The 1,153,433-nt window shown below is 42.4% G+C and overlaps 9 protein-coding genes, 1 long non-coding RNA gene and 1 pseudogene across 16 annotated transcripts; 3 read left to right on the plus strand and 8 right to left on the minus strand.

Moving 5' to 3' along the window:
* Positions 1 to 9,888: 9,888 nt before the first annotated feature.
* LOC134495081 (U2 spliceosomal RNA) lies at positions 9,889 to 10,036 on the minus strand (annotated as a pseudogene).
* Positions 10,037 to 68,321: 58,285 nt separating this feature from the next.
* Positions 68,322 to 390,122, minus strand: TRAPPC9 (trafficking protein particle complex subunit 9). The gene is made up of 22 exons (XM_063299706.1): positions 389,493 to 390,122; positions 378,868 to 379,013; positions 376,516 to 376,644; positions 373,479 to 373,505; positions 370,396 to 370,517; positions 367,478 to 367,603; positions 362,938 to 363,154; positions 360,883 to 361,026; positions 358,377 to 358,503; positions 352,616 to 352,761; positions 348,202 to 348,287; positions 343,629 to 343,755; positions 342,133 to 342,265; positions 340,420 to 340,583; positions 337,712 to 337,864; positions 331,529 to 331,653; positions 299,653 to 299,795; positions 298,075 to 298,185; positions 279,664 to 279,817; positions 268,079 to 268,169; positions 72,468 to 72,691; positions 68,322 to 71,606 (listed from the first exon to the last, which is right to left on the minus strand). The coding sequence occupies exons 1-22, from the start codon at positions 390,104 to 390,106 to the stop codon at positions 71,427 to 71,429; spliced, it is 3,489 nt and encodes a 1,162-aa protein (XP_063155776.1). The 5' UTR covers positions 390,107 to 390,122; the 3' UTR covers positions 68,322 to 71,426.
* A 2,751-nt stretch (positions 390,123 to 392,873) lies between these two features.
* CHRAC1 (chromatin accessibility complex subunit 1) lies at positions 392,874 to 398,954 on the plus strand. Its single transcript, XM_063299708.1, has 3 exons — positions 392,874 to 393,407; positions 395,093 to 395,219; positions 398,274 to 398,954. The coding sequence occupies exons 1-3, from the start codon at positions 393,261 to 393,263 to the stop codon at positions 398,396 to 398,398; spliced, it is 399 nt and encodes a 132-aa protein (XP_063155778.1). The 5' UTR covers positions 392,874 to 393,260; the 3' UTR covers positions 398,399 to 398,954.
* A 1,683-nt stretch (positions 398,955 to 400,637) lies between these two features.
* AGO2 (argonaute RISC catalytic component 2) lies at positions 400,638 to 457,788 on the minus strand. The gene is made up of 19 exons (XM_063299707.1): positions 457,691 to 457,788; positions 438,694 to 438,889; positions 435,125 to 435,245; positions 432,486 to 432,667; positions 431,196 to 431,332; positions 430,909 to 431,043; positions 430,448 to 430,535; positions 429,664 to 429,811; positions 429,055 to 429,174; positions 427,863 to 427,985; positions 427,132 to 427,265; positions 425,335 to 425,519; positions 424,194 to 424,353; positions 421,992 to 422,082; positions 420,444 to 420,638; positions 418,403 to 418,537; positions 417,093 to 417,194; positions 416,117 to 416,316; positions 400,638 to 415,035 (listed from the first exon to the last, which is right to left on the minus strand). The coding sequence occupies exons 1-19, from the start codon at positions 457,734 to 457,736 to the stop codon at positions 414,927 to 414,929; spliced, it is 2,607 nt and encodes an 868-aa protein (XP_063155777.1). The 5' UTR covers positions 457,737 to 457,788; the 3' UTR covers positions 400,638 to 414,926.
* Positions 457,789 to 471,114: 13,326 nt separating this feature from the next.
* On the plus strand, positions 471,115 to 472,533 carry RPLP1 (ribosomal protein lateral stalk subunit P1). Its single transcript, XM_063299719.1, has 4 exons — positions 471,115 to 471,308; positions 471,636 to 471,710; positions 472,184 to 472,298; positions 472,403 to 472,533. The coding sequence occupies exons 1-4, from the start codon at positions 471,237 to 471,239 to the stop codon at positions 472,480 to 472,482; spliced, it is 342 nt and encodes a 113-aa protein (XP_063155789.1). The 5' UTR covers positions 471,115 to 471,236; the 3' UTR covers positions 472,483 to 472,533.
* A 547-nt stretch (positions 472,534 to 473,080) lies between these two features.
* On the minus strand, positions 473,081 to 697,484 carry PTK2 (protein tyrosine kinase 2). Of its 3 annotated transcripts, XM_063299713.1 has the most exons (32): positions 670,314 to 670,375; positions 638,130 to 638,156; positions 590,182 to 590,408; positions 585,335 to 585,501; positions 572,702 to 572,789; positions 565,240 to 565,319; positions 562,981 to 563,043; positions 560,884 to 560,938; positions 559,437 to 559,577; positions 556,676 to 556,753; positions 555,842 to 555,949; positions 554,195 to 554,312; positions 551,302 to 551,332; positions 549,668 to 549,720; positions 531,386 to 531,442; positions 528,709 to 528,806; positions 525,678 to 525,762; positions 523,422 to 523,522; positions 520,932 to 521,047; positions 519,224 to 519,324; positions 517,543 to 517,632; positions 514,271 to 514,475; positions 508,872 to 508,983; positions 503,826 to 503,912; positions 499,295 to 499,432; positions 496,454 to 496,585; positions 486,692 to 486,754; positions 483,412 to 483,451; positions 482,818 to 482,924; positions 477,811 to 477,966; positions 476,659 to 476,739; positions 473,081 to 474,018 (listed from the first exon to the last, which is right to left on the minus strand). In XM_063299713.1, the coding sequence occupies exons 3-32, from the start codon at positions 590,374 to 590,376 to the stop codon at positions 473,806 to 473,808; spliced, it is 3,159 nt and encodes a 1,052-aa protein (XP_063155783.1). In that variant the 5' UTR covers positions 590,377 to 590,408; positions 638,130 to 638,156; positions 670,314 to 670,375; the 3' UTR covers positions 473,081 to 473,805. The 3 variants fall into 3 exon arrangements, with proteins under 3 accessions (XP_063155783.1, XP_063155784.1, XP_063155785.1); XM_063299714.1 differs by lacking the exon at positions 638,130 to 638,156 and having other exon boundaries at positions 670,314 to 670,355; XM_063299715.1 differs by lacking the exons at positions 473,081 to 474,018; positions 476,659 to 476,739; positions 477,811 to 477,966; ... (23 more) ...; positions 565,240 to 565,319; positions 572,702 to 572,789 and adding an exon at positions 697,326 to 697,484 and having other exon boundaries at positions 585,331 to 585,501.
* A 40,844-nt stretch (positions 697,485 to 738,328) lies between these two features.
* LOC134495031 (uncharacterized) lies at positions 738,329 to 740,136 on the minus strand. The gene is made up of 3 exons (XR_010067743.1): positions 739,727 to 740,136; positions 738,950 to 739,075; positions 738,329 to 738,517 (listed from the first exon to the last, which is right to left on the minus strand). It is a non-coding gene; the product is annotated as an uncharacterized LOC134495031 (long non-coding RNA).
* Positions 740,137 to 747,403: 7,267 nt separating this feature from the next.
* On the plus strand, positions 747,404 to 787,664 carry DENND3 (DENN domain containing 3). 3 transcript variants are annotated; one of them, XM_063299709.1, is made up of 23 exons: positions 747,404 to 747,510; positions 752,354 to 752,633; positions 754,847 to 754,962; positions 756,185 to 756,321; positions 765,353 to 765,464; positions 766,965 to 767,084; positions 767,364 to 767,582; positions 769,627 to 769,748; positions 770,573 to 770,728; positions 771,675 to 771,771; positions 772,805 to 772,908; positions 773,825 to 774,006; positions 774,725 to 775,246; positions 776,090 to 776,352; positions 778,786 to 778,956; positions 779,787 to 779,916; positions 780,206 to 780,313; positions 780,759 to 780,895; positions 781,640 to 781,800; positions 782,572 to 782,708; positions 783,593 to 783,711; positions 783,830 to 783,967; positions 786,079 to 787,664. In XM_063299709.1, exons 1-23 carry the CDS (start codon positions 747,427 to 747,429, stop codon positions 786,301 to 786,303), a joined length of 3,840 nt encoding a protein of 1,279 aa, XP_063155779.1. In that variant the 5' UTR covers positions 747,404 to 747,426; the 3' UTR covers positions 786,304 to 787,664. The 3 variants fall into 3 exon arrangements, with proteins under 3 accessions (XP_063155779.1, XP_063155781.1, XP_063155782.1); XM_063299711.1 differs by having other exon boundaries at positions 782,575 to 782,708; XM_063299712.1 differs by lacking the exon at positions 783,830 to 783,967.
* Positions 787,665 to 802,049: 14,385 nt separating this feature from the next.
* SLC45A4 (solute carrier family 45 member 4) lies at positions 802,050 to 887,046 on the minus strand. The gene is made up of 8 exons (XM_063299716.1): positions 886,873 to 887,046; positions 837,645 to 838,284; positions 812,033 to 812,221; positions 808,640 to 808,819; positions 806,082 to 807,157; positions 805,518 to 805,617; positions 804,483 to 804,694; positions 802,050 to 803,132 (listed from the first exon to the last, which is right to left on the minus strand). Exons 2-8 carry the CDS (start codon positions 837,883 to 837,885, stop codon positions 802,767 to 802,769), a joined length of 2,364 nt encoding a protein of 787 aa, XP_063155786.1. The 5' UTR covers positions 837,886 to 838,284; positions 886,873 to 887,046; the 3' UTR covers positions 802,050 to 802,766.
* A 73,422-nt stretch (positions 887,047 to 960,468) lies between these two features.
* Positions 960,469 to 986,313, minus strand: GPR20 (G protein-coupled receptor 20). 2 transcript variants are annotated; one of them, XM_063300280.1, is made up of 2 exons: positions 986,224 to 986,313; positions 960,469 to 961,788 (listed from the first exon to the last, which is right to left on the minus strand). In XM_063300280.1, exon 2 carries the CDS (start codon positions 961,765 to 961,767, stop codon positions 960,739 to 960,741), a length of 1,029 nt encoding a protein of 342 aa, XP_063156350.1. In that variant the 5' UTR covers positions 961,768 to 961,788; positions 986,224 to 986,313; the 3' UTR covers positions 960,469 to 960,738. The 2 variants fall into 2 exon arrangements, with proteins under 2 accessions (XP_063156350.1, XP_063156349.1); XM_063300279.1 differs by lacking the exon at positions 986,224 to 986,313 and adding an exon at positions 970,020 to 970,199.
* Positions 986,314 to 1,044,850: 58,537 nt separating this feature from the next.
* On the minus strand, positions 1,044,851 to 1,140,014 carry PTP4A3 (protein tyrosine phosphatase 4A3). Of its 2 annotated transcripts, XM_063299717.1 has the most exons (7): positions 1,139,946 to 1,140,014; positions 1,111,555 to 1,111,675; positions 1,066,345 to 1,067,087; positions 1,062,605 to 1,062,697; positions 1,052,942 to 1,053,072; positions 1,052,077 to 1,052,151; positions 1,044,851 to 1,051,311 (listed from the first exon to the last, which is right to left on the minus strand). In XM_063299717.1, the coding sequence occupies exons 3-7, from the start codon at positions 1,066,447 to 1,066,449 to the stop codon at positions 1,051,194 to 1,051,196; spliced, it is 522 nt and encodes a 173-aa protein (XP_063155787.1). In that variant the 5' UTR covers positions 1,066,450 to 1,067,087; positions 1,111,555 to 1,111,675; positions 1,139,946 to 1,140,014; the 3' UTR covers positions 1,044,851 to 1,051,193. The 2 variants fall into 2 exon arrangements, with proteins under 2 accessions (XP_063155787.1, XP_063155788.1); XM_063299718.1 differs by lacking the exons at positions 1,111,555 to 1,111,675; positions 1,139,946 to 1,140,014 and adding an exon at positions 1,072,074 to 1,072,195.
* Between the last annotated feature and the right edge of the window lie 13,419 nt (positions 1,140,015 to 1,153,433).

Here is a 1,153,433-nt window from a genome sequence, read left to right on the forward strand (position 1 = left end):
AGAATTCTGGGAGTTGAAGTCCACCCATCTTAAGCTTGGCAAGTTTGAGAAACACTGGGCTGGATTCAGGCTAAAATGTGATTGACTGATCTGTGATTCACTGTATTTAATGAGGGAAACCTGGCCATCTAAAGCTTCATCTCCCTAGTTACTTTTCCTCTGGTCCACAGTGGATTCTTTGTTGTGCCACCAGACAAGCTTCAAACCAATGGGATATGAAGATTTGAAAAACAAATGATTAAAACATTAAAAACAATTAATTAAACTCAGATTTAAAAAAGCAATGAAAGTTCATTGAAAGACTGTTAGATCATAAATATTGTCTCTGCTTGTGTAAAAGCAACCAGGAAGGAGTTCTTTTCTATCTTAGGAGGGAATTCCATAAGCAGGGTGTGGTCACAAAGAAGGTTGTGCAGCTTCTGAACAGTATCATACTGTAGTTTTTCACATTAGAATCAAAGCTGGACAGATTCGAGATGCGGATTAAAGATCAGATAGATGCTGGACATTCTAGATGCGGATTAGAGATCAGACAGATTCTGGACAGATTCGAGATGCGGATTAGAGATCAGACAGATGCTGGACAGATTCAAGATGCGGATTAGAGATCAGATAGATGCTGGACAGATTCGAGATGTGGATTAGAGATCAGACAGATGCTGGACAGATTCGAGATGCGGATTAGAGATCAGATAGATGCTGGACAGATTTGAGATTCGGATCAGATATCAGAGATGCTGGACAGATTCGAGATGAGGATTAGATATCAGATAGATGCTGGACAGATTCGAGATGCAGATTAGAGAACAGATAGATGCTGGACAGATTCGAGATGCGGATTAGAGATCAGATAGATGCTGGACAGATTCAAGATGCAGATTAGATATCAGATAGATGCTGGACAGATTTGAGATTCGGATCAGATATCAGATAGATGCTGGACAGATTCGAGATGAGGATTAGATATCAGATAGATGCTGGACAGATTTGAGATACAGATTAGATATCAGATAGATGCTGGATAGATTGTAGATGCAGATTAGAAATCAGATAGATGCTGGACAGATTCGAGATGCGGATCAGATATCAGATAGATGCTGGACAGATTCGAGATGTGGATTAGATAGATGCTGGACAGATTCGAGATGTGGATTAGATATCAGATAAATGCTGGACAGATTTGAGATGAGGATTTTCAGACTTTGTTAGGCCATGGGAACTGTTAGCTTTTTTAAAAATTCCCAGAATCCATGATCAAGAGGTGAAGCTCTGGTGTTAGAAAATAGGCTGAGTTTGAGTGAACTTATTTTCCTGCTAGTCTATCCCAGAAGCCTATCAAGGTCTTGAGGAATGGAAAGTTCCATGGAACACAGATTGAAAAACCCTGCTTTAAATCAGGAGAGTTGGTGTAAGTACCAGTGTTTACAACTAAGAACAATCTTGCTGGATCAGCTTAGTGCAGCATTTTCTTCCTCATGGTGGCCAATCAGATGCCAGCAGGTGATAGGATCTGCCCCTTGAATTCATCATGTACGGATTGGAAGCCTGTGCAATTGATACAAGCCTATACAATTGAAACAAAATAGATGTTATGGTCAGAAGTATATAGACCAGATAGTGAATTAGCTGCATTAGGTTAGCTGGCTAGCTTTGCTTTAATTGATCTCTACCAAGGCTTGGCCTTTCCTACCTTTTCAATGAAAGTGATAAATAGTAAATGAAAACCAGACGAAGGAGCATACACTTCTGCAAATAACTTATAATTAATTTCTGCTATTTGCTACTAGTTAGCCCCTAACTTAGATGGCCTGAAAAGGGATGATATTAAAGAATATCGCAGCAGATTTGTATTGCAGTGGTAATTATCAGTGTTAATTATGGGCAGCCTTGCTCCAAACACATCTCATAGAACTGTACAGTTGTGGAGTTAGAAATGATCCTAAGGATTATCTAATTCAACCCTCTGCAATGTGCCGGAAAACCAATTGAACCATCCTTGAAAGATGGCAGGTCGTTCTCTTTCTAAAAACCTCCACAGACCCCCAAACCTCTGCAGGTAGACTGTTGATAGATCTTGCCATCAAGAAGTGGTTCCTTATATGTAAACAAAATCTAGATATCTGTAAGATATACCAATTATATAATCCATAAAATCCTGAAGTACCTCAAAAGTTGCCTTTGGTGGTTGAGGATCATGGGATCTGTTGTAATATCAGTCTGGTGGATGGAGACAAGTAGAGAAAAGTCAAGCTCAGGTGTGTTAGTAACTACCAACTCTTGGTAGACAGGTGCAATGGAATGTGGGAAAGACCTTGGAAGACTGGACAAAGAGATGCTGCCAAGGTAATGGTCAGATAAGAGACAGCAGAGCTCACAGCTGGATAGTGGGTGGGGCAAGAGGCTCAGAAGGGACCCGCCCTAGTTTCTCAGGTGGTAAAGGAGATGGGGGGAAGATTTGTACTTTCAGACTTGCAAGATTCTGTCAACATAGCATTACAATAAAGTAAAATTAGCTCATCTGGTTGTGATTCCTATCTTGTTTACCCCACAAGGCCAACAACAGAAAAGGCTGCTACCCAATTGTGAGCTCCCCCAAGTATCTTTCTCACCTGGCTGTTGTTCTTCATGGATCCTGGATCTCATGTTATTAAGTATAAAGGAAAACAGGTGCAACAGACACATTAACACATGGAAAAGCTGATCTGAAATGTAATAGCATTCAGAAAACAGCATCACTTGCTACCTTGGCTCTTCAGATGGATCTCTTGGACTGCTCTGCACATGCCTGAACATCCCTAGTTCTACCCAGTTCTTCAGCATTATAGAAAAAAACAGCCTTCATTGCCAAGAAGATTGCTTGCAGAATCCAAACAAACAAACAAAAAAAGTGGGGGGAAAAAACACTGGAAAATTCTTTCACTGTCCCAGAAAAAGAGACTTGCAATCCCAAGAAATGGTCTTTATAGAATGCAAAACAAAAAACAAAACTGGGAATCTAGTCTTCCCAGCTCTTGATAAACTGCCCCCAGAGCCCCCCATTGGGGGAGATGGGCAGTGATATAAATTTAAATAATAATAATAAAATAATAATAATAATAATAATAATAATAAAATAATAATAAAATAATAATAATAATAATAATAATAATAAAATAATAATAATAATAATAAAATAATAATAATGATTGGACTTGCTTTCTTGGAAAAGTGAGGCATCCGTATGACTGCTTGCCCTACAACCCCTTGCTCTCTAATGCCAACACTGCAGGGCTAGCTACACGTAGATCCAACACACCAGTTCCGACAAGGAATGCTCTCAGCAATTGAGAAGATACTGCCTAATTTTTTCAAACTGTTTTGCATTCGCTGATGGATGAAATTTGAACATCTTTCCTCTTTTTTTTGGTTTTGGATGTCCTTCTCTTTGAAGTCAAACTTAAGACTGGGGCGAGGTCTTCAATCCACTTCATAACTAAGTTTCTGGGTTTATTGTTCCTGTTGCTATTGCTTCTGGCTGAAACACTGCTAGCATTCGACCAGTTTGGGTGGTGGCAAAGTGAACATCTGGTCCAACCTGAATTCTCCCTCCTATTCTATTTTTATTCAACTGTATTGTGTTAGGTGTTCTAATTATTATTCCACAGAGCTGGCATGGGGCAGCAAGGATGACATCACGGCCCAGCTCTCGAGCCAAATGTCTCCATGAGAAGCAGCGTGCAAGACCTGAAAGATTTTATTTTTCAGAGATGAAAAGGGAGGGGGTCTCATCATATCACAGCGTGATTTTCTGTCTGTGTATCACAGATTATGCCAAAACTTCCCATGACTGCTGCTGGCGTGTTTCTCGCCAAATTAATCACGTCAGCTATCTTCCCACTGGCAAGCAAATGCTAAATCTGAGTATAAAGGCAAAACAGAACATTGGTTGGTTTTGCACATTAAACTAGACTAAGATGGGGTTTAGTAGTGCGTGGTTCAGTATTAGGTTGGGAACTGAGCCATTATCTTAGTATGTCGTGGGGACTGGGTGCTCACGTTGACATAGAATATCAGTAGACCACCTTGGAAGTCTTTTAGTCCAACTCTCTGCCAAGAACAGGAATCCTCAGACCATCCCAGATAAGTGGTTGCCCAACCTTTGAAAACTGCCAGTGATGGAGCACCTACAAAGATTGTTCCACTGTTAAATAACTCTCATGGTCAGGAAATTACTCTTTTGGAGGGCTGTATCTCTCTCAATAAAGCTTCCACTCTTTGGTTCTTGTTCTACTCTCAGGAATTACAGAGAAGAAATCTACACACCCTTTGACAGTCCTTCAAGTCTTGGAAGGCTGCTATCATATCTCCCCTTAGCCTTCTCTTCTTTAGGCTAAACATACCCAGTTTCTTTAATTGCTCTTCATGGGATTTAGCCTCCAATCCTCTCACCCTCTTTTTGGCTTTCTCTACACTCTTTCCAGTTCCTTAGCATCCTTCTTGTGGTAACCAAAACTGGACACAGTATTCCCGGTGCAGTCTGACCAGTGTAGAGCTGAACTATCACTTCCTGTGATCTCAACATTATACCACTGTTGATGCAGATCTTTTGACAGTAGAGCACACTGCTGGTTTATGCTTAAGATGTGGTCTACTACTGTAGGACACTCAGGTTGTTCTCACAAGTACAGTTACTGAGCCAGGAACCACCTCTACAACTAATGTTTCCTACCTAAGTGCAATAATCTACATTTCTTGACCTTGAACTGCATTTTGTTGGAAAAGGCCCAATGTTCATGTCTATCAAGATGCTTTGGGACCTTCTGAGGTATTAGCAATTCTGAAGTGTTAGCAATTCCCCCTAGCTTTGTGTCATCTGCAAATTTGCTGAGCATCCCTTATATCCTAGGATGTAATCCATCCAGTCCCAGTGACTTGAATTCATTCAAAGATACTATGTGTTCTCCCACCACTTCCTTACCCATTGTCAGCCATACAAGGTAGACTAGGTCAAGAAACCAAATCCACATAGGGGAGGACTACTTTCGTTGTAACCGTTATAGTAACAGAATCTTGCAAGTGTTAATCTGCTTCCCCCTCCCTCCCTTAATCTTCATGTGAACTAGGGAGGGCTTGTCCAAGACATTTTCTCAAGTTACTTTCTTGGTCTGGGCTTAGACCCCTCTTATCTGACCATTGGCTTGGTAGCAGATCTTCTTCCTGCCCTTCAAGGCCATTCCCTAATCCCCTACACCCATTCTGATCTGCATGTCTCTTCTACTCCCTTCCTCCCCATGGTGCACCTTCTGGCTGGTTGGGTCACTTTTTCCTTTTGCAGAAAGACAGATGCAGAATAAGAAGGGCAAGGCAGGGCATGTTGAGGGAACCTAGCAACTGTGTTTGGTTAACCTGGATTTACAGTTTAACATTTCATGAGAATCCAGCCCAGTGAGGGACAGCTTCAGTCCTATGAGACACACAAGTGGCTTAGTAGAGAATTGGGATACACACATGCATATGCATATTCATTGTCATGAGTGCTGATGGCGAGCAGGAGGGGGCCTCTATCCAGGGGGGGAAACGCATGCGTAGTACTGAGGAATTAAGCAGCCATTCAAAGAAACACAGATCAGACCCGCCTTAACTTTCAGGGTTTATCTGCCTGGGTTTTCCAACGCTTCTTCAGTTTGTTAAGATTCTGTTTAATGTAGCAGTAATAAACACTAGAGACCTACTCCTTGTCTCGGCGTGATTCCTGACTGTTAGGACATTCATATTCATATGCTTAGCACCACATAACCTACTTCTCTCCTGTCACTCTCCTTCCCAGTAACATGCTGCCTGGCAGGAAATGGCAGTCAGCTGATCAGATAATCAGATGGCAGGTGGAGATTAAATGATTTGGCTTTCGGCTATTGCTGGTTGCAGGAAACCAGCAATCCTGCCAACATTTGATCAGGTAGAACAGCTGATCCTGGGATAAAGAGGATGGGGCTTTCTCTAATTTGAGGTTCACATGGGTCCCCCACAATTTTGCAATTTTTGCAGTTCTGGGCTAAGGAAAAGGTCTTAAATACAATGCATAAATAAGTTCCTACCAGCATTTTGCAGGAACGAAGACCTTGCTCTGATCTTTTGATTAGATCAACTATTTGGTTTGTCTGTTTAACTGATGTTTGCACCCTATCAGATCCCAGGGGCACCAAAAATTAATGGAAAATGCCACATCTGAAGGTCTTTCTGGACTTCATGTTCCTAGGCCAAGATACAATTGTCTTGAAACTCCAAAGAAGGTAAAAAACCAGCAACGAGAAAGAAGCTGAGCCAGGAAGTGAGTCTGCGTACTTGTGCCCCTGCTTTCAAAGAGACACTTCCTGTTCCAGACACAGGGATGGATTTAATTAGCACCTAGACACCTAGAACAGAGGTTCTCAGAAATCTAGACTCAGTTATTCTCAGCAAATGGAAACTTTTCTGCACACGTACTTGAGCATCACACAGCTTCTGGCAGATCCCTTTTGCTTTAAAGAGTAGCGGAAGTAATATAGTTACCTTCTCTACTATAGGGGGGAAAAAACTTGCTGTGCCTTATCCTCCACTGATCTAATTTCTTCCAGGCTTCTGGAGACTAAATGATGACCCCAGGGTATTTCAAGGTCTTGACTTCCTCTGTGCTGATTTCCATTTATCTACCACTGGTGTTTACAGGGCACTGACATTTTTTAGAAAGCCATGACCTTGGTTTTAGAGTAATTCATATCTAGCCATTCCAATGCAGTAGGTTGCTGAAGACTTCTTCTCTACCCAAGTTGGGCTGTGGAGAGAATAGCTTGATTGTTAGTGTATAAAAGCCACTATGGGTCTATCAGTGCAGAGGGGTGGAATTCTACATTGATCAAAGCGGATGCAATAGAGTTCAGTGAAATCTAAAATAGGAGGGAAGCAAAAATGTATCTCTGCTTTACCTCTTTCTATATAAAGATTTTAGACAGTAGTGAGTCTTGGCTAACACATATAGTTTGTCCTCAGATGCTGTCATGCAGTTTGCTTGCTTATTTATTTACTTATTCAAGTATTTTTTTACTGCTCAGCTGTCTTGACTCTTGGGGCTTATAATAGAGTTTACAAACCAAAACCAACAGTTCATGAAAATCAGTATACATACTTATGTGTGTGTGTGTGTGTATAAAAAATTCCCTTCTCATCCCTATGGGTGCTGTGTGTCTTCCTCAACCTCGGGTCCTCTACCAGAGGCCTGGGAGTTTGGGGGTTCTGAGCAGTATCTCAGCTGTTCCTAGCACTGCACTCTTCTGGACAGAGAGCTCTGATGCTGCTCCTGGGATCTGTTGGAGCCCCTCTCCCAGCTTGGGGGTCACAGCCCCAAGTGCCCCTACCACCACTGGGACCTCTGATACTTCTCCAGCTTCTCATACTCCTTCTTCCTGATGTTGCTGTCACTTGGCACCGCTACACCTATCACCACTGCTGTCTTCTGGTCCTTGTCTACTACCACGATGTCTGGTTGATTGGCCAGTAGCTGCCTGTCTGTCTGGATCTGGAAGTTCCACAGGATCTTAGCCCTGTCATTCTCTATGACCTTCTGTGGAATCTCCCATCTGGATTTGGGAGGGCCTAGCCCATACACTGTAAAGATGTTCTTGTACACAGTGCCATATATACATACAGCTTTCCTATCATCAAAACAACCCAACACAATCAACTCCCAAACACCCACTCAAAGAAGATAGGCTTAAGTTGTAGATACCTTTGTGGAAAATAAGTGTTGTGGCTGTCATGCATACATCTGACTACATGGAGGCATAACAGAGAAAGATGTCTCCTATCCCATGTCCCCTTGGCTTCTCATAGGGATAGGACTCTGACCATCCTGTCTCTGCATTCATTCACAGTCCAGGCAGAATCTACACAGAGGAGACAATCCCTAAACTGCATTGGTTTGACTTTAATCAAGAGTAGCAGCTAGTGATCAACTGAGGAGCAGGATAATTTTCTCTTTGACCCTGAAAATGCTGACTTTAGATTCATCATTGCCACATAAGGAATTCCATAGAAGCTATTAATAATGTGCTTCTTCACTAGATATACAACTTGACACAATGATCTCCCTTCTCTAAACCTCACTTGCTTCTCTGCCAATCTGAGAATTTTGGGGAAAGATGGCAATGCTGAGTTCACTGGATCAGTCTGGGTTCCCTTTTTGCGGTTAAGGATTCTAATGGACCCACCTTTGGGATCCACATCAAGCTATCATTCTCTGTGAATAAAGGTACATATCAGGAACTAGCAGCCTATTATTTCTTTTCAACAGCTTAGGTGCCATCTTCTGCAGGCGCTTTCCCATTTCTTAATTGCCCAATTAATCTGATAATTTCAGAAAAGGATTCTAGAGACAGCTTGAAATGCAGTTTTGCTGTGGGACTGAGGCCGCTATAACCCATGGACTAGATAAGGTGCTTTTAAATGCATTCCTATAAGATGCTTCCAAGAACTACTCAAGGTTGCCAAGAACTGTTCTGGGAAATAGTCTTTGTTGTAGGCCAAAAATCATAGGTTTGTTTATCTTCAGTGGCCTGAAATAACCATTCCCAGATATGTCATAACACCTCCCTCATTTTACTTCTAATTAAGGCTTTGCAGGATCTTGTCAACTCTCCCGATCAACTTCACCAAGGGGCCAGTTGCTAATTCTGTATATTTTGAAGAGGTACCATTACACTTGCCTTTGCTGTAATACATTCCTGGTCAAACCAAGACTTGGATTGTATGGAAGGATTTTTGCTCCTACAGCAGAGATGAGCTGTTAGTCGTTTTGGGATTATGTTTATTAAGTTGTGGTATAGGTCAAGAGCTTTTCTGTGACTTCTACCTCTGATTAGGGAAATTAAATAAGTATAAGAACACAACCCTTGACCCATAAGAATTTTTCCATTTTTTTTCCCTTTGAAAGACTTTTTAAAGCAATTTCTATTTTCCTTTCTGCTACTGAATAAGCTACCAAAAAATGCAGAAGAATTTTTCTAGCTGTCCCTAATCTCGACTCAGACCCAACTTTGCCAGCTGTTACATTAATAACAATAGTAATAGTGTTCCTCTTTATAATCTATAAAAAGAGGTAAGCAACATTTTTTGTGCCAGAGGTTACTTAATTTATTTATTTGGGGATTTTGAGGAGTTTGGATGAAGTCATTGCAAATTAGTGATGTTAAGCCTATCCAAAATTTACCATACCTATTTTCATCTTTATCTTCATCACATAAAAAGTAAAAAAAAATATCATACCATCAAAAAACTGGCTTTTTTGCCCCTGAATTTTGAAGTACAATCTTGGGGTTACAAAATTAGGCTGTTTGTGACTCAGACAGTTACCCTGTTACCTTCACCTGAATTTATCTGCACAGAACTTGCTAAGGCATATCCAGCTTACTCTTGAGTCTTTGTATAATACCAGCTACTTAGCACCTGGGCAGCTAGTGGGGCCTGTCTCTAAAGAGACCTGCTTAGAATCAAGATGTGAAAGTGCTACAGTAATAGTGGGTATATTTACAATCTTGGCAGCCACACTGCCTCTAAAACCAATTCCATAATTGGTCTGTTGCATGTGGGCGAGAAGGGTGGTAAAAACACACAGACTTCAACATGATTTAATAAGCATACCAGTCCAGGAACAGCTCAACCCACAGAAGAGTCAGTTTTCTAACACTGAAGACAACTTGTAAACACCCAGGTTGGTATTTAAAAAAAAAAAAAAAGGACAGGTGCTGAAGAGATCTGAGAAGGTTGAGAAAGAAGGATTTTCATAAATGTGTTTTTTTTAAAAAAATATGTTTTCAGAGACAAGGACACATTGGCTATTTCCTAGTTTATGTAGCTGTCTGCTGGATTGAAGGAATAGAAAGCTGATTTGTGTGAAAAATGAAAGCTACTCTTCAGAACAATCCTGTCTATGTCCAAAAACTGCCAATTTAAAATTATATTTCACACAGATGTTCACATCTCTTCTATATTACGCTTGATCTTAGCCAAAAGGCTGAGAAGCAATACTCTATACCAAAGATGAAGCTTGTAAGCTTGTAATGTGCCCAAGAACTCCACTTATTGGGTGGATTGAAAAGACCAGTTCCAGAAAATTATCCTGATTCTTTGCCCCCAACCAGTTTCTTTCAATTGAATGAGAGCGTATTTGCTTTAGAAAGTCCTTCAGAGAACATTTTTGAGAACTTCTCATGTTCAGAGTGTGGTGTTCTTGCACTTACTAACTTAGGAAGTGGCCAATGGCTTCTCCATACAAGTTGCATCTTTTGCTGTACAATCTTCTCGCCAACATTTTGCCGTCTCCCTTCTTCCCCACTCTTCAATTAAATTGCAAGGGAAGACATCATGAGCGAATTCCTCCATTGCTTTTAGAGGTTGAGAGGTATGAGCAGCCAGGGTGGGTTCAGGATGCACAACAAAATAATCACAGCAGTAGTGCCTTCCACCCGCTTAAAGCAATAAAAATAAATGTCCCCAAGATAAATTCAAAGGGACTCCAACCCAAAACTCCAACCAGCTGTGGATGAACATAGGCACTGGAGCAACTCTCACATAGGCCATCTGATTTGTGCTGATCAGATTATCAAAGAAGTGATTGTAGGTTTAAGTGAGTCAATTTATCCTGCTGTTGTCAGATTTACTGACTGAGGCTGAGAATACCTCTTGGCCGTGGGACTGGAAGAAGAAAACCCATGACCTTCATCAGTTTATCCACATGATTTCTGGGAGAGATCCAGATGAAGAATCCTCATCTGCATATTTATTGCAGTTATCTTCCAGCACTAACATTCCACCTATAAAATGAGAATGGAAACAGGTTCAACGGGGATTGAGGAACTGATTGATTGCAGTTCTTTGCATGCTGCTACTCAGACAACACTAGGCAGCTTACAACAGTGCACTGGTTAAAAACCCATCAAACCTATAAATATCAAAATCATTAAAATCTTTTAAAACCTGCTGCTGTCTTCCACTGAACTCACCACCAAAAGACACAGTGAAAAAGATACTCATTTGTTTCCCAAAGTTTGAAGGGGTGAGAGTTAGTCTAATTTCAGAGGCCAAGACATTCTAAAGTGAGGGGTCTGTCATTGAGAATGCTATTTTCTCAGTTTGCATCCCCATGATCTCTGTAGGGTGACTCCTGGCCTGATCGTACAGGGCAGGGATATTCTACCTGGAGGAGTTGATCTCAAAGGTAACAGGGGTCCAAGCTGTATAGGGTTTAGGTAACAACCAAAACACTGAATTGAATCCTGAAGCCTAGGAGCAACCAGTGGAGCACTTGCAAAACAGGTGTTATTCTGTTGAACCAGCTAACACTGCTTAGCAGGCAAAACAGCGTCAGATGAAGCTTCATCTTCAAGGGCCTCCTTGTAAAACAAATTGCCATAGGCTAACTGAGAGATGGCAAAAGCATGAGTCACTATCTTCAACATTGCCTGGTACAGGAATGGGTGATACTGATAAAACTGGCCAAAGGTGCTTCTGGCCCCAGGCTTCATTGGCTGTCCCAGCAGGAGCCTTGAATCCAGAAGAACTCTCAGCTCTTTCTAGGGTAGTGCAAGAGTAATCGATGGAACTTCCATGGAACCAGAGAACTTCTTTACCGACACCTCTTGTTTTGCTGGGATTCTGTTTTGCCTGATCCAGACCCTCATAGCCTCTAAGTTCCAGAGCAAGGTTCTGTTGTATCTCTTTTCAGCCTGGGGTTCAGATATAAAACTTGGTATCATCATCATATTGGTGGTAATGGATCCTAAACCAGAAAATTAGCTCTCCCAGTAGTTTCAGGTAAATACAGTGGTGCTCAGGGCTAAGCCTTGGAGCATCCTACACTGGAATGCCCAAGACTCAAAATCGTCTTTCCCAATAACATCACTTGGAAATGCCCATTCAGGAAGGAGTGGGACCACGACAAATAGTGCCTCCAATCCTCCACACTCACAGAAGGTCCAACAGGATGCCACCTCAGTCTACTCCCCACTCTCAGCACTACTGAGAGATCTAATAGGAAGAGGAGAGGTGTACCACCTCTCTCCAAATCTTGCCACAGGTCATCCACAAGAGTGACCAATACAATCTTGGTCCTATGCACAGACTTGAATCCTAACTCAAAGGGATCCAGATAATCCATCTCATCCAGGATCCTCTGAAGTTGAAGTCCAACTATTTTCTCAACAACCTTATCAAGAAATGGCAGACTGGAGACTGTCTGATAGTTATCTAAGATGGCTAAGTCCAAGGATAGCTTTTCTAGGAGAGGGCATACCCTCACCTTCTTAAAGCCTACTAGCATTACTTCCTTTCCTGAAAATGCATTTACACCTCCTGTATCCAAGCTGCCATGCCCTTACTGGTTGCTCATATTATCTCAGAGGAGCAAAGAGCTCATTCCACAGAGGACCTGGGACATCACAGGCTCGAAAGAATTCCCAATGAATTTACTAGTTGTTACCTCTGACACCCAGCTCAAAACAAATATGAACTTGGGTTGGTTTGTTTTTTCTCAAAGTCTTGGCAAATTCCTCACAAAGATTCCAGAAGGATCTTCCAGGTACCAGACCCCAGGAAGGCTCAAGTTACCCAAAATAACATAGCAGCCAATATTCCAAGAATGCAATAAGTACAGAAAAGTGACAACACTTTGCCCCACTTATTGCCACCCAAAGTTAGGCTTATACCCATGTCTGGTCATCATGGTTCCTTGTCTTTCACCAGCCTCACTCCAGGTGCCTTCTAAGATCATTGTAAAACCAAAATAGTATGGGGAACAGAGGTAACATAGAGGAAGATAAATTAGAAGGATGACCAGCGAAGGAGCAGGAAATTTCATATACAGTAGTATAACTTTTCTTTTTAATTGTGCTGTTGAGAAACAACTGAAAAGAGGCACAGGTCCTTTTTCTTCACACCAGCCTGCCTATTTCCTCAGATACATCAACTGAGAGTTGCCAAGGAAAGGCTGGTTGAGATGCAGGAGACCTCGGCAGCTCTGTCTGGATTGTAGGACTCCCTATCTTGAGACAGTTTTGGCTTCTCTTCTTTAAACCACTTTTTAAAAATTCCAGGAGGCACTTGCTCAATTCAGGGATCTCTCCCTTTTTTAAATTGGCTGCACCTTTTTTTTTCACTGCTACTCATCTTTGTAGAGGATGATTGAGTCTTTTCTGTTGGATTTTATTACATTTTAGACAGTTGTGCTGTATACTGCCCTTGGCATTGCAAGAGCAGTAGAAGAGTGAGATATAAACATTTTAAATACATACTTTCATACATATAATAAAACTGAATACAATATCAGCATTCTGAATGCATGAGAGACATCCTTGTATACCCAGCTCTGTAATTATTTCAATCAGTCTCCAACACAACACAAGAAATTACTGTGGGGAAAAAAAACCCTTTATTAAATGGAGGTTCTTTGGCCAAGAAGCCAATGAGGTCTTTTCCCAAGTGACTATTTTGGAGAAGGACTGCAAGACAGCTCCCCTGAATAATCAGAAGTGGGTGTATTCTCAAGTCACAATATGATCTCAAAAAGTGTTATCTGAAAGTATAATACAGGCCAAGTAACCCAATGCCATGAAGATGTTGTGGACTACAATTTTAATCAATGCCATTCAGATGGCTAATGGCAAGGAACTGCAACATCTGGAGGCAGCTGTTTGCATATTTCTAGTGTAATCAGTTCCTAATCATCAGTACTAGAGTTATACTTCCTCCTACAGTATTAAATGTGAGTTATTTACCAAGACTCCATATTGTGGAATAGCCTGAGATGAGACTTGCCCCAACGCTGATCATCTTCCAAAGATGGCGAGAATGGAGCTTCTCCAACACAGGATGATTCTTTATTTATATTTATATTTCAAATTTCCATCACCGTCCATCTCCCCCCAAAAGGGAACTATTATATCATAGTTTTTGCATGTTGTTCCACTTATTTTAATCTGTACATGGGTTATATTTATTCTTTTATTTAAAGAACTTTATTATTTTGCGGGTTAAACCGCTGAGCTGTCGATCGGAAGGTCGGCGGTTCGAAACCGCGCGGCGGGGTGAGCTCCCGTTGCTCGTCCCAGCTCCTGCTCACCTAGCAGTTCGAAAACATGCAAATGTGAGTAGATCAATAGGTACCGCTTCGGCGGGAAGGTAACGGCGTTCCGAGTCGTCATGCTGGCCACATGACCCGGAAGTGTCTATGACAACGCCGGCTCCAAGGCTTAGAAACGGAGATGAGCACCGCCCCCTAGAGTCGGATTCGACTGGACTTTACGTCAAGGGAAACCTTTACCTTTACCTTATAGTTAAAATACCAAATAGAATATATAAAAGCTAGAATACAGAGCTAAAGAAAAAAAAAGAAAAACTATAGAGGTGTAAAACAGAAAGTAGAAACAGAAAATGACTTCTGACTTTCTCCAGTGCAGATATGAATACATTTACAATCTCATACAATTATTTAGACCTTAATAACATTTCTATCAAATCAAACCATTTAATCATTAAAATGCAAAATCAAAACATCATTTTTTTCTGACACAAGCAAGTAATCTAAAAGTGGTTGCCAAGTAAACAACAATCCAGAAACAGCATTTTCTCTTATCAACACTGTTAACTTGGCCATTAGGCCCAACTCCATCAGTTTAATAATCCAGTCCTCCACTGTAGGTATTTGTCGGTCTTTCCATCTCTGTGAGTATAAAAGTCTTGCTGCTGTAATCATACATAAAAGCAAAGTCCCATGTTGTTTCTCAAGCTGCTTCTCCATCAAACCTAACAAAAACAGTTCTGGTTTTTTGTGGGTTATACTTAATCAGTGCGGATGTTTTAATGTTATATTGTTTATTCGTTCAGTCGCTTCCGACTCTTTGTGACTTCATGGACCAGCCCACGCCAGAGCTTCCTGTCAGTCGTCAACACCCCCAGCTCCCCTAGGGACGAGTCCGTCACCTCTAGAATATCATCCATCCACCTTGCCCTTGGTCGGCCCCTCTTCCTCTTGCCCTCCACTCTCCCTAGCATCAGCATCTTCTCCAGGGTGTCCTGTCTTCTCATGATGTGGCCAAAGTATTTCAGTTTTGCCTTTAATATCACTCCCTCCAGTGAGCAGTCTGGCTTTATTTCCTGGAGTATGGATAGGTTTGATCTTCTTGCAGTCCAAGGCACTCTCAGAATTTTCCTCCAACACCACAGTTCAAAAGCATCGATCTTCCTTCTCTCAGCCTTCCTTATGGTCCAGCTCTCGCAGCCATATGTTACTACAGGGAACACCATTGCTTTAACTATGCGGACCTTTGTTGTCAGTGTGATGTCTCTGCTCTTGACTATTTTATCGAGATTTGTCATTGCTCTTCTCCCAAGGATTAAGCATCTTCTGATTTCCTGACTGCAGTCAGCATCTGCAGTAATCTTCGCACCTAGAAATCAAAGCCTTTCACTGCCTCTACGTTTTCTCCCTCTATTTGCCAGTTATCAATCAAGCTGGTTGCCATAATCTTGGTTTTTTGAGGTTTAGCTGCAAGCTAAACCTTTTGCACTTTCTTCTTTCACCTTCATCATAAGGCTCCTCAGTTCCTCTTCGCTTTCAGCCATCAAAGTGGTATCATCTGCATATCTGAGATTGTTAATGTTTCTTCCAGTGATTTTAACTCCAGCCTTGGATTCCTCAAGCCCAGCATGTTGCATGATGTGTTCTGCATACAAGTTGAATAGGTAGGGTGAGAGTATACAGCCCTGCCGTACTCCTTTCCCAAACTTAAACCAGTCCGTTGTTCCCTGGTCTGTTCTTACTGTTGCTACTTGGTCGTTACACAGATTCCTCAGGAGGCAGGCAAGAGGACTAGGCATCCACATGCTGCTAAGAACTTGCCACAATTTGTTATGGTCCACACAGTCAAAGGCTTTAGAATAGTCAATCAAACAGAAATAGATGTTTTTCTGAAACTCCCTGGCTTTTTCCATTATCCAGCGGATATTGGCAATTTGGTCTCTAGTTCCTCTGCCTTTTCTAAAGCCAGCTTGTACATCTGGCAATTCTCGCTCCATAAATTGCTGAAGTCTACCTTGCAGGATCTTGAGCATTACCTTACTGGCATGTGAAATGAGTGCCACTGTTCGATAGTTTGAACATTCTTTAGTGTTCCCCTTTTTTGGTATGGGGATATAAGTTGATTTTTTCCAATCTGATGGCCATTCTTGTGTTTTCCAAATTTGCTGGCATATAGCATGCATTACCTTGACAGCATCATCTTGCAAGATTTTGAACAGTTCAGCTGTTCAGCTGCATTAGCAATGCTTCTTAAGGCCCATTCAACCTCACTCTTCAGGATGTCTGGCTCTAGCTCACTGACCACACCGTCAAAGCTATCCCCAATATTGTTATCCTTCCTATACAGGTCTTCTGTATATTCTTGCCACCTTTTCTTGATCTCTTCTTCTTCTGTTAGGTCCTTGCCATCTTTGTTTTTGATCATACCCATTTTGGCCTGGAATTTACCTCCGATGTTTCTAATTTTCTGGAAGAGGTCTCTTGTCCTTCCTATTCTATTGTCTTCTTCCACTTCCACGCATTGCTTGTTTAAAAATAATTCCTTATCTCTTCTGGCTAACCTCTGGAATTTTGCATTTAATTGGGCATATCTCCCCCTATCGCTGTTGCCTTTTGCTTTCCTTCTTTCTTGGGCTACTTCTAGTGTCTCAGCAGACAGCCATTTTGCCCTCTTGGTTTTCTCTTTCTTTGGGATGTATTTTGTTGCCGCCTCCTGAACAATGTTGCAAACTTCTGTCCATAGTTCTTCCAGGACCCTATCTACTAAATCCAGTTCCTTAAATCTATTCTTCACCTCCACTGCATATTCCTTAGGGATATTAGTGAGCTCATATCTAGCTGATCTGTGGGTCTTCCCTAATCTCTTTAGTCTGATCCTAAATTGTGCAAGCAGAAGTTCATGATCGGAACTACAGTCAGCTCCAGGTCTTGTTTTTACCGACTGTATAGATGACCGCCACCTTTGGCTGCAAAGGATGTAGTCAATCTGATTTTGGTGTTGTCCGTCTGGTGAAGTCCATGTATAAAGGCATCTCTTAGGTTGTTGGAAGAGAGTGTTTGTTATGCGGAGTGAGTTGTCTTGGCAAAATTCTGTCAGCTTATGTCCTGCTTCATTTTGTTCTCCCAGGCCATACTTACCTGTAATTCGAGGTGTCATTTGACTGCCCACCTTAGCATTCCAGTCTCCTGTGATGAAAATAACATCTCTTTTAGGCGTGTTGTCCAGTAGGTGCTGCAGATCCTCATAGAACTGCTCTACTTCAGCTTCTTCAGCATCTGTGGTTGGGGCGTATATTTGGATCACTGTGATGTTAGATGGCTTGCCCTGAATTCGAATTGAGATCATTCTATCATTTTTTGGATTGTATCCAAGCACTGCTTTAGCCACTTTGCTATTAATTATGAAGGCTCTTCCATTTCTTCTGTGGTCCTCTTGTCCACAGTAGTAGATCTGGTGGTCATTTGATGTGAAGTGGCCCATTTCAGTTCACTGACGCCCAAAATGTCTATCTTGAATCTTGACATCTCACCAATAACCACATCCAATTTGCCCTGGCTCATAGATCTTACATTCCAGGTTCCAGGTGTGTTGATCCTTAGAACATCGGATTCGCCGTTCACCACCAGCACCGTCGGCCACTAGCCATCCTTTCGGCTTTGAGCTAGCTGCATCATCATGTCTGGGGCTAGTTGAACTCATCCTCTGTTCCTCCCCAGTAGCATTTTGACCATCTTTCAACCTGGGAGTGTCATCTTCTGATGGTATACCGACATGTCTCTGGTTGTATTGATCCGTTTAGTTTTCATGGCAAGAATACTGGGGTGGGCTGCCATTACCTTCCCCAGGGATCGCATTTAGTCTGACCTCTCTGTCATGACCTTCCGGTCTTGGGTGGCCCTTCACAGTTTAGCTCAGGGCATCATTGAGGTGCTCAAGCTCCAGCACCACAACAAGGTAATGATCCTTTGCTGAAGTTAATGTTATATACCCTGGATTTTTATGCTGAAGTGTAATGCATACCACTGAGATTAATTATAAACCATATTTTAAGTGGAGTGAACTTCACTGCATCATCTTACTTTTACTTTAAAACTTTATTTTCTGTTTAAATGAGGTAAAAACATGTTTCTTGAACCTGGAATCTTCCCTGGTGGTCGAGGGTGGTGGGAATTAGAATCTAAACATCTGGATGAGACTAAGTGAAAGAAGGCTCCCTTTAGCATAGCCATTAACCCTGCATGTTTGCCTTAATAAGATTTGCTGAAGCAGAGCAAGTTGCTTACAAAACATGGTTGGAAGTTACAGAAGAGTAGAATCCGTTAAATTGAAAAAACAGAGAACCTGTGTATCAATATGGCTGGGAGCCCAAGAGGAGGAAAAGGCAGGAACATTATGAGACTTCAGCTGTGGAGAACTCCAGCTCCATTTCAAGTCAGTCCCAGGAGCTTTCAAGATAGGCCCAACTTCAAATGAAGTGTACACTTGGTAGTGATGGGAACGACCAGCCTCCTCAAGAATAATCTAAGGCAGTGTTTTTCAACCTTGGCAACTTGAAGATGTGTGGACTTCAATTCCCAGAATTCCCCAGCCAGCAAGGCTGGCTAGGGAATTCTGAGAGTTGAAGTCCACACATCTTCAAGTTGCCAAGGTTGAAAAACACTGATCTAAGTTCTCTTTAGCTATTAGGAAATAAGTTTTGGCAGACTCTGCTAGCTATGTTGATGGAAGCTGCTGACAAGAATTACCAAGGTCCAGGATAGTAGTTAAGTCCAGCCCTAGAAAGACCAACTGACTGTAGACCAGAGGAGGTGTTTGGAAGAAACTAATGACAAGTAGTTGCTGGAAAAATCCTGTCCAGTTTGGTGCTGCTGTTCAAATCATATTAAACTGTTTAGTACCGCAGGAACTCTGCTTTATCTAACAAACTGTCATGAGTAAGGATGGTGAGCAGGGGGCTCCCATCCAGACTGTCAAGCACATGCGTAGCACTGAGGAACTGTTCAGCCATTCAAAGAGACACAGATCGGGACCACCTTAACCCTGGGGGGTTATATGTCTGGGTTTTTCCCACGCTTCTTCAGTTTGTTAGGATTCTTGTTAAGTACTAGTAATAAATATTAGGGACCAGTTCATTGTCTCAGTGTGTTTCCTGGTTGTTAGGACATCAATCCTAACAAACTCCTACTCCCATCGAAAGAGGGAGGAACAAGCAATTAAGGAGATACATTTAGAAATGTCTTCAGAAAACCAAGAAATGCGGCTCACCATCCAGCAATTGGCAGCAGCCCTACAACAACACCAGCAACAAGTAGATCTCCAGATCAACACATTACAAGCTGCCATGCTACAGCAGTTACAACAACCAGCTCCGATTAACCCACAACCAGCACCAGCAGCAGCAGCAGCAGCAGCTCCACCAGTAATGTTGAGATCCCAGGGCAGTCTACCAGAGAAATTTGGAGGAGAAGCAGGACAGCTGAGAATCTTTCTCACACAGTGTACTATGTTCTTCGACAGCAGACCCGCGGAGTTTCCCACAGACAGAACCAGAGTCACTTTCATCCTAGGCCTGCTGAAGGGACCAGCTGCCAAATGGGCTATTCCCATGGTGGAGAACAACGACACGATTCTCAACGACTACCAGAACTTTTTGGCAGGGTTCCGAGCACACTTTGACGACCCCATCAGAGATGCCACGGCCAGCCGGGAAATTCGGAGGCTCAAGCAAGGTAACAAGAGGGTGGGACTCTACATTGCTGATTTCAAGTTGTTAGCAGGAGATCTGGACTGGAATGAGAGTGCATTAAAATACCAATTCAAACAGGGGCTGGATGAGGAAATTAAGAACGAATTGGTGCACCAGGGAACACCAGCTACGTTAGAAGCCCTATATCAGCTATAGGTGGTCATAGATGCCAGGCTAGAGGAGCTTAGGCAGATGCAGCCGGGGAGAAGCAAGACCCTCAGAGCGTTTTCAGGATTTTCAGCTCTCTCTGTAGCAGCCTCTCACTCAGCACAAGAGGAGCCAGTGCAGATTGGGGCAAGCAGGAGACTGATTTCCGAGACTGAGAGGCAGAGAAGGAGAGAGAGAGCCCTCTGTTTCTACTGCGGAGCCCAGGGGCACATGGTGAGAGCTTGCCCAGCGAGAGACCAAGCAGCCTTAGTAAGACCCCCAGGGCAGGCAGCTGAAACAAGACCCATCCCCGCCTCTGTTTCCAATCAGGGAAACTCCATTGGTCTCCCTCCAAAGAGCTCAGCAGGGAGACCATCAATCAATTGAGAAGGGCTCATTCCGAGAATTCCAGGCAAGCCTTTTACTACTTACCAGTAAAAATCCATGTCAACCCAGAGCACCAGGTCAAGCTAGAGGCCCTCGTGGATTCTGGAGCTTCAACTAATTTTATTGATGCGCAGACCGTACAAGACTGCAACATCCCGACCAGAGAATTGCCATGCCCCATAGAAGTGGAGACCATTGACGGCCAGCCCCTCAAGGCAGGGCCGATTAGAAGGCTCACAGAACCGGTGCAACTGACAGTGGGAGACCACACTGAGTGGATCCAGCTTTATGTTACTGCATCGCTAAATGTGCCAGTAATCCTAGGCACGCCTTGGCTGAGGATCCACAACCTGTTGATGAACTGGACTACAGGAGCAATCTCCTTCCCAGCTGAGGAATGCCAGCACCACAAGATTCAAGCCGCTCCATGCTCTCCAGCAACCAACGCAGTCACAGTAGCAGGGGGAGTCCACTTGCCAGCCAAGTATGCAGATTTTGCAGACGTTTTCAGCGAGCAAGAGGCCACAGCACTACCCCCCCATAGGGACTGTGACTGCACCATTGAGTTGATACCAGGAGCCAAGATTCCAGCAAGGAAACAATATTCCATGTCCCCCAAGGAGTTAGCCACCTTAAAGGATTACTTGGACTCCAATCTCCAAAAGGGGTTCATCCGACCATCTACGTCCCCAGCGTCTGCTCCTACCTTCTTCGTACCAAAGAAGCCTGACCCATTGGCACCTGCAACCCAGGAGACACCCATGAGAGTGGTCCACGACTTCAGTTTTTTAAATAAACAAACAAAGAGAGAATCCTATCCTCTGCCCTTAATCTCGGATCTGCTAGATCACTTACAGAAGGCACGCATTTTTACCAGGTTGGATCTCAGGAGTGCGTACAATCTGATCCGGGTGAAAGAGGGGCACGAATACCTGACTGCATTTGACACCAGGTTTGGAAAATTTGAGTACCTTGTTATGCCCTTTGGCTTGTCTAATGCAGGAGCCATATTTTCCAGATTTATGAATCACGTTTTTGCTGATTTACTAGACAAGTACATGGTCGTTTATCTAGATGACATATTAATTTTCTCTGAGGATGCCACAACTCACGTAACCCATGTACGTAATGTTTTGCAAAGACTAAGAGAGAACAGGCTGTTCGCCAAGCTAGAGAAGTGTGCCTTTGATTTAACTGAAGTACATTTCCTGGGCTATATAGTATCCACAGAAGGCATATCCATGGATCCTGCTAAGGTCCAGGCAATTCTCTCTTGGCCACCTCCCCGAAATGTTAAAGATATACAAAAATGGTTAGGATTCTGTAATTTTTATCGCTGTTTCATAAGAAATCACAGTGACCGTACCAGACCATTTACACAGCTCTTGAAGAAAGGCTCAAAATTCATATGGGGGGAGAGGGAGCAAGCAGCGTTCCAGGAATTGAAGCAGCTTTTTGCTTCCCAACCGCTCTTAAGGCACCCTGACCCCACGAAGCCATTCATAATGTATTCAGATGCTTCAGATGTTGCCATTGGGGCAGTGTTATTGCTATATACAAACAAGGCAGAGAATACATTGCTTCCTTGTGCCTTTTTTTCACGCCTACTCTCACCAGCAGAGAGAAACTATGATGTTTTTAACAGAGAGTTGCTGGCAATTAAAGCAGCATTCCAAGAGTGGAGGCACTGGCTAGAAGGGGCGACCTTTCCTGTGAAAGTTTGCACAGATCACAAGAATTTACAGCTTCTACAGAACACCAGATCCCTCACCCCACGCCAGATCAGATGGAGCCAGTTTTTCTCCCGTTTCAATTTTGTTATTTCTTATGTGCCTGGGGCGCAAAACTGCTTGGCAGACGCCCTGTCTCGATCCTTTCAGGCAAACCCCCCCACTCACCAAGAAGTACAGGCTGCTATATTACAACCTCACAACTTTGATCAGCCGATGAGGGGGAGCCAAACAGAGAATTTAGCAGCAGGCAGACAAGCAGAGGATCTATTTTCAAGAGCCAGAGCTCAGCAGCAACAGGACCTGTATGCCAGGGCCAGGATGGATGACCTCCAGAGGGGTCCGCAAGACATTGCCTCCCCCTTTAATGTGGAGGCAGGAATTCTCTGGCATAGTGGGCGATTGTATATTCCCCCTTCATTGAGGGAAGAAGTACTGAGACTGTGTCATGACCACCAAACGGCAGGCCACGGAGGCGTTTTCAAAACTCTCCATAGAGCTCTGAGAGACTACTGGTGGCCTAAGATGGTTGCAGACATTAAGGGGTACGTTGCTTCTTGTCACACCTGCAGACGAGCCAAGCCTCTCCCAGGGAAGCCCACAGGACTCTTGCAACCCCTACCCACCCCCAGTAGGCCTTGGGATACGATCTCCATGGATTTCATCACTGATTTACCCCCGGTCCAGGGCCTGACTTCCATACTGGTGGTGGTGGACCTTTTCACAAAGATGGCACATTTTATTCCTTGCAAGGGCCTCCCATCTGCACCAGCCACAGTGCAGTTGTTCAGTTTTTAGGTATAGAGGCATGGTGAATCACTTGGTGAGTGACAGAGGCCCACAGTTCACTTCCAGGTTCTGGAGGGCCCTTTTCCAGTCATTAGGGGTCCAGATCCACCTGTCATCAGCGCATCATCCTGCCAGTAATGGGCAAGCCGAAAAAATTAACCAGTGGTTACAGCAGTATCTCGGGTGTTACACCACTTATCGGCAAGACAATTGGCCAGCCCTGCTGCCCATGGCAGAATTTACTTATAACAACTCTGCAGTCATCTACCCAGATGTCGCCATTCCAAGCGCTCTACGGGGTTAACCCTCAGGTGTTGCCCACCTCCTCCCAGCAAGGAGATGTTCCAGCTGCAGCTGATTTTCTTAAAGAGCAACAAGCCGCACAGGAGTTGTTAAAGGAGCAGCTGAACAGGGCAAAGAGTGCTTACAAGAGGGCGGCTGATGCTCACAGGCAGGAGGGACCAGCGATTGCAGTAGGAGACAAAGTGTGGCTCTCTACCAAGTTTTTGATCTCTACCAGACCCTCCAAGAAATTGGACTCTAAGTTTGTCGGCCCTTTCACTGTGGTGCAGCAGATAAATCCAGTAGCTTATCGTTTACAGCTCCCACCATCCATGAAGGTCCATCCAGTGTTTCACAGAGCCTTGCTAGCCAAAGACCCTCCCCCAAGTAACTTGCGATCGCAACTACCCCCCCCCCACCTCCAGTAATTGTGGAGGGAGAGGAAGAGTACGAAGTGGAGGAAATTCTGGACTCTAGGAGGAGGGGAAGGGGCATCCAATATTTCATACACTGGAAAGGGTACCCTGAGGAGGAGCGCACGTGGGAGAATGCCAGAGATGTACATGCTCCAGCACTGGTTCATCGATTCCATCAGCTTTTCCCTCACAAACCCAAGCCTCGCATTTTAGCCGAGATTCCTCTTTCGCCTGAGCAGGCCGAAGAAGCCCAAGCTGAGGAGTTCGTGAGTGTGTATTTCCCCCCCTCCCCGCCTGAAGCCTCGACTCCAGTTACAGAGGAGGTGGGGGAACCACAGCCCTCTACCTCGGGCTTGCATTCCCCAGGGGGGAGGGGGGCTGACCCTGCTAACTCTCTAGATGTTTTCCAGCAGCAGCCACCTGGCCCGGAGGCGTTATCGGATTGGGAGGGCAGCACCGCTTCGTCCTTGGAGGAGTTGTCCTTTGAAGATTTGCCTTCCTTGCCCAGTTCCCATGGGACTTTACAAGCAGATAGCACATCTTATCAAGACTCTGGAGGGGAGGGGGCTGAAATGGAATGTGAATCTGGAGGGGAGGGTGATGTCATGAGTAAGGATGGCGAGCAGGGGGCTCCCACCCAGACTGTCAAGCGCATGCGTAGCACTGAGGAACTGTTCAGCCATTCAAAGAGACACAGATCGGGACCGCCTTAACCCTTGGGGGTTATATGTCTGGGTTTTTCCCACGCTTCTTCAGTTTGTTAGGATTCCTGTTAAGTACTAGCAATAAATATTAGGGACCAGTTCATTGTCTCAGTGTGTTTCCTGGTTGTTAGGACACAAACCTGCTAACACTCTTCCAAAAATTCCTTGCTGATAAATTTGCCTGACTCTTCCTGATCAAAACGAAGACCTCCTATTGAGTAGTTAGTTGGCTTGCCTGAGAATCCTTACCTGGCTCTTACAAAATGCGCTTGCCTGTTACTGATTGCCTGCAGGTATCTAATACAAGATGACTCTAAATTCTGGACTTGTGCTGATGTTCTTCCCTCTTTTATTTTCCACTACTGAAGTCACTATTTTATTTGGAACAACTGAAGCTTCAGGGACAACCATATCCCTGACATCAAAAGATGGCACTTGCATTGTGATGTCAAAAGGACACAACTTAGTACTGTACTTGCATCACACTGTTTGATGCAGAAACGTAGATCATGTCATCTACAAAATAACCTCTTGCTACATACTGTATGTCACTATGAGCCCCCAAATTCCATGCAATGCTGATGTTCAGGAGCTGGTTTACCTCCATAGATTTATTAAACTGATTTCTACAAATGCCCATTTAAAGGGATAGATATGAATAAAAACTCAATTTGAGTTCTGAGGTTTCCTGGGTCATTTCCTAAGAACCCTTTTACTTAGAAATAGAATGAACCCCTTCCATCTACAGGGATGGTCCATCAAACTTTAATGCCTTCTCTGCTAAGCCCCAATGTCATCTATAAGCTCCCCTCAGAAAAGGAGGACAGTAGCTAAAGAGCAGATCTCTGAATCTTGCATCAGTCTTTTCCTACTAAAGATCATGGATCATTCTTGGGAAGCAAGCTGTGGAAATTGCAGCAACTGTTTTAGCTGAGGAGAGTTCTTGAAGAATATGTGAACAGGACAGTCCTTATACCCCAATTTCCCATCTTCTTGCCCCATTTTTCCCTTAGGGACATAGTAGAGAGAAGTCAGCTCCCCAAAATGGTGAGCTTTTTGAGTACTGCTTTCACTTAAAACTCCACTTAAGTGCTTGGACAGAATATTTGTGAAAAAGAAGAGTTGGTCTGAATACATATATCCTAGAATGGCAGGGCCTAAGTATTTGTATTATCTAAATAAATTATTAGGGGTCAATAAGAGGTGCTGAAACTACTGTTTACTGGGTGAAGAACTCCTTCAAACTATTGACTGAAATATCTATAGCTGAATTCCTTCTCCAAAGCCCATCAATTTCTCTTTAAATTCCAGCTTAAATGTATTTTCATGTTAACATTACAAACATTTCCCAGATGCCACTGATGTCATCAATTATCAAAATCCATAACATTCATTATTAAGAGCAAGAGAAAATTCACCCTGGTAACAAAACAACCCTGAATGAGTTTCTGTGGTGCTGTCCATGGTACTGACAGACATTATTGGTGGTCTGGGTGTGATGCAGTCACATTAACTATTTTAAAAGAAAATAAACGTAATCCAAACAGTGCAAGTTATTCACAATCTGCTGAATTAGCAAGTAATCCTCCTTTATTATATTCTTGTCAAAGAAAATATCTTCAAGATACATTGAATAATATCATTCAGGATTTTTTAAAAAAATCTCCCCCTCTTGGATATTATATTTTTGTACTGTAAGTCTATTCTAGAGGTGACGGACTCGTCCCTGGGGGAGCTGGGGGTGTTGACGACCAACAGGAAGCTCTGGCGTGGGCTGGTCCATGCAGTCACGAAGAGGCGGAAGCGACTGAACGAATAAACAACAACAAACTGTAAGTCTGTTTTTTTTTTTGTATATTTCTTTGAAATAAGTGTGACACTATTTCATGAAATTCCATCCCTTTAAAAGAAAATGGCATATGTGAAGAGCAAAAGCAGGAATGTGCCCCAAACAGCTGAAAATACTTGTAACACTTCGTAACACTGACACACTTATAATCCCACCATTAGCTCAAACCATATTCTCTCTGCTCCAGCTGGATCTTGTGAATACTTCATGAAGCACTCTCTTGTTGCAAAGCTGGGTTCCCCAATCTTGCATTAAGCCTTCTGCCAGCCTTTGCCTCACTAATTCACTAAGATGTGGTGAACAAGATGTTCATAAACTCTCTAAGCTAAGCCCCAGTCCAAATTTACCTGCAAATTTAAGAATGCAGTGTATCAGATATTTCAGTTAGGGACTGAGCACTCCAATCTTCTGTGGTTCTATGCTTTTGGAAGTGGGCAATTAAATACCAGCTGGGCAAAACTATGAAGGAATGGTTCCCTTCAAGGAGGTTGACATGAAGCACTCTTCAAAGTCATGTGGTTCCATTTCACTTACAAACTCAGATCATTCTGGTAGTTGCAATAGCTTGAAGAGGCATCTGCTCACACCCAACACATGTCCATCAGTTACTGCTGGACAGTGCCTTGACTTAATATGATACCAAGCACATCACTGGAAACAGCTTCATTTCCTCCTGACCTTGACATGGAGAACTGTGTTGCTCCTGTGCCACAAATTTATTTAACTAATCTTTGTGGCTCACCCTAAAATGGCTGCCATTCAGAAGGTTCCAGAAATTGAAAGTGTCAGCCAAATTTTGTTGTAGGTTACAAGTTCCAGTCTTCAGCAAAGGATCGTTACCTTATCGTGGTGCTGGAGCTTGAGCACCTCAATGATGCCATGAGCTAAACCGTGAAGGGCCACCCAAGATGGGAAGGTCATGACAGAGAGGTCAGACTAAATGCGATCCCTGGGGAAGGTAATGGCAACCCACCCCACTATTCTTGCCATGAAAACTAATGGATCAGTACAACCAGAGATATGTCAGTATACCATCAGAAGATGAGACCCCCAGGTCGGAAGATGGTCAAAATGCTACTGGGGAGGAACAGAGGATGAGTTCAACTAGCCCCAGACGTGATGACGCAGCTAGCTCAAAGCCAAAAGGACGGCTAGCGGCCGACGGTGCTGGTGGTGAACGGCGAATCAGATGTTCTAAGGATCAACACACCATTGGAACCTGGAATCTAAGATCTATGAGCCAGGGCAAATTGGATGTGGTTATTGGTGAGATGTCAAGATTAAAGATGGACTTTTGGGTGTCAGTGAACTGAAATGGACTGGAATGGGCCACTTCACATCAAATGACCACCAGATCTACTACTGTGGACAAGAGGACCACAGAAGAAATGGAGGAGCCTTCATAATTAATAGTCAAGTGGCTAAAGCAGTGCTTGGATACAATCCAAAAAATGACAGAATGATCTCAATTCAAATTCAGGGCAAGCCATCTAACATCACAGTGATCCAAATATACGCCCCAACCACAGATGCTGAAGAAGCTGAAGTAGAGCAGTTCTATGAGGATCTGCAGCACCTACTGGACAACATGCCTAAAAGAGATGTTATTTTCATCACAGGAGACTGGAATGCTAAGGTGGGCAGTCAAATGACACCTCGAATTACAGGTAAGCATGGCCTGGGAGAACAAAACCAAGCAGGACATAGGCTGATAGAATTTTGCCAAGACAATTCACTCTGCATAACAAACACTCTCTTCCAACAACCTAAGAGACGGCTTTATACATGGACTTCACCAGATGGACAACACCGAAATCAGATTGACTACATTCTTTGCAGCCAAAGGTGGCGGACTTCTGTACAGTTGGTAAAAACAAGACCTGGAGCTGACTGTAGTTCCGATCATGAACTTCTGCTTGCACAATTTAGGATCAGACTAAAGAGATTAGGGAAGACCCACAGATCAGCTAGATATGAGCTCACTAATATCCCTAAGGAATATGCAGTGGAGGTGAAGAATAGATTTAAGGGACTGGACTTAATAGATAGGGTCCCGGAAGAACTCTGGACAGAAGTTCGCAGCATTGTTCAGGAGGCGGCAACAAAATACATCCCAAAGAAAGAGAAAACCAAGAAGGCAAAATGGCTGTCTGCTGAGACACTAGAAGTAGCCCAAGAAAGAAGGAAAGCAAAAGGCAATAGTGATAGGGGGACATATGCCCAATTAAATGCAAAATTCCAGAGGTTAGCCAGAAGAGATAAGGAATTATTTTTAAACAAGCAATGTGTGGAAGTGGAAGAAGACAATAGAATAGGAAGGACAAGAGACCTCTTCCAGAAAATTAGAAACATTGGAGGTAAATTCCAGGCAAAAATGGGTATGATGAAAAACAAAGATGGCAAGGACCTAACAGAAGAAGAAGAGATCAAGAAAAGGTGGCAAGAATATACAGAAGACCTGTATAGGAAGGATAACAATATCGGGGATAGCTTTGACGGTGTGGTCAGTGAGCTAGAGCCAGACATCCTGAAGAGTGAGGTTGAGTGGGCCTTAAGAAGCATTGCTAATAAGAAGGCAGCAGGAGATGATGGCATCCCAGCTGAACTGTTCAAAATCTTACAAGATGATGCTTTCCAAAATTTGGAAAACACTAATGGCCATCAGATTGGAAAAAATCAACTTATATCCCCATACCAAAAAAGGGAAACACTAAAGAATGTTCAAACTATCGAACAGTGGCACTCATTTCACATGCCAGTAAGGTAATGCTCAAGATCCTGCAAGGTAGACTTCAGCAATTCATGGAGCGAGAATTGCCAGATGTACAAGCTTGCTTTAGAAATGGCAGAGGAACTAGGGACCAAATTGCCAATATCCAATGGATAATGGAAAAAGCCAGGGAGTTTCAGAAAAACATCTATTTCTGTTTTATTGACTATTCTAAAGCCTTTGACTGTGTGGACCATAACAAATTGTGGCAAGTTCTTAGTGGTATGGGGATACCAAGTCATCTTGTCTGCCTCCTGAAGAATCTGTATAACGACCAAGTAGCAACAGTAAGAACAGACCACGGAACAACAGACTGGTTTAAGATTGGGAAAGGAGTACGGCAGGGCTGTATACTCTCACCCTACCTATTCAACTTGTATGCAGAACACATCATGCGACAAGCTGGGCTTGAGGAATCCAAGGCTGGAGTTAAAATCTCTGGAAGAAACATTAACAATCTTAGATATGCAGATGATACCATTTTGATGGCTGAAAGTGAAGAGGAACTGAGGAGCCTTATGATGAAGGTGAAAGAAGAAAGTACAAAAGCTGGCTTGCAGCTAAACCTCAAAAAAACCAAGATTATGGCAACCAGCTTGATCGATAACTGGCAAATAGAGGGAGAAAATGTAGAAGCAGTGAAAGACATTGTATTCCTAGGTGCAAAGATTACTGCAGATGCTGACTGCAGTCAGGAAATCAGAAGACGCTTAATCCTTGGGAGAAGAGCAATGACAAATCTCAATAAAATAGTTAAGAGCGGAGACATCACACTGACAACAAAGGCCCGCATAGTTAAAGCAATCGTGTTCCCCATAGTGACATATGGCTGCGAGAGCTGGACCATAAGGAAGGCCGAGAGAAGGAAGATCGATGCTTTTGAACTGTGGTGTTGGAGAAAATTCTGAGAGTGCCTTGGACTGCAAGAAGATCAAACCAGTCCATCCTCCAGGAAATAAAGCCCGACTGCTCACTTGAGGGAATGATATTAAAGGCAAAACTGAAATACTTTGGCCACATCATGAGAAGACAGGACACCCTGGAGAAGATGCTGATGCTAGGGAGAGTGGAAGGCAAAAGGAAGAGGGGCCGACCAAAGGCAAGATAGATGGATGATATTCTAGAGGTGACGAACTTGTCCCTGGGGGAGCTGGGGGTGTCGACGACTGACAGGAAGCTCTGGCGTGGGCTGGTCCATGAAGTCACGAAGAATCGGAAGCGACTAAACAAATAAACAACAAAAACAAGTTCCAGTATCTGTTTAACTCAAAATAGCAGCAGTTCAGGTTCAGATGGCCTGGTACACTGGAAATGTTAGTTAAAGAGCCATCTGCAAGTGGAGCAAAATGGTGTTGGGTACATGTGATAACCAAACTTTTTAGTTTAGCATGTCATGTGGGATAACCTGCATGTACATTATCAGTTTGGCTGCTAATTTAATGCTACCAACTAGTCTAAATGTTATATGTCAGAATGCAGTCTGATTCTGACATGGAGGAGGGGGAGTGGGCTGTTGGGAATATCCAGGGTGGGAAAATTGAAGCAGAGAATGACTCAGCAAGGCAGGAAGATCTAGAGCCACTGATTGGTGGGATTCAAGGGGCGGAGTCGCCACCGCCTATGAGTGCAAGAGAAAGGAGAGCTGAAAAGTGCACCAAGCAGAAGGAAGCCCAATTGGCCCCTGGCAAAAAAGGCGGGAAGGAGGCAAAATAAAAAGGCGCCAGCACAAGGAATGGGTGGCTGGAGACAGCCATTCATTGGGACCTTCGCTGGAGCCTGAACCGGTTGATGAATTGCCAGCACCTGAAGCAGTGCCTTCCACCGCCGGCAACCCAGACTCCAAGCCTTGCCTTGCCTTGCCATGTCTAGCCAAGGAGCCTTGCCTTGCTGCCTTGCCACACGCAGCAGTAGAGCCTCGCCTTGCCTCACTGCATTTGGAAATGACGCCTTGCCTTGCCTTGCCACATCCAGCCGTGGAGTCTTGCCTTGCCTTGCCACATCCAGCCACAGAGCCTTGCCTTGCCTTGCCACATCCAGCCACAGAGCCTTGCCTTGCCTTGCCACATCCAGCCACAGAGCCTTGCCTTGCCTTGCCACATCCAGCCACAGAGCCTTGCCTTGCCTTGCCACATCCAGCCACAGAGCCTTGCCTTGCCTTGCCACATCCAGCCACAGAGCCTTGCCTTGCCTTGCCACATCCAGCCACAGAGCCTTGCCTTGCCTTGCCACATCCAGTGGAGGAAACTTGCAGTATAGCCTTGTTGTGCCCAGCAACAGAATCTCGCCTCGTTACTTCCCTGTGATCCACCACAAAGCCTTGCTGCGTCACCCCATCGTGCTCTACTCCTGAACCTCGCTCTGCCATCTTACCTCATGCCACAGCGGGACCCCAGGGGCCTTCTGTCACACCTTACCCAGCCTGGTTGCCACATTGGAGCTGAGAGACTGAAGCCTGAGTGAAATCCGAATTCAGTTGGCTTCTTGTAAATAATTCATAATGTGTAAATAAAGTATATTTCTCTTACCCTGGTTGGTCCTTACTAGGAACAGAACATTATAATTCAAATATGTATACCATTATATGAGCTAATGTTAAGATATTTAAGGACAAGAATATTAAAATGAGGCCCACAGTAAACATGGGAGTTTAGACATAAATATTCATCAGCCTCTATCACACAGCCAATTGATACAAGACACATTGTACATCCATTTTTTATCTGATTTCTGGTCTCCATAGTAATCACTGAATACAAGCCATATTTGAATTGGATGGTTCAATTTAAAATAATTCCTTGTTCCCATGGAGATCACCAAACCTACATAACCTCTAAACTAGGGATTCTGGCCCATGGGATGTCCAGCTGGAACCATTAGATCCAACGAGCTGCATTACCTACAATAAGAATTTCCAAGAGCTTCATTTCCAAATGTTTCCAAAAGTGGTTATACAGTACCTGGGATCTGAGAAAGAATAAATTCTTTTAGAGAAATCCGCTTTATTCACTTAGTTTAAATCAAATTTCTTGAAAGAAGAATTCTCTTCCCATTTACATATTAGATTCTTACTATTGAACTCAGACTGCACAAATATAAATAGTTTATCTGGCACAAACTTTAAATAAATTCAGTTTAGTGTACAAATTCTTTGTTGTTGTTGTTTATTCGTTTAGTCACTTCCGACCCTTCATGACTTCATGGACCAGCCCACGCCAGAGCTCCCTGTCGGTCGTCAACACCCCCAGCTCCCCCAGGGACGGGTCTGTCACCTCTAGAATATCATCCATCCACCTTGCCCTTCGTCGGCCCCTCTTCCTTTTGCCCTCCACTCTCCCTAGCATCAGCATCTTCTCCAGGGTGTCCTGTCTTCTCATTATGTGGCCAAAGTATTTCAGTTTGGCCTTTAATATCATTCCCTCAAGTGAGCAGTCTGGCTTGATTTCCTGGAGGATGGACTGGTTTGATCTTCTTGCAGTCCAAGGCACTCTCAGAATTTTCCTCCAACACCACAGTTCCAAAGCATCGATCTTCCTTCGCTCAGCCTTCCTTACGGTCCAGCTCTCGCAGCCATATGTTACTACGGGGAACACCATTGCTTTAACTATGCGGACCTTTGTTGTCAGTGTGATGTCTCTGCTCTTAACTATTTTATCGAGATTTGTCATTGCTCTTCTCCCAAGGATTAAGCGTCTTCTGATTTCCTGACTGCAGTCAGCATCTGCAGTAATCTTCGCACCTAGAAATACAAAGCCTTTCACTGCCTCTACCTTTTCTCCCTCTATTTGCCAGTTATCGATCCAGCTGGTTGCCATAATCTTGGTTTTTTTGAGGTTTAGCTGCAGGCCAGCTTTTGCACTTTCTTCTTTCACCTTCATCATAAGGCTCCTCAGTTCCTCCTCAAGCCCAGCATGTCGCATGATGTGTTCTGCATACAAGTTGAATAGGTAGGGTGAGAGTATACAGCCCTGCCGTACTCCTTTCCCAATCTTAAACCAGTCCATTGTTCCATGGTCTGTTCTTACTGTTGCTACTTGGTTGCTATACAGATTCTTCAGGAGGCAGACAAGATGACTTGGTATCCCCATACTGCTAAGAACTTGCCACAATTTGTTATGGTCCACACAGTCAAAGGCTTTAGAATAGTCAATAAAACAGAAATAGATGTTTTTCTGAAACTCCCTGGCTTTTTCCATTATCCAGCGGATATTGGCAATTTGGTCTCTAGTTCCTCTGCCTTTTCTAAACCCAGCTTGTACCTCTGGCAATTCTCGCTCCATGAATTGCTGAAGTCTACCTTGCAGGATCTTGAGCATTACCTTACTGGCATGTGAAATGAGTGCCACTGTTCGATAGTTTGAACATTCTTTCGTGTTTCCCTTTTTTTTGGTATGGGGATATAAGTTGATTTTTTCCAGTCTGATGGCCATTCTTGTGTTTTCCAAATTTGCCGGCATATAGCATGCATTACCTTGACAGCATCATCTTGCAAGAGCACAAATTCTTATGAAATTATAAATAGTGCTATTTTTAAACTTACTGGATTTAGCAAATGAATGTTGATGGCTGAATATTATTTAATATAAATATAGCATTATTTTCATTTTATTATGTTCACTCCTGAGAATCTTGATGCTGAGAGCAGGTTTTTATCAGCAGAAGGGTTGAGGGTTAAGTCCTTAATGCCATGGGAAACGTGTTTGCCAAAGTGTCCGATTTGGCAGGTAATTCAGGGATGCCAGGATTGAACCCGTGCCTTCCACTTCTTTTAAACCAGACTCCAAACACTTCCCTTAAAGACTCTTCTTGACCGGCAAGTCTGTGAGACCACCATTGTGATTGGTGCAAGAACAAATCTTGCACCAATCTTTTGGGGGAGATGGGTGGTAATTAAATTTGAATAATAAATTAATAAATAAATAAATAAATAAACATACAGAATGGGAAAGAAGTGCTAGGCCTCAAGGCAGGTGCTTTGTGACTAAAGAATTAGTTAAGATTCAGGAATTCCTCCTGAGCAGATCATGCTCCATCTGAGGCTCAGTAGAGTTCTGTGCTGTTTCTCTATCACCCCTTAATAAAATATGATTGCTGAGAACAATATTGATTTTCAACTCCTCTGGTCGTCTTGTCCCCATTGCCAACTGATGCCAGCTGATGCAAATCAAAAAGGAAGGCAAACTGGAAGTGTTTATTTCCATGTCATAAATGTCCTGAGAGTAGCCAGGGTGATTAACCAAAGAGCACTGTGACTTGCCTTGAAATCTAAGGCATCAGTGTTCTGCTAGCAGAAGGTGAGCAAGGTGGAGATACAAGTGTTGTCCCTGAAAGTCCAGGGCCTGGCACCAGAGAGTTACACGAGCTGGTCGAAACATCAAGCTGAGAGTCTAAGTGAAGGGCAAGGAGCAAGAGTGACAGGAACACAAAGCTAGAGCCAGAGCGTTGTTTCCAATGGAGGGGCAATGTCCTGGAGATGCTTGTGGTGGGTCTCAGTAATGCTGCTGGTTCTCAGGACGGAGGGAGCACATTCCAAGGAGGGGAGTGAGATAAGAGGAAATACAGTCCAGAGATGGAACGTGGGAAGACTAAGCGGTTCAGAGTAGCCCTGCCCTAGAGCCTTCCCAGGTTATTTCCACTTAGGTTAGGTAGAGCAGCTTCAGTCTGGCAAGATTCTGTCTATACGGTGTGAGCAAATAAAGAACTGAAGTTTGGCTGAACTGATGCTCTGAAGCTCTTGGGCTGGGCCTGACAATGCTCTTATATAGTCCCAGGTACTGGTGCCCCGTGATTAGTAGTGTTACTGCTTGCTGTCTCCTCTCAAGGAGGCATGCTGATTGCCTTTGCGCTTTTTGCCCTTCATAGCTAACAGTGTGTTATTGGGGGACAGGCAGCCTGTCAGAATCTGGGCCCTCATTATCTCAATCAAGTCTCACCTGCTAAGGCTCATTGTCCCCATAGATGTCTCATTGCCACCGATGTCTCATTGTCTGATGGTTCTTCAGGCTGACGGTCTGTCTGGTTTGCCTCTTCAGCTCCTGACTCGGAGGATTCAGAGGAGACCATAATACTTGTCTCCTGTTTATTCCACCAGATTCCTGAACTTCAGTTTGTCTCCATATTTCTTCCTTTGGATGACTGGATTGTTTTGACCTATATTGAAAAAAAAGGTTTGATTCAACTTTTGACTACTGTAATGACTGCCTATTTTACAACACTCTCAGACTCATGAGCAGGAATTCAAAGATATCTGATTTATTAAAGAAGAGTATGCAGGATCACAAAGAAAGCTGAGAATGATAAAAGCGTGCCAAATGCAAACTAAAAACCCTCGGTGCAAATGAAATCCCTCCCCCCATAGAATCTTCCCAAGTCCACAATCCCAGGTGCTCCTAATGGCTTCTCATGGTCTGCGGGAAAAGGCCTTGAGCTGAGCACGTAACCCAAACACATTCCATTGTAATGAACACAGATACAGAGCTTGGTACAAGGTCTCACAGCAGCTCCCTCCCAAACAGAAACGTGCGTCAGCACCATGGCATGGGAAACGTTACGATGTACAGTGCACATTGAAACAGTGAACATGACAACTACTCTGTTTGCCTTCTCTTCTCCAGAAACATCTGATGTGTTCCTAACCTTGGCCTACCAATCTACATGCTCTGGTACGGAATATCTGCATCATAGGAGAATGAACCAGGAGTCTAAAGCAGCTTTTAAGGCAGTTCTACCTCTTTTCAGAAACCTGACACAGAATTTGAGAAAAGATATGAACCTGAAAAACTTAATGCTGTTTTAAAGAAGCTGTTTATTAAAAATCTGGAAAGTATTTTTTTTCCCTTAAGTTTGCACCAAAATCTGAAAAGTATTGAGCTGCTTTAACTAGTAAAAGAGTGGTATTGCACTCAAGATAGGTCCAAAGCACTTACTCTGAAGTATGCAAGACTCAGAAAGAAAAACATGCAAACACAGTCTGAAATGATGATAAAAGCCATTCTTACACCAGAAACCTGATTGAACAGGAAGGCTCATTGGTAGCTCACATGTTACTGTTCACAAAGTTTCGGTTTCATTCTCAGTTGGGTTGGGAGACACTCCTGTCTCAGACCCACTTCTGGTACTTCAGTAGGCTCATAATCTGGCTCAATATAAGGCCAGAAGAATATTTTCTGCAAAGGCCTCAGTTTGGCCACTTTCTTAAGAAGGAAATTTCTTGGCATGTACAGCAGAGTTCTGCACTGCCTCGCAGATCTGCAAAAATCCAGGTACCGATTTTCAAAATCCTGAATAGCCTGTGGGCAAAATGTTGCAGTGAAACTCCTCCCTCACGTGCCTTGCAAGTGAAGCAGGTTCTCCAGAGAAGGTGGTCTTCTCAATTATGGATCATCTTCTTGAATGTGGAAAACTTTTTTATTTATCTTGGCACTTCAGCTTTGCTTCACTGCTCCTGGATGTGTTCTTACATGGCCAATATTTTTTGATATATTTCAACCCCCTTATTTCATTCGTCTTGTAGCTTAAATGGTATAAAAAGTATTTTAATCTTGGAGAGGACTTGGAGACTGCTGCCATGGTGGATGGCATGTATTGCAGTTTAATAAATAACATCACCCATACCCATACCCATACACTTCATAGGCTTGTACACCCTAAAGATCCAACAGCGAAGCATGAGAGGAGCAATGTAGTATATGCAATCCAGGGCAGTGAGGAGTGTTCTGAGCTCTACACCAGGGAAACCAAACAGCCTTTACACAAGAGGATGGCCCAGCACAGGAGGAGCAACACCACAGGACCAGAATCAGCAGTTTACCTTCATCTGGAAGAAAAAGGGCACTCATTTGAGGACAACAATGTTCATACTTTGGACAGAGAAGATAGGTGGTTTGAGAGAGGGGTTAAGGAATCCATTCATGCCAAAATGGAAAATCCTTCCCTCAATAGAGGCGGAGGTCTCAGACACAACTTGTCCCCCATTTTTCATGCTGCTCTTTCATCAGTCCCCAGGAAGATTAAGACCACCAGGAAGGCCACTCTTAATGATCCACTTGGGGATGAACAAAGGATCTAGGAGTAAGACATCCCAAAGGCATTCCACACCTCCATGGCACAATTAACAGCCATTCAGGTGCAGGGACAATGCAGCCACCCTGGAAGACATGTACGGGGTCCCCTCACCAACCTTTGCCCAGACTAAAGAAGCTGCTTGGACAAGCAGCGAAACGTTTCAACCAAAAAGAAAGAAATCCAGTGGCCATGACTCAACCTACAGACAATTCCACCTGGGTGACAATCTTCATCTACCCATACACATAAAGAGAGAACCCCACTTTAGAGCTGTGTGTAGACTTCTGACATTGAGCTGGTAGCAATGAAAGCCAGACTTCCATGCATGATCCAATTCTCAGTCCCTCCCCATACTTATGTGTTTATATGTATGAACCTGGTGAGCATATGCTCCTCATGAAACATTCCTTTAAAAAAATAAGCACATGTCTGAGAACCATGCATTTGAGTATTGGCATTTGGCATTTCTATGGTGTGAAAGCAATGGGTTGTGTGTCATCTCTAGTACATGGAAGCCAGAGGGAAATGGCTAATTTCTGTCTTTAAAGGTAAGAGGACTTCACAGCGAATCCTATGAAAGTGTCATAAGGGAAAGATCAGCCACAGAAGCTCATTAACAGCTTGATTAGAATGATAGTAACTAATCTTCCTGACTCTTAAAACAAACAGGAAGGCAGAAGGCTGAGCTAAATAGGCACTAATTGGGAACAAAGAATTATGACAATTCCAATAAAGTATCCCCCAAGGAAGCAGGAATAAGGTCCCACTTACCCAAAGTGTCTCATTAAGCAGAGTTCCTTATTAAGTACTGCATATCTAATGGAGAGGCAATGGCCATTAGCCAAGTTGTGGAGAATGGACAAACAATTTAAAATGCCTTGTTTCCAAAGACGGGACTGAAAGCCAAGGGTTGTCTAAGGACTGAACACTCTTCTCATAAAAGAGAAAGTGCTGGAGGTTCCAAGTTGAAAGAAGTTCAAAAACTGCCTTCTTCTCCTTATGACATGCCCTTCTCCTCCTTACCATGCACATTAAAAATAGGTAGGGCTTCAATCATTGCTGCTGTATTGACTTTTTGACTTCATCCCCATAGACAACCCTGCCTTCTCTTCCTACATAAACATACAGGAGGATCTTCCTTGGAGGCTTTATTCTACTCCTGCCTCCAGCAGTGGAGACACTGATAGTTAAAGGGAAGGACCTTTGGTGTGATAGAAGAGGAACTATCTTCATTTGACCCAGGCCTTTTAGAATCTGTTTTCATTCTGCTAGGTTTTATGTAATAATTATTCATTTTGCAAGCTTTTTTGAGATTTTATTTGGTAGACGATAGGGTATAGCTGCCAAATAAATAAAATAATATTAAATATTAAATAATAAAATATTAAATAATAAAAAATAAAATATTAAATATTAAATATTAAAATAATAAAATAAATTGAATTGAATTAATTAAATTAATGAAGTAACTAAAATAAATGGTTTCCAAGGGAGCATGGGTCACACTTATTAAATTCTCCAACAGACTTCTCCAGTTTGGTTCCCCAGATGTGTTGGACTTCTATTCCCATAACCCCCATCCACATCCCCAAGAGAGGGCATCAAACATTTACATTTATATTGTGTGGAGAGACCAGTCAACTTTGGGGAAGTGCATACCTGATGTATTAATTTTCGTGGATAGAAAAGATCCCATGAACTTCTAAGGAATTCCAAAAAGAGTCTCTTTTTTGGGAGAGATGGGCAGTGATAGAAATTTGAAATATAAATAAATAAATAAATTCCAAGAATCAAAGCCAAATTGAGATATCCCTTCAAAACAAGATGAGGTAATTCATTTTTATGCTCCTAATTGACAACTACCAATTCTAAAATAGTTAATAATTAACAGTAATGTAAAAGATGGATATAGACTTCCTTGAATAAAGCTTGATTCTTGGTGACTGCAACAATGCAGGTTTGCTGGCAGTATTATGGAGGTGATTTGCCATTCCCACCTTCTACAAGAGGTTTTTTTTTTACTTCCAAATCTAGCAAAGAGCTCTGAAATTCCCAGGTGAGTTACCCATCCAAATACTTACCAGAGCCAATCCAACTTAGGAAAGATTGGTTAGATGCTGTCATCTGCTGAGGTCAACAACATAGCATATGACAGAGAGACCAACCTTGCTGGGATTTAGAAAGGCCATTAGACCCCAACTGTGCTAGCAGGTCTTGGGAATGGATATGATTTGAATTAACTCCTCCTGAAGTGGAATTGTAAGTTTAGGTCATTACTGTTCCCTGTAGTGGTAGTTCAATGGTTTAGTTTAATTTTATTGTTAATCTTTTAAAGTTTTAACCCTGTTTATTAAGTGTGTAAGCTGCTCAGAGTCAGTTGGAGTGGCCTATAAACTGAGTCGGTGGGGGATGGAGAATGGTTGGATGGATGGATGGATGGATGAGAGAGAGAGAGAGAGATGATAGATAAATGATAGAGAGATAGAGAGATAGACATAGTGTCCTGTTCAGACTATGAGACGGCCAGGCAGATTTACTAATAAAATTCTTTATTGAATTAACTATTTACAATAACAAAGGTCTTTGCAATAGATTAGACAGTATAAATCAATCAAGTCCACCCAGGTGGCAAGGGACACTCAGGCAACACTGCAGGGTCAGACCGAGGCAAGACAGCAAGGCAGAACTCGGCCAATCCCCTGATTGAAGCTGCAAGGTTGGAGGGAGCTAGAGTGCATGGCAAAAGAGAGACTGGACACTCAGATTTGTGCCCTGGCATGCAGGCTGGATCAGGTTGGTACACAGAGGCTAGACAAGGCTGGGCTGAGGTATCTAGGCAAAGCTTGGTTCTGGAGACAAGATTGGACTTAGCTGGAATGTCTAGGCAAGGCTTGAATCTTGAAACGAGACTAGGCTGGACTAGAATGTTGAGGCAAGTTTCATTTTTGGAGTCAGAAGCAGGCTCAAACCTCACAGATACTGTAGATAGATAGATGGTAGATAGATATAGAGACAGATAGAGATAGATGATAGGTAGATAGACAGAGATAGATGATAGATGATTGATAAATGTTACATAGATGATAGATAGATAGATGATAGATGATAGATGATAGATGGATGGATGGATGGATGGATGGATGGATGGATGGATGGATAGATAGATAGATAGATAGATAGATAGATAGATGATAGATAGATAGATAGAGATATCAAAAGCTTGTGGCAGACCCACATGGCAACTCTGCCACTTAATAAACTCTGTTATCATCTTCTTTCATAACTTTGTTATAAAATTCAGAACATCACACACAACATCATCACATCATGCCTCCTAATCCCCCTGTGTAATCCTTAGTCAGCAATATCTAGTGGTGTGCTGGAGCCAGCTTGTATTGGCTTTCAAGAGCCAATTGTTAGATTTTCAGGAATTTTGCAAGCCAGTTGAGAGGTGGTATGGTACAGTGGCAGCAATGGAGTTGGCAGAGCTGGCTTTATATATTTATCAGCACATCACTGGCAGTATCCCACAACACACTACACTGGACAATTGGCCAATCTCTACACAATCTATAATTGCTTGTTTTCAGAACATAGCTTTGTTTTTACAACCCAGAAATCAGAAATGAGGCTAGTCAGTTTAAGGCTAAATGTGCTGTGCAAAACCAGCCAAGGTAATTAGCTTACCATTCAGTATGTTTGGGGAACCCAGGAGTTAGGCTTAATCAGTGGGCCGTGGTTCAGCTAACCATGGGACAGCATTTTTGCAGACACAGATTATATGTATTAAAGCAAGAATACTTGTGTCATGTTGAGTGTCTGCTATTTGTCATACTCATGTCTGTCTCTCATCTGCTCTTTCATATTTCCTCCTGTTTCCTTTGTCTCTTACTCCATCATCAATAGATGAGTATACTGTATATTCATATTTCTTGGGACTACATTCGATGAAAAGCAGATGTGGTTATAAATCAGCTGAACCTTCTTTAAGGATCTGTAATGAGGTGAACCTTGACACAACCCAACCAACCCTTCCCTTCACTCGGCTGCGGGGGTCTCCTAGTGTTTTTTTCTGAGAAGTGCCAACCAAGACTACCGAAACAGCCAAGTTCGTGATTAAAAAATCAGACTAGGACTGTGAAGACCCAGATTCATGTTGACTTCAAGCCATGAAATCCCTCTGGATGATCTTGAACCAGTCACTATGACACCAGTCATCAGCCCAAATTACCTCATAGGGTGGTTGTTGTAGGCAAAAGAGGATGGGGCGCTGCATATGCCATCTTCAGCTCATGAAGAAAAGGTAGAATGTGAATGAATGAATGAATGAATGAATGATCTTCACAATAGTGTCTTCCTTCTCACATAGATAGGCTACCACCATTGTTCTAGTTATGGTTTCCCCATCCCAGGGCAAATCAAATCTGCAATTCTTATGCAGCAGTAAAGACTGATTACTGGGCCTTGCCAGTGGGGACTGGTCCTCAGTGATTGAGAAGAATGATGAAGATGGTGAGGGGCTTGGAGGCTAAATCTTATGAAGAACAATTAAAAGAACTGGGTATATTTAGCCTAAAGAAGAGAAGGCAGAAGGGAGACATGATAGAAGTCTTCCAGTACTTGAAGGGCTGTCGCAGGAAAAAGGATATGGATCTGTTCTCCATAGGACAAGAAGCAATGGGTGGAAGCTTCAGAAAAAGAAATCCAAACTTGACATAAGGAGTAATTTCCTGACCATGAGAGCTTTTAAGTGGTGGAACAGCCTGCACCTGTGTCTTCATGGTGTCTGAACAAGCACAGTAATGTCACCATGTAAACCGCACCCCATAGAAATGTCCCAACACAGGTACATGAAGGAGCACTTGCATAATGCAAGGCAGGCATGGCTACACCTTGTACCCCTTTGCTGTGGATAACCCTGGTGGTGTCCAAGGAACGTTTCACATCTGTGCGTATATGTTAGAATTGCATAAGCAAACAGAGAAGACTTTCTGGGCCAAAAAAAAAAAATCAGGATAAAGAAATGTAATAAAACAACTTGGGTGAGGATATATTTTAAAAAGAGAGAGAGAGCACCCACCCTGGCTCCAAAACTGTCTAGGGATGAATGATTCAGAGCAGTGTTTTTCTAACTTGGCAACTTTAAGGTGCATGGACTTCAACTCAGTATTTTGGCTTATCCCACCACAAATGGGATGGTGCTCCACTTACTTTCCAACTTCTTCTTTAGGGATGGGTGACAGCAAAAGGAAAATACTCTAAGGAGGTTGCATTAATAGTCTGAATCTTCAGTGTCTTCGAGATGCAAACTGTACACACTCAGATTCCTCAAAAGCATTTGAAAATGTCTTCCAATACATCTAACTTAAAATTAGATTGGTTGATGGATGATTCAGGATACTGTGAGAATCCAGTACATGATAAGGCAACTTGAAGTCCTAGATTCTATTTTCTTTGAACCCCCAAAGCCCCCTCCAGCATAGTTTCCAAATCTTGAAGCATGGTTTCCTGCCATTTGGAAATAGGAAACTTCTGGAACACATCTGGAATTTGAAGGCCATGCTGTTAATGCTTTTACGAAATGGTTACTAAGGGCTGTCTTAGTAACACTGTGGACAGCGAGTTCTAAGGTTTGGAGGACATGGTGAGGTGAAAGCAGAGATGATTTATTGAATAAGCCTAGGGAAATCACTGAAATTTTTAAAAGGAATGTGTTAAGGAAGTTCTCAAAGTTTATATAATAAGGACTTCCTATCAATCACATTTCTAATTAGCTGCACTGGTTGCTTACATTTACTTATCGGGTACCAGGAATATACCAGATATACCAGATATATACCAGGTGCCCAGCCTTGAAATATGGCCAAGCACACCTAAGAAAAAGATAACCGGCCTGAGATGAGCTATACCAGAAAGAGCTAAGCTGCTGCAAAGATGATGGAGAACATAAAATTGCTTCAAGAAAAGCTAAATCCCCAAAAGAGAGAAAATGGATGGGCAATACTATACACCTTGCCAGGACAAAGGACTTCTGCAGTAGCACAACAGTGATATCCATCTTGGCAAAATGGCTCTCATTTCATTTTAGCACAGTGTTTCTCAACCTTGGCAACTTTAAGATGTGTGGACTTCAACTCCCAGAATTCCATGCTGGCTGGGAAATTCTGGGAGTTGAAATCCACACATCTTAAAGTTACCAAGATTGAGAGACACTGTTGTAGCACCGCCACTCCCTCCATCCTGAAAAGGTCTAATATCATCCCAGTTTCCCTTATTCCATTTTTCCCCCTAGAAGATGGATTGCAGTCCTTCTTATTTTTTAAAATTGCCAATGAGACCCAAAAACATTTTGAAAATAGAAATAGTTCTGGGAGCTAGTGCTTTGCAGCATGCCAGTTTCCCCCTTTCTATGTTTTTAATCAGAAGGCTCTTTTTAAAATAGAGTACAATCAGATGGGGCAGGGGACCTGAGAAGCATCTAGGGAAACATCCACTATCTGACCTGTGTTCTTGGGTAAGCTATCTACCTATGGGGAAAAGTTGTTGGTGGCCCATGAAGCAACAGAGATCCCCACAAATCCTTTGAGCAATGTGTCAAGCTGGGAACAGAAGATACTCTTCTCCGAGGACACAAGCTATCGGTTCATTGACTTTAATGTCTTGACTGTCCTCCACCATCTCTTTGATGGTTTCAGAAGTGAGGTCTTCCCAGCCCTGTGTTAAAATGCCAGAAGTGAAGCCCAGGGCCTTCTTAAAACAAATCTGATATTCAACCACTTTTTTTGCCTACAAAACACAAAAAGGAGGCAGGTTTTTAAAAAAAAAAAAAAAGTCGTATGGCATAGCAGTTTGGTGTTCATGCTGCTTTTTTGTTGCTGGGCAATCCTTAGGAGGTCCAGCAGCCAGATGTGTGGACTATTTAGCCATGACAAGTCACGTTGCCCAGGGCGCACCATGAGGAGGCTAGTCCACATTGCACCGAGTTGGGCTGAGAGAGAGGGACTGGCCCAAGGTCACCCAGCCAACTTTCATGCCCAAGGCAGGACTAGAACTCTCCTACCACACCTGATTGGCTCTTGGGCTGAGAGAGAGGGACTGGCCCAAGGGCACCCAGCCAGCTTTCGTGCCCAAGGCAGGACTAGAACTCTCCTACCACTCCTGATTGGCTCTTGGGCTGAGAGAGAGGGACTGGCCCAAGGTCCCCCAGCCGGCTTTCATGCCCAAGGTGGGACTAGAACTCACCGCCTCCTGGTTTCTAGCCCAGAGCCTTAACCACAAGACCAAACTGGCTCTCAAGGAGGCAGTGTTTAACCAAAATAAAATTGAGCTCTACCCCTTTGCTAAAACATCAGAGGTGCTTATTATGCCTGGCTTATTTCAAGCTAAGTTACTTCTTCTCACAGCTCACTCAAGCAATTCAAAAAATATTATCTCAACAATGCATCACAACACTTAACAGAAACAATGCAATTTATAAAGAGCCTTTGTAGCACCCAGGGAACTACTGTATAAACAACAGTAGTGAAGTATTTTCTTCCAAAAGAATTAGAAACTCTCTGTTCTTAGAGCACTACGTCTTGTTTGCTTATTCTTACAATGAGGGGGCAGACTATTATTTTACAATTAACTCTGTTTCTGTTGTTATCAAAAGGCATCAACGCCAATCAATGCTACTTATTCTTGAAAAGCAGAGTAGGAAACATTTTAATTATCTTTAAGGATTATTGTAAGGGAATAATGGTTCAGAATGTTTATTTGGAGGGGATAATTAGCCTGGCATTAAAGGAAACCTATATTTATAACAGAGTGCATTGTGGGTTAATGTATCAATGCTTTTCTTTCCATGTCTCTCTGTTAGTCCATAGGAGGACTGCTCTAGAGAAAGCTGTAGAATAAAATTGTGACATTCAGGTTCATGGACTAAGACTAGGATCGTAATGCCCCATAATCTTACACAACAGTCAATCCTATTAAATCCAGTGAGACTTGTTTCTGTGCAGATACATACATGAGACAACTAAAATATTTGTAAGCTGCTACATAAATTTCTTGTATGGTTCTTTGCTTCTAGCTACCCTTTGAAAGATTTCTTTTTAAAAGGACAACATCCCTACTGGAGACCAGATGTGAGTAGAAAATAAAATATATTTTTTTCCCAGTAAGGAAGTTTTGTAAAGACCTGTAGTATACCTGCAAGTGGTAATATCTACCTGGTCTTTAATGAGTTTGAAAAAGCTAAGCAGGGTTGGAAGTGGCTAATATTTGGAAGACTGTAGTCCATTCCAACCCAATGGTTTTAAATTACATTCAGTGTTATAGAGCAGGGCTGGGAGCGTGTATCCTTTCAGATGGTGCTGGACCTGACTCCCAATTGTTCTTGACATCATGGTCAATGAGGGACAAAGGGGGTGCAGTTCAGAAGTGGAAATTCTCACAATGCTCATCCCTGGTGTAGATTTTGTACAGTGATGTACTGCCTAACAAGGTACCCAATAGTAAGATGTAGCTGGGTTCTGCTTCCCAAGTTTGAGAACTCCAGCACCTTCTTAAAAGTTGCGTATGGATAGGGACAAGGTGAACCATATATTTGAAGCTAGGTGATAAAACCATCAAGAGGGGGCATATGTTTGAAGAAACAGATGTGTAACTTGCCTAGTGGAGAAATTTCACCACCTCCTGAAAGTAGGGACTAGAAGGACCTAGAATCACAATCCATGACATATCTGCTCAGGAACATTCACTTATCACAGAATTTGCTGCCTGGGAAAACAAAGAAAGATGCCAGTGTTATTAAGCAATGAAAGAGGGTGATACAAGTGGACTCCATGACTCCTTTTTCCTTGACAGGATTGACTGGAATTCAGATATTTGACCTAACCATAACATTCAGTTATGATTCAAGCAAGCCACTGTCTCACAGCCTGACTTAAGTGCGAATAGAGACCAGTATATGGCAACCAGAAACCTTTAACAGAAATGCAAGTTATATTGGATGATGTTTGTGGAATCACAGCCTAAAACTGTGGCAACAGACTGACATCTATTAAATGAAGACTTGGATGTTCACCAGGAAGGGATTCTGAAGCAGCAGGTTCAAGGACCATTGCGATCTTCCTGGTTTCCAAGGCTGGGGAGACAAAAGTAGTTTTAATTCAAGTTTATGGGTTTGGTTCGTTTTTACGGTAAATATTTTTATTTTTTATTTATTTTACCTAAGTTCCTATGATACAATTTTTATTTATTTAAAAAAGTCTTCCTTCAAAATCCCAAAATTAGAGACAACGTAGGTAACGAAGATGTGTACTATAGTAAGATAAGATAGTTTAATATGAAACAATTCCATATAATAAATGGTATTTCTGCTTTTTGGATGCTCAAAGCAGTGCTCAATTTTAAGATGTTAAATTCTTATAACAACAGTCAAAATCACAGTTAAACTAACTCAGGCTTATATAGACTGAAGAATGTGACATATGAGAAATGGTTCAGTCTCTCTCAATCATCTTAAACAATGCCTCCTTATCCCTCTGCCTATTAAAAAAAATGCATTTGTTTTGGTAAGAAGAGTTTGACCAGACACAAGAGGTTAATCATAAGCTACCAGGCTGGCAGTGACTGTTCAGCTTGGATTAAACAAAGATTTGCTGGAACACAGTAATTTGTGTCTGTAATTGCTTTCAAGTTTATGGGCACATCCAACCACTTCTGTTCTGCTTTGTTCTCTGCCTTTGAACTGGTGTTGCAGTGAGGTAATAGGCACAGAATAATCTGTCTGGGGGAAACTTTTAAAGGAACAGTCATACCTTCCCATGTGACTCATAGCCACTGTTGCCAGAATCACTCTTGGTCACCAGAGACCATAGAAGCAAGTCAACATTTCTCCATTTGATTTCATTTCTAACCAGGCTGGATTTCAAACTGGATCCAGGAAATTTAGAGAACTCTCATGCATTCAGCATAGATAACTTTTCTCACAAGGTGGGTCTTCTAAGAGGATTGTTATCCCACAGCAAAAATAGGCTGATGGGCCCACCATCATGGGGTTTGATTCAACAGTTATCACTCTGTTGGCAGAATGGAATCTTAGGATTTTCCACCTCTTCTAAGGCAAATCTGGGGTGTCTGCGGGTGTAATACTAAGTGGGGAAGACCTTGAGAGGCAGGGTGAAGAGATGCTGCTTAGGGAATGGTCAGATAAGAGACAGCAGAGCCCGCAGCTGGATAGTGGGTGGGGCAAGATGCTCAGAAGGGACCCTCCCCAGTTTCTCAGGTGGTGAAGGAGATGGCGGCAGATTTGTACTTTCAGACTTGCAAGGTTCTGTTAATGTAGCTTTACAATAAAGTGGAATTAGTTTATCTGGTCATGTTTCTTGTCTGGTCTACCTGGTAAGGAAAGTGCTACCTGTAGGGAAGTGCTACCTATAGGAAGGAAAGTGCCCAGTTGGAGCAGTGGACACGTGCACCCTTAATGCAGGATATAATCCACAGACTTACAAGTGAAATAAAAAGAAAGCTAGAAATAAAGGAATGTGTAGAACACACTTGTTGAAACAGTAGAAGAGATTGGTACTGAAAACACCTAAAGAAGGTAAGGTTGCCCCAGCAACAGCATAAGAAACATGAGAAGATCTAAGCATGGACCTTATTTCTTACGCATCAGTGGTGCCTCTTTCTGGAAGCACTTAATTCAAGATCTTAACCTCAGAAGCAGAGCTTGCCAATCAAGAATTTCATGTCCTATTGGTGGCATCTGTTGCCAACCAAGCTTTCTCCTGATCCTGAGAATCTGATAGTTTAAGATAGATCTTCTTCCAAAATCTGAGTTTGGTTAACTTATTGCTGAGTCCTTAACTCGAATCCCAACATTGAACTACAGTGTGTAGCAAAAGCTTTTCCAAGATCTTTGGTGAAGGTCCTGAACTTCTGCCCCTGAATGACAATTGACTTCTCTCTTTCTTAACTTGCCATTTGCCCATTTGCCTGCCACCCATTCAGTTCCAAACTTGAACTGTGGAATCTCCTGCCATCAGAAGTGAGAATGACTAAATTCAGATGGCTGTCACAAAGGACTGGATATATTCATGAATGACTGAGCTATCCATGACTACTAGTCCTGATAACTATGTCCCATCTTCAGAATCACAAGCAATCTGCCTTAATTACAGCTGCTAGGGAGTGGTAATGGAAAAGGCTTAATCCTTTATTCTCCTCTCCATGTCTGTGAGCAACTGCAGCCACCACATGACCAGCATGTTGAACTAAATGGCCCCCTTTGCCTAGTCTTATCTTCCAGATATTTGTTGGTACCTTCAGCTCAGAACTTTGGAACAGAAGAATAGGCCACAACCCAGGGGCACCAAAAAAGTTAAGCATGGAGGAAGAGAAGCGGAAACTACATAGAGTATTCCATAAAATGGTACTCTTTGACTTGCTTAGTCTGGTGGGTGTTGCCAGATCCAAAAATAACAAACTATGATTGTGTTAGTGTCTGTCCAGGTTAAGCATGCACCTTGAAAGCAGCTGTGTCCTACCCATCCGGTTTACTGATGCCACTGCTTTTCATTTTACAAGTTGCAGAGTAAATCTTGAGCTTTCTTGGAAAAGGATGAGATTTAGGTACAGGAAACAGGCATTACTTCCCAAACAAACATGAAGTCCTAGCATTATCTACTCACTCTGCCCTCCTCCCAGATATGACACATACCCAAACAAAGGCTTGTACCCATTTTTCCAGAATCACATGTCAGTCTGAAAGCAGCAAAGCAAGAAAATCAAAAGTATTTCTTCTGCTTTAATAATTCAAGAGTTTGTGGAACAAGAGCGCAAAACAAAGATATTTATCATGGCACACACCACGCCTGCAGACACCAGCAGAGAAAAGGACCATTAAATAACACACGCATCTGGCATGTTGTGACCATTCAGCTGGTCTGAACAGCATTTGTATTTCCTAACATTTGAATAAAACATGTCTGGATGTTACTGCTGAACAGCAACAACAGTGTTGTTTGAAGTTTGAAGCTGATTTCAGGGAGAAGTAGATAGAATGCCAATGCTGTAAGCATGATAACAATGGCTCCTGGGTTCCCAGTTGGGCTCACAACTGGGGCTCACTCACCTCCTTCCTTGTAGCACCCCACTGCTGAACATCAACTGATAGCCAGGATGTGATGGATTTTGCTCTGCCTATGAACTCTTTGACTGACCTTTTCTCCTTCATTCAGAAAAATTACATGTTAGAACCTTGAGACTGTTCCATATCCGACTATAGCCTTGCAGTGTTTCTCAACCTTGGCGACTGTGTGGACTTCAACTCCCAGAATTCCCTAGCCAGCCATGCTGGCTTGGCTAGGGAATCCTGGGAGTTGAAGTCCACACATCTTAAAGTCACTAAGGTTGAGAAACACTGGTTGAAGAATTCAAGGTCTTTCTTTTGCTCCTTTTTCTCCAGGGTCAAGAAGTGCTGAATTTCACTGTCCATAGCTCACAGCTAGAACAGAATTCCAAGGGGCAACTTTCCTCCGTTATCCTACCCCCATTGTTGGAAAGGCCATGAAAACAGAAAGAAGAATGGGAGGCAGGCAGCTGGGTGGGAGGGAAAAAGGAGTTGGCAGTTGATCAACTGAAGTTGCTAGACCTGTAGCTCTATTTGAAAAGGGATAGCTTCCCAAGTGATCTTGGGCATGTCAGAATCAGAATCATTCTTTATTGCAGTCATAGACCAGTACAATTAAAAGTACTCAAAAGTGTCTGACAAAATTCTCAGACATGATTAAAATACAATCCACATCATAGCTGAAATTTAGCAAACTTGCTATCATTATACATAAAATCAAAGGAGCAGCCTATGTTACAGTGTATTAATACTTAAGACATCCTAAAATTATTAATTAGTAACTACTTAAATACAATAAATGATAAGATCTGAGGTTTGGATGCATTAGATTATTTAAAAATGTTTACAATTTTCACCAGGTTTTGACAAATCCTTAAAGCTGCTGCGCAGAATCTGGCTACCTGCGCTGTGGCTGCAGACCGCTCATCTTTATGCAAAAACTGAAGATATTCAATGTCGGCGTGGCCAGGGTACCCAATAGTCATCGGGAAGATAAATTTTGCTCGAATGTCTCTATAGAACGAGCATCGAAGAAGGACATGTGCAGTGGTTTCTACCTTTCCAGAATCACAGGGACAGAGCCTTTCAGCCAATGGTATCTTTTTATATTTGCCCTCTAGGACAGCTGAGGGGAGCACATGACATCGTGCAAGTGAAAAAGCTTTCCGATGATTCACTGCCTCTAGCTGGCTAAGATATCTAGCAGTGGTGACAGTATATCTAATAAAGTCTGGAGCCAAGAACGATGGAGCTTTCTCTAAGTCCACTTGCCTCTCCATGTCCTCTACCCTTTGTCTCAGGTTTTGTTTTGCCTTCTCGTAGTCCAACTCAAGTATTGCAGATGAAGAAAAACCTAATTTTGCAAGATTGGACTCAATAGCCTTAATCCATGAAGAGGAGAAATTATCTTAGAGAATTAATGGTGCAAGGCCTTGAGGAAAAAAATTAAGTTTTAGCCAAAGATTTAAGAAAGCTCTACAGATTCTTGATTCAACTTTTGTCAATCCTGTCTCCAGGCATAGACGTGCGTTTGAGACACAACGAGGCATCTGGAGAATTGCTCTAATAAATTTAGATTGTGTTCTTTCTAAAGGTGTAAAACAAGAAGCTGATGGTCCAAGCTGGGTCCCATAAAGAAGCTGTGCTACTGACTTGGCCTGAAAAACTTAATTGTGGCAGGGACATAGTATCCTCCTTTAGAGTGGAAGAATTTGAGGATGGCGTTAGCTGATCTTTGACCAGAGGCAGCTGCGTATTCACAATGCGCTTACCTTGAGCCAGTGGCATGTATGATCACACCTAGATACTTGAAGGTGGTCACTTGTTCTGTGTTGTGTCCATTGAGATACCATGGGTGAAGTCTTGGCCTTTTAGCAAAGGCCATAATCTTTGTTTTCTGATAATTTATTTCCAGTTTATCGTAATTGCAGTACTGGAGCAAGGCTCACAAGGCTCTTTTAAGACCTACTGGTGTCCTAGGGAGGATTACTGCGTCATCTGCGTAGAGCAGCAGGACAATACTGAGATCTCCTATTTTGGAGGGGTGGTAATTTGGTTTGTTTATCCATTTTACCATGTCGTTTATATAAAAGTTAAAAAGCATGGGGGCCGAGATAAAACCCTGTTTTAGCCCCTTTTGGGTTTGGACCGGCATCGAGAGAGACCCTTGCATATTACACCTGACCTTTATGGTCATGTTGGAATGTAGGACATGTAATAAATGGAGAAGCCTATGATCAGTTGTGGCAGCTTCCAGTTTCTCCCATAGCTTGGTCCTGGTAACAGAATCAAAAGCTGCCTTTAAGTCTATAAGGGCAGCATATAGTGATATCACTCTATTGGTCACGTATTTTTCAATCAAATGCTGCAGAACCAGGCATTGATCGATGGTGCCTCTCCCTTCTCTGAAGCCGGCTTGTTCGTCTGCTATCAAGTTATCACGGTCCAGCCAGTCCTTAAGTTTGTCTTGTAGGTGTTTAGCACAGAGTTTGCTAATTATATTTAGCAGGCTTATTGGTCTATAATTTGCCAGGTCATCTCTCTTCCCCTTCTTAAATATGGGGACCACACTTGCCAGACCCCAGTCCTCTGGAATACATCCAGTAGAGTCGATGTAGGTGAATAGTGACACCAGGACTGGGATCTACCACTCCTTATTATTCTTCAGCAGTTCTGCAGGAATAAAGTCAGCTCCCAGTACCTTCCCTATCTTAAGTTGGTCAATGAGAGATTTGATTTCAAGTGCAGAAACTGGGGGCCATTCGGGTAGGTCCTTCATTATTTGCATTTTTGTCTTACTGGAAGGATCTTCATACATCCTTCAAAAGTGTTGCTCCCATACCAGAAGTGATATATGGAAGTCTAATGGAATATAAGTTCTAGCAGATTGGCATTCTATTAAATGCCAAAATAGAGAAGAGTTCCTCCTCTTTGCTGCCTCTATAAGCCATTCCCAGGTGGACCTAGTATCTTGTTTTTTTTCTTGAATGCCACTATTCACTTGTATAAGTGTGAGGAGATGTTTAAGAATCATTGTATTGCCATCTCCAGTCTCAGTTTTGTACATCTTATATGCTAAGTTAAGGGCTTTCTTAGCTTCCATGCAATCCTTGTCAAACCAAGGCTTTGAAGTGATGTTGGGCCTCTTAGTTGAGAAGTCAGGGTCACGTGCCAATAATGGTTGTAACTTTTGTACAAGATTTTTATATAGTTCTAGTAAATTTTGAGAGGAGTTGGCTGTTGTGAAGGCCGATCAAATTATTTGGAAGTTATCCTCTGCTAAAACTCCCCTTATCTTCTGATCAAGATGCTGGGACCATGCAACCCAACATCTAGTAAAACCTGCTGGAGAAATTGCAGGAATAAAACATTCCCTGGAGAGCATCTGCCAAAAGGAAAACTTCAAATATATGCAGAGTGGCAGATGGTCACTTTCTAGAACTGGTAGAACCTCAAAATGTTCTATACATTGTAATAGATCCATGGAAGTTAGAATATAATCAATGGTGATAGTTTTGTCCCCTACCATAAATGTAAATCCACCAGGATGGTCTCCTACCCACGATCCATTAGATAGAAAGAGGTTAAGCCTGTTCACCATCTTTGCAAGGCAAAGGCCAGCATAATTTGTTATTTTATCTTTAAAAAGACTTGTAAGAGGGGTGCTAGTTAAATTGGAGTCCTCCGATGGGGGGCCACTTGGATGTGTGCATGTTTAAATTTCTGGAATGCACTGATGGGAGTACTTAGCTGACCTTGCTAAAAAGCTGAGCAGGGTAAATTCTGGTTAGGACTTGGATGGGATATCACCAGGACATTCCAAGGCTATAGGCTAGAATGAGGTAATGACAAACCACTTTTGTATTGTTGCCAAGAAAACCATGGGCATGTACATAAAGTCACCAGGAGTCAAATTAAAACTAAGATATTTCTTCACCCAGACATTTTACATTTTGAAAGTTTAGTTTATTTTTCATCGCCTACATCATACCGAAATAATGCTTTTCCTATATTTTATGTCATTCATTTTCTTCTTGTGCTATTCATTTTATTATTTTTATTGCTTTATGTTCCTTTTAAAAGTTTTGGCACCCACGTAGAATTCTCTTTATTGGACGTATTAAAAACAGAACAAATAATAACCAATAATTCTGGTATCATTGTTTCACAGAGGAGGGCTGAGTCTGAACTGAATTCAGAATTAACAGAACTTATTTGTGAGTGTCCCCAAAATAGATTTGTTTTATCAAGTGGGCTGGGGGGATTCTCTCCATCACTAAGGATCTGTCCCTAAGTATGTCGGCTTGTTGGTGTCATCTCTGTTTCCTGTTGTTAGAATTTTTTTATATTTCCTTATCAGGTTCGTTTCTGAGCTGGGACCAAAGATACAGGCAGTTGCATGAAATTAAATTCTTTATTCTTCACACGAGAGCAAAAACAATGACATCAAGCTGTTAGGTGGGCGGCCGCGCAGGACCCCCTTCTTGCAGCACATTATATACGTTCCATTCAACTCCTCCTTCAGAATACCACCCCTTACTCAGTTACCCATACTCCACCTTAACCTTATTCCATATTAGGAATTTCCTTCCTTTACTCTATCATCATTCCATATAAGGGACTTCCTTCCATCCTTGCTAGGGCACCTTGACCATTATTAAACAATGCCTTTCCTCTGGAGAAGCTGTCCTTGGAATGTACACCTTACCTTGTTTCTGTGGGCACAGCTATCTATCAAGGTCTGTTAGAAAGGAAGAGTAAGAAAGCCAACAAAACTCTTCCAGGAAATACAACACAGCTTCAGGGCAATAATACAAGTGCAAAGGTCTCTAACATATGAACACTACATATAAAATGTATGAAAATGAAATATATGTGTATTTAAGTGCTATATATGTAAGATCTTCTATCACTGTGACTATGTTCCAGACTTGGTCTTGGAGTACAAAGCTAGCCATGCATTTCCCAGAGGCTACAGCTATGATGTACTTCCCAGTTGGTTCTAATTACTCAAGAGACCATTGGCAAGAAACCATCAAAAGCACTCTCAGCTCATCAACCTAACATCTTTATACTTTCAGGGAAAGTATAAAGCCTCTTCAAGCCTCTTCATGTTGCATTCTAACAGCCACACTTCCCTGAATCATTGTGTATAGAAAAAGATCTTTATTGGATCAAACTGGAGCAGTCAGTAATGTATTGCTTTCTGCATGCCATTGTTGGCAATTATGTCAAGTAGACACAGAAGCTGGGTCTTTGCAATTACAACATCAGAGCTCCTTTGTATCACAAGAGTTATGCCCATGCAGGCTGCAGGACACCCTGTTTGGCTTTGAAAAAAGTAATAAACTAATAGTGAGCTGAAGCCAGAGGAGGTTTCCTTGCCAACAATGTAAGGAATTTCAGAGTAAAGCAGGACATTTGACTTCAGAATGCTGGTGCTTAGCACCCAGACTCCCCAAACTAGGCCAGCCTCCATGTGACCTTGAAGCACTGGAGTTTACCATTCAGTCTTTATGTGGTTCTCCTTCTCCTCCTCCTCCTCCTCCTCCTGCCTCCCCTCTCTCTCCCCCCCTCCTCCCTCTCTTGGTTTTTGTTAACTATTAAGAGTGTGGCTGTGTCACACAACACACAACTTGGTGATAGAACAACTCCATTTTCTGGGATCATCTAACACACTAAGTCATGTACTGGACCAGATGCTAAGCAGTAAAAAACCTAAGCAACATTAATGCCATACTGTACAAATGTAGCTGCTAAGTCTTGGATGGCCCTGGTTAAGTATGCAGCCTGAAGGCAGCCTGTAGATAGTCTTCAGAGCAGAGCAGCAATTGACCTCAGAACCATTTCTCCAGAGTACCTCCAGAAGGAGGAAAGGCAGAGAGAGGGGGAAGGGGAAGGACATGAATTAAGCAAGGTAGAGGAAGCCTGTGGGGCAGAATTTCTGGAATTCTTCCTAAGCGCTTAATAGCAGCTCTGCTCTGGGTCACCAGACTGGGAGGGGGAGGGAGAAGGCTTAGAATGGAGCTGTCAGCAACATTCTGATTTGATGTCCTAGGGATACATGGGGGGTTTTTTCCCCCTAGATTTGTCTTCCTCATAGCCTCTGGCCAGATCTGGCCCATTTTAACTCAAAGTATCTCTTGCCGGCTTCTTCCCTCACACCAACTGTGGCCCCATGCTATTTTGCTTTGAGAGAGAGCTGTCTTTCTGATGGACAGACAGAAAAACAGACAGGAGCCCCAAGCCCCTTGATCTCATTTCTTTCCCGCATTCTGTTGGGCTAGAAAGAAAGAGGCCATGGGTGGCATCTCTGAAGGGGGTGGGAATCTTTACTGCATTAAGTCCCTGGGCCTGTGCTTAGTAGTTCAGCTTTAGGATCCTGCTGGTTCCACCAAGAAAGTCCTCCGTTACTGTACTGAATGTGAGTCAGTCTGTGAGTTTTCCTCCCAAGATCCAGCAGAGTTGTGATATGATCATGGAAAAGGAAGAGAAGGTTGGTGGTCTTGGATCACACACTTGCATTATTTTGAAAGGGGAAAGACTAGCGGTTTACTCTAGGTTCTTTTCCTGTCTGCAGAGGAGATAATGTTTTCCCACCCCATTCTACTGGCATATACAGCCAGGCATATTGGCAACCAAATCTTACTACTGCACTGGGGAAAAACAGCATTTTCCTTACAGTATGTCTGAAGACAGGATAATTCTGGGGGAACAAGGTGGGCAAACACAGCTCTTTCCTCCAAGCCTTTGGCACTTTCCCCTGACCTTTGACTTTTGTGACATAAGGGAACTCTACCACTCCACCTAATAGCAGGGCTGGCCTTGCCATTGTCCCCTTCATCCAATCAATATGCCCCGTACCCTCCAATAGAGATGAACTTTATCTATCAAATTTTGTCACCACCCATCTCCCCCAACAAGGGACTTGAACTTGCAGATTGTTTTGGCACCACTAGTCACGTGGGGTTCTTTGTCATCTACTTCCAGGGCCACAAGATACGTAATTGGCCAACTTTGCTCAACAGTGGCATCTTGTTCCCAGGGTGGATAAAGCTTCTCCAGGGTGACTTTCATAAATTATTTAGGGGAGTCACAAGAGCTGCAAGGAAGGAGCAATCCAGTAACCTTATTTAACAGAAGCTTCAGCACATGAGTCCTCTCAGGACTGGAAGCCACATGAAGCTCTGAGGCCCTTCATTCCAGGATCCTGCTGCATCATTTACATGTGACTCCCTTAATGCAGACATTACACCAAATATTAATGTTCTCCCCAAAGGAACTTAATCCACTACATTACCTCTCCTCCTGACGACTGACAGGAAGCTCTGGCGTGGGCTGGTCCATGAAGTCACGAAGAGTCGGAAGCGATAAAACGAATAAACAACAAACCTCTTCTCCAGGCCCAAGATGAAGGTACAACCACAATAACTGTATCTTGTCTGAACAGTAGCTCATTTGCACTGATTTAGCTCAACTCCAAGCTACAAGGAGAATAAATGAAAAGCTGTCAGGACCATTTTAAAGACTAACCTCTTTGGAAGTTTTGGTTCTGCCATTTGACTTTCAAGGCAGTCTTTGCAAAACTCATTTTACTGACGTTGCAATCCTGTGCATGCTTCTGCCCTTACTTTCTCCAGAATGTCTCCTTCTTCTTGTGCTATCCATCCCACAAGCAACTAAACAGTTTGTACTAATGCTCAGTCCGTTCCTGGTTTGTCACCATCGGTCTTAGATCCATTGAAGGCAAACTACTAGGAATGAGTGCACTCCTTCAGATCTGATTCCAAAAATAAGGTTCAGAACACATGGGAGAATGCATGAATGTAATACTTGCTAGCAATGTTTTAAAGCAGCTGCATCTTTTCCCAGGTTCTTGTGGCAGATGGAGAGGGCAGCCATGCAACCCCAGAAAAAGACACAGCTGCTTTAAAGAATTGCAGCCAAGTACTAGTTCACCTTCGCTGTGCTCTGAAGTGCTTTTTCCCAATCAAGCCAGAGACTAAAAAGAGGTTGTGGTGGGCAAGAGTTATATTCAAATGATATTCTAAAATCTATAACTTGTCAGGAAGTATTAACTCTTGAGGATTTGACTCTCCATCTCCAGGAAGGATCTACAGTAGCCAGTTTAAAGGTTCCTGTGCGGATTATGCTTTTGGGTAATCACACTTTCCTGAAAGCAATTAATTTAATGGAGGGGACAGGAATTACTCCTTGCAATACATCTCTTGTCCCTAGCCATTCCTGAAGTCTTTAGCTTGGCTGCCCTATGCAAGGAAAAAGCAAACGCTAGGCCAGGGTTTCTCAACCAGGGTTCCATGGCATCCTAGGGTTCCATGAGAGGTCACTAGGGAGTTCATGGGAGATCACAATTTATTTAAAAAATTATTTCAGCTTTGGGCAACTTCACATTCAAGAGGTAAGTTTCCTTCTTTATTTTCAGTTTAAGAATACTGTTCATGCATCTACACAGGCGTACCCATGAAACAAATATAATGACTTTGTAACTCCTGGCCTATATTTGAGCCTGAATGTGCAGGGGTTCCCCGAGGCCTGAGAAATATTTCAAGGACTCCTCCAGGGTCAAAAGGTTGAGGAAGGCTGCTCTAGGCTATACAATGAGTGGACACCCACATTCTTTTCCACAAGGCCTCTTGCCTTAAAAGTTAAGCAAAACTTGGCAGTAATGAGTAGACACCTCCCTGTGTCCAACCTGATGCTGCTGGATTACGCTGCCCATCATTCTTAGCCATTTGCCATGCTGACTGAAACTTTGAAGTTGATGCTGACGCTGTTCAAGTAAAATAAGAACATCAGGAGAGCCCCACTAGGCTAAGCTAAAGTTCAGCTAGTCAGCTTCAATCAACCTACTACTTTCAGATACTTGGAGTGGCAAGTCTCAAAATGTCCTGCAAGCCATGTTCTTTAGGAGGTGAATTCCAATACATCTAGGAGGCAACCGAATGGGGAAAGCTGACTTGATCCAGCATCCTGTTCTCTGAATGCCAGATGCAGTGTGAAGGCCTTTCCCATTTAATCTATCTGATTCTGATGGTTCCACTGAATTATTGCTTTTGGTTGTCAATGCTCACTCACACCCTGTCTTTCTAGTTCAGATTAAACCATTTGGGACAGTTAGCCTCAGAATTAAAAATCCATAAATACAAAAACCTAAAATCCAGCTCACGATATGCTTATGGACCTGCTGTCCAGGAATTTGTACAAATTCTATTAAAAGCCATCACCATGGTAGTGAATTTATGCAGCTGTTCTCCAGCTTTGTAAAAACAGTCATGATTAATTTATTTCTTTTCAAGGAAGCTGCAAAAAATTATGCAGGTTGCTTTCCTCCCCGCCCCCTGCCTGCCCAGGATCTACTATGTACTTCAACGAAGCCAATGGTGGCAATTATATGAATAATAAGGCTTATTACACCATCTCAGGAGTAAGTTTTTATCGCTGGTGTCCAGGGGAGAATTGCATTAGCTTTAATGAAATCTTATAAGCTTTTGGAAAGAGTAATGTCTTCTTTCAAAGTTGTTATTAGTAATGCTGTCATGTCTCTTTTGCTCATGGCACTATTCACCACCAGAGAACGATGAAAAATGGCACCCCCAAAATGAGTTGCCTGGATGGGGCAAGAACTACAAGAAGCCACAGTTAGTTCAGAAAAACGTGGCCATTTGGGGTCTCTGCCAGGTGATTCATGCTATGCTACCTGTGTGCCATTTCTCTTCGAAATGTGTTTACAAACTGAGCCAATTATTCCACTGAGTCTTTTTCTAGTGATTTGATTATCGACCTGCAAAGACGGGAGTCAAAAGGGATTTGGAAGCAGACATTGAAGAGTGGAAAGACTGAGCTTGCCGCTAGGTAAAGATGTTCCCGCTGTCCTTGCGATACAGCAGCTGAAGATCACTGACGGCCAAACTGAAATGCAAGGCTGGCCAAGCTTTTCACCATGACTTGGCAGGCTTTTCAAAAGTAAATAAGTAAGACATGAGCGCCTGGGTCTGAACAAAATGGGAACCTGGTGTGGGAAGGATCAGGATCAACCCCTCCCCTCTTCCTGCTGCACGGGGGAGATGAAGCTCTCTCAAAGGAGCACAGGGGAACTTCTTTCCTACTGCAAATGTGGTTGCAGAGAGTTAAAGAAAAGTCCCCAAAGTCCATATCAGGGTCAGAACCAGGGGACATCCCTGGCAATGTCCCTTCTAAACCCATTCATGCAACGGCTACTGATCTGAGTGGGATGGGCAGGGTCTGTAGAGCTCATGGGTGCTAAGAAAGTCTTGGAAAGAGTGGTCTTCTCTTTCCCACCAAAACTATCCAGGGAAATACAGCTTCAGCCCAAGCTTCCTACCATGGGATGGATAGTGCACGGTTGGAAAAGACAGCAAAAACAAGGGGTAAAATCAAGGGGTGGTTGAAAATTTAAAGCATCTGGGATTTCTTGCTTCCTTCCTCTTTTAAGGAACGTGGAAACATTCTTCCATGATAAGAAATGGGATGGGCAAGATATGGTCCTACAAGTGTTGCTGAAGGATGACTCCCATCTCCCCTAACCATCAGTATTCTTCCTAGTTCATGTTTCCTAGTATGCTGAAATGAAGCATCAACAGGAGGACCCAGGGTCCCAAAGCCTGAGAGGAGAGCAAAACAGATCTTGCTCCTCTCTCCTACTTCAAAGAACCCAACTTTATCCGGTAACAGCTATCAACAATCTGTGTGCCCTGCGGTACCTTCAGATGGCCTGGGATGGGAACAGCAGATGACTTTTCATTTCCCATAACACTCTTCATGAATTCCGTCTGGAACATGAAGGGGAATTAAAAAGGCAATGACAGGTTTCTGGCATTCATTGTAATGTTGCCAATGCTGCTTCCAGGGAAGCAGTTGAAAAAGCTGGCAGTAAGTCTAGAAGGGACTTTGCATGAAGGAGAAGGAGAAGGAGAAGGAGAAGGAGAAGGAGAAGGAGAAGGAGAAGGAGAAGGATTCTTTTGGTTGGGGTGGGAAGGATATGGGACAATCAGAAGGTCTCCCCACATTACATATTCTTCCCACCCCAACGGATGGAGCAAAGACTGTTCAGAAACTGTAGTTAGTTTTCCACCAATATATCTAACCAATGCCGAAATATCTGCATGAGGTCCTGATCCACAACTAAGCACAACTGTGGGTGCTTTTCTTAACAGCATGTTATGGCTTGGAACTGGATCCTACCTCTATATCAGCTTGCCTGCACATTAAGATCTTTTTCACAGGCAGCTCTCTGAAATGAGAAACAACCATCTCAAGGGTGGTAACCAGCTGTGAAATAATATGCCAAGAAAGATTTGCCTAGCACCAACCATTCTATCTTTTTTGGCCCCAGGAATTAATTAATTACTTGTTTTTCTGGACTTCCAACATCTGCTTTTGGGCTGTTTTCAGAGGTATCCTCAGGAAGAGAGTAAATGGAAGTCAAGATGGCTGCCACAGCCATGTGATCAAAGCACTGTCCTCTCTGCTGTGTTCCATGATGTGACTGCCATCTTGGGTTTTTTTGTTTTTTTGTTTTTTGAGACCCTTCTGCTTGTTTTTCTTTGCATTTTAATTTTTTAAAAAGTATTTAACTGCTCTACATAAAGGGGTCACTGCCACAGAGGAAAAGCACTTTCAAAAGAAGAATGGACTACTTGCTCTTTTGTGCAACCATGCACACCCATATACACACACAACAATAAATATATCTCTCTTCTGTCATCAGCACTGAAGAAGTTGGAATAAATTCTAAAGAGTTGCAGAAGAAAAGTTCAGGAAACCCAACTTCATATGAACTGCCTGCCTGCCTGCCTGCCTGCCTGCCTGCCTCTGCACATTTTTCCAAATACAGCTGTTACCCAACCACATTCCAGCTTCCCAAATGAAAGGTTTTCATATCCAATATAAGAAACAATTCATCATGGCTTTGTTTCCTTACAGACCTCCCAGTGTTTACTCTGCGGTTTAAAAAAGCCTGAATATGTATGAAAAAATTCATATCACAGCAGTGCCTCAAACTGCTCCAAGCTCTGTTCATAAGCTCAGCCAACTTAGCTCTGTGCAGTTACAGTCTTCTCTTTCAGATTCTCCCAGGACAGACAGTTTCTTGATGTCCATCTGCCTGCTTCATCTCATAACTCGAGGAAGATGGAAAAGGGAACCATCCACCATTTTAGAGTGATAACGTCACCTTTTATACATAATTTTCTGAGAGACAATTCCTAATTTAGCAGACAAGCTAAAGAGCTTATTCTCACTTGGCGGAAGGGCATGAATGTTACACTTTTCATTCAACATTAGTTTCATCTCCCTGCAAGATCCTGAAACGTTCTCTGTGGCTTCCTTGTGGAAGTTGTTTCTTAAGTGTTTAATATGGTGCAGATTTCCCTGTCTTGTTGCTTGCCAAAATATTGGACTTTGGGCATTGCCCAAAGGCAGTGCTGGTTGGGAATTATGGAAGATAAGTCTACATATATCTGGCTGGTGATACTTGGTGGCCTTTGCTGAGGGCTTCTGGAGTGTTACACAGCTTCCAACACCAGCCCGAGAACCATTGCTTGCTTTCTCAGGTATGGCAAGGTGAGGAAAAGTGCCTGCAGCCAGCATATGGCCCCCAGTTTTGAAACTTGTGGGGGTGGGTGGGAGTTCACTTGATTCCCCAGCTGTCTTGTTTCAAATATCAATTAAAAACTTATTTATTCAGCTGGGCATCTGCAAGATAACAATGGTCAAATAGGCTGTCTTTCTTTTGGATTGCCTTCAGGTGAACTCCTTAAAACGTTGTCCTGTGGTTTCATTGCATTCTTTTATGGGAATAAGTTACCTCCAGAGGTGAGGCAGGCCCCCACTCTCCCAGCCTTCTGAAAGGGAGTTAAGACTTGGTTGTGCCACCTCACTTGGGGTGGGAGGGAGAATAGTCAATCATGGGGGTGGTTGGCATCTTGACGGGGCCAATGATGATACCGCTATTTCATCATCTTGGACTTTATATTTTATATTTCTCATATTTGTGTGTATTTATATTTTATACTGTGTCTGTTTTAAAGGTATTTTAATCTTTTATTTTTAATTTGCTTGTAAACCGCCCAGATTCGTTGCAATACGAGATGGGCGGTAAAGAAATATGATTGGTAGATAAATAAATAAATAAATTTGTCTTTACTCTTGATTGCTTCAGATGTTTTTTCTGAAAACAGTTTTTATGATTTTGTGTTTTTATATGGCTTTGGGCTTTTCTGGGAAGAAGAGGGTGGTGGTGGTGACACAGCTATGTTTCTTGCAGAATTTTTACATGGTGGCTGTTGAATTCCTCAGCAACCAGCAACTTTGTCAAGAATCCCTTAACTGAAACAGTTTCGTAGGGTGATGCCAGTTTTTAAATTAAGCAGAGTTAATGCAGATGGATCCATAGTAACTATTATGGAAATCTCCCTGCACATTCAATAGGCTCATTAAGTTGATTTCTTGTTACCTTTGTCTGAGATATATGCTTCCTCTTGGCAGTGGATCCTCTGAACAAGATGGAGGTCTAAAACATTTCCAACCATTTTCTCTAGCATCGTATTTCAAAGGCATCAATTCTTAATTCTGACAGTCTATCTTTCACAGCCATATCTTATAACAGGGAAAACTATGGCCTTGACAATGCATACCTTTTTTGTTGATGTGATGTCTTTGTGCTTTAATATTTTGTCTAGGTCTGTCATAATTTCTATCCCCAAGTAGCAGATGACTCTTAATTTCATGGCTACAGCCACCATTATATGCATTTTTGAGCCTAGGAAGTTAAAGAAAGAGCCGGTATGGTATAGAGCAGTGTTTCTCAACCTTGGCCACTTCTAAGATGTCTGGACTTCAACTCCCAGAATTCCCCACACATCTTAAAAGTGGCCAAGGTTGAGAAACACTGCTGTAGAGGATAGGGCATTGGATCAAGAGTGAGGAGATCCAGGTTCAACCACCCTCAGCCATGGAAGCTGACTGGCTGACTTTGACCCAGTTACCTCTTTCAGCTCAACCCACCTCACGGGGTTGTTATGAGGAACAAAGTAGGAGTGGATGCTGCCTTGAGCATTTGAATGAAAGCTGATAAATACAGCAAATGCATAAATAATAAAAATAACCTAGTGCCTTTAATTTGGACATTCAGGTAAGGGTTAATCAGAGTGTTAACGTGGATCTTCAAAGGGACTGAACCCTGATCCCAAACCAATTGAAACCCTCTTTGCTTGTCTCTGGTTCAGCATTGTTGTTGATGTTGTTTTTCTTGTCACCCAGTGCATTACAAGCATAGACAAATTTACCACTTAAACAGTTCTGGATTTAGACAGACAGCAGAAATAAATCAGACAATATTAGCACATTGGTGAGAACAACCCCCAAGTTTATTGATTTGATTTGATTTCTATAGCCACCCATCTCAACAAGTGACTCTGGGGGCTATAGAAATTGAATAAATAAATAAAATAATCTAGATGCCCTGTCCTTAGTTTTATGTATTTCTTCCATAACATGGGGACCAGATGCAGCTGTGAAGGACACCATAGGTCAGAACCATGGATTGAACAGGAATCTCCTAGTACTGCTTTTCAAAATATTTCCAAGAAAGATCAAGATCACCATAAAATAATGTCTCCAACTTCCAATCCAGTCAGAGGGTGATGGAGTGCACAATTGTTAGTGGCTTCAAGGACACCCCAGACTTTGTAAACCTGCACTCCCGGAGTGGTGGGACCAAGGCCTCTCTTTCATAAAAAGTTTAAGAAATTTCATGAATTTAAGAAATGAAATAGGTGCCCTAGAGTCCTTAACTTCCTGACTCCTTCTTCATTGCCCCCTTTATGGAGACATTTGATCCAGATTCATCCTACCTCTGATTAGTAGATGTCCTGGTTGCTCAGACTCAGCATCTGCCCAGATGCTGCTTACAGACGAACTGCCTTTTGTTACAGCTCATGTGGCCGGGTTTTGTGCAGCGGCACAGAAGGTTCGCCAGACCCTGATGGGCCAGTTTTCCATTAGCCAAATGCATTCTATGTAACTGTAATTCATTTAAAATTTAGATATTATCACATCTTTGAAATTTAAGATGTTATTTACTTATATCCTTTTAGTGTCTATTGTATAATTTAAACATGGACTGCACCCTGGACCTCATTCACAGATGTTACTTAGGTTGTTTTATAAATGTATTTTAACTTTATCTTTAATTTTATTTTGTTTATTATCTATTAAGATAGATTTATATACTGTATATTCACTAATCACTCTGCTTGTACTCACCATAATAAATAAATTGATTGATTGATTGAACTTCCAGATTCTAATGACAAATGCAGGAAAAGGGAGGTGGCAAATGTGCCTCTACGTCAGGGTTTCTCAACCAGGGTTCCGTGGCACCCCAGGGTTCCACGAGAGGTTACTAGGGGTTCCCTTGGAGATCACAATTTATTTAAAAAATTATTTCAAATTCGGGCAACTTCACATTAAAGAGGTAAGTTTCATTCTTGATTTTTAGTTTAAGAACACTGTAAATGCATATATACAGGCCTATCCATGAAATGAATATAATAATTTTGTAACTTCTGGCCTATGTTTAAGCCTCAATGTGCAGGGGTTCCCCAGGGCCTGAAAAATATTTCAAGAGTTCCTCCAGGGTCAAAAAGTTGAGAAAGGCTCTCTATGCCCTTGGAAACCCAAAAGAAGGACATGGTCCTTGATCTGCAATTTTTGCAAGTTCTACTCTAGAAAGATACAGTAGTTGGTGGTATTGAAAATAATTGATAAAGGCTCATTTCCTCTATCCAGTTTCTAATGAAGCTTATCCACAAAAGCAACCAAAATAATTTCTGGCCAGTAAGTAGGCCCAGTATCAGAGTGACATGCATATGGGTCCCAGTGGATTTCCCTTTTATTAAATACCAACATTTTAAAAGAAATCTTACATAAAGAGGCCCAAAGATATTCTTAGCTTCAGAAATAAGCAAGCTCGTTTTAAGACGAAGAATGGATTGAATGGATTAAAACACATCTGCACACATTCGCTCTATTATAAGCATGTTAACCTCACTTACATATTTAAACAATGTTTATGCCAGAAGCTCTCCAAGTTGCCCTGCACACAATGGGGCTAATTGAGTTTGCCAGATTTGGTCCGCCAACACCTGTTTGCTCTGCAAGCTGCACCCAGCACAGTCACCAATGGCTGTGCTTCTCCCAGCCTTCAAAGCAAGATGATGATGTCAATTTTTCAATCAGCAGAGGCTAGTTATAAAGCAATAAGCATTGTGGCTGACACATTTCCATTAACGTACAAGATGTACACAAAGATAGAGGATGGGATCGCAGCTGCCAAATTGGACAGTGCTGCCTGGGGGGGAGGGGCAGGGAGGAGGGAGGAGAGCAGCAACAGGCACCCAGAACAATACTCCTTATAACAAATTAGCCTTTGAATAGCCCCAGGATGGCCCTGATACTTTACCGTAGATCAGATAAATCAATATGTACTAAAACATGAAAGAAAGCAGCTGTTAAAATGTAGGGAATGCTAGTTGTTTGTTCACAAAGGAGTCCAGGTTTGGCTGGGACCAGATGGTCTGCCTGGTGGATGGAATATGAATGAGCAGATGGTGAGTCACCCTAGTCCCACTGAATACCAAAACCCTCTGGGTTTTGCACCATTTCATCTGTGGGGTTGGGTGGGGTTTCTTGGGTCAGGGCAATCCATCTGTGGGTAGTTGGGTTAAAGCAGTGTTTCTCAACCTTGGCAACTTTAAGATGGTGGACTGCAACTCCCAGAATTCCCCAGCCAGCAAGCTGGATGGAAAATTGTGAGAGTTGAAGTCCACCCATCTTAAAGTAGCCAAGGTTGAGAAACACTGTGTTAAAGCATCACCTGTGCACTGATGTAGGCACATAAAGCCCCTTCTCCTGGCTTTCCATAGAGCGATGAAGGCCTAGTTGTTCCAGGAGGCCTTCAGGGTCTCAGCGTTGCATGTGTTCCCTCCAGGGGGATCAAGGTGTGTATCTGTTGTGAGTGCCTGGGTAATTTATATTGGTGGTATTGTATATGCACTAGTTTCAATCCTATTACACTTTGAAGGCCTGTAAGATACTTCAAACCAGTTCTTCTAACTAGAGCAGTATATAAGCTAGTTAGTATGCCAGTACATACAAGTACACACACACACACAAACACACACGTTTCCATGGTGGTAATGTACATTCATAATCTGCCAGGTCTGATGGATTAGGGAGATGCAGTAATGTTTCTAAATTATTGGGCAAATTATTATTTCTATCAATTTATAGTGCTTTCATGAGCTGAAGGCAGAGCTTTAGGTTCTGATTATAGAACATTCTGGAATTTCCCAGAACATTCATCCCAGGATGTGCTGATCCAGTTGCTCTGCAGGAGCCTCTCATTTTCCAGAAGTGAGTGGTCAGTAACCGGAAATGGTTTGCAATGTTCCAAAAATGCTCCAGGCGATGCTGAATGTGCTGTAATTTGGCACACAGGGTTTTACATATGCCTGAGTTTTATTATTATTATTATTATTATTATTATTATTATTATTATTATTATGTTATTATTATTTATGAGTAGCCAAAGGGAAAAAAAATGCAGTAACGCAATAATAAAGGGGGTGGTAGGAAAAGGAAGAAAGGGAAATAGACATGGAAATTTATCAGTAAGGGACACATTTAGAGGAAAAAAGTTCGTAAAAAAACTGTTTGTAGAAACAGTTCAAATATCCAGATTGGTGGTTTATGATCAGCTGCATTTTCAGATACAGAAAAAGAAGTGGGATCCCCAGCTGGCTGGGTGTTTGGCAGCAGGATCGTGTTCTTACAATGGTGCAGCTTCTTGGCATCCAAGAACATTCTTATGACTAACCCACTGGGCATCGGGATTATTACTGAATGGTGTAACTGTGTCAGGCGTCTTGCTAAGTGTCACGGTTTGTAAACCATGGCTTATGGCTTAATCTATTGTGTTGAACCATGTCAATGGTAGTTTATTCAGAACATCTTGGCTAAGCAAATCTTGACATGGTACAATGGGTAGATTTGGTGAGAATATACACTGGCAGGCTTTAAACTTGCCTCCCCAGCACAGCATATCTTCAAAAGATGTAAAGGGTTTGAAAACAAGCTTTTTAAAAGTTCATTTTAATCTAAAATTGAGATGAGTAGAATAAAAAAATGCTATCTTAGAGGATTTTCCAATTTCCTGTCCCATATTTCTCTCATATGTGAGTCAAATTCATCTATGTATGCATGTATGCCATCACCTGAAGGTAAAGCTTGCCTTTCTGTTTATTCCAACCCTCAAGCAAACAATACAAAAAAAAACCCAAACAAAAGGGATTCAATCAAAACCAACATTAAGCTTAAAATCAGAAATTTAAAATAATTGAAAATTTAACGCCTGGCAAAAGAGATGTCTTTTTACCATTGTCCTAAAAACTAGGAGTGTGGGTTAGAGTCAGTATGGGAGTAGAATGTGACTTAGGAGGGGGATCCATGGCCTGGGGGACCACAAAGGAGAAGGCCCACTCCCACATATCCCATAGCTGAGTTTCTGGTGGGGAGAAGTGTTTCAAAAGAATTAGGCAGGCCCCTAGCAGAGGAGCCCATCCCAGAAAAACCAAGCGCTAAGCTTCAAAGGTCCCTATCAGTGTCTTAAATGGTATCTAGGAGATAAATGATCACTAGCAGGGATCTTTCCATCCTGGGACGGTGCATCTTGGCCACCATATCTTGCACCAACTTTTCAAGTGGCTTGGGAATTTTTCCAACAAAGAGGGAAGCTCAGAGTACTGAGAGCCAAAAGACAAAACTAGGTCTCAGAGACTGTGTGATTGGCAAATGTTAATACTTTGTGACAGCTGATAAATTATACCTATTCCTTAATTTCAGAAGCCATAAGAAAAATCACAATCTGAGCCTCCCAATGGATTTGTGCTTGATTGCTCCACCTACACAATTTTAAATTCAAAATGCCAGAGCATAGCCATAGATATATTCTCTAGGGAAGGCTCCTTGAATAACATTTTATTTCAAGAAACCTTATATTAAAAAAAAAAAAAGTTGATATTACCAGATTGAGAGAGAATCTAAAATTCTTCTTTACTGTTCCAGGTCATATCTGTTGCTAATGGAGCATGTAATTAGAAATGATAAAAATCACAACAAAAATAAAGACAGTCAGGCAATTGGATAAAAAACCCCAAAACCTATTTATTTGATAAGTTCAAATAATTTATGATTTCAATTTGTCTAGCATACGCAGAACAGGCCAAATTCAGTCCCAAGTTTGTAACAGATTTTAAAACAAGGAAGGGCTTAACTCATTTAATGGTGTCACATCAGATTTACAAGTGAAAGCTGACCCATTACATACCGCATTAGGAAAAAATGAAAATGAAATCAACCACATTTCTGAAAGAGAAGTTAAAGACAATAACTTACACATACATGCATGGAGGCGCTATCTTTTAAGTGCATTCTCTGCAGGAAACTCCAATAGAATTCTAATATATTAAAGACTTTAATATATGAAAGATAAGGAAATAAAACAAGAGGTAGGGCTACAACTTCCTTTGGAATATACTTTCATGTGAATGTGCACATCTGTGAAATAATTATTACTATGTTAGGAAATTTAACTCATCATTTTCAGGAAACTCAAACTATTAGAACCAACATTTTGTCTGTTCTTTGTGCAAGCAAACACAGTGGGAAAATGCCAAACCGAATAATCATTCAAGTGAGCAAGAGGAGGGACAGATGCTACATTTCCATCATGGAACCAATTTGGAAGGTCACTTTGCATGGAGCAATGTTCATTATTAAGCAGATCTTACTGAAAAGCAGCATCTGGATTGACCGCAAGGTGGAACACCTCGGCGTGAGGATTTCCCAATTGTAGTTGCAAGCGCTCACCAATGAAAGGGCGAAGACAGTACAGAAGCATTTGCTTATTTGGAAATGGTATCGGTTGTTAGGATGAGCGACTAGGATTTCTTGATCAATTAGCACAACTGAAAAGGTTACCTGCTCATCCAAAGCAAGCAGTACAAGTAACAGCAGATAACTCGTTGAAGAAACTGCTACATGGATTTTGACTCTTTCGCTAACGCTCCTCTGCAGGGTAAGCACGGCTCTTTTAAGACCTGAGTAGAAGAAATCCAGTGATTTTATACAAGTGAGTTTAACACTGAGGCTGCCAATTATCAGATATTATCAGATAATCTCTATAGTATAGTGTACAGCTGGGTGAGAAAAGAAATAAAGTAAAATGCAGATTTTTTTCCCATGTCAAAATGGAATGTAGATTGATTTTTCTTATTAAAAAAACACTAAGTAAAATCCAATCAAAATATAGAGATTATGGACTGAAGCAAAACTTGCATTTCCAGGGACATTTTAAGTGTGGTATTTTTCATGGATTAGGCCTTTATGAACCTTTATTCTCAGCAGGAGAGACCTGTATGTCAGCCAAGTGAAATAGGATAACTATCTCTCGCTAAACAGGGAGAGAAGATCTTTAATATGAAATCCTCCTTGTCAAGAAAAATGTAGAATCAAGATTTCTGCTCCATGTGCTCCTGAGACTGCTATTTAATACTGGATGATATAAAGCAAATGTGTACTAAGCAAAGAAAGCTGGAAATGTGTGGAGAAAAAGATGTCCCTTGGGGAAACATGGTTCATGCAACTGGCTGGTAGCCCTTAATATTGATCTTCTTGCTCCACTGCCACAATTGACTTCAATGGTTCTTTTAAAAAAAAATAGTCCAGGCCTAAATCAACAACTATTGAAGCCAGTGCATATTTATCTTACAATCCCATTACCCCATACTGTTGAAATATGATTTTGATTATTTGCAATAATAATAATAATAATAATAAACAAACTATGTCTTCAACCAAAGAAAAATGGACGGATGAAAGATCAGAATGAACCCTTTTTGTGGATCTCTTGGATTTTATATAAACAAAGTTCTTCATAAAAAATGAAGAACATTTTCTGTTCTTCAAAAGTAGCTAGATGAAAGACCAGACCACTGAAATATACCCCACACTAAATTAGAAAGAGTTTCCAGGTTAGGCTCTTTTGGTTAGAAGCAGCACTTGGCTGGAGTGAACTCTCCGCAAAGTGAACCTCAGTGGTCCCGTAAGAATCCATGGGACAAGCCGTGGTCCCATGCATGCTTTTGCAAATGGCCGTTCATAGCAAGTGTAATTGATAGCAGCTACAGGAGCTGGGATGGGCTATAATGATTTGAAATTCTTTTCCTTGGCAGGCCATTCCTTCTACTTCCATCTGTGCACACCTGGCAGGCGAATGCCCTTGCCTAAATCAAAAGCAAACTAGTTCAGTAGATCCCTTTGCTCTCCTCTGAAGAAGCAGAGAAATGGAGAAAGAATACATGTATCCGAAGCTGTATCCAGTCTTGCTCCCTAGGAAGCAGCACATGGTCAAGACCATAGATTCTGCATTTCTTGTCATACATTAGGTTTTTTTTTTAATTATACTGAGTTTGAGCATTAATTCATTCAACTACACAGCGGCTTATCTCTGCCAAATGCTTCTGAAATTCAGCTGAAGAAAAAAAGTAGCAACATTGTCTCTTGAGCACGTTTTCAAAGGCTGCAAACTCAAGATGATCAGAAGTGGCAAAGCAAAAACAGGAATTTGACACCTTGGTGGACCTAGCAAATTATGTTTTGCCACAACAGTCTTAAATCTGGAGCAGTTTACAAAAAAGAAGAAAAAATGAGATTAATAACTGTACTTAAATCCAATCCTGAGAACTGAAGCTGACTCTGCCAGCAAAGGAAGAAAAGACTTACATCTCCTATATAGTTCAAAGGTTTTAGAATACTTTTAAAAGTTCAAAAGAACACAGAAAGTTCAAGTGAACAAGGAAAAAGAATTTAGTAGTGCAGGTCATGGCTTGTATTAAGATAACTTTATAGACATCATCCAAGTAGACAAGAGTGATTCAATTAATTTGAAGATTATTCTTTTCAAAAATCGATGGGTACAGTCACAGCCCAGTGTTATATTTTAACAGCAATTGAAATATATGTCTGAAAAAGAGATCATCCTATAAACCATCTTCAGCGAAGAAAATGCAGTTCCTCAGCACACACAATTACCTCTTCTGAAATGAGCAAAAGCAATTGTCCGGTTACAGTTAGCTACTTGTAGCCAGTACTTGGACTAGAAAGCAACAGAGAGGTAAAATGGAACCCAGGTGCAACGTGGCTGAGCAAGGTGGCTAATGCAATCTTACATTATACATTTACATTTACAACTTGGTCTGGATCACAGAGGGCACTGCTCGGATGTGAACACTGGGCAAGCAAAACCATGAAGGGGGAAACTCCTTGCTTGAATTGTCTTCATGGAACTTGATGTTCAAGTAGAAGTCGCCCGTGCAGAGAAAAAGCAGAGCAACGACACACAGAGAGTTTTCTGTTGGCTTAACCTGAAAGGAAAGGATGGGAGAATTTTAGCAGATTAAAAAGATGCAAAATATATTAATAACATGTGTCTGCTCAGGTTCTCCATCCCAACATTAAAAAAGAGCTCATGTTCCTGGTTTAGATCTTGACTTCTCCAAATATGGCTTGCAGAGGCTCCAAGAAAGGGCCCCTAGGGAATTGCTGTTGGTCAGTGGAGATCAAATTAGCCTCTTTGTTGCAGATTCCACATGCCTTTAAAGGAAAGCCTGGGTAGTGTACATTGTAGCATCCATCCTACAGATCACAACAGTACAATTCCTCATGGTTGTTGAGGGGGAGACCCAATTAATTTAACGAATTAGTAGAATGACCTCAGCCTCTGTACTAAAACTAGATCCAAAGTTAAAATGAGATTTAAGATGCATTTTTTTAAAAAATCCATTCAATCACGTCCGATTCTTAAGAGAGCGCCTGGACAAGTCCCTGCGGTTTTCTTGGCAAGGTTTTTCAGAAGTGGTTGGCCATTGCCTCCAGGTACAGCCACAAAAAGTGGCTGTACCTGGAGTTGAAATCTATTTCAATGACTGATTTAATTGTATTGATTTTGTTTTCTTTTACACTTTGTATTTTTTATTGTTGTAAGACATTCTAGGTGTTGGAATAAATACAAAGTGGAGATACATTTTAAAAAAATAATATAAATAAGCAAGCAAAGCAAGCAAGTAAACAAATAAATCTATGCTTTTTTAAACATGTGATAGGTGAGGAATTCCAAAGTACTTTCACAGAAATCGTTGAACAAAATGGCACAAAATTTCACTGATGTTCCTTTCTTTAACTTCTTAACTTGGAGCCAGACTGAATATGATCAAACATGGACTTACTGTGTCAATATAAAAGGTGTTGGATCCAACAAAAGTTATGCCATCTTGGAGATCATAACGGTGGACACCATTTTGGTAGTCTTGGTATGGGATCACAGTGAGAGAGAAGGGGCCTACACTGTGTTTGCTCCAATTGGTCAGTTTCACTTCCAGCTTCACAGGGTCTCCAACTGTGCAATCTGCTACACTGTCTGAGTCACAGAGTTTTCCCTCCACCAATACATCTGTAAGACAAAAAGCAAAAGATGGGGTCAATGTTTTTTGTTTCAAGAACGTGAAATCCTACATTTAATGTCATTTGCAAAGCAGGTTTTTATTTTGGTGTTTTTGCAACACCAAAATAAAGCAGCAGCTCCTCTTGTGGGAGGTTGGGTTGTTGCTTTGGTAATGGAGTACTGGAGTGCTGAAACTACAGGACTCACTACAGAAACCCAAGAGGACGTAAGACAGACAATCATACCACAAACCAGAAGGACGTGGAAACAGAACCAACGGAAAGCAGAGGACAGAGCAGCCCTCAAACACCTAAAGACGGGCCAAACTATCCTCCTCCTCCCAGCAGACAAAGGCCGCACCACCGTCATCATGGACAGATCCCAGTATATACAAAAGGCCAAAGAACTACTCAAGGACAAAGAAACCTACACCCCAGTGAGCACCAACCCCATACAGAAACTGGACAACCAGGTCAAAAGAACTCTCAACAACCTCACCAAGGGAGGCCAAATCACAAAAGAAGAATGGAGGCAAATGAAGAGCAGGGAACGCCTCCTCCCACGCTTCTACAGACGCCCCAAGATACACAAGCCCGGCATACCGCTTCGGCCAATTGTATCCTTACCAGCGACTCCCACATGCAACATAGCTAAAGAGCTCACAAAGCATCTCAGGCATCTCACAGAGGAGAGTGAACACTCTCTCAACTCCCCACTATGGTGCCTCTAGAAAATCAAAGACCTAAAAATAGAGGAAGACGGAATTATGGTGTTATTTGATGTCACAGCTCTCTTCACATCACAGACCTGGCACTAGTGAAAGAAGCCATGGCCGCAGTTCTGCGCAACACACCCGACTTAGCCAAATACACCCAAATAGAAATACCCAGAATCATGGACCTCATCGACCTCTGCCTTACGACCTACTTTCAGTTTGATGGGCAACTGTACCAACAAATCAGAGGAACACCCAGGGGATCACCAATCTCAGGACTCATAGCAGAGGCTGTAATGCAGTGTCTGGAAAGGATAGCACTCCCCCGCATACAACCCAAAGTATGGATCTGGTACGTGGATGACACTTTTGTCATAATAAAAAAAGGAACAGCTGGAGGAAACACATGAAACCATCGACAACATCTTCAATGGAATAAAATTCACAAGGGCAGAAGAAAACAACAACACACTGCCCTTCTTGGACATCCTCATCAGCAGAGGAAATGATGGCAATTTAGAGACACAAGTCCACTGGAAAGCTACCCACACCAACCAAGTGCTCCATTACCAAAGCAACAACCCAACCTCCCACAAGAGGAGCTGCATAAGAACATTATTCAGATGAGCATTCACACACTGCAGCAACCCAGAGCACCAGAAAAAGGAAACAGACCACCTATACAACTTTTTCCAACAAAATGGATGCCCACGCAACTTTATCAAAAAGTGTCTGACCCCTCAATCCACTACAACCCAACCAACACAAGCTGTGAAAAGCATAACAGTACCATACATCAAAAACATCTCAGAAACAGCCAACAGACTGTTACAACCACACAGCATCACCATATCACACAAACCAACTAAAACTCTTCAAAACATCCTAGGTAACCCAGAAGACCTAGGAGCCCAAGGATTAAAAACAGGAGTTATCTGCAACATACAGTGCAAGGACTGTAGCAGCCACTGTGTAGGACAGACAGGCAGAAGACTAGCAGAGCACATCCATGAACACCAACTAGCAGTCAGAAGACACAATGAGAACTCCTTAATCTCACAACACATGGACAGACTCAACCATAGTTTCAACTGGGAAACTGTGAGCATCCTAGACCAAGCCAAATCCCAAAACACCAGAGAATTCTTGGAAGCCTGGCACTCAGACAAAGCAGCCATCAACAGACATATAGAGGTAAACGACATTTACAGACCATTCAAAAGAGACAGTAGAAAAGCCAAAAGAGCAGGACACTCCCTTGCCAGCAATCAACACCCAGATATGCAAAAATCAACACTAGGATTAACACCAGATGAACCATCGAACAGCACAATACCCCTTTATCAAGGAACTATTAACTCAGGCAATCAACCAAGCAGCAAACAACAGCTCAATCAAAGAACTCCCAAGGAGCAACACAAGCAGGGCAAGCCACGGTATATAAACTGAGAGCAAGGCCCACTCCCTCTTCGCACTGAAGATGTTGCCTAGTCCGGCAATGAAACGTCTGCAAGAAAACAACCAGGCTCAGAGAGCACCAAGGACTCCTCAATTCTGTTCTCATTATGAAATAAAGACCATGCATGTTTCTCACTACATGTACGGTGACCATATTTAGGACAAACCTTAAAAAGGGCAAATCTGAAAGAGGTTTATAATTTTAATTGTGTTTATAACTTGGCTTTACAAATGAAAATTCAAGAGCAAAACCAAGGAAAACTTTACAAAAATGCAGATTCTAATAAAAATATCTAAAAACAAACAGTATATGTAAATTTATTTTAAAAAGACAATTCAATTTCCATATTTTTCACAAGAATGTGAAAGACTGTGCATGAAGTGGTACCATTGGTACGGTAGAAGTTGAATGACCAAAATAAAGGACAAAAGTGAGTTTTTGAAAAACAAATACGTCTAAAGGACCGCTTTCTGAAATAAAGGACTGTCCTTTATAGTAAAGGACATATGGTCACTGTAACTATATAAGACCATTGAAATATTGTTGCCCGGTATCAAAAGGTCTATGTCAGGGTTCTCTGATGGAAGGGATGGGTTCTGTAGGTAGAACCCCCTCCAATGAGTTGACATTTTTTTGATTGCTCTTGGCTTTACCATGCAGCAATGAGGTCTATACTTCAGCAGATTGGTTGAGAACAGAAATTTCTTCAAGTTCTTGGGAGCTAAGAAGTGCAGAGCTTTAGAGGTGCACCACAGCATTTCAGCTATGCTTACAAACAGGCAAGAAGTCAGTGATATTTCTTTAATTCTGGCAACATATGTTCCCAGAAATGTATCATAGTAAACAGCCAGGCAGTTGATTCTGAACTAGCTGCAGTTCCTTTGCAGTTTTCAGAATCAGCCCGGTCATGAATTATAACTGATTTAGCTTTAGTGGAGTTGCTATAACTTTAGTAAATTTGCTCAGAAGGCAAGTGAGAAACTGCTAATGCAGCTCCTTTGAAGGAAGATAGGAAAGCTTGTTATGAAATAGTAACTGAAGGACAGCTGAAAACATTTAATAGACAATAATTACCAATTGTGAGATAGAAATAAGTCAGTATAGTGATTGCATTAAGGGAAGCCACACAGACACAGGTAAACTCCCAGTGAATTTTACAGACCTCACACATTAGAAAAAATGAGGAACAAGGCACTCTGAGTGAGATTCAATACGGTGCTGAATTGTGCGGCCCTATTGCTCAGGATAAAAAAGATGTAAGTAATGAAGGGTTTGTGTTAGTCAACCCAACTTAAATATTTTATCATGCAGGTATGATTTCAAATTAATCTTAATTAATCTTGCCTTTACATCCTGCCTATCTCCAGAGATGCTTCCTGGGACCTCAACTCATTTTATCTTCACAATTAACAACGCTAGGCAGAAAGCTGGCTGAGATGAGAACTCAATCGGTTTGAGGGATCAACCTGACTTCCCCTCATTGCAATCTAACTTTTTGATTGCTATGCCGTACTGGCTACAGATAAGTGAATAAACCTTTTAGAAATGCTTTAATACTAGAAGAACTTTTGGAAATTAGGGCACATATTTATACTATTAACAAAGAAGTAATCTTTTTTAGAAACTACATAATGGGATCTGATGTTGGAATGGTATACTATTACAATTTCCCAATCAGTCAAGCAGGTTATTCAGAGTTGAAGTATATGCCTATCACTCAGAAAAGAAAGTTTCTTTTTATCAAGACTTGAAATCCTGATAACAATTAACATTCATAAATACTGTCTCCACTTAAAGGGTAAAGTTATAGAATTTTAGAACCTTGTAACGATTTTAGTCCCTATCTTATTAATATGAAGTTATACTTTATTGAGATATTGGTTTTAAATGGTGATAAACAAAAATATTTTATTAATTCTTCTTAATAGAAAATATTTGAATTCACCTAAGCATTTCTAATGTATTCTTTTTTGAAAGATATCAATACATTGTTATCATTTAACAGGTGAAGAATTCACAGGAGTGCAAGCAAACTGACCAACAGAATCACAACAACAACACACACACAAGCGACCCATAAAAATGGCAGATGTTGATTTTAATCTTGATTAGGTAGTAACTGCAGTTAATTTGAGCAGTATTTGATAGTAAAATATGTACAGGTGTTGCCAGTACAGATAACATTTAAAAATATATACTCATTTTTTCTTATTTTTAGCTCTTCCTGAATGACACAAAAGAGCATATGTACCCTTAACACCTTCAGAACCTCATCAACTGATAGAATAGCAAAAACATCAGAAGCATCCATTTATGGTGGATTAATTTATCAATAACAAGCCTCAAATCAACCAGGCCAACCTTTTCATTCAGTTCATGACATTCCTATTTCAACCTCTTATCTCTGATATTTTTAGTTTTGTCTCTAAGTCATTTTAGCTAAACCTAATATTTTGTCACTATAACAACCCCTCCCAGCTGCCTGAACCATTTGTGAAAAACCGTCCCAATTCTCTCACAACAGGCTGGCAAAAATCATTCTTATTAATACCAGTCTTACATTTTTCAGAAATAAAAGGGGAGCAATTGATACAACAGCTTTTTGAATGAAGAACTCTCTCTTGTGAGGACTGCAAATGAACCTTTCATTTGTGCATGTGTTCAGCATGTTTTGGGCTTCTCTGCTGAGACATACCCGGCAAACTAAATTTTCCAGTTCGGTTGGCAAATTAGGCAGGGGTAATTAGCAATCACACACTGAACTCATCCCGAGGAGAAGCACAAATATTGCCATGATAGTAGGCTTACGAACATGAACCTGTGAAAAATATGGCTGGGTTCATTCAAAGAAAAAGCATACTTTAATTTCTCCAATCTTTTTGTCCAAAGATTCAGGATCAGCTCCCTTATTACTCTCATCCAGCACATTTCTAATAACTGAAGTTGATAATGATCAGTTACCAGGGCTCAATAGGCTGCTAGATATTTCACTAGCCTCCAATCGTTACGTTGAATCTGCAACCGGATAGTCCAACGAAGGGTAAATTTACCTCCCTCCCCTTTTAATCAGTTGGTGTACCACACATCATTTCCATGTGTACATAGAAAGCGTCCCTATTCCACATCCAATTAAAATTTAAAGGGTCATAAGACAGAAACTTCAGATCAGAGAAATTGATTTCATATTTCTCACAGCCAATTAGTCTACGATTGATTTAGGGTTTGTATGCTTAGAGAGACTAATTATTTCCTGAACTCAGCCCATAACCTGGCACCAATAAACGTGTAAAGACAGCTCGCTCAGTCAAATGATCAGCCATGTTTGCAGAAGCTTGGGAGGCAGATGATTACGGGAAACCACCCTTGGAGAGAGTGCTGCTCTCATGAAGCAAGAAAATATTTCAGTTTTACTCCCCTGCTAACACAGAAATGGTTGGTGGCACTAGGTGGAACTCATTTAACATTTTCATTTGCAAGGGGGTAAAGTCCGGTCATTGTGTATTTGGCTTGCTAACACAGATGGTGCATAAAAGCAGAGATTACTTTAGCTGCGCGCTTGGGATTCAGCCCGTATTGACACTCACTGCTTACCGAGCAGCTCTAACTTTTTATACAGCAGACAAATGGTAAAAGCTGACCTTGATCTTGTCTGGTTAAAACGTCCTGGAAAAGGCAAGGGAGCAGAGCAAGGACCCAAGGAGTGCTGGTGTTTCTTATCAGCCTCATTGTGGGAAAGGCGGCCGCGCTGAGCAGCTAGTCCAATAAATGAAGAGTCAGTCCAAACAAAACAGGTTTTCTCCTTTACAAGGGAATCCAGAGTGTCCGTGGCTCAGGCTGCCTATGACCGTATCAGCCCACAGTGCGCTATTTCTAACTAAAGCATCCGTGAGCAACTAAACGTCTGCACAGGAGGTAGCAAAGGCATCCACCAGACTTTGGCTAAGAACAGTTTAGAAAAAGGGTGCCTTCCCAAACTGATTCTGGGGTGGGTGGGGGCAGCATGCTGTGGAAGGCAGGAGGCTTCTTAGAAACATCAGTTCGATTGATCCCTACTGGAAGCCGATACTGTCTTTCACAGACCAGTCCTGCCCAACCTGCTGCAATGATATTCCTAATCATGTTATGCAAGGCTACGTCTTCATCCCTCGTGGAGAATCCCACTCACAGACTATCTTTGTTTCTCCCTATCCTGGGACTTGTAAATAGTGTTTTAATCTTTAAAGCAATAGTACTATACTACAACTTAGAATGCAGCTGCCACCTAACAAGTAAGCATCAAGCACGGATAAAGCCTTCCCAGGCGAGACGAATCACGTGCAGCACTGTAGATGGGCAGGGAAGTGTTTAAGGAGAGTTGTACTGCACTTACTTCTTCAGGAGGGATTGGAAGAAGAGCTGACACCGAGAACGGAGTCACTGGAGTAAGTAGCTGTAACTGTAAAGATGACTAAAGAATCTGCCCTTCGCTTAGGGTTAGAGTTCAAAAGAGAGTTCAAAAGAAGAACAGATCTTAGGTTCATAGATGGATTATAGATAAGTAAGAAAATACACTGGATGCTTAAGTTCCTGCCTACTTTCAAACTGCTTGGAGCAGTATTAAGACAGGGGAAATGCTGCTCTGTTGCAAGCCAATGCAGTAATGAGAACAGCTCATCTTCTTGCCTGTGTGGTTTAAATCAGGCAAATTCCTTTCCTTTCCCCGCTTTCCCTTTCCTGTGTGTGTGTGTGAACTCTGGAGCGGCTCCTGTCAGCCTCTTCTTTCAGCTTCACTAAGCATGATGTTTGATAAAATTGTTTTCTGCTGCTGAGCTGTTGTTCAAACCATCCAAATCTGTTCTGAAATTTGTTAATCAAAGAACTCTGGGCATTGCTCCTGTGCCACTGGAGCTCCTTGCAGATTTCTGCACAAACTGTTTCACTTTAATCTTCCAAACCTCTTTAATTTGCATATTTGCAACACCAGATCTGGCACCCTTGGCTCTTCATAATGAAAAGCCAGGAGTAGGCAGGTCAATCCAAACAAAATGGATTCATAAAGCCTTACTCCCTCTCATCAGGCTTGTCACACAAATGCCAAATGGCAATTTTGTGACAGCTGAGCCTCCTAGTTACATGTGTATTTGCTGTAAACCTATCCTATGTGTTTCACAGCAGTGCCATCAACTTTGTGATTCACATTTAAACTTGGAAAAGAAGTCTCTGTTTGCTGGTAATTAAAAAAAATACATTTAGGCAAAAACATATGGATAACAGTAATATTCTGACGGGAGAGGTTAGACAAAGGAATTCTACCGCAATCCCTGCCATGCAAATCCCCCAAAGCAGCATACTGCAGCATACTTCTTCTCACCAGAACTTTTCAAATGTCATTTTTCAGCATCCTAAGACCTTGGACCTGATAATCAGCACATGAACTAGCAGGGTACAAGAGTCAACAGGTCTAGAAATTCTATAGCAAGCAAATGTGGACATTTCAAGGTGGAGTCGGATTCCACAGCAAAAGCTGGTACTCTTCAAAGCAGGGCATTAGTGCTATTACAAGGCTGGCCCTACTCGTAGGCAGTTGAGGTGGTCATCTCAGGTGACCGATGTTGAGAGGAGGCAAAAACCTATCTAGAACAGAGCTATGTGCCTAATTTTCCTATGTTAGGCTGCTGCTTTTAGGACAACACTGTTGTCCCATCTCATGGTGAATACAGATTTAATTGCCAGTTAGCTTTCACACATGGAATAGGAAGGGTTGCCATTTTGCTCTTTGTCTTAGATAGTAACGTATTAGCAAAGAATAGCAAGAAGAAGCAGAAAAGGAAAGGTATCCAGATATAACTTATGGACTTTTATTTTTTTTACTGAATTTATGTTGTTGTTTATTCGTTTAGTCGCTTCCGACTCTTCGTGACTTCATGGACCAGCCCACGCCAGAGTTTCCTGTCGGTCATCAACACCCCCAGCTCCCCCAGGGACGAGTCCGTCACCTCTAGAATATCATCCATCCATCTTGCCCTTGGTCGGCCCCTCTTCCTTTTGCCTTCCACTCTCCCTAGCATCAGCATCTTCTCCAGGGTGTCCTGTCTTCTCATTATGTGGCCAAAGTATTTCAGTTTTGCCTTTAATATCATTCCCTCAAGTGAGCAGTCTGGCTTTATTTCCTGGAGGATGGACTGGTTGGATCTTCTTGCAGTCCAAGGCACTCTCAGAATTTTCCTCCAACACCACAGTTCAAAAGCATCGATCTTCCTTCGCTCAGCCTTCCTTATGGTCCAGCTCTCGCAGCCATATGTTACTACAGGGAACACCATTGCTTTAACTATGCGGGCCTTTGTTGTCAGTGTGATGTCTCTGCTCTTAACTATTTTATCGAGATTGGTCATTGCTCTTCTCCCAAGGATTAAGCGTCTTCTGATTTCCTGACTGCAGTCAGCATCTGCAGTAATCTTTGCACCTAGGAATACAAAGTCTTTCACTGCTTCTACATTTTCTCCCTCTATTTGCCAGTTATCAATCAAGCTGGTTGCCATAATCTTGGTTTTTTTGAGGTTTAGCTGCAAGCCAGCTTTTGCACTTTCTTCTTTCACCTTCATCATAAGGCTCCTCAGTTCCTCTTCACTTTCAGCCATCAAAGTGGTATCATCTGCATATCTGAGATTGTTAATGTTTCTTCCAGAGATTTTAACTCCAGCCTTGGATTCCTCAAGGCCAGCTTGTCGCATGATGTGTTCTGCATACAAGTTGAATAGGTAGGGTGAGAGTATACAGCCCTGCCGTACTCCTTTCCCAATCTTAAACCAGTCCGTTGTTCCGTGGTCTGTTCTTACTGTTGCTACTTGGTCGTTATACAGATTCTTCAGGAGGCAGACAAGATGACTTGGTATCCCCATACCACTAAGAACTTGCCACAATTTGTTATGGTCCACACAGTCAAAGGCTTTAGAATAGTCAATAAAACAGAAATAGATGTTTTTCTGAAACTCCCTGGCTTTTTCCATTATCCAGCGGATATTGGCAATTTGGTCTCTAGTTCCTCTGCCTTTTCTAAACCCAGCTTGTGCATCTGGCAATTCTCGCTCCATGAACTGCTGAAGTCTACCTTGCAGGATCTTGAGCATACCTTACTGGCATGTGAAATGAGTGCCACTGTTCGATAGTTTGAACATTCTTTAGTGTTTCCCTTTTTTGGTATGGGGATATAAGTTGATTTTTTCCAGTCTGATGGCCATTCTTGTGTTTTCCAAATTTGCTGGCATATAGCATGCATTACCTTGACAGCATCATCTTGCAAGATTTTGAACAGTTCAGCTGGGATGCCGTCGTCTCCTGTTGCCTTGTTATTAGCAATGCTTCTTAAGGCCCACTCAACCTCACTCTTCAGGATGTCTGGCTCTAGCTTACCGACCACACTGTCAAAGCTAGCCCCGATATTGTTATCCTTCCTATACAGGTCTTCTGTATATTCTTGCCACCTTTTCTTGATCTCTTCTTCTTCTGTTAGGTCCTTGCCATCTTTGTTTTTGATCATACCCATTTTGGCCTGGAATTTACCTCCAATGTTTCTAATTTTCTGGAAGAGGTCTCTTGTCCTTCCTATTCTATTGTCTTCTTCCACTTCCGCGCATTGCTTGTTTAAAAATAATTCCTTATCTCTTCTGGCTAACCTCTGGAATTTTGCATTTAATTGGGCATATCTCCCCCTATCACTGTTGCCTTTTGCTTTCCTTCTTTCTTGGGCTACTTCTAAATTCTACTGAATTTATAACCCACTTTAAATTCAAGGCTGCTTACAACAATTAAAAAATACATAAATGGAACAATAAAATTAATGCGATTAAAATTACAATTAATCTCATACTAATGGAAGAGAGCAAGCAGAACTACAGGTAGTCCTTGACTTATGATCACAATAGGGACTGGAAAATTTGTTGTTTAGCAGTGTGGTCATTAAGTGAGGCATCATGTGATTGCACCCAATTTTATGACCTTTTCTGCTGTGGTCATTAAGCGAATCATGCAATTCCCCATTGACTGCTTGTTGGAAGCTGGCTGGGAAGGTTTCAAATGGTAATCACGTGACCCCAGGATACTGCGACTGTTGTAAATACATGCTGGTTGCCAAGTGCCCAAATTTTGATCACATGACTGTGGAGTCTGCAACAGTCCTAAGTGCAAGGACCAGTCGTAAGTCATTTTTTTCAGCACTGTCCTAACTTTGATGGTCACTAGATGAATGGTTATAAGTTGAGGACTACGTGTAAGTCTTTGTTATTTGTAAAAGGGAATGTGTTAAAGCCAATTAATTCTAAAATAAAATGATTTTTAGTTTCCATTCCAATGAAAATGAAGACACACGACACTTAGTAATGGACCATCTGGATGAAAACATATCATTGTTGCTCTTTTGGAGCTGCAACTGGGCATGACAATCAACATGAAGCTCTTCAGAGATTGCTGAGATAAAAATGAAAAATTAAAATATAGGAAAACTGTCCCAAAATAAAATGTATGTTTTTATATATTCCAAACATGGAATATAGAAAGAATCTATCTCTGCATTCCTGAAAGAGAAGTTTACCACCAAGATAATGGTTTTATTCTCCAATAAATCCTCAATGTAAATAAAGAGTTGCTCTGGCTGATAGAACCCTATTAAAAAATAAAAAGACCAATCAAGACAGAAACTAGGGTGGATGAAAGTGTTGCATGTATTCTGAATATGAAACCAAAAGAAAAATATTTGTATTGCACATATTAACCCAAACCCCAAAACTAATTTGTTGAACAGTCCATTGCTTTCATAATCCTTTTTAGCCTCCTAATCTCTGGTAACATTCCCATTCATGAACAACATTTTAAAATTGAATTAGTGACAAGGAAGGAAGGAAGGAAATGGTGTTCCAACAAATGTTAACTTTAAGGACCTTTTGATATGTAGTTTTCTCTCAAACATTTTTGTAAAGGGGGTGGGGGGGGAAGAGAACAAACATTAAAAGGGATGTAAGTCAACTCCAATCCATAAGTCAACTGCAGGTTTTTTTACATTTTTTAAAACAGCGTTTACCGTTGCTGAAAAGTCATGGCAGCCATTTGCTGCCTGAACTGAGACTTTTCTCAACCACAGTGCCTTGGAGGCCCAACATGGAATACATTAAAATGCTTTTTGAAGAGGAAAATCAGATGCTCCCAAGGCCCATCCCTATGGTTCACCTCCCTGCAGAAACTGCCTTACTTCTGTTGCATCTCCTTTGTTCTGCGTAATGAGCTGTAAATGGTTTGAGGATTGGAGGAAAAGAGAAGCTGTAGAGCCATTGACAAGTCAATATTGTGTATTTTCTTTTAAATTAGGGTATTTGTAAGAGCAAGGACATGGAAGACCTTGAAGGCCAGAAGGTGATTCTAAGAAAAATGTGGACTATGACCTTGAATTCAGGTTGCAGATTCAGCAGATGCTTGAGGTTAAGGATACACAAGAATAAAACTAAGAAACCTGGCACAGCAGGACAAAGCAGCTGAGATTTCAGAAGGAGAATGTCTAGAAAAATAGAGCAAGGTAGGAAGTGAAAACTAAAGAAAGCACAAAAACAAGACTTGGCAACAAGAGATTAGAGCAGAAAGGTTTTTCATGTATAATGAAAGCCTTTCAGCAACTGACAATTAACTTGCTGCCAAAGGCCTATGTTAAGGGATAGTATTTAAAAAACCAAGAAAATGAGGAAAATTCAGTTGCAAAATCTGACCACTATCTGGTCAGTAGGGTGGGATTTGAAGGAACCACCCCCAGCATTTCATAGCACTTTTGGAGGATGATGTTGGGGAGTGTGTCTGTGTGTAGCCAGAAACAGATTCTACTCAATTGTTCATTAAGAAGACTGGATATTTGAGGCATTTGGTTAGCTTTTATTAATACTGTAACTACATTGAACACCTCCATTTTACACATCTAATTTCTCATCCTGCTCCTATTTCTGAGCTACAGCCTAGATGCATTCCAAAGGTTGATATAAATAAGGGAAACACTGCATCCCATGCTGGTACTTCAGGTCTAATTCCTCCTCATTTTTCCTGTCTAATTTCTACTGCAAAGTATATTGAATTGACATTCAGTAATATCATATTATTTAGGTCTAGACAAACAAACAAATCAGTTTTACAAGAAGTACAACCAGGATGTTCCCTAGAGGCAAAGATAACTAGGCTTAGACTCTCATACTTTGGGCACGTCATCAGGAAAGACCGATCGCTTGAAAAGGACATCATGTTTGGTAAAGTTGAGGGCAGCGGAAAAGAGGAAGACCTTCAATGCGATGGATTGATACAATCACCACAACAATGGATGCAAACACTGGAACAGTCAGGCATATGGCTCAAGACCGAACAGCATTTCGTTCTGTTATACGTAGGGTCGCCATGAGTCGTAAACAACTCAACGGCAACTAACAACAACAACAACAGGCCTATACTGGATTCACACATCAGGCTAAACCACAGTTTGTTTAAATAAATACAATTGGCTGGGTTAATAAAAGACACTAAGTTCAGAAATCACAATAGCAAAGTTAGCATAAACAAACAAGACTTAGTACACTGTATGAATTAGGCCACAGAACTAAGTATAAAGGCGGCTTTCAATTTTTTTATTAAATATTTAAGCTGCATATGTTCCTTCTCTTTCTCTCTCTCAGGAAATTTCCATACAAGTGCCTTTTCATATTTGTTTCTTTAATATTTTATCCCCTCCTTTGAAGAAAAATGTAAGACTGTTGTGGAAAATTCAAAGTCCGGAGCACAACATTGAGGAGAAGAACCAAACTTTATTACAATGATCACTGGGTGCCTGCTTTACGAGAAAGATGGACCCTGAACAATGGGAAAGCAAGGATTTTTATAGAAGTTGAGGGCTACAAGGCAGGAAGTCCTATGGATTTGGTTTGCTGCCAAATTTTGGGAAAACTAGGCAGGTCATTGTCCATGTACTGGGGTTATTTCACTTGTTAGGCAAAATGGGCCATTTAGGAGCAGCAGCAAAACTGGGGGGACCCATCATTAAGGAGATGGAATGTTGAGGTAATCAGGCTAATTGAGATGGCATGTTGAGGTTTCTCACTTTCTTCCTATGTTGCCATACGTGAAATGATGATGGACAGTGAGTCCCAGACGCTTCCAAAGCAAATGATCTCATCATCACCAACATGTTTTTCAAAAAGCACATCAGCCGTTTGGTCATTCTTTCCGATTGCCTCGTCCCACAACACAAGATACTCGTTGCCAATATGAAGGTCAGCGAGTATGCCAAGAGTGGCGGTAGTTCGACAGATCCAGAGAAAATCAAGTGGTGGAAGCTGAGAGACCACAAGGCGGCCATCTTTAACCACATCATATTTCCTCCAATCACCACAGGCTCGATTAATGCCACATGGACTGCTCCCCGCTAGTCCATTACCATGACTGCACGAACAACCCTAGGCACTACGAGACCAGGTCACCATCAAATCGACCAGCAGATGGGGCTCTGGATGGAGCAAGTGCAGCAGAATGTACGGGAAAAGAAGGTGGCCTACAAGAGCAACGAAAATTGGCAAAAGTACGTCACTGCAAGAAGAGCGGCAGAGAAGGCTGTTGCAGAAGCCAAGGCCAATCATCACCGGGACTTATATGACCCACTGGACACAAAGGAACTTAAAAAAAAAAAAATCTAGTGACTAGTGAAAATGTGGGCCAAGGCGTCAAAAGACATTGAACACTACATGTGCATTAAGGATAAACATGGATGGCAACTGCAGGACAAGCTTAAAATCCTGAAAAGCTGGGAGCAGCACTTTGATGAAATCTCTAATGTTGAATTCCCACACCCAATTCCTGATGGCTCGGCTATCACTGGCCCAAGCCTGCACATTACACCTGAAGAGGCTATCAATGGCATGAAGAATTCAAAACTACCTGGACCGGATTATCTACCAGCAGATATCTGGAAGCTGAAAGAACTTTATGGCACAGCAGCTGACTGGCTGACAAAGTTCTTCAATGCTATTGTGGTCTCTGGCCTGCTGACTGGGCCACATGTATCAGTTCCCCTCTTCAAGAATAAAGGCAACTCAACAGACTGTTCCAACACCAACCAATCCACCTCCTGTCACACACAATGAAAATTTTCGAGTGGATTCTCAATCAATGCTTCTGTGACATAGTTGAAATCTGTTTCAACCAGTGCAGTTTTGTCAAAGGCTTGAGTACCACCAATGCCATTTTCATGGCTTGCATGGTCATGGAGAAGCATAGAAAACAGAACTCATTACACTTGGCTTTCCTTGATCTATAAAAAGCTTTTGACTGCTTCCACATTAGCTGATATGGTATGCACTTTGTGACCATGGTGTGCCCAAGCTACTCATAAAATGGGTCCAGATGCTCTATATTAATACCAGCAGCCTATTGAGATGCACTACTAGCCTTTCCTACAGCTTTCCTGTGAAAGTTGCCATGCACCAAGGCTTGACATTATACCATTGCTGTTCATTCTCATCATGGATACCATCACTCAAGATTTGCATCACAGTGCCCGCTGGGCCTTCCTCTATGTCAATGATGTCCTGCTCGCAGCTACCACCAGAGAAGAATTGCAGCACTGTGTCCAGACATGGAACTTTGGTTTACACCTCAATATCAAGAAGACTGAGTATCCAGAGATCAGCCTGAGTACCTCCCCATCCAGGTCAGCAGCAAAGATCTAGTGAAGACAAACTCCTTCCGTTACTTAGGATCTCATCTGCAAAGTGATGGCAGCATTAATGGGGAAATGCACGTGAGGGTGAATGCAACATGGCTGCAGTAGGAGATTACCGGAGTGCTCTGCAATAGGCGCATGCCAATTCACTTAAAATCGAAAGTATATAGAATGATGGTTCACCCAGTAGCTCTGTATGGTGCTGAGTGCTGGCCAACCACCAAAAGTGCTGAACACCCTCTACATGCCATGGAGATGTGTATGCTCCATTGGTTATTCAGTGTCTGCCTTCTTGACCTTGTCAGCAACGATTCAGTCCGGCAGCAGATGGGCGTTGCATCAATAACTGAGAAAATGTGGGGAAAATGCCTACAGTGGTACAGCCACGTCCTACAAGCAGCACCCCACAACGTTGCCTGCACTGCCTACCATTTTAATATTAATGGCAAACGCCCATGTGGAAGACCAGAGCAAAGGTGGCAGGACACAACTGATGTGGACGCGAAGATCACCCAGTTGGACCTGTTTGCTGCATTTAATCGCATGAAATGGCATTCATTGATCCAAAAAGCACACCCTGCACCTACAGGAAAATGCTAGGGAGAGCGTATATATGTTTGTGTATGAGTAATAGTTTAGTTATATAACTTATAAGAGTGTATAAGAATATATTCTGCCTTTACATACAGTATGTACTTGGTAGATATTGAAAGTTCAAGCTGCTTTGAATCACAGCAATCACTGTGCTGTGGATGAAGAAATGGACATAATATGTACCTGCAAATTGTCTTTGCAACGGCAGGTGCTGGAGGCATTTGATTTGACAGGCTGGGCACATAGGAAAGAATTTCTATGGAACAACCGCATAATTCCCCATTGAACTCGGTGGTTTAAGTCTGAACTTTCTTAGTTCATTTGACTTTGATATTCCGCTTTATCTGGTCTGGTTGCAACAATCAATATTCTGTTTTTTCACTAGTCAAGAATCCTGTATTCTACATAAAGAAACTTTCCATTCTCATTTTTTAAACATGATTTTTATTCTTTTACTGCATCAGTGAGATACAATGACAGGTACTTTAGGCTACTAGAAAATAAATTGGGAGCAGAGAAGTTAATGGGTAGAACATCCTGCCCTACAACTATGACTGTACAATGCTGGAAGTTTGCCCATTATTTAAGGGAAAGTGGCCAAGAGAAAAAGACAGGTGTCAAAGAACCTACAGTAGCTAAAGGAGGATGCATTCAAAATTGGCAAGTTTCCTTCCAAAGCAGTAATATTAAATCAATTCACTTTGCTGGGCACATAGACATAACATGTCTTTGCAGTAAGAAATCAAATCTCTTTTCTTCTCCAATGCTTGTGGGTTCATTCCAACCCAGCATTAACACTGAAAGATGAACTCTGGGGTGATTAGCATAGAACACAAAAACTTTGTAATCACAATAAATTGTCCAACTCCTTAAGTCTACTTAGGAAATAGACGCTAAGTTATTATTCTCCTGAATTTATATTTCTTTTTTCATGTCATGCTGTAGCTTCTAATCAACCCAGCAAAATCAGAGATGCAACATACCTGTTATTTATTTGGATATGCACTGGTTTACTCAAGATCACACTGCATCTATGGTATGTACACTGAAACTTGCTGACAATTATAACTCTCTATGCAAAGTCTTACTTGTATGTTACTAATTGTCATGAGTGCCGTTGAGCTGAAGTCATCAGTGCAATGGCACACATGACAATAGCAAGGAAACAGGGGAAGGGGCTCAAGATAAGTAGCCATCAACTCACAACGACTGAAGGTCAAGAAACAATAGCTAAACGGATCGCGGAGCACACCCAAGCCATTAGCGCTAATACAACGGAGATCGCCCAGCTGACAGCAATCACCGGAGGAATAGAGAAACCGATGATGGGCGATCCCGGAACGCCAGCGGGGCCTCACAACCCCTCACCCACCGGCAGGTCAACGTGTTGGACAAAGGGGGGTGACGTGACCGCGAGTGAGGGGGCGCTGACCGGCGCGGGGTATTTAAACCCCGCACCGGCGCGCTCCTGTCACTCTCAGCTTTTTTTCCGATGCTGTACCTGCGCTGTGAATAAACCAGAGCCTGTTCCACCGAACCAGTGTCTGAGCATTATTCAGAGGTAGGCAGCGCATGACACTAATGAAGTAGCCTAGGTAAAGAAATTGGGAACCATTCTCTGGTTCCATAGCATCCTAGTTAAAGGAATGCAAGGAAGGTGCTAAGAAAGATCCTTTCAGAAACTGGAGTTTTACCAGCATGGGCTATCAGGATTCCTTGGGAATAGATTCCTGTGGGATTCCTATTGGAATCCATCAGGAAAGTTCCCTTGAATGAGAACATTCAATCTTGAGCTTCATCGTACCATGCCAGAAAACATTACTTCTTGTAATATAGCTATGTTGTAAATATAGCAAGGTTCATTGCACATCAAACAAATGTTGGTATAAGTACAATTATGAAATGATATTGTAAAGAGATTTTAAGGTTTCAGAATAAAAGAAAGGAAAATAAAAAAGGAAAACAGGAGATTCATTTTTTCTACTCCAATAATGAGAAGGAAAAGTTACGTAATATTTTATCATATCCCAAGGCATTTTGTCTCCAGCATAGTAGCCTATGCCGAAGATAATACATCACTCTTCTACTATATTATTTGCAAAGCCATCTCCACGGCTGTGTAAATATGAATGCTAAAACCCCAAGCTTTTGGTGCTTTGTTGAACCCAGCCATGATTTAAACACAATGAACTGGAATTAATCAGACACATTTAAGGCTTTACTCACAACCAAGCCTTCCTTATCTCAGCATTTTCCAGATGGAAGCATGAGATATGTGGCAACTTCATAACTCAGGCCAAGCACCTGCACTTTTAAAAATACATTTTTAGCATGGAGGTCATTTAAGGCTTTTCCAAGTATCAACCATCTGAAATATCATAAAGAGTATTTGTATTCAGCCTGACTATGAATATGCTTCTTCTGATGAATTCTGTATTAGCCTAGCTTTGCAGTATTATTAAGCAGGAAAGATGTTACAGATCTGTCTTTTCCAAACTTGCATGTACCAGAATAGGAGCAACTTTCTACTTAATTAGTTACATATATCTAAAATCAAGCTAAATGACTACGTAAATTACATTAATTGTGTAATATAACAAATAGAAGGAAAGACTTAAATCTGCCAATGCCTTGTTAATAATGTCCAAACAAAAATTTTTAAGTTTCATCCTGTTCATTAATAAACGTCAAAATATGAAGCTTAAAAACTGAGCAAACTAAGAAATGGTGCAGTATGTATCTGGTAAATATACCTGTACAATGTTCTAGCAGATACCAAGAGTTGGCTGCAACTGTGACTAAAGCTAGGAGGGAAAGTGTTAAATAGCCAAGGATTCTTAAGATCATAGAGCAGGAGGAGATCCATAAAGTTTATGGATCTTCTTGAGACAGAAACTCCAGAGAAAGAGCATTCATTATAGCAAGAGCCTTGCTTTTCTTTGAAGGCTTTCTGAGGGAACATTCCCACCTACCCTGGTTAATTTATGCCAATGGAAGAAATGTTCTTACATGTAAAATGTTTCTCCTAACACTGTAAGAGACGTAGTGTTGGCTTGCTGTCATGTAGGAATGGACTCCTGCTGGGATGGCAAGGAGGCCACAGGGCGACTTAAAGCAAAGCAAACTCTGGGAAGAAGACAGGAGGAGAGAAGGAGGTGTAATGGCTGGCAATTTAGACACCATTGGTTGCTAGTCTGCCATTTGTCCAAGGACAGGGTAGAACAAGACTCTCAGAAAAAGAAGTGAGAAGAAGAAGAAGAGGAGGAGGAGGAGGAGGAGGAGGAGGAGCTGCTGCAGATAATTTCTGTGTGGGAGACTGAAGAGAGAGGGGGAGTTCACAACCTGCCAGGAGTGAGATAACAACTGCCCGTCCAAGAGAGAGGAAGAATGCCAGTTAGGTAAGTACCCTTTACTTAACGCAACATCGGAAGTAGGGTTACAACTTACAGTAGGTTAACAGTATTCATATTTAGCCAACACTCTAGATTAGAGACATAACAAGTTAGGAGCAGGCAACTTTACTTAGTTTGTAGAGAAGTACTTAGTTTAACAATGTGTGATAGCCATATAATGTTGATTTTACTGTGTGTGATAGTCTCTGTTCATTTTACTGTGCTTTATGGCTTTACCACTGTTTCTCTATGGCTTATCACTCAGTAAAGAAGATGGGACAGCAGGGAGAAAGAAATGCTGCCTAGAAATGAAACTAAAAGCTCAGATGCTTTGATTGCTAAATAAAAAAGGAAAAAAAATCACAAGCCGTGTCTGATGTGCTGCGATCTTAGGTCAAAATCCCAAGGACCCACGAAACCCTGTGACAAGTTACTTTACTACTGGAGAATGATATGGCCTGAAGATTTAAATTTATTCCCAGACCATATTTCTACCAGTCTCAAGCTCCTGGCTCTTCATCTTGTACTTCAGAACTGCCTGGGGAACGCATGACCTGTTGCTAGAGAAGACGAGCTGAAATAAGAGTTGAGTGCTTCTGCCTTTTTGTTACTTGTTAGCATTTTGCCAGCTTCACTAAGCAACTGGTGTACTGCACTGATTCTTTTCCTTTTGTGGTCTTCACATCCTTCGCTGCCAACAGCTCATTCTGAGCTTCAATTTTCCTGATGCTACAGTTCTGGGTTGCCTGTATTATTACTCTTTTGATACCTCCTATGTATATCTGTTTTGTTTCTTTTCAGATCATCAATAAGCTGTTTGTGTGGTCATGCTGGCCTCTTCTACTGTCCTCTATTGTTTACATTTCATTGCAATTGTTTGCAATTATGCTTTGTGAGTGTGTGTGTGTGTGTGTGTGCACGCCTTCGAGTCATTGTTGACCCCTGGTGATTACCTGGATAAGTCCCTGCACTTTTCTTGGCAATATTTCAGAAGTGGTTTGCCCCTGCGTCCTAGGGCTGAGCTAGAGTAACTGGCCCAGGGTCACCCAGCTGGCTTTGTGCCTAAGGTGGGACTAGAAGTCCCAGTCTCCCAGTTTCTAGCCTGGTGCCTTAACCACTACACCAGACTGGTTCTCAATTGTGCTGTTAGTGTCTCTTTTTAAAAGAAACTCTCATCTAGCTTGAGCATCTTTTCACATTCCCAACCATCTTTGCCATGAAATGCTAGTTATTAAAATTTGCTTGCTTGGTTACTACTCATTGATTACATCTAGAAGGTTGCCCAATGTAATAAAATTTTAGGTGGTGGACAACATTAAAATGGTATGAATAATAAAAGCAAGAAAAGAACAGTGCACCTCCAGAAAAAAACATTCCTGCTAACAGATAAAATCTCATGAGGGGTCAACCCCTGTCCGAACCCAAGGCCTGGCAAAACACCAAGATTTTCAAGGACGTCTTAGACACTGTCAGGGGGAGAGCCATACAGATGTGAAATCCAAGATACATTTAGACTTCTTTTTGAGTTTTCAGCTACCAGAAAGACTGCTACCATCATGTGATGCAATATGGACCATTGGGAAGAAAGCTACTCAAATGATATAATTATTATTTGAGAAATTATTGCTTAAATCTGTCACCCAAAATGGCTGAGAACAATGGTCCATATAACCTGATATTCAAAATGCTCTGTATAAAGAGACTCCAGAAGTCACTCCACTGCAGCATTGGCAGGATGTGCTCTATAAACCATCCGCTCTGCAAAAAATCATTCTTAATTGTGCACTTTTGTAATCTCCAGAATGTCTGATAACAGCACCTTTCAATCCATTGTTACTTGCTGGAACAGACCACTTAATAGAAAACTGGAGTTAAAAAGCTAAGAATTTAATAAAGCACAAGCTGGAAAGGAAGCTATTTCAGCATAAATCCAGAAGTACAAAGCTGAAGAAAGGCAACACAGAAAAAAAGGGAAAGGAGATGAAATTTAAATCCCAGACTCTCTTCTCTCTCTCTCTCTCTCTCTACACACACACACACACACACACTGTCCTGACTAAGGAAAGACCATGCCGAGACGAAGTGAAAGTCTCTAGTGTTTATTTAACTGCTATTGTAGACAGAAAATCTTACCAAACTGAAGGAGTGTGGGAAAACCCAGACAGATAACCCCCCAAACTCAAGGTGGGTCCGTTCTGGGTTTCTTTGAATGACAGTTCAAAGCCTCTAAACTACTCATGCATTTCCCCCCCTGGATAGGGGCCCCCTTCTGCTCACCATCAGTACTCATGACACACACACACACACACACACACGCATATGAGGTGAAGTTGGTGATAGGAGGTGGAGATGATCAACCCCTAGGCCTCTCTTACATGTTATGGTGTGCTTCTGGGCTCAGCACTCTGCCCACTCCTGTCCAATATCTACATGAAACCACTTGGGGAAGTCATCTGCTGACACAGGGTTAGGTACAATCAGTATGCTGATGGTTCCAACTTTATATTTCGGCCCTAAGTCAAAGAGTTGCTGCCATAGTGATGCTCTTTAAGCACCTAGGAGTCTTTTAGGGTCAGGACGGGGAGGAACAAGCTCAGGCTCAATCTGAGCAAGATGGAGTGGCTTTGGGTTAGGAAACCATCTGATTCAAGTAACAGTCCATCTTTAGATTTGAGGGTCCTTGGCTTACAATTCCCACTTTAAGAGCAGATGGCAGCTGTGGTGAGGAGCACCCTCTCATAACTTGGATGACAGTAATGGTTTTTTGTAGATTGGGTGGCCCTATTCAGAGTTACTCATGTCTTAACCACTTTTGTTTGGGCTTCTGCAAAGTGATCTATTTGGGCTGCCCTGAAAGACCACTAAGATGTTACAGCTAGTCCCGAATGCAGCAACCTGAGTCTTTGTCAATGCCTGTCAATTTACCCACGTAACACAATTACTGCATCGGTTGCCTATTTGCTTCCTCATACAATTCAAGATGCTGGTTGTCACTTCTGATGCTCTTCATGGCTCAGGAACTGGGTTTCTTTGGGACTGCCTACTGCCAGTTGTACCTGCCATCCAGTAAGGTAAAAAGGAATATTCTTTCCTCAGGCTCCCTTTGGGCTCTCTCTCTCTGGGAATGCCATCAACAGAGTCTGCAAAGGAATGCTTTTTTAACGGTGGTCCCCTGGGTTTTAGGCCAGCTATAAAAATCTAGTTGTTTCAACTGGCCTTCGGGATGGATATATTATGAAGCTGTTCCCTCCTGCAGTGTTGATGTATTTGTTGTTAATGGAGTTGTCTTGTTTCTTGGCTCATACATACATTACATGGATTGTTGAGTTTATTTTTCTCATTCATGGTTTCAATCTTATTTATAAAAGTAAGCATGTGCTCCATTGGCAACAATTAAAATAACATATAGAACCAGTAGCTAAATAAGGAAGGCTGATTTGACAATCAACTGAAATTATCAGTGGCTGGGTGTTAAGTGCCACTGAATTAAGCCTTACCACTGGTAAATGTGTGGAAAAATGCATGGCCAAAATCTTGACTTGCTCCACTCATAATCCATAATCTTTCCAAGGATTTTTCACTACTCCCTTTCTTCCTATCCATCTATCTTCCCTTTTCCCCCCTACTTTCCTCAATTTTGGCAAGAATAGTAGTTTTTACTAGACCATCACTTGCCCAAATGTATCTTTCTGCTTTCTGGTCTTCACCCAAAGGAACAATCAAGTCAAGGAGCAGTAGACTGTTTTTTCTTGCAATCCATAGCATCAATCAATCAATTTTCAATCTATTTTATTGTGGTCATAGACCAGCATATAACTAACAACACAACAAGTATGCTTATACAGAAATAAAAATAAAAAGTGATAGAATAAAATAAAGTAAAGATAAAATTAAGGTAAAATTACAAAAATGCAAAAGAATTCTATAAAATTACAATTAATTTTACAATGAATAATTTAAATGCTATAAATAACTAGGACAAATAACTATAAAAGGACATAAATAATACTAGAACTTATAAAACACTACAAGAACGCAAAGCTATGCTAACTTATATTAAGTCTAATACTTGCTGAAGCCCTCCTAGGCTTTGTTGGGATTAAAACCATTATGGCCCCACCAATTATAACAAAGAAATAGCGAAACAAAACATAGATAGTATGTGTATGTGCACTGCTGGAATTCATTAAGAAAGGCACATGTTTTCATCTGGGTGGATATGCCAAAGATCAAAAACTTTGGGGTTTAGAATTTGCAGACATTAGTGAAATAATCCAATGAGAAAAGATTAAAGGATCTGGGTAAACTTTAGCCTACAGAAAAAAAACTAAGATGATATATGATAGCAGTCTTCAATTATTCAAGAGGTTATCACACAGAAGAGGAAGTGGATATTCTCTATTACCCCAGAGGGCAGGACCGGAACCAATGGGTTCAAAATACAAGTAGATTCAGGTTACATGTCAGGAGAAACTTCCCCCGTGCCCTAGGCTTCAAGGCCCACCGCAGCAGCCCTCCTACTCATTGCAGCCTAGCCCAGAGGGCAGTCTTTGCCAGCAACGGCCAGGTATGGGCCCGATGCTCCAGCGCCATCCATTTTCAGGGCTGGCCGATTCAGCAGGTGAGCTGTTACACACTCCTTAGTGGATTCCGACTCCCAAGGCCACTGTCCTGCTGTCTATATCAACCAACACCTTTTTGGGGGTCTGATGAGTGTTGGTATTGGGCGCTTTAACCCGGCATTCAGTCCATCCCGCAGCGCCAGTTCTGCTTACCAAAAGTGGCCCACTAGGCATCTTGTATTCCATGCCCAGTTCTGCACCAGCGAGCCGGGCTTCTTACCCATTTGAAGTTTGAGAAAAGGTTGAGATCATTTCGGCCCCAAGACCTCTAATCATTCACTTGACTGGATAAAACTGTGGCAGCCTCGTGCCTGCGAGCGCCAGCTAAAGAATAACACATGGAGCAGTGGGTTCTCCTTTGCTAGATGTGGACTTTAAAAGTTAATATTCTTTAAAGGTAGATTTTGTGAGTTAAGACTTTGACTGCTATGCTTAAATCACGTTTTCTGTGTTAGCAGTAACAAGCACAATTGCACAGAAATAAGGAAGTTATTGGGATTCCGGAAGCCCTTATCCTAGCAGTGAGACACACACTGAGACGAGGAGTAGTTCTCTAGTGTTTATTACTGCTACATAAACAGAATCCTAACAAACTGAATAAGCGTGGGAAAACCCAGGCAGATAAACCCCAAAAGTTAAGGCGGGTCTGTTCTGTGTCTCTTTGAATGGCTGCCTAATTCCTCAGTACTATGCATGCGTTTTCCACCCTGGATGGGAGCCCCTTCCTGCTCACCATCATTACTCATGACAGCCCTTTGATGTTGTAATTCAGTTTAAAGCAACCTTGAGGAACAAAGCAGAAGGCAGATAACAAGACTCAAACTTGCATGTCTAGAAGAAGTATGAAAATCTTATCATAACATTAAAAGTAATGTCTATTATTTGGTTTAAAAAATGTAGATCAGGGTTGACGACAAGATCAGGGCACCAGAGCAAAGTTAGGCCTCCTTGGCTACTTGATTGCCAAGGTAGAGTTGGGGACTTTTCCTGTCTATGAAATGTAATTATTCCTGACTTGTTGATGCATATTTTCTATCTCCTATATATTCCTTTGCCAATATATTCTGGGTTTGGCTGGGAGTCCAGTGGTAACTGTTTTAGGGTATTTTAATAAATAAACTTTGTTTCAGATCTTGCTTTGAAGATTGTTTTGGTTCATGTTTTAGTGAATCAGTATTTTTCCACAACATAAACACCTTCAAACAGAGGCTGGATGATCATCTGTGAGAGATTCTATAATGGATTTTGCAGTGAGCAGGAGGTTGAACTAGATGACCTCATAAGTTCTAACTTTATAATTCTAATCAACCAGGAAATCAAAATACACCCATAACTAATTTTCTTCAGAATATTCACTGATGATAACAGGAAAGGAAGGATTTTTTTCCCTTAATGAATGGAATAATAAACTTTGGTATATAGCAACAATAGAAATATTAAGCCATTTATTACACCTTCAAAAGGACAATCCTAACCTCAACCATTTTGAGATACCAGACATATCTGATACCTTTCATCCCCCAAACCTACGGTAAAGAGCTGCCTGCTCGTTACACTTAGACATGGCAAGGTATGTGCTTTTAATTAATTAAATGTACTTTAAAAAGTAGCATGAAAGTGTGAAAGGCCCCCTGTGCAAGCACCGAGTCATGTCTGACCCTTTGGGGGGGTGCCGCTTTCGCGATGTTTTCTTGGCAGACTATAGAGCGGGGTGGTTTGCCATTGCCTTCCCCAGTCGTAGCAGGGACGCGGTGGCGCTGCGGGTTAAACCGCTGAGCTGTCGATCAGAAGGTCGGCGGTTCGAAACCGCGCGGCGGGGTGAGCTCCCGTTGTTAATCCCAGCTCCTGCACACCAAGCAGTTCGAAAACATGCAAATGTGAGTAGATTAATTGGTACCGCTTCGGCGGGAAGGTAACGGCGTTCCGTGAGTCATGCTGGCCACATGACCCGGAAGTGTCCTATGGACAACGCCGGCTCCAAGGCTTAGAAACGGAGATGAGCACCGCCCCCTAGAGTCGGACTCGACTGGACTTTACGTCAAGGGAAACCTTTACCTTTACCTTTACTCCCCAGTCGTATAAAAAATAGTACTACATCCTTTTTTGATAGTGTATATGGTACCTCTTGCAATTTGCCATAGAATTCTCCAGCCTTTTTCAGCATTGTGTCTGCACTAGGCATATACAACTGTGTAAGTGATCCTCACTGGATATTTATTGATTCTAAAAGGTTGTTGCCATTGGGTTGTAGCCAAATACATATTTAGCAATACCCTTTGTGAATAGCTTTGCCACTCCATCCCTTTACATGGGTTCATGTCTTAAGCAGTACAACATGAAATCATCTGATATAATGTGGCTCACTTCTTAAACACCAAATATGGTACATTTCATCCCCACTTTGACCATTTCATGTTTTCCTTGTTTTATGCTTCTCACACTCTGTACTTCAAGTTGTCTGTCTCCTGGTAAAACAAGGAATTCCTCTTTCAGTACTGGAACCATCAGTGAGCACACTACCTTGATGTGCAACAGATCTATTTATTCTTGCTCAGTTATTAGACGAGGGTTGTCGTCATCTGGCAGCTAAACACATCTAAATGTTTCAGCCATGTTTATTCAGATTTCTCAGCAATAATGCAGAAGTGGTTTGTCACGGCCCCCTCCTGGGTTTGATTTCTGAGTTCTTTCTGCTAGATGGGTTGGCTTTCCTCACACCTGTGAAGCCTATCTGCTCTTATTCCTGTTGTATATTAACTTTAGCAAAAAAAGCACAAAAACACAACTATAGCAGTACAGATATAACTCACAGGTTTGGTCTAGTGGTTAAGGCAACGGGCTAGAAACCAGGAGACTGAGAGTTCTAGTCCTGACTTAGGCATGAAAGCCAGCTGGGTGACCTTGGGCCGGTCACTCTCTCTCAGCCCAACCCACCTCACAGGGTTGTTGTTCTGGGGAAAATAGGAGGAGGAAGGAGTATTAGGTATGTTTGCCGCCTTGAGTTATTTATAAAAATAATAAAGGCAGGATAGAAAATAAATAAAATAAAAAAGCAGTGGCAGAACAACATGGACCCAGACTTAACCTTCAGATGTTAGACCAAAAGTAACCAGCCATCAGTAGATAAATAAGACTACCATAAGAGATTTTGCAGTATAAGTGTAATGCAAATATGCTGTTTTTATTTTGTAGTCATTACATTTGGCCCACACTCACTAAGCTGATAGAAATTGTACCTTGTTCAGTTATGTCTGTTTGCCAATTCGTAGGATAGCCATTTTCCAAAGTTTAAAAACTAAGCAATGGAAGAAAAGACATTCTTTTTCTGACTTTGGGTAGAAAAAATAAATTACAACAGAGAGCATTTTCCCAGAAGCTAGCTTATAGTATCTGTACCAAAATAATAATAAATAAATACAAATAAAATACAGCTTCTTGATGTTAGCATCAAACATCTGATCAGGATCAATCTTTGTCAAGATTGATCCTTTTCCTATACGCAGAAGCCATTCTAAAAATTCAGATGTAGTACAACCTGTAAGAAACCAGTTTCTTTAAGCTGTGACAGGCCTCTATTCCAGTAAGATCACTAGCTGCCAGAACGACATTTTAGCTTAATTTCTCAGCATATCATTGCCTGACTTCTGAACTGCCCAGTTAGGTGATAAAGTGTTATCCAAAGGTAATTGAAAACTGGTTTCTTAGTAGAAAGTGGGTTGTGGAAATGAAAGAGAAGCAGTTGTCGGATCTGGTCCTTGATTTGTAGGCTTTCCTAACAAAGATACAGGTATGTGCAAATAAATGTAGTTAGTTAATGAGACCACAGAATTATTTCTGAAGGCTTTCGTGAATAAGCAGATGGTCTTTCAGCTTATCTGCAGAAACTCTGATTACCAGAAGTTTGCCCTGGCTATTCAAAAGACACACTGGCGTAATTAGAAAATGCAGATTGCTTGTCACAATACAGGACAAAGAAATCAAATGGGGTGGAAGATTTGGTAACAAAAAGAATGTAAATTTCAGTGTAGACCTGTTCCATTGCAGACTTTCACATCGAATATTTTGTTCATTTTTGGAAAATTAATCAGCAAATGAAACCTTAAGATGTGCTGAAGACATTTTGCCAAGCATGCAAATATCCCAAAAGCCAGGAATTAAAACAGGCTGTAAATCAAAATTTGGAAAGATTTCCTGAATTCCACTCTTCCTTATGACTCTGGCAATGGAAGTATGGTATTCCAGAAAAGTATACTGCCTGCAATTTTATCCTAAGAGCAGAAATCTACTATAACACAAATGAACAATCATTCATTCTCTCCCCACTCTCTCTCATTTCTCTTTGGCAACAAAATCACTCTTTTTAGCTCGGTACCCACAATTAGAACCATAGTTAACAGTAGTAATAATTCTACCCAGAGAGTCTGGAGGCCCTTTGAACAACTTAAAAGGTGGTGGGGTGGGGTGGGCTGGAGGAGGAGGATTAGCAATCATTATTTTTCTTCATTTGGAGGTTCCAACTTAACATTTCTAGATTCTGATGGTTATTTATCTAGGAAATATAGGAAGTATTATCTAGGTGCCCCTAGATCGGCACACGTGACATCACTCCTGTGCGAGCTGCACTGGGTGCCGGTTTGCTTCCAGGTCCAATTCAAGGTGTGGGTTATCACCTTTAAAGCCCGACATAGCATGGGGCCAGGGTACTTGAAGGACCGTCTCATCCCCATCACATTGTCCCATCCCACCCCGTCATGCAGAGAGGGCATGCTACGGACCCCGTCAGCGAGGGAATTCCGTCTGGTGGGGTCCAGGAGGCAGGTCTTCTCTGCAGTAGCTCCCGCCCTGTGGAATATCTTGCCCCTGGAGGTGAGGCGGGCGCCTTCACTCCCAGACTTCCAGAAGAATTTAAAAACCTGGTTCTGCTGCCTTGCTTGGAATGGGAAGGGCAACAGCTCTTCCTGGGGGTGGTTGGTGCTGTAGTGCCCTCCCCACTGGATGAGAGCTTTTCGCCACAACGGATCTTGTATTTATCTATTTATAATGATAGTCGGTATTGTAATCTATGTTTTATGGTTTTAACTTGTTTATTGTGTTGTAAACCAGCCAGAGTCCCCCTTGGGGGAGATGGGCGGTGACAGAAATTCGAAATATATATCTGTTCCTTTCATTCCTGGAAAAAATAAAGCCTTACTTCATTTCACCTCAATAGTATTATGTTAGAAAAGGAAATCGGGGTTTATAACCCATGCTAAGACTGATAAATAACTACTAGCAGCTACATCTTCGAACAAATCATTTTAGATACTGTCTGTAATCTCCTGTGATAGTTGTTAAGCGTTGAAGCAGATTCTCACAAGCCACAGGCAACAACAGGACAATGAGGCCAACATGGGAATCAGATCCTGCACCAAACCCAGATGTCTACTTTGCCCTCACTTCTACACCAACAGCACCATCAAGTGTCCCAACAAGCACTCCCAAAAATGATTAGAGGTTCCTTCACATGTTTTTCCTCATGTGATATCTGCCAGCAATGCCCCTCTGGATTTCACCCAGGACAAACTTTGCACAAAAGAATTAATGGGCACAAGTTTGACATCAGGACTCAAGACAATGACAAAGTAAGTATCGGATCATTTCAGCTTCCCAGGACGCTTTATGGCTAAACTCAAAGTGACTGTTTTGGAAAGGTGGGCCTTTAACAGTACGATCAAGTGAGAAATCACTGAATTCACACAGTACATCAAAACATTTCAGGCAATCTCAGAAAGTCTCAACAAACGCAATTGGTTTGTAACACATTATAATTCTTAATTGATAAGATACTTGCAATCTGTCTCACGTGCAACCTGTACCCGCGTACCCAAACTATTTCCACCTCCCTTCCCCCCAACTCAACCCAATTTAAATCCTACAACAGTCTAACCATCCGATATATCTGGTGAAATGAGCTGCAACTCACGAAAGCTGATGCCTTTTAATAAAATTTGTTCGTCGCAAAAGGCGCTACCGGGCTCCTGATATTTGGTGAGATCCTTTTATGGATCCAAGCCTTGTCACAGAATGACATTCCCTGTGGATAGCAACACTGTACTTATTTTCACTGTTCCTAAGAGGGAAAGTACCGATATTCCATGACCTGGAAAAAAAGCAGCTTCTTGAAAAGATGCCTGGTTTTTAAAGAGTTCAGCCACTAATACTTAGCCATTCATCTGTGCAGTGTTCTTTTCCAAAGTTAATTTGTGCAAAGGCAAACTCCATACCTACTTACAGTCCAAGCAACAGAACACATTAAAAGACCTAAGCCAACAGGGCAATGGTGACTCAGTGGGGAAGCCATTGGCAACCCACATTATCACCTTGGCAGGCCACCTTACCTGTGATTAAATATAGCCAGTTCCTTTTCTTAAACCCAGCTCAGCAAAATTACGTTTTTTGGCCTGTCTGTTTCACTCTAGACGTATTGCTGGCTTGGCTTTTCATGACCATAGTAAGATAATCATGCAGCAAAGAATGTTTAAATAAAGTCAATCAAATAACAGAAGAAGTGGAATATTTTTCTAGTCCTCAGAATACAGTTTGCAGACTTTGCCGAGCTCACCGTAGAAATGAAGGGTACTGATTCAGTGTAACATGAGATATTATTTACCATTGATTTTAAAGAACAATGACATACAGTGTGTGAGTCATAGGTAGCAAGAAGCAATGTAGAGGGGTAAATGATACAACTCAGCACAAAAGAAACTCTTAACAGCCTTTAATTCTTGCTTTTTTCCTCATAGCACATCACAACATAGGATGGGTTCAGAAATGCTATGTTAGGCTAGAGTGGATTTGGGAATCTGTAGTTCGATGTGCTGTGGGGAGTCCAGCCACTGTCTAACACACTGCATGAACCAAACCACTGCGTTAAGGCATGCAGTTAACTGGTAGGTTAACACGTTATGCCCACATAACGACTGTGCTTTGTGAATTCAGCTTGTTTACATGAACACAGCCAGTGGGTAAGGCATTCAAATGGTGAGAAGCACAAATGGTTCTTTCTTCATTCACCTATCTTCTCCGTCATCCTCTTCTTGGGATCTGTCTATTTTTAATTATAACAATGATATCCAAATAGTGAATTCTCTCTCCTCCCCATAACATTCAGGAACAATCATTTCAGCAATGTAGAATTAGAGGCAGGTGATCTTTTGTGGCATTAGATAAATGTCTTCTGGAGGAATGGCATTTTGCAAAGATCTGAGATATATGCAGTATGAAATCTGGCACTTGCAAGTGAGATTCTCCATTCGTACTACCATGGCCTCCTTTCTAGAGTTCTGCTGCAGAGCAAGCCAAGGGATTCTTTTAAAGGCTCAGAAAAATTTAGTTGCAATCTTAATTAAGCAATCTTAATTAAGATTCACTATCATCCATCTCTTTGTTCTGGGCTCAGAATCATGGACCTTTGTTTCCTTCATAACAATGCACTGAAAAGGGAAATGATTTCTTAGCTACCCAAAACCAAGACGAAAATAAGAGATAATAGTAACACTTTACTAATCTTTTAACTATATAGTAGAAACTTAAAATTCAATATCCAGCATAAAGCAGACACAAAAAAGTTTTTTGTAAAAAAAAAAAAAAAACAGAGTTGGGGGAGGGAAGAGTACAGATATATTCATGGAAATGGCAAAGTGGGCAAAATATTATGGTGGGTAATAGTGAATGGAAATGGGGTTTCTGAAATGAAATCTGAAATGAGCCCTGTTATCAAAGTAAAATCTGAAATATTTTATAGGCATGTGCTGCATAATGTCCGTCAAGAGGATGAAATATTACCTTAGGTTTGCTACAGCATTTTTTAAAAAAAGCCCTCTCATTTTCATTCTAGGAAGACCCTAATATCAAATTCTGCTGGGACTGTTTGGTGGAAATTGGTTTTCAAAGAGCAAAGGTCCATTTCTTCTGACACTTATCTTTTAGGAGTGATTTAAAAGAATAGTGTGATTTCCTTCTCCAGTGGCCTTGAGGCTTTTTCAGAAAGGAAAATGGAGCAATATCCAATATAATTGTTAATTACATGGAATGTCAAACACTTTGCCCAACTGAGACTTAATTTATGGATTTTTCTGAAATTAAAAAATGTGGGCATGTCCCAGGGTATACTGCCCCAGGCATGTCCTATAACTTCCAATAGAAGAGAGTTATCTGTAGCTCAGGGTTGAACTGTGAAGCCCTTGGTACTCTCTGAGCTTGGTTGTTTGCTTGCAGATGTTTCATTGCCAGGCTAGGCAACATCTTCAGTGCTATTGAGTGTGGGGTTTGCTCCCTGCATATATACAGTAGCTTGCCCTGCTAGTGTTGGTGGGGGTGTAGTTTTCTCCTTGGTAGTTCCTTGATTGGGGTATTGTTTTCTGCTTGATTGTTTGTCTGGTGTTAATCCCTGCTTATCTAGGTGTTGGCTGCTGGAGAGGATGTTCTCATCTTTTATATTATATTATATTATATTATATTATATTATATTATATTATATTATATTATATTATATTATATTATATATTATATTATATTATATTATATTATATTATATTATATTATATTATATTATATTATATTTTTGTTTCTGGTGCTGCCAAATTCTACTTGTATTTTAAATTTTCAATAGAAGAGAATATACGTAGCTCAGGGTTGAACTGTGAAGCCTTGGTGCTCTCTGAGCTTGGTTGTTTGCTTGCAGAGGTTTCATTGCCAGACTAGGCAACATTTTCAGTGCTGGTGAGTGTGGGGTTTGCTCCCTGTTTATATACAGTAGCTCGCCTTGCCAGTGTTGGTGGGGATGTGGTTTTTCTCCTTGGTAATTCCTTGATAAGGGTATTGTTTCTGCTTGATTGTTTGCCTGGTGCTAACCCTTGCTTATCTGGGTGTTGGTTGCTGGAGAGGATGTGTTCTGGTGTTTTTGTTTCCTTCTTAGTTTTTTTTATTGTCTCTTTTGAATGGTGTGTAAATGTGGTTTATCTCTATGTGTCTATTGATGGTTGATTTGTCTGAATGCCAAGCTTCCAGGAATTCCCTACTGTTTTTGGATTTAGCTTGGCCTAGAATGCTTATTGTTTCCCAATTGAAACTATGGTTGAGAATGTCCATGTGTTGTGAGATGAAGGAGTTTTCATCGTGTCTTCTGACAGTTAGTTGGTATTTGTGGATGCGCTCTGCTAGTCTTCTGCCTGTCTGTCCTACATAGTGGCTGTTACAGTCTTTGCACTGTATGTTGTAGATGACTCCTGTTTTTTCTTCTTGGGCTACTGGGTCTTTTGGTTTGCTTAAGATGATCTGGAGGGTGTTGGTTGGTTGGTGTGCTATGGTGATGCCGTGTGGTTGTAATAGTCTGTTGGCTGTTTCTGAGATGTTTTTGATGTATGGCAGTGTTATTGTGTTGGTTGTGCTGTAGTGGGTTGAGTAGTCAGGCACTTTTTGATAAAGTTGGGGGGGTCTCCATTTTGCTGAAAGATGCTGTATAGATGACCTGTTTCCTTTTTCTGGTGTTCTGGGTTCCTCCAGTATGTTTGTACTTTTCTGAATAATGTTCTTACACAGCTCCTTTTGTGGGAGGTTGGGTTGTTCCTTTGGCAATAGAGCACTTGGTGTGGGTTGTTTTTCAATAGACTTGCGTTTCTAATTTGTCATCATTTCCTCTGCTGATGAGTTTAGCCAGGAAGGGTAGTATGTTGTTGTTTTCTTCTTCTTCTCTTGTGAATTTTATTCCTTTAAAGATGCTGTTGATTGTTTCATGGGTCTTCTCTAGTTGTTCCTTTTTCTATTATGATGAAGGTGCCATCTACATACCAGGTCTGTACTTTGGGTTGTACGTGTAGGAGTGCTAGAGTTTCTAGATGCTGCATTACAGTCTCTGCTATGAGTCCTGAGAGTGGTAATCCCCTGGGTGTTCTTCTGATTTGTTGGTACAGTTGCCCATCAAACGGAAAGCAGGTCGTAAGGCAGAGATTGTTGAGGTCCATGATCCTGGGTATTTCAATCTTAGTTTATTTGGCTAGGCTGGGTGTGTTGTGTAGTACTGCTGCCATGGATTCTTTCACTAGTTCTCGATCTATGGATGTAAAGAGTGCTGTGACATTGAATGAAATGTCCCTTAACTATCTGCTCACCGATAAAAAGAATCCGGAATAAGAAAGCCACTTAAATTAGTGTTTTGATAACACATTTCTCTGAAATTTAAAGTAACTCTAAGAGTTTACCGCTTTTTAAAAACATATTGATGTTTGATAATTACATCCCTTAAAAAGCATAATCTTACAAAAGACTTAGATTATGGACAGGAATTTTAATCATGATGAGAATCACCTCATCTAGCTATCTTCCTCTCGTTTTACAAATACCTGAAGGAACTGCCTAACAGCTTAGCTCCAGAAAACAAATTCTCAAAGTACAATAGCAAACTGCCAAGTTTTGCATTAAGATGAAGAACAGCACAGCATTTATATACCTCATTATTCCTTGTATGAAATGCCTAAGCACCTATTTTAATTCAGCTAAAGCTAATGAGATGGAGGAGGTTAAAGACACTGGTTAATTGAAGGTACCTCAGTCACCATTCAGAAGCTTTCCAAGCTCACACTCTCAAAGACCAGTTCTTTGACCACCGTCGCCACTCCTAATGCTCATATATGAAATCCACAATGAAAAAACACACATGCAGGAAAGGCAGATGTGTGTGAAAGGTCTAAACCAGACTAACATCATCAGGTATGTTCACTGATTTGCCTCATATATTCTTGGCAACACTGTGCTGGCATCTTCAGAAAACAGCTACTTCAGTTAACTCTTGAAAAAGTCGTATCACTGAAATTCAGCTTACATGGGTTCTGTTAAACAGGGAACCAAAACAGAAGATTACCAAGATGGCTTTTTTTTCCATTGAGCCCAGTGCTCCCCAGCTGAAAACAACGCAAGCTTCAGATGGCTACATACAAACACCGAAAAGAAGAGCAGCTTTCGACAGACAGTGCCCTACATGAATCTGCAAAAGGTTCCATCTGCCAGTCCTACCATCAGACAAACAATTTATCTGATGATTATCATATGACAAGATAGTCCTTCGTAAGTGTCCTCCTCCGTCAGCTGCTATTAGTTACACATGCCAAAGCAGCCTTTTGGTGGTGATGGAAAATTCAAATGACAAGGTTGGGCCGTGCTGGATGTGAAGTTCATTAGCATTTCAAATGCCACAGGCAGGCACAAGAATATTGGTTTTTAAGGTGTTCAGATATAATTAAAAGCAATGCATGGCAGTCTGGGCCTAACCTTGCTTGGCTATGCACAGTGAATGCCTAAGCCATGGGTAATATTCAGAACTAACATAAAGCAAAGGGCAAGTTGGCAAATTAGTTAGCAAGTCCCTTCCTCATGTGCAGATCCTAATCATAGCTACAATGTTCGTGTGTACTGGTAATCTTGATTTCCACTGAATTTACCTCCTCACCAAAGGCGGTTATTTGATACTCTTAACATCCAAGTGTTTTTGTAAGGCTTTTTGTGTCTGTCTACCATTTAGCTTCTTCTTACTGATTAATATGTTTGCTTTCAAAACATTGGTTATCCTGTCCCACAAGCTACTGAAATTTAAAATAATGTTTTTTTTTATAAAATGGGAAACAACCAGGATGCTTAATCCGATTTTTTTGACAAAATAGAGAAAAACACTCAACTTCAGAACATAAAAAGAAAGAACATAAACCCATTTTCTCTTCCATTATTCTTTGCCAAACAAACTATAAACCATAGCAAAAAACATCTGTCCCAAAGTAACACTGCAATTAAATATAGCATAAGTTTGCTTATACAAACTTTTTGAAGTAATAGACACAATTGATCTCACAACGAAGTATTGATACTCAAGCCATTAAGCTTCCAAGGACGTTTCTGTTGTTTTACTTCTTTTTAACCTTACTATCCTATCCTCCCACATTCAAAGCTTCATACGTTACAAAAATAAGTGAAGATTAGAAGTATGTGGTTTGGGGTACATGAAATGTGCCACATTCCATGCTCAAACAGACTAATCATCCAGAGCAGGGAGACTGATTTTCCTTCATTTAACTGAACAAACTATTTAAGTCACTGTCAATAAATAAACCATCATTCACAAATCGTCTGACATTTTTTGCTTCCTTTTTTACATTCTACAACAATACAATAATAGAGTCAAGAGGGGAAAAAAAGCAGAAATAGTAATAGCCACAGCTCGTAGACTTTTCAGTGACTTACATTTCTAAGTATATGAGCATATTTTCCCTTAAAATGATTCAATGATAGCTGTTAATCTGTCTTTCTATTTCCCCCCTCCCTGCCAGGGAGGCCAGCCTTATCAAAATAACCAGGTCAAGAACAAGATCAGAACATTTTACAAGGCATGGTGATCTTCTTAATCTTGTTTCCTTGCTTTCAGAAATAGTTTTCCCCCCCAAAATTCATTACTGAGTTGGATTATTTCCCTACAACACTGAGGCAACAGAATAAACTCCAACAGTTTGGTAGATTCTTGTTCACCCAGTGAACAAATCTTTCTTTCTATTAACAGCCAGGCATCTGACAATGATTAATTGTTGCAAATTAGGACTGGAATGGTTGAAAACCACAGCTGCTGATAGCCTAAGACAGTCCCCTTCCTCAGCCCTAGACTTGCATGAAGAGTAGAAGAGGACAACCGGCTCTTCCAATTGCTTAATCTAAGCAAATGAAAACAGGATTTTGCTTATCTCAGCCTCTACCTGACTACATGAGCCTCTCTGATCAAAGCTATTTTTTTTCCCCTACCTAGTCTGATGAAGAGTTCTGGAGAACTCAGTTATTTTGTGACTTTGATTTTACCTAATAAATGCAATCTGGATATTTTCTTCTTCTTCTTCTGTTATAGTTCTCTTGGCTTTTCAGAAGGCATGTATAACTGTAATTTTTACGTTTTCTGATTCAGGCAACAGTAAGTATACCTTCAGATGGCACTGTTGGGCATGCCGCAGCACACCCATGTGACACCACTGTTCTACAAGCTGCACTGGTTGCTGGTGAGATTCCAGGTGCAACTGAAGGGGCTTGTAATCATCTATAAAGCTTTCCATGGCATAGGGCCAGGTTATCTGAGGGACCGCCTATCTTCCATGGCTTCTGCTCATCTGATACGATCAGGTAGAGCTGATGTACTTCAGGTAACCTTAATCAAAGAAAGCCATCCATTGGAACCCAGAAATATGCCTTCTCTGTTGCAGTACCTGATGTCTGGAACGATATCTTCCAGAGAACTATGTAGCTCCTACTCTGATGGTATTTTGGAAAGTCTTCAAAAACTTTGCTGTTCTCTCAGTCCTTGGGGTAGGGTGCTCACAGGTGCTTACAAAGCCCTTGTTGGTTGCATTTTTTGATATATGGGGTGTGGTTGTCTGGATGCATAGGATTTTCTCTTAACTGTTTTCTACATTTTAAACTGTAAACCACCCAGAGTCATTCTGGATTGAGTGGCCTCTAAATCAAAAAGATAAATAAATAAATAAACTCTATCTGCATTTTCTTCTTCTCATTCAAAGGGTAATTAACCTTTGTATCATCTGTCATCCTCTTTTCTTAAGAAATCAATAGTTACTGTTCTCTAACTTATAGCCTAGATTTCAATCATTTCTTTGATGACTACACAACAGATGTTCTATCCAAATTAACAGTATCTCAATGGAGATGATTTAAAGATTAATTGTACAGAAACTTTAGAGAAAATTGTCAGAGGCTATATTGTCTACTGGAACATTAAAAAGTGACATTAAAAATTAAGCTTTAAATAGAAGAAATAAGTGGAGTATAACCAACAAGGTTCTGTCAACTAGCTTGGGGATCCCACAAGAGAGTGAAGCCTGCTAGATGGCTATATGACAGTTAATTGAATGCACTCTTTGTATGTTTTCCCACCATTCTGGTTTTTTTCAATCTTTTAAATTTCAATTAGTTGTTTTAATGGTTTTTATGTATCTTGATGTCTTATTATATACGCTGCCCAGAGTCACTATGTGAGATGGGCAGCTATACAAATGTGATAAAATTAAAAAAATAATAAATAAGCAAACATTAAAATATTGTATGCATAGTCACAAATACAACCCTCTAATAGTGAATGAGCTGTAAAGACGAGAGCCAGAGTACAATGTTGAAAATGTTGAATTATTTTTAAGAATTTGTTTTTTGTTTGCTTTATCCAATGAAGATGTCTTCTGTCTTCACTCCTCACTTATAGGAGGAAGGATAAACTTCTTTTAACTATCTATTTCTTCCAGTACCATTCTTTCCAATGGAATCTGCAAAAAAGCACTGCCCATCTTTCCGGTATGTTGTACAAGCCAAATCGGTATGGTCTTTTAAAATACTTTCAGTTTTCTCTTATTTTAATGTATTTGCTGATGGTCTTTATGATTTTGCTATTTTATTTTAAAGTTTAGATTTATTAAGGACCACTTTCCTAACTTTTAGCAAAAATAGCAGTATAACAATATTAATAACTCAGATTATGAAAAAAGACTGCTACCGTTTTGAACAAGAATTATACTCATTTATTATTACTATTTATTGCTTTATAATCCAAGACAAACCAACATACATACAAACCAATACATTATACAATAGTTAAAAAGCTTGCATGAAAAATTACATAAAACCAAGACAATCAATGGCTCCAGTTTCTACAGAAAACTACAAACAGGAATTTTGCCACCACTGTTGATGCATCTGGTCCCTTACTTAAAACAAAAACAGTGCTCTCCTCTTTATGAGGGCAATTAACATTTCTAATAACTGGAGTTATGAATTCTGATTGCCCATGTGTTTATAGTGGACATTTTAATAAAGCATGAAATATTGATTCAATCTCTATGCTTGAACTTATTCAAGTACGATTTTCATATGGGAGACTGAAACATCTTTTGGTTGTTGCCCTGATGGGTAATGCATCAACTCAGACCAGAGAAAAGAGCCTCCTATACAGACCAAAACCAAGACAGGCTTGTTCTGGCTTCTTTGGTGACTCTAGACAACCTTGAGCTGATCACACACAGCCCCATGTCAGTGACAACATACATTATTTATATTAGACAGCAAAATGTCACCTACCCCTTATGTATGTATCACAAAGACTGATGCAATGGAATGGACTTCATCATGAGAAACATTTTAATCCTCTCCAAACACTCAGCGAAGTTTCTGATAAAGGGTTTCCAAATCTATTGTGCCTCACATAAAAGTTGTTAAAATGGCATACAACCATGAGTCTAAGCCCGTTGGGTGAAGGCTGGAGTACAAATACTGAGCGGGTGTGGTTCCAAGGGTGTAGTGTTGGGTAAGGATTATCAAGATCCCTGAATCAGCCAAATCTACTTTATATCCTTCAGACAAATGACAAGTGTGTCAAATCTGATAAAGGAGGAAGAAATATTATAAATAAGTGTATATTATAAATACATGTATTTCTACGAATGGCTTTATATTCACAACTCCCATTCACATATACACAACAGAGTTTAGACATTTTGTTGAAATTCCAAAAGGAACTGGGCAGAGAGGTCAATCTGAGTAAAAAAGAGCACAAATTTCATCTCTTTTACCTAGGAAAGAAATGGATAATAATGTTAAAAACCCCGAGTATCTTTTTTCTTCTTGGGAAAGAATAATGTAATTTTAATTCTTAATAGTGTACTTAAAAAATTGACTCCTGATGTACCTGATTTTAAATTTTTATATATCATGCAAAAGCTAATTCTAGTATGATTACTTCAGCAGGAAGAATGTCAGATAACATTAGAAAATAATATTTCAATCCCATGTAATACACCAACATTCGACATGGATGAGAAACTGGGCAATTATAGGAGGAAGGATAAACTTCTTTTAACTATCAGGGTGAAAATAGTAAGAGGATATAGTGAGAAAATGTACGAAAAAATACTGCTTTAGCTATTAGGCTATAAATGAAGCATACACTCATCACAAAGCACAAGTGCAGATAGCTTTCTAAAACTATTACTGCCAAAGGACTGGTAATAACAGCCAGAATGCAATTCTCCATGGCTGAACCTAAAGCCAAAGATTTTCCCTCAAAAGAGACTTATTGGCAATGCATTAGCAACCCATCAAGTTACTCAACGGATAAGTTTGTTTTCTTTTAGAGTAGAGAAGATCCAGAATAGAAGCGTTTACATTCCTAGAGAAAGAGAACTCTAGAGGACATTTTGCTGGATCAAACTGCTGTAGCTTAAGCTCAAGAGACTTTCTAGATGGAAGTTTCTTAATAAGGTTACTGATTACATCACAGTTCAATGTTTGGAACTCAGCAACTTGTCACTATTTGGGCTGCATTGTTTTAAAAGGGGAGATCCTCTTACATCTGAACTGTTTTTGAACAGGTGGTATAAACCTACTTCTAGAGAAGCCTTCCCTAATCTAAGGCACCCAGATTTCAATTCCTGAAATTCCCCAGTTAGCATGGCCACTGAAGGCCATACATCTATTCAGAACAAAAATGAACTTCGGAATTCTAGCCAGCTAATTAAATAAATTTAATCGTATCTGATCATACATGTTAAGTAGCTCTGTGAAATATCTCCTACATAAAGAATCCTGATAGATAAATCACTTTCTTTGTGAAAGATTATTTCAAAATTATTGTTCCAGTTGGGCCACAATCACATGTTCATCTTTAACTTTTAAGACTATTACGTCTTCATTTCATCTATAATTTTGCCCTGTGTTTTGGTTATGCTGACATTCTGCCAATGAAAGTTATAAATTTTAAAGCCATATGTCAACCTGACAAATCAGGGATAGAAGCTTCTGAAGACAAGTTAAATTCTTTATTAAAAATTAAATTACTTTTTTCTCAAAGTGTAGAACACTGAGAAAGCATAATACTGCATCCTTATTAACCAAATAACTAATTAACACTATTCTGTCTATAAAATCCTATTCAGTTTTGTTCTGAACATAAATCTGCATAATCTAAATGTGAGCTAGATGATCCAACAAAAGTCATTGTTATACATTGCTAACCTTTGTCATTCATCTCAAATATTGGTAGGTATGATTAATAGCACGGCCTTGTGTGGTGCAGAGTGGTAGGCGGCAGTATTGCAACCGAAACTCTCCCCGTGAGCCGAGTTCGATCTCAGCGGAAGCTGGATTCTCTCTCGGGCAGCTGGCTCAGGTCGACTCAGCCTTCCATCCATCTGAGGTCGGTAAAATGAGCACCCAGCTTGCTGGGGAAGGTGACGACTGGGGAAGGCAATGGCCAACCACCCCGCTCTATGGTCTGCCAAGAAAACGTCGTGAAAGCGGCGTCCCCCCAAAGGGTCAGTCATGACTCGGTGCTTGCACAGGGGACCTTTCACCTTCACATGATTAATAGTAATCCTCATTTTCCTCATTTGCCCGTGCTACATCAGCCCTGGGAACAACTTAACACGTGATTGCTTTCAAAATCACAATCAAAGCTCGGGGGCAAGGACACAGAATTCTATCTCTGCCTTGTAATAAGCATAGGCACACTAAATTCTTTATAACAACTCACTGGAACCATTTGGCTCTATTAGATATATCTGTGAAACTGTTATTAAAACCACTGAGTAATTTTCTGACTATCTGGCTAAGCTACTAACATCAGAAATGGAAGACATTTCCTATCGGAAAAAGAAGAATCAATACTAAACGACTGATTTCACTGGTTTCAAATTGCCATAAGAATTAGCTTTCTTCCTTCTCTCTTCCTCAGCCCTACTAGGACCTCTGCACATGTTTTCATAACCCAAGCTCTATTCAAACTAGGAAGCTCACAAAGTTTTGTTAAATCTTGTATTTTCTGAGATTTGGGCAGGTAAGCTTAAAGCATCTTCTCTTTGCATTTTTTTTTCCTGGGTTAATCTTTGGCAGAAGCTGTCCCTCAACCAGACAGAATATCATGGTAGTACTTGTGAAAAAGTAGAAGTCCACCATTTCAAAACTGTGTCGACTTCCATCAAAAACATACGAGTACTTGCGCCTCTCTTCAGAAGCTTGGTTAACAGACACCGGATCCGTTGGTGACTAATGCTGGAATGCTTCTTGTCTTTGCAATTCCTGCATCCACTTTGAGCTCCCTCTTTCATTAGAAACCTGCCTATGAAACAAGCAGCTGCTCACACAGGAATAGAGAAATCGATACAGCACATCAGAAAGGCTATCATACAATTCTTTGATAATGCAAATAATTTGGATAGCTTTCAAGATATCCCAATGAATATTCAGGCTGTAACCTGGAAAAACCTGTTTATCTTTGGTGATACATGTTGCACAGAAAACAACCTGTTTTCCAGTCCTGCATGCATTTACTTGGGGTGTTAGATTTCAAGCTTCCAGCAAGTGTCCAGGATGTAATTAAACATTCATTTCAATAATTGATGTATGTTATTTTTTATGGTAAACTTTAAGGATTCATCCATCTCAGAACCTGTCAAGCAGGTATCTATACTGTAATAAAAAAATATACCAATATTCAGTAGTGAACATTGTAACCATCACAACTAAATGTAAATTTGTAATTCTTACAATGTTTTACAATGGCTTGAAATACAACATGTGTAACAATCGCTGATTTTTTTTTTTTTTAGTATTTTTTCCCCCTTGGCCTTTTATTAAGATATTTTTCTAACTGCCAGCAGTGATAATTAACTGTCAAACTGCATAGGCAATGAACAACTGTACTGCTGAAAGCTATGAAACAGCCTGGTTGTTTAAGGAAAATAACCTGACACTTAATTTATTGTTCAAACTCTACGTGATCCTGCTTTATGTTCCATTTTATAAAGCATGCATGTAATTAATGCCAAAGTGTTTTAAAATCAGTAACACCAAGGCAAAAGTTAATACAAATGTTTTATTTGATTCATCTTCGAGATACCTCGTTTTACAGAAACGGCATGTTATCTGAGAGCACCTGTCACTTTTTTCTACCACTGAGGATGGATGATAGATGCAAACCAATTGATTACATTTAAAGTACCCCCCAAAGTGTGTGTGTGGGGGGGTAACAGACAAATAACAGAAACAAACCAAGTTCTCATTGCAATCCAGTATGTTATAGTGGCTAAAGTATCTGACTAAGACTAGGGGATCCAGGTTTAAGTTTCCTCTCAGCCACGGAAGCCTAGTGTGTCATGAGCACTGATGGCGAGCAGGAGGGGGCCCCGATCCAGGGGGGAAAACACATGCGTAGTACTGAGTTGAGCAGCCATTCAAAGAGACACAGATCAGACCCGCCTTGACTTTCGGGGTTTATCTGTCTGGGTTTTTCCCACGCTTCTTCAGTTTGTTAGGATTTTCTGTCTAATGTAGCAGTAATAAAACACTAGAGACCTACTCCTTGTCTCAGCGTGGTTCCTGACTGTTAGGACAAGTGGGAGTCTTTGGGCCATGTCTACTCGCTCATCTGACCTACTTCATAGGGTTGTTGTTTGGAAAAACCAGAACAGAGAATGCTAGGAGTGCCACTCTGAGTTCCTAGGAGGAGGAGGATCTAAATCTAAAAGTAGAAAGAAAAAGGAGTATGCTTTGATCATCTACCTTACCGTCTGTTCCCAGGGAGAAACTAAACCATTCCATAAGCATATATACATAGCTTTCAAACTCTGCAGACAACACTGTGGTCTTAGAATTCGGTGCTTTCTGTAGAGGGTTTTTTTTTTTTAATTATATGAAAATATAAACCTATTTCTTATATGCACACAAATCACTTCTCTATCTAGCTCAGCTTGTCCTACCATGACTGTCACAGGCTCCCATTAAGAACTTCAGCTGACATCTTTCCAGAATGGTCTACAAGAGATTTTTTCAATGTCGACACGTCAAAGACCAGCCATACAAAATACATGGCAATATCCATTTATTATTACATGGTTAATGTGGCCATAATGATTACATTCATGCAATCCTCTGTATAGATATAGAAAACGGAAATGTATGTCTAATGAATCTTCCTTAAGCCCTGATGATCATCCTTGCTTCTTTTCATTTATCTCCTGAATGAGTCTGTACTTTAACAAGTGGTCTCTCTTCCTTCCAAATGATTGATCATTATGTCGTACGAGATAGGCAAGGATGGCAGAAATGTTACTTTAAAGGTGAAGAAGAACAAATGGTTTATATATTATTTTATATCATTTTTATTTATTTATTTATTTTTCAAATTTGTGCTACCATTTTTTATTAATGGTAGAATGTCACTATCTGATGCGGAGGCATTAGGAAAACCCATACAAAAAGCCAACAATTCCATAAAAATAAAGCTGCTATTTAAGCCAACAATCCTGTGGAGAGAAAACTGAAGTTCAGAAATGAATTCGTTATTCCTATTTTATGCAGTTCTAGGTGCAATCAAATCAGTGTCATTATTTTAGGTTTTTCATTTTGTTACAGCACAGAACAGTTTCCCCTTTTCACCCGAGTTTCTTATCGCATAATTCAATGTCTTTTTTTAACAGTCGGATAGTTCTTCAATTATGCAGTTATTACAAAAGCCTCCCCTGCCAATAAAAGCTGCCACAGCCGGGTCATCACCAATGCTCCAGATGTACAACTGGGCCTTTTCTTTTACATCAACTCTATTCCATTTCTGTTGTGGTTTCCAAATGTTTTTAAAAAATAAAAAGTTCCAGAGTCTTGATAGGATTGTGAGAAAACAGAGATCTGATATGTACATTTATTAACAGTGTTTTTTAAAAATGCATGAATATTGCGTGTTTCTGGAAAACAGTGATGCTCCACTATCAGAAGATTGAAGTTTGAAATATCGTATGACAGAAGCTCTTTGAAAGCTGGTCACAGATAAACAAGGCAATACGATTGTTAGCCATATACTAACTCAAGTGCAATTGAGGAAGGAAGGGAGTGTGGGTCACTAGAATTTTATGCTCTTAAGGAACCTGCAGTCCCCTCGTTTCATCTCCCTGTGGTTTTTCATACATCTCATTTCCAAAATTCAAGCATCTTGGTAGGTTAGGAGATTTTCCAGTGCCTGCTGTTGCCTCTTTGGGTACGACCTCTTCTTTATTGACACTTCATTTCGTTCCACGCTTCACCGAAAAAGCACACATCTGTTCTCTCTTGCTCTTACCTAGACCCTCCTCTTTCCATCAACTATCATTCAGCTCAGCAATTGCACTGCTTCAACCCTGCCAATCGTTCGGCAGGGTACAGCTTGTGAAGAAGCAGCTTTATGGAAAGGCTGGACTGAACCTTCTTGAAAGAAGTCCAGGAGGGCTAATTTTAACTATGACACAGCCAAAACGATTTCCATGATGATGGGCACATTCCCTTACTGAGCATGTATTTTCCATTTGTCAGTATGCTATTTTTAGGCACATCTCTGCCTTCAATTACTTTCATTGCTAATTTGTTGGTTTGCCTTCTGTTTACTTGGATTTGGGTTTCGTTCCAGCAGGAATGTCATAACAAGCAGAGCTAACAACTGGGTTTCAGCATACAGAGCAAGGAATTTCATCACCTCTGTTAAGGCCTCCTTCCAACTTTTACTTACGATAATCTTTTACAAGGTCCTGCTGTGTTCTCCACCTCCCATCAGTTACTGACATAACCCAGGCGGACAACTCGAGGAGCAAAATCTAAATGTCTAGATCCATAATTCTTTAGAAGTGGATCATTTACTCTAGAATCAGACCATGTACACATAGAAGTACATGTGCCATTCCATAAGTAGCCCAACTCATCTGCTGGATTGGAACAAACACAGCCAGGCTTTGTTTACAAAACCAGACTTTACATAAAACATTTCTCAACTGTTTTCCCCTTTCCCAAATATCCTGGTGCTGGAAATGTATAATAAAGTCAGAAGAAGGAAGGAAGGGAAAGCAATTATGCTCTGAGCAGCTCAGAGCAACATAAAACCATCCAGCATCCATAATAAATACACAAACAAACTAGCCACAGCTTGACAGCCTGCCTAAGGAGGAAAACCCTTATCAACCTACAGAAACCAGGTCTGCAGGCCTCACAGCAAAGAACATTCAAGAATTAGGTGCAACACAGATTATTGGGACGATGACAATTTGTTAACGATATTCTGGATTCAGTTATACATCCCTTCAATCAAAGAATTAACATTGCTGAAGGTCTGCCAGAAGCTGCAAGCATTCACTCAATACAAGCGAGGTATTTGCCCAAACAGCCCCAAGACACCAATATTGAATGGAGATACCATGCAGGGCTTCAGCAAAGAATGGTTACCTTGTTGTGGTGCTGGAGCTTGAGCACCTCAATGATGCCATAAGCTAAACCATGAAGGGCCACCCAAGACGGGAAGGTCATGACAGAGAGGTCAGACTAAATGCGATCCCTGGGGAAGGTAAAGGCAACCCACCCCAGTATTCTTGCTGTGAAAACTAAATGGATCAGTACAACCAGAGATATGTCGGTATACCATCGGAGGATGAGACCCCCAGGTCGGAAGATGGTCAAAATGCTACTGGGGAGGAACAGAGGATGAGTTCAACTAGCCCCAGACATGATGACGCAGCTAGCTCAAAGCCAAAAGGACGGCTAGCGGCCGACGGTGCTGGTGGTGAACGGCGAATCTGATGTTCTAAGGATCAACACACCATTGGAACCTGGAATGTAAGATCTATGAGCCAGGGCAAATTGGATGTGGTTATTGGTGAGATGTCAAGATTAAAGATAGACATTTTGGGCGTCAGTGAACTGAAATGGACTGGAATGGGCCACTTCACATCAAATGACCACCAGATCTACTACTGTGGACAAGAGGACCATAGAACAAATGGAGTAGCCTTCATAAGTAATACTAAAGTGGCTAAAGCAGTGCTTGGGTACAATCCAAAAAACGATAGAATGATCTCAATTCGAATTCAGGACAAGCCATCTAACATCACAGTGATCCAAATATACGCCCCAACCACAGATGCTGAAGAAGCTGAAGTAGAGCAGTTCTGTGAGGATCTGCGGCACCTACTGGACAACATGCCTAAAAGAGATGTTATTTTCATCACAGGAGACTGGAATGCTAAGGTGGGCAGTCAATTGACACCTGGAATTACAGGTAAGCATAGCCTGGGAGAACAAAATGAAGCAGGACATAGGCTGATAGAATTTTGCCAAGACAATTCACTCTGCATAACAAACACTCTCTTCCAACAACCTAAGAGACGCCTTTATACATGGACTTCACCAGATGGACAACACCAAAATCAGATTGACTACATCCTTTGCAGCCAAAGGTGGCGGACAGCTATACAGTCGGTAAAAACAAGACCTGGAGCTGACTGTAGTTCCGATCACAAACTTCTTCTTGCACAATTTAGGATCAGACTAAAGAGATTAGGGAAGACCCACAGATCAGCTAGATATGAGCTCACTAATATTCCTAAGGAATATGCAGTGGAGGTGAAGAATCGATTTAAGGAACTGTACTTAGTAGATAGGGTCCCGGAAGAAATACGGACAGAAGTTTGCAACATTGTTCAGGAGGCGGCAACAAAATACATCCCAAAGAAAGAGAAAACCAAGAAGGCAAAATGGCTGTCTGCTGAGACACTAGAAGTAGCCCAAGAAAGAAGGAAAGCAAAAGGCAACAGTGATAGGGGGAGATATGCCCAATTAAATGCAAAATTCCAGAGGTTAGCCAGAAGAGATAAGGAATTATTTCTAAACAAGCAATGCATGGAAGTGGAAGAAGACAATAGAATAGGAAGGACAAGAGACCTCTTCCAGAAAATTAGAAACATCGGAGGTAAATTCCAAGCCAAAATGGGTATGATCAAAAACAAAGATGGCAAGGACCTAACAGAAGAAGAAGAGATCAAGAAAAGGTGGCAAGAATATACAGAACACCTGTATAGGAAGGATAAGAATATCCGGGATAGCTTTGACAGTGTGGTCAGTGAGCTAGAGCCAGACATCCTGAAGAGTGAGGTTGAATGGGCCTTAAGAAGCATTGCTAATAACAAGGCAGCAGGAGACGACGGCATCCCAGCTGAACTGTTCAAAATTTTGCGAGATGATGCTGTCAAGGTAATGCATGCTATATGCCAGCAAATTTGGAAAACACAAGAATGGCCATCAGACTGGAAAAAATCAACTTATATCCCCATACCAAAAAAAAGGGAAACACGAAAGAATGTTCAAACTATCGAACAGTGGCACTCATTTCACATGCCAGTAAGGTAATGCTCAAGATCCTGCAAGGTAGACTTCAGCAATTCATGGAGTGAGAATTACCAGATGTACAAGCTGGGTTTAGAAAAGGCAGAGGAACTAGGGACCAAATTGCCAATATCCGATGGATAATGGAAAAAGCCAGGGAGTTTCAGAAAAACATCTATTTCTGTTTTATTGACTATTCTAAAGCCTTTGACTGTGTGGACCATAACAAAATGTGGCAAGTTCTTAGTGGTATGGGGATACCAAGTCATCTTATATGACTCCTGAAGAATCTGTATAACGACCAAGTAGCAACAGTAAGAACAGACCACGGAACAACGGACTGGTTTAAGATTGGGAAAGGAGTACGGCAGGGCTGTATACTCTCACCCTACCTATTCAACTTGTACGCAGAACACATCATGCCGCATGCTGGGCTTGAATCCAAGGCTGGAGTTAAAATCGCTGGAAGAAACATTAACAATCTCAGATATGCAGATGATACCACTTTGATGGCTGAAAGTGAAGAGGAACTGAGGAGCCTTATGATGAAGATGAAAGAAGAAAGTGCAAAAGCTGGCTTGCAACTAAACCTCAAAAAAACCAAGATTATGGCAACCAGCTTGATTGATAACTGGCAAATAGAGGGAGAAAATGTAGAAGCAGTGAAAGACTTTGTATTTCTAGGTGCAAAGATTACTGCAGATGCTGACTGCCGTCAGGAAATCAGAAGACGCTTAATCCTTGGGAGAAGAGCAATGACAAATCTCGATAAAATAGTTAAGAGCAGAGACATCACACTGACAACCAAGGTCCACCTAGTTAAAGCAATGGTGTTCCCCATAGTGACATATGGCTGCGAGAGCTGGACCATAAGGAAGGCTGAGAGAAGGAAGATCGATGCTTTGGAACTGTGGTGTTGGAGGAAAATCCTGAGAGTGCCTTGGACTGCAAGAAGATCAAACCAGCCATCCTTCAGGAAATAAAGCCAGACTGCTCACTTGAGGGAATGATATTAAAGGCAAAACTGAAATACTTTGGCCACATCATGAGAAGACAAGTCACCCTGGAGAAGGTGCTGATGCTAGGGAGAGTGGAGGGCAAAAGGAAGAGGGGCCGACCAAGGGCAAAGTGGATGGATGATATTCAAGAGGTGACGGACTCGTCCCTGGGGGAGCTGGGGGTGTTGACGACCGACAGGAAGCTCTGGAGTGGGCTGGTCCATGGAGACATGAAGCAACTAAACAAATAAACAACAAACCATGCAGGGAGAACCGCATGTGAAGCACCACTGTGTCCCAGAAGCCAGGCTGCGTAGGTGTGCAATTCAGGTGCAGAAAGAATGAAGTTTCTAATGGGAATACTTGATTATTTCGTATCTGACAATGAACTAGAGAGCCCTAAAGAGGCCTCCCATGTATTTATGAATTTAAAATAAGAACTTTTAATATTGCCACCCTGGATTCTTGGGTAGCCGGCTCAGGTTGACTCAGCCTCCCGTCCTTCCGAGGTTGGTAAATGAGGACCCGGCTTGCTGGGGAAGGTGACGGCGGGGGAAGGCAATGGCAAACCACCCCGCTCTATAGTCTGCCAAGAAAATGTCGCGAAGGCAGCATCCCCCCAAAGGGTCAGACATGACTCGGTGCTTGCACAGGGGACCTTTCACCTTTTTTTTCCATCCTGGATTTTATATTTTATATTTATATTGAAGAGGTACTGTTTTTATTGTATTTTAATCTGTATTTAGTTTTAGTTTTATTGTAAACTGCTCACTGTCCCTCTTTTGAGGGAGATGGGGGGTGTCAAAATTTGAAATATAAATAAATAAAATAAACAAACGACTGAAGTGAAAAGTAAACAAAAATACCCAATGATACACAGAAATTGTTCGGTTGCACTCTTGTGGTTAGAGAAATTTCTGGTTTAAATCTTGGTCAACTGTTAAGTTAATGGATGGCATTAGGAAGCCATTATCTTTTGAGCTCTGTCACTCTTTGTGACATGGGGATATTAATATTTCCTTGTCTTAAAACATGATTGTAACATTCACTGAGATACTGTTTTGTAGCACTTTTCCAAACTGAATCCTACTTAACGGGATTATTCTGGGGGCATTGAAGAGCTCTGGAATTCGATGGGGAACCCAGACTAGCCAATACTTTACAACTGTATGACCTCATGAATAAACCACTGCCATCTTGTTCCATAACCTTTAATACAAGTAATGTCATGAGAATCTATCTAGGTTTGTCGATATATCGTTTTATAGCGACCATATCGTTGGACCTGTAATACAGTTCTTTGAGGATACTGTTTTGCTCACTTCCACAAAACAACTGTTTTGAAATCATGTTTCTAACAACGAGTACAAAATCAAAATAGGCTGAGAACCATGAAGGTGTTCTCAAGAATAAATGAAATTTCATAATGTAATTGCATTCCCATACATAAAATTGTACAGTGAATTTACCTTGCCGCTGATTTACATCCTACTGCTGGAAAAGAACACACCAAGCAGTAAAAAGAATGAAAAATGAATAAGGTTGGTTAGTTGATACAAGCTTCAGGGACAAGCTTATATCAACTAACCAGAATTCCAGAATGAAATAGAAAAGGACATATATTCCAAAATTTCCCAAGTACTTTACTCTACTCCTGTGTCATAAACATTTGTATTTTGAGGTAAATTTACATTGATAAGAGATGGTGTTGTAATAGGTAGTCCTCAGGTTACGACAGCAACAGCTGCCAGGATTGTTGTCACTAAGCAATGCAGTTGTAAAGCACGACATCACGTGACCGCATCACTTAGCGGTGGCAATCCCAGCAGTCCTGGTTGCCATCGTAACCCCAGGATGTGCGGGTTGTTAAGTGGAAAGAGGCGGGAGTTCCTGGTAAGGAGTGCAGAGGAAGTGTGCAGGTGCCGGGGGTGGGGAGTGCTGCAGGAGGGCTCTAGGGAGCATGGGCAGGTTGGTGGGGCTGCAGGAGGGCCAGTGGAGGCCTGCAGGTGGGCACGTGCTACAGATTGTGGGTGGGCAGGAAGGAGCTACGGAATAGAAGATGCCTAAAGGGCTCCTCAGGACAGAAAGTGGTGGGAACGATTTACTGGGGTGACTTGCAACCTTCCCTGCTGGCTTCCCATTGACTTTACTTTTGGGAAGCCAGCAGGGAAGGTCACAAATGGCAATCACATGACGCAGCTCACTTCGACACTGTAATCGCAAACTGGGCACCCGAGCGCCTGGATCATAATCACGCAACCACAGGGATGCTGCAACAGCCAGAACTTCGAGGACCAGTCATAAGTCCATTTTTTGCAGCACCTCCGTAACTTTGAACCATTGATGAAATGGACGTTAGCTGAGGTGCGGTGCGCTGGGATGGCTGGAACTCTGAGGACCACCCTAACCACCATTCGTTCAGCATCGTCATAACTTTGAACGGTCGCTGAACGAATGCTCATAGGTAAAGAACTATCTGTACTGTGTATCCAATGTTATCAGCATTATTCAGCAGCTGCATGCACACATATACACACAGAAGCAACATCTGCTGTATTGGTAACTATCAATATCGGACAAAGTGGCCGTCTTTTGTTGCTATCAAGCGCATAATCTGCTGTGGCGAATACCCCCCACCACCACCAAGGTTAGAACACTCCCACCTTTGGTATTCCGAAAGGCCCTCAAGACCTGGTTATGTGACTGGGCCTGGGGCTCCCAAGGAAGCGGAGGCTTGCTTAGGTGGCTCCATTGTTGAGGGGGCCATTTTTATCCTCCCTGGTTTCGGGTTTGCAACTTAGGTTTTTTATGATATTTGTTATAGATTTTTATATTTTTATCTGCTGCTATATTTATTGTTTTTATCTGATCGTTGCATGCCGCCTAGCGTCACCTCTAGTGAGATGGGTGGCTATATAACTGGATTCATAAAATTAATAAATCTCTTCAGTTTTAGAAAGTGTGTGTACTGTATCTATTGCACAAGGCCAGCTGAGTTTTTGCCTTTATGAAATTTCAAATCAATGTATTACATAATCCAATTCAGGCATGTGATCTCCAGAACTAATTTACATATATATGCTAATGGGATCTAAAGAGGAAACAGGAATACTAATGTTTTTCAGCAGGCTGGTATCCATCTTTATATTGAGAAATCAAGGGCAGAAATTCAAATGTCATTTTCACCTAACCCATTGATTCAACAGAGGTGGGATGCTTTCATTCTATAGTAAAAAATAAACGTATTTATGGACATTTAAACATTGGAATTCCTCGCCACTATGACAAAGGTAGATGGGGTGATACACGAACTACAGGAGAAGTGGGGCTACATTTGCATCTCAAAGTGAAACTGATCCTAACTGCTGGCATTGCCACGTTTCAAAAGGCAAGCTGGTAGATTGTCCGATGCCCTTTATGGATGGTTCAACAGTTTGCATCCTTTGGACACAGCTGAGATTTAAAGCTGAAGTCTAAATGGTTGGCAATCTCATATTGTCAGCCTTCTTTCTTTTAAACTAGTATGTTAGCTAACATGCCTCCACTCTTGCACTACCTGTCCTCATACTGGGACATCTTAGGAACCTCAGATAGGAGACTGATCCTCCACGCGTTTGCCTGGATGCCGCTCCCATTTTTCCAGAATTTACACTTCAGTTCCCTGCCTGCACAGCTGCCAATGCCTACTAACAAGCACGGACGTTTTGTGCTGAGACCGGTTCCGCCAATTAGACTTTTCTTTTCTTCACCTTTACGCTAAGAGCAGATCTGCAGACTTAAAATCATTCACAGATTGGGAGGAGAGTAAATTGAGGCAGATCTTCCGAATGGGGCTGAACTAAAAGGAAAAGTAAAATGCTTCCTTTCTGAGATGCACTGTGCTACCTATCTCCAGCTACTGTGGAAACATAATGGCAGTGCTGCTGGAAAACCTTTCTCAGTCAGTTAGGTTTGATTCCTGGCCAGAAACAGTAAGCAAAAGACTGCATTAAAATGATAAATAGCGAAATGAAAAAAAAAAAAAAAAAAAGGAAATAACCACTTTTTAAAAAGCTGTTCCATAGCATCTGGTAAGGAGTCAAGCAGCTTCTCATCTTCTTCGTAAAGTGTTTTATGATTGCATTTAGCATTTTAATCCTTTTTCAATAGATCTCAAGTCAGGCTGCATGGAAGGGTGCTCTGCTGACATATTGGTTAGGCTGGCTTACCCAAGTTACCACACAGCCCACTGCATCATACTTCGTTAAGTCAGACACACAGCCTTATATCATCACTGTGCATAAATATTCTCGTTGCCTCTGTCTACCAAGAAGCAGTCGTGGAGGCAGAGGGACGAGCGGTGGTGGTGATGTTTGAACGCAACACAGGCAAACACCTGCATCTTGTTTAACTAACCTAGCCTTTATCAACCAGATGTCCACCAGAAATACTGGGACTACAATTAATATTCCTAACCAACATCTTGGCTCATAATTTAAGTCACTGAACCAAATATTACTGCATGGTGACCAGCAGCTGTGCATCCTTCATCAAGTTTATAAATACAGTAGAAAGAGGACAAACAGGAATTGGATTAGCAAACAAAATAGTGCGAGAACCACAAAATACTTTGCCAGCATCTTAAATACTGGCTATCTTATAAATAGTATTTAAGCAGCACATCCAAAATATTCCCAGCCCTTCACTATCATCCACCTCAACAATCCTTACAAGAGTTGATTCTACTAGGCCAGTCTTTCCCAACCGGGTCTCCTCCAGGTTTGTTGGACTTCCATTCCCATAATCCCAGTTACTAGGTATGCTGGCTGGACATTCCCAAAGGCATGAGGTTGGAAAAGATCTGGCTAGGTAGGAGTAGTGGGCATTTATTGTAAACTGCCCAGAGTCCCTCTTTTGGGGAAGATGGGTGGTGGCTAAATTTGAATAATATATTCAACATAAATGAATGAATGAATGAATGAATGAATGAATGAATGAATGAATGAATGAATAAATAAATAAATAAATAAGCAAGCCTGCTCCTGAAGGTAAGGTGTGTAGATCCAACCTAAAGTATCTCATCTGAAACTTTACAGGAGAAAAGCATTCTCTAGCAAACAAGGGTTCAGTTGGTCAGAGGAAAGATTTCAGGATTGCTTTCTCCATCTTGATTCCATCTTCTACTGTAATCTAACCTGACTAGATCTGGTGGAGCGGAAATTCTCCAGTAGTCAACGGACTTCTCGAAAACTGCTTTCATCTTCCCTTTGTCAAAAAGAGCCCAATGATGGGCAGCAGGGGCTGACTTTTGAATATGCTCGTGGGCTGAAGGAGCAGAGTGGCGTTTCAAGCCTTGCCAGCCTTGCCCAGTGAGAAGAACTGTGGGTGATGGGAGGGTTTAAACATCTTTTGTGGTTCACACATTTAATACACCAGAGGTATAGGAGTTGGATAGATTCCATTTGCATTTCTTAGGGAGACATGAATTCCACCAGATACATTTTTTTTTAATCCATTGCCATTATTATTTTTCCTTTTAATGCCAGTGGGGGTTACCTTTGAAATTAATCAAGGGATCATTCATGCAACAGATGAACAAATACAGCAGAAGCAAGTTTCTAAAAATAGGCCACTATCTGAGGTGGAATGTTATTTGACTGAAGGGGAGAAGGTCACTTCAGGTGTTCTCCTAAAAGGTCAACATGGTGCATACGTGGGGGGCGCAGGGAGAGAAGGCAGGAATCCCAGGGCAGCCGTAAATAGCAATTCTTTCTTTAAAGTGATAACAAATAACTGAAATCCTATTAAACTTTCAGCTCCGGTTATACTGCATCAGTGAATCCTCTATATCTACACGAGCAGTAGGCTGATAGCTCATATAAGGGCAAATCCATACCACCTCTTTGCCCTGGTGCAAGGATGGCCCATGAACCATTTTCTGAGCACAAGCTTACACATCTTTGCCTCCTGTGTTTGAGGCAACCCAAGGACAGCTCGAGGTGCTATGCTTCAGGATTTTTCCGTAACATCCTTTCAAGCGAAAAGATGTGCGTCAAGGAGGTGGTCTCAGATGATGTCCCCTTCTGCCTTCCACAGCCACTTTTTTCCCTTTTTTTCTTTTTGCAATGGACTGATCAGTTGTATAATTGGTCAACCCAGAGAGCGCAAAGCCTTGAATTTGACTAGCCCATCCCTGACTTAAAACGTGTAGCTGAAAGCGTAACTGACAGAACACAACTCTTATACTTCTGTAGTCTCTGCAGCTGGAAATTCCCTTCCCAATGATTATTGCTTCCAGGGAACCTCTGGCTCCTCCTTGCCTCTCCTCACGTTATGTTCTTGGCATCATGTACAGCTCCCATACTGATCCCATAGCTAAATCCCTTCCTCAGACTTCAGCCCTTCAATAATACTTATCCAGTGGGGTGGCTCTATTTTAACTATTTAATGGGGGCCAGATTCAAAACACCTCACCTGTTTGCTGCCACCTAGTAGTCAATATGTGACAACCACCAAGGAACCTTGCTGCTCTCCATCACAGGAAAAACTCTTGCAAGGATTCTGCTAAATCGTTTGGTCACTCATCTGGAGCGGAGCTTGCTGCCGGAGTCACAGTGCGACTTCTCCAGAGGTCATGGGACTATTGACGTGATTTCTGCTGTGAGCCAACTTCAGGAGAAGTGTCAGGAGCAGAATCATGAACTCTATACAATTTTTGTGGACCTCATGAAAGCCTTCAATACTGTCAGCCAACAAATACAGCCTTTGATACTGTCAGCTGCCCTGCCAAATTCATTCAGGTGGTACACCAGTTCCATGATGGCATGATGGCCAGAGTGCTGGATGGCGGCAAATCCTCCATCCAGCATTCCCAGTCACCAATGGTGTTAAACAGGGCTGCATGCCTGCACCCACACTGTTCAGCATGATGTTTACTACCATGCTGAATGATGCCTTTCAAGACAGTGATGCTGAAATCAGCCTCAAGTGCAGAGTGGATGGGAAGCTCTTCAACCTGAGGAGACTTCAAGCTGTTACCGAAGTGAAGGAAACTGATCTGAGAGACTTCCTCTTTGCCAATGACTGTGCCCTGAATGTTGGCTCAGAGCCAGAGATGCAAGTCAATATGGACAAATTGTCTACAGCTTGTGACACCTTTGGACTCCATCAATATTCAAAAGACCGAGGTCATGCACCAGCCTGCTCCTCATGCACCCTACACAGAACCCAAAATCACAATCAAAAGGCAGCAAGTACAAACAGTGGACCAGTTCAATTACCTTGGCAGCACCCTCTCCCGAATAGTGACCATTGATACAGAAGTCAACTACAGAATAGCAAAGGCAAGTTCTGCTTTCAGTAGACTGCGTTCCACTGTGTGGGAATGTCAAGGAATTAGTCCAGCAACAAAACCGAAGGTCTACAGAGCTGTGGTACTCACTACCGTTCTGTATGCCTGTGAAACATGGACTGTGTATCGAAGGCATGCAAGACAGCTTAACCATTTCCACATGACTTGTCTTTGCAGAATATTAGGCATCAGATTGCTAGATAGTACCAGACACTGAAGTTCTCTCTAGAGGAAGTCTACTATCAATCCACACACTGCTAATGAGAGCACCGACCCGGTGGGCAGGTCATGTAATCTGTATGCCAGATGAGCGCATACCCAAGAAGCTCCTTTTTGGGGAACTCTCTGCTGGAAAACACTCACATGGAGGGCAGAAGAAACATTTCAAAGATATATTAAAAGCCTCCCTGAACTCGCTTGACATAGACACCACCACCTGGCAAACGTTGACACAAAATCACTCTACCTGGCATGGCCTCATCCATAAGGGCTGTCAAGCTTACGAAGTAAGGTGCACTGTGGAAGCACAACATAAGTGTGAGCTGCGCAAATCTAGAGCCATCAGTGCAACAACTGAAGTGTCTCACATGTTTGCCCAACATGTGCGAGGACCTTCCGTGCCCAAATTGGCTTGACCAGTCATCGGTGGACACAAAACATTTAGTTTTACTGTGACTAATGGTGTTGAGGTCTTCATCAACAACGATGGATGAACAACAACAACAGCAACAACAACAACAGGTCATTCAATTGATTAACCAATAGTTACATGGGGAAAAAGAGTTCAATCAATTCATACTACAATGGAAAGGGGAAAAAGTGCACAGAATAACTAGATTACTGCACATACCTAATAAATGAGGCCTTTCCTGTGGTGGATGACACTGGTTGGGGCTGGAATTTCAGCTGAGAGAATCACCAATCATAGCCCTTAGAACGTTATGCATGAATATTGTATAGACAGAAGTACAGCGCTGACCAATTGTGGCAGGGTGCACTATGGGGGTAGCAAGTTTCTGCCAGTACCAGAAGGGGAGGTGAGCACAGCAATGTAGCTGTGTGGATGTAGCCTATGAATTCCTAGTCTTTTTTCACGTGAAAGATGGATTTCAGTAATGACACCTAATAGATACAAACCTGCATTCTTAAAAAGATCTTGTTGAACTTGTTCAAAAGAAGAGCTCAGAAGGAAGGATCATCTACCATAACATCATTTGTGTTTATTCATTCTTCTTTTTTGCAATCATACAGATTTACAGTGATGCAGACCTTCGAAAAGTCAGCAGATTATAGGACCTCTTTCCCCCACATCACAGTGCGTATTAAAAACTACTCTAGATAATCTTGTGCAAGTTGAATGGACAAGTATAGGTTGAGAAACTTTGTTCTTAAGATACTATTTTCTACTTTTAGGAATGAACAGTCAGACTTTTGATCAATTAGCCAGGTAGTTATAAACTACCTCTCTCTCATACAGTACAGTAGAAGTAAAATAAATTATTTGTGGATTAGGATGTTATAAAATCTTCCCCAGTAACAGCCTAACTCGGGACTAATTCTGGGCTAATTTTTCTCTACAAATCTTAGGGGCCCATATATGGCTGGGTTAGAATATTAATCCAGATGAGACCATTATGTTCTACTTCACAGATTTGCCAGCTCTTATCATGAAGCAGTTGCTATAGAGAATCACACGATGGCTACTTAAATTGGTACAGGGCGCAGGATGTAATGTCTTGAAGTACACAGTTTACTTGAATTGATTCTCCAGCAGTTTCTAAAGAACAACATAGGATCAAACACATTTATAGAATGAAAATGAGCAATTAAAACATGCCATGGTTCTGAAGATAAGGTTATAGACAAAATATTTTTCCACAGCGCCTTATTCTTGCCCACTTATTCTAAAACAAAAATCTGCATTATTCTCCTGGGATTGAACAACCTCAATCTGATCACACAAATCCATTGACAGGACTACCCAGCACCCAAATGGAGAGTCTGCAGATCTGTTGCCCTCAAGCCCAGAAGTCAAAGACAAATAAATCAACATCATGTCAGCCAGATACTGAACAGGTCTTTCATAAGAAATGTGATGGATTTGTGAGTGAAAACAGGAAAGAAAAAGGCATGGAATTAAAGTTGAGTCAAATCAACGAAGTACTATCTATAATATGTAGCAGTCTGAGGACATATAGAAGAGGTCAAATTGAATCTTACATTGCCCACTGCAAAAAGAAAAGTCATTACAGGAAGAAAACATGAACAGTAAAGTCAACCTTTGCCATCCCACAGAAGGAGGACATAGAGTGCTAAGTATCTGGGGGAGGACTGTGCTGTTGGTTCCCTATGCCATATGTTGCTCACACGACTTGTGGATGCTAGAACAACATGCCTAATACCACACCCAGCCACCTATACACACTGCAGTCTGAAAGCATTTCTGGAGTGTCCTTTGATATCAACCAGGTTTTACTGATGCATGGATAAGCAAGACCGCAAAGAAGATCATCCATGCCAAGTTTCATTAAGATTCTCCAGCAGCTACAATAAAAAGAATTAGCATGAGAAACAGCACAAAGTTGTCTGAAGCACACAGCAGAAGAAAAAGAAGAAAAATGAACTCCTTGTGACATTGTATAATAATTTATTTAAGCAATAAAATGATTTGCTAAATAAGACATGGGGCAAACACTAATAAAGGCTATCAAAGAACACTTTTATTTTTAACACGGTCTTCCCTGCTCTGCTTTCATTAGCAAATATCAACAGTTGATCAGATCTTATTATCATCTTGTCTGGACAATATCTAATCAGAATTCAAGTACATCAGAAAGAATTTTTAAAAAATGCAGGGAGTGCTGCATTTAATAAGATGACTGTGCTAAAAGCCGATGATGCAGGAAAATCTCAACTGGTATTTTCTGACCTAGAATCAGTAATATAAAGGCCAGGTATAAAATAGAGCTCTCTGCATGCATTCATGAGGTATTTATATCAATTAGGTGACCATTTGAAACCCAAGGAATTCCCACTTAAGCAACTGGGGAATTGGATCTCATAGTCATCAGGGCTGACAACATTGTGAAACGGGATAGATTAACAATATGGGATCCAAGATGGAGACTGGGAGCGGACACCAGGAGCAGACGCCGACCGCTATTCTGAGGGAGGGAGACTCCTAGTCTCTTTTGAGTCCTGACCCCAGCCCCCATTTTGCTAGTTGGGATTTGGGGAGCATTTGGGGAGAGCCTTAGAGGGTTTCTGAGCTTACTGGAATAGCTCTCACTGGGGTCAGAAACAGATGGAGCCCCCCGGACAGAGCAGCGGAACGGTGGTGCGCGGCGGCCTCTAGCAGACTTGGGATGTGGTGGCCTTGGTGGCACGGAGTAGTGGGCCTGGTGGGCTGGTGTTTTCCAGGTCTCCGGCACGGCGGCATGAGCCTTTGGCAGCAGGTGACTGGTGGAGCGATGGGTCTCCAGCGCGGTGGTTTGGCAGGGCTACGAGCCCCGGTGCAGAGCCGGCTCCAACAACGCGGCGACTCCCAGTGTGGCGGAGTGGGTTTGATGACACTATGAATTTTGGCAGTGCACTGGGCCAGCCCTGGAGGAGGATGCAGCCCTGGAGGAGGATACGGGACATTGGGGCATGACCGGCAGTTCTGGGGAGCCCGGGCATGTCAAACCAGCCTAGTGAAATGAGGAACCCCTACGGTGCAGCTGACTATGGTGGTGAAATTGGTGGAGTGGCGTAATCAGTGAGGTGGTGCTCGGCAGCAGTGGACAATGAGTCTTGGGGACTTTAGTCCTCTCTGCCAGAGCCTGCTAGTTGAAGACCTTGGTGGTTGGGGGGCGGTGACTTCTTATGGTCTCAGACCCCACCCCAGAGCCCCATGGATGAGGAATGGGGTCTGCAGATTCCAACAGCACAGGAGATCCAGCCGGCATGAGGGGCCTTGGAGAAGGAGGAGAGTTGGAGTGGAGTGCTGGTCATCCCCTCCCAACCCACCCAGAGGTGGAAAAGAGTCATCAGGGGCCCTCCAGTGTGAGTGTGGGACTCCCTCCTGGGTGTGAGAGACACGGGGGGAGTCCAGGATGGTATGGTTGTATGTAAGAGTACCCACCCCTGAGCGAGAGAGAGTTGGTGGGTGGGAGTGGATGTGGTGCCCCCGTGGACCAGTGAGAGAGGCAGAGGGGGGGCACAGGGAGTGTGGGGGGAGGGTTAGGCCCTAACCTGCCAAGAGCGGGAGCTGGTGTGCTGGGGGTCCTGCCATCCCCCATGTCTGACTGACTGTGTGGAAGGATGTGTGCTTATGGGAGGGGACCCTTATTTCGATCCAGGGACTCTGAAGATCTAGGATTGGAGGCACCTGGGCCTGGAAACTCTGGTGGCTGTAGGGCGGGTTATACTATTGAGGTGGTGATGGGCTGGGGATGTTATGACGGGAACCGGAGGGCAAGCCAGCTTAGGGGAAGACACCCTTGGTGTTTGTTACTGGTGGCGTGTTCCAGTCCTCCGAGTTCAGACCCAGGCCCTGAACAGCAGATCCTTGAGGGCCCTAGCTTCTGGCTGCTGCTTCTTAATGCCAGATCAGTCAACAACAAGGCCCCCCTCATATGTGATTTGATCATAGAGAGGGGGGCAGACCTGGCAGGTATTACCGAGATCTGGCTGGGCCCAGAAGGAGGGGTACCCCTTTCAGAGATGTGCCCAGCTGGGTTTCAGGTATGGAAACAGCCGAGACACCAGGGTAGGGGAGGAGGGGTGGCGGTCGTCATCTGAGAGTCTCTAGTGTCCTTCAGGGGCACTGCTCCACAAGTGGCCAGTTGTGAGACCCTGTTCTTCAAGTTGGGTTTCTGAGAACAGTTGGGATTGTTGCTATTGTACCAGCCTCCCTGCCTGAGCTGCTGGAGGCTGTCTCAGGGCTGGCAGTGGAGTTCCCTAGACTTATGGTTCTGGGGGACTTCAATCTGCTGTCCCTGGGACGTACCTCAGAAATGGCTCATGGCTACCATGGTGGCTATGGGCTTGCTCCAGATTATTTGGGGCCCAACTCGGGACAGTGGCCTCACACCAGACCTGGTCTTGTCAGAGCAGTGGCAATGTGAGCTGAGGGGAGAGTTACAGCTGTCCCCATTGTCATGGTCAGATCACGCCCTGGTGGCCCTGAGATTCTCTTATGCTGATCCACTCTGCAGGGAGGTGGGACCCATTCAACTGGTCCACCTCTGACAACTGATGGACCCACTGGGTTTTCAGAAGGAGCTGGGGGCTATACCTGAGGATCTATTGCATGGTCCGGCAGAGGTCCTGGCTGCAGCCTGGAATAGGGAGGTGGCCAGGGCCTTGGACAGTATCGTGCCTGTGTGACCTCTCTTGCCACACCCAACCTGACACTACTCGTGGTTTACGGAGGAGTTGACGGTTTTGAAGAGGCTTAAGAGACATCTAGAGCACTGCTGGAGGAAGACTAAGACTGAATCCGATCGAACACAAGCTAGAGCCACTATTAAGGCCTACCTTGTGGCGGTAAGAGCAGCAAAATGTCAATATTTCTCCCCTCTTATTGCATCTGCAGAATGCTGCCTGGCAGCCCTGTTTAAGATCACTCAATCCCTTTTGGGGAAGGTGGGCCCAGTGACCCACCTATAGGGCTGTGCGGAGGAGTTTTCTGTGCACCTGCAGGATAAAATTGCTTGGATCCGTTTGAAATTGGACTTCAAGCATGAGGCACAGTCTGAGGAGATACCAGGGGAACGTACTTACCCAGTTATCTGGGAATAGTTTGATCCTATTGGATGCGAGGAAGTGGACAGGATCCTCTGGACTGTCAATGCCACCACTTGTCATCTAGATCCATGCCCCTCCTGGCTCGTGAAGGCAGACCAGGAGGTGACATGCCAATGGGCCAAGGCGATGGTTAATACATCTTTGGGAGAGGAAGTGTTCCCAGCAGCCTTTAAGGAGGCACTGGTACACTCCCTCCTCAAGAAACCATCACTGGACCCTACTGTGCTGGAAAATTTTTGTCCAGTCTCCCACCTCCCCTATTTAGGGAAGGTGGTCAAGAAAGTGATGGCGTTGCAGCTCCAGAGGATCCTGGATGAAACGGATTTTCTAGACCCCTTCCAGTCAGGTTTCAGGCCCAGATATGGGATAGAAACAGCATTGGTCACACTAATGGATGATCTCTGGTGGGAGCAGGATGCATCCATCTTTGCTCTTCTGGACCTCTCAGCTGCTTTCGATACCATCAACCATGATATCCTTTTGGGGGGGCTCAGCGAGTTGGGGGTGGGCAGCATGGTTCTGCGCTGGTTCACCTCCTTCCTCCAGGGCCGGTCCCAATCAGTGGTGACAGGGAGTGAGAGATCTGACCCTCAACCCCTCCACTGTGGCGTGCTGCAGGGTTCAGTTCTCTCTCCTCTCTTATTCAACATCTACATGAAACCACTGGGTGAGATCATCCATCACCACGGGATGAGGTATCATCAGTATGCTGATGATACCCAATTATACATCTCCATTCTGGGTGAGGTAAGTGATGTGGTGACTGCCATTTCTTGGTGCCTGGCGGCTGTGGGGGTCTGGATGGGGAACAACAGGCTTCAGCTGAACCCTGGTAAGATGGAGTGGCTGTGAATTGTCATCTTCAGCTCTCGATGGGGTTGCACTGCCCCAGACAGACCCGGTGTGTAATCTGTGGGTTCTTCTGGACTCATGACTCCTGCTCAAAGAGCAGATGGCAGTCATGGCCAGGAGGGCCTTTGCTCAACTTCAGGTTATGTGCCAGTTACGCCCGGTCCTGGAGTGAGAAGCCCACTGAACAGTTGCTAATGCCCTGGTCATCTCCCATATAGACTATTGCAATGCGCTCTACATGGGGCTACCCTTGAAGAGTATCCAGAAGCTACAGCTGGTCCAGAATGCAGCCACGCATGTTATCTTTGGTGCCCCTAGAAGGGTGCATATAACACCTCTACTACACAAGCTGCATTGGGTACCAGTTTGCTTCTGGGTCCAATTCAAGGTGTTGGTTATCACCTTTAAAGCCCTACATGGCATGGGGCCAGGTTACCTGAGGGACCATCTCATCCCCATGACATCAACCTGTCCCACCCATTAATGCAGAGAGGGCATGCTGTGGACTCCATCTGTAAGAGAATTCCATCTGGCGGGGTCCAGGAACAAGCCTTCTCTGCAGTGGCACCTGGCCTCTGGAACATCCTGCCACTGGAGGTCAGACAAGCTCCATCCCTTTTGACCTTTAGGAAGTCCCTGAAGACTTGGCTCTGCCGCCATGCTTGGGATGGGGAGGGGGTGGAGTCATTCTTGGGGATGGCTGGCACCTTATAGTGCCCCCCTCATATTTATGATCTTTTGTAGCCAACTGGATTTTTATTTTACTTCTTAATTTTATATTGTATTATAGTTCATGATTTATTGTGATTATTGTTTTAAGGTTTTAATTGATTAATTTATTGTAAACCGCTCAGAGTCCCTCCTTGGGGGAAGATGGGCAGTAGTAGAAATTTGAGAAATAAATAAATAAATAAATATCAAGACCCCCTGCAATTTTTTTAATGATTTGGGTTTATAATCTACTTTACTCTTGACTGTTTGCCCAACCAACAGAAATCTTACCTTACACAAGTTCTGGCAAATAACGCTGCCTCAATCTTTCCTGCCTAAATGGAAAAATTCAAGTCTCCACCAACTCTAACCCAATTAATATTGGCCATTTCTTCTGGCAAAATCAGGCGTGCACAACAAGTTGACATCCTAGGAGTACTATAAATAAGCAAATAAATAAGTATTTTTGACATACTGTGAAATCATGATTTAGCGCTAATGACATTCCTTACAAAAAAAAAATTAACATGCAAATATAAACATCTTCCCCAAACTCTGCATCTCACATGGGTTGCTTGTATAGCTGGAAGAATGCTGATTCCTCAGCAACCAGTGAATGAATTATCAGAATATGGAAAAATATATATTTGGTTATAAGGACCAATTCTGCAGAAGATAGAGATAGTGTAATTCTGTAGAGATAATGTAAGTACAAAATTAGTTAAAGAAAAAGGGTATTTATTTATATCCTGTTGGAACAGCAGAATTCATGAGAAAAATAAATGATGTGATACACTTTTTAATCTGTTTAAATCTTATTACTGGAATAAGGGAACATATTAAGGAAGAGCAAAAATACCCTATGTACATATCAGCTGGTTTTTTGATAATCTGGGTCCAAACTGGACCCCATGTGTTTCAAGAACAAAATCTGGCTGTTTTTTTCAGGTACAGTCAGTCTTTACACAGGCATGGCTGTAAATCTCAGCAGTCCAGATATTAACACTTTGCCTAGGGATCAGTTCCTTAGCAGGCATCTCAGAGACGCAACTTGGCTAGAGTAGATTCTTTACTGCATACAGGAGTGAAGGCATATGCATACAAAAGAGGTTCCCTGAGTATACAGACATCAAGCCCATAAAGTATATAAGACTAGGCAGTTTTCCTCCTGCCTTTTTGGATCAATGGATATTTGGTCATTCTCTTAATGGGCCTGAGACTGAGAGGCATTGGTTGATATAGACATAATAGTTCTCTTTGGCCTGGGAACTGCTGGTTCCTGCTTGCAAGCTTCATTCCTTACAGATCCAAAGAGATGGAATTCAACGTTATACGTTGCATACTTTTGCATACCTTTTTTAAGTTTCCCAACAATTTTCCCGACAACACTTGATAAATTATCCATGTAAAGGGTAAAACTTTCCACTAAGCAAATTTCATCTACTTATTCTGGTGTTTGATTAAATAATGCAACACCTTAGCCAACTCCAGTTGCAAAGGGATTAGGGGAAGAGTATTATATCACTTAATTCATGTCATCATAGCCTCCTGCAAGATTCTCATATAAAAGCAGACACTATACATGTGGAGGTGGGCTCCCCCGCCCCTCTGTGTACTTTTAGAGATTCTGACAGCTGCTTGAGTGATTAATAGGCTGTTTGATTGGTTGTACAGAACACCAAAGGGTTTAAGAACCGCTGCCAATCAGTGGAGATGGACACACCTCAGAATAGTGGTTTTCAAACCACACTATCTGTGTACCCTTGCACCTGAACTTTTGAACAAAAGGTTTCTAAAGAAGACTGTACTGTTTCTTTTTTTTGACACATACAACCCAGATTAGCTCAGTAATGATTTGAATTGTTTTGGGTAACAAAGAAATAATTCTGTTCATTTGCTAAATCAATGGTTCCCGATCTATCAAATCAAATAACTATTACAGCCATAATATCTGATTTGTGGGACTGGAATTTCAAAAACAGATTATATGATGTTCCACCGTTGCCCTTTTCCTTGAGACATGCTATGAATAGGAAAACTATCATATCTATGTAGCTGCTTTCACTGAATCTCGATAAAATAGTTAAGAGCAGAGACATCACACTGACAACAAAGGCCCGCATAGTTAAAGCAATGGTGTTCCCCATAGTAACATATGGCTGCAAGAGCTGGACCATAAGGAAGGCTGAGCGAAGGAAGATAGATGCTTTTGAACTGTGGTGTTGGAGGAAAATTCTGAGAGTGCCTTGGACTGCAAGAAGATCAAACCAGTCCATTCTCCAGGAAATGAAGCCAGACTGCTCACTTGAGGGAATGATATTAAAGGCCAAACTGAAATACTTTGGCCACATAATGAGAAGACAGGACACCCTGGAGAAGATGTTGATGCTGGGGAGAGTGGAAGGCAAAAGGAAGAGGGGCCGACCAAGGGCAAGGTGGATGGATGATATTCTAAAGGTGACGACTTGTCCCTGGGGGAGCTGGGGGTGTTGACGACAGATAGGAAGCTCTGGCGTGGGCTGGTCCATGAAGTCACGAAGAGTCGGAAGCGACTAAACGAATAAACAACAACAACAACAACAAGCTTTCACTGAGCACTTGTTTTTTTTAAAAAAACAACACCTTAGCTTCTAAGCCAAGATCCAGAAAGTCCCCTATAAATACTTATAGCTGTGCAGACTTCCACATTTACTACTGGCCCTCCTCTCTCACTCCATATTCTGCAAACTAGATCTATTTATTTATTTATTTATTTGTCAAATTCCTCTACCGCCCATCTCGCATACGACGACTCTGGGCAGCTTACCAATAATAAAATGACAAATTGCTAAAAACAGTACAATATTATATAAATATAAGTATAAATACACATAAATACAAATACAAAAATAAAAATACAAAAAATACAAAATATAAAATATAAAATTCAAGACAGCAATAAGGCCGTATCCTTGGCACCATCGTGGTGCCAACCATGCCTATGAACGGCTATCCCCCCTCCCATCTGAAGTGAGGTGGCATAACCATGTCTTAACCCCCTTCCTTTTAGGAATGAGGTGAAAGCAAGGGTAAAACCTGTAGCACTAAGTTGGACAAAAAAATTGGTCATCCAATCAGGCTGCCAAACAGGCTTTTGGGAGCAGAATTCAGCCAGTGGGTTGCAGGCTACTAACCCATGGATCATGGCTATGGAAGGATGGTGCTTGAAAACATATGTTCATCCATCATATGCTGGATACTCTTTAAGCTGACATTCTTAAGCAGTATCACATGACTAGAATGGTAGCCCAAAATGTATCACAACCAGAGTTTTCAGATCTCCAAAATACTGATACTATTTTTGCCCCCAAAACAGCCACAGCTTCTTGTTTGTTTCCACTGGATAAAAATGTGATACTCTGAGGCAATTTCTTACTATACTGAAATGCTTAATAAAGCAAGATTAATTTTAGATTCATGAAAAAAATTATTCTAGGTGTATGTATGAAAACATCCAAAAATTCAAGGCCCTTTCCAGATTATTATAATTTGCCTCGGTTATGTTCTTGTTAGAAGGCCAAATTGCTGATTCACCAGCCAATATATCTTTTGTGGGACAGTCACGTTTTCTGAGTATTCAAAGAACAATATGATGTTGCTAGAAGACAGGCAGTTCCCTCTACTAGAATTAATTGCTAGTGATGCTTCTATTTTAATTTGAATGCTGCCTTGAATATATGCAGTCATGCCCATTGGCTAGTGGTTCTGTCAGTATGAGGAATGAAAAATATTGCTATCTGTCTTATAACCTTTTTTAAATTAAAAGCCTGCTTTCTTTCTTGGGGGGGGGGGCACAGAAGATTATTTTTAATTTATTTGAACTGCAGATCAACTCCTCCTGCGATGTTTTGGGATTATATAATATACATTAGCCATGGCTGTCCCTTACTACCTAGGAAGCACTTTAATGTGCCCCTGAGTGTCCCCTCTCTGTTTATTACAATAGCCATTCTGCGTATAATCATAATTTTTGAAACAAGCAATTGCTTTTACGGCACACAGTTCCCTTCACTGCGGCTAAATTTGCTTTCCCAACATCCATGAGGATCAGGACTTTCTTAGTAGAATGCTGAATCTCCCCTGCCCCAAATGAAGAAAGCCTTAGAAACAGAAGGATCTCTTTGCTGATAAGTTTCCTTTGTTTCTCCCCAGCAAATTGTATAAATGATTCTAAGCTTTCATGTGTATTCCCCAAACAATTCCTTCAATAATCCTTGCATCCGGTTTGTACCGTTTTCCAAGAAAAACAGTAGCCCTGCAGCCTCAGGCTTTGGTGCCAGAAAATCAATTTGTGACCTTTCCAGCATTTGCACCACAGCCTCATTAACTGTCACCAGAATAAAACTTAGGACTGCAATTTTGTTGATGATACGTGAAGCAGAATATAAACAGTGCCTGATCTTTTGCAGCTATATTGCATCTGTGTTACTGACAAACAATAAAATTTTGGATCTGTCAGTGTGCTAACTGTCTTAACTATAAAGGGAGAAGACAGCAATAATAACTGGGCAGAAGAATAAGGAGTTAATTTCCCTCAACAAAATTCTATCTCAGACAATCCATTTCCCCTATACCACCACTATTTCAACTTTTACCAGATCCTTAGTCCTTTGGCCCAAATGCTTTGCCAGAGTTGAAATCCAAACCATCTGGAGAGAACCAGATTCCTTAGATGAGATAATCAATCATTTTAATCAAGGAAATGGTTCATCTCCTCAAACAGTGCAATCTTATCATAAAGCTTAGCATGATATGAATTCTCTATTTTGATTTCAGGATCATGCACAGCCTTCTTGAAATTTTATGAGACACCTACTTCACACTGTCTCTGTATACCATCTTGACATGTAGGTTATCTTGTGTTATTTGTTTGGTCCCAAAGCTAATCCAAGCTACGAGTAGAAAAAAATAGCAAAAAAAAAAAATATAGTATGAAACTATGTGGCAGGAAATGATTCACACGCAAGCTATTATATCAAAAGGGATCAATGAAGGAAAGAGCTACCACACTGATAATTTTGGTAGTCTCTATTTGATGATCTCAGATAATTTTTATTTGGCAATAATCCTTCATTTACAAATGCCAGGCACATAAGGCCAAGCAAAAGAGGGCAGGTTATAAAAGGTGAAACAGAATGAAAATAAATGATTAAAAAATGGAAAGCTCATAAACAGAGGAAGGAAAGTTCCACTGGGTGGTAGAGGCCAGCTAGTTTAAATCAGAAAGATGTAAAGAAAATACACAAAAGTAACTTTGCAACCCCTGGTTTTACTTGTGAAAACCCTAACCAGAGTATTTTGGGGGATTCCAGATTTTCATGATGGGATTTTCATTTTCTTGACCTCTGACTTCCATGTTAAAAAAAGACACTGCCATGCTCCACCCTATGCTCTCTTAAGAGTGAAATTCTGTGCAGGGACTGGTTTACCATGAAACAAAAATAATGCCTCACAATTGCCTTTGGGGATTCTCCATGATGAAAACATATAAACCGAAAAGAAGAAAGGAAGAAAAGAATTTTACCAAATAACAGTCCATTTACAGAACACCAAAGGAAACAGCTGGCAAAGCTATCCAGGAGACAATACTCATGATAGATAATAAAGGTTCACGATGGAAGGTCTCCAGTCTCAAACAAAAATAATCGATGTAATAGCTTTCCTGGAAAAGATATATTCAAGCATAAGGAGCTGAAGAGTAGTTTTTCGTGGGCACGGTGAAAGATGGACGTCTCTATCACTTCATGAGAGTTGGGCAACGTATTACAGTCATTGGTCCTGGGTTTTGATTTAGAGGTTTTCTTAGGTTTTGCACAAACAATTGCCTGTTAGGTATTTTGGGAGCAACGTGCACAATGTTACGTGTGCCAGATACAACAAGAGCCCTGGATTTCTTGGCAGCCATTTCAGTTTATAAATGGGAATGAATGAAAACTTTAAAATGGCCCGAATAAAATAGGGAACACAGATGAGTGACTCAAATAACAGAGGAAGGAAGGTCAGGCCTATGGATGTGATCCAGCTTGGGGTGGGGGTGGGCGAATAGCATGAGATATTAATAAAAGTCACACGTCTTCCACAAATACTAGGTTGCTGGACCAAGTTGTGAGCAAGCAAAGAGAATCAGCAAAAGAAAGAAAGCCTGCATGGGATATAATCTGGTCTCTTCATGGCAAATCACAGCCTATGAAAAGGACAGTATTCAGTTATCAGAAAAGGCAGATAAACTTACAAGGTAGCAATGTTTCCATAATGACCAAAAATTGTCTTCGCAATCAGAACAACCAACAAGGACAGTGCAGGATATCTTCCCAGAAGTAGACTATTTTGAAGCACACGAACAGACTATGAACAATCAATATTTAGGAGACTAAATACCACCACCAACAACAACAACAAAAAACACACCTTGAAGCAACCAAACAGCAGCAAGACACCATGACTCCATCTACTCCAAAGGCCATCTATGGACATAGATGTGTGTGAATGATAAAAATCAATAACATCTAAAGTGACAGGTCTGTCACACCACAATAGGCACAGAGAACATCAATACTGTGTTTATGCTATATAATCTTTCACATTAAGCAATTTTCTCTTACGACGACAAGTGTTGTATTGTACCTGCTGTCTGTCTGGCCTCCAGCTTGCCCAAGATCTTCTTTAAGTGATCCCACAGAGCAGATTATTGAGAAAAAAAAAAAACTAGTTTAAAAGTGCCAAATCAATTCCCTAAGCCCATAACAAGTCACCGGACTTACTGCTCCTTCTCCCCCATTCCATGCATTACAGTGGAGGCTATTGTAAAATTCCTCCAGAACTAACTTCCTTGCTTTGAACATCAATTGATTTGTATGGAAAAAGCTTGTATTCCAATTCTGCTATCTAATCTAAGCAAAGGCATAATGATCTGCAAGTGTTTAGCTGGCCTTCTGGAAGGCCCCAGAGACATGGCTTTGCCATCTGGCCTGGGGATCTGGTAGTGGTGGTGAGGAGCCTGAAAAGTTTGTATATGGTTAGTGAATTGACTGCACTCTTCTGCTGATTATGTTTTTATGGGTTTCTAATAGGTTTTACTGTTTTACTGTTTTTGTGGTTCTTTTTTGTAGTTTTTTTTTTACTTTGTAAGCCATCCAGAGTCATGTGAGATAAGCAGCTATTTAAACAGAAAGAAAGAAAGAAAGAAAGAAAGAAAGAAAGAAAGAAAGAAAGAAAGAAAGAAAGAAAGAAAGAAAGAAAATACAACTGAGTGGCTTTCATAATCTACTTCTTCCAGTTTAAAAATGAGCAGCTTGAATATTCTCCCTTCAGACTATACTGTATTAACATTATGATTGCAGACTTTAGGAGATGAAGTAACTAAATGTACTGACAGTCCCGGGTTACATAAGCCCTAATTTCATGTGAATTTGACTCTATGGGAAATGGTGCAATAAGGGTGGCCCCCATTTTGCTCGGGTGCAGAAAGGTAACTACCGTATTTGTGTGTGCATGTAATACCCAACCTGACCAAAAAAATGGCTTACAGAAAGGTCACCTAATGGAACCCTTGGGTAAGCTGGGGATTGTCTGCACTAACAATTGTATCATTAAAATATTTGCTTTCCTGAGAGAAAAAGACGTAGCTAAGGAGTTTGAGTAAACAGCACTCTGATCTTCAGCTGTTCTCCTCCTCTCTGCATACAGAAAGGAGATTTGGCAAGGCTCACTTCGCTGCAGATTGTGAGCCACTGCCACAGTGACCATTATCAGGGACTCAGAATGTGTCAAGTGTAAGCACAATCCCATCAAGGGGGGAAAAAAAACTTCATAGTGTATGTCAGAGGGGCATCATGTGCCCCTAAATGTTTCCTTTGGACCCAACATGCTCCCTGCCCCACATGAGAATTTTTTTTTAAAGGAAAAAATTAAATAGGAAGCTGCAATGCTGTGAAACAAAACATCAGCCTCTAGCATCGTATTTTATAATTGGTTGGAATGTCTTTTGGGCCCCACAAAGACTTCAGTTGCTAGCTGTTATTCTACAAAAAAGGAAGCTTGCCCATCAATTCTAAAAAAGGGCTGCAAAGGCATGTCTCATATGGCAGCCATTTGGTGAATGCCACCTAACATATGCTCTCCAAATTCCAAATGTGTCCTTGGCCAAAAGAGGTTGCCTAGGAAAACACATATACACTTGATGTATTTGTGTGTGCTTGGAGGACAGAAGGAACAGGGCAGGGAATGGACAGAATCCCATTTGAATGCAAGATACTCCTTTCAGCTGAAAGGTCCTCTCCTCAAAGTTAACATAAGAACCTATACCCTTGAAAATGCTGTTATGCCACAATGTATGTCATGTCCACTAAAACATTTGATTTCTGTTGAAAAAGAGATGATAAGGGTTTGATTCTACAGCAATTCATAAGGAATGCCCTGATCTATATATTCATGAAGACTTTCAATAAATGAGGACAACTGTTCCGTATCTTTGTATCTACATAAAGTCTTTTCAACAGGCAAAATATAGACAAGTCAATGATTAAATAATATGTCCGCAATATAAACAGGGGCAGAGGCCAACAAAACAATATTTACGATATTTTGCCCAGGTAGTAAAAGCAACACTCATCAGCATTCATCACAAAACATTAGTTCCTAATTAACTTTTATTTGCAATCACTTGTACACAGTGATTCTAATAAGTGGGAACTCATTTCATGGGCACAACTGTGAGATTAGCTTGTTGCCTGTTTTCAAGAGATCAATTGGATTGTTGCTAGAAGTCAAAATTTCAGCCTTCCACCAGCTTAGTGCAACATACGTAACCTGCTTTCAGCTGTTGTCCCGTAACAAGCATGCTTACACAGAGCTCCTATATTTTGCACAGCACCCATATGTTTTGATGGATTTTGAGCAGAACTTCCTACTTTCTCTTACTTCCTCAGTGAACAATAATACTGGTAAATGAACACTTCTGTGGAAGAAATTAAAGAATCCAGAAAATATGAAGAGGTAAAAAGTACCTACAAATACATACAGTATTAATAAAAAGGAAGTCAACATCTTGCTCTTCTATTCAAGTCACAAGTGATATTGATACAAGTTCGTACTCCCTAGATTACCATCTCAGTTCAGGGCCATACATCAGGGTTTTAAACCTCAATTTTCTTTTAAATTCTATTTTTAGACAATTTCAGTTCTTAGAGCTTACTAGCTTTGCTGGGTTAATAGTTTTTTGGCAAGCACAATACAAAGAAAACTATTCCAAAATATAAACTGGAGTATTGAAAAAAAATGGTAGAAGTATATTAAAAAAAAAGGCATTCAAGAAAAAGATTAAAGCAGCTACTGGAGTTAATATATTTATTGCTACATAGGCTTGTGTTAACAAGTACTGGAATAATTTCCTTCATGGAATTAAATACATAAAATAATAAAGAGCAATAACTACAACAATCATTGCATATTAGCATTGAACAAATACATTAAACCGCATTTAAAATAAAGAACAAAAGTACCTTGTAAGTTTTTTTAGATGTAAGCAAGCAAATTATGTACAGTTCTAAACCCACTGATTGGTGATGTGCCATCAAGTCATTTTCGACTCCTAGTGACAACAAAGGTGATCATCACCAATGTGACCGAGTCCATCCACCTTGCTGCTCGTCATCCTCTTCTTCTCTTTCCTTCCACCTTACCCAGCATTAGAGCTGGGTCTTCGCATAATGTGTCCAAAGTAAGATAATTTGAGCCTGATCGTTTGTGCCTTGAGTGAGAACTCTGGCTTGATTTGTTCGATGATCCATTGGTTTGTTTTCTTGGCTGTCTACAATATTCTCAGGAGTTTTCTCCAACACCAAAGTTCAAAGGCATCAATAGTCTTCCTATCCTGGTTCTTTAAAGTCCAACTTTCACTTCCATAGAGGGTCACAGGGAATACCATGGCTTGCACAATTCTGATCTTTGTAGATATAGACACATCACAGCATTTGAATATCTTTTCCAAGGCTTTCATGGCTGCCCTACCAAGTGCTGGTCTTTAGGGTATTTTTTTTAGTAAGGATTTTATTAATTTTCCAAATATAATTAAAATACAGAATACAGAATATAGAACAGATAGAGTACAGGTCTAAAGAAAAAAGAACTATAAAAGTGCAGAAGAGAGAGAGAGCAGAAACAGAAAGTGACTTCCAACCTTCTCCAACACAGATATGAATACATTTACAAGTATAATCTCTTCCCATTAGTTAAACCTTAGTAACAGTATTTCTATCAAGTCAAGCCATTTAATCATTAAAACCCAAAATCAAAACTTCATTTTTTTTCTGACACAAGCAAGTAGTCTAAAAGGGGTTGCCGTGTAGAAACAAATCCAGAAACAGTATTTTCTTTTATCAGTGCTGTTAACTTGGCCATTTGGGCCAGCTCCATCGGTTTGGTAATCCAGTCCTCCACTGAAGGTACTTGTGGATCTTTCCATCTTTCTGCATATAAAATTCTTGCTGCTGTAATCATATATAAAGGCAAACTCCTGTGTTGTTTCTCGAGCTGCCTCTCCATCATGCCCAAGAGAAGCAGTTCTGGGGGTTTTTTTGTAAGTCCACTTTAAGGATCTTTTGACTATTAGCACATATTTGGTCCCAGAATTTTTTGGCCTTTCCACAAGTCCACCAAAGATGATAAAAAGTTCCTTCACCAAGAGAACATTTCCAACAAACACTCGTCACTCCATTATACATTTTTGACTTATCCAGAGTTAAATACCAACAATATATCTTTTATAAAAATTCTCTTTTAAGTTGTATTTCAAAGTAAATTTCAGACCTTTGTTCCACATGTTCTCCCATTGGCCCAACATAATAGTGTATCCAAAATCCTTAGCCCATTTAATCATACAATCTTCAACTTGTTCATCTTCTAAATCCATCTGTAACAACATTTTATACAACTTTGTAATAATACGTTCATCATTTATACAAAGTTCCGTTTCAAATTGAGTTGTTTCATTAACAAATCTAAAAAAAAATTATTCACTTTAAAACGTTCTAACAATTGTACATATGTAAACCAATGACATGTAAAACTTTCCAACTCTAACAGTTGCCTTGTTTTAAGCTTCGGTTCACCCTCTTCAAAATTTAACAAATCTTTATAGTTTAACCAACTTGTTCCTCCCACATTTTCTCTTCTAACAAATGCTTCATGAGGTGACAACCACAATGGTACATTAGGGGCCAACCTTGCTTTATATTTATTCCAAATCCTCATTATGGCACTCCTAGTAAAGGTAAAGGTTTCCCTTGACGTAAAGTCCAGTCGTGTCCGACTCTAGGGGGCGGTGCTCATCTCCGTTTCTAAGCCGTTAGAGCCGGCGTTGTCCGTAGACCCGTCCGTGGTCACGTGGCCGGCATGACGACACGGAACGCTGTTACCTTCCCGCCAAAGCAATACCTATTGATCTACTCACATTTGCATGTTTTCGAACTGCTAGGTGAGCAAGAGCTGGGACTAGCAACGGGAGCTCACCCCGTCGCGCGGATTCGAGCCACCGACCTTCCGATCGGCAAGCTCAGCAGCGCAGCGGTTTAACCCGCAGCGCCACCGCGTCCCTCTTGGCACTCCTAACAAAATGGTTTTTAAAATCTTTATTAACTTTATCACACCGCAGATAGGTGTGCCACCTGAATCTCAGTTCATGTCCTTCAAGTTGCAATAATTTCTTATTCTTCAAAATTATCTGTTCCTTCATCCAAAGCAAACAGCAGGCATCAAAATACAATTTTAAATCAGGTAAACCCAAACCTCCCCATTCTTTGGCATCTTGTAACAATTTATATTTAATTCTTGGCTTCTTGCCTTGCCAAATGAACTTAGAGATATCCTTCTGCCATTGTTTAAATGGTAAATCTGTCGACAAAATCAGTATAGTCTGAAAAAGAAACAACATCCTAGGCAAAACATTCATCTTAATCACAGATATTCTCCCTGTCCTGTTCAGACTAAGCACCAGACAGGTTCTCAAAGAATATTCTTTATTAAATAACTATTTACAATAATTAAGTCCTTGATATGTGAGACTGGGTTAAGCAAGCCCAGCTGGGCCGACCGGATCCGACTGGAACATGAAGGCTGGAGGCAACGGATCTCGAACTGGAACAGTACTGGAATGACACTGACGCTGAATCTCTGACTCACTGGATCTGGGATCAGGACTACGAAGAACAGGCAGGGATGAAATGAACACTTGGAGCAGGACCCAAACTCAAAGCAAGGTTAGACTTGGCTGGGGGTTCTAGACTAGGCTGGGTACTCTGAACTGAAGACTTGAAGACAAGACTTGGAACTGGAGCAAGGCTGGGCTCGGCTGGAAGCCCAGGAATAGGCTGGATTCTCTGGGTTGAAGTCTGGAAGCAAGGCTTAGAACTTGGAACTCGGCTGGACTCGGCTGGAGGTCCCGAACTAAGCTGGCAACCAGATCCTGAACACGATAAGTGTGAAATTCCTGAACACAATGGAGCATGCGAAGCGTGGGCGCACAGGACTGAAGGCAAATGGAGGCACTGGAGCGTCGAGGCTTGCCCACGCTGCTGAGATTGCAGAATTCACGGCTGGAAGCAAGGCAAAGGCTGCTGGGCACGGCTGACGCTGATTCCTCGCTGCCAGCAGATGCAGGATTCATCTTTGGAGTGGAGCTCAAGCGCTGATTCCTCTTCAGCCACAGACACTGACTCTGACACTGGTAAGGACTCTTCTTCTGAAGCTGCAGGCCTAGAGGATCGGTTGTCTCCGGCAGCCCGCTCTCCATGTAGCTGCCTTTTATCCCGATCTTTGGCATGCTTGGAGTCCCCTGCAGCCAATCGGGCTGCCTTCTCCTTCGCGCGCTTTTCGGCCCATCTCTGGCACACGCTGATTGGCGTATTCAAATCCTCCTCCAGATCTCGTCCAATCAGCGTTGTGGATTCTTCCTGCTCTGCTGAGTCATGCTGGAGTTTCACTTCTCCAACTCCAGCACGATAAGTTTCCAATTCCTCCTCTGACTCAGAACTAGTTTCACTTTCTGAGTCAGAGGCAAGCTTGGTTCTGACACTCCCCTTAAGAGACAACTGTAATTTTTCCCATCTTAACAGATCTTTTTTCACATCATTCCAAATTTTAACATAATTATTCTGAAACAACATACTATTCTTGGTTGATAAAATCACCCCCAAATATCTAACCTTTTTTTTCAATCTTAAAACCAGTCTTACCTATCATCAGTTCTTGATTGGACGAAGTCATATTTTTGGTCAGCATCTTTGTCTTTTTTGTTTATTTACTTTAAGTCCTGCCAATGACCCAAATTCTTTCAGTTTCTTCATCAGATGTTCCACAGTACCCAAACAACACTACATCATCAGCGAAAGCCCTCAGTTTAAAGACCTCTTTTTTAACCTTTAAGCCCTTTATTTGTTCATCTCTTCTAATAAAAGTTTCTATTAAAAACTTCCAACACCAAAATAAAAAGCAAAGGTGACAAAGGACATCCTTGTCCCTTTTTGTATATGACACCGTTTCGTTAACTCTTCATTCACAATGATGTTTGCCTTTTGAGGTGTATAAATTGACTTAACTCCCTGAATAAAATACTCTCCAAAATCCATGTTTTCCAAGACTTTAAATAAAACTCCAGCTCAAATTGTCAAAAGCTTTCTTTGCATCTAGGAAAGTAAGAGCCACTTGACATTCATTATGACATTGTAAATATTCTATAATGTCCAAAACAATTCTTACATTGTCCTTTAGCTGTCTTTTGGGTAAGAACCCACATTGATCATGGTGGATAAATTCCTGTAAAATTTTCTTCATGCTTTCAGCCAGTATTGAAGCAAGCATTTTATAATCATTGTTCAACAATGAAATTGGTCTGTAATTCTTAATTGGAGAAGGGTCTTGTCCTTCCTTTGGTGAAAGTGCAATGTTAACTTCTTTCCATGAATCTGGCATTGCAGAACCTAATAAACTAGAGTTCATCAGTCTTTTAAAAGTTTGAAGAATCTGATCTTCAAAACATCTATAATATAATGCAGGTAAACCATCAGGACCTGGTGCTTTTCCTAATTTAGTTCTTTTTATGGCTTCAACTATTTCAAAAGTAGTTATAGGATTATTCAATGTTGCTCTCTGTGACTGTGAACGTTTTGGTAAATCTTGTTTATTCAAATATTCATCTATCTTCTCCAAGGAGCCTTCTTGTCTTTTATACAGCTTAGAGAAAGAAGTATAAAATGCTTTCTTAATCTTCTCATTATCCAATAATTCCACATTTCCTTCTTGAATCTTTAATATCATTTTCTTCTCTCTTTCTTTCCTCAATTTATATGCTAACCATCTTCCTGGTTTATTAGCAAATTCAGAATGTCTCCGTTTAACATATTTCAACTTTGTTTCTATTTCTTTCATAGTCAGTATTGACAATTGCTATGTCTCTTTGAATAAAAAGTATAATCCTTTGCGAGTCCATTTTTGTATCTCCAGGAGTCCACCAATGCCAAATTGTCCATCAAATTTAAAAAAAAAAAGGATGTTGGTAATTTCCCTTGTTTAATTTTAACTTGTTTCTCAGATGTTCTATCAATCAATGGGGAAATAACTCCATTCCAGTCCTGCATTAAACACCAACTTTGGTACGAAAAAGGTGACAATTCATTCAAAAGTTCCGTAAAAAAATTACTTTTATCTTCAGTTGGTACATATACTCCCACAATAATAGATTTAAGTCCATAAAGTTCCACTTCAACTGCTACATACTGTATCTACCATATTCATCAATTAATAATAAATGTGGTTTCAAATGTGGCTGAACATATAATACAAGCCCATTAATTTTCTTCAAACCTGCTGAAATAAATTCTTGTCCCAAATTTTTACTTATCAAATATTTTATATCTTTTTTCCTTATATGAGTTTCTTGTAGGCATATCACATCACGTTTCAATTTTTTCAAATAATGAAGTTTTTCTTCTTTTTTGAGAGGTGTTTGCCCCATTTATATTCCATGTGAGACAGTTCAAGGCCATTTTTATGCAAACAACCCACTAAAGTTTTTGGATATAGCACCCATCTCTTCATCTTTTATCTTCAATGCGGCTTGGAAGAGATGGCAATCCCGCCTCTAAGCTGAACACTCACCATTCATTCGCTGGAAACCATTTTGTGATCCTCCGGCAAGGAGCAGCTGTCCAGGGGGCATAGGGAATGTTTCCTTGTATTCTCCTTTCCTGGAGATTATTTTGTGGCTCTAAGGTCCTGCCTGAGCCACCAGACAAATGCCGTGTTGCCGGTCCTAACCCCGGAGTTCGGTAGGAGCAGTTACTCCGCCATTTTCCCCACCGGAAGTCCTCAGTCTGTAGGGTATTTCTTGACTGCTTGTTCCTTTACTGTTGGTGGTCAATCCTAAAAGGCAGAAACTACACCACTTCAATATCTTCACCGTCAATTCTAAGGTTGGTTGTTCTTCCTGTTGTCATTAGTTTGGTCTTCTTTATATTTAAGTTTAGACTCATTTTTTCACTGTGCTCCTTGACTTTAATTGCTAGAGCTCAGAAATCCTTTGTGTTTCCAGCTATCAGGGTAGAATCATCAACATAACGGAGGTTATTGATGTTTCTTCCTCCAATTTTAAAATCACACTCTTCTTCTTCCAATCCAGCTTCCCTTAATATATATTTTGCATATACAGTAGGTTTAATAAATAAGGGAAGAATATGCATACAAATAAAAGAGAGAAGATGGGGGAAGAAAAATTATACACTAATTTGAACAAAGTACTATGTTAAGTGATCTGGTTCTATAAAACCAGAATATATAGTGAAATTAGCATTACAAAACAATACTCCAACAGCAACAGAGCAGAACCTGGCTACCATTCTGGAGATTTCCAGGGATGAGTTAGCTAATGGAAAGAATACATTCTCCTCATCTGATCGGTCAAGACAGTTAGATAACACAAGATTTATTAACTCAAGTCCGCCAAGACAGATAAGATGTGAAGCGCAAGGTAAAATGTGTGACTGATTTGAGCACCTCAACTGGACAGGGACGCAGGCAAATGTTGAACTGGGGAAGAGTGATTATATCTCCATTCTCTGAGCATGGGAAGCGAGGCACTTGAGTCTGGCTAAAGTAAAAAGTCTCCAGTGTGACATGCACTAGATATTAGTACAACAGTTAACTGGGAGAAAAGTTCTTCCAAACTGATGATTGTCAGAATAATAAGATATTGTATTCTGATCTTTCTGGAAGTCCAGATAAGAAATGCATTGCTCCAGCTCCAAGCTGGCTCTCTCAGTCCTAAGTGACATCAAAGACTGGGCAGAAAGGTCACAGTAAACAAGATCCAACTCTAAGCCTTTCTTTCAGGAAGACCAACAATTATCTACAACAAACAGAGGAGATTCCTAATTAAAAGCCAATTTTAATCAAATTCATAACAGGGAAGCCTCATACAGGCCTCTAAAGAGATTAACCCATTTTCTAGACACAAAAGGGAATTGAAGATGTATTGGAGAATATGAAGCAAAGCTCTTGGGAACTTAGATTGTACCATTTGAGGAGTTTTAAATTTTTGAAGTAATAGATAATGCAAGCAGTAAAGCCAAAGACTAATCAACATTAAGATATTGATACCAGCAGGTACAAAATTGTTATTTCTGCTGCTGCCAAATTGCAGAATTGTATTTGCCATCTTGCGAGCCTGATCAGTAATGGCTTTAATTTGTTCTTCTGCACTGCAGATGATTGAAAAATTACTCCTAGGCATATAAAAGCTTTAACGTCTTCTAAACAGATACCATTTATCTTCCAGCAGTGTTTACAATTTATATGTCTTTTGCAAGACCATTACTTTAGTTTTAGCATAATTAATGATCAGCTTTTTCCTTTCTGCAGTCTAAGGCAAGGGCTTGGAGCTTCTTCCTTAAGTCAACTACCATTGTAAGAAGAATACCATCATCAGCATAAAGGAGAACCAAGGGAACTCTGTGTGCCAGCTCCAAGGAATGAAACTCATACTTCATCAAGGCCTGAGTAATGGAATTAATATAAAAAACTTTTTTCCATAGGTTTTTTTCATAGTTTTCCTTTTCCTTTTTTTCATTATGGCTACAAGGCTGAACACCCAACCCACTCTACGTACCCTTTGGGTTTTTTCTTTTTTCAAATCTTTACTTTGTGTTCTTTTTTACCTAATATATTTTGTGTTGTTGGTCTAAGCAACTAGAAGTAAAAGAAACAAGGAAGATCCAGCTCTGGACTGAAGAGCCCTTGGAAAGTTTCAAAACAGCTGAAGACTGAGGAGACCTGTAAGTGATTATTATTCTTTCTAAGTAATAAATACATTAGGAGTTGGAGATGTGCAAGCCAGAGGATACTTCCTCCAAATTTTGCCATGGCCTGATCCTCTATGAATGGATGCTCAGAAGCTGGCAAACCCATCATCTCTTGGGTTTATGGTCAAGAAACCAAACAACTGAAGTATTTTCAGCAGATTTTACAATAACTCAATGCTTTAACAGCAGATCTTAAGTTTCAAAAGTTACCTGCTATTACCCAAACGCTAGGTAAGCTTCAGCATTCTTTAAACTGCTACCCTAAGAGGCAGAATGGAGAATATATAGAACACTCTATTATTAAAGGCTCCAAGATATGTAATGATAAATAAGCTGGTAATCCTGTTTTTCCAAGCAGAGAAAAATTCCCCAAACATTCAGATACATGGCACTCCTCTCACCCAAATTCTTCAACCAGTTTAATCAGTATTTTTTCATAAGAACAACATTAATAAAGTAAGACTGTCTCTGCATAAAGCAGTTATGTTCTTTCTAAGTTCATTTTTACATTGACTAATATCCCAAAAAGGCTTGGAAATGGTGGAATGGCTTCCAAGGGTAATTGATATCAGCATTTTGTTAAAATTTAATTGTTCAACTATTCTATTACTGCTCCTGAGATGAAAAAAAAAAAAATCAGATGCTCATTCAAATCGATCTAAATCATGCTTTTTGAAATATCTTCTGCCAGAATCAACTAATTCCAACTTAACCAACATGTAAGTGGTACACAACTATGGTAATAGCTTAGATCTTGATAAAGTAACCTTAAAAACAAACAAGTAACGTAAGCCTCAAAAAGTTTTGAAAACCTGTCTGGCTAAAGACCTCCATGAACAAGATTCACTAAAGAATTCATTTAGCTTGCTTCCAAATTAACCACAAAATAATGTTTAATTACTCTTTCATTCAAATGCTCCATCCACCCAAGTCTGTTACAGTCCAGCTCTTAATCAAGGCATTCTGAAGATCAGATATGTTAGCCTCAAGATCAAGAAGTTAATGTTGTACAGTTGTAATCGAAATTATTCAACCCGCATTGCAAATCAGGTTGATTGTCAAAATGTACAGACTTTCAGCTGTTTGCAATGACAAATCAAACAAAAGCAACTGAAATAGCTCAACACAATGAATGCTTCAAGTGGTGTCCCCAAAGTCGACTGAACAGGCAACTTATCATGACTTCTCCAGTCTCAAAATTATTCAACCCCTTCATGGCAAGCATCTTCAGTACTTAGTAGAGCACCCTTTTGCTGTGATGACCTGCTGCAAACCAGATGCATAGCCAGACGCCAGCTTCTGGCAGCGTTCCTGAGGAATCTTAGCCCATTCCTCATGAGCAATGGCCTCCAGTTCAGTCATATTCTTGGGTTTGTGTGCTGCAACCGCCTTCTTCAAATCCCACCAGAGATTTTCTATCGGGTTCAGGTCAGGTGACTGTGATGGCCACTGTAGAACCTTCCAGGACTTCTTCTGCATCCAAGCCTTAGTGGAATTTGAGGTATGCTTGGGATCATTGTCCTGTTGGAAGGTCCAATGACCCCCAAGCTTCAGCTTCCTTACGGACGGCATGACGTTTTCTCCTAGGATTTCCTGATACTTCAGTGAATCCATCTTGCCATCCACACACTGCAGGTTTCCAGTGCCAGAGGATGCAAAGCAGCCCCAGAGCATCACAGAGCCACCACCATGCTTAACTGTAGGCAGAGTGTTCTTTTCAGCGTATGCTTCATTCTTCTTCCTCCAGACATACCACTGATCCATCAGGCCGAAAAGGTCCAGTTTTGTTTCATTGCTCCACAGAACAGAATCCCAAAACTTCTGTGGCTTATTTAGATGATTTTGAGCATATTGGAGCTGACTTTTCTTGTGCTTTTGGGTCAGTAGTGGTGTACGTCTTGGAGTTCTGGCATGGAAACCTTCCGTGTTTAGTACGCGCCTTACTGCACTCACTGAAACCTCAGTGCCTGTTGCCACCAAGTCTTGCTGCAGGTCTTCTGCAGTCACTCGAGGGTTTCTCTCAACCTGCCTTCTCAGAAATCTGGTTGCAGCCATTGACAGCTTCCTTTTTCTGCCCTGTCCAGGTAGTGTAACCGCTGTTCCTTCAACTTTGAACTTGCACACTATGCTTCCAGCGGTGTTTCTAGGAACATTCAGTGCCTTTGCTATCTTTTTGTATCCTGTTCCTTGTTTGTGAAGGGCGATGATCTCTTCTCTTACCTTTTTGGACCATTCTTTTGACTTAGCCATACTGTATTTCTAACATGCAGTCCAACGTGACACTCAACAAACCCCCAGCCACTTCAGCTATTTCATGTGTTCCAGCTCAAGCACACCTGGTGCAACTAATGAAGCCCTTGATTAGTTACATCAGGTGTGCTTGAGACAACACCTGTTTTGCATACTGTATGTGTGCTGTTGTGATGGATTCTATTCAGGGGGTTGAATAATTTTGAGACTGGAGAAGTCATGATAAGTTGCATTTTCAGTTGACTTTGGGGACACCACTTGAAGCTGTCATTGTCCTAACAACCACAGTCATTGTGTTATCTGTCTCTTAAAAGATGATCTGTCTATAAATGTTGTCTGAAAGTGTATGTGAGATAAGACCACTAGATGCTGGGTTCTGGTAAATTCAATCATCTGCAGTCAGCTACCGAATCAATCTATGGCAATAGATTTTAAACAGTCTGTTCAGATATGAACACCACTCAACTGGGGTAAAGCAAAATCCCTGAAATCAATAATTGCAATTCATTTACTTCCCATGTCATCACATCTTTTAAAATTTACTACAGTGGTTGTAGTATGGGAAAACAAACAAAAGACATTAAAACAAAGGCAGAGAATATTCTCAATGACCAGCAGAAAAACATGTTACTGGTTACTTACCAGTAACTGCAGATGCTTGAAATGACATCTTGAATTCACAAACATAGGTTATATGCTGGCACAGAGCATTATTCAGAACCTTCAAAAGCTTACAGAATTGTTTGCTGGAAGCCTATCATATAACTAGGCACAGCTTCTACCAAAACACTTCACTTCCTAAGACTCATTCCACAGATCAAAATGAACAGTGAAGTGACCCAAGAGTGAGGAAGCATAAAGGCAAAAGCTGATGAGGTGGGAACCAGTTCTGTTCAGGACAATCAGAAGCATTGTGAAGGTACCTATCAATTAAGACTGAGAAAATAACAGCCAGAAGTTCATTAACTCGAAAAGTCAGGAGGAAAAGGCTTAGGATTTAAAACCTGCGTCTTACATGCACATCGGGCTTGACTTCTATGTTCTGCAGTTGGCAGATTTTCTACATACACATGACTTCCTACTTGTCTGCAATAAAGCAACTTCTCTTGCATGTCAAGCCTGTAAATTTTCTGCTCTAGCTAGTCACTGATGCAGAGATGAGTTTCAAGAGAGTAGAGATGTATGGCCATGTCTGTGTAAAATTAAACAACTATAGTTATAGGTAAGTAACCAGTTCTTTTTCACAATAATCTTTGTGATTTATATACATGGGTGGGTAGCAAGCTTTATACTCGTCTCTTGGTTGTTATAAGTCCAATTTTCCAAAGGCTGCATCCTTCTGGAACTGGAGGGCCCACATATAGTGGGGGGCCAAGCCCATGGGGCTGGCTGGCATAGCCCCAGTACACAGAATATCCTGGAGGAAGGCAACTTCCTTTAAATTGCACAGGAAACCCTTACAAAATGCCGTAACCCTTCATTCTGCTGGGGGCTCGTTTCACCTTTTTTCACCCACTTCAAAGAGTCTTATGTCCATCAAAATAACTATGAATTTTCTCTGCATCTTTTGTTTTTAAACATTCCTTGTTTTCTTTCACTATTCTTTGCAACCGTCTTTTTCTCTATATACATATTATGCCAGAGGCTCCCAAACTTTCTTGGTTCACGGTACCCCTAGCAGTTTCCCAACTATGCACCACAGCACCCTGGGTGCCACGCCGAGCTTACTAACTGTTCCTTTTATTAAGTAGCAAAATATTCCACAGCACCCCTGTGAGTTTGCTGTGTGTCCCAGGGTGTCATGGAACACAGTTTAGGAACTGTGGCATCATACAATATCCTTCTCTCATCTTCATTTTTTTGCAACAATCATTTCTTATATGCATTTTTTCTCATCCACAGCTTCTTTCACTCCATCATTTTACCAAACACCATTTTTTATACTTCCTGTTAGGGTAGCTCCACACACAATTATATTACAAACTCCGTATTACAATTCTTTCACTCTGCTCCAAACAGCTTCCACATCCTTTTTCCTTATGTTCACTTTCCATTCATTCTCTTGGAACATTAATCTATATTTTAATACTTTTTCATACAGGAATCATAGTTTCTCTTCCAATAGTCATTCTATTTTTATTCTTTCTTTCACTCATTTCCTTTTCCTCCATGTCCATTTTATCTCATGATCCACTCTTGACACTACCAGACAATAGTCTGCCCTACATTCATGTCAAGCCCACAACTGCTGAGCAAACAAAGAAACAAGAACCACACAGATTTCAGAAAAGTATATTTAATGCTAGTTTGGAGTTAAAAGATAAATCGTGAAAACCGTAAGAGTAAATTCTGAGTCGGACTTAGAGTGAGTTAATTAAGGCGGAACCTCTTTGCAACATTTGCTTCCCACCATTCTTATATTTTGTTGTATCGCTTCTCATCCAAACTGCACTGTTTCTCTACTTTTCACAGTCTCTCACAATTCAGAACCTCTCATCATCTTTGTTTCCTTCTCCAATTCTCTGTCTTTCATCATTATCAAAACAATAATGCATTCAGATTTAGATTTTGGCATGTATATGAATGAACCTACTTATCTTTAAACCACATATTCAAAACAGACTTTAGTCTAAGTGGATACTTGTCAAACAATCATCATTCTCATTCATTCTTGAGTGTTTTTGCTCTCGTTCTGCTCTCTAGTAAACAACGTCTTTAAAAGACTACATTGAATTTTTTAAAGGTTCACTATGAATATTACAGAAGTGGTAAGGTGTTGTAGAAAACGTTTCCACCTGGTGTCACTCCACAAAGAACCCATAGTATTCTTAAACAGATTCTGGACAAGGGGCTCTACATGAGAATGTGTTCCAGTGACAATGACCCATCTATGAACTACAGCGTTTACCCAATACCGCATCTACACGGAGCCAGCTTTTTGTTCAATGCAACAAGGCTGTATCAGAGAGCTCTCAGATCATGTTCTGCCTTGATCCAAAGCAACTACCCTGGGTCTTGTTCACCAGTGCAGAAAGTTAACTGTGGGCACTGAGATCTTGAGAACTTGAGCTCCTTAATGTCTTGCCTCTTCCACCATAGGAATTCAAGATTAACTTGTCCTGCTGCCAAATGACTCTTACTAGCCGGAGAGAAGCTGCTGCATTGGTTAACTGCAGCGTTCCTCCTGCTTGCAAATTCTACAGATGGGGGTGGGGGGTGGGTAGGTGTTTTCTTAGTAGTGAGGAGTTAGCTGAGCATGGCAAGTGGTACCGATAATGACTGTGACTCTACCTACTTTAGCTCTAGGGACAATACGTGGGCTTGCCCGTACCACACATTAATTTCATCCTGACACATTGTTTTTTTTAAAAGGAGGGGGAAATGTGCTTACACTGTGCCTGTCTGAATATAAATTCAGATTCAATTATAATTCCACACATATACATGAAAAAGAAAATCATACGGTAGAACTTATGGTTTTGATAATAAATATCAATATTAATATCCTATTAAGTGGCAGCTTTTGGTTTTGGATTTAGGTAAATCCATTGCATTCCTCTAATTTAAGTTTATGATTCTTAGCTGTTTTGAGGCTTAATTAATATTACTTGCAACTAATACACAATGACCTCATCTTATTTATCTATTCAGTTTATACCTTATCTGGCAAGTACTTGCTAAGAGCAGAAACTGCCAGTCAAAAGGATTCTATTGGGATATTAGCAGCAGGTAATTGTTGGCAATTCATTCAAATTACTTTTATTTAAGAATAACCTCTGGGCAGATAGTATAAAGGAATTGTTCAAAGTTTATGAGCTGCCACCAATCATATGTTTTCAGATGGGATTTTTAGTCCATTTCCTGTGACAGGCAGGAAAAGAAACTCATTCATTACCTAACACCCATGAAAAGCTGTTGATTTCTCTGCAAAAAAACCGCCCATGGAAGGGCCTGTAAATGTGAGAGGAACTTGAGAGGAAATGTGAGAACCACAAATGTCATCATTATGGATCAATGGGGAGAACTTGCTTTTAGTAGGAAGCTATGTGGCCTCTTCTTTTTTTAACCTGGATAGCCCTGAAAAGGAAAACTGAACTACACTTCCAATTCGACAACACACTGGCCCTCTGATTGCTCATGAGCTGGAAATAAGATAATTCTTAAGGGCTTATTACATGAATCAATTAGGTTAAGAATTAAATAGGCTTAAGAAATGAGCCCTTTAAATTGGTAATAGTCAAACAGCAGCATTAAGAACAGTACCCTAAATGTGATATTAAAGGCAAAACTGAAATACTTTGGCCACATAATGAGAAGACAGGACACCCTGGAGAAGGTGCTGATGCTGGGGAGAGTGGAGGGCAAAAGGAAGAGGGACCGACCAAGGGCAAGGTGGATGGATGATATTCTAGAGGTGACGGACCCGTCCCTGGGGGAGCTGGGGGTGTTGACGACTGACAGGAAGCTCTGGTGTGGGCTGGTCCATGGAGTCACAAAGAGTCGGAAGCAACTGAACAAATAAACAACAACAAAACCCTAAATGAATATGTCAATGAAGATTCTCAGTCATCCAGGTGGAATTGTCTGTAGGCTGAGTCATGGCAACTGGATTTCTTTCTTTTGGGTTGAAACGTTTCGCTGCTTGTCCAAGCAGCTTCTTCAGTCTGGGCAAAGGTTGGTAAGGGGGCCCCATATATGTCTTCCAGGGTGGCTGCATTGTCCCTACACCTGAATGGCTTGTAAAGAAATCCAGTTGCCTCAGACAATTCCAGCTGGATGACTGAGAATCTTCATCGAGGAGTAAGACATCCCAAAGACAATCCACACCTCCATGGCACAATTTACAAGCCATTCAGGTACCCTAAATGAAGCAAGTAATAAACAGAGAAAAAATGTACAGTGCCACAAGACTAAGGAAGTTACGAAGGTCAAGTATAAAAGAGGGAACATTGTAGCGGGGGAACGTTGCTTACCAATAGCTTTATTTCTAAGACTACATTCAGATTATATGAGGTTTGTGCCTGGGAAAAATCTGGAATTTTGTGGAGCAAGTCACCAACATTACTGTACCTCCTCAACTGCTGAATTTACACATATACTAATCCATAATGGGTAGGCTCACAATTCATGGTTAAGTAAAAGCAAACACAGAGCATTATGGTTTTGTGTGCTGCCTAATTCCACCAACCTTCATGCTTAGACGCTTCGTGACTGTTGCAGCAGAAGCATCTGTAAGAACTCTTGCGTCATTCTTTTTCTGAGAGACCATGAGCTAGACCCCCCACCTTTAATTTCACTCCCATTTCTCCCATATTCCTTCACTCTTACAGTGCTCTCATACTCCCCAAGTAAGTGCAAAGTTGGGTTTTTTTTTCAAACATGTTTTACCTGCAGCAGAAATCTATTGTCTGGATGAAGTGGAAAACAATTTTATTTGAATCAGTTGATACAGAAGCTGAGAGATCCCACTAAATTGTCATGTGATTTATTTCCTTTTACTAATGTGTGATGTACAAAGAAATTCCTGGATAGTCAGGAGGGTTGAAAGATGAATGGGCAGGAAATCCAGCATCTGCAGGCCTCTGCCTGACTCCCAGGAAGGCAGGACCCAAGGAGATGCCCTCTCAAAGCCAGGAAGAGAACATGACATCAAGTTCACCACTTTGGGTAATCACTTACTCCGCCACTCCTACCATGATATTCGGGGGGGTGGGGGGAGATCACAGAAATTATTGTTCCATGGTCATGGCACCACAAAGTTTGAGATGGTATCATTTTGATAGGACTCCTACAAGGTCTCTTGGTTCGTTATCTTTAGTATTCCTTTTATCTTCCAATCCCATGATATATTATTTGCCCTCTCTTAGGAGATCATGCTCAACTATTGATAAAGCAGTTTCACTGTGATTATTTTAGCCAAAGGAACAACTTGCAGGAACTCTGTCATGATTAAAAATCTCAATTGCCAATTACCCTTTAAGAATATACTCTGTGCTTTTGGGGGTCTCTCAGATGGCACCAGATTTGGTTACTATGCAACTGAGGAAGAAATTAGAACAAGCACTATTTATTCAGCAAGAACAAGATTCCCAAGAAAGACAATCCCCAGAGCTGTTATGGCATCACACAATATCATTTAGTCTATTTCCAAGTGGAAGCATCGATATTATTTTGGTATACAATGTTCTCATTTCGTCAGAACTAGGAAGTAGCATTGACAAATTGAATCCCAGCTAACATCAGATCACAAAAAAAGATTTTGACATACAAGCACCCAAAAATGAAGTAATTATTTTATGCCATCTGTTTATAAAACACTAATTCCTTGATTAATCAAAGACTGCATAATCATGGCCAAATAAACAAACAAACAACAAGGTGAATATATAGTTATACATATTGATGCTACAGAGAAAGAGGAAGAAAATATAATTGGTTGGCTGTATGGTTATTGATTATTAGAAAGTTACCAGCAAGAACAAAGTTAATCTCATAACATCTTTAAGGACTGGCAAAATGGAACTCTAGTGTAATATACAACATCATCAACAGAATGATATACAGATCAAGGGCAATATTTATCAAGAGGGGTATCTGTATTCACTTCAGCAAAGGATCGTTACCTTGTCGTGGTGCTGGAGCTTGAGCACCTCAATGATGCCATGAGCTAAACCGTGAAGGGCCACCCAAGACGGGAAGGTCATGACAGAGAGGTCAGACTAAATGCGATCCCTGGGGAAGGTAATGGCAACCCACCTCAGTATTCTTGCCGTGAAAACTAAATGGATCAGTACAACCAGAGATATGTCGGTATACCATCGGAAGATGAGACCCCCAGGTCGGAAGATGGTCAAAATGCTACTGGGGAGGAACAGAGGATTAGCTCAACTAGCCCCAGACGTGATGACGCAGCTAGCTCAAAGCCAAAAGGACGGCTAGCAGCCGACGGTGCTGGTGGTGAACGGCAAATCCGATGTTCTAAGGATCAACACACCATCGGAACCTGGAATGTAAGATCTATGAGCCAGGGCAAATTGGATGTGGTTATTGGTGAGATGTCAAGATTAAAGATAGACATTCTGGGCGTCAGTGAACTGAAATGGACTGGAATGGGCCACTTCAAATCAAATGACCACCAGATCTACTACTGCGGACAAGAGGACCACAGAAGAAATGGAGTAGCCTTCATAATTAATAGTAAAGTGGCTAAAGCAGTGCTTGGATACAACCCAAAAAACGACAGAATGATCTCAATTCGAATTCAGGGCAAGCCATCTAACATCACAGTGATCCAAATATACGCCCCAACCACAAATGCTGAAGAAGCTGAAGTAGAGCAGTTCTATGAGGATCTGCAGCACCTACTGGACAACACGCCTAAAAGAGATGTTATTTTCATCACAGGAGACTGGAATGCTAAGGTGGGCAGTCAAATGACACCTCGAATTACAGGTAAGTATGGCCTGGGAGAACAAAACGAAGCAGGACACAGGCTGATAGAATTTTGCCAAGACAATTCACTCTGCATAACAAACACTCTCTTCCAACAACCTAAGAGACGGCTTTATACATGGACTTCACCAGATGGACAACACCGAAATCAGATTGACTACATCCTTTGCAGCCAAAGGTGGTGGACATCTGTACAGTCGGTAAAAACAAGGCCTGGAGCTGACTGTAGTTCAGATCACGAACTTCTTCTTGCACAATTTAGGATCAGACTAAAGAGATTAGGGAAGACCCACAGATCAGCTAGATATGAGCTCACTAATATTCCTAAGGAATATGCAGTGGAGGTGAAGAATCGATTTAAGGGACTGGACTTAGTAGATAGGGTCCCGGAAGAACTCTGGACAGAAGTTTGCAGCATTGTTCAGGAGGCGGCAACAAAATACATCCCAAAGAAAGAGAAAACCAAGAAGGCAAAATGGCTGTCTGCTGAGACACTAGAAGTAGCCCAAGAAAGAAGGAAAGCAAAAGGCAACAGTGATAGGGGGAGATGTGCCCAATTAAATGCAAAATTCCAGAGGTTAGCCAGAAGAGATAAGGAATTATTTTTAAACAAGCAATGCGTGGAAGTGGAAGAAGACAATAGAATAGGAAGGACAAGAGACCTCTTCCAGAAAATTAGAAACATCGGAGGTAAATTCCAGGCAAAAATGGGTATGTTCAAAAGCAAAGATGGCAAGGCTTAGCATATCTCAATACACTTTGCAACATTCTGGTATCAAAACTAAATGATTACTTGTCAGTATCTGATAATGTAGTTCTCCAAGTGACTGTCAGTTCCCCCTGCCAAACCTCAGTGATTAATCCTGCCAGACATCCTCAGTATCTCACAGAGGAAACATACCAGGACAATTAATTAACCAAAAAAAAAAAAGTGAATGTACAACCTTATCACGTACAACATCTAGCAAAGAAATTTTCTAACGGTAATATCAGACTATAAAAACTATGAGATATGTCAAAAAGGCAAATATTAAACAAGAAAGAAAGGCTGAATATATAATAAGTTGTTGCCCTATCTGGTACAGAATGCACAGGTTTGTAATTAGAGTACTGATCTATCACGCCTACATGTTGTACCTCTGTGTGAGAGACATTCACAAAAACTTCGTCATAAGAGTTTTCATTTAAAGAATGAATAAATAAGTGCATCTTAAAGAATCAGTGTCAAGTGCTTTCCCACCCACCTGAAATGATGGTGTTACACACTCCCGCCCCCCCCAAAAAACCTTGCATAGCTATGTCTGTCACACTCTATGACCCTTTGTGTTTTAGATTTTCCACCAAAATGAGTTACCTCCCACCCACATAAATGTGACAAACCCATCTTTCAAGGTTGGCCAGCCTTGGATCTAATTGCCCATTAGAGACAACACAGCTTCAGCTTTCGCACAATTCTAAGTTCACATGGACATTAAGGAATTATTAATCCAAAAATTCTAGGAATGTGTGTGATTTTTCTTGGAATCCCCCCCCCTTTTTCCCTCTTATTCTCTTGGTCTCCTCTTGTACAGTTCAGGCATGCTTATGCTATTTTTCCAGATGACATTCAGAGCACCTCACAACCATAGGATGAAACCATTAAAACCATGATAATAAAAAAGATGTACTGCCTAATGAAAAGCATATTTTTAATGAGAACTTCCACAGGCTGTAGAAAGAAACAAGGTACTGCAGCTCTTTCAGAAGGCCAGCAAATTCTGAAGAAAGACTGTTCCAGAACCAGGGCCCAAGCGGTGAATGTGTTCAACTTCTGTTTTCCTCACTCACTATGGCTGTAATATTTGACAGCCTGTGTTCTTTTAAATAATTTCTCAGGAAGACGCTGCTCTACTTCAATATCAAGATACCATAAAGCTATCATCAGCAGGCCCCATAACCTATTTCGATGAAAATAAGTCTTACTATCAACTTTACCATCAATATCACGATTCCGAAACAACAAACTTTTGCCACATTTTGGTACAGATTTATGAAACTGCCCAGTCCCCCATTATCATTTTAGCTGGATAATGATTGTATCTTGCATTCTAACTGATGTAACCATGGAGAAGCAAGATTTTTTTTAAATTTCATTTTGTTCTAACTTCATCAAGGAGATCAAATGCAACCACTTCAGAAGAAAGACCAAGGGAGTTAAGGTGGCTAAGCCAATGTTTATACCTTACAATATTTATATACTGGACGTATTTTACTAAGAAGATACAGTAGTTCTACTGCTACTTGAAATTAAAACAATTCAGTATTCATTTTCCTGGCAGCCCTTTCTTGCCCCTCCCTAAACAAGGATCCTTACTGGTTTAGGAGCCAAGATGGCCACGAGCGCTCTCATGTTTATTTGTTTCATTTTATTTATTTATCAAATTATATCACCGCCCATCTCCCCCCCCCCCCGCAAAGGAGGGACTCTTGTCTGTGTGCCCTTAAAATTCTTTTTATTTTACCTTATTTTACCTTGCCATAATTTTTAAAATTTATAGCCTTTTTTTTTTAAACTAAAGACAAAGGGACGGCTGCACCAGTTCATTTTAATAGTGAACATTTTTAAATAGTTTGTGGAACAAGTCAGAGAATGGGGAAAAGAAAGAAGCCACACAGAATGAAGTCAGGAATAACCAGCATTTCAAAGCCTCCAGAGCAACCGAAAATTGCCGGCTATCTAGCTGTGAAGAATGACTTACCAGTTAAGTAAATCTAATAATAATAGAGGTGGCAGAAACGTTACTTAGATGAAACAACAGGATGTTTTGGAGAGGGATTTGCAAACAGAGGTCGACCAACGACAACAACTCTCTACCTCTCTTCAAGAAGATCGCAAAAATGCTTTTACAACACACTCCTCTCCTGATGCTGCTGCCCTCCCTCCGGCAACCTTAGCTTCCATAATGGAGGAAGAGGACAAGAATCCCACAAATGAGAGTGCTAACAACTTTGTATCTGTAATATAATAATATATCTAGGCAATGCCTTTTAACAGCACAGGCTGTACTCTCCATCTTTGACTATTTAACAACAACAAACAATAATGGGGATTCCTTAAAAAAGCCTTTTGAAGCTTTTACCCAGAAACAATCAGGCAGTACTTATGGAAGAACAAACTAACACTAGGAGAGAGCAGCCTGAAGTTAATAGCGAAAAACACACTTACTCCAACTACAAAACCAGTAGGAGAGTGAACTCCCCATTACTGTGTGATGAGAAGGGGGGAGAGGATCGGGAATACTCAAATCCTTCAAACAAACCAGGTCACCCTATGTATTTCTCTTAACAGAGTTGACAGGGGTCGTTGGGGTACAAAAAGAGCTATCGTTCTATCTTGAAGGCAACTCTAACTGACCTGGCTTAATGCCAGGTCAGTTAACAACAAGGCCCCCCTCATATGTGATTTGATCGCAGAGGAGGGGGCAGACCTGGCATGTATTGCCGAGACCTGGCTGGGCCCAGAAGGGGGGGTAACCCTCTCGGAAATGTGCCCGGCCGGGTTTCAGGTATGGCATTAGCCAAGACACTGGGGTAGGGGAGGAGGGGTGGCGGTTGTCACCCGAGAGCCTCTGGTGGCCTTCAGGGGCCCTGCCCCCCAAGCGGCAGGTTGTGAGACCCTGTTCTTCAAGTTGGGTTCCCAAGAACAGCTGGGAGCGCTGCTGCTGTACCAGCCTCCCTGCCGAGTAGCAACCTCCCTGCCTGAGAGGCTGGAGGATATCTCAGGGCTGGCAGTGACGTTCCCCAGGCTTATGGTTCTGGGGGACTTCAGCCTGCCATCCCTGTGGTGTGCCTCAGGAGCAGCTCAGGAGTTCATGGCTACCATGGCAGCCATGGTCCTGTCCCAGATTATTCGGGCCCCCACTCGAGACAGTGGCCTCACTCCGGACCTGGTTTTCTTGTTGGAGCAGTGGCAATGTGATCTGAGGGGAGAGTTACAGCTGTCCCCATTGTCATGGTCAGACCACACCCTGTTGGCCCTGAGATTCTCCTATGCTGCCCCACTCCACAGGGAGACAGGACCCATTCGACCGGTCTACCCCCAGAGACTGATGGACCCGATGGGAGGTTATACCCAAGGATCTACTGCACGGTCCAGTGGAGGTCCTGGCCGCAGCCTGGAATAGGGAGGCGGCCAGGCCTTGAACAGGATTGCGCCCGTGCAACCTCTCTTGCCCCATCCAACCCGGCACTCCCTATGGTTTATGGAGGAGCTGCGGGTTCTGAAGAGGATCAAGAGACGTCTAGAGCACCACTGGAGGAAGACAAAGACTGTGTCCGACCAAACATAAGCTAGAGCCGCTATTAAGGCTTACCTTGTGGTGGTAAGAGTGGCGAAATGTCAATATTTCTCCCCTCTTATTGCGTCCACAGAATGCCGCCTGGTGGCCCTATTTAAAATCACTCGATGTAGAGAGTTACGCAGCTCTCACTGAGAGCCTGTAAATATGTTTGCTTTCTGTAAATAAAATTATTTTTATAGAAATGCCTGGTGTGTGACTTTTCTGATCTCTCCTGGGCCAAAGGCTTTCCTAGCAATCTGCTAACAAAGGCAGCCCGGGAGGTGACATGTCAATGGGCCAAGGTGATGGTTAACACATCCTTGGGAGAGGGAGTGTTCACAGTTGCCTTCAAGGAGGCGCTGGTACACCCCCTCCTCAAGAAACCATCACTGGACCCTACTGTGTTGGACAATTTTTGTCCTGTCTCCCACCTCCCCTTTTTGGGGAAAGTGGTTGAGAAAGTGGTGGCATTAAAACTCCAGAGGATCCTGGAGGAAGTGGATTATCTAGACCCCTTCCAGTCAGGTTTCAGGCCCGGATATGGGATGGAAACAGCATTGGTCGCACTTATGGATGATCTCTGGTGGGAGCAGGATGGAGGGAGTGCATCCATCCTTGCTCTTCTTGATCTCTCAGCAGCTTTCGTTACCATCGACAATGGTATCCTTTTGGGTCAGCTCAGGGAGTTGGGGGTCGGTGGCATAGTTTTATGCTGGTTCACCTCCTTCCTTCAGGGCTGGTCCCAGTTGGTGGTGATAGGAGATGAGAGATCCAGCGCTCGACCCCTCTTGTGCAGTGTGCTGCAGAGTTCGGTTCTCTCCCCCCTATTTAACATCTACATGAAACCACTGGGTGAGATCATCCGTCACCATGGGCTGAGGTATCGTCAAGATGCTGATGATACTCAATTATATATCTCCATGCCAGGTGAGGTAAGTGATGTGGTGGCTGCCTTTTTTCAGTGCCTGGGGGCTGTGGGGGTCTGGATGGGGAACAACAGGCTTCAGCCTGGTAAGACGGAGTGGCTTGGATTGACATCTCTTCTGTATCCGGGAAGTTATCATCTTTAGTTCTGGATGGGGTTGCACTGCCCCATTCAGACCCGGTGCGTAATCTGGGGGTCCTTCTGGACTCACAACTCCTGCCTGAAGAGCAGGTGGCAGTCGTGGCCAGAAGGGCCTTTGCACAACTTCATGTGGTGCACCAGTTGCACCCGTTCCTGGATTGGGAGGCCCTCTGAACAGTCACTTATGCCCTGGTCATCTCCCATATTGACTACTGCAATGCACTCTACATGGGGCTACCCTTGAAGAGTATCCGGAAGCTTCAGCTGGTCCAGAATGCGGCTCCACGGGCGGTTATTGGTGCCCCAAGATCGGCATATGTGACACCACTGCTGCGTGAGCTGCACTGGGTGCCAGTTTGCTTCCAGGTCCAATTCAAGGTGTTGGTTATGACCTTTAAAGCCCGACATGGCATGGGGCCAGGTTACCTGAGGGACTGTCTCATCCCCATAACATCAACCTGTCCCACCTGGTCATGCAGAGAGGGCATGCTATGGACCCTGCCGATAAGGGAATTCCACTTGGGGGGTCCAGGAGGCGGGCCTTCTCTGCAGTGGCACCTGCCCTCTGGAACATTCTGCACCCAGAGGTGAAGCAGGCCCCTTTGCTCCTGGCCTTCCCGAAGAATTTGAAGACCTGGTTCTGCCGCCTTGCCTGGGCTGGGAGGGGCAATAGTTCTTCCTGGGGGTGTCTGGCACCGTAGAGCCCTCCCCAGTGGATGAGATCTTCGCTCCTTGGATTTTATATCTATTTCATTCTCTATTTATATTGGTTGTTTATATTTTAATTCATATCTTTTATGTTTTAATTGTTGATTTTATTGTAAACCGCCCAGCGTCCTCCTTTTTGGGGGAGATGGGTGGTGGTAGAAATTTGAAAAATAAATAAATAAATAAGCTCCTCCACTGTCAACTCCATCTGATAGACTTACAGGCAGCAGAATGGCTACCCACTAAAGGGAATGTAAAAGAGTTTTGCTGACATTTAAATGTTCTACAATTCCTGGTACGCTGCTTAAAATGAAACCCTTTCTTGGTACGTTTCAAATATTCGCATTACGTGTGTTTCAGAATAATAAAATTTGGTCACTTCTTTATCCAACACTGCAGGCTGAAGATCTCCGGCTAGGCTCTAGGAATGATAAGCGGCCCACCGCAGATCGCCTTGAGAGTTTGACCTTGACAAAAAGCAATCCAGATAATCACCCAAACTCATGTGGTGACAGAAGGGTATCTGATGAAGCTCTAGAAGCACAGCTGATTCATTCCTTTGGAGCACTTCCAAACAGTGAGCAAGATGAAATACTGAGAAAACTAAATAATTCACAACAGACACTGTTAACAACACATAGCAGCAGAACCTCTGATTGAATTTATTTATTTTATTTATTTTCTATCTCGCCTTTATTGTTTTTATAAATAACTCAAGGTGACGAACATACCTAATACTCCTTCCTCCTCCTATTTTCCCCACAACAACAACCCTGTGAGGTGAGTTGGGCTGAGAGAGACATTGACTGGCCCAAGGTCACCCAGCCGGCTTTCATGCCTAAGGTGGGACTAGAGCTCACCGTCTCCTGGTTTCTAGCCTGCTGCCTCAACCACTAGATCAAACTGAGTTAGTGGCAATGTCTCTGAAAAAGGGTTCCAATATCAATAACAACAATCTATACACATCCCTAATACATTTTGACACAACTGAGGATTTTCAACAAAAGAGCAACCAGAAGGAAGATGATCTGAAATTTTAACAGATGAAGTGGAATCGAACCTGCAGCACCCAATCAACGACTATGTCTCCTCTGATGTAAGTCCTGGTCAACGGCATATCAATGCTTTGCTTCTCTCTCAAGCCACAGTTCCACTAAATGGTCTGCAGACTATTGGGTCCCCTCAGAAGAAAACTCTCAATATTATGGATGAACACCAGTGCATTGGTGTGCCAGACTCACATGGACACCAGACAAAATATTACAGCAAAAGGAAGTCACCATGGCAAGCCACTTCCCTGTGTAGAGTCTTCAAGAAAAAATCAAGTTGCTGATCGCCATGTATTCCTAAATACATCAGGCTCCCTTGATCTCATATCTGCAGATGAATGACTGAACGGGTCACATTACAACCCACCCCCAATTAACTTTTCCTCCTGCTCTCCTATAGGTATAGTTAATGATTCAGCCATTTGTATATTAATTTGGAATCTAGCAGGATGGAAGAACAAACTATGTGATATACCTGAAATTCTGTCCAATTTTGCAGTACAAGAGACCTGGTTAACAGCGGGAGATGAACAGATTTCAATACCTGGCTTTAAATCCTGGATCACCCCAGCATGGAAAGCAAAAGAGAAAGGCCAGGTGATGGGGGGTTTGGCCACATTGATCAAGGAAGAGCTAGGATGGAAGGGCACCGAAATCATCATAGGTGCCTCTCCACCTTATTGCTTAGCTGTTAAATTTCAATATAAAGCCTCTGTGGTTGTGATGTTAAACATTTATATACCACCACAAACGTCTGCATACTATTCCTCTGATACATGGGTGTACTTAGAGCAAGCCTTGATAGGGTTAACCTCAAAAACTCCTAGAACAGTTATAATTGCTTTGGGAGACTTTAATGCAAGGCTAGGGCCCTCTATAAAGGACCATATCAGTAATATGAACATCCTCAAAGAATTCCACTCCCTATTGCCTTTATGGTCTTTCAGGGACCAGAAAAGAAATGCTGCTGGTATACAGTTGTTAAACCTGTTATGCAAGCGTAACCTGCAAATTCTAGGGGGCAAGGACCAAAGTTTTGTTCACCCTTTTACTTACCACCGAGAGAAATCAAGCAGCACTTTAGATTATATATGTGTTTCAAATAGTAATGCGTCCCTTTTTTCAGACATCCAGGTTTACGAAAGAGAGGATAGCGACCACCAACCAGCTGCTGATTCAATTTGATTCAATATTTTATTCTATCAATATGTTCTTTTAATTTTTATTTCTATTTTAGCATAATCGTTATGTTATTAGTTCTATGCTGGTCTGTGACCGAAATAAAATTGAATCAACCAGTTGCTGTAAATTATTATGGGCATTCAGACCTCAGACCTTACACTGAAAATGATAGATGGGTTTCACTGCATCTAGAAGTCCACCAGGACAGAAGAATAAAATGGACCAGAGTGGATGTGATGGCTCTGACTGATTATATGAACTCTGATCAAGCCCTGACTCCGGTAGACACAGTTATTTCACCTTGCACTGATGTCGATTCTATGCTTGTAGCCTATGAAACCTAAGTGAAGGACTAAGAACATCTTTAATGAAAAGGCCCACCGCAGAAAGTCTCTGATAAAAGGCCCTTGTTGGTTTGACTCAGAATATTTTTCCCTGAGAAAAAGATTAAGGCTAGCTATGCGTTTAGCAAGAATCGTCCATCAAATAATAACCATGCTGCCATGCTAGTGCTTACACAAAAGTATAAGAAAAATATCAAGTGTAAGAAGTCTCACCATTCGTCATCTCTCTGGTTAAATTTAGAGTTAGCAGCCAAAAACCCAAACCCAGTCTTCTTTTGGCATTCAGTTGCAGGAATATTGTGGGAACGTAGGTTCTCCCTGGACATCCCTATACCTGCCTCCATGTGGGAGGAATACTGCAGCTAATTATTCACAGCCTCAAGTTGCAGTGTATTAGAGAACTCACAAAATGATCCACAGAAGGCCTGCAGTTCCTCTCCACCTTGGCCTCCAGAGACTGAACGGGAGACTAGAGGACTCATTCAGACTCTGAAGTCCAATAAGGCTCCTGGGGAAGATCTTCTACCCCCTGAATTACAGTTAAATGGCATATTAACTGGAGGGCTCCCCTACTTGCAGGTTTATTTACTCATATAAATAATTCCTGCCAAATTCCAGCTGGTTGGGAGCGCTGTATTGTGGTCCCTGTTTACAAAAAGGGTGATAAGGGTGATCCCTCAAATTACAGACCAATCAGTTTAATTGATATTGTAGCCAGATTGTACGCCAAACATCTCCTACACTAGATTGAGGACTGGGACATTGAAAAGGGCTTGCTACCTGAACAGCAACCTGGATTCAGGTCTGGTCGCTCCACTATTGATAACTGCTTTATTTTATGTCACCTAAAAGAAAAATATACAGCTAAAGGGAGCCAACTGTTTACAACTTTTATAGATCTCAGTGCAGGCATTTGATTCAAAAAATAGGGACCCTCTTTGGAAGAAACTAAGAGACCTGAACATGGAGCCTAGACTCCTCTCCTTAATCAAGGCATTATATTCAAACTCATGCCTAAGGGTACGCACTGGAGCACATGGTTCCCTAACAGGGATAATTAATACTATTAAAGGGGTCAGACAAGGATGTATACTGGCTCCCATTTTGTTTAATCTGTACATCAATAGTGGCTCCCATTTTGTATAATCAGTATATCCCAAAGTTCCTTCATTCAACCCGATACACACATGCCTAAAGTTAAAAATAAACATGTAAATATTCTGCTTTACGCAGACGACATGGTATTGATGTCATACACCCAGGTAGGAATGAGAAGACTACTGTGCAGGTTTAGTACATACTGTGCACTTAACTATCTGAACATCAATAAATCTAAGACCAAAGTAGTTGTTTTTGGGAAGAAGCGGACTAGGTACAACTGGAGCCTGGATAGGGAACATATAGATCAGGTTAAGTCCTACTTATACCTAGGGCTTGTTTTTACAGAAACAGGTTCCTGGCTCCCACATTTCAAGAGGATTTCTTTAAGGGCTACAGCCTGTGCCAATGCCATAAGGCAGCTTACCAACCACAGCTATCCAGGTTCTTTAATTCATAAAGGTATACAACAGCAAAATAGTCTCAATGATTACATATGGCGCAAAACTATGGGGATATATAAATGCCCCCTTATTAGAACTGATACAGTCCACTTTCATGAAATGCATCTTGGGGGTGAACAAGTCTACACCAACTCCAGCAGGAAGGGCAGAGTTGGGTATACCCGCTATACAAAGCCATTTGGTAATTAAAGTATTTAACTATTGGTTGAAGATCCTATCTATGGATTCAGATAGATTACCCAAGCTTTGTTTTAAAGAGCAGATGCATAATACGCCTCCTCGTGCTTGGGCTGCCCAATTTTCAAATACCATCTCACAATATGAATTCTCCATCCAATTCCCAGTCTAGTCAGATCTGAAGGCCAAGAAATGTTTCAAACAAGGGTCATGGATGTGGCTGCCCAAGATGACAGTGCATCCCTTAAACATGTCAAGTCCTTGAAGTGGCTGGCTCAACACAAATCAGCCACCCAGCTAGAAAAGTATTTAACAACTTATATGCCCCAACATCTTAGAAGAGCCTTTTCTAGAGCTTGTTTTGAACAACTAGATTCTATGGTAAGATATGGGAGGTTTCATGGAGTTCCATTTGAAGAAAGACTGTGTATCTGTGGTGAGCCAGCTGTTGAAGACACTGCACATATTCTATTTGATTGCAAACTATATTCTGCAGAAAGGACTGCTCACTTAGATTCTTATTTAAAACCAAAAAATACTGGGGCATCCAGGAGAAACTGTCTTACTTTTTGCAGGGAACAAACCTGCATATCACCAATAGGACTGTACTCTTTATATCAAAGGCCATTTCAAAGAGGACAGACTATTTAGATCAGATTGGGGTTAACTGTAGGGGTGACAATTTATTAGTAACTTGTTTTATTGTTTTCTTTGTATTGACCTGTATACTTGTATTGGTTTTATACTTTTGATATGGTCAAATGACTAAATCAATAAAGATTTCTATTCTATTCTATTCTATTCTATTCTATTCTATTCTATTCTATTCTATTCTATTCTATTCTATGATCCCTATCTTTCGGGAAAAAATGGAAATTATAGGGCTGAGAAAAATTTCTTTTAATGACATTTCTGGTACATCCATGTGAAAGTGAGAGAGAAAATATAAAAGCATGGGCAAGAAAGCTCTAATAGATGAAGTAATGTTCAGGCTGAGGCACTTTTGAAGGTGGGGAATGTCTAGTTTGCCAGACTGTGTTTGAACTAATTATTCTTTATGTCTTTACAATTTTTAAAAAGAAGCTTTACAACCAGAGTTGCAGTAGTAATATCCCTTTATTATCTACAACAAAGAAGAAACCATATTCTTTCTCAAAATGCACAGTAAGAATATTCTGTTGTAATGTAGCTTGCTTCCCCAGAGACTCTGTGGCAGAACACAGTCATGTACTGAGGTTTTCGATTTTCTGCTCTAGCTTTAACGTTGTTACAGGACCAGTTTTAAAACAGAAAAAGTATACAAAGAAAAGCTACTGGTTCAGTTCCTGAACGTCCTAAGCATTGCTCTATCATTCCCATAAGTATTCAAAAACTGCTTCACCACCTTCACAGTTTGAACTGGGACTATGAAAGTGATGAGATACTTTCTGATCAGCTCTGAAATTTGAATCCTATCCTCTGGGCAAACAATCCTTTTTTGAGTAAAGAACTTCAACTTTTCAAAATATCTTCCAGAAATCAGTAATATGTGAATAAATTATATTTTGTTTTGATTCAGAACATTCCCAACAGTAAGAACTTGGCTTCAGATTCTGGCTTGTTAGAGAAGTGACAAACCAGAAATCAAACTCAGATATATGCTTAAATACCAAAACAAGTTTCCTAATTTTAGCCATTCTTTAGCAGGACGATCAAGCACATTGTCATAGTATTCTTGCTCGATAGTTATAAACCAGAATTTCCCCAAATTCTAGCTTAGGATCACATGAGAACCATCTCAAGATAAATGAAGCGAATGTTCCATAAGAACAGGTTTTTCAAGCAGGCAGACTTTCTATAAAACAGATTCAGTATTTTTCATTACCCATATTTGCTTATTTGGCACGCTAGTTTCCCCCAACGGCAATTTCAATTCAACAATGTTTGCACAGAGAGACAAAAGCTGATAAACAGAGGACAATGGTCATTTAGTAATATGAAGTGGGAGGATGGAAAAGTAAACAGCTGATCTAGATTTATATAAAATGAACAAGAAAGGAATAATATTCACCACAGCAGAAGAAATGCTAGCAGGATAGGAAAATAAAGGAGGGTTAGAGAAAATCTAAAATGAATTGATTAAAAACTTAAGCCTAATTATAGGAATTGTATGAATGCTATAAAAACCAATTCAAACATAAAAGCAATAAACCAACAAGCACTAATATAAAACGACAGTAATGATAATCATGGCATCAATCCTAGTCTACAAAGGAAATTCAGACATGAAGACCCTCTGGAGGAGTTCCATCTTTAGCTGGCTTCTGGAAGGCAACCAATGTAAGTGCCAACCAGTGGGGAAGCTGTTCCATAGACTGGGGGCCACCACGTAGAAACCTATCTCTTGGACCTCACCTTGGGAGGAAGTATAGGACATGCGTACACACTGTCAACTGCAGCCACTCCTGGGAATGTCAGATCTGGCCAGAGGGACGCATGCTTTAATTATACCCTGAATGAACTACTGTCATGTGTTACAGTACATGAGACTGCCCTTGGAACATGTTCGAAAACCAACTGATCCAGAAAGTGTCTCGACATAGACTGAGGGTAGCTATAGGGAGCAGATTATTCCCTTTTTAAAATAATTTGAAAAGCTTACTATACGTTCTGGGTTGCTATTGGTTTCCACATGGGGATTACTCACTATCCTGACTCAGGAATGTTCAGGAAACAGACTTCATTTGAAAGAAAAAGGGAACGTTTACTTCTATAGTGAGAATTTAACAAAAAGAAGAAAAAAATACTCCCAAAAGCAAAATATTGAGGTAACCCAAAGAATTGCTATAAGACGACTTTGACACCATGTATCAACATAGAAATCTTAAACCTTTAAATTTTCAGTCTAATCCCACACTGATACGCAGGTAAGTCCTACCCAGATGAGCACAGCCTGTGGAGCTCTTACATTTCTCACTGTCCTTTCTCCCTCTAGGTCTTTCCCAGAGAGGGGGTCCATGTGCCTGTGCAGGAGTGCTTTTTTTAAATCTGAGTTTGATTGTCAGGCGTCATTAGCAAGATCTGCATGCAGAGATCACAAAAGTAAGATGCCTCCAGCAGCTTTTTTGCCCCAAACAGCTTCGGAGGGGTGTTTCTCTCCTAGGGACTTTTATCTTAGGAGACATGTAGGATCTCTAGTGCTCAGAGACATCACTTCTTCTAAGAAATAGTGACAATTCAACTATGGTTGATTCAATCAGAATAGGTCACGAGTCACCCTTTCAGTGTGTACTGTGCCTGCTTCAACCAAGATGGTTGATGAATTGTCTTTTTCTAACATGTATCCTGACAATACTTTTCAGGCAGACATCTGGATTTAAGAAAATAATGATGGTAAGGAGCAGAGAACACTGTACAACTTGTTTAACAATCATACGAGTCTTTTCTGCTATCCTATAATAAAGAATGGCCATTATAACAGCATTATAATGTAAGTGACAAATAGCATGATTTGTCATGTCCCCCGTTGCGATGTATACATACATCACAACGGGGAACATGCCTTTCTGGTGAAGGGGACGGGGGAGGAAAGAATCAGTGCTAATCCCATAAGCACTGAAAGACAAAACAGATAAAAGACAAAGGAGCCATACCTTTGCCCTGACCCGGGAAGCCATCATCCTATCTCCCTGACATCTCTACATTACCACGGGGGACGCACCTGCTCCAGACACAGGAAGAGGACAGAGGTAATCAGAGCTAATCCCCCTGATCGCCCATCGAGACTCCGGAATCGCCCCCTGATCGCCCATCGAGACTCCGGGTTCACCGTCGGTCAAGACTTTGGGACAATGGGGGGTGGGGAAGGATCAGGTCCGCACCGCGGGTATTTACCGGCTACCTCGCACGCCATGTGCTCATTCCCGTCTTTCTCCGTGTCTGCATTCTATTCTCAATAAACCAGATATCCTTAGCCCTGGCTGGTGAGTCTGTGTTTTTTAAGAATAAGGCAACCATCACATGATTAAGCACTTATACATCCCTCAGAAAGATGGATTTAAGGCAAAAGATATTTAAAAATTACTTGGGGTGAAGTGAGGGATTTGATGTTCAACCATCAATTGGCAAAGGAGAAAAAAATGCACCAAATGGCCCATTCAGAAAGCTTATAAAGGGGTCTGAAAATAAGCAAATTATTTTGTAATCTTAACCAGTTTAAAAACATCACATATTTGAAAATTGTCATGACTTGGTTCCCACCATGTGATCTTCTAAATGAGCACAGTTCCTATATGTAATGCAGGATTAGCAAAGAACGCAACAAGAATTAGCTAATGCACTCATGTCTGTGAAGACATCAATACAAAGTAAAAGGTGGAAAGAGAATGAAGGTGCCCCTTACTTTCAAAATGAGAGAACTCCAATTTTCTAAAATTATAAAAAAGCAAAATATAGCATTGGTACTTTCTGTCACTTAACTATGAATATTTTTAATATTTAAAATGATTGCACCACCATGGTTTATTGTTTACTATAATTGTAAGTTGCATATAAATACTGAAAGCCATGGAACATAACAGGAAACAATGCCAAGTGCTTAATTATTTCTATTAAAGTCCAATTATGGGGCAGACACTGTTGTGGGCATCAACATAGTACTTAGGTAAGTATGAAGACAGACAGGAACACAAACCTCTTTCAAAATTAACTTTCCCTTGAAATGCTGGACATTTATTTATTTAGACAAATAAAATAGATGCAAATATTTCACATGCAACGTAATTACCAGTACTAGTAATAAGGTAAGAAGTTATGAGTTGACGATTGATGTAATAATTTAATGTTAGAAACTGTCTCCTAACCTCAAAGCTTTGAAACTACTTTTTGCTTTAAGCCTATTATGTATTCTGGGTGGCACTATACATTACTGTGAAGGCAGAGAGTAAACTGGAAATTGGTTTGAAAAGTACAGCATTAGAAAATTGAGTATTTTGTTACTTTGGATACTGTGGCGATTAGTGTAGCTATGTCAAAGCTGAGAAACAAGAGCTAATAGCAGAGAGTCACGACTTGAACTGGAGAGTTAAAGTCAAGGAACCAAACCAGAATAGAGTACATGATTACACAGAAACATTTTAGATCCATGAAGATCTGCTTTTTATGGGACCAGTCTAGAAATGCTTCATAGGAAGGAATACATCGCAGTTTTGACAACTCAGCAAACAAGGCCACCTCATTCAGGCCCCTCATTCTATTCTGAACTTCTTATATCTTCATTTGCTGCTTTTGTTACTCAGAGGAATAAATTATGCTTAGGAGTATGAAGCAAATGAATATAATATCAATGAATTCAAAGAGAATTGAGACAATTCTGGAATATCCTTCCTATATCAAGTTATATTATATTACACTGTTTATATGGAAACTGCCTGTTCTGCTTCCCGTTTTCCAATTTCAATCCATTCTGACACATTATTGTATTCTATACCGTGGTGATGCAAAGTGAAAGCTCAATTAGTAATAAGATGGGCTTTGGCAACAACAAATAGAAGTGCCTTGTCCACTGTTTGAAAACTTTTTTTCAAACAACCTCTAAAAAAAGACAGCAGCACCAGAGCTGTCCATGTTGACAAAATGTTCAGAAGTTCATTTCCTAGTTATCTGCTCTTTCAATTTCCCAAACTTTTTTTCAAGAATGCATCAGCTCTGCAGTATCTGCAATTTTTACAAAGCAATTAGCATCCTGGGGATTTTGCCATGGATAATGCAAAAAATCTAACTGAAGGGGACTTAATCAAGAGTAAAATTAAAAATATGGAGGAGCTCACACATTCACAGAAGATTTTCATCTAATCAGTGTAATCGTTGTGAAGAAACTGCTGCAGACGTATTTGAGCCTTTCCTTTCTCTGGTAAAGATGAAACTTGAACAGTTGGGATCTCATCATGACTTAGGAACTAATGAAGGTTAATATTAATGACTGTGCAGCCTGACTAAGGATTACTCTGACATGTTAATTATTTCTCTCCTCTTGCAGTGGGAAAGATCTTACATCATCACCTGGAAAGCAATGCTTTCAAGTCACTACACCATGCATGAAGGCCACCTATGCACCCTCCAAATCAAATATGGCACTAACTATTTCAGTCCTTTACTTTTATAATTTTGAGTGTTCAAGAACAAGGTGGGAGGGCGTTTTTTCCTCTAGAGAAGGTGCAATGAACAGAAAATAGCACATCCATTTTATACTGTATGACTAAAATCCCCTCGTGTGGACAAGAAAAGTTAATATGACCATTCAATGAGATAAGGGTTCAGTGCTGATTCCTGATCAGGAAAATCAGACTTATGCCCCATCTAACTATGGATAAAAGTATTGTTTAAACAATGTGCGAAGGCCAATACTGGAAAAAGAATTAGAATTCAAAGTGAGAAAGGAAAGACTGCTGTTCAAGCTAAAGGAAGGACAAGGAGTATTTGAGTTAACAGTCAAGAAGGAAAGAAATGATACACTGCACTGAGCAACATGGTCAATGGAAAGGAATTCGGAAATATGTTTTCTTCTGTCTTTTTTATACAGTGTGTACAGTTTTAACACAAGGTGTTGCACCGAGCTAAGATGCTGTACTTGGTTTAGGAAGGCCCAGCTTCAGTCACTGTTTTTCAGCCTAACCTACCTCAAAGCTTAAAGTAGGAGGAAAAAGTACAATGAACACCACCTTGAGTTCCCAGAGGAAAAGCGGGATATAAATCTAATAAATAAATAATAACAAATGATTACTCCTAATATGGTCCCACCCTATAATCCTACATCTACATCTAACTCTGGAGGGTCACTTAAAGCCACAGGAAATTGTTACCAAAACCAAACTACATGCATGAGAAAGGGCATATATGAGATAAATTCCTTAAAGTATATTATTCCTCTAACAGTCATTTAAATAATCTGTGTCCCATTTTTAGAAGCCTCATAGAGAGTTACTCCCATGGCTTCCCTTCCAGCTCTATACCTGACATTTATGTAGACTGAAAATAAGAAGAAAGTTCTCCAGAACATGGATGCTAAGGGGGAAAAAACTACTATCGTCCACCTCTTTTGCAAACAATGTATTTGAGTTAAATCCACAAATTAATAATGGCTTAAGGAGGAGTATATGAACCTACAGTCTCTAAGAGCATTAACCAAAGTTTTAAAAATTCCCCTGCATTAACTTTCCCAACATTTCAGACTAATTGCTTGTTCTTACCTCAGAAAAACCCTGGGTAATGAAGTCTTAGAACTGATCTTTCCTCTTTTAGAAATAATTATTTGGCTTTGAAAATGAACGCTAAAAGAAATGCCCCGCGGTTACTCAAAGCCTGAGCAAAGAACATCTGCTTTGCCCTAGAAGGTTACTTTAACCTCAGACTCTGGGCATGTTCAGATACTGAGCTAATTCTAAATTTGATCAAATTTTCTGTGTTAGGCTGTACTTGTACATTCTCTCTTTTTCTTTGTAAATGGATTAGCCTGAAAAGAAACATAATTATCCATAGCACAAGAACTAAAAAGTACGTTGTAAAAAAGACTCAATTTCTTTCTCATCAGTGAATTAATGTTCAATAAATCAAATTGCTTCTATTATTTTTAAGGCATAGGATTACTTAGTTAATCACTGGGACCTAGAGAAGAAACACATTAAGAGCCCTCAATCAAATATAAGAGAATATAGCCAAGTTGCATTAAATTGCAATAAATGAGAATGCTACCGAATCAAAAGTGATTTGACAATACTTCTGTCAATTGCAGAGTGGATGATTTACCATTCAACAAGTTAACGTGCTGTATTCAATCAATGCTGCAAGAGCCAGTGTAGGTCAGATATAATTTTCTAGCTGTGCCTTTGCTTCCTTGTCAGTTTCTCTGTCAAATCTAGAACTTCATTACGCAAAGTATTTGAAATGGCATTCGGTTTGTCCAACAATGCAATGCTTCTTCTGCCAGTGAAAGTCAAAATCAATGAATTTAAATCAGGGGCACCTGATCCTTCCAGACCAGATGTGACATTCCACTGAGCTCTTGTTTTCAGCATTCTTCATTATTGGCTGCTCTATAGAGCATTTTACTTCAAACCACAGGTGTTTTAACGGTGGACTGTGGGAGAATTCTTCTGTTATGCAGGCTTTCCTGAATTATTGCTGCAGGCTTTAATAATGAAGCTGTCATCAACATAAAGATTTGGTTTCTAGCTGGCATTAATTTTTAAAACAATAGCTATGTTATTCTACTGCAGCAAAACAATGAAGAGACCTACACCATCTTCCAGTTGCCCTACAACTTTTAATCATCTGTATGCTACCATATTGGGAAAAGTGACAAGAGTTTTGTTGTAACATTTCCCAATATGGTGGCATACGGATGATTAAAAAGTTTTTTGTTTAAATGAGACTATCCCCCAAGAAACCACACAGCAATCTTAAAAAGTAACCCAAAGTGCAACAATTTCAAGTGTAATCTCTTCTTTCGACGTTGTTATGATCCCCTTTCACCCATGTATTCCTCCTTCCCACCTCTGAGCCCAATATAGTGGAAAGTTAGACTATAAGGAGCAGCGTCAATCTGGGAGAATGACCCACAGCTCTGAATACTGCTTTGGATACTACAAAAACCAGGCACAAGCTACATGGAGAATAACTTCAATATCTGTGAACTCTCAACATCTCGGCTTCCCTTGTCCATCTCTCATCATGACCCTAAAAATACACCTGGTTAACTAGATTTTGCCATGACACATGAATACAATCGCAATGCTCTTGAAGTGCAAAACAGAATCAAAGTAAGTATTTGAACTGGTTTATTCAGCTAGGCTGTCACTAGGAACAAAAACTATTAGAAATTCAGCATCACTTAATTCACAAAAGGACCTTCATTCAGGGGATATACGGCGTGGCTATTACAAGGGAAATCTTCCCCATTTCTATCTAACATTCATTTTATGCAGGGTCATCACAATCTGCAGCCCAAGATACACAATCTGTATCTTAAAGAACAGAGAGAGATGTCAGAAAAGTATAATGGAAACAGCATGAAAGGTGATACACAATTCCTATGGATGCATGCTGAGGATTATTTAAGATTTCAAAGCACCATCAACCAAATGTGGGTAGATTAATTGGTACCGCTTCGGCGGGAAGGTAACGGCGTTCCGAGTCGTCATGCTGGCCACATGACTCGGAAGTGTCTATGACAACGCCGGCTCCATGGCTTAGAAACAGAGATGAGCACCGCCCCCTAGAGTCGGACACGACTGGACTTTACGTCAAGGGAAACCTTTACCTTTTAATTCTAGGGCAGTCTCCCAAAGCCTGATCCCTCTAACTGAGTTAAATCAACAAGATTCAGAATTCCCAATGACTAAACTTACTGGGAATTCTGGAAGTTGTGGTCCCAACAAATACAGAAAGCTGAGTTAGGGAAGCTGCTCTAGGCTTAACGAAGGAGGAACACCAGTCAGCTTTTAAGGTTTTCAGGCTTTTAAAAACTTTTTAAGCTGTTTTTGTTTTTCATTCAACTAACAGCTTTTGTGTTGCTCTTTTATACTGAAATGTTTTAAAATCCCTAACTTTAATGTTTTCATTTATTATGTTACATTGACTTTTTATAAATCAAACAGAAATTTATTGATAACAATAATTGCTGATTATTAATAAAGGGCATTATTTGTTGATAGGTTAGAAAAAATATGCTGAATTTACTGGTGAAATGTTGCCTTGAGTACCTATGAACAAAAGGCTTCCATTAGTATTTAGAAACAAATTTGCTTTCTTTTATTTTAGCCTAATTCTTTTCAGGGATACACATTTTAGAGCATGTAAACAAACTATTTTCACAGTAAAGTATACTGTCAGCAATGATCAATAATGATCATTATTGTAAAGTGGCATTTAAAGCTTGATTTCATCTAGGTCCTTTGGACAATTAGAATAACCATGGTTTGCAGTGAAAAAATGGCAATACCCAATTGGAAGGTTGATTTCTAACTGTGCTTTTTCTTTGGGGATTTATTTTAATCTTACTATCTCATGAACTGTAATGAGTTAATTAGGAAATCCTAGAATGAAAGGGTTGAAAGGGGCTTTGGAGATTGCCTAATCCATACACCCAACATAATACAGGAATTCACAATTATTCAGTACAAGAGTTACCAAATCTTTGAAGACTTTGTTGTCTTGAGTATATTGAAATCTGCAGGTGTGTGTGTGCGTTGCTTGCCTCAATCCAATATTGAAACAATGTACATGGGAAAGAGGATTAAATGTAGCAAGAACTAATGGGTGACCCACCTACCAGCCTAATTTATAGCTGGGTATGGCCTAATATGGGACGTGGTGGTGCTGCGGGTTAAATCGCTGAGCTGCTGAGCTTGCCGATCGGAAGGTCGGCGGTTCGAATCCGCATGACGGGGTGAGCTCCCGTTGCTAGTCCCAGCTCCTGCCAACCTAGCAGTTCGAAAACATGCAAATGTGTGTCGATTAATAGGTACTGCTTCAGCGGGCAGGTAACGGCGTTCCGTTTAGTCATGCCGGCCACATGACCACGGAACTGTCTACGGACAAATGCCGGCTCTTCGGCTTTGAAACGGAGATGAGCACCGCCCCCTAGAGTCGGACACGACTGGACTTAATGTCAAGGGAAACCTTTACCTTTACCTATGGCCTAATACATTAGATCCTTCCAAATTATTCATTTGTTAGTATAATTCTTTTGAGCATTGTGCTTGCTTCTGAGTTTTCTACCTCTGTAGTCCTGCTAGGTCATTTCTGCTCTTTATCCTGCAAATTTGCAATCCATATATCAAAACTTCTGGCTCTGATCTAATGCTAATAGCATTGCATTAAAAAGCTAAGTCATACCTTTGGGTCTGCAACAAACAGTAGGGATGGAATAAGCCCATATCTTTATTAGACAATTCCTCTGCTGTTCTTCAGCAAGCACTACTTCAAAAGTTATCTAAAGATGCTACTTTTGAAACATTATTCTTGTCAACTGTGGGGACTAAAAGAGAAGCTTTAGCTCCTCTGAAAAGTCTGATTGTCCTCTCACTATTCTGGGTGAGAATATCTTTTTGTTTGCTAGGCTATTAATTAATTTACCGTTCATCTTTGTTGATTTAACGTGCTCTGATCTATATTTCACTCTCATTTATTTATTTCAGCTGTATATTATACAATCTAATTTATGCCATTAGCCCGTTTGAGAGGTATCTTTTATGTTTAAAGGGTATGGTATAATTAATAATTAATTTATTGCCCAAACATTAAGCTGAATGGATCATTAATGAAAGTGCTATTTAATGCTAGTGGAATGAGATTCTCAAAAATTCAACGAGGCAAACATATCCTAGAGGCAATCTGCAACCTGCCTATAATATGAAATGGATTCAATTTCCCCAAAATAAACCCTATAAATATGTAAGAATATTTGACTGTTTAGTTCCTTAGTGTTTATGTTTGCAATTCTTAGAGAGTATACCAGAATGTATTTGTATGACTGAAGGGAAATTCTGCGAGGGAGGGAGGGAGGGAGGGAGGGAAGGTCCCTGCCTTCTATTTCACCACCTAAGAGGCCATGTGATTCTGCTGTATCAATTCACTGGGACTGATGAAATGGTCCAACTGCAATTCAGGGGAAGCTAACCACAGCATTTTGGTAAGCCTTCACTGCAATAGGAATGCCTCATTCCAACCAGTCAAAAGAGAATACTCTTGAAACTGTAAGAATGAAACATGGTTTGAATTTTAATTTTAAAAACAGCATGCTTCAATTGTCAGGAGCTTGTGAAAAATCTCTCTGGATCACATTTTAACTGGAGATGCCAGGGTTTGCATCCGGGATTCTGTCCATAAAGCAGATGATGGACCACATAGCTGGTAGCATTTTGGAGCTTTGCAAATGTGACATACAGAATAACAAGCAAGCGAGTGTACTTATTTTTACGATTAAAGCAGATTGAATGGAAGTTATGCATATGAACAACCCATCACATAATCAGAGGAATCCGTTCAATGAAGGAATTTCTGCTTGGTTTAATCAGGGAATTATCATCAGAGCCTACGATACATAATTGGTTTGTATACCTGCTTCAGTGCATGGAAGCTTCACTGTCTTCTGTTCTGGACAAAATGATGCAAAAATCCTGGACAACATCTGGATGATAAGAAAGGTGGACAATAAACTATTTCTATGGGGAATGGTAAGTCCTCGGCTGTAGGCCAATTATTCTCGTACTATATCCATTTCCTTGCTCAAAACAAGCAGAAAGCGTAAGCGCTAAAAAGTAATTGTTACTTTTACTACTTTTAAGCCCAAACTATTTGTCCCAGAGCAACAATGATAGTTATTCTAAAAAAGTGGTATCAGATTTTCTTTTCAACCTGCATTGAGTAGCTGATGCCATTCCTGAGTGCAATTCGTTTCACCGATAAATGGGTCTCTATCATCACTGAAAGCATTGTCCAGGGAACCAATGGAACAAATTTCAGTTCTGAGATTACTGGATAATGGATCTTCCAGAGATTCGATTCATCATGGTTCTTCTTATACGCTTACCAGTATTGCAAACAAAAGTTACCAATAAGGGATTTGGGATCTTCTTTTGCAAACATTACAATATGTGCTACTTAGTAATCCCAGTCTTCAGAGAACCACAGCAATCTGAAGTCTAAATTTACTGCAGTTTGTGGGTATCTTATGGATCTCAATTACTAAATCAGAATACCTGATATTTGCTGGACCAGCACCTTACTGCAAGCTTCCTCAGAACGCAGATATTCTGTTAGTTTCAGAAATACTTGACAATTGAACTAGTTCCATTTATCCTCATAGCCTGAGCACATTTCTTTCTCTAAACCCAGTTTACATAAAACTCAACATTCTGCTTTGACCAAAGGTCATAATGTTTGCTGCATCTGGCAGGTTACATCCCAGATCCAAAAAATCGTATCACTATACAGTGTATGTTTCCAAATGTGTAATTATTTTGACTTGCTATCTTTAGCCTCCAGAACTTGTGGAAAAATTAATCACTGGCAAATCATGTAGGATGAGTTCTACAAGACTTTTCAAAAGTCTGTTGAGCTTGATCAAAGGAATTCTTTGTGCACTAACACAATGTAAGTGCCAACCATTAGAAAATATGAAAATGTACCCTCAATGTTTATATAAACTTTTGACTGCATTTTCTACATGGACCCACATCTTTCCTGGACATGCCTTTTTCCTGCTACAGCCAATCCAAGGTTACTGTCTCTGGATTTTCTTTCTAGTAAACCCCCACAAAGCCTTGTTCTGAAACCACAGGTAGAAGTGCTGAAGACACAAGCGTATTATTTTCATGGTGCACAGAGTACATTCACAGTGATATCGCTGTATTCTTTCTGGCAATTCTGCAGCACCTCAAAAAGAACGTCATAACGCACAAACTCCCTGACAAGAATATGTTTAGTTCACTTTCACATATTTCCTTGTTCTATGCTATTCTACTTGTAAAACCATGTTTGTTCAAACCCACATTTTACAGATTTTTTACGCCTATGCCCTTTAGCTTAGTGACTGAATTGCCATATTTTGCTCCTTAGCTACTTCTGAAATGATGCAATACAAGATTATACACTCCGCAGGCCGCGTATAAAAAAAAAGTACATAATAGTGTGATCACTGGTGTTAGAATCGTTTTTTTAAAAAAATCACTAGAATTAGGACATAAAAGGAAGCGTGTCCTAAATCTAGCTATTCTTTTTTTTTATCCGGAGATAACTGCAGGATATGGTTTACAAAGTCAAAATGGTGGCCACAGCAGTGTGATCAAAGCTCTGCCTTTTTTTTTTAACGTTACGGTGACCATTATGACTTTTTTTTACCATATTCTATACACATTCCTGTTTTTTATTATTCTTTTTACCAGTACTAAATCTAGAGCACAACAGGTTTTATTCAATGACTTTTAAGTACTGTTACTTGCCCAAACCTGTCTGCAGGAGGATTAATTGTGATAAATTCCATAGAGAATTTATGCTACAACCACATGTACACAACAGGGTGCTGCCTACTTAGGGGTCTGGCCTGCAAGACTCCCCAAGTCTCACCTGGAGCCAACACAGTTTTCAGGCCAAAAGAGCTCCCCCCCCCCCCATTCTGGATTGATTGTTCCATTACTTATTTACAGGAAGGGAGCAACCTGTGTCCTCCTCACCCATTTCTTTTTAGCCCCCTGATTGTACTGCCAAATTTCAGTAGCATAATGTTATGGCTTCCATTTGGAGACAAGGATCGTGTAAAACATTTTGCGCCAATCCTAAAATAAAGGTCACAGTTTTTCTCAAACATACACACACAAGTCACCCCAAGCAAGCAAAAATGAAAAATCCCATTCATGTTTATTCAGGACACACTCACTTTGTGACCTTGCCACACCCAATGTGGCCCTCAGTCTTCCCAAAAAGTGAAATGTAGCTTTGTGAGGCAGTAAGCAGAAGGAAAAAAAAAGTTTCTGGCAGCTGTGCAGTAGAGACAAGACACCTCTGTAAAAGTTCACTGAAGTTCAAGAGTTTGCAACACCCCAATGTGGAGACAGAACATTGTTAATTAGCTTTACTAATGAGTGCACAGTAGGGACTGTGTGCAAAAAATTAACAATACCCATGAGCAAGAATCAGGACTTAGATGATGCAAATTAGTAGCTAGGTAACCGATAAGGATGGCATGCACAGGTATTTGCAAAACATGTAAGCATGTTAAGATAGTAAAGCAATGCTGGCATATCCTAGAGCAGCTTTCTCAACTTTTCGACCCTGGAGGAACCCTTGAAATATTTTTCAGACCTCGGGGAACCCCCGCACATTCAGGCTCAGATATAAGCTAGAAGTTACAAAATCATTACATTCGTTTCATGGGTAGGCCTGTATAGATGCATGAACAGTGTTCTTCAACTGAAAATAAAGAAGGAAACTTACCTCTTGAATGTGACGTTGCCCGAATTTGAAATAATTTTTTAAAATAAGTAAGTCGTGATCTCCCAGGGAACTCCTAGTGACCTCATGCGGAACCCGAGGGTGGCACAGAACCCATGTTGAGAAACCCTGGCCTAGACTGAGAATTCTACAGTCTGCATAGTCTATTGCATCAAGGCCGAGAAGCTGCTTTTCACTTCATACTTTGTTGCAAGGATTTTGCTTTGTATCTCATTGCAGAAATGTATAAAAAGTTTGTTAATCTGAGAGCCTTTGTGCTTCGCTTTGGGAAACTATTCCCCTTGCACCTTCTGCGCAGAAGAAATACCTTACTATCTCCACCCTTGCTGTGTTTTATTGGGCAAAATTGCACACCAGGCGACGAACCCAGAGTTTTTGGGACAACAGCTTCACCTACAAAACACTGCCCACAGCAGGTTATTATTTTGTACAACATTCAGAAGATTAAAAATGCATGGTAGTCAATCTTCAGAAAAATAGTACTGTAGGACTGTGTGAGCAGCTGGAGCAAACAGTATCCCATAAGCAACCTCAGTATATTTCCCTTATCTTGTTATGAAAGGTAGAAGTATTTAGTGGAAGACCTTCCCTGCACTTGCCTGACCAGGAACACTCCAGGAAAGCATCTTGAAACAATATATAGTACACTGAAATCAGATTGTAGAGAGGATTCATCTGAGGATATTTGTTTTAGCGGAATGGTATGAAATATCTTTTTGTAGCACTTAATTTCCTCTTATATCACCAACGAATGACAATCTAGCTCTTCAGCTTTTTCTATAATATAAAAGCACACCGAAATCTTCTAATTATCACTTGGGTTGCACTAAAACAGTTCAGGAAAATGAAAGAGGTTGCAAACAAAATTGCAGGTCTGCCCCGAAACTCCACTTTTTCTGCTGTGAGTCCGTATATAGTTTAATGATTCAAAAGCCGCTGCAAATCTTTGCAAGAGGTAAGAAGTAAACTGTTCTCTTAAGATCACTTAGGGTCTTAAGATACAGAGTATGAAGTTGATGATCATTTTAAAAGATGAAAAAGATAATCCTCCTCAAGGAACTCCTGTCACAGAAAGAACAGTAATTATTTATGCTTTAAAATACACAGATTTATACAGTTGTAATCAAAATTATTCAACCCACATTGCAAATCAGGTTGATTGTCAAAATGTATAGACTTTCAGCTGTTTGCAATGACAAATCAAACAAAAGCAACTGAAATAGCTCAACACAACAAATGCTTCAAGTGGTGTCCCCAAAGTCAACTGAGCAGGCAACTTATCATGACTTCTCCAGTCTCAAAATTATTCAACCCCTTCATGGCAAGCATCTTCAGTACTTAGTAGAGCACCCTTTTGCTGTGATGACCTGCTGCAAACCAGATGCATAGCCAGACGCCAGCTTCTGGCAGCGTTCCTGAGGAATCTTAGCCCATTCCTCATGAGCAATGGCCTCCGGTTCAGTCATATTCTTGGGTTTGTGTGCTGCAACCGCCTTCTTCAAATCCCACCAGAGATTTTCTATGGGGTTCAGGTCAGGTGACTATGATGGCCACTGTAGAACCTTCCAGGACTTCTTCTGCATCCAAGCCTTAGTGGAATTTGAGGTATGCTTGGGATCATTGTCCTGTTGGAAGGTCCAATGACCCCCAAGCTTCAGCTTCCTTACAGACGGCATGACGTTTTCTCCTAGGATTTCCTGATACTTCAGTGAATCCATCTTGCCATCCACACACTGCAGGTTTCCAGTGCCAGAGGATGCAAAGCAGCCCCAGAGCATCACAGAGCCACCACCATGCTTAACTGTAGGCAGAGTGTTCTTTTCAGCGTATGCTTCATTCTTCTTCCTCCAGACATACCACTGATCCATCAGGCCGAAAAGGTCCAGTTTTGTTTCATTGCTCCACAGAACAGAATCCCAAAACTTCTGTGGCTTATTTAGATGATTTTGAGCATATTGGAGCTGACTTTTCTTGTGCTTTTGGGTCAGTAGTGGTGTACGTCTTGGAGTTCTGGCATGGAAACCTTCCGTGTTTAGTACGCGCCTTACTGCACTCACTGAAACCTCAGTGCCTGTTGCCACCAAGTCTTGCTGCAGGTCTTCTGCAGTCACTCGAGGGTTTCTCTCAACCTGCCTTCTCAGAAATCTGGTTGCAGCCATTGACAGCTTCCTTTTTCTGCCCTGTCCAGGTAGTATAACCGCTGTTCCTTCAACTTTGAACTTGCACACTATGCTTCCAGCGGTGTCTGTAGGAACATTCAATGCCTTTGCTATCTTTTTGTATCCTGTTCCTGGTTTGTGAAGGGCGATGATCTCTTCTCTTACCTTTTTGGACCATTCTTTTGACTTAGCCATACTGTATTTCTAACATGCAGTCCAACGTGACACTCAACAAACCCCCAGCCACTTCAGCTATTTCATGTGTTCCAGCTCAAGCACACCTGGTGCAACTAATGAAGCCCTTGATTAGTTGCATCAGGTGTGCTTGAGACAACACCTGTTTTGCATACTGTATGTGTGCTGTTGTGATGGATTCTATTCAGGGGGTTGAATAATTTTGAGACTGGAGAAGTCATGATAAGTTGCCTGTTCAGCTGACTTTGGAGACACCAGTTGAAGCATTCATTGTGTTGAGCTATTTCAATTGCTTTTGTTTGATTTGTCATTGCAAACAGCTGAAAGTCTGTACATTTTGACGATCAACCTGATTTGCAATGGAGGTTGAATAATTTTGATTACAACTGTACAGTTGTGGAAAGTTACCTTTATAGATCAGGCTGTTATTTCTGATCAATCAATCAGTCATACATCCACTGGCATGTAGTGTTAGTTTAAAACATTTCAGGACTAAATTTTCTCCCAAAACACCAAGCTTCTTCAGTATGAAGGTGAGAAAACCACATTATTCACTATAATCATAGAAGTACTGTGACAACCTGAAAGGGTTGAGGGGCCAGCCAGGGATATGAATCGATATACGTGCTCATGTAGCAAAACAAGAGTCAGGAACTAAAAGGTAATTAAAAGAATATTCTTCCCCAACTCCATTCAAAAGTTTTACAGTAAACTGCCTGTGTGAAGATACTATAATTCTCACTATATAAAGCTGAGTCCTTCCAAACAAACATGATAAATTAGATTTCATTAAGTTTGTATTGTCTTGGGTGTACATACTTGTAGTTTTGGGAAAAAGAGAAGGGAATATTGCATATAATTAAAACCTATTTCAAACTTACAATAACTTCCATGACTTATGCAAAAGGAGCTCAGAACAATGTTTTAAGTTCTAACATCCAATCCAGCAAGAACTTTTTTTTTTTTGCGTTAACATTTAGTATGTAGTGCTGTGGTCAGCACACATTTAATTCAAAGGACCCTGCAACCTAATATACTGTGAATATAAATGATGCCATATTTTTATTTTGCAATTTGGTTGGTTATTTTTACCATTTTTATTCTATTATTTTATGGGTTTTTAAAAATATTTACTTAATATATATTGTACTTAGGATGTTTTAATGGCATAATTATAACCTGCCAAGAATTTCTCGAGTGTAATGGGTAAAAATTGAATAAATAAACCATAATTATATGTTTTTTTTAAAAAAAAAATGGGTTCACATTATCCACATCACTGACTCTTTTAATACAGCAAATAGATGGTGTAAAAATAGATTTATTATTGTTTTGTATGAACAAAGAAAACTATCCTGCTTTATATCAACCTTTAATTTTATGGCCTAAGCTGGATCATGGAAGACTGCTAGCTCTGTTTGAACTTAATATTAAAGTATGAATTTCATTCATTAATTTAGACTAACCAGTAAGTGGAATTTTTTACCAGTACACAAAGAGTAAATTAAAAGGACTGCACGTAATAAAACTAGGCTGAACTAGCAACAAAAACTGAACAAGGCAGCATCAAAATAAAACAATGCAAAGATCTAAATTACCTTAAACCATTTGATAGCATCAAATGGCCTTAGTTATGCCAAACAAGCTTTCCTGGGAAGAACATCAAATAGTGCAAGAAGAATGAGCCAAGCTGGGTCCTGCCTGTGCAGATTTTTGTCTTGCTCACTGCCACCTCCTCTCAAATGAGTGCAAGATCAATATGTACCAGAAATTTCCTCTCCCTTGCCATCAAATTTTAAATTGTATTAGTTTTATGATGATTAATGAAAATAAATCAGCTATGGCCTGAAACTGATTTCCTCTAACCACAACTGATTTCTGCCAATCACAACTTATTGAAGTTTAGATAATATCACAAAACCAGACTAATTAAAAATACAAGCAAGAGCATCCAAAGTCTCTTTGCCACTCAGGGGAAAAGGAAGGTGGGACACATATATGAGCTTGTTCAAACTCATACCATTAAACTATAGTTTAATGAACTGTTGTGAAATTCACTTCTTTTCCTTTGTTATAAACCAGGGGCCAACCATTAGATGCTCAATGTTCTCTAGCTTCAATATTAAATTAAATACAATCCATAATCAATATGGATTCTTTAAAAAAATTATGTCTACGATTCCTGACATGGAAAATGACTGCTCTCAAGCAGATTTTTCAGTTGAAACAGGCTAGGGGCAGATGTTCAGGGCCTTTAATATTTCTTTATCTTCTTTTGTCTACTTCTTCATTCACTAATTCCTGATGCTTAAGCATGCTGGATAACTAAGAAAACCAGAGCCAGTTTGGTCTAGTGGTTAAAGTGCTGGGGTAGACGCCAGGAGACTGTGAGTTCTAGTCCCGCCTTAGGCATGAAAGCCGGCTGGGTGATCTTGGGCCGGTCACTCTCTCTCAGCCCAACCCACCTCACAGGGTTGCTGTTGTGGGGAAAATAGGAGGAGGAAGGAGTCTTAGGTATGTTCACTGCCTTGAGTTATTTATAAAAAAAATAATAAAGGTGGGATTTAAAAATTTAATAAATAAATAAACCATTCTGTGTAAGGGATGGTGGGACTGCTGTGCTATTGTGGGATTCTCCAGAGGTATCCTGCCTTGGCTTCCCTTAAACTTGGCAGCACTGTTCTCTCAGATGCTGATATAAGGAATGTAATAGCTCATGACATGTGTGCTGCTTTTGCTACGAGTAGACTAAAATATTACCAAAACCATTAACAATTCAGTATCTTTAAATTCCTTGAGAGCTACTAGAAGGACTGATCATGAGCAACCAGCTTCCTGGAACCGCATTGTTCAACTTATGCACAGGTATGCAAGACTGCTTGGAAAAACCAAGTTACCCTTTACATATTAAGGCCCCTTTAAATACCTTTCTACATGCCCTCCTCACAGCAGCTAGAAAAATATTGAGAAATCCGCTTAAAATAAAAGGAATATATTTGACTCTTGGATGGGAGAAAAATATGAGCACGTACTTCCACTGCATCGTCAAAGATGCATTTCAGTAAACATTATAGGATCCTGCTTCTTCAGTAATGTTTAATAATTCAATTTAAATTGGCTATCTTAAAAAATTCTCCATATTGTAATTTTGCTTGCTTTAAGCTCTTCCTGTGCACAGCATGTTCCTTTTCATTTCGACAGAAGAGAATATATGTAGCTCAGGGTCGGACTGTGGACTCTTTTGTTTGCAAAAAGATTTCAGTTTATTACCAAATAATAAATCCTTCTGCTTGCTATGCATATGTGTTCCTGAATCTATATATTGCATTTTTAAAGAGAATTTATGATGAGATATGTCAAGGCAAAGTGCCACAACTCAGAATTCAAAATTAAAACACATGTGCAATACTAAATCCTTTCATCCTTACAGTTGGTGATTATTTTAGATGTTTTAGATGTATTTTTATCCGAGTGCTGTTTGGTTTGCTTGTTTGTTTCTCTTTAGAGTTCCTTGCATAACATGGCTTCTGTAAAAGTAAGTCCTGCCTCCCTAACTTTGACAATATGTGTATAAATAATATACACCATGAAAAGAGAAACTTCACTGGAAAATCTTTTAAAAATACTTTTGACAGTCTTCTGGGGAGATTTCTAAGCAAATTGAACATGAGATGGATTAGCAACTGGTACAAGCATAAGAAAGAGAGAGTGGAAACAAACTTCTTCCAGTGAAAAGATGCAAACGGTCAAGTTCCCCAAATAACTTCCTTGGGATAACTAGCTTTTAAGCTGTTCCTTACATGACATGGAATTAGAAGGGAGCAGTGTTATTTGTTCATTGACAACACAAAATTATTTTAGATGGTTGAAACACACAAACAAGAAAAAGGATGGTGAACATTCCTAAAAGTACATCTCCAAACTAGAGAAATGGGCATTAACATTGCAAATATAAATATAAAAAAGACCCAACTCATATAAAGAGGTGTAGCAGCCAGCTTTAAAACTGATAATGAAGATACTGAGATGTTGGATAGTTTCTGGTTTTTAGGATCATATATCAACACTAAAGCAATCAGCTTTACTTAAGAAATACACCACAGACTAGCTCTTAGTTGAACAGCCATGAAGGGCCTGAGAAAAGATGTTCAGATGCCAGGATATGTCTATACCTACAAAAATCAGACTCATGCAGGCAATGTTTTTTTCCTGTGAAAAGCACAAGTTGGACTTTGAAGAAGCAGGATAGAAATGATGCTTTTGAGCTTTGGTGTTGGAGAAGATTCCTGAGAATACAAAGCGTAACCAAGAAAACAAGTGGATCATTAAACACATGATCCATTTCTTTAGAGTTCTCATTCGAAGCACAAATGTCCAGGCTCAAATTATCATTCATTCATTCAGTTAACATAGCCATCCATCTCACATTTGTGATTCTGGGTTGCTCACACAATTAAAACAACAAGAAACAGTAAACAAAATACAAATAAAACAACAGTAACATTTAAAATCATTAAAACCACATTAAAACCATAAAATATAAAAACATAATCAGCAGGATCCATTATGCAAAGATCCAGCATTCTTTAGAAGTCTCCAATGGTGGGGGGAAAAAGAGGTGGAAGGAAATTGAAGAAGAGGACATCAGAGCAGCAAGGTTTATGGGCTCACAGTTCATCATCAAAAGACCTGAAGGTTGAGGTTGGGGACAAACCCTCCTGGAGAGAATCTATCTATGTGGTTGCTAAGGGTTGACATCTACTTGATGGTACATAATCAATCAATCAATCAATCAATCAAAAATGATTGCTGATGAGGCAGCCACTGGGTTTAAGGAAAAAAGGAGGGAGGCACTGTTCACTTGAGTTACTTAGTTTGGATTAAAAACAGAATGAAACAAAAACCCCAGTTCCCTAAATTTTGCACAATGAAATCTAAGTATTTGTAGATCAGGAGTCTAAGAACAAAAACAATTCAAATAGCAACAAATTACCCAGTAAAACAGTAGTTAGGTACTGAAATACCTAAGCAGTATAGAATATAAATCTCTCCACATCTCTGCCCTTTTAATCATGTCTGCTAAATTAATATCCTGAATAGCTTATTCTTCTTGTGAGCCAGTTGAGTCTCTATTTCAAATGAGAATAATGAGGAATTCAAGGGAAAAGAGAAAATATTGTAAAGGAACAAATTACTTTGTATTCAGAGATTAAGATTTTTAAAGCCTATGAAGTCTAAATTCATCAGTAATTGAGTTCCTTCTCCACAGCAATCTTTCCACCATCATCAAATAGTATTATGAATAAAAACAAATGGATAACGAACCTGCCCTTTTCCTGTTAAAAATCAAGCTTTTTTCAGCTGAATCAAGAAAGCAAACATGAAATCCTCAGTGGCCTCTAAGAAGCTAACCAAGTAACAGAAAGGCAATCATCTATAGCCCATTTTGCTTAAGCAAATATGCTATAAAATCTCAAACTTATTTGCTCATTTACACAGTTCTGTAAAGCATGTCAATAGTATTCTCATGTTACAGGCAAGAAAGTGAGGCTTAGTGTTGAAGGCCTGATATAGTAGTTCTCTTCCTTTCCAGGACACAGAAGTTGACTAAACTTGCCTTTCCCTTTCTGACTGGTGATTCTATACATCTAGCATCTTATCTAGAAGATCATAATGCCATCACTCTATCCCTGAACACAAGTGGATAAGTTGAGGCATCATTAAACACAGACCAAGCCAAAGTTATGGATGTCATCTCCCATACTGTCTATGAACAATGGATCACAGTCTGGATCTAGCAGGGATGTGTCCTTGGCCTTTCTCCAATTAGCGTATTCATTATCTCCACATTCTATGGAGGTATATGGATAGTTTCCTTTCTGTTGTTGGGAACCCTGGGGAACAGCAACAGAGTGATCCTTACCAACAGCCACCAGGCATTACCTTCTATAAGCCTACATTAGGAGTTTCACACCGGGGAGAATTTCAAGGGATTTAAAGCTAAGCCATCTACACGCTGACTCAGTGATATACACATTAGCCATTGAGCATGTTATACGTTCCTTCAAGGTCAAGGTGATAAACTTCACTGAATGGCAATTACATCACTGGGTAATCATCCCTAAATTCCCAACCATAGAGAAAAAGGCTCTTCACCTGAGCATATAAGTATCTAACCTTAATATACTGTACGCAGACAAATAAAAACAGAAATAATGAATACAAGAACTAATAACATAGGATGCCACATCAAGTTCAAAACCTACTTCAGTGTGGGACTCCATTCTGAAAAGATGTCCCACCAGTGATGCATTGCAAAAATCCTCTGAATCTTGGGTGAACTTGTTCACGGTGAATTTTTAATACCATTCCCCAATATACTGTGTCGTATTGGTATAAGGCCCTGGAAAATGTTGTCTTTTAACATTTATGTTATTGTAAGAGTTGGTCTGAAGGCTGATAAAGGAGGCAGTTTGATAAAAAGACAGCTGCAAGGTTTTCCACTGTCTGCACAGAGGTCTGTCTCCTGCAAAGAGGAGGTAGTCCTCAGGTCACGACAGCAATTGGGACCAAAATTTCTGTTGCTAAGCGATGCAGTCGTAAAGCATGACATAATGTAACCACATCATTTAGCAACAGCAATCCAGGTAATCCTGGTTGCCGTCGTAACCCTAAGACGTATGTGTTGCCAAGCGGGAAGAAGCGGGAGTCCCAGGTAAGGAGTGGGGAGGGTGCCATGGGGGGAGGTCCTGGGAGGCCCAGCACAGGCTGCAGTTGAGTTGGGGGAGGGGGTGCTGTGCTGCGGCATGAGCGCAGGGAGGCTGAGGGAAGGAGGAAGGCCAGGGGGGTGGACTTACCAGAGCGATTTGTGCTCTTCCTGCCAGTTTTCCCATTGACTTTGCTTGTGGGAAGCAGCAGGGAAGGTCACAAATGGCGATCATGTGACTGTGGGATGCTGCGACAGCCGGAACTTCAAGGACCGGTCATACGTTCCACTCGTTCAGCGCAGTTGCAACTTGGAACAGTCACTGAATGAGTGGTCGGCAAGCGAGGGCTACCTGTATAAAGAAATGGAGTAAATCTGCCCTCAGGTATTTCATGAAATAAATGAGTTCAACAACTCATATGCTGAAATTCCTGTAACCCTATCTTATTCAACTCACAAAATATTGTTAATGAATTCTCTGTGAGAGTCTTGCTCTCAATTTGAGGTAGCTCCCTACAGCTTAACAATTACAGCAAAGAATTTCCAGAGTTGTGCCTATCTCCGCCATGTAGTGCTACCTTAGGAAAATGATTGGATTGCTCCTGGTGTTTTATTTTGGCTGAATCAAAACAAATAGGACAAACAGCATTGTTAAGAGAAACCAAGAGGTGTCTCCAGGTGCTTTGCTAAACACTTCTTCAACATGATGGGGCTGATTACATTAATTGACCTGCACATTTTCCCCCTAGGATTAGGTCATTACCTGTAGCTCCAAAGGCAGGCAGGCAGGCAGTCTCTCCTTCCTTCGTTCCTTCCTTCCTTCCACCACAAAGATGCAGATTTTTTTTCTCATAAAATTCATGATTTCATTGATTAAATAACTAATTAAATATATAAAACTAAAATAATTGTATCAACTTGTAGTTGTGATATTCTAAGTTGTAATGTAGTAATTGTAAATCACTACAAAATTCTAAATATTTATATTCATGTCACCACTATTTATCATTATCTAAAATAAATTATATGAAACAAAAATATATACCAAAAATCAGTAAAAACAATTTTAAGTTCTAAATTCCCTTCCACTGTACCAACTGGTGATTGCATCATATTACTTATAAACATTAAAACTGTTTCAGGTTGCTATCTTGACATCAACATCTCCCCTTAAAAACTGTATTCTACGTTTAGATATATTATCCTGTAAAGCCATTCTTGCTCCAGTTGTCAAACTTCTGTTTTGGATGTATACTGTTAATTTTGCCACTGCTGTGTATATTCCAAGTTTGGCTTCCCAGTCTGAGATTGTTGGCAAAGTATCTCTTTTCCAATGTTGGGCCAAATTTCTCCTTGCAGTTGTCAGCATGTATCTTAATAAGTTGTGATACTTTTTAATTATTTGTTGTGGAAAGATTCCTAGTAGAAAAAATGTGAGGTTTCAATTCAAACTTTGTTTTGAATTTTTTTTTTTAATAATGTGTATTTCTCACTAGTACTTTTGACTGTTTTTATATGACCACCACATATGATAAAATGTTCCTTCTATATCACATTTCCAACATTTATTAATATATGATTTATTGATTTTTGCAATTGTGGATGGAGTTGTCATCTGTAAAACAGTTTGTACCAATTTTGTACCAATTTTGTTTTAAATTATAGATTGGGGTAAATTTTATTGAGCTTTTCTGTAAGTCCTACCAAATATAATTGTTTCTTTACAATTTTGCATCTATGTTATCATACAGTTTATTCACCTGTCCTGTCTGCATGTCACATTTTAATAGCAATTTATATATACTGTACATCCTAATAGGTGGTCTTCATTCTTGTATAAGTGTTTCAAATTCTATCATCTGCCTTAAAAATCCTCCCTCTTTTCTTGAGATTGCTTTTTATTCTTCCAGCAATCTGTAAATGCATAAGTACGTAATTACACATTTCTTACAGTTGTCTCCAGAATAAAAGGAATCAGAAGGTGAGGCTAAAGGCGAGATTGCTGGACTTACCATTGTTCACAAAATGGTTGTGCAACACATTGACCAGCCTGATAGTCTGCATTTACCACCCCTTCTAACACACTTTTCCAAAATATTGAAATATTTTAATCAACATTGTAACTTTTAAACAAGATCTTTGATGGATCAAAAATCTGAAATTGAACTCAGTAGTTTTAAGAAAATAAACTTTTTTTGCCTGGTAGCACTTGCTGTAGACAGCATAAATATAACTTTTTTTTTTTTACATTATTGCCATCATATCCTCATGCCAAGCAGGAATTCTATGTGAAATCCTATTTAACAGTACCACATCTGAACCACAGACAGAGGCAGGACTGAAATACCAAGCTTCACAAAAGGGCTTTGGCCTCCTCCTCTGCTTTGTAATTAAGGATTGAGATCCTATTAGCTATTCTGATTAATTACAACTTCCCTTTTCACTGTGTTATTTCCCTTATCAGAGTACACTTATCTTCAAGATTAATGTTGGAACTGGATTTAACAGGTGGCCAGGACTAATTTCAAACAGCAAGATAAGAAACTAGAGTTTACGTCTGCCAAATCCCCCCAAGGAAAAACTTTAATAGTGGCTCAAATTTAGAAATGCTGGACATTTCTCTAAAGAGAAGTTCTGCTAAGGAGGCAGATCAAGAACCTCTGTATCACCAGCATACTCATAAAGCAGGCCAAGTACCTGCTGAGACAGCATAAGTACAGTATATTACCTCTGTAGGATTGATGGCAGCTTTAATTTGCTCTGCCTGTAAAAGTTGGCTGCCAACAGCTAGACCAGGATCACGAACAAAGTGTTCATTCCATAGGGCCATCATTATTGCTGGATTCTGAAAATTCTGGTCAACAGAAGAGCATTTGCATAGGATTTCTACTGGATCACAGCAGCCTGAGCTAGCTGTTGTTTAAGACACGTTTCCTTTGCCATTCTATATTTCTTTTTCACTTGAGTCTTACCAGTCTCTACCCCAGGTTTTTGGATATCACAAATAACTCTCCTTATATGCTTGGGCATGCACATCTGCTTTGCTTGTTTACAGTGTTTTAGCCTGGCAAACTGAACTGCCATAGCACTGATTTGTTCTTCTGCTGAGCCCCTTGCGACACTTTCTGCAAGAAAACATGCTGCTCTTTTAAGGCAGCAATATCATCTGCTGATTGCGGTACTCACTTCTGAGCAGCAGCTAATTGTTTCCACACATAATGAAATGCAGTGAGTAGGACTAATCCTATTCCCATCACAATTTTCTGCCTCCTCCTTCCTCACACCCAAATCTGCAGACATTTAAATATAGCATTGGTTGTAGGGGCACCATTCTCACCCAGCTCAGGCTCCTATGACATGGGGTAGGTGAGGGTGTGACATCCAGTATAATACTTGCACCACTTGACCCTACAGACACGTGTGTCCAGCTATCCAGGGATGAGGCTCTGGTCCTCTTCCTTTCCTGTATTTTTCCTTCTTCAAAAAGAACTGCCACTGAATCCTGGTGACTATGCAAAAGGTACTACTAGAGTGCAGTGTTTCTTTTTGATAGGTTTCATAGACAGTACACATTAACTGGTGAAGACTGTAGACTTTTCTTGGACAAAGCCACATCAAAGGTTAATCCACCCAGAGTCCTCCTCTTTGGGGGGAGATGGGCGGTAATAGAAATTTGAATAATAAATACATAAATAAAAATAATCTACAGCAACCAATATATATTGCTTACAACTCCTTTCTGTTGTGGGGATCCTCTGAGGAATGACAATGGAGTGGCCCCTGATAATAGCCAGGACACAGCACTTCCATGGTTCAGGGTCTATACTGAGGTTCTGTTTGGGGAGTTTGAAAGGACTTATATACACAAAAGATACACACTATCTTAGTGATACATACAACTATTGAGCATGCTTGTACATTTGTTCAGTCTCAATGAGATAAACTTGGCAAGTGGCAAATGTCCAATATAGCTATTTAGATTATTGTTCCTAAATTTCTAAACCATATAGTGGTGTAGGCAGAGAAAGAGAAATGTGTTGTGTTTTTAAGAGATCACACAATAGGTGTGAAGCTTCAAGATAGAAAAACTGGCAGAAGGTCTAGATATAAAAGGGATACTGGTTTCATGCCATTAACATCCTCCTCAAAATACCGAAGTCTTCTAGCATTTCTAAAACAATGGCCCAAGTAGTCCTTTCAAACTCTTAGGCAGATGACCCAGCCTTTACTGGTTCTGGCCAGTTCCCAGATTCCACATGAGCCTCACTGTGAATAGTCTGGGTGGTTCCATGTCGTCCCGTTTTGAATAGATTGGGTGGTTCTTCATAGACAACGTCCCTTGGATTCAGTTTCAGCAATCTACAAATCCAGATTGTGCACACCATTGTAATAACAAATATAAGGCAGTTTAGTTTATCTCCTGAGAAAGTTGGTAAGGTTCTTGCATCTGTTTGCATCATTACTTAAATTGCTAGAAGCTTCCTGAGCTTGGCTTGTAAAGATTTCTAAACATTTCATTCTGCCCATGATTACCCAGATCTTTAGTACTTTCTTCTTTTAGGCAGACTTACTTTAAAGGACTGATGGTGAAGCTCTTGGTTTAGAAACTAATTTTGTCTCCAATCAGTTTTAACAGCCGTGAGCCAGTGACCAACATTTCATATTCAGTTAAGCTTGCAGAGAAAGACTTGGTGCTGTACCTCTGAAAGCCATTAGATGAAGCAGAAAATCTTGATCATGTTCAGTCTGCCTTTACGTCCAGATTTGGCATGGAGATATAAGTGATTTATATCAGAAGAGAAGCAGGGGGAATAGAACCCAATTGACTCTACTAGATTTCTCACTGGCATTTCATACTTAGGGACACAGTATCTTGTTAGGGTGATTGTTCAATTGTAGTGGATCCATTCCTATCTCTCCAAGTGCTACTAGAAAAACATATTGGTTCTGCGTGACCCCATATTGGGGTCCCAGAAGGTTCTATCTTGTCTCTAATATTGTTTAACATCTATAAGAAACTGCTGGAGAGGATCATTCACACGTCTAGAAATAGAGGCCATAGGCATGCTGATAATACTTAATTATGTATCTTTTTTTAATGCAAGCTCAGGGTTGGACTTATCCAGAGCCTCTGTCTCAAGCTGCGAAGGACTAAACGTGAGTCTTGAAGAAATGGGCTTCAAGATTCAGAAGAGAGACCCTATTCTGGATCAGCTGCATCCCCCTTAAGGTTAATATTTGCATCGTGGAGGACTGAGTATCGGAGCTGGCCAGCAACATGGCATTGATGGGGTAATGCCTATCTCTCAATAATCCTTTGGCAAGGAAGAGAAAGAGTAACTGCTGAAACAAGGTCTAGAAGCACCAGTTCAACTCCTGGTTTAATTATTTAGTCAAGTTATATGATTTTGATTGTATGTTTCTTCGGTAGACTTGTTTAGAAACATTACATTATACTGTTATTTTTAAGAAGCATTTTCCTTTCCCCCTCATTTAGAAGGAATGTTGCTATTTAGCCCAGAAATAAGGATTAAAAAAGAAAGATTTGCTTGTCGCATATGCATTTATTTATTTAGTAGATTCACATGGCTACCATCTCACATATGTGACTCTGGGTGACTCACAATATTAAAAATAATAAAAACACACAAAAATTACAAAATCCATAGCAGGTGGGAAAAAAATTTCAAAGCCACAATCCAACACCCAACATAACTAAGCAACAGGCTGCGTCCCAGACTTGGGGCCCCAGGCTTGAGCACATGCATGCCCTTACCATCTCAACTGGATGACTCCAACACTCTTTATATGGGGTTACTTGTGAAGACAACTGGGAAGCTACAGCTGGGGCAAAATGCAGTGGCCCATATGCTAATGAGTAAAAGCAAGTACAACAGAATAATACCAACCTTGCAGGAGCTGCACTGGTTGACAATAAGCTTCTGAGTCCACTTCAAGACACTGGTTGACATTTATAAGGCCATCTCTAGCTCATGACCCCAATATCTTCAGGACAGTCTGCTCTAACAGAATCTAGTTTCTAATAAGTTTGTTTATTTGTTCAGTCGCTTCCAACTCTTTGTGACTTCATGGACCAGCCCACACCAGAGCTTCCTGTCAGTCGTCAACACCCCCAGCTCCCTCAGGGACGAGTCCGTCACCTCTAGAATGTCATCCATCCACCTTGCCCTTGGTCAGCCCCTCTTCCTTCTGCCCTCCACTCTCCCTAGCATCAGCATCTTCTCCAGGGTGTCCTGTTTTCTCATTATGTGGCCAAAGTATTTCAGTTTTGCCTTTAATATCATTCTCCCAAGTGAGCAGTCTGGCTTTATTTCCTGGAGGATGGACTGGTTTGATCTTCTTGCAGTCCAAGGCACTCTCAGAATTTTCCTCCAACACCACAGTTCAAAAGCATCGATCTTCCTTCGCTCAGCCTTCCTTATGGTCCAGCTCTCACAGCCATATGTTACTACGGGGAACACCATTGCTTTAACTATGCAGACCTTTGTTGTTAGCTTGATATCTCTGCTCTTAACTATTTTATCGAGATTTGTCATTGCGCTCCTCGCAAGGATTAAATGTCTTCTGATTTCCTGACTGCAGTCAGCATCTGCAGTAATCTTTGCGCCTAGAAATACAAAGTCTGTCACTGCCTCTATGTTTTCTCCCTCTATTTGCCAGTTGCTGGGGAACAGACACAAGCCTTCCTGTGTCATAGCCCTCTCCCTCCATGACAGCTTCCTCCCTAAGGTCGAGTCATTTCCAAACAGTGTTAAGACAGTGCTGTCTTTAAGGCAGGGGGCGCCACACGATTGGACGAAAACCTTGAGCTAATAAGTACTTTTTAAAAAGGCTGGAAACCCCTTATGGACTTTTTGCTGAAAATGGGAAAAAAATGAATTGGTGATTTATGGATTTGCTGATTAAAAGGGGTTGAATTTGGGAAGAAGGGAACCATGTAATATAATTTTAAAGAGGGAGGAGAGATAATAAGTTTGTAACTGCTGTAAAGAAGATTGGAAGTTGCTTCTTTATATATCTTTTTCTATTTGTATTATTTCCTGCACTTTTTCTTTTATCTTTTTTCCTTATTTTTTTTTATATTCATCTTTATCTTTTATCTATGTTAAAATCTCTCTATCTCCCTATACGCCGTCTTTGGAGTGGGAGACCAGGGTTCAAATCCCAGCTGTACCTACCTTACCAGTAGGGGTCCATGGGCAAAGACCCCCTAATGCTTCACCTGCCTATCTCAAATATGAGAGTGACATGAACTAAGAGAGTCATGCCGGCTCAGACGTCACCCGGATTAACAAGGTCCGCATCAGATGTTGGGGAACCAGGACAATCTGACGATAAGTAGGCTACTGGAACAAACCATACATGGATGAGACAAGAGAACCTGGAATTGATGGAAAGCTACTACAACAGCAGACCTAATGAGAAGGGAGATATGAAACGCATGAGGGAACCATGGATGGACAGAAGACCTGCATCCACACCAACTGAGAAACAGCTGGTTACCCATTGCTTCAACATAGTGAAGAGGAAGCTGTTCTCACAACTTGAGATAGACCAACTACACATTATATCCCAGACTCAAGAAGACCCAGAAGAACAACTGGAAGTGCAGCCAACACCTGAAGCTGGAACATCACTGACACCCCCTCCATTACAGAACACGGCAGCTGATATGGATAAACTAGCTACAGTCAACTCTCGAGACCGATTACCAAGGCTCAGTTTGGTCTAGTGATTAAGGTGCTGGGCTAGAAACCAGGAGTCTGTGAGTTCTAGTCCCGCCTTAGGCATGAAAGCCGGCTGAGTGACTTTGGGCCAGTCACTTTCTCTCAGCCCAACTCGGTGCAATGTAGACTAGCCTCCTCATGGTGCACCCTGGGCAATGTGACTTGTCACGGCTAAATAGTCTACACATCTGGCTGCTGGACCTCACAAGGATTTCCCAGCAAGAAAAAGCAGCATGAACACCAAACTGCCATGCCATACGATAAAAAAAACAAAACACCAAGGCTCAGTGGAGGAGTACCATCAGATAGTATGCTAGAAGATGCCAACAGAGCCCTCGTGACAATCCCTACCACCACTATAACCCAAACCAATGAACTAGTATATGCTACAGCCGCTGTAATCCTGGAGATGCTTGGCTACATGATCAAAAAGAACAGGAGTACATACCCCACCCCCACAGAAAATGAGGTTGGAGGCTAAGATCAAGGCAACTAGATAGATAGGGCCCAAGTTCAGAGAGGTCTCAGAGACAGTCCAACACATAGTGGCAGGGTGTAAGATGCAGGCAGGAACAGCATACACTGAATGGCACAACCACGTAGCTGGCATTGTGTACAGGAACATCTGCATGGTGTATGAGCTAGACCCTCCCAAGTCCAGATGGGAGATTCCACAGAAGGTCATGGAGAATGACAGGGCTAAGATTCTGTGAGACTTCCAGATCCAGACAGACAGGCAGGTACTGGCCAATCAACCAGACATTGTGGTAGTAGACAAGGACCAGAAGACACTGGTAACCACTGATGGCCACAAACTGAAGACAAGTGGTCCCAGTGATGTTTGGGGCACTTGGGGCTGTGACTCCCATGCTGGGAGAGTGGCTCCAACAGATCCCAGGAACAATATCAGAGCTCTCTGTCCAGAAGGGTGCAGTGCTTGGAACAGCTAAGATACTGCACAGAACTCTCAAACTCCCAGGCCTCTGGTAGAGGACATGAGGTTGAGGAAGACACATACCACCCATATGGGTGAGAAGAGATTTTTTTTTTAAACCTTGTGCTGTGGTTGGCATCTAGGATTGAGATGATATTTTATGTTTCTGAGAATGTTTTTTTTTAATTGTACAACTCGATGTAAGCTGCCTAGAATGTAAGACGAATGGGAAGCATACAAGTATCTGTAATAAATAAATATGCAAATTAATAGGTTAAATAAACTTTTATATGATGATTAAAATATAACCAGTTGAGTTGCAGCCTTAAGGTACACTTTGCTTCTGAAGGGCATCTGTACTTAGATATGATCATCCCTCTTTTTTGCAAAAGGACAGAAGAAATCAAGTTTTGATGTGGCAACGATCAGGACCATGTACCAGCCACATTAAATTTGTTTCTAACCTAATAGAAAATAAAGTGATGCTTTGATATCATGTTTTTGAAAGTCAATTTAGTTGATGTTATGACTGTAATTCAGCCTAGATATTTAGTTGTGCTGCCTGGGGTAAAAACGGGGTCCTCTGCTAATGATCTAAAAAAGGAATCTTGTCCTCATAAATAACCACACATCCTTCTGGCAAGATTATTTGGAGAAGCCCATTTATACAGGCCATATCTGTTACATCAGAGTTTACCTCTAGGCGTAACAGTGATAAATATTTCTGCAATAATTTAATTATATACCCAGATTTGGATAGGGCAATTATTACAATGAAAATTTGCCAGGCATTATGCAATCCCAACACACAAGATACAGTAAGATGCAGTGATAATATTTCTGGACATTAAAGTGAAAACTAGCAAATTAATACTTTAAAAAACCATAAGCAGAATGTCCCACTCTTCACTGGAAGAAGGAAATTGGATAAATTGAATCCTCATTATCACAGATAACACTTGGGATCTAAGTGAAAAGAAACACATACCAGTAATAAATAATTAATATTATACATTGTTTCATAATTTATCAGAATCGCCTCAGCAAATTGCTATTGCTCAGTTGAACATTTTATACTAAACTGTCCCATTGTATTTCTCCAGGTAAATGACTTCAACATTGGAAGAAATGAAAGCTGGCCGGGTGACTTTGGGCCAGTCCCTCTCTCAGCCCAAGAGCCAATCAGGCGTGGTAGGAGAGTTCTAGTCCCGCCTTAGGCATGAAAGCCGTCTGGGTGACTTTGGGCCAGTCCCTCTCTCTCAGTCCAAGAGCCAATCAGGCGTGGTAGGAGAGTTCTAGTCCCGCCTTGGGCACGAAAGCTGGCTGGGTGACCTTGGACCAGTCCCTCTCTCTCAGTCCAAGAGCCAATCAGGCGTGGTAGGAGAGTTCTAGTCCCGCCTTGGGCACGAAAGCTGGCTGGGTGACCTTGGACCAGTCCCTCTCTCTCAGTCCAAGAGCCAATCAGGCGTGGTAGGAGAGTTCTAGTCCCGCCTTGGGCACGAAAGCTGGCTGGGTGACCTTGGACCAGTCCCTCTCTCTCAGCCCAACCCACCTCGCAGGGTTGGTGTGGTGGGGAAAAGAGGAGGAGGAATATTAGGTATGTTCACCGCCTTGAGTTATTTATAAAAATAATAAAGGCGGGATAAAAAAAACCCAAAAAACAAGTATTTTATAAATGATATTTTATTTAACATTTATAATATTAAATTGGCATGGATTTTACTATTTACTATTTTATAATTTTTGAATATTTTAAATATTGTATATTGTTTATTTAATCAAAATCCCGTACGAATTAATAAATAGCAAAGGTCATATTGAAAATGAAGTAAAGTAAAATGTACGTCAACAGACGAAACAGCAACAGTTGAAAGAGCAGCAGATAATAACTAATAAATACATACTCCAGCAAAAGCTAAAGCAAAATTTAAGAATGATCGTGCAACAGCAGAGAGAAAATATACAATGTATGACCATGTGCAAAGTGTTTGCAGCTAGACACTTGCTTTCCACTCTTTTAAGAAAAAAAAGTTTATGTAGCTACACATGATCAGTTTAACTTGAATACTTTGATACACAATTGCAGAATTGCCATTGTAGTAATCCTTGAAAGTCTAGTTAAAATATAGCACCTAATACCACCACCATCACAATAAATAAATACTGTATAATACAAAAATGAAATGGCGCCTGAATTGAGTCTGAAACTGGATCACAAATTCCTGAGCTGATGGTGTGCTCAGTGGAATCTAGTTCCTTAATTCTTCCTCCAGACTTAAAACCTTGAGTCAAACTTGGCTCTCCTTGGTGGATTTAAAATTTCCAGTAAAAAAAAATGGAAACAAAAACAAAAACAAACCCACAACATAGTAGATCCTGCAAGCTTGTCTAATCAACCCTGAGTTAAAGCACATCAAGTCAAAATAATAATAAACTCTTATTTTCATTCCCAGATAGTAAGTGCAAAATCAGGTTAAGAAATAATAAAGTTTAAAGAAAGAAAGCACTAGAGACAAAACTGAAAGTTATAGTATATTATATTTGCAATAAGGGAATCTAAGGCAGATTTTCAGCTATGATTCTAAATTAGATGGAGAATCAATGAGGCAAAGAGGTATAGAACAGATGAGCCAGATGGCCTGAGCTATCAAGTACATAATAGTCTTCTACCAATAATGAGGAAATGTTATACTGTAAAGGCTCATTCAACAACTAGCCGGGATGTGGAATTTGGTTCAAAAGTGTGTACTGATACACACCCGGAAAGTAACTAGATTAAATGGGAATTCTCCACATAGTAGCAGCATTAGAAAGAGATCAAACTCAGTTCAACAAGTATCTAAGGGTAGCCTTCTCTAACCTGAAGCCTTGCAAATATTGGTAATTCAAATACTGGAATTTCTGAGCTAGCATAGCCATAGGACACATGGGCTGGAAACGTCACGAATCTCAGTGCATTTGAAGTATAGTGGATTGGGGAGAGCTGACAGAGCTTGCGTGAAGGACTCAAAGTATTTTGAAAGAACTCATAAATGGACGTGTGAAATGCTAAAAATAACAAGACTTTTCTGCTTCCCTAGTCTACTGTGTTTTTCTAGTGAGATGAAACCTCCTAAGGCTAATAGCTGTAACAACAAGATGCTGTTGAGAGCCTGCTTATTGGTCAAGATGTTGGTAGACTTTGCTGGGCTCATGTCCACAACGAACACTACAGGACCTTGCTTGACTGATGGAAGCTGGAGCATGCCAACTGTGCTGGATTATATAGGATGAGCAAAAACGATGGAAGGCAAGTATCCCTCAAGTCACCAGGTCCTATGTCATGAAGGGCTTTATAGGTGATACCCGCCATCTTGAATTGCACCCAGGATCTTACTGGTACCCAGTGCAGCTCACAAATTAGAGGTGTTACATAGGCATACTTTTGCGTCCTGGCTTCAGAGGACGGAGTAAATGTCCATGCAGTTGGCAGGCAAGATGCAGGCGCAGTGTGAGCAGCTGTGTGCAAGGCTTGCAGAGGTCCTAGGGAAGAGACACACCCTGTGGGAGGGGCTTGGCAGAAGATTCAGTGGTGGGGAAGCAAGGAGAGGTGTGAGGAGAGCGCTGATGCGGGTGGCTGGAGCAGTGCATTTGCAGCCAGGCTTGTGGATGATACCACTTTGATGGCTGAAAGTGAAGAGGAACTGAGGAGCCTTATGATGAAGGTGAAAGAAGAAAGTGCAAAAGCTGGCTTGCAGCTAAACCTCAAAAAAACCAAGATTATGGCAACCAGCTTGATTGATAACTGGCAAATAGAGGGAGAAAATGTAGAAGCAGTGAAAGACTTTGTATTCCTAGGTGCAAAGATTACTGCAGATGCTGACTGCAGTCAGGAAATCAGAAGACACTTACTCCTTGGGAGAAGAGCAATGACAAATCTCGATAAAATAGTTAAGAGCAGAGACATCACACTGACAACAAAGGCCCGCATAGTTAAAGCAATGGTGTTCCCTGTAGTAACATATGGCTGCGAGAGCTGGACCATAAGGAAGGCTGAGCGAAGGAAGATCGATGCTTTTGAACTGTGGTGTTGGAGGAAAATTCTGAGAGTGCCTTGGACTGCAAGAAGATCAAACCAGTCCATCCTCCAGGAAATAAAGCCAGACTGCTCACTTGAGGGAATGATATTAAAGGCAAAACTGAAATACTTTGGCCACATAATGAGAAGACAGGACACCCTGGAGAAGATGCTGATGCTAGGGAGAGTGGAAGGCAAAAGGAAGAGGGGCCGACCAAGGGCAAGATGGATGGATGATATTCTAGAGGTGACGGACTCGTCCCTGGGGGAGCTGGGGATGTTGACGACCGACAGGAAGCTCTGGCGTGGGCTGGTCCATGAAGTCACGAAGAGTCGGAAGCGACTAAACGAATAAACAACAAAATGGCCTGGGTGAACAAAACGAAGCAAGACATAGGCTGATAGAATTTTGCCAAGACAACTCAATGTGCATAACAAACACTCTCTTCCAGCAACCTAAGAGACGGCTTTATACATGGACTTCACCAGATGGACAACACCGAAATCAGATTGACTACATCCTTTGCAGCCAAAGGTGGCGGACATCTATACAGTTGGTAAAAACAAGACCTGGAGCTGACTGTAGTTCCGATCACAAACTTCTTCTTGCACAATGTAGGATCAGACTAAAGAGATTAGGGAAGACCCACAGATCAGCTAGATAGGAGCTCACTAATATTCCTAAGCAATATGCAGTGCAGGTGAAGAATAGATTTAAGGGATTGGACTTAGTAGATAGGGTCCCAGAAGAACTATGGACAGAAGTCCGCAACATTGTTCATGAGGCGGCAACAAAATACATCCCAAAGAAAGAGAAAACCAAGAAGGCAAAATGGCTGTCTGCTGAGACACTAGAAGTAGCCCAAGAAAGAAGGAAAGCAAAAGGCAACAGTGATAGGGGGAGAGATGCCCAATTAAATGCAAAATTCCAGAGGTTAGCCAGAAGAGATAAGGAATTATTTTTAAACAAGCAATGCGTGGAAGTGGAAGAAGACAATAGAATAGGAAGGACAAGAGACCTCTTCCAGAAAATTAGAAACATCAGAGGTAAATTCCAGGCAAAAATGGGTATGATCAAAAACAAAGATGGCAAGGACCTAACAGAAGAAGAAGAGATCAAGAAAAGGTGGCAAGAATATACAGAAGACCTGTATAGGAAGGATAACAATATCGGGGATAGCTTTGACGGTGTGGTCAGTGAGCTAGAGCCAGACATCCTGAAGAGTGAGGTTGAGTGGGCCTTAAGAAGCATTGCTAATAACAAGGCAGCAGGAGAAGACGGCATCCCAGCTGAACTGTTCAAAATCTTGCAAGATGATGCTGTCAAGGTAATGCATGCTATATGCCAGCAAATTTGGAAAACACAAGAATGGCCATCAGATTGGAAAAAATCAACTTATATCCCCATACCAAAAAAGGGGAACACTAAAGAATGTTCAAACTATCGAACAGTGGCACTCATTTCACATGCCAGTAAGGTAATGCTCAAGATCCTGCAAGGTAGACTTCAGCAGTTCATGGAGAGAGAATTGCCAGATGTACAGGCTGGGTTTAGAAAAGGCAGAGGAACTAGAGACCAAATTGCCAATATCCGCTGGATAATGGAAAAAGCCAGGGAGTTTCAGAAAAACATCTATTTCTGTTTTATTGACTATTCTAAAGCCTTTGACTGTGTGGACCATAACAAATTGTGGCAAGTTCTTAGTGGTATGGGGATACCAAGTCATCTTGTCTGCCTCCTGAAGAATCTGTATAACGACCAAGTAGCAACAGTAAGAACAGACCACGGAACAACGGACTGGTTTAAGATTGGGAAAGGAGTACGGCAGGGCTGTATACTCTCACCCTACCTATTCAACTTGTATGCAGAACACATCATGCGACAAGCTGGGCTTGAGGAATCCAAGGCTGGAGTTAAAATCTCTGGAAGAAACATTAACAATCTCAGATATGCAGATGATACCACTTTGATGGCTGAAAGTGAAGAGGAACTGAGGAGCCTTATGATGAAGGTGAAAGAAGAAAGTGCAAAAGCTGGCTTGCAGCTAAACCTCAAAAAAACCAAGATTATGGCAACCAGCTTGATTGATAACTGGCAAATAGAGGGAGAAAATGTAGAAGCAGTGAAAGACTTTGTATTCCTAGGTGCAAAGATTACTGCAGATGCTGACTGCAGTCAGGAAATCAGAAGACACTTACTCCTTGGGAGAAGAGCAATGACAAATCTCGATAAAATAGTTAAGAGCAGAGACATCACACTGACAACAAAGGCCCGCATAGTTAAAGCAATGGTGTTCCCTGTAGTAACATATGGCTGCGAGAGCTGGACCATAAGGAAGGCTGAGCGAAGGAAGATCGATGCTTTTGAACTGTGGTGTTGGAGGAAAATTCTGAGAGTGCCTTGGACTGCAAGAAGATCAAACCAGTCCATCCTCCAGGAAATAAAGCCAGACTGCTCACTTGAGGGAATGATATTAAAGGCAAAACTGAAATACTTTGGCCACATAATGAGAAGACAGGACACCCTGGAGAAGATGCTGATGCTAGGGAGAGTGGAAGGCAAAAGGAAGAGGGGCCGACCAAGGGCAAGATGGATGGATGATATTCTAGAGGTGACGGACTCGTCCCTGGGGGAGCTGGGGATGTTGACGACCGACAGGAAGCTCTGGCGTGGGCTGGTCCATGAAGTCACGAAGAGTCGGAAGCGACTAAACGAATAAACAACAAAATGGCCTGGGTGAACAAAACGAAGCAAGACATAGGCTGATAGAATTTTGCCAAGACAACTCAATGTGCGTAACAAACACTCTCTTCCAGCAACCTAAGAGACGGCTTTATACATGGACTTCACCAGATGGACAACACCGAAATCAGATTGACTACATCCTTTGCAGCCAAAGGTGGCGGACATCTATACAGTTGGTAAAAACAAGACCTGGAGCTGACTGTAGTTCCGATCACAAACTTCTTCTTGCACAATGTAGGATCAGACTAAAGAGATTAGGGAAGACCCACAGATCAGCTAGATAGGAGCTCACTAATATTCCTAAGCAATATGCAGTGCAGGTGAAGAATAGATTTAAGGGATTGGACTTAGTAGATAGGGTCCCAGAAGAACTATGGACAGAAGTCCGCAACATTGTTCATGAGGCGGCAACAAAATACATCCCAAAGAAAGAGAAAACCAAGAAGGCAAAATGGCTGTCTGCTGAGACACTAGAAGTAGCCCAAGAAAGAAGGAAAGCAAAAGGCAACAGTGATAGGGGGAGAGATGCCCAATTAAATGCAAAATTCCAGAGGTTAGCCAGAAGAGATAAGGAATTATTTTTAAACAAGCAATGCGTGGAAGTGGAAGAAGACAATAGAATAGGAAGGACAAGAGACCTCTTCCAGAAAATTAGAAACATCAGAGGTAAATTCCAGGCAAAAATGGGTATGATCAAAAACAAAGATGGCAAGGACCTAACAGAAGAAGAAGAGATCAAGAAAAGGTGGCAAGAATATACGGAAGACCTGTATAGGAAGGATAACAATATCGGGGATAGCTTTGACGGTGTGGTCAGTGAGCTAGAGCCAGACATCCTGAAGACTGAGGTTGAATGGGCCTTAAGAAGCGCTGCTAATAACTGTTGGCAGAGTGCTAGGAAAGCATTTGGCCTAGGAGAGATCAGAAAAGTCACACACCAGGCATTTCTATAAAAATAATTTTATTTACAGAAAGCAAACATACTTAAAGGCTGTTTGCTGAGAGGAGAGATTTCTCTCAGCTGCATATTCTCTGCAAGCCTAGACAGAAGGGAAACTGAAACTAAAACAAATTCAGGCAAGTTCCTCCCTTAGGCAATGCAACCATTAACACGTGAAAAGGGGACAATTAAATTCAACCTCTTCACCTGGCCAAAATGATTAGTTACCATAGTAACCTTAATCTGTAGTAGAAAACAATATATTAACAATAACAAGGCAGCAGGAGACGACGGCATCCCAGCTGAATTGTTCAAAATCTTGCGAGATGATGCTGTCAAGGTAATGCATGCTATATGCCAGCAAATTTGGAAAACACAAGAATGCCCATCCAATTGGAAAAAATCAACTTATATCCCCATACCAAAAAAGGGAAACATGAAAGAATGTTCGAACTATCGAACAGTGGCACTCATTTCACATGCCAGTAAGGTAATGCTCAAGATCCTGCAAGGTAGACTTCAGCAATTCATGGAGTGAGAATTGCCAGATGTACAAGCTGGGTTTAGAAAAGGCAGAGGAACTAGGAACCAAATTGCCAGGGAGTTTCAGAAAAACTTCTATTTCTGTTTTATTGACTATTCTAAAGCCTTTGACTGTGTGGACCATAACAAACTGTGGCAAGTTCTTAGCGGTATGGGGATACCAAGTCATCTTGTATGCCTCCTGAGGAATCTGTATAACGACCAAGTAGCAACAGTAAGAACAGACCACGGAACAACAGACTGGTTTAAGATTGGGAAAGGAGTACGGCAGGGCTGTATACTCTCACCCTACCTATTCAACTTGTATGCAGAACACATCATGCGACATGCTGGGCTTGAGGAATCCAAGGCTGGAGTTAAAATTGCTGGAAGAAACATTAACAATCTCAGATATGCAGATGATACCACTTTGATGGCTGAAAGTGAAGAGGAACTGAGGAGCCTTATGATGAAGGTGAAAGAAGAAAGTGCAAAAGCTGGCTTGCAGCTAAACCTCAAAAAAACCAAGATTATGGCAACCAGCTTGATTGATAACTGGCAAATAGAGGGAGAAAATGTAGAGGCAGTGAAAGACTTTGTATTCCTAAGTGTGAAGATTACCACAGATGCTCACTGCAGTCAGGAAATCAGAAGACGTTTAATCCTTGGGAGAAGAGCAATGACAAATCTTGATAAAATAGTTAAGAGCAGAGACATCACACTGACAACAAAGGTCCGCATAGTTAAAGCAATGGTGTTCCCCGTAGTAACATATGGCTGCGAGAGCTGGACCATAAGGAAGGCTGAGAGAAGGAAGATTGATGCTTTGGAACTGTGGTGTTGGAGGAAAATTCTGAGAGTGCCTTGGACTGCAAGAAGATCAAACCAGTCCATCCTCCAGGAAATAAAGCCAGACTGCTCACTTGAGGGAATGATATTAAAGGCCAAACTGAAGTACTTTGGCCACATAATAAGACAGGACACCCTGGAGAAGATGCTGATGCTGGGGAGAGTGGAGGGCAAGAGGAAGAGGGGCCGACCAAGGGCAAGGTGGATGGATGATATTCTAGAGGTGACGGACTCGTCCCTGGGGGAGCTGGGGGTGTTGACGACCGACAGGAAGCTCTGTCGTGGGCTGGTCCATGAAGTCACGAAGAGTCGGAAGCGACTGAACGAATAAACAACAAAATATTGCTTTCAGTCTTTCTGAGTTTTGAATTTGAAGTTTATGTGACAATGCAGCCAGGGACTCTTCATCCACCGAACACACTTTCATGTCTCCTTATCTCTCCCACTTTCAGAACAGGTCCTAGTGGCAATGATGGCAGCAGCAGTCTGATCCAGGAGAACGGTAGCTTGTGTGTGCAAGCTAGGAGGCAAAGACATCGGAGCAAGCAGCATTAGGCTGTGAATGTGGTTTTGTCAGCAGCTTCATTCTGGTGTAAATGGCTCTGTTGGCTCCTTGTACAATCCTCAGAGTGGCCCAGAGGTTTGGTCTGTTTATGGGTTTGCCTGCGGCTACAAGGACGCATGGCCAAAGCCTTCTTTCCTGGAAGTGGAGAGTCCATGGACTTCTGATCCTGGGAAATTTGGTTTTCCTCAGCAGTGAGCTTTGATGAGCAAATCCTGAGGCACAGTCAGAATCCGACTTGCAAGATTCTGCTAGTACAGCCAATCTCAATCAAAGAAATTTTAGCCTTCCTGAGGAGTTATTTTCTTGGTCTGGTCTACCTGGTGGGGCTGAGAGATTACATGATGGTGGGCTGTTTTCCTTTGTTCCCATCCAGTTTTGTCATCCTGCCATCTTTACCTTTCTTTTTGTTTCTTGTTTTGTTTCTTGTATTTTACAAACAATTTGTAAACCTCCTAGAGTCACTGGGAGTCAGGCAGCATATAAATTTTAATGATAATAATATCACGTTATGTTGTTGTTATTATTATTATGGCAGTGAAGTGTAGTCTACTTCTCCACTGTTATCAAATCTACAGATAGTTGCCCCGTGGCCCTTTTTAAAATGACTCATTTGCTGGAGAGGGATGAGCCACAGGATCATCTAGAGGGCCACGATAAAGAATACTCTAGACAGATAAAGTGCCTTGTATTTGCTCAGAGCTGGACTTTGACTGGGCAAGTCCCTTTCAAGGTGATGGATGCAACGTCTTGTCTGGTTAAGTGGGGCAAATTTGAGCCTATTGCTCCTGAGGAAGTGGACAGGTACTCGGGTCTAGTAATATGACCACCTGCTTATCAGATATATGCCCTTCCTGGTTGGTTAGTTGGGTCCATGTGTTAGTATCTGCTTTGATGAGAGAGGGGTGGTGCCACCTGCTTGAAGTAGGCAGTGGTGCACCTCTTCTTCATGAAGCTTTCACTGGACCTCACTGTCCTGGGGAATTTTTGTCCTGTCTCCAACCTTCCCATTTTGAGTAAGGTTCAAAGGGTCCTGGAGGATATGGATTATCTAGACCTTTTTCACTACATTTCAGACCATGATACAGTACTGAGACAGCATCGGATGTGCTTGCTGATGACCTCTGATGGAGCCAGGATGGAGGTAGTGCAAATGTCCTCATTCTGCTTGATCTCTCAGTGGCTTTTGATACTATTGACCATGATATCATATCCTTCTGAAACATCTTTGGGACTGGGAGGCATGGTGTTTCAGTGGTTCTCCTTTCTCTGTATCTGGTCCAGTCAGTGTTGATGGGAGAAGAAATCAAGCCAGAGTCCCTTGACATGTGGGATGCCTCAGGGCTTGATGTTCTTGCGCCACCTGTTTAACATCTACATGAAAATACTACTTTTTCACTGAGCTAACATGTCAAACCATCTTCTGAAATTATCTTCTCTAAATAAACCTTTCCAAACATCAGTATAATAAAGTGATACAGGAGAATGCCATCCCTGATGGACCAAAAAAACACTGGACGGTTCAGGAGACCCAACAGAAATGCAATCCTTTATCCCTTTCCTATGCCAGAATGTTCGCCAAGATCCCACAGACAATTTGTATCATGCAATTCAATAGATATCCACGCTGAAAAAGCCTTCTAATTGTGTGTGTGTGTAAAAATGTAGTTTAAAAATTTACAGGCAATTTTCTGAGGAAGACTAAGCAAGTATAGCATTTGCACCAGAGGCAATCCTGAATATATTTAGAAGAACTGCACTTTTAAAGTTTAGGTTTTCAGACTTAAGTGAGTTTAATCTAATTAATTAATTAATTAATTAATTCAGGCTTCTTGGCTAGACACAGACAAATTAAAGGAAATCAGTTCTGAAACCAAGAAGGCATCTGTGCTCTCCAAGGATAAAAAGCAGCGAAAGCTGAAAGCTGACTAGCACTAGCTCAATCATAAGAATTGTGTGCTAGGAAGCAGGCTATCTTGTTGGCGTGCCCCTCCCACCTTGCTGTGGAATATTTTGCCCCTGACATGAAAATGGCCCCCTCTTTGTTTTCCTGTTGAAAGGCACTTGAGCCAATAGGTATTCAGGGTAGAGAGTGCCACTTGGTAGAAACAGCCAAATTCTCTGAAGGTTGGGGCCATATTGTGGAGTTTTATTTTTATTATTATTAATGGTTATCGTAATGTTAGGTTGTAATAGATTTTGGTCAATTTTACTGTGCGTTGTCTTGAGTCCTAGGAGATGGCAGCATATAAATTAATGAAATAAACCAGTCGGACAATATTTGACCAATTCAGTTACAGAACATTCTGCTTATCTTCTTTCTGCTCTGACTGACTCATAGAATCATAGAGTTGGAACGTGTCATTACAGGTCATCCCGTCCAGCCTTCCACTCAGCGCACAGCCAACTAGAGTATTTCTGTTGGATGACCATGCAGCCTCTGTTGGGAGCTCTCTCTGCCAACAACATAGCGTGTGTAAACTATTTTTTTAAAGGTTATTTCCTAATGCTTTGCCCATATCTAATATTTTTTTAATTTTCAATCGTCTCATACAAAATCAAATATAAAATGAATGGCACAACCACGTAGCTGGCATTGTGTACAAGAACATCTGCATGGTGTATGGGCTAGACCCTCCCATGTCCAGATGGGAGATTCCACAGAAGGTCATGGAGAATGACAGGGCTAAGATCCTGTGGGACTTCCAGATCCAGACAGACAGGCAGGTACTGGCCAATCAACCAGACATCATGGTAGTAGACAAGGACCAGAAGTGATAGATGTAGTGGTGCCATGTGACAGGAACATCAGGAAGGAGGAGTATGAGAAGCTGGAGAAGTACCAGGGCCTGAAGGAGGAACTGAGAGGATGTGGAAAGGGAAAGCCAAAGTGGTCCCAGTGGTGGTAGGAGCCTTGGGGCTGTGAACCCCCAAGCTGGGAGAGTGGCTCCAGCAGATCCCAGGAGCCACATCAGAGCCCTCTGTCCAGAAGAGTGCAGTGCTAGGAATAGCTAAGATCCTACACAGAACCCTCAAACTCCCAGGCCTCTGGCAGAGGATCTGAGGTTGAGGAAGACACAGGCCACCCATAGGGGTGAGAAGGGATTTTTTTTATAACAAGCAGGATAAAAATACTACAATAAGAATAATAATTGGCAGAGCCTATCATGTCTACTTTCTCAAAGTTGACAGGTTCAAATCTCAGACCAGCTTCTAAAACATCCCCCTCATTTCATTGGATTCTGGCCAGCCAGTGTCCAAATCCAAGTGAATGTGAGTGATTTTGATTTCAAAATGATTTATAAATGAGCCACAGTGGCCTGCAGGTTGATCTCTTCTACCCTGTTGCTCCCCAGAGAGCAGGCAATACTAAATAAGACCACTGGATAGTCATCTGAAAACACAACCAGTATGGAAGAGTATTGAGGTTTTGTTACTGCCATTGTATAGACCCAATATGATGTTCAGTCACATTTTAATTATTTATTTAATTTCTATCCCGCCTTTATTATTTTTATAAATAACTCAAGGCAGGGAACATACTTAATACTCCTTCCTCCTCCTATTTTCCCCACAACAACAACCCTGTGAGGTGAGTTGGGCTGAGAGTTAGTGACCGGCCCAAGGTCACCCAGCCGGCTTTCATGCCTAAGGCAGGACTAGAACTCACAGACTCCTGGTTTCTGGCCCAGCACCTTAACCACTAGACCAAACTGGCAATATGCATTGTGTGTGTGTGTGTGTGTGTGTGTGTGTGTGTGTGTGTGTGAGAGAGAGAGAGAGAGAGAGAGAGAGAAAAGATATAAAACAGCAGAAATTTCGAGTAATTCTTAATCAAGGAAATTATACAATGATTGCCGTGCTAATTTTCTCCACTCAGCTGACACCACCACCATCACTCTGGAACAAAGAAGAGATGAAACTTTGAGACCCTTATATTTTACATAGTACTTATGTCAAAAGGAGCCACTGCCTATTACTCCCTCTCTCCTTTCATAACAAGGATATTGGCATGGGGGAGGCGGAAGACAAATAACAGGAATGGAGGTGGTAAACATAAGCCATAGTGCTCTTCACACATGTATATCAAATACCTGGGTTTTTTTTTCCAGCTTATAACAAAAACACTCAAGATGATGACCAATTAATACTAAGGGAAATTATAATGGGACTCACATATTCTGCATTTCACAAATTACCATTTAGATACACATCCAAGGATTTTATTTTTGGGTACCTTGACATATACATTTTCAATCTTGAAAGCCACATTAAGGAGAAAATAAAGATCAACTAGTCTCAAAGACAAAAATCAAAGCAGAAACACCATTCTAACTTTAGACAGGAAGAACAATTCTACCTAAGGATATAGTTAAAAGTTTGTAACATCAACATGAGTAATCAAGATGATGTGTTAAATATGGGCTGTTTCTCTGCTTACATCACTTCACAGCACCAAATGTCATTTGCTACTCTAAATCACTTTAAAATATACAGTATACTAGAATCTGTAAGAATAACTTGCAGTAATGCTGAAGTGATAACGGTAACTGTGACAGGCGATAAGAAAACAGGGATATAACGTATTATGGAACGTTTGAGCAAATGAGGTTTCATTTTTCCAATTTATGCATACCAACTTGATATAATTGAATAGTTCAAGGAGATGTAATTAGACATTTAAACACCGTGGTTACTTAATCGTGAGTAGAATTAGCCAATTAAACCTCACTATACTGTTAAATGGCACAGCAGGTGGCAGCACCTACCTGACCTTGGCTGATTTTGTAAAATCCAAGCAATCAAATTCCATTAATACTTGGGTGGGTGATCGTGGGAAAAACCCAGGGTTGTAGGCTAGACCAAAAAGTTGAAAAAATAGCCTGGAAGAAAGCAATGGAAAGCACTTCCGTATTGTTCCCAAGAAAACAACAAGAATTAAGAACATCTTCCTGCACCACCAAATGGTCAACTGGACCTGTAGAATTTGTAACATGGTAATATACAGATCTTTGCTGCACACAGTAACTAAATTGAGGCATTTACGTGCTCATGTAACCCCGCCCCCCCATATCTGGCAGACTTCCAAATTGTTATGTTTTTACTATCAAGAACTGAAAGGAATTCTGACAGAGGGTTCAAGTTGAACATGCTTCTAGAGATCTCATGGTGGCAAGGTTCTTGATTTATCATGGTTCTGAAATGGGAACTCTGTAAACACATTCATCCAAACATATAATTTGCTTCAAATTCTCCTGCAAAATAGGTGCTGGGCTAGAAACCAGGAGTCTGTGAGTTCTAGTCCTGCCTTAGGCATGAAAGCCGGCTGGGTGACCTTGGGCCAGTCCCTCTCTCTCAGCCCAACTCACCTCACAGGATTGTTTGTGGGGAAAATAGGAGGAGGAAGGAGTATTAGGTATGTTCCCTGCCTTGAGTTATTTATAAAAATAATAAAGGTGGAATTAAAATAAAATAAAATAAAAATAAATTAAAAAATACAGATTTAAAATTCTGCCACTCACAAGAAGGTACTGGAAGTGGCCCACTTAGATTAGAACTGCATGCAGACAGAGATCTAGTGCCATTATTCATTAGTATTTTAGTTCTGGGTCTTCTCAAGAGTTTTAATAACTGCATATAATAGAACATCACCATTCTGAATCTCCGGGACATGAATTTAATGTGGCTAAAAAGCAAACATATAGAAAAGAGTGAAAATTGTTAACAATGAATATCAAACTGTTATTTCAAATTCTCCAAGACTGCTTTATTACCATTATTCCATACAATGAGAGTAATCTATTATATTCTGATTCTACAGTTGGTGAAAAGATACAAGGTAATCTAGTCTTCGAAGCCAAACATCTTGGATCAATAGATCTTCAATTTTGTCTCTTCCTGTCTCAGAATTGTGTCTAACTTGTCCTAAGAAGGTAATTAACTGGTTTTGGCTGCAGTTTTTATTGATCTGTAGGCTGCAACTATAATCATAATATATTTTATTAAAAATGATGAAGCAATAAATTGTGTTGTAAAAATAGGCATTTTATAAAGAGGATCTGTGCCATACCCTTTCTTAGAGAACATCAGATTCTGTTGTTAACAGAAATAGTACAGAGAAAATGATAGTATAGAAAATCAGCCCTGTACTTAATTACATTATGGGAGGAGGGTGTATATACCACAGGAACCCCAAAAATGAGTTAATACATACATAGGCAAACTAACTCTTAAGCCAATCAGTCATGTCATAGGAATAGCTAAGCATGTCTGGCCTGCCAAGAAAAAGCCCTGGAGGAAAAGGGAAACAGAAAAATCAAGCCTCTCCATTACAAACTCTCTGCTGTGGTCAGTAGCAGAGAACCCACATCTCAAACACTGATTTTTTTTTTCTGGATTTCAGAGAGAGAATTTTCAAATAACTTCTGCCAAACCCTTTTAACACAGAAGGGAAGACCTCAGGAAATGGTAAGGGATATCTCTACTTATCTTCCATTGAAAATTTGTGATCCTCAGAAGATCAAAACAGATGTACTATACAAAGCTCCTGTTGCAGGATACGTGGAACAGCAGAGAAGAGCCCTGGAATACGCTGATGATTTTGCTACGGGCCTCAAGTACGTCTATAGACCTGGCAAATTATCTTTTCTAATGTGCACCTCACTTGGCAAAGTGCAGAACAGTGCGTGCAGCTGTACTCCAATATCATTAAGTGCACTTTTGAAAAAGGGCCTGTATATTCTTTGGAATTAGTTTTTTTAAACAGGTATAACATTTTGGTTATTTCTTGAATGGCAATGATTTTATGTAAAATATTAAAAGTTGCAGAGATCCAAGGAGTACATATGTTGATTAAGTGTCATCACTTTTCTGAAATAGACTAACATTATATAATGGAACAGCTTCATAGTTACACCCTGGACTCATCCAACTCATGAAAGGACAACAGGATCAAGACAAATAGCAACCACCAGAGTTGTGACAAGTTGTTAAGTTACAATATACAGCCTTTAAAAAAAAAAGTGGCTTTTAGAATGTAAGGATTTAGGGGAAAAAACTGTAGCTGTGGTTCAGTATTTTTCAAAAGTTTTCAGATTAAATATGATGCAACATAATGGTAGTTCTGCTTCTCTGAGGTAGAACCCATGCTCTGAATACAGGTGGACCCAGATTCAGTCCATGAATTCTCCAGATAAGGACAGAATGCATTCCTCCGACCCTTGAAGAACACAGACACAGCAAGTCCATTTCTAGACAATTTAGATGACATCCAGGTACTAATGGCCTTTTAAAGCTCTAAAGCAAATCTATGGGTAGAGGTATTAGATGGACATCTCATAATTTCTCCAAGTTCTCCAACAATTTTGCTAAAGATAGGATTCCTTCATAGAGGTGAAAAGGTGAGCACTTACAATGCTGAAACCTGAGACACTAGGGAAACCACAGATTGGTAGAGAAGAGATCAGTCAGTGAAGGGCATAATATTCACACATACTCCTTGACCAACTTGTCATATATAGGTACAAAAACAACACATTCCATTCCTGACAATTTTCCCAAAATCCAGCTTCCCCTTGAAGGAAAATTTAGCTACAAATTCTTTTTCATCAAATTGAATTAAAACTAATGAAGATATTCTACATCCAGTGCTAATTTAAATGAAACAACAGTCTGCTCTGATCAATTCTCTATTCCTGGGAGCAGAACTCCGAAGTCCAGACGGAATATAATCCTTTGGTCTATTTCACTACAAATAGATTCTCAGATTTTTTAAAATTTTCCCCATGTTAACATCAAAACTCAATGGAAGAAATGGTAATCATACTGATTTTAAAATTGTCTTAATTGTTTTTATTCTAATCCTTTAAATTTATATTTTTAATTGCTATAGGCTGCCCTGAGTCTCAGGTAGACAGAAAAACAACATATAAAAGCAGCCTCTACACTATGGGATACCCTTCCCCCTAAAGCACATGAGGCCCCCATCCTGCTAGCCTTTTGCAAGGCATCAAGTATCACCTTGTTCTGCTGGGCTGTTGACAGTAATGCTGATGACAGGCCTTGACGGAATGACTGGGTGTTATTTTTTTATGGTTTGTCTTTGTAGGTTTGTGTTTTATCTATTGATTTAATATATATATTGCAAATCCTTGGAGAGGGGGTAGAATATGGATGTCTGTATAAATAGATATAAAGATGGAGAGAAGAAACATTAATATGTCTTCTGAGAACCCCCTACATACAAACACCCATTGCAATGAGCCCTTAGTTATAAGCTATACATATTTTTCTATAGTCTAAAAAGAGGCAAATCAAGCAGAAAATACAAAAAGTATCTAAAGGACAGAAGAAAGTTTTTGAAGATTATGCTTTCAAAGTAATGAAGCATTAAGTCTTAACACAGCTCTTAAATTATTTTTTTCCTAGAATATTTGTAGGTTGCTCATCACAAAAATAACACAGAAAAAGTAATTGACAGCATTTTAGGAAAAGGCAAATTCTAGGGCTCAGACCCTTAGAATAGATAGCAGAGACAAAGCCTAATGAAAACAAAAATGGTAATCCACAGCAATCCATGTAAAATAAAATCTTATCACAACCTCACCAGCAATAACATTAATCCATTTAGAAACAGCAAGAGGAAAGAAAAGACAGCAATTGACTATTAAACTACACTTGGATTTAACAGTTCACCTGGTATCCATAGGCAACCAGTTTCAAGTGTCAAAAATACTTCAGGGGTGAAATAGTCACCAGACATTCTCCTCTATTACTTCAAAAGCAGTATTTTTTTTAACCATTAACTTTGCAAAATTCAAAGGCTCATAATTTCTTCAACTCCAATGCCCACTTTAAAAAACTCTTAGTATTAAAATAATTACAGAATCCTAAATGGTAACAATGTGGTTGAGTCTCTCTTCTGCCTCTTTTTAAAAGAATGTCTCTCAAATAAAGTGGGGGAATCATTTCTTGAATGTCATATGTTTTTTTACTAAAAGCCTGGTCTTACATGCCTTCTATATACTTTATATCTCCCCCATCAACAGTCCATTGTATACCATAATCAAATTACCAAAATGATTTATTCTTTGAATAGTACATTCACACACAACATTTCTGTAGATGGATCATAACACTTGGCGATCAACAATTCTTAATATATTTCCCATGTCTTTGGTGGCATCTACAGAGGGAGGTCAATAGCATCAGAATGGGCGTGACCAAGCAATCAAAGTCCTGCCCCCTTTTAATGTGCTTTGTGTGTATTGCCTGAATGCGGAGAGAATCAGAGCTTTGACTGCCCAGTTCAAACCTCATTTTGATACTGCTGACCCCCACCCCCGCAGATGCCCGTTACTTGGCATAGCCAAAATAGCCCCGAATCCCTAAAGATCTGCAAGTTAAAATTTCAGGTGCTCCCTTTTTGTTCTGTCAATTTAGCTGGGAAAGTTAATTGGCACAAATACACACACACAAATATACATAGAAAGCAGGTTCTACTTTTTATTCTTCCTTTTAAAACCCAAAGAACTTTCACAAATTTGCTTGATTTTGTTTTACACAGAAAAGTATGCCTATTCATTATAACACATGCAGCAATTTAATAATATTAAGATAGGCTGTCAATTTAATCTCTATGTTTGGGTGAAATTTCGAAGTATACAGTTAGCACATCTAATTTAAAACTGACAGTGATTAGCAAAATGCTTTAATAATTCAACTGGTATTTCATGAGCCAATATTTTATAAACTCATTATTCATTCTTGTCAAGTAAGCTTATGATTAAATTTTATGTAGCCATTACATTTCTATTCCCATTAAAAAAAAACCAGACAAACAAAGAACAGATTTTAAATATAATTTGGGCTGAGAGACAGTGGCTGATCTAATAAACTTCCTGTCTGAATCGGGATTCGAGTCTCCCCAGATCTGGCTCAACATTCCAAAAAGTTGTGGAAAAATTTTCAGACTATTTAAATAAGTGTAAAATAGGTGAAATGGTCACTCATAGAAAAACATGCATTCCATCCTCAAGTTTATTACTTTTTGGTCTGCAACCTATAGTTATTTACTTTAGAATAAGCCCTATGAATTTGCCTGAACTTGTTTCTGTATCCTGGGCTGAGCCTTCATTGTGTAAGAAACCAATGTAACAGATCTAAGTCTGCTAGTCATTTAAAGTGATTTTTAAAAATTAATGAACCAGCACATAAAATCATGCACCCTTTGGAATTTAATTTGGTCAATTAATTGACAAAAATTAAATTAATTTCGGTCAATTTTCTTGACCAAAAACTGAGTAGCAACTGGAACTTGCATGAAGTCCTTGGTGCTCTCTGAGTTTGGTTGTTTGCTTGCAGATGTTTCATTACCCAGCTAGGTAACATCATCAGTACAAGTGAGTGTGGGGTTTTGCTCCCTATTTATATACATCAAAACGTCTCAGAAACAACCAACAGACTATTACAATCACAAGGCATCACCATAGCACACAAACCAACTAAAGCTTCTAAAACAATATATGTCTTCTTGGACTTTACGGGTTGGGAGGCTTAACTCTCAGGCGGGTGAGTCTTTGTAAAGCCACTGAAAGATGCTTTCAGTTAAAAACAAAGGGGGAACTTTCTAAAGTGGTGGCTTTCTCTCCAGCCCAAAATGACAGGGATGGAGATTTTATTTCAGTGTGAGGGTCAAAGTGCCTTTGAGTAAGAAAAGCAAGCAGAAGATGTAGTAAAAGGCATAATCATGCTGGGATGTATTTGTCCAGAGCCACACACTCACATGTCTTACAGACTTTTTTCGCACTACCTATCCCCTCCCCGCAGCAAAGGAGAAGGTTTCCCAGGTTGAGGACAATGTTTTGTGGGGTGGGAATGGGAGACTGTAAAGTTACATTTTGACTGGCCAAAGGAAAACACTGGAAAAGTGGTAGAATGATTGGCATGTTTATACTGTAGACTGAAGCTCTTCACTGTCCATTTGAGTTGATCAATTGTCTGAATTGGCCACTAGTGTCAGCTTGCAATAAGATCCATCCTTAGAGATGCTGTGTGATTTCTTGGGAAGGCAGCAGCAGCAGAGCTTAGGGCTCAGTGGGTTTTACACTAACTCTCACCTTTCACATGTACTGTATACATGTATTCCATTCCAACATGCATCCAGAGTCCAGGAAACTTGGCTCAAAAAAATTAAAATAGCTTCCACTATTAACAGGCTTTTTAAAGCATTCATTAAAGGGAGGGGGCATGATTTTTCAAGGGGGGCTTGGAAAGAGGAGGGCCAACCTTTCCTTCTCAGCAGCAGCATCCTTCAAAAATTAACCCGAGCCCAGGAAGAAGCTTCAGCAGCTGCTTCATCAGCTTCAGGAGAGATTCCATTAGAATTGGAGGAAATGCTTTGCCTTTTGTAAAGAGGGTGAAGGATGCCTGTGTCCAACTAATTTTAACTTTTGCACTCAACACTTTAAAAATCCAGGGGTTTTAAATAAAGATTTAACTTGGACGATGGAGATCTTCAAGGGAGCAGTAAAAAGCTAGCCAAGGGCAGAAGCTGAAGAGTGTAACTGATGATTTGGGAGAAGACAATTTCACTCCACTTTATGGCTGCTGTTCCTGTTATTATCTCATTCTTCTTCTCCCCTGCACAGAATTTGAGACTATGTATTCCTTTGCTTTTCTTTTTTGGGGATTGTCTAAGTAAAATGCATTTCAGCAGGTGGCAGCACTTGACTAATCTTACCTGGGCTTGGAAACAACTGTGTTGGCCTGGTTAATGCCTGGATTAGAGGCAGGCAGGGCATACCAGAAGGCAATGGCAAACTTTTTAGATACTGTTGCTAAGCCAGGTGCCTGGTGGGCCCGTGCAGTCACAGGACTCAACCTTGACTCAAGAGTATCTTTACTTTTATGTGAATGGTAGCTAGGAAAATGTGGGAAATGTTGACTTACAGTAGAACGAATTGGAGAGAGCCGAGAGGCCAAATATAGCTTTGCTAATAATAGAGTGGGAAGGCAAAGATAATCAGTAAAGGGCAAAGAATTATCATGCAGATACAGAGAACACAATTCAGTGATTCAAAAATTTAATAAGGGATGCATTTTAAAATGTGTTGATAATGCCATGGTGTCTTCAGAGCAGCAAGAAAGCAGCCTTATGCTGAAAAAGAAATGAGCCACCAAACATTTTTGAGAGAACATATGTGAAATCTGAAAACAGATGGGCAGCAAAAATAATAAAATGCTATTTAGTACATGTATGATAGGCAGGCTTTTCTGTTACTTAATTACCAAAAATTAAACAAACAAATCCATTTTTCTGTTCAATTGAAGTAGTGAAAGAAGATTAAAAAGACAGAAACAAGAGCAAAAAGAGTTATAGCTTGATAAACTTCATAAATAAAGTGTAAGTATAGTAAAAGGACTGTTTAACTGAAGACAGTGAAAATGAACTACATTTTCTTCTCCATGTACATCAAGATATGCATTATTAAGAAGTAAAAATTACTAATGTATTTAACTGTGAAAAGGCCACCAAGTGCTCACAAAGCTTTTATTAAAATTATTAATCAGGAAAGAATTATTAAGCTCTCAAAGGGAGAGCAGGAGAGAGAAAAAATATTGTCATCAAAATGATAACCCTTCGGCTGCAGTTTTTAGAGGTTTTAAAACAATGTGAAAAATATAATGCAGATAAATTATGTTAGACTACACATGCTGCAAAAGTAGTTTTGAGGTTGCATCAAAGGATACACACACACACACACTCAAAGGGAGAGAAGAGTAAAGTCCCCAAAATTTTACAAAATCAAAACCAGAGGTTAATTTTGAGAACATGCACTAGTTATACATTCAATAAACTGATTATTTGACAGAATTAACAAGTATTTAGAAAGCACTGGAATTCCCCTCAAATGCATTGTATATGTATATGCATATGCATATGCATATGCATATTCACAAGAACAGGCACTAAGCACCGGATCCATAGAAGCAGGAGTCTACCACACTAGACAGGACTCAAGGTGCAGATGTGCAGAGAGGCCTCAGAGACAGTCCAACACATAGTGGCAGGGTGTAAGATGAAGGTAGGAACAGCATACACTGAATGGCACAACCAAGTAGCTGGCATTGTGTACAGGGACATCTGCAGAGTGGATGGGCTAGACCCTCCCAAGTCCAGATGGAAGATTCCACAGAAGGCTGTGGAAAATGACAGGGTAAAGATCCTGTGGGACTTCCAGATCCAGATGGACAGGCAGCTACTGGCCAATCAACCAGACATCGTGGTAGTAGACAAGGACCAGAAGACAGCAGTGGTGATAGATGTAGCGGCGCCAAGTGACAGCAGCATCAGGAAGAAGGAGTATGAGAAGCTGGAGAAGTACCTGAAGGAGGAACTAGAGAGGATGTGGAAAGTGAAGGCCAAAGTGGTCCCAGTGGTGGTAGGCGCACTCAGGGCTGTGACTCCTAAGCTGGGAGAGTGGCTCCAATAGATCCCAGGAACAACATCTGAGTTCTCTGTCCAGAAGAGTGCAGTGCTAGGAACAGCTAAGATCCTGCACAGAATCTTCAAACTCCCAGGCCTCTGGTAGAGGACCCGAAGTTGACACATACCACCCATAGGGGTGAGAAGGGAATTTATATTTATAATAATATAAATGCATTATATTTTCATTAGATACATTGTGCGTACATATTTTATTTAATATTATTTTTAGTTATGGACATTTTTCATCTTTTTAGACGGTTAATGTTAACTTATTTGAAGGAATATTTTTCATGGAAGTTTAAAGGATTTTGTTACATATCATTAGGAACGGAATTCATGTTGGAAGTAGTGGTAAGTAGTATTTGAATATGAAGCAGGCAATGGTGCTGTGGATTTGGCATCAGCCGCTTCTTAAAGCTGCACATTTTTCTGAGCTCAGATAGTACCTGTTTGAAAGCTGTTTTCCATCCCTTTTGCTGACTGAAGATTTACTTATGGGCTTATATAATTGGATTATTAATTGGGCAAATTAATTCTCCATCCCATGTTATAATGCTGCCCCTGCAATTATAGATTTAAAGCATTCCCCCATCATTTCCCTTCTGCATTTAGTATAATATCATGTCCAAGCCGGGCATTAAGACATTTACTTTCATAACTGAAATATTTTAAATGTTATCAGTGCAAGCTAAATTATATGCTTTCTAGACAGGTCTTAGTTTTATCTAATGCTTTACCTTTATTGTGCTTTTTAATGACTGATATTTATTGACTGATATTTACTGCTATGTGTGTTTTCTTGGCATGAAAAATAATATGCAAGCAATTTAAAACAAATTCAGGCAAAAGCAAATAAATGAATATACATATTAGAGTATTTTATGGATGAGAAACCAATGAGGTCCACATACCCCCTACCAAAAACAAGAAGGGGGGAGAGAAAGCCAGAGGTAGTAAGTCTCTAAAAGATCAGCTTTTATTATTCCTAAGTCTGCAGATTCAGATTTCTAAAATGAAAGGATCAATAATGATCTTTCATTCTTTGTTTTCACAAACTCCTGAGAGTTCACATTACAGACCTCTCTCACAAGTCGATGAGGGCTAAAAGAAATTTCTTTCAAAGCGACTCAGATTGAGGTGAAAGAAAGACTTCTTGAGGCCAACTTTCTGCTCTCCTGAAACTTCAAAATGCCCTCATTTTGAAACTGGGAGTTTCTACACTTGGGCTTGGCGTTGGATAAGAAGACGCAACAATAAAAAATGAAAAGCAATACATAATGGCAAAACCAAAAAAATATGACCACCTTTGCAACAAAGATCAAGTAAAAACCATTCTGAATTTATTAGGAACATGCCTCAAATATAGTGCAACAATTCACGGTGTTTAAATATTGATATCTTAAAGCTAAAAGAATGAGCAGAATCTTCGTTTGCTAAACTACAGATGAGGTAGTATTGCTTATAGCGTATTGTAAAAATATCTTTGGTGCTTCTATTTTAGCCCCTAACCAAGAAAAGGAAGGAACATAAGTGTTCTGAAAGCCATTTTTGTTATTAGTAAACACTTGGTTGTTGGTGTTTGCATATGGAAGTGGTCTGGTCTCACTACCTTCCTTGATCAGATACTACTACATCCCTGTTGTGCTAGAGATATAATACTGCCTGCAATGGTAAGCGTAGAAATCTTACCCAATCTTTTCATCTCTGGGTACTTCGTTTGTTCCACAAGTTAATATAATTAAAAGAAAAGAGCTACTATAAAATATAATTAAAAGAAAAGAGAAATTCCAGGACAAACTACATAACAGAAAGAAAAATGGTCAGACTAGCATCGAGAGAACTATTGTGGTTTTCTTATCAAATTCCTATCAAGGGGGACTTTTTACAGTCACTGAGACACTGTTGAAAAGAAGCAAATGGACAGAGGTCCAAAAAGCTGCAGATTTCCCTGATCTAATAATCATTTTATTTTGCATAATAAAATGTTCTTGATTGTTCTTATTTATACATTGTTTTTATCTCGTTGTATGCCGCCCAGAGTCGCCTTGCGTGAGAGGGGCAGCCATATAAATGTGAAAAATCAATCAATCAATCTATCAATCAATCTACACTAGCCCAAATGTTAAAATATTTCAGCAATGGACAAACACCATCCTTTGAAAATGTCATTATGCCTAATTAAAATTATGAATCTAGCCACAAGTTTTAGCATTCTAGAATTTGAAAAAGCACTTGTTTGTTGCAATTCTGAAGACAAATGGGTTTTAGTATTCCCAAACTTATAGGGCTGACTTCAAACACTAGTAAGATCTGAACAGGCAATGGCAACCTGTGGAGCTCTTTCTGACAATCAGCGTGACATGATTTTCTTTAACTTGCTCTGGATCCTGATTCAAAGGGAGTGTGGTCATCCTGCAGGCCTTCTACATTCTGATGCCTTCTTCCAGAGCAGCCCCAATTCTGCTAGGATTCCAAAGGACCATTCAGACCTGGCACTTCTGGAGGGCCTTTGGCAGACAAGGTGGTTTTTAGCCCCACTGGAGCTGTAGCGTTCTATGTTCTAATGGTGTTAAGTTTTATACTGTATTAGGTTTTAATCCAGTTACTGCATTTGGAGTGTAAGCTGCTCAGATATGCTTGCAACTGGAGCGTGTCGGCTTATCAAGGTAGGCCAGGTCAGGAAACAGAATCACAAAGACTCCTGGAACTCTCTTGCTGTAGGATGCCACAACAGAACCTTGAAAGCCTACCAGAGTTTCCCTTTGCCCCTCTTACATAAAAGAGAATTGTGGAGAGGTAATTTTGGGCTTCTTTCTTGTCCTCTCCTCTTTTCTCAGGGCTGAGCTGAGCCATTATTAAATTCCTTCTTCAAGGTATCTCTATACTCCTCTACAAAGCAGCATATAAGTAAATTGACTGACTGACTGACTGACTGAATAAAGCCCCTTACTATTATTCAACAGGCGGCTGTAAGAGTGGATCTGTAGCAGTATAGTGGTTAAGGCACGGACTGGTACAGGAGACCTAAGTTCTTGTCCACCCTTAGCCAGGGAAGCTCACGGGGTGACTTGGGCTGGTCACTCTCCCTCTGCTCAGCCTACCTCATAAAGTGGTTGTTGTGGGTATAAACTGGAGGTGGGAGAGCTAGGTATGTCGCCTGTAGCTCCTGCATTAGCAAACAAATAAAATAAATTGTAATGCTTGGTAAAAGAAAGAGAAAGAAAAAGAAAAAGAAAAAGAGGAAGGGGAAGGGGAAGGGGAAGGGGAAGGGGAAGGGGAAGGGGAAGGGGAGGAAATTATGACAAGAACTGTTCATCTCTGTTTATAACCTGCCTGGAGGAATTTATATCCTGAAGAGCAGGATATAAATATGCTGAATCGATAAATAAAAGAAGGGAAGACAAAACCTCAGCAAGAGCAATTTAATGTTTTTATCTGTTACAGTTGGAGACCAGCTTAAATAATAGGTTAAAATGTTTATTCTTACAAAGAACGTCAGAATGTTGGCCCTGCAATTTAAAACTGTAGGAAGCAAACTGTCTATAAATACTGCCATGAAATTAATGCTGTATAAAAAGTAATGTTGTATAAAACAGCTTCTAATAAAACACTGTTAAATATAAATGCAACAGCTTTTATAATATATAACCTGCTTGACTGAGAAAAAACTTTAAAGCCTGACACTGTCAACAGGTTAGAAGTAACCTCAGTCGTATAACTATGATCTTTTATTACTGCTATAGTGTACTTATTAAGAGATGACAGTAGAGTGTACAGTATGCAGATATACCATCCCTTTTCACTACTGAAATATAAAATGCATTTAGCATTCCTTCCGCATCACTGCTAACAAACTACTGAGTACTTAAAAGAGCCATAAATAAATTTAAAACTGATAGTAATGAACCTTCTAGACGCTGTTCACATCAGCGTGAAAAAAAAAACCATTGGAACGATTTCTGTTAACTGATCACTACCAGGATTGTCATGAGTGAGGATGGCGAGCAGGGGGCTCCCATCCAGGCTGTAAAGCGCATGCGTAGCACTGAGGAATTAGGTGGCCATTCAGAGAGACACAGATCAGGCCTGCCTTAGCCTTTGGGGTTAATATGTCTGGGTTTTTCCCACGCTTATTCAGTTTGTTAGGATTCTGTTTATGTAGCAGTAATAAACATTAGAGAACTACTCCTCGTCTCAGCGTGTGTCTCACTGTTAGGACAAGGATGCTTAAAATCTCAATGGAAACATTTCATTCCCCTTCTCATGTCACATGGACTGAAGAGTAGGGCCATCATGGCAGACATTCTTTGGTGCGTTGGTAGTTTAAATATCACTAGAATGATACTGTCCCATTTTTCCTGGCTTATCAGCAACATTTTGTATTTATATCCAGCTTTAATTCATTTCTATATCCCTCATTACATTTTAACAACCTTGTCTCTAATGGCTGCAAGTCCATAAGGTTTATTTAGAAATTTAGGAAATGTGTAGGCCTCTCATTTTATATCCTCAATATTACAATCCCAAAATGTAAAATATGGATTAAAGAACAAGCATATTTATGTATTATGCTGATCTGATTTGACCTCAAGAGATGCCAGCTGAAACTCGCAGACATACCATGCGAACGATCACATTTTATGCTGGAGGCTCATCATCACGATTAGGACTTAGACAATAAACTGTCAGTTCAGCAGAAACCCATATGCTGAATGCTTTATTTCGCCTGTACAACTCAGCATCACTTGCAAGATTTCGCATTTGAAATGTAATACGTATTGCAATATCAGGTAGAGGATTGCCTGTGAACTTCGCTCTTGCTGTTGCTACCCTAATCCAGACTACAAAATGCAATCGCAGGAAGAGTTCTGTGGAAGCAACACAGGAATGCTAAAGAGGAAGAAGAAGCAGGGGAGGGTGAAGGGAGAGAGAGGGGAAATAATATCCTGGATAAGGTGCATGGTAAATTTTAGCTGATTTATAGTTGGTCTGCCACCAACTATAAAAGCTTTGTTTCTTGTATCACTTGGCCAAAACTACAGGTAAGCAAAAACTTTGCAATAAACATTCTTAAAAGAAAAAAAGTCCAATCACGGAATGTACATAAGTGTTTGGCTGCTTCGCCCATCTGTTATTAGAGCAATTGTTCCCTATACATGGCTTATTCACAATTACCGTGTGAAGCCTAAACACGCACTATGGTCTACTCAACAACGATCTGCCGCAACAGAACAGGAACAGAACACAACAGGTATCCTGCTGGATTAGGCCACAGGCCCTCTTAGTCCAGACTTTTGTTTCTCAGTGCCCAACCAGATGTCTTTGAGGTGCTTTACAAACAGAAGATCCATCTCCTACTTACAAGTGTCAGACTTCCCTCCTTGCAACCTGAACGGGGATAGATAGTCCTAGAACAAGAATTGGAGAGCTCTGTTTAATAGTGTTTATTAGAAGAAAGGTTACAATTACCCCGCAAGATTTCCAGTGAATGAGAAACCTACAGATGGGCAGTTTAAGGAGGCAAGGATTTTTGCCCATTTTCTCAAGCCTTTTCAGAGGAAAAAGACGATGATGTGCACATATTTTGTGAAGTCTGCATCAGGTTGATCGTTTTGGTAACTGCGATTCCTTTTATCCGTCTGAGAACTCACTCTCCCAGTGAGCATCCCAGAGGCATCTCATGGCCACTGTGAGAAACAAAATGTTGAGCCCTCATCACCGGCTTTTTTCCTAAGCTAGAGAATCCAGAAGAGAAAGAACAGCAACAGAACAAGCCAGGGCTGACAATAAATGCTTATTAGAAGGATCTACAAAGGAAACCCATATGAACCATTTAGTCTGGCAATTATTGTGCTACAGTCAGTAAGAAAAAAGTGAAAAAGGTGAAAAAGAACAACAAACAAGAAGTGTAAATGCAAGCAGAAAATATTTTTAATTGAAAGAAATACAGCAGCACAACAATCTACACAGCATTATGAAACTTTGCAGAAGAGGGAAGGAAAGAGGCATTGTGGGCAAACGGCATTGCCGTGCAATGTCATTTTAATCTTCTTGTGACAGGGAAGAAAAGGAGCTCCAGCAGCAGTTAAGAAAAAAAGTAAAAATGTTGATCAACATTTCTTAACGCCTGGGTTTTCAAGAAAGAAGGGTGACCTAAATGGGTACACATAATTATTAAGTGCGGAGTCTAAAATGGCACCCTCCTGGAGGTTCAAGCTGCCTTGACCTGCAAGCCTCTAAATGATCTCTGAAAGCAAGGGATACGTTGGGGGGTGCCCAAACAGAGTCGTGTTTGAGATGGGTGGTGGAAAAATGTGCTAAATAAATAAATAAAAATCTGTTTTGGTCAGGGTATGTCTGTTCCCTCCCAATTTTGCTTACTGTTGTGTTTACTTTTTGGTTGTTAAGTATTGCATCAGTTTTTAATCTGTACATTGCCCAGAGTCAGTGTTCAATGGAAGAGCCTTATAAATCTAAATTACAACTAAATAAAGAAACAAACAAAAATGTGGGGAGGTAGGTTGGCAAGACACCTAATAACAGACAGCTGCAGAAATTTAAGTGAGTTCTGGTAAACTAGGGTAGATACAAGCTTGGTCTCTCTCTCTCCCTTATACACAAATATAAATAAATAAAAATGAGTTCTGTAAAATACAGAAAATTTAAACAAAAGAGGAATAGCAGTGCTCAGCTTGCCCTACCACCACCACCAATGGGCAGAGTGGCGTTGCTTTCGATGTGCAGGTGTTCACGGTCTTTTTTCCTGCCAAGGTTCAAAGCAGCCAGTGCAACAACTGTGCCTGGTCAGAAAGGACTGGGAGTAAAGGGTGACCTTAGACATACCCAACTTCCATCTCTAGCAGAGAGTATTTTGCACACAGTAATACAAGAGAACTGCTACGTCTTATTGCTTTTCTGCCTTGGGATTGCCTTGGTCTAGCTTAATTTTCCCAGCAAAATGGAGATTTATTGAGACAAGCAGCTAAGAATACAATCCCTCGCTAAACTTTTCTAGTTAACTTTTATTCATTGTGCACATTTCAAAATGAGTATTAATAATTATTTGCATTCACTCAAAATTCATACTGTGACACGTTATCCCTTCACAGAAGCTATAAAAGAAATGCTTTGCTTGTTTTAAATTATAAGGTTTTCATTGTTTTTATTTTCATAAGCCACAGGTATGATGGATGAGCGCTTTGCCTAACACAGGTGGCCAAATGAGCATTTAATCTCATTTTAAAGCCTATTTCTCTTGCTAGAATGCCACAGCTTACCGTATCAATTGTACTTGATGTGTACAGCCTCTAGAATTTTAATATCAGGGGAGCCCAATCTCTTGGTTCAGCATTCTGTAATAAAAATGATCTGTTTTGCATTATTGTGTTTGCATGCCAGCAAGAATATCTCTTTGATTTTTGCTTTGAATTTAAGGTCTGTTTTTTTAAAAAAGGGAAGTCATACAGTATTATTTATAAACTCAAAAATATAAAAATGATGCCAAGTGGAAGTGTACTAGATTCGTCCATCCTTTAGACCCCTTCAGTCACAGTTTCTTAACACAGGAAATATTGGCACCAGTCCAACTTTGCCACTCTGCCTTTCTGTCCCTGCACTATCCTCCAGGAGCAGCAGACTCACGTTTTTTCCAACTTGGCTGCACTGCAGCCCAAATGACAAAATTTCCATTTTGTGATCTGTGAGACTAGAGCCCCACAGGGCTTGGGCCAGACCATTTTTCTATTCCAGGGAATTCCTATCTCGCCCTGCCCTCTTTTATTGTAAATTTAATTTTAACCTTATCATCCATTTCACATTCCCTATAAAAACTACCCAGTTTTGTTGGCTCGGCTTAATTTTTTAACACGGCAATTCATGTGTACCCACTTCTAAGGCTCAAGTAGCATGTACTGAATTCTCGCCTCATCTCACCTTCCACCTTCTGGGTTCAAGTGACCTAATCCTCTTTCTCTACTCTGTGTGCCCGGGCTGTAAAACTCCAGGTTGCAAAACCATAGTGCCATGCTATTATAGCTTTCAATAGGGATTTATATGCAGGATGAGTGACACCTGACAGCAAGGCAAGTTTCTTGTCATACCTATGGCTCAGATGGTTTTGTGAACCACCCAGCGTGTACTGAACCCATGGGCACTAGCGATTTTTTTGTGACTCAGTGAAGGGAGGGTAAGAGGGTTTTTGTTATGCCAGGAGCTGCAGTAACTCAGGGGAGGGCAATGAAATTACCATTTTGCCCTCTTCTGTTGGATGGCTGGAAGGAGCAACAATTGGTTTATGGTGTTCCTTGCCTGCTAAGTTCCAATGTCAACAAGACTGAAGATGGCAATACAACTGATTTCAAAATGCTTTGGATGGAGTGCGAAGTGGAAACAGAACTATGTGGAAATGCCCAAAAGCTTATCCTCTTACTAAGTCTAGCTGCACTTTTCTGGTACGCAGAGCTGCCTGTCTTTCTTGCTTTCTAGCTGAAAATCAATGAAGGATATTGTATGAAGTTCTCAACTGGCACAAACTCTTATGATATTTAACTCATCAAGTGAAGTGCATTTTAGTTCTGACACACTGCTTCTAATTAAATCCAGCAAGAACCTTAGTTCCCGTTAACTTATTTGTCATCAAGAATCTCTGCCACTTGGGTAATCAATTCTGACAAAATAAAAATATCTAGTTGTGCATCTAACTGAGAGAAAACTGTGTAGAGTTGAATTTGCCTCCATGCATGTTTAAGGGCTCAGAAAATATGTCAGTAGAGGTCTTCTCAAGGATAAATCTTGGGAGGGAGGGAGGGAGGGAGGGAGGGAGGGCTGTCTGCCTACGTCTTTTCAAGCTGTATTTATTTCATTTGATTAACATCCTATGGAATTCTTTTTGTAAGTTGGAATGGTAGATAGCCCAGGAAATTCTACTGTGCTATGTAGCCTGCATTAATAGGGTGCTACAGCGGTAGTTGTTCAATTGGAATAGTTACCTCACTATGAATGCTTACAAACTATTTAGGTGTCTAGATTATAGCACACAATACTTTTTAGGTTTCATTAAGAATTCTAAAGTTTTAAAATTTTAGTCAAATAGCTCAAAATTCCAGAGGGCAACCTGAAGTTCTGACCTCTGCTGGAGTAGCACTGGAGGGAGAGTAAATCCAACCAAACATGAGTAAGAGCCCATATTTGGGCCGACACTGTGGCAATAAGCCAACAAAACTTAGTTATATCTCTGCCTTTATTGAGTCCTCTGATAGCCACCCAGCAACCCCATTTAGGGTGACTCACTTGTTTTTGATTTTGATGGTTTTGAGGCTCTCACCCCTTCTGTTTAAGATCTACAAGAAACCACCGGGTAAGTTCATCTGTCAGTTCAGGGTTCAGTATCGTCAGTATGAGGATGACACCCAGCTGTACATCTCAATCCTGGGCTGTGCAGGTGATACAGTCAATGTACTGACCCAGTGTCTGGAGGCTGTTCAGGTCCTGATGGGGAGGAACAGGCTTCAGCTCAATCCTAACCTGTGGTTGTTTGGGCCCCTGGGATTCTTGATTATTAATTGGTTTTGGGTGAAATTTGAGATGCTGGTCATTAACTATAAAGCCCTTATGGCATGTTGTTGTTAGTTACCGTCAAGTCGTTTTCAACTCACGGTGACCCTATGTATAGCAGAATGAACTGCTGTTCGGTCTTGTTCCATATGCCTGACTGTTCCTTATGGCACAGGGCCTGTTTATTTAAGGGACTGCCTGTCTCCAGCTATTTCTGTCCGTTCAGTGTGTTCAGGCAGAGTGGGTGCCCTCCAGGTCCCCTCAATTTTATGTCATCTTATGGAACCGGGGAAGTGTGCCTTTTCTGTCGCAGTCCCTGCCGCCCGGAAGAGCATTCCCCTGGAGACAGACATGGCTCCCACTCTCCAAGAGTTCCAGAGGTCCCCTAGGACCTGGCTGTATTCCCAGGCCTGGGGGTTACAGTGTTTGTGGAGATCCTGTCGAGTCTTTTTCCTGATTATTGGGAATAATAAGAAGTCTGGGTAGTTACGTTTTAGCTGTCTTTTTAAACTTACGTACTGGATGTATTGTCAGCCATCCAGAGTCTTTTTGGAGTTGGGCGACCTTAAACATATCTAATGAATAAATAAAATACTGGCAAGTCCCAGTAGAACTGACTTGCAGTGGATAATTAATAGGCAACTACTTAGGAGAAGCATGCGTATAAATCTGACAGATGTTCAACTGGCTATGCAAACTATCCCTGAACATTTAGTACCAAGAGACAATTCTTCCAAGCTCACAGCTCAAATAAGATCAGAAAAAGCTAGAATATCATTTCACACAGCAAATCGAAGAGATTAGAGCATGGTAAGGGGAGAAAGATGAAAATACCTTTTATCTCTAGTTCTCATTGCTAAAAGTAATTTTCTGTATGAGAAAATAAAAAAAAAATCAACACTGTGTGAAAGTTATTCTGGCTGAGGGCTTTAGCAAAGTATTGTGCTGAGTTGACAGTTTCCTTTTATTAAATGAAGCAATGCACCCCATGGGCTGATATGGTGTGGCTGCTAATTTTAAACTGCTCAGTCTTGCAATGGGATCAGCAAACTCCAAGCAGGGATGAATAAGCAGGGTGGATTATTGTTTTGTTTTTTTCAGAGAAGAGTAAAGCAAAAAGGGAAGATTCTTTTTATAGCAAAAGAAAGCCTCGGGGACTTCTCAGCACATCTTTCAACTGCTGCAACACACTATTTTTTTAATTAAGAGACCTGAGAGACAGGCATTTTAATTACTTTTCAGTTTTATATCCACAGAAACACAGCAGAGTGTGTGCAGAGAGGGAATCTACAAACAAAAATGAATTAGAGATGAGCTGGCTGTGGCAAATGAGTCTTCCAGGCATGCTGATCTCTTTTGAACCAGCCAACTGGTTTAAGCAATGTTCCCAAACACAATGTCACATTGCTGATTAAGTAATAAAGTATCCGGTACTATGGTAAACACTAAGGTAGTTATTATAACATAAACGTCTTCACTAGTAAAGAGGGCTACATACATACATACATAAATGCAAAGACAGGTAGAAGTTCCAGAAAACAGGTTATTTATTTGTATAGCATGAGCTGTACTAAACAAATGTCCAGTGTGAGGGCACTGCTTCTGAAAGTCTTGTGGCTTACATCCTTTTAGTTTTGCCATTTTCCTCTTTTTCAACAGAATTAGATATATATGTTTTGCTGTTTAAAAAGTAAGCCAACTCCCCCAAATCCAAAATGGGAAAAATAGTTTCGTCCTGCTCTCATGTGACATCGCCACGCTTCTTCCAGCTTCTGTTGTTTTAAAGGGCCCCCAAAGTTGCCTGGCCATGACATGTGGGGAAACCTTAAATATTTGCTTATACACATGGAAACTATCCTCACACATAAAAATACACAAGTATAACTTTGTGATCCATAGGCAATTGTGCAAAAAGGAAGACCGGCTAGCATAAAAACAGCATCTAATAATAAGAATTATGTGTGTTTAATAGTAATATGGTTATGTCCTTGGACCATGGTTAGAGAGATCTAGGTCACAGAGACTCAATCAGTGATTGAGCTGGTCTTACTCTGTCTTTCTAGTCCAATGTACTTCAGAGGGTTCTGGCTGTGGGGAAAAATTAGTTGTATACATTTCTTTGAATTCCTGGGGGAAGTGTAGGATATAGAGTAAATCAAATCAAATCAAATCAATAATATTGCAGAATTATGTTTGCCCTTAATAAAGAAAGCTTTATTCGTGAGAGGAATGGCAATACATCCAAAACACTAATAGCACAATTTATTTCTTTATTTCAATTTATATGGCCACCCACCTCAAATTAATGACTCTGGGCAGCTAACAACAGTTAAAAACATCATAACACATAACAATAAAAACGACACACACGTAACCAGCAGCGAAAGTAAAAAAGCAAGCAAGCAAGCAAAATAACTGAAAAAAACCACAGCTCAAAGGTCAAAGTGCCAGATACTCTCGAAGGTTCAGTGGGGCTATTTTCAGCCACCCTCCTCCAAGTTGTCTGAGCTTCTTGTTGGCAGCAATATCTTCTTTCAATGCACATGCACACTTAGGCAAAGGGGGGGGGAGGATTTAAAGTGCTTTCCTAAAGGTTCACAAAGCCTGACTCACCAAGAGTTGGCAAACTCTACAATGGCCATAATCCAAACAGAAAACAGAAGTTATCATCCTCTAGAGGATTGCAATCAGGTGCTTACTTCTTGTCTTCTTCAGAGGTCATCATTGCAACCCTGCATGTAAGCAGCTATGATAGACAAGGCTAACAAATGAGGGTGGGCTAGAAGATGGTCTTGAATTTTGGAGATTATTAATTGGGTCAACTTCTGAACAGAGAGCTCTAACATACACTAATGTAATCAAAAAGTTCTTTAAAAAATGCAGTATGAAATAGACCACTAGTTAGCATGGTTTCCATATTCCATACTATCTTTACTATGAACATGCAAAGACACAGGCAAAATGATCACTCTATTAACTACCACATTGGGCTTATGACACTGCTTAACATATTGCTCTAAACACAAGTAGCTCATTTGCTGAATTATTCTCTATGATCATTGGCAAAGACATTCTTTATTATGCTGTACAGTTTGTGCAACTGGAAAGTTAATCTTTGTTACTGTTGCCTTCAATGACATAAAGCTGTTACACTGTAATGGCAACACACATAAAATAACTGAAGAACAGTACTAAGCCAAAACAGAATATTATAAAACAAACACATTTCCTTGAACACTGATCTTCAACAAGATATTTAAAGGATTAATACAACCAACCCTTAATACAAACTTTCTAATTATAGGGTATGTGCCATTCTTAATTTGCTATCTGCTGGTTTGGGAATAATTCCATCGTTATACCCATTAAGGTCAACTGGTCTGCAAAATAAATTATATTGTTCTTGGAAAATAAAGTTTGAAAAGGGCATAGCCAGGAATTGACAGTCTTACAAGAGAAGACATTTTTAATTACAATGCACATCAGTAACTGTCACTGGAGTGAAATGAAATGAATTTGAGGTCCATTTGATTTTCACAATTTGATATGAAATCAGTAAGTAACTCTCTAAGAAAGTCTTTATTGCTTCATAAATCTAAATATGAGACATCTAATTTAATCCACTTACTTAGAATTTGACATGTTTATACACCCAATATACACATACACATCAATAAATATTGAGACACGAATAGGAATACAAACAAAAATATATAATTATGCCTAAACTGCCTATATCAACAAGCATGCTGGTGTTACTTGTATCAGTGTTTTCACATAAGGAAGAGGCAATCAGAGTTCACACACATAGATTTGATGTGCACATTATTCTTCAGATGATTTTCTATAAGATCTTAGGCAGAGATCTTGCAGGTTGCTTCAGCTACCTCATCAGAAGGGACAGTCAAAAGATGGAACTGGTATCTAAATATGTACCAAGACTTCCTCAAACTGAGGGTCCATGGCTGTCCATGTGAGTTCCTGCAGATCTTGAGTCATCAGAAAAGTATGCTGGCATAAATTCTGCTGCCTCCCTGGCCAAGCTCTACCCTGCCTCAGTAACAAGGATGGTGAGAGGTGATGTCTTGACAGCTTTAACAAGCATCGAATTAAGGAGAGCAATTAATGGACTTCTTGTTAGCAGAAAAACCATCCAACAATTGCAGTTAATATAAGATGGGGCTGGGGGGTGAGTGTTGACAGTTGGCTTTGAAAAACAAAACCCAGACTTTCTCACTGTCAAAAGCAGAATGGCCCCTGAAAACTGTCCTGGGACTACAGAGGGGGGAAGAATGCCTGCAGCAGCTTAGAATGACCAACGGGAGCTGAGCAGTGACTGCATCATCCATCACATCATCAGTGAGGTGTCACAGATTATTCATACAGCAAGATTTGCTATGGAAAAAGAGGGAAAACAACTAATTATGGAATAGCCAGGATGAATGTAAACTGCTTCTGTGGTGGTCTGGGGATGCAATGAAGTGATGTCAAGAGGCATAATAAAAATGGTCAGCAGATGCTGTGGTTGGTGGAATTTTAGAGTCAGGGTTGGGGTGTGTGGTAAATGGCATGTGAGCTCAATTTCAGGCAGTTCCAACTGGCACTACATATACAGAAGAAAGCTATGGAAACAGTCCCAGTTTACTTTCTCTAAAGGGAAGACATTCTATATCATGAAATGACTTTTTCAATCACCGTCACTGATCCAACAGTGTGATGTCCCCATCCCCCCTTTAAGCTTTATACTGTATAAAGTACATTACTGATTATCTTTAGGGCAGCAATAAGTCCATCTGTGCATTGTACTGGATAGCCCACATGCATTTTATTTTGTGGCATTTGCAATAAGGAAAATCACTGGTATCCAATGGCAAAATATGTCATGGTTTGGTTTAATTTTAAGATAAGCTATTCTATAGACAGAAGCCCTGTATAGGAAGGATAACAATATCGGGGATAGCTTTGACAGTGTGGTCAGTGAGCCAGACATCCTGAAGAGTGAGGTTGAATGGGCCTTAAGAAGCATTGGTAATAACAAGGCAGCAGGAGACAACGGCATCCCAGCTGAACTGTTCAAAATCTTGCGAGATGATGCTGTCAAGGTAATGCATGCTATATGCCAGCAAATTTGGAAAACACAGGAATGGCCATCAGATTGGAAAAAATCAACTTATATCCCCATACCCAAAAAGGGAAACACGAAAGAATGTTCAAACTATCAAAGAGTGGCACTCATTTCACATGCCAGTAAGGCAATGCTCAAGATCCTGCAAGGTAGACTTCAGCAATTCATGGAGCGAGAATTACCAGATGTACAAGCTGGGTTTAGAAAAGGCAGAGGAACTAGGGACCAAATTGCCAATATCCGATGGATAATGGAAAAAGCCAGGGAGTTTCAGAAAAATATCTATTTCTGTTTGATTGACTATTCTAAAGCCTTTGACTGTGTGGACCATAACAAATTGTGGCAAGTTCTTAGCGGTATGGGGATACCAAGTCATCTTGTATGCCTCCTGAAGAATCTGTATAACGACCAAGTAGCAACAGTAAGAACAGACCACGGAACAACGGACTGGTTTAAGATTGGGAAAGGAGTACGGCAGGGCTGTATACTCTCACCCTACCTATTCAACTTGTACGCAGAACACATCATGCCACATGCTGGGCTTGAGGAATCCAAGGCTGGAGTTAAAATCGCTGGAAGAAACATTAACAATCTCAGATATCTATCTATCTATCTATCTATCTATCTATCTATCTATCTATCTATCTATCTATCTATCTATCTATCTATCTATCTATCTAATTTATCCCCGCCCATCTCCTCCCGTCGGAGGCCTCTGGGCGGTTTACAACAAGTGATTAAAACCATCAGAATAATACAAAAAATAAAATACTATAAAAATACTATAAATAAAAATAAAAATAAAGAATAAAAAATCCAAGTGATGAAACATCTAAAACAGTCCAAGTGTGGGAGGAGTGGTCTATAACAACCATCCCCATGTAACTCTATTCCCCTCTCCACCCCAAGCGAGGCGGCAGAACTAAGTCTTCAGACTCTGCCAAAAGGCCAGGAGCAATGGGGCCAATCTCACCTCCGGGGGCAGCATGTTCCACAGGGCGGGAGCTACTGCGGAGAAGGCCCGCTTCCTGGACCCCGCCAGATGAAATTCTTTTACAGACAGGGTCCGTAGCATGCCCTCTCTGCACAATCGGGTGGGACAGGTTGATGTAATGGGGAAGAGGCAGTCCCTCAGGTAACCTGGTCCCATGCCATGTAGGGCTTTAAAGGTGATAACCAACACCTTGAATTGGACCCGGAAGCAAACTGGTAGTCAATGCAGCTCGTGCAGCAGTGGTGTTACATGTGCCCTTCTGGGGCCACCAAAAACAGCTCGTGCAGCTGCATTCTGGACCAGCTGAAGCTTCCGGATACTTTTCAAGGGTAGCCCCATGTATAGCACATTGCAATAGTGAGAGATAACAAGGGCATGAGTGACTGTTCGAAGGGCCTCCTGGTCCAGGAAGGGGTGTAACTGGTGCACAGCACGTAGCTGCGCAAAGGCCCTCCTGGCCACGGCTGCCACCTGCTCTTTGAGCAGGAGTCGTGAGTCCAGGAGGACCCCCAAGTTACGTACCAGGTCTGTCTGGGGCAGTGCAACCCCATCCAGAACCAGAGATGTTAATGTCCCGGATACAGAAGAACCATTAACCCACAGCCACTCGGTCTTACCAGGGTTCAGTTGAAGCCTGTTGTTCCCCATCCAAGCCCCCACAGCCCCCAGACACTCGGGGAGGGTGGTCACGGCATCACTTATTTCACCCGGGATGGAGATATACAATTGAGTGTCATCAGCATACTGATGACACCTCATCCCATGGTGACGGATGATCTCACCCAGCGGTTTCATGTAGATGTTAAAAAGGAGAGGGGAGAGTACTGATCCCTGTGGCACCCCACAAAGAAGGGGCCGCGGGGCCGATCTCTCCTCCCCTATCAACACCGACTGGAATCGGCCCTGGAGGAAGGAGATGAACCAGCATAAGACTACGCCGCCCACCCCAACTCCCTGAGCCGCCCCAAAAGGATACCATGGTCGATGCTATCGAAAGCCACTGAGAGATCAAGGAGAGTGAGGATGGATGCATTGCCTCCATCCCACTCCCACCAGAGATCATCCATAAGCGCGACCAATGCCGTTTCCGTCCCCTAACCGGGCCTGAAACCTGACTGAAAGGGGTCTAGATAATCCATTTCCCCCAGGACCCTCTGGAGCTGCAAAGCCACCACTTTCTCAACCACCTTCCCCAGAAAGGGGAGGTGGGAGTGGACAAAATTGTCCAGAACAGTAGGGTCCAGCGATGGCTTCTTGAGGAGGGGGTGTACCAACGCCTCTTTAAAGGCCACCGGAAACACCCCCTCTCCCAAGGATGTATTAACCATCGCATGGACCCAACCACATGTGACCTGCCGGCCTGCTTTTACTAGGCAGGAGGGACACGGGTCTAGATGACAAGTGGTGGCATTTACTGTTCGTAGGATCCTGTCCACTTCCTCTGGTCCAACAGGATCAAACTGTTCCCAGATAACTGGGTAAGCCTGTTCCCCTGGTATCTCTCCAGACCACGCCTCACGCCTGGAGTCCAACTTGGAGCAGATCCGAGCGATTTTGTCCTGCAGATGCTCAGCAAATTCCTCTGCATGGCCCTGTAGGTGGGTCACTGAACCCACCTTCCCCAAAAGGGGTCGAGTGATCTTAAACAGGGCCGTCGGGCGGCATTCTGCAGACGCAATAAGAGCAGAGAAATATTGATGTTTCGCTGCTTTTATCGCCACAAGGTAGGCCTTAATGGCCGCTCTAGCTTGTGTTCGGTCGAATTCAGTCTTTGTCTTCCTCCAGCGGCACTCTAGGCATCTCTTAACCCTCTTCAGCACCCTCAGCTCCTCCGTAAACCACGGGGAGTGCCGGGTTGGATGTGACAAGAGAGGCCGCACAGGAGCAATCCTGTCCAAGGCCCCGGCCACCTCCCTATTCCAGGCGGCAGCTAGGGCCTCCACTGGACCGTGCAGCAGATCACCAGGTATAACCCCCAGCTCCCTCTGAAACCCTACCGGGTCCATCAGTCGCCGGGGGCAGACCAATCGAATGGGTCCTACCTCCCTGCGGAGGGGGGTGGCATAAGAGAATCTCAGGGCCACCAGGGTATGGTCTGAACATGACAATGGGGACAGATCTATCTCTCCCCTCAGATCACATTGCCACTGCTCTGACAAGAAAACCAAGTCTGGGGTGTGACCACTGTCTCGAGTCAGGTCCCGCATTATATGCAGATGATACCACTTTGATGGCTGAAAGCGAAGAGGAACTGAGGAGCCTTATGATGGTGAAAGAAGAAAGTGCAAAAGCTGGCTTGCAGCTAAACCTCAAAAAACCAAGATTATGGCAACCAGCTTGATTGATAACTGGCAAATAGAGGGAGAAAATGTAGAAGCAGTGAAAGACTTTGTTGTCATGAGTAAGGATGGCGAGCAGGGGGCTCCCATCCAGACTGTCAAGCGCATGCGTAGCACTGATGAATTGTTCAGCCATTCAAAGAGACACAGATCGGGACCGCCTTAACCCTTGGGGGTTATATGTCTGGGTTTTCCCACGCTTCTTCAGTTTGTTAGGATTCCTGTTAAGTACTAGCAATAAATATTAGAGACCAGTTCCTTGTCTCAGCGTGTTTCCTGGTTGTTAGGACATTTGTATTCCTAGCTGCGAAGATTACTGCAGATGCTGACTGCAGTCAGGAAATCAGAAGACACTTAATCCTTGGGAGAAGAGCAATGACAAATCCCGATAAAAGAGTTAAGAGCAGAGACATCACACTGACAACAAAGGTCCGCATCATTAAAGCAATGGTGTTCCCCGTAGTAACATATGGCTGCGAGAGCTGGACCATAAGGAAGGCTGAGAGAAGGAAGATCGATGCTTTGGAACTGTGGTGTTGGAGGAAAATCCTGAGAGTGCCTTGGACTGCAAGAAGATCAAACCAGTCCATCCTCCAGGAAATAAAGCCAGACCGCTCACTTGAGGGAATGATATCAAAGGCAAAACTGAAATACTTTGGCCACATAATGAGAAGACAGGACACCCTGGAGAAGATGCTGGTGCTAGGGAGAGTGGAGGGCAAAAGGAAGAGGGGCCGACCAAGGGCAAGGTGGATGGATGATATTTTAGAGGTGACGGACTCGTCCCTGGGGGAGCTGGGGGTGTTGACGACCGAAAGGAAGCTCTGGCATGGGCTGGTCCATGAAGTCACGAAGAGTCGGAAGCGACTAAACGAATAAATAACAATTCTATAGACAGAAAATGTAAAATTTCTTCAGCCAGGCTAGAGTGAAACAACCACCACCAAAACTTGAAATCAACCTGACAGTATACGTATGTTGTATTAACAATAAACCCTTTCACTTTAACACATGTTGAGATTATTTAAGCAACAATAAGGAAATGCTATTGCAAGCACTATTAACATTATAATAAATATTTTACTAATTGGATTTTAGGACTTCTAATTGGCAGACAAACCTGAAAGCAAATGCATGTTACTTGAAATGACTTTAGGGCTGGCTTCCTGCCAATATCTCCTGCTGTGCTAAAATTAACACTAACTGGATGCCTTCTGTTCATCATCAATGGCACATTTTGGCTACAGATTTAGATCTTTTTCACGTTTAGCCTCCCTGACTTTTTTTTGCAAGCATACACAAAGAATCTTTCTATTTTAAACTTTTTAAGGACATAACCTGTGTTGTAATCGTTGAACCTTTGTGTTTGTTTCAACAGCATAAAACCAACATCATTTCTTTCTTTGGTACTTTTATGTATGTATTAAGGTAATCCTTAGCATTAGTTTCATTACAGGATTCCACAGAAGGTATAAATAATGAATTATATCTAACATTATAGACTACTTTTTGCATAATGCAAAACAGCACGTGCACCCAACCGTTCATGCTTACGTATGTATATAAAAATCCTCATAAAGTACTTTATTGGGTTCTTGATGCTGCTCCCTGCCCCCCCACCCCCACGTGAAAGATTATTTCAGAGTATCCATTTTGGCTATTGTGCCTTTACATTATTCAAATATATTTCATTACTAAAACGAAGCTATCTACTAAAACAATAACTCCATATTTTCATGTATCATTCTGACATTTTGCAGACACAACTATATTTGCAAAAAGTGCAGCTGAACTTGTATAGGAAAGGACAGCTTCTAGAATCAGTCATTAACTACATAAATGTCATGCATCGCTGTTCTTAAAAACCACACAAACATAACCATTGGCCTTGAACTGAAGTTCACTGGAGTTATGAGAGGTGCCAAGACGTCAGGGAGCTGAGCACAGATTTCCCAAAAGAGACATCTCTCATGAAACAAACATCCAGCAGATAGGAGCAGATCTACATGGAAATTGGGATCATGTAGATTATAGCAAGATGCACCATCACCATGATTTCTCAAACAAAAACTCTTGTTCAGCCTATCTCTGGGATTAGGGAAAAAATGATGCTCTTTGTGGAGCCCTTCAAAACAAAGGAATAAATCTATTCCAACATCCACAAAATGCCCAACATATGCAGTAAAGACCCATAGACCGTGGGAAATCAGGGAAGGAGACCAGAACTCTGATGTTCTTTCTCATGAGGAAAAGAGATATTACAGAGCGGAATAAAATGCCATGTATAAAGCCTGTATCGTTTCTTTTGAGGAGGAAAAGCAGTGAATCAAACCACAGATTTTATAATTTGTCCATCTTTCTATTGCTCTAGAAAGCAATAATGTACTATTCCAGGACAAAAAAGGGGGGGAGGGGAGGATGTGGTGAGCAGTCCAAAAGGTAGTGCTATCAATTGCAACAGGACCACAGAGAGGCTTCAAGAATTTTGTAGGCATACTAAGAGTGACACCTAGCAAAGACCATCTCTGAAAGAGTCATCTGGATAAAGTCAACAATTCAGCATTTAATAACAGATGATTGTAAAGCTAATCAAATCTCTAAGAGGACAGATAAATATCTGCCACTGACAGAATATATGGGGATGGAAAACTGCCCTGATATGAAAAGTCTCAAGACCTGCAAAATGTCACATTCTGATTGTTGTTTTGGTATTGAAGATAGCTTCTTATATTTACACAGCCTTGAACTGGGGAAACAGCCCAGGTATTAAAGGAGCAATTTATACAGATCTTCCTGAAATTGAAGAGCAACTGGTGTCAAAATGCCCCTGAAGAGACGTTGCAACCTTCCTCTAATGGCGGTATCTTGAATGAACCTGAGGACAACACAAGGGATTGGTTCACTAGTACTGGGGACTCCCAGGTTCAAATCTACCCCCAGCCACAGAAGTTCACTGTACGACTTTGGGCTACTCCCTCTCTTTCTGGCCAAACTGCTTCACTAGGTTGAAGTTGTAGGAGAAATTTGCAGAAGGACAATAAACAGATCTATATAAACATTGTCATGCATAGGTAAGAAAGGCAAATTAAGTTGGAAAACCAGCATGGTATAGAGCAGTGTTTTTCAATGGATGTATGGACTTCAACTCCCAGAATTCCCCACCCAGCATGCTGGGGAATTCTAGGAGTTGAAGTTCACACATCTTAAAGTTGCCAAGCTTGAAAAACACTGGTATAGTGGCAAAGGTAGAGAGCCAGTTTGGTGTAGTGGTTAAGGCCCCAGGCTAGAAACTGGGAGACCGTGAACTCTAGTCCCGCCTTAGGCACAAAGCCAGCTGGCTGATCTTGGGCTAGTCACTCTCTCTCAGCCCTGGGAAGAAGGCAATGGCAAACCACTTCCGGAATCTTGCCAAGAAAACTCCAGGGACTAGGTCTAGGCAGTTGCCAGGATTCAACAGTGATTGGAAGGGGTGTGTGTGCACGCTCACACACACACACACACACACACAGTGGTCAAGGTATCGGAAAGAACCCAGGTTCCATGACTACCCTCAGCCCAAACTACTGTATCTCAGAGGATTGTTCCTAAGGGAGGAAAAGAAAGAAAGGAGTGCTAGGTACACTGCTTTGGATTTTTGAAAAAAGGAGGGGTATAAATCAAACAAATTATTCAATTAATTAGTTGCCTGTGTACAACGCAGTTCAAAAGGCTGGGACATAATTCGATTTGTGAAAATTTTCCCAAAGAAGCATTCTCAGGGACAATGCCTTGTAATCACAACATGATTTTCTCTGAAGCACTGAAGACAAAAGAGGAGATTTCGCAGATTTCAGGGTCTCTGGCAATTGATTAGGATGCCATAAGCGGGGGGAAAAAATCAAAGGTAGAGAGGTAAAACCAAGAGGAGTCAACAACAACATAAAAAGAATTAAGGACCACACTGACAGATAGGTAGATAGAAAGAAAGGAAAGAACAAATAAAATAAAAAGAAGCATATGTCTGTTTTAATACATGAAGCAGCAGTCTCTAGATGCTACCTTATGGCTGTTGAAAAGAACTGCAAAGGAAAAGGGGGCCAAATTTAGCTGTAGATGTTTTCTCTGGTCATCTTGTTCAGAAGCAAAACCTGTATGTGGACATATAATGACTACAGAACGACTACAGCTGACATTGAAGTGGGAAAATAACAAATAACTACACTTAGCTGAAAAGAAGGCTAAAATATTTATCTGAGATTTGTGCCAATATGGTAAGGGAGCCTCTTCTGTCTGATCTTCCTCTGCAGAGGCAGGGCGTCATCTGGCATTAAAGGCTTTCTTCCTTTCAGATAAATGTGGGTAAATTTCATTTCTGCTATGCAACACATTGCCATAGGCTATCCAAAGGGAAATTCAAAATTAACTTTTTGGTGTCACACCTACGTTTATTTAATGTGATCGTTACGTTTTTATTTGAAACTCGTATTTTAGACAGAAATTTCTGACTATCCTTTAAGCGAAAGCCTCCAAAGACATCATGTTGCTTTTTTGATAACTTACCGTTTTCACACCTATATAAACCTCTTGCAGTCTAAATAGGAGTATAGTCTGTTTTACTCCATCGCGTGTGATTATAAGGCCCTATCCCTGAGAATGCTTTTTTGGGAGAGGGCAGATGGGAAAATTTTCACAAATCCAATTATGTTCCAGCCTTTTGACACTGTATTCACTCTAAAAAAGCTGATCATAGGCATAACAGATCCATTTCTAACAGTTTTGATCTATCTTGAGACTTGCTTTGAGTATCAGTGGGACAAATTAAGACATGACTAAAAAGTTGCAATGACTGGAAACCGGAAAAACAACTTTCGGGTATCAATACAGAAATAAGTTTATATTCCTGAATAACTCTCCAGAAAATCTACTGAGAATGCTTGTGCTGGTATGTTAGGGTGTGTGTGTGTGAGAGAGAGAGAGAGTGACAAACATGAAATACACAGACACAGGTACAGTGTCCCCAGGAAACTTTGGGGAAACTAGTGAGTAAGTAGTCTGAAATTGAAAGGAAGTTAGATTGTAGCTTTTTGTACCCAAGTGGCACAATGAAGTTCCAGTAGGTTTGCATTGCGTGAGGTCTGGTTGGGCGATAAACTTCTTCTAAGGCTTTATTGGATATTTTACTTTTTATTAGAAGTGCCACATAGCAGACAATTTTACACTATAAATCTAATTTTACTACCTTCTATCTATCTCAGCTAGCCAGCTAAGTACAGGAAAAACAAAATTAGCTATGCAACGGTCCTTTCTATCAAATTTATGTAAGAGCTATTGCATGAAGTTGCATTTTGGAGGAGAAATAACGCATACTAATCTTTTCGGCTGACTTTTGACACTTTTGACAGGTTTTCCCAAGTCACTACACCTTTTCCCTTCCGATGTTTTCTACCATCTCAGGTAAACAGAATTTCTCCCAAAATTACCATTTCCTCAGTCAATGGCTATTTTTTTTCCAAGCTGATCTTAATTTTACTGTAAAACATAAGCTCCCTGAAGTCATCCATTCTATATAACTTCTTTGCAAAGCTCTGATGAGATAATGCTGGCACACATCTTTTGGGATAATGAACCGGGCACAGACAAGAATTTACGTTTTTGTGGCTCTAGATCTCTACCAGTCTCTCGTAGCAAGATAATTTGCTTGCTTTCAAACTGAACAATGCTGATTGCTGCCAGCATACCAGTTCATGCACCTATGCAATTATGTGTAACATTCATACAATATCTTTTTATTCTGAATAAAAAGGATTTTACAAAGCAGTTTTAATACTCACAGTTTTTCACACCTGTTATTTCATTGTTGTTTTGCTTCAGATTGCCAGGCTGTTGTTGTTGTTGTTTTGTTTGTCTGTTTTGCACTGCATTGATTTTACTCTTTGCTATAGGTTTTATCTTCATTTCATTATGTGCTTTCTATCACTGTTCACTGTTCTGTATGTAATGTATTTAATTTAACCGAACATTATTTGCCACACTCTAGCTACTGGGTAGTCTAACTAAGACAAAGTATCTTAAAAACAGCCTTGGGTACCCACACATATTAGCAAGATGGTAAGAATATTTTTAAGACTATTGGAAAGGGATTCGATATACTCAAAGTCTTGTTTTCTGAATTTCTTCAGCTAATAGGAATTATCTGTTCAGAAAACCATAGTTTGGGGATTAATCCATCCAGAGGACTGAAATTGAGCATTTCATCTCAGAGCAGGAAAAGGAGATTTTATGGATTCATATCCACGCATATTCTACTCTTAATGTACCACTCTGATGACTACAAATTTGTTGTTATTGAGAAGAAATTCCAGGAAATTGTTTTTGATTCAACTGGAATATGATTCTTCTCAACTTTGGGATTCTCTATTCTTATTCCTGTCCCTTCCTTCTAGGTACCTCGCACCTCTGCTCTAAGATTGATATTCAGAAACTTGTATTTATAGCACCATAAAAACAATGCTTAATTAAAACAAGATGTCTTCCATAATTAGAATTTTAAAAAAATCTAGGTTTACTGAGACCCAATATTGGTTTGCAGCCTACCTGAACCAGTACCATAGATTTCAGGATCTATCAGTAATATCAGGGGAAGAGAAACGCTACTTCAAGTTTGCAATAAAGTTTCCAAAAATAAAAGCACATAAATGTGTTAAGAAGGATTGTATCAATTCAGAACATAAAATGAAGAAAATGTGTTAAACTCTCAAAACTGTGAATTATCTAAAACCCAAATTTATAGGGTAAGGCATTTGGTATGTTCATAATACTCCTTTGAACTGAATTTCACTTTGACCTGTATGATTATTTTAAAACAATACTTCAAAAGTCTTTTTAAACTGTTAACATTTTATTGCTATGCTTTATTTTATTGTGTGCAGTATCAAGTGCAGTTTTGCATCATAGAGCACAGTATAGGGGAATCTCAGTTGATTTTTTGCACATGCCAGTACTTTGTATATGTTCCTAAAAATTATCAAGCAGATCAATCTGAAAGTGATATATGGAATCAATGAACACATTTATGACTTCCAGGTTCCTTTTTTCCCCCTCCATAGCTTCAACTTTCCCTAAAAACTAACATGTTCTTAAAGATTCAATAGGTCCTTAAAAGGGAGGCAGATTTCAAGAATCGGAACTACCATTGAGCATCCTTCTACTCCAGGGTAGGAGAGCTAAAGCTTATATGGCCTAGTTCCAAAGATACATCTTTCTCTCAATGAATCCATTCAGCTGCAGATCAGCAAAGGCATTGCTTTCCAGACCTGTTCTTTTATGAAGGAAGAAGGATTTGTGAGAATTTTTATGTTTGAGCTGCAGTCCTTCGGAATTCTCTCTGAAAGGATGTTTGCCAAAAAGGCAAGCTTCATTATCTTCAGAAAAATATGCAAGATGTCATATTTCAGACAGGCTTTAATAGCTATTTCAATTTTTTATATAATTGTTTTTGCTACTTTTAAATTGTATACAGCACTGTGTTGATAAGGATCAAAGTTTTCAAGCATATTCTGGAATAATTTTCCATAAATTGCTAAAAAGTATATGCAATCAGATATGAAAAGCAGAAAAATTAACATAATGTATTTTTATTTGCATTCTTAAAGTCAATGTAAGCATTAAAGTACACAGTTCTTTCTACCAAGCATGCACATCCCCACTACAGAAAAGTTACATTTTCCCTTTTTTTTTTAGTGCTGGGGAAAAAGAAGAATACAGAAAAATCTTGGCAAGAAACATCATGATATATAAAATTTGTACCCTGCAAAAAGAATTGATAATTGTTTTAAAAGTTAAGCTAAATCAGTTGAACCTCACATCCTTATACAGTAACATTTTTCAAGTTTTCTCTGAATTCCTCAATGAGCCACTTCACAGTTATATTCATGAGTTATTCTTATCACTAAAAGCAATACCAAGACTGTCTAGAACACCCCCACCCTCCCAGTGCAGATTGTATGCTTGCTGCAGAGTGTCAGTGCCCTAAGTAAACCAGACCAGGAAATCAATTCCACAGGAAGGCTAAAACTACTTTTATGGAGATTGGCTATAATAGCAGAATTTTGCAGATCTGATTTTGCTGTACCTCCTCCTCCTTCTTATACTTGAGTGAATTAGGGAGACATCTGCTTGAGCTGTTTTCGATGGTATTTCATAGTTCTGGACTTAAAAAATCCTTCAGCCTCTTTTACCAAGGGAACAGATCCTGCATATCTCCATCAAGGTAATTTTCCTTGCTCTCTACAAGAGACAATGCTACTCATGCAGAGACAAGAGAACATAACGCAGCCCACTCCTACCTCAAACTTTGTTTTTAATCATAAGGCCTGAGTAGGACCAGAATGATAGGCTGAACAGCTGAAAGGGATCACTTTGGTCATCAACTTCAACCCCTCTTCAGGAGAAGAACCCAAATTAAATGCTATCTGATCCACCTATTGCTTCTTCTATTTATTTGTTGTTAAAAATACAATTAGTACTTGTAGTTTCTAGAATAATATATATTGATCATTACAGAAATATTTTGCTACCTGACACTCAGCATCACTTTGTAAACTGCTTTTTGTTTGGTTTAACATGTTTAACACTATCAGCTATGTTCCTTTTTGGGGGCCGGTGAGACTAATGTTTTACTTCACAATAATCTTACTTTCTAAATTTAACTTTTTTTTTTCTTTAGCACTTTTCAGATATGTTTTCTCAGGGCAGAAAAGGAAGAGCAGCACAACAAGCATAAAAATATTGTAGAGGAACAAAGATGAATCATCCAACAAAATGTACCTGGTTGGAAATCATTCATAATTCATTGTATCCTCTATGCAGGATACATGTGTAAAAACATTTCTTTAAAACACATTTTTTCAGGCTTATACCCACTATGTATCTGAGCTACTTGCGCTGAGAATTTTGAAACATTTGATAGCACAAATCTGCAGGTGTCATTTACATCAAATAACTTTTTTTTTTTACTAGATGGAATCAATACAACTGGAAGGGCCATTTAAGCCACTGCATTTAACCTCCTTGCTCAATACAAGTGACCAAATCAAAGCATCTCTGACAGATCATTGTATGGTCTGTTTGAACATATCCAAAGAGAAGCCCACCACACCTCTAATTCCACTATTAAACTGTTCTTTAAAAAAGTATATTCCTAACTTTTGGGTAGAATCTATCTTTCTGTAAAAATAAATCCACATCCTGCACTCTAGGGCAGTGTTTCTCAACCTCAGCCACTTTATGCTGGCTAGGGAATTCAGGCAGTTGAAGTCCACCCATCTTAAAGTGGCTGAGGTTGAAGAACACTTCTCTAGGGCAATAATAACAGGTCTGTTTCCTTATATGTGAGACTTCTTTGGGTATTTGAAGAATGTGATCATATTCCCCTTCCATTTTCTCTTCTTAAGGCTAAATATGCCTTGCTCTTTCAGTTTCTCTTTGCAGGTTTTAGTATCTAGTTCTGTGTTTTTTTCTGAACCTGTTCCAACTTACTGAATCCTTCTTGAGGGGTGTTTTCTAAACTAGACATAATACTCAAAATGGGATATGACTATCAAGGAATGCAATTATTTTTCACAAAATGGTGTTAATACCTCCCACCATCTAACCCTCCCCTCATCTATATGCACCCAAAGTATGTGGGTTTCTCCTTCCTAGTTATTGCACCAAGGGAGTTATCAGTTTTCATTTGGTTTAGGGCTGATTAACTGATCCCAATTGCAGGCCATGTTCTTCTACATAATTACCTCAAAAACCACAATTCAAAGGCATTTAATATTCTTTCTTTTATTCTACCTCAATTGCAGCATTTACAGCTATAAATTACAAGAAAAAATTATGGCCTTAACTATTTTGATTTTTATTGTCATAGAAATGTTTATATTCTTCATGCATTTATCCAATTTAGCTACTGCCTTCTTCCTAAAGATTAATAATCTGTCTTCTAGTACACTGACCATATTTATTCTTCAGCTTAATAAAACAGAACACAGTATCTACCATCTTCAATTCTTTGCTGAAAACTGTAAATTCGTTAAGCATCCAAGCTGACATTACCTATACTTAATTCATATTTTAAGCTTAACTCAGATCTTTCATTTTCCATTTTTACTTGCCATAATGTGCTCGTCTAAGTTTATACTTTCTGCTAACAAAGGAGTGTCATCTGCATATCTGAAACCATTAGTATCTTAACCTTCAATTTTGATTCAGGCTGTCCACACATCCAATCCTACCATTCTTATATTAGAGGGCTAAGTCAAACAGATACGGGTACAATATGCATCCTTGCCTCATTCCCTTTCCTAACAGAACCAATCTGCTTCTTCAAGCTCAGTCCTTACAGTAGCTTCTCATTTATTTTAAAGCTTCCTCAAGAGAATAATAAGTTGTTCTGGCACAGTCACTAGCCTTAATATATTCCACATTCTGGCATAACTGATGACGGCTGCTGCTCTATGGAACATCTTATCCCTGGAAGCACAGATGGCTCCTGTAATGAAGGGGAAAATACAAGCCTCCTTGAGGGTAAGTCTCATCATCGACCTCCTTGCTCCGAAGAAGCAAGTTTAAAGTCATACGATTCCAGTGGGCTTCCTGCCCTTAGTTGTGTTTGGGTGGCCATAATATATAGATATAATTATTATGGTAATTTATTTTTAATTTATTAATTTATCGCATTTCTTCACCGCCCATCTTGATACAAACAACTCATCATCATCATAATGAAGATGATGAAGAAGATGATGATGGATTGTTTTTAATTGTTGCATTTTGGAATTGTTGTTCTCCACCCGGAGTCTGCATGGATTGGGGTGGCCTTTAATTATTATTAATAAATAAATAATTTACTCAAAGGATTTGTTGTGGTCAGTGAAGCAAAGGTTGCATTCTTGTTCCTCCCCCCATTAACGTATCCTATATTAGCTGTTTGATTGCTCGGAAAACAAGTGGCACAGGATATGGAGAAATGGACATCTTGTTTAGATTTGTTGCTTTGCCAGCAGCTCACCGACATGCTACTTTGTACCACTTCCCCACTGGGAAAACAACAAGGTAACAATGTATTTACTGTGTACTTAATTCACTGTACTGACTTTCAGGGGCTCTGAATGTATGCAGTTTCCTCTGTATAAATAATAAAGCAATAAGCCCCATTTCTGATTGTCAGTGCAGGATTTTCAACAGCCTGGGTAGCAAAGCATATTCTAATACTGCTTCTGGTATGTGATAGCAATTACAATGTGAGTGGAATTGTTTAGAAGTTTTATCTTCTGTACCACAATAACCAATGTGAATATTGAGAAAGAGAGAAACCCTTGATGTACAGCAGGACTTGAATTAAAAGCATTTAGCCTCATCAGAATTCCTGACCTTTCTCCTTCGGTTCCAATTTCACAGCTAAAAATATCACTGCCACCAAAAGACATCACAATGAAATGGAAATCATTGTGCTCTTGCTATAGATAGATAGCAGTTCTCAGACGCCAACGAACTCAGATTAAAAAAAATGCAAACTGCAGCATACAACTGTCCTTAAGATACAGTTCTGCTGTGTTACCCAAAAATGGTTTTACCATCCACTAGATTTACATTTGTGCCTGAAAAATACCCTTTATATTTACTGTGCATAAAACGAAGAGAAGCTGAATTACTTTTCCCTTATTGCAGTAATAATAATAGTAACAATAACAATGGTAATGGCTGCAGCAGACTCCAATCTCAGATCTCATCATTAATCTTTCCTAAGAGCCAGGCCAGATTTATAGTATAAAGCAGTGTTAAAATTACTCTACTTTCCAGAGTAGAAGGTTATTTTTTTTTCCTCTCATAGCATAGAGGGTTTTTTTTCCCTTTTTTTTACACCCTGAAGCAGATCTGAAACCTGCAAGCCAGGCAAGCTTCATTGCACTTTGATAAGGTCAGTCCACAAAAGAGAGGTGCGGAAGAGAGTGTTTGAAGGGAAGGCCAAAAAAAAAGCAGCAGATGCTGATGAAAAATATCTTACTCTAGAGAAAACATTTGCTGGCTTTCTCTAGTAATGGCTGGTAAAAATGCCAGTTACATTTTCATGTACTCCAAATACAAATCTTGGATTTTCCATAACCTCACGGTTTAGATAGAAATAAAAACTCAAAATTCTCTTTTTTATTTAATGATGACTCTCTCTCACACACACAAACACACACACACTTCTACAAGCTGTCATTCATTTCAAAGAAAACGTATTTCTGAAGAAAGAATGATAGATTTTCTGTTACAAATGGGTATTTCAGATCTGTTACAGATGATAAAGTTGCAACATCCTGGTTTTTTTGTAATCTGAATTATGTGTTGCTTTATACATTTTTTTGCAAGTAATGCAGCAGTTAAGAAATTCATGCACTATTATGAGTAAACTTTACCTTTTTTCTGAATTGTTTCATGTTCTTTGTCTCTACATCATTCTAGTCCACTTTTCATTCTAAAATAGTATCTGTTGCCTATCCAAAACTTTTAACTGTCATCACATCCCAGCCACTGTGTAATTTATTTTATAAGCACAGAGATAAATACTGGAGATGGGGAGGGGGAGCTGGAGGATTTATAGCAAAATGATTTAACTTTTGGTTTCTCGCACAGAATCATAGGGTCGGAAGGCCATCAAATGTAATGCAATGCAGAGAATCCAATTAAAGAATCCTATCTGGCCTTTGGATGAACAGATCCAATGAAGACGAGCCAATCACCTCTCTGAGTATTTGGTTTCAATGCTGAACTTTCTAATAGTCAATTGGACTCTTCCTTTTGTAACTTAAACCCCTTATTCCAGGTCCTGCTCTCTGGAATGAGAGGGTACATATCTCGACTTTCTATATGACATGCTTTCCGGGCTTTGACGAGTGCTATCACATCTCACCTCTGTTGTCTTTTCTCCAGGCTTAACAGCTCCTTCAATCCTTCTTCAGCTTAGTTTCTAGTTTATTGATCCTCTTCACTGCTCTTCTCTGAACCCGTTCTAAATTCTCTGAATCATTCTTACAGTATAGTGCTCAGAGCTCAACAAAGAATGCATAGCTGATCATGGACAAATCAAATAAGTCGTACCACATCACAGAGACACTAATATATAGAGTTGAACCAGGAGAGAGTGTTATTGAAAAACGCTGAAATGCTCACGTCCAAAGTTCCACTGCCCATGGTTGGGGGGGTCAAGGGCACTGTCTAACAATATCAGCAGATGACGTGTTAAGTGTTGCGCAGGAGATGTTTTGAAGCTTGTAGACCAGGACCAAGTCTAAGGCTGATCAAGAGCATCCAGACAAGAACTTTCTTGGCATGGTTATCCTATTCCTCATTTACTAGTTGGACCAAGTTTATATCTGTAGTTATGGTTCCCCTCTGGTGTACAATCAAGTGAGTGTTCTGCCATTTGGAAACAGACACAGTTCAGATCTTCACAATGCCAGACTTTCTGAATTCAAGTTAGTTTTCCAGCTTTCACATATTTCTCAAAAAATAGGCAGTTAATTGCAGATAAAGGGTAATTGTCATGAGTACTGATGGCGAGCAGGAGAGGGCCTCGATCCAGGGTGGAAAGCGCATGCGTAGTACTGAGGAATTAAGCAGCCATCCAAAGAGACACAGATCAGACCTGCCTTAACTTTTGGGGTTTATCTGTCTGGGTTTTTCCCACGCTTCTTCAGTTTGTTAGGATTTTCTGTCTAATGTAGCAGTAATAAAACACTAGAGACCTATTCCTTGTCTCAGCGTGATTTCTGACTGTTAGGACAGTAATTCAGCATTCTCAGATGTCTAGATGTTATTGAGAAACTGTTTAAATAATGTTTCTTATATTTTAAAGTAACTTCCATGGATAAAATTTGAAAGGGTGCATAAAATTAGCTCCTGCTGTTATTTTGTTAGCAGTTTGTTCCACTGAGGCCAGAACATGACTGAACAGAAACAACGCACATTACTTAATTAAGGAAAATGTGAAGGTTATTTATTCATTGTCAACATTATTAGTGAAAATTATTATTCACCTTGCCCTAGTTCATAATGGTTTAGGCTAGAAGCAGAATTTTAAAACGAACAGAAGTAGCAATACTTGCATATCAATATTCTTTTTCGAAAATGCAGTATATAATGCAATTTGTACATCTGCCAAAGAAAGGAAGAGAAACTTCCTTCTATCAAGAGCTTCGCTTAGTCCCATAACCTGTTAAGTTTCCTCAGCCACTCGTAGGATTTTACGAAGTAGTTTTGAAAGAAGATACATCTATATTAGAAAATGGATAAAAATGCAGAACAATGGGAGAAGGGAGGTTTAACAGGCAAGACAAGACTGGGTTGTCCTATTAGAAAAGGGGGAGCTTTAGAACAAGCAAACAAACAAACAAAAAAAACCAGGCCAGCCCAGGAAGAAAATCACAGAATAGTGGACTGTGAAATAATTCATGTTGAACAGAATTAAAACAGGGAACAAATTGTAGAAATACAGGTAGTCTTTGAGTTACAGCCACTCGTTTAGCTACTGTTCAAAGTAACAATGGCACTGAATGAGTGGTACTTATATATAATATTTTCATTCAGGGTTTTTTTAAAAAGTAAGATAAAAACTAATACAAGCTAATATAAAGTAAGAAAAAGAAAAGAAAAAGAAAGAAATCAAAGAGAAGGCTAAAAGTGCAAGAAAGAAAGAAAGAAAAAGAAAAATAGAAAAGAAAGCAAAATGATACGAAGAAGTAGCTTCTGATCTTTACAGCACTTTTAAGTACAACTATAAACTTACCTCTTGCTCTAAGGTTACAACATAACCCTCTTCTTTCTATAATCTATCCTGTCTAATCATCAGAACCATAAATCACAAGTCCATTTTTTTTCTGTTTCACACAAAAAGTCTGTAAGGGGTTTCCAGTCATCAATAAACATGATACTGTCTTTTCTCTTATCAAAGAAGTCAATTTAGCCATCCCAGCAATTTCCATCATCTTTACCAACCATTCCTCCATTCGGTAACGCTGAATCTTTCCATCTTTGTGCATACAGTAACCTCACTGCAGTTATCATGTATAAAAACAAAGCTCCATAACTATTTTCCAACTGTTTGTCCATCAATCCCAAAAGAAAAACCTCTGGCCTCAATTTTATATTGATCTTTAAAATCTTCTGAAACAGTGTATGTACTTGAATCCTGAATTTTCTAGCTTTTTTACACATCCACCAAAAATGATAAAATGTCCCTTCTTGTTCACATTTCCAACATAAATTCTGAAGTACCTTTATACATTCTAGACAAATCCTCTGGTGACATACACCAATAGCAGATCATTTTATAAAAAACCTCCTCAAGATTATAACATAATGTAAATTTCAATCCTTTCAACCACAAATTTTCCCATTGTTCCGTCTGTGTGTTATAACCAACATTTTTATCCCACGTTATGATACATTCTTTCACTTGTCCTTCTGTTTCAAATTTTAATAAAAGTTTATACATTTTAGCAATTACGTGTTCCTCACTTGTACTCAATTCTGTTTTAAACTCCGTCTTACAATGTTCAAAACCATAAATTCTTTTGTCTAACTTCAAATCTTTCTAATTGTAAATAAGAGAACCATTGACAATTATATCCCTCTGCCACCAGTTCTTCTCTTGATTTTATTTTACATTCCTCTTGACAAAATTTTAGTATCTCACACTAAGTTAGCCATTTGTGTTTGCCTATTATTTCTTGTCTATAAAATGCTTCTTGTGCTGAGATGCAAAAAGGTGTTTTTGGGCACAAGCTGGGTTTGTATCTATTCCATAATCTCAATATGGCACATCTAACATAATAATTTTTAAAATCACATTAATCTTGACTTTATCATACCACAAATAACCATGCCACCCAAATCTCAGGTCATGTCCTTCTAACTCCAAAAGCCTTCTATTTCTCAGAAACACCCACTCTTTCATCCAAAACAAACAGGAAGCTGCAAACTACAATTTCAAATTGTGAACCGCCCAGAGTCCCTCCATGTGGGGGAGATGGGGGGTGATAAACTTGATAAACCAAATAAATAAATAAATAAATCAATCAATCAATCAATCAATCAATCAATCAATCAGGTACACCCAATCCTCCTCTTTCCTTTGCATCTTGTAATACCTTATATATGATTTGTGGTTTTTTCCCTGCCACACAAATTTAGATATATCCTTCAAGATAATGTGGTAAATTTTGAATTTCCCCAAGGTCACTATTTTTAAAAGAATTATTTACCAAATTATATACTCTTTTCTACACCCTTTTTTTTTACTAAATTGCACTGTTATTTTATATGTTTGTTACATAAATACTATCAATCAACATCCGTTAGCCCTTTTACTTGGCCAACATCTTCTTAAGAATTACAATTATAAATGAGTCTAAAAATCTCAAACTGCAAATTTATAAACACTCAGAATCAATCAGCTGCTAATCCTAATAATGTTATTTAGCTCTCCCACTACTCTGTCCATCTGTTATTGCTAGATTCCCACATTACTCCTCCTCAGATGACTAATGTTATCGTATATATCTGGCTAGCTTCTCTAGGTCAGGATGTTAAACAGGATTTAAAGGCACTAAAATACTTGTAAACAGAAGATTTGACTAATGAAGCTTTAACATTTTACAGTATTGATGCTTTCTTTCTGAAAACTTAAGAATTTATGTACCAGTTTTCTTAAAATATTAGATTCTTCTTTCATCATTTTAAATAAAAACAAATGCATATACAATTAATCAACAGAGTATTCATCCAAGTGCTCAGTCTCCTACTACTGTAAACTTGCAAATGTTTCTGATTAGCACTACCTGGAAGGAAAGCAACAAATTGTGATGCTGTTGTTGTTGTTTGGGTATAGCTGGACTGGAAACAAAAAATCAGATGCTTCTATCAGTCTTTCGAGACTCTCTCTCTGAAAATTGCTCAGCTCAAGTACTCTCCTGTCACCTTTTTTTACTACCAAGTGAATTGCATGCTGGGTCCAGTAAGGAGGATCTGAAGTAACACTTTCAAATTTGGTCTTCTCTCGTAATAATAGTCACACTGAAAGCCTTACTATTATATTAGAAACTCCCAAGATGCAGGCATTGATTAAACAGCGTACTGAAAGCCAGTATAGTCCCTAGCAGCCATCTAGAAACAGCTGTGATCAAATGGATTATTTTCTTAATACTACAAAAATAAACGGATTTCAGGTCTAGAATTACTGGCATACTTTTGTAGCCTTAGGGAGAAGACGGTTTTAGCAAATAAGGGATATACAGATACAGTTTGTAAAAAAGAAAAGAAAAACAGATGCTACTGTTGAACAGTGAATAGCTATCAACACCTTGCCGTTTTCACTGCCACGTGACCACAGCAGTCTGACCATCCACCTGTATGTATCATACAAGGGTTAAAGGCTCATTCTTTCTTTTTCTCATCTTTTTAAAGTTATAGTTCTGGGGCAGATGATCTCTTGCACTCTCCATTGGAGTATCTGCAGCAAGGGTGGAAACTCAGTCACTGAATCAGCACCAAGACATACTGCTAATCTGGACATTCTTTCCTTAAATTTTCTTGAGGAAAGCTGCACGGCTAGCATCAGAAGGGGGCAAATCTGGACAACAAGCACAAACTCTTCCAACAGCTCTGTTGAGGAACACAAAACAAGGTAGGGAAAAGATGATGTAGCCATCACACCAGTATAAAGCCTATGATGAGGCACTGAGAAGATACACAGGGCTGGGGTGGTAGATGCCCTGACCAAGGATCTCCCAACTTCTGAAGTTAGCATTACACATCACCGTCTAAAGCATCAGGAAGCACAAGCTGCTTTTATGGCTTCTCATGAACATCCACCTCCTTCAATTGGAAAGAATGACTAAATAGATTTTCAAACTAAAACAGAATGTTTCTAAACTAAACCACAAAACTGGAAGATACCATTGCCAAGTTCTATTTATTGTTATAGGGATCCCCTTGAAACTGTCAATATTCAGACCCCACGTCCACCACAATTGTCCAAATCTAATCATAATCACTCTGTACCATCTTTTCACAGATACGTTGCTTGAGTATAAAAAGCATCTTCTTACAATAAGTACTTAAACTTCACTAAAAAAAATCTAGACACATCCCTTTGGTTAATCAGGCAAAGAAAACGTTTTTTTGACCACCTAAAATTGATTTGCCAAAATTGCTATTATTTCTCTAAGACTTCAGCATCTCTTAGATTTAGTGTCAAACAAGAAAGCAAAATTTAGAATAAATTTCTGAAAGTCTCTTGAGTTTTTGGAGTTTTAGCAAGATTATTATTGTTCAATTACCCATAACTTACTGCATATGTTAAAGGCAGCTAGTTTAGAGGTTGGCTTGAACCACTAAAGCATGTTTAGTTAAGTCTATAATGTACAATGAACACATGCCATCACAAACTAATACAAATACAGATTGACTAATACAATAAAACAACAAAGATTGATTGACTTTTTTCTGTTTGAGAAAGATAGAGAGGGAGGGAGGGAGGGAGGGAGGGAGGAACTGTTCAGAGCCACAGCCACCAGCAGGTGTCCATCCATCTGATTATTTTACAGAAAGGCAACTTGTAGGAGAACTGGGTGTTTTTAATCTGGCTTAGAGATCGAAGCAAACTGTCTAATTAACACCCACTAATGACAGAATTATCACAGCCAAATTTCAAAACACTTAGATTCAAAGGCTTTCTGAGTAACAAAACACATTACAGGTAGTCCTCGCTGAACGAACATTCGTTCAGTGACTGTTCAAAGTTACGGCAGCACTGAACAAATGGTAGTAATACCCAGTCCCCAAAGTTATGGCTGCTGCAGGGCCCCCATGGTTACGTGATCAAAATTCAGGCACCTGGTAGCCCATCCATACCTACAACTGCAGGGGCGCTTCAACACCCTCCACCTGCCTACCTCTCCCCCATCTCTGCCCTTTTGGCCACCCTGCCCTCCGCCACCTCTGCCGGCCCTGCTGCCCTGCCTTCCACTGGCCCTGCCGCCCTGTGCTCTGCCACCCCCAGCTGACTTTCGCCCTCTTCTTGCTCTCCCTGCTGACAAAGCACACCAAGCCTGGCCCTTCACGAGGCAGCTGCTGGCTGGACAAGGCCCCTTCTTCCCAAGGTTGCATGCAGCAGTTTCCTTGCAAGACCTCAGGAAGAAGGCATTGCGTGACTAGCAGCTGCCTTGCGAAGGGCCAGGCCAGGCACACCTCACCAGCAGAGGGAGCAAGAAGACAGTGAAGCTCAACTGGGGCAGCGGAGCGCAGGGCGGCAGGGCCTCGAAATGCAGGGCTCTCCTCCACCTCTGGCTGCAGCCCGCTGGCCGGTTCTCCAGGAGTGAGCTTCAGAGCATGTGCTGGAAGTGTTCCTGGAGAACCGATCTGTGGGCTCCAGCACACTGGAAACTATTGGCCGTTCACGAGGCTTTACAGGAGGAAGGAGGCAGCAAGCTGTGTCTGGTATGTGAAGTCCCAGCAGGCAGACCGGACATGCATGCGGGAACGTGTGGGGCAGGCCTGCCAGGAGCCTGGAAGCCCGGGTGGCAGCAGCAGCATTGAGCCCAGCACTGACAGTGAGCCCAGCACCAACAGAGCCCCTGTGCCAAGGTGGAGAAGGAAGATGGCATAGGTCAACTGGGGGCAGAGGGGGTGGCAGGTATAGCTGGCAGAGTGCAGGGTGGCCTAAAGGGCAAAGCTGCAGGAGAGATAGGTGGGTGGGGGAATTGAAGCAGAGGCGAACGTGGTAGGGCAGGAGAAGTGTGAGGTCCTGGCCTAATGATGGCATGGTCCTGTCCTAACAACCGAAACTGGGGCGACTGGAACTGCCGTTGCTAAGCAGTGTGATCATGTGATGTTTCACCTAACGACTGCGTCCCTTAGCAATGGAAATTTCGGTCCCAATTAGGGTCATTAAGCGAGGACTACCTGTGCTTAAAATCAAAATACTAAGACAACAAAAACAGATTACAGACAACAGCAACAGCAACAGCAAAACATTCATATGCCATTCAACCCCATGGCTTCATAGACAAATTGTATAGTATTAATATACAAAATTAAGCCTCCAGGTCAACCACAAATTACTAATAATGGAACTGAAAAAATAAGAGTGCCCAGACCAACTTCTAGAAAGGGCAACCAGGTAGGAATAGAACACCAAATAACGTTCTCAGCAATTCATAACATAGACAAAGTTGACAATAACTATATAATTCAAAGTACTAAAAGCTGTGTTTTAATACAACTACAGTCCACTGGAGCAGACAGCAAAACTATAACCCAACACTTAGCAACTTTAGGAAAATAATGTCTACTCTGGATGATTCCCCATGACTAAATGAACTAAATATAGAGGCGATAATTTCATACTAAGCCATTTTGCTTCAATGATTTAATAAACAATTCCCAAAAAAGCATGGGTGGCATTTTGCATCGTTCAACTTTTCAAAAAGTTTCTCAGCGCTTTTGCAAAGTGTTTCAGCAAGAAGCAACATATCAGAAAATCTACTTTGCAGAACTATCAGTCTCTACATTACTCACCCCACTGGAGAGGAGCCAACTGCAGGTGCTCCAGGACAAGCTGATTAAGAATCCCTTCTACGCTTGCTTCCCCTTCACGCTTCAAAGAGGGGTAAATGATAGTTAAGGAACACTGAAAAGAAAACATGCATATGCACACTCCATAAGGGTGAACTTGTACAAAGAATGAGATAAATTTAAGAATTCAAGGTCCCATCTCAATAAAGTCTTCTTTAAATATTTTCCTTTTTGGCAGGAAAAAAGATGCCAATTGAGAAATTTAGCAGATGCCGCTCCTACATGTTACAAACAGTGCTTCGGTTCAAGCAGTGAGCTAAGCTATAAATGCTGTGTTTGGTTTCAGTTACTGTGTGGTGCAAATCCAGCCCTTGTGATTCGTAAACTATAGTTATGGCTTAGCATGCTACGAAGTTTAACGTCTTCAGCAAAGGATCGTTACCTTGTCGTGGCGCTGGAGCTTGAGCACCTCAATGATGCCATGAGCTAAACCATGAAGGGCCACCCAAGACAGGAAGGTCATGACAGAGAGGTCAGACTAAATGTGATCCCTGGGGAAGGTAATGGCAACCCACCTCAGTATTCTTGCCGTGAAAACTAAATGGATCAGTACAACCAGAGATATGTCGGTATACCATCGGAAGATGAGACCCCCAGGTCGGAAGATGGTCAAAATGCTACTGGGGAGGAACAGAGGATGAGTTCAACTAGCCCCAGACGTGATGACGCAGCTAGCTCAAAGACGAAAGGACGGCTAGCGGCCGACGGTGCTGGTGGTGAACGGCGAATCCGATGTTCCAAGGATCAACACACCATTGGAACCTGGAATGTAAGATCTATGAGCCAGGGCAAATTGGATGTGAGTATTGGTGAGATGCCAAGATTAAAGATAGACATTTTGGGCGTCACTGAACTGAAATGGACTGGAATGGGCCACTTCACATCAAATGACTACCAGATCTACTACTGTGGACAAGAGGACCACAGAAGAAATGGAGTAGCCTTCATAATTAATATTAAAGTGGCTAAAGCAGTGCTTGGATACAATCCAAAAAACGATAGAATGATCTCAATTCGAATTCAGGGCAAGCCATCTAACATCACAGTGATCCAAATATACGCCCCAACCACAGATGCTGAAGAAGCTGAAGTAGAGCAGTTCTATGAGGATCTGCTGGAAAACATGCCTAAAAGAGATGTTATTTTCATCACGGGAGACTGGAATGCTAAGGTGGGCAGTCAAATGACACCTGGAATTACAGGTAAGCATGGCCTGGGAGAACAAAACCAAGCAGGACATAGGCTGATAGAATTTTGCCAAGACAACTCACTCTGCATAACAAACACTCTCTTCCAACAACCTAAGAGATGGCTTTATACATGGACTTCACCAGATGGACAACACCGAAATCAGATTGACTACATCCTTTGCAGCCAAAGGTGGCGGACATCTATACAGTTGGTAAAAACAAGACCTGGAGCTGACTGTAGTTCCGATCAGGAACTTCTTCTTGCACAATTTAGGATCAGACTAAAGAGATTAGGGAAGACCCACAGATCAGCTAGATAGGAGCTCACTAATATTCCTAAGGAATATGCAGTGGAGGTGAAGAATCGATTTAAGGAACTGGACTTAGTAGATAGGGTCCTGGAAAAACTCTGGACAGAAGTTCGCAACATCGTTCAGGAGGCGGCAACAAAATACATCCCAAAGAAAGAGAAAACCAAGAAGGCAAAATGGCTGTCTGCTGAGACACTAGAAGTAGCCCAAGAAAGAAGGAAAGCAAAAGACAACAGTGATAGGGGGACATATGCCCAATTAAATGCAAAATTCCAGAGGTTAGCCAGAAGACATAAGGAATTATTTTTAAACAAGCAATGCGCAGAAGTGGAAGAAGACAATAGAATAGGAAGGACAAGAGACCTCTTCCAGAAAATTAGAAACATCGGAGGTAAATTCCAGGCCAAAATGGGTATGATCAAAAGCAAAGATGGCAAGAACCTAACAGAAGAAGAAGAGATCAAGAAAAGGTGGCAAGAATATACAGAAGATCTGCATAGGAAGGATAACAATATTGGGGATAGCTTTGACGGTGTGGTCAGTGAGCTAGAGCCAGACATCCTGAAGAGTGAGGTTGAATGGGCCTTAAGAAGCATTGCTAATAACAAGGCAGCAGGAGACGACGGCATCCCAGCTGAACTGTTCAAAATCTTGCAAGATGAGGCTGTCAAGGTAATGCATGCTATATGCCAGCAAATTGGGAAAATACAAGAATGGCCATCAGATTGGAAAAAATCAACTTATATCCCCATACCAAAAAAGGGAACACTAAGAATGTTCAAACTATCGAACAGTGGCACTCATTTCACATGCCAGTAAGGTAATGCTCAAGATCCTGCAAGGTAGACTTCAGCAATTCATGGAGCGAGAATTGCCAGATGCACAACCTGGGTTTAGAAAAGGCAGAGGAACTAGGGACCAAATTGCCAATATCCGATGGATAATGGAAAAAGCCAGGGAGTTTCAGAAAAACATCTATTTCTGTTTTATTGACTATTCTAAAGCCTTTGACTGTGTGGACCATAACAAACTGTGGCAAGTTCTTAGCGGTATGGGAATACCAAGTCATCTTGTCTGCCTCCTGAAGAATCTGTATAACGACCAAGTAGCAACAGAAAGAACAGACCACGGAACAACGGACTGGTTTAAGATTGGGAAAGGAGTATGGCAGGGCTGTATACTCTCACCCTACCTATTCAACTTGTATGCAGAACACATCATGCGACAAGCTGGGCTTGAGGAATCCAAGGCTGGAGTTAAAATCGCTGGAAGAAACATTAACAATCTCAGATATGCAGATGATACCACTTTGATGGCTGAAAGTGAAGAGGAACTGAGGAGCCTTATGATGAAGGTGAAAGAAGAAAGTGCAAAAGCTGGCTTGCAGCTAAACCTCAAAAAAACCAAGATTATGGCAACCAGCTTGATCGATAACTGGCAAATAGAGGGAGAAAATGTAGAAGCAGTGAAAGACTTTGTATTTCTAGGTGCGAAGATTACTGCAGATGCTGACTGCAGTCAGGAAATCAGAAGACGCTTTATCCCTGGGAGAAGAGCAATGATAAATCTCGATGAAATAGTTAAGAGCAGAGACATCACACTGACAACAAAGGCCCGCATAGTTAAAGCAATGGTGTTCCCCGTAGTAACATATGGCTGCGAGAGCTGGACCATAAGGAAGGCTGAGAGAAGGAAGATCGATGCTTTGGAACTGTGGTGCTGGAGGAAAATTCTGAGAGTGCCTTGGACTGCAAGAAGATCAAACCAGTCCATCCTCCAGGAAATAATGCCAGACTGCTCACTTGAGGGAATGATATTAAAGGCAAAACTGAAATACTTTGGCCACATCATGAGAAGACAGGGCACCCTGGAGAAGATGCTGATGCTAGGGAGAGTGGAAGGCAAAAGGAAGAGGGACCGACCAAGGGCAAGGTGGATGGATGATATTCTAGAGGTGACAGACCTGTCCTTGGGGGAGCTGGGGGTGTTGACGACCGACAGGAAGCTCTGGCGTGGGCTGGTCCATGAAGTCACGAAGAGTCAGAAGCGACTGAACGAATAAACAACAAGTTTAACGTATTCAGTAATCCATTATTCCATAAAGCACAGCTTGGTTTGATAAGCAATCTATGCCAAAGACAAATCTGCGTTCTGAGCCAAGTAATCCAGATATTACAGGAAGAGGTAAAACTAGTCTATATCAAGTCTTACCACTGTTACATATTTACAATTACTATGTGCTCAAGTCTTCCCCAAAATGTGTGTTAGGCCTGTAATTCCCATGGAGCATGACAATGGTAAAACAAAAGGCAAGGAAGTTAGAAGTCTTCCCACTAGCAGAAACTTTCCAAATTCTTAAAAGCCTTGCGACCCAGACATATTGAAAAATATGGTCTAAAGCTGATTTTGTATCAAGTTTCATGCTTATTAGCAATAATCATACAAATGTTGAACTACATTTAACACTCACCATTTTTTAAGGAACTTGAAGAAGTTGGTGGTCTAATTTTATGATAACATCCTTCCTTTTATATAATTTCAACGTAACACTTATTTGCAGACATCATCTAAATAATTCCACTTCCTCTACTGTTTCTCAGCTCTTAATCACTTGGTTATGCAGTTTGACCTCAGGCATTTAATTGAGAAGATGTCTGTTTCTGTTTCACTTATCATTTCCCACAGGAATAAATACAGGTGAGTGAATGTCCTACTTTAGCATAAATAAATCAGGTTTTCACAAATCGAAATCATATTAACAAAAAATGCTTATAATGATTATGGAATACATCTAGCGATAATTCTCTGCTCTTACTTCCATTGTGAACTTTGCAGTGCTGAAGATCATTTTTATTTTATTCTATTCAGCTTGGTGTAGTGGTTAAAAGCTAGAGACTGAGAGTTCTAGTCCCGCCTTAGGCATGAAGCCAGCTGGGTGACCTTGGGCCAGTCACTCACTCTCAGCCCAAGAACCAATCAGGTGTGGTATGAGAGTTCTAGTCCCGCCTTAGGCATGAAGCCAGCTGGGTGACCTTGGGCCAGTCCCTCTCTCTCAGCCCAAGAGCCAATCAGGTGTGGTATGAGAGTTCTAGTCCCGCCTTAGGCATGAAGCCAGCTGGGTGACCTTGGGCCAGTCACTCACTCTCAGCCCAAGAGCCAATCAGGTGTGGTAGGAGAGTTCTAGTCCCGCCTTAGGCATGAAGCCAGCTGGGTGACCTTGGGCCAGTCAGTCACTCTCAGCCCAAGAGCCAATCAGGTGTGGTAGGAGAGTTCTAGTCCCGCCTTAGGCATGAAGCCAGCTGGGTGACCTTGGGCCAGTCACTCACTCTCAGCCCTCAGAAGGGGGCAATGGCAAACCACTCCCAAAAAACCTTGCCAAGAAAACTGCAGGGACCTGTCCAGGCAGTCGCCAGGAGTCAACACTGACTGGAAGGCACACACATGCATACTTTTTTGGCACCACTTGACTCCAACTGACTCTGGGAGGCTCACAATATATTACCATTAAAAAAAAACAACATACCAGAACAAAATGGGATCCAGACACTATGTACAGACATAAACAAAAATAGCAAAGAAATTTTCATCTTGCTGAACTCATTCGTTTAAGATGGTTCCACACTATCTATTTCTTCAGTATTAATTTAATTTATTCACTAAGATTTCAGCTGCTATTGTTACTACGTCATAACCTTCCCATATTTTTCCAGTCTAATCCTTCCCTTTTATTTTGTTTTTTGTTTTGGGTTTTTTTTTTTTTTAGTAATGATAAGAGTTTCAAGAAAAACTGCAGGTGTGAACTCAGGGGGTGTTGTTTCATGGTATTTAGAGGCATGGTTTTTTCGACAACACTGGAGATGGCATGAGATACTTATCTTCACTCAACTATCTTTAGGACATTTTTCACATTTTCAAAATTATAATATGCTTTTGAAAACCAAGTTCATGATGTATGGTGGTAAATTTAATTCCGTATGTTTGGACTGAATAATCACCAGTTGTGAAGAATACTGCAAATTAATAATGATATTAATTAATTAATTAATTAGAATTTAATTTTCATCAGCAGTTTATGACTATTTTTCTCAGCTTTATTCATTCCTTTCATATGTGGTTATTTTAATGTTACCTCCCCCAGCAGTGTTATTGGAGGGGGGCGCTCCAGGAGCTTATGGCACCTTTTTTATAGATATATTTAAGAACACATGAAGAAAGAAAAACGGAAAAAGGGTAAGCTGGTGCTTAATATCCACAGAGATTTTTTTATCCATATCATGCATTTTTCTAAATCATCTGTGAATTTTCCTTTTACATCTGAGTACAAGTGCTCTTCCCTTTCAAAATCCGAGCCAAATTCCTTACCAAAATTGTTCTTTCAGTTGCAAAGTACTCCAAATAGAGCTCTAATTTTGAACTACCTATTAAATATTTAGAAAATATTAATAAAATGAAAGGGCTGAATAATATTAACCAGTCTAAAAATTGTGTGCCGTCTGCTCGAACACTGAATAGCAGAAACAACATTCTGCTGCACAGACAACAGCAGATGTCATGAGCACATGCTACATTAAAATTTAGAAGCCTTCCAATACTGGCTTCTGAATAGTTGAAAAAATCAAAAAATGCTATAGGACCTTGTTCAAATAAAATTTTTTAAAATGTGTATTAGAAACCTAAAAAAACACTCTCCTGTGTGAAGGAGTATCTATATATTCCGACATACAGATACTCCTAGCTTAACAACCACAATTGAGACCAGAATTTCAGTTGCTAAGCGAAGCAGTCATTAAGCGAATCTGACCCAATTTTACAACCTTTTTTGCAGCAGTCATTAAGTGAATCACCACCGTCATTAAGTGAACTATGTGGTTGTTAAGTGAATCACACAGTTCCCCATTGATTTTGCTTGCCAAAAGCCAGCCAGGAAGGTCAAAAATGGTGATCACGTGGCCACGAGCTGCTGTGATGGTCATAAATGTGAACTGGTTGCCAAGTGCCCAAACAATTATCATGTGACTGTGGGGATGCTGCGATAGTCATAAGTGTGAGCACCGACTGCAAGTAGTTTTTTTCAGCACCATTGTAAATCTGAACCGTCACTAAATAAATGGTCATTAAGTGAGGACTACCTGTATGGTGTTTCATAATAAGAAATTGGGCAGAAGCTCTTCCCTAGCTATGGTATGTTTGTCTTATAAGCACATCAACAAGATTTACTTGATATCAGGGCCATGGACAAAATACAGTCTGCAGAGGTACTCCATCCAGGCTGTGCACCCTTTAAACCTGCCTCCATTCTTTCTACTAAGCCAACTTTCTCTCACTGATTCCTGCTCCAAGGGCTTCAGAATAATAGCCTGCTTACCTACAATTTTTAAGAGCAGAGACTGGTGAGATGGAACCAGCAGTTCCTAGGTTATAAGGATCTGTTATGTAAATATAGCTGGGCTGCCATCAAGCCTCCAAAGAATAACCAAGAAAGCTAGATTCTCACAAAATCTTGTTGCCAGGTTCATTACAAGAAAAAGGGGTTACGTTACAGAATCTTTGAATCTAGATAGGTATGTTCTTTATCCCTGCTTTCATCCACTAAGGAAGTCCTTGATGCCTTTGAACCTTTTTCTTGCTCTCTCTTGGCTAGGAGAGGAGCTGGCTCCCCATTTATGTGAAAAACTAAATGTATATCTGTTCTAGTTCGGCAATGGTTTGTACGCAAGCCTCCTCATTTCCAGGCTCCGAGAATTCCATTATAGCTGCCTCCCAAAGCCACCAACAGACCAATGAAGTATCCATTGCATCAGATGGGTGGATGAAAAAAGCCTACCAAATAAAATCTGAGATGCAGATATTTAAAGGCTTTGAATTCTTTGCTCTGCACTGAACAACAACATTTTGTGTTTAAGGCTTCATTAACTGAGAGTCTTCTGCCAAGCAAAGAAAAGTGCTAAACGATGGCTAAGTGTCTGGAGAACTGTAATTTACTGCCAACTATACTGTAGTCCAACTGTGAATAATCTTACAACCTTAAACTGACAGGCAATTACTATTTTTTAAAAAAAGCGAGATGCTTTAATACTACAAATTGATACAGGTAGTCCTCGACTTATGACCACAATTGGGACTGGAATTTCCGTCTTTAAGTCATTTCGGTTCATGAGCTGACTCCCCACCCGATTTTACAATCATTTTACCGCAGTCATTTACCACAGTTGTTAAGTGAATCCAGCTTCCCCAATGGACGTTTTTTGCCCTTTTTTGCCAGAAACCAGCAAAAAAGGTCACCAATCATGATCATGTGACTTCAGGATGCTGCAACCGGTTGTAAATGTGAGCTGGTTGCCAAGCACCTGAACTGCAATCACATGACCATGGGGGTGGTGCAACAGTTATAAGTCCACAGTACGCCCTCTCTGCCTGACCGGGTGGAACGGATTGAAGTAACGGGGATGAGACGGTCCCTCAGGTAACCTGGCCCCATGCCATGTAGGGCTTTAAAGGTGATAACCAACACCTTGAATTGGACCTGGAAGCAAACTGGTACCCAATGCAGCTCGCGCAGCAATGGGATAATATGTGCTGATCTTGAAGCACCCAAAATCGCCTGTGCAGCTGCATTTTGGACCAGCTGTAGCTTCCGGATAGTCTTCAAGGGTAGCCCCATGTAGAGTGCATTACAGTAGTCTATATGGGAGATGACCAGGGCATGAGTGACCGTTCGAAGGGCCTCTCGCTCCAGGAAGGGGTGTAACTGGTGCACAACATGAAGTTGAGCAAAGGCCCTCCTGGCCACGACTGCCACCTGCTCTTCAGGCAGGAGTCATGAGTCCAAGAGGACCCCCAAGTTACGCACCGGGTCTGTCTGGGGCAGTGCAACCCCATCCAAGACTAAAGATGGCAAATTCCTAGGAGCAGAGGGGCCATTAACCCACAGCCACTCTGTCTTACCAGGGTTCAGCTGAAGCCTGCTGTTCCCCATCCAGGACCCCACAGCCCCCAGGCACCTGGAGAGGGCAGTCACAGCATCACTTACTTCCCCCGGGATGGAGATGTATAACTGAGTATCATCAGCATATTGACGATACCTCATCCCATGGAGACAGATGATCTCACCCAGTGGTTTCATGTAGATGTTAAAAAGGAGAGGAGAGAGTACCAACCCCTGCAGCACCCCACCAGAGATCATCCATAAGCACAACCGATACTGTTTCTGTCCCATGTCCGGGCCTGATACCTGACTGAAAGGGGTCCAGATAATCCGTTTCCTCCAGAATCCTCTGGAGCTGCAACGCAACCACTTTCTCAACCACATTTCCCAAAAAGGGGAGGTAGGAGACTGGACGAAAATTATCCAGAACAGTAGGGTCCAGCGATGGTTCCTTGAGGAGGGGGCATACCAATGCCTCCTTAAAGGCTGCCGGAAACACCCCCTCCTGCAAGGATGTATTTACCATCGACTGGGCCCAACCACACATCACCTCCCGAGCTGCCTTCAGCAGCCAGGAGGGACACGGGTCTAATTGACAGGTGATGGCATTTACAGTCCGGAGGATCTTGTCCACTTCCTCAGGTCCAACAGGATCAAGTTGTTCCCAGATAACTGGGTAAGTACACTCCCCAGGCATCTCCCCAGACTCCGTCCCACACTTGGAGTTCAACTTAGAGCAAATCCGAGCAATTTTATCCTGCAGATGCTCGGAAAATTCCTCAGCAAGGCCCTGTAGATGATTTTCCGGGTCCCCTTTCCCCAAGAGGGATCGGGTAATCCTAAACAGGGCCGCCGGGCAGCATTCTGCGGATGCAATAAGAGCGGAGAAATACTGGCGTTTCGCCGCTCTTACCGCCACAAGGTAGGCCTTAATAGCCGCTCTAGCTTGTGTTCGGTCAGATTCAGTCTTTGTCTTCCTCCAGCGGCGCTCTAGGCGTCTCTTAGTCCTCTTCAGAACCCTCAGCTCCTCCATAAACCACGAGGAGTGTCGGGTTCAATGGGATAAGAGAGGCCGCACAGGCGTGATCCTGTCCAAGGCCCCGGCTGCCTCCCTGTTCCATGCAGCCGCCAGGGCCTCCACTGGACCGTGCAGCAGATCCTCAGGTATAACCCCCAGCTCCCTCTGAAACCTCACTGGGTCCATCAGTCGCCGAGGGCGGACCAATCGAATAGGTCCTGCCTCCCTGTGGAGGGGGGTGGCATATGAGAATCCCAAGGTCACCAGGGCGTCATCTGACCATGACAATGGGGAAAGATGTAACTCTCCCCTCAGATCACATTGCTACTGCTCTGACAAGAAAACTAAGTCTGGTGTGAGGCCACTGTCTCAAGTTGGGTCCTAAATAATCTGAGTCAGGCCCATGGCCGCCATGGTGGCCATGAACTCCCAAAGTGCCTCCGAGGCCCGCCCCAGGGATGGCAAATTGAAGTCCCCCAGAACCATACGCCTGGGGAACTCCACCGACAACCCTGAGACAGCCTCCAGCAGCTCAGACAGGGAGGTTGCCACGCAGCAGGGAGGCTGGTAAAGCAGCAACACTCCCAACTGCTCTTGGGCACCCAACTTGAAAAACAGAGTCTCACAACCAGCTACTTGTGAAGCAGTGCCCCTGAAGGCCACGAGAGACTCTCTGATGACAACTGCCACCCCTCCTCCCCTGCCCTGGCATCTCGGCTGGTGCCACACCTGAAACCCGACCGGGCACATCTCCGACAAAGCCACTCCCCCTTCCAGGCCCAGCCAGGTTTCGGTAATACATGCCAGGCCTGCCCCCTCCTCTGTGATCAAGTCACATATGAGGGGGTCCTTGTTGTTCACCGACCTGGCGTTGAGAAGCAGCAGCTGGAGGCCAGGGCCCCTATGAGTCTGCTGTCCAGGGCCTAGGTTTAAGCCCGGAGAGTCGGAACACACCACAGGTAATAAACACCCATAGAGGTGTCTTCCTCTATGATGACCCACCCTCCGGCTTCCGTCATAACATCCCCTGCCCATCACCACCTCAATGAAATGTCCTGCCCTATATCCCCCAGGCTCCACCAGTCCAGCTGCCTCCAGTTCTGGACCTCTAGAATTCCTGGCTTGAGGTAGGGGTCCCTCCATCCTCTCATACAATCATACAACCATACACACTTCCCACAACAAGGGGATGGTGGGCCAACCAGCACACCAGCTCTTGCTCTCGGCACTGATAGGCCCAACCATCACCCAGATACTCACTATGCCCCCGAAGTCTCTCTCACTGGCAGCAGGGGGCATCACATCCACTACCCCTCCCCCCGTCTCTCACTCGGGGGGGGAGTGCTCTAACACACCAGCGCATTCACACTCGGACTCCCCCCTCATCTCTCACACGCAGCGAAGGAGCCCCCATTCACATTGGAGGGACCTTATTAATCTCTACCACACCTCGTTGTTGGGAGGATAAGGAAATTGGGAGGGGATAGCCAAACTCTAGAGATTTTACAGTCTAGAGGTCAAAGGCCCCAGGCAGTTCCCCCCAGCGTTGTCCGTGATGTAGCCAACAGAGACCTCAAAAAGTCCCTCCATGGTGAAGGAGAGGAGAGGAAAAGCAAAGCAGTGCTTCCAATAAATGAACCTTTGGGCTTTCCATTAAATCTACTCAGTATGTGCCACCTCTAATGCCTCTGGGAACAGGGCAAAGACATTTCTAGCATCTCCCTAATCATATTTCTTCTCCTTACATCCAACCGATTGTGGCCAGATTCTATTTTCTTACTGATGTTCTCGAAGTGCTATCTTGGAAGACTCAGAGTTATTCCAATGTTCAGAACAATATACAATACAGTTCTTCATTATTTAAAGCATAAAACCAAAAGACTTTGTAGAATGCTCAACTGAATCAGAAAATGAGAAGGCATTACAAGAAACTTACCAAGAAATTAAAATGTTAGCTAAAATTAGTTTAAGAGTTTGCAATATGTGAAACACTCCATTTTAAACCATCTTTTTCAGATTCATTCCCAGAAATACAATGAATTAAAGATCATAGGCCTACTTGAGAATTTCTGAAAAAAGGATATAATTTTCCAGATAATGTCTAACTTGTTGCTGATCTCCAGACTTTTTGCTTGCTTTCTCTCTTCTTCCAGCTGCTTTGAGTTTGCATATTGTGCTCTTTCACCAGGTGAATCTAGGTAACTTTCAAAGTTGAACTTGTCAACTTGTATAGCCATGCTACAATTGAAAAGAGAAATAATTACTGGCAAACTTGTACGGAACATTTTGCAGGTCACATGACAAGCACACATCACATCACTTAAGTAACAGGGAACAGTAGTGATGAAATGTCTTTCTGCTAATAAACACAAATGAGAAATCAAATAAATAAATAAAGGGAGCACAGACTAACGTTACACTTATTAAGACACACGCTGAGCTTTGCCAATAAAGCTGCTTCTCAGCAATGAGGGCATCTTTAATATTCATACATTTCTAGAAAAACACATGAAGTTATCGCTGAAGAGATTATAATGGATAATCACTGGGAAAGGCAAGTGGGTTAATAGAAAATATACTTGGCTACCAAGCAACAATGGAGTTCTTCCTGTCTTCACACATGTGCATGTCAATGAGAACTACACCAGAGAACTTTGTTGTAAGAGCATTCCTGTTTCCCTATCAACCACTCCTGATCCATACAGTCAATATCCTTGATTGTTATTGATCAATGGGGGAAGGCTGATCATTGGGTCAAATGTGTTGTGTTCAACCACCTGACCCTTATTGCTACATATAAGGAATACCCTTCCCTTCTCATATTGCTAGGTTCAACAACAGTCTGTGTGGCATCTCTTGTCCCATCGAACCTGACACTCCCCATGTTTTACAGAGGAGCTGAGGGTTCTGAAGAGGATTAAGAGACACCTACAGTGCTGCTGGAGGAAGACAAGGACCGAATCCGACCCAACACAGGTTAAAGCCACTATTAAGGCCTACCTTGTGGCAGTAAGAGAGGCAAAGCATCAATACTTCTCCACTCTTATTGCATCCACAGAATGCCACCCAACGGCCCTGTTTAGGATCACCTGATCCCTTTGAGGAAGGTGGGCCCAGTGACCCACCTACAGGGCCACGCGGAAGAGTTTTCTGAGCATCTGGAGGATAAAATAGCTCGGATTCGCTCTAAGTTGGACTGCAAGAGTGAGACAGGGTCTGTGGAGATACCAAGGGAGCATTCTTACCTAGTTATCTGGGAACCGTTTGATCCTGTTGGACCTGAGGAAGTGGACAGGATCCTCTGGACTGTCAATGCCACCACTTGTCATCTAGACCCATGTCCCTCCTGGCTGGTGAAGGCAGCCTGGGAGGTGACATGTCAATGGGCCAAGGTGATGCTTAATACATCCTTGGGAGAGGGAGTGTTCCCAGCGGCCTTCAAGGAGGCACTGGTACACCCCCTCCTCAAGAAACCATCACTGGACCCTACTGTGTTAGAAAAATTTTGTCCTGTCTCCCACCTCCCTTTTTTGGGGAAAGTGGTTGAGAAAATGGTGGCATTTCAACTCCAGAGGATTCTGGAGGAAACGGATTATCTAGACCCCTTCCAGTCAGGTTTCAGGCCCAGATATGGGGTAGAAACATCATTGGTCGCACTTATGGATGATCTCTGGCGGGAGCAGGATGGTGGCAGTTCATCCATCCTTGCTCTTCTTGATCTCTTAGCAGGTTTCGGTACTATCAACCATGGTATCCTTTTGGGGTGGCTCAGGGAGTTGGGGGTGGACAGCATGGTTTTGTGCTGGTTCACCTCCTTCCTCCAGGGCTGGTCCCAATCAGTGGTGATAGGGAGCGAGAGGTCCGACCCTTGGCCCCACCTTTGTGGGTGCCACAGGGTTTAGTTCTCTGCTCCTTTTTAATATCTACATGAAACCACTGGATGAGATCATCCGTCACCATGGAATGAGGTATCATCAATATGCTGATGATACTCAATTGTATATCTCCATCCCAGGTGAGGTAAGTGATGCTGTGACCACTCTTTCTCAGTGGCTGGGGGCTTTGGGGGTCTGGATGGGGAACAACAGGCTTCAGCTGAACCCTGGTGAGATGGAGTGGCTGTGGGTTAATTGCTCTTCCGTATCCAGGACTTTGTCATCTTTGGTTCTGGATGGGGTTGCATTGCCCCAGACAGACCCGATGCGTAATCTGGGGGTCCTCCTGGACTCACGGCTCCTGCTCTAACAGCAGGTTGCAGCCATGGCCAGGAGGGCCTTTGTGCAACTTCGTGATGTGTACCAGTTATGCACCTTCCTGGATCAGGAAGCCCTTCGAATGGTCACTCATGCCCTTGTTATCTCCCATATAGACTAGTGCAATGCGATCTACATGGGGCTACCCCTGAGGAGTATCCAGAAGCTTCAGCTGGTCCAGAATGCAGCCACGTGGGCTATTTTTGGTGCCCCTAGAAGGGTGCACATAACACCTTTGCTGCGCGAGCTGCATTGGGTACCAGTTTGCTTCTGGGTCCAATTCAAGGTGTTGGTTATCACCTTTAAAGCCATACATGGCATGGGGCCAGGCTACCTGAGTGAGCGCTTCTTCCCCATTACATCAACCTGTCCCACCCAACCATGCAGAGAGGGCATGGTGCGGACCCTGTCGGTAAGAGAATTCCATCTGGCGGGGTCCAGGAGGCATGCCTTCTCTGCAGTATCTCCCGCCCTCTGGAACATCTTGCCCCTGGAGGTGAGGTTAGCCCCAACGCTCCTGGCCTTCCAAAGGAATTTGAAGACCTGGGTCTGCCACCTAGCTTGGGGTGGGGACGGCAGTCATCATGTTTGGGGATGGCTAGCACCCTAGAGCACTCGTCACATACAAGGACTAAGTTATTATCTGCCATTTGGGATTCTATTTTTATCTATGATTGTTGTTTACTTGTAATTGCATTTTTATATATATTTTTATATATTGTAATTTCATTGTATATTTATTGTTTTATTGATTATTTTTGTAAACCACCCAGAGTCCCTCTGGTGGGAGGAGATGGGCGGTGACAAATTTGATAGATAGATAGATAGATAGATAGATAGATAGATAGATAGATAGATAGATAGATAGATAGATAGATACTCTGCACTTCACTGGAAAACCGTCCAAAGCAGCACTTGGACAACTTTTTTATCTTGGATTTACAAAAGAGATGTATTAAATTTATGAAGGAGTATCTGAGAAGAGACAAAGAGAAAATGATTTAAAAAATCAACTTCTGGGACTCTATTTAAAGGAATTAAAGATCAAGATTCTTAAAAGTAAATGAAAGGAAAAGAAAGTTGGTTTATGTGATCAAGTTTAAAATATTTATTTTGTTGTTTCAAGTAGCCTTTAATGGAGCTTTTTTGCCTAGGACTGAATGACAAGGCTTGAAAGATTTGTTTATAGATAAGAGATAAGATATGAGAAGAGATCTTTTGCTATATTTTTAGAGAAATTGAAAAGTTACTGTGTTAAAAATAACCGAAAGGAATATAAAACTGGTTTATTTGATTACAGTTAAAATATATATGTTGTTATTTCTGGTAACTCTTAATGGACTTTTGCTGATTATGACTGAAAGACTATATGTAGGTAGGTAGGTAGGTAGGTAGGTAGGTAGGTAGGTAGGTAGGAAGGAAGGAAGGAAGGAAGGAAGGAAGGAAGGAAGGAAGGAAGGAAAGAGAGAAAGACAGACAGACAGACTTTAAACACTGCACAGCTGGGCTTCTTATTCCCAAATCTCACAGATAATCCAAAAATACTAGGATTGATGGTATCAAAAGCTTCAAAGAGAGCTCAGAGAAGTAAGATAGTAATATTCCTTGTATTGATTCATAGACAATGACCCAATAAGGTCATCTCAAGCCTGGGACCAAACCAATACAGTTGTTCTCACACAATAGCTGGCATGGGAACTTGACAATTTACAAGATGGCTATTGTAATTGTGAGTCACAGAATGCCTATCTACCAGAAACCATGTTGTTCCCTGCCATTCCCTCTATCCTCCCAAATCCTTTCTGTTATGCCAGATTAGCTTTATCCTTCTTTCTAGGCAAGTAGGCAGTTTTCCAAACAAAGCACTGGATTGCAGCTATCCAGCATTTTTATTTTCTACAAATGTCTATGTGGCACCAGAAACACTAATGTAAATTAAGATGACACTACAGGATGGTGCTTAGCTTTGCAGAGTAGCATTTTTTTATTTTAAAACAATTATTTGAAGAATCACTTAAAAATAAAATAAAGTCAAGAAGGGTACAAAGTGTTAAGTACTAAAGAAGATTTTTGCAGGCACGCTGTTGTATCTGAGCATCACACTCTCTACCCCCAACAGAAATAATTCGTTTTATCCAAGAGTATCTGAAACTGAAGGGTTGGATTATAGACCAATTTATAACTCTCAATCTCTGAGGAGCCAAACTAGATTTTTAAAGCAATTATCTAATAATTCTCTCTTATAAATAAAGTGACACGATGCACTTCCTCATAGACATTTTTATAGTATTCATAAAGGACACCTGCAATAATTTCCTAGCTTGGTATTATAAAGTATATTGGATAGGATTGAAAAGATCAGATAGAAATTGCACTCCTCTGTCATAATCTCCAGAGTGGATGTCTTGCAGCCAATACATTATTGCAAGGCCAATGAAACTATACAAGAACCTGACAAACAATCTACTGGTATACTTCAAAATAAGTGTCCTGCTATGCTTCTGAAAAGTCTGATGGCATCTCTGTTCAGTTTCTCATCTTACTGTCAGAGCAAGTTGCACATGGGCATACAAGAGGACTTATAAAGAAACTAAATATATGTGTATTTCACAGAACACCTCATGAAGGTAGTATTCCCAAGGGGGATATTCTGGTCACCCTTCCTTAAGGAAATATGAGTGCCTTCGAGGATCCTTGAAAAAAGCATCAGGTATGCTCCCTACACAAAAATGTTAGATTATACTGGTGTTAGAATATATTAGTGTTAAACTATATTAGTGCATGCCACCTGTGGGCCATGGATCCATTGTAATCTGTACAGAACACCAAAAACTCAATCAAAGCCAGATTCTTCCTTTGTTTTAAATTCTAGATCAACTACACCTCTCACATCTATAGTTGCCAGGAAAGCCTGAATATCTGGAAGAAAAATAACTCCCATCAACTATTTTTATTTACACTCCAAGAATTTTGTAATGATATACTACTACCCTTAGTTAATGGATTGATGATGTTGTCATGCGCTGCCTACCTTCGAGTAATACACAGACACTGATTCCGTGGAACAGGCTCTGGTTTATTCGCAGTGTAGATGCAGTATAGGAAAAAAGCTGAGAGTGACAGGAGCGCGCCGGTGCGGGGTTTAAATACCCCGCGCCGGTCAGCGCCCCCTCACTCGCGGTTACGTCACCCCCCTTTGTCCAACACGTTGTCCTGCCGGTAGGTGAGGGGTTGCGAGGCCCCGCTGGCGTTCCGGGATCGCCCATCATCGGTTTCCCTATTCCTCCGGTGATTGCTGTCAGCTGGGCGATCTCCGTTGCGTTAGCGTTAACAGCTTGGGTGTGCCTCGCGATCCGTTTAGCCATTGTCTCTTGTCCTTCAGTCTTTGTAAGTTGATGGCTACTTATCTTGAGCCCCTTCCCCTGTTTCCTTGTTATTGTCATGTGTGCCATTGCGCTGATGTCTTCAGCTCAACGGCACTCATGACAGATGTGCAGAACCACAGAAAGATTAAGTATTTGGAGATCTGGATCTGGTGCTTCCAGAATCAAGATCACTTATCTCCAGCTAAGAGCTCCCTGTTCAATAACCTGTTGTCTCTGTACTTCTATAGGTCTACTTCCACATCCTGAGTCTCTACCATCATGTGCAGCCAACAAGACTGCTACAAGACTTTACTCAAAACTTTTGGTAGCTTACATTTCAAGAAAAGGCACTTTTTGTTAGATTTCTGTTTGTGGGACCAACATCTAAACTAAGGATTATAAGCGCTCATCATTCTCATGCCAATTTTGATAGGATTACAGATTAGTTTTATAGATTGAACCACTAACCTATAATTGCCCAGTACTATACCTTGATTTTTGGTCCATTTCATCCACTATACTGGCATTTTCACCAGCAAAAAGACAAAGAATGTGTTCATGGATGACACAGAATGATTCCATGGACTTCTGGATCATGTTATCTCAATCGACTGTGAAGGAATCACCATCTCATCACAATGATTAACACTTGCCTAAAGTTCCACTTTTAAAAACTGTCACAAAACCACATATTAAATCTGTCTTCCTGTATTGAAATTAATGTATTTTTTATTTATTACAACCCTAAGCCAGCATGTAAAACAGAAATCAAAAGGAAAAAAAAAACTAGTCAAAATAGATAAACACAAATAAGCATATACAGCAATCCATTTTAAATCTTAAAACTTACAATGGATCACCTGCAAAAGCCTTAAGGTGAGAAAACTTTGCAACCCTGTAGGTTATATAAAAAGACAGCGAGCAGAAAACCTGCAAAGAAACTGTCTGATTATCCAGGGATCGGTGCTAGAAGAAGAATAAATTTTGATGCAACGATGTATAAGACCTGCAATATAAAAAACATGTGTGATTGATTCTACCTCTTGTGTGCCCCAAGGGCAGGTGTAATGAGCCATGGGAAGTTTCTAATATTTACCCTACAAGAGTGCTGGAGGAACGATAAAAGCCCAACGGTAGGTTGAGTAGGCCAGGGAGTAAATATAGGGAGTCATGCCTCTTCAATTGGGTATTTTTGGTAACCTGCAAAAACCGAGCAGTCCGTCCAAATTACGTGGCACTCACTTTCGAGTAATGGTTGGGCGACCAGATTTTTACCCTGAGACCAACCAAGGTAACACAAAACAGTCTGAGAAAGGCCACATGAAAGGAGATTCTGCTTTCAGAATCTACTCTGAAAACAGAGTAGAGCGGCCCAGTGGACTGATAGATAAGTTTAAGCCAGTATTTAAATATTACTAGCCAAACTCTTTGTTCTACTCTGATTAGTCCTGCTGCTAGCCTAAGAGCTGCATCTGACAAGCATTTGGGAGTATCAAATACAGGATTCCTATATTCCTGTATAAGGAATAGAGTTAGAACATGGGCTGACTGCCATTACAAATAATAGATGTGCGAAAGCCTTTGCATGATGAAGTGCAATGGCTACAAGCATTCATCTGTATTCTTGCCGATTAACATACCGGATCTCATATCCTCTAAGCACTTTACATCTGTGAAGACAATATTTAATAAAATAAGGTGATGCTTTATTGTTCCAATCATTCAGCCTTAAGCAGTCACTGTTCCTGGTTTAGGAGCACACAAAGGAAAGATTTCATTTATTCTGCTGCTAATTAATTTTGTACTGATTTACTTTTGCATATGATCCCTGTTGTTCCAGCACTTCTGATAGGTCTGTACAAGCGTGAGACGTGGAAGGGTTCTTGGATTTAAGTAGCATATCACCATTTCTTTTTGCAGAATGCCTAGAATCAATCAGTTCTGTCACCTTACTGGAAAGAGTAAAATCACAATTTGTTTCGTGAAGACCTACATATCATGGCGCTAAGAAGACTGGCCATTGGCTTCTTAGGTATTTACATTTCCGTATTGTATTCTGTGCTGTTTATAACTGCATTTGCCTATGTGTTGTATTTTTATGCTGTAGCTGATAAGTGGATGGAAACAGAGGAATAACATTATTAATACCTCCCCCCCACGACCTTTTCTCTAGTCTCTTTTGTACATTAGTCCTCTTTATTTTCCCAAGATTTTAAATGCTGAGCATCTGAATAGACAAAATTCTCTATATTATGCGTACCTAATACAATGTATTAGAACTGCGCATGCTTCAAACGTAATTTGGGAAAAGTGCTTTGGACTTCATTCAAGTCCAACACCTTTCTGTTATCCATGACAACACACAAGTGTTTTCAGACTTCTGTCTGATCCTGAAAGGAATCCCCCCACCAAAGTCAATGCAACTCTTAAAACAGCCATGTTTTTCAGCTAAAGCCTAACACCTAGAAAGCAACAGGCTGTTGTAATGAATAGCACAGAGGTGCTGGGCTCCCAAACTGAAGCGCTTTTTCCAAATTATTTTTGAAGTTTGTGCAGTCCTATTTTATTGAGCTGTTAACCTGAAGTTTGTTTTCTTCCTTGTTCTGTGATTTTTATTTTAATGTTTTGTTTTCTGTAATCAATTTAGAGAACAGTCCTTAGACATGTATAAATGCTGATCCCCACCCCCCACCCCGTGACACAGCAGTTGTCCCTCACAAAGAATTTGGGAACAGGCAGCATATGAAGTAATACGAAGTAAATACATTTTAAAAAATCAATTTTGAGTCAGAAAGCCTGGGAATATTTATCTCCCAAATAAAGGGCCAAAGTTGAATGTTTTGTCTTTATGCCTCTCAAATAAAAGCAGGTTATTTATTATTACTTTTTCAAAATTAAGCCTTTATAACTTGTAGAATAATCATCCCAAATTCTTATGACTTAATTCATTTTCACTGAAAGTACTGAAGTAAGTGCCTTGCAGCAAGTTAGATGAACCCCGTAAGCCATAAATGCACTGACAATATTGATCGTTTGAATTTCCAGGCTGCCCATCTCCAGAACTACTTTAAGTATCCAGGTGGCATAAGTGCAACTTCTCTATTTATTATTTGATTTCTCTACAAAAGCTGAACCAGGCCCAGCTTTAGAGCTTGCTTCATTAACACAAGAAGAACATTGCTCATATGGTTTTCTCTATATGCCCTCACCACTTAAAGGGGAAAGAAAAATACAATACCTTCTGTTACCACTCTACACATATTTGAATTAAAAGGTTAGTCATCAGAGTTAAAGGTCTGTCCCTTGGGGACTGAAATCAGCTTCCTATTGCTTGGAGGAGATTAAAAGAATGAACTGCCAAAAATTTCAATACTGATGAGTCAGAATGCACATTATTATTATGGAAATTTTCTGTTGTAGGTCACTGTCTTTCTGCACAAAGTAAGGATCATTTAAGAATTAGAAACTGAAGGTTATACAAAGATGATCAACAATCTAAATGAAAATATTCTCAAGGAAGTCATATTTGACATTAAAAGAGTATGTTCTTACAGTGAGGTGACAGGTAAAAAATAAGCTACGTGTGAAAGTGAAGGGATCAACTTTTGTTAAATGGCTCAAAATTGCTCAAATGTGTAGTATTAAAGAAAAAGAAAAAAACCACTAGACTATATACCACAAGTCAGGGAAGTACCGGTAAACTTGAGGTCAACAGGATAGTTAAAGATTAAGGTTTAATCTTTAGAAAAAAACTTTAGAAAAAAAGTGGCTTTCTTCAGAAAATGGGCATCTCCATCCAAAGGGATGGAACAAAAAGGAACACAAAGTTGCATTTTAAAAGTGCAAGAAGAAAATATGCAATTTTAGGAGCACATCATCAACAAGGCAAAAAACAAGGAATCTTGAGGTCACAGAAAATTCCTCGCCAGAGCCTTTTGTGTACAGTCTCTGTTGCATACAACCACAGCCACATGTGGCTGCTGAGAAAAAGGCAAAGTCTATGCTGAAGATTATTAGACAGGAAATTTAAAATAAAATTGTCACTATCATAATAGCTTTACATTTCCAATGGTGCAATTCTGTTTGGAATGATCTGTATTGTTCTGAGGCCAGGACCTCAAAAAGGCCATAATAAAACTGGAAAAGGTTCAGTGAGCCAGTCCTCTATAAATCCCTGCTGCAACATTTGTTTGAAATTATTTGCAAGATGAGAATGGAAAACGAATAAGAACTTTGAGCCAAACTCCATGAAGCATTTATTTTCCAACCGCACTTATAATTCTTCACCGTCTTTGTTAGTTCTTTTACAAATTCTGTTGTTGTTACAATATTTTCAATTTGTTCACATTTTGCATGTTTTTCTGTATCAAGTACCCATGTGACCACTTGTGTTTTATTTGGTTATCCCAAATATTTTTCCAGAATTTGGAACTGTACTTTCACCAAGCCATATCTCAAAATATATACGATGGCAGCAGCCCATTAGGTTTTAAACCAGATTTACTTCAACCATATGTAAAGCAGATGTAGAGAATGATCTTTAGAGCCACAGGGTGGGATGAGTCAAGTCCATCTTTTTCCTTATGGCCTTTCCTTGCTACAGGCTTTGTCTTGCTTTCTGAGCTTTCTCTCTTCATTCAATCACAGATATCAGAGTTAAGAAGGAGAGAAAAATTCTTGGAGGAGAGTTTGTGTGGTAGGAATACGGCAGAATGATTCCCCCCGCCCCCAATTTACATAAACTTTTACCTTGAATTTTTATATGTGATTAGAGAAGACTTTGGCTACGAAAACAAAAGAAAAGAAAAGAAAAGAAAAGAAAAGAAAAGAAAAGAAAAGAAAAGCTATCAGTGATATCATACATTATTTCAGAAACAGAGTCCTTAATTGAGTCTACTGTAATATCAACTTTCCTGCACTCACTGATCAGAAACTAAATCTATTCTCTTTGGTAAAAACAAGGTTAGTTAGCATTTACCATTTACAGCTGATTTATCATTTTTGCTATATTTAACAGGTAGAATTTTGTTAACATAGCTTAAAAATAGTAGTTTCTATGGGAAAGCTTCCCAATTACTAGCAGTTGCCACAATAACCTTTCTCAGAATAAATGCTATGTGTAAAACTGATATAGTTACTATGGCAACCAAAGGCAATTTCAAGCCACCATTAATGAGAAATGCAGTATTTGTCACAGAAGAAATCGGATGCTGTTGTTAGTCTGCCACTATTTAAAGAATGTGATACTTTGCTTTCCACCCTGTGAAACATCATAGAAACAGAGCTATGAAAGACTGTTTAACATCTTAATACAGCCACACTGGATGATCCCAAAAAGAATGATATTAAATCCTCAAGGTGAGGATGGGAAACATTTCAATTCCCAGCCATATCTTGAGTTGGGCTGGAGCCTGTGTCTCACATGTGCACATACAATAGATCCATGAATAAGCATGATAGATTTGGGAGTGCCTGAAGATCATGGGAGGTGAAACTGAACCTTCTCTTTCCAGTGATTTTGCTTCTACAGAGATTCCCCCATATAGAGCAAGCCCCTTTTCTCCCCATTAAATCTGAGCTGCATTGATTGCTAGTGGTAGCAATCACACACAAACACAGACAAAATCTTTCAGGAGCAAGGTACCCTCTGATCTACACCCACTCCTTCATTAAAATATGTGGGGGGGGAAAATGCACAGTATTTACAATTAGTAACTTTTTACATAGTCTGTGAAATAGCATGCAGCCTGCCACCAAATTGGCCAAGACAGAGTAATATTCCATTTCCAAAATGCTCTCTATAAAATGTGTGTGTGTGTGTGTGTGTGTATGATATGCATGAGAACATGTAGTATATTAATTTCTTAATAAATCAAACTTTTAAGTTAGATCATTCTAATCATATCTCACTTATTAAGCCATGATATAAATAAGAATTTTGTTTGCAAATACACACATTCTGTGGCTCTCCTAGCATAAGCCAGAAAAAAATTAGAACATTTCCCATTAATGACAGTTTTCATTTCCTTCAAACAAGCTGTAGGGTTTTTTCCTACTTTAAATTGTGATAACACTGGAAGAAATCAGAATGTTAAATCAATGTGAAATCAGAAGTTGATCTAAAGATAAAATTGCAAAACCTAGTATTTATCAAGTTTCCAGAATTATTTGCCACAAAGTCAGAGGGGTGATGAATAAGAAAGGTTGCTGAAGCTGGGCAAAACTGGTGGTTATCTCTGCAATGCCATCTCTGGGCAAAGGGGTGGAGGTTGTATCTGGAAGGAGAAAGTGCATTCCACAGGCAGAGGGAGGTGGTAGAGTTGGAGACATCACTGTTGCTTTTGGGATGGATATAGGGTGCACACTCACTCAGCAGCTCAGCATTGAGCATGAAAGCATTTTAGCCTTTTACCCACAGTGTGTCATCCTGTTAATGAGTTTTAATATTTAGATATCTCAGTGTCTTATTATGGTGTTATACTGAATTATCTTACTAATTTCTATTAATTTTAGAAAATATTTATGCCTTTTAATCTGTATTTTGTAACTATTTATAATAATTGCACAAATGCTGAACAGTGACTGTAAAAAAGTTAACTGATATGAGGGGTTTGTGGTTCTGACCACATCCAGCATAAAAAGAGCTACACTTTTTACTTTTAGCACTGGATTGTTTTTTACCCTAAAATCTATTACTATATTTTTATGTCTACTTGTTTTAATTGTCTTTTGAGACATATTCATTCACCTCTAGCTTTTCCTATTTGACTCTCCTTTTATCTGCCTGATCTTTCTAACTTAAGTCTGCAGGCAGGTCACAATTCTGTTTCTTTAAATTTCATAAAATATTGGAAAAAATCTTTGTAATGTAATCATATACAACAAAATAATGAAACACATGAAAATTCTTAAACATCTTTGTAAACTGTTAATTGCCACAAAGTAAAACACTAGCTTAGGGGACGCGGTGGCGCTGCGGGTTAAACCGCTGAGCTGCCGATCGGAAGGTCGGCGGTTCGAAACCGCGCGGCGGGGTGAGCTCCCGTTGCTCGTCCCAGCTCCTGCTCACCTAGCAGTTCGAAAACATGCAAATGTGAGTAGATCAATAGGTACCGCTTCGGCGGGAAGGTAACGGCGTTCCGAGTAGTCATGCTGGCCACATGACCCGGAAGTGTCTATGACAACGCCGGCTCTAAGGCTTAGAAACGGAGATGAGCACCGCCCCCTAGAGTCGGACACGACTGGACTTTACGTCAAGGGAAACCTTTACCTTTACCTTTACCTAAAACACTAGCTTATATATTTTCTTATTAATTATGTATCTCAATCATGAATTTTTAATTTTCTCAAGCTCCCAAATCTCATAGTGGACGTAACAGTAAAACAGAGTTAACACAAAACGGAAGGCTCATCAGTTATAGTGATGAAAACTTGATAACTCTATGATGTTGTGATTCAGTGAGGTATGCAGTGTATCCTTTGATTTGTTATTAACATCAGCATCTTTGTACATACTAAGCTTTGTGATTCACTACAGACTGAAAAAATGTGAATATAATTATGTTTTTATCGGAATATGTGCTGCAAACAAGGGGTGGGGATTGCTACTAACACTCTTGAGATTCCTCTGCACAGGAAAGACAACAACAAGCTGAAACACTTCCAACAACTGGATCTGCCACCTGACGACCTCCTATCTGCAAGCACATCACGTGAATCCCCAGAGGCTGAGGAGGATACAGATAATGATGGCATCTCATTAAAAAGGTCCTCACTACCACCTTGCAGGACTGGTGGGGAGGGGGGAGAGGTACGTACCATATACTTGTTCCAAAAATATATTCTAGGAAAACAGCTGCTGCCAACACATCTTACTTTTCAAATGGTTACATGGATCAACATCGTATTTCTTGCCTGACCTAGTACCAGGGTCATTTAGCTGAGGTGAGTTCATTATTTTCTGGGAATGCATATGTAGGTAAGTTGGAAGCGCCTGCCACTATTTTCCATAATCAGATCATCCCTCTTTCCAAGCTTCAGCTAATACTTTCTGATGAGGTACATGGTTCTACTAATGCCAAAGGGTTTGATCCTACTGCCATAAAGGATAAATTAATACCCTCCTCCTACTTGCTGGGCTGGCTGACAAGCATTTCAATTTGGAGACAAATGAAAAGAAAATCTCCAGTTATGCGGAAGGGAGAATAAGGTGTTTGGAAAGAGCACAGATGACTGGCAAGCTCTGCTCACCATACTGTAGAATTATGGGTTTCCTTGAGGAAACAATAATCAAATACCATCTTCTTGCTTTCTCTGATGTCCAGAGACTGATTATACAGATCAGCCTAGATTTTCTACAGCCAGCACAATCTCTAGTTGCCACAGAAAAGAGCATTTACAAAACTATTTTAAAATGCAAATGAATCAGAGCGGCATTTAATGATACGCTTCACCTCTTCTCCTAGTCTTTGCTTTCAATCACATTTCATGATATGCTTTGCCTATTTTCTTCCTGTCTGGCTCCTGCTTTTATTACTCACCTGCTTTTGCAGTAAAAATACTCTTTTTATAGTAAGGAAGGGAAGGGGTAAGTCAGTCAGGTTGCCACAAATCAGAATTAAAGCACTGGGTTTTTTAATAAAATAAATAACTAGAACAGCTGACCAATATGAATGTTATCAGATTATTTGGAGTATCCTAAAATGGCATTTGTTTCTTCTAGAGAGAACTCTAGCAAAGCATAGCATGATTCTATTAGCCTCCTGATTAACTGCCAGAAGTACTGTTTGGTTAACCGCAGGACTGTTTTGTCAGGAGACGCACTGGGCTTGTTTGGAAGCTCCTTTGCCAACCAAACACTCCCTGCAAAACATATGGGAAAAACGGGCTACATAAGACTTAGCACGTAAATCAGATATACCCTGGGAATGCAAGGAACATTATCACTCACACTTATTTGTTCATTGCAGCTGCTAAAACAAGCTTAGGTAATTTTTTTGCTCAATTTGTACTCTCTCCCCCTGCCCCACACATTACAGGGTGATGCGTGGCTTCCAGGCTAAGTGTGCGGGTTACAGAAAACGTTTTCAAAATCCTTATTTTTAACAATGATGCCACTGGCCAGAGCAAGGAGTTCCTTATTTCACAGAGCATGCAGTGCTGACAAGGAACACCGTCCTTACAGTCAGTAAGACTACAAGGAAATCTCCGTAATTTTTGAAGATGTGTTATACAGTTACCCATGATTAGTCTACTCACTGTGAACAAGAAATAATCTAGCCAAACTGTTAAGGATTAACAAAATGAAAAAAAAAAAAGTAAATACGTTCTTTTTTTTTTTTAAGAATTTTATTGAGTTTAAAGCAAAGATAAAAACTACAAAAAAGCAAAAAACTAAAAAAGCAAGAAACACAAGAAAAAAGAAATTTTTAAAGATGACATAGAAAGTGACTTCTGACTTTCAGCAGGAAGAATATACAGCAATTTCCATAATCAATCCCTTATATCAAACCAAGATCACATTATTTCTATAAATCCTTCCATTAACACATATACAAATCACTAATGCAATTGCTCCTTCCCCTTATATTGTATTATTTATTTCTAAATCAATTTCCCACCCCCATAAAACAACATTTATTTGTTTTCGTCCCACTGCTATTCTATATATTTCTGTCCACTATAATAAAAATCAAATTGTAAAAACATATAAATTGTCTACTTTTATAATTAATAATACTAAATACATTCTTAATTGCAAACCCCTTACATATTTAAGAGATGCTCCAGAAAAATACAAAGTGGCATAAAAAAGTCAATTTGAAAGCTGGTGATTATATCATGACGATGGTTCTTTAGAGCATGGTGAAGTTAGGGCCCCATTTAGTAAAAAAAAAAAAAAATACTAATATGCATGGAAGCATATGGTAGAACCAAGGACTGACATACTTGTTTTGTTCCTCCTTATGGCTGTCTCCCACATTTTTTAATATTCAAACAGCTTAAATGCATATTCTAAATAATACTCACAACAATAATTCTAGTTAATATAATTTAATTATTAATCGCAAATGGGGGGACCAAAGTCTGTATGGAATACTGATTTACTGGTTCTGTAACATACGGGTCACATATTTTCTTGTACTTCTGTGTTTACAGAGTATCGTGACACAGTACAGAACATATTTACTATATTTAAACTATTTCAGGCATAAGTAATTGAAAAATCACAACAAGGCAGGCTTGGGTGGAAGAGTTAAACATCACTCTAAGAATTAGTCTCAGAGATCCACACAGTCGGATAGCTGCCCCAAAAGAATATTAATTTTCAGGTACTGGGAAGGTGATGATGTCTTCAGGAATGAAGAGTGGATGGAGAGGGAAGAACTGGACTTCTTTAATTTTTTTTAAAGTGATGCATTTTAATTTCATTATGAGAAAATGCTATTTTGTTGTATTGCCAATTGCCAATTGAAGTGCTGAGCCCTCTTCCTCTGAAAATGTAGTGATCAATACAAATTAACAGTAATGGGCTAAATCTGGCTTCCCAACTGAAGTGAGATATTGTCATTCCAGATCTATTATTTCTGTCCATGGTTTCTGGGCATTATGGAAACTGTAATCTAACATTTTGCTACCCTAAACTGGGAAAAGACAGCCTGTTTGGTGTAGTGGTTAAAGGCGCCAGAACAGAAACCGGGAGACCCTGAATTCTAGTCCCATCTGAGACAAAGTCAGCTGGGTGGCCTTGGGCCAGGTAGAAGGCAGGGGCAAACCACTTCTGAAATCTTGCCAAGAAAACTGCAGGAACTTATCACACTGACTTGAAGGTGCATGTGTGCATGTGCGGGTAAGCAGCATTCTAACCTCTAGCATCATATTAATTTTCAGCAATGTTTTTGATCCTCAAAAGTCCCACTGGCAAGGTATAGAACATCCAGAGAAAATGACTTAGTGTTTCTTCTGGCCAATGAGTGATTTGCGATTTACCACGGGGAACAGGTATATCTCTCATGGTAGAAACTGCCTGAATGCAACTTCTAAAATTCAAAATGGGCTCCAATTCAAAATGGTTACCTATTCCTGCCCCTACTGTTACATTTTACAAAGGTGTTTTCAGATACACACAATTTTTAGAGTTCTCTTTCATATTTTGTGGAATGGGAGATATTGTCCTGACTAAGCAAGAACCACGCTGAGACGAGGAATAGGTCTCTAGTGCTTTATTATTGCTATAAAAGGTAAAGGTTTCCCTTGACGTAAAGTCCAGTCGAATCCGACTCTAGGGGGCGGTGCTCATCTCCGTTTCTAAGCCTTGGAGCCGGCGTTGTCATAGACACTTCCGGGTCATGTGGCCAGCATGACGACTCGGAACGCCGTTACCTTCCCGCCGAAGCGGTACCTATTGATCTACTCACATTTGCATGTTTTCGAACTGCTAGGTTGGCAGGAGCTGGGATTAACAACGGGAGCTCACCCCGCCGCGCGGTTTCGAACCGCCGACCTTCCGATCGACAGTTCAGCGGTTTAACCCGCAGCGCCACCGCGTCCCTCTTATTATTGCTATAGTAGACAGAAAATCCTACCAAACTGAAGAAGCGTGAGGAAACCCAGACAGATAAACCCCAAAAGTCAAGGCAGGTCTGCTCTGAGTTTCTTCAAAGGACAGTTCAAAGCCTCTAAACTGCGCATGCATTTTCCCCCCTGGACAGGGGCCCCCTCCTGCTCACCATCAGTACTCATGACAGATATAACTTTTCACTGAATTTTGGAATTCAGTGACTGGAGTTGCACGGTTAAATTTTCCATATTTTCTACTGTACTATGCTAGAAGTCCCAAACCAACTTCTTTGGGCCTACACACCCTGGCCCTGCCTCCTTGCCTTGTTGTAGCCACTGCCACCACCCATCTTCTATAGAGCATTTCACCCGGGTTCACACAATCTGAAGTGCTCTTCTGACAAATAAAAGGTGAAAATGGAAAAAAAAAAGTGAAGTAATTTCCATAATACAACCTTCTAGCCATGTAGCATAAAGGTGTATGACTAGTGATTTCAATACCCCCCCCTTCCCTCCCTCTGGAGATAAATCAATCTCACAAGAGCTGCAGCATTGTGAATGCAAGCTGGCTATTGATAGTATCCATGCAACTCTGTTATTTTTTTTCTCTCAATGTGAGTACCGAGAGCATGTGTTTGAGTAAAATAGTATTATTTTAAAAAAACAATTTCTATGGCCGCCCATCACACAGTAGTGACTCTGGGCGGTATACAGAGTTAAATCCAGCAGTGAGAAAAACCAAAATAATAAATGCCTAAGATCACAAACAACGCATTCCAAATTTACAATAAAATAACATCGGTCAGCACAGCTAGCATATACTGTATACATATAAAACAAGAGGCCTGTCATCCTTGGGAGTGGGAGAGGAAAAGGAAGCAATGGCGCATGTATTAACAGGGTATCATACTGTTAAATCATATGTACACTGGAGCTTTTAAACTGAATATAATTTTTAAATCATTATTTGATTTTTAATTTACAAAAGAGAATACACTGAGGGAAATCCTTGTGGGAACCCAGAATTCCACTCTCTAAAGGTACAATAATATTTTTGATCAAGCTGATATCTCACGACATTGTTCTTATAATTTTGCTTTTCATTTGTTTTTGTCTTATTTCTGTTTTCCTCCCCAGTCATTCTCCACATGTTATCTTAAAGGTAAAAATGCAAAACTTACTGGTACAAAAATAAACTGTATTGAAAAAATAAACTTTTCAGATTAAAATCTCTCCTTCAATATAAGGCTGGACGTACAGTAAACTGGTGCATCTGAAAAAGAGGAGAACTCAGCAAAGGAACAGAGCTTAAACTTACCGCTGGCATTCTCCAGAATGCAACACTAGATCTTCATTGTTCTTTGCACTGATCATGAGTTCATGTTCTGTTGAGTTGAATACATCAAGGAGCAAATGGCACTGGCGAGTACTATTGGAAAAATTAAAATAAAATTATGACATCAAAATGTATGGTAACAATAGTCACTATTAAACACACACTTTCACAGAATACCTTTCGGACCGATTATATGTAAAACATATGAAACATACAAAAAATAAGAGTTCTTGCACTATCCCACAGATTTTCTATTGGATGAAGACTGTAGTAATCTGAAAAGAAGGCTAGTATTTTTCCCAGATAATTTACCTTGGAAGGGGGAAAAGTTGCTACAAATATGATCTTGAGGGCAGATTAGGTTTTCTAAATTTCCTTTTTGTGATATGGGAATCTCTCTTAAATTGAATATAATCTTCTTTTGGGCAGCCTCAGAGAAAGGAGTAAACCATCACAAAGCGGGGCCTCCCACTCCCAGTCCCCTCAGCTGGTCTAGAAGGATATCATTGTAAATGGTATCAAAGGCAGCTGAGAGCCAGGATGGACACACCACTCCCATCCTGAACTTGCCACAGATCATCGGGAAGCGCGACCAAGTCCGTCTCAGCATTATACCCCCATCTGAATCCTGACTGGAAAGGATACAGATCATCTGCTTCCATCGCTGAAGTGATGGAGAGATTCTGCCTTTCAGAATCAACTGTCAGTATTAAAGGAACTAGAATTTAAGAAGTACCCCACAGACTTGCACTTGGTAAAGTAGCCATGAAAGCCTTGAAAAAGGTACTCAGATGCCGTGATGTGTCCTTATCTACAAAAATCAGAATTGTGCAGGCAATGGTTTTCCGTATGATGCTCCAGGGAAGCAAAAGTTGGACTTTGGAGAAGCAGGATAGAAGAAATATTGCAATTTTAAACTTTGGTATAGGAGAAGATTCCTGAGAATACCATAGATAACCAGGAAAACAAACAAATGGATCATCCAAAATTCTCACCCAAGGCTGAAATGACCATGCTCAGATGATCAACCTTTGGACACACTATGAGAAGACCCAGCAATCTGGAGAGGTCTATAATGCTGGGAAATATGAAAGGAAAGAGAAGAGGATGACTAGCACCAATGTGGATGAACTCAACTGCAGCAGCGAGGGGTGCACCATAGTAAGACCAGAAGGACCAGATTGTCCTGGAGAAATCTATGTGATCTTCAGGAGTTGATACTGACTTGATGGCACATAATGAATATTATTATAAGCCATTAATAAATAAAAAGGTATCCTGGGAATATTGTACAAATTGTCTCTTATTTTTGTTCAGGAGAACTTGATGAATTACTCTTATAAAAAAAGATTAGATGAAGCAACAAATCTAACTATATATTCATTGCTGATAAGCCTTTATGTGTCTACAGATCTTAATATCTGAGAAGTTTAGTAGTAAAGTCACTACTATTTGAGTCTTTGGCAGAAAAAAAGACTATTTCAGACTTGAGGTTAACCTTCATTATTAATATTATTCACCTTACATGAAGAAATGTTTTTCTCAATAAACACAACTTACCTTGTTGCAGGCAAGGTACTGACACGTGTAAAGAACACAGATGGCTCAACTTCTACATGAAGTCCTAAGGACAAGTTCCTGTAATATCCATCAATGTGTCCTGGGCCTCCTGAGTATCTGAAATTCAAGATGGCTTCCAACATCTAAAAACAGAATAGTAAAAAGAGTAAATCTTTTTATTTCTTACATGGTGCTATTTATTTCTAAATTGTTCAGATAGCTTCAAATCCTTAACCCAAACAAGTAAGGGTCTAATGACCTGTGTAACATCTCATTCAAAGAGCAACTCTGGGCAGTTTACAATAAAATTAAGATTATTTACAATAAAACTAATACAGGTTAAAATACAATAAAAACAGTATTCTTGAATATAAATATAAAATATAAAATCCAAGATGGTGATATTAAAAGATCTTAATTTAAATTCATGAATACACAGGGGCCTCTTTAGGGCACTAACCACTCCCAGGATTGGCTACTACAATCAACAGTCTCTCATGGATGGCGTCCATAACATGCCCTCTCTGCCTGATTACTGGCTGGGGAATTCTGGGAGTTGAAGTCCACACATCTTAAAGTTGCTGAGGTTGAGAAACACTGCTCTATCTGGAAAATATTTGCTATCCCAAAGATGCTGCTTCCATTAAATAACAGTGTCAGAGGCCAAAAAAAGCCAAGAGGAAGACACTTTCAGGAGGGAAGCAGAACAAGTCTCCTAATCTGGACCAGAAACATGTACTAGATGCTAAAGTGAAATGAAACCATTGTTATAGCATGATGAGACAGTGCCCTCTGTTAAACTCAAGTGGGAAGAGTATACAAACTGAAGGACATCAGTTCTGAATGTGGTCTCACACAAAGTTAGGAACCTGCAAAAGAGGTGACTGTAGTGAGAATTAGCCACTGAAACAAAACACCACTCAATGAATTGACTTTCCCTTTAGTCACATAGTTAAGTGACTATTCATAATACCACTGAATTCTGAAATACATCAAGAAAAATGCACAACAATGAGGAAAAAAGAGTCCCCAAATATATGACGACCCAGATGAAATCCACCATCCCTCAGCTGGACTTTTGGGTTTCCTGTCATCTGACTATTAGACGAAGGGAGCTTATTGGACTGTAAAAGCCAAATAAAATAAAATAAAATATTGGGTGGGATTTTTTTTAAACTGCCATTTTTAATTAATTTATACATTTTTGGGAGCCACCCAGGACTTGTGGAATTGGGCAGGATATAAATTACGTAACTATAATTAGTTAAATATGCTTGACTTCAGATGCTTTGATTACAAATGTTGTCATCACTTGCTGCCCTCCAGATGTCTGATTGCATTTTTTAATGGCTGACTTTTGTTCACATTGGCTGGGGATGATGAGATTCTTAAAGAATACAAGGCTGAAGAAACTGCCTTATCCATCAATATAACTCTGAGGCATCACTGTAACAGCAAGACGAGAGCCAGTCTGGTGTGGTGGTGAAGGTGCTGGCCTAGAAACCAGCAGACAGTGAGTTCTAGTCCCGCCTTAGGCATAAAAGCCAGCTGGGTGACTTTGGGCCAGTCACTCTCTCTTAGCCCAACCCACCTCACAGGGCTGTTGTTATCGGGAAAATAAGAGGCAGGAGTATTAGGTATGTTCACTGCCTTGAGTTGACATACACACACACACACACAAAAGACACACAAACACAGAGAGAGATATAAGATAAAAATATGATGACAAAGATAATGATGAAGAAATCCAGCACTGGTATCTATTCAGTGCTGAAAACTTAAAAACATTTAACTTGTCCTGCCCCACTGACTCACGTAAAACTGCCATTCTGGAGTATCGCTGATTTTGTTTTGCTTTTTAAGTGAATTACTTCAGCTCCCACCCGCAATTCTTGAAACTAAAAATGTCAAAAAAAAAAAAAAAATTGGAACACAATCTTTATGAAAGGGTTAGCATTTTTTTAAGAAAGAAAGTTTTGGATAGTGGGCAGAAAAGCTGCATTTTTGCACAGCTCTTCCTGTTCTCAAGGTCCCAAGCTGTTTCACAGAGTAATGGTTACCTGCAGTGAGGTAAATTTGCAGCAAAGTGTCCATGACCTTGCTGTGCCATGTCCATTAGCCTTAATGCAGACTTCGCAGCTAGAGGCCCATTCACGGCACTGAAAGTACATCTAAAGTGCAGCGTATAACAAACTGGCAGAAAATATTATTAAATTGACGAATGGTAGTTTCCATTTACAATATACAGATAAACTCCATGAACGAATGACTTGGGGGAAAACAGATGGAATTCTACCACCTTCATGGAAAGAAGCCAAACCTGAAACGCTGGGAAATGAATGCTTTTTCTAATTGGTTGTGGCCGCTGAGCATCGCCCCACAACGCCGTGCTCAGTGTGGGAATCCAAAATAAAGCATAGGGTTTAGATGGCTGTCCTGTCTCCTCTTGGACACATCCCGAAAAGGGAGCCCATCGTCCTTCTGGTCACTGGTTCCACTCTAAGACCACTTCATTTATTGCCCAACTGGTTTCTAGGGCTGCGCAGCACATTAGATTTGAGGCACCAAATGGGATCCGGAGTGAGCCGGGGGGAGACGGGGCAGGTAGCGCCTGCCCGAAACACTGCAGAGCAGCCGCATGTTTTCTGAGCCTCGCATCTGCCTTCTCTCAGCATCACTCACCGACTTACTGTGGATTTATGTGGATACCTACCATTTTAAAATGTATTTATTGAGTATATTGACATGTGGACAGCCACGGTTATATAATGGGGCTTGCCCAAGTACTGTGAAGATACTCTATCTGACAAATACCTTTAGATCTTGGAATTGGAGCGGGGGGGAATGGTGGACCATCCAGAATTTTGAGGAGAGCATGTTTTGAATCCTCTCAAAAAACAGCAGATGTGGGTAACCCATCACAAAAAGTTCTTTACCAATAAGGCAAATGGTTAAAATGTGCCCATCTTGGCTTATCTTTGCTTTTCTGGACTGCTGAGAACACCCCCAACACAATATACCTAAGGCATGTGTCTATACTGTACTTATGTGTGTACATATGCATATATCATAATTCTGCAAAATGCAGAGATACATACAATATGGTACTGGGTGCAAAAACTAGCAAAGGCAAATTTGTAGCTGTTTCTGAAAAGTGGGCACAGTGCTTCCTAAAATCTCATGAGTCCAGAGTAACTGCTGAATAAGATACTCAGTGAATATTAGACCACAACCATCATGCGGTATTTGTCCACCCGTGTCTAGCAAAACCAGTTAAATTACACAAAATTGCACATATTTGACCCTTTCTCCAAGGTGGCTTACATACGTACATACATACATACATACATACATACATACGTTTATCGTACTATCATAATTCAAGCAAGGCAAGTAACAACAGAGGATTGCTCAGCTAGACTCTTGCTTTCATTTCTGACAGAGCCATTGCCATCAGCTGTTCTGGGGAGGGAAGACAAATGAAGTAGCCACTGAAGCCATCGCAGCTGGACTCTTCCCTCCCTCCTTTCAGTGCCATCATCACCGACCACTCTCGGGAAAGGATTCTAGAAATCATCATCATCCTCCTCCTCTATTAAACTTGCATGCCGCCAGACACTCAGCAAATTTGGGTGGCTCACAACAATAAAACAAAGAAATTACAATAAAATCAATAAAACAGAAAACATAAAGATTAAAGATTAAAGATGGCAAGCGTGATGAAGGGAGGGGTCTCACTTTCCGTCACCAAAGACCTGGGTGAAAAGGTATGTATTTATTTCATGGAGACGCTAAATATGGGAAGCAACCATCAGAGGAAAGTACTTCTCAGATCTCTAGCTCACAGCCACAAAAGCTACTTTTTCACAGCACTGCTAACTTTATTTACCAAAAGGAGAAAAGGGGAGCTAAGATTACAAAAACCTTGACCAACTGGCTACGTTTACTTTAGTACCCTACGTATCTTTAAGTTTGATAGGGTATGGATTTCTTGATACAACTGCCACCTGCTTCTTGAGGCAGCAGGGAGGTAGTTACCCATTTTTCTGATAAAGGAAGAATGCAAAGGTGTTCCAGACTTGCTCCAGAAAAAAAGGGGGGGGTCTTAATCATTGCTTTTTAGAATGTGAATCACTGTATATCTTGCCCACTGTTATACCGTGGGTGGTTGCTCTATGGATTCAAACAATACTTTGAACAAGGTTGGCAAGGGGTCATAAGGGGAAGTGACATTATATGTTAAATAACATGAAATATGTAGTTGCATGACTGATGTGAAATGGCACAGGTACATAATTTGTGCCATTTTCTGCCATGGTGTCATAATGCAAGTGGAAGTCATTTTCGCATCACGGGGGCTTCTACCAGATACCTAGGATGTTGTGTTGATCTCTCTTACCCTCCAGAACTCTGATATGCTCTAAACACAACCCATTTCAAACACCTTTCTTGATTTTATTTCTTGTGTTATACATATTTTCGCATTTTAATGTAAAAGATCTGATACAAAACAAAACAGAAGAACAGAAAAAGTAATGGAAGGGGAGGAATGAAAAAAAGTTGTTTCACCAGCAACCTTCATTTCAAAGATTGAAATTGCTAAGTTTAGGGCTGAAACTTCCCTATCTATGGTTTGGGTAACTGTAAGGATGAGATGGCTGATAGTAACAGGTGGTAAAAACCACATTTTTCTCAGTACAGCTATTACTACAGCAGCATTTCTTCCTCTGTTTCTCCAGTTGCTGTGTAATTACAATTCTTTGCTTAAGAATCTGTAAGTGGAGAGGATGTGGAAGTAACTAGATCCAAACTGGCTCCACTACTGGAACCGCTTGGTTCCACCTACCATTAAATGTCCTGACAGCTTTCACTGATTATTAAGGTATTATATTAACATTATTAGACATAGCACTTTTTTCCTTTTTGCAGATCAAAGCAGCCAGACCCCAACATTGACAAATTAATTTTCAGTGCCACTCAAATGAACACAAAAGAACAGTCTTGGAAAAAATGAACACCCAGGTGAGAAATACATTCCACAGTGTGAAGTCTGAACTACATTCTCTGAGGAAAAGAAAAAAGGGATGCTAGCCTAAAGTTGGCAAAGAAAGGACATTTGGGACATAGCTAGACTTAGCAAAAATCGATTTACAAGATGAAGAACAGAAGCCCTTTTTCCTGAAAAAAAGAAAAATCTTAATTTCCTACAGAAGCTTCACGTTGTGGCATTATTTTTGTGGGTATCTCACTGTTTAAAATGTAATGAGCTGTGATGAAGATTAAACCTGAAAAATAGCTGCTTTTCAAGGTATCTACTGCGCAAAAACCTAAGCAAATATTCTCTTCACATATTTTATAACTACTGTAAAACTACTTGAAACAAATGATGTGATTTACCAAAATGCCCTTTGCTCAGCAGCATGACCATCTGTCAAACCATCTAATAAATCTGAGGCTGCTAAGATCTATGTAAAGCCAAGAAACAACATAAGAGGGTCTGTTTCAATTCAAAATGCTTAAAATAGTTCTCTATTTAAAGCAAGTTGGCCTTCCATGAGGTTAGTTGCCCTTGAGAGCAAAAAGATCCTGGACTGTAGCTGCATGCTAACCAAATGTTTTGGGGCACAATTACTCACAATAGCTCTGCAAAGCTGTAAAGCTCTCTCTTGGACACAATGCATGTAAGCAGAATTTCAGCAACAGCATGTGCACTATGCCATGCATTTGGCTCAATTATTCATCTATATGAAGGTCCTTTCAAGCCCTGGAGCACTGAAATTGCATCATCTCTTTATATAATAGCATAGCAGTAGTAGCAACTGGAGGGAAAGAAAACCTAAACATGGATTCTGCATAACAGTCTGGGCAATTAATGCAGGGTTGACCCCTTCTCCTGCTTCCTCCGCCAGACTGCGTAGCACTAGACTCTCACGAAGCGTTGACTTTAGGTCAATGAATCACCTTCTCTTCCAGGTGCAGAAGAATACTTTAAATTTCAGCTGGCTGAAAATAGCCTAGCTTATAATGATTGGAAGTGTGAGCAGAATAGTGTTGCATTTCAAAGAGATAAGGGATGCCGTACGTCGTTAACTACTTGAATCAAACCACCTGCAATGGGCAGGTTGGCTAATTTTCCCAGGGATATATAGAAAGTGGAGTGCCCCAAAATCGAAAACCCTTGCAGCTCTCTATCATCATCATCATCAACAACAACAAGTATGTTATACCTGCTTATTCTGGTACACTCAGGGCAGCCTAAAAATCCAAAAATAATAAAAAACATACAACAACACAGACTGCTGGGACTAGAATAATCATTATAATAACGATGAATCACAACAGGGGCCCCACTACCAAGGAAGCAAATGATATTCTTTCCCTCTCTCCACACTCTTGAATTGTACATGCCACAACTTGGTCTGTTTCAACAACTAAATAATATTAACTTGGATTTAGTGTGGCATACTTGTGTCAATTCAAAGGCTTCAGCAGCCCTTAACTCTTCTAGTAATATGGACAAACATCTGAAGCTATATCAATAGTCTTTCTGTCAAAGAACAAAAAACAGAAGCCCAATCCAAGGTGCTTCCATAGAAGCAAAATGTAAAACAAAAACTGTCAGGGAGATGTTAAGATCAAAAACTAATAGCAAGACAACAAACCTAATTTAAAAAATCAGAAATTTAAGCTAGCTATCTCTTGATCTCCTCAAAGTATCTATTAAAAAAAAAACCATCTTCATCTGGCTTCTCAAAAAAACATGAATAGATCAAGTATGTTTTTGTATCTGCTTCTATAATTTGCCCCTAAGTTTGTATATTTTGGCTGATCCTGATCCTAGCAACCACATTTCTGCTCCAGAACCTTGTTGCCCTACTGCCTAGACTGGCAGAATGAAGTTGCTGATTTTGGGTCTCATTAAAAGGCTACAAATAGTCTTATTAATACTGCATTTTATTCACAAGGAAAGGCACACCAGGATTTTCCAACTCAAGTATTAGAACAACTTGGGCAGTTTCACTGAGAGTGAAACAAGGTTTCGTGAACTGATAGCCAAAAACCATAGACGCAGTGGGACTGGGTCAACTTTTCAAGTGGCAGGGGACACAGTAGCCAGCTCTGACTTAATAGCTGAGACCCTATCAAGCCCATGAGTGTGTAAACATCTAAGGCACACCAGAATACATATTTCTACTCATAGATTTCCTGGAATATCTCATATTTTAAATTTTAAAAAAATGGTAGCACAACAACAGGTACAGCAGCAGAATATATAGCAGATATATGTAAGAAAAAGCCCCTTTAAACAGTATACATTATGAAGATTTGCAGGGCCTTTCCTGATTATCTTAGTAATTAGTCTAGATTTGTAATGAAACAGATGGCTTTTCAGCTAATTTGGCTCTAAGCTGTTTACAAATGTAAATGTTAAGACTAACACTTTGAATCAAACTCGGAAAAAAACTGACAAATCGTGCAGCTCTTTTAATATGGTAATAATGCTTTGCACCATTTCACAGCTTGGTTGCCATACATTTCACCAATGGAAGCTTCTGGATTTTATTCAAAGGTAGCCCATACAGAGAATGAATTTCAATAGTATATGTGTGACGTTATCAAAACGCAGATCAGTATTGTCCAAGAATGGTCGCAGTTGGTGTACAAAGCATAATTATGCCAAAGTATTTCTTGTCATTACCATGCAAGCAATCTGCACAATCAGAACATCAGGAAATATGGAACAAAAGCTCGAGGAGACGGAACAGCTGTTCATCATCCTCAGCACAATGGGCCACAAAACATACAAATAAGACAAGCATCAGAGCACAACTGGTATGACACATACAGAGTTCATTTTCTGTCCAGAAGCAAACCTGACTGGCAGTTGAAATTGGCAATGAGAAAGCATTTGCCACTGCACCTGGTTCAAGGTTGTTCCTAAGAGAGGAGGTTGGTTAGGGCTCCCAGAAGAAATGGTGAGGGGGCAGCAACTACTCCTGCCGTGCAACATCCTGCATTCTTCCAAACTACGAGGTTGACTCTGCACAGGAACACAGCTTGGACAACTATCTGCCAACCCCAAACATCCCTCTTACTTTGCAGGAATCTTACCACCCCAATTATGTGCTTAAGATCTAGGCCAGTGAGAATACTTTCCAAACCAGTGAGACGCTGGCGTCACACATTTTCTAGAAATACTCATTATGTGTACAGTGAATTTTGAAACTGAATGGAAGCCATTCTTATTCTACACGTTTTGGAATACAATTCCAGGCATTTTACAACAGTAAGATTAAATGCAGAAACCAATCACATCCAGCCAAGATTCAGCAATTAATATAATGTCCATTCAAATGATACAGCCTTTACAGCCTTGCCAAATAGCAGCAGGGACGATGCAAGACGTAGCTCCGCAGACACGGTATCCTAAAGCGTGGGGGCCACTTCACAGAAGGACTGTCTCTGGGCTAAAGTCCCACTGAATGCAGGGACAGGACCATACTGGTCTATGCTAATGCACAGTCACTCTTTTCCTCTCTGTCTCACAGAGAAAAATGTCTGTTAGGGCCTCTAAGCCCACCCAAATGCTGTTCCTCTTGTGCTTCAATGTAGGCATGATGTCTTCTACTGAAGCTTCCTCTTCATTCCTGATTCTTTTACTCCCTCCAAGTTCTCCTCTGCTCTGAAGTTTCTTTACATCAACCAACACACCCTTGTAGACCTGCACTTTCTTCTCTCATCCTGGACATTTCCTCCCTGAGCATTCAAATGCTTAACTTCTTTGGACTCTGTGGATTCTTCTCTTCTTAATTTCTACTGGTCCTTTTTCCTCTATTTCTGCAGCAATCACCCCCACTAAGCTATGCTGAGAGCCTCTGTTGATAGCTTAAAAAAACCTACTAGTCCAATATTTCAATTTAAACTCTGAGTCTACTACCTCTTACGTTCAGAAAAGTGTGCATCTGACAGATGTGATGGATGTGTTATTTATGAGACATGGTCATAGGTGGATTGATGCTGGTCATCCTCTCTGCTTTTTTCAAAAGGATGGCAGCCCCATCAAAAGCTATCACAGGGACTATGACTCAACCAAGAATGTCCTCAACAAACAGTAACCATGTCCTACAGGGATTTAGTTTGAACTTGTTTCCTTCTACCCATGCTGATCCTCAAAGTCTCCTGCAATCATGCGAGGCTTTCAAAGTAAAAAGAAAAAAAGTTTGGGAACCTCTGATATAGTTACTTTACATTCTACAAGAGGATGATAAAAGATAAAGAATACAGATACAAAAAAGTGAAATACTGAAAGAAAAGTAAAAAAGAGCTTATTCTCACCTTCCCTTCCATTGTTCCCAACCACTAACCACTACTTAAGTATTTATACTTTTGTTTGAACATTGAAGATTATTGGCTGCATCTGTTTAAATCATGCTGTCTATTGTTATTAGTCACTTAATGCTTTTTCTTAGAAAACATATTCCAAATGTCTAAGCTTGCCTATCTGTGTGACATACTGCATGTAGAGGAGCCACCTCTGCTTTAATTTAGTTGAACTTTGGTTTGAATACATACAGTCAATTTTGCCATTGCTGCATATTGTTTGATTTTGGACTCCCAATCTTGTATTGCTGGCAAGATTTCACTTTTCCAACGTTGTGCCAAATTAGTTCTTGCTGCTGTCAGCATATATCTTAGTAGACTGTGATGCTTTTTATTTGTACTCTTTGGAATTATTCCTAAAATATTTGTTATTTCAATTTTGTTTTTAAGATTTTCTGAATGTTTTTGGTTTATTTCTTTCTAATACTTTTTTATTTTTTACATGATCACTACGTATGATAAAATGTTCTTTCTTTACTATGGCATTTCCAGCATTTGTTGTTACCCTGTATATAATTTATCCATCTTGGTGATCACAAATTAAAGCATCTTAAACAAAGTTATCTAATGTCAGCATCCAATAAAGAGAAGCCCACCACATATCTGAGTAACTGGTTTTTCTGTTCTTACTGTGAAATCTATTATTCTGTGTACTGATTTCAGAAGTAGAGACAATTGGTCATGATTTCATTCTATCTGACGTCCTTTCAGACGTTTGAAGAGTGCTATCAGATTTCCCATGTCATCTTTCCTCAAAGCTAAGCATACCCAGTTCCTTTAATCTCCTATCACAGGGCTTAATTCTAGTCCTCTATTCATCTGCATTGCCCTCCTCTGAACCTGTGCCAGTTCCAAGCTCACAATGTTCCAGATTTGAAACACTTTGCACATCTCTAGGATACCCATTATGCCTTCGGAAAACACATGAAATCTTCCTTCTTCTGAAAGCATAGAAAGGACTTTACCAGTCACCCTCAAAATAACAACAGTATATTGCAATTTGAAATATGTCTATTCTGATTTTTCCACACCAACCTTTATCCGAAAGTAAAATGTCTATTTAAAAAATTGAAGTTTACTCAACAATATTAAAATCAAATCAAGACTGAAAGTAACAGTCCTTCAATTCCTTAAATAGACAAGCTTAATTAAATCCTTATTGCTTGTCCTTTTCTTGTCCTTCTGTCCATCTGTCAAAAGAAAAAACTGCTGACTCACTTAAGTGCCCATTATCCTGTCACAAACACCACTGAATGCTTATTACACTTTAAGTAATGAAGCGTGATCAATGCAACATCATCATTTTTTATGCCTTTACCTCTCCTGAAATCCAGAATCAGTCTCAGCCTCAATCTCTCTCTCTCTTTCTCTCTCTCAAAAGAAGGACATTAACACTCCCAAATTATTAGAAAATCAGAAAAAGAAGAAGAGGTATTAAAGCCAAGGGAGAAATAAATAGTTTGGAACTTGGAGATTTGGACAAAGACTGCTGTATAATTTCAGGAAGCAAGCAAAGAAACATGCAAAGAAAAAGACATCAAAGGAAAATCTCTGTGTGCCTTAAGTGGAAATCTGCTTGAGCCCTGTAAAGACCCCACACTGTTACACTGAGAAAACCATATTTCAAACAGAACTAATAACTGGAGTCTCAGTGCTGTCATTAGAACCTCCCTGATGACTTTTTCTAAGAGAAGCAATATTAACCCTAGTGATCTGGCTAAAGTCCAAATGGGTAATTATACTCCTTCTGCCCCATAATTTCAAACATCTAGGGGTCATCAAAACAAGCACTTTATAAGACCTTGGATCACAATGCCAGAGCAGAAAGAATTATGAGATTACAAAAATATGCATCAATAGATAAGTGCTTTAAATGTCAACCAAGCAACTTGATATGCAGTTAAAAAAAAAGATTAAGATAAAAAATGTGGATTTAAGTATGTAGCACTGTCTGCCTATTATTGCCAAAAAACATGATTATTCATTCCTACATTGAGAGTGTAACAGCAACATTTAACCCTGGAGACATCAGCAAAGTGGCTTACAGTAACTACACTTTTCTACATTAACCCTTTTAACAAAGAAAAGTTTTCACAAAGAGATTAGAAAATAATCCTGAGCCTGCATTGTGTCACTTCATATTGCAGGGTGGCCCATGTCATGGAAGAAGACTTCTGTGGATATTTACTCTGTTACTGCAGGGTCTTCAAATTATGTTTAGTGAAGTACAGTATGTATGCATGCATGTATGTGTAAAAGAGTATTAAGTCCTCTCAGATAAAATTTATAATCTAAAATGCTTTGTGCACACAGTCTGGCAATTCACCTGCTGTTCATATGAAGAAAGGAAAATGAAGAGATCAGAGGACATTTGAACATGAACACAATACGCTGTTGCTACTACCAAAAGGAAATACTCTTTGAGTGAGTAATATTTTCACTCCTTCAGGAAGAGAGCAATCTGCAATGAACAAATTCAGGTAATCCATCACTGAAGTTGACAATTCCTTGGCTGGCAATACAAATCTCTGTGATGTGTAACATATCTCTTACATATAAAGAGAGCATTACAATTCCGTAGTTCTTTGCTGGCTTAAATTAAAATCTACCTAGCCTCTTTTGCCCACTTTGCAGCAAGTGAAAAAGCCAAACATGGCTGAAAAGCAATCCAGATGATAGGCACCTAGGAAGAAACTGAAGAAACATTTATTTTTAAGTACTGTAATTTATTTTCTAATCTCAAAACCTTATATAAGCCAATTCTCAGTGTTCACACCAACCAGACCTCCTTTTATAGAAGATGCCTCCATGAAAATTCTGAGTAAGTCTTACTTTTCAGCAGAGTCCCCCAACCCTGCTGCAGGGGGGAGAGATGTAGAAGCGCATTATCACCAACTCCCATCCCATTCCACGTGCTATCTGAGTGGAAAGCTTAGATCTTAATTCCCCTTCTGTGAACAGAAAAAAGTATCTTCCCCCCCCCATCCTATCCCACAAATTTGTTCCTGAAACCAAGATGACTTTTGGTATTAGTGTGACTACAATATATAGGGATAAGGATGCAAGGGACAGTACCCCCCCACAGACACACACACACACACACAACTGAAAGAGAATACAGGATTCAAAATTTTGGATTAGTTTTTAATTCTTTGCTTACATGAAATCAACTCTCTGCAACAAAATGTAATGTGTAATGTGTTCTAGTCTCTGAATTGCCACATATCACCCTGCACTACCTTCATTACTAATCTCTATTTCTGTCCCAGTAACGGCAACTGGTGCTGTCCTTACTGTTTTAATGTGAGACATACAAAAGAGAATGCTGGATGCTCCTGGCTTCATCTGCCCACCCGACAAGTATTACCTACAAGTAGAAAAGCAACCATTTTCCTTAAGTGGGGAAGAGATGGGCAAGTCTGGAAGTGATCCATACCTGTAACCTGTTGGCTGGACTATTTCTGAACATGTCTAAACGCTCTCCTGACATAGCACTACGTCTGTGTTCTAAAATAGCCGTGTGGACAGGTCAGAGATGTACAGGAGGACTGAGGGGTGAAGCTGGAGACGATGAACAAAATCTGTTCTCAGCTAATGCTTCAGGGACTGGCAGTGCTGGCAGAGAATGGTCATGGCTGGCAGCACTGGGAAGTAGTACATGTGACAGACATAAGAAAAAATCAAGTAGATATGTAATAGGATAAATAGATATGTAACTTCTAAATTAAGTGTTATGTTTACCATTGACCAAATGTTACAGTAATGAAATACTGTAAATACTTGGTTTGCTTTCAAGAGTTCATTTGGAGAAGAAAGAGAGAGTCAAGAATAAAGGTGCATCCTTAGATTCGCTTAGCTGAAGTAACTAAATAAGCCAGTCAGCAGTGACACTTGGTGGAAGATACTTAGTGAAAAGGAGTAAATTTAAGAATATAAGGAGTTGATTCTGCTGATAATGAATGCCTGAAAAAGTGGGGTAGGAAAAGCATTTGGGGTAAAATACTGACTTTTAAAATAATATATCGTGATATCAATATCAATATCAAGATAGATAGATAGATATGAAATTAGCAAGGAGAGATGCAGAATTATACTTTTACAATTAGCACAAGACCTGTTTATATGTTAATGCTGTGCTTACATTGGGTTGGTACATCTAACTTTGCCTGCGTATGAATTACAGCTACGTGCGCTCCACGCCTAAAAATCAATCTGTATACAAGTGATTCAAATTCCACAACATCAATAAATTAGGTTATACCAAATGTCATCTATTTGCCTAATCTTTTAAGCTCATTCTGATTTTGCTAGTATAGGATGAGACAAATAGGAAGGCAAGGTACACAAATCCCATGGTCCACAGCTACTGGAAACTATTCAGATACCTCTCTAGTATGTGAGCTACCAGCAGCATGAACTGCTCATACATACTCTCTCTGAACCACTGAAAGTAACCATTGTTAGCTAATATATTAACATACATGTTCATAAAGAACATGTTGATATAAATACAGTACATGCACAATAATCAGGAACAGAATATGGAATATTAAAATGTATACTGACTTTTAGTAGTCAGGGTAACTCTAAGATTTGGCCTATTATAAGCCACACAAAAAATGACCAACATGCAAAAAACCCCTAAACAATCAACAGTCTGGTTGTGGCTTGAAGCTAAAGGACAATTTAGTGACACTGGTATTTACTCACAAAAGAATGTCAGTGATTAGAATAATAAATCATCTCAAGACTGAATCAAGTTGGTTTCATTATCAAATAAAATGGTTTTTGTTTTATGTTAAATTAGGTTTATTCAGATGAGACAAATCTAGATTTAATATGCTATAGACTAGGAAAAAGGTATTTACTTGAACAAGTAAATTATGACTTTCAGAGTGGTAAAAACTGAATCGCACACTTTCAAATTCCCCTACAATATTAGAACTGGAAACTTTTTTTCCATGAAAGCTGAGAGGTTCCCAGAACATAACTCAGTATCCACTCTCACAGGCTGAGTATTTCCCTGTCCCCAGAGAAGCACGGGAAACAATTCTGCTAATAACCAGACTGCCATTTTAATACATTTTTTGAACTCACTAGTTGGTAACTGGAGAAATATTTTGAATAGCAAACTTAGATAAAAGAATTCCTGATGACATCACTGTACAGAATTCCATAATTTTCCATAATTTTCCACTTTGTTGTATGTTTTGTATTCTCCTACTATTCAGTAAAACAGAATAACGTGTACCATTTCAACTTTGAAAGCAATAATACATATGAGAAATTCCAACATGGATGATTTGGTATCAAGCACTTTCTCCTCCATTCTGAATCACCGAGATCTATCTCTCCGGACTACTACATGAACTCAAATTAATTAACATTTCTTGCCCATTTTTCATCCAGTAACTGTGCTGACATTTAAAATAGAACCTTTACTTTCTCTCCATGCCTTGATTTGAAAGCAAGCTTGTTTTTCTATGTTCCAAAAGCAAACAATGAACATACAACCCAACATTTGGAACAGAGTGACAGAAATAGAAGAACATGAGTAAGATCAAGTCGGAGAAGACGTTTATGATTTAAACGCATTCAGTTCTGAATAGTCATGCAACTTAACTTCATTGCCACAGCATGAATTGCTTCATTTGATGAAGTTGGCTTTTCCTATAAATACAATTCTCACAATCAAAGAGCTTCATCACAGGTATTTCTTGTGTGTGCAGAAACCATGGCTGCATTGCTGTCAGGTATATGTTTCCAAACTTGTGAGCGGTAAATCAGTAGAATGGTCTTGTCATTAGCCAAAAGGTAAAAAAGGAAGATGGCCCTGGATTTAAGATGATCCTGCACTGAATTAATGGTTATTGATTAGCATTAACTGCCTATATAATAAGGCACAGCCTCGTGTGGCACAGAGTGGCAGGCGGCAGCGTTGCAACCAAAACTCTCCCCGCGACCCGGGTTCAATCCCAGCGGAAGCCGGATGCTCTCTGGGTAGCCAGCTCAGGCCGGCTCAGCCTTCCGTCCTTCCGAGGTCAGTAAAATGAGCGCCCGGCTTGCTGGGGAAGGTGACGGCTGGGGAAGGCAATGGCAAACCACCCCACTCTATAGTCTGCCAAGAAAACGTCGCGAAAGCAGCATCCCCCCAAAGGGTCAGACATGACTCGGTGCTTGCACAGGGGGCCTTTCGCCTTTCACCATATAATAAGGCACCTATTTGCAGAATTCACTAATCCACCAATTGCATATATACAATAGTACATACAGACCATTCTCTCATACCCAAAGTTCTTTTGCTTGCACACATATACACGCAAGTACACTTATATTCGCAGAGAAAAGAGCAACTGAGGAAATCTGAGGTCAGCATATTTACTCTGTACTAAACTGAGTTTACTCTTACTCCAAAGTAAGCATGCTTAGGATTTCTAGCTGTACTCCATTACCATATTAGCATCACTTTCCTATTATTCCATTCCTTTTGCAAAAGATGAGTATATGAAATGAAGAACCTCTCCTAGGCACAAACACCAACTATAATTTCTATGTCCACGCTTCTCATGTAATGCAACTCCAGGCAGCTAACATTGGGTTAAAGCAGCAATTTAAAAAAGCAGAAATAAAAACACAGCATGTCTGAAGTCGTACAAACCAGTATCTCATACAAACATAGCACTTGGACCCAATCCCCAAGGTCAAAACTCCCTGTCCCATGAAGGGCTTTTTTGGTGGTTCTGCAGCTTCCAAGTGGTCTTCAAGGGCAGCCCATTATAAAGCACGTTGCAACAGTCCAAACAGACCAAGACGTAAGTACCCATGAGCAGGGCCCCTGATCCAGGAACAGGCAAAATTGGTGAACAAGATGGATCTGTGCAAAAGCCCTCCTGGTTAGGGCTGCTGCCAAGAGTCTAAGAGGCCCTCCAAACTGTGTACCAGTTCTATTGGGGGGAGTGCTACTCCATCCTGAATTAACAATGTGAAGTTTCCAGATTTGGGGAGCCCTGAAACCCACAGGACTTAAGCTTGCTAGGGTTAACCTGAAGTCAATGTTTGCCATCCCAACTTCACTATCTCCAGACAGTGGGAGAGTAACTTGACACCATCAACTGAAGAGAATATTTGTAGCTCAGGGCTGACACCATCACTTGGTCAGCCAGGGGTAGAGACGGACAGCTTAACCCCATGCTGCTGAATGACCTCACTCAGTGGCTTCATGTAGACGTTAAATGGGAATGGGGAGAGAGTAGAACCCTGGAGAACCCTACAAGGCTTAGGGCCCTACAAGGCTTAGGGCCTGACCTCTCCCCACCCACAAACACCAACTGGAAATGCCATGAAAGGAGGAGAACTACTTGAGCACCATGCCCCCCACTCCTGCCCCTTAAGCTGTCCAGAATGATACTAGGATTGATGGTATCAAAGGCCACTGAGAGATCAAGGAAGGCCAGGATAGATACACCACCACCATCCTGCTCCTGCCAGAATTCATCAAAGAGTGCTAACAATGCTCTGTTGGTACTATGTCCAGCTCTGAAAATTGACTGAAACGAATTTTTCAGAGTAACCTGGCACACATTATACGTGCTGAGCAGAAGGCAAGGTTTCACACCAATACAATCTTTCCTTGTTCCACATTCACAAGCAGACAGGTTTGTTTATGTGTCACTGAAATCTACATAGACTTGCAGCGGTTTACGTCCATAACAATAATAAAACATTAAAATCAAAACAGTATCATAAAACCATAGCACCATAAAATAACAACAGAAATGGCTACTCATCAACTCCCAAACATACTCTGGAACAGTTCCATTTTTACTAATTTCTGGAAGGCCATTAGGGAGGACACCAACCTGGTCATGAGAGGGAAGCTACTGCATATCGTAGAGCAGGTAACAGAAAAGCACTGCCTTAAAGTTCTTGCTTACATCACCTCTTGGTCCTGGGGACCATGAACAGATTTTTCTGGGCAATACATACTTTATGAGTCTAGGTGCAAAAGCCAGTCTTGCATCTACCAAGGGCCACGCCATGTAGGGCTTCACAAGTTAAAACAAACACTTTGAATTGGACCTAGAAACTTATTGGCAACCTATGCAGAGCCTGCAACTCAAGTGTTTTGACTGTGGTGGCCCTCATTTACTAACAAGTGAATCAACACGTTCTGGACCGACTGTAGATTCTGAGTAGTATTCAAAAGCAGCCAATGGCTCACCAAGCAACCCAGTAATTTGACATACTGTACATACAGGCAGTCCTTGGGTTACAACTGGCAATTGTACCAGAACATTCATCACTAAGCAATGTGATTGTAAAACATTGCTTAGAGACAGCAATCCCACAGTCCTGGTTGTCATTGTAACCCCAGGACCATGCAGGCCATTAAGTAGGAAGAGGCAGGAGTCCCAGGCAAGCAGGCCAGCGGGTGCTGCAGGGGGACAGGGGTGCCACGGGAAGGTGCTGTGGAGTGCAGGTGGGTGAAAAGGCAGCAAGGAACGTTGGAAATTGCGATCACGTGACCATGGGACACTGCAACATCATAATTGCAAGCCAGTCATCATGCGCCCAGATCACAGTCATGTGACCAAGGGGACACTGCAATGGCTACAACTTAGCAGACCAGTCGTAAATCCCCCTCATTTAGCACTGTTGTAACTTTGAACGGTCGCTGAATGAGCGGTCATACAGTAACTCAAGAACTACCTGTATCAGCATTACATCTTTAGAGAGCTTACACAATCAAATTGCAAGTGTGTAAGTAGCACAAATGCACTCTTACTTTGTCACGCTATTTTCTGGTTCAAAACTGGCTCAGGTCTCAGCCTAAGTACCCAAGCTCTACACAGCTAGAACCACAGCGCTGAGCATAAATCAAATGCACTACCTCCATCTAAATACGTACAGACCAACTACTCCAGGGAATCAATAAAGAGGTATGCTGTATTTATTCAGTGCAGTGCTATGGCAACTGCCTGCCCAAGCTCACTTTCTGAAATATCTGTCTCCTAGCAACAGTGGGGCTTTTTTCCCCCCCGAATTAGCAAACAAATAAAAATTCTAGCTCTAGAAAAAAAAAAAATTACAGTGCTGGCCATAAATAACTCAAAAGTGTTCTACTTTTAGTTTAGATACATTTACATGAAAAACGGTTTGAAAAGCCAGACAGCCTTAATTCACTGATGGACTGTTGCCTTACGCTCTAATTGGGTTGTTTCCACATAAAGTTATCATTGCAAAAAATGTACATTAATATGTAGCCGTATGTTTCAGAACAGTATATGGATGTACAACGTGTATTGAAATGTATGGAGCAAGGGTAACCATGGCACAGTCTCCAAGAATAGAATTAGCATCTGTAAAGGAGTTCATGCTGCGGCGACTGACAGAATGGATATAAATACACCTATTAGCAATCTCAGCTGAATCTTTAAACAGCACGGGATGGATAGCAGCAGCCTAAAAATAGCCTGACAAGTCTACATTTGAACACTTGGCCTCAGAAGCCCTCTCTCGTGCCTGCCCTGGGTGAATTTCAGTTTCTCCCTTCATGTAGCTCAAACTGAACATCTATGGCACACGCAAGGCAGCTAGGGTGACATTCTCAGACCCCTCCTCACTGAGGCTCCCTTACAGACGCAGTACGATAATATGTGCTAGGGAGAAAAAGGCAGAGGAACAGGCAAGAGTTATTGGAATATGAAATATTATGAGCTAAACCCAGCTCCCAAGGGATATATATTGATTTAATAAATAAAATAAATTATACAAAACTCCTGAAATGATGAAAATGCAGCGTGGGGCGAGCCAGATGGAGGGTTTGCAAACAATACAGCTCCCATTTGAGCTGCTCAGGGCTTTCTGGATCCAAAATGACAGCAGCATCACAGACAATCATCCTCAGCAACCTGGGGTGCTAAGATGATTCCTCTTCTTCACTTAAATCAGTTATTCCTTCCTCATTTTCGCAAGTGGACTTTTGCTTTTGATTTAGGGACTACACAAAACTGACACATTCTGTGGTGGATTTTGGCAGTGCCGCTGGTTCTCAGGAAGGAGGGAGCACATTCCAAGGAGGTGGGGGAGATAAGGGGACGCACAGTCCAGGAGGCAATGGTGGGAAAACGAAGAGGCTCAGAATAGCCCTATCCTAGAGCCTTCCCAGGTTATTTCCCCCCCGGTTAGGTAGAGCAGCTTTAGTCTGGCAAGATTCTGTCAATATGGTGTGAGCAAATAAAGAACTGCAGTTTGAATGGATTGATTCTTCATTGTTCTTGGGCTGGGCCTGACATCAATCTTGCCAGACTCCTAACTCCCATCGAAGAGGGAGGAATTCTTCAAGCATGGCTTCGGATCCCCAGGGGCCACCGGTTACTCCACAGCACTTGGCAGCAGCCTTCCTGCGGCACCAGCAGCAAGTGGATGCACAAGTCAATAATTTGCAAGCAGCAGTGATGCAGCTGTTGCAGCAGGTTGGGCAGAACACCCAAGAGCCTGCAGCAGTGGCAGCGGTTCAGCTAGCGCTTCTGCGGACCCATGGCAGCTTACCTGAGAAGTATGGGGGAGAAGCGGACCAATTAAGAACATTCATTACTCAGAGCGAGATGTTCATGGACAGCAGACAGCAGAGTTTCCAACAGACCGCACCAAGGTAGCATTTTATTAAAGTTTATTAGAGGGATTGGCAGCAAAATGGGCCATTCCCATAATGGAAGGCAATTCGGAACGACTGTCAGAAGTTCATGGGGAGGTTCAGAGGCCATTTCAGAGATGCCATCTGGAAGGTCACAGCCAATCAGGGAATTCGAAAACTCGAGCAAGGCAACAGGAGAGTAACGCTTTTTATCTCAGTTTTTAAGCTGTTAGCTGGAGACCTTGAATGGAATGAGATGGCCCTTATGGACCAGTTTAGAGAGGGGCTGAATGATGATCTTAGAGATGAACTGGTAAGGCAAGGAACCCCAGGCACCCCGGATGAACTGTACCAGCGTTGTGTGGTGATTGATGACCAACTTGAGGAATTGAAACAGAGTCAGGGTGTTAGAGGCAGAGGTGGCTACGGATCACTCCTTACGGGATTCACAACTCTCCCTGCTGCGGCCTCAGATCCAGGGGTGGGGCAGCCAATGCAGATCGGTGCTGTAAAGAGAACAGTCTCTTCGGAGGAGAGGCAGAGAGGTCGAGATCTGGGTCTCTGTTTTTATTGTGGAGCCCCAGGGCACATAGTAAGGGCGTGACCAGCAAGAAATCCAGTGGCAGGGGCTAAGTCATCGGAGAAAGCCACCAATAAGCGCCCACCTCCTTCCACAGCTGCAAACCACAGAAACTCTACCCGCCTCCCTCATGAGAGCTCCCAAGGGGGGCTGTCCAGCAAGTAAGGAGAGCTCATTCTGAAGACAACAGACAAGCCTTTTTTCTTACTCCTGTTACAGTGTCTTTAGAATCAGGACATAAAGTAGAACTAGAGGCTCTTATTGATTCTGGGTCTACCACAAACTTCACAGATGTAGAGACAGTGGAGAAGTGGCAGCTACCTACCATAAAGCTACCAAGACCCATAGAAGTGGAAACTATAGATGGCCAACCTTTGAAGGCAGGCCCCATTGTGCGGTGCACGGCTCCATTACAAGTAACGATGTGAGGACACACAGAGTTACTACCCCTTTACGTAACAGCCTCTTTACAGGTACCAATAGTGCTAGGCACCAAATGGCTGCAGCTCCATAACCCTTCGGTAGATTGGGCAATGGGGACACTCTCTTTTCCCGCCCCAGATTGCCAGCACCATAAATTGCAAACAACCGCATTCTCCTCAGCTCCTACAGCACTCATCAAGGTGGTGGGGAGGGGTAGAACTACCCACTAAGTATTTTATTTATTATTTACTTATTATTCAAATTTAATTACCGCCCATCCCCCCCAAGAGAGGGACTCTGGGCGGTTTACAAGTATGCTGATTTTGTAGATGTCTTTGGGGAGGAAGAGGTGGTTGCTCTTCCACCTCATCGGGGTTGCGATTGCACAACTGAACTGAAATTGGGGGCAAAGATCCCAGCCAAGCAACAGTATCATATGTCTACCAAGGAGGTAGCTATTCTGAAGGAAAACTTGGATGTACTGTAAATCTCAAGAAGGGATTTATCAGGCCATCAAAGTCCCCGGCCTCTGCCCCAACTTTCTTCATTCCACAGAAACCAGACCCACAGGCCTCTTCCCAACAGAAATCGAGCGAGGGAGCTCCCATGCGCACAGTCCATGATTACAAAGACCTCAATAAGACCACAATCTGGGATCATTACCCGCTTCCTCTGATATCAGGCCTGTTAGACCTGCTGCCTTCAGCAAAGGATCGTTACCTTCTCATGGTGCTGGAGCTTGAGCACCTCAATAATGCCATGAGCTAAACCATGAAGGGCCACCCAAGACGGGAAGGTCATGACAGAGAGGTCAGACTAAATGAGATCCCTGGGGAAGGTAATGGCAACCCACCCCAGTATTCTTGCCGTGAAAACTAAATGGATCAGTACAACCAGAGATATGTTGGTATACCGTCGGAAGATGAGACCCCCAGGTCGGAAGATGGTCAAAATGCTACTGGGGAGGAACAGAGGATGAGTTCAACTAGCCCCAGACATGATGACGCAGCTAGCTCAAAGCCGAAAGGACGGCTAGTGGCCGACGGTGCTGGTGGTGAACGGCGAATCCGATGTTCTAAGGATCAACACACCATTGGAACCTGGAATGAAAGATCTATGAGCCAGGGCAAATTGGATGTGGTTATTGGTGAGATGTCAAGATTAAAGATAGACATTTTGGACGTCAGTGAACTGAAATGGACTGGAATGGGCCACTTCACATCAAATGACTACCAGATCTACTACTGTGGATAAGAGAACCACAGAACAAATGGAGTAGCCTTCATAATTAATAGTAAAGTGGCTAAAGCAGTGCTTGGATACAATCCAAAAAACGATAGAATGATCTCAATTCGAATTCAGGGCAAGCCATCTAACATCACAGTGATCCAAATATATGCCCCAACCACAGATGCTGAAGAAGCTGAAGTAGAGCAGTTCTATGAGGATCTGCAGCACCTACTGGACAACACACCTAAAAGAGATGTTATTTTCATCACGGGAGACTGGAATGCTAAGGTGGGCAGTCAAATGACACCTGGAATTGCAGGTAAGCATGGCCTGGGAGAACAAAACCAAGCAGGACATAGGCTGATAGAATTTTGCCAAGACAACTCACTCTGCATAACAAACACTCTCTTCCAACAACCTAAGAGACGGCTTTATACATGGACTTCACCAGATGGACAACACCGAAATCAGATTGACTACATCCTTTGCAGCCAAGGGTGGCGGACATCTGTACAGTCGGTAAAAACAAGGCCTGGAGCTGACTGTAGTTCAGATCACGAACTTCTTCTTGCACAATTTAGGATCAGACTAAAGAGATTAGGGAAGACCCACAGATCAGCTAGATAGGAGCTCACTAATATTCCTAAGGAAAATGCAGTGGAGGTGAAGAATAGATTTAAGGGACTGGACTTAGTAGATAGGGTCCCGGAAGAACTCTGGACAGAAGTTTGCAACATTGTTCAGGAGGCGGCAACAAAATACATCCCAAAGAAAGAGAAAACCAAGAAGGCAAAATGGCTGTCTGCTGAGACACTAGAAGTAGCCCAAGAAAAAAGGAAAGCAAAAGGCAACAGTGATAGGGAGACATATGCCCAATTAAATGCAAAATTCCAGAGGTTAGCCAGAAGAGATAAGGAATTATTTTTAAACAAGCAATGCGCGGAAGTGGAAGAAGACAATAGAATAGGAAGGACAAGAGACCTCTTCCAGAAAATTAGAAACATCGGAGGTAAATTCCAGGCCAAAATGGGTATGATCAAAAACAAAGATGGCAAGGACCTAACAGAAGAAGAAGAGATCAAGAAAAGGTGGCAAGAATATACAGAAGACCTGCATAGGAAGGATAACAATATTGGGGATAGCTTTGATGGTGTGGTCAGGGAGCTAGAGCCAGACATCCTGAAGAGTGAGGTTGAATGGGCCTTAAGAAGCATTGCTAATAACAAGGCAGCAGGAGACGATGGCATCCCAGCTGAACTGTTCAAAATCTTGCAAGATGATGCTGTCAAGGTAATGCATGCTATATGCCAGCAAATTTGGAAAACACAAGAATGGCCATCAGATTGGAAAAAATCAACTTATATCCCCATACCAAAAAAGGGAAACATGAAAGAATGTTCAAACTATCGAACAGTGGCACTCATTTCACATGCCAGTAAGGTAATGCTCAAGATCCTGCAAGGTAGACTTCAGCAATTCATGGAGCGAGAATTGCCAGATGTACAAGCTGGGTTTAGAAAAGGCAGAGGAACTAGGGACCAAATTGCCAATATCCGATGGATAATGGAAAAGACCAGGGAGTTTCAGAAAAACATCTATTTCTGTTTGATTGACTATTCTAAAGCCTTTGACTGTGTGGACCATAACAAATTGTGGCAAGTTCTTAGTGGTATGGGGATACCAAGTCATCTTGTATGCCTCCTGAAGAATCTGTATAACGACCAAGTAGCAACAGTAAGAACAGACCACGGAACAACGGACTGGTTTAAGACTGGGAAAGGAGTACGGCAGGGCTGTATACTCTCACCCTACCTATTCAACTTGTACGCAGAACACATCATGCGACAAGCTGGGCTTGAGGAATCCAAGGCTGGAGTTAAAATCACTGGAGGAAACATTAACAATTTCAGATATGCAGAAGATACCACTTTGATGGCTGAAAACGAAGAGAAACTGAGGAGCCTTATGATGAAGGTGAAAGAAGAAAGTGCAAAAGCTGGCTTGCAGCTAAACCTCAAAAAAACCAAGATTATTATCACTTATGGGACGAATCTCTGCAATTAAGATGAATATTCTGTCGAAGATGCTATTTTTATTTCAAACTATTCCAATATTTATAACTGATAAAACTTTTAAATTATGGCAAAAAGATCTTTTAAAATTTATTTGGCAAGGGAAAAGACCAAGAATTAAATTTAAATTACTACAAGAAGACAAGGAAAGAGGAGGCTTGGGTCTTCCTGATTTCAGGCTATATTATGAGGCATGTGGTTTATTATGGTTAAAAGAATGGATCACCCTACAAGATCATGAATTACTAAATTTAGAATGGCATGATTTAAAATTTGGATCGCGCGGCTTCTTATGGTATAACAAATTGAAAGTAAATAAAACATTTAACAATCATTGTATTAGATCGTCATTCCTTAAAATTTGGGAAAAATATAAATCTACTCTAACATCGACAATACCACTATGGATTTCCCCACAAGAAGCTTTTGTAAGGCAAGAAACAATAGGAAACTATAAGTGGCTAAAATATTTGGATTTGATAAAATTCGAAGAGACTAAATTTACAATGAAAGCAAGAGAACTGGAAAATGAAGGATATTTATGTCATTGGTTTACATATATTCAATTAAAAGAACAATTTAAAATAGATGCTAAAAGTTACAAATTTACAAAAAAACTATCTTGGTGGGATGAACAAATCTATGCTAATAATGACCACATGATCTCTAAAATATATAAAATGTTATTACAAATGAGAATACTAAATGTACAAATTAAGCAATGTATGAATAAATGGGAGAAAAATTTTGGATAATATATTGAATATGATGTTTGGGAAAGAATGTGGACTAAGGGATTAAAATTTACATCAAATTATAATTTAAAAGAAACTTTTTATAAAATGATGTACATGTGGTATACCACCCCTGAAAAATTATTGAAAATGTTTTGAAATACGTCAAATGTCTGTTGGAAATGTAAAAAAGAAATTGGAACTTTATACCATATGTGGTGGACCTGTAAAAAAGCGAAAAAATTTTGGTCATCTATACATAATATAATTTGTAACATGCTGGCAGTTAATATTGATAAATTACCGGAACTCTATTTATTGGGCTTTATGAACAAAGATTTGGAAAAAAACTATGGAAAACTTCTACTGTATTTGATTACTTCGGCCCGAATTCTCTACGCTGCGAAGTGGAAAGAAGAATTAATCCCATCTGTGGAGGAATGGATACTTAAATCCCTAAATTTGGCGCAAATGGCAAAACTGACAGACCAACTAAATGATAAAAATATGGAAGATTTTCAAAAGGACTGGACACCTTTTTTCAAATATGTGGAATGGACTCAAAAACCTAATATGAATATATAGTATATAAATAGCAAATTACTTAACTGTTTAATCTATTAGAATTAATGAAGGCAATTTAGAGAATTAAGGAAAAAAAATAACACGCTAGGATACTAAGCTGTACCGTCTAGAAAGTTGGAAACCCTAATCTTTCTATTTATTTATTTATTTATTTATTTATTTTTCATCTTATCCCCCCTTTTTATTTTTTTATATATATATATATATATATATATATATATATTTCCTTTTTTCTTTTTCTTCTCTCTTCTTTTCTTTTTTGTATTGTAAGATATTATTGTTTGTATGTAATTCTATGTTTATTAAATAAATTAATAAAGATTTCAAAAAAAAACAAAACCAAGATTATGGCAACCAGCTTGATTGATAACTGGCAAATAGAGGGAGAAAATGTAGAAGCAGTGAAAGACTTCGTATTTCTAGGTGCGAAGATTACTGCAGATGCTGACTGCAGTCAGGAAATCAGAAGACGCTTAATCCTTGGGAGAAGAGCAATGACAAATCTCGATAAAATAGTTAAGAGCAGAGACATCACACTGACAACAAAGGCCCGCATAATTCAAGCAATGGTGTTCCCCATAGTAACATATGGCTGCAATAGCTGGACCATAAGGAAGGCTGAGCGAAAGAAGATCGATGCTTTTGAACTGTGGTGTTGGAGGAAAATCCTGAGAGTGCCTTGGACTGCAAGAAGATCAAACCAGTCCATCCTCCAGGAAATCAAGCCAGACTGCTCACTTGAGGGAATGATATTAAAGGCAAAACTGAAATACTTTGGCCACATCATGAGAAGACAGGACACCCTGGAGAAGATGCTGATGCTAGGGAGAGTGGAAGGCAAAAAGAAGAGGGGCCGACCAAGGGCAAGGTGGATGGATGACATTCTAGAGGTGATGGACTCGTCCCTGGGGGAACTGGGGGTGTTGACGACCGACAGGAAGCTCTGGCGTGGGCTGGTCCATGAAGTCATGAAGAGTCAGAAGCGACTAAACAAATAAACAACAACAGACCTGTTGCAGAGGGCCCGAAAAAGCTGGACCTCAGGAATGCATATAACCTCATTCAGGTAAAAGAGGGTCATGAATACCTGACTGCCTTCAATATCAGGTATAGAAAGTTTGAGTATACTGTAATGCCGTTTGGACTGGCTAAGCGTGGGGCAGTATTTTCCAGATTCATGAATCATATTTTTTCTGACATAATCAATGCCTATGTGGTAATTTATTTGGATGATATCTTAATCAATTCTGATGATGCAACATCTCATGTTACGCACTTCAGAAACGTGTTGCGAAGACTGAGGGAGAATAAGCTTTTTGCCAAGTTGGAAAAGTGTGCATTCAATCTGCATCAGGTGGACTATCTGGGGTACAGGATCTCCACAGAAGGGCTGCAGATGGACCCAGCTAAGGTGCAAGCAGTGTTGTCATGGCACCTTCCCCGTAATGTGAAAGATGTGCAGTGCTTCCTGGGATTTGCCAACTTTTACAGAAAGTTCATTCCTAATGAAAAAAACCTCTCTCAACTTTTAAAGAAGGGAAGGAGATTTGCTTGGACAGCACATGAGCAATCGGCATTCCAAGAGTTAAAGAGGAGTCCCTCCTTTGGGGGCGGGAGATGGGCAGTAATAAAATTCGACAAATAAATAAATAAATAAATAAAACAGCTGTTTGCCTCTCAGCCCCTCCTCCACCACCCCAATCCCTCCCGGCAGTTTGTGCTCCAGGCTGATGCTTCTGATGTGGCTGTACGAGACTTGCTATTGCAGGCTGGGAAAGGAGAAGGGAGGGAATTGCTCCCATGCGCCTTTTTCTCTTGCATGCTGTTACCCACAGAAAGAAACTATGATATATTTAATAAAGAGTTGCTAGTAATCAAGACAGCATTCCAGGAATGGAAGCAGTGGCTGAAAGGAGCAGCATTTCCTATACAGGTGTGCACAGACCATAAAAATTTGGAACTTATGCAAAGTACTCAGTCACTCACCCCTCGGCAGGTCAGATGGAGTCAGTTTTTTCCTGTTTCAATTTGTACATAACATACGTCCCTGGGTCCAAAAACTAACTACCAGATGCCCTTTCCCATAAACCGGAGTACATCTTGGCACAACAGCCAAACCCCCATGTGAAAATATTTCATCCTTAAAACTTTAGGCAACACTGCAAGGATGGCAAGCCAGAGAGGTTGGGAGCAGGATAGCAAGCTGAGGATCTCTTTGCATGAATCAAGGCGCAGCAGCTGCAAGACCCATATGTAAGGGCCTGGATGGATGACCTCCAGGGGACCCAACAAGGTACTATTTCCCCATTTTCACTGGAAGAGGGACAACTCTGGCATAATGGTCGCCTGTATGTTCCCCTTCCAATAAGGGAGGAAGTGTTTCAATTTTGCCACACTAATGAGACGGCTGGGCATGGGGGAGTTTTTAAAATGGACTACTGGTGGCCGAAAATGGTTGCAGACTTAACAGACTATGTTGCTTCATGCCACATCTGTTGACGTGCTAAATCACTTCAGGGGAAGCCAGCAGGATTGCTGCAGCCTTCATGCATACCACCCCAACCATGGAATATAGTCTCCATGGACTTCATAACCAATCTACCCCCTGTGCAAGGATATACATCAGTACTAGTAGTGGATCTTTTCACCAAAATGGCCCATTTTATACCATGCAGGAGACTTCCCAACAGCCCAAGCCATGGCACAGCTTTTTTTGGACTATGTTTTTACATACAGAGGGATGGTTAATCACACAATAAGCAACAAAGGCAGTCAATTTACTTCCAGATTTTGGAAGGCACTTTTCCATTTACTAACTGTACAGATTCACCTGTCCTCTGCCCACCACCCTTCCACAAATGGGGAGGCAGAAAAACCAGGTGTTGCAACAGTATCTAAGATGCTACAGCACATACAGCCAGGATAACTGGCCAGCTCTACTCCCATTAGCAGAGTTCGCATACAACAATTCTGTGCAATCATCAGTCGGCGTGTCCGTTTCAAGCAATGTATGGAGTCCCCCCATGAGTTTTACCTACAACCACACAACAAGGAGTGGTTCCTAGCACTGCAGACTTTCTCCAAGAACAGCAAGCAGCAAAGAGCAATTGTTAAGGGCGAAAGCAGCATATAAAAGAGCTGCAGATGCTCACAGACAGGAGGGGCCAGCGACTTCAGAGGGGGACAAAGTATGGCTCTCTACTAAGTTCTTAATTTTGAACAGGCCATTAAAAAAGTTCGTGGGCCCGTTCACTGTTGTGAGACAGGTAAACCCAGTAGCTTATTGCTTGCAACTGCCAGCTTCTATGAAGGTACACCCCGTGTTTCATCACTCCTCACTGGTCAAAAAAGTGTCTCCCAGCGCTCTGCGATCCCACGATTCACCACCCTCATCAGTGATAGTGGATGGGGAAGAAAAATATGAGGTAGAGACTATTTTGGACTCAAGAAGAGGGAAGGGGATTCAGTATTTAATTCACTGGAAAGGGTACTCAGAGGCAGAGTACTCACGGGAGAATGCAAGAGATGGACACACTCCCAGGTTGGTGTACCAGTTTTATCAACATTTCCCTGACAAGCCACGGCCTCACAAGATCCATTAAAATTCCACAAACATCCAAGCAAGCAGAGACGTTTGTGAATGTACAGAAGGTTTCCTCAGAAGGGGCCCAGGGGCAGGGAGTCGCAGGGGACAAGGAGGCTCGGACGTCGACTTCGGGCATCAGCTCCCAAGGGAGAGGGGGGTGAATGTTTCTAATCATGTAGCTGTTTTGCAGGAAGAGTCACCTGGCATGGAGTAGTTATCAGAAATGGACAGAAGCACTGCATCTTCACTTTTTCTACCCCCACTGCCTAGTTCCCATGAGAACTCAGAGGGAGAGGCTGACTCTGAAGAGGGGGGTGATGTTATGGAATGTGTCTCTGAAGGGGGGGTGTGACGTGGTAGATTTCGGTGATGCTGCTGGTTCTCAGCAAGGAGGGAGCATACTCCAAGGAGGTGGAGGAGGTAAGCGGAGGCACAGTCCTGGAGGCAATGGTGGGAAAACGAAGAGGCTCAGGATAGCCCCGCCCTAGAGACTTCCCAGGTTATTTCCCCTCTGGTTAGGTAGAGCAGCTTTAGTCTGGCAAGATTCTGCCTATACAGTCTGAGCAAACAGAGAACTGTAGTTTGAATGGACAGATTCTCCGTTGTTCCTGGGCTGGGCTTGACACATTCTGACTGAACACTAAGGTCACTTCAATGTTTTAAAATGATATTATTTGTTAGATTTATATTCCTCCAAGAGGTCAAGGAGGTAAATACCCTAATCCCTCCTCCATTTTCCCCTTAAAAGACCATCCTGTGAGTGGGTGGCGTGGTGCGGGCAGGTGGCACGGCATAGGTGGGTGGTGTGGTGTAGTGTGGGCGGGTGGGCAGTGTGGCATGGGTGGGTGGCACAGTGGGTGGGCGGTGCAGTGCAGGTGGGCAGTGTGGCCAGGCGGTGTAGGCAGGCAGCTGGGTTTGCCACTTCGCAGGGCAGGGTGCAGGGCTTCCAAAAGGGTAGAGATGGGGGGGAGATAGGTGGGTGGGGAGAGTTGAAGCACCCCTGAAGTTTTAAGTACAGGCGGGCTGTCAAGTGCCCAAATTTTGATCACACGACTGCAGGAGTGCTGCAACAGTTATAATTTCAGGCCCAGGTCGTAAGTCGTAATTTCAAACAGTCACTGAATAAATGTTCGTTAAGTGAAGACTACTGTATTGCAGGCACAAAAAGGTCATATATAAACAGACCTCCCTACTGCAGACAGGAATCAAAACATGTGTGCATGTGTGTATGAGTCCTTTCCAGGCCTATGCCTTTTATTCTGCCTTTTCAAATTAACAGACCTTGGGCTGCTCTTTTCTTGATTTTGAGAGTTGGCGACATCTATTCCATGTTGACACAATGACACTGATTCCCATCTTGCTAGCTTCAGCCCTTACCCACAATGAGTTAGGATGCCTTGCCTAATGTACAACCTAAGGGTCAAGTCTTGCGAGCCATGACTCTTGAGATCAGAATTTTAACCTGCATCCTATATGTTTAATCCTATGTTCTACATCTTCCCCAAGATTGCTTGCTTACTGCAAGTTTCATACATTCATGCTCAATCTGTGTACTACTACTGAACTGTCATAGAGGTTCCAACATAGGAAACCATTTCAATGATGTTTTCGCTACTCCTGCAGCAGCACTATAAAGCAAAATAACAGTGGAACATACTTTACTGAAATATACCAGATATTTCCAAATTTTAATTGCTCTACGAATATATTCATCTATGACTTGGTTTTATCAAAATATGTTTTTTTTAAAAAAAAGCAAAATGAATGTAGATTTAAATTAGTTATTCTGAAGAAGCCTGTCATACAGATGCAAAGATCAAGCCAAATCTCAAAAAGCTAGAGAATTCCTGGAAGTTTGGCATTCAGACAAATCGGCTATAAATAGACACATAGAGATAAATCACATTCACACACCATACAAAAGTGACAATAAAAAACCTAGGAAGGAAACAAAAGGACTAGAACGCATTCTCTCCAGCCAATACTCAGATAAGCAGGGATCAACACCAGACAAATAGGGCAGGAAACCGAATCAAGGAACCACCAAGGAGGAAACCACATCCCCAGCAAAAATGGCAGGATAAGTTGCTGTATATTCCTGCCCTGTGGAACATCATCCCCCTGGAGATTAGATTGGTACAGACCCTGCTGGCCTTTTGAAAGATCCTGAAAACATGGTTTTGCCAATAGGCATGAGGACCAGGAAATGTGGCAGAGCAAGCTCAGTGGTTGGGTTAGTGTTACTGTTAGATGTGATTGCCTCAGTTATGAATTTTATGAATTTTTATGGTATTTTATAGGCTTTTATGTTGTCATTTTCTTTTTTTTTAAGTGTTGTATTGTTCTTTTTGTTGTTTTATATTTGTTTTGTTTGTAAGCCACCCATATAGAAGACAGCTATATAAATTCAAATAATAAATAAATAAATAAATATAAACAGGCAGCAAACCCCACACTCACTAGCACTGATGATGTTACCTAGTCGGGTAATGAAACGTCTGCAAGCCAACAACCAAGCTCAGAGAGCACCAAAAACTTCACAGTTCAACCCTGAGCTACAGATATTGTCTATTGCATAGAAATCTGCATTGTAATGGAAAGTATTTAATATAAGTTACAGAACTAATTATTGCAGGGCTGATCACCTACCTTTATGTGACTGAAGTCACCAACCTTAGTGGCTTCCTGTGGATTTATAGGCTTATTTTCTATACGTGGCTTTATCACTTGTCGAATTGGACTGGAAAGTGGAAGACCACTCACACTAATTCCATCTAGAAAATAGGGAAAAGGTCAAAATTACTCACTTTCATTTTCTAGGATACTTTCCAAATTCTTATCTAAAGACTGTGTTCCCATGACATGCTTTCCCATACCTAATCATGGTTTATTGAACTCAATTTTCTGTGTTCACAGGATGAACTGAACTATAAACTATACCACATATTAGGCTAAAATCCAGTTGAATAATTTTAGTTCTATTTGGTCCACAAACACAGCCAATAAGATGGTATTTGATTCAAATAAATTTGAATGTTTTACATAGTGTAAAGAAGAGAAGATTAAACCATTTGAACTGAAGTCTGAAAAGAATGGGGACAATAATCACAAAGAGAAGTACAGGAACACCTGCAAATCGCAACTGAATCACAGCTTGCTCTTTTGATTTGGAACGTGATCAGAAACTGTAGCTGATTTGGATCTAAGAATGGTAAATAATTTGACTGTGTGAAGACAAAAAAGAAGCACAGAAGTCCAAAGCTTATTCATGATTGGAATAATGTGCTTGGGAAATACTTAGAATAATATTCTAAGGCAATCTTGAAAACAGAGACATTGAGGAAGAAATCAGCATATTTTTAACGTAATAGAGATGCTAAATCTAAATGTGACCAAAGAAAGCAATATTCAATAAGCGTTAAATGGATAAACATTTATTAGTATGAACTATTCCCAGTAAAACAGCATTAATATTTGTCAGATAGCCTAATATTAATAATCACACTGTGACATTATATTATACCAAGAATCTTTACAAGTGATTTACATAAAACCTTCCATGTGCCACTCTACATGTTATAGAGCGGACTACAAGCCTGCCTTTTAAAATCTATCCCTTTATCGTAACAGATATTTACTGCTATGCCAAGAGAAGGGTTGACTTTTAAAGAAGTAGCTTCTGTCTAGAGAAAAAAGGTGAACATCACAGCTCATTAACCTGTTATTTCCAAAGGCAAAAAATTGATTTCAACCTTTAGCTTTGACTCTAGTTAAATGAATATCAACTAGCTGTTATATTTGTTGTTATATCTGATATTGATTTGTTTTGGTATTTATTTTGCATTTTATGTTTTAACGTGATTCATGCAAGTTGGGATGTATGGCACTCAGATTCATTTGCAATTCAAACAGGAAGATGCGTAAATACATTAGTGGCCAGATCTTTGTTAGATGCCTGTGCATGCCTTAGAAAAGGAGCAAGCCGTTACCAACTGACTGCTTATCAAGTGCAGGCAAACTGTCCTTACCCTAACCTAGATATGAACTGATTGTTTAAGAAAAAATTAAACACAACAAGCAGAAACCAAAGAGCTCATTTTCCAATCCTGGAGTAGTGGGATATGACGGTCCTCCAGAGAAGCATCCTAGTTCTTTGTGTACCTTCTCTGCTCTTTCCTTTGCCTAACTGCAGCATAAAAGAGCACAAGTCATCTGACTGTGCACGTGAGTTTACCTATGAAAGAAAGTTTTCATGCTTCAGAAAGCAAGACTAAGACTGGGCCAGTCCTTTTTTGCTATAAATAGGGATATTAACATTATCTGAGTTTTGCTTCCACAAGCAAAACTCAGATAACCTCAAACAATTTCTCTTTTGGGGGGCATTTTAATCTATGTATATCACTCCATCAGTCTAAGACTTCTGACGCCAAGCACAATACACCTTCATTCTAAGGGTCTGCTAACTTCTCCAACGGAATAGCAAATGTATTTCCATCTAAAATCCGTTAGAACAAAGTAATTAACTTACCTTTATTAATACTGGCTTAATACTAAATAATTTATAATGAAGTAGAAAACAAACACTGTGTATTTAGTACTGCAACTGTTAATTAAAGTATGAAGTCATTAGATTTTTATCAACATATTATAATACTTTTGCCTGGAAGAATTTGTGGAACACCAACTGCAACTTATAAATTATGTACGCAGTATTTCTCTTGCATTACTAAAATTATCAAGTTTGTGGGATAGTGAGCAATACAGCTTTTCAGTTACATTCTAGGAAATGCTGAAAAAATGCTTTTCTCTCTGCTACCACCATGTACAATGTAAAAGGGGAGCATGGTGGGAGTAGTGTGTTATAGGAAAATTAAACAAGGTAAGGGAAACCTACAGAGCACATCTGCTGGAGTTCTTTCCAAGACCTTAATATTAGCGCTGCTCCGTCATGTGACCAGGACTGGAGCAGTCAGCAGCATTCCAACCCACTGCCCCAAGTGTCTCTCCTGTAGGAATCATGAGGAGGGGAGATTTTTCCGTTTTCTTTCCTTTTTTTCCTTCACTTCTTCCCCCACATCAGTATGATCCTGTTCTGTTCTGGTTTGGACAGTCATCTTGCGGATGGACAGACACTGACAATGTTCCAAGTCCCTGTACGCAATTTTTTTTTGCATCACTCCATTAGGCTGGAATCAATAAAAAGGATGAATTGGCTTGGTCAACTAACTTTCAGAGAACTAAATTTAACCCAGACCAGACTGAGGGTTAAACTAATTCCATGCACTTAGATTTATCATGGGAATATATAAACCAGGCAGTCAAGCCCTATATGTATACTCCTAGATGGAAAAATTGCTGAAAAGCAACTAGAAAGGCAAGCCACTTCATTGCAGAACTGCCAAAGTCTGACCGCACAGAACACTCCTTCCAAACAATGATGGTTTCAACAACCAAGCCATGCCGCCACTACCTTCCAGGAAAGGAACCAATACTGTCAGGAAGCCTTGCCAGGACTCCCTTGCTGCTAGGCTCATCGATTATCTGCCTTTCTTGGAGAAACTGGGTGATGAGTTTACACAGCTACTGCGATTTTCTCATATGTAAGATCTGGTTAGGTGGCTGTCTAGGATGAGGGATCAGGACCAGTATTTCTTGCATTTTTCCACAGCCTTTCAGACTCGGACTCTAGCTGCCAATTAGCTATCAACCTGTTCAAGGAGTTACTTTTAGTCTATAGGTCCTGAAACAGTTGAGTACCAAGTTACTGAAAAACTATACTCTGGTTTATTAAAACTATTTGCTTCTATATAAGCCTATGCAATTTTGCATTCTGAGAAAAGTTTCTGCTTATTGTACCTCATGCTGTTTACTTGGCAGCGTTTGGAGGACATTGTTTCAAAAATGTAGAATCATCTTTCCATTGAGATCAGATTTCAGTTAAAGATTTTTATTTGCAAAACATTTGTTTTTCCTATCAGCCTAATTGCAATCCTCCCTGATAACTGATTTTATTATTTTTAATTTTACACACAATAATATCTATTGTTATATTGGCATCATTGTGATTATTTTAATGTAAATTCCTTTTATATTTTTAGTAAAATGAAAATCACCTTATACATTTTAAAATAAATAAAATAAGCCATATACATGTTTTATAAATGATAATGAAAATTATTCACATCTCTCATCTCCCAAATACGGAAATTTTAGTTATGGTGGTACATGACATTTCTTGTTACTGTATTCTCCTAAATAACAGTTCTTTGCACTGTACTGTGAATTTCTAGAGTTAGCGTGGTTTTAAGGAGCTCTGGGGGAAAATTAAAAATGACTTGTCTAGCCCACAGCCACCATAATTTATGATGCGTTTGCAAAAGCACAGTACCAAACAGTTCATAACTCAAGCAGAGAAGGAAGCTGATTTCAAATATGTAGTCAAATACAGACCATCCAATTGTTTTTATGGTTTCTTTTCCTTTTTCTCTTTTTTTGCTTTCTGCACACAAGACAAGAAGAATAAGAACAGAAGCCTGTTATCCCCCACTATGTACTATGATGTGTATGCACATCTTTATGCAACCCTCCAGTAAGTTTGACTGAAACCGTAATACTTAAAATGATTTACAGAGAGGCATCAGCAGGATCTGATGCCTTAATCAAAATGTACCACCACTACACCATGGCAATGGAGCTTCACCCATTTCATTTGAGTATGTGATGTCACGATGCCAGTTCAAAATAGATAAACTTATAATGCAACAATGCACCGCTGCTTTTGTCATTTGCCCCACTCCCACCCCGTGTACATTTCTGAACTAGGAAAACTATCAGGGTTTGATGATTTTCCAAATATCAAATGTACCAAATGTAGGCATCTAATTTTCAGCTCCTCTAAACCAACTCTTCTTGCATGCTTGGGAACAATCAGACTCTGTCTTAACCTATCAGTCGTGGGTGTGGGTGGGTGTGCGCTCACACGACTTTATTTTTGTGAGGGTAGAAGTGAGCCAAATCAAAGTAAAGTGTAAAGCAGTATCACTGGTAATAAGAAAATTCCAAATTGTTCACATCACAGATTCATACTTGATCAACTAATATGGCTATCACACTAGCCATAAGAAAGTTTTTATATCAGGGTATCAGATACTTTTTTAAAAAGAAAGAAGGTGTGCAAAAATAGAGCCAAAATCAAGTAAATAACAGCTTGATTAGAAATGATCCCTGAGAAAGGTACAAAATTTTGGATCATTCCTATTCCCAAAGCCCTCAAGGCAGTCAGGCAAAAGATGTAGGAAGAATAAATGTGACTTGCTTGTTGTTCCACATTGTCCTCTTTCCTCTATTAATTCAAGCTAGAATGAGTTTTACTAGATTGACACTGACATTAAGAAAAACCCAAAGCCTGGTCCTGCTCACAGGACATATGTATTTTGAATCCAGTAGATCCAAAACTATTGAACAGTTGCAATGCACTCCACATAGGGCTGTCCTGGAAGACTATCCTGAAGCTGCAACTGGCCCAGTATGCGTGGGTGCACCTCAGTATGCCAATATAACACCTCTACTTCACAAGCTGCACTGGCTTCCAGTGGGCTTCCAGGTACAATTCAAGGCACTGGGTATCACCTATAAAGCCCTTCGAGGAGGACAAGGTAGGAGTGCCTGTCTCTGGTTGTTTATGCCCATCCCACAGACTTCAACAGAACAAGCACATTCCAGATCCCTTCACTGAAGCAATGCCATCTGATGGGACCTGGGAGGCATGCCTCTTCAGTTATGATGACTGCCCTGTGAATTGATTCCCATCCCCATTGACATTTGACTAGCCCCAACCATGTTAGCCTTGGAGAAGGCTTTAAAGACCTGGATGTTCCCTCAGGCATCAGAGCCAAAATGTTAGGAGGAAGGTTGAGAATATGTGGTTATATTCTGATAGTGTGACTTGTTTTTACTATTATGGTTTTGGGGGAGTTGCAAACTGTGATTTTGTTTTATGGTTGCATGCCAACAGAGTTGTATTTTTGCAAGTTGGGCAGCCAAATAAATAAATAACCAACCAACCAACCAACCCACCCTGCCCATATCCTTGTTAAACTCTCTCTTCTAAGCTTAATATTCCCTATAACTGGCAGGGGAAACAGTTAATAATGGATTTATCAAGGATGCAAAATGGCCTGCCCAAAGATGACATCTTTCCTTCATTCTATCCTAATCCCTTTTGGACAGTCACTTAAGAAGGAATCTATTAATATAGTTCTGCTGAAGTTCAAATTTGCATCAATCTTTAGGAAATATATGAAGTAGCAATTGGAAATTTGGTTTAAATAAATGGTTCAATTTGTTTTTTCTTGATTCAAATCAGGTTATCACTGATCAAAGTCCACTTCAGAATGAATGAATGAATGAATGAATGAATGAATGAATGAATGAATGAATTTTTTGTTTTACATTCTCCCTGCCTAAGTACCTCATCCACTAGGCAGAAACCTTCTTATATATTTTGGAATCTGGAAAGCAGGATTGTATTATCTACAAAATGAGCATGAATATATTTTTTACAAATTATTTTCACAAACCTTAAGACATAATTCTCTTCCTCTTCCTGATTGATATGAATAGCAAGAACTATTATAAATTAAATAGCAACATGAACTCTGCTTTTAAAGACATATGTAGGATCAGCTATCAGTTGCTTTTACCATTTCCATGACATTAATATTTGCAAAATAGAAAGGTTTTACTCTTAAGCTTTCAAATATGCTTTACTAATGAGGGAAGCCTGTCAAAATTAAAATGTAGCCCTTCGTATTAAAATAAAACTAAACCCACCGTCATTCAGGTCTTGTAGAAGGTTTTCCTGACAGGAGAAATCAAGCTTGACTTTAATGTACACAGTAAATACAGCAATACTTCCTGGCTGTAAAGGAAACTGGGAGAGGGTATCTTCTAGATTCCAACTCAAGAAGTCACCAAACAGTTTTCCTAAGATAAAAATATGCATAGGTTATATGTAAATGGAAACACGTTTAATGTATATCCCTTCAATAAAATAATTCAATATGAAATACATATGAATTTCCAGAGATTTTAATGATATTTAATGATTTCTCAGGAAATTAAAAAAAAAACTGATTTCCATCCTTCAATGTTTCTATAATACAACAAAAGCAGGTACTGTGAGGTGATTAAACAACATTTTTCCACTATTTTCATGAATAAACTGGGAAGGTTTCCCCCCTAATCAGATAACGAGGAATATAAAAATTGGTTTTTTTAAATGTACTCTTAAAATTTCTTTAAAATTAGACTTCATCTAATACTGAATGAGATTTCCATAAAACATATTTAGAATAGTATTCTATGTTATGTATAATACCAGAAGATTTGAACTGTCAGTTCCTGACTTTTTGTTCTTTAGTTGTATATGGTTAGTCTTCACAAACTTAAGTCTACTACTACCACCCGGGGTAGTAAGAATGGCTGTTCCTATATTTCAGCTCAAAATATGGTTTTGTAGAGGGGAAAACGGTTTTCTCGGTCCTAGTCGAAACCAGCCCGGAATGAACTGGAAATTCTTCACAGTATGTGAAGTATTTAAAACATGTGTAAAAACTGTCTATTGGGAAATTTAAGAAACTACATGTATTAGTGCGGACAAATCTCTCTGCTTATAAAGCACGATCCATCAATCCATCTTGACGCAGTATTCAAATCCAAATCTGTCTCTATGTATGCATGAGTAACAGTTACCTTGAGAGCTGTCATTTCCCAGTGTAGGCATGACAGTTATATTAACACCCAACTGCCCCCTACCACCCAGCGTGACAAACACAAAGGAAGATGTTCGTTAAGCTGTAGGGACAGTGAGAAAAGGAGTGCTGGATTTAAACTGCAGTGATGTAAGAGGGAACCAGGAGGCAGTATGGGACCTGTTTTACCTGTATTAGGAATTATCAGATGTATATAGCCAGATCTTATTCTATGGGGTTCAAACCCACTACCGGGAACTGAACTCATGGATAATTGCATTTTACATAACTACATACAGCACATTAGCTTTAGAAACTATCCAGGTTCTGCTGTTCATTTATTTATTTAAAAGCTTCATATGGCCGCCCATCTTAAGCAACTCTGGGCAGCTCACAACAACAATAAAACCAATAAATAAAACAATAATAAAATCATGTTCAGCAGTGATGCAGGAAGAGATATATACAGTCTATCAGAATGGTACACTGTATGGGTATACAGTCCACCTACAGTCCACATGACATAATATAACATCTGTATCTCATACAGTTTACCTTCCTTCAAGCTTGAGAAAGACAGATGTTGGAGGGTTTGAATCCCATGTAATAAGATCTGGCTATGTACATCTGAAGATTTCTAGTAAGAATGAAACCATGTCTCCTGATGGTCAATGTAACTGAAAACACCAAACAGGATATACAGTGTGTAAAAAGTAGGGAAATTTCCTCCCCGCCTCTCCAAGGGGAGTGGTGGAAGTCACGTAAAATCTTGTACATCAGGTCATGACATAATGTAACATCTGTATCTCTCTCTCTCTCTCTCTGAGACCTTAAGAGAAAGGTGGACTGTATATATAATTTAGATAGATTGTAAAAGAAAACAGCACTCTCATATTGACTGAGGGCAATTTACTGCTCAAAATGGCGTCCTCCTGCCCTACAGTAAAGCTTCTTATATAGTCTTGCTGTTGAGTATCTGAGCAGCATCCAAGGAGTTTGAGCTGGGGAGCCAATGTATGTATGTATGTATGTATATGAAAGATTTCAAATATCCCTATCCAGATGACGGAAGAATTACTTTATATCCCCAAATTCCTCTAAAATCTATGAAACTACATCATATGCCATATGATATTTACTATCAGTGAAAATGTTTTATTTGAAAGCTGAACATAGATTTCTTTGATAAGATTGTAACTAACACCAAATTAGCAACCAGAACCAGTTTCAAAGCTTCCCAGCTACCGCCATTGCATGCAAATATGATTTTAAACACTTCTGCTTTTATTTCATATTAGCAAGAAGAGGAGTATGAAATTTCATAGACTTTTTTGAGCCATGTTGCAGGCTTTAGAGGCAGGATCCTGGCAACAGCAACGTGTGCTGTCCCACCTTCCAAAATACTGAGAAAGCAGGAACCAGACGTACCCGCTTAGGGCACACAGTCCATAGCCTGGGTGCTTTCCTACCAATCTAGGTAAGTGGACAGGTTCTGAGCAGCTGCCAGAACTGCTCCATCACAGGAAAACCAACACTCAGGAAGAGCACCAGAATGCAACTCCAAAGAGTGAATATTTGACAGCGCTGTAGCCAAAACACAGCCATGGAGAAGCTAAAGGGATATTCAACCGATTCTGGGAAAGCAGCTGAGTGCAGAAGAAATGCAATCCCAATTAGAAAAAGAAACTGGAGAGGACAAAAAGCTAAAACAAAACAGCCCAGCAGGTGTAGAAAACCAGTGGGGAACAGAAATGATTTTACAGCAGCTGGGATAACAATAATATTAACCTTTTACGTTCACCATTTTTGATGTAACCTCCAGCTTCTCCAAAGGTTCCGTTCCAATATTTTCAAGTTTAATGATGAGTGGCTGAGTCTCTCCATTGTACAGCTGGACAGACACGCTGGTGGTAATTTCGTCCCCTGAAGAAGGCTGAAGTGTACGAGCAGACCTTCAAAAATGGTAGGAAAGATGCCAGTGGGTAATGGATCCATCACTATACAACGAATCCACATATTATTAACAATGAGTCCATAGACAGCTAGATGTTTTTAAAGTGGCAATAAACAGCATCATCTAACGTTATGAACATATTGCTAATAAAATAGGGATGATGGAGAGAATAAAGAGCAATCAGCTCAAGAACATCCACTCTCATGGCAGAAGATGCATTTAAAACCACAAGTTTTAGCTTGGCACTAATTACGGTTACTAGGATGGCACACTTTATTGCTGTTCTTCACCTGCCACGCTTGAAGATTGGGACTGCATGAGCTACAACTGCAGGCAGAGGCAGTTGTAGAGAATTTTATTTTGGAATCTAAAGTGCAAACTAAGTCAAGCTTAGTGTTGAACCAAGCTAAAGAAAGATACAATTAAAGTAACTTCTGCCCTTGGGAACTGACAAAAGCATTAACACTCATTATTTTGGGATAACATTAAGGCATTACTTACCCTCCGAATGTAAATTAGCACTGAGAAAACAGACATTAAAAAAAAAAACCTCCAAAATAAATTAACAAAAAGTCTAAAGCACATATAAGGTAATGAAACAGCTGAGGGAACAGTGTAGACAGCTTTATGATTTCTCTCATACACACACATACACACACGCGCACACACGCACACACACACACACACAAACACACACTGCTCTCCTTTACAAATTTCTATCTCTTAACCATGACTTTGACCAGACATTTGGAATCTGTTTCTAAATACAGTTTCAAGCATGTTTTAAAAGAAAACTATGCCGAGCATTCAATTCAGGGCAGATATTAATATTAGTTATAATAAAGGACAAAAACCAAGCAGAGAAAATTCCCCCAAGACTTGCTTCTGAAATTTGTAGGACCCTCCAGAGCAAAGTTGGAGGGTGCAGAGGTAAGCAAGAGAAATCTCACTGGAAGAGCAGAAATCCATGCATGAAGCAGGGCTATAGTCAAGGTAATTTTCTAACTGCAATCACTAAAGGTTGAAGTTACAGGTAACTACTTTTCACAGTAAAGACTTTTTTTTTTGGTCTTAAAATAGCAGGACTCAAACAATATTGCATTTGCAAGCCTCATCCATTTTAAAAATGATTTATAATGCAGCACTGGGGCAAATACAATTTCATTATTTAAAATCTGCTTTAGGAGAAAATAAGCTCTCCCTCCAGCAGTTTCACTCAACATCGACTCTTAACATTTAGATGACAGGTTAAGACATTTTTATTCCTCAAGGCTATTGAAAGGTTATTGGTGGCTGCTGCTTTCACTGATGTGGTTTTGCTCATTTTCACTCATATATGATTTGGGGTGCTGTTTAAATGATGCTGTTTTTACTATTAAAATGGAGTTTTATTTCCAATTATTCTGATTTTTTTTAAAAGAAAAACAGTTTGTGTTTTAAAAAGACATTCAATTCATAAGCATGTATTACTACTCCAGTAGTTCTTTAGATACTGATAAAGGTTCCCCAAGTTTACCAACTTGAAAATCAACCATCAGAATTCTTACCTTGGTAATGAAGTACTAATCTGCAATCTAGGTAAAGATGGAATGACTTCCACGGTACAGCCACTGGTCTTTATTCCTGGTAGTTTATCCAAAAGGCAATCACTGAAGACTCCAAAGACTGAGGTGTGATAGCCTGTCACCATGAAAAATGGGTCAGAGATTGAGTAGAAATGATCATCAAGCACAAATGGAAATCTACTGTAGCTACCGGCACCAGGGAGTTATTTACAGGTAGTCCTTGACTTACAATCACAATTGGGACCAGAATTTCCATCGCTATGCGACGCAGTCATAAAGCGTGATGTCACGTGACCGCATCGCTTAGCAATGACAATCCCGGCACTCCCCATTGCCACCATTAAGCAAATTCCACTGGACGTTAGCCAAGGACCCACCCCAACCCAAGCCATTCTGGGCTTGGTCCCTCCAGCCCCAAGCCTCAGTAAGGTAAGGGACTGCCTTCAACTCCGCCCCACTTATCTCCCCGCCATCTCTGCCCATTTGGCCGCCCCGCATCCTGCCTTCTGGGGCAGCAAGCAGCCCCAGAACCACTAATATTAATATCCTTAATATTTTAAGGCTCTAGAAATCTATTACTAACATCTAAGATAAAATAAAAAACAAGTTGTCATGAGCACTGATGGTGAGCAGGAGGGGGCCCCTATCCAGGGGGGAAAATGCATGCGTAGTACTGAAGAATTAAGCAGCCATCCAAAGAGACACAGATCAGACCCGCCTTGACTTTCGGGGTTTAGCTGTCTGGGTTTTTCCCACGCTTCTTCAGTTTGTTAGGATTTTCTGTCTAATGTAGCAGTAATAAAACACTAGAGACCTATTCCTCGTCTCAGCGTGGTTCCTGACTGTTAGGATACAAGTGCTTAGAAACTAGCACAAAGGCAAACTATTCTGGCATACTGCTACTCCAGGCATTCCTTCTGCTGTTTCTTCCTCCTCTTCATTAATCTGCCATTTATAATTTACTGGAATAATTATGCTTCAAACGCTTTGTCAACTGCACTATCTCTGAAACTGTTCGTGTTTAAGTAAATATTGACTGGGTTTTCTGTTGAAAACTGTATTAGAACATTGCAAAAGTACGGAAGTTAATCAATAGCTAAATTTCAAATCACACATCAGTCCGGCAGACATAGATCAGGTCATAATATTTTCTGCATTTCATCATAATCTGTAGTCCAGCACACACTCTTTGGTGATCACATTTGGAACTGCAAAGGATCTTAGTAACAGATGCTTTGGGGCATTAGATTCCTGAATCATTTTCTTGAAACATGCTGATGAAAACTTATGTAAAATGAATCATATTCAGTAAAGGTAAAGCTTTTACTCCATCCTTTTCATTACTACTTTTGATGCAGTAATAATATGAACCTATGGCAGAAAAGTCCTTGCCTCATTAAAAAATCAACACAATCCGAAATGGCTTGCAGCAGGTTACTCTTCTCATTGTAGAGAAAAATCCTACTAGGAATCTTTACCATTGATGTCGATCTGGCCTGGAGACTGAGGAACACCAACCAGTGTCACAGGATAGAGACCAGATTCTGCAGGTAAAGAGAGAGCTGCAGGGAGAGATTCAAACTCAACCCCACTCGTCAGCAGTCCCTGGGGAGGTGAAAAGCAAATTCTATTTAGCTGTATTAAGCAAAAAGCATATTGAAGATAGGACATTATATTATGCACCTGGACCAATATACTAATAAAATTATCCTTTAAAAATATTTGAATGGTAATGCTATTAAGAATAGTAATCACTATTCCTAATTTCCTTATGACTGCTACATTTTAACGGCTGCATTAGATTTATTTTATTGTATATTATATTGAGTACACTTGTAGAAAGCCATTCATAGACATTATTCATTCTGTGGAAAACATTCCTAATTTAATACGTACATAGATTACCTGTAGAGCACCTGAGTGAAGGGAATGATTATGGGAAGAACCTGAACTGTCGGCATTTACATTGTTAGTTTCATCTTTAAAAATCCCATTTTAGTATCAAACTAGTCTATGCAACTCATACTGTTGATGTGCTAATTTCACCAACATTTGTAACTGTGACAGCAAAACTTTCTTGCAAGGCATAATAAAGAAAAGTAAGATTTTCTTCAAATGTATATGTGATATCAATCCTGTGTGTGTGTGTTTCATATACATTTGCAAAAAATCTTACTGCAAAGTGGAAAAGGTACATTTTAATTCCTACCCAGCAGAAAAAGCCAGGGAACATGCTATCCCCTCTTACTTCTTGGTACATTCTATAACAGTGTATTGTCTCTACAGACTAAAAAATCCCCATTAATTAAGAGACATTTTAGCATCTTTGGAACATTCCATTGGCTGGATTTACGTGCAAGTGAATTAAGAAGTCTGGTGATCTGGTATCAACTGACACAAGGCTTGACTGTAGTAGCTTTTGAATGCCAAAGGAGATAAAGTACTGGATTATCCAATTCAACAACTGTGAAGGAAAAGCACCATAAGGGCAGAACCCATAACAGTATTATACAGAACATATAGAGACAACAGCTGAAGATACAGAGGCAAGTGGGAAAAGGCTAAGCACACTAAAGGTTACAAACTAGAAATTTACTTTTCTGAACATCTAGTTATTTCAGTCTTCCAATGCCCAGAGCTTTACATCAAACTTCAATATAGGAAAATACAACCCCACCCAGTTAAATAGTACAGACAAGCAGTTCTTTGGTTGTTTATTCGTTCAGTCGCTTCCGACTCTTCGTGACTCCATGGACCAGCCCACGCCAGAGCTTCCTGTCAGTCGTCAACACCCCCAGCTCCCCCAGGGACGGGTCCGGCACCTCTAAATACCATAAACATTCCCTTTGAAATAAGTGAGTTTTTGGAACAGGCTGAATCAGGAAAAACTACCTGACAACAAATAGTGTACTTGTACAACATGGAACAGCCTATTTTCTGGAGACTGGGTTCTCTGTCTCTGGGGGGTTTTAAGAAGAGGCTGGACAGCCACTTCTCAGGGATGGTGTAATTGGTTTTCCTGCACATTGCAGGAGTTGGATTAAATTATCCTTGTAATTCCTTCCAATTACACAATTCTATGATTTTACAGTTCATCCTATCTGGAAAGGTGAGAGGAATTATCTCAATGAGAAGTTTCTGTCCAACCTTACAACAGTCACAGCAAATGCCTTGTTTTTCATAATAAATACCCTCTCATCAAGCAGCTAAGTCACAAAGTTCAGTTATGAATCCTTTCCTAAGTAATCTCAATTATTCAACAGTATATTTTCTAGCACACGCACAGGTTCAACTGTAACCTCTTAACAACCAGCATTCATTCTTCTATGCCTTGATTCTGAGGATAATTACACATCCACCCACTATCTGTGTTTTTAAACTTTTCAAAGTTTGCAAAATAGCACTTACTTTCCAATGTAAATACATTCTGAAAATACAGAGACAGTACATTTAGTATTGCTTCAAATGTTATTCACTGATTAAGGTCCACCTATTGTTTTCCTTGTCCTGGATGATGATGATGATCTTTTATCCTGCCTCTCTGTCTCTCTCTCTATATATATAGTCAAGGTGGTAAACATTCTGGGAAAACCTTAAAACACAGCTCATTCTCATTAAAACCTATAAAGGCCCTGTAATGACTGCCTATTCAAATCAACAACCAGACTCACATAGAAGTCTATGGAAATCTAATTTAATGATCAAGATGCAGAATCACAGGCAAAGCTGAGAATACCAAAAGCGTGGGATTTCTCCCAATTAAACCACAAGCAAACCCAGACCACTCCCCCCATTGTCACTACAACTCCATTTCCCTGCAGGTGTTCAAAACGGTTGCTGGCAATCTTTGGGCAACGACCTTGGCCAGGCAAGTTAGTCCAAACATGAATTCCTTCGCACTCACATCACCCAGTTTCCTGCCTGGTACGAACTAACAGCAGCAGCTTCCTTCTGTCCAGCAACACGTGTCAGCACCAACATGGCATGGAGACTCGTTACGATGTTTCAGCAGGAACCATGACAGGCGCTTAAATCCAGGCAACAGTTGTCCTAATATTGGCCATTCCCTGTTGCAATTATCTTCTTTGAGTTTCACAGCTTTTGATTGTCTGTGTAGAATCCTCCATATATGAACTTCACATAAAAATACATGATTCATTCTTTTATCAAACAATATATTCTAAAGGACCACCCAACTCCCATTTCAGGGCCAGAATCCCCACTTAGATTTAAATACTTTGTTTCTGCTCTGTCTGAAGGACCTTGTGTTATTCTGCGTGCCACTCCAGACTGTTCAACCTCTCCTCCCACACCTAGCATTAATTTCCCTATTCATGCTAATGGCTGTAACCACTCACTTCACAACCACTTAAATCCAAAGTTCTTCAAGTGCTTAGCCATGACTGAGAGAACTTGATCCTAGAGTTCCCTGCAGGAATTAAGCATCAAGGGGATCCTCCATTAGATGTGATCACCAGACACAGGGTTGCTAGAGTAGCTGAACGTCACAACTCTTTTTACGTTACGAGTTCATCACATCTTTCTCTGCAACTAGCATCCTGTGCAAATTGAAAGTAGCTTCATTTGCCTTTCTCCTGCACACCCCTTCACTCAAAGGCGCCCCTTTGCACCAAGACATCCCCCTTCACGCAAATTGCAAGTGGCTTCTGCAGGAACTGGCTTCGTGCAAGAGGGAGCAAGACGACAGCAAGGTGAGCTGGGGCAGCAGAGGGCAGGGCATCAGGGGGCTTGGAGGTGGTGAGGGTGACTGTGGCTGGGACTGGGACTGGGCTGGGGGCGCTGCGGCTTCCCGGGCTGTGGCAGTTGTTGTCGGGTGTTGGTGAACACTGACATGTCACGCAAAACGTTGTGGCATGTCACCTTTGACACATGTCATAGGTTCGCCATCACTATCCTCGACCAAGCTAAATCCAAAAACACTAGGGAATTCCTGGAAACTTGGCATTCAGTCAAATCAGCCCTCGATAAACACACAGAGATAAACCACCTTTACACACCATTCCAAAAGAGACAAAAAAAAAAAAAAACTAGGAAGGAAACAAAAAGATGAGAACATCCTCTCCAGCAGCCAACACCTAGATAAGCAGGGATTAACACCAGACAAACAATCAAGCAGAAAATGGAACCCCAATCAAGGAACTACCAAGGAGAAAACTACACCCCCACCAACACTAGCAGGGCAAGCTACTGTATATATGCAGGGAGCAAACCCCACACTCAATAGCACTGAAGATGTTGCCTAGCCTGGCAATGAAACATCTGCAAGCAAACAACCAAGCTCAGAGAGTACCAAGGGCTTCACAGTTCAACCCTGAGCTACGTATATTCTCTTCTATTGAACATTTAAAATACAAGTAGAATTTGGCAGCACCAGGAACCAAAATATAATCACAGGGGATGCTTACAATTAGGACATGTATTGTATGTAAACAATTCTTCTAGTTGATTGATATTTACTTAAATATTCATTCTTTTAACCATCAACACAAGCGATCTTCCCAGTAGCTGTTTATTGAAACAAATCCAACAAATTCCTTATAAATGGTATTTTAAAAGTTACAAACTCAAGGATGGGGCAACTTCTACCCAGATGCACACACAACCCGTGCTATTGCCCCAGAGATGTGAGCACACAATATACATGGACTGATAGCTCTCAGAAGATTTCAGCAGCTCCGTTTTGCCCAGGACAAACAGTAGCTGCCCCAAACGAGTTGGAAGAAATCAGGGTTCCTAGATTTGTTGTAGATTTGTTGATTTCTATTTCACAACTGAAGATTAATTTATTTTAATAAGATATGTTTACAGTTTATTATTCAAAAAAAAAATACAGTATATTTCAGGGAAAAATACATGAACAACCAACACAGAGTTGAATCTTCCTTCTGAAGATTCTTCAGCCCCGTCAATCCCTCCAGTAAATTATCCCATTTCACCTTAATCATAGCTATCACCACTTGCGACTGACTCAAATGATACCCGTAGCTAAACCACACTAGGCTTTATGATAAAATGGGTTTTGAAACATACCATGTTTTCAACACGAAGTTCAAAGGGCATCGGATTGTACACCATCAGCTGAACTTCACAAACATCTCCCTGAACCCACTGAAAATCTACAGAAACATAAACACAGAAAGTTAGTTTTCCAATTGTAGGAAAGACACACACTTAAGCAGAGTCAGATATTGTTATCACATATTACTACAAATTGTAACATAATAGCCCAACATATAGGATCTTCACAAAGCTGTTGTCAAAGGCAAATATAAAAAAGTTCCTTATAAGCTGAGATTATGTTCCTGTGGAGAAGGATCTATTGAATTCACACCCTCTGTTATTATACTGTACCTTCATAGACACAAGGGCCTGCTTCATCACTTCCTATTTATTGAAATACCCACATAATTCTCTTTTACTTTATGTACAGTTTCTCCTTGCAGACCAGTACAATTCCATTTTCTTGAATGTGGCAAAATTTTGTTATACTTTTTGTAAAACTTGACATGTCTTGATTGCCTCAGTTATCTAGTTAAACTTTAAAGTTTGCACCTTATTTTATCTGAAACAGAAAGTGTGCTCATTTTGTTAATGTGCAGAATTCTGGTCAGGGGTTGTAATAAATAATGACTACTGTTGCTACAATTCTAAGCACCCGTAACTATTTTGGGTCTGCTCTCACTTTAGCAAATTTCTGCCAAATAAATAAATAAATAAATAATAAATAATATTAGCATAAACAGTATGTGGCCTGAATCATCCATGGTGCCCGAGTTTTATTCACTCTCTACACACTGCAGATACATTATTGAAACACATTAATGCATACCTGTTATGAAGGGTAGAAAAGGGCATTCATTAGAATGTTATGCCACCTAGCATCTTTGGGCTACTTGCTCCGAGAGTCAAAATTCCCTTCAAGGGGAAAATTAAGCCCTCTAATCTAACATTTGCCATGCATTACAGGGAGGCTAGGAAGAAACGCATGGGGGGGGGGGACATAATCACAGATTGCAACACTGTTAGAATAAAAACCTTTATACAATTGATTCTATTGCTTTAATATGATAGATTTAGCTATACTGTAGGGGTTAGGGGTTTGAGTACTCCTACAATAAATATAATGGAATATTGTGACATGGTTGGGGTCTTGGTGTTCTCTGCAGATCCTTTGATGATGTTACCTAGCCTGGTAATTGAAATGTCTGAAGGAAGAGAAGCAAGCTCAGAAAACTCCAATAAATCAACCCTGAGCACACGACGCACGCTCTGTCTATCTATCGACAGATATATTCTTCAATAGGGCATATTATGACATTAAGGAGGGTACCTACCTAGATAATATTTATCATAACCACACAGTTTAAACTTTTCATTCTCAAAACCACCATAGTATTTTCACAAAAATTATTGTGAAAAAATGGCTACGTTTTTTGTAACGGTAACCATTACCAAAAACACATTAATGCATACCTGTTATCAAGGGTAGAAAAACTTGCCTAATTCCCTACACTCATGTACCCTCACTCTTCCTTTAGTGTAGTTGTAATTCAGGCACAAGTGAAGAATCTTTAGGTATAGCTAGTTGAAGGAAACCAGGTAACTACAATTATGTTTTCATTGAGCCTAAGTGAGTTTCCATAATAAAAACTATTTTTAGGGGTAGGATCTAACACTAAATGGTAACTGAAAACAAACCTAATCACATATTAGTATCAGAAGACAGCTATGCAATCTTGAAATTTTATTGATTGATTGATCAATTTGATTTCTATAGCCGCCCGTCTCAGCAAGTGACTCTTACTGCAGAAATCAATACAAGCATACACAGGCTGGTATCAGCCAGTCATGTTGCATGTGGATTTGGTGAAGCTAGAACTCAACCATCACTGCCATTAAAATGAGGGCAAGTTAGCAAATTAGCATGTACCATATGACTTTATCAGTGAATGGGTGTAATAATAATAATAATTTATTAAATGTATATGCTGCCCAACTTCTTGCAGTTTGCAAAAACATTTTAAAAATAAAGAAACACCACAAAAAAACCCCCAATACCACAAAAGAAACAAATATGGCAGAGAAAACAAACTGGGATGGGAACAAAGAAAAATAAGAAAAGGGGCATCAATTATCCTTGCCAAAGGCCTGGGTGAAAGGCCCTTCAAAAGGTTGGGGGTTGTTCAAATCTTGGGGGGGGACCTCATTCCAGAGGGCAGGCTCTGCTACAGAGAAGGCACACATCTTGATGGCATTGTTTAGTTGAAGGAACCTGGGGTGCACCAATCCTGCCACATCAGACTGGCCAGGCAGATACTACTGGAGGCAGATGGTCCCTCAAGTAACCAGGCCTTATGTCATGTAGGGCTTTATAGGTACCGACCGGCACTTTGAATCACATCTGGAAGCAAACTGGCAACCGAGCAGCTCACAAAACAGAGATGTTACATGGGCATACTGAGGCAAGCCCATCATTGCCCACTCTGCGACATTCTGGACCAGTTGAAGCTTCTTTGTGTTCTTCAAGGGCAACCCCAGGTAGAGTGCATTGCAGTAGTCAAGCCATGAAGTGACCAGGGCACAAGTGACTGTCTGAAGGGCCCCCTGATGCAGGAAAGGGAGCAACCAGCACACCAGATGAAGCAGAGCAGGTCTTCCTGGCCACAGCTGCCACTGGCTCAGGGATACTGAGTAATACTCAACTCTAAAACTTCAGTTAGACATCTGGCCTCAAAAAAAAGAAAGCTGATGTGATCTAAAAACATACTGGGTTCTGGTTCAATTTAGGAATATAAAAGTACTCTATGGATTCCAGAGGAATGAACTGGTATCCAATACCAAAACAGATTGTATATTTGTTAGCCTCATCATTCAAAAGTCAGCAGAACATTTATTTATGAAATACACAAATAAATGTTTCTGAAAAATAATGCAGGTTTGATAAATCTGTGTACAAAAAGCATATTTGAAGGGTATTTGTATTTTTTCAAAAAAAGTGTACATTAAGGAAAGCTTATGTTTTCAAACCACATGCAATAGAGAGACTTTCATGTTTAAAAAGGGATAAGTTTTAAATGAGAAATAAATGCAGAATAATCCCTCAAACAGAGACACTGTGGAACAATTTAGCTCTCTCTATAGTGGAGAATCTACAGTATGTTTCTTGGTGTTCTCTGAGCTTGCTTTTCTTCTTGCAGACATTTCATAGCTAGGATTGGGATTGGAACAATACCTCATCAAGGAAGAAACAATCAAGGCTTGTAGGAAATATATAAACAGACAGAACAGACAACAAATTTTACAGTCTCATGCACTGATGATTTTACATAGCCTCGTAAAAGGTCTGCAAGAAGGAAAGCAAGCTCAGAGATCACCAATAACCCAGCAGATCTCTATGAATTCACCTAAAGTATAATTAGATATATCTTCTTGTGCACATTTTAGAAATATTTTGGGCAGCAAAACAGAACAGGAAGCCTATTTCCTAATCACTAGGTGCTTCAATTACAAATTGTTTAAAGCATTTGCACACCAAGCAAGACAGGACAGGGTGGAAGGATTTGGCAGAATTTGGAGTTGAGGTTTGAATATCACTTGTATTCATATAATCTGACAAGACACCAATAGCTATTGAGCACCAATTTGCCTTGTTTCAAAAAGAATGTATAAGCAGGCTAGAAATTAAGTTTATTTCAGTAAACTAGGACCAATATGTTCAAACGTTCTCAATACATTTCGAAAAGTATATAAGGAAAACATTTTTATAAGGAATTTTTGCAGTTAATCTATAGTACTACCACTACATAAATCAAGTTTCTTGTGGCAATGGGCTAACAACATATCCTACAAGCAAAGATGGACAGGTCTATGCCAAGTTGCCAGTTCTATAATCAAGAGGAAATAGCATATTGATTCAAAAATTGGCAATAGCTATTTGATTCAATTTGCAGCATAAAAGCCAGAAAGCAAGTCCCAGTGAGATACTGTAATGGTTGCCTATTCTAAAACACCATCAGACTCATGAGCAGGAATTCAAAGACGTCTGATTTATTAAAGAATAGTATGCAGGATCACAGAGAAAGCTGAGAATGATAAAAGCGCGCCAAATGCAAACTAAAAACCCTCGGTGCAAATGAAATCCCTCCCCCCGTAGAATCTTCCCAGGCTCACAATCCCAGGTGCTCCTAACGGCTTCTCATGGTCTGCGGGAAAAGGCCTTGAGCAGAGCACATAACCCAAACACATTCCACTGAAATGAACAGAGATACAGAGCTTGGCACAAGGTCTCACAGCAGCTCCCTTCCAAACAGAAACGCGCGTCAGCGCCATGGCATGTGAAATGTTACGATGTACAATGCACATTGAAACCGTGAACATGACAGATACTGCATATAAAAGGAGAATGCATGTTAAAAATAATGAGTATCAGGAATCAGTTTCTCACCTATTTTTTTACTTTGCTCCTCTCCATGATTGTGAGCGATTATTGGAGAATATATAAAGGGACTCTTCGTTGACATGTTCTGACCCAACAAGCTTTTCATTTTCTGTGGCCGAAGGCTAACAGGGAGGTTTAAGAGCTTGACAGATCTGTTCAATGAACAATGGATTGTTTTTATGTAGAGCTGCTGTGCACAAATGCTACTTAATTCTGATTTAGGAGAGACAATTAAAAAGATAGATACAATAGCACAGATTATCAACATGATAAATACTAATTATAGTTTTTCTTTCCATTTATCCTGATCTCTTTGCCCACTTCTTATAAATTCCCTATTTGAGAAGAGTAAGGTTTTCATCTAAAATGACAGACACAATGAGAAGATAAAGGACATAACAATATTAGAACTTCCTAGTAAATTATTAATAGAAACATCGCATTAGTGAAATGGAAACCATAAGAACAGCAAGGAGGATCATTCTATTAACACAGACAACATTACTTATACATAAAATGGACTGGATCTAATCATATGTATTTATCGCATTTTTCCACCGCCCAGAGTCATTGTTTGAGATGGGCGGTGGGAAAATGCGATAAATAAATGAAATAAATAAATAAATATGTAAAGCAGACTCACTAAAATCACTGAGACTTATTAAAATACAAAATTTCAAGGTCTTCTCTAAACTTAACTAAATATTGATTCAATGGACGTTCAATATAATTATTAACATCATCATCATTAGACAAAGTAATGTTTATGAGTCGCAGACCAATCCTAAGCAAATGCATACTTAAGGTGAAACAAATTTTTTTGTGGTACCTTAAAGACTAAATCCCCCCACTGCAGCCAAGTCCTGCCTCATCAAGGGATGGATGGGTGAAGTACCCCAGGAGTGTATGCCAAGACTATATATTCCCAGCAGGATCACCCAAGGTGTGAAGGACATCCCAGCTGCCCAACTAAAGCAAGCAGGCCCCTACATTTGGCAACAAAATATACAAACATACTAGAGGCAGATTATCTCTTTAGTGAAAATGGCAAAGGCATCAATTCACACTGCACAGGAGAAAACCACGTGAATAGAAAATATAAAATGATGGTGCCAGAAGATGGGCCCTTCAGGTTGGGTGGAATCCAACATGCTACTGAGGAAAAGCTGAGAATATTTCAGAGTACTAATGGTGTTTATAATGTGGCTAAATTAAAGTTTTTGGGATGTCTAGTTATTGATGCTGCCATACAGGAAAAGAAAATCCAAAGCTGCAAGGATAGAATTATAGTGGGAACATAGGATGTAAGATGCATGAACATGGGAAAGCTCAATACAGTGAAAATTGAAGTAAAATGACTGCAAATTGACATTTTAAGCAACATTGACTTGAGATGGACCTGGACTGGACACTTTCAGACAGAAGATCACATTGTTTACTACTCAGGACATGAAAAACAAAGAAGGAACAGAGTTGCTTTTACAGTTAGGAAGGGTATAGCAAGAACAGTACTTGGCTACAATGCAATCAATGACCAAAGAATATCAATTAGATTTTGTGGACAACCCTTTAATATGACAATCATCCAAGGTTATGCTCTAACCATTGATGCAGAAGAGGAGATTGATGAATTTTCTGATCAATTTCAAATTGACAGAACGTGCAAGCAAGATGTGTTGCTTGTGACTGGAGACTGGAATGGCAAAGTTGGAAATAATAAGGAAAAAAATGTAGTTGGACTATATGGCTTAGGATACCAAAATGAAGTAGGAGTACAACTTATCCATTTCTGCCACTCAAATGATTAATTCGGTCTTCAAACAACCAAAACATCCTGTATACACGGACATCACCAGATGGAAAATACAGAAATCAAACTGATTATATTAGGAGGTGGAAGATCTCAGTTATACCATCAGAGACGTGGCCAGGTGCTGATTGTCTATCAAATCACAACCTGCTCATATGCAAATTCCAAGTTAACCTAAAGAAGAAGGGAGAAAAAAGTTTCCACAATATGATCTGACCTTATACCTACCATTTTCAAGGAGAACTTGTCATGAGCACCGTTGAGCTGAATGCATCAGCACAACGGCACACATAACAATACCACGGAAACAAGAGCAAGGGATTAAAAGATAAGCAAAGCGATGCACAACAACAGACACAGACCCCGAGGAGAAGGGAACGACCCCGGCCGGAAAAACCAGTCAAGAGAACACAAAGGGGGAAGAAAGAGCGACAAAGACAGGGCGGATCACGAGGCACACCTGAAACTGTCAGCAGGAACGCAAAGGATATCGCCCAGCTGAAAGCAACCGGCCGGAGGAAGAAGACGATTACGAGAGAAGCCCGGGGCACCAGCAGGGGCCCCGCGACCCCTCACCTACCGGCAACGAAGCATACAGGACTTGGGGGGGTGACACAACCCAAGGTGGGGGGGGCGCTGACCGGCGCGGGCTATTTAAACCCCGCACTGGCGCGCTCCCTTCACTCTCAGCTTTTTCTAGCTATGCACTATGCTGAAATAAACCAGAACCTGATCTTCCCTGAATTAGTGTCTGTGTTTTACTCAGTAGTAGGCAGCGCATGACAGAACATCAAGAATCACTTTGAAGTCCTGAACTTCATTGATAGAGAATCAGAGGAATTGTGGAAGGAACTTACAGAAGTCATTTGGATGAATGTGAAAAGAGACTGATGAAGATGAAGAAACAGAAGAAAGCAAACTGGACGGCAGAACAAATCTTGGAAATTGCCAAGAAGAGAAGCCAAAGCCAAGAAAGAACAAGACTGAGGAAGGAGAGAGCTGTTAGATGAGACAATTATTACATCTGACGATGGAAACAGACATGGAAAAACAAGGAAAGCCTTCTAAAAGATTTCTGAATTCAGAAGGACTCAGAATTCGAATAGGAACGCTAAAGGATACCAATGAACAGATATTTCAAATTTATTTATTTGAATTTCAAATTTCTGTCACCGCCCATCTCCTCCAAAGGGGGACTCTTTGAGAGATAGTAATTGATTCAAAGAAGACCAAACAAAGATGGAAGGAATATACAGAAATACTTTACAGTAGAGATGTCAGCATCCAAGATACCTTAGATGATATTTCATACTTATAAGAACTTCTAGTACTAGATCAGCACTCCAGTCATTACCAAGTCAGAAGAAAATGGCAAAAGACACTGGCTCCAGAAGTTAGCAAAGGGGTGTGACAAGGCTGTATACCCTCCGCTTATTAATTCGACCTGTATGCTGAATTGGAAGATGAATTGATTTTAAAATTGGAGGAAGAAACTTCAATAGCCTGAGCTATGCTGATGTCACTATCATGATAGCCAAACATGCAAAGGATCTCCAAGCTCTAGTAATAAAGTCAAGAAGCACAGTAAAAAAAATGGGACTAAAAGTAGATATAAAGAAGGCCAAACTAATGACAGCAGGTAGAACAACCAACCTTAGAATTGAAAATGTAGGTACTGAAGTAGTAGATAGCTTCTGCCTTTTAGGTTCAATTATCAACAGTAAAGAAGGAAGCAGTCAAGAAATATGCCATGGACTAGCACTTTGTAGAGTAGCCATGAAAACCTTGGAAAAGATATTCAGATGCTGTGACGCGTCTAGAGCTACAAAGATCAGAATGGTGCAAGCAATGGTAGTGCAAGCAATGGTAGTGCAAGCAATGGTATTCCCTGTCACCATCTATGGAAACAAAAGTTGGACTTTGAAGAAGCAGGGGAGAAACAGTATTGAAATTTGGAGCTGGGAAAAGCTCCTGAGAATACTATGGACAGCCAAGAAAACAAACAAACTGATCATCATACAAATCAAACCAGAGTTTTCACTCAAGGCACAAATGACCAGGCTCAAAGTATTCTACTTTGGACACATTATGTGAAGATCTAACTCTTTGGAGGAGGTTCTAATGCTGGGAAAGGTGGAAGGAAAGGGAAGAATAGGACACCCAGCAGTAAGGTGGATGGAGTCAGTTACAGCAGCAATGGGTGCACCATTAGAAGACCTGAAAGACCAGGTTAGGGACAGATGGTCATGGAAAAAAATCTATCTCTGTGATTGGTAAGACACTGACACTGACTTGATGGCACAAAAACAATCAATCCATCAATCAGTCAAAATTATTCCTAGCTTTGGATTTCCCAGAACACAGTCTATTTCATCACACGTATGGAGTACACTCTGAGAAAAGAGTAATTATATACAGAGAGAGAAATAGGGTGTGCATGTGCTATTTTTAAAAAGTTCCAAAGTTGGGGGGGGGAGACTAAGAATGGAGGAAATGGTGAGATTAACTAATGTAAAGCTACACAGTGCATATGTAAACATCGCTTTATTAAAAGAAAACTGGCACACATACTCGTAGCAAATGTCTACAACTTTCATCCAAAACATACTACAAAAAACACCATTTACAGCCAACAGTTATAACACCTCATCTATTGATACCCATCCAACAGAGAAACTCAGTTAAGAGATTTTAAGCAAAGATTTCTCAAACTACAATATGTACTCAATAAACCCAGTTTATTAATTGAGTCTATCAACCAAGCAGCAAACAACAGCCCCATCAAGGAACTCTCAAGGGGGGAACAACACCTCCACCAACACAAGCTTGGCAAACCACGGTATATAAACTGAGAGCAAGGCCCACTCCCTGTTCGCACTGAAGACGTTGCCTAGTCTGGCAATGAAACGTCTGCAAGAAAACAGCCAGGCTCAGAGAGCACCAAGGACTCCACAGTTAATACAGAAGTGGAGCATAGCACTTTCAAAGAATAATCCACAATCACACTTTCTTTTTATAGGCCTTAGGTGCCTTGCTTAAAGACAATCATGTAACCAAAAATAACTACTAAATACTAACTACTAAATAACAATGGATCACATCACAGTCATATGGACATATAGCATGCAGACTCAATTCTACTACCACATCTTTGCAGGAAGCACTGTTACAAGATGATATCACTCACAACATTAAAACCCCTCTGGAACAATCCATTTCTCATCTTCTAATGTGCTGTACATCATCATGTCAGCAATCCCCTAGTGCTCTATACACAGGGCAGACTAGCAAATCTCTATGTAAAAGAGTAAATGGATACAGATCTGAGATCAAAAGTAACAACATCCCAAAACTGGGGAGTTTTAAATGGGGAAATATTTCAGCCTCTCCAAACTCAGTTCCTTAAATAAAGGAATTACAAAGTTCACTTGGATCACAAAACAGCTGTGCAAGAATTGATCAACTATGAGAACTGAACCGAACAGAATAGAACAGAACAGTCCGCTGGAGTTGGGCAGCTAATAAATTTCAGTAAATAAAATAAATCAATCAATAAAATTCACTAGGATGCTTCAAATCTGCCATGGGCATCCTCCCTATACCTGTTGGCTGTTCTTTAAAGGAGCTGTGCATTTTCCCAAGTGTACCTCATAGCCACGTGGGCTCAAGAAAATACTTGTTTGAGTTGAGAAGGAGGTGATGGCAGGGCAGCGACATCTACAACAGGGCACACCACAATACCACAGAATACAAGGGAAGTTTCAATTACTGCTTACAGAAGTTTCAATCTCCTCTGAATGGCACCTGCTTTTACACAAGTGATTTCATCCTGAAACAGTTCACTGCTCTCAATCTAACATTGTTCTCTAGTAGGTTCTCTAAGGAGGCCTGTATGACATATCATTCATTACTATATAATATCACACAATATAAAGAATGAAAACAAAAGGTAGTTACCTTACAATAGGAAGTTTGGTGAATGGAACTGGGGGGAGCTTTAAGCCATCTGGAAGTGTAATGAATTCCATTGTTCCTGGGCATTTTGATGTATAGTTTTCTAGACTTTGTGTTACATCTTTCTTTTCTAAAAGAAAACAGAATTCTCATTACTGTTATACCAAAATTGTAAGAGGTTATTTCCATCTCACAAATGATGCTGGAACAGAAGACACGTACTATGAAAGCAGGTTAATATATCAAGGATTTTAAAAGCTGTGAAGGAAAGTCCCACACTAGCTGAAGAAGAGATATAGGAAAGAAGACTGAAAGGCACGGATCTCAAAAATACCAGACCGCCATTTCCTTCTACCCTGAAGAAGTCCGTTGAGAGAGCATGCAAAAAGATATATTCTGTTGCATATTCCCTTGTGGAAGACATAAAATAAGTAAATTCTCTTTAGTCAGGCTCAGTTGGAAATGATTATTTCAACTCTGGCTTCACTAGGCTGTAACTGGCTTATTTTTTGTTTGTTTTATTGATTTTGGTTTATCTCTTAGCTGCCTTGGGTGTCCTATGTGTGAAAAGGCAGAAGGTAACAAGATAGAAAGGATAAAAGAATGATGCAAATGAACTCATAATAGATGCCATGGTTTGAAAACTGAGGGCAGAACAAGAGGCTTGAAATGGAAACCTTGGAACCTGGAAGTGAAAAAAACAGCAGAAGACTAAAGATGCTTTCATGAAACTATTTCACAAATATGATAGAGGCAGCATAAAGGATGCAGCAACCTAATCTGACTTTTCCTGACCAAGTCTCAGTTTAGGACCTCATTAATGAAAACTTCAGTTGCTTGATTGCTAGATTCAGGGTTCCAACCTGCCTTGTCGTCAACTCTGCTCCTAAAATCAAGTACAGTGACAAGAAAAATGCATCTATTCTTATCAAACATCCAGTAAGACAAACCCTGACTTATTTTATTCAAACTAAAGAAATATGTATTATATTACTATGGCAGACCCACTATTCCCCAACACACCCCAGTTAAACTTAGGAGCTTGTCATCAGGACCTTCATTTAAGTTTACAGGACATGACGTGTTTGAACTATTCTAGTTTCAGAGTTTAATTTCATGCACCAGCCATGCAAAGCAATATCCTAATGCATCTCTTCATTGTGATTTTCTGGAAAGCTGTTATACATTAGATGCTTGTATTTTTTATCATCCCATTCTTCACCAACATCTATTTTATTATTAAAAAGATATATACCAACAATGCTTCAGGAGATTTGACTATAAAATGTACAATATAAAACAATCTCCTACATCAAGTGAAATTTTCATTTTGTCAATATCAAAGCATACAATGATATTGTTTTCTTTTGTGAAGCAAAAGTCCAGATGCACCGGATTGCTCCTATGTGACCCCTCTCTGTGCACTGACCCTGGGATGCACCTTGGTTCTCTGAGGAGTGCCAGGAGATGAAGTGGCACAAGCAACACCTGGAGCACCAGGGGTGAAAAACAAAGAATCCAACTTGAACACAAGCAAGAGCCCATATTCAGACCTACAGCATGGCGACAAGGGCAGCAAAACTCCCCTCTTATTGCATCTGCCGAGAGCTGCTGAGTGGTCCTGTTTAGAATGACCTGCTTGCTGCTGGGGGTGGGGTAGGCAGGCCACGGTATCATCTGCAGGGCTGCAGTAAGGAATATTCATGCTACTTGGTGGATAAAGTCACTTGGAGTTGGACTCTAACTGGCAAGTCCAAGTGAGTTGCCTGGGTACAGTCTTGTAAGTTTATCTGGACTAAGTCTGATTACGTCACACCCAAGGAAGCAGACAAGGTCCTCCAATCTGTCAGTTCAGCTACCTGTCTGTTATATCCCGGGAGGTGACCAAGAGATGCATCCATGCAGTGGTATCTCAGAGAGGGAGTGGTCTGGCCAGCCTTGAAGGAGGCAGTGGTATGCCCCCTCTTGAAGAAGTCATTGTTTGACCCCCCTATTATGGACAATTATCATCCAGTGTCCAATCTTCCTTTTTTAGACCACTGATCACTAAAGTCCCTTGATAGTGCATAAAATGCCAAAAATCTTGTAGCAAATTAAAACATACAACTTGTAAATTTTTCATTAAAATAGATAGAAATAGACTATTATTTTGGGAAGAGAGTTGAAAAGTTTTAAATTAACAATTAGACACTGTGGGCTAGTCAAAAGAAACAACTGTGAGTGCTTGTGCAATACTGACAATGCAATACCCTGCAAACTCTTTGAGATAGGACAGAGTAACAATTTTAAAAGTGGCAAAGTCTGTTCCATTTTGAAAATAAGAAATATTCAAAGGCAGTTTCCAGTTTGCTCAGGAAAGCTAAGAGCAGGACTTGTCTTCTACCCAGCAACAGACAACCAGAATCACACTAAACATTCTATAGCTTTTGGATATACCTAAAGTGGCTGATTGGCCATTGTCATATATAGTATTATAGAAAATTTGTTTTTTTTTTAATAAAACAAATACCTTGATCAGAAAGAAAATCCAGCATGGTTTGTAAAAGAAAAGATAAGTGTCGGACCGAAAGTGCAGGGTTTCCCATTCTCCTGGAGGCATACACTAGCTCATGAAGCAAACGCATCTGCACAGCAGCCCAACCACGATGAGTTCCTTTAGAGAGAGTCCAGAATAGGTGTTAATGCACTTCTAGATCAGCAGTATCCACTCAATGTTCACTGAGCAATGAACTCCCTATGTCTGTTTGACATGACAAGCTTAGCCAAACCTACAAACGCAGGGCTATCCAGGGAGACAGAACGGAAGAGTTGCATTTAGTCGTCCATCTGCTAGATACAGTACCAAATACAGTTATCTTGTGATAGAAAGGTTCATAGCATTCCTAGTGGCAGGTCATCAGAGATGCCCAATCCCTATCAGAAAGGGTTACAAAGATCTCCAAGGCCATAATCCCATGCTCTTCTAGATAAGGAATTTGAATTTATCTATGTTAAAGCCCACAGAACTCTTTGAACTTCCTTAAACAAATCTTCAGGCTATTATGCTAGTGTATATTATTCCTTCTTCAACACAATAAAAATATTTTTGTCTTTTTTAGCTTCATTTTTTCCATTTCATCAAATGACTGAGAGCCAGTTTGGTCTAGTGGTTAAGGTGCTGGGCTAGAAACCAGGAGGCTGTGAGTTCTAGTCCTGCCTTAGGCATGAAAGCCGGCTGGGTGACCTTGGGCCAGTCCCTCTCTCTCAGCCCAAGAGCCAATCAGGTGTGGTATGAGAGTTCTAGTCCCGCCTTAGGCATGAAAGCCGGCTGGGTGACCTTGGGCCAGTCCCTCTCTCTCAGCCCAAGAGCCAATCAGGAGTGGTAGGAGAGTTCTAGTCCCATCTTAGGCACAAAAGCCAGCTGGGTGCCCTTGGGCCAGTCCCTCTCTCTCAGCCCAAGAGCCAATCAGGTGTGGTATGAGACTTCTAGTCCCGCCTAGGCATGAAAGCCGGCTGGGTGACCTTGGGCCAGTCCCTCTCTCTCAGCCCAAAAGCCAATCAGGAGTGGTAGGAGAGTTCTAGTCCCGCCTTAGGCATGAAAGCCGGCTGGGTGCCCTTGGGCCAGTCCCTCTCTCTCAGCCCAAGAGCCAATCAGGTGTGGTATGAGAGTTCTAGTCCCGCCTTAGGCACGAAAGCCGGCTGGGTGACCTTGGGCCAGTCACTTTCTCTCAGCCCAACTTGGTGCAATGTGGACTAGCCTCCTCGTGGTGCGCCCGGGGCAACGTGACTTGTCACGGCTAAATAGTCCACACATCTGGCTGCTGGACCTCACAAGGATTTCCCAGCCAGAAAAAGCAGCATGAACACGGAACTCCTATGCCATATGATAAAAAAAAAAATCAAATGACTTATTCTGTAATACAAAGCACAAATTGTAATGAACATTCAGATTTTTATTAATACACCTCCAATCCAACATGCATATTCTCTCAAATCCTTCCTCATCATTGTTACATAAATCTCACTTTATTTATCAGTCAAGCTAAACAGAAATAATTTTGTCTCCTAAAAATTAAGTCACATCAATTAAATTCTAAAAACACTTCCTGTAAAACAAAGAACTTCTTCCATCCACAGAAGGCTTTCCTTCAAGGAAGAGTCCTGCATGAGGGAAAATAACTTGGGCAACTGTCATGAGTGAGGATGGCCAGCAGGGGGCTCCCATCCAGGCTGTAAAGCGCATGCGTAGCACTGAGGAATTAGGTGGCCATTCCAAGAGACACAGATCGGGCCCGCCTTAACCCTGGGGGGTTATATGTCTGGGTTTTTCCCACGCTTCTTCAGTTTGTTAGGATTTCCCTGTTCTGTAGCAACAATAAAACACTAGAGACCTGTTCCTTGTCTCAGCGTGGTTCCTGGCTGTTAGGACATCAACTTTATAACTTGGGCAACAATGATGGAAAATAACTTGGGCAACTTTAGCCTACTGATTTTTTATTCTCACCCATTTTGCTTTATTGCATAAAAAGCAAAAGAGTAAACGTTAGGTTTGTTTGCTTATTTCTCCCTATCGCAAACCTGGTACCTTTGCTGAAATCTTTAGGATCCAAAGATAGACTATAACCAGGAAGTGTTTCCAGTAGAAGTTTATAGCAGGCTCTCCAGCCAGGTTCTATTATGCTTGGCGCTACACACTGCATTGCTGCCACTCGCTTGAAAAAGGCCGATTTGCGATGGAATCCAATTCGCTCATAAAGTTCAGAAAGAATACTGTAGCGCTGAATTTTTTCTTCTTCAGAAAGCTGAAAGAGAAGATCGGGAAAAAAATATTTAAGAAGAGTTTTAATAACCAAAATTGCCATAAGCAAACTAGGTGCAAAAACAGCAAGAAGAATAGCCCTGGAAAGCATACATATATAAGGAAAAAAGAAATAAAATTTCACTCAGCAAACATTCAGCATAATTCAACAAGTGATGCATGAACGCTAGACAGACATTTCCAGTTCAGGTATTTTCTCACAGTATCCGAAAACAAAAAGCAGTTTGCCTCTTCCAGAGTGTAACTAGCTGCAACAATAAAGCACCCTAAGCCACCTGTTACTGAACAAAGCGTGTTACAGGTAGTCCTCAACTTATGACCACAATTGGGACCAGAAGTTCCACCACTAAGCGATGTGGTCATAAGGCAAGACGTCACGTGACCACATCGCTTAGCAACAGCAATCACAACAATTCCCCTTGCTACTGTTAAGTAAATTTTACCAGTTGTTAGCCAAGGACCCACCGCAATCCAAGCCATTCTGGGCTTGGTCTCCGCCAGCCCCAAGCCTCAGCACGGTAAGGGACTGCCTCCAACTCCCCCCACCCATCCATCTCCCCCACATCTCTGCCGTTTTGGTTGCCCTGCACCCTGCCTTGCAAGGCAGCAAGCAACCCCAGAACTGTGTGGCTCCTGAGCTGCAGCATGGTGCAAAGCCATCCCTGGGAGCTTCAGCTGCCCCAGCACAGTCCCAGCCAGTTACCCCCACCATCCTGCACTCTCAGACCCCTGCCCCCTGCACTCCACCGCCCCAGCTAACTTTCGCCGTCTTCTTGCTCCCGCTGCCGATGAGGCCTGCCCAGCCTGTCCCTTCGCGAGGCAGCTGCTGGCCACGTGAGGTCATGTTTCCCAGGTCTTGCAACGAAACCACCATGCGCAACCTGGGGAAGAAAGCCTCGTGCAGTCAGGCTTTGACCATGTGACTGCAGGGGTGCTACAACGGCCGTAACTTTGGGGACTGGGTGTAAATTCCTTTGTTCAGCACCGCCATAACTTTGAACGATCACTGAGCAAATGGTCATTAAGTCAAGGACTACCAATATAAGGACACTGTGTGAAGCAATGCTTCTTTATTGCCACCCTGACCCCCTGAAATATGTTTCCCCTATTGGAGATTGGACTAGCCCCTATTTTGAATACCTTTTAGAAAGCAAGTAAAGCATGGCTTTCCACACAGGTCTCTGGAGACCTAACATCTGCATTTCAACCAGCAAGGGGCTACTTTAACATTTTACTGATGCTTTGGAAGAGTTATTACAATGTTTATAGTTTTCATGATGTTTATAATTTGATTTGTAAACGGCCTAGAGATATGTGATTGCAGTGACAGAAAAATAAAAGTGAAAAACATTTATCTGAAGTCAGTACAAAATACTGCAAGGGCAGTGCTGCCAAACTTAACATAATATGTCTAGATGGCTAAAAGAAAAAGAACAAGGCAGAACTTTTTTTTCCCCCGCTGGATCCTGAACATCTGATATCTAAGCAGCTGAGAAACAATTTTATAAAAATAACTGTAATTAGCACAGGAAAGGTACCTGTATATTGTAATAACGGATGAATATAATAGAATATTCTGCTGGAATTTTATGGAATATTCCAGGGAGAGAGACTGAATTCCATCTCTTATCACATCAGCATCAAGGTTTGCAGGAGAGAGTTTTAAGGTGCCATTGCCTGGCCCACACATAAAATTGTAAGGATATAAGTGTGAGGAGCTAGTTCTAAATGCAAAAATGTTGTATAGTCAAAGTATATCCTACTTTCCAAACCAGATAGCTCTTTGAATACAGAGCAATGTGTTCTGCTGAGCACTGAAATATTCATGTTGCTCAGTGAAAAACAAATCCACTTTGAGATGGAAGCAAAATATGCCTTAGTTAGATAACAGAGTGAAAGCCATCTCAAGACTAACGTACAATGGAAAGTTATCCCAATCAGAAATTCCCTGAAAATGGGAGGAGGAGGAGGAGGAGGATTTATGGTATTTTATTTTCCTACAGATTTAGAACTTTATATATCATCAGTTATTCAGCAGATAGTTCTTGCTTACAGTAGGTTGTTCAGTGAGTGACGAGAGGTCTTGCTGGCTATCAAAATATTACAAGTTCCCCAGTTGTAACAAACACAGCAGCATCCTTATTGTATCAAAACCCCGTTGGGTTGCTTGACCAGAGGTTGGGTGCATCAGATCCCAACAGGCTCCCCTACTCTCGGTCCATTCAAGCAGGCACTGGGCTGCCATCTGCCTAGGATGCGTTAATTTGAATTCCTGCACTGAGCAGGCAGTCGAAGTCTGTGATTCTGTGTTTCTATTTCTGTCGTTTAACTATTCCAGTTAAAGACAGAAATAACTCTGCAAAAGAGAATAAGCCCAAAAAAGCAAAGCATTATATTTGGATAACTTAAAAGTCTATTAAACAGTATTTTCTATTGGTAGTATTCCAATCAGAGCATTAATCAATTCTTATGATGCAACACTGCTGACCCCTAGTGTAAAATGTAAGGTATGAACATAAAGTCTACTACCAGTTTTGTTCAAGTATACCAAAAGATTCTAATGAGAGGTTGTTTTTTTAAATAAAACAAGACACTAGTACATTATCAACAAAGCTGAACGTACTGTACACATAGGGAGGATAATTGGTAAAGTCTGCAGCAGGCCAGCTTCCTTCCAATTTTTTTAAAAATTAAAATAATCTTTAAAAAAATGTTAAATGGGACAGGAAACTTGGTGAACGCCAAGCTAAGTGCCAAGAAGAATACAGTTTGTTGCCTATCTGCATTTTACAGAAGATGTAACTGAAAAAGGCAACTAGGCTATATCAGCACTGATATAATCAAGGGCAGAGCTGCTCGAAACACAAAAGCAATTCAGAAAGGATCTCTCCCCAGAGAAGATAAAGGAGGATATAAGCATGGGGAAGATCACAGTAATGAAGAGGATTCTGCTGCACAGAGATCCCACGATACATCAGCCATACAGCAACTGAGTTTGTACTGAGGAGGTAAAATCAGAAGTAACACATAACTTAACTGGCTCACAGAAGATAAAGAACCACCTCAACACAGTGCTAACAGGACGTTTGTCTACGCCTGCCTAAGTACCACTTTCATGAATTGGAAATTCCTTTCTGATCTAATTTTACCTTGCTTTGTTTTTTGTTTTTCTAGAAATTCCAATTTAAACCAGACTGAAGGGGATTTTTAACATCCGCCTGTTCCAGCCTCTTCTCTAGCAAATCCTTTTCCTTGTTTCAAAAAGAAACGTTGTTTTGCTCTCTAACAGAAAAGGGAGAAGGCTGGCCAGCCTTCTGCAGACATGTTCAGGTAAACATCCTCCTGCCAAAAAATGTATATTGGGACATCTGCAGGCTGCAGCTTGGTGCCTGGCCAGAAGGATTGGCAGGCAGACTGTGCCGAGTGGGGTTGGTGGCCTGTCCATTCACTACAATTATTTATTTTTATTTATTTATTTACCAGATTTTTATCACCGCCCATCTCCCTGGGAGGTGGGACCCTGGGCGGTTCACAATAAAAACAATTTAAAATTTCAGTAAAATCATAAATACTACCAATAATCAATCAGTATAAAATGCAATATAATTATACCAAGCCAGAGCCCCCTATTATGTCTGAACTAGGGAAGCACTCAAGGATATGTAAGAGTAAGAATAAAGATAGCACACATATCAATATAAAGCTACTGTAAAAGCAGTCCCACACCCAACAGCTTTTTAAAAAGCGGGTGATAATCGCTAAATGTCTATTAATTTATTTAATTGCATTTATGTACTGCCCCTCTCACTATGCAGGTGACTCCATGCGCTGCGCACATTACTTGTTCTAAATACGTTGAAATGGCATTTTGTAATATACATTTTGTTATGGTAAAAATAAAAGACAATCTTTTTTTCAATATCTACGGGTGAGATAACTGAAATTTGAAAGGTTTATAAGAAATAATATATGATGAATATATCTGAAGTGTCAATACTTTCAGTCTTTAAGAAACAGCTGCTTTCTAGATTAAAGCATGTATGTTTGAGGAAAAACTTGCTTTATAAGCAAAACAACAAAACAGAATGGATATATAGAGAATATGCTATAATGCTATTCCTGAGAACTCAGGTATTATCTTTAGGGAGTGGCTTTTTGCAGGCATCAAGCTCCTCACTGTGAGAAACAAGGCACAGAATGAGGCAGGTGTAAGTGTAAGTCATTAAGGTACTTTTTCTGTTCTTAAAAATAGGTCAAAGACTGATGGAGAAAGTAATTCTTAGTTAAAAGAAAAGTCCATTCTCACCTGACGAAGGTTAATATAAACAGCATTTTGAAGGAATTCAGAAGCTTCCATGCTTCTTTTCTGTATTGCAAGCACTCTCACCGCCTTCACACAAGCTTCCAGCTCAATAACGCCAGCGTTCTTATACTATAAAACATATATAATGGATTAAAATATTGGTCTATTATATACCGCTTCATCACATGTACAAATAAAATGTATTTCTTTGTAAGAATACTAGCCCCTCTGGGGTAATAGACTAAGCTATGTTGTTCTACAACTCAGCATGAATCTATTTTGCTGAGACGTAGCCAGGGCTGAAAAATGGGCTCTTTAACCAAGTTGTATGGTTGCATTTATGGATACATAAAGAGCCACAAATTATGAAACCATTCTCTTACTTTTAATAGTGCTTGAATAATACCCAATAATTCTACTGAGTAAAACAATGCAAGAGATAGCAGTCAAAATCCAATTATTTTCTTTCTTTCTTTCTTTTTCTTTCTTTCATTTTCTGTCTAGTAAGATTATAATAAATGTGGTGCTGGGACTTTACTGTGACAGATATGTCCAGGTTTTTGATCCAGTACTGCACAGCATGTAGCGCTGAATGAGAAGCTACCCACCCAGCAGAAGCCATGAAGTTCACGGGTTGCTTTTGGGCCACCAGACTATTTCTCAGTCTATCTTACAGGATTACAGTGAGGATCAGGAAACAGGGAAAGCTAATTATCATGGCCCTCAACTTTCCCAAATGAAGACAGGCTATTCTCACTGTTTAAAACTAATAAGATCACCAGGAGCCATTTTGTCCCATTCCCATTACAAAGCATCCCTCTACTCAGCATGCAATTCGCTGACCCTGTTCATACACACAAATACTTCATCGGAATGCATAACGCAGGGAGGGAGGCAGAAGGTCAGGTTTAACCCAAGTCAGGTCAGGTCAACTGTGTTGTGAGAACATCACAACCCAGTTTCCAAACTTGTTCAAAGAAAAAGTGATGATACAGAGCTACTGAAAAGCAAGCCTCACCAGTACAGAATTGACTGCCAAGACCTGACACTAGAGAACACCCTTCCCAAAATTGATAAGCAAACAATTAATGCTGCAAGCAGAATAAACCATCAACAGTACAATAAAATAAAGACAAATACTTATTTTGGACTTACTGTTCCACTATTCTTAATGCTTACAGAAAGCGCAAATTTAAAAAAAACTGGGGGTGGGATCCAAAGCTCAAAACACATATTTTGCCATGTAAAATGTTTAATCAGTCTCATTTTCTAAATCTGAAGTACTGTCACTGTTTGTAATTTCTAATTATTCTTATGTTTTTATCATTTTATCATTTTCCCATACTTCTGAAAACAGAGAAGTAAGCCTATATTGAAAAAAGCTTATTTACCCTTTTACAACTTATTTTATTTTTTATTTAATGTATTTCCAAACGTAAGCACATTCTTTCACATGTTAACTGGTTTTGTGTTCCTTTAAATCAATATTAGAAATATTACTTTGCAATTCTTTTTTTCCAAAAGGCATTCAAAAGCGGTATTAGAAAAAAAATAAAGTTATGTTTTTTTCCTGAAATGCCTGAGTTTTCTTCCAGCCTTCGCATCTCTACAGTCAGTATCCTACGTCTGCTGTTTTCCACTAAAACACCATGTAATCTAGGACAGAAGATTCCAAATGTCACATTGCAACAACACAAGACATAGCTTCTTCACAGCAGTATTTCTAGTGGCTTTGCTGTAACTTCTAGCTCCAGAGTACTAGGGATCTAGCATGCTAAAAAATGGGAAAAGATGTTTAAGTAAAGCAAGTATTCCTACTACTTCTACAGCTACAGTATGCCTGCTTAACAACTGGCCTTTTTAGAGACAAATTGCAGCTACTCCACCTACAACTCCTAGCTTGATCCCTGCTTTCCCAGACCATCACTTTTATCTCTTCCCCTTTCAGCTCACAAGACAAAAAGGAGGGTAACATTTAAAACTGGCTTTATCTCTCTACTGCAAGTCAAATGCTCTTATTAATAATAAAAAGCAGCAGCAACTTTTCTCAAGAGACTGACTAAACACATGAATCTGCAGATGCAACTTCCTCCTAAACTTATCCCCTCCCTCTTCTGAAGCTTTTGCTTCCTCTTTCAAGTAATTATATGTAGAACTACATCTAAGTTTTGAACTATGGTCACTATAATCTATTGGACATATATTTACTTATCATATTTATACCCTGCTGCAGTCCTGAAGAACTCTCGGCGGTTTACAAGAAGTACAATGAACAAAACATCCATGGCTATAAAGCATATAAAATAAACCTTGATCATGGCATCATCCCAAATGCCCACTAGAAGAGCCTTGTTTTCTCAGCCTTAGCCTCCATCACCTCTTGAAAGTGGGAAACAACGCTCTAAACCTGAACCTTGGTTGGAAGTTGATTTGTTTCTCCAAACCGCTTATTGCTAATCACAGTCTGGCCAAGTTCAGGGGGAGATAATGATTCATTTCTGTTTTTAAATTAAGACTCCAAATTTCCTCTGTGCAACTGGGCCAGAGTGGGGAAGAGAAAGGGCTGGGAAACCAACAAGCCCAAGGTTTGATAAAAGATTGATAAACCATACTTTTATGCTACTATTCATTCTAAAGATACAAATAAAACTTTTGCATTGGACTACGAATCTAGAATTTTCCTTTAAAAAAACACCACAATTTAAACTGACATTCTTCTTTAGCAAACATTATTGTATAAAAATGAGCAGCTATGTAAAAAGGTGCTGATTCATCCAATTAGCACTTCCACAAATCTCCAACTGTTCTTTAAGTCTATTACCAGCTATGTACGCTGCTGTGTGGAGTCCATTACCACTGGTGCATATCTATGATGGATTTCATTTCACATATAAAAAGCTTGCTTATTATAGCAATGTTACCTTGCTATAGTAGGAAATAGCTTCTTTGTACTTCTCAATAATGTCTTCAGGGCTCAGACAATTCTTAGCTCGTCCTATTTCAGCGCTTGTATCTGCATTGATGCCATTTGATGTGAGGGCCCCTGCATTGGATTGAAGCAGGAAATTTCAGATTAACTACGACTACCGGGTCAGAATAAGACAAAAATATTTCAGAAATCCTTCTAGTGCAAAAGAAAGTTTGAGCAAGGAACAAACTGATAAATTCAAAATGTAGACAAAATGGCAGAGATCTGGAGATTTTTCAAAATTTACTGGGCCATGCATTGTAATTTTCTTACAAAAATTGCTTGAATTGAAACTGTAAAGAATATATATTGTTTCACAGGCATACAGAAAAAAAATTTCTCGTAAGATTAATAAACTGATACTGAACTCTTATATTCTATACACGCTAACATCACTTAATTCTATTATCACTTAATATTAATTCTGGAAGATATCTCACAGCCACTGCAATTTACTGAAGGAAATGACTCACAGCATTTTAAATGAATTTGCTATCATAAAAATTACAACCAAAAGTTGACTTCCGGGGGGGGGGGGAATGTGTTGGTCAAATCTGTCTGAGCAAGCGAACAGGAAGAACCAACATGAGCTTGCCAGCGGAATTTGGCAGGGACTTTTAGAGAGAATCCCTAAAAAATTTTCCATGAAAGTCAACAATGAGCATTTGGCTAACTAAGAGCCTGAGAAAGAAACAAAAACCTTAAGAAATAAAAGTGAACATAAGATTCTGTAGTTTTGTCCTACAATACTTCTGGGACATTGGTATTCCTGGCTAAAATAATGGATTTTAGTCAACTCAAAGCAATGATAAGTAGGATTCCATAGCAAGGGAAGCTAATGAGAAAAGGAAGACACGTTGGAGAGTTCCTAAAAAACAACATACCAAAAAACTATTGCAACCTATTCCAAAGACTGAAAAATAGAGGACTGACATTTCCAGTGCGGCTACACAAAGCCTAACCCTTAATAAAGATCTGAAAACAAAACATATGCAGGAGGTGGAAAGAAGTACAGGTCACCAAGGAAGAGCTCGGACCTTCAGAGATGGTATCAAGAAAGCTACAGCTGAGCATGGGTTGCTCAAAGCAACAAAAATAGTCCCTCAGATATGGTCAATATGTTCAAAATCAAATAATCAAAATTCCAACTGCTTAATGTGGATGGAAACATTTTGATAGGCAGACTGGAGGTTATATGCAGGAATCTGCTGGTTTTATTTATTTATTTATTTACTTATTTATTTAATGACTGAATTTTGGGGTTGAATCTTTGTATGTTATTTATGAGAAATCCTACAGAGCTGGTGAAGTTCCAGATGATGGACGAAAGCACGCTGTTTCTGTCAAATCAGGGAAAAACAAGGATCGAGGGGGAAGAGCTATAGATCAGTCAGACACCAAAATACGGGAAAGTTCTAGAGCAGATCATAAAATAATTAAACTGTAAGCAGCTTCAAAACAACATCGTCATTGCTGGAAGTCAGCATTGGTTGTAAAAAACAAAATGAGAAAATAGATGAAGTAATGTTAAATGTGCAAATTCTAGTAGACAGTGTGTAGTATACGATCTCTGCAAGGAGTTAATGTAACATAAAAGAAAGCTGAGAAACAGAGAAGTTAAATGCACTCAGAGCAGAGTACTTAAGAAGTGTTTGTGGTAAAATGGTGTGCTGAAGAAAAAGCAAGCTACTTGTACAAAAGAAGTATCCTGGTTTGATCATAACTGAGGATCAAACTGCAAAGCAAGTATTTGAAGGAAGGAGGTCTAGAGGAAGACCAAACAAGGTATGGTTAGATGCATTGATGAGATTCTCAAAAAGAGATGAGCATTTTGAATTTAAAAAAAAAAAGATCAAGGGCTGCATGGATGTTGAGGAAGCAAGGGTGGTTTGCAAGGATATACAATATGGAGAGGTAAAATGAGTGGTGCTGGGGTAAATTAGGCCTTTCCTTTCCTTTTCTACTTCTCATCTTTAATTTATTTGGCTCACTATTTCTCCCTTTTTTTTCTCTATTTTTATAATACTGCTTATCCCAAAAGAGAATAGCAAGAGTGTGCATGGCTTACTAACAGTTCTTGTGAAAAAATAATCTTGGAATACTGGTTGATTTTCAAGTGAATGTTAATCAGCAGCATGATGAGTGCAAAAACCAGAGAAATGCATGTATAGACTGCATCAACCAATGTATAATTTCTAAATTGTGGAAAGTTAAAAAAAAAAAAAAGTATCCTTCAAATCAGAATTGACTCCTGGCTACTTCCTAGACAGACCCAGGCACCTTCCTCTGCATAAGTATGGATATGATTGGTCAATAACTTCTTCCAGCCTAATTTTTTACTTCCCGGTTTTACTAACAGTTCCGGTATTTCTTGGTGGTCTCATATTTAACTACTAATCAGGTCTGATCCTTTTAAGTATTATTACCAAATTATGGGAAGTTCCAGTTTATTCTGTATTGATCAGACTGCAGCTTAATTTGGGCTCAGTTTTGGGCATCATTTTACAGATTCAGACAAAATGGAACATGTTCAGAAATGCAAACAAGGAATGTCAGGTTCTGAAAACTAAGTCCTCTGGCCAGAGATTGAAAGCCCTGGGTATGTTCAGTCTTGAGAAAAGACCACTGAAGGGGGATCCTTCATATGCATGAAAAGATGTCAGGTGGAAGAATGTCCTCTTCTCTATTGTCCTGTGTTCTGCCAGATACAGAATAATGGATTTAAGTTACAAGAAAGCAGATGCTAATTATGTTAGGGGAAAAACTTCCTAACAGTAAAAGCAGTTTGACTTTGAAACCAATTATCCAAAGAAGTGGTGGTCATTTCAACTAGGCATGGTCAAATAGAGGCAGGACAGCTGTTTGTTCAGGATGCTATAATCTGAGTTCCTGCACTGAACAGGACTCAGTGGCCTAAATGGCTCCTTGATTATATTTTTTGGAGGAACACAGAAATGAAATATTACTAAAGCATATAGGCAATAGAAAACAATTAATATATTTGATTGACAAAACACAGTTATAAAGACAATATACCTGGATCAATAAGAACTTCTTGTGCTCCTAAGAAAAAAAAATCGAAACAACATTAACCTTCTGCACTGCCTAAATAAACAAGACTGCCAAATATATTTTACAATTAATCACCCAACCACAAAATCTGTAGAAAACCAGACTGCTCGCTGAAATAAAACATGGGCACGTATCTGTTGTCATGCCACTGTGATGAAATTCATTATTATTTTTTTTACAGTTTTATAAATGACTCTCTGTAAGTTAGATTTTTTCCCTGGGTCATGTGTGTTCCACTGCACCAGTATTAATGCTTGATGTGTTAAGGACATGTGTTTGAGAGAACGACAGAGAACTCCTGCCTGGTTACTTAAAGGAATGAAGAATTGCTTTCAAGTAGCAAAATCAGCCCAGAACACTGGGGGTCGCAGTCCAAACACATTTGGAGGAATTACAAACTAAAAGAGCATATGAAGGACATCTTACATGGCAGGTAGGAATGGCAAGTTAAGTCCCTTTTATTTTTTACTGTGTTGTTTCCAAGCAGTTTTGCTGATTTCCTTATCAGTTTACAGTTTTTTCAAGTTCAGACACATTTTTAAGCTGCACTTTTGCTGCTATATTCCCTGCTTGGTAAAACAGGGCCTCTTTTGTGCAGCTTTCCCCAGTACACACTCTGTGGGTGCATTTTCTCATTGTAGAACTCAGTTGCAAATTCTGAGGAGTCTGAAACCAACATCTTTATTGCGTTCCGTTCACAAAAAGCAATGAAGTGACTGAGAGGATCAGATCGAAGACTTCCAAGTCTAGCATTCTGCTTCCACAGATGCCTTTATGTAGGCCCTAAGCAGATACCTTTAGGAAGCAAAGTCGATAGGAAACCACGTTTCTCTTACTGTTATACTGGGGCAAATAGCTATCCATCATGTCTAACACAGCCTAACACAGAAATGTCTGCACTTTTCTTTCATCAGGTCTGTGGGTAAAAGGAAAACAGACATGGGCTCATTTTCCTTCTGAAGTAAAAACATAGCCTTGTGTTCCAGGGTTCAGTGTAAACAATCGGAACGACAGGAGCCTGAGGGTCAGAAGGAAAGCAGAAGGCACCAGGATAGTCCCTCGCTAACTATTTCCAGTGTTCTCTTAGATAATAAAGTGAAAACCACAAGACTCTCTTTTCTGACAAAGCTAAAAGCCCTGTAACTTCTAAGAACCGGAAGCAGGCTGCACATCTGTCAAAGCGCCTCTCTTCATTCATTACTACGTTTAGTGTAAGGGCCAGGCATCTTCACCCTTAGCCAGCCTACTCCCATGGACGTTTACTGCAAAGAAAAGCATGCTGGGTTGTACAATATGCACAAACGAGTTATCATCTCATAATATACCCTCTAAGTTGATTAAAAATGTGGTGCTGCTAATAAAGAAATTCATATTTAACTAAACAGGTTGCTACTAAAAAGGGTGTTCTGCATAATAGTGAGAATACAGAAGTTTAATTCAAATAAGCAGGGGCATCCATAGGGAATGTCAGAAAAAGTCAAGATGACAACTAGCACTGTGTGATTCAAGCCCTGCCCCTCTTTTTCCTTGCACCAACATCACACGCCCATACAAAGAGGTGGGGCTTCCATTGCTCAGTCAGGCCATCTTGGCTTTCTTTACCCCACCCGGTGCACACTCCCTGCATACAAGTAACATGATATATGTTATCTCTTAATCAAGACTTGGATAATTTGTTTATTTATTATTATATTCATATCCCACCACAATCTCTGTAAACTGTGTTCTGTAAATACAGCCTTGTAAATGATTTAAGATCACAGCATGAGGAGGACCATGAAGATCTTCATGAGACACTCTTCTCTGCATTCCAGCAATTGATAAGGAAACTTTCTCCCTTGAAAAAATTACTTTGGTTCTTTGTCACTAACATTGCTTGAGAGGACAACCACCAATAATTTGGGTTTCTTCCTGGTCTCATGGTGAGTTAATTTTACTCAGATGTTTTCATGCTCAGTGTGGACTTAGTTTTTGGTGTTTGGGGTGTTTTTCATTGGCACTTTAATAATTTATTCTTGCTTTACTTAGAATTTGATCATTACTTTTACTGCTACAGTGTAATTGCCTTGAACTTTTTGAAAAGCAAAATAGACACGTATTTACTGATTTGATTTATATTCCAACTTTCATTCAGGAGCTCAAGGCAATATAGATAGTGTTCCCTCTTTCCACTTTTTCCCACTGTGTTAGGTAGGGTTGAGAGAATAGGTTTCCAAAGCTCAGGGCAGAGTTGAACCTGAATCTACCCAGTGCCAGTCCAGCACCTTAACCACAACACCATTATTCTTAATACATTCTTTCTAAAACGTTTTTATCTGGAGTGCTCTCAGAAATGTTGCCATAGAAGTGGCAACAGGCTCCTATTCTATCCATGGCACCGCCACCGATATCAACGCTTCAGATTCTGTTGGAAGCAAAATGCCTTTCGTCTCAAGTCTACAAGCCAGCTTTTTTTCTCCTCTAGTATCATACACCAAAATACCTTCGAATTCTAACTTTACTTGAATTCTGTTCCAAAATAAAACTAGTTCATTGTAAACTTTGAAGTCAGTCAGTTATATCTATCTGCAAGGTAGGAGCTGTTTTCCTTATGGGGATGGTACATCCTCCAACTTTAAAAAAAAAAATACTAAACCCTGCCTATTATGTGAGGGCAAACTTTGTTCTGCGAATTTAGAAGCTGCATGATTATATACAGCTAGAATAAATCTTAAAAGAGTCCCCTTTTTGGGAGAGATGGGCGGTGATAGAAATTGGAAGGAAGGAAGGAAGGAAGGAAGGAAGGAAGGAAGGAAGGAAGGAAGGAAGGAAGGAAGGAAGGAAGGAAGGAAGGAAGGAAGGAAGGAATAAATGCAGCATGGGCACACTCAGAACGGAGATTCTGATTACGCCTCAAATAAAAATAAACACTTGAAAACTTGTGAAAAACATTTAATCAGCATATATACTAGACAAGAAATGTCATCACAATTTAGAAACACCGCCACAAGCTTTTGCTTACCAGGTCTGTGCCTGTTACCTGCCTCTGCAGAAAGTGAACCTCCTTGTGCCCTGCGAGACCCAACTTTACCTCCAGTTCCTCCAGGATAGTGATAGATGACAGAGGCTGAACATAAGCCTTCAAGAGCAGCTATAGACGAAAACAGTTCTTTAAATGGCAGTTTTACCACAGCCGATTCACGTAACGATTACAGTAGATCTAATGCAATAATACTGTACGTCTGATGCGACACACTGAATACAAGGCACGGAAGCAGCTCAGGTACGCAGAATGGTAAAAAATTTAAAGAGAATCTTAATATTCACCTTTCCTTCTATAGGAAGGTGGAGGTGGCAAAAACAGATCTAATCACCTGGCCAGAGATATAAAGGAAAGGACTTTTTACAGTGGATACAAAGAGTAATTCTGACAAAGCTTTGCTTTCACATTAACAGTATTTTCCCGGACTCAGTGGTCACCAAGTTTCATTCCAGCATACTTTTTACACTGAGAAACAGTGCTTGAATTTCTATCCCATATATTACAGGTAGTTCTCGCTTAATAACAGTAATTGGGACTGGAATTTCTGTCACTAAGCAATGCGGTTCTAAGCGCAATGTCATGTGACTGCATTGCTCACCAACGGCAATCCCAGCCGTCCCCACTGCCGTCATTGAGTGAGGGTCAAGGGTTGTCAAGTAAGACTTCCTCCAGACTTCCTGCCAGCTTCCAACAAGCAGGCCAGTGGGTGGGTGAGCGAGTGAATGGCTGCTGTGGGGCCGTGCAAGCGTGGCCGGGCCAGGGGTGGCTGCTGCGGGGTAAGGGTGGCTGCTGTGGCGCCACGCAAGTGTGGCCAGGCCGGAGGTGGCTGCTGCAAGGTGTGCAAGAGCGGCCCGGCAGGCAGGCATGCACTACAGAGTGGAGGCACAGGGGTGCTTCAGGCGCTCATGCACTATGGAGGACGAGATCCCTGGGATCTCGTACTCCGTAGGCAAGATCCTTGGGAGAAAAGGCAATGGGAGTGGGAGCAGGAGTGACTTACTGGAGCGACTTGTGACCTTCCCTGCCGGCTTCCCCATTGACTTTGCTTGCGGGAAGCTGGCAGGGAAGGTCGCAAATGGAGATCACGTGACCACAGGACGCTGCAACTGTCCTAAGTGCAAGCTGGCTGCCAAGCACCTGGATCGCGATCACGTGACCGGGGGGGTGCTGGAATGGCTGGAACTCCAAGGACTGGTCATAAGTACCACTCATTCAGCACCATCGCAATTTCGAACAGTCGCGCTGAATGAGTGGTCATTCACTCATGCCCTAGTCACCTCCCAGCCGGACTACTGTAATGAGCTCCATGTAGGGCTGCCCTTGAAGAGTATCCAGAAGCTTCAGCTGGTACAGAATGCAGCAGGGCAAGCAGTTATGCGTGTTTCTAGAAGAATACATGTTTACACCTCTGCTCTGCAAGCTGCTTTGGTTACCAGTCTGTTTCCGGGTCTAATTCAAGGTGCTGGTTTTGAGCTTTAAAGCCTTACATGACATGGGACCGGGTTATTTGATGGACCGCCTTTCCCTGATTACATCTGCCTGTCCCACCAGATCTAGCACAGAGGACATGCTGCGGGTCCCGTCAACTAGACAGCTACATTTGGTGGGTCCTAAGCGGCGGGTCTTCTCTGCTGTGGGGCCAAGTTTAAAGAATATTCTCCCCCTACCCCACCCCCAAAGTGAGGCTGGCTTCATCCTTTTTGACTTGGGTCCCTCAAGACCTGGTTGTGCCATCAGGCCTGTGGACCCCAGGGGACTGGTGAAATGTGAGATGGCTCCACTGTTTTTAATATCTGCTCTTCGCCTAATATTTATTTTTCTCTTTTAGCTTTACGCTTTTTATAATTTTAGAGCTAATAATAATAATTAAAAATAATAATTGTTTTGTAAATATTGTCTTTTAGCTTTGTTGTATGCTGCCCAGAATCACCTGTCTGTGAGAAAGGTGGCTATACACAGTAGGTATGATGGATGGATGGATGAACAAGCCAGGGACTACCTGTATAGTATTCCATATTTCATAGTCCAAAAACTTAGAGAACACCATAAAATCTGTTCAAGAAAGCACAAGTGAGTAGGAGTTTGTTCTCTACTGTTTCCTGGAACTGTTCCCATTCTCTGTGCAATGGAAGACCTCTGAGAATCACAAATTACTGTGAATTTTAGAGCTATATTTATTTTATTATAACCCTTTATTCTTGTTGTTTATTATTAATAATGGAGGCTTTAAACCACAAACCATTTTCCTATAGAATGTAGGAAGCATCAGGAGTCATGCCAAAAGGTCTTCTAAATACAATTGTATTTTACTTCCAACACTATCATCCCTACCTCCAAGCCACAGAAAGTCATTTACAGAACGGAGAAGTTCCACAGCCATATGATAGTGTACAAGGGAATCTTGCAACATCCCTGCTTGTAGACAAAGGTCACCGACATGTTTCCGCATACGACCCTGACAACGCTTCTTATAATGTCTAGGATACAAAAACAAACAGTGCAGAATTAGTTCAATTGTACTGTTCTAAAAGACAGTGCCTTTATTTGCTTTATTCTTCTCCATAAGGTTGCTTCTTACTGACAAGCAAATAATCACTGGTCCTCACCAACAGCAAAGAAGCCTATTCCCAGCTATCAATATACTCACTGTAGTAGATGCAATATAAGCAAAGATACTCACTGTCAGAAAACATGACACTGCATACTTGGAAACAAATCTGTAACATGCATGTGGAATACAATCAATGATTTCCTCAGCACAGCCTTTGTCTAAAAGTTCAGTATTTGTTTATTTTATTTATTTTCTCTCTCTCCTTTATTTTTATAAATAACTCAAGGCGGCAAACATACCAAATACTCCTTCCTCCTCCTATTTTCCCCACAACAACAACCCTGTGAGGTGAGTTGGGCTGAGAGAGAGGGACTGGCCTGAGGTCACCCAGCTGGCTTTCATGCCCAAGGCGGGACTAGAACTCTCCTACCACACCTGATTGGCTCTTGGGCTGAGAGAGAGGGACTGGCCCAAGGTCCCCCAGCTGGCTTTCGTGCCCAAGGCGGGACTAGAACTCTCCTACCGCACCTGATTGGCTCTTGGGCTGAGAGAGAGGGACTGGCCCGAGGTCACCCAGCTGGCTTTCATGCCCAAGGCGGGACTAGAACTCTCCTACCGCACCTGATTGGCTCTTGGGCTGGGAAAGAGGGACTGGCCCAAGGTCCCCCAGCCGGCTTTCGTGCCCAAGGAGGGACTGGAACTCTCCTACCGCACCTGATTGGCTCTTGGGCTGAGAGAGAGGGACTGGCCCAAGGTCCCCCAGCTGGCTTTCGTGCCCAAGGCGGGACTAGAACTCTCCTACCACGCCTGATTGGCTCTTGGGCTGAGAGAGAGGGACTGGCCCAAGGTCCCCCAGCCGGCTTTCGTGCCCAAGGCGGGACTAGAACTCTCCTACCGCACCTGATTGGCTCTGGGGCTGGGAGAGAGGGACTGGCCCAAGGTCACCCAGCCGGCTTTCGTGCCCAAGGCGGGACTAGAACTCTCCTACCGCACCTGATTGGCTCTTGGGCTGGGAGAGAGGGACTGGCCCAAGGTCCCCCAGCCGGCTTTCGTGCCCAAGGAGGGACTTGAACTCTCCTACCACGCCTGATTGGCTCTGGGGCTGGGAGAGAGGGACTGGCCCAAGGTCCCCCAGCCGGCTTTCGTGCCCAAGGCGGGACTAGAACTCTCCTACCACGCCTGATTGGCTCTTGGGCTGGGAGAGAGGGACTGGCCCAAGGTCCCCCAGCTGGCTTTCGTGCCCAAGGCGGGACTAGAACTCTCCTACCATGCCTGATTGGCTCTTGGGCTGAGAGAGAGGGACTGGCCCAAGGTCCCCCAGCCGGCTTTTGTGCCCAAGGCGGGACTAGAACTCTCCTACCACGCCTGATTGGCTCTTGGGCTGAGAGAGAGGGACTGGCCCAAGGTCACCCAGCCGGCTTTCGTGCCCAAGGCGGGACTAGAACTCTCCTACCACTCCTGATTGGCTCTTGGGCTGAGAGAGAGGGACTGGCCCAAGGTCCCCCAGCCGGCTTTCATGCCTAAGGCGGGACTAGAACTCTCCTACCACGCCTGATTGGCTCTTGGGCTGAGAGAGAGGGACTGGCCCAAGGTCACCCAGCCAGCTTTCATGCCTAAGGTGGGACTAGAACTCACGGTCTCCTGGTTTCTAGCCCAGCACCTTAACCACTAGACAAAACTGGCTCCTCTTTATCCACGTAATTGGGTGAACCTCTTCTTTTGTTAATCCATTAGCTCACCAAGCAACAGAGTAAGTTTGGCAAACAGAGGTGTCACATGAAGACTAGGAGGATCAATGCTTGAGATAATTTTGGATGGACTCAACATAAATTCCAAGCTTAGTGGTAGGTAGATGTACCATAATGGTCATTTTTGTTACACCTTCTAAGAGCAAAATAGTTTAATGGTTTGGAATCTTTTGAGAGAGGCAAATGACATGTCATTCATAGGGCAGCATTTTTTTCATGCACTGACAATATTTAAATTATGTAGTATCATTAGATTATAAATTAAAACTTAATTTAATTCCACATTGTCAGATTATGTGTGAGAAAATGGTATTTTAAAATGGCAAGTTAATCACAGTTTCTCCAAAACTGAAGATATTATTTACCTACAAATGAGAAAATTGTTCCCTAAAAACTAAATATCTTTATGAATAGGTTAACCACAGATTTTACAGCAGAGTTGGTTACCTTCCACTGGAATGACTGTCCTGTTTAACATTCCAGTTTTATTACTGACTTCTACTGACAATTGATATTACAAGTTCTTATGGGTTGGGGGAAAAAAATCACTCCTACTGAAATATTGCAAAAATACCAGAGAAAAGTAGTTACAGATATACCTAAACTCATATAATACTATAACACTGCAGTATTTATTGCATTTATCTAGTATATACACATAGTAGACTGAAGTATTATACACAAAATAGGTCAATTATACTTATCACAACTTTAAGACTTAAAGATAATTTACATAACATACACACAGACACACATATAGTTTTAATCATCGGTATTAAGTTTGACATCTTACATATTGAAAAGGAATATAAAACTAGCATTATGTCTACCTGCATTTAGTTTACAAAGGAAGGCAATCATACTGGACAAGCTTGCATTTTATGAAAACTAATACAGTACAAGACACAACACACATTTTAACTTTTTTAACTACTATATACTAATACTTCTATGGCTTGCCTACCATGTTCAGCGGGTAAGAAATATGTTTTGAAATATTAATTATGTTTCTGGTAGATTATTTTCTACCAACAAAAGGAAAGATAATTTCTTTATAGGGATGTATTTTAGATTAGTCTTAAGACTTACTTCATATTCTTATTATCTTAGGTTCAAATTCCCAATATCTCCAGTGGAAAACAAATCAGAAACGTAAGAAAGAACTCTTTGCCTGAATCCTTGCAGATCTGTCCCTCGTCAAAACAGATAACCTCTTGTTAGATGGTCCAATGGGTTGATTAAATATAAGGCTTCATAAGCTTCCTTTCATTTCTTGTCTTCTGCCTCTGTTCTTATCCCTCTCTTAATGGGATTTTGAACCAAAAGAAAAAAATGAAAGGGCATGTATCTGTTAAGATAACGAAAACTTCCACTAAAAACTTTAGTGAATTAAGACAATTCAAATTCTTCCTAAGTTGTGTATTATTACCATTAGAGTTTTTCCTGCTCAAAAAAAGAGAAAGATACTTTTCAGTCATATAGTGATAAAGTTCCATTAACAGTATCCTTGGCAAACTCAATTATTTTACAACTCTAAGCTATTCAGATAGAAATTAAGTACAGATATCTGGTTACAACCAGGTAATATATATGGTTAGCTAAATCTTAATTAAAAAGCAGAGATATGCCTGAATGAATCAAATTACACTAGGGATCTTCTCAAAGCTCTATGTTTATAGCTGAGTGTAAATATATTCCATCTGCTCAGCTAAAAGACTAGCTTTTTTTTTAGTTGAATCTTTCCCAGAAATGTTTCTTTTCAAGTTAGTTGCTGCTGTTACCTAATTTTGTATCCTGCCTCTCCACCCAGAGGATGCTCATCTAGAAAAATTACCTTAATTTAAACTGGAATTTAATTTTCTTAGTTTTCTCCTTTCCCTGTCATCCTCTTTTTGCTTTTATTATTCCTCTTAATGCTGGGAAAGGTAGAAGGAAAGACAAAGAGGAAGATGACCAGCAGCAAGGTGGGATAGACTCAGTTACAGTGGTGATGACTGCACCCTTGGGAGACTTGAGAGACCAGGTTAGGGATAGATTATCATGGAGAAAATTTATTTATATTGTTGCTAGGAGTTGAAAATGACTTGATGGGACATAATCAATCGATTCCTCTTAAATGTAAAACTGAAGTCAGGAAAATAAACACACACACACACACACACATACACAAACACAAACACACATTTCTGATATAGACGGCTCTCATATCCTTTTCAGCTTAAGGATGGTTTAAAAATATAATAAAAACCAAAACCATAAAAGCATGGATTGCCAAAAAAGCATTTCATCTGAATAAAACACTATGTATTTTAGGCTGCAAACAAGGAATAGTTGTCTATGAATGTAAAGATAAAGTGATAAGCAGGAGCAGAGAATACAAGGGAAATAAAAAGCTCACATGGGACAAGAAAAAACACAGAACTCAAATCACAAACAATGAGAAGAAATCAACTGGGTGCAAATGACAACACGGCAGTTTGCAATTATACAAGGGAGTCTGAATCTTACACTTCCAGTTTCTTCTTTTATGTCAAACCAGAATTAGAAACCACATTCTGATCACAATTTCCAATGTTTTTCAAGAAAATTATGACTTGTGTTAGGAAGCACCCATTCAGACTTGGATTATTATGAGGAAAAAGTCTTTCACCCAAGTCTGAAAGAGAAGCCAAAATCCCACCAAATTCTAAGAAATGTAGGTCGAAGGGAAATATTCCATCAGTAACAAGGGACGCTGCGGGTTAAACCGCTGAACTGCCGATCGGAAGGTCGGCGGTTCGAAACCGCGCGGCGGGGTGAGCTCCCGTTGCTCGTCCCAGCTCCTGCCCACCTAGCAGTTCGAAAACATGCCAATGTGAGTAGATCAATAGGTACCGCTTCGGCGGGAAGGTAACGGCGTTCCGAGTCGTCATGCTGGCCACATGACTCGGAAGTGTCTATGACAACGCCGGCTCCAAGGCTTAGAAACAGAGATGAGCACCGCCCCCTAGAGTCGGACACGACTGGACTTTACGTCGAGGGAAACCTTTACCTAACAAGGGCTTACTCAGGAATTTCTCCTATTCATGGAAGTATGCATTCTGAATACATGCAAAGCCAATGCTGGGAACAGCTCTGAGTTTGAAGGCTTTCTACTTATGCTTGTTTATGGAAACAATATGTCTGAACCTCTAGCAAACTGATGATCGTTTAGGACCCTGATTTTATCTGATGCTTCGTCTTCTATGTATGAAAAGTCAAGCTTCTGTATCTGCTGTGAGCTATTGATTTTCTGCATTACTGACATAGTTAGTAGCTTGCTTATACACAAAAGGAACAAGCTTATCATGAACAAAAATTCAGTAGGATGCAAAGAGGTGAGGAATGCGAGCCCAGGACTAACTTCCATTGTTTCGCATTACACCTGAACCAGCCGCATACGATAATGCATTTGGAATCCTGCAGGGGATATGAATTTTTTCTCCATACATAGAAGTACAAACACAAATTAAAATGCAGCATTTAATGGACTGGGGTGATCTTTTACAATAGCCAGAATGAATATGTATCAATCATTTCTGAACTGAAATGAGTGATAGATATTAAAATGAACAATCAGGTAGTTATCAGAAGTCACCAGATCTTCAAAGATTCACAAAGTGCGAAAAACACATGCAAAATGAAATATATGAAGATCTTCATATCACAAATTACAGAACAATTGCCCACTAAATTCAAGGTAAGATAACATGCTTAGCTAAATGACTGACAGCTGTAACATTGTTCAGGCTTCTGAAAACCAGCAACATTTACTGTAAGCTGAAGTAATCTTTTCAGTTTGACACTGAACAAGCAGAAGCTTAAATTTCTTGTAAAGTTTGAAACCAAGAAACAAAAGAAATGCAAAACCAGCAAGTACCAAAAGATATATTAGTTTACTACTACTTTTTACTCCCCAGCTCAACAAGGCAAATAAATGAAGAAAAGTACCGTCAAAAACATTTGCCAGATGCCAAAAAAATGAAAACTACAATGGAAATTCAGGCAGCAACAATCAATTTCTGTGTAAATAAAATTACCATATTATAGAAAGACACAGAAATGCAACATCACATTATTCAATGATAGCAAAATAAGAAGGCAGCATACAAAAACTAGCTAGTTTTTAAAAATACAATGTGATCAAAGGCCTACCTTTTGAGACCCAAAAACACACTCACAGGGCAGTATGAGAGGAAAAAAAAAACAAGAAACAAGAAAGGAAGGAACAAAACAAAATTAGAAACACACAGAAATAGAAAAAAATTAAATACCCACATATAGACAGAGCTAACAAAGTTTTATTTAGTAACATACAGTAATAAATCATGTCCTAGATCTCTTATTTGATTATTTTTCATCACCATGTGGATGGTGGAAAGCAATGATTGGTGCTGTATTACACTATGTTCCCAACACTACTTGTGATTAGTATGCCATTTCATAAAAGCAATATTTTAAAAAAAAAGTAGGAAGAAGAAAAATTATCTAAGAAATTTTAATTCCCATTGCAGTAATTGAAATTAAGAAAGAAAGAGCCAGAGCAAAGCTTCCTAACCAAGAACGTTGGTATCGACAATGAAACCTCAGTAACAATTCATATCTCACACCAGTATTGAGCATAAATTAAATTGCAACTTTTGGACATTCGTGTTTCCTGGAAATGAGCTAAATCCCCACCTTTGCTTTTCAATAAAAACATGATTAAAACCGTTGCTAGGTCATTTAATCTATACTAGATGCAACCTAGTAGAATTGTTTAGAATGATTTATCTATAATGACGATACATCCACAAAAAACGTGCAGCCTTCCAACCTGTCCCAAAAGAAAAGAAATACTGGCATTGGTAAGATTTTTCTACTTCAGCACCATGGACAGTGAGATGCCAAGAAATGCTTACATACAGTAGCCCAATGAAATCATGTATTCCTTTCAAGAAATGATGTACACACCAATATCACATCAGACATTGCTTTCACAATCCCCACTGATTTCAGAAGTTTATCTTAAAGTATGGAATAATACTATTGGAGAGGTGGGATCTTGAGTAAAACCCTCACAGAACTAATTTTATTGCGGTTTGTGTTCAGGGCAGTATCACCAATAGGAATGGTACCTTTGAAGTGGGAAAAAAAGAGAGGATTGATCAAAAGGCTCTCAGCCACCCAAACATGCCCTTCAGAACTACCTGTAGATTTGGACTCAGACTCTGTTCCTCTTCTGAGCAATAACTGCAGGCGTAAATACTAGGGCTCTGGATTCAAAGGGATAAAAGTACTTTGAAGCATACCGGAGTGTTACACAGAGCCTGTCAGCAACATCTTAAACCAAACATAGAGGGCAACTGCATGATACCAAGAGAAGACAAAGCTGCTTTAGGGAGCGACTGCTTTCACTGCCCTGCACACTCCTGCGCATCTTGTTCTCCTCAAATTCAAAGTACCGACCTAATAAAGAAATAGATGGGCATTCACACGCATGCGTACTTACTGAAAAGAGAAATAACTGTTAGAATTGTGACTATTTTAAAAGGAGACTCTGTATAGAAATACTTAAAGTCTATCAAGTTCTTGGATCAAAACAAATGGAGATAATTTATCTGGAGTCATACTTTGAGGTAAAACAATGTATAGCTGCACATAGCTGTATCTAATATTATAGCTGCATTTTATTTCTTCTATCACAAGAGTCTCAGCTCCAACTTAAATGACATTTTCTCAGTGGTTAGTTCCATTACTCCACAGATGTTAAGCAAGCATTCTCTCTTTGGAATAAACGCTCAAAAGCTGCTTGCCCTGTAGGTGTGCTAGCAGTGTAGTAAATAGAAACAAACAAATCATGCAGGGTCAATAAACTTAGACAAACATAGAACACTTCCATAATCGCCTTTTCTGCAGGGATGAATATATCCATGATATGAATGACATTTAATGCTAAAGAATAATGTGACTTATTTTTGCTTTAGTATAATGGGCAACCAGGAAGGAAGGAAGGAAGGAAGGAAGGAAGGAAGGGAGGGAGGGAGGGAGGGAGGGAGGGAGGGAGGGAGGGAGGGAGGGAGGGAGGGAGGGAGGGAGGGTTAGCATATCAGAAAATGCCAAACCATATTATGGCTTAACATTATGACTGAACTTGGCCACTGCAGACTGTGTAGATCATGTGCTCACTTGTAAATGTAACATTTTAATCACATCTAAAGATGAAAATTTGATAAAGGATGCTTCTCACCCTGTTTATAGAAAGCATTCAATTATACAGTCTCTGCAAATCCTTGGTAGTATGGGAATAAGCTTTCACATATTTCACATACTCCAAAACAGAAAAATACAATTTCCTTTTTTGGCTGCACAACTGCAAGATTTTTGCTTTTATTTTCTGCACGTATCACAAGAATATACATTATTCAGTATCAATATTCTGGTACAAAATAATTACAGCCACTTTCTCCTACTATCAGAGGGATGCATTTCCACAAGATCTTAACTAGCCACTGCACAATAAAGGATATTGAACTAGCTTTGAAATGCACAGTTAAACCATTAAATAACCTGGTTTTAAGCATGTTGATTTTACATGCCTCCCCAACTTTAAATTTATATTATCATTCAAAAACTATAAATTACTTAAATAATCCTTTTCTCTTCTGACTGGAATAACAATTTAAATTGCCTTTTTTAAATCATTCCATGTTGATGGCAAGAAGAATTCCTTCCAGGCAAACAGGCATGAATTAAACTGTACTGTAAATGGAAAAAGCTGACCTTCTGGAATGTTAAATCTATCCACAGATGAAAGTACTTGTTTGGGAAGCAGGTTGTCCAGCAAAAGGAATGTGTGTGTTTACACTACTGCTGAAGTAAATTCTTTGTGGCTTCTTCAAAGACTAGTTTCTTCTCACTCATATTTTAGACTTATTTTTTTTAAAAACTCACAAAACCCGTGGATGAGGTGATCTGGCAAGAGGCTGTATATTTGAACTTTCAAGGCCCTTTGAAAGGCTCACCAGCAAAACCAAGAATCATGGGATAGAAGTCTGTGTGCAAGTTGGGTACCTCTTCTCTTTTCCCTCAATTCTTATATCACTGAACAAGCTACTCAGTTGGGTCTCTCAATTTTCCATGAAACTCTTGCCTTAGGAAGCCTGCCAACTGGAAATGGTAATTATTATGGCTGGTCGCAGTCAGCCAGATATTTAGACTGGATTTGGCATTTTTGTCCACCTATCGAGTCCTTCCCAAGGACCTGGGATAGATAGGCAGATGTTGTTGTTATTGTTGTTGTTTATTCGTTTAGTCGCTTCCGACTCTTCGTGACTTCATGGACCAGCCCACGCCAGAGCTTCCTGTCGGTCGTCAACACCCCCAGCTCCCCCAGGGACGAGTCCGTCCCCTCTAGAATATGTTAATAATATTAAAGGTATTATTATTATTGTTATTATTATTTCAATTTGTATGGCCACTCATCTCATCTAAGTGACTCTGGGTAGCTCACAACAGGTAAAAAGAATTAAAAAAATTAAAAAGCAATATACAAACAAATGTTGAAAATAAGGAGTCCACCAACCAGGCTCAGTTGTGTTTTCTACATAATATAAATATGACGAAAATCGATTGACCAAAAACAAAAGCTAGGAGAAACGTTATCAAGATAGCCAAATTGTCTGAAGAGCTTTGTAATCCATTTATATCTATCAGGGGGTCCCTCTGGACTCATGGCTCCTGCTCCAGCAGTGGGTGGAAGCTCTGGCTAGAAGGGCTTCTGCCCAGCTTTGGCTAGTGCACCAAAGGTGAGCTGGTTAAGGAAATCCACACCTATATTACCACCTGATTATGTCCTGACAGATTAGAATACTACAATGATTCTACATGGGACTGCCTCAGAAACCACAGTTGGTCCAGAACGCAGTGGCCTGCATGCTTCCTGGCATCTTATGCTGGGCTTACATAACACGCATTCTGAGGGCCCTGCACTGGTTGCCTATCAGTTTCTGTGAACAACTTTGAAATGCAGGCTTTGACCTATAGTCATTTTTGGCTTGGCACTTGGGTCCCTGCAGGACTCCCTATTTCAACTAGTGTTGTCGCATTGTCTCACATTTCCAAGAGGTAAACAGAGCTGAAGTCAGAAGGTGCTGCTTCGCCATAGCAAGGTCAATGCGCTGGAATACTCTCCCAGCAAGGACCACAATAGCCTCCTCCTTTTGTTTTCAGGAAGATGTGAAGAATAGAACTATTTCAGAGAGCATTTTAACGGAGTTCAGGCATTGCATCGTCTTTTATCCATTTGTAGTCTTGCTTATTTTTAGGTATTTTATTTTGGTTATATTGTGTCTTTCAATTTGGGGTTTTATGATGGTTGTTTTTTTAGAATTTTTAATCATACTGTGGCTGCTTTCACTCTTTGCTACATCATGTAACCCGCCAAGAGTTGGCAGAAGGATATAAATGCAAATAAATGTGATCTGATAGTGAACACATTGACAATGCTGGCAAACTTTAATTAATTATTGGTAGCATCTTAAATACTACAAATTCTTTTTTAAAATATTACACTATTACTTTCAGGAATAATCTTTCCCAACTCTATACGTGGAGACAAATGTTTTTAGAAGATCTGTACATAAACTGAAGCTACTTACCTACTGTCTGTATCCAGACCAACAAAATCTTTTTTTTCAAAAGGAACACACAGAAGTGGGATCTTATCTCCAGATTTGTCAATAGCTCTGTCAAGACGTTTGGACTCCAATACAATGAAGAGAGATTCAATGAAGTCTTCTATTCTCTTTTCCACATTTTCACATTCATCATAACTAGGATAAAATGCCACATCTGTACGAGTTTGCTCTGCAATTTCTCCCTGAAGTCCAAACACAAACAGCCGGGAATCATAAAGGGTTGAGCCATAAATTTCCTTTTGAAGGTGGAATTTTTCAAAAGTCTGAGGCCAGTCTTTTCCAGAGGAACAATCTGTGATGGTTATTAATCCTACAACTTTGCGATGTGTCTGAAAATCTCCCCATTCATTGTTTTCTGGTGGGTAATGATGTCTGTAGCGGATATAAAGAACTCGCTGAGAGTCACGGACATTGATCTGACACACTGTTGAGATTCGTTTGTAGATCTTAAAAAAGCTCTCTTCAGGAACAATCCCATCTGGCTGGACCACAACCAGTAAAGTTTGATGATCCTCTGCACATTGCATATAGTCAGGGACACTCATTTTGCAACGTATGTATGCTAATACAAACATAATAAAACACAGAAGGAAAAAAACTTAATAAAACATAGAAGGGAAAACATATAGTATTTCTATACTTAAGAAGCATTCTTTATTTTACATATGATGCCTTCCTGAAGTATTAGACCTATTACACAAAATCATGAAAACCTTGAGCATTCTTAAACAGTAGGCACCATCTGAGTCTTAATCCCATTGGACTAGAGCAGGATGACATGCATCATGGTTTACCTCTTACCACATTGTGCTATACTAACATTATTTACTGAAATATTTTTACTGTTCAGCAGAAAGACTGAAAACTTGGTAAAAGTCTCCTCTGAGTTGAGCATAATGTTTAGTGATTTCACAGAAACGTCCATGAGGTTTTTGAAACAGGACAATTTGAAGGACGTGACACAAAAATAGTGGATAGTGAAGAAAAACAAAAACAAAAACCAGGACCAGGACCAGACTTTGTAACAATGAATGGAGCTCATTATCCTAAATCCAAAGGCAGCTAATCTCATACCAGAACTGGAACACTTGTTAGCATCAATCCAAGGGCATTCTCCTACTGCCGGCAATTTCACCCCATCTCAGAGCCCATGGCTCCATAACAAGGACCCTCCAAAGTGGGACTGGGACCAAAAGACATTCTCGTATCATCTATAGAGGACACTGATCTCTACTGTCACTTTTTACAGTACCTCATACCTCTTAAAACTGACCCTGTAAAATACACTGGATGGACATCACTCCATTGTGTTTTATGTAGCCAGTTTAAAGAGTCCAGCAAGGCTTGTGGCAACCAAAGTGAGCTTTTGTTTGCTGGAGATACTAGAAATCCTTTCTCATTCAGATAGTAACTTAAGGGAGAGAAATCAAAGCTTTGAAAGTTGAATTGCCTGATTTTGCAAAAAATACTGAACCAGTTCATTGCCTGGATTCACATAACACAGACCCACAAATTAGCCAACCATACTTTACTTAACAGGTAAGATGAACCCATTCATGTTACCTCATGAGGTCAGCACTACCTACAAACCATTTTTTTTTAAATCAAAACATGTCCAGAATTAAGCATCTAGTCTTTTTTTTCCCATGTACATGCAGTCTGTAGCAACCAGTGCTGCACAGAAAAAGTGTGTGGGATTTCAAGTGAGGGAATGATCAAATTGGGAGAGTAAAGATGAAGCATTCTGTTACTCGTGTGCCAGGCAGAGAATCCAACTGGACTGGCATAGAAAGGATGCCTTCTCTTCTGTGCCCAGCAGAATGTGTTCCTCCTCTATCCTTCCCAGCAAGCTAATAATAGCAGTTTGCAGGCTAGTAATTCTTATTAAATTCAATGGGCATAGATGCGCCTCATTTATATACCTAACTGCCATCAATTTTACTGCCCAAATTGGAAAGCCAGATGTAATCAAGCATTTATCAATTCCATGGGTGTCCATATTCTTTTATGCTTAGTTAAAAAATAAAGATATCCTTGAGCTGAGCTTGACTTTTGGTGCCTTCATGGACAAATCCATGTAGGTTTCTTGGCAACAGAGAAGTGGTTTGCCACTGGCTTGTTCCAGAGACACAAGAGTGGGCTGTATTAAGTACTAAATTTTACATTATTCGCCAATAATAGCAACAACGTAGTATTATAAACAGAAGCAGGTACCTTACAGAAACAGGTACAGGAGGAAAAATGGTACAAACGGGGCATGCTTAGGAAAGAGCCTGAAAGGTAAAGAGAAGGGTGCCTCTGGGCATGTGTAGCGTGGACTCCCCTCCTTCCCACCCAGAAACAGAAAGGCTGCTCTGCTTCAAACCCTACTTTTAGGTCCCCAAAGTGAATACCCCCAACCGGCCTTTGTATATTGAAAGAGATGCCGGACATAAGGCAAGAGCACCACACACCAGTCAGGCATTGAGACACAAAGAGACGAGACTAAATTCGCGAAATTAATTAATAAAGACACGTTCCGGACTTCAGTCTCGACCATCTCTTGCTCCCGGCCTTGTCGGCTGCGGTTGGCGCCTGGCCCCAAACGCCTGGAAGACCGACCCCAGGCTGCCCGCGCCCAGGCTGGGCAATGCAGTGCACAGGCCAAGCTCCCCCGATCTGGCTCCCTTCGGGTGCGTTTGGACGACCACAATTCCCATCATCCAGGGAGGAACTTGGTGCTGTGATCCAAACACGCGCGGAGGGCGCCAGAAGGGGGGGAAGAGCAATTTCGGATCTTCCCGGCGGAGGGACGAGACGGCTCGGCTCCCGCCACCCCCGGGACCGGCCCCTCCGCCTCCCCCGCGCGCCCCGCTCAGGGGCTCCAGCGGCTCACCCACCACTGCCGGGCCGACGTAATAGCTCCGCCTCCTCTGCCTCTGCCGATCGCTCGAGACTGGGGGGGCGCGGCGCGGCGGCTCACTGCGCAGCCGCCAACCCTCCAGTCACTCGCGGTGGACCGCGCATGCGCGCCCGGCTCCACTCGAAACTTGACGCTCGCCTCTCGCGAGCGCCGGAGTGGGGAGAGGGAGCGACCGTTAGACTCCAACGGTCGCCCTCCTGAGGGGACGAGAGCATTCCCCTCATTATGCTTTACTACAAAGGCTTGGAGGTGCCCGTTTGCATGCCTGCTTGGTCCCGCTCACGCCCAACGAGCGCTTTCACTTCAGAGGTGCGCCTCGCACACCCATCACCCGCAGCAAGGATGGCACTGTCGTAAGGCTGAGGCGGGAAGACGGCTGGCGATTTTCCTGGCACCCCCCCCCCCGACAGCTGCATTCGTTTCAACCTTAGTTAGGTTTTTCTTTAGTGTAGCGGGGATTGGTTGAAGGCCGTTGGCCCGGATTAAACCACGAAAGCGGGTTAAATGAAGCACCGAAGGCAACGCAGCCGCACACTTGGCAGCCTCTTCCCCTCGCTCTGGGATGTCTCCGCCCCTCTGAGCGAAGTGCCTTCTGGGACGCGTAGTCTTCCCTCTAAGCGCGTTCCGATTAGTTCCAGTGAAGCCGAGCAACGACCAGGGGTGTTTAGTTCGGCTGGGCTCGCAAGGCGCTCCTGGGACTCGTAGTTCTTTCCACCGCAGCAACGACGGCTCAGCGGCAGGCGGGAACCACACATCCCAAAAGGCGAGGCGGAGCTTCCGGCGGTGAGCGCGTGGGGGTGAGCGGTCCTCGTCCGAGACGGCGGAAGATGGCGTCGCGGTGGAGCGGAGGCGCTGCCGGGGGCGAGAACCGCTTGGTGTCGCTGCCCTTGTCGCGGATCCGGGTGATTATGAAGAGTTCACCCGAAGTCTCGAGCATCAACCCGGATGCGATTTTCCTCACCGCCAAGGCGACGGTAGGCCCTGCGGGGTGCCTCAGAGAGCCTTCGGGAAGCGGGGGCGGTCCAGAGGTGGGAATTGGGACCCCGCTCATCTGAAGGGCCGCATTTCCAAGCTGAAAGCGCGACAGTTCCCTGAAAAATGCTCTTAGCAAGAGAAACCTGACGCTCCGAAGCAGCGTTTTTCAACCTTGGCGACTTTAAGCTGTGTGGACTTCATCTCCCAGAATTCCCCAGCCAGCTTCTGGGAGATGAAGTCCACACAGCTTAAAGTCGCCAAGGTTGAAAAACGCTGCTCTTAGGGGAGGAACCGTAGGGTAGAAAAAACAGTTTTATTCCTGTAGCCACTAGCTGAGTTTTGAGTAAAAACAAAAAAAAGACTAAACCAAATTTTGGCAATTCTCTCCAAATCCCCTCGCCACTGTGGAAACTGTACATCCTAACAGACCAGCCTAGACTAATTTTAGAAGGGTTTTAGAGTCGCTCTTTGAGTGAGATGGGCGGTGACTAAATTTGAAATATAAATAATTATTATGATATATGATAGTAAAGGTAAAGGTTTCCCTTGACATTAAGTCCAGTCGTGTCCGACTCTAGGGGGCGGTGCTCATCTCCGTTTCAAAGCCGAAGAGTTGGCTTTTGTCCATAGACACTTCCTCCGTGGTCACGTGGCCGGCATGGCTACACGGAACGCCGTTACCTGCCTGCCAAAGCGGCACCTATTAATCTTCTCACATTTGCGTGTTTCCAAACGGCTCGGTTGGCAGGAGCTGGGACTAGCAACGGGAGCTCACCCCGTCAGGCGGATTCGAACCGCCAACCTTCCGATCAGCAAGCTCAGCAGCTCAGCGGTTTAACCCGCAGCGCCACCGCGTCCCTGCCTGGGCAGCTTATGGAGATGTAATAAAAGATTAGTGCCGAGAGTGCAGCATACAAAAGAAGTAAAGCATAGTTTGTAGCATTAAAACCGAAGGTTGAGGCTTTGGTGAACTTAGCAGGGAGGAGGCTTGTTTCCACCTGAATGGCAATTTGCCCATAATGTGGGCCTGCAAGAAGCGTTACCGTGGAGTGCGTCCACGGGGAGCACAAGTGCTTTCTTGATGAGCTAAAAGTGCAGCTCAGGCTGTATGGGAACCAGCGATCCTGTAAGTCGCTTGAGTCTCGGTGGGGAGAGGTTTTCGCCTCCCAAGAATTAATGAACGACTTTTGATTCTAGCAACTGTTGTGCTGTTCTGTTTTCTAGTCCAGAATAGCACAACTATTTTTTTCTGAAGTGGTTTTGCTTCAGTGGGCTCAATTACCATCCTGGCACAATGCCAGGAGAAAAACCAGCCTCTACAAAAGGATAAGGGGGTAAGGGTGGCTGGCACCTCCAGGGAGGAAGGGGGAGCTTTTTCTGAGGCTTTAGTGGAACTTTAGTGTCTTGTGCCACATCACTGACATTTCCTTTTGTGTTTATAGGAATGGGTCCTATACGTTTTAAACACAGCAATTGATGCAGTTAACGAAGAGTAGCGTGCGTTCTGATATGTTTGAGCCGGTGTTTCTCGACCTTGGCAACTTTAAGATGTGTGGACGTCAACTCCCAGAATTCCCCAGCCAGCCATGCAGCATGAATTCTGGGAGCTGATGTCCACACATCTTAAAGTTGCCAAGGTCGAGAAACACTGGTTTAAGCTATAAGCATTATCTTTTCCTTTTAGGAGCTGTTTGTCCAGTATTTAGCTACTTATTCTTACAAGCATGGCCACGGCAAGGAGCACAAAGCCCTGGCGTATACTGACCTGTCGCAATCCGTTGAGAAGTCTGAAACCTTCCAGTTCCTTGCAGGTAGGTCTTTACTTCACTGGTAACATAACAGGGGTGAAGTAATCACAAAAATGGGGAAAGGGGAATGTGGACTTTTCCAGTTCAGTTCAGTCTTTAAAAGCTGTTAAGACTTTCAGACTATATTTTTATTTATTAACGTGAGGTGAGCAGGCAGGTGGTCAAAAATCCCAATCCTTGTTCAGGTTATTTTGTTTTTGTTTTTAAACAAAGTTGAAGTTGAGAGTTCTTCAGATATAGCCGAGTTAAAGATTAAGTTGATCTTCCGCTGAGCTGGGAAGCTCAGTGAGTGATCTGAAGCCTTTTTCTCACCTGATCCTCTGGATTGTTCTGAGAATAGGCAAGAGTACCTTATATTAGCCGTTTTGTACTTAATCTTAGAAGGCATTTGATAGTTGGTATTAGCACTTTCTAGATTTTCCCCAAACCTTAGTAACTAGAGAATTTGTGTAGGATCTTTTTATACCATAGTTCTTTGCCTTGGGACTACTAAGTCTCATCTTGCCTCTGTGGCTGTTTTATAGTTGGTCTTTATTACAGCAGATCCTAATTGGGAAAGACCATGAAAGAAACTATATTCCTTTTAGTCTTACTGTGTCCTAAATGGAGTAAGGTACGAACATCACTCTAGAAGTATGATTGATTTGATTGCTTATGATGGATGTTTGAGAATTAGTGAAAGGTACAAGGGTGGTAAGTGCTTCTAAGTGTGGGACTGACTGTAGGCTACACAGACCATAGGCGACTGAGACACCTGTCTTTAAGGGCAGGTGTCCTGACTTCTGATTGGTCTTTAGCTGAGCTGGTTTCTGGTTGGTGAGGGCTGGTCCACATTGCCTCTGAAGATAGCAGACAGTTGCCAGCAAAAGGTCAGGAAAGCTGTTGTTTAGACCACAGTCACTAAAACCCTGAAGCCCAAGAGATACCAGCTGTGAAAGCCTTCACCAGTATAGTGGGACAGACCTTTATTTGGTAGTGTCAGGAGTGGATCTGGAGAGAAAATGGATGTGAAAAAAAGAGGTGAAAGAAATGAAAATATAATAAATGTAGGAAGAGAAAGAACAAATCCTGTCTGAAAAAGAATTAGTAGATTAATCTCCAACAGCATGAATGGAAATTAGACGTAAGGAAAGGGCTGTAGAAGCTGCTTGGAGCAGAGTGGATGTTACAGAGAAGCATGTGGAGTTAGGCTAATGTGAAGTATGAAAAAGGATCTTTGGTGGAGTGATGAGATGAAAGAGGCTGTGGATAAGAAAAAGGTGCTTAGGAGAGAATGATTGCAAAAAATGGGGATGACAGATATTGTTTTATCTACAGCATATCAGAGAAAAATATAATTGCAAAAAATGCAATCAAAGCAACAAGGAATTGTTAATATTAAAAAGACAGAAAAATGCAAATGATAGAAATAAACATTGTTTGGGAAGTGGACGAAAAGGGCTAACAAGGAATCTCCAGCAAGGTGCACAGAATTAACAATAGAAATGATGAAATTATTTTTCATGGAATTGAAATAAGGGGGTGTAAGATGTACTGTGAATAGGTTGGTATTGTAAAAATTGTACACAAGTATGGAACTGAAGATTGCTGAATGTAGCAAGAATGGTATATCATGGAAGTAAATGCTTAGCATACGGTCTAATGTTCAGTCAGGAGTGAGGTAAAAATACTTGATGTCCTTTTGATTATTTAACGTTTGTTGTTAGTTGCCGTTGAGTCGTTTATGACTCACGGCGACCCTGCGTATAACAGAACGAAATGCTGTTCGGTCTTGCGCCATTTGCCTGACTGTTCCAGTGTTTGCTGTAGCTAAATCCACAAAGACTGCTTGTTTGGGGACATGAATGTATATCAACACCATGTTGTCTGGAAATCGAACATGCCATCACTATTAGATCATGTGATGTAATAAAAAGTGAAAATCTGCAAATTAATGTATCATAGACTGAGGTGGAAAAAATGGAGTTTAGGTTATAGAGCAAATATGACAAATTTGTGTACCTTGATAAAACGTTTACTGAAGATGGGGAAATCGATGGAGAAATTTTAAGACATACAAATACTGGTGGAAACATACTGGGTCTGCTGTGAGAAACTGCTGAAAAGCTGTTTAATACTTGTGTTTAAAGGTAGAAAATGCTAGTTGTGTATGTCAGGAGAAACCTAGAAGTTGAACAAAGTGCAATTTGGTAACTTAACTATGTGGCAAAAGAAGGGATGGGGTAGGAATGAATGGGTACATAGACATACTATCAAAAGTAATAAGTGTGTTGAAGTGGTTTAATCGTGTAGAGAAAATGAATGAGGATCGAATAGCAAAGCAAATCTATGAAGGCAGAGTGGAAAGAGCTCAGGAGGAAAGGGAAGATCAAGGAAGTTGCAGTTGGGGGAGTTCGGGCAATTGTCTAAAAGAGACAAGTGAGAAGTTTAAAGAAGAAAAGGCAATGCATGGGGAGGGGAGTAGCAGTAATACAAACAAGATGAGCTGAATTGCTACCTAAGGTGCTTCAGAGTTCATAGGAGCACAGGGATGTGATTTCAGTGAAGAACTGGTGTTTGTATTCAAATCTAATCTAATTTTCCCTCAAGTGCTTGTGATAGTGACAACCTATTTGGGGGGATAAAAATATTTTGTTTTCCTTATTAAAACTGTTGAGAATTGGAAATAATTATTTGTTGCACATCTCTGGTACATCTGCAAATAAACAAATTAATGGCATATTAGGATATATTGGCAATTTTATCTCACTTTCTTGTATAATAATTTTGTGCAATTATTTTTTGTCTGGCTCTAATAAAAATAAAACAATGAAAAAAGAGCTTAGAAACCGAAAACCTGTCGTGGATGATGGATATGCTAAAAATCGGGATGCTCAGATTGTGTCCCCATCACAGAGCTCTCAAAAACCATGTTCTAACTTGTTTTTGAACAACTCGAGTTATTGCAGTACTTCCATAGTTAATGGGAACACTTGCAGTGGACTATACAGAATACAAATTATGTTGTAGTGATTGGAAATATTTAGCAATTTAGTGAAAAGGAGGATTTTTTTCCAGATATTGTGCCAAAGAAGATCTTGGCGAGCAAATACCTAAAAATGCTTGAAAAAGAAAAAGAAGGAAAAGAGACAAAGGAGGAAAAAGAGGAAGACGAAGAAAGTGAAGCTGAAGAAGCATCTTGACCGTAAAGCAGGTTGATTTACATAATAGCCTTGTTAAATGAACACTTCTTAATGACTTGTGGTCAAGCAAATTCCTACATCCTTGAACCAGTGAATTCTGAGTTAGAATTGCCAGTTTGTATATGATTACTCTGCAGAATATGGCAAATATTCATGGCAAATATCCATGTGGACTGAACACGTATGCAGACCCTTGTTTTTCATATTGAGCTTACAAATATTATATGGATGATTGCTTGTAATAGACCAAAAGTTCTTGTTAAATACTGTATTTTCAATACAGAATCATCTCTGCCCACATTGGGCAAAACTAAAAGCGTATAATTGCTTTTTCATGCCAATATTATTGCTTTCTTTCCTTTCAATATAAGTTAGCAAAAAATGTGTCAGATTCCCTAAAAGTGAACTGTTCATATGAATAGTTGTATATAAGATAGACTAGCTTCTGTTGGAGTTCAGACAGTCCAAGCTGAAAACAAAAAATAATTTATTTTCGGTTCCATCAGTTCCTACGTAAAGTAATGTTACACTGTTGTAAATAAAAAGAATTCCTGCAGTTTTGTATGAATATTGGTAAGTTTGAAAAAATTCAGTGTACATTCTTGTATGGTTTGTGATGACATTTGTGCAGCAGGAGACTGAGTAAAAGAACACTTAAGATTTTTTTCGTATCAAAAACACTTTTCTTTCACAAAAACTGACCAAGTTCACAAGGGAGGTTGTTGGTCAATATGTGTATGTGTGGATAGAGAAAACCAGCCAAATCAGCGCTATTCCTTAAGGCAGTGGGCACTGAGCAATATGAAGATAAAATTAAGCCCTCTCTTTAGAGCAGAAGCAAGAATGAGCTTTTTTAGCAGAGGAGGAATTGGCTTGAAAAAATTTGGCTCAGTTCAACCAGCACAGTACAGGTCCTTGGGTTACAACAGCACTTGGGACCAGAATTTCCATTGCTAAGTGATGCGGTTGTAAAGCATGACGTCACATGGCCACATCGCTTATCAAAGGCAGTCCCAGTTGCCATCATAATTCCAGGACTGCGCGGATTGTTAAGCAGAAAAAGGCAGGAGTCCCAGGCAAGCAGGCCAGTGGGTAAGAACTATGGGCAGGGGGGTGCCATGGGCAGGGTCTACAGAGTGTTGGCAGGCGCTACAGGGCATGGGCAGGGGGGCCAATAAAGTGGCAGGTGAGATTTGCAACTTCCTGCCAGCTTCCCCATTGACTTTGCTTGTGGGAAGCCAGTAGGGAATGTCAGACGTTGTGATTACATGACTGCAGGTCACTGCGGTGTCACTGAAAGCCAGGCACTGCGCGCCTGGAATCTGCAATGGCCGAAACTGAGGACCCATCATTAGTCCCTCTCGTTCAGTGCTGCTGTAACTTTGAACAGTTACTAAGCAAGTGGTCGTAGCCCAAGGACTACCTAGACCAAACATGTGGCTGGCTAGTTTGTGGCTGTATCTGTGGCGAGGACATAGCATTGTTAGGAAAAGGCTGCTTCCCTGCAGGGCTGGAAAAGATAAGTGTACTCGGTAAAAGATGTGAACTGCTGCACATGCTGCCAGTTGAAGTGATGGATGCCAATTCACGTCTTTGTAAAAAGGGACTGGAGAAATTTACGGAGGATAGATCTGTTTGTGACTTCTTGTATAGCCTACAACAGTTCATAGAGGGAAACCCCTTTAGCAGCATAACAAAGACTTTTGTGGTAACTTAAAATCAATAGGTGTTTTTGCCACCTAAGTTTACGTGGCTCACAACACACTTCCGGCAGTGGTATGAAGTACAGTTCTGAAGCATGCTAAGTAGCCATCATAGAAAGGGGCACGCATCAGCCGAGTTCCCACTTACTAAACGATAAAATGGTTTTCTTGGTTGGGCTCGATACAGTATGCCCTAAACAACTGGTTCATTCAATAAAACATTGTTAAACAAACCTTGAGTTGTGTGGACACAGTTGCTCTGAGTTAATGTCTTGAGATAGCAAACTCATTACCTCCTATCTTGTAAAGAAAGCATATACAGGCAAAGTGAAGTCTTCACAGTGACCTCCTATAATCTGGCCAAATCCTCATGAGACGGGCAACGTTTGCCTTTCCGACGACGGGTGACTCAACTGGAACCAAGTCACCATTGTTTAATTTAGCTTTCATGGGGTTGTTGAGGGTAACTGGGGGAAGACTGTCTACATACCCCGAACTCTTTGGATTATTACTGTTCTAGGCGCAGAAAATAATACTTTTGAATGTGTAAATATGAGTAATTTATTGACATACTATGAGGCAGAAACAAAATTGACACCATACAAAATAACTTTATAAAATATCATTCACATGTTTCATCAAGATTTACAGCATTTTGAGCTTGTTACATGTCTTATGGTGTGGAGGTAAAAAAAAAACACTATGCTAAATCTTTAGTAGCACTTTATAGTATATACACACACATACACAAGAAGAAACCAAAGTATAAGGTTAGTTTGTCATTTTATTGCAGAAGTAGTGCAAAGTATTTTTACTAGCAAGCTGTAAAACAAACATGGAAAGAGGAATCGCCCAAGCTTAAAAACAGGACAATAAATGTGGCTTTTCACAGTTTTTTTTTAAGCTTCCTTCTGTGTTTTTCTCTCCCCACCCACCCCCACTTCCCAAATTCCTCCCTCTTCATCCATGTTACAACCCATCTGGGGAATGAAAAAGTCCAGATTAAGCAAATTGGATCCATGGTACCTAAGCAACAAGACAAGTGTTGCTCACGTTAGCTTGGGTACTGATTCCATATACAGAGCAAGTATGATTTTGGTGCAAGTGTGGCTCAGCTTCACCACTAGGGTTGTCCTAGCTGGCTTGTTAGCTTAGTTCTTGGTCAAGAAATCAGTATTAGAGATCAAACCATTAAGATTTGCTTTTTTCCAATTGGAAAACAACAAACTACCCCTCTCACTTTCAATTATGGCAAACCACGATAATGCAAGTGTGCATCACGAGGGACCATGTATCGCCTGTTTTACCGCCTTGGGATCCTTTTTCTCAAAATCCATTGTGTAAAAACAGTTACTGCAACAGTCTACAATGCAAGGCAGACTTGATATCAACATTGGACTAACACCAAGAAAGGATCAGAGTGAAGAGAGACCGATTCTAAATTCTTTAGCTGAGCCAACAGTAATACAAATTTAAAAGCTAGGTAGCCAGTAACAATACAACTAACGGACACCCCCCGCCCCAAAGCTCTCTGAAATAAAAGGAACAAAATGCAGCATATTCAGGCTCGTGTTTCAATCTTGAGGTACCTGTAAGTCTTCTTACCTTCTGCCCAAAGTACTATGGTATGCTGTATTAAAAACATTTTAAAATTCTTTACCGTAAGCCAATTACAGGACATTATTGAAAAAGTGCAATGATACTGATCGTGTATGTGCAGCATACGAAAAGGATGGTTACTCTTTTATAAAATATAGCTTTTCTAACAGACCCGTCGGGGCAGTTCTGTAGCATGTTATTTTTCTTGTTGTTTTGAGTCTGCCTGCAGCAAACCAAATAAACTCCTTAGGATGTAGCATTTTGGGTTGTGTGTGTGTTTTTTTTTGCCAATATTAAAATGAATAATCTTTTAAAGGAAAAGATTTCCATGCTGTATTGGTTTCTGTTTATCAAGTCAAATTTCCGTTTTAAAAAAAATAGTCTATTACAACTCAATCTCCCACAAAAATAATAAAAAAACCTTTTATATAAAAGGGTATTCAATCATGCAGAACATTACTTTGATGTTTTATTCCCTTTCCTGACATAGATTCATACTCCACTTCCACTTATTATATACAGGCCTGTGTAGGGTGTATATATGGGTAGTCACGTATATACACACACACACTTTCACATACACAGAGCTCACCAAAACTAGCAAATCTCAATAAACTAAGGCTGTTTGGCCATCCCTTTGGGTGAGGGACAAGGCAAGGAAACAATTCTCTATAGCTTTCTATAACATCCGAACCAGGACCAGGGTTAAGGGATTCCAAATAAGCAGGCATACGTAAGAGACTTTTAACCATAGTTTTCCAGGCTGGATGAAACGGCAGACTCACTTGATGAGCCTCCTGTGGATTCCACTGCTCATGTAAAGAAGCACAGGAGACTCAGGAAGATCTTGGCCTAAGAAGCAGTTATTCTGATTATCCAAATGCAGCAATATGTTTTCAAGAGAGGAGCAAATCTGCTTCCGTGGGGCAGCCCATTCAGAGCTTGGCTGAGGCCCCTGGTGAAATGGCCAGCTCCCTCGTCCTGGGCAACTAGGTCAAAAACATCTGGGCCTCACCATACAAGCACATGCACAGAATAGTGTGGGATCAAGGTGTCAACGTCTGTTTTTTAATTTCAAGAAACCTTTCCACATTACCAGCATTCTATTGTTACACATTTTTATAGTTTAATATGCAAAAAATACACTATTTTTTTTCTTTTTTTAGAAATCTGACAGTTTGCAGTTTTACTCTGATGAAAATTTCACTGCTCAGATAGGAGTATGACTTGATTTTGCTATGCACTGGGACTCACAACATAAAAGGCACAAAGACAAAAATAATCCATAGGTTGCTTTCTAAGAAAGAGGAAACTCCAAATCGTCCTTGTCTCCCAACGACAAATCATCACATACTGTTTGGTCACTTTGGATAATCTCAATGATAATTTCAATAAATTAGCACCCAACTGCTTAATCTGAGGTAGATCCAAACTGGAAAGGGAGCTGGGTCCTCACCAACTGATTTGCCATTCTAATTAATAGTGAAGGTGAAAGGATTCAATGTCAGCTGTAAGGTGTGAAAAACACAATTACACAGGTTTCAACAGATTTTTGTATTTAAAAATAAGCAGACTTCTCTTCCACATAGCATTTTAGTCGGGGAAATGAATCACGCTATATTAATCCCCTAGCTAGCCCTTTAAAAAGAATTTGATCAAATTACTTAGAATTTTCTCCACATATCACAACCCTACATTTGGAACAACTGTGCAGCCATACCCTGGAGTCAAATCCAGGGTATAATTGTAAAAAATTTAGGAACGAGGAGCCTACATTGCATCCTCAGTAACAGATTGGTTTTAAGGATAGAAATGTTTAATTAAAAAAAAAATCTTGTGCCTTCTCAGAAAAATAGTATTTTTTTAAAACACACGTTTTTGCATATTCTGATTTTGAACTAATTTAATATATTTGTTAAGGCATAAGATAAAAGACACATCACCCCACACAGCAATCTAGCAAGCACATAATTAAAACTGCTTGAAGTATATACATCAATAATACAAATTCTCCGACACGGAGCTTTTAAAAAATGTACAGAATGAAAGGTACAATCTACAACATTGATAAACAGAGAAAAAAAAATGCTGTTTCCTCAAGTGCTAATTTTACAGTTCTGCAGAGCCCGTGAACACTGAAAAGGTATACACTTGTTAAGGCTGCAATCCAATGTCTATCCTCCTGGAGGTAAGCTCCCCTGAATGAGCCTTACTGTTGAGTAGACATGTATAGGATTGTGCTCTAAGTATGCTTAAGTACCATTTGAAATAAGGCCAGCCACCACCTTTCTCTTTGGGGGGTATTCGATTCCTGTGAGCGTGGGTATGTGTAAGTTCTCAGCGGTATGTTATTCTGAATCCAGTTTGTTGAGAGGAGATCAAGTGGAATGGGGCTTGGATCCCAAGGAAATCAAGAGGACAAGCTCTCTCAAACATGTCCCATTCCTTCAGGGGTGTTTAGTCTGGGTCCCACCCAAAGTTTGAATTCAAAAAACGCTGAAAGAGTTTATTATAAACAACTTAAAATATTCCCAGGACATGTCCATGAAATCTTATGCATACCAAAGCTTAAAAATCAAATTTCATCAGATTCTTTCCTTCCTCAGGTTCTTGTACCAAATCCTCCTACTATGTTTTACTACTATGGATTAGTAGGTATTAGATGAAATAATCACTTCGTCTATGAGGTCTACAAAGTTATTTAAAAGTGGAGTTTCAAGACTATTTCACACGCAACAAAACTACATACGTCACCCAGAAGCCACATTCAGCAAGAAAGGTGCGCCGCTTTAGCTCCAACTCATGGACTTCTCTGATACGTATCTAACATTTACACCTTGGATGCACAAATACCTAAAATTCCTTAATGGGTGAATTAGCCCTCGGGGGCAACAGAAGACACTGTGGCTTTTACAAGACACAACAAGAAGGGTGGGGGGGGGATGGTGGAGTTAACACATCTCCTGAAAAAACACAGAATTCATCATCATCAGCTTCTATCAGCAAGAAATGGAAGTTAAGGAAGAAACCAGCAACGTTTGCGGTCCGTTGTCTTTCATCCTCTCAACTTACAGGTGTGCACATCACTGCCAGCTTATTATGATCAGAGGTAGGTCTTGTTTCTTTCTTTACAAAGGAGAGCAACAAAGCCGTGTCTTTTTCTTTAAGCAGCTTTTATGTTCTGGATATCATCTTCGGAGTACTGAGACACTGTTCTGCTCAGTTTTAAGAAAATCTGCTTATATTCAAAGCCTCCCCATTAGAGGATGGAAGTCGTATCTAGGAAAGCGCATCTCCTATCAAGCTCTCTGTCTTGCTCAGCTTTATTCTATTCAAAGATCCTTTTGACTAAATATAAAGTCTCAGTTAATTGAAAAGGCATCACCTTTTTCCCAAGAATCCTCTGGACCCTATACAGAGATCAGAAGAATTTTTAGAAAATAAAAATGTTAGGGGGCTTCAGAACAGTCCTTTGGAAGTGTGTCCAGAAGGAACCACAAAGACAAGCTGAAGTGACAGAGAACATCTTGGGAGGCAGGAGGGAGCGGTAGTCACATTCCCAGTTCCCCTTCTGATCAATGGGTGCCACGCTCATCCTGGCATCTGCTTTGCGAGAGGGCTCGTAACAGGTTCTCAAAACAACAAATGTGTCTCCTCAAAAATTGGGGACTTACAAGCTCACTCAGCCGCATCACCCTCTGCATCACCCTACTTGACATCTCATGCTCCAGCAACTCCTGTAAGAATCCATAATGGAGAGATGCCGTCTTCTAAGAAATTGGCCTCAAGCTCCTCCTAGCAGGAGCTTTGATAGATTCTGAACATAGGCAGAGAAAGAATGCTCCCTGCTTTTAAAAGCACTGTTTATAATAGGCTTGGCCTCTTTGCCAGTTTGGTGGTTGCTCCTTTTTTCATCAGATTTGGTGGGATGACTCCAACCTTGAACATTATGAGGATCATCATAATCAGCACCAAAATCATGCTGGCCACATGACCACAGAAGTGTCTACGGACAAACACCGGCTCTTCGGCTTTGAAACGGAGATGAGCACCACCCCCTAGAGTCGGACACGACTGGACTTAATGTCAAGGGAAACCTTTACCTTTACCTTTAATGGGGAAAAAGGAACAAACACCAGCCAGGATCATTCAAGCATCGCAGTTTCCCTTTCCCCAGCACTAAAAACTGCAGTGCCAACTCCCTTAAAACTATGGTTTGCAAAATCAGAAGCTAGTCTGGGGAGCACATGGTAAAAGCACACTTACTGAATTTCATTCTCAGGAATGGAAAGGGATAGGTGGAACGGGATAGTCCACCATGTATACAAATGTACCAGATGTTGCCTCTATTAAGTTAGCAGTGAGTTCTGAACAGGAATTCCCCTTGTTGACTATTTGCCGTATGCAGTCGGCAGGGAGTCATTATGTGACTTTCAGACTAAGGATAAAGGCCATGGTCTACAAAGAATTCTTAATAGAAAAGAGATGTAGCTCAGGAACATAGCACATGTTCAAACCTGCAAAGATATCTACTTCACTCCATGGCATCTCTAGGTAGGGCAGGAAAAAGCCTCTCCTTTTTGCTGGAAAGCTGCTGCCAGTTACTAAGAAGGCAATATGGAGCAAAGATGGGTCAACTAGCTGGCTTAATAAACGGCAACTTCTTATATTCCAAAATGAAAATGTACAGGAGGGGTGTAAGTCTTTATTCTTTGAAATACAATGCCCTTTGTGCTTCATGTCAACCAGCCTTTGAAATTCAGAGGAATTTTCAAAAAATAGATTGGGCTATGGCATCGTGGAAGCTCCAGTTGAAAGACCAAAGACTAGTCCAAGGATTGGAGAAGACCTCAGGTAGCCTTCTAGAGAACAACCACTGTAAGCATTTCCTTCTCCTCTATCTGATTGCCAAGGGATGGTGGACATGGTAAACAAATCATATGCAAACCATTTAAAGGCAGGACTATTTCAGGATAATAAATTTCACCAACATTTTAGACCACTCTGTTAATAACATCCTAATCCCAGAACTCAAGTTGATTTGCATTAACTAGTCAGCAATTTATGGATAACAGTTCTAAAGGTGGCCATATGGACTACAATATCCATATTTCCCACCCCATTTTTCAACCAGAAGTTTTCTACAGTTTGAGGTAAAAGCACCTTTCATTTTAAAATCTTAGCTGTGACCAAATCTGTGTACTACGAAATAGAACATGCTAATATTATAGATATTCAAGAAACATTTCCTGCACATTTGAGGGTATATATAATAACTTGAGTAAGCAAAAACACTTTTTCAAGGATAAAGTTTTAAGAAAAATTACCGAATACCTTTAGATATTTAACACATAATTTAGCCGTAGAATAAAATCAAAACGTCTGAAGCACCTTCTTTATTCACTCGCTAATTTTGCGTGCCCAAGGGATCAATTTGTTTTTGTCAACACCATAGAAAAATAAATTAAACCAAGCTGCATTCAACATTGCAATGGATTTCATTGGAAGGAAAACACACTGGAAGGAAAAAAACATTGGAAGGAAATGTAATGCCTACATTCTTTCATGTATTCTAACATAACTTCATAATACTGGTGCAAAATCGCAGTATTGTCCAGTAAGAAAAAATGGGATCAAACTCACTCTTTAGAAACATTGCCTCATATTTTGCAAAGAATATGGCACCTCAGAAGTGAACTGGGCATGCAGTTCAGGACCTTTGGTGAAATTTGGCTATTTTCAAGTAACATGAAATTGCATTTTAGAAAGAAAAACATGATAATCTCTTTCAAAGAAAGTAGGAGGTAGTCTTGAATCTGCTTGCTACATGAGGAATGGTATACTGCAACCTGATCAAACCATCTTTCCTATTAAACTTTCAGGAAAAAAAACAGGAAAAAGAATGCAAAAATTTAAACGGGTGCAATGAGATCTGGCACTCTGAACAAGCAGATCAGAAAACTCTTCAGTAGGACAGAGTGACTGGCACCTAAAGAAACAGATGGGAGAGTCTCATCATTTGGCACCAAAAAAACTGATGGGACAATCTCGCCACTGGTGCCAGGACAAAACATATTAAAATAGTTTACTTGGGAGAGAATAGTTTACTTTATTGAGAGAGATGATTTATTCCTTGAGCATCACTGGATGCAGAAGCACCGAATTCACTTCCAAGTCACAGCTATTCATACGGCTGCCCACTTTATAAACATGCAGTTGTCAAGGGGCATCTGAGCAGGAATAAAGCAGCAATGAAGCAAAAGCTTCTCTTTTGCTTTCTAGTCACCAGTTGCAGCTGCTACCGTGACTGTTTGGTTCAGCCCACAGTTCTACAAAAAAGTCTTAGATGGATCACGTCCCCCACTATCACAGAATCTGCACTTTCTGTAACAGAGAGCCATGGATGACAATCAAGAAGGCAGTTTAACTTTGCACTGGAGAGCTCTATATTTCCAATTATGTTTGGGGAGCCGAGATGGGGAGAGAAGTATGTTTTACAAACAAAGTGCATTTTGGAGGAAAGAAATGACAGATATAGGCAGGCAAAAATTCACCAAACGTATAAAGCAAAATAAGCAGACACTGGCCTTTGAGGATTTGCCAGTCACACTCAGATGGAAAAGCTGCAGAGACTACCACATGCATTCAGATCTTCTCTTAATACTGTAAAACAATGCCATTTGCTATACAAACATAACAACGAAGGCAGATCATTCCTCTCCCGGTGAGCCCTAACACTGTACAGTATATGCCAACAGCTACAGCAGATGCAAACAGAAAGTCGGTTACAGTAAAAAAGGATCAGTGCAATTATGTCCCACTTGAGTTTTTTCTAAGCAATGATGGCTAAGATGCCTTTAAAAGCAAGTTCTCAATGAGCACAAATGTAAAGGAAGATACACAGTACCATCACCCTTGGCCACAAAGAGCATTCTCAGACTTGCAAAGCTGTCATTTAAACAAGAGGGGGGATGGCATTTAGAAAACACACTCAAATAAAAAATGTAACTCAACCTACAACTTCTCTTGATTATAGACAACGTATTTACATTCCTTTCCTTACGTGTGAAGACTTTATGGCTTATAATGCTGCTGGATCTATTGTCTAAACATTAACGCAAGTGGCTATATTTCTATCTACACACACAAAATCCAATCTTGCTTATTCCTGGGAAATTTTCTGCAAACCACTAACATAGATAGATTGGAAAATTTAATGTGTTAGTTTAAAAGGGGGGGTGCGAATTCTGCATAGATGCTATAGGTCAGCAGCAGAGCACATCTCTGCATGCAGAAAAATCCCAATTTCACTTCAAGTGTCTTAGTTTAAAAAACTAAGCCTACCACATGCTGAATGAGAACTTGAAAAGCCCTTCCAGAGCAAATGAATTAAAAATCTGAGCTGTGTTAAGGCAGCTTCCTATGTTGCATCTATTTTTCAGAAGCCCCAATTCCATCTTCAAGGGGTGGGAATTTTCTTTCCCTTTCAAAAGGTAAGGCTTAGTTTTGTTACATTGTCTTACTACTTGTCTACTTTCAATTACCCTTTCCTTCCTTGTTCCAGGTCCTGGAGAAAATCTATCTATGTGGTTGCTAAGAGTTGACACTGACTTGATGGCACATAATCAATCAATCCTTGTTCCAGGCTTTCAAAGCCTTTCTAGCCTTCTAGGGATATGCCTGAGTGATGAGAAACATGGCCCTGTTTCCTGGCCTGTTTTTAGGAAACATCTACCAATCCTACGCCAAGCAGGATGAGTTACAACAGAGGTATCTATCTTCAACATTTTGACCTCCCATCCTCTAACCATACCTGGATGTCCACCTCACTGCTACAATTTGTTAACGGGATTTTAGGCACAAGGGCAGGCTCATCTGTTACAGAAAAAAGGTCCTCTTTCAATTTATACATGTGAAAAACAATGGAAAAGATGGGAGGGAGCGACACACGCACTTCAAGGACCCATCTCCCTCCTACATCAGCTTCTCAACTTCTGTCTGTGAAGCACCACCAACAGCCAGTGGCAAATGTTGACATATTCCATATTTAGCTATAGGCCTTTGAAGGTATAGTATGGCATATCCCAGCCAAGTCAGCACCAAAACAGATATAAAAGCCAGTATATAAGACTTATACTTGCACTTAAATCCAAAGAACCTGGCCAGCAACTCTGAAGAGGAAGGGGGAAATTCCACCACAAATCTCTCCACATCACCACCTTGGATAACCCCAGCTATGAGCAGAAGGGAGCAGCCCCCCCCCCACTCCCATGTGCCAGAAAGCTTCAATCCTTTCTGCCTCGTGAGCAGGCATTTAAAAAGGCACAAGAGACCAAACAGAGTACATTTTGCTTTTAAAAATAAAATGGCTCCAGTCACTCCAGAAGGACAGTGTTTCCATTCACTGCTGTCCTCCTCCTCCTCCTTGCATCTCAACTGTACTAAAACATTTAATATTAGGGTAAGTGGGAAACTCACAATTACAGCTGGCAAATTTGAAGCCTATGTGAACACCCCTTCCCCACGCTGTCTGAAATATGGTATTTTGAACTGAGCAACATAAGATCAATTGCAAATCAACTGGTTGTGTCCTAACAGTGAGAATCACAATGAGACGAGGAATAGTTCTCTAGTGTTTATTACTGCTACATAACAGAATCCTAACAAACTGAAGAAGCGTGGGAAAAACCCAGACATATAAACCCCAAAAGCTAAGGCGGGCCTGATCTGTGTCTCTTTGAATGGCTGCTTAATTCCTCAGTACTACGCATGCGTTTTCCACCCTGGATGGGAGCCCCTTCCTGCTCGCCATCATTACTCATGACAGGTTGACAGAGCTGAAGTCACAGTTCACTGTTTGCCTGCACATGGCTCTTTAATTTGCGCACTGTCCAAAAAATCTTGCAGCAGAGACTAATCCCCAAAGCTGAATGTCAGAAAGACAGTAGTAACTGCAAGACATATCATTCTGCATGAGCTGCTTGGCTACAACTGAACATTGCCATAATTGGTAAAAGTTGCATTGAAGGTATTTTTCAAAACATTCTTTCTCTAAAAGAAGGGTTTTTAAAAAGAAAGCCAAATAAGTATCAGAACCGATTTTGTTATAAAACAATTCCAGTGATAAAAAGATCAGATTTAAAAGCACATCCACTCCTTGGATTTCTCCTCCCTGCCCCCCCCCCTTTTCAAAAGCTATTCACCTCGGTTCTCACGGAGAATATTTGGGATCTCTCCAAAATGAAATCGTTCACCTGAGATACTGGTGTGCTTACAAGAATCATTGCAATAAAGAGCTACTTAGAAAGTTGTATCCTTTTGTTTCAATTTGGAGTTTTGGTTTCTGCATATATTACCAAAAAGAGAAAAAGAAAAAAAACCAGTTCCTGTGCATATTCAGAGCGCCCTGCATTTTCAAAGTGCATTGTCAGTTTTTCAAAAAAATTTAACAACCCCCTCCGTTCCCCGCTTGCCACGCATTTAAGAAGGAACGATTAAAAGCGTTTTTACTGTATGGAAAGTTAAAAAGAGAGAGAGAGAGAAAGTGCATTTCCCCTCTCTATCACAGTAATATCAAGCTTTCAGTAACTCATCACATTCCTTCCATCCAGAAAGATATGTATACAAAACTGCTGCACACAGACCAATAACTGTGGGTATAAATATCTGCACGTTGAGGAATCTGTTTCAGGACTCAGTATAACAACAGAAAACGACGAAATTACTACCAAGAAGCACCTAGATCCAGCTGTTGTTATTTGAGCCTGTGGCTAGTTAGCAGGCACTAAAAACTGCTGTTAGATTAGGTTTATGTGGTTAGGAAGACAAAAAAGATTCCATCACTTTAGCTCAGCTCTTTCCACCTGATGCATCTTGAAGATTAAGGAGAACAACAACAACAAAGACTGTATATTAACTTAAGTGCTGCCTAGAAGAGAAAGCTATTTAAGACAGAACTTTAATAGCAGGAATGAAATCCTATTTTATGTGTACAGCTCTCTGGCTGTAGCAGTGTTTCTCAAACATGGCAACATTAAGGTCTGTGGACTTCCAGAACTCCCCAGCCAGCAGTTAGGTGGGGAATTCTGGGAGTTGAAGTCCACACACCTCGAAGTTGCCAAGGTTGAGAAACACTGGCCTATAGGATGGACTCTGTCTTTCCTCTGCAGCTCCTAACCCAATAATCTGCCTAAACCAATAGTTTTTTATAAATTTTTTATCCCACCTTTATTTATTTTTTTATAAATAACTCAAGGCAGCTAACATACCTAATACTATTTCCTCCTCTTTTCCTCACAACAACCCTGTGAGGTGGGTTGGGCTGAGAGATAATGATTGGCCCAAGGTCACCCAGCCGGCTTTCCTGCCCAAGGTGGGACTAGAACTCTCAGGCTCCTGGTTTCTAGCCTGGAGCCTTAACCGCTAGACCAAACTTACTTAATTCTTACTCCACAAAATTACCCATGAGCTATATTCATAATTATCCTTTAATATATGCACTTTCCCAGGACTTAGAGGCAGTTTTCCAAATAAAAGAAGGCATTAGAAATGTTGGATTAGTGAGATAATGTAAAATATATCTCATAGTAGGGAAAAATTGTGAAAGCACAAATATAAGGAAAAGTGCACAGAAGAAAGGAGAAATGTGTATGAAAATGCTTATGAATTTTAGTGGTGTTTTATTTCAATTTGAAAACAGGGTGCAACATATTTAAAAATGATTCCTCTCCCTTTCTGATTTCTTTCCAACCTGGACATCATTTTCCACTTCTACTTTAAACTCCACAGAGCAGATTTTATGGGCATCTGAGAAGCTGCAGAGGGAAAGACACTCCCTCCTGGAAAATTTAGGGCATTTATCAGTAGAGAAGCTACACGTGATCTCACCCCAGACGCTCACTTATAAAACCAGTTTGTTCACTGGCTCTCAAGTAGGACTTCACATTTCAGTTTATCCCTTAACACCATCTGGAAAGTGCAACAAATCCATCAAGGAAAAAGACAGACAGACAGACATAGTAAGATTAAACAGGAAATGCTGCAATCTTGCTTTCCAGAACAGAGTGACTAAAAATACTGCCTTAAATCTCTCGTCTCTTCTTAAACCTGTTAAGCTGCTGGAAATGCAGCTTACAAAATTTTAAGACATTCTGTATACGACCTGAAATACTCCCTCCTATAAAACCTGTTTTTCAGGTGCATCCGCTGGCAACACGAGGTACAGCTTTCTAGAGCTGCAGTCATTAACTGGCATAAAATGTGCACCAGGGCCTTAAAATGTTTTTATAGCATTTATCTCGCTCAGACAACATCAATCAGTCCAACCAAGCCTAAGATCCCAAGCCCAGCTTAATCTCATTTTCGGCGTGTCACTGAACGGAGGCACGGAAGAGTACCTCCCAGTGATGGCTGCACTGCAATTCAGAAGAAAGGAAATGAAACCAAATCTTACTAAGGTTTCCAGAAAGATTTTCAGAATTACTTAATAATGCCTGGATGTATTTAGTTTTTCTCCCTTTTTTTAAAGTCCTAGAAGACTGGAAGAGGAAGGCAGCTTCCTAACCCACAGTATTTTAGTAGTGTTCTTGTTGTTATCATTAGTGCAACAGCAGCTGTGAATATTTGGCCTGATGGATCTTGTGCACAGTAAGAGAAGCTTTTCTTTCTTTCTAGCAGGCCTCTGGGGGGATTCGCCTTCTCCAAAGAGAACAGCCTTCCCGCTTAACGCATTTTGTTCATGTTATGTATTACGTCACTTCCCTGCTCAAATAAACACAGATCTCTTTCCTTCCGTTTCTGTGACTCAGATGACCTAACAGAAAAAAATAATGTATGTGCTTGAATGAACTATGAAACTTCCTTTGATGTTCTTGTCTAAACTATGCCTGTGAATTCTCCTACATCCTTCCAAGATACAAGTTAAAAAAATGATATAAACACCAAGCACATCCCTCCCTTGCCACACAAGGCGGTTGCATATTCCTGTTTTTTAAAGGGACAATACATCAGGTCCAGTTCTTCATTCACTTCAAGGAGATGTGGATAAGGTATCCTACGCAAGCCTCGCTGAAATGAACAGGGAACCTGCTGCAAAAAGCTGAGATTGGTGAATCTGACCCAAGTCCTTCTTGTCCACGTATAAGCTTCCCACTTTAAAACTCCAAAGCATTCTTCAGTTTCTGATATGTTAAACAGAACTAGGTTGAGCACTCTTTAGTAAATAAATATAAATAGTATCTATGCTATCATGTTAATACTGTGAAACATATATAAATCTTACATTAATTCAAACATAACAGTGAAAGAGATTGTACTGTATCACCACAGACCCGTATTCTTTAGAAAAGCTTTGGAAAATTAAGTGTCACAGTCCTATAGGACAAACTCCATGATTAGTAATCAAAATGGATTATTTTAAGAAAAAATAAACTTTTTTTAAAAAGTGGCACACTTCACTAATCTTTTAGTGGACCTAAAAAAAAGTATAGGTAAACTTCTTTTTGTAACTGAAATAATTCCACAACTCATCCTACAAAAAATTTAAACAGCACAATGAAAGACATTCAAGAACTAACTTCAAAAATACATTTTTGCCCAGAGACCTTCACAGACTCCTTATCAATAAGATGGCAAAGGACAAACCAGGGTTCACTTACTCCTCTTGCATCTCAGTACAAAAACATTTTACAAATGCATCCAGAATGATCAAAGACTTCAATGGCATCAAAACTAGTGCTTTGTTTTTTAAGGAATAAAAGCAAATTCATAGTTTTTCCCAGGCCTGTTCAATCTGATCTTTTGGATATTTTTCAGATTATTACAAACAAGCGTATCTGAAAAAGTCGTAACTAAAATGAGAAGTGTTGTTTTTAGCCCTGAGATCACAGCTCTAGTTAGTTAGAAAATGTGGGTTTTCAATTTTTTTTTCCTTTTATCCTGACAAGCAGCTTTTGATTTTGGCAAATCCACATATCTAAAAGCTGTGCAATTTTGTACAGGTCTGTAGTTCACACTCAAGTTTGAAATTCTGGATGAAAGGCTTTCTTGCAAACAGAATCACAATCATCATGATCATCATCCCGCCCCCCCACCCACCCCCAATTTAAAAATAAAGATTTGTCACTCCTTGCTGGCTGTCACTGTAGCTTGGGCAACTGTTGGTCTAAGTGCAGCTGGTCTCCTGTGAATCCAACTCAGAACTGAGTTCCTCCAATCATGGCCACGTGTCAAGCGAAGTACATGGTGCGCAATGTATCCTGGTGGACCTGAACAGCTTTCGCAAGGGCTTGATGATCTCTGCCGTTGCTCTGCCCAGAAGTGTGGCTTCCTTCAGCACTAATAGGAAGGGGAAAAAATGAAAAACTTAACAGATTTAAACTGCTGAGACTGAAATCCATCTCCATGCTCAGAAGTATGTGATTAGAGCACCTTTCCATCTTGAGCATTCTGGTCTCTAATTAATACTACACAATTTGGCACGGATTTATTTTGGGGAACCTAAAATTAGTCTCCTTCGTTCTCAGTAAAGGATGTCATATTTTTCTTTACCTTTGTACTCTGCCAGAACAGAAAAGGAGTCCTGAACGATCAGCTAGAGGTGCTTCTCCCCAGAATGAGTCACTCAGTCGTGTCGCCACACTACCTGTAGGAGACTATCTATTCAGCCTGCAGCCTCCGTCTCCAGACTGATTCTCAAGGCGAAGAGTTCTGCTGAATTCGCATCGTGGACTTTTTCTTGCTAATTATCTAACTGTGAATTTTGGATTTTTAATCACAGAACAACGTGCCTATCCAAATAATCCACATCACAGGGCCCGATGAACGCTGCCTACGTCATCTATCAGCTCCCAGTTTGCAGTGATGAATTCAGGCCATCATAGGTTCTCGACTGCCTACCGCCAGGTAGGGCCCAGCACAGGTTGTTAGTGAGCCTATCCTAAACCTGTGGAGCAAACGAGCAAATGCTTCCTTTTGGTTTCTCAGAATAGCAGGGCATCCACTCCAAAAACAGGGATCAGTGAAAAAAATATTTTCTTACAGCAACTTTGTCTTTGCACCCAACTTGTGTGACATGGGCTGTTTTTATTTTAATTGCATATTGTTTTTCATCGGGTCAAACCCAATCTTTTACCCTCTTCTAGACTGAACTACAAGCACTGCTAAAAACATTCACAAAATCAAAGTCTAAGTGTCAAAAGAACCTAAAGGTCAAACCCGCTAGGACATCCACTGCTGTGTAATTCCTTAAGGCTAAGAACACTTATTGGCCATCATTAATTCTATATCCCAATGAAGGCGAAATAAAATGGCTTTGAAGTCCGTGACTGCCTCCAGCTTTTCTTACGCCCACAGCAAAACAGACTACCTATTTGACCAAATCATGCCCGTGCCCATCAATCCCCAAGGTATTACTCACCTGTCATGCTCTTTATCCACCAAGTGGTACCTGGCTCTGAAGGCAACCAGGTGTGCATAGTATGCTGGTGCAGGGATTGAAACAGAACGAGTACAACGCACATACGTATGGCACAGCTGGTAAGTGAGGATCTGGAGTTCATCTGAAGAGAAGCGATTGTCATCCCAGAGAACGTGGTAGTGAGACGGTCTGCTTGTGCCCTGAAAATGGACCACAAACAAGGTTAGGGAAAGATCTTCACCTCTCCGCCAGTCAACCTTCTTTTGGAAGGAGGTCCACTCTGGGCTTCTAAAACCTGCCCAGCAGCATTTCTTCTTTGAAGGACCATGTAATCAGCAAGAATTGGGAATATGGTTCCCTTTCTATGGCTCTTAAAGAAGGTCACAGGAAACAGAAGGATCCAGCCTACAAATGGCCATGTGCGGCACATGTGAAATTAGCACATATGCAGAGCGACTGTATGTGAGAATCACAGTGCAACCGTCTGCCCGAGCTGCTACTGATGTCAGAGGTAAGAGATGCATGGGATAGTATCAACACGGAAGAGGGAGGGTAAATTCAAAGAGTCTGGTATGCACAACTGTAAAGAAAATAATAACTTGGTTTGCTCACGTTGAAATTTATACTAATTCAGAACCTCAGAAATGTCTACTACTTCGGCCTCTCAGAGCAAAGGGCATGTGCTCAACCCCAATGTGCATATAGTAAGATCAAAGTATTTGCAATGCAAACTGTCTACTTGATTTATATTTTCATCTGGAATTCCTCAAAACTTGTTAGATTTTGGGGGGAACAGTTCCCTTTGGTTCTCTTGTCCAAGCAAACCTTTTCTCTCCTTTGTGCTGCAGAAAGAGCTGAAAATAAATTTCACTGCAGTAAGAAGTAGAGAAGCAGCAGCGTTCGACCACATGCACGCACGGCTGAGAAGAGCCTGACCCAGGGGTGACATACAGCGGGCTGGGCGTCCAGAACATACCTGAATACCAGCATGACTACACAGATAAAAGTCAAACTCCGAAGGGTGGGTGATTTTTGTGTCCACAGTTGTACCTGCTGGAATGTTTCCACTTTTCCCAACCTGTGGAAATAAAACCAAAGGGTGCAAGAGCTTTATTTATTTCTTTACTTATTTATTTAATTTTCTATCCCGCCCTTATTATTTTTATAAATAACTCAAGGTGGCAAACATGCCTAATACTCCTTGCGCCTCCTATTTTCCCCACAACAACAACCCTGTGAGGTGGGTTGGGCTGGGAGAGAGGGACTGGCCCAAGGTCACCCAGCCGGCTTTCTGCCCAAGGCGGGACTAGAACTCTCCTACCACTCCTGATTGGCTCTTGGGCTGAGAGAGAGGGACTGGCCCAAGGTCACCCAGCCGGCTTTCATGCCCAAGGCGGGACTAGAACTCTCCTACCACTCCTGATTGGCTCTTGGGCTGAGAGAGAGGGACCAGCCCAAGGTCACCCAGCCGGCTTTCTGCCCAAGGCGGGACTAGAACTCTCCTACCACTCCTGATTGGCTCTTGGGCTGAGAGAGAGGGACTGGCCCAAGATCACCCAGCCGGCTTTCATGCCCAAGGCGGGACTAGAACTCTCCTACCACTCCTGATTGGCTCTTGGGCTGAGAGAGAGGGACTGGCCCAAGGTCACCCAGCCGGCTTTCATGCCCAAGGCGGGACTAGAACTCTCCTACCATGCCTGATTGGCTCTTGGGCTGAGAGAATGGGACTGGCCCAAGGTCACCCAGCCAGCTTTCATGCCCAAGGCGGGACTAGAACTCTCCTACCATGCCTGATTGGCTCTTGGGCTGAGAGAGAGGGACTGGCCCAAGGTCACCCAGCCGGCTTTCATGCCCAAGGCGGGACTAGAACTCTCCTACCACTCCTGATTGGCTCTTGGGCTGAGAGAGGGCGACTGGCCCAAGGTCACCCAGCTGGCTTTCATGCCCAAGGCGGGACTAGAACTCTCCTACCATGCCTGATTGGCTCTTGGGCTGAGAGAATGGGACTGGCCCAAGGTCACCCAGCCAGCTTTCATGCCCAAGGCGGGACTAGAACTCACAGTCTTCTGGTTTCTTGCCCAGCACCTTAACCATTAAACCAAACTGGCTCTCACATTCTGGCACTCAAAAGAATAAGGACAAAAGTTGTTCAGTTTGCCAATTCAGGGGCTACCGTAGTATGGTCTGTTGACCACCTTTTTTTTTTTTTTTTTATAGTCAAAACTCTGACTACAGATTTCTCATTTCATCACTTGCCAACTTCTCTCCAAACAATGTAATACCTACTCTTTCATTTTTGTCCGTGCAAAACAGTCTGGTGTGATGCCTTTTCTGCACAACAATGAACGTAATCCCAGGCTGATAATCCTTCTCTAGCTTAATGCACGCTTCTCGGATAGCCAGCAATTCATGATGAAGAACCTACGCCAACGAAAGCGGGAGGGAGAGGAAAGGGACACCTTGAAACGTGACCAGTAAGAAAACTCCTTCCGACCTGTTTATTTATTTATATGTTCCTTCAGGGATTCTTCCTGCAGCAAAACAGGTGATCTGAAGCATGCAGAAACACAGGACCAACCCCACATTCTTGACTTAATGAGGTTAAGCTAGCTAGATCGGGAGCAAGAACAACACTGCAACAATAAAAATTTATATGGGTCCAGGCACGCTACTGTGTTGGGCAAACACAACGTGTTATCGCAACTGTGCAGCTGTTCACTGTTAAGACCTAGTTCAGACAACACTGAGACCGACAGTTTAGAGGGAGGGCATGGGTCAGAATCAAACCAGAAATGCTCCTGCATTAACCTGAAGAGCCAACTTTTAAATCAGTTATTGGTGTTTTTTTTAATTATTTATTTATAAAGTTTTAATTATTTATAAAGTTTTTTTTTTTAAATTATTTATTTATTTATCTATCATATTTTTATCACCGCCCATCTCCCTCATATGGGGGACTCTGGGCAGTTCATAATAAAAGAGTTTAAAATCCAATAAAATCATAAATAATATCATTAATCCATAAAAACCGATATCAATAAATAAATACAAAGTGTAAGGAGATCCAAGTAATGGCAGATCTAATGCCACCCAAAGGGGAACAAGACCGGCCTCGGCAGGACTAGGGAGCCAACCAGCCCCAGGAGTGGCTCTTCCTCTCCCCACGCCAGGCATGGTGACAAAGCCAGGTCTCCAATCGTCTCCTGAAGTCCAAAGGAGAGGAGGCCAGCCTCCCTTCTGGGGAGAGGGTGTTCCAAAGGGCGGGAGCTGCTGCAGAGAAGGTCCTTATATACATTTGATCTATATAAAGACAGCTACACTTGGGCACGGTAGCAGGACAAATAAATTCCCACACCCCAAAATGTTCCTTGCCTTGGAATTCAATGGTCTGGCAGCTAGAAGTTATCATCAACCGCTCCGCCCACTCAGCTGGTTTCCTGTTATCCTCACAGCACCAGAGGAAAGCAACGACTAGTGAGAGACTCAGCAATGCCCCCATCTTTTGCAAAAACCCCATGCAAAATGGGGGCAGCGCTCCTCTCCTAGGCAAGAGCAGGGATATAACTGGATCCCTGTCCAGTCAGACACAGGGGAAGGTCATTTTACAGTGCTGGTGCCTCCTTGTCCAGTTCGGGGTGTTGGTTATGACCTCTGAAGCCCTTCGTGGCACGGGCCCAGGTTACCCGAGGAACCGTCTCATCCCAATCGCATCGACCCGTCCCACCCGCTCCTGCAGGAAGGGCATGTGACGGACCCCTTCGGCAAAAGAATTCCGACTGGTGGGGTTGAGGAGGAGAGCCTTTTCTGCCATGGCCCTCACCCTGTGGAACATCTTGCCCTGAGGTGAGGTTGGACCCCTCTCTTCTGGCCTTCCGGAGGAGCATCAAGACCTGGCTCTGCCGTCTGGCTTGGGGATCCAATGGTGGTAGGCAGCCCTGGGGGTGGTGGGTGCTTTGCGGACACTCTCTCCGCCTTTTAGTTTCCCTCTTTTATCTTCTTCTGTTTTTTGTATTTTTATAATGATTTTTTATGACTTTTTTATTTGTAAGCTGCCCAGAGTCACTTGCATAGTGAGATGGGCAGGGTATAAATTCAATAAAATTCAATAAAATAAAATAAATAAATAAAATGCAATATAGACAGCATGATAGATTTTTTTAAACATGCTGGACTACGTTCTTGGAGTTATGGCAACTAACAATTAAAGAAGTAACTATCATTCATCTATACTTCCCTTCTCAAAACTTCTCTATAGAGATGATCTATACTTCCCTTCTCAAAATAAAGCCATACAAAGAACACAAGAAAAGGAAAACAGGACCAGAACCTGTTGGAACTGCCCCTCGGAGACACCATCTCTGTAGAAAATAATCCGAGTTGGCTTGAATCGGGTTGATTTGTAGAACTGGATCAGCAGCTCCCTCACCATGGCAGCCAAGTCTTGAATTATTTCTTGGCGATGCTGCTGGACCCTCACAGTGGCACAGTAGCGATTCGGATGGGCATCCATGCTGCCTACAACCTGTGGAAGCAAGCAAGTGTGTTTCTTGTGAACAAGCGGACCGAAGAACAGCATGCAGCAAATTTATGGAACTCCCCATCAGGTGCTGCAGCAGTTTCTGGCACCACCTACACAACTGGAATAAAGCCCCTAGCAGCTAAATAGGTGAACTGGATTGTCAGCGCAGAATTCCCAGCCAGCCTATTCTTTGGGAATTCTGGAAGTGACAATTCCGTCACATTGGGACAGGATGCCACGAGGCAAGAGCCATAGGAACAGCAATAATGGAGTGATTATAGACACACAAAACCTCATCATGGTTACCCGTGACACCTATGCATTGGGGGACCTGAATACTGTGACCTGGGTAACGATGCTCGGAAAGGCTCTGTCTTAACTCACAGCAAGATTCCATTCTTGCAGAAAATGGAATAGATATCAAAACCTTCTCATGAAACAACTGGGAGATGATTTTGTGCCTACCCAGAGTAATTTGTTGCCCATGATTTTGATGATTATTGTTGAGCTGGTCATTAAGTTCCCCTTCCAAGTCTTTCCAGATGAAAGAAGATGGTTAACTTCTCAACTCTCCCCTCTCACAACTTCCCAAGAAGTTTACTAAGATCTCTAAACTTTCTGAAGATGACAGATTTTAGCAATGACCTCCCAACTTGTCCAAAAGCTATTTCTCACCGGTTTCCCATCACAAGGTAGAGGTTGATGCATATGCATCCACCTAGCTTCCTTTTACATCCAAGGAAATAACATACCCACCGCCATTATGCTGAATTTTACAGTTTCCATAAATTGTCCTTCATTCAATGCATTGTATTGCAATACTCAATAGTATTGAGACAATGTTATCTTTAAAGGGACTTTTTCAACTCTTATATGCAACAAGTCTATTGTATCCTAAACTTGTTTTAGGGACATCACTGACTTTATACTAATAGGGACAGGGTATGTCCTTGAGTCATGTTCTGTCCATCCTGCATCTTTCTTCTGGTGTCTTATAGAAGAAAAGGTGTGATCTTCAACTGCTTGATTCCCTTTAGCTTCTAAGAATCTACGGCGGAAGATTAAGCTCAGCCTCCACTGAACTGCTTCTTTTTTTCTGTCTGAGCTGCAAAGGGGAAAACCACACCCACTGTAGATTAAACCAATAAAACAGACCTGTCACAAAGGCAGGAAAAAGACTGTTCTAAAGAAGTACGAGGTGCCTTCTAAAGCAGTTCCAAGATAAGCCTTCTTCAAAAATGTTTTGGACAACTGAGGGAGGGGTGAGCGAAAAGATGGTTAAGTAGGAAAAATGATGTCAGATAAAATACAAATATAATAGAGAAAATGCAGGCTATAAATGCGTATTTTACTCACAGCAGCAATAGATGGTTTTTTCCCATCTCCAGCTGGTGGATGAGTGACATCTGCACCCAGGAAGATGACAGGCTGCTGAAATACTGGAGGCCTAATTAAGAGAGCATAACAAATATTTGCACAACACAGTCAAGGAGGCAAGCTCACCTGGGTATCTTCAGGAAACTACAGAACACAGATTATACAACAGTGTTTTGCCAGCACATGTTTCCTCCTGATGCTGGACAAAGGATGCTGGGCACCATCTCTAACCTGGTCCTGAGCATCAAAGGCTAAGAAGCAGCAATGGCATTTCTTGCTCAGCCATTCTGCGTAACGTGATCAGAAATATATCTTCCCAAAATAAGAATCCCAGCAGAGCCCAGTTGGATCAGGCTAGGACTCAGAAATTCCAGTATTCAAATGACCAGCCACATGAATTTAGGCAGCTTACAAACAACAGCAGAAGTGGGGTAGCCTTCTTCCACTGTTGTTCCTCAACAGCTGGCATTTGAAGCATGTTGCCTGTGAATCAAGAGCTTGGGGACAGCCATCGCCACTGTAGCTAGTGACAGTCTAGCTTCAGTGATTTTGTCTAACTATGTGCTATGTAAAGAAATATTCCTTTTCTTAAACCTCACAGCATCTCCTTTGTTTAAGTTTTAATGGAAGAACTTCTAATACTTCCCATGCCATTAATGATTTTTTTATACCTCTATCATATTATAAGACTTCACTTTTAAGCTCAAAATCATCAAACACTGCAGTTCTTTTCTGCAGAGAGGTAGCTTCAGCCCTTCATCATTTTGGTTCACCAGGAGACATTTCTGTTTGAGGCCAAAGATGTGTACACAGATTTTTTTTTTTAAAAAAAACTCTTCTTGGACAAGTCTCCAATCATGTCCTCGAACACGCTGTTTTGGCACTAACACTGCAGGAGGCTGCTACTGGAGAAGCGCACGCAGACCTGATCATAGAAGAGTTACAACCCGGTTAGAATGCAGCCCATTTAGTTTTCCTGGGCCTTTGGGTGATAGTATTTTAAAGACGTGAGGACAATCAAATTGATGTTTCCATCAGGCTTATGGTGGAGAAATCTATACAACAGTATGCAGGGCTACAAGTGGTGCTGAATGAGGTTAAGGTATGGTGTGGGAAGACCAGAGGTTCTCCTGGGCTCAAAACTAAATGACGGAGGCAGAGGTAGCATTGATAGCCAGGGGTGTGCTTTTTTTTACCAGCTTTAAGCAATCTTTTGAGGAAAGCAGAACTTGCAAGTCATTCACCCTCCAGCTCAGGGACGGAGAGATGCTGGCGCATTATAAAAGCACGGCCAGCAATGAGGACCGTTGGGAACTGTAACTGGACGTCCGGGATGCCTAAAGTTCCCCCATCCATTTCCTACTTATAGCTAAACAAAACAATTGCAGTGATGTGTGACCACCTTTCAAAGTGGCCCAGAAGCTTCAACCAGGGGAGAATACAGCTGCCCAGTTGTTTGGAGAGCCAAAAGTCAGAGCGCATCACACTGTTCTGCATCAGCTGCAATGGCTGATCTTTGAACCCATTCAAAGTGTTATTGCCATTAAAATCCAGATTACTTAATTTCTAAAGACCCGTTTTATAGTTGTTCCTAACTGACAAGCCCAAATTATGGCATATTCAATAAACTATGGTTAAATGATAGAGTAGCAGAATGTAAGGACCAGTAAGAGATTCCCTCTCCCTTCCTCCCTTTTCAAATAGTTCTATCAACACATCATGTAATAATTTTTAGTTTTGAGTTGTTATTCTTTGTTTCAGATTCAACAGCCCAGCCATGAATGAAATTGTAATTATTTTGCCGTTGCCTCCTTCAGCCACAGAACTAGTCACAACTGGAAAGTTGCTTGGTTCAATATAAACAAAGACCTTCACAGATTCCAGCTTGATTGTTCAAGAACACAAATTAAAAGGTTTGGGATTCTGCCTTGTTATAAGACATTAATTAAAATCTAACCACAAAAAACAACTGGCTTTTAAAAAAAAAAAATTACACAATGCCGCAGGATAAAACTACTCCACATTAAATAGAACTATCTTCTTGGAATTTAAGAGAAACTGCACATTAACTGCAAATCAGGTAACTATACAAATTATTCAACCAAGCGAATGAATGGATGAAATGCTTTCTTCAACAGCACAGTGCCAGTGGATACTCATTTATGCCCTAAAAATCCTTACCTTCCTTGTGGCAATAAGATGTTATTTACGCCTCCTAGTTTGACATTGATCTTTAAGCACAAGTTGGAAAGGGTTTGTGGGGTGGTCCTTTGCACATTTTTCATCTGCACGCACTGCGTGGCCATTCCTAACACGGTATCACCAACGCGCTTCACTTCCGCTGCCAAGTCAGAGAAACGAAAAGGTATTCTGTTAAATGGAACAAGCTGATATTCTGATAGCTTCCTATACTGCTTAACCTCACCCAGCACCAGCCATAATCTCTTCATTACAGCATCTTCTAATGACGTCCCCCTGAGATAAAGCAGGTGACTTATCAAAGAAAAGGACATGGGGGAAGTAACACCTATCTTTTTTTTCAACAAGACAAAAAAAAAACCTTTTTTCTTAATTAGCCACCCAGAGTCACTTGTTTGAGATGGGAGGACATATAAAACAAATACAATAAATGTAAAAAATGATTATCTTCATTTTATTGGCAATTCTAATGCAGCTTTAAGATCTTGTGTCTTGCCATTTTTTAAATCCTGTAATTAGTACTTTGTTTACATATCTTGATATATCTCCTCTTTTGATGTAAATTATTATGAAAGTTAACTGAAATACAGTATACCTGAAGACATACAATAAATGCATTTCTATATAACTTCAAAAAACACCTTTTTATCTGTTGTCGATAAATGAAGTGTAAAATTTAATTTTCCGCCACTAAGAATGTATGAATATAACAGCTACTGATTTAGATTTACGCCACTCTTCAATCACTTCCCTACCGTCCAACTGTCTTCTAAAACAGATATAATTCTGGCATTTTCACAAGCATGCCTTCTGTTTCCTAGGGAAAAGGCTGCTCAGGGAGATATGATTCAATGCTACATATATAAAGCTTCCTTCTTGCCACATCATTCTGGAAGAAAACGCCAATCCAAGCGGTCAAGCCTGCATTGCATTAGAGTTGATGAGAGATCTAGATCAGGCATTTCCAACGGTAATGTAGAAGGTAACTCACAACTCAAACAGAGAGGCAGCGAAGAAGAGAACCGCTCTCACAGTGGTTTGCCTGCTTTGAGGGTCAGGGTGAAAGACACTTGTTTACAGCAATGCAAAAAGGGATAGAGGCAAGTAGGTCTCTTAGACTGACCATAAACAGGGGTTTTCCCAGGCAGAATGACAACCACAAGCTGCAGGCCAGCATAGGTGTTCTTGAGGTGGCGGAACATTGGCTCCACACTGTCTGCTCCCTGGGCATATTTACAGAAACAAGGTTGGCCCTGGATGGGCATTCCCGCATCTCTTGATATCTTCCTTAGTTGTTCCGTGAAGGTCCTGGCACAAGGAAGCAACACCACAGTTTAAGCAAAGGTTTAACTCTGGAACCAAAGTTTTGCATAGCCACGCTACAGGCACGACACTGTGCGCTCTACAGTTGTGGGTTTCTGACTCTGGAGCATTTATTCCAACCCTTTTAAGCAAAAGCAAAACCAGCCGCACTGAGAACTAATCTTGGAGATTACCAGCCTTAATCCTTTCCTTCCAAAACTACATTAAGCCAGGAAGCTTGAAACAGCCTCTTCAAACTCACACCTTTGCAGTTTGGATCAAAACTTCTCTGTCACATGGATTTTTTACTGTTATTATTTATTATATTTTATACAACCCAATCACAGGAATTCTGTGTGCCCAGTTAGTGAAAAATTTATTCTCTTTCTCTCTGTCCAAGGAAAGCAGCACAAAAACACATGCAAACAATGTAAATCGCAGCATAAAATGGCCAAAGTAAAAATAAAATACTGACAACCCTAAAGTTCTCAACATCAACTGCTTCGAAACTCTTGAAACATAATCCAGATTTCACTTGATGCTGTAAAGTCTCTCAGGGGAAAGTGTTCCACTGACAAAACTCACCCCTGGAAAAGCCCTTCTTTTGACAGCCAACTAGGTAAAGGTAAAGGTTTCCCTCGACGTAAAGTCCAGTCGTGTCCGACTCTAGGGGGCGGTGCTCATCTCCGTTTCAAAGCCGAAGAGCCGACGTTTGTCCGAAGACACTTCCGGGTCATGTGGCCAGCATGACAACTCGGAACGCCGTTACCTTCCCGCCGAAGCGGTACCTATTGATCTACTCACATTTGCATGTTTTCGAACTGCTAGGTTGGCAGGAGCTGGGACTAGCAACGGGAGCTCACCCCATCACGCGGATTCGAACCGCCGACCTTCCGATGGGCAGCTCAGCGGTTTAACCCGCAGCGCCACCGCGTCCCTAGACAGCCAACTAAGGGGCAGAAAAATTATGGTCTCCAGGAGTTTTGAAATTTACCTACCATAAGGCCCAGGGACCTTGGTCAAAGATAAAAGAGTCTGAAAGGACAGTTCTAAACTATAAGGCTGCCTACTTAGACTTTATAAGAAGGAAACATGATTTATTAAATCAACAGTCAGAACAATGGAGAATTCAACAATGTTACACAACAAAAATATAGCATAAACTAATAGGTTATAAAAACAAAAACAAAAACAAAAAAATCGATTTAAAACCATATACAGAATTCTAATGATACAGCACATGACACAACTCACCAGGGTATAATACTTATTCTTCATTACCCCAAATCTAGTGTTGCAGTAATTTGTAAGTATTTATTATATATTACTAACAAATCTGAGAGCTTTAAAATAATATTGATCTTTAATTTTACTTACTACATTTTTCTGCCACGACAATCATACAACTCAGAATTTATCAAAACAAACAGAATATATTTATAATATAAACAGTCTGAATTTTCTTTCACGCTATAAAAGATCTAGTCTGAAAAATAAATAGTTACCGTAAAGGAACACAGAGATCAGCTTGGAGAAAACACAGGGTGACAACAGAACATGAGCTTAGCCCAGGAAAACAGGAAAATGTGAGCAAAACATGAAACAAGCACACGCTTACTTAAGATGGACTTCGGTGCACTGACGTTGGGGAGCAAAGCAAGCAATGGCCCAGACCTTTATTTCGATGCCAGTATGAAACTGTTTGTTCCGCATATCCCAAACCCCTTGTACTGGGGTAGCAATTGCTTTGTTCTAGAGACAGGGAAAAAACGTTGAATGATTTCCCAGAGCAAAAAAACAAAACAAAGCTCTACAATGCAGCAATTTCAAAAGACATCCATATTTTGATATCAAACTCCTACATGCTGAGGAAAACCCACACAAGGGTGTCCACGGGGGAACCCTGCACCCACCGTTCATGGTATCAAAGCTCTCCTTGGCCAGAAGTACAGTGAATTGCCGACTGAAGAATAAACCACGCCTTAGTGCAAAACGTGCATGGTGGAAAGTCAGAACAGGATGCCAGAGTGTACAGCTGCATCTCTTGGCCCCTTCTCCTTTGCCCAACACCCTGCATGTCCGTTTCTGTGGCTCAGGCCCCACCAGAACGTTCCCGAGAGAAAGGCAGGTTCCCCTTGTTAATGGTTCTCCACTGGGAGGTAATTCCTGGGTGTGAGAACTGCACACCTGTACACAGAGCATGTGTCCCAGAACGCCTGCAAGGCACCAGTACTACACAGTCCATCTGAGGTTATGGGAAGCTGTCATACCAACTCCTATTCCAGGCCTTGGCCAACAGGGAAAATGAGAAAATAAGCCACTGATTCCATAGGACCGCCGCTCACATACCCGGCCTCCATAGAGAATTGAAGGTGGCTGTAACACTCTCCCCATGACATCTGTCATTTCATCTTTGACCATAATCCCAAATTCACGAACAAAAGGGTCAGTATTAAAACTTGCACTTCGCATCTAGGAGGGGGAAAAAAAATAAGGATACAAATCCTTCATAAAAACATGCATCTAAATAATAGATTGGTTTATAGCAGATTTAGTTGCGATGGAAAATCAACTGTGAATCAGGTTAAAAGCCTCTCTACGTTTTTCAGACTGCAGAGAGTTTATGCATCCTGCAGCAACCCTATCTGGTATTTCTCTCAGTTCATCAGTGACAATACCAGGATTTTAATCTTAGAAATTCTCAAGACAGTCCATTAGAAAGCTTAAAGAATTCTTTATTAAAAATCCGATTAACACAGGAAAGTTGCAAAGCTCTGAATAAGGCTTTGGCGCCAAAACATTGAAACTAAATCATTCCCTGTGATCTCATCGCTCATCCCTCCTCCCTGTCTTGCAAACAAGCTCCTTCTCACTCCTGACTTCCCCCTCCCAGTTCATTAGTTCATTAGAGTGATTTAGCGTCCAGGTGTCGGCCTTATCAGCAGTTCGTCCTTGGCTCCAAAGGAATGTCTGCGAAGCTAACACGGCTTTGCTCGCTCACTCTCTGCTGATGCGTGTAGCAGGCTGAAACGTGAAGCAGTGCTTAATGGCAGGTGAGCAGAGGGAAGGGAGCCTGACATCATCAGCCCCCCCCCCCCATGCCATGATTTCCTTTCCTACTCCTGGCTAAAATGTTTTCTTTAAAAAACTGACCACTGGAGTGCACGTTTTGTGAAGTTCCTTCAGATGTGGAACATACGCCTGTGCCTGTAAGTCTCCTTCCTACTCTTCCAGTAAGAGAAGAGGGAGTCACGGTAGGGAGTACAGAGAATGGCCTTGAGGGACAGAGGGAAGATCCACTACCAAGGCAACAAGTAAATAAATAAGATTTGAGCCCAGGCCAAGAAAGTAGTTTACAAAAACGTCTCAGACAGCCCCCCTCTCTCCCCCCGTTTAATTCTCCTGAGGATAAAAGAGAGAGGAAGAGAAGAACATTCAGGCTTGCAAGGTTCTGTTCCTATAGCTGTTCTAATAAAAGTAGCTTTAGGTCTACACGGTGTCTGTTTCTTAGTCTGGTCTAACTTATACAGTTGACCCTCACCAATTTGCTGATCTCTTCTTGACGATCTGGGGCTGATCTCGCCGTTGCTCTAATCATTGTAGAAGTTTGATTGTCTGTCAGCTTCTTAATACATCTCTGTCCTGCAACTATATTGCATACCTGAAACAACACAGCCAACACTTAACGGTCACAGTATCTGCCAAAAAATTAACATGCTGTTTCTTGGGCTGCCCATATAATCTCATCTAAAGGGCTGATCAGATACTACATAGCTTCAACAAGGCTAGCCACTAGGTCAATTGAATGCTTCTCTGGGGCATTAAAAAAAATCCCTTTTCCCCCATACTGTCCAAAGCATGCTTTTTAAAAACAAACAAACACAAGTCTAGTAACTGACTGTCACATCCTCTGGTTTTGCTTCAGTAAGAACAGAAAAATTCTTCCTTAAAAGAACTTCAGAAACACATGGTGACTTTTCACTGACGGTGCTTTATAAACACTTCTGCTATTATGCTATTTCCCCTTAAGACAGGAAAATATAGCAGCCTGGTAGTGAAAAACAATGCCAAATCATGACAAAATCATTTCCTAGAATCAAAATAATGAAAATCAGACAAGGCAAAAATGCTTCCTGAGCAACAAGATTACCTCTAGGGGAAGGTATGTGTGTTTCTGCTCCTGACCAACTTGTAAACATGGAAGATGAGGATAGCGTAATACCAATTTGTGCCTGTCCTTAAAATATTGAGCTACAGTGCATTCAACAGTCTGACCACTCTCCTGCTGAAGAGGAAATCTGCAGAATACCAAGTTTAAGGGGGGGAAAACACAATTTAGTATTTCTACAAATCATCTCACATAATACAGTTCAGTGGTTGTCCTGTCTGCTCTCAAAAACCTAATCATAATGCTAATAGCTTGTTAATGATGGCACAGTAGTTCCCAGTTAGAATCCAGCAAACCTTTGAAGGCATGTTCTGATGTAATTCGTAACATCCTGTTCTGGATCTACAGATTTTCAATCCCTACTTATGGCTCAGTGGCCACATTTCATGCAACAGCTAATCTGGAGACCACAGCCAGGATTAATGTGTTCGATCTACTCAAAATGCATCTCAATTTCGTACTCAATTTCTGAAAACAGTGTTTACAGAGCATTTCAATCCAATGAACAAGTCCCAAGGGGTCAAAATTAAATCTTCAAAAAAGGGAGCCCTCATCTCCCTTCCTAAGCGTCTTTTTCCTTGGATCAGAATTTTTTAAACTTTAAAAAATTAAATTAAAATTTTAATTTTTTAAATTTTTCTTTTTTTTTTTGTCTGATCATTTATCTGCAAAGGAGAAGTAGGATCCCAGTCAATGAGTATGGAATGTAGCATGTATAATGATTATTTTTAGATAATTGTAAAGATAAACAAAATGCCAATATTACGTTTGGTGACTTGCTGGTCTTCTGGTAACGTTGCATACTCGGTATTTTCTTTTCATTTGCCCACAGTGAGTGATTTCCACCTTAAGACCTAGTAATACAGCAATATGAATCATTATTCTCCCTCTTGTGGAGCCCAGATTCTGAAAATTCACAACAGTATGCATTCATTTTATACTACATTCCAAATCAAATGTCAGTTCTTTCAAAATTTAAAATATAGTATTAACGCTGAAGATTAGTCAATCTGCCTTACACCATCTTTAAGAAAACTCAGAAGCACGCACACTGAAATAGGAAAACATTACTTTAAAAACTCCTTTCTGCATAGTTAAGGAATATAACAGATGAAACACTTATTAAGATTTTTAAAAGGAGGTTGACCCATGCATCACAGATTATGTGCACTCAACACCAAGAAAAAAGTTTGCATAGGTTCACTGCAGACTCTTTTTCTGTATTACCTTTAATTTCTTTGGTAAACTTAACCCTTTGGGAATCTGTCAGAGGTTTCTGTTGTTCTTCAATACTTTTGAAATCAAGAACTTCACATACAAATTCAATTACTGGCTGTGCCTTATAAAATGCTGTTGCAGAGACTAAAAATACAAAGAAAAATACAACAAATGAATAACACAGAAGTGGCTTTTATAGACCCTTGGATATCCTTCAGGTCTAATTCAGTTGTGCTCTTCCAGGTGATTAAAACAAGGTAACACAAATACAGGTAAAGAAATAACTTGAAACATACCATCAATGTTCAGCATCATTTTCCACAGTGAAGGCCTGACTGACTGATGGAATCCAAACCAAACTTCTCTGCCGCCTCCCAAAGGATTAGAACATCCTTCCGATGCAGTAAAAAAGGATCGGCCCACTGGAGTATATCTGTAATTAGAAATATATAAATGTAATCACAAAAAGATCAGGGAATGCTGTTTTTCCTCCTGATTCTCAACTGTATTATACCACAACTCAGAACCATATTGGCCAGGATCTAGAAAAGACTGTACAATCGCATCAAAATCTCATAACCCTCTTCCAAACACAAACTAATGTTATCTGTAACCTTAAGAGATGCCATAATTGCAGGAGGAAACACGGAGGGTTATTGAAGATAGGACCATGCGTGAAAGACAGAGGTGAGAGAAGAACAGGAACCAAAATGGAAGTTATTCAGTGGACAAGTAGCTTCCAAATGTGTAAGAGCTTGCAAGCCAATCTGACTGCTCCACTCAGACGAATTCAGAAGTTCAAATAGGAACTCAGGAGTTCCCTGTATTCGTTAGAGCCCACATCAGGTTCTTTCTCACAACAGTTATCACCAAATTTTGTCTAAATGTGTTCCTTCAAGCGATAGGAGCAGAAAATTGCTTTTATAAATAAAGGTTAGATTTTTAAGGCATTTAACTCAAAACCAAAAGTTCCCTCAAGACCTATGTGGGAGAGTTCCCTTAACTCGGTGACACCCCACTTTTTTGAAGTTAGTTGCACATTTGGAATTTTGAAAGTATGTTATGGGCACTCTCACAAATTAGTTGCCAGGATGGATGTGGCCAGCCGCAAATCAACCACACATGAGGAAAAAGGTTTTCAAACTCTTTCAGACCATGGTACGTGTTAATTTTAAAAAATCTCTCCCTCTCTACTCCAGAACCCTGATCAAGAGGCAACGCTTTAGTGTTCAAAAACTGGCTGCATTCAAATGGACTCCCTCCCCGCAAATCTCTCACGGCATCCCATTAAATTCCTGTGGAATCCTATGGTTCCATAAAACACAGTTTGAAATACCCTTTATCAGAAGGCCAACACATGTTGGAATGCAGCCATCCACCACTTTATTTTCTAAAATTGCCTTTGCAAGCAAGTTCTGCTTGAGGCTAATGCCCTCTTTTTCAACATGCTTGCTTCTCTCTCTCTTTTTTAATTAAATACTTTTAAACAAGAAAATTAGGGAGGACAGGGAGTTTGACAGGCAACAAGAAGCACCTTCTCAGCAAATGACTGCTTCCAGACATTAGTGTGGGAACCCGTATCTCACCTCATAGAAGGCAGATGCCTCATCACAACATCAAGAGCCTGAATGGTTTCGAAAGGAACACTTGGAAGACGACCAGAGAGAGCATCGTGCAATGCCTGCAGACTCACAACTGACATCCACTTGATGGCCACCTTGAATATTCTGTCCTTCCCTTCTCCTGGTAATGTGACCTCCAATTCCACCTGCAACATTTGGAAAGCAGTACAAGATGATTCTTTCCGTTTAAACACACGCACTGGAAGAATGGGGCGGGGGAATGAAAGTGAATTCTCCTGCAAAGAACTAAAACCTTTTTTAAAAGATATAATAAAAGTTATCTTGCTGTGACAGCATCGTTGAGTGAAAAATGAAAAAGGAGCAACAGAGAGTGATACAAGCCAGATGAATGTCCAAGAAACTAAAAAGCAGAAGACAAAAGTGTTCAGAGCGGTGAAATGCAAGGCTGTCTGGAGAAAGGAATCAGAGTTAGGATGCCACAACTGAAAAAAAGGGTTTCTCCAGTCTTTCATCCACTTAATTTATGACAAGGTGTCACGCAACGTTGGATAATGATTTTGGATGACTTACTTTTCCTGATGGCTTCCAAACCTCTAGATTATTTCTCAGAAAGGCCTTCATAGGGTTCCCCAGCCTGGCACACTCTGCAAATTCTCTTATCAGCAATGGCCAATCAGATGGAGAAAATCAATTCAAGGAAGACTGCTTTACACTGCTTCCATTTTAACACATATGGTGGGACATCAAACTAAAGACATTCTTACCAGTGGTTCCCATTCTTGCTTATCTTAACCCTGCCAATGTCCAACCTTCACAGAATCCTAGAATTGAAAGCGGCCACACACAGGGTTGAGGAAAAGCTTACGGACCCTTTAGAACAAGCAGTACTGCAACCTATAATGTGATTGGAGCTTCACCTATTAATACATAAAGAGATTCCTGTTAAATAAACAACACTGCAAACAGTGTACTGTGTCATGTCTTTATGGAACACACTGAGCTAACATGGACTGTCTTTGCTGGAAAAAGTATGTGAGATCTTAGATTTAGAAACAGGTGGCACCTTCTCTGGCAGCAGTGATCTCAGCCAAACATTTCTTGTGCCTGTTGATCAACTGATCCAGAAGTAATATGGCCCTTTCCTCTTTATGGAATTGCTATCACTGGTATTTTGGGGCTAAACATCTCACGTCAGGTCATGCCCCAACATTTCAACTGGATTAAGGTCAAGGCTTTGATTCTGCCCTTCCAAAACACAGAATTCCTCCTCTTGGGCCATTCTGTTCTAGATCTACTTGTCTATTCAGCTCTGTTGTCGTGCTATCCGACTGCATTCCTTTAAGCATCAGTTAATGGACAGATACACCCGATATTCTCTTGTAGAATTTGCTGGTATAATCCAGAATCGTTTGCTCCCTCGGTGACTCGATTGGATTCTGTATAGATCCTGAGATGACAGTGGCGCCAAACCATGCCACTTCCACACCATACTTCATGGCTGGGTTGAGGTTCTTTTGTTGAAAAGCAGTTTCATTTTGCTCAAACGTAACACTTCTCATTAATGCCCCAAGTTCCTCTTCTCTCTCACATACCCACAGAACATTATTTCAACAGGCTGCTGGATCATCCAGATGATATTTGGCAAAGTGAAAATGAGTAGCAATATCTTTCTGGAGAGTAGTGTGGGTTCTCCTTGGTATCTTGCCATATCAAGAGCACAGCACTCTTCTTCAAGGTGAATTCATGAACACTAATATCAGACAATGCAAGAGTGGCCTGCAGATCTTTGTGTTACCCTGGGGATTTCTAGTGTAGTATGCCTTGATCTTGAAGTGACTTCTGTTTGACAATCACTCTTGGGAAGAGTAACAAGGGTGTTGTATGATCTGCCTAACTATGGATTGATGGAGGACAAAGTCCTTAACAATGGTTTGCAGCCCATTCCATCCTTAGAAAAAAGATCCACAGAGGTCTACAGAGAACACTTTTGTTTGGGGCATGATTCATTTCCACAAATGAATGTCGTGAAGAGCAGACTCCAAAGGCAGCAACTAACATGTGTGCTTTTTTTTTAATAAGGGAGGAGCCCTCCAATTCAAACCAGACTGCCATTTCATTCTTTGGATCATCTGACTCATCTGCTCGAGAAGAGCGATCATCCTAAAGTTTCACATATTTTTTCCAACAGACAGTGAATTTTGGCTCAATGCATTCAATAAAGATACGATCCAGCATACTGTTTGGCAAGGGGTTTGTTTAACCAAAACCTCTTTATCTATTAACAGGGCTTAGATGAAACTCTGATCACACGGTAGGCCACGCGATTCTGCAGGATTAAAGGTTTTCTGAAGGGTTCACCAGCTCTCTCTCTCACCACAGAACACAATTTGCACTCTCACAGTCTCCTAGCATGTCCATTGCCCAGTACTCCACAGAAACTCGGCTCCCATTCAACTTTCCTCCCCTTGCCCATCTACTCCAGAAATATACCACATGCTCAACATATAAATACACACACACACACACACTTTAATATTCCCCTTAACAAGTAAGTAATATGGAACACACATACATTTCTCCCAACCGTAAAATTATATATGCAGAAATAGAAAGAGCAGCCCAACTTAGCATTATATACTTACTTTATCTCTTCCTATGGGAAGCGGCATTGCTGTATAGAGATTTTTTCTCCCATCAAATACTGGCTTGCGATCTCCAAATATCTGCCCTTTAAAATGCTGGACCATGTGTTCAACTATTTCTCTGGAAACAGAGAACTATATGAACAAAGGATCTGCTATTCAGATAAAGTATTAAAAAATAATACCCATCAAAATTATAGACTTGTATAAAAAAAGCAAAGCAGCATTTAAACAGTTGACTGAAATCTACTCAGTTTTATTATTAATACAAGGATATAGCAATCTGGGCATTAAGAGCACTTTCCATATACTCTCTTGGTGTTCTGTGCACAGGACGGGCTGTTGCTCCCATACTGGAAAATGGATTGTGGCAGAAAGGACTGAAGGCTGGGGATAGCTTAAACCCATGTGAAGGAGACTGGATCAACTAAGGAACATGGAACATGCATGCAGTGTAAATCTGTGTCCTCAGTTGATTTGCCACAATGAAGAAAATCACCATTTCTTTGCTTTACAACATGATGAAACAATTCCAGGCCACGGTGATAGGAGTCACCTCTAGGCAAAGTAAAAGTATTGTGAATAATTGCTTGGTCCCTTTTAAAGTGATTTTATTATTGCATAAAATACAAAACCCAAAGAGGCCAACAGAAATACTAAGAACACTGGCTCTAACATGTACATGAAATACTTTGCTGATAAAATTGCTCATATTCCTCCAGGGTGGATTTTCTATTATGGGAACAGTCTGAGGCCAGTACTGCGATCCCCTATCCAGTTATGAAGAGTGGGTTTTGCTTTGCTTATCCGGAGGTTCCTGGGCACACTGCTTCAAGTCCAAAAGCCAACCACTTGCTTGTTACATCCAAGTCCATCTTGAGCAAATACATGGTAAAATGAGCATCCACAAGGTGAACACTGGGCCAATTTGAGGTGTAAATGCTTCTTTAGAAGAGAATTGTGCTCTATCACCTCTAAAAGACACTATGGTAAGACTTTTGCTAAAGCAACCTTCACTGGCCTATTTCCCACCTTCCTTTTGAAAGCAAAGTCCTATAATTATTTGAATCTATTCCAGTCTCAGTTCAGATTTGCCTTGGCGACCTTTTCCAGAAATGTGATAGGACAAAGCATCCCTGCTGATTCTGTTGAACTCTCAACGGCACTTGACAACACTGATTATAATCATCTCAAGGCATGGGATATACAAATGCTGAGGGAGAAGAAGCTTAAGAACTCCCTAAGGATTCTGTCTTATCCCTAGATCCTTTCACCTCCATTGGAGAGATCACCCAGAGGTTTAGCACTGTCTCTAATCTCTGCAGATATCAAGCTCCTTTTTAAATTAATGGCCTAAAGACTATAGAATATACCACACATCAGTCTTAGAATCCTCTGTTCAAAAAGGTCCTACAGATAGGGGATAATATATTCTCTTTAAGGAACAACAAAGATAGCCAGAAATTATTCTCCCGCAAAACTCACAGCTTCATCCATTTGGATACTTCGGACATTCCCCCATATAGGGTACACTAGCAAAGTCACAGCTGAGAAAGCACTGCATAAAGGGACTAATGTTATAAACTACTATCTTTCCCTGGGAACGTCTGATGTAGCCTCTGTCACACAATCACAACTGCATTTTAAAAGGTTGTAGCAATTGGCTAAGTATTAAAAGCTTCTCCCACATCCTCAATACATTCCCACAGGTCATTGTACAATATGGGTGTTTCTGAACATATACAACAAGACCCAACCTGCAAAAGGACAATTCACAGGGACTGAAACAGACTGTTTGTTTGAATGTTTACATATAACATTAAGCCTAGAATTAACAAACCATGATGTGAACAAGGAAAAGAGAGCTTTGCGTAGGGATAATGATTAAGTATGTCTTACCAAGCCAGGACCATAATGCTTGCATAAAGCAAGGGTTATTATTAGCTAAGAATTATGTTGCGTTTGGGGTTATTTAACCGCACTCCAAATTTGGAGCTAATACAAAACTGTCCTTTTGTGATCTGCTCTCATAAATCTTTCTGCTACCAGCAGCAACTTGCTTCTTTCACAGCTCACCAAATCAGTAATAGTGGCTTAAGTATATAAAAATATGGTCAAAATCTAAAAGTGTATTTTTAGATCATTTATTACAAAAAGTTACACTAGCAGGAGTTTCAAGGCTAGTCTAAACACTCTTTGCTTGGCATGTACCTACGAGATAGACAGAGAAATGATGGAGGCAGAAGGACTCTCCTGAATTTGTCTTATGTTCAGCCAAATTAACTCCGATGCCAGTCCCAAAGCCGGCTGAATTGCAGGATGAGGATGAGGGTACAACTCAGGTGTCATATATACTAAAAGGTGACCGAGGCATACAAACAGCCACATTCCAGACAACATTCAGACCTAAACTGGGCTGCGGTTGACTGAAATCCAGATTCTGCCAGGTCTTTACAAATCAGCAAGATTTATGTGTGTGTGTGTGTTTTATTGGTAGAATGTATATCCCACCTTTCCACTTAACATAGTGCTCAAGATAGCAAAAAAAAAAAAAAGCAATCTTCACCTACAAAGGGTAAAGAAGAGAGTGGCCCCATCCTGTCCAAAAAGACATGTCTATCAGTGTCAGCCCTTTGAGGTAGCCCAGACAGAAAACCAAGAGTACTACCTTTATTGTAAGGTTACAGCAACAGAATCTTGCAAGTCTGAAAGCACTTCCCCCCTCCCCTGCCTTTACTTTCCAGAGAACTAGGCAGGGTCCCTTCTGAGACGCTTACTCAAATTACATTTCTGCCCTGGACTCCGATTTCTCTTATCAGACCATTGTCTAGACTGCGGCTCTTCCTCCTGTCTCTCAAGGTTATTCTCACAGCCCATTACAATCAGATACATACCAACACTGGGGTAACTCAAGTATCAGAATTCACAGCAGCCCAGATCAATTCCACCACTAAGGTTTTTATCTCAAAGACCCCTGGAGTGAAACCCAACAGCCTACCCCTATCTTCACCTATCCGTTTTCCATTCATAGGAACTCAGATGAAGGCATGTAAATCTTACCTGGTGTTATACATAGTTTCTCCAAAGTCCTTTTATACAACCAGACAAATGTGTCTGCTTCCCCCTGCCGGCAGGTGAAGACAGGAAAATAAGCAGTTGGTAACATCACCTCCCCATTTAAGAGGCTTGCTAGTAAACTACAGAAAGCAAGACCAGGAGTGACTGAAGGCGATGAAATTTGTGAGATGTGAACTGTCATACCAGCAAAATCAATTAAGTCTGAAAGTTGTATATAAAATACAGTACCACTAACCAGAGGGTAGGGAAAAAAAGAAAATATTTAGGATGGTATAAGAAGATTTGGAGAAACTAATCTTATTTAGAGAAGGTACTTTTACATGCAAATGTAACGGAAGAATTATTGTTTCGGGTTTAAAATAAAAATGCCACCACCACCAATAACCCCGTGAGAAATAGCTCTGCACCAAACTACATGCCTTGAAATGCACTTATTTAAACAAAAAAAGTGAAATGGATGAAACTATGGGAAATGCAAAAATATGACATACCTGTTAACTCTCCTAGGACACTTCTCAGGCTTTATATCCAATTCATAATGGTAAATGTCCATTTTGGGAATGTCCATTTCAAAGAAATTGGCTTGCAGTTTGATTGTTCTTCCTGAAGTACCAAAATCAGGTCGAGGGGGAGGTTTAAATGCATATGTCTGCATTGGAGGCGGCAGTGATGGCAGTGTTGTAAGGACTAAAAGAGAGGGAAATCACAACATGTGATGCAAGTTCGATCATTCTCTCCAACTAATCTTCCATCTTTAAAGAAGGAAAGGTATCTCTTACTCCTTAAAATTGGTATCCACCTTTTGTCTTGACTAACTATCTAACCATACCAATACATTAGGCTAGGTATCAAAAGAGAGGACATATTTAACCAAAATTATCTACAGAGGCAACAATAATCACTTCGATATCATAGCAAGAGCAGCAGCCACAATCCAAACCAGAAAAGTTGCCCTCACAGGAAAGATTTTAATGCTAATCTAGTCAAAGCTACATAACACAATAATAAGAAAGGGAGCAGAATCCACAGCCTAGCCAAAGTGATGTCCCGGAGCAGTATTTTAAAAAATGGGATTAACACAATTTAAGTGTAGGTTCTTCTTTGACCAGAAGAATAACAAATAACTCATTACTAGATGAAACCAAACCAGTCTGCTTATTGCAAGCACTAAGAATAAAGGTATATTTAACTATTTTGAATACATAACACAAAAGCAAGACCCATTGAAGAAGACTCTGATGCTAAGAAAATCAAAGGCTCAAGTCAAAATCAAATCAAAATCAGAAATCAAGAGATCAATAGAAAACCAGATGGGTAGATACTATCACTGATCACAAGCAGGAGCTTATAAGAACTCAAAGAAACAGCTACTGACGATCAAAACTTAGTGAAATTATGTCCATCACATTACAAAGAGTTGAAAGCATCTCATCTAGTGCATATACTTTTATATCTGTAGTTCCCATACAAATGATGTTTTGTCATTAATATGACAGATTCAGTTTATAATTACTAACCAACAAGAGAAGAATCTAACACTGAATAGCTTTATTTCATTTTAGTTAAGCATACAAGTGTGCATTATAAGGGTGTGCATAATAACTTAGTTCAGAAAGCAAGAAAAGATGGGCTTTGCATCCTTGCAGAAGTTTAACACTGAACCAAAATATATTTATCTGGCTTTCAGTGGGTTTAATGCAATAATCCTGGAATAGAACAAGCCATCATAACACAGCCATGTACTTTTAAATAGCCGTATCTTGCCGTATTATTGAACTTTGATAAATAAGAGCAGTCTTAGGAGCCCCTAGAACGGTGCGAGTTGCACTGGGTGCCGGTTTGCTTCCGGGTCCAATTCAAGGTGTTGGTCATCACCTTTAAAGCCCTACATGGCCAGGTTACCTGCGGGACCGCCTCATCCCCGTTACATCGACCCATCCCACCCGGTCAGGCAGAGAGGGCATGTTGCGCACCCTGTCCATGAGCGATTGCTGACTGGCAGGGTCCAGGAAGAGGGCCTTCTCTGCCGTAGCACCCACCCTGTGGAACAAGCTACCCTCTGGGGTAAGACAGGCCCCCACTCTCCAGCCTTTCCAAAGGAAGTAAAAACATGGTTGTGCCACCCGACCTGGGATGGGCCAGTTATTCATGGGGGTGGTTGGTCCCATGAGGATGTCTGGATAAGATCTTTGCCCATCTTGAATTTTATATATTACATATTTTATATTGTATATGTATGTTTTATGTTTTATACAGTATGTATATTTATCCAGTATTTTATTGGTATTTATGTGTTTTATATTTATTCTTATTCTTTGTAAGCTGCCCAGAGTCGTCATGCACGAGATGGGCGGCACAGAAATTTAATAAATAAACAAACAAACAAACACACTTCCTTTACAGAGCTACATGATCTGTATATTTCGTCCCATCGATGAGAAGCCAAGATTTCTTACAGAAGTGAATGAATGAAATTAAACAAGAGTGAGCCCTGTTTTTGTGCATCTAACAACTGTTGCCAGGCTCACTAACTCAGTCAACACAGAAGACTACTAAGGCTGGAGAGACCAAAAGTGCCCAAGGTCCTTGGGAAAGCTGAAATGTTGATATTATTGAATACCAATACAATGTTGATTTAGAGATCAAAATATCCTCCTACGATCTGGATCCTGACCTTTGGAATTTGCAATCTAGGTCTGAATCCAGAGAGTTCCCTTTCTTTTGCACCTGATGTCCTTCAGGCCTATTTTTGCCAGATGGGCACAAGGTTGGATCATTTTTGGGTTATCCTCATTTGGAGTCAATTTCTCACAAAAGAGTCCTCTTTCTCAAAGAGCTCCTGAACCATCGAATGGCCTCCGCAAATGCCCTCCCTACAGAACTGTGTATGTGTATGCTCATATATATCTCTTGATCCTCCCTTCCTGCTCGGTTGTACTCATAAAGCAGTGGCTGCAAAGACTATTATCTTGAATCCAGCAGGAGAGATCCCTTCAGTTTTGCCAGAGCAGCTGATGAAAAGGAAATTTCTTCTTTAATTATCTTGCTTATATATGTGTGTGTGATTATGTAGGAAGGAAAGTTGGCGATATATCCCCAATGTCATGAGTTCAGTTGGACTTCTATGTGATGCTGCCATCAATTCTATGCCGGGAGATCCGATGGAATTCCCAGAGATGTTCCATCTTTTAATATTTTTAAAAAATAATATTAGTTATCATATTTCCTTTTCTTCTCGCATTCAAGACTGAGTATGCATTACATATAGCAACTCTTTACACAAATATACAAAACAAAGATGTTGCTGGGGTTTTGCTTTCTGTCTTGCAACCAAGCATCTCAATTTAATTTAATTTAATTTAAGCTTTGGCAGGGTAGAGGGATAACTATAAAAACAACTCAAGATACTTCAAGCTACTGGGTTCTCTAATTCCCAATTTCCCACAATGGAAAACAATGTCAGTAGGACATGAAGCTAAAATATTTATTTATCAAATTTATCTTAAATGGTCTTCTCCAGCTCTTATTTTTCAGAAACATTCTACCTCTGATCCTGCAGGTTGCCAAAGTTCATGTTTCCAAGATCTCTTCTACTTTTAACTGGAAGCTCATGATCAGTTAAATAGAGTCAAGTGCCAAATAAAAGTTTAGAAATGCAGACAAACATTGACTCAAGCACAAGTTCAGTGTGGGAATTATTTCCAGACTTAATTTAGAGGTTCCAGTTCTTTTACATATTTTTTTTTTCTCTTCCCTTGATGCTCTATTGCATTTTATTAGAATCAATATTAGACAAAAGAGCTGGTTCATGATTGTTGGTGTGCAGCTCTTCTAGATTCTGAACCACTTTCTCCTTCAGCTCTCACACATGGCTATTATAAAAATACATCCTATTCTCTACGAATCTGTCAACCTTCTTTTTTGAGACCAAGTTGGTGGCAAGTTTGGCATACTGTCGTAGCACAACCCATGAGTTAATGTGTTGTGTGAAACAGTATTTCTCTTTGTTCTGAGCCTCTCATCATTCAACTGGTTTTGATGACCCTAAGATCTAATGCTGAACAAGGAATAATGTAAAATAATTCTATCCATGTTTGCATTCCTCTTTTACATCTCCTCTTTATCCATGCTTTTCTTTAAACCAAACAGTCCCACATGTTGTGATACATAGCATATTTTGTTAGTTTTGTTTACTAGGGAAGTAAATTAAGCAAGCACCTCAAATCAGATCTTGGCTTAGGGCCTGGGGAAGTTTGGTATTCAGAAATTCCAGAAAACCTGTAACATTGCTTTACATAATGAGTCTTTCTCACCATCCTCCAACAGCCATACTATGTTCTTATTAATGACTCATTCAGAGAGAATTACTAATAGTTATACCAACAAGTTATATTTGGAACCGAGGAATAGGTATATTTGTCAGTTGGAAGGTACTGTCTTAGAACAATCATCACAAAAGAACTGACATGCTCACTTTCTATTGTTTTTACCACCAGTTTCTTGGTTGTGGAAAATTTTATCTTCTTAGTTCAACTCAAAGAACTTTAAGGAACCAAGAAAACATAACTGGCATTTTCAGATGGTTGACATGCTCCAGGCTTATAACGTACAGAAGAAGAAGAGGGTCATAAAATCCTGCCTGCCACTGAGCAAGCATCCTACATTCCTACATCCTTAGCAACTGCATGACCTTTGTCTGAGCTGGGAAGTTCAGCAGGGTCAGGCCAGATTGGTAGAGCTTTGCAAGCGACAGGGAAGAAGTGCTTCAGACTTCATGCAAATGCATTTCCTTTCTGCTAGTCACTGCAGGAGCCTTTTTTCAAGCTTCTGAACAAGCATTAAAAAATGGTATTACTTAAAGGAATCCACTAGATTTAATGCAACGCATTAAACTTTAACTGGATACCTCTATGGAATCCCAAAGCTGGAGGCTAAAACAGAAAGTCTAAAAACATCATAGAAGAAATCAGTGGCAAACCATTTCTGAATACCTGCCAAGAAAACTACATGGATGTGTCCATGTAGACACCAAGAGGCAAGCTGAACTCGAAGGAGACTTTACTTTTTTTCTTTTAAAGAGGAAAAGAATGTATTCCCAAGATCCTATCCAGATGGGAATATTTAAGACCTCCTGTTGGGTTTGGTTCTCTGTTTTGTGCTGAAATGAGGAAAAGGCAACTCATATCTTTTACAGTCCCAACCCAAAGTTTTTTGTTCTTCCTGGTGCTCTTTCTCTTCTTGAGAAAGCACGTCGTCTCAGACAGTGAGAAAGAGGTTAGAATCATACTTTGTTCAACTTACCGCACACTTTTTTGCATGGCATCCAAGGCATATCCTGCTCCTAAACAACTTTCCAGTTGACTATATTTTTCCAGACTAAGCAGATCCAATTTCAAAATACATTATGTATCTTCAAGAAGAGGTCATAATTTCCAATATATTTGAAACACTCCTTATCTCGAAGAAAACATTAAATGTTCCTTCTGCATATTTGCCTATCAGCTGCAAGCAGAAGAGGGTTAAAACAAGCCATAGGATATTCTCAAACTTGTAGAATTTACTTTGAGATCGTACATCTCAAACTTGTTTGAGAGTAAACATTCTAAAAAGCTACCTGCTATTTCTAGTAATATTTTTACTTTCTAAGAAATCTTATGAACATTATGTTTATAGCATTTAGAAAACTTAGCTTCAAAAACACAAGCGTTTTAATGGGTCATTGTGTAGTTACAACTCAATTATTTCAAGTTTCCATAAAGGTTGGCTTTCGTAATACCCCTACTATAGTCTGGATGCCTGAAATAACGGCCAATTATGTAAAAGTGGAGGGGGAAAAAGGGCAGTTTTAGCAGCAAAATAAATGGACATAAATAACAGCTCTAGACTGCAATGCCTTAAAATATGCTATATATTCCTTACTAAAAAGAAAATACTGGGAATGTTTAGATATTTTAAAAATGAGAATACTGTTACTTCAAGAACTTGAGATCAGAGTGTATTTTCATTCTATAAAATGATCGAAAACGTGAATAATTTCTCATATTTAATCATTCTTGGTATTATATTTGTAGGAGCCAGCCAATCCCAAGGGATTCTTGATCTAATTCTGGGACTATTCCTACTTATTAGGAGAAAAATCTACTATTTTAGATAGGTCCAGTGATCAATCCAGCTTACATCTGGAGGGAAATAGGATGTCCAATTGGATTATCACCCCAATAAACAAGACATCTACCCCCCTCAATGCAGCTTCTTGACATGACACCTGGTGTGCATTCGGCCCCATTGAATCCATCCTTCGCACGCTCCCACAGTATTCCCTTTATCATGACAACTGAAGGAGATTCATTTCAACTTTATTATTATATGCCCCAGGTCAGTCTGATGAATTTTATGTTACATCTAATGTTGCAAGCTTTTCTACCACTGCTGTCAATATCCACCAACAATGGACCTTGGGTTCCATAAAGTGCTCATATGGGTCTCTTTATGCCATGTATGTATTATTGTAAATAGTGCTTTATTTTTGTTGGTTTCTTGATGAAAAAGTTCCAGAAGCCACTCCAGAAACAGCCCACAGGTTCATTGCTTCAAGGGGACCAAAGAGCCACGTGAAAGGCCCACTTCTTTTAAAATCTTCTTGCACACACACATGCACACATGCACACACACTAGGGAGAATCACACTTTGTATCAGAAGCCACCTGGCAACTGATTCCTGTGAATACTTTTACAAGGTCTCTAGTGTGCCGAGACAGACCGTTAGAAGCCACATACGCTGAGAAGAGTAATTTAGAAACTTAAGACTCAAATTTGAAAAATAATTTGTTACAGATACAGACACCTCCCAAAGTTTTTATGCAACTAAACATTATAATTAGCCTATTGGTAAGGTTTCAGTGGGGCATTTCGTCCAAAGATAATTAACTTTGAGTAGGAAGTACCAATTCTTCTCCGCTTATTCATAAAAACACTGGATTTTGGTTTCCCTTAAGTAAAGGCTTGTTGCTAGCAAATGGACAACAAACATCTTCCACGGTCACACACACACACACACACCCTGAAAACAAACTACCCAAGAGCCTCTGAGGTTGGCTAGTATTGCTCAGATGAAACCCAAACCCAAGGCCACTATCTCCACTCCAGAGAAATACAGACCACCTTTAGAAACAGGGCAGTTCAAGGCTAAACTGGCCTGAAGTAAAACAGGCTGGCTCCAAGGCCTTGAAGCCACCCCAGAAAGTCCTTTTAGTCCTAAAGTCAATATATTTTTTCAGCTCCCAGGAGAAAGGAGCTGTTTTCTGATTGATGGTCACAGCTTCTGGTGACAGAATGGCTTCACCCATCATCTCCAATCACAGGACTTTTAGAGTGACATTGAAGGAACTTATCAAAAGCTATTTTAGTAAGCTCTCTGTCCTTTGCATGTTGGGGCTAACAGTGGCTACTATTAATTGAGCACCTAATTAATGCCTATTCAACAGATGGCTAACAACAAACTCCCAACCTGGCCATCTCTCTACTGCTTAGCCACCAACCCAATGACCATCAGATACAGGGAACTTCAATTGCCCATATCCTGAACCAGGTTCTTTCTTTCTTTGCCCCAGGAATTTCTCTAGATTATATATACACAGACAGCATCAGAGAAGCAAATGGGGCAACTGGGTGAGCCTATTCAGAGACAGCTATTGCTGCCTCTTGCTGGGAAAGCTCTCAGGGCACTGAAAACTTCTTCTTGTCTCTCCTGTCCGAAGTAGAGGTCACACTGACACTTTGGTATCCCATCTCTGAAACCAAACAAGGAACATGAAGACGCCAGCCAGCCAGCCAGCCAACCACCAGCCCCTTCCAGATTTGATCATCAGAAGAAAAGTTTTACTATTGATAAATTTTTGTTGTTGTTTATTCGTTTAGTCGCTTCCGACTCTTCGTGACTTCATGGACCAGCCCACGCCAGAGCTTCCTGTCGGTCATCAACACCCCCAGCATCCCCAGGGACGGGTCGGTCACCTCTTGAATATCATCCATCCACCTTGCCCTTGGTCGGCCCCTCTTCCTTTTGCCTTCCACTCTCCCTAGGATCAGCACCTTCTCCAGGGTGTTCTGTCTTCTCATTATGTGGCCAAAGTATTTCAGTTTGGCCTTTAATATCATTCCCTCAAGTGAGCAGTCTGGCTTTATTTCCTGGAGGATGGACTGGTTTGATCTTCTTGCAGTCCAAGGCACTCTCAGGATTTTCCTCCAACACCACAGTTCAAAAGCATCGATCTTCCTTCGCTCAGCCTTCCTTATGGTCCAGCTCTCGCAGCCATATGTTGCTACGGGGAACACCATTGCTTTAACTATGCGGACCTTGGTTGTCAGTGTGATGTCTCTGCTCTTAACTATTTTATCGAGATTGGTCATTGCTCTTCTTCCAAGGATTAAACATCTTCTGATTTCCTGACTGCAGTCAGCATCTGCAGTAATCTTCGCACCTAGAAATACAAAGTCTTTCACTGCTTCTACATTTTCTCCCTCTATTTGCCAGTTATCGATCAAGCTGGTTGCCATAATCTTGGTTTTTTTGAGGTTTAGTTGCAAGCCAGCTTTTGCACTTTCTTCTTTCACCTTCATCATAAGGCTCCTCAGTTCCTCTTCACTTTCAGCCATCAAAGTGGTATCATCGGCATATCTGAGATAGTTAATGTTTCTTCCAGTGATTTTAACTCCAGCCTTGGATTCCTCAAGCCCAGCATGTCGCATGATGTGTTCTGCGTACAAGTTGAATAGGTAGGGTGAGAGTATACAGCCCTGCCGTACTCCTTTCCCAATCTTAAACCAGTCCGTTGTTCCGTGGTCTGTTCTTACTGTTGCTACTTGGTCGTTATACAGATTCTTCAGGAGGCATAAAAGATGACTTGGTATCCCCATACCACTAAGAACTTGCCACAGTTTGTTATGGTCCACACAGTCAAAGGCTTTAGAATAGTCAATAAAACAGAAATAGATGTTTTTCTGAAACTCCCTGGTCTTTTCCATTATCCATTGGATATTGGCAATTTGGTCCCTAGTTCCTCTGCCTTTTCTAAACCCAGCTTGTGCATCTGGCAATTCTCGCTCCATGAATTGCTGAAGTCTACCTTGCAGGATCTTGAGCATTACCTTACTGGCATGTGAGATGAGTGCCACTGTTCGATAGTTTGAACATTTAGTGTTTCCCTTTTTGGGTATGGGGATATAAGTTGATTTTTTCCAATCTGATGGCCATTCTTGTGTTTTCCAAATTTGCTGGCATATAGCATGCATTACCGTGACAGCATCATCTCACAAGATTTTGAACAGTTCAGCTGGGATGCCGTCGTCTCCTGCTGCCTTGTTATTAGCAATGCTTCTTAAGGCCCATTCAACCTCACTCTTCAGGATGTCTGGCTCTAGCTCACTGACCACACCGTCAAAGCTATCCCCGATATTGTTATCCTTCCTATACAGGTCTTCTGTATATTCTTGCCACCTTTTCTTGATCTCTTCTTCTTCTGTTAGGTCCTTGCCATCTTTGTTTTTGATCATACCCATTTTGGCCTGGAATTTACCTCTGATGTTTCTAATTTTCTGGAAGAGGTCTCTTGTCCTTCCTATTCTATTGTCTTCTTCCACTTCCGCACATTGCTTGTTTAAAAATAATTCCTTATCTCTTCTGGCTAACCTCTGGAATTTTGTATTTAATTCGGCATACCTCCCCCTATCACTGTTGCCTTTTGCTTTCCTTCTTTCTTGGGCTACTTCTAGTGTCTCAGCAGACAGCCATTTTGCCTTCTTGGTTTTCTCTTTCTTTGGGATGTATTTTGTTGCCGCCTCCTGAACAATGCTGCCAACTTCTGTCCAGAGTTCTTCCGGGACCCTATCTACTAAGTCCAGTCCCTTAAATCGATTCTTCACCTCCACTGCATATTCCTTAGGAATATTAGTGAGCTCATATCTAGCTGATCTGTGGGTCTTCCCTAATCTCTTTAGTCTGATCCTAAATTGTGCAAGAAAAAGTTCGTGATCTGAACTACAGTCAGCTCCAGGCCTTGTTTTTACCGACTGTACAGATGTCCGCCACCTTTGGCTGCAAAGGATGTAGTCAATCTGATTTCGGTGTTGTCCATCTGGTGAAGTCCATGTATAAAGCCGTCTCTTAGGTTGTTGGAAGAGAGTGTTTGTTATGCAGAGTGAGTTGTCTTGGCAAAATTCTATCAGCCTATGTCCTGCTTGGTTTTGTTCTCCCAGGCCATGCTTACCTGTAATTCCAGGTGTCATTTGACTGCCCACCTTAGCATTCCAGTCTCCTGTGATGAAAATAACATCTCTTTTAGGCGTGTTGTCCAGTAGGTGCTGCAGATCCTCATAGAACTGCTCTACTTCAGCTTCTTCAGCGTCTGTGGTTGGGGCGTATATTTGGATCACTGTGATGTTAGATGGCTTGCCCTGAATTCGAATTGAGATCATTCTATCGTTTTTTGGATTGTATCCAAGCACTGCTTTAGCCACTTTACTATTCATTATGAAGGCTACTCCATTTCTTCTGAGGTCCTCTTGTCCACAGTAGAAGATCTGGTGGTCATTTGATGTGAAGTGGCCCATTCCAGTCCATTTCAGTTCACTGATGCCCAAAATGTCTATCTTTAATCTTGACATCTCACCAATAACCACATCCAATTTGCCCTGGCTCATAGATCTTACATTCCAGGTTCCAATGGCGTGTTGATCCTTAGAACATCGGATTCGCCGTTCACCACCAGCACCGTCGGCCGCTAGCCATCCTTTCGGCTTTGAGCTAGCTGCGTCATCACGTCTGGGGCTAGTTGAACTCATCCTCTGTTCCTCCCCAGTAGCATTTTGACCATCTTCCGACCTGGGGGTCTCATCTTCCGACGGTATACCGACATATCTATGGTTGTACTGATCCATTGAGTTTTCACGGCAAGAATACTGGGGTGGGTTGCCATTACCTTCCCCAGGGATCGCATTTAGTCTGACCTCTCTGTCATGACCTTCCCGTCTTGGGTGGCCCTTCATGGTTTAGCTTATGGCATCATTGAGGTGCTCAAGCTCCAGCACCACAACAAGGTAACGATCCTTTGCTGAAGAAACTATCTCTTAGCAGATAAAAAAACCTAAGGTCACCTACACAGTTGCAAAATTTTGCATGCTAGTAATACAGATCATTTTTCTGGGATAGAATCAATTAATCCTGGGGTGTCTGTGTGAGTTTATCCTCCACCTAATACCTTTCCAAAACTATCCAGGTTGGTACTTTACATTATTTCGTCTCTTCCTTAAACATATTGTCAGTTTCCCAAGATGACCTAGTGGTCCTCTCTTTCATTGTGGAACAGGAGACCATTTTCCATTCTTTACTTTCTTCACCCCATGCTCAATTTTATACAATTCAACCATGCTCCCTTATTCACTTTATTTCTAAGCCAAAAAAAACAACAACCCTTAACCTCTAAAATATTCTGTGTTGTAGCGAACAAAACCACAAATGTTACTCCATAATACATGTCAAGAGGGAGCAGGTATTTCTTCACAGAGGCTGCATATTAAGTCAATATTTTCATTACTCCACCAACAACACAAACTTCCTCAATTCAAATCCCTTCACTCCAAAAAGTGTTTCAAAAGTAAAATGGGACTCCATCTGCTCTTCCTTATTTGCTGTTTTAATGTGTATTTCCCATTCTAATTTGGAAGGTTCCTGTCAGGGTGTTTTGCTGTCCCAATTTGGTGACATTTACAAAACTAGCCAACTTCTAACTCCAGACAACCGATAAGTTAAAACACCATAGTTCCAACACAGATGCTTAATGAGTCTCACTGTTTACACCTCTCCAACACAAGAACTGACTATTCACTCCTACTGTCTGCTTTCACTCTGTCACCAATCCAGTAATAGAAGCTCTCCTCTTAATCCATGGCCTCTAGAATTGTCCAAGAAAGATTGAGGACCTTTGTCAAGCAGTGCCTACACAATCACCTAAGCCACTGTTCCTTCAGTCAGATAGGACTGACTTCTGCAGAATTCTTCCTTGGCCAGATTTGCCCTGCTATGTGCTTGGTAATTTAATATTTAATTTGTTGTTGTTGTTTATTCGTTTAGTCGCTTCCGACTCTTCGTGACTTCATGGACCAGCCCACGCCAGAGCTTCCTGTCGGTCGTCAACACCCCCAGCTCCCCCAGGGACGGGTCCGTCACCTCTAGAATATCATCCATCCACCTTGCCCTTGGTCGGCCCCTCTTCCTTTTGCCTTCCACTCTCCCTAGCATCAGCATCTTCTCCAGGGTGTCCTGTCTTCTCATTATGTGGCCAAAGTATTTCAGTTTTGCCTTTAATATCATTCCCTCAAGTGAGCAGTCTGGCTTTATTTCCTGGAGGATGGACTGGTTGGATCTTCTTGCAGTCCACTTTTGTTGCCAATCATGCCTTTAACATCACATTTCTAGTAAGATAGAGGTGTACACTAACTAGATCGCCAGTCTTGATGGTTCCCTGTCATATAGAGCATTCCCTGCTAAAAGCAAGCACTGTTCAGGCACAGTGTGACACAAGCATAACCAAAGACTAGTGTTAACACAAGCATATTCACACTCCTCCTATTCTATTCTAGAACTATCATGCAAGCCAACATACTATTGCTCACATCCCACCAACTAGAAGTGCAATGTACTGACACACAATCAGGAGACAAATTTTCTGTCTTTTGGGGGAGGTGTATATATGTATGAATGCATGTAAGTTTCTTCTTGGGCCTCTTCACTTAAGCAAAACTTCCCTTAGTGTTCCTTTTCTATCCCATATTACACATTTTAGCTCAGCTGTTCTTATCGTAGCGATGAGTAGCTGAGTAAGCAAGCACGCTAGAGCACACTGACACTCTTGGCTTTGCCTTTCAATTTCCTTTTTAACCATTTCTTAGTTTTTAAGGTTCTCGTTTTTAAAATCAAATGTGATCATACACACTTCTTTGGGAATTTTCCACTTGCATATACATCAAACTTAGTACAGCTACAGTCACTGCTTTCAGTCAGTTGAGGAACACAACATTTTGCCCTGTCCTGGATGGATGTTTCTCCAGAGCAAACAACCCATTACTATAAATGATTCTGTGACTTCCATTTCCATTTCAAGAGCACATGGAGCATTTTGCTCAGATGAACAAAGCATGTCACCAGTTCTAAACTATTTTTGAGGATCTGTATTGTCACCTAGAGCAATTAATGGAGGAGACCATGGAAACTACCTCTGTTTGAGGTTTCTGGATTGACACTAGTGGTAGAGAAGTAACTACTACCTTAGGAGTGATATACCCAGTTTGGTTTCCAAAGGCTTTATTTACCAATCTTCCTGCCTCTCTGAGCTTCTCCAAGTCAGTAGCCACCTTGGTCTCAATGGAGAAAATTATTAAGCAGAGTTTTAATAATAATGGTAGATTTCTTGATTCTTTGGGTAGATTACTGTTCCATTTGCAACAAAAAATTGTTTTTTAAAAATAAATTCAAGTACACTTTTCAGCTATACATCTAACACACTATTGAAAACAAGCCTATATTTCACAATGATTATTTCATATACAACTGTATATAATACTTATGAATGGTACTGAAGCATAAGTACCGCAAATATTTCCATTTCTTCCCCCCAGTTATTTTTCCAAAAAAGCAGGAAAAACTGGGGATTTTTTCCATTTTCAAAATGTCTAGAACTTTTATCTCCCTTGTCTAGATTCAAAGTATATAAGCCTGATGATGCTGATGATGCTACCCGTTTCGTCGTGTCCAATTCTTGGAGATTCTATGGACCAGCTCTCTCCACATTTTCCGATCTTGTATGGCTTCTTATAGTTGTTTTATGCTCTGGCTGGTGTCAGCTTTGACGGTGTCCATCCACCGTGTTTTTTGGCAGCCTTGTTTCCTTTTACTGCTGACCATTCCGAGCATAACTGTCTTTTCCAGTGAGTTTGATCACATGATCATATAAATGATCATGTACATGATCATATAAACCTAATCACACCTAAAAATAATCATTCCCTGCTATTTGAGATTAACTACCCAAGGAGGCATAACCATAGTTACCAGTTGTAGAAAGTACCATCATTCATGGATGGTATTCTTCATTCAATCAATAACTTACTATTTATTCTACTTGTGAGATGGAAATCTTAAGTTTTAACTAAGTATCATGAGTGGTACGTAAAACAAAAGAAAGCAAGTGAATACCAACTTCAGGACTCTTCAGAGTGGGGCTGCCCTCTCATGCTGGTTAGCAATCCAGAACACATGCAGATAGAAAATCCCATATTTCTATAAAGACAAGTCGCTATTACCAAGTTACGTCTATGTTGCCAAAACTCAACTGATTTTCAAATGCAGCAACATTAGTAAGATTATCACTAGTAGTAATCATAGGGAAAAGAGGAAAAGAATTCAAATTCCTTAGCAATTTTTAAAGAGGTCTAAGCTTTAAAACATAATTTCAGATCCTCTCATATGTCTAGGTAGCACTTTAGCCAGATGCTAGGTATTTTATTTATTGGTACATCCTTCACACTCATAATAGTGCGCTTCGAAGACCATGATATTCCTGAAGTTTTAAAACAGTTACAATTTTAGTAGAACCTCTATTACAGGGTGGGCATGTTTTAATCTTTCAGACAAAATACTTAAAAAGATATTCAGTTTAATTTTTGTTAAAAAAAAAAAAGAATGTTTAGCGCATAATGTCTCCAACCTGTTTTCCCTAGGGACTGTTTTGGTTTCTGAATTGAAGTATCACCATATTTAAGATCCAGATGGCAGTCGCAACACACATAAAAAATGGGCAGAGCTTTGATTGCACCGCCACAGCCACCATCTTGACTTTTTTGACTGTACCCTGCAGACACCCCTGTTCAGCTCTGTTCTTCCTGGGACTTCAGAACTAGAAAAATTATCTCAGTGCAGGGGAAGGTTCGGGGAGATGGGCAGCAATCTGGTGGCTGTGACCCACCGTCATCAATTGAGCAAGTCCTCTAGAAATGTCGAGAAAGAGGGTTTCACTGCCAACCCTGAGACACCAAGCAGTCCAGGGCACAACGCTGTGCAACTCAGAAGCTTATGCTCCAAGCCAATCCATTCAACAACATTTGTCGCTTACTTTTTGGGAGATCCTCATGGCCCAGCTTTTGAGAATCCCAGTTACAGACTAAAAGTGCTGACTTCTGGAATTCTTCAACCACAAAATCCTATTTGAGGTTTTGTTAAGCTTTATTGAAGCGTTTCCTCACACAAAAATGCCACAGTCAAGCAACAACCATGCAGGGACTCTGAAAAGCAGCTGCTAAGAAAGCAAATCCTGTGTCAAATTTATGGTTTGGCAGAAAGCTTTTCTAACTTATGACCCAAGTCCGTGAAAAGAAAAATGCAGCCTAGATGATCACCCAGGGCCATTACAGAACAAGACTACAAAGAGATTTTTAGCAGGGTTGTTTTCAGTTACATCCAACAAGATTGCAACACATGCATTGGCATAACCATTTTTCTGGGTGTGTGTACACACACACATCTACAGGCAACCAGTATGGCCTAACAGTTTAGTCCTGAACAAGGAGCAGGAAGACCCAGGCTCTAATTGTCCCTTAGGCTGGCTAGAGGATTTTGGGCCTGTCCTTCCATCTCAGCCCAACAGCCAGTGTGGTATAAAGGTAGTCCTTGTTTCACAATGCTAACCAGGACCAGAAACTCTGTCATTAAGCAACATGGTTATAAGCTGAAAAACCACATGGCCACACCACTTAGCAACATCAGTTCCAGCAGTCTCCAATTGCTGTTGTTAAGTGAGGACTCATGTGATCACGATTTACAGCTTCCTGCTGGCTTCCCTGTTGACTCTGCTTGTGGGAAGCCAGCGGGGAAGGTTGCAAATCGCAATCACGTGACTGTGGGGACTCTGCAATGGCTGTAAGTACAAGGTCCAGTCGTAACTACCACACATTCAGCGCCGTCATAAGTTCGAACAGTCACTGAATGAGTGATCTTTAAACAAGGACTACCTGTAGTTGTGAAGGTGCTGGACTGGGAGCAGGGAGACCAGGTTTTGTCCATCTGCAGGCACAGAAGCTGACTGGCATGACTTTGGAACAGTCACTCAGCTCAAGAACCAGGTGGTCCAGTGGTGAAGGGTGGCCCTGGTGGCCCCTTGGTCTCCCATCTTCTAGTTCCCTCTCAGCCATGGAAACTCCCTAGGGGAACTTTGGGTCAGTCTGTCCCTGACATCCCTACACTGGAAAGTCAAAAAACTTCTATCTACCAATACTTACTGGACCAACATGATAGATTATGTCCATAGCCTTCAACGAAGAGGCCCTCACCCTGCCGCAGATTGATCCAGGCTGATAACAATTTTATATGAAGTCTGAGGTATAAAGTATGACTGCACAGTAGTATCAATGCCCAATAGTTTCCAATTCCAAAACAGCGACAATTAAGTGCAGGCTACAACCTATATTTTTGCAGCATGGAAAGTTTGAAAAACTGCTTTTGGAAGGCCATACTAAACGGAGTTCCAAACACTCATTTCATATAGCAGCAAAATACTGTCTTTGAATCAAGGAGGAGCCCTGCCCTAACTCTGGCACTGATGTTATTTACAACCACCAAGGGAACAGAATTTGGGGTGCCTGACCACAGAGCAAATCAGTTATTCTAATGGAAAAAAGTTGCTACAATATAAGGTAAGCTAAACAACTCCTGCTTAATGTAAGAATGACCCCACAGATAAGATTCTCTGGTCCAGCAACCTCTTGGACAACCTAATGTAGCTAATATTTAGCGGTGCCTGACACAACAGCGTCCATGTGGCCCTCATCCACCTTATGTCTAACTGATTGTTAAAGCCATCTATCCAACAGTATCACTATATCTTATGACAATCATAGATCACGTTGTGGGAAGTATTTTCTTCTAAGTCTTCTGCCCATCATTTCAATAGATAGCCTTTGGTTCAAGGCACAACCTCTATGATCTGTGAAATTCTATCATAAAAACCACTTCGTCAATTTCAAATGGCAGCCCATCACCCACGTGTTCAAGAGTGGGAAACCAATGGCCCTCCAGATACTGCTCAACCATGACCCCCACTTGTCCTAGCTAGCATGGGCAATGGTGAGTGACAATGTGGAGTGTGACACATCTGGGGAGTTACAGTTCCTCATCCTTTTAAGTAGGGAAGGGCTTTTCCACCTTGCAGCCTTAAGCTAGAAACCAGCTGTCAAACCTTCAAGGTAGACCAAGTCAGGAAACAGACTCTGAAGGACTAGAACTATACTTTATAACAACACAGTCTTGCAAGTCTGCCCATGTCTTCCCTTCCCTCCCTCTTATACCCAAGGAGTTGGGAGGGGAGGGGGCTAGTCTGAGTTCCTTTGTAACACTCTCCCACCTCTCTGGATTTAACACGTTTCTTCCGCACCTACGTTTTCCTAAAGGCCTCTGGATTCCTTCTCCAAGATCATCTCCCTAGCTTCCCACACCAGCTATCAATTAAGTCGCCTTAAGAAGTCCCTTCCTCTTCTTTCACAACGATGACCCGTATTCTGCCCAGATGGACTCCCCTGCTTCTTTACTCCTCCCACCCATGCTGGGAAGCCAAGCACCACCAATCATTTTCCTTTCTGTGGGCAGGTTTTTGAGGACCTGTGGTTTCCATTGACAAACCTTCCTATAACCTCCCTCTATTGACTCAGTCTTGTACTTGACCCCTTTGAGCTTGTTTGCCTTGTCCAGCATGTCCAGTGGTGGGCCAGGAGGCAAAGCTGGCAGCCATGCTTGTGCTGGGACAACCTGGCCATACAGACCAGCCATAGGGAAGCTGAAAGTATCCCTTGATCATCTCCAATTGTTCTTCTCTGACCCCATCTCAGTTTCAATTCCAGAGCATTCAAGTTGGGCAACATCAACCAGCTGAGGGAAGGCTAATAACTAAAACACTGATTGGATGTTTGGTGCTGGGTCAACCATGCCCTATCTCCAAAAGCAACCTCTACAGGAAGTAATATTCCTCTTTAACATAATTGTATCAATCCCCATACAATTCCCATGGCATAATATTTGTCATCCCATAATTGTTATACAGAGGCATTGGAAGACAACCACCATCAACCCTTTCTAAAAGCAGCAGAATGTGGGAAAGAAAGAGGCAGAAAGTAACTAAAACTAATAAATCTATTTTTTTTCCTTCTGGGAGCATCTTTTCTTTCATGTCTGAAAAGCAAATGCTTTTCATCCTTGAATGGTAAGGACGGACAGAAGGCATTCAACCTCCGCAGGATGATTTACAAAATACGGTGACTACTTGTACTGAATGCGCTCAACAGCACCCATGCTTGGGGAGGAGAAATATGCTCCCCGTGACCCACAATTTGAGAAGCTGCATCCTGGGAAAGCTAGGCTACCCGGAGAACCATGCTAACTAACCATGGCTCCCTTTGCAAGGGAAAACACCACCCGGTCCTAGCAACCAGAAGGGTTCCCACAGGTGGAAGGCCAGGCCATTTTCCTGCGACGAGGCTGCTCTCCTAGGAGAGGGCTTTGGGTTTCGTGCAAAGGCCAAAACCACTCGCCGGTCCTCAGTGACTGCTCTGGGACACGCCAGGGACAGACCGGGGGAGGCAGGCGGGCACTTCTCCGACGGGCGGCCTCGGTCAAGCGCAGTTAAACACGCCGAGGAGGACTTCGAGCAGGGAGGAACGATGGGGCGCTAATATAACGACGAGGCATTATTCAGCACCCGGTGTTGTGGCGGGAGCGCCTTCCGCCGGCGAAGACCCCCCCCCTCCTGGCTGGCTTAGCCGACCCGGAGCGTTTGTCACCCGGGGAACTCCGCCGGCTGAACCGCGGCGCCTTCCCCGTTTCATGAAGACAAACACTCCGGACGGCCTCCCAACGGTCACCTCAGGCCGATCGTTTGGGGCGGCGCGAGGCGAGCGCCTTTCGCAGAGGCGCTTCTCCAAGGGTGCGTCGTCAGAGCCGCGACCCGGGGGGCTGCCCGGGCCCCGAGGCCCTTCCTCACGTTCAGGGACGCGCAGCGCCCCCCGCCCCCCCCCCCCCCGGCCTCCGGGCATCTTCCCCGGGCCAGCCAAGAAGGCTGTCCGGGCCCGGCCGCCGCCGGGTGGCCCCGCCGCGGGGCTGGGCCCGGCCGCGCTCCGTCCCTGGCCCGGGGGGCCCTCCCGGGGAAGGCCCCTCTCCCCGCATCTGGCCGGGTCGCCGGGGGGCGCCGGGCCTCTTTCCCGCGCGCCGCCCAGGCCGGAGCGGAGCCGGTCCGACCCCCGCGGCCCGCGAGCCTCCGAAGCGGAGCCCGTCCCGGCGCGGGAGGCGGCGCCCGGCGGCCGCGGCCCGGCCAAGCGCCGGCTCCCCTCGGGCCTGCCCGCCGGGCGCCTCGCCCGCCCTGCCGCCCGCCCTGCCGCCCGCCCGCGCTGACTCACCGGGCCCCGCGGCGGCCCCGGGGGCGGCTCCCCCGGCCGGGTACATGGCGGCCGAGCGCCGGGCTGCGTCGGAGGCGAGCGGCGCGGGAGGCCAGGCGGCGGCGGCGGCGGCGGCCAAAAGAAAGGAAACCCGCCTCCGCCCGCGCCTCCGCCCCGAGAGGCTGGCGCTGGGGCCGCCCTCCCTGCGGCCGCCCCACGCTGAAGGCAGCCGCAGCCGCAGCTCCGGGGGGCCCGCGGGGAGCCGCCAGCCGGGCGTCCGGGCTCGGCCTGCCTGGCCCCGCGGGCGGGCTCCGGCCGGGGCTCCCGGGCATCTCCGCCGGAGCGCGGCGTCCTGCCGGGGACGAGGCGGGCGCCGAAGAGGCCCGCGAGCCGGTTCCCACGTGCCGGGCCGAGAGGAGGCCGGGCGGCCTTGGTTCGGCCGTTGTCCTGCCGGGCTGGGCAGAGCCGGGCAGAACCTGGTGGTTTACTGGGCTGGGCGTAGCCCCTCTGGGAACCCTCGGCTGGGCAACGGCGTTCTCTAACCCGAGACTAGCATCTTGTCTGAACGCGGGTGTCTCTGCACCCCTCTGCGAGCCCCCCTGAGTGTCGCGCTCACGAGCACCCGCCGCCGCAGCCGCTCGCTCCTCTCTCCCCAGACCCTCTTCCTCCCCCACCACGAGGCTGTTGGGGGGCCCTTTCCCCGAGTTACGGAACATGTCCAGGGGTTGGGGGGGAGGCGGGTTGCAAGACACAGCAGGTGAGGACGTGGCCCGCTTGTCACGCGAAGAAACAGAAGTCAACGAATTGCGACAAACGTGCCTAAGACGGGCGCTGAAGCACGTGGCGGCTTTTGAAACCAAATGAATGGACGCTTGGAACTCAACCTGGCAACTCGAAGATGGGTGGACTTCAACTCCCAGAATTCCCCAGCCAGCCCGGCTGGCTGGGGAATTCTGGGAGTTGAAGTCCACCCATCTTCGAGTTGCCACGGTTGAGAAACACTGGCTTGGAATTTACAGGCGGAAGACTCAGTCTGCAAGGCAGAGTTTTGTCTGTCTGGTTGTTTTCGTACCCCATTTAGAGCTTTTGCAATTAAAGTAGTGTATAAGTTTTATAAATAAACTTGTAAATCATTCACGGCATGTTCCCTGTCAGACAGAGCAACCCTGGCCTTTGATCCATTAATTTTTAGATCCGTTCTGCAGGTTGCATCACACAATTGGTCTCTCTCTCTCTCTCTCTTTTTTTTTGGAAACTATTAAAGCTTTTTCAAAATATACATAAAAACTAAAAAGATTGAAACAAAGAAGCCTACAAAGAAAAAGCAACAGAACTAAACAGGTGCGAAAAAACACAAAACAAACTACTGCAAAGTGATTTCTGACTTTCTATAACAAAGATAGACATGAATCAATATGAATCTCTTACTCCAATTCATATTATAGTAAACATTATTTCTAGAAATCATTTAAATTCTCATTATTACATTCCCTTCTGAAGCAAAAGTACCCACCCAATTAAAGAAAAACATAAAACCCTTCAAACATAATTTCGAACCAGTTACAGTAAGAAACACTACCGTTCTTCACTATAATTTACTCCTATCTGCCAACTAAACCAATATTAACCAAAAATATAAAAATTATCCAAACAGCATAAACATTTATCTAAAGCCTTAAAAAACCATCCTGATAACCACATTTAAACAATAACCTAGGCATTTACCAAAAATGTAAGAATTTTGAAAACAGCATAACCATTTATCCAAATCTTTAAGAAACCATCCTGATAAGCACATTTAGACAATTATCCCACTTCAAGGTAAACCAAGGCATTTACATGTCTCCTTATTAAGTACAGAGCTTTCTTGTCAATTTCAAATTCTTTTTGTTGTTTATTCGTTTAGTCGCTTCTGACTCTTCGTGGCTTCATGGACCAGCCCACACCAGAGCTTCCTGTCGGTCGTCAACACCCCCAGCTCCCCCAGGGACGGGTCCGTCACCTCTAGAATATCATCCATCCACCTTGCCCTTGGTCGGCCCCTCTTCCTTTTGCCTTCCACTCTCCCCAGCATCAGCATCTTCTCCAGGGTGTCCTGTCTTCTCATTATGTGGCCAAAGTATTTCAGTTTTGCCTTTAATATCATTCCCTCAAGTGAGCAGTCTGGCTTTATTTCCTGGAGGATGGACTGGTTTGATCTTCTTGCAGTCCAAGGCACTCTCAGCATTTTCCTCCAACACCACAGTTCAAAAGCATCGATCTTCCTTCTCTCAGCCTTCCTTATGGTCCAGCTCTCGCAGCCATATGTTACTACGGGGAACACCATTGCTTTAACTATGCGGGCCTTTGTTGTCAGTGTGATGTCTCTGCTCTTAACTATTTTATCGAGATTGGTCATTGCTCTTCTCCCAAGGATTAAGCGTCTTCTGATTTCCTGACTGCAGTCAGCATCCGCAGTAATCTTCGCACCTAGAAATACAAAGTCTTTCACTGCTTCTACATGTTCTCCCTCTATTTGCCAGTTATCAATCAAGCTGGTTGCCATAATCTTGGTTTTTTTGAGGTTTAGCTGCAAGCCAGCTTTTGCACTTTCTTCTTTCACCTTCATCATAAGGCTCCTCAGTTCCTCTTCGCTTTCAGCCATCAAAGTGGTATCATCTGCATATCTGAGATTGTTAATGTTTCTTCCAGAGATTTTAACTCCAGCCTTAGATTCCTCAAGCCCAGCTTGTCGCATGATGTGTTCTGCATACAAGTTGAATAGGTAGGGTGAGAGGATACAGCCCTGCCGTACTCCTTTCCCAATCTTAAACCAGTCCGTTGTTCCGTGGTCTGTTCTTACTGTTGCTACTTGGTCGTTATACAGATTCTTCAGGAGGCAGACAAGATGACTTGGTATCCCCATACCACTAAGAACTTGCCACAATTTGTTATGGTCCACACAGTCAAAGGCTTTAGAATAGTCAATAAAACAGAAATACATGTTTTTCTGAAACTCCCTGGCTTTTTCCATTATCCAGTGGATATTGGCAATTTGGTCTCTAGTTCCTCTGCCTTTTCTAAACCCAGCTTGTACATCTGGCAATTCTCTCTCTATGAACTGCTGAAGTCTACCTTGCAGGATCTTGAGCATTACCTTACTGGCATGTGAGATGAGTGCCACTGTTCGATAGTTTGAACATTCTTTAGTGTTTCCCTTTTTTGGTATGGGGATATAAGTTGATTTTTTCCAATCTGATGGCCATTCTTGTGTTTTCCAAATTTGCTGGCATATAGCATGCATTACCTTGACAGCATCATCTCGCAAGATTTTGAACAGTTCAGCTGGGATGCCGTCGTCTCCTGCTGCCTTGTTATTAGCAATGCTTCTTAAGGCCCATTCAACCTCACTCTTCAGGGTTGTCTGGCTCTAGCTCACTGACCACACCGTCAAAGCTATCCCCGATATTGTTATCCTTCCTATGCAGGTCTTCTGTATATTCTTGCCACCTTTTCTTGATCTTTTCTTCTTCTGTTAGGTCCTTGCCATCTTTGCTTTTGATCATACCCATTTTGGCCTGGAATTTACCTCCGATGTTTCTAATTTTCTGGAAGAGGTCTCTTGTCCTTCCTATTCTATTGTCTTCTTCCACTTCCACGCATTGCTTGTTTAAAAATAATTCCTTATCTCTTCTGGCTAACCTCTGGAATTCTGCATTTAATTGGGCATATGTCCCCCTATCACTGTTGCCTTTTGATGTATTTTGTTGCCGCCTCCTGAACAATGTTGCGAACTTCTGTCCAGAGTTCTTCCGGGACCCTATCTACTAAATCTAGTCCCTTAAATCTATTCTTCACCTCCACTGCATATTCCTTAGGAATATTAGTGAGCTCATATCTAGCTGATCTGTGGGTCTTCCCTAATCTCTTTAGTCTGATTCTAAATTGTGCAATAAGAAGTTCATGATCTGAACTACAGTCAGCTCCAGGTCTTCTTTTTACTGACTGTATAGATGTCCGCCATCTTTGGCTGCAAAGGATGTAGTCAATCTGATTTCGGTGTCGTCCATCTGGTGAAGTCCATGTATAAAGCCGTCTCTTAGGTTGTTGGAAGAGAGTGTTTGTTATGCAGAGTGAGTCGTCTTGGCAAAATTCTATCAGCCTATGTCCTGCTTGGTTTTGTTCTCCCAGGCCATGCTTACCTGTAATTCCAGGTGTCACTTGACTGCCCACCTTAGCATTCCAGTCTCCTGTGATGAAAATAACATCTCTTTTAGGTGTGTTGTCCAGTAGGTGCTGCAGATCCTCATAGAACTGCTCTACTTCAGCTTCTTCAGCATCTGTGGTTGGGGCGTATATCTGGATCACTGTGATGTTAGATGGCTTGCCCTGAATTTGAATTGAGATCATTCTGTCGTTTTTTGGATTGTATCCAAGCACTGCTTTAGCCACTTTACTATTCATTATGAAGGCTACTCCATTTCTTCTGTGGTCTTCTTGTCCACAGTAGTAGATCTGGTAGTCATTTGATGTGAAGTGGCCCATTCCAGTCCATTTCAGTTCACTGATGCCCAAAATGTCTATCTTTAATCTTGACATGTCACCAATAACCACATCCAATTTGCCCTGGCTCATAGATCTTACATTCCAGGTTCCAATGGCGTGTTGATCCTTAGAACATCGGATTCGCCGTTCACCACCAGCACCATCGGCCGCTAGCCGTCCTTTCAGCTTTGAGCTAGCTGCGTCATCACGTCTGGGACTAGTTGAGCTCATCCTCTGTTCCTCCCCAGTAGCATTTTGACCATCTTCCGACCTGGGGGTCTCATCTTCCGACGGTATACTGACGTATCTCTGGTTGTACTGATCCATTGAGTTTTCACGGCAAGAATACTGGGGTGGGTTGCCATTACCTTCCCCAGGGATCGCATTTAGTCTGACCTCTCTGTCATGACCTTCCCGTCTTGGGTGGCCCTTCACGGTTCAGCTCATGGCATCATTGAGGTGCTCAAGCTCCAGCACCATGACAAGGTAACGATCCTTTGCTGAAGTTTCAAATTCTACAACCTGCTTTAAAAAGCCCAAATATTTGTCCAAAATCTTCCAGCCTCTAGAGTTTAATTTTCTTTCTTGATCATGGTGTAATGGCAACACTGTCTTCTTATCTTCCAACTTTTGACAACTCAATTTTCCTTTGACTATTTAAATGCAAGTCATGTATTCTCATCTTTTTCTTTGGAGAAACCACTTTCCTCTTAAGGTAGTTTTCAGCCTTATCAGTTTCTCTTGGTTCTTGTGATAATTTGGACTCCACAAATTCTGAGAAATGCTCCAAGACTTGAATAACAGCATTGTAGAGATCTTTAAATATCAAATTAGTTTCCTCCATATTTCTTAAGAGTAAGAAAGACTATGGCGCCCTCTAGTGCCTCAGGAAGGTAAAGTCATTAACGCTGTAACTGAACACTCTCTCCAGCCTTTTTACCTCCGGTGTGGCCAATCAGGAAAATAAAAGTAACAACGAACAGCATTCCCATGGGAAAGTCATGCAGAGAGGTCATGCTACTGAACCCATCCATAAACGAATTCCATCTGATGGGGTCCAGGAAATGGGCCTTCTCTGCAGTAGCTCCCGCCCTATGGAACATCCTTCCCCCAGAGGTGAGACAAGCCCCCTTGCTCCTGGACTTATGCAAAAAGCTAAAGACTTGGTTTTGTCATCATGCCTGGAGCAGGTTGGTAACAGCCATTCGTGGGGATGGCTAGTGTGCTAGGATGATTTTTACTCACAGACTGAAACACAACTTTTAGCCATTGGGATTTTACTATATTTTATTATACTTTACTCATTGTATATTTATTGTGGTATTTATATTGATACTGAATTTTAATTCTGTTTTTGTAAACTGCCCAGAGTCCCTCCTTTGGGGGGGAGATGGGCAGTAATAATATTTGATAAATAAATAAATAAACAAAGTAAAAGCAAATAGATCAGAACTCCAATCTGCAGATTCAACAAAGAGAAAGTTTTATATTCCTCAAAAATCACTTTAATTAAAAAAAAGCAATAAGAAACAAAATTCTTAAATCTCAATTTAACAAATTATATATAAAAAGCCAAATTACCAAGTTAATAATTTTCAAAAATACTGAGAGTCACCAAGAGATTCCACATTTCTTTGTTGTAGAAAGCCTCTCTGGTAAAATTCAAACAAAAAAACCTTAGTGCTGTAGAAATGGGGTGGGCAGCTTTAAGGTCCATTATGGCTTCAGCTTGGGAAGAATATGACGGCCCCGCCTCCCAGGGGATCGCTTACCAGTCAATCGCGAAACACCGTTTTGCAATCTTCTGGCTGTGACCAGCCGTCTGGAGAACACATGGGGTGATTCCTGGGGTTCTCCTTAATCTAGAGAATGCTTCTGGGCTCCAAGGAAGCCTGCCTGAGCCCAAGAAAAAAAGCCGCTCTGACAGGTCAGTCCACAGACAGCGGAAAAAACCAGCTCAAGCCGCCATTATCCCAACCAGAAGTCCCAAACAATTGATCTCATATTCATTGCATATCATTTTAGTTCTCTGTCAATAACACAGTGTCACTTGCAGACAAAAATGTACTTATATTTCTGCATCCAACCGAGCACCTCAAATATCTCCACAAGCATTCCTTCCACATTTATCTATAAATACATTAACCGTTACATTATTCTTGCTCAGTGTAGAATCTTATTTGATAAAAACATTCCATAATTCAAAGCTATTCTATCATAAGCTTTCTCTAAATCAACATAGGTACAATTGATTATGTGCCATCAAGTTGTTTTTGACTTCTAGCAACCATGTAGACTTTCTCCATGAGGATCTGTCCCTAACCTGGTCCTTCAGCTCTTCTACAGGTGCACCCGTCACCACCGTATCGGAGTCCCTCCACCCTGCTGCTGGTCATCCTCTTCTCCTCTTTCCTTCCACCTTTCCCAGCCTCAGAGCCTTCTCCAGGGAGCTGGGTCTTCGCATGATGTGCCCAAGGTAGGATAATTTGAGCCGGGTCACTTGTGCCTCCAGTGAGAACTCCGGGTTGATTTGTTCAATGGTCCATCGGTTTGTTTTCTTGGCTGTCCATGGTACTTCTTCTCCAATATCAAAGCTCAAAGGTGTCAATGCTGTTCCTATCCTGCACAATAAAGTTCCATATTCATTTATGTCTCAACGAGCTGTGGAAGAACAAAAATCTGGACGCGCGCTGCCCAGCAGAAAAGTCTCGACACGCTTCCACAATTTTGCTTATTGCCGTTTCTCATAGCAATTTGATTAGAGATCTGCCGACCACCTTCCCCAGCATGACAAGCTCATTCCCCTGCAGCGCTTTCATCCAGGCTCCCAACATTTCCCTTTGGATAAAGGAATAATGGTATTTTTCCAATCACCATTTTCATGGACTCTTTAAACAAATCGGAAGCCATTCCAAATTCATCCACACTGTAGCATTAAAATGTCCCAGCAAAGCTTCCCCCCCCCCCAGCTTTGCTTTATTCATTGATTGATTGATTTTCTATCCCACCTTCATTATTTTTTTCATAAATAACTCAAGGTGGGGAACATACCAAATTCTCCTTCCTCCTCCTATTTTCCCCACAACAACCACCCTGTGGGGTGAGTTGGGCTGAGAGAGACATTGACTGGCCCAAGGTCACCCAGCCGGCTTTCATGCCCAAGGCGGGACTAGAACTCTCCTACCACGCCTGATTGGCTCTTGGGCTGAGAGAGAGGGACTGGCCCAAGGTCACCCAGCTGGCTTTCATACCTAAGGCGGGACTAGAACTCTCCTACCACACCTGATGGCTCTTGGGCTGAGAGAGAGGGACTGGCCCAAGGTCTCCCAGCTGGCTTTCATGCCTAAGGTGGGACTAGAACTCTCCTACCACGCCTGATTGGCTCTTGGGCTGAGAGAGAGGGACCGGCACAAGGTCACCCAGCCGGCTTTCACGCCTAGGGCGGGACTAGAACTCTCCTACCACGCCTGATGGCTCTTGGGCTGAGAGAGAGGGACCGGCCCAAGCTCACCCAGCCGGCTTTCACGCCTAAGGCGGGACTAGAACTCTCCTACCACGCCTGATTGGCTCTTGGGCTGAGAGAGAGGGACTGGCCCAAGGTCACCCAGCGGGCTTTCACGCCTAAGGCGGGACTAGAACTCTCCTACCACGCCTGATTGGCTCTTGGGCTGAGAGAGAGGGACTGGCCCAAGGTCACCCAGCGGGCTTTCACGCCTAAGGCGGGACTAGAACTCTCCTACCACGCCTGATTGGCTCTTGGGCTGAGAGAGAGGGACTGGCCCAAGGTCCCCCAGCTGGCTTTCATGCCTATGGCGGAACTAGAACTCACAAGCTCCCACTTTCTAGCCCATTGCCTCAACCACTAAACCAAACTGGCTCATTTCCTCATGAAGTGACCATCTTAACCCAGGATTTGCCATGGGTACAATCTGCTACCCTCCACTAAGTATTCTGTCTTTGGACAGGGAGGTGACCCTTATGGGGTGGGATCAGACAGGAGGAGGCTGCTTGAGGGGCAGAGGCCCTACCCCACTCCTGCAGTCTCTGGGCACTACCTTCCATGGCTGTTCTGCCTGATGCCTGAATAGCCATGAACCATCCCTTCTACTGCTGGTTTAACCCTCAGCAAAGGTGGAGGAGCTCCATGGTGGAGCAGGAGATGGGGCCAGCCCTCTTGGAGTTGTTTCGCAGCACAGCTCTCTATCCTGTACCTTTCAGCTGTTCAGGCTGCTTTTAAACAGCATTTAGCACTCGCCTGGAACAGCACTAATCCCATGTCCTAAAGGAGTCTGAAACTCAGTCAACAAAGCTGATGGGCTCTCTTTGAACATACCCACTCAAAACATTTGCCAAAACAGAATGAATTTTGACAGAAAGCTAAATCTGCTACTTTGGTTGTCTGCCAAATCCTGCCTCCTCTCACAGCCGTATCTCACTTCAAGAAGAGCACTTTGTGGTTTCCTGCTGGCTGATGTCTGGTGGGAGAAGAGGAAAACGATTCCAGAGGTGTCTACCAATCCATGTCCTAACGTGTCCTTGTGGCTTCCGTCCATCAAGGTTTTCCCATAATATTATTTTTATTAATACAGAAAACATACAGACCAGGTAGACTCACAGAGACAAAAGCCCAGACAATCAATTGCTATCCCAACCTATTTTGATGAATATCCTGTACCTCTTCCAAACCCATTCCAGGAATCTCTTTGAGCCCTTCATCCCCTGCTAGTCCTTTAACCATGCGAAGCATGCACATTTTTTCTAGTCCAGCATCCAGCTGCATTCCATGCCCAAAGGATGAGTTAGTTTCCGTTGGATGATTATGGCCACAACTGAGCACTTAAGCTTTTTAGCCCAGGGCTGAACGATTGACCAACCCTTCTTGCAACCCCTGGTGCTCTTACACATCTCCAAATCCATAATTTGGAAGGGTCAATCTTTCTCTCATTCCTTCTCAGTGTAACATCGCTGGGAAAACTACTGTGTAAAATTCTGATCTTACTGAAATACCCTTAGCGTGTACGATCTTGCCTCAGTCTGTCATTTGCTTCCTAGAATTAATCTTCACTTTACCTCTCCAGCATAATGGCCGTCTTGAGTCCAGAAAGCAAAATTACTACCATCTTCATTTCTTTACCCTGAGCTGGGAGTTCTCTAAGCATGCTGGTTGACATTACTCATGTCTTTTAAATATTTAACACTAACCCACATTTTTCACTTCCCATTTTTACTTTCCTAATGACTTTCACCATTATTTTTAGCTAACAAAATCATGTCATCTGTATATCTCAAGTTAGGGTTTCAGTATCCTAGTTTGATTCTAGCTGCCGTTTCTTACAGTCCTATTATCTTTGCAATATATATGCCATAGAAGTTCAATATGGCGACAGTATGCACCCACCTTCCGTACTTCCCTATTCTGAACCCCTCTGTTTCTCCAGATTCACTTCTTAAGTCGCGCTCATTGTAAGGTTTTCTCAAAAGAACAACCAATTCATTCTGGCACATCCATTAGCCTTTAATTGTCCCACAGGTCAGCACGTTCTGTACCATCAAAGGTCTTGCCGTAGTCCGTAACACAAAGGAAAATCACCTCCATTCATTCTATTGCTCTCTCCCATGATCCATCTTATGTAAATCATCTGATCCCAGGTTCCCCTGCCTGCTCATTTGGTGTTTCCCTTGCCAAATATAGTTCTATTCCACTTTGTGGGCTCTTCGGCAAAACTTCCCTTCTCTGAGGAGTTTCTCTGGTGATTCGTTAATTTGCTCATGCCCTTGCACCCCTTCTTTGGTACAGAAATTCATTAATTCTGTTTATATAATGCTGAATTGAAGAGACAGCAATCCAATAAAACAGGTAGCCAATTTAAACTTCCATGGTAACATCATTAAAACCAATATAATAATACATACACCTGATTGCCAGCTTGCTGGTGGAGACCCTCCACAAGTCTTCAATCTCTAGGGTAGATAGAGCTGAATCTAGTAGAACGTCAATCTCTAGGTAGACAGAGCTGGGTCTAGTAGAGCTCAGGAGTTCATGGCTTCAATGGCAACTGTGTTTTTGTCCCAAGTTACCTTGGCTCTGACTCACATAAGTTTAGATCTGGCCTTTGCCTCCAAGCACTTGCTTTGTGATCTGGATGTGGAATCTGCCATTTGTGGTGGACAGCTCACTCCCTGGTCCAGATGCTATTGACTGCCACTCATTTCCTCCGTAGGACTATGCCCATTCAGTTAGTCCACCCCGGACACCATATGGACCCATCTGGTTTTCAGGAGATTTCCTTGATGATCTTGTGGGTGGGTTGAGGCCTGACTCACTGCTGGCACAAGGTGGCATCTCAAGTCCTTGAAAAAGTTGCTCCTGAGCAGCGTCTCTCTGTTGGCTGATCCCAGTTGGCTCTTTGAGGAGCTTTGGGAGATGAAGGGGCAGAACAACACCTGGAGTGCCAGTAGAGGACAACAAAGACTGAGTTTGACCAAGCATGAGAGGCGAAACAAGGCAAGACTCTTGGGCACATATTACACATTGTTTTGCAGGCCCTGCATGGCTTCCTATTAGCTTCCAAGGGCAAGTCAAAGTGCTGGTATTAACCTATGAAACCCTTTACGGCTTGGCGCCTGGTTTTCTGCAGGACCACATCTCCCCAACAGTCAGCCTGACCACTAGTTCATGCTGGGAGAAGCAACTGGTTGTCCCCTAATTTGGGGGACCACAGGAGCCAACGCCCGGAAGCGTTTTTCAGCGATAGGACTGGCCCTCAGGAATGACTTCCACTGTTGCCCACCTTCCAGAAAACACTGAAGATGGAGCTTTTCCAGAGGGCTTTTGTGGCCTGACGCTACATAGTTTGGTTGGGTTTTATGTGTCTTTTTTCTTTGCTGGCAATGCTGGCTGCCAGCCAACAAGATGGCAAGCTCGGTACGTGCCACAGTCCAGGGAGACGCAAACTCAGGCAAAACTTTTATAAGGAAAGAGTCCTTTCCCCACAAAGCTAAAGACGGCAGCTGTAACGTAGTCAAGGCTTGGCACGGGTTGAGAACAGGAATCCAATAAACAAACAACAAATCCAAGGGAGAAGACAAGAGGCATGGTGAGGTGGAATGTGGAGTTCAAAGAGAGGCACGGGCAAGATAAACATGACAGAGCTGAGGCCTGAAAAGTTGTTCTTGGTGTTCTCTCTCCTGGAGGGAGGCCAATAAATAAGCCACACTGAGCCGCCACCCAGAAGCACAGCTGTGGTTCATGACTCGTTGGAGTCTGCTCTCCTCCCTGCCTGGTCTTGGCCAATCTATCTGACCTGCAGAGCTCATCCTTCTGTTGTATCTTTAAAGCACCCTCTGCTTGGGAGTGGGTGGGTGAACCTCAGAGTCCGAGAGGCTCTCGCGGATCCAGGCAGGGTGTCCTGGGAATTTGCTGGATCTGCCTCAACCAGAGTGGAGTTAATTGGTTTCAACATTGCTGGACTCTCTCCCTCCAGGACTACTACCCCTAGAAACCCCTGGCTGTACTTCCTCCTCCTCCAAAGATGAGTCCAGTATAACAGTCTTAATCTTTTTGTACTTTATTACATTTTTAAACCTTGTTAGCTGCTGAAAGTCTTGTGATTTTGGCAGCACGCAAATTTGATTAATAAAGAAAAATATGTATGTTTATTAGGCAAATCACACAGAAAGCAAGTGGCTCTTGGAGCAAGGCAGGCAGGTGACCTCAGTCTTTGATCACACAACACTGGCATGATGGGACCGAATTGCTACGTGCATCGGAAGCATGAGCCTTTATCAATCTCTTAAGAGCCAACAAATAATCAAAATGCAGGAAGGCACGTGGCTAGGTACGTACAGGTTTGCAAAGAGTGCTGCGTTCCTACCCGTTAAAGAGGTGGAAATGTGAGGGTTCCTTGGTGTGTTTCAGTCCCTAAGGGACTTACACACCTGCTCAACATTAACTCAGTGTTTTTTGAACTTGGCCACTTTGGGAGGTGTGGACTTCTACTCCCAGAATTCCCCAGCTAGCATGTCTGAAACACATTAACTAATTAATACACAAGGCCAGCTACGCAACATCAGGATTAACAGGATCTGGGCTGCACCGACTCGGATGCCCGACAGGTGGCAGCAGCCCAGAGCAGGCGTCTTCCGTGTCTGGCTGCTGCCCTCTAGCGGCCACCGAGGTTTTCTCGGCCCAGACCCGGTAGCCCCACGTGGCCTACAAGGACTGCGGAGGGCCCATCAGCACTGCCGGGATGGCTTCGGACTGCAACTCCCGTCTCCCCCTGCCGTGATTCAAGGGGCGCCCGCGCCTTTTTCCCGCCCGACAGCTTCTTCCGGCGCCCCAATAGCGTCAGCCGGAAAGAGGAAGCGGGAGTAGCTCATGGGTGGGGAACCAGAAGTTTTTCCTCGCGATCAGGCGTCTCTACACTTTTTCTCTCTGATTTCCGGCCAAGAAACGGCTTCCTCCGGAAGAGGGGAGCGCTGCCGCCCATGCTTCCTGAGCGCGTGGGGTTATGGAAGTTCAAGCCCAGTCCCTCCGCCTGGAGGACTCCCGATTGAGGAAGACGGCGCCATAGGCCCGGAATAGCCTTCGTTTTCTGTTATCCCTGTCAGGTTGATTTGGGGTACCGGAGACGCGGCTCCATTTTGCCTAGTTTCTTTTGGATAGGTTGATCGAAGGAGCTCCACAGAAGCCCAGGCTTCAGAAGGCCTCAGCGGCCCGGAGCAACATCGCCCTCGCTGATTGGCTCGCGTCCCTCTCTCACCAGGGAACACTACTCGCGGGGATCGGCTTTCCCAGTTCTCGCGGGAGTCTAGGCCAAAGCCGAGCCGAGCCGGATTGGCCCGTGCCTTTCGCCTCCCGCGCCATTGGCGGCGCTCCGACCGAAGCGGCTCGTGATTGGCTGCTGGGCAGCTTATAAGCGCCGGGCCGGGCCGGTTCCCCCTCTCAGTCCTGCTTGTCGTCGCGCAGAAGGTGCTGCGTCCTTCAGCCGAAGCTAAGGCCGCATCCCCGGCGACTGGCACCGCGCGCCCCCGCCTCCCCGCCATGGCCTCCGTCTCCGAGCTCGCCTGCATCTACTCCGCCCTCATTCTGCACGACGACGAGGTCACCGTCACGGTGAGGGCCTCGTGGCGGGGCTCGCGTGTCGCGCGCGGGGCGAACTCGGACCTGGGGCGCCGCTAGTGGCGATCGCGCAGCGCGGCCCCCTCGAGGAGCGGGGCCGTAGTCCGGGCGGCTTTCCGCGGGGAGGCCGGGCTACGACGCGAGGCGGGCCTGGTGGGGCGGGGGGCCCCGTGCGCTTCCGCGGCCACAGCCCGCCGTGTGGCTCGGTCGCCCCGCTTCCCCTTCCCGCCGGCGCCTCTGTCCCGAGCCGGGGCCCGGAGGGTCGCGAAGACGGAGCGGGCGCGCGGCTTGAACGCGGCGGCGTCTTTGTGTCTCTTCCAGGAGGATAAAATCAACGCTCTTATCAAAGCGGCGGGAGTGAACGTGGAACCTTTCTGGCCGGGCCTCTTCGCGAAGGTAAAACGAGGCAGGAAACGTCCCGGCCGCTTCCCGTATCCTGGGCCTGGGCGCGTTCAAGGCCTGGAAGATGCTCTCCGGGGAACCGGGTTGCCGGTGCAAAGGAAGGGCGGTGCCCCGGGGGTCGGCTGGCACTCGTGGGATGAGCCAGGGTGAACAGCCGGCCTTCCTTCGGACTGGAAACGGAGGTGGGGAAGGCAGCTGAACGCGTCAGGAGCATCTGTCCAGAACGGTTCTGCAGTTAGACAAGATGACCTCCGAGGTACCTCCTGACACTGTACTTTAAGATGGGTGGGCTTCAACTCCCAGAATTAAGCATGGCTGGCTGGAGAATTCTAGGAGGTGAAGTCCACCTGTCTTAAAGTGTCATGGTTGAGAAGCACTGTTCTATAAAGCTAACGCTGATTGTGCCATAATGTGTGGCTCTTGTTTGGTAGAGATGCTAACACTGGTACTTTCTAACTTGGGACCAGGCTCTAACCAACATCGACATTGGAAGCCTCATCTGCAATGTAGGAGTCGGTGGTGGTGCTCCAGCTGCATCAGCTCCTGCTGGGGGAGGGGCCCCTGCTGGTAGTGCTGCTCCTGGTGAGTGGAATGGTTTGTTTATTCACAATGTGTCCATAAGAGTCATCTGGGGTGGCATTAAATGTCACTACATGGCTTAAGCTGTACTATTAATTGTTTTGTAGCTGAAGAGAAGAAAGAGGAAGAAAAGAAAGAAGAGTCAGAAGAATCTGATGATGACATGGGCTTTGGTCTCTTCGACTAAGCTGATTTTTTTCTACCCTTATAATAAAGATAAAAACACATAAATTAAAAATAGTCTTCGTTTATGAATGCCACAGGTGCACATAACAACTTCCTCCATTGCTACAGATTGCTACATCACTTCATAGATAAACTGACTTATGAGCAGTCACCTGTCTGCAATGCTATCCCGCCTACGTGGGGGAGGTAGTCTTCGTGTCAAATAAACTTTAGTGAGGAGGTTGACCGAATCCTGCCTACAATTTGCAATCTGTAATTTTTGAAACTGCTACTTAGGCATAGGATTTTTATAGAACAGTTTCCAATCAATTATTTTAAGTAATGTATCAAGGAGACATTAATAAGTACCACTCAAACAGTTATTAGATGCCTGTTACATCCTTGAAGGAGCTCATGTTTCTATACAAACTTGACATGAGAAATCGTATTTATATAGATACTTTACTCTCTTTAGAGAAGCTGGGCTGTTTGGCACCTCCTTTCTCATTTTATTGAAGATTGCAATTTTGTATACTTCGAAATGCCTAATTCTCCCCACAAAGGATACATGCATTCTTAACAGTTCCACAGTCAGGCACTTGATGAGTTAATTCAAGCAGTTTTAAAATATTTATCATGGCTTTAATCTTTCTTTATAAATTATATAAAAATGGGGAACATGTATGGTTACAGAACTTCTAAATGCAGCTCCAATTGTTACTTAGAAGGAAAACAACTACAAAAAACTGGCACGTTATTCTGGTGAAAAAGACACGTTCTTCGTTGTGTTCTACAGCTACATTCTGTCCCAATGGTTCACGTACATCCACATGGAAGTAGGAAAACAGATGAGGACTTTTAATTTGCTTTGAAATGAGATACTTTGAAAATATAGCTTTTTAATCTCTCTGTAAATTGTGATTAGCATTTTGTGGTATTAAGTGTTCTGATAAAAAAAGGATTCCAGTCAGGACAGTTCATACATTGTGATAAAGAATTCTCAGCCCTGAGGTGTCCCAGAATTCTTCACACGATCTCAGGTTTGCAGCTCAGAGTTCCTTTGTCAGTTTTCTTTTTTTAAAAAAGCAACTTGTATCTTAAAAGTATTTCACATTCTGAATGACGTGAAAAAAAACAATGCGTTTCTTAAGATTTTGTTGTGTTGTTTCAGTTTTGGACTTTTCTTGGCATTGGTGATTTTCTTTTTTAAAAAATACTTGAAGACAGAACCACCAGTTGACAATCCAGGACTCAGCCACCAGTTCTCATTCCTGCTGAAAGGGTCGCTGTTGCCGATTCTGTAACAATCCTTTCTAAACTGCAATGCAAAATCCATTCTTAGTTTCTAGTGAGGCCTGGACTGACCGAGAGATTTTAGCCTGGCTTGGTCAATAACATCCAGTAAGTTTTTGGCATCTACAGCAAGAGCATGGGCTGCTGTCAGCATCTGCTTTTTGTATTCTTGCTGCAAGCTAGTCATAACGTATTGCTGGGCCAGCTTCATCTTGTTAATCAGTTCAGCGAGGTCAGAATTCAAGAGTTTCTGGGCCATCTCAATCTGAAAGAGAGAAGGACAGTGCACAGTCAGAAGCTGTATCAAATACAACTAAAGCAACACAAAAGCAGAAAAGGCCCAAATGAGTAAGCACAGGATGAGATACCATTGCGTGGGCTTTCTACTGGTGAATGCAGATCCAGACAGATGGCATGGAAGGTGCTCTGGTGACTACATGGCCAATTTCATGCAATTTTTAGCAACATTTCCAGAAGCTCCTGCCATTGTCTCCTTCCTAGAATTTAGAGAGGATGCCTGGTCCAAAGTCACCCACCTGACTTCCATGTCTAATACAGGGCTAGAACTCCATTCTCTCTCCTAGTCCAGCACATTAACCACCAGGCCAAACCAACTCTTCCACAATCTGGTGCCTTCCAAATTGTCAGGATTTAACGCTTAGTCTCTAGATATGGTACGGAAATTGAAGAGCAGACGGTTGGTCCAAGATGTTCAGGGCGACATCAACAGTATAAATCAGCTAATGCGATTCTATCCGTGCTGCATTAAAGTTGTGTACCGCAGAACTTTCCATAGTTCTGTCATTCTGAACTACTGAGATTCAAGAAACGAATTTTGTCTTTTCTAGAACATCACGACTAGTCCTTGCACTGTAGCCCAAATTTCCCTAGCCTACTTCCAAAGCAGGGATCTGAAAGATACCTTGATCAGACATAAAACCAGAAAACTTCCTTGTTTTCCAGACTTACCTGAATACAGGGATAGCACAAAATCAAATTTCTTTGGTGAAGGTTGCCTTACCTCCCTTTCACCAGCACAGATTATCCTCTGGACGCATTTTATAGCACACTAATCCAAAGTGATAAAACCTGACCCCACCACAGGTCAGGACATTCACTCCAAAAGACCCAGAACAGAAGTGAACACGTGGATAAAGAGAGAAGTCTTTTGTATTTATGCTTGAGTCATCAAGGGTTGAATGCAGCATATTACAATGATCCCTTGGGTCAGTATTATTTTCATCTGTGATGCTGTGCTCTATTTTGCTTGTGTTTTCTGAAGAATGGCTCCAGGGTTGAGCTATTTTGAATGGAGAGGCAATTGTGACGATAGTGAGTTTCAGTGTTGGCTACGATTTAGCCAATCTGGTTGATCACAGGAATAATTTTGCAGAAGTTAGGATGCATTTTGATATGCTTCTGTAGCCGCAGAATACCCGCTAATAACTCAAAATAATACTGATAATGTATTATGGCCTTGGCAGGGGGCAGCACTCAGCCAACTTTATCTGGTCTTGGAAGCTAAGGTTATAATGTGGAAGGGGACACAATTCCAGATTTGTTAGCTAAAGTGTGAAGTTGAAGCACAGAAGGCGGCACTGACAAGCCACTTCCATAACAATGCAAACAGAACAGCAAGTACACAATCCCCACTAGTACAGGTTGACTTAGGTAAAGGTAAAGGTTTCCCTTGACATTAAGTCCAGTCGTGTCCAACTGCAGGGGGCGGTGCTCATCTCCATTTCAAAGCCGAAGAGCCGGCGTTTGTCCGTAGACACTTCCTCCGTGGTCATGTGGCTGGCATGACTAAACAGAACGCTGTTACCTGCCCGCCGAAGCGGTACCTATTCATCTACTCACATTTGCTTGTTTTCGAACTGCTAGGTTGGTAGGAGCTGGGACTAGCAGCGGGAGCTCACCCCGCCACGCGGATTCGAACCACTGACCTTCCGATCGGCAAGCTCAGCAGCTCAGCGGTTTAACCTGCAGCGCCACCGCGTCCCACACAGGTTGACTTAAACTCCCTTTATCTTGTGTTGAAGGAACAAAACAGAGTTTGCGTATCCCATCTTTTGGCCTGCCGCATAAACAGCATCATGAACATAAATCGGTATGTAGGAACTCTGCAGAAGTGGCCAAATAGGGAGATACTAGGTGAACATACCACTTAAAAAAAAAGTAATGTGGAGGCTAATCCAAAGTGCAGGGATTGTGAATAGGGGAACATTTCTATGCTCTCTCTCTGTGTCAATCATGCTAGGAGAGAACATGACCAGCTCCACAGCTGAGGACAGACTAGAACCCCTCTGCCAATCAAGCACGCAATCACTGCAACATGCTAGCTCTTTAGCATACTAATGAATGCCAGTACTGAACTCTTTTTCTGTGCGCTTCCTTGGCTTTTGCTATAAAGTCCTTTGAATTCTGAGAAGAATCCAAGAGGCAGATTTGGCTTCCTTTACATGGTTTAATTATTTACCATTTGTCAACAGCCTCAAGTCTTGGAAGTGAGCAGAGTACGTGTGTGTGTGTATTTGTTTGCATACATAAATTAGGCTTTCTCTCCCATCGTTCACCTCTCTTCTTCTGGATTCACTTGGAAATCCTCTTGTCTTCTTAACTGCAGAGCATTTGAACTGTCACCAAATGATGCCAGGCACTTATTGATTTACACAACCACAGTGTTGGCACCATTGTTTTGCTCTAGGTTCTGTGCCCTTCATTCCAACCTAAAATCTAGTGAACAGTCTGACATGCAAATGTGGGCAGAAAATGAAATAAAATCCAAACAAAGGCTTTAAAATTTTTGTCCTCACCCAGAAAAGCAGGTCAACACATCATGGTAGGCCACAACCCAGTAAGTAAGATGCAAATTAACAACAACAACAATAAAATGAGCTTATACCTCTCTGTGAGTGCTTGCTGGGAGGACCAGAATGGTTTCATCTACTGTTGCCAATAAAGTTCGCAGGGCCAAACCAACCTCCTACCGCAAGGCAATGAAGCATAATTAAATCAGATTAGGCACCATCATTCTAACAGAAACACAAGACACAAATAGACATCCTACTCCAAAAGCAGTGTGTGTGTGTGTGTGTTTCAAAGTGCTCTGAAACACCACAACCTACAGCAGGGTTCCCGACATAGGGACCCCGAGACCACAGTTCCACCATTTCCAGATAGGGTGACTGGGGGGACACACACAACCTTTTACAGGAACTGGAGAAATTCTCAGCATACAAAAGCTAAACTTTGAAAATCCATGCTGCTGAATATTAGAGCCACAGGGCAAATGCTCAAACCACGTGCACAGGTAACATGCATTGTTTAATAAACATCATCAAAAACCAAAATCTTTTCTTTTAAAGCTGAAAAATGAGTCATCCTCCCCCTCACATCCTCCCATGGTCCACCTGAGGCAAATAAACAACTCCTTTTGGTTCAGCACCAGATAGACCCCAGTGAAATGATTCCTTAGGATAAGCTACATTCCGCTCTACTTTTAGTACTGTGAGGATCAATATTCTTCAGAGCTTATCTGCAGCTAAGAATCCTCAAAGGCAAAGGGACAGGCCCAGCGGCTGCTTTTCAAAATGAGCCAGGCCCCCCCAAAGGCCGTCCAAGGGGGGAAAGGGTCTGTGAGTCACTGAGTCCGTACAGTTCTGAAGGTCCATCCTAGAACAGCCATAGGAAGCACTCTCACTTTCAGGTTAACTGTTATTTTGGTTGATGTAATCGAGTGGCTTGGAGGCTTACATCTTGGCATGTCTAGTTACAAATAAATACAAGTATTATTCTCAAGACAATGGTGAACAGCGAGCTGAAGCCACAAGCAGGAAGGGAGAACCCACGGCTCTCTCTCTCTGTTGCGGAACAAGCCTCGGCCAGCATGGCCAATAACGAGGGATGCCGGACTGCTCCCTTCTCCATTCGCAATGTGACATAACCACAGCAACCAATCTTAAATCATGCTGAAAGGGTTGCAGAAAGATTTGTATCTGATATGCCTTCTTTGAACACAGGCGTGCCTGCACATCTCGGGCAGGGCTTATCTTACCTTCACCATGGGGACATACTCCTCCGGCGGTGCTGGCTGGATTTTGCTTGACATTTCTATAACAGCCTTCACCAGCCCCGTGACATTCTCATACACCTTGTCGTTTGAGCGATCCAAGTTGGCCGTTGGAGGAGGGCTGATCTCCTGCGGCTGAATCTGGAAGAAAAGAGAGTGCTGATTCCCCACCAGATGGCGCTAATCCACTCCTGAAGAAATTTTGGCTCCTAGCGCTCACCATCCATGAAGCCCCGGAACTAGAGAGGCCCAGGCTGGGAAGCAAGACAAAGCAGAGCCAACGTTCAGCCCTTGATCACGGGCTGAGACCTCAATCTGAACGGGATTTTAGTTGCGCCCCAGTATTCAGTGTTTGGCTTTCAGAGCACTGAAAATAAGGGGGCTGATTGGATTTTCATCTATTTTGATCTGTTGGTGTGATGTGCTCTAAAGAAGACGGAGTTAGAACTGCTCCAACGTTGGCTATTTTGGAACTGGGTAAGGGTCCTCTGGTAGTACAACAAATAGATTCCTTTTATAACTGTTTCTATCAAGCTAATCAATCAAAATGGACCGTGCCAAAGTTAAATTTTGTTCCACGACATTTCCACCAGCGCTCAGGTACCAGATGTGGAACCCAGGTCTTGTAGAACTGATAACTTTGAAATGGGCACTATAAAATTTGCTTTCTCCTTCCATGTAACCCAGAGCTATCCTAAAGTTGTGCAGGGTTATGAGAGAGGAGAGGCAGTGATGGTACCGTGGCAAACTGTGTGTGTGTGTACATGTGTGCATCCACAGACGTGCCTCAAACGTAAGACATCTTGCTCACTCACACTCTTCCCGGTGTTCCTCCTGGCAAAAGGTTTGGCCTCCCCCAATAACAGACTGCAGCCCCTCGTACTTCCATAGGACCCCCTAGTGTTCATACGAGTCAGTCACTCTGAGAAGGAACAGTAAAGCAAATGTGGACCACCAGAGCCCCAGTGACAGTGTTCACTGTCTGCAGATAGAACGTTCCCACCGCAGCTTCTGACGCTGAATTCCTTCTGTCACCTTCAAGGTGACAGCTTGTCACAAACACACACCGTGACAGCATAGGTGTTTATGCTGTTTCACGTGGGGTTCGTCTTCAGAAGGATTTGGAGAAAGACTGCAGCAATGAGGAGATGAGCAATCTGGGGATGCCCATTCTTAAAATGGGCCTCACATACTGCAGTGGGAGAAGCCAAGGTAGACAGATGTCACCAACGAGTTTTGTGTGCTCGCTTTAAAACCAGGCACAGGCCTGCGGTTACCTGCACCTGCTCTGCTGCCGTCACTTGCTTAGAACAAGACCAGCGGCGCTCCATCCCCTGAGAAGGTCAGAAGATGAACCACTCAACTGCAAGGTGCTTTTTCCAGGTGGAGTGACAGTAAGCAACGGTTAAATGAGTGAATCATAAGAGCCAAATGCAGTGAGAAGGTGGCTTCCTCCCTAGCTACTGCTGGCAGAAGGATGACATCCTGCCCCTTGCTGCTCGTAAAGAAAACACCCATCATCTCACCTTCTCAAGGAACCAGCTGTGCAATACTTTGCTCCCCAACAGAAGTGTACCTCTGAGAGAGGCATACAAGAGAGGAAGTTCAGAACCATCCCCAGCCCTCTGACTCCCCAGGGGCCATTGGTGGCTGCCCAAAGTGGCTTGAAGAACTCATAATTCACTGCCCAAGAGAGTTGGTTGTTTGACATTAACGGTAGAATATACCAAGAGACTTGCTTGCCTGTCCTTCCGAATCCTTCGGTAACAGGGAGCACCTTCATTTCTAAGGTTCCGGAAGAGAGGCTGTTACTGACTGCTTATGGTCTGAATGGTTTCAGCTGCAACAAGGGCACCTGCCAAGATTTTTGTGAAATGCCACAGGGCTACCTATCAGCATTCACACAATCTGTCATTCACATGGCCACAGAGGTAGAGAGGGAGGGAGAGAGCTTACCCGCCATGGCTAGTGTTGAGCAGAGATTGAGGAGGAATTAAAGAAATTTACCAAAAAGAAGGGAGGAAAATACAAAAGACAATGTTAATAAACTGCAGCAAGGTGAAGAAAAACAAAAAATATGAGCGACAGCAAAAGAGTTCTGTTGAACCCCTCCCCAACCCACAGGAAGCCCCTGTGCATTTAGCTCCTGGCCCCGCTTTTTACCGAAGAGGTTCTGTGCCATGCACCCTACCAAGGGACATGCAAACAGCAGTCATCACAAGCACGTCCTGCAAGAAGCAAAGGAATGAACGGCACCAGGAGCCTTTTCCAAATCAGGGAAGTTCTAGGCATCTGCTGGACACAAGAGGCTCTGCAGAAGAGCTCAAGCAGAGGAAATGTCAGTGATTGTTTATAAATGGTGGGGAGGGGAGTGCTCAATGGAAGGAAATATTTAGTCATCTAATTACTATGCTTCTGTTTCTTGAGATCTTTGGTCCAACCCTTGGCCTAAATTCTATCATGAGGGTTGGTTTGGAGGCCAGTTAGAGTCCAAATGATTCCTATGCTCAGATTCCCCAGTCCTGGCAAAATACTTCATCTGCCTAGCTCAATACTTAAAAAGAAAAAGAACCATTCTCTCCATTCCTGAAGCCAACACCAGTGCACCACAAGCCAAATGTTATCTGGGTAATGCTTGGCTGTTTTCTCTTGGCAAAGGTGTAGGAGGAGAGACACGTTAGGCTACGCCAGCCAAAAATCCGGAGTCTGGAAGCACCTTTTGAAACTGACAAACGAAAGCTGATGAATTTTTGTAAAATTTGTCTGTCTGAAAAGGTACTATCAGACTCCTTCTGATTATTGGCAAACAGTGATTTTAAGAGACACACAACTGCATGATTCTCTGTGTTCGTGTGTACATCCAGTCCCATCCTCCTTCAACTTAGAAGCTAAATTCATATAAAACTTACAAGATTTGAACTTCTTGCTGTGGAAGAATATGGAACAATGCAAAACAGAAGTTTTGCATTTAGTCTAGTAGCAATAGCTTTTGATGAACTAAAACTCCCAGAAAAAGCTTCTGTTTAGTTTGGCAGGTTCTGACATAGCCATTTTCTGTTAAAAGAGATGGTTTTATATATTCCTGAGGAGGACCTGGAAAATCCTGAATAAAAGATTAGCAGGGAACAGCCATACGCTATTATATCTTCTCTTAAAGGAGTCATTTTTAAGCCTAGCAATCAGAAATCAGAAAAGAGATTGTCTCGAGCTCTAGTAATAAAAACCCACTTTAAGGTCAGTGCCTTATATCCTCCTGTCTCCCTTATTTTAAAGTGATTTATATAGGAACTTTAGATTCTATCAATGGCTTGACTGAATTCCACAGATGGGAATAAACTGGGCCGTCCCTTAAAGCTACCCTCCCGCCCTTGGAAGCTCTAAAATACATTTGCCTTAATGAGAATTTCTATTTCCATCTCTAAATGAGAACAGAACTCTTGGGAAAGACTAGGGTGCTTGAGTCAGAAGCTTATTTTTGTTGAGAAAGTAAACTTTGAAATTTTATTCCATTTGTCCTTGAGGTTTAGGAAATCCTGCTGGAGTTCACCAGTCTAAATACCGTCCTCATGCTTGTCTGAAACACACGAAGCGTGTGCGGTGACAGGGTGGCTCTCCCTAGCAGCTGGGAAGCAGAATCACAGTGGCTCTAACCCGAAGGGCTACTTTTAATTGTCCTGGAAAACTGGCATTTCCTATTCTATTTAAAAAGGTTTTTAACAAGAAAATTATATCCTATATAGCTCTTTTGTGGCCCACAAGTGTATTGAAGTGTGCTCCAATTCCATTTTTTCTCCTTAGTTTCTTCTCCAATCATTTTTGGAGTAACCACACACAGCAACTTAGCATTATCGTTGGGGTGGGGGTGACAAGGGAAAGGCTTTGGCCCTTTGATATATTTTTAAAAATGCATTTAATCCACCCAGTCTAAAACTAAGGAGTCAAGCATTTCGTATTAATCCAGGAACAAAATTTCATCTCTGTAGCAACATCTTAATGCAACATTCTCTTCTGGGCCAATGGTTTGCTGAGGCCAGGATACAGATACTTCATAGAAACACTGTCGAGGATATATTTATGTTACTTGGATTTTAAGAATCAGCTTCAATGAAAATTGGAACTCGGGGGGGGGGGGAGGACATATTACGCAGTGTCGGGGTTAAACATGGGAAAAACCGGTCTACCAGCTACACATCCAAAGGCCAAATGCAGCACGTGGCCCACGACTGAAGTCACAATTCTCCACCTGCCAGCGGCAGCAGGCATTTCTGAACTGGGCCACAATAAGGAGGGCAAAGAGAAGCCACAAAAGGCTGCAGGGCTTTTGTTTTTTGTTTTAAATAAATTCTATTAAAAGTTTTTGAAAGGCTGCAGGGTTGTACCATGCCGCCACCTGTGCTCTAGTACGTGCACTATTAAAGGCTGGTGCAGGGGTTTCTCTCTGAGGAACTGTTTCCAGCACGGTTTCAAAGGTTAAGCAGTAAAAACGGGTTAATTGTAGCTAAGTTAAAAGTCAGAGGATGTAACCCGCAGAGGTCATTTTAGTCCCAGGATAACCAGGAAAAGATAAGACGCAGGAGAACAGGCTTGGGAAAGCCTCACTGAATCTCCAGGAGAAAGGAGTAAGTTCCCTGGTGAAGACCCAGGCAAGTTCCTGGTCGGGACCGGGTGAGGAAGAGGCTGCCTGCCTATCAGGGGAGTGGGAAAGCAAGGATCCCTGGCTTTCAGGGTACACAACTTCTCCCTCAGCTGGGGCTGGTAGCTTGCCTCAGCTGGGGAAGTTCTCCCTTGTTCAAAGCAAAATAGGCCCTTCAGACCTATTTGTTCTGCACAGAACAGATCTTAGTTAGGCTGGTTGGGGAATTTTGGAGCTGGGAGTCCACCCATCTTAAAGTCACTCAGGTTGCGAAACCCTGTTCTAGAGGATTAACAGCACCATCCAGTTTAACCAGTGCCTTGCTGACTAATGAACAACTCTGCAGAGTGGCGCTGTACCTTCACCCCTTCGTTGTAGCTGTCCACAGGGCTGTTCAGGCTGGCAAGGCTGCCCAAATGGCTGGGAGCTCCAGGGCGTGGCGGCTTTTTTGGCGGGGCAGCATGATCTAGGAAGAAAAGACGTTGCATGTGATAATGCAGAGATGTTCCACGTCAGATTCAAAGAATCCGTGAGCAAGGGTGTAGGAAGGAGTCAACCTTCACTGCTGCCCACTTTCACACGGAACCATCAAGGCGCATGGATCCAAAGGAAGGAAATGATCCGCGCAATCAAGCACAGGCACCTTTCCCTTTCCCTTTCCCTTCACCTCCGATTTTTTAACATCCCCAAAATTAGAGCCATGTAGAGACTTATTAAAATGCCCCTTTGCAGGCTTAGATCTGAGTCCTCAAATCAGTTTTGGCTGGAGATGGAGGATTCCGAAACACGTGCGTTACTCCCGAATGTCATGGTGAAACTGCCACTTAGCTATTCTGCTTTTTAAAACGGCATCTGCCTCTTCGCTGCCATCTCAGACTCCTCTGCATTTTCCAAAAAGGAATGGAAGCAGGGGGAGGAGGAGTGGCTAAAAGTTTATATTGTGACTTACATACCTGGTTTGCCCACAGGCTGATAAATATGCTGGTTAGAAGCCTGCAAAAATGAAAATGAACATAATTAATCATGCATAATATCTGTGAACAACCCAACCCTCTTCCATCCAATCCCCCAAACCAAACACCAGGCTTTCCCAATGTATTTGCCTCCTCCCACTGCTCTCCAATCTCAGAGGAAAACAACTGAGTGTAATTCATGAGCATAAGAGATAAACCAGTTAAGTTCACTTCATGCTATATCTGTGTCTGGGTGATATACTCTGGCTAAGTTGCTGCTGTCATTACTCAAACCAAATGACACCTTTATAACAACCTACATCAAAAATACTGAAGACTTTCAGATAAATCATGGGCAACAAAGCCTCCTTTGGAAAGCTCATGACCTCTCCATATTGTCTGACAGATTTTTCACAGTAATTACTGCTCAGCTGCACAATAGAAGGAAACAAACAAGCCCAGGATTATTTATTTGGAATGCTTTATCAGCTGAACTGAAATCTAACCATATTTCAAAAACACGTTGCCAACCCGAATAAAACTCTGTTCTATCACTGAAAAACAATGAGCAGGATGCTTATGAGTCCCGTTGACTGCTTAATTCTTGGGGAAGCAAGCTTGTGTTTCATTTTCATGGAAAGTGTATCAGCAGAGTTAATTTTTTGCCTTTGCTAATTAAAGTACTGCTGAGAAAGGCAAGGCCACCCAAAACTAGCACAAGGCATTTTTATCGCAAAAAGAAAGCAATCTGGCATGCAGACCACATACTCCTTAAATCTAGAGTCTTGAATCTATCAGAGCAAAATACAAGAGCACTGGATACTCAGTTTTAGAAACTGGGTATCAAATAAGATATAAATAAATACACATTTCAAAGACCAAGTTATAAAGTGCCTGCACAAATTGCTCCCACGGATTAATGAAAAACAATTCATTATACTGATTCGTTCAACATGTTCTAACTAGCTACTCAGCTGATCCAATACACTCTTACAATTAATTCTCATGAGTATACACAGGCTTACATGTTAACAGGAGAAAATTAAAACAACAGCAACAATGGAACAGAGGAGATATCCACACAAAGGGATAAAAAAGTCAAAGTATGAAACTGAAAGCCAATCTAGATGTAATGGCTGAGGACCTACTTCACTAAGTGGATAGTCATAATATCAACAGGACTACTGTTTGGCAGGACCCATCTCTCTTCTTGGGTATCCGCAACCAAATTACCCAAATTCTTCCACTACCACTGCCCATTCCAACTTGCCTCTGCAACGGAAAGCTGAATGAAGAATGCCTGAAATGACGTTATCAGATGGGGAACGTGTGTTAAGCTTCTCTTATCCACATCTGCTCTTCTAAGGGTGATAAAATCACAGGTTCTTTTTTGCTGTTTTATACATCAGCAGACAAAACATAGCAAAGATGAGCCATTGCCACCATGTCTAATTTGTCCTTAATCTTGAGAAAGTGTAAAATTTGGAGATACTTGTATTTAATGTAGAGACAAGTCATGTTCTCCTCTTTCGAAACGAAATCAGACACCCACAAAGGAAAATATTTTCACTCTTAGTGATTTGGGCTCCACAACAAAACGACACCTGGTGGCACATCCACGGGCCTCTCTTGCCCACAACGTCTTGCTCTGGTTCTTGCTGTACAGACATATTGATGCCCTAATTACACACAGATATGCAAGAAGCAATGTCTCCAGGAACTGTGGGGTTGTCGGGAAGAGGCAATAATATCTTAGCCCCGTGATCACTAATTCGGTCTGTATATATGACCATATTAACGTGCATACTTTATAGTCCCCCCAGAACAAGGAAGGCTAATGTGATGCAGTGGTTAGGATGCTGGACGAGGACTGGGACACCCATCTTCAAATCCTGCCTAGTCACTGACTTAGTTAAGTCACACATCCCAGGCCAGCTCTCCCAGCAGTTTTAATCAGCAACGGAAAAAAATAACTCTGCATATTCACTTTTCATAAAGGCACACAGAATTCTTTTCCAAGAATTAAACAGCCAAGAGGCGATCGCTGTTACAATGATGAAACTAGAGGCATCCCCATCTACGACATCTCACACTTTCAGAGAAAAGGTGGGATATATGATGCAATGAATAATAGCAACAACATGTACAAATATTAGTGTTAAAATTCAGAAAAAGGTATCAGTAAGAAGGTGCTAATCTGGGAAACAGTGCTTTCTAATGAAACTTTATTGTACCATTGTTGTGTCTTATTCACAAAATTTTACAAGAGCTCCTGACAATGTTGTATCCTACTTCCAACTTTCCTGTGTTCTTCCCTCTGCTTCCCCACCCCCCACCCCACATACACTTATAAGGAGAAAAATCAACTACAATGTTTTTTTAAAAAGCAGTAATTCTAGGGACTGTTCAACCTGAAGCATCCTGTTTTACTTTCAGGTTTGAACACACAAGTCTTTCTTTATCAGCCCATGAATTAAGCCACCTATACAGTCTGGCACCTTTGTGCAGGTTTGGGCGCTCTGTTTTACAGCCAAATAAACTTTTGGACTTGCCCTCTGCAAGTGGTGTAGGCCCTCTGTTTAAGCAGTGTCACCAGGGACTCTCACAGAGGTTCTTAGCAATGGAAAATTCCTTGCCGGCACACAACTGGCCAAGTTCCACCAGAGAAACACCACCCATCTGGCAATATTGTACATGTATGAAACATGCAAGGACACACAGTAAACTACATGTTCCTACCTGTGACTGCTTCTTTTTGAGAGCCTTCCTGGCAATGCCAGAGAGCTGCTCAGCAGTCTCTGCTAAGAAACCCTGCTTGTCTGCTAAAAGAAGCTACCTGTACGTAGCTGCAGCAAGAGGGCCTTCACCTTCCCTTCCAGTTACAGTGACTGGAAGCTGAGCAAGCCCAAGAATCAGATCCACAAAATCTGAAAGAGATTCTATTTCGGCTTTCTGAACAGCATGCTTGGGAGTACATTAGCAACATACAGTCTTCCTAATCAACCAACAAGACTGAAAATAATTTTATTAAAAATAAAAATAAGTAAAGCACTGTGTGCAAGGAAAGAAAGCATCAGTTTCAGAGGCAGCATGAAAAGAAGTTGCCCCCAGCGTGCTGTGGGAACAGCTGAGCCTCCTGAACGGTCTCACAGGAACATAATAATCAGGGCAAGATGAAGTGAACCAGAATTTATCTCCTGAAACCAGCAGAATGGGAACCTCATTTCCCATCCAGAAAAACAAACCTGCATTTTGCTTGATAGATGGGAAGTGTGCTTACCGGACCCTGGAGACTTCCATCTTCTCGATCAATGCTCCCTCTGGAGAGCCTCACATCAGGTTTCTAAAGAAATAAAAAGAAATGTGGTTTTGGATCAGGAGTTTCAAGAACATTGCCTGTCAGATAGCTGAGGAATTAGGATTATTACCAGAAGCAAAGAAAACACTACTAAGGGGGGTGGGGGGAAGAAGTAGGCTTTGAGTAAGACAGATGTTATTACATTCCTCCTCTTTATATCCCAACTTTCCCCCCCACAACCGGCTTTTGCAAAACACAGCCAGTGAACCACCACCACCCTTTCTATCTACCCACTTTCTGCTTGCACATATAAAGGCTTTGAGATAAATATTGATAGTACCATTTCCCCAACACAACATTGGAAAACCTGCATTTTAATTCTCTCGGGAGGAGGAAAGCAGCAGCAGCACCACCACCACACAGCCGTCTTTATTTGCTATTCTTCCTAGCAGCAAAATTTTCAACCACAGGATGAGAAATGCTGCACATTAATTCCTGTTTCCTGCTTGAGGAAGGCTGAAATGTACTTGGCTCCCTCTCCAAGCTTCCCAAATGGGGCCAATCGCTAGGGCTCTTTAAAAGCACAGAGATCGAAAAGGCTAGTAAGACTGGCTGCACCCAACACTTCCCTACTTTAGGAGGAGGAGGGAGAAACAAGGTCCACTTTTTATTAACTGTTTTGAGAAGCCAGTGAAAGAGTCTTCTTAGACTTTAAAATAAAAAATAAGGGTTGTGTTCACAAATACACCCTGAATTCTTAGGGATCACACCCCATCCTCTGATACTGAATTGACTAATATGCAGAACAAAAACTAAACAATACTTTCTAAATCAATGGTAGAAAGAAAAATGAGAGTTTACAAATTACAATTTACAAATCTTTAATCATCTGGGTCATTATCTAGAGGTAATTATCACTGCTGGCACCACTTGCATTTCATTTCCGTTGGCTATTCTGTATGCAGACTTGCCACCCAAATTATCAGAGGTGGGTGGGTGTGTATTTTAAGGCAATACTTTATATACCCACTGCACTAAAACTATAGTCCATCAAAACTATTTATTACATCATAATAAAAATAATAGAGCCAGTTTGCTGTAGTGGTTAAGGCACCGGGCTAGAAACCAGGAGTCTGTGAGTTCTAGTCCTGCCTTAGGTATGAAGCCAGCTGGGTGACTTTGAGCCAGTCCCTCTCTCTCAGCCCTAGGAAGGAGGCAATGGCAAACCACTTCTGAAAAACCTTGCCAAGAAAACTGCAGGGACTTGTACAGGCAGTCTCCAAGAATAAAACACGATTGAACAAATTAAAAGAAATAAAAATAGTAAGTTTCAAATTGACAAAAGTCTTTGTTGCAGAAGATTAACATAGCTAATTTAAACTGCACAGTGCAAATTAAAAGTATCAAGAAGAACTGGCTGAGCATTTGTACTTTATTTGCTGTATTAAATTGTATTTTCTGGATTTTGAACACCAAGAACAAAACTTAATTCCTGATTCCACCGTGCAACTGAATTTGCTGTGTTTTGTCCAATACTTTGCTTTCTGTTCAACCTACTGCACAGGCTGCATATGCCGAAAAAAACAGGAACAATCCCATGTTTTCAGTACCAAGGCAGGGAATCTCCTCTATCTCCAGTTCATCTCTTAATAAGTGACTAGTTTCCCAGACATTCAAATGGCTCCCCAAACCTTTACAACAAAACCTGAGAGACAGTCAGCCTACTGGGTGAAAACCTCCCCCTGCAGGAGTGGGACAAGCCATAGTTGGTGGGGTTGCCACAAGGCACCAAAGGTACAGTCCACCTTGTTCCATCTGGTGAGAAGGAGAGCAAGGAGGACCATTCAGAGCTTTGTAACTGAACAGGTGAGAAAAGGCATTGCCTGAGGATCTTGCACCTTCGCCTTCCATGACGCCAGACCGCTGGTGACGGCAGTTGTAGGGTTCTGCAAATCACTTAAAGTCTGGGTGTTTCCAAAGCCAGAAAAGGCCACAGCTCAACCATATTTGTGGGGTCCATTTCCTGCCTTTTTTCCAGGAGCTCCACCTGGCTTACATGGGACCTCCTTTCGTATTGTTGGGATCTCCTCCAACAACTACTCTGTGGTAGGCTGGGCTAAGAGTGATGGGCCCTAAGTCACCCAATGAGCTTCCATGGCTGAGAATGGACTTGGACTCGGGTCTTCTAAGTCCAAATTCAAATCTTCATGGTGGCTCTCTTTTCAGCTCCTCTTTTTAAGAAATAGTTATGGAACAGCTATGATCTGCTGATACCCTGCTTCAGTCTACCAGTGGATTGCCACTGTGAAAATATGAAAAATGCATCACTCCCATAAATCTACTGGAAAACTGGGGTGGATTTTCTATACATGCCAATTCTTCTAACTGTAAGCAGCAGTAACTGGCTTAGAGAATGCGTAAAATTAGCTGAGATACTACTAAAGCTCTGTCCTTTGATATGAAGGCTGCTCCTCTTCCTGCATTGAGGTAGCACCCTACAGTACCCTGAAGGCCTAGAACATTGCGTGTGGTGCTGGCACTGTGAGTTAAGGGGCACCAAAGCATGGCCATCCAGTAGGGAGAGGCTGGTATTATTTCAGTTTTGAGAATATTCAAATCATCTGGGGGCACCGCAAAATGCCTTATCTTCATGGTTGACTTAAAACAATGTGTTCTTAATACCTTCCATTCTAATAGAGGTTTATTATGAAAACTTGATCATCTGTACCCATGAATAACACGTTCTTCCAAGGTTGCATCAAGTCTTCAATTACTGTAAACCCACCAACAATTTCACTATAGACCAATCCATGTAAGAAATTAATTTCTGGACACTATTGTGAAATGGAACAGTGGACACTTAACCTAACATAGGAACCAATTAACTGCTATACGTACTTATTTCCTCCAACTTCCATCCAGAACTACAAAATCTATTGTAGCTTTACTATCTATTGTGGCTCTACAATTTTTAAATGAATGCAGAACTGAACCAAGGTAATTGATGTATAATAATGGGGATATCACTGGAAAATAAGTATTAAATTTACTATGAATACTGCACTTGGAGATCACAGGTACAAGATATTTTACCACTGACATATTACTCCAGTGATGATTGACACAATAGATAATTCATTTTCTAAAAACTTTAGGAAATGTAATAACAACAACAACGAAACTTTTATGCCTCCCAACTCTCAACAACTCTGGGTAGCTCACAACAATCAAAGGTCAGGCTGCTTTTTTTTAATTTCTGGGGCCAATGTTGTAAAGCTCAACAATTCTGGAAGACAATTTATTATAGAATGAAATAAAATTTAAGGCTGAACTCTCTTTCTTACCAGCTGTCTTTCAGCTGAATATCACCAAACCATATATCTCTACAAAGTATACCAAATTGGCTTTGTTTATGGCAAGAGTTGCCAGGACACCTTAAGCCTTTTACTGGAAATCACACATAATTCCCTCTTTAATAGAATGCCAAACTAAGTTGTAGGAATATGTGTCACTGTCAAAAATCAAAATTTGAAAAACAAGTCTGATACAGAATTTAATTCAACTTGGAAGCCATTTATGGACTAAAATTCTAAATATATACTACATCCAAATTCTGGGTCTCTCTTGCCATAAGGCTTTAAAATGTTAGCTTTTGCTTGACTTGTTAAATAAGGATGTATTTTTAGGTTAGACAGAAACTTTGATTAACTTTCATTCTGATTTATAATTCATATTATACTAATTACTTACTGAATACTAACTTGACTTTTACAATGGTTCTGAAGTCATAAATTATTCAAGATATTTTAAAATGCAGCTTCAATCCAAGGCTACTTTGACATTTCGATTCAATTTTATACAGCTTGCAAATCTTTTTTAAAATTCTTTTTCTGCTTTTCTTCTTAGTTCTGCTTTTAAGTATCCACTGCCATTTAAAAAAAAAATTGTTTCCACATCTCCTGGCTCCCAAAGCAATCCTTTCTATATTCACCACCCTCACCTCCATGCAACTATATGATTGCACCCAGTTCATCAGATGAATGGAGATCATCTACAAAAGCTTCTATGGTAATAAAATTGGTTTGTTAAGTCATTGCAAAACTCCTTAGATTTTGTTGCAGGCAAAACTAACATGGAGACATCCCAGCATGTTCTCAATAATGCAAAATTCAAGTTGCTGAGCAGAATGAGATCTAGCTGTAAGACACCAAGATATGAAAGTCTGGAACCAGCCTTTTGATCTGAGAATGCTAATGAATTATCCCACCTCTTATTTTCCATCTTCCCCATATCCAATGTGGCAGAGACATTTCAGAATTCAGAAAGATATATTAAGAATTGCAGATTTCTGAAGTGAGGGGTCATGAATTGATGGGGCATCATGAGTCTGAGCCAAAGCCCGGAGCTCGCATTATTTAGCAGAAGAGATACAGATATCTATTGAGCTTCAACCATAGATTTAGGTGGCAGAATCTGCCAATGTTCAATCTATTTGCAAAGCAGCTGTTGGGTGATGATGAGTTGTTGAACAACTGACAATATGGGCAGAAGCCTACAAGATGGTCCTCTCCTAAACGAATTAGACAAAGGGAATGGCCATCTGCAGATGGAAGTCTATTCCCACATTAAGATAGGGTGAAAGCTTCAAGGTCATATTATATTTAGCTTTCCAATGAAATGACCCGACTTCTGTGCATGCAGGCCCCAGCACTGCCATCTATCTGTTGTCTTTCAAAAAATAATCCTTTTGTGTAGGCTTCCTTGGCTAGTAGCTCCCCTTAGTATGTGTGTTTTGTCTTGCAATATCGTTTCCACATTCTTGTAAACTTGGGAGTTTTTAAAACAAGCAGCAGCATATGCATTTATTTTAATTAAATAATAAATCACCTAAAGGTCCCATGAGCAGAAAGTGACAAAGGAGACAAGAAAAAAAACAAGAACAGAATACAAAGTTTTACAGAAGAAAATACTAGAATAAAATGAATGATCATCTTTCTCTCATAAAACACAGTTCAACAGAAAGATATTCCCAGCATGTTGCTGCTGTGGCTGCCTAAGAACAAGCATGGGAAATTTGGGAAGTGGGGGGGGGATCCATTATCTCTGGGCATATATACATGGAAGTGTGTGCTTCATTATAAATCTCAACTCAGGCATATTCCAAAGAATATAATGAGCATGCACAGAACCACCAGAAGCAAATGCCCCCCCAAACTTAAAATGAACAACCACACCATTTCCTCAAAAACTCTGGAGTTGTGTCATTTTTTGCTTTGCATGACAATCTGTAACATCTGCATAACTTGTGGGAATAATTTATTTATTCAACAGCCTCCAGAGGCAGTGAACCAGTCAAGTCCAACTGGGTAAGAAGGCTCTGTTACACAAAGGCAATGGCAATCTGTTTCTAACACAACATCCAACGCAATCACTTCAGAGTAAATGCCATAAAACTGAAATGTGCACAGACACAGGCCTGCCTTTAGCTGAATTCTCTGGGGACGTCCAGGATATACTTAGCACTAACCCGCCTCTTTCCACGAAGAACCGGACAGCTCTGCTGCATTCCATGTCATTTTTCCTTAACACAGTGGGAAAAAATGCACAACAAAGGAAAAACTAAGCCCTGGTTCTTTTTTTAAATTCTAGAGCAAAAATCGCAAAGCTCAATTTTAGCATAAAAAAGGCCATCAATTTTCTTGCTGCTGCTGCTTCCTCAGTAAATCTGGGATGAGCACTGAAGCGCATGTATGTGGGAATGTTTGCAAATCCAGCTCTGCAAGTAAATGGTGATGGCAATGATAGTAATTCACAGAGAGAGAGAGAGAGAGAAAGTGATAAGATACCAGAGGAGTCGTTTATGCTATCCTTAATGTAGAGCGCTGTTTCTCAACCTCAGCAACTTCAAAATTGAGACTTCAGCTCCATGCTGGCTGGAGAATTCTGGGAATTGAAGTCCACACATTTAAAGTTGCTGAGGTTGAGAAACACTAATCGAGGGAATCAAAGAGAAGCTGAAGCTGAGACCCTGACATACCACCAGCCTTTGCAATGGTGATAAGCACTAACATTTTGCTGAGCAGAATCTATGGTCATGCGCACCACCTTCAACAAGCTATAAAGAGCAAGCCACAATGAAGATTGATCTGTACCAGACCCAGATTATAAAAAGTAGGCATCTAATACTTGCGTTTTTGCTTGGAGAAAACAACACCTCCCCCCCCCCCCAAATTGTCTCTAAATTCCTTTGAGGGCCGAACTGAACTCAATATTGGGTAGCCTGTTTTATTTATGTACAATCCACTTAAGCCTCTTATCTTCTCCCCAAGAAGAGAATGGGAATGAAGGTTAGGGAAAGAGACTAAAAATATTTAGGCTTTATAAATCTTCCTTTCTGCTTCTGGCTGCTGCTGGGATATATTTCTTGCTTTTACAGTTTGAGAGAGAAGCCAATCCCAGCATTGCTAGCTCTTGGCAGAACACCCACCAGATAAGCAGCACATGCCCCAATTCAAAGTTATTCTGCTAACATTTTTTTTTGTGGGGGGGGAGAAATTTCTTTACACATGAGTCCAAGCAGCATGGTCCTGTGTGCTGAGAGCTTAGACCAGTGTTTCTCAACCTTGGCAACTTTAAGATGTATGGACTTCAATTCCCAGAATTCCCCAGCCAGCAAAGCTGGGAGTTGAAGTCCACACTTCTTAAAGTTGCCAAGGTTGAGAAACACTGGCTTAGACTATGCAATGCAGGGCTGAATGTCTATATATAGCTGGCAGAAAATCTGTATGTTCATTAAATCCTGCAGTGATGGTTCTGCACATCTAAAACAGAGAGGAACCCAGGGGCAGCCATGAGACACTCTGGCTGACACGGGGCCTTTGTAAAACAAGTACACAATTTGGTTATGCATGAGTCCTGAAACTAAGAGTGAATGCATCCTTATCGGTCACAAAAGCAGCAAAATTAAGACTGGAGGTTACAAGAGATTAAAGAGAACAGTATAATGGACTTCATGTAATGGCTTGGCTGTATCTATCATACTATGGGGGACCTTTTCAAAAGAAGGTCACAGCTGGGGGAAAAATAAAGAATCAGTGTAGCACTGTAGTGTGGCAACCAATGTACTGTGTGGTAAAGGGGCTGGAAGAGGGCCAGTGAAACTCAGAGTTCAGGTCCAGGCCTGGAAAGCCAAGCAAAAAGTTCAAGACAAGGATGTCAAACTAGGTCTAGAGAGACGCTTATGCAATGCATTTGACTAGGGCCACAGTGATCCAAGTTCAACATCAGTTTTCAATAAATAACTTTCTCTAAAAAAGAATAGATTAGGAACATTGTCAAGGACATGCAGTTTCTCCTTCCTTTGCTTCCCTGAATTCTTTTCCCTCTGTAATTTCCTAATAGCTCTGCTTCAGAAGACCAGGTATTTATGGAAGCATATAGCAAGTGGAAAGGACTCCTGCAGCACCAAGGAAGATGGACCTGCCCACCTCCACGTGAATGGTAGTGCCTTTACGATCAATGGAACATATCCTTATAATTAAGCAAGTGCCACCCAAAATATAATTACATGCATAAATCACACTTAGCATATTATTTATTTTTACAAAACCATTTCCCACGCTACATTGTAGGTGATCGGAAAACTTCTGCTGAGGGTGTGAACTAGGAAAAAAGTGCTTAAATATGAATCTTGTGAAAACCCAATGGGGAACAGACCGTCTCTGCATTTATTTACTTTTATAGGCAATAATATGCTGGAACTTTGGACTAAAAACTGTTCCCCCCCCCCAAAAAATATTTCTAGGATCAGTTCTAAAACGGAATTCTACACCATGTTATTCAAGAAATTGGGGACTACAGCTGTCAGTGTTGTTGCACAATTTGTGCCCCAGTGGCACAATAACTGAGAGAGATTTGGAACATCTGGAATTTATTTTCTGGATATAGAGAAGTTGCAGAATAAACGGTGCAAGATGTCTACATCAAGCACTGAACAAACATTTTCCTTTTTTCCACTTAAGAACAGCATGCTCTTTGAGGTACAACTGTTACATCAAAACCTCACGCACCCGTTGGGAGTGAGATGCGTGTTCCATTTTCATTCAAAGGGAAGAAACAGTCAGTCAATAGTTCAGAATAATTTCTTTAAGAATAGTCACAGCTGCATGCTTCCCCCCCCCTTGGGAAAATCGTTGTTTTTTCCTTATTTGGTAGCAGTAGAGGAAGTGTGCAAGCACAGAATTAATGAAAACAAAATCTACGTGTCCAGCTGTTTACTAGATTAGATAGCAATGCTTTATTTAGAAAAGATGAACTATTCAGGGAAGCATTATCCTACAGAGGGAGATAAAAAGAGAGATCACAGTTGACATTTTACATTATAGCTTATATTAAAAAAAATTAAAAACTGTGCAGTTATAGATGTATTATTCAGCCTGTGAAGAGCTCTGTTGGCTTGGATGGTGGTAGCCCAGCCCTGAGGCTCAGCCTGACAAGACGTAGACTCATCCAAACTGTAAGCTTGCCCATTTGGGCAACCGTGTTTTGAGAAAGCCACAAAATGTCAAAATAAGTCTGCCCCTTGGCTGACAGAAGGCGTTTTCTTGCACAAGTATCTAGGTATAAAGTGAAGGTGGGCTTCCAGTCACACATTACTTATCCTGAGCTGTGGTTCCAATACAAACCCATGTTACGTAGGACAAGTTAACTATTCTCCTCAAATCACATCTGCATCTGCAGAAGGCAGAGATACATTCATGTGGGGAATGACCAGAGAGGTCCCTCCTTCCCTTGAGACAGACTATCTGCAGGTGGCCTCTTCCTGCCCCCCTAAGAGGGGCCTAATCCCCACACTGGGGTCTCTCCTTCACTCAAGGGGAGAACCTGTAAATACAGCCATCCCTGTATTATGAACTTACTGAGTTCGTAATCCAAAACATAACAAGCTCTGTACAGAAATTCTGAGCATCTTTCCCCCCTTCTTCCATGAACCATCTGGTTCTGAAACCCAACATGCCTAAAGGGGCTGTCTGGAAAGGTTAGAAACTCTTTTGGGGCAGCATTTTGTAAAAACAAATATAGCCTACCTTTCGTCTTAAGGGGTTTGTAAAATTTAACATGCAGAAAATAAAGAGCCTAAAGGGGTTTTCTGCAAACTTTCAGAAGGGCTATATATTGTGCTTCCAAGATGAACTGCAGTAAGTTCAGGACCAATATATTTTTTTATTAGTCAAAACCACTCATATTTTAACTGAAACTTTAAAATTGCTTTTAATTAAACCTCTGTTTTATACTTTCCCCTTACATTTAATTTAACCCTTTTCATTCCATCATTAGGCCTACTGTTAAATGAAGCCTTTTGTCTTTACATTTTCTTTTAGTTAAAATTACCGTTTTCTACTTATCCTCTGTCACTTATTTTAATCCTGTCAGTCTCATCTTTAGGCCTACGCTTATATGTGCTTTGTGCTGGCTAAAGACCATGATAAGACTGGGGTGATTTGGTTCACTTCCAATATAATATCTGAAGTGAATATTTAAAGGCTGCACTTATGTGAAAATCAGCAAGCACCAAACATTAAATGGAAATAGGATTTCTGTTTTGTTAATTATTATCAGAAATAAAAAAAAAGCAAAAGCATGATCCACTTACACTTTGGCAAGCAGCATGTATCTGCATCAAACACGTCTGAGGGAGAAGAGCTTGTTATAACTGCAACGAAGAAAACCGAAAAATTGTATTACCAGAAATCTCTCCTCCTTCTCCAGCCATCTTTGGTCTTCTTCCATTTCTTGTTGCTGTCGTATCAATCTCTCTTCCATTAGATGTGCTGGTAGGACCTGTCCCATTCCACGCATGTCCAAACTGCCAGAATCCTACAGAGTAGGGCGGGTGAACAGAAGAAGAGAAAAGTTAAAATGTTAACTTTCAATTATTTTTATTTTAACATGACTGTCATCGATAAAGACCCTGCTTTTCTTTTTAAAGCCAGAGTATATACTGGACTTCTGGGCTAGGTGAAAAATGACAGTTAGAAAATAACTTCTTAAATGTAGTATTAACTGTCTAATAAGGTAGCTTTGATCATGAGAGAGCTTTAGGATTAAAACCAAACACAGCCACGAAACCAGCTCTTAGTCTAACCTAATTCACTAGTCACTTCAATGGTTAATGCAAGAATTTACAACCAAGTTTGGGTAATAAAAAAGGTACTTTGTTCTCTATGAGAAAGAAAAAAGAAAAAACGCTTCACGAAGAGGCACAAGTTAAAAACAGAGACTTTTAAGGTAATGAGTGTTTGGAGACTTCACCTAACAGCAGACTTCTTTGTATTAGGAAAACCACCAATGACTCAAGCAGCCATTAAGTCCAATGCTTGGCATTATGATCTAGAGCAATGTTCCCAGGTCTGGCACCCTAGATACCTTGATGATGCCGTTTCCAAAATTCCCAGCCAGCATGGTTGATTGCTGAGAGCTCCAGCCTTGACATATCTGAAGGTCATGAAGTTGTGAAGTTTGCACCACACAACCCTGTCTCAGCACCAACATATACTTCTATGCACTCAGCCTTTAGCATCATAGGAGTTCTCATGGCACCCCAAAGTATCCTTCTTTCTCAGCATGGAAGAATCCCCGTATTGACGATGGATGATCAGCAAATGCTTCAACTGCTTTCTGCTGATCGTCATAAACCTTCACCAGACCTTCATGTATGAAGCATGAATGTATGTATGTAGTAAGTATTCCAGAATGCATGTTTTTTTTGTGATACGCATTTACTGTGTGCTGTGGCAAATAATTATGGAAAACAAGGAGCTACTCTGAGTTTAGAGGTAAAGTAGGTGAAGGAATATATAAGAGGTAAGAAAATCTTCTCTTTTGTTCTCACTTGCCTGTGGGGGTGTGTGTGTGTGTGTGTAGCTACATGCCAGAGTCTGTACCCTGCCGAAAAGAGTAAGAAGTCAGGAAGGATACAAATTGGTATGCTGAGATGGATGTCCAACTACTCACTTTGAGAAACATCTGTAATAGTTTTTTTTCACATACTTTTCCTTATTATATCTCTCTGCTAAAAATGGCATTCGAGGAAACAAACAATAAAATACAGATTTTTAAAACCCGATCTGGTTTTAATTGTATTTTAAGATCTGTTATAGGGGTTAGCCAACTTAAATGTGGGGTTGGGTTTGTTTTTTTCTACTTTGACACTTAGAAAAATCACAAGAAAAGAAGTAACAGTATCCACCATACTAAACTCTCTATCCCCAAGAAGGAAGTTTAAATGCTAATTAGAGCCTGAATAATGTTCTACCCTGCTGGCAAAAAAACAGAAATGGGGGCAGACTGGTAGAGAATGTGACTGCCCAGGAGCAGCCACAAAGATGCAGCAACCATGGCTGACAAATGGAAAGAACTTTAAAACTCAGACCAATTTGCTTGGGGTGTTATTTTAAATGGCCTGACCCCAAATTCTGCAATGCTTTACAAAGGATAACCAACAGTCTGAACTGCATCCAGAAATGGTCCAATAGCTGAAGAAATCATTTGGTTAAAAAAGTGGCATGCTGACCCCAATCAATAACATAGTGTAGCATTCTGGAAGAGCTGAAGTTTCAAAATACATTGGAGACTATGCAGAAACGATCCAACAGGGAGGGTAATTAAACCAAGGTCTCATCTTTGTCCCTTTTAGGTATGGCAAAAACATACCTGCTTGTTACCCCACTCAGCCTGAGCGCTTTCATAATCCAGGCAAGGGTCTAACACACTTGAGATAAGTCTCACCTGTCCAAGTGTTCTGTCCATACCTTTAGAGTGTACAAAAAACACTTCCATGCTGACATCACTGCTACAGTAAAGCCTTTAGTGAATTCTAACTCATGTTCAGTGACACTAATTCCAAATTTGCCATCAACATTATTCCACCCATTTCACTATCACCGATGTCATTTTAGCTCCAAAATCCAGGGAGATTTTTGATTCTGTTCGAGGATTCATCAAATCTTTGACTGTCAAGATGACATGTAAATCACAAGTACCACTAGGGAGGCATTCAAATCCTTCAAACTTTTGGGTTGAGCAACTTCGCTGGTCTTAAATCTCAGCAAAGGATGTAAACCACACCAATTCTGGCAGAATTGTAGAAATTTCCTCCACATCTAGACTATCATAACTGACCTAACAAAAAGAACTGAACTAAAAGTATATCCTGCCAAATGAGACAGCGAATATCAGCAATGATATACCTGTGCTTCCCAGGGAAGCCATAAAACCTCAACAGCAGTCTCAGAATGTAGGTTCAAGTTGACTGGCATTATGAGCCACAAGAACTCCCGTACTAACGTTCATTGCGCTAGCCCTTTGCCATTATTCCTAAATAGCTCTTTGTTAGACTAACTTGAAAGTCCACATGAGTTCACAGGAAATATCCATGAGCAGATCCATCTAAAACTTATCAGAAGGATTAACTTCAAATCCACCATAATATTTAAAGAAAATATATGGACATGTACACAGACACGTAAAAAAAGAGGAAATGAATGGAGAGAAAAAAGGTTTGCTAAATAGCTGGGTGGAAATTACCTCCATGTTGGGTTGCCACATGGATATTTCTTGAGACCGATGGTTCCAGGAATCTGTTTGATCCAAAAGAGAAGCTTGTCCTGGATAAATGCTACCTGCCATAGTTGGAATTCCATGGGAACTGGGATAGCCTGAAACCTACCAAAAGATACAGACAAATGCTTCAGGACACTATAAAGTCTTATATTAGAACTTCCCATGTTCTAGGAATTTATAAATAAATGAAGTGGCAGGGGAGGCATGAAAAAATAATTGGATGAAAAATTAATTGGTATTGATGCTTGCAATCAAAATGTATCTAATGTCTAAACATGCACCTAATATTTAGCCTGGGGTGGAGCAATCAACTGTTCCTTGAAAAATGATTTTTTTAAAAAATGTATTCATTTTAATTTATTTTACTAGGCTTATACAGAATCGCTTGCAAGATGGATGGTGTAGAAATATGAGAAATAAATAAATAAATAAAATATGCTGCTCCAATTTCAACCAACTTTGAGTGGCTTGCAATCCTACCATACCTAGACAAGATTAAAACAGCAAAAAATATCCAAAAATAAACAACAGTACATAATATAATATTCCTATGCCAACTAATTATAAAATTAACATAATCATAAATTACTGAAAGGATTAATCCCTTTCAAATCTTCTCTCCCTCAAAGGCCTGTCAAAATGACCAAGTTTTGATTGGATTCCTGAATCCCAAGTGTGTTGGGGCACATCAATTGTCCACGAGGACGCTATTCCAGAGAAAGGGGGCAGAGATCAAGAAGGCCTATCTTCAAGAATCCATCAATGACACTCTTAAGAGAAGGAATCCAAAAACAGCCCACTTTTTCTGGTGTAATTGGGAAGGCAGGAACTATTGGGAGCAGGTGATTCTGTAGATATCTAGGTCCTGAGACATGAAGGATTTTAAAGCTGACAACCAGCATCTTGAATCATACCAAAAAGCCAGCTGTAACTGGCTAACTACTGTAGATCTCAAAGCAGTGGTGTTACAAAGCCAACTGTGGCATGCTGATAACTAACTGTAGTATCCTGGATTAGCTATAGCTTCTAAGTGGTTTTCAAGAATATTCCCAGATACAGTATATTGCAATAGTCCAAATGGGAGCTGAGTAAGAAGAGTCTCCTGCTCCCCAAAAGGTCATAATTGAAGCATGAGATGAAATTCTGCCAAGGCCCTCCTGGCTACAGCTGTCATTTGTTCTTCAAGCAAGAGCTGTGAGTCCAAGAGGACCTCCAAAGTATGAGCCAGTTCAGTGTAGAGGAGCACAACCCTGTCAAAAACTAGAGACAGCATATCCCTAGATATCCCAGTAAGAGGGGATAATAGCTGCAGAACACTACCTCCCATTCCTCACCCTTAGCGGTGATCCATAAAGATACCTTGATCATTGAGATCAAAAGCCACTGAGAGGTGAAGCAGTATCATGAAAGTTGCACTCCCACCAAAGGTCATCCACAAGTATGATCAATGTAGTTCAGTGCCATGTGCAGACCTGAACCCAGACTGAAAAGAGTCAAGGTCATCCATTTCCTTCTGACCCATGTCACTGCAAGCCCACCACCTTCTCAACAACCTTCCCCAAGTAAGCTGGGTCACACTGGTTTCTTGATAGGAGGGCTGGTGGCACCATCCCCTCACTCAAGGAAGCATTTTCCACTGCCTGATTCGACCTCCTGTCACCTGCTTGAAGGCTTTCACCAACCTGATTATCACCAGAAACCCTGCCCACTTCATTTGAAACAACAAGCTCAGACTTAGCTTAGATAACCTCACATGATGTAATCTCAGTCACTTCCTGAGGACCAGCCCAGCTGGCCTCCAACTCAGAGCAGATCCTAGGGATTTTCTCCACCAGATGCTCCAAAAATTATTCACAGTGCATCAACAGATGCCATTTTAACCCATGCTTGCTAAAAAGATCTGAGTCACTTTAGAAGAAGTGGATGCAATAAAAGTGGTGAAATACTGGTATTTTGCTCCTTTTTACAGGTAGGCCCCACTTAACAACCACAACTGGGACTGGCAACTCTGTCACTAAGTGATGTGGTCATTAAGTGAAACATTACACGACCATGCCGGACTTCTGACATCACTTTTCCCTGCGGTTCTTAAGCGAATCACCATGGTCATTAAACGAGACATCACATAACTGCAACTTGCGATTTCACTGCTGGCTTCTCCATTGGGTTTGCTCGTCAGAAGCCGGATGCGGAGCATCCAAATGGTGATCACGTGACTGAGGGGATGCTGCAATGGTAGTAATTTGAGGACTGGTCAGAAAGGTACTTTTTCAACACTAATAATTTTGAATGGTCACTAAACTGGGCAGTTGTTAAGCAAGGACCACCTGCTTGAACATAAACTTCTACCCATGTTCAGCTGGATTAGTTCCTTGTCTTCCACCAGTGATGCTGTGGGCATCTTTTCTGCCACTCCATCCTATCTAAGGCGGCCGCTGCCTCTATGTTCCAAGAGGCAATCAAAGCCTCAACAGGATCGCCCACCGAAACCTTGGGAACCTTCCCAAGCCCCCTCAGAAACCATCAAGTGCCTTAGACCGATTGACTAGGTACATCCTCCCTATGGAGGTCGGCACCACCAGTTAACTCCATCGCAACAGGAGAGTGAAGATGGCATCGTCCCCGAGTCTTGCATTTACTGAGATAAAAACCAGGTCTCTTCTGCGGCCTCCCACATGAGTTAAGCCCATTATGACCTGGGACAAGCCAATGGCTGTCATGGTGGTCATGAATTCCTGAACTGCTTCTGACCTTTCACCCGTGCTCTTAATGGTATAAGCGTATTAGAACTCTTGGTACAAAGATGATATACAAGCACATGGTGTTCACTTAGATCAATACAAATTTTGACTGCTGTACCTGGCTAAATATAGCCTCCAGTATATCTGAAAAGGTTGGAAGTGTAGAAGAGAAAGCTAGTAAACAGCTGTGCCCAAGTAGCTGGAGGATGTGCTAACAGTTCTTCCAATGTGAATCAAAAGTATTTTAAAATAAGGCTGGTTTTAAAATTTACAGGCCTGCTTTCAACATGTTACAAGATTTGCATGCCTATGTGCATTCTTGCAATAATTCTGTCAGAAATCCTCACATAAAACACCCTACAAAAAAGAAAACGATTTTTCTAAAAGAATCTGAAAGGTGTACAAAGAAGCACAGCCTTAATTACTTTCAAGTCTGTGTGACATTTGCAACTTACAGCGTGATCAAAGAGGTGCAATTGCAAAAGCCCTGTACAAAACAGGGACACTCCTGCAGCACGGTTAAGATAACAGCGCCTACATCTAATTACTTCTGTACTGGACTCACATCTTCTGTTTAGCCCTATTTTTTAAAATTTCATCTGCATTTCTTATACTCTGCCTCAACAGTACATCAAACTTTAAAATGACAAATATGTCCTCTTATTATTTCTACCCAAATTGATACAATTCTCGTACTCTTCTAAAAACAGAGAGGTGTCCTTATTTCCTTCATTCCCAGATACTAACCTTTTAGAAGAGGCTTCTACCCCTTAGCCACAACCAAATCCTGCCATTTCTTCATTGCCACTGTTATTAGAAGTTTCGTTCTTCTTCTCATCTATATTATACAAGCTATTTGTCCAAACTAACATCTCCCCACTTCCTTCTGCAGGGGAAAGGACCCCCACTTAGCACTCAGAAATGTTTTGTTTCTCAAAGTTGGGGATTTGCCTCAAAACTGCTGGCACAGAATCAAAGAGTCAGGACAAGGGTCACCAGATAAATGGCCATCTAGCTTCTGCTTGAACGTATTCAATGAAGGGAATTCCACCACTACTCTGGGTAACTGGTTTAACAAATTGCTCATACCTTCAGGATTTTTTTCACCCTAGCATTCGGTAGGATTTGCCTGCCTGCAAATTAAATCCATTGTTCTATGTCCTTCAACCTGGACTGAGGGAACAGGTCTGGGCCTCTACCTTTACATAACATCCTTTCAGATATTTGAAGAGTGCTATCACTATCCCTCTTGGTTGTCTTTTTTCAAGGCTAAACATGGTCCTTCAATCTCCCTTCATAGTGCTTCATTTTTATTCATTCCCGATTGCCCCCAAATGATTCTTAAAGGACCGAGGACTGCAGATGGCCCTCAGAAGCCTTGGGTGGGCTCTCAAGAGATCTCCAAAGGACTTGCCAAATTGTAACTTTCAGTGTGAAAGAATGGCAAAATTTTGAAACACCTGATTGAAAAAAAAATCCTATTCATTGAATTTAATGTTAATTAAAAGTGATCTTTTTTCCTGGCCTCAGCCCAAAGGCAGGTGTGCTTTAAATTCTCTTGAAAGTACATCAGGATTACTCATAGTCCACACATATGTTGACTTCTCCCTTAATCATATGAATCATATATCCTTAAACCTAGCTAATAAACAAAACACAAAACCCCCCAAATATATACAATATTAGCCCTTCCTCCTGCAAACACCCTGGACTGTAAGACAGTAAACCTATGGAAAAAGGGTTGCACTTTTCACCTGGTAGTGATTGGGTTGTATCATATGCTGTGGACTGGGATAAAATCCTTCACTTGATCTTGGACTAGGATAACCAGGTCTGCTGGGCTAGAAAAAGAAAGAAATTAAGAAATCAGCAATTCACAGTGGTCTACTGAAGTGGACATTTTAAGAGGAGAATGACATTAACACACTTAGTTTACGTTTCTCATCTTAACTCATACAGAGCAACCATCTTTTGTGGAAATTAAAATTCTACAGGAGACACAAGACAGCCAGTCAGGAACTACTTGGTTGCCCTGCCCAAAAGGTGACCTTTGTCATCATCTTCCTCCCGCTGCTGCTGAGGCACGCTTGGCCTGGTCCTACGCGAGGCAGCTGCTCCAGGCCTCCTTCCTGCGGCAGCTCATCCAATTCTCCAAATAGCGCACGCTGTTCTCGCGATGCTTCGGAAGGCTTCCGAGGCCTTCGGAAACCTCGTGATAAGGCCGTACCCACCATTCTCCAAATTGCACGTGCTGTTCTTGTGGTGCTTCGGAAAGCTTTCAGAAAGCTTCTGAGGCCTCTACTTCAGCCCCAGCGCCACTACTGCCTAGGAGTGCCACTGTGCAGGGTGGCCAAAAGGGCAGTGATGGGGGGGGGGGAATAGGTGGGGAGAGTTGAAGCGCCCCTGCGATCATAAGTGTGGGTGAGCTGCCAAGCACTCAAATTATGATCATGTGACCATGGGGGGACTGTAACGGCTGTATAACTTCAGGGACCGGGCATAAGTACCATTCGTTCAGCGCTGCCATAATTTTGAATGGTAGTTAAGCAAGGACTACCTGTATTCCAAAATTAAGGTAACCGCTACACTACTGAAGCTATGAGAACAGTGGGTCCTCATTTCTGATGTGTGGTGCTATCCAAATATAGTCAAAACCTGGCCTTGGAATGGCCATCTCATATGGTTATTTTAAGCCTACTATGGATTTGTGGGCCAATTCACTTCCTATAATTTATACACCGAATGTCTAAACCAGGCTGATATGTGTAAAGGTTTACTATATATAGGAGGCTTAGCCTTCCTTTGGAAAAGGCCCATGCTATAAATATCATCTAGATAAAAATGGATAGTTACATTTAAGCGTGAATCCGCCACCATTCTGTCTACTGGAATAAAACTTCCGGGGGGGAAGAATCCTCACCTTGCTACGCTGCCTAGCACTGAAATAAATGAATATCTGCTCAGAAAACATAATCTGGTGATTAATCTGTATATAAATGTGGGGATTAAATCCATGCCTCTGGCACCCACAAAAATTCATGGAAGCGTATCAACAATTCTTCATCAACAACAGTACTGTAGTGGGACTGGCCTTTATTTATTCAAGATCTTCGAGAGACGTTTTTGGGCACTGCCAAGACTGAACTGTGAAGGCTGAGAAACATCTGTCAGCAGAACAGTCCTTGGCTAACATCAGGTTGCCAAAACGTGATGCGATTTTGGCACTGCTGGGGACCTCACAGATGGTGACAAATCGAAGTGCTCCACAGATTCCACTGTAGCCTTCTCCCTGCTGGGGGCTCTGCGGATGTCTTGGACTACAATTCCTGTTGCCAAATTGGCCAGGAATGATCAGGAGGCAACAGATAAGGAATGTTCTTCTTTGCACTCAATGCCTGCTTTTCCATTAACTCATGATGCTTCATTGGGAAGTTTCATGGTGGCTGAAATAGTCATCCAGATTCAAAAGCAGAAGGCAGAAGGCAGAAATTGTCTTTAGAAGACCTTACTTTTCATTCATGCCAATCCGTATCGTAATCTCAGGGAAAAACAGAAAAAAGATTTCAAATTGTTGTGTGCTAATTAGGTCCCACTGCTCATTAATCAGAGCTTGAAAGGATTTTTTTTCTTTGAAAAGCTGTACTCCTTCATTATGTTAAAGAAAACTATTAAACCTGCTCTGATTACTTCTAAGAATTTAACATGTAATGCCTTTTAACAACCTGCTGTGATAATGTACACCATTTATTTGCTTTTGTAAATTAAGAATGCAAGGCAATTTTTTTCAAAGCACCCACAGTAAATCAATATTGACAGCAAAGATAGCCCAGTGACAATCCAGTAATGAGATTTCATTCCTTTCAATGTATAACCGTATAACCTGCTCTACCCTGGAGGGCAGACAATATTTTGTTAAAATCATTTTAGAACAGAAAAAGGTACAGAAGAACTTAGTCACAGCTTCCTCAATGTTGATCCAATTCTTTTGAAATAATGCAAGAACACCTGGGGAGGGAGGGGGTGTCACAAATCTCTGCCCTCCAGGACAAATCCAACTTTGTTTCATATGCAGATTAGATTAACAGGTGAAGATGCCTTATACCAAAAGATCACCTGACCTTCTTTAACGCCATACAGTTAACTCTGACCATCAGCCACACAGCAGGAGCTAAGGCAGGAACTTTCCCAGAATCTTTAAAATCCTTTTGACTAGAGATGCCAGTAGTTGAACTGAAGACCACCTAGCAGGCAGGATACAGGTAGTCCTCGCTTAACAACTGCCCTGTTTAGCAACCGTTTGAAGTTACAATGGCCCTGAAAAACTAACTTTACTACCGGTCCTCGAACTTATGACTGTCACAGCATCCCTGTGGTCACACGATTGCCATTTATTTGTTTCACAGCTGGCTTCCAACAAGCAGTGTCAATGGAGAAGCCAGCAGTGAAATCACAAGTCGCGGTCACATGATGGCTTGCTTAACGACCACAGTGATTCGCTTAACAACTGCAGGGAAAAGTGATGTTGTAAGTTTGACATGGTCATGTGATGTCTCACTTAACAACTGCATCACTTAATGACAGAGTTGCCAGTCCCAATTATGGTCGTTAAGCGAGGACTACCTGCATGTCCTCAACTGCTGACCAAAGGGCCTTTCTCAAACTGCTTGCATTCAGTCTCGACACAGGGAGCCCTTTCACCCGTTAGGCAATGTACACAATGATCGCATGTACTGCATTTGGGCCAAACACCTTAACTGGTCAAAGTGAGTTATACAGTATGGCTCTGAATATTTATTTTTATCTATTTACTGTATTTATAAGCTGCCCTAATCTACAAGGACACTGGATGGCAAACAACATAACTGGTCTACAGAGTTAAAACCCTAACAGAAAGCCCAAACAAATAAAAATGAAAATTAATTATAGAAGAGGCATCAGGAAAACTAGGTCCAAATGCCTGCTGGAATATCATGGTTTTAATCCACCTCATAAATACAAGGAGGGAGGGGACCATCCTCACTTCTGAGGTTAAAGTGTTCCAAAGAAGAGGGGCCACCAAGAAGGCCTGTCTGGCCCACAGATCTTGCAGACTGGGTGACTCTAAAACAGGCCTTTCTAGGTGTTCATACTGGCTTTAAACTTTAAACAGTTAGCTTTTGATTTCCTCTGAAATAAAAAAACTTCCAGTTTCCAATACAGTTTTCCTCACAAGCTTCACAATAACTGAGAAGAAGACAGGAAGGGACTGGTCCAAGCAGGGTTCTGCGTGAAACATTAAGGATGATGATGACATGGAACACTTCTGCTGAGACCGAATAGAACCATTCAGAAGTAGTCTCCACAAAAGATGGCCAATTCCAATACTTGGCATACATAACCTACAATTAGCAATTTTTCAGTGACCCTCAACCAAGCCTGTTCTTCACCTTTCATAACCTTTTATTTCTGAAGTAAATCCTGGTGGGCCTCAAGATCAGGGAGCTGGTGAAGAATTGAATGATGGTGGAATTCACTAGCCATGCATTTCTCTGTTCCTCTCTTTACTGTGCCCTTGAAGACTCAAGACCCTACTTGCCATGCATCTGGCAAGTTATATGAAATAAAATGTACTTGAATTAATATGCACAGATGTATGGGACTATAGGTATTTCAAAAATTAATGTACAAAAAGGAATACAATTTTCAATTTTGAAAGGAACAGATCCTAGCCTACCCCAAGTAGGAATTTTGTTTTTTCAAACTGCCAGGCAGCCTCAGAGAAACATGACATTCCCACTGAAAGACTCTTTGTCAGAAAACTGGCTATTTTTGCCTTGCTTCTACTCACATCCCCATGCTGCCAGTGTGGCTGGTACATCCATTCCTCCCAGTTCCCATCCCTTCCCACCTCTGCTCTGGACTTTATCTTGCCTTCTTTACCTTGACTTTGTAAAGAATGAGAAATGAATTCCTGTGATTCCACCACAGACCTAGATCTGCATGGCAAACTTATGACACACAGTTTCTTAAGACACCATTTAGAAGTGGCTAGACAAATGCATGTCAGGATAAGAAACACAATAAAAATTAGCAATGAGCAGTAACACCGAGGCTTCACTTCCCAAAAGACAAGCTGACAAAGTAAAAACAGATGTAAGCAAAACTTCAGCAAATACTCTCGTTATTCACAGAATAAAAATCTCTCCCAGCATAAAGTAGAATGGAAGGAACTAATTTTGAAATGATCTCTGTGATACCATAAACCTAAGTTTATGGACATCAAGAATTCTCTCTAGTCAGTTTTTATGAGATGTCAAATAAGAAAAAAAAAGTTTTACCTGAGGCAAAACAATCTAATAACAAACTCCCTGGAAGGATGGAATCCGAAGAAGAGAATGTGAATGTACAGAAAAAGAGTTGGCAACTTAACACCACAAAAACTGTACTGCTATCAGAAGTAATGACTGTGTCATTTTTTTAAATAGTAGAACTGTACCTCCTTCCAACAGCTAACAAAAACCATGCCAGAAATACATTATCAACCACTATTAACAGAGCATTTAACTTTTCCCCCCAAAGTTAACAAATCATTACAGATAGTGACCATCATTTGTTAGTTGTTTCTAGTTTATTAAAGCCAGCAGTAATTGTTGATTTTACCCCCCCAAAAAATGTTGCTTGGATTTTAACAAAAAGGGAAGGTTCTGTCCGTATATGGACTCAGCACTGCTCACCCTTGAACTTACAGCCCAGCAGAGTAAAGCACTTAAGCTATTTCAGGAGAAAGGATATGAGATAAATTCGTCTTCGCCCAATACTACCTTGGGAGGAGCTTCATCTGATCCTCCTGAATCCCAGGACACCGTGACTTGTCGCCTTGATTCCATTCTCATTCGTTCTTCTTGCTGCAGCTTCTCTTCCTCCAATATTGTACTACGAGGAAAACAAGCATTGCACTGAAGATAAACGACATTACAGCTCAGAATATAATAAATGTCGTCCTCGAGTCTCCTGCAAGCACATTCCCCAAATCAGTGGTTCCAGACTACAGACTAGTAAGGAATGTGGTAGACAAATATGTCTTCTTTTTCAGACAGCAACAGAAACGGTCTGACTTAATAAGACTATACTGGGGGAATGGGAGATGGGGGTGGGAGAACTGCATGCCTTTGCAAAATTAGCAACTCGGCATTGAAACGTAAGACTTTTAAACACTAAGAGACATGCCAATGAAAGATATATTTAGAAAGTTATGAGTGATCCCCAAAGAAGAAAGAAAGAATGAATATTTGTATGAATGAATGAATGCGTATCTCATTCCTTTTGATTTAAAAGCTCTAATGTAGTTATACTGAAGCAAGGAAGCACATATTTGCCTGAAAATATATTCAATGTGGAAAATAAGGTTGCCATCTTCCTGAAAAATCAGAAACAAGCTTCAGACTCTCTTACAGATTAGGAAGACTCTTACAAATTTACTAGCAAATTAACTATAATCTCAAAGTTTTTAAGCAAATTAAACATTCTCCTTTGTAACAGACAAGTTAAACCAGCAGAAATGCAATAATTGCTTTGCAAAAAAAAATCTACTTCGATAAATACAGTTTTTTTAACTTCCTTTCCTCAGATACTTACCAACTCTCTTCCTGCCATGCAGATTAGCCAACTGGGAGATTAGCCATCATGAAGACCTGGAGATGCAGCTTTCCAGATTCACTAAGCATTACAGAATCCTGTGCTATATGTATTCAGAGGAGTTTGAAGCTAGTCTGAACATTTCCACATTGGTCTCTCCAGAGCTGCAAGCTAATCAGTCTGGCACAGGAGCAACAACAGTGCTTTGGGTGCCAGTCAAGACTTTCTATCAGCTACTTAGAATTTACATCCTTTTTGTCTGGTTCCCTCACTTAACTACCTGAGTAAGGCAGGAAAGGAACAAGATTAGCTGCTGGAGTCCAATGCTCAATTCAAAAACAAATTCCTCACTAGTAGATTCTGCTCCTTTGCTCTGCTAAACAGAAAATCACTTCAGTACTTCTATAGGGGGGTTGAAGAAACTGATACCAGGATACTAATTTATGTCACCAGATTGCTGAATATAACTGAACTTGGAATGTGCTTCCTTGCAATCTCAGTTCATCACTCAGCTGACTTCAACTTAAAACATGCTCCGACTACCACAAAGCAGAGGGGGAAAAGGGCAAGAAAATTATTTTTCACCCAAAGATTTACAGGTGGTTTGAAAGAAGAGTCGTTCCTTGTGTGTACAGTTTGGCTGTTTCTGCAAGGTTTTGTATTCTTTTGAAGGATCCCAATTCTATTTAAATCACATAATTTTATGAAACTACAGTGAGCGTTCTATTCCATTCCTCTTCTTCTGTGGCAAAGGGGTTTGCTCAGCTTTCTCATCTCTTTGCTAATCCAGCAAAATCGCAGCCACCGCTTTAGTTTGCGGGCTATTTCATGCCACCGCCATCTTCACTGCACTATAATTCCCAAGAAACAGATTTGTGGCATATGATTAATAATTTACTCCTCAAGATTATCTTTGCTATGTTTAAAAGTCTGGCAGAAAATGTGGGCTTGTTGCCATAGGACACTAAGGCTTTCCAAAAGTCACAAGCAGAGGAGACAGACAATGAAAGATACAGAGCTAGAAAAATGCCCGCTCATGGGAATCTAAAAGGAAATCCTAAATTCATTGCCATTTGCCTGGTCATCTATCTATGCTCATTGCCAGAATGTTTCTGACATGCACCTTGAAAATATTGTCTAAAAGATGTACCAAATTGTTTCTTTTCATTGTCCTCCTTGAATTTAATGAATATATTTCTGATGTGTACCATAAAAATGGGCTTATGTGCCCCAGTGTGGTGAATTTCTGAAAATGCTCTTTCTAAAGGGAGAAAAGCTGTGGATCACCTTTGCCCTGAAGTCATACCTCCCTCTGTTTCCAAAGACAGGGATCTAAGATATCTCCAACACCTGGGAGAAGCTATAGTAATAAGAACAAATCACTTCCGTGGGGATTTTGCTGATTGGGTCAGTGTGTAGTGGCTGTCTGCAGTTATCAGGAGCACAGAAAAGATATTTTGTTCATGAGTTCTCTCTCACCATCTTTCCCCACCCATTGGTCTGCCGCTGCATTGGACTGCAACAGCCATGATCCCCAGTCAGGGTGTGTGTGGGGAGACATCAAGTTGGGGAAGCTGCTCTTAATATTACAGAAATCCACATGCTTAAAGTGAGCCATGGCAGTGCGTCCTCGGTCCTAATCTCAATCCTACTCAGTCCTGGTTTAAAAAGAAGCCTCAATTCTGTGTCCATCTGGGATAAGCAGCCTTTAAGAAGAGCAGCATTAAGGCAACCCCATTTCCAAATCCTAACCAGCTGAAATGGAGCCAATCCCCAGAAAGCATGAAATGGAAACGATTGTGAGAAGCTCTGGACTTTTCAGAATAAAGGATTAAAAATAATCAAAGAACTGTCTTTCTCTGAGCACTTGGAGGGATAGCACAACATCTAGAGATATTTCTGATTACCCTTTTTACAGCTTCTTTTAAATGCACTCTTAGCATTTAAAGACTAGAACTCACAGGAGGTTATGAAAGTCAAATTGAATCATATTTTCCCAAACTGAATGTTATTTGTACTACAGTAAAGCAAGCAAGCAAAAGGGCATGTCATGTCATGCAGCTTGCATTTGCCAGATTTTAAAACAGCTTCAAGACATTCACTTTATTCCTTAGAAGTTTAGACATTTGATTTGAAATCACGATCGAACTACATTTTCAAATAAAAATTTCATTATCCTGGGTAACCTCCATTATTTTTCATTGTCATCTTAAGCAAATAGGTTTCAACAAACCTTTTCAATCTCCTTCAGACCAATGGGATAAGGAAGAATTATGGAGCTCCGTATGGATGGACGAAACTCCAAAGCTAATCTTAAATTTAGTTTCTTTCCTGTTAAGAGGATTAATAGTAACTTTTCTCACCTAGGCTAATAGTTCATGTAACTACAAGATGCAATGAAAACTCCCCATCTCATCACAGAGTCATAGAGAGGTTGAAGGACCATAAGGAGAATATAATCCAACCCTCAGCAATGTGCAGGAAAACCAAACCAGCCATCCATGAGAGGCAGCTGTTTGGTCTCTTCTTAAAGACCTCCAGAGATGGAGAAGCCACCACCTCCATAAGTAAACCATTCCTAACTTACTAAGTAAAAGGTAAATTAAGATGGAAAGTTGCTACCCATATCTCACCACTAAAGGAAATAAACTACTAATTCATCACTAGAAAGAGTGAAAAGCTTCAGAATTTTTTTGCTCCTGCCCTCTGCTTCTATACTTCTATAAATAGCCTTGTGGATTTCAAAGTGGGACATACAAGACCATCAATAAATAAAAGCTAAAAGAAATCCTTTGCTGTGGTATTGTAGTTGGGCCAATTTATCTTAAGTTGGGCTGTGATGCAGCAGTGAAGCAGTGTTTGATGTGCACCTTAGAAACTTAAGTGGCTGAGTTTGCTTACTGTTAGATTTTATAGCTCCCTAAAATATGAACACTTCTGCACAATTTTATTTCATCAGAAATGGAACACAGTATAAAAAACACCTACTGCTGCATTGCTGAACGAGACACTGCTTGTTTGAAACATTAGCTTTCTCCCACAAAAGTGTGTCTACAAGGCAGGAAAGGACTGAAATGTTTAAAATGGTGGTTCACCTATTCACCTTTCACTAGCCTTCCAGGATCAAAAGTCCCAGCGTGTCAAACTCACAAAAGTCGCTCCTTGCCTGAGATAAGGACCCGTGGTCGGCTACCTGCTACTTTTCTGGTTATCTACCTTGAAATCATTGGCTTTGTACAAAATACATAACAGCAGAGGACTTCTTTCTCATGGAAATCAAATAAAAAGAAGGATGACGATAGAAAATATAAAAAAGGAAACTCTGAACAGGGACACAGAATCGCTTTGTGGGTACATCATAATGTAAGATCTGAAATGTGTTCCTTTCGACTGCCCACAGTTGCCTCACCAGAAGGGAATTCCCAATGCTTCAGGCAAAAGGGCTGACTTAGCCTTTATGGAGTGATGGTGAAGCCAAAAGCATTTCTCTTTGTGCAGAGAAAAGAAGAAAAATAAAAAAAGTTGAAGTTATTTAAAGTCAGGCTGGCTGAAACTGGAGATGTGACTCATTCCTGGCCTCCCATGGAAAAAAAAACCCAGTGGTATGGCATTTTATTCTGCTAAATGAGGAACAAACGGTATTCCATGATCTCTTGCAGTCCAATTCTTCCCAAATATCCCTTTCACGATTCCACATCTGAAGCCATTTTCATGTTCCTTCACCACTGAAGTGACATGAGGCACAGGAGCTTCTTTGTTGTAGTTCCACAGCTATGGAATAAAGGACAGGGAGAAAAGGGGACTGCCAGACACCACTGCTTCTCCCTTTCTGGCAAGTTACGGAAAACAGATGATTTTGAATGGACACTGATCCATTCATATATGCAGATTATAGTACAACCCTGCTTTGGTATTTGGAGGATGGAGTTTGGAGGCTGTTTTGGATTTTATTATTTTTCTGATACTGTTATCCCGTTTATCACAGTTATTAATAATCATGCAATGTTATTGGACATCTTTGTCATAGAAAAGCAGAATAATCTGAAGATTTAAGATACTATCTGCAGAGCTGATCTATAAGGGATACATATCCAGCCTCTACAAAGATAGTTAAAAGTTTTAAACCACAAGAGAAGTGATGCCTGTGTGGCCCAAATGTGGCGATGGGAACATCTCCTCTTGCAACCAGTAAAACGCAATTAGTACAACGCAGTCAACATGAAAACAAGGAACTGTGAAGAGGAGACAGGAATTTGAAGATGGATACTTGTTCCAGAAACAGCCTTTGGCAGCAGTTTCAGAGGCACCACTGACATATTGTCAGAAAAGCATAAAACAGAACAATTACGTTACTGTCATAGGATTCAAATTACAGTTATCCCTTAGATACGCTGCTTTAATTTAAAATGATAGCATTCCAAGTTGCAATCAAGAATAATGAAAGCCTGATTTACAAGGAAATGCCACTGTATCCCTTGCTCCAAACAAATCTCAACCACTGCCCCCGCCCCCCACATAAAGACTGTTATTTTCACACAAAAAGATTAGCATATTACATGCGAGCGAATCCAAAGGGAATTCTTACTTCAGTTGAGCTTTAAGTTCTGTAAATCTTGGGCGCCTGCTGGGATCATATGCCCAACATTTGGTCATTAGGCTGTAAAGGGTAGGCGGGCAGTTTGGTGGCATCGGCAACCGCTCTCCGTTTTCAATCCGGCCAATCACATCGTTGTTCTTCACTCCTTGAAAAGGCTTTATGCCGTGCATTAAGATTTCCCACATGCATACACCTAGGAAACAAAAAAGAACAGCAAACTCTTCAGAAAGTGAGCAGTTAAAGTGAAACTGAACGTTCAGAAAAGGTATCAGCCAGCTTAAATCCTGAGATAATAAAACTGGAGTTCTTACTCATGTCTACAGGTAGTTGATGACTATCTGTCTGAGAATGGGTAGCAATAATTTATTAGAAATGACACAAGCTGGCAAGTAAAAGTAGCTGCAAGCTTTCTCAGAAATGAACTTTGAACCTACCTACTGTTTTTCATAACCATTACAATTTACCATGGTACCTTTGCTCCAACCAACAAGGAAAAGACACAGCTAGCTGACAACAAGAAAAAGGGTAATTTTGTTCCCAGGGAAACTGCTGAGACATCACGAGGGAACAATCAAGGTTTAGATGCCCCACCTCTCTCTGGCTAGAGACAGAATTTCCTTACTTAAAATGGAGCAATGCAGGTCACCTTGTTCCACCTCTTGCTCTAGGTCGACTGGGAACCAGCCTCACTTCGGATCACCCTTTCCCTGACTGATATCAACACACTGGAACTTGCCCTGCCCTTGCAATTCAGGGGATACACATGGCAAGGATGGCCTTTTTGCTTGCTTCCTCTCTTCTAGGCTGGTAGGAAATGACTAAGGTGGGTTTCATCAAACCAATTCATATGGTGCCAAAGAAACCCAATGCACTTGCTTGGGAGAGACAGCGCTGTGGGAGAAGGCACCTTCAGCTTCCTCCACCACTGGCCCAAGCGCTGGAATACTTCCAGTGAGAAGGAGGGGGTTCCAGATGATGTGGCGTGGGCTGCTTGTTTCAGGCAGCCTTGTGGCCGTTTCATTGAGAATTATGGGGTACCTTGCAGTCAAGCCAAAGGCAGTCAGACCCAGGGGCAAGGGGAAGGAGGTCCAGACTGGCCGGCTAGCTTCCAAGCATGCCGAGAGCATTTTTATAATCAAGGAGCTAGGCAGCCTTCCCCCCATCTCCTCCACTCCACAGGCTAAAGAGGTGTCGCTTTCACACCTGTGTGCAAACTCTACAGAAGGCGACTGAGGGCAGCTTCAGAGTAGACCAAAGCATGGTCCCTGCACTTGGGCCTTAGAAATGAGAGGATCACTGTTGCTTTGCGAAGCAAAGTTTCATACAACCCTAGTCTCGTATAGAGAACAAGAACCTGGCATCAATCACTTAAATTTGCCTAAATCTCGAACTCTGTAATAAGGTTAACATTTTTAAGTACATCTAGATGAAGCAGCTGGCTGTTTGCCTCCTCCTAGCAGGGGCCTGCCCAGGACTCTACTATTGCCAATTGGGCGCATTTGAAATTCTGGTACTCACAATTACCTTCCAAGCCTTATCTAATTTGGGACTTCTGCATACTGGGGGTTACTTTTTTTCATACAGTTCCCCTCTCCCATCACTTTAGATAAAATCTGCCACTTCAAGTTTGAGTTCTGGTTACATTTTAGTGGCTTCCATAGTTTCCTTGGCAATAATATGCAAGTGGTTTCCCAACATCCTTTTCAAAGATGTCCTTTGAATTTCTCCATAGCAATAGAATTTCCCAGTAGTTCAGTACCAGCCAGGTCTCGTTCCGCTTAATTTTCTGAGACAGCCAAATTCCCCTCTCACCTTACTCTCTGAGATGCACGTTGCAGTCATGAGAAAACCCTTCAGCCATTATAGGAAAGTTCTGAAACTCTCTTCCAAAGGAAGCTTCAGGATATATCTTTCCTGTTACCTTCCACTGCACACACATTTGAAAAAGGCATTTGGAAATAAATCTTTAGAGAGTTTTTGCATTTGGGGCTGGTTTTATTTTATGCACTGCACCTACTGTATAGTAAAGCCTGTCTGTTAAATCAATAGTGTATCGGGAAAAGACGTCTGCTAAAGCAGAATGTCCATTAAATCCAAACAGGGTTTTCTGCACCTGAATTTACAGATTAAAGGGACATTATGCCTACAAAAGACCACAGAGTTTATATCTATGGCACTCAAAGTCTACTAAACTGTATTCGGTATTAATGAAAACACTGCGGTTAATTCATTTAATACTTAGCTGAATTAATGTAGCAAATGTATTGATACCCATCATATGAAAGGTGTTTTTTTTTTGAGATTAGCATCTCAAAAGCTGTTATTATTCATCATTGTAAACATGGTAAAAACTCCATTATTATTATTATTATTCAATGCTTTCTTTTTTAAAAAAAAATCTGTTTTATGATATATTACAATATGAGTATTTGTTTCAAAAACATTTGTACACAATTGGCCAATGAGTACAGTTTCTATAATCGCTCTGTTCAATTGACCTTTGTCATCGTATTAGTATCAGTAAGAGATACTGTCCTTTCTTCCCCTAATGCTCCCTGACTTGTTCCTACCTATAGAAATTATTGATAACTTTACAGTTATAACTTCAACAAACAGCAAAGAAGTTTCAACTAAAACATTCTAGCATCAGTAACTGCCCAGGAAGCGAATAAAACAGATGATGTTTTCTACTTATGTTTTTTATATACTGAATTTAAAAACTAATGAATGTTCCAACTGCAAACCAGCTACATTCTCATTAACTATTAATAAAGATGAAACATATCTACTTATACATTTTTAACCCACTTTTCATTTGGATACAAAAGCAGGGGGTGAAATAAATTCAAGCAATTTATAGTAAATGGGGCTACCATTGCTGGATGCAAAACTCCAAGACAGCTAGATCGCTAAAGAGTATCTCTTGTAAATATCCAAATTTCTGCAACCTAGAATTGGTAGTTGAACAATAATCCATTTCATGATTAAAATCTTCTAAATACAACCGATAGCAGAAAAACAAACATGAAAATCTGGGGCTGGGCAGGGGGACAACTAGAATGTCAACAGAAAATTAGAAGTGCAACAGCACAAATTAAACATTAAGTCTGGGTAAATAGTTATGGATATCTAGTTAGTACATATCTAGTACTTTTTTTTGAGTGCCATTCATTAGCAGGCAAGGAGGATACACATTCAATGGACAGTTTAAAACGGACACAGAGATACAGGAAATGGAGCCCGTGCTGTTGTTCTCTTACCAAACATCCAGACATCACTGGCTGAGGTAAAACGTCGGAAGTTGATGGATTCTGGGGCCATCCACTTTATGGGCAATTTTCCTTTTGAAGCTAAAGTGCACAAATGAAATCTATTCAGGACCTCTTAAAAATCAATATTCTGCTCCACTCCATACATTTCATGTTGTTGTGACTGGTTTATACTAAAGTGTGCTGTGAACTGAACTTTTGAGCATATACACATGCATGTTTGCCTGATCTAAATGTACTGGCTGAATTTTTCACCAAGTTGGGCCAGTAATCTGATTGCTGTTGTTGCATATATTATACAGCGACCAAAATGAATTTTGGCCCCCAAGTAATCATTGCTGGAAAGCAGCAAGGCTCGACAGTGAAACCCAGTGTATGCTACTATTTCTTATAAATGAGCTATGTATGATTCATCCCTCACTTTCACCTTATATTGCCATATCTCATGAACATTTAAACATTAAGTAAATGCCTCTGAATAAAAGATGACTAGCCACAAAGAGTTGCACAAAGAGCAATACCATCTAGTGGTCATCCAGATGTTTACATCCCAAATAGTGTATGCCTGGTACAGTATTTGTCCTAATTTTTATCAAATGTAATCTGACTATAAAATCAGAACCATCAAGAGCAATAATATGAAATATACCATCAACATTAAAACAGGCAGCATTTCAAAATTGCCCAAAGATACTCAAATGGGCAAGCTTGAAGCATCCTGATAGGAAGGTCTTCTACAGCTGTGGCACCACTAAAGAAGAGCTCCCGAGCTTCAGTCTAGCCGTCAGATATTTTGAGACAGGCTCTCCCTGTTTTTTCCCCGCTCCCAGATGTAGTATCCACAACATGCTTCCCCTTGAATTTGGAGCATCCATTTATTGATATCAATTAGTGACAGGCTATAGGTACAGGAAAGCATGAAAAAAGCACACTTACATAATTCTGCGAATGGAGAACACTTGTGACATTTCCAGTGCTCTTCTATTTGTTCATATGTAAATGTTTTCCCATTTTAATCTAACCAATTTAGCAAACCAGATCAATTCTTTGCAATGGCTCCCTTGCACGACTCCTCTGTTGAGGAGGAAGGAAAAGAACAGGAGCTCGTAAAGGAACTGCTGAGTCTGGTCTAGTGGTGCCGGGGTCCAGCTAGCAGGGAGATCTTCATAAGCTATTCTCTGCTGCCTCTAATCCTACAATCCTGGACTGTGATCTGAACACAAAGATGTCTGCTTCAGGCCTGTGTGGACACCCACCACACTGAGCAACCAAGAAACACCAGAATGGGAATACTAATCTACCTGGGGGTAGGCTATTATTCCCAAGTAACCCAGTTTCTGCACTAAGCTTTCATCAGCGTGAGCTATATTCCGATGGGCCCCAGGAACTGCCAGAATTTAAGCTTGTCCCTGAGCAGTCAAATACAGAAAGCATTCCTGTGGCAGCCTCACCTTGTTACTTGATGCCAAATCTGGATTAGACCCGAACACGCTGCTACCAACCTTTTTGAATAAAATGCTTAACTGGACCTTGACTATACTGGCTTTTGATTCTAGACTGTTTGACTATACCTCTTGCTCTGTGCCCTACGGAGTGAGTCTAGGACAGGACGCTCTGTTTAAGCAACAGAAAGACTATAGCCTGTGATTGTGTGGACAAATCCCTTCCTTACCTTTATAATATGTGCTATCTTCCATATACCGAGACAAACCAAAATCACCTAATTTCACACAGTCTGTAGAGGACACCAGCACATTTCTAGCAGCAATATCCCTGGTAGAAGACATAAACATCAATCCTTCAATTTTAAGGCATCCGCACCTGAGCATTAGACATCTTGGGCACATTTAATCACGTTATTTTCACACCAGAAATCTGTCACGCTCCTGTTTTCTTCCAACAAAAGGGCAAAATATATTGCGCTATATACTGTATGGAAGTCTAGCTGGAGTGGGCAGCTACAGCTGAATATAAGGGCAATCAATGTTTACAGAGCTTAGCACTGGGTATCCTTACTAAGACTTTCCCAACTAAGCCTTCCACTGATTTTTGCACAGAAAGCTTCCAGTTGTGGAATCTGTTTGCATCATCATACTGTAAAACACAGGCATGCAACAGTAGGACTTCTGTCGTTTCCAGAGCATAGAATTCTGACTCTCAGAAAGCACCCCACCCACCACTGTAAATATTCACATTGGGGGTAGTGTTTAGGGGAAGCTGCTTAAACCTCCCCAATGCAAAAAAAAAACAGCCATCTCCACCCACTCTAGTAATACCAGGATGTCATCAGTCACTCCAGGCCCTTGGAAGCTGACTGTTTTTTTCCCCCTGAAATGACAGCCTCTTGTGACAAGTAAGTTGCACACTGCTACTGCTAGGGGCTGGATCACAAACCTTTTTGGCAATTCCATTTGGTACCAGATGTTTGGAGAAGCAGGAGGGGAAAAAAAGGAGCTGAGCAATCTTCCTATTAATGTTGCTCAGCCCTTTCCAATCTCCTCACAATGAAATGTACAAGCGCCTAACAGCATGGGCATCAAAGCAGGAAAAAATCCAAGATTCTGTTTTTAAGGAGAGCAAGACTAATTTATGGTTCCTTGACCCCTGAGTTAAAAATCAGGCAGTACCTAGTTTGAATTTGAGTTCTGAATCGATGGCTTGCATCTTTGCCTTGGTCTTATATGAGGTTGTTATTAACAATCTACCGTACAGGGGTGTTGCAAGGATTAGAAAATAATGCATGCAAAAACACCCTGAACTCCCTACAAGGATGTGTAAACTCAAAGTTTTATAGTACGTCTGACATCCATGTTTAATGGAGCATTTTCTTTACTCTTAAAAATGTCCAGTATTCTTCCTACTGCTTTTCATTTCAATTAACATGGAAATGTAAATAGTCCATTTATTGCTGTTAAATGGGCTAAACGGTTTTCAGGAAAACGCCACTGCTATCTCATGCTTTGAGGGTTACAGGCTTTTTCAAAATGGCAATTGGAAATCACAGGAAGATTTGGAGCACCTTCTTTCTGACTCACTCCGTGCAACTATTTTAGAAAACAATGGAAGAGGCTGCCCAGCAGGTGTCACCCTTTGCCAAGTCTCTGGCATGCTGCTGGATTCCCAACTAATAATACTCACAAAGAGACCTATAAATCAAGGATGAAAATAAGTGGATTCTGAAATGTTAAAACATTACTCGCACACTGGCATTTGTTCATTAAATCAAAATAAACTAAATAATGGAAAATGGAAATTTTCCATTATTTAATTTATTTTCTGGATGAGAAAACCCCTTACTGTTACACCCAACTTGGCTGTTAAACCAGACAGTGATATATACTTTTAGATGCGAATATTTTGCACACTGATTATGATCTTACCTATGTACAAACCGTTTGCTCTCTAAGTAGGCAAGTGCTGTGCTAAGTTGATAAGCGTAAAGTATCAATGACGCCAGATCTAAGCTGTATTTTCTTACTTGCAAAAACGATCTCAGCTACAGGATAAAGCAGAGAGAGGAAGGTCAGGCTAAATGAAAATAGAAGCAGGAGCAGAATGTTGCAGTGTGAAGGATCTCTATTCAAAATGTTGAAGCATCAAGGATTCCAGCAGCCTCTGCTCTCTTCCAGGATCTCCACTCCACTGCCCTCCTCCTTTCCACGGCTACTGAGCATGCTCAATGCTCACGGAGCTGTTTCAGGGAAACTCTGTGCCTTCTGAAGAATCACTAGGCTCCCTCAAGCCCTGGCAGTAACCTCACTCTGACCTCAAAAGTTGGGGCACTCAAAGGATGGGTTTAAGAGACAAATGATGACAATATTCAAATTAGGGTATCTATACTGACCTTTAGAATTAAATGAATTACCATCAGCCTTTCCTTTCAGTCAAAACGTGTGTGCATGTTTTACAAAAGCTGAAACCGTCATACTCAGAACTATCTGCAGGTGCTAGAGCTGAGCGCTCTACAACTCCAGATACATTCAGAGATCACTGATAATCTTGGTTTCAACCAGGCTTCCTGTTGAGATACGGCACGGAGGTTGTTTTGTTAGGTTGGTGGGTATCATACAGTAGATGGGGGGAAGTGTAGGCCTGCCAGCGTTCCTGGACCTTTCCACAGACTAAGGGAGCTAACTTCTATTCATAAGGGCCACCAGGCTGGAGGCCACAGGAGGCTGCTTGGTGATGTCAGAGAGGGCAAGAACTAAAACAATTATGCCTTTCTGGGCAACATTTGCATGGGACGGAGAGTTAAGGGTGATAATACAAGCAGTCCATCTTCTAGAGACCTTCTATTATCTTTCCTTTTTGGAAGGAAAAAAATGTGCCACTGAAATATGGTCACTGTGCTGCCAAATATCAGCCAAGCAGTTGTGGAATCCTTGGGGGCTAATAAGATGCTTACAGGTTACCCATCTCTGCAACAGACTTTGGTGATCTTTCTAGAGAGCGTGGGATGGGGTGCGTCAGGACATTGTTTTGCAGAAGGTGGTGCCGCAGAACTACAATTTGATATTTAGGGCACTCACGTAGAGTGTCCCCTGAGGCTCCGTGCTGCGTACTATCTATGTGAAACCTCTGTGGGAAGTCTTTCGGAGCCTCTGAAAGCAGTACCATCAGCATGTTGGTTTCCTGCAAACTAATCCCCCCAAAAGCAGCTAGTAGTCGTGAATCTTGTCTAAGCAAGAGGGCAACTAAGGAAGAACAAACCGAAGTTAAATCATTATAAGAAGAGGTGCTATTGTTCGAATAGGAAGCAGGCCCAGCCTATTCAGGATAGAATCTGGGAATGTTCCTAAAGCCTCAGCTACCCCTGGATTCATAGGTAACAGCTGAGACCAAGAACACATTCGCAAAATTACAGGAACTGTTCTACCTGTTACTTGATCCTGAATTGGTCAGGTTTGCCTACAGTTACTCATTTTCATTATGGCCCATCTTGATTACTGCAATGCATTTACACAAGGTGACTCTCTTTTGGAAATGTCACTGCTATCAGAGGATTGTGAGAGAATACCTTCTTCTGCATCACTGCCAGGCACCAGAATGCACTCCCACTTCACCTTCAGGAAACCGGCTAAGATGCACCTTTTCCACCAGGCTTTTATTAATTCTAATATTGATTGCGGCTTATTTTGTTTGCATTTTATATTTCAATTACACTGGCCATCTTACGAACTCAAGCGAGAAGTGGGGTAAAAATCTAACAAACAGTGAGCCTCTCCCACTCAACTCTGCCCCAATATATGACTCCAGTGTTCTTGCCTAAGAGAAGCCATCCTGCCAGCAGCTGTTTGGTTGCACTGGGAATGAATTGCCCCTTCTCCCGCTAAAGTACTTTTCAGCTGGAAAGCAGCTGTAGCCATCGTAATCAAGTATTGTAAGGCAAGAGTATTTTTTGGGAGGGGGGGAAACCAGGTTATTTAAGGTGTGCCTAGGAGCAACACAGTTTCAACTGGAAGCACAACAATGGAGTTGAGCTGCATCATGAGGACCCGACACCAAACTGGCCCCGCTCCTTCGTTCCGTTGTACAAGCAGCTATTAGGAGTAGCTGCTTCACTGAGATAGTATTACACTGCCTCCCATCCATGGAAGGTGCGCAAAGGTTTTCATTTATGGTAACTTCCAGCTCCCCTTTTTCCAGTAGAAAACCACAGGACTGTCACTCAGCTAAGCACAGAGTAGACGAGGTTTAGGTCTCCTCTTCAGTGCTGTTTTCCACAATCCCCGCTGGGCTTGATCAGAAACTATGATTCTGCCGTAAATTCTGATGGCGCTTCCTTCCTCCGAGAGTGATGGCCAGACAGTACTTCCACCTCCCCAATGTCTTTATCAAACACCCGAGGATGGACATGTATTTCTTCTTACCTCTCCTTGTGTACAGAGCTCCATAATGATCCAGACAGGGTTTTCCGTAATAACACCAATCAGCTTGACAATGTGGGGGTGGTCAAACTGACGCATTGTTACTACAACAGGGAAAGCAAAAATTGTCATTAAACAGACACGCACTCTGACATGCAATTTGAAAGCAGAAGGAAAAGGATGATTTTTATAACAAGGGTTGAAATATAGATTCTAGACCTAGGTTAGCTAGAAATGCTTCATAAAACACATTTTCCACCTAAACGTTTCACACAGGAAATCATTCTGCTTGCAGAGTAAACCACAGTGCTTTCTGGGAACTGAGCTATGCGGCAGAAACTTCTCACCGTTCCGTGTGTTCACTGCCTATTTTGCTGTTCATCTCTCTGTTTTAATCTCCCTTCCCTTTCCAACATCGACTGTGATGAGTCCTACACCTATAAATACGCTAACGCTAATCATGATTACTTTTACACCAACACTTGAAACTAAAGCATAACTAGCACTGATTTCAGTATCTGTAGCACAGCCGTAACACTCAAATTGATTAGAGCTGAGCACTGAAAGAGAAGTGCAGAAGCATGATGTGCGCATTTGATTTCACAACTATGCTGAAAAGGTCAGGAATTCTCCTTCTGAAGGAGCCACTGAGACCTAAGTGTGACAACAATTTAACGTGTTTCAATCAGCCTAAATTGGTTCAGTTCAAGAATAGATAGCTTGCAAAGCTATCTATTCTTGAACTATCTATATAAATTGGTGAGCATTATCACTAAGTATGGTAGAAAGCTCCATTACAATCCACTTAAAAAAAAAAAGTCTTGTCGATTCACAATATTTATGAATCGTTTAGGTATTTATTCATTAGAGTAGAAAGAAGGAAAATGGAACACTACTCAGGCAGATGCATTGGGTAGTAATGGAATATGAAACTGACACGAATATAATGCCCACAAGAAAATCTCATTTACTGTTTTCGCTGGTATCAAGTCTATTGATCAGGAGTATAATTACTCTATTATCTGTCTCAAGAGCACAGGAGCTAAATCTTGCACCTAAAGAAATGGAAATCTGTTTATTTGTGCCATGGAAGAGACAGCATTCTGTAGCCAAACCTGGAACATCCACCTTTTATCTCATGACATATGCAGGAGGATTCTAAAAACATACATTAGAGTAGCAGTTTTATCTTGGCTGCTCATGGTTTCATCACTGTTGTAAATTATATGCACTGTTGTTCTTCGATTCGAACAGTTTATGACAAATCTGGATTTATGAATCAAATCTCATCCTGTATTTTTCAACTGTAAGATTATGTCTAAGGATGGGGCCACAACCTGCTTAATCTCCTCACTCTCTGGGGAGATTAGGTAAAGGTAAAGGTAAAGGTTTCCCTTGACGTAAAGTCCAGTCGAATCCGACTCTAGGGGGCGGTGCTCATCTCCGTTTCTAAGCCTTGGAGCCGGCGTTGTCATAGACACTTCCGGGTCATGTGGCCAGCATGACGACTCGGAACGCCGTTACCTTCCCGCCGAAGCGGTACCTATTGATCTACTCACATTGGCATGTTTTCGAACTGCTAGGTGAGCAGGAGCTGGGACGAGCAACGGGAGCTCACCCCGCCACGCAGTTTCGAACCGCCGACCTTCCGATCGACAGCTCAGCGGTTTAACCCGCAGCGCCACCGCGTCTGGGGAGATTACACTAGCAAAATTAAAAAAAAAAAACCCAACCAAAACGCCTCAGCAAAAGGCGTCCAAATGAAACCACAAAGATATATAATAATTTTTTTTTTTTTTTTTACAAACTCTAGTTTATAATGAAGATATGTAAACTCAAAAGAGGGCAGTCCCTGAAGCCTAATGGAACTCTCATGTCTTGCAAAAGGCAGGCAGGGCAGCAGCTCTGTGAGCCTCGGGGGGCGGAGGACTACGAGGTACAGGAGTTGGTTCTCAAGAAGGGCGTCCACCCCCTTCACCTCACACAGGATGGAGACCCTCAGCAACCCCCTCCCTTGGGATGGATGTACAGGATGAGCCACCTCCATTCAGCACGCAATCCCCAGTGAGGTCAAGCACTTTTGGAGGGAGACAAGGACTATGTGCCACTTTCAGGACTCTTCTTAACCCTGCCCAGCCTATGGATGAGGACCGCGCGTGCTACAACAAAGTACAGTGTAAAGTTTTTACCTAAGCGTGGTGTGTCTAGTCATTGCAAAAAGAACCGGAACTGAAAAAAGAAAACCTTTTTCTAACTTACAGGCTTCTTGTAAGAATTTCTCTCTTATGCTGTCTGAAGTGCAGTTTTTACATGTCTTGATTGCAACTGCCATGGCAGGGTTTTCCTACAAGACACAAAGCCCGCATGATACAAATGAAAGGAATCGCAAACACACATTCATTCTGAACTAATTTTTAAGCAACGTTTCACTGGTTTTGCAAAAAAAAAAAAAAAAAGTGAGCATTTTCTCCTGGGACATGCAGCTGAAGGTGACAAAGGGCTGCCACTTTACGCATTCATATACATATATACATATATGAAATGTAGGAGTGAGGGTGGGAAATGGTTCCTTTCCTCACCCAATGCCTACCATAGAGTAATCTGAAATTCTGTGAAAAGCTAAAATAAATTCAAACCTAACCAAAGTGTTAATGTTTAACTTAATTAAAACTTAAAATTAATTTAATATTGTGGAAGGGTTTTTAAAATTTGCTTTTCTACTATATTCTACTTTTCTACTTTCAGATAGATCTAAATATGTTTTTAAAAGCCTATTTGCATAACAACATTTATTTCTTCAGAAGTATAAAAAGACATTAACACTAAAACTGTATTGGCCAATTTCAAGTTCCTAAATATAACAGCTTGACTAGAAATTAACTTTTGTCTTTTTGCTATATAAGAAGGGATAGGATTCCCAATTACATCAAAACATCCATTCTCATGCAAGAAGGAAATCCTAAAAAAAACGGAAGGAAGGAAGGAAGGAAGGAAGGAAGGAAGGGATGGACTAGCTAACTATAAGACATAATTAGCCTAAAATGACCCAAGTATATATGAATGTTTTTGCTCCAATTTTATTTCTGCATTTATAGTGTTCTGTTGAAATTGCTGAGTTGGGAACGAAGTATTTTGAGACATTATTATTATTATTATTATTATTTATTAAAGACTAATATTGACATGCAGATGATAAACTGAAATTGTTTCCTTAAACTTCCTTTTACTCATTAATGCAATACTGCATTATTAGGATGCTGAGGTTCAACTGAAGACATAAATATACAACTTAAAAGTATTTATTTTATGTCATTTAGGAAATAATTCTATAAACTCAGCTTAAATTAGCCAGATTTGTCTCAGACTACACAGAAAAAAATACTCAAAAGTTTCAGTGACTGATTGAGCATTACACACCAACTGATTTTTCTAGTAATTTGAATCTGTGCTTGGGCAACTTGTTTAGTTGTAGTGCATACACAGCATCATACAACACCATCTTTTTAAAAGACAAAAGTAGGTTGCATGTGATACTAAGAAGGTATTTGCAGGGTTTAATAAAACACAAATAACCCTTAATCACTTTTAAAATTCCAGAAACCATCTACAAATGTAGAGTCAGATGAACACCTTACAGTTCCCTCTTTTACCCTAAAATATTTTCAGTGGACTACACTAAAATAAGTTTTTGTTTCTTTGAAACCTCCATTCATTATATTGGGGTTCTGTTTATTTCTTGTGGCAAAGTTACCTGGAAGATGCTGCTTCCTGGTGGCTCCAGTCTTCTCTTGAGATTAAGTCTGAAAAGGTGGGGCTAAGGGAAGAAACCTCCCTAGAGGGCTTCTTCATCTTGCTCAGGCCATACCCTCTCTTTCCTATCCCACAATTCTCCCGAAAATGGAAAAAGAGAAAAGCATTCCTCTCCAGTCGAGAGCATCAGAGCTTCATAAAGAACTTTTCCTACCTGAAAGCTCCAAGGTTTCAACCATGATACTGAAGAAAGCTAATTAAAACCTAATTGCTACGTGGGAAGACAACTGTATCTGTATTTCTCTGTGCACATGTGTGTCCGCAAGGGAACTGAAAGCTGCAACTCCTGGTGAAAATTTAAAATATCTTCCACAGCAGGCTTGAATCTGAAGCTGCTGGTAGGCAATGTTCTCTGCATTAAAATGTTCACACGTTACCAACAGCTAATTACACACTCAGGCCAGACTTCCCTTCTCCTTGGACTCCATCTTCTTCCTCCCATTTCACTACTTAACAACTGTGTGTAAATGCTGGGCAAGTTTATTGGAGGATCTGAGCTTCGATATTATCAGCAGAGATGAGTTAATCTCCCAGTTTCCGTTTCTTATTATTCCACTTAAGCCAATAGTTTGTGACTTTGTCTTACAACTCTCCACCAAATATTTTGTGCACATTTCTTCTAATAGACACATTTTTCCACATTTCTTAAAATTGAAGCCAAATGATTTCTCCCACCTCCCCAACTTCTGTAATACCAGCGTGTGTCTAAAGTCCAGGAACACAAGCTGGCCTACACAGTTCTTTCCCACCATCACCCCCTTTTTCTCACAACACCCCATGAAAGAGGTTAGATACACAGAGTGGTACAGTGAACTTCAGGGTCAAGTGAGGAGAACATTTAGCCTTAATCTGACATTTTAATCATCATTATCATACTCAGTGTTAGCCGTATTTGTTACACAAACCAAAGTGACACCATGTTGAGAAAAGAAGAGAGAATAACAGAAGATAAGGTGTATTGGCGTAAGAGCAGCAAGCTGAAATTGGTTGAAACCAGACAAGACGAGATGACAGTTGACAAAGAATGAAAGTAACCTCTAAGCAGTAAGTCCTACATAGCCCAGCCACATAACAGCCAAGGAACCCAAAGGAAATAACTGAGAATGCATGTGATGGAGGGCTGCTGGCACAAGACAAAATGAAGGGTTGTACAAAGGACACCATCCGTGCACACAACCACTGCAGAAAGAGCTCTGTCTTCTCCAACACCCCTTGCATCACCCGGCCAGCATTATAGTAGTTTGGTAACTATGAATGTGTGAGGGCATGTAGTTTATGCAATTGCAATCAATAAAGCTAAAAGGTTAGCAGACACTCTGTGTGCTGGGCTAAGACGTTTTCCATTGCTACGTAAGACAATGAAGTTCTGAACTGGACATATTTGCATTTTCACAGTACACTGCAACCTAAGAGTAATAACACAGTTAGAAGGAAGAGAATTCGACTTAGGAAAAAGCAGGAAAACATTATGGATACCTACTGGAGTTACATAAACTCCTTGGTGAACATCACCAAACTGCCCTTCACCGATGCAGCGTCCCAGTTCAATCCGTTCTCTCTGAATCTCGTAATCCCTGGCTATTAAAATACAATCCATTTAAATTTAAATCCATTGATGAAATAGCCTCCCAATGAAATAATCCACAAAATACCAAAAAACATTAACTTCTGCAAAATGATTACCATTTGAAAAACGTACCAGAATTTGCCCACAAGCAATCCATACAAATACCATTTACACAGTGGAATCCTCTTAAACACCCATTCAAGTGAAATCCTGGAAAGGATATGAGACATCTAGTTGTACTGAATTAGTTCCAGCGTGTTTAGTTATATTAATGCAAGTGATGAAACTGAAACATCTTAACTGAATTATGACCGACAGACCACATGGAAAGAAATGCAAAAAAACATGGGTTATTTGGATTAGCTCCCGCTAATGGTATGTTTAAGAGGTCTCCATTACATGATATTTTAGGGGCTCATGGTTTTAATCCTATGCATACATTCCTGGAAATAAACTCCACTGAAGAGTGAAATTTATTGCCAAGCAAAAATACATAATACTGAACTGTTAATCAGGAAATCAGCCAAGAATAGTTTTAAGAGGTCTGAAGAAGGATGGGAAAAGGACCTATCCTAAACACCTGGGCAATATGCTCTGCTGATACTTTATGCACATTTTATTATATTTTTTATCAAACTGCTTATTCCTAAGAAAATTAGGCATTATTCACTGCCAATTGAACAGTCTATTTTTATTTCAGTATTTCAAATAAAATAGTGGGAAACATGCTGCATTTCTTGTTTCCACAGAGAACAACCTCTGAAATTATTTATTGAGTTTTACAAAAAGGTAAGAATAGCCATAAAATAATCTATATATCCTTTTTTATTTGAATAAAGCAGTTTCCTCTTTATAATTCCATAGCTATCAAACCTGTTGGCTTAAAAATACACAATTGAGCCAGCACTTTATTAAGAGAAAGTCAACAGTTCCTTCTTTAAAAAAGATATCTCCAAAATTGTAAACAGATAGATAATTAAAGGATCTCCTGTTACCTTCATCTATTCCATAGCTTTCTGCAGTGCAATTAAGAGAAAAATCAAACACCAGCTTAGAAAATGCTTCTTAAAATGCAAATTACATTTGGAAAAGTATTTCCAATATTCAAAATCCCACATACAGACATTGTATTTGAAGTTTTTGCAAGTTCCCCAAAATAAAAGATCTATGTTTATGACATCATCTTCATAACACTGTAGAGGCAAAGATGCCATTCAAGCCCTTTATCCCGACTTTACTTTGCATATTACAGAACATTTCAGGATGAGGTTGTTACATTTATCTGGTACATACGATTAAGAGCTGTGTTTTTCATTAAGAATGGTTGACAATCAAAATTCACCCATTCCCCCTCCCCCACAAGGATACTCATTTATTTATTTACTATCCCTGGCTAACCTCAGGTGCTAAGCACAGTCCAGCCTGGTTAGAACTTGGGAGAAGACCTCCAAGGAATACTAGGGCTGTGGGCAAGACCAGGCAGTCCAAGCACATCCAAGAAGGTGGCAAAGCAAAACACATCCATGGTGTTGCCAAGAAAGCCAAACGGATGTGTCTTTGTAGTCACCAGGAGTTGTGCGCGGTTTCAGAATATTTTTAATCTTTGTATTTACTTTTTAAATTGTCTTCTGTGGTGGCAGATAGACTGCTTATTTCAGATGCAAAGCAAAATCTCTCCTCTCCTCAATGCGTGAAGAGCACAGAACAAAAGCTTCCATCATTTAGAACAAGTTGAAGTTTCCCATTATACGTGCACTTTGGAAATTGGATTTTGTTTTAATTACTGCTTTTAATCATCAACACAAACCACACTCTGTCCAGGTTTAGAGGTAGGGAAACTTGGAGAGTGAAAGTGGAAGCGTCCTGCCTCCTTCCTTTGCTTAATGCACAGTGGCATAAGACACTGGAGGGAAACACACATAATCCTGCAGCTTGCTGTGGTTTATTCTCGTCAGCAAGACACAGCATTGTGCCTGAACTGAAGCACAGGATTCCCAGCAGTTTCCCATCCGGCCATCAATCAAAGTTGGCCTCTCTAAGTTGCTTATATGGGTCTGTGTTTCTACGTCTGCTATTAAAAGAAATAATAATAATTCCACTGGAGGTATGTGAATTCTTCAGTTACACTTGAATCTTTTATTTTCAGTTTCTGGGATGCCTCTAGAGAGCCAGGTTGGTGTAGTATTTAAGGCACCAGGCTACAAACCGGGAGACTGAGTTCTAGTCCTGCCTCTGGCACAAAGCCAGCTGGGTGACACTGGGCCAGTCACTCTCTCTCAGCCCTGGGAAGGAGGCAATGGCAAACCATTTCTGAAATCTTGCCAAGAAAACTGCAGGGACTTGTCCAGGCAGTCACCAAGAGTGAACATCGACTTGGGGGCTTGCATGCACATACACAGACAAAGGATGCCTCTAGTCTCATTAGTAGAAAAAAACAATCAGTGTATTCAGTCTATTTATTTCAAATCACCCTAATTCCACTATAGCCAAAAGGGCCCAAACTAATGCATCCCCAAATTTTCCTGATTAAATGGATGTTCAGTTATGTTTATTGAATCCATCGGAATCCAGAGTGAACAGGATGACTTACTTGAAGGCATGGTATATGTATCTTCTTCATCTATGATCTCTGCATAGTCATCTGTTTCTGAAATGAAAGAATCAAAGAATCTGAAGGAAATGACCATATTACAACTTGAAAAAAAAAAGGCGGGGGGGGGGGAATATACTGCCGCTTTTCTATCCAAAAACAAAAATCTGCAACCTTTTCACCTCCCCATATAAATCTCCATCAGCCGTCATGATTAAATCTTTTCCCCAGACAAGGTTATTCATGGAAATGAAGATGACCTCATTACCACCTACATTACATAACCCAGACTTGTTTTTCAGGGATTAGAGAGAAACTGAAAACATCTTTATTGTCAGTAGACAGTTCCCCTATTTAGACCCGGTAGTCAAAATATGAGTAATCCTGTCTGTATAGTCAACATAAATTTCCTGTTAGAAAACTCACAATAAAGCAAAGGATGAAAGTGTTTTCAGGGGTAGAGTGGAATATCATATACAGAGAAGACCAAACTTGACACATTTCTGCATTGTAAACCTTTGATTATACAGGAGCCAAAAGTAGCAATGTCTGTGATATTACTTTTTTTTCTATGACTTCTTTATAAAGAAGAGATCAGACTCGTCTGGACCCTGCTGGCCTTTCTTAAGGCCTTGAAGACCTGGTTTTGTCATCAAGCATGGGGCCCTGATGGCGTGGGTGAGCCCATTTCTTGATTGTATGAACTATTATGAATTATTATGAATTGTTGCTGTTGGTTGTTTTTCTTGGCTGCTATTTTGTTATATAAAATTTTGTTATATTGTTTTTATTCTCTTTTTCAGTTTTGTTAACCACTCAGAGTCATGTGCTTGAGTGGCCATATATAATCAATCAATCAATCAATCAATCAAGTCATTTAAAGAATCACCTGTGTGCTTTAAGTCTGCTGTTGACAAATTATAATTTTACTTCAATATTATTGTCTAATTCCACCCCCAATCCATCCCCAATATTTTCATCAGGATTTAGCTTTACTATGCCAAGTTTATTTCTTGTAGAAGTATTTTTAAAGCAATTTTAAAAGGTGAAGCAAAATCTATTTTTTTTCCCACCCACATTTGTTTTGTCTCAGATATCTCTTACTCAAGAGAGATGAGAATTCTCACCATGGCTCACAATTTGCCTGGCAAAGAATCCCTTTTCAACCAATTTCCTCATGTAATTTACCATCAAGATAATCTGTAGGGGAATTATATTCCATTAAAGTCACATATAAAAATAATAAAGGCAGGGTAAAACTTAAATAAATAAATAAAATTTTATATATTGTGACTTATCTAATTGTGCTGAAGGATTGTAAGCAAATAAGTACATAATATCATTTTAGGGAAACCCTGCCAAGTTTTTGAAGAAGTCAGAAAAACTCCCAACTTTTGAAAATGGACATGACTTTTGGTTACTATCCATTTTTCATAACACATATAAACTGACGCAGTAATTAATATTACCAGTTGTTATGTTTGTAATGGCAAAATGCTGGAAAACTAAAGTGCTTGTTTCTTTGGATTAGTGATGTTTAAATTTATGGGAAATTTTGATCAGAAAATCAACACAACAATAAAGAACTCTGAAGGAACCCTATAAACAGTATGAACATTATTTCTTAGATAAACTAACAACATTCTTTTCTTAACAGATTAACTTTATGTGTATAAATGTTACTCTGGCTAGAAATCTTAAATATGGATGTTAAGCATTCATAAACACACAAAACTTTAGTTTCGTTTCTGCTGTGAACTGCTAGCCCAAATCCACCATGCTCCACCTTTCATGTCATCTAAGTTCCTGACCGCACTTGAGTTTGAATAAACACTCTCTCTCAGGTATGGGATTTTCCTCATATACTTGAAAGATTCCCTCAACCCCTCCCCACCTCGATCCCCCCCCCCCCAAATAAAGGCAGACCTCCAAAGAAACAGAGCAAGAAGCTGCTGTACTTGAGCTGGGAAAACTAATGGAAAGCACCATCTCTTCAACAGCTCTGCTAAATTACTGGAATTAACCCAAGAAGTATGGAGAGGTCCAGGGAAAAGAAGCAGAGGACTTTCCTTCAAATTCAGGCTAACTCCAAGAAACATTTGTTTTAGTCAGAAACTGCATTCAGTTTTAACTTCTTCTGTGTGACAGTTAAACCCTATTGTCTCTTGCTTCCATTATTCTGCACAAACAAAGCATTTGTGTAACTTCACGCTATTTCCCAAAATATTCCATTTTCCTTTATTAACTTCTTGTGAGTTGAAATCTAATTTGGAAGCAGAGATTCTGCTGTAGCTCATAAAGTATAGCAGTCTGCAATGAACCTGGCATGTAGTTTTGTAAATCAGGTTTCACATATTATATTTATTTTGACTTCTATGCCATTCAGTTAATGAAAGCTCACAGAAGCTTGCATTCACCAATACATAGTTAAAAACCTCATATCCATCCAAAACTCATCATAGGAGACTTCCATGGGGTGCACCATCAGATGGGAAAAGACTAATCCTTCGCATCCCCAAACATTCTCCTAAAAAGCCATGTCTTCACAGTTCTTTGGAAGTCCAATAGGGAGAAGACAGTCTGGATACCTTTGAGTTTCTTTTTTTAAAAATAAAGTTTGATTTTGTTTCTCCTTGGTGATATCGATTCATCTCCAAAATGGGGAAGGGCTGAAACCTCCAGCTACAGGTACATAGTTACATACATTATATAATTATTTTCTTCTCACATTTTTATCTTTTTACTGCCAGTAAGGCATCATACATGGTGAGAATCCTATCTCCTTCACATTTTAGGACCAGGGGAAGATGCCACGTGAAATGCTGCTGGAAGACAGATGGAAGCAGCAGGAACAATCAAGCAACTATACCAAAGCAAGAAGATGGGGTTTCAACATGGAGTGCTTCTGGGAAAGGAGGTTTAGACTTTCAACTTACAGGCCCAGCCATGCTACTACAGATTCTTTTGTTTTCATTCTTTCTTTTCTTTTTAGTATAACATATTTATCCACATATAAATAAAACTTCTACCTCTACTTTCACACCTCACAGAAAAGTTTCTGGCGAATAAGAGAGGTTCTGAAGTTTCATCTGTGTCCAGATCATCTCATTTTTTTTCCCATCATGGCACTGTGATTGGAACATCTGGACAACAGATACATCACAGAAACTACATCGGTCATGCTAGTGGGTGATCTTTGGAAAGACTGGGCTTGGAAGAGTATAACCCTTCTAGTCCTCCTTGATCTCTCAGTAGCTTTTGATACCACTGGACCATCTCTGAAGGATTACAGAATGGGGTCCTGTTTTGCAGTGGTTCACTTCTTCCTGAAGAATTGGTTCCAACCAGTAGAGGCCACCTGCAGATCTCTCATCTCTCCATATTATAATTGTCCCTCTACAAAAAAACTTTGGGTAGCTTACAACATATCAAATATACAGTTAAAACATAACAAAATGTAACAGCCGAAACAAACATACAAAAAAAAAAAAAACAGCCATAACAGTAAAAACAAAAAGAAAAAAGAAACCAGCCACCAAACACTAACCAGGCCTGCGAACAGAGCCTGGTCTTAAGGCCTTCTAGAACCCTAGAACAGTGGGCACCACACTTATCTCTGGAGGGGCAGTTGCTATATGTGAAACCAGTGGGGGAAAACATATGCCAGCACAATGTAATATATGCTGATGATCTCCAGCTCCACATCCCATTCCCTGGGCTAAACAGGTGAGGAGGTGGTAGTACTGGTCTACAGGCTGGAAACTGTCAAGTTCTGGATGGGGAAGAACAGACTCTGACTGTGGTCTCATTCCTCTGTTCAGAGGTTTTTTGTGATCTGTGAGTTCTCCTGGACTCACAGTTCCTATTTGAAGAGTAGGTGGTAGCTGTGGCTAGGAGGGCTCTTATAGTTACATCTTGTGTGCCAGTTACAACCTTTCCTGGACCAAGAAGCCCTGTTCACAGTCACTCATGCCCTAGGTACCCCCCATGCAGACATAATGTGGTTCATGTGGCACTGCCCTTGAGGAACATCCAGAAGGTAAATTGGTACAGAATGCAATGGCCCATGCCCTGAAGGCAGCAGTTACCAACTGGCTTCCAAGTATAATTCATGATGCCAGTTGTTACCCTTAAGGCCCTATATGGCGCCAGGCCTTGTTACCCAATGGACTATGTGATCAAATAGTCAACTTCTTCCAGGTTGTGTCCCAATGGAACTGTCACCTGACAGGGCCTCAAAAGCAGACCTTCTCAGTAGCTGCCCCATTCCTTGAAATCCTTTCCCAGAAGAAATTCAATCAGCCTCATCCATCCTGGGCTTCAGAAAAACTGTGAAGGCACAGGAGGAGGATGTTCTGTGATTTGAAGATGGGATTGCAGATATTTTATTGTTAGACACCTGGAGCCTTCAGGAATGACTAGCACACAAGTAAAATAAACAAACAAACAAATCCTATATAAATGCAATTATTGTTATATAATACATTTATAGCATGGTTAAAATTATCTTGCATTATTTATCAAGCTTTTATTTCCCCCAAGAGCTGAGTAGCAGAAAAAAAATATACAAGATGAGAGAAACCTGAATTCAAAGCCATTCTTGGCCAATTGGATAAAAGCTAGTTCTGAATCATCTCCCACATGGCTGTTAAGAGAATAACTAAAACCATGTACTCCTAAACTCATCAGAAAAAGAGCAGAATAGTAAAATAATACCTAAAGAATAAGATCTTTGGCTTGGTGATATATTGTCCGTCACTTACATATTATTTAGACCTAAAGCTAATCAACAAATTACAAATAATAATACTAGTAGTTTCAGAGATACTTAGTTTCATTAAGCTAGTTTAGTATTTTGTCAAGAGAATCCTCAAATAAGATTGTTTGCACAATTAATTTTGCACAATCCAAAGTACGTAGGCTTCTCAGGTAAAGACCATTACGAAGTTAAATGAAAGATACTTTTCCTAGGCAAAATAAAATTTCTCTCTCTCTGTATAATAGTTTTGAATTATTTAAATTTAATTTAGTTTAATTAAACATTTCTATACTTGCTAACAACAAGAATTCTCTAGGCAGTTCACAATTAACTTTATTTAGTTTTATGATTAGTTTATTATTCACTCTTTCCTCTTTCAGTTTTGGGAAAACAATGTGGAAAAGCACACATGGGGAATGCACAGTCAACTTCAGCCAAAAAATCTTGTAACTCATTTCGAGGGGCATTTCCAACAGATTAAGAGATGTTTCTAAATCCAGATATCGTGACTCCTCTTTGCGAAGGGGAAATAAGCTCACAGTATAATTCTTCCCTTAAGGCGTCAACACTTCAAAATGTGCAAATGTTCCAACACTGAGCACTTGAGGGATGAAAAAGAAGCTCATGGGCTTGAAAGAAAATGTCAATGCTATGAGTGGGCGGGAAGGAGGGACTACTGATTAACCTGTGCCCTCTTGATTTTTTTTTTTTAATGTTTCCCTTCCATCTACTGTAAAACTGTTTTATACCAAGGAAGAGTTCTAGGATGCTGTTAAATTTGAAATAAATAGCAATTCTTGACCTTTATTTCCAAAGCTTTAAGGACTCATCCTATGAATTGCAGAGCTAAGGCAGGTAAGGGTCAAGATAAGGATTCAGAGTTAAGGAAGCATCTTCATCTCAGGATACCCAGTAGTTTGCCAGCTGGTATTTCAGAGTATCTCACTGAAAAACTCTCTGGGGACAAAATTTCTTTTTTGTATATACAGGTAGTCCTTGAGTTATGATGGTAATTGGGACCGGAATTTCCAGCGCTAAGTGATACAGTCATAAAGCATGACGTCACATGACCACATTGCTTAGCAACGGCAATCTCCGTTGCCATCATTAACAGAATCCCATCAGTCATTAGGTGAGGACCCACCCCAACCCAAGCTACTCCCAGCTTGGTCCCTCCCAGCCCCGAGCCTGGGTAAGGTAAGGGACTGCTTCCTCTGCGCCTCCCCCACCCACCTATCCCTCCCATCTCTGTCCCTTTAGCTGCCTTGCACTCCACTCGCCCTGCCACCCTTGCTGCCCTGGCCTGCCCTGCACTCCCTGGCCTGCCCTGCACTCCCTGGCCCGGCCGCCCTGCTAACCCTACCTGACCTTTGCCGCCTTCCTCCTGCTGCTGACGAGGTGCGCCCAGCCTGGCCCTGTGCAAGGCAGCTGCTGGCCACGCCAGGCCTTCTTCCCAGGGCCGTTCACACCATTCTCCAAAGAGCATATGCCAGTCTTGCGATCCTATGAAAAGCCCTCAGAAAGCTCCTGTGGCCTGCCGAAGCATCACGAGAATGGCACGCACAATTTGGAGAACGGCATCCACGGCCTTCTCACGGAGTTTCAGAAGGCCTCAGAAGCTTTCCGAAGCATTGCAAGAATGCCGTGCGATATTTGGAGAACACCACACGCTATTTTGAGAGCGGTGTGAGCGGCCTCGGAAAGAAGGCCTCGCACAGGGCCAGGCTGGGCACACATCAGCAGCAGCGAGAGAAAAACGGTGAAGGTCAGCTGGGCACGGCAAGGCCTGCAGAGCGCAAGGCAGGTGTGGCTGGCTCAGCACTGTGGCGGCTGGTCATGGTGTGGGGCTTGAAGCGGCATGTCTTGGTGATGGCAGCGCTGTGGGTGAAGTAGAGGCTGAGCGGGCAGTGGCAGCCAGCTGAGACTGCTGAAGGCCCCAAGACTCTATTTCAGCCCCAGAGCTGCCACCGCCGCCAAGGAGTGCCACTGTGCAGGGCAGCCCAAAGGGTAGAGATGGGGGGGAGACAGGCGGGTGGGGGGAGCTGAAGCACCCCTGCAGTCGGAAGTGCAGGTAGGCTGCCAAGCACCTGAATTTTGATCACATGACTGCGGGGGAGCTGCAATGGCTGTAACTTCGGGGACCCGGCGTAAGTACTGTTTGTTCAGTGCTGCCGTAACTTCAAATGGTCGCTGAACGAATGGTCATAATTCGAGGACTACCTGTAATCAGTTTCTCTGTTTAAGCAAGACCAGCAAGGGCTATAGAGAAGCAAAATGCTCAGGACCATTCCAGAAGCCACACATGCAATCCACTATAGCTGATGCAATTCAGGCTCAGCACTCAAGCAGGAGTATGTATGTTTGTATGTATGTATTTATTTATTGATGGGGGAGTCATCTTCCAGAGCACGCTATACTGACAGTCAAGCACCTAGTTTCTTCTTTATCCTCTGGATATTCCAGTATGGCTTATTTCTGCCCACCTCTACCACAACCTGGTTGCAAGAAATAAGGTAGTAGTTGTACAGGGTTATGAAGTAAAGACACAAATTAACTTACACCAGATATTAAAAAGGAGACAAAAGGGCTCTAGCTGCACGGCTGTCATTTTCTGCAACCTTCATTCACCTCTGTTCCTTCTCCTTCTCTCTCTCTTTTTTTTAAAGGAGACACGCACTATGGAATTGTATTGACTGTAGCATAGCAGAAAATGTCTAGTCTGAGTAAACATATGGCTGGGGGGAGGGGCTTCATTACAAACAACAACAGGGGCAAATGAGTTATTGAGCCTGCAAACAGTATGTAAATCACACACAAATTTTTAAAAAACGTAAGCACATATTACCGTCCCCACTAATTTCATCTGTTGATCCGGGCAGCATGCAAAGAGAAAGCAGTAGGGAAAGAGTGGGGAAGGGACAGAGGGAAAAAGGGAAAGAAATGGGAAAATACAGTATTACAACCAGAGGTAAGCAAAAGAGAATAAACAAACAAGCCAACGAACGGCTACCGTCGTCGTACACGCCTCGCTCCAAGGAAATGTGATACGGCAATAGTACATAAGGTGTTCATTGGGGTCCAACAGTTTATTTCCATAAAGCAATCACAAAATGCAGGCAGCAGACAACACACTAATTTCGGTACAGTTTGGAAAGAAAAACTAGGCCGCTGTTTTTACTGCTGACTTCCACTATATCCTCTCCCCTCTCTCAGCCCCCACATTAATTCATTGGATAAACAACCCTGGGACAGTCATTCTACTGTATGACCTAGCTATTCCTTCGACTGTCAAGGAAACAAAAGCTGCCATCCTAGGTAGATGGGACTGAATTAAGATTTGAAACTTGTTATAGAAATTAGGCACCGTGCTGAAGACATGTTTTGCATTAGACATAAGAGAAAAATATATCCCTCCATAAGACAGTTTCTGGTAAAGCACAACCTGTTAAGGTCCAATAATCAGGGTTTGGGCACATACCGCATGACACTTCCATTTTATTTCTGGATTGACCCAAGGTCAAACCCCTTCAACAAATATTTGGCTTTCTTCCTTGAATTTATTTCATTGGTACAAGGGAATGGGACTGAGCTTTCAGCTGCAGAACATGGACTGGATGGTAAGTCTTCCCACCATAAGGCCTACACAACCTTTAGATCTGTATGCAATGTCACCACAGTTAGGACTTCAATATATTGTATAGCTGCTGCTCTCAGACACACCATTGTGTATCATGCCAAAGGTTCAACCACGCATTGACCCAAGCAGGCTACTAAGTGAAAGATTTGGAGGGTTTCCTTCACAGTAATTATTCAATAGGTTTGCACCACCACCAAAGTTCCACCTTTGCAGCAATTAGAAATATTTCCTGTGACTCACTGAACAATTGGAAAAAAACAGACAGTGAGAAGGAAAGCATGCAGATTCAAAATTTCAGCAACATAATTTTTAGGTTCTTGGAATTTTGCTTACAATTTTACTGCCGCCTCAGGGGAACAAAATTTTAACACTGTTAGTAAGGCATAGCTGTTGGATTAATCAGGCCACCTAAAGAAAGAGCAATGCAATACCCTTAGCTGGTGATTCGTGTGAACAGAAGACAAAAGGGAGAAAGTGTCTGGCTTTCTTTACTTTACGTTGACAGTAACTGACTCCTTTATCAAGAAGCAGAAAATAGAAAAGAAGAAAAATTATTTGGAAGAAAAGATAAAATTGTCAAAACATCCGCAAGCAAGGAACACAAGAAAGCACAAGACTAATGCTGCAGCCTGCTAGCTGCAAATAATATTTACCTCTACATTATTTGTATTTATCTTCTATTACAGAAATATATTTACTGCTGCTTGGCTTTTTGAAAAGCAGGAGAGCAAAGAGCTGTTAAAAACTTAAGATCTGTCACCCCTTTCTGAAGTGCAACCAGAACGAGACACTTTGATACATAAACTATAACAGTTTATACAGATGATCATTCTGACGATTCTCAACAACTCTGGAATTTCATATGGACTGGAGAACACATGCAAACGTTTTATGTATCACAAGTTCAAATAAAGGACATTTCATTTCACTCTAAACTATATTTTAATAATATTTTGGGGAAAGGGTCCCTCAAAAAGCTCCTTGCTATAAGGCGGTCCCACTTCAGGGACTGGACAGCTGATATCACTTGACTCATTCACTTCCAAATTCCTTCCCCGTTGCAATCTTGCACAAAGTCAACCAATCACAAACTGATGCTAGATCCCACTACCAGAGCAACAATGAATTATTTTGATTCTAGAAAGGTAATGCAGCAATAGTGGATAGGAAGGGAAGGCAGAAAGTAGATTAGGAAACCATTCCAATTGTTCTGGTAAATCAAGACAAGTGATGTTTGAACAAAAGGGTCAGTGAAAGAGCGAAAGAGCACTCATGTGGGGCAGAATGGCACCAGTGTGCAATTTATGATAAGGAGAGGGGATGAGCAAAATGCTTGTACTTGTCTGGAGATGAAACTTATGTTCACGTATTTGCAGGTAGAAGGTCTCGCGTTCAGTTCCTCAAACATACATACATACATACATACATACATACATACATACAAACCATTCATTCATTCATTCATTCATTCATTCATTCATTCATTCATTCATTCATTCATTCATTGGATTTCTCCACCGCCCATCTCGTGCAATGACGACTCTGGGCAGTTTACAATGAATAAAAGAATAAGGATTCATTATAAAATATAACAATATAAAATGTAAAATATGAAGTCCAAGACGGCCTTGGTGAGATTTTCCGGGGCCGCGTCAGGGTACCAGCCACCTCCACGATCGACCATCCCCCTTCTCGCCCCAAGCAAGGTGTCATAGCCAGTTCTTAACTCCCTTTCTGGAGGCTGGGGGAGTGGGGCCTGCCTCACCTCTGGGGGTAAATTATCCCAAAGGGTGGGTGCCATGGTAGAGAAGGATTCACGGAAAGGTTTCAATAAACTGCAATGAAGGATGGATGCATTTCAAATTATGTGGAAGTTGAAGTTTTACAGTCACAGGATTAATTATCTCAACAATAGGAAAAGGACCAATGAATTTTGGAGCTAGATTTTTGGACGGTTGAGACAATTTGATGAATTTAGTAGACAGATAAACTTTGTCTCCAATTTTAAAGTCCCATTCAGGAGAACAGTGAACATCAGCATGTTTTTTATAAGTAGCTTGAGCTTCTGCCAGGGCTTGTTCGGTAATTGGCCAGGAGTCAGAAATTCAAGTAGCCCACTCAGCAGCAGAGAAGGTCCTCCTCCTGGACCCTGCCAATTGGCAATCCCTCATGGACAGGGTCCGTAACATGCCCTCTCTGCCTGACCAGGTGGGATGGGTTGATGTAGTGGGGGTGATGCAGTTCCTCAGGTAACCTGGACCTGAGCCATGTAGGGCTTTAAAGGTGATAACCAACACCCTGAATTGACCCAGAAGCAGACTGGTACCCAGTGCAGCTCGCGCAGCAACGGTGTTATACGTGCCCTCCTTGGGGCTCCTAAGACTGCTCACATGGCTCAGGTAGAGCACATTGCAGTAGTCTATGCGGGAGATGACTAGGGCATGAGTGACTGTTTGGAAGGACTCCCGATCCAGGAAGAGGGGCAGCTGGCACAGAACATGAAGCTGTGCAAAGGCTCCCCTGGCCACTACTGCCACCTGCTGTTCGAACAGGAGTCATGAGTCCAGGAGAACCCCCAGGTTCTGCACCGGGTCTGCCTGGGGCAGTGCAACCCCATCCAGAACCAAAGATGGTACATTCCTGGATACCTGGGAGCCCTCGACCCACAGCCACTCTGTCTTACCAGGGTTCAGCTGAAGCCTGTTGTTCCCCATCCAGACCCCCACAGCCCCCAGGCACCTAGAGAGGGTGGTCACAGCATCACTTATGTCACGCGGGATGGAGATGTACAGCTGAGTATCATCCGTGTATTGATGATACCTCATCCCGTGGTGACGGATGATCTCGCCCAGTCGTTTCATGTAGATGTTAAAAAGGAGCGGAGAGAGTACTGAACCCTGCGACACCCAACAAAGGAGGGGTCGCGGGCCAGATCTCTTGCTCCCTATCAACACTGATTGGGACCAACCCTGGAGGAAGGAGGTGAACCAGCAAAAGACCACACCACCCGCCACCCACTCCCCACTCCCTGTACTGAAGACCTTGAATAAAATAAGAAGAATCCCAAGGACTGGAATCTTAGAAAGCTATTATCAGTCAAAAGTATGATGTGGTTTGACCCAGCATAAAGCATTGTTCTAGTTTTCATAAGCTAATTTCAAAACTAACCAGCACCTTGATCGTATGGAATTGTGTAAGAGCTAAAAGCCTGCTACTACTTCACTATTTTATAAGTGAAGCAAGCCTGGTACCCCTAGCTTTAGCAATATGGAACTGTAACTTTTATCCATGCTAATATAAGTAGTCCTCACTGACTGCAATTGGGACTGGCAACTCTGTCAATAAGCAATGCAGTTGTAAAGTGAAATATCATATGACTGTGCAGGACTTACATCAGCTTGGCTGCAGTCATTAAGCAAATCACCATGGATCATTAAGCAAGATGTCACATGGTTGCTCCTGCCAATTCCCCCATTGACTTTGCTTGTTGGAAGCCAGGTGTGAAGATTGCAAAAGGCGATCACGTGACCATGGGATGCTGCAACTGTTGTAAATGTGCACCAGTTACAGAGCACCCAAATTGGGATCATGTGACCACGGGGACACTGCAATGGCCGCAAGTTCAAGGACTGGACGTAAACCTACTTTTTCAGTGCCATCATAATTTTGAATGGTCACTGAACAAGGCAGTAAGTAAGCGAGTACTACCTATATAACCACAGGATAATATACTATATATCCTGCCATTTCCAACAACCATATAGTACTCAAGCATTTTACTTGCTATTCTCACCAGGATAAAGGACTCATTACTAACAGGTAAGGATAAGGAAAGATTCGCAACTCCTTTTTTTCTGGGTTGACCTGTGCTGAGATCATCTCACAGTTCTCAGAGGCTTACCATTCCAAGACCAGGCCCCAACCAAATTCTGAACAATTATACCATATATATTAAAAAATACCAAATCTACTACCAGTCTTTTGTTCAAGAAGTGAAGGCACAGAGCGGCTGTTTTGCGGCTGAGCACTGCAGTGTCTTAAAGCCAAGGACCAAAATAATCACAAGCTTTGGGTTGACACTGAGGATGACAGACAAGAGCGTAGAGGTAGAGTTTGCTGTAACTCTCAAATTCAGCGGTTGTCTCAGGATGCTACTCTATCCTTCTATTCTACTTTTTTAATACTCAGCTGTGAGCAACATCCATCTAAGCTACAAACAACTGTTTGGGCTTAGAACAGCTTAATTTAAAACAGTAATTCTGTTTCACAGGAACTCAATACCACAAATATCTGGAGAACAAAAGATTAGAAACTACACTTTAGGAAAAGAGGGAATTACAAAGTGATCCAGTGGCGGGCATATTATGTATTCCTTTATCTTAGTTATCTTAGATACTTCCCATGTAATTCAGTATCTTTTCAGGTCACTGTGCAAGAACAGAAAAACAATGTCCTTCTTACAAATACCTCCAAAAGTTTTTACTGCCCTAGAAATCATGACATTTTATAAACTTCTATTTCCATTTATAAATACCAAAGGGATACTAACCAATGAATGAACTTTCTGGAGGATCAAGAAATACACATATATTAGGATGAGGTACTGCTATCATTTACCTAGAATGCAGAAGCAAGCAATGCTGTAAATGCCATTATTTCTAGAAATGATATGATCCCAGCTGGAGGACCTGGTTATATGGATTCTGTTCTCAGACCATATGCTATCAATATTCCTGGTTAAATAAAATACACTACTGAAATCTTGAACAAAATTAAAATCCTCTGACAGTACTCCAGAAAACACCATCCTAACTGCCATATTACGGTCCTTTGCACCAAAGGCAGATGATAAACCATTGGAAATATAATGCTGTATTCCCAATTACTTCAGCTTCTGGGCAAATACAAACTAACAACACAGCCATGGGCACCCATACAGCCCTCCATATACTGCCATCATTACGGCTTTCTCGGTTTCCATCCCCAAAAGCAACTTCCCTTCCCCACCTGACTGATGACATGTTCATTATCTGGCCTAACAGAGACAATATGATGGCAAAGTTTCATCAGGGGTTCAATAGCTTCCATCTTACATCTGAGCCTAGCCCAATTTATTACTTTCTGAACTACTATGAAATTGCCCCATGATAATGCAATCACATTCTATCAAAAATCAACTGATATACAAACTTATATTCTTGCAGCTTTCACTTAAAACATGCCATAAAATCTACTGTCTACAACCAAGCCCTTTGATACAATGCTATTTGTTTAAATTTATCAGGCCCTCCATTAAAGATTTTAAACCAGACATTTCTTCAACTATAATATTCACCTAATGATGCTGAGGGCTAGAAGCTGGTTGGTTACCTGCCACAAATGTTTTAGAAGATTACTGTACTAGCATGGAATTGGACTAATGATCTATAAGGTCCCTTCCAATTCATACATTCTTTGATTCTAATTGTGGGGAAAAAAAATAGGCAGATCAATAGAACCAGGCAGGTGGCCGTTAATAAAAGGTAAATACTTTTGTAAGAGACAACAACAGAACATTGCTTGTCACCTACAAGTACAGCTAAAATAATTCAGACATATTGCAATTAATCTATTTGACATCCTAAACAATAACTTTTCCTTTTTAGCAACCTCAAACAATACCTGTTCATGGAGAACCACTGAACATAGCAGGACATCTTCATTTATATCAGCCTCCCAAAGATCTATGATCATCACAGGATGATCTGCTGTTTGCAACATCATTTTATTCATAATTGAGATGGGACTTCTCTGTGGGAGTACCTAATCCAGACCACTGGGCCGTATTTTCTTAGAGTTGAAGATGCCTAGGAATGCAGCCCAAATAGGATGGTAAATGCTATCTAAGGCTAAATACCAGCACAGGATTCATGAAATCCCCATTCTGAGAGAAACTAAGTTGTATTATGTTTTAGTCACTTTTTAAAAATGCATATAAATGACCTTCCCAACATTCCCACTTTTGTATTTGTCTTTTTATCAGTTTTATAAGAAAAAGTATGTATGTGGTTATCTGAGCTTCTACCTGGCCATTATGACCAGTTTGGACAACACTTGACCAAAAGAAGTCACTTAGATTCACTGGACTTCTTCTGGGCAGAGTTCAATGTAGTGGTAGAACAATATCTGGCCATGTTGTCTGGGATGCCTTTTGGCCAGTGAACTCTGATCAAGTGGATAGATAGGGTGCTCCCTAGAAGGACCCAGCCACTGGCAGGCTTGACCCACTGCCCTTCCTTGCTTTAAGAGGGGATGGTGTCAATGGTCTGAAAAGAGTCTGTGGTATGCCCTCTCCTAAAAATGCCCTCCAGTCATTTTGGACAATAATCGCCTGATTTCCAATCTTCTGTTTTTAGTGTTGAGACAGTAATGGGAAACAACTACAGAGTACCCTAGAGAAAAATCGAAAATAATTATAAAATGAAAGACTGCCAAAAGGCCCAACTTTATAACAGGAAAGGGCTATTCAACAAGAGAACAAACTGCCATAAGAAAAGATGTATTCTTCTTTACTAGTTGTACTGAGGCTGGATGGCTGGATGGCTGCTATCTGTCAGGACAACCCAGAGCAGCATTTGGACTGGTGATGGATCCTGTGTCCAGAAGAGGCTGAATCTCCAGGAGACTGTCAATTTTTCAACTGATTGTGTAGCTACATCATGCCACAACATTTAAAGGGCACTCCATCCCGCTTTAATAATAGTTCAACTCACTTGTTTAATAAGAGGCTGGAGAGTCATTTTCCCTTCCCTTTCACTGGCCTTCTGGAGGAGAAGAAACATTGGATAGAAAGGGAGGAGAGCTAGAGCCATGTAACAGATGATGGAGTTAGACCCTTGTCCTAGTCCACCCTGTCGCAGCAGCTCCCTGGTCACTTTGGGCCAGTCATTCTCTCTGCCCAAGCTACCCCACAGGGTGGTGGTTGTTGTGGGGAAAACAAGAGGAGAGAGTATTATGTACACCACCTTGAGCTCCTGAATGAAAGGGGGGATATAAACCTAGTTAAGAAATAATGAATATTAAGGGCTAAGTGCAAATGTGGAAATTGAAAGGCAAAGATAATTTTCATACGTTCAGGAGCTCCATTCCTTCCTCCATTGGCAGCCACTGAAAGTAGAGATTACAGACCAGGGCTCTGAACAAATTAAGAAAGAGACCGTCTATGTGCAAGCCTACACACCCATGTGAGAAATGGTGCATACTGTATTTGCTACAGAGGAGGCTCAAAATTAGCTTCCATGGTTCAGCAATTTTTTTTACAACCTACCTTGCTATTTTGACTGAGAGTTCACTTTTGAAGTGGACATAACCGGAGAAGCAAACTACTAACAGGCAACCCATCTCACAGGGTTGTTGTTGTGGGAAAAATAAGAGGCAGGAGCATTAGGTATGTTTGCCACCTTGAGTTATATATAAAAAAGGCAGGATTAAAAAAAAAGTTGAGAGAACTTCTACATCCCTATTCAGCTACAGCTTCTGAATAGAGTTTTAAAACTGGAGGGCATATTTATAAATAGCTATATTATTGCATATAGCTAAAGGCCTTTGAAAATCATAATGAATATCGGAAATGTTTATTAAGCAAAGCAACTTATGTTTCGGCTATCTATAAAGCCCTGCCTCACTTTAAATATTGTCAAAGGATTATTTTCATTCTGTCATTCATCAACCCGTTAGTTTTACACACAGTGATTATAAGCGACCCAAACATTGTTCAGCTACTTCAGTACAGCAGTGTTTCTCAACCTCAGCAACTTTAGGATGTGCAGACTTTAACTCCCAGAATTCCCCAGCCAGAATTCTGGGAGTTGAAGTCCAGGCGTCTCATAGTTGCTGAGGTTGAGAAACACTGCAGTATAGCATAGATTCTGTTCTCCGCACGTCTGTTACTCATATTGTTCAGTGCCATTAAGATACATTCAGGATAGTAATGTTATGAAACTTCTTTTCAAGTGAAACTGTCTGCTGCGGTTTCAAATTAACAATCTGGGTCCGGGACTGAATTTCATGCAGCAGCAGCAATAGCAGTCAAAACTGGAAGGAACCAGGCTACAATTTCATGTGTTTTTTTTAACACACATAACAGTTGGGAAGTGAGTAGAAGTAACAAGATCGGCATGAGTAATCAGCAGGATTATATGAATCACTTCAGAGCCCAACCAGTATTTCTGCATGAACAGCATTTGGAAACCCATAAATGCTTCTGCTACATCCCAAAAACAAAATGTTAAAAATTAAAAAAATTCTCCCTTCTTGGTTTTGATCTGTATTTTTCAGGTGCTGCGGCCCTGACGGCCAGTCAAGAGAAACAGGGTGATCAGTTTCCCAAGCTGGCTCTTCACCTTCAGTCCTCTGTTTAAACTGAGTATTAGCCCCTTTTGCATGAATCAAGAGCAAGTATGTGCAGTGAAACTAATATAAGGGGGAGATGGGCAAAAAAGAGAAAAAAAAAACGTAGGGACAGAAAAACAAGTTGCACAGTTATATGGAGCCCAAGGATGGCATCTTCCCATCTCCTTTTTCTCTTTGCTCTTACAGGATATACCGCAGGGTGAAGAGCGACTCAATTCTGATTTGCAGCCTATCATTTAATTGCCACAATGCTCAGAAGATTATCCTGACATGTGTATAAATGACTAATTTCAGAAAGTTTCTACAGAGTTAGTATTTTTATATGGGATTAAGTAACCAAATGCCCTTCCTGAATATGAAAAACTGCAACTGCAGAGCAAGGCAGAGACAGTGAAGGAACGCAGGAGCCGTTAAAAGATAACAAAGTCAGTAAACGAAATCTCAGCCCCTGGGAAAGAGGAAGCATAAGGAAGAGTCCCATAACAACTGCCTTTTGATTCTGTGGGGTATAAGAAAGGACAGAGGGAAACCCTGGCAGGCTTTCAAGATATCATTATTGTATCCTACAACCACAGAGTTCCAATAGTATTGGTGGTGTCTGATTCCTGACCTGGCCTACCTCAAAGGGTTGACAGCAACTGAAGAAAATATTCTCATGAAGTATGAAAGGATGTAAAAGCAAACAGATTATTTTCGTTTGAAGGACTTCCCATGGTGGAATCCCACAAACTGAATTTAGATAGATTCTTTATTGTGGTCAATGACCAGTCTAAATTGAATTTTTAATTTTTTTTTCTCCCACAGAACTTAATTACTCCATATTATGCATGACTCATAACCATTTGGATTGGGTGATCATTATAATATGCTCATGGAGATGTGGAAGAGTAATTACTAGTTAATTATTAGGTTAGGATTCTAAGCACTGGCCCAGTATCCAGTGCCCTCTGCAGAACTGCAGTATACAACAACAGCTAAGAATTTCTTTTTGAACCATTAATATATCAATGATAGGCAGCTTCTCACTTCATGAAGATTTACTACTTTACATTTTGCTTTGAAACAATCCTAAATCCAGTGATTCAATACAAACAAAAAACTGAATACCTTAAAATGAAGCAATTATCATTAAACCCTTAATTCACAACCACTATATAATCTTCAGTCACCAATGTCTAAACCTACAAAGCTATGTATACAAAGCAAAGGTAATTCTTTTTTCATAACAACATTAAAGTTGGTTTTTTTACAGCTATTTCTCCTATACGATAGCTCCCAGACCTGAATTGTGAAATTAATCTGCATGAAAACGATTAGTGTGCAATACTGTAATGGCTTCTAATACCAAAATTTGGTTAAAGAATTTTCAGTAAGATTTGCTTGCAAGTTTAACTTTATTTCTCACAAAACCTTATTAAATCTTTCTTCTCTCCATAGGGAATACTGGCAGGAAGTGAGCAAACTCCTTCAAACATAAATCTATCAGATATCCTACCTGATACAGAGACTGTATGTGATCGTATTCCTTGCTTCTCATTGTTGGCCAGCCTGTAACACAATAGTTGAAATCTGTGAATGCTGCATATTCTACACAGTTCATGAGCTAGAGAATGGCCATTCCAGAAGGATATCTACTCAGTTACCAGAGTCAATGTGTGTTCTGCAGAGCTAAATTTTGTAGGGGGAAAAGTGATTCTACTACTTTAAATTCACCTGGGGACCAAGAGTAGAAGAAATTATCTGAAGAGTCCATTTTAAACTCCACCAGAAGTTCAGCTTGACCAAGTCTGAAACGCTACAAAATGACATTGTTAAAAGCTGACTGAACCAACAACTTTATAGTTCTGAATTCCTTCTAATTATCTTCTATTTAGCAACATCAACTTAAACTGTATCCTCTACTTATATTGAAAAGAAAAAAGCACAATCATTAATTTAAGCATGTCATCTGGAAGCTTTATATTCTGAGCTAAATATAGAGAGGCTATTTATTTTAAGCGCTGTTTAAAAAAAACTTAGGAAAAAAAACTTAGCGAACTTAACGGTAACTTCATCCTTTAAAAAAACACTTCCCTAATAACAACTCTTGGTTGTAGATACAGGGTATAACCAGCAAAAATGATTCATATTTTAATAGACTGCATATATTATATTATATTGTAATGTATTGTATCTATTGGAAGTAAGCCACAATGAAATTGGCGAAACGTAACATGCAAAAATCATGCTATAAATCTGTAATCAGTCTGCAGAAAAGCACTGTATATTTAGCTGAAATGACTATTTATGGATGGGTGGATCTATAAGATAGATCACTGATTTAACTCTACTGAGCATTGGTTATTTTAAAGTATTTGTTTGGACTGCTCATACACACTGCACAGAGCCGTTCAGACTGAACAAACAACATGATTATAGATGGAAAGTAGAAGTTAAGAGGCTGGATATTTGTGGATGGGGACCATTATCATCTGAGCAACTTGACTGAATTTTTCATCCCTTTTGTTTTGATTTCTTGAATTAATACAGGGAGCAGAAACATACTGAAGTACAAGGCTACATTTCTTTGAAGATTTGCCTATGGGCACTGGGCTCTGCCGGCTGCCCAAAAGTATGAGATGCTGATGCTGGCAACAGATGTAAAACAGATGAAAAATGTAAAACTATGGACATTTAATTTGGTATGAATTATACCTACTTTTGGATTACCAAGCAAAATGAAGATATAATGACTGGGCAATGAAACACATATACCCCTACAGTTACCTAGTACAATGGAGGATATAAAAAATGTACCATATCCATTTTGAATAATACTGCAACTGTTAATATGTTTCTAATTTTTTTTTTAGTACTGCCTCCTGACCAGTATTGGTTCTCTTGGGTTTCTCTGAAGCCAAAGGGGTATCAAGCCATGCTACCAAAATCCTTTTAGCTATAGATACTGAGTTCTATATGCAGCTTTCTGTGTGCAAAGTCTTCATTCTAACATTGAACACTGAACTCTGTATGGGTCTTCCCTTATGGTCAAAATTTGCCATTGGTTTCATTTGGAAACTTCAGTGCATAAATCAAAACAATAAAGTGTTCAGTTTAAGGCTTTAAGCCCCCCCAAATATTAAAACTTACTTTGGTATGGATGGTAAAGCTCTTTCACCTTCTAAATGAAGAAGAAAAAATATTTTATTGCCACATGTTAATAAAATATATACGTAAGTACATTCCTTAAGAATAGAACATACTAACTTAAGCTAATTACATTGATACTGCCTTACAATATTACAATTTCTGTGATAATTTACACAAAGCCTGCTTAAAACTGAAAGAACGAAAATGTGCTATATTGTCAGAAAATTAAAACTAAAAGGGAAGTTTTGGGTTTCTGAAGAATCTGAATTTCTGTTCTGCAGAAACCAGCCTATTCCTTTTTCACATTCCCATGCTATTTTCAGAAGACATGTAATACCAATACACAGCAAGAAAGAGAAGATCAAATAAAATATTGAAAAAAAAGCTAGTAGCAAGCACCCTTGTCAGGAACAGATTATTCTACTTAGCAAAAATCACAAACTCCCAGTGCAAATTGTGCCTGCTTTAGTTACAGGCCACCTCTTTGGTCTCAGGGCAGCCAAAGTAAATTTTCTAAAATGCAAAAATATGTATGTTGGCACCAATGCTCCCATCCAAACAAGCACACTTTGGAGAGTTATTTATTTATTTATTTATTTCTCACATTTCTTCACCACCCATCTCGCCAAGCGAGTTCAATTCAAGATCACTATTCTACTGCACACATTTTTTTTTAATTTGCCGATGTAAATTTGTCACTGAACAAGCAACCTAAAATCCCTCAAAATATTCAAAGTTAATATAATATGAGCATCGGAATGATGAGCAGTTTTGGAAGGGAGGCTGTGAATCATCAACTGATCTAAAATTCTGCCCACAAAAGCTTCATGAAAATCTACAGTGCTGTACAGTAGTTGAAACAAGTTTCTAACAAGACTAGATGTGCAAGCACAACAGACGTGATCAGAATGCCTGGTTTTTGTTTATTTGTTTTGTTTTTTTAAAGAAAGCTAAATGTAGCTGCTAGCTACCACTACTGTATTTCTCCAGGGAACAGAAAACTTGGTGAGCCTTAAATTCTTCTGCATGGAACTGCACCCAACATGGGTTTTGGTGTCTTGTTCCATTTTTTAAAGTTTAAAATTTCTATTCATTCTCTGAAGAGCTTGCCTTACTGCAAGCTAGAAATTGGACCTCTAGCCATTCGATATCCCTCCCAATAGCGGAAGGGGGTTCTGTCTCCACAGTGGCTTGGTGCTAAAGCTGTATCAGCTCTTTGCTAGGGAGTCAAGAAGAAAATTTTCTCCCACATCTCATGTAGTGGTTCATTTGTTCTCTCACCTGTTTTGCATATAATAAAGAGTGTAAGTAAAATGGGAAATCACGCATCACATGTGGGTTTGAAGAGGAACAAGTTTTACCTGACAAGACTGAGATTGATCTGAAAGCGGATTACAAATGACAGGCTACAAGAATGAGACGGAAAAAGATTCTACACTGGACATACAAGAGAAACCAGCTGATGTCTTAATAATTAAAAGGGATATACAAATAACAAACCAAGAGAGTAACCTGGATAATCTTCCTATATTTGATTTACAAAAGGGGTCTGTTAAAGCTTTGAAGAATTTTGTGAGAAGGGACAAAGAAAAAAATGAAAAGGAATCAAGTTCTAGGACATTATTTGAAGGGACTAAAGATCAAGATTGTTAGAAGTAAAAGGAAGGAATATAAAGCTGGTTTATTTCATCAAGGTTAAAATAGATACGTTGTTTTATCTCTGGTAACCCTCAATGGACTTTTGCTGACATCAGGACTGAAACAATGAGGCTTAAGGATTTGTTTATAGATAAGAGATGGGATATCGGAAGAAGAGATCATTTGTTGTATGTTAGGAAAAGGTGCTAAGTTACTAAAATTGTTTATAATTATGATGAAGGGAGAAGTCATTTCTTTATATACTTTTTGTTGTTGTTATATTATTTTTTTCTTTTTTTTCTATTTTTCTATTTTTTTCTTTTCTGAATGTTCAATTTTTTCTTTATTCTTTTTAAAAGTTTGTATTGGTTTTTATCTTTGCAATTGTATTTTTTAATAAAATTACTATTAATTTTTTTTAAAAAGAGAGTGTTGGATTTCTAATGGCAAGATTAAAATTAGAATCCCTTTTCAACTACATGACTGACGGGGTGATTTGGGACAATCAGTATGTCTCAGCCTAATTCCTTCCCCATGGTCTCTGTGAAGGGATGAGGGACAGAAAAATCAGATATGCTTCACTAGCTCTTTCGAGAAAGAGATTAAAATATAAAAATAAATAAAATTATATCTGACCAGCTAATGTCAATGTCAAAAGAGTATCTCCTACACAATATCAAATCCAAACGAAAAGATGGACTAAACAGAGGCAGGAAAGTAGTATTATAGGCAGAAAAACAAAGGATAATTAATTGTGGGCACCAATTATTACTCAATTGGTAAACAATAATTGAGTGCCAGGTTTGGAACACGTCTAAGTAAATGTTACAGAATTACGATACCAGAGTAACTACTGGAACTGCTATTTCAGTGCATCTTGTGTTGTATATTCCCTTGCAGAAATTGTATGATTTTTTTTCTTATGTATTTTTATCTAGTTATATTGTAGGAGGAGAGCCATATTAGTCTGTGTTAGTCAACAACCAGGAGGACTCTAGTCGCACCTTTTCAGCCTAACGAATTTTATTTTAAAAAAAACATATGCATCTGAGGAAGCAAGCTGTACCTCAGGAAAGCTTATACCTTTTAATAAAATTTGAAAATCTGAAAACATGTTACCAGAATCCTTCTGACTTTTATCTAGTTATATGTCTGATCAGTTACACATGCAGAGATACTGCCACTAATTTCTTCTCAATTACAGGACACAATGATTGAATGCAACAAAAATACTTAACAAATGGTTTTATCTTACCTTTCTGGGGTCGGATAATAAAGGACTGTGTTGCACCAGTGACCAGTCGGCAATAGCCATCTATCAAGTCAGCCATGTTCTCTGCAATGGTTAAGGATGGTGCTGTCACTGTCAGAGGCTACAGAGAGAGAAAAAAGATGAACAAAGAGGCCTTATTGCAGACACAAACATTTAGCACAGCTGCTGAACTATTACATCAGAGAAGAGCATGCAAATGAGAAGCAGTAAATAGAAAAAAGTGCTTGGATAGCTGAAAATGGGCCAGTTCTTATGCCTTAAAATTCTCCATATGGGGTAACTTCCAGAGAGCACATAACGTGTGAAAAGTGTTGCCAAGGTAAGTGCTGATTCTAACATTTTCAGCCAGTAATTTTGTCCATCTGCCTGCTCAGAAGTAGTGCCACTCCATGTGCGTGAAAGGGCTCATATGCATGGACACATCCACAGTCAGTGAGATAATTGACTCTTTTGAGGGTGTTCTATTACCAACACCCACCACCTTCTCAGTAACTTTTCCTTTAAAAAGGAAGGCTGGAGACTGGGCAACAGTTATCTAAGATTCTTGGGTCCAAGAATGGCTTCTTGAAGAGGGTGTACACTGCTTTTTTCAAAGCTGGCAGCAATACCACTGTAATACTTCCTTTTACTTTTGATGGAATCCAAGATACACTATAAGCCAAAAATGCTCATGCGGCAAAAGACATTCAGAAATAATTAATCTTTTATAGTCTTGAAAAACTTGATTGGTTGCTGTTATTTTAAACCAACAAGAAACCCGCCAACTGTTCTTATTAAAAGAATCTGGGAAAAGAGACCAAGGAAGGGATGTAAAGTTAATTTCAGAGCCTGTTCCAGCTGGATCATCTCCAAATGCAAATAAATATGATGAAGCAAAGCTTATGGCAGCAACTAAGGAGATGGTTGGTGGTTTCCAAAAGCAGCCTTAAATGAGGGATAGCTTTTCCCAGACAGTGCCATAAATGCTGCGTAGTTCTTGAGGGAAGCAAAATCCTCCAAAACAGGAACACGCACCCATGTTTTAAACAGTATCACAGCGCAGTTCTCAAATCTCATTCTTTTCTACTTCTTCCCTGCCATTTTTATTCACTTGCTTAACGATGATGTCCAGAATACTGCTAGATCAGGCAAAAATTAATTCCTGAGTTCAACTGCTTCCGTTCATGGTCGCCAGTTTGGTCTTTTCTAACCACACACTTCAAACAGCTTCTGTCAAAATAATGTAGTAACAAGTACTGAAAGGGGGCAGTACTTTTTAAAATTGCATACATCATCATGTTGTTGCAAAAACAATAGCACCAAGGGTCAGTATAGGTATGTGACCCACTAATTCTGACAGAAGCGCTGTAAACTCTACTGTTCTTGATCCTATTCTCCAGTAAGCATAAAACCTACTATATAAAAATTACCATATAGCATATTTCATAGATAAAGACCAGAAATATCTTTGGCTCTGGATAAAAAAAGTATCTGAGGTAATTCTCTTATGAAATGGTAATTTATTTTCTTTATACGCTACGCTTTTATAGTCTGAAATAGGGACATCTACACCTACCTTTATTCATCAAATGCACAGAAGGAATCTGCTCCCGCTTTCTGGCCACCCAGAAGAAACATCAGCAGACTTACCTCTGGTGCTCCAGCAATTTTCATCTGTAGCATTCCTTTTCTGTCCTTGTCTTCACTAGTTGAATACTGAATGGTCTGTACTTGATGGAAGTCTGCCAGATGAGTAGGCTAGAGAAAAACAGAAGGAAAATATAAAGGTGAAGAACCAGTGTAGGCACAAATGCTGTCAGATACAAAACACAGGATGTGCAAATAAATCCTATCCTTCTGAGGATTCCCATATTTTAATACCTTCCATTGTTATCCATGCCCTATGTCCATCTCACATGCTACCAAAGGGGGAGAAGAAACAATTAATAGTTGGCAATAGTTTGCCTGATCAAAATTCTGTTAGTGATAGCAGTGTTGGCTAAGAGCCCACTGAAAACAGACTGTAAACCCTAACCCTAAACCTACATGGGAATCTGAATAATGCATTTTGGGATTTGCTTAGCTTCCAGTAAATAAACTGCCTTAAACCTAAGTAATCTGTTACCAAAAAAAAAAAGCAAAATAAAAATCCAACCAACTAACCCCACCAACAAGATGAAAAAGAATATATTGAAAGTGCAAAAGTGCATTAACTGTGAAACAAGTGACAGTAAATTAGAAGTAAAGCTAAAAATTATATTGAATGAGTAACTGTCTTCAGTTGAGGAAGAAGGGAAAGCAGTATCAATCCAAGATACTCTCTCATTTCGGGAATGAGGTCCATGGGTTTTCTTCACAAGTTTCCATGTATCCTGCTAAAAAATGAGCTCCCTTAACAATGTTGGTCCACTTCCCACATCACGTAATGGCAAATCTGAAAGTCTGCTTAGAAATTAATTCATCATATCCCACTGCAGGACTTACATTGGAACCTTTGTCTGTAAGGTAGCTGATTCCTTCTTCTGGACCGATAGCCAATTCCACTGAAATAATCCAGCTGGACTTTTATGTTTAATATGGGAAAGAAGCAGTGAACATTTAGGAAGAAAATGGTTGAACACTGAATAAAGACCTTCATTATCATCCAATTATGCAAATTGATACTAGACAAATAAATTACACTTCAAACACTGGATAAAAGAGAATAGGGCACACTTTGTTGGTGTATGATTCTGAAAGGCCTAAGTCACAAAGCAATAAGCCTTGTTAATTAAGCACCTGCACACTCGAAGGTCAGGAATCAGGTGCTCTCCCTTACAGAAAGCTGAATCACAGTGATCCAGGTTAAAAAGTATAAAAGAAGCTGTCTATCATTACGTGCTGCCAGTGTGTGGTGGAAGATGCTTTTGCAGCAGCTCAAGTTCCTGTACGTGCTGACTAAGAAAAAAGGTCTGCGTGGGGTTCTTTAAGCTAGATGGTAAAGGATTTGAGAACTTTTGGAACTGTAAGAAACTATTTTGCTTGAACCTATTGTTTTTTGTAGGTATAGCTCTTCCAGGGATCTGGAAGAGAACTGTAAATATCATCTGTATCCAACTAATACAACTACAACTGATTTGCTGCATTGCCTGACGTCGTTGCTGGTCTCTAATGCCTATACGCTTTCTGCTACTCTGCACACGCAGCAAAACCCACACCAACACGCTTACTTTAAAGTAATTTTTAGCACTCCAGATCTGGACAATTTTTGTCCAGTCTCCAACCTTCCTTTCTTAGGGATGGTTGTTGAGAAGGCTGTTGACTTAAAGCTCCAGAGAGCCCTGGAAGAATGCGAATTATCTGGACCCCTTTTGATCCAGATTCAGGCCTGTGTATCAGCAGCACACGGATGATACTGCAACCCATGCCGGTGGATGACCTCACCCAGCAGCTTCATGTAGACATGAAGGCATTGAATGTGCTTGTTGATGACCTCTGGCGGGCACACGATGGAAGCGTGCATCCATCTTGGCTCTCCTTGATCTCTCAACTGATTATGGTAGCCTTCTGAGCTGGCTTGGGGATTGGGAATGGGAGGTACTGGATATCAGTAGTCCCCCTCCCTTCTTTGGATTCGGTTCCAGCAGTGTTGGGGGGTGGAGCCCAAGGCCGCTTCTTAGTGGGATGCTTCAGGGCTCTGCCCATTCCCCATTCCTATTTAATGTCTACATGAAGCTGCTGGGTGAGGTCATCCACCAGCATGGGTTGCAGTATCATCCATAGGCTGATGATCCACAGTTGTACATTTCCACCCTGGGACGAACAAATGATGTCACCAAGATCTTTTCCTAGTGCCTGGAGGCTGCAAGGATCTGGGTGGAGGAAAGCCCTGACAAAACTGGGTGGCTGTGGTTCTAAGGCCCTCTGGCTCTGGAGATTTTCCACCTTTAACTCTGCCTACAGGTGCACTTCCCTACTCAGAGTTGGGGCACAATCTGGGAGTCCTCCTGAACTCACAGCTTCAGCTCAGAGAGCAGGTGACAGCCATGGCTAGGGAGATCTTTGCACAGGCTTCCCCAACAGGACCCATTTCTGGTCTGGGAGACCTTGCTCACACTGGCTCACACTTCCCATTTGAATTACTGTACAGCAACACCCTCCACATGGGACTGCCCTTGAAGAGAATGCAGACAGTTTTTAGTATTCTTCTTACGCTCATACAACACCGCTGCTCTGCAAGCTGCACTGGCTCCCAGTAGACTTCCAGGCAATTCAAGGTGCTGGTTATCACCTATAAAGCCCTATGTGGCATAGAGCCAGGTCATTTACAGGCCCACTTTTCTCCCATTGTCTTTGCTCGTCTCACCATTTCTGGCAAAGAGGGCATGCTACAGGTCCCCTCTATCAAACAATGACATCTTGGTGAACCAGGAGTTGCCCCTTCTCTGTATCACCACTTGCTGTGCCTGCCCTGTGGAATAACATCCCCCTGGAGATCTGGATGGCCCCAACCCTGTTAGCTTTTCGCAAGGGATTGAAGACCTGGCTGTTTCCCCAGGGCGTCTGGGCCAGGAACTCTGCTGCTGTTGATGTGTTTTTCTGTGATTGGGGTTATTGTTTTAACCTTGGGCACTATGGGTTATATGTTGTGGTTTGTGTTTTAATCCTTGTACCCCACCCAGACCCACTATTGTGAAATGGGCAGCCATATAAATAATTTAAATAAAATAAATAAATGTTCCTGAGCTATAACTCCCAACGCCTTGAGGAGCTGCCCCATTTTACAAGCAGAAGCCACAAATGCTTCAATGTTCATTGTAACGCCTGTGCCACACATAGGATTGCCCATCACACAATTTTTCAAAATCAAATCATTTCCCTAAAGCCCTCTAGTAGAGGGCAAAAACACAACAGGTGAAACAGTTACCTATTTTCCACCACTACTACCTTAGCTACATAAACAGCATTTAAGCCCATTATGACCACTTTAAAATAATTCCACATCTCCATAACCTCGCAGTCCTTCAACCTAGTTAGCAGCTCCTAAACTCCTGATCTGTCAGAAACGTAGAAGAATTAAACAATTTAATAATAAATATTATATGCATCTTCCACAGATAAAGAAAATTTAGTAAGTATCTTAAACAAAGAACCAGCCCAACTGTCTTCTGTCTAGATAAGCTGACAGTGAACTGCTAAACTCAACAATAATAATTAGAATGATTATTCTGCAAGATGTCCCAGCAGCTGAAAGCAGCATACTTACTCCAAGGGCACACTTGAAGCACTCCTTATCAAATCTATATACTGGTGAGAGAATCTCAAAGAATTTCAAAATACTTTCTTCTCTATTGAGGTTGGCAAATTGTCGAAAAGTTTGCTGTATCATTTTTCGTAGGTTTTTGGCCTTGATAATGAAATATTCAGACGTTACTATAGTATGTAACACTACAAATTAATTACATATTAATATGCAATTATTATTGTTTGTGAGCATATATATTAATCACATTTAAGAATGTAACACTGGTAAATTTTACTTATTTTATTTATCAAATTGTATCACCTCCCATCTCCCGCCCACCAAGATTTTGCTTAGACATGGGAAAACTGCCTATTTCAACTAACTGTTATTACTCCCTTATTTGCTATGATCTTATTTGCTAAACCAATGACTGTCTGAGGGAGAGGACATAATCTGTTCCCTTCCTATCTCATATTTCAGAGTTAATTTATCCTCAAGGACTCCCAATGAAGTGCACAGGGTCCTTCAGACGGTGCACACAGCCACCTGTTTATTGGATCCTTGTCCCTCCTGGCTTGTTAAGACTGCTTGGGAGCAGACATGTGACTGGGTCCATGTGGTGCTGTCAGCTCCTTTGAGGAAGGGGGTAGTTCTGCTGGCTTTAAAGGAGGCAGTGGTATGCCCCTTCCTCAAGAAGCCGTTGCTGGACTCAACAATTCTGGATCATTTTCATCCAGTGTCCTATTGAGAGGGCGTCTGTTTACAGCTCAAGAGGATCTGGATGAAATGGATTATTTGGAACCATTTCAGTTGGGTTTCAGGTCAAGGCATAATACAGAGACAAGAATGATAACAGAATTTGAATGTCAAGCAAACCATTTTTGTTAGAATCCAGAAAGGATCTTCAGAAAAAGTGGACATGGAGAAAAGAAGTGCAAGAAATGACAGTGGAAGTAGAATGGCTGCAGGAAGAGAGTACAAGTGTGAAATGCTATTCAAAAATAGCATTTGATGGCTGAAAATGGTCTTGAACTATGGTCTCCCCAGTCCTAGTTCAACACCCTAACCACTGTACCACGATGATGCTAAAACCATCGACCTTTATAAGCTAACTAAACTATAATGATATTTAGATATACTGCATAGTCTTCTTGACCACTACTGACACAGATTAGTAAAATGTGTCTAGATAGGAAGTGGCTCAGATAGTTTAGGCACGCTGACACCACATACAAACTACATAGGACCAACATGGTTCCATCTAGCCCAAGAATTAATAGAAAGCACTTGATACAATACCATATATCTTTGACTCCATTTTATAGGTTTTAAGTCATTAGAAAAAGAACTTATTTTTGAGAAATGTCATATATATGAAGTAAAATACATATCTGAAGACAGCCAGAAATAGAATGATCAAAACTTATGATCTCTTAAGTTCTAATGTATGAGCAGAATGCAAGATTACCTTTACTGAATCCAGTAAACTCTTTGGAAAAAATCTTTTCAAACCGACATCTTTCCTGAAATAAGCAAAGCACAAATCAGTGATGCTTGAAAGATGTTGTGCATTTTAACCATGTGAAATAATGCTCCACTAAATCTTTCAAAAATTGTCATATTAGAATACAGATATGTATATGCCAATATTCAGTCAAATTCATTTTTAAAAAAACTTGATACTCCCACCAAACTTTTTCAGTTCGAGTTTTCTTTTTTACTCACTAAAAAAACAACATGGAATAGAAACAAGTGTTAGCATTCTTTATCACTATTTCACATTTTACCCCTAACATTATCTGTAGGTAAGGTAAACATAATGACCTGGTTCATTCAACTATTGTGTAGTTTGTCATATTACCCCTATGTAAGCAAACAATCATACACGGATTTAAATTAATGGCCATCTAGTTCAATACTATCTCAACAAAGTTCTGAAGCTTACCAGTATTCATCTCATGAAGTAGTTTTTTGCATGCCCCAATGAATCAGGTAGGATTCTATTCCAGCTCAATTTGGTAATCTATAAGGGTTTTTTTAGTCAAATTCTACCCATTTTTTTCCTGTAAAACCTTCTGAATATTTAAAAAGAATTCTCCTTCCTTTTGTCCAGTTACATTATAGAAATTAACACAGACCAAGGTTGGTGACAGGAGACCGAAGATAGCAGAACTTTCTTTGTTTGCTCTAACATATTTACTTAATTATTCCCTTCTGTCGCACATTTTCCCAGCTTTATTTATTTTATTCTATTACATAGCTGCCCATCTCACTTTTACATGACTAGAGGTGGCTTATGACAAAACAAATAAAATACATAAAATACACAATACAAAAAAGCAAATAAAAATAAAACACCTACCAGCTGGGCATAATCTAACCAATCATCTACACAACTAGGTGACTGGCTCTAACCCACGCCCAGGGCCCTGGGCTCAGGCACAAAGCCAAGTTTTCAAGGTCTTATGAAAGGCCCATCTAATCTCAGGGGTGATGATGTCCCAAATGGCTGGTGCCACAGCAGAAAAGGCTCTCCTTCTGGGCCCCACCAGCCAGTACTCCCTACCAACAGTACCTGAAGCATGCCCTTCCTGCCAGAATGGATAGGACAGGTAGAAATAATTTTCACACAGGACCATCATGTGCATCATTTTTTACTTTAAAAAATTCTGGGAATATTATTATCAACATCATCATCATCAATCATGATGTTCTACAAATATATGGTTGCTCCAATTTACATAGGCTCTCCTAGATGTAGGGAGAGATATACCTTCAGACTTGCAAGATTCTGTTAATGTAACCTTACAATAAAGTAGAATTAGCTCATCTGGCCATGTTTCCTGTCTGGTGTACCTCTACCCCCCCCCACCCGCCCCCTTTACAGCCCAAGAAACTAGGGATGGTCCCTTCTGAACCTCTTGCCTGCCCACATTCCTGTTGTGGGCTAACTTGCCTTTTATCTGACTGTCCCCTTGGTAGCATCTCTTTGCCCAGTTTCTCAAGGTCTTTCCCACATACCATTACATCATGTCAATTTTTAATCTTTTAATAAAAATTACTTTTTGAGCCCATGCTGGGCAGTTTGTTTTACTAACTGCATTCTAGGTTTGGACCGGGAGGGAAGGGTTAGAGAGACAAAGCCACAGATTGTAAATTTCCAGGAGCTAACAAGTAATTAAAAACTGGGCATAATTTAATTCCATGACTGATTAATCAAACAGAAAATCCATTTTATATAAAGGGCTTCTAAATCTGCAGGACTAGACCAGCTGATCTCACAAGTATTAACAGAATGCAAATGATTGAAAACAGGATGATTCTGTGTATCAGCAGGTTCAAACTATGAATCACCCAATTTGTCTTGGTCAGGCAAGAGTCAATGAGCTCCTATTTCCTCAATAAGTTCAGAGGTCAAAAATTTACTAGGTTTTACAATTTCCCATGGTATCTTAATTAGAACAACAACAGCAACCTTTGCATTCTTACTTCCAAGAGCAACAACAGTGTTCCTTTGAATGGAAAATATTTTAGTGTCCTAACAAAAATACAACCACATACTTACTCTAAGACTTCATAGTTTGACTTCTTATCCAATGCGTTGCCTCTCATTTCGCAGTATGATCTCCTGAAATCACAAAAAAGGCTTTTTTTTGCAGCGCTTTTAAATGTTAAACTGATTTTAACTGTCTTGATTTAAAATCTGACCTTAATTATATTGATCTTTTGTCTTTTGTCTTTTGTTTTATTTTTGAGAGATGCCTTGAGTGCTTATATAACCAGACAGGTGGGATATAAATTTAATTTAATTTAATTCATTTATCTACTTGCCTAGGCAACTTCCAAACTAAAGCACTGATGAGTGAGAGCACCTCAGAAACATGACTAATAGAAGCCCCCTCTTGTTGGGCTAAACATGCAGGAAATCAATCATTATAAAGTTTCTAAACCTTTATGCAGATTTCTGAAAGTCAAACTGAAGATGTATTTCACACCTCAGTGATTGAAGAAAAACTTTCAAAAGTGTAAAATCTGTAATTATAGCCATACTACATTTAGAGATATAAAACCCAGAATAAAATCTGGTCCTCTCTTGTGATGTCAGATTCACAGATATCCACTCTAATGTTTTTAAGGCTATGTGATGGGCCTATTAGGCAGCAATCTGATAGGATACAGAGATGCAGAAGTCACTTAATTGAAATACTTTAGGTGATACGAAATATATATTGTGGAAAAGAGGCAAAAATAGTAGTCCTATACTCTTAAAGTTACATTCTCTAGGTTATGCTGAGTCCTGTTGTAGTAAATCTCATTGGCAATTTGCATTTCCCACTAAACTAACTCTAGCCAGGTAGTACAAAGACCTTTTGTGCCTGAAGCGTATTACAGTCCATTCCTTCACTCTACTTCTCCTCTGACCATGCAGCCCAGCTCTGCTCTAGCTCTGGCAGAAAAGGTCCTTCCAAAGTGCTCAAGGATTTCTGGGGAGAGCGGAGCGAAGGATTTTAAGAGATCAAAATTTATGCATTGAACTACAGCCTCCCCTTATCTGTACAACCTTTAAAAAATTACTCAATTCCAATAATTTCCATTACTATTCACATTATTATCCTTGGAAAGCACCGGTATTCTAACTGATACTTTAACTCAAAACCACAGTTCAGTATCTCCCTCCTATCGTCACATTATTCAGTTGCTTGATTTAATACTAATTTCATACTGATCGTTGCTTTCCAGCCTTGTTGTACAAGATAGCTGCAGAATTAGCACAACTGTCCAAACTACAAGATAATGAACAATGAAAATATGCTTTAGGGATTCTAAAACTTGCTCTTCTCGTACTATAAGGGAGCTTATTAACACTGCTTTCTTTTTTGTCTTTATTTAGGTTTGAAAATTGGGAATATGCTGTTTAAATCTCAGCTATATCAGATGCAAGCAGAATCCTTCTTTGCAGCTTTCTGCAGAATGTACTGAAGCCTTCTTGTGTGTTAAGTTCTACGCAGGATAATGACATACAACTAAAGAGTAACGTGTAAGGTTTGTAAAATTGGTAAAATATATTAGCAGCGCTTGCTGTCCAGAACTATCAATCTGAAGTCTCCTCCAACCCAACCTGGAAGTGAGACACATAAGATCCTTTCTGCAAAAGAAAACTGTTTTCCTATCAAGCTGTGGCTCTTCACATTCATACCAAGAAAAACATACAACCTGACATCTTTAATAAGGCACTGGGTAGTTCTAGGGTACACAATACTCTTTTGCTGAGCTTAAACTCGGAAAGATGGTAGAAAAAGCTATGAAGTTCCAAAGTCCCCCCTTTTTTAGAAAACAGTTTCATGTCAGAGACAATTGTCCAGTTCTTCCTGGGTTCAGAAGGGTTCTATTTCTTGCAATTTAAAATGTTCTTGAACTTGCTTTTCCTAGTTTTTTGCTCTGCAAAAATATTTCTTTAAACAATTAAAAAACACTGGGCCAGAAGTTACTATAGTGGGTAGAGCCAAATTATTATTTGAAGAGTAGACAAAATCTTTACCATTCACAAATTAGATTAACACACAATATTAAGGTAATAAATGCAGTTGCCTTGACATTACTTTCAAACCTGCTTAGCTAAAAAATTATTTAGTTGTAGGTCTGAATGGAACAGACATAACATAACACTACATTTTATAAAACTGTCCAAATTTTAAAATTCTGCTGTTTATGCTACAACAAATTTTGAAAATTCTACAAAGATTCTAGATGAGCATACTGATTAAAACATCAAGATTAAATTAGATGTTCTATTTAGTAATAAGTATTTAAAAGGTTGTCTTACCGGATTTCAAGGCAACCTAGCTTCAAGGCAATTTCCTGGTCCACCTGATCTGCTATTTCTAGCATATAGTCATTTTTTACCTAGAACAAAGCAAGCAGGAATGTGTCATAAATACAAGTGGGCTAAATGGTTCCAAGAACTATTTCATTCAAGGATCAGATCCAGTGATCCAATATTTTTCCAAACAGATTACAATTTGTGTGAGATTCAGATCATGCTCAAGCAATTCCTTCTGTGAATCTCTGAATTGTTGAGTCCAACTCAGCTGGAGTCTAACTCAGAGCAATTTTATCCATTAGGTGCCAAGAACAAGCTTCACAGCAACCCTGCAGGTACTCCCCTGACCCCCCCTGGCCCAGTAGAAATCGGGTCACCCTGTACAGGGCCACTGGCCAACACTCAGAGGACACAGTAAGAGCATGAAATCAGCACAATTTGCTGCTTTCATTGCTACAAGGTAGGCTCTAATAAAGCTTCTTGCAATGAAGGATCTGTGCAGGAATACCGGAAGGCCCCTAACTGGGTTCCCACATACCTTCGCTTTCTACCCCTCTATCACAGAGAGGGAAATAAATGTATCCCTGAGAGCCAGGCTGTGCTCTATCAGGGTGTGCCCCCAGCACACTATAAAAGATGTCCTAATCCCAGCTACTCCAGCATCATTGAAAAAAGCTGACCTAAACAAATGCCCATGAGGCATACCTACAGCTGATGCTGAAGACTAAGCCATTCTTTCTTGTAGCCTGTTGGAAAGCCAGACCAAGCTCCAGACTGACTCTGACTGTTAGAAATCAAGCAAAGTCAAACCCGGTTAGTGTTTGGATGGATATATCCAGGAAATACCAGGACTATGGACTATGGGAAGCTGAAAAAAACATCCTGGAGTAAGACAATGGCAAACCATTTCCTTAGTTAACAGAAAAAACTACATGAATGTATAGGTAGAGTTACCAGAGTCACAGTCAACAACCTTTACCTTTACTGACAGTTCCATTTACAAAAGGCGGTCAGGAAAACCGTTTCTTAAAGCAAAAGCCTCTAAATAAACGTAGTTTCCCCATATTTCAATCAGAAAGATAACTGGCTAATTCCTCCAAATAATCAGGGTCAAATGTCTTCTTTTAGGAGCCATTTGCTACTCAACAGCTACTCCTCCCCACGAAGAAAATAACCACTCACTCCTCATTTGAGAATGCTGCTGCTCCCCTCAAAAGGTAGGGTTTATACAATTATATCCTACCCAAAAATGTTCTGAACACAAAGTGCTCAATCATGGAGAAGATGAAATGTACAATCATCTCAAAAGCTCTAAAGTACTCTAGTCTATATAATGAAGCGCATAAAACCCGAGAAAGCAAATCCCACAGCACATTACTTCTTTTTCATATCCAGCATTCAGAATGCAATCTTATCCTTCGCACAGACAAATAAAATCAACTGGTCTAGAACGTTCCTAAGTAGTTCCTTTTGTCATATGTTTAGCTGGCTGTGGTCTCCTTTATCAACACAAATTTAACAGACCTCATAAAAAAAATTTCAACTCCTTCCATATTGAAAAAACTTAAAAGCAAGCCTAAAAACTATTTTACATGCAACACTGGTAGGTGAACAAGCACTTGGCTTCTGCCAGCCATACCCCAAATATTCTGTATTAAATTGTGTTAATTTCTGGTCCATTACTTTCACATCTCTTCGAGAAATTTCTTTAGATGAAAGAACTATTACAGTGGTACACAAGAGATACCTGCTGAGAAGATAACCTAGAGAAAGTGGTATATGCAACAACTCTGCAATTCCACATGAAAACAGTTCCTTCGTTGCATCTGCACATGATTCTGTGACCACCACACACATACACACACATCCACAGCTTTTGGCATCTAGAGTAATTTAGTTTTGAAATCCATCACAGCTAATGGGTGGTCTTAATAAAGTAACAGTTATTAGCTCCATTCTCTTACTACAAAATTAGAACAAAACACTTAGCCGAGTATTCAATTTACCGTAGAGAGTAAAGAGGATGATCTTGTTGGAGACAGGCGAGATCAGATACTGTAATGGTATGTGGGAAAGACCTTGGGAAACAGGGCAAAGAGATGGTGCCTGGGGAACGGTCAGATAAGAGAGGGCATCGCCTGCAGCAGGAATGTGGGTGGGGCAAGAGGCTCAGAAGGGACCCTCCCTAGCTTCTTGGAATGTAAAGGAAACAGTGGGAGATTGGTACTTTCAGACTTGCAAGATTCTGTAAATGGGGCCTTACAATAAAGTAGAATTAGTTCATCTGGTCATGTTTCCTGTCTGGTCCACCTGGGAAGACTGACAGATACCAAAGCAATGAGGAAAAAAACATGTCTCAAGCCCAAAACATGAAGAAGCAATGAGAAAGAAGCTCAGACAGATATCTCCATAATTCATATAAGAAGGGGAGCAGGTAAACCACAATTAGGCTTGCAAGATTCTGTCACTCTAGCCCAGCTTAATAAAAGTGGTTTTAGTCTTCCTGTGGAGTTGATGTCTTCGTCTGGTCTACTCAGTATGGCTGACATCAATCTTGCAATTTTTTTTATTTCCAATGGCACCAATTCCAATTCCAGAAAAATACAAGTGTTCAGGAGTGGCAAAGAACAGTGAACAGATGTCCTCTGAGGTCCCTTCCAACTCTGTATGCTTGTGCATATACCAGAGTTTAGAAACTGCTGACTGAAAAGATTAAGGTAATCCTACTAAACTAAATAGGATTGAGTTAGGTGGGTATTACAGCGGTGCCTGCCTAGCATCATGGCTGCAGTTCTAACGAAGGGTTGGCTTGGAGAAGGTTACAATATGTGCACATTAGTGGCGGATAACGCTCTGCCACAGGAAGCCCACCTGCATTTTTTGTGCTCACTTACGTGAACGTCTAACCTTGTTTCAAGGACTGGATATGAGATGCTTAAAAACATATGTGTAGTATCCTTCATTTCTAAACAATTAACATTCAAAAATATACTCTATTTAGCATTATCTAATTTCTAAAGTCTGCACCCATATTTATTCACGGTGAGAAGTGCCCCATGACACTCTTTGCCTTAAATGCTATAGCCACAAAAACCAGCGTCTATAAAATGCTATGTTTTTATACATTTAACCTTTCTTCATTGTTTACCACTCAACCTAAAGTCCAAGTAATATTTCAAGTAGTCGTTTCCCTAAATATCACATCCCTTCCATTGGTTTGATGGTAAAATCTGTAGATTTCAATAATTCAAAATGCAACTGAATCCAATTTCATACCTTCTCCTCAGTTGCTCTAAATTGATTGCTCTATGAAATTACCATTAACTTCTGAGGTGCAGAGTGTAGAAAGTATCCACTACATTTCTCCCCCTAACCTTTCCCCCAGCTTCTTGTTGAGAAGACTAATTTAACAAAATGTGTGTGCGACCAATAAAACATAGGCTGCCACTTTTCTTTATGGCACTTTTAAAAACATTATTTGTCTTACAGTAACAGTAATCAGCCATCTGCCTTCAGCTGCTTCATCAACAAGGTCACAGTTCCTACATTAATACAACCTGATCTTTGACATTCTTCCCTAATTACAGGCATCACACAATAGTAGGATGTTAATGACTGGGGAAGGGAACTGATTGCTGACAGGCACTCCACAACACAAAAAGACTTTAAAATTATCCTTTCCCATGAGAGAAATTCCCTCCAGCTGTCTCTGTTCTCCCACTTCTCAAATAGTTGTCAAACTCAGAATGCCTACATGGGAGGACCAGATGAGGGACATGTTCAGGATCTTTAGACTTGTATCATTCCTATAAGCCAGTGTTTCTTGACCTCAGCAGCTTAAGACAGGTGGACTTCAACTCCCAGAATTCCCCAGCCAGTGCTGGCTGGGGAATTCTGGGAGTTGAAGTCCACCTGTCTTAAGCTGCTGAGGTTGAGAAATGCTGCTATAAGCAATAGACAACCCAATAGGTTGTCTGCATGATTCTTACCATTTTCTTACAACATTTTCATTTTCATGAACATTTAGCTCAAGAAATAAAATCATATATAAGTTTCATGGAACTAAAGGATGACTTTAATTGCTTAAGAATAAAACGATATTTTATTTATACTTTCGCATACCACCCTTTAAAACAATCTTCTCAGAGCACTTCGCCATACATTAAAATCAAAATACACACACACACACACGAGAAAATCCTTAACACTCTATCGGATCTAAAAACTTACAATAAAGATCTTTCTCACCTATTAATTCCTTTTGGAAAAATGATGTTACATAGTTCCAATTTTCAATTTGAGACTGGGCTTTTCAAGAGAGGGGTTCACAAACTTTCTACAGTCATGAATTGATCTTTATATTTATTCTTCTATCTTAAATGTGGTTACTCAATAGTTTTATTTATATTAGGTAAAGGTTTCCCTTGACGTAAAGTCCAGTCATGTCCGACTCTAGGGGGCGGTGCTCATCTCCGTTTCTAAGCCTTGGAGCCGGCGTTGTCCATAGACACTTCCGGGTCATGTGGCCAGCATGACTCACGGAACGCCGTTACCTTCCCGCCGAAGCAGTACCTATTGATCTACTCACATTTGCATGTTTTCGAACTGCTAGGTGAGCAGGAGCTGGGACTAGCAACGGGAGCTCACCCCGCCGCGCGGTTTCAAACCGCCAACCTTCTGATCGGCAGCTCAGCGGTTTAACCCGCAGCGCCACCACGTCCCTTTTATTTATATTGCTGCAGTTAAAATATATTTTTTAAAATCTAATTTAGAAACAGACTCCGAATCATTGTTCTTTTCGAATGCAGTCCCTTTCAAGGAGAAATCTGTTTTGCTTCACCTTCTCTGTTCGTTCCCCCTCTTGTAAGACACAATTCCTATTCCACCTATAAATCCAACTGCAATCAATGGAACCCACACTATGCCATCTGAAGGAAGGCAAAACTTCACATTTGTTTTAAACTCCTTCAAAACTAAAATTTAATTTTGGCGAGAGTAACTGTTTAGAAAAAGAAAGGTTGATATTCTACTGCATTAATAATGAGTATCACAAAGAAGTTATTTTGAAAAACAAGCTTTATATTAAAGTACAGAGAGAGAAGAATATGAGCATGGTGTGGAAAATTAAAAAGGGAGGCTTGACACTTTTTAGTCATAACAGTAGCCATTAGGTATATGGAAAATGTTCTGCGCACAGACTGCTCCATGCATGAAACAGCCAGTTTTTGGTGTGGTCCATGTATGGTCCAAAACACAAGTGTCTGTCCTAGCACAGATCTGAAATCCAGAAATTACTGAACCCAGGCAAAGAGCCAAAACACACGTTCTGGGCAGAGGTGTTCTATAAAGGCAGACAGTAGGTACAAGGCGAGGTGGGAGAACCAACTAATGAGAACGAAGGTGCTGGAAAGACGATGGCACGGGGCGAATAGGGTTGGGTATATTGTTTTGGAATTGAAGCCTGGCAGAAACTGGACAGAATATAAGGAGAAAGAATGTGTTGGGAAGATTGGCAGGTAGGCAGACACAGAGGTCATGCGGGGAAAGGGAGGGAAGTACAAGGTGCATCAGCTTGAATGCATTTTAAAGCTGTATTTTATGTATCATGCATTACCTTAGCGGTAATTCTTTTTCCTAACCCTACTGCTTCATCAACTCTGATCTCTGAAAAAAGAAGACCTAGCCCACAAAGAGCTAGGTGCAAGGAAGCTGAGGCAGGTGATACTTATCTTGATTTAGTTGTGCTGAGAAACTGCAATCTTTGTATCTACCATCAGGTCTCCCAATGGCATAGTTTATACACCAGTTGGCACCACCACTTGAATGTCTTCAAGATCAAGCGGAGAGCTCTTGCACATGGACCAGATGTAGATCTTCTTACACAAAGTTTAATAATGTTTTACATAAAGTTTACTTTGGCACCTTAGCACTCCCATTTTGTTTCTCTGTAATACTTTCAATGTTACCATATGAGTAAGCCAGTGTCATTATTTTCCTACTGGGGATATGGGACTGGGTCAGAGAAAAAAGTGAGTATGATATCTACAACTGTAAAAAGGTGTTTGAAAATTAACTCTGATTTCTCAAACAATCCTGAAAACCAATTGTCTATAAATCAGTTAGGGAATTCACAGCATTCCGCTACTTACTCCAAACTACAATTCACAGGATTCTGTAGGGACCCCACAAGAGTCAGGGTCACATAAACTCAGTATAGGTTTGTAATGCAAATTTTCTTCTCAGCTGCTAAATGAATTCCTATTTCATTATAATGCTGCAGAACTACGGAAAGTTATAAAGGTTCACAAACTTTATCTCACCACCATATATAACACACATGTAGACTAGCTTATTCAACAGTCATGACTTACCATTAAAGTTTCTTAAAAACAGTATCTCTCTGATAGGGATGGGAATTCACCCCTTTATAAAAATATGTACCAGGCAATATTAAAACATTCAATAATTTTCAAATCATTTTCTTCAAATTTACAGAATTCATGTGCTTAAGCCTACTGCTTTCTCCTTGTTCTCCTCTAAACAAACAAGAGAGAGAATATGACCTTAGACAGGAAGGGACCTAAAATGAGATCTGCTGTGACGGCCCTCTTTTACTCCCCAAAGCTGCCCTGCTGTAGCGATTAATTGAAGCCTATCAAAATCCAAATAGAATGGGGCTCAAACCCATAGCTCAGCAGCAGTCTGAAGATCGTAACAGATCACCTATGTTTAAATACTAAAGCAAGTGAGAGAACAATCCCAGAACAAAATAAACAGAATGCTGGAATAATCAAGAAACAGAAATGTACCATTCATCCATACAAAAATTAAATTAAAATTAAAATTAAAATATTCCTCAAACCAGTAATAATGTGTCATACACAAAAATATTTCAGAACTTTGTACAGCTGTGCATGCTTTGAAAGTGAGAGTTTTGGATTTTGCCCAGCTGTAGCAACTCTCTGCTATTCATTAAACTAGGCTTTTTTTTTCAAGTTTCCACACAAGACTGAGAAAAAGGTGCCAGTGCTTTAAGAACTGGATTCCAGAAAGAACTGGTATCTTTTTTTCACAGTTGCAGAAAAAACTTTTAAAAAATCAGATTAATCACAATTTTCTCTTAATTATTTCTGAAGCTTACATAGCTTTAGAATTTACAAGACTGCAACATCTGAAAAAAAAAATGGTAATATTACACAGCAACAGTCTGGAAAATTTGCAGAGTTCACCCAAAATATAATACTTGAATTCTGGAAGACACTAAAATACTGAATTAGTTAGCACATTGAAATGTCAAAACCTACCATTCTTTTTTTCCTTAAATATTATTTTTTCAAAGGAAATATTTTACTAAAAGTATTCTATGTTGGTAACAACATATTCCTTACATGAGCAAATATATTTTTCATTCTTGAAAAATATTTTTAAAATGTGTTACTTTGTGCGTGTGTGTGTTTGGTTTTACCTGCTGGTATAAAAAATTTAAAGTTGGTTTATCTTCAGTAAACTGGTTCAGAAATCCTTTCGGTAAGTATCGGATTCGCAATTCATATCTATAACAAAAGAAAAGAGAATTTAGTACCATTGCCTTTTAAATATTGCTACAACTATACAGTATTAAAAAGAAAAGAAAAATCCTCTATAATACCTTGTTAATAAAAAGAAGATATTGATTAATGTTTAAACTGATTTCCATACTTGGTACTTACAACTGTATTCACATGTAATTATGAACAATGGAAGCTGAAATCACGTAAGGGACCTGAAACTGGGCATAACATAGACTAACGAGAAGAGTTGCTCCAAGTTTCATCACAAGTGGCTTTCAAAGGAACCCATTATTTGGAAGGCTTTTTGAGCCTTTTTACTTCATCTCTTCATGCCTCCTTTAGTACTAAATCACTCCTGAAGATTGTGAGCCTGTGGAACAACATCTAATATGTTGTAAGAGAGCCTCAGGAGATATTCTATTATTTTTTCATATACGCAAAAGCCAACCAATCTGGTATATTGGTCAAAGCGGCTTATGAAACTAAGTAATACAACATTGGATTTTCCAAAAAAGTGCTTTAAAAATCAAGGCAGGTATTTGATAGCAGTATGTATGTTGACAAAACCGTAACATCACTCAGACAACCCTGCTGGCATGAAAGAACTCAAAAGGAACAGTAAGAAAACCAGTAAAAGTGACTGTGGGACAGAGCGACTGAAACTGAAATTTCCCACAATTAGTCCATCACAACAATTAACATTAGGACAAAAGCTCTCTTCGGTGGCAATGGTTTTGAATCTCCCAAAGGTCAATAACAGACAGTGGGAGAGGGAAGGCTTTTATCTATCCTATCTACATCCAGATCTATCCTTTTGCCTACTTCAGATCTTTACAGCGGAGATTCTCCAACTGGGGATCCAAACCCAACAGCAGCCACCAGCTCAGCAGGAAAGAGCACCAGATAAACAATCAAGAAAGAAACAATATTCTCATCAAGGAAGAAACTCCATCCCAACTAAGACTGGCAGGGCAAGCTGCTATACCTAAACTGCCAAAAAACCTCTCTCCCCCTCACACTGATATTACTAAGCCTGGTAATGAAACATCTGCAGGGAACCAGCACACTCAGAATAAACCAAGAACCCCTGAGCTGCATATATATGTTCTATAAACTGGAACCCTCAAGAGACCCAGGAGCATATTTAAAGGGGACTGCAAATTGGAGAGGGCTTGCCCACGGATGCCAGATGACTGTAAGAAACGTGTCTGGATGGGCTGGTGGCTGATTTGTCCGAGCAGGACAGAGTTCTTGCAGGGCTTGGCTTTGTATGTGCAAGCCTGATCATCATGGATTGCTGCTGCATGTGGGTGCTCCCTACTCATTCATCTGGGGATGTGGAAGTTGCAAGGCTGTACAAATCTAATCAACCAAATCTATAATGGTTTTGTCAGGAGAAGCTGCCATAATGATCTGATTTTTTGAAAAATATACATGGATCATATGACGCAACATAACTTAAGATACTGAAAGGTTACAACAGTGGTGTGCTTCCAAGCAGCCAGGTAGTCTTTGCCAGACCTCATGGAAGAAGCAAAAATAGAAAAGTATTTATGATCTAATTTTTCAAGGAGTATTAAGAGGACAAACGTTCAGCCTAGAAAGTTCACCTAATAGCGCCCTTAGTCTATTCCATGTTTTAATATTACATGACTGATAAATAAATAAGCAAGCAAGCAAGCAAGCAAGCAAGCAGGAAGGTGGCGGTCCTTGAGCATTTAGACTTCTTCCTCCTATGCAGCCGGGGAGAGTGGAAAAAAAATACTTGTTTCAAATATCCGGATCACAACTTCATAGGAACCAAAAATTGTGGATTAAATAAACTCTAATTTGCTAAAAGCAAAAAGGCTGAACTCAGCATGTGCATGCATGCCTTGGTTCAAAAACTAGGTGTTGGTAACTAAGTTAACTGCTGAAGTGAAATTACACTGATTCAATCCTCCTGTAACACACCTGTCAAGGGAATTGAGGCAGAGAGAGTATGAGCTCATATTTTGTTCTTGCTCATAATACATTGTAATTTAGCATTTATGGCTTATCTGGCAGCAGTAGCCTCACAGAAGCATACAGGTGGTCCTCACATAATGACCACTTGTTCAGCGACCATTCAAAGTTACAACAGCACTGAACGAGTGGTACTTACAACCAATTCTTGAAGTTCCGGCCGTCACAGCACCCCTACAGTCACACAATCATGATCTGGGTGCTTGGCAACAGGCCCGGATTTCCGACCATTGCAGTGTCCCGTGGTCACAATCTGCAACCTTCCCTGTCAGCTTCCCGCAAGCAAAGTCAATAGGGAAGCCGGCAGGAAGTCAGAAGTCGAGGTCATGTGAGGTCCTCGCTTAATGACCTGTGGTGATTCACTTAAAGGCAGTAACCAGGCCTGCTGGAACTGCTGTCACTAAGCAGTGCAGTCACGTGATGTTGTGCTTTACAACTGCATCACTTAGTGACAGAAATTCTGGTCCCAATTACCCTCATTAAGCGAGGTTACCTGTATTAGTCATCTCAGACAAATGGTTAACTACACATAGCAGCAGCTACACTCGGTTTAAAACTGTATCAACATTTATACAACTCTAATTTTTTACTAATACATTACACAGTTCACTTGTTATAACAGAATATCCATGGTTTTTCTGTAAGACTGGACAAAATCCAAATAAGATTTTCATTACAATATATTTTACCTCTTCAGAATCCACAGCAGCTGCTTTAAGACTGAAAATTTCTTTGCAAAATTCTTGCTAAAACATGCATTTCTGTCCTATGTCACCACCTTCAAAGACCCCTGCTTTATAGGCGTAGATTTCTCTTTCAGCAGCATCTGATCTCAATAAGAATTCATTCATATCTTGCACAAATATTGCATATACTTACTTCATTTGCAGACAAAACAAAAACCTCCATCAATTATTTTCTTACATCTACATGTTCACTGGAATGATTGAGGATACAGAAGTGCCAGCAAGTTGCACAGTCAGTATCAGAAGAAAAAAGAGCTAAAGTAACCCCTCTCTTTCTTCATCTCCCATGGGAATATTCTCCATTCAGTTCCAAATGTCTTTGTTATTGTGATAATCATCCTACTTCCTATGTGACTGTGTCAAACTGAATCTAGCTTCAATTCACAACCTGTAACAGGATCATTATCACCATATACCACCTCAGGGAATCATCAGCTTAAACGAAGAGTCTTTAAATGTTGAGTTTCTTGGTAAAGTACCATCTTTTTAAACTCAAGTTCACTCTTTTCTAATAATTGCAAGCAAACTATGTCTAGAAAGCATTTTCCAACAAATAAATTACTCTAGATTTGTAAAACTGAACACTGTTTTACCTCTGCTATCACATTATAAAATCTAAATATTAATTTCCATAACCTAAGTAATACAAAACAGTGGAAATCCATATTTCACAACTGGATACTACAGATATATTAATGGTAAATATTATATACTGTATATTGCTACTCTACCAAATATATTATATATATATTATATAAGATATATATTAATAGAGAGCCAGTCTGTTATAGTGGTTAAGGTGCTGGCATAGAAACCAGGAGTCTGTGAGTTCTAGTCCTGCCTCAGGCATGAAAGCTGGTTGGGTGACCTTGGGCCAGTCCCTCTCTCTCAGGCCAAGAGCCAATCAGGCGTGGTAGGAGAGTTCTAGTCCCACCTTAGGCATGAAAGCTGGCTGGGGGATCTTGGGCCAGTCCCCCTCTCTCAGCCCAAGAGCCAATCAGGCATGGTAGGAGAGTTCTAGTCCCGCCTTAGGTATGAAAGCCGGCTGGGGGACCTTGGGCCAGACCCTCTCTCTCAGCCCAAGAGCCAATCAGGCGTGGTAGGAGAGTTCTAGCCCCACCTTAGGCATGAAAGCTGGCTGGGGGACCTTGGGCCAGTCCCTCTCTCTCAGCCCAAGAGCCAATCAGGCGTGGTAGGAGAGTTCTAGTCCCACCTTAGGCATGAAAGCTGGCTGGGGGACCTTGGGCCAGTCCCTCTCTCTCAGCCCAAGAGCCAATCAGGCGTGGTAGGAGAGTTCTAGTCCCACCTTAGGCATGAAAGCTGGCTGGGGGACCTTGGGCCAGTCCCTCTCTCTCAGCCCAAGAGCCAATCAGGCGTGGTAGGAGAGTTCTAGTCCCGCCTTAGGCATGAAAGCTGGCTGGGGGACCTTGGGCCAGTCCCTCTCTCTCAGCCCAAGAGCCAATCAGGCGTGGTAGGAGAGTTCTAGTCCCACTTTAGGCATGAAAGCTGGCTGGGGGACCTTGGGCCAGTCCCTCTCTCTCAGCCCAAGAGCCAATCAGGCGTGGTAGGAGAGTTCTAGTCCCGCCTTAGGTATGAAAGCCGGCTGGGGGACCTTGGGCCAGTCCCTCTCTCTCAGCCCAAGAGCCAATCAGGCGTGGTAGGAGAGTTCTAGTCCCGCCTTAGGCATGAAAGCTGGCTGGGGGACCTTGGGCCAGTCCCTCTCTCTCAGGCCAAGAGCCAATCAGGCATGGTAGGAGAGTTCTAGTCCTGCCTTAGGCATGAAAGCTGGCTGGGGGACCTTGGGCCAGTCCCTCTCTCTCAGGCCAAGAGCCAATCAGGCGTGGTAGGAGAGTTCTAGTCCCACCTTAGGCATGAAAGCTGGCTGGGGGACCTTGGGCCAGTCCCTCTCTCTCAGGCCAAGAGCCAATCAGGCGTGGTAGGAGAGTTCTAGTCCTGCCTTAGGCATGAAAGCTGGCTGGGGGACCTTGGGCCAGTCCCTCTCTCTCAGGCCAAGAGCCAATCAGGCGTGGTAGGAGAGTTCTAGTCCCGCCTTAGGTATGAAAGCCGGCTGGGGGACCTTGGGCCAGTCCCTCTCTCTCAGGCCAAGAGCCAATCAGGTGTGGTAGGAGAGTTCTAGTCCTGCCTTAGGCATGAAAGCTGGTTGGGTGACCTTGGGCCAGTCCCTCTCTCTCAGCCCAAGAGCCAATCAGGCGTGGTAGGAGAGTTCTAGTCCCACCTTAGGCATGAAAGCTGGCTGGGGGACCTTGGGCCAGTCCCTCTCTCTCAGCCCAAGAGCCATCAGGTGTGGTAGGAGAGTTCTAGTCCTGCCTTAGGCATGAAGCCGGCTGGGTGATCTTGGGCCAGTCCCTCTCTCTCAGCCCAAGAGCCAATCAGGCGTGGTAGGAGAGTTCTCGTCCTGCCTTAAGCATGAAAGCCGGCTGGGGGACCTTGGGCCAGTCCCTCTCTCTCAGCCCAAGAGCCAATCAGGCGTGGTAGGAGAGTTCTCGTCCTGCCTTAGGCATGAAAGCCGGCTGGGTGACCTTGGGCCAGTCCCTCTCTCTCAGGCCAAGAGCCAATCAGGTGTGGTAGGAGAGTTCTAGTCCCGCCTTAGGCATGAAAGCTGGCTGGGGGACCTTGGGCCAGTCCCTCTCTCTCAGCCCAACCTACTTCACAGGGTTCTTGTCACTGTGGGGAAAATAGAAGGCAGGAGTATTAGATATGTTTGGCTCTTTGAGTTGACCAAATGTATTTTAAAAAAGACAGGATAAAATCATCACCATCATCTCAAATGCCATACTTTGGACTCTCTTGAATCAATATATTATTGTCATTTGCCTAAAATACATAACAGCAAAAGCCAGGACTTAACTTGTTTCAACATATAAAAATTTAAAGCAAAACAACAAATTAACTAGGAAGTACAGTATATCTTGTTTTTATGGACATCTCTTTAAGCTCATGTTGCCTAAAAACAGCTTTACATTTACTTGGGAATAAAAGTATTCTGTCACGTTTTGATGACAGCGTCAGCAAAGAGACAAGTCCTTGTATTATGCTTTTGTTTCAATGTTTAAACTGGGATAAATCCAATAAATAAATAAATCCTCAATACGTAGTAGTAGCAATAGTTTTATTTATTTTATTTATTATGTGTTTACAAGTTTACAAAATAAAATATACTCCAGTTTCTCTTCAGAGCAAATAAAACTATAACTGATACAGTAACATAGTACAATAAATTATAATATAATATAGAAAGGAGCCTCGAAACTGAAAGGTCCATGACGTCTCGTAATCTTAAGATCTATAGATTTCAAATAAAAACTAAGCCTGCCTGCCTGCCTTCATAACATCACAGGGGCGTATAAAAAGAATTTCTGAAAACTTCGAGTGATATGACTCCCACATATAATCCCGAAAGGGGTTTATTTCGAAGAAATCAAGTCAGGTAAAAAAAACAAAACACTTCAGCATGTTGTGGCTATTGTGGTACACAGCAGAATGTCCATAGCTAATAATTGGGTGAAGCAAACATGGACCAGCAGGTCTTTCAAATAACTGGGTGTACACATATGCAGGGCACAATGTGTCAGCACCACTGATCTGTACAAGCATCTTTCTCAAATTCACAACCTATGTAACTAATGGCAATACTGTAAAAAGAGTTAAGAATAAAATGAGGAAGGTCTACAGTAGCATGTCAGACATGACTTGGTGCTTGCACAGGAGACCTTTCACCTTTCACAGAGTAGCATCAACAGCAGCATTCTGGACACAAAGCAGGACACGAGTGTTGGGACAACCAGATAGCCTGTGAGATGTTATTTTTCTGTCAAGTGCTTATTGTGCCTGTCTTTGGCAGCCACTCTGGGTTTTTTAATGCTTTACTGATATTGTTTTTTGTACTTTTTGAATGTGCTGTTCGTCACCTAGAGTAACATTTGTGAGACGGGGCAACCATATAAACCAAATAAACAAACAAATCAAGCAAGTAAGCAGCACGTGGGGGGACAAAGGGGGGGTGGGATCCAGGCAATCCAACTAACAGGCTGCTACCACAATCCAAGAGTGTCATAACTAGTGCACGAACCAAGAGCTTGGCCTATCTTGCTAGTGAAGAACCACAGGTTCCGTGAACATTCTTTAAATGAAAACAGCAGATTTTTTTTTTTAATGAAAAGCTTCAAAGAAAGTCTGTCACTAAGCTGGACATCAGTGGACACCTAGGTAACTCATAACACAGGAGGCCCGTAACTGTTAGCCTTTAAACTGAAAATGAGAAATGGGAATGGGAGAGATGAGAGGATCAGACTGGCGCAAAATAATCTCTGCCTTCTCCATGTTCAGTTTATTTTGTTGTTGTTTATTCGTTCAGTCGCTTCCGCCTCTTCGTGACTTCACGGACCAGCCCATGCCAGAGCTTCCTGTCGGTCGTCAACACCCCCAGCTCCCCCAGGGACGAGTCCGTCACCTCTAGAATGTCATCCATCCACCTTGCCCTTGGTCGGCCCCTCTTCCTTTTGCCCTCCGCTCTCCCCAGCATCAGCACCTTCTCTCTCATTATGTGGCCAAAGTTTAAGACAGCAGGAAAACATCTATCTATATACTACTAAAACTCTCATCTCTGTTTGATACTCTTTTACCTTTAATTGAGCAAAACAGTGCATAGCAGGGCAACAATTTTTGAACCAAGGCACCTCAAATGGGCTAACTTACAGAATGCATCCAAACTCGGGGACCCAAGACTGTCGTAGAATAGAAATTTGGAAAATTTTATAAAACGTTTAATGACATAAAAATAACCATAAAACATTTTATGATGTAATACAAAATGTCATAAAATATTTCCTGTGGTCAACGCCTGATGTTTGACTGTGCTATGCAGCTCAGTATGAATGACATGGGTTACTTTCAAGGCAGAAACATCTCTCCCTAATTTTTAAGAACTTTTCCAGTGAAGGCAGGACATCAGAAGCTCTGCCACTGTTGAAGGCACTGAGGAATCTGGTGAGGAAATATCTCTGAAACGATAGCCCAATGGGTCACGGGTTGCCTAGTCCAATCTAAAATCTTGCTTAGGCAGCTGGTAAGTGCTAAGTAGTGGTACGTGGTGTCATCCAGTACAGTGACAAATAAATCTCCAAATCATCAGTTTGTAAGTGGCAGCTGAACTTGGAATATAAAAATCAGTCTAGATGAAAATGTAGAAAGAGAATGACAACAGGAAAGATCAAGAAATAGAATCATTCTACAAAATCAAGAATGTCCTATGAGAAACATAATACAGAAACCACTGAAATGCCATACCTACAGCATCAAGGGAACATAAACATGACACTAATATTTGATAGCCCAATGTGTCAAAAGCAGTAGGTAGATCTTTTATTCATTCATTCGTTCGTTCATGTTTTTTTTAATTTAAGAATATGGTTTTATTGTATTCTAATTTGTATTTTAACTAATATTTATTCTTTTTTCTTATTGTAAACGGCCCAGAGTCACCCTTTGAGTGAGATGGATGGTGACCAAATCCCAAATAGATAGATAGATAGATAGATAGATAGATAGATAGATAGATAGATAGATAGATAGATAGATAGACAGACAGACAGACAGACAGACAGACAGACAGAGACAGACAGACAGACAGACAGACAGACAAGTTTGTTTGTTTGTTTGTTTGTTTGTATTGCCACCCATCTCACAGAAAAGTGACTCTGGGCAGTGTGCAATAAAAATAATATCATGAATACTGATGACAGATTGTTTGCCTAGGTTATCCATAAATCATTAACAGCATTAAAGGGAAAAAAAATACCACCACACTCAGGTGAATGCTGCAGATCCAGTACTATTTTGAGTCTTCCTGCAGACAGATTCCTAAGATTCCCTAGGGCCAGAGAGACTCTTGGGAAACAGCCACCCTTTGTTCTTATTCTCATTACACAGAGCTGAACCTTACTAATGGGAGTCCATGTCAATTATCTAAGAGGAATGCTGTCCAGTGAACCTGAATGGTTTTTTGAGGGAAATGCCATGAGAAGCAAAAAAATGTATTTGTATTAATAGAATGCTATCTTATCTTCTGAATCCATGTTTTTTAAAATCCTGCGTCTTCAAGGCATTGTTCCACATTGCCCTTCCTTGCCAAAGACTCCTTGCACAGTGTCAAAGATGCTGTACCCCAGGACCTTTCACTCTGGTTTATCAGGCTGTTTACCAGGATTGTTATTCACTGACCTACCAGTTGTGAACTAAGCATGCCCCATACAAGTTGCAGAAAACTCCCCCATAACTATAAAGTACCAGCAGCGGCAGGTGAATTACCTACCATCACAATGAAATGTTCTTGATAAACTTTAAGGACTTGGAACGGCCTTCAGAAATCATTTTTTAGATCCTGTTAGAATACTTCCTAAATTATTTGGTATATTCCAAATAATCAAAAGTTAATATAATGTGATTTCACTGAAAGTGACGTTGTATGTTAACACCACTACAGATTGCAAGTGTGGTCATGAAAAATGGCAGAGGCCTTGGGCAACTAGGTATTCTCCAAAGAGAAGTCTATAATGTACAAGGGAAATGTTAAATAGATGCAACCAGAAAGCAGCTTTGACTTGTCTCTCTTGACATGGTGTGTGTGTGTGTGTGTGTGTGTGTGTGTGTGTGTAAGCCTGGTTGTCATTCCAACACACTATAAATCCCTGCAATTGTCTTCTAGCTAACTGAGGAAAAGGAACCAAAAAAGATTTCATATATATAAATACCAGAAATAAATCTATCGTATTTCCTGATTCCTGCTGACATTACTAAGCCTCTTTTTATATGTTTTAAACTTTCTTCTTTTAAAGAACATTAAAGCCAGTAAGACAAGTATTCCAGCTAATATATCATTAGAATGCAGCAAAGCATTAAATTGGAGCAGTCTTCATGGATTCCCTTTTTAAAATGCTAATCTAAACTTTTACATGTGCTGTCATCTGATCCAAAATGCTTGCTTTATGGTATTTTAAAAAATGACAGCAACTTCTGCATTATCCCCTACTTTAAGAGAGCAAGGCAGGCTGCACAATTTTGATAAAGCATGAAGTGAAACACGGGGAATATTCTGAATAATTTAACATACACACCCCCCCGTCAGTCCTTTCATAAGGGATTTGCAGGACCTGATCACCTCAACATCAGATATATCAGGACTTTTAAATAATGCCTTCATTCTACAATGTATTAACACAGAGGAGCACCACTGAATACTTAAATGAAACTGTACTTTTTATATTTCATAATTTTTTTACAAAATAAAAATGTAATTTTTACATAAGAGGTAAACATTGGTCAATGAGACTTTTGAAAATATTTGTTAAATATGTCAAATAGTTTATCATAATGTATTTGTTGAAAAGGGGGAAAGGACTCATTTAAATCACAGCTCACTGAAATCTTGCCATATTTTGTTTAATTATATTTCAAATTTCTCACTGGGATGCAAAGGACTAAGATAAACAGATCTCTATCGGTGTAATTTATACTATATTCTGTTTTACAGGTAGTCCTTGCTTAACGGTAATTGGGACCAGAATTTCCATCACTAAGTGATGCGGTTATAGGGCGCGATGTCATGTAACCACATTACTTAGTTGCTGTCATTAAGCAAGGATTGCGGGTCATTAAGCGAGGACCTCATGTGCCTATTACTTGCGACTTCCTGCCAGATTCCAACCAGCAAAGTCAATGGGGAAGCCGGCAGGAAGTTGCAAGGACCAGGAGGCTCGCAAGCAGGCCAGTGGGTGGGTGAATGCTATGGAGTGTGGCGGGGGATGCTGTGGTGCTGCACAAATGTCGGCAGGCATGGGAAGCTGGCAGGGAAGGTCACAAATGGTGATCACGTGACCCCACACCGTCATAGGTGTGAGCCAATTTCCAAGCTCCTGAATCTCAGTCATGTGACCACGGAGGTGCTGCGATGGTCAGAACTTTGAGAATCAGTCATAAGTACCACTTGTTCAGCACTGTCACAATTTTGAAAGGCCGCTGAATGAGTGGTCATCAACCAAGGACTATCTGTAATAATCTACATTTAGTTATTGAGACAGATTTGGTGTAGTGGTTAAGGTACTGGGCTAGAAACCAGGAGACCATGAGTTCTAGTCCTGACTTAGGCTGGAAGCCAGCGGGGGGGCCTTAGGTCAGTCACTCTCTCTCACCCCTAGGAACAAGGAAGGGCAAACCAGTTCTGAAAATCTTGCCAAGAAAACTGCAGGGACTAGTCCAGGCAGTTGCCAGGAGTCAACAACAACTTAAAGGCACCCCCTCTCAAAAACAGATTATTAGAGAAAAGAAGAGTCTTTCAGATTGAATGCAGGTCAATGAGAGTCAACTCAAACTCTAACGTTTAAGCAACATTATTCCATTGTGTGCCAGATTCTAGCTTGTAGCAAGCAGACTGTTCATCAAGCAGCAACTATTCAGCACACTTTGAGTTTTACTCACACCTGTTAAAGACACATATCTCTAAGGATCTGCAATTACTCCAAGTTCAATACTAAAGCTTGGCAAACAGGATGTATAATGCAGCTCTTCAAATTCATTATAAAGCTGCAACAGAATCCACATGACATATTTACTGTAGGTTTATGAAAGCCTGTCTAAACTGGAGCAGAACTTACTCTGCTTAATAGTACTAGTACTGTATGGGTGCATTCAAGAGTTCCTAGTCATCCAGGGCCCAGCAACAGCAAACACAACAATCCTGCATTTAGTAACTTGGCACTGGGCATGAGCAGAGGCCACTAAATCAACACTGTCTGTATATTCATTAAGGCTACCTTATAAATAAGGAGATGACACAGAAAGAATAGAAAATAAACCTCTACAGAATAGAGATATAGATGTATTCAATATATTTAACATTCAAAGGAGTTATAGGAAAGCCAGCAACTTATTTTTTTCAGAACTTATTTACGGAGATGGGCGTAGAGAGAATTATTTCAGAGGCTTTTCATTCAAAGAGCTTTTATTCCCAATCTATTACCACAGTTTCCAAAGGCAGGCAAAGCCAGGACACTGTCGCCACATACTAGGGTCATACTGCTTGCAAAGAAATAATCAGTGAATTCCTCCTCCCCAGTAGATCAACGTATGAAAGTAAGTGCGTGCTCTCTTCCGGAAAAGGGTCCACAAGGTGGCATACGTGATCGCATAAAAAAGTCAGAACAACGTTAGCGACAGCTTAAAGTGTACAGAAGCGGGGACTCTGCTGATGGTTTGGGTGACTGGAGAGGCTTAGAGAATACAATTATTTAGGCTGCTTGTTTCGCTCCCTGGTTTCTCCTCCTTATTCCTTCAGCTACTCCTCCATGCCACTCATGAACTGTCCACATATTAAGATCATTCCTCCTTCCGTTGTCAGCAGGATTAATGCGGAGCAGATAAGCAGGCCCATTTCTCCTTGTCTCAGACTGCTGGAAGAGCAGGTAAGCCATCTTGGGCAGACTTTCTATCACAACTTCATATTAAGCTAGGCTGCCGGCCACTCTCCTGCCCTTTCACTGGTTGTATTTATCATCCTCCTATTTTTTTTATCCTAACCCTAACCATAGTCTCTTCTGCTCTTTCGCCAAAACATCCATTTTCACTCCATCTCTACTTCTAAGTCGCAAGAAGAAAGCCACCTCCTCATAAACTTCACTGTAGTTTTTTTATCTCAACCTGTGGACAGGCCGTGATACGGTTTGCGCACTCGTGCAGTCAAGTGCGCCCGTCGGCATCTGTATGTAAGACGGAAATTGAGCTTACTTCCATTCCTCTGGTGCGTGTCCTAGTTCGAATCTCTCTCTCACGTTGGAGACGCCCATATCTGGATGCAGCCAACGAACTTCCTCTGACTGGAGGTGGCTAAGCCGCAGACCGTAACAGGCCACGTTTTTTACTTTGTGACAATCCACTATCTTCTGAATTATGCCCTAAAGGTGGGAGGGAGAATAGTGGAAACATTTAGTTTCACAGAAAATGTGTTTTACAGTTTTTTCCTGAATACCTTTGAAAATGCATATTTTGGCATCAAAGGAAGTAATGTAGCAGAATAAATGCTTTGTGCAAGCTGAGTCTGAATAAGACTGTTCAATAACAATGAAGCGTTCATTGTAAACATTCATACAAGACCTTGCCTAAAACCCAGCCAATGGATGTTACATGTTTACATACTGCACTGCAAGATGCCTGAAATTCCAGTTCCTCGTCCAATATCAAATGTTCTTCTACTTTTGCAAGGGAACGAAAGGTATCAAGAAAAGGAAGTGTACGCACAGGCCGGAACAGTGTCACTGCATAATTGTCACCTGAGAGCCTCTGGTGGCCTTCAGGGGCCCTGCCCCCCAAGCGGCAGGTTGTGAGACCCTGTTCTTCAAGTTGGGTTCCCAAGAACAGCTGGGAGCGCTGCTGCTGTACCAGCCTCCCTACCGAGTAGCAACCTCCCTGCCTGAGAGGCTGGAGGATATCTCAGGGCTGGCAGTGACGTTCCCCAGGCTTATGGTTCTGGGGGACTTCAGCCTGCCATCCCTGTGGTGTGCCTCAGGAGCAGTTCAGGAGTTCATGGCTACCATGGCAGCCATGGGCCTGTCCCAGATTATTCGGGCCCCCACTCGAGACAGGGGCCTCACTCCGGACCTGGTTTTCTTGTCGGAGCAGCGGCAATGTGATCTGCGGGAGAGTTGATGTCATGAGCACTGATGGCGAGCAGGAGGGGGCCCCGATCCAGGGGGGAAAACACATGCGTAGTACTGAGGAGTTGAGCAGCCATCCAAAGAGACACAGATCAGACCCGCCTTAACCTTTGGGGTTTATCTGTCTGGGTTTTATCCCACGCTTCTTCAGTTTGTTAGGATTTTCTGTCTAATGTAGCAGTAATAAAACACTAGAGACCTATTCCTCGTCCCAGCATGGTTCCTGACTGTTAGGACAATTACAGCTGTCCCCATTGTCATGGTCAGACCACACCCTGGTGGCCATGAGATTCTCCTGTGCCGCCCCCCTCCGCAGGGAGGCGGGACCCATTCGATTGGTCCAGCCCCGGCGACTGATGGACCTGGCTGGGTTCAGAAGAAGCCGGGGGTTATACCCAAGGATCTCCTGCACAGTCCAGCGGAAGCCTTGGCTGCTTCCTGCAACAGGGAGGCGGCCAGGCCTTGGACAGGATCGCACCCGTGCAACCTCTCTTGCCCCATCAAACCTGGCACTCCCCGTGGTTTACGGAGGAGCTGCGGGTTCTGAAGAGGACCAAGAGATGCCTAGAGCGCCCCTGGAGGAAGACAAGGACCGAATCTGACTGAACACAAGCTAGAGCTGCGATTAAGGCCTACCTTGTAGTGGTAAGAATGGCAAAATGTCAGTATTTCTCCACTCTTATTGCATCTGCAGAATGCCGCCCGATCCCTACTGGGGAAGGTGGGTCCAGTAACCCACCTACAGGGCCATGCAGAGAAGTTTTTCAAGTATCTGGAGGATAAAATCGCTCAGATTCGTAACAAGCTGGATGCCAAGCATGGGGCATGGCCTGTGAAGATGCCCGGGGAACATACTTACCTGGTTATCTGAGAAAAGTTTGATGCTGCTGGGCCCGAGGAAGTAGACAGGGTCCTCTGGACTGAAAATGCCACCACCTGCTAACTAGATCCATTCCCCTCCTGGCTGATGAAAGCAGCTCGGGAGGTGACATGTGGGTGGGTCCAGGCAATGGTGAATTCACCCTTGAGGGAGTATTCCTGGCTGCCTTTAAAGAGGCGTCGGTACACCCCCTCCTCAAGAAACCATCACTGGATCCCACAGTACTGGACAAATTTCTTCCAGTCTCCCACCTTCCCTTTTTAGGGAAGGTGGTTGAGAAAGTGGTGGCGCTGCAGCTCCAGAGGATCCTGGATGAAACAGATTATCTGGCCCCTTTTCAGTCGGGTTTTAGGCCCGGATATGGGACAGAAATAGCATTGGTCGCACTTTTGAATGATCTTTAGTGGGAGCGGCATGGGGGCAGTGCATCCATCCTTGCCCTTCTTGACCTCTCAGTGGCTTTCAATACCATCGACCATGGTATCCTTTTGGGTCGGATCAGGGAGCTGGGGGTGGGTGGCGCAGTTTTGAGCTGGTTCACCTCCTTCCTCCAGGGTTGGTCCCAATCGGTGTGGATAGGAGTGAGAGATCCGGCCCGCAACCTCTCCTTTGCAGGGTGCCGCGGGGTTCAGTACTCTCTCCACTCCTCTTTAACATCTACATGAAACTGCTGGGTGAGATCATCCGTCACCATGGGATGAGCTATCGTCAATATGCTGATGATACCCAATTATACATCTCCATCCTGGGTGACTTACGTGAAGCTGTGACCACCCTCTTTCGGTGCCTGGAGGCTGTAGGGGTCTGGATAGGGAAGACGGAGTAGCTGTGGGTTGGGGGCTCCTCAGCATCCAGGCATTTACCATCTTTGGTTCTGGATGGGGTTGCACTGCCCCAGAAAGACCCAGTACGGAACCTGGGGGTTCTCCTGGACTCACAACTCCTGCTTGAAGAGCAGGTGGCAGCTGTGGCCAGGAAAGCCTTTGCCCAACTTCGTGTTGTGTGCCAGCTACGCCCCTTCCTGGATCAGGAGGCCCTCCAGTCAGTCACTCATGCCCTAGTTATCTCCCATATAGACTACTGCAGTGTGCTCTATGTGGGGCTACCCTTGAAGAGCACCTGGAAGCTACAGCTGGTTCAGAATGTGGCCTAGTGAGCAGTTTTAGGAGCCCCAAGGATCCTTTGCTGCACAAACTGCATTGGGTGCCAGTTTGCTTCCGGGTCCAATTCAAGGTTTTGGTTATCACCTTTAAAGACCTACATGGCATGGGGCCAGGTTACCTGAGTGACCGCCTCACCCCGATTGCATCGACCTGTGCCACCCTGTCAGCAGAGATGGCATGCTACAGACCCTGTCCATGAGAGATTGTCAGTTCGCAGGCTCCGGGAGGAGGGCCTTCTATGCTGTGGCCCCCGCCCTGTGGAACATATTATCCCCGGAGGTGAGGCAGGCCCCCACTCTCCCAACCTTCTGAAAGGGAGTGAAAACCTGGCTTTGCCACCTCGCTTGGGGTGGGAGGAGGGATAGCCAATCACGGAGGTGGTTGGCGCCGTGATGTGGCTCTGAGGAATTTATATTGTATATAAATTTTAAATATTTTTCTGTATTTTATATTTCATATTTATATTTTTATGTATTTATTTTTATCTTTTTAATCTCTTGTTATTTTAACTAAATTGTAAACCGCCCAGAGTCGCTTGCAAGATGGGCAGTGTAGAACCATGAGAAATACATACATACATACATACATACATACATACATACATACATACATACTATATAAGTAATACTGTGTAATTAACTCAAACCATTGTGCATTTAACTCCAATAACTGTGTATTTAACTCAAGTTTTGCTACAATAGGCTTCGTTCTTAACCACGGGTCATCTGTAAACCAGGTGTTCTTAACCCAGGGACTACGTCAGATAGTCCTCTACTTACGAACTTTCGCCGATACAAAAGTAGCAAATACAGATAACATAATTTTACAAAAACTAGACGCCCATTTGAAAGATTAATAGCATATTAACACCACCTTCCTTTGCAAATTTCCTCCCTCACCCAGTGCCCACTACATAAGCTAGATTTTTGTTCCAATTCACACCTGAAGGGCACCAGGGAGAGAATGCTGTTGTATAGCACTGCAAACATACTTCTAGATGTGTTTTCCTTCAGATGAATTAATGAACTATTTTACACTGTGAGATAAAGATCAACTGGAATAGAGAACATTTCTTGCATCTGGGAGCTTTTCTTCTTTCTTTTTTTCAAGGGGATCTGGTTGATAGTTTCAGCCACTCAGATTAAAAATGCTGAGAACTTGTATCACAGTTCTGATAACTTCATTTAACTTTATGTTTAAATAATAAAATTGAGAAGGGAAGAATTTTCCCCTTAAAAATCCAACTTATATCTATCTCAAAACAAAAATATTGCATGTGGTACCTCCCCAAAAATAGAGGGGTGGCGTGAAAATTGAGCACCATCATCAGATAGATCCCTTAAATTGACATACACAGAATTTGTCTTCTCATGGGAAAATTGTTGGAAATTAAAGCTTTACATAAACTTACTCAACCGCCCAGAGTCCCCTTTTCGGGAGAGATGGGCAGTGATAGAAATCTGAAAAATAAATGAATAGCAATATACTGAGTAACGATTTTCAAGTAAACACTCAGCATCAGTTCCTATACTTGTTACTGACCAGCAGGAGGTACTATGCAACCAGTTTCGTCCCTACTGGGACTCATCAGGCACAGGAAGACTTCATATGCTCAAACCTCTTTAGTAGCAATTACAGCATCTGTTAAACTATGTTGTGGGGGGTGGGGGTCGGGGGGAGAGAGATCTTGAAGCTTCTGCTGTGAGGCATCCAGACACAAGAAGCCTCTCGCTCTCAAGAGCGAGAGTCTATCACGAAGGAAAAACCAGTATAGCACTCAACATCTGTGTTACTCAGCCACACGTTACTTGTCGCGCCCTATGAGAATCGCTTTCATATAACAATCTCTAAACGTTTTAAACCATGAAATCAACTCACCCAAACATCCGTGGCATCCCCATGACGGATAATACTGGCCCACGTTGTCGGTTCACTGTTACTTTCAAAATAATGGAAAACCTTCAGGACCCGTTCCATTGTCCCTGGAGAACGTTCCACCCCAGAACTGAGGTGTGACTTCGTGTTTGCGCTTGGCGTATGATTCAAGTTTGGGTCTAGATAAGCTGCTGCCATACTTTTGCTAGATGCTAGGTATCTGTCATATTCTGAAATGGGAACAGAACAAAACAAAACTCTCAGTCTCAGAAATCTTCAGAGCCATCTTAACTGAAGCATACAGATATATTCTATAATAAATCAGCATTTCCAAAGATTAGTTTCTATTCCTAAAGAAAAATACCATTTTTAAATTAAGCAGTAAATTTCATCACATCCATACTGAAGTTCGTATTTCACTATTGCACAACAACTTCCAGTCACTGTCAGACATTGTTAGGGCTGGGATGCACAGATTTTAATTGCACGGTTTTAAAAGGCAAAGCATTCTGTTGGTCAGGATATCTGGCTCTAGCAAGAATGGTCCGGAAAAGAAATCGAAGTAGAAATTACTATTAAAATAAATCTTGCTACCAACACTAGGAATCTAGCAGTATGCAGCATAAAAACTTACTACTGGTTGTATAATTATCTAAAAGTAGGTTATATTGAATATCTTGTGCGCCTACTTCAAAACGAGCTTACATAAAACATGCATATCTAGTTTTTAACAGTAAGTCAAACCAAATGAATAAATATACTTCCTTGATTTTAAGAGTCATTCTAAACAGTGCAATTCTAAAGCTACATCTAATGCAGGCAGCTGTTAAGCAGTTCACACTTCTAAAATTAATTTCAGCAGTTAATAGCTCCAGTGGTCAGACACCATAATGTGACGACTAGCTGAGGGCATGCGACTGCAGTTCTTGCAGTTGGGCAGGGGAGATTATCCTTTACTTAAAAAAAGGTATGTTAACCCTAACTGAAAATTCAGCAGCGCAAAAGGAGTTTGGGGGATCCGGCCCTACCGTACATCTCTGCTTTTACATGGAAGTTACATCAAAGCCAGTAGGGGTCGAGATAACAGTTTCCACAGGGTTTCCACTGAGGCTCCCTACTAGTAGTTTCCAAAGTAATTTCCAAATGCAATAGTGGAGAACTTAAAGGAAAACTTTGAAGAAAGGGGGCAGAGGGTGGGAGAACTGCAAAGCTGCCAGAGCCTAATTAATACTGCTTTAACTGTCAGTATATTGGTATCACCTTCATCATTTTTACATAATGCCTTAAGCTCAATTCTTGATGGGTCGCTAGTGAGCCATTTCAATCCTTTTCTGCAAGGAAAATTCAAGCCTTAGGAAAGTAGCCTCATCTGACTGAAAGTTAAGAAGAAAATGGAATTTGCTTCCCAGGCTGGAGGTTGTCTGTCTGTCTGTCTGTCTGTCTGTCTGTCTGTCTGTCTATCTTCATATAATGTGAAAATTCAGGGGGAAAAGGCAGCATCAGGCAAAACTCCTTGTGGGTCAGGAGTCTAACTCAAACATTCTTGAAGAAGCTCTGTGTGCTTTTGCTTCTGCGCTGCTTAACAACCGACTGAGAGACCACCAGTCTTCTCTACTCTTCTCCAAAATGAAGGTGGTCCTGTAATCATTATCTTGAGTTTGCAAAAGAAGCTGCAGTGGAGTACAGAAATAAACCTTAGAAATAATAAAGCACTTTGCATTTTTTTTTCCTGGCAACTAACTCAATTCTCTTTGAAGGCATACCAGAACTGGTTTTTTCCCCTTCCTATGAGCATTTCTGTTAAAATCAGGATCAAAGGCAAAATGCTTCAGAGACTATAAAGGTCCAAGATCCTTATTGCTTCTGTCATTGTTCCCATAGTCACCTTTACTGCAGTTAAGGGCTAGATAAGTTGCAATAATCCTGCCAAAAAGCTAAAGCCAAAGTAATACAGCAGCTTAACAGCCTACATAGGATTGTCCAGGATCACATATTACAGCCTTCAGGAAATGTGAAAATAGTAACCCTAAAACCCAGAGTATCCCGAGGAATGGAAGGTAATTATCATTACTATATAGGTCTAATTTGGGTCAACTCTTAATTGTTCTCATTTGCACCATTTCAAGCATGATTATTAATACAAGATATAGTAAAACCTGATCTTACTGAAATGTAGCTTTGCCTCCTGAACTGTTTTCATAAATCATATCTGGGGTTAAATGCATTTGTTGAAATGCAGTGAACTGCTATCACTTGCTTCAGTCATAAACCTAGAAGCATTTGAAGTCTGCCTTTGTTTCCTTGCTCAGTGTACTGTTGTAATATAAGATTTCAAAGCTGTAGGTATTTTTAGTTAGGAAGTCAAATTTGGGGGGTGCAAGTCCAATGACTATAGGGCATCGAGGACTAGTCTGGGGGAGGAGGGAGAGAGCGTGAAATCACTGCTTTACCTAGAAACTCCAAGAGATGAAGCTGTCCAAATGATGTACACAACCTACCTTCCCTTAAGCTCTCAGATCACAGAGATGTAGATGCTACATTACGTTGTGCCCTCATGCACCGATTTTATGTGACTTTTGGGGGTGGGGGTGGAATTTCTCCATTTTTTACAGGATGTGACCTGTGTGGTGTTTTCAGTTATACTGACTACCATAAGGCAGTACATGACCAGTTTCATCTATACACTACTAAAACTCTCCTGTCTGATTGTTTGTAATCGTTGGGCAGAATGGTGCAACATAGGGCAACAATTTTTGAACCAAGGTACCTCAAATGGGCTGTTACAGAATGGTCCAAAATCTGGGACCATTACTCCTGTGGGACTGAAATTTGACAAAGTCATGTCTGCTTTAGCACCACTGTGCTGCTGTGCCACCGCAGTCAGCCACACTGCCACTGTCACATGATCATAATTTCCAACACTCCCTGCCAGCTTCCCACAAGGAAAGTCAATGGGGAAGCCAGCAGGAAGTCAGAAGTCACCCCCACTACTTCTTTGCCCTTGGTCCTTCTGTTTCTCTGTTTAGGTAAGGAAATATCTCTGAAACAGTGACCCAGAGGTTGTCTAGTCCTTATTAGAAATAATCAGGCATACATAGCCAGATGTTATTCTGTAAGATTCAAACCCTCTGTGGGGGGTTATCTACACCCTCTACAGAATTTATCTTAACTTTCTACTGAGAGAGTTATCTATTTAGTCATCTCCAGTGTAAAGGTCTGTGAGTTCAATTCCCAGTAGAAAAAAAAAGTAGGTAGGGATTAAGCAGGGCTCCTAACAACAGAGGATTCATATAGGTTGAACACTGATAGTTCTAGTAGTTAACTAAATTAACCTAATTCCGTTTAATTTTTTTCTTCAGAGCTACTCAAATTGTTCCCTGAAGAGTTGTCCCCAATTTCTATTTTCAGGTTGTTCACACCCCCTTATTTACTTCTAATATCATTAACTGTTTCTTTGCCATCCCTCTATCCTTCAAGCTTTAAAATTCGTAATTTATTTGATCTATAATTCTTTGAAGCCCAAAATGCAAGTCACATCAAAGAAAATTTTGTAGAGACCTGTTTCTTCACTCCACCCTCACTGAAAAGGCTATTTGCATTTAGGAAGACAAGATCTCAAAACGAATACCACTCATGTCCTATTTGTGATCCACAACTGCAATTAGGAGAAATGTTCTATAGATGGGAATGCACTTTTTTCTTATTTTTCTTTAGCAACATCCAAAATTAAAATGCTTAAAGCTAGAATTTAGCAATTCATTAAGAAAAATCATTGTGTATGCCCCACGTGGTCTACTTGAGCTTTCAATTGTCAATTTTTATTCAACTGTATATTTATACACTATTTCTCTGTTACAAAGTACAACTGTTTTTAGAACAATCTAAACAAACTGGTAAAAATGTAGCCATGACTACTGTACAGTTTAATTATTTCAATGGGTTTATTCCAAGTATGACTACATTTAAATCCAATCCCCCTAAATAATTGAAACATTTATAAAATGGCCAAAAACAACAACAACAACAGAGTATGGCATGTCCTTTTTAGAAGCAATGTTTCCTATCCTATTTCATACCCTGGTCATCCATGTCCACTGCCTTTTCATATCTTCTCATGTAGGAATGATGATAACAGTACTAATAATAATAGGATAATTTACACATTTGCAGGGGCAATAAGTGGCTATAGTTAGACAGCAAGCAAACGGAGATGCAGAATAATTTCACAACTAAGGAAACTACCATTTGTGCCTACAGTATTTATTAAATTTATTTCCAAGTTACTTAATGAACTGCAGAAATAAATATTCAAGCCTGTTTTAAAGGGGCATCCTTATATATTAAATGAAAAGATCATAGTCCTTAAGGGTCTTATGAGCAGGGACTGTTACTACAGATTCCACAGTCTAAGGAGCTTCACCACAATCAAGGTTAAGGGAAAATTTTTTTAACAGCCTATAATTAATACGTAGAAGTAGAATATAAACCTTTGATTGCTGGAAGGAAAAGAGAGAGAACAGTAGGGGACAAATGTAGCTCTCTCATGCTGGATGCTCTGCACAATAGCAAACAGACTGTTAATGCAGGATAGCAATTATGCTTTTTTTTTTTAGTCAAAACACACATCAGACACTTTAAATAGAAACTTGTGCTTCAGTTTAACTTATTGCTAACCTTAGATCTTCACTGTAAATACAAATGCAAGTTGGGTCAGTAAGCTGCAGAAAAAGACACTCTGATCTTATGCAAAAAGATTATGCCAAGAAATTGCTACTGACACAAGTGTTCTAAATTAGCATGCCATACAAAGGGAGGGCAGGGGGGAATGAAAGAGAGAGAGTGTGCGTGTGTAAATTATGAAACGGTTCTCAGATTTTAAGGGACATGTCCAGGTTCAAATAATACGGCCAACCACAATTTGGCTCTCTAAGGCAAGCACATACTAAGTGGAAGCTTCCCAGAGGCTTGAACAACAAAGCTAGAAATTAAATCTTCACTGTAATTCAAGAACGATAACTGAGCAGCACAGGGCTGATTCAGAACTTGTATCTCCTCCTAATTCAAATCCTCCACCCTCTTTTCCAGCATCTTCCCCTCGGTAACAAAATCCTTACCTTACGCTCATCCATTTTCTTGTTATTGGTCACTGCATGTTTACATTCTCTACATTCCTGCTTATATAAGAAGCCACTAATGGAATCCTGAAAGTTTTTCTGGATTGGGTTAAATTGCAACAGTGTGTACAAATGATCCCAAAAAACGAAAGAGGAAACTGCTGTTGGTAAGGGAAGCTAAGTGCACATTAGCCCAAGGCAGAAGCCAGACTTTACCCAGGTTTTGGTAGTGACGTATGCACTGGACTGGTATCTCTGACTTTTAAGTAAATATTGCACTCCATTTTATGTTTGGTACACGCATTCCGTTATCTATTAGTTGACATACAGTATTTTCCATAACCAAGAAATTCAATTTCACACTTAACCTCCACAACAAATTAACCATTTTGTACAAGTCGGAATGGATATCACCTACTGTATTAAAATATATTTGATGGTCACTGGCATCTGAAGTTCTTAACTAGTTGCATGCTAGGACTGACTCATACCTAAAATGGTAGGATGGCTGTTTCTGTGACCTTGTCTTATATTAGAAGGTTGCAGAAATCATACAAAGGCTATTTTAACCAGGAGGTAGGAAGAGCAGTGCCTCTTATTTGAAATGTACCCCATCTTTCTGCCAATTAACTGAAGTCCTAACAACAATACAATTAAATTGAAAACAAAAGATAGGTATAGACCAATTCAGCAGCAAAAACTGTATTTGTATTCCAAATGCCTGTCTGAATAAGAATGTCCTTCCCTCCCAGGAACAATTTATCCTTTGTTGTTGCCTGTAATCAGGCTCAAAGTAATTCTATTTAAGTAGTTTCTCAAATTAATACAGTAAAGCGTTATGCCAAGAATCCAATTGTGTTTTTATATTATACTGTATGCCCATATTCCCTTTTTCTTTGTTTTTATTTGTATTCCATATTTCCTCCAATATGAAGGCAACTTACAAATACAGTACTGCAAAATAAACAACAAGCAAAATAAAACAAATTATCCTTGTCTTCTTCTGTGTGATGTTGTACCTCAATTTAAACTTGACTTTTAATATTTACTATTCTGAGTCCAGGGCATAATTATGTAGCGCAGCCCTTAGGCTATGCACCACTATAAACATGAACACCACACACTGCACCACAATCAATTTCATGCCGGATCAGGACTATGCGGCCACCATCTATCACCAATGGTGACTACCAATCTTGCTTAAAAACAGGTCCTTGTCAAAAGCCTTCCTGGATGTATAACAAAGTGAAACATTCTTAAACACTTGTGAATATTCTTTCACATCTTTTTGTTGCACTTCAAAGTGCATAACTTATTTTTCACTGACTTTCTTTCTGCATTGTTCTCTTCCTACATTTTTTTCTTCACTATTTTGACGCTACAGGGTCAAATCACCTGAATTTACTTTCAACCACACACATATTTATTTTCCTAGAAAGCACTGGCCCCATCTTGATTATGCTAGGCATAATATTTAGTTGGGTGGCAAAAATCCAGAAAACCATTCAGTAGCAGCAAATATCTCTTTGCTCTTACCTAGTAGTTGTCTGGATTTTTCCATCCTGAATTCGACATGTCTAAGCTATACATTACATTTTTAATGGTTGGCCAAATAATCTTTTCAAAATATACTTTTTTCAAGAGATGTTTATGAACATCTTAGCAAATTTCAGGGCACCAAAGCAGGAAAGCCAATGGGGGTGAATGGCACAGCATGGTGCGAGTGCAGGAAGGCCGGGGGACTTGCCAGAGCGACTTGCAACCTTCTCTGCTGGCTTCTCTATTGACTTTGCTTATGGGAAGCCAGCAGGGAAGGTCGCAAATGGAGATCACGTGACCTTGGGATGCTGCAACTGTCGTAAGTGTGAGCCGGTTGACAAGAACCCGAATCACGATCATGTGGCCATGGAGGCACTGCAACGGCTGGAATTTCAAGGAGCAGTCTTAAGTACCACTCATTGAGCACTCTTGCAACTTTAAACGGTTGCTGAACAAGTGGTCAGTAAGTGAGGACACCTGTAGTCAGTTCTGCACATGGTAGAATACACACTTCTCATAATAATATAGATTGTTGCAATAGCGCTCACAGATTTAGTTTCTCTGGGTATCCAAACCTTGAAAGAAGAAACACAAAAATAATTCAGTTTCTCTGTTTGAAAACTGACAACCATTCTCACTGAGATAATCTACACATGTCTTTAGGATCACTTTGCAGTATACCAGGTTAGAGAAAAGGGAAAGGTAAAATGTTAATTTCTGATAAACATTACAGAGAAAAGAGTGAATGGTCCCAAAATTAGTTAATTTAGGATACATACATGCTGTGGACCAGGATGTGGACCATGTTCAAGCCCACTACTGTGTTTGAGTGGTTTTCTATGAATTGTCGTGGTTTTATCCTTGGCACAGTTGTCTTTAGTGATGTTTTAGATTGTTCATATTACCAGTTTTAACCTTGTAAGCTGTCCCGCATCTTGTGCAAAATTATAAATAGCAACAAAAAACAAAAAGTATTTCGAGAAGTTACTGCTGCACTTCTGAAAATAACTGTCATATCCCTATTTGAAAGATGTATTTGACAGAATCTGTGGATTGTGGAGAATCAGTGAAGTATATCCAGTGATTTTAAAAGAGCCAAGGAAGCAAAAATCCTGGGGAAAGATTCCATGAACACAAGCAGGTTTTAAACAGCATACAACTCATTCAAACAAGGTAGAAATGCATGGGAAAAGGTATGGCTCCTGCATTTAAGAAAAAATTCAGGAGCTAATTAATGAAAGAGACAATGAGCCAGTGCAGTGTAACATTCAGGTGTTGGGGGAGAAGCAGAAAGACCCAAGTTCTAGTCCATCCTTAGCCACAGAAGCATCCTGGTTCACTTTGGACCAATCTCTCCTTCTCAGCCTGACCTCACAGGGCTGAAAGGAAAAATAGGAGGATGCAGCACTACGCATGCCACTTTGACTTTGTGAAATAAAGATGGCATGTATATAAAATAAATTCAATAATGACATAACCATGTTGATGCCAGTATCATGTCCATCAATTTGTGTCCATGCAGAGTGCATTTACTTACATATATTTATATACTGTACTATACACACACACACACAGAGTATCTATTTCTATATTGTACTTTTATTGTATATTTATTGTTTATTGATTATTGTTGTAACCCGCCCAGAGTCCCTCTGGTGGGAGGAGATGGATGGTGACAAATTTGATAAATAAATAAATAAAAATAAATAACCAAGAAAATTATTTTGAGGTTTATTAATGCTCACTGTTAATTGGGATGAGCAACAGATATAAATATCTTTTTCAAAGACATCACAGATAGTCACCTGTTCTAGGGAAGCATTTGCATGATTTTTTATTAAATACAGGATTTTTTCTTTCACTGTACATATGCATGCCCCTTGTTTTTATCAATGTACATTCAATTTAAATGTCATCTAACTTTAATGAGATCTTACAACAATCACTGTAGAAATTATCTTTTTATAAGCAAATAATATAAAAATGAAAACCAGCTAACCAAATGCCACTCTAGTTACTCCTACCAATTAGATTAGCAAAAATGCCGAATAAACAGTAAAGAAGTAAAATTCTCATTCCATCCACGGCTGAACTCCTGATTAGTTGCTTCCTTACCTAATCAGACTACGAAGCCAGGATAGTTTGCCTTTTGTTTTGCCTTTTCTGATTCATTAGTCCTAACAGGGTCTAGATTTAAACATACCAAGAAGCTCTGCTTCCTCACTTTGTGGTTAGCCAGCCATGCTGGCTGGGGAATTCTGAGAGTTTGTTTGTTTGTTTATTTATTTTATTATTCAAATTTTGTCACTGCCCATCTCCCCCAAGAGAGTTGAAGTCCACAGATCTGAAAGTTGCCAGGGTTGAGAAACAGTGGTCTAGCCGGTTTCATTGACGGAAGCAGGGATGTTATTACCTGATCGTGTAACAAGCAACTTGAAGAAATCTTTCTCCTTACTCCTCTTCCATTTTTATTAAAGTTTCCTTACTATACAGCCGTATCTAAGGAGACAGGTCCTCAGGTCAAATTAACTTGCACAATAACTTCTAAGCAATTTTGTAACAGGAAAAAAAAATTTAAAACTCTGTAAGAGTTACTGAATGGAGTTTCTAAACTCTAGTAGTACAAATTTCACAAATATTAATCCAGCAAAGTACTAATTAATGTGCCTGCTATTCTGGGATCAAGAAAGTAAATATTCCTGATATGAACTTACCAAGCTTTACATTACCACTACTGAGCATGATACTTTAGTTCCAGGAAACCATTACTTATGCAGTAAGAAACTGTAACTAATCTCCAAAGGGAAACTTTAAAACGCACTGAGGAAGAGCATTTAATTTAGGTAATTCACTATCAAATGCAGCTATAACCTTAAATTAAGCATGCTTACATTCAGGAAAGTTTGAGTGATGCAAGTCCAAAGCCATGGACATTCTGTTCTGCTTTACTCTATGCCTCACAAGGTCCATTTAAACCTTTCAGCTAATAAAGCATCAAGTATGTTATCTTACTCTAACATACCTGAATGCAACTTGCATCTGCTATAGCCACTTTGTTACGGTATCACGAATACACCAAACTACCTAGTTAAATACTGCATTTCCCTAAATGCAAGCCAAGGGCATTGTAACTAAAATCAAGCCAGGAGCATGTTAATCATCATCATTAGCTTTCTTATTACTTTTTCAGGTCTAAGGATCGTGCAATAGATATGCAGTCACTGCACTCCAAGTTTAGCCCAAAGCTCTGTGGCAAAGGTTAAAAAGAAAGTCAAGGTGAAGCTGGTATCAAGAGATAAGAAGGGCAGCTTAAAATAGTGAGTTACAGGAATCATCTTGTGAGGTTATCACTGCATAGGTGGACATATCTATGCTATCCTTATCCAGGAATGCTACAGATAACACACAACCAAAGCAGGTCAAAGATTTTCCTTATCACTATGAGTAGTTATCACTATGGCTATTGCTTCTAACCACAGCTATGGTTTTCTGGTTCTATTACATGCCCATTCTTTCAAAGGAAGCAAGTTACTTCTTTCTGGCATCCAGGAATCACCTACCCACCCAGAGAACCTTCATTTTATTAGTTTGCAGACTTTTTTTATTATTATTTATTCACTTCTGGCTGGTCCTTGAATTCCAGGTGCTAGTCCAAAACTCTATTGTCCTTTCTTAATTAGGTAGGTAAAGGTAAAGGTTTCCCTTGACGTAAAGTCCAGTCGTATCCGACTCTAGGGGGCGGCGCTCATCTCCGTTTCTAAGCCATTAGAGCCGGCGTTGTCCGTAGACCCGTCCGTGGTCATGTGGCCGGCATGACAACACGGAACGCCGTTACCTTCCCGCTGAAGCGGTACCTATTGATCTACTCACATTTGCATGTTTTCGAACTGCTAGGTGAGCAGGAGCTGGGACTAGCAACGGGTGCTCACCCCGTTGCGCAGATTCGAACCGCTGACCTTCCGATCGGCAAGCTCAGCAGCGCAGCGGTTTAACCCGCAGCGCCACCGCGTCCCACTTTAATTAGGTACAACAGCATAATTGAGCTATGTATCATCAGCGCATTGATGACCACCTACCACAGACCTTCACATGATGATAGCATACACACAAAGGATAGAAAAAGTAGCAGTTTCACAGGAGCAGTACTTTGCAAATGTTGAGTTCCTTGGGTATAGTCTTTGCACAAGAAAACACCTGGTGACTAAAATGCCAGGGGTACAGATACAGGATGCAGATTTTACCTCAGTCTTTACTGGGTCACAAGAGGCCATCTGCCCTTGCAAGAGACAGCAGAGTAATGGCTTCCATACCAACCCTGATCTACTTAGGAAATGCCTATTAATTACGGGAAAATATGTAAGTGCTTACTTGTTTTTCCCAGAAGATTCCGAATACTTTTAATGGGGTCACTGTAAATTGTGCAAGACAGAATAAGGAGAAAATTGTAAGTCACAGAAATGGCAGTTTTCTAAATATACTTGAGCAGTAAAGTTGAACGTTTCTGAACAATTTATTTAACTATATTTAAACCTTTTAAGTATATGTATATATAATTACTTACAATTCACTGCTCTCCCACACAACCTACACAGGTATAAATATATCTAAGTGCAAGCCATGATGTTTGTTAAAAGTGAAAAAAAAATGATGGAAGCACTATAATGCATTTAATCTTCAGGATGCACGCTCAGTGAAGAAAATATTTGTTCAAATCACTTCTATTCTGTCTTCCAATATTAAATTAAAAACACAAGATAGCCATGCATTTTACAATGCCTTTTCAGTTCCTAAGGCAGTAGCAGTTAAGTAGCAAGATAATAAAAGCAACAGCATTGGAGCACCACAAGGTCAATTAAAAAACAAATTGAGTAAAACAATTATGTCTATGTTAAAATCTCAAGAAAGCATAATTGCCTATGTACTTACATACTCATCATGTTATGCCCTTTCAGGACAAGTAACATTATGCAAAGTACAGAAAAGCAATAAGAAATAATATACCAAAAAGACATTAAATAAGAAAACGAAATATAGCTAAATCTAGTTTACACTGATAGCATTTGCTGTCCCTCTCTCTAGTTTCTAAACTTGTTCCAACACTTCCACCCACTGCTTCATAATCTGCTTTTTGTTCTTCCAATTTCTCATCTTCCTTTTTTGAGGATCTCATAAACTCCATCCAACAACAACTTTTGTGGTCTTTCCCATCCTCTTGAACCTCAATCCTTTCCCTTGAATCTTCCTTAATAATTTGTTTTGCAATTTGATGCTCGCTCATACTGTCTATATGATCAATGTGCTTCTTTTGTAGTGGCCATTACTTTTACATACAATCCACATTCGTTCAGCACTTAGCCATTCTTGACCCTATCTAATATTCTTTTATCACATACATAAAATAAACCCATTTCCATCATATTCAATTTACATTTGTTTTACCCAACTTTCACTTTCACATAAACACGTTGGACAGAAACATGTCTGTCTACTTCTTTCAAAATTCAATCCCTGAAACAGAGTGTGCAGTGTCCACTACCACTCTACCAAAAATTACATGTAAAATTTCTCCACCCACTTTTTCATTTTCAGTAAACATTGTCAAAGTACACAAATTCATTACATGCTATACTTTTTCAACATTTACAGCATGCATAGCTTGCAACCATTCATTTCATTTTCCTTGACACAGTACCTACTTTGGACTATGCTACATTAAATTTCAATCCATATTCCTTACTGAATCATAACATTTACCTAACATTTCTTGCAAATTATTTGAGTGTTCAGCCAACATGTTATGGAGATTGCTGGTGAAGAAGAGGGGGGCCCTCCCCAGGGGGAAAAGCACACACAAAGTACTGAATCTCTTTGCCTCCCAATCAAGAGGTCCAGAAAAGAACCGCCTTAGCTTTCTGGTTTTTTCTCCCAGTAGAGTTTGCTAGTGCCTTTCAGTTTAGCAGGATGTTGCATTGTAGAGTAGAACAATAAACACTAGAGCTAAATCTTCTGGTCTCGGCATGGTTCTTTGCTCTATATCCTGACACAACAACACAGCATCATCTGCGTTCAAAAATACACATGCCTTCACATCTCCAACCACACACCTCTAACATCACTATTAATATATTAAACATTTATCCACACAGTAAACAAATTAAACAATCACTACACAAGCAAACCAAATCCATGTTTTAGCATTTCTCCAGTTAGATCCTCTACAACTTTTTCAACCTTCTCACAGTTCCTTTTCAGTCATTTTTCTTGGCATGAACATTTATGAACACTTCTTTCAACATATCAGTTTCATTCCTATACAAATCTCTAAAAACTCTTTCTGGCATTCCCTCACTTCAATTTCATCCTACATATCTACCTGCAATATACTTCAAGATAAACAGTGAGGTTCAAATATATGAATTAACTTACAATCCTCCAGAAGAAACTGTAATTTTGATTATCTTTGAAACTGTTCTGTTCAGACTATGAGGCGGCCAAACAGATTATCAGACTCTTTACTTAAAACAACTATTTACAACAGTAAGCTCCCAATGAATAAATAAGGCAAAGCAATTCCAATCAAGACCACCCAGACAATGATGGATGAACAGGCAAGGCTGCAGGATCAGACTGTGGCAGAACAGCAAGGCAGAATTCAGCTAACTCGCTGATTGAAGCTGTCAGACTTGGTGAAGCTAGAGTGCATGGCAAGGCAGAAGCTGGAGGCAAGGTTCTCTGGACTGGCATGCAGATAGGACCGGGCAGACACGTGGAGGCTAGGCAAGCCTGGACTGGAACCTCTGGGCAAGGCTTGGCTCTGGAGGCTAAGCTGGGCTGGACTGGAGAGTCTAGGCAAAGCTGAGATCTGGAAACAAGGCTGGACTGGAGTGGAGAGTCTAGGCAAGGCTTGTATCTAGGAGCACACCTGGATCACACTAGAGCGATGCAACAAGGCTTGGAGCTGGATGCAAGACTGTGCTCAACAGGAATGGTGGAGAGAGGTTTCATCAGGCCAACCCGAGCAGAAGGCTGTTCCGCGAAGGCAGAAGGCACTGGTTCCACACTGGCTACAGGCAAGGCTTCCGATGCCCACTCTTCCGCAGGTGCTGTGAGCTCAAAGGATCGGTTGTCTTCGGCAGCTTGCTCTTGGCGTGCCTGTCCTTTTAATCGCTCCTTTTTGCGCTGTGTTCCTTTAGCAGCCAATCGGGCTTCTTTCTCTTTCGCGCACTTCTCTGCTCTCGAGCACTGATTGGAGGCTTCAAATCTCCCTCCGGAGTTTGTCCAATCAGTGTCTGCAATTTCTCCCGCTCTGCTAAGTCACTTCCTGGTTTAAATTCTCCAAGTCCCTCCTGATAAGTTTCGTTTTCAGAGTCAGAAGCAGGCTCAAACCTCACAGAAATAATCCTTTTTAACCAAATGATTCTATGAAACTAAAGACAAATGAATTGAGTTCAGGTAGACCAAATACAAAGAAGTACTCACTACCTCATCAAGAAGGTATGAGCAGCCTGACAGTAATATTTATTTTGATCACATTAATTCCACCAATACAAGCTGTATATGCATTCCAGATGGATTGATGGGTTGTTTGATAAAAAGATTACATTAAAAAGTGCACTTTTGCTTTGTAAAATTATACTGTTTTACTGTGTAAAAAGAGAAGCTGATGCACAAATGTAGGGGAGAAGAGCACCAAAATACAAAAGTAACCAACACTTGTAATTTTAAATGTATTTTAAAACAAATTATAAAGAGAACATAATTGCGGGGAAAGCATTGTTTTTATATAGAATACAATTCAATTTCATCTCTTTTTTAAACTTTTATTATAAATGAACACAATATTGCTTTTTAAAGTTGTTTTGTTTCTAACAATTCTAAAACAACTTTCTCTTTCCAAAAGGGTTTCAGGAGACTTTCAGAGATATTATTTCATGCCAAAGATCCTTCCCATATCCACCTCCATTTTGCTCAATAGCTAGCCATACTCAAAGTTCTACTCAGGATTCTGTAATATTTTATTCTAATAAAAATACTGTTATATACTGGATTATGGTATGCCTCAAATGCCCTTTCTCAAAGCACCCAAATCATTACCATAAACTTCAAAACTACCATGCCTATTTTTTAAATTTCCAAATTTCAAATGTGAAATTTCCAAATTTCTTATGAACAGATTCCCCCAAACCTGTTTTATTACACAGGGAGCATCAAAACTATGTTACGATGACCTTGCTTGTCTAGGTAAAGGTAAAGGTTTCCCTCGACGTAAAGTCCAGTCGTGTCTGACTCTAGGGGGCGGTGCTAATCTCCGTTTCTAAGCCGTTAGAGCCGGCGTTGTCCGTAAGGACCCGTCCGTGGTCATGTGGCCGGCATGACAACACGGAACGCCATTACCTTCCCGCCGAAGCGGTACCTATTAATCTACTCACATTTGCATGCTTTCGAACTGCTAGGTGAGCAGGAGCTGGGACTAGCAACGGGAGCTCACTCCGTCTACTTGTCTACACTTGGGGAAATTCTCCAAGGCAATGGCAAAGGTTAGGTGGGCTCGTTATGCATTCTGTTGTTCATCAGCACATATAGCTAATTTGATGATAGTTATTTCTCTTTCAAAGTTTTGAAACAAACGAACAATTAACTTAATTAGCAGACTAAATAAGAGACTAGTTCCGGTAATCTTTAAAATCCGCTGTTGGAAGAACCTTGCACAGTTGTAATTAGTGTCCTGGACCTATATATGCAACAAGGTTAAATACTTTCAATTCTCATGAAACTTCCCTAGCTATTTAATGACAAATTTCTATCTAATAAAGCAAATTTTCAACATGAAAAAAATTGCACAAGCACACTTGTCTTAGTTATCTTAACAGACATTTAATTTTAAAAACCACCAAAAATAACATTTATTACTAACAAAAATAATGTTTTTATTATTATTATTATTATAAATCTAGACCAGTTGCGAATTATTTGTCCTAAAAATATAGTTGATAGTTGTACCTGACAAGAGCCCTAAGTTTATCTTCTCTTTCCAGTCTCAGCTGTGGTAGTAAATAGGAAGAAAATCTGTCTTTATGGTACCACAACAGGTACAGTATGGACAGTTGTTAAAATTGTGTGTCATACAAACAGTGTCTTGCTCAAAGGATTAGTCATTAGCGTTGCATAATTGAGCATCACTGATCTTTATAAGGAAACTGCAGGCCAGGCCATCACACAAATTACACTAATATGGATTCTCAGATAAAATTTTGCTACATTCAGCCAAAAACATTCACTTTTGATTGAAAAATTTGCAGATCTTCAAATAACTATATGAGGCAAGAGATTACATGTCATAGCAGTTCCAGCAACAAATATGTAAAATAGTTTCTGAGCAGAAATAGGCTTTCATATGACACAGAATCCATTATTTCATTAGACGTACTTGTGTTATTGTTAGGGAGGGTTGTAGATCTGGAGCCTGTTTTTAATGGCATTCTTTCCATTCCCCTAAATATCGATAAACCCTTTAAATACTAAAATAAATTAATGCCGGATGGGTTGTATAAATTAGACCTTTAGAGTAGTATCTAAGCATCTGCTAATTCATAATTTATTATAATTTAATAGAATTGGCATATGTAAAAATTAAAATTAGTCAGAATGATAAACTTTTAAACAAAATATTTATGAAAACACTGATTAGCAGCTAGCATTAGTGTTAAAACTAAACCCTAAAAAGTTTTGTATTATAAAAGAAAGTTTTAGATGATTTGAAGCATTTTACTACCTTATTTTCTGTAACAGTTTTAAACATATTTTCAAGCAAATTCTGGCACCAAAAAGATATTACTAATTTAGATTATGAACTGAAAAGCATTGCTCTTACTGAACTTATTTGCAGCATCGTAGCTGATTAACTTAGCCCAGCACAACAATGTTCTCATACATTTTCATGAGCAATGGCATTGTCTGGACAGAAAAATACAGTTAACCGTAACACACACACACACACATACATACATACATACATACATATCTAATATATTGCCAGTAGCAACCTTCCAAGTCCCACATAACTCTGCTAATTACAATTAAGTCACTCAGTTTTTAAAGCAAGGAAGTAAATGGAATTGCTCCTTGGAAAATTAAATCCCTACATTTACTCAACAACTGTTTTTCAAGGAGGTACAAGGCATTGCCAGGAACACCCAGAAAGTCAGTATGATAATAATTTAAAAAAACATATTTTGAAAAAAAAAAAAACTGCAGTAAGGTCAATCACAAGAATAATTTCAAAACCCATCTTAGAGAAATATTTTTATAAGGTCAACCAAAAGATGATACTCATACCATGGTAGCAGAAATACTAAGTTTAATAGGAAATCTGGGGCAAATAGTGAAGTGACACCATTAATTGTGATTAACATGAATAACCATCATAGGAGCTAACAATAATTGTCAACAATTCAAAATGCTATTACCCAAGTATTTCATTGTCCTTTTTCCTAATTTCAGTTTGCAGTCATAGAACAATCTTTATTATCGGTGCAGAACAGATCCAGTTTTGTTCTCCTAAGATGAAGCTTATAAGGAATCTATGCACATTTACCAGATAAAGACTAGTCGCTATTCAGCTGCAAATAAGAGGCTCTCACTGCATCATTTCTCAAGGGAATGTTAAAAGCAGGCTATTTCAGAAAGTATTTTTCAGATTTCTTTATGCCACTGTAAAATAGCCATTTGTCCTTTTTCACATTTACATCTGCTTGGTAGAAAATAGAAATATTTGACAACCTGGCCTACAATAAATTTATGCAATGCAATAAACTACTTAAAGTGGATTTGTAAGCTTTACTAGTCAACTTTTAGTAATCTATTTCTCTTCCAAACTAGGTCATTTTCTTGGATCCTCCATATGGAACCAGAAAAGAAAACAGGACACATGTCACTTGCTATTCAAGCTAGTGCCACTGGGATCAAAGATACTCTGTTTCACAAGCCTTGGGAAATATACTTGCATTTGACTTCATTTCCCCAAACCAAAGCTATCAACCAAAGCGAGAATTCATTTCTACTGATTACTAACATTCTAACCAGCTGAATATGTGCAAGAGAGGAACATCTGCAGACACCACACCAATTTTACGGTATTCACTATTGCCATTCATATCATTATGAAACTATCCCCAATTCACATGGTAGGGTATGAAGATACATAAAACACTTCTGTGAACAGGCCCCATATACAGTTTACACAGACCTATGGGATAAATCATGTTTTAATATATTTTCAGAAACCAACCTTCTTAAATTTACATTCAATGGCTATATTCTAGGGGATTGTCTAGGTTAGCTCAGTTCTGAAGAACAATTAATATGAATCAAGCCAACAACTCAACCAGTAATTTTTTAAAACAAGTCTTTTACAACTGTAAGAGGGGCTGTGCAGCAATGCAGATTCCAAGGGGAAAAGGGATTCAGAGCACTTGTGAGCACACATACATCACACCTGTCAGCAATTCTTTACAGAAGTGTTTGATTTAAGGAGGTGCTGACAGGCACAACTTGTGTACCCATACATACTAAATAGGAGGTAATATTAGGTATGTTTATCCCCTTGAGTTGACCAAAATATATTTTAAAAGGCAGGATTATAATATAACAACAACAACAACTCCAAATCACATTTTCTCCTTCAAATCTGGGTTGCTACATAGTCCTAATAATTACTGGCTGATAGACATGGTTAGTATTTGAACAGGAAACCACTAGGGAAAGTCAAAAATACATCACGAAAAAAGGAAATGGCAAGCAACTTCCATATTGTTGTCAAGAAAACTACACAGAAGTGTACAAGTGGTCACCAGGAGTCAAGCTTGACACAAAGCTTTACTTCCACTGCATCTCCTTTTCTTCCAACTTTTTATGTTTATTTTTATGTGAAGACAATATACAAGTAAAGTACATACATCTTTTTTATATGTATTATATAATTAAATCATCTAGGAACTTGGAACTGGGTAGCAGACAATCATTATTCATTATAAATGAACCAAGATTTTGACTGGGAGGACTCCTTGTTGATGAGAGCTCAGTATGGCTGTGCTGATCCTACACAGGTGAGAGCCCGTATTACCATGTGGCAATAAAGGTGGCAAAAACGTCAATATTTCTCCATCTTCATCGTATCTGCTGATAGCCCTCCAGCAGCCCTGTTTAGGGTGACCCAGTCCCTACAGGGAAACTGAGAGGCATGTGTATCTGATGGATAAAGTCACTCAAAAGCACTCCAACTTGAACTCTGACTGGGCACATCCAGCCGAAGTACCCAGTCTTGTGGTGTGATCTGGGGGACTCCTGAAGAAGTGTACTGGGTTCTCTGTGATTTCAGTTCAGCCACCCTCCTGGATCACGAAAGAGGCCAGGAAGCTAACCCGTGGTTGGGTCCATGCTCTGGTGTTGGCCTCTCTGGGAGAGGGGGTGGAATCTGCCTTGAAGGAGGCAGTGGTATACTTCCCTCCTCAAGAGACCCTCCTTGGATCCAATGGTTTTAGTTAATTATTGCCTTGTCTCCAACTTTTCCTTTTTAGGGAAAGTTGTTGAGAAGGTAGTCAGTCTGCAGTTGATGAGAACCCTGGAAGAAGTAGATTATGCAGACCCATTTCAGTTAGGTTTCTGTCCAGGATTTAATACAGAAACAGCCTTGGTCACACCTGTAGATGACCTGGGTTGGTGCCTGGATAGAGGTGGTACATCCATCCTTGTGCTCCTTGATCTCTCAGTGGCTTTCAGTACTGTCAATCATAGAATTCTTCTGGGCCGCCTCCAGGGATTGAGGATAGAGGGCACCATTTTACGGTTTACTTTCTTCCTCTGGGGCCAGTTTCAATCACTGATGGTTGGGGGCAGAGTCACTCCCTATGCCACTTCTTTGTGGGGTGCCACAAGGCTCGACTCTCTCTCAGCTCTTATTCAACATCTAATGAAATTACTGGGTGAGGTTATTCACCAGTTTGGAGTTTGGTCTCATTAGTATACTGATGGTACCCACTTACATGTTTCTCTCAAATAGAAGCAAGAAAACAAACAGTTCTGGGCTAAAACAGTAGCCTTACCTAGTGGTCTCCCCTCTATTGCATTTCTCCCAAATATCTTGTAAGACTTCACTTACATGTTAGTTCCAGTTACCTCTGGTGGTCTCCCAATGAATGTCCGATATATGTACAGGCATTCAGCTAAATGTGCTTCTCAATTTAAAAAGTGTACCTATGCAGGAAGGTTAAAGTTTCTAAATGCGCAAATGCAGGCAGAGAGTGTACTTCTATAGATGAGCAACTGGAAACAGTACATGAATGCTCAGACTTAACATTTTACTTATTTATTCAACAGTATGTCTGCATTTCTAATTGACAGGTAACACAGAACAATTTGTAGTATTTGAAACTAACATTTGACAAAACCAAAATGCAATCACTCAATTTTTATCATGGTATCTTGTCCAATTCAGGTATAGGACAAACAAATCACAGGTTTGTTCATTTAGCCATTTAATCAATCAGTCAGGCTGTTATCAATGTAATAGTTTTTTAAAAGTTAAAGCTAACCACAACAATATAAGGAATCAGCAATGCATATCTAGATTTTCACCTGGACAAGTTAGTAGATTGCTTTTTAAGCATACTCTTTACTCTATAAAATAACAAAATATCCTTAACCAAATAGAGATTTATTAGCCATGTAAATAAAATATATATTTTCAAATAACTGATGGATTTCTATATGATTACAGTAGTTCAGGCTTCCCCTACCTGAACATGATGCGGAAAGGTGAAGTTCAACTTAAGCTTTCTGGGAAATGACTTTGCTGGTTGCAGAAATCTGGAAGTTGTTCTTTGTTTGTTTGTTTGTTTGTTTAAATTTATACCAAGTTCGTAACTCTGAGCAGCTAAAAATTATTAAAAATAGCATTTAAAAAAAACAAGGAACAGCAACAAACATACAAACAGCAGCCAAGGTACAAGCAGATTCGCCACACCTCCTGATCCCCAGGCCCAGTGACAGAACCACATCTTTAAAGCCGGCAGGGCTGAGGCAATCTAATCTCTGGGGGAATGATATTCTAAAGGGCGAGCGCCATGGAAGAAAAGGCTTGTTACCTGGGCCTCGCCAAACGGCACTAATAGTCGGGACCAGGAGAGCACGCCTCTTCTGCCAGACCTACCTGTGGGATAGGTAGACATAATCGGGGAGAGGTGGTTCCTCAAATGACCTGGCCCTGTGTCATGAAGGGCTTTATAGGTTACAACCAGCACCTTGAACTGAACCTGGAAGCATGCTGGCAGCCAACGCAGCTCACGGAGCAGAGGTGTGACATGCACTGATTGTGGAGCACACATAACTGCCTGCACTCCTTAAGCATAACCTGTAACGTTCTGTCTCACTTCATGAGGCTGAGAGTACACATTAAGGCTGGGCATCAATTTAAGGCTGTTGCTCAATCCTAGCACGTTATCAGGAGAATTCTAAAGAAGAACTACAAACATCAAGGAGAAATGCATTAACATTTTGAACAGATTATCTGAAGACGCAGCTTCCTCCTGCGCATAGAGGGAATGAGCTTACGCTCTTCAATAAATGCATGATATAATACTGAGAAAAAGTGTGGTGAGTGATTTGAGCAGGGAGAGCTAGGTCATAGAGTCACCTTGGATAAATAATTTCCTCTCATCTTAAACCACTTTGAGAGAGAGTTATGAAAACAATAGTAGAGGATGACCGACGACCTAGTTCTCTAGAGGAAGCACAGGATAAAAATTAAACAACTCTGATGGTAATAAACCAAGATCTCAGACTGTTATGTCTCTCAGATTGCTATCCAAGATGCCTGCCCTAGAATAGTACACGGAACAGTGCCAGAATCCTAATTCTTATAGCAGAGGCAGGATACTCCACAGTGTGTATTCCTGCTTGCTCCAGAGGTAGGGCAAAGAAAAGTCCTAACGCTGCTTCCTGTGAGAGGAGTCACCTCCTTTCCCACTTTCAGAAGAGAAAGGGAACAGTGGAAACCGAGGGAGCCCCTGGCAAGCTGATGGGCACTGACTGTCTCTGAAGTAAGACCGAGCTGGAACCAAAAAGGAGATCTCGCTTCCAGGAGGAAGTGGCATCAGAGCTTTTCTGTGGCTCTGCTTCTGGAGAAAGTGAGGGGGAGAGATACCCACTATAAAAAGTCCTGCCAGGACCTAAAATTGGAATATGTGAAATTTATACACCTCCACATTATGGCACAGTTGATGAAAAATTATGCGCTAGGGGTTTAAAAAGTTCCTCCGTGGTTTGACGGACATCTTTAACTTCCAGCGGTGTTATAAACTGAGCACTGAAATATTCCTGCTGCCTGTTGGCATGGGAAAGGGTACTGCTTGGATAACTGCCCAGGCGAAGACTACTAACTGTCCCCGCTTCACCTGATCACCATCCCGGAGAAGTCTTCAAACTCCTCTTTCTACTACTTTTCTGCCTAAAATTAGCACGGCCATCACCTTTTCCTCAGATTTATCTGAACCGATACAATACAATAACACTTAACTATGGCATGAATGTACTCTTATAATCCAGAACGTAACATTCAGTTAGTATCTTAAGTTCAGTAAGGAATATCTGAGGAGCAGGATGCAGCCAAGTTTTTGCACAACTTTGAAGTCAGATTCTATCAGTATGTCCACAATAAAATGCACATCTAAGGCTTACTCCCCTTCAGAAAGACAGCCATACATTCATTTTCCACCAAGCGTAGTCGCCTCACCAACTTTTGAGTGCTGTAGTTTACACAACCTGCCCCAAAATATAACTAGTAGTCTTCATTAAAGGATTTTAAAATATATGCCAAATCCATTAAGTGAATCAGGCGTATTTCTTTCTTAATGAAGAAATGAAATGAACAATAATCCCCATTCATTTGTTCCCTACATTTAAGGCAGAAAAATGTTTCGAATCATCAGGTGAGCAGGAAAAACATTACATGATCAGAATACAGCCCATTGTTTTTAATTTCACGCCCATCCTCCTCTCAACAGCACCAACTTCTTTCATCACAAGGGATGGGGAAATTAGTTCAGAATCAGAAAAATGTACAAAATACTTAAGTTCTGGTACCTTTAGCCCAGCATATTGGGAAGGGACTGCAGCCGCTTTTCTCCATATACGTAACACCTGCTTGCTTCCGGGCCTCCTGCCCTGACAAATCCAGGAGCAACATACACACAATTGTACAGGGATTGTGCCAGGCTCCAGCACACAATGTCCCAATTCAGCTCTCCAGGAGTATTTACTCCTGGGGGAGGGCTGGGAAGTCTGCCACTCGCATGGGCTCGGCAGCAGGAAGAGTCGGTGGCTAACCTTCCTCACGTTTAGCCTCTCTTCTTCACTGCCAGATGCAGAGGTGTAAGCAAAACCAGAAACAAATCCCAGCAGCCCATTCCTTAGCGCTCCTCCGTAATGTATTCCGACAGCATGAAGGATGCCTTTCGGTTTCAGGGTCTTCTCCTGCCTCCGCCGTTTAGAGGGAAGGCCATCTTTCCCCCTGGACAAGCAAATGGAATGCAACCAGCCGCAATGTGACTGCCAGTGTCTCTATTCCGAGATTCATTCAGGAGAGGCGGGGAAGGGGAGGGAGGAGGGAAGGGGGAGGGTAGGCGATTAGCAACAGCCTTATTAATATGCTAATCTCACCCTTCTGTTCAATTCAGTCAGCGGCCTCCTGTTTACAAAACTGACAGCAGATTCTAAAAGTGACCCAGGTTTCCTGAAGCAGCAGAAGCTGCCCCTGGAACCACTCACTCACTCACTCTTAAATCTGTGCCTCTGGCTCCTGGCCCTTTGCAAGGAACAAAAACAATTCACTGGTGGGAGTGTCTGCAACAAGCAGGGGAAGGCCTAACTCTCTAACTGGAGTTCCTTTAAAAATGATTAAATCACAAACTGCATTACTTCCTAAGCACTAGACCGTGTAGCTATTTCAAAATACTTTTAGATTTATAGAGAGGTGCGTTTTTTTGTTTTTTGTTCAATTCAGACAGAATATATGCAATAAGAAGGTGAACACATGGAAAATAGGATAACAGGAGATAATTGTTTTTTTAAGAAGTATTCCAACTTTTCTTTCCTTGGCGTGCAACCACTGTTAAAGCTACTCTTCAGTAAAGGTCAAATCATGCAGGTTACTTGGATGTAGCAGAAAGGTCAAGATATATTTCATTTCCTTCAGGACAAGCATAGGGTTGCAGAATACTAATGATAAATTCTGATACACAAATCAGAAGATGCATCCCAAAATGTGAAATGCTTGGTTTACTCTTATTAAAAAGTGTTCTCATAATAAAAGGATTTAAAGAGCTTTCTTTTCTAGGCACCAAAAGCATTTTCCCCACAATATGTCTGTTATAGAGCTCCTGTTTCTTGCTCAAAATAGGTTAACAATGCTTTCCAGGTAAGCTGAGACTCCTGGTGTTGCAGAACAGGTTGTTTCATTTAATTAATAATCATTCATTTAGCTTCAAAGAACAATGTGACACATAACAGCTTTTATTTAACACTTATTTAACATCCAGTTAGCATTCATTGGTTGCTGCTAACTTTTGGGTAACTGAAAGCAAGAACAGAAGTAACCATATGCAAGGCAATGACTCAGGTGGTCCTCAGTGGCAACCTGCTTAGCACTGCTACAAACCAGCCCCAGCTTAATGAAGATGTCAAGCATTTATTTCTTTAGAATTTCGATTTCTAAGCCGCCCACTGTAAAACGACACTGGCAGCTTTGAAGGGTTAAAAGGATTACAAACAAACATTATTAGAAAGGCAAGAACCATGAAGACAATGGCCATGCAGGGTCGGGGGGGAGGGGGAAACCACCACAATAAGCAAATAGACTTCATGGTGGATTCACACATCCAAACCCAATGCCTGTGGGAAGAGCCTGGTCTTAAGGATCTCTTAAAGGACAACAGGATTGAAGCCATATGGACTGGGGAGAGGCGGGATGTTGGTCCAAGGTGCAGCGACAGAGTATTCTACTATGGGAGGACCAGGGCTACATAGTTCTGGAGGGGAAATGGTGGCTTTGGAGAGAATATGGGCCCAGAGGTAGCTCCTGCTGGACAATCCTTAAGTCAGAAGTGTCTATTCCTAGGATCACACTGATGCTGCACAAGGAAACAACACAGCTGCTTTAAGGAGTCACTGATAGTGCTACATGGGTGGAGTCCAAAGCACCTTTTCCCTTCAAATCAGAAGCACCGCACAGTCCTACCACCTGATATGCCTTAACTTCCTAAGAGGAGAGAGATCAGGCAGGGTAGACGTAACAAAAACAGGAGTCGGCTGGTCAGATCTTGAGATAACTTAGTATTTGCAAACTAATGTTATCGAGTATCTGATGACACTTCCATGATATTAATTTCATAGTATTAGAATGGGCCTTACATTTTTCAGAAGCAGAGCTGTTTTTCTTTTGTTTGTGTTTAAGTTAGACTAACATTACTTCTTTCCTTCTCCTTATATGTTTCAAATAATTATACTCTCAGTGGACTTCCAGAAACAGCATGCTAATTTTTTAATATTGAAGATTGTGGGGAACAGCTACTGAAGACAGCAATTCAGATCTCATCCTAACAGATGCAGCCACAGATTCCCCACCCTAGGCAACTGGTGGATGCATACAGAATTCTAAAAACACGTCACGGGCACTCTCACAAAATGACTCCCACAGCAAGGGAGAGGGGAACTGCCTGATCACTGTATTTATTTCGCTAATGTTGTTTTTATTGTTTTCATGCCACCCAGAATCACATTTGCATGATCAAATGCACAACTTTTAATGAAATGCACAACTGTTTTGGGAAATAAATCCATTTTTTTTTCTATATTCTGAATCTAAAATAATTCTTTGCAGTTAAAATTCATCATGAAAATCCAAAGGAGAAGTTGGCCACCAGTTGTTTATTTGTTTAGTTGCTTCCAACTCTTCGTGACTGCATGGACCAGCCCATGCCAGAGCTTCCTGTCGGTCGTGGCCACCCCCAGCTCCCCCAGGGACGAGTCCGTCACCTCTAGAATACCATCCATCCACCTTACCCTCGGTCGGCCCCTCTTCCTTTTGCCTTCCATTCTCCCTAGCATCAGCATCTTCTCCAGGGTGTCCTGCCTTCTCATGATGTGGCCAAAGTATTTCAGTTTTGCCTTTAATATCATTCCCCCAACTGAGCAGTCTGGCTTTATTTCCTGGAGGATGGACTGGTTTGATCTTCTGGCAGCCCAAGGCACTCTCAGAATTTTCCTCCAACACCACAGTTCCAAAGCATCGATCTTCCTTCGCTCAGCCTTCCTTATGGTCCAGCTCTCACAGCCATATGTCACTACTGGGAACACCATTGCTTTAACTAGGTGGACCTTGGTTGTCAGTGTGATGTCTCTGCTCTTGACTATTTTATCGAGATTTGTCATTGCTCTTCTCCCAAGGATTAAGCGTCTTCTGATTTCCTGACTGCAGTCAGCATCTGCAGTAATCTTTGCACCTGGAAATACAAAGTCTTTCACTGCTTCTACATTTTCTCCCTCTATTTGCCAGTTATCAATCAAGCTGGTTGCCATAATCTTGGTTTTTTTCAGGTTTAGCTGCAAGCCAGCTTTTGCACTTTCTTCTTTCACCTTCATCATAAGGCTCCTCAGTTCCTCTTTGCTTTCAGCCATCAAAGTGGTATCATCTGCATATCTAAGATTGTTAATGTTTCTTCCAGCCATTTTAACTCCAGCCTTGGATTCCTCAAGCCCAGCATGTCACATGATGTGTTCTGCATACAAGTTGAATAGGTAGGGTGAGAGTATACAGCCCTGTCATACTCCTTTCCCAATCTTAAACCAGTCTGTTGTTCCGTGGTCTGTTCTTACTGTTGCTACTTGGTCGTTATACAGATTCTTCAGGAGGCAGACAAGATGACTTGGTATCCCCATACCACTAAGAACTTGCCACAGTTTGTTATGGTCCACACAGTCAAAGGCTTTAGAATAGTCAATCAAACAGAAATAGATGTTTTTCTGAAACTCCCTGGCTTTTTCCATTATCCATCGGATATTGGCAATTTGGTCCCTAGTTCCTCTGCCTTTTCTAAACCCAGCTTGTACATCTGGTAATTCTCGCTCCATGAACTGCTGAAGTCTACCTTGCAGGATCTTGAGCATTACCTTACTGGCATGTAAAATGAGTGCCACTGTTCGATAGTTTGATCATTCTTTCGTGTTTCCCTTTTTTGGTATGGGGATATAAGTTGATTTTTTCCAATCTGATGGCCGTTCTTGTGTTTTCCAAATTTGATGGCATATAGCATGCATTACCTTGACACCATCATCTTGCAAGATTTTGAACAGTTCAGCTGGGATGCCATCGTCTCCTGCTGCCTTGTTATTAGCAATGCTTCTTAAGGCCCATTCAACCTCACTCTTCAGGATGTCTGGCTCTAGCTCACTGACCACACCATCAAAGCTATCCCCGATATTGTTATCCTTCCTATACAGGTCTTCCGTATATTCTTGCCACCTTTTCTTGATCTCTTCTTCTTCTGTTAGGTCCTTGCCATCTTTGTTTTTGATCATACCCATTTTGGCCTGGAATTTACCTCCAATGTTTCTAATTTTCTGGAAGAGGTCTCTTGTCCTTCCTATTCTATTGTCTTCTTCCACTTCCACGCATTGCTTGTTCAAAAATAATTCCTTATCTCTTCTGGCTAACCTCTGGAATTTTGCATTTAATTGGGCATATCTCCCCCTATCATTGTTGCCTTTTGCTCTCCTTCTTTCTTGGGCTAATTCTAGTGTCTCAGCAGACAACCATTTTGCCTTCTTGGTTTTCTCTTTCTTTGGGGTGTATTTTGTTGCCACCTCCTGAACAATGTTGCAAACTTCTGTCCATAGTTCTTCCGGGACCCTATCTACTAAGTCCAGTCCCTTAAATTGATTCTTCACCTCCACTGCATATTCCTGAGGGATATTAGTGAGCTCATATCTAGCTGATCTGTGGGTCTTCCCTAATCTCTTTAGTCTGATCCTAAAGTGTGCAAGAAGAAGTTCGTGATCGGAACTACAGTCAGCTCCAGGTCTTGTTTTTACCGACTGAATAGATGACCGCCACCTTTGGCTGCAAAGGATGTAGTCAATCTGATTTCGGTGTTGTCCATCTGGTGAAGTCCATGTATAAAGCCGTCTCTTAGGTTGTTGGAAGAGAGTGTTTGTTATGCAGAGTGAGTTGTCTTGGCAAAATTCTACTCGCCTATGTCCTGTTTCATTTTGTTCTCCCAGGCCATGCTTACCTGTAATTCCAGGTGTCATTTGACTGCCCACCTTAGCATTCCAACTAAATGGCCACCAGTGCCAGACATAAAAAGGGATGCTCTTTCTAAGGACTTTGCAACGTAAGAGAGTGAATCCCCATTTATTTAGTATCATTTATCTCATCATTTAAATCTCATCTTGTGAACATTACTATAATTCTATGACATCTCCTAGCTTTCAGTATAGGAGCCAGCAAGGAATAAGCTCTCTGTAGAAATTGCACTGCATTTCAGTTGTTGAAAATAATGAGAGAATTTCCTCTGGTGCCTGCTTGAATGCATAGAAGGATCGGTTGGCGTTAACGAGGGTCCAACAAGTATTTGACATTTAGTGGGAGCTAATGGTGTTCTATGGAACAGCAGGAGGAATACATTATTTCTTCCCCTGTTTCCTGATAGTATTCCCCTGTAATCTTAGAACTGTCTTCAAAAGACAGTCATATCTGATGTTCACTACAGTAATCTAATGTAGGAGATACCAGAACATGGGAAATGGTGGCTAATCTCTGCCCAAGAGGGGTCACAATCAGCATGTCAGCAGAGACATCCATACGGCAGGATGGGGGTTGGCTGGGTGTGTGTGCAAATAACACTGCATACATATACAAAAAGGACAGAACTTGCGTCACGATGGCTAACACCTCTGCATGACCATCACAAATCACAAGAGATCCCAACATGTGCCCAAGTCTGCTTGGGATTCAGGTGATACAGAGGATCTAGTATGTCGACAAACATTCTCAGTCATCCAGGTGGAATTGTCTGTAGGCTGAGTCATGGCAACTGGATTTCTTTCTTTTTGGTTGAAACATTTCGCTGCTTGTCCAAGCAGCTTCTTCAGTCTGGGCAAAGGTTGGTGAGGGAACCCCGTATATGTCTTCCAGGGTGGCTGCATTGTCCCTACACCTGAATGGCTGTTAATTGTGCCACGGAGGTGTGGATTGTCTCTGGGATGTCTTACTCATAAATCCCTCGCTCATCCCCAAGTGGATCATTAAGAGTGGCCTTCCTGGTGGTCTTAATCTTCCTGGGGACTGATGAAAGAGCAGCATGAAAAATGGGGGACAAGTTGTGTCTGAGGCCTCCGCCTCTATTGAGGGAAGGATTTTCCATATTGGCATAAATGGATTCCTTAACCCCTCTCTCAAACCACCTATCTTCTCTGTCCAAAATATGAACATTGTTGTCCTCAAATGAGTGCCCTTTTTCTTCCAGATGAAGGTAAACTGCTGATTCTGGTCCTGTGGTGTTGCTCATCCTGTGCTGGGCCATCCTCTTGTGTAAAGGCTGTTTGGATCTAGTAATACTCACAATCTTCTTATTTTATCATTTAAGAAGAATGCAATCCTCTCAAAGAAATAACACCTCCCTGGGTATCATCAACCCTGCCATCTTATCAGGGCTGCATGCAAAGCCTGAATGTACGCATAGCCTGGGTAACGAATGAGAGTTCATTCACAAAGGGCATTCAATTCCTGTCAGTATCAAATATTTAAGAAAAGAATAAGAGTAGTACATTGTTTCTATTATGTGCAAAATGTAGACATTTATGGAATTATTTGTAGAATGGTCAGAAGAGGAGGAGGAGAGGGTTCATGAGCTTTGAAGAGCTGCGGCTAGTCAAAATATACAGTTGGTAGAGGACATCATCATACTTCAATACAAACGTTTTTGAGGGCAGGTGCACCTACTGTTCCCATCTTCAATATAACAATTAAAGCTTCTAGAACTGAAATGTAGTTTAACTGAACTGTGGTTTGAACAAGCCAGAATGTCTTGCCTGCAGTTTCTTTAAAATAGAATGCAAACCTTTAAGAATGTTCTCCCCAGGTGTAAAACACATGACAATACCTAAACCCAAGTCTTTATGCTGCCTCATTCTCTCTTAAGTCTGAAACATATTAGTATAATGTGTCCACAAAGGTCTAAACAGACAAGTTCTGATTTTAATTTGCTGAACTGGGAAATTACGAGTTTACCATCCATCTCACATCTTAAAGGAAAAGAGAGACTTCCCTAGAAAGACAAATTAACAAACTCAGAATCTTACCAAAGCAGAATCCAATCTCTTTATGCCACATACATCCAAACTGGTGCCAGGGAAGAGTACATAAGGAGAATAGGCAAATGCAGATGCTTTCTGTTCTTATCTCTGCCCTCTTAAGTATTCCAAATTTCCCAAATTGGAAATTTGATATCCTATGACTACCACTATTCCCTTCTTTAAAATATTGTTTTATTGTATTATTACAAAACACTAGTACATTATATTATTTGGGTACAGTTGTATTTATACAGAATTGACTGGAGGTTATTAAGACTCTAATGTTTAGGTAACTTAAACCAAGTTAAAAATAAGAAGTTGATATCAATATTAACTATGATTTCTTAAATAATGTTGATAAGCATAAAATTGTTTAAATTTCCTCCAAGCTGAATGGGGTACTCCCTCCCACGTGTGAGAGGCGGGAGAGGGAGTACGGGTTATTGATTGGGAAGGATCGTATGGAAATACTCGCCTCCTGAGTGAGAGACGGGGGGGCGAGGAGTAGTGGTTGGTGTGCCCCCTCCTAACCAGTGAGAGAAGCCAAGGGGGGGCACAGTGAATGAGTGGGTAGGCGATGGTGAGGCCCTGACAACGCCAAGAGCGTGAGTGCGCTCGAAGGGCCCGCCATCGCATTGTGATTGAGTGAGTGTATGAGGGTGTGAGTGATTGTGTGCTTAGATGGAGGAATCTCTATTTTTAACCAGGGGTCTTTGGAGTCCAGGATTGGGGGCTAATGGATTGCAAGACTTGGGGGACTGCAGGGCAGGACAGAGGATCGAGGTGGTGACGGGTCAGGGATGTTATGACAGGAGCCGAAGGGCGGGCCATCTACGGGGAAGACGCCCCTGGTGTTTATTACCGGTGGCGTGTTCCGACCCTCCATGCTCAAACCCAGACCCTGGTCAGCAGACCCCTGGAGGCCCTGATCTATGGCTGCTGCTTTGCAACGCCAGGTCAATAAACAACAAGGCCCCCCTCGTTTGCGATTTGATCGCAGACGAGGGGGCGGATCTGGCATGCATTACTGAAACCTGGCTGGGCCCAGAAGGTGTTCCTCTTTCAGAGATGTGCCCGGCCGGGTTTCAAGTGTGGCACCAGCCAAGATCTCAGGGCAGGGGAGGAGGGGTGGCTGTTGTCATCCGGGAATCTCTTGTGGCCTTCAGGGGCCATGCTTCACAAGTGACCAGGTGTGAGACCCTGTTTTTCAAGTTGGGCTCTCGGGAACAGCTGGGGATGTTGCTAGTGTACCAGCCTCCCTGCTGCGTAGCAACCTCCCTGCCTGAGCTGCTGGAGGCCATCTCAGGGTTGGTGGTGGAGTTCCCCAGACTTATGGTTCTGGGGGATTTCAACCTGCCTTCCCTGGGACGTGCCTCGGAGACAGCTCAGGAGTTCATGACCACCATGGCGGCCATGGACCTGATTCAGATTATTTGAGACCCAACTCAGGACAGTGGCCTCACCCCGGACTTAGTTTTCTTGTCAGAGCAATGGCAACGTGATCTGAGGGGAGAAGTACATGTCTCCTCTTTGTCATGGTCAGATCACGCCCTGGTGAGCCTGAGATTCTCCTATGACGCCCCCCTCCACAGGGAGGCAGGACCTATTCGACTGGTTCGCCCCCGGCGACTAATGGACCCAGTAGGGTTTCAGAGGGAGCTGGGGTTATATCCGAGGATCTGCTGCACGGTCCAGTGGAGGCCCTGGCTGCCGCCTGGAATAGGGAAGTGGCCAGGGCCTTGGACATGATCGCACCTGTGTGGCCTCTCTTATCCCATCGAACCCGACACTCCCCGTGGTTTATGGAGGAGCTGAGGGTTCTTAAGAGGATTAAAAGATGCCTAGAGTGCCGCTGGAGGAAGACAAAGACTGAATCTGACTGAACTGTCATGAGTACTGATGGTGAGCAGGAGGGGGCCCCTATCCAGGGGGGAAAACACATGCGTAGTACTGAGGAGTTGAGCAGCCATTCAAAGAGACACAGATAAGACCCGCCTTGACTTTTGGGGTTTATCTGTATGGGTTTTTCCCACGCTTCTTCAGTTTGTTAGGATTTTCTGTCTAATGTATCAGTAATAAACACTAGAGACCTATTCCTTGTCTCAGCGTGGTTCCTGGCTGTTAGGACATGAACACAAGCTAGAGCCGCTACTAAGGCCTACCTTGTAGTAGTAAGAGAGGTGAAACATCAGTATTTCTCCACTCTTATTGCATCCGCAGAATGCAGCCCGGAGGCCCTGTTTAAGATTACCCGATCCCTCTTGGGCAAAGGGGACCTAGAGATCCATATACAGGGCCAAGCTGAGGAGTTTGCTGGGCATCTGAAGGATAAAATTGCTCAGATTCAAGCTGGACTCTGAGCGTGAGGCAGTATCTGTGGAGATGCCTGGGGAACGTTTTTACTCTGTTATCTGGGAACGGTTTGATCCTGTTGAGCCCGAGGAAGTGGACAGGATCATCCGGACTGTAAACACCACCACTTGCCAATTAGATCCATGCCCCTCCTGGCTGGTGAAGGCAGCTTGGGAGGGGACACGTGGTTGGGTCCAGGCAATGGTAAATGCATCCTTGAGAGACGGAGTTTTTCCAGCTGCCTTTAAAGAGGCACTGGTGTGCCCCCTCCTCAAGAAACCATCGCTGGATCCCAGCATACTGGACAACTTTTGCCCAGTCTCCCACCTTCCCTTTTTGGGGAAAGTGGTTGAGAAAGTGGTGGTGTTGCAGCTCCAGAGGATCCTGGATGAAACGGATTATCTAGACCCCTTCCAGTCAGGTTTCAGGCCAGGATATGGGACAGAAACGGCATTGGTTGCACTTTTTGATGGTCTCTGGCGGGAGCAGGATGGAGGGAGTGAATCCATCCTGGCTCTTCTTGACTTCTCAGCGGCTTTCGATACCATCGACCATGGTATCCTTTTCGGTCAGCTCAGGGAGTTGGGGGTGGGCAGCGTAGTCTTGCGCTGGTTCACCTCCTTCCTCCAGGGCCGGTCGCAATTGGTGTTGATATGGGAGGAGAGATCGGCCCCATGGCCCCTTCTTTGTGGGGTGATGCAGGGATCAATACTCTCCCCTCTCCTTTTTAACATCTGCATGAAACCGCTGGGCGAGATCATCCATCACCATGGGATGAGGTATCATCACTATGCTGATGATACTCTATTGTATATCTCCATCCCGGGTGAAGCAAGTGATGCCGTGACCACCCTTTCCGAGTGTCTGGGGGCTGTGGGGGCCTGGATGGGGAACAACAGGCTTCAACTGAACCCTAGTAAGACCGAGTGGCTGTGGATTAATGGCACCTCGCATGCCAGGAACTTGTCATCTTTAGTGCTGGATGGGGTTGCACTGCCCCAGACAGATCCGGTGCGTAACTTGGGGGTCCTCTTGGACTCACGACTCCTGCTCAAAGAGCAGGTGGCAGTCATGGCCAGGAGGGCCTTTGCGCAACTTCATGTTGTGCGCCAGTTACGCCCTTTCCTGGACCGAGAGGCCCTCTGAACAGTCACTCATGCCCTGGTCATCTCCCATATAGACTACTGTAATGTGCTCTACATGGGGCTACCCTTGAAGAATATCCGGAAGCTACAGCTGGTCCAGAATGTGGCTGCGCGGACAATCTTGGGTGTCCCAAGTTTTGTACACATAACACCTTTGTTGCATGAGCTGCACTGTGTCCCGGTTTGCTTCCGGGTCCAATTCAAGGTGTTGGTTATCACCTTTAAAGCCCTACGTGGCATGGGACCAGGATATCTGAGGGACGGTCTCATCCCTATTACATCGACCCACCCCACCTGGTCATGCAGGGAGGGCATGCTGCGGACCCCGTCTATAAAAGAATTCCATCTAGTGGGGTCTCTGAAGTGTGCCTTCTCTGCTGTGGCTCCCGTCCTTTGGAACATCCTTCCCCCAGAGGCGAGACAGGCCCCCTCGCTCCTGGATTTTCGCAAAAGATTAAAGACCTGGTTTTGTCTGCAGGCTTGGAATGGGAGGGGGAATAATTACACTTGGGGATGGCTAGCACCGTAAAGTGATTCTGAGGGGCCTATTATACGCAAGGACTGATTAAGATCTTTTCGCCATGTAGATTGTATTATATTTGTATTTTTACTGTATTTTGTATTGTAAAGGTTTTGAATTTTAATCCTGTTTTATTGTAAGCTGCCCAGAGTCCCCCCGTAGGGGAGAGATGGGGAGTGAATAAATGAAATGAAATGAAATGAAATAAATAAATAAATAAATTTTACATCTAAAGCTAAATGTGGTATTAATAGACAACTGCAAAATACATTAAATTATTTATTATATAATAAAGGTTTGTCTTGAGCTTAATACTTAATAAGATCTCCATTGTACCGTTACTTATTATTGCTTGTGCATATTAAGAAAAAAAAAATAAACAAAACCAAAATAAACCACAACAACAAAAAGTGAAAAAAAAAAAAGCTATTTGGTTTCAAGCTCCCTTTTTGTGCCTCTACCAATTTGCAGTGTTTATCAGTATTTAGGCCCCCTTAGAAGCCATCCTGTGTTTAAATTTGCCACGCTGCATATTCTCCAAGTTCAAGTTCCCAATCAGGTATCATCAGAATTGCATCTTTTTTTCCAATATTGGGCAAAACTTATTCTCAATGGACTACCACTATTTCTGTATCATCTAGTTTTTCATAAGCTTCCTTTTTAGCACCCCTGTGCAACTCACTAACCTCTGCCGCAAACTGGTTCACGGTTCCTTTCTATTCTGGGGCCTCTATAGTCTTCTGGTTATCTCTCCCACTACCTGCCTGGATTAATTTCAAACTGTCCAGAAATGGATGACAACTCAGAAGCTACCATTTGGCTAGCATCAGTGGTTCTTGCCAACCTAATCAGAAGCTCACTAGGTTAGACAAGGCCCCACACTTTCAACATCCCCATCTCCGTATCTCCATCTCTGCAAGATGGGAATACTACTGCTGACCTTTCTTACAGGTCTCTTCTAAAAATCAGTAAAATATTAGCTTTATCTCAGAAGATGACAGCACCTAGTTGGGTTTATCTGGGCTCAGGAGGGTCAGGCTTGGTTAGGACTAACAGGGAATATTAGGCTAGACTGGGAAGTTGGAGGGAAAAAACCCATCCTGGAAGAAGGCAATGTACTATTCCCAGGAAAATCACATGGATGTGTCCATATAGTCACTGGGAGTTAATTTAAGGGAAAAGAGCCCTCAAGTCAAATTTATTGCAATTTGCTGTACACATCTTACATCTTCTATATATACTTGTATTAACATGTTCTGCCAAGCTTTTAAATAACAAGCTTAAATGGAACTATTTGCACCTACCATTTATTGAAACTACTTTGACACCTACTCAAAAATCTTACTAGGTTACCATCTCAAGGAGTTCAGGACATTTATGAGATCCCTGTGTTTCAGCCTCACAGATATGCTGTGAAGCAGATTAGAGAACATCACCCAATGACACCTTTGGCTTGAGCATGAATCAGAACTGAGGACTCTCAAATCTAAGATTTGTGCCAAATCTTATATTCCGTAGAGACCATTACACAAAAATTCATGCAAACATGTTATGCGCCTTGGGGCTCAATGAGGATGTGTCAGGAATCAAGCCTCTGTCTCTCTATCTCTTTTGGCAATGCTGTAGCAATTTAGTCAAGGCTGCTCAAGTCATGGGCTAATTTCATGGCTATATACCCAAACACCAAGCAGTAAACTTGACTTAGGAAGGAACACGAAGACAAGTATTATTCTAAATTAACTGTAACCATATTGTCTCAAAATACATTGTGCAACTGTAGTCTGATCAATGCTGCAGATATTCTCTGCAATCTTTCCTCCCTTCTTCCTCTTTCCCCCTTTAGAAGCATTCCTCTGCATTCTACTAAAGTATCTGGTGGCTGATCACACCCTCACATTTCCCTCATACTTCCACTGCTATCAGAATTATTTGGTCCTACAAAAGGCAAGTTCTTAAGAGTCACAGTGTCCTACCCACACTTTGCATACAGTATTCACACATGCCAGGTTTTGTCTTTAAAAACAGCCCTTTCTGCTTCCTTCCAATTTTTTTCCCACAGTCTGAAAAAGTGTTTGGATGTCTTCTAGCACTTCAATCTTCCATGACCTGATGACCTCCAGATGTACAACACTGGATTTCCCAACATCTTCAATCCAACACATCTGGAAGAACCTCAATTATGCCATAATCTCCCTTTAAAAACTTAGCTGCAATTCCAATGTTTTACATCCAATTCTGGTTACATCTGCAACTGAACTTCTGACAGTCCCATCAGGAAAGGTCTAAATAATTGCAAGATTAATCATGCTCTGTATACAATATACAGTCGATCTAAACAAAGCACTGCAGCAACATCGTGCTTCTATGTATTTGCAGTGTTAAAATCATGAAATTGCTATAATCTGTATTTTGGCTTTTTAAAATCAAATCAGCTTCCGAAAGCAAACTTCATGAATGTCTCATATGCGAAGGGCAACAGCTGCTACCTCAGAATTACTGACTATGCCGATCTGAATGGAGGTAGACACCCAATTACTTTTCTGAACCATTCTTGGCTCTGAATTCTTGTCAGCAACCAGCCCCTGAGGTGAAGTATGTTCACCAAGCAGAATCATTACCAGATGGTACAGCAACCGCCCACTTTTCCCCCATACAAGAGCAAAAAATCGGAACGTGCAAAACTCACTGTCGCAAAGCCCTTGTAATGGGGCACTGTAATGGCTACAGGAAAATTGATTAGAAGGAAAAACGGAGAGGAAGTTTCCTCTGAAGACAATAGAACTTTTTTTTTTAATTTTTCCATCACTGAATATTAAAAAGGGGCACAGTCATTTTTATTTGTTTTACAATCGACACAATTAAGAGCTACAGCAGGTGCATCTGGCAGAAGCCCAGTGTTTATGGCATAATAAACATAAATATCATTGTCTCCCAGTGGAATTTTCTTCCCCAGCTGCTACGTGAAACAGGCTAACAATGAAGAGGAAAAAGATGTCAGTAGTGAACTAAATATTGAAAATATTAGTTTCTGACGTACAGATGATGTATTATTACTTATATGTTCATTAAAAATAAACATACTGACTTTAGTTTGTTAACCTACAGGAAATACACTCATATGCTTAGCTTTATATTATAGTACACTTGCCAATTTGATTTTTTCACATTTTTTTTCCTTCATGGAGCAGTGAATCCAATGCATGTTTATTGCTAAGTCTGTCCTGTGTGTGGTTAAGACTGCCAGCTAAATAAATCAGTACTACTAAAGCTGAAAGAGAAAATCACAATTTTTTGTTGGAACTTACAAATTCAGTGCAGGCATGTATATCATATTAGTTTAACCAGTCATTTTAATACAGTCGTCTTCCATCATAACTGGAAGATTTCAAACAAAAGAAAACATCCAAAGAAAATGATTGCTTTTAACCTCCAAATTCTATGTTAATTCACTACAGAGACCATTATCTGGTTTAACCATACATTTTGCAATTCATTTAGATCTCGATCTCTCTCTGCTGGAAATTCTCAACCAAGGCCGGATTGATTTATCAACCACTTAACGCTAAATGGCTAACAGTAAGACACAGAATTCAAAAATATTATGACAAAAGGCATAAACAACAACATGATGGCCATCCATGATCAGCCAGAACCAAAAGCATGCTGGAACACGTATCTTTCATAATTTTATTCCCCAGCCTTGTTTGCTCCAAATCCACTAGCTGACACAAGCAGCATCAGAAAGAGGGAAATTAAGATCAACCATTTCTTCTAAGGACACCATCTGCTTAACATCTTATCTGTTATCAAAAGGTCACCGTTGCCTAAAGAATTTCTACACAGGAGTAGCAGAGCTATTACATGGATAATGATTTACATTACTCTCTCCACAAGGTTGTTTTTGGTGGTTTAAGAAACCGTAATGCTTTCTGCATGCATGGCAGGCTTTTTGGCAAAATAATTGTGATTTTACTATTTCATTCATTCTTATTAATGAACCAGTTTCCATTTTTAACTTCTTAGAGTAATTAAAAAAAAACAGCAGGATAAACATTATTAGAAATAGAGATACTACAAAAAGTCACTCATGGTACTGTAGAAATTAGATGCTAATTTTTCCTGCAATTTCTATGTTCAAAGTACTTCAAATAACCATTAGCATAATGGCTACTAGTAACACAGAGACGTACAATTTCAGTTTAATCTCATGTCCTATTATATTTTGTTTTATATCTGGAAAGCTTAATAAATTTTATGGTCACATTAAATACAAATGAAACAGAAGTATGAAATCCAGTATGGTACCAGAATGACAGCTAAAACCTACCCATAAGAATTTGCTTCCATCTGCTATCTTCTATTAGAGTATTTTAAAACACTTCTAAGAAATATACTACAAAAAGTAGAACGGATATTTAAATATTCTGAGCAGTCCAAAAAGCTTTCCTTGTTCCTTTCCTGTCTGCCTGACCAAATCTCTCTCTAGCTTCTCATTATTTAAAATTTAATTTTCTTACTGCTCTTTGATTTTAACAATGTTTTAACTTCCACTGATTTCATCCCTTACAGTTGAATTGAACTTTTTTTGCCATGGATTGAGTTTTCCTTTGTTCTTCTTATTTGGGGCAACACTTTCTTTCTTCTAATATCTAACTTCTTAAACTTTTTAAATGATGCATTCTTTAAATACTGTAAGCCACCCAGTCTTTTCAGAGTCGGGCAGCCTCAAATACAACAATCAATCATTTAGATAATACTAATTAAATCATATGGCATCCTTTGGAATTTGTCGGTACCTTAGTAGCTGAGATTCTTTTGATAGGAAGGAAGGGAAGGAGGGAGGGAAGGATTCTGAGAATGTTGACTTTTATTTCTCTTTCAGCTGCATTTGTACAATCTCATTTCAAGAAACTTCCTTTTTAGACACCAAACATGATTGTGTTGAACTTCAGTACTTCACTTATCTACATACTACCTGAATGTGACAATATTATTTCCACTGTTCCCTATCAATTCAACTATTTCAAGGGGAGAAAGAAAGAATATATAAGAAAATGGGCAATATTATGGAAATATCCCTTGACAAGAAACCCATAAAATTCTGGGGGAAAAAAGATGCAGGGGAAGAGACATGATGAATTAAGACGTCCAAACTCATTCAAAGGTGCTTTGTTTTCCACTCAACTAATAATGAAGTCACAAAAAATAGAACAGAACAGAAACTGATAAATTTAGAACATACCATTGCAGAGATACAGGGACTTTAATACCCAGCACTTTCCAGGTAAGTATCCTATTCATTCTCCCAAATTTCACAGATTCACCCGAATTATTGTTTCTGCTTTTAGCAATGCTATAGATCAGACTACCGAGGCCCTACTCACAGTCACTCATGCCTTAATCACCTCTCAGCTGGACTTTTGCAATGTAACCTATATGTGGCTGGCACTGAAGACCACTAGGAAGTTACAGCTGGTCCAGAATGCAAAAGCACACGTGGCTATGGGCACTTGGTTGCCAGCTGACTTCCAGATGCAGTTCAAATTGCTGGTTGTCAGGGAACAGTTACCTGAAGGACCACTTCTCTCCACTTACATCTGACCACCTTATTAAGTGTAGTACAACAGGCATATTCCAGGTCCCATTATTAAAGTTATGTCAGCTTGGAAAACCTTGGAAATATTTCTGTGCCCATACCTGATGGAGTAATATATTTTGTTGTTACTCATTACTGTTTTCTACTTCTTTTATTGTTCTAATGTGTTATATGTCATCTACTTTGCTTGGACAATTGAGGTGGCTTATAAATTGAACAGATAAATAAATATATGTCTTTCTTTCCACAGCTTTAGTCAAGCACAAGCATATTTTATGAACAATTTAATTCTTAACATAACTGCTCCTAAAATATGGTCGTGCTCGACTAAAGATGTGGAAGACAGGAAAGACATTTATTTATGAATGGGCATTTCTGCATGTAATAATCAGCAACAAACTAATATCCCCCAACATTGTGCTAAAAAGCAATGATCAGGATGAAATATAAGCCCCTTCCATTCACTGCTTGTTGTCAATGATGGTATCCAAGTCCCTTTGCATGAGTATAGCAGCAGGTGTTCAACTTGGACCTATCTATTTAGCAGGCAGGCAACCTTCTGAGCATTACAAGTTCAAACTCCTTTTCAAAAGATATGAACAATCAGCAGCAAACCCTACATTGCTGCTTACTTCTTCAAAACTCTTGATCGGTAACACAAGAATATGGGAACCAAAGTCTGCAGACATAAAAAGCTTCTTGAACGCTGGATTCACAGCCCTCCTGCACCCAAAAATGTTTCTGTGAACCATGTGTGCTTGTATCATAGAGTTCTGAATGGAAAGGAGAACAGCCATTTTTTAAAAATCAAGCATCTGTTTATTAAAATCCTGCTACTTAATTATTTGCAACATAAAAATCCTATAAACTAACTGCTGGAAAAAATCTATTCACATTTTAACACACAGTGGGTAGACTTTGGTTTGCTTTCAGTTCTTTTTACTGTTCTAGCCAAAGAGCCATATATTGCTTTTAGTTAATTTAGTGCCCGTATCAAGTTACAGTGAAATTCTGTTCTTTCGTGCCACAGTTAAAGCACAAATATTTTGTTTCAAAAAGGTAAATTTAAAAAAAACGACTGATTAAAAAATAAAATTAATTAAATAAAATCACCTGTTTCCCCTAATCCATCTGCAAATAAAGCTGACAGAACCGTGCTTTTCACGAGATGAAGCTTGAATTTCCATGGCCTCCTGCTGACAATGTTATACTGTAATATTTATTATTACAGCATTAATTTTAGTCAATCACATACTACCATGGAATTATAATTTAAATATTGGCATAAAACAGAAGACAGGTGTGCCACAGATGGTTGACATCTGTTCTGGTTTATTAGTCCCTGGTCCCCAGAATTAAGAGGAGTGAATAAGATTATTTAGTGTCAAGTTCCTTTTGAGGAGTTTCAAAGCCCTTGAAAAGGAGAAGAGAGCAAATTCTCACCCTTACAGTTGCTCCCATATCCTCTAATCTTGTGCTTTTTACCAAAGAATGCAAGAAAATTGCCAATATTAAGGGAAATGGGGGTCTGTTTACATTTAAGTGCTTATAAATTAAACTTTCATACCGAACTTGCTGGAAAACTAATATAAAAAGCCATTAAGATGGCAGTGAGACAGGGCACCATCATTGGGCTGTCCTCTTGATGGTCTGCTTGCTGTGGTGTGGTGGTGAGGATGTTGCTGAGGGCACTTGACTGGTTCTGTTGGGCTGCAGAGCGGAGGCCCAGGCTGAACAGGCTGAACCGGAGGGGAGTCGAACTGGAGGGGAGCGCAGCGCAGCCTAGGACAGCCACGTCCAGCGTTTGCCACTTTTGAGCATTTTGAGCCTGGTGCCTGATTCAGCTGCATGGAGACAGTCCTTCTACATCTTCTGTTTCTGCTGCTGCTGGACACTGCTGGATGCTGCTGGTCGACAGATGCTGCTGGATGCTCTTGCTATTGTCTGTCCCTTCCTGTATTTGCCTTCCTCATTGTGGGACTTTGGAGGTGTGGGAGGTGGTCAGGTGGGGGGGCTGTTACAACAGAGGGGCAGGCTGCAGGGGACCCCCTCTCCTGCGCAGAGACCATTTTGCCTTCCCATTAGGTTAGCCCTGCATAGGCAGGCACAGAGGGAGGGAGGGGGAAAATGACTGGCTCCATCTCCTGGTTGTGACTGGATGCTGATTCCTTCTCCCAGGGTGAGAGCCCGAAGGGGAACTGGCAGGGAGTGATTGGAAGGGAGCCGCCACCAGCTGGTGAGAGCAGCAGGGCAGGACTCTTGTGCTGTGGTGTGTGAAGGTAGCGAGTGGGGAGGTGGCGGCTGAGTACCCAGCTGGTGCCGAGAGCTTGTGCAGCTAAGGTGCCCCGGGGTGCGTGGCTTCCCCTCCCAGGGATGCTTGGAGAGGACAACAGGAGGTTCCTGTTTTCGGGTCTTGGGGGGCCTGGATGTGGGGATGGGGCTACCGTTGGGGGATGGAGGTGGGCCATAATATAATGGTGGTGACGGGCAAGGGGGGATGTGGTGGGTGACAGGGAGCAGGCTGTTCTCAGGGAATGTGGGACCGATGCTTCATCCCGGTTCCAGCTCCTTGATCTCAGCCCTGGTACCCTGTCAGCGGACCGTCACAGTCCTGGTCTCTGGCTGCTGCAACTGAACGCCAGGTCAGTCTGCAATAAGGCCTCCCTCATTTTTTATATAAAATCTTCATTAAAAATGGAAATGTAGCTGTACCAAATGACTGGCCCACAGCAACAACTTTATGCACAGACATTCATGCGCACATATCATACTGCATACTACAGGTAGTCCTCAGTGGTAATTGGGACCGGCAACTCCGTTGCTAAACAACGCAGTCATAAAGCGCAACATCATGTGACCATGCCAACTTACAACAGCAGTTGCAGCAGTCCAGTTGCTGTTGTTAGGCGAATCCCACAGTCACATTTGCAACCTCCTGCTGGCTTCTCCACTGACTTCACTTGGCGGAAGCCAGCAGTGAAGTTTGCAAATTGTGATCACATGACTGCGGGACACTGGAACGTCGAAACTGAAAGCTGGTTGACAAGCATGCAAATCGCAATCATGGGACCATGGGGATGCAGTGACAGCCACAACTACAAGGACCTGTCAAAAGTCCCCCTCATTCAGCACTCTTGTAACCTCAAATGGTCCCTGAACGAGTAGTCGTTCAACAAGGACTGCCTGTATTCTCTTTTGCGATGAACAGTGTTATGCAGAGTGCAGAAGCAAAGGAAGAAATAGCAAGGAAAGGAAATTAAAAGCATGAGATAAGGGAAAGAAAAGGAAATATAGTAAAATCTAGTTACATCAACCCCATTCGCTATACCTCTCTATACCTTTTTATCCTTATAAACCAATTTCCTTCCACCACATCTCTACCCCATTTTATGAATCAGTACTTAGAACACAATTACATCTCCCTGTGGTAGACATTTTACCATGGATAAGCCTTTCTCCAGCAGCTGTTTTGGAGAGCACCTATAACATGTTCTCAAAACTCCTAAGGCATCCACCAACTACCTTTCGAAGTCCTGGAAAGGAAAAGATACCAGTTCCTAATATTTCCCTTCCCTTTCAAAGGTGATATCAATACCCTTTTTACTCCTAAATTCTACCTCTTATTGTGTTATCTTTATTTCCAAGTATAAAAAAATACCATCCAGGTTTAAATGTGTACACCTTTACACTTCTTTCTTCACAACAATCAAGATAGCAGTTAAGTACTCAGCTGTAAAGATCTTTTTTTCTAGCCAGATTCAAAATATGGGCACTACCACTCCTGTCAGCAAAGCAATGGTGACAGGAATGATGGGATCCCCCTACTTCCAACACATACTCACCACTTCTGCAATACTGCCCCGTGCAGAATTCACAACCGTAACAGGACACAAAAGTGAATCACATTTAATGGCAGCACGCAACCTTTATGATAGCAGCAAAAACTGTTTTTCATGCTCTGACTCACACTTTATTGTGTGGTAAATATAACTTCTGATGAGTTTTTCCAAGATAATAGAATTAGAATTAAAATTATATATTAAACAGTAGTATGTAGAAATAACATTTCAAGTATTCTGTTACGGTTATGGGAAGCAGGTTTAGAGATGAAATGGTGGAATGCCTTAAAAATCTGTTTTCTATGGTGATGACAGAAATAAAATCATCTGTGAGATTACGTTGATTAATCCATTCTTATCTTGAGCATAGCTCATATGCTGAAACTGAGCTGCACATCCAATTAAAAATCCTCTCCTCTCCTTTGGAGGAGTATACTCTATGGGATGGATGGCCCAATCGGAGGGCTTTTATATAACAATGAAGATACTTCAAAATTCACCTCTACAGTAATACAATTAGAACAACTTGGCCTGAGAAGCCCCAGTGATTTGCACTCTCAAATCGTCAAGTCACATATTCATGGCCTCAATTAAAAAGAGCAAAATAAGTGGCAAAAGCATCAAAGCTGAGACAGAGATTGGAGAAATGTAGGCTAGCTCCCTTACGTGCTGGTTTAACAAACTTCCTATTCATATAATGCATTCAACGGCACACACTCAATCATTCCTACAAAACGGTTTAACTATGAAATCAAAGATGAAAGGAAATGTTAAGGATTACCATTATTAGACAGCAACTATAAGAAATGGCTTCTATACGTAATCCAATTGTCAACTGAATACTACGACCAAGGAGCACTGATAACATCTCTTCTAATACACCGATTCCCACACAGAACAGAAGTGTACTGTAAAGGTAATGTTCAGCATAAGCCAGACAAACATGCACAAGAAAATTAAAAGAAGGTATCAAGTGGTTACTGCCTGGTCCTCAACACCACCTCAAGTGGTGTTAGATTTTATTGTTTTCACTTGTCTGGTAAATTCAATTCCATAGAGTTACAATGAAGGAAAAGCGAGAGGACGAAATTGGGAACAGAATAGAAATAATGTCTTCTAAAGTCTAAACTAAAAGTCGCACCATCATATCTGGCTGCTGCTAGTAAATCAGCACTAAATAAGACACAGTTGCTCACTCTAGTGTACAAGCTTCCATTTATCCAGATATGAGGTTTACTAGCAATTCATGGTTATTGCTTCCACTTTGTTTTACCTTTTGATATTGTCATTAAAATCTGACATCATCCCAAGTCTTAGGCAGGTCCTGTCACTGACTCCTTAAAGCAGCTGCATCTTCTCCTGGGATCACATTGCTGTCACAGCTGCAGTGGTATTTCAGGAAAAGGCACACTTAGTTTAATACAGGGTTTCCCAAACCATAAGGTGTACCTCCCTTGGGGAGGTGCAGACAGAGTCCAGGGGAGGTGTGAAGAATCTTTTAGTTTTGCATTGCTACAATAAATCCATCTTTCCCAAAATACTGGTTTCAAGGGAGTAACATGGTGGTGGAGGCACAAACTTTGCTTTTTTTAAATTAAGAATAAAGTTTCATTGTATTGTTTTCATTGTTCAGTGGTGTTCATTTTGGTGTTTGGATGTTTAGGGGAGGTATGTATATTAAGATTTCACTAAAGAGAGTTGTGATGGCAAAAAGTTTAGGAACCCCTGATTAAAGGAGATGAAGACAAATGTTACGAATACAGCCCAGCCCAGTCTAAATCTGAAAGGGTGCAGAGGCCTCCTACTCAGTTCACTTCTTAACTCTTCTGTTTAAGGATGGAAATGTTGGATCCAACCCAAGGTATTTCTTGCGAGGGAAAAATAATACTGCAAATTTTCTCAACAATTAGAAAGTGTTGTTGTTTATTCGTTTAGTCGCTTCCGACTCTTCGTGACTTCATGGACCAGCCCACGCCAGAGCTTCCTGTCAGTCGTCAACACCCCCAGCTCCCCCAGGGACGAGTCCGTCACCTCTAGAATATCATCCATCCATCTTGCCCTTGGTCGGCCCCTCTTCCTTTTGCCCTCCACTCTCCCTAGCATCAGCACCTTCTCCAGGGTGTCCTGTCTTCTCATTATGTGGCCAAAGTATTTCAGTTTTGCCTTTAATATCATTCCCTCAAGTGAGCAGTCTGGCTTTATTTCCTGGAGGATGGACTGGTTGGATCTTCTGGCAGTCCAAGGCACTCTCAGAATTTTCCTCCAACACCACAGTTCCAAAGCATCGATCTTCCTTCTCTCAGCCTTCCTTATGGTCCAGCTCTTGCAGCCATATGTTACTACAGGGAACAACATTGCTTTAACTATGCAGACCTTTGTTGTCAGTGTGATGTCTCTGCTCTTAACTATTTTATCGAGATTGGTCATTGCTCTTCTCCCAAGGATTAAGCGTCTTCTGATTTCCTGACTGCAGTCAGCATCTGCAGTAATCTTTGCACCTAGGAATACAAAGTCTTTCACTGCTTCTACATTTTCTCCCTCTATTTGCCAGTTATCAATCAATTAGAAAGTATACTATGCCAATCTTGTTGAAATCAACCAATTCTAAAAGTCAGTTAAAAATTTGACAAACAAAGCAAATCAGAACAGAACAATATAGTTTCTTTCTATGGACACTTATGCAATAATAATTGTCACTATTATTATTATTAAATTTATACACTGCCTGCTTTTCTAAAATCCAGACCACTAAAATCAAAATCAATATCAACTATTACATTTAAAATGGAAGGAAAGAAGAGGACAACCCAGTAGCAAGGTTGATGGACTAAATTACGACAATAAATACACCACTGAAAGACCTGAAGGACCAGGTTGGGGTTAGGTCCTCCTAAAGAAAATCTATCTGATGGCTAAGAGTCGACCTAATCAATAATAATTAAAAATAGCTTGGAGAAAAAGATGCATTTTTGCCTTTTTCCTGAAGACTGGGAGAGGAAGAAACAAACACACTGCCACAGCCAAGGGACCACACAGGAGAAGGCTCTCTGCCAATTACAAAATAACTGAGCTCCTGGCAATGGGGCATCTTCAAAAGCACAACTCTGTAACTATGCCATAAGTGGGCACAGTCATTGTGGGAAAGACATGTCAAGTATTCAGGACCTTAAAGGTTAATATCAGCACCTTAAATTGCGCAAGGTAGACAACTAACAGCCAGTGTAATTCTTTCACTACAGGCATTGTTGAATCCCAGTACCCTGAACAGCTGTAATTTCCAGATACTTTTTAAGGGTAGCCCTAGACAGAGGATGTGGCATTAGACAACCTAAGGGTTCACCTGTCACCTTTGATCAGATTCAGTAAAATGAATTCTTTTTACTTCTTTCACTCTGTGTCCCTCCCCCCAAATATATATTTTCATTTTTGAAATATCTCTATCTGCTTAAAGTTGCTAGAACAGGAGGCATATACACTTACATAAATACATCTCAGAAAATGCAGAATAAATAATCTGAGTGAAATCTGAATTTTAGATTAACCTTGAAATTACTTTCTGAGAATACTTTTTTCAAAACCTCTGTAATTTCATGAAGCCATTAAGAGATACTTATCAAATATTTACTGGATTAGACAGTGCAAAAATAACTAACAAAACAGAGCATGTTTATTTCATATAAAACAAGAAGCTCTGGTTTAGAATGTCAGGAACTGCTTTTAATCCAGCTAAATAATTCCAATGTAACTAACAAAACAGAGCATGTTTATTTCATATAAAACAAGAAGCTCTGGTTTAGAATGTCAGGAACTGCTTTTAATCCAGCTAAATAATTCCAATGTAGTTATGCTGTCCAAATCCAAGATGTAGCTATCAAAGTTAGGGGTGCCTTCAAAGATACACTGATGGTTTTAAAATGCAGAGCTCAATTTCAATTTATCAGAATGACACTATTCTTTTGTCAAATATTATATTATCCAACGTTAGCCAAGTTATATACATACATACATACATACATACATACATACTATATGTTAGGCATGGTTATGTATCACAACTTGAAAAACCAAAATCCTGACAACACAAAGTAGACATAATCAATTCAACACCTAGCATCACAATTTGACACTTAAAAGGCAGAACAAAAGAAGACAGGATAAGTTTGATAGTGCCTATTATAATTCCAACTTTACAAGATAGAAAGCATGAAACTGGCCTAGATAGATTATCTCCTAGGAAATTATCATTAATATATTTGTCAAAAGGCATTTTATTCTTAAACCATATTGATTCATCCATAACTCTGCTTACTTCCTTCCTAAAACAAAGGAAACAAAGGGAAAGGGTTTCTACCTTACAATATATATTGTATCATTATCTGATGCCTAGTAAGAAAGACAACCCATTTACTGGAATTACGAATTTATTTAAAAAGAACTTACCTGCCGAAAAGGAGAGTCTGGAAATATCTGCAATAATAATAATAAGATACATCAATGTAATCTGGATTCATTGTATTTTTTCACCTTTTGGTACAATTCTGAAATTGGAAATAGTCTTTGTTGAACAATGTCATCTGAATTTACAGTCTTAGTAGTTAGGGTAGGTTGTGACTATTATATATTTGGATACAATATTTATGATTCAGACAGCATGCCAACTTAATTTCTGTCCCTTCCATATGCTCATACTTTACTGTGCTTTTAAGATGTATGATCAGTATGCAATAGTAATTTTACATTATGTACTTAAAAGTAAACACAGTACAAACATAATTAATTGTTAATGCTTGAAATATTTAAATTAAAAGTATTAAAACTTTCAGCTTTAATATTTGCTAAAGAAAGCAACAAATAGATATAGATATCTATATCTATCTATAACAAATAGGACAATAAATCCAAATCACAGCAGACTAAGTATTAAAGAAGTATAAAAACTGCTTGTCAACTCCAATACCAGATCAAACTGGCCAGTCCATCTCTCTCAGCTCAACCCACCTGACAGGATTCTTGTTGTGGAGAAAATAGGAGGCAGGATTAGATATGCTCGCTGCCTTGAATTACATATAAAAAACGTGGGATAAAATATATATTGCTGCTGCTGCTGCTGTTATTCAGTTAGACAACATACATTTGTAACAGTTAAACCTGCTGTAATCATGGCTGGAAAATTGGTTATAAGGCACTGTTTGGTAGTTTATCTGAACTGATGACGCAGAGATTAAGTTACTGTGTTATCTTAGATGTCACCATCCTTAAGAGACTGGGATGCTAAACAAACAGAAAAAGAAAGCCTAGAAGCAAAATTAGATAGGACTTTGGTTGCTTATTGGTGGGCCCTAGCTGCTGCTGCTTGGGCTTTATGAAAATACTAATGCAGAAAGTTATCTTAAATGAGCTAGCTTTTCTGTAATTTCCAAGGGCCATATGGACATTACAGGAGCAGCATGGATTACTGTTGCTAATTTGCAGCCTATCTGCAATACATGCAACAGACCACAAAAAGACAGCAGGAATGATCAAACAACAGGCTCGCATAAACAAGAAATGCTAATATATGTATTTGGTTAAGCTTATAAATCAATGTGTCATGTTGTAAAACCTAGTAAAATTTTAATGAATACAAAAAAAAATCACCCCCAACTCAATCTACAGCGTATTTCTAACTCAATTTGAAACATGCTTAAGGAAAATTGCAGTTACTGCTAAAAACTGCAAAGCAACGGCCTTTCCCATTGATTCTCAAAATGTAGTTCTGGAGTATTTACTAAAAATAATGTTATGAAGTTCTGAGAAACGTGACATATGGCAGAAGTCAAGCAGTCTTTAAAAAAAAATCCATTTCTCTTTTTTTAACTGAATTCATTCTCGTTCCAATTTTTAAACTATGGCAATAAACAATACATTCTGAAAAGTACAACTCAGTAGTTTCATTGGGCTCTCATTAATATCATCATTCTTCTGACTGTATCCAGTGTCCTACAGTGTATTAAGGAATTAGTATTACCATGCAGTCAGATTACAACCTCCTGTATTCCACCAGCCAGGGAATTCTGGGAGCTGTGGTCCCAAAATATCTGGAGAACACACAGTTGGGATAGTTGTGGTGATATTGTTCACCTGGTACAGATGGAAAGTTCAGTATAAACACAGCACATGTTGGAGGCAGCACTAAAAATCGTCATAATTTAGAAGAACGTATATGTAAATTGTCTCCATATCTCATAGCATATTAGGAGGTGATTCATACATTTCTGTTACCTCTATTTCAAGCTTGCAAATAAGCCCTTGAAAGCTTATTAAACCACACATTTTTAGAACCTGCCTGTCCATATATGGTCATTTGGGTGTATCCTTTTCAGTCTTTCTTTTTCATCTCTGCTGAGGAATCTTCACAACTCTCCTACTTCTGACTTCCACAGAAATCAATATACATTGATAAATCTAATTCCTATAATTTTATACGCATATTCTCTGTAGTTTGTATACATGTTTTATGTAGTTTTCAGGAAGTAGGTAGAATGAAACTTCATTTGCATATTTTATGTAGTTTGAACTCTTATAGGAATTTGAATTTAAGGATGTCAGAAGACCGCATGGTAGAACAACAGTTTCTTCAAGGAGAGAAAATGGAAAGCTTGAGAATAACAGAAAAAAATGCTCACAAAGCCATCTGCTTACTAACTAGACAAGCTAACATATTGAGAGAGACACTTGTAAGGAAACAAGAAACAGCCAGGCAGGAATAACTCAGGAAGGAAAAGCCTAAAGTTGCCTTTGGCAATAGATTTCAAGTACAACAGTCAACATATATGTGGACTTCTTAAGGAAACAGCATTCAGATACTGTTGTAACAAAGCTGTGTGTCCCAATGATTATTTTTTTATTCAACTCACTAGTTCAGATTTTTTCATCAAATATAATGTTTTATTAGAGTCAGGTGTATTTGCGGCACCAGATGAAAGAAATTGATTTAAAAAGTGTTATTTTCTTAGGGTAGTAAGGCAATCTTATTATTAAAGTTAATAATGAATTCCTAGGAGAGTATGTAAACCAGAACAATCTGCAGAATTTCAGCTGAAGAAAAACTGCTTATTGTACCTGTCCTGACATGCATCTGCATAAGAGGTCACACAGACACCAACCAATAACTTTGGGGGAAAATATACATGTATTAAATCAGCACCATTGGTACAAATAGAAGAAAATGTATTTTAGCACCCGAAAAGAGATAGGAGTCCAAGTATGTTCCTCTTGCTCAAGAAACACATATAGATGAAAAATGGTGAACACTTCTGCAGCATCTTAAAGACCAACAAACCGATTGCAGCATTAACATTGTGGTAAGTGCATTCTATCTTCAAGATTCCACAAGGCCATTTTTGATGGAAAAGACTAAAACAGCTACCTGTCTGAAAATTACTAAGGTATTACTATTCTTCAGAAACTACAACAGGGCACAACCCCATTGAAAGTCATGGTACAGTCCTGGAACCAGCAGCTTCTGAGTTAACAGACAGTTAGTTGTGCTGGGGTTGAATCAAAGTCTGTCTTTCTATATCCAGACCCTGATCACCTCTAGGCAGGGTGTCAGGACACCAACTGTATCTCCCATTTGGCTCAGGCTAGAGATAGGGGTATCATCAGCATCTTAATGATGCATCACCACAAACTGACAGTGACCTCTTCCAGCAGCTTCATGTAGATGTTAAATAGAATAGGTGAGAAGACTGTATCCTGCAGCACCTCATAATGGAGGATCCAACAGCCTGCCTTCTCCCCCACCACTGACTGGACCAGCCCACTTAGAAAGAAGTGGAACCACATAAAACTGGGCTTCCAATTCCCAACCTCTGTGTGTAGTCCAAAAAATCACTATGATCCAAAGAACTGAAAGCTGTTAAGAGACCTAGGAAGACAAGCATAACTGCGCTGCCTTCATCTACACCCCATCAAAGGGTATCCACAGGAACAACTAAATAAAGATTTTGTCCCATGCCCAGGCCTGAATCCAGATTACCACAGGTCAAGATAATGTATTTACTTTATGTATTTATTAATCAAATGTGTGCACCACCACAATCATAAGAATCTCAATGGCTAACAAAATACAACATGTCAAAATTGTACAATGAAGTATAAAAACATACAGATAAAACAGATAAAACCCAAATATACAGCATCAGGCCTCAAAATCCCTCTGGAAAAGTTCAGTTTTTAACTTTTTCTAAAAAGCAGACAATGTTGGAGACAGATGAATTTCTAAAGAAAGGCATTCTAGAGGGCCTAGAGTGCCAAAAGAACAGCTGGTTTTCCCAGCATGGATGGAGTGATTAGGCAGACTCTAGTGGGGAGATGCTGTCCTGAGATACTCCATGTCCCCCCAGAGTCGTCTGTAATTGCAGCCCCACCACTTTCTCCACAATCTTTTCCAAGAAAGGGAGGTTGGAGTCAGGATACCATGTTCATATCCAGGTATCCAGGCCAAGCTCTTTAAGGAGTGAGCAGATGACCACTTCATTTAGATGCACTGGTCATTATCACTTCTTGTTTTCTGCCAGTCTCGCTCCAGGTGCCTCTTCACCTGCTTCATTTCCTTCATTTCAAGAAAACCAAGGGTTTGGTTGCAATTTGCAGGTAGGGAGAAGCCACACAGGAGCAATCCAGTCTAGTGTCCTGGTGACCTCTGAGTTCCAGAGTCTAACAATTATATAACGCTGCATTCCAGATTGCAGGAAAATCAATAAGCACTGTCCAGAAACTTTCTAGATCTTTCAGGCATCTGGTCATTCTGCCTGCAAAGGTTTGCAGCTCTGATTAAACCAATAATCACAAGGAAGTGCTTTGTTTGATCACATTTCATCTATTCCAAAGTAAAGGCCGTATCTAATATGTGGCCAGCTATGTGAGTCTATGACACAGGGGGCTAATTACAGAATTTGTTTGCACTTTTATCTGCAGTCAGCTAGTCAAACCAAAGCTCGTTCATTGCCTTAGCCCCAGCTTCTCTGTATTAGCCACCATTAAAATACAAAGCCCACTTATGCCACAGCTCCTGACTCCCTGCATTCACTGCCAATCAGCTGGCTGAGCCAGCAGAACCTTCTCACCATCTAGGCCCCTACTTCCTCATGACCTAGCCTGGCCACAGTCCACTCACTGCCTCAGACCCCATTTCCCCACATTCAGCATCAGTCAATTGGTTTGTGAAAACAGATCAATGGTTGAAAGCTGGTTCACTGAAGCATGTAAGTGCTAATGCAAGTAGCAACATGAAAAAAAAAAGCAGTAATTGACCATTGTGAATCAGTCTTGAGTGCATGTATTGTGCTAAGCAGACTGTGATCTCACAGAAGCAACCTCAAAAGAAAAGTGTCACTATGAAATGGAAAAAATAAATATATAAATATGGGGTTTCATTGAGCTGGTAATCCAGTCCCCTTACCCTCCTAATTCTTAAGTTTTTATGAACAGCATGCTCCACCAAAACAAATTTGTACCAGATACAGTAGTCATTATGGCATGGGATACATAAAGTAACTCAAGTGATCAATAAATAATAAAGGCAGGATATTAAATAAACAAATACATACATACATATATACTTACTTAATTTAGATTAAAATGTTAGTTTAAAAATACCTTTGAATCTGGAAGGGATGAGAAGGCATATGGAAATACAACTATAATCAATATCTTATTCACTGAAAAACATGCACCCTCATGATCTTAAAGATGAAAGCATAGGAAGAGGTGTTTTATTAATTTGGTAGTGCCCACATTTTCTAAATATTTAGTCCACAATTGCACAAGGTTGGAGCAATACCTCTCATATTTTGCATATGATGCATCAACTGTGACTTAAAAGTATGAAATAATAGGAAACATGTTTACACAACCAATGGAAACCCTGGAAGGTATCAGCTGAAGCATATCCATGATTTCTAATACCCAATAGGAAAAGTCCTCATAATATTTTCTTTTGGGGCTTGCTGAGATTCTAAATGTGCTGCCAAAGAACAAGCAGTGGTCTCAATGAAGTACAGCTGTTCTTAGCTAGCTATAAAGACCTGTTTCTACGACACCTAATACCCAATCATCCATGAACACAGTCTAGTTTGTACTACATGACATGGATTATCTTTGAAATGGATGTGATTTAACATACTGTACATTAAAGACAATACTTATGACAAAGTACAAAGCCCCATACTCTGAACTGCAGAGCAACAAAGCAATCATCTTAAGTAAACTTTAAAAATGCTCTGTTGAGTTTCACTCTATCACAGAGAACACTGAAGCAATTTCAGAAATAAACTGCAGTAATATGAGAAGAGCGTTTAAATATAGAACTTACCCAAATTATGCTCTGTTACACACTTTTAGCCATTCCTCCATCCTCCCATTCATTGAGAAGAAAGACTGCCAGTTAGTTTACTCCAGCTTCAGTACTGTAACTGGAAAGTGCCTGGCTAAGTTATATAAGATGGTGAATTTTGACTACATGAGGAAATGAGTTGGATTCACCTTACAATTTTTTTTTTTGAATGATCTTGCCTTCAAGTACAAAACTTTCTTGTGCATATGGGGTTGCCAACCAGCCAGACAAAACAAATGCTGTGCTCTTGTGACTTTACAGAAGCTTCATCTAAGTAAATAAGTAGGCAAAATAATATACAGATCATGGATGAGAAGAATTAATGTCTGCAAATTAAATTGCTCTTAAAGACCCTGGCCACTATATGTTGGCTGCACAAAAGAGCTCCTAAGTTACATACTATATTGGTCACCTTGCCAGACATACCCTCTCAACTGGCTAGAATCTAAAAGAACAAAAGGTTGGAATATTTTCAGGTAACCTGGACCTACAGAAATGCCTCTAATGCATTTCAAGAGAACCTTTCATGGCAGTTCTAATAGCAGCAACTGTGACTTAGTTCACACGTTATACATATTTTGACCCATCAGTTCTGGCTAATTTAAAAAAAAAAACAATTTCAGCAATGGACACCATGATGTGTGTAACGTATTTTTTAAAGCCTCCATTCTGGAATATTTTACTGAAACTCTGTAACTGTGGATGAGGTGTTTACACCTCAAACCCATCTACTTAGCCTTTTAAAATGAAATCTACATCTTTGAGTGATGGTGAGGAATACTCACCCATTTTTAGTAAAATTGGAGTAACAGAGTCTTCCTGAGTTTCCTGATCAGTGATTTTAATTTTGATTTAAGATATATTTGATTCAAACTAAAATGACCCTAATTATGATGCCTGCAGTACTTATATAATACTGATCTGGAAAATGTAACTTAAGGGTTTGGTAATGGGTTGTAGCCAAGTAATTTCTTTCTTTCCAACATCTCTTTCCCCTCTGCAGCAACAGTAAGACCATTAGCATGCCCCAGGAGCTGTTTCAGTGTGTTCTGAAAATAATGACCCCACTTCGGGCTTATCTACCAGTAATGGCCCCATATGGTAGAGAACTTCCTTATCTTTCTGCTGATAATCAGCTAGGAACATCATTCAAAAGGGTGGCAAGGATCATTCAGCATTTCTTAATGCACATCATTCTACAACTGAATAGCAAGGCAGATAAACTGCCCAGAAAGAAAGGTCCTCCTACAAAGTCCTGGTTAACTGGGCAGAAAGAAGGGCAGCAGGACCAATCACAACATTACCTCGTTTAGTTCTCTTCTGCTGTAAGGTGGTTTTGTAGGGTTGATTTTTTGGGGGGTGCTGATACCTCTGAACTTAAGTTGGTGACTTTAAATCTCAGAGAGGAAAAGAAAATTACGCTGTGCTCTATGGATCTAACCATCCATGGTATCACTGTATATCAAGGCTCAAAAAGAAAAAGAAAAAGAAAAAATTGGAATGTTGAAATTAGTAATGAGTAACAGGCTTCACAAGAAGGACACTTAAGAAGAAAATTTTAAATATTACTTTTAAATTTTAAAAACTTCAAAAAGAAAAAACAGAAGATGTAGAAAGTGCTTTTCAAAATGTGGAGAAATAATGCAACAGATAATTTGCCTCTTTAAAACACTCTCTTGAGTGGTTGTGCCCCCCTTCTGGAGGCAATGTTCCCCTTTCATCTTAAAGGAAAAGCTGTCGGTTCATTGCAAATTCCAGAGACCACTGTCAAACCAAATTCACTCCTGGCGGTGTGACTGAATTTGCGAACTGTCCCTATAATCTAACTGCTTGTGGGAATTTCTAAATCTTGGCTTCTGAACGTCAGAAAACTGCAGTATCTGCTGAACGTCAGAAAACTGCAGTATCTGCAAAGGTCAAATACCGAAGAGCACTGACAAAAATTACATATTCAAACCTAATAATGCCTATGAATGATTCTATCTAGCACAGCACTATTAATGCATGTCAGTGTTTAAAGAGCTGAAGTGTATCTTCCCCTTAATGTGCTGGGCAGATTAATCAATTTGCATGCATTAACATAATGACACTGAGGGTTTTCTCAATACTGCATAGCAATTTTTAACTTCAAAGACTGGTATTAATAGCATCTTTAGTTGAGAATGGGTACCTCTTCAGAGGCAAAGAAATGTAGCTGCTGTGTGTGTGTGTGTGTGTGTGTGTGTGTATACGATTTGTTCCAATGAGCACAGAACCCAAAAGAAATGTTCCTAATTTATCCAAAACATTTGCATTTGCATTTATTTCTGCTCTTGGTATTACAAGAATAGAGGACTTGTCAGATGCCTTGCTGGCCAACATTCAAAGGCTGTGCAAGTCTTCATCAAATATTTTGCTTGAGGCATTTAAATGTAAAGGCAATTAATACATACATATATACAAGACCATGAGTGTTTGAATTTTCATGTCAAATGCAGGCATGTTTCTAGACCTAATCTGTGTACAAATGCCTTGAAGCACTCTTCCAGCAAATTAGGCATATTGAATTTAGCCCTCAGGAAGTCACAGCTACATTTCAGTCCTTCCTCCAAACTGTTACTTTGCTGATAATACTACTTCTCCCACATGGTAGGGCTGACCTCTCCCATTGTCAATCTTTTCCTTTTTTTTATAAGGCATAAGATCCAAGTCAAGCAATATTAATAAGCCAATAACCAAACAAGAATATACTATTACAAATGCAAAGATTTTACGCACGATCAAGTACAAGGTAATCTGGGAGAATAAAGTAGTGACCAGCTATGGATGAGATTAAAAAAAATAATCATAACAGTTTAATCTCAGAGCTCATACTCAAAAGTTTGAAGTTAAATGTCCCTCAATCTTTTATTTCTTCTTCAATCACATTGTTTCCACCAAATTCTCAAGGCAGAGTGCTGAAGAGCAGCTTGTTCACCTTGTCTGTTGGCGACCATCTGTTGCAGCGAATATATGCTATATTTTAATATATTATGCACACAAATAGAAGAGACACTCCAAGGGAGTTCACAAAGTATTTAAATAAATTATAACCTTATGGTTTGCAACTGTTGAAACTTACGCCAATGCCTCTATTTAGACTGAATTATTATGTATACAGTAATACGTCTATTCATTGGGACACTTCTGAAATTAACTTAACAGATCACAATTGGATTTATCCCCAACAGGTTGCTATTTTGAAAAAGCGCTGCACAGACCTGGACTAAATCATACTTGGAACAGATCCACTGAAATCACTGGGACTTATTCAAAGTTCCACTGATTTAAATGTATCTACCCTAAATATGATTAAAGCCCCGTTCCAGCTTTCTTTTTAACAGACTGGCTCTCATCTTAGTACATCTGTGTCTTATCATCTACGTATTAACAGCTGCGAATTTCACAGCGGCAAACTACTGAAGTTTATATATTTTTAAAATTTCTGCCTGACCAAGAGTAAAAACAAACAGACAAAAAAAGAAGAGGTAAGGAGGTACAACATTTGCTCGCTGAACATTAACACCATGAAGTAACAAATGGAGAATAATAACTGAAGGTAGAAAAAAAATTATTATGATGCCGATGCCCCAACCAAAAAACCTAAGACCAGTGAGACGCAGTAACTATATCCAGTGTCCATGTTAGACTAGCCAAAATGCAGCACCAGCTTACGGTGTTAGCAACTTACCATGGTAGAGTCTTCCCATGGAGGTTTGTTCGTACAAAGACGTTTTCCCCCCACTTCACTCTATTATACGGAATTGTTAAATCCACGCAGCTGAAGTGCTGCCCACCATGTCCCCCACCCTCCAATTTCACACACAGCACAACCCAGGAACCTTTGCTTGTGAGCTTATCACGCAGTGCAGGGAAGCTGGTAGAACTTCTGTTGTCTCCTTTCACTCAAAAGTCGGGCACAGCAAACAAAAGGCATCCATCACCAAGTCCATTAGCTTCAGCTGACGAGACAATTCCAGCCTGCCAGATGGGCAAACGGATTTTGCTAACTCTGGCTGAGGCCACAATAATAAATCTTAACAGGAGAACAGCTCTGGCAATCGCCTTTTTGAATCCCTTCCCGTTCAGAATTTTGTGTGCCCATCCTGTTCACCTGAACACTTCACACTCTAATATTTATTTTTATTCATACAGCAGTATTAATAAGGGTCCCTAAAGCTTTCCCTACATATTCTTAGGGAAGCAAGTAAGATGAAATGAAGCTATAATTTTCCTTTGGCAAAAAAAAGGGGGGGGCACCTTGTTTTTTTTCTTTCAGTAAACTACTTAGGAACTTAGCAAATAGTCATCAAAGCTTGATACTTAAACTTGCATGCAAAGGGAAACTTACCACTTGGCTACAATCGAGAGGAAAATGACCAGGAGTCAGAGCTTCCATGTCTCAAAAGGCAAACTGAAGCATTGTAACTCCAAAAATCAAGAAATAACTTCATGCATATCAACGTTTTAAATACAATGTTCTGCGGACTCTGTTCTTTATAACCCTGCTGTTTATATTTCCTAAGCTATCATTTTACAGTTAAGGTGAAAATTACTAAATCTCTTTACACAAATTTCCCATTCTCCCACTAGGATATCAAAGTGGCCTTTTTAATCCATGAGTATATGAAGGAATAGAAACTATCTTGAACATTTCAGTAAAGATTATTTTTTTACTTTTAAGATTCCTTTTTAATTGTGAACAAAATGTTAAAATCCACCGATTATTTTGTAGCAATCTCCATAGCTAAGAAGGATAACCATGAAACACATTTAGCATTGCTTTAAAGATTGATTTGACAATTCCATCCAGTAGCAATTGTCAGGATTCTACTTCCTTTCTTATGCACGATGGTAATTTACCGCTTTTATGTAACTTCTGCTGTTCTGATCTAGGCCCCACAGTGACAGAAAGCTCTGGGATGGTCACCCAGGCAGACTTGATTGGTTTCATCTTGAGAACGAGTACAAGTTTTTGGAATACAGTATATTAAAGTAAAGTTTTACAAGAACACTGGTCCATTCTGATTAATAAAATCAGTCACTTGGATGGCAGATATAGAAATGATTCCTTGAAGGAAGGCAGTATGCCAATTCATTGGAAAATGTTTTGGTGGCCAGTGTTCAAATAATCAGGGCCATATTTTACATTTGAAAGAAGCTAAGACCCAAATATGCCAATAGATTGTGCTAAATGGCAGTGTGTCATACTTGGTCAGCACATGGATTTTCTTTTCTTTTTTTTGAATTTGGGGATTTTTAAAAAAACTTGTTAACCTTATTTGAGGACTTAAACCAGAGGTTTTGTGTTTTCTGTCTCAAAATGGAAGGAAACCATATCATACTGTATATTTTAGGTAGCTGTCACTGGATGCAGTCACAGATCTCCGTGGAATCTCAGGATGCCTCAAAATAAACTGTAATAGAAGCTGCTTCGGGGGAAAAAATCCTTGGATCCCACCATATTATACTACTGGTCATTCATCAACACATCTTGGCTAAGGAAGGTCCTATATTTAGTGTGGTGATTCAAATGCCAGACTCTTTGGCATGATGCCTTGGTACCTGATTTCTAGTGGGCTGGCAAATTAATTGTGCTAGATCACTCAACATAATACAGTATCTTTAACTGTATTATTCATTTTGTACAACTGGCCAAGAAAGGACTGGTATCATTCCTTTATAGGGCTTCCAAGATTGTCTGGTTAGGTAAAGGTAAAGGTTTCCCTTGACATGAAGTCCTGTCGTGTCCAACTCTAGGGGGCGGTGCTCATCTCCATTTCAAAGCCGAAGAGCCAGTGTTTGTCCGTAGACACTTCCGTGGTCATGTGGCCGGCATGACTAAATGGAATGCCGTTACCTGCCTGCCGAAGTGGTACCTATTGATCTACTCACATTGGCATGTTTTCGAACTGCTAGGTTGGCAGGAGCTAGGACTAGCAACGGGAGCTCACCCCGTCACGTGATTCGAACTGCGGACCTTCCAATCGGCAAGCTCAGCTCCTCAGCGGTTTAACCCGCAGCGCCACCACATCCCCTTGTCTGGTTATGCACTCCTAAAAAACAGTCCTAAGGGGCTATTGAATAGCCTTGTAGTCTCTGGCTTAAATAATGGTTTGTCCTTTATCTCCTGTGCTTTTCAACTTCTTCATGAAACCTCAGGGAGAGATCATCTTGAGTTTTGGAACTAGCTATCATTACTGTTGTTGATAAGCTATCTTCATCTTTATTTGTCAGCAGGTGCCATACAGATGTAAATCAGCAAGTTGATGCTTGTAGTAAGTATGGGGAAATTCCAACCCAAGAGGTCCAGACACTGAAAGGTTAAAGGAAAGTCACCTGACCTGTCAATCCAGGTAATGGGTGGAAACAACCAAAGCCCAAGAAAAAATGCTGAGGAGCCAATCAGGAGAATGGTTTTCTCCTTCTGAGGTTATTTTTTTCCCCAAAAATAATACAAGAGGGCAGTCCCCATTTTGCTTTTATCTCAATTCTGACAAGACAGAAGGATGGTTACTAAACAGGTATGGTGATATTCTCCCTTCTGATATTCTATTCAGACATCGGGAAGGCTTCTGGATTTAGCATTCTGGTCAAAGGGCCATAAGCAAGTTTCATCTGCATGCACCAGTTGCTTCTCTTTCGCACACCTACACTTAGATTCCTACCACACATGCTACATAGGAAAACTCTTGAAGAATTTAGAAGCATACTTTGTAGCATATTTTATAATTATCTTGCACTAACTATATTGACAATTAATTTTTTTCCAGGCAGTACCAACAATTCAATTTTTTTTTCATCTTCAAACTCTAATCCAGAAGTGTGTAACAATTTGGAAGCCATGGGCATCCTGATTATTTGATTATTTATTTATTGGAAGATTGGTGGCATCAATGTCTGAAATGATGTAAAGTGGAGTGCAATCATACACATGGTTGAGGTTTGACTGTTCAGTTTTCTCCTAGTTTGGGGGGGTTGAGTTGGGTTTTCTTCTTCTTTTTGAAACAGTATTGCGTCTAATTTAGGGCTTATACCTCAGAATGCCAGAAAAAACATTCCACTGATTTTCCACAGCAGTTATGACCTGAGGTAAGGAGGCTCCTATCCTTTTGCATAATGGTGTATTGGCACATATCATTTTAAAATATAATTTTAACTCAAGCAAATCAAATTATCTGCGATACATTGGACTGTATTGGCCATCAAGACTTTATAGGAACTTGAAACTATTATTAATAAATAATGCCCTTAGACATAGTCTGGGTTTCGAAACATCACATTAAGCAGTAAGATTGTTTGCTGGTTTTGCTTTAATACTGAAACCCAAATTATTGAGATCTGTCAGTTGAGGCTTATCATCTAGCAAAGTACGGAAACCAGACTGCAGTGTTAAAACTGAAATGCATGAGCCTTGTCAAATGAATAAAGAGAACGAAGAATTAATAGCATCCTGAGCCTTCAGCTGTCATAACAATAACTTAATACAGTGTATATGCCAGTTTGGTTGAAGATTTGGTCCCAGATATGTCAGCCATCGAACCAAATTATTTAATCCACACTTGTAAAGCAGGACACTCCTAATTCAGATGAAGATTCTTCTCATAAAAGTATTGGGAAATGGGGTAAAGATGGCCCCAAAATTAATCCCTAAAACTCAACACTTTGCTGCTTACTGCACAGTCACCCTGATGAAAATTACTCAACATTATACGTTCACAATTTTTAGAGAGCAGTGATACACTAATTATTAGCATTAAGCAATCAGATTCTGTATCTCCGATAATGCATCAGAAAAGCTGCCATGCCGCTCTCTTATAAGCGAGCAGACACGCTCCCACCACATAGCAGGGTACAATAGCACCCTAACCGTGCTTTAATGTACTTCTAAGGATAGATCAGAGGGACATACTGATCTACAACTCATTTTTCCACCTGAAGGCTTTCAAGGCAGCTCACGTTCTTCTGCATAAGCCCTACGGAAAGGCAAGAATGATAAAGGAGTTTAAAGCAGGAAAGTTTCTAGGCATTATCTAGTGGCAAAAAGTGTCATTGATCTGAGGCACCAAGTATGTCTTGGCAGCCCTATAATGAAGAGGGGTAAAATATAAAACAATACACCTTTTCAATCTTATGAAGCATTTCAAACCTCTGGTTTTTCATCAATCAAAATACTACCTAATCCATATTTATCTTTACTGTTTATGGGCAGTGAACAGACCTGACCTACTTAAAATGCAGGAACCAATCAATGCATTGCTTAATGCAACCTTAAAGCATATTGCACAGACAGGCATGATTCAAATAGCTACTACATGACATTTAGATGTAAATTCCTCAAATGGATCTTAGAAATGGTCGTGTTATTTGCTTGTTTAATATATCCATTTCTGCTTCCCATCAGAATGTTTTCAAATCTCTCTCCTAGCAGCTATACACCCAAATATATCAAAACTGACTGAATATTTTAATCAGTAAATATTATTTTAAATGTTTATGGGCATTTATAATCTCAAACTGGTTTCCCGGATTTCTTCCTACTTTTTATTTAAAAATTGTTATTACACTTTTATCCTGCTATAAAAAGTATTAAACCATGACAAGATATCACGGTGAAACATTCAAACAAATAATGGCATCCATTCATATCTTGTAACATCAATGTCAAATAAAAGCTAATGATAAGAAAAAAAGAACAGAGAAGAGCAAAGAAGAGGCGAAAAACAAAACCAGCAGTAGATGATCCTCAGACATTCTCAAAACTCAACTTTATGTCAGCATAAAGAAAAAAATAGAATCTTAGATCTGACTTTTGTTTGCCACTACTGGCATATTGGATCCTTTCTCAACTTGGTTTGTAAGAGTCCCTAAATAATTCATCCTCCCAATGTTTACTGAGAATACCAATACTTCCTTCTTACAGACAGTTTCCTGCCTCCTTAAAAAAAGTGTTTTTTGAATATTTGAACCCAGCTGGTTTAACAACCATCAGCCAGTGCCCAAGATTCCTTATCCAGAAGATGTTAAGTGCTGCAACTCCAAAGGCTCTTAGATGAAACAAACTATATGGATCCTTCTCAGTCTGGCTTTAGACCACCACAGGAACAGCCTCAGTCACTCTGATTAAAGATCTGGGAATGATCATTCTCAGGGTTGAAACTAGGTATCATCAATATGCTGATATTCAGTGATACTTCTCTTTTCCTATGAACTTGTGATGGAATGTCTAATAAAGAAAGTAGAAGAGGAAACAAGACTGTTGCAAAAGAGACAACTCAGTCCAGAGGATGAGGGAAGCATGACTCAGAGCAATTCCACCTTAATTACACTAAGTAAAAATTGAGCATTAAAATTGTTTTGACAGACTTTCAAGATTGATGGCTATCCCTGTATGGCTGGCAAATTTCAGGAAACAAAAGCCATTTGTTTTATTGGTAGTAGGATAAAGTAACAGACTCTTGAAATCCTCTCTGTCCGCTCAACGTATACCAGGTGGAATTAAGGTGGAATTAATCTGGGTCCCTTTGTCATGTTTTCCCCCTCCCTTTGGCTGATGTGTCTCTTTTGCAATGGCTGTTTCCTCCTCTGCTTTCCTAGGGTATGTTAGACACTGCATCCTGGAGCTCAAGACTGGATGGAGAAATGCCTTCTCTGAAATGCAATTACACTCCTGCTTAAGAATCAGGTTTGCAGTTTTGTGCTCCTCCTGAATCCAGACTGGTGTTGGACAAGCACATAACATCAGTGGCAAGGAGAACTCTCTATCAGCTTCAAACGATAAGCCAATTGTATGCTTATTTAGAGGAGAGACATTGGCTTCAGTGACTCACAAGCTGCTAATCCCCAGGCTGATTACTGTTATGTGTTCTTTGTGGGGCAGTACTTGAAGTCAGTTCAGAAGCTGCAACTGGGCCAGAATACAACAACAAAGGTGAAACGTGGTCCCTTCCACAGGTTCTCAGAACCACCATGTTCAAACAGCTTCACTGGTTGTCTCCTGAGCCCATATACAGAGTGCTGTATATTAGAATCAAGTTACTTGCAAGACCTCCTACCTCCCATAGCCTACCCTGCAGTTTTAGATCATGAACAGGGTATCTTTTTTCAGGTTCATCATGGATACATTTGGCATTCAAATTAATTCTACATTTTTCTGCAGTAGGGCCCATATTGTGGAACAGACGGCACTGGGGTTCAAGAAAGTTCCCCTTTTTACAGTTTAGGAGGTGGCTCAATATATCTGTTCACCCAGGTCCTTTAATATTATAAAATTATTTTAATTTTAACAGTGTTTGATATTTAACATTTATTGTTTTATAACTCATTTTATTTTTTAAAGTTTGTTTAAATTGTGCTTTTCTTTTAACTGTATTTCTATGAGCCACTCTAGACTGCTGAGAAACTGAACAGCGTGCAAATACTCTAAAGCAATAAATAAAAGCCAAATGAAAATCTGTCACTTCTTGTTGCCATTTGGTTTCCACTGACCCAATAGAAGTTTAAAGGACTGGCACGCTTGGACATATATCCATACCAAAGGTTAGACGTGTTTAGATCAGAGAAGTGCTAGTTGAAGGAGAAAATGAACAGTGCTTCTAAAGAGACTAATTCCTAAAGAATATAATCCTGTTTTTAAAAATTATCCTGTTCAGATAAATACAGAAAGTCACGTATAGCATTATTCTTTATTTAGCCCTAACAAACAATTTCATCTCTCAGACAAACAAAAACACAGAACTGAGATGGAGGGAACAAAGAAAACCGGTATTATAAAAATAACCACTGCCACTGAGTTTTCTGGAACTACCTTACTCAGATGTAAGTACCTAAATTCTTCTGTCTCATCCAGTCATAACATGACACAACGCAGGGCAGCAAGTTCATGCCTGCAACAGAATCTGTCTGGTTATGTGGGAAACAACCGGCTTAAAAAACTCCGTGCTTCTTTCCTAGAGAGCTAAGTGCGCCACCCATCTGCTGATACGATTGTGTTGTGTAATATGGGACAGGCCTGCTACCAGCAAGTAAATCTACAGCCAAATGGCTAACTCTGCCAAAGCTATGCACTTATGCCAAAACCTGAAGATGAATCAATTTTAGGGAGAAAAGCTGCAAAACCAGTTCCTCGTTTACTTTCTGGAAAGCTGCGAGAGGGGAATGAGTTATATTAATGCTAGATTAATTATGAATTATTCATAGATTGAAATTTTCCTTAAATCATTTTAATTGCTTCCCAAATGGTACAAAGCAGGCAATTATACAGATTTTATGTATGTCTGGATAATTTGTTCTGACATAATCTGTGAATATGGTATCAGGCTCCAAACGCCTGCTAGGACACAATGCAGCAATGAACTTGAACAGAAAACTGGAATGGCTAGATGGTTTAGAACAAACTAGCCCCTTTTTCTGAATGTGAGAACAACACTCCTCAGACAAGACAACTTGATAAAGCAACTGTTATTTCACTCTGCAGTGAACTTGAGGCTAATATACTGTGATCGGAGAGTGATCAGCTGACACAAATAAAAAACAAATTCTCTTTCCAAGAAAGGGTTATCTCCTCCGTATCTGTCTGAATCTGTAAGTCCTCACTCCAGGCAAGTTTATTTTAGGGTCACAAATTATTTATGCTGATTGGTCTTAGAAACCTTTGTTACAAGTCACCAAATACCACTCACAAAAACTAAAAAACAGGACAAGGACAAGCTGTGGCTATAAAAGAAGTAAGATGATTTAGCATCAGCAAAACTGATTTTGGTTTGAAATTACTGAATAGACCCAGAGGGTAGTAGGTCATCCCAACTGTGCTACAATTTTGTAAATGGGTTCCTTTTTCTAGATATCCACTGTCCAGAGTTGTTGTTTTTACTTCACAGCAACCGCAACGAAAGCACTCAAATCTTGAAACTACCAATAATTTTAAAAAGACAGATTCCAAGGAAGCAGCAAACACTACAGTTAAACCAATCAGATGTCAACAACACAATACTGTAGATATGTCTTCATACTTTTAGCTACATGCATCCAAAGGAAGAGAAAAAAGAACATGCTAATAGCCAGCATGAACGTAATTTCAAGTAGAGAAGCAGAAAAAGGGAGAAGACGGTCTTCCTGGGGTGAGAGGTAACAGCGTGGGTGTCTGCAGGATCTTGCTGCTTTCATCAAAACGACAAAAGTTCTGCCCCAGTCGTAGTGTGTGCGACATCACAGTGCACACAGAAAGGGGGAGGCCCTGCACTGCAACTGTCTGACACGGCTTTTGTCATTCTGCCCCCCTCCCCCACTTTGCAGATACTGTAAAATTATAAAATTGTAAGGGCATTTGTTGTAATCTATGAAATATATTAACGTTTGTAGTTAAAAGCTCTGAGGCATTCTCCAGAAAGCAGTTTTAACACAAAGCCTATTGTTTTCTCCAAGGCCATTTTAGCAAGTATGAATTCAGCTGCATTTACTTAAGCTATTTTGATTCAGGAACTTTTGTTTTTAAGAAAAAAATTATATTTCCTTTGGAGATATATTTCACTAGTAAATATGCATTTATCTAAGCATAATTAAGCAATTCAGCAATTTCTCAACAATGCAGAACGGGGAATCCAATGGAGCATTTGTCTTTAAATGTTTTCACTTCACCTAGTCACATTTTCAAGACTACACCTACACTTGCAATCACGTGGCTAACATTCACACACCTGGACCTATGCCAAACATCTAAACAAGGAAATTAAAACAGAACTCATTCACGTTCTAGCAAAACAGAACTCATTTTTTCCTGAACATTCCTCCAAAATGGCAAAAGACCTATAAAAGCAAACTTGCCGTGTTTGTCCTGGTGACTCCACAGTAGCCCTACATTATAAGAATGACTGGTCTTCTTAACAGATACTGAATTTATATAATCAATCATATTCAGGCTAAAGGAAGTCCCATTTCAAATCTGACTTAAACGTGAAAGCAAGTTTAGCATACAGGATAGCCTTTTTCAACCTGTCGGCTTCCTGATGTGCTAGGCTTCAACACTCACCATCTACCACTGATTACGCCCGGCGTATAGCCACACGGACCAAACTATGAACTCCCCCATATGATATCCTCAATGACAATCACTGACCATGTTGGACAGTTATTCAAGACTTTTACTCTCCCCCACCCACCCAGTCAGCCCTAGCAACTGTATGGACAAGTCCCTGCAGTTTTCTTGGCAACATTTCTGGAAGTGGCTTGCCAATGTCTTCTTCCTACAGCTGACAGAGAGCTGGTCCAAAGTCACCTAGTTGGCTTCATGCCTAAGGCAGGACCAAGACTCCCAACCTCCTGGTTTGTGACCCAGTGCCTTTAAACACTGCCCCAAGCTTGTTCTCTAAGTCTACTAACATTATAATATGTATATGGATTGTGTTTTAATAGGATCATTTTATTATATAAATAATACTGTATTACATGGAAGTTACAGCTATACAACCAAAAAAAAATTATCTCAAAATTTAAATATTTCCTGAAAAGTCATGCAACTTTTACTTATAGCATATTCCAGCGTTCCATATTAAGCTGTAGTTCTTAAGGTTCTGCTATTTGGAGGACAAGCCCATATTTTAAAATAAATAAAACACAGATAATACCTTTGAATTAAGGCATTAAATGCACATTTATGGTCCTCAGTGTTCTGCAGCAATAAAAGTTGAAAAGAATTAAATAACCAAGGGAAACAAAGAATTAAAAAACAGATTTGAAAAACATTAGTAATAAGCCTTCTAGCCCATTTTGCTTGATAACACAATATTCTGTAGCAAATCATTCCTTCATTCAAACCTTGAAGTAGTTCTTTATATGCTTTTTGAACTAGTTGGGTAATGGTGCAACTATACCACAAGCTTTGGTCCATCATGTATGTATTTTTCCGTCGATTTTACTATTTGGGGACATCTATTGCATCAACACCTTGGATACGGCTCTTCAAACTGAAGTTAGTATCTTACAGGCAGAACAGACGTACATGGGTAATTTTAATCATGTAATTCCTATTTCTTCTGCCAAAAGAAGATGGCCAACACATGAAGTGATTCAAATAGTTATGGCAGTAATATTATTAATATGAAGGCAGAAATTCTTCCTCCCAGTTTTAAAATCTAATTTCCAAAGGAACCATAGTTTTTCAATGTTTTTGACAAAAACACATACATCAACCAGAAGGAAATGGATCCACTGAAGGTAAACTTCTTATAACCTCCCAATACTTCTATTCTGTTTAGATGAGCCATCCAAATGCAGTACAATTAAGAATGTAGCAATTATCACCTTGAGTTCCCTCTTTTAGCAAGGGAAAAAGTCTCTCTGCAGAAAAATTCATGAGACAATTACACCACAGACATGCTCTCACACATTTCAACATCTGCTAATCAGCTACTCCAAATGTCAGTATTCTACAGTCTTAGTCCAAGAAGTGACTGAAGCAGTAATGCAAAACAAGATTATACCCTTAAGCACAGGTACAGGGAAGGCAATGGTAAACGATCAGTCCCTCAAAAGTTTCAGTTCAACTGACATCACCTGGACATAGCACCATTTGCTATGCGTTATTACTTCCCCTTCCATGCCCCACAATAGAAACAGCTTTAAACTATTGTATTAGTTGGTTTTAATGACCAGTTGCAGATGATAACAGACATTACTCAAAAAGATAATTTGTAAATTACTTTAAAACAGTATCTTAAGGTGTGAGAAGGGTATTGCAAACAGAGAAAATGCACTTAGGGATATACAAATGTATGCAAACTGTTCTATGCACAGAACAGCTAGTTTCCGGTGCTCCTTGTCCAGACTAGAGCAAGTATATTCTGGGCAGAAGGGGGTCAGTGGGTGGGTGAGTGGGAAAAAGCCATGGATGGTAGTAGCTCAAGGGAGGCAGGCAAAAGAAGATACTGTGAAGATGCGGCGAACTGATTAGACAAAAGCTCCAACATCCTAAGCAATATTTTGAAAAGTATAGTTCTAACAACAATTAGAGGACAGGAAGAGACACATCAGTTGTTGTTACAAAAACAGGCTATGAGAAAACAAAGTTATCTCCTTACCTCCCCCAATTCTGTCCTGCAAGTGTTAGGCAGAACAGGAAAAGAACATCTTGTCTAAAATATTCTTTTAAAAAACGGAGTAATAAAGTTTTCTTCGTGTGGCAAAGCGCTGCACAGCAACCACTTACACAGACAAGGGTTCATCAGTATGGTGGAACTGTAATTCATGCACCATAAACCTAGCAGCTTAGGGCACCGTTTTTCCAGGATTACAGTCTGAATTATTACAAAAATCAATTAAATGTAGATGAAAGAAACCATTCTGGGACAAAACAATGAATGTGGGAAACTTCAGGTAAGGTTGTCTTTATGCTACTACTTCCATGTTATTCAGGAGCTTTTGCTACAAGTTAGAAATGAGACACTTGAAAAACATAAATTAATCCTAAGTAGCAAAATTGAACTTTTATTTTCATCAGAACCTCCCTACACTCAGCAGGCTATTTTTCCCCCAAATTATTTAGTTATCCCTCAGTCACCCAAGAAATATAAATACATACCATGGCTTGCACAATTTAGAAATCCAAGAACCTGCATTTGCCCTTGCAGAAGATTAAAGCCTCAGGTGAAAAAGTGGTGCTTAATTCCCTTGTTGCAAATGTGTTGAAGCTACATCTACTGCTCTGGGCTCCTCCCGTCAACGCTCTAAATACCCAGGAGTTCTCAAATTTCACAGTAGGCAGAAATCAAAACACACCCTTGCTTCAAAAACAATTTACGCACCTTTAATGATAAGAGGGAATAGGGCAAAACCAGTACAAGTTTAATAGTTACTAGAGAAACGTTTTAGCCTTTCATTAAAAAACTGCTTATTCTTAGAAGATCCTTCAATCCATTCTAAAGAATATAACCTTACAGAGACACTGAAACTGAAAATTTGCTAAATTTCCAATTTGTTAGGCAGGACATAGTTCAACCCTGAAACGCCTGGAGCAATTCCCTCTCTAAACAATTCCCTCTCTAACACACACACACACACACACACACACACACCTCTCCCCTACAACAGAACTAGGGAAACACTTTTCTTGTTACAGTATTCATCCTCCTAATGTGTTTGGCTTGTACCAAGTTAGATTACTGTCCATTCTAAACCAAAGAACGTGTTATTGTCAGTAAAATGCGCACCAGGATTGCCGGGGAAGGTGATGGCTGGGGAAGGCGACGGCAAATCATCCCGCTCTACAGTCTGCCAAGAAAAAGTCGTGAAAGTGGCGTCCCCCCAAAGGGTCAGACATGACTCGGTGCTGGCACAGGGACCTTCCAGACCATCTCATGGAAAACTAAGACATTAACAAATACACAGAATGCCCACTACAACTGGCATTGATTCTATTTGTATGGACAGATCACTGATCTGTTCTCTCTTTAACAACATTAGTGTTTTATTAACATGTACAAAATTAAAGACGAAGCTGAATATACTCAGAAAATGTCAGTTCAAATACTTTTTATACAACTTGGTATGATTGAAATATTTAATTCAAAGGTTCATGCTGATGCATAATTAATTCAATGGAAATATACAGTAAACAGCTGTATCATTGCAAAAACTGAAACTCAACACTGCTCATGCTCATCTTCTGCCCCAAGCATTCACCAAGCATCATCTACACTTTCAAGCTTATCTTGGAAATCTTATCTTTTTAAAGTCACCCAGAGTCTTCTAGAGTGAGCGGCTCTATTAAATTGAATAAATTAAATTAAATTAATTACCTCTAAATAAGCAATAACAAGTTAATACTGCGGACTAGATGTGCTGGGTGCTAAATAATGACCATATTTGAACTAAGAGCATCACAATTATCTTCTCATTGAAGCAAAGATTTAACACACTCCACCTCTAAGTCTCCTAATCTTTAAAAACAGTTTTCCAAGCTTCCTTTCATAAGCAGAAGTGTCTTTCAGACTCAGGCATGGAAAAAATATATGGCTTTGTCGCAAACAATAGCAGTTATCTTAGATTTTAACTGTTTAATTTATAACCAGTGCATTGTATTTAGGATTATGCAAACCATTCTGAGCTCATTTAGTATGAACTTGAAACAGCTATTTCTCCAGTCTCCCCCATCCCATTTTAGTTACTTGGGTGCCGTTAACTTGGGCTTGACTCCTGGTGATTGACTGAATAAATGATCATCATCTTAACCTGTCTCCAGCAACAACCCACAGCTCTTCCAAGGACATTCTATTAATTTCTTTGATATCTGACTTGTTCTCCCTTTGTTCTACTCCTTTCAACCTTGCCATGTATTAACTGTTTCTTCTAATCCACCATCCATTCACATCAAATACTCAAACTATCAGAGTTTCTGCTTAATGATCATCACTTCAAGAGAGCAGCATGTCTTTATTTAGTTAGTTCTTCTTGCAGTCCATGGCACTCCTATTAACTATCTCCAAATCCATTCTTCAAAGACATCTATCTTCTTTCTCCTGCTCTTTCTCGGTGTCCTACTTTCCAAGCCATACATTATTACTCGAAAGACCGCTACTTTACTCTACTGGTATTTGTTGTCATTCAAATAACCTTGTCTAAGTTAACCATTGCCTTCCTTCCTGTGATTAGTCTTCTCTTTACTTCTCCAATACACAATATATCTTTAGGTACTCTGAGTCCAAGAAGCAAACCTATCTAACATCTTCACTTGCTTTCAACTGTAAGTTCACTAAGCATGCAGAATGACGTTAACATTTTTTTCAATTTTCATTTTTACTTTCTTAAAGCACTCTTTTGTGTTTTCTTTGCTTTCAGCTAACAAAATGACACCATCTGCAGATCTCAAATTGTTAGTGTTTCAGCTTGAAATGAAAAGTTAGGGTATAAATCTTATAAATCAATTAATCTGCAATCTCAAAAATAAATCAATCTGAAAAGGGAAGCCCTTTTCACCATCAGTATTCAAATCATCTCCAGAATAAAATTGTTTTAATACCTTGTAAAAGGCTAAAAGATTTGGGACCCCACACATCTTAAGAGACAGGGTGTCCCATAATGTGGGAGCTGCCACAGAGAAGCTCTCATGCCTCTCAGCTAATGTGGAGTGGAGAACCTCAGCATCACCTTCTCAAGAAGCTCACATTAAGAAGAGTAGAATGTGGTTAGGAAAGATGGTCCTACAAAATATATATGGAGACACAACCATGTAGAGGTTTTATAGGTTAACACCAGTATTTTGAATTGGATCCAGAAACCTATTAATAATCATGCTGCTTCTGGAAAGCACTGAACTACAGAACAGCATGGCTGAGAGGAGATTTCACATGCTCCAAATCAATAGGTTTTGCATATCTCTACTTGTTTCCAATGGCCAAACATTTCAAACTTTTCACCTTTTGTTTTTTACAGCTCTTTGGATTCAAAGGCAAAAGGTACTTTGGAGAATGCAGGAACACAAAAGTAGCACCTGTATGAAGTTCCTTAAAGCAGCTGTACCTTTTCCCTAGGTAGCGTAAGTGTCCTCCACAGCTACAAAGCAATCCTGGGAAAATATACTTAGCAGCTACAAGCAACTAATTCGATTTAGAAGTCTATCACAGATTTATTTAAATCTTTATTTCTCATACCACGTCATACCTTCTATCTCTGAAATGAGGCCTCCTCCAAGATTCTAACAGCCTCCACCCTACTGGTGTTTCACCCTGGCCTTTGGCAAGGATGACTGATGCTGCCCAGAGTCACTGGGAGTCTGGCAGCATATAAATAAAGCAAAACAAAACATGTTTCTCCAACGCTTAACAAACTGACAGCTTAGATTTGTCAAGTTATTTTACCTTACCTGAAAGTTCAGCCTCACCTAAAGGCCAGATAGATCACAATATGTCAAAGCCACACTTAAGCGGAAAGCAGTCCAAAGTTGCTTGGTGGAGAATTTACTTGGTATCAGACCTTCCTCCAAGACTTCCAGTTTCTGAGGTTTTCCTTCCAACAAAGAAGCCACAGTAAATGCTCAGTGGCAACTCTTCGGCAGTATTGTACACAGTTCTACCAGGAAAAGCTGATAAGCATTTTATTTACAGGAGGCTGATTTTTTCCTACTCCTTTTGTTGAGTGGATATAGCTAATGTTTGTAATATTAGTCAGAGGGGAATTTAAATCCTATTATCATTACTAGCTACAAAGCTAAATCCAGGCTCTTGAAAAGCACCATCCTTAACTTATCCTTATTCAGGGCCTCATACTATTACAGTTGAAGATCTCTCAATAGTCTTATCTACCAAATCAGAGCTTTTAACCTTTCAGTGGAATACTTCAGCAAAGCATATCTAAGGGATTCCCAGAAAGCAACAGCTATAAAAATGTACAGTTATCTTTCACTCATGAGTAAAGGTTAAATACATGATCTATCCAAACATAAATAGCCTAAAGATATAGATTTAGATATAACTGCACAATCTGAAAACACAGCTTTTCTGATAAGGCCTTACTATGTATCAGCCCAACGGGTAAACAACTCGATCCCACTATTCCCAAGCAAGCTCCATGTTATCTGTAGATACTTTGGAATCACATTGATTTAATTCTATTCTGACTTTCATTTTCAGGCCAGAAATGGTCTTGTTCTCTCTAGTAGAATACTTGCACCAAGACATGGAAAGGAGGGCTCATGGCTCAGCTGATTCTCTTGGGCTCTCTCTATGGGATGCAATCCTGAAGCATGCTGTTACAATGCTTCCAGTTGTTTCTGAGGAAATGGATCCAAAACGCAGTGCAGGGGAACCTCTGTTCCACCCAGTCGCTGATGTTTGCCCATTGTTTAGGAATCTATGGCTCAATGCCCACTTCCCCTGCACCTCTGTCCACCCTCTATCAGTTAACCGTAAGAGAAGTTTCTCCAATTTAGATAGAACAATGCCTCTTCCTCAGTGTAAATCACATTTCTTCTCTGAAGAAAGAAAGGAAGGGACAACAGTATAGCAGCCAGGATTCTCAGCCTGAGCTTCATATGCCACAGTTTAAGAATTGATAAATGTTCAACTGACTGGGGAAGGCAATGGCAAACCACCCTGCTATAGTCTGCCAAGAAAATGTCACGAAAGCAGCGTCCCTCCAAAGGGTCAGACATGACTCGGTGCTTGCACAGGGGACCTTTCACCATAAATGTTCAACTACAGCCAGTGATTCTCTAATGTGCACTGGCACTCATAATTCACAGTAGTCTAGGATACAATTGCGGAAAGGTTAGCTGCTCTTGTGATTACATTAATAACTACCACCTTTGCAAGTCACTCTTTCTACTTTCTATATAGCTTCATCACTTAAGAGACAAATAAGTTGCATCAGTAGATAACTGACAATGAAGATGTAGTTTCAGTTGAGTATTCTTCTGTCCCTACAAATTCTTTCCACAAGGTTGCCTTTTTTTTCAGCACTCAATTTTCACCTTAAAATTACACTCTCTTGTACTTGCAGATTGTAAACGTTGACATGTAAGAAAATAGCACAAAGCAGAGTTTCCTTTATAAGCTCTACATTATGTTAAGATGTCTGAGCTCAACTATTTAACACCAGCTTGCAAATAAATTCAATTCCCCTCTCATTCATCCTGTACAACCTCCCTTTGTTAACCAATTTGACAAAGAAGAAAAAACTAGAGAATAGGCTAGTTGAAAAACTAGCTTAGTTAAATTAAGCAACAATGTGAAACAGTGAATGTGAATTCACATCAAAACAGTTAGCTGGTCAATATCTAAATCTAAATATCTAACAAATGGTATTTGTTTGGAGATGTGCAGGTAATGGCAACAACCACTTAGTTCTTTAGACATTCTTACTTGTACAATTTCAGGAGTACTCAGACCATGCCTAAATTATCCATACATTAGGTCCATAAACACTGGACTACTGCAAAACACTGCATAAGCTGCCTCTGCAAACAGTACATACACCACCACTCTGCACATACTGATGGAGCCCCAAAAAGTTTAACTCTAGTTTTATGTCAAGTGTATTGGTTTCCAGGTTTATGTCAAAGTATTTATTTTAGTAATTAAAGTTCTAAATGGCTATGGCTTAAAATCCAATTATCTTTAATTTTGGACACATAATTTCCTCTACCTTGTAACATCTACTTCAGATCTTTCAGTACCACAAAAATTGGTTAGGTTGGTGTACTCGAGAGACAAACCCTTCTCAGTGTGATCCAAAACCATTTTGAAACTTGCATCCTACCCCCATCTTATGGATGCTTAGGTGTATTATAATTATCTTCCTTTTCAATGCCCTCCTTAATGAAACAGACATGTTTCTTACAGCCATTTTAATTCTCTGAAAGTATGTGTGTCTCTTGAGAATACTGTGGACAGCCAAGAAAACAAACAAATGGATCATCAAACAAATCAACCCAGAGTTCTCACTTGAGACACAAACGACCAGGCTCAAATCATCCTACTTTGAACAAATTATGCAAAGACCCAGCTCCCTGGAAAAGGTCCTAATGCTGGGTAAGATGGAAGGAAAGAGAAGAGGATGACCAGCAGTAAGGTGGATGGACTCAGATACAGTGGTGATGACTACACAGTTGGAAGACCCAAAAGACCAGGTTAGAGACAGATCATCAGGGAGAAAATCTATTTCTGTGGTCACCAGGAATCAAAAACCACTTGAAGGCACATAATCAATCAACTTCATATACTCTTTTGAAAACAGAAAAGCATATGCAAATATCAATATTTAGGAACTTCAGAAGCTCTAAGAAAAGCAGAACTTTTTCAAACACTGGACAACTTCAATCATTTTTTTTAAATGTGCACCCTACATTTATATACTTGGGAATAAATCATACTATATTGCATCCTACTATGTAAGATCAGAATGCAAGACCACTAATTTAATTTAGATTATTTATTACTGATATTGCAACTAGTAAACAGTGGGTGCATGCACACTTATATGTTGATATGCATGTTTTAAAATACTTGCTATGGTGTTTTTTGTTTGCTTTTCTGCCTTTTTCCAGAGCAGTCATGAACAGAATCCACAATGTGACTTCTGTTACAAAGTCTGATCCAAGATGATGCTGTACTGCATTCTGCAAGTTATTTATCCAAAGTAAACTGTTGGCTGATGACTCAATCTATTACGTGTGCAGTACTGGAGAGAACACAAAGAAGTCCAAATAAAGCACATCGCTAAAAGACTTCCTGACTTGCTTTCTGAACTTTCCAACAGTAATCCCAAATGAAACAGAACAAATCTCTATGAGCAGGGGTAAATACGAATGACAGAGACAAAAAAAAAATCAATTTTTCAATGGATATTAGTTTCTGGCTCATTATTTTCTGACTTTCTCATAAATTGAAAATATAATTCAGCAGTTCTCAAATGGCAGAAAATGACAAGCCAATGAGTCACAACTGCTTTCTGGGTGGGTCAGCAAGCTGCCATAAACTGAATCTGGGCATATTTCATCACTTTACAGTAAGAGCTGAGTCCCAAACCCACAATTTATCAAAAATCAAAGAAGCAACCCCCTCCCTCAGACAAAGAAACAAGAATGCACTAGAGCACACACTCCAAATCACATTTTACACAGTTCCTCATATAGTGTCAGTTTACCAGCAAAGTACAAAATATGCAGAGTAACTTTTCTTAGAAAACCAATCCAAAAGAAACGACATAGAGCTGATTTGAGTAAATACATTACAAAATACCATGAATATTGACCTTCAGATTTAGTGCAACACACCTCTGACCGTCCACTTCAGCCAATGAAAGATGCTTTACCTTAAGAGAAGATGGCAACATTTTCATAAGAGATTTGCCACTGTCTTCTTCCTAAGTGTGAGTGTGTGTGTTTGGCCCCAAATTACCCAGTTGGCTTCCATGTTTAAGGCAGGACTAGAAGTCAGATTTCCCAATCTGTTCAGGACCTGAACCACTAGACTAAACTGGCCCTCTTTGATACTGCCCAGCAGGAGATTCCACTGAAATCTGGTGGCTTCCTGGGTTTGGCTGGGATAAAATAAGCTAAGCTGAACTCAAGCAAGGCAGAGTTACTGCTTGCTCATCACTGTTTTACGTCAGATCTACGGTTCTCTTTTAAAAGGGCTGGCACTGCCCCTGAGGGAGGAAGTTCATAAATTAATGGTTCTTCTAGATTTATGGTTACTGGTAAGGTGGGTGGAGGTGATGGCCAGGAGAACCTTTGCCCAGCTCCGACTGATGTGCTAGTCATGGCCCAGCTGGTTACAGTGATTCATGCCCTTATTACCACATAGTTAGACTTCTGCAATACAACTCTACATGAGGCTGCTTCTGAAAACTACTCAGAAACTGCAGTTGGTCCAAAATGTTGTCTGGTGTTTGTCATTATGAACATATTGCACTTACCTTGTGGACTCTGTATTGATTATCAATAGGTTTCCGGATACAATTCAGAGTGCTCAGAAAGCCGCTATGGCTTGACACCTAGGCACCTGCAGGACCACCCAGTCCAACCAGAGATATTTGAAATGGTCTTGGAGAAGCCGGTCAGGGTACCTCAGTTTTATGAGGTATAAGGTGCTGAAGTTGGTGTTTTTCTATCATGTTGCCAATACCCTGGAACAGCCTTCCCCGAGAAGTTAGGCTGGACACATCAGTGACAGTTTTCTGTAATTGTTCACCATGTCTGTTTGGATGTCTATTTGCTGCATATTTTAATAGTTGTTTTCTTTTGTTTTTTAATTAATCTGAATTCTTATATTATTGAAATTATGGGTTAATTTTCTCATTTCTTGTTGTCAGTGTTTTATTATATTTTATTATACTGCTGTAAGCTGACATGAGTCTGGAAAGGTTTCCTGGCTTACAAATACAACGATGACAATAACAATAATTATACACCACTACTCAACATCAAGTAACCATAAACTCCTGAGCCCATGCAGAACCTGTCCCCAGGGAACAGAGGATGAAAGCCAAGGACCAAAAGCCAAGGATCCGCACCACCAACCCAGCAATGAAGCCTAGGACCTCAGGAAGGCCTCCTCCTGGGAATGGGGCAGATGATGTACCACCAGCAGCCATATATTGTCCATAAGGCCCAACATATCCTACAGGCACCAGTGGGGCAGTGCTTCTGGCTACTGCAAGGAACTCACTCACCATGCCCCCTCTCCTACCATAGTATCAGTGCTAGTGTAGTACCTGGAAACCTGGCAGAGAAGACCACATCTTTATCCTCATGCAGCTGTTGGTCTTAAGAGATAAGTACAATAAAAACAATATTCCCAAAACATAACAATGAACTTTACACTTACAGTTGAATTCCACCATTTATATGACTTAAGCAAATATCTTTAATTATTATGTTACTCCTAATGAAGTTTCTCATCTTGTTCCTGAATTCAGCCATGCGCTGTCTTCATACTTTCAGGTCTCTTTTGAAACACAAGAACTAAAAATGTATTTGGTTAAAATGAAACGCTGAGGTCCCTAAAGAAATCAATTATTCAGTCAATCTCTGCCAACGCAGGCACACTATTGCAACAAAACTTGTGCCCTAGAACTTTTTAAAATCAGCGCTTAGGATTATTTGCAAGTGAACTAAATTGTCTCACTTTTCAAAACATGATACTTAACAACAGAAATAGCACATTTTCCTCATTATCACGTTATGAGCTCTGTACCAAATTCACAACTGAAATGCCTGAATATGGAACCAAAGAATTCAGTTAAAAATTATTCATTACTCACAATGCCAGCTGTGCATAGTAACAACGCAGAAGGTATGAACAAAAACACTACTGTATGAAAGCCAAGGTTATTTTATTTATTTATTTATTCAGTGGATTTATATAGCTGCCCATCTCACAAACATGACTCTGAGCTGCATACAAAATTAAAAAATACATGCACACGCACAAAAACAAAATAACCAAAAACATAACAATAAAAATCATTAAAACATAATCCAGAGTAGAGTGCACTCAGTTTCTGTAGTATTACAGCCACTTTACAGGCTCCATACCCACATTCCCAGATCCCCGGGCCAAATGGCAAAGCCATGGCCAGGTCCTTCTGGAAGGCCAGCAAGGTTGGGGCCAATCTGACCTCAAGGGGAATGATTTTCCAAAGGGTGGGTGCCGTGGCAGAAAAGACATCAGATGACATTCCTTTGTGGCTAGGACCCACAACATGCCCTTCCTGCCGGACCTGATGAGATGGGTAGATGTGATTGGGGAGAGGTGGTCCCTCAAATAACCCTTTAAAAACATCCTGCATTTTCTACAGTTATTTGTTGTTGTTGTTTATCCGTTTAGTCGCTTCCGACTCTTCGTGACTTCATGGACCAGCCCACGCCAGAGCTTCCTGTCGGTCATTGCCACCCCCAGTTCCCCCAGGGACGAGTCCGTCACCTCTAAAATATCATCCATCCACCTTGCCCTTGGTCGGCCCCTCTTCCTTTTGCCCTCCACTCTCCCTAGCACCAGCATCTTCTCCAGGGTGTCCTGTCTTCTCATTATGTGGCCAAAGTATTTCAGTTTTGCCTTGAATATCATTCCCTCCAGTGAGCAGTCTGGCTTTATTTCCTGGAGGATGGACTGGTTTGATCTTCTTGCAGTCCAAGGCACTCTCAGGATTTTCCTCCACCACCACAGTTCAAAAGCATCAATCTTCCTTCTCTCAGCCTTCCTTATGGTCCAGCTCTCGCAGCCATATGTTACTACGGGGAACACCATTGCTTTAACTATGCAGACATTTGTTGTCAGTGTGATGTCTCTGCTCTTAACTATTTTATCGAGATTGGTCATTGCTCTTCTCCCAAGGATTAAGCGTCTTCTGATTTCCTGACTGCAGTCAGCATCTGCAGTAATCTTTGCACCCAGAAATATTCTACAGTTATACTGATCCTCAAGTGCTGATGCTGGAGGAAATTCAAAATGCAGCTGAAACTAAGTATTTTCACAGTACCAATATCTATTCATGAGAAGTTTAGCCTTGAGAAATACCTTCCAACAGCTATAAGACTATATCTAAAATTGTTAAGCTGTTCATCAAGGAATGTTAATACGGAATTACCAAGTTAACACTGCAGAAAAATTACAGTGCAGCATTAATCTACAGTATTAACTTTCAGGGACCTTACTGAATTGTATGCTAGTTTATACAATATAATCTATAAAGGTTTACCCACCAGCAAGCAGGAAAAACAAAAGCAAAATACTTACCCTAAAAAAAATTTCTGGCTCTCAGCTGGAAGCTTGTCCCAGTAAAAGATGGTTCTTGAAATCTGTAATAATAATTGGAAATAATTAGGAATTCTCTTTGACACAGTTCAGTATACAGGTAGTCTTCATTTAGCGACCACAGTTGGGACCAGCAACTTGGTCTTTAAGTGAAGCAGTCACTAAGTGAAACTATGACTGTGCTTCTGATCTTACTTCAGCTTTCCTTTGCTTTACAGGCCTGTGAAGGTCATAAATGCAAGGATCGGTTGCAAAGTTACTTTTATCACATCATAACTTCAAACAGTCACTAAACAAGGACTACCTGTACACAGTAAAGTCCAAACCTAAGAAGGTAAGAAGAATGGTACTTCAAAATTCTTCAAATGAGTAATTTACAGTTACTGAAAATGGAAGATACAATAAGGTTTTATATACAAATGAAAGTAAAACAATCTGGCACTTTAAATGTATTTTTGTAGCTTCTTGGCATTAACATACTACACTACATCAAGAGTAATCACAAACATTCTTATCAGTGCAAGAGCACTGTCTCTTTCAAGAATATCTGAACTTTTCATTTCTATGCTAGTTGTATGAAGTCAGGATTTCTCCCACCAAATGCTTTTTTAAAAAAAACTGGTTTAAAAGAAATCAAGATTACAGAACTAGTGGCACTGACTGTAATTGCTAGATCTGTTAAGTACTTGTTTATTCTGAGGTTGACATCTAAACCTAGACTACCTTTTTCCAACCTGCACACTGTAAGCACACTGTGTGCAGGCTGGGCACAATCCAAAAAGTAGTTAAGTATGGCCATGAAAAAAACCAAATTTGATTTCATTTGCAACTTAATTTAAAATTCAGTATAGTTAACCTCATTCTCCCCATCCATATGTTAAATACATTTTCCCTGCCACACTGAAAGTTTCAATTAATAACAATTTCTGGAAGCTTCTGAGGGCCACACTGATGTTTTGAAGACGCCTCAAATTGTACTTCCCCAGGCTTGACACTCTTCTTAGAGTTTCCTATCCAGTCACAGAATGTGTCCAAGCCCTAAAAAGACATGTCAAACTAAGTTAAAAGAACTTTAATTGCTTTGAACTAAAGCATCAAATCATGAGAAATGACCACACACTCCTTATGCACATGGCTGATTTTTCTGCTCTTTCCTTCTAAAATAGCCCCTACCATAAAACCATCTCTACTACTCTTTCATATTTTTTAAAGCAAAATATTTGGAGATTACCTTCCCTTATGCCAGAATAGCAAATGACGTTTCCACATTTGATCTAAGGTGTATTATTGAGTATGTAGGAATATCTACCAGACCAAATTTATCAGGTTTCTTAATATCTCTGATGGTCAAGTTCTCATACTCTGGTATTGTAAATCCCTGAATGGATCTTGGGTGTAACTTAGACAGTGAACATATAATCAGGTTCACTTACAAGTTCACGTACAGCTCTCCAACAAAAATGTATTTATAACTCACAGCCCATCCTGGACAGTAACACTCTGATAGGCTTTATCTTTAGACCAAAATCTTTACCCAGTTCACATAACAGGAGTTCTACCACAGTTCACATAACCAAGAGCAACTTTCTCCACATTTAGTCAAATCTAAAAATTAATTGAATCATATGATATACAGCCTCTGTTCGTTCACCTATTTATTTTCCAACTTAACACATGCTACCATCACCCATCAAATTCCACGCTAAGCGAATATTAGCATGCATAACGTGCCATGAATATAACAGCAAAAAAGGCAATATTCAACTACGAGTGGGGGAAACCTCTGGAGTTTCCTGTGAGATGATGGCTAGACACTTGGATAGCAGAACAGATCAAATTTGTCATGACTAAGATTTTACACTTCTGTCAGTCCAATCTACAGAAATGATTAGGCCCCACCTGGTCTGACTTCTTTAGATGAGTTTCACATATTAAGACTTGGTAATACTGGCCTCAGGAGAGAGATGGCAAAGCAGTGTTGTGCTGACATGACACAACCTTTTGTACAAGCATCACGATGACCGATGATGTGTATGCAAAAGAGGTGAAATTTGCATCACAAGAGCACAATGCTGTTTTCCTAATTTTGATAATGTGGACTAGGTTCTTGGTCAAGTTCAGACAACCAACTTTAGTTAACTAATGTCCCCCCATCTGGTAGAAGAAGGATGCCCAGTTGTATCTAGAATGTACAGATTCATCCCTACAAGAAGGTGTGATCTGAGCCTCATTAAAGGAAACTGTAGTGTCCTGGCTTCAGCAAAGACCACGCTGAGATGAGGAGAACACCTCTAGTGTTTATAAACTGCTATAGTAGACAGAAAATCCTACCAAACTGAAGGAGTGTGGGAAAACCCAGACAGATAAACCCCCAAACTCAAGGCAGGTCTGTTCTGGGTTTCTTTGAATGACAGTTCAAAGCCTCTAAACTACGCATGCATTTCCCCCCCTGGATAGGGGCCCCCTCCTGCTCACCATCCACACTCATAACATGTAGTGAGACAACTTCTGAGAAAAACAAAATGATGACACTCAAAGAACTAAATTATTTTAGGCCAGTGGCCTGTCTGGTGCATGCTCCCTGGTGAATTCATTTAATGGACCCTCTTTCCAAGAGGTGAGGGCAGGTAGGACTCTTAACCAGTGTTTTCCTGTTGCAGTTCCTGTATTTTGGAAGACATCCTCAACCCACCCAAGGCCTGATTGCTAACCATCATGATGGCCTCTCAGAAGTCAGTAAAAAAGTTAGAGGGTATTGGGGAAGTAATCAATTTTCTTTTGTTATAGATTCTGATTTGTGGTGTTTCAATTTAATTCTATTTTTACTCTTTTTATTGTAGTAAACTGCTGGGAGTTCTTGTAGATTATGGCAACATACAAGTATAATAAATAAAATAATTAAATATCTTCTTCCAAGATTTTCTAGATCATTTCAATCAATATTTGAGTCAGGTTTTGGGCCACCCTGTTGAATTATCTTTCCTAGAAGAGGAGTAGAACCCTGTTGATTCTCCTGGACTTCTCTGGTTCTTGATTACATCAACCATGGCTTCCTTCCATGTTAGTCAGACTACATCTAGAATACTGCATCAAGAGGAGAGCAATAAGATGCCTTGAGGGAAACCTTATCAGGAATAGTTGAGGAACTGGGTATGTTTAATCTGAAGAAGAGATGACTGCAGGGAGACTTGAACGCTCAAGGACTGTTAAGTGGAAAATTAGGCAGAATTGTTCAAACTTGTACCAGAAGTTTGGACAAATAAAGATTGGTTTTAAATTACACGGAAGCTGGACATCTGAAAAATTTCCTAGGACTAAAACTGTACAGCAACAGAACCCAGTGCTTCAGGAGGTGGTGGATTCTCTTTTGTGAAAGTGTTTAAACCGATGGTGGATGGCCATCTGTTGAGGATGCTGTAGTACTGGATCACTGCACTAAGTATGGGGTTGGGCTAGAGGGTATCCAAAGTTCCTTCCAACCTCTGCATTTTACAGTTCTGTGATGCTTCATCCTACTTCTGTTACAATAGATCTTATTAGTGAATGGTTTACCTGCCCAGATAAGTGGTAGTCAAATGGGATTTGCATAACATTCCATGCACAAGCTGTTCTGTCCACAGTAAAGCTAGTTTCAGATAGTCTGTCCCCAAATCAAAACAAGCAAGCTTCAGGGAGTATTTCATGTCATGGACTGTCAGGCTCTGCCTGCTACCCAGTAAAACCACAGACACTAGCGTAGGCTTAGGTTCTGGTTTTATTTGAGTATAGAATGCATGCCCTTAGAAAAGCTGAGAGTGGAGCGCGCCGGAACGGGATTTAAATAGCCCGCGCTGGCCAGCGCTCCACCCCTTACTCCAGGCGCACCCCGAGCCCGTTGGTTCCGTTGCCGGTAGGTGAGGGGTCATGGAGCCCCTCCTGTGCCTCGGGCGTTTCCTTGACTGTTTTCCCGGCCGGTGATGGTTCATTGCCGGGCGATCAGGTTCGTAATCTTTTTGACAGCTCGGGTGCGCCTCATGGTCTGGTCTTGTCAATTACCTTCTTTGCAACATTGTATCTCTCTCTTCCACGCCTCCAGCTACAGTCAATACTTTGTTGCCAGCACCTGTTGCTCTCTTTTGTTAGCTAGTTGCCTTTTCCCTTAATCCGCCCAGTATCCATTTCCCTGTATTGTTATGTGAGCCGTTGCGATGTCACAAGCATCGCAACGGTGATCATGACATACTGCCCCCCTTCGGGAAGGTTAAGCCGCGGGTTTGGAGGGGTAGGCGGTATGGTCAAAAGGTCATTCGGGGTCCGGGTGAGCTAGGATTGGCTCCGCTGTGAACAGCGCTTTTAGCCTGTCAAACGCGGTTTGACAGGCAGGAGTCCAATTAAGTACGGCCCCCGGGTTTTTTACCTTGCGCATCTCCCCAACGCCCTTGGTCTTGAGCAAATTGGTTAAGGGTAGGGCGATTTCCGCGAACCCCCTCGTGAAGGACCTATAGAAGTTCGCGAACCCAAGGAAGCTTTGAAGCTGGCGCCTGGTGCGTGGGCGTTCCCAGCTCAAAACTGCCTGGACCTTCGCAGGGTCCATTTCTATGCCTTTGTCAGAGATTCTGTACCCTAGGTAGTCCAAGCGCGATTTGTGGAATTCACACTTGGACAGCTTAGCGTAGAGTTTGGCTTTCCATAGCTTAGTGAGGACTTGCCTCACCAACCTCTCGTGTTCCCTCTGTGTCCTCGTGTAGATGAGGACATCATCCAGGTAAACCAGTACGCCCTTGAATAGGTGTTCATGCAGTACCTCGTTGATGAGTTGCATGAAGACCCCCGGGGCCCCCGCAAGACCGAATGGCAGTACCTTGTATTGGAAGGAGCCCAAGGGGCAGTTGAATGCCGTTTTCCACTCGTCCCCCTCCCTGATGCGGATTCTGTAATACGCCTCGCGGAGGTCGAGTTTGGAAAACACCCTTCCCTTTGACAGGCATGCTAGCATGTCCTTTACGAGGGGTAGGGGGTATTTGTTGGATAGGGAAGCGGAATTTAATCTGCGGTAATCAGTGCATAGTCTCAGGGTGCCGTCCTTCTTTTCCCGAAATAGGATGGGTGCTCCAATCAGCAAGTTTGCTGGTTCTATGAAGCCCCTGGAGAGGTTTTTATCCAAGAATTCCCGCAGCGCCACTAATTCTCTCTGGGTCATGGGGTAGATCTTGGGCTTGGGTAATGGGACATCTGGGAGCAGTTCAATTGTGCAGTCCGTCTTGCGGTGGGGGGGTAACTGGTCCGCCTCCTCTTCTCCAAAGACATCTGCAAAGTCTGCATATTGCTCTGGCAGTCCTTCTGGGGGGGGGGGTCGTGGGTGTGGTCGACGACTTCTGCCCTCCCCACCGTCGGAGCAGATGGTTTGTCCGGTGTCGGTGCCTGGTAGACCCCGTCTTTGAACTTGATGGAGCATGTCCTCCAGTCTATGTGTGGGTTGTTGCGTGCTAGCCAGGGGATCCCCAGCACTATTATGGGTTTCCCTATCTGGGTCACCACAAAGTTTATTGATTCCTTGTGGGTGCCCATTGTCAGGGTGACCATTCTGGTCCTCTGGGTGGCTGGTCTCCCCCCCGCTGTAGAACCGTCTAGTTGATGGAACGCCAGCGGTTTAGGGAGGGGGAAACAAGGCAGTTTTAGTGTGGCGACAATGTCCGGGTGGATCAGATTTCTGAAGCACCCAGAATCCACCATAGCTTCGGCCGCAATGGCTCTAGGGCCGTAAGAGAGCTCAATTGTCCCTGCCAGGATGGAGCAATCGTCACTCACCCTGGGGTTGTTGCGCCCCTTCTTCACCACCTGCCCAGCGGCGCTGCTTAGAGCAGGTGGGGAGCGTTTTCCGCCGGCTGTTCTTGGGCGTCGATCACGTCCCCTGCAAGGTAGGCGTCCACGTCCTCGTCCGGGGTTGCTAACGCTCCTGTCAGCCGTCTGGGGGGGTTGGATGGCTTGTGCGGCGTCTTCGGTGTGGGTCTGGGTGGGCGATCCGTTGTTCTGTTTGTGAAACAGTCCGCCGCTCGGTGGCCCGTTTTCCCGCACCTGGTACACTGCCCGTGGGCAAGCCTCCGTTGTTGGTCTGCGTGCCAGATTGGGCCCGACTGTGGGACTGGTCCTCTTGTGCTGGGTGGGATTTTGTCATCTGCGGTTGCGAGCAGGAACGTGCGCTGAGCATGCTCCGCTTTTTCGGCTAGGCAAATCCACCCGTGAAGGGAGGCTGGGTCGTCCCTGTAGAGTGCCCATTGAAGCACCTCCCGGTTGAGGCCACGCTTGAACATGTCGATCAGGGTGGCCTCAGACCATTCCGTGATTTTGCCTGCGAGGACTTTGAATTTGAGGTCGTAGTTGGCCACCGGTTTTCTTCCCTGGCGTAGCGCTTGAAGTGTGCACTGGGCCCTTTCTTTCGCCAGGGGGTCCTCAAAGTAATGCTTCAACTCAGCGAGGAAGTCATGGAAATCGGCCAAGGCTGGGGCTCTGGACTCGGACATCTACACGTACCAGTCCGCAGCCCTGTCTTGGAGCTTGGTGGCCACCGCCGAGATTTTAGCGGCTTCTGTGTTGAAGCAATGGCCGTATTGGGCCATGTAGTCCCTCACATTTGTTAGAAAGGACAGTTTCGTAGGGTTCCCGTCAAATTGTACGGGAAAGTCTTTGGCGAACCTCCCAGTTTGCGGGTCCCCTCCCTGTGGGTGGTGAGGGATGGCTCCCACTGGCCTGGGGCCGCGAGTCCCTGCGACAGAGTCTCGTGCTTGGCCCCTTCCGCTCGGGGTTGTTGGCGGGGTGGGTATGTTGCCCCGATCCCCTCTTACCCCCTGTGCCGCCTCAGTCTTGGAGCGCTCGCTGACGATTGTTGCTAGGGACTGGAGCATATGTTCCAGGTCTCGTACCTTGGCTTTCAGGGTCGTGTCCTCGTCTGCCAATGTCGGGGACAGGAGCAGGTGCTCAAGGTATCGTACCCTGGCTTCCAGGGCTGTGACCCTGTCTGGCATGCCCTGGTCGTCCGACGTCGGTGCTGCCAGATGCTGTCCGATACGTAGTCTTGCGCCTTCCTGCTCGGGCGTTTGGGGGTAGCGGAGCCTCCAGGTGGAGTAGGGTGTCCCCGTCCAGGGTCCTGCTCCGCCGGCCCAAGCGAGGAGTTGCTGGTCCCCGGCTTCGTCTTCCGTCGGGGTTCTCCCGTCTGGGTTGGAGCTCCAGGTCTGGAACTGGGGTGCGGTGTGGGCAGGGAGGGTGTCTGTGTCCCCTTTCAGGTACGCTGCCTCCAGCCGCTGTCGGGTCGCCTCTGCCTCTTGCGGGCCATCCTTCACGCCTCTGGTGCGAAGTGCTGGCTCCATCGCTGTCCCCGGTTCCGGTTTTTGCCAGTTGGTCTCTCCCGCGGAAAAATTTTCGTCCGGTGGAGCTTGGCGATTTTGGTTTGGTGACTCTCAGCTTTATGTCAGGCTCTGCCTGCTACCCAGTAAAACCACAGACACTAGCGTAGGCTTAGGTTCTGGTTTTATTTGAGTATAGAATGCATGCCCTTAGAAAAGCTGAGAGTGAGTGGAGCGCGCCGGAACGGGATTTAAATAGCCTGTGCCGGTCAACGCTCCACCCCTTCTTACTCCGGGTGCGCCCCGAGTCCCGTTGGTTCCGTCGCCGGTAGGTGAGGGGTCGCGGAGCCCCTCCTGTGCCTCGGGCGTTTCCTTGACTGTTTTCCCGGCTGGTGATGGTTCATTGCCAGATGATCAGGTTCGTAATTTTTTGACATCTCGGGCGCGCCTCGTGGTCTGGTCTTGTCAATTACCTTCTTTGCAACATTGTATCTCTCTCTTCCACGCCTCCAGCTACAGTCAATACTTTGTTGCCAGCACCTGTTGCTCTCTTTTGTTAGCTAGTTGCCTTTTCCCTTAATCCGCCCGGTACCCATTTCCCTGTATTGTTATGTGAGCCGTTGCGATGTCACAAGCATCGCAACGGTGATCATGACATGGACAGACCAAAAATGTGGATGTATTTCAGAAATATTTTTGGATTTGGGTCGTTTTGGTTTTGGTTTGGTTTGTTTCTGGCAACTGTGATTGAATTCTTCAAATTCTCCTATCTGGGCCAGGTGGGATCAGTCATGTCCATAATGCTACTGCATTAACCTTGGAGGACAGAGATAAGAGTGGAGTTATGGAGCAAAGCAACAGGTATTTAAGGAGCACTTGGCACAGAGGCAGCCATTCTGATTCTGGCTTTGGAGAAGGATTGACCGGAGAGCAAACCATAAATTACTGCAAGGGACAACTGAACTCAAAGCTGGAATAGTGATTCTGCTGGGGTGATGGTGACCGATAATAAGTGTTGGGGTACCTATGTGCCCCTGATGTGTCCTCCACAGCTCTAAGCCCATTCGTTTTAGTTTATTTTCGGTTTAGATTGAGTTTGATTTAGTGTAGTATGGTGGCTGGTGGGTTTCATTAGATAAAGAGAGAAAAATTCCCCCACTCCCATTCCCTTTTATGTTAAAAGAACATTTCACCTCCCCTCCCCAAACCATCCCTCTAAATATTTATGAGAATTAATTATTGCAATTAGTTTTTAGTCTACTGGCACTCATAGCACACACATTCTGCACAATTTAAATTCATTTATGTAATTTAATTTAGGCACCATCCAACTCCAAACCAACTCTGGACAGCTCACAATGTAATAAACAATAAAAACACAATACAAAACAAAACAAGATGGAATCTGGTCACTCAGTACAAAAACACATCTAACAAGAGGCTCCAATCACCTAACTCAAGGCCTGGGAGACAACCAGGTCTTTGAGGTCTTGCAGAACCCTCTCCTTCAAAACAAGGCTTGAAATGGAAGTATTTCCTCTGCCTCCAACTTCAGGTATATTTCATTGTATATCCTCCCCCCATCCTGCAAAACACTAGGCAAGTCATGGCTAGAAGAGTTACATCAGTTAGAAGGCCAGAGAGAGAGTAATGCTAAGGTTTGCTGGTCAAGGCAGGTAAAAGCAACTACTGCAAGCAATCTTGATTTTTATCATGTTAATTTCTCCTGAGACAACAATGGTGCCACCAGTTGGCATTTGTGGAGGGTGAGGCTACAGGTAGGTCCACACTGAGGGAAGCAATCTTACCCCCACACAACAAAGGAAGTGACACTTCAGGCCATAAGCCCATTCCCTCCACTACCAACCCAAAAGCTTGGGTGATGGCCAAATGGAGGAGGAACTGACCCTCCTGAGCATGTGGTAGTACTGCTGATTTCTACCAAAGTGGGCATACTATGGGAATGTCTCAAGCCTGCACTGAACTTATACTATACTGTCTGTTGCAAGGCAGATATCAGCAGTGGAAGGACACAAAGCAATTTCTACCTCAAAGATGTTTAAACACCTGTTTAGACATCATTTAAGTGTCCTTCCTACTTCTAGTAACAGTAGATAGCACATGTTGCTGAGTGGCAGCAAGGCAACTGCTCTCAAACAAGCTAAAATGCCTTTGCAGTGGTTGAAACAGCTGTCAGACAGCAAACAACAGTGTAATCCACAGGTAATAGACATGATGTGTGCTATCTCACAGATAATAACTTTACAGTTATTCAGCATAGTTTGTTGTTTATTCGTTTAGTCGCTTCCGACTCTTCGTGACTTCATGGACCAGCCCACGCCAGAGCTTCCTGTCGGTCGTCAACACCCCCAGCTCCCCCAGGGACGAGTCCGTCACCTCTAGAATATCATCCATCCATCTTGCCCTTGGTCGGCCCCTCTTCCTTTTGCCTTCCACTCTCCCTAGCATCAGCATCTTCTCCAGGGTGTCCTGTCTTCTCATGATGTGGCCAAAGTATTTCAGTTTTGCCTTTAATATCATTCCCTCAAGTGAGCAGTCTGGCTTGATTTCCTGGAGGATGGACTGGTTGGATCTTCTTGCAGTCCAAGGCACTCTCAGAATTTTCCTCCAACACCACAGTTCAAAAGCATCGATCTTCCTTCGCTCAGCCTTCCTTATGGTCCAGCTCTCACAGCCATATGTTACTACAGGGAACACCATTGCTTTAACTATGCGGGCCTTTGTTGTCAGTGTGATGTCTCTGCTCTTAACTATTTTATCGAGATTTGTCATTGCTCTTCTTCCAAGGATTAAGCGTCTTCTGATTTCCTGACTGCAGTCAGCATCTGCAGTAATCTTTGCACCTAGGAATACAAAGTCTTTCACTGCTTCTACATTTTCTCCCTCTATTTGCCAGTTATCAATCAAGCTGGTTGCCATAATCTTGGTTTTTTTGAGGTTTAGCTGCAAACCAGCTTTTGCACTTTCTTCTTTCACCTTCATCATAAGGCTCCTCAGTTCCTCTTCACTTTCAGCCATCAAAGTGGTATCATCTGCATATCTGAGATTGTTAATGTTTCTTCCAGAGATTTTAACTCCAGCCTTGGATTCCTCAAGGCCAGCTTGTCGCATGATGTGTTCTGCATACAAGTTGAATAGGTAGGGTGAGAGTATACAGCCCTGCCGTACTCCTTTCCCAATCTTAAACCAGTCTGTTGTTCCGTGGTCTGTTCTTACTGTTGCTACTTGGTCGTTATACAGATTCTTCAGGAGGCATACAAGATGACTTGGTATCCCCATACCACTAAGAACTTGCCACAATTTGTTATGGTCCACACAGTCAAAGGCTTTAGAATAGTCAATAAAACAGAAATAGATGTTTTTCTGAAACTCCCTGGCTTTTTCCATTATCCAGCGGATATTGGCAATTTGGTCTCTAGTTCCTCTGCCTTTTCTAAACCCAGCTTGTACATCTGGCAATTCTCGCTCCATGAACTGCTGAAGTCTACCTTGCAGGATCTTGAGCATTACCTTACTGGCATGTGAAATGAGTGCCACTGTTCGATAGTTTGAACATTCTTTCGTGTTTCCCTTTTTTGGTATGGGGATATAAGTTGATTTTTTCCAGTCTGATGGCCATTCTTGTGTTTTCCAAATTTGCTGGCATATAGCATGCATTACCTTGACAGCATCATCTTGCAAGATTTTGAACAGTTCAGCTGGGATGCCGTCGTCTCCTGTTGCCTTGTTATTAGCAATGCTTCTTAAGGCCCACTCAACCTCACTCTTCAGGATGTCTGGCTCTAGCTCACCGACCACACTGTCAAAGCTATCCCCGATATTGTTATCCTTCCTATACAGGTTTTCTGTATATTCTTGCCACCTTTTCTTGATCTCTTCTTCTTCTGTTAGGTCCTTGCCATCTTTGTTTTTGATCATACCCATTTTTGCCTGGAATTTACCTCCAATGTTTCTAATTTTCTGGAAGAGGTCTCTTGTCCTTCCTATTCTATTGTCTTCTTCCACTTCCGCGCATTGCTTGTTTAAAAATAATTCCTTATCTCTTCTGGCTAACCTCTGGAATTTTGCATTTAATTGGGCATATCTCCCCCTATCACTGTTGCCTTTTGCTTTCCTTCTTTCTTGGGCTACTTCTAGTGTCTCAGCAGACAGCCATTTTGCCTTCTTGGTTTTCTCTTTCTTTGGGATGTATTTTGTTGCCGCCTCCTGAACAATGCTGCCAACTTCTGTCCAGAGTTCTTCCGGGACCCTATCTACTAAGTCCAGTCCCTTAAATCGATTCTTCACCTCCACTGCATATTCCTTAGGAATATTAGTGAGCTCATATCTAGCTGATTTGTGGGTCTTCCCTAATCTCTTTAGTCTGATCCTAAATTGTGCAAGAAGAAGTTCGTGATCTGAACTACAGTCAGCTCCAGGCCTTGTTTTTACCGACTGTACAGATGTCCGCCACCTTTGGCTGCAAAGGATGTAATCAATCTGATTTCGGTGTTGTCCATCTGGTGAAGTCCATGTATAAAGCCGTCTCTTAGGTTGTTGGAAGAGAGTGTTTGTTATGCAGAGTGAATTGTCTTGGCAAAATTCTATCAGCCTGTGTCCTGCTTCGTTTTGTTCTCCCAGGCCATACTTACCTGTAATTCGAGGTGTCATTTGACTGCCCACCTTAGCATTCCAGTCTCCTGTGATGAAAATAACATCTCTTTTAGGCGTGTTGTCCAGTAGGTGCTGCAGATCCTCATAGAACTGCTCTACTTCAGCTTCTTCAGCATTTGTGGTTGGGGCGTATATTTGGATCACTGTGATGTTAGATGGCTTGCCCTGAATTCGAATTGAGATCATTCTGTCGTTTTTTGGGTTGTATCCAAGCACTGCTTTAGCCACTTTACTATTAATTATGAAGGCTACTCCATTTCTTCTGTGGTCCTCTTGTCCGCAGTAGTAGATCTGGTGGTCATTTGATGTGAAGTGGCCCATTCCAGTCCATTTCAGTTCACTGACGCCCAGAATGTCTATCTTTAATCTTGACATCTCACCAATAACCACATCCAATTTGCCCTGGTTCATAGATCTTACATTCCAGGTTCCGATGGTGTGTTGATCCTTAGAACATCGGATTCGCCGTTCACCACCAGCACCGTCGGCCGCTAGCCGTCCTTTCGGCTTTGAGCTAGCTGCGTCATCACGTCTGGGGCTAGTTGAGCTCATCCTCTGTTCCTCCCCAGTAGCATTTTGACCATCTTCCGACCTGGGGGTCTCACCTTCCGATGGTATACCGACATATCTCTGGTTGTACTGATCCATTTAGTTTTCGCGGCAAGAATACTGAGGTGGGTTGCCATTACCTTCCCCAGGGATCGCATTTAGTCTGACCTCTCTGTCATGACCTTCCCGTCTTGGGTGGCCCTTCACGGTTTAGCTCATGGCATCATTGAGGTGCTCAAGCTCCAGCACCACGACAAGGTAACGATCCTTTGCTGAAATTCAGCATAGTGGAGAATCCTAAATTCCAAAGCCTCCTCCAGCTTGTTGCTTCTGACTACCAGCTACACTCACACACCAGGCCTCAACACTAAAATCCACATCATCTCACAAACATTTGGTCCAGTCAAAGTGAAGTATGTACTTTTGCCTCTTCCCCACTACATGCTGGTGGGAGGAGGGGGAGAAATGAGGGGATAATCCATTCCTCTAAGCCAGTGTTTCTTAAAGTGGGGTTCTAGGACCCCTGGGGGTTCCCCAAGGGGTCCATTAAATCAAAATTATTTGTCAGCCTATATTGAAAAATAATACAATATTAAAATCCTATCAATCATGAAAAGTGGAAGCAGCAGCAAATGTATCAATTTTAATTGTTAATATGGTAAACTAGACAACCCATGGCCCGTTGGGTCATCTTTTCAGAGATATTTCCTTACCAGATTCCTTAATGCCTTCAACAATGGCAGAGCCTCTAATGCACTGCCTTCACTGGGAAAGTTCTTAAAAATTCAAGGAGACATTCAGAGATGTATCTGCCTTGAAAGTAGCCAACACTGAACTGTATAGCACAGCCAAACATCAGGAATTGACCACAGGAAATGTTTTACAACATTTTGAACTACGTCATAAAATGTTTTATGATAATGTTCATGTCATAACATGTTTTATGAAAATTGCCAAATTTCTATTCCACGGGAGTCATGGGTCCCGGATTTTGGACAGCATTCTGTACGTTTGTCCATTTGAGGTGCCTTGGGTCAGCACCAGGATCATCCCAGCCAGCATGAAGACTATCACCAGTGTTCTTATGGGCAAGTGCCATACAATTGCAGGTAATTTCCTCCAGAGTGTCAAGGGAAGATGGATGGTAGGCCAATGCCAAGCTGAGCTCTGTCTATCTCAACACCTGAGCCCTCTGGACATCCCTACCCAATGGAACTGTACCTCCTTTTTTTTTTCAACCAGCTGCTTGAACAGCAGACAGATGTGCACAGTGTGGTAAGGCTTTCATCCATATGTCTCCTCAACCTGCAGAAGTGAAGATTTGTGATGGAGCTAGTTTCTGCATTCGAGCTGTCCTTTGTGGTTAATCTTTTACACAGTGAATATCTTCATCTTTAAAAAGCCATTTGAAAGCTCCATAATCTATAGGACAGAAGAGGATGTGCAGCGTGCCCATGAACACCTAAACTCAGCAAGCTGTCATCAACGCAGTCCAATTATCGTTTTTTCCCCTTCTAAAAGTTCTATGCTTTGATTTGGTTCTTTCGGAGTTTCTGACCTTGTTACCATTCTTTCCTAAGTACACTCTGTGCAATCTGTTGTGTCCTTTTGTTTGTGAATATTTTAGAATACAGGAGTGTCTGGTTAGCCTGCTAAACTGCCGGGGAGTAGAGAGTGCATGTGCACTCTCTGTCTCTTCAGAGGCTTGTGTACTGTTGATGCAGTCAATATTTTATTTTGCTGCAAAGGCAGGTTTGAACTACCCAGCCTGATCTGCTTGCTGCTATTCTTCTACCCTTTAGCACTTCAAATGTAAAAAAGAAAGTTGTTTTGTTGAGCAAGGATTCATGCATAAGACATTACTTTTTTGTTCAGTGTCCTATGGAAAACTATAGAAAACTACTGAATTTATATTTAAGAATATAAATGGCGACAGCCAGGCAGAGAGGGATTTGGAGGGGGTGAGGGTGGGGGTTCCTGAGGATGAGACCTCTCACCTTGGTAGCTGTTCATTCTTTCTTTTTGCTCATGTTCATTCTACCAGATAGAAACTGCAATTTGTTCATTTGTTTTTAGCAACTAGTCAGGGAAAGAAGAGGTAAATCTGCAGGTGATTATTTAAATACTGGAATTGATAGAGACAACCCATAGTTCATGCTGTGCAGGGTCATGTTCAGGCATGGATGGCATAGATTTTGAAAATGTGGCTTCCTTTAAAATATTTAAAGAACCCTTTTAATGTACTGATTGCAATTACATAAACATTTTCTGTCAGGACAGCCTCCTGCCCTGGAGGAGATAATTCACTGAGTTTTATCTTATGAGAGAGAGCAAAAACTTAGAGCCAGCCTCACACCCATACAATCAGAATACTTGTACTATATGCTCAAGGAAACTGTGCAAGGAAGTCTATAGCTAAGGCTACCAGATCTGGGCCACAAAAATCCAAATAAACTTTAGATTGCAGCAAAGAGAGTTTTCTACATCTTTTGCAAATGGTACACAAACTATGTAATATTTGCTACTAATATCGAACAATAGAGTATTTAAAGTCCTTTATACCTAATTCCTCAGTAATCCCAACATCCTCTGTATTAGAAACTAAGATTATCTACAGGATACAACCTGAAAAGCTTTAATGAACTAGAGTTCTTTCCCACACTCCAGTCACTCTAAAGAACAAAAGTAAAAGTGACCAAGTGATAAGTAGCTTTTCTAGAATATTTTTTGTGATTGGTATCAATTAAGATAAATGGCTACAAACTCAAATTGCTTCATCCATAATAACTCATTGCTTCTAAACTGGACTTTGTTATGCATAATATAATATTTTATATAAAGGTCCATTTCTTCAGCACAGCAATCAGCAATCACTAAGATACAAAAGGCTTTTAATGCTTGTAACGTAAGTTTCATTCATTAATTCAAATGTATCCATCCTCCAGGAAATAAAGCCAGACTGCTCACTTGAGGGAATGATATTAAAGGCAAAACTGAAATACTTTGGCCACATAATGAGAAGACAGGACACCCTGGAGAAGGTGCTGATGCTAGGGAGAGTGGAGGGCAAAAGGAAGAGGGGCCGACCAAGGGCAAGGTGGATGGATCATATTCTAGAGGTGACGGACTCGTCCCTGGGGGAGCTGGGGGTGGCCACGACCGACAGGAAGCTCTGGCATGGGCTGGTCCATGAAGTCACGAAGAGTCGGAAGCGACTAAACGAATAAACAACAACAACAACAATTGTCTGAATCTTGATTTTCCCAGCAAAAAGAAGCACAAAGTGGCTGGCTTCAGAATGAAAACTATATAGAAAGGCTATGAAAGCATTTGAAGAGGTATTTCACAAATTGCACCAACATCAGCGAAGCACTCTTCCTTGAAGCATTAAAGCAGCCACATCCCCTGAAAGGCTCAGCAACAACTGCTTCAACCCACTTCAGGGTCAGCCCCAGTGGAAGTGTTGTCTGAATAGGCGCATACATATGCAGACAACCAGGGAAAGCCTTCAAAACAGCTGCACTAAGCTTTCTGCAAAGCATGGATGCTTTAATGTTTCAAGGATGGGTGCTTTGCTCATGCCAGTGCAATTTGTGAAACACCCCTTTCAAATGCTTTCACAGCCCTACTATCCCCAACTTCTCAGCGGGTGTCACCACCTGGCTGACCTCGTCAAGAAAACAACACGTCCACAAAGGGGCCAGGAGTCAAGCTCAGAGTGGAGACTTGACTTTACTACAAACAGTAGTTCTAGAAGAATAAGATTTCAAATGTATTCGGTAAGAACATGACTATAAAATTACATTTTCAGCACTTGTGAAAATAATCCAGTTTAGAAAATCCATAATTATATCAATAGAGGAGATAAAACCTGTATTTTAGCTTTAGATAATAAACATTTAAAAAGACAGAATCAGAGAATAATATGAAAAGCTTTATTCTTTGGTTGACAACAAAAGCCTCCTTGTTAATAACACAGCTGTCTCTATTCATCTACAGGCACACTATTAGTAACACAGGTGTCATCAAACTGCTACAATAATTTACACATTACACTCGAGTAACCCAATCATTAAAAGCCTAATTAATATACAATTATATCCTTAGTCCAGCAATCTCTCTTTTACCCATTTTATCATTAGATGAATCGAGGCCAACAAAACTCACAAGAACTAAGCAAAACCAATAAATACCAGAGCCACCCTACTCTAAAAGTCCCTCATGTCAAACCAGTTTAAAGTTAATGATGGCCTTCTTTGGAGAGGAAGGTCAAGCATAACGATTAGCCTTTCTCCAAGCTGCATCTTCCAAGCTTATAAGAGTCAGTTTATGACCTCCAGTCTGAAAAAGTGAAGATACAGCAGAGACTTCTTTTTACTGATTTATACATTTTCTATTCCACACTCCCATCAGTAACAAAGCAATTCCAATTATGACTCAGTCCCTTACTCTACTCTGCTGCAGCCACTGTTACTATTAATATGTTCAAATAAGTCAAGAATAATATATGCATCGCAGAATGACCCACTAAAATAAAAAGATAAATGATGGCATACAAGGAATGTGGAACTGACCAGCTACCTTATAAACAGTACCTGATAAAGTAGTGTAAATGCAGTGTGGGCCAAGTGGTTGAGATGCAAGAAAATTCTTTATTGACCAAAATAGAAGCCACATATACAAAAATGAACAGTGCTTAACAGAACATCTTATCAATTTTAACAGGTTTGGTTTCATTTATTTACTAGACTTATATAGCCTCCCATCTCACATAAGCCACTGGACAGTTAACATAATAAAAGGATCAATACAATAACAGAATGCAATAAACATATTAAACAAAACAAAAACAAAAAATGGCTACTGAGGATAAACCAATCAGCAAAAAGAAGTTCAACTCTCAACCTCAACCACCTTCTGATCCCCATGCCCCACAGAAAAGCCAGGCTAGGCCAGCAGGATTGGGGATAATCTAATCTTTGGAGGAATGGTGAAATATTAAATGGTGCCCCATGTAATATTTGAAGAAGATCAGTGTTTCTTTTAGATTAAGTCCTTGATAGTCCTAGATTAAGTAACCCAGTAAAATATTTCAGTGTTTTGCCTTTTCCATCATAATTACAGCATGTAAAAAAGAAATGATACAGCCGAGCAATTTTTATAAAAATCTGGAGGGTTTTTTTTTTAAAAAAAGATTCAATGGGAACTTATTTCTCAGATGCAGCATAGAAATAAGTTAGCATCAGAGAGGTCAAAATCACAATATGAATATGCACCTTCCTTCACATCCTCTTAAAACATGGATAAATATCAGGAGTAGATTAATTTCATTTCAACAGCAGTGGAGAAGACTGTTGTTCTGAAAGACAGCTTTCTTGAGACACCAGCACAAGCCCAGTCTGCTATAGAAACACCCAAGTCTACTTCCCAGTTTTTTAGTATCTATGTGGCTTCATAAGTAAAAACTAATCTGTGAAATGATATATATATATATATATATATATATATATATATATATATATATATTCACACAGTGAATAGGATAGGAAATATTGGTATTTCCTCCTCACCACTTAGCTTTAGATTTAATATTTGCCATCTCCCTAATTAATTAATTGGTGAATCTATTAAGTCTATCTTTTAAGCCCATGTAAACATTTTTACTCCTGATTTTCTAACTGTATTTGCCAGCATGGTCTAAGTAGTTATTCTATGGTCTCCAATATTGTAAAGATTATTTTTCAATTTTTTTTAAGTTGAATAAATATGGAAGAGCCTCAAGCCTAGAACATCGACATGACATCACAGGGGATTTTTATTATTGAAATTAGGTATTTTTCTTTTCTTTTCTTGCTTGCTACTGTATGTTGGTTTTGGTCTCCCACCATAAATACATAAATTGGAATTCATTGCCTAATCTACTCTCTCCTCTCTTGGAAGGGAAAAAAGATGACTATGGATAGAAAAGTCCACGTATCTGGAGAAAATGCATTATTTCCAGGAAAGCACTTACAACTTCTGAGGAAAACCCACAAAGCTTTTTTGTCTAGCAGACACTACAGGGCACTAACTCTATGGAACTTTCTTAGGTTTGAAATCTGTGAGATCTGATAGCCATTGCAATCTATGAAAGTCTTGCCTGTTATGTACTTTGGGATGACCTAACTTTCACTGCTCACAAAAAGAAGAAGAAAAAAAATCTTATGACTCACTGCTTTAGTTACATATTCAACACTGACCTTGGTTTCTTCTGGCCTCTTGCCTAGCCATTCCCTCAAGCTGTCTCTATTAAGGCTTCTTAAAAAGAAATATCCTGAAGTACCATAATGGCAAGACTCTCATAAACATTTGCTTCTATATCCCACATTTTTGCTTCTACCACCACCTTCCCTTTCAAATTTCTACCTGATTAGAGTTGAAAACAACTCCATGGACATCAGTATAGAAGTAGAATACGGTTTCTTCTGGACACTGGTGTAGAAGCCAACTAGGAGAAACAGTTAACCCAGCCTAACGAATATGAGAACCAGTTGGGTGTAGTGGGTAAGGTGCTGGACTTGCAACCAGGAGACCATGAGTTCTACTTTGCATGAAAGCTGGCTAGGTGACTCTGGGCCACACACGTTCTCCCAGGCCAACTCACCGCACAGGGTGGCGGTTGTGGGAAAAATGGGGGGAAGAAGTGTAGGATTATCCCTGAGAGCCTGGTACCCAGTGCAACTGAGGCCTTAGTCACAGTTTAGAAAGAAAGGGTGACAATGGCCTTGAACCAGATGGTGCCTGTTCAGCCTCTCCTTGCTTGTAAATCCCTAGGATCCCCCTGGTTTTCAGAAGTGCTCGGGGAGATGAAGCAGAACAGACACCTACAGTGCCAGTGGAAGAAGACGAAGAGCAAATCTTACTAAACACAAGCAAAAGCATTTATTAAGGCTCTTGTGGCCTTAAGAGCAGTGATACAAAACTATTTCTCTGCCATCTTGTCTGCAGATTGTGGGCCAGCGGCACTGTTTAAGGTGACCCAGTCCCTCCTGGGGAGAGAGGGCCATGGGAGGAATATTCAAGGCAACTCACAGATAAACTTTCTCAGAATCACTCTGAAGTAGACTTCAGTTCTGCAAATCCGGTCAGCTGACTGAAACATAGTCTTTCCTGGTTATCTGGGAGAAGTTCAAATCTGCTGGTCCTGAAGATGTTGTATTTTAGATCCATGTCCCTCCTAAGGCCTCACAGGAAATGAAAGGTAGTTGGGTCAAGAGGCTGTGGGTGAACAGATGGGGAGTAATTGCTCAAGCCTAAAAGATCGAGTGGCTGTGGATTTCTGAACTCCCGCCCCCCCCAGATCACAGGATGTGGTTCTGAATGGGGTAGCACTCCTTCAGGCAGACCAGGTCTGCAGTTTGGGAATCCTCCTAAATTCTCAGCTCTTGCTCAAAGAGCACAGGGCAGCCATGACTCAGAGGGCCCTTGCACAAATTCATCTTTGTGCACCCATTCCTAAATCGGGGGCCCTTCTTACAGTTACTCAGGATTTGTTCACCTCCCATCTGGATTAATGCAATGTATTCTATATGGGCTGTACATGAAGACCACACAGAAGCTACAGCTGGTCCAGAATGCAGCAACCCAGGCAGTTTTGGGTGCGTCTTGGTACATCCATGTAACACCGCTACTTGTGAGTTATACTCACTCCCAGTAGGTTTCCACATGTTATTCAAGGTGACTATCATTTATAAGGCCATTCAGTGCAGAGTGTTATTTGCAGGATCTCTTGTCTCCAATTATCCTGCTTGTCCCACAAGATCTGACAGTGTGGGCATGCTCTGGGTCCCTTCGACCAAACAGCATCATCTAACAGGACCCAGGAAGCATCCCTTCTCTGTCACGGTGCCTGCCCTGTGGAACAGAGTACCTCTTGACATTCAGATGGCCCAACCCCGCCAAACTTTCACAAGCCTTCAACCCTGACAGCCTTCTTCACTTGGGCAGTGGGACTGGCTGTGTGCAAACCCATCTTGGTGATGACTGTGCACCTTTGAGTTACCCCAAATGTGATGTGCTGTTTTTAATTGTTTGGATATTCTTAATAGATCATTAGCCATCCAGTGTCATGCATTGCGTGGGCAGCCACATAAATCTAAGTAAGAAATGGTTTATACGTTTCATGGGAATTTCCATAAGATCGCCAACGTGCTTCCTACATAACCATCACAACGGCTGTTTGTTTCAGAAGACTTATTTTTAAAAATTCACTCCATTCCTCCGTAATTACCTTCTTTTGTTAGCCCATCACCTCAGGCAAAACACTGTTCCTTGCTGATGGACAATATGGCTTGCATCTAATAATAGGCTACAAGGAAAAATAAAAGTAGCACCACGGTTTCAACTTACAGGAAGGTGTACCTATATCCCTGCAGTCCTTCCGCTAAATTTATAATCCACAATGCCAGAGAAAGACCTCATATATGAGAATGACAGAAACCAACATAGGGTCGAGAAGATATGCTACATTTAGACTACGGTGGGGGTTTATGAAAGCTTCTAAAAACCCCTTACCAAACAGAATAATTAATTTAAGTTTGAACACGTATTGAGCAACTTCTTCATAGTGACTTGATGACAAGGCTTTCTTCCACCTTCTGACACAATTCTGGGCTCAGTGTGCCAGACTTAGCAAAGTTATTTGGTCATCTTCTCTCAAGAAGCCTTGTTTTCTTATTTCATTTCTTTCTTTGGGGCCTTATGAAGAGTTGTATGTTTTTGTAGTAACTAAACAGGAAAACTGTCGTTTACATTTCAAATGAAATAGCCCTCCAGTCAGTGAGACTTTGTAACAACTGTTCAAATAAGCTACTTATAGTACTATAAAATCTATTTTAAAAAAATAGCTAGCTATAGATATTGGAAGTATTCGAAAGGTGAAGCTACACAAAGAAAATCTAATTTTGGCCATATATAATTAATAATATTAATAACGAAGCTAGAAAAAGAATTATTTTTATTCTAATATCACTCACAGCTAACATTTCCTAATAAATTCTATTCCAAATTCAACACCATCCCAAATATAAATGAAAAAACAAACAAACAAACATCAGAAAAGATATAGCACCTACTATATAATCCTGAAGGAAGTTTGGTCCCAGGTCCCTACTATTGATCACTTTTAAAACACAGCTTATAAAGCAGCTTGAGGAGAATGGGCACTTTTCATGCTTTCTCCAGAAAGAGAAGTACAGTATGCCATGCAGAAAAAATACAAGAGATATACTGTCTCCATTTATTATCCTTAATGAAGTATTTATAGGCTAGAAAACAAATTAATGGCCCTATTACTCTTTTTATTCAGCGTTTAAAAAGTAGAAATAAAGATCCCAATTGGTGAGTTCAGGATTATGGCATTTTTAACAGACAAATACTCAATTACAGTTTATGTTTAATTTCCACCAAAGGGGCCCTGGAATTAGAATTACCGAGCATACAGCAGGGCTGTGCCATGCTTTGGATTCAAAGGCAAAAAGATGCTTTGACCTCACAGGGGCATGAGTGCAGCACCTGCCTGCAGCACCTTAAGGCAGCTGTCCCCTTCCCCAGGATCACACAGCTGGACTACATCCCTTGCACCTTCAAAGGCATCTTCCTGCCTTTGAATCTGAACACCTACACAGCCGTAGTATTTTCTATTTATCCTGCACTAATGTACATCCAACTTGTGATTACGTTTAAGATAGAATTCAATATGGGCCCCCACATTTAAAAAAAAACCTGATTCTAACCCAGCTGAAACTATAAAAGATGGAAATGCAGCACCTTTTAAATATAATGCCATAGATTCTCTGATGAAGAAATTAAATGTAATCTGAAAATGATTTTTTAACATTTTCAACATCAGCGTTTCTGTTATATCTCATCACTGTCACTGACTGACCAATTTGCTGAACCCAAATAGCAAGACAGGTAGCAAAGAAAAATAGAAAGCCACTGAAAGAAAAAAATATGCAATGTTTTTCCTTGTGTTTCCCTTTTCCTATTCATATCCTTGTCAGCTCAGTGTCATTTACAGCGTCAACCTACAGTATACAATTCAGAGTATGTTAAAATTAGGGGAAATGTTTTCTACAAAAAGGCATATAAAGCAAAGATAACTTGTCAACCCTCCCCCACCCCACAAAAAAAAGAATCAGCAATATCTCAAAGTTAGGAAAAAGAAGAATTTTTGGAATCTGTTTCTACTTAGAAGAAGCTTGGCATTAGAAAACTTTTCAATTTGTTTGTGGTCCAGGGGATAAAATAAGATTCCCCAAAAAACCAGTAACTTGCTTCATTGCCTCTGGACTAGTTTCAATCAATTCAATCCAGTTTTTCCAGCTTAATAACTGAAGTGAAGGGACTAAATATTGGGAAGGTTCTGCCTTTTCCCTTCCAGAGAAAGCACTTAGTACCAAGCTAGGAAAAATAAGTGCTCCTCTGCCTCTTAATCTTTGTTTAGTATTGCTGAGACAATGGCTTTATACCTCATCACATAAAAAAAAATCTCCTAGTGATTTCCAAGTACACTCATATACAAAAAAGGGAAGTACGGGAGAAAGTTTAAAAAACGAAGTTGTGAAAAGCCAAACCTAAAGTTCCATGCTGACTGATCTAGTCTGTTCCATGTTCAAGTGAAAGGATAAGAAACCATTCTGATACAAAAATAGGATAAATCCTCTTTTGAGTTTCCCCTGAAAGAGCTAACAATGGCTAACGTACACTTGAGTGACTAAAAGAGCACTAAAAAATTAAATTCTAAGAGTGTTTTGTTAGAAATCTAAGCAAAAAAAAAAAAAAAACAGTCCAAAAAGGAAAAAAGTAGGAAAGGAGAAGAGTGAAGAACTCAGAATTTCTGAAGATGAAAGCTGGCCATCTGAAGGGGAAAAGAAACAAATATGCATTCACAACTAGATTTACAGATTATGTCTTGCAAGTTTAAAATTCTACTAAGAGGAGATAAAGATTGAGCAGTGACAACAGCATTTAAAAACTCCTTTCTGATTATTAAAATGCACTGGCAAAGTTATTCAATTCAGTAATTGCTTCTGCAAAATACAATTAACTTCTGCACAGGCATTTGACAATAAAATTCTTTTCATTTAGAGAAGAAAAAGTAGCATTTATAGAATACAAGAAATGGTTTTGAATTTGCTTTCAAATGATAAAAGCAAACCTATAGATTAATTAAAGAATCTTCACAATCACCTGGGAAAGGGGCTGTTATTCAGATGGGTATCAACAGATGAGAATGACAGCATAGGAAAGCCCTCCACTACCTGGGCCATTCTAAATGGGAAATACTACAAAAAACATTACCCCTACAGCCACCCCACTAGAAATGATAGGATATTGAGTGTGATTATGAGACTGAAAAGGCCACGCTAGGTCACGCCAAGATATTCTCTGACTGTGTGCGCATAACTATAGGGAATAGTGCCCGGTCAACTTGTCTTTACTTGTAAGTTAAGCAGGGCTTGACCAAGTTAATATCTGGATGGGAAACCACCAGGAATTCCAAAGCTGCAGACTAGATTAGGAAGCTCCCCTCAAAGTAAATCCCCAAATCTTGTAAGAAGACAATGCCAGACAACTTCCATACTACCAGAAAAACTGCATGAATATGTGTGTGAAGTCACCAGACTCAGTTCAGACCTCCTTAATTTTAGAAACTCATCTTTCTGTGGGATGTGGAAACTGTCCCTGGTCTTACATGCATGCTATCCCTCATCTCTTCAATGAGCTCAAAAGTTATGCCCAATCCTGGTATTCTGTGATTTTGTTTTATTGCTATGATTCAGTCAGACACAATAAACCCCAGTCTCACACCTTTCCTTTCCAAGAACCAGAAGTCAAGAAAACAAAGCATCCCAGCTTCCAACATCAACTTGCACTATTATGTTAAAACTCAGAACTCTGTGGCTAGATAAAACTCAGTAAACAAGCCAGACTCAAAAACTGGTTTAAACAAACCATAATTTCTGCACTTTGGTTTTAATATGGAAATATGATTTATTTGAAATTGCAAGTTTCACATTTCCTTCCCTGGCATGCAAAACAGAAAGAAAAGGAAAGAAGGAGCTAGGGTATAACCACAACGCACTCACAGCAGGAATCCATGGCTTCCTGTTATGTACAAACTGACCCAATCTCTAGTTGATTATACACAGGGCAAGAGATCCTATGTTCGAATAACCACAGGATATCCCACTCCAAACAATACCTTTCTAGGAAGTTAAATAATTATCCAACTTGGCTTCTTACAACTTCATATTTCTTCACCAGCAAACTATATCCGCATTCACTATAAAGTTAAGTTAACATTTAGAATATGCTAATCAAGCTAAGATAATTTTAAAGTGTGTGCAAAGCATTCCTTTAATATTTAGGTTACATTAACATTCAGAAAATCCCCAACTTGTCTATCAAAACAAAAATAACAAAGCATTACCATTTATCATTAAGATGGGTACAAACTGAATGCCTCCTCTAAAGACACAAAGCTTTAGCCTCTTCTGGTTTGCCATCATGAAATTATTAAAATTGGCTCTTAATACTATGCCATTTACTTGAAAACGGGATATGATTTCATCACCACTGGACAAAGGTAGCCAGGTACAATCAACAACAAAAGCTCTTAAATACTTAATACTCATGCAGAGAAGGGAATTTCAGCAGGTGCAGTTGTTGCCCACATCAACACAGTCAGAAAGTGACATGGGTCACCAATTCCCCATTCTGCTTCATTAAATGGCTAATGCTGTCTGGCACTTTGAGCACTTCTGGGGAGTGGAGGACATCTGTGTCCTCTCTTAACCTTTATTCACCGATAGCCCGTTTTATATTAATGATGGCTAGGGTTTTTAAAATCAAACTGTGTTTGGCATCTATTGGCTCCTTGCAAAGGTGAAGGCTGCCTTGAATGTCAAGAAAGATGGGGGAGATGCTGCTGCATCAAAACAAGCTACAAGGATTGCAAAGAGAGAGAGAATCACGGATAATAGTCTGTATCACAAGATCCTGAATACACAAATAGATATCATCTTATTGGTACACAACTGAACCCAGTGTTGTCTTGCTAGTTATATATAGACCCAGCATCGCTAAGACTTAAGCCAAGAGTCGCAGTATCAGGCCTACAGCAAAAATGAAAGCAGTTGTGACAAGTTGAATGGATTGACCTGAAACAACTGGGTCCAGAGGGAAGAGGATAAAAAAGGGCAAGGAAGCAACCATTCATCTTTTGTCATAACTAGAACGAAATTTTGCCAGGCTACACGACTGAACAAATTAACATTACCATCCTTTCTTTTGTGAGCTTAAGTAATCTGTTTACAAATTTAATCATCCCATGTATGCACTGGGTATTATTTAAGGATGTTGTTAGGGAAAGAAAAAGAAGATCCAAACTACTTCCAGATGTGGGTTTCAGGGTGGGAAGGGGGATTGGAAAGTTTGCAGGACAGACGTTCATCAAGAACAATGCACTCCAAAATCACAACTGATAACATTTCTACTATACGGCACTTTCTGGAATCAAATCCTATGCCAACTGTAAAAGAGGCCAGCATCTGTATTATATGTATTATGGGCCACTGTATTTGGAACAAGGGAGAGAGAGGAAAGGAAGCCTTCAACAAAGACCTATTCCTAATAATACCGAACTGTGCAATGTAGGACCAGAGAGGGAAAATCCACCAAGAACATAACCGGGGGCAAAACGAGGGAGGCGTCGCAGGACTGGGAACCAAGGTGGAGAGTCGCGGCTAAGTTTTAACCCGCATCTGCGAGCCCTGTTTGGTCTCCCGCGCCCTGGAGGCCGAAGGCAGGGCAGCGTCTCCCCCAAGCGCCCGACATCCCCCGGACGCCCGGGAGCTCCTCTTTCCAAGAACCAGAAAGTCCCCGCGCGGAGGGAAGAGCCGCCGCCGCCGCAGAAACCTCAACCACTTCCGCTCCGTCTCCCCGAGACGCGGGCGCTGATTTACTCGGGCCGGTTTCGCTCCGCTCCGGCTGCGTCGCCCCGGGGACACGGCCGACACCCCGGGCGGGCCTGCGCGGACCCGCCGGTTTCCCCGCTCCCTGCGCGGACCCCCTGCCCGCCCGCCCGCCCGCCCTGGCGCCCCGCTTCAGCGGCGGGGGGCGCGCAGGTCCAGGGAGCCGCAGTTCCGCCCCCGTCCTCACCCCCCGGGGGGAGCCGGGTCAAAAGGCCGGAGGGGCGACGGGCCGGGGAGGGGCATCCCCCAGCCGCTCCCCTGCCCCCCCGCGGCGTCTCCATTCAAACCCCAGGAGCCGCCTCCCCCCGCGGAGGCAGGAGGGCAGCCCGCTAACCGCACGCGCGCCGCGCCCGGGGGTCGCGCCGGGGCCCCTCCTCCCGCGGACCCATAAGGCGCAGCCGCCCCACGCCCCCTTCCGGCTCTCCCTCGCTCACCGGTCCAGCTGTGAGGCGGCAAAGGCGGCGGCGAGGACGGGCGGCCAGGCGAGGGAGACGCGCCCTCAGGGCTGCCCGGCGGCCGCCTCCTCGGAAAGCGCTCCCGCCGTCCCGCCCGGCGGCCGCTTCCAGGCCGCTCCCCCTCGCCTCAGCCTCCTCCGCCTCGCCTCGCCTCCCGGCGCGCTGCACGCTGGGAAACGGCGCGAGCGCGCGGGTGGCGCGCGCACAGGCCGGCGTGCGCCCGCCTGCCCGCGCGGCGCGAAGATGGCTGGCGGCAGGCGCGGCCCCGCCCTCTCGCCCCCACTCCCCGCAGCGCGGGCGAAGGGGGCGGGCCGCGCCGCGCGAGGGGAGCGGGGGCTCCTCCTCCTCGCCTCCGCCCTTGCGCCGAAGGGTTCGCGGCGCTCCCGCTTTCTCCCTCTCTCCGCCCCCGACAACAGCCCTGCGAGGTAGGATGAGGGTCGGCGTCTCCCTCTCCCCGCCCACGCGTGCACCGTGCAGGGAGATGCACTCGACTTCAGGTCCCCCCATTCAGCGCTTTCCCCCACAGCCCGGGGTCTCAGTCCTCGTTCGGATGACTCCTCGGTGCAGCCAGGGCGAAGCGAAAGCCGAACCCAGGCGCTTACGTTGAGGGTCCCCCTTTTGCAGAAACTTTCCCGCTGGGTTTCCCAACAACCACCCTGTGAGGTTGCTCAGGCGGGGACGAAACGGGTCCTAGTGCAGCCCTCGCCCGCTCTGCTGACCCTGAGACACCATCGGCTGAACGGGGCCTTTGCATAAAGGCAGGTCAGGAATTGCTTTCAGTGGCCCGCATTACAGCAAACCATGGTTTGCTCACGTTTTCTGAATAAGCCACAATGGGCAAGGTTATTGCAACAAGCTCAGCTGTAAACCATGTTTTAGAAAACTAAATGGCTGCCAGGGTCAAACAAACCACATTAAGCTTCTGCACAGCCTGGAGACCGGCAGAGAGATGGACTTCCATTCCCAGAATTCCATAGCTGGCATAGCCAGTGCAGAGAATCCTGGGAACTGAACTCCGCCTCTCTGGAGGGCTGCTAGGCTGAGGAAGGCTGGTGCTCAGGGAGTGGATCAGACCCTACCTGGAATATACTAAATTGCTTACTGTTTTCAGCAGATACGCAGATCTAATCCTCACCACCAGTCCTCTGCCTTAGCTCAGGCTGAGAGGCAGCATCCCACGGCTGACCTAGAATTCGAATCCAGATCACCTAAAGCAGATATACTGGTGCAAGCCACAATGATGTCATGCGTGTCATGATGTCATTGCTCAAATGATGCAAATTATGGAACGACAGCATGGTGCGCATGATGTCACTTGCTCACCCAATGAGCACATCCAGTGATTGGAAGACAGAGTCATCCCCAGACGCTTTACTCAGTATGCAGGAACAGATTACTCTATACTGGGCGGCTTTATTTCAAATTCCTTTTCTTGATAATCCTTAGATTGGAGTTCATCTTTTTCACAGCTTCACACACTGAACTGACATCTTCACTGAGGTACCCACTGTGACCCCAAGATTTTTTTCCTGATTTATTGCAGACAGCTCAATATATACATTTTGGCCCCCATGTGCAGTGAGTTCAGAGTAGTTGTGTAAACTGCCACGAGTCATGCAGTTCTAGTGGTATATTTTATTTTATTTTATTTTATTTTATTTTATTTTATTTTATTTTATTTTATTTTATTTTATTTTATTTTATTTTATTTTATTTTATTTTATTTTATTTATTAATTATCCTGCCTTTATTATTTTTATAAATAACTCAAGGCGGCAAACATACCTAGTACTTCTTCCTCCTCCTATTTTCTGCGCAACAACAACCCTGTGAGGTGGGTTGGGCTGAGAGGGAGTAATGGTAAGCCAAAGAAAGGAAAAGCACTTAAGATAATTATTTATTAAATTTGTATGCTGCCCGATTCTCAACAACTCAGGGCAACTCACAACAATTAAAGAAATGATGGATGGATGGATGGATGGATGGATGGAAGGAAAGGAAGGAAGGAAGGAAGGAAGGAAGGAAAGAAGGAAGGAAGGCTAAATCTATTTAATTATACCTTGCCACTCCGACCAGACCAGAGACACTATGCAACCTCTAACTGAGGCAGTGAGAATCACCGGCCGAATCTCAGCAAGATCCAGTCAGTTTGTTCAGAAACCCTTTGGCTTATCAATGGTCATGTGACTGCAACTTGGGGGTCCTCCTGGACTCCCAGCTTCTGCTGACGCAGCAGGTGGAAGCTGTGGCCAGGAGGAACTTTGCCTAGTTGCAGCCTCACTGAGCCCCAGTGATAGTATCTCATGCCTTGCTGCCACGTGTCTTGGCCACGGCCTTGCAGATGGCCCTGGACTTCATTTGCTGCACAACTCAGCAGGCGCAGAGTTAGCAGGGAAGAGCCTACGGTTATATAGCAGCAATTCTTCCGTCACGGCATGGTCTACTTATTAGTTGCCAAGACCAAGTGCCGGTCATAATTTCCGGAGTCCTACATGGCTTGATTGTAGCTTACCTTAGGAACCACGTCCTCCAGGTTGAATCCACCTGGACCGTGCGTTGGAAGTGCTCAGCATTCTGCCCCAAAAGAAAGCAAAAGCAAGCTATATTTTTGGTGTCCCCCCTGCCTGGAACACCCTATGCCCAGATTGGTGCCAGGTACCCTCAGTGGCGTTCCTCACTGCCTCATGGTACTTGACTAAAAAGTAGATCTTTTGGGGTAGTCCCATCAGAAGTCTGTACCAACTGTTTCAGGTCATCTCTGAGTGCCAGCACCATGGAGAGCATGTTACGCTAGTCCAAGTGAGTGGTGATCAGGATGTGGGTTACCCCTGCTACGTCATTTCGGTCCAGGTAGAATTGTAGCTGGCACACCACTTTATGAATTCCTTTCCATCCTTTTTCTTTCTTGGATTCAAACATTTAAAAGCAATGTAATCGCCACTCTGGGACATACTACTGTCCTCCTCATGCAGTTTCTGAAGTCTTTCGCCCATCCCTCACTACAACTTTATTCCAAACCACCATTTAACCACTTTAAGTTTAAGTTCCATTCACTCTACTGGAAGCTGTTTACTCCTCTTAGATTTGATTGATTGTGTGCCATCTGGTTGTCATCAACTCTTGGTGACTACGTAGATAGATATTCTCCAGGAAGATCTGTCCCTGACCTGGTCTTTCGGGTCTTCCAGCTGTGCCCCCATCATCACTTTCTTGCCCACCCTTCCCTCCTTTGTCAGGTTACTGGCTTCAGACAGAGTCCATAACATTCACAAGAGAGAGAGTCTTCCTAAATTTGGCACTGGTTGTCTCTTTCTACAGATGGTAAAAGCCAAACTAAATACTGATTGACCGAGTACGTCTCATCGAGTCGTTTTCGACTCCTAACGACCACATAGATAGACTTTCTCCATGAGGATCTCTCCCTAACTTGGTCCTTCAGGACTTCCAATGGTGCACCCACGGCCGCTGTAACGGAGTCCCTCCCCCTCGCTGCTGGTCTTCCTCCTCTTCTCTTTCCTTCCACCTTTCCCAGCACCAGCGCCTTCTCCAGAGAGCTGGCTCTTCGCATAGTGTGTCTGAAGTTGCCCACTTCCAAAACTGTTCTTTATTTCCATTGCGCTGCATATTCTGTGCCTCTTTCAATCTTTCGCTCTCTTTGACTACATTTTTGCAATCCTTTCCTCTCTAGACACAGGGTAAAATATCATTCTAATGTTTTGCAGCAGTCTTGCGTGCATTCTCATTTACAGCATTTGTCACTTCATTATTCCACCAAGCATCCTTTTTCATACTTCCTGTTAGCGTAACTCTAGCCAGTTCTATGCGACTCTGTAAGATAACTCCTTTCACTCTGTCCAACCATCCTCTTTCCATCCATTCTGTTGAGAGATGATCTTCTAATACTTTCATATAGCTCATTATCTTCTCACTGTCTTTCGACTTTCATTCTAATTTCTTATTTCTTTTTTCCCACCTCCATTTTTCCCTAAGATGCACTCTTGACACCATCAAACCATGAGCCTCTCCTGGCTCTGTGTTATGTGTGGAACTAACTAGATGGCTTGCTCAACAAATCATGGTTTAAAAAACTGTGGCTTGATACAGTGTTTGAACCACAACCACCCATAAGCAATTCTGAAGAACTTGAAATCCTCCCATTGTTTCGTTTGGCTTTGTTGATTCAAATACAGGGTTGTCCAAGTTGTGTAGTGTAAGTATTCTCATTAGTAAGTGCTCAGTCCATCTAGGGGACACCTGAACTTCTGTGTGCCAGTGACCACAAGAACCTAAGTGCCTTGGGATCTGTACTCCTGGGGACATGGAGCCTTATGCTCCAAATTCCACTATTTTAATATTTTAATTTCTCTTTTTCGATAGGTATTTTTGAAGTATGCAATTTCTTTGAATATATTAGTGCTACATACGATAATGAGCTGATTTAGTGATCGTTTGTTGAATAAACCACAGTTGCTGGGATCATAACACATTTACTCCAAACAAACTGCATTACAGCCTAATTCAGTGTGGGAATTTAGCAACAGTGAGGCTTAATGGGAACTGAGTTCATTGGCCACTTTGCATTTCTGGGGGTCCAATGTAGTACAGGCAGCATCTGAACTTCTGTCAATAATGATTCCCACCCACTCCATTGCCTCTTTTAATCTTCTAAGTGTTTAATAAACCTGTAAATCCTCATGCTGTATTGGTATAAATCAATGAATTTAATTACAACATAATAGTCATTAAAATTTCAGTTGCTGAATAGGGATGTTACAGAGGGAGGATAGTTTTAAGCAGAAGATGAAAATAGTAATCTAGCATTTTACAGCTTCGCAGTAGCTAAGCAACTCCTATTCTCCTTCAAGAGAGTAAATATTAATGAAAAGAGCAAAAGTCTAGTCAAGTTAACAGAGATAAGGATGGGTTTTTCTGAATTCTGGGGTTAAAATGGAGGAAGTACATTGAATGTAAGGTTTAACACAGCCTTTCTCAACCTTTTGACCCTGGAGGACCCCTTGAAATATTTTTCAGGCCTCGGGGAACCCCTGCACATTCAGGCTCAAATATTATTTTATTCCTAAATGTGGTTCCAGATTCCACATCCCGCATTCTAAATGTGTGGTTCCACATTCATATATATTGAAATATATAAGAGGTGAAGGCGTCTGTACTGTGAATCTCTTCTCAAGAGAAAATATCTGCACCCCTCTTATGGTAGCTTCGTACAACCCAGGACTAAACACAGCTTTTGAGTGATGCATGGACCAACAAAAAAAAATATTCCAGTTACATTTGATTAAAATTAACTATAGTTAATATGATTGTCCCCAGTCATACATTTCCATTTTCAGTTTCTGGCACATTAAATATAACAATTAGGTAACAGGTTTTGGCACTCCTGGGGTTAAACCCAAGGCCTTCAGAGATATTTCAGTATGAGGGCATTTAAATGTGATACGGCAGCATTCAGTGTATCTCATACAGATGTTTCTGTAAACCAGCCTTCCCATCTGGGCTGCCCAGATGTGTTCAGCCCTCACTTACAGGATGCACAGGAATAGGCTATTGCTGTTCTCTAGCTCAGAGAGCTGAAATCCAGTATTTTAAAGCGCCAGGCTGGGGAAAGCAGCTGCAAATATATAGCACTTGTTTACACATGCGTGCCAGGACAGAATTTCCCTAAACAGAACATCTTGGTTTCCTCTCTCTGCTTCTCAAAGGTTGTCTGTATTTAGTCACACTGTGAGAAACCTGAGGTGGTGCTAAGCGACTGTATTGCTCCTTGCAAGCCCTAACATGCCACTTTTTGGGGGTTTTTTCCTATTTGGAAAAAGTCAAGCGTGAATGAAATTTGGCACTACACTGTAAATGTTCAGAAAACCTTGGGCATGTGCCCAAGAGGAGAATAAATATGTCAAGCAACTTCCCTGCTCCTGGAGGGCCCTGTACTGAGGCACCGTTGATCTTTGCTGTTTATGTATGAATTATATCGTTATTAATTATAATGCTGAAAGCCAGCCTCACTTTGCATACACAGCTGAGCAGAAATCATATGCAAAGCAGGGAATGTTTTCATCCTACCCTTGTTAGCGTTCTATTTCTAGTCTGGGTTCACACTGCACACTAGGCTACGCTACAGTGGGGAGGGGTACTTTGTGGTTCAGGACATTGTGGGAGCTCAACTATTGAGGCCTGCCGGTCATACCACATCCCCTGGATGTAGAAGTGGTTGCAAACTCTTCCTAATGGATGACATGCGTCCTCCCTATAAATCTCACCAAATGTTCAGAAACTTTTGGCAGGGGTGGGGGCGAGAAGGCAGCCCCTCCAGTCACAGTGCAGAAGCCAAGAAGCACATGTTTGTGTACACTTTCTGCCTGGTCCTGAGGCATGTGAGCGGAGAAGAACTGATCCATGGCTGATTGCAATGCACCACCTCGGGGTTGCAAGCACAGAGCTTGAGCTAGTCACAAATTGGGTTATTTTCCACATCTGGCCAAACCCATTGGCTTGGCATGTTATGTGAACAAGACCATTGTATGAAACCAAGATACCATTATGCATATCTTCATAGGCAGCCCAGGACAAGCCGTGACGATGCCGTGTGCATCATGACATCACAGAAATGTGACTGGTGCAAATTACAGAATTGCATCATGTATGTGATGATGTCATTGGGCATGTGATGCTGTCATGAGGTGTGATGATGTCACAGGACATGTGATCTCACCACTCTACAGACACTTGTGCATAGTATATTGTGAGAACATAGGAATTGTGTCCAGTTGAGTGAACCCACCCATGATGTTTTGAGGCAAAGTTTACTTGTGTTAACTTCTGGGTTCAGATAACACCCTAAGCCAAAATCAAACAAACCACGACCATAGTGCAAATTATGAAGGCCGTCTATGATGCCTAGTGCATAATTTTGTTTTTAACCCTATTTATTCAGAAGAAAGCTCCACAGAGTTCAGTAGGGTTGTATTGCTCTTAAGCAATTGTCCCGACAGAACAATCAGCAGGGTCAAAGAGGGAATAAGAAATACCTTTACTACAGCACCTGTAACAATTTTATGCACGTTTTACTGGTCGTGGTAATCCTAAAAAAGAAACTCAGTAATTTTATGCTGGTGAGGGCTTATAACCTTCCCACCAGAACTACAGTTAGGAGAATTTCCCAGGGAAAGAGCTAACAGAGTACCTTAAGGCTGCTTTGTCTAACTATCCCAGTGTTTTGCTATTCAGTGGTAAGTGACAAGATCCTCATTCTGCTACCTTATTGTTTTCTTCCCAACTTGACAACAGTTGGTACATGGATAGAAGACCACCAGAAAATCCCAGAGCTATAGGTCTGACTAGGAGGTTGGACAAACACCTCAGAAAAAGGTATTTGCAAACCACTTCTGTACTGTTGCCAAGAGAAATCTCTCAAAGTCAATGATACTTATCCTGCTTGTTTTCCTGTCTACCACCTTATGCACAATATTATTTGTTAACTCCTTTGACTACAGAGCAGCTAACCCCCATCTTCCCCCAAAGCCGTGAATCTAAATAAAATCCCACATGTTGCATCTGTAATCAATAGCACCACTGTATGCCTTTAATGGGGCACATTCCTCAAATGCAGAATGAATTCATACAAATCTTTTGTGTGTGTTACATTATTGCAATGGGGTCGGAAAGTTACAGAACTAGGATTACTTGCTTTTCTAGTATTTGCTATTGTTCTTGCTATTGTTATAACAGAGGACAAAACTGACAGAGTAAATTATAGACTATTTCTTCCCCTCCACAGCCCCCCACCCCCACCCCAGTGTTCCTGCTAGGAATTTACTGCAGGAAAGAGGGTTTGTTCTTGTCAAGTAGCCTGATATATTGGCAACTTAAATATTCTCTCCCCTTTTTTCTTTCCCAGAGTAGCCATTCATAATTTTAAAGAAAGGGAATCACCTTTCAAGACATTGAGTTCATTCTTGGTTAGAGCCAGTTTGGTCTAGTGGTTAAGGTGCTGGGCTAGAAACCAGGAGGCTGTGAGTTCTAGTCCTGCCTTAGGCATGAAGCCAGCTGGGTGACCTTGGGCCGGTCCCTCTCTCTCAGCCCAAGAGCCAATCAGGAGTGGTAGGAGAGTTCTAGTCCCGCCTTGGGCATGAAAGCCGGCTGGGTGACCTTGGGCTGGTCCCTCTCTCTCAGCCCAAGAGCCAATCAGGAGTGGTAGGAGAGTTCTAGTCCCGCCTTGGGCATGAAAGCCGGCTGGGTGACCTTGGGCCGGTCCCTTTCTCTCAGCCCAAGAGCCAATCAGGTGTGGTAGGAGAGTTCTAGTCCCGCCTTGGGCACGAAAGCCGGCTGGGTGACCTTGGGCCAGTCCCTCTCTCTCAGCCCAACTCGGTGCGATGTAGACTAGCCTCCTCGTGGTGCACCCCGGGCAATGTGACTTGTCATGGCTAAATAGTCCACACATCTGGCTGCTGGACCTCACAAGGATTTCCCAGCAAGGAAAAAAAAAGCAGCATGAACACTGAACTGCTATGCCATACGATTAAAAAGAAAAAGAGCAAAGGAAGGAAGGCTGAAATAATTACAGTTTCTCTGAAATCAAATATAACTGCCTGTTTTAGCAGCTGTGTTGAATGTGTAGTGAAAATATTAATAAACTAAGATGTTTGATTTAAATAGTTATTGTGGAGCCCTTGGTGCTCTCTGAGCTTGGCTGTTTGCCTGCAGACGTTTCATGACCTGACTAGGTAACATCATCAGTGTGAGGGAGGGTGGGGTTTGCTCCCAGTTTATATACAGCAGCTTGCCCTGCCAGTGTGTGAGGGGTGTGGTTTTCTCCTTGGTAGTTCCTTGATTAGGGTTCTATTTTCCGTCTGATTGTTTGTCTGGTGTGAATCCCTCTTATCTAGGTGTCAGGATGTGTTCTGGTCTTTTTGTTTCCTTCTTAGCTTTTGTATTACCTCTTTTTAATGGTTTGTCTCTATGTGTCTGTCGATGGCTGATTTGTCTGAATGCCAGCCTTCCAGGAACCTCCTAGCATTTTTGGATTTAGCTTGGTCTAGGATGCTCACAGTTTCCCAGCTGAAACTGTGGTTGAGTCCATCCATGTGTTGCGAGTAAGGAGTTGGATAAGGTGCAAAAGGAAAAAGTCCAGAAGCAGAATAAAGGTGGAAGTGCTCAAATCATCCACAGCTATGCAGATGAATGAGAATCACAGCCTTTAAGAACCAAATGCAAAGGTTAGAACGCATAACAGACTTGCAACATATATTCCCATTAAACAGGTAATTAATTTCTTAGCCATTAAAATAAGCCCGCTACAGGCTTTAAAGAGTTAGCAGAGGTCACACAAGGCTAACAGTAATCCTGGAAGCAGAATCCCCCTCTAAATTTGAGGTCTCAATAATAGTCTACTGTGATCCATGCCCCGCTCCTCCCACTGACTGGTGGCCATCAGTACCAGGAGCACTGTTGTGTTCTGCACGGTGTTGTTGTGGATTCGCACTAGTTGCGTGGGGTAACTGTGAATGCCTAGGGCACTAAATCGCTGCGTCAGCATTGCCTGCTGCTACAGTTCTATAGAGCTAAACTAAGAGACGGGGCCAAAGCAAGAATGGGGGGCGTGGGGTTGGCAGTTGCCCAAGAACGTCTGGTGCCAGTTTTGTCACTTGGCAGTACAAAGGGAAGCTGTATACTTCCCTGCCACTCACTTAAAGCAGCTGCCCAGGAAAATCTGCAAGGGGGAAATAGAATTCCTTACATGCTGCCCAGAAGATGGAAAAGGGGGAGGCAAAGTTAATTAATGCCCAAGGTTTTCAAGAAATGTAGAATGAGCAGCAGAGGCCACTGAAATTAACAGCTCAAAGTCTATGTGTTCGTTCCAGTGGAAAATTCTGATTGGGGAGGAAGCAAGTTGGAAGGCTTTTTTTTAACCCACTTCCTTTTTTTTCCCAGTCTTTTCCCATCATGGCATTCATACCCATGTATTTAATTATTTACATTTGACAATAAATATAATGTTCTTTGGTGTATTAAGTTTTTAAGTTCATGTTAAGGAATAACAGAATAACTGCATCTGGAATGCTGCTTTCAGCTTTATTCTTTGAATTATTGGGTTTGGTTTAATTGCTAGCAGCTGAACAAATAATATTAGCAGTACGATACAGGCCAAGGCTAGGAACCTCCTAACATAAGGCTTGTTTTTAACTCAGTTAAGTGTGCAATTACAAGAAATATTTGTATTTTTAGCATGCATACTTTACTGTATGCAAGTGTTTGTTCTACAAGACCAACCGCCCACAATTTGAATTAGTTAACAATAACACCACCCCAGGGGAAAAAGAATCTAGCCACATCATCAACAAGAATATTGCTAGTTTAACGTTGCTTGTAAAGCAAAGCTTTCTTGTAGAGTAGCAGTGGAATAGGTAAAGGTAAAGGTTTTCCTCGACGTAAAGTCCAGTCGTGTCCGACTCTAAGGGGCGGTGCTCATCTCCGTTTCTAAGCCTTGGAGCCGGCGTTGTCATAGACACTTCCGGGTCATGTGGCCAGCATGACAACTCGGAACGCCGTTACCTTCCCGCCGAAGCGGTACCTATTGATCTACTCACATTTGAATGTTTTCGAACTGCTAGGTGAGCAGGAGCTGGGACGAGCAACGGGAGCTCACCCCGCCACGTGGTTTCGAACCGCCGACCTTCCGATCGGCAGCTCAGCGGTTTAACCCGCAGCACCACCGCGTCCCTACAGCAGTGGAATAAACTGAAGAAAAATAAAATATTCTTTTTGGTAATAATGGACATGATGGGATCAGGAAGGGTTAACTACATAGTCCTCAGTTTACAACAGCAATTGGGACTGGTATTGCTATTGCTAAACAACGTGGTGGTAAAGCATGATGTCACATGACCGCACTGCTTAGTGACAGCAGTTCCGGCAGTCCCGCTTGCCATCGTAACCAAGGACCACATGGGTCATTAAGCAAGGCCCTCACATGACCATGTCTTCCAACTTCCTGCAGGCTTCCCTGTTGACTCTGCTTCTGGTGGCAGGAAACGGCAGAAATTGTGATCATGTGACCGTGGGGATGCTGCGATGGCCAGAACTCCAAGGACCGGTCGTAAGTACTATTCACTCAGCACCACCATAACTTTGAATGGCCACTGAACAAATGGTCATAACCTGAGGACTACCAGGATGCATTTAACTGTCAAAAGGCACCCAGCCACAGAAATGCCATGTCAAATCTGAGTTTCCACATTTTAGAATGTCCCTCTGGAACATTCTGCCCCCGGAAGTGAGACAGGCCCCTTTGCTCCCGGCTTTCCAGAAGAACTTGAAAACCTGGTTCTGCCGCCTCGCTTGGAGGGGCATGTGTGCACCAGTTCTTCTAGGGGGTGGCTAGTACCATAGATCTCTCCCCAACGAATAAGACCTTCACTGCTTGGATTTTATATTTATTTTATTTTTATTTATTGGTCTATTATATTGTAATTTAATGGGACGCGGTGGCGCTGCGGGTTAAACCGCTGAGCTGCTGAGCTTGCCGATTGGAAGGTCGGCAGTTCGAATCTGCGTGACGGGGTGAGCTCCCGTTGCTAGTCCCAGCTCCTGCCAACCTAGCAGTTCGAAAACATGCAAATGTGAGTCGATTAATAGGTACCGCTTCGGCGGGCAGGTAACGGCGTTCCATTTAGTCATGCCGGCCACATGACCATGGAGGAAGTGTCTACGGACAAACGCCGGCTCTTCGGCTTTGAAACGGAGATGAGCACCGCCCCCTAGAGTCAGACACGACTGGACTGAATGTCAAGGGAAACCTTTACCTTTACTTATATTGTAATTTATGTTTTAATTCTGATTTTATTGTAAACTGCCCAGAGTCCCCTTCTGGGGGAGATGGGCAGTGATAGAAATTCGATAGATAGATAGATAGATAGATAGATAGATAGATAGATAGATAGATAGATAGATAGATAGATTAAATAAGTAAGTAAGTAAGTAAGTAAGATATATACATCTCCAAAGACCTGAGACGTTCATTTGCAAAATGCTACATTTTCCTGCTTGAAAATTCTGTCACCTATTCTGTCTGAATTCATGTGTGTGTGTGTGTGTGTGTGTGTGTGCGTGCATGCATGTATCAATCTGCAACCAAAGAAAACTACTTTCTAATATTAATTACTGATTCTTGACCTGTTGCCATTAAAAGTTATTGTGCCAATTAAGAAACTTCCAGAATGTTTAAAACATATTTTCAATAGAGAAATACCCTCTTTCTACAAATTTAATAGAGACCATCACTTGGCATAACAAGGTATTCAACACACATTGGCAGAAATCAATTTTACTGTTTCAGCAAACTATAGCAATAAATGTTCCAGCATCCAGGTACCTTATGTCGCAACATCTCTGATCTGTATCCTGTTACCAGTCTCTGCTCGATATAATCAGTTACATATTTTAGCTGTATCTTGCTAACAGCAACATCCACATTCAAACTTTAATCAAGAACTTTTATGTAACTTAAGCTTGCCAGTTAAGGAAATAAGCCTCTATCCTAAAACAGTGTTTTTCAATCTTGGCAACTTTAAGCTGTGTGGACTTCAACTCCCAGAATTCCTCAGCCAACATGCTGGCTGGGGAATTCTGGGAGTTGAAGTCCACACAGCTTAAAGTTGCCAAGATTGAAAAATATTGCCTTAAAATGTATAGAAATATGCTCCTTGTCTTCCACACTTTAATTGTGTCAGTTATGTTTGCATTCTTTTCACAACCAAGTTCATTTGCTCATATGTTGCTGTCATGTAGAAAACTCTGAGAAAGGTTTCTCCCTGCCTGAGGCCATACTGCATATCACCTTTAATTGTAATTTACTGAAATGATGGTAGTATAGCCATTTTAGGTGACCTTGTGCAAGTCACTGACTTTTAGACTCATCTAAATCACAAGGTCGCTCTGATATCTGGAAGAGGGTAGAAAAAAAATATTCTGAGAAAGAAACCCAAACAAAAAATGAAATGCATTTTCCAAAGTCCAGTTTTAAAATTTGCAACTAGTCCTAGGCTTCCCTGCAGATTCCCTTTGGTATCTGACGTTCTTCCTGCCAAAGTCAAAATGCAGGAAACTGAAATTCTCACTACTCTGCCTGTGTTCTTGAATTAGTATTTGCAACTGGATTTTGAAATGTTATAACTGCGAATCTTCAGTCACCGTGAAAAACAACATGGATTTTGCAAACTACTCCAGTTCTTGTAAAGACCAAGGAAGACTGAGAAGATCAGAAAGGGAGAGGATGAGGAGTGAGAGATCAGAAAGCAATTATTTCATTATATGTGAGAAAATTAGATGATCCTGAATTGTGGCAAGTTTGTCTTTTCTGTCTCTCACCCTGATACAGAACAGCCAGCTGACAATGCTCCAGTTTGCAAGGATGGATGGTTCTAAATTCAACAATGGCATGGTAGGAATGTAGGAAACACTCAGACTTTAGGGTCTGTCTGAATTTCCCATAAATCAGCCATCCTTGTTATACCAACCAGCACCATCGTATTAAACAAGGCTATTTTATTCAGGGAGCTAAACCAGGGAGCCGTCTAGTCACACAAAACTGCCCCAGGGCTTGCACTGCACACAACTTTTTCCACACTGGCTTTTGAGACATGTGTTGGGGGACAGGCCTCCCCAACGCACAAAAAAGCAGATGGGTCCAAAACAAAAATTAATTCTGATTTGATTTAATTTTTTTATACTAAATTCGTGTACTGAAGTCACATAAGTAATACAAAATTGTGTACAGTATGTATTAATTTACTCTCCAATCATGCGTTTAATTATTTTCCCCTTCTGTCACACTAAAGAACTCTGGAACTGCACCATGGAATTTAGGTGGCTGCTTGCAGCTCTGAGAAATCCAATCGGGAATTAAAGTCTTTGTTAGAGATATTCTGTAAAGAAAAATTATTGTCTTCACATTCAGAAAAGGAACACAGAATCAACTTACGAACTCACTGACAAGGGTAAAAATTCTTGTATTCCACATGAAATGATAGCCTTCAGATCTCTGCTTGTTCCCTGTGGTCCAGACAGAGTTACAAAATAAAATACGGTATTAATTTGTAAATTAATGACTTAAGTACAAAGATATACTATAAAATTTCTTTGGTTATGATTTAAGGTGAACATAGCCATTGTGGTTGGAAAACCATGGTTTATGGCTTAGAGCTACATGTGAATCCATCCAATGACAGCTGATGCAACAAACCACCATTAAAACATGGGTTAGTGTGATGTGGAAACCCAAGAATTAATACATTAGTATCCCGATCTGATCTTAATGACGCAATTTGCTATTGTTAATCTGCTCGCTCTGTGATAAAGCACCAAGGGGGAATGGAGAATTTTATTTCACTTTATAGCCTGAAATAATACCTTATTTCAAAATTCTGACTTTCCCGCTACTCAGAAAAAGTTTGCTCTCTTGGCAAACTAAAAGTTTCAGCACTAGGTGAATTGGTCAAAGAGTGCTTTGTCACACCTTGAACAAAGTCAGCAGCTTATAGTTGATGAATCAGTCCAGGATGAGGAGTGAAGCTATGGCCAAAGCAAACATCTATTTGATCCAAGCTTGCCAGGAAGGAAGCTTTTAAGTTATTTTGCAAACAGAGCAAATCAAATATGTCTTGTATAAAATCAATGCTTCATTAATCCAACCAGAAAACCTACCAAGAATCTCCTTGAAGCAAACATATTTCTATTTCAGGAATCCTTGAAAAAAGAAATGCTGCTCCTTGACAGACAAAGAGCGGGCAAACAGAACTGGTTTAATACGGAATCAACAGATACAGTGTCACATGTATTTCATGGGAAATGCCTGACGCTCTTGTGGACCTCTATTGTCCACCCAGTGGAGAGACACAGCTGTTAAGTGGAAGGGAGGAAAATACAGGCATTAAGAATTAATAGGAGAAGTTCAGGAGAAGACACCTGAGAATACTTTGGACAGCCAAGAGAACAAACCAATGGGTCATCAAACAAATCAGCCCAGAGTTCTCACTCAAGGCACAAATGGCCAGGCTTGAATTATTCTACTTCAGACACATTAGGTGAAGACCCAGCTCTCTGGAAAGGGCTCCAATGCTGGGAATGGTGGAGGGACCAGTTACAGTGGCGATGGGTGCACCATTGGAAGGCCTGAAGGACCAGTCAGGGACAGATCATCATGGAGAAAATCTATGTGGTCGCTAGGAGTCGAAAATGACTTGATGACACATAAGCGGTCAATCGATATTTAGTTTGACTTCTACCATCTGTAGAAAGAGAAGAGACAACCAGTCTTGGTCAGTGCCAACTTTAGGAAGACTCTTTCTCTCTTGTGAACGTTATGGACTCTACCTGCAGTCAGTAACCTGACAAAGGAGGGAAGAGTAAGCAAGGGGGAGAGAGGAAAATAGCAAGAAAGTGAAATTTATATAGTTACAATTGATAGCTTTACCCATCATTTCAGTTCACTGCTCATCCACTGTCTCAGTACTAACATTAAAAAAAAAGAAGTTGATTATTAGGCTCAGATATCTGCCTTTAATTCCCGGTATTTACTGATTGATGCCTGTCCTGGATCAGGATTTCCTTGACTTTTTTGATTTTCTGCCATCAAGTTGGTGCTGACTCTTAGTAACTACATAGATTTTCTCCAGGAGAATCTGTCCCCACCTGGTCCTTCAGGTCTTCTACAGGTGCACCCACCACCACTGTAACAGTCCATCGACCTTGCTGCTGGTCATCCTCTTCTTCTCTTTCTTTCCACCTTTCTCAGCATTAGGGCCTTTTCCAGAGAGCTGGGTCTTCCCATAATGTGTCCAAAGTAGGATCATTTGAGCCTGGTTATTTGTGCTTCCAGTAAGAACTCTGGGTTGATTTGTTTGTTGATCCATTTGTTTGTTTTCTTGGCTGTCCATGGTATCTCAGGAGTCCTCTCCAACATCGAAGTTCAAAGGTGTAAATACTCTTCCTATCCTGCTTCTTCAAAATCCAACATTCACTTCCATAGAGGGTCACAACTGCCTGCACAATTCTGATCTTCCTTGACTTGCTGCAAATAATTGACCCTCGATTCCTGGCCGCTCGAGAGAGAGAGATGAAACAAAGTGACACGTCACCACATCTCTCCCAGAATTGTTCTAGGAAGTGCCATGTCATCTGAATTTGCTGGTTTCCTCATCTTTTCATGCCCCTTCCCGCTTTTTCTCAAATGATAAGCCATTATTCATCACTGCTTTCTGTCTTGGTAGTCCTGAAAAGCAAGATAGAGACAAATTTAAGCCCTTCTGCAAGAATATGACCACATATATTTGCTAGGGTTGCATTTAAAATAGGGTAATTTCACATTAGTAATTCAGCATTTTATGTGTTTGAAGTTGTGGGTACAGATGCATATGAGGGAGAGAAAAAAAGAGAGAGAGATCCTACTTTTTGGACCCAGCCCATCCAAGAAAACATGCAATATAATATAGCGTAAATTAATACCCTAAAGTGAGGGACGCAGTGGCGCTGCGGGTTAAACCGCTGAGCTGCTGATCGGAAGGTCGGCGGTTCGAATCCGCGTGACGGGGTGAGCTCCCGTTGCTCGTCCCAGCTCCTGCTCACCTAGCAGTTCGAAAACATGCAAATGTGAGTAGATCAATAGGTGCCGCTTCGGCGGGAAGGTAACGGCGTTCCGAGTCGTCATGCTGGCCACATGACCCGGAAGTGTCTATGACAACGCTGGTTCCAAGGCTTAGAAACGGAGATGAGCACCGCTCCCTAGAGTTGGATTCGACTGGACTTTACGTCAAGGGAAACCTTTACCTTTACCTAACACCCTAAAAACAAATGATCCAGAAAATGATTAAAAAGCAGCACATAAACATTTTGAAGGGAGACACATTAAAGACCAAGATGAAGCACCCCAACTTTTAAACCTGTTTTGTGGTGTCAGGATCAACCCCCTTCGGGGTTTCATAATTGGCAAACCTGGTTAGAAGGATAGGAAGTCTTTCTAACCTTAACCAGGTTCTTAAACGTACAGCTAATGTGTAGGTATTTATCCCGACAGATGCTATTCCTGCAAATGGAGTTGCATGCATCGTAGAATTTGATATGCAAAAATAATAACACATACACGGTCCACACCATGCAAGTTTTTTCATGAGTGGAGAGACAGTGACCAAGCATCCAGCGCAGGATAAGAAATGTCCAAAGTTAGAAACTTGAGTTTCACACTTTTTCTCTGGCTGAAACCTGCAGCTGTGGTTCCTGGTTGAGCAGGGGCACAATTACTGCTTCCAGATGTCTTCTGAAGATGCCCCGTGCAGAGGATGATGCCTTTTGGCTACTGCGTTATCACGGTGAGCTTAAGCAGGGGAATATATTACAGTAAATTATTCCTGAAATGCAGGATTACATACAAAATATAAAGTAAAAGTGTGAGTGATACACAGGATAATAGAGGATATAGTGCTTGGAGGCATCAGCTATATAAATCCATTTCAGGCATGTCTTCTAAATGTTGTTTAGCCGGAACTTTATCTCCCTTCCCATATGCTGTATGAAAATGGAAGTGTTCATTAAATCTGTGAGTTCAAAAAATTACCTGGAGAAGTTAATTCAGGATGTCAATTCATTACAGCCAATTCATTACAAGCCCTGGCTGAATATTCAGTCTGGCGTTGAAGCCACTGTTCTAGCAAGCCTCCTCCATTTTACAGTTGTGGCTGAGTGCAGCGGTCATCAAGACATTGTTTATGAAACATTTTGGCAGTCAAATGAATCCAGTTACTGGAGCACAGAAGTATCCTGGCAGAAAATACCATCTCCTTAATGACAATGGCTGATTCTTCTGAAACCCTGACACAATGGGCTAGAAAAAATGTATTCACACAAAAAGAAGCTAGAATACATTGGCCGTTGAATCACACACACACACACACGCACACACACACAGAAAGGTCATCTGAGCAACAGACAATCGACTTTAATTTAGCTCCACCCTGAAGATTACAAATCTGCCCACGCTGCTCTATTTCAGTTTATATTAGTCACCCTTTAATTTATAGGCTGGAAGTTTGATAGTTAAAGATTTCATTTCCTCTTCAAATGATTAAAACTCCTTGAATGGGCAAAGCCACAGATCAACTAAAAGGAAAAAAAAAAAAACCCTCATGTTCCTGAACTTCTGTACGATGGGGATTTCAAAACGCTGGAGTACATTGGCTGATCTGAACATCCAGAATTGTAACTGATGATTTTGATCTCATCCCATCCCCATTCCTTGGGAAAGAAAATCTCTCTGAAATTTTCCAGGACTTTCCCACCTCTGCTCCTGAAGTAACACCTTGAGTTCAATGGGACTTATCTCATTTTATGGAGGGAGTGTATAAAAAAAAATCTATCTAGATGGTGGCTGTAACTGTGGGATCAGAGCCCTCCCCTTTTTTAATGCACGTTGTAAGCATGACACGTGTAAAAATCAGTAGGGCTTCAAATGACAGTTGTAGGCACCATCTTCACTTTTTTGACCCCTTGGCTGCCCCTCTTATATTGGCTCCTTTAATCTGGAGACTTTCAGAAGACCTGACATTTCAGAATTCTTCTGAAAACTGTTAACTGGGGACCATATAAAGATCTTTTATAACAAACACTGTGCCACTGGCTATTGCCTTTAGCAGCTAAACTACGGCATAACAAATGATTCAGTATGCAGTATAACTGATTTCACGGAGTAGAAAAATCAACATTCTCTGTTTTTCTAAAGGTAAGGGGAAATTCTTCATTTTGATGAAGTTTTGACAGCCAGCTTTATTATAAAAAGTACTAGTAGTTCTATAACTACTGTGATTAATTATAGATTGGTTTGCCTTGAAGATAACCCAAGGACTGAACATAACTCACCAGTCAAGTCTACGTGGGACTCCTCGTAACATCATCAGCTTAACAGAATTCTCTGGTATTAACTTGAATCAAGATAACAAATAATAGCTCTGGATTCCAGATGGCCTGGATACTGGAAAAAATACCTGTTTCTGTGTCTGCTTGTCCTCTCCCAGCATTCATCTGCCAATGCTCTTCTTCAGGTGTCTATGCTGTCAAAGGTAAGGTTGATGATGACCTGGGATTTTATGGAGTTACATCGAACTGTCTCTCTTGGAAAATTTGCCTGATGCCCACCTTGCCCTCTTTTAGGGAACTGACAAGGGCTTTTAGAATTAGCCTATATCCCCCAGGCATTTTCAGTGTTTTAAGTACTTTTGAGAATTCTCTTCCCGCTGAATCCACTAGTTAGCTTGAAATCCTGGAACTGAGAGTCTCGTCGGAAGGTTGATGCATTGACACAGGAGCATATGCTACCTGAACTGTGACACACACAAGTAACATTTAATGTTTCCCCTTCCCATTCCAATGTTTCTGCATTCCTCATATACAAGAGCAAAAATAAAAAAAGGGAAGATATCTAACTCTGATAATAAATTTAAAGTGGTTATGAAACCAGGAGATTGAGAGTTCTAGTCCTGCCTTAGGCACGAAAGCTGGCTGGGTGACCTTGGGCCGGTCACTCTCTTTCAGCCCAACTCACCTCACAGGGTTGCTGTTGTGGGGGAAAGAGGAAGAGGAAGGAGTATTAGGTATGTTCACCGCCTTGAGTTATTTATAAAAATAATAAAGGTGGGGAAATAAATAAATGAGTCGCCTTCAGTTGAACTCAGGTTCTGGTGACTTAATGGACACTTCCACATAGTTCTCTTGCTAACAGGATGGAAGTGGGACTGATTTGTCCTTGCCTTCCTCCAGGATCTTTTTTTTTTTTTGGCTGTAGCTAGCTGAAGCTTACAACTCTTGTTTGCTGAAAGCATCCAGATGGCCACAGTATGAATCAGAAACTCTGATTTCTTGCTCGGCCCCTGATTTGATCCTGCAGGGATCAGTAAGAGGGTTCCAGGGATGGCAGTTCTTTAAAGTGTCTAGGCACATTTTAACTGGCATATGTGGAAAAGCTTTCCCAAGAATATCCATAACAATAATAACACAGGAGCTGTTGCTTTTTAACAAGATCTAATGCTAAAGGAATCCAGACATATCTATTGCAGCGAAAGTCTGAACCACACATTTTAACCAAACGACTTATTAAAGCAGCCAAAATATTTCTGTTCCTAAAATGCAACCTAATGTTATTGGCTGACATGTAATAATTTGATCTCAGCTGAAACCAAGACCATGCTAGGAAGGAAAGATGCTGGGTTTAATGTACACAGTATAATTATAATGCATAACTTTGTCAGGTTCTCGAATATCATCTTTGCATGAAGTCAGTGTCTTTGATGAAATGGCTGCTAATTCAAGAAACTCCCAACCTCTGCAAGTCTTATTGTTTGGGATAAACAGTGCCATCATACAGCCGAGCCACAAATAGGTGTGGCCCACAGAATGTCCTTAGTCATTTAGTTTTCCAAAAAATCCTTAGTCACTTAGCTCCCGTTTCTCTTATTTTTCTCCTCATCCTCAGCCATAGTTGGCCCCCTCTTCTAGTAGAAGCGGATGAAGGGATTTCTGTGGTGGTTAACCTTACAAGTTCAGCACAGAGCAATTTCCAGTTCAACTCTTATCACCTCCAGCATTCCTGCATTGTCGATTAATGAGTAGAACACAACATCCCCATTTTGTCAGGGTACCATTAGATTCATGACTTGCAGGCAGGTTTCCAAGAAGAGCTTGTCTAAGGAAACCCCATTAAACATGATGTGATCATTCTAATGTAAGGATTAACAACTGGCTGTGAGCAATCGGCGTGTCTAATAGCAACTGAACAGGGATAAACGTTTCTGACAGTTGTCTTACTTGCAGCTTGAACATAAGAAACACATTACATGAGCCCCTGTTCTTAAGCGACCGTTTCCACATGAGTTTAATGGAAGTCAACAAGCCTTCATACCAAAAGTTGCACACGCTGGCCCAACTCTGCACATGTGAGTTACTGCATACAACTTTGAAAAACTGAGATGCCTGAAAGATTTTAGGGTAACTTCTATGCTGTCTTTCCTAATTTAGTGTCCTCAAGAAGTGTTGAGTTACCACATCCGGAGCCCTAGACAGTATGCTTAGTTATCATCCTAGTTGGGCATCATTAGACCTCTTGTTCATCTCATCTCTGGAGGGGCACCAGGTTCTATAAGAACAGGACTGGTCTCCCATCTTTCTGCCATGTTAAAAAATTACTTTTGAAGAACAGAAGGATGTAAGAATAGCCTTGCTGGATCAGGCCAAGGCCATCTTAATCTGGCACGGTTTCTCATACTGATCAACTCATCCCTTGCAGGGATGCCTGCAAGCAGAAAATGGGAATGTTCTCCTTTCCATTGGAGGTAACCTTGAGTCTTCAAGGCTGGAAGCCCTCAAGAGGCTATCCTCCGTGTATTTATCCAAGCCATCCAAGCTAGGTCAGAGATGGTTCTACTCTTCTCTATGTTTTTCTTGGCCATTTCTCAATAAGCTCTCATGTTATATTGATCCCTGCAGGCAGTTAAGTTAGTAGCTAAAGTTGCTACGCTAACACAGCATCCAAATAGTTCCAGCTTAATGTACCAGAACCATTTCAAAAGAATAACTGGATAAATTTAGCTTGAGACTATTGACTATCCTGTAAGTACATCCTGTTTTCTTCTTAAGGTGGGGGTGGCAGTTTTATTCTCTGAGCCTACAGTCCACACTTCTGACTCAGTCATATGCTCACCTGCTCAGCGCTGTTAGAATCGTCCAATAAAATAGCCGGCAGTGGAATAATATCTACCTGGCATTGTGTCTGAACTGGGAGAATGTTTTAGTCCTGTCTTCCCCAACCTTGCAGTTCCTAGAAATGCAGAACCAGAACTCTCATAATTCCCCAACAACCGGGCTCATGATGAGAGTTGTAAACCTTTGTTTCTACTGGGAATGCTACATTTTTTACAGGTTTGATTTTGAAAGGATTTTATATGAACGTCTTTATACCATACATTGATTTGTTTAAAAAACTGTGGCTTACAGGAAGACAGAGGGAAAAAAGTCTAGTGATAGAATGTTACGTGTGCATACAAAGACGTGTAAAGTTTACTTGAAAAGGGAAAGGGAAAGGTGAAGGTTTCCCTTGACATTAAGTCCAGTCATGTCTGGCTCTAGGGGGCGGTGCTCATCTCCGTTTCAAAGCCGGAGAGCCGGCATTTGTCCATAGACACTTCCTCCGTGGTCATGTGGCTGGCATGACTAAACAGAACGCCGTTACCTGCCCGCCGAAGCGGTACCTATTAATCGACTCACATTTGCATGTTTTCGAACTGCTAGGTGAGCAGGAGCTGGGACTAGCAACGGGAGCTCACCCCGTCACGCGGATTCAAACCGCTGACCTTCCGATCGGCAAGCTCAGCAGCTCAGCAGTTTAACCCGCAGGCAGTGCCAAATTACTTCTATTTTGTTGCCCCAATTCCTGCATGGACACATTCACGAAATTTCCAAGAGTTGAGGTCTACTTCAGGAAGATTCTACCTTTTTACTAAAAATGTTAACAACAGGTGCGTGAGTATTAGTTGGGGTTGACCTGCCAGAAAGTATATAACCGAGAAACGCCTAGAACTTAAAAAAAAAAAAGAGCTTCAAAATTGGGCCTATATCAGATCTTTCAAAATTATAAAGATAAATGTTATTTGAGATCTTGTCTGTCCCAGTCTGTTTATCTGTTTGAAGATAGGGGAGGTTACTGATCTTGTTTCTGCTGCCTTTCTGTTGCAACAGAATTGTTCATGCTTTTTTTTAATTTGCCATCTAACTACTTAGGTGCAATTTACATTTCCAGAGATGTATGCTTTTAATGTGCACTATACACCACTTTTTTAAAACCGGCCTTTAACGAATAACTTGTGTATATGAAATCACACAGATAGATGCATACATTTTAAGACCTTAAAATGGGGGACTTTCCTACATAAAAAGTGTTTCCATTCAAACCTGGAAACACATAAAAGGACTCTTAAAAGGAGAAGTCATTTTCAGCAAAGGATGAAATACATTCTTGCAGCTGGCTTCTTCCTTTCCTTTAGTAAGCAAGAGTTTTGAGTTTAAACATCTCTTGAGGATAAATCCTGAATGAGATGGCCATCTGGAGGACTGCATTCCTGTGATACATTCCTTTTGGCTGCAAAAGTGAGAAAGGGATGGGAAAATGGAACTTAGGATGAGACAGAGTAGGAAGTGAAAGTGAAAGAAGAAAGGAGAACCAATAAGGGAGGAAATGGATGTTTGGAGGTTCTTAACTATAAGGAGAAAAGATCTGGACTGAACGCAGCAGAAAAACGAGGACCTTTGCTGGCTGAAGCAGGAGCTTCAGCAGTTGATTTTCAATGTCATAAAAGTGATTGTGAGGGCACAAGTGGAAAAATTATTGTTTAATGCTTGCCTGCTAGCAGGTAATATTAGATGCTTATGGTTAAGTTTCAAGAGGATGTGGATCAAACAGCAGGTATCTGACAGGAGGAGGAAAGTCTGCTGAACTTGGAGAAAGGGAAGAAGACCGGTTTCGAGGTATTCAAAACCCACTGGGTGACCTTGTCATGGGACTACCACTGACCTAGCTGTAACCTAAGGGCTAATTAACATAGTAAAACACACACCCCTAAGGGGGGGCATGTCTTAGGAAACATAGAACACGCTAAGGGATACTATGGGATAGCATGTAGCATGTAGAGTTTCTGAGCAAGTGCTAAAAGAAATAGCCAATAAGGAGATTTTGTTGCCTTTGTTTCCTTGCTGGACAATGTACAAAAGGGAAGCCAGGTCTGTTGTTCGGGACTCTTGCGCTTGGGCAGGAGCCCTCCCTTGGTGCTGGGCGCAGAAAGAAAAGAGAACGGAGGAGCTTCCCGCCTCAGTGTGGTTTACTGGGTGACAACTTGGGCCGAGTCACAGGCCTCCTTGGCCAACAATTGTTCATCACTTTTGTATTTTCACTCTGAAGGAGAGGTGCTGGTGGATTTATTTTATTTTAATATTGCTTATACCTTGCTTTTAAATTTTTGAAAAGTTGTAATCATCATGGATACTTCTGCTACCGTGAGTCACCAGAGATCAACATTGAAAGCTAGGAGAAAACTGTCTGGGTCTCTTTTTCCACCTGAACGCTCACCATAAAACCTAATCAGATGGAGTGATTCTGACTCCAAATGGCTAAAGATGGATTTATTTTTTTATTATCATTTGTTTATATCCCATTTTGCCTCCCCCTCTCAAAAGATGAACAAGGCAACTCGTAAGAAAAACGTATGCAAAAACAGAAAACGAACCAAGGAAATAAATATCATTAGACTATACCCAGAAATGTTTAAATTATCCAGGACTTCAGAGCTTATACATCAGCTTCACTTTTAAAGACTTGGCTGGAGGGATGAGGGAAGTGAGGGAGAAAAAGAATTCAACCTCTCATTGGGGCTGCTAAGGGAAGATCTAAAGACAGTGTCCAGGGCTTATGGAACAAAGATTCTGTTCAAAGCCACAAAGAGGGATGGATTCATGGGATGGTAACACCATAGGCTGCAAGGGAGAGATGTCCAACTGGAATGTTCCTGCCCAATAAACAATAACACCATGGAAACCCTTCCCCTAAGATGCTAATTTTCAATGCTCAGGAGAACCGGCCACTTGAAGAAGTCAGGAGGGCAACGCAGGAGATGCAGAGTCCTATTTCCACAAGGACTACCCTCAAGTGAAAGAATCACCACCCTTCACGCTGAGAGCGGATGAACACTCATAGCTGCGAGACAGGAAGGAAATTAACAGGAAGAGATCCTGTATCTATGGAATTTCAGCAGTCCAGCCACAGATGGTACAAAACCTCCAGGGAATCCCGCCTGGATGGAGTTTTGTTGCTACTCCCAAATGCACTCAGCCCTGGTTCATCTTCCCATCAGATTGCCCTGCGTGGCTTTCCAATCCTGGTGTCCTTGAAAGGTCTCGTGCCATCACACCTATCATTCCCAGCAAGCAGTCTAGCACAGAGCTGGCTGGGGATGAGGGGATGTGTAATCTCTGCTCTGGAAGGTGCCTGTCGGAGAAAGCTACCTTACAAAGGATGCCAGCATCGATACTTTTAAGAGGAATTGGTGAAGAATCAGGCTATCAAAGGCAATGAATTTCGATGTCTGTACAGTCTGCAGAATTACAGCAGCCTAGCTTAAATCCCCTTGAAGAATGACAGCAGAAGAGGGGAGTTGCCAAGAATTTGGAGAAATTCCCATTGATGCCGCTGAAATGGCCAAGGAGAGGTAAGATATAAATGCAGTAATCAATCAATCAACGAACCAACCAACCAACCATGTGTGTGTCCCTTTGTTTCTCAGGTTCTTGCAGCGCCAACAATAGCAAGGTGTCTCCTTTAACCTGGGAGCTTCCAGATGTGTGATACTGCAGCATCACACATCTGGCTGAACCAAGTTGGGGATCCTATGCAAACAAGGATTTGGCCTTCCATATTGGTGCAGATGGCCCCTGAGCGAGCCAGTCCTTTTCTGTCCTGGAAGATAAGAAAGTGAAGATCCTTACCTGTGGTTTCCCCCACGCTTTTTAAAAATAGTCTTTCCAAGCCCACTGCTGCTGCTCCGCTGGAGGCTCCAATTAGCAAGCTTAGCTGGTGGTGATCCAAACTTTTATTAATAATTCACCCAACACATGTACCGTTCCCATTTCTCAGGAAGAACACGTGTGTCTGCATTGCAAGGATCTTCCACAGCCATCCCTTGTTTTGGTCCTGCATTTTCCCCCAGTTGCTCTGGATCTGGAGGAGGCTCTCTGGCCCTCCAGATGTTGCTGACCTGCAATGCCCAGCAGGCTCAGCCAGCATTGCCAATGGCAGGAGACGCCTGGAGCTTTTCTGGAGCCAAATACCAAGAAGGCAAAGCTGGCCCATCAGGAGGGTTTTCCATTCACACCCTGGGTGGGGGATGTGGGGAGGAAACTGGGAATCCTCCCAAGGAAAACAATTCCCACAAACAAACTCTGCCTGTTGGGAACAGGTGTCCCTCCATGCAATATTTGATGAGGGAGACTCCGCTTGGTGTGCTAAAAGCAAATGAGATTGATGAATGAATTGCTTGGATCCATGTGTTAGATTTCTCTTGGCACCTAGAAAAGAGTCAGGGCTTTGACTGCATGGCAGCAGCTGCCATCTTGACTTTTTTGGCCACTCCCTCGATGCGGATGGTCCTGGGCTCAAGGTGTGGCACCCCTCCACCGCTTTTTCCCCACAGCAACAACCCTGTGAGGTAGGCTGAGCTGAAAGAGAGTGGCTGGCCCAAAGTCCCTTCTGGCTGGGTTCAGATAACACCCTCATCTGGCTGAAGCTGAGTCATTTGCGGTTCTGTGCATTCTGAGAATCCAATCTGGCCCTTGTGTTTTAAGCTATAGTACGGTTTAGTTGTCCAAGCATTGCATGTTGTGGGAACACAGCAGTGGTTTAGGGTTTAGTGGGTTGTGGGAACCCATCCTCTCCTGTAATGCATGGGGCGGCTCTTCCGTTGCTTCCTCAAACTTCTACTTTTCCTTCGATATTACTGCATAACCCACATTCATTTAAACCAGGAGGCTGTGAGTTCTAGTCCCGCCTTAGGCATGAAAGCCGGCTGGGGGACCTTGAGCCAGTCCCTCTCTCTCAGCCCAAGAGCCAATCAAGTGTGGTATGAGAGTTCTAGTCCCGCCTTAGGCAGGAAAGCCAGCTGGATGAGTTTGGGTCAGACCCTCTCTCAGCCCAAGCCACCTCACAGGGTTGTTGTTGTGGGAAAATAGGAGGAGGAGGAGGGAGTATTAGGGATGTTCCCTGCCTTGAGTTGTTTATAAAATAATAAAGGCAGGATAGAAATTAAAAAATAAAATAAAAATAAATTCATTTCAGTCAGCGCTGCTGCCTTTATACCCTGACTTCCTCAGAGAGGTCAAGGTAGCCGACATGAGTGTCTTCCCTAATGTTATCCCATAACAACAGCCCTGTGAGGTAGGCTGGATTGAGAATCACTGGCCTCTAGGAGGAGCTTCCACAGCTCAGGGTGGGCTTGACCTTGGTCTAGCACCTGAACCACTCTGCACAATAGTACAACTGGAGAGCCATGCTGGGGTCCCCTCCTGGCACAGATGCAACTCCTGCTGCGGGCTTCCAGGACCCACATTTGGCTTTCGGATTTCCCATCTGGACAGCGGAGGACGCGCTGGTGTTTGTCCACCGTCCGTCTGCAGGACGTTAGCTCCCTCTAGTGCTCCGCTAGAGAAATGTGAATAAGACCGGATGGGCTCGCCTTCCAGCTGGGCGCAGTTCCCGTTGTGTTTACGGCAGTGTTTCTCAACCCCAGCAACTTTAAGATGCATGGACTTCTTTCCCCCCCCCCTTTTTTAATTATAATTAAGACACATAATGCAGAATATAAGACCGACAGAATACAAGTCCAAAAAAGACTGAGCATTAATTCATATAGTTAATTAAGGGAAGACGCGTGGACTTCAACCCCCATGCTGCCTGGGGAATTCTGGGAGTTGAAGTCCACGCATCTTAAAGTTGCCAAGGTTGAGAAACACTGGGTTAAGGTGAATGTCAAGAGTTTCCCACCTAGATGGCCAAAGGCAGAGAATTCAGGACATCTCACCTGGAAGGCACCAAATTGGGGAACAATATTCACTGCAGAAAGCAAAAGAGATTTGGGAACGGGGAAAATTATCAGCTCCTTGGGTGAAATAGCTACAACAAGCTAATAATTGTTTCTGCTTTTAAGGATGCCCAAGGGAAAAGATTTTATTTAATTGATTGATATCATTAAATATTATATTTAATGTCTCTGATCTTATGAAGCAGACTTTAAACTTCCAGATAATATTATTGGAAATAATTTTTAGCAGGATTCTTAGATATGACTTTTCCGAGACTCTGCCACTGACCAAAACTAGAATTTCAAGGAACGTTATTTTTTGATGCTGTCCAGAGAACATTTTTAAAAATTTAGGGTGACATGCAAATATGACCCATCTGAAGTCAGTTTCCCCAGTCTGGTCGCTCAGGTGAGATGTGCCTAATCCCAGCCAGCTTAAAATTAACTCTTTCTGAGTTTTGAGTACTGATCACTAGAAAATCAACCACAGTGTAGCTTAGTATATCACATAACCACTGCAATTTGTACTCCCCATCCTTAACAAGGTTATGGTTAGGGTCAGGAAGGGCCCTTGTAGTAAAAGGAAGTATGGCTTTATGATCAGGCAGAGAAGCACACTGAACCAAAAGTCCAAAGCGAACCTCAAAGACACCAATCAGGGTTCAATGCAGACAGTCTGATTCACGCAGCATGCATGCAATGCCTGTGTTGCAGGAAGTGAAAAAAACCATCTTAGTCACAAGGGATGATGCTCTAGATGGGGTTATGGAGTCAGAACAAAGGCGGATGCAATGTCAAAAGGATTGCCCTGGATCAGCCCTGGATTAACCATTAAGCACATGCTTACAGCTCCAAGGGAAGCGGAGGCGGGGGGGGGGGGACCACAGTTTTTTCCCCTAGCTATCATGCCCTTATTTTGCCTTCTGATCTTTGGGAGGCTGATTAAAAATAGTTTTCAATAAATTTTGATCTTGGCGTTTTTTCCCGTATAGCAATTTTGTTTAAAAAAATGCATTAAAAAGTGTTGAAAATACGTTTTTTTCTGTTGCCCTAGTTATATGAGAATGCTATGCTTATATTGCTTACTGGTGTTTAGTGTTAAATAAATATATTAAAAAGTTTATATTTAATATAGTTGTGGGGGCTCTGGCCTGGGGATTGGCATGGAAGACAACTGAATTTTTAATCTCTTATTTCACCTTCAGGACTTACTGAGTCTTATTGTCTTCTTGGTTAAGCAACGGAAGGGCCGAGGGAGGGACACCGCTGTTGGGCTGTGCTTAGGGCTTCCGCTGGCCTTGATCCGGCCCTGCCCTTCAGAGTGAAAAGGCGCAGGACAGTTCAGAGATTCTCTATGTTCATCAGTGCCACAATTTAGCCTTTTGCCACAGAAAAAACAGCCTACTGGCACTTAAAAAAAAAGTTATTATGACCAGAGGCATCTGTTAAAAGCCATGATCATCACATCTTGACCTGAGTGACATCTCTTGCCCCACTCTCTGGACACCCCCAATGATAGAATATGCTTTGGGAGGGAAATGGAAGGTGCGTTATCCAGAGTAATAGGAACATACATGCTAAGACACGACAGTGGTGCTTGGGGGTGGAATATAAATGTAGACATCATCTTGCTGACGAAGGTCCATATAGTCAAAGCTATGGTTTTCCCAGTCGTGATGTATGGCTGTGAGAGCTGGACCATATGGAAGGCTGAGCGCCGAAGATTTGATGCTCTCGAACTGTGGCGCTGGAGAAGACTCTTGAGAGTCCCTTGGACTGCAAGGAGGTCACATCAGTCGATCCTACAGGAGATCAACCCTGACTGCTCATTGGAAGGACAGATACTGAAGCTGAAGCTCAAATACTTTGGCCACCTAATGCGAAGAGAGGACTCACTGGAAAAGACCCTGATGCTGGGAAAGACCAAAGGCAAAAGGAGAAGGGGATGGCGGAGGATGAGATGGCTAGATGGCATCACCGATGCAATGAACGTGAATCTGAGCAAACTCCAGGAGACAGTGGAGGAGTGAAGGCCTGGGGTGCTATGGTCCATGGGGTCACAAAGGGTCGGACATGACTTAACGACTGAACAACAACAATGTATGTATGTATGTATGTATTATCCGTTCAATCATGTCTGATTTTTGGAGACTGCCTGGACAAGTCCCTGCAGCTTTCTTGGCAAGGTTTTTCAGAAGTGGTTGGCCACTTCTGAACAGGACATAGACAAGAGGAAACAGTGGTCAAGGCAACCAGGAGCCAGAGGGTCCATAGCAAGGGAGAGGAAGAAATCAGGAGGAAGCCTGTGCAGCTGAAGACAGAGGAGGAATCTACAAAGAGGTAGAAGAACGGAAGCGTCATGAGCACTGATGGCGAGCAGGAGGGGGCCCCTATCCAGGGGGGAAAACCCATGCGTAGTACTGAGGAATTAAGCAGCCATTCAAAGAGACACAGATCAGGCCCACCTTAGCTTTTGGGGTTTATATATCTGGGTTTTTCCCACGCTTCTTCAGTTTGTTAGGATTCTGTTTTATGTAGCAGTAATAAAACACTAGAGACCTACTCCTCGTCCCAGCGTGATTTCTGACTGTTAGGACAGGAAGTATAGATGGTGGCAGAGCAAAAACCAGGTGGTTCAGGTGCTGGAAAACTGGGTCAGTGTGGATGAAGGCTTTGTGTAGTAAACACTTGTGCAGGAAAAGCTGCACAATTCCTGCTGTGGATGAGTGTCAGGGCCAGCCTCGCTTCGCAATAAGACACAGACTCACTTAATGGATATTAAGGATTTCTGGTTTATTGGAATGATAGCTGACAGAACGAAAAACGGGAACGGGGTAGGTAGTGTGGGGGTGCCCCTTTTATACCCTCCTGTATTGCCCCGGGCTTCCCCACCCCTCAATGCCCCGATCCCTCTTGATGGGACCCTTGATGGCTGCTTGGGCGTTTTCCCCGGTGTCCTCTTTGTCTCCCTGCAACGGTTGTGTCCTCCGGGGCACCATGTGCTCCTTATCTTCACTCCTCTGACGTCTCTCCTTTCAGTTGTTTATGGGATCATGGGTGTGGATGTCTTTGGGTGCTTGTGTTAATCCCTGGTTTGATTATCTTCTTCCTCCTTTTCCTTAATGATCATGATCCACGTTGTGAGGCTCTTTGTGCCTTGCAACGAGGTCATGACATGCTGCCCCCCCCAAAGATGTTCTATGGTGCTGGTTTCTCCGGGTATGCCTCATGGAACTGTCTTGTTAGTTGTCTAGCCATGACGTGTCGTGCCTGGACCCACTCTGGGTGTGAGAAATGTTTCCATCTCACGAGGTATTGTAGTGTTCCTCTTTGCTTTCTTGAGTCCAGTATTTCTTTTACTTCAAAATGTTGTTGGTTGTCTATCATTATGGGTGGGGGTGGAGGTTCTTCCGTATGCCATTTGGATGTGCTCGTTGGCTTCAGTAGTGCACAATGAAACACTGGGTGGACCCGTCTCAAATTGTAAGGCAGTTCCAGTTTGAAAGTAACTGGGTTGATTACCTGTATGATTTTAAAAGGTCCAATGAATTTCGGTGCCAATTTCTTCGAGGGTTGCGAGGTTTTTATGAACTTAGTGGAGAGGTAGACCCTATCTCCCACTTTGTAGTTCGGTGCCTCCGCCCTGTGGTTGTCCGCATATTTTTTGTACGTTGTTTGTGCGTCTGCTAGGGCCGTTTGGATGATTGGCCAGGTTGTTGCCAGCTGTGCCGCCCAATCGTCTGGTGAGCAGGGCAGGGTTTCAGGTTGCGGCAATTCTGGTATCGGTACAAAGTCCCTTCCATAGACCACCTTAAAAGGGGTGTGGCCAGTGCTCTGGTGTACCGCGTTATTATAGGCCACCTCTGCAAAAGGTAGTAGGTCTACCCAGTTGTCCTGTTGATAATTTATGAATGCCCTCAGGAACTGTTCAAGTGTTGAGTTTAGGATCTCTGTGGATCCGTCCGTGTTTGGATGCCACGCAGTGGACAGTGCTTGCTTGGTTCCGATTAGTTTTAAAAATTCCCGCCAAAACTTTGACGTGAATTGTGTGCCTCTGTCGGTCACCAACCTGTAGGGGGCGCCGTGGATCCTGTATATGTGTGTTAGGAATAAACGTGCCAGCTGTTGTGCGGAGGGGATAGTCGCGCACGGGATGAAGTGTGCTTGTTTCGAGAAATAGTCTTTTACCACCCATATCACAGTTTTTCTTTGGCTGGGTGGGAGGTCCACAATGAAATCCATGGAAATTTCTTCCCATGGCCGGGAGGGGCTGGCTACCGCCTGTAGCAGCCCGTGGGGTTTCCCTCCTTTACGTTTGGTGGTGGCACATATGGGGCAGTTGCCTACGTAGTCTTTTACGTCCTTTCTGAGGTTTGGCCACCAAAATTGCCTCCTCGTTAGGTGGAGGGTTTTTACAAACCCAAAATGCCCTGCAGATTTGTCATCGTGCGCTCTGTGTAAGATTTCCCCCCGCAGTGATTCGGGCACGTACAAGGCTTTCTCTTTCCAGGCGATGTTGTCTTTGAAAGATACATGTTGTTGGTTATTCTGCAACCATGTATCTTGCTGTAGTGCTTGTGTGAGTCTTTGTTGCCAGTTCGGTGAAATTGAGCGTCGGCTCCGATCGCTCCCCGCCGTTCGTGCTGGCGTGCGCTGATTCCTTGTCTGGCTCCGCGTGACAGCTGGGCAGCCGAGCTGTTTCTCGGTCCATACTGTTCCTACGATGTCGGAGGCTTGCGTGTCGTCCTGTGGCCGTCGGGAAAGGGCGTCTGCCAAGAAGTTTTTCTTGCCCGGTATGAATTTCAGCGTGAAATTGAACCGGCTGAAAAACTGAGCCCATCGCACCTGCTTCGGGCTGAGTCGTTTTGGTGTGCTGAGTGCCTCCAGGTTCTTGTGGTCCGTCCAGACCTCGAAGGGGCAGGAGGCCCCCTCCAGCAGATGTCGCCACGTTTCCAAGGCTGTCTTCACTGCAAACGCCTCCTTTTCCCATACGTGCCATCTCCGCTCCGTTTCGGAGAATTTGCGGGAAAGGTAGGCGCAGGGCTTTAGGTGGTTGTCGGAGTCCTTTTGGAGCAGGATGGCTCCGATGGAAAAGTTGGAGGCATCTGCCTGCACCACAAAAGGCTTGGTGGGGTTGGGGTGTTGTAACACTGGCTCAGCTGTGAAGAGGGTTTTCAGTCTCTCGAAAGCCGTTTGACAGTCAGCTGTCCAATTCAGTAGCGCCCCCGGGTTCCTCGATTTGCGCGTGTCCCCCAAGCCCTTAGTCTTTAGCAGGTTAGTTAGGGGCAAAATAGTCTCTGCCAGCCTGGGCGTGAACCCCCTGTAGAAATTAGTGAATCCCAGGAGGCTTTGCAGCTGTCTCCTCGTGCGTGGGCGTTCCCACGCCAGGATGGCTTGGACCTTGCTGGGGTCCATTTCTATCCCTTTAGCAGAAATCCTATACCCTAGGTAGTCAATTTGTTTTTTGTGAAACTTGCACTTGGAGAGCTTTACAAACAGCTCTGCCTTGCGAAGTTTCTTGAGCACGTCCTTTACCAAGCGTTCGTGCTCACGTTCTGTTTCTGTGTAGATCAATACATCATCCAGGTAAACCAAAACCCCCTTAAAAAGGTGGTCACGCAGGACCTCATTAATTAACTGCATGAATACCCCCGGTGCTCCTGCCAATCCGAATGGGAGTACTTTATATTGAAACGCCCCCAATGGGCAATTGAAAGCAGTCTTCCACTCATCCCCCTCCCGTATCCGTATGCGGTAGTAGGCTTCCCTTATGTCCAGTTTGGAGAATACCTTACCCTTTACCAGGTGGGACAAAATGTCCTTTATTAAGGGTAAGGGGTATTTATTTGAAATGCTTGCTGCGTTTAATCCGCGGTAGTCTGTACAGAGCCGCAATGACCCGTCCTTTTTCTCGCGAAAGAGGACTGGCGCTCCCACTGGAGAGTTTGCTGGCTCGATAAAACCTCTCGCCAGATTTTTGTCTATGAAGTCCCTTAATGCAGCTAGCTCTCGCTGGGTCATAGCATATATTTTTGGTTTGGGTAGGGGTACCCCCGGGACCAGTTCAATGGTGCAGTCCGTCTTTCTGTGGGGGGGGAGTTTGTCCGCCTCTTTCTCACCGAAAACGTCGGCGAAATCCCCGTATTTGGTTGGCAGTCCCTCTGGCAGTGCTGTCTCTCTGTGTTCCGCAGTCGTCGTCGCCCCCCCCATGGCTGCTCGGGGAACCCTGTTCCCTGAAGGTGCTTGGTAACGCCCGTCAGCAAACTTAATCTCTCTGGTTCTCCAGTTGATGACTGGGTTTTGCTGCACGAGCCATGGGATCCCCAGTATGAGTCGGGGTTGCCCCACCGGTGCCACGATGAAAGCCAATTTTTCCTCGTGGCTGCCGAGCCGTAGCGCGGTTTCTCCGGTGTATTGGGTGACCGGGCCCCCTCCCGCTGCAGATCCATCGAGCTGCGAGAACACCAGGTGGTGCTGAAGTGGATAGCAGCGGAGGTCGAGTGCGGCTGCCAGGTCAGGGTGCATGAGGCTTTTGGAGCAACCCGAATCAATGAGTGCCCAGACCTTTTCGGTTTTATTTCGATGGGTGAGGGTGACACGGACGTAGAGGGTGGGGCATTCCTCACTCACCCCTCTGTCGAAGCGCCTGTCAGTGTCCTCCACCTGTCCTTCGGCGCCCCTTAGGCCAGGTGGTTGTCATTTCCCGCCGCCTCATCGGGGTTGCTTTCCTCCTCCTCTGAACTGTAGGGGCCGTGTCTGCGTCGGTACTCCCCCTTTGCTGCTGGTCGCTTTCTTGGCGCTGGGGTTGGTGCTGTTTGTGCCCTCCTTGGGCTCTCTCTGGGCGTCGTTTTGGGGCATGCGGCTGCTTTGTGATCTTCCCTGCCGCACGTGAAACATTGCCCTTTAGCGAAGCGTCTGTCCCGTTCCTCCTTCCAGGGTTGGGGTCTCGCCCTCACCTGCCTTGCGCTGGTGCATGGGGGTCTCGCTGTCTCCATCTGTTGCGTTTCCCTCCTTGCGTGGAGGAACGTGTCGTGAGCGTTCTCCGCTTCCGCTGCCAGCTGGATCCACCCCGTGAGGGAGCTGGGGTTGTCGCGGCCAAGCGCCCACCGGAGGACGTTTAAGTTGAGTCCGTGTTTGAACTTCTCAATCAGTGTTGATTGAGACCAAGTGTCCACTTTTCCGGCTAGGGCTTGGAACTCCATGGCATACTCAGCCACGGAGCGCGGGCTTTGTCTAAGTGTCTCTAGCGCCCTTTTTGCCTTTTCTTGCTCCAGGGGGTCCCTGAAGTGCCTTTCTAGTGCCTGCAGGAATTCAGTGCTGTCCTGCAGCGCCCGGGCGCCTGATTGGCACAATTGGACGTACCAATCGGCGGCCCGCCCTTTTAATTTTATGGCCAGGGCATTGATTTTTCCCCGCTCAGTTCTGAAGCAGGGACCCCATTCTTCGAGGTAGTACCTCGCGTTAGTCAAAAAAAAGGAAAGTTTCGAGGGGTCCCCATCGAACTTTATGCCAAAGTCTTTGGCGGGTGTCCTGATCTGGCTCCTGGCCCCCTCTGCGTCGTGCCTCGGGCTCTGCGGGAGCTGCTGCGGGTCGGGGTGTCTCCGGTTCTCTTGCGGCATTGGTGCCTCTCTCTGGGTCTCCTCGCAAGGTCGTCGTCCCGTCGCTCGGGGGGGAGGGCGGGGTGTTCTCCCTCGGTCGGGCTCCTGGATCCAGGCTCCGCCATCGCCGTCGCCGCCCGCCGGGTCGTCCCTCCGCCTCTCAGCCTGGCGCATCTCCCGTCGTGGGGTGGGCTCCTGGGGCCGGACGCCGCCGCCGCCGAGGTTGTCCCGCCGTCTCACGTCCGGGCGCACCTCCGCTCGTTGGGTGGCCTCCTGGGGTCGGGTCCCGCCGTGGTCGCCGCCGTCCGCTGGGTCTCCACCCCGTCTCGCCTCCCGGTGCGCCTCCGGTCGTCGGTTGGGCTCCTTGGGTCGGGTTCCGCCGTCACCGCCGCCCCGCTCGCCCTGCCGCCTTTCGTCCGGGGGTGCCTCTGCGCCGCCTCCGTCGCAGAGTCCCTGCGCCGCCGTCAGCTGTTGGAGCATCTGCCGCACTGCCTGCATCCCTTCCTCCAACGCGTCGAGCCTCTCCGCCGTCCCCGGCTTCCCGCCGAGGTTTTCGCCGCTCCGCTCGCCCTCGCCGTTGGCCGTGGTAGAGGACGGATCATCCCTCGTTCCCGCCGCGGTGCCAGGCGCGCCCTCGCCTTCGAGCGCCCAAGGTGGCGGTTCGTCTCGCGCTTCCTCCGGGGTTGCCTGCGGGCTTGGAGAGGGTCCCCTCGTCTCGCCCCCGGTGCCTCGCGGGCTCCGGGGCGCCGGGGTGGGTCCCTCCCCCGCTGCTTCCCCCCAGCTGGGTCCCATACTTACCGGGGCGTTGCATCGCCCGGACCTCAGCTGCATCCCGCCCTGCGAGAGCGGGGCTTCGTCGCCGGGCACCGAAGGGTTGCGCCTCCTCGGTTCCTGGTTCTCCATGCCTGGCTGGGTCCCTCACAAACTTGTTGGATAGGTACCAGGTGGAAAAAAATTTTTTTTGGGGTTCCCGTTTTTATGTCAGGGCCAGCCTCGCTTCGCAATAAGACACAGACTCACTTAATGGATATTAAGGATTTCTGGTTTATTGGAATGATAGCTGACAGAACGAAAAACGGGAACGGGGTAGGTAGTGTGGGGGTGCCCCTTTTATACCCTCCTGTATTGCCCCGGGCTTCCCCACCCCTCAATGCCCCGATCCCTCTTGATGGGACCCTTGATGGCTGCTTGGGCGTTTTCCCCGGTGTCCTCTTTGTCTCCCTGCAACGGTTGTGTCCTCCGGGGCACCATGTGCTCCTTATCTTCACTCCTCTGACGTCTCTCCTTTCAGTTGTTTATGGGATCATGGGTGTGGGTGTCTTTGGGTGCTTGTGTTAATCCCTGGTTTGATTATCTTCTTCCTCCTTTTCCTTAATGATCATGATCCACGTTGTGAGGCTCTTTGTGCCTTGCAACGAGGTCATGACAATGAGTAAGCGTGAGAGGAAAGGGACGGTAGCTTCTAAGCCTTTTGGGTCATGAAAGAAAGTGAAAGTGATTGAGAGGTTTGAATCATTTTGTTAGAATTCTGATAGTGTACACACTCACATTGGTCTACAGCAGTGTTTCTCAACCGTGGCAGCTTGAAGATGTGTGGACTTCAACTCCCAGAATTCCCCAGCCAGCAAGGGAGTTCTGGGAGTTGAAGTCCCCACATCTTCAAGTTGCCACGGTTGAGAAACTCTGGTCTACAGTGTACGCTTGATCATTGTTCATGCAAACGGACCCTAGAATTATGATAAACACATTTGCACAAGGCCTGTATCATATTAAACATTACTAAAATTCCCTTGTTAACTCTGTGTGTATGTGTGTGTGTGCGCGCATGCATGCGTGCACAAACACGCGTTTCTACCTACCCTCACCTTCTGACAATGTCTAGTACCTGCAGGAGCACCTTCTGAATCAACCCTCTTTCCAGAACAAGCGTTCAGTCATACCCACCCTTTCATGAAGGGAGGGAAATGGAGCCAGGAGGGGTTGTGTCTTGGTTGGTGCTCTGGCCTTGTGGAGCAGTTTTCTTCTCCTGCAAAAGAGTCTTTGTTCACTACCCAATTCTTAGAGGGCTTCCTTCTGAATTTATCTTGATGACAGTTCTGAGAGGACTCAAGTGTTGCTTGAGGTAGCAAAGGTTGCTAGATGCTGGTTTTGGCCATTTCTGTTACAGCCCTGAACCCACCCTGGTTGCCTGTACCTCCCAACCTGAGTCTCCTTCCAATGTCTTCCCTTGAGGCTGAGTTGATGCATAGGGGAGTCTGCACGCTGTTGGAAAGATGATTGTGCTAATATATGTTAACCACATGTTACCATGATGATGGTGGAATGTTCTCACTGATATGTCAGGCTGGTTCTTGAGTGAACCAGCTCGCTCTGTGACAAGTGTGGCAGCAGGATCGGTCAAGTCTTGATGGACTGGTTAGTATACTTGTAAGAACTTTGGGGCCACGAGATCAAACAAGACACCATACATGGTTGGTGCCCTATGAGATTAAAGGATCTGGGTATGACGGGGGATACGGCGGCAGTCTTCAAACATCTGAAAGGTTGGTGTCACATTGAAAAGGGAGTGGGCTTATCGTCTCTTACCCCAGAGAGGCAAGATCAGAAGCAGTGGGTTAAAGCTACAAGGAAGGAGGTTCAGCCTGGACCTTAGTAGGAATTTCCTGACTGTAGAGGAGGTTAGTCAGTGGGGCAGGCTGCGTCATGAAACGCCAAGTTCTCCTGCACTGCAAAAGAGGTGGATGATCATCTGTCAGAGGTGTTTTACTGGGCAGGAGGTTGGCAACCATTACATTGGGGTAGAAGACCTCTAAGGTCCTTTCCAACTGTAGGATTCTATTATTCTTACCTTGATTCTTCTGGAACTCATGACTAGCCTAGGCTATGCGTGAGTAGTGAGTGAGTGAAACCTTTAGTTCAGAAAATGAGCAATGAAAATGGCAAAGCTGCATTATTTATTCTGGGTCTCTGGATAAAAAAATCATACCAAGTAGTGCTGGAGGGGTGCTAAAGGCTGTCTTTTACAACCGTGAGTGTGGCAGTAATACAGTGAGAGAAATGACATGGATCCCTTTGGCCATTTCCTTTCTAAGCAAGGGAAAGTGTGCACACACAGACACACACACAGACACAGACAGACAGACACACACACGCACACACACCCTCCACTGGGGATGGGGGTGGGATGTCTCTCTTCTGTTGGAGAAGGAGAAAAGCACATTCCTTCCCATCAAACTGGATGAGAATTAGTAGCAGCGCAGGATGCTTCCCCCTGTCCAATACAAAGGCCCCCAGTTGGTAAATACAGCACAATAATCAGACTGGCAAGTACAAAAACGGATTAAAATGAAATCCTAAATGGATCATTCCCCAAACAACGAACAAGCAACAGAACGGTAGAGGCAGGTTAGTGTAAAAGAAGGGTGGTGCATATCGGGGTAACAAAGTAAAATTACTTCGTGTCTAGGTTGATGACACCTGAACTGGCACGACTGGGCAAGAGAAGGATCTTTGCAGATTTCATGCCTGAGATTCTTAGAAAGGGAACTGAAAATAAGACTGTAAACGCTGTTAAAGAAAACTACCATGTCACCATGGAAATCTCCAAAAGGATATTGCACAAGGGGAAAAGCTGCAGAACAGGGCAGCTAAACCCATCAAGGGCAGGCCCACTTTCCTTAAGTTGAGAGGCTGCTTTGACCATGTTTGTGCATTACATGAAGTCATGGTTTAACTGTGGTTTATTTACTTATTATTTGTTTATTAAATTTATTCACCGCCCAATCTCGTTCAGCAACAACTGACACAGAAGAAAGCAGTACTGGCGGGATTTGTGTAATATGCAAGGTCATGTTATCGGTTACCACGATGGGTCAATATTCAGTACACAGATTTGTCCATGCTAACCCATGGCTTATTAAGTATGGCTTACTGCATAAACCACCATTTATTGGCTGAGTGTCCAGTGGATGCTGATACAAAACCAAACAAATCCCACTGTGGCTGAGTGGAATTTGTGAACCCAGTCAATGTCTGGGGCTTCTCAGTGTTTTAAAAAAAAACCCAGACATTGACCGGGTTCACATGACCCTGGCAAGTGGTGCCAGAGGTGCTAAGCTATAATGGCTTAGTGGGATGCATAAACCCAGCCATAGTTTCTACCCGTTTGTTGTGCCAGCTAGACCAGGTTCTGTCTTAGCACAATGAACCCTGACATCATCTCGCTGTCCTGATTCCTTGGAGGTCAACAGAGGAATACTAAAGAGGAATAAGGAAATTCTACCAACCACATTTTAAAGATGTTATATTGCCAGACCTGTGTAATGGTGTGTGGGAATGACCTTGGGAGACAGGGCAAAGAGGGTGCCTGGGGAACGGTCAGATTAGAGATGGCATAGCCTGCAGAAGGAATGGGGGTGTGGCAAACATCTCAGAAGGGACCCTCCCTAGTTTCTTGGGCTGTAAAGGGGAAAATGTACTTTCAGACTTGCAAGATTCTGTTAATCAACCTTACAATAAAGTAGGGCTAGTTCTTCTGGGTGTGCTTCTTGTCTGGACTACCTTGCAAAGCTGACAGTCTGTTAATTTCAGCTAAGCAGAGTCACCATATTTTCCAGGGCTTCATCCGTGCCCACCAAGGCCTGGCATCACCACCTCAAAGGCACTGCCATTCTTGTGTTGCACAGAGAATCCAGTAATAGGCCAGAAACCCTGTGAGAAAATTCCATTTGCATATCCAATTTTTACCAATTATCAGGACCAAGTGCCCTTAAACGTTGTAACCCACTAATCCTGGAGGGGTGTATGTGTGTGTGTAAATGGCACTGGATCCAGGTCCCTGCCAGTCGTGAATGTTGATTCGCTACTGAGACGACTTTCTCAACCCGCAGGAGGTTGGTCTGGCCCTTTAAGCATGAAATGTGAACTTTGCTTTCTCGAGGATAAATAAATTGCTCTGTGACTTTCTCCTTTCTAACCGTCCTTCAGACCAGGTTCATCCAGTTTTGTCTAGGTGGTTGTGTTCCGCTTGAGCAAACATACGCAACCTGGGACAGCCTTGTTATGGCTGTGTGCACTGAAGCAGAGGCTGTGTTGTGAGCAAGCCCTGATGACAACATGGTTTCGTTGGCAAACTTGGCCATGGAATTCGGGTGCAGTTTCTTTCCATAGAAATTTGTGCAAGAGAAAGACGGAAGAATGCTCTTACTGGGTGCTTTCGATTGGCAACTGAAAATTTTAGCTTCCACTGCTAAAAGGGGATGGTCCAAATAATGGAAGTGTTAACAGCTTGGTTTTTAATCTTTTTTTAGATTTTTTTTTGTCCCAACTTTATTATTTTTATAAATAACTCAAGGCAGTGAACATACCTAATACTCCTTCCTCCTCCTCCTATTTTCCCCACAACAGCCCTGTGGGGTGAATTGGGCTGAGAGAGGAGGACTGGACCAAGGTCACCCAGCCGGGTTTTGTGCCTCAGGTGGGACTGGAACTCACGGTCTCCTGGTTTCCATCCTGATGCCTTTAATCAATATACCCCACAACCCCTTCCTGCTCTTCCATTACTCACCTGGAAAATATTTCATCTGGGCAAATTTCCAGAAGGATGTCAACAGATTACAGATTATTTATTTATTTATGTATTTATTTTTCAAATTTCTATCACTGCCCATCTCCCCCACAAAAGGGGGACTCTTTAGATTGAGATTTCCTTCTCTGGCAGGAGATTGAAAACCTATAAACAAACCAACCAGATTATCTTTGAACAAACTCATAACACTAAAAAAAGGGAACACTAAGGGTAGTCCTCATTTAGCAACTGCCTCATTTAGTGATGGTTTGCTGTTACGATGGTGATGAAAAAGTGACTTTGCGACCAATCCTCACATTTATGACCTTCGCTGGTCTGTAAAGCAAAGGAAAGCTGAAGTAAGGTCATAAGCACAGTTGTGGTTTCACTTAACAACCGCTTTGTTTAACAACCAAGTTGCTGGTTGCAATTGTGGTTGCTAAACAAGGTCTACCTGTATTATGATAAAAATCAGTTGTTGTTTTTTTCATTTTTGTTACATGAGTTCATGGCATAGAAGAAAGGCCTGAGGTTAAAAAAATGCACATGATGGCAATATTGCTTAGTTCAGTGTTAAAAGTCTTGAAAGTCAAGTTGGGGAAAAATCAAGTCTTGAAAGTCAAGTTGGGGATTAAAGGCATTCTTAAGCTGTTGAATTAAAAACAAATCAAGGAAGGTGCTGTTAAATTTACCAGGAGAAGAAATGGATGGCTGAATAAAATGGGTTTGACAAATTACTTGGTTTTTGATGGACTAAAAGAAAATCACCTTGTTATTTGATGATTTGGCATATTTAGATGCAGAAAAAAAAAAAAAAAATAGAGGCAAGGAGCTTGGAATAAGACCTGTGATTTCCAAGAGGTTTCTGGATTCAGGGTTTCCACTGCAAAGGTTCTTAAAGGATAAATTAAGAAAAGAAAAAAAAGTAAGTCGCAGCTAGAAAATATGGAATATAATAGACACGGGAACATTTAAAGGTCTGGCTTGAAAAATCCCATTTTTACTGATCAAATATAAACAGGTGGCCATAAAAAACATAGCAAGTAGCCCCCTCTAAGTATAAAAACATGTTAAAATTACCAACCAATTCAAAAGAAAAACAAGTAACATTATGGAGGATTGACTCCCAAGTAACTCTGCTTAAAAGCATCCTCAGGAGCTGTAAATTTCTCCCCTCAGAGAAATCTTACGTGTATCTTCTTAGTGAAGCTAATACAATGGGTCCCAAATAAATCTGCATATAATTGCAGCTTCGTCGTGTGAAAGGCTAAAGGAAGAGGATGGGCGTCCTTGGGATGGCCAGGCAAAATCAAACTGCTTGTGTAAACTACATAAATCACCTTGTTTGTGCAATGACATCATGGCATCATCCAGAGTTCACTGGAGATGGGTGGCTAGTATATTCATAATAATAAAATAAAATAAATAAAAGTCACTGTGGCTTGCACTTTTGCATCAACAAGTATGTTGAATTTGTTTTCACACAATGCCAATTTTGCTTCTCCTGGCCATCTAAGTGTGACATTTGCGTTGATTAAAATGTACCTCCAATTTACCCCGGTGGCAGTGAAGTCCAGATCTGGATCTCAAGGCTCGTGTTTCAAAGGCGCTGAATGGCCTGGCTCTCACGGTTCAGACCCGCCTCCTTGCATTAACCTTGTCCTTCAGCCTTATCGCAGTTTAAGTATTCCTGTTGACAGAAGATTAGCACACCTGACCACATAAGGAATTTTGTTCCATCCAGGTTACTCACGTTACCAGCAAGGTAAGGAGCGTGTGACAGCATCTCCTAGAAAGAAATGATCCAAGCCGTGTGCTGGTTCTTTCAGTAAGTGGCAAGCGTGCAAAACTGTTTGTGAATGACGTATGTTTGATGCTTGGGTTTCTCAGAAAGCACTTGCGTTTTTGTTGTTATTCTGCCAATGCTGTGAACCTTCCTACTGGGAGCCAACAGGGTTTTGTTATTTATACCGACTCATTTTGGTTAATAATTTCTGCTAGGAGTTTTTTTTTTTTCCTTTCGCATAATAATCAGTGTACAAACAGGGTCATATCCTGGAGGCTGCTGCTCCATTTCGTCCCTGCCTGCGACATCACAACACACATAGAAAAGGGGCACAGCTTCTATTGCAACAACACAATGCTGCTTTTTTCTGCATACAGTCAAGTCAGTAGGAACAGAGACATGCAAACAGATATTGGTTGGGTTAATTAAGCCTTGATTTTTAATAACGGTTTGTTGGCTAATTGATATGTACGGAGTGAACCCTGCCAATTATGGTTAATTCCGTCAAACCAGGGTTAAATAACGGAAGAAACGGGGGTTTCTGAGAGAGCTGAAAACCATCACAGCAAGGCCCGAAAACCCCAAACAAATGAAATAGCGTGAACAGGTTTCCTCCATGTGGACCAGCGGCCTTAAAAGAAATAAGATGGTTTAGAAATCTGCATCATACAAATGCTGCTAAATAGCATACTGTAAAAGTAAAAAATTCAAAAGGAGTGCGGTGGCACTTTTCTAGGCTAACAAATTTCACGAAAAGGCATAACCTTTGTGAGCTGCAGCCATCGGATGCGTGTGAGTTCAACACTTTCTTACTCCACGGCACTGTTGGAGGTCTTGCTTTTCCAAACCAGTCACTCTGAGGTCTGCCATAAAATGTCCTGGGAGGCTGAAATGCTCTGACACTCCTGGGCTTTGTTGGGAGCCCTGATGTCAAACCTGTGCCCATTAATGCTTTCGTGCAAAGTTTTGTCCCGTTTGTCCTGCGTAGAATCCAGAAAGGCATTGCTGGCAGATGATGGCATAGATCACATTGGAGGAAAAGCATGTGAAGGTGCCTCTAATCCTGCGTGTGTCCATATTGCACCAGCCAGTAAATACAAGCACAGACTATCCAGTCAGATGCCCTCTAGACTACAGGTAGTCCTCGACTTACGGCTGTTCGTTTAACGATGGTCCAAAGTTATGACGGCCTTGGAATGGGTACCCCGTAAAGCACTACTGGGCATTGCAAAAGCCACACACGCCCCCACAGTCACATGATTGCATTTTGGGTGCTTGGCAACCAGCTCGCATTTACAATTGGTTGCAGTGTCCAGCAGTCATTTTGGGACATTTTTGCAGTTTTCCAGCAAAAAATGCCTATTGGGGAAGCTGGATTTGCTAACGACCACCATAAAAATGGTTGTAAAATCAGACCCAGTCATGTGGTGACTCGACTTATGACTGCAATGACTTATGATGGAAATTCTGGTCCTGATTGTGGTCGTTGAGGACTACCTGTAGTATTTCTCAATCTCTGCAACTTTAAGATGTGTGGACTTCAATTCCCAGAATTCCCCAGCCAACATACTGGCTGAGGAATTCTGGGAGTTGAAGGCCACACATTTTTAAAGCTGTTGAGGATGAGAAACCCTGCTCTAGACTTTCTGGGATGTGGCACAATGAGAATATGTCTGGACTGCACCAGCTTAGGAAAAGCTGCATAAATATGTCAACTGTTCGTTTCTGTATCAAACCAAAAAAGGTGCCATTCTATGGGGCCACGAACGACGACTTCCCTTTAATAAAGGAAACATCTTTCTGTTCCATAGATGATTTCTTCTTTCCACACCGTTTAGAGAAACTGTTATGCCTTGCCACTTCACAGTCTTCTGCCTTGGGAAAACCCATCTTCATTTCGCAGCAAACTGGAAAGGGAGGAACAGAGATACAAATGTAGGCAACGTGGCCCTCTTTCTCGCTGTTGTGTTATTTGTTTAGTTGCTTCTGCGTCTTCGTGACTTCATGGACCAGCCCACGCTAGAGCTTCCTGTCGGTCGTGGCCACCCCCAGCTCCCCCAGGGACGAGTCCGTCACCTCTAGAATATCATCTGTCCATCTTGCCCTTGGTCGGCCCCTCTTCCTTTTGCCCTCCACTCTCCCCAGCATCAGCATCTTCTCCAGGGTGTCCTGTCTTCTCATTAGGTGGCCAAAGTACTTCAGTTTTGCCTTTAATTTCATTCCCTCAAGTGAGCAGTCTGGCTTTATTTCCTGGAGGATGGACTGGTTTGATCTTCTTGCAGTCCAAGGCACTCTCAGGATTTTCCTCCCACACCACAGTTCCAAAGCATCGATCTTCCTTCGCTCAGCCTTCCTTATGGTCCAGCTCTTGCAGCCATATGTTACCACGGGGAACACCATTGCTTTAACTATGCGGACCTTTGTTGTCAGTGTGATCTCTCTGCTCTTAGCTATTTTATCGAGATTGGTCATTGCTCTTCTCCCAAGGATTAAGCGTCTTCTGATTTCCTGACTGCAGTCAGCATCTGCAGTAATCTTCGCACCTGGAAATACAAAGTCTTTCACTGCTTCTACATTTTCTCCCTCTATTTGCCAGTTATCAATCCAGCTGGTTGCCATAATCTTGGTTTTTTTGAGGTTTAGCTGCAAGCCAGCTTTTGCACTTTCTTCTTTCACCTTCATCATAAGGCTCCTCAGTTCCTCTTCGCTTTCAGCCATCAAAGTGGTATCATCTGCATATCTGAGATTGTTAATGTTTCTTCCAGCGATTTTAACTCCAGCCTTGGATTCCTCAAGCCCAGCATGTGGCATGATGTGTTCTGTGTACAACTTGAATATTTAGGGTGAGAGTATACAGCCCTGCCATACTCCTTTCCCAATCTTAAACCAGTCCGTTGTTCCGTGGTCTGTTCTTACTGTTGCTACTTGGTCGTTATACAGATTCTTCACGAGGCAGACAAGATGACTTGGTATCCCCATACCGCTAAGAACTTGCCACAATTTGTTATGGTCCACACAGTCAAAGGCTTTAGAACAGTCAATAAAACAGAAATAGATGTTTTTCTGAAACTCCCTGGCTTTTTCCATTATCCAGCAGATATTGGCAATTTGGTCCCTAGTTCCTCTGCCTTTTCTAAACCCAGCTTGTACATCTGGCAATTCTCTCTCTATGAACTGCTGAAGTCTACCTTGCAGGATCTTGAGCATTACCTTACTGGCATGTGAAATGAGTGCCACTGTTCGATAGTTTGAACATTCTTTTGTGTTCCCTTTTTTGGTATGGGGATATAAGTTGATTTTCTCTAGCCTGATGGCCATTCTTGTGTTTTCCAAATTTGCTGGCATATAGCATGCATTACCTTGACAGCCTCATCTTGCAAGATTTTGAACAGTTCAGCTGGGATGCCGTCATCTCCTGCTGCCTTGTTATTAGCAATGCTTCTTAAGGCCCACTCAACCTCACTCTTCAGGATGTCTGGCTCTAGCTCACTGACCACACTGTCAGAGCTATCCCCGATATTGTTATCCTTCCTATACAGGTCTTCTGTATATTCTTGCCACCTTTTCTTGATCTCTTCTTCTTCTGTTAGGTCCTTGCCATCTTTGTTTTTGATCATACCCATTTTGGCCTGGAATTTACCTCCGATGTTTCTAATTTTCTGGAAGAGGTCTCTTGTCCTTCCTATTCTATTGTCTTCTTCCACTTCCACGCATTGCTTGTTTAAAAATAATTCCTTATCTCTTCTGGCTAACCTCTGGAATTTTGCATTTAATTGGGCATATCTCCCCCTATCACTGTTGCCTTTTGCTTTCCTTCTTTCTTGGGCTACTTCTAGTGTCTCAGCAGACAACCATTTTGCCTTCTTGGTCTTCTCTTTCTTTGGGATGTATTTTGTTGCCGCCTCCTGAACAATGCTGCCAACTTCTGTCCAGAGTTCTTCCGGGACCCTATCTACTAAGTCCAGTCCCTTAAATCTATTCTTCACCTCCACTGCATATTCCTTAGGAATATTAGTGAGCTCATATCTAGCTGATCTGTGGGTCTTCCCTAATCTCTTTAGTCTGGTCCTAAATTGTGCAATAAGAAGTTCGTGATCAGAACTACAGTCAGCTCCAGGTCTTGTTTTTACCGACTGTATAGATGTCCGCCACCTTTGGCTGCAAAGGATGTAGTCAATCTGATTTCGGTGTTGTCCATCTGGTGAAGTCCATGTATAAAGCCGTCTCTTAGGTTGTTGGAAGAGGCTGTTCGTTATGCAGAGTGAGTTGTCTTGGCAAAATTCTATCAGCCTATGTCCTGCTTCGTTTTGTTCTCCCAGGCGATGCTTACCTGTAATTCCAGGTGTCAATTGACTGCCCACCTTAGCATTCCAGTCTCCCGTGATGAAAATAACATCTCTTTTAGGCGTGTTGTCCAGTAGGTGCTGCAGATCCTCATAGAACTGCTCTACTTCAGCTTCTTCAGCATCTGTGGTTGGGGCGTATATTTGGATCACTGTGATGTTAGATGGCTTGCCCTGAATTCGAATTGAGATCATTCTATCGTTTTTTGGATTGTATCCAAGCACTGCTTTAGCCACTTTACTATTCATTATGAAGGCTACTCCATTTCCCCTGTGGTCCTCTTGTCCACAGTAGTAGATCTGGTGGTCCTTTGATGTGAAGTGGCCCATTCCAGTCCATTTCAGTTCACTGACGCCCAGAATGTCTATCTTTAATCTTGACATCTCACCAATAACCACATCCACTTTGCCCTGGCTCATAGATCTTACATTCCAGGTTCCAATGGAGTGTTGATCCTTAGAACATCGGATTCGCTGTTCACCACCAGCACCGTCGGCCGCTAGCCGTCCTTTCGGCTTTGAGCTAGCTGCGTCATCACGTCTGGGACTAGTTGAACTCATCCTCTGTTCCTCCCCAGTAGCATTTTGACCATCTTCTGACCTGGGGGTCTCATCTTCCGATGGTATACCGACATATCTCTGGTTGTACTGATCCATTGAGTTTTCACGGCAAGAATACTGGGGTGGGTTGCCATTACCTTCCCCAGGGATCGCATTTAGTCTGACCTCTCTGTCATGACCTTCCCGTCTTGAGTGGCCCTTCACGGTTTAGCTCATGGCATCATTGAGGTGCTCAAGCTCCAGCACCACCACAAGGTAACGATCCTTTGCTGAAGTCTTCCTTACTGCCGAGATAAAATCTTGCCCCCCGTCTCTACCAGCATAAAACTTGTTGCTCAAACTGCTGGTTGCTATCCTGATACAGGTGTGATGCTGACAGGTGGAGCTATAATTATTTACAGGTTTAAGGGCTACGTTGCAAGGTAAATGGACTCTGTTACAGTGGTGATGGGTGCACCTTTGGGAGACCTGAAAGACCAGGTTAGGGAGAGATCCTCATGGAGAAAATCTATCTATGGGGTCCCTAGGAGTTGAAAACCACTTGAGAGTACATAATCAATCAGTCAGTCAGTCAGTCAGTCAAAAGGGCTACATTACAGACAGGGATTGGCACATCTCCAGCCTTGTTTCCCTCCCCAACTGCCAATCATCACAAGAGAAGGGGCTGGGAAAAAAGCAGTATTTTGCTATGCAGGTACTCCAAAGATTTTGCAGGGAGATGGATGTCTGAATCAGTTCATGAGTATACGTCCTGTTTAAGCAGGATACTATTTTTCAGGCACTTTCTGAAATAGAAGGATCTCATCTGGAACGCTGCAAGAAGCATTAAGGTAATATGAACAACCCAGCTTTTCTTAATGGCAGTTGTCATAAGGATGCTCCAACTTATCCATATTGGAGGAAATGCCAAATCAGGGTCAATAAATGGGCAAAGTTTGGAGCAGAGGCATTGCCCTGGTACAAGTTTAGGGGATTATCCCCACTGCCAGTCAGAACAGAGGCCTCAGGTAATGGGGTGAACTCCCTCTCACTGCAGACTTTCCAGTGGGGCAGGATACTAGCTAGGGGATTCTGGGAGTTGAAGTCCACCCTTGTTAAAACGGCCAAGGTTGAGAAACACTGGACTAGATGACCTCTAAGGTCCCTTCTGTCTCATCCATTCTATCACCTGTTTCCTGGATTCGCACAATATCCTCAGCCACAGCAGACCATAGGTAAAGGTTTCCCTTGACATTAAGTCCAGTCGTGTCCGACTCTACGGGGCGGTGCTCATCTCCGTTTCAAAGCCGAAGAGCCGGCGTTTTAGACACTTCGGTGGTCATGTGGCCGGCATGACCATACCCTGTCTTAAAAGAACCACCAAGATTTAAAGCAACCAGGCCGAGCAGCAGAACCTGGAAAGGTCGCAGATGGGTCTTCTCCCTGGGACTACCTCACAGGGCTGTTGTGAGGGAAAAGCCGGGCAGGGACGAGAGAGACGCGGGCTACCAACGGCATAGACAGGCGCCCATGAGCAACCGGCGATCAAGCCAATCCGCCCGGCTTCCAGCCTGCAGCCCCGGGACGGCGCTCCCGCCTCCTCGCCTCCCGTTGGTCGCTGCTCCCCTGAAGCCGGGGTTGAGCCAATCAGCGTCGCGAGGGCCTTTGACGGGCGTGGCGCCGGCGGCCGAGGGCGCGAGGCGACGGGCTCCCGGGCCCCGCGAAAGCCCGCGGGGTCCTTCTCGCGCCTCGCCCCGCGGAAAGGGCCCCCCCAACACTCCCGGGGCTGCCCCTCCCTCCTCCCGCCCGGAGATGCGCGCGCGCGCGGAGCCTCCGAATCGGGGGCTGGGGTCAGCCGTACTCTTTTTACCAGAACGCAACCGGGAGGGGTCAAGCCCGTCCCCACCGATTCTGACCCAGGAGTTCGCCCCCTCCCCGGGAGTTCCCTTCCCTGTTTAAAAGCCGTCCGCCCGCCGGCGCTCGGCGGGAGCGCGGTCCTCCCTACCCCCCTGAGGAAACCACCCGGAGCGCCCCTTTCCCGGCTCGCCCGTCCGACGGGAAGGCAGGAGCTGCGCGGTGGAGGACGCGGCCGCCCCCGCGAACGAGCGGCGCCCTTCCCGGAGCGGCCCCGGGCGCTCGCTCCGGCGGAAGGCGCGAGGCGCTCGTGAGCGGCCAACGCGCTGCGAACGAGGCGGAAAGGCCCGCCCGGCGAGCCAGCTGCAAAGCTGCTCGGAGGGGAGGGGAGGGGAGGGGAGGGGAGGGGAGGGGAGCCCGCGCGGGCTGCAGCCGTCGGACGGGGGAGGCTCCTCGGGCGTCGGCTCAAAGCCGGCCGCCGCCCGGTGCCACCCGCGCCCCCCAAGCCCGCGGGGCAGCGGGGCCGCCCCCGAGGAGGCTCCTCCCCGGGAGGGTGCGGCGCGCCCTCGCGGGCCTCCCCCGCCTCCTCCCCGCCCCTCCGCCTCTCTGCGGGGAGGCTGGAGGCCGGCCTGAGCCCGCGGGGCGGGGCGGGGCGGGGCGGGGCGGGGCGGGGCCAGCGGCGTCCCTCCGCGCCGCCGATCCGGCTCGGCTCGGGGCAGGCGATGGAGGAGCTGCTGCCGTCGGCCGTCCTGGAGCTCTGCGTCTGGGTCGGCGTCTCCAGGGAGAAGGCGAGAGACGCGCGCCAGGTAAACCCGCGGCGGGGCAGCGGCGCCGGGCTCGCGGGCGGGCGGGCGGGCATGTCGGGGGAGGGACCCCCGGGGCTGCCTCGACGGCTTTCCGGCGTCCCCGGAGCCGCCGCGGCTCCCCGGGCGGCCCTGAGGCGGGTCTCGCCGGCGGTCGCGGCTCGCGGAGGGCGCGCCGGGCGCTTTCTCGAGGCCTCCCCGCGGGGTCCCCGGGGCCAGAGGGTCGCCTCTCCCGCCGGCCGGCCGGCCGGCCCTTCGCGCCCCCTCGGGCCCCGCCTGGAGCGCCGGGGAGGGCGCGGCGGCGGCGGCGGCGGCGTTTCGCAAGAGGACGCGCGGGCTTTCCGGGATTAGCCAACGGCGCGCCCGCCCTGCGCCGCCTGTGGCGTTGCACCGGCGCGCGGTCTCTCCCCCGGCAAACTCCGTGCGCTTCCTCGCGGCTCCTGGAGGTGGTGGCTCCTGCGCAGGCCGCCTTCCCGAGGAAGCGCGAGGGCTGGCGTTCGCTTTGGATGTTTACCCCCCTTGTATGACTCCGCCTCGGCCCGTCACCCGGGCAGGGGTTTGCGCGGCGGGGTGCGGTGGGGGGCTTCCTGGAGAAATGGCAGAAAAAAGCAATGGAATCGTTGCTGTACGGGCGAAAATAGGGGTGGTGGTTTCGTTATGGGCAGCTAAGGATTGCAGTCGCTCTGTTAACTTCTAAATGAAAATGATCCTGATGGCGGGACAACTGGTATTTATTATTTACTACCAATCCGTTACTAGTGTGGTGTTTTAAAACCACTTTGTCAGACCCTGCTTGACTACTCTTTCGTATCTTTTCGCCACCGCAAACCCTCTGCAGCTTTCACTTCTTCAGGGTTGACAGCGAGCCAGCTGGGTGCTGGCCAAACTGTTGCGCTACCTGAAGGCATCTGTATTATCTGAAGTTGGGGCAGAGTACACTTAAGGCTGTCAGCACCTGGCAGCACTAGCAGTCTTCAGATTTTTCATGTACTATGTTTGTTGAGGAGTACTTTGTTGGAGGAAAATCCTGAGAGTGCCTTGGACTGCCAGAAGATCAAACCAGTCCATCCTCCAGGAAATAAAGCCAGACTGCGCACTTGAGGGAATGATATTAAGGGCAAAACTGAACTACTTTGGCCACATAATGAGAAGGCAGGACACCCTGGAGAAGATGCTGATGCTAGGGAGAGCAGAGGGCAAAAGGAAGAGGGGCCGACCAAGGGCAAGATGGATGGATGATATTCTAGAGGTGACGGACTCATGCCTGGGGTAGCTGGGGATGTTGACGACCGACAGGAAGCTCTGGCGTGGGCTGATCCATGAAGTCACGAAGAGCTGGAAGCGACTAAACAAATAAACAACAACAACTTTGCTAATTTTGGGTCAGTGTAAGACAGAGATAGCCGATCTGAAGCTTCACTGCTGCAGGTGACCCATCTGAAAGCTTTGAACACAGCTCTAGAGGCTTCCAAAAGTGACTGAAAGGGGACATTTTTATATCCTTGACTGGAGAGTAATCATATGAACAGCATTTAATTTTTGTCAAGTTTAAATGTGAAAGAAATGACATTTAGCATTTGTTTTGGCTCCATCTGCTACTTTTAAATTGTCTCCTAACACTCAGTGGCCAAATGTGTCCCTTAGTTTAGAAAACTTTAGGCATTTCTACTATGGAGAAAGCTGACTTATTACTGTTGAATTTCTGTGCAACTCTACTTTGCAAAAAATTAACTGAGAAGGAATAGCATTTTATCTGTTTTGCATTATTAATTTACATGTTGTCATCGGGGTGGGAGGCAACGTATCTTCCCATTTGTTAATCTCAGTAAAATGAACAGGGTGTAGCTGAGCTTACTTTGTTTTTCTTTAATTCGCTGCAGTTTATATGAGTACCATTGCTCATTTCCTCTCTATAATATTTGTTTTTCTAGTTCAAGAAGGTATAGAATGACGTTGTTACTTCTTAATACTCAGATAATTCTGTAAACTTCTGCCATGTTCAATTCTAAGCAAATCCGGTATTAAGCAATCCTTGAAGCTTTGTAGTGGCTTGTTAAATAAGATTTTACCTAATGCCTATATCAGCACATACAGACATGGTCTTATTCTTTGGCCTTGCAAGTGTTAATATCCCTTTGAGTTCAGGGAATTGGATCAGCCAGCAAGTATATTTTGAACTCAGTTGCTAGTTTCACTCTCCTTCAACAGCTCTGTATGTTTTAGTTCTTATTTAGCTTATTACACCGCCTTATTACAAAGTGCATGTAATTTTCATACAGCTTGAGTTATCTAGGAGAAAAACAGAACAGAGCCCTGTTATTAGGGTTAGAAGATAAAGAGTCTGATAAATACGAGGAAGCTTCTAACTAGATTGGTCTTAATATATACTGCAGATATCTGTCCAGATTTTTCATACCCACTGTAAACTTGTAATATTGGAGGTATGATCAGGAATTACTGTGTATACAGCATGGCGTAAAGTATGTTTATTTGCTAAGAACTAGATGATGTCCTTCGTTCAAGTCCCATAGGCCATATAGCGTGTGTTGTAATGCGATGGCAGAAGTTTATGTCCAGGCTGAGTCATAAGGGCTCGCAAAACTGTTTCCGACGAACACACGAGGAAAAGCAGCTAAAAGAATTTCCAAGGATACTATTGTTCATCCTGCCTTTTTAAAAACGGTCTTTCATTTTTCCAAGACCTGTGAGATGTTGCTTTTGCTCAGCTAGTTCATAGGTTATTTAACACACTGAACATTTCTGCATTTAAAAATATATTATTGGCTATGGGTTGCTGAAAGGAAAAAAGAAAAAAGCACAGACTTCTGGAAGCATGTTTAAGTAGGTTTCCCTCCCACCCCCCCCTGTTGTATTTGATGTTACTGTACATTACAGAGTTGAATGGAAACAATGGCTGATCCCACAGGGTGTGAGGCAGGAGGTCTGAAGTTCCTCTCCCAAAAGCCTTCTGGACTGTCACACCCTGATCCCACCTCCTGCTTTGGGGTAGTAACTTGGTAGTTTCTGTGGCCACCACTTATCTTCCAGGTGGTGCCACGTGTGATGTTCAACCCTTACTCTGAGTGTGTAAGAGGGATAGGGCTTGTACACGCTCCTGCCATTCTGGCAATTAACAGAAAAAAAGTGAAAAAATTGAAATAATTCCTAAAACATTAGCTCCTGGCCTTAGAGCATAGAGATGTGTGGCTACAGGCTTTAGCCTTTCCTTGGGAGATAGGCCAGTCTCGTAAGAGATGAACAAAATCAAACATTTATAAAAAACGATGAACTATAACAACACCTTAAAACCTTTGATATTAAAATACCAACATACAGAACTGTTCAAATGAAAGGTAAGCAGCAGCTTCAAAAGGAAATTCCAAAAGAAAATACAATTGCTGCAAGATGGTGCTGATCTGCTATGAATGGGTAAATTAAAACTTGCTGGAAAGAGATTGGAACAGGGTTTTGAATTCTTACTGAAAATTGTATGAATTTCGAAAAGTAAGTTTAGTATGATGCATTTTTTTCTAAGAGTAAATAAACCAGACCAGCTCTAATATAAAGTGAGGACAGTTTGTAGGGGTGGTGCCCTTGTACAAATGCCGGTGGATTTTTGGTACACAAGTTAACAATGAGATTTGTGATAAGACCAGTTGGAAGCTATTGTTTCTATTTTCTTTTCATGGTTCTGGGATACTGTAGCATTCTTGGAAATAAAGATTATGCTAAACGTTAACACGCTTGCTTTGTGTATCGTACAGGATTTTAATAACATTTTAATAAAAATAATGGAGTCTGGAGGGAGGCACCAAGAGAGATAGCTGCAGCCACCAGGCTGTGGACCAGGAATTTAGACTTCGGCCGTTGTGCTTCTTCGTCTTACTTTTCCAATGTGCTACTTGCTTATTTCATGTTTTGTTCTTTAATATGTATGTGAGTTTGTAAGTTGTGGCTTTCCTTGTGCAGTGACAGAATTATCCTTGGCAACCTGGGGTTAATAATTGAGTAACAGAGCTTCCTCTTGCTGATAGGAAGAGAACATCACTGCTGAAACACTTTCATCACGAAGGAAGCTCAAATGATCAAAGATTGCAGTCATACAAGAATGGCACCCATCAGTATTTGCATTCCCAGTAGCAGCAGTAGCTTCTGTTTGATAGAATTCCATTTCTGACTTACAGATACTAGGAGATCAATGTAGGGTAGCCTGCTCATCAGCAGATATTTTAGAAGGAAGCATTTTGGTGATATTTTACAACTTGATGGCCAGGTCTTGGTATTCAAGGACCACGCTTATATTTTTTGGAGGGTTGAGGGCTACAAAGTCAAGAGGGCCACAGAGCCAGTTTGGTGTGGTGGTGAAGGTGCTGCACTAGAAACCAGGAGGCTGTGAGTTGTAGTCCTCCCTTATGGATGAAAGCGTTGCCTGGACCAGTCATTCTCTTTCAGCCCAACCACCTTGCAGAGTTGTGGTGGTGGGGAAGATACGGGAGCATTGCATACACCACCTTGAATTGTACAAATAAAAGTGGGTTATAAAGCTAACAGTAAATTAAAAAGTAAACATAGAACTGCGGGGAAATTCTTTGTTTTGTAATTGTCATATGCCTGTTTTAGGGTCTATACTAGAGCTTTTATCTGTTTCCAGTTTCAAAGTGTCTTCAGTTTTTAGCAATCACAATCAAGGAGGTTCCTGAGAGCTGCAAAAAAGGTACTTGGAAGATGCAGGTTGCCTGTCCCTCTTTCACAGGAATGAGGAAGAGCTGCTCAATATTAAAACGGTGATTTAACATATTGACCATCACACAGTCCACATTAATTATTTTGGTTGTTTTTTTTTTAGCTGGCTCAAAAAAAGGATGTGAAAAGCATTCCTCCACTTGAACCAGAAGTTCTTTCCGTTTTTGTACCTCCATTTATCAGCAAGCAAGATTCGCAGGCCCTTCCTTTAAACAGTAATGCTTTCAATAAAACAAAACGCCGTTCCTTTCGGAAAAAGAAAGAGAAGTTTAAGATTGAGAATGCAAAGGCTCTGAATGGAGCCCCCAAAGCACCTGTGGATGAAGAGATCAGCGTTCCCAAAGATGTTGACCTCAATGGATTGCCCCAGCTTTGCTTTCCAGGTATTTTTTTTATTTATAAGATTTATAAATCACTTCACTGCAGAGCCTCGAGTGTGTGACTAGAGGTACAGGTAGGCCTCGACTTACGACCCTCTGTTCAGCAACCATTTAAAGTTACGATGGCGCTGAATGAATGGTGGTTATGACTGGTCCTTGGAGTTCCAGCCGTCCCAGCACCCCCATGGTTACATGATCACGATCCAGGCACTTGTCAACCAGCTCCCTCTTTACAACCACATCACTTAGCAACAGAAATTCCGGTCCCAATTGCTGTTACAAGTTGAGAAATACCTGTGTTGTGTGACTGTTATTTTAGCTACCAATATCAAGGTCTGGTAACGTTTGCAGCTATATAGGTGAGATTGTAGAGGTCAACTTCGTATCTCAAGTTAAGGTTTCTTTTAATCTGGTTAGTTTGTTTATTCCTTCAACTTATACCCTGCCAAATTTTAAGTGACTCCTGGTGGCTTACAGCAATATCTGCAGGACGATCTACTCCAGCCCGACCAATCAGATCCAACAGGGAAAAACAGTGATCATTCCCAAGTTTTTGGAAGTTTGGGGGATGGGGGAGAAGGTTCTGATTTTCCATGGCAGCGCCAACACTGTGGTAAAGCCCCCCCACCCCACCCGGGATAGATCAGGCTGGCCCCCTCCTTGCTGATACTTTGGAAGCTTTTAAAGACAGAGCTGTTTTGGAGAGCCTTCCCCTGATTGTATCATGCCATTTTTAACTTCTGTTGTTATTGTTTATATTTTTATGCTTGCTTTTATTCTTTTTATGGATGGTTTATTCGTTTCTGATTCTATGAAAGCCACTGAAAATCTCTTGACTGCAGTGGGATAGAGACGTGAAAAATAATAAGTGAATGCAAAACATTGCACTATCCACAGAATCAAAGTAAACTACAATTAATAATTGATTGATTAAGGTAAAAGTAAAGGTTTCCCTTGATATTAAGTCCAGTCGTGTCCGACTCTAGGGGGTGGTGCTCATCTCCGTTTCAAAGCCGAAGAGCCGGCGTTTGTCCGTAGACACTTCCTCCGTGGTCATGTGGCCGGCATGACTAAAGGGAACACCGTTACATTTACAATTGATTGATTATGTACCATCAAATTGGTGTCAACTCTCAGCGACCACATAGATAGATTTACTTCTAAGACAATCTGTCCTCAACCTGCACCCATCTTCCCTGTAATTGAGTCCATGCCCTTGGACACCATGGGTGGGTGTCCTCTTTCTTTCCACCTTTCTCACCATTAGAGCCTTCTCCAGAGAGTTAGGTCTTTGCATAGTATGTCTGAAGTAGGATAATTTGAGCCTGATCGTTTGTGCCTTGAGTGAGATTGAACAACAAATAATACACACTCTCAATAAATATGTAGTACCAATAAGCTAATGAATAAGATCTGGTTTCCAGTGGTACACAGTCCTTTCCCAAGGGCTCTCTGGGAAAGATTGGCCTTCACCACCTTCCAGAAGTATGGTTTTACCTATGAGCTGAGCTGAGCTGAGTTCATCCCATATGCCAAGCCCAAACCATACAAGCTGTGTTAACGTGTTTGATGAGGGAAGATATGGTACATGTTTGATGTATGAAGATAGCCTGTAATGAGTCCTGATTATGGTGCACTGCATCTGCGTTTGTCGTGATTATTCAGCCATTGTTCTGTCTTCTTATTTTGGACCGGTGGGTCAACTCTGCTTTCCCTGCACTTCCTTTAAGACTAAAATGTGCCATACTGTGAAATCTTCAGAGCGTTCTTGATGAACATCGGGTTAAAAAGGTTTAATTTCCATTTTAACATCCCCCTTTCTGGGGGGAGATGGGCGGTGATAGACATTTGAATAATAAATAAATAAATTTCATCGTACCTTTGGCCCAAGCAGAACGTTTTCATTTTTTCCCTTCCAATAGGAATTTTATTATATTCATTGCTGGTTTCCGTTGTGGACCGTTTCAATTGTTTCACCACTTAGAGTCGATTGGGAGTAGAATGGTCTAGAAGTGCTGTAAACCAACCAACAAACAAACAAACATATTATTGGGATTAGTCAGTATATTGCCTTCAATCCAGTTTCTTAGTTAAAAAGTGTCGATTTTTGTGAGCCCTGCTAATCTTCAGCGGTTTATAAATCTGTGAATTGTGATCCTTGTACTGATGCAGTATTCTGTAAGACTTGTGCTGTTTTTTTGTTTTGTTTTTTACAGGAGGATTTTATATCACATGTGAATCTAGAGAGGACCACATCCATTTTCTCGTTTTCACAGATGTCTTTGGAAACCGGACATACGGAGTTGTGGTCCAGTATTACCAGCCTATGCAAGTATGTTTTTTAATTGGCTTCTTTGGCCTTAATGAAGCTATTTCAGTGCTGAGTTGTTTACTAATTTTAGAATTTATCGATTATTTTGAATCGGGTGTCTTTATCTCTTGCTTTGAGATTCTCTTATGTTTGGAGCATAATGTTCTGAAGCAAAATAATGTTCTTGATCATGCGTTCTAGTCATAAAAATACATAGAGGGAATCCATATCATAGTCTTTTGATTTTGCTAACTTCGTAATACAGAAATCAAGTCCTGTGGGGTTAGCTTCTGAAAGATGGGCTTTTACCAAATCATTTAAAAACTAAATTGGGTTTGAGCTATCTAACACGTGCAGGGACATGCCTGGAACTACAGTAGGTGGTCATATTTGTTTTGCTTCATTACATCACATTTCATTTCTGTACTGCTCTTTCTTAAATATAATTTTAATAATTTTTAAGAGAGCCAGTTTGGCGTAGTGGTCAAGGCATCAAGCTAGAAACAGGGAGACTGTGAGTTCTAGTCCTGTCTTGGGCACAAAGGCAGCTCGGTGGCCTTGGGCCAGTCACTTTCTCTCAGCCCTAGGAAGGAGGCAATGGCAAACCACTAATGAAAAACCTGCCAAGAAAACTGCAGGGACTTGTTCAGGCAGTCTCTGAGAATTGGACACAATTGACTGGAATAATAATAATAGTAATAATAATTTTTACATAATTAAAAAGCAAATGTAAAGAAAATATATGAAGAAAAGAAAAGGAAATAAAGAGAAAGAAGAAAAGGAAAGTACAAAAAGCAAAGCAGAATAAGAAAGAGAAATAGTTAAAGAAACAAAAAAAAGGCGACTTCCGACCTTTTCAACAGTTATGAACAAAGTCATTATACAAATACAAAATTAAAAGCCAGGTTGATTTTTAAAAAATAGAAATGTGAAATAAAAAACAGGCATGCTTTAAGAGAGCCTGGTGCTGGAGCAATTGTCATCCTGGAAATGCCTCAGTGAAAAGGCGTATCTTCAATTCTTTCTTTGGAGGCCAGATGGCAAGGGGGTCAGCCAGGCACCTCTCAGGGAAATGTCCGTAACTGAAGTATTGTCACAGTGGAGCAGACTTGATGGCTTAATGACCCCCTTCTGATTCTGTGATAGTTGTGGGTCTATGTATGTACGTGAATTACATCCCCGTTCTTGAAAACAGAATTTGTGAGAGGCAACCAGATCACAAGCGGGTGTGTTTTTCTTGTAGGATGGACGCCTCTACAATGGACAGGTACTTTGGGAAAATGGACAGGGCTCTAGAGCTGATTCGTACTTTGTGCCATTTGCTGTTTGTGTCATATCCAGGTATCCGTATTTCAATGCCCTCAAGGACTGTTTGTCTTGGTAAGGATGAATATTTGGGTTGCTTTTTCTTTGTAAGGACAGATATAACTGCTGTGATAGAGCCACGATTTTCTGAGTAGTTACAAGAACGGTCAGAATATGCTGAGCGGAGGAAGTCAAAGGAAGACCAATTGATACATTGATAATTAACAGCACTTATGTAGACCTTCCTCCCTGAACATGATTTCAGTTTTCACAGTTTGATTGCCTTCTTGCTGATTTCCATTTGACAGTGTTTCCCATGACAATTGACCCAGTATCCCATGAGATTCTAGTAGAGACGTTTTTAACATATGAGGGGTGGACTGGGCTGCCCTTAGATGGACACAGGGCTGGTTGTGCAGTCATACCCAACAAGTGTATGTCAGTGGCCCTTTGTCTAGCACACTTTTATTGCTGGTGCAGCTGCAGTTCTAATCTTTCACATAGTTAGAAACCACTTCTAAGTAGTTTCTTAGAGATTCGGTTAGCAAATGAGGACAGGGCACTCCTATTATAAATTCCCAGGTTCTGAGGGAATGATGTTGTTGTTTATTCGTTTAGTCGCTTCCGACTCTTCGTGGCTTCATGGACCAGCCACACCAGAGCTTCCTGTCGGTCGTCAACACCCCAGTTCCCCCAGGGACGGGTCCGTCACCTCTAGAATATCATCCATCCATCTTGCCCTTGGTCGGCCCCTCTTCCTTTTGCCTTCCACTCTCCCTAGCATCAGCATCTTCTCCGGGGTGTCCTGTCTTCTCATGATGTGGCCAAAGTATTTCAGTTTTGCCTTTAATATCATTCCCTCAAGTGAGCAGTCTGGCTTTATTTCCTGGAGGATGGACTGGTTTGATCTTCTTGCAGTCCAAGGCACTCGCAGAATTTTTCTCCAACACCACAGTTCAAAAGCATCTATCTTCCTTCTCTCAGCCTTCCTTATGGTCCAGCTCTCGCAACCATATGTTACTACGGGGAACACCATTGCTTTAACTATGGAGACCTTTGTTGTCAGTGTGATGTCTCTGCTCTTAACTATTTTATCGAGATTTATCATTGCTCTTCTCCCAAGGATTAAGCGTCTTCTGATTTCCTGACTGCAGTCAGCATCTGCAGTAATCTTCGCACCTGGAAATACAAAGTCTTTCACTGCTTCTACATTTTCTCCCTCTATTTGCCAGTTATCAATCAAGCTGGTTGCCATAATCTTGGTTTTTTTGAGGTTTAGCTGCAAACCAGCTTTTGCACTTTCTTCTTTCACCTTCATCATAAGGCTCCTCAGTTCCTCTTTGCTTTCAGCCATCAAAGTGGTATCATCTGCATATCTGAGATAGTTAATGTTTCTTCCAGCGATTTTAACTCAAGGCCAGCTTGTCGCATGATGTGTTCTGCATACAAGTTGAATAGGTAGGGTGAGAGTATACAGCCCTGCCGTACTCCTTTCCCAATCCATTAAACCAATCCGTTGTTCCGTGGTCTGTTCTTACTGTTGCTACTTGGTCGTTATACAGATTCTTCAGGAGGCAGACAAGATGACTTGGTATCCCCATACCACTAAGAACTTGCCACAATTTGTTATGGTCCACACAGTCAAAGGCTTTAGAATAGTCAAGAAAACAGAAATAGATGTTTTTCTGAAACTCCCTGGCTTTTTCCATTATCTATTGGATATTGGCAATTTGGTCCGTAGTTCCTCTGCCTTTTCTAAACCCAGCTTGTGCATCTGGCAGTTCTCGCTCCATGAATTGCTGAAGTCTACCTTGCAGGCTCTTGAGCATTACCTTACTGGCATGTGAAATGAGTGCCACTGTTCGATAGTTTGAACATTCTTTCGTGTTTCCCTTTTTTGGTATGGGGATATAAGTTGATTTTTTCCAGTCTGATGGCCATTCTTGTGTTTTCCAAATTTGCTGGCATTACCTTGACAACATCATCTCGCAAGATTTTGAACAGTTCAGCTGGGATGCCGTCGTCTCCTGCTGCCTTGTTATTAGCAATGCTTCTTAAGGCCCATTCAACCTCACTCTTCAGGATGTCTGGCTCTAGCTCACTGACCACACCGTCAAAGCTATCCCTGATATCCCCGACCTTCCTATACAGGTCTTTGTAACGATTGCCTAAACCCAAATACTCAGTCTCACAAGCTCGGGCTTAAAGATAACTGATTTATTAAAGGAATAGTATGCAAATACAGAGAAAGCTGAGAATGAGCAAAAGCGCGCCAAATACAAACTTAAAAGCCTTGCTTGTGGGCAGGTCCCGCCCGATCGCCCGTCAGTACGCTCCCCCTCCCAGGTGCTGAATGCCGTTAGATGCGCCTGGGATAGTAACCTTGAACAGGAGCGCAAACCCAAACATGCATTCCAAGCCCTCAAAACAAGGGAGGGCAACAGAATGGAAAAATCCCGGGTGAAGGGATACGGAACAGAGAATGACATGTGAAACGTTACAATGTTAACCAGACATTAGAATGTGAACATGACATATTGCCCCCCCAAAAGAAATTAGGGAGCTGGTTTGTCAGGATAGGCAGAGTGAAATTGGGCTACGAGACGAGGAGAATGCACGTCTGGAGCAGCAACCCATTCAGGATGAGGGAAATGTTTCCAGCGGACGAGGTATTGTAGAGTAGAGCGCTGGCGTCTGGAATCGAGAATAGATGCCACCTCGAAGTGTTGCTGGTTGTCGATCATGAGGGGAGGTGGAGGAGTGGGTTGTGGATGCCAACGGTCCGATGACAGGCAGGGTTTGAGTAAGCTGCAATGGAAAACAGGATGTAAACGTTTAAGGTTGTGAGGCAAATCGAGTTTAAACGTAACAGGGTTGAGCTGAGCAACAATTGAAAAAGGACCGACAAATTTAGGACCAAGTTTCTTAGAGGGTTGTGGGGATTTGATAAACTTAGTTGATAAGTAGACTTTATCTCCGACTGCAAAGGATGGTTCTGGGGAACGCTTTGCATCAGCATGGCGTTTATAGGCAGTTTGGGCATGTTGGAGGGCAAGTAGAATATTAGACCATGAGTCCTTGAGAGAGTCCGCCCAGCCAGCGAGGGTGGCTGGGAGCGGCTGAGGATGAGGGAGTTCAGGAATGGGAACAAATTCGCGTCCAAAAACTGTTTTAAAGGGGACTTGACCAGTGGTTTGATGAATGGAATTGTTGTAAGCGACCTCAGCAAATGGGAGTAGATCGACCCAGTTGTCTTGCTGGTAGTTAACAAAAGCTCTGAGGTATTGCTCTAAGGTAGAATTAACAGCCTCTGTAGATCCGTCCGTTTCTGGATGCCAAGCAGTAGAAAGTGATTGTTGTGTACCCAGAAGTTTCAAAAATGCGCGCCAAAATTGTGACGTAAATTGTGTGCCTCTGTCACTCACCAAACGGGCGGGGATACCGTGGAGACGGTACACGTGGATGAGGAAGAGGCGTGCCAGCTGTTGCGCGGTAGGGATAGAAGCGCAGGGGATAAAGTGGGCTTGTTTTGAGAAAAAGTCTTTGACGACCCAAATGACAGTTTTGCGTTGACTAGGGGGTAGATCAACGATAAAATCCATGGAGATATCTTGCCAAGGGACAGACGGAGTGGCCACGGGTTGGAGGAGACCCTGGGGCTTGCCCGGTTTGCGTTTTATCGCCGCACATACAGGGCACGCAGTGACATATTCTTTTAAGTCTTTGAGTAAAGTTGGCCACCAGAATTGCCGGCGAACGAGGTGCAAAGTTTTCACGTAGCCGAAATGCCCAGCTAGCTTGTCATCGTGGCAGCGTTGTAGTATGGTTTTCCGCATAGCTGCGGGTACATAGAGACGATCGTTGCGCCAGGCAAGATCATCGGTGAAAGTTAACATGTGTCGGTTGGCTTGCAACCAAGTATCCGTTTTAAGGTGGGAGAGCAACTGTTGTTGCAAATTGGAGGGAATTGACAAGGGAGGTGAGCTGCTGGAAGGCGGAGCGGCTGGAGGCGGAGTCGATTGTGCTCGAGTCTGGCTGCGAGTCACTGCTGCCAGACTTAATTGTTTGTCGGTCCAGACGGTGCCTTGGACCGTTGGCCCTGGGCCATCATCCTGGGGTCTGCGCGAGAGTGCATCAGCCAAAAAGTTTTTCTTGCCTGGTATAAATTTAAGAGTGAAGTCAAAGCGGCTGAAGAACTCAGCCCAGCGCAGCTGTTTGGGACTGAGTTTTCGGCTGGTGCTTAGAGCTTCCAGGTTTTTATGGTCAGTCCAGACTTCAAAAGGGTTGGACGTACCTTCCAATAGGTGTCGCCACGTCTCTAAAGCCGTTTTCACAGCAAAAGCCTCCTTTTCCCAAACGTGCCAACGTCTCTCTGTTTCAGTGAATTTGCGAGAGAGGTAGGCACAGGGTTTTAAAGCGCCAGATTGGTCAGATTGTAACAAAATTGCGCCTATGGAAAAATCCGAAGCATCGACTTGTACAACGAAGGGTTGAGAGGGGTTTGGATGCTGTAAAATTGGTTCGGTGGTAAAAAGTTGTTTGAGCGTTTGGAACGCTTGCTGACAGGCTGGAGTCCATTTAAGGAGCGCGCCTGGGTTCTTTGAACGTCGCGTATCCCCCTGTCCTTTGGTTTTTAACAGTTCAGTAAGGGGGAGGGCGATTTCTGCAAAATTTTGGGCGAATGCCCGATAGAAATTAGAGAATCCAAGGAAACTTTGTAATTGTCTCCTGGTACGGGGAGGCTCCCATGCTACAATAGCTTCTACTTTTGTAGGGTCCATTTCAATGCCCTGAGCTGAAATTCGGTAGCCTAGGTAATCAATTTGCGATTGATGAAACGCACATTTTGACAGTTTTGCGTACAACTCTGCTTTTTCCAATTTAGCCAGTACCTGACGCACCAAGTGGATATGTTCTGACATGGTTTCAGTATAAATCAATACATCATCCAAATATACTAGTACCCCCTTAAATAGGTGGTCATGCAAGACCTCATTGATTAACTGCATAAAAACCCCGGGTGCCCCAGATAAACCGAATGGTAAAACTTTATATTGGAAAGCCCCAAGAGGACAGTTGAACGCTGTTTTCCACTCATCCCCCTCTCTTATGCGAATGCGAAAGTAAGCTTCTCTCAAATCCAGTTTTGAGAAAATTTTACCTCTGGCCAGATGTGATAACATATCTTTGATCAGGGGCAAAGGATATTTATTTAATATTGAGACCGCATTGAGCCCGCGGAAATCGGTACAAAGCCTTAATGACCCATCCTTTTTTGGCCTGAATAGGACAGGAGCTCCTACCGGGGAATTAGCAGGCTCAATGAAACCCCTAGCCAGATTTTTGTCAATGAACTCCCTTAGCGTGGTAAGCTCTTTGGGAGACATGGGGTATATTTTTGGGTGAGGCAATTTTACATTTGGTAAAAACTCAATGGCACAGTCCGTTTTTCGGTGGGGTGGCAAGCGATCTGCTTCCTTTTCCCCAAATACTTCAGCAAAATCTTGGTACTGATGGGGTAGCCCCTCGAGAGGTTGAAGCGTTTGTACAGTGGTATACGCTACCCCTCCACCCTCCATGTCCTCCAATAGGTCCTTTTCGGGTACTTTGTAAAATCCATCCGCAAACGTCACAGTTCTATGCAGCCAGTTGATGAAAGGGTTTTGTTGCACAAACCAAGGCATCCCCAAAATTACCAGAGGGCCCCCCACTGGAGCTACCACAAATGGCAGCTTTTCCTGATGGGAGCCCATCTGCAAGGCGACCAGTCCCGTGGAAAGATTAACTGCTTTCCCTCCCGCCATAGTTCCATCCAACTGGGTGAAAATCATGGGTCTTGGCAAAGGGAACGTGGGCAGTTCTAGAGCCGCTACGACATCAGGGTGCATTAGAGAACGGGAGCAACCCGAGTCTAGCATGGCCCACACTTCCACCGTTTTGGTTTGTGAGCCCAGCTTAAGTTTAACAGTCAGTGTGGGAAAGTTTCCACTCACCGAATCATGGTTACGCCCGGTTTCTTCCACCTGCCCTAGGGCGCCCTTCAGGGCAGGTGGTAGGCTTTTCCCGCCGGCTGCTCGAATTGCAACTCTTCCTCCTCTTCACCGAAGGGAAGGTCGGGGGGGTCCAGTTCCGCGAGGGCTGCCTTCAGTTTTCGCGGTGGAGCAGGAGCAGGCGTCTTTATCGCGGGTTTCGTCTGTCGTTCCTCTGGACGGCGTCTCGGGCACGACGTGGCTCGATGCCCTTCTTTTCCACATCGGAGGCACTGACCCTTGGAGAACCGTTGCTCCCTCTCTTCTTCCCAGGTTTTCGGTTTGGGGCGGCTGGCAAGTCCAGATGCGCGCGCTCCTCTAGCGAGACGTGTTTGTCTAAGCTCTTTGGTATGGGCATAGGTTCGTAGGGCATTTTCTGCGCTTCCCGCCAACTGAATCCACCCATATAGCGTTTTGGGATCATCTCTGCCCAAAGCCCATCGAAGGATTTCGGGTTCAAGCCCCTGCTTGAACAATTCGATGATTGTTGGCTCAGACCAGTCTTCCACTTTTCCTGCCAAGGCTTTAAACTCCAACGCATATTTGGCAACTGAGAGGGACCCTTGGTAAAGTTTCCGCAGGTCATTTTTAGCCGTTTCTTGAGCTAGGGGGTCTTCGAAATGCTCTTTAAGTGCCCACAAAAATTCATCGAAGTCCTCTAACTCAGTTGCCTCAGCTTGGCATAGTTGCACATACCAATCCGCTGCCCTTCCTCTCAGCTTGTTGGCAATGAAATTGACCTTGCCGTGTTCAGACCGAAAGTTCCGACCCCAATCTTCCATATAATGCTTGGCATTCGTAATAAAGAAGGAGAGCGTTGCGGGATCTCCATCAAACTTCACTCCAAATGGTGGGAAGGTTCTTGCCGGCTCAGCTGGCTGTGGCGGTGCCGCGAATGACAGCGTACGCCGAGCCCCCACAAGTGGTCGATCCCTAGGAGGTCTTGCCTCTCGCTCTCCCCTTTGATGGGCTGATCGAGTCTTACTTCTCCCCCGGGTCGACAGGGTGCTGTGCCTGGGGTACTGTGACGGCTCTTCCTCCCAATCCTCCGGGGTGGGCTCTGCCTCTCTGGGCTGATCCTCTCTGGGTAGATCCTTGAGGATCGTTACTATTAAATCCATTTTATCTTCCAATGCTCTCATACGGGCCGGAGTGACCGGCTCCTCCGGGGGTTGGTTGGTTATCACCACCTTCGGTGACAGAGGGACTTCGTGCTCCCAGGTCAATTGGGGAGACCCCCTCCCCGTGGTTCTTTCCATAACAGATCTCTGTTCACTCCTGAGACTCTCCTGTATGGATGTCAACAGCTCGTCCAATTGGGTATCTCGCAACTCCCGACGTGCTGCTCTTTGCGCTCTCGAGGTTAGCGCTGGCCGGCTTTTGACCACCTCCCGCTCTTCTTCGCCTCCCTCACTTACGCGAAGTTGAGGTTCTGTCATCGCTAGCGTTCCCTCTTATCCAAGGATTGGATGGGGCCAGCGGAAAATGGAAAAAATGATTTCTCAGCTTTATGTAACGATTGCCTAAACCCAAATACTCAGTCTCACAAGCTCGGGCTTAAAGATAACTGATTTATTAAAGGAATAGTATGCAAATACAGAGAAAGCTGAGAATGAGCAAAAGCGCGCCAAATACAAACTTAAAAGCCTTGCTTGTGGGCAGGTCCCGCCCGATCGCCCGTCAGTACGCTCCCCCTCCCAGGTGCTGAATGCCGTTAGATGCGCCTGGGATAGTAACCTTGAACAGGAGCGCAAACCCAAACATGCATTCCAAGCCCTCAAAACAAGGGAGGGCAACAGAATGGAAAAATCCCGGGTGAAGGGATACGGAACAGAGAATGACATGTGAAACGTTACAATGTTAACCAGACATTAGAATGTGAACATGACAGTCTTCTGTATATTCTTGCCACCTATTCTTGATCTCTTCTTCTTCTGTTAGGTCCTTGCCATCTTTGTTTTTGATCATACCCATTTTTGCCTGGAATTTACCTCCGATGTTTCTAATTTTCTGGAAGAGGTCTCTTGTCCTTCCTATTCTATTGTCTTCTTCCACTTCCACGCATTGCTTGTTTAAAAATAATTAAAAATAAGGTGTGTTGATCCTTAGAACATCGGATTCGCCGTTCACCACCAGCACCGTCGGCCGCTAGCCATCCTTTCGGCTTTGAGCTAGCTGCGTCATCACATCTGGGGCTAGTTGAACTCATCCTCTGTTCCTCCCCAGTAGCATTTTGACCATCTTCCGACCTGGGGGTCTCATCTTCTGATGGTATACCGACATATCTATGGTTGTACTGATCCACTGAGTTTTCACGGCAAGAATACTGGGGTGGGTTGCCATTACCTTCCCCAGGGATTGCATTTAGTCTGACCTCTCTGTCATGACCTTCCCGTCTTGTGTGGCCCTTCACGGTTTAGCCCATGGCATCATTGAGGTGCTCAAGCTCCAGCACCACCACAAGGTAACGATCCTTTGCTGAAGGAGGGAATGATATTAAAAGCAAAACTGAAGTACTTTGGCCACATAATGAGAAGACAGGACACCCTGGAGAAGATGCTGATGCTAGGGAGAGTGGAGGGCAAAAGGAAGAGGGGCCGACCAAGGGCAAGGTGGATGGATGATATTCTAGAGGTGACGGACTCGTCCCTGGGGGAGCTGGGGGTGTTGACGACCGACAGGAAGCTCTGGCGTGGGCTGGTCCATGAAGTCACGAAGAGTCGGAAGCGACTGAACGAATAAACACCAACAAAATTTCTAAAGTGATGTGCTGAATTTTATGTTCTACTGCTTAGACTTTAATTTCATACAGTAATAATAAGTTATTAAGCTAGCAAGAGCAGAGCTGCAAAACTGGATTAAATTTGCATGAATTGTTCTGCAAGGGAATTTCTTAAAGCTTACCGATCTATACTCGGGTATGAAAGATTGGAAGTGTATCAGTGCAAAATCAAAGAACAATAAGCTGGTAGTTATCGGCAGAAGAAAAAAATGTTTGGAAGGCATGAGAATTCTCGAATGATGTTGTCTTTTACTAAAAGTGTTTCCCTACTACCTGGTGTCATTTTTAATTGCAGCTTACTGGTACGGCTGAAGCCTTACAAAGATTTAGAAACTGAGGAGCATATAAAAGAATTTGCAGCAAAATTGTCCTTGATACCGAGTCCTCCTCCAGGGCCACTTCAACTGGTAAATACTGACAATATGCTATACTTAAAATTTCCTGAGCTCAATTGCAAACCAAGGAATGTTAACGGCTGTTTAAAAGCAGTGGCCTTTGAGAAGAGAACAGTGAGAATTTCCTGCTCACCCTTTTTCCACTGCAAAATGCCCATCTTGTTCTTTTCTTGAGGTGCAACAGGGCATTCAGAATCAAAATGCAGAGCTTCCTTGACTTCCCTAGCCTTTAACTTCTTTAACTTCCTGCTTTGTTCTTTCGGCCTTCCTAGGCTTTCCTTGCTGATCCTCCAGCCAAAACCATTTTGGCAGGGGTGGATTTGAGCTGTTTCATCTTCTTTTCCTGATCTTGTTCCTCCGCTTTCTTTAGCCTACTCCTCCTCACAACTTTTCTGCACTCTGCGTAGCATTGCTCACCCCAAAAGAGAATAACATGATGTGGATGTACTGTAGGTATGTAAAGAATTCTTAGACATACTAATGGAAATGGTGTCTATATATGATGTGTCATAAAGGTAGTCCTCACTTAACAACCATTCATTTAGTGATGGTTTGAACTTACAACAGTGCTGAAAAACCAGCTTGCAACAGGTCCTCACACTTACAACTGTCGCATCGTTCCCGCAGTCGCATGATCGCAATTTGGGTGCTTGGCAACCAGTTTGCGTTTATGACTGTTGTAGCATCCCATGGTCATGTTATTGCCATTTTTGACCTTCCCAGCTGGTTTCTGGCAAGCAAAATCAACAGGGAACCACGTAATTCACTTAATGACCACATGGTTCACTTAATGCCTGTGGTGATTTGCTTAACAACCGCTGCAAAAAGGTCATGAAATTGGGTTGGATTCACTTAATGACTGCTTTGCCCTCAAAACAGTTTGAAATGAAATGTTTTGTGCATCTCTGCTTTGTAGTAATTCTGTTTCTATCTCTCTGATTCCAGATAGTGTTGCTTGAAGACCCTTGCTCTTCAAATGCCAATGTTTCTGGATGAAATAAAAGGGCTGATTGTTACTTTTGAAGTTGTGTAGGACTTGGGTCTAGGCTACTTAAGCAAATGTCTTTCTTCTGTAGGGTCTCCCCTACTTCCCACTTAACAACATCTGAGGAGTGTTCCTACCATTACAGTCGACTGGCCTTGAGTTGCAGGAAGGCAGATTCTCTGTATAAATTGCTTTTCTTGCTTGAAAATTACTAAGTCTATCGTAACAGATGTTCTATTATGCTTATAGAATAATGCAGATATTAGAAATGTCAGTTTCTCGGTCTTTGTGCCTATCAAGAAAAATATGAAAGGAACTTTGATCTTTATCAAGTCGTCTTGCTATATTACCATGTAATATTTTAAACTATTCAAAATAACTGTTTTGCGTATAAGGAATTTGTTGGGTCCAGACAACGTTGCCTATTCCTCTCTGATTCTCTTTAGAAGATGAATTGTAATCTCCTTCTGCAGTTTGTGGTGATGAAACCTACAAAAACTGAACACCCCCATCTGTTATTCTTCTAGCTATATAATATGAAGCCCCTCCAAGTAGTATTTCCATCTCAGGAGGATCCTGACAGTCCACTTATTGATTTGGATCTGCATCTGCCCTTTCTTTGCTTCAAGCCGGAACAGATTTTACAGGTACAGCATTGTTTTAAGCAGATGGGAGTTTTCTCCGCTGATCTTTTGCCAAATTGCACAGGGGTTACCTTAGCCCAGTGTTTGTCAAGCTCGGCAACCTTAAGACATGTGGACTTCAACTCCCAGAATTCCCCAGTCAGCATGCTGACTGATAAAATGGATTTGAAATACCTGAGCATTTAAAAATGACTGTGTCATGATACGATTTTGTATGTGACTGTCTTGCGCACCCTGTTATATAAAAGTTGTGGTGATCTGTTGGTTTTCCTTCCTTCACAGATAATTACTTGCATTTTAACTGAACGAAAAATTGTCTTCTTTTGTTCTGACTGGGCGCTGCTGACCCTTGTCTCCGAGTGCTTCATGTTGTACATTCATCCTATTCAGTGGCAACACACTTTCGTACCTATCCTGTCTCATCAGATGCTTGATTTTGTCATGGCGCCCACCTCCTTCCTCATGGGGTGTCACATCGACCACTTCGAAGAAGTTTGCAAGGTCGGTTGCAAATCATTATTCTAGATCTACCACTTTTATTTTTGTGCAAACTTCAGTGAAAACTGTGACTGTATTGCATCTGTTTGTCTCACTGATAAAAGTAGCATTTGCAATTGCTGCATATTCAGGAAATCTCTTGAAGTGACCACATTTTATCAGCTTGCCAATTACGGGAGACATTTAGATTGTTGAAGTGCACCATCCGGTCCTCTGTGACATACGTGTTACAGGGTCTTGACATAAACATTTATTTTTAAATTACTGTCTGAGGGAAAAAGTGGCATCCCTTTTTTTATTTTTAGTTTTTTTTACTAAAAAACACAAATACATTACCAAGTCAGTATCCATAGATTAGGTCAGTAGGTTAGCATATGCACAATGAGATTTCTACTTTCATGTATCAAAGATTCATTGTCTGTTAAAATAGCTGATTATTTTTAAGTCTGAAAGCCAAGAATAAGCTGCTTCATTGAAAGTACTTTTTATTTTTATTTATTTGAATTTATAAGCTGCCTAACTCTAAGCCACTAAATGCCCCTTTGAGTTCTGGATATTTGTAGCCTTGAAGGTTATTTCTGTAATAAAGTTTGGACAAATTGCCATGGATAATCACATGAGATACTCAAAACTATGACATCTTTGTGCCATGCCTCTAAACATGCTTCAACCTAACCTCCTTTTGTATAGCTAGCCCTCGCTTAACAACCACAGCTGGGACCGGCAACTCTGTTGCTAAGCGGTAGCCGTGGTTAAACGAGACTTCAATAAGTGAGTCATTAAGTGAGACTTCGTGTGACCACTACAGGTTTATGACCTCACTTCCATTTCCGTCATTAAGTGAATCACCGTGGTCATTAAGTGAGCCATCACATGACCGCGACTTGTGATTTCACTGCTAGCTTCTCCATTGACTCTGCTTGTTGGAAGCCAGCTGTAAAGTGAGCAAATGGCGATCGCGTGACCACGGGGATGCTGTGACAGTCATAAGTTTGAGGACCAGTCGTAAAGTTTCTTTTTCAGCACCGTTATAACTTAGAGTGGTTGCCGACTGCGCATTTGTTAAGCGAGGTCTACTTGTAAGTCAGTCTGTCTTCCCAATATTTGATAAGAAATGTTCCTACATTTTTGGTTCTTTAAACAAGCCAGATAGACTTCCTTAAACTAACCAGATGTGCATCCAGGCAATTGCAGGTCTTTTAAATCACTGGAATTCAGATATTTGGATTCTGTCTGGAGCAGGTACAACAGCAGTATTCCAAACCAACCACCAAGCCACAGACTGCAAGCATGCCCTCTTTTGTCCCTGTTTTTTGGCCATTTCCCTCTCTGTTTATGGCTTCAGCTCCCTCACTTGCTTACTCTCTTCTTATCCATGGACCTTGCGTGTCATTGCTGCCACTCAGGAGGCAGTTTCAGGCCAGAAGATTTGAGAAGGTTGATTTTCTTGCCTATATTTTTATCCCACTTTTTCAGAAAGTTACTTGCCTGACTCACACATACACACACCCAGATGCAAAACAGAGGTCAGGCTCTGCTTGCAGGCCAAAGACTGAAAGAAGAGGATATACAAGGAGACCAAGGTCGGCCCTTCAAGGCCTGGTACCCTGGCAGTGATCTGTCCTTCAGATGGAGCTGATCTGCCCTTCCTTGCACTGGCCGTTGTCGCTCCCCTGCCTGACCAGTGGATCAGGCCAGACTTGCTGTGGCTGAGAGCGGAGGCTAGATCTGCTGTCCTTCAGCAACTCAGTCCCAGGGAGGCAACCCCTTTTCTGCGCCACCTCATGCCAATGCAACTTTGTGATTCTATGACAGAAGGGATTCAAATTCAAAACTCCTAGCATTGTTCCCATGGATCTTTCCTTCATTTTGGCAGTTGGGCTTCCAAATCAACAGAACTTTGATAAATAATCTGCATTTAAGCTAAAATTAAAATTGTTTCTGTTGTTAGTCCGCCAAGGGTGATACTTGCCATAATGCCTAACATCCACTTTGGATTGTTACTTCTATTTTTAACTATTAATCTTTCTAATTTTTAAATAAACAGGAAGCTGATGACCTAATTCTAATTAACATTGATAATGGCGATATTGCTCAATCCAAGTCCTCTGAAGAGGAGACCGATATTCCAGATGTCCCACTTGATGCGGCAAGGGTTTTTATAACACGGTAAAAATATTTTGCTTGCTTCCATTATAAGTATCTGAAAAGGTCAGAACAAAAAATGTGGCTGGATTCACACATCACACAGGCATAAGCCTTGGTTTATAGTGGCAGGATTCATGGCTGAAGCTTAACTAAGAACATTCAAAATATGTACGTATCCAGCTATTGAGCTTGATTAAATTTATCTGTTGGATAAATAATTATTCTGAAGAGTAATGTATGGCAGTGTTTCTCAACCTTGGCAACTTTAAGATATGTGGACTTCAACTCCCAGAATTCCCCAGCCGGCATGCATCTTCAAGTTGCTAAGACTGAGAAACACAGATGTGTGGTATATAACCACAACAGGGTGCTGATGGAGGAAGGTGAAAATCAATTGTTGTTCCATGAACAAAGTTTCTTTGCTTTCGGGGGAAGTGAGTGCACATTTAAATTATAAATGTGTTTAAAATTACTTTCTGGCTAATCTGATCCAGTGAGTGGTGCTGGGTACTTTAGCAGAATACCGAATCCTAATGTTCAGGAAAGGCTTGATGACGGACTTTAAATAAAGTTTGGACCAATCCAAGCTTCATATAAAGGAACTAATATATGTGGTTCTGCTCCCATAGAATTATCTTGAGCTAGCAGAAGCAGACCACCTTTTTTCCCTACAAGAATAGCCCCCCATCCCTATCTTCAGCTGTTTGTTCAAGCAGCATGTCTAAATTCTGTGCAGGCATTTTACCAGTAGATGGAATAATAAAACATTGGTGCTTTGGAAAAACCCGAATAGCCACTCTTCCTGAATGCAACAACATTAAGGAACCATTCTCTTCCTCCTTCAGGTCTGAAAATCTTCAGCTACACTATGACCTTCAGCTCTGCCACCTTGGTTCCTCTATTGACTTCACTGAAATACAGGGGCGCCGGAGAAATTGGCAACAGAAATTGAATTCTGAAATTCAACAGATTGCTCTGCAGTTAATCGTCAATATCTTTAGGTGGGTGTTGAAAGGTTTCTTTTGGCTGCCTTTAGATCTTCTCTCAACCTTGATACTATCTTCTGTTCAGAAACTGGAACCCTACTTTAAATAAAGGAAAAACAGATTTCAAAGGTTATTGTCAGCATCATACTGATTGTTAAAAAAGATCCCCTGGTCCACACTGGAGGCTGTTTAGTGTTCTTGATGTGTCCTATGAAATCTGAGTGAGAAAGCCATCCCAAAGTGTTCCAACCACAGTTCTGAATAATCATGAACTCCCTGGGTGTTTGATGTAGGTTGTGAGGGTAAGCCTTTCAGTGGCTGTTTGGTATTGGCATTTAACCCCCTATATTTCTTACAGCGTTAATGCTTCCTTTTCTACTGATGCAGATCCAGCATTTCCTGATCTCTTGATGATATTTAAGATTCTTGAAAGAAAGAGAACCCAGCAAGTTTGTATTCTGCATCCATCTTTTCAGCAGTAACTATGTTGTTATCTTTTGCCTTTACCAAGGCTGGGAACCTTATTAGTAACCATATCATAAATGATCAGGAAGCATTCAATCTGTTAGCAGGTTCCTAATGCCTGTAATTCTTTGTTGATGATACCAAAAGTTTTTGCAATAATACTGCATCCTGTGGGTAAAAATGGAAACTAAACCTATAGGGTGAGGATCCTTGGCACAAAATCAGAGGCTCCTGCTTATAATCAAATCGTTTTTTTCCAGCTGAGGTTTTAAGGTGCTAAAAAAATTAGGATTGCTGTTGTCATAAGTATTTGACTACAGTGTAGTGCTTCATAATGCAGAGCTAAAGCCAGTGATGTTTTGCCTGCCAGCTGTTTCTCCTTCTCCCTTTTTTTCCAACTTTGACTTTTTTCTGTTTTTCTAGTCGTCTTTACTATCAGTCCCAGTTCACTGATTATGCGTCATAAAGTCATTAGGTAATCCTATTTTATCAACAGAGAGGTGAAAGACCATTTGAACTACGAACACAGAGTATTTAATAGTGAAGAATTCTTGAAAACAAGAGCGATAGAAGACCAGCCTTTTTACAGAAAGGTAAGCCAGAACTAACATGAATTGTTTTGTTAGTTCATATTGTAATTTTAAAAAACAAACGAAGATTTTATATTTATTTATTTATTTATATAAATTTCAAGTTTGGTCATTGCCCATCTCCCTCAGAAGAGGGACTCTGGGCAGTTCACAGTAAAACTAAAACTAAACACAGATTGAAATACAATAAAAACAGTACCATTTCAATATAAATATAAATATAAAATATTAAGTCCAGGATGGGAATATTAAAAGTTCTGATCTAAACTCATGAGTACACGGAACCATTTTAAGACACTAGCCACCCCCAGGATTGACTACCCCCAGGATTGACTAATGGACAGGAGCTCTGTTTAAGGGATACAGAAAGGATTAATTCACCTTTGCCTAATCCCCTGAAGCACAGGTAATGTTCAAGCCAGTCTTCAAAGGCATCTCTGCTTTGGAGCCACATATCCGTCTTTGCCCTTCAGTTTTCAACGTTGGTCAATTTATCAGTCCTCCAATTCACGAGTAATACGCCCATCTTCCTATCAGATAAATATGGTATATTTTACATTAATTTTTTTTTTAATGTATGGTTGCGTGCCTCTTCAGGGTGTGTGGGAGTTATTTAGGATGAAATGTGGCCGATAGAAGAAATAAACTGCTTATTCATACTATTTGGATTGCTCTCAGTCAGATTCAATTGTCAGTTCCAGCCAAGTGTTACAGCGTTGCCCTAACCCCAGTCTGGTGATTTTAGCCTTGAAGATGCAGTTGGACTCCGTACTGCATCACAGCAAAAGCAGGCTGGATGAATTTTTAAAAAGCTGCACATGTTCACCAACACAAGGAAGTTCCAGAAATATTTTGTACTTCTCTCCCACCAGTAACCACAGTTTTTGTCCAGAATATAACACAGAGACCGTTGCTGTAACAGTCCTATTTTAAGTACGCAGAAATCCAGTTTAAAAGGGGAACTTCTGAAACATATCACTGGAAATCTAGCGTAATGGTGGTAGTGTTGATAAGTGTTTTCTGTTGTGTTTTGCAGGTATTAGAAACCTATATGTTTCACTCTTTTCTCAAAGCCCGCCTTAACAGAAGGATGGATGCTTTTGCTCGCCTAGAACAGAGCACCGAAAATGACGAAGATAGGTAAACCTGTTTCGTTTCACGTATTTTGTATTGTTGCCTGCGTGAAGTGTACCCTGGAGGCTGTAATGGTTGCCTATTCTAACATACTCAGGTCCACAAGTAGGTTCTTTAGGAAAACTGGTTTATTGAAAGAATAGTATGCAAATACAGAGAAAGCTGAGAATGAGAGAAAGCGCGCCAAATACAAACTAAAAACCCTCGCTCCAAACCCGATCCCGCCCCTCGCCCTGCCATAGCAACCACCCCCTCCCAGGTGTTGAGGAGTTTTCGGCCTGGGAAAGTAACCTTGAACACATGCAATAACCCAAACATACATTCCAGAACAACAGCAAAGAGATTACAGCCCGGCACGGCTGAAACACCCCTCCCCGCAAATGACAGACACAGATCAGGAAACTGACATGCGAAACGTTACGATGCACCCAGAACATTGGAACGATGAACATGACAGAGGCACTACAGTAGCTTTATTGTGGAGTATGATTTATAAATTATGGTGTCAGTTGGCCACGTAATTCAGTTCCAGTAAATGTTACTGTTTGTGGAACAGTGTCAGCTGAAATTTATAAAATAAACGAGCAGAATATAGTGTAGAACAATCACTAAGTTGCTAGCTGTATAGATCTATGTTATAGATTATGCTACTTGGCTATCATCAAGAGCCAGTTGGTGAAGACGTCGGGCTAGAAACTGGGAGACTGGGACTTCTAGTCCCACCTTAGGCACAAAGCCGGCTGGGTGACTCTGGGCCGGTCACTCTCTCTCAGCCCTAGGTAGGAGGCAATGGCCAACCACTTCTGAAAATACTTGCCAAGAAAACTGCAGGGACCAGTCCAGGCAGTCACCAGGAGTCAAATAAAAACGTGGATATAATCCAGTTGGAATTAATATAGAGTGAATTTTGTGTTTCCTTTAGATTCAACTTAATGATCGGTAGTCCAAGAAGGCTGACGATGGAGAAAATGGTTTCTAAAAGATTTAATCCTCAGTATATGCTCAGCAGGCGCATGGGAATGAGCTTGCCTAATCTGCAAGATATTAAGCCGAGGGATGGTCCAACGAGGAATTCATCCCTTCGAAGTATAAACACTATGCAAGGTAAGAGGAAGAAATGCCTGGCTGCTACCATTGCTGCTTTACTTATTTTAGAAAAAAACATGGCATTTACTTATGTGACCTGTTGTGGTTGGAGGAGAGTGGGAAGTGAAGACTCAGATCGCTTGCAATGTGCCATAAAAGCACAGAAACCCCCCTCAGCTCTTTAGAACATGTGCTGCTTCATCAGTCACTTACTCTGACAGTTTTGTGCTGGGACATAAGGCTTCTTGAAGAACTGGGTGCTGAGGGCCCATTTCAGAAGGAACGTAGGTTAGAGCGGTGTTTCTCGACCTTGGCGAGTTTTAGATGGGCGGACTTCAACTCCCAAAATTCCCCAGCCAGCTCAGGAGTTGAAGTCCACCCAACTTAAACTCGCCAAGGTTGAGAAAACATTGGATTAGAGGACGACATAAGAAGTGAATTCAGAATGTTTGCCTCGCTACTGATTTGCAGGCCTCCAACTCGTTGTCAAAGTACATAGAGGGTCGCATTGCAAAAGGAAAGATCAGATTCAGATCTTCCGCCTTTCTTGATGCCTTGAACTGCATCTTGTTTGAAAGCGAGTGTAACCTCCCGCAAAACTCCCTTTATTCGGTCTTACCCATCAGTCTGTGATCTCTTCTAGGAGAATAAATGTGTGGAAGATCGAAATGAAACCAGAACTTTAACAGGAACCCTTGGCGCCTTTGTAAACAGCTCTCATCTTCTCCTTTTCTAGATAAAAGGTTGACTTCTAAACCGATCAGCACTTTCAAGATTCCAGAAATCCACTTTCCACTGATGAGTCAGGGTGTCCAGTCTTACTACGTTGACTTTATTAACCATCTCAGCAGAGCTATAACAATTTTGTCACCAGAGAACTCTGGACTTTTAGCGAGGTATTTCTACCTTCGGGGACTTATAGGTTTGATGCAAAGAAAATTCCTAAATGCACTTTCGGACTTCCAAAATCTGTACAAGACCGACATAAGGATATTCCCTACTGACCTTGTGAGAAAAATGATAGAAACGCTTCCACCGTCGGACCGCTCCCAGGCAGATCAGAAACCGGAACTGAAGAGGTTGATAAGTCAGCTGTTGGATAAACAAAGGGAAATAACCAAAGTAGATGATCATGTGAAAAAGTTTGAGTTGCCAAAAACTCACATGCAGGTGAATGACTTTGTAAAGCGCATCCAGGAATCTGGGATTGTCAAAGATACTGACACAATCCATCGGTTGTTTGATGCATTAACAGTAGGTAAGAAAAGGAAAAAAAGAAGAAGAAACATTTACTCACACTTGGTTAGAATTTTTCAAGCTCTTAGGGTTTTCTGTCGTGAATATAGATCCTCATGCTTGGATAGATGTGCCCTTCCTTCTTAGTACTTCCTTAAGTGAGGTCAGATCAACTTTCCACAAGCCGGCATCATCAACCGGAATGCTATTCTTGGATTAATAGCAGTAATAAATTTGCAGTTACGGAAACCTGGCCGGAGGAGGAAGTTGAGCCTTTGTACTTTTGCTCCTTGTTTTTCCTTTCTTGCCCTCGTCCTCCACTCATCCACCCACGTTTCTCCTGCGATGGCCACGTTACACGTTCCCCTTGATCTGTTTCAGTTTACAGTGTATAACTGTAAAGGCTTTTTAGCACTCAGAAGAAGGAAAAGAGAGGAGTCTTTGTGAACAGATGGGCATTGGTGGTCAAAACAGAGCAGCTAGGAACAACTGCTTATTTGGAGTGGGGTGGGTTTGAGTAGTTGGACCTATGCACGTGAGTGTGCTTTTAACGTTGAAGCAGTTGTGCGGATGAAGGGTATTGAACCTCACCTCAGTTCGTTTTGTTATTTCCCATCTTTTCCTTGTAGCCTAGTACACGTTTACTTCTTGAGGTGGGCTGGGGTAAAAGGGTCCGGAGCAACAGCAGTGGGATGGGAAAAGGAGTGGGCCCTGCTCAGTGAATTATGAGTGAAAAATGTGAAGACAATACCAGAGTGCCTCTTAAAATTACACTGGGCAGCTCACACCTCCTCCCTTTTTGTAGAGCTTGATGTACAGGGGATCTGGAAGTGTTCATTAAGATAAACGGTTTCTTAATTTTAAGGGCAGCAAAAACAAATTGACCCAGACACGTTCAAAGACTTTTATACCTACTGGAAGGAAACGGAAGCAGAAGCTCAAGATGTCAACCTGCCACCAAGAGTAATAGAACACCTGGACAAAAATGAATGTGTTTATAAGTTGTCAAGCTCCGTAAAAACTAACAGAGGAGTTGGGAAAATCGCACTGACACCGAAGCGCTTGTTTCTGTTGACCGAAGGAGCTTGTCCTGGCTACGAAGACATTGCAAGGTTCAGAGATATCGAGGTGAGCGAAACAAAAATAGTGAAGAGCCTGATCTTTTTTTTTTTCTCTTTTACTTACTTATCCTAAAACATTGAAGGAATAGAATAGACAACCAGATAAAAATAAAAAAAGGAGAAAGGGCATAGCGGATGGAATAAAATATCAGTAAATATAGAAGGAATTTACAGTTGCCATAAAATTTGAAATTATATTGATTAAATGATTAATTGAGTATATTACACTTGGCTCATTATGTCATCTTGAGAAAAAATTATAAATTAGTATAAAGCTCTAAAGGTTAATCTTGATATTGATGTCACCACTATTTATCATTATGTAAAATAAACACACTTTATCTTACGATGTAACGTAAGTGGAAATGAGCTTGGGAAATGGCCCAGAGATGCTGCCTAGGGAATGGTCAGATAAGAGATTGCATAGCCCAAAACTGGATAGTAGGTGGGGCAAGAGGCTCAGAAGGGACCCTCCCTAGTTTCTTGGGCTGCAAAGGAGACGACGGGAGATTGGTACTTTCAGCCTTGCAAGATTCTGTTAATGTAGCTGTACAACAAAGTAGAATTAGTTCATCTGGTCGTGTTTCCTGTCTGGTCTACCTGGCAAGGTTGACAAAAAAAGTAAAAAAGAAAAATGAATATTAAAAACAATCAGTAAAAAACAATATTAAGTTCTCAATTCCCTCCCATTGTACCCAACTGGTGATTGCATCAAATTATATATAAACATTAAAATTACTTGTGGCTTACATGTTTACATCAAGTATTTCCCCCTTAAAACCATCTTCTAAATCACTGTCTCTCGGCCTTTGCAACTTTAAGATGTGTGGACTTCAACTCCCAGAATTCCCCAGCCAGCATGCCGGCTGGCAAATTCTGGGAGTTGAAGTCCACACGTCTTAAAGTGGCTGAAGTTGAGAAACGCTGCTCTAAATATCTAAGTGCCTTGTTGTGTGACATGGAAGCCATTCTTGCTCCAGGTTAGTCCAACTTCTGTATCGAATGTATGCTGTTAATTTTGCCATTGCGGCAAATATCCCAGGTTTGGTCTCCCAGTCCGATATTGTCAGCAAAGTATGAATAGCCTGATTTTAAGGATGCTTAATATATACAGTATTAGCAATTATGAGGCTAACGATGATTCTACTCCTGCTTCTGCAGCATTTTTGGCAATTTGTTCAGCTTTGTTCAACAGCACTGGAAAGCCTTCAGAAGTGCTGTGTCCCAAGTACGTGAGAATGATTCTCCAGGCCCCTTGAGGTATCCTCAGCGCCCTGCTGAGTCTTGAATTAGGATCACCTTCCATAGCCACCTGGATAAGAATTTTGTTCTTTAAAATAACAGGGTGGAGCTAAATTGTGGAAGTGCTTCATTGCCCCAACTTTGTTCCTATAGATGAATTTAATTCCTTGGGGGGGAAAGCATCACCAGTGATGTTTCCTTCTGAAGCCTCTCAGTTCAAGCACCAGCAAGGATGGGTCTGAGGAAAGCTGCCTCTGAGTTGAAACATGTCTTTGATCTTGGCTTAAATGCAGACAGGTCCACAATTCCAAAGTGTGCTTTAGGGAACTTTTATCACATCCTGGTTGATATCCAAACTATTTATTTCCCCCCTCAAACAGAAAGATGCTTACATCAGCTAGATGCAGCGCCGTATGGCCGGTCATCAAAACAATAGCCCATGCCCTGTAGCACCTACCGTCCAGTAGATCGTGACCTGGTGATCTACATTATCGGGCCTGCTCCTTGCTAGGTGGAGGGGCTGGATCAAGTCTGAGACTATGCAGTTTTTACCAATGGATATTAAGAAAGCTTTTAAGAAAGTCACTAGCTTCTGCTCTATTGCAGTTGCCATTAGAGGTCAGCAGGCTTACAGTCTCCTTGGCCTGGATCAGTTGGCCATTGTTTAGGCAGCTAACATGGTGGCTTATTAATATCAGTTAATGCCTTATTGCTTATCACTCTTAATTTTTAATTTATGCATAAATTTATTTGATTCTATGCGTTTTTCATTCTACTTGTTCTGTAAGCGTTTCTTTTTTTAAAGTGATCTCTGATGGTAAATAAAGCAATAGAATAACTAAAGCGAACATTGGTAGTTCTTGCTCTAATATCTTTGACATGCCTGTGCAAATCAGGATGCATCCCTCCCAGAACGGAGGGGTGGGTCCAGAGGGCAATGGCTTGAGGGAGAACAGATTGGCAGCCCTGAAAGATGCAGAGCAGGCAACTGGGGGCCTTCCAGATGTGTTAGGGTCTCATTCCTCACCAGGCTGGGCTCATGGCATTTGTAGCAAAAGCATCTGGAGAGCACCAAACTGCTTTCTCCACACCATGAGAGTTTGGGGGAGGGAAGGGCCACGAGAAAAGATGAAAATGGAACAATATGTTGCCTCATTGGGGTTCTGAGCTCCCCGTTTTCTGTGTCCTCCTCCTGCAGGAAGTGAAGAATACCACAGTTACTTTCCTGCTTCTCAGGATTCCTACCCTGAAGATAAAAGTCAAGTCCAAAAAGGATGTTTTTGAAGCAAATCTTAAATCCGAGTGCGACCTTTGGTACTTGATGGTGAAAGAGATGTGGGCTGGGAAGAAAATGGCAGATGATCACAAGGTTAGGATGCTGCATTGGCGGTGGTTAAAAATATTTTTATACTGTTACTATCTTGTGTCTTCTCAGATTCGTATTTAATGTGCCTTTTCCAGATGGCAAGATTAACAATTAAGCAGAGCAAGTTTCGTCCAGGGCTTCCATATTAATGAACTTGACATCTTCTCTATCTGTAGTTCAAACAATGGTTGGAAAATCTTCATATCTGCAGTTCTTCCCACTTTTTCTTTCTTGCAGCATTCATATTCCTTGATCTGAGTTTATCCTGACCCACCACAAGTAACATGAGAGTCATAATGTTACACAAATGGCTTTGTAGATGGATAATACCCAAAAGAAATATCAGAAATGGACAACAGGATCAGAGTAGATAGTGTCTGGCTGTTCAGTTTTCCAAGGAGTCTCCAAGGAGTATTCTTTAAAGATGTCAAGCATCACATCTCCCTGGATTGTTTCAAGCGTCTCCTGCTGCTGCTATTAGCCAATTACATTGATTAGCCTTTGGATCCAAGGAATGAATTGATTATATTCAAGATTTTAATTGAATTTGTCTTTTCCAAGACCCCAGAAATATGCTTCCTCTCCCCAAGAATAGAGAGTTCCAGTTTAAGAAATGAAATCTTCATTTTTGCATTCAGATTTGGATTTATGATATGCAGAATATTGTATGTTAGGAGGCACTGTCAAAGAACTTCATAGATGATCAAGTGTAAATTGGGGGAAATGTGAAAAATGGAATCTCACAGACACAGTACGTGCAAGTTGCAATCATGGTTTTGTTCATCTGTTTCTCACCCACCCACCCACCACCATCCCACCCCCTCCACTTTCAGGATCCACAGTACCTTCAGCAAGCGCTTACCAACATCCTTCTAATGGATGCGGTAGTAGGTGCGCTGCAGTCCTCCAAAATGATATATGCAGCTTCGAAGCTATCTTACTTTGACCGGATGAAGAATGAAGGTGAGCTGGGTGATAGTCTAGATGCAGTCTTTTGTAGGGTGAAGTATGTGGTCCTCTTTATATTCCTGTGTTGGGCTGTAGGCCAAATGCGAGCTGCGAGTGACCCTAATGCCTCCTAGCCTGGCCTAGTTCTGCAGGATTCCAGGAGCTGCTGTGGACCATCCGGATGGTTTTCTCTACGGAGACCTTGCCTTTTCTCCCTGATCTATCTTCCCTCAATCCTGTCTGTAAGTTTTTTCTTTTGGCCCTATAAGCACTTGTAAAAATGTATGTCTCCTGTTTGGTCCAGTGCCCATGATGGTCCCCAAAACGACGTCTGAAACACTAAAGCACAAGATCAATCCATCGGCTGGTGAAACTTTCCCACAAGCAGTGGAGGTCTTGCTCTATACACCAGGTATGGAATTGGAGGTGGCCTCACCTCTTGATGTAACCTATCCCACTTCCTCCATTTCTTAGAATGGGGGTATATAGTTTCTCAACAACTGTCGCAGGTACTGGTCTAGACAGAGACATGCCTAAGCCCATCAGCTTCATGGCTGGGAGGGGAGATTGGACCCCTGGCTCCTCACTAAAGGCCAACGTTGAGTCTGCTTGGGATCTGTTCAGAATCCAAGATCTATGCTTTATAAACATGAGAAGGTACTTCAGCAAAAGATGTCCTAAGCTTCCGTAGCATTCCTTGATAAAACATCAAAAGTGTTGCTGCAGTTCCTTTGAGTTGCCCATTGTGCAGACTGGACCAATGGGGTTGACAGCAGAACCTCTGAGCTAGTGCAGATCTTGGGAGTGCCATTTGTTTTCCTTGATTCCAAGTGTGTAACATAATTCTCCAATCGTAGGACAACTGGAACCCACAGAAAAGCATGGAGATGCCCATCCAAAATTATGGTGTGCTTTGAATGGAGGCAAGGTTGTGGTCTTTGATGCATCAACGTGGTCTCTGCAGCACTGTTTTAAAGTGGGGACCTCTAAACTGGTAGGTGGATTGACAGTGGAGTTATCACATAAGTTCAGTTTTAAAATAATGCTTAGGCATCCTGCCAGCCGGCTGGGGAATTTTGAGAGTTGAAGTCCACAATCTTAAAGTTGCTGAGGTTGAGAAACAATAAATTAGTAATACAACTCCTTAAGTTGATAGTAGGTTGCTGATTGATAGCAAAGGCCAGGAGTAGGCAGGGAATCTGCTGGTGAATGTGCTTCCCCATAAGCTGGTGTCCCTTGTTTAAGGTCCCAAGAGGGGAAGGACCATATGTACTTCTCCAGCCTCTTCTTCTGAAGAAAACCATGCCTGTTTTAGGATCTCCCGCTCTAAAAGGAGCATGTTAAAGCAGTTGCATGTGCTGCTCCTAATTAATGGTTGTTTCTGCTCTGGAAAACACTCCACTTTCTATTTTAGAAAGATCAGCTGCCTGAGAATTGCTGACCAGGTTCATATCTCACACTAAGCTGTAAGTTATGATTCACAGGGTACAGAGGTTGTGTTTAGGGATATTAGGTTGAATTTAATGAGACGCTGACTCCCACTTTACAGCCCTCCTCCTATTATATCAGCCTTTGATATAGCTTGATATAATATATTGAAATAACTAATATTTCTCATGTACAAGTAGATTAATACATTTTAGTAAACAAGGTGGGGAAGTCAAGTAGGCTCTTGAGAATTTTTGCATTACATGGCTGGTCTTTCTTTCTTTCTTTCTTTCTTTCTTCCTTTCTTCAGAAATGTATGATAATGGCAGAACAAAGTCAAGTTTGGATCGGCTCTGCAGATTCCATCATCTATTTGATCAACACCCACAGCATGTCTTGCAATAAGCAACTGAATGACCATCGCTTTGAAGTTGTGGACATAGTTGTGGAGAACAGAGAGAACGTACCCAGGTGGGTGGAGGACAGCAGGGGTGGTCCTTATTAAGAATCCAGAGGATGAATGTCAGGAGGAGCCAGTGGCAGGGATACCTGATCTGGATAGTCTAGAATTGGCCAAGAGCTGGTCTAGGTCTCCGGTGCAGATAGCGTGGGGACTCCCTTTTGTCACGGTGCAATTTCCAACCGAGTGGTCTTCGAGTGAATGCTGAGAGAAATGCAAGAGATTCTCCTAGCTGCCTTTAAAATGTCCTGAGGGCCTGGAAGGTGATTCTTTACAAACAAAGACGTTTTTTAAAAAATCAAACCGTTTTAATCCTGAGGACACACTGCTTTCCAGTGTTCACAGTATGTCCAGGTGAATGATACGTGGGTGGGACCATCTTGTAACAGGGGTAAGCCCATTGGGCTGGCTTCATCGCTTGTATCACCAAGTCTGTGCTTCCAAAAGCCGCCCTTGAGCCATTAGGGAGAAACCTGTGTTCAGGAGTGACCCTCGTTAGTACGTTAAGCGAACGTACACAGCACAGACCAAGTTCATGGCTTGGAAGGGGAAATCCAAAGATTGCATGGAAGAGACCAGCAGGTTCAAATCCGGTTGTGGGGAATTGCCACTGAAAGACAGGGAGGAAGTGCAGGTGGCCGATAAATTTAGAAATCCATCTAACTTTTCATGGCAGAAGTTGCTTGTGGATTGGACTGAAGACACAGTAGAGATGGTATCTGCTGTGCTGGTTTTTACGTAGGCTTGTAAGAAGTGTGTCCCTTAATCCCTTGCACTGTCAGCAGCGAGGCGTATTCGTGCAGCGTGGATGGAACAGTGATTGCCTGGAACATCAGCACTTTGAAAGTGAACCACCGATTTCAGCTGCCCCATGAAACGGTCACTTCGATTCAGTTCCACAAGAATCGGCTCTGGTGCTGTGAGTTTTCTGCGTTGCGCTGGTTGCCTTCTAAAATACTTTCCACTAAAAGGGCATGCCTTGCCTTTAATCTCAGCCGGTGGCCCCTTCCGTCTTGCTGTGCTTTTCCTGGGTTATCCAAATCAATCTTGTAGACTGTGTGTGTGTGTCTGTGTCTAAAAAGTCAAGAGGGCAGCTGTCACAGGTCACATCTTGATTTCCTTGAACCTTGAACCTCCCCCCCCCCCAGATTCCCCTCTATGTAGATCACCTGTAGCCTTCTGAAACACATAAATGGGATGCTTAAGTGCATCGCCAGAGACCATTAGGGCAGTAATTTTTCCTGTGTAAGCTGCAGAATTTTTAGATGATGTGCTAAGAGTTTCAGGGTCCTCCTGTGTGGTAGAGCGAAAGTCTCTGTTGAGTTAACTCCTGATGACTTCATGGACACATCCATGCTGTTTTCTAGACAGCAATACAGGAGTGGTTTGCCTTTGTCTTCCTGGATGTTTTTTTACTTCCTAGTCTATTCTGTAGCCCTGGGATCTCCTGGTGGTGTCCCATCCACCAGGTCCAACCTCACGGCTTTTTGAAACCTAAGTCCTGTTTTAACAAGGATGCTAAGTTATCACCTTTTAGAAATATTAAAGCCTTGTCTGTTAAAGCAAGAAAAAGTAGAACATACCTACATCTCCAAATAATGTTTTCTATTATGCAACCACCCAGTTTCATTCCCATGATTTTCCTGGATGGCATTCATTCATTCATTCATTCATTCATTCATTCATTCATTTCCTATTTACCATTTAGAGCTCTCTTGCTTTTCACCTTTTGTCCCATCTCACCATCTTTTGTCTTTGATGGAGTTATTTCAAGGCCTAAACTCCGCACGTATTTGTTTTAAGGTGTACAAGATTGCATTCTTGTAGTCACCACGACTGGGCTTCTTCGCCAAAAGGTGAAACTGGACAACATGGCAACTGAGTTCCTTATGCCCTTGCTCTGTTTCCAGCTGTTTCCCCAGGTAACTTACCATACGATTGTAATTCTAAATGGACAGTTGCCGCTTCAAGCGAAGCCCGCAATCCAGAATATTCTGTACAGTTGTGCACTTCTTCCTGCTTTTCTGCTTTTGGCCGCAGAGAGACGAGGTGTGGGCTTCATGCACTGGGAGCAGCGAGCTCTTTATCTGGAATATGGCGGATCTGTCCACCCCCTCGCGGAAGATGAGCCTGCAAGACTGTTCAGAAATCACCTGCATGATAAAAGTGAAAAACCAGGTACAGCGAACCTGTAGGGATCCTTCTTGCTTTTTTCTGCTGGCTTTTTGAGGGATTCTGGGCAGGATATGGGTGTCCTGGAATATGGGTGACCGTGAGTCTGACGGTTTGCTTCAAAGGACTTAAGAGTTAAAAAAAACAGGGTGGACCAAGAGTCGGCTTTCAGCATGGGCCAATTGCAACATGCTTTATTAATTCATATTTTTTCCCCCAGAGAAAATGTTACTGCGTTTAAGTCGTGCCTCAAATGAGTAAGGGAATATTTGGAAGAAAGTGGCAACCCAGTTGAACATTTAATGTAATTTATATAATATATCATCTGCGATGGGGCCAGACTTCTGGTTGCCCTCTGTATCTGTGCTTTTACATATGGCTTAACCTCTAGGAGGCAGCATATGTTTGTTGTATCCTACCTCCAGGTGTAAAACCAAGGAATATACATTGAAATAGTTTCCCTCTTTTAAGAGAACCTCTAGTACAGCCTTTCCCAACTTTTCAACCCTGGAGGAACCCTTGAAATATTTTTCAGGCCTCGGGGAACCCCTGCACATTCAGGCTCAAATATAGGTCAGAAGTTGCAAAATTATTATATTTGTTTCACGGTTAGGCCTGTATAGATGCATTAATGGTGTTCTTAAGCTGAAAAAGAATGAAACTTACCTCTTTAATGTGAAGTTGCCCAAATCTGAAGTAATTTTGTAATAAATTGTGATCTCCCAGGGAACCCTTAGTGACCTCTTGCAGAACCCTAGGGTGCCATGGAACCCTGCTTGAGAAACCCTGATCCGTTAGGAGGGCATGATATAATATTATAGTCCTATCTCTCTAGTCCAGTGTTTTTCAAACCTGGCAACTTTAAGATGTGTAGACTTCAACTGCCAGAATTCCCCAGCCAGCACACCCAGGGGAATGCTGGGAGTTGAAGTCCACACATCTTAAATTCACCAGGTTTGAAAAACACTACTCTAGTTTGAGAGCTCAAATAAGGGCGGTGTATACTATCTGTTGACTGGGGAAGGCAATGGCAAACCACCCCGCTCTATAGTCTGCCAAGAAAACGTCACGAAAGCAGCATCCCCCCAAAGGGTCAGGCATGACTCGGTGCTTGCACAGGGGACCTTTCACCTTTCACATACTTAGTCTTAGCCTGTTTTTTTTTTTAAATGTGTATCCTTGTTGGATGCATCCTTTTAAACCAGTCATGGCGTACTAAGCTACTAATATATTGTTATCCTTTGCCCTGATCCTAGCGAATGAGCTGGTATGAATGTTTTTGGGTGATTGATCAAGCCAAGATTTAGGCTGCTGCCTAAATCTTTGATTAAGCTACCATAGCCTGGGCTTAGAGTTTGCCTACCCTTTCAAGCAGCTAGGAGGATCAGTGGTGAAGTAGAATGGTTAGTTGTTCAGCATGGCTCAAGTCATGTTTTCAGTGATACCCAATATAATGCCTATACAATGCGCTTCTTTCAGATTGTACCCTTTTTCACATTTTCGTTGGCAGTCTCCAAGAAATGCTCAGCGTGATTGCATACACTGCCATTCTCTGTGTCCTTATTTCAGTGAAGTGCCTTTGCAAACAAACAAAGGTGGATGGGGTGGACAGACACTGGCCTTTACAGAAAACACCCCACTGAAAAAGGAGGATGTATAAAGACCCCTTAGAATGTGGGTATCTGGTGAAAAGCAAGTATAGCTAGTTGATGCTCACTTTTTACCATTTACTGTTGCTCGGGAAATTCCCTTTTCTGCTGTTGGTATTGGTATTGCAATAAATTATACAATAACTATGGAGGGGTGGTTGGATGGATGGAGAGCAAATAAAAACTTATTTGCTTTGTGTGTATGGATGTTAAAGCCATGAGAGATCCATATTCAAAGGGGAAAAGGTGATCTGGGGTGGATGGATGCACTCATGTCACAATGCCTTAGAGAAGCTCCATCTTTTCCTAGACTTGTGTGGCTGCTATAAAAGGAGCGTTCAGTCTAAGGAAGCAGCAGAAGTGTAACGGGCACACCCCTGCACATTCTGAGTCTCCTTTCCCCCTTCGATACGGCTTGCTGGACACCTCTGATACATGCATCTTCTAGAAGTTTTATTTCCTTTTCAGATGTGGGTTGGTGGCCGAGGACTTTCCCAAGGCAAAATCAAAGGAAAGGTCTACGTGGTGGATACGGAAAAAAAATTGGTGGAAAAAGAGTTGGTTGGACACACTGATGTCGTGACGTCCTTATGCTCTGCAGAGGATCGATATGTTTTGAGTGGAGCTGGAAAGGAAGAAGGGAAGGTTGCAATCTGGAAGGTTGAAGAGAGTTTGGGGTTCCAGTTCATTTAATGTCATTTTAAAACCTGAATATAGAAGTTAATGTTGTTTTCCAGTAAGTTTTGTTTAACTTACTGGATTGCTTTTCAACCACGAATGGCATACTAAGAAGAAAGTGTAATGGGGAATCGCTGGATATTTCTTAATATCAGAGTCCACTGAATCTATGTTTCAGAATCGGCGGGGCCCCTGTGTAATGGTTGCCTATCCTAAAATACTCTCAGACTCACAAGCAAAAGCTTAACAAAATCTGGCTTACTTAAGAATAGTATGCAAGTACAAAGCTGAGAATGGAAAAAGCGTGCCAAATGCAAACTAAAAACCCTCGGTACAAACGAGATCCCTCCCCCCGTAGAATCTTCCCAGGCTCACAATCCCAGGTGCTCCAAACGGCTCCTGATGGTGCGGTGGAAAAGTCCTTGAGCCGAGCACATAACCCAAACACATTCCATTGAAATGAACACAGATACAGAGCTTGGCACAAGGTCAGCAGCATGGCATGTGAAACGTTACGATGTACAGTGCACATTGGAACAGTGAACGTGACACCCCGTTTTAGACTGTATAATCCGGTTCAGGGTTGCACTTCTGTGCTTGCCGAGAGACAAAACTATTCGGCTCTTGCACAGATTAAGTTATGAGCGTTGCCCTTTGATTTCACGAGATTTAAAATGAGGTATGTTGCTTGACCGGGCAGAGGCTTGCTCTGCTGTGTCTGATCCCAAGCTTGGAGCGGCTGCAAGAGGACTCTTCTGCCTTTGAAAACAAGGGGATTTCCTAAGAGACTTTATCCTTTTTTTTCCAATGGTGCTCTATTTTTCTTAGCAAGAGTGGTTTGGTGAAGGAAATCAAGGACTGTGAAGGCTGCTATTGTAAATGTTCAACAGGTTGAACTCTGCGTTCCTTAGAGAAACAGTTGGTATTTCATTTTGTCCATCACCTTCCAATTAAATGGAAAAAGACTCTTTGCAAGAAGGAGGCTTTCATTTGCTTAAAGGCAAAATGCGTCTCACCTACAAGGTCTTTCTCTTACAACATCTTAACTTTGGCTGTTATTTTCTCCCCCAGTCGGTACTTACGAACAAGCCCCCCCCCCCGCCGTTTTGAAATCTAAATCAGTAATTCCCCCACCCCAGTCCATTCTCCCCCACTTTTGCTTAAAACACTGAATGTCTGCAATAAACTTTAGTTCTTCCCAGCTGTGGATAGGAGGTTGAATAATACTATAAAATATTGTAAATATTAAAGAATTGTGTAAGATTTTTGAGTGCATTTATTAGAAGTTTAGCAGAAAGTGTTATCAAGTACGCATTTTATACAGTCCCATTGTGAAGGATGTCAGACTTCTAATAAAACCATGCCATTTGAAAATAGCTTGAGTGAGATTTTTTTTTAAAAAAAGATACCAGTATTAAATACCAAACAAAGAAATGCCAAACAAACATAGTATTAAATACCAGACAGACACAGCCAAAGAGCTTACAAAGAAGTTGGACATCTCACAGAGGACAGCGAATGCCAGACAAACAATCAAACAGAAAACAGAACCCTAATCAAGGAACTACCAAGGAGAAAACCACACCCCCACCAACGCGGGCAGGGCAAGCGACTGTATATAACCAGGGAGAAAACCCACACTCCCTTGCACTGATGGTGTTACCTAGTCAGGTGGTGAGACGTCTGCAAGCAAACAACCAAGCTCAGAGAGCACCAAGGACTCCACTACAGATATTCCCTTCTACTAAAAATGACAGTTAAGTCTGTCTGCTAACTTGTATGTTCCCTAGTACTCAGACTTTTTTTTTAATCGTATGGCAAAGCAGTTCGGTGTTCATGCTGCTTTTTCTTGCTGGGAAATCCTTGTGAAGTCCAGCAGCCCGATGTGTGGACTATTTAGCCATGACAGTACTCAGATCATTGAATATAGTGTTAAGGAGAATTTAATTCAGGTTTTAACTTCTGTCTAACCTAAAGCACTTGCATTCATAGATCTATGGAAATTGGAATGGAACGTATTGCATTGCCAATTCTGCCTTCTTCAAGGGGGATAAACCTTTTCAATTTGCAGTGGGAGAGGAGGAATACTGCTCAAAGAAATCTATTTTCATCTGTAGCTTGAAGATCCCTTATCAGTTTCTGGCAAACAGGTCATCAGCCCTGGATGCTCTTCTGCCTTTCCATCCAAGCATTGTGTTGAGGAACAATCACCACCTCAAGGGTTGCACAGACAAACTCTTTCATCCTAAGAAATCGCAGCTGCCTATAGCATTCTTGGTGCCATTACAGGCTGTCTATACAGGTAGTCCTCGACTTACAACCATTTGTTTAGTGACTGTTCAAAGTTACGACAGTGCTGAAAAAAGTGACGACCAGTCCTCACACGACCGTCACAGCATCTCTGCGGTCATGCGATCAAAATTCAAGCACTTGGCAACCGCCATGTATTTATGACAGTTGCAGCCTCCCGGGGTCACACGATTGCCATTTATGACCTTCCCAGATGGCTTCTGACAAGCAAAGTCAATGGGGGAAGCCAGATTCACTTAACAACCATGTGATCCACTTAACAACCATGGTGATTCGCTTAAAGACCACTGCAAAAACCTGGTCATAAAATCAGGTGTGCTCACTTAATGACTGCCTTGCTTAGCGACAGAAGTTCCGGTCCCAATTGTGGTTGTAAGTTGAGGACTATCTGTAATGCTGTGTAATCCAGTTGGAGATGTTGGTGCCATCATCCATTGAGGCCTGTGATAAATACCATGGTCATTTGGGTATTATGGGGGGCCAAACCAATACTATTGGAAAACTTCAGAAGGGTTTTGGGGGTGCTCTTGCTTTGCAAAATAACTGCAGAGTTACAGCAGGTAAATCTCTGAACGCTTTGAGGCAATTCCTCCTGGACTGATGAGGGATCCTGCCTGAGAAGATCAAGATCTTCCCCTTCAGGCAAGCTGCCACCCCATTGGAGGTGAGCTCCGATTGTCACTTCACCCAAATAGAAAAACCTCTTTAGCTCTTCCTTCACTCTTTTCTCTTGCCAGGATATTATTAAAGTAACTATAGCAGGCAAGACATGGGAGATGCTTCTTGTTAGGTTTCCCCGCTTAAAATGATGGGTCAAATTAAACCCAGCGTGAGGGACCTCAAAGGAGGAGATTAGCATACTGTCAGGAAGAGAGTACAGAGCCGTGTTTCTCAACCTCGGCCGCTTGAAGAGGTGTGGACCAACTCCCATGCTGGCTGGGGAATTCTGGGAGTTCACACCTCTTCAAGCGGCCAAGGTTGAGGAATGCTGGTATAGAGGGATCTACCTCCATGGCGTGAAACAGCAGCAAAGAATCCAGGATGAATGCAATGCTCAATGGCGTTCTCTTCAATCTTAGCAGAAAACAATGCTGCTGCGGGCCAAATTCTCCCCTGGTTGGTCTGGTGTTACAAGACTTACACCTTCTCAAGACAACACTACCCTGCACCATGCTGGGCACAATAAAGAGGCAGCTTCGCGCGTCCCTCCTTAGCCCAACTTTTCTTGTCCAACGGCTCTGGGTTTCTGGTTCAGTGGGTCACTGTCCATGGTATCAAGGGCCACGCTGACTGCAGCTTCTAGAAATTGCAGATCCAACATAGCCAGAAGGTGTCACGTGGGTGTCACAACTTCCCTCGCTTCCTGCTCGATTGTGCATTAATGTAGCCTTCTAGGCTAGGGATATCTTGCGTAGCCTCAGCTGCAAATACAGGCTAGAAGTGGTGGAAAATAGGGACCTTTCTTTTGCCACCTGTGCAGGCAGCCGCAAACTGGACTCAATTTGCTTTACTAGTACTATTACGAGCCAGGCCACCAGACATCCATGTCAGCTTTCAGGAAGAGTCATGGAAAAGACAGATGGTTATCAGTTTCTTCCCTGTGCTGAGCACTCAACTTCTGTGATTGGAACCTAGCAGTGTCACAATTCTTGAAGGATGTTTTAATTTACTGTAACACTACAGATAGTCCTCACTTAACAACCATTCATTTAGTGATGGTTCAGACTTACAATGGTGTTGAAAAAATGACTTACGACAGGTTCTCACAACTATTGCAGCATCCCTGTGGTCACATGATCACGATTTGGGCGCTTGGCAACCGGTTCACATTTTTGACTGTTGCAGCATCCCATGGTCATGTGATCACAATTTCCAACCTTCCCAGTTGGCTTCTGGCAAGCAAAATCAATGGGGAACCACATGATCCACTTAACAACCATGTGGTTCGCTTAATGCCTGTGATGATTCACTTCACAGCCACCACAAAATGTGAAATTGGGTCGGATTCAGTTAATGACCGATTCACTTAGCAACCAAAATCCTGGTCCCAATTGTGGTTGTAAAGCGAGGACTACCTGTACTGTCAGGTGAGCTGGCCTGGATCCACGTTTCTCCAGCCATTCTTCCATATTTGCATTTTCTGAGAAAACCCATTAAAGAGGGGGAAAGGAATCAGGATAGGAAATTCTGGCTGTGCTGGCTGGGAATGAGGAAAATGGGAATCTGGAGGACATCTGCTTAGGAAGTGCCAATGAAAGTTGCTTGCTTGGCAACAGAACTCCCGTGGAAGTGTGTCAGTAGCAGAAGAGGTCCCCTGATCACCTGGGTTTTGGCACAAGGAGCGCTTTCCCAGGGCCACCTTTTCTTTGTGTGCTTCCCATTACTCAGCTTTTTCCTAAGATCTTCTTCTTCTGGACCCTGGCAGTCGCTGAGACTGTTTCCGATAATTTATATGCATGTTCACAAGCCCTGTTGATTTTGCTGATGCTCAGGCACAGGCCAGGTCTGGCTGCTGACCTCTCTGCTTGGAGAGGAGTTGGCCTGCGCGTTACACTGTTCAGGGCCGACAACCTCGTTTGCAGGAGCGGAAAGTGATGTTTTAAATAAAGAGAAGAATGATGTTCAAACAGGACAGAAAGGAGTTGGAGATTCTGATCTTTGCTGGGCTTACTTCAGATCTATCCTTTCTGCCCAATAAAGTTTTCTGGGGGAAAGGGAGTAACTTCTCTAAGCTCCTAGCTGTCTGGAGTACTGTTGAGTGCCAGATGAAGCCGTTTTATCAGAAAAGCAGCATCTGCAGAACACTGATGTGGATTGATAACCAATTAAATGGCTGGATTTGCTCCAAGCTTTTCCATTTATTCTGCACAATGTAGCAATAGCCATGACTAAAATGATTTTGAAAGGGGTTTGGGTGAAACCGCATAGGAGCTCTCTGTCCTGGTGATGCTCCAGAGGCAGTTTGCCATTGCATGGCTGTTTCACGGAATGAAAGTGGGAGAGGTTGGGCCTCCCTATTTTGCTTTGTTGCTTACTAGAGAAACAGGTTTGCTGCGACAGGTGCGGACTGCTAAGCATGGTAGAGCTTTGGCTGGATGCAACAAGACTACAGTTCTTATCACTGGAGCAGCTTTGCCTTTGAGAGGGAGGTTGGACTTGGGGTCCTAATGCTGGGAATAATTTCAGCCTTAAAGATAGCACACACACACACACACACCCGAACTTCAGAGCTGCACTGGATTCGACCAGAAACGGGGGGTTGCCATGGATGACATGGTCTTTCAGAGTCCTCCTTTTTATTTATTTATTTATCAAATTTATACACCGCCCATCTCACTACAAAAGTGACTCTGGGTGGCTTACAAATAAAAAAGTCATAAAAAACCATTATAAAAATACAAAAAACAGAAGAAGATAAAAGGGAAACTAAAAGGCGGAGAGAGTGTCCGCAAAGCACCCACCACCCCCAGGGCTGCCTACCGCCATTGGATCCCCAAGCCAGACGGCAGAGCCAAGTCTTGATGCTCCTCCGGAAGGCCAGAAGAGAGGGGTCCAACCTCACCTCAGGGCAAGATGTTCCACAGGGTGGGGGCCATGGCAGAAAAGGCTCTCCTCCTCAACCCCACCAGTCGGAATTCTTTTGCCGAAGGGGTCCGTCACATGCCCTTCCTGCAGGAGCGGGTGGGACGGGTCGATGCGATTGGGATGAGACGGTTCCTCGGGTAACCTGGGCCCGTGCCATGAAGGGCTTCAAAGGTCATAACCAACACCCTGAATTGAACTCAGAGGCACACCAGCACCCAATGCAGGTCACACAGCAGAGGTGTTACATGCACAGTCCTAGAGGTGCCCATAACTGCCCATATTAATAATATAAAATTATTAAATAATAACATTCCATTATTATACTGGGTAATAATGGAACTCACTGGAATTTGAGTTTAGATATGGTAGATATTATAGATCTGTAACCACACTTCCCTAAGATTCTTAACCTGGTCACTTTTTGATGCTGGGGACAAAGGGCAATGATTGGGCATAATGATTAGGACTGTGTGATGCTTTAGATTTGATTCCAAAAATGTATGGAGGCCTGAATGTAGTAACTATTTGCTGCTCATTAAAACAGCTGTATCTTTCTCTGGGATTAATGTGATGTTATACGAAATGATGCAACTACTTTAAAGAGTAGTACAGTATGTTCATGTTTCAAAGCATCTTTGAGGTTTTTTCTTCCCCCAAAGTGCACAGCCCTAAGAATCAGGTCTGGATGGCATGAAGCTTAACGCTTGAACCAAATTCAAGCTGCAAAGATGGTGTGAGGAAAGGCTGAGGTCTACTGGAAGTCAGAATTTGAATCTAAGGATCCTGAATGTCAGACCCTTTGTCTGCTGCCTAAACTGAAAGCAATTTTTGTGCAAAAAGTCTTCTCTTTAGGAAGGTTTATTGAGAGGGATGGGATGGAGTTACAAGAATTCCAGCAACTGAAATATTTTTAAATTTAGAACCAATTTATCTCCATGTCCATTAGGGTGGATGACTCTAATAGCCCCATGATGAACCAGTGAGGAGGCAGGTCTCTTCACCGATGAAGGGGAACTTGGCAACTGGTTGGTTACTTAACCCTCTCTTGAATTCCTGTCAGCTTGGGAACCAATACTTGAACTAAATTGTGCTAGCACTGAACTGGAAAAGACTTGTTTGGTGCCCTGAGCTGAATAGAAGCTTCTTTTATTGGCTCTGAAAGTCTTGCTGTCCAGAGCTGTGCTCTGCACCCAACTTGAATTGAATTGATTCCAAACTTCTACTAATTGGGAAGATGCAGTTGAGATGCAGCTTAGGTCCACGGGCAAGTTTGATGGACCATTAATCAGGGCAATATTATACCTTGTGAGAAGGTACTTTGAAGCTGGAAGCGGGGCAGATAGCATACCTGCCCTTCTTTTAAAACTTAAAAGTTAGGAATAACGTTAAGACTATCCATTGGTGAGCCTTAATATTTTTCAGTTTGTGTGATCGTTACTTTTCTCGCTTTCATCTGTTGATTCTCTGGAGACACAAAATTCATTTTAATAAAAATAGAAACACAAGTGCACTTTGATCTAGCTTCAGTAACTTTGAAAGTTAGCATTCACTAGCTTTTCAACCAATCAATAACATTATAGAATTATAAAATGCAAAGGCTGGAAGATCAGCTACTGTAGTCCAACGCCCATGACCTGGGGGGGCTTCCTGTTGAGTCTCCTTTGGTGGTACCATCTGAAATGTTCTGCCTGGACATGGGCTCGTATTATTTCAACTGGAGAGGTTCCCAGATAAAGGAGGCAGCTTATGGCAGGAGAAGCACTGAGGGTGCCTCCCCTGTGATTGTACAATATTCACATCAGGGCAGGCTTCTGCACGCCTGTTTGAGGAAATGCTGCAGGGCATTAGGAAAAGGAACTGCCGCGTCATGCTGGAAGTTCTTTGTCTGCCTCCGTTCCTTTTTTGTTCTCTACATTTTGCATCATTTTCAGAAAGTCAGGTGATTAAAAAGACCCAAAGGACAGAAGCTTGGAATCCCAGGACTAAATCCGGTCTCATGCTGCCAAGGCTGGAGGATCATTTCCTAAGGGGTAGGTGGATGAAGTGGGCAAACACAGTTCTTATCGAACTGAGAAAGTTTGGAGGAGCACAGACGGCTCCTTTAATGCTCAAGACTCTTGGTCAAAGGGGGTGGGGGAGAGCCCTCCCCACTTTCTAACGGGAAAGGCAGGAACATGACAAGCCCGTGTTCACAGTTTAAGGGTGGCTCATGTCATCACAGGCCTTGAGAAGGAAAGATGAAGCAGCATCTGTGGAGTGAACTCAGCCTCAGCCTTCTCCAATCTGACGTCCTCTACTGTGCTGGATTTCAACTACTCCAATTCTCAAGCAGCTTTGTTTGGTCTGGGTAGTGTGAGAGGGACAAGGCAGGCCACAGAATTTTAACTGGTCATTGAGCAGCATTTAGCTGGTTCTGACTATCTAAATTGGGCATTGCATCAAATTTGGCCGACTTGGGAAAGAATTTGGAGCAGAAGGTCTCAATCTGTGTAGTTCTGATGTTGAGCTTCCATGAAGTTCCAGTCCTGATCTACGTATCCAGGATTTAGTGCAAGAAACAAAATCCTTCCAATGATCGAAAACTCCACAGGGAGGGAAGGAAGTACTGCGTTCAGTGACCATGTCTGAAATATCTGAATGACTTTTCTGATCAGGCTCATTTGTTTGTTAGATTTATGTCCCTCTTATCTTCTGGAGGTCTTCTGGGGCTATTTCATCCCAACAACTTGTAAAGTAGGATGGACTGAGTGAGTGGCTAGGTCAGAGTGACCCACTGAGTTTCCATGGCTGAGGGCAGATTTGACCCTGGGTCTCCCTGGTGCTAGTCCAACACCAGAGCCATGACACTACCCTGGTTGCCATTTGTTGCTTCAGTAACAAGAAGAGGGAGATCTTTCATTTACTCATTGTGGTGGTTTCACTGTTCCCTCAGAATTACTTGTGCATGCGTGTTTTTAACCAGCATTAACTTCACCTAATGACTATTTTATGGAAAAGATCTGTGAGTTCATCCCTTATACCAGACAGCCAACTCCAAAGCGTTTGCCAATCCCCTCATGTATCTGATTGAAATTTGACCCCCACTAAAGCTGTTACCATTTCCAATTTCCTCAATTTACATCCCCAAATAAAGTTACAGGCACTTTAAAGTCTCATGGTTCATAGCACAGAACAAATACCCCCAACCCTGTAGTGATTTCTTTGCAGCTTTGCATCCTTTATCATCACTTAAATTTCTAGTTTTCGAACCGAATTCTGCCGAGAAAAATGCCAGAGGTTTGGCCCCAGGAGTCATAAACCCCCCTTCTAGGCCTTTTCCTCTGTCATGGGTTGTAAAGGAGGGAGTGGGGAGGCTTGATTGATGTGAGAGAGAGCTGGAAGCATCACAGAGCCAGCAAGAATTAGAAACTTCACAGACTCAGCAAGTTGACACCGGAATGCTGTGGCTAAAGTGTTATCTGCCAGCGGGCAGTGAAGAATGTTGCTGAAGCTCGTGTTGTAAAACTGAAAGCAGTTGTAAATATTCAATTTCAAATGAAGGTGGGGACTTGGGTCTGATAAAAGAAGAGGACAGGGGGAAATACAATTACTTGAGTCTTTAGATGCAGAGGGAGATGGCACTGTATCTTTCAATAAATGAAATACTTTACTGAGACCTAACTGGTCCCAGAGAGATTTCTTACTATTGGGATATCTGAACCCATGTTCCTCACAAACAAACAAACAAACAATAGGATTTTCCCATGGAGGCCGACCTTTCTGAACCAGCCTGATGCTCCAGATGTCCTAAACATCAGCTCTTGGAATTCTTGGCAAAGGGTCTGTTCTGGTGGGAAAGACATCTGGAGAGCACCAGGTTGGGGAAATCTAACATGCTGTTAATATGGCTGGGGAATTCTGGGAGTTGAACTCCACCCTTCTTAAAGTTGCCGAGGTTGAGAAACACTGGTCCAGCAGCTGTACAGATGCATGTTACATTCAGGGAAAGAGCACACCATCTTTAGCAAAATGATTGCCAATTGGTGTGGTTTCGTGCCAGTTGGGCAGTATGTGTATTGATTGGTTTAATTTGTATAATTTGATTTGTATTGATTGATGCTCCTTTCTTCCTTTCTATTCTTCCTCTGGATTTATTTTCTTTGCCATCGTTGTTCTTTTGTGTTGTGCTGTTTTTTGTACTGTTCTCCATTATAAATGTTTTAACAATTGCAATTCGCCCAGAGTCACTGGGAGTTGGGTGGCATATAAACGTAATAAATTATTACATAAATATATGTTCCAGAGCGATCTTTTCCCCACCCCAGCCCACATAAAACTCAATCCAATCTCTCTTATTGAAATGTTTATTAAGATTGAACTGTAGAACAATGGATTGAACACATGTAAATGTGAAAGTGTTTTTTTTTTTCATTTTTACATTCAGCCATTTCTAATGATACATGGAAAAAAAAATATACAAACAGATCAAAAGTGCAGAACAGTTAATCTGTTTCTCATGCAACGAAGTCCAGAAAAAAAGATCTGTGCTGAACTCATATCCCGGACGTAATGCCATCTAAGCCACTCACACTCAGCCGACATATCTGTTATCCCTTTTTCCTCATTCAGCGTGAAACATTATGTGTTTAACACACACTTATAAACATTGCTAAACTCAGCAAGAGCTAGTATAGTGCTCCAACTTAATAAGTTGATAAAAAAGAAGTTTTTTATGGCCAGTTCACAATGGAACTAATTATATTTATCTATATATACTTATATTTTTCATTATGAGATGCCTATATGCAGCTTTTCAGTAGGTGAGGCATTTTTAAAATTCAGCTGGCCATTTAACTACCAAGGAAGTTTCAGGTCCATGTTGCACCAGAAATTTAAGGAGGAGGAAACACTGAATGTGGAAAAGATACTTCATATCACCCATCACATTTGATGCTGGGAATGCAGAATGAACTGACTCCAGCTAGACAGGGCTACGTCCTTAGGGGATGACACCGTGATTTCTCAAAAAGCTAAACATCTCAGTCACCTTTAAATCGACACCATTTCTTTCATACTCCTGAAGAACCACGAAGTTTACTCTGCTATCCTGAGAACTTGTTTGGGGAACATTATTATTTCATCCCATTTTTCCTGTTGATTGGAGCAAGTAAATGTTGCAGCTACAGAATGAGTCTAAAGCTGTGCTTTTGGCAACTTTAGATGCTAGAACCCGGTCAATTTTGTGCTTCATTGGTGACCGGAGGATTATTCCAAGGAGTATACAGTGATCCCCCTGGTTGCAGGCAGCACAAGCTCAGGATTCAACCCATCCTATTTTCAAATGCCATTTTACTCTCAGATGGGAGGCAAAACATTCAGTTAGCTAATGGAATTTAACTGGGGAGATGTGAAGGAGGAGGAACTCTATGATCCAAGAATCATTTTCCCAGTTGCCAATGTTCCCCCACAATCCCCACCCACCCAACAAAAAGATTCTAGCTGAAGGTACGTTATTGATAAAGTTGTGAGTGCAACATGGAAACAGGTAACTTTGGGTAGCTCATTTTTCTTCTTTTGCAAATGACATTTTTTTCAGTACAGTTTTTAAGATCTTGCAGTTTTTAAGATCTTGCAGAAATCACCGCTCCAGGACTCCATGTGCAAACTTAAGAATCCATAGCTAGGAGACAACTAAAACAATTTTGGCTTTATTTTATTCTTTTTTTTTTCCTTTCCACAACACAGTCACCATTTTCCTTTCTTCTGCAACACTGGATGTTCCTAACTTCTATTTGGCCTATTAACAAAAACAAGGCTATTTGCAAATGAATAAAAACCACAAGACACTTCAGGTCCTCCACTGCTCTGTGTGACTGGCAGTACATTGTGCAAGAGTGCTTATGAAGCCACGCACTAATCGATAACTGGCTGCAACTGGTTAGCAGAGAATGGAAAACTTGTGCACCTTGGCAAATACAGGGGAATGAAGGGAGCACGGGTCCAAATGATTTAAAGAAATGAAAAGAGATCAAAGGTGAATTGACAGAAACACAGAAGAACTAGATGAACTCCCAAGCTGAGCTGCAATCAAAACACATCTGGAAAATCGTCACCAGAAGCTTCATCAAGAGCTTCTAGGCAGCAGCATCTGCCAGGCCTGGTTTTCTTAAAATGGGCAATGGCAGAACGGCTCCCTTCTCTTCCTCCTCCTCATGAAGGAGAGCTTTGCATGCTTCCTTAAAGAGCCAGCCTGGCCCCGATCTCCTACCAGGACTGTTGAAGGTTGTGGCTCTGTTCAACCAAAATCAGATGAGCTCATCATGATACAGTTCAGATCCAACTGGATTTGATTTTGCATCTCTGCCAAAGACCTTTCAAAGACATCTCAGGAGCAAGAATTTAAAATCAAAGGTGGAACCACTTTTCTCCAAAGATCTCTCCCCAGGAGTTTGGCATGGAGGAAGACTATAGTGACAGACTAGCCTGCAGAGATCTTGTCCAGGTTCTCCACTGGCAAAGGAAAACCTTAATTAAGTAGCACAGCAGAGGACCTGGAAGGATCAAATTCCTTCTTAAGATGAGCTGTTTACCCAACCTCAATAGTCTTTTCGGTGTGAAGGAGGTAACTTGGTTGACAATCCTCCAACAAGTCTGAATGAGGGAACAGGTACTTGAGACAACTGGTTGGGTAAAAATCTTAATATCCAAATAAGAGCCCATTTCTAAAAATTAATGGAAAATATTATTGCTTTTTTCTGCCCCCAAATTCATCCTAAATGATGAAAATTGTCTTAGGTCCAACAGAAGATAAATTTCTGTAATTGCTAAAGTAAATCCTGTCAACACCTATTCTAGTATCAAGTATGGTCTAATGCCAGGCACTCCAAAGAGTGAGTTGAACTTTATAGACAAGGTAAATTCAAAGGAGAATGTGGCTCTTAATTGACCAATCTGAAGGGATGAGTGTTTTTCAACATAAGCCATTTACATTCCCCAAGAACCATTGAAACGGAAGCGTTGCTAGGACGCAGAGAATTTTGTTTCTATCTCAAGGCCAAAGCTGAAATATAGTTCCAGAGTGGCTTTTTGGTCTTCTAAAAAATCTCAAATTATGCTTCAGTTTAGCCCAGCTTGGTTTGGGAATCTCTGACTGAATGGGAAAGACACAGATCGTGTCCTGGGTTTTAATGACACGTGATTAAGTCACTTGCAGTTAAAAAGAAAAGCATGCCCCACCATCTTCCAGATAGAAAAATAGACCTACTACTCTAAAGTCAAGGTCTAAGTTCCAGTTGATGATATCCTGCGTGTCTCTTTTCAGACATCAGGGCAACCAACTTTGAAAGCACTTCAATGTTTTTCAAATATAACTCCAGAGATGAAGGGAGGTGATTGTGCCAAGAACTCCAACCCTACCAGAACAAGGCTGATAACACTGGAGTTTTAAGCTAAGAGGTCCTCCCTCCGCTGAACTGGGCACAAAGCTAGTTTGGGTTTGGCAGTGTTCTTTTCACAATGGCTCAAGAGGAGAAGGATCAAAGCACTGGCCCACTTTCCTAGACCAATATCTGAAAGGCCTGTCACTTTCCACCTTCCAGAATCAAGAGGGATGTTAAAAAATAATGGTTGAGCCACTTCTGCCTAAGCCAGGAGGCTGATTGGCTGTAAGGAACAATGCTCTGGCCCTAAACGAAGCATCTTTGGGGGGAAAAACACCACCTCAATACTTGCCTAATTTTGAATCATGTGCAGATGCAAGGTGGGATGAAAAAAAAAAAAGACGGCAGAGATGTGACCAAAGCCTCTCCCCTGTTAACATGGGTGCAACACATGCACAGGAAAAAGGGGTGGGGCATCAATTGTACAGTCATAACCACCATCTTGAACGTTTTGAGTTCCTCTGCCAAGGTTTCTGGCAGAACTGAATGAAAACTAGCGTTGAAAGCAGGGAATGAACAAAGCAAAGAGCTGCAGGTAAAACTCCACTGAAGAGAGATGGCAAGTAAAGCAGGAGAAGGCTGCTCTTTCTGGCCCATCTCTAAGAAGAGAAAACCAGCACGGCAACCTTCCTTCACAGGAGTCGTCAAGACCTACTCAGCAGGATCCTTGCTAAAAAGAGCAAGCGTCATAATCAAAATTATAGATTTAAATCAGTGGCATTGAGCAACTGTTCAAAAGAAAAAAACCCTCTTTCATTGTGAACCAGAGACTGCCGGGTGGTGGTGGTGGTGGTGGTGGTGGTGGGGTGTGAGTGTTAGATGTAGCAAAGTCTCTGAGTGTAACAGGAGTGAGAACACACTTAGCTTCTTCCGACGTAAAGTTGGTTTCCCAACTGGATTGCTTCAACAGCATTTACATCGCCCTCTTGAAAAAAATTTGAGAAAATGCTCCAAATGACTTTTTTTGGGAGGGGGGGGGAAGGGGGAAACAAAATATTCTTTCAGTCTTTGAAAAATAGTTCTACGAAACTCCTGTATAAAATGAGCTTTTATGAAATCCCAACGAACTATAAAGAGGGGAGGTAAAAAATGTAAAGCGACCACGGAAAAGCACAAGAAGGGCCTGAGCGAAGATTGAAGATGCTGTCAAGCCAGGGGTGTCCGCAGGGTGAGGTCAAAAAAGTCAAGACGGGGGCTGTGACGGTGGGATCGAAGGTCTGCCCGCTTTGATTTTTTTGACCACACCCTGCGGACACCCCTGAACTATCAAAAAAAAAAACCATCAGCAAAAGGACGGTCACTGTGGTTCTGTGAAGTGGACATATTCTTTTGAAACCCATTGACAATTCAAGTAATTCATTAAAAACTGCTTCTCATTCTTACGTAGATACAGAAAGATAGATATTTGCTTCTGAATTGCTAGGCTTGCCAACATGCATTTTAAAGAGGTGTACCGAGGGTAGCAGATCAATCCCAAGAGCGTTCCCAGATTTGCACGCTCCGCCTGAAAACCTGCATCGGGGAATGTCCATGAAGAAACTTTCCTCCAGAGAAGAGCTTTCTGAATTGGTGAAACCCAAAGGACAGAATCAGGCGTGGAGTCTGGCCTGTCGACTGGGGGCTCCCTGGGACTTGCCCCAACCTGGCCCTTTTTTCCGAAGTGCTGGACCTGCACCATCTCCAGTCTCCTCCTGTTGCAGAGTTTCAGCACCCCTGAAGGACACCAGGTTGGAGAAGGGGACCTTATGCGTGGAAACTGCGACCCCCCTTGGTGAGCCAGTGACACGAATGCGCAATCCAAGGGAACGAGAAAGGTGGGTAAGGAAGTCTGACGGGAAGGAACCGAGGGAAGTATTTCTGTCAGACTCCAGCGACACCCCCCCAGGCTGAGGGAAAAGCTGCAGCATTTTGAAAAGGTTGCATTCTTTAAGGCCCAAAGCGAAAGGAAGGAAGGAAGGAAGGAAGGAAGGAAGGAAGGAAGGAAGGAAGGAAGGAAACACACACATAGGTAGACATACTCGCTACTCTGCAATCTCAGAGGTAGGCCTTTGGTTTTTGCTCGACGTTGCAAGACTACCTGTTAAAACTCAGCGATCGCCATTTCCAGCCTGGAAGTTCAGAAAAAGTGCAATCAACAACCCCCCCCCCCAAAATAAGAAGGGAACCCTCGCAATCCACTTGAAGAGACTAACAATGGGGATTCCCAAAGCAGCTTTGTTGCAAAGGAGATGAATGGCTTTCAAACGCCACTAAGCAAAAAAAAAGAAAAATTCAAACTGACCCAGTTCATTGGTCACAAAGTCACAGCCTTTCGCCCTGCTGCTTTTTCTCACCACCGCAACACCCTCTGAGGCCGGCAAAAACCTCTTTCCTGCCACCGAAATAACTCTACGGATCCAGATCACCTCCCGTCCAATGGGACAGCAACCCCAACAGCCTGAGTTTTAAAATAAATAAATAAATGGATGAGCGTTCCCACTACAACTCTGCCGCAATACCTTCAAATAAAATTGGGGAAGGAATAGCAATTACTTCCGAAATAATGAGCCCCAGGCCAAAGTTCAAAGGGGGGGAAAGACCCACCAAGCAAAGCTGTCAGTTTTAATATTGCATCAATTTCAAAATGCACAAATTAAATCAATGCAATTGGTTCTCTTAAGAAAACCACAAGGCCTGGACAAAATCGAAGAAAAACCTTTGTTTTCCCGAAAAAGCGGAAGCAAGAATGGCTTAAGTTAAATCACAAACTCTCCAATTGCAAAAAAAGTAACTTGTCCAAATGAATAATTTGGAAGAAAAAAAAAAAAAGAATGCCGCGACTTTAAAACAAAAACAAGAACAAGAACAAAAACAGAAGGACATTTTCCTGCTTGTTGATAAAAACCGCCTTGGAAATCCAAGAGCGTTTCTCTTCATTAAAAATACCTCAAAGAAATGAGATTTTCTGGATTGCAGAGAAAGCAGTCACCACAAAAACTCTCTAGGCTGTGCTCCCCCAGCCCTCGGAAACCTCGTCTACAATTGCCTGAAAGAACCTTTTAATCCTCTGCTGCAACTTAAACAGCAAGGCTGTCTGCTAAAAATTCAAATTTCGCTTGGAACGATGTTCTGGGCTTTGCATCGGAACCGCTTGGAATGTGCGTGGGGGCGACGGCGACAAGGCCTTCAAACGGCTGACTCGCTTTCTGCCTCTGGCGCGGCCGGGTTTTTTTGGCAGAGCTTGATCACCGATGGTTTCTCCTTGTTTGGGCCATTGCTTTCGGTCACAGCGGGCGGCGGCGCCAATTCCTTCTGCTCTTCCTTTGAACTCTCCCCCACATCTGGGTAAATCACCAAGAATGTGGCTGTCAGGAAGCCCAGGAAAGAGCCCATGGATGCCACCACTGGAATGACCCGGACGGTGCCCACGGCATCCACCACTCCCCCCAGGGCAGAAGCGACCAGGATCTGAGAGATGTAGACCTGGCACGACAAGATGGCGCAATCGATGCCGAAACCTCGCTTTGAGTTGCCAGGGCTATGGTGGATGTACTGCAAGAAAAAGCAAAAACACAGACCAGGGTGAAGGAGATGGCATTGGGCATCTGAGCCAACTTTCTGGATCCCTTGAAAGCCAGGAACCAACAAGGGTCATCTGTTCTGCTCCAGCAGACACATTCTTGACCTGCCTACGTTCTCTTGAGAGCCTCCCACAAAGCTCCTCAGGCAAGGCACGCATGGCAGGGAGGAGGTGTTCCTGGGCAAAGCTTGCAGCAGAAGACCCTGGTGGCAGAGATGGAGCAGCCCTTGTCAGCCTGACCGACACGGACTGGACAAACTGGAAAGCTCCAGGAGAGTTTGTTGGGTCGGAACGTTGGAAAAGGTTGAGTGACGGAGTCTGTTAAGACCTCGGCTCCTTGCTGATGTCATAACAGTTAGTCGCTGTCATTTCACAGCAGCGTGAGAGACGTCAGGGCCCACAGCAAAACGGCAGAGCACGTGATTTGCAAGCCAAAGCCTGAATCCAGTTTGCATCCTGGGCATCTTTGCTTACAGGAAATTCAGAAGGCTGGGAAATGCATTACCTGCACAAGCCGTAGCCCAGTTCCAGTATAATGCACCAGTTTAGAGTGCAGAATTCTGTAGAGCAGGGTTCCTCAACCTTGGCAACTCTAAGCTGGCTGGGGAATTCTGGGAGTTGAAGTCTGCACAGCTTAGAGTTGCCAAGGTTGAGGAACCCTGCTCTAGAACACTGATTTCAGAAAGAACCTCCTGGGAATCCTTTGGATACAAACTCAGCTGCTGTCAGGCAGCCTATCCTAGCCTTCTGCCACCTGGTGCCCTCCAGATTTGTGGGGTCTATAAGTCACAAAGTTCCCATCAAGTAGCTGAGAACACATTGAACCAAGCCAGTTACAAACCTAGCAACAACACAACAGTTCTAAGACTGGGTTACTCTTAACGTATGGTGAGGTTTTCGGTAGGCTAATGTGTTATGAGAACCCAAGCCATTTTGTGAGCGTACTGCTCAGTGTATTGCACAAACCCAGAAAATGGGCCGACTCAGTATCAGGCTGTGTTGGGTGAGTCCAGAGAGGAGAGCCAAAGGAGGAATTCTGTAGAGGGTCTTTGTAATAGTCTCATGCCAAGGTAAGGGAGAAGTTCTTCTTCCCTAATACTCATGATCTGGGTGCATCTGTACAGGTGGATAAGTGAGGGACACCACAGTTCTATGAAAAAGTGTCCACAGTTCACCCACCAACCCTTGAAGGTAAGAGATTCTCTGCTACTCTGACTGGGAAGCACTTCTATCAAACCCTGGAGAATGAAGAAACTCTCATCTCTGATCTAACTGGTATTCTTCAATCCAGGAGGATGTGCACCAGTCACATGGCTACATACCTCCTTGATGTCGTGGTACTGCCCCAGAAGTGCATAAGGGCAATAGGAGATACTCATGGAGACAATTCCCATTGTGCTGATCATGATCATGGCAACATACACATTGGGAAATATGGCCATCACCGCTGTGCCAATGGAGAATCCCAGGGTGCCCAAGATGTAGATCACTCGTATGCTCAAGTCATAGTTGTCCAAGTATTTCTGGAGTAAAGCTGGAAAAAGGTTAGCACAATTTGTTTGTTAGCACAAATTCCCACATCTACACATGCAGGCCAAGAGACCACTTTTCCACTATTCTCCTCTTCCCTGTCCTACAGCCAACCCACCCACTCAACCTCTTCCACCACGCTTCCTGAGAAGACAGGATAGATGTGCATAAATTCTGGGAGTTGAAGTCCATACATCTTAAAGGTGCTGAGGTTGAGAAACACTGGTTTAGAGAAACACCGGTTTAGGGCAAGGAGAGGTAATCCTTCCAGTGCTAAGTTGCATTAGCCTCAGAAGTATTTGAAGAGCCACCTTCCAAAAAGTATGAAGTACCAAGACAAGTGCCAGGCAACAACAAAGTTGATTCATTTCACTACCTCTTAAGTAACTTACAGTGTTGTGATTGGCTCCCTGTGTATTTAATCCTTTTCCTATCCTGTCACTTGAAATTTGCGAGTGCAACCCATAGGCCAAGGCTTATAGGAACCGTCTGTGGTCTTCAGGATACATCTTGGTCCAAGGATCTTTCTCAGACCTCATGCCCATATCTACAGGGACTACAATTCTCAACCAGCACAACTGGAGGACAGCAATTTGGAAAGGAATGGTTAAGGAAAGTGCTATAACTCTATGGAGGAAGACATATTTTCCATGCAGAATGTCCCAAACTAATGGAGGTCTCCAGGAGACTCGCTGTCTTTGCCAGTCCAACATCGAAAGGCTCGAGATAAGCCTTCAACATGCTCTAGTTACTCTCCTGCTTCCTCTTCTCTATTATGCTATTATTCATCCAACTTTAATCCATGATGACAGCACAGAACTTCTCACCTGAACACACAGCAGCAGTAGCAGCATAGATGACCAAGCCCCAGCAGCCCATCTGGACACCAGTGCTGTAGTCCTGTAGTTCTGTAGAATTAGAAGGGGCCTGCCAGGGAATAAGAGGCTTTGATCAAAGGCAACAGACTGGCAAGAACAGATGGACCTCCTACATAATGACTGAAGAGATCATAGCCATCTGGGGTAGTTAAGAAATTGTTTTAGTTTTAGTTTTAATGGGATTTTATTCAAATTTTATTGTATATTTATTCGAATTTTATTGTATATTTATTCTGTATTGTAAACCGCCCAGAGTCCCTCCGGTTGGAGGAGATGAGCGGTGACAAATTTGACTGACTGACTGACTGACAGACAGACAGACAGACAGACAGACAGACAGACCAATCCCACCAACCTGCCAGCTACACTTCATGTTTTCCTTCCACTTTTCGAGGCCATTTTGAACTTACTCTTAAGAGAAAGATTCTCAAACCAACTTACAGGTACAAAAGGGTAAAAGTGGTCCCCCAGATGCAATTCAGCTTTATGATACATCATTGGTGTGGTGCTCACCTTGGGGTCACCATGGAAGATGACCTGCCCCATGAAGTCAGTATAGAACACAGCTTCAGCAATGATGGAAAACCAGGTCAAGAGGTGACAGACACAGAGCCGTAGCAGTTCTTTGGGCATCTTCAACATGGACAGCCACAAGAGTCTGACGGTGGTTTCAGTTTCACCTTCTTCACTCTCCGTGTCCCCACTGGAGTTGGTCGCCCCGCTTTGATTCCGGTGCCTGTATCTCTGCCGTTGCCTCTTCTGCATGTCGTAGATATCATTCATGCTCCGAGAGGACTTGATCAGGACAACGGCGTTGGCCCGCCGGAAGCGGTAGTGGTGGGACCCGATCTTGCCATAGTATGAGAAGGTGTAAGAGGGCTGGCGGTAGAACATGTGCCTTCGTCGGCGCATGGAGTTTGAGGTGCATGACTGCTTCATGCCAACCCTCACATGTCCATTCAGGAGGTCTTTTGGTAGGGAACCGTTACCATTGGGGACTTTGGCCTCGTTCAAGTGATGATCAAGTAACATCTCCTCCTCCTTCTCATTTTCCCTGAGGAAAGCGGACAAACGGTTGAATTTGGACTTCATGAGTTCTTGGCTGGTGCTGTGGGGCGTATTTGGGTAAGAGGAATCCTGAAAAATGGAAGGCTCAATCTCGTGAAGGAAGAGCAATTCAGATTCCATATCGAGGGTGGCATCGGGCATGTGCAGGACTGAATCGCTCTTGCTCCGCACGATGTCCACCTCGAGGAACTCCATGCTGAGGTCTTGTTCAGACTGGACCTCATCTGGGAACATGGAGTTCCCATAAGGGTCTTCCTCACTGATGACATTCAGCCGATTCAGAGGAGGGAGACTGCCACTCAGCTTGACGCTCGAGAGGGTTTCCACTTCATCATCAGTCCTATCCTGTTGAGGGTTGTATTGCTCTTCTTCAATGCTGCAGAGGTGGAGGACAACGGAAACCGAGAAAATAATGGCTGCAAAGAAGAAGAGGACTTGCTCTTGAGATTTAAAGAGGCTGCCTAAGAAGGTCTGCATCCAGTCGAGGCCCCCCAGCATGTAGCCAATGGCTCCTCCAAGGCCTAAGGAAGAGAAGGACAAAGGTACAAATTGCTGCTCTGTGAATGATGGGAAGAACTGCACAGGTTGAAACAAACTCCCCCCCCAAAGAGTGGTGGAGGATGGGAAAAAGAAGCAGCGAGTTCCCCTGGGAAGCATCAAAGGATTTTCACCTGGGCTTTTCTTGGGCCCAGTGTTGTGGAACTGAACACCATGAGCATGACTAGGTGAACACCAGCCTTCCCCCAATTTGGTGATGCCCAGATGTGCTATGACTGCCACATCCAGGAGGCCCAGCCTGTTGGACTTTGCAGTTCCCATTCTGCAAAGGAGGAAGCAGTCTAGGAAAGGCTGCTCTTGGCTATTCATGCTACACTCAGTAGTTCAGTTTTTCTGCTGCTCCTGAACTGTAATGACAAGGAAGTCTTCCTTCCAACCATCTCAAAGCTGCACCGATATTTAGTTGAGGGACAGGACCAAGAGTCAACGACAATCATGGGGGGATCTGAGCCCTGACTTTGCCGCTGTTAGGCAAGCACGCTTAAAATACGCACTACCAACAAACATTTCTTCAGTTGTCTCAATACTGGGCCTCTCGCCATCCAACTTATGGGAACTCAGTTCAAGATTAGGCTGCAGCCTCTTGGGAACCCTCCACTGGTCTTAAAGCTTTCAAAAGAGAATGTGCCTGATAGATGCGCATTCTTTTAAGTGCATTTGTGAAGCAGTAGGCACTTTGTCCTCTCTCAACTAAGACTCCTCTTCCAAGCAAAACCCTCCCAAGCAGGGAGGGGGTGGTCAAAAAAGTCAAGATGGTGGTTACTATGGTGGGACCAAAGCTCTGCCTGTTTTTTTGTTTAATGCTGCATCAAACATGAATAGCGTTGACAACCTTTTTATAAAGTTTGTAGGATTTTTTCAAGTGCAAGCTGGGGTCATACTGCTAGGCTGTACTTGAAGAAATCCTACAACTGTCTACAAAAAGCTAATTGATTAAACTTCCAGAGGCTGGGTTTATGAGCAGCATAAAGTCTTAGGTCAGAGAGGAACAAAACAAGGTTCTCAAAAAGTTCTGGAAAGCTGGCTACAAAATGTCAATTTTCAGTGGCATGTGCTTTGCATCCTTTTTTTAAAAAATTCAAAATAGTATTATTAAAGTCTTAAAATACCCTGGGAGGCTTAATGGATCTATTTTATGGAACCCTTCAAACTCACCAACAGCCAGAGAAACAGAAGGGGCTCATCCCTCCCAATGATATCACTGCAGATACCCTTAAAAATGTTACATAAACAGGTGTCTTCAAGAAGAAGAAAAAATGCCCAAATTCAAAGACGAGCCACTCCAGCTAGTTTTGTTTCCTGTCTCTTGCTTCGAATGACCTCAGGGGGCCTATGGTCCAATATTTTTTTTTTCAAGCTTTTACAACAAAGACATTTCGGAATGTTATTCTGAGCATATAAAATTGTCGTCTTAAAAAAAAAAAAGGACTGAGTAAACATCTTACCGGCTGAAAAGGCATGGATATTTAGGGCCATATCCTGCTCTTCGCTGTCCACCACATCCAGCAAATAGGCGCGGATGGGCCCCTCAGTTGCATCAGCACAGAAGTCCAGCACCACCACTCCGAGCACGGTGAGGACGATGCCAATGGGCTGTTTTTCTGGGACATCTCCGATAGCAAGACCTGGCAGAGAAGAAGACAGGGAAGGGTCTGCTTATGTGAGACAGATTCCAGGATCAAACAAGACTTCTTTGAAAAAAGGGAAGCCAAGGGGCAGGAGGAAGGATGGATGGATGGATGGATGGATGGATGGATGGACGGACAGACAGATCAGGCTGCCAACATTACTTCAGGAAGCATCTGTTGGTATGTTTAACTAGTCAGTTCAACTCTCTGCCAGTCAAGCAATGTTTAAGAGATTGGAAGTGATGGCAGATTGGGTCTTTTTTTGTCCCTAATGAAGTAGAAACTATTTCTCTGTTCTTCCTTTGTCAGACCAGCAAAGAAAAAAGGCAGGTTAAGAAGGTAAGAAAGAGTTCAATAATATTAGACAGTTCATGAAAATACTAGTCTGACAAAAGAACAAAAACTAAACACAAGAAATGGAAGAAGTGTGAAAACCTGCATGACTTCAGTCCTATATTGTCAAAAACTGGGAGATGCTACAGAACTAATCTGCTTTGGAAATCTTTCAAAGAATGAAGACCTAGTCTTGAATTTCAGTGAAAGGAGTGAAAATTCTAATTGATACATTTTCTGGTTAACCCTGGTTGGTCTAATAGGACCACTGTGGATATGAAGAAAACCTTCAGGTCAACAGTGGAGATGTCCTGACTTAAGGGAACAGGTCTTGCTTTGTACTTCAAAGGTCTAGATTCAGACTCTGATTTTTCCATGGACCAGACTGTCCTCCAGATGTTTTGGACTTCTTCTGAAATAAGCCCTGGTCAGAATGACCACTGGTCAGGGATTGTGGGAGATGTAGCCAGAAGCATCTGGGACACCAGAAAAAGTAGTAGTTAGCCTTGGTATAAAACCACTTCACATACCCAGGATGTTTCATAATAAAGAACTTCCAGCCATCGAGGTTTTTATTATATTTATTGTATTATGTATTATAGTGTTTTACAGTTTTATATTTTTATTTATGTTTTATTGTAAACCACCCAGAGTCCCTTTTGGGAGATGGGCAGTGATAAATTTGATTAATAATAATAATAATAATAATAATAATGTTTCCCTTTTAAATGCTCCAGGAAAGTTTAGAAATTAGGAGCTACAACACTATATCTACTCCAAGTCACAGCAGGATCATGGCACAGAAGGGGTGCAAGTGAGCTTTCTCCAAATAAAATATTGCTATGGAACGATTCTCAGGCTAAGTTCCTAAAGATAGTAAATTCCCAGCTTCAATTGTTTCCCCACAATTTTGTTCCAACAGCTTTTTTTTTTTGATAGGGATAAGGGAAAAAATATTCTCCGTTTAGTCATTCGATAAACAATTTTTAGATCGTATTATAATCTTTTTTGTCCCTCAATGCTGCGAGAACAGAGAAGAAAAAAGTGAAATGATCTTTTTTTTTTTGTCTCTCCTTTCAAATAATGCTGGAAACAGGATGTCTTTGCCAGATATGCATTAAAGGGAAATCAGAAAACAACAGGAACCATTTCCCTGTGAACAGGTCCCTACAGTGTTCCCATGCCAGGAACTGCCTGCATTCGTCCCGGCTTCTGCTGATATTGTGCTGCCCACAATTGTATTAATGGGAAGGTGTGCTTGTGAACATGACACACTGCCCTTGAGGTACACACAGCAGACACCAAGGCTCAGCTAAGGATCCTGCCACTCCAGGACTACCTAACCAAGGGAGAACATGTGCCTCCTTCATCTGATGCAGCTAAAGAGCTAATCTGGAGGTGCCTTCCGGGATCCCTCTCAGCCTTGAAATGGAGGTCTCTTGGGGGCTGTACCTGCTTGCTGATCCAGAACCACCATTCTTGGTCAAGTAAACAATGGCTTGTTAGAGCGGGAATCATCTCTAACATCTTTCCAAAGGTTCCTACTCCTCTTTTTGCCCACCTGCCTGCCCAGATGCAGGACTGCCCTCTCTGCCAACTGGTTTAAGTGCTTTTGGCTAACCATAGTCACAAAGCAACAACTGATCCTCCTTCTAGCCAGGGTTCCTGGTTGGACTGTTAAGAGGGAAACCATGGTTTAACAAGCACAATGTCCTTGCTGTAGCCAAGTACAGAAGTGGAGCAAAGGAAAGGAAACCTAGAGCCCATTATTTATTCTCTCATCATCAAATCACAGTTTTTACACCATTACTGAGCACTCTAATTTGTGAAAAACAAAAGAAGGAATGTGAGCTGTAAGTTTCTGATTTTTTTCTTCTTTGCATATGAAATACATAATTAAAATGTTAAAACGTAGGTATGGTTAGTCCAGCACTGGCCATAAACAGCATTTCAAATGGTGCCCCAAAAGGGTGATTTCAGCTGTATCTGTGGTGCCAGCTATGATCGGTCAAAATTCTGTTCAGAACATGAATGTGCTTCTCAAAAACCCTCCAAGCTCAAGAACTATCCCAGTAAGAATCCATCTTCCCATGAAGTTTGCTCCTGAAAAATAAGGTGCTGGAATGAAGAGCTGAAAAATTGCTGCCTTCACATCACAAGCAATGAAGCCTCTTAAGGCTAGGCCAGATGGTCTTGTTCACAGAAGAACTTGAACGGGGATAGCTGGTTTCCCATGACCTGCAGAACCCCAAACTACCAACACAATATTAGCCTAGCCTGGTGTGTTGTGTAAAACCAGCATGGGTATCTTCTCCCATCCTTGCAACTTCATCAATGAGCCTATCTGAGCTTGAACACCCAAGAGCAGACGGGTGGGGGAAAAATGGTGGCCCACATATCTTTCCATGGGAAACCAAACTTGGAGCTCTAATGCACTGAATGGACTTTCAAGCTTCAGCAACTGAAGGGGCCAAACTTTTAGAAACAACAAGTGTGTGTGTGTGTGTGTGTGTGTGTTTTGATTAAAAGCCTTAAGAGCATATCACACATTTTGCAATCTAGGTTAGCTCCAAAGTTTACGGGGTGTGTGTGCTATTTTCAAATTATGTTTATTGGGACCTTCCATCTTTGGGTTCTGACTTAAAATACCTGAGATATATACCTTCCAAACTGTAAAGGGCACACAATAAAAACATACAGTTTAGGGAACTAACAAGTAAAGCCCTACACAGCCAAATTCCAAACCCACGCAGCTCATCTGGAGATACCAACCTTTTTGGGAGATTTAAGTCTCCGTCCCCTTCCCTCAAAGCCAGCTACCCAGGTCTCACCGCCCAAAGAGGCTTATTCTAAAGACAGAATTCTGCCATCACTTACCAATAACAGAGCCATTTAAGAAAAGGGCCACTCCGAGGAGGACACCGATGCAAAGGGCGAGGATAAACGGCCGTCGCCGGCCCCAGCTGAGGGTGCAGCGGTCGCTGGCTGAACCAATTAAGGGAGTGAAGATCAGGCCCAGGATTGGACTAAGGAACCAGGTGAGGCTGTAGTACTGTTCAGGAAGACCTAAAAGAGAAACCAGGAATGTGGGTTAACCCGCCTTAGCTTTTGGAAAGGCAGCGTTTCCATATAGTGTTCAGACCCCAAACTCGGCCAAGCTGCTGAAAAACTATTTCGTTCCCCAGATGAAAACTTTCTTCCCCAGTGCTCGGCAGTGGCGGGCCACACCTGGAAAGCTGCGCATGGTGCTGGGCACCCCATTTGCAGAAGGAGAGAGACAGGTCCAAACAGGTTCAGAGAAGGGTGACAAGGAGGATGCAGAGGGCTGAGGACAGGCGGAAGGAATCTGGGCTATCAGTCGGAAGAAAAGGAGCCTGAAGGGAGGCGAGAGGCCATGTCAGGTATATGAACGGAGGCTGCAGGAAAGGTAATCAAGAACTCTTTTCCATGGTCACGGAAAGCAGGACCGGGAGTAACAGGTAGAACTTGCAGCAACCTAGATTTCAATTAAATATACAGGGGTGGGGGAGTGGGGGAACCCTGACAGTAAGATCTGAAAATCAGTGGAACGGTCTACCTATGGAGGTTGTGGCTTGCCATCTCTGGAGGTTTTTGAGAAGGGGCTGGACAGCCCCCTGCCATGAAGGGTTTAAATTGATTTTTTGCACACTGCGAGAGTTGGATGAGATGATCCTTGTGATCCCTTCCACCTCCACAAATCTAGGATTCTGTGAATGAATGGGTATTTATTCACATATATACATACTGGCCTGGAACAGCCAGGAACCGTACTCCCGCCTTCCTCTCTCTTTCCTTTTATACCTGCAAGAATTATCTACAGCCGCCCGTAACCAAACCACAGATACCTATTGCATCTGAATTTCTGGAACTGTGGCTTGTTTAAAATGAGTGAGCAAGCAAACCAGGATCTGGAGCCACATTACTTCCTGCTGGTTTTCACTGACAAGAGGGCATTGGTGAGTAAACGAGGAGAGGGCTGTTACAAATAAATGTACATATTAATGAAAGAAAGGCAACAGAGGGACAAGGAAGGGAAATGCTGGAAGCTCCAGAGAGCTTTGAGCTCAGCAATTAGGAGGTCCAAAGCATTAGCAGGGTCCTGTTGCCACAGAGTTCATCCAATTTTCCAAAGGCGTTTTCCCAATGGGAGGAATGGAGCTCCCACTGATGCTCAGAACAGGCAGGATCCTGCGCCAAGGCTCCTGAAGACGACGGTTGTGCAACGGGCCTTTGGAAAGGAAGAGAGGTTCACACTGCGGTCTGTCCCCACACAGAAGGGGGGTGAGGCCATGATGCAGGACACAGAAGCGCAACCTCTGGCCATGCGTGTTTTCATGCAGTGTGTTTTAGGGCAACGGGCATGAAATTGGGGCTGCTGCCAATTTGCAGGATTCGCAGCAAGAGGCAGCAAAACAGAGTCAGACCTGAGTGGCATTTGGAGGGGAGGCCACGAGGAAATCCTTAAACTGGGAAGTAAGAAAAAAAATTCCTGGAAGAAGCCATGGCAAGCCTCCTTATTGTTTCCGAGAAAACAGCAGAGTTACATCCTTGTAGTCACCAAGAATAGAGCGCAACTAATCTTTCTTGACAGGGTTATGATTGTGTTTTCTGATGCTCCCTTCCCATGTCTCTGACCAGGTGCCCTGCGGTTGGGTCGAATTACCACGCTGTCACTGTGGGGCACGCTGGGAATTCTGGGAGATGCCATCCCAAAACATCTGGGGCGGCACCCAGTTCGGGACGGCCGCTCCACTTATTCCTCTGTCAATTAACCAAATGTCGCAGACCTTGTGGGCTCTTCCCTTCGGAGGAAACACACCCCAAGCCTCGCCCCCGAAACTTTCCAATAAGCAAAGCATGCACAGCAAAATAGTTCCCATTAAAGCTTGAACCTTTACAGGAGAGCAGCGGAGAAAATCAGCTCAGAAACATCTATATACTAGAACTGCTATTTGCTGGTTGCAAAATGCCTCTTTTCTTCTTCTGAATCACTGGAGAAAAAGCACGGGGGTGGGGGGGGTGCAGACAAGAATATTAAAAAAAATGTATCAGAGAGCAATGTAACATTTGGCCAGCAGATGGTGCCAGCTGCAGAGTAACCACTGTGAGCTTTTTAAAGGAAAGTCACAACACAACCCACAACAGACCACCTCAGTTGAGAAGTCCCAATTAGCCATCAGGTACCCTGGTTCAGCCTCAAAATTCCTTAGAAGTAACAACTTCCATTTTCCAGCAAAGCACGCATAGTTGGGTTGTGGCTAGGAATGTAAGGTTTCTATTTTATACTTGGCAGAAGACTGCAACCTCTGCCTGACTCCGTTTAGGGGAGACCAAAACACACCCATTGAAGTGATGACCTGGATTTCCCAAATCTAATTGCCATATTTCTGTGGATAGGTTTGTCGGCAGAAATGTGCACACTGAAGCATACCCTCAAACTCATCGGCCCAGAATTGTTCTGTCTCTCCTCCTAGAACAGCCTTTCTCCACCTTTTGACCTTGGAGGAACCCTTGAAATATTTCTCAGGACTTGGGGAACCCCTGCACATTCAGCTGGAACCTGAACGTGGTTGAGTTGCTCAAGAAGAACCTTGCAAGGGTGAGAACTGGGTCAGCTAAAATTCCTGAAAAAGCAGAGAGTTTCACCAGTAGACTTTGGATAGTCATGAGAACACTGGAACCTCTTCTGTATCTTTTACTCTACTGCCCTGTCATGATAGACCTGGACAACCTAAGATGGTGTAACCTGCCTGCAGGATTCCCCTGTGCCCTTTCCAGAATATAGCCCTGGACTTTGCCCCCCCCCCCAACTACTTAAAAAAAATCATCTTGGAGAGCAGCGCTTCTCAACCTCAGCAACTTTAAGATGTGTGGACTTCAACTCCCAGAATTCCCCAGCTAGCAATGTTGGCTAGGGAATTCTGGGAGTTGAAGTCCACACATCTTGAAGTTGCTGAGGTTGAGAAACACTGTAGGAGGGATTCACATCATTTGCCTTTAAGTCCGGAATCCGAACAGAGTAAGGTTCTCTGGAACCTGCCTAGAGGTGCGATCTGATTTTCCCCTTGTTGCCAAGAAAACTACAGAGGTGTGTCCATGAAGTCGCTCTTGACTTGAAGGGGACCCTACTTTTCCACTTACCATAATAGACTTTTTCCTGACCTCTTTTATTAAAAGATTTCTAATTAGAATGTTGGATTCCTTTTGCCTTAATGCCATTTAATACACTTCTGATAGCTGTAGCCTACTTATCTCCCCTACCAAAAAAAAAAAAAAAAATCTGGAGAAAGAATTATCCATCTACAGATGAGCCAGAATTATCCACCTCTTCTTCTTCCTAAGTCGCTGGAACAGGAACTTAGGCAGAGATGTAACTCTTCTGAGGAAAGGTCAGACCCTTTCTGCAGACCCTCAAAGTAAGATGTGATTCTGCAGTGTTACCAGCTGTCAATAATGGCCGAGGAGGGGAAGGCATGCCATGCAGCCCAAATGCTATTTATTCATCAGGGCACAGCAGCTACACCATTGTAGATGGCTTGGGAATCTCCTCTGCCTAATGATCATGGCAGGTCTATGCAACTGGGCAAAAGACCAGTTAAGGAAATGGGCCAGGTCCAAACTGGGGAATAGGGAGCATCAAGGGAAAAAAGAAAAAGAAACTTCTTAGTTTATTCTGGAAGACACGCTTTCTACCACCACACCCCTCTGTGCATCTGCAGTTGAACAGCAACGAAACTGAAATAGAACCTGCACTTGAGCCTTCAATAGGACTCCAAGTTTAGTCAAGCTGACATTTCCCCCCCAAGCTTTAAGAGTTAAGGTCTGTTCTTGGTCTAATGCTATCGCCTCATCTGACACAGAAAAAAACACTGCCAGGGACTGAGAGCCAAGTTATGCAGAAGAAAAAGAAGAACTTTGAATTCCAGGCTGCATTTAAAAGAATGGGATTTCATACCCCATTAGCCTGTAGGAGTGCACTTAATCTGATTTGAGCTAGCCAAGCACAAAATTAAAACCCATTTGAAATGTTCTTTCAGAAGACAATAGCAATATGCATTTGCCTGGAGACTGAGAACTGCAGTCAATGAAGCAATGTAAACGGTACAAGAAGATCAAAGTGGATGCTCGGCCCTCCGTTTATGCATTTTAAAGTTGGGCAGTGTTGTGTTTTGCTTGCTCGAGAGATATTTTTACACCACCGCATATGTTTATCATATTGGGCAGCATGAAGATCTGCAGGTCCTGCGGGTAACCCAAAGACCCACCAAAACTTGGTGAAGCTCTAAAATCTACAACCCAAGTTCTTGATCTTCAACTAGGCTTGCAAGGGATGGTTACAAAGCGAGGAGGAGGAAGGTTCTCACAAATATGATTGTTGAACCTGCTTGACTATGGGCAAAGTCAGAATGTGACCAGCCCTCTTATTTGAGAGTTAACAAAAGGGTTCTCATCTCACAACCTCAAGACTAATTTGAGTCCTTAGGTTGTTGTGAAACTACACTGGGATAAGTCTGGGAGTAGTTCCAGTTTTGGACAAGTGTATGGTTGAGATCTAGATTACATCTTGCTTCTTGCCCCCTGGAGACAGAGAGTGACCAGAGAACCTCAATCTGAAAGCATTTTTGATGGCTGTTTCCATTCTTGATTAAACAGTTCTATTGCGGCGAACTTAAGGAAGATGTTCCTTGGAATGCTTAAAACCTCTAGTAGACCGCTCTTCCACAAGCCCCAACCACTTGCAGAGGAACTGAGGGAAGCAGATGGAAACCTATCTGCAAATACACCCTCTGAAAACACTTATATCCTTCAGAGGGTCTTTTGATAGTGAACGAAGGTTATTTTTAATCACATATATATGTAATTAAAAATAAATTATATAAACAATCCTTGAGAACTGTTGATGCTCAGCAGTCCAGAATAGTGATTTGACTACTTTGGGGTGGATGGTAAGTGGAGGGTAGTGAAAGACAGAAAAAGGAGGAAGAGGAGGAGGAATAGAATGAAGTATCTGAAAAAGTGGAAGAGCACTAGCATAACAGCAACGTTTTGGGACGTGGAATGCTTGTGACAATAGAAAAAATGGGAGAAGGAAAGTAAATCTCTCAGCAGGGTTCTCCACTGGTCATTCTAGCTGGACAAAGACAAAGAGCAGAAAGATTTGCTCACTAACATTTATTTATTATATACCAGACGAAGCCATGCTCCCCGCTTTGAATCCTTTCTCTTGACCTCTTGAGTTGTTGGGTGGGTGAAGAGAATAGAGCCCCTCCTGCTGAAGGAAGTGCTAGAAAACAATCTGGGAAAAACAGGGCACCTAAAAACACTCTTGATAAGCCAATCTGATTGTAACCTAAAAAAAAAAAAAGGCTGGCTTTGCACAAAGCTTTGAGTCCCACACAAATCAATAGAAAACAATTTCATTTGTTTGCAGCCACTGCTCCTGCTGAGACACCGGCAGAATGGCATTTCCCAGCCAGCTACAAACAAACAGGATATTATATAGTAAATAAGTTTTATTTGTTCTCCCCGCCCCCCCAGACAAAAAAGAAAGAAAGATAACAAGTTTGATGACTGGTCAACAATAGTGTGACCGAAGGAGCCTGCAGTTCACAGGAAGCAGATAGGACTAATGGGCTGGTCACACAGCATACTCACGTCGTGGTATTTTAGGAGGAGGGGGTGTGTTAGTCTATGCTGGCAAGATGTCAGGAGAAGCCCAGGAGTAGCATCGTTTCCAACTCACACACTTTATTAAAAGGCAGCTTTTGTGAGCTGCTGCTCACCCCACCAGATTCCCACTTTGGGAAGACAGAAGAGAAGAGACCAATAGCCTCGGATGGAGAAAGGCTGGAGAAGCGTGGGGTTTCTGGCCCAGGGATGACCCCCTCCCAGCCTTCTTTTCCAACTCCCAGAAAAATGGGGAGCAGGAGTGAAGCTCAAGAGGAGGAGGAGGAGGAGGAGGAGGAGGAGGAGGGAGGGACGGCGGGCCATTTGGTGAGAGGAGGAGAGGAACCCCCATATCTCAAGGAAACTCAAGCCTCCTTTGGATGTGGGCAAAGGAAGAGCTAGTGACTAGTTGCCTCCAAGACTTGTTGGCCTTTAAACCATATTCTGTTGTCTGAGGCATTATCACTCCTTTGCTAACCCCTTCTCTCTTTCTAAGCTATTGTTCAGAGATTTCAGGTATTTTTAGCATCTGTTTTCCAGAGCAGCCTGAGTAGTGTTGGCTGAAAAGCAGCCAAGCGATCTCCTATATAGGAAATTGCCCAGGGTTTTAATGCATAGAAGAGGGACCATGAAAAGCCACTGACAAAGACCTGCTTGCATTAATACAGGCACTGTTCAGGTGAGGACCGTGTCCTGCGGTACCTCCATGTCAGACGGGGACAGTATTTTGGTGATCTATGGAAATCCTTAACCATTTGGGTGGGTGGGGGGCAGAGCTGAAAGCCAAAATATGGGCCTGATCCCACCACACATGTAAGCAGGACTGATTTGGGAGACAAATTTTGGAGTCAGCCTTGTTTTTTAAATGATGATATGCCAACCTTAGAATTTACACTTGGGATTCCCCAGGCTTCATGCCTAAAAATGGCAAGGAATTGTACTATTAATGTTTGGCCTTTGTGAAGAAAGGCAGCTCCAAGAAGTCCTGCTTTACGCATCTGGACATTCAGAATCTTGAATGGGGCTAGGGAATTCTGGGAGTTGAAGTTCACACCTCTTCAAGTTGTGAAGGCTGGGAAGCACTGCTCTGCACAGGGGAGTAAATCAGATGCTATGGGCTTGCGTAATAATTTAGACAAATGTTGTGTATACCGATTGGGAAGTCATAATATATTCTAAGCCTTTAGTTTATCTTGGTATATTGATTTCCAGGAAGCTTCTTCAACTGGCAAATTTGATCTTATCCCTTGTTCTAATGCAAATGCAAGAAACTTTATGGTCTACAATTTCACTGAATACCTGAGCTAAAATAAATGTGATTTCAGATGAATTTAACTTGGGTTGATTTGCACCTTGAGAGGCCTTCCTATGCCATCACACTATTTCAAGTGAATTTACAGGATACTGAATACATTTCTTTAGCATGGGTATGCCCAGCCCTTTCATCGCACAAATTCCTGTTGGGAAAAATAGATTTAACTTTCCATAATTTCAGGCTTATTAGGAATTCATCCTAGCTTTGATCACTGGACAGGATATGGAACTTCAGAATTCTGGTCTTTTTCAGCCTCAGTTTGAGAAATTATTTGACCCCACTGAAATCCTGGCAATTATTGGGGTATCCATCTGGGATCAGGTTTAATAGATAGGCATCTGCAGATAGTTGCATTGACACAAAAGTGACATCCATGTGGTGACACCATGAGCCAAACCCTGGTCTGCTGTATTTGGATCCCAACATCAGACAGAAGTATCTAAGTCACAGGGATTTGAATCACATTGTGTATTTCACAACCTGGCCATGCTGAAGATGCCTATCTGCATGTAATCCTGCAAGATACAGAAAATATTGCGTTGCAGATATAATTTTGATCCAGTTAGTCATGAAAAATTTACATTATGGGACATTAGGATATTAAAAGTAGCAGGTACTTTTGGGGGGAAAAAACTGGGCCTCTCATAACACCACTTTGGATCAACTCAGTTCTGAGGAAGCTCTTTTTAGACTTTTTACTAATTTTTTTTAAAGCAAGCTAGATTTATAGCAGAGTGTTTTCTTGGCCGTTTAAACATTTGCTGTTCATCTAACTGGTCCTGATGCTATTGCAGCTTCTGAATTTCCATAGTGGTTAGAGCAGTGTTTCTCAACCACGTCAACTTTAAGATGTGTGGACTTCCACCCCCAGAACTCCCCAGGCAGCATGGGTTCGAGGTTTGGGCAGAATTAACTGTGACTCCTATGTCACAGCTTTTAAAAAACCAAACAAATAGGAAGTTGTGATAAAATTGATATCATTTGTGTGACCTCTGGGCTCTGAGCTTGAATCCTGTTCTGGTAAACCAGGGGAGGGATGCTTAAAATCCTGTAAAATATGTCTCCTATTATTTTCAAATGACCAAAACTTAACATCAAAATCCCTTTGTCCATATAGGGCACCTCAAAAAATGTTGACTAAAGATTGGCTACAATTCTCTTGCTGCTGGAGATGAAACTGCAGAACAGGAACACTATCTTATATTCTTTGAATTTGTCCCATTGTTGGCACATTTGGGGCTGAAATCCATAGGATTGTTCACATGAATCTGGAGCAACCGCTGGGTCCTAAAAATGCACACATTCTCCTTGATTATCTCTCCAGAATTTGGAATCAAGACATAAAGAACTGTGGCCTTCTGAGCTGGCCCAAAGAATTACCATTCACGTTAGAACGAAGAATCTCTAACCGATTTGCAGAAATAGCATGCTGATATGCATTTCAATTTTTTTTTTTTTAAATGAAAGAGAAATCAGATGATTTTCCAGCATCATCTTTTTGGGAGGAGCTGTTCTGTTTATAACAAAACTTTCCATCTTTCCCCCCAATTACCATCACGATTATTAATTCTGAAGTTGCATTACACTGCTGACATTGTACACAGCCATTCCTTTTCTTCTGCTGAAAATTAAAAAGGGAAGAAGGTTAATCCATCCCGCTTTCCTTCAATATAGGACCTCACAGATGCTTTTGACATATGTGAAAGACCATTTGGTCCTAATTCACAGAAATCCCAATCACAGGAAAGCATCTCATCAATTTTGGCCATGTCCTATGCAGAAAGCTCTACCACTTTGACATGGAAGCGTTTCCACTGCGCAGGGTAAATTGCAGCACGAGCTCAAGAGTTTTCCTTAATATTTGGCTGGCGGCTTTGTGCCAAACCCACCCACCCAAAAGAATGATCTGTTTGAATTGTTTCCACTCTGGGCAGGCCTGGCTGTGGAAATTGACACGGCTGCAGCTCGCGGAGAACATGAAAGCTGGTTTGCTTGATGGGCTGAATGACATCGGAGATTCATCGGATGTCTACCTTACAGACTTTTTCTGACAATTGAAATCAAAGGCAGCTGCTTGTACGCAAAGCCTTGCTCCCTACGGGGAGCCTAAACTGATTCTAGGTGACCAGAGAAAGATTAACAGTGTTCTTTCCGTAGCTTTTGTCGGGAACTGCAACAGTGAGTCACTCCTGGCAATTGGCCAGACCCCAGTTTACTCTCTCCCAAATCAGGAATTGCATAATTCTGTTTTTCTTAAACATTGCATCACCATATATAATTTACATGTTCAGTGTTATTTAAGTCAGCCATTGTGTGTGCTCAGTCTTTCTCTTCATTCAAGGATGTCACCAAGAACTAAAATCCAGTACTGAATGCACACCAATTCATCAATTTTATGTAACAGTGAGTCTGCGTGCGTTAAGAGTTAAAATAAGTTCATCTGGGAAGCAAGGGATAAATTCTTGAAATGAGACTTTGCATGATGCCTACTGGGGGATGGGGGGCAGAGGAAGAAAGGACCGAAGCAACCCAGTGCGTCTGAAAAAAGAGAAAGCATCTTTGAGTAGATACAATATATTACGTGGAATAAAAGCAGCGTAAAACACCACAGCGGTATTTCTGTAGGAGAATTGCAAAGGGCGTAAGATGAAGTACCCGAGTTGCTAGTTGTGAGAAAGACAGAGACACTGCCCTCCTTTAGGCGCTCAGAAGGGCCTTTGCCAAATCAAGAGGGCAAGAAAATTGCAGGCATAAAAGTGACAAAAAGAGATTTGCAGGAATCCAGAACTTGCCAACTTCGTAAAGCATTGACTCTCAAAGGGCCTGGTTGGCAATGTCTTGTATATAGTAAAACAAGGAGTTAGCACTGCCTTTTTAAATAGCCAAATTAGAATTTATTTTCACACAGAGCCAATGCCTTGGTTTGGAAAATATTCTCTTTGGGCACTACTGTGTTCTCAGAAAGATTCATCTTTCTTCCCTCGGGGAAAAAAATTGAGCATTTCAGTGCTTCAACAAAATGAAGAACGCTTAACTCCCAGACCACGCCAAGGAACCCGAATGAAGGTTTTACAATCTCCTTTCTAAAGTAAATCTAGAAGGTGTACATCAATTACGTTTTGGGGAATTATAAGGAACAATGTACAAAGCGGAAGGAAAATGAAAAGAGTACAGTGTGCAGGAAAAGCCAAGAAACCTAAGGGCTAAAGAATATGACCAGGCCACTTTTTTAAAAGTGGGAAAACGGGAATTCCTGAGGAACGTGAAGAGGCCACCCTCTGCTTTTAGCCATTCCCAAAGGGGGAAAGCTGCTGGGTGCAAACAGAACAAGCTCTTCACCCCCAGTACCCGTGGGGCCGAAGACAACATCCCCACTTCAAAGCTGGCAGCTGGAATACCTGGGAATGGGTGCTGGGGCAAAGGCTGAAGGAACGATGCCGTCCTCTTTGCAAAGTAATTTATGTCTCTGGAGCAGCTGCATCGCTCTCTACTTCAGCCACTTGACATACAGGAGAATCGCTGGCAATGCATTTTACACCACCCCTGAAAAAGTGGGGGAGAGGCAGCTTTGTCCTGGTGCTCTACATGAAGCTGAATGGTGAAGTTGCGGAGAACGTGCAGCAGCAAAGCATTTAATGGCCTAAGGAAACCTCCAGAAACATGCCACAGTAGAGGTAGGAAAGGTAAAAGGCTTGGCAGCCTGGGAATGCCAACTTTGGGGGGGGCATGGAAAGGATTATGTTTCTAGGCCCCACGGACTGCAAACTACCTAAGCAAAGGCCAATTGGAAAGGTTTTGCTGAGAGGCCATGAAAGTTCCATCAAAAGGACAATGTCTCCCCTTGGGGTTAACAGCATAAGGACATAAAATAAGCATGCAAGGGGAAAAAAATCACTTAGCTCAGCCCAGATCAGTGCAGAACAAAACGTGGCTCCTCTATGCCCAAGGAACTATCAGTCCCATTATTTAGATCAGTCTTGCTCAGCTGTGGCAACTTTAAGCTGTGCGGACTTCAACTCCCAGAATTCCCCAGCCAGCATGCGCTGGCTGGGGAATTCTGGGAGTTGAAGTCCGCACAGCTTAAAGTTGCCACGGCTGAGAAACGCTGCCTTAACCTGTATGTTCCAGTGACTGATTCTGGCCATAGGTTTACATTCTGGTAAACAGCAGTACGCAGAGACATCCGTGGGAGGGAGGGCCAAGTCCAGAGAGTCTCAGTGCGAGAACGAAGGCCAGCTTCTCTCCCACAGGCCAGAAAGTGCATCCATGCCCCCCAAGCATTCCCCTGCTGCCCCATAACCAGCTTTTTCACTGGCCCCTTCCAATGGCTACGTCTCCTCTAAGGCTGAGAATCAACACGTGTACAGTTAGCAGTAATGGCTGCATGGGATGAAAGAGGAAAGCAAAATACATTTGAAATAAGCAGCAGCTCGAACAACCTAATTTGACTGGTGAGCCAGGACTGAACACTCCCGGCATTGTCAAAAATACAAATTAACGCAGGAATTTTAACTGCCTTGGGAATAAGGCAGAGTGAACCTGATTAACTGGTCTGCTATCCCTGGAACTTACACCAGATCAAATGAGCTCAGTTCTGTGTTGTTTTGCTGCAATCAAATACCCACTATTGTAGAAGAGATGCTGCTTGGCAAGAACTCGATTGCCAGCACATGTTCAACCCCAATGTCTTGGCTATTTATTACATAAATAACCTCCCCCTCATTTTCTTCCAGCCAAAAGATAAACACACCCGGGCTATGCATTACATAAGCCTGCTGTGCGCTCCCTGCAAGATTGGGTATCTGTCGCAGTAGCGTGTGCCCCAACAGGAGGCACTGTGGAGCTGGCTTTGGCTGATCTTGAAAGCTAAGCAGGGCTGGTCCTGGTTAATAACTGGATGGGAGACCAGGGCTGTGACGTCAAACATATCCCGGGATGACAACCTACTTTCACAGCACTGCCGAGAAAACTGCTTGGTCACCAGAAGCTGAGCTTCATTCAAGGGAGACGTTGTAATGACTTCCGTCAACCACAGACCTACAACAGCTGAGGTTACCCAAAGCTAAGCTCTTCATCATTGCCTGTGCACTGATCAATTTCTTGTAAGGTAACGCCAGGGTTTTCTCCAGGCCAATTCATCCATATATTTTAAGAACAGATTTTGAAAAAATGATCTGTTATCATGAGACCCTAGAGAACAAGTCAATACATCTCTGTGCCTTAGTTGTCTCTAACTGTAACCGGAATTCAAGCTGAAAGAGGGGAAAAAATGCAACCCTGCTTCTTCTAGAGGAGTGTTTTTCAAACTTGGCAACTTTAAGATGGGTGGACTTCAAGTTGAAGCCCACCCATCTTAAAAGTTGCCTAGTTTGAAAAACACTCCTCTAGAGAATGCCAAAGAGTATTTTGGGCAAAGCGGGAGGGAATCGTTGAAAAAGTTGCTCAAAATTGGAAGAGGTGCATGAAAAGATGGGGGGAAAATGTAAGAAGCAGAATGTGGCTTAATAATTTGTTTTGGAAATGACTGAGCAGCCAAACAAAACTGAACCCAGGTTCTGAAACTCAATTCTCCTTAACGTGGGGATTGAGTGCTTTGCCAGATTGCACAATGAAGCAAGGCCAACCCGCGAACCCCACTCCAGGAAGCAGAATTACCCTCACAGTATAGCAGAGCGTAGAATCCCTTGCTACTTTCTGGAAAGGAACAAACACCACTGCGGGTTAGATGCTTTCAAGAATTTGCATTTGCTCCAAATTAGAGTGTCTGTATTTCCTGAGGGGCAGGCTGAGATGTATGTATCCCCCCCTCCTCCAATAATTATGTATAAATTGGGGGAATTTTCTTACAAGCAACAGCTGTTGGAAAACAAAAGACAGTGACTCCAAATCAGGGCAGTTGCACTCCTGCAAAGCTAAAGGAAGATTACCCTGCCTGTTGAATTTAATCCCTTTTGTAACACCTAAACAGGTTTTTCTTTCCTTGCCTTCTTTCTACAGTCACTTCTTCCCTTCACTCATCTCTACCCAGTTTTCTTTGCTGCCTCTCATCCTATACTGGTGTGCTGTTTCTGGTGGAAGAGGTGAGAAGAATGTGTGAGTGTGCACTCATATATCTGCTTGTGGGAGTAGTTTTCATGTACACGCAAGAGAGAACAAGCGGTGCCTGCAATTAACTTCGTAAGGCGGTATCTTATCTTCTGAAAGGGACATACCCACATATCCATGTGCTCACACATATAGGCATAGGCACAGATTTCTTGGGGAGGGCAGGGAAATCTCCAGGACTGGTTTCACTTGGAGTTTGGCAATCCTAGAACTGGCAATGTGGGGTAGCTGGCCACGGGATGCAGTTTTTGCGCATCTCTACAATCACTGTTTCCCCGGTCTACCTTTTCAGCTGGGGAGGTCATCTTAGATTCAGGGTTGTCTTTCCTTTTGGAGAAATATGGCAAAGGTACTTTCCATTTCCAAGAAGAAATGGCGAAATCAAAGCTGAAACTGTGACTTGATCTACTGATCTCTAAGACGCCTGACTCATTGAGCGAGGTTCTCTGTCACATGGATGAGCTTCCCAAAAAGATGAGCTCTTCAACAGTTGAAGTCCACATGCTGAAGTCTGCACGTCTTAAAGTTGGCACGGCTGAGAAACACGGCTCTAGAGTGTCCTTGATCCCCAGCTGTCTCCAGGTTTCTGACAGCAATGGTTTGCACAATGATGTCTCATGTACCACACATGGCGGTTCCTGACCCAGTCAGATCTGGAAATAGTCAGGCTATAACTATCTGCTCCGACTACTACAGTGTGCTCTTCCTGGGGCTATACTTGAAGGCTTTTTAGAAGCTTCGTCTGGTGCAAAATGCAGCCGCTAGGTTGCCAACCTGTCCATGCCACCAATTTCGTACAACACCCATGTTTGAAAGATGTGTACAACCTGTCAGTTGCTTTATGGGCATAATTTGTGCTTAAGCATTTAAAGCTCTAAAGCAGGGTTTCTTAAAGTGTGGTCTGAGGAGCCCTGGGGGTCCCCCAAGACCCTCTCCGGGGTCCGCAAAATCAAAATGATCTGCCAGCTTATGTTGAAAGCTAATAGAATATTAAAACCCCTTCAAACAATTGTGAGAAGCCGGAGCAGCAGCGAATGTGTCAATTTAAACTTTTAATAGAGTAAATACCACTAATCCGTACAAACAAAAGCTCTTTTGGGGCCCTCCATTTTTTTTTAAAGTGGGAAGGGATCCTGAGAGAAAAACTGTTAAGAAACACTGCTCTAAAAGATATAGGGCTGATTTTCTCAGGGTGAACTTGGCCAGTCATGAAGATTTGAAGGACAATGCTGGAAAATGCCCCCCCTTTCAGAGGCCTGTTTGCAGGGCACAAGGGACAGCACCTTCTACTCAAGTAGCTACTACAGGTTTAGCACCCCCCCTTTCCAGCTAAGTCTTCAATTGGATTAATTATGCTTTGAGCTGCTCTTTTAAATGGAGTACACACTTCTTTTCCTGTCTGCTAGTCAGCTTGAGTGCCCTAGAATGGAAAGATGGAGTCAAAATTTAAAAATAACATCACCAACAGTCACTGAGAGTGCCTCACATGATGAGAAAATTCCCAGGGTCTTCACCTACCTCAGCAAAAGGGGCAAATGAAAGGCCAACAAATGTATAGTATGTAAACTTCCACGGAGCACCATGGAAGTTGCCTCAGACTGAAAGAAAGCTATCCTAAAAGAGCATCTGAAAACATCTAAGAGATGCTTTCTCCAAGGCAGATAAAAGAGGAAGGATGCTCCTTCACTGACAATACAAGAATTACTGCTTGGTGTACAGCGAAAGGGTGGAAAGAGTTGTTACTGCATATGAAAAAGTGGTTGAAGGGAGATTTAACCCCCTTCACCACAAGGTGGTGGATCTGCCAGCATGTAACTCAACACCACCTTTGTGATCTTCCCCAGAGGCCTTAGATCAGACAACTGTCAATAGAAATAAATGCCCTGCAAATAATCTGCAAGGTTTTCTATCCTTTTGGGGACCCTGGTGATGGATCGCTTACTTCAAATCCACGAAACCACACCCCAATATGTCATTAGACACACAATTGCTGATCGTACTTTCTAATCATTCCCGCAGATGGGTCAATCTTCTAAGTGCCAGCCCCCACCGAAAATTTGAAACTGGGAGGGGTTGCTAAAATAGTACCTCTTAAGCTATTAAAGTTTACACAATCCTTCTGATGTGCATGACTTTTACTGAAGTTAATGCTTCCTGTGGCTCTAGCAAGATACAGCAGTCTTGAGCTCAAGACTGTGGGCTCCATTCTGTGCAGGGTTGGCTATTTGCACAATCAAAGCTTTGAGAAAGCTCTACGTAGCATATTGGTTGCTAACTGAAGTTCATTCAGGAGCAGAAGGCGATACGGGCTTAGGGGCCTGAAAGAGCTTTTGTGTTTGCGGCACTTAATTCAACTGACAAAGAGAAGAATTTTATTCAGAAATAAAATCCTGTTGGCAATCATTCAATGGTGGCTACTCTCCCGACAATCCTCCACAGATTTTCTCTGAAGTGGAGAGGAGTACATCGAGAGAGCTGGGCTGTTTACTTTGGATCCCTTAAAATGAATGTGACAAAAGGGGTCGACCCAATCAAGGCAAAATATGAAAACTGTTGAACACGCAAGAGGCCAGGATGGCTCATAAACACAAAATGACTCAGCTAAACAGAGATATTATATCCATGAAGCTGATAGGAGATGAAGTTTTAAACAGATGGCTGACGCTGATCATTACCGCCACCAATTCACCCCAAAAACAGATCTTAGAGTATAGGAGGACACAGTGTCTTCCAGGTGTGGCCACCTGGTGCTCCCTCTAAACCTCCCAAAATCCAGCCAGATTGGACAACGGCTAAAAGCTGCATATTCTCTGAATCAGTGTTTCTCAACCTTGGCAGGTGTAAGATGGGTGGACTTCAACTCCCAGAATTCCCCAGCCATGATAGCTGGCTGGGGAATTCTGGGAGTTGAAGTCCACCCATCTTATACCTGCCAAGGTTGAGAAACATTGCTCTGAATGAACGCACTGCAACCTATATTTGGACCTAACTTTTCCATGTCATCCTTGCTCAAGATTTGGGAGTTTCAAAAAGAAACTAATACCCTGATAAACAGGAGGTGTGTCTTGGTTCTGCCTTGCCAAAAGAACCTGTCCAGTCCTGGGAACTGCATTTGCAAATTAGGAAGCAGAGCAACCTTTGGCAATTCACCGAAATCCTCCTAAACAAGCTAGCGCTTCTGCAGGAAATAAGATTTGCAGTGCTTCAAAAGCACAGACACATGAGGTTCACTCATCTTTGGAGGAGAGCAAACTTGGTTTCTGATGCATAGGAAGTATATACATTTTGCTGGTTCTTAAAAGAATTAAGACACAGGAACAAAGCAGAAGACTTACTTAGGCAACTGTAAGGATTGCCTATCCTAAAACACCATCAGACTCATGAACAGGATCACAAAGATATCTGATTTATTAAAGAATAGTATGCAGGATCACAGAGAAAGCTGAGAATGATAAAAGCGCGACAAATGCAAACTAAAAACCCTCGGTGCAAATGAAATCCCTCCCCCCGTAGAATCTTCCCAAGTCCACAATCCCAGGTGCTCCTAACGGTTTCTGATGGTCTGCGGGAAAAGTCCTTGAACAGAGAAAATAACCCAAACACATTCCATTGTGCTGATTTCACATACAGAGCTTGGTACAAGGTCTCACAGCAGCTCCCTCCCAAACAGAAACGAGCTTCAGCGCCATGCCATGTGAAACGTTACGATGCACAGCACACATTGAAACAGTGAACATGACAGCAACATTTGAAAAAGCTCTAGGCTCTCAAAGGAACCATGCAGATCCTTTTCAACTTATTAACTTGTGGAAAATTCCACTGCCTTCAGTTATTTCATAAGAGGCAGATCTCAGGAGCGCAGGTGTGCCTACTACATGTCGGACCAGCAGAGCTGGGGGAAAAGAAGAGGCAGTCTGCACGCCCGCCAGGGTTGGACTGAGATTGTTTATTCAGTTTTGTCTACTTGGGCCTCCCAGTGACTACGTGGCCTGTTGTCCTTCCTGATCTTGTTTCTTGGGTGTCTCCACGAACACGATGGCTCTCTGAACAACCAAGCACTGGTTGTTTGTAACTTGCAAGTAAGGGAAGGGTACATAATTTGGAACACTGTATTTGGAATACTTGAAGAATGTTCCTAAGACAGGAGGAGTCATTTGTTTGCCAATTTGCTCAACACAGAGTTTGCAACACCGCAGACATATGCTACAGAACTCATCTCGTGCCAAGACTGAGGGAGATTTTGCTTAATAAAATAATAATAGTAGTAGTAGTAGTAGTAGTAGTAGTAGTAAAACAATCTACTAGATTGCTTGCCTTTAGTATCATACTGAGTCCCACCCAGAGGGTTGTAATAGAAACTTTGCTTCTGATCGCCTGATCATTTCTGTTGTTAACTGTTTGGGTTGTTGTTGATTGATTGTCTGTTGCCCAGCGTCACATGTTTTGATTTGGGTGGCTGTATACATTTCTTAAATAAATAATAAAAAATAGCATTTACAGTCATCTGTCCCCCGTGTTGGTTTGTTGTTTATGGAAGGGATGCATTTTTGTATTTTTCCCTTTGTAATGTTGATGTTTTTAACACTTGGAAAGCCACCCAAGGTGGCTTGGTGCATGGGTGGCTTTAGAAGTCAAATAAATAATTAAAACACATGTTGTTATTTTCCCCTTTAGCCGCTTTGTGGGGTGTGTCTGAGAGCAGGCGCAGAACTACCTTTTGAAACCTGGGCAGAGCAAAACCAGTTGGCCAACTCTGCTTTATTGATTTAAGGCTTAAATAAATAGAGGCTGCCATCCGGCCGGCCGCCTAAAATACCTGCTTTGCTCGCCCAGGAGAACAAAGAATTCCACCGTGCCACTTCTAAACGTAGGCAGGTGCCCAGCTGGCCAGAGTATGTTTTCCTTGCAATTAGCTCAGCCAGCAACTGAATACGACATGCACTTAAATGCCCACGTGAAATGAGCCCACAATCTCAATGGGACATTTTATCACAGTGTTTCTCAACCTTGGCCGCTTGAAGATGCGTGGACTTCAACTCCCAGAATTCCCCAGCCAGCCATGCATGGCTGGCTGGGGAATTCTGGGAGTTGAAGTCCACGCATCTTCAAGCGGCCAAGGTTGAGAAACACTGTTTTATCAGCTTTGAGGTTGAGAGGGAGGGAGGGTTGGAAGGAACTGCAACTCTCAGGAACCAGAAGCGTTTTTGCAGATTATGTAATAGCTTGTCGCATCCCAGCTGGCTGTCACCTTTGCCTCCCTTGCCTCTCCCCCAGAACCTCTGCCCTGATTGTCAACGCCTAGAATGGAAATTTGATGGCCTTTCAAAATTTGCTGCCATTGTTCATTACAAAAAAGCAAGCAGCACATTTTATGTCATAGGCGTACACTTATGGCAACTGCCAGGAATGACCAGGAAGGTGGCATCTGAACCTGGGTGATCAATGTCACTCGCACACAGAGTTCCTGGGGAATGTACGTTAAATAAATTTCAGCTTCTTAGTGGAGAAATTCACTCCCAGCCCAGCACAAATTGAGACGAAAAGTATGTTCTGTCCCTATGAATTTTCAGTCTTTTTAGCCAATGAATGAACAGTCCTAATCATGAATTATATACGTACATCCTGCCTGGAGAAGCAAGTTCTGCCTCTTCACAACAGTTGAATCTATGCTTTTGGGTACAGTTGTGATGTGCCAGTAAGGGGGAAAAAAATAAACAAAGCAAGACAGGTGCTTATATTGGTTTTGTCCTTTAACACACTTTGAACTTGTTTTTCGTTTCTGAATTTTTCAAAGATTAGCTTTCAAGATGGCTGCAGGATGGCTAAGTTCATTACTGTTGCAAAAAGAACACCAGCGGAGAGGCTAAGTAATGCCAGCCCAGCAAGCCAGCTGCTTATTTACTGGGAGTGGCGAAGACGTGCTGTACAACAACCCTGCAGGGTAGGCTAGAGTTATTTGTCCCTGGTTTTGGTTTTTGTTTTAAAGAGAGAAATGCGGTACAGATGGGTTAAAATTGATTATAGCAGCAATGCAACTTATTATGGACTGGATCTTTGTGAAGCGTGAATATACAGCATTAAAAGCAAGACTGCAAAGTCTCCTTTGGCACCAGACCCCTCTTTCTCTCAGAAGAGGCCTTAATGCTGAAGTTTTTTTGATACTGAAAGAACGTTGCTTTGAAAAGCTTGTGGGAGGGCTATAAATTAGATGGCCTATAAACTAAAGTGGCGTGAAAAGTGGCAGAAACACACTGAAGTAATTTATGAGATTTATAAATACATTTTCCACCGAAATGGTGCCCCAAACAGCAGGCAATTACTTGAGCTGCCTTTGACTGACCAGGAACACCTCTCTCTTATCTGGATTAAGTATGCATTTATTTTGCTTTATGTGGTTCTTGATAGGTATCAGACAGATTTTGAGGACTTAAAACAGTTTCCTTGGACAAACAGTCCTTCATTCAGGATTTTAACAACAGCTGAAACAATACATCCTGTTCCTAAATTCATTCATTGCAAAATAAGGGATGGACTGTTACACTGGCTTCTCAAAGCTACCCCTAGATATCTTTGTAGACCCGACACTTAGATTCCTCAGTCATCACAGCTATCAGTTCTTTACACACCCTTTTAAAATTAATGGTGTAACCAAACAAATTTGCAGTTTCAGAAGCAAATGGGTAGTTCCTAGCGCATTTCGGCAGTGTAACAATGCAAGCGATAAAAAAGGTGGGCTCAGCTGAGAAAAAAAAGGCTGATCAACAGTGTGAATGTGGCAAGCTAATTCCCACTGCAAAAGGCAGAGCCAACAGATTCCCCTGGGACTGGTTACAGAACACTCAAAGAGTTTTCAAAATGAAGGAAAAAGCCGTAGCTTAGCAGAATAACCATTCCTTTGCTGCCATTGACTTCTGGCGGGGACATGGCAGACTGTCCTAACAGTCAGGAACCACGCTGAGACAAGGAATAGGTCTCTAGTGTTTTATTACTGCTACATTAGACAGAAAATCCTAACAAACTGAAGAAGCGTGGGAAAAACCCAGACAGATAAACCCCAAAGGTTAAGGCGGGTCTGATCTGGGTCTCTTTGAATGGCTGCTCAACTCCTCAGTACTACGCATGCGTTTTCCCCCCTGGATAGGGGCCCCCTCCTGCTCGCCATCAGTACTCATGACACAGACTGAGCAGCTGTGCCCGTGGGCTTAGTGGATGGAACTGACAACGCGGCAGTTTTTTTGGGCTCAAGCAGGTTTTTCCTGAAGCCCAGGAGTGTTTCTCCGGATAAAGGAAAACACCTGGAATCACCCCATCTGTCCGCTGGATGGCTGCTTGCAGCCAGAAGATCACAAACAGTGTTTCGCGTTTGACTGGTAAGAGCCAGCTGGGAGGCTGGGACACCACCATTTCCCAAGCCGTGCTGTAGCCTTAAAAGGACACCAAGACCAGCCACCCCATTTCTAAACCACCAAATTTATATATTTTTTAAAAAGTATGCGTACCCTAAGAAAGGCTTTCTACAGCAAGGAGAAGCTGGCTCTCTTGGTGCTTATTGTTATTTTTGGGATTACTTTTTTAAAAAATTCTTTTTTAAATTTTGGAATTCGTTTTCCTTCCAAATATAAAGGAGGACTGAGAAACAGGATTCCTTCCTATTATTATTTTGGTATTAAATCTGAAGATACTAGCATTTTCCTACACACTGAATTGGCTGATTTAAACCTTTAGCTTTCTCTTTCTACTTTCCCTTGGGAACTGTTTATCTCACTTTCACTTTGTGTAAACATACTTCAGAACTTTTCATATCTTCGACTTTTGCTGGTTCAGCTCCTAGGGGGCGCCATAATCTACTGCGTGAGACATGGAGGATTTTAAACAGACTTTCTCTGACTTCCACTGAGATTTTAAAGAGACTCTTCCTGATTCCTACCAAGTTTTTATACAAGACATTCAGGACATTGTGGAAAATATGAGTTTTAAAATGTGTCATCTAGTTGGGATGTAGTGGATAAAATGGAGGAATTCAACAGTGACAGAAATGTTTCTTCTAAGAGTGAGATTGGGATTTCTGTTGAGATGCTGGATGAAGATTGGATAGTGGAGTTGGAGAAATTTAATGGAGAGAGGGATCTGCAAGCAATAAGTAAAACTGACTTTTTGGTGAAATGCCATGAAAAAGGAGTCATTATGTATGGAGGTTTTCTGAAGAGAAGTTGGAATTCTTGAGGGGGGCAGGCGGGCTGTTTGATTTTTTCAAGAGAAAAGCTCTGTGCTCGTGGGGATATGTAAATGCTTTGGTTTATTTTGAAGTGGGATAAGGGTTAAAGATTGTTTATCTGAATTGCTTTTAGGGTTTGACTGATGTTATTTGTCTTTAAGGATATGGATTAAGATTATTAGGGTATTAAAAATGTTTGTTTGAATGGTTTTAAGAATATTTAAGGTCATTGTTTCGATTTTTGGGGGGGTTTATTAAGAGTAAGTGTTATTTTGGGGGGAAGTTGTTTAGGAGGTTTATATGAATTCTTTTTTCTTTATTTTAATATAAGGGGAGTAACTGTATTTAGTGATTTTTATAAAGTGCTAAAGGGGAATGATTAATAGAAATAACATGATTTTGGTTTAATATAGAGTAAGAGATTGATTATGGAAAATTTTTGTATGTCCTTGCTGTCAAAAGTCAGAAGTCACATCTTTCTGTAATGTTGAAAAAAAAAAATTCTTTTGTTTTCACACCTTTTTAGTTTTTCTTTTTTTGTAGTTTTTTTCGTAGCTTTCATCTTTGTCTTGAAACTTAATAAAATTCATAATAAAAGAAAAGAAAATTGCTGCCATTCAGTTTCCCGTTCCTATTATTAAACATGTGACCCTTTTCTTGAAGAATCATGTGAAGCGGTCAAAATTACAGGAAGGGGGTTGCTGCCAATAATATCTAATACATACGTAAATGTCCTATGCTGTGTCTTTGTTGAGCAACATTAATCAGTGAAGTACAAATACAGAAAAAGGGATGGGTAAGTCAGGGTGGTACATGCAACTTGCAACCGCATTCTAGAATGGGTCTTTGTTCCCTCTGTGCCAAAACAACAACAACAACCCACAACACCCTTCCTGTGGAAAGTTTAGCCTTGAGAAGATCAAGAAGGGAGATGAGAATGCTCTTCAGCTGCTTGAAGGGATGGTGCAGAGAACATCAAAATCAGTCATTTCTCCTTCCGGAGCGTAGAACCCTGAATAATGGATTTTCATTATAGGAAGGCAGATTCCAGTTAAGCGTTACGACAAACCTCCTAACAGTAAGAGCAATTCAGGGGTGGAATCAACCAATGCTTCACGGCTTTAATTTGGATTCTTGCACTGAGCCGAGGGTCAGGCTGAATGCCTCACTGGCCCCTTCCAACTCGGCAATGTTTGTTTGTTCTGAACCAACAGAAGATGAACTAACTACTACCACCTCAGCAGGAGACAGAAGAGGGAAAGAACTTTTGAATCTGCCCAAAATTATTTGTACATTTTGAGGAACTTAGTGGACCTCAACAATTTGGTGCCTATAAATGTACCCTAAAATTGTTGGAGTGGGGAGGATAAGCAGGGGGTAGAAGAGAAAATCAAGTCATGGCAGCAAAACCTGCTTGATAAAGAGAGTTAATTTTCTGTCCCTGGCATGCAAGTAAGGCCAGAATACAATTGCTGATCTCCCCGGACTAATCCAGGGGAAAGCACTATTTGAGGTTAATACAGTTCTGAGCTCAGAACAGGACACAAGCTGTCTTCTCTGCAGAAAGTACCAGGGCTGTTAAGAGTCCCTCGGACAGTTACAAAATCCAGTGTTCAGCTGAGAAATGTGGCAAGGGTTTTCCAACGGAAGTTCACTTGTTGAGTCTACAGCAGTGTTTCTCAACCCTGGCCACTTTAAGATGAGTGGACTTCGACTCCCAGAAGTCCCCAGCCAGCATGGCTGGCTGTGGACTTCTGGGAGTTGAAGTCCACCCATCTTAAAGTGGCCACCCATCTTAGTGGCTAAGGTTGAAAAACACTGCATTATAGGGTCACTCTGAGACAACACTTGAGATGAACCAATAGTGTGACTCCAGGTAAGGGCTGTCCCACATTTGGATTTGCAAGCAAAATCACTGGCACTGGAGGTCGCTGGGTCATGCTCTTAAGAGCCCTTTGATGGATCACGGAGTCCTGCATGGAAGGCACTTGCGAGAAAGCAGCAAAAGGAAACGATTAGCAGGAATCGGCCTATGGATTCTATCCTAATTCCTATAGAGCAGCGCCTTCCTGGACAGGCATGTCATGAAGGGTAAGGAGATCTGCAGTTGGAGGCTGGCTTGCTTCGATGGGGACAAGTTTCATGAGCTCTGGCAGTTTAAGCTCCCCATTTCAGAAAATGAAGCACTTTTGGATGACTGGACCAAGATTCTCTTGATTCCAGAAAAGTTTCTTCACAGCGAGGCAGTCCATGGCTTTAGGCATGTTAGGGCTGGATGGAGCTCACTAGCATCAAAGGAAGGTATTAGAGGTTTCCAAGCAGAATTACTTCACAAAGAAATATTTCCAGACCTGCATTTTGCAAGCTAAGCTCCTTATTTATTGATGTTTTGCAAAATTTGCCTCCCAATGTTTACCTCCATACTGCTTGAGTACTTGACATTACTTAGCAAAGCAGCTGGAATTTTCACATAGCCTAAATAATCCACTTTCCAATCCACTACCGATTAGGAGACAATTTTAAGGTAAAATCTTCAGCTGAAGGTCAATTGCTTCCAGCTTAGGTCAATCCTTTTTGCCTGTTAGTGTTACTATTCAGTTTGTTATACTGCATTGCCCTGGATGAAGGTTACTGGGGAAGCTTAGTAATTCCTGTGCCAACTTCCTTGACCCAATTTAAATAAGCAAGTTTGCCTAGATTTCCCACCCTGTCTTAAGGGCATGGAACTGAGTAGATCCTTATCATAAGCAACTGTGTGTGTGGTGGGTTAGGCAAGACACGATCTGGCTCAAAGCCATTTAGCAAGATGCTTTTATCCTGACCATGCCAACTTAAATACCATCCACCACATATGCAATTTGGACAACTGAGTAAGTTTTGGAATAAGACACAGGGCAGCCCTGGACTATCAACTCTACCCCCTACAGCTGTCCAGTGCTTCAGATTCAACCTTCAAAAAGTGTTCTGGAGTGCACATGAGCTGGTCCCATCCCTGTCATGTTCACTGTTTCAACGTGCACTGTACATCGTAATGTTTCCCATGCCATGGCGCTGACGCGTGTTTCTGTTTGGGGGGGAGCTGCTGTGAGACCTTGTGCCAAGCTCTGTATCTGTGTTCATTACAATGGAATGTGTTTGGGTTATGTTCTCTGTTCAGGGCCTTTTCCCGCAGACCATCAGAAACCGTTAGGAGCACCTGGGATTGTGAGCTTGGGAAGATTCTATGGGGGGAGGGATCTCATTTTCACCGAGGGTTTTTAGTTTGCATTTGGCGTGCGTTTTTCATTCTCAGCTTTCTTTGTGATCCTGCATACTATTCTTTAATAAATCAGATATCTTTGTGATCCTGCTCATGAGTCTGATGGTGTTCTAGAAGAGGCAACTGTTACAATCCCAGGATGGCGAGGCAACAGCACCATCTCATGAAAAAAATGTGGCTGCTTTAAGGTGTTACAGACCACCGCTGTGTTCATGCTCCAAAGCCACATTTGGAGATCTGAAGCACCGTGCAGCCTTGCTACACACCACTCAAAACCACGGCAGATTTGGTGACACAATAATGCATGAAATGTTTTGCTTAAGAACTGGGATTGCAGTGACCTTGGAATAACCTGAAGACACCAGAATGGGTGAATGTTTGGTCATTTAAATATGGCCACATCCCACAGAAACCTACCAACTGGTCCCATGTCATTTTTGCATACCATCTGGGGTGGAGGGAGGGAGGGAGGGAGAGGTCTATAAAGTGAGCAGCCATGATGGTAAAACTGAATCTCTGTAAATAAGGTAGAGATTGGTAGGTACATTTGGGACAGAAATGAAGGAACAGCTAAACTGGAAAACGGGCCAATTTCACTGAGCAAACCAAAATGTGGAAGAACACCTATTGATACATCTTTTTACATACACCCAAACCTTTTCATATACACCCAGTGATCCTACACCATGCTGGCTGGGGAATTCTGGGAGTTGAAGTCCACACATCTTGAAGTTCCCAAGGCTGAGAAACTATGGGGAACCAGAGTGATACCCATGTATCGGGTGGCCCTTGGCTACTGCTTTTGACCAAAGCTGAGAATGCTTCAGGAAGGCCAAAAGCTTCATGGATGTCAAGGTAAGGAACCGGTCGATTTCTCACAATGAAGTGCAGTACCAATTTTACTTACCAATTTGCAACAATACTGGTGTCACCAAAGCTGTCTCCATAGCGTAACAAAATTCCCTGCCAAACATTACGGCGCCGTGCATCACCCAGAGCCGCACTGGGATGCGGTCTATGGAACCTTCACTAATAGTCTCTTCTCTGTTCTCGCTCTCCTTTTCCGGTTTCTGGAGCTGAACGACAGGAAGCTCTTGAACTTGCATAGATTCTGAGTCAGCATTCTGGGGAGCCATTTTCATCACCATAAAAAATACATATATTTATATATCTATAGATTTATTTTTTATCTCTATATAAATAATTCTATCATCTCTAGCGATAAGTTAAGATGCCTTCTGCTCCTCATGGCGTCCCGTTCCTTGTGCAAGCGGTATTTGTAACTCCCTCGGGGCAAACGGGTTTAGGCGTCAATTTTTCACGAAGGCTTTCCAACATTCAGAGGGACATCAAACTATTTGGTAAGAAATTTTCAAGATATGGCTTGCTGGCTTCCTTTTGCTTACTGGGATCTAGAGTTAAAAATCCATAATTGCCACTCAGTTAATACCAGTTTCATAATTATTACTGAAGAGGTGTTGAAGTCGTTCTGCCTGCTGCACAAAGGTGAAGTGGTGACACAAATCCCCATCGAGCGGCTGATAAATCTGCAAGCAAACAGAAGGAACCAAGTCACAGATCAGCAGGCATTTAGAGCGCCCTGCCTTTCACCCGGGCTTTTGTTCACCAAAACAAGGCCTCTGTTCACACTTGCGGACTCTTCCGGCAGAAGAGCGGTCAGCCGCTTTGGGCAGCTCTGTTAAAGGGATCAATTTCCCCCCCCCCCCAGGCAATCGACAATGCTGCTTTAGGTTAAGAGTTTCTAAATGCATATCCTCTTTCAAATGGTTTGGAGAGATTCCAAAGAAAGGTCAGCATTCAGAACATGCCCCTTTTATAAAAAACACCCCAAAGATGTAAGCTTGGAAGATGAAGACCAGTGACGGAGTTGCTTCTGCCCAGAAATGATCTGCATCTGATGCATAAAAAGGAGATATAATTGTGTGAAAGTCTTTTCACTTCTTGAAAGCTTTTCCAGCTTTCAATTTAAGGAACAGAATGGGATCCCTCTTGCCCTGAACGTTTTATATAATCAAAAGCATTCCAGAAGAAATAAAAAAGGGACTACGATGTTTGCAGAAGCCGTCCCTCCAAATATGATGAATTTCCATGCCATGGTCTTTAGCCAACATAGTGATGGCTTGGGATGATGAGCGTTGTAGTCCAACACACCTAGAAAGTATCAAGACGAGCAGGAAGGTTTACTAAAATCAAGCACTTACTGTGATTCATTCTAGGCAGTGCTCCATTCCTCTGTGCTGCGTACAGATACAAACACCTATTTGACCTCTGTTTGCCATAGTGGAGATGTGCCTCGCGGTTGCAGTGATTGCAGTTCCTTAGCACATATCTACTATACCACCAGAGATAAGTCTCCTCCAGGCTTTGCAAGTGGCCCAGCCAAGCATCAATGAATCCATATTAAGAGGCTTTTGTTCACGGATTGAGGCATGCAATTATTTTGCACAAGTTCTGATCAGCTCTCTTTCATGGCTGCTGATGGAAGGCTCCTGGGGATAGGCAGCGTGTACAAAAGGGACACTTCACACAGCCTGCTGATGTGAGCAAAATACTCTTCCTTGAAGTGTGAAAGCAGGCACACTCTGTGGATGGATCGGCACAGCTGGTTCACATGCTCTCCTGAGGTACCTGTGTTTGCACACCCACTTTGGGGGCTGTCCCAGCAGAAGCTCTCTCTCTGCATGTCCACATGTGTGCAGACCCCTGGGGAAAGCTTTGGAAGCAGCTGCCTCAATGTTTCACTGAAAGTGCCTGTTTTAACACATTGAGAAAGACTGCTTTCCTGTGTCCGCTGCCTTTGCGAAGTGCCCCTTTCAAACGCTTCATGGTTTGCAAGCAAGGGTTGGGGATGATATCTAATGTGCACGTTCCTCAGCTGGTCTGCACATGTACAAATATACACACACACACATTTTAATTACACCATTCATTATATGAACTATTCAGCCTGACGGTTTAAGCGATGCTGGTTACTAAGGGATGTCGGGCTGAGATCTGATACTCCTCTGCTTTGCCTGACCAGTATCTATTTCAGCCTTTGGGACTATAACAAGGAGAACGTGGGGACAAATTTTCATGCTTTAGTTTAATGTCTCAATTCCCCTGGTTTCTGGATGTTTCAGAAATTCAGGGTCTATCTTAACCTAGTATTTGTGAGTCCAGGACTAGATCATCCTTCCCCAACCACATGCCCTTTCCATGTCATGAGACTCTTACTCCTTATGGGCATTTACACTGAGAATCCTGGGAACTGTAGTTTCAACCCATCTAGAGGGCACCAGACTAGGAAAGACTGAACTAGATCAACACTTTCTTTCTAGATCAAGATATGCTCAAAGAAACATAGGACTGAGAAAGCGCTATTAACAGCACACAATTTATATGCAAACCAAGCAAATCAATGAGCTGCAGAGGGGACAACAATGGAATATGAATAGTTACCATAGGCTAAAAAAACTACTTAACCCTTTTTATTCAACTGTAGATCTTCTCACAAGGATAAACATACAATAGCAGTTTAAGCCCAAGAAAAGCTGGCAGTGAATATGAACTCTATTATCATCATAGTGGCAGATAACAAATTTTAAGGCTTGAAATCTATTCTGATAACAATGATCCCAAAATCTATACTCCATTTAAAAAAGCATAACACAAATTACATAATCCTACTTATGCAAGTAATCCTAAAAACTATGAAGTCCAAGCCTGTGTTAAAAGAGTTATTTAGGGATAGCTCTTTAAATCTGATAAGTGTGTTTTATTTCATTCTTAATTATGTAACCCTAGTGTGGAAGATCTATCTATGTGGTCTATGTGGACCTGACAGCACATAATCAACCAGTCAGTGTGGATCTGGTAGCCTCCTTTGTGAAAGTTTGCTGAATGGTACGTTGTTTTTTTTACATCTGCGACTTTGCAAAGCCAAATAAAGATTGTTGATTGCAAAGGGCATTGTCTTGAAGATTCATTATCTCAAGTTGGACAAGTTTGTCCTGCAGGAACAATAACCCCCTCTTCCCCACATGGACACAGCCAAAGAGAATGCAAAGCTACCTGGAAATAGATGCACAATTCTTTGGAACCCAACATTCGTTTTAGAATGAGCCAAGCCTTAAGACTGTAGCAAGGACACTATATATGTAATATATAATTAACCAGAATAGACACAACATGTTATTCCTTGTTACCATTCTAAAGTGGGGAAAAAAAAATCTTACTAAATTTAAGAAGGGCCCTTAGGATACTACTGGGTAGATACTTCTTTCTCTGGAATGGAAGCTCCGCGATAGAATCAGATACTGTATGGGCTGGCATTGTATCATCTTGATAGAAGTACACGATGCAATATTAATGTGTAGTAAAGGAGAGAAAGCTGCATTAGGTAAGATGAGAACCAATTTGCATTTTTTAAATGCAAAAGGTGTTGATCGAAGAGATCTGTGTCCCACTGGGTTATCTTCAACACACTTTTTTGAATTCTTTTGAATTCAGCAGTTTTATCCATGCCCATCCAAAAACAGACAGATGCAATAAATCTTAATAATAATAAAAAAATCCCAGTTTTTGCTTTCCTAGCAGTAAAGATCTCCTGAAAGCCTTGCAGAAGCAACCCAAGGAAGTGCTGGGAAATAGTAAGATGCTTTAAGCTGAAACAAGGTGTCAGCACTTGTTCATTCGAGCATTCACACACTAACAGTCAGGAAGCTGGGATCCTTTAACTGTTTTAATGAAGGGAAATGAATGGTACAGAAGTAAAGCTGCGAATGGAGAGTTCCCGCTCAAACCTAGATTTTAAAACTACATTCCCTTAGTTTGTTCCCTTTCCCACGAAAGCATGTCACCCCCCCACCCCCATCCAGGTGGTGCTTCTGGTGTATCTCAAGCCATTGTCCTTGATGTCTCCCATAGCCATAATAACGCACTTCACACTCCAACCTCACCCCCCTCCCATCTGGCGACAGAGTCTACACCCATTGAGAAGGAAACGATGGCAGATGCTCCGATAAGGGGGTCTGTGAATGCTTTGACTGGGGGGATCTGACACAAGGAAATGAAAAGTTCCATTTTTCTAATGTTGGATGAACCACCACAGCCACGGAGGAGGAGTAAAGGACAGGCCTAGCAACAACTGTTAGTTATTTTTATATGGACTGTCCCTGTTTAGAGGAAGAGTGCTCTATGGATACCACCTGCAAGGGGAGAGATGCCTCTTGCATCCAGGTCCTCCTTATGGACACCTATCTGGTAGCTGCAGGTAGCAGCACGCAGGACAGGACAAGTCTGTTTGCTTATTTATTTATTTATGTATCATATTTCTTCCCCACCCATCTCGTATTACAACTCTGGGCAGCTTACAAACAGTTGAAAATCAAAGATTAAAATTTCATTAAAATAAATACAATATAAATACATAAATATAAAAATGTAAGAAATAAAAAGTTGCCGGTCTGATCCTGCAAGGCTGTATGCATAGCGGCCCAGTGAATAAAGAGTTCAGCCAAGGAACTGGAGGGGACCAAAGCCCATCTTAGTCCAGCATTTTGTTTCTCACCATGTCCAACCAGATACCTCTGGGGTGCTCAGGAGCGAGAGACAGATAAATATCCTTTTTGCGCTGTCGGTCCTTGGCAACTGCTGTTTGGAAACCTGTTGCCCCCAAACCAAAGGAAACATGAAATTTCAAGGCTAATAGCCTGGATTGACTTGTCAGTTGTGAATTTATCCAGTCCCCTTTTAAAGCCACACAAGTTTGTGGCCACCCTCGCTTTTTGCATTTAATCTACGGAACTCATTATCCAGATTTTGCTTGACAACCTCCAGTGACGGAGCCCTTATGGCTCCAGGAGGCAGGGTGTTCCACTACTTAAGAGCTCTCACAGTCAGGAAATTAAGTTTGGATCTCTCTCCATAAAGCTTCCACCCACTGGTTCCTATCCTTCCCTCAGGAGTTATGGAGAATAAATCCACACCCTCTTCCCTGTGACAGCCCTTCAAGTCTTGGAAGGCTGCTCTCATGTCTCCCCTTAGCCTTCTCTTCTTTAGGCTAAATGTACCAAGTTCTTTCAACTGTTCTTCGTAGGATTTAGCCTCCAATCCTCTCACCATCTTCATTGCTCTTCTCCACACTCATTTCAGTTTCTCCATATCCTTGTATTGGGGCAACCAAAACTGGAGAGAATATTCCAGGTGCGGTCTGACTACTGAAACAAGAGTACTATTACTCCCCATGATCTCAACATTACACCTCTGTTGATGCAGCCCAGATTTCATTGGCTTTTTAGCAGCTGCAGCACACTTCTGGCTCATGCTTAATTTGTGGTCTATCTGGAAGCCAAGATTCTTCTCACAAGAACTATTGTTGAGCCACATATCACCTACTTTATACCTACGCATTGCGGTTTCCTAGCTAAGTGCTGAAATTTACATTTCTTGCCACTGAAGTGCGTATTGTTCGATAGGGCCCAATGTTCAAGTCTATCAAAATCCTTTTGAGCCTTAAGCCTGCCTTTTGTGGTGTTAGCAATCCCCCCAACTTTATGTCATCTGCAAATTTGAAGAGCATCCCCCATCTAAGTAATTTATGAAAATGCTGAAGAACACTGGATTGAGAACAGAACCCTGGGGCACTTCACTGCACAAAGAGCTTCCTTTTGTCTGTTTTAGACCTCCTCCTAATTAGTTTTAGCAGAAGACCTATGATGCTGGCATTCTAAGGATAAAAATTTCTCCCTGTCCACTTTCTCCATGCATGAATTTTGAACTTCTGCAAATGCCATGCATGAATTGTGTCCTACCCAGTCACCTTTTGTTCCCGAGAGAGTCCCAAACATTCTAGATTTTTCTCGTATGGAAGCTGCTTCAGCTCCCTGATAATCTTGGTTGTCCTCTTCTGCAATCCATAAAAGGACAGGTGTTGTTATCCCATGATCACTAAGTGCACTCAAGGGCTTTCAGTGGGGAACTTTGTCAGAGGCCTTTTGAAAAACCAACCGTACAACGATTATAGGATCACCTGCAACCAAGTGCCTGTTGACAATGTCAAAAACTTCAGAAGGATTTGCCTTCAGAGAATTCATGCCGATTTCCTTCAGCAGAGCTGGGATGGGTAACCCCCAACCCAGCAAGCCAGTATTACTTCAACTGGTTCATTATCAGTATACCACACAAGGGGTCTCCACAAGGACAGGTTCTGGGTGGAAAGCACCCCTCTTGCAGAACCGGTGGGCTTATGAAAGAGCATTGCTGAATTACTTCTGAGTGATCTTGGTGGGTGTGAGGGCCCTTTCCTCTGCATAAAATGTGATCAGTTTTCCAACATGCTTTTCTACATGCCAATTTGCTTTTCCATTGGCAGGAAAGCAGGCCTCAAGTGTAACTGTGTGATTGTGCTAATTCACTTCTCTAGATAAGAGAGGTAATGAGTGCCTTGCTTCCAGGCAAAGGTCAACACGTTTAATCATATTATATCCCAATGATTGATTGCAAAGAGAAATGCTTACGCATGATTACCAGAGCTCACAATCTCTTCATGATAGACCATTAAAGGAAGACTGCCGGATGAATGAATGAAGGATTAACCAGATCTATTAATTGTGAGGAAAAAAACAAGGTGCAGCCTCTCCTGAAATTACTTTTTCTGATCCCTCCCTTGTTTCTGGCAGTAACTCAGCAGCTCTATAGGTGCGGGTGTTTCTGGACCTCAGATCTATCATCCTTATCTGCCATTGCTGAGAAATCATTAAGACCATGCCAGCTTTGGTGAAAGCAGCTTAGCACTCAAGAATGGAGAGAGACCAAATCTAGATGAACCTTTCCTTGTATACTCCAGGTACAATGGATGGGAATTTGAGAGTTCCCGGACAGTGATCCTGGCACATGTGGAACAGCCACAGTGGGGAAGCCAGGATCATTTCTGAGTGCATTTGAGCAGAGGGGCCAACAGTTGTGGAGCTCATGAATTTCAGTGGCACATCCAAGTCACCCTCCTTCTAGAGACAAAAGCACCATTTTTACACTTTGAACCCCCAGAGTTTAGATTCGCTGGGTTCCTCCATTGCTACAAAAAGAGCTGAGGGTTTCTGGTGGATTTGCCTTGCTTCCTGAGATAAACATAACAGCATGAAGAAAAAGGTGATTTCCTGCTTTGGGGAACAACTGCCCCACCATATATTCTTAGAGGTTGCAACGAATCACAGAATCAGAGAGTTGGAAGAGGTCCTTGTGGCTATCAGATCAGCCTCCTGCTTGATTCAGGAATCTGCATTAAAATGTCCCAGACTGATGGGCTGTCTACTCTCTGCTTGAACAGATCCTATGAAAAGGAGTCCACCTCCTCTCTGGAGAGTTGATTTCACTGTTTCTAGACCAATGAGTACAAATTGTTCAATCTGCTATGCCTTCTACTTCTTTCTCCATCCGCTGCCTTGCTAAAAACTTCTGCAAAACTTAAAATGCCATATCCCGATCATAACACACAAAAAGTGCAAGTTCATGCTCAATGAGAACTTGCTGATACATCACACGACGTACACAGAGATATCCCTGCATTAGGTGCAATACAACTGCATCTCTGTCCGTGGCCAAGCTTGTACTAATAGACATTCTTCCATGTGGGAAAACCAATTTAAATCAAAGCTGGCTCAATCTGGGTTTACTCCCCAATCCACCTCCATGTTGGGTCCAGAGCAATGTTTCTCAATCTTGGCAACTTTAGGATGTATGGCCTTCAACTCCTAGAATTCCTCCAGTTAGCATGCTGGGTGGGGGAATTCTGGGAGTTGAAGTCCACACATCCTAAAGTTGCCAAGACTGAGAAAGCCTGGAGTTAAGCTACATCTTGCTGTGCGGAGGGACAGGGCATATATGTCATGCCTCTTCTAAAAAACTCCTATATGACTGCTTTCAAATATTTCTATCATCTTACTGTACCCTCCGCAGAAGGGTACTTCCATTGGCACCCAAAAATGATCTCCCTCGATAGGAAGATTCAGTAATCTTCACCAAGAACGTTTATACGTACGCTTAGCTGTATATGCACAGGTTCTTTTGAACTGTCCCATATTTCGTATTTAGAAGTGAGGCTAATCCCCCCTTGCTATAGCTCCAATAGGCAGCTGTGATTTCCTGCTAAATTAACAGAATTCCAAAGTTTCTGTAAAATTTTTTTTAAAAGTCATGCTTTACAGCTATTAGAAATTAAGGCCTTTATGCAGGGTGCTCTGTATTTTAACAGTGTGGGTTGGTCTAAAGGCAAATAAAATAAAAACATAAATAGATGTATGTTTGAATTTACCTGACCCCAAAAATGGCAGTTTTAAGAGTAACCCAAGGTAGTAGTAGCTGTTGGGAGAATTCACCCAGTTGAGATCAGGTGTTATGGAGATTGCTGGTGCAGGAGAGGGGGGCCCTCCCCAGGGGGAAAAGCGCATGCGCAGTACTGAATCTGTTTGCCTCCCAATCAAGAGGTCCAGAAAAGAACAGTCTTAGCTTTCTGGGTTTTTTCCTAGTAGAGTTTGCTAGTGCCTTTCCAGTTTAGCAGGGTTTTGTCTAGTAGAGTAGAACAATAAACACTAGAGCTTAATCTTCTGATCTCAGCGTGGTTCTTCGCTCTATATCCTGACATCAGGCCATTAGCAATTAAAGTATGTTTGGCATGAGAATGCGCGCACACACACACACACTAACATAAATGCAGCAATAAGGAAAAGTCAGAGCAAAGTTAAATGATCCCTTATTTTAGTCAGATTACAAAAGCGAATTAATTAGCAGCCACTCTTATCATTAGGTCCCCGAATCTAGGAATTTTTTTTTTTTTTACTAAGGACTACACATTTTTAGACAGGGTTACTGAAAGAACTGACTGGGTAGCTTTTTTTTAACCCGTCATTCAAGCAGGGTTCAACATTAAATCAACTTGCTTTCCCCTCCTCAAGTAACACAAAGGAAGAGGCATAGTACAAGTTTCACACAGGCAACGTCTAGAGGGATTAATAAGACCTCACAGCATCTTAAATGCAAGAGGAGGAAAGAATCAGCACCTCCAGAGCTTGTGATAACTGCAAGACCATCTAATAAAGAAACGCTCCATCTTGGTCATTTCCTTATTCCAAAACTGAACGTGCAGCATGAAAATATGCCAAACGCTCACTGACAAAGGAGCCAGAATGCTGTATCTCTGCACGATCCCCTGCTCAGATCTTGCCTCCTTCCCTGTCTCTGCTATGAGGATAACCCTACTGGTTCTTTTACATCACAGTGAGAAACCCATCAGCTCGCATACTGCTCTTGGGTAAGCTATCATCTATACTCATCTTAGGATCTCAGCAGACACAGTGGCCGATGGCGGTTCTGAAGATGGTTAATGCTTATATACGCTGTAAAGTCAAGTACAAGGAGAACGTACCTTTATTTTTCTTTAATCATAAACCAGAAAGCAGCCTGTGCGCAGCTGCCAGGTCTGAGAAAACACGCAGAAGTGCTCACTGTCAACTCAGAGAGTTAATGGGGAAAGAAAAACCCTAGAGGCCAATTTTCGACATGACAATGTCGGTGCTTTGAGGCTGAACACTGCGATGCCTTTCCAAGGCTTTAACATGGGTGCAATTCTCTAAATTGAGAGAAGGTGCTAAATTGCCCACGACTAGCATTGCAACAGCTAAGTCAGACAGATGTGTTTTTGCCTTTACAAGCTGTGAGAGAGAGACCTGCTTCAGAAGTATTGCAGGCCGGTCTCTACTGCAATGCTTTAAAGAGGCTCAGAAAACCTTACAACAAAAACCACATTAATAATACTCAAGCAGTCAAAGCACATTTTAAAAATGCACTTTCAACTATGCATAAAATTTTACCTTGGCATCAAACACACACACACACCATTCAGCATACAAAACACAACTCTTCGGTTTGGACAGGCTGACTCTTAGCTTCAGTAGCCACTGAATATTGCTCTGAAAAATCCACCAGCATCTCCCCCTGGAAGTTGAAAATCTTTTCTTTCTTCTTCTAAAGGAGAGCTTAGGCAGGTTCTTTCCCTGTTGAAACTGCTTTCCTTCCAGCAAACAGGCAGGTCTTTCATCTCTTCTGCTGGCCATTAGTAGAAACACTGACATTATGAGCAGGAAATGCTGCGCTTGGAGCTCAACCCTGGCAAACGGTTCACTCTGCAGCAGAGAAGCCAAGGCAAAATAATCCTGCTTGGGTAACCCTAGAAATTCTTTCCCCGTCTTAGTTTTTCCATTTACTTGAGGTCCAACTCGCATTTCACCTCCTCCAAGCAATCTGAGCAGCCAGCCTGCGTTTAGCCAAAGCAGGGGCTGTTTTGTGCTTGCAGAGGAGTGTGAGGAGGAAGGAGGCTTCGCCAGAGCCCAGCCGCCAAGGAACCTCTAAGGCAGGAAGGGAGCTCAGCTGGTTCCATCTGGCACAAGGACGCTCTCAGTGCAGAGGATGGCCAAGATGTTTGTCATTCTGCCCCCGTGGTGGTGTCAGGGGACGCCCTTGAAGCCTACGCTGAAAAAGAAGGTGCTCTTACCCTGGCCAAAACATACATGGCAGCCTTCCACAGTGTGCGGCTCTCCAAATGGGATGGAGAAGTGGACTGAGGTTCCAGCTGAGCCTCGCTGCATCTGTGGACCAAGTGTGTGCATGGTGCTGAGTAACTACGAGCTTCAGCTGAGCCAAGGCTTGGGAGGGAAGCCCATGGGGCCTTAAGGAGTGGCGTGAAGGACTGGATCGGCCTTTCCCCCACAAGTGCCGGGCCTATGATACCTTAGCTTGCTGTTTTCTATTCCAAACACCATCCTTTTAGAAGGTGCTTTGAAGCAGCCTAACTCTCTTTTCCAGCTGCCCTCAAGCCGGTTCCCTACAGCTGCATTGGTTGGAACACTGCCTGGTTCGGTCTGGACTTGCTATAAAGCTCCACAGAGCTGCTTGTGCCCATTTCCATGTGTTTAAGGCTCTAAAGAAGGTTTATTAGCAAGCCTGCTTTCTAGCTAATTCTGGTAATGTGGGGAGAACGAATTGGTCAGGAGTGCCTCTCTAATGTAAAACTTGTTAGCTTGTTCTTCCAAATGTCCACCTAATTCCTAGATATAGTTGTCAGGGCTGTAAAGGTTAAAAAAATGCTTTCCCTCTATGAACTGTAAGCAGACCTTTCTCTGGAGTAACAGCTTTAAGAGACCACTTCCCCTGACTCTATAAAACTTGCCAGGTTTCCTATCCTTTATGCAACCTGGCATGTATCTTGCCTTGCCTCCTGGTTAGATTTGTTATGAAAGGAGATTTTTTAAAAATTAAATTGCATTTTGATATGAACTAAGCCAAAATAAAATTTGTTCACCCAACTCAACATTGCCAATGCTCTCTACAGTTTCCAGCTTATATTTTCCTCATCTAATTATATCCACATAGATGGAAAAGGCTTCTTACATTGTTTATGGGAACTTCTAAATGCAAAGTACTGGGTTTTGATCAAATAGTTATATTAAACTAGGTAGCATAAAAGTTATTTAGCCTCCAACTCATTCACATTATTGTACTGATCAGTTAAGAATGCCCATCTTTGGGCAGGAAGATGCAATATAGAAACCTAAAATGGTTGGCTCTTTCCGGGGTGATCTGCATCAAATGATGCTACCCCCAATATTTTTTAGAATTCCTACTGGAATGTCAGTTGAGCAGAAGTGTGCAAATAGTTCAACCCACCAGCATTTTTTTTACAATCCCCAGAGTGCATAGAGCCCCAAAGCCTCCTGGGTGTTTAAATTGTCCACCAGTGGTGCAATTCCATTTGCTGGAGGTCTTCAGACAGGCTGGAAAGTCATCTGTCAGAGATGCTCTGGGGATCCTGCACTGAAGAGGGGGTTGGGTTGGGCTAGATGGCCTTTAAAGTACCTTCCAACCCCATGAGTCTAAATTGGGCTTTGTCTGCATTTTTTAGAATATGGGAGCTTCGGGGGCAAAACTGTGAACACCCTCCCCACGGAGCCTGGCTCTGTTGACTTCTGGAGTGCAGCCCTTGTCACACTCAGCAAAATCTCATGTGGTCCTTGAGCCAATGGACGGTACTTCTAACCTGTAAAGTGTCCAGCACTTTTTGACTAGCTAAGAGCACAGCGTGAGACAAGCAGAAAACCAGAACGAGGCTTCTCCAGCTAAGATCAAACTGGAAGATGCTACGGATTCAGAAGCTGTAGTGTGAACTGGGCCAACCTCTGGGCCAATTCACAGTGGGGAGACCTCATAATTACTTAAAAGTCCTTTCCAAAACCTGATGCCCTCCAGATGTGTGGGCCAGGAAAGCGATGGGAGATGCGAGCCAACGCAACTGAGGAGCACTGCCTGGGAGAGGCAGATGAAAAATGTTTTTGATAGCACGGACAAATGGCACTCCTGCCCGAAGGTTTTGCATTAAAAGGGACATACAGAACTTTCCAGGGTGTGGTAATGGGAGGATCATAAAAGCTCTCCACATCTAATGGCTTCTGGATGAAGCAGCCACTAAAATGCAGTGCAGCGGCCAACCTGCCTTGATGTTTATAGCTGAGTGCACAAAAGAAAATATCCAGGCAAGAGTGTCCAGAAAGAAGTCCATCTCTCTTGAAAAGCCTTCTGCCTGGGAAACAATTTACTGTAACTTATCCTTTGGAGATGCCAGCCAGATGTGTTGAAGACTACCATTCCCCCAAGCCCCCCAACAAGATACTAGCTATGAATTCTGGAAATTATTATTCCTCCATTATTACCAGAAGACACTAGTCTGAAAATACCTTTTTCATTTAAAAAAAAAGTTTTAATAGTCAAATACAAACAACTACAATACCAACAGGAAAGATATAGTAGTACTTATGCAGTGCAAAACGGATCCACATACAGTGGTTGTGGTTAAAATAAACTAAACATAACATAAATGGGAAAGAATTAAATAAAGAAAAGTTAAAAAGATCCATATACTATCCATATGGTATCAATACAGAATCAATTTAAGCTTTAACCTTGTCATTCAACTGGATCATATGAAAACACATTGCTTCATCTTCTCATTTTTAAAACCTAAAGACTTCAGGTAATGGACTCATATCCTAAATTCATTCCTTGGTATCAGAAAAATAAGTTTCTTTCATGTTTCTAAGCTGCAAATCTGGTAGCCAAAGCTCCTCATAAAATGCTAAATTCCACAATTTGGGAATACAGTTTAACTTCAGATTTACATCTTTATTATTTTTCTTTCCAAAGTTATATTAACATATGGTATGATTTGGAATGAAAAGAAAACTATGGCTGAACAAGACTAAATCATGAGTTTAAAACCCTCACATTTCTTACAATGCCAACACAAACACAAAAATTGATGTCCAACTCTTTTTAAACATTCTTTGAGGGATCCAACAGACACAAAATAATGTTTTCTGATGAATTTAGTTTAAATCATACAAAGTACGTTTCACATTTCTTAAAACCTGGACCGACCAATTTTCCAAGATTGGGTATTCTTTGTTCCACAGTTCAGATTAAGTAACTAATGCTAAACTTAATTCCGTTTTTTAAATTCCTTATCAATTGTTGGTTTCACTTCAAGTGCTCCATCTCTTAAGGATCCTAGAATTGCATGGACCTCTGAGGCTGATAAAGGCCATACTGTTTCATCACTATATATTTCTTTCTCTTTTTATGTAAGAATTTTCAAGCAAATCAAGCAAAGATAAAAGCTACAGTAAAACAAAAAACTACAAAGAAAAAAGGAAAAAAAGAAAAAACGAAGAAAGTATAGAAACACAAGAGAATTTTTTTCAAAATTACAAAAAGAGGTGACTTCCGACTTTTAACAGCAAGGATATACGACAATTTTCCATAATCAATCCCTTACTCTATATTAAACCAAAATCACATTAATTCTATAAATCGTTCCATTGGCACATTAAAAAAATCACTAAATACAGTTGTTCCCTTCCCTTATATTAAAAGAAAAAAAAATATATAAACCTCCTAATCAACTTCACTCCCCAAAGATAACATTTAATTATTTCCTTCCTATTCTATACATTCCTGTCTACTATAATAAAGATCAAACTAAAAAACATACATTGTCCGCCATTGTACTTAATACAACAATTTTAATAATCTTAATCATATTACACCCAAAACCAGGCATTTATTATTTTTAATAACTTAATAATCTTAATCCAAATCATTAAAGAAAAATGAAATCAGCCAAGCCCTAAAAGCAATCCAGATAAATATTCTTAAACCCTTATCTCACTTCAAAATAAACCAGAGCATTTACATATCCCCACAATGTGCACAGAGCTTTTTTCTTAAAAAAATCAAGCAGCCCAACTGCCCCCTCAAAAAACTCCAGGAGACCTCCCATACATAATTCTTTTCCATGGTGTTCCATCAGAAGATCAACTTCACTTATGGCTTGCAACTCGATCTCTCCCCTTAATTTCTTCAACTTGACTATCTGATCTTCATCCAGTATTTCAACAGAAGTCCCAATCTCACTCTTAGAAGAGACATTTCTGTTGCTGTTAAATTCCTCAGTTTCATCCATAACCTCCCCAACCAGATGACACATTTTAGAACTCATATTTTCCACAATGTCCTGAATGCCTTGCATAAAAACTTGGTAGGAATCAGAAAGAGTCTCTTTAAAATCTCAGTGGAAGTCAGAGAAAGTCTGCTTAAAATCCTCCATGTCTCATGCAGTAGATTATAGCACCCCCTAAGAGCTTAACCAGCGAAAGTCAAAGATATGAAAGGATTCCAGGATGTGTTTACATAAGTGAAAGTGACATATGCAGACAGTTCCCCAGGGAAAGTAGAAGCAGAAAACTGAAAGTTCAAAACAGCTGATCCAATGTGTAGGAAAATGCTAATATCTTCAAATTTAGTACAAAAATAACAGGGAGACAATTATTTGCTCTCAATCCTCCTTAATATTGGATGGAAAAGAAAGTCCAAAACTTTAATTTTTTAAAAAAAATTGATCCCCAAAATAACAATAAGCACCGACAGAACCTGCTATTCCTTGCTGTAGAAAGCTTCTCTTAGAGTATGTGTACTTAAAAAAGAAATATAAATTGGGTGATTTAGATATGAGGTGGCTGGTTTTAGTGTCCCTACAGTGCGGCTTGGAAATGGTGATGTCCCAGCATCCTGGCTAGCTCTTACCAGTTGAGTGCGAATGCTGCTTGCGATCTTCTGGCTGCAAGTAGCTGTCCGGAGGACAGATGGGGTGATTCCAGGTGTTTTCCCTTTTCCAGAGAAACACTCCTGGGCTTCAGGAAAAACCTGCCTGAGCCTGAAAAAAATGCGGCATTGTCAGTTCTGCCTGCTGAGCCCGTGGGCACAGCTGTTCAGTCTGCCATGTCCCCACCGGAAGTCCCTCATCACTATATATTTCAACAGTATATATTGCCGTGATATTATAGATAAATCATGTCCAGAACACAATCTCTCAAAATCTTTAAAATACGTGTAATAAATCAATGGATTTAAGGATTTATCCCATGTTTGGACCAGACATTCCAATGGACCATCTTCCCTGCTCTCTTCAAGTTTGGATTATTCCCCAACATCAATTTCTTATGTAATTCTAGATCAAAACTTAACCTCTTATCTATTAACAAAATGTGCCTGGCATCTTTCAAGGCTGGAAATGAAGATCGCTGCTTAACAGACCCTAAAACTTGGCAAGATTTCAAAGGGGTTACACACTTGCTCTCTAGAGAAGCCCAGAGGGCTATGTTCAAAGAAGTTCTCCTTCCAGAAAAAAATATAGATGTTAAAATAAAAGCCCAACAGTAGAGTTAAAAATCTGGTATGATGAAGCTGCCTTTATCATACAGTAAAATAACCTGAATTTTACCAAAGATATTCAAGGGGCTTTGGCCTATCATAAAAAATTGTCCATTAACTTGTCTATCTGTGAAAAGTATCCAATAGAAATTAATATCAGAACCCCTCTTAAAACATTAATCTCTATGTAATATTCATTTTAGAGCCAGTCTGGTGTAGTGGTTAAGGCACCAGGCTAGAAACTGGGAGACCATGAATTCTACTCCTCCCTTAGGTACAGAGCCAGCTGGGTGACCTTGGGCCAGTCACTTTCTCTCAGCTTGAGGAAGGAGGCAAGGTAAAACTACTTCTGAAAAACCTTGCCAAGAAAACTGCAGGGACTTGTCCAGGCACTTTCCAAGAATTGCATATGATTGAATGGATTAAAGAAAAATAATTTTATTCACAATAATTTTATACACCAGAGACTTAATGGAAGCTTTTGCCATTGAGTTATATCTACTGAAACTGCATCTATACAACCAGGTTGAAAGGACCTGCTTACTTACGCTTAAGGGACAGTCATAGTACAGGAATAGTTTTTGTTCAACACGAAGCTGAAAATAATTTAAATTCACTATAGTATTTATAAGTCAAGAATGAAGGTCGTAGCAACCATGAAAGCTGCTACATTTCTACCATCCCTTTTGTCTGCTAAAGCCCTCCTCCATCTCTGAACTATTCTGATTCTTGAATGAGTAAAGTCTCCAATATGATTTATTTTTGTCCACATCACATACTTAGTTTCTGGTGCCATATAAGAGTTGAATCAATAAAGTATAGCCAACAGAAAATTCTAGCAGCGTAATAGTTGTTAATGCAAAGTGGAGGAGTGAGCTGCAGTTGTCCGAATTAACAACTTCCTCTATTGCCTTGTTTGAAATGCAAAGGAAACCATTGCCAAACCATGTGACTTCCAACTCTGCAATGCAGAGGAGTGAGCGATAAGCTGCTAATGTTGGCTAACGGCAGTATCCTTTATCATACACCGTAGAACTATGAAGCCAGTATTTGGGAATGGGCACTCTGAACAGCGACAGACTTAACCCGTTATAAGCCCACTTGTATACCCACACAAACACATGGCTGAAACTAATCTAGCAGACATAACAGCCACTTCTTCGCTGAACAACCTGGGAGTCCTATAGATGCATTGGTCTAAACTTCCTATGATCCAGGTGGAGATGAGGAATGCTGCATTCCAGAGCGCTTGGCTGGTGGCAACTCAGGGGAGGCTCTTGTTGAGGCCCACATGACTTCTCTATGTATAGATCCATTTCAGTTTCATATGTAAAAAACTAGGATTTTCAGTTTAACCATCTCTAGTAGCAAAACCTAAGGTATCTTCTTGATTTATTACAGGAACAGCCTTTCTTGAATTGTGTGCAATGGGCAAGAGGGTCTCCATAAGAACTTAGAGCAGCTCTTCTCCTTCTTTGACAAGCTAAAGCAGTGTTTCTCGACCTTGGCAACTTGAAGATGTGTGGACTTCAACTCCCAGAATTCTGGCTGGGGAATTCTGGGAGTTGGAGTCCATGCATCTTCAAGTTGCCAAGGTCGAGAAACACTGTGCTAAAGATTCAAATGTATTTTCTAAGCTCTGGGAAAGTACTGGGCCTATACTATGGTTGAGACTATCTTGGCTATAGACCACTTTCCAGCATGCATGGAAATGCAGTTGCCTTAAAGGCTGTTCCTGTGGCCAGGTTCAGTAAAGCATAGCAGCTAGCTCTGAAGAGGAGGGATGCTGAGCCATAGCACATGACCTGAGGCACCATTCCCCTTGGTACCTCATGAGCAATTGAGCCCATGCGAATAGATGCACAGCACTGCACTTACTTATCAGTTAAGTTTCATTAGAACTACATACTTTGGTCCTGGCTCCTACTATCTCAAACCTGTTCCATTTCTTCTTATATTAATTAGGTTAATCATTGGAGGTATAAATTCTAGAGTACAGTAGTAGATCATTCAACAGTTAGATGACTAACTGGCTGCACCCAGAGCATACTCATGAATGGCTCTGCCCCTGATGCTAGAGTAGCACTGAATTAGAATGCACAGGGGTCTGTTCTGGGCTTTTCTATCTTTCAGTTAAGAACCCAGGTGAATGAGTCAAGGGAGGATAATCAGGTCTGCAGGGGGCACAACAGGAAGAGTAGCCAGACTTTTAAAGGGGAAGGAGATTTAGAAAGCTCTAGGCAGGCTTGAACAATGGGCTGAAGTGAACAGAATGAAATTTAAACAGGAGAGATGTCATGTCCTACATTTGGGGAGAGAAGAAGGAAGGGCAGAAGCAGGAGATGCGGGAGACCTGACCTGGCAGCAGTACACGTGAAGATGATCTGCGTGTCCACCTTAACCACAAGTTAAAAATGAGCCAGCATTGTGTTAAAAAAGGCAAATGCAATCTTGGGGTATGCTGGCAGAAGCAGAAAGTTCAGACCATGGGAAGTAACTGTTCTTCTGTGCTGGAGCAAATTCAGAGAAGGGTCACCAAGATGGTGAGAGGAAAGGAGACCAAGTCCTATCAGCAATGATTAAAAAACTGGGCATTTCTTTTTTGACTTGCTGATGAAAGGGAGGTACAACAGCAGTCTCCATTTATCAAAATGGCTCTTATATAAAGGAGGGAGCAAATTTGCTCTCTGTCAGTAGTGAGGGCAGGATCAGGACCAGAGGAGTGAAAGGACGGAAAGTAGATTCGGGTTAGATATTAGGGGAATTTCCTTGATGGTAAGAGCTGTCAACAAGGGTAATATAAGGGAGTATACAGACATACAGGAACAAATCTATTTTAGGTTTTCAGATTTACAAGAATTAAGACTATTTCTAAATGGTCTCCACTTAATTAAGAATATGGTGAGTGCCATTATATGCCTCATTTGAGGATTCTACCCAGTCTTACAGATATGTCATTAATTCTATACTATATTAGGCTATCATATTACATGGCATTCTGAAATGTTCACTTTTTGCTTAATAAAGTCTGGAATCTGAAGATTCTGTCAAACCAATGTCAGACTTACTTTGTCTTTTCATTCAAAAGCTGTATGTTCTGAACTACCCACTCATTGCAAAATACTATTTTAATTATTTAGAATTATGGATTCAAATTGAAAGGAGGCTGAGCATTTGAAGGAGTGTTTGCAGAAGGGGTCAAAAAAATCAAGATGGCAGATGCAACTGAAGCCCTGCCATTGTTTAATGTGCATGTGAGACATATAAAAAGGAGTGGGGCTTCAGCTGTTCAGTTGCAGCCACCACCTTGATCTCCACCCATGGATGCCCCTGGTGGTTGGTCATCCATGGTCATCCCTCCCACCCTTTCCATTCCAAAATACTCAAAGCAGTCCAAGAACAGCCCCACCAAATTCTGTCTAGTCTAATGTTCTCCCTTCATCCAAAGATGAAACAAAAACAGTTATGTAGAGTTGTTTCCAGCATCTGATAATGAAAAACTTCCTTGGACATAAAGGGTCCTTTCATCTAGCTAAGAAAGCCAACAGCTGCTCAGGGAAGTGGTGTGATGTAAGTTAAGTGCCGTAATAAGCTACCATTGCTACTTTGTATTCACTGTCCTATCAGCATAATGCTGTATTGCTGTCACTCCAAAGAGATAATTCTTTCAAAATTACCAATTGAGTACTTTGAACTGTTGGATGTAGGTGAAAAGCACTAGTCCTACAACAAATGCTGGTAATAAAGGAATTAATAGCTGTCAGGACACTGTGTTCCCTTGCTGCTATTAAGGTGAACTAAATCGTCGAGGAAAAGCAGCAGAAAGGTGACAGGCCTTCTTGAAGAGACTGCAAAACACCCTGAACAGAAGTTGGGGACTTGGGGCTTTCCAGAAAGAGAAGTGAAGGAAAACTAAACAGGAAAATCAAGGATATTGAGCTTGGATGGATGTGGAGAAGAGACTGTGGTGATCCTTAACACAGGATTATTGTATTTTGGGTTAGCTTTTTCTTACCTATTTTGTGAGAAATTAAGTATGGCAGGCTGGGCCACATTTAGTGGTCTGAAGTTGCACTTTTAATATCCCTTAAGTAGTAATGTTCCTGCTACTTAAACTTCTTTGATTAAGTCTTCCTTACTGCTTAGCATCAAGTCAAAGACTCCTGATCTTCTTGTGCCTTCCTCCACCCACTGAATGAGACAGCTGTCAGCAAGGCAGACAGGGATTTTACCCCAAAGAGATGGTTTTGTGGTTCTACTTGATTCTACTTTTGTAATGCTGCTCATCCCTTGCTGGCCATATCCCTTGTTAATCATTAGTTGTAGCTGTTAAGTCTAAACTGAGATCTCAACCAGGAAACTCAACTAGATCTGGCTTCTAGATGCTGCAATAGTGTTTTTCCCCTTCAATAATGCAAAACACTGACATGCACTTTTGGGTAATCTAGGAACGGACACCAAGTACATCAAATAAAAGGCCTCTTGATGCAAACGCTCTGAGGACAGTTTAGAAGTCATCCAGCTCTTCAATCATTCTCCAATCGCTTTCCCGCTTCTCACACCTATTAAATACTGTCTTTGGCACCAAGCAAGTTATTAATCCATAATCCAGGCACTTCTTCCTAAAAAAACCTTTGAGTCATTTCCTTTCTGCTTCCTGTTGCATCCTGTCTGTAGCCTCTCCATCAGATACGTAACTGGCAAAGCACAGATCCCAATGAGAGAAGATATAGGGGGCATGAGAAAGGGCAGCTAGGAAACAAACTGGCATCACTAGGGGCCCCAGCAGTGAGGAGAGGCAGGATGCATTAATGTCTTAGAAAACATTGATTAGACGTTTGTTTTTCAGCTGGCATAGATTTACCTATTGTTTGGGAAGTGCAGATATCCAGTGCTAGAATTACACAAAACAGCTCATGGGGTTCAGTAATCTGCAGGTCTGCTTTTAGGAAACTAGACTGAGTTCAAGGGATATGTAGCTGATATGTGTCATTCACATGGAATATCTACTATGCAAACTCAAGCTTCTTGGAAAAATATTCACCAGTTGGTCATATTTCCCAGAGTTCTAGACAGTTGTGTTTGTTCTTTGTAACAGTGGCAGACAAGAAAAGAGGAGAGACTTTTGTGGCAAAAAGCGGGTGAGGTTATGCTTATCAGAATGCACTATGCATCCTTAAGATTCAAGCAGGCAAGCTAGAGCTCTAGAAATGGTAGATCAGTGGCTGAGGGAACTTCCTTCCCCTTTCCTTATAAACAGCTTATTTGAGAGTTGAGAATATTTTAATTAGCAGGCAAAAGAGCCTAAGACAACAAGCGATTGGAAAAAAGGACAGGAAATAATTACAGAACTTTGGAAAGAAAAAGTATTAACTAAGACATCAAGAAAAACAAGGGGCATTTTGTTAAAAACATGGTTTACAGATATTACAATAATTGTAATATCACAACATACTGAGCAATAATGGGATTTGTTTGGGTTACTGGATTATGTGAATGCAGCCACTATGGTTTACAAATCATAGCTATGACCAGCATCTGTGTAAAGCCAACCAATTGTGGTTCATTCAATAAACCATGGATTAAAGCGATGCTAGAACTTATAAGATTTTCTGAAGCATTTCCACCTATAGCAGTCCCCCACAGTCTGGTGCTTGCAGAAATGTTCACAGCTTCTAAAATTCCCAGAGCTGGCATGTGCATCTGAATTAGAGTTACACCAGGTGACCAGACAAGGGGACACTATCTGTCACTTGCTGCAGGCTCACAACAGCAGAGGACTTTGAGGAAACACAAGTATCAGGGGATGGGGATGAAGGGACAAAATGTGTATTGTGACATCACAGTACCAACTCCGTGCCTTACATACTTTCATGCAATGTCTTGATGCAACTGTGAAAAGGCAGAGCTGGAGTTGTGATTGCACAAAACACTTTTTGTCATTTTGGCATCACTGTAGATAGGAACAGGCATGTGCACCTTAACTGAATGTTTCATGTGTCTGAAGCAAGAAAACAAAAATTAACCTAATTTACACCTATAATTTCACTTTAGCAGCTAAGGGTATCAGAATTGGTGGAAGACTCGTTAACAACCTGCGATATGCAGATGATACAACTTTGCTTGCTGGAAATGAAGAAGACTTGAAGTACTTGCTGATGAAGATCAAAGACTGTAGTCAGCAATACGGACTACACCTGAATGTGAAGAAGACGAAGGTTCTCACAAACAATAAACAATGTCACAATAAATGGAGAAGAAATTGAAGTCGTCAACAATTTCATTCTACTCAGATCAACGATCAATGCCATAGGAAGGAGTAATCAAGAAATCAAATGACGTATCATGCTGGGAAAATCTGCCATCAAAGACCTATCTAAAGTTTTCAGAAGTAAAGATGTCAGTTTAAAAACAAAGGTGTGTCGTACTCACGCCATGGTCTTCTCGATTGCCACATATGCCTGTGAAAGTTGGACATTAAAAAAGGAAGATAGAAGAAGAATTGATGCATTCGAATTGTGGTGTGGGCGAAGATTATTGAAAATGCCATGGACTGCCAGAAGAACAAACAAGTCAGTTTTAGAAGAAATACAACCAGAATGTTCCCTAGAGGCGAAGATAACTAGGCTTAGACTCTCATACTTGGGGCACATTGTCAGGAAAGACCAATCGCTTGAATAGGACATCATGTTTGGTAAAGTTGAGGGCAGCGGAAAAGAGGAAGACCTTCTATGCGATGGATTGATACAATCACCACAACAATGGATGCAAACACTGGAACAGCCAGGCATATGGCGCAAGACCGAACAGCATTTCGTTCTGTTATACTTAGGGTCGCCATGAGTCGTTAATGACTCAATGGCAACTAACACCACCACCACCACCTATAATTTTACTTTAGCAGCTTAATCTTCATACTTTTATTTAAATGAATATGGGAAAGTTCCTTTATCCAAGACAGGCTCTACTCCAGGAGATCTTGATTTTTGCGAATCGTATGACTTACCATTAAAAAGGAACAGCAGCTGAATCCCGATTTGCATTAAGAAGCAAATGTTTAACCTTAAGATTTGTGAAGGTACATAAGCTAGTACCTAAACGAAAGTTTCAGGAAGTTAAAAGTCTTTGGCCATCTGTAATTTTCAAATCTCAAAGTTTGCAAAAGTAGTCTGCTTCAGACAGCTTTTCTCAGTGCAGATTATAAAGGACCTAGCAGAAAATATTTAACTTTTTGCAGAATGCCCATTTTAGCCTGCTCTGCAGCACCCCAATCATTACAGGCCAGGCGAGGCCCAGAGTAACTAGCAACACAGAAGTTATTTCTGAATCACAGGCTCATATTTAAACTAAGCAATGTAGGGAAGTGTTAAATGTAATATGGTTGTTTTTAAAGCAAATGGAAACACCACATTAGCTCCTGAAATCTCAGCAATAAGTTTGTGTAGGATAAGCCTAAATTGGAACGCAAATGTTGTTGAGCAAGGCTACCCCATTCTTAAAGCTTGCTTGCAATTTTGTGTTTCCTTCACTACCTCAGAAGAGGAACAAAGGTATACCCCTGCAACTGGGGAGGGCAGAGAAAACTCCCCAATAGGTGTTTAGGCATTTCACTGATTCTTTTGTCTGGAGACGATATTGCACCCAACATGCGTTCTTGGGTACGTTTAGATGGCTTAGAGCTCAATGTTTACCGTTATCGGCTTATATTTTTAGCCATGGCTCGCCTTTTAATCTCCTGACCTAGAATCTCACATGATCATGAATGTTGACAAGAGCTATATCAGGTTTGCTCCAAACAGCTCAGCAGCTATTTATGCTGCTGTAAGCAAAGTGAACATCAAGTCTTCTCTTAACATCTGAGATTATGCCAGGGGTGAAGTATTGCCATTACTGAAAAAGGATGGGCAAGGGACCTGTCCAACCCCACTTCATTTTAGGTAGCGCCGCTTTAACTTTTGCTATGAAGGTAGCAAACTAAAAGTATTGCCTTTGGCAAGAGGACACCATCCCAATTTAGCAAGAGCAACTTTCCAGCCTGCACTACAGAAACACAGATACTTTGCTGAAGTTACCAGTGAGAAGATTTCATGTTGCTCTCATTTTGTGAACCTAGGAGACCAAACAACTCAAACTAAAAGGCCAGCATTTTGCCTCGCATTCAACCAGACGCCTCCATGCAAAAGTGATGACCAATCCCCAATTTATCCCTGGCTCTGACTCAGAATACAAAGTACCTTAAAGCATTTTTCCCTATAATACAATCACCCATGTTGAGGCACATGAGAAGAATTTACTGATTTGAAAAAGATTCATTTATTTGACTAGACTCCAGGATGGCTTACAATGCTAACAGAAATCAAAACATTTAGATGTCTGGATGAATCAAAATATTTATACTAGCACCTAAAGGATAGTACAGGTAGTCCTCACTTAATGACCATTCATTTAGTGACAGCTCAGACTTAGGATGGTGCTGAAAAAAACGACTTACAACCAGTGTTCACACAATCATCGCAGCATCCCTGTGGTCACATGATCACAATTTGGGAGCTTGCCAACCGGTTTGCACTTATGACCATTGCAGCATCCTGTGGTCACGTGATCACCATTTTTGACCTTCCTGGCTGGCTTCTGGCAAGAAAAATCAATGGGGAACCGCGTGATTCACTTAACAACCATGTGGTTTGCTTAATGACCATGGTGATTCACTTAATGACCACTGAAAAAGGTTGTAAAATGGGACAGATTCACTTAATGACTGCTTTGCTTAGCAACCAAAATACCAATCTCAATTGTGGTTGTTAACCGAGGACTACCTATAGAGCAGTGGCGTTTTTGCTGCTCTCTGAGCTTGGTTGTTTGCTTGCAGACATTTCATGCCTAGGCAAGGTAACATCAGTGCGAGTGCATATGGAGTTTGCTGCCTATAGGAGCTTGCCCTGCTAGTCTTGGTGGATGTCTGGTTTCCTCCTTTCCAACTTCAACCCCGAGCTACAGATATTCTCTTCTATTGAAAGTAGAACAGGCGCATCCTTAGGGAGGGTGGTCCATAGCAGGAGCGACAATGCCAAAAAAGGAGAGAACTTCTGGCTGTTGATATTTTCCGCTCCTTGAATAAGGCTGGGGTGGGGGAACAGGCTGCAGAATGTGGATAATTTGATAATCCAAACACAGAAAACAAACTAACTGCGTACAAAACCAGCTTAACCATTTATCAGCCCGCTCAGTGGGAAAGACTGCATGGGAGAAAAGCCAAAACCTATTCTGCTGGGTTGGCAAAATGTAATGCTGTGCAGGATCCTGTGGCTTTGCAGAGCAGCGTGGCACGGTGGTGTGGCGAGTTGTTGTTCAACCATTCTTCCCTCAAGAAACTCTCCCTATATAAGCTTATCCTGCCTGGGCAAACCATGAACACAACGAACGGGTCAATGACGCATCCTTGGACGACCTGGAAGTGGTACTGGGACTACCCATTTTCCACAGCAAGGAGATCCAGGTGTGCAACACAGAAATAAGCTCAAGAAGAAACACAAGCATAAAGAAGAGGAAGAGCTCACCTCCCACTGGCTGGTGCAAGTGCAGAAGAATCTGGCTGTATTTATGCAGCTCAAAAGGACCTCAGTCAGGCTGAAATAAGTCCAGAAGAGACTGATAGAAAAGCAGAAGAAATCGGTGGTCCCAGGTGCTGAAGGAACCATGGAGCAAAAAGTTGGTTTTTCAGTCGACTGAACGGAGCTCCAAAACCGAAGCCAATTCACAAACCCTGCTGTAGAAATTTGCAGCTGCCCCTAAGTAGTGCCACCCTGGAATCTGTAGCTGACCCTACACTATGCAGCACCTGAACTAATATACTTAAACCAATGCTTTCTTTCTGACAGTAATATGAGTCTCGTTAAATGTTGCCAAATAACTGACTAACCATCGGTCGCAAAACTGTCAATGGTCCTCCAAATGTGGTGGGCTGCGATGATTCCCCCCCCCCCGTAATATTTTCTGCACTTTTCTTCTTTAAAGAGGAACCCCTACAAGGACAAAATACGGGCAATTGTATTACAAATGAAGAGGCTTAATTGCTTGCAATTTAAGTAAGCTGTAGAATGGACAGATTCCAGGTTCCAAAAACGTGGGAACAGAAAGCTACTCTTTGAATTGTGGAGACTTAAGCACCCACGGAAAAATTATGTTTCATGAGAAGTGATCCAAACAGGTTTATTCTTCGTTTTTGCAAGCCTGGTTGGATGGATAACTTTGCCTGATCCATCATTCTTTCATTCATTCCAGTAGCAACACAAGGATTTTCTTGAACAGTCCTTTACATCAGAGAAATTAAAGTCTCTGCCAAAAAGTGGGTGGCAGCATTTAATCAAAACTAAGTGTTCACTTATGCAGAATCATATGTGATCTGATACTACAGGGCAGGCAAGCATCCTTCTCTGAAGATACCATATAAACACTAGAACCTGCTTAGAAGTGGCCAGTCGAGACTTCAAACAGACTTCAAAAAGACTTCAAATAGGTGCCGTGATGTGGCCCCGAGAAATTTATATTTTATATTGTTTTTAAATATTTTCTATATTTTATATTTGTATTATGATGTACCTGTTTTTATTATTTTACTCTCTCGTTATTTTAAGTGAATTGTAAACCGCCCAGAGTCACTTGCGAGATGGGTGGTGCAGAAATGTGAGAAACAAACAAACAAACAAATAAAATAGCCCCCAGTCCAGAGCTTCACTGTCCTCCACAGTGAGTCTTGGACTTGACTACAGAGGAAGTAAGGGAAGCCAACACAATTTCTCAACTCCCTGAAGACTTACAACTGGCATCTCTGCTCTGCCACTGGATTCCCTTCGCATTCCAACCCCAACCTTCTTCCTAGAATGGGAGGTTGCTTGAGATGTTCTTCTAATAAGCCTGCCCCCCCTCATTAGGGTCCTAGATCTAGAGCCTTCCCAGAAGTGTTTACAGAAGACAATCACCTTTGCTTGATAACCAGAACATTCCTGAAAATCCTGGCACCCTTGACCACACCAAAATTCTTACCTTTGAGCAACAGTTTTAGTCTACTGTCCTGACTACTAGAACCTAGAATTATACAAACAAGAGATGGAATGTCCTGTTCTAGTTTTCCAAGCTGTTACCGTTAGAGCACAGAGGATTACACGCTGCTTATCTCAGATGAGATTTTAGCGTAGTCCTCCACAACACATCAGTCGCCAACAGAGGACAAGAGACAGCGTACTTGAATATATTGTAGTGGTGGAACAGTATAGGAATCACCATAAACTTCCAGTGCAGTCATCTGCTTTCTTCCCATCCTGACACATTGGAGCTATCATTCTGTAGTGGAAAACTGAATGTTGCATGCTCAGTTAAAACCAAACTTCCCAATAAGAAATGTCAGGGAGGCAAAGAAAAGACTTCCATGCTACACATAAGCAGATGTCAGAATAGGAATGAACTGAGAGGACTCAGTCATTGGCCCAATCCATGCTCACGTTGTCTGGAATCGTATTTTAGGAGGACATAATCTGGTGCCCTTTAGATGTTTGTGATTATACCCTGCCATGGGGATGGAGGTGATGGGAATGTGGTCCTAACATATGGAAAGTCCAAGGCTTCCTAGCAAGGCAGTATTTCAGCTTCAGGTGCATTTCTGAAGGACCTCCCTGGAAATAACTCATATCTTTTGTTTTAAAAATGAACTTGGTCTGTTTTTAAAAATGAACTTGGTCTGTTTTTGCCCTCCACACTGCATTCTTTTTCCTCACATATAAACCTGAAATGTGCATCTTGGCTACCGGCAGAAGAACTCACGTGTCCTTTTTGGGGCAAGTGAGACTTGTGAAGAGACACAGAACCTCCCCAGAAAGAACCGCTGTGCTGTTGCAAATGTTGCCGAGGTTCACTGAAACGTGAACAAAAACAGGGACAGAAAGAGCCACACTGCCCTGACAAAGGCTGCCCTACAAATTGCTACACCTAAAGTTAGCATGCGAATGAATCACATAACAGGAGGAAAGGTTATATAACCTGAGTTTTGCCAGCTGCTATCCTTTGAAAATGGGAGGGGAACTGCTACGGCCCACCTGCCTCCTAAATACTGTACCTGAAAAAGTGGCTGTCAGCATAGGAAAGGCCTAATTCTTGCTTTGAATACCCCCCCCCCCCAAAAGCAGGAAATGCACTCTAGATCCTCTAGCCTTCTTACTAGAGCGCTGCAACGCTTAGGATTTGATTCAGAAGAAGGGACTCAAACTTGCCCTCCTGGACAACGTGTCCTCAACTCATTAACGGTGGTATTGTTTCCTGCGACCACATGACCGGTGTGGAGAGACTTCTGTTGCAGCCATGCCTTGCTGGACAATGACGCAGCTGCTTTAATAAGACACAGAGAGGTGCTGTCTTCAAGCTCTGGTAAGCTCTAAATCAAATCCAAAGTGATGCACAGCCTAACTGACAATATAAACATACATACCCACATCAAACTCATGGATTTTTTTTTCAATACAATTAGGCAGAAAACACTATTAAATACTGGAAACTACCACCTGCTCTTCTATTTTTAACGAGCAAATAATACATATTATGACATAAGACCCAAATGTACAAGTTTAATCTGGATAAGCAGAGAAGGAAACCAATATAGAACCTCAATTTCCTATTTAGTCTAATACTTAGTGCATATTGGGAAAATAAGGTATATTAATAATCTGATTTAGAATTGACAATGAAGATATCAAAGTGGTAGATAGCTTCTACCTTTTAGGATCAACCATCAACAGTAAAGCAACAAGCAGTCAAGAAATACGCCTCAGATTACTACTTGGTAGAGCAGTCATGAAGGCCTTGGAAAAGATATTCAAATGCCATGATGCGTCTATACCTGTGAAGATCAGAATCATGCAAACCATGGTATTTCCTATGATATTATGTGGAAACCAAAGTTGGACTTCCAAGAAGCAGGATAGGAAGAGTATTGACGCCTTTGAACTTTGGTGTTGGAGAAAACTCCCGAGAATACTGTGGACAGTCCAAAAAACAAACCAATGGGTCATTGAACAACTCAACCCAGAGTTCTCACTGGAGGCACAAATGGCCAGGCTCAAATTATGCTAGCTTCAGACATTATGTGAAGACCCAGCTCTCTGGAAGAGGCTCTAATGCTGGGGAAGGACAGAGGAGAGGAGGAGGATCAGCAGCAAGGTGGATAGATTCAGTTACAGTGGCGATGAGTGCACTGTTGGAAGACTTGAAAGACCAGGTTAGGGACAGATTGTCTTGGAGAAAATCTAACTATGTGGTCGCTAGGAGTTGAAAACGGCTTGATGGCACATAATCAATCATCTGATCTGACAGGTATAAGATTGTAAAACCTGTCCTATGTAAATTATCACTACTGGAAACTTCTTTTGAAAAACTCCCATGCACACAATAAACAGACCCAATATAGCTGAAGACTATATTTCCCACAGATGGAAAAATAACACCAGAGAGTGTATGGGTAGTGACTCAGAAGTCGGAATAAGGTTGGAGGTTGGATTCATTTGCTGTTGCTCAAGTCTTCCCTGTGCCACTTTTTTGATGTTAGCTCAATACTGCAAAATAAGGACATTTGTTTAATGAGCAAAGTATACTGAGGTTACAGATTTGGCTGCACTCAGCAGCAAATGTGGAATTATTTCAACACAGCCATAATATTCTGACTTCAGTTATCTCCAAGTTCAAAGTGCCAGTTTCAACCCTGGTCTCGCCACTTACAGGAGATTTTGGCTCAAGTCCACTGAAAGAGGAGTGGGATAAATGCTATAGTATGAGGCTGGTTACCAAAGCTCCCTCTTATTCTTTAAACCAGTGCTCATTCTTGCCAATAAGCCACAAATTAAAACCTTATATGGATGAAAGGGACATTTACAAGGCCGGCTCAAAAACAATTGATCTGTTGACAAAAAAGGAAATGCTCCGTGAAAAGACTGAATGCCCAATACACAATGCATCTGCTCATGTAAATAATTCCTCAGTTTACCAGCAGAACAATGGCTCATTCAAGGGGATTAATAAAACATTGTGAATTAAACTGAAGTGTAGCGTTTTTTCCAGGATAAACGTTAGTTTTGCAGGGTGGCCAATGGTTAGGATGGGAAGTTTGCTTAAGAGGCACATTAAAAATGCATTTTTTGGCCAACAGACGTGGGAATGAAGGAACTGTCTTGAAAGACTCTGTTGGGACCATCAATTCAGTAATCAAAAGGCTGACATCAGCGTCTCCTGAAGCAGTTTGTAGGATCTCATGTCATGCTGGAGAGTGGAATTATTTAACCTGCCCTTCAGGATGGACACTGCATCAGACCATCAGAGAATGAGGAAGCATTAAACAATATGCATTCTGTGTGAAGGAGGAAAACAGGAACAGACTTTTTCTGTTTTTCTAAGTAGCGCACAACACACACCCCATCAGAATCTACAGAGGAACTCAATTCCATACAGCTGCAAGAAGCAGGTTTCTCATTCAGGACACATTTCATCACAATCCTCGCTCGCTCAGTAACATGCTCTCAATTTCTGTTATATAAAAAGTACAGATGAGGTGCAGCATTCTGGCCTAAGAGACTAGAAGCCCAATTTACAGTGACTGATAGAAAAAAAATCTTAGCCTTTTTCTCTCACCTGGTGCCCTTCAAATGGGCTAGGACTGTAGCTCCCATCCCCCTGCTAGCTGGGGTGATGGGGCTTGTAGTCCAACACTTCTGGAAGGTGCCAGAAGGACTGAATGGTATGATTTCATTTCCTAGCCCTGTGAACGGGTCAAAAAACAAGGAAGAGAATAGAACAGAAGAATTCTAGCCAAGCCTTCCCAAACTGTAAATGAAAGAAGGCATGTGGAACTGAAGTGGTTTGCTTTTACCCTTCCTCCAACTCCCATTTACTCCCAGAGTAGAAGGCTGAACTTTCCCCATCTAGGAAGCACTTTAATAAAGATTGCCAGGAACTTCAGTTGCAGAAAGAGGCCGTTTTTGTCTACAGATAGGCAAGGCGTCACAATTCACACACTGCTGAGTCATTGTCCTGGCCAACATCAGAGACACACAGCTGTCTCTTCACTTGTAAACATGCTGAAAGTATTGCAAGCCTCCCTGAAAAGTAGCCAAGGCCTTAAAGAAGAGCAGATTGCTCTACTCTGCCCAAAGGCAGCCAAGAGGGTGACTCTCTGCAGAGCCGATCCTCTCTTGATCGAGCAAAGGCCATGATAGATCTCTTGCTACCAACTGTTCCTCTTTTCAAAAGCTGGTACCATTGCCAGGTGTTATACCCTAACTTCATTTTCTATTGCTATTTTCTTCCTGGGCCCAGAGTTTTGTTACTGTCTCCCAGCATCAGAACAAAAGATGGGGAAATCAGTTGCGAGCCAAGTATGGAGAAAGGCCTCCATCAGTTCCCAGCCATTATCAACTCGGATGCAATGAAGATTTCATCCATACATCAGAATTTATGAGCTAACACTAAACCCAGATATATAGGCCTTGTCCTTCTCTAGCCTATGGCTTTCCCAGATATCTTAGCCAGCATACTTGTGCTGGATAGTGAAGCTGGGCATTCAAGTCCTATATATCTGGAGGGCATTTGTTTGGAAAGTTACATGATAGAGATGTGAAAGGCTGGTCATAACTAGTAAGGATATGGGAGTTTTGCATTTAAATCTGAAAACTCAGGCTGTGCCAGTATCCTTTTCTTCACTCCCTGCAAAGGAGAGGAAGCACGTGGAAGGACTAGTTGGACCTCATTTTATACAATACATCCTTCTACCTCCATCCATCCCTGAATGCAGATTTCTTATATAGTAACACTGCAAATGTCGATTGGTGGTGGTGGTGAGAGTGGGGGAACTTACTGCAAGAGAAACAGCAAGGTCATTTTTTTTTTTCAGGAATGAATGACGAAGCTGGTCTGCTGGAATTCAGCACTAAGTGACTAAGCCACACTTTTCTGGAAAGGCGCACCATTTTCTTCTGCTTTTTAAAGCAAACCCCCCCCTTCCCCGTCCAATATTTCACTGCCAAGTGACAATGGGTTTGTTTTGAAGGGTGTGCTTGCAACAGAAGGCTGAAGGAGGCAGGGCACCTTGGAAAGCTGCTTAAGACTGCGCTGAAGAAGGAGCAGCATGAGAAGGAAATGCCAATTGTAGGAGACAACCGCAAGGCTGCAGATATGAAGACTGAAGTTCATGTCTTTGAAATAACCTACTATGTCTTTGGCTGTACACTTCTAGGAAGAAAACAGAGCAGGGCACACTGCTTGGTAAGCCTCCAGGTAAGGCTATTACCGCACGCTAATTAAAAAGCAAGCAACGACTGTGACATAACTACCCTGAAATTAAACTGCAACTCAAACCAGGAAATGTAACCTGAGGCAGGCCACCATACACACCCTCTCTTTCAAAGGGGCTTGCACAGATTCTCTTCTCCAAGCAAAGTTCCCAATAGCAGGAGTGGAGTGGTGGGTTTTGAAATTTTAGGAGTGGAACCTTATGGACTGGAAGCTGTGGGTTACCAGCTCTGGGTTGCAAAACTCGGGATGAGCACTCAATGTCAACAAAGAGTTGGTGGTTTCCAGAATCTCTTTGCTGGGTCATGTGGCATTGTGCAAACCAGAGCTGGTAGCCCTTTAGGGCAGTGTTTCTCAACCCTGGCAACCTTAAGATGGGTGGACTTCAACTCCCAGAATTCCCCAGCCAGCACACTGGTTTAGGGACTTTAATCACCAACGAACTTAAATGGCCCCAGAGAACAGGATCTCTGCGTGTTATTTATTTATTACCCTATATTCTGCCCCAATCCCACAAGACTCATGGAGATTTTACAGGAATACGAACATTAAAACAATCTTTGGTCCCAAACATAAAATACACAAAACAGAAAAATCCAAAAAACAATCCAGGAAAACAGAAAAAACACCATGGAACAAGCTAACCTACCTGAATGTTGGCAGGGCTACACCGTGTCTATCTTGAACAGTGCCAAGAATACTGTCAATACTAAAATATTTATAAACATTAGTAGGTAAAAGGCAAAGCAAACAGTCAAGTGTTTTTAACAAGCTTTCCCATCAACATCTGCAGGACTTGTGGCAAATTTAGGTCCTCTGCTTTCCAGTTTACTGAGAACAGCCTCTCCCTACTTAGAACCACCCAGGCCTACAAGGACTATAATTCCCAGAAATCCCAACCAGCTGAGAGTTCCCATGTCAACTGAGAAGCCCAGGCATTGTTATCCCAGATATCTGATGGGCACCCATTGGCAGAAGGTTGACTTAAAGTCAGGCTACACATTTGGCAGAAGCACGTGGTAGGACACTCCTTGGATTGTACCACTTAAGACCGCAGTACAAATGTGAAGCTACAAAATGTTCATTGCTTTCAAAATGTTTCTTATTGTATTTGCTTTAATTATATCTAAAAACATTAAGTCTCTTTCTAGTAAAACATGACTCCTAGTGATTTTACAAATGCACCTAGGTAGTTTTCTTGGCAACAGAACAGAACAGACTTGCCCTCTTTTTTTCCTGGGACTTTTTGTTTTGTCTTGTTTTACTTCCCAGTCCTTCCTGATATTCCCTGGTCTTCTATGCAAGTGCTCAGCAAGTCCCACCTGGCTTATCTTTTTGAGTTCAGTCAAGGTTGGCTGGCTGGGAAGTTCAGCAATATTGTTGTTTATTCGTTTAGTCGCTTCCGACTCTTCGTGACTTCATGGACCAGCCCACGCCAGAGCTTCCTGTCGGTCGTCAACACCCCCAGCTCCCCCAGGGACGAGTCCGTCACCTCTAGAATATCATCCATCCACCTTGCCCTTGGTCGGCCCCTCTTCCTCTTGCCCTCCACTCTCCCCAGCATCAGCATCTTCTCCAGGGTGTCCTGTCTTCTCATGATGTGGCCAAAGTATTTCAGTTTTGCCTTTAATATCATTCCCTCAAGTGAGCAGTCTGGCTTTATTTCCTGGAGGATGGACTGGTTTGATCTTCTTGCAGTCCAAGGCACTCTCAGGATTTTCCTCCAACACCACAGTTCCAAAGCATCGATCTTCCTTCTCTCAGCCTTCCTTATGGTCCAGCTCTCGCAGCCATATGTTACTACAGGGAACACCATTGCTTTGACTATGCAGACCTTTGTTGTCAGTGTGATGTCTCTGCTCTTAACTATTTTATCGAGATTTGTCATTGCTCTTCTCCCAAGGATTAAACATCTTCTGATTTCCTGACTGCAGTCAGCATCTGCAGTAATCTTTGCACCTAGAAATACAAAGTCTTTCACTGCTTCTACATTTTCTCCCTCTATTTGCCCGTTATCAATCAAGCTGGTTGCCATAATCTTGGTTTTTTTGAGGTTTAGCTGCAAGCCAGCTTTTGCACTTTCTTCTTTCACCTTCATCATAAGGCTCCTCAGTTCCTCTTTGCTTTCAGCCATCAAAGTGGTATCATCTGCATATCTGAGATTGTTAATGTTTCCTCCAGCAATTTTAACTCCAGCCTTGGATTCCTCAAGGCCAGCTTGTCGCATGATGTGTTCTGCGTACAAGTTGAATAGGTAGGGTGAGAGGATACAGCCCTGTTCTGTGACCAGGCCTCCCATTGTCCCCTATCATAATGGCAGAGGCATCAACATTTACTTCAATGAGGATCATACAGGTTTAAGTAACATTTTCTAGTTGCAAAATTCTACCTCTTAATCCTGCCTTTCCTGCCCTGAGACTCTACAAATACATAGACCACCACCTCCCATTATTCCCCCAGCCAGCATGGCCTTTAGGGGAGCTTCCCCCAATACAAGTATCAATTTTGGAACAGATGGTCCCCTGAATCAAAGCAGGGCTTTCTCCACACGCTTTGCCTTTTTAAGTACTGGTGCATGCACCCCGGATTTAATATCCTGGCTAGCTTAACCCAAAACCTTTCTCAATAGTTAAGGAGAACTATGATCATTATAAACACACACACACAACAATGAGTTCACAAAGAAGTATAAAACTCATCCTCACCCACTTCTGGCATTCACCACTCTTTGAAGCTCATGCAGTGCATTTTGCTTCCCTCTGAGGATCAGCAGCCCACGCTCTGACTTAAGTCATTATATCCCAAATAATCAGATTATGGTTCATGATGCCACAAACAGGTTCTCCAGTGCAGAAGTTTTCAAGCTACTTCAGGCTGCAGAACCGGTTTGTTTGTTTAAAAAAAAACACTGGTCAAAAGGGGTGGGGCTTCTAACTATCAGCTGACAAGCCCCACCCTTCATGCTGTGCCCTAGAAAAATTGCTGTGGTCTAGGTTTGAATGTTATAGTAACGGACTGTTTCTAGCCAAACAGATTTTTTTTTCTTTACATATTTCTTCAGTGTTGTTTGCCACCCTGAGTTTGTCAGGCTTGGGGTGGGCCAAAAATTTTGTTAAAGAGATTGATAGATTGGCTGATTTCCAGGGTTGGGATGCTGCCAACCTACTACGGTTTTGCTTGGCTAGAAGGCACCTCCTGTTAGGTTGCTGAAGAAAGCAGGATGGAATTTCAACTGCACAAAATCTTGAGATACTATGTGGGGTGGGGGCAGTATATGGAAGAAGGCAAGTGGCCCAAGGGGAATGCAATTAGCACCTTGCCTGGAAAATATATTGGGACGTTTCCAAAGATGAGGCACCTGCTGAAGCTGTAAGACAGCCAAAACGGAGCCAGACTATTGGGAGAGCCAGAATTTTTTTAGGTGTGTTGTATGGAAAAGTTCTGTTCCATCCTACCGAGCCCTCAGTCTTCCCGATACTCAACCAGAGCTGAATCTGCCACAAAAACCACTTTCCTCCTCATCAAAAACACTACTGTGACATTCTGCCCCATCTGGCGAGAAGAGTCCTACTTCTCCACGTGTACGGATTCCAGCCCAACCTTCACCTCCATGACGACATCGCTTTCCTGGAAGCAGCCTTCAGGAGCTAAAATCAGCCACCAACAAAGGATCATGATAGACTTCAGCATTGGGCCCTATCCAACAAAATGCTGTCAAACGGTGAAAAATATAGGGCTCTACACATCGGCAGGAAAAACCAGATGCACAGGTACAAGATAGGTGGTACCTGGCTCAACAGTAGTACTTGCAAGAAGGATCTGGGCGTCTTGAAAGGCCACAGATTCAACGTGAGCCATCAATGTGCCACAGCAAACAAAAGAGCCAATGCTGTTTTGGGCTGCATCGACAGAGTATAGTGTCAAGATCACGGGAAGTGATAGTACCACTCTACGCTGCACTGGTCAGACCACACCTGGAATACCATGTCCACTTTTGGTTGCCACAATACAAAACAGACACTGAGAAAATGGAGAGAGTACAGAGAAGAGCAACAAAGATGGTAAGGGCTTGGAGGCTAAATCCTATGAAAAGCTGTTAAAGGAACTTGGTATAGTTAGCCTAAAGAAGAGAAGGGTAAGGGGAGACATGAAAAAGGGATGAAGAGATGTCAAAGGGAAGAGGATATGGATTTATTCTCCATCGCGCCTGAGGGTAAGGCAAGAACCAGCGGGCTGAAGCTTTACAGAGGAAAATCCAAACTTGAAATAAGGAGTAATTTCCTGGCCACGAGAGCTGTTCAACAGTAAACAGCCTGCCTCCTGGAGTTACGGCATCTACATCACTGGAGGTTGTCAAGAAAAAATTGGACAGCCGTTTGTCCAGGATGGAATGAAGATTCTTGCACTGGGCAGGGGATTGGATGAGAAGATCTCCAAGGTCTCTTCCAATCCTGGGATTCTATGATATGCCATTTCAGTCACACAGCTGAAACATTTCAGAATACAAGGGTCAAATATTTCTAGGATTCTCCCTCGTGGAACCAACGAGTTAGCGCACAGGAGTTCTAAAGCACAGTAGCCTATTTCTACATGTTCATTTTCCCATGAGAGTTCCTATTCCCCCCAAACTTGCAAAGGGACGGCACGCTTCTCTCTCTCTATCCACCTACACGTAGAACTTTGCATTAACTATTTGTCTGTAGATATACATGCCCACAGGCCCTGAACAATGGCAACAGATGCCAAAGGTAGATAGATTTTTGATTATTGCCATGAGTACTGCTTGCTGTACAGGGCACCTAATTGAACTCAGCTGTTAAGCCAAGAAACGGGGGGAAAAAAAATTAACTTTCAGCAGGGTTCAAAAGGTCTGAGGGTGAGACAAAAATGCTTAGAAACTCAGGACTTATTTTAACTTTTCGACCTATCTGGTATTATGCAACTACGCTTATATATTTTGGCTATTTATGTACCTCTCTTTTTTTTTTCACCCACCTCAATCAGAGCAATTCCTGGCAGTGTATTGGTCTTGGGAGCCAAACAGAATTGCACTGGGTTACTACCTGGATGAGAGACCACCAAGGAATTTCTTCTGTGCTGCTGACCAGAAAACAACATGGATGTAGCCATAACATTACAAGTCAAACCTGACTTGGAGATGAGTCTTGACTTTTCCATTCATTCATTCATTCATTCATTTTCTGGCAAGGATGAACAACTTTTTAAAGGTTGAGGAATACATTTGGCTCTTTGGATGATAGGCTTCAGGCGATTTAATAGTCCTCCCTTTTATTCCATTAAAACTGTAATTTGCTTGTAACATCTGGAAGGGCTCTGGAACCACTGGCTACGCAGTTCCAGTCCAAGGGCATCTTCACACATTGTACTTAAGCCTGCACAGTATTAAACGTACAATATAAGTGAAAAAAGAGCAAATGTTTTGTGGCACATTTCATGGATCCCAGTTTAGTGGCTCAGAAGCACGGAGATAACTTCGTATCTAATGGACTCATGTGATTTATGGAAGCTTATGAAATAATGCATATCTTAATCTTTTTATGCCACTAGCTTCTCTGTTATTATATCTATTTATTCTGCAGCAAAAAGAGTAAGGTGAAAACTAAGGGAAAGCTTGCATTTAAAAACCTATGTACATTGGAAAGATATACAGACCAAGCACTGGGTGTACCAAAACACATTGTTACATTTTTTATACAGGTGTTTGACAGTATTGTAACAGCACAGTTGAAAGCACTGGGGAAAAAAACACCTAATTTATCACATCTTTTTAGAGAGAGAAGCTGTCAGGAATAGCTGCCCTCTTAGTCTTTTACAGTAAATAGCTGTACTCTGGACCGGTGCAGAAAAAAACAGGCATGCTGGGACCTGAGCTTATATGGACAGAAATATGAAACAAGTGGAGAAAGAGAAACTGCCTGCAATGCTGCAGACTGTCCTGTGTTTACCTGACAAAATGACGACTCTGAATTTAAGGAGACACCCCGCCCAAAGACGGTTAGGCAGAAAAAGCTCGTTTGTCTCCATCACTGCATTTTCAACTGAATCCAGGCTGACCCCTAGATTGCAAAGATAATGTAGGTCAATCCTTACCACTGTGTCTAGGACGACCCTGCCGTTTCAAAGGTAAATTATTTGGAGAAAAACATACCCTCCTTTCTGGGAAGCACAGTAAAGGAATCACAAGGCGCAAAGTCAACACAATCGGTGTGCAAAGGGCAGATTGTAAGAAAATGACCCGCAGTGATTCAGACCAATGGCCTGTGCAGCTTGGAGTTGTCAACAACAATCCACTGACCCGTCCGTCCTCCTCAGGGTTTCAGCCAGGAATCTCTCCTGCCACTCAGGTGCCCGAGAAAAAATCCAATGCCTTTTTTGAGAGAAGCAGGCGCTGAGCCAAGGTGCCTCCCCAGCCTGACAACTGGGGGAAGCAAGAGAGCCAATCACAAATATTGAACTTGTACACCGACACAAAACACCCCCTGGACCACAAGAACAAATGTAATAAAATGGGCGTGGGTCTGTGTGCTGCATTTTTTTCTTGATTACCAGGGATGTTTTCTTGTTGTGCGCTCATTGTTCACAGCCCAGAGCCTTAATTGACTGGGGAAAGAAAGAGAAAGAGAGAGAGGGAGAGAGATACACCCATAGGGTACAGTAAAAAAAACACGATGTGATCAAAATTCTGCCCATTGCCTATGTCCATCACAGAGCCTTGATCACACCACTGCCATCTTGGCTCTTTTGACTTTTTTCACCATACCCTGCAGGCACCCCTAAAGAGGATTATTTATGCTATGCCCACATCAGCAAGGAAAGTTGGTGCAGGAAAATGAAAAAAGACTAAGTATCAGCTTCCAACTTTATGTGAATTTCAAAAAAACAAAAAATGGGAGGAAGCCTTTGCTTCCGAAATGTACAAGCCTGTAATAAAATATTTCCCCCCCCTACAGTAAGGTTTTTGTTCTTTTTGTGCACTTGGCCTGCCTTTTCCTTTTCATTAGCATGAAGGGAAAGAACAAAGAGCAAAATGCTGCCAGCAATTTGGGATGACCAAAGTTTAACAACGTCGGTCGGCTCATAACATTTCTATTCTCGTGCAGGGGGCCAAGAAAAACACCAAAAAGGCCATGTCGGGCAGACGATCCAAATCCACAATCACCCTTGGCAGCAAGACGTTGGGGGGCTGCCAAGCCTCGGCATCTTCTTCTAGGGTAAACAACCCTTTTTCAAGCCCTTGGCAATGGGTCCACACCTTGGGGGTGAAATTCAGACCCTCAGCCCGTGGGGCTGGAACACAGCGAGGCCGAAAGGAAGAAGCCCTGCTGGGAAACAGACGTTCCAAAGATGATGTTGGGTGAGGAGAGGGGGCCAGCTAAGCAACCCACATTAACCCGGGTGAGGTAATTTATGCTTGGCATGGAGGCCTGAAAGAAAGCAAGCTTACATCCTTCCTGCTTTAAGAAATACAGAAACTCTGTACATGCCAAGCAAAGCTTAAGTTGTTGTTTCTATAAAAAGACCTATTCAGTGCAGCGTAAGACCGTGGTGAAGGTGTTGGACCAGGAGTGGGAAGATCCAGGGTCTAGTTGATCCTCAGCCATGGAGCTCTCTGCATGACTTCGGCCAACCGCACTCTCCCAGTCCAGCCTACTTCACAGGATTGAGGTTGTGGGAAAACCTGGGAGAACCCTACCCCTATATAGTATATACCACCTCGAAAGTGCACCCTCTGGATTCTCCTGCATCCACAGCTCTCACTGGAACAGCAGGTGGAAGCTGTGGCCAGCTTAGGTGGGTTTGCCAGCTGCACCCTGAGGTGCTGAAGACAGAGGTTCATGCTCTTGTCCACTCTCAGTTAGAGTACAGTACGGTAATTTGCTTTATGTTCTTGAAGATGACTTGGAACGACAGCTGAAGAGAACGACGCCCATTTTGCGGGAACTTGCAGACAGCCCCAGAGATGACCTTGGAGGAACTATGCAGAGACAGTTTCAACAACGGGGCCATCAACACGCTTTAAGAGAATGTTAGAAAGAAACTTAAACGGACTCTGCTTTAACTCTGGTGTAAGAGGGAGGGAAAGGAAAACAGTGTCGAGCTTTCAAGATTCTGTTACTCTAGCCCAGTGTTTCTCAACCTTGGCCACTGGAAGATGCGTGGACTTCAGCTCCCAGAATTCCCCAGCCAGCATGGCTGGCTGGGGAATTCTGGGAGTTGAAGTCCATGCATCTTCCAGTGGCCAAGGTTGAGAAACACTGCTCTAGCCTATAAGCAGGGTCCAGTCAAACTTGTGGAGTCTGTTTCCCAGCACAGCCTACCTTGAAGGGTTGATATCAACCTTAAAGCTGGGTTTTCCCTTCCGTCCCTCCTATACCCCAATCTGAGATTCTTCCTGATGTTTTCTGTTTCCTGGGATTAGAGCACGTTGGTGGTTGTTGAAACCATTTCTGCATAGTTTTTCCAAGATCATCTCTGGGACCTTCTACATAACTATACTGGTTGCTGGTAGTCCTCCAGCACTTATTCATGGAGCTGTGGATTACTTGTAAAGTTCTAACCTAGAGAAGATGCTTCATGGGGTAAAGAACCAGAAAATGACATTCTCAGCAGTAGCCCCTCTCTCTGGCACACTAAGCCTCCTGAGGTCAGACCAGCCCCCAGTCTTTTAGCTTTTAGATAATTGCTGAAAATAGGTATCTTTTGGAGAACGTTTGGGTTAAAAGGTCTTAATCTTAAGGCAATGAGTTTATGGGCTTTTTTGTTTTTATTTATTACAATGCTGTTATTTGCATGGCTGTTTTTAGATTTTAGCTAAGCTGCCTAGAGTCACTTGAGTAGGTAGCATATAAATGTTGAGAACAAATAATTAAAAACAATGCTAGTTAATAATTACATCTCCAGAAAAGAATTCTGACATATTGACTCCAGAACCTTTGTAAACTTAATTAGCTCTTTCACCTCTAATTTTATACAATTATCTCTTTCACTGCAATTACAAATACAGCGATATACAAACCATTAAAAAGGGGGGGGGGAGAAATAGCTCTGGATCATGCATTCTTAAAAACATTTTGCATACTGAAGTATACTTAGTAAACTTAATAGGAGATAAAACAATTTAAATACTGTATCCATAATCAAAATTTCTACCCCAAAAGATGTTTGTACAGATGGAGGTAAATAGGAAATACTTTGTTTTCTTAACATCTGGTCTTGATTTTTTTAACTATATCAACAATCTTTAATTAAAGGATTTTTTCAGGATTCTTTGCTGCTGTGTTAAGTTTTCAGCCAATGCTATTTCCCATGTTTTTAAATACCTTTGATCCAAAGAAACATGTACTTTAGTTTTCCAGTGGTTTGCTTTTGTAAATTTGGCTCCTAACAAAAAAAATGAATTAGTTTCTTGGTTTCTGATATTTTACATAATTTACAACTATCAAAAGAGCCTGTTGTATCTGATACAAAAGTTTTCCATGATATTGAAAAGCTCCTTTGATTTTAAATGTAGATAAGAATCATAAAACTTAAAGAATGATGCACATCTCATGAAGTTAAGAACTGTCTCACTAGAAAAAAATGGGAACTTGTGACCAGTTGTTCTGATATTCAGCAGAACTAAGTTTCATGTCAATAATCAAGTCTCTAATCCAGCAAAATCTAAAAATAAACTCCCCATCTTTCCATTCTTTGAAATGATCGTATCTAGTCATGTTTAAATTACAATTTTAAAACGTGGGTGATCCAGAAATGGGAGAAAAGTGGAAAAATCAGTGACCAAACGTATTTTGAGTTTTCTAGTATTTTAAATATGGGTTTGTGACCCTAGATATTAATTTCTCAGTATCAGGAAAGAATGGTATTGCCCTAATGGTGAGCCTACTTCAAATCCACAGAACCTGTTTTGAGCTCTAAATAATTGGGGTTGTTTTAATTGGAAAGCATCAAAATGAAAGGTCAAGTTTGTGTATCTAAATCTCCATCATACTTTTGCAGATGCTGGTTGAGCTGTCTCATACTAAGATTTTAAAAAAAGAATTATTTATGAAGAATGTAAACACTCTTCACCATGTCTGAAACCAAGCAACAGAGGTATCAAAGGAGTCTGAAATGTGGTGTCCTCGTATTTTCAAATAGCAATCCCTTGACCAATTTGAAATCTGTCTTAATTTGAAAGTTATTTTAACAAGTTATCAAGGCCTTCCCAATAATTTAAGTATTAGCCTTTATAACAGCCCAAAATTTAGAAGATGGATGACTAGAATGATATTGTTGAAGTTTGGTCATGCAGGTCTGAGCACATTGGATTTAAACTGGAGAGAGGACCTGTTTAGGAACACCCCAGTTGGTGAATGAAATTGAATAACAATTTCAGAAATACTGGATTATCTCTTACTGGGAAGGTCTAAATTGTGAAGTAGCTTCTATAAGCAAGACCCATGCCTAGTCTCAGGCTCATTTGGCCTGTGAGCTGCAGACCATCACACCGTTTTTCAGTGAATATGCAAGAATAGAGTAAAAGAACTGAGGCCATGGCAGTTACCAACCCTTTCCAAACCAAACCTTCTTCATTCCAGCAAGTGGCTTTTCCAGATGGAGTAGGCCATGCCATTTTCTCTTGGCTCAAGGCTTCTATATTATCCTCTTTGTCTCTCTCTCTCATTGAGTGGCTGACAGCCATAAGTCCGGCTAATGGTTCTCCAGATGCACAACCTATTTTTCCTTTAAAAGCCCACAAGGTGGCACTGAATGAGTCACTCTTAGTCTCCTCTGTCTCCCACAGTTGTTAATAAACTGCCTGGGTAAGTTGGAAGGAGTGGGATGAGAATCTGGTCATACTTGAGGAGCAATCACCCCCAGATTCACTTGACGGCCTTAGGCTAGCAGGAGGGCTTTTTAAACAGGCTCGTCCTCTGAAAGCATCTGGGTCAATCACTGGCTTGTCCAGTCAAAGAATCTCATCCAACAGGGCTGGGAATGACTCTGGAGAGCTACTTCTACTGAGCGGATTATAGAAGACTTGGAACCAAAATAAACCGACCTGTAGCAGAAGCAGAATGAGAAACTAGATTGAGTTTGAAATATCACGCACTGGACCACTTCCGGCTTCAGAAATACAGGCTTATGACTGGGAATCACAGTTTAAGTGTTATTCCCAATAAAAAAGGACATGCAAGATTGGAAAGAACTCTTCGATTGTACAGTCCGTTCTTCCACTCATTGTATCACGTATGTGGACCGCAGCTAAAGCACTCTTAAAGTCCCGTGTATGCATGGACTGCCTAACACAGCACCTTTTCTGAGGCTGAGCCCATTATTGAAGAGATCACCTGTTCACCAGTTTACAAAAAACAAACAAGCAAACAACAACAAAACCACACACCAAAAAAAGGACTAAGGCCCACTAGATTAAAGATGTGCTTCTGAAAACTTTATCCTATTTTCAAGACAACGGTAGGCTCCTGCTACCTTGATACGTGCTTATATTTCAACATCAGCAATTGCCACCTTTTTGGCAGTCTCCCCAGTAGAAAGAAATCCCAGATATCTGCTTTCAGAAACATAACTGAAGCTGGAGTTACTTTAATCTTTCTTGCAAAGTGCTAGATTGCTCCAAGACCATAAACAATGTCATTTCCCTTTTAAAATCCCAAGCCCGTTCTTAAGGAAAATTGGTTCTGAAGTGATCCTTACAAAAGCATTTAAATTCATTTAAAGGCACAGCCTTTAAATATACCAGCTTACTTTAAAGACAACCCACTCATTTTTTTTAAACCGAAAGCTCATCCTTCTAATTGCAGAAAACAAAACTGCCTTCCTCTGCAGAGCAATTAGAGAGAATATTATGTACTGGGCAGCCAACACACCAAAATATCTAAGTGACTGCTTCAGAGCTAGGAGGACAACTTCTACCTCTAAGTTAGCATACTGTTTTGAACTTAATGCTTGTTCTTCACCCAAAGCCAAGCCAATATCCACCCACCTGCACCACCAAGAAATCCAGCCAATTTCCAACAAACATGAGCAGTGCTGCCTAAACCAGGCAAGGGAATGTGACACACATAATAGGAGAGACGTCCTGGCAAGCCATTTGAAGCAGCGTGTGCTTGCATAAGGTCCCAGTTGTTTACAATTCTCAGTTACAGATGGGTTGGAGACGGGCATCCACATATCCCAGGGAACCTAAATCCCAAACCTTGGTGTTAATCCACAAAGGACAGGCAAGGACCAGAGATTTCTGTTTAGTCTTGCAGATGCTCCTACTGTTAATGGCTTAGCCTGGTTATCCCTATGCATCACTGGACTCTTAAATCTTCTGGAGCTGGAATAATTGTCCACCTCAACCAAAAGAACAGGCAAGAAACTGATGGAATGCTAACATGCAGTCACTGAATTGCAGGGACAGTCATCAGGAAAATAAGTTACATTTTTCAAGGGTTGGCTTCAAGGTCATCAAAGGGTTCTTTCTCTGATGTTATCCACCCCACCCCCAAAACTTTTTGAACCATGAAAAATAAAGCCACCCAGAGTCACTCGCTGAGGTGGGCAGCTATAGAAATCAATCAATCAATAACCCTAAATATACCCTCTGGCTTTTTCACAAGAACCAAACCATGAATATCCATGGTAAAATGACTGATAGATTTCAGGAGCTCTGCTCCTTTTTACATGCATTGTGACTTGCTTGAGAGCAACTGATTTTGAAAGTCTAAAATATATTTTAGATCCAAGAACTGCCCAAATGTCATACATTACGCTCTTAAACTTGCAGGTCAGCAGTTAACTGTGCCTGCATCTATGAGGCAAGTGTATACTTCCTACTCCAAAACAGAGGACAAAAGACTTCACCCTGCTCAGAAGCAGACCGCAAATATGCAAACTAAAGCATTTTCCTTAATCACCACAAGTGACTGTTTACATTTCAGTCAGCATAATTTAAGTGGATTGATTGCCAGGGTTATCACTGATGTGTAATTATTCCTGTACCATAAAGAATTCCACGGTGGCCCTTCCTAAATAAACCTGGTTTTAAGCCATACCCATCAAGTACCTATAACCTCGGATAATACACAGTTCCCTACGCCAGGAGGGCCCCAAATTAGAAAATTTTGATAGTATAAACATTTTTAGTGGAGCACTTCAGTTGTACAGATGAAGAATGTTTGCCTGACATCTAAGTACTGTAAAGCCCATAAACTCAACCTCCTCCAGAAGCAGTTCTTGTCCTCCCCCCAAATCACCTGTCTGCTCACAAGTCCATTTCTCCAGCTGCATCAGCCACCATCCTGTTTGAACCTTCACTGCAGCAACAGGCAAAAGTTACATCCCAAATTACAGGTTGATCTGAGTGATTTGCAGGAGCTTGCAAGTAATGACTGCATAATTTGAAGCCGTTTGTTATGAAAGGAAAAAGGTGCCTTCTGCCCATTCTAGGCTGCTAAAACTAAAAAAAACTCAGGGGAATTTTTATGGAGATGCTGGCAAACTCAATGCTGAGGCTGGAAATAGGCTACCTTGTTCTTTAATTCTATTTGGGAAATGTCTTACCCTACTCCATCTCCAGCCATTTTTTAAAGCCTGCTGTTCCTTGAGGTTCTGGAAAGGAAAAGCTGGTCCTAAAGCCCTCATCCCTGTCCTTCAAAGCAGGGATCACTGCCCCCAGACCTCTGGCAAGCCAGCTGGTATGAAAAGAGCTCAAAAAATGAGGATTCTGCTTCCACTCAGAGGACAGTGTGCCTTCCTTGCATGTGGGGAAATGATGGCCCCTTCTGTGTGCATGAGGCCCATGGTCTTCTCTCCAGGTGTAAGTCGAGGCAGGCAGTGCTCAATCCTACCTGCCTGTGAGGAAAGAGATGGGAAGATTGGGGCCTCCATGGACCAGATACCGAGCCTGCATGGTGGTCCTCCATTCTGGCTTTAACCAAGACTAAGACCTTGGACTGGCTGGGTTTATTTGATGAGAATGCCAATATATTTACTAACCAGGACAGGTGCCTAAGTTACAGCCTGAGAGGCATCCTATGGTAAATATCTGATATTAAGGTTTTCCTCACTTTTTATTTGCTTCTGAGTTTGGGTTTTTTATGCCAAACTCCATTCTATCCTGAGGGTTCACTACTCCACTAACAGACTTGTTCCTCCTTTTAATTGCTCTGTGAAGGTGGGGTGAATTTGGGAAGGGGCTGCAGAAGGAAGGATTAAGCCTCCCCAGTTGGCATACAAGTACCCATTTGGCACCCTGATTTCAGACTGAACAGCATGATTTGAACATCTATAATTAAATGCATGATTTATCTTTTGGAATTAATAAACAGTTACTCTGAGGACAGTCTGAACTGAAGAATTATCTTCCTGTAAAAGTCTGTTCAGGTTACACATGCCCCACATTTTGCTTTTCAGCTGCTGGGCTGGGTGGAAAAACAGTATTTTCTTGCTGAACTGCAAGTCATCCAGAGTTCCTGATTTACCTCAGACTTGTTTAGCACTTGGTTTCTGTACCTTCCCTCCCTCAGTTCCTAAGCCCCAATATTTCCATTTGGCAAAGGTTTCTGCTATCCACTTTCTAACTCAGGGTTTCTCAACGTTGGCAACTTTAAGACGGGTGGACTTCAACTCCCAGAATTCCACCTGTTGAAGTCCACCCATCTTAGTTGCCAAGGCTGAGAAACACTGCTCTAACTGTAGGAAATGTTTCTCTCTTTCCACCCCACAACCATGTTGTGAACAGTTGCCTACACAAGCATGCCAAAGAGCATAAAGTTTATTTCAGTTTCCAGGAACATTTATTTGCTTCTCACTTCTTCCATCTTTTCTTGGATAACATGCCTTAAAGAGCAGCTTAAGGTGGCCTTGCTTTCCCAACAGTACAACTGCCTTTTTATTCATATTGCCTTGAGCAGATCTAACCTCTTGAGTCTAAAATCCTTCATCCTACTAGGAAACCTGTTAGAGCATCATTGTTTGCCACTGTTGACTGTCCCACTCCCCATGCAGAGACCCCTAAGTTCATTTCTCCCACTAGCAGAAGCCCCCAACTCACAAGGAAAGATGTCTTCTCCTGCCAAGCAACCTCAGACGCCTTCTGCAGGCAATCTCATTTTGGCTTCCGCAGCTAATTCAGACAACCACCCTGAAATCTGTTCCAACCGCCATCAAAGGACCCCTCTCTTCTACCTGGCATCTGCAGAAGCCTCTGGACAATCCTTCTGCTCCTCTGCTTCACTGTGTAACCCCTGAAATCTCTTCCTCCTTCCAAGCTCCCTCACTTGGTCCGCCCCCTCCTCGTGCCTTCACAAGCTTGTGAACTCTTACAAACACCAGTTATTCCTTGAGGTGCCTTTCGCATCAAGCAGGCAGTTGTGGTTCCTGGCAATGCCTCCACCCTCTCCTCTGGGTCTTCCTTTCCCTCCCACGGGCTCCCGCCGCCCCATCTCCAAATTCCACTCCATTCTTCCACTCAGTAGCCTTCCTCAGCATCTTGAGTTCCCTGTCTTTGCCAGGAAAGCCTCATCAACCATTCCCAATGAAGCACGTTCCTCAAGAGCCTTCCCGCATCTAAATCTGTCCTCTGTCCTGCTAAAGCATCATTCCAGTGTCTGTCCTACAGCCAACTCCCCCCACAACCTCTGTGGGCCTCCCTAGAGGCCCACTCTTTGACCTCCAACTTCTCTCTCCAGGCAGAGCTAATCACCATGTCAAATGTTCTCCTTTAAGCCCCAGCCAGGGACCGTTCTCCAGTACAGGAATCCTTTCCTCCACCCTGCTCATCCGCCTCGTCAGCCCTCCAAGATTTTCACTCTGAAGGCTTTCTAATGAACCCTTAAGTTACGTAATGCACATTGGGCCAGATCAGAGGATCCCCTTCATGCCACAACTCCTTTTCCAAAGCCACTCCTTAAGTTAACACCTTCCTCCATCTCCTTCCAGCCAATGTACCTCCTGTAAACCCAAGCAGTTCTCCCCCAGAAGGGGATGGTCCCCGGAAATCTATTTTTTCACCTGTCAGGACTGTTTTGTCCCACCAAAGAATGAGACCGCAAGTGCCCTCTTCTTCCAGAAGAGGATGGATGTTATCGTCCAACCTACCCGGAGAGTATCATGCAGAGGAAAGGCTGGGTTACAGGAATGTTTTTTCACCAAACTGCCCCCAATTTATGCCTGGGGGACAAACCCATCCAGAGACACAGAATTGAAGAGCATCCTAAGGGCTAGGAAAACAGTGGAAAAGGGGCAGCTCTGCAGCAAGGAAGGTTCACCTCTGAGGGGAAGAGTTTGGGGGCCCAGGAAGGATGCGCTTCTCACAAGCCCGGGGTTATGTAACAACGGCATCTGGCTTGGGCTAGCAATGGCTGGATGGAGAGCCAGCCTCGATGAGAACGGAGCAATCGCGGCAACCCGCGAGCCGGCCGGAGCCGCCTGCATCTCTCCGGCCACCACCGAGAGGCGACGAAGGCTGGATGGGGGGCCACCTGCTCCAACCCAACCCAGGCGGGCAGCCCTTTTCGGGGGCCGTTTGGAAGGAGAAGCGGAATCCGCAGCAGAGGAGACCTGGCAAATCCGAAGCAGCGCGATCGGAAAGGATCGGGCAAGCCCCTGCATCCCGCCATCGCGGCACCCGCTCCTGCAGCCCCGCTCCTCCCCAGCCTGGTGCCCTCCAGGTGCGCCAAGGTGACAATTCCCAGCATCCGCCTTCGGGGGTGCAGGGAATTGGGGTCCCCGCGCATCGGGAGGACAGCCGACTGGCAAGGGAGGCTCGACCCCGGTCGCCACGGGGCCGCAGAGTCTCTGACACGCGCCGGCAGAAGAAGGGAGCAGCGGGGGCGGGGAACCCCGGCGCGCGCGTTCCGACGTGCAGATGCGTGTCACGGGCAAAGAGGCCGTGAGGACGCCCCTCCCCCGCTCCGTCCAACTAGCCAAACGCCACCCATCGGTCGGAGGGCCGGCTCGGCCGACCTCCTCGCCGGCTCGGCCGGTACCTGCTCCTCACGGACCGCGCTGCTCCGCCGAGGCCCGGCTGCTCCCCCTGGCAGGGGCCGGCTGCGCTGACGCCGCGCGGGACGGGTCTGGTCGGGGGCTGCGGGGCGTCCGGCGCGGCCACGACTCGCGAGGGGCGGCAGGAACGGCGACGGGCCACCAGCGTCGGGCGCTTTATACCCTCGACTCCTCGGAAACCGTCTCCGCGCAACGCTTCCGCTTCCGCCCCGCCCTCGCGCCCGCCCGCTCATCAATATGCAAAGCGGGAGGGCGGCCCAGGCGCGCAGCCAATGAGGGGGTGGAGAGGGCGCCCCCCGCCCGCCCGGGAAGGCGCGCCCTGATTGGCCGCGCGGGCGCGAGGGTGAGCGAACACGCGGGGCCGGTGACGTCGCCCGCGGAAAGGTGGACGAGGCGGGACAGGCGGGCGGAGCACGTGGGTGGCTTGGACTCCGTCCAAATCGCCTACCTCGCAGGCTCGTTGTGAGGAGGGCGGGGAAGAGCTGGCTCCGCGTGGGCAAGACCGGTGCAATGGAGGGGGGACCTGAATGCTTCCTCCTGGTCTCCCGATCCAAGCGGGCCTCTCGGATCTGCGCCCGCGGAGGGATGGGAGAATCCGGACCAACGCGATAGTTCCCCTCCTTCCTTCGGAATTGCCATCTTGACGTGCCCCGGGGGCCCCTGGGCAGGCTTCGAAAGTGGATTGGACAAGTTCGTGGAGGGTGACCCTCGTGCTGCTAATCAGCATGGATGTTGCTTTCTCCAGTCCCCCTGCCTTGAGGGCTGCTTACCTCCAGGGATTCCACTTAAAACTGCGCCCTTAAAATACTCCCTTGCCTTAAGCCTTTTCACTGATCATGTATTATTCTTAGATTTATATCCTGCCTTTATTCGTACAATTCAAGAGCATATAATGCTCCTGCCTCCTATTTTTCTCACAACAACAATCCTGTGAGGTCGGTTATGCTGACTGCCCCAAAGTCACTGTGCCGGCTTTTATATGTTTTTCATCGGGTATCTTACTCACTGCACCAAACTGACTCTCTCTTTTTAAACGCCTCCATAATGTTACTGTTGCCATATTTGACACATGGGAGAAAAACATGTTTCCACTTGCCTGCTTTTGCATTTATGTGTCTGAGATACTTTAACAAGTACCTTTTCTTTGGCACGATATGTAGATCTATCTTCTTGTTTTTCACTGCTCCTCCAGATAGATTTAAAGTGGCATGCACAGGGCCTACTAAACCTCTTAAAATCCCACCTAGCATTAATAAAAGGCTGGAATTTGGTCCAAGGAACATTTCCTATTAGAACATAATGAACAGGGGATATTATTCTGCAACTCTCTTATTTTAATTTGCATTTTAATTGGTATAGAATTAAAGGTAGATTCTGAAGCGTAAGAATGATTTATGGTGGAACCAGTCACCCAAAAGGTGGTGAACCTACTTTTACTGGTTGAGATTCTAGAAGTTATAGAAACAAGTGTGAAAACGTATTCAGAATCAACAACTGCAACAGCAGAAGCGATTGTCTATCAGAAAAAGAAAGCCAGTAACTGCAACTGTCTCGCTACCAGCCAATGTATAAGATGCGTTGTTTCACAACAATTGCCTGCAATTTGTGATATGGAACCCAGAGGAGCTGAGCTAAGTTGCATTAAAAGACAAAAAAGCAAAAAGGTAGGAATGCGGCCCGCAAACAGCCTAAGTGACAGGATTTCTGGTGAAAAGCCCAGAAAAATTTATATTTGCAGATTAAAATTTGGAGCAGGGTTTTTCAAACTTGGCAGCTATAAGATGCTGGCTGGGGAATTCTGGGAGTTGAAGTCCACACATCTTAAAGTTGCCAAGTTTGAAAAACTGGTTTGGAGGGTAGAGAAATTTTTAATTTCTAGAAAACAGGATAGGTGAAAGAAGAAAGTGCAAAAGCTGGCTTGCAGCTAAACCTCAAAAAAACCAAGATTATGGCAACCAGCTTGATTGATAACTGGCAAATAGAGGGAGAAAATGTAGAAGCAGTGAAAGACTTTGTATTTCCAGGTGCGAAGATTACTGCGGATGCTGATTGCAGTCAGGAAATCAGAAGACGCTTAATCCTTGGGAGAAGAGCAATGACAAATCTCGATCAAATAGTTAAGAGCAGAGACATCACACTGACAACAAAGGCCCGCATAGTTAAAGCAATGATGTTCCCTGTAGTGACATATGGCTGCGAGAGCTGGACCATAAGGAAGGCTGAGAGAAGGAAGATCGATGCTTTTGAACTGTGGTGTTGGAGGAAAATTCTGAGAGTGCCTTGGACTGCAAGAAGATCAAACCAGTCCATCCTCCAGGAAATAAAGCCAGACTGCTCACTTGAGGGAATGAAATTAAAGGCAAAACTGAAGTACTTTGGCCACCTAATGAGAAGACAGGACACCCTGGAGAAGATGCTGATGCTGGGGAGAGTAGAAGGCAAAAGGAAGAGGGGCCGACCAAGGGCAAGGTGGGTGGATGACATTCTAGAGGTGACGGACTCGTCCCTGGGGGAGCTGGGGGTGTTGACGACTGACAGGAAGCTCTGGCGTGGGCTGGTCCATGAAGTCACGAAGAGCTGGAAGCGACTAAACGAATAAACAACAAGAAAACAGGATAATGCACCTGATTTTTCCCCCTAAAATCACCATTCTCTGAACACATTTGTCTCTTTCAGCCATTGTATATGAGAGTTTCAGTAACTATCTCCATAGTTCAGGCATTCTAGATGTAGTCTACAACAGAGTTTCTCAACCTTGGCAGGTTTAAGACTGGCTGGGGAATTCTGGGAGCTGATGTCTCAAAGTTGTCAAAGTTGAGAAACACTGGTCTAGGACATGTTCAGAAATTCCAGGACTTGAGCCCTGGCAGAGGAAACACACTTAGGCCTTAAGAGCACAGATTAAACCCCGAGTCTTGCTAAGTCTTGAGCTCTTTTGATCTTGCTTGCTGAACATGTACAGAGCACACTTCCTAAGTAAATCTCTTGTCACCTTTGGGATGAGGTTTACATTCATCGCTCCCACCCACAGCCCTGATGTTTGATGAAGCCGCAGCAGAAAAATCTTAACTGCGGAATTAGATTGGAGAGAAAAATCAGATGGCCCCCAAATCGCGGGGTAGCAAAAACAGTTCCTGCTTTGCAAGAACTGTTGTGGGTGCTGACCACAGCAAAAGGCGGTAGGCTGGCTTCATGCAAGAGGAACAGAATTTATAATTTCTGCTTCTGTTTGTTTAAACGTCGCTCTAATAGGACGTTACGGGGAGAGGTTCAGGAAATATGCAGAGGAAGATGTCTGATTGGTATATATATTTTGTCTCATACTGTTTTTTGTGTTTTTGAATTGTGTTTTGTTCTTAAATGTTTTTTAACAATTGTAACCGCCCAGAGTTGCTGGGAGTTGGGTGGCATATAAATTTAATAGATCATCATCATTATTAAATAATGTGTACATGCAGCACTAAGTATCATGTGATTTGATTGATTGTGGCCAAGTATGTTGTCTGAACCTGGCTGTCCTGGTTTGTAAACAACCACAAAATGTGAATTCGGCCAGTTATGGTTTATTCAGCCAGTCATGGTTAGATAAGCCAAGTTATAACGTGTGAATGCTGCTATTATGTGGCAATCACTCTCAGGAGTATTTTCTTTCCAGCCTTTCTTGGTTGCAGACCTTCTGCCTGGAACGCCCCTTCTGTCCCCTTTCTTTACAGCCTTCTCAACTTGTATGCCACCTGATGCCCAGTGTCTCTGGGCAGCTCACAACAGTCAACAAACTACAGTAAAACCAATACAAAGTAAAAGATGGCAAGCGCAACAGACCAAATGGTATAAAGCGAGAGGTCTCACTGTCCCTCACCAAAGGCCTGCATGAAGAGCCAGGTCAGAGGACTGGTGCAGCTACAGAGGAGGTGCGCTTCAGGGTCATGATAGATGCATTATTTAATTGAAGGAACCCGGAGCTTAAACAAGCAAGGGGGAAAAAAGAAAAAAAAACCAAGCAGTCTCTGTAGGCAACCTCTCCTGTGCCTGACCTGTTTTTTTCTCCCCTCCCTCCCCCTGCAAAGCAGAGAGATTGGAGAGGAAGGAATTGTAAGAGAGTAAGCAGACACACAATGGGGAATACACTAGCCGTTTGAGTAGTGCACTCAGGGCTGCCAGGCACCACCTCATTCCTTTTGATGTGCATTCCCCATTGTGTGCCTGCTTACTCTCTTGTAATCCCTTCCTCTCCAATGAATGTAAATGCATGCATTAATTCTCTTCTTGCTAATTATCCCAGCACTGGGATGAGCATTCCAAAGGGTGGGGGAGTGGGGAAAAGGAAAGCACAGTTGTAGTCATGTGATTTCCTGCTTAGCGACCATTTCACTTCACAACCGAGCTGCCGGTCCCAACTGTGGTCGCTAAACAAGGATGACCTGTAGCAGTACAAATTCTGTTCAAATAATGTGTGTGTTTTCTCCAATTGCCTGTTAGATTGTGAATTATGAGAAGAAGACAAATGTCCAATAAGTGGAAATGGGCCTTTCAAAACTGTAAATTGAGAGCCACAATCCAAGATCGCTTGTTTAACTGAACGCCTGCACTGAAAAAATGTGGTTTAGAAAGGGTTGTGCTTCCTGAGCCAACGGTAATCCATTGCAAGGTATAAAATGAGATAAACAAATCTACTACCACCAAAAATAGTCTTTTGCAGCTGGAAGATTGGTAATAAAATCCAGGGAAACCATGTCCCATGGTCAAGGAGGTATTGAGAGCAGCTGGAACAAACCAGCCAGGTTTATCATGATGGTCTTAGCCTTTAGTGACAGACACGACGGGACAAAGTTTAGTCTTTAACATCAGATCTCGCTCTTGACCACCAAAAGTGCTCGAGAGCAAGATGCGACATTTTGAACATTCCTGCGCATCCAGCAGTTTTATTATCCTGGCAAAGCTGTGGCACCTTTTCCTTGAGAGGAAGAGGGAGAAATTAATGACGCTTGCAAAACAAGCATCCTTTAGTCACAGAGAAAGCAACAAGGATTAGTCTGCTGGGTTTCCTGGAGGTCATCCATCTGAGCCCTGACGTAAGGGTCCTGTGATACAAGCACGACAGATCTGCTGCCTGCCCTAGCTTCTCTGGAGTGCCCTTTGTGGCAGGGGGTGGTAAAATGGTTCTGTTCCAACATCCTTGCAAGGTCAAGGAATATCTTATTTAAGCTTGTGGATGAGTGCGTCTGGCAGCTCCTAATTCTATGAACTAGGAACATAGGTGTTAAAAAAATTGAAATGGGAGAAAAACTATGTCCATCTGATCTGTGCCTTCTGCAAGTGCTCCAGGTTTTTGAGATGTGTGTACCTGTATAGGGTGGGCTGTTCCCTTGAAGAAATACCTCCATTGCTGGAACATGGCCAGCAAATCTCTACTGAAGACACGATAGTTCCTTTCAGCTGAGAAAAGGAATCTGGAGTGTGGGCTGCAGGAGATCATCAGTTTGCACATCAAGGGGGTGAGTAGGATCTGGATGCCTGAGCAGTGGGTGGGATGAAAAGAGGTCTTTCAAGTCCTGAAATGCTCCTGAGAAGACCATTTAAACTTGTTCCCTTTTTTAAACAAGCTGACTGAGTGCTCACACGAGCCTTCCCCCACTTGATACCCTCCAGATGTAGTGCAACTATCCTTCTTCCCCCCTGCCCCCCTTGTCTTCCTTTTCTCATTGGCATGAATAATAATAAAAATGGAGCCATTTTTTGATCACCACTATCAAAGGCTGGTGGGAAGCACCTACATGCTCACAGTATTTTCTGCCCATTTTCCAACAGTGCGTGTAGGACCGCAAAGAGGTAAAAATCAGAATGGCAATAGAAATGATATTCCTAGAGAAGTCCTGCTCTTCACAGCACCTCTCTAGGAAGTTGCGTGGATCTTGGAAGGAATCAGGGCTAGTTGATCTTCTGAACAGCAGTTTGCAGTGCCTTTTTTTTTTTGACATGCAATGGAGGAACTGCTGCCTAGAAAAAGGGCAAATGCTGTTTGCTGCCTCTTATGTTCTCTTTGTCTGGGTCTATAATACTGGCTTTATTTACAAAGTCCCTGTACTCTCCCATCAACAGAAAGCCCAACGCTGGGTCACAGCACTCTGCAGCTTCTTGGGTAAGGAGTAGAATATCTGCCTGATGACCTACATTCTTAGCACATTTCTGGAAGAAAGGGGGATGGGGAGATCCAGCTGTTTCCCCATCTACGCTCAATTTTCTCCAGGTGTTCTTCACTGGTTGCTGTTCACCCTTTTGAGCAGGATCTGAGCAGCATTTCCCTTTCCAACTTAGGAATTTAGCACATGAGTGTGGAAGGCCTGAATGCAGTTCCCAGTTTGGGATGGCATGAGATATTTCCATCCAGTACTTATGCCACATTTGGAAGACAGAAAGTAGACCTTTTCTGTCCTGATGGGGGCTGTCCTGGGGCTTTCTGACCTATTGGGCAGTGAAGGTGGTGGGCAGGTGGTCCTCGTGCAATGCTTTCGCTTCTCCTTTGCATGGGAATAAGAAGAGGAGGGCATCCTGGGGCACCTTAGGCTCTGTTCACATGCCATACCTAAACTAGATCATAGCTAGCCCCAGAGTCTTGGAGTGCATGGCCAAGAACTGAGGTCCTGCTTGTTTGAGCCAGTCTGGGACGTACCATTTAACCTGAAACGTTTAGAAGGGCATAAAGGGAATGGGGAGGGGGTCATCTCCCTTAGCTATAACCCTGAGGCAGGGAAAAATAGTTTTTATCATTATAAGCCACCAATAATCTCTGATTGATTTGGCAGGTTATCAGTGTGATTACTAAACAACATAAATAAATGAAATTTCTTTCCTTTGCTGCCCTCTGCCACAAACTGCAGGATTCCTGGAGTCAAAAAAACAAGGCAAGACCATTTGCATCCAGAGATAAATAGCTGATAAAAAGCCTGCACATTTTAAAAAAAGTTACTATGGGCTGCATAATGCCTTTTTTGAGCAACGGCATTAATAAGTAATTAATTAAAAGAGTCAGGGTTTAATCCTTTGATGCTTAGTCCAGCCAGACCAGAGACCGATGTCAAGGTGCCCTTTGGAAAAGCAATATGGAAAAATGTGAAGTCAACATCTCTTGCAGGACTGGATCAACCACATGATCTTGAATTAGAGCAACACTTGAAAGATGAAAGTTTACAATATTGGAGGCTTTTTAGCTTGGGAAAAAAGCCAGCAAGAGAATGAGGATAAGAGAAAAATGCATAAAATTAAACATGCCAGGGAGATGCAGATGAAGATGTTTTCCTTCCTCTTTAATAATATTGGACCCTGGAGTTGTTGTTGCCCCTTTACAATGAGAGATTAAGGACAGCATTTTTTGCAGAACGTGCAATTCTGAATTGCCATGCAGGTCACTAAATAGGACTGTCAGTGCTTCTGGTCATTTTGGCTACTTAGTATCTCTAGCACCAGCTAAAGCACAAGATCTAGCCAACTTTGGCTGATCTCAAAAAATTAGGGAGAGCCAGACCTACTGGGTAGTATGTAAATGGGTGGCCCCCAGAAATCTTAGAGTTGTGGTCTAGCTCAGTGTTTCTCAACCTCAACAGAGAGGCTGAAGTCCACACATCTTAAATTTGCTGAGCTTGAGAAACACTGGATAGACTACCTACCTACCTACCTATCTATATTTATCTACAGTATCTTTCTATCTACAGTATCTATCTGTCTGTCTGCCTGTCTGTCTGTCTATCTACAGTATCTACCTACAGTATCTATCTACCTACCTACCTATCATCAATCAATCATCTATCATCTCTATCTGTCTCTATCATCCCTCTCTCTCTCTCTCTCTCTCTCTCTCTCCCATATCATCTATCCCCTCCCCAGAATAAGGCAATGCTAAATGAACTAAGTATTATTGCCAAGAAAATTATATGGATCTCTCTCTGGAGTCACCAGGATCTGAGTGTGGTTCAAGGACTCTTTAGTTAAATTGGGAGCTTAGTGACAAAGCATCTGCTTTGCAAAAGAAAGTCACAAAGGTTCATAACAGTTCAAGAGGAAAGTGTGGGAAATATGCTCCTGGCAGCTTCTCCTTGGCATCAGGCGGGAACAGCCTTTGGACCAAGCCAAGATGCTTCTCCATATTCTCTTTGACTACTCAGAAAGGGGTTGGCGTGTCAAAGGGCCATCTTTTAGTCTGGTGAATGGGACCTACTTTGAATTAAGCTGTGGGCATCATGTTAAGCATAATTTGTTGGGTTTACCAAATGTGTTAAACCACGTCCTATGGTTTTCCAACCACAGTGAAACATCTGCCAACAAGCAGAATGTATGAATATGGGACCTCTTTTCCTGATAAATAAGGCAGCCAATGTAACAAGCAATTGTTTTTGCAGCTTTTGAAAATAGAGATGGGCAAAACTTTGTGTTCTGATGTTCCCCCCAAGCCCTCACCTCCCTGGTCCTCAGAATTGCACGTTCTTGGAGTAAAAAGGCAATATTCTGTGGAATTCTGGAATACTAGGAGTTTCCCATGCAACTGTTTTTTAAATCTTGAATGAAGTATAATATCGTTGCTTCTAATGGGCCCTCATCTGGTCTACAAAGACTGTATGAAATGCAGGCCTTAGGAAATAGGCAGATGCCTCAGAGTGTGACAGAAAATGGGCCCATCCAGTGTTATTGTTGGAATCACACTGAGGTTTAATCTGATTGCTGAATTACAGGTAGTCCTCAGGTTATGACAACAATTGAGACTGGGATTTCCATTGCATAGTGATGCAGTTGTGAAGCGTGACATCATGTGACCATATCACTTAGCGATGGCAATCCTGCAGTTCTGGTTGCTGTTGTAACTCCAGGACATGTGGGTTGTTAAGCAGGAAGAGGTGAGAGTCCCAGGCAAGGAGCGCAGGGGGTGCGCGGGCACCATGGGGGTGGGGGGTGCCTCGGGCAGGTGCTGGGGAGTGTGGGCAGGCAGGGGGTGCTGCGGAGTACAAGATCCCTGGGAGAAAAAGCAGAAGACGCAATCTGCAGAATGACTTGTGACCTTCCCTGCAGGCTTCTCCATTGACTTTGCTTGTGGGAAGCCGCAGGGGAAGGTCGCAAAAGGTGGTCAGGTGACCGTGGGATGCTGCAACCATCATAAGTGCGAGCCGGTTGCCAAGTGCCCAAATCGTGATCACGTGACCATGACGGTGCTGCAATTGCCGGAATTTTGAGGACCGGTCGTAAGTACCATGCTTTCAGTACCATTGTAACTTTGAATGGTCGTTGAACGAGTGGCCATAACTTGAAGACTACTGGTAATCCATTTTCCCAGTTTGCACAATACATTGACCAGAAACTAATCAAACAGTTAAGGCTTGCACAACATACTAAATCACTAAATAACTAGCCAAGGGATAACCAACTAACGAAGAAATAACCTCACCTGGTTTTGTATGTTGTGTGAACACAGCCATTCTCTACTCAGGGTTCCAGGTCTTCTCTACCTTACCTGGAAAACCTATGGAATAAATTTGGATCTTCAGCTAGAACAACAACTGCTCTGCCATTGCTTTAAAGTTCTCTTTGTAAAATGGAAACGTGTCTTTCTTCAGTTCTGGTACGGAAATGGAATATTAATTGTTGGGTTCTTGGTGTTCTCTCAGCTTGGTTGTCTTCCTGCAGACATTTCATCGCCAGGCTGGGTAACATCATCAACCCTCCCCCTCGCACTGATGATGTTACCCAGCCTGGCGATGAAATGTCTGCAGGAAGACAACCAAGCTCAGAGAACACCAAGAACCCAACAGTTTGACCCTGAGCTACAGATGTTCTCTTCTGTTGGATATATTAATTAGAAACAAGCATAAAGATGAACTTTTTAACTCAGAAAGCTGGTGTGGTGGAGTGGTTAAATCCCTGTTTCTCAACCTTGGCAATTTTAAGATGGGTGAACTTCAACTCCCAGAGTTCCCCAGCCAGCTGGCTGGGGAACTCTGGGAATTGAAGTCCACCCATCTTAAAGTTGCCAAGGTTGAGAAACACTGGGTTAAAGTATTTTATTTTATTCAATTATTTATTTAATTAAATTTGTATCACTGCCCATCTCCCCCCAATGGGGGACTAGAAGCATTGGACTAGAAGCAGAGAGATTGAGGTTCTAGCTTATCCTCAGCCACTGTTAGCCCTTTGAGGTAGTCCAGACATGAAGCACAACCACACATGCTAGCTCAATCTTTATTGTAACGTTACATTAACCAAATCTTGCAAGTCTGAAAGTATTTCTCCCCCCTCTTTCCTTTTACTCTCTGGAAAACTAGGGAGGGTCCCTTCTGAAATGCTTCCCACATCCCCTTTTCTTCTGTGGGTTGAGATACCTTTTGTATGCTGGTTGTCCAGTCTGTGGCTCTCCTTCCTGTCTCCCAGGGTCATTCCCACATGCCATTATGTCCATGGAAGCTAACTGGAGGCTTTGGGCCAATCCCTCTTTCAGCCCAACCTACCTCACAGGGCTGTTGTAGGGAAAAATAGGCCTTGTATTACACCTCAATATAAGTACATACCAAATAAAATTATTACTACTAGAATACAAGCTAATAATATACAAGATACAAAATTGCCCTCATGCTTCTTAAGGAAGGATTTTTTAAATACAAGGGTATGAGTGATCTTTGCAGGGTAAGTATAAGAATGTTATTCTCTGCTTAAAACTTTTTGCAAACACTTCTTTGTATCAAAACAATGGCAATAATGATTAACCAGATAAACAGGTGGTGTGAGTGTATGTGGGTGGGTGTTTATCTCCCATGGAAATCAAAGTATCAATTTCATCTTGGTTAATTTATAACGTGATCCAGCTGTCCAAGCTGATACACAGTTTGGCTTTATTAGAGGAAATATATCCATAACACACATTTGGAAAGCCCACAGTTAAGCAGGAGGGTTTGTCCAGTAACTCAGTAAGATGTTTCCTAAAATCTATATAGAATATCTTGAATTTAAAGGAGGGTGGGAGGAAGAGATGGAAGATGAGATATAAATTTAAGCTACATAATGACCTGATTAGCGTGTCCTCTTATTTATTCATTTATTACAAAAGCTTTTATGCCACTTCAATCATTTGGATTCTAAGCAGCTCCCAAGAAGCAAAATGCAAACGTAATAACAATATTAATGATACAATAATCATTAAACTGGTCAAAATACATCATAGGAATAGTCATTCCATTATACTGATCACAATTAACATCGTAAAACACAGCACCGTCCATCATCCAAATCCCATCACAAACCCAAGTTCTTCTGCCGACTTAGGCCTGAAGATCCACATGCTTGTTGGACAAGCCATGTTTTTTGGTGCTTTCTGGCCCCTGATATCTGGTGGTGGGCATTCCAAAGGATGGAGGTCCTGCAGAAAATGTTTGCCTCTGTGTCTCCTCTTGCTGTGGGGTCTCCTTGAAAGCATTTAGGTACAACTTGGACCTGCAGATTTTACTTGGAGGAAGATCACTTGGCCCCACGCCATGTTGGAGTTTAAAGTTACATGACAATGCTGGGTTGTCCTGGGTAACCCGGTCCTCCATGGCATCCCACGTAGAGCACATTACAACATTCCATCTGTGAGGTGGCAAAGTCATGAAGGATTGTAGCCAGTGCCCTCTACTCCAGGAATGGTTGCAACTGACACTAGTCAAGGCTGAGCACAGGTCATCCTGGCCACAGCTTCCACCTGCTGTTGCAGCAGGAGCTGAGTACCAGCTCTTTCCAGAGGAGCACAGCCTCGTCCAGAGCTAAAGTTGATATTGTCCCAGAATTAGATGGCTTCTGAACCAACAGCCACTCTTTCTTGCTAGGCTTCAGTCTCAATCTGTTTCTCCTGTTCAGACCTTGACAACCCCTAGGCACCAGGACAAGTTTTCTACCATGTCTCTCAGATCGCCTGGGGAGGAGATATATAACTGGTTGCCATCACAAAACTGATGATTATTATGTGTTTATGTGCCATCAAGTCAGTGTTGACTCTTAGCAACCACATATGTAGATAGATTTTCTCCATGATGATCTGTCCCTAACCTGGTCCTTCAGGTCTTCCAACAGTGCACCCATTATCACTTACCTAACTCCACCCTCCTTGCTGCTGGTCATCCACTTCTTCTCTTTCCTTCCACCCTTTTCAGTATTAGAGCATTCTCCAGAGAGTTGGGTCTTTGCATCATGTGTCTGAAGTAGGATAATTTGAGTCTGGTCATTAGTGTCTCAAGTGAGAACTCTGGGTTGATTTGTTCGATGATCCATTTGTTTGTTTTCTTGGTTGTCCACGGTCTTCTCAGGAGCCTTCTGCAACACCAAATTTCAAAAGCATCAATAGAAGTATTCCTCATTTAGTGACTGCCTCATACAGTGACTGTTCACAGTTACAACGGTGATGAAAAAGCAACTTTGCGATCGATCCTCGCATTTAGACTTTCGCAGTTCTGTAAAGCAAAGGAAAGCTGAAGTAAGACCATAAGCACAGTTGCGGGTTCACTTAGCAAATGCTTCATTTAACAACTGAGTTGGTCCTAATTGTGGTCACTAAATGAAGACTACCTGAACTCTTCTTATTCTGCTTCTTCAGAGTCCACCTTTTGCTTGGTGTCACAGGGAATACCATTGTTGAATAATATGGTTTCATGTAGACGTTCTGGAAGATGGGGGAGACCATCAGGCCCAATGGTGCCCCATACTGGCATGCCCAAGGGACTCATCCTCTCTTCCCTGACACATCACCTGGAACTGTCCACCGAGGAAGGAGTTGAAGTGCAAGAATGGTGCCCCAACTCCTAACTGGAGCTTGCTGATAGGATCAAGTCATGTTACTGTGTTACAGTACCCTGACTACCATCCATTTCAAAGCACAGTTCAAGACATGGCGCTTGAACTTGGAAGCCCTGGTCAGCTTAGGGCCAAAACATTTAAGGAATGCTTCCTTGTTTATACAACTTCCTAGACTGTTAGCCATCCTTGGAGGTCCCGCTCAGGATGTTCCTGCCAAGCGAAATTAGGTGGTGGCTATAAGGAAGAAAGCATTCTGCATCTAGGAGTCCTATCTGCAGAACGCCCTTCCCTAGGAGGCCAGCCTGGTGTCCATACGGTGTATTTCAATGCCAAGCTAAGCCATTCTTCTCTCCCAGGCATTTTATAGTTGTGTTTGCTTATTTATTTAATATTATTCTCTTGACTACTGAATAGTGGCTTTTATGGATTTTATTCTTCTATCTTTCTGGAACTTTTATTCATGTATCTTATGATTTATACATTATTGTTTCTCACATTTTAAATAACTTTGCCATCTGCATGAACTCCACTGATTGGATATATTTCATAACTAAATAAATATGGTTCAGGACATCCACTCATTCCACTGACTCAACGGGGTTGAAGGGAAGTCCCAGTCCTATCAACTGGACAATCTCCCAGTGGATTCCACAAGAACCTTTCTCACTGAACCAACTGAGGTGATCTCTGGAATGGGACTGGGTTGTCCTAGACTTCTTCTTTTGGGGGGATTCCAATGTTCATGTCTAAGTTCCTTAGTTAGAAGTGACTCAGGATTTCAAATCTGCCATGACAACCACAGACTGTTCCAGCTGGTATCTGGTTCTATGTGTGGCTTTGATTTTAACTGTACCAATTTAGTTCTCTCTGTGTTTAAATTTACTGTTGTGTTGGAATAAACTGAATGGGAGTGTATAAATTCAATAATAAATATATACATAAAGGAAGCACCATCAGATAACATAATGCAACACCAAGAGGACATGGGAATCAGGACGGATGGTAACGGCCCCTTGACATCCCTCTCTGGGGTTAGCTTGGTCTTTCTGCAGAACTTTGCTGCACACATTGAGCGATTGCAGAAGTCAACCTGCCTGTGTCCCATGTGCCTGCTGAGGGCAGAGCACGTCACCATGGGACTGTTCCCATTTTCACGGGCTTTGTGCAATCTGGTCTTGTGTTGGAAAAGGCTGTTAAAAACGTTGAAATGTGGTGAAGCTGCTCCACCTTCCCCACTTGGTCTTCTTCTCCAGTAAGATCCTAAGATTCCTTTCATCCCTGTTGCACGACCTCAGCTTGAGTAAAGCCTCTTGTTTCACTGAAATCATTTGGGAAGCAAGATAAACACTGCAGGGAAAATGGAAGAAAGATCCTGTCATCCTGCCCAGCTACTTTTCATTCAGGTAAATCCCATAATATTGCCTCTTTAGGGCATGTCTGAGTAGTTGTGTTTATCAGGGCATCAACCACCGTGTTTCCTCCTCAAAGAGATACAGAGACTTCTGCAAAGGTCTCTTTTCAGTCTGCATGTATGCATCACTATAAGTTGTTGTTGTGGAATGGCCAGATAAGGCAGCTTCTAAATGATGGGGATGAGGATAATGAGGATGGGGATGGTAATGATGAGTTGTGCCCTCAAGTTAATCCCGACTCCTGCAAGAACAAGTCCCTGCAATTTTCTTGGCAACATTTTCAGAAGTGGCTTGCCTTCTTCCTAGGGCTGAGAGTGTGGGACTGGCACAAAGTACCCCAGCTGGCTTTGTGCCTAACACACAACTAAATCTCACAGTCACCTAGTTTTTAACCCAGTGCCTTGAACCACTACACCAACCTTTTCTCTTTAAAGGAATAAAGCTGTTTAGTTTTTACTTGTTGCACAGGGTGCATCTTTTCGTTGCCAAGGACTAAGCAATGTGTTTCTCCGGTCACCCTCCAAAGCAATAAAAATTCCTTCCTGTATTTGCGGGCCTCCGAGGGTCAGATAAATTGCCATCCATCACACATTAAGCGGGGAACTCCCAGGTCTTTTGAATAGAAAGTGAAGCAAAAGGAAATGCGCCTTTTCCTGGATCATCCTTCTGGGGATCCTGAACAGGTCAGCAAAAATCACTTAAGGCAACATTTTCACCGGAGTGCGGAAGGAAAGGAAGCTGTGAACAAGCAAACACAGTCCATTGTAGGAACTGAGGCAGATGCCTGGGGTATATTATGTTGCAAGTTCTGTTAACATCATTTGTTTTAAAAATCACCAGCAATCCATTTCTGATTTGAAAAAAATATTCAACTACGCACTCAGGCTTGCTTTGTAAAAAAGCTGTCCTAGTCTGCCAGTTAAACAAACAGCATTTTTATTTACTCTTTTATTTTTCAAATAATGTGTCTTTAAATGAGAGTATTCCCTGAAACTGGCAAAGCATAACAACGACAACAACAACAAGGTAATAGAGACAGAAAAGTTTTTTTTCTCTTTTCTTTCCTGTCTAATCTTGCGTTTCGGGGATAGGTCGTTACTTTTAAAATAAATACAGTAACCAAACTGCATGATTCTTCTGTAACTGTATTGAAAGACAAAAGGGGTGTGTGTGTGTGTGTGTGTTTTAAATAAGTCCCTTGCTCCCTGCGTTAAAAAAAGCTGTCTACTCCAGAAGTCTATTTAATGGGCTTGCTTGCATAATCTCCATGAGAAATCATAATGATTGGCTTTGTTTACTTGGTAAATTTATACAGCTGCCCATCTTGCCATGAGCTCCACGTGGAGAACAACATAAAGCCATACATAAAAATGATAAAATCTCCTTAATCAAGCAGACCAAACACAGACTGGACTCTATTAACATCTTGACCCCAACACCTCTGGGAAGAGTGAGCGTCGGAACCCAAGATGTCTCCTCCTGGTCCATATTCCCGTGGGAGGGGGTGGGGGGTGGGGTCCAAAGGAAGCTGAGATTCTGAGCTCTAGGAAACAGTGGCGTCTGCAGAAGGGGAGTCAAAAGAGTCAAAATGGTGGTCCTGGTGGTGCCATTGAAGCCCTTTCCCTCTTTCAGAGTTGGTGAATATGCAGTGCCAGGAAAGGAAGGATTGACAGATTATAGATACAGTACAATGTTAAGGCAATCTGTTTACAACCCACTCTAACCTATTTCATCAACTTCAGTTCCTTACTTAAAAGTTAAGGTGTCTGTGCTTTTTAGTAGCTTTCCAATGTTTCACCTGGTTTCGTTACTTCTAAGATAGATAAAAAGACAGGCAGGCAGATAGACAGACAATTGATAGACAGACAGATGGACAGATAGACAGAGGCAGGCAGATAGACAGACAGACAGACAGATATAGGCAGGCAGGCAGATATAGGCAGACAGACAGACAGAGGCAGGCAGGCAGACAGATAGACAGATACTATAGATAGATAATAGATAAATAGGCAGAGAGACAGAGAGACAGACAGACTCATAGATAAGTAGAGGAAAAGCTTCATGGTTGCAGTAGAACCAATAGATCCTTCAACAGTATATCTGGGTTAATGGTATTAATATTTAATTTCAAAGAAAGGACAAGAAAAATATAGAAGGACCCTCACAGCAGAAGCTGTTTGTAGAACAACAGGCCATTCCAGGAATGAGGGTTTGAGATGCAAATGGCCCAGGCCCCAAGTCTGTTCTGGAAGCATTCTGATTTTTCCATCCTGTTGCACCAGTCCTCAGGGGACTGGGCTAGTTGTTAAAATGAAGTGCAGGCAGCTATTTTAAGATTCAGCTAAAGAGGAGTGGGGATGAACAGGCTTTGCAAAAACCATTAGTCAACTGTCAAAGGGCTCATTTCATGCCTGCAGCAAAAGTTTTGCAGTTATTACTATCAAAGTTTGTGGTTTGGCAGGGGGCCCTGTAATTCTGAACTGGAGAAAAAAATCAGTGGTGAATGCCTTCAGTCAGTTTAACCAGGGTACATGCATATTGCCTTGCATGTTGAGAGAGATGATTGTTATCACTATGATTTAATTTATATGATCATTCCACTCCAGGACAATGGAGGCAGCTGATAGGTAAAACAAAACAAAAAAATTAAACAGGGAAACTTGTTTTTTTAAAAAAAAACTGCAGCAAAAGTCATCATGCATTTCATCAAGATTGTCTTGATCCCCCTTTTTAAGTGGATACAGTACAGTAGAATGGGAGAAATTTGGGGGGCAGGCAGCAGGGAGGAGAAGGCTCTCAAGGCCACTAAAATTGAGGGCATTTACTAAAGGGTTCCAGGCTTCAAACGATACTCACACCTTACATCAAGTAGCAGCTTGGCACCCATGGAAGCTTCTTGATCCAGTTGAAACATGGCACCCATCAGCATCCCCAAGGGGGGGTCCAATGTCTGCAAGATGGCAGGCGTGATGCCGTGATACAAGCTCTGCCCCTTTTCTTTGTATGTATTGATGCACACACACAAGGGGTGGGTGTGCAATTTGTTTATTTATCTCCTTATTTATTTATTCACAAGGACTGTCCAGTTCCATAAAGCATCAGGGTGGCATACAATTAAAAATATTAAGAACAATAAGAACAAATGTATGTGTTGAGAAAACATTCCTGTAACAGATAAAATTCTATCGGGCTCTCGACTCCTCTCCTGACCCAAGGACTGGAAAACAGCTAGGTTTCAAGGACTTCTGATAGATAGGTAGATGATAGAGATAGAGAGAGAGATAGACAGGTAGGGAGATATAGATGATGTGGTGGATTTTGGCAGTTCTGCTGGTCCTCAGGAAGGAGGGAGCACATTCCAAGGAGGTGGAGGAGGTAAGCGGAGGCCCAGTCCTAGAGGCAATGGTGGGAAAACAAAGAGGCTCAGGGTAGCCCCGCCCTTGAGCCTTCCCAGGTTATTTCCCCTCCGGTTAGGTAGAGCAGCTTCAGTCTGGCAAGATTCTGCCTATACGGTCTGAGCAAATAAAGAACTGACATTTGGATGGATTGATTCTCTGAAGTTCTTGGGCTGGGCCTGATAGATAGATAGATAGATAGATAGATAGATAGAAGAGATAGGTAGACAGGTAGACAAGTAGATGATAAAGAGAGAGGCAGAGGTAGAAAGAGAGATGATAGAGACAGATAGGCAGACAGACAGACAGACAGGATGCTGTTCCAGAGGGCAGGCGTTGCAACATCACTCATGCTATCTTGCAGATTTTGACTGACGGACATCCTGCTGATGCCCATGGCAGCAGCACTTACAGTGGCTTCATGGGGTCTAAATATAATGTAACCATGGGTAACCTAACTATGATTCAATCAGCTCAGGAACAGCCATTGTTCCACACCAGGTGCTGTGGTGCAACATGCTTCTTGCCTCAACCATCAATTGATCCAGGGGCAACTGGCAGAATCAAGAACAATATGAAGACTTCAGGGGCAACTCACACCATCTCAGTCCCCAGCCTTTGGTTATTTCCTTTCCCTGCAATTAATTTGCACATTCCATGGGATAACGCAGCTTGCTCTCCTTCTGTAACTATTCAATGACACTAGTTACCATGGCAACAGCAAAATCCTCCTTCAGTACATTTGTAGATTGACCCACTCAGCACGATAAAGAGGAAAAACCCAATTGCCTTTGCCTATTGTATGCATCAGATATATTGGAGAGATGATTTGGGGATAAAAACTAGCAGACAGTATGCTGGAATGGAGCTGGGGAACTCAGGTTGAAGTCCATCCTCAGCCATGGAAATTCACTGGATGACTTTGTCACTGCTGTCTCTTAGCCCAACTTACCTCCCAGCATTGTGAGCTTAAAATTGGAGCTTATTATTATAGACCAAGGATGCACATTGTTTGACTGGACTTATAAATCAAGCATTTGTAGTGGCATTTTATTTTATTCCTGTGGGTTTGGCTCTAAAGCAGTGTTCCTCAACCTTGGCAACTTTAAGATGGGTGGACTGCAACTCCCAGAATTCTGGAAGTTGAAGTCTACCCATCTTAAAGTTGCCAAGGTTGAGAAACACTGCTCTAAAGGATCAAGAATTTCAGTGCTTTTGAGGATTTTCCAAGGTAGCCCATGATGAGACTGCAGAAGAGGGACTGTGGTTCAGTGACAAATCTCCTGCTTGTTTAGGTTTGTTGGTCTACAGAAGATCCCAGATTCAGTCACTGACATCTCAAATTCCTGGTGCTAAGAACCTTCCCCTGACTGAGATCTTGGAGAGATACCACCATTGGGTGTAGAGGGTTCCAGGCTAAATAGACAAATAGTCCTTGATACTGGTGGATTCTGTAGTCCTGACCTTTCCTATCTCCAAAGCTCTCTACATCTAATACAAGTCTGATTTTTCCATGATGTTCCCCATATGTTTGAGAACAGCCTGGGATTACTTTGTACTGGGCAATTGTGGGAAAGGCCATTATTGACAATTTGGGGTCACTGTTGGCCACCTGGCTAACTACTACATCCTCCACTGCTACTCCCAATATGCTAGGTCTTCTTCCCTGCACAGGGATGGGTAAGTGGCAATTTTTCAAGCCAACCACTGCTGCTAATCAGTATAGAGGTATGATATGTCCTTCCAAGCCTGAACATCATGGGATATGGCCATACTAGAATGCCCTGCTAGTACTCAACAAGGGGAATTCAAGCCATGTTTCCAAGGTATCTCACGCAGTTTTGAAAAGAAATGGTCAGGGGGATTGGTTCTTAAACATACTGTGCTGTAAAGATTTAGATCTTAAATCAGCTGTGGAACCAATATCAGAGGAGGGCTTTTGACCTAGCAGTTGTGCCCATGCAGAAGTTGTAACATATTCAAACTGCCGCTCAACTTTCAGTTTTGTAAATTAGATAAGAACAGAAAGAATTGGTCATACTGAGAATCCCCTGTCTTCCTACTTGAGGTTCGACTTCACACAAAATATCCCTAAGGTGACATGGTAAACCATGAAGAGGTTAATCATTGCATGGATGACTACAGACCATGGATTAAGTTGTGATTAGGGAGGAGCATCTTAAGCACAGTTTATAGCTCTGATCTGTGGTTGGCTTACTCATACAAATGAAGGTCTGGTATATCATCTGAACCTTGACTGGTGAAAGGTTAACTTATGTTTAACATCCCATTTCAGCCTCTGGAGTTGACACAAAATTTATTGTTATCAGTTTTCATCCTTCAGAGACTCAGGAGGTGAAATAGGGACACAAATGGAGGTGTGTTTGTGGGAGATGCAGCCTTCCCCAATCTGGTACCATCCATTTAGAACAGGTTTACCAGAATCCTTGCTGGATATTCTGGAACATCTAGTTCCTGGTGAAAACTAGCCTTTATTTGAGACATTATGTCTGTGTGTCTGTCCAATTTCACTGATAACCATTTTGTACCCTTTACTGGTTGGTGGGCCCCAAAGTTCCAGTGGGAAAAAAAGGGCAGCTTGCAAGTCAATATCTAACTCAGTCATAAAGATTACCCTCAAAGCACAGCTGATTTTCTGGTGGTAGAAGGTTCACCATCACACGTTTTGAGCTCTACCTTTGGGTAGCCGATGGCTGTTGAGTGACTAGATTCCATAGCGACTGTTGCCAAGTGCACACTAACCAAGAAAGATCCAGGGTGATCCACAATTCCAGGCTTTCAGAGATGGGACACTGGTTTCCCACTAGTACCAATGTGATCAGGCCAACAACAATATTATTTGGGGCTGATGCTGAAATGGGAAAAGAGCCACCTACTCTTCCTGTTCAAATGAAAAAAGACCAAAATAAACAATAAAGCGGGTGAGAAGACATTCTCTAGTGTGCTTGGACAGTCCCTAAAAGGAAATGCTATTGCTGTGTTGGAAACCTGCTGTGGTTAGAATTTTTCCTTGGAAAACCAGCACTGAGTGCCTTCCAGCCACATACCAGCATCTATGGTGCATGTTTGTGTGCGCACGCGTATGAGAGAGAGACACACACACAAATGGCAAGATGCATGTCATATCATTACCTCATTGCATGACCAGGATTCCATGGATGCTACTTTATTGTTGTAGAGTATAGTAACAGGATCTTGAAAGCCTTAATTCCCTGGAAGAGCACATACTGTAGGGACTGAAGATCCCAAGCCACTGGCAGTTCCAGTTGAATAACTAAGAAAGTCCCCAGGATGAGTCCTGAGAGAGTCATCACTGGTCAAAGGGGCAGGAGGACAGGATAAGGGAGTTTCACAAGGCTATCCAATATATTTTAACAATCCTGTTGGTCAGACCCTCAGCTGCTAAATGTCAGTAGGACTGGAGCCAAAATAGGGCCACTGAGAAATGGGATGCAGCATGTTTGGGAAGTTCTCAGCATGAATATTTTCAGAAATATTGAAATGTCTTTAGGGAAAACATCTCTCAGTGAGGGCTGGTGAGGACTGGGCAGGTCCAGTAGGCCAGCGTAACAGTATTTGCATGAGGATCAACTTAGATGACTACTCAACCCAATCTTCTGGGACTGAATGGACTCACATTAAAGGCTAGGTTGTGGTTGTGGTTGTGGGCATGGTAGGATGGAACCCTAAATATTGCAACATTGAATTGTGGGTCTTGTCATTGTCCTTTATGGAGCATTTGCAAAGGACAGAAAGATCTGTAATTGAGATGGGAGAAGGATCCTTGATGGCAGCTGGGGACTTTGGCTGGAGATGCCACCCAGCTTCTCCAGAGAGCATCAAATTGTGAAAATGGTCTTTCCGCTGGCTTGGTCACATGATGCCCTGGTTTTATAGGTACCCACCAGGATTACCTGCAGGGAGAGGGAGTGTAAAAAAGAAATCAAGATGGCAGCCATGTCTGTGTGATGGGAGGCCTTCCCCTTTTTTAAAAAAAGGGACAAGAGCTTTGATTGCACAGTCACAGTCCCATCTTTACTTCATTGACCCTCTCTGCAGATGCCCCTGGACATTTTAGCATTATGTTTAATAGAATCCAGCCCATGAAGTTAGATTGTGGTTCCAAATCCAGCAAAGTATGTTGGAAAAACTACGGTTTAAGCTAATCTTGAGTAAGCATGCCATATTTACTCAGCCCCTTTTAGCTTTTGGTTCATAATGAGCTCCACCAAAGTTCATTGACAGATCTGTTTTAGGTGTGGGTACAAATAGGTTGTGTAGATCCATATCCTGGAAACTGGTCCAAGAATGATTGGATCAGGCTAGTTTATATTTACTTGCACATTTATAAAAATCACCTTTTCACCCTGGAGACACATCAGGATCAATCACATTATTCATAAGAGAGTGGACAATAAATACAAGGCTACCACACTCAAAAATAGCGTTGATGATTGCAGTACTGCAGCTAACATAAAGTTCTTCCTTTGCTGCAATGACTGAAAATGGAGAGATCTCTCGCCTCCTTTCACCAGCTCACAGCAGGGCCAAAAGAAAAGGCCGCTGCTGGGAAGTCACAATCAAGCACTTTGCCTTTTTTATTCCTTCCAAGCACATCCAAGTGTGCTAAAAATGGCTTGTGAGAGAACAAGGCTCTGTGATATCGTTTAGACCCTGCTGTGCAAGATTTGAGGAGATGGAAAGTTCTAGGGGCCAAGAAACACCATTAAGTACAAAACATCTATAAAAGAAACCAAATATATTCTTGCCATATAATTCTCACAAAATGATAACCATGGTAACAGAGGGCCGGATTGGGCTAGGAATAGGCAATCAACTCATGGGATGGCACTCCAGTTATTTGCATTGGAATCTGTCCTCTTAATTAAAGCTCTTTCATGCTTTACAAGGCAATCATTTGTGCTGGCGCTGCACCATTGTGTCCCGAAGTCAGCTCGTAATATATGAACAGCAGAGATGCATTCCTAGGTAGGTACAGTGACCATATGTCCTTTATTACAAAGCACAGTCCTTTATTCCAGAAAGCTGTCCTTTAGATGTATTTATTTTTCAAAAACTCACTTTGGTCCTTTATTTGGGTCATTTACTGTACAAATGGCGCCATTTCATGCACAGTCTTTCACATTCCTGTGAAAAATAGGGAGACTGAATTTTCTTTTTAAAATAAACTTACAGATACTGTTTTACTTTGGATATTTTTATTAGCATATGCATTTTTGTAAAGTTTTTCTTGGTTTTGCTCTTGAATTTTCCTTTGCAAAGTTATAAAGAAGCAGAATTTTTTATCCGTATGAACCTCTTTCAGATTTACCCCCTTTTCAGGTTTGTCCTTTGTTTTATTCCAAGAAAATATGGCCATCATACTGCTGGCTATCCTCTTGCATGCATGTTCAGCGCATGTTTAGGAATAGGTATCTGATATTCACTGTTTCTCTATCCGATGTGCACAACTTTGGTGTGGCAGTGGAGTCCTTGGTGCTCTCTGAGCTTGGCTGTTTGCTTGCAGACATTTCACGACCCAACTAAGTAACATCATCAGTGTGCAAGCGAGTGCAGGGTATGCTCCCCGTTTATATAGAGTAGCTTGCCCTGCCAGTGTTTGTGTGGGTGTGGTTTTCTCCTTGGTAGTTCCTTGATTGGGGTATCATTTTCTGCTTGATTGTTTGTCTGGTGTTAATCCCTGCTTCTCTGGGTGTTGGCTGCTGGAGAGGACGTGTTCTGGTCTTTTTGTTTCCTTCTTAGCTTTTTAAAAATTGTCTCTTTTAAATGGTGTATAAATGTGAGTTACCTCTGTGTGCCTGTTGATGGCTGATTTGTCTGAGTGCCAGGCTTCCAGGAATTCCCTGGCGTTTTTGGATTTGGCTTGGTCGAGGATGCTCACGGTTTCCCAGTTGAAACTGTGGTTGAGTCTGTCCACATGTTGGGAGATTAAGGAGTTTTCATCATGTCTTCTGACCTCTAGTTGGTGTTCGTGGATGCCTCTGCTAGTCTTCGGCCTGCCTGTCCTACATAGTGGCTGTTACAGTCTTTGCACCGTATGTTGTAGATGACTCCTGTTTTGTCTTCTTGGGCTACTGGGTCTTTTCGTTGACTTAAGATGTTTTGGAGGGCTTTAGTGTAGATCTAGTGTCCTGGGGTTGTATCTGAATAGTATATACAGTTCATCTTCCATTAAAGAATCAAAGATGTCACATTACGTCATGCCCATATATGGGGTCTTATGTGACTTCTACCCCTTCCCTCTTGAGCAGGAGGGAATTTCTCTAATTTTACCCAGTGTACATCCTGTGTAGTATTTGGACCTATACTGGCCACCAAGAGGCACTACATGACAGTTGCATCTTATTTGGGACTCTACAGACATAAGTAGTTTCAACTTCTAGAGGGCTGAAACCCTCTACCAGGAACTGAACTCGTGAACCAAATACCCTGGTTTTCTCAGGTAGGAAAGGGGCCCACCTAAAGTCTGAGATGGGTCTCACAATGTGAAGTGCAATCAGCTATACTTGGGAAGGTTCTTCTTGAAATGGGTAGAAGTAGCCCAGTAGTCTGGGATAAAATGGCCACAGATGGCAGCTACCATTGACCAGAGAAGAGGAGGTATGCTGGCAATGGTGGATATTAGCCAGTAGGAGGGAAGGTATTGCCTACAACAAAAGAAGTGGCATGTTCCTGTGGCAGAATTGGAAAACCAAAATTGGAGCTCTCTCTACAGAGGGTTCTGTAAGGATCGTCCTATTATAAATAACGCACAGATGCTGCTTCGAGCAAACAGGTTCAGGGTTTATTTAGATAGGTACTTGTCCAGTAAAAAGCCGAGAGTAGCGTAGCCTGTTACAGATTTCAAATATATCCCCTCGTTCCCGCCAGAGTTCCTCCCCCCCACCCTTGCTCCGCCCCTTCGCCGGATTTCCTTATTTGGTTGTGATCGAGCCATGACTGCGCATGTCTCAACCACACCCTACCTGTTCCTGCCCTGCTCGTTGTCGGGACAATGGCGTTGATGGTCGAATGCCGGCTCCTCTCAGGTAGGATATTTCCAGGCTATTGCTTTCTTTTGTTTTCTAACTACTTCTCCTTTTCCTCTCTCTACTTGAGGCTATCTATTGTCATGTGTGCACTGCCATGCATTTGCCCCATGGCAGTGCACTCGTGACATACTGCCCTTCTCCAGTGGAAAGTTGAGGGTGGTGTTTTGGGGAAGAGGGGGGGGTCCCAAGGGGGAAAAAAGTCCTTTTAAACTGCTGGTTTGGCAGGGGGGTCCCAAGGGGGAACAGGCCTTTTTAAACTGCTGGTTTGGCGGGGTATGCGTGGTGGAACTCGCGGACTAAGTCGGGGGCTCGCACGTCGCGGGCCGCTACCCATTCGAGTTGGGGAAAATGTCGCCATTTTATTAAATATTGGAGGGTGCCCCTGTGCTTGCGGGAGTCCAGTACTTCTTGTACTTCGAAATGCTGCTGCTCGTCGATCATGATGGGCGCTGAGGTTGGTTCTTGCGGATGCCACCACGAGTGTTGGATTGCTGGCTTGAGGAGGCTGCAGTGGAATACTGGGTGCAGCCGTTTTAGGTTGTGCGGGAGGTCTAGTGTTGCCGTGACCGGGTTTACTATTCCTGTGATGGGGAAAGGGCCTATGAATTTTGGCACCAGCTTTTTGGAAGGTTGGGTTGACTTGATAAATTTCATTGAGAAGTATACCAAGTCCCCTATTTGGAAATTCGGCTGTTCGCGTCTGTGTTTGTCGGCGTGGAGTTTGTATGCGGCTTGCGCTTCCCTGAGCGTGTCTTTGATGACTGGCCAGGACTCTGCAATTTTTGTGCCCCATTCTCCAGCATCTATCGGTGCCTCTGATGGCTGCAGGAGCTCAGGTATGGGGACAAAGTCTCTGCCCGAGACTATGGCGAATGGGGTTTTCCCCATGCTTTGATGGACGGCGTTGTTGTACGCCGTCTCTGCGAGTGGAAGTAGCTCGACCCAGTCAGATTGTTGGTAGTTCACGTAAGCACATAAAAATTGTTCTAGTGTCGAGTTAAGGACTTTGGTTGCGCCATCTCCCGCAGGGTGGTTCGCTGTTGTGAGGGCCTGTTTGGTACCGATGAGTTTTAGGAAGACCTTCCAGAATCGGGAGGTGAAGTTTGACCCTCTGTCTGTGATTATACGGGATGGGCAGCCGTGTAAGCGGTACACGTGGGTCAGGAATAGCTTTGCCAGTTGCTGTGCCGTTGGGACGGAGGCGCAGGGCACGAAGTGCACTTGCTTGGAGAAGAAGTCTTTGATGACCCAGATGACCATTTTCTTTTGGCTTGGTGGCAATTCGACAATGAAATCCATGGAGATTTCTTCCCATGGTCGGGCAGGGCTAGCTACTGGCTGCAGTAATCCCTGGGGTTTTCCCGGCAGTCGTTTGGTCGCTGCACATACAGGGCAGGACTTTATGTATTCCTTGATGTCTTTTCGCATCGACGGCCACCAGAATTGGCGCCGGAGCAAATGGAGAGTCTTAAGGAATCCAAAGTGCCCTGCCTGCTTGCTATCGTGTGAGCGCCCAAGTACTGTCGCTCGCTGTGTGTCCGGGACGTACAGCCGTTGTCTAACCCATGCGAGTCCCTGCTCCATTTCCACTTTCCCGGGGTTTGCCAGGAGCCATGGGTCAGATTCCAGTGCGGACTCGAATTCTGCCTGAAACCCCCCCAGTTCTCATGCGCGCCTGCGGCCCGAGTTGAGTGGCTCTGCCAGTGTTCGTGCGGAGCGAGGGTTGGCCCGATCCGCGGCGTGGCTTCTGGTAGTCGCTGTCAGGCCCAGTTGGGATGCGGAAAAGACTGTTCCCATAACCTCGGGGGCCGGTTCGTCATCTGGGGCAGTTGAGAGAGTGCATCTGCTAGGAAGTTCCTCTTCCCCGGGATGTATTTCAATGCAAAGTTGAACCGGCTGAAGAATTGTGCCCAGCGGATTTGCTTTGGGTTTAGGTGTCGATGTGTTCGAAGGGCTTCCAAATTCCTATGGTCTGTCCATACTTCGAAGGGGTGGGTTGCCCCCTCTAGGAAATGCCGCCAGTGGTCTAGGGCTGTTTTCATGGTGAAAGCTTCCTTCTCCCAAACGTGCCAACGCCGCTCCGTTTCGGAAAATTTTTTAGACAAATATGCGCAGGGTTTAAGGGCTCCAGCGGCGTCTCTTTGTAGTAGGATGGCTCCGATGGAGAAGTCGGAGGCATCTACCTGCACTACAAATTCCTTTTCGGGATCCGGGTGGGCTAAGATGGGTTCGGAAGTGAATAGGGTTTTCAACCGGTCGAATGCTGCCTGACATTTGGGTGTCCAGTTGAGCACCGCCCCTGGGTTTTTCATTCTGTGGGTCTCCCCCATGCCTTGCGTGCGTAAGAAGTCCGTGAGTGGCAGTGCAATTTCAGAAAACCCCGGTATGAAATTTCTGTAGTGGTTGGTGAATCCTAAGAAGGATTGTAGTTGTCTGCGCTTTCGGGGCCTTTCCCATTCGAGGACGGCCTGGACCTTGCCGGGGTCCATTTCCACCCCCTGTACAGATATCCTGTAGCCCAAGTAATCTAAGCTAGATTTGTGGAACTCGCATTTCGAGAGTTTAATGTACAGTTTGGCGTCTCTGAGTTTAGCAAGTACTCGTCGCACTAGTTCCACGTGATCTTTTTCATTTTCTGAGTATATTAAGATGTCGTCAAAATACACCAGCACGCCTTTAAACAGAAACTCATGTAACACTTCGTTAATGAGTTGCATAAAGACTCCCGGGGCTCCCGCTAGGCCGAATGGCAGGACTTTGTATTGGAAAGAGCCCAATGGGCAGTTAAAAGCCGTTTTCCATTCATTGCCCGCTCTAATTCGTACCCGGTAGTATGCCTCCCTCACATCCAACTTGGAGAAAACCTTCCCCATGCACAGGTGTGCCAATAGTTGCTTAGCTAGAGGCGTTGCACACTTGTTACAAATAGATACAGCGTTCAAATTTCGATAGTCCATGCAAAGTCGTAGAGTCCCATCCTTCTTTTCGCGGAAAAGTACAGGCACACCGACCGGGGAGTTTGCCAGTTCGATGAACCCCTGTGCGAGATTTTTGTCAATGAATTCCTGCAATGCCGTCATTTCCCGCCGCGACATCACGTATGTTTTTGGCCTTGGGAGGTGGACATCGGGGAGGAATTCAATGCGACAGTCCGTTTTCCTGTGGGGGGGTAGTTCGTCGGCTTCTTCCTCCCCGAATACGTCTGTCAGGTTGGCATATTGTGCCGGCAATCCTTCCAGTGGGGAGTCCTCTCCAGGAGGTTGAGTGATTTCTCCCCTCCCTACTAACACGGCAGAGTCTTTGATGTTGGTTGGCACTTGGTAGGTCCCGTCAGCAAGTTCGATCGATCGGGCCTTCCAATCGATACGGGGGTTGTTGCGGGTTAGCCATGTGATGCCCAGCACGACCATGGGCCGGCTTACCGGGGCGACCACAAATTGTATAGCTTCCTGGTGTGTGCCCAGCCGAAGGGTCACTACCCCTGTCCCCAGGGTTGCTGGTCCCCCTCCCGCTGTGGAGCCGTCTAGTTGCTGGAATTCCAGTGGTTCCGGGAGGGGAATGCAAGGTGACTTCAAGGCCGCGACTATGGAGGGGTGGATTAGATTTCTGGAACAACCAGAGTCTATAATGGCCCCTGCTGTGATGGTTTGGCCCTCAAAAGTCAGTTTGATGATGATCCTGAGGATCGGGGCGTATTTACTCACGTTGCTAGCCCTGCGCGTCTCCTCTACCACCTGTCCCTCCGCGCCGTTCAGAACAGGTGGAAGTTGTTTCCCGCCGGTCGCGTTGGTGAATTGGAGGCGTCCTCTTCAGAGTAGAAGTCCTCCGTCTCCGTTGTGGCAGCAACTTTCCCGGTCAGTATTCGCGGCCGTGGTTGGGGTCTGGGGACCGGTTTTGGCGTCATCTTGGGCGGTTGGTTCCTCGTCCGAGGTTCGCTGCAGTCCGCCACTCTGTGGCCCTCTCTGCCGCATTTAAGGCATAGCCCTTGGATCAGCCGCCATTGCCGTTCTTCGTCCCATGGTGTTCTCGGTGGTGGTGTCGGTCTTCTGTCTCGGGTGGCCATCTCGTCGCTCCAGGTCGCCATATGGAAGACGTCCTTCGCATGCTCGGTCTTCCTGGCTAAACATATCCATTCGTTTAGCGAGTCCGGGTTGTCCTGGTACACCGCCCATTGCAGGATGTTGTGGTTAAGGCCCCGTTTAAATAAGTCAGTCAGTGTAGCTTCCCCCCATTCCGGGACTTTCCCGGCTAGGACTTTAAATTGCAGCATGTATTCCGCTACGGATTTCTGTCCCTGTTTGAGTCCCGTAAGGGCGACCTTGGCTTTGTCCTTAGCTAGCGGGTCTTCAAAGTAGTCTCTCAGTGCCATTAGGAATGCATCACAGGTAGCCAGGGCTGGGTCCCTGGAGTCCAGCATCTGCACATACCAATCCGCGGCTCTGCCCCGCAGTTTGGTGGCTATGGCCGAGACTGTTGCCCTCTCAGAGGTAAAGTTATGGCCCTGTTGTAGTACATAATCAGTCGCGTTTGCCAGAAAGAAGGAGAGGTTTGCCGGCTCACCGTCAAACTTCACGCCAAAGTCTTTTGCGACTTCGCTCCTCAGGTTGCTTTTCGGGTGCGCTTGAGTCGGGGTAGATGCGGCCGGAAGATTTGCGCGCTGGTTGGCTACGAAGTCTTGCACCCGGTCTCCATCCCTCGGGGCCGGCGGTTGGTGAGGTGAGTTGCCGTTGGGCCCCCTTGGTCTTGCTGCCGCTACGTTCGTCGCGATGTCTCGGAGTGCCTGCGCCATGGATTGCATCATGACCTCGATCAACCGTATTCGGGCCTCGATCCCTTGGCACCAGTCTCTTTGCGCTTCTGCCGCCTGCTGCTCTGTCTGTCGTTTGGTTAGTACTTTCGCTGATGTTCCGACGGAGTGGAGTTGTTCCGCTCCGCGGGGTGACTCTGGTTGGGGTTCGGAGGCGTCATCCCATTCTGGTGTGTCCGGCTCGTCCAGGACTACTTCTAGGTCCCCCAGCTGTATGGAGTCTTCTTCGTTGTGGAATTGTGCCGTTGCAGTCAGGGACCACACTGGTGTGGCCATCGCTAGCTTTTTCTCTCACAAAAAAAAATTCTTGGTAGAGGCTAGCGGGTTTGGAGGTGACTCTCGGCTTTATGTAAGGATCGTCCTATTATAAATAACGCACAGATGCTGCTTCGAGCAAACAGGTTCAGGGTTTATTTAGATAGGTACTTGTCCAGTAAAAAGCCGAGAGTAGCGTAGCCTGTTACAGATTTCAAATATATCCCCTCGTTCCCGCCAGAGTTCCTCCCACCCACCCTTGCTCCGCCCCTTCGCCGGATTTCTTTATTTGGTTGTGATCGAGCCATGACTGCACATGTCTCAACCACACCCTACCTGTTCCTGCCCTGCTCGTTGTCGGGACAATGGCGTTGATGGTCGAATGCTGGCTCCTCTCAGGTAGGATATTTCCAGGCTATTGCTTTCTTTTGTTTTCTAACTACTTCTCCTTTTCCTCTCTCTACTTGAGGCTATCTATTGTCATGTGTGCACTGCCATGCATTTGCCCCATGGCAGTGCACTCGTGACAGGTTCTAGATTATACCAATTCTCTGGTTTCTTTCCAGCTGAAATTCAGTCATGGGCATGGGATGGATGATCTGTGGCAAGACTTGGAGAGGGGAGGTGCATCCCCTCCTGGTTCTACTAGATCTCTCATTTGATACCATCAACTATGTCATGCTTTTGGACCATTTGTGAGGGTTAAGGGTTAGAGTTGTTGTTTTGTAGTGGTTCTACTCCTTCCTGTGTGGGCAGTTCCAATCAGTGTTGTTGAGGGAAGAGAAAGGTGGAGTCCTTTGTACTCAACTGTGGGATGCCTCAGGGCTTAGCACTCTCCTCCATATTGTTTAACATTTCTTTAAAGCTGGAATATCTATAAGATATCTGTTGTTTGGGGTGAAGCATCATCAGGATGCTGATGATGTTCAGCTATACATCTTTACCTTGGACTGTGCAGGAGAGGTTGGATGTCTGGACTCAGTGCCTGGAGGCTGTGGGGGACTAGATGGGGATGAACAAACTGAGATTGAATTCCAGCAAGATGGAATTACTGCTTGTGCCAAACCATCAGTGTTCCATCTGTGGCTCTTGACAGGGTTGGGCTTCCTTGAAAGAGCTGAAAGAATTGGGGGTTCTCCTGGATTCCTGGCTTCTGCTAGAGCAGCATGTGGAGGCCATAGCAAGAGGGGCCTTTGGTCAACTTTGGCCAGTCTTCTATTTGCTAGACCAGGAGGTACTGAAGACAGTGATTTATGTCCTTGTCATCTCTTGGGTAGACTACTGCAATTTGCTCAACACTGGTCTGCCCTTGAAGATGGTCCAGAAGCTGCAGCTGCCATAGAATGCCTCTGACTGTGTTCAGACCAATGTTAGCCAGTTTTGTAGAGAAACAACTATTCTCTAGAAATGGCAAGACTCGGTTCAAGGTACTGGTTCTTACCTATAAAGCCCTACACAGGTTAGGCCTTTGTCAGAGTACTTTTAGGATTCTGTCCTCCAAGCGGTCTGTCTACCCTACATGATCTAACTGGGAGGGGTTACCTGAGTGCCTATTCCATGAGAAATAAGGCAGAATTAGGCTTGGAGGATGACCTTTGTTCCAGTAGCCCCTTCACTGTGGAACAGCTTGCCTCCCATAGCCAGATTGGTCCCATCATCCTCTCTTCCAGAAAAGCAATGGACATTTGTCCCCCAGAGAGCATTTGGCGGGGAAGAGTTTTAACATGGGATGGCAGTATCCGGATGGTTTTGTTTTACATATACAGTATTGTTACTAGTGTAAATTGGGTTTTATCCATGTGCGTCACCTAGAGTCTAGTAGTGAATCAGGAAGCCTGCAAAGTACTGTAATAAATAAAGGCATAAATAACCAGGTGCAATCTAACCAGGTGAGATCAGCCAAGGTTGGTGAAGTGTTTTGCCATTGCCTTCTTCCAGGGTAAGTTTTTTTTTTAAATAAACTTTCCACTCTAGTCTATAGCCCTGAGATTTCTGGTGGTCTCCCATTCAAGGACTATCCAGCCATGATCCTGCTTAGTTTTTCTGAGATCAGCCAAGAGAAAGATATGCTCACTAAAAAGGCAAATTCACAGAACTTAATCTTGGTGATGATACTCTCTATTCCCCTTTTAGAATAAATGGAACTATAATTTTGCTGGGCCATAGATTACACTTCTATTGATGTAGCTTAAAATGGATTTTTAAAGGCAGATTGATATTAATGGGTCTAGGCTGGTATCACCAACCTACAGCCTTCGGTGTCGTTACTGTTCTTGACTGTGCCACTGTTATGAACACCGTCTTACGCAGGGATTTCAAACAAATGCAGAGGAGTAGCCAAAATGTGTTCTTCCCACTTGCATGGAGCTTTTAAGGTGGAGTCTGTTTCCAACGACGGCAACCACTGTCCCCATCATCCCTACCATCTGAAGGCTTGTAGTCCAATTTATTGGGAAGGGTCTAGGTTAGGAAAGAACATGAGAAAGAAAACGTTTTGATTTAGTCTAAGCTTGTAATGTGAAACTCTTCCAACATAAAAATTGTCTGTTTTTTTTCCAAGCAATCTGGAGCCTAACCAGTAGGACCTTGTTGGAACATTTCTGCAAATTAAAAATAACAGTGGGATGGTCTCTAGAGAGCCACAGTTTTTATTTATTAGTCTGCTAGATTACATTTGGATTTATTCATTTTCAGGGAGATGTTTGGCACAAGGGAAACTTTTCTTCTGCGGTTAAAAAAGAAGAAGGAAAAAAGCTGTCTGCAATCTGGCCTGCTGTCCTTCCCATTGTCGTTAAAGGGAATTCGAGGAGAAGGTCGGAAAGTTGGTTTCAAAAGACTGAAGAGGCAGCAAAAGTGTGACCAGGAAATGTTAGTCATTGTTGTTTTATAATTATCTCAAAGCCATTTCCCAAATAATGTCTCTTGAGAAAGAAGGGGGCCTTTTCATGAACAAATAAGTTCATCTTTACTGATACTAGTTTCCTATCCTTCTGGGGTAAAACCTTCATCCTACCCAGGATTTTTCTATTGAGTAGATGCAGTCACACTGTGGGAGTGTAAAATTTTGCTAATCTTTCTTTCTGTGCCAAGATAATAGAGGAGGCATCGTTTAGATATTGCTGGATTGAATCAAGAGGCTCGAACAGAGAAGAAGTGAAGCATTTTGCTTTACACCCAGAAAAGGGATCTTGGGGTCAGAAAAAGTCCTTTTGCCCAAATTCTTCAGACCAGCTAAAGAAAGGGCCATAGTAGTGAGACCCATGACTTGGGCCAGAAGGTCCAGATTTCATATTATGTTCAAGAACTGTTCCAGATCTTGGAAAGCTATAAGCAGTTCAAAGCACCGGCCAGATGTGTAACTTCTAGAGGGCCATGGAAGTTCAACACAATTGAGGAGCACCATATGGGGGAAAGGGAGAGCGATGGTGTAGTGGTTAAGGCACCAGGCTAAAAACTGGGAGACTGTGAGTTCTAGTCCCACCTTAGGCATGAAGCCAGCTGGGTGAACCTGGGCCAGTCACTCTCACTCAGTCCTGGGAAGGAGGCAATGGCAAACCACTTCTGAAAAACCTTGCCAAGAAAACTGAAGGGACTTATCCAGGCATCATCAGGAGCCAACACTGACTTGAAGGCGTGGGCGCACACGCACACACACACACACAGAGGCGGGGGAGCAAGACTAGACAGAAAACCTTTGATTAAGCAAAACCAACCCTGTGGGATTCCTAATCCAGACAAGTCAACCAGATGTTGCCATCTGGTGAGGTCTTAGCAGTGAAGAGAATTTTCTATCAATGGGCTTTTAAAAGGATTTGGATTTATTATACACCTGTTAATTTTGCTATTAATTTCACACTCCTGGTATTTGACCTGCTGCTATCTTGTTTGTACTTCCAACGCACTTCATTGCATTGTGCTCTGATTCTGTGCATGCTCCTTCGCACAGGAGGGGGGGAAAAGAAACATTTACCATTCCACTATTTGATCTGGCAAGTTTGAACTGAAAAAAGGGGAGGGAATGGTTCACCCAAGGCAGGGCAACCATTTTGGGGGGTGGATTTAGAAAGCCAAGTTAGCAGGAATTACTATATGATCAAAGCCATGTTCCTTTTTTTTTTTTTTTACATTCATTGTATGCACAATCATGTAAAAAATGGGCAGGTCTTAGATTGTGAAGATGCATCTTGACACCCCCACCAACTCTGCTGATGCTAGGTTTTAGTCAGAAAATACATCTCTCTTGCCAGATGTGAAATACCCCAAGATCTTGAATTTCGTGATAGAAGAAACCAGGGATATAACTGTATGTTTTAAATGCATTTATTTAAAAAAAAAGCACATAGCAATGCTGTGAAAACCTGCACCAGCAGAAACCCCCTTCTCTGTCCTCTGTCCAATGTTTTTGATTGATTGATTATGTGCCATCAAGTTGTCAGCTCCTACCAACCACATAGATAGATTTTCTCCATGAGGATCTCTCCCTAACCTGGTCCTTCAAGTCTCCCAACGGTGCACCCACGGCCACGGTAACTGAGTCCCTCCCCCTTGCTGCTGGTCTTTCTCCTCTTTCCTTCCACCTTTCCAAGCATCAACGCCTTCTCCAGAGAACTCGGTCTTCATATAAAAGTGTCCAAAATAGGATAATTTGAGCTGGTGATTTGTGCCTCAAGTGAGAACTCTGGATTGATTTGTTTTCTTGGCTGTCCATGGTCTTCTCAGGAGTCTTCTCCAACCTCAAAGTTCAAAGGCATTCGTACCCTTCCTACCCTGCTTCTTCAAAGTCCAACTTTCGTTTCCATGGTGTGGCACAGGGAATACCATGGTTTGCACGATTCTGATTTAAACAAGATCATGATGCCTTTTAGGGTGGGGGGCGAGGGGAATGTTATGCAGACAGAATCTTGCAAGTCTGATGGTGCTTCTCCTCCCCTCCTTCTTATACCCCCTTGAGTCAGGGAGGAGCCAGCCTGAGCCTCTTCCTAACACTGCCTCCCTTTCCAGGAAGCATCATGGCTGCTGCACGGACTTCAGGAAAGCTTCTGCCCTTGTTTCTGTAATGGCTTCTGAATATCCCCTTCAAGGCCATCTCCATGGCTTTCCGCAGTCCTGATTCTGTTCAATCTGAACATCGCCTTGCACTCTCTAGTGTGAAGACACGCAATTGTTATTCTGACCAATTGGAATTAGGAACCTGCCCATTGCTGTGCCTTGTGCCAGCTGCACCCAGAGGACTGGGAATTCAGCTGGGCTGGCAGCCTCTTAGCCAAGCATTTCTCTCCTCCAGCATTTTCTGAAGGTGGGAGGAAGGGAGGCAGAAGAGGAAAGGTCGTCCTTGACAGCCACTGTTCCCATGTTTGCTGAAAGAGCAGGCGTGGGGCCAACCCTGTGCTCCCCATCTATCCATAGCGAAAGAGCTCCTGCTTGAGAGCTGTAGCACGGAGTGTTAGGGGTGGAGGGAACTGGTTTGTATGGACGCACCCTTTGCTTTTGTCTCTGTTCCCACAGTAAGCCTTTGGGGTGAGAACCTCAGAGGTCCCCACCCCACTTGGATGTTCCTTCTGCTGTTATCAGAGTGGGAAACAGCCTGACCATCATGGTTCATTCAGGGAGGGAAATTCTCCTTTCCCTTCCCTTCCCTTCCCTTCCCTTCCCTTAGCTCGCTCGTTCCTTCCTTCCTTCCTTCCTTCCTTCCTTCCTTCCTTCCTTCCTTCCTTCCTTCCTTCCTCCTTCCTTCCTTCCTTCCTTCTCCCCTCCCCTCCCCTCTGCTCTCTTCCCTTCCTTCTTCCCCTCCCCTCCCCTCTCTCCCAGCATCTCTCGTTCATCGCTCACTGGTGGGTGTGATCATCAGCAGGCATTAGGATAAAAGACGACTTGCTTAATGGACTTGCGATCTTGGCGACCCCCGGGGCAGCCGTTCTGGACACCAGGTTCTCTTCTCCAGCTCAGTATAACCAATGGCTGTCCGGAAAGGCGGTGAAGTAAATAAATCCAGGGGAAGCAAATAAATGCAGGCAGCTCCTCCTCGGAGTGTGTAAGGGCAGCACAAGTGTGCAAAGCTAATGGGGAATACTGGGGTGAAGGGACTTCAAGTTCCATTAAGGGGAGGGGGAGTTTTGTCATTATAGGAGGAAAAATATGCCCCCTCCGTGGAGATGATCCAAAAGGTGAAGCTATGGATGAGTAATGGAAATTATGAGGTCAGCTTGCCATTGTGTTGTGTCTACAGCACAGACTCACAAAGAGGAAGCTGCAAACTGCTCTGTTGTACATACTCTCTAGTTATAGATTGGACAAGCAGGAGTATCTGTAGAGATGGGGGGGAGAAATAAAACAAATCAAGATGGTGGCCACAACTATGCAAATGAAGCCCCGCCCCTTTTAATGCATGTCACAATGCGCATAAAAAAAGGCAGTGTTCAATCATATAGTGGGGGCTGTCATCTTGACTTTTTTGACCCACCCCTGCAGATGCCCTTTCCTCCAAGGAAGCATTTTGGAGCTTCTGCTGAAGGATTGCAATGCTTTGCACATCAATGGGACTACATAATTACGCTCTTAACATTAGGACCTTTTGTCATTTCAAAACTCTCCACCTTAAAGCTTTATGACAATGGGCTTCTTGGCCTGAGTTACTGTAATGACTAAGCGCAGGGATTGTACTGGTTGGTTTGCAATTTGGAAGCCTGCTCCTATTTTATAGAAAGCATCTAATGACCTGGCCTGATTTACACATGGTGCTAAACTGTGGCTTGTTATCATCCTGTTTTAAGGACCAAGCCCCTGTGACAGGCAGTACATATCATGTTAACCCATAAAATATGGTCATAATCACAATGGCTAGGTTCAGATTTTGTCTTATTATGCCCAGACAAATGGACCTGATCCATAAACAGGAGTCAGCCTTATTGAATAAGTCACAGTTTGCTGAATTCATATATCATTGTAAGCCATAAAGGGTAGTTTACAAATTGCAGTTGCTGGGTTCATTAAATCAAAACCACAAAGCAACGTTATAGCTGGTTCACATGTTGGGCTAAGTCATAAAATGGTTTCTTGTGTTGCGTGAACCCTTGATGCATTTCGGGAACGCCTTGAGTAAGCCGTACTTGATGCGACTCACTTAATATGACACGCCATAAACCATGTTTTGTTAGCCATGAAGGCTAGGTCCACCCAACACAACATACCATTTTACAGCTAAGCACAATATAAGAACCAAACACTGATTCTTAGTTTTAGGGGTGTGCGTGTGAGGGGGAGTCAAAAGGTCAAGATGCAGCTGCTTTGATTGTGCAATTGTGGTTCCCATTGACTTTCTGGACCTTCCTCTGTAGATGCTACCATAAGAATATACTCAGTTTTGCGCACCTTCCATCGTTCCCTTGATTATTATTCCTTTTGGAACCTAACATTCACTGTTCACCAGGTTTCTCTTTCCTTACCCTGCATCATCCATTCCCTCCAGCGTCCTTACGAGGGTGAACTCTGAACATCAATAACACTATTGTTGCAAATAAGGAAATCAGCCAACCCATCAATCTATCAATCAAAATGATTTGCTCCCAGGGAGCTGGCGTTTAATGTCATAATCAGCTGAAACGTCTTCATGGTTTATGCTGTCATGGCAACCATGTCTATCTTAAATGCTCCAGCACTAATGAGCAAGCTGCATGTCAGATGCTTGGTAGATCCAAAATGGGAGTAGGAGCTGTCTTTTAAGGGAAAAGAAAAATCTGATGGGGGAGCTAGGAAAAAAAAAGACTAGAGATCTTTCCTGGAACCAGCACTTTTACATCTTTTTTTTAAACTATTTATTTAAGATCAGGAGTTTAATCTACAGTGGTTTCAACCAGATTTTTGTTGCTTAATTTGGTTGCCTGCACTGAGCAGAGGTAGGCCTTGATGGTCTGCATGGTCCCTCCCAGGTCTGTGGCTGGATTCACAAAACATGATCAGCCCAAATCCAGGTTAGCAAAATGTAATTATGGGTTCACATAGGCTAGGACCAGTTTCTACAAGCAGCTAAACTGCAGACTACAGCCCCATTTAGTCTAGATGGGTCTGAAGCCAATCTAAGATTCTATAAATGGGATTTCTGCTGCTGCTTCAAGATACTGTTGGGGGATGCTGGGGTGTCTGCGGGGTGGTGGTGACAAAAAAGTCAAGATTCTGGCCACCACTATGTGAAATCTCACACCTTTTTAAATGTGTATCGATTGTATGCTTGTGGTGGCCATCTTGACTTTTTTGATGCCTGTAAAAAGGGTGGGGCTTCTCGGGCATATTTGTGGCTGCCATCTTGAGGTTTTTGACTCCCTCCCTGAGGACACCCTTGGCCACATTTCTACAGTCTTAAATCTCTTGGTTACCCTTGGTCTTTAATCTATATGAGTAGGTTTAGGGGGACATTTTTAAATGTTAAAGGTGTTAATGTTATGTAGAGTTATGTTCTAAAAACGTGGAAGTTGCTGGTTTTGAGGAACACTTATGGGGAATTGCTAAAAGAACCACTGTTAAAGCACTTATTCTGGATTTTAGGGACTAGACTGAAGTGCTGTGTAATTTACAAATTTTTGAAAAGGCATTTTTTTTTTTGCTAAACAAAAGACCCAGTATGTTTCCCTTTGGCACAGCTTTTTATATATATTATACATATACATATGTACATGCATAATTTTTATTAAAAGAAAAATTTACATAAAATTTAAAAAAATTACAGAAACAAAGAAAATAGAAAAAAAGGAGATATAAAAGAATAAAAGGAAAAGTGAAAGGTAAGAAAAATAAAAATACCTAAAGAATCGACTTCTGATCTTTGCAGCAGTTACAAACATGGTAATTACCATCTTCACCCTCCCAAATTACATATTTCCTCTTCCCACAAACAACCCTTTTTAATCAGTGAATGCCGAAATCGCTAATTCATTTTTGTCCATTTTCAACAAAACGTCCATAAAGGGTTTCCAGTCTTTTATAAAAATAATTGTTCCCTTCTTAATCAAATGAGTCCCTTTGGCACAGCTTTCATGATACTTTACAACAACGAAATATTTCTTCTTTTTAATTTGAAATTTTCATACACTGTTCAATATTGGTTATGAAGGTGATAGGTCACCCAGCTGGCTTCGAGCCTAAGACAGGATTAGAACTCACCGTCTCCTGTTTCTAGTCTGATGCCTTCACCACTTCCTCAAGTCTAGCCTCAGGTGTTTCCTGGTGGTCTCCCATCCAAGTCCAGGTATTTCCTGGTGGTCTCCCATCCAAGTTCTAACCAGGTCCTAAGTTTTTGAAGTCATCCAGGGCCAGCTGCCATCTACCCAGCCAAGATGTTTTTGCCTGCCAGATGATTATAATAAGCCATTAGCTTATCTCCCTGGGCCAGAGTTCCAAGGCACAGATCACTTCACTTTTTCAGAGCCAGACAGTGGAACTGTCTGATGCTGATGCCCTTGCAACTGTCCTCATGAGTTTCTCAAAGTTTTTTTCAATAAATCCTCTTACATTCATTCACAATGCAGTCTGGACTGAATGGGAAGTGAGCTTTTGTACTGGAGCCCTCCTGCGCTGGCCCATTGAAATAAGCGGCTTTCTTTTCTCCTGTCGCCTTTCAGAACTTTATTTATTTAGTATATTTATAGACTGCCTTTCACAATAAAGCCCCTGTGGTGGCTCACATATTAAAACAGCCAGAAGGAAAATAAAAGCAGGAGCAAAACAAACAGGATGAAAAGTATTATTATTTTTAAAATCATCAATCACAGTTGGGCGGAATCTGGAAAAGAAACTCTGAAATCAGCCAGCTAGAAATGCTGGGATGGTGAACTATCTCAGGGGTGGTACATGTGTGACACCCCACTTCTGAGGAATGAGAAATTTCGGGGTTACTGGTGCTTAACCTGGTTTCATTTTCTGCAGAATAGCTTCTCCCTAGTCCTATGGGCTCAGTTGGAATACAATTCCATAATCCCCAGCCAGGCTGCTGTTGGATATCAGGTTGGGGAAGGGCTCAAGAGCTCAATGCTCACCAGGGTTCCAGGGACTGCAGTCATTGACCATGTTTGCTGGGTATAATTGTTGGAGAGGGTTGGAGTAAATACTGTACAGGTAGTCCTCACTTAATGACCATTCATTTAATGATGGTTCAGACTTACGACAGTGCTGAAAAAACTGACTTACAACCGGTGCTCATATTTATGACCGTCACAGCATCCCCATGGTCATGTGATCACGATTTGGCAACTGGTTCACATTTATGACCATCACAGCATCCCATGGTCACATGATTGCCATTTTTGACCTTCTCATCCAGCATCTGGCAAGCAAAATCAATGGGAACTGCGTGATTTGCTTAATGACCATGTGGTTCGCTTAATGACCACCACAAAAATGTCATAAAATTGGGTTGGATTTGCTTAATGACCGCTTTGCTTAGCAACCAAAATTCTGGTCTCAATTGTGGTCGTTAAGCAAGGACCTGTATATACATACCTTTAGTTGGGGCTGTCTGGGCCTAGGAGGATCCAGGGTGTCTGCAGGGTATGGTAAAAGGAGTCAAGATGTCAGCTGGGATGGTGCAATCAAAGCTCTGCCTGTTTCTTATGCCTGTCATGTGTGCAGACTTCTTTCTTGGGGTAGGAATCTCCTGCATTACTTTCAGCTGAAGTTGGCAACTCTAGGTAAGAAAAATGGGAAAGCTAAGCATGGCAGAACATTTTTGTCTGTATAACGTCTTCTTCTGTCTCCTCTTGCACTTTTGAGAACAAATCTTGAATTCAGGGAGGCAAAGATGTTTTTCCAGTACCTTTTCTTGAATTTCTTGTAGGCAAAGATGTTTTTCCAGTACCTTTTCTGCACAAGCGACCACAGCTATGGAATTCCCCATTCTGTAGCTGTGCATCCGATACCATTTTCCTAAGTGAGCAATTCACATGTGTGTCTGTTGAATTTTAATTTATTTTATTACTTTTAGCCCATTTCTGTCATTTTACTTCCGTCTTCTAGGATGTTAGTTTTCAACACAGTTTTGTGTCATCTGCCAGTCTGAGAAGCCTTCACTCTACCTCTTTGTCCATGTCATTAACAAAAATGCTGGGGAAGGACCAACTCAAGATAACCCTTCTCTTTGATGAAAAATCATTGACGAGGACTCTTTGAATATGATATTTGAGCTATGTATCCACTTAATCGTTATACCATCCAGTACTCAGTTAATACGTTTGCTAATCAAAATGTCATGAAATAAAATGTCTGGTTATATTACAGGTTATATTTGTTGTTTATTCCTTCAGTCGCTTCTGACTCTTCGTGACTGCATGGACCAGCCCATGCCAGAGCTTCCTGTCGGTCGTCAACACCCCCAGCTCCCCCAGGGACGAGTCCGTCACCTCTAGAATATCATCCATCCATCTTGCCCTTGGTCGGCCCCTCTTCCTTTTGCCCTCCACTCTCCCCAGCATCAGCATCTTCTCCAGGGTGTCCTGTCTTCTCATTGTGTGGCCAAAGTACTTCAGTTTTGCCTTGAATATCGCTCCCTCAAGTGAGCAGTCTGGCTTTATTTCCTGGAGGATGGACTGGTTTGATCTTCTTGCAGTCCAAGGCACTCTCAGGATTTTCCTCCAACACCACAGTTCCAAAGCATCGATCTTCCTTCGCTCAGCCTTCCTTATGGTCCAGCTCTCGCAGCCATATGTTACTATGGGGAACACCATTGCTTTAACTATGCGACAGGTTATATTACATTTATATAAATCAGGTTATATTAGATTTACAGCATTTCCACAATCTATTTCTGACTAAAAAGTGAGGCAAGGTCAGTCTGGCAAAAATTATTTCTGACAAATCCATGGTTTTCTCTGGTAAGCCCTGTATAACATGGTATGTCGAAACAAATCTTAGTATTGTTTCATATGGTGGCCTAATTCACCTGCCAAGATAATTTTTTTATTATTATATTCAGTGTATATGGTGTGGCTAACCCCTTTTAAAGCTAGTTTAGTGTATTTGTACAAACCTAGCTGTTATATCTAGTTGCATGGAAAGAAGCAGCAGAGGAAAAATCAAAATATAGCTAATGTAAAGATCTGCTTATGCCAATGCAGCAGCTATGAAGCGGATTCTGGGTTTGGCCAGCCTGCCCTCATTTTTTGAGAGCCCTCCTCCTTCTGCATGCATGTGCCTGGATCTCTCTAATTTGGTTGAAAGCAAGCCATCTTACAAGTTCATCCACTCTGTTGGATCATTTCCTTTAGGGATTCACGGATACAAATGGATTTTTTCCTTAAATAGCTCTCCCAATTAAGAGTCCCATGGTGGGATAAGAGCTAGTAATAAACTTTCCACAGGGGGGAAAAACATTATTCTTAAGCTTTCTATGAAATCACGTTGACAGGTAACAACCAAACAGAGCAAGGAACTTTTGAGTCCCTTCTCATTGGTGAGGTGGCTACTACGAACATGCGCCTGAACCAGAGGGGTGAGGTTGCTTCTTCAGGCTGCCACCCTGATGTGGTGGACAATCCACCGTAGAATTAGCTTTCCCCAGCTAGCATCCTGTAGATGTGTTGGATCAAAACTTCCATCATCCCCAACTAATGGGAGGGTACCAAGTTTGGAACCATTCTTCTGCTCTGCTCAGCCTAGGCAATTCTTAGGAAGGTTGATTATGAACCTTGTGACTTGTCTTCTGTTGGAGATTCCAAGACTGAATCTCCTAAGTAGTGGGTGATTCCTGATGTAAAGGACATCCAGGATAGCTACAAAGTAGCTCCTTGGGAAACAAAGGTATGTGGAGATGTCTCAGGAGGTAAGGAGTTCAAAAGCTCCCCTCTTACTCTTGACCTGAATGCAAATACTGTCTTACATCTCAGGGTTTAATTGGTTTCTTAGACTGATACACTCTCTCCTTTCTGGCACGTTCCTGAATTTGGCTGCATGCTCTCTCTTTCCAAGGGCCGTTTGGCTTAATGAAAAGGATCACATCTGATAATTAAAGGTCTCTGAGATGATGTAACTGCCTTTGTAAGGATGCACAGAGGAGATCTTCAGAAATTCTTATGTAAGAATGCAGGTGGAGCTTATTCAGTGGGGATGTGCTTGTCCCCAGAGATCTGAAGAGCAAACAAAACTTTACTGTAATCTCTAAAGACATTTACGAAATGTTGGGTTAGAGCAACATCCATTGCACCCTCATCAGGAAGAACTGCAGTATATGGCTTCAGAAAACTTCCAAACGGTTCATAGGCTTCTCCCATTTCAGCAGGGGCCAAGAAAGGTGACTGAAGAAAGTTGCTGATTCAAGGGAAAGCATTACAATCCAACCACTGGAAGGGGTCAACTAAGTGAAAGTCCATACCTGTTCAGTGAAGTAAAACTTGAGTCAGGTCCATGGTTGACAAGATGGTATGACCTTCTGAGCTGCTTCTGACTCTCCTTCAAAGGAGGCTTCACCCAAGGATGGAAGGCTGATGTTCCCCATCTCCATAAGCCTGGGAAATTCCACCACCCATCCTCCCCCAGTAACCCAGGCAGGGGAGCAGCTGCATGATAGAGCAGAGGATGCAGTAGCAGCCGTCCCTAGAGCCCAGCCTCACAAATAAGGTCTCACACCTGGTAGTCTCTGGGGCAGCACCTCCAACAAGTTCATGCAATTTTCTTGGCAACAAGACAAGTCCTTTGCTATTGTCTTCTTCCTGGATGTGGGTTTTGGTTTTTGACTTTCCAACCTAGCCAACATTCCCTAGGGATCTTCCATCCAAGTACTAACCAGGACCAACCTTGCTTAGTTTTTGAAGATCATCCAGGGTTGACTAGATAGTGCCACCTAACAGCAATCTAAATTAAGACCTCCAGACTTGGAGGACAGAGGCTGTCCAACCTCCATCTGATCACATCCAATGAGGGCATCCCTCATCTCCCTGGATGTGGCCTTACCGTTAGGGATGTTTTCCTAATTTTTAATTGGAGTTTACCTTCCTGTAATTAACCCCATCCTTCCATATCCCATACTTTAGGCCGATAAAGAATAAGTCAAAATCTTCCACCTAACATTATATGCAACGACAGTAATTATATATTCATGAAAATATGAAGGCATAAACAATGTAAGGTAAAGGATTAAGTGTGAGTGTGTGTGCAAGAGCAACCTCAGCATGCTGAATTAAAAACAAAGAATCTTAAAGAGTAGCATTTGTTTTAGCAAACCCTGGCATGGAAAAATCTCTAAATCCTCACTTGAGTCATTGTAAGATTGAATTCCAGCTTCAGCTACCAAAAGCTGCAGTTGTCATAATTCATAAGAAAACAAACCTCGCATTTTGCAAGAAGAGGTCATACATACTGGGACTGTGCGATATTGCCTCGTTTTAGGCTCTAAAACTTGGAGGGACCATGTCAGCAATTTTCCTCCTTGGACTGTAGAGGTGATTCATCTTTAATTTTACAGCAGTGCTCCTTTCCTTGATAAATTTCAATGCTTGAAGATGAGATATTCTTGATAGGTTTTTATCTTCCGCCTTGGGACAAAAGAATTAACTGTAGAAAATGAATGGGATATTTCTCATCAAAATTTCAAGACATCGTTTAGCTTCAGCAGAGCACTGAAAATATTGAGGCCTGTGTATGATCCAGCAAGACCTTATTCTTGGTCATAAAACTTGAATTGTGCAGCAGTCATTCCACGTTAAATGCTGAAAACCTTTAGGAGGTTTTGCTGTTCTGTAGCCCACAAAAATGCATACAGATTCGGCTCCCAAAGATCGCGCTGTGTTCTTCAACATATAATGGAACCAGGAATGTCTTTGCTTTTAAGACTGAATCTACTGAGCCTCAAGTTTACTGCTACATTCATAAGCTCTTCCCTGCCCAGAAACTTAATTTTCTTCCTCAGTTTATTTCAGTATATTTTTTGCATTTACTTGTACTATTTGCTTTTGCATGCTTCTAATGAATTATTTAAAGCAACAGTAAAATTCAATACTGATAAAGAATGGGAACTTTTTTTTTTTAAATGCATGTTCTGTGAACTTTACATTTGCACGTTAAGGCATTCAATGAAGATGATAGCCCCGTAGTCATCCTCATCTTCTATCCCCCATCCCCAACTCTGCCCAGTCTAGGGTTTTGTGGCCATTGTTGTTGTGCGGGGATGTCTACAGAAGGAGGGTCAAAAAAGTCAAGATGGTGGCCTTGATTACCCTGCCTATTTTTTACATTGCATGTAAAAAAGGGGAAGAGCTTTGATCCTGCAATTGTCCACCGTCTTGTCTTTTTTGTCCCCTCCTGTTGATCCCCTTGTGTTGTTGCACGTTTAAAGATGTAATAAAGATGTAATAAATAAACAACTGACAAATGTAGTAAATACTGAAGGATCTAGGGCAGGGTTCCCCACTGTGGTCAATATGGACTCCCCAAGGGTTGATGGGACTCTCCAAGGGGTCAATACGATTATCATTATTTGCAGTACCATTAGTTAAAGTAGGGTAAGTAGTCCTCCTTTAGCAACTGTTCATAGTTACAAAGGTAATGAAAAAGTAACTTTATGGCCAATCCTTGCATTTATGACCTTTGCTGGTCTGGAAAGCAAAGGAAAGCTGAAGTAAGCTCATAAGCACAGCTGCAGTTTCACTTAGCGACTGTTTCGCTTAGTGATCAAGTTGCCGGTCACAACTGTGGTCGCTAAACGAGGACAACCTCTATTTGTTAAATTTTTCTCATATAATAAATGTTTGGGGGTTGATGAACAATCTGAAACTTCATGAAGGGGTCAATGAGCTGAAGAGTTTGGGGACCCCTGATCTAGGGGCTCTGATATATAACCGCCCAGAGTCCCTTTTGGGAGATGGGCAGTGATAAGTTTGATTAATAAATAAATAAAAATGATGTATCACCTTCAGCAAATGTAGAGACCCATGGAGATGACCTTGAAGGAAATATTCAGAGCCTTACCAAAACAAAAACAGAAGAAACATTCTTTGAGTCCTGGGATGGGAGGTAGTGTTAGGAAGAGGCTCAAGATGGCTCCTCCCTGACTCAATAGGGTTTAAGAGGGAGGGGAGGAGAAGCACCATCAGACTTGCAAGATTCTGTTAGCAAACCCTGTCTCAATGAAGTAGAGTTCTACGCTTCCTGTAGGGACAGTTTCCTGATCTGGTCTGCCTTGTAGGGCTGACAATAAACTAGATCTTCCCATTTCCTATATCCACAGAGGCCTACATGGGTATTTTTGGCCCTGATGTGGCGTTAAGGTCTGTGCAGTCTTACGTTGCAATTAAATTCATCTCCCCGACGTGTAGCTGTGACATAACCTGTTTTGCTTCTCTCTTTTGATGAAGGATAAATCTCCAGTTGTCATTCATTAGTGACGGCTGTTCTGTTTTCAGGGGCCTTCATTCTTGGTTGTTTCAGTGTTTTCTGTATGCTCTTCTTAAATGATGAGGAAGTGGCACTATTTTTCACCAGAGCACCTGGGAACTTTTGCAGCAGTAACTGTGCATGCCAAGAGCATGACCTGGGAACATTGTGGCCCAGAGCACGGAAGAAGTGCTCTGAGAGGAACATATGCATGGGATTGTGGAGGAAGAATTAGTGGGCCCTTGAATCTAATTTATTATAATATGATCTCATGCTCAAGAGAAAAGGCTGCGCATACAATGCTGAAAAAAAATATGGGTTTGTTTAGATCCAGGTGCCCTTGAATTGCCTTCCACCACCAATGAGTCATAAATTCAAGCAACAACAGAGAAGTTTGCCAACACCTCCTCTAGATATCTTTTTTTTCATTCTGAAGTCTAGCCTACACTGATGATGACAGCTGATGTTACCTAGTTGGCTAATGAAACATCTGCAAGCAAGCAACCAAGCTCAGAGAGTGCCGAGAACTCCAGTCTAGCCTGCAGTCTCAAGCATTCCTGGTAGACTCCCATCCAAGGACTAACCATGATCAATCTTTCTTAGCTTTCAAACCTGGGCAAAGATAGCTAGATATTGCCACCTCCTTAGGTGGTCTCCTCAAAGTAACCTCTAAAAGAGAGGCAGTGTAGTTACCTAGGCTGCACTCTTGCTAAGCTACGTATTGATTATGTGCCGTCAAGTTGGTGTTGATTCTTAGTGATCACATAAATAGATGTTCTCCAGGAGGGTCTGTCCCTAGCCTTGTCCTTCAGGCTTTCCAGTGGTGTACCGATTGCCACCCTGAGTCCATCCACCTTGCTGCTGGTCATCCTCTTCTCTTTCCATCAAGCTATATACACTTACTGACTGCTGTGGCCATGAAACTTGGTTCTTCCCTCCCTGCTAAACTTCACAGATGCAGTTGCTTGATTGTTTTAACCACAACGCTTGTAGACCTGACTTTTGAGCAGATAGCTGTCCAGCTTCTGCTTGAAAACCACCTGTAAGGGAGAGCTCACAATCCTTCCAGGAAATTGGTTTCTCTGTCAAAGTACTCTGATTCTCAAGTTGTTCTGCCTCCTGTGCAACTAGATTTAGGGTGCAAGAACAAAAAAATCCAAGTTAATTCAAAATGCATCAGGGTTGTTTTGTAGGGAATATTCTATGATATATACAGACCCAAGAACCCATATCCATCTGGGTTCCATGTTTCCTAAATTAAAACCATCAATTTTTGTTGCATGAGTCTCCAAATAGAGACAATGTTATCTAAATTCGTTCAGATGATTTTTTTTATAACATCAAAGAAGATCAAGCAGATATAACAAGCATTCAAGAAAAATGGGTAAGAACCGTACAGGGAATTGTACAGAAAGCAGCTGATCCCTGAATTGCTGATGATGAATATTCACAAATTGTTCTCCACCTAACATCTCTAAGTAATAACCCTTAAAAATAATCTAAATTGCCAGCAATCAGAAAGTATCATTTATCAATGTATTTTATCCAAAGCTGTTAGGGCTTGAACATCTGGAAAGCCCATTGAAGTAATCGTTTTTTTAAAATAATCATTGGATCATCGGAGAAATTCCTATGATGAATATACTCCATTAAATGGATGAAAAATCATTTTATAGAGCACATACCCATGCAATGTATCTATAAAATGTGCTAGAGGACACAATGTGCCAGCTATTTTGTTATCCATGCCTAAGGAAAACAACAACAACTCAGATGGTTTGTATATTGTGCTACATCTTTCCCATATAAGACTTCATCTAATGCACTCCATCTTGTTTTGCTGTCAAAACCAAGTGTTTAAAATTCTGGCCCATATACAGCAAAAAATGTCAACTAAACAGGATGAACTCAAAAGTGCTTACCATTGCTCAATTCTGTTTGGGTTTCAGGAATGTGGGTTCAAATTATTTTTGTATTTTGAAAACTGTTGCTTAGAGGATGCTGGATCCATGGATCTTAAAGTTGATGAGGTTGAGACACACTGGTTTAGAGGAAGGGAGTAGACCAGGGTTTCTCAACCAGGGCCCTAGGGTTCCGTAAGAGATCACTAGGGGTTCCTTGGGAGATCATGATTTATTTAAAAAATTATTTCAAATTTGGGCAACTTCACATTAAAGAGGTAACTTTCATTCTTGATTTTCAGTTTAAGAACACTGTGAATGCATCTATACAGGCCTACCCATGAAATGTATATAATAATTTTGTAACTTCTGGTTTGTATTTGAGCCTGAATGTGCAGGGGTTCCCCGAGGCCTGAAAAATATTTCAAGGGTTCCTCCAAGGTCAAAAGGTTGAGAAAGGCTGGAGCAGAGAGACAATCCCTCATATCTTAGTTCTCCAGGCTCCATGACTTTGTTTGGTTATGAGTTAGTTACATGCCAGCACCTTGTAAAAGAAATATTTTCTTTTACATACATACTAACCCATCATATATTTGTCTGGCAGGGAAACAACATTATGCAGAATGCAGAAAAAGGAAAACGAACAGTAAGCCAATGAAAACAAAGACATAAGAAAAGAAAGCATAGTTCAAACTAATTTACCACATCATTCTCTTTACCTTTCCATTGCTTTCTGTCCTTGCAAACATCATCTCTTCCATCACACCCGTACCCTACTTCATCCTTACCTTTTATCCTTTAAATTCTCATCACTCATTTCTTGACAATCTCATCAACTCCATCTAAAGATGGCGTTCTCAGTCTCCCTCCTGACCCATTGACTCTTCCTTCAGATATTATTGCGCAATCCCATACTCATTCATTCTCTCTGTATGACCATCCCTGCCATATTTCATCTGTATTGATTACTCACTGTGGTAGTCCATCCGCATTCATTCAGCACCGCCTTATTTTTGTTCTTATTTTATTACACACCCTTCAATGCCCCCTTCCCACTGTATTCAACTTACCATATGTTTCCCCCAACACATCCAGCTCTCATCTCCATATAAAAATGGGGGCAGAAACATACCCTTATACACAGCCATTTTGGACTTTTTTCCAGCACGTATCCACTCTTCTCAGCAGATCACATATTGCCCACTACCTTGCTAGTGTGTCTTGAAATTTCCCAATCTTTATTAAGCTTTCTACCAAGGTAGACAAATTCATCAATTTGGTTTTTGCCATTTATTTATAATTTGCAATCATTCACTCCATTTTCCCTGTCAAACACAGCTAACAATCTTGGTCTTTGATATATTAATTTTCCAGTCCATTGCTCTTATTGCACCATAAACTTTGTCTAAGATTCACTGCAAATCGTTCAGGTTTTCTGTGAACAAGACAGAGTCATCTGCATACAAAAGAACAAATACATTCACATCCCCAATAACACATGTCCAACATCATTGCAAGCATTCCTTATAAACATATCTGTCAAGACATTAAATAACCCAGGGGATATACCCCACCCGTCTTAATCCCTGCTCATTGTTGAACCATTCGCTAAACATTCTATTTAGTCTCATGCAGGCTTTATTCCAGCATATAACCTTCTTATCACATTTAGGAACCAGCTTTCCACTCTGTATTTAGGCAAAATATTGCAGAATTCAAGCCTACTTACTTCATCATACCCTTTCAGTAAACTTTCTGACATTCATCAATTCTCAGTGACCCACTGAAGAGCAAAAATCTATTCAGCAGATCCACTACTTGGCATCAAGGTGCAACACTCCTTCCAAATACTGTTCATTGTCCCCTTTGATGTCCCTTTCGATCAGACTTCTGCCAAATACCTTCCCAGGGATGTGAAAACAAATGTACCCTCCTTAGTTTCTGCATTCACTTTCGATACTTTCCCTTTGCATAAGGGGAAAATAAAGGTTTTCTTGCAACTGTCAAGCAGAGGTGCAGTCTTTACCCACAAACAGGTTTCATAACAATTCAATCAGTAAACTAGCTCCATATCTTAACCTTCCTTCCTTCCTTCCTTCCTTCCTTCCTTCCTTCCTTCCTTCCTTCCTTCCTTCCTTCCTTCCTCCCTTCCACTTCCACTTCCACTCCTTTTACTTTCCAAGCCATAACATATGCCATGGGTGTCATCAGATGGGCCCATAGATGTTGATCTGTGCTACCTATCATGGCCTTGGGTCCATCATGACTTTCACATAACTCTTTTTAGTACAATAGAGAATTGGTAGACTTAGATCATCAGCCTTAGTCATAGCCATGACATCTACAGCTTTTCTTGCTAATGATAAATATATTGCTGGTAAGCTGGGAGAAAATTTGGCCAGGGTTTCAGAAGAGAAGCCAAAGGCCAGTTTTATCTCAAGCACGCTCACACGATTCCCTGCACGCTAGGATCTCTAATCTAGAAAGAACTTTGCAAGTCAATCTACTGTTCCCCAGATCAGGAGGTGTCACACAGGGTTCTGACACCTGCTCAGGATGTAATATTTCCTTGTGCCTAATATTCCTTTCTGCTTGTGGGCAAATGGACTGTCACAAATGGAAGACTACTGCTACTACCATTGAAATATTTCAGAGAGTGCTTCCTTCTTCCATGGACACATGTCCACCATAAACAAACCCATGAACTCTAGTTAGAATGATTATTTATGCAATTTGGTGAGGAGGAAAGTGTGAAACTGATTGGCTGGAAGTGCTAGACAATCAGGCATATGTTTGCATGTGTAAATCTAAGCAGCCTCTAGGAGCTATGCTCCCTGTGAGTTGGTGATCTACTAAGCGTTGATGAACTTCCATTAGCGAAATGGATAATAAGAATTGGTGAACTTTACAGGACTGTAATGGGGATTGCAATTAAGTAACCCATATTACGGGCTTTCAAAAAGCTATACAAATGCCTGTGTATTAAAGGTAAAGGTAAAGGTTTCCCTTGACGTAAAGTCCAGTCGAGTCTGACTCTAGGGGGCGGTGCTCATCTCCGTTTCTAAGCCTTGGAGCCGGCGTTGTCCATAGGACACTTCCGGGTCATGTGGCCAGCATGACGACACGGAACGCCGTTACCTTCCCGCCGAAGCGGTACCTATTGATCTACTCACATTTGCATGTTTTCGAACTGCTAGGTGAGCAGGAGCTGGGATTAGCAACGGGAGCTCACCCCGCCGCGTGGTTTCGAACCGCCGACCTTCCGATCGGCAGCTCAGCGGTTTAACCCGCAGCACCACCGCGTCCCTGTGTATTAGGGGAGAATAAAATCATTGCATTATTTCCCGACTAAATGCCTTTCAAATAGATTGGGGCTCCCTGCCACGTGGTGGCCAGGAATGCTGAGAGTTGTAGGCAAAAGTCTAGACTGTGGAGAAGTACTAAATCTTTCCCTGTGCTTATAAATTGAATGATCATATTTATATCTTGCCTTTCATCCAGGAGTGCAAGATGGCTGACATAAGAATCTTCCTTCTTTCAGCCCCAAAATGATACTTCTAAGAGAAAGGTTGGGCTCAGAATGGAATGGAATGGAATGGAATGGAATGGAATGGAATGGAATAGAATAGAATAGAATAGAATAGAATAGAATACTTTATTGGCCAAGTATGATTAGACATACAAGGAATTTGACTTTGGTGCAAAATCTCTCAATATATTTGCATAACATCAAAAATAAATAATAGTAAAGTAATAATGTTATTTTTGACAGGGACGCGGTGGCGCTGCGGGTTAAACCGCTGCGCTGCTGAGCTTGCCGATCGGAAAGTTGGCAGTTCGAATCCGCGTGACGGGGTGAGCTCCTGTTGCTCGTCCCAGCTCCTGCACACCAAACACTTCGAAAACATGCAAATGTGAGTAGATCAATAGGTACCGCTTCGGCGGGAAGGTAACGGCGTTCCGTGAGTCATGCTGGCCACATGACCCGGAAGTGTCCTATGGACAACGCCGGCTCCAAGGCTTTGAAACGGAGATGAGCACCACCACCTAGAGTCGGACACGACTGGACTTTACGTCAAGGGAAACCTTTACCTTTACCTAATAATGTTATTTACTAAAACTATACAATCAAGAAAGAAAAAACATTGAAGGAAAGAATACTACAGCTATTAACTAACACACACTCATATTTAAAGGGAGAATTAAGGGACGGCATACTGCATCTGTTGTCTAACTTATCTTCACATTTAACAGGGCGTTACCGGTCACATCTTAGCAGTCGTGTCTTGCCATACATTGTCAATCATTATACCAGGCTACATTAATTAGGAGTTCAACAGAGCAATGGCACAAGGAAAAAAACCTGTTTCAATGTCTAGGAGTTTTGACACTCGGTACTCTGCAGTGCCGTCCTGATGGTAGAAGTTGGAACAGTTTATGTCCAGGATGCGAAGGGTCTCCTTTTGACCCTTGCAATATACAGGTCTTCTATAGAAGGCAGGTGGATTGCAATAATTCTTTCAGAGAATGAATGATCCAAAATTGGGTTATTGGATCTGGGTTGCAAACTCCAAAGGACCATTAGATAGCAGAGAAAGGTTGGTGTTTTTGATCTGTCTTTGCCGCCAACTATGGTTACCTAGATTTTTGCAGCTTAGAAGTAACCCTATACATCTCCAGTGCCTGTGGAGAAGTCCTTGGGCTTCTCTGATCCAACACCATAACCGTGTTGGCTTCATTAATCTAATTGCCAACCTGGTGCCACTAGGATGCACTTGTGTCATTTTATTGTGTTCCCCAATGCCAAGTTGAAGTGTCCTTCACCCATCCTGGAGTGTGCGAAAGAATTTGCTGTCTGTTCACACTACCAACTCATCTCTTCTGTGCTCAGCCACAACCATTCTCCTGGCTTCTTTCCAAGGGAATGGGTGTCAAAGCCTAAGAGATTATATACAAGTTGGGTCCCTTGGGAGGTCTTTGCACAAGAAAAAAGTCTTCTTTAACACTGGGGCAGCTATAAACAACTCCTCAATCATGGGCTGAGGTCAAGATCAAGGCAACATCCTGGGGACAGGGGTGGGAGTTGGTTGTATTCTGGAGGATTAAAAAAGCAGATTCAAAAGCGCTTCAGGATTTGCTTGAAGATTTGCCAGCTTCCACTTCAGTGACAAATCTTTGGTGTCACCCAATGCTCAATGAATTCTTGGCCACATGAAAGAAATTTGGAGGTAACTGACCCAAGTTGTCCTTGTGACCTCCCCCCAGCTCCCTCCAGATTTATACTCAGGGGTTTTCCTATATGATTTCTTTGACCAAGACAGTCCTATCAACTATGTCGCTGTACTCTTGACTAACAGACCAGGGAGATTTAGCCAATTTTATAATTCTTATTTTGGCAGATGCAGGTTACTGTTATGCTTCGTCTGGCCAAATGTGCTACAGCTCAGAGTCCATTAAATAATCCTTCAGGATTTGGCCCAACGATCAGCTAATTCCTCCCTGAGTTTTATTCAGGATCGCTGATACGATGACGTTATTTCTGCATTGCTGTGTTTTCTTGCCACACTTCCTTTCTATCTTGCACTGCTCAAAAATAGTACTAAAAAGGATGCTGATCTAATAAGGGGGTTTGTATATCGAATGGAAATCTTTTAAAATCTCAGATGAAAATGTGCTGGTGGCTCAGGGCCAGGTGATGCTTAGCTATAGTGAAACCTCATGGAAAAGTTTCCTTTGAAATAAGGTGAAAGAAGCTTTCAGTTGATCTCAACTCCTGGGGACTCCTTGGGCTTATCCAGGTACTGTTCTTGCTCACAACGCAGAGAGGGTTTGGCCCATCTTCTTCCCAAATGTATTTTGCATTTTCCATTCTAGCATACTGCTCTGGCATTTTATGGTAGTCTCCCAGCCAGGTATTAACCAAGCCTGACCCTCCTTAGCTTTTCAAGATCAGTCAAATTCTGCTATGTGCTGCCACCTACTGGGGAAGATTGATAAAGCAGATGTCCTCTGAAGGTAGGGATGTCCTGAATAATGCTGCAATTATAATGATTTCATCTATCGGTTTTCTTGGTATTTGGTTTGCCACTGCATTGCACATAAAAAGCAGGCAGAGCTTCAGTTGCACTGTCACAACCACCATCTTGCCCTTTTTGACCATATCCTGTGGACAAGCTTGAAAGTGTCACCCATCCAACCTTCCAACTGGGGAGGACCTTGCTTAGCTTCCAAGATGAGTCCAAGATGCCAGTGAAGTGTTGAGAAACTTTATGATGGGAGAACCTCCCTAAACTTACTCCCAAATCTTGGGATCCATTCATTGTTAATCTTGCATTCTCTTAGATGACTTAGATGACAACTGTTGGGAGTGCTTTAATTGGGCTGGTCCTAAATGGAATGATCTAAGCAGACACCTGGACCTCTAAGACATGTGAAATGATCATTCCTCTCTACTTGGCATTGGTGAGACCACTGGAGCACTGTGTATGATTTGGGGCATCATATTTCCAGAAGGATATTGACAGGCTTGAACAGGTCAAGAAGAAGTTGATAAAGATGAACTTAAGGACCTGCCCTGTGAAGACAGGCTGAAGGAACCTCAGATGTTAGTTAGTTTATTTATCATATTTATAAGGCTGTTGTCTCCAGAAGGACTCTGAGTGGCATACAACACTAAAAACAGCTCAATATAATCAATATAGTCAAGAAAAATAAGCAATGCATGTCTGGAAGAGAGAAAACACGGAAATTAGACATACCACCACCCTAATCCAAGGCCTGAGGGGGGAAAAACACATTTTGAAAGGGCTCTTAAACAACATCAGATGAGGGATCAGGTGGATCTCTGGGGAGATGCTCTCCCAAAGGGAAGGTACTGCAACAGAAAAGCCACATTTCTTGGATCTTTTCAGATGGCATTGTTTATTTGATGGGATCCAGAACATTCTGCAGAACATTCTCCAGAATTGTACTCTAGGGGGAAAAACTACTGGGGATAGTTGGTTGCTGAGATAGCCAAACTCTAAGCCATGAAAAGTTTATAGGTGATAATCAACACTTTAAACTGCATCCAGAAGCCTACTGGCAACCAGTATAACCCATGGAGAAGCGATGTGACATGAGCATGCTGCCTCTCCTACTGCATTCTGGACCAGCTACAGCTTCTGAGAGGTCTTCAAGGGCAGCCCCATGTAGAGCATGTTGTACTAGTCCACACACAGGTGACCAAGGCATGAGTATGGAAGATCTCCCGGTCCAGATAGGGGTCTAATTGGCACAGCAGAGGATCTGTGCAAAGGCCTTCCTGGCCACAGCTGCCACCTGCTCTTCAAGCAGGAGTTGCAAATCCAGAAGGACCCTCAGATTGCATACGAGTCCTGAATGCAGTGCTGCATCCAGAGTGAAAGGTGGAAGATCTGCAGAACTGGGGTTCTCCATCTTTGGAGGCTTTTAAGAAGAGGCTGGACATCTACCTCTCATCGATGACAACTGGTTTCCCTGCACATCTAGATGACCCTTGTGATCCCTTCTACATCCACCATTCTAGGATTCTGATGTGATGACTCTGTCTTCTATGCCTTGTCACTCCAGTGGCTGTGTATTCTTGCCCTCCAATGGCAGTGAGAGAAAATAGGAGGGGAGTTTTCAGAAGGGGACTGAGACAGCATTGCCCCATTAACTGAAATCCATTATGTTGATTGCAACAGGGTTTTCTTAAGAAAGAGGGCATAGGACTTGCAAATGTATGAGTCTGTAAAACTGTCCAACCAGAAACATGTGATTTTGATTCACAAGGAAAAAAGGGAACCTATCCCATTTGTCCTGCAGGGTTGTGTCCACATGACTAGGTTGGGTCACATAGCTTTACTTTTCATCATTTTTAGCTCTCCCATTTTATCTGCAGCTTGGAAGGAAAGCTGCTTACTCCCTTGAACACAGGATCAATCTTAGAGCCTGACATGGTTAATGTCTACTTGTAATCTTAAGTAAGTTCCTTTGTCTCTTGAGTCAAACTCAGTTTTTGGTGACTTCATGGACAAATCAGTATACTTTTCTGGACAACAGGACAGAAGAGTTTAGCGGTTGTCTTCTTCAGAGTTTTTTCAACTTCCTCCTTTAGCCTATGACTCTGGAAACCCCTAGTGGTGTCCCATCCAGGTACCAACCCAATTCAAACCTGTTTTCTTTCCTAGGCCAGCCCAGCATGGCCAGGTTTGATTTCAGCAGACAGAAATAAATCCCACTGGGCTAAAAAGGGCTTTCTTTGGGTAAAGAATTGCAGCCTTAAGCTTGGAGATGCAACTCAATACCCTTAATTAAATCACTATGGTGGATCGTTAAGCTGAAACTCAAACCTTGTTATCAATGCCTGGATACCCAATGAAGTTCATGCAATGCAAAGATATAAGTATTACTATCCTTATCCCAGCTTGACTCGGTGCTTGCACAGGGGGTCTTACATCACATTCTCATCCCACCCATATTGGCTGTACGTATAATTTAACGAACTAAAGTGAAAAAGGAAGAGGAGCAGGCTCTCTTTTTGGAGGACATTCAGCTCCCCATATCAATAGTGGAAGTACCAGCTAAAGTGAAAGAAGAGAGGAGAGAAAACAAGAACCAAATATCAAAGATGAAAATCGTTAGGGGAAAGAAAAACACTCTGCCATCTGCATAAGCATCAAATATCTGTATGGAAAACAAGACCTTCAAAGTTTTAAATAATCATGTAATGTCAGAGTGGAGGCCCCAAAACTGCACTTGATAACAAAGAGGGGATGCTGGCTGGGGATGCTGGGAGTTGCAATACAACACTGCTGAGGGGTGCTGAGTAGATGCAGTCATGCAGAAATACTCCCATGCTGTCAGTCCACTGAAAACATCAGACATCAAGATGAGATTTTAACCAGAATGTCAGGGTCAAAGAACCTCAGAAGAGCCCTGAGGCTGGATCAGGCCCCAAGTCCATCTAGTCCAGTCTCCTGTGTCCTACAAGGGCCAAGTGGAGAAGCTCACAAACTGAACAGGAGGACAGTTGTCACCTTTCCCTGCCACTTCCCAACCCAGACAGTTCTCCCGGTTAGAGCTAATCCACAGCCATTGGTATATGTAGCCATTCATAGTCTGATTTTCTAGGAACCAGTCCAAGCTCCTTTGAAAACCAACAATTTGACTTCCATCACCACAACTGTGGCCAGCAACTCCACTGTTGAATTAGGTCTTCTGTGGAAAAGGATCTCCTTCTCTTGGTCCTCAGTTTTCTGAAGCTTGCTTCAGTGAAGGACCTTGAATTCTAACAATGTGAGTAGAGGAGAACAATCTGCCTTCTAGAGTCATGGGAGCAACATCACTGGAGGTTTTCCAACAAAGGTCTGACAGCCATTTGTCAGGAACGGTGTGAGGATTCCTGCCCCGGGCAGGGCTGGACCAGAAGACCTCCAAGCTTCCTCCAACCCTATGATTCTGTTTCAAGTGGGGTTTTGCTTCTTCTATAGAAGATTTATACATAGGAGCAAAAGAATTTCTAGTCCAGGTAGTCCTACCTGGGAAAAATAGGGAACAAGACTAGCAAAACAAAGGGTTGTCAAGACTAGCAAAAGACTGTCAGAAAAAGGGAGCCGATGTTGGGCCAAATTGGGTTAACGGTTTCATGCTGCAGGAAGGCAAGATTCCAAGATCCCTGCCAGACTCTGCAGCTCAGATCCCACTAACCTAATGCTGAAACCTGAATCCTTGTATGCCAACATGCATCTCTCAAGAAGCAGTTTGCTAAGAGATGTTCGCTGGGAAAGGAGTCCGGAGATCTGTCAGAGGATTACGCCTGCAGGTCCTTTGGTTGCGCAATGGCAGAATTTATGCAAGGGGGAAAAATGGGTGTGTTTATCTAGATAAATAATAATCCATTGGAGAAAAAGGGATGGAGCAGCAGAGGAGAAGCTGAAGGAGAGAGCCGAGGGCCAAGCTCTCTCTTTAGCTGGGCTCCATCTTGTGGCCAAACAGAGAATAGCACCTGGGTACCAATTCTCCAGTGGAGTTGGGGGCCAAGAAAGTACCAAGATCAGGTGATGTGTTGAATTGAAGCCCACCGGTAGCTTCAGATTGAACAAATTACAGTTTAATCTGAAGGGCAAACCAGATCATAAAACAACTGTGCTCCCAGTTGCCCAGAACAGGAAAGACACTTGGTTGTAGTCATCCTTGGAAAACAATGCGATTTTTTCCGCATCTGGAACCCACACGGAGCTTTGTTTCTCAACCTTGGCAACTTTGAGATGTGTGGACTTCAACTCCCAGAATTCCCCAGCCAGCAAGCTGAAAGTTGCCAAGGTTGAGAAGCATTGCCTTGGAGCATCCTCATATGGTCCCAAATTCATGGTTTTTTAAAAAAAATACACTGTGAGTTATGTGTGCATTTTCTTTAGACCAGTCTACCCCAATGTGTTGCCTTCAAAATAGGCTGGATCTACCCAGGGGTGTCTGTGGAAGGAGGGGATAAAAAATTCACAGGGGCAACCACAACTGTGCAATACATGCCCCACCCCTTTTAATGTAAAAACGGGGTGGAGCTTCAATTGCACAGACACTCCTGGCTTCGACTTATAAGATTCACAGTCAGGAGTTCTGGGAGGTAAAATCTGGGGGGATGTTAGGGAAAACATCTGACTGGCAACATCTGGCTGGATGTACTTTATTCCATATCTTTCCTCCAGGAGTTAATGGAGTAAGTTCCCCTTGTATTCTTACAACAAGTCTGCAAGATTACAAACCTTCTGTGCTGTAATGTGTTTGTGCAGCTTGGGAAGAGATTAGAATTCAGCAATGTTATGCAATGTATTATTAGTCTTTGCTGGCTGGGGATTTCTGGGAGTTGAAGTCCACACATCTTAAAGCTCCTGAGGTTGGGAAACACCGTCTTGTTCTGTTGTTGATTCCTTCAGTCGCTTCCGACTCTTTGTGACTCCATGGGCCAGCCCACGCCAGAGCTTCCTGTCGGTCGTCAACACCCCCAGCTCCCCCAGGGACGAGTCCGTCACCTCTAGAATGTCATCCATCCACCTTGCCCTTGGTCGGCCCCTCTTCCTTTTGCCTTCCACTCTCCCTAGCATCAGCATCTTCTCCAGGGTGTCCTGTCTTCTCATGATGTGGCCAAAGTATTTCAGTTTTGCCTTTAATATCATTCCCTCCAGTGAGCAGTCTGGCTTTATTTCCTGGAGGATGGCCTGGTTTGATCTTCTTGCAGTCCAAGGCACTCGCAGAATTTTCCTCCAACTCCACAGTTCAAAAGCATCGATCTTCCTTCTCTCAGCCTTCCTTATGGTCCAGCTCTCGCAGCCATACGTTACTACCGGGAACACCATTGCTTTAACTATGCGGGCCTTTGTTGTCAGTGTGATGTCTCTGCTCTTCACTATTTTATCGAGATTTGTCATTGCTCTTCTCCCAAGGATTAAGTGTCTTCTGATTTCCTGACTGCAGTCAGCATCCGCAGTAATCTTCGCACCTAGAAATACAAAGTCTTTCACTGCTTCTACATGTTCTCCCTCTATTTGCCAGTTATCAATCCAGCTGGTTGCCATAATCTTGGTTTTTTTGAGGTTTAGCTGCAAGCCAGCTTTTGCACTTTCTTCTTTCACCTTCATCATAAGGCTCCTCAGTTCCTCTTTGCTTTCAGCCATCAAAGTGGTATCATCTGCATATCTGAGATTGTTAATGTTTCTTCCAGCGATTTTAACTCCAGCCTTGGATTCCTCAAGCCCAGCATGTCGCATGATGTGTTCTGCGTCCAAGCTGAATAGGTAGGGTGAGAGTATACAGCCCTGCCACACTCCTTTCCCAATCTTAAACCAGTCCGTTGTTCCGTGGTCTGTTCTTACTGTTGCTACTTGGTCGTTATACAGATTCTTCAGGAGGCAGACAAGATGACTTGGTATCCCCATACCGCTAAGAACTTGCCACAATTTGTTATGGTCCACACAGTCAAAGGCTTTAGAAGAGTCAATAAAACAGAAATAGATGTTTTTCTGATACTCCCTGGCTTTTTCCATTATCCAGCGGATATTGGCAATTTGGTCCCTAGTTCCTCTGCCTTTTCTAAACCCAGCTTGTGCATCTGGCAATTCTCGCTCCATGAATTGCTGAAGTCTGCCTTGCAGGATCTTGAGCATTACCTTACTGGCATGTGAAATGAGTGCCACTGTTCGATAGTTTGAACATTCTTTAGTGTTTCCCTTTTTTGGTATGGGGATATAAGTTGATTTTTTCCAGTCTGATGGCCATTCTTGTGTTTTCCAAATTTGCTGGCATATAGCATGCATTACCTTGACAGCATCATCTTGCAAGATTTTGAACAGTTCAGCTGGGATGCCATCGTCTCCTGCTGCCTTAATCAAATCCAAAATGATCTTGCTAGGTTGGAGAAAAGAGCTAAAATGACAAAACAAAATTAAGCAGAGATATATGCAAAGTTCTGCCCCATGGAAAATGAACCCTGATGCACAGGTATTGAATGGGGAATATCTGGCTTGGTAGTCCTTTGGGTGTAAAAGATATTGAAATGATGTGTTCACCCAGAAGAAAGGTGAATTTGAGTTCAAGATTCCCCAAAAAGGCAGAAAAAGAAGTTACACTGGCAAAAATCTTCTGCATGCTCAGCTTCCTTGTCTTGTCAATCTAGGGTTGCTAATTCCAGCTGAAACTAAAGCTGGGGACTGCCACAAGAAAATAAATTTGCAGCCATCTGCATCACTGTGTGTGCATGCATATATAACATCCAGAAACTACTCTCCCAAAACAGGCATGGCCAGGACCAAAATATTGATCTTAATGGAATAAATCACTAGTTATTAATATCAATTGCTTGTAAAATAAATTATCCCTTGTAGGGAATCCACTAGTGGTGTTCTGCATGTGCAAACCATTCTCTTACATAGACACAAAACATCCTCACACACAGACACACACAAGGCCCCAGACAAAGGCACAGAAACATTCTTGTTCCAGCCAAAGCAACAACAACAACAACAACAACAGCAAAAGATTTGGAGGGAGGATGATGGGAAGGAGAAGCTGCACTGGAAAGAGAAAGAAAAAGCAGAAAACTGGTTAAAAAGGAAGGGCCAGTGGACCATGAGCCAGCCACGTGATGTGGCTGCAAAAAAGACTAATGCAATTCTAGGCTGCTTCAACAGAAGTATCATTTCCAAATCAGGGGAAGTAATAGCTTTATTTTATTCTGCTTTGGTCAGGCCCTATCTTGAATACCTGTCCAGTTTGGGGTATCACACTTCAAGAACGATTCAGAGAAACTGGAACAGGATCAGAGAAAGACAATGAGGATGATCCATGAACTAGAAACTAAGAAAATAGGGGTACCAGCTTTGTGTAGCCTTGAAGAAAAGAGGACTGAGGGGTCATTGGAGCTGTTCTTCACATTCCTGGAAGATCAAGACCTATTTGCTCTCCTGTAATGGTATGTGGGAATGATCTCGGGAGACAGGGAGAAGAGATGCAGCCAAGGGAATAGCTGGATCAAAGGCAGCTGAACCCGCAGAAGGAATGTGGATGGGGCAAGCATCTCAGAAGGGACCCTCCCTAGTTTTTTGGGCTGTAAAGGGGACGGGGGAGAAACGTACTTTCAGACTTGCAAGATTCTGTTAATGCAACCTTACAATAAAGTAGAGCTAGCCCATCTGGCCGTGCTTCCTATCTGGACTACCTCGCAAGGCTGACACCTTCTCTTTTCATGGATCTCAATCTGGGGATGATGGATTAAGTAGTCTTAGTCCTAGAGATGATGGATGGGGTTACCGAAAGGCAGATGCTAATGGGAAGCAGTAGTTCACAGACGTGTCCACGGAGGGGAGTCAAAAAAGTCAAGACGGGGAACACACCCATGTCCTCGAAGCCCCACCCCTTTTTACGTGCATCATGTGGCCACCAGCTTGATTCTTCAGACAAGCCGGGTACTAGAGAAACCTTCCACAACCTCCGTGCAATTCCAGCGCCGAACCCAGAGGAATTTCCCCACCGCTTCTTGCTTTAGGGGGACTGCAATCTTGCATCCGGGGTGTCCAGACAGGTATTCCTGCGGCTAGAGACCGCCCCAACTCAGGCCTGGGATGCTCTGTGATTTACAAGATGAACCAGGAGCAGCCGGGTTTCTTCTCAGCAGAGGGCAGCCACGGACTCTTTTCCCTTGCCAAGAAAAGTAACTCAGATTTGTCTGGATTTTAAGGACATGGCCCCACATTGCAAAACGCAGCTCTCACGTTCTTGAGAAAAGTACGCTGGCCGCCGACAGCCAAGCCCTCTTCCTCTACAGCCCTTGCTTGAGGCTTCTGACAATCGTAATCCAGGACAAGCTGGGGGAGTCTGCAGGGAGGGGACGAGGGTCAAAGAAGGCAAGAGGGCGCCCTGCCAGCCCTTCCAGGTAGGCCAGGTCAAGAAACAGACACGCAGAGATGCCAGGAATACTACGTTATTGTTGTAGGGCAGTGTTTCTCAACCTCGGCAACTTTAAGAGGTGAGGATTTCAACTCCCAGAATTCCCCAGCCAGCCATGTTGTCTGGGGAATTCTGGGAGTTGAAGTCTACACATCTCAAAGTTACCAAGGTTGAGAAACACTGTTGTAGGGTATAATAACAGAATCCTGAAAGCTGTCCAAGTTTTTTTCTGTTCCATCTTGCACTAAGCCAGATCAAGGTGGGGGTATTTTGAGTTTCTTTGTCATTTATTTTTATTTTGTTTATTTATCAAATTCTCAGCAAATTCTCATGCTTCCTTCTATCTCTAATTTCTTGTTCAAGTCTCTCCTTCCCCCCATTTATGGCCCTCTCTGATTTCTTTCCAGAGCCGCCACTGGGCAATCAAAGCCACCTCTGCTTTCCACGTGTGATGCTCACTAAACAGGGATCCAGCTTTGATTGGATGGTTGAGGGCCACCATCTTGACTTTTTTGACCTTCCCAACAGACCCCTTTAAGCTGATGCTTAGAACAGCCAATTTAGCCACAGGTCCATTTGGCCGGCAAACAGGTTGGAGTCACAGAGGAGTGCTATTAACTCCCAGAATCCTTAGTGAACATGCTGTGATTTATGCTGTTAATGTTAATTATGCTCTGGGGAGCACATGTTGGAGAATGTTTCTTTGGCTGATTCTTTGCTTTCGTTTCCTCTTCCAGTTTCTGCTGAAATGCTGAATGTTCAAATAATCCACATCTCTCTGAGATTACACCTGCCACAATGATGCAAAGGATTTTAAAGATTAATATTGTGAAGAAAGCAGAATTCTTTTGATTGGCACCTATGAACAAGGAATGAGAAGAAACTTGGCAGATGGATTTTGTATATGGTAACTGCAGCAAGGTGATTGCACAACGGTGGAAGAGCACTGAAATCCCCACCGTGGATGGAGGAATGGGTGGTGAAAATGTCAGAATTCGCAGAAATGGCAAAACTGACCTGTTTGGTCAGGGGAAAAAACAACACAAACTTTTCTGAAAGACTGGAAACCTTATATGGACTTTTTGCTGAAAGAAGAAAGAAATGGCATGATGATTTATGGATCTGAAGATTAAGACAGACGTGGATTAAATGAGGGGCTGAAGGGATTTGTATAACATTGAAGAGGGAGGAGGGACAATAAGAGTGAAATTATCTGTTGCAAAGAAGGTTGGAAGTCATTTATATATTCTTTAGCTTTACTTTCTTTTTCTCTTTTTTATTTCTTGTACTTTTTTCTCCCTCCCTCCCTCCCTCCCTCCCTCCCTTCTTTCTTCTTTCTTCTTTCTTCATCTCTCTCTCTCTCTCCTTTTTTCCTTTTGGTTTGTCATTTATTCCACTAAAAAAAATATTGATTTATTTATTAAGAGAGCCAATTTGGTTTAGCGGTTAAGACAACAGAGTAGAAACCAGGAGACTGTGACTTCTAGTCCCGCCTGAGGCATGAAAACCAGCTGGGTGCTCTTGGGGCAGTCCCTCTCTCTCAGCCCAACCCACCTCACAGGGTTGTTGTTGTGGGGAAAATAGGAGGGTCAGGCGGGACTAGAACTCTCCTACCACGCCTGATTGGCTCTTGGGCTGAGAGAGAGGGACTGGCCCAAGGTCCCCCAGCCGGCTTTTGTGCCTAAGGTGGGACTAGAACTCTCCTACCACTCCTGATTGGCTCTTGGGCTGAGAGAGAGGGACTGGCCCAAGGTCCCCCAGCGGCTTTCAGGCCTAAGGCGGGACTAGAACTCTCCTACCACTCCTGATTGGCTCTTGGGCTGAGAGAGCGGGACTGGCCCAAGGTCCCCCAGCCGGCTTTCATGCCTAAGGCGGGACTAGAACTCTCCTACCACACCTGATTGGCTCTTGGGCTGAGAGAGAGGGACTGGCCCAAGGTCCCCCAGCCGACTTTCAGGCCTAAGGCGGGACTAGAACTCTCCTACCACTCCTGATTGGCTCTTGGGCTGAGAGAGTGGGACTGGCCCAAGGTCCCCCAGCCGGCTTTCGTGCCCAAGGTGGGACTAGAACTCTCCTACCAGGCCTGATGGCTCTTGGGCTGAAAGGGAGGGACTGGCCCAAGGTCCCCCAGCCAGCTTTCAAAATTCTTAATAAACATAAATAAATAAATAGAAGCAAGGGATTACCCCTGCCATCTAGAGCAGCTTTTGGTGGCCTGCATAAGCTACCATAGAGAGCTAAATGACTGAAATCCAACAGACGTCACTTTTCCTAGTCTGGGTTGGGAAAGCAGCTCCGGTTGAAATTCTGCCTGCCTGACCTACAGCAGTTAAAAGGACAGACCATCTTTCTGCAGCGAAGAGGGTGTGCCTGAAAGGCATCCGTGTTTGGTCTGGGACAGTGAAAAAGCCATCCAGCTTCTTTCGCTTTGGGTGGCTTTGTGGGAAAATTAAAACCTTCCCTTTCTATTAACATGGAAGCAAAGTGTCCTTTTATCATCAAGGGGCGAAGAAAAGTGGATATCTTTGGAGACCGCCTGGTTGTTTAATGTCCTGGTATTAATGGAGCATAATCTAAACACCACTGGCAAATATTTACCTCTGAGCTTTTCTTGCCAAATGTTCTGACGAATGACAGACAGCTCCCGCATTTCTATTTTCTGGGATTCTTGGGTTCCTTCAGCTGAACAAAGCAAAGTGGAAAGACTTTGGGAAGACTCTGGAAAATGGGACACTGCCCCCCCCCCAGATGGCAGCAAAGATTTAGAGATGTAGGAATCCAATGACTGCTACCTAAGGGCTGTCTATCAGAGCCATTTGGTGTAATGGTTAAAGCAGCATTACTTAACCTTGGCGACTTCTGGGAGTTGAAGTCCACCCAGCTTGAAGTTGCCAAGGTTGAGAAACACTGGGTTGAAGGCACAAGACTAGAAACGGGGAGACCCTGAATTCTAGTCCTGCCTTAGGCACAAAGCCAACTGGGTGACCTTGGGCCAGTCCTCCTCTCTCAGCCCTAGGAAGAAGGAGGCAAGGGCCAACCACTTCCAAAAAACCTTGCCAAGAAAACTGCAGGGACTAGTCCAGGTGGGCACCAGGAATCAAGATTAACTTGAAGGCACCCCCCACCCCGCCCAAGTGGTTGTCTGCAGTCTTGCAGCCCAGATCTCACTAGCTTAAGGTGCATCTCTTTTGTGACTAAATTCTAAGGTTGCTGACTTTTAAATTAATTGTGACTTCCATGCCTTTAACCACACAACCATTGTTGTTGTTGTTTATTCGTTTAGTCGCTTCCAACTCTTCGTGACTTCATGGACCAGCCCACGCCAGAGCTTCCTGTCAGTCGTCAACACCCCCAGCTCCCCCAGGGACGAGTCCGTCACCTCTAGAATATCATCCATCCATCTTGCCCTTGGTCGGCCCCTCTTCCTTTTGCCCTCCACTCTCCCTAGCATCAGCATCTTCTCCAGGGTGTCCTGTCTTCTCATTATGTGGCCAAAGTACTTCAGTTTTGCCTTTAATATCATTCCCTCAAGTGAGCAGTCTGGCTTCATTTCCTGGAGGATGGACTGGTTGGATCTTCTTGCAGTCCAAGGCACTCTCAGAATTTTCCTCCAACACCACAGTTCCAAAGCATCGATCTTCCTTCTCTCAGCCTTCCTTATGGTCCAGCTCTCGCAGCCATATGTTACTACGGGGAACACCATTGCTTTAACTATGCGGACCTTTGTTGTCAGTGTGATGTCTCTGCTCTTAACTATTTTATCGAGATTTGTCATTGCTCTTCTCCCAAGGATTAAGCGTCTTCTGATTTCCTGACTGCAGTCAGCATCTGCAGTAATCTTCGCACCTAGAAATACAAAGTCTTTCACTGCTTCTACGTTTTCTCCCTCTATTTGCCAGTTATCAATCAAGCTGGTTGCCATAATCTTGGTTTTTTTGAGGTTTAGCTGCAAACCAGCTTTTGCACTTTCTTCTTTCACCTTCATCATAAGGCTCCTCAGTTCCTCTTTGCTTTCAGCCATCAAAGTGGTATCATCTGCATATCTGAGATTGTTAATGTTTCTTCCAGTGATTTTAACTCCAGCCTTGGATTCCTCAAGCCCAGCATGTCGCATGATGTGTTCTGTGTACAACTTGAATATTTAGGGTGAGAGTATACAGCCCTGCCGTACTCCTTTCCCAATCTTAAACTAGTCCGTTGTTCCGTGGTCTGTTCTTACTGTTGCTCCTTGGTCGTTATACAGATTCTTCAGGAGGCAGACAAGATGACTTGGTATCCCCATACCGCTAAGAACTTGCCACAATTTGTTATGGGCCACACAGTCAAAGGCTTTAGAAGAGTCAATAAAACAGAAATAGATGTTTTTCTGAAACTACAGAACCATTAGCAAATGCCAATTTTATTTCTTTATTAAAATGTTTATGAGTGGTTCCACCTCCCACGCAAGGCAATATATGACTTTCAAATGACTCACATACAAATCCATCTTTGTTATTCCCTTCTGGGTAAACAGGGTTATTTCCCCTGTCCAACAAAGCTGCCTTGGTGTTCAATACATTAATTTTCAGTTCTATTCTCCATGTTGCATCATACAGTCTATCAAATATTTGCTGCAAATCATTTGGGTTGTCAGCCAACAACCCTGTACCATCTGTATACAAAACTCCATGCACATTCACCACACACTTCTAATGTCACCACAAGCATTCTTTATAAGTGTGCCTCAAAATCCATTAAACTGCCAAGGAGACATCACATAATGTTGCTTACTGTCTGCTGGGTGGTGAATTTACTCCCAACATACATCGCACTTACTGAATTCATCAGGCAACCTTCACGTTCTTGCCAAATGTTCCAGCCTGTATCATAAATCGACAAAGGGATAATAGACTTTCACATTCACTGATTTTATCAGTGACTGGCTGGAGAGCAACAAGCTGTTTTGTGCTCCTGAACTATATCTTGAAATATTGTTCATTATTGTCTCTCAGATCTGTTCATGAGAATTCTGCCAAACACCTTTAAAAAGTGGGCCACACCAACATCTTCCCAACGCAGTAAGGCCCAGTTGGCTTATTTTGTTTTTAAATGCACAATATACCGCCACAAACATAAACCAGCAAAGCACATTTTGGCTTGGCTTAATATGTAACCCAGCCAGTCTCTCCCTCATTGTTACATGCCCTTCCCTTCCCATCGGAGGGTGTTCAAATGCGTCACTGGTTTCCAGAGTCAAACTGGGGGACAAGTGGAAGGCATTTCAGGTGCCATCTAGAGACTGGTGGAACTTTCCAAAGTTTAAAAAAATTGACTTGGCTGGCTTTGGCTGATCTCAAAAAGTCTGGCTTGGAGGGGAGACCACAGGGTGATCCCAGGCTATAGGCTAGGCTGGGAATTTGAAAGGGCAAATCACATTGTTATTGCTGGGATACCCTGTTGAAACAACACGCCCATTGTGAAGGCCCACCATTTGCTTAGTTCATGGTAAGCTTGATCGGTTTGTGCCCCCAGCATTTGAACCAGAGTGGAGCGAAGCTGCTGAAGCAATGGCTGGATGGCCTTCCTACATAAGGAGGGGCAGGGAAAAGACAAAAGATTAGCAAACAGGAGATTGTGGGGAGGAGGGCAGAAAAAATGTCCATGTACCGTTAAACCATTGTGTGATTCATGGCTGTCTGCAAGGAGAGGTGAGGGAGAAGTGATGACATGCATGTCAGGACATCATCATGCAGAGGATGCAAATGCGGGATGGTACAGGCCATCCTCACTTAGTGACCACAATCGGGACCAGCAATTAGCCATGGTCGCTAAGTAGAAAATCACGACCGCGAAAGGCTCATGACCTCACTTCCCATTCAATCATTAAGCCATTGTTTCTCAACAGTGGCCATTTTAAAACGGGTGGACTTCAATTCCCAAAATTCCCCAGCCAGCATGTTAAGTAAGCCATCATGTGACCGCGACTTGTGATTTGTTGCTGGCTTCTCCATTGACTCTGCTTGTTGGAAGCTGGCTGTGAAGTGAGCAAAGAACCACCACGTGACTGTGGGACACTGTGATGGTCGTAAATCCTAGGATTGGTCGCAAAGCTGTTTGTTTTACACTGCCGTGTAAATGTTGTGTAGACATCGTCCGAATGGTTGCCAAACGGTAAGCGAGCACTACCTGTATATAATTCCTACCATTTCTCTAATGACCTCATCCTGTGTGCAGTGCTAAGGTCTGGGATGTATTTGGTTTGATTTTGGGGACTGGCCTTTGCGTCTTGGAAACCAGATGGCGATCTGCATCGTGGGTAAACTTGGTCAACAGTGGCTCATTCAGTAAACCAGAATACCTCAAGAGGGCTTAGCATGATGCATGAAGGCTGACAGTGCTTGAAGGGTGGAAGGAAAAGTACACCATGAAATTAAGCCTTCCACTCTGCAATGCAGGAAGAGGCCCCAGCAGTAGGGAAAGGAAGGAGAAACGGATCGGCTTTCAGGGATCTCCATGGGTGATATGTGTCAAAAAAGTCAAAATGCTGGCTGCCACCACGCAATTAAAGCCCCTGTCCCTGTTTAACATGTCTAATTCATCAGGTCCTTGCCATTTGCTAGCTTAAATCAGTATTTCTCAATCTTGGCAACTTTAAGATGTGTGGACTTCAACTCCCAGAATTCCCCAGCCAGCCATGCTTTGCTAGGGAATTCTGGGAGTTGAAGTCCATACATCTTAAAATTGCCAAGGTTGAGAAACACTGGCTTAAAGTAAAGACGGTCATGTAAATTGTGCAGAATTAGAGATTCGGGACGGATAACATGGCAGCTTCCAAAAACAGTTTACCGAAATAAAGTTATTGTGTACTACAGGAAGTACAGAAATACATTTTAATACCTCTTGCCAAACATGTTTGCTTTCATTGGTTCACTTTTTCCCTATTTTCAGTGACGTCACTGAGAAGTCAGATCTGATTGGTCTGGTAGGGTCCATGATGTCATCCCTCCATCACTGAATGATCCCTGATTGGTCAGGATTATGCTTGTGCCTGAAAAAGCAGCAGTGGCTTGCTCTGAATTGGCTTCCTTTGTACCGGATAACTTCATCACGCGTTGAATCTTCATTTGGCATGCAAGTTGTAAAAAATTTGAATTATCTACATTGATCTTGCCCACTGTTACTTGAACGTAACTTTTTCCTGATTGCAATGGATTTATTCCTAAGAAATTTTGCACAGAATTGCAATCTTAGAGTGAGCTAACAAGTATAAACTGCTAAAATGGTCAACATTAGGAGAAATTTGATGGCAGAACTGGTGAGTTTTTCACTAGAGGACTGGATCGCTTTCTCTCTCTCACTGGAGATCTTCAAGCTCAAATTGGTCAGCCATTCTGGTGGGTTCTCTGATCCCAGATACTTGCTCTGAACCAGCATGATACCAGCAAGATGTTCTCCAGCCCAGTGGTCTTGCTCATCATTTTTGGATTGTGACTCCACCCCAAATGACAATTCTTAATTTATTAGATTGCTATCAAGGACAGCTTCCTCCAGTTTTTCCCCACAACGGAAACCCTGAAAGATTTGTAGCCTGAGAGAGAATAAAGTCAAGATGGTGGTCACATTGTACCTCTGCCTCTTTTTTACATGCAAAGCTTCTTTTTTGCAGGCCCAAAGCTTCTATAGCTGAGGATAGACCTACACTCAGTCCTTAGATACCCTAACCACGGACCACTTGGGCATGGAAGACCAAACATTACAGATAGAATTGTCAATATTTTCTCAGAGGGAGAGAGATTAGTAGCTATAGTATAGAATTAAGGAATTGACCTAACACTAAGCAACACGAAGCAACAACAGTAAGCAATGAAGATGATCAGGGGTCTGGAGGCTAAATCCTATGGAGAATGGCTAAAGGAACTAGGCATGTTTAGCTTAACGAAGAGAAGACCCAGGGAAGACATGATAGCAGTCTTCCCATACCTGAAGGGCTGCCCCAGGGAAGAGGGCATCAATCCATTCTCCATAGCACCTGAGGGTAGGACAAGAAGCAATGGGTAGAAGCTCATCAGAGGGAGATCCAACCTGGAAACCAGGAGGAATTTCCAGACAGTGAGAACTCTTAAGCAGTGGAACAGCTGGCCTCCCGGAGTTGTGGGTGCTCCATTGATGGAGGTTTTCAAGGAAAGATTGGACAGCCATTTGTCCACGATGGTATGAGGACTCCTGCCTTGGGCAGGGGGTTGGACTACAAGACCTCCAAGGTCCCTTCCAACCCTATGATTCTATGGTTCTATGATTCTGTGGTTCTAATCTTCCAGCTAACATTGAGAAAGTGGCTGACAAGATTTTTTCTTTCTGAGTGGATTTTCCCTTAATTTTTGTTGTGTGTGTGGGGGTGAATTGTTAGTTCTTTTCTCCTTTGGAGGAAGGATGGTTTTCTTTTTCCAAAATGGCACCTATATACTACAGGCTTATTTTATCTATATCTATACAGAATTTGTGTTCTCGGAACGTTGATGCTTGATGTTTCTCCAGAACTCCTTACGGGTGCTCTTGAATGGTTGTAATCCCAAACGGCTAAGGAATAATGACTTGGACAGTAAATGCGACTTGTCGACATTCAAAACCCATCCCTTTTGATATAAAGGGACAGGGCTTCAAGTGTCCAGTTGTGCCCCTGCTCCTTTTGATGCTGTTGACCCACCTGTGGATGTGTCTGGTGATTTTCCAAACTGTAACAACCAAAGGATGTTCTGTGTATGGACAGATGCCTTACAAGTATGTTTAGATGTAGCCACAGAGGGGTGAAAAAACTCAAGGTGGTGGCCGGAACTGTGGCACCATAGGCCCACACTTTTTTAGGTGTGTTGTGATGCATGTAAAAAAGAGGCAGAATTACAATGTGACCTCCATCTTGACTTTATTCAGCCCACTCCCTACGGACGCCCCTGTGTATTTTCCTGCATAACAGAAATGTTTGACATCACCATTTTCTGGGATGTGTTTCTGACTTTCCCATCTAGCCTACATTCTGGGTATTTCTGGGAAATCTCCCATCCTAGTCCTCACCAGGCCTGACCCTGCTTAGCTTCCACAACCAAACAAGGCCCACTAGATAAGCCATCTGCTGAGATAGTCTTGCATGGCAAACATGCAGTCAAAAAGCACAAAAATACTTCAGGTAAGGGAAGGAAACTCTTTTCTGTAAAACGTCTTCCTTCCTGGAGAAGGATTACCCTATCTGTCTGCAGTTATATTATAGGAATCATCTTCTGCCAAACACTCTAACACAGTGTTTCTCAACCTTGGCACTTCAACTCCAACTGAGTGTGGACTTCAACTCCCAGAATTCCCCAGCCAGCCATGCTGGCTGGGGAATTCTGGGAGTTGAAGTCCATCCATCTTAAAGTTGCCAAGGTTGAAAAACACTACTCTAACAGACAATGATGATGATGATGATGATGATGATGATGATCATCATCATCATCATCATCATCATCATCATCATCATCATCATCATTTTGGCACTCTCTAAAAATGTTTAAAAACTTGCCAATATTCCTTTTTCCAAAATACTTTCTACATTAGAATATGGGGCAATGGGAATAGTAGCCATTCCCAGTCTTTAAATGGGAATAGTAGCCCATTAACTTGCAGGAATAGTTCAATGATTAGTAACTTTCCCCCCTTTCAACAGTGTTAAGTAATAGTAGTATTTATTTTCCTCTGGTCTTGGTGTCCACACTTCTGAATTAATTGCCATCAAATATTTTTTTCCCCTATCTTTCTCCCTAGGGATGAACTCTCGTCTTATTTTAGCAGTTGCAAGCCCTTTCTTGGCTGAGGGGAATCATATTTACGCGAGCCTCTTCCCAGAGCTGCTTAGAATGAGAAGAAGAGAAATAATTGGGGATCTTCACTATGAGAACATATTTTTATATTCCAAATTTAGTGTATTGGTGGTTTCGTGCTGCAGATGAGAACCCGGGAACAACACTGTGCTTCGAAGCCACACAAAGATATCACAACTCTGGTTGTTTTTGCTGAAAATCTTGCTGTTCTATCTGCGTTTGTGTTCTCAGCAGAGAAGCTGTGTGTGCATGTATTTGTGGGGTGCCCATGGGAGGGGGGTCAAAAAAGTCAAGATGGCAGCTGTAACTGTGCAAAGTCCTGCCTTTTTACATGTGTTGTATATGCAAAACACATAAAAAGGGCTGTGGCTTTCATTAAAGACTGGGAACCCCTTATGGACTTTTTGCTGAAAATGGAAAAAAAGGAACTGGTGATTTATGGCTTTGCTGATTAAAAAGGGTTGAATATGAGAAGAAGGGAACTATTAATGTAATTTTAAAGAGGGATGAGAGCTAATAAGTTTGTTTGTAGCTGCTGAGAAGAAGGTCAGAAGCAGCTTCTTCATAAATTGTTTCTTTTTTTTCTATTTGTACTAGTTTTCACACTTTTTCTTCTCTTCTCTTTCTCTTTTCTTAACCTTACTTTATATTATTTCATGTTCAACTTTCATTTCTGTGAAAATCTTTAATAAAAATCCTACTTAAAAAAAGGGCCCTGGGTTGATTGCCTGATCATGGCTGCCATCTTGACTTTTATGTGTCTCTTGGTGAATATTCTTGTATATCCCTTATTTTGTGTTTTTCTATTGCAAGATTCTTGCAGATAACAGTCCACCCAGATTAGAAAGAACAGCCCACATTAAATCATCTATCGTTAGGTTAAACCGGGAAGGTAGTTGAAAAGCAGTGGAGGGAGGTGAAGTTAAGTGGATTTACTGAAAATCACCCTTCCTTTGTTGGTATTGATTTTTAGCACGGAAACGGCCCATTGGGACTTGCTTCCAACTCTGTGCAGCCTTTAATTTGGCTCAGTCCTGCTAGGTCACTTTTTGCAAAACTCAAAAACATTCTTGAGAAATAACTTTCTCTCACAGCGTAAAGGACAGTTTATCGTAGCTGTAGATCTTTTGTTTATTACAGTCATAATTTTGGTATTCAGTTGGGTTAGGCATAATGTCTTTTAAAATTACCAGCCCAATTTCCCACAGTGACTGGGATCCTGAATTATTCTCATTTCGGAAGGCAAGCCTTGCTGCGTATCCTTTTGTCCGAAGGCGTTGTAAAATCCATTTCTCCCCCCCACACTCCCCAGTCCTCCGAGTCATCATGGAGAGTGAATAGACCTAGCAAAGTACGGTGTTGTGCCTATTCCTTTCTCTGTAAATTCCTGGATTGAGGAAACTGTTAGGAGGCTGGAATGCCAAATGCAGTCCAAGAATAATTTCCCAGAAGACAAAACCAGCTGCCATAAATAAGCGGAGTGTGTCATTAGAGAGCTTGAAAAACTCTGAAACCCTGCTATGATGTTCAAAAACAATTGTAGAAAAGGGAATAGTTATCATTTATATCCTCTTAGTCCTCCCAAGTCTAGGAGTTTGTGGTGTTGTTAGGAGAAGACAAGCCCAGGGGGTTCCCAATAGCATTTGCAAATGCCATAATTGCATTTGAGCCGGACACCTTGTTTACGCTGATGACCTCCCCGCTGGTTTGGTCAAGTTCTGACTTCCTGAAGATGTTTTTCATGGTGGACTGAAAGTTGTTGGTGACAAAACAGTAGACGATGGGATCCATGCAACTGTTGAGGCTGCTTAAGGTGACAGTCACATGATAAACAACCAGGCTGAGGTTGTATGACATGGCCGGGTTGATGGCAATGGCAAGCTGGCGCACGTGGAAGGGAGTGAAGCAGATCATGAAGATGATGAGGACCGTGATGAGGAGCTGCACAGCTCGCATCCGTCTCTCCCGGCTCTGGTGCATGAGAGTGGGCTTGGAAAGGGCGCACATGATTCTGGTGGTGAAGAACGTGATGATGATCAGGGGGAAGACGTACTCGCAGACCATCAAGGGCAAGATCTGGGCAATGCAGCAGTAGGAGAACTTCATGGCCAGGATGAGGATGGAGAAGGTGAGCACGGTGGCAAAGGTCCAGATGAATGCACAGATACCTTTGGCGTAGTTGGGATTCCTCCACTTGCGTGAGGCATCTACCTGGACAATGGCCAGGTACCGGTCAATGCAGATGCAAGTCAGGAAGAGGATGCTACAGTACATGTTGACAAAATAGGTGAAAATGTGAACAAGGGCACAGGTCTGGCAGTTCTTGGCACTGTAGTGCACAATGAACCGGACAGGCAAAGAGAAGCCCACCAGCAAATCGGTGATGATGAGGTTGATTGTGTAGATGACTGACGTGGTTTTTGTCTTTGTGCGGAAGCAGAAGACGTAGAGCGCTAAAGAGTTCAACGTCACACCCATCAGGAAGATTATGGCATTGATCACCACTAGGACTACCCACAAGGTATAAAATTTATCTGATAGTTCTCCATCCAGATGGACAAATTTGTTAAACATAGTGTAGTTAGATGACACGGTATAATTGTTGGAAGGCTCCATGGTCAGCACCTCTAGTGGTACCTGCAAGACAACAAGTGCAGGTTTACAGCTGATTTTTACATTGCTCAATACTGTAATCTTGGTAAGACACATTGAGGTCATGCATAACTTTTGGAAAAAAATGAGGTTACGGTGCAAAGCTTGCCTGTCTCTGCCCTTATTTGCAAATATACCAACTACTTCATGATGAGCGAAAGAGATCCGGTTGTTTATACTCCCCAGAACCATAGCATGGAGTACAGGTGGCAAAACAGATTTGTAGAAAGCCATTATTTAACTAGGTCCCAGTTCTTCCAATATTTTGGGACAGGACAGAAATCTATACAAGTTTTTCATGGTCCTCCTGATTTTTCACAAAATTCCATGACCTAAATACGATTGCTTCTGTGCATAGTTCTCCTTTCTGAATCAATTCAAAGGAAGAATCTGTTCCCTAAAGCCAGCACAATTATAACTGAACCCTCTCATCCATTTCTCCATTTTGAAGCTGCACTTGGCTATATTTTATATTAGAATGTATAGCCTATCTTAACCCTTTTTTAAAAAAAAAACAAACTGAAGTGGTTTACAGAAGATGTTAAAAAGTCAAAAGCTGCACATGAGCCTGGGTTTAGAAGAAAATCACACAAGAGCTGGCAGGATGCTTTTTGACCTTGAATGGGCTGTAACGTATTGCCTAATATGGATTGGGGCATTTTTCTCACAGCCAACATGTAGTACAGCTTTTCATGCTGCTGGGAAGGCCTCGCTCACATTTCTGGCAGCAAGGAAAGAGAAAAAAGGGGAGACTGAATGAGGGGGAGTGAGAATAGCTGCTTTTACACATTGTGATTGACCTGGGTAATGCATTAACTCATGGACTACTCGAGACACAAACTTGACAAATAGGCTGGATTTGCATAACACCCAAAGCTGGAAAAAAAGCCCCCAGCCAAGATTAGATCAACCAAGTTTACCATCTCATATAAATGCTGTGTAGGAACACAGCGTCAGAGCAAAGGGTGAAGCTGGGGAAGAGTTTTCCCTTTCAATAGTATAACAAACATTTAACACCCCCCATCTCAGCTTTCTGCATCTCCGATGTCTTGAAACCAATCAATCTAGCTGACGTTTATTATTCCTGCCCCGCTCTTAATATCTGGGTCTAATCCTCTTGTTGGTCCGTCTCGCTTTAATTTTCCAAGAGGTCTGTGTTTAAATGTTCTTCTGGTAATTTATCATATTATTTATACATGAAGGGTTAAACATTTTCCCTCTTTGCCGGCATCTTGGCAAGTTCCTCTCAGCTCGGGCTCAGACTGGCCAAATATGGTATTTTACTTTTGTGGAAAGCGTGAAGCTGTGATCTCCGGTGCCCGGGAGGAGCGGAAAGACCTGCTGCCATGAAGAACGAAGGGGAATCTCTCTGCGGGGAAGCTGTAAGAAAGACCGTGAAGGTGATGGGTCTGGAAACCCCTTCCTCGGTTCAGCAGTCTGCATTCTCGACAGCAAGACCCAATACCCAGTGATCCAAAATAATATTATGGAGCTCTTGATTCTCCGGCTCGGCTTCTACCAAGCTCATTTCTGACTGACTTTTCCTATTTCCAGCTGACCGATAAGTGAGCAATTCAATAAAACAAGCCCACAGGAAGAAACACTGTACAAGTCTTATGCCTTAATTAAGACCAATCCCAGGGCTGCTGAAAAAATGAGAGGAGTCTTGGAAATCAGTCTGAGCCACAGTTTGACTGATGTGGAAGGAGAAGGATGGGAGGGACCCAGAGGCATTCCTTGTTCTTCTGCACCACCCCACATCCTCCGGGTTGGCCTGAAGTTTTCGCAGTTCGTTGGAAGAGCTGTGAAGTTTTCTGGCAGCAGCGTACAAAACCGCCTTGGAATGGCGTTGGTTAGCTAGCTGAAAGGGGGAGGATGGATCCTGCAGACATTTGCTTATTTGAAGTAGGCCACTGGAAAAATGAAAACAAAACTCCTGCTAATCTTTGGGCATTTGGAGGTACACCAAATCTAATTATTTGGTGATCATGGCTTTTTATTGTTAAGTCAGAATATTGGTCTCCTCAGCCTTCCATAACCTGATGCCCATCATCTGCAAGGGAATGGGTTTAAAGAAGGGTGGTCTACCTTGGCAGGAAATCACTAAGGGACTAAGCACAAATCTTTACTTACAGCATACAGGTAGTCCTCACTTAACAGCCATTTGTTTAGTGACGGTCAGACTTATGACAGTGCTGAAAAAACTGACTTGTGACCAATCCTCACATTTCCAAGCGTCGCAGTGTCCCCACGGTCACATGATCAAGCTTTGGGCGCTTGGCAACCAGTTCGCATTTATGACTGTCACAGCATCCTGTGGTCATGTGATCACAATTTTCAACCTTCCTGGCCTGCTCCTGGCAAGCAAAATCAGTGGGGAGCTGCGTGATTCCCTTACCAACTACTTGGTTCACTTAACTCCCACAGTGATTCACTTAACAACTGCCACTAAAAATGTCATAAAAGTGGGTTGGATTCACTTAATGACTGCTTCGCTTAGCAACCAAAATTCAGTTCCCAGTTGTGGTTGTTAAACAAGGACTACATATATCTTCTGCAAACAAGCATTTCCTACCTCAAGCAGAGTTTAGAAACAGTAGGGGCTCCAATTTCCATTTTTGTCATGACCCCCTGCAGATCAAGCCAAGAGCAGAGGGTGCAAAATTGTGACTTGAGAAGATGGATGAGGACTGCAGATATCTTTGAGCTCATGGTCCAAAAGTGGGACTTGGACTCAAAGCATTCCTCTTTTCTTCCCAGCTTCCTTGCAAACAGAAGCCTAATTAAGATGGGTACAAAATCGTCCTTGTTTAAGTTGCTCAAAATTCCTAGTGATTTGCTCCAAATTACTTGAAAGAAAGTTGATCTTGGACTAACTTCTGCTTGCTTCTGGTTTATATCACCAGGTTGTTGGACCTCCCATAGTATCAAGTGGTCCTTCTCAGTTTTAGCATGAGATCTGTACTCGGAGGGTAATTTCCAGCACTTTGTGCGCACCGTTACATTCCCTCATAATGTTTATAACAATCTGAAGAGCTTTTCTGAGGAAAAGCTCCTGAGATGGCTGGATAAATTTGGCTCAATACGCCAATATTTATCTGAGTGTGCACTTAAAACCTCATAAATACATTTTATTAGGGAGAATCAGATGGTTATAAGGTTCAAGACGTCTTGTACTGTGCTTGTAAATCCTTCACAGCCCACAAAGAAGTTATAATTTTATTTTATTTCTTGGTGTATTTCTTGTAATTTATATTTTACGATTTCAATCTTGGTTTTATTGTAAACAGCCCAGAGTCCCCCTTTCTTGGGGGAGATGGGTGGTAATAGAAGTTTGAAGAATAAATAAATAAATAAATAAAGCTTATTTAAATTAAAAGTTAAATCTTGGTGGAGGGTACTCAAGATATGTGCCTCACAGCTTCTTCTCAATGAAGTGTTCATTTAAAATCTTTAAATCGCAGTTTGGCATCCTACGGCCCTCACACAGAGAGGGGTTTTCACCTGGAATACCTAAAGCCCCATTTCACCTTGTTCAGGGACGTCCCCAAGCAGCTCTGATTTGGAGCCCAGGATGAGCCAATATTTAACTGCCAACCAGGGCTGGCATTACATGAAATCAGTTCAGCCATTCACCGGCAGAGGGGCAAAATCAGAAGGACCGATTCCTGTCTCCCAAGGTTATTTTCACAAACCATTACATCCAGTTATACCGAAGCAATAAACCACAGATCCTGCCATAGGTGCTGGACTTCAGCTCCCCTAATCCAGAGCCAGCATGCATGGGGAAGGTTGTCCTGGAGATTTAATCTTGCTTTGAATAGCTGCTAAATCCAGCCCTCTGTGCTTCCCCTGATAGACACATACTTTTAATTCCTATAAACATTTTCCATCCTCCCTGTTCTGCACAACAGCATTAAACTGGGCATGCAGCATGTAAGTTGCTTTTGCTGAGCCTTTAAGGAGGTCCAGACTCCAGGTGGAGAAAAACAAAAAAGCCACAAAAATGCATCTCAACACCTTTCATGAAATAAAAGGCCTTTGGTTGAAAGACGTCTTGTTGAGCACGTGGACTGTAAACATCCTCTCGTCAGGCTAAGCTCCGGACAGCTGTAATACTTACATAAAATGTTGAAGTGCCTAATAAGGGTGAAGTGACACCACAAAAGATTTACAGTCCCAAACACACACACTCACACACACACACACGTGCAAACTCAAACAAGGCTTTTGAGAGCTGAAGTGGAGAAAGGAACTTGATAAAAGGCTTGAAATGCATATAAGGTGTGGTGATAATAAAGAGATATTTTTCTTTCTGTCTTGAGTTGAATACTGGAGCCCAGGCTACAAGGAAGCTGGACGATGGAAGATTCAGGATGGGCAAAAAGAAGGATGCATGGTTGCGCTGCAAGGCATTGGTACATTTTTAACCTGTGGATCTATCAACCACAAGATGTAAAGATAGCTATCAGCTGGGCGGTGTGTGCTTTGAAGGAGGATTAGCTATGGTATTTCGTGAGGAAGGGTGATGTAGAGAGTAAAGAAGATGACCTTGATAGGCCAGATTTGTTACCAAAGTGACAAGGGGAAAACCATGGCTTAAGTCTAAAACAAGACGAAGGCGTGTGCAAAAGACTCAGGCAGACACCTCCCTATTTCATATGAGTATAAAGCGGGGGGGGGGGGGAATAAAGCACAATCAGACTGGCAGGATTCTATTACTATAACCAGTACTAATGACTGTAGTTTTGTGGAGTTGATTTCTTACTTTGGTTTACAGAGTGGAGCTGACAGGTGCTACCCAAGGCTTCTGGTCAGAGTGGCTATATGTTGGCTTCAATGTGCCAGGATGTGTCTGCACTTGTGCTCTGCTTGTGAGCTTCTCAGATGCACCGAGTTGGCCTCATGGGAAACTAGTTGCTAGATTCAAGGGGCTTTGTTCTAATGCATGACTCTTTTTAATATATAATCTTTACTGAGAATTTTTAAAAGGATTAAAAACCACAGGAACATATGAGAATGAGAAAAAATATGTCAAAGTAAAAGAAAAAGTGAAAAGCAGTAAAAATCAAGAGAAGAAAAAAGAAAAAAATATCTAAAGAAGCAACTTCTGATCTTTACAGCAGTTACAAATGTAATTATTACCATTCTCCCCTCCCAAATTATATATCATGGTTCCCTTCTTCCCATAAACAACTCTTTTTAATCAATAAATCCTGAAATCATCAGTTCATTTTTGTCCATTTTCAGCAAAAAGTTCATAAAGGGTTTCCATGGTCTGATGCAGGACTCTTCAGAAAGACTCCTTGACTTGGGAGGGCTCATGCAGGCTATGAGGTCCCACTGCAAATCCAAATTAAAGTATCCCTGACTGATGGCTGCCTGTCTGGCCTTTACAGAACATGTCCATCCTGTCTGGTAATTCGTTCTTTTGCTCTTACTATCGGGAGGTTTCAACAAACACTCTTTGCATGTCCTGCACTCTGTTGTTTGAGGGAACTCAACCTGACCTTCTTCTATGGCACAGCTATTCAAGTATTTGAAGATCGTGGTCATTTCTATCCCCACCACCATCATTGTGCAAGGCTAAATAGACCTACCTCCTTCAAAAACTCTACTCATAGTCTGTCATTTTTAGTCTGACATTATGGAAAAAAGAGGTTGCCAGAGTTTGTTTGTATCATAGTTTATTCAAAGTGGGAAGCTGCTATGGTCTATGTCATCCAGCCATCCTTGAGGCAATATAATAGCTCACCTCATCAGCAATATTTTTCAACCTGGGCAACTTTAAGACGTGTGGTCTTCAACTCCCTGAATTCTCCAGCCACCATGCTGGGTGGGGAATTCTGGGAGTTGGAGTCCACACATCTTAAAGTTGCCAAGTTTGAAACACAGTGCTCTAGAAGTTGTCATTGATGAGAATCCTGCCTGGGTGGAGATTTGGTCTCGCACGTCCTCCTGCTAAATCTGAGAATCTAACCCAGATTTTGGGGGCTACAGTTCACATCATATCCTGCATTGACCATGCTGAGAGCTGATAGATGTTTAAAACATCTGGAAATCCTCAAGTTCCTCTGTGGAACAGGACTGGAACCATGAGGGGGACATTCTTGTCTTGTACTGCTGTCTTACAAAGCCACTGATAACACCAAATGTCCCTTCAGGTCAAACCGCAGAAGAAAAAAGACTTCCACAAATTTGGAGGCTGACCGCTTCTCATAGGTGATCTTCAACTCCCTGAATTGGCTGGAAATGGTGTGGCTGGAAATGGAAGGGGAAACCACACAAACCCACCCCCTCCACAGATGGGACATCAGCTTTGCTAGAGAAGAAGTCGAAATCAAGCACTTCTTCAGTGTTCCTGCTCTTTCTTACACACCTCAAGGGGGCAAAAAAGCACAACAGTAACTTTCACTGTAGGAACACTCCTAATGTTTTGAGCCTTATCCAATATTGCGGAGGGTAAGAAATTGAGGGATTTTTAATACAAAACACCTGAAAAGTAACAATTTATGTATCTCTGCCTTAGGATTTATTTTATCTCTTGAGCAGAACAAATTTCCGTAAAAGAATAGTTGAGAGCAGGACAGTTAGCTAAACAGTCCCTCCTTACCCTCCCGCTGCCCCAATCCTTCATTCAAACAGAATTCAAAATAATTACTGTACTGAATCAAAATAGATTGGTCACAAGTCTGAATCAGGTAAGTTACGTAGTTTAGACAAGTTCAGAAAGATTGATGTTGTTTCTATATGGCCGGGAGAGTAGCCATGACCATTACAAATACTTCCACGTTCAGCAGACATCAGGCACATATTCTTAAAAATACATCTCTGTGACACATGAGGGCTAGAACGGTGCCTGTTTCCAAGCAACAACAAAAGAAGTCACGTTTACTGTCGATGCCGTTATTCCTTAGCCATTTGGGATTACAACCATTCAGGAGCGCCCATAAGGAGTTCTGGAGAAACATCAAGCATCAACGTTCCGAGAACACAAATTCTGTATTGATATAGATAAAATAAGCCTGTAGTATATAGGTGCCATTTTGGAAAAAGAAAACCATCCTTCCTCCAAAAGAGAAAAGAACTAACAATTCACCCTCCCACACAACAAAAATTAAGGGAAAATCCACTCAGAAAGAAAAAAACTTGTCAGCCACTTTCTCAATGTTAGCTGGAAGATTAGAACCACAGAATCATAGAACCATAGAATCATAGAGTTGGAAGGGACCTTGGAGGTCTTGTAGTCCAACCCCCTGCCCAAGGCAGGAGTCCTCATACCATCGTGGACAAATGGCTGTCCAATCTTTCCTTGAAAACCTCCAACTCCGGGAGGCCAGCTGTTCCACTGCTTAAGAGTTCTCACTGTCTGGAAATTCCTCCTGGTTTCCAGGTTGGATCTCCCTCTGATGAGCTTCTACCCATTGCTTCTTGTCCTACCCTCAGGTGCTATGGAGAATAGATCGATGCCCTTCCCTGGGGCAGCCCTTCAAGTTTGGGAAGACTGCTATCACGTCTTCCCTGGGTCTTCTCTTCGTTAAGCTAAACATACCTAGTTCATTTGCTTCTGAGTCACCAAAAATCACATTTGTTTTTAAAGCCGAGATCCACAGAACTATTTTTAATATCACATCTGGGGTTTGCAACTCAAGTTTGTGACATTCACAGAGGAAGCTGCCTAATTTCCATTGGGTGTTCGGTCCAGCCTTTTTCAACCCACGCCAGCTGGGACTTCTGGGAGCTGTAGCCTCATCCTGACCGGAGGGCCCCATGTTGGGGAAGCATGCAGGAGCCGTCGCAGCAGAAGCCAATAAGTCCTTTCCCAGTTTTGCCCCATCTTCTACATACTGTAGACTCTCAGTACCTTCCATGTTTGTACTGAAGATTAGGTCAATGTGTTTCAGCATGTTGGGATGCAACATTTTATAGCAGGTTGTGGATTACATTGGGTGCTTGCCTCCTTCTTTCCTTCCACCTGCCCGCCCATCCTGCCCTGCCCTGCCCTGCCCTGCCCTGCCCTGCCCTGCCCTGCAATTCTTTTGAGCCTGAATCAACCAATGAAAATTAAGTGGTACCTAAAAACAGGAAAACCAAGGGGCATGTAAGTATTTGCAGTCTCTGTGGAGGGGGGGGGGCATAGAAGACCCTTAACTGCCCTGCCTACTTTTTGAAGCTAGACATCGGACAACAGAAGAAAGGAAAAATGGTGCACTTACCATTCAGAGAACCCTGAAATGGACCAGTGCTGAAATCCAGGGGGGGAAATCACCTTTAGATCTGAAAGTTTGGATTCCAGATGTCTGAAAGTGATGCAGAGCAGAAAGCGAGGCATGGGATAGAGAGACTGCCCCCTTTCTTTTTCTCTTCTAAGTATAGCTCTGTGAGCAAAGATAGGTGCTGGGTATGCACAGGCACTGGGAACCAAACAGTAAAAAAAAAAAAAAAATCAGACTTGGACTCCTTGTCTTTCTTCAGTTTTCTAAATGTCTTTGCAAGCCACTGGCTGAATGCCCCGAGTCTGCTGGAATATTTATGAACTGATAGGAAAGTTGCTGAACGCTTAAGCTGCACAAAGTGGTTTCAATTATGGTTTTATCTGCAAATGTGTGCCCCTTTGCTTTTAAGCAAATCTACTCAAACTGGCTAAAGAAAAGAAAGAGAAACAAAGTTAACCCCCCCCACCCCTGCACATAAATACTAATTTGGAATCAAATGCACAAAGACCAGCAAATTCTAAAATCCAGTTTCTAGCGGTTTATCCCGCAGGCTGACGGAAGAATATCGTCATGGATCAGTTGGGAGAATGCTCTGTGACTTAGGAAGCTATGCACTTAGGCCCCTTAAAAAGGCTCCTGTTCTGCAATGGCCATGATTAGCCTCCCCGTCAGTTCTCAGTTCAAGGGGAGACAGGAAACCCCTAAATCTGCTCCCTCAAATACCCCACTTCAAAAGTTTCAAAGCAGGACCTTTGAACCGAGCTGGAAAACAAGGCTGTAACCGGAGGAAGACTTGTAAAATGGCTGTGGTCATGTGGCACACTCAACCGTTTGTTTACCAACCATGGTTTGGCCTGTGTTTGTGCCAGCCTCACCTGAGGGATTAACTGATGTTTCGGTGTACCATGCAAATGCAAAAGATTGGGTTAGTTGAGTGAACCACACGGATACAGGGAACATGTGGGCAGCTCCACACAGCAGCCTTCTGCTCAATTCTATGGCAAAGTTTCCATTTTCCAGAAAGGGGTGTAGCTTGAAAATTTCTTCAACTTGGAAAAGATTGTGACTGCTTTGGGTGCATTCAGAAGTATCTCGCAAAACTGGAATTTCTGCTCATCGGGTCAACCGCTGGTTATTTTTCTGTCTCTGCCCTGGGGCTCAGTTTATTCTCCTGCCTCTTGCAGCCATTCAGTAGCTGCTTCTGAGGGCAAGAAGAAAGAGGGCTGAATTTCATTAGCCTCACCCCAAATCCTCAGAGGAGCCCCTGCTCCCCGATGGAATCAAGCATAGGGAATATAACCAACCCATCTTGCAGGGCAAAGACCATAATGTCCTAAGATGGTAGGAAAAAAAAATATCTGTAAATAAGTGCCCCAATCATTTGACCCTTCACCCTTTCTCTAACTCAGTGTTTCTCAACCCTGGCAACTTCAAGATGTGTGGACTTCAACTCCCAGAATTCCCCAGCCAGTCACCAAGGTTGAGAAACACTGCTCTAACAGATCAGAACTGGTCCTAAAGGTAAGGTAAGAAGTTATGGGAAAAGCCAACCTTTGCTTGAGACTCTGTTTATAGTCCTTGGCAGTATTCAGCAGCTTTCTTTAGTGAGCAAGAACCCTTATGTGCAAGAGCACTGTGTGTGTGTGTGTGTGTGTGTGTGTGTGCGTGCATGCATGTGTCAGTTTAGCCTAGTTAAAAGGATCAGAAAGCAGAGGCTGAGAAAGTCCTTCCTCTCCTTGGGAATGTGGAGATGGCTCCCATCACTGGACAGTTCTGGTAACGTGGGTCAAAGAGTAGACTCTGTCACTCAACCACTGTGGCTTGGCAGCCATTGTCTGTAACTTAATGTTATGTGGGAACCGGTCAACATGATTGACCCAAACTTCAGCTTAGGGTTATGTATGGATGCAGCCTGGGTCTTGTATTCATTTAAAAAGTGGTCTGTAGCCATAATGTGGGCTAAGCACCACCACAGAAGTGTTTATTCCAGATACAAGTGGGGAGAAGGGGACAAATGTCCTATAATATCCACTGTGTCTAGGTCATGAGTCACATCAGGGGGCAATCTTGGCTGATCTCAAACAATGCTTAGGAAGGCCAAACCTGGTTAGTCCATAGTTGGGAGACCACCAGGTATAAACAGGGCTACAAACAAGGTTGAGAAATTGAACAAGCATCTCAGAAGAAGGCATTCTGTATTGTGGCTAAGACAAGTACATGGAAGTAACTTTGAGTCACCAAATGTTGACCTCAGCTCAAGAGAGAGTTTCTGGAAAATTGACCCCTTGGCCAAATGAGTGAAACAGTTCTCACACACTGAGAATGGCACTGGCCCCAGCACCAAGGATCAAGCCAGGACAGATAGATTTCGTTCTAGCAGCAGAGCCATTTGATAGATGGATCTGCCCTGGTTAAGTGCACAGCTTCTGTCCTCAACTACTTGGGACGGTCTACAACAGGATGCTCCTTGTGATACCAATTAAGAGGAAGGAGAACTCACAGGTTTCCATGAGGAGGTCAACCCAACAGTTCCCATTGAAGTATTGCTACTTGCCCAGAGCCAAGAAAGATCCAACTGTTCACCAAAGACTTAAGAAAAGACACAGCTGCAGGTCACAGCTGCACAGCTGTTTTTCACAGGGGGAGCTGCCATCTTGACTTTTTGGACCATACCCTGCAGACACCCTGCTGTGGGTTGTGCCATGGAGTCACCAGGGACATCTCTTCTGAAGAACTTAGGAAGCACCATTCCCAAGAGGATTAACAGCTTTGATCTCCCAGACACCAACAGCTCAAAGGGTGATTTTAGTTCAAGTCCATCCCATGCATTGGCTTTCTCAGGAGTAAGACAACCTCTCTTTATTAGCAGACAGATGGTGGAGGCTTTTCTGGGTCTCAAGAAGAGAGACTTTCTCAGTTCTAAATGCTCTGAAAGAGACTTCCCTGATGACCTAAATCAGTGTTTGGCTGGCTAGGGAATTCTGGGAGTTGAAGTCCACACATCTTAAAATTCCCAAGTTTGAAAAACACTGACCTAGATGTTCAGAATAAGGTGTGTTCCATGCAGTATTTAGTATTGGCACAATGATCTAGGAAGCTAGCTCAAACTGTGGCTAGAAACCAGCATAGACCTAGGATCAACACTGGGGTGTCTATGGTGGGTGGCATTCAAAAAAGTCAAAATGATGATTGCACCTCATGGTTGAAGCCCTGCCCCTTTGTACATGCATTGCCCCCCCCCAAAGAGTGGGTTTCAATCACACAATACAGAGTTTCAGCTGTTGGGGAGGTGCCCACCATCTTGACTTTTGGAATCTTCCCCCTCCTGTGGATGCCATGATCCACCCTCTGATATCTACAGATTGCTCATCAAATGGTACTCAACAAGGAAGCGACTCTTTGTTTTTGACCCAGCTTTCTAAGGCTGCGGCAAAGAGATGTGAAGCCCCCAATTTCTGTGGACCCTTGAACACAGAAGCGAACTCGCTGATAAGATCAAGGCATTTGGACAGCCTTTGCCCCCATCCCACTCAGCCCATGCCCTACCATCTTGCCACCCTCTGCAGTTTCTGCTTTGGAAGATGGCCTTGTGCGTGCCTTGGTCAACAGCTGCGACATTTCCAGTTGGCTGTTGAGATGCTGCCAAGGAGACACAGGTTTCCCAGGCAAATGTGAAGCCTCTGTGATGGATAACAGACCAAGAAGAGACAGCTCCTATCTGTTGGCGGCTCCCAGAATGAGAGGGGAAAGGCCAAAGAGGATAGAAGGGGCAGAAAGGAACCGCCATCGTAAGGCTGTGCCAGGACATTGAGAAACAATGTTTCTGCTGCTGACCGAAATGGTTGCTCGGAGCTTCTCAACAGAAGAGATCCCTGACTTTAGCGCCAGTGGGGCCTAGAGGTCAGGATTGCAGACATGAGTTTGGATCATGTTATAGGTTTAACTGGGTAGTAACTTGCTCTGCCTCTTTCAAGTTAAGAAATGCCTCCCTTGTTGGGGACTGGGATGCTTCGAGCTAGCTTCGTTGTCTCATTATACCCCTTTGCATTTCTATATGGCCAAACCAAGCAATGGAGACCCGGTTTGGTGTAGTGGTGAAGGCACCAGGCTAGAAACCAGAAGACCAGAAGTTCTAGGCCCGCCTTAGGCACAAAGCCAGCTGGGTGACCTTGGGCCAGTCACTCTCTTTCAGCCCTAGGAAGCAGGCAATGGCAAACTACTTCTGAAATCTTGCCAAGAAAACTGCAGGGACTTGTCCAGGCAGTCTCTAGAACTCAACACTGACTTGAAGGCACTAAACACACGAACACACACACACACACACACACACACACCCCAAGCACGGGATGCTTCTCAGAATAAAGTAAGATTCTCAAAATGGCGTAAAGATTTCAAATAACAGCAAGATGATGGAATCAAAAAGCTTGTATCTCTGTACAGTAGATGGAGAAAGCTGACTTTTTACTCCTTAACAGAGGATTGGAGGTGAGCATGGTTGCTGAATGGTGAATGCCTGGAATGTTGAGAGGGATACAGATACAGATATTGAGGTACACACACACACACAAATCTGCTTTACCTTGCTCTTGAATTCCGATGGATTTTCAACCTTGCAGTATTGTTCTTGCAACCTAAAATAGTATTTTCATGAATGGCTTACGGAATGAAATGAGCTGAAATTTCATAAGATGACTCATGGAAATGTCAGTTCATGAAATGAGTTACAATAAGTCTCAGGGTTCAGAAGCTTTGTGAAATAAATTGCTTTGCAATATGGTGTTGTTCCCTTAAAAGAGTTTCAGAGGAAATGTTCTGTGTATGCTCATTCCCACTGAATCAAAAGTGTATCCCACTTTTGATTCAGTGGGAATGAGGTTGGCAGAGTCATAGGATAAATTGGGATTAATTTTGTGGCACTCCTACTCATGAAATTCATTGGGTCAGTTATTCCCACTTAATTTAATCTACTTTATAAAATGGTTGTGAAAATGCAGTAACACTTTTGAGGAAGACTGGGCTATTGAAAGAGTGATAATAGACTGAGGTGTCTTTCACTTGAATTTTTCTCTCTTCCACAAACGGTGAAGGGTAGGATAGATAACCTATAAGGTTTCTACAAAATTATGATTTTATGGCAGCAGAGGAGGCTAAAATCAGCAGGCAGAGCTCAAGGCTAGAAGACACATGACCTTATTGTGACACTATTGAAGGTCTTTGCCTCTAGAAATAAGAGGCAAACAATTATTATGGAATTATGGAAGAGGAAGAGGAAGAAGAAGAGGAGGAGGAGGAGGAGGAGGAGGAAGAAGAAGAAGAAGAAGGAGGAGGAGGAGGAGGAGGAGGAGGAGGAGGAGGAGGAGGAGGAGGAGGAGGAGGTGATTATCAGTCCAAATCAATCCACTGTAGGATGAAGGCCTCTTCATTGAAGGCTATGGACCATAAACTATCAAGCTGGTCCAGTGACATTTCGTTGATCGATGTTGTTTGACTTTCATGTGTAGGGTTGAGGGAGAGACTGACCCAAAGTCCCCTTAGTCTCCCTGTTCCTATTCCAACAACTTCACAACTACACCATACTGTCTCTCGGTCTGAGAGATTGTGATTGGCCCAAAGCCCCCCAAGGAGCAGCCATGCTTAAGGGAGAACTAGACCCTGGATCTCCTTCTTCCTACTCCAGCATCTTAACTTCTGCATCACCCTGGCTCTCCTTTTATGCCATATAACACAAATTAAAAAGTAACCCTGCCCTCTCTTGGGGTACCACCAGGGCTTTCGCGGGGAAGCTAAAAGAACCAAGATTACTGGATTCCCCAGCCAGTATGGAGTTGAAGTCCACACATCTTAAAGCCAGCTGACTGGGGAATTCTGGGAGTTGAAGTCCACACATCTTAAAGCAAGCTGACTGGGGAATTCTGGGAGTTGAAGTCCACACATCTTAAAGCAAGCTGACTGGGGAATTCTGGGAGTTGAAGTCCACACGTCTTAAAATTCTGAATCTGAAAGTTGCCAAGTTTGAAAAACACTGGTCTAGTCCCAATCCCTCTGTAATGTACAGGAAAACTGTCAGGCCTCTTTTTAAAAAACTCCAGAGATGGAGAACATACAGACTCCATTGGAAGATTCTTCCATGCTTGTATAGATCAGGAATTTTTTGCTTACTGTATATTTAAATGAAATTTAGGTAGCTGTGACTAATACAACAGGTGAATTGGTTGAAAAAGTTCACTTCAGGTCAACAAGAAGGCTTCCTCCATGTTCTCAGAAAGTCTTTAATCTGAATTAATTAATCTGAAGAAGGGAGCTTCATTTGCAATGGTTGCAGTCATCATCTTGACTTTTTTGACCTCTTCCCTGTGAGGGCACCCCTGATTTGATCCTTCAGAATAAAAGCAAAGCAAAATACTTCTCTGGGTGAACTACAGGAAGTTAAAAGTATGGTTTGGGATGAATGCTATCAGCAGTAACTGGTACACATTTGCTGTTTCTTTTGTTTAAAATATAAATATCCTGCCTTTTGAAAATAAGGCAGGATTGATTCAATGCATTTTAATTGATGAGGACAGATTTTAATGTGTGGAGGTGGGATTGCTAATGAATGAGTTAATTAATTTTTATATGATTACTGCACTCGGGTTCCTTGAATGGGGCCTTAATGGACAATAAATTATTTTCCTATGCAAACGAGCCAGAAAAGGAAAAAAGAAATTTCCCTATTCAATCCCACTAGATTAAAAACTATTTCTTGGTCATGTTTGTTAATGACAAGGGGGAAAAAATCAGCTTTTAAAAATCTTTTTCAAGCGGGGTCTTCTGTGGGGATGTCAAAAAATCCAGATGGTAGCTACAATCACAAGATTGAAGCCACATCCCCTTTTCATTTGCTTCACCGATAAAAAGCGGAAGAGTTTCAACCAGGGGGTGGCAGCTGCCATCTTGACTTTTTTGACCTCCCTCAGCAGACAGCCCTACCCACACAAGCTTGCTGGCATTTTATTTCTTGAGGCACACAGAAAAAAAAGGCAGATGAAGGGATTCCCAAGCCCACAGGAAGCTGCCCAGTGAAATGTTCGGCTTCCATTAATTTTGCTGATTAATAAATATATATTTTTTCTCTTCTATGGTCACCTTTAAGGTCAGGTATAGGGGTGACAAACACGGAAAGTTTTTCAGAAGTACAGGGAAGAAAAAAATGGCTGAACTGAATTCTGAGCATAGAGTAACCGGCCAGGAATCCTTCCTTCCTATTTAGCAAGGTGAAGTTCCTGCAAGGAAAAACAAGTACGTTGGCTTCCTTCAAGTGTAACTGAAGCCCCCAGCATAGGGCTGGCAAATTATCCCTCTGCTTGCTATTTCTGATGTTTATTTCCAGTTCCTGGGAAGCAGCACTCCTGGGGGATCAATGAATTGCCAGTCGATGCTCAGGCCCTTCTCTATTGATGTTATCAAACATTTGCCACCTCGGCTGGCTGAGGACTGCTCTGGATTTTGCATGGCATGCCAAGGGCCAAACCCCCAAACTGGGCAGGATAATTTTTTACGTTTTCCTCCGTTGTTAACCTGTTTTTGCTCATTTTAAATCTTTTCCTCATTTCTTTGTAAAGTTTTTTGGTAACAGCAAAAGGACTCCAGCAGCGGGCCTGACATGATTTTTAGTGTTATAGCTCCCTCTACTGATAAAGAGGAAACACTGCATCTTTTTTTCCCTCAATACTAGTCCCCAGTTTAAGAGCAAGTTCTGTTCCCGGGCCTGTCCTTAAGTTGAATATTTATGTAGGCCAGAACAGTATTGTTGTATAATACTGTATAATTAATATTGTGTAATTAACTTGAACCATTGGGTATTTAACTCAAATCCTTGTGTACTTTACTTGGATTTTGCTACAATACGCTCCGTTCTTGACTGTGGGTCTAGAAAGAAGAACAAAAGGTAGATGGAAATCATTAGAATTAGGGGAGGTTGAAGACCTGGGTTGGGTTTTTTTAGCTGGTGGGGAGGGGATTTAAGGAGTGAAATCTCCCAGTGATGGCCACATTGGGTTGGAATTCTGGGAGTTAAAATCCCATAGACTGGAGGACCACAGATCTGGAAAGGCTGAGGAATATGAGGAATACAGAAGCTTGGTTCAAAGACATTCTAGTTGGAGTAGGCACTGAGTATCTCACCTGTCCTCTCCATTTTGCAAGGTAACAGCCACATGCTTATAGTGAAAAGTGAGTGAGGGCTGATATAGGTCAATAAAAATGCAATAAATGACTGGTGCATGGTGATTGCACATGTCTGAGTTAATGCATGGAGCTTGGAGGAGGGATTAGAACAGTGTTTTTCAACCTTAGCAATTTTAAGATGTGTGGATTTCAACTCCCAGAATTCCCTAGCCAGAACGGCTGGCTATGGAATTCTGGGTGTTGAAGTGCACGCATCTTAAAATTGCCACGGTTGAAAAACACTGGATTAGAAGATGCAACGAAGATGTTGCCTAGTTTGGCAATGAAACGTCAGCAAGAAAACAACGAGGCTCAGAGAGCACCAGGGACTCCACAGAGGGTGCAATGTTGTTCTCTCTCCCCCTTCCCTCCAAAGTTTGGATATCTTTCTAAGGATGTTTCCACTCACTCCTGGAATTCCCCGGGAATCAAATACAATTGCCGCTGACATCTCCCCAAGGTACATTGAAGTACAAGTTTACTTCCCGGTATTCACAAACTAAGATTATTTTCTTCTTTCACAGATCAATTATAGTCCACACCAACACTGCCGTACTCAAAATTCCAGCCTGGAGACTTTGTAAATTGAATTTCTTCTGTCAGTCTCCAGCAAAAATCCACTTTAAAGACTTCCCTGAGCCCCTCTCTCACTAATTAAGGTGCTCCTTCTCCACTACAGAATTTCTGTGTGTCCTGTAGTGCAGGCTTAGCGCCAAGTCCTTCAGGACATGGAGGACAAGCCAAAGGTCCTTGGAATGATTTATTTATTTAGGTATGTATACTGGGGAATATCAATAGGATATAAATTTGACTGAATGTGCAACACACAGAATGGCTGTCCACCTTTCCCTCATCAGAATGGATTTCCAACTGATTGACTTTCAAGTAACTCCAGAGGAAACGATCCCAATGCACAAAACTTTTCCCCCAATTCAAGATGCTTTATTTAGGAGAAAGACCTGCTGATAAAGGAATACATTCCTTGCCCAAATGCTGGTCAGTAGCTCCGGCATCATTTCTACTTTTGGCCTTGTTTGATTTAGACCATGCTAACCTAGGTGGCCCTACCAAGCCAACCTTGACTTGTTGCAAAGAGCTAAGCAGGGTTGGACCTCATTAGTTTTATACTTGGATAGGAGACTGCCAGAACATCCCAGAATAGATTGGGAAGTTCTTCCCACTATCAGCAAGAAATTCACAGCAATCAAGTGTGACTCTGAGGACACCATATTTTTTAAAATTAAGAGTATCAAACAAACGAACTTGGGGAAAATGCATCACTTCTGGTGTACACTGCAGTGTGTAGCATACTGCTGAGAATCCTTTTAGCAAGCATGGAGACAAGGAAATTCTTGTGCATTCCCCCTCCTTGACAATTTCACCAGGATATCATGACCCACAAAAACCCTCTACTCTTGCTAACTTTGCTGGTGCTCACATTCAGCTTTGAGTTCCTGGAGAAGAATAAATCACAATCTAATTGTCTTAGTGAGATGGTTTTTAGTCACAGACAAAGTATATAGTGAAATGCCAGTTTGTTTGTGTCTCTGTGTGTGTCTCTGTGTGTATAAATTGGGAAGATGTAAAGATTTCCCATGATTATCCAGTGTATTTATAGAACTTATTAGTCATTCTTCTACTGCAAGAAATCATGGGACCAAATAGCACTGGAGGATAAAGAGAGAACCAGCATAAATTTAAATTTATGAGAAATCTAATGTAGAAACTTAAGAAGGTTTCCTAAAAAACTTTCTGAAAGAGAAACTTTGAATTTGTTCTTATACTTTTCATGAAGTATAAGGACACAGGATGCCCATAACATTGGCCTAAATGGCTGTGACTTTCCAGATTCTGAGGAAAAGCTCATTTGCATCTTCAACTCAACAGGACTCTTTAAAAGTAGAGATTCCAGGAGGGGGACCTAGAACCTTCTACCACAAACTATGATTCTTTCTCAGGAAACTAAGTGCCCCCAGTAAGGTTCTTTTCCCAGGCCAAACTACTGGCCCACTGGCCCATTGTTGTCTGATCTGACCATTCTCTAAGCTTCATTGCAATCTTTACTTTTATTTGTCACTTTAAGTTCTTTTGAACTAAAATACCAGGAATCGAATTAGGATACATTTAACACCAACCATGTGTTGTGAACAGTGGACTATTTTCTCATTGCAAGCACGCAAAAAATGTGGTTATCCATGCCTCTAGGGAACTGCGTTTTGGACATAGTAGCCTTGCTTAGCGACATACGTTCCTACACGTTGTGTAATACCGTGGGTATCTCATTCCATTTCAGCTGTAGGATAAGAATTGAACTCACATTATCAGGGATACAACTTTCTGTCCCTGTATGTTACCAGGTGAGGGGCCAAAGGGGTGATTTTTCACAAGGCCGGTAATGATCTGAGCCAAAATTACCCATCTTCTTAATGAAGGAAGAAACATCATGTGATCACCTCCTTCACCTCTATTTTGGGGGAAATCCAGACAGAAGTTGAGAAAACAGAATGAAATTGCTTTTGTGTGAATTAGATCAAACAGGTCTTATAACGATTGCAGGATATGCTTGCTGGTGTGTCCACCGAAGGAGGTTGTCAAAAAGGTCAAGATGGTGGCCTCAACTAGACAATTAAAGCCCCCACCCTTTTTATGTGCATCTAATGCCCCTGCATGCTTGCATGCAAATATTTGCCATGCAGTTTCCATCAAACTTCCAGATTATCTGCCCGGAAAACAGAGCCTACGCGTTACCTGAGTTTTAAAAAATCTATTCCAAGATTTTCAAACTTTTCAAAACAGCTAAGTTCAAGTCACAAGGCACAATGGAAACATGTACTTCCATTTGCCAGAGATTTAAGCAAACAATGGAGCCCTGTGTTTCTAAAAACATTATCCAGCTTTAATCTGCATGATAGTATGGATAATCTCCATACTCTCCTGCTTCCAATATTGCAATTCCTGATTCCCTAAATTATGCCTTTGCTAAAACTGAACATTTCTGCCCAGGGGTTTCCTGCAAAAAAAGTAGAATTGCTCTATAGGATGCTATCTTTATACAATATGTTATTATGACACTCCTGTGCATGGTGTGTGTGTGTGCACGCACACACTTGATTGTTTTCTTAGGTTCATATATAATGACATTTTGAAGCCTGCACAAAATGGAGGAAACCCTTCCAGAAACTTGGAATTCTTTGTATATCTGCATTAATGTCTTTAGCATTAATGCAGAATATACAAATATACCATCAGCAGGTAGACCAGCCTTTCTCAGCTGGGCTTATGTAGAACCCCAGCGTTCTGCGAGAGAGCATGACCGAAAAAGAGGAAGCATCATTTTTTAAATGTTGTGCACTGTGCAATGCTAGCACTCACAATGGCGGGGATGTTTTACGTGCCACGATTCAGTTGCTGGCTGCCACTTTGCTGTTGTAAATGTTGCAAAATGTGGATTGTTTTGTGGTTTTTTGTTTTTTTTGCAATTTTTAGCAGGGTTCCCTGAGACCTGAAAATTGTTTCAAGGGTTCCTCCAGGGCAGGGCTTCTCAACCTTGGGAACTTTAAGATGTGTGGACTTCAACTCCCAGAATTCTCCAGCCAGCATGAGAATTCTGGGAATTGAAGTCCACACATCTTGAAGTTCCTGAGGTTGAAAGACACTGCTCCAGGATAAAAAGGTTAAGGAGTTGGATGGTGAGTGTCTTGCTCACCACTTATTCAAGCTATTTCTTCCTGGTTTTGATAGGGCCAGTCCAAGAAAAAGCATACAGTATTTCCGGCTACTTCACTTCTTCCTTTCACTTTTAGGGTCAACCCTTCCCACAGAAGCAGGGCAATATAAACTTCCACTCGCAACCACGCCAACCTGGTTTAGAATGACCTATTTTGTGTTGGGCTGCACACAAGGCAAAACCCTGTTCCTGTCCTTTAATTCCTCACTTTGCAGTGACTTCCAGGTGATATTATATTGGTGGGGGCCAGCATCACACTACTGCAACTGGTCCTGAAATCTTAATCTCACCCAGGTGCATCTGCAGGGAAGTAAAAATCAAGATTGTGGCTTCAGTGGCTGCCCCCATGTTGACTTTTTTGACCCCTCCCACTGACACCACTAGTCTCCCTTTTATGTGCTCTTGATTTAAGTATATACCCATTCTTGTAACTAATGTGTTGTATTGCAACAAATATTGTTTTTGGTTTAACTTCACCTTTTGCAATTAATAATCAAGGGAGCGATTTACAGCCTGGAAATTTCTGGTTCTCCTGTGTTCTTCATCAATCATGTCATATCCCCCAACTTTTAGAGCTGTAAAGCTTGAAACAGCATAGAAACATCTGAAACAGCTGAAGAAATAAATTTCAAAGGTGGCAAAGCACACCGGCACATCTGTGAAGTGTGAATAACATGCAATCTTTTGCTGGACTCCACAGGTGGCACCATCTAGTCAATCCTGATTTGAAAAAACTAAGCAGGATCTGAGCTGGTTGGTATTTGAATGGGAGACCACTAGTGAATTGGGGCTGTAGAGGAGACTGGGAAGTTGAAATAATATTCCCAGAGAAAACAAATGCAAGCCACTTCCATACCGTTGGTGAGAAAACAACATGGCCATAAAGTCACCAAGAGTTCAGCTACAACTTGGAGCAAAGTTTAGGAAAGGCTATTAAGAGTAGCTAATGACAAGTGCTTCAGGTTCAAGAGTGCAACTGAAGATAAGAGAGTTACATGCTGGGCATCTTTGAGCCTTCTGACCTTGTGGTGGGCAAAGTGAGCTTGTGAACAGCCCAGGGTTATGGTACATAAGATGGGTGGCTATACAATTTTTGTTTTATTTACAACTTTTATTTATTTGGAATAAATAAGTAAAGTAGAAGGAAGAAGGAAGCAGTGAATTCTTTCACTTAGAAAGGAGACTAAAGGGGAGAGCCTAAGTGATTATCGAAGGAAGGAAGGAAGGAAGGAAGGAAGGAAGGAAGGAAGGAAGGAAGGAAGGAAGGAAGGAAGGAAGGAAGGACGGAAGGACCGAAGGACCGAAGGACCGAAGGAAGGTACTCTTTCACTTGCTGTATCTGCTCCTAACAACCAAAGTGGTTACTGCAATCATCACTTCTGGAGTTGCATCTCCATCATCTTTGGCTGGAAGCTCTGATTTCCCTGATTTCTGGGAATACTTTAAAACTGGTACTTTTAGTCTCTGCAGTGGGAATAACAGACATTTCTTCCTCCACTCCAAATTGCAATTTGACCAGGATATTGAGGATTGAGTAAACAAACTCTACCTCCCCACCTACAAAAGCATTTTACAGGCACCGCATCCCTGGGGATGTGACTACCAAACTCTATTCATCTCTCTTGAACAAATACAGCTCCTCAAGTTACTTTTGTCAATGGTGCAACCTGAACCAGTTAGGACCTGTATCAGTTACAGACCTCACAGAAGTTTATTTGAAAAGCTGAATGGGTCTCCACTAGAACATTAGGATGGCCCAACTAGGTTATGCTCCATAGTCAATTGGATATTGGACCCCGCTCATGTCCATATGGATTCCACCATGACTGCATAAATCATCATACTTTTGTGGGTGGGCAGGTAACTGGTGGATGTGCTCGCTTTTGTGAGTTTGAGCACTTGCTAACAATCCAGAATAACGGCTAAATTTCTGTCAACGAGAGCTAATGGTAGAATACAGTGTCCTAAAGCTGGTGGATTTCTCAAGCGGTTGAAACGAAGAACCCTGGAAGCTGAGATTTTCTACCAGTTGATGTAGAAGACAATCCCCGATTCCACCTGTTTGCAGGCTTCGCATCAGTCATGCCATTATGAAGATGACGAGAACGCCTCTGAGTTGCGCCTGATTCTTGGTGATTTCCATGGATGTCCCTGTACACTCTTCTTGGCAACAGTATGGAAGGAAGTTGCCAGCATCTACTTTTCGGATGTTTCCTCAAATTCCTAGTCTAGCCTACAGCCTTGGGGTTCCTTAGTGGTTTCCCTCACAAGGACTCACCAGCTCCGGTTCTTCTAACCCACCTTCCACCTCTGGAGACTGGGCTTCTATACGGGTGCAAGAAACAGCTGTGAGACCTCCAGAGCTTCCCCATGCAGTGGAAGAAAGACCCACTCTCAGTTTCCTGAAACTGATTGCTACCTGGGGACGTGGGGTGGGGGTGTATAACCTGAAATCCAGCCTCTGTGATTCTCTTTTCGCTATCTTTACCGGTCCTCTATTTTTATATACGCAGAGCCTGCCTGGCCAATGAGGCAGGCCAATGAGAGCAAGAGTTATACAAAAACCTGGGTCATCCTTTGTAGCACGTTTGGCATTTCATGCCTGGACAAGGCGATGCTCTTGCTAATTGGCTGACTGCTTTGAGGCTCTGCTTTTATAACTGCCCTCTCCCCAGGACCTACGTGACATTATCGGTGTGGGGTGGGATGCCTGCCAGCCCTTAATCTCACTTACTCAAAGTCAGCTACACCCGGGGGCTGAGCTCATGACTTTTTACTGGGAAGTCTGCAAATTATAATGCAGGGGGCCAGTAAGCTGCGTCTGATCCAGGGTGGTATATAGATTTGGGTAAATGGCTGCCAATAAACATTCTGTTGCAAGGCCTGGGTCTTCCAACATATTTAGCTAATAACATGGGACTGAGCGCATTCTTTGAAACTGGGATGGATACAGAGGCAGACTGTGACCGGTGGAAAGACCCAAACCATCTTCTGCATAGGTTGAAAAAAATCTCTGTGTGTATGGTCGAGAGAGGAGGGTAGGGGAAGGGATTAATGTACTCTGCCCCGGGATCACATCTCCCAAGGTTAGGAGTTTGTACCGGGGAAACAATGTGCCACACGATGCTGGTTTTGCAACCGGTCCTTCAAGCGAAGCTCTGCTTCCCTTCCATTGGCAGAGCCGGTCCATGGGTGGTCCAACAGCTGGGCAGCCAAGATGGTCCATGTGGGCATCTCAGCCAGCAGAGGTGTCTGCAGGGAGGTTTAAAGAGTCAATATGGTGGCCATAACTGCCTGATCAAAGGCCTGCTCCTTTTTATGTGCATTGTGCCATGTGATGCACATCATGCAGCCGTGGCCACCATCTTGACTTTTTTGACCCTCCCAGCAGACATTCCTGTCAACCAGGGTGTCTATAACTCCTCCGGATCTCTTGTCATGGAATCCTTCTCAATGCAACATTCCAAAACATTGGACATTTTTAGACGAATAATGTCTAGACAGCATGTTATATCTCTGTTTCTTACTTATACTCACCCTTCGTGGCCTTTGATGTCCTCAAAGAACCAATTAGCCTTTAATTTACACAATTTCCTGGCTTGGCATCTTAAGACCTAGGAGATGCAGACTCATCACAGACAAGCAGCACATACAGTGTATGCATGCATGTTGCCATTAGAGACGAAACTCAGTGTCAAACTGCATTCCAGAAAGGAAGCCCATTTCACCCATAGCGTTCTCTTTCATCTCCTTAGACTGTACCCAAAATATCAGTTTCATCTTGCAGAACCGGCACCCAGATTCCCAGTTCCAGTCGCCCGCTGCCCGCTGCCTGTGAAGTTTTTGTAATTTCCAAGAACCCGGGCAGCTTGGCCACCTGCTTTCAGTGCAAATGGAGCAAAGAGGGTTCTCGGGATCTGCAAAAGACGGTTGTCACTAAATCTACTAGCAGAGCCTCTAGAATTTCAGGAATTAGTGCTTGGATTATGCTAATTTTTGCCCGTTGCACTTGCTCAGGTTTCACTCTATGGACCGACTTCCAAGAGCTTTCTAGCTGTGTCTAAATCTTTGCAATCCACTGCACACAAAGCACCTTCAACTGGCGCCCCCCAGTTCCCTTGCATTCAAAACAGACGCTTGCCTACAGCACGCTGGACCTCGGGTATGACATGATGAAAAGCTGCAGAGAAAGTCGTGATTCACTCTCTTTTCTGCGTGGGGGTTCAGTCTCTCTTGGGCTCCCCCCCACCCCCGTCGCCCCAAAATCCTTACCGGCCAGTCCCACTAGGCTGAACAAGCTCCCACTCAGATCTTCCTTCCAGGACGAGGATCCAACCGGCAGTCCTCGTAACTCCGGAGCGCCAACCCAATCTACTAGCAGCGAGGCTTCGGGGTTTACTTTGAGATTGACGTCAGAGTTCTTTTTCTAGCATCCAAAGAACTTTGGCAAAAGGCAGGACGGGAAGCATACTCATGCCCTGCTTTAGCACCGTCCTTACGAGTGGGAAATACTAGGCTGCGAAAGCGTGTCTCCGGTAAACAGCACATGTAAACGCCCCTTTATATCTGCACTGATTTACTGAGTGCACATCTTTCGCTGTTCCGTTGGGAATTAAAAAAAAAAAGAGTTTATGGGTTAGAGCGACTTTAACAAGGGTTGCTTTAACAAGGAAATATCTTGTAGCTTTTCAGAACATTTTGTATGCTCTCAGAAAACTCTGGTCGAGGCATGGCTCGGAATAATGCAGCAATGGGTCAACCAGGGGATTTATGTCTTGGCCTCCTGAAGAAAAGTTGAAGCGTGGGTGCCTTTTTTTAGTTTAGAAAAAAAACAGTATTTCTGAGAAGGAACGTAGTAAAATTAGACTGTAGGGGAAAAAATTCCCTCTGTTACACTGCGGTAACACAGTAGGAAGGAAGGGAGGGAGGAGAGAGAAAGAAAAAGAAAGGAAAGAAAAGAAAAGAAAGAAAGAAAAAAAGAGGCAGGCAGGCAGGCTGGAGGGAGTTTTTATTCAGTGCTTAACAAATCTAGTGAAATTTCTTGATGCAACTAAATGAGGCACATGGAAAATCATGCAATGTAGGGCATTCATGGGAGGGGGATCAAAAAAGCCAGATAGTGGCCATAACTGCCTGACTGAAGCCCTGCCCAAATGATGGGAAAAGGAGAAGGCTTTGATCGCCCAAGTGCCATCTTGACTTTTTTGACCCTGCTGTTGAAGCTCCTGTGTTATAGATATCTCTGTTGCAAAGGAAGGTGGACAGTTGGTGAGACATCCGTTTAAACACGAGGAACTCCTGACCTTCCTCAGCAAGGTCTCTACAGGAGATGAAGGTGACAGGAGAATTCCGTGGCTTGGCTGCTTCCGCAGGTCACACAGGATAGGAATGGGGCAGCTGCACCAGAAAGGGAACAAGCTGAGGAGACAACTGGATGAAATTGAGGCAAAGGGAAGAGGGAAGGAAGGAAAAGCGAGAAGCCTTGAATAAGGGCTGTGAGAAGCGTTAAATTCACCAGGCAAGGTGAATTTAACCCGTCTCACAGCCCTTATACAAGGCTAGGATCATCTTCAGAGGGATCAAAGCTTTTCAGGAGCTGCATCTACAATTATTTGTTTTACCCCTCAATAGCTTCTTCCAGTCTTATCACAGAACAACTTTTTTGGGGGGGTGCCTTTAAATCAGTCTTGACTCCTGGCCCCTCTGCAGTGTTCTCGGCCACATTTTCAGAAGCGCTTGCCCTTTCCTTCATCTTCCCAGGGCTGAGAGTGAGGGACTGGGACAAGGTCACCCAGCTGGCTTTGTGCGTAAAGTGGGATGCAGGACTCCTGGCCTCTAGCCCAGTGCCTTTAACCACTACATCAGACTGGCTTGATTACCTGTGAATTATGTATTGCTTGATAAAACTGGAAGAAGCTATTCTATTTTTGGGGGGGGGGTGTCCTCATACTCTTATCTGAAATATCTAAACAGGATTATCCTATAAGTACGTGATGTATTACAGCTCCCATCAACCCATCCCACCATGGCCTTTGGGGCTGGGGTGCTGGGGCTTTATGCCAGCCCTCCCAGGTAGACCAGACTGGAAAAACGACAAGATGAGCTAATTCTACTTTATTGTAAGGCTCCATTAACAGAATCTGGCAAGTCTGAAAGTACAAATCTGCCACTGTCTTTTTTTACAGCCTGATCAATTAGGGCAGATCCTTCCTAAGTTTTTTTCTCTGGCTGTTATTCTGTTGCAGGCTCCTTTCTCTTTTATCTGATCATTCCCTAGGTGGTATCTCCCCCCCCCCCCCCCCCGTCTTCCATGGCCACCCTCACATTCCATCACACTTTAATCCAATGCATCTTGAAAGTACCAAATCAGGGACTTAATACGCTGCTAGATAGACCCCAGGGTTTTTGAATCTTGATCATTAAATATGTAAATGAGCCCAGAATGACCATACCCAAGGAATTTATTCACACAGCATATTTATCCTGCTTACATTGAATTACAGTAAATGCTTGCCTCTTTTTTCTTTGTTTGCACAACACACTGAACCATAGCCTAACCAATAGCCTGGGTTCATACAACATATGAATAAACCCAGATTAAACCCAATCAAAGTAAGCATGTTGTGTGAACCAGTCTGCTAGTTCTTTTATCTGTCAAGGCTTAAAAGAGCCTTTCTCAACCTTTTGACCCTGGAGGAACCCTTGAAATATTTTTCAGGCCTCGGGGAACCCCTGCACATTCAGGCTCAAATAGAGGCCACAAGTTACAAAATTATTGTATTTGTTTCATGTGTAGGCCTGTAAGTATGCATTAACAATGTTCTTAAACTAAAAATAAAGAATGAAACTTACCTCTTTCATGTGCAGTTGCCCGAATTTGAAACATTTTTTTAAATAAATCGTGATCTCCCAGGGAACCCCTAGTGACCTCTCATGGAACCCTAAGGTTCCATGGAACCTGGTTGAGAAGCCCTGGCTTCAAGTGTTGCAGGAACACTGCATCAGAGTTATTAATTCACTCTGGGCATCTCCTTCTCCTTCGATGATGTCCAAACATCACCCAATACAGAACCCCCCAAAATCCACCAAGGGCCTGACAAACCCCTGGACTGGGAGCAAACCCAAGTTTTAAAGACCTGCAGAACCACTGTAGAGTGGGAGCTCTATGTATGTCCAAGGGAAGCTGCTCCAGAGGGCAGGTGCTGCAATAGAAAAGGCAGACTTCGGGGTCCCACCAGATGACAGGGGACATGGAGCATCCCCACTCTGTCTGATCTTACTGGATGGGCAGAAACCCCTGGCGACAGGCACTTCCTCAAATAACCAGGCCCTAATAATGTTAACCTTGGGTGCCAGTGGTTTGAAGTTTATTTTCCAGGAAGCCTGTTGAATCAGATGAAGAAGAGCAACACAATTCAGCAGTAGAACATCTGCTTTGCACAGAGAACATCTCAGGCAGGGGAGGCATCAAACTGGTTGAGTCCAGTTTGAGCAAATCAGTTGCTAAAATAATGAATTTGGGGGAAGTGAGTTAGGAAAGGCAAGCCCGAGGCCTCACTGCTGTCTCCAGCACAAGAAAGCAAAATTTCCAGAACCCAATTGCCTGCGACACCTGCTAAGGCCTTAAAACAAGGAAGGAATGACATTTCTTGGCTTCTTCAACTAAAAAGGAACAAAGATGGGAATGGATTTTCTCTGTTTAGGTCCAAGGAGATCTTGCCAACTGCTTCGTTGATCTTCTGGTCTCAGCTGATATTATCCACAACATCTTAATGTTTCTTCCTCTGTATAATCACAGCTGGATACAAATCAGAAGGTTTTCAGTGTATGATGAAATGCTTCATTTCTCATGGGTTATTTTTCCCCCCTTTAATTTTGACAAAGACATTGCACACCCACTAAAAAAAAATCATTTAAATTAGGATACAGAAGAGGGAGGGTTAATGTTGCACTGACTGAAAAAAACCAAGATTTTTTTTGAGTTCTCACCTCCTTTATGAGCTGACTTCTCTGTTTCTCTGCCTCTCTTTCAGAAATGGAGTTGACCTTAGTCCATAGCATTAATTTCTCAACTTTGCTTTCATCTTGCTGAAAAATGAATTGCCACTGATGCCAAAACTAAGTTCGTACCAAGCATTGTCTACATCCTTTGTAGATTTAGCATTCCATGCTCAGTTACAACCACTTATTTTAGCCAACTTAAAGCCTAATGCTTTCAAAACTGATCCTACTCTGCCAAAAAATGTTACAGCTGCATTGGGTTTCCAAGGCTGCTTAACCCTTTTCTGCCCAATGATCTTAGCAGGGTTTCCACCAGATTTTATTTCTATCTCACTCACTTGGACCAGCATCAACTCCTGAAAAACTTAGTTTGAAGTGAGTAGGAAACCTGCATGAGAATTTTGGTTGGGATTTCTGATCATCAATTTTCATTTCCATGATGGATTATGGAATGGATTATGGAATAGGAACACAATGGATTAGGGAAACAACAGGATTATGGAAAAGGAATAGGAACACAATGGCAATGCACAGCATCTAGTATTTATGAGGTGAGACTGGCCCTAACCTTGAAGTCCTTCCGGAAGTCCCTCAAAACGTGGCATCAGGCTTGGGTTTTTTTTAAGGAAATGGTGATTTAATGAGGTGGCTACATTGTCTGTTGTCGTTGTTGTTGGCGATCACTTGTAGCTGAGTAAGATTGTCTTCTAGGATTAAAATCTTAACAGTGGATCCATAAGTGGCTGTAAAGGCCAATCCTGGATCCGCACAACCTCCCACAACGAGGGCATAAGTTTCCAGGTGGAAGACGGTCACAATGAGGAGTTGCTTGACGTGCCTTCCTCTTGACTCACTTCTCCCTTTCGCCCTGTGCTCGTGCTTCTTCAAAGTCCGTAGCGCCTTTAATAAGGGCTGACCTCCAATCTGAACGCTCACAAGTTAGGACTTCCCAGGTCTCCGTGCTGATATTAAACTTTTTAAAATTAGCTTTGAGAACGTCTTTGAATCTCTTTTGCGGTCCACCAATATTCCGTTTTCCGTTCTTAAGTTGGGAGTAAAGTAGCTGCTTTGGAAGACGATGATCAGGCATTCGAACAGCATGGCCGGTCCAGAGAAGTTGATGTTGGATGATCGTTGTCTCAACAAAGGTGGTCTTCGCTTCTTTCAACACGCTAACATTAGTCCACCTGTCTTCCCAAGTAATTTGCAGAATTTTACGGAGGCAGTGTTGATGGAATCTTTCAAGAAAGTGGAGGTGGCGTTTGTAGAAAGTCCAAGTTGCACAGGCGTACAATAGGGTTGGTAGTACAGTGGCTTTGTAAACAAGCATTTTGGTCTCCCTGCGAAAGTCCCGATCTCAAACACTCCACACTTCACTCGCAGAGCTCAGACGATGCTGGATTTCAGCATCGATATCAGCTTTTATAGACAGATGGCAGCCAAGATAAGGAAAGTGGTCGACATTTTCCAGTGACACACCTTCAGGCTGAATTGATGGCGCTGCAGAGGGATTGTTTTGAATTTAAAAGTAAAAACAAAGTAAAGCACTTTGTTTTTTTTTAATGTTAAGCAAGAGGCCGAGCTTATCATATGCTTCTGCAAAGATGTTTAGGATAGTTTGAAGATCTTCCTCTGAGTGTGCGCAGACCACGTTATCGTCAGCCTATTGGAGTTCTATAACAGAGGTTGTAGTTACCTTATTGTTTGCCTTCAGCCTACTAAGATTAAAAAGCTTTCCATCTGTTTGGTATATAAGTGCTACACCGGTAGGAAGTTTCCACACCTTCAACAAGGTGTAGAATCATAGCAATGAAGATAGCAAACAAGGTTGGAGCAATAACACATCCCTGTTTAACGCCGGATCCCACTTTAAATGGATCGCTTTGAGAGCCGTCATTATTCAGGATGGTTGCCACGATGTCATCATGGAGTAGCTGCAAGATTTTCACAAACTTATCAGGACATCCAATTTTCAAAAGGATGGTCCAGAGAGCTGTACCATTTATAGTATCGAGAGCCTTAGTCAGATCGATAAACGCCATGTACAGAGGGCGGTTTTGCTCCTTGCACTTTTCTTGTGGCTGTCGCGCAGTGAAAATCATATCCCCCGTCCCCTTGGAAGGGCGGAAGCCATTTTGAGTTTCAGGGAGGATGCCTTCTGATATAGACAGGAGACAATTTGCAAGAATCCTTGCGAGGATTTTACCTGCCATAGCTAGAAGGGAGATGCCTTGATAGTTTCCACAGTCAGTCCTTTCATCCTTTTTAAAAAGAGTGATAATTATGGCATCCTTAAAATCTGCTGGAATCTCCTCCCTCATCCAGGTTTTATCAAAGTTGCTACATAAGCTCAAGCCCACCTTCTTTAAAAACCTCAGCAGGACTCCCATGAGGTCCTCTAGCTTTGCTATTTTTCATTTGATTAGTGGCTTTTCTAACTTCCTCCAAACTAGGGGGTACTGCAGGCTTGTCTCTTATTTGTTTTTGCCGGATTTGCAAGAAGACGTCATCAGCCGCAGTAGAGTGACAATTTAGGAGATTGTAAAATGCTGTTTCCAGCTCAGTGCAATAGACTCTTTGTCCTTTAGAAGTTTGACACCATCTGTTGAATGTAAGGGATTTGTACCATAATTTGTTCATCCATAGATGGCCTTTGTGGCATTAAAAAACCCCCCTGCACATCATGGACATCTGCAAATGGTTGGATTTCTTGGGCTTTTTTTATCCACCATGCGTTCTTAAGTTCTCTAGTTCTTTGGACTTCTGCCTTTATTCACAGGCTGAAATAACAGAGGTCTTCAATTTAATCCACTGTTCCTCAACATTTTCAGGAAGTTCTGAAGGCAGGTGTTCCTTAAGGGTTGATTGAAAGCAGGCTCGCTCGTTTAGTAGAATCTTGTAACCTCTCATGTGAAGCCAATTCAGTCGCCTGCTAGAACCACCAAAATGGAGCACAGCTTATAACACAGCTGAGAAGCTGGCACAGAAAAAGAAAATTATCTTAGATAGCTTCAATGAGCATGCCAGAGAAATACCGGTTATGGATCTTACACACTCAGCCCTCCCAAGCATAAAGAATCACACACTTAGACATATTAGGTTAAGAAGAAAAAGAATTTCTTACGGACTTTATTGTTGCTTCTGTTATATTCATCTTGGTGGAAAAGATGAAGTTCCTTTGTTCTTCTTTTCTTTCTAAATACATAGTTTGCCCTAAACTCTCAGCCCTACAGCTGCCAAGAGCTGTGTGGAAGAAAGGGGCAGAATCCTTCATCAAGGCCCGAGCACATGGCCCTGATGAATGGAGAGCAGAGCAGCATGCTTGCTTCTCCCTGGGTGGAAGAAGGAGAAAGAGAGAAAGAGGAAGTGGGAATGGCAACAAACAGCTTCCTCAGAGTTGCATTGTAGGACAACTCAATTTACATATTAATTCACATGCAAATGAGGCATGCTGGATTTGCCAGAACTTCCAACATAATGGTCTCTCCTAGCCTTTTAATAATGTTAATGTTTTAACTGTGGGATTTTTTTTTTAATATTGTTCACTTTTAATGCACACTGCCCAGAGTCACTTTGTGTGAGATATAAATATGATAAATAAATAAATAGTATTAAGTGTTTTGATTTGTTATGGGCAGATATCTAACTGTGGTGTAAAACCTATTTTTCCCTACAACCTGTGAGATAGGTTGGGGTGAAAGAGAGTCACTGGTGAAAAGTCATCCCAGAAGCTTCTGTGGCTGAGGGGGGATGAACACGTTAACTACTCTCCATGTCATTGATTACACCACTGTATCAGCTTTGCTAGATTACTGTAATGCAGTGTTCCTCAACCTTGGCAGCTTGAAGATGTGTGGACTTCAACTCCCAGAATTCCCCAGCCAGCATGAGGAATTCTGGAAGTTGAAGTCCACTCATCTTCAAACTGCCAAGGTTGAAAAAGGCTGAGAAAGCCTGCCAAGGTTGGGAAACATTGCTGTAATGTGTTATATGTGCTAGAAACCAGGAGACCGTGAGTTCTAGTCCCGCCTTAGGCATGAAAGCCGTCTGGGTGACCTTGGGCCAGTCCCTCTCTCTCAGCCCAACTTACCTCACAGGGTTGTTGTTGTGGGGAAAAGAGGAGGAGGAAGGAGTACTAGGTATGTTCGCCGCCTTGAGTTATTTATAAAAATAATAATAAAGGTGGGGCAGAAAATAAATAAATAAATAAATAAATGCTTCTGAAAGGTGAAGAAGAATATGAGCTAAATGCATCTGATCCAATCTGTTCAGAGACTCTCTTTGATTTCTAGTCTATTTCTGGACCAAATGATTCAAAGTTGAATACCTGGAAAGCTTGCAATATATACTTGTTGGTTCTGATCTTTTTTTCTTGTGCTGTTTGTCCCTGCTGCAATGATAAATACTCTTTTTCATTTAAAAAAAAATTGTAAACAGTAAGCGACTTTTCCTTTTCTTTTTTTTAATGTGGGGCATAAATATATGACTAAGAAATTAAAAAAAATACTTAATTGCATGTTAGGCTCCTTTGCACGCTTGGTATCTGGTTGAAGGAAAGTGACATTAGGGATCTGGAAAATTTGATTATTGCAAAAGAATCTTACTGGAATATCTGGAATCAATGTCACAGCTAATCCTCCACCCCTTGAAAAAAACATCTTTCCTGACGTGGGTGAGATTCACACGTCAACCATCCAGATGTTGTGTTTCTCACAAATATTGAGAGTTGTGCGCTGTTGGTTCTGATCTGCTACTCACTGGATATTGCTTTTTTGGATGTGAGTTTCCTCTTGGGCACCAGGCCAAGAATGAGTTCCCTTGGTTAGGTTCTCTAGTTGGTTAAGACTGAGAAAAATGCAGATGAACTGAGACTGCTCTGGCCTTTTGCTATATATAGCGGATATATTTGCTATTTTTAAATTGATTATTTGTCAGAGAATGGTAGCAACCCGTTCCCGTTTGGGTACACATGATGTAGGGAATGCAACTGATCAAAGTGTTTCTGTACAAAGGCATGCATGTAGAAGAATTTCCCTGTACTGCACACATGTATCTTCCGAGATGGCTGCCTGATGCCCATATTTCAGATTATGCTGTGCTGTATTTAGGGCAAATGATACATAAAATCCTTAAAACAAACATCGTTGGAACATGATGACGAAGGGAAAGATTAGTTGGTTTTTGGGTTTTTCTTTGTGTTCAGAGTTTTGGCCCAGGGAAGGTGGTGTTAGGTGCATACTCACTAATTTTCAAATGGGGTCTGCAGCAAAATAACATTGCTAAGGTTGGGCCTCCAGACCCAGTTCTTTCCTGTCCCAAACAGGCTGTGATTGTGATCATGGAGTTGCAGTAAGGAAGAAAGGATTATAAAGGGTTACTCTCTGCCTGCAAATGAAAAAGTGAGGCTGTGGTAGGAGGGACAGAGGAAGTGGGGGTTGGGGAAAGGGTAGGGCAACAGCACCCATCATGGGACGCCTTGTTCAATTTAATTAACATATTTACAATATTTGTATCCTGTTTTTCTACTTAAAGCAATCAGAGCAGCTAGCAAGATAATGAAATACAACTAAAAAGGCAACTTGGCCTTTCAAAATTATGGAGCTGGGAGCAGCATAACCTTGGCTGAGCTAAGAAGGGTCAGAATATCAGGGCATGAATGGGTGGTTAAAAAAGCAACTTAGAGAAAGCCAATATAAGTCACTTCCATATTATTACTAAGAAAACTCAATGGATGTGTCCATGCCGTCTCCAGGAATCAAACCTGACTTGGGGGAGACTACCTTTCAAACCCATGATTAAAAATTGCAGGCTATACTTTTATGAACCTCAGTCAACCAGAAGGGTGAGACTCCGATGGTGTTTGCAAGGTGGGATCAACTATGGCCAGATGATGGATGAGCACTGCAATGCAAACTGACCCCTTTTGTACATATCTTGATGTTGCAAGCACATTTCATTCAAACCGAAAACTTCATTTGAGATTTTCATCACTGGGAGAAGCCATGGACATGGCGTGTGTTGCATTGGGCCACAATCCTTCACAGACCCAGGTTCAAGACCTACTTTAGAACCAGCATGAAGGGAAATGATGCCAGCGTTTTCTTTTTTCTTTTCTTTTTAATTTAAAACAAAGGTGTATTTTCAAAAAGAGGATATTGGCTATGAATGAACAGATACTTACTGAAATTATACAATTAATGGTCAACATCACATTAGTAAAACATACCAAGTGGAATATATGCTGGCTGGGGAATTCTGGGAGTTAAAGTCTACACATCTGAAAGTTGCCAAGGTTGAGGAACACTGTTCTAAGTGTTTGTGTTTACCTTGCTGCATAAGATATAATATATATGGAAGCCATTCTTCCTTAAATTGAGTTAAACTTCTGTTTCGTAGGATGTCAGATTTTTCTACAGCACTGGGGTTAAGCATCATAAGATCACAGAGTCAGATTATATGAAATACAGTAGTTGAATGTCTAGTGAAATTGCAAGAAGGATTATGGGCCTATTTTTACCCTGAACCTCAGGGACACGTTTTGCTGTCCAGCATGACATTTGGTGGAAATTTGAGATCTTTACAAGGATGGGTGGCCTGCCAGTCTGCTTCTGGAAACTTAAAATTACAGGCACTGAGAAGAAACAATGCTTCTGCTGGAAAGTTGGCAGAAATGAGGAGGCCAAAATTGTATTTATTTATTTATTTGGATTTACAGGCCACCCAACTCCAGTGGACTCTGACTGATTCAACAGTTAATCCAGCTAGTGATTATTCCTTTTAGTTCTACTCATTTTAGTGGGGAGAAGTTAAGCACATAACTTCCTGTTCCCCTTGAGCTGTACAAGGGTGAAAATCACTTCCTTCAGACAAATTGTGCCAAATATTGAAGAACTGGCATCTGCTCAAGTTGAGGCAGAACTAAGTATCACCAGCTGTAGTTGTCATGCCTACAAATGGGACTCTGGGTATTTAAAGAGGCATTAATCAAACCTCCTTTTCTCACTGACAGTTTTAAATAAGTTATGGAAGCGATTTGTTCTACTGGAAGGCTGATATTCCCAAATCAAATGTGGCCCAGGTCATCCAATGATCTTATTTGTTAACTGGGTTGAGACGCCATGCTAAACTATGATTCAGCAAGAAGAGGAGAAAAGCAAAAATGGGCATGAGTTAGTCCTAAATGCAAAAATATGAATTCTGGCTCCCGATTAGACACAGTGGGGTAGGGATCGATTCAAATGTCGCATAAATATGAGAGTTTCAAGCCTGCTCTCCCTTTTTTCCCAATTAAAATTGCCTGCTGGACAGAGGCCGGCTTGGAAAGGCAACTGCCGATGCTGTATCCTTCCTTGGCTGGATCCAGCAGAAAAGGAATGGAGAAAATGCCAGAGATCCTGCGCTGGCTGTAGGCAGAAATTGGGGCTGTCTTCTTGCCAAAACAAAATCTCAGTTTGAAACTTCTTGCCAACATCTCTTTCTCAGATCCAAAGGTTTTATCGCACAAGCACCATGCGTTGGAGGGCAACATGCTGTATGTAGCTGTGAGGTCCTTGATGTAAAGCAGGATAGCAATCAATCATTCCTTCAATGAAACAAACAGATCAAACAGACAAATTTGTGCAATACACAGGAACCACAATGAAGGATCTGGCTTTGATATGCAGCTGAGGCTTGCAGCCTTTTATAGTGGCCAAAAGGAAGTTACAGATTGCAGTTTCTATCCCCACACCCCACACGAACACTTTGTGGCTTGACAGCACGGTTATTACCTTCCTTTTATGGATTTTCCCTGATGTCAGTGATGAAAAGTTCTCTGTGTGGTTCTAAGGTATTGCCTTTGCTGCACAGCACAAAGATATATTCAGAAAAAATGACCCACTTGCTCTCAATATAATGGCCACATCATTCATTTTGTATCCTTTGCAAGGCAATTATATAAAATCTAAACAGTATAAACCCCAACAAAGGAAATCAAATTTTCAGCAAAATCTGTAACAGTTGCACACAGAAGATATATCAGCATCAGAAAAAAAAAACCCTTTCAGTGAAAAATGCCTCTACTATCAGTTTAACATATAATACAGCAAGGTATCATTACTACTTATTTACTCATTTCTTTTGCAATTTACTAAAGTGTGGGCAAAGAATAGCCATCGATCTGTGAGACCAACCAAAATCCTCCTATCCCTGCTCTTCAGAAATGGGAAATAAAATATTTATTTATTTATATTTCAAATTTCTATCACTGCCCATCTCTCCCGAAAAGGAGATAAAATATATTTATCAGTACCCTTCCCCTTCCCATTTTCAGCAACAACTTAATCCTGTGCATTTATTTGGTCCTATCCCACCCCAAAATCTGAGTGTTTGCTATGAGGGAAGCTTCCCCACCATAAAGCCATCATTCCTCTCTGTCTTTCTGTCTCTCTTAAAAGCTGCTGCAAGTTGTGAGGGTGAAATGATATCATGCTGGCATTTTTGCAACTGGATGCTTTCCCAAATAGCAATAAATAATTCTCCAATTAAGCTGTGGGTTTTGCTGGCTGGGGGTTCCATGTGATGAAAGTTAAAGTCCAAGCCTTACCCTTGGGGACCACAGAATGCTGGATGCAGGGAGCAAAGAACAGCAATTTCTACCTCCACCAACTGTCCCAGGCCAGAGAGCCAGCCTGGAATAGTGGTGAAGGTGCTGGATGGGAAACTGGGAGAGTATGAGTTCTAGTCCCCCTTTGGCATGAAAGCCAGCTGGGTGACTTTGGGCCAGTCCCTCTCTCCCAGCCCAGCATATCTCACAGGGTTATTGTGGTGGGGAAAATAGGAGGTGGGAGCATTATGAGTTGTATGAATAAAGGTGGGAAGATGATGATGATGATGGTGATGGTGATGATGATATCTTGAAGTGAAGAGTGAAACAAAACAAAGTGCATCCCCCTGCTTCATTTCCTTCATGGTTGCATGAAGAAAAAGGAATGGGGGAGCTGCTGAGCCATCAAACCATCCTTCCTAGTGACAGACCTGCTGGCTGCTCAAAACCCAGGACCAAGGTAGAAGCTGGCCAGATGAAGCCAGAGTCCCCCACACTGGGGGAACCAACTGCCCTGTAGTTCAAAGCTTTTCAAAATGGAAGAAGAGGAGAACTAGCTTCACTGCAAGATCATCTACATTGTGGATGAGCCGGAAGTCAATCGGCTTAGCTCTGCAACATTGCCAGCATTACAAGATCCAAGAGGTGTCTGCAGGGTATGGTCAAAGAAGTCAAGATGGTGGCCAGGATGGTACAATTGAAGCTGTGCCTGGTTGCACCTTCTGCATTAAACCAGGATCTGTTTAACCATGGTTTGTTGAGAAGACCACAAATGGCTTGCTTCACATAACGCACCAAGCATCACACGTGATGTCCAGAGCACACTGGTTTGATTCATACAACCTCACTGAGCCACATAATCTTTTTGCACAATGGGTGAGGTCTGTCAGAGGTAGAGTACCTCTGAAGCTGGAGGTTCCATTTAGGAACCATCACTAAAAGCCAATGATTGGCTAACCTTCCTTTTGACACTTTTCCACATGCTCTTCTGGAACATCCACAGCATGCATGTCTAGACTTGCAGGCTGGGAGTCCTGAGAGAGGTAGCCACAACATCTGGTGTGAATTCAGCTGGGACAGGCTGGCGTAACCTTTGGTGGAGCCACCTGGGGTGCGAGAGCCATGAGTCGCAGGGAGCTCGGACTCAATGGGCCCGTTTTCAGAGCTCCAAGCATTGTTCTTGGGTTAGAAGATGGCCATGTTCCAACACGCTTCTCCCTTGATGGGCTACCTTTCCCCTTGCTTGAACAAGTCCACCGCCTGGTCTGGTCTGTGGCAGATTTGATCACTGAGGTACGGACTGCCAGCTTCTCCCCAGCCCAGCCACAGGGCAAAACCCGGGCACATTCCTGCATCGCCCAAGATAGAAAGTTTCCCATCGCTCTCAGGCAGCGGGAATGTACTATTTACAAGAGCATCTGCTGCATCTAAAGTTAAAACGGCAGAACGGAAAGGGAGCGGTATAGATGTTATCTTTTCTTTCTTTCAAGTCCGTTCAAGCTGTAGGGGGAGAAGAGGACCCAGATTAGATTTGTCAACATAGTAAAAACTGTCCTTTAACAGCCGCACAACGCATCAGCTGCATTCACATGACCCACTGTCCCTTGATTGACTGAACCATGGTTATCCCTGAATGAACCCCTGGCTTTGCATAGCTCACTGAGACACAAGTAAGCCAGCCACATGTTGGCCTTGGCATGTTGTGTGAATGCAGCCAATTATGGCTAATTCGGCAGCTCAGACATCGGTGGCTTACTTAATACCTCATGGTTAACCAAACGATGGCCAGGCCGTATCTGAATTCAGTCCTCAATGTTTATGAGGAAAAGGCTGGGCCTGTAGCAAGACGGCAAGGTGTCGGCCCAGACTGGAAAAGACTTGGGCCAAATGTGGTGTAGTGGTTATAGTGTTGGATCAGGAGAGGGAAGACCAGATGGTAAGCTACCATCAGGAATGGAGGCTGCTTGGGTGACTTTGGGTCAGCCTCCCATCCTCTGCTCACACACACGTGGTTGTTGCTGTGGGGAAAATAGGAAGCACTGTCTAAGCCACCTTTTGTTCCTGGGTTCAATTTTCCACGCTTCCAGATCTCCTGGAAATTACCCAAGAATGTCAGATCCTACAGGCAGGCCTGGTGGGGGTGAGGAAAGGTGTTAGGCTGATATTCAAAGTTTGTGGGCTGGTTCAATGAGATCAGTGGCCTTTCAGTGCCAGGTTGCCTTCCTGGGCTGCCTTTGCCTAACACAGTAAGGCCTAAACCAGGGTTTACACACTACAGGGGCAAACCAAAACAAAGCAGCCCATTATAGCTGTTTGAGCCTTCCCGCAAAACCATAACAGGCCTCTAGTTCCCTGCTTTACTGGAGGGCGTTTGGGGACCAATGCCAGATGCTGCCTGGAATGCATGTTTCTGCATTTTGATTGTCGGTGTTTGCATGATTAATTTTTATGGACATTTACTCTGTTCTCCTGTCGCGAGCTGCTGAGAGTCGGTTCACCACTGGAGCGGAATAGCGATGTGATGTAAATATGAAGAAAAATAAATAAGTAATGGCGTTTGTTGCTGTTGCTGAGACCCTTGGGGGTGTCTGCAGCTACAAGACGCAGGTGCCTTGTCACAACTGGAACTGGCCCCCTTTGGCACATGTGTGCATTTTTGATTCTTCACTGTGGATGCACCTGCCATAGGTGATACTTACCTACAAGAGAGAAGCGGTTTGACTCCAATTTGAAGCACGGATTTAAAATGGATTACCATGGGCCGTTAGTTCAACTTTCAGCCGAAGGGCCCCCTCCCAGCGTTGGAGAAATTCTGGGTCCAATCCCTAGCCTCTTCACTTAAAAGGGGCATTAGAGTTGGAAAGGCACTTGCCTGGCACTATTTCAGGGGGTACTACCAGATGTAGAAGGCAGTGCTATTGAGAGACAGTGGTTAAAGAAGCAGATGAAGACTAAGGAGATCCATCTTCAGCAACCCCCCTCACCAATGAGGCACTGTCTAACCTTCAAAGAGCTACTAGCCCCAACCAGATCTGCATCATGGCCTCTTGTAAATTGCAGTGCTAATAGGTGCTTTTAACTTCTCAGAGAAGGGCTACTATGATCTGGTTCGCAATACTCTGGGTGCCCACCAGATGGCAGCAAAAGGTGCCTAGTGCCTCCTAGTGGTCATCTGGATTTTCACAGCTCAGATTTAGGAGGCCTATCTGAGAAATGGGGCAAAAGTAACAGTACAGAGCAGACTCTGAGATGACCTCATGAACTATCAGATGATTTGCTTTTAGGATGCTTTTATTAGTGTGGAGCAATACATGGGAGCTGTCAGAATGTTTCAGCTACAGTACAGAATGTCCAGCTGTTCACTCTCACAAAGAGTGTCTTCTCTTTTGCTTCCGTCAGAATACACTAGTCTTCAGAAGTCTGAGATGGCTGTCCCTTGGAAGGAGTTAGCACAACTTCACTTTACAGTGTTAAACTTTGGGACTCACTGCTCCGGGAGGAACTGGCAGCCATCAACTTAGACGGCTTGAAACAGGATGAGACAGATTCAGTCTCTCAATAGTTGTGTTCCCATAACACACTGAACTGGGTCACCAGGAGTAAGTTAGTTGTGGTGGAAACACCAAATTCAGAAGTGGGGGTTAGTTGATTCAGCCATACACCTGGTCCTCCTAGTCAGTTGGGTCATGGGAACCCTGAAACCCCAGGCATTGACCTGTTTTGCATTCCCAGTCCTCCCAGAAAAATTACTGGACACAGAGAGGGTAGCTCCAGAAGTCTAAAACCTGTCCTGGCAGTGCAGAATATGCCCCAAACACTGACTGGTTGCTGCAGCTAAGCCATGCCGATTGCTGACTGGCTAGTTAACAAGGAAGGGGCTGGAGATGCTGTGAAGCTTCAACAACAAGCGCAGAAGGTTGTCTCTTAATACTTGCAGGTCCTCTTGGTAGACTTCCAGAGAGATCTAGTTGAGCACCAACAAATGGGATTGTTGAATTACATAAACATTTGCTCCAGCAGACTCTTATATTCACCTTCATGTGAACTGAACCTCTGATAAACATTGCTTCTGAAACAATAACACATATTTGGTTGAGAACTTTTGATTTCCAAAAGCTTGTTTGGGTGATCTGAATGATGCTGTAGGTGCACCAACAAAAAAACAGATTTGTGGGGGTGTACCTCAAACAGATTAAATCAAGGGTTATTGCTCTTCAAATCTTAGGCAGAAGAGATTTTTTTTCCTTCTGTGGTGCTGAAGTTTTCAGTTTATTGATTTAAAGTCCAAGATATTTTTGGCTTAAGAGGGCCGTCTTCTGTTTCATAATTCCGAGTCCCCCCTATCCTTGTACTCTTTCCTCCCAGGCCTAAAATTTGCAACATATAAATCTCCACCATTTTCCCTCCTACATGCTTTTCCTGAGAAAATAAACAGGCTGGTGGCCAAAGTTTGTGTTGGTTAGAAGATGCCAGCTTTTGATGCTTTCCCAAAAAGTCCTGGCTTCGGGGGTGGGGGTGGGAGGGAGAACAGCAGCCCCAGGATGGATTGGGAAAGCAAAGTTCTTGTAATGTTAGTGATGACCTTAAAATAGAAAGTTACACCAGTTGTACCCTCCCCCACCTTAATTTACTGCATGTATAGGAAGAAGTAGATAGGGGTATGAATGGAAGTCTCTGTTGTCAGACCTGGATCTGCTGCCCAGTGAAAATTCCATTCCAAGCTCATCATCACTGTATCTGCACAATACATCTTTGCAAACATATCACTGTTTTAAGCACGTTATATGTTCTGAATGGTGTAAGGTAAAGGTAAAGGTTTCCCTTGACATTAAGTCCAGTCGTGTCTGACTCTAGGGGACGGTGCTCATCTCCGTTTCAAAGCCAAAGAGCCGGCGTTTGTCTGTAGACACTTCCCTGGTCACGTGGCCGGCATGACTAAACGGAACGCCGTTACCTGCCCGCTGAAGCGGTACCTATTAATTGACACACATTTGCATGTTTTCGAACTGCTAGGTTGGCAGGAGCTGGGACTAGCAACGGGAGCTCACCCCATCATGCGGATTTGAACCACCGACCTTCTGACTGGCAGGCTCAGCAGTTCAGCGGTTTAACCCGCAGCACCACCGCGTCCCTCACCACATAGGAAGCAGCAATTTATATATACAAAGCACACTGGCACATGAGTAGAAATGTGAACCGAATGAATGACAGAAAGCATGACTCCATCTTGCTACCACCAGAGATCTCAACTCTCTTTCCTAGACCATGGTTTTTCCAAAGTTTTGCTTTGCTGGTCCTCATGTTTGCAAATTTGTGAGCAAAAAAGGACCTTGTAAGAAAGCAGCCTTTTTTTTTTGCAGAGGATCCCAGGGATTCCATCCTTAGTCTCTTCAGCTAAAATGGTTTTCAGGAGGTCAAATGATGGGGATAAGCTTCATTGGGGATTGGGGACAGTTGCCAAATATCTGATGGTTAGTTAAGATTAGTAATTAAGAGCGGGCTGGATGGTATGACAATGAAGGGGAGATTAAGCTGGCTTGAAAAATTTCTCAAAGAGTGCTCAACAATGTTTTCTGCTCCAACTAGAGTGAGTGGTTGAAGGGGTGCCCAAGATTCAAGTCTATGGCTCTCAACTCTTCAATATTTTTTATTAATGGTTTGCATGAGGAAGTGGAAGAATGCTTACGTTGCTTATCCATGTCCAAATGATACAAAAGTGGGAAGCATATCTCATCCCCTAGAAGACAGAATTAACGTTCAAAATTATCTTGCTAGTTTAAAAATAGGGCTGAAGGTAACAATGATAGTTAGCTAAGACAAACATAAAGTTTTTTGTTTACTTAGGAAATAGGAGTGAAATCCATGAGTATAGAATGGGCTTGGCCGTAGAGCTCATGAAGAAATCTTTGCACAATACCTGACGACAAATGGATTATAAATTGCAGCTGCAAGAAGACAAATGAAATCTTTGGATGCATCAATGACTCCCCCTGTTTATAGGTGTGGGAGAGCCAGGAATGGAATGGGGTCTACGTAGAGTGAAGAAATGAGGAAGACAGCAGGATACAGCACTGAAATATCTATCATCTCTCTCTCTTGATCTCTCTCTATTGTCTATCATCATCACCGATCTATCTGTCTGCCTGCCTGTCTGTCTTTCTGTCTATCATCCATCTATCTACCTATTGATCATCAAGAGGCAGCATCTGCCTGGATTTTGTACCTGGATTCTTGGTCGAGACCCTTCAGAAAGGACATTTGAAACAAAAAGGCATTGTCTGAGCAACCTGACGATGTTGTTCCCAATACTGCTCTGTCTGGACTGGAATCTGCATCGTGTTTTGTTTCCAGAAGCCTGTGATCTTCTGCTGAATGGAGAAAGCCATGCCAGGTTGTGACTTTGCTAGTTTCCTGCTTAGACAGGTTGTCAGGCAGACACAGAACAGGCCAAACCAGGCCTTTGCGGTCCCAAAAAAGAGAAAAACCGTGAGTTAACTGACAGGAGCCTTGTTGCCTGAGAGAGGAGTGAGATAGGTGGGTTCCTGGGCTGGATATACTGGACAAACCCCATGTCTGGATATAGAAGATGCCAGCATCTTCTCCTGTTGCTGTCCTGTCTGGAAATCCTGGAGAGAAACAAGTTTCTTGGCCATCTAGGGCCATCAAGGAAGACTTGCATCTTCATAACAGAGGATCAGTTGATCTCTGACACTGGAGCAGGTGTTTGAAAAATACCGGGGCATATTCCTGTTTCCTCTTCCTCAATCAATCTTTTACCTTTGCTGTTCTGGCAGACCTGCCTTTGGCTTAAAATAAAAGACGGTAAGTTGTTAATACAAATGAAGCAGGGCAGCTTAGAAATCCTGGCTCCCACTCGTATACGTCAGCCCTGGAGACAGGCTGCGAAGTTGGACATCTGCAGTTTTGATTAGGAAACTGGTCGAGAGAGACATGTGTTTACTCTGGTACCCACATCTCGTATTTTCTGAGCAACATCAGAGTCCTAAAGCAAGGCTGTTCTGGGTTCTTGTGGCTGGAAAGAAACAGTTCTGATCAGTAAAATGACCTAGGCATGGGAGCAAAATCCCCATTGCCAATCAAACTGGCAACTTGGAGCAACTCTTTTTAATTTGAGCAATGGTTGGTCCAGTCTGTTGTCAGGAATTGTTTGTGTTGAAACATGGAAGTTTCTTCCTGCATTTAGCTTCTTCCTTGAGCTGTGGTGTCCTCCTTGGCCAAATTTATTTAGCAACAGGAAGAGAAACTCTTTCCTACTATTTAGTTAGCTAATTCACAGAGTAGATCAGTGTTTCTCAACCCTGGGAACTTGAAGATGTGTGGACTTCAATTCCCAGAATTCCTCAGCTACTATGGCTGGCTGGGGAATTCTGGGAGTTGAAGTCCACACATCTCCAAGTTCCCAAGGTTGAGGAAAAAACAGATGCCAGGAATAAACTTAATTACACAAGCTGTGATGCCAGTATGATGGAATGATGTAGACACATGTGGTTTTCCCAAGCTCTGCAGTTGCTTGTGTACAGCTGTTTGGGGAAGGAGAAAGGAAACCCACATTGATTAGGGCTAGTGGGGAGGACGTAGAAGAGAAATAAATTGAAGCTGTCAGTAAAAAATGAATACTGGCTGTTCTAGGGCAGGGCATCGTATGGGCTGTGAGAACCCCCAGAAGAAAGAGGTTGAAATTGTAAACAAATAGATTTGGAAATGTATAGCAGAGGAGAAGAACTTTCACATCCCTAAAATCTGCTTCCAGGTAAACAAATTAAGTGTTTAGTTGTGGAATATGAGAACAAACACTCGGGGACATGCTGTACAATTATTGGGAATGCCTTCTAATTTCTCTCATCCTCCTCCGCACTGGAATTTCCCACTGCTTCCTTTGACCGGTCCCAACAGGGACGAGTGACAGCATAAATGAGCTGGGTTTGAAAACTTGGGAATCTCTCCCACATCCCCTTTTTGCTGGAGAGGGTGCTTAGTTTTTCTAAAGTTCAGCTCTTGACTTTGGAAAACAAAAGCTCTGAAAAAGCTCTCTACTGTAAATGCACTGAGACCAGCTCCTACTCATAGCAATCACTTCTTCCCCAGCAGCTCTTCATCTCTCGGCCTGATCCAGCCGGGAAGATACTGCAGAGAAGAGGATTCATTCTAACAAGCAAGAGGGGATGCAGGAGAGATTTCCAGCTTTTCAATCCAGCCTCCTTCCATATTCTCCTAATACTTCTAAATGTAGGTATCTACAATGAAAAAGCTTTTTCCCAATACTGTTCCACATTCCCACATTTTAATTTTGTCCAAGTAGTAGGTAGGATGTGACTCAAAAGAGGCAGAATTGCAGATGGGGTGCTTATCTTTTCTTCCAGACACATTGACAATATCAACGAAGCTCAACGTTTTATCTCACCATCTGCTTTCCTCATTTTTTTTTAACAAGGTTCCATCAGCTTCTTTCAGATCAGGATGGAGAAAATGATATCAGCAACCTGGAGATGGGTCATGCCTGCCACACTATGACATCAAGCTACAAAACACAGTTAAGGGAGACTTAGACTGTAGGACAATGTTTCTCAACCTCAGGAACTTTAAGACATGCGGACTTGAAGTCCCAGAATTCCCCAGCCCCCACACTGGCTGGGGAATTCTGGGAGTTGAAGTCCACACATCTTAAAGTTCCCGAGGTTGCAAAAACATTGCCTTAGGAACAAGTCAGGGGTGTCTGCAAGGCAAGGGTTCTCACATTGGCCATGAAATTCCAACCGCTTTGGAGCCCATCAACAGAGCTAGGAGGCTGAGATCACCTGGGACCAGTTGCCTTCTTGTATCAACTACCAACTGAGCTGAATGAAACATCTAGAGCAGGCTTACTCAACTTTAGCAACTTTAAGGATTCTGGGAGTTGAAGTCCACCCATCTTAAAGTTGCTAAGGTTGAGAAACCCTGATCTAGGCATTCTCTTTTTCGAGGGGTTTTCTGTATGTGAGAACAATGTGGAGATCTCTCCCAAGCCTAAATAACCCTAAGAGAAGAAGCACTGGTATTAACATTCCTTGACACTCTTACTTTTATGGAAGTCCAAGAATGCTGATTAGAGAAGAGATCCCTTGTAAAATAAGGGACAAAAGCAGTTTTCTCTTTTTCAGAGATGGGAACTACAAGAGAGAAAGATGGATAATGTATTTTCCTTGTTTTCCTTGTTGTTCTTGTTGTTGCTAGTGTCTTGTAGCTTCCTACTCAAAACTTTATTGTTTCAGACTGTTCCTGGGTTTGGGATGTGACAAAATGACAGCTGCACTGTGAATGTCAATCCCCATTCCCCAGAATAGCCCCATCCTCTTAATTTTTCAATAATACATAAAAGTCCTTTGGATTTTGACTGATTGTGCACCATCAAGTGGGTGTTGGATCTTAGTGATCACACTGATAGATTTTCTCCATGACAATGTGTCCCTAACCTGGTCCTTCAGGCCTTCCAATGGTCTTCCATTGCCACTGTAACTGAGTCCATCCTGCTGGTCATCCTCTTCTTTTCTTTCCTGAAGCCATTAGTTTCCTTCTAACAGTTCCTTCCACCTTTCCCAGCATCAGAGCCTTCTCCAGAGAGCTGGGTCTTCGCATAACATGTTCAAAGTAGGATAATTTGAGTCTTTTTATTTGTGCCTTGAGTGAGAACTCTGGGTTGATTTGTTCGATGATCCATTGGTTTGTTTTCTTGGCTGTCCATGGTATTCTCAGGAGTCTTGTCCAACACCAACATTCAAAAGCATCAATACTCCTCTTATTCTGCTTCTTTGAAGTCCAACTTTCACTTCCATAGAGGGTCACAGGAAAATACAAGCAAAAATCCCAAGTCAAAGATATTCAGAGGGGTAAAAGACGCAAAAGATCGGAGCCAGGGCCACAGTAAATTTGTCGGCTGACCAAAAAAAGCTATCAAAAGAACTATCAACAAACAAGAAACAGACCAAATTTGTCCCAGTTTTTACTAGTAGTTCAATTTGCAGAAATGTGTTCACAAAGCTTTTTCCAACATGAAAACCAGCAGCATTGTCTGGTTTGCAAAAAGTGCCGGTATCATTTTTAAAAAGATTGGCAAATTCTAGCACATACTTGCAAATTCACATTAATTTGTGGTTTTCCCTCCCTTATTTTAGGGTCTGAAAATGCTATGCAGGGAGGGGGGAACCAAGAACATCAAGGATACATTTTTTCTAAGTAAAATCTGAAGCGGAAAATCGCTGGCAAACATAAATATGGAAAAGATGCTTGCCGTACAGACCATCTTGCCTAGGTTATTTTCCAGTGGAGTGTAGAAAACTCGAGGCTCGAATGTGGTTTTCTCTCATTTCAGATAGATTGACGTTTATTTTGTTTTGGAAAGGGAATTTGTACAGATGATGACAAGGTTTATACAGTTTAAACCACAAGAAAGACAAAGAGGCGGCCCGTTTTCACTTTCTGTCAAGCGTTCCAGCTTTGCTTGGACTAAATCTCGGCTAAGACAGGTTTTGTCTTGTATTAAATAAACAGGGTAAAAGAGAGCACATTCCTGCCTTCTAAAACAGGACAAGATGGGATGGGAAAAGAAAGATATATAAGCAGGATGTCTGGAAGAAACGGAACAGTTGGTTATTGAGGTGGTAGAATATACTGGGGTGTGTGTGTGTGTGTGTGTGTAAAATAAAATACAACTATATAACTTCACTAAAAGCATGATTATCCCCCAATGATCCTTAGCTCTTTATTCTGTATTATTCCACTATTTTATCTCCTTTCTCTTACAAGAGGCAGGATCTTTATGTGTAAGTTGAAAACCTTCAGCTTGTTTATGGCTGTAAGCCATAAGCTTATTTTGGACTATCAGAAAGCATCACACAGTGATGCCAGTTCGTGCTGTCTGAATCATGAGGTTTCCAATTTCAGATCTATATTCTCTCGAGTTCAGAATGGGCAGCAATCAGAGCTAAAATGGCAGCTCAGCCACTTCCAATTAAAGTTGCAAGGATTTTTCCTGCATGGGACATGTCTTTGTAAACACAATAGCATTATCTTGGCTATGAAAAAGGGCACAGCCAGACACCATGGCTCTTCATTAAATTTCATGTGGAAACATAATTATGATTCCATTTGTATCGGGTTGCGAAAAGCAGCATTTCAACAAAGCTGAAGGATCCTGATGAAGAAGCCACCTTAATTACCTTGGATTTTTCTGCATTCTCTGCAAGAAAGTGCATCAAGTCTCAATATAGGACTTCGAAGCAAACTTTTGGCACTTAGAACGTGTACTGTATCATATGGCTCTCAAGTTACCCATTCATTTATATTATTTATTTAATGTATTTTCCATTTGCTCTTCCCTTCGATGAATCTTGAAGCAATTTACCGAAGGAAGTGTTTTTAAAAAGCAGAAGCAGCAGAAGGAGAAGGGGAAGAAACACTGGCAATTTCAAAAACACAAACATGTTTTCCCAACCTGTGACCTGGGCAAGTCATTTTAGAGACGGAATATTGCAACGTGGTGCTTTGGGGAGGCTATCGATCTTTTCCTCCTTAGAAGAAGAAATGAACAGGAGAGTGACTGATGCGTTGTAGTTCATAAAAGGACAAAACCCAGCAAGATCTGGGAGAGAAGCTGCATTGCTAGACATTAAAAAAGGGGAAAAAACCTTATTTTCATAGCAGACCCTTCACAGCTTTCTGAAACCCGGGGTGATGTAGCCCTGGTTTGACTCGATCTCTAATCGGGCAAGCCATCCTAACCTTGTGAAAAGGAAGTGGCACTCAATAGGCCAGCATCTCTCTTGCCCGGTGTGAGCCGGAGCTGATAAGGACAGGGACGGCATCAGTTGGCCAGGCAAGGATGATGCTTGCCAGCACATGCTGGAAGTCGAATCCTCTGCAAGGCAGCCCGTGGATCTACCAGGCTGTTTGCTGCCTGGGAACTGGAAGGTATGGATTTACTATCAGGGCAAATATCTGCAGAGTATGTCAAGATGGTGGCCACGCCAGTGCCATCAAAGCCCCACCCATTTTTGTAGGGCACATAAAAATGGGCGAAGTTCTGATCATACCAGTGTGATTGCCATGACTAAGTGGGCCATGGCATCTCTCTCTCTCTCTCTCTCTTATCTCTCTCTATCATCTCTCTGCTTATTTATCTATTTCTATTATCTCTATTTATCTATCTCTCTATCATCTATCTCTCTATCATCTATCTTTCTATGTCTCTCTCTCTTTCATCACTCTTTCTGTTATCTACCTACCTCTATTTCTATTATCTCTATTATCTGTATTAATCTCTATCATCCATCCCATCCCATCCCATCCCATCCCATCCCATCCCATCCCATCCCATCCCATCCCATCCCATCCCATCCCTCTCTATCTCTATCTCTATCTCTATCTCTATCTCTATCTCTATCTCTATCTCTATCTCTATCTCTATCTCTATCTCTATCTCTATCTCTCATCTCTCTCTCATCTCTTTATTATCTATCTATCTGTCAGCTATCTATCATCTCTTCTCTTCTCTTCTCTTCTCTTCTCTTCTCTCTCTCATCTAGTGTTATGATGGGTGGTTCTACTATTTGCCAGATAGGCGGGCATATAAATGGACACAAATAAATAAATCTTGACTTTCTGGCCCATATCTTGCAGACACCACTGATTTAGTTCCTAGCAGTAACTGCAGATTAGGCTGTTTCCACTGCCACCAGCAGCAGTCATGCAGTCTTCTGGCATGCTCTGCTGCTCTGCAGATATCACTGTGGCTGGTGCTCTGCTCCCCTCTGATCAGCTCCTCCTCCAGCTGGCCAGTGGGAAAACAGCAACCTACCTGGCACATTTACCTAATGCTTCTGCGTTTGTTTTTTCAGCAAGAGACTTTTTAAAAAAAACAAAACTGGTTGGTTGGCACGGGCAAGGCTGTCCCTTGGAGCAGCTGGGGTGTAGCAAGGGACAGTGGGGTGGAATTCTGGGAATTGAAGTCCACACATCTTAAAGTTGCTAAGGTTCAGAAACCCTGGTCTAGACTATTTGTAATGCCATACCCACCCTACCCCCACCCATTTTGGCTGCAAGAGGCAGGGGGGAAGGGTGGGAGTCCCACCCTGTGGGAAACTGCCTACTCCGCAGCTTCAGAGGAAGTGCTGCAGATGTATCTTCTCAGCATGTCCTCTGAGGAGTTGACAGTAAGTTGGCTTGGCTTCCCAAGTGCCATTCAAGCTACAAGACGTGGTAGTGGTAGAGCTGATAGAGCGAGATGGGCTGATTTTAGGCCCTGCTCCCATGTGGGGATGGGGCTGTGGTCCTGCAAGTGAAGAACTCACCCTGAGACAATCCCCAGGATTCCAAAAAGAGACAGGCCTGAACCCAAGAAATGAGGACTTACCTTCCTTACATGCATACCTGTTCCCTGACCATCTAAATTGTTCCATTCTCCACCCCTGGTGCCAAGTATGGCATTACAAATAGTCTAGACCAGGGTTTCTCAACCTTAGCAACTTTAAGATGTGTGGACTTCAACTCCCAGAATTCCCCAGCTGGTTTACTTTCCAAACTGACTGGGGAATTCTGGGAATTGAAGTCCACACATTTTAAAGTCGCTAAGGTTGAGAAACCCTGCTCTAGAAGGCCAAAGAGAAGCATCTAGAAGCTTTGCTGGAGAAAAGTTGGCTAGTAGGTTGGCTAGTAACTCTTAGTAGGAGTTCTTGTGTCCTCTGAGTAGGAACTCTTGTCCAACACGTGGAGCCATCTACCCACAGAGCTTTGTGTCAGAAGTCTTATCTAGCCCTCCTGGTTCTTTAAACATTTCTCTTGCTTCCATATTGTACTTCCCGCCCTTGGGGAAACAACGGCAGAATGCTGCATCTTAGATTTTCTTCCAAGCGGTCAGCAAAAATAAAATAAAGGAAAAGAAAAGGATTCTCATTCTGGCTTCATTTGCAATGCAGCTCAAACATAATGTGTAGCATCCTAGGGATGGGGAGGCAGTCCCTCCCTCTCAGCCAAACACACCTCACTAGAGTTGTTGCTGTGGGGAAAAATGGGAGGAAGGTAAGGTGTGCTGCACATGTCCTCTTGATCTCCTGCATGAAAAGTGGGGTATAAATCTGACAAATACAGGTACTCCTCACTTAATGACCATTTGTTTAGTGATGGTTCAGACTTACAATGGTGCTGAAAAAACAACTTGTGACCTGTCCTCACACTTATGACTGTTGCAGTGTTCCTGTGGTCATGTGATCACAATTTGGGCATTGGCAACTGGTTCACATTTATGACTGTTGCAGCATCCTGTGGTCACATGGTTTGCATTTTCAACCTTCCCAGCTGGCTTCTGGCAAGCAAAATCAATGGGGAACTATGTGATTCGCTGGTTCCTTAACAGCTGCGGTGCTTTGCTTAGCAACAGCTGCAAAAAGGTTGTAAAACTGGGTCGGATTTGCTTAATGACTGCTTCACTTAGCAACCAAAATTCTTGTCTTGGTTGCGGTCATTAAGCGAGGACTACCTGTAAGCCAGTAATAAAAAGCAGGAAAACCAGAAATGAATGAGAATCTGAAGTAATCTCAGAGTTTAACAGAATCTATTTCAGGGTAAGTATCTGAAGGACTGATATGAAGAAACAAAAGTCTTTTCTCAAAAATTAGTGGGATAACTTCACCATTCTTTCTTCCCCCGCTTTCTGAGTCTTGACTCTTAATGTCAACCCATTTCTGTCACTAGGAAGTCAGCCAAGGATTCATCACTGAACCGCCTTTAGGGAGTTGCTGTCAAGATTCAGTCTGGCATTATTTCTCCTCTTGAAAACGGCTCTTAAGATGCTGGGGCTCATTCTGTCCCAGAAGAAGCTCCCTTATGAATCTCCCTTTGCTGTCAGTCACATAATATAAACTGGATCTAGCAAGAAGGAGAGTCTTAAGAGATTAAGGGATGATTAAGAGCTTTCTGAGACAGGGGAATAATTCTGCATCACAATAATTGCCCTGCAATTAATGATATGACAATGCAATCATGTGTCATGGTTCTTAACCGTAAGTTGCCTAGAGTTTTTAGGAACTGGGTGGCCTCTAAACTGAAAGAAAGGAAGAATGAATGAATTCCCCACTGCCCTTCATGGCTACACAGATGCTTCCAGACAAGGGGTAGAATTTAGAATTCATAAATTTTATTTTTCTTTCAAGAGCAGCAGAAGAAAAAACCATTGTGACCTGTATGAAAGGATCTTAAGTTTAGTGCAAGCTAACTAAAAAACAGAAGCCAGATGAAATATGGGCCTCAGTTCCAGTTTAGCCTTCTTTTTTCTATTCCAGTAACTCCACTTCAAGCCCTTAGGCTCACTGAGAATGAGAAAGCTAATTCAGTTCCTCTTTGAAATTTTGACTGACAGCAGCCATTTGATTTCAAGCGTTTGAAGGAAGACCCTTAAATAAAATCTGGAGCTGTGAAGGTAATAAGTTTCAGAGGGTTATAGATTTCTATCAGATCCAAGTGGAGTATGCACACTATTTCAGCCCTTTTAAATAGGGCTGTCAATACTCGGGCTATGGAACTCAGAACGCCCACTAGATGGCAGGAAAGAGAACTTTGCTGCCACCTAGTGGTCATCCAGAGTATTGCAGTGCAGACATGCTAGATGTACAGGACTTTCCAAATCTGATTTTAAAAAGCGAACTATTCAAAACCTGGATGGACCAATCAGTATTGCTTTCTCCACTGATTCACTCCAAGCTTTCTTGATTCTGTCCTGAGAAAGCCAAATCAAATATTTCTGGAGATTTACAAAGACACTTTGCATCACTCAGAAGCTTCCTTCCGAAATTCCCAAAGCATTGGAATTGGAGGACGCTTCAGAATTGATGGGGTGGGAGACAGTTTTACAAAATGGTTGCATGGCTGGGCAGAGAGGCCTTGCAAACAATATGTTTCAGTCTTGCTATTAAGCCATTTTATGGTGGCTTTCAGATGGAGAGCTTTGCTGTGTATGCTGAATGTTTTAAAAATAGAATTTCTAAGTGAGCCTTGTTCAAGGTAGCTTACAGAAGATTACATATAAAAAAGCAGCACATTCCATACAGTGACCATTTGCTACAAACATAGTAAAAAATTTCCATCGTAAATGTAATACAGTCATGAACGCAAACCTACTTCGAAACACAAGAATCATAAATTTTAACATATGGTTTGTTGTTGTTGTTGTTTAAATTAGGATCATCCAAGGTCCATGTCTCAGATAAAGTTCTCACTTCAAGGAATGATGGCAGGAAAGCATGCATAAGAGTTGGATTTCTTCATACGGTTTGCAGAAAAAAAGTTCTACTATATATGTCATTGTTGTTGTTTATTTGTTTAGTCGCTTCCGACTCTTCATGACTTCATGGACCAGCCCACGCCAGGGCTTCCTGTCAGTCGTCAACACCCCCAGCTCCCCCAGGGATGAGTCCATCACCTCTAGAATATCATCCATCTATCTTGCCCTTGGTCGGCCCCTCTTCCTTTTGCCCTCCACTCTCCCCAGCATCAGCATCTTCTCCAGGGTGTCCTGTCTTCTCATTATGTGGCCAAAGTATTTCAGTTTTGCCTTTAATATCATTCCCTCAAGTGAGCAGTCTGGCTTTATTTCCTGGAGGATGGACTGGTTTGATCTTCTTGCAGTCCAAGGCACTCTCAGGATTTTCCTCCAACACCACAGTTCAAAAGCATCGATCTTCCTTCTCTCAGCCTTCCTTATGGTCCATCTCTCGCAGCCATATGTTACTACGGGGAACACCATTGCTTTAACCATGCGGACCTTTGTTGTCAGTGTGATGTCTCTGCTCTTAAAATAAGATGTCTCTGCTCTTAAAATTTTATTGAGATTTGTCATTGCTCTTCTCCCAAGGATTAAGCGTCTTCTGATTTCCTGACTGCAGTCAGCATCTGCAGTAATCTTTGCACCTAGGAATACAAAGTGTTTCACTGCTTCTACATTTTCTCCCTCTATTTGCCAGTTATCAATCAAGCTGGTTGCCATAATCTTGGTTTTTTTGAGGTTTAGTTGCAAGCCAGCTTTTGCACTTTCTTCTTTCACCTTCATCATAAGGCTCCTCAGTTCCTCTTCACTTTCAGCCATCAAAGTGGTATCATCTGCATATCTGAGATTGTTCATGTTTCTTCCAGTGATTTTAACTCCAGCCTTGGATTCCTCAAGCCCAGCATGTCGCATGATGTGTTCCGCATCCAAGCTGAATAGGCAGGGTGAGAGTATACAGCCCTGCCGTACTCCTTTCCCAATCTTAAACCAGTCCGTTGTTCCGTGGTCTGTTCTTACTCGACCTCTAATTTTATCTCCAAAAGGCTGGGGGGTGGGGGGGAATAGATTTGTCAAGACCACCCACAGGATCTTTTTCCTGTAAATTTTAAAGATTTCTGAAAACTGACAATCATATGGGATAAAGCTTGCTCCGCGAGCTGCACTGGGTACCAGTTTACTTCTGGGTCCAATTCAAGGTGTTGGCTATCACCTTTAAAGCCCTACATGGCATGGGGCCAGGTTACCTGTGGGACCACCTCACCCCCATTACATCAGTCCGTCCCACCCGATCACGCAGAGGGGGTATGCTGCGGACCCCTTCTCTAAGACAACTTCATTTGGCAGGGTCCAGGAGGTGGGCCTTCTCTGCAGCAGCTCCTGCCCTTTGGAACATCCTTCCCCCGGAAGTGAGGCTGGCCTCCTCTCTTCTGGACTTCAGGAAACGGCTGAAGATCTGGTTTTGTCACCATGCCTGGAGTGGGGAGAGGAACAGCCACTCTTGGGGCTGGTTGGTTCCCTAGTCCTGCCAGGACCGGTTCTGGTCCCCTTTGTATATTTATTGATACTATTCTGATGTTATTGTATTTTATACTGTTTTATTGTGAACCGCCCAGGGTCCCCCGAGCTGGGGAGATGGGCAGTAATAAAAATATGACAAATAAATAAATTAATAAAATAAAATAATCTGAGGTGACACCTTTTCAGAGCTGGTAAAAAAACAACAGCTAATAGATTGTTCCCTTGGTCCAAAGTTTATTAAACTTTGAAGTTATTAATTAATTCATTCAGTTCATTCAGTTCATTAAAGTAGTTTTAATACATTTGGATCTAGCATGGATTAACTTTGGTGTTGTGGAAAAAGAATGAAGAACTGTTGGGCAGAGCTAGACAATGTGCCTGATCCACACTCGCCCCTTTGTGCTGATTTTTGTGAAGGGTAATAAAAACTTTTATAACAGCATCTGGCCTACCTTGGGTTATCTGGGAAAATCTTAACTGGGTTAGACCTGGTTAGGGTAGGAGACCACTAGGAAATACCAGGATGTTTGGCTAGATTGGGAAGTTGGAAAAAAACTTTCTAGGGCAAGGGAACAGCAGACCACTTCTATGTTGCTGCTAGGAACACTACCTCAGCATGGCCATTAAATCAACAGAAGCTGAATTCAGCTCAAAGGACTTTATCTTATAATGCTGCATACTAGACCATTTTTGTACATTTGCTATTTTTGCTAGGGCTCAATAATCATCTTCCCCTTCTAGCACCCAAGGCTTTCCTCTTCAAAACCCTGCCCTGGTTTACCAGATGCTAGACAAACTCCCTTATAAGTGTTAGCTATTTATTGTTTCTCATCTCAGCCTACTCAAACAACAATCAACTACTCATTTTGCAGAAGGTGGGCTGTTATTAGCAATTTCCCATTCAAACCCCCTTTGACCTTGATCTGATGCCGTTTAAAATCCTACAAACCCAGATACAGGACAAATGGATCTGCGGAACTCCTGACCTCATGATGCAGGGATCTATCTGAGAGGCTGCTGCTGGGAACAGGATGCCCAAGGGCTCATAATGCACTGTGGAGAACATGCTATGTGCCAAGCAAATCCCAATCTTGCAGTATCTTGCATGTCTAGTTAAATAATCTAGATCAGGGTTTCTCAACTTTGGCAACTTTAAGACGTGTGGACTTCAACTCCCTGAATTCCCTATGCTGGCTGGGGAATTCTGAGAGTTGAAGTCCACACGTCTTAAAGTTGCCAAAGTTGAGAAACCCTGATCTAGACTATTTTCTCCTAGAACTTAAAAAGGTCCCCAGATCCTTGCATGACTGTATGCGCACTAGATCAGTGGTATCAATTCTTTATTGAATCCCACAATCAGCTGTCATTCGCATCATCTTTTATGTCTTTTAGCTTTCTGAGCTCCAACCAGCCCTAGCTTCCCAAGGCTAAGGCCTCCTTGGAGGGAACAGATGGAGTTTTTAAAGTATAATTTCTAACTAGCTGTCTACAGTGACGGGGGAGAGAGGGGTGGGCGTACGGACACTTGCCAGAAGCTAAACATCCGTTTGCAGGGCCTGTCCAAACGTGATGACAACAAATGGCTTGCGTGTGCGTGTATGTGTGTATATGTGTGTGTGTGTTTAGTAAGTCACACGAGACACAAAACAGAGCAGCTGGACCTGAATTGTGATGGTCGGCATAAATGCAAAGAGGTGTGAATCTTCTGTTGCTGTTCTAGGAAGCCTTGGGCAATCCGTTTCTCAAGCTGTAGCCTTTCAAGAAGGGGCACGGGGTGACCCTACGTGATTTGATTTTGTGGGACAGAAGTCATAACCAAGATTTAGGTTAACTGTTGCCTTGACATCCCTGACTACCAGGCTGTTGCAGAGATCCAGCGGGCTACTTGGGCTGCCAAGTGAAAAGGCCTTTGCTTGGCCTGCGGAAGAGAGAACTGAACCCCCCCACCCGCCCCTGAGAGACGGCGTAGCAGGTGTGCTCTGAAAGGCCAGGGAGCTGGTCAAGGGGTTCCACCATGGAGAGACCGTGGGAAGCTGCAGTGACCAGGGATAAAAAGCTGGAGAGAGGAGTATCTACTGTGGGCATCTCCGAGATGGAATATTGGCTGATAATTCTGAGTGAACCGTGTCCAAGTCATAAGACAACTCAAATCAAGGGAATGAGTGGGGACAGGGAATAATTTTTCACATCAGGTTCCAGCCAGCCAGTCAACCATCCATCACCTCAAGTCCAACCTCTGTTTGCCCTGGTTTTCCCCAGGCCATGAACGTCAGCCACAGTTTCATCAGTCCCCAAGCATTCTCCGTCCTGACTTGTCTGCTAGATCTCCATTAAACAAAAGCTGCAGAGAAGATGTCTCTTTGGGCACTTCCACATGAGTGCTTTGTTCCACTTCAGAATTGACTCCAGACCTGATTGATCCCATGATGTTGCCTTTTTTGGAGAGCTGAGCTGATTCATTTCTGACTTTGCTCCACTTAATTGGAAAATACAGCCAAGGTGCTACAGGTAGTCCTTGACTTACGACCACAGTTGGGACTGGAATTTCCATCGTAAGTCATTGAGGTTGTAAGTGAAGTCACCACGTGACAGGACTTGATTTTACGACCATTTTATGGCAGCCATTAAGCAAATCACAGGTGGTTAAGTGAATCAATACAGTCATTAATCAAATCCAGCTTCCCCAATGGGTGTTTTTTGCCAGAAAATGGCAAAAACGTCACAAAACGCGATCACGTGACCATGGGACGCTGCGGCTGGTTGTAAATGTGAGCCGCTTGCCAAATGCCTGAAATGCAATCATGTGACCGCAGGGGGGCAGTGTGACATTTTTGCAACACTCGGAAGTGCTTTACAGTCTGTAAAGCACCCATTCTGAGGTCATCGTAACTTTGGACTGTCGTTAAATGAGTGGTCATAAGTTGAGGACTACCTGTATATTCTTTTGAAGCTTTGCAGGCCTCATGCATGGCCCATTTTCCCCATTGGTGAGAACTCTTACCTCCTGGCTCCTGGTCCCAAGCTGGAGACTCGAAAACCCTAAGGCTGGCAACTCTATGTTCATAGCTATAAAGAAAAGCTTATGGTTGCAAAACTGTTGTCATGCTGCCATTTCACAGGAACCTCTCAATGCAACCAAGGAAAGGCAACAAGGTGGGCAAGAAGTCTTTGGAAGGCTAGCTCCGTATTGCCTCCCATCCCAGGGATCTCTCCACTTATTATGCAAACCACCCAATGACGCAAAGGTGTATATTGAAAAATGTGTTTGTGCGTGTATGGGGGACATTGCTAACACTTTTGAAATTTTGTTTCCTGTGGAGTGGCAGTGAGAGAATGTAGTGCCATGACTGGTAGAAGGTATGGCTGTGGAACAACTCAGATCAGATGACGCTCTGCGTTCCCCTGTTGGTTGACTGGAGGGAAAGATGGAGATCTTAGACTGGATCATGGGGGTGTCTCCATTCAAGGTTGGCAGAAGTGCAGACAAGGGTGGGTGGCTTTCCAACTGCTTTTTGAGGGGTTGAGGGAGGGCAAATGCTGGTGGTGTGGTGTGTGGTGAGGCTCTTCAAAGCTTTGATAAAAGGCTGTGATGATGAGGCACAATGGACTCCAGTTAGCAATAGGTGCAAGAGACATGATGGGACAACTGCTGAGAAGTCCCACTGCCTTGGGATGATGATGATGATGATGATGATGATGATGATGATGATATTTATATTCTACCTTTATTTTGGGTCAACTCAAGGTAATGTTCACAATGATCCCATCCCATATTTTCCCCACCACCAGTGAGTTGGCTGAGCTGAGACTGAGGGACTGACCCAGTGTCAGCAGTTTCGGTTCCTCAAGGAAGGACTAGCACTTACAGTCTCCCGATTTCTAATCCAGCACCTTCACCACTACCCCAGTCTGGGATTACTTCTCTTCCCTCAACCCACTTGAGTCACCACAGAGCTAAATGGGTTATCAGAACTCCAGTGAAAGGCCAGTTTATTTATTTACCATGCATCTATACCACTGCAATCACACTCTGAGCGGCTTCCAGACCTACAAAAAGTCATAGGATTAAAACTGCATGAAATAATGCATATATAAATTACCCAGAAACTGACAAACAATCCCAGCACATAGGGACATTCACCCTCCAGGAGGAAACAAATACAGTTGCTCAGAAGCTCAAGAAGTGGTAAATCCAACAGGACAGAATTGATTTTTGGAAGAATCTGAGCCAGTCTAATGACTGGGGGCCCTGGGGACACAAGCAGGAGATCAAGTTAATCTCAAATGGACCCTGACACGCACAGGATCACACTAATTCTACCCAATTGGTGAAATTTATTTCATTTATTTATTTACACCATGTATATGCTTCTTCTCTGCCTTCTTGTAAATGTGAGTTCAGTCATTCAACCTATTTGCCTACTTAGTCCTCCAAGAAAAAGAGCTGGAGAGAAAGAGCAGCTGAAGCCACAAGCCTCTCTGTGACAGAACTCGCTGCTAAGGTCTGGTAGCCCAGAATGGTTCTTGAACATCGATTGGCTGCAGCGACCAAGCCGTGCCTATTGCTGCCTCCCTGGCGAATGATGAAAAAGCTAATGATGTCATGAGGCCTTGCCAGTACCCTTGGGGTGCAAGGGGTAATGGGAAAGTTAGTTTTCCCTAATGCACCCTTTGGATGCCCTTTGCATCATTGTGTGCTTTCAGAACCTGTGATAAAGAGATTTGACTGGTTGAGTTGCCAACTGGGTTAAGAAACTTGTTCCCAAAGCTGACGAAACTATTCTAAAAACTGGGTTGGGATTATTACAGATATCAACTCCATCTCTGCTTGTCACTTGGTTTGCTACTATGAGCTGCAGAGGGTCTGGTACAAATTATTATTTTTTAAAGACTTTCTCCTAAGTTTGTTTCCCGGGTAACAATTGCCCCTTTTCCAGGGAGAATAGATTTTCACTGGGAATTTGGCATGGATGATGATGATGATGATGATCATCATCATCATCATCCCCCCTTCCCCCACTCTGATCACAGCTCTTCCTTTTTTTGCAAAATGTATAAATGAACTCTGCAATGCAGGTCTTTACTTTGCATCTCATGTAACCTATAATAAGGGCTGTGAGAACCGTGGGCATTTTGGAGGCCAAATTCTTTTGAAGCCTTGAAATATCAAAAAGCAGAAAAGATCCACAGTGTTGCACTGTTTTCTTTTTCTGAATATATTCTCAAAAAAGGAACGCAGGGGAACTCAGCACATAAGTTGCATAAAAAAAAAAAGAATGACCTCTCCCCTCCCCAACCACATTCCTATGGGTAAACTGATTTTTGACCAATAATGTTCAGAAAAAAATATGAAAGAGGGACCTTTGACCTCTGAAGTCTGGAAAAACCTGCCCCCTTGTAAAACTTTGCTAACTTTGAAGCTGGTCACACTGGAAAGAGCTTGAGGAAAACCGAAAGAGCGGATCTTTCCATTCCAAAGAGGAAAGCTGACATTTTGGTACCAGCTTTGTGATGCAACAATTCTGATTTTGGGGAAGAGATTATGCCCCTTCTAAAGGCTACAGCCAGGTGTAAGGAATCTCACCCTGCTTGCAGAAATAAGATTATATTTATCTGAATGGTAAGTAGTAGTCATTGAGATAAAGATACTCCTGAGTCAGCCATCATCTTCTGATGGCTACAGGACTCACCTTTGTTAGTTTTGGGGGGCAAAAAAAAGGTAATAGTTTGCCATTGCCATCTTACAAGATGTTCTTCTGATGCCCAGTTTAGCCTACACGAAGCTGGTCTGCCATCCAAGGACTATGTCTTGCCCTGCTTTGCTTCCATGCCCAGATCAATTCAGCCAGGTGCTGTCCAGAGAAATAATAACACATTAAAAAAACACACACACACAACACCAGAGCACAAATTCAAAGAGCAAATTCTTTTGCTGGGCCGAGGAAAGTTTTATAAAACCAGTGCAAGCTGTTGAGCTTCAGAAGTTGGTATAAAGGCAGATTAGTGTTTTGGAGCTTTAAGAAAAGTCAGTCAGGGCCAAAGTGGAGAGAATGTGAGAATGACTGCATGCTAATCCCATCCAGGCGCTCTAATGTCGTCTTTTTATTGTATTGGATCTTGTGATAGGACGGTTACAATATTTCCCAAGCCCCCTGAAAGGAGCAGAAGCCAAGTTGTGCATGCCAAAAATAAAACAAAAACTCAGAGAACTGGAATCTATAGAGGTGATTTTTTTCCTCAGGTCATCAGAAACACTGATGCCAGTCTTTGGATTTCAAGAATTTGTCAATAGCTGTCAAGCTCCATTCAGTTGGGCAAGATCAAGGAAGCAAGAACTGCACAGGTTTTAATGCTGGTCTGGGGAAAATTCAAAATCTTGGAAGCCGCAGGAAGAATCCCCCAGCCTCCTTTGTACTGAGTTAATTAAGGTGGAGTCTCGCTGAATGATTTGAAATGTGTCTTCCGAGGTTTTTTACCACACGGCTGATTTGCTGTTTATGAGCTAAGCTGCCAGCAGACCTGTCTTCTGTCCCTTGATTGTTTGTGTCTACTTGGTTCCATTTTCCCCCATCCTTCCCACAATCTCTCACAATAGCCAAGACATTCAGAAAAAAAGGAGAGGAAATATGTGGCTTCTTCTGGAACTATTTCTCTAGCCCCCCCAAATTGCTGGGAGGCGGGGGTATATAAATTATTATTATTATTTTTATTCACAACATCGTGAAATCACAGCTGCCAATTCTTTAGCTGGTTTTGGCCTTCATTTGCATCGAATTCTTCCCAAGAACCTTGGATGTTGTAATGTATTGGCGTAGTATATATTTGGATCCAAGCAGTGTGGCCTTTTGTAATTGACAGATGGAAATTTTGTCAATCTGCAGATTTTCTAAGGCCATCCAAGATTTTTTGGTATGGCACCCAATTTGCTGATAACCACTGGGACCACCATGGCTGGTTTATGCCACAATCTTTCAATTTTGGTTTCCAGACTTTGATATTTTATGATCTTCTCCAACTCTTTATCTACTATTCCCTGGTATTGCCACATCAATTATCCACACTTCTTTTCAACCACAGTTAAATCTGGTGTGTTATGTGCCAAGACGTTATCAGTTTGTATTCGGAAATCCCACAATATTTTAACCTGCTTATTTTCTACTACTTTCTCAACTTTATGGTCCCATCAATTTTTCATTACTGGCACATGGTAATTTTTACAGACATCCCAGTGAATCATTTTGGCGACTGTGTTATGTCGTTGTGCGATCTTCTTGCACAAGCTGGGTATATGATCTTTTTCTTCTGCTTCTTTGCACAATCTGCACTTTGAATTATTTGATGATTTTTCAATTCTGGCCTTGATTGCCTTAGTTCGAAGCTTGCTCCTGAGCAGCAAAAATCAAGCCTTCAGCTTGTTATTGTAAACCATTGCCAGGTTTTATCTTTATCCACTTTCCCCTTGATCTTTTGTATTATTATTATCATTATCCCCCCACCCCCCTGTTAGACAGATGAAGGGGAGCTTTTGGAAAAGGCAGGTGTGTGCAATACTGGACTGCACTGGGAGACTTGCTGGATAAAGTGAAACAAACACGTGTTTGTAGGTCCACCATTTTTGGAAATAAAAAATCCAGCAATTCAAAGTCTGAATCCTCTGTAAGAGACACAAATCCAGCAAAAAGTGAAAGAGAAATAAATTAGGTAGGCTGTATATTGGAAAAGCTGGTGATAATTTCAGCTGTTCTAGGTAACAGACATCACTGGCCTAGGAAAATTCACATCTCAGCTGATGTGGAATGTTGTTAGGCTGATGTTAAAGGGTCTTCCTCATGCGCTAATTGCTTTTTTGTGCTTTCAAGTCAGTCTTGAACTTGCAAGAAAGAACCTGGACACTTCCTTGCAGTTTTCTTAGCAACATTTTCAGAGGTGGTTTGCCCTTGCCTTCTTCTTCCTAAGGCTGAGAGAGAGGGACCATCCCAAAATCACTCTGCTGGCTTTGTGCCTGCAGAACTAGAATTCATGGTCATCTGGCTTCTAGTCCAGTGTCTTTAACACCAACGGGATCCCATGGTGGAATGAGGAAGGAGAAATTGCATCTGAATTCAGCAGTTTCAGTGTTTTGTGATCTCACTGGGCATACATATGTGTACGGGTATTTCTGAGCATGAATGTGACTCAGCTTCATTGAATGGCCCCAGGTTCTCTTTCATAAAAAAGAAAGATATCCTCCCTTCTTTCTGGATTTATTTCTGCACTTCATGGAATCAAAGAGTCGGAAAAGGCTATGGAAACCATCTAGTCCAATGTTTCTCAACCTTGGCATCTTTAAGATGTGTGGACTTCAACTCCCAGGATTCCCTAGCCAGAATTCTCTGCGCTTGAAGTCCAGGTTTCCAAAAAAAGTTGAAACCTTTTGTGGAGGTGTGATTAGTCAACTTAAAACAACTGCTCTTTATTTTGTAGCAACTAAGAGTCTACCTGAACTAGATCCAAGAGACAAATCATCAGTGCAAGCAGGGTTAGGTGGAAAGCAGATGGAGGAAGGAATCAGCTCATAGTAGTTCTGGAAGATGGAGGTTGGTTGATCCATTCCCGGTCCAGTTTCCTAATTTAAGCCAGGACTCTTAAGATCCTATTAGTACCACACAAATAGAGATTATATATTGAGGGGAGGGTTAACCTCCTCTTCTAGAAGTTCAGCCCTGTGCCCATGTGTCAACCCTTCCAGGTAAACCAGACAGGAAGCACGGCTAGACGAGCTAATTCTACTTTATCGTAAGGCTACATTAACAGAATCTTGCAAGTCTGAAAGTACAAATCTCCCTCCCTCCTATTTATCGCTTGAGTGTTCAGGACAGGACATTTGTACTTTCAGACTTGCAAGATTCTGTTAATGTAGCCTTACGATAAAGTAGAATTAGCTCGTCTAGCCGTGTTTCCTGTCTGGTTTACCTGGAAGGGTTGACACATGGGCACAGGGCTGAACTTCTGGAAGGGTGTTCAACTCTTTCCTAAGTTTCTTCTTTAGACTGTCACCCTCTCTCGGACTCCCCTTCCTTTCATCTGATTGTTCCCTAGGGACCACCTCTTCCCTCTGGCCTCCAAGGTCATCCTCAGATTCCATCACACCATGAAAGCTGCCTTTACCTGAAACATAATATTCAGAGACCCTGATGATGGCTATGTTCCTGCAACATGCTTGCCCAATTATCCTACCGTATTTTACTCAAGTCCCTTATGTAAACTCAGCCCGTGCAACGATTTTTGGATTTGGTGTGTCCCTTGAACCCAGAAAACTGGGGCAGTTGAGTAAACTATGGTCCCATCCAGCTGTGCCAAAATGAATTAAGAGGTTAACTGTCCTCGAAGAACAGGCAAAACCTGGGAACGGTTTCTCAAGAACAAGAGGAAGGTATGTGTGCATGTGTGCGTGTGTGTGTGTGTGTTTGCAGGCAGTTCCTTATTGATGACATTCTCTCCAGCAGCTCACCATTTTTGGAAGATCTACCTTTTACTACGCCTAGCAAAGTTTGTGAATGCAACTGGTGCCCTCTGTTGGCTTCACTTATACCAACTCCTTCTATCAATGGTCCTTCCGCCTGAAGTAAAAGGCTAAAGCCATGCTAAGCAAAATTGATGCCCCAGCTAAATGGGAAAATGTTATTATTTACCAGCAGACTTTAGGCAATGAAGCCAAATCCCTCAGGTAATTTATTTGACAACAGATAAATGGAGCCCAACCTTATTATTTAAGAGCAGCTCTTTTTGAGATGGGTGAAAAATGTATTTATAGCCTCAGAGCAGTTCTGCATAGCAGACTTAGCTGCTCGTCTTCCAGGCTGCTCCTGGCTGTTTCATAAGCCAACTTCAGAAATTCTAGTCTGGATTGCAGTCTGGGCTGGGCTGGTGCTCAGTCTGGACTGCGGCTGTTGCAGGACCATACTGGTTCTTCCCCTACTTCTTGACCTTCCCATCTATGAAGATAAGTCGAGCCTCACTGTCTGGATCTTGGGTGGACTGGACTACCATGCCCCACCTTGTCCTTTCTGAGATTGTTCCTTTTTCACTAATCCCTGTGCTTTCCCAGAAGTCTGCACATGCAGATGCCTTCACTCATACCCCTTTCCTCATTACTTCCTTTGACACTAATGCACATTCTTACTTTTTTCTTTCCCCCATTATGGTACCATCCAATGCTCCAATGATCAAAACAAAGGGAACAGGTTGGTTTTCGTTCCTGTGGTCCAAAGAAACTGTATAGCAAAGAAGAATGGAGGGTTCAGCTTCATGGAAACGAAGTTGCACTCCCTGAAACTTTGCAGCTTTGTTCCAGATAGCTCTGTTGGAACTCCAAGATCTGGAAAAACAAAAAGGAAAGGAAGCTTGATGGTACTGTGGGCAGGGGGTGGGAAAGCAAGGGGGTATGCCCTACCCAGATGGGGCAGAAGGCAGAAGGACATCTACTGGGGAGACGTAAGGGTGGAACAGAGGCAGGGGCTTCTAGAGAAGTGGGAAAACACGGAGAGAGGAAAGTTCAGTGGCTTAATGGGACATCATGTTTGTTACGATTGGTGGTCAAAACAATAAATACATTGATTGATAACGGGACATCATCATCATCATCATCATCTGCTGACCATCAGAGAACATAGGAGCCCAGTAGCTCAGGACAAAATAGCTGTGCAGGGCACTAACCAGCTCCTGGAGGACAGGGAGGAGTGACAGGTCTGTACCAATTATTATTGTTATTGTTGTTATTTAGATTTGGAGGTCATCTCTGTATGACTCTGGGTGGCTTATCCTAAAAAACAGAGAACCATAAAAAGAATATTGTATGCAGCCAGCCAGACCACTCTCCAGACATTATAAAATTCAGGATGGAGCTGGGTTTATCACAGGATCAGAAGAAAATGCTGCAGACCATCCACTTGGAAGGGCTTAATATGGCTTAGGAGGAAGGTCCATTTGTGATGGGCTCTAAGTCTGTGGAGAAGGACATCAGCCATTCCTGCCCCATCAAGAAGCAGGAGGTGGCCTGTACTGGCCGCGAGACTAGCAAAAAATATAAATCTGACCTGAAACAAGACTGAACCCACCTAGAAGGTGGTGAGGTTCTCAGACCAGGCTGGCAAAAGGTCTCAGAGCTGGTTTTGAACCAAGTTCAGTTGGGTTTAATCTAGGTTAGTTTCTTTGTGGCATAAAACATTGGGTGAACCTACGCCATTTGGCTAGGATATGGTTCAGTGTTTTATACAAGCTCAGAAAGTTGGTTAATTTGGTAACCAGGTTAAATATGTGGTGCAAATGTGGTTGATGAAGGGCAACCATCATGGTTAAGTGCTTAACCGCTCCAGAGAATCACCGGATGTTGTGAGATGTTCTCTTAATGCTGTCATTGTACTCATGTGCCAGTGGCAGCCACCTTAACACAGGTTTGTAGTGAATGACAGCCTGAGACTCCTCAAGGAAGGCAGTTCAAGAAGAGAACAAGCTCTCTTCTGAAACACTTTTCTATGAGTCTCAAGAACAATGATTAGCAGTCTATACTGCTTTTTCACACAAAAGTCAAGTTCACACAACTACCCAGACTAGGTCATGAAGGCCTTGGCAAGATTGAGGGTCAGGGTACTGTGGGAACCCAGCCACCTTCTTAATAACTTGTGAAACTATCTCATTAAGCCATGATAAGATTTCATCACCATACATTTTATTTGCAACCATTGGTTGTAGCAAAAATTATTTAAAATTACAGCAATCCGTATCAATTCATCCCTTCCCCTCTAATATTTGCAGGACTATTTATCAACACTTTCTTCCATATCTTTCTTGCGGCCATTGCAAACAATGCGACTTGATTTGTTACATATTCATTCTCATCAGACAACAAGAAACGATTTTTTCCCCCCAAATTTGTCTGATTCAATTGGTTTAACAAAGGTATGATAAATCTAGCTCTTGGTTCTTGATACAGTCTACAGAGTAATAAGTAGTGGGTCAGAGCTTCCACCTGTGAGGTGTTACAAATGCATAAACGATGTATAAATGGTAGCCCTTTATATCTTCCATCTAAACAGGCTGTTGGCATTGTTTGAAAATGAAGCTCTGTAAAAGCTTGTCTCAATGGCTGGGATATGGAAAACTGTAAGTAATATGACATTCTTTGTCTATTTTTACAACGCTGGTACCGCTTAGCCACCCTAAGCTTATATACCTGGTCTCTGTGAAAGGTGAAAGGTCCCCTGTGCAAGCACCAAGTCATGCCTGACCCTTTGGGGGGATGCTGGTTTTGAGATATTTTCTTGGCAGACTATAGACCGGGGTGGTTTGCCATTGCCTTCCCCAGTCATCCCCTTCCCCAGCAAGCTGGGTGCTCATTTCACTGACCTTGGAAGGACGGAAGGCTGAGTCGGCCTGAGCCAGCAACCCAGAGAGAATCCGGCTTCTGCTGGGATCGAACTCGAGTCACGGGGAGAGTTTTTGGTTGCAATACTGCCACCTACAACCCTCCGCCACACGAGGCTATACCTGGTCTCTCTCCTGACTAAAATCTTTAAAAATAAATAGTCCCTCAATAATGTAAGAAAATTTGTATCATTAAACAGTTCCTGATCTAGAGATAATTGAGAAAACAATTTTTGACATGAAATTGCCCATCTGTTATTATTAAATTGTTCATATAGGCATTTTTTTTGCCAGGAAATTATCAGGCATAAGAACTAGTTTCCTATAATATAGGATTATTGCCTTCTTTACTCTTATATTGATCGATGGGAGGCCAACCTCTAATCTCAGCATTGCCGCTGGTATACACGAAGGTAAGGCTAAGATTGATCTCACAGATTTACTCTGAACCACTTCTAGCTCATCTAGTTCATTAAATCCCCAAATTGGGGCGCCATATACCCACTGTGATATTGTTTTCCCTTGGTAGATCTTAAGTGCTGGTTGGACTAGGAATCCTCCTTTTGAATAATAGAAAGAGCAAATAGCTCTCATAGACCTCGTAGCTGTTGTTCTTGTTGATGCCGTATGTAAATTCCAGGACAGTGTTTCAGTGAACTGAATGCCCAAATATTTAAATGACTTCACTTGTTCTAACTCCTTACCCTCTAGAGTCCATTTATGTCTTTTGGCAAACACTACTACCTTGGATTTAGAGTAATTTATCTGTAAATGTTCTTTCTTACAATACATGCCAAATTCTGTCAGGATTCTTCTCGTTCCAATTAATGTTGTCGACATAAGTACCATGCCGTCTGCGTACAGTGATATAGGGACCTTTCTGCATCCAACTGATGGAGCATGGAAAGAGGGGTTATTTAAAGCTTCTCCAATATTATTTATATAAAAATTAAAAAGAAAAGGGGCCAGTAAACAGCCCTGGTGGACACTTTCTGAGGTTTTCATCTGCTTTGTTAAAATTCCACTCTGGTTTATCCTTACTTGTATGTAAGTGTCTTCATATCATATCATATCATATCATATCATATCATATCATATCAATCAATTAAATAAAGTAATCTTCTATCTAAATCAGTAGCTAAAAACTTCTCCCATAATTTCCCTCTGTTTATTGTGTCAAAGGCAGATGATAAATCGATAAATGTTGCATACAGGCATTTTGAAGGTCCATTCCTTGATTTATGTATCAAATGTTGTAAAATGAAGCATTGATCTATAGTGCTACGTCCCTCTCTAAAGCCTGCCTGTTCTTCTGCTATAATCTGTTTGGAGTCTGCCCAATCAATCAGTCTATTTAAAAGCTACCTTGTATATAGCTTGCATCCTACGTCAATGAGACTTACAGGTTGGAAATTGGCTGGGTTTGTAGTATCTCCTTTTTTGTATATTGGGATTACTACACTATTATTCCAGCCTACAGGTAATCTCCTGTTGTTATTAATGTAAGTATACAAAGTGGCAAGCATAGGGGCCCACCAATCAGGAAAAGCCTTAAAAATTTCTGGAGGCATCATGTCTTCTCCTGGGGCTTTGCCAGCTGTTTGTTGTGCAATTATTCTTTTAATTTCTGCCACAGTTTTTTGTTCTTTATTCATTCAGTCGCTTCCGACTCTTTGTGACTTCATGGACCAGCCCACGCCAGAGCTTCCCGTCGGTCATTGCCACCCCCAGTTCCCCCAGGGAAAGTCCGTCACCTCTAGAATATCATCCATCCACCTTGCCCTTGGTCGGCCCCTCTTCCTTCTGCCCTCCACTCTCCCTAGCATCAGCATCTTCTCCAGGGTGTCCTGTCTTCTCATTGTGTGGCCAAAGTACTTCAGTTTTGCCTTTAATATCATTCCCTCAAGTGACCAGTCTGGCTTTATTTCCTGGAGGATGGACTGGTTTGATCTTCTTGCAGTCCAAGGCACTCTCAGAATTTTCCTCCAACACCACAGTTCCAAAGCATCGATCTTCCTTCGCTCAGCCTTCCTTATGGTCCAGCTCTCGCAGTCATATGTTACTACAGGGAACACCATTGCTTTAACTATGCGGGCCTTTGTTGTCAGTGTGATGTCTCTGCTCTTAACTATTTTATCAAGATTTGTCACTGCTCTTCTCCCAAGAATTAAATGTCTTCTGATGTTGGTTTAATATTCTAGTATTCTTAAATTTATTTTTAAAATAAGCTATCCAATCTTTCGGTGTAATCTGAGCTTCTATTATTACTTTTATTTCTCTCTGGCCTTGGGCAACTAGTTCCCAAAATTTTATATCATTATTTTGTAAACATGACAATCTTAATTCTTGCCATCGTGTTTTATAATACTTTTGTTTACTCCTAATCAATGCTTGATAATTAAGGTGCTTTTCCCTTACTGCTTCTACCCTGTCAGATGATTTGTCCTTCTTGATTTGTCTGATAAGTCTAGCTAATTCCTTTCTTTCATGTCTACATTCGTGGTTGAACCATGAAATTCTGGTTTTGTTCATTTCCCCTTGTGATGTCTTACACACCAGAGGTTTAAGAAGAGATAGCCTGCGATGTGAACCATCAACTGTCTTCTGTTAACTTAGACTTAAAGCTGAGCACATTGTCTGAACCCAGATTACTAGACTTCTCTCCATCATCTTCATTTGCTTAAAAAAGGGCCCGAAAGAGGAAAGAAAATTGTTAGCTGTGAGAGTGAGGTGTTACTTTCAAGGGTGAGATGACATATAAACAACAAATCAGATGCATTTGAACAGCCCTCTAAAACAAGTCAGTTGAAGACTTAGCAACTGTGTTTGCCCAGCATGTGAATAATCTTGGTGATTATTCGTGTGGGTTAGCAAAACCAAACAAATATGGATTTTGTAGATTTAGGCTGTGTGTTAGCTGATGATCCAACATGTTGTGAAAATCCAGAAAGTGGATTAATCTGATAACCAGGTCAGACATGGTTTGCCTATCACAGCCTAAAATTTCTTCTGAGAATATAAAGAACTCTGCTGGATAACACCAAAGGTCTACCTAGCGTAAGATTTTCAGCATTCAGTCCCTAAGATATTTCTTGGAACCATCAAGCAAGATACAGCAGCATAATGAGTCATATCACCTCCAATACTCGATTTAATACACAGCCATGGTCACTGGCAGCTTTCTCCCCCATCATTCCATTCTCTGGCAAGGAGTTCCATAGGGTAACAATGCCCTCTGTGATAAAATACCTCTTTTTATTTCTCCAGATTCTCTCCCCATTCAACTTCACTGATGATGTCAGAGGGAGATAAGCTCTTCCTGAACCACTTTCTCCACACTGTGGGTAAGGTATGCATCTTGATAATCTCTTCCTTTCTAAATAATTCTGAATTTTGCAACCTATTTTTGGAGGGGAATTGTTGCAGTCTTTGGCTATTTCCCCCCTCCCCATTTCTGTGTCATTTCTGACTCTACAGCATCCTTTTGAAGAGAATGTTGCAAATTGTTTTCCAGCATACAGTGCCACCACTCACCCATAAAAAATTATAGAAAGCAGTGGTAATATACAGTTTTAGTTTTAATGCCTTTCTTGACAATTCCCAGCATGGAATCTGGCATTTTAGGGGGTAGGTGGGGAGGGGGTGGAGTTTACAACAGTTGCACATTTGGGTGTGTTAGGAAAGTAGTTGTGAAGAGAGGCGCCACTGAACTATCACAGGCTGCCTTTAAAAATTCTAAGGGATCCTGGGAAATAATAAAAATATTGTCTCTGCATTGCTCAGATGAAAGGCAGCTGCTGCCAGGAAGATGAAACAGGTGGTGATGCATCTGGGCAGTTTCAGGCATCCAAATTTAGAATATATTTTATATATACCAGAAGTATATATAACACATTTATAGATTTTACAAATGATCAGAAGTCAGCGGTGGTGATAGATGTAGCGGTGCCATTTGACAGCAACATCAGGAAGGAATATGAGAAGCTGGAGAAGTCCCAGGGCCTGAAGGAGGAACTAGGGAGGATGTGGAAAGTGAAGGCCAAAGTGGTCCCAGTGGTGGTGGGAGCCCTCGGGGCTGTGACTCCCAAGCTGGGAGAGGGGCTCTAACAGATCCCAGGAGCAACATCGGAGCTCTCTGTCCAGCAGAGTGCAGTGCTAGGAAGAGCTGAGATCCTGCGCAGAACCCTCAAACTCCCAGGCCTCTGGCAGAGGACCCAAGGTGGAGGAAGACACACACCACCCATAGGGGTGAGAGGGGACGTGCACAGCTCAGCTTTAGACAACATAAGGGATTGTGGCTACATTCAGAATGAGATGGTCTTGGAAGAATGGTGTACCCTTCTTGGCATAGTCTTTCTGGAGAGACAGAAAGCAAACTTGGGTGTCTGCTGGGAGGGTCCAAAAGGTCAAGATGGCAGCTTAGCTTAACCTACAGCTGCCATCTTGAGCTTTTTGATGTTCCCTACTGATGGTCTTGGGCTGTTTTTATTTCTTCTTCCAAGGACCAGTTGCAACAGATACCAGCCACCAGAGATGCACAACCTGGCCTTCTCTGGATTCTTTGAATGACGACTCCCATCACCCCAATCCTCCTGGTGAACAGCAAACATCTGTCAAAGATGCAGTTGAAACAAGGCAACTTTCTCAACTTTTGACCCTGGAGGAACCCTTGAAATATTTCTCAAGCCTCGGGGAACCCCTGCACATTCAGGCTCAAAGATAGGCCAGAAGTTACAGAATTATTATATTAGTTTCATGGGTAGGCCTGTATATATGCATTCACTGTGTTCCTAAACTATAAATAAAGAGTGAAACTTACCTCTTTAATGTGAAGTTGCCCGAATTTGAAATAATTTTTAAAATAAATCGTGACCTCCCAGGGAACCCCTAGTGACCTCTTGTGGAACCCTGGGGTGCCACGGAACCCTGGTTGAGAAACCCTGGTAGAGAGAATGGCTTCTGCCATTCTTTTCAGCCCCTTTCCCAGCAGTGGCCATTGGAGACATTGTTGGTATTTTCTTCTGTGTAAAGAAGTGACTTCTGGCATCCGTGTGGGCGTGTTTCTGTTCCCCTCTCCTTGTGGTTGTGGGCACGCATGCATTCAGGGGTACAGGGCAGGCACACATGTTCTGCTGTGAGTCGCCTACCGAAAGGGAAGAGGGAGGGGATGACACCGGAGGAGTTGGCACCACCCTGAGTTTCGTTTGAGACGAGATGCATTTGGGACATTGAGGGATTTTTCTTCTCTATAGCTGCTGGTTCAATATGCCCTTTTCCCCATTCAGTCATTCTTTTCCAGTTTCTCTGTCCATCCTCAACTGGTTTCTATTCTGTTATCTTTTCGGTTCATCATTGGTTTATCCTGCTGAACGAAGGATGGAGTCCTGAGCTTTGGCAGCGACATTTTCCAACCTTTCGTTGGGTTGCAAAGAGTCAAAAGAATCTGGAGGATGCCAAGTCACCAATGTCTGCTCCCTCCTCTCCTGGTTCTTGGATTTCAGCCAGGAGGCTCCCATGTAATAGTTCAGCACAGCCGGGAGATGGCGTCTCTGAACCGTCTGGCAAAAATCAGCAGAAGTCTAGTAATATCTTTTCCAACTAACCCATTTTATTCCAAGGTAGAAGATTTTGTGAGCTGCAGCTCACTTCTCAGATGCTTGAGTGGCTAGCCCAGTGTTTCTCCACCTTGGCCACTTTAAGATGTGTGGACTTCAACTCCCAGAATTCCCCAGCCAGCACGCTGGCTGGGGAATTCTGGGAGTTGAAGTCCACACATCTTAAAGTGGCCAAGGTTGAGAAACACTGGGCTAGACTGATGTAGGTTTTGAATTGGAGTGAAGGGAGAAGAAAGCAGGTTGGTTATGCAGACCCAGGTTACATGTAAGGTAGTCATAGTCTGTCTCACATGTAACCTGCATCTGCATAACCAACTTGTCTTCCCCTCCAGACCCCTCCTGATTTGGGGCTGCCATAGACTTGTTTCCTACAATGACAACACAGCAGAGAAAAACGGATTGGCCAACGTGTTCTGCAAATTCAGCCAATGGGATTAGTCAATGGCTTGTTATAACATGCAAAGTCCATAAGCCATAGTTCAATTAATTTTAGGTTAGTGTGTTGCATGAATCCAACCCTGTCTGGAATATTTGCTTAGCAAGCCAGCAACTGGACTTTCAGGAGCCTTCATGTGGGACAACCACGGCCTTGAAAAACTCAGGTTAAACAAGGAGGAAATCTGAGGGTTCAAAGTCGAGTAACTGGTATTGGAGTAGCTGGTATTGGGGGACATGTGCAGTTTTCTGGATATGGAAATATTTTGCCAGTGCTTTCTTCTGAAAAAAAAAATTGGGGGCTTCCCATGTAGCCCACCACCCTAGGATGTCCCGATCTCCCATCCAGCCCAACTAGTGGGTCACCTAGCCAATCTTGGCTGACCTCAAAAGCTTAATCCTGGTCAGACTTGGGGTTTGGCTTCCATGACTTCCTATATCTATCCTGAAGTTATATATCTGGGACTTCTGCAGGCTAGCTGCACCTTTGAAGGGAAGAAGGACCTTCAAAGATTTCTTTTATGGAAAAGTAGCCTATGGAATTCTGATTAATCTTCTGTCTCAAATACAACACAACGACTGTGAAAATACTGATGAACATCTCTCTGGAATAAAGTGAGAATGGGCAAATCAGTTCAAAGTTCAAACTAGGATTTCCAGGGATGAAGAAAGGGAAGTCCTCTTGAACCTGGTAAGTTGACAGAATTTGTTTGCTTGTTTTTTTCCCATATCTACTCCTTGCAATATCTCCAGAGACAGCAGCACACCACACTCCAGCTGAGGTTTAGCCTTTATTTGACTTCATGTTTCCACTGTTTGATGACTTAGGCAGATGTAAATTTCTCAATCCAAACGGTCATGGGAAAAGAAATTGGGAGAGGAAGGAAACCTGGTATTGTCTCTCTGCCTTCCTTAACAGATGGGAAGAGAGCTGATGGTCCACAGATAACACAAACAGTAAGGGACTTGTAAAAGTTGAGCCTTCTGGGCTGAAAACAAAAAAGCATCTTTGGAATATGGATTGAGTGGGCAGATTGCAACTCCAAGAACCTGTTTATTTTGGCAGCAATTGCAGAACAACCCAAGGTTAAAAGCAAACATTTCTGCTCAAATTAGAAGCATGGCTCTATATCCTTATGAAAGCTGTCTCTCCCACTTTGAAATTTCCCTATCAGCAATGGATTGCATGGAAGAACATACACTTTGCATGCAGATGGCCCAAGATTCAGTGCCCAGCAACACCAGGGAAAAGGTCATCAAAACTCCTGGGCCACTTTATCAGGATTACAAGCAGGGGTGAGTCACATGCAAATGGTTTTAGGCTCTGTCTGCTGCAAGAATCTCAGAGAGAAGGACTGACAGAGTGAACAACTGCTGTCCAGTTATGGTAGATAATGTGTTTGATGTCTATGTAAGGTCGCCCTTCCTCACTCACATCTCACACTAGGTCCTAAGCAAAATTTAGGATTATTTCCAGCATGGCTTCTCCTTGGGTTAGTTCCATTATCATCCATTCCTGATTATTGCTCGATGATGTGCCATCAAGTCAGTGTCAACTCTTAGTGACCACAGAGATAGACCTTCTCCAGGATGATCTGTCACCAACCTGGCCCTGAAGGTCTTCTATAGCTCAGCCATTTTAGAATGTCTAGACATTTTGCCTCTTGGTTGTGCCCAAAACACACCTTCAGTCAGTCACTGGTTTTATAACACTTCCTGTGGTGGTTGCCTACCCATTCTACAAGGTAATTTAGACTGATTGGGGAGATGGTAACATCTGCCTTGCATTACACAGCTTGTAGATCCAGCTGTGGTCACGTGCAGCATCAAAGTGGAAATAGCTGCCCCTTTGAAGAGTTTTCGTTTGACACCTATTGATATACAAACATGCACCAGTTTTAGGTTGGAGACTTACACAGAGCGTTCCTCACTAAATGCTTTCTCCTTTCTATCTGTTTATTATGAAATGATACTGCAGAGAGAGGCCACGATCACAATGACCACTGAACACCTCAGCTGGTGCTCATTCAACTTTTTTTTAAAGCTTTTGAGTTTAAAAAAATGAATAAATTGGGAAACTAGCATGTGGGAAACATCAGCCTCTGGAGCTACCATTTTTTCTGAGGATTCTTACAGGCTGCACTCCCTTCCCTTACCCAATAAAAAATCTTATAAAATGAAAGTAGACAATTGCAACCCATTCAAACCAAAGACAATGGTAAACTGGGGTGATACTGACTGTCTTGGGAGCGCTGTTGTCAGCCCGCAATGTGGAAGTGTACGTTGAATGTCTTGGTTGACAAATTCAGTGTGACATGGACCAAGAGATAAAGGAGATTGATTGTGGCCACAGAAACAACAAGCAAGGTATTGAACGCCTTTCACTGCTCCTGTCTCTTTCTCTCTCTCTTTCTCTCCTTAACTGTCTACTGGATTCAGTTAACACAGGAAAGCCTGCCTAATGCTGTGATTTTTGGATCATTTTCGTGTGTAACTGTGTGGAGGAGGTTAGCAATTACATATGTGTTTTGATTACGTGCCACCAAGTGGGTGGTGACTCTTAGCGACCACATAGAGGGACCTTCTCCAGGATGATCCATGTTCAGCCTGGCTCTTCAGGTTTTCCAGCAGTACACCATCCCCATTGTTAATTGAGACATGCACATTACACATTCTTTACACTGATTGTACTGAATCTGGTGACCTCCAGTTATGTCTGAAGAGACATAGTCTTATAACCCTATATCCAACAGTAGGTGGTGGCACCTTGAAGACCTTAGCTGATCTTAAAAAGCTATGCAGGGTCAAATCTCATCAGTATTTGGATAATGCTCACTAGGAAATCACAGGACGGTAGGCTAGACTAGAACATTGAGAAGATATCCTGGAAGGAGACAAGGGCAAAGACTTCCATCTTGCTGCTAAGAAAACCGGATGGACATTTATTTATTTATCTAATTTATCCCCGCCCATCTCCTCCTGTCGGGGGACTCTGGGCGGTTTACAACAATCGATTAAAACCATAACCATAAATACAGAGAGTAAAATACAGTAATAAATAATATAAATAGAGGTAAAAATAAAGAATCCAAGTGGTGAAGAATCTAAAACAGTCCAAGTGTGGGCGGAGTGGTCTATATATCCCCACAGTCACCAGAAGTCTAGCTCAATTTGGGTGAGACTTGATTTCACATGATCCAACGTTGTAAATTCCTTCCATTAGTTAGGACACAACTGTTAGGCCACACCCTATGGCTGACAGCCAGCTATGCCCATGTAGATATTACAAATTTGCCTTTTCTGTGGGCTTCAACATCCCCTCCCCTATTCGGACCTTTGTATTTGGCTGAGGGCTTCCTCTTAGGAGCAACCCCACTAACAGTATCACCCAGCTATTCTGATACACATAACATCAGGGGAAACAAGAAGTGATTCATCCAATGTTAAACAGTTTGGAGGGATGAAATTCAGTGGGCAGGTTACCTAGAATCCATAACTTGATAGAATCAAGGTATGAGTGATGCAGGAAAAGAGGCAGTTATGAAAAGAGAGGAAATTAAAGCATGACTCCTGGTGTGGAATCTGTCCTATCTTGTCATGGTGTATGTGGGCATGTAAGGATAATTTCACTATTTATTACTATTGTAGTAATAAACCATATCTGTTGGTGCTCTGCCCGTACCTCCAAGGTGGGGGGATACAGACAACAGTAGGTTGGCTTGCAAAACAGTCTCCAGTTAAGAGATCCTAATTTGCATAGAATAGCATGAGCAAGCTTGGAGCTTCGGTTGCAGCTAGGGGAAAGAATGTTCTTATTATTAAGAGGGAATGCTGTATGTGGTATGGATGCAATTAAGTGGTAACCTTATCTATGCTTTCTCTATCTCCCTCAATAAGCTTTATGTGAAAGCCTTCATTGAGCAAAGCCATGAAGAATGGCAGAGGTCAACATGTGTGGGCTCATCTAGTGGCAACCATGGCATAGAGAAGATTGCTGAGTTGGATGGTAAGAGGAGTGAATGGTAAGGAGTATGAATTAATGAATGAAATGAATGAAAAAGATACATCATGCACCCATGAAGCTAAGAGGAAGAGGAAGAATGAAATTGATGAGAGATTGTTCTTGTGGAGTTGATGAAAATATGCAAGGAAGTGAAAGTGTAGGTCTCATGGTAAAATGAAAGGGAAGGAGGAGGAGGAGGAGGAGGAGGAGAAGATGCTTACTCTGAAACAGAGTAGGATGATCATATAATGTGGAGGTCTAATTCATATGTTCATTCTTAAGCTCATATATTCTGTTAGCTTAAGTATTAAAAACGTGTATTTCAGGAGGCTAGGAGGAAGTTAATGGAGGAAGATAAAAGAAACCAGACAGCTGTCCTTCCTTCAGTGTGTGAATGGCATGGTGTGAAAGGATACAGCTACAATGAACAACGCTGTTTATGGCACATGCTGGTAATGTCTAGAACAATAGAACTTTACTAGTGTGAGAATAAATAGTATTCCTCAGATAACATATCAAAATGCAAACTATGTTTTTGCAGGGATAAAAGGTTTCGATAAAATAACCCAACAACTCATGCTCAAGGCAAGCCATAGCACACCTTCAGATGTGAACAATGCCCATCCATATTCCGCCTCTCACCAGTGCCTTATCACCTGGGAAAATCAAAGTCTGCCAACGGCAAGGCAAACTGCATCCAGCCCCAGATCTGTTCAAGCTGCTGTAGGGAGACAACAGCTGTTCCATCACCGTGTGGGAAGAATAAAACTGAAACAATCAGATTCCCAAGATATGGAGGAAGCAGAATCTGTGGTTGGATTACAGCTCCCAGCATCCCACACCATTGACCAAACTGGCCAGTGGGAAGTGGGAGTGGCAGCACCAGGATGACCTCAGATGGTCCCCAACCCCGAATCCCCAACTTTGCAACCTGTAGGAGGCTACAGGCTTTACAGCGTGATGGGTCTACTTTAAATGTGAGTCAGTCTGGGTTTAACCCATATTTGTTGATTTCCATAATATATCAGAATGAAAATAATATTAAATATACAATTTAATGGGGCCAGTTAGAGAGTTCTTTGGTACCCATGACATCTTGGCAAATATTCTGTTCAAAATATAGTAGGAAATCTTATTATTTCCAACAATGAAGGTGGTTGGATGTATTTGGGTGTTACTGGGGTAGAAATTAAAACTGACCCTGGTTCTTAGGAGAAATGGATTAACAACCCTTATTTAAAAATGGCAAGAAAAATCCTCCCTTGGAAAATGTGTATTAAATGGTTGGGTTATTCTTAATGATACATTGGAAATGTTTGAAAGATTACAAAAAAGGATATAATTGACCCAAACAGTGAATGACAATATATTCAGATAAATCATTTGGAATATTCCTTGTCTGATCCAAATGTCTTGGCTGTGGATCAGTCATCTGAAAACCCTGTGGGGTTTTTTTGGAATTGAGCAGCAGAAGACAGAATCTGTTGAACTGTGTACAGATGATGAACCTGTAATTGCTAAAATGTATAATTTTTTATTGAAATTTGAAATTGAAGAAGAAATGAAAGACTGTATGATAAAGTGGACTAAGAACTTTGGACACAATATCCTGATGGAACCGTGGGAAAATATGTGGCTAAAAGGATTGAAATTTGTGTTATGTTATAACCTAAAAAAGAACTTTTACAAAATGATGTATCATTGGTATATGACTCCAGAAAAATTGTCTAGAATGTATAAAGGTACTTCAAAGTTACGCTGGAAATGTGGACAACATGAAGGTCATTTTATCATGCCTGGTGGACTTGGAGAAAAGCCAGAATTTTCTGGGTTCAAACACATATACAAAGCATTTTAAAGATCAACATTTAACTGAAACCAAAACTTTTCTTGCTGGCATCAATTAGAAAAGAACCACGGAAGATTATTTTTATATATGATTACTGCTGTGAGACTATTATATGCACAAAAATGGAAAAACTCTGAAATTCCCACAACGGAGGAACAGTTGGTGAAGATGACAGGACTATCAGAGATGGCAAAATTAACTTGTTTGGTTAGAGAAAGATCAACAACTGCATTTATCAGTGACTGGAAACCCCTTATGGACTTTTTGCTGAAAAAAGAGAAAAATGAACTTGTGATTTATGGATTTGAAGATTAGAAAAGGTAGCTTATGGAAAGAGGGTAAAACATACAGTATAGAGATGGTAAAATATAAATGCATTCATAACCACTGTCAAAAAGATTGGAAGTCATTTCTCTCTCTCTCTTTCTCTTTCTCCTATTTCCATTTCCATTTTCTTTCTTTCTTACTCACCACTCTTCCTTATTTTCTGTTTCTTTTCTAATATTTGTATTGTTTTTATCTTGTTAAAAATGTCTTCAATAAAATTATATTTTTTTAAAAGCAAAAGCCCTGTAGTTTTTCACTAGAGAAGATTAGAGGTTAAACTAACAATTCATTATTCCCAGCAAATTAGAATCTTTACAAAAATGTGGGCACACATACAAAGAGTGTAAGAAATAGAATTGGAGTTTCCTGTTACAAAATCAATAGTTTCAGGTCTTAAGACACCTTAAACATGTTTCTTATGATCTAAAAACAAAGCCAGTTAAACAAAACATTTCTTCTTAATTATCATCCTTCTTATGTTGGAGATGCAGTAGGTTGGAGATGCAGTACATTTGAAGGTACATTTGTACATCCTGTATATTGTGTTATGTCCTTGGATAGTTTCTTATTGGTTGGATATTATTGCTGTGGTGGATTTTTGGGAGAAATCTAAGTTTAAAGAAGTCAATGTGCAATGAAAGTATATGCTAGGAATCTGGAATTGGTCTGTTTATGATGGGCCCTGGACATATCACGTTAGGACAATTGTTAAAAAGATTATGCATTCATGGAAGGGCACTAAATCAGGAATTTGGTATCACCTTTTCTGCTTATAAAAGCTTCTGCCTTTTAATAAAATTTGTTAGCCAGAAAAAATCAAGATTCTTGATTTTTTTCCACCATAGACTCAACCTGGTTCTCCTCCTATGTCTGGAAGAACAGGAGTGTATCAGGGATTAAAGGCTGTGTCAAAAAATGATGTCAACTTTCAGATTTTGAATTGGTGGAAAGGCAAGACAATCCTGTGTTGCCAATGTGTGTTACAATTTCGGTTGTAGTAGTGTGTGAACACACAAACACATTTGTGCATGTGTGCATGATTGATGTACTGTATCTAGATTGCAGCAAAATGAAATAGTCCAGTATTTTGTTTCGATCTGCATGTTACTGTCATTTAGGTTGTTCCAGTTGGTTTGAATTGTATTCACAGCTTTTGCATCGCATTGTATGAATTGTATTCATTGGAGAGACAGTGTGGTGTAGCGGCGAAGGTGTGGGACCAGAAACTGGGAGACTGAGTTTTAGGCCTCCTTTTCCTGAAAGCTGGCTGTGTGACTTCAGACCAGTCCCTCTCGGCCCAACCCACCTCACAGGGTTTTGTTGTGGGGAAAATAGCGGGGGGGGGGGGGCGCATTAGGTGTGTACCCCACTTGAGTTGATTGAAAATTAAGAGGATAAAAATCTAACGAAAGGAAAAAGTTGGTTTCATTTTTATTTGAAGATTTCCAAAAATTAATTAAAAATATTTTTTTTAAGTCTGGATCTCACCCGACATCTAGACTCAATCACCTAAATAACCCAACTTTATTACACCATGTTTTGGGGAGGTAGTAATAGAGCTTCACAGATGGACTGGAACTGAGTAACTGCTCTATTACTTCTCTTATAGTCTCCTTGCAAGCTACCCACGCCCGTCTCGAATTTACCCATAACATTTACCATCAAAAGCAGCGGCTTAATCTTGGCTGTGATTTCAGTTGCGAGCCTCTCCATAGCACGGTGCTTTTGCTGTGCTGTGCACCACGGTGGAACCAGCCCTCCTTCTCACTTCCTCTAACCATTTTAGTCATCGTGCATCTGGCAAGCTAGAGCCTAGTTCAGGTGCAATTCAGCCATGCAGCGTAGCAGCTACACCACCAGCCTCGATTTGATGCTCTGTGCTGCGTAATGCCCAGAGGTTCCTTTGGCTCTGTCTGCCCTACAATCCACTCAGCAGCCATAGCTACGGCCCAAGGACCTGACACAATGAGTGCCGCCTGTCTTGCCAAGATCTTCAGTGGAGCAACTTCAGAGTTCAAAATGCTGGCAATGGATAAAGCTGACGGGCTACAAAGGGACTGTGAGATGGATATGGGGAGGGAAAAAGGCCATGTTCATTTTTAGTCTGTGGGAGGCTATTCCTTTCCTCCTGCATTTGTGGAGTAGGAATGGCCCATCATTGGAAGCAAAACAGCTTTGTTCTTCAAGCTTGGGTTGAGTTTGTTCAGCCTCTGAAAGAAGGCTGCACTTTTGGATGGAAAGATTATCTACATCCACTTTGGTTAGGAGTTGGGCCTGGTCATGGGGCAGAAACAGCATTAGTCATTCTGGCAGATGACCGCTCTTGGGACCTGGAGGGGAATGTCCATCTCCTGGTCCTATTAGGAGTACTTGACAGCAACCATGGCATCTTCTGGACCACTCATGAAAGGTTGGAGGAACTGTTTTACATTAGTTCCTAGTTGTGGGGGAGGAGTGCAGGTGGCCACACTTGGTCCAATATGGGGCACCCCAGGACTTAGTCCTTTCCCACCTATTAACATCTGTATGAAGCTGCTGGAATAGATTGTTTTAGGGATATGGTGTCATCAGCTCTGATACTCAATTATACATCACCATCCAGCCTGGGCCAGAGATGCTGTGGAGAACTTGATCTGGTGTATGGAAACAGCAAGGGGGCAAAACAAGCTGAATTACACCCTAGCGAGATTGAGGTACTGCCCACCTGAAAAATATCTGAGTTTACAAGACACTTTGCTTCCACTGTTAGTTCTAGATGATGCCATGGTCCCCCTGAAAAAGGAGTGGAGGCTTGGCTCCTGCTTGGACAGCAAACAGAAGCCACCACTGGGGGGAACTGCCCAACTTTGGCTGCTACACCAATTATGGTCATACCTGCACCCAGAAGCCTTGACACCCGTGACTCAGTGAGGTTCTCATGCAGTCAGAGGAGAATAATCTGGCATCGTTTGTTGTCAAATGAAGAGATGGATGGAAACTTAGCCTCCCACCCTACAGAACAGGCTGAGCAGTCCATTACACAGAGTGCGAGAGATGCAAAAAAGGCTTTGGCCAGCATTGCTCTTCAAACATGGCAGTGGCCAAATGCTTTCTACCCTTCCTTCAGTTTAAATGAGCTTTTTGAGCTTCCTGGGATTCTTGCAACCTTGCCCAGTTGGTACCAGCTCTGCTGGCCCGCTCAAGCCTGGTGCGCTGTCCTTTCCACCACAAGGCTAGATTACTTTGACACTATCTGGGGCTGCTTTGAGGAAACGCAGAAGTTGTGACTTGCAGGAAAAACCGAGAGCAGAGGGACCTCTATCTTGTGATTGCTGTCCTGGTGGCCACTTTGCTGTTCATTGCCCATAAAACCCTATATGGTACAGTGCTAAGTTAGGGACCCCCTTACTCAAAATGAATCTGCCTACCTGCAGATGGACCAGAAGGGAGACCTTCTCTATGGTGGCTAATTCCAAAAGGCACTGAAGAATATAAGCCGGCTTTGGGTAACTAAATTGATGGTTAGTCAGCCATGTCATCAATCGATCAAATAACGTTTTGAGTAGATTAGTGGGCTGGCTCCATTGGTAGGGTGGATGACAGACACAACCTAGTTTCAGCAGGTAAACATTTGATAAATGAATTAAACAATTATTGTGGCTCCCATCCAGCGATACATGTTACCAGGGAAAGAGAAAATTCACTGCCAGTCTCATACAAAACAGTGAAGCCTTTTATTTTAGCTTTCCCTTGTTGTTGTGGCTGGAGGCAAAAATCACCATAGGACACTTTTCAAGGACTCTCTCACCATTCCAAAAAAAAAAAAGTGATTGCTAAAAAAGACAGTTTTACACAGGACTTGAGCAAAAACAGGTACATTTATTGGAGGGGGGGAGGTCATGATTATAAAGTGTCACGGTTTTAGATCTCATTGGCACACCCCAGCATAAATGTTGACCTGATAAAAAAGCACCGGAAGTTGTCATAATAATTTAGCAGGGCTCGGAGAAGAGAAAAACTAAGTTAAGGGTCTCAGCATTGATTCCTCATTTGTGAACTACTGAGATCCAAGGAATTGCATCAAAGTGCGTGGCTGAAGAAGTCGGAAGGAAATGTGATTTGGGGAGGAGGCTGTTTCTAAGATGGAGAAACATTCTGAAATTGAACCTGGGTGGATCCATCTGAAAAGCTGCAGCAACAGGCGGGACCAGAATCTACAGGATGTCCCACAACGAACAGGGCAGTCATGGAAATAAATAACAATCACTGCAGTTTTATCATTTATAATTAGTAACAGTCATAAAAATAACGATTATCTCCTGCACATATAGAGTGACTAATTTCCAATTTTATTTTTTTCTGATTTACTGCCAGGTTTTGATTGCTGGATTACTTATGGACACACTGCACACGTCATTAAATCATAATCTTTCAGGAAACTGGCAATCGCATGAAGGCCTCATTTCAAGAAGCAGACTGGCATCAACTGCCCAGGGCCTTTCCATATTGGCATCTCTCTCTCATCTGGCCTGGGAAGGAATCACACAATGGCCAAATCTGCACCTTTTCTGACTTTCAGCAGAGAGAGGTAGGGAAGCCAACGGAAAGGAGCTTCTACCAATGGCTAAGTGTGAGCTGGGTGGAGGGGACAGAAAACCCTGCTTTAAGAAAAGGGACTCTTCTGAGCCACACACCTGTCAATTTCCCCACCCATGGAGAAGAATGAGAAGAACCGGATGTTCTTCTGGGCTGTTAAGGGGCTGGGATGAATGTCGAAGACTTGAGTCAGCCTTCTCCACCTCAAGAGTCCTCCAGACGGATGGACTTCAATCCCCAAATTTCTCAGCCACAAAAGCCATTTGCAAGAATTCTGGGAATTAAAGCCCATGCATCTGGAAGACCCTCAGGTTCTGCATCAGACAGTGTGTGTAGGATGGAGTACTGAAAGGAAAACATTTCCTCCCTATGTAGATTTCACTGAATTTCCACCACCTAAAGCAGCAGAACCCTAACAAGTTCCACCCGTAATTCTAATTTTGTCTTTGCTACGTGCAAATTTCATATTCTGGACATATTACAAGCTGTATCGAAGCATTATCAAGAAGAATAGATTCGGGGAGTTTCAATTTCCCAGTTCTGATTTCAATACCATGTACAAAGACTTACAGGTCTTGCTCTGCAGTGGTTGAGAAGAACTCCCCCCCCCACCCCAAACACAGAGGCATTGTAGCATTTTTGTTCATTTCTCTACATTCTCCTTCCAGCTAAGGTTACACACAAGATTTTATTTTATATTCAAGATTTCCACACTATAAGGCTATTAAAAATGCTGGTATGTCTGTAAGTAACTAAGCTGGCCCCCCGAAATAATCTCTGAAAACATTTTATGTGCTCTGAATGTTTGCTTTCATTTTTCAAGACCTAAAGAATGTTTTCCCAAAGGCACAGGATCACAAGAAGAACACCCATCACCATTAAAAAAAAATAATATATATTTAATAAAATTTTGGAGTTGTGCCTTTGAAAAGACATTCTTCATCTGTGAAGTAAGTCGCCTTTCCTGCCTGTTCTACCTCCTCTCTCTTCCAACATATGGAATCAACTGAGCAAGCCAAGGTCTAATGCAAATTGAGCATTCTTCATTCTGTGGCTGTGCATGAACGGTCCATGCACTTGTTCATGTACCACATGCTCCTAGGCCATGAGGTCTTGGTGGAAGGAGGCACACCAGGGAAGATGCTGTTTCCAAGGGTCCTGCCTTCAAAAGGAGCTTGAGTGACCCAGCCCTGCCCATCTTGAGATGAGAACTCAAAGATAGTTTGCACTCTCCAACCCTTGAAATTATACTTTCTAAACAGCAAAAGCTATTTCACCAAGTACAGTCACCTTGTGACATGGAAACTGATCTTGCGTGGCACCCAGGAAAGTTTTTTTCAAGCATGAATTGGCCAGGATCAACTGGATCACCCATGCCAGAAACAGCACAAGAGAGATCAAAAGAGACTCCCCAAAATCTTGCAGGAAGGAAAATGTTTTGCTGATGATGGCTCCCACTCAGGTTTTAGCTCCATGTTCAGGATGAAGAGCAGACTGCAAGACACGGGAAAGTCTCTTAACTTTCCTTCTTTAAAAAGGGGAAAATATTTCTAGTTCTTATGATCTTGAAGGAACTGTTTGGACAATGCTTGATGAGATTACAAAACTTACAAGACAGCTGCATCTTGGTAGGAGCTAAAAGTGATGCTTCAATATACATGCTAGGATCAGGCAAAGCAAACTCAGTTTTGAAACACTTTCTTTCAGACACATCATTTAGCAAATGTTTAACTGCTGGGACACAGGACTCTGATCTCCCCTTATGCAGAAAGGGCCTGGTGTACAATGGATAAGCATGCTTGCAAATGTCAGCTGCATAAAGAAATAGCAAAGTCCAACCAAAAAAAAAAAAAAAGCCATCCCTGGTAGGAACAGGGTCAAAGGACACTCTGCATATACTGCAAAGGAAACAAGTTGCATCCAAGGAACTGCACATCGTTTCACACATGCTCAAGCTGAAGCACTGCCCGGGTTCGAGCCCAATGCAAGTAAATCTTAGCAACTGCAAACGTTTAGAAAGCCTGACTTCCTGATGAGGGGAGATTGGATGGAGAACAGCTCTGGAGAGACAAAATGGTGGTTATCCAAACCACTGCTTGCTTCCCCACAAGACATCTGGGAAACCATGGTCTTCAAACAACTAGTTCTCAGATACTTCCCCCCTGCCTTTGATCAACAGGCAACAGAACCAGGTCAAGGTACCAAGTCTGAGAATGGAAGACCCAGGTGGGGAGAAGTAACTTGAAGGTTTTGTCACATCAGTAAGAACAGTGGAACTGATGTCCCAGAGAGGTGGTGGCCTCCTTTCATTGGATGTGCTCAGGCAGAAGATGGACAATCATCCATCTGAGATGCTTCAGTTTAGATTCCTGCATCAAACAGGGCTGGATTTAATGACCTCAGTGAGTCTCTCTATGAACAGATTTGCTAGGCTGGAAGGAAGGGCGTTTCCTGCTCCTGAATACAATGATGTGTTGGAAAATTCTACAGTAATTTGGAAAAAGGAGAAGAGGCTGCTCCCCTATCAAGAATCCTTTCCAAAGGTGAGATGCAAGGAAGCCATCTCTTCTACAAGGAAGTCTGGAGGAGTTCCGCTCTGGAGCACTAATTTATGCATATAGCTTAGTAAAAAAAAGGACATGCCTCACATGCAGCAAGTTCAAAGCTCTGTTCTTGGTATGTCTTATTACTGTATCTTAGTGAACAAGAATGGGAAAAACCATGATCCAAAATTATGCGTCTGATGAAGTGAGCTGCAGCTCCCGAAAGCTTATGCTTTTTAATAAAAAAAATTATTTGGAAAAAATGCTATCAGAATCCTTCTGATATTTTTTCCATCCAAATTTATGATTCACAGCCAACATTCACAACAGCCTATAACTAGATGGACAAACCAGCCCCTTACAAATCAGTGGATGGACTTGTGTTAATTCATTCCACCCCCACCTAAGATTTCTCTACAGCAGGCTTCTCTCAACCCAACTCTTTTAAGGTCACTGCTTTACAATGCTTTGGAGAGAACCTCCAAGGACCGTTGCAGCATGTTTAAAAAGAATAGGACAATGATGGAAGCTTCAGGATAGGATGTTCCTCCTTACAAGCCAAGCCACAGATCCCCAAATTAAGCTAGAAAGGCAACAAAAAACCTAATTGGATGAGAGAGACCACATGAAACAGCTCTGCAAAGATGGGACTCCCCCAAAATCCAGCAAGCATCTTGAAATTTTAGTCAAGAATTTATGCAGCAATACACACAGAAGTGCTTTGAGAGAAAGCAAAACGCAGATGACAATGGTTTTGGAGCTTCTGGTAACTCTCACATCCTACAAAGAGCTAGATAAAACAATGAGCCAAGCTCTTCTTCTCCCTCCAACTGATGAATCCTTGTCTTCAAAATCTCAAGACCTTTGCAGATATCAAGGCAGGTGGAAAAACTCTTATCACTTATTCATTGGTCCTCTTTCCCCCAGGAATAACATCATAAACCAAATGACCACCCTTCATCCAGAATCTAAGCTGGATTCTAGGACAATCTGATCGTCTCTAAATAACTAAAGCTGATGGGTGACACCTTACTTATCAATTTCAGGCCTCCATTTTTAACCTCATGGTTCCTTTTCAATCTTTCTCCACAGAGGATCCCAGAGGTGATCTTGGAGGAACGTTAGAGCAGCTAGCAAAACAGGATTTAAGCCCAGGACAGGAAGACAATGTTAGAAAGGAACTTAAACTGGTTCTGCCTTAACTCTCATTGCTATGAGAGGGAGGGAAGAAAAATGGTGGTGAGGCTTCCAAGGTTCTGTTACTATGGCCCAGGTCAATACAGTGGAGTTCCAATAAAACTTGCAGAGTCTGTCTGCTGAGCTGGCCTACCAGGAAGGGCTGACATTCTCTAGCCTCTCACTCAAACACCCAGGACAGGACTTAGAACTGCAGGGAATTTTCTTCTGTAACATTCTTGCAGCCACACATCCAAAGTATGCAGACAGAAGCCAGCTCTACTGGAAAGGGGGAAGGCCCCCAACCTCCCCGCCCTCTTTGAACTTTTACTGGATGGATGTATTTCAGGGTTTGATGAAACATTTCTTATGTTTTATTTCTACATTTCATTTCCTGCCTTTCTACTTGTAACACTCACATTCTTATCAATCCACATAAAAAACAGCCAGCAATAAAAATATATATAAACAGAAGGACTGATAAGGAGTCTCAACTTCTTCATGAGTTCAACTGCAGTTGACAGATTGCTGACTCAGGAGATCCTCTGGCTCAGCAGAAACCAGTCTTGGGCTGTTGGTGGGACCAGGAGGTGCCCCCAACCCCATGCAGGCATCTGTGTTTCCATGGATAAAACAAAGCAGCTGACAACTGGATGTATATAAGAATTGCTCACTGTGATAAGAAGACAGACCCAAGTTGAAGAACTACAAATGAGAGGCTGTAATCGCTCTCACAACCAGGCCTGAAATGGGTAAATGCAGATCAGGAGTGGTAAGGAAGTATGTGCAACAGTGCCCTGCACACACATTTGAGAAATCAGTAAAACTCACAAGTTACCTCGAGTTCCATTAAGTCACTGAGGATGTGACCTGTCTTTGTTTAAAAATATTTATTCCACAAAGTCCATACCGTAGGTGTATGAGTGTGAAAAATGACTCTTAGCCAGACACTTCCACAAGCCCCCCTCCTAACATCCAGAAAAGAGCTTTCTTCAGCTTCTTCCTCAAAATGCCCAGAGCCATTCAGCCTGTCTGAACCTACTGGAGGAGCCCCATCACACGACCTTTCCAAATCAAGTGCCATTCCGCACACCCACTTCCTCATCCTATTCCTGTTTCCAGTTCCCAACCCTTATTCCACACCTTCCTGAACCCTTCAGTTCTCGCTCCGAGAGACCAACTCTCCCAAACTCGACCACATTCTCCCTCAAGGCATCCGAAGATAGCATGCTTATAGAATCGGTGGGAATTTTATGACTTCACGGGCCAGAACCAAGTGCAGTGAGATGTGCAGAGAGACGGTGCATAGCTGGAGAGGAGGGGGATCATGGTGTGTAAAACACATTGCTGGATTTCTCTATACAGGCCTGGTGACTTCTCATCTCCTGTTCAATCCTCACAACTCTTGCAAGAGAGTGCCACGGCTCCCTTTTCAAGCATGAAAACCAAGCGACCAAGCACAGCACAGCACAGCGCCCCTTGTAGCCCAACCAACTCTGCTCCTCTGTATATCTAGATTTCTCCCTGCCCAGAAATAAGCGGGCTTAACTACAGGCCTGCCAACCCTATTGTATCTACTTTAGTTAGTTAGTTCATTCATCAATCAGTTCTCTAGAGAAAGAGGACACTGAAGAGTTATTGCATTGCAGGTTGATGTCATTACAAAGAGCTTTTGACAAGACAAATATCTGGGGAAGAAAGGTTAAAAAAAAAACAACCCACGGTCATTTCAAGCCTTGAAACCAACAAGGGGGCACTCAGCTCTCCTCTTCCTTGGGGAAACTCAAAAGGAAAAATTGTGACAAAAAGTCCTCTGCAACTTCAGAAGTCAAGCCCTGTGCATTTGTGTGGGGCATGGTTTTGTCGTCCCCCTCGGGTGTGTTGCAGCAGAGGGCATCACTCAGGTTACATGATGCAGCATTTATTCTTGTGGTTCTGGGGATCCTTGAAACGCAGACGCTGCTTGGGCCGGTATTTCTCCAGGTATGTCAGCTGCTTGCTGTTGATAGCTCCACGGCGTTTCCTGCCAGGAAGAGAGGAGGGACAGCACGTTCCATCAAAATGCTTGAAAGTGAGGAGCGTCTGCATGTGGGGAAGTCCCATAAAGGAACTGCTGCTCATCACAAAGGATTTGGGGATATTTCACCCAGGGCTGGCTTCGTTTTTATCCCAAAGGCAGGCACCCAGCAAGAGGGGCACACCAACCGCTTTCTGGAAAGACCACAGGTAGTCCTCGCTTAACAACCACAATTGGGGCCAGAATTCTGGTTGCTAAGCGAATCTGACCCGATTTTACGACCTTTTTTGCGGTGGATGTTAAGCAAACCATGTGGTCGTTAAGCAGATCACGCAGTTCCCCCTTGATTTTGCTTGCCAGAAGCCAGCCAGAAAGGTAAAAAATGGTAGTCATGTGATCACGGGAAGCTGCGATGGTGACGTGAACTGGTTGCCCAGTGCCCACTGTGATGCCGAATTTTTCCTACACTTCAAACAGAATTTGGACTGCATGCAGGTATGAATACTTATCCTCCTTCCAGATTAGGAGCAGTTTGGCATAGAGAACTGGGTTCTAAGCAGTTTCTGGCATAAGATGATGCATTTATTACAATTTGTTAAGGGCTGAGGGGGGTGCTTTTAGGTCTGAAGTGGTACAGCTCAGGTGGGAGATTCCAGTCAACTGTGTATTCCTTGGGGACGTGCCAAGCAGCTGCTCCAGACCGACCACCCACCTGTGGCCATTCATCTCAACCACAGTGGGCGGCACAGAGGTTTACCGAGGAGCACTTACTGTCTAATGAACTGAATGGCGTCTTCGTATTTCATCCCGCTCTCAATCAGGGCCAGCGCGACAAGAACCGGGGCCCTAGAAAGGAAAAGATAGGAGTGAGATCAGGCCCATGAAGGGTATCACTTCTTTTGTCCAATTTGAAGGAAGTGAAATGGCTGAAGAACAATTCAGGAGGCCAAGGCTGGAGGAAAAAATCCTGGTTGGGGACGTCTATGTATATGACAGTCCTTGACTTATGACCACAATGTTCACTGTTAAGTGGTATGGTCGCTAAGTGAGACATCATATGACTGCACCCGATTTTACATCATTTTCTGCGGTGGTCGTTAAGCAAACCACACGGTCATTAAATGAATCGTTCAGTTCCCCATTGTTTTTGCTTGTCGGAAGCCAGCTGGGAAGGTCGCAAATGGGGATCACGTGACCCTGCGACGCTGCAACTGTTGTAAATACATGCTGGTTGCTAAGTGTTTGAATCTTGATCATGTGACAGTGGGGATAGTTGTAAGTGACCAGTTGTAAGCCACTTTTTTCAGCAGCGTCATAACTTCGAATGGTTGTTAAACAAATGGTCCTAAGTCCACAACTACCTGTATGTTTCTTCTGTGCAAAAACTGAACATCTAGACCAGTGTTTTTCAAACCTGGCAACTTTAAGATGTGTGGACTTCAACTCCCAGAATTCCCCAGCCACATTTTAAAACATAAACACATCATATATTAGTGAAGGCAGTAATTCCTTTGTGTTGAACTTGATTCTGGAGAATGCCACAACCTTCTTCTGAGATGTTTTGTGCAAAGGAAAACAGCAACAGCAGCAACGCGGCCGTTTTTGCTGCCCTGGTGCCTGGCGGGCTGGCACTCACCGCCCCAGGCCGGCCACGCAATGGACAGCGACGCAGCACCCGGGGTCTTCACAGAATTTGGTCTTCAGCAGGTTGAGCCAGTCGTCCACTATTTTGCTGGGTGGTGGAGCTCCATCGTCAAATGGCCAGTCCTAGGAGGAGGAGGGGAACACCAGAGACCGGGTGAGACATTTTCCGCTCACAGGAACGGGACTAAGCGGGTATTTCACCCGTTGGATAAACAAGCCCACAAAACAGACTGGCGCATCTGCTCGGTTTTGTTGCAGCTTGTTGGTGCTGGGCAGGGAAGGAGCAGGGCCCTGCAAATGTCATCACAAGTAATGCAGGCAGGGAAGGAATAAGGATCAATACCAACTCAGTCTGTTTCCAGCGTGAGCCAACTTTCTAATGCGATTCAATTAAGCTGACTTTGAATCGTACCTCTGAACTGAAGCCCAGCCCTAGAGGAAAGGTCTTCTGGCTGCCTGGGAGCGTCCATGCTGGGGGCAGGGAGGATGCAGCTCTCTAGCATTTTCCTTCCAGTGTTCACTTAAAGGTAACACTCCCCTTGAGTCCAGTCAGACTCCTGTGCCTTCATGGATGTAGGTAGTCCTCAAGTTATGACGGCAATTGGGACTGGAATATCCATCACTAAGCAATGCGGTCATAAAGTGTGACGTCACATGACTGTATCGCTTAGCGACAGCAACTCTGACACTCCCCATTGCTGTCGTTAATGGAATCCCACTGGTAGTTTCTTGCAAGGTTTTGGAAGGAGATGGTGTGGTCAGCTGGGGGCCAAATGGCTGCCAGGGCCAGAGGAGTGCAGGGCAGCCAAAAGAAAAAAATGGGGGTGGGGTGGGGGAGATAGGTGGTGGGGTGAGTTGAAGTGCCCCTGCAGTCGTAAGTGCAGATGGGCTGCCAAGCACCCGAATTTTGATCATGTCACCATGGGGGCACAGCAATGGCCATAACTTCGGGGAACAGGCACAACTACCATTCATTCAGCACCGCCGTAACTTCATACAGTCGTTGAACGAGTGGTCATTAAGTGAGGACGGCTGTACAGCTTTTGTGGGAATACCGCCCAGAGTCCCCTTTTCGGGAGAGATGGGCGGTGATAGAAACTTGAAAAGTAAGTAAGTAAGTAAGTAAGTAAGTAAGTAAGTAAGTAAGTAGTTTGCCACTGCCTTCTTCCAGGAGAATTTGGCTTCCCAGTCCAGCGCTCAGCGCTGGAATTTCCTGGGGGTGTCCCAGCCAGATCCGACACTGATTAGCTTTCCCACTAAGGCTCACCTGCCTTCATACAAATCCTCTCCTGGTCTAGGAAGCGAATGATTAAATACAAAGCAAAGCAGCAGTTGCATTGTGTCTAATGCAGGACTTCCTCTGAGAGACCTACAAGCCAGAACACGGCTTAATTAAGGGGACTCAATTTCTGCATGATCGAAGATGAAGAAAGATGTCGCCCCTGATTAAAGTGGAGCTAGCAGAGCCCAGCATACTGTTTCCACTTGAAGTTTCTGGGAAATTTGAAACCACAAAGGCAACGGTTTCTTCCCATCTCGTTTTCTGGGTATCTCAGATTCAGGAGTGCTTGGCTGCTTCTGAAGACGTCCTCCTGAAACAGCCACCAACAACCCATTCCTCTGAATTTGTTAACGTGAGGCTCTTTTACCTCCCAACACCACTGGCCGAGATTTGTACGGTATCAAGAGCTGAGTCTCTTACTCTTGTCCTGAATCCACCACCACAGAGACGGGCACTTTCCTTCAACCTGACACCCACAATTGCCAGGATCCAAGGCACCAGAATTGCTGACCCAACTAGCTCAGGAAGGCTGTAGTAAAGTATCACAGATATCAAGTAAATCCAGTCTCCCTGCTTTTTCCACACCGTCTCATTTGCACGCACACACACCGAGAACAGAGTTGGCATCCCTGCAGTGCATTTAATCAATCACCCTTCCAAGAAAGCTTGGGATCCATTTCAGAATAAAGAACTTAGCTCAGCAGCTAGAGATAAAAATAAAGGCATCTTATTGATTTTCCATCTTCCCCGTTTGGAACATGCTAGCACAGACTAAATTTTATTTATTTAATTTTTATCCCACCTTTATTATTTTTATAAATAACTCAAGGCGGCAAACATACCTAATACTCCTTCCTCCTCCTGTTTTCCCCAGAACAACAACCCTGTGAGGTGAGTTGAGCTGAGAGAGAGACTGGCCCGAGGTCACCCAGCCGCCTTCCATGCCTAAGGCGGGACTAGAACTCTCAGCCTCCTGGTTTCTAGCCCAGCACCTTAACAACTAGACCAAACTGGCTCTCCAAACTATGGAAAGCAATGATGCTACTCTATCTGGTCTTGGTCAGGTTCTGCTTGGAGCACTCTGACCAAGTCTGGACATCACAGTTCAAAAAGGACAAGAACCAGTTGGAACAAGCTGGAAGGCTACCAAGACAGAGAGGGGTCTGGAAACCAAGACCTATGACGAACAGTTAAAGAATGTGGGTATGTTTTAACCTAGATAAAAAAATGACAGAGGCGATATGACAGTCCTTTCCCACACAGAAGAGCGGGTGGATTTAATTTTCCCTTGCCCCAGACGGCAGGATCAGAACTAGTGGGTTAAAACTACGAAGAAAAAGGCATCAGGAGGAACTTCCTCACGGTATGAGCTTAGTCTCTTCAGCATAAGAGACGGGGGATGCAGACAGAACGATTTCCCCCAGGAGATACAGGTAGTCCTTGCTTAATGACTGTAACTGGGACCAGAATTTCTATTGCTAAGCAATGTGGTCATAAAGCGCAATGTCATGTGACCACATCACTTAGTGATGGCAATCCCAGTTGCCATCGCTAAGCAAAAATCACAGGTCATTAACCGAGGACCTCACATGACTGCAACTTCCTGCCAAGCAAAGTCAACGGGGAAGCCAGATGAAGCTGCAAGTCCTGGCCGGAGTGCTGCGGAGGGATGCACTGCTGTGGCGCTGCATAAGCGCATGTGGGCCGGGGAGGGGGGAGCTGTGGCGCGAGTGCGCACTATGGAATACATGATCCCCGGGACCTCGTACTCTGTAGCAGGGCTCCTTGGGAGAAAAAATGGTGGGAGCAACTTGCAACCTTCCCTACCAGCTTCCCCACTGACTTTGCTTGTGGGAAGCCAGCAGGGAAGGGCGCAAATGCGATGATGTGATTGTGGGACACACAACCTTTGTAAGTGGGAGCTGGTTGCCAAGTGCCTGGATTGTGATCATGTGACCACAGGAGTGGTGCAATGGCCAGAACTTCGAGGACCTGTCATAAATACCACCCATTCAGTGCTGTCACAACTTTGAATGGTCGCTGAATGAGTGGTCATTAACCGAGCACTACCTGTACTAACATGCATCTTGCAAAGAGAAGGTCTTCTCCAGCTGTCCTCCAGGAACAAAGATCTGGAAGCTGGCTGGCTGTCAGGCAGGCACTGGAACAGGCAAACCTCAGTGAACTATCTAGGAGGGGTGGAGTAAGTCAGGGGTGGAACACGCAAAGGTTTTCCCCTCCCAGCATCTCTAGGAAAAGGCCGTCTAAGGTAACTCGGGCTTGCAACCATGAAATGTGGAGGTGGCCGATAAGGAAAAACTTCTCTGCAGTGATTGAAATAATGCAAGTGTTTTGGTTGGCTTGTTTGAGAGGAGGAGAAAAGTGAGGAACCACAGCTTCTTGAAGGGGAAGGAGAATGTGATGGACCCTGTAAGGAAATAAAGGGAAGGGGGGACTCAGAGCTTGTGTCATCCAGGCAGCTGCCCTGACATTCAGGGGAGTGGGGAAGAGTATGGGAACACCCCCTTCCCACCAGCTTTCCGCCTGAACCTGGTTCCTGTGGGACACTGCCCTGATGCTATGCTGGTGGCCTGAGGGCTCCATGTGATGTCAGAGACCAAGCAAAGTCCTGGAAATACCATATTCACGAGACCAGGACAGATTATCTTTGTACCCTTGAAGAGAGTCCTGGCTGGGAATTTCAGAAAGCAGATGCAAGGTTACAGATGCCAGTAAAGAAGTGGGTGAAAGGAGGACTGGCCCTGATCCAGATCAACTGCTGGGGTGATAGCAGAGCAGGAGACATGAAGCAGCTTGTGCCTTTTCAAAGGAAATGTGCACTTTTTTCTATTTTTTTTTTAAACGGAAGGCCCAGAAAGCAAGATGAAAACATCTGTGGCTGAGGCATTCTTTGATTCCAGCACACACCTGCACTCAGGCTGGCATTCAGCTGCGAGCAGGAAGCAACAAGCTGTGAAAACAAACAGGGCTGCCTGAGTCCTCCTTCACCTTACAATCCTCAAACCACACAACATACCTCACTGAAGCCGAAACTGTGGGCCTGCCTCTGATGGAAACAGACCTCTGCGCCTGAGAACTGGATGCCGCTCAATCAAACGGCAATGGGCAGAATGGTGTACCCTGCAGGTCCCACACAAACACAGCAGCTGGCTTCAATCAGCTTCCCCCAACTGGGTGACCTTCTTCCAAGTCGGACCACGACCCTCACCATCTCTAATGGCTTTGCAATGGTAGCCCATCAGAGCTGGTGGCGACCCCAAAGCATTTAACTACAGTGATTTTTGTACTCCCGTCACAACCAACGTAGTCAGAAAACATGCATTAAAGTGCCTGTCTTTTGGGGGGCTTAGAGGATGTGGTGAAGGGGGAAAGAAAGAATGAAGCTTCTACAGTCTTGCTGTAGAGCTTTTATTTATTTCTGGACTAGGGATCCATCCTTAACTTCGATCCCTTCCAGGAAGCATGTCCAGAAGTAACATTTGGAACCCGACCATCTTAAAACTCCAATGTTTGGGTTCCTATCAGAAATTCTAGGATTAATTCTAAAAGTGATTTTAACACATGGATGTTTCAGAGAGAAAAAAAGACAGTCCACAAAACCTGCAAAGCACTGACAAGGAGGAAGGCTGTCATCAAGACGTTGCAGGCTGTGTCTCCAACTTAAAACTAAGGCCTCAGGAACGCAAAGGGCATACAAACCAGCAGTTTTTGAAATGGTTCATCACCTGAGGCCCACCAGGTAGCCTGCTGCAGCCTCAGCCCCCTTGTCGTCTTGAGCCTCACCTCTGCTTGCCAGCTAGTCAGCAGCTTGCAAAAATGGACCAGTGGCTGAACCAATTTACAGAACCATGCAAGTGATAAACAAGCGGTCATGGGGATGCTGGATTCAGAAAACAACGGGCAGGTCTTGCAAGCATTTACCAACTGTGGATCCTTATGTGCTGGTGATGATCATGCACAAGCTACTCCTCCTAGTCCAAATTGGAAATGCAATGATGAATACACAGGAGGAGAGATTCAGCTGCCCCCAGCACCCTAGTACTCCCATTTCTATTGAAGAACGTTCTTAACTATCAATAAGAGTTGTTGTGGTTATGCTATTATTATTATTATTATTATTACAACTGGTAAATAAATAATTTTGGACATTTCTGGGTGCAATGTTTAAAAAGGCCTTTTAAAAAAACGGAAACACAAATGAAGCATTCTCTTATTCATCACAAAAGAGGAACTCCCACTCTCTTTAAAATCAAAAATGGAGGGAGCAGAGGTTGGCTTGAGTGGGAGGTCCTGGAATTTCCCAAATGTTGAGTTAGTGGTCTACAATGGTGGAAACATTGAGAAACTGTAGATAGGCTAACCAACTGTTCGTGACCTGGATGGAATTTTTCTTCTCATGTACTGTTACTTGAATAAGGAAATGTTTCTTGAGGGGAGAAGATAAAGGGGCTTTTCCTAAAATGCCCACTGAAGCAATATAGCAACAGACTGACCTTACGCCTTCTGCTTAGATCAGTGTTTCTCAACCTCAGCAACTTTAAGATGTGTGGACTTCAATTCCCAGAATTCCCCAGCCAGCTCAACAATTTAAAGATGTGTGGACTTCAACTCCCAGAATTCCCCAGCCAGCCATGCATGGCTGGCTAGGGAATTCTGGGAGTTGAAGTCCACACATCTGGAAAGTTGCTGAGGTTGAGAAACACTGATTTGGATAAATCTTGCTCTGCTTTAGCTCCTTCCCCTGGGCTCAGAAAGCTGTTGTGTGTTTTGTATGATAATCCTGCTCCATGGTGCTCTCAGGGACACTGAATCAGTCCCCAGATATTTCCGCCATCTCATTTTGATACAAACAAGGCCCTCCGGCTCATTGTTCACTGAAGCCTTGTGGTAAGTTTCCTTGAGTTGCAGATCAATATTAACTTTAGCAGGGCATTAAATCCCATGGGCAGAATAAACCAAAAGAGCGTCTTTGAGAAAAGCCAGGGGCATTTTCTGCCAAGGTGCAGAGAAGCCAAACTGACACCCCTTTCTCAAGAGTTGGCTTGCACGTTTTAAAGGAGATTCTTACAAGCTGGCCAGCATTTAAAAAAAATAAAAAATTGGTAAGGCTGTTTTTGGTGAACTGTATGGAGCTAAGTTCAGAACTGCCATATCACTCATAGAATGATCAATAAACGCATCTTGAAAAAGTGCAGAAACAATCAAGTTGCTGTCAGCTTGAGCTAGCCCAAGTACTATGAGCATTAACTGGTGCCACAGTGACGTGCCCATCACCAGCAACCTGGAGTATCTCTGGGAGCTTCTGATCTGCAAAGCAAAGTCGAATGTCTTGGGAGACACCGCTGTCCAACCTTCACCACCTCCAGGCCTGCAACTAGGGTCTGTGACACCGGGGGCAAACATGGATTCCGCACCCATTTTGGAGCCCCCCAGCGTGGTGCCCGGGGCACATGCCCTGCTTGCCCCCCCCAGTTGCGGCCCTGTTCACCTCCGCAAAAGGGGTTTATACTCAGATGAATGAGTCACATTTCAGAAGCCCCAACTTGGGTGGATAAGATTTCTAGAGGGGCTGTGGTTCCCAGTGAGCTTTCCAGCCCCTTCCGCAAGGCCTGAGAGAAAATTACACCCAGTAAGAGACGTTACAGCACTTTCAAACATTCTTTCCAACCCCTTTCCCAACAGCGGGGGCCCTAAAAGGAAGCTCTTACTTCCTCCTGTACAATGAAGTAAGGCAGCATCTCTACGTGGGCGCTACCGCTCTTGCTTCACGTTGCATCTGCTGCGTTTGTCTGTTGTGTTTTTGTACTGCTCCTTGCTTTTTAAAAGTTTTTAACAATTTGTAAACTGCCCAGTCATTGGGAGTCAGGCGGCATATAAATTTAATAAATTACTATTACAGGTAGTCCTTGTTTAGCAACTGCCTTGCTTAATGACCGTTCGCCGTTTCAACGGTGATGAGAAAGTGGCTTTGCGACCAATCCTTGCGGTTATGACCTCTGCAGGTCTGGAAAGCAAAGGAAAGCTGAAGTAAGATTGTTAAACACAGTCGCTTCACTTAGCGACCGCTTCAATTAACGACCAAGTTGCTGGTCCAATTGTGGTCGCTAAGCAAGAACTACCTGTACGATTATTGTTGTGTCCACATCTCCATTCCCCCTTCCCCCAGGACTAATCAGGTTGTGTGCATATGTTTTGCTTGTGTCCTGAGGCTGTGTGTATTTGTGGCTATGCTTCCTTGCGCTGGGTCTATGTGTCTGCATGCAGGTGTTCACTAAGATAGCCAAATTGGGCTGCGCATGCGCCATCAGGATCATGTGGCCAGGAAGGAGCGGGCATTAGAATAGAGGAGTCAGCAGCATTCCCAGCCATTGCCCAACCCTGCCCGATACTGGGGAGACTTTTTCTGGATTTTTCTTCTCTGTATTCCCTGGCCAAATCTGGCCCTTCTGGGACTCTTCCTTTTTTTGCAATTTCTTTGTCCACTTTTTTTTGTAAATCCAGTCCCTTCCTCTTCAGCTTTTGGAGAGTTATCCTGCGGATGGAGAGGCAGAATCTCAAGTCCCTTTACATAATTTCCTTCCAACACTGTACTGAGTTGGAACAAAAATAAAAACAGGAATTGCTCTCAAGTTTGCATAAAACACAGAGTGCCCAATACAGATCTTCTGGGGGCAGAATTTTAACTGCTGGAATTCAGACCTTGATGTTTCCCAATGGGGACTCTGAACCTAAACCGGCCAGCCCCAATTACTGGAGGGACTAATATCCCATCCCAACGATCACAACCGACCTCACTGCGGGTGGCTAAGAATCTAAGTAACCAGAAATAATGCAATTATTACGTTTCCCCCCCAAAGTTTTTGAGCTGCCCCACAGAGGAAAGAAATCTGGATGTTATGCAACCTGGGACACCTTTGGGGAGGAGAGGAATTTCCTTCTCCGGCTGCAAAATAACGTTTTCAAGATCTGCAGAAGCCTTCTTTTAGGTAGCCTTGAGATGGTCAGAAAAAGGGGCCCTGCATCTACTTAACTTTGTATGTTTGGGACAACAGCTGTGCACCCAAAGTCCTTTTTCTATCTGCCCCTTTCTGTACGTCTGTGTCTCATGTGAAAAGAACGTGCCAAAGGTCTGCTAGAGGAAAACCGTTTGTGAAAATAAAGTACCAGGAAAATGTGCACAAGCTTATACTTCTTTGCAGCTTGAAAATGGCAAGCCAGGGATAAAGCAAATTCAGGAATGGAGAAATGACCTCCTCCCCAAAAAAGAGGCAGCTTCCCCAATGGGCTTTTTTTTGTAATGAAAAGCAGAAGAGGAGTTTGCAAGCTCTCTGCCTTTTCATGCTTTGGGGTTTCCGTCTTTTGTGGAGGGCCTTAAACGTCAAGCCAACTGCTGAAGTGGGGAATTTATTTAGCGTCAATTCATGGATTCTAAGTGAGATCATCACAAAAGATAACGCATAAGCAGCTGGTTTTACAAGGAGGAACCTCCCAAAGCTCTTCAGATTGTTTTATGGTTCTCAGCGGATGTCCTACGTTAAATCAGCCAGCTTCCCCGGAATTTCCTTTCATATCTGTTTCGGAGGGAGTGTCTCCTGGTTAGAAGAGAGTAAAGCTGCCTTGGCAAGCTTCCACTTCGCTCATGACTCATTAGCATGAAGGCTAGCTTAGATGACTCAATACGGAGCATATGCTGCGCTTGCATCTCGTTTCCCAGATCGGGGTCTTGGGCCAAATAAGCCCACCGAACTTCAATCTCAGTTTTGTCCCAGGAAGGGAATGGACAATTAGCTCTCTTTGCAGCTAAAAATAATTAAAAAAATCCTTCCCCCCCCCCCAAATGCATCACTCATAAGTCGCTGCCACTCCACTGCCCTATTAATTTGCATTTTTAAAAGGCCAGCAAGAACTTGCATGCATATCTCTATTTAGATTTATACCGATGAAGAGAAGATCCAGATTAACCTACAACTTCCAGGGCACAATACACTCTGAGCTGACTCAAACTACTAGCCACATAAAACACCGTGAAGTAAAACAAAAATTTTCCCTACCCTTTGTCACGATGATCCGTAGGGAAATCATGTCCACCCATTTTAAATTTACCACACAACTTCTGTGTCTTGCCGGTGGGCCAGGTGACTACTCTCCCATCCTTGCTGACTTAGTTACCCCTTTCCACTGGATTGTCCCCTACTTCTATCCTTCAGCAGAACACATTACCTCGCTAAACTCACATACACCACCCCAAGCCGAGGCGGGATGTTTCACTCCCTTACAATAATCAGCTTGTTTCATTTAGGATGCTTGCTCTGCTGGGCTTCCTCAACCAGGAGAGGAAAAGCCGGCACTTACCATCACATTAATGCCATCCTTTTCCAGTGGAGTCTTGTCATATGTAATTTCACACACTCTCACAACTGTGGTTGCGCCATATTTCTTCAGGTCCTGTGCAGGAGAAAGAGGAAGGAAGAGGAAAGTATTTGAGGTTAACCTACTGGCTGCCCAGAGGGCAGCCATAGCAATTCTCCTGGCTTTACATTTCAGCCTTACACGCGATGATGTTGATGGCGCATACCAGTAGTCCTTGCTTAACGACAATTGGGACCAGAATTTCGGTTGCTAACTGAAGCAGTCATTAAGCAAATCTGACCCAATTTTACGACTTCTTTTGTGGTGGCTGTTAAGTGAATCACTGAGGGCGTTAAGTAAACCACGTGGCTGTTAAGCAAATTGTGCAGTTCCCTGTTGATTTTGCTTGCCAGAAGCTGGCCAGGAAGGTTAAAAATGGCAATCACATGGCCACGGGATGCTGTGATGGTCATAAATGTGAACCAGCTGCCAAGTGCCCAAATCATGATCATGTGACCCTGGGGACACTGCAACGGTTTTAAGTGTGAGGACCGGTCGCAAGTCTGTTTTTCAGCACTGTTGTAAGTCCGAACCATCACTAAACAAATGGTTGTTAAGTGAGGACTACCTGTATATATGTCTGTAATAAGGCAGGATTAAAAACCAAAGTGCAGTCTCTATGATATTGTACCCTGACACTGTAGGCTTGGGGGTGGCCTGCCTGTACTGTAGTCCTTCTGGATGAGATAGAGGGCTATTTTTGGTAGTTAAGGGCTACACTGGATTCTTTTTAATGGCCAAAACATGGTGAGGCTGCAAAGTAGGTGGGGAAGTTCACCACAGGGGAGGGAGTGCAGCCAGTGCTCTCATGTTTCCTGGGTGAGAAGAATGTTGTTTTTAAACATCTAGTGCTTAGTTTAGGACTTACACAATACTTTCCTTGGACTTCTGATCCTGAAACATCCAAAGGAGCTGCTGTCAGATTCTTAGCAATCACAGTCAGAAGGGACCTGGGGACCTGAAGGTGCTGAGTGTGCCCTAGGTCAACACCTGAGTCCCCATGATGTATAAGGTGGGTCGAGTTAGGACAGCTCAGATGCCTATCAAGATGGGTTTTCTGTGCCCGCAGCCAATTTTGGGAGCTCACAAATAGCTTAAAACAATCCCACCGACCTGCCCCGCCAACCAGTGGTCAGAACAGTGTTGTCCCTGATACTGGAAGCCTTGTGAGTACTCTGCTGAAGCTAAGGAGGTCTGGGCACCATCTGGGAATGGCACTACTCTTGAGTTCCAATGCAGAAAAACGTGAGAAAAAAATCTGAGTGGGTAACAGAAATTGTAAGAAGCAAGGTTTGAGTTAGAGGCATTTGCAGGTCACCACTTTTTATTACCCCGCCGCATCAGCTGTATACAGAAGGACAACTGGCAAACAGCTAGCTGCTTTAAAGCACTGTAAGCAGGTGCCTACACCTTTTTCAAATTATTTCTGAAGATCTTCACGGCCCTAAAAGTGACACAACATGTTAACTGATTTCCTCCAGTGGCAAGAAGTCACCCTGCTAAGGCTACATGAAGAAATAAACATGGTATTTACCTTTCAGAAGTCTGGCTAAGTCCCTGCTCTTAAAACTAGACCTGCAGTGCCATTTTGACTTGATGCATTGGCATCTATCCAAATTCCTGACCATCTTTTACATTTTGGGGGGGGCGGGATGTTAAGTGCAGATGTTGGGATGCTCACGGCTGCCCTCCGAGACCAGGCTGATTCTGGGGAATTCCAATCATTGCAGATGAGAGACAAGGAAGCTGTTCAGGTAACTAAGCAGAGATGAAGAATGAAAAACCTCTCTTTGGTGCTAAGACGGACCTACAAAGGCAGACTTTATGGAGGATGAAGACGAGTGCTGATACAGAACATCCAAAGTGCGTGGATGGGAATACAGGTAATGGGACACAGGCAGTCCTCACTTAACAACCGTTTAATGACAGTCCGAAGCTATGACGGCTTTGGAAAAAGCACTTTTTGACCTGTACTCACACTTACAACCATCGCAAAATCTCACTGCCCCTGCAGTCATGTGATCACAATTTGGGCACTTGGCAGCCAGCTCGCATTTACGACCAGTTGCAGTGTCCTGTGGTCACGTGATAGCGATTTGCGACCCTTTTTTGCCACTTTCTGGCAAAAAACATCCATTGGGGAAGCTGGATTGGCTCAACAACCCGTGATTCACGTAATGACCATTGTAAAAAGGGTCCTAAAATCGGGTCGGGTCACACGGGGACTCACTTAATGACCGCACCGCTTAACAAGTTTCCAGTCCCTACTGTGGTTGTTAAGTGAGGACTACCTGTAGAATGGTTCCTTTGCTGCTGTTTCAAGTGAAACTTCATTCCAGCTAGGGAAAGGCAACCATCTTTTGCTGATCCTTCCAAGAGTAAACAAGGGCATTTATTTTTAATCCCCGTAGGTATGCAACAATTTCAGCTAGTTGCCTGTGTAACCAGAGCAACATCTGTGGACAACAGAGCCTATTGGAGGGAAGGAAGGGGAAGGTACGGCTATAAACAGCACCCTGGCCAGAAGCCAGGTATCAAAGCAAAAACTGTGCACGTCTATGGGCTCTGCCCAGGCTAAAAAGCCAGAGAGGACAAGACAAGAAGGGGAACAGAAGCAACTGGAGGAAAGGCATCAAAACACGTGAAGAAATATGTAATTTGGTCTAAATCCATTTGGAAAAGGCGAAGAAACTACCTGGTCTCGTTTACAGGTGATCAAGCTACACCCAAACCTGTCTGAACAAGCTCAGTCAGCAGGGGAAAAAAACCTGTAACCTTTTCCAAGATGTGGTTAGAACCCTTGCTTTGAAACATCCCTAGAATTTAAACTAGGATCCAGGTAAAGCTTTCTCAAGTCAGGTTTCAAAACTTTTCTTGAGGATGTTGACAGCTCTCTCCGGACTGCCGTTTAGGTAGTCCTTCTTGAAAATGGTTTACAAGATGAAGAAGGTACAAAAAAAGGATAAATGCTAGAAGAGTTACAGATACCACTCCATCTATGTGCAACAGTGTCATTTCAGATACTGAGATAATTTCCACAGAAAGGAACACTAGTTACTACTTGGAAGTGAGGTTATTTGCAGTTAACCTTCTCCATGGTTACACAAATGTGTTTTGTTGGCAACCATACAGAATGGTTTGTTACTATCTTCTTCTGGGATGCTGACTCCCCAACCTAGCCTACAGGTTGCCCTTGACTTACGACCACAATTGGGACCGGAATTTCTGTTGTTAAGTCAAGTCACCACGTGACTGGATCTGATTTTATGGCCATTTTTATGACAGCTGTTAAGCAAATCCAGCTTCCCCAATGGGCTTTTTTTGCCGGAAACCGCTTGTAAGTGCAGGATGCTTCAACCGCTTGTAAACGTGAGCCTGTTGCCAAGCGCCTGAATTGCAATCACGTGACTGCAGGGGTGGCATGATGGTCATAAGTGCAAGGATAGGTCACAAAGAGGGCACTGTCCTCTTTCAACTTTTCCCAAGGCTGTTGTAACTTTGAACCAGCGTTAAATGAACGGTCGTAAGTCGAGGACTACCTATACAATGTTGTGATGTTCTGATGGTCTCTCATCAAAATACTAACTAGGCCAGAACCTACTTTGTTGTGAAGCCTGACAAGTTCAAGCAGCTGTTTGACCTTATTTCCATCTAGCAGTGAGGGGTTACCCAACACAGCTTACCTCAATGAAAGTGTTCAGCGTGGCATTGGTTGGATTGTGGGTTATCAGAAACCTCATGTTCTTGTAGCACACTTCCACAGGTGCAGGCCTGTTCATGCGGGCCATGGTGGAGACAAAACTAGATTGACCGGAGGGGCTGAGAAAAAAAACACACACCACCTCCCGAGAAAAAAATGAATTGCCAAGCGAAAGGGGAACAAAGTTACAAGAGCTGGACAGGATGATCTTTCCCCTTGATCAACACAAATGTTGTGCAAATAGAGTAACGTTGGATTCTCTAAATCCTCCAATTAGAAAAAGGAACCCTGTGCTTGATGCTGAGTAATACTTTTGTTTTTTTTTTTCTTTTTTAAAAAATCCGTAGTGTGCAATTTTAAGTAGTCGTCCTTCACCGTCGCCCGGCTTCCCTTCTTAGTTCTCTTCCTGTTAGAAAGGCCTCTGCATTCAGCGAAACCGCTGGTGCTCCTCCGGGGCTGTCACGTTACCCCATCTGGATATGTAAAATATTTGGGGGCAGTGATGGGAGCCCGGGGGTGCTCAGGGTGGGGCAACTGCCAGCAGAAGTTCTCCTTTGACTTCAATAGCCATCCACAGGGTCCCTGAATGGTGAAACCCAAGCGGTCTGCGCCAGCTTTGGGCAAGGCACTGTCCTCTTTCAACGGGTGGGATGTTGCGCGTGGCAGTGCTCAAAAGTGCGCCCAGGCCCCGCCATAAATCCGCAGCCGATCAGCATGCAGGATGATCTGAAAGAGCAAACGGGACACTTTGATCAGATGGAATCAGAATTCCACCCAAGGTTTCTAGGTTGCAAAACTTAGCAGAAGGTGAGAATTAGGCAGTTATATGTGTCTAGGACATCTTTCCCAATCTGCTTCCCCCAGATGGGTTACACCTGTAAACCTACAACTCCCAGAAGTCATGGCCAGCATTCTGTTGGCTATGGCCTGCAAACATCTGGAGACCATCAGGGTTGGGAAGAGTGATCCAGATACGCTGGTTCTCTTTCCCTGCTTTGCTTATTCTGGAACAATTCTTCAGCTCAGTACAAGATCTTTGGAAAGGCATGAGTCACCTGGATATGCAGCATGGAACAGCACACAATGGACTATCCTCACTTTTCTGTTTTAGCCAGGAGATGGGAACCCAAAAGGCTGACCTCATTAGCTTGAACTGATCCAGACAGTTCTACTGTCACAGTATGGGGCACATGAGGTCATAATAGAGAACAGGGAAGGGGGCAACCTCCCTCTAACCTACCAAGGCTCATCCAGTCTGTGAGAAAACCAATGTATCTCAAGGAATGTGTCAATGATTTTGGAACCAAAGTGGTCCCAAGGACTAGGAAAAGGAGTGGAGGTAAGGTTACCTTTTTAAAAGCCTGCTGGTCTCAATACTCTACTTTGGTCGTGTGAATTAAAGCGGCAGCATGCCAGGTCTCAGAGGAGCATCAGAAGCGACTTCAGATAAAATCAGCCCACTTTCTCCTCTGGGACCTCGGGCACTTTTTTTCACCCACATGCTAACCAGTCTTCTCAGCTAGAACGTACAGCTGCGCCACAGGTTCAAAACTACCAGATGCTGAACTTAAGTGCTGGAAAATTACCAGCCCTTGCCCTGCAAAGAATTACGGAAAGGCCACCGTGCCCCCGTATTTCGAGGTTGCAGCAAATCTGACATTAAGTTTCTGCCAACGGCAGAAGTGCAATTGTAGTGGTAAACCAGGAACATAGCTAAGGCTGTTACTCCTTATGTACCTCTGATGGAAGCACAACTAGTTTTTGAGAAAGGAGATTCAGGCAGTTTCCCTATGGCAGGGCTTCTCAACCAGGGTTCTGTGGCCTCCTCGGGTTCCACGAGAGCTCACTAGGGGTTCCCTGGGAGATCACAATTCATTTAAAAAATTATTTCAAATGCAGGCAACTTCACATTGAAGAGGTAAGTTTCACTCTTTATTCTGAGCTTAAGAACACTATTAACGTACATATACAAGACTACCCATGAAACAAATATAATAATTTTGTAATTTCTGGCCTATACTTGAGCCTGAATGTGCAGGGGACCTCTGAGGCCTGAAAGATATTTCAAGGGTTCCTCCAGGGTCTTAAACTTGAGAAAGGCTGCTCTATGGTATAGTCTATGTTTCGGTTAAGCCAGCCTCTGTTTAGATTGCCAAAGACTTAGGATATTACCTTCTGGCTTTTCCAGATTTTCTCCAACTGGCACAATCATGTGTACTGTGTCCCTGAAACTTCTGTTTCTTGTGCTATCCTAAACCAGTAGATGGAGAAAACAAATCCTTATGCATTTTCTGTAAATAAATGCATTCGCACCTTCCTGCTTCCCTCTGCCTGCTTTTTGGGTGAAAAAAGCCAATTTCAACTTGAATCTAAAATCTGCAAGCCACGTTCTGCTTTAGGTGATTCACACATGTACCTGCATCTCTCAAAATTCTGTACAGCCTTGCAATATAGTGTGATATGAACTTCAGATGATATGAAAACTTTGCTAATGGGGCCTGGATGTGTACGCATTGACCTCTGTCTACACTAGCCTTTCCCAACCTGGTGTCCTCAAGATGGTCTGGAGTTCAGTTTCCACAACCCACAACCAACACTGGTGGGCACCGGACTAAGAGGCTGGTGCTCATCAAGATCTGATCTGCTCAAGGTCATCTCCCTTCCCTCAGGGGGAGGGAGAGAGAGGGAAAAAAAAACCTGTCTAAACCAGCTTTGATGCAGATCTTTGCAGAGGAGAGAAGCTGCTGATGGTAACAGCAACATTAATGACCATCCCAAGGCAATGGCTTAGGTCATGAACTTTCCTGTCTCTCCTTGGATCAAAGCTCACTACGGAGCTGGGTCATCTGGAAGTACCTGTTTCCAAAGTTCTACTGAATTTGCATTGACAAGGCACACTACAAAAATGTCCCACGGCTTTGGCTTTTGAGAGCATCAATGGTAGAAGGAACTGAAGCAGATACACAGATTACGGATGAATCGTAAACCCAAAATATCCAGATGGGACTTGCCACATAGCATTTACCAAAACCCTTCTTGTGGCTAGTTCTTGACAAAACCTACTGGCTGATACAATCAGAAAAAAGGGGGAAAACAAAGTTAAGCCTTCCTGAGATCTACCAGACCTAAGTTGGCCATTCCTGAATCCAGGAACAGAAGCTCCCCTGAGTATCTTCAACACAACCCTCAGCAATTTGGTGCCCACTATGTGTAATTCTGATGGCAATTTCCAGAAATGTAGGACTAAAACTTCCAGGATTTATCACAGAGAATTCTGACACTTGTAATTGTGATTCACTAGGAGAACTGAAATTCAACCCTCTTATACTTTATTTATTTATTTGATTTCTATAGCCGTCCATCTCAACAAGTGAGGCTGGCGATGTACAATCATAAAAATCCATAAAACAATTAAAACAATACAAAATAAATATATACGGTTGCCAAGTAAACAAATGCCACAGGTGTTAATATAGCCAAGAAAGATATTATTTAATATCTTGCAGTGTGTGTGCCTAGCCAGCAAGGAGAGACTATAACGCAGGTGGACAAATCTTCTCACTCCGTAGAAGGCAACCTCCCTTGCAGCTGGTAAACCCTGAGTACATGATCTTAATCCTGCATTATCAGCCTCTTCTCACCTGCTCTGAACCCTGGGCAGAAGGATGGCAGAGCGGGAGTCAAGGACAAGCTCTGTAATATGCTTAACAGTGCCTGGAGGAAGGATCATTATGGGAATTCAAGGGCTCATCAATGCTACTTTGAACTTTTCGTTCTTTGAAATCCTTGTGGAAGCCCAAATCTAGATGTGATCAACTTCCTTCTTTCCTAGTAATATTAACAAATACTAGTTTTCATTTCCAGTTCTATTTCTGAGAGCCACTTCTTGCTCTTTGCTCCAAGAAAGAGAAGGTCAACAGGCTTCTTAGGTTAGCTGGGTGAAAGATGGGAACAGAGAAAGAGGCAGTGCCACGCAGCTCCTAAATATTTCTCTCTCTACCCCGCCCCCAACTCCAGAAAATTAGGCAGTTGAGTTTCCAGAAATATGTGCCCCAAAGTAAGATGCCATGCACTTCCCCACCCAGTGTGTCCCACAGCACTGTTGGAAGTGGGTGCATTCCACAGAATTTCTTGCTCCAGAAACAGATTGCGAACTAAGCTTTTCTGTCATCTATTATCTTTACACAAGTCCTCAAAAATGCCAAGGTGAATCAACATTCCTTCAGGAAGACCACTATGAAGATACAGTTCTATGGACAGCTGTGGGGTTTTATTTTGGATGGAAGCTTTGCCACCCAATTCATTTCCACACACTGGTAAAGAGGGCAGCTGATTGAGGAGCTAAGCATCGATTTTCAGGATCAAGACAGAGTAGACAGAGAAAGCTCATATCTAAGGGCTGAGAAAAGCCTTCTGGAAAGGTGGTGCTATTTTGAATACTATGCCCTCACTTGGCAAAGCAGGTATGAGATTAGCGCCGTTGACCTAGATGTTGAACAAGATGCCGAATATGCATGGAAGGAGAAAACCCATACCTTACCTCAATCTGTCCAGAGCTTCCCACACAACAGATCTGAAACACAACACGATTCAGTTTCTGAATAAGCAGAACGGGTTGAAACTCCCCAGGTTCCAAGCAACACAGCGTCACAGATAGACTACTCTAAAACCTCTGAGGTTTTCACTTTGTGCAATTTCCCATTTCCTCAGAGGCATCTTCCTCCTCCTGGACTCTACCTTCCTTTTGACGCAGGAGAGACACTCCTGTTTTCTGTCGAAAGCCTGTCCGTGCGTGACAGAAGGACCAGCAAGAATATGCCTGTGTGTGCAAAGTACTGGAGCTTTCAACACGCTTAAGGATCAGCCAGAGGCAAACACAGGCTTTGTATATCCCTCCTACAGAAAGATGGGTGTGCCAAGCAATCGTCACCAACAATTTCCTCTTATTTTCCACCCCGAAAGTGCCATGCTGAGAGAGATATCCGCTGATTAGAAATGTGACAAATCAAAAAAGCTTTGGCTGACCCATGAGAGAAGCTGGCTAACCCAGGACACAATAAGGCACAACACAGAATTTTCCTTGAAGGACAACACTTCGGACCATAACACAAGGCAATCCAAAAGATGGAGGGAACTTTTAGTTCTAGTCAAATATTTGAGGAAGTAACTGCTCTTGTACAGATCCACTGAGGTCTACGTTGCCTTTACTTACTGACGGGGCTCTTTAGGTTTTAGAAGATCTCTCGTAGATCTACCTCAGCATAATGGATTCAACAACCTAAGACCGCTTGCTTTCAAAGTCTGTGTCTCATCACTGAATGTAGGCTCCTACCCAGCAGAAAAGTTGGAACAGCTGGATCACCCACTAGCTGTAGAGAAAGGCATCCATCACAGAGCTGTGCAAACCGTGTTCACCATGTTAATTTGCAAGCAATATGCTGTCTCTCTTAAGAAGAAAATTATGATTTTGACTACCTCTTTTAATTCCAAACTTACAGCCTCATGGGCCTCGAAGAACTAAGCCAAATCAAGAAAGCAAAGGATTCACAGAAGAAAAAAAGCAAAGTAAGAGAAAAAACCTCTCTTCTACCACACATGAAATACACAATGCATGAATAAAACAGCCGGTGGGAAAAAGACCTCTCAAAAACTAACTTGCTAAACTTCTGGGCCAGCTCTGCCCATGGAGAAGTCTCCTATGCCTCGGTTTACCTTTTGCGCGAAGAAAATGACTTCCTGGTTGGCCAGGCACCTTTTGCAGTCAGCTTTTCAGCTGCTCCTGGCTTGAGTTCCCCTCAAGGAGGCTGCTGAGCTAAGCTGCTGGTGCGATCTGCCCAAAAGCTCGTTTTGCAATGCTTACCTTCAGCCGGGTCACAGGCTGCTTAAGCACGATGCGGCCACGGCCTCAAAATAGAACATAAGCATGTAAATAAATGCAGAAAAGGGGAGGTTTCTGCTGGCCTTCCAGCCCTAGCCAATTTGCATTTGGGGAGATGTCCGACAGAGAACGAAGAAAAGGGGAAGCACTAGAAAGTCCCTTGGCCAGGATACAGGCTTGGTTATTTGCCTTTTCTTTTAAAGCCCACCAGCTGTTCAGCGTCAGCTCTGCCCCTGTGATGGATTCCTGTTACTGAAGCCTGCAGCAAGCACTACAGCACAGAGGAAATATTAAATAGATGGATATGAGCTGCCATTTTCAAGCCTAAATGCGCATGGAAAAGCACATTTTGCTCATAACACCAGCTATGCAAACTTCAGCCCCAAAATCAGAGAACTGATTTTTCTGATGGACTGACCATTCCTCCATATTACATCTCTTGGGCCACTAGCATGTTTGCACATGCGTGTATGAGCACCTACATAAAACAAAAGATTTTATATTCCCTGAACATTCCTGTTGGGATTGATAAAAGATGCACTGTGTTGGGGAGGGTCACTGACTTTTCTCAAAGGTCTTTATAGCTCTCTGGCAACCATATATGGTGTCCTACAAAAAGCCAGCCTGGATTTGTATGATGTGTTTGTTCATACAGCATGCTGGCTGGGTTCACACAATATCCTTATCCTGAGTTACAAGACTGCTGAAATTATACAATGCCTAAACTAACTATATGATGCTTTAACACAGTGTTCCTCAACCATGGCAACTTGAAGATGTGTGGACTTCAACTCCCAAAATTCCCCAGCCAGCCATGTAAACCCTGCTTTAACAAGATGGCCAAGGTAGACAATGATTGGGTTCCCCACCAGATGCTGATCCCTGGACAACTCCATCCCATTTCAGTTCCATCTAGCATGTTGCACAAATCCAGCTCCCAAGTTATGAAATGGAGTTTATAAACCACACAACATACCAAAACAAAACTAAAAAAACCATTTTGTGGCATAATGCAGCACATTCATCTCCACCGAGCCATCACTTCATCTGCTCTCTACCCTGGCCCAAGCGAGTCCTAAAAGATCATGTTTTGGCACACTGCCTTCTCTTTTACACAACTGGCCTTTTAATGCAACACGTATTAAGCTGTTGCAGCTTAAAACAAGGCGGCTTTAGCCTGCAACACCTGAAAGATGAATAATTATTTCACGGACACAGAATCTTAGTGTTGCAAGATCCCTTGAGGTCATCTATGCCCCTTTCATGCAGGCATCCAGATCAAAGCATTCCAGGCCAAGGCTGATCAGCCTCTGTTTAAACTCATCCAACAAAGAGATGTTCCCTATCAACCAGGCCCTCGTTCCACTGCTCCTACTGATAGGAGGTTTTCTTTGTGTTCTGCACTCTGGAATGATGGAGGTCTTCTCCCTGACCTTTATCGCACGAACCTCTATGAATCTCAGGTCACTTCTTGAGTTACTGTATGCTCATTATCTGGAGGTGATGCCGTAATATGTTTGCTACAAGATGCCTGTGTTTTTTTCCCAATCTCTTTTGTGGGACACAGCTGCAAAATGCTATTTTTGTTTTGGCGATCATTTAACTGCAAACCTTCATATCTAGGAGGAGAGCTAGCCTCTTGAGAAGGGTTAGTATCTACTTAGAAGGGAGAAGAGCAATGCAAAGCTCCTTGTCTTTGGTCTATTTATAGCCCTAAATCACACTGCACAGGACTCCCCGTCTCGAAGCCAGGATGCAGCTTCTTAGCGGACGTTGCTTTGAAAGACATATCCTGTGCAACGTTCTCCGGCTGTTTTTCTGGCTGCACAGTGCTCCGTTTTCTCAGTGGCCACTTACCCTGCATCTGCTTTTTGTTTTCAAGAGACTAACCACAGCACACGACAGGTGGGGATAGATTATTTCCAGTCTGCAAAATATACAAACTAAGGCTCAAGAATAGAAAGCAGTTCTGTAGGGTCAGTCTGATTATAAGCTACTAAGTCAAGGGCAACTCTTTGTGGTCACCTAGACCAGTGTTTCTCAACTGTGGTGGCTTTAAGATAATGGACTTCAACTCCCAGAATTCTCCAGCCAGCATGCTGGCTGGAGAATTCTGGAAGTTGAAGTCCACACATCTTAAAGCTGCCAAGGTCGAGAAACACTGACCTAGACAGATCTTCTCCAGGATGAGCTGTACTCAACCGGCCATTCAGGTCCACCAATGATGCACCCATCCCTGCTGTAACTGAATCCATGCACCTTGCTGCTGGCTGTCCACTTCTCTTCTTCCATGTTTCCCAGGATTATGAACTTCTCAAGGGAGCAGGGGATCCAAAATATGATCATATGATCTAGTCATTTGTGCCTCAAGTAAGAACTCTGAAGTGATTTGTTCTATGAAGGTTAAGACTAGCCTTTCACAATCTTCGTCATTCTAGATGTCATCGAATTTAAACTCCCAGTATTTTGAGACAGCCTGGATGTCCATCTAGGAACTGCCCACAATAGGATTTGGCTCTAAATCCAAATCTACTGTGTGCTTGGTTTGCTGGATGATCCAAATCCTAGTTTGTGAAAAGGAAGGCCAAGGAATTTTTGCTACATCTTATGGCAGGTCTGTAAGGTGCTGGACTAGGACTGTGGACAGCCAGGTTCTAGACCATCTTTAACCAAAGAAACTTCCTAGTCTTTCAGCCTATCCTACCTCACGGTTACAGGGAAAAAATAAAGAAAAAATATAGAGGAGGACTATCTACCTTGTCTGATCTCCTGAAAGAAAATAAAAATCCAACAAATAATGGTTCTGTTTTTTACAGAAAACATTCTTGTCTTTTGATCCATCTTTTTTCCATCTCTACTTTAAGATGGATAATGTGCAACACTGCACATAAACCAACCTCATTGTCCCTTTTTTTTGGGGGGGGGCAGTAGAAACAACTCTATCTTGAAGCATGCTTAATCTTTTTTTTTTAAACTTGGAATTTGCCTTTTAATCTGCAACCACACCCTGAATTGCTGTTTTCTTAGGAATCTGCCCCAAAACTGAGATCCTTTCTTATGGAGTGTTTGTTAATCGCCAGCCAGCCGGCATCTGATCTCTGGCCTACACTTGCTCGCTCTGCAGTGTATCTGCAGCTCCTCAGCCAGGGGATATACCACCATCCATCTAGAAAGCTAACCTTAAGCCAAGCACATTCCCTTTGTCTTCATGGACCTATTCACCCAGCTTTCTTGGCAACAATACTGAAGTGGCTTGCTATTGCTATCTTCTGTGAAATTTTTTAAACATCCCAATCAGTCTCTAGCCCTGGTATTCACTCGCTGGAGATCTCTCCTACAACTCCCATCTAAGCTATAAGCCAAGAAGTTCTGGTGGTCTCCCACCCAAGTATTAATCAGGTCCAACTACTTGCTTTGCTTTGCTTTCCTTGACTTTTTTTTTCATTTTTATTAAAGACTTAAAATGCAATAGTAAAAGCAAATACAAATGGAACTCAGAAAAAGGGATAGAAAGAATAAAAAGTGTGAAGAAAAAGAAAAACAGGAAAAAAAGGGAAAGAGGTAAAGAAAAGGAAAAGAAATATGTAAGTGACTTCCAGTCTTCATCACAAGTAAGACCAAATTTGATGACTCATCGTCCCCTGTAAAATGACGAACAAATGTCTCTTCCTCTCATAACCCATCCCTTCTATATGCAAAACCATAAATCATCAATTTTTCAGGCCTGGTGTCAGCGAAAAGTCTGTAAAGGGTTACCAGAGCTTTATAAGCACATGTCTCAATTTAACCTTGACTGAACGAATCCCCTTCATATTCCTTCCTTTTACTTCTAACGATCTTGATCATTAATTCCTTCCGATGTTGTCTTTCCCACCCGCCTATATGCTCTTCTGAGATCAGCTAAGCTCAGCTAGATGCAGACATCTGATACTTACTGATAAGCTTTTGCAGATAAGGGTCTCCTGGTATTTCAAACTGTCTAGGTGTGCTGCACTGATGCTGGACAGGCTCTCAAGAAGAAAGTGATGTTTCAGGGAAAGTTGACACCCAGCTGAGCAAGGTCCTCCAGGAAGAATGCTGCACACCTCACTTGTGCGAACATTAACTCAACACAGCCTCAACTGAAGGAAGGCTCCCCCGTGACCTCGGATGCCTGCCAGCCCTAACCCCATTGCCTAGGTGTCCCCTTGGGGAGGGAGCAGTGCTTTTCCAGGATGAGCAACCAGAGAATAGACACCAGTGCTGCAATATCATGCCAGCTCAGTCACAACCCCAAGAGGCTTCAGTCCCCAGGCAGATGGCCGAAGCAGCACACACAACATTAAGAGGTCACCAGGAATTGAGCAAAACTCTAAGGAGGATTTACTCTGGGATCAACAGGAAGGAAGGTTCTGTAGTCACACCACCTCAGCCTCCAAGGGTTTATCCGGAAGGGCTGGGAACACGTTCCTTGATCAGCCTCTTCCCAGCTTCTCCAGCACCAAAGAGCGAACCAGGCGAAGTTGAGAAATGAAAGGAAACCTTGTGCTGGAGTATCTTGGCTGGGGGAGTTGGACAAATTTGAATGCAGGTGAGAGGAGAGATTGCACCTGTATGAAAATTCTTGGGATCAAAGCCCTGAAGGAGGAAGACGCAAGCCCATGGGAAGGCTGGGGCTGCCCCCCGTTTGCATGTAATGGCAGCTTGTTAGACATTTCTAGCCATGCCCAGAAAAACACAAACGGTGATTGTGTTGCCTAACAAAGGGTGTGGGGAGACCACACAGGTTTTGCCTCCCCAATAACATCTACTTGGCATATTATTAATGAAGACTAAGACGGCATATTACTACGGAAGACGAGCACCTTTCTCCACCAGATATATGGGACAAGAGCCCTCGCCCTTTAGCCACAGGGGGGCACTTCTGTCCACTGCTTACAAAAAATGCCACGCTGGGCAAGAGATGCTGCAAAGAAACTGGTCTGGCCACTAAATTCAAGCAGCGTCAGGACTCTTCCGGAGATGAGCTGACAGCTGGGAAGGGTGGCTTTTCATCTTTCAGAGCTCAGCCCTGAAATTAGGAATTCCATGCCTTCCTTTTGGGCCGTTCTTCCCCCTTTCCCGGCAAGATTAGGAGAGCTCTACAGCACTTTGCAATTGAGGACGATGGCGCGCAACTGAACACCTGTCTGCAACGCCTTAGAGCGGCTGCAGCTTTTGCCCGGATCACGTGGCTGTCTTCTGCAGCTGCCGTGTGTTCCTGGGAATAAACGTGATCGGTTTAAGGCAGTGTTCCTCAACCTTGGCCACTTTAAGATGGGCGGACTCCAACTTCCAGAATTCCCCAGCCAGCTATGCTGGCTGGAGAATTCTGGGAGTTGGAGTCCACCCATCTTGAAGTTGCTAAGGTTGAGAAACACTGGTTTAAGGAGATGCTGAGAGATGCTTTGATCTGCAAGCACCAAAGCACCTTTCTGCTTTCAAATCTGCAATGCTCTAGAGCCCTACAGATTAATCCTTTGGGGAGCAGACTGCCGAGGAAGCAAGCTGCTACCTCCTCAGGGCTTAATTTGCCCAGCCATCAAGTGCTGTGTTTTCTCATCCTTTCCTCCTGTCCTATTACAGCAGGACTGCAGTGACGTGCTCTTTGGTGGCTCACAACACGAAGCTTACAACCCAGGTCCAAAGTTTGCTTTCTACCTGGGAAACGAAGCCTGGTCCTCGAATCCTTCAACTGTTATCACCTCTTTTCTTTCTTTTTTCCACAGCTAAGGCATGGGAAATGAAGTCATCCCAAACTACCTCCTGTTTTTGGTGCAGTCCCAAGTGTCACCAGGAAATTAATCATCTGACAGGCTACTGCAGTTGTCCATATGCCCCGTAAACGTAAGCAGCGCCATCAACTCATTACAGCTGTCTGGACTCCATGCTAGGAAGACAACAGGTATCTCCAATGCAAGAGAAAAGGGGTTTTGGACCGAGCTATAAAGCAACTTCTTCTTCCCGGGAAAGCTGCTGTGTTGTCTTTGATCAGATCAAGTCTACTTTATACCCTTATCAACACATGCTGAATGCTTTCTCATGTGGGCTTGGAAGCTAAGTGGGGTGAACTCCTGGATGGGACACCTCAGAGAACACCAGTGGTGTAGGGTAGAATGGGATGTGGAAGTGACATCCAGGAAGAGGGTAACTACAGGTGAACTCTGCTGATGTGACCATCAAGTCAGCAGAGCCCAGCTCAACTGGAAGGAGACGATCTTCTCTGCCCTGTAGAGCTTTTCCAATCCAAGGGCCACATCCTTTTTAGAGGACCTTCTAGACCTCGTAGAGGTCTAGATATAGACTCCTAATTGAGGAGTTCATGCAAAATTGTGCAAACCCAAAATTCTTAATAGTACTGCGCCCCTTCAGTCTGATGGTGGGAGATCTTCCCTTAGCCCTCTTCATACAGTTTTGTTCCTGAAACCTAACACGGTAAGGATTTCTAGCTCAGCCTGCTCCACACATGCCATTTCTGTTTGCCATACACACATGGAACATCTTAGGGAGCATCCTCTTTTCAGCTTGAAGTGGTAAAGGCCACCTCGTTAGCAGAACCTGGGGCATTCTATCACCACCCAGGTCTAGCAGCAGCTTTCCAAGACCACACAGCCATCTACAGCTTGTGCTTCATCACCAACAGTTTGAGAGGGGTAGATGTGGCTGTGGAAGAAAATAGGAATGTTCCTCAAACATGACAGAGAAATGTCTTCCCACACAGGCTGCTAAATGTCAAGGAGCAAGGAGATTCCAAGCCACGCTTTGAGCCTCCAGAGGCATGGTCCAAATCCCAGATATTATCCAACCAGCATGGGCATTAGTGAGAATTCTGGGATTTGTAGCCCACACATCTAAGGATGCCCAGGTTGGAGAAAGCTATTCTCAGCCTCTCTTTCCCCAAATGGTCCTGTTTCCGATACGTAGGACCTTTCTCTCTCTGAGGGAACATTCCATCATCATGCATTCCCCTACTGGAAGACTGAATTGGTTCAGTCCTGCCATAGGCCTACCACTTTACACATTCTTTGCAGGGATTGGTTTTTGTTGCAATTGTGAGAACACAAATTGAAGAGCGTGAGGACAATGTGGGAACAGGCAGGCAATTCACCCTGTTTTTAGAAGGTAAGCATATACACACACACATTCAGCACAAAATGAACTGCAACAGAGAGGCAGCCAACTAACCAATTGTGGGGTTTCCAGCATCATTTGTGTTCTAAGAACCTCCCCTTTGTGTGCATCCCTGACAGAGGGAACCGTCACTAAAATATAGGAAGAAAAGCCAGTGAGATATTGGCATCACCCCAAGAATGTTCTGCCTTCTAATTTATATAGGCAGAGACATTAATTTTCCAATCTGATCTGTCTGAAGCTCCAGGAAGCACAGAGATTTTATTCCTTTTTGTTTTCCTTCTGAAAGATCCCAAGATAATATGAAACAAACCCACTGACATTATACTTTCCAAAATTGTGTTTTGTGGAACCCTCAAATCAGCAGCAAAGTTCTGAAACAGGAGAAAGGGAGAGAAGCAAATGTGGCTCTTAGGAGCAGGTCTTTTCATCCTACAATTGCCACACCCAGGAATAGCTGGTTTGGAATGAAGATGAGCATTCAGCAGAGAGAAGGTTCTCCCAGGCTTTGCTGTCTCCTAAGTCAACATCCAAATGCAGATTACTCTATGAATGGACATCACAGGGGTCAGTAGCTAAGAACTCAATGTGCTCCTGCTCCGAACATTCCTGATTCAAAACTTGCTTTTACGATGAACTAGATGGGAGGACTTAGGGGATCGCCATCCAAGTAAGTTGGGACTAAAATTTCTACTCAACTATGAAGCTCAGTGGAAGATTATGGGACAGTCAATAACACTTATACCAGTGTATCCCACAGGTATGTGTGTATGTGCTGTCATCTTGAAATCCTGGAGAAGAACTGGGCTACAAAATTAATTCACATAACCTCTTTCTAACCATCTTCCCCAGCCTGGCATTCTTAAGATGAACTGGGACTGAAGCTCCTGATATGAGTTTGGAGAGCTGGAACAGGTTGGAAAGGACAGAGGAAAAACGGAGGAGTCTTATCTTGGAAATCGTGCCTATCTTTTCCTTCAACCTTCAGAAGGAGGCACATTTTGAGAGTAACCAGTTGCTTATTTTCTAGTGAGACCTGCCAAATATTGAGACTAGTGAGCACAACTGGCGTTTTGACAGCTTCCGCTCCATCTTCATTGGATTTTGTAGAGAACAGAGATAAACAGAGCAATTCTAGTAGGCAGTAGAGACCAGCAAGATAGGACTTTTGATCTGATCCAAGGACACACCAGTAATCTACAAAGAACCAGTTTTAAGAGGGTTTTTTTGTATGTGATCCCATGTACTGGGCCACCCAATACATTAAAATAACCTAAATTAATAGCTCAAAGACTCAAAGACTTTACTCTGAGCATTAGACAATGAAGGCCATGAATGTTATGAGCCAATGTCCTTCCTAAATTTTCAAAGACTGGTTTAAGCAACTTAGTTTGAACAATACACCACTGAGTCCTTGGTACTCTCTGAACCTGGTTGTTTGCTTGCAGATGTTTCATTACCTGACTAGCTAAAATCATCAGTGATGTTACCTAGTTGGGTAATGAAACTTCTGCAAGCAAACAACCAGGTTCAGAGAGTACCAAGGATTCCACTGTTCAGCCCTGAGCTACAGTTATTCTCTTCTTATGTTAATAATACTCCCTCTTCCTTCTTAAGTGGGCAGTGAACAGTAGTCAAAAAGAAAAAATAACGATAAGACCAAAATAAATAGGTCTCGCCAGATCAAGTAAAAACCATTGCAACCACCCCACAGGCCCTATCACATATTCTGACTCAGTGCCCAGTAGCATAAGCAGGTCTTCAAAGTTGTCTGAAGGGCCACCAGAGTTGGGGTCATCCAATCTCCGGGGGGACGGTATTCCAGAGGGCAGGTGCCATGACGGAGAAGGCTCTCCTTGGTGCCTGTAGCCTGCACTGCTGCCAGTCTGATGGGATGGATAGATACAACCAAGGAGAGACTGTCCCACAAGCACCATGCCATAAAGGCCTTTATAAATGTAATGGTATGGGGGAATGACCTTGGGAGGCTGGGCCCAGAGATGCTGCCTAGGGAATGGCCAGATAAGAGAAAGCATAGCCCACAGCTGCATAATGGGCGGGGCAAGAAGCTCAGAAGAGACCCTCCCTTGCTTCTCAGGCTGCAAAGGAAATAGACGGAGAGTTGCACTTTTGACTTGCAAGATTGTTAATGTAGCTTCACAATAAAATAGAATTAGTTCATCTGGTCATGTTTCCTGCTGACAATAAGTGACTACCAGCACCCTGAATTGAACCTAGAAGCACACCGGCAACCAACGCAGCTCACAGAGCAAAGATGTAAAGTGCACCGGATGTGGAGTACACACAGCTGCCCAGCCTGCTGCATTTTGATGCTCTTCAAGGGCAGCCCCATGCAAAGCGTCCTGCAGTAGTCCATTCATGGTTGGTGGGTTCTTGGGAAGTATCGGTTGATTGGAGGTTGGGAATGCACTCTGTTCTACTTGGTCCACTTTATCAGTCTGTTGCCCCAAGAAATTAATGCGAGCCCAGCCTCCCAAGGTCATTCCCACATACCATTACATTTATAAAGGCCTTTATGGCATTAATGCTGTCTATCTGGACCAATTTCGCAAGTATCTGCTTTAGCTCAGCAAGATTACAGCATTCTATCCCCAGTCCTGATTTCTACAGGACCATCGACACCTTATGGCAGCGATACACTCTTTTACAAAATTCATTAAGTGCCATTCCCAGGAGTCTGACACGCCCAGATTTCTTATTTCTCATTAACGTTCATCAGCTCGATAGGCCACCTTTCCTTTCAGAAGATCAAGGTAGCATACTCCAAATTCAGTCTCATGAAATGACTCCGCAAAGATTCAGAGACTGAATGGCCTTGGATTAAAATAACCGGACCTCAGTATTTCTCATCTCTAAAATGGGTACTTCACAGAGCTGCCCAGACTTGTTGGGTGGCATAGAAGTTAGTAAGTAGAATTATATAAATACACGGATCTGTTTGTTAGAGGTCTACCCTGCCTTCTTCCCAGGAGCTCAAGCTTATAGCAGGGAGGGGTCCTCCTTTTTATCTCTACAACAATCCTGTGAGGTGGGATGGGCAGAGAGAAACTGACCGGGCCAAAGTCAGCCAGGAAGCTTCAGTGGCTGAGAGTGGACTTGAACCTGGCTCTCCTCAGTCCTGGAGCAAGAGTTTGAAACACTACTCCACACTGCTAATCTAACACCAGGTCAGGAGTTAGAAAAAGCAAGACGACTTTGCAGCAGATTCTGCACAGAATCCAATTTGATGGGGAGTCAGTAAAGCCCACCTCTCCCGCCCACTGAAACAGGAATTGTCCCTGGATTACCTTGTTATATGCTATGCAGAACCTGTGGGCAGCATGTGGAGAACCACATAATTAAGAGGGCATCTGCACGCATTGATTTGTGGGTTGCAGACAGGGTCAAAAAAGAATAACTTCCCTTTCTTACATCTACAGTACAAGAACAAACCATGGATGCCAGAAATACACATCCTAATTTTTTACTGTTACAGATTGCCAAATACAGATTTTTCCAATACCTTTACTAGGACTAGTTTCATGCATAGTCTTTAAATAAAACATAGTCTGGGATAAACTCTCTCACCCCCGCCCCCCAATTCTTAAGACCATTCCATCCAGCATTTATAGCTTTTCAAAACCTATTTAACAATCAGAAAACTAAGTACTGCAAAGTGTAAATGGTGAGAGATTTATTTTTAGGCAGTGTTTCTCAACCTCAGGCACTTAAAGATGTGTGGACTTCAACTCCCAGAATTCCCCAGCCAGCATGCGGGAGGACGCATTTGTTATTCTCAAATCTGAAAGTATATTTCCAGTAACTTATGTCAGTTGTATAAAGAAGATATAACTCATTTACATCAACTTACATCATTTGGGCAATGCTGCCATTATTCAAATGGACCCAAATGACATAACTGTAATGGAATTAAGTGTAAATTTAAGTTCTACTTTAGATACAATAACCCCGTCCATTATTTTGGATGGATGTCTGGATGGAAACGTTGTCTACTGCATTGGAAATCTGCTAAATGGGGGGTTGGGAAGTCAAGGCTTACATCTGCATCTTTGCAATTTCCCATAAGAATGTTTCCAGTGTCCATTTTGGGAACAACTTTCATAATTGTTTGGAGATGGCGGAGCAGCTTTGCAACTCTGACAGAGGGTGGCTTTGGCCATGAAGAAGCCAACTGCAAAAAGTTGGACCAACACTGTGGGCAGGTATTGCATTGTTTGCTTGGTCTCAAATCATCATTTCAGAACATTGGAGAACTTTCAGGAGCACTTGGAATCTCGGCTAGCAGCGGGTTACAACTGGAACATTCGTGGAGGTCCAGTTTCTCAGGAAAATAAGTTGCCCAACGCCTCCAACTTTTCCCCCGCAGTGCAGTTAAATAATTGGGGTGGGAAGTTTCTGCATTAAAATAGGACAATAATGAAGCCCAGTAAACCAGGCCAGGGCTGTGTCCTTCTAGAGCAAAACTGGCAACTCAGCATCCCACAGATCTTTAAGAGCAGAGATGCTACATGGTCCATGGCCAGGCATTACAGGAAGTAGCTTCTGCACAAGAGCATCTGATTACTACACCTGCTCCAGAATAGGGCAACCAAGTTTCTGTGGTGCAGAAAGCAACACAACAGTGGATTCTGCAAGACATAAAAGTTACCCAAACAGCAAAGGTCTGGTAGTCTTCATGCACTCAACTAACCAGCAGATCAACCACTTTGGCTGAGATTTCCAGCTTAAGCCCGGGCAGGGATGTGCAAAATTCCTTATCTGGAGAAAAAGCACATCTAGTATTTTGGTAGCCAACTCCATCCAAAGCAAGATACTGAGATACTTTTCTTTAATGAGTTTGACTGAAAGAGTTGAGGGCATAACGTCACAGAAATCTCAACAACTAGCTTAATTTCACTGGAGAACCCAATTCACATTTTGCTCGGTCTTATAGTCTTTCCTATCTTACGATGGACTGGTGAGCTGGATGCTCCGTTCCCAGATGGTGGAGGAATGGGCAGTCCAACAGTCAACTGGATCTGTATCAGGGTCTGAACAGATCACCACAAAACGCTCCATCATTTTTCTCCTGGAACAAGACAACTCGACTGCTTCCAGGACGGATCAACAGAAAGCAAACCTTGTGGAAGCGGGCCGTGGGGTCCTGGACATGCTCCGTTTCCTGAAATGGTGAATTTTGCACAAAACTGGTCCCTGCCTCCTTCTCTACTTCCAAATTCAGTGGCTTGTTACGATGCCTTGAAACGTGAATGATTCCTCTGAGCAATGGGGGGGGGGGCGTGTGCACGCATCTTGTACACTGAGGTGAGCAACAGGAAAGCAGAGTTCACCCACTTCCCAATGGGCGGAAGGGCGCGGAAAGTAGCAGGATACAGAGATGAAAGGTTACAGGGAGGAGACTGGGAGGATCAATGCGCTCAACATCTGCATAAATACACTTGCTGTGGAAACTATGAAGAGGGCTTGCTAAGACGGAAAGAAGAGATGAGGGTGGGCAGAAGCCACGCGGCATCATGGGTGCAAGCATTTTTCCTGAATGAACAAAAGCCACAGAGAGCTGGAGAGCGGTAGCCATCTGCTGCTCTGGCCGGAAACATGCAGAGGCAGACGGATAACAGATCCTCTGTTGAATGCTTCTGCACTTAAAAGCAAAAGGAAGTGGTGGTTGCTATAAAAAGGATGGACGTGTCACTCAGAACGTCCTCTTCCGGACCAGTCCTCCCCTTTCTCCTTCGCCTGTCGCTTCCGCTTGGGAAGCAGGGCTCGGCAGTCTGCACGTGCTTGGAGTGGTCAAAATTCCTCCACTGAGGACAAGCAAGAAACAAAACGGAAGAGGAGGGGGAAATCCCTTATTCCTACCAGCCTCCTCCCCTCCCCAACTACAAATAAACTGGAACCTCTTCCAAGCCCTCTTTAACAGCAAATGCCATTCTCGGGAGAAATGCCCCCTCATGTTTCTAGGAGCAGAAAAAGGGACAAAGCTATCACTTTAGCAGAGAAAAAGGAAGGGGGTGGGGGAGGAGAAAAAGATAAATAAATGCAAGAATGTCTAACTCTGATCAGGATGCTTCCCTGGGTGAAGAGGTGAACATGAAAGCGTGCTTAAGCGTCGGTTTTGGGGGTTTAACAAAAGGGTTGCCGGGAGCAACTGCGAATTTAATTCCAGTGATTGCGCATGCTTAACGAAGAAACGGCCCCCTCGCAGAAGCAGAAGCCATCCCGTTAGGAGAGACGGCTATCGCCTTCCTAGCTTGCCCTAAAGCAGGGTTTCTCAGCCTTGGCAACTTCAAGATGTGTGGACTTCAACTCCCAGAATTCCCCGGCCAGCATGGGAATTCTAGGAATTGAAGTCCACACATCTTGAAATTGCCACGGTTGAGGAACACCGCCCTAAAGGGTTCTGCATTTCAATCCCTGTTCACCTCTCAGGCAGGCAGCCCCTGTCCCTCCCATGCCACCAGCACGATGCAAAACGATCTGGGTACCCTAAGTCAGAGCAGCCTGCCAGAGGAGCACCCTTCCAAGCCGTCTAAAGACACCCCACGGAGGAGTAGCTTCACCCCAGCATGCACACCGCAGGGACCTTACCCCACAGCATGAAACAGAACTGCACACAGAGACGCCAATATTACAATGTCCTTATATAAATCAATGGTGCGACTGCACCTGGAGTATTGCGCAACGTTCTGCTTCCTGCCCCTCAAAAAGGATGTGGTGGAGCGAGAGAAGGTTCCAAGGAGGGCTGCCAAGACGATCAAGGGGCTGAAGCAGCTTCCCTAGGAGAAAAGGTTGAGGTATTTGGGGCTCTTTAGTCCAGAAAGGAGGTGAACGATGGGACAGGACCGAGGGGCGCAAAATGGTGTACGGTGTAGATCAAGTGGGCAAGGAGAAGCTGTTTTCCCCTTCTCAAAGTACTAGAACCAGAGATCACCCAATGAAACTGCATCCTGGAAAAATCAGGACAGACAAAAGGAAGTTTTTTTTACTTTACATGTCTGCAAATGCTGGAATTTGCTACCATGAGATGTGGTGCTGGCTACCAGCTTGGCCGGCTTCAGAAAAGGGTTGGGCCAATTCCTGGAAGTCATGGAGATCAAGGGCTAGCAGACTTGATGGCAGGGGGACTGCCTCTGAAGGCCATCTGCTGGGAGACTGGTGGGCTTTCTTGTGCAGTTGGTTGGCCACTGGGAGGACTGACTGCTGGACTAGATGGGCCAGCGGTCCGATCCAGCGTGGCACTGCCTATGTTCTTGGTATTCTGAGAAGGCCAAGCCTATATCTTAGTTTTCCACTGATGGTTTAAGACCTTAGTTAAGGAGACGCTTGTTTCCTGGCACTGAATTTTACCTAAAGCACTCTATACAGCCGTTCTGGGCACTGTCCCATGTGTGGAGTTCAATCCCCAGATTTCTCAGCAATGGTTGTTGGTTGTGGAATTCCAGGAGCTAAATTCCAGACTTCAGGAGGGTACCTGGGTGGGAAGGCTGAGCTAGCAGTATCTGGGGGCTTTTACCATTTTACCTTTTCATCTTGCACTTCTTCCTCCTTAATGCTTTTAATTCTCTCCTGGTTTTAACAGTGGTTTGCTACCGGTGGGAAACAGAAGCATGCTCAAAGGCCAGGATAACCTCCTTTTTAAAACAGAAATGAATTTTTCAGAAGCTGAACACCCCAGGAGGAGAAAGCCTATCATGCTCTTCTGAAAGACCTACAGCAGTTGGGTCAGTCTCTAGCTCTGTGCCAGGTAAATTAAGTTTCTGTCCGGAATTAAGGAATGCAAGGTCTTTCCCTTCATTTCCCCAACAGCTGGCTTCCCAAGACAACCCCCCCCCCCAAATGCTCTCCGCAACCCACCCCAGCTGCAAGGGGAAGGGGGAAGCCCATGCAGCAGCATCATATGTGAGGGTATCCCCTCTAACTGCCATTCCTCCCTCCTTAACCAACAGCTGGAAGTCCTCAAATTTCCCTTCTCTTGCCCTGAAAGTTCTTCGGGAACTCCAAGGATGGGGAGGATGGGAGAAAGGCACAGCCAGGGAGAAGGAGGCTGATGCAAAATAAATATTCACGTGCTTCCACACAAACTCTCTCTGCGCAAGGGGAAGGAGGCTTGCGGACTCACCTGGACCCCTGCGATTTTGCTTCCCGATGCCAGGAGGGGAGAAACGTCCAGGGTCAGAAAACAGGGTGCAGCCGCACACCCCGGTCCCATTCCAAACTGCCGTGTCTGCCTTCAATTAGAAATCTCAAATGCCAGTTTGGGGTGGGGGGGGGGGAGGAAGGAAGAGAGAGAGAGAGAGGAGATGAGAGAAGAGAGAAGAGAGACCAACTCCAGGGGGAATTGTAATATAATTATTTAAACTGGCAGCTTTGCAAGGCATTGGACTCTCTGGCTTGTGTGGCAGGAGGCCAAGGCCTGAAGCGAGCAACAAGCCGTGTGTGTGTGTGTGTAGTGGAAGGAGGGGGGAGGGGGTGGCGGCAGCTGGAAGGCAGGGGAACTGGCTGGTTTGTTTTCCACTGAACAGAGATCACTGAATGGAGGAGATTTGAGATCATAATAAATCAGAAAAGAGGAAGGCGCTGAGAGAAACCATAGAACAGTCACTAGCTAGAGAGATGCCCATGCTAGTTTGACAGGACTGAGGTCTCCAGAAGGGAGCCCAGAGTTCCCAGCCAACACTAGACCACCTGAGCCAAAATCTTGGCTGTTGCACATCCTCCAAACTCTTAACAGTTCACAGCCATCCATGTAATCACAGAAAACTAGGACAAAAGCATCATCAATGAAAACTAAAGGTCCATAAAATAAGGATGCCACCACCAAAATGCCCAGCTTGGTAGCTGTTGCTTCTCTGAACTCTTAAGGGAAGTTTAGGGAGGAATATCTCTGAGGAGGAAGTCAACATTTAGGCGGATCTCACAGACAAGGGTCTTAGCTGCGAGGACTTTGCTGATCTTGTCTTGGTTCAGAAGTAAAACAGGACTCAGAAGTTATACCCATCCAGGGTCTGAATGGGTTCAGGCTTTTTGGACGGGAGACCATCATGGAAAGCCAGGGTTGCAGGTGAGACTGGGACGTTGGAAAAACATCTTGGAAGAAGGCAGTGGCCAACCACTTCCATACTGTTATTATTGCTGTTATGGTCCATCAAGTCAACCCTAACTCCTGCCGACTACAGGGGCAAGTCCTTGCATTTCTCTTGGCAATGTTTTTGGAAGTGGCTTAGCAGTACCTTCTTCCTAGAGCTAAGAGATCAAATGATCCAAAGTCACCCAGCTGGCTTCCACGCCTAAGGCAGGATTAGAATTCACAGTCTCCCATCTTTTACTCTAGCACCTTATCTACTTGACCAAACTGGCTCTCATCTATAAATCTGTATGCTGCCAACTCCTACTGGACACATGGTTGTCCTCAAGTGGGCACCAGGAGCTGACCTCAACTTGAAGGTATCTTTATCTCCACAACAGTTGAGTCTGGGAACTTTAAATGCAGGAAGCATTTGCCACTGAGCAACAACATGGAATAGCAACTTGTACAAGTAAAAACCACTCCAGTGCATCAGCCCTGAGATCTCAGCATGGACCTTACTGGTTGTGTCCAGCCTCCTTGCCATAATTATAGAAAGCAACTGTGATTCCACAGTTCTGCCCTGGGGTAGAAAATTGCTTTTATTTTCAGATGCCTCGAGGAATGCAGAAAAGCAGCACCCTGGGACCAAGTTTGGAGATGGTCCCATTCAGTTCAAAGGGTCACGCACACAAGAAAACAATATGGAATGAAGCTGATGTTAAATAAGTCTGCTGGGGAGCATAAGAGTGTGTGTGTTGGAGGGAGGTCAGTCTGGGCATGTATATTCCATCTCAAAATCCAAAGGGCTAATCCTGCAAATTCCCTTTATGATGTACTTCAGGGAAGACGTTAGGTTAATTTCAGGTTTTATAGCGGAAGTCTAAAATCCATCAACTGGGCTCTTGAGCAAAATATTACTCAAATGTATACCAAGAATTAAGGAAGAAGATGCCCCTCTTTGGATTCAACTAAAGATCTGTTGGCCCAAAGAGATGCAGTGTTTTGACACAGGTTATCAAAATAAAAACTGCAGTTACAGAAAATTCCCCCATCCAGGATTACACTCCATTCAGAATGATACAACCTTCATGGTTAATGTACTTGCTGTAAATTCATATGATGCTTGCAGGCTTTATCAGCATATCAGCTTCAGAAACCACAACTGGGGGAGGAGGGGGTATCCATATGTTTTGCAAGGGTTTTTTTTTCATGTGCCTTCAAGTCACTTTCGACTCCTAGCAACTGCCTGGACAAGTCCCTGCAGGTTTTTTTTTGTTTTTTTTTTTTTGAAAGATTTTGGAGTGGTTGGCCCTTGCTCTCTTCCTGGGGTTGAGAGAGAGGCCCAGGGTCACCCAGCCGGCTTTGTGCCTAAGGCAGGACTAGAACTCACAGTCTCCTGGTTTCTAGCCTGGTACCTTAACCACTACACCAAACTGGCAAGCACAGTACCTCAAAAGAAGTTCCACAGAAGATTAAGACCAGTTCAGTCAGAGTGCAAGATAGTCTGGAGTGAGAAGACAGCACATTGTGGCTGAATCTCAGGAAAAGCCTCTGAACAAGAGTTCAGTAGTGGACCCAATGACCATGGAAGTTGAGGACTCCCCTTTCCTGGAAGTCTTCAAGCAGAAGTCACATGGCCACCTGTCAGGGATGCTTTAATTTGACACGAAGCAGGGGGTTCAACTCCAAGGCCTAACTCCTATTCCATCTTGCACCTTGGTTCAGATTACTTTTAGCCATTTTGGGAACCCAAGGAACTCACAAATCTCAAGTGAGATATTTCGTATCAGCAAATACTAAATTGCTCTTGTAAATTCAGCAATATTAAACTCTGACATGACACTTCAGATCCTACATCTTCTGACTTCTCAGGTTATCCCTCCCTCTCTACACACGAAGTGGTGTCCCGACATGCCAAACAGTCGTTTACATCCTCCTTGTTCCAAGTTCTTGTTTTTCAGACAAGCTCCCTTGTGCCAATGCAAACCATGAAAAGTCCCTGGCCCACTTCCTCCACCCACCTCAATTGCCAGGTTCAACATTGGACAAGTTACATGGGCTAATCCCCCTCTGCAGCTGCCTCTCACACCTTCACAATTTTCAGCAAGATCAGTGTGACCTGTCTCAAAGGGTCACAGTGTTACTATGGGAAAAGCATAAAGGACCTCTTGATTGCTGGCAAAGCACAGTGCTTTTTATAAACTACTGAAAACCAGTTTTCTCCAGCCCAGAGAATTTGGAAATGCCTATACTACTTTCCACGTCTTTGGCAGGCCTGTGAGCTGATGGTCAAATGTGTAAACAGAGTTGCGCAAGAGACAGTTCACTCTTCAATCTACAACTCAAAGGACTGGAGAAAGCTGGGGAGAGAAACTCTGGAAACACCATATGATGTTCTGCTGGTTCTTTTCGGTACCTAGTTTGGGTTCATTTAGTGGGAATACCAACAACCTCTTGACACTTGTGAATCAGAAAAGGGAATCTGTGGACCTCAGATATCATTTACCTACAACTTTCAGCATCCATGACCACTGGCTGTGCTAACTGGAACTACCATGGTTTAATAACATCTACTGGGGCACAGATTCCCCAACTTCAAAAAAGGTAGGTAGAGGTCCCCAAGAACTATACGTATCTACTGTCATTACCCATACATCTTTATCACCCTTACAAACACCAGTCCCAGAACGTGACTACATTTCCTTGTTCTCTACAAAAGGTGGGTAAAATGTTTCGATTTTGAAATGTTCTGATTGAAATGAAATGAGTTCTTCTGACTTTGGAGGACATTTCACACCTGGGACCCCTTCCAGCAAGGCTGGAACGGGGTCAGGACCCTTCCTGTGAGACGGGGACAATCTGTGTTGAGAACATAATGGTTTGCTCTTCTCTATTTCCTACCATAGAGTTTCGAAACCCTGAATAGTACAATGAGCTGAATTAAATACGAACCAGACATGAATTAACACCTTTTGAAACACCAGTTCTGAACTTTGGGACAATATATATTGCAGCCTTTCATATTCTACCAAACCAAAACCAGAGTGACCTTTTGGGGGGTTGAGAGGCCACAACCTGTGAGAATAGGAAACAAGAGGTCCACATAAACAAGCAAGCATACCTGGGACAAAAATGGAATTGGATTACATTTATTTTAAAGGCATTTAAAATAATTAAAACAGTTGAGGTCACTGTTCCCTGTGCACTAATAGCTAGATCTAGTTTACACCAACAGTGTTCACCAAACCATTCCGTGCTTGCAAATCAACCTTGTATCTACCATGTCAGTATTTAAAAGTTTGAGATGGCTTTTCAAGGCTCTAAGGAGGCTGCCTTTCACTGGGAGGTTGTGTACTTCTGATTTAGGGCAACTTGTCCTCTGATTCTGAAGTTAGGCAGTCCAAACAATCGCCCCTAGAAATAACTAAGTGGACTCAATTTTCAGCTTCCAGGAGTTTAATTGCATTAGCAGGATAGTTTGCCTCCAAATTAGAAAGCTGCAACAGAGAAAGTTGGTGGAGAAAACAAGGAATTGGGGAGTGTGTGGACCTCGACTCAGTGCTTGAGGCTGAAAATGAAATTCCTGATTGCTCAGAGGGACCCTAGTTTCTTAATTGCTGGGTATATCCAACCTTAATAATACCACTGGTTCACAAAGACTCCAGCTGCTAGACCTCAGAACAACACAACAACTCAGTAGTGGTCGCAAAAGGCTTTTAAAACGGTCCCTTCTCTGTCTTCTTCTCAGTTTCCAAGGCTTAAAAAGGTCCAGAGAAATTAACTATTTCTTTGTGATACTGTCCTAACAGCCAGGAACCACGCTGAGACAAGGAGTAGGTCTCTAGTGTTTTATTACTGCTACATTAGACAGAAAATCCTAACAAACTGAAGAAGCGTGGGAAAAACCCAGACAGATAAACCCCAAAGGTTAAGGCGGGTCTGTTCTGTGTCTCTTTGAATGGCTGCTCAACTCCTCAGTACTACGCATGCGTTTTCCCCCCTGGATAGGGGCCCCCTCCTGCTCACCATCAGTGCTCATGACAGATACAACTTGATAGCAAAGTGGGATCTTTGTTCTTGGTCTGAAGAGCCAAAGCTAGAAGGGAACAAAGAATGTGTATTTTTTCTTTCAGGTCAATCTATTAGCTCACCCCACCTATCCTGCCTTCTCTGACTAGCTTTCTGGACACCTAACTGAGAAAACACGCCCGAACTTCCACCCACAATAGCTGGTCTCCATTAAAAGGAAGTCTTTGGGGAAAGAGAGGGTGCAATACATGTGCACAGAGAGCACATGTGTTAATTCCACCCATCCAGCAATTCCTAGTCCAAGTTAAGCCTCCCTTGTCACAATGAAAGAATGGCCTAGCACAATGGTACAGGTTTTATATGCATCTTACTCAATTTGTAGCACACTCAAATTCAATCACAGAACCTGTAATCACAACAAAATGAAGACAGTAGCTACAGCCATAATTAAGGCACTCCTATGGACACTTGATGAAGCAAGGGCACGTGATGACAGACAGTCCTAAATACGTGTAGAGTCAAACTTCAGTGTAGAGCAGTGTTTCTCAACCTTGGCAAGTTTAAGATGGGTGGACTCCAACTCCCAGAATTCCCTTGCTGGCTGGGGAATTCTGGGAGCTGAAGTCCACCCATCTTAAAGTTGCCAAGGCCGAGAAACACTGGTGTAGAGTGTGCTTCTCTACTGGATATCGGGACCAAGTGATTGTCAAGAGGGGCTGAAGCTGTTGGTTAGCTGTCTTCCAAGAGCAGATGCAAGTGAGGGAGTCCTAGAAGGAATGAGTCTTGCAAATACACAAGCCACTGCCCAATTTCATCTATTGATGCTTTTTTCTTAAAATGACATGCATCCCCGGCAATAAATCTGAAAATAAACCCTTGCCACTGGTAAGAGAACAATTGGGTACTTCCAAGGGCAGTCATGTTACTTGTTTTGCAACACAAATACTGTAAAGGGCATTGCGGTGCCTCACTGATGAACCAATTTATCCTTGCATAAGGTTTGATGGATTACAGTCCACTTCTAGAAAGAAAGAATATCTTAAAATCTATCTACTGTAAACACGGTCGGGGTTGCAGCTCAGAAATGGAAGAATATTGTATTTCTTTATTGCAAGTACTTTTAAGATGCTTCAGTCAGGCAGATCTAAAACATGTTTTTTTTCACACTGATAGGCCTAGGTTTAAATGGTGTCTCTGAACAGCTTTGTGATAGCTCTGCCTGAAACCTGACAGCCAGCTAAACGCAAGCCCTTTTTGTGTGATCACAGACGTGGGATCCTTGTTGTGGAGTTGCTTTCAAGTTGCCTGCAACCAAGGGTCACAGCAGTTTGAGGAGAATCAAAGTTGTTGCCCTCTGTGACACACCGCAGAGGTTCCACAACCTTCCCCAACTTGAGGCCCTCCAGATAAGCTAGGATCACGCGTTCCGTGACTGCCCGCCAACACATCAAGTGTGTGCCAGACTGAAGAAGAATATGGTGAACAATAACAGGAAAACAGGGAGAAAGAAGCTGTTATCTTCCTAATCCATATCTCCACAAGCTACTGTCATCGTATCCTTTTTAAATCAGTGTTGACCAAGGACTTAGCATCAATAGCTCCAATCTGTAGAGTAACTGATGCTAAGCAAGTGTTTCTGAAGGAAGCATATATACCTAGCACGCAGGATGCACCCTCTCTGTTGATAGTTTCCATCCCTCCTCCCTTTAAAAGTCGTTCTGTTCTGTTTTGACCAGATCCAAATTGGAAGCATTAAAGCTCCTGATAAATGTACTCCGACTCATACCAGGCACCCTGCAATTTATTTAGGCTGAATAATCCACAGAATTACAGGGGCAGAAATAATCCAACCTTCACGTCCTCCTCTTAAATTATCAATTCAGGTGCTTTAATACCTCCGCCCCTCTGCCCAGTACTTGGTCAAGCACAGTGAAACTTTATATGCTAGGACAAACACAGAACAACCTTGAGTTGGCAGTATGTCGTTTGGGTTATCTTCTGCCTGAGACAAGATGAAATTGGATCAGCAACACTTCTCACTACGTTTGCAATGTGTTACTGTGAAATGATGAAGGAACCACAAGGTTACTTGTCCCTGGCAACTTTACACATGTCTAAAGTCGAGCTCAGGGGCCCAGTATTCTTCAAGTTTACTGAGGCTAATCAAACATCTTTGTCTACTTGAGCATTGATAAAAACTTTGTAACCATGGCTCCCTTCAATGTTTATCAAGACACAAACTCCAGAAATACATCTGTAATTAGTCTTATGTTCCTGCCAACATATATTAGTCCTCTCTGGACTACTAAATGTGCTCTACATGGGGCTGCCCTGGAGGAGCATTCAGAAGCTACAGCTGGTGCAAAATGCAGTAGCCCAGGCAGGTTGGGAATGCCCATTACACTTGGAGGACTGCATTGCACTGGCTGCCAGTTGGCTGCCAGGTGTGAGTCAGGTGCTGGTGGCCATCATAAAGTCCAACTTGCTCCAGACTTGGGTTATCTGAAGGACCACCTTCTCCTTTATTTATCTACCCATACATATGGATCCAACTCATTCCAGGTCCTGTCTACCCAAGAACGCCATGTGATGGGATCTAGGAAATGGACATTTTTTATTGCCACCACGCTTTGGAATCCCTCCCTACAAAGATCCAGTCTACCCTGGACTTCAGGACAGCAGTTAAGATCTCGCTTTTCTTCTAGCCCAGGAGGAAGGCACCTGCTGAATGATAGGATACACTGGTAGACACAGAACTTTTTAAACAAATACTTTTTGATGCTGTGGAGGTCTTTATTATTTTTTTCCTGTTGGGTTTATTTTTACTGAGGCTTTTTTTTAAATGATGTTTCTGGCTGTTAACCATTCAGAGCCTTCAGGAAAGAGAGACATAAATATATAGTGAGGAAGTCAGCAAAGATGCCCAGGGTCTCTCCTAGAAGTTTAAAGGTTTCCTCTGAGCAGAAACCAAAACAATTGTTTAAAAAGATAAAACAATACAGTGAAAAAGCTTTTATCACCTTCAGCAGTGCAGAGCAACAGCCAGGGGAAAAGGGTGCATTCATACTTACAGTCAGTCCCCAGTGCTGAGTGCACATAACTCAGGCCCCAAGCAAGGATTATGTCCCTATACTCTTCAAGATTTATGCCCTGAATTGCAAGCTTCCCTGTTTTCTCTCTTACTCTGGGGCAAGTGAAGGAGTAGTGAAGATGCCATGTGTCCTAAAAGCTTGTTTATCCACTCCTAAATCTAAATCCCACAATATGATGTTCTAGAAAACTGACGGTTGTGTCTTCTAGAGCAGGGTTCCTCAACCTTGGCAACTCTAAGCTGTGCGGACTTCAACTCCCGGAATTCTGGGAGGAATGAACATGAGGAACCCTGTTTTAGAGTATCCAGAATCATAACATCAAAATTATGCCCCCCCTCATTTACTTTAAAATGCAGGTGAAACAGAGGCAGGATTAATGCAGTTGTTGCTCATTTTTTGGCCCCTCCAAAGGCCAACAAATTTGGCCCTGCTCGTCCAGTGCCCTGGATCATGAGCTAGGCCTCCACAAGGGAAAAAACAACACAAAACTTAAACAACTGCAGCAGCAAGAGCAGCCAGAAATGATTAAAACAGTAAGAGGCTCCTCCATATTGTCAGCTGGGTAAGCCCTGTGGGCACCCATTCCATGGAATATATCAAACAAACAAATAAGTAAATATTCTCCATTCACAGAAGGTGAGAAAACAGCTTGAAGTGCCCTATGAATCTAGCACGTTCCCCTCAAATGTGCCCCCAGATAGTCATGCAACTGAATGGTAGAAGTTTAGAAAAGGCAGAACATTTGAAATCCAAGAGGCAGATGCACAGCACTGAAGAAGCTGGCAGAACCTACAGCATGGTTGCATTCGAAGATGAAGTATAAAATACCAGAAAGAGGAATCTTAGAGTTCCACTTAATTGTTCCAGTCACACCATTAGAACGATGAAAACTCATTCAAAGACTGTGGAAAGTGGCTTATTCATTCAAAGTCTTAAGGAGCAGAAAGCCATTTTTAAAGGCTTGGGTTACTCTCCAACTTTTCTTGGACTAACTGTGGCTGAATGGGCTTTTAAAATGCTAATCTTTGCAGTTGAAAGCCAGTATTCTATGTATTACAACATCCTTACTTACGTCATACATATAATCCCAGAGCTACGCTCCAAACAGAAGGGCTGGGATGATGGCCAATGGACCGGTGAGATATTGTCAGCAGGCTGCTAATCCGACAAGCTTACAGAAAGCCAGAAAATGTCTTGACGTAATGGTGGGAGTTTCCCGTGATTTACGTGCACCCTGATGGGATATGGAAGAGTAAAGACAAAAAGGGAAGCTGCCAGTTCCCTAGCCCTGCGGGAGTGAAAGCCAACAGCTTTCACCCAGGAGCACATACCTTTGTCCAACAGACAGAAAGATAAATGCCAGTGCCAAGGAGGAGCAGATACATCTTCAAAGATGATTCCCCACTTTGGAGAAGTTACTCTACTGAATGCTACTTAGATGTTTCCATCTTTGGTACAGACCTTCCTTTTGAGTTATGTGCTCCTAGTCCAACAGCCAACAATACAGGCTGCTTAATATTCTCTTTTTACAAAGATGTGCTGGACTACCACCCCATCACCCAGCCATTAAGAACTTGATGGTAGTTGCCATTAGGGATTGTGCAAAATGTTTTGAATTTGAAACAATTTGACTTTACCAGGAGCATTCCAGCGCTGACCAGTTGAGTCTGGAAGACTTCTAAGCTTGAAACAACCCTGTTCTGAGCTCAGAACAAGGCTGCTTCGGGCCTGGGACACCTCTAGAGGAACTGAAATATTTCCAGTTGTCTTTAATTTGGTGGCGCTGTGGGTTAAACTGCCGAGCTTGCCGATCGGAAGGTCGGCAGTTCGAATCCGCGTGACGGGGTGAGCTCCCATTGCTAGTCCCAGCTCCTGCCAACCTAGCAGTTTGAAAACATGCAAATGTGAGTCGATTAATAGGTACCACTTCGGCGGGCAGGTAACGGTGTTCCGTGTAGTCATGCCGGCCACATGACCATGGAAGTGTCTACGGACAAACGCCGGCTCTTCGGCTTTGAAACGGAGATGAGCACCACCACCTAGAGTCGGACACGACTGGACTTAATGTCAAGGAAAACCTTTACCTTTAATTTAAAGCAACACATTTACACCTCAAAAGGTTTTGAATCTGAAAAATTCTGCACGCTGCCAATTGCAAACCAGCGCATCTGGAGGACACTGTGGTGAGGGAACCTGCCCTATATTACATCTACTGAATATTAGGTGTAACACCAGGGAAAAGAGACTGAAGAGAGAAATCTCAATAAGTCTGAAAGGTTGTGCTCTTTTATTTTCTATGACTTGTTTTTATTTATGCCTGATTGTTGTTGTTTATTCGTTTAGTCGCTTCCGACTCTTCGTGACTTCATGGACCAGCCCACGCCAGAGCTTCCTGTCGGTCGTCAACACCCCCAGCTCCCCCAGGGACGAGTCCGTCACCTCTAGAATATCATCCATCCATCTTGCCCTTGGTCGGCCCCTCTTCCTTTTCCCTTCCACTCTCCCTAGCATCAGCATCTTCTCCAGGGTGTCCTGTCTTCTCATTATGTGGCCAAAGTATTTCATTTTTGCCTTTAATATCATTCCTTCAAGTGAGCAGTCTGGCTTGATTTCCTGGAGGATGGACTGGTTTGATCTTCTTGCAGTCCAAGGCACTCTCAGAATTATGCCTGATTACATCTATAAATTAGGAACCTGAAGAGTGGACCTGTCATTACCTGTGCAGAAATACAGCCATCTCAGATCAGAAGTTTCTGAGTTTCCTCGGTGACAGCACCCTCTGTAATTCCTTCCCATCCACCCAGGGCTTCCAACTTCTTTCTCCCCCCCCCCCCCGTCTCAAGCTGTCCAGAAAGACTGTATCACCAGACAACAGCAGTCATATCTCATTCCATGTTCCTTCAAGCCCACCTCCAACAGGGGACATAAGAAAGGCTTAGCTAATCTATCAGCTGCCCCTTTTGTAAACAGTGCAGACTCTGAAGAACTATACACATGTTGCATAAATGTGAGCAAATTCGCACATGACTCCTGGATTCAAGGAAATGTCTGCTCAGAATGAGATGCTGAACTTTCTACTGACATTTCTGAGAGATCCCGTTCCCATACCACCCAGGAGGAAGATGGAGAAGAAAGGCCTTGTTCCCAGCATGGGTACTTAGTGGGCACCTCCTTCTTCACATAATCTGTGAGTGTCTCTCCTTTCAGAACCAGTGATCAATACCCCAGCCCATAAGAATCATTCTTGCACCGTAACTATTGCTGACTATGCCATGGTACCTTCTAATAGAACACCATGGATTTTAAGTTGTTTTTTCTTTTGTAACCAGTAGTTCTGAAATGCAAAACTCCTTCTGATGAGTGGTTTTGAGAGAGCCACAAAATTCTGCCCAGAACTGTCAACCGTGCTAGTAGGTTTCACACCTTGTAACAAAAACTTGTGCGTTCTACCAGAAATGAAAGCTTGTGATTACTCATTTCCCATGTCCTGTCCCCGCCAAAAGCAGACATTCACTTTCATTATGATTTGGTATGATTCCCATACAGTAGTTCATATAGTCTCCACTTGAACTTTGCTGCAATCCCACAGCAGAACTGGCATTTCCATCCTTATATACCATGGCTCCAGGCAGGCAGATATGTGGACTTCAACCAACGTGTTGTGTTTTAGTGTGTCAGAATCATCTTGAGAAAATAATTACCCATATTTCACATCCAAAACAGCTGCTGGCATTAAGCAGTTAAATCCAGAAAGCTCTCATTCACTCTGCTGTTGGCCTCCCACCAGTAGAGCAGTTAAAATGAATTCTGAATGTTAAACGCACCCAAGGGATTAATTTGATTAATCTGAAAACAGAGTAACAAAGCTCAGCTCTGCGGGGGTTTTTACAGAACCCAAGATAATGAAGTTGGTGCCCTCCAGATGTGTCAACATGGCCAAAGATCTGCAGCCACAGCACATCTGGAAGATACCAGACTGGGGCATGGCAGCAGAAACAACATCTATATTGCCACAGCTGTAGATCACTACACCCCATTTTTATATCATACAGACTTGCTCTTTCAGAACTCTGTGTCACCTAAAATCTCCAAAGAGATTTGTGATGGAAGGGAGTTACGACTTGGAAAGTTAGATTTCATAGCCCAAGACCAGGGATACAGGAAGAAAACATTACCAGAACAATAAACAGCAAAATACATGGAAGAAGTGATAAAATTTAAGCTATAGTAGCAGAACTGGATTTGAATCTAGGGACCAACCTTTATATAACCAGTGATACCATCTATTTCCTAGTAAGCGCAGTCTCAGAAAACAATTTCACCCTCTTGGAGGTAGCGTCTGGATTTGAATCACATAAAAGAAGAGTGACCTGAACTGACTCTGGATCTGCCTGGGAAGTTAATTAAAATATGTCACTGATGTTTCCTTATAGAAGTAACAACACAATAACATCTGTACCACTGACTTGACAGAACCTAAGAAACAAGGGCGCCCCCATCCTGAATACGGGATACTTGCAAATCTACTTTGTATAACTGCAGAAGGTAGAGGACTTAGAAGGTATGAATCAAGCAGGAGAGGTTCCCTGTAGTCAGAGGAAAGGCGACGCACTTTCTACACTCCCAGGACAAGCTGACGACTAGCATGGGCATGACAATGCTGCCTCTGCAGCTGGCACCAGCTGCAAGGCGGTAGAACAAGAAGTTGCTCAATTTCGACCTCAAAGTTGCAAGGTCTCCAGTGTTTGGCTCACCAGATCAACTCAGCTCACCCAGCAGCTATCCATGTAAATCCTCCAATCTTTACTGCAGGTGTAGCGATCTGGCTCCAAGGGGGTCGCTCAGCTGAGCCCACTTCCATGCTGATCTTGCATTTGTGTGTGTGTGTGCGCGCGTGCGTGCGTACCAGACACGCATGTGTGTGGGTTTGTATATATACTCTCAATCAGTCCGTATGAATCACAAACTCATTCCCCTCTCTTGCCTTCAAAAAGGCCCATCGCAGTTGAGTTCATTTATTACGTGGGAATGCCATTCTATATAAGCCACAACTCCCACTTCTATTGTTGTCCCAGCATTTCCCATGACAGCTGCCTTGATCACCGGAACCACTGAAGCCTTGGGTAGCTGTGTCCTTCTCTCCTTTAGCCTAAGGAAAACGGTGAGTCTTATAGGCAGGACTGAAATCCTGGTGTTCTCCAAATGTTGGAGAATGAGAGCTTTAAGTAGCACCAGGCAGTGTGAAGCAAGGGGGGAATGTATGTCATGTGCGCCGTTTCAATGTCTTTGATGCATCGTAACGTTTCGCATGTCATTAATTGGATGCGTGTTTCATTTGTCTAGGGAGGATGGGAACGCTTATATTTTGGCTTTGCTTTGGAATGTGTTTCTGTTATCTACTGCGCTCAAGGTTACTTTCCCAGGCTAGCAACTCTGACGATTGCTAGCACCTGTGCCGGGCGGGGCTGTTACGAGGGAGGCGGGATACGTTTGAAGCAAGGGTTTAAGTTTGTATTTGGCGCGCTTTTGCTCATTCTCAGCTTTCTCTGTATTTGTCTCTAGTACTTTAATAAATCAGATTTCATTCAGCATCCTCTTGTGAGTCTGAGTATTTGGGGCTAGGGCAATCATTACATAAAGCTGAGAAACTCAGTTCCTAACTCCGCTGGCCCCTGTCCAGGGAAGACACGCGTCTAACCTGTGAGGGAGAGAGCCCGCGATGACCGAACCCGACATCTTGATGATGGAGGAAGGGGAACCGGACTCGACCGTGAGGCAGTCCGGCCGCCCGTACCAAGGTGGAGAGCTGTCCGCCATCAGAGAGGAGGCGAGCTCCGAGTCGGAGAGCGAAGCCGGGGGGCTGGAAACGGCCCCGGAGACCACCCTCAACTATCCGGGTGAGCTGCTCACCTGGGATGAGACCCGAGGAGATGCCACAGCAGAGGGGGGCCCATCCTGGAAGCAGAGATACCCATTATCCCCCAACGTGGTGCAGGTGCAGCCAACGGAGGGCTCACCCACTCCGGATCGGATCCGAGTGTTGGAGTCCAAAATGGATTCGTTGGAGGCTATACTGAAACAGCTGAGCTTGGATGTGACCTCGTTGCGAGAGGTCCGGGAAGAGTCTAGCCAGAGGCATTCAACCCCTTCTTCCCAGGGGCTGACCCCGGAACGGCGACGGGTGGTGCGGAGGCGTGAAGGGGACCAGTCGGTCCAGATGGAAATCGCAGCATCGCCCGGGCGATCGCCCCGGGGCCCCGTGCCGCCCCGCGTCAGGGAAGCACCCGCCGCAGCAACACCGGTGGTGGGGCGCAGCCCGGCGGGAGGCGGCATGCGAGACTTCCCTGTCAAGTTTGATGGGGACCCGACCAAACTCTCGTTCTTCCTGACGAATGCGAAAGCCTATATGGAAGAATGGGGGGCGTTTTTCCAATCGGAAAAGGCAAGAATCATCACCATTGCCACCAAACTGAAGGGGAGGGCGGCAGACTGGTATGTCCAGATGTGCCAGTCGGAAGCGCCTGAACTGGAAAGTCTCGAGGAGTTCCTCTGGGCGTTGAAGCAACACTTCGAGGACCCCTTAGCCAAGGAGAGAGCAAAGCGAGCCCTGAAGGAACTCAAGCAGGGGTTCAGATCAGTGGCCGATTATGCGTTGGAGTTTAAAGCGCTCGCTGGGAAGGTCGATGACTGGTCCCAAGCAACTATAATCGAGCTCTTCAAGGATGGCTTGAATACAGAGGTGCTGCGCTGGTCCCTGGGGAGGGACGACCCATACACGTTGTATGAGTGGATCCTGCTCGCAGGGAGGGCTGAACATGCCCAGGAGATCTTTGCCCAGCGAAAGAACGCCAAGGCGGGACGGGAGGTGAAGCCCAGCCGCCCATCGACCACCGGGGGGAAACCGGGACAACGACCCTGGGACGAGGAGCGAGAGAAGCGGTACGCCAAAGGCTTGTGTCTGAGATGTGGTAAGGAGGGGCATAGAGTGGCAGCATGCCCGAAGGCAAAGGTAGAGGAACGGCCCGGAAAACCGCCGGCAAAGTCCCCTGCATTGCCGAGGAAACAGAAAGCTGCGGTGGCTGAGACCGAGGGAGACGATGAGATGTCCTACGAAATGGAGGGGGAGACCGAAATCCCGCAGCCGGCGGGAAACGCCAGCCACCTGCTCTAAAGGGCGCCGCTGGGCAGGTGGTAGAGAATGGGCGCGAGCCTCCAGCGGTGAGTGGCACTTACCGCATACTCATGGTCAAATTGAAATTGGGCTCCCAATCCAAGACTGTGGAGGTATGGGCCATGATTGATTCGGGGTGTTCCCGGTGTCTTATGCACCCCGACGTGGTGGCGGCTTTGGAGCTCCCCACTTTCCCTTTACAAAGACCCATCGCTTTTACTCAATTGGATGGGTCCCTGGCAGGGGGCAAACCGGTCACCCATTTTACAGGGCGGGTAGCCTTGCAACTGGGCAGTCACCAGGAAGGGTTGTCTTTTGTCGTGGCTCCTGTAGGGGGACCATTGGTGGTGTTGGGGGTACCCTGGTTGGTGCAGCAGAACCCCCAAATAAACTGGGTTTACCGAACCATCACGTTTAGGGATGGGTTTTATCAAGCGGCAGAGGGCAAGGGTGCCCCAGAGGAGATGGTGGGGGTTGCGGCAGCTGCGACTCCGCCTTACCCGGCCTCTCCTCTGGAAGGCTTGCCGGCCGAGTACAGGATGTTTGCTGATGTATTCGGTGAAAAGGAAGCTGACCAGTTGCCCCCTCATCGAAAGACGGACTGTGCCATAGAACTGCTGCCCAACACCCAATTGCCTAAACCAAAAATTTATTCCATGACGCAGAAGGAACTGACTCTGTTGAGGGAATTTGTGGACAAAAATCTGGCGCGCGGATTCATTGAGCCGGCGAATTCACCCGTGGGGGCGCCGGTTCTCTTTCGCCCGAAAAAGGACGGGACACTGAGACTTTGTACGGATTTCCGCGGATTAAATGCCGTCTCAATTTCCAACAAATATCCCTTGCCATTGATAAAGGACATGTTGTCACATCTGGCCAAGGGAAAAATCTTCTCTAAACTTGATTTAAGAGAAGCCTACTATCGTGTACGAATCAAGGAGGGGGATGAGTGGAAAACTGCATTCAATTGCCCGTTGGGAGCCTTCCAGTATAAGGTGTTACCGTTTGGGTTGGCTGGGGCCCCTGGGGTATTTATGCAATTAATCAATGAAGTTTTGCATGAACATCTGTTCAAAGGTGTATTGGTGTATTTGGATGATGTGTTGATTTATACTGAAACCATGCAAGAGCATGTAGCTCTGGTAAAAAAAGTCTTGTGTAAACTCAGATCTGCTGAATTGTATGCCAAGCTGTCCAAATGTGCTTTTCATCAGACCCAAATTGACTACTTGGGGTATAGGATTTCAGATAAAGGCATAGAAATGGACCCTGCCAAGGTGCAGGCTATCGTGGACTGGGAGAGTCCCCGCACCCGCAGGCAACTTCAAAGTTTCCTGGGGTTCAGCAACTATTACAGATTGTTCATAAGGGGGTTCGCTGAGATTGCCTTGCCCCTAACTGAGCTGCTTCGAACAAAAGGGGTGGGAGATACTAGGAGAGTCAAGAATCCCGGAGCGCTGTTGAGGTGGACGCCTGCTTGTCAAACGGCGTTTGAGCGGCTGAAAGCAGCGTTCGTCAAAGAGCCCATTTTACAACATCCTGATCCCTCCAAGCCTTTCGTGGTACAGGCAGATGCCTCCGATTATTCTATTGGGGCATTATTGATGCAAAAAGATGAGGCAGGATGCCTCAAACCCTGTGCCTATCTATCCCGCAAATTCTCCGAGACTGAGAGACGTTGGCATGTTTGGGAAAAGGAGGCATTTGCAGTGAAAGCTGCATTAGAAGCTTGGCGGCATCTATTGGAAGGGGCAAATCATCCCTTTGAGGTATGGACTGATCATAAAAACCTGGAGGCTCTTAGTACCCCTCGAAAACTGAGCCCTAAACAGGTTCGTTGGGCTCAATTTTTCAATCGCTTTAACTTTCAGTTCAAATTTATTCCAGGGAAAAAGAACTTCTTGGCTGATGCCTTGTCCAGGCAACCTCAGGACTCTGGGGCGGCGCCAGATGTGGTGAGCACCCTCTGGACGGCGCCCCAATTGGGCATGCAGGCTGTGACGCGAAGCCAAACGCGCGCGCAGCAACCGCCTACCACAAGCGCTGCTCAGCCAAGCACTTTGTCAATTCCCTCCCAATTGCAACAAAAGTTTCTAAAAGAGCTGAAAACTGATACTTGGTTGCTTGCGAATAAAGATACTGTTACTTTTGACAGAGGCTTCGCTTGGAAATCCGACCGCCTCTACGTTCCTGAAACCCTCAGGAAAGATGTGTTAACACGTTCCCACGATGACAAACTCGCAGGTCACTTTGGGTTTGTGAAAACCCTGCACCTCGTTCGGAGGCAATTCTGGTGGCCCACATTACGCAAAGATGTCAAAGACTACATTGCTTCCTGCACTGTCTGTGCAATGTCCAAGCGCAAGGTGGGCAAGCCCCAGGGACTGCTGCAGCCGGTAGCAACCCCCTCTTCCCCTTGGGAAGAAATTTCCATGGACTTTATTGTAGAGCTCCCACCCAGCCAACGCAAAACGGTCATTTGGGTGGTCAAAGACTATTTTTCCAAACAGGCTCACTTTATTCCTTGCGTGTCCATTCCGTCGGCACGTCAATTGGCCCGCTTGTTCCTTGTACACGTGTACAGGCTACACGGATGTCCCTCCCGCTTGATTTCGGACAGGGGTACACAATTTACCTCACAGTTTTGGCGGGCTTTTCTCAAGCTGTTAGGCACGAAACAAGCCCTGTCCACGGCTTGGCATCCTCAGACGGACGGGGCCACTGAGGCTGTTAACTCTACTCTGGAGCAGTACCTTCGCGCTTTTGTGAATTATCAGCAGGACAATTGGGTAGACCTCCTACCATTTGCTGAAGTGGCTTACAACAATGCAGTGCATCAAAGCACTGGACAAACCCCGTTTCGGGTGGCTCTGGGTAAAGACTTTGTACCTATCACTGATCTCCCACAACCTCCTGCCGGTGCAGTCACTACAGATGATTGGTCAACACAACTGGCTGACTCTTGGCCAATGATTCAACAGGCATTGGCTGATGCACAAGCAGATTATAAACTGTATGCTGATCGGAAGCGTGCCCCACACCCTGCATTCCAAGTTGGGGACTCGGTCTACCTTTCTACCAAGTTTATTAAGTCTGCACAACCTTCAAAGAAACTGGCACCTAAATTTGTGGGTCCTTTCCCAATTGTTGCTCAGATTAACCCTGTGACTTTTAAACTTGACTTACATCATAACCTAAAACGCTTACACCCTGTTTTTCATTGCAGCTTACTCAAACCGACTATTCCTTCTGATCGCTGGCATCGCCAACCTCCACCCCCCACCCCCATCATGATTGATGGTCAGCAACACTTCGAAGTTAAAGAAATCCTCGACTCTAGACGCCTTCGCAATACTTTGCAATATTTAGTTCGTTGGAAACATTTCCCTCATCCTGAGTGGGTCGCTGCACCAGATGTGGCTTCCCCGGTTCTGGTGGCCCGTTTCCACTCCGCTTATCCCTCGAAACCTGGTCCCTAGGGGTATTTTTAGGGAGGCGGTATGTCATGTGCGCCGTTTCAATGTCTTTGATGCATCGTAACGTTTCGCATGTCATTAATTGGATGCGTGTTTCATTTGTCTAGGGAGGATGGGAACGCTTATATTTTGGCTTTGCTTTGGAATGTGTTTCTGTTATCTACTGCGCTCAAGGTTACTTTCCCAGGCTAGCAACTCTGACGATTGCTAGCACCTGTGCCGGGCGGGGCTGTTACGAGGGAGGCGGGATACGTTTGAAGCAAGGGTTTAAGTTTGTATTTGGCGCGCTTTTGCTCATTCTCAGCTTTCTCTGTATTTGTCTCTAGTACTTTAATAAATCAGATTTCATTCAGCATCCTCTTGTGAGTCTGAGTATTTGGGGCTAGGGCAATCATTACAATGTATTGGGCAACACTGGAAGCTGCTCTACAGGATCACAGTCAGGATCTAAAGGAGACACTGAAGGACTTCAACAACAACAACAACAACACATCTTCATTACATACCTTTACCAAGGCGTGGCACAGATCAAAAGAAAAATACAACCATTACAAAATTCTACCCCATAAAATTAGTTCACAACTCACCTGTCAACCAAGTAAAGCCAATATTTAGAACTGAAACAAATCAAACACAGCCATACACCTTTAAAGGAACGCCCCAGGATGCTCCAGAGTACGCGTATACCCATAAATAATATAAAACAAATAATACCCTGAAAGCTATCAATCTCCATGAAACTAAGACAAAATAATCAGAGCCTGTAGCAACCCATGAGCCAGATAATGAGGTCCTTGAACTTGTGAAAACCTGGTTCACCTTCTGCTCATGGCAACACCTTTAATGGTTCTCAAACATGGGCATCCTCCAGATATGTAGACTTCCAACTATCCTTCTCAGCCATGGCCATCCTGGCTAGAGAATTCCGGGTGTTAAGTCTGCATCTGGGTAACACCTTGGTTGGGAAAAGCTGAGGTAAGTCATCCCTGATAGGTGACTCTTGTACTTTCGAATTGTGGTACGCAATGGACTTGCATTTGTGTGCAGTTGAATGCCAGATATGGACTGAAGGGACAAATTAGGTTATTGCTCTTTGCTAAAACATAGGAGATACTGTGATGGGGAGAGTGACTTCAGCCTACCCCCTAACCTGTATGGTTATTAACAGATAATCCACCCTCCGTGTTTACCAGGAGAGCGGTATTTGCACAGCAAGACTATTTTCAAAAAGCTTTGGTGCACTGTTCATGCTCATCTTTGTTATGACCTTTTCATATGACCCACCCAAATCACCTTGAATTTTCAATTTAGGAACCAAGGCCTGAAAGCCCCATCTGTATTTTATTACTTGTCTGTGATTCTAAATTGGTCTCATCTATTTTGAATTGTGGTTAAAAAAAACGAGTTGAAGCTCCAATTTTAAGTTGTGGCATTGTATTCTAAATTGTGTTGTACAGTGTTGGAGAGCACAGGACAACATATAGCTGGGCAATTTATATAAATATAGTTAATAAATAAATGGGTGGGTAGGGTTCAAATTCTTTTTGAGCTAACCATTTTTATTCTTTGGAGTTTCGAGGCCACAAGAGATGAAGAGAAATAAATACAGGTGGTCCTCATTGAGCGACCACTTGTTGAGCGACTGTTCAAACTTGCAACTGGCTGAATGAGTGATAGTTACAACCAGACCTTGTACTTAAAATTGTCACAGCCTCCCTGCTGTCACATCATTGTGATTTGTGACCTCCCCTGCTGGCTTCCCACAAGCAAAGTCAATGGGGAAGTCGGCAGAAAGTCAGGGTCATGTGAGGTCCTCGTTTAATGACCTGCATGGTCATTTACCAACAGCAACTGGGACTGCCATTGCTACGTGGCGCGGTCATGTGGTTTTTCGACTTATGATAGTTTCCAGTCCCAATTAGTGTTGTTAAACAAGGACTACCTCTACTACACTGTCACATTCTTAGCCTACTGTAAAAAGGGGAATTCCCAGCTATGTGGCACCTCTCCAGCCTGGGATGACCTCAGAAAGATAGGTTCATACCCAGCTAGTACTGGATGGGACAGCACCAGGATAACCCAGTAGAAGGCAATGGCAAGCTGTTTTGGTTTTATTGCCACTGGCAAGATATGGACATGTCTGGAAAGGTACCAGAAGTTGAGACTGACTCAAAAAAAAGACTTTCTTTACAAGGGTAAGCCCAAACTATTTTCTCCCAACATGGCCAAGAGCGATAATGTCTGGAACATTAACACAGGAACTTAACCAGCTACATCTGAAGGATATCAATTGGGGAAAGATGGAATAGGCTCGCATATGGACAGAAAGGGCTTTGGAAGAATATCCCCTTCAAAGTCAACACGCAAGCACCACAAAACCAAAACTGGGGGAAGGAATCAGGAAGGGTCACCCACCACCCATGAGATTTCTCCATCAGACATCTCACATTGCCTGGAAGGGTGCCATCAACCATCAAGCACATGTCCTCTGAACCTGTAGCACCGAAGCTTTCTTTGAAAGCACTGGGAGGAAAAGACTTCCCTTAATTGCTACCATTGGAGGTCATGTGGAAGCATTTAACCCTGCAGGTTGCATGAGGGACTCATTTTGCTAACCACCCTACTATTTTTCAGCAGGATTCCAATTTCCCGTGGAACTTCTTGCCTTTCCCAACCCAGGAACCCTTTCCTTCCTCTTTTATGCTGCTTTGAATTTCTGATGTGGTTTAATAGTTTGCTTTGAAATGCAGATGACCAGAGAGCAGGGTGGTCCTTCCCATTTCCTGCATGATCCTGCCCTCTATTCTATTTCCTCCCACCACCTGAAAAATGGCATCCACCGCACATCAATCCTGCTCCCCTGATGCACTGGCGAGGCCCCCCTTCCAAATCCATCCATTCATTGTTAAGGGCATAGTTGGAGCCTCCATGTGCATTTTTCCAAAAACCTGAGATTTCAGGAGGAAAACACCTTGCTTTTGTCTTTTAAATTAAGCAACTTTGGGTTTTCCTTTTAGCCCTCCTTATGTAGCAGTAATGTGTTTTTCTATCTTCCAACTGTATCTTCAAATTCTGGTTGGAAGTATCAAGTGTGGTTAACTATTATTAAATGAAGCTGATGTGGCACAAATGGTCTGACGGTCGGCTAAATACTGTATGTCCACTTTTGAAAAAACTAAACTTTTGTTTTTTCAGGAACCCTTATAGTTTGCTTTATCCCTATTTGAATTGCAGTTCTTAAAGGAAAGTGTAACCATAGGCTCCCTGAATAAAAGCAAAAGGAAATAACTATTCATGAAATCATTCCTATTCACAGAACCATTACTTAGCACTGTTAATTATAACATTTTAATTACAGTAACTCAATAATTAGTTTCACGGTTTTACCACTGTTATATTTCTTAGAAAAGTTAAGTATCAAGCCGGCTGATGATTAAGGTTGTAATAATAAAGTTAATGCTTTAAAACACATTTGACAAAATGGTTTAATCATTTAAACTATCATTTTTCTTGTGTTATTCGCCCTGTTTAGAGCCTTCTGGCAATAATCCAGCAGCCTAGTTAAAATTATTAGATTGAACCTACTCCAACTCATAAATCAAAGAAAGACAACAAATTGTAAATTCAAAAATAAATAATAAATCAAGTATTTCTCTAAAAGCCAACTTATGATTTTCTAATAGCTATGGAGATCCTGGTAGCCATCAGTTAATAAAGAAGTAATAGTCCTAGAAACAGATGATAATTTCCCCTCTATTAAAGGGCATTAAGGGAATTATCCTACCTTCTTTTCCTAGAAAGGAGTTACTGAAAGTGATTTACAATAAAATAAGATTTCAGTAGTAAAAAAAAACCCCTCAATCATTAATAAAAACGATCAACAGCAGGATCCACACATTTTAAAAAAATGTTCACCTATCAACAAATCAGATAAAGATCTTGCTAACTTATGAGGAACAAAAAATTCCACATATGGGGAGTTATGAAAAAGTAGTCTATCGCTACAGACCATGATACCGAAGAAACATCCAAGAAGGACACAGTGTCCTATGTTACATTACTTTCTTTTCCCTTATTTTTTTTTGCAGGGACCCCCTCTCCCCATGATGTATTTTATTGCAGTTTTTTTCTCCAGGATAACCTTCACCTTGTTTGCCAGGATGAGGTATAAAAATAACCATGCTATACTTCTGGAAGCTCGCTCCTCGGTGGCTATGCCAAGAAAGTGTTCTCCAAATGCATGATGTCAACTCTGAGAATTCTCGGCAGTGGCTTCCAGAGAATCACCAACGTTGACGTCAACATTTCTGGAGAGCGTTTGGGCGGGCTGAGCTGAACACGCCGAAATAATTAAGCTTGACAACCAGCTACCATTCTTTACTTCTCCATCTTCCTGTGCTGCTCATAGCAACTACCTATCACTACTAGCCACATTCTTACAACACCTTGTGTGTGTGGTGGGCCAACCTCCTTCCACCAAGTCCCCTTCACGTGCTGGACTGAACTCCTAAAATTCTCAGCCAAAACCTAACATAACTGAAGAACGTGAGCTGCCAATGCAAAGGGGTCACCAGCCACAGCTATGAGCAGACATCATAGGGACAAGTAATGTCCCCATCTCTCCAGACATCTCCGTGCCACCTTGTAGGCCTCCAGATGCCAGCTACCAGAAGATATACCAAGATATGTCCATACAGCACAGAGAACCCTTAGTCCCCTCCGACTGGCACAAAGATGGGTGAGGTGGAGAAGTGCTTGTTCCTTGTAGGTTGTGGCCATTTCCATCCATACCTCACAAAGGTCCTCGCTGTATTACTTGACTCAGACACAGAGAAAAAGAATCTGTTTGCCAACTTGCAAATCATCAACTGCCAATTGGCACCTTCCCTCTCTCCTCGAGATGGAAAGCTTTCGAAGTGCTCATGGGCTAAGAGCAGTGAATCTTACCTCAAACACCCAAGAATACATGGCAGTGGGTTGTGGGAGCAGCTGGACCCAGGAATCAAATCTCCCTGCCTCACTTTGAGGTGTGACCTCCTTTCTGCAATCAACTGGCAAACATTTCAACACTCCATGCCACTCTCCCTTCCACCCTCATATTGTGGAAACTCCAACAAGAAACGCAAATCAGCTGTTCAGATCCTCAACACATGCGGAAGCCAAACCAATAAAACGAGGAGAGATGGAAAACAAATTAAGACATCTCCAGGAGAAGAGCAGGCTGGTGTCTAGAATAAAGCAGCTATCATGCATGACTTCCCAATGTTTGGGACAATCCACCCCTATGCCCTTGAACACCAGATGACTTACCTAAATTAGCAGACTTCCAGGACAGTGCCCAATATAGTCCAACGCTGGGCAAAATAATTTCATCTCTGTTCACTGATTTCCATCCTTGGCACTTCCCCACGTTACAACTCACCAGCCGCACCTGTGAAAGAGGAGAAATGTTGAAGTTCCTCGCCCAAAAAACTGAATCTTAATATTTATTCAATCAAATCACTGATGGCTGCTGCTTCGTATCATGCCTCTTTCCTTCACAGATAGATGGAAGTCCCAGGTATAGCCATGCACAGACACTCTTGTAAAGGGAAGGCGCCTTTTGGGGATGTGTAGCAGGCACACAGATTTATGAAAGACGCTTCAGCTAAGTGGGGAATCGCTGCTTCCACAGCAAGGGTGGCAGACAGCTCAGACAAGTCAAATCCACAAAATTTTAACACACTTCACAAATGAAAAAAGCAATTAGCACCTCTACCCTACAATGTGGACTAGTTTACTGGTCTGATGGAGAGCAAAGCGTAGTATTTGCCAAACAAAGAGTGGAAGGAGGTGCCACAGCTGTTTGACAAAAAAGCTCAAAATGAAACTTACAGGCTGAAGAATGACAGATGGACTTGGAAAGGAAGAGAACTGGAGCACAAGCAGTTAATGTTATTTGCCACAGAGCGAAGGGGACATTTAAGTGATTTGGGGCTCATTACGACTGGCTGGAAAAATACTGCGGGTACAGATTAAACTACAGTTTTTCTGCTTCTGATTACAAAATCAAGAGAGCTAAAAGAATTTCCGTCTTAGGAACCCTGTCATCCAGAAACAGGAAACAGACAGGCTATCCAAAAATAGTCCATGTTTACAGGAATGGTGGGGAGATCACCTGGTGACTTTTTCATTATTAGACACCCCTAACCCAAAATGACTTGGTGCCAAAATAGATGATTGCACTTGACTTGAGATCTCTGGGGGCACCTTTTCTATCAGCAGAACCACTGGCCTCAAACTCCATCATTTAGAAAAGGACATAACCAGGTAAGGCATGTCCAGAATGAAAATGGAGGAGTTCACAGAACCTTTAAGAGTAGACACCTTTACTAAAGGAGAGATAAAGTTTGTCTTCAGGAGTAGACAGTCAATAGATCTTTCAGGGCAGGAGAGTTTGAATGTGACTCCTCCCTTGGGTGTGAAAGCTGGCTAGTTGACTGGTCTAGGCCCTCTCTCTCAGCCAAACCCACCTCACTGGGTTGTTGTTGTGGGGAAAATGGGGGTGGAAGATTAGGTATGTACGTCTTGAGTTGATTAAAAATAAACTCAAGGATGACAATCTAATAATAAATTTTTAAAAAATGGTGGTGGTTCTTGAAAGTATGCATTAGGCATCAAATAAAACCAGCAATGGTATTACTGGAAGCTCATGATGATCATGCCCTTGATGCCTTGTTTAGATTCCTCTTCATGCTGAATTAAAACACATTTGTGGGGTGCCAGGCCACAGGAACATCTAGCTGGTGTTGAAACTCAGAGCATTTATAGTCTTCTGAACAACAAATACAGACTGTTTTGGGCTGGGACAGAACAACAGAAAGACTCAACGCCTGAACCCAAAATTTTGTAAAATACACGTAATCTCAGGGTGGTCCTTGACTATATGATTGAATTAAAGCTATGAAGAGTACACGGTTTATGTACAGAATGCAATAATATTCAGACTAGGAGCAGGGCAGGACTAGATTCTACCCTAAAATACATCACTGCCGGACTTTACAAATAATAGTATTTCTAGGAAGGGATTGCTCGCTATCTAAAATCCAACAGAAGAAAATATATGTAGCACAGGGTTGAACTGTGGAGGGCTCCACATTATCTAAATTTTGTAGCCTGCCAAAAAGAAAGTTTGCATGTAAGTTGCCAACTGACCAAGGATGCCCCTTGATGATTGGTAGCTGGGTGGGCAGTTACTTGGCAGCTAGACAAGCATTTGCATGTATCTGCTCTTCAGTGAAGCTCCTTTGAATTGAATCAACTGAGGACGTGCGCTGAAAAAGATCTAATCTCTGCAGCCACCTGGGATGTTTTCTTGTTCCTGAAAGTTTCCAAGGGTTTAGCTCTACTAATTTTTCTGGGACAAGGTGAGTTTTTGAACCCAGGTGTCCGGTCTATGTAAAGAGAAATACATAGCAAATCCACAAGTTGTCATGTTCACTGTTTCAATGTGCGCTGTGCATCGTAACGTTTCCCATGCCATGGCGCTGACGTGCGTTTCTGTTTGGGGGGGAGCTGCTGGGAGACCTTGTGCCAAGCTCTGTATCTCTGTTCATTTCAGTGGAATGTGTTTGGGTTATGTGCTCTGTTCAAGGCCTTTTCCCGCAGACCATCAGAAGCCATTAGGAGCACCTGGGATCGTGAGCTTGGGAAGATTCTACGGGGGGAGGGATTTCATTTGCACCGAGGGTTTTTAGTTTGCGTTTGTCGCGCTTTTATCATTCTCAGCTTTCTCTGTGATCCTGCACACTATTCTTTAATAAATCAGACGTCTTTGAATTCCTGCTCATGAGTCTGAGAGTGTTTTAGGATAGGCAACCGTTACGCAAGTGAAGGAGAGCGCCAGCGTGGCTGAGTGCCTTGACAACAAAATCATCATATATCAAGTCTGATTTTTTTTTTAATCTTGCTATCTTCAAGTCTATCACCAATAGATATGAAACCTTCCTTTAAAACAACCAGTGCAACCTTATCCAAAATGTACCATGGCTTTTTAAGAAAAATGTCTGCCTGCTAATGGCTTGCAGAGGCAGAAAGGAGTCTAACAGTGTCTTCCTTGACAAGCTGCAAGGATGTCAAAAGGAACGCTGCACAGCCCACTTGGTTTCACTGCACGCCACGGGCAGGATGATTTATCCCCTGCTAACCTTCTCACGTGCTCGACTTCTTACTCTTCCACAAGAAACTCCTTGTCACCTGGGACTGGCTGCCAAGAACGCAAAGGACTGGATCTTTGTCCTGGATGAAATGATGCAATGAAGGATTGCAAAGCGAAAGAGAGAAACATTTAGTACAGGTAGTCCTCGCTTAGAGCCGCGTGTGGCGCAGAGCGGTAGGCGGCAGCATTGCAACTGAAACTCTCCCCGTGAGCCGAGTTCGATCTCAGCGGAAGCCGGATTCTCTCTCGGGCAGCTGGCCCAGGTTGACTCAGCCTCCCGTCCTTCCGAGGTTGGTAAATGAGGACCCGGCTTGCTGGGGAAGGAGATGACTGGGGAAGGCAATGGCAAACCACCCCGCTACAGTCTGCCAAGAAAACATTGCGGAAATGGTATCCCCCCAAAGTGTCAGGCATGACTCGGTGCTTGCACAGGGGACCTTTCACCTTTGACAGTCCTCTCTTAATGACAGTAATCGGGACCGGAATTTCCGTTGCCAAGCGACGCGGTTATGAAGTGTGACATCGTGTGACCACATCGCTTAACGACGGCACTCCTGGCACTTGTCGCTGTTGTTAAGCGAGGATTGTGGGTTGTTAAGCAAGGACCTCCTCGTGATTTCCTGCTGGCTTCCCACAAGCAAAGTCAATGGGGAAGCCAGCAGAGAGTCGCAAGCCCCAGGTGGCTCGCAAGCAGGCTGGTGGGCAGGCAAGCGGCTGCTGTGGCACGAGTGCAGCAGAACTGGGCTGGCGGCTGTTGGCAGATGCTGGGAAAGCCTTTAGCCCAGGAGAGGTCAAAAAAGTCACACACCAAGCATTTCTATAAAAATAATTTATTTACAGAAAGCAAAACAAAAACAAAACATATTTAAAGGACTTAGCTCCCTTTGGAGCAAGCCTTGCTTGCCTACATTGCCAGCAGAGAGAAAAAAGAGGAAGTGAGAACAAGTCCGGGCAGGTTTCCTCCCCCCATGCTATTTTGCATGAAGCACGTGAGAGGAGACAATCTTAATACCACCTTTTAACCCAGCCAAAATGATTAGGCACAATAGCAGTCTTAATCGTTAGTAGGAAAAACTCAACAGCGGCTGCTGGGAGGGGGAGGATGTACTACGAGCGCATGTGTGAGGAACAGCCACAGGAGTGCAAGTGACTCACAGAAGCATCTTGTGACCTGCCCTGCTGGCCTCCCCACTGGCTTTGCTCGTGGGAAGCTGGTAGGGGAGGTCACAAATGGTGATCATGTGACTGCGGGACACTGCAACTGTCATAAGTGCAAGCTGGTTGCCAAGCATCTGGATCATGATCACGTGACCACAGGGGTGCTGGGAGTGCTGGAACTTTGAGGACCGGTGGTAAGTGCCACTCATTCAGCGCTGTCGTTACTTTGGTCATTGAATGAGTGGTTGTAAACTGAGTAAGAACTGGGCAAGAATTTCAGTATCCCAGGGTTAGGGATTAGGTTAAAGGACAGTGTTCTTTTTTTAGAAAATGATATGCAAATATGTGTGTGTGTGTGTGTGTGTGATTTTCTTGAAAATAACAGTAATTACCAGATGTTATCACGGAATACCAGGCTGATTTTATCTTACTTGCTGATCTTAGTTGATTATGGGAATGCTGTAGATGTAATATAGCTTGATTTCAGCAAAGCACCGAACGATATTCTGAACAGCAAGTTATTTAAATGTGGGTTGAATAGGATGACAATTAAGGAGATACACAGCTAAAAAACATACTCAAGGAGTGCTCATCAATCGTTCATCAAACTGGAGTGAGGGGATGCTTTAATTTGGATTCCTGCAACTTATCAGAGCATTGGCTTAATGCCCTAAGAGGCTTCTTCCAACTGTATGATTTTAGAGTCACTGAAGCAACAGATTTACTCCAAATTACACTATGATTAAAAAAAAAGAAAAAAGAAAAATGGATATAAATGACCCCCGCCCCCAGCCTTGCTACCTGATTCAAAAGGGGGGAAAACCCAACAGTAGCCTGATTCACATATCATCCAATGACCGTTTCTAAGCTAATTGCATATCATTAAGTCACAAGAAAACAAATAATAACTTAGTGCGATGTGTGAATCACAATGCAGTGGTCAAGGATAAATGGGCACAGATAATTATAATGTAGGTAATGAGTAAGGAACTGTTTTTTGTATTGGGAAAAACACCCTCCCAAGTTGACCAAGTGAGGTTTCAACTATTTACAGTCAGAAAATGGGTTTAATGAGTCACACAGAAATTGGTTCTGGAGAAGATGTCACCCCGTGGCAGCCCATCTCAGTGTACAAATCCCTCTGAAAGAGGCCAAGCTGTCATTTGAGACCATGTTTACAAAATGCCCTGCAGTGATTCACTCAGACAGGAAGAGGCTAGACTAACAGAAGAGCAGACCACAAGCCTTTTTGGAGCCAGAAATCCCTTCTCTGCTCCCCCTGCTGCCCCCCCAAACTGGGCTGAATTATTTTACCTCTCCCAGACCTTTCCCCAAATCAGAGTCACCTGACATTTTTCACTGGCCGCTATCTTTTCAGAAAAACATTTTGTCTTGCTGCTAGAAACTTGGGGATGGCGGTGGAGAATTCTGAAAAAAATTTGGAATGAAGAACACATTCACAGACTATTTTGGATTTTTCTGAAGGTCATAAATCCAGGACGGAGCTCCTGCCTGCTCCAATAACGTACGGAATCAGCACATGGGACACTGTGTGCCACCCACCCCACATTCCTTCCCACTGATTTAGAAGTCACTAGGAGAAGTGACAGCAACGATGACTCCTAACACATTACTGAGGATGCACAAGGTAAATAAAGGCTCCACTATGGGCCAAACTACATGTTATCCCCAAAATGCAAAGTGCAGATGCTTCCTGGGTTTTACACACTCACAATCCAGTTTTCTAGGGTCAGTAAAAGGGGAGGTTTAAAATCTCTCTTCCTCCCTATAATTTTCCCTTTTTATACTGGGACCGTTTTGTTCCTACTTGGACCTTGGATGATAGTGCTGGAGGGGAAGATATGCAGGAAGAACCAGGTAGAGAAAACTTTGTAGCAGCTTCTTCTTGCATGCTGATCAATTCAGATTAGACATTGCTGGACCAATCGCTATTCTGGTTCTACTCAGGTTCAGTGGTGGCAGGGAAAAATACGAACCTCTCCCATCCCAGAAATCCAAATTCAAGCTTCGCTGCTAATGTAATACGTAGTACGCAATGTGCGCGCGCTGGGGTGTTATGTATGAGAATGAGAGTGCCAGTTTGGTGTATTGATTAAAGACACTGGGCTAGAAACCAGGAGATGTGAACTCTAGTCTGGACTTAGACACGAAGCCTGCTGGGTGACTTTGGGCCAGTCACTCTCTCTCAGCTCTAGGAAGCAAGCAAGGGCCAACCACTTCTGAAAATGCTGCCAAGAAAAATGCAGAGACTAGTCCAGGCGCTGGCCAGGAGCCACGACTGACTCAGACACCAAGATAGATAAGAAGATAAATGATCTTCCCGTGTTTAGGGTAGCTGACAAGAAGGAAGATGAAGTTCTTCAAGCAGGTCAGAGAATGAATAGATTCCTCTAAAAGATTCTGGGGGTGTATCCCACCCATACAGTCTCCTACGAATTCTGCAAAGGGAGTATGTATTTCCAACGCCCCCCCCCCCGCCCCAGGAGGAAGGTACCTTCTTCTGATCAGCATGACTAGCCCTGCAGAAAGCTGTAAATAATGATCATGGATACTTATGGCATGACTAAAGCAATTTGAAATTTCATTACTTTCAGATGGACAGAATCAGTTCTTTGTTCTCTGCTCCCTTAGAAATCAATGCAAATTAAACCTTTTTAAACATCGGTTGCACTGTGCCCTCTTCTTTGATCTCATGAAGATGAGAACTTCATAGGCATGACATATTAAATCTCTCAAGGGACCTTCATCTTAACACAATGTGCTGCATGAGGTTCTTTAAATTAATTCTTCTATGAATCACATACCCAGAATGTGGTGGACATTTCTGAGATGGCCTTTCTTAATGCCTTATTTACATAAAATCTGCAAATTTTATAACTGCTCCTTGCTTGTAATCTGTTCAGGCTGGAACGCACAACTGAATATTTTGGCTGATGCTTACTAGCTCTCATATGAAGTTCCAAGCACAGTTTTTTAACTGTTAATTGATAAAAATGGTTATGCATTTCTCCAATGTAAGTGGGTGGAGAACTTATGATTTCCATCAACCCAGCCTGCAAGGGGCTATCAAATAGATGTGACACATCTTGATGAGTTAAAGGCAAAACCTAAGTCATCTCTGGGGCAAATCAATTTCCTGGGAATAAGAAAATTGGCAGTGAGGCTTTTCTGGCGCTTTCACACAGAAATCCAAAAATACTGCTCCCTGCTGCAATGTGGTTTTTCTCATTTAATGAGAGGGGCCAACTTTCTCCATCTCTGGGGTGACAGGACAACTCCTGATGAAAGGGTCAGCCCAGTCGATGATCTGGCCTCTTCTGAACCTTTAGATTGCCGAATTTTAAGGAGAGCCAGTTGTCTGTTTACTTGGGAAGCCAAAAATACAAGGGGCAGAATAAAGTGAAATGAGAACATGTACATAAATTAGCCCTGAATAGTACACCTCAGCGCTAATTCTCAAAGGTGCATTATGCAGGGCAGATATATTTTTACATATAAGTTGTTTGTTTGCATATTTATTTGCTAAAGCTACAATTTTAGCTCTGTTCTCCAACTCCTTCTCTCTCTTCTGTGTGTACAGGGTTAGGAAGTCCTGAAATAGGAATTATATGATACTGCTTTAGGTAGGATCTTTTTCAGGACTGCCTAAAAAAAGGGGGTGCAATACCAAAAACATGAGTGCTTTGCAGCATGCCAACTTCTCGTTTTGAAGAGAATATCTGAAGCTCAGGGTTGAACTGTGGAGTCCCTGGTGCTCTCTGAGCCTGGTTGTTTTCCTGCAGACGTTTCATGGCCCGACTAGGCAACATCTTCACTCACACTGCAGATGTTGCCTAGTTGGGCAATGAAACATCTGGAAGAAAACAACCAGGCTCAGAGAGCACCAAGGACTCCACAACTTCTCATTTATTTATTTATAAATACAAAGAATCATTCAACACCTCCATGAAGTCACACAGGCAAGAGCCTGGCAAGCATAAAGGGGATTTTCCAAAGGGACATGGACAGCATGTTGTTCATTGCTGTGATAGACCCCTGCTCAAGGCTTTCCATTTCTTGGACCAACCTCCATATTGGCTCCTTAGAAGATCTGCACAAAGCAACACGAGAAGCGATCGCCTGGATAGCTGAGTTGGACATCCAGTTATGAGGCTACTACTGATCCCTTCAGAACTTTTGTATATAATTGTGTGGACTGTGTGTATATATTTGCCTCCCTCTTGTCACGTACCCATCATATGCTCTGTCTGTCTGTCTGTCTCCATACTGTTTCAAAGAATGTATTCTGTTTTGGCATTCTATCAACTGTCTCTGATATTCCTCACTTCTTACCTGTTCTTGCTTTCCACTCCAAACTCTCAATTAATGATTAAAAGCTCCTGTTATTAAAGTGCATGGGATAAGAAATATATTAGCGCACTTTATTTGGAAGGTTAAGCATACCTAGCATACTAAGCCTAGGGTACCAGATCTGATCTAGCTCACTGCTCTTCCATTACCACCACCACCACCAGTCCAATTATTAATGATTAGCCTCATTATCCCTACGGTTTGGAGTCCCTCTGAGACAATGCCCCCGATTAAAAGGAAAACACACATATTTTGGGAATGAAGGTAGACGCTAACCCTAAAATCTTTCCTAACAAGTCCATAAAAACTTGAACCCAACATGAAAATTATCATTCTGTAATTTGCAAGAAGGAAGTGGCCTGAGGTACAGAAGTCAACTAACGTCTGCCTCCAAACTAACAAATGTGAAGGGGACAGCATGTCATGAGTGCCGTTGAGCTGAAGTCATCAGCGCAATGGCACACATGACAATAGCAAGGAAACAGGGGAAGGGGCTCAAGATAAGTAGCCATCAACCCATAACGACTAACGGTCAAGAAACAATAGCTAAACGGATCACGGAACACACCCAAGCCATCAGCGCTAATACAACGGAGATCGCCCAGCTGAAAGCAATCACCGGAGGAATAGAGAAACCGATGATGGGCGATCCCGGAATGCCAGCGGGGCTTCGCAACCCCTCACCCACCGGCAGGTCAACGTATTGGACAAAGGGGGGTGACGTGACCGCGAGTGAGGGGGCGCTGACCGGCGCGGGGTATTTAAACCCCGCACCGGCGCGCTCCTGTCACTCTCAGCTTTTTTCCCGATGCTGTACCTACGCTATGAATAAACCAGAGCCTGTTCCACCGAGCCAGTGTCTGAGCGTTATTCAGAGGTAGGCAGCGCATGACACAGCAACACTTTAAGTATTTCTGGAAATGCTATTATAAATGTGTTCCACAGAAATATGTTTCTTATTTTATTGCTACTTTACATGGGCAACATTCACCCTATTATGTTCCCAGCAACAGGTATATCAGAATATTGATACTCTTATCTCCCACGAACGTCTCATGCCCTTTTAAAGCTTGTCCAAAGAATTGGCCAATGACTTGTGGTAGCTAAACATATGATTTAGCTATGAAGCGTGTGATTTTATCTTCTCTGCCCCCTATGTCCAACCATTCAGTTTCACCGATGACCCCCCGTTTCTTCTATTATGGAAGTAGTAGGAAAGTGTTCCTTCTTTACTTCATGGCTAATTTGATACCTTCTTCATTGTCTTTCTAAACCTAATCGCCCTCCAAATCCAGTATGTCTATGGGGTAAGTAAATGTGACTCAATTCCCAACCTCATTAAGCCATAATGTGGCTTGTCCGGTGTGACTTGATGCATTGGGCAAGCACAGCCAAATGCGTCTTACTCAACAAACCAATGCTTAGCATAGTATGCTTAGCTGGTCAGTAGCTACACCTTTGCAAATACACTTTCTTCAAGCCATTTTTAGCTTGAATATCCTAACCAAAAGCCTTATTTTGGCTTACTTTGAAAAGGCAACCTATCAATCACAGGAACTATTGCAAGAAGTCAACAGGTGAGATGAATCAGGTTACACACTTAGACTCAGAGGGATGGTCTGGATTTCCTCAGTGGGGTCGTGGACAAACAGAGATTTAGCAAGTCTTCCGAAGACTTGCCGCTGATTCCAATCTAATCACGAAAATATCAGCTTCAGTATTTTATTTTCCCTGTTGGGGAAGAGACGTAACTACTACTTTTGTTACTGTCTTATCTTTCGTACCTTCCCACTGATACACTCCATCTCATGAACCCAAGAACATGGCCTTCTCCACGTGATGCAAGAATGAGGGCAGGAAGAACTGAAGATGATACAACCAACCAAAACCAAGTTAGATGCTTCACATGCAAGACCTCTAAGAAGCAACCAGAAAACTTAGATGACTTTATAGGCAGTCCTCGCTTAATGTCCACTTGTTCAGTGACCATTTGAAATTACGATGGCACTGAACGAGGGGGACTTATGATGGGTCCTCATGTGGCCATTGCAGCATCTTGCAGTCATGTGATCAACATTTGAGACCTTCACTGACAGCTTCCAACAGGCAAAGTCATCGGGGAAGCAGCAGCAGGTCGCAAATGGCGATCACGTGACTGTGGGATGTTGTGACCTCGTGGGAATCACCTAACAATAGCAACTGGGTCTGCTGGAATTGCCACAGTACGTTGCGCAGTCATGTGTCATCATGCCTTATGACAGCACTCCTTAGTGACAGAGTTCCCGGTCCCAACCACTGTCAGTAAGCAACTTTAACTGTGTTTTGTGAAACATTTAAGGCCATGGGGTTTCCTAAGCCCCTCCCAAAGTATCAGATGCTGGGATATGTGGTGTTTTTTATGTGAAAGCTACATTTTGAGTGTGAGTTCCTATGGAGGAACATTTCTGCTTTGCAAGATGCTGGAGGGATCTACACCAGCTGTAGGTTCCTCCTGTCCATGGAGATCAAGAGGGTCAGCCTCTTACTTGATGTACCTGGAATCGCAAGAAGGAAAATGAGCGAGGAGCTGAGAACAAACGAGAGCAAATTCAGAGTCTTGATCTGAAGAAAAGACTCCTTTTTCCACTTAAAGAGTTCTTAGACAGGAGGAATGATATAAAAATCATTGGGGGGGTTTTTCCCACAGGGAGGTTAATCTCTTTGCTGGGTTTGTCACGCTCCTATCAGGAAAACGAATGATCTCCAATGGTGAGTATCTACTGCATTTGTGGAACTCGACAGGACTTCCACTGAAATGCACCATGTCCTTCATTCCACTATTTCTGCCAAGGCTGAGCCAGCTGGTTGAAACACTTCTCTTTGGGAGACCCTCCAAGACAAAATGAACCCTGAAATTTGAGGAACCAAGAGGGGGCCGAGAAGTATGTGTGAAAACTTCCAAAGAGTTAAGAGAAGCAAGAGGAAGGAGCCATATTTGGCATGTCATCTTGTAGGAATCCCCTGCCCGGGGATTTGGAGGAATGGAGAGGAGGTCTGGAGGGCACTGTCTGAAGATCTGAACATCTTCAGATTCGCAGGGCAACTTGCCAGCTTGCCTCCTGTCTCACAAAAGAGGCTTTGTTCTTTGTGGCTTCCCCCTCCCCCAGGAAACTTGCACCAGCAGCTCCAGTCTGACTTCTGCAAGTAATTCATAGGATTTTCCCCCCCCTTCTCTGACCACAAAGAACAAACTAAAACCTATTCTTTTATGACCGAACATTAAAAGACACAAAAGGAACAGAATGTTTTTGAAGATAAGAAACACAGGACATTATTGATTGGGCTCTAACGTCACTATTACTGATACAATTTTCTACCACTGCTCAGATTCCATCACCACAAAACCGGTGTTGCCTTTCGTGTTGCCTTTCGGATTTGCACGTTTCCTTCCCCTACCAGGAAGACGACATAGAGATTTGGACGCTGTTGTTAATAGGTACAGAGACATTATCTACGGTTTGAAAGGTTCCATGTAATAAAGCAAGCACCTCTGGCAGAAATGCTTTTGAAATGTATTAAACTGTCCAGAGTCCCTCTTTTGGGGGAGATGGGCGGTGATTAAATTTGAACAAATAAATAAATAAAGACTTACTTCACTTTGTGCAGCAAAGTGGGAAACTGGTCTGTACGGCAGGATATACCAGAGGACATCCACATGAAGCACGAAAATTGTAAGAGGCAAGCTGTCTAAACTGGAAAAGGTGCTACCAGACTGTGGCAGGATGGACTGTACTAAAATTGTAGGCACCCTTTAAGCACTTTCCTTCCCCTTTAAGCCTAACACACCTCAGGGTAAGGAGGGCTGGGAGGTGGTTAAGAGACCTGGGTATGGAACCGCTGGGTGTGGTGGTGTGGTGTGGGTGTGTAGCAGAAGCAGAAGACAGAAGGAAGCCAGGGTGGGAGCAGCAGTCAAGGCTTGTAGAAAAGGAGTGAGACGTTGTCCACTTAAAGGAGAACTGGGTTCTAAAGGTAGTAGTAGAACTGTTAGTAGTGTTTCATAGTTATAGTAATAGTATAGTGAAAGAATAGCTTAGTGACCTGCACGTATTAGTTAGAACAGACATAGTTAGAGCAGTAATGGTCATAGACATATAGGCTAGTTGGAAAGAATTGTATTAGTTGGTCACCTAGGTAAGGGAAAAACCCTTTAATACCGTAACTAGTGGTTTTTTTAAGTAAAAGAACCCCCCCCCCACCATACAAGGGGTGAACACAAAGGTCTACGTGCGCAGTGTCTCATTGGGAACGTCCTGGTGAGTCTGAGTAAACAACCCTTGGGTATCAAGTGAACCTGTGACATGGACTCCTCCTGATTTTGGGAAGCACGAGATGGACTTTTACTGCATCTCAAAGGACCTTAGTCTGATCTATGCTTTGGCATTCCATAACCAGGAGAACATTTATGCCATTTCCCCAACATTCTGTAGACCAATGGTGTGGAATAGCAGTGGTTGTAAGACAGAACCAAATACGATTCTAACAAAGCAAAACCAAAAATCAACCCTGAACCAGCCTGCACTACAGCACCACCACAAACTCCAGACCATGAGTCAAGGTGAAGTCGATTCACAGAGCAGCAGCTAAATGGGAAACTGTCCTAAAACAAGAGGCGGCCATTTGAAGACAAGGAAAAATTAACTGACCTTGGTTGCATGACTGAGCTGAGCCTGCAGGAGCATGAACTGTAATCAAGTGTCTCAAATAATGTGGGTTCATGTATGTATAGTCTGGAAGGTCAGCACCAGCACTTCAAGCTGGCAACATTCCCAAAGGCCCAACCAACGTAGGGACTGACAAAGAGATGAGGGTGCCCTGAGAGGGATCCAGACCATGTTATTCCGGACAGAGAGGATCATGGAATGAATGCTAGCATTTTGAGTAGTAAAAAAACCAGGAATCTGAAGGTTTCTAGAAGGCAAGTACAAGCGGAAGATAAAACGCATGCCATCTTGAAGTGAGATATTGAAAGAACCTGGAAGAACGTTGAGGGCAAAGAGAAGGGTGTAATGCAAACGTATTTAACTTCAACTAAGGTGGGAGGTTGTAAGGCTCTCCTCTTTGTCGGATGGATTAAACAGCGGTTTGGATTTTGTAAAGTATGTAAAAATGCCTTATATCTAAGGACAAGTACACGAAGCTGATTTATTAGCAAGTTAGAAATATTTCCCACCTCTCAAGCTTGCTGTCTGCAGTCTAGCACCAACGGATTTGAAAAAGGGATATACATATAAAGCAAGCTGGACTTGTAGGAGGCGGCTTAAGGAAATAAAATACACATGAAACTCAACAGATGCCATTTCTAAGAACAGCGGATTCCCCGTCTTTCCCATCAGAAGACTGCAAAGGCAGCCTGAAAAATAATTTCAGGTGCACCAAGAGAGCGTGCAGGCAGTTCAGAAAAGAGCTTCAAGAATTTGGTCAGATTATTTCCAGTGAAGGTGACCTTAGCTTTGAAAAGCATGGAGTATGGATCCTCTCCTGGAGAAGAAAATGCCCCATGGCTGCATCATAAACAGGTGGAAAATGATACTAGAATTATAAACTCAGGCTGTGCTCAAAAACGCCTCTATGGATCTCAGCACAAGCAGCATTTCACAGAAGAGAAACACCAGGCAAAGACAAATGGTTCACGTACCAGGAATTACTGGAGAATCACCAAGGGGAACATAAATTAAACCAAATAGCAACAAATGGCGGAATGATATCAATAGTTTTCCCATTTACAGTTATCAGAAAAATTCAAAATGGACAAAAAGATTGTAAAAAATAAAGCCATGGAATATTATTTCAATATAGGATTACTACAGTGAGATTATTCTGCGCACAAAGATGGAAAGGTCCGGCATCACCCACCATGGAGGAATGGCCGGTACAATTGACAGAACTTGCTGAGATGGCCAAACTAACTTCTTTGATTAGGGAAAGGTCATTATTGACACTCATCAATGACTGGAAACCCCTTATGGACTTTTTGCCTAAAAAAGAAAATGATTTTGTGATTTATGGTTTTGATGATTAGAAAGAGTAGGTTATAGAAAGATGGGAATTATGATCTCATCCGAGCGAGAAGGGTTTGATTCGAGTTGTATGTATAACTGCTGAGAGGAAGGTCAGAATCTACTTCTGTTTTCTGTTTTTATTTTTTCTATCACCTTTTTTCCTTTTCTCTTTTTCACATTTTACTATATATTTTTTTTCTTTTCTTTGAATGTATTTCTTATTATCTACGTAAAATCTTTTAATAAAAACTATTTGAAAAAAAAAGAAAGAAAAGAAAAGGATACTGGAAGGGATCCTGCAGGGTACAAGGGATGAAATTATGTCTGTGTCTGCATCTAGAGCAGCGTTCCTCAACCTTGGCAACTTCAAGATGGGTGGACTTCAAGTCCCAGAATTCCGGGAGTTGACGTCCACCCATCTTAAAGTTGCCAAGGTTGAGGAACGCTGCTCTAGAGGCCAGGTGGCCGAAGGTTGTATCAGAGAGCAATCAGAAGAGGAGGACTCTGAAACAGGAGATGTATGCAAAACACAATAAAGATTATTACACTATTCCTGGCAGCTCCCGAACAGCAAACTCTGTTCTGATTTTGCAGAGAGCTTCTATGTATGCATGGCATTATCTAATTGGGCTGCGCAATGCTTCAGACTCGATTTGCTTCAGAGGGCGAACGCAACACCTATCATGGAAACAGCTGCTTGAACACGCTGCTGACAGATGTTTTATTTGTGTGCCAACGCACCTTTCGAAATCCAACACGCCGCACAACCCTGGCGTCTCAAGCTGAGGCAGCAGGCTACTTCCGCCCTGCGCTCACATTCCCCTGCTTGTGCGGGGCTGTCTCTCCACACAGTGCATGCCTGGACGGTGGGATGCGCAAAGACTGTCGCAAGCATTTCTTCCCCCAAGGACAAGCCCCCAGAAAAGGAGAAAGCACATAATTTGGAAAGAGACAGACCTGGTCATGCGCCTGCCACCTTCAGGCGAACATGGTTCTATCCCTGCCCAAAGGAAACCCATTAATGCCTGCTCCTTGCTAGTCTAGAATGGAAGATGCTTCCTCCTCGGAACAAAATGGGTCACCAGGTGACTCCTAAAGAGGTCTTTGCACTGACACCGTTGTGGGCTGTGTTCATTGTCACATGGCTATTCTGACTAAGCCCTTAATGCAGACCGGTGCAAACACATGGAAGCAAACCACAGCTGGTGCCTCCAAGTTCACTGGACTATAACCACCATACTCCCTTTCCAGCACGGACAGTTTCGTGGGGCCTGTTTTGTAATGCAGAGGTGGGAATCTTCAAGTTTTCCCTCGCCTCCAGGACCAATGGCTGAAGTTCAATCTGAAAAAGGCCGTGTGACGTCCTCCTCCTCGGCTAGGGTAACTCATGTGAACAAGCTTTGAAATATACCTATAAGTAGGAAAGCAACATCATAGTTAGGATCCCAGGTTGCATTTACTCATGGCTGGTTTAATTAGGGATGGCTGAATAAGCCCCAATTTTGTGGGTTCACGTGTAACATTACGCCATAAATACATTTTGGAAACCTGGGTTCACACAGCACACTCCTTTGACGCCAAAGAAACTACATTTCTGCAGTGTGTAAATTGTCTGCTCTCGGCTACAGTTTCATCTACTTCAAAGCAACAGGTGTGTGTTTCAAAAAGTGTTCAGATCTCTTAACTGCAAAATAGGGATTGGCAGTTTCCAGAGAGATCAGTATCAGCAGCAGGTTTAGGGGAAAAAGAACAGAAATCACGTGAAACTTCTGAACGCCAACTACCTTGTCTTTCGACATCTAGGCATACCACCAAGGCTTCCTGATACGACCGCTCAGGGTCTGACATGCGTCATTTGAAAAGTTTATTCGCTATACCTTCAAGTATTGTTATCTGGCTGCAAGATGACGTTCTGCAAAACATGTGGGCAACCCGCCCTTGCGAGACGTTTTCCTTAATACTCAGCACTCTTTTGTATGGAAATCCAGAGCTGCTCTATGTGAAATATGAGCAGCATCACAGATATTTTATTTATTTATTTATTATTCCCATTTCTATCACCGCCCATCTCCCCCTCAAAGGGGGGCTCTGGGCGGTTTACAATAAAATTCACCTTAAAACCTCACATCATAAAATCACCAGGTCAACAGCTACAATACTAAAATACTAAGACTATAAATATAGAATTTCCATTCGGTCAGGAGAACTCTACATCACCAGCCACCCCCAGGAAGAGCTGTTGGCCTTCCCATCCCAGGCGAGGCGGCAGAACCAGGTCTTCAAGCCCCTCCGGAAGGTTGGGAGCGAAGGGGCCTGCCTCACCTAGGGGGGTAGAATGTTCCACAGGGTGGGCTCCACTGCAGAGAAGGCCTGCCTCCTGGACCCCGCCAGATGAAATTCTCTTGCAGACGGGGTCCGCAACATGCCCTCTCTGCATGATCGGATGGGATGGGCTGATGTTATGGGGATGAGACGGTCCCTCAGGTAGCCTGGCCCCATGCCATGTAGGGCTTTAAAGGTGATAACCAACACCCTGAATTGAACCTGGAAGCAAACTGGAACCCGATGCAGCTCATGCATGTGCTGATCTTGGAGCACTCATCACTGTTCGCGCAGCTGCATTTTAGACCAACTGAAGCTTCCAGATATGTAGATATGGGCAGCCAACGGGCAATTCCCATGTTAAATGGAGTATGAGATGGGGAAGAGGCGGTCTATAAGCTGTTCAACCCAATGGCTAACATCTGAAGATCTTCAGCAAGAAAGACACCACTTCTCCAAGGTCATCATGCTCCATGGTTGAATTGCTCTGATCATCAACATGTTCCTTCTAACATTCCATAAATGATTTATCATCCTTTAATTTAAGCCTGTTAAATACAGTTCTGTGGCATTCCTGCCTTCTTTGTGGAGAACACTGAAGATTTTAAGTGTATCACCAACTTTTCTGGGAGAAAATCTATGTATGTGGCCTTTAACAATGGACACTAATTTAATGGCACATAATCACTCAATCACTTTCTCTCTCCAAGGGAAGTGCTCTTTCTGGCAGCTGTCTGATGGTTTCTCTACCTCCACTATTCTCCTCAATCCCAATCCAACTCAGTTACATCACTATTCCTCAAACCAGTGCCCTCCAGATAGGTTCAGATTACAATTTTCCAACATTTTCACCTGTAGCACTCGTTGGGAATTCTAACAGCTGCATTCCAAAGGCACCCAAAGGGGACCAAGATGGGTAAAACTAGCTCACCTTCACCTTAGAAGTGTGATCCTGCTGAGAACCGGATCCACTATTTCAAACCAGGTCTGCCAAAGCGGAGACCTCTCTTAAGAATTAATGCAACAAATTTAAGAACTCTGCATTAATGCAACAAATTTAAGAACTCTTGCATTCAAAAATCCTTGGAGAAAGCTGGACTGCACACGCCCAAATTTTGCAGACACTAGGTTGCACTAAATCGTGGCTTAATGAACAAGTCACAAGCCCCTGGGCTCACCAATCACAACAAGCTGCTTACAAACCACAAGTCTGTGAGTCACCTATCACTCTAAGCTGAAACAAACCACACTGTGGCTTCGTATAGCATGAGAATCCTGTCTGAACAGAGTCAAGCACGGAAGAGGTATGCCATGAGATTGGAGAACAAGGTCCTGTTTCGGTCACCACACTGTAAGAAGATTGTTATGTTGCTAGAAAAGGTGCAAAAAAGACAATCCAAGCGACCAAGGGCTGGAGCAACATATCCATAAGGGGAATTATACAGCAATTGGGGCTCTCCATTTCAACATGAAGATGGGTAAAGGGGGAGAGAAATTGTCCAGCATGCACAGGATGGGAGAGAAATTTTCTTGCTTTTACAGTGGTAGAACTTGTGGTCACCTCTCAACAGTGAATCAGGTAGAGCCAAAAGGAAGTGCTTTTTCACACGGTGCATAGTTACACTGTGGACTTGGCTGCCAGCAACTGTGCTAATGGTAACCAATTTGGACGGTTTTCAAAGCAGACTGAACAGGATTCTGGAGGATCCACTAACAGCAGCTACTAATGCTGACGACTGTTTACTAAGGATTATAAAACTTGAGAGAGAGGAGCTGTGAAGCCCACGGGAATGTGTAATTGAGAAGTACCTCTTCTCAAATTCTTAAAGCAGCCCCATCTTTCTCTGGTCCTGCTGCTCTTGGCTGCCTCCACACACATATGCATGCACAGCCACTCTGACGTGGCTGCTTTACAAAATCAGAGACGTGTTCTTTATATTCCGCTGAAGCCCCTCTTTCAAACAACTGTATAGCCCAACTGTTCACTGTCTTTTGATTCACAAACAACTTGCCAGATCAATACATATCCCTAAGAAACAACAGTGGATGGGATGGATCCCTTCCAGGTTAAGACTTGTAACCTCAAATATATGTTGCTGGCCACAGAATAATGGCCAAGGTGCACACAGCATCCAATCCATCAGAGTTCTTCCTTGGTTCTTCTGCCCCCTTCTCCTTCACTTAATCTTGGACAGATGAGTTGGAGCCTGCATTTTCTTCACGCTTCTCAGGAGATTCAAAGCCAAGCCAATCTCTTGCTTCCCCCCGCTCTGGAAGCTGCAAAGAAGGTAAGGACCAGCCTCCTTTTCTCTTCTACAAGCTCCAAGTTGAGCTACAGCTATGGAATTAACTGCTTCAGAGGCTAACTAAGCCCCTTTTCTGGCAAGCAAGTTATTCCACAGAGGTAGCCCGAACCCTGTTGAGCAACACAAATTATAAGCAAACAATATCTGCCTTCTTGAAAAGGACATCACAGCAGCAGAACCCAACAGCAAGAAGTGCCCTTTCTCTCTGCCTTGCTCTGGAATTTGTTGGAAATGGATGTGTGTGCATCAGGACTTGTACTTCAAAGTGACACCCCCCCCCCAACCCACAGCAGTTTCTTCTGACATACAGACAGTTCTGAAGCTCCAGTCAGATGTTCTCCCCCACCAGAGAGTCCCAACAGTTTCAGTGCAGAAAGAAGGCACAAGGAAACTACTCATCTGGGAAGGAGAGAGGCAGCTGAACCCTGTGAAGGCTGTATTTTTGCTCAGCTGCTTCGCCAACAGCCCTAGGGCAAGCATTGCCTATACCTGTGCATGAAGACAACCAGAAAAAGCTTAGAAAGCAGGCACCAGAGGACACAGCTACCCAATGCCTTAACAGTGGCCCTTTGCATAGGGTTTGCAAAGCCCCTTCAAGCACAGAGCTCAGCCGTACATTTCATGATCCTACCCCAGATCCTCAGAAAAGTAAACTATGGTACTTCAAAGCCCACAGGGCTTTTCACAGCCTTTCCCCTCCCCTTTGAAGATAGTTTTTTAGCCCTTAGGTTCACAAAGGAAGCACATGGGAAATTGTAGAACCGACCAAGTAAGATTTACCAATTGGAAACTATACAGCTTGCCTTGTCCTTCCCTCATCATTCAATATAAAAGGCTTATTAAATCTCAGGGGTCCTGCATTTTGCAACGCTGTCCTGTGGGAGGAAAGGCAGGGCATAAATATTTTAATCAACATCGTATATGATCCTTTAACAACGCATGGTATATGTCAAGGAGACTCATCAATTATAAAAACTCCACCCAGCATAAATGATTCGCAGCTAAAAACTGAACACAACCACCATCTATAAATTAAGTGCAAGCCCCTTTAATTTTCATAATGTGTACAGGTTATATTTAGTTTTTCCTGGCAACAGGTTATCTTCAGGCAATATTCTAAGTATTTTTAGTATGCACTGTATGCCACCTAACTGGTATTTAACATGCTTGAATGTTGCAACTGCAACGGATTCCATATAAACATTCTATTCAATGATCCAGAAATCATGAATTTTGTTCTCAGATTACTGAGTTCTCTGGAACAAGACTCTGACACTATTTCCTTCAACGTGGTAGACTGGGAACCCTAACTTCCAGATTTCCTAGCCACAGTGGTCAAAGGGTACTCTGGAAGTTGTGGCCCCAGCACATCTGGGGTGTTAGGGGAAGCTGGTTTAGATCCAGAAGAGACCGATTATGAAGGGACTCATTGCCCAGTCTAATTTTTGTTTGTGTGACTCATTTCACTGTAACCATCTCCAGGTGGCTGAACATAGATCTGAATCCTGATCTCAGAGGTGTGTGCCTAAACATAATTATGGATTAGCACACTACATCTGGATCTGTGCTTGAAATGAATCATGGGGTCAAAATTCCTGCTGACAGGAACAAAGATTTTAGTTAAGTAATTTGAGATAGAAGCTGGATGCACAAATCACACTTCCTACCTGAACCGTCTTGCGAAAAAGCATAGTGTCACTACTCTAAGAGGTGACCTACTTGTTGATAGCCTTCTTGTGAAGACATTTCCCCAAGCTGGTTCTAGAAGCCTATTTTAGTTTGTCACATCTGGCTCAGCCCCACTGGCTTTACCTGAAAGCTCCATTGATAGCCAAGATGGAACTAGAGGTGTCACAGATCAGGGTTTCTCAACCAGGGGTTCCGTGGCACCCTCAGGGGTTCCCTGGGAGATCACGATTTATTTTAAATTTTTAAAAATTGTTTCAACTTCGGGCAACTTCACATTAAAGACGTAAGTTTCCCTCTTCATTTTTAGTTTAAGAACACTGTTCATGCATCTATACAGGCCTACCCGTGAAACGAATATAAGAATTTTGTAACTTCTGGCCTATACTTGAGCCTGAATGTGCAGGGGTCCCCGAGGCCTGAAAAATATTTCAAGGGTTCCTCCAGGGTCAAAAAATCGAAAAAGGCTGTCCCAGACAGTCTTCACATGGAGCTCCTAACCCTTTGAACCTTGCTTAGCAAAAGCATGGTTTTTCAACCTTCAGGGATCCCATTTTAGAACGTTGAGACATGTTCAAAGCTGAATGTGGTCAATGTGCAACATCCATTTACCAAAGCAACAACTAATGAGCCCTCTCTGGCTTTCTAGTATGCACTCAACCACCTCACATTTTCTTTGTCCTTTTGGGGGCAGATGATCACACTTCCAAGATGAGCACTGGGCTGCATTTCCATTGCAGAAAGTTGGAAAAAGATGCTAGGTAAAATGGCCCTAGATCCAATATATTAAGCATCCCTCTGTAAAGACTGAATCCATTGCGTTTTCCTCGACAGATGATACAACCACTGTGGTGAGAAATGGTCTCTCCTGGTCTCCTGACCTCTGATGCTTTTCCACTGAGAAAATGAATGGATCCATTAAGACTGAATGAAGCCATGGGTCCATTTACACATTATCAAATCAAGGGATTCCCAGGCCACAGCTGAAATCATCCCTCACCTTCTAACTCTCCTTTTGCCACAAGGTCCAGTTTCCCACATAATCACTGGGCTCTCACAGATGACAATCAACCTAACCATTATGGACCATTCACCAAATCATGACTAAAGCAAACTATCCACCAGTATCCCTTGAGAAAGAACAGGATAAACCAGCCAGTCCTTGTTTGTATCATGTGCTGTCCTTGCATCATTTCCCTGCTGCTTGCATGGGTTCAAATCATGGAGGGCATGGAAAGGTCCATGTCCTTGAAGACCTGGGCTACATTCACACAATACACTTCACTAAGTCAAAGACTGAGGGCCTGCTCTGCACAGCATGTTAAGCTTGTTAAGTTCCACCTTTGGTTAGACTGTCATGGTTTATTATGCTGCACAAACATTATGTTTCAACATCTTGGATTCAGGCATTAGCTTAAGTGTCTTGGAGAAAGTGTGACTAGAATGTGAAAGAAGATGCAACAGAAAGACTTGCATTCTTGTTAACCCTTGCACTGTAATATACACCTGCTTCTGATTCAAACAAGTCACGGTGCTCAGTACCCTTCATATTTAAACCAGGAGTGGAACAGAAGGGAATCTTCATTTTCCCAAGCACTTCCTTAAACAAGGAACTATCACAGAAAAGGAATTCATGCTGAGCAACCAAAACTTGGATTATTCTCCTAGAAAAATATAGCATTTAGCTATAACTACTTCATTTTTTGGTGTGGTGGGGTAGCAACTCATGGGTGTCATTACAATACAGATGTGAGAATACATGGGAAGGATCTTCCCAAAGCTCAATTTACATATGATCAAAAATCAAAAAAGGAAAAAAAGATGCTCAAGGGTTCATCATAATTAAAATTTTATTAGCTGAATGAATTTTGACAAACACTTGCTCGAGAACTCTACATGTAAGAGCAATGAATATTTTACATCGGTGGCTGTTGTAATCCACAGACTCATTATCCAGCATTTCACCTATCACATATAGTAATTAGAGACCAGGCCTCAGAATGTTTAAAAGGATTTTGTGCACAGGCCTTTACATATGCACAAATTGAGGGCGAGCATGTGCGCATGGGCAAAGTACATGGATTAGGTCATCTGTCCCTTCTCTTCATTTGGCCATAGAAGAACTTGCTGGGTCAGCCCAGCCATGAGACTCTACATGGCCTCCTCGTATCAGCTTCCTCCTCCTTTAGAGCAGCCTTCCTCAACCTTCTGACCCTGGAGGAACCCTTGAAATATTTTTCAGGCCTCGGGGAACCCCTGCACATTCAGGCTCAAAGATAGGCCAGAAGTTACAAAATGATTATATTCATTTCATGGGTAAGCCTGTATAGATGCATTCACAGAATTCTTAAACTAAAAATAAGGAATGAAACTTACCCCTTTAATGTGAGGTTGCCCGAAGTTGAAATGATTTTTTAAATAAATTGTGATTTCCAGGAAACCCCTAGTGACCTCTTGTGGAACCCTGGTTGAGAAACCCTGCTTTAGAGAGATTTGCTCAGCATGATGGATGGAGTCTCCCTACAATGCTCAGGTGGGCTTCTCCCTTCCACATGGTTCTTTCCTAACATCAATAGAAAAGCCTCTTCATCAAGCGGCTGGATGCTGATGCTCCCTGAAGACCCACCTGCAGGGACCAGAATAAGCCACAAGTGGTGTGCAGACAGCAGAGCATTCAGGGATGTGGTTGAGAAACTACCATGAGAGGCACTTGAGTCTGGCAAGATCCACCTCAGCCGAGGAAAAGGAGGGCAAAGGCAGCGATGCTATGCAGACATCTGGAAGCATTTCTGGGGGAAAGGGGACAACCACAAGCTCCAGAAGATAAACCCTATTTGTCACAGACTCAGGATCTTGCTACTCAGTTCCACGCTGAAACAAAAGTCCTGAAAATAGCAACAGCCTTCTGTGTAACACTGAGAAAACAACTGCATGTTATAATTACCAGACTGAAAGTAGTAGATGTCCTGAAGAAGCATCACATTGTTCTCACACACTGTAAGATCATCTTCTGAAATGCCACATTCATTAGGTTATTCACAGATTCTGTTTCTATCTTGTCATTCTTTTAAGGAGCCCAAGGAAGGGAGCATAAAAGCTGTGTTCCCACAACATGCCTAATCAGGTTAAACATTTAGCCTTGGAGCTTCTGAAGAGCTGTTGTTTATTCGTTTAGTCGCTTCCAACTCTTCGTGACTCCATGGACCAGCCCACACCAGAGCTTCCTGTCGGTCAACACCCCCAGCTCCCCCAGGGACGAGTCCGTCACCTCTAGAATATCATCCATCCATCTTGCCCTTGGTCGGCCCCTCTTCCTTTTGCCTTCCACTCTCCCTAGCATCAGCATCTTCTCCAGGCTGTCCTGTCTTCTCATTATGTGGCCAAAGTACTTCAGTTTTGCCTTTAATATCATTCCCTCAAGTGAGCAGTCTGGCTTTATTTCCTGGAGGATGGACTGGTTGGATCTTCTTGCAGTCCAAGGCACTCTCAGGATTTTCCTCCAACACCACAGTTCCAAAGCATCGATCTTCCTTCTCTCAGCCTTCCTTATGGTCCAGCTCTCGCAGCCATATGTCACTACAGGGAACACCATTGCTTTAACTATGCGGACCTTTGTTGTCAGTGTGATGTCTCTGCTCTTAACTATTTTATCGAGATTTATCATTCTGAAGAGTAGGGGTAGCTTAACATGTTGTGCGTGAGTCTAGCCTACCTAGTTAGTCTATATTAGTATTTCTCAACCTTGGGAACTTTACGATGTGTGGACTTCAACTCCCAGAATTCTCCAGCCAGCATGTTAGCTATTTTGTGGGAACACTGTTGGTCTGTGTCACCATTTTATGCTGAACAGAAGCATGTGAAACAAGCTGAGCAGAGAGAGGAACTCTTCCAAGATAAACCAGCACGGTTTACAAACATCTTAACTTAAACTGGGGCTACACATGTTAAGTCCTAACAATTTGTGAACCACACTTTAAGATTTAATATTGTCTGTGCCAACTGAAGCTTATTCAGTAAGCCATGATTAAACAACCATAGCTTAGCGCAGTAGGTGAACCAGATCTCTGCCCCAAGCTTCTTTTAGCTCACCAGTCCCACTCAAGATCAAGCCAAAGACATAAATAAACTTACTAAATAATTTCAGTTTCAGAATACTTAGTGTCTTCCAGATTATGTTGGGAATGCAATCAGAAAGTTCCTGAGCACAATGGAGCATTCATTCTCCGTCTCCTAAAATAATCTCAAATTCCATTTTCAATACAAGTTACACATTTCAGAAGAAATTTCCTTTGGGGGTCATCACACCAAGATTGTTCTTCCATTAGCAATGGAGCAGCATCTTCTAGAGCGACCCAACTGTTGAGCCAAAAGACCAGTAATGAGGACAGTCTTTGTATCACTTTAGTTGGATGACCTATGAAGCATCAGAAGCCACCCACTCAGCTGAGGCTTAGCTTTAAATAGGATCTTTAATACAAATAAGGAACACCTGTCTCTACTGATCCTTCCTCCAATGTACCCCAATTCCCAATATTAAGGATGGGAAATCTGCCCTGAATTTTGACTTATATTCGCTTGAATGTGGTTCACCTCATACACAGAACTAAGCTACGGCGTAGTCCTCGTTTAGCAACCACAACTGGGACCGGCAACTTGGTCATTAAGTAAAGCAGTCACTAAGTGAAATTGCAAGTGCTTATGATCTTACTCCAGCTTTCCTTTGCTTTACAGACCTGTGAAGGTCATAAACGCAAGGAGTCGCCGCAAAAGTACTTCCCACCCAGGTCATAACTGCAAATGGCTGCTGAACGAGGACATCGCTGAACGAGGACTACCTGTGCATGGTTTGCTTGTGTTTGGCTTTGTGCTTTAAGTTTACCCAAGCAAGCATCCCAAAACCAATCATGGCTCAACAGAAAGCGTGGACAACATCTATACGTAAAACCTATCACATGATTAAGGACCTGGCTAAACCAGGGACCTGTTTCCTGCTCATATAGGCTTCTGCTCAGTCTGCAGCTACAAGCTGAAGCTCATGATGGACCTTCCTGTTCAATATGGTGAGATCAAGAACCTTGTGGATCGATACATCTTACTTAGGTATGTCCTACTCTAACTCAGAGTAGAGCTAAACACTAAATACCATAAACATGGGAATTTTATACACCCCGGTCACCTTCATGACTAGATTTTGCAAGTGTTAAGGCCCAAAGCAACCCCAGGAGCTAATTTATTCTATCAAAGTCAGACACCCAAAATGGATCCCTCAAAACCTATCGAGATCTAGCAGACGCAAGAGAAAGGGCTTTGATCGCTTAATCTGCCCAATAACCTGAATTCTCTGGGAGGGCTTTGAATAGCACAGTGCGGTTTTAGAGGTAAGAAGTGTTTTGGCGTGCACAGGATGTAAACATATCAGCTGTCTGCACCACCTTAAGCCACACATGTCATTTCCCAGGACAACGCTGCAGGTGTGCAACAGATGCTTGATCCCAAGAAAAAAAATGCAGATTAAGCAATTTTCTGCTTTTGATCCTGAAGCGTTGCAGCCCTACGACTGTTTTAAAGACTATAAACCACAAAAGAGCAAAACGCCAAGTAACTTTTACTCATTCTGTACAGGTCTGCAAAGAACGTCTGGTGCATTCTTTTTTTTGTTTTTTAAGGGTATGTGGCACACTCAATTCCATGCATGTCAAAGGCTGCAGACAATTATATGAAATGTATGTAATAAGCACAGGCCTATTTTGCAACAACTGACGCCGCTTGTGTTTGCTGCACATCATATATAGGTCAGACTGTCAAGGAAGGTGCCACAATGTCTGTGGTGCAACATTGGGCACCAAACTTAATCAGGTTCTCAATACTGCCCCAGGGGAGGCAGGTGAAATGATGTGGACTTAGTAAAGCTCCAAGCAGAAAGTTGGAAGCTTAATTTAAATTGATGCTTTACAGCCTTCTCCAGTCTAGTTGCACCCCACAGTGTGGGGGAAGAGCAATCTAGACCAGTGTTTCTCAACTGTGGCAACTTTAAGATGGGTGGACTCCAACTTAAACTGGATTCTGGGAGTTGGAGTCCAGCCATCTTAAAGTTGCCATGGTTGAAGAACACTGGTTTAGAGAAAAACTGTTGCTACTCGCTGTTCATAGTTCTGGGCCATACCTGAGTTGTTAAATTAATATACAAGTAGTCCTTGCTTAACGACCACAATTGAGACCAGAATCTTGGTTGCTAAGCAAAGCAGCCATGAAGTGAATCCAACCCGATTCTATGACCTTTTTTGCAGCGGTCATTAAGGAAATCACCACAGTGGTTAAGTGAACCACATGGTCATTAAGTGAATCACGCAGTTCCTCATTGATTTTGCTTGCCAGAAGCTGGCCTGGAAGGTTGAAAATGGCAATCACGCGACCACGGGATGCTGAGACAGTCATGAATGTGAACTGGTTGCCAAGCGCCCAAATCGTGATCGTGGGACCACGGGGTCGCTGCAACTGTTGATCCCAGGAAAAAATGCAGACAAAGCAATTTTCCGGTGCACCGGTCGTAAGTCGGCTTTTACAGCACTGTTGTAAATCTGAACCATCACTAAATGAATGGTCATTAAGTGAGGCCTGCCTGTATCCTTCCAAGTTCTGCTACATCTATGCAGTGCCTCGAGAACCAGGCAACTCCAAGCAGATTTCTTTTCCAACAATAAACCGCACCCCCATTAACAAAAGATAAAGTCTTTAATCTGCAACCTGGTCCTTTTCCCTGGTTGGAAGAACGTTTACACCCAGTCGGATGCGTTCACACAACATGCTGGGCTAAAAGGAGGTCGTTTCCTTCCAGGCTTCGTTGAGGCAAGGGGTCGCTTTTAGGGTTCAGAACGGGGAGGATTCCCCGGACGGTTCAATCACTATTCGTGGCTCTAGTCAGTAATTCAAGGACTGCTCCTGGTCCAGTTCATCAGCGTTTCATGTCCCGTCTGAACCCAACTGAGCCCGGGCAGGTCTGCTCCCGGGAAACTCCCCTCCGCGGCTGCTGTCCAGCCCGGGCCGGAGGGCTCTGGATCAGGGCCCGCTCCAAGGCCCGGAGGCGCGAGGCGGCGGCGGCCCCGGGCGCAGGCTTCGCGCCACGTGCGCAGCGCAGAGCCCGCAAGGCCGGCTTTGCCGCCCTGCCCGGCCTCGCCCCCCGCCCGGAGCTGCTCCGGCCCGGCCCGGCCCGCAGGGGGGAGGGACCGGCAGCCCTTCGGGCGGCGGGCGCGCAATCGGGCTGGCCCCCCGGTGCCCGCGGGCCGCCGCGCTCCCCGCCCCTCCCGGGCAGGGACCGGCGCCTCGTGCAGCCGCGCAGGGCTGCGCCGCCTCGCCCGCTTGCAGCGGCCGGGCCCGCGGAGGGAGGGAGCGAGGGAGGGAGGGAGGGGCGGGCGAAGGCGGCGCCCCCCGGGGGCTCCGCGCTCCTCCGCGACCCGCCCGGCCTCGCACGTGCCTCGCGAGCAAGCGGCGCCCCCGCCTTGCAGCAGCGCGAGGCCGGCGCCCCGCGCAGCCCCGGGCGCGCCAGCAGGCGTGCACACCATTCGGGGCGGGCGGCGGCGGCCCCGGCGCGCCCCTCCCTTCCCGGCGGCGCCCCCCCCGCCTCACCTGCTTTGCTGGTCCGGAGCGGCGCAGCCTCGCACCTCCCGCGTCTAAACCCGGGCGGGGGTGGGCGGAGGAGAGCAGCGCGCGCGTGCAGGCGTTCCACCGCGGCGCGCGCCGGAGCGAGCGGAGGAGCCAATCAGAGCGCGCCCTGCCCGGCGCCCCGCTCCGGACTCAGCCCCGCCCCGAGCTCGCGGCCGCGGCGGCCCCGGCCACGCCCCCTCCTCGCCGCCGCCGCCGGCGGGGCCGGGCGAGCCGGGGGTCTGGCGGGCCCCGGCCGCCTCTCCCCGCTGCGGGCTTGCGAGGGCGGGCCAGCCGGGGGGGGGGCGAGGAGGGCGCGGGCCGGCCCCCGCGTGGACTCCCCCCCCGCCGGGAGCCGGCGCAGCCTTCCGGGGCGGCGCGCGGGGGTCGTGGCGGACCCCGAGGAAGCCCTCTCCGTGGGCGAGCCCGTGACGTCCCGAGGCGGTGTGCGGCTCTCCCGTGAGATGCAGGAAAGCCGGAGGAGCGCGGGGCCGTTGCGTTCCCCTTTTAAGAAATCGAACCCCCGGGCTCCCCCTCCGCTGCAGCCCTCCGAAGGGGGCGTTTTGATCCCGTTTCTTGGTGGGAAAAGCCGCTTCCCGAATCCCGAGCTTAGGCCACCGCGGACTCTTCCGACAGTCCCTTCTTGCGGCCCTTCCATTTTTTTTCGGGTTTCTTTCACTTTCCCCCCCTTTTCTTCTGCATAATTTTTCCCCAGGATCAACTTTTGACATTGCCAGCATATGATCAGTCCAGAGTAAAAACTTCTTATGGCCCTTGAATCTGCAGGTAGTCCTCCCTTACTGACCACTCACTCAGCGACCGAAGTTGCGACAGCGCTGATCAAGGAGTAGTTACGACCGGTCCTCAAAGTTCCGGCCACCCCAGCACCGCTGCGATCTGGGTGCTTGGCAGCTGGCTCACACTTAGACGTTGCAGCTCCTGTGGTCAGGCGATTGTGATTTGCGACCTTCCCTGCCTGCTTCCCACAAACAAAGTCAGTGAGGAAGCCGGCAGGGAAGGTTGCGAGTCTCTCCTGTAAGTCCTCCCAGCCTTCCTGCACTCACGAGTGGCCTGCGCTGGGCCTCCTAGGGCCTTCCCCAGCCTTGCCCGCCCGCCTTCCCGCTTAACTCCTTGGGGCTACAATGGCAAGGGTGACTGGCTGGATTGTTGGTATGCGATGCGGTCGCATGATTTTGCATTTTACGACCGCATTGCTTAGTGACTGCAATCCCGGTCCCAATTGCTCTCGTAACCCGAGGACCACTGTGTCCTTCACTCATTCTCACAATCGTTCATCATACTGTAAATGAGCTTATCAAACATGCTCCTAGACTTAAGTTTCCTTCCGTTGCCTGGAAGAGTAGGAATTGATTTGACGGATTATGTGGCATGAAGTTGATGCTGACTCTTAGCAGCTACCCAGGTTGATTTTCTCCAGGATGACGTGTTCCTAACTTGGTCCTTCAGGACATCCAATGGTGCACCCACTTTCAACAGTACACCCATCACCCCTGTACCTGAGTCCATCCACCTTGCTGCTAGTCTCCTCCTCTCCTTCTCTTTCCTTCCACCTTTCCCAGCATCAAAGACTTCTCCAGAGAGCTGGGTCTTCGCATAACGTGTCCAAAGTAGGATAATTTGAGCCTGGTCATTTGTGCCTTGAGTGAGAACTCTGGCTTGATTTGGTTGATGATCCATCGGCCTGTTTCCTTGGCTCACCACAGTATTCTCAGGAGTCTTCTCCAACACCAACATTCAAAAGCGTCAATACTCTTCTTATTTTGCTTCTTTGAAGTCCAACTTTGGCTTCCGTGGAGGGTCACAGGGAATACCATGGCTTGTGTGGTTCTGATCTTTGTAGGTGTAGACACATAACAGCATCTGAATATCTCTTCCAAGCCCTTCATGGCTGGTCTACCAAGTATTAGACTGTGGCATATTTCTTGAATGTTCCTTTATTGTTGATGGCTGGTCCTAAAAGGCAGAAGCTCCCCACCACTTCAATGTCTTCACTGCCAATGCTAAGGCGGGTTGTGCTACCTGTTGTCATTACTTTGGCCTTCTTTATATTTAATTTTGCTCCCATTTTTTCCACTGTGCTCCTTGACTTTTGTTACTAGAGCGTGCAGATGCTTTGCATTTTCAGCTATAAAAATGTCGTCAGCATAGCTTAGGCTATTGTTTCTTCCTCCAGTTTTAAAACCACACTCGTCTTCTTCCAAGCCGGCTTCCCTTAATATATATTCCGCATATAGGTTGAATAAATAAGGGACAAGGATGCAGCCTTGTTGCACTCCTTTGCCAACCTGGAGCCCGTCTGTTTCACCATGTTCTGTCTGGACTGTGGCTTCCTGTCTTGTATATAAATTTCTCACGAGGACCATGAGATGTTCTGTGATGCCCATTTTTCCGAGCACATTCCACAGCTTGACGTGACTGACGCGATCGAACACCTTTCTATGATCAGTGAAGCACATAGTGACTTCTTTTTGGCATTCTCTGGCTTTCCCAATTATCCATCATGCATCAGAAATAATGTCTCATGTTCCTTGGCATCTCTTTTTCCATGCAGGGCGTTGGATGATCCTAAGCATTATTTTGCTAGCATGCAAAATTGGAATGTAGATTGACCTCTTCCAGTCAGTTGGCCACCGTGTCGTTCTCCAGATTTCCTGGCATAGCTTGGTTAGAACTTTTACTGATTCTTCTTCTGTTGCTTGTCATGTTTCTGTGGGTCTTCCAGAATGGTAGGAATAGACTTATATTTACTGGTGGGGGGGGCGTGTTTAAACCACATTCTTAAAACAACTCTTTCTCTAAGCAGATGCTCAGCAATCAATCACCACCAATCTCATTCTTGGGTTTCCAAACACTTTTTCTGTACTCTTCACTCATTCCACCCAATCTGAGGAGAAGGAGGAGGAGGAGGAGATGACTTTCCCATGGATCACATTCATTCAGAATGTGGCATAGTTTTTCCGAAAACACATACCTGGCTCTGCCAGTGTCATACTTGTTGTTTGTTGTTTATTCATTTAGTCGCTTCCAACTCTTTGTGACTTCATGGACCAGCCCACACCAGAGCTTCCTGTCGGTCGTCAACACCCCCAGCTCCCCCAGGGACGAGTCCGTCACCTCTAGAATATCATCCATCCACCTTGCCCTTGGTCAGCCCCTCTTCCTTTTGCCCTCCACTCTCCCCAGCATCAGCATCTTCTCCAGGGTGTCCTGTCTTCTCACTATGTGGCCAAAGTATTTCAGTTTTGCCTTTAATATCGCTCCCTCAAGTGAGCAGTCTGGCTTTATTTCCTGGAGGATGGACTGGTTTGATCTTCTTGCAGTCCAAGGCACCCTCAGAATTTTCCTCCAATACCACAGTTCCAAAGCATCGATCTTCCTTCTCTCAGCCTTCCTTATGGTCCAGCTCTTGCAGCCATATGTTACTAAGAGTCATACTTACAGGACCACATCTCTCTACTGGAGTCAGTCTGGCCAATTTGATTGTGCCAAGATATGTAGCTGGTTGGTCCCACTTTTGGAAGATCAGGGCATTGAAGCTCAGAGGTGTTGTTTTTCTGTGACAGCTTCCCGTGGAAAGTTCGATTAGTTACCTTCTAGATGCAGCTGGAACTAAGCTTTTCCAAAGGAGATCGAGGGTTTATGCCGGTTGCTATTTGGGGTTACAGGTTTTTGCATTTTTGCTTTTTATTATTATGTATTGGTTGTTACATGTTGTGAGATGCCAAGAGTCTCTCTATGATTGTGCAGAGTATAATTGATAAATAAATAAGTTGGGTGTAACTTACAACTGTCACCAGCCTACAGACTTCTACTCTCATACACACTAGATATCAGTTCATAAGGTAGTCCTCGCTTAATGACCATTCATTTAGTGACAGTTCAGACGATGGTGCTAAAAAAACACTTGGTCACATGGTCACAATTTGGGTGCTTGGCAACTGGTTTGCGTTTATGACTGTCGCAGTGTCCTGTGGTCATGTGATCACCAGTTTTGACCTTCCTGGCTGGCTTCTGGCAAGCAAAAGCAAAGGGGATCTGCATGATTTGCCTAACAACCATGTGGTTCGCTTAATGCCCGTGGTGATTTGCTTAACAACATCTGCGAAAAAGGTTATAAAATCGGGTCAGATTTGCTTAATGACCGCTTTGCTTAGCAACCGAAATTCCAGTCCCAATTGTGGTCGTTAAGTGAGGACTACCTGTATTTTCTGACGTACATTTAAGCCCTTTGTGTAGAAGGTTATAAAGATAGCCTTAAAGGAAAAATGTGGTGGTTGTTAGCAAGATGTGATCTTAATCTGGAAAGACAGGAAAGTGTGAAAAAGATGCTCAAGATTGTCCTGCCTTGACTCTCTTTGATAAAAAAGGGAGGGAGAGAAAATGCTGGCAGGCTTTCAAAATTCTGTTGTTGTAACCTAGGTCAGCGTTTTTCAACCTTGGCAACTTTAAGAGGTGCGGACTTCAATTCCCAGAATTCCCCAGCCAGCATGCATGGACAGCATGGCTGGCAGGGGAATTCTGGGAGTTGAAGTCCATACATCTTAAAGTTGCCAAGGTTGAGAAAGACTGGATTAGAAGCAGGGAGAATGATATTCTAGTCCCCCGTCAGCCCCAGGAACTTCTTGGGGGACCCTGCGACCCTTTCTCAACCCAACCTACCTGACAGAGTTGTTGTGGGGAATAATATGAGGAGGGAACACTGTACATTCCACCTGGAGCTTCTGTAGGAAGTTGATGATTGTTTTATGTGCCATCAAGCGGGTGTTGATTCTTAGTGATCACATCCATAGATTTTCGCCAGGACGACCTGTCCCCAGCCTGGTCCTTCAGGTCTTGCAACAGTGCGCCCATCACAGCTGTAATCGAGTCCATCCAGGGTGCTGCTGGTCATCCTTGTCTTCTCTTTCCTTCCATCTGAAGAAAAGGCAGGACATCCATCTAGCAAATAAATGAATAACGGCAGTTTCTCTGTGTTAAGTAACTGATGCATCTGGGTTTTCTAGTTTTGTATGCAATAAAGTTGGGGGAACAAATAGGCATTTATGAGGCTTGGAAAATGCATCATTACTACTGACTTTGCTGGGAACCGTTAAAGCATTTAAAAAAAGATTATCAGCATTGCAAAGGTTTAAAATATTCGCTGCTTGAAACAGAAATCTCGGGAGCCTTTATACCATGCCAATAAGACTGAATTCTTGGATCGGGATGGCCAATTATTAACGAGCCACCGTAAGTATTCTCATAACAGAAGTTTGGTGCGGATGTATCAGGAGATGGAAAGCTTTGCCTGCTGATGTTTGAACCCAACGCATCTCTTAAAGGCATTTTATCAGGCCAACCCTACTTTTCCTAGCGATATGGCAATGCTGATTGCCAGTTTGTGCAATTTGGGCTGCTCCTGTGTCTGCCTCTTAATTTTCATTCACAGGCAAGTTATCTATCTGCTGCTTTGTCAGAGAGGCTGATCCCAACATGTTTATCTTCCCTTCATTGGCTGCTTTTAAAATCAATATTTAGCTTAAAACCCCCACTTTCAGAATAAATGAGAGCCAGAGGGTCCTGCCCCCTGATGTGAGCGAGTTGCTGCTTGATCATATGTGGGCTCAGATGTCTTATTTCATGTGTGCGTGTGACTCGGTTCCCAGTTCCTTTCACCAATAATACCGAGTTTGAGAAAAGGCCTGTGTTTCCCCCCGGTTGAGTGACCCCAGCCTGTCTGTGTGGGCTGGAGGGATCAAATGGTCAAACTTAGTTGAAATAAGAATGGAAAAACACTCTTGAGTTGAGCGTGAATCCTGGTGATTACTCAGACACATCCCAACAATTTTCCTGGCAGCCGTAGAGATGTGGTTGGAGTGTGTGTGCGTGTGTGTGTGTCTGTACCTCTTCAAGTCAATCTTGACTCCTGGCAACTGCCTGGATAAGTCCCTGCAGTTTTCTTGGCAACTTTTCTCCGAAGTTGTTGGCCCTTGCTTCCGTCTTCCTAGGGCTGAGAGAGGGACTGGCCCAAAGTCACCCAGCCGCTTCATGCCTAAGGCAAGGCTGGAACTCACATCTCTAAGTTTCTAGCCTGGCGCTTTTAACCACTACACCAAACTGGCTCTCAGGTGGTTTGTGCTGCCTTTCTCTTCAACTTCTCTGTCTAGCTTACAGTGAAGACATCCTGGTGATCTTCCATCCAAACATTAATCAGGTCCAGCCCTGTTTAGTTATTCAAAATCAACAAAGATTGGCTAGCTGCTGTCACCTGTCTGGACCCTTGTAAAAACGTCCTTGATCTCTACAGAGATTTCGAACATGAGATTTCCTGGTGGTCTCCCATCCAAGCCCTTTAAAGATGAATATTTATTTCAGTAGAAGAATTAAATCTGAACTGGTGATTTTCGGTAATATGTAACAAGGTTGTTATGTTTAGGCTGGAAAAATCCAGATAAGCACTGCATGACCACAAAATGATATAGAACATTTTGCTTTGATCTAGTGATCATCTGAATTTTTCCAGGCCAGATCTGGTAGCACTAATAACAGTTCGTTGCTACTTTTGCTATCCAAGTTAGAACCGCAGTCTTCATTTCCAGAGGATTGCCATGTTTGTGTGCTGCAGCAAGAACACAAAAACCAAGGAAGTTGTGTTGTCTTTAAGAGGGCAAGCTTTATTACAGTGTAGACTTTTTTGGATGACGACAGTGTGAACAATGGGTGTCGTAATAAGACATGAGTTCTATGCCAGATCTGAAGCATTATTTTTAAAGGAGGATGGATATAAGCTGGAATGAATCCCGAGGCCAGGAACCAGAGATGGGAGTGATCTGAAACTACACCTTCCAGAACAACTGAAATAAGAGAATACAGTTTGACTGGGGAAGAGAAGACTCTGCCAAGAGAAAGATGGTCTTCAGATCTGTGAAGAGCTGCCTTGGACTCTTCATTGGGGTGGCCGGCTAGGGAATTCTAGGAACGGAGTCTTTGCACGTCTAAAGAGCACCACGTTGAAGAAGGCTGATGTGGGCTCTGTTCCTTTCCCTTTTCCTCTAGAAGGCAGAACTCAGGCCGGTGTTTGGAAATGGCATGGAAGCACGTTTGAAGTCAACACTAGGAGAACTTTCCTAACTGCCAGGCTTGACAAAGCTGCCGTACACTTTGGGGGTGATTTTTAAGCAGAGGCAGGACCAATCTCTGCAGCTTCATCCTGCATCCCAGATCCTGTGATTAAAATACTTGGACAATGATGGAGTTTTACAAAAATGCTTTCCCATATCTGGATGACCCGGTACATTTCTTGTACTTTGTTACCAGTCTTGTTTACTTGGAAAAAAACACCTTTGAAGTTCTTTAGGCCTTGTGTATTGATATGTTAGTTTAAGACAGCAGCTTTTGGTCTGCGTTCAGTAATTGTTGTGGATGACAGAAAACTGGGAGGCCTGGCCAACTGTCAGGAAGACAGAACAAGATTGCAATCTTAATCTGGACAGTCTGGAGGACTGGGCTGAGAAGAACAAGATGTCCTTCAAGAGGGAGAAATGTAGTGTATTACAGTTAGGGAGCAAAAATTTAAGGCAGACGTACAAGATGGAGGATTCATGGCTTGGAAGTGTTACACTGGAGAGGGACTTGGATGTGATCCTTGAGAAGAAGCTGAACATGAGCCAACAGCGGGAACAGCTGGTAGAAGGGCTGAATCTGGGTTGCATTAGAGAAAGTAGCATATCAAAGACACATGAAGTTCTTATTCCCTTCTACTTTGACTGGTAACCCAATAGTTGGAGTGCTGGGTATGCTTTGGGGCACCATAATGGAGATGACTTGGAGACCTGAGGACATGCCCTGAGAGGACAGATTGAAGGAACTTGGGATGGTCAGTTTGAAGAGCAGAAGACTCAGGGGAGATAAAATATCAGGGTTCAGGGTCATAAAAGGGTGCTGGAGGAAGATGCTCAGGAACTCTTTTCCATTGCCACAGAAACTAGAGACCAGAAATAAACAGGTGGAAATTGCAACTCCCTAGATTTCATGCAATTATAAGGAAAGACTTCTCAACAGTAAGATCTGTATGTCAGTGGAAATTGTATCTATGGAGGCTGAACAGGCACTGCTCAAGGATGGTTTAACTGGTTTTTCTGCACACACTGCAGAGAGTTGGACTAGATGATCCTCATGATCCCTTCCAATCCCACCATTCTATAACTGGATTAACTTCTGACTCTGAGGAGTTTCATAAGCCTCTGAATGGTATTGAATGTCTGCGTGCTGGCACAGTGAGAGTTTATTAAAAAAAAAACCTTCTCACAGTATAGGTTACACAGGGTTTATTTAAAGGCCTCATCCAAATTCTTTGGGTGGGTTATCCCAAGAAAACACCGGATGGGAAGATAGATTAGCAAGCAGCTGGGTCTTCCTTCACTGAGCCCCTGGGACGCTGGACTGACGTCATCCATGGACTGGAGCACAGCCTGCCACCAGTTGAGATAGCTCACGGTTCCCCAGAGAGAGTCTGTTTACTGCAGCACACTCTTGGAGGTGCTGCAGAAGCTAGAAATAAACAAGTTGGCCTCTTCATGAGCCTGAGATACCTTGCAAAAGGCCTGGTAGAGAAATAGAAGGGCATGGAAGATCTGCTCTTTAAAAAGTGCCTTCTTCTGTAGCTCTGTGGCATGGCTGGACATCAGCCTTTAAGGGAAACAATCCAGTGGAGGAAAGGTATTAAGGAGCCAACGTGGTGTATTGGTGATCTTGGACTAGAACCAGGGAGACGTGGGTTCAGGTCCCCTCTCCTCTATGTAAACTCACTGGGTAGCATTTAACCTACCACTCTCTTTCTCAACCCAGTCTGAGAATTGAGGAGGACCCCCCAAAGTATGTATTGATTCCATCTGTGGAAGCGCAACCCATCCAGAGCTAAAGATGGCAGGTCCCTGATACTGGAAGAACCAAACCCTAACCCCACAGCTATTCCATCTTGTCAGGGTTGAGTTTCAGCCTGCTCCTCCCATCTAGACCTTCACAGCCTCCAGGCACTGGGACATGATCTGGAAATCATTGGTTGGTTGATCTGGGGTGGAGATGTACCCCAAGCCCCATGGCAGCAGATGCCCTCACCCTATGGTTTCATGTAGGGGTTAAACAGGAAAGGGGGGAGTGTCAGGCCAGGAGGCACCTTGCAAGTAAGGGACCAAAAGCTCAACTTCTCCCTTCCTGCCAACATTGAGTGGAACCAACTCTAGAAAAATGAGAACTACGGAAGAACAGTGTCTCCCAGTCACTTAAACTGGCCCTGGAAGGTACCATGATTGATGGTATCAAACGCCACAGAGAAATCAAAGAGGGCCACTGTGGATGCACCACCCCCATCCTGATTCCACCAGAGGTCATCAACAAGTACTGTGTCCTGGCCTGAAACCCAATTGAAGATAATCCAAATAATCTGCCTTCTCCTGGGCTTTCTGAAGCTGCCCCTCACCATCTTCTCAACAGCCTTCTCAAGAAAGGGAAGGATGGAGACTGGACAAAAATTGCCCAGTACAGTTGCCAACTAAATCAGTGGTGAGTGACCTCTAGTTTGTAAACCATGTGGCCCCACCCCCATTTTGCCTGCTTGACAGCAGTCCCAAGTCCTTCAGGCAAGGTGTGAATTTTCCATTTTTCTTGCACTAAAAAAATTCAAAAGAGGTGTATCAAGTTTCTGCAAAGCTTAACACACCTGTATCGCAATTTGCTTGCCCACTCTGGTGGCCAGTTTTGCTCCTGAAGTGTAACACCTTAAACAACAGAACAGGTTGCTGGACAGATCACCGGAGATGATCATTTGGCTCTTTAGAGGAGATCCTGCTGTGAGTTGAGGTTCCTTACAGGTAGATCTTGTTCATGGTGACACCTTTCCATAGAACCTTCTCTCTCCTGAAATCTGCAAGATACCTCCTCTTACATCCTTTTGGTACCTGTTGAAGACCTCCCTCCCCTCCCCTCCCCTCCCCTCCTCCCCTTCCCCTTCCTTCCTTCCCTTTCCTCCCCTCCCCTCCCCTCTCCTTTCCCCTTCTCTCCTCTGCTCCCCACCCCTTTCCCCTTCCCCTTCTTCCCTCCCCTCCCCTTTCCCCTTCCCCTCCCCCCTCCCCTCTCCTTTCCCCTTCCTCTTCCTTCCTTCCCTTCCTCTCCCCTTCCCTTCCCTTTCCCCTCCCTTCCTCCCTCTCCCCTTTCCTTCCCTTCCCTTCCCCTTTCTCCCCACTGCCACCCTTTCAAAATGGACATGTTTTATATTATTTTAATTTATTATACATTTATAAATAAATAATATTTAATCATTTTCAGTTTTTATTCAGAAGCTGCCTTGTGATAGTGGTTATGTGAGAAGCAGTATACAATATAAAATCATCTTCAAGGTGAGATTGACTTTATCCTTTGGGGGCAGCTGGAGACTTCGTGGATCTCCGTCAGAGACAAAGCCATCTCAGCCACCCCATCTTAGTCTCAAAGCATCCTCCAGCTCTGTGTATATTGCTTTGTGAGACTAAGCATTGGGAATCTGATCTAGGGCAACAAAGAACTATTTCAGAAAACTACCTGAGAGAGAGAGAGAGGGAGAGAGAGAATGCAAAGTTAGCTACTGGTGACACCTAGGGTTCATTCTTCAAAAGACAGGCAGGCAGAAAAGCAAGACATAGGGTGGTTTTACATTTGAATGAATGACTGAGGTGAAGAGGTGGGGGGAACGCTGATCAAAATTAGCACGTGACACAAAATTTGGTGGGATATTTAATGTCTTCGAAGACAGAAATAAATTTTGAAATTATCTTCACGGGTTAGAGCCGTGTTTCTCAACCTGGGCAGCTTGAAGATATGTGGACTTCAACTCCCAGAAGTCCCCAGCCAGCCTTGCTGGGTTAGAGAAACAGGCTGAAAGTAGCAAAAGGAAATTGAACAGAGGCAAGTTGGAAACAAAGGTCAAGTGTGCAGAAACGTGATGTGGGGCTACCTGGTGTTGTAGCAGTATCTGTGAAAGTGTCCTCGGAAAAATAGTTGATTGCAAGCTGAATGTGAGCCAACAGGGTGATGTGACTGCGAAAACAGACAAATGACATTTTCGGGTGCGTTGACGGATAATTTCCATTGACGTTATTTTGCTTTGGTGAGATGACATCCTGAGAAGTGTGTCCGTTTCTACTACCAGGCTTTTGGAAGAAGGGAAAGGTGATTATGGAACTAACGATAAGACCCCTGAAGGGACACTGCAGGAGCTGGGCATCTTCAGATCTTGAGACTGATTGACTGATTGATCGATTATGTGCCATGAAGTCAGGGTCTACTCTTAGTGACCACCTAGATAGATTTTTCCCATGACGATCTGTCCTAACCTGGTTCTTCAAGTCTTCTAATGGTTCATCCATCACCACTTTAACTGAGCAATTGTCATGTTCCCCGTTGCAAGGCATATGTGCATCACAACGGGGAACATGCACATTAGGTAAGAGGAAGGGATAAGTGTAATCCCTTAATCACTCACACATCCCTCAAGCACCCATATCCATAAGGGAATCACCAACATAATAGAAATGCCCCTCAGACCAGACTTGGCACCCATCAAAAGATAGAACGCCTTCCCATTTCCCCAGGGGGATGCACTCACATATCCCTCGGGCACCCATGTCCATAGAGGAATCACCAACACAATGGGAGCGCCCATCAGACCGGACTTGACACCCATCGAAAGATCGGGGAAACGCCTTCCCATTTCCCCAGGGGACGCACTGGCTCCGGCTCCGGACGAAGGCAGGGAGACAAAGGAGACCACCGGAATCGCCCATCAGCTGACGCGTCGCAGTCCCAAGCACCCATCCGGTCCTGGCTCGAGGGTGGAGAAGCACAACGTCCGCCAACAGAGTATAAACAGGACACCCTGTCAACACATAAGGATTCCTGTCTTTTTCCTTGCATGCACTCCGTTCTAATAAAGCCAGAAATCCTTAGACCCTCTAAGTGAGTCTGTGTTTTATTTAGAGAGTGGCTGCCTTGACAGCAATCTTGAGAAGAGAAACCTAAATGGAGGATCTGTTGGATAGCGTGCTTCCAAAAATCTGAGAGGATGTCACACTGCAGAAGGTGAAGATGTGCTATCTATCATCCAGAATACCAAACACAGAATAACTGAATTAAGTTATAGGAGAGACATTTCTAATGGAGTATTAGCTTTTTCATAGTAGGACCAGGGACCCAGAGGCTGGTGGGTTGCCCTTCACTGAAGATGTTCAAGCAGGGGAGGGACAACCATTTGTCTGGGGTGCTTTAATCTGGGTTCCTGCATAAGCAGGGGTTGAACTCCAGGCTTAAATGGCCCATTTTATCTCGGGGATTCTAGATAGGCTTATCCCTTTTGTGTCTTTATTTCAGTATAAACTTGAATGGTTTGTGATAGCTCTCCAGGCCAGGAGTTGGGACTGTGGTGGGGAATTCCAAAAGTCCCCCCACCCCCACAAAAAAAGCCCTATATAGTTTGGTACAGGCCAAGCTGATACTCCTTACTTAGCAGCATCATACTCACAATCTGGGTATGGGCAAATGGTTGCCACTAGGTGGGAGCAGAGACATAGAGGACATCAACCTTTTCCTGACATCTAGTGGTCATGTGGACTGTTGCAACCCAGAACTGGTATGGGTACCTTGGGCAGGTTCTGTATCCCAAGGCCTTCTCCTGCTTTATTGCTCCCTGCAGTCAGATAGGCCAAGTGTCTTTAATTCTTTCCCTGGATAAATATTGTCCAAAGTTTTGGGACAGTTGAGTGATTTTGGATCCTTGGCTTAGGAACATGATGGGGAGAGAGTTTGTTTGTTTGTTTGTTTGTTTGTTTATTCGTTTATTCATTCATTCAATTTGTCCCCACCCATCTCCTCCCATCAGGGGACTCTGGGCGGCTTACAATAATCGATTAAAACAACAACTATACAATAAAATATACAAATATTAAATTATTCTAATAAATAAATAAATATAAATAGGAGTAAAAAGTAAAATATCAAAATATTGAAGATATCAGATATATTTTCCATAGTATTGATAATATTAAGCAGAAAAATCAGACAGCAGCTGTGGTTTTTCTTGATGCGTAGAAAGCTGCCAATAATAGTCTTTCAAATTCATGATCTGAAGAAGACCTGTGATTTGAACTTTCTCTCATGGATTCTGAGCAATGAACAAGAGCAATGGACAAGAATTCATGATAACCTTAAATGGATTTTTGTCATAAAAAGGGGCTATTACGAAAGAGACAAGGAAGTTTGTCCTCTTTTTCCTTCTCTCTTTTTAAAACTGGGATTAGAACCAATCACAAGGAAAGTAGGGCAAGAGAGTAAAATTTCAGGAACTGAACTGGCAAATCAAGAGCATACATTAAAATTATACTCTGATGATGTTGTATTGATAGCTACTCATCTAAAAGATTCCTTAGAATTAACAATGAACATCTG

The sequence above is a fragment of the Candoia aspera genome, chromosome 3, assembly GCF_035149785.1.
Source record: "Candoia aspera isolate rCanAsp1 chromosome 3, rCanAsp1.hap2, whole genome shotgun sequence".
NCBI classification, from domain to species: Eukaryota; Metazoa; Chordata; class Lepidosauria; order Squamata; family Boidae; genus Candoia; species Candoia aspera.

Bases quoted from the DNA above. Each gene is read 5' to 3' on its own strand.
- TRAPPC9 (XM_063299706.1), bottom strand. From the start codon at position 390,106: ATGTTTGTATTAGCATACATACGTTGCAAAATGAGTGTCCCTGACTAT. The intron at 370,518-373,478 runs GTATATTGTCTT...AATCCAATGCAG, and splicing joins AGAAGTTCTTATTGATCCAG to GGGCCCTCACATCAAATGGC. The intron at 367,604-370,395 runs GTAACATTGCTA...TATGTTTTATAG, and splicing joins CTATTTCCTACTATAGCAAG to TATAAGAACGCTGGCGTTAT.
- CHRAC1 (XM_063299708.1), top strand. From the start codon at position 393,261: ATGGCGTCGCGGTGGAGCGGAGGCGCTGCCGGGGGCGAGAACCGCTTG. The intron at 393,408-395,092 runs GTAGGCCCTGCG...TTTTCCTTTTAG, and splicing joins TCCTCACCGCCAAGGCGACG to GAGCTGTTTGTCCAGTATTT. The intron at 395,220-398,273 runs GTAGGTCTTTAC...ATTTTTTTCCAG, and splicing joins AACCTTCCAGTTCCTTGCAG to ATATTGTGCCAAAGAAGATC.
- AGO2 (XM_063299707.1), bottom strand. From the start codon at position 457,736: ATGTACCCGGCCGGGGGAGCCGCCCCCGGGGCCGCCGCGGGGCCCG. The intron at 430,536-430,908 runs GTAATACAGAAA...CTGTATTACTAG, and splicing joins GTTTACCAAAGAAATTAAAG to GTCTTAAGGTGGAAATCACT. The intron at 418,538-420,443 runs GTTCTGGTCCTG...TCGTTGGCGTAG, and splicing joins CCGAGGGGCAGTTCCAACAG to GTTCTTCATCATGAATTGCT.
- RPLP1 (XM_063299719.1), top strand. From the start codon at position 471,237: ATGGCCTCCGTCTCCGAGCTCGCCTGCATCTACTCCGCCCTCATTCTG. The intron at 471,309-471,635 runs GTGAGGGCCTCG...TGTCTCTTCCAG, and splicing joins ACGACGAGGTCACCGTCACG to GAGGATAAAATCAACGCTCT. The intron at 471,711-472,183 runs GTAAAACGAGGC...ACTTGGGACCAG, and splicing joins GGCCGGGCCTCTTCGCGAAG to GCTCTAACCAACATCGACAT.
- PTK2 (XM_063299713.1), bottom strand. From the start codon at position 590,376: ATGGCAGCAGCTTATCTAGACCCAAACTTGAATCATACGCCAAGCGCA. The intron at 528,807-531,385 runs GTAAGTCATCCT...GTATTTTAATAG, and splicing joins TACATATACCATGCCTTCAA to CCAGGGATTACGAGATTCAG. The intron at 517,633-519,223 runs GTAAGGAAGGGA...TGTGCACTTTAG, and splicing joins AGATAGCACATATTATAAAG to CTTCAAAAGGAAAATTGCCC.
- DENND3 (XM_063299709.1), top strand. From the start codon at position 747,427: ATGGAGGAGCTGCTGCCGTCGGCCGTCCTGGAGCTCTGCGTCTGGGTC. The intron at 752,634-754,846 runs GTATTTTTTTTA...TGTTTTTTACAG, and splicing joins GCCCCAGCTTTGCTTTCCAG to GAGGATTTTATATCACATGT. The intron at 782,709-783,592 runs GTGAGTTTTCTG...ATTTGTTTTAAG, and splicing joins CAAGAATCGGCTCTGGTGCT to GTGTACAAGATTGCATTCTT.
- SLC45A4 (XM_063299716.1), bottom strand. From the start codon at position 837,885: ATGGTGATGAAAATGGCTCCCCAGAATGCTGACTCAGAATCTATGCAA. The intron at 812,222-837,644 runs GTAAGTAAAATT...TTTCTCTTTTAG, and splicing joins ACCAGTATTGTTGCAAATTG to GTCTTCCTGAACAGTACTAC. The intron at 808,820-812,032 runs GTAAGTGATGGC...CTTCTCTGCCAG, and splicing joins CTTAAATGGCTCTGTTATTG to GTCTTGCTATCGGAGATGTC.
- PTP4A3 (XM_063299717.1), bottom strand. From the start codon at position 1,066,449: ATGGCCCGCATGAACAGGCCTGCACCTGTGGAAGTGTGCTACAAGAAC. The intron at 1,062,698-1,066,344 runs GTAAGCTGTGTT...TCTCCTGCACAG, and splicing joins CGCTGAACACTTTCATTGAG to GACCTGAAGAAATATGGCGC. The intron at 1,052,152-1,052,941 runs GTGAGTGCCAGC...TTTCCTTTCTAG, and splicing joins TGCGTGGCCGGCCTGGGGCG to GGCCCCGGTTCTTGTCGCGC.